The 857767-nt window shown below is 37.3% G+C and overlaps 1 protein-coding gene across 2 annotated transcripts; it reads left to right on the forward strand.

Moving 5' to 3' along the window:
• The first annotated feature begins 64570 nt into the window (after window positions 1-64570).
• Window positions 64571-727759, forward strand: PLCB1 (phospholipase C beta 1). 2 transcript variants are annotated; one of them, XM_033094701.1, is made up of 33 exons: window positions 64571-64800; window positions 82168-82245; window positions 291432-291500; window positions 500519-500656; window positions 522526-522605; window positions 524411-524464; window positions 525522-525597; window positions 536096-536196; window positions 537448-537614; window positions 561794-561940; window positions 572592-572749; window positions 583081-583163; window positions 589440-589524; window positions 590841-591018; window positions 595490-595557; window positions 597492-597588; window positions 600112-600196; window positions 601901-602025; window positions 605667-605821; window positions 608872-609036; window positions 610789-610888; window positions 611705-611809; window positions 612784-612893; window positions 625745-625877; window positions 628203-628256; window positions 631178-631397; window positions 635116-635296; window positions 646989-647065; window positions 647173-647262; window positions 647698-647755; window positions 648751-648837; window positions 659173-659290; window positions 724457-724692. In XM_033094701.1, exons 1-32 carry the CDS (start codon window positions 64702-64704, stop codon window positions 659269-659271), a joined length of 3522 nt encoding a protein of 1173 aa, XP_032950592.1. In that variant the 5' UTR covers window positions 64571-64701; the 3' UTR covers window positions 659272-659290; window positions 724457-724692. The 2 variants fall into 2 exon arrangements, with proteins under 2 accessions (XP_032950592.1, XP_032950591.1); XM_033094700.1 differs by lacking the exon at window positions 659173-659290 and having other exon boundaries at window positions 724457-727759.
• Window positions 727760-857767: the final 130008 nt, after the last annotated feature.

The following is an 857767-nucleotide window of genomic DNA, read 5'->3' on the forward strand; positions in this document are numbered from 1 at the left end:
TCCTGTTTCTCAACCAGTATGTTTATGGAGAGTGTTGAAAGAGGATTATGTTCCAATGGCTAACAGCTGGCCTCATAGCAATTGGATGACAAAAGGATTATCCAAGTGTATAACTTGCAGAAATTGGGCCAGGAGCCGGGTCAGAGGATGGAACACCCTCTTTGGCTGACTTTTGAGGCTCAGCTCCTCAATAATGCTTTCGATTAGGCAATCATGGGCTTTCTGCAAGATGAAGACTGAACAGGCAAGAGCAATGGAAGGCCCCATGGAGAAATCACATGGATATTTTTGCTTTTTCCATTATCCAGCTCCTTTTTAGCAATAACTCAGAGCTAGATATTTCACATGCTGTGCAAGATTTCAGTAGGTTAGAAACTAATTTTAAATCCATTAAAAATGAGCCCATATCAGCATTGTCTCCATGACCCCTTGCCTTTAAAAGAACTGAGAACAATGCTGCCTCACTGCTTTTCTCATGCTATTGTATCATTTGCATAAAACAGGTGTGCCACAAACGTTTCACTGCCAACTCAACATAATGTGCCCGCACAATTCTCTAATTTCACTGTCAACGCAGTAATCTTTCTCCTTTGTTAAAAGGCTCTCAAAATTACTGTAAGCAATGCCAATGCATGCTGAATTTAAGTCAAATAATACATTTGCCTTTCCCGCTAACTTGGAATCTTGAAAAAGCAAGATCTGAAAAATTAGAGATGGGTCCCGATGTGAGTCACTCAATACAAGATCTCTCTGGTTTTGTGACAGCCAATATTTCTAAAAAGAAAAAAAAAAAACAATACGAAAAGAATAGTTCTTCGTCATGCTTGAAGGCTCAAATTATATATTTTATTTTTATTTACTTGTTATTTCCAGTCCCTTTCATTTTATAATAGTCCTTTCCTTTAAGGAGGCTCCATAGAAAAATGAAATGAGTATCAACTTAGATATAGATATTGACTATCTGTTTTCCTTTTTCCTCTTCCAAGTAGCTTCCCAGTAATGCTGTTTTCTTAATAACTCTCATGAGCAGTGCCTTGGTTATAAATGACTAGACATTTACAGAATTATTCACAGGTGCTTCAACCAGGATCACAAAATACACACTTATTTGTTTACACTGTTCATTTGTGCGCAATACTGGGAATGAAAACAGATTCTACTGTCCTCATCACTTGTTAGTGTACACATATGCATAAATAAATGCATATAAACATATACCTGTATTTATGAAATATATATCTAATAAAACACACATGCATATATGTGGGTATATATGTATATATATATACCCACATATATACAATGCGTGCATAATTTTAAAAATAAAATTAGGCTCATGGGATTCCCCTGATAGAAACCCCAGTGGCTTCCTGCCCAAGGCTGTACCTGCCCCAGGTCCTGTGTTCCTCTGACCGCATCCCTTTCCTTCTTTCCCAGGCTTACTTCCCTCTGACCACATGGGCCTCATAGTTTCTTAATTGAAACACACCAAAGTAATCCCTACTTCCTGGTCTTTGTCTTGGATAGTCTCTCAGCCCCAGAAAGCTTTTCTGCTGATGTGAGCAGGACCAACTCCCTCTCATGTTGCATGTCTCAGCTTAACATCACAGACTTAGAATGACATTTGTTGGCCAATTTAACATAGCTACTCAATAATTCCAATTCTTTTATGTTTTCCTTGGCCTTTTCTTTGTCCCTCTGTCGCAAAGGGTGGGTGCCTCTCTAATCGCCCCTCCCTCCCACAGTTCCCTCTCAGTCCTCTGGCTACCACTCTAAGCACAAGAGCCCCTCTGCCTGGGGGCTTCCTCCGGCCACAGGAGTACACTTCGCCTGCACAAAGGGTTGAGCCAAGCATGTCCCAGAAGTAGCCCTAAACCAACGGTGGCTGAAAGTTGATGGACCCTTGGGTGGGACAACTCTGAGTTGTATTGTGTGAAATATCTCAGAAATCCACAGTAGCACTGAGCCATAATTGCCCCAAACAATTGCACTTAACACGCTTTTATAACCTTCCTTCTCTTCCCTACTTTCCTTTCCCTTTCCTCTAACCCCGTCATCTCCCAGGTGAACCATTTGTACCTATATACTTGGGTCTACTTCTGAGAGAATTCAACCTAATGCACTTTCTCAACTAGACTGTAAACGCCACTAAAAGCAGAAAACATTGCATATCCTCCGCCCCAGTGCTAGGCACACACTATAGATGTTTATTGAATGAATAAATGATCACATATTTATGCATATCTATGTGGCAAGATATAATTCAGATATTTTAAGAGGTCCTGCCCCAGAATCTAAGACCTATCTACCTCCCAACGTAGGAAAGCTCTTTATTGCCTGGGGGCCCAAGTATCAAAGAGAAAACACAAAAGCATATGGAAGAAATGAAAAGACAATTTGGACTATTGGGATTCTAAACTGATGTTTAAAACTGCGTCTGAAAGTTGAGGATTTGATTTTTGAGAGAAGGAATTTTTGAAAGAGAAGAGGTAGTTTTGCACATTCACATTGTGAGAGAGGTCGTCCCAAATTAAATTTCAGGATGTGAGGACAACGGGTCAGTAGACCTAAGAACCTGTAATAGTCCACCAGTATTTCTCCACTGACTGTTCTCTGTTTCAACCTAGCAGAAACAGGAACAATTGAATTTCCTGGAGATTGTCGGTGGCTTTAATGAAGTCATATTTTAATATTATTTAATAAAAAATTGTTATCGTAGGCCTGTTATATATTTCCAGGAAATGTTTTAGGCATTGTGGTTATCACCATGAGCCAAACAACACAAAATTCCTGCCCTGACAGTGCTTATGTATGAGTAAACAGAGGCAGTTCAATCAGCAAATTAAAAAAAATAAAATGGCATAGATAATAATATCAGTGGTGAAGGTAAAGGTAAAAGTGTGGAGAGAAATGCTGCCATTTTCTATGTGGAGGTGATATTTGAATGGAGACATAAAGGAAATGAGGAAGCAAGGTCTGCAGATATGTCTGGAGGGAAAGCATTTGAAGCAGATAAAATAGCTCAGGGCAGAGCTATGAGGCAGGAGTGTGCTTGGCACGGTTGAGCAGCTGCAGGGAGACTCTAAGGCTAGCTGGGTGGGGCAGAGCAAGACGATGGGGGATGGGACTAGAGACATAGCAAGAACCCTCTGGTGTGAAGTTTAAACTCTCCATTATTTCCAAATCGTCTTTATTTGACCTCAAGCCAATTAATCTGACAATTGTGCATTAATCGAAGAAGTTACTTCAGAGTCACAAGATACCGCTGTCCTCCAGCCTCAGGCCACAAGGTAAAGAAAAACAGCAAATGTTTCCTTACATCGGTAAAATTTTGATTGGAGAATAACATGCACATTGAAAAGTGCAAAAATCATAGGTGTCTGTGCATTGTGACAAATTTTTCACAAACTGAACACATCCATGTAGCCAACATCTAGGTCAAGAAATGAACACATCCATGTAGCCAACATCTAGATCAAGAAATGAAACGTCACTCAACCTCCCAAGGGTAACCACTGTTTTAATTTCAACCACCATATATTGTTTGCCTCTTTTTGAACTCTATAAAATGGAATCAAATAGTGTTGATTCTTCAGCATCTGATGTCTTTTGCTCAACATTATGTTTATAAGATGCATCTATGTTGTTATCTGTAGTTGTATTTTGTACATTCTCTGTGCTGTGTGTGAATTATTTTGGGTGAATATACTACAATTTATTTATCCATTCTAACATTGGTGGGCATTAGTATTTTTTAGCTTGGGCTACTACAAATAGTGCTCCTATGAATAACTTTGTCCATATTGTTTGGTGCACATTTTTGTGAGTATTTAATTAGGAGTCAAACAGCTGGGTTAAAGAATATGCATCTTCTTAGCTTTAGTGGTTTCTGCCAGTTTTCCAGAGTGACTGACCAATTTTTTTCTCCCATCCATAGTGTATTAGAATTTCTATTGGTCTGTAACAGACAACTGGTATTGTCTGTCTTTTTCATTTTAGGCATTCAATATAGAAGTATTGGATTGTGGTTTTAATTTATATTTCCTTGATGATTAATGAAGATTAGCACTTTAAATTTTTGCTGGCAATTAAATGTTTATGTTTTAAAAGTAGCTTATAAATCAGTCCAAAGTAGTCATGGGAAATATAAATGAGGATAATAGCACCCACATCACAGGGTCAGAGATAATTGCATGAAAAGATCTATGTACAAATACTCGACATGATATATAGCAGAGATTAATATTACATATTATTATCATTATTTTATGTGATAAACAGTGAATAGCCTAAAATATGATGATCTTTGCTACTAAATATTCAATTTGAAGATGAAATCCAGAGGAACTGCTGAATGAAAATGAAGAAAAAAATGAATCACTTTGATAGAGCCAATAAAAACAAAAGGACATTGGAACAGCAATAAACTAATCAAAATAACATCAGAGTCTGCACTATATTCATTTCAATGATAAATACAGTCTTAAATGTCAAAGTAAGAGTCAAAATAATTACATTAAAGTCTTCATCTTTAAAAACTTGTCTGTATTTTAGGATTGATTATTGGTGTATCTATTGAGCTAAACATTTTCATCTTGGACCTGTGAATTAATGTTCTCTGAAGATCTATGAAATGCATTTGGTTATATTCAACACAATTCATCTGAAGCTTATTTTTACAACTGTTACCATTAGGTACCAGCTGAGTCATGAAGTGGAGTCGAATGAATTATAGCCAACCTAATGCATAGAAGAAACAGGAATCAACATGGTGGAATGTTCATACTGAACTAGCATTGATCTCAGCCTTAAAGTATGAGTAAGATTTATTGAGGTAAAGGCAAGAAGGATATATCAGTCATCAAAATAATAACAACAAAAAAACTGACAAAACATGGCACATGTAATGTTCAGAGGATCATAAGGTCTAGAAACACAGATATGCAATAGGTAGGTAGAGGTAGGTAGGTGGCAAAGATTATGATGGATTTTGACTATCATGATGGATTTGGTTCTTTAGCCTTTAGGGATTTGTGAAATGATTCTGAATTGAGAAATGACATGCCTATATTCTGGAAAGTTAACCTTGAAAAGAACGGATGAAGTGCCATTAGGTTTGGGAGCCAGAAAACCCTAATGACTTGCAAGAGAAGAGTTGGTAGGTGATGAGAGTCTGACTACAGGTGACAACAGAGAAAAGGAACAAGAGGTGATTAGTTTCAAATGCATTTTTGAAACAAACTTGATTAAAGTTGATGACCTATAGATGAAGAGAATCGTAGAATGACATTGAGGATTCTGAGTTAGTTCTAGTAGTTTCTAATTGTAGAAACTATTAATAGGACTGAATGGAGATTAAATTTGGGAAAAGATAATGAGTTTAATTCGGGACTATTTTTTTTATAAATTGTATTGGGGAATATCGGGGGACAGTGTGTTTCTCCAAGGACCATCAGCTCCAAGTCATTGTCCTTCAATCTAGTTGTGGAGGGTGCAGCTCAGCTCCAAGTCCAGTGGCCGATTTCACAAGTGAGAGCTCGCACTCTAACCAACTGAGCCATCAGCTGCCAATTTGCGACTTTCTGATGTTGCTAATTTAATTCCTTTGCATTTGTTAACATAATGGAAAAAGTAATTAAAAATAACGGAAGATCAAAGGTGAAAGCATCTGTGGGGGAAAAGATAAATTAGAGAAAGAGTAGTAAGGTAAACAGTAACAACTGTGGGGTAAATTTATGAGACAAACAGGCTTGGACAATGAAACAAATTGAGATTCTGTACAGATGACACGATTTATGATAAAAGTCTACAACATAACACAGATGTTTCTGTAAATACATAGATTCTCCTTCTTGGTATCTTCATTCCAACCTAATTCAAATGGGGAGTCATTAGCACCATAATAAGAGAGTAATTAAGAGAAATCATAATTGACCTCCACATTTTTAATATTCTTAAAATTGGAAAAGAGCTCTTCCCAACATATTGTCTTTTTAAGTTATTCTTTTATCAATGCCTTGTGTTACTAGAATTTATTCATTCAAAACATGTTTTAAAAATATCTTACTGTGTTTCATGTACTGTCCTAAGCACTGGGATACAGCAATGCACACAATCGACTCCGAGTCTCAGTCTTCCTCGAGAATCTTTTATTGGTTATCCAGAAAGAAATTACTCCTACCCCTCAAAAAATTCACAGCAAGTTTTTCTCTATTTTCTTTCTTCTTCCCCTCATCAAAAGCAACTACAGCAGCCAAATATACCCATGATTATAATACAGAACGCATTGGAGTCGGCAATTGCCATGAGTCAAGTGACATCTGCCTATTAGAGATAAGTGGGCATTGTGATTTCATCACAACTATGCTAACTGTAAAATGCTAAATAAACATTTAATATACCTCCTGTAATTCAGGAAGTGTAGCCAGTATTTTATGAATAGATATTAATCCACGTTGATGACTGCTCTAATTTTTCACATCATGAGGGCTTTTGACATTGCACAGTTCATTTTCCCAGAAAGGACAGCAAGTCCTCAAAATAATTATTTAACTAACCTCTGGGTGAACTAGCTCTCCTGTCACTGCAAAAATTTGGGTGTACTCATCGTATTAATAGGTTTTGGCTCATTTCTGCTTCTTTATTTACATCTTTTTTTTTTTTAATTGAAGTTTTTTTGGGTGATAATGGTTAGTAAAGTTACATAGGTTTCAGGTGTACAATTCTGTAATCATCTATATATCACATTGTGTGTCCACTACCCACAGTCAGTTCTCCTTCCATCACCATATATTTGATCCCCTTTACCCTCATCTCCCACCCCTTTCTCCCCTTACCTTCTGGTAACCACTAAACTATTGTCTGTGTCTATGAGTTTTGTTTCTTTATTTGTTTGTCTTGTCCCTTTGTTGTTTTCAGTTTTATATCCCTTCCATCTTTTAAGAATAAATCTTGTTCTCAGTGGTCTATGTGGTGAAAAGATAAAAGGAATATTTTAAATAAATCTACTGCTGCTTTTTACTATTACTTCCCTTTAGAATTTGATTTTTGAATCCCACATATGGTAGTTAAACCATAAAATGAAGGCATTGAGGACTGTTCCTCACTGTGAGAAGTTCCCTTTTATAATGTTGGCTCACACAGTTAAAACTGGCTGATATTTTATCTTTGTCCCAAAAGTTCCCAGGATTTGAATGTAAATATATACTTTTCCTTAATTGTCATTAAAAAATCAAAGTGTTTGCTACCAACATGTTAATAAATACTTATTTTAAAATCATATTCAGCCATGTTTTTATCCTATTTGAACTATGGCCTCTGTGTATTGCTTTAAATAAATCTTGCTTTGAAAATTCATTGTTATTGTTGTGTATTTTTTTCTGCTTTGATTAGCACAATTCAAGATTCATAGATGTACAAGTTGCCTGAAATACTAAAATTTCACTGAAATAAGGCAAAATGTAGCATTTCCAAATAGTCATCTGGAAGAAATTCAGAATTTAAGAAGATATTTTCACCTTGAATGAGTATCATTTTTGTGCAATTGTATTTATAGCTTTCACAGATGCCTTGAAATATGTGTGTTTCCTCTGACAGAATATGGCGAAAGCTAAATATCTATAGGAATCCTTGAGAAAATATGTTTTAAATAAAACTATGTATGCAAAAAAAAAAAGAAGAAATGAATATATTTTTATTTTTCTCAATGCTCACTAGTTTCTTTTGAAAAGATTCCAGTAGGGGAAGTCATAAAATAAATTTATAAATAAGGTAGCTTGCTAAAATTATTATGCATGAAAAATTTCCTCTATAGTGTGTTCCAAGAAAAAAAAGATTTATATTCATATTTCAATGTTAGTCATACATTCATTACATAATCGGTTCCATTTCATTACATATTCCACAATCTTCAGATTAGATCTTGAATCTTTGTATACATTATACCTCCCAGATTTTATTTGAAGTATTGGCTTAATTTTTCAAAACATATAATTAAGATAGTTTGTATTCATTTTTTTTTAACTCCACACTATATACGTCTTTATAGGCTTACCACATCTATATGTGATAGTTGCATGAAAAACATTGCATGGTCTTGATTAAAGGAATGACACGCAGACTTTCTCTTTCACTCTACCATAGGTCAAAGTTTATTTCTCACTCTACTGAAGTTCAAAGTTAATTTTTCACCTTGCTGAAGTTAGGAATTTATTTCGCACTTTACTGAAGACTGAGAGGCACAGTATAAACAAATCTTTTTAAAAATAAGCCACCAAGAGTGCAGTATAGATGAACAGCACTGGTATTTCTTTGAGTGAAAGTCAATCATACGACTAGACCTTCCACAGTCTTTAAAAACAAGTTGATTGCATGCGTTGTTTAAAATATCTGAAAAATATTGAGGCATGTACCTTTTGACCATGACTTTGGATATTAAGACTGCACTAAATCCCTCCAAGTCATGTATAAACAACCATATTGGTTGACTGAAGCTGTTGAAAAGGTGTTCCATAGTTTATGGCTCCTGCGAAGCCACCATATTTTGAGGCTGCCGCACGTAGGTCAGTAGCAATCTAGTTCCTTGTTTCTACAGCTCTGGTAGTTGGAGAAAGTCAGCGGCTTTCAGCTGGGTATGGGAAGATGGGGGAATCTTGTGTCCCTTTTCTCTGAGACCTATAATGTTGCACTTTCAACTGCAATAGACAGAAACCTTCAGACTTGCCTTTCACCAGAGTATAGCAACCAAAGCAAGAAAGCCATAAAATACTGTAATGAAATAGTATGGTTTTGGAATGAAAGATTTTTTTCCATTGGGATATAAAATTTTAGAGAAAAGAATCAGATTTAAGTATAAAGACAACATTTCCAGTTTTTAGCTGCCTACATAAACTATAGCAAGTAGCTGCAGGTGCATTATTTTAGAAGTTGTAAATAAATAATACATAGCTTGAAAATAGTGTTCATTTTGTATTGACTTCCTTCTTATTTTCCAAAGATGCTAATTCATTTTATAAAACTTAAGGGCAAGTAAATTTGCAATCTTTACATGTTAAAATTCAGGAACCAACTATTTCCTTTATTTACAGTGATATAAGCAAAAGGTTTTTAAATGTCCACTAAGTGCTAGGTACTAGGGTGTAGAAGACATATCCACATGTGAGAAAATGGGTGCATAAATGTATGAATAATATTACAAAGTAGGAAATGGTTATTACAAATAACTGGTACAGACAATAGCTAGTATAAACATTTAAAGGAGATAGATTTCTTGAGGCCAAGCAATCAGAGAAATTTTTATGGGGAGGTAGAGAAGGAAAGAACTGAAGAGAAAACAAATAACTAAAATATGTTGTAATAATTTTATGTGACAGAGGTGCATATAAGAGTTTTGGCATCACTAATAAGAGAGGTCTTACATGCAGGATTAAATCTTTAGTGAACCACATTACTTCACATTTGTACTTATTCTAGGACATCATGAACATGACTGTTTGGATTACAGAGTAGATGCCATCACTACCCTCTCTATAGTCCTCAATTCTTATCACTTCCATGCCTACTGGCCTGCTTTCAATTGCAAGTATCTGCATCACTGTGCTGGAGAGCTTTCTCCAAAGCTGCTGATGTCCTTTCTGTTCATGCCCAGCACATGGAAGTCTGAAAATGACAAGAAATTAACACTCTTTGGTAGCAGCCCTCAACCAATAACTGAGGGAATTGGTATTTATTGGGATAACTCTTAGTTGTATGCTCTGCATTATCTCCCAGAGTTCCCCAACAAGACTGAGCTCAAATAAACTCATGGTGATGACTTGCTATTTTGCTAGCACACCCTTGATTGGCTTCTTTCTCTTCCTTGTTTCACTTCTCCAGTCCACTATTGATACTTTCTAGATCACCTACCAAATAAACTTCTTGCACAAATCTTTATCTTAGAATCTGCTACAGGAAACCAATTAAGACAGATGGGATATATTTCATTGATTTAGTGTTAGTCAATGGAGTCATGTTTGAGTAGCACTGAAAATGATGCAGGGACGAGTATACGTATACGTGATGGTAATGACTAGAGAATAGCCTACTGAAATGAAAAAGCCCTACTGACTCACACTTTTATCAGTTTTCTCTTTTAAGATGCATAGGGTTCTGCTTTAACTTCACCAATAAATTCAGAATATTATATTTTATGGTCAATGATATTCCATTTTAGCTCATCCTCATAAAACCAAAACCTACTAAAAGAGATTTTACAATGTAGAAATACGTATTTTCAAAAAACCACAGAATTCATTTTGTATTTCTTTTGTTTTCCAGGCATTGCCAAGTTTAAGGCTGGATATGATGGCTAAAAATAGATGTATTCTATAACTGGTGATGGGAGAGAGTCATTAGCATGAGTGAAAAGCCATTTTCCCTGCATTTGACTCATTTTTTTGCCTTTTTCTTTCAGCCTGTGGATTTGCAGAGAATAACAAATTTGATTTTATAAGAATGATCTCAGATTCCACTTAGTAACACAATCATTTTTATAGTTTTTTGTGAAATGATAGTAATCCCTTCATCTCATGTTAAAAATAGTTAAAAGGAAACAGAATTAAAAACAGAAACTATTACAGGGGCAGATATGAGAAGGCACATTCATTGATCATAGTTAATTATAATCGATGGATTCCAAATTACATAACTGACAAAAAATAAACGTTTTGTCCAAGAATTAATCATATGAATCACATTCTCTAATTATATTTGCTTCCCGAATAAAGCTCCCATTCATTTCAAGTCACTTTATTACCAGCACTGTACATCTCCCTTAACGCAAGTACACACAGGAGCAATGTGTAATGAATGGACCTATTAAGTGCTGGAAAACAGATCACTCAATGAAATGTCCAAACGAATACAAAAGTATGACTCCTGTCCTCAAAGGAAGGATTAGACGGTGATCCATAAAAAAAGCAATGACTTTCTTCTTATGCCAGAACATCAAGAGTACTCCGGTCAAAAGTTGCATTGGTGTCCTCCTTAGCTGCAAAATATAATACTTATATCAAATCAAATTCTGGAAAAGCAATTTGCAAATATTAGTAGTTCTTATGTAGCATAACCTAATTAAACAAATTACCTTTGGAAGGGAACAGTGTCTGTCAGAGGTCCACTTTTTAAAGTTGCTGTAAACTGGTATCATTTTACCGAAAATTAAACTGAAAAGTTAAGAAACTCTCCCAAAGGCTCAAAGCTGGTAATTCTGGATCTAGAAACTGCCCTTTGTTATTATGCTATAGCAAAAGAGAAACAGGACCTATAACAAATGTGACAGAAGATCTGCTGATATGAAAAAGTGGAGCTTGGGAATATGAGGTACTGCCCTCATAGGCGGCTGCAACTCTTTTGAAGAGAGAAAAATAGTCTTAATTTTATTTGATTACTCATAATTTATCTACTGTTTTCAAATTTATGAAAAGACATTGTTATTAGCCTTTGAAAATGTAAGAATTATTTTTACATCATTTTTTTGTGTCTTTGTTCTGTGGCCAATTTTATATATTTAGGGGGAAAAACAAACAAGTAAAGGAAATTTCATTCCAGAAACTCTCTGTTCAGTTATTTTCCAACCTTTCGTTACTTAAGGTCAGTCTTGAAAGCAAAATATCATCTGATCATATGGGAGTTTTCACATTAATGAATAGACTGATAATATCTAACTAGTCATCAAAAGCAACAGTAGCTCATACTTTCATTTAGTTCCATTATTCTTTTGCTTTCATTGTTTACTTGGTTATATCTTTGAAAGATAAATAACTGGGAGAAACATAAGCCATGAATGCATTGTAAATCTTTTAGTGAAACTATTTAGTTCCATAAAGAGCAACAGATTGTAGTCAAGTTGTATCAAATCTACTGATTAAAACTTTAATAAATTCTTGTATCAAAACTTTAATAAATGCAGGTAACTTTGTCTAGCAAGCAGTAGCTATATACCCATCAAAGAATGAAAAACATTGAAGTAGGAACAATTTCATAGGCCTTCTTTCCTGGTACCTTTTTTCGCTCTAGAGACAGGAAGTCTAGTCACAAAGATCCTTGTTTCTCTGCCCTGATCAAAAATACAAGATTAAGCCATGGTATCAACAAATGACAGAGAGTAAAAATACTGGGCACTGGGACTGATTCTTATTAGTTAAGGACACTTGACATATTATATGGTGTCTTTGATTGTCATCTCCAGAAACAGCCCTATGCAAATGATTTATTAAGTGAGTGTTCCCAGGAAAACCAGTAAGAAACAGAACAAGGCGGGAGAGAAAGATATGCACAGGTATGATTTCAAATAAAATTCCATACGTGGCCTGATCCCACAAGAGCACTGGAGCATAAGTCACACATTAGAGTTGGTCCCTGCTCAAGACAAAGGATGTGTCTTTTAAACTCCTGTGCCTGTCAATCATTGGCTACAAATGGTCTTTAAGGAAACAGGAAAACCTAACTACTTCAGATTCTCCAAGAACCTGATGCAATAGCCTAATGGTAGTCTTTTGAGGAAAATTACATGTGTGAGTTGTTAGGAATAAAATATAAAATCAGAGGCATGGGTACACAGAACTAGTTAGTACAGGGCATGTGAGGGGTTCAAGATGAGGGCAATGACAACTCCTGCTACACATACTAGTGTGTAGTTCTAGCACATTGGACATGATAGTATTAGCCGCTGTAGCCATTCATATTTGAAGTTAGTTGTGCTACATGAGCCAGCCATCTTGATTAAATAAGAAAGCCAGTTTGGTTATTTTATTTCAGGAATGGTTGGATTTTGCCCAGGCTCTGGATCATAGTCTGCTGATCTCTGATCAAGGTTAATGGTGTCAAATGAACTTTCTGCACAATTGCATTGTTGTTAACACTGAACATCAGGATTTTCTGCTTAAGCTGAAAAAAAAGCAAAACTCCTATTTTACCCCCATGGCTGGAGTGTTGCCCATCATACCAAAAATAGAAATTCAGTCTGTGAAGGTCAAAGAAATCTTTTATTCATTTTTAAAATTTTTTTGTTCTCATTAACTCTGCATTTATCTACACTCTGAACAGGACACTTTGCTGGAGAAAGGAACAACACACAGTGTTGGGGGTCAAACTGGATAGGGGAACAATTAAATACACATTTCTGCTGTAGGACTTTTTACAACTATTAATGTGTGTTGTAAATCCCCAAGGAGGGTGATACTAAATACAAAATTGTCATATTTCAATGACCATGTAATGCTCATTGAATGGGGCATCTTTTAAAACTAATGTCTGTGGATATACTTTAGTGAATTCTGTTCTGAATGATTAATACAGAAAATTTACAGATCCATTTGGCTCATGATCATAGATGCAAATATCCTAAACAAAATGAATGCAAATTGAATCAGTGTATAAAAAATGACAATATGCCATGACCAAGATGTTTAAGCTACAACAATATGTAAATATTTCATCACATTAAGAAAAAAATATATAATCATTTTAACAGTTGTAGAATAAGCACTATGCAAAATATATTCCCATTCCTAACTTTTAAAAAACACACTTTGTTAAATAGGAGTAGGAAGAAATTTTATGTTCTACCAAAAATTAAAAACAAAAAACAAAACTAGATCAAACATCATTCTATATGGAGGAACATTTAAAATTTCCTCTTTAAAATTAATTATAAGGGTCTCTACTATCATTACTCTTACCGATTGTATTGGAGGTCTTAGCTAGTGTAGGAAGAGAAAAAGAAACCAGATTTGAAAGTAAGAATTACCTCTCTCATTATTTGCATGGGATGTTTGTTGACCAAGAAAACAAAAGAATTCAAACACATTATTAGATGTAATAGAATTTATTAAGGTGGTTAGTTATATGATTAATAATCAAAAGTTATTTGCATATTTACACAACAGGGCAAACACTTAGAAAACAAAATTAAAGAATAAGATTCCACATACAGGAACATCAGAGAACCTGATCCAAAGTTATCCCCATTGTAGATGCGGTCCATATTTCCACACATAAATCTTAGTTCATACTACATTCATTAAAAACACATGAGACATAACAATACATGTACGTGAACACAAATGAATAGTACACACCCAGCATCGATGCATTCATGAGCAGGCCCCTGCTCCATACCCACCTTGGGCCAGGCGCAGTGCCAAGTACTGAGACAGGAAGTCAAATTTGACATGGTGGTTGTTTTTGAGTTGTTGTACAATTATTAGGCAAGAAAGGCTGTAGAAAAAGAGTGAGAATTTTGCCATGATTATATTGTTCCTAATTTTATACAAGTATAAATACATATCGTTCTTCATAAGAGCTCAGAGTGAGAAGATAATTTGTGTGCCACTCACAAAGCTAACACACTTGGTAGGCCTGCTGGGCTTCTTTAAATAAAAGTTTCAGAACAATTCATCAGAAGCAGGCCTATTGCATACTTGGAAGAGATTACCAAGGTTAGTCAACTCCTGGCTTTTTCTTTTGATATAACTCAGATGACTGTGATTTTGCCAAAGTTATAAATAGCCAACAGGCCCTTGAAACACATTTTCTTTATCATGAAGTATAAGTTTTATATCTTCTACTTCGGTAAATTTTATAAATGCTAAATAGAAGCAGCTATTTTGAAGAAAAGGCATGAGCCCAAGTTTAGCAGAAATTCCTATCTCTTTGGGTCCTCATTGATTGTACCTTTTCTAAGTTATATTTCTGGAAATTATCCATATGCATAATTATTAATTGATAGAGTGTCATTTCACCTGATGTCTACATTCAGAACTAAGGACTGTTATTAAATCTCTCCCCCGCTGTTTGACCATTAATGATTTCACTTTGAGCAAGGATTGACAGCTATAGAGACAACTGAGGATTAGCACTTCAATTCACTTTGAGTAATTTGAAACATAGGGTGATACCAATTACTGTGGGTCATACTCAGACCTAAAGTAAAACAGACTGAAGCAGAGTAAGGCGTGGGGAGTCGGGGGAGGAGAAAGAAAGAAGGAAGGATTTTCTACCTAGATTCCAAAGGTAGAAAGAGGTTTAATTCTTTGATGACGTTAGAAAGAAAGAATCTTTTCTTCCCACTCACTAGAGTGACCCTTGATATATGGAAAGAATCTACTGTCACATCTTAAGGGCCAGAAGCACAACAGTATATTTAAAAGCATATACTTAACACTGTTAGAAAGCATGAGACATTACAAAAGAATGCAAATCATAAAGCAGAATCATTTTTCAAACTTTAAGTAATTAATTTCAAAGCTTTAGGAAATTGGGAACTGGTATAAATCAGCCTCCCATAACCGATAATGCATTTGGCAAAAATGATTTTAAGAAAACAAACATGAAAACAAAAGGCTGAGGTCAGCCAACCACCAGCAACTTTTTAGGGTCAGGAAGAGCAGTAACATTTAGATGCTTAGTAGTAGATCTGGGCTCCATTTTCAGAGGAGCTTTGAACACATGGTTTGATACGTCATGTAAACATCTTTAAAAATGAATGGGGTAATTTTCCAAGATGAAAAATAAAGATCATTTGTTCTAGCAAGCAATAGGACTACTGGGAATTCAGTTGTTATACATCTATTTATTAATGAATTTTTCGTTATTGAAATGACATTCCTCTATTATAGAAAGATTTTAAAAATATTAATAGATGTTCAACTGAAAGGATGGCATTCTAAAGGATGGCATCCATTTCTGAAAATTAACAACTTTTTAGTTAGTTTCTGTGCAAAGATGTATTTTGCTGGAGGACACTGATCATAAACTCCTTTTGACTCTCAGAGAAGCCACGCAGCTGCATTCCTCTGTCTGTCTAGCCCCAGGAAATCACTGACTGAAGTCGGAATCCTGAACAGACAGTTATCACAAACCTTCAACATTGGGGGAGAAAACATCTGATGTTATGAGTATTCTTATCTTTCCTGCTTTCTGGAATTGCCTGTCTGATCGCCTATGGGCATGCCTGAGAAGAAAATGAGCAAATAGGGATTTAAAAATAATTTAGTGGAAGTAATGCTTTCGATTAATTATTCATTTATATTCCCCACCATGGCATTTACATTTATTTTATTTAACTTATTAAATGGGTTGTGTGGACAAACATTGTATTTAGAATAGCAAATAAAATGAAAGCCCTTTGAAGACTCACCAATTCCAAGGCCTCCACAATGTATTCTTTCACTCCTTTTCCTGAATGTATATGTGAGTGTGTGAGGGTATGTGGGTGTGTGTATGTATTCATATTCTTATAAAAGTATAAACTATAAGTGCAGTTGAACATATTTTCCATGTAGTTTTTGGTCATTTGCATATCCTCCCCTATGAATTTCCTACCTAGAAAATTCAAGTGAATTACTTATAGAAATATAAGTATATAGGAATTTTTCATATATGACTGGTTTCATACGCTTGTTTCACTGTACACGTCACGTAGAAATGTTTCAGATCTTTCCTTGTCAGAACATAGAGAATACTAAATTCTTTTCCACTGCTACGTGTAGCAGGTTTAAAAGATTTTATTATTATCCCTTGTATGTGCCTCTCTGCATGTATCAGGTTTTTCCAGCATAACCAGAAGGAGAATTGTTTAGTCAAAAGGGATTCATATTTTAATTTTTAAGAAATTTGGCCAAATCTCCACCAAAATGGCTGTGCCAAATTATTCTCACCAGTCATGCATAAAAGTTAATGTATCTCCCACCCTTGCCAACACAAGGTTAACGTTTTAATTTTTGCCAAGCCAATACAAATCATTGCATCAAACTTTGTTTGAATTTTTAGTTCCCTGGGTAACAAGTGCAGTTGAACATATTTTCCATATAGTTATTAGTCAATTGCATTTTCTCCCTTTGAATTTTCTATTTATGACCCTTAAGGAAAAACATGCAATGATTTTGTTGAAGCTTATTAAAATAAATGTATCTTTTAGTTGTATTTTGTGAAAGTATTTTCTTGTGGAATTTAAAAAGTTATGTATATATCCTGGGTATCTATTTAATCATATTTTGGACTTTCCAGAAATACTAACTGTTCTCTAATTGTCAGCCCCGAAGAAAAATTAAATGGCGTCTGTTACATGTATAATGAATCTAAAGATGATCTATACACCTGGATTATCATGGCTGCTCCAGAACGTAACTCTCCTGTGAAATATATTTGCATTTAACATCATTTGCTGAAGGGGATCCAGAGGTGGAAAACACTTTACTAAAAAGTATGTGAAAATTTCAGATTCTGAGGCAGCCTGGAAGGAGAGATATTTTTGTTTCAGTGCAGTTTCAGATCCTGTGGTAGCCTCTAAAATGGCTCCCAGTGATTTCCATCTCTGGGTTTTCATACTGTATGTAATCCTCCTTCTTTTGAGTGAGTATTGGGCTTAATGACTTGATTCCAGCCAACCAGATATGGCAAAAGTAATGGAATATCATTACTGAGATTAAGTTACAGAAGATTAGCTTTCGTCCTGCTGGTTCTCTCTCTCTCTCTCTCTCTCTCTCTCTCTCTCTCTCTCTCTCTCTCTCTCTCTCTCTGTTTCTCTTCACTTAAATGCAAGGCAATGCCATGCTGTAAACTGCCAGAGAGAGGGGCCCATATGACAGAGAACACAGGGACTTAGTCCAACAGCTGGTAAGGAACTGAACCCTGTCAACCACCAGGAGTAAATTCTTGAGCGGAGCCCCAACTAATTTCATCATCGCAACCTGTGAGAAATCTTGAGAAAGAAGACCTAGTTAAGGCACAGCTAGATTCCTGACCCACAAAAATGGGTGAAATAATAAACATTTGTTGTCTTAAGCCACTACATTTTGGGTAATTTGTTATGCAGCACAGAAAACTCATACAGGCCACTTTGCAATAGAACATTTTGTGGGTATTGTAAAGAATCACAGAATCTTGGGACAGGAAGAGACTTGAAAATCAACTCGCTCCATGTTTGAGACTCATAATATTACTGCTAATGATGGTCAAGTCACACTCGAACAACTCCCATGTTCTGAACATTTTAATACTCTTTTCAAATGCGCTTGGAAGTTTTCCCTGTAATAGTCACTAGATAATGATGAACTTTCATGTCTCTGTGATCAATTATCATTAATGCTGGTTGGTTTCTCATCCAGGATAAGGGAAATTACATTATTGGTTAAGATGGATAGAAAAGTAAAAGCATGTTATCTAGGAAAAGGTCGTGTATATTTGGTTCTAATGAGTCTTTTTGTAGTTACGTTTCCTGTATAAAACATGTCACCTCAGAAAATTGAAATGGAAAAAATGGCTATTTAATAGTGCTCTGAAACCATAACAAAGAGTGGAAAATGAATTATCCCCAGAGTTGTAATAAAAGCCACAACAATTTTTTAAAGATAAAATGCATGTGACAAATTTGCTTTAACACGTCAATGATTTGGCTTTTTTAGGAAGAAAACCTATACAATGATAATCCAGCTCCTTCTGATCTTGAATGACAGGGATTGTAAGCAGAAGAAAAAGGGGGGTCCTTTTCAGTCAAAGAAAATGGCCAGTTAGAAAAGTGCTGCAAAGGAAACATGAAATTTCAGGGAGATTTTTTTCAGGATACCGTCACTAGAAGGGCAACAACTGACAAGAGTCACTGACCTAGTCAACATGTTAAAAGCTGTAAGGCACCTCGGAACCCCACAGTGTTGCCCAACTTCAATGCTAACAAACTGAAGTCAGACACCCAAACATGGCAAAGCAATTCATTCAACAGCAGCTGTGAAAGACCGGTCAGCTTAAAAAGACTCTAAAGACAATTTACCTGGCAAGGACAATTGGAAAAAGCCTGCAATCCCGCATGATTCATGCAGCCAAGGCTATTGAGAGCCTGCTCTTATCCCCTTGGGACTCATCACTAAGCTATGAAGGTTGCTTATTGCAAACACCTGCTGCTCTCCGCCCATGAGTTTAATTCTAGCCCGTGCTCTTGGCAAACTGGAAATGCCAGACGGTGGCTAATGTTCTGGATGCAAATTCCATCCAGTGTTGGAGCAGAGCTTGGAAGACAGATACACAATCTCCCTTGCTGTTCTGTTGGCATAACTCTAATGCATGTTCTACATTGTCTTCCAGAGTTCCCCAAACGCATTTAAGCAGCAGTTGTCCACAGTGGTAACTCTCTTGGTAAGGTAATCTTTATTGCCTGATTTCCTCTCCCTGTATTGGTTCCCTACTCCACCACCAGTGATTCCCGAGATCACTTCTAATAACTAACTATCAGTGTCTCTGGAGTCGCCCAAGCAAAATATTTGGACTCAAATCCATGTCTCAGTTTCATTTACTATAGTTGGGTTCAAAACATGTCTCAGGATCCCAACCTAATACAATTATTACAACTTGACAGTTGTACATTTAAATCAAGTGTTACACTCTGAAAGAATTTGGGAGAATTTTATACCCGTTGAAATGCTTTAACAGTAGAGCACACAAAATGCACTAAGTTTCTTTGATATAGGAGCCAAAACCATTATTGGGACCTCCCTTAACATATTTTATGATTATTGTTACATTTTCACTTTCCCATCTTTAATTTTAAGGTGACGTCCATCTGCTTTTATTACAACAATGATTTTCAACATGGTCTCCAAACTTTCATGAAATAGAGGGTAAAATGTAGTATTCCTCAACCCGAGAAGACTGTGAATTCATATAGAAAGATTCACATAAAACAATAACCATAACTAACTGGGTACTTACTATGAGTCAGGAATTACGCTAAGTGCTTTATATGTATTTCCCATTCTATGTTCAAAATAATTTTAACTTTAGGTATCGTCCTTATTGTACTTTTTTTGGTCTATTGTTGACATAAAAACTCCACATACTTACAGTATACAATTTTATATCTAAATATGTAAAATAAGTATATGTATACACCCGTGAAACCATTACCACAATCAAGATGGTGAATATATATACACAACCCTGAGACGTTTCTTCGTGATTTTTTTATAATTCTTTTCCATTCCTTACCTCTTCTCCCCCATTCCTCAGGCAATTGTCACTATAGATTAGTTTGCATTTCCTAGCATCTTACATAAATAAAATAATAGAGAATGCTTTTTTATTGTCTGGCTTCTTTCACTCATAATTATTTTGAGATGCATCCATATTGTTGTCTGTATTTATAATTCACTCCTTGTTATTGCTGAGTGTATTCATTTTATGGACATCTTACAATTTGTATACCTACTCACCTTTTGAAAGACACTGGGTTCTTTCCAGCTTTTGACTATTACAAATATAAAGATTCATGTACAACATCTTATATGGACATATTCTTTTGTTTCTATTGGGTAAATTCTCAGGAGTGGAATGATTGGATTGCACAGTAAGTGTATATGTCACATTTTAAGAAAAGGGCATTGTATCATTTTATATTTCACCAGCAATTATGAGAATTTTAATTTTTTAACATCCTCACCACAACATGGTATGCTTAGACTTTTTATTTTTAGCAATTCTTACAGGTGTGTGGCGCTATCTCATTGTAGTTTTAATTTGCATTTCTTTAATAATTAATGATATTGAGCATTTTTTTCATGTGCTTATTTGCCCTCTGTATATCTTTGGTGAAATATCTGTACAAATAATTTGCTCATTTTCATTTTGTTGGGTGTTTTCTTATTATTACTTGGGTTTGAGAGTTATTTACTTATTTTAGATACAAATCTTTTATCGGATATTTGATTGGCAAATATTTTCTCAAAGCATGTTGTATGTCTTTTCATTCTCTTAACATTGTCTTTTGAAGAGAAAAAATTTTAATTTTGATGAAGTCTAATTCGTCAATGTTATGGATTATGCTTTAGGCACCTTATTTAAGAACTCTTTACCTAAACATAACATGACAAAGATTTTCTCCTATATTTTCTCCTAGAAGTTTTAAAGTTTTAAGTACCATTTGAGATCTATGGTTCGTTTTGTGATAACTTTTATATAAGGTAAGAGATATGGATCAAAGTTTATTTTTTGTTTTGGATATCCAATTGAACCAGCACCATTTGTTAAAAATGATTTTCCTTTCTCCATTAATTTGTTTTTGCATTTCTACCCCAAATCAGTCGTCAATATATGTGTAGGTCTATTCTGATCCATCAATCTATTTGTCTATCTTAAACATAAAACACTGTCTCGATTATTATAGTTTTGTAAGTATTAAAATACGGTAAAGTAGTGTTAGTCCTTCATGTTGGCTCTTGTTTTTCAAAGTTATTTTGTCTATACTAGATCCTTTGCATTTCCATATGAATTCGAAAATCACTTTGTCAGTTTTTACTAAGAAGCCTGCTGAGATTTTGATTGGGATTGCATTGAATCTATTCATCAAATTGGAAAGAATTACCATCTGAGCACTCTTGAGTCTTCTGATACATGTCTTTTAATTTATTTAGGACTTCTTTAATTTCTAGTTGATTCACCATATATTGTAGTTAAAACCATAATTTCCAGTGATTAGGACTTCCACGTATTTTCCCAGTCTTATCCCTAAATATGTCATATTTTTGATGATGTTATAAATGGTGTTATTTAATTTCAATTACTAATTATTCTTTGCTAGCATATAAAAAAACAATTTTTGTATATTGATCTTATATCCCAAAACCTTATTAAACTCAGTTCTAAAAGTTTTTTTTATAGATTCCTTCAGATTTTCAATATAGATTATCTGGTGTTCTTTGAATGAAGACAGTTTTACTTCTTCCTGTCCAATTTGTATGATTTAATTTTTTTTTTCTTTAGTCAGTGGATGGAATCTTCAATATACTGAAGAACAGAAGTGATGAGTGTATACATCTTTGTCTTGCTGCTGATCTAAGGGAGAAAGCAGTCTTGCATAATTAACTATGATGTTATCTATAGGTTTATCATAAATGTTCTTTATCAGGATAAGGAACTTCCCTTTTATTCCTGGTTTGCTGAGAATTTATATTAGGAATGGATGTTTTATTGATGCTTTTTGTACATCTATAGGGAAGGCCATGAGGTTCTTTTTTGATCTACTAATATGATGAATTACATTGATTGGTTTTTGAATGTTAAACCCTGCATTCCTGGAGGAAGCTCTAATTGGCCATGGTGTAGTATCTTTTTTATTTATCAAATTATTTAATTTGCTAAAGTTTTTGTATAAAATGCTTGCATGTGTATTTCTGAGACATATTGGTTTGTAATTTTCTTTCTTAAAACACCTTTTGGATTTTGTATCAGGTTAATGCCACCTCACAGAATGAGTCTGGAAGTATCCTCTGATCAATTGTCTGGATGTATTTATGTAAAGTTGGTATTATTTCTTCTTTAAATGTTTGGTAGACTTCACCAGTGAAGCCATTTAGATTTGGAGTTTTCCTTGTGGGAAAGTTTTAAATACAAATTCAATTTTATTTAAGTGATATGGAACTATTCAGTTTATTTATTTCTTCTTACAGGAGCTTTAGTAATTTGCTTCTTTTGTATTATTTTTGCATTTAATACATTGTTGAATGTATTAACATAGAGTTTTTCATATTTCCTTATTCCCTTTTTAATATTTACGGAATCTATAGTAATTTCACCTCTCTCATTCTTGATAATTGTAATTTGTGTCTCCCCCCTCTTTTTTGTGTGTCTGTCTGCCAAGAGTTATCAATTTTAATAATCTCAAAAAAACAATTTTTGATGTCATTGATTTTTCTCTGTTCTTTTTCTGTCTTCTATTCTATTGATTTCCACCAGGATTTTTATTATTTCCTTCGGTGTACTTTGGGTTTAATCTGTTCTATGTTTTCTAGTTTCTTAAGGTGTAAGTTAAGGTCATGATTTGAGACCTTTCTTTTGTAAACACTAGTTGAATGCTGTAAAATTACTATTAATTAATGCTTTAGAGGCATCTCACAAATATTGAAATGTTTTGTTTTTATTTTCATTCAGTTTAAAAAACTTCCTAATTTCTATCTTAATTTGTTCTTTAACCTATGGATTATTAGAAGTATGTTATTATCAAATATTTGTAGATTTTTCAGAGATATTTTATGTTATTGATTTCTATTTTTATTCCATTGTTGACAGAGAATATACTTTGTATGATCTGAATTCATTTCAATTTTTGAGACTTGTTTTCTGGCGCAAAATATTGTATATCTTACTAAGTGTTCTGTGTGCACTTGACAAGAATGTGTATTCTCCTTCTGTTGGATGAGGTGTTCTGTAAATGTCAATTAGGTCAATTAAGTTGGGTGATTGTGTTGTTCAAATCTTCTACTTTATATTCTTGCTGTCTTCCTGTCTACTTGTTCTATCATTTCTGAGAGAGATACATTGAAATATTTGACTATAATTGTGGATTTATCAATTTTTCCTGCAGTTTTACCAGTTTTCACTCATATATTTTCAAACTCCGCTATTAGGTACATAAACAAATTATTACTTTCTCTTGATGAATTGACCAATTTATTAATATGAAATGGTAGTCTTTATACCTGTAATATTGTTTATTCTAAAATCTCCTTTGATATTAATATAGCACTTCATTTTTCTTTTGCTTAGGATTAGCATGGGATTTTTTTTCATTCTTTTACTTTAAACTTATTTGTTATTTCATATCAAGTTGTATTTTTTTTCTTGTACACAACACATAGTGCAGTCTTTTTTTTTTTTTTTTCTCAGTTTAACATGCTTTGCATTACTGACCCTTCTGGGTCAGGGACCCAAGCCAAAGTCTTTCTGCCTGGTGTCTCTCGTGCCAATAGAGTGAGACTGAGTTCAGTAAAGCAGAGCAGAAACTTGATTTTTTGATCAAGAATAGAGAAAGGTGAGCTCATGCTGTAACAGCACCTTCTCCCTTACTGGGAAGGAGCCTTCTGTGTTTATAGGCTGTGGCTGGGTGTGATTAAATTCTGTTTCAGTTATTTTTCTGTTATACTCGGACCTTTTTGCACACGATGCCTCATTGTCAGCACTCGGAACCATGGTCTTTGTGGTGGGGAATCCTTTTCAGTTCCTATAAGCAAGAATAGCTCCTGACATTATTTAGGTAATGAGAAACATTCGGTTCTTTTAGATGATAACGCAGTAACATTTGTCTTTTAATTAGAGTGTTTGAATCATTTGCACTTAATGTGATTACTATAATCTATTTCCCGTTTTTCTCATGTGTTCTTTGTTCTCTTTTTCCTTTCTTTGAGTATTTTTAAAATATTATTTAATTTCCTTTGTTGGCTTATTAGTTATAACTTGTTTTGTTTGCTTAGTAGTCCCTTTTGGGTTTATAGCATGACCCTTTAACTTCACACATTCAACTGTTAATTATTATTATACCACTTAACATAGAGTTTATGAATTTTACAATAGTATGCTTCCATTTCTCTGCCAGATTTTATGATTGTTGCCATATGTTTACTTATAGATATGTTATAAAGCCTATATTACATTGTAATTATTTTTGTTTAAGCAGTAAATTATCTTTTAAAAACATTTAAATAAGAAAAATGATCCCTATATATTTACACATGTAGTTTCCATTTCCAGCACTCTTTATGTAGATTTATATTTTTGTCTGTGTCATTTTTCATTTCTTCTTAAGAATTCCATTAGGATTTCTTATGGTGTAGGTCTGCTGGAGGTGAATTCTTTCAGATTTTGTATGTCTGAAAAAATATCACTATTTTATCTTTATCTTTGAAAGATTTTTTTTCTGTGTACAGGACTCCAGGTCGATAGGGTTTTCTCTCAGGGACGGGGAAGACAAAATGTTCAGTATTTTCAAGATGTTGCTGCATTGTCTTCTCTCTTGCATTGTTTCTGACAAGAAATTGGCTGTCATGTTATTTTTTTTGTTCCTCCACAAAGAACATGTCTTTTTATCTCATGCTGCTTGTAAGATTTTCTCTTAATTACTGATTTTGAACAATTTGATTGTTCTATACAAGGTATACTTTTTTCATGTTTCTTGGACTTGGTGTTCACTGAGCTTCTTGGATCTTTTCTTTTTTAGTGTTTATCAAGTTGGGGGAAATTTCAACTTTTGTTTTCTTTAAATAATTCCTTCCCCTTTGGAGTCTCTATTTACATGTATAAGTGGGGCACTTGATGTTCCACAACTCACTGATGTTACTTTCTTGGTATTTCATTGTGGATATTATACCATTTTAGCTGAAAGCAGAAAAAGGAACAAGTAATTCTTTATTGTAATTTATTACATCATGTCATGCCGGGATGTCATGCGGAGTCTCAGGTCCTGCTCCCCACATACGAACACAGGACATGGTGAGGCCAAAAAGGAATACCCACGGAGCCATAGATAGGGAGTCACACCACTATAGTCTCGCTGGTTGCTGGGTTGGAGACACAGGAAGCAGGAGCTATACTATCCGCAACCTGCCATCCACCTCTCTCTCTGCCAACCAACCCCATTTGCTAGCTGCAATCCGAGCTTGCTAGCTGCAATCCGAGCTTGCTAGCTCAGCCACCATCTTCTTGCTAGCCCCCATTTTGCTGCTAGCATAGCCATGGCAGTTATATTAGTGGCCAGTGGCTCACTGGTTACAGCCGACGGCCAACTAGCCACAGCTGATGGCCATCCAATCACAGTTGATGGCCATTTACTACCTGAGCCAGCACCTTTCCACGTGAGGCTGAGAGCCTGGAAACTGCACCCCTGGCTCTGTCCCCACACTCCACCCCTACAGGGTCTCGCCTCACAATCTACGTGACAAGAATATTCTGTGAGGGGCCCTGTGCGAAGAGCCTGGAGGTGAATGCAGTATTCTGGACACAGCCAGGCTCTCTGGACACAGCCAGGGTTTCTCAGGGCACCACCAGTCTCTCCGGGCACAGCCAGGGCCTCTCAGGGCACTGCCACTCTCTCTGGGCACATGGAAAAGAAGATGGTAACCTACAAAGGAAAGCCCCTTAGATTATCATGTAGATTTTTCAGCAGAAACTCTACAAGTCAGAAGCGAGTGGAACCAAATATTGACACTATTGAAAGAGAGAAATTATGAGGCAAGAATAATATACCCAGCAAAGATATCCTTTAGATATGAAGGAGAAATAAAGATCTTTCCAAACATACAGAAGCTGAGGGAATTTTCTAATACACGACCTGCACTACAAGAAATGCTAAAGGAGGCTATTCAACCACCATCAACAGGGATAATTTGTGGCAACAAAAACATAAAAAGGGGGAGAGTAAAGGCCTACACCAGAATATGGGAATGGAGAAAGTAAGCATGCTGAAGAAAATGGAATACTTTAAAGATCAAACTTTCTTTTACATAAACTTAATGGTAACCACTCAAAAAAAAATCCAGAACTGAAATATATACTGTAATAAAAGAAGAAACAGAGGGAAAAATCATAGAATACCACTGCACAGAAACAACAGATAACAATAAAAAGGCAAAGAAACAATGGAGACACAGTCTTACAAGAAAACTAAAGATAGAATGATAGGAAATCCTCACTTATCAATAACCACTCTAAATGTAAATGGACTGAAATCACCAATAAAAAGGCACAGGGTAGCAGATTGGATCAAAAACCTAAACCCAACCATATGCTGTCTCCAAGAGACACATCTCAGCTACAAGGACAAGCATAGACTCAAAGTGAAAGGGTGGCAATTAATACTCCAAGCAAATGGTATCCAGAGAAAATCAGATGTAGTCATACTGATATTAGATGAAACAGATTTCAGGGTGAAAAAGGTAACAAGAGACAAAGATGGACGTTTCATAATGGTAAAGGGGACCATCCAACAAGAAGACATAACAGTCATCAGTATTTATGCCCCCAATCAGGGAGCACCGAAATATACCAAGCAATGCTAACAGAACTAAAGGGAGAAATTGACCAAAAACACAATCATACTAGGTAAAATATACTAGATAAAATGGACATAATTGAAATTTATAGAGAACTTCACCTAAAACATGAGACAGTACATTTTTTTCTAGTATACATGGAACATTCTCAAGGATAGATCATATATTGGGACATAAAACTAGCCTCAGTAAATTTAAGAATATTGAAATCATACCAAGCATATTTTCTGATCACAAGGCTTTGAAATTGGATATCAACTGCAAAAAGAAAGCAGGAAAAAACACAAAAACATGGAGATTAAACAACATACTTTTAAAGAATGACCGGGTCAAAGAAGAAATTAGAGGAGAGATCTAAAGATACATAGAAACAAATGACAATGAAAACACATCCTACCAAAATTTTTGGGATGCAGCGAAAGCAGTTTTAAGAGGGAAATTTATATCATTACAGGCCTATTTCAAGAAACAAGAAAAATCCCAAATAAATAACCTCACGTTACATCTTAAAGAACTAGAAAAAGAAGAACAAATGAAACCCAAGGTCAGCAGAAGAAAGGAAATAATAAAAATCAGATCAGAACTAAATGAAATAGAGAACAAAAAGACAATAGAAAATTAATGTGATGAAGAGCTGGTTCTTTGAAAAGAGTAACAAACTTGGCAAACCCTTGGCAAGGCTACTAAGATAAAAAGAGAGAAGACACTAATAAACAAAATCAGAAATGAAAAAGGGGAAGTTATCACAGATGCCACAGAAATACAAAGGATCATCCAAGAATACTATGAAGGACTATATGCCACCAAATTCAATAACCTCGAAGAAATGGACAAGTTCTTAGAAACATATAGCCTTCCTAGGCTGAACCATAAAGAACTGGAAAATCTAAACAGACTGATCACCAGTAACGAAATTGAATCAGTCATCCAAAACCTTCCCAAAAGCAAAAGTCCTGGACCAGATGTCTTCACTAGTGAATTCTACCAAACCTTCAAAGAGGATCAGGTACCAATCCTGCTCAAACTCTTCCAAAAATTGAAGAAGAGACAGTACTCCCTAACTCATTTTATGAGGCCGACATTACCCTGATACCAAAACCTGGTAAGGGTAACACAAAAAAAGAAAACCACAGATCAATATCTCTGATGTATACAGATGCAAAAATTCTAAACGAAATTCTAGCAAATTGAGTACAACAATGCATTAAAAAGATTATTCATCACGACCAAGTGGGGTTCATCCCAGGGACACAAGGATGGTTCAAAATACACAAATCCGTCAATGCGATACATCACATAAACAAAATAAAGGACAAAAATCATGATTTTATCAATAGATGCAGAAAAAGCATTTGACAAGATACAACATCCATTTATGATTAAAACACTTAATAAATTAGGTGTAGAAGGAAAATACCCTAACATAATAAAGGCCATATACGACAAACCCTCAGTTAATATCATAATTAACGGTGAAAAACTGAAGCCCTTTGCTCTACGTTCAGGAACACGACAGGGCTGCCCCCTATTACCTCTGCTTTTCAACACAGTGTTGGAAGTTCTCACCAGAGCAATCAGGCAAGAAGAAGAAATAAAAGGCATTCAAATTGGGAATGAAGAAGTTAAATTGTCACTCTGTGCAGATGACATGATGTTATATATAGAAAACCCTAAATACTCCAACAAAAAGCTATTCAAACAATCAACGGATGCAGTAAAGTTGCTGGCTACAAAATCAATGTACAAAAGTCCATTGCATTCCTATATACTAACAATGAAATCTCAGAAAAAGAAATAAAAAACAACAACAATTCCTTTTGCAATTGCAGCAAAAAGAATAAAATACCTAGGCATAAACTTATACAAGGATGTGAAAGACCTATATGCTGAAAACTATAAGACATTTTTAAAAGAAATTGAAGAAGACACAAAGCAATGGAAAGACATTCTGTGCTCATGGATTGGAAGAATCAACATAGTTAAAATGGCCACATTACTCAAAGCAATATACAGATTTAATGCAATCCCCATCAAAATCCCAATGACATTTTTTTTAAAGAAATAGAACAAAGCATCATCAGATTTGTGTGGAACCACAAAAAACCCCGAATAGCCAAAGCAATCTTAAGAAAACAGAACAATGCTGGAGGTATCACACTCCCTAACTTCAGCTTGTGCTACAGGGCAACAATAATCAAAACAGTATGACAGTGGCAGAAAAACAGACACATAGACCAATGGAACAGAATTGAGAACCCAGAAATAAAACCACATAAATATGGACAGATAATTTTTGACAAAGAAGCAAAAAACATACAATGGAGAAAAGACAGCCTCTTCAATAAATGGTGCTGGCAGAATTGGAAAGCCACATGCAAAAGAATGAAACTGGACTGCTATCTGTCACCATGTACCAAAATTAATTCAAAATGGATCAAAGACGTAAGCATTAGACCTGAAACAATAAACTGCATAGAAGAAAACATAGGTACTAAACTTATGGACCTTGGGTTCAAAGAGCATTTTATGAATTTGACTCCAAAGGCAAGGGAAGTAAAAGCTAAAATAAACGAATGGGACTATATCAAACTTAAAAGCTTCTGCACAGCAAAAGAAACCATCGACAAAATAAAGAGGCAACCAACTGAATGGGAGAAGATTTTTGCAAACAGTGCCTCTGATAAGGGGTTAATATCGAAACTATACAAGGAACTCATGAAACTCAACAACAAAAAAACAAACAACCCAATTGAAAAATGGACAGAGGACCTGAAGAGACATTTCTCCAAAGAGGACATACAAATGGCAAATAGACATATGAAAAAATGCTCAACATCACTAATCAACAGAGAAATGCAAAAAAAAAAAAAAAAAAAAAAAAAAAAAACCACAATGAGATATCGCCTCACCCAAGTTAGAATGGCTATCATCAACAAGACAAATAGTAACAAGTGTTGGAGAGGCTGTGGAGAAAAAGGAACCCTCATACACTGTTGGTGGGAATGCAGACTGGTGCAGCCACTATGGAAGGCAGTGTGGAGGTTCCTCAAAAAATTACGAACAGAATTACATAATTCCCTCTCCTGGGTATCTATCCAAAAAATCTGAAAACATTTATACATAAAGACAAGTGTGCTCCAATGTTCATTGCAGCTTTATTTCCAAGACATGGAAACAACCAAAATGTCCTTCGATAGATGAATGGATAAAGAAGCTGTGGTATATATACACAATGGAATACTATTAGGCAGTAAGAAAAGATGAAACAGGACCATTTGTGACAACATGGATGGATCTTGAGATTATAATGCTAAGCGAAATAAGTCAGACAGAAAAAGCAGAGAACCACATGATTTCACTGATATGTGGTATATAAACCCAAAACAACAAAAGAACAAGACAAACAAATGAGAAACAAAAACTCATAGACACAGACAATAGTTTAGTGGTTACCAGAGGGTAAGGGGGGAGGATGGTGGTAGATGAGGGTAAAGGGGATCAAATATATGGTGATGGAAGGAGAACTGACTCTGGGTGGTGAACACACCATGTGATTTATAGATGATGTAATACAGAATTGTACACCTGAAATCTATGTAACTTTACTAACAATTGTCACCCTAATAAACTTTAATTTAAAAAAGTTTAATTTATGAATTCAGCACTGTAAGAGATTAACAACAATAAATAATAATAATATAGAGCAATTATAACAATATACGGTAATAAAAGTTATGTGAATGTGGTCTCTCTCTCTCTCTCTTTGATAACTGATCTGATAACCCAGATTACTGCTAAGTGACCAACAGGTGGATAGCATATATAGCATGAATACACTGGACAACGGGATGTTCCCGTTCCTGGCAGGACAGAGTGGGGCCGAGAAGGACAGTGCTAGATCACACAACTCAGAATGGCACAAAATTTAAAATTTATTAATTGTTTATTTCTGGAATTTTGCACTTAATATTTTTGGACTGTGACTGACCATGTGCAACTAAATCCTCAGAAGGCAAAACTGTGGATAAGGGGACTATTATAATCTACTGTCACATTTTTCTTTATTTTTAAAAAGGGGGCATCTTTATCACTTTGTTTCCGATGCATATATAAAATACATACAGAATTAGTATATAAATGTATATATATGTATATATGTATTAGTATATATATATGTATATATGTATTAGTATATATATGTGTTAGTATATATGTGTATATATGTATTAGTATATATGTGTATATATGTATATACATATATATGTATATATGTATATACTAATATATATTTCCCAATCCACAAAAGGCTGATAAACCTAGAAGTGACATCATACAGTCTCTTCCAGCCCTATGATTCTATCTAATTAATTTTAATAATTTTTCATGGATTGTTGTAGCTGGCAGGTAATACTCTGCATTCGGCAGCTGAGAAAGTAATATTTATTGCAAACCTTGAAGTGGGGAAAAAAAGAAATACTGACGGAGTTTTCCTTTCTTACTCCCTATCTGTCTCCATTCAGCAGGAGAAGCTGGCATAATGCCTGGTACAGAGTAGGTGCCTAATAGGGACCCTATGTTTCTATGAATGAAAACTGTTTTGGGATAAAAATATTGGGGGAGAGATAATGTGGTATTTGAGAGAAAAGAGAGGATAGAATGAGAGGGCAGCGTGGCATGGCACTAAGAATAATTTTGCATCCACTCAGAAATAAAAAATATATATATAGAAGTTGCAGATAAAACAATGAAAGACATAAGCAATCAATTTTTCTTTCAGATCAAGGTCAAATTAGGTTTCATCACACATCCAAAGGCTCCAAAAAGGAGGCAGTGCTCAATAAGCATGGTTAACCACCATCTCAATTGACTCTTGGGACCTTTATTTTAGAAGGGATTTTGAGGCTAATGAATCAAGAAAAGAAATGCAAAACTGAAGGTTTCAATTGGGGTGGGGGTGGGGGAAATGGAGAGGGGACTTATATTTTAAAGGCAGATATTTCAGGATAAATGATACATCAGGTGTGGATGACAAATACCTCTCCCACCACAATCTTTGCCCATCTTTGGTAATTCTATGCTTACTCTAGTGTCTTTGTATTAATTTACTTACTAGTGCTTCAATTTCTAAATAAAATGTTTTGCTTATTTAGCATAATTGAAACAGGAATTGAGTATATAAAATGCTACAACTGTTTAATAGAATATTTACTTATTTTATCAATTTTATACAGTGATTATAAACATCCTATTACTTTTTCCTTTAAAAAAATAACTACCTTCAAGTAGTAGCTCATATTACCACCTCTTACGAAATTTTTCAGCTGAGATTTGCTCTTTTCTTTTGCAACTTATTAGTAGTTTTGTTTCAAAGCCCACTGCCCTGAATCAATTTTCACTCACATCTGTAGTCGTCTCATGTGTTTTCCTCGCCGTTTTAGATAATAGAAATACAAATATTATAGTCAATAGGGAGTTATCTGAAACTCCCAGAAGACACAATCCCTTAGATATTCTAAGTATTTCATTACAGGCTATAAAAATGTACGTTTATGAATGAACTGAAAAGAAGTGAGTGTCCACTTTTGCAAGATATTTCTGTGGTTGCAAAAGTTATTCTGGAGAAATTACATTTTCCCTCCTCCTTCTTATCATTTAATAGCCTAGTCTGAAGTAAATAAACCTTCAGGGGAGATATGCCCTCTGTCCAATGGGGTTACGACTGAGAGAGGGCTCTCACTGATTGTTTTTCATCAAACCCAAATTGACCCTTTTTCTAGATGGACTGTTTTTGTCATATAGGTATTCAGCTCTGAATTGGAAAATGAATGGTATCTGCGGTTGAGTGACTTACAAACAAATGACATGTGGAAATTGTATACCCGTCTTCTTTCTTGAATTGTCTCACAACATTAGTTTAATGCAATGGAGACAACAATGATCTTTTCCAGTTATCATTTTTCTTTCTTTTTTTAAAGAGTTTTATTAAAATATATCTAACATATAAATTATATTAGTTTCAGGTGTACACAATAGTTATTCAACATTTATATACCTGGACAAGTGATCACCATAATTTCAGCAGCCATCTGAAACAATACCACGCTATCACAATGTTACTGACTATATTCCCCACGCTGTACATTCACCCCCATGACTTATTTGTTTTATACCTGGAAATGTGAACCTCTTACTCCCCTTCGACCTTTCCACACTTTATAATTTTTCAGTTACTGTTTACATTCAATATTATTTTACATTAACTTCAAGTGTACAGTATAGTGGTTAGAGATTTATATAATTTAAGAAATGATCCCCCTGACTAGTCTAGTACCCACCTGGCACTATACATAGTTATTACCACATTATTGACTATATTCCTTATGCTTTACTTTACATCCCCATGACAATTTGTAACTATCAATTTGTACTTCTTAATCCCTTCACCTTTTCTCCCTGCCCCAACCCCCTCCCATTTATCACCCCAATAAATCTAGTGCTCATATGACACCATACATAGTTACTACAATATTATTGAAGTTCTCCCTGAGATCATTGAACATCCTTGTAACCAGTGTTTTGAACTCTGTATCTGGTAGACTTCCTGTCTCCATTTTGTTTAGTTCTTTTTCCTGGAGCTTTCTTCTGCTCTTTTATTTGGGACATATTTTTTGTCCCCCCATTTTGGCTGCCTCCCTGTGTTTGTTTCTATATAGGGCTGCTATGCCTCCCAGTCTTAGTAGTAGGTGTCTTGTGGGACCCTGTGGTGCAGTCTCCCTGGTCACCAGAGCTCTGTGGTCCAGGTGTGTCCCTTGTATGATTGTGTGTGCCCTCCTGTTGTAGTTGAGATTTGATTGCTGTTTGCACATGAATAGGAGGGACTGACCCTTAGTCTGATTGGTTGTGAGGACTGGCTATGACTACAGTGGAGGAGCTGTTGTGCAGGGGCTGATCCTACTCTAGCAGGGCTTTGGAGCCTGACCATTCTGTCTTTTAAGTGTGTCATCCTTGCAGGTGGTCAGGTAATGCTCCAGCCCAGTTCGAAGCTGGCCACTGGCTGCCAGCCCCAGGGCCTCCAGAAGGGGACCCTCTGCAGGCCGAGTTCAGCTGCAGACTGTGCCCTGTCTAGAGCCACCTGTCATTAGTAACAGAGCAATCCAGAGATGGCTGCTGCCTGCACTGTGCTTGGAGGTGCCTTGAGAGGCCAAGCCATGAACCAAGGCTGGCTGTCACTAGTGCTGGGATTAGGGTTGCTGTGGGGCTCTGTCCCCAAAAAGCAGTTTCCAGGCTCTCGGCCTCACATAGAAAGGTGCTGGCTCAGGTAGTAAATGGCGATCGACTGTGATCAAATGGCCGTCAGCTGTAACCAGTGAGCCATTGGGCACTAATATAACTGCCGTGGCTACGCTAGCAGCAAATGGGGGCTAGCAAGAAGATGGTGGCTGAGCCTGCAAGCGGTGCAGTGAGGGTTGGGAATTGTGTGGCTCCTGTTTCCTGTTTCTCCAACCCAGCCGCCATCAAGTGTATAGTGTTATGACTCCCCTACCTATGGCTCCGTGGGTGTTCCTTTTTGGCCTCACCATATCCTGCGTTCTTATGTGGGGAGTGAGAGCAGAGACTCCGCAGGCCGCCCTGCACGACAGTTGCTCAGTCAGAGGTACAGGACATGCCAAAGCCTGTTGCTGCTTGTTTGCATTTTGTGAACCTTTGAGATATTTTAGGAAAGTCCACATCATGAGCCAAAGTGGGCTATTTATACAAAAAAGCCACAGGAAGCAGCTTATGTGTGCCCAAAAGTTGGGTGGGGCGTGGTCTCATTGAATCATTAGGGCGGGGAAGAGGAAAGGTGATTGCCAGTTTGATGGAGACTCAGATATGGAGTCTACCTGAATCTGCATGCAGGGAGGGGGAGTGTTCAACAAAGAAACAATGGCTTCCATCTGCTCTTCCTTCTGAGAGAAAGCTGTCCCTCCTGCCCTCAGGCTGAAGCTAGACAATTTAGTTCCTCCTCTTATGTCCCTGATGCCTTTCCAGCTGCTACCCCAGTGCTGGAGCTCAGAACAAGTGAGTCCATCAGTGGGTAAGTCCCTGCGCGGTCCCTTTAAGAGGAGCACCTGGGATTCCAGCTCCCTGTGTCTCACACAGCCACAATCTCCACTGGTTTTCACAGTCAGAAGTTATGGGGGTTTCTCTCCCCAGCACTGAAACCCTGGGTTGGGACCCCTCACTCCTCTGGGGGAGGTACCTCTGCAGCCAGGAAGATATCCCTCCTGGTTTTTAATGGTTACACATGATTTTGGACCAGCCCATTCTCTACCAGTCTCGAGGTGCCTTCTTCTGTATGTCTGTAGTTATAGGGCTTTGGTTTAGCTAGACTTCAGGCGATTCTTAATAATGGTTGTTCTGTAGTTTAGTTGTAATTAATGTGGTCCTCAGAGGAAGTGCGCACAGCTTTTACCCCGACTCTGCCATCTTGACTGGAAATTCCAATTATCATTTTTCTAATTAAACATTCAGTTACGTCACAGAGCTCTATAAATCATTCAGGGGTCAATAATTTAACACCATGACCAGAGTTTTAATTATTTCAGTTTCTGTTTTAAAAATAAATGAGGATAATTCTTTAACGTGCCTCCCTCCATTTCAAAATATTTGGCCTTTAGGTAGTGCCTCTCCTTTACTACAAAACACAGAGGAAAAACATCTTTTTGAAGTCTGAGAGCTTCAAAGAACTTCTTTATCTAGATAGGGAGAACTGCACTCTAAGAATATGGCATTTGAGATCAAGAGAAACTGGATATGAATCTTCCCTTCCCAGTTGTGGGATCTTAAGCAAATTCTTGGTTCCTTCAGTGGACAATAGTAGTAATATTATCTATTTTTAGAGCTGTAATGAAAATCAAATGAATTAACATATATAAAGCACCTGACAAAAATCAATGCCTTCTGTTATCATGGTAAAACACAATACTGTAAGTTTAAATCTTGCTAACTGCCAAAGGTAGAAGAATCAGGAAATAGCAATATCAATTCATGGTGTGCAGTGATTTGCAGGCCAATTTAGTATAAGGAATCTTGTCCTCTCTCAGCATATTTTTTCCCCAAGGAACTTGCATAATTCATCGTAGTATTCTCAGTCCATCACAATCCTCAAGGCAACTAACTACTGTGGGACATGTAGGAAAAGAGAAGGAAAACCTGATTGTTTAGCCTAGCTCATTCTTTGACTCTGTTAGTCTACCCTAGAGGCATCTTCTGGTTCAACTCTACTTTTAGTTTTCAGAGGCCCCCAAACCACATCTTATCTTCTAAATCTGCTGTATCCAACATTATGATCCCCAAGTGCTTATCAGTAAAAAAAAAAAAAATGCATCTATCTTTTAATGTACATTTATTTATAAACGATATGTATGCACTTCTATACTAATGCTGTTTATACATTTTAAAACATAAATAAAAGCAAATAGAACCAAAAGTTTGTTCCAATATTTTCCGGCCATGTACTACTAGGTCATCTTGCACATTCTTTGGTGTGCATTCCCTTTGAAACTGTTTTTACTGTTCAAAGTTATGTGATGGTGGGAGATGAATGGGGCAGAGCAGTTAATGGTAGAGACTAGCACTGCTTTATGTTGGCCGCATTTGCAGATTCTCCTGATTTCATTTTACGGGTAGCTGAGTTTCTTTACTTTGCCAACAAAAGCTGGAGGAAACTGGACTCTTGGCTGAGTGCCAGCCAATTCTTTTGCTTGCTTTTTGTTGTTATAAGCAGACGTTACACTATGTCCCTTGAGGTTTACAAAATTGTTTTGAATCCCCACTCAGAGTCCTATGCAAATTTTCTTGCCCTCTCTCAGATTTCCACAAGTTCCAGGGAGGTATATATTCCAATGGTTACTTCTCCATCCACTTTCTTATTCTTGTGAAATTCTCTATCTTGTTTACTTTTGTCACTTTGCAGGGGCTCTCTCCTCTTGCCTTGTGCCACCCAGGGCAAGGACACGAGGCACCAGTATAGGAGATAATTATAACAGCTGAGGAGGGGTGTCATAGCACAGAAGAAGAGACATTTACTATTAAATATTATTATCCTGTGACCTTTATTCTTAGATTCTCCCAGTCTTTATCTGTCTCTGTGCTGACTTTGCTTTTCGATGTCTCTGACTTTCCACTACGGTGATATGTTCATCTCTTTCAAGATTATCCATTCATCATCCACTATCTCAGGCAATTTTTTTCAGAGGTGAATTTCAGAACAAGGAGGGCCAACACCCAATCTATGTGACAGAGCTTCATGTAACAATTGTTGATCCTTCTGTCATTACATCGATGTGACACAATTGTGAAGTGAGATGCAAATAATTTATTACTATCACACAGTCGATAATCTTTATTACTAAATGAGAATAGATTCAAGGTTGCTCCTGTAATATGTCATTATTGCTTCTTTGAATTGTGCTTTACATTCAAGAATGAGAGTGAAAGGGATAGGGTTGCAACAAGTGTGTTAAGAAATGTGCATAAAATTGGTACATCCAGGAGAGTGTATCCCATATGTAAATATCAACCATTATTAAGGCTTTAGCTGGGAAATATATCTCACTTATTTTTATACCAGTGGATCTCCAATGAGGGGTCCATACCCAAAGGAATGAACAAGGTGATTCATTGGGGCAAAAAGAGAATATTGCAACTTATATTGATGTTTATGTCTATACTTTTAAATTTATATTTTGAGTGTATTAATATGTCCATGCAGAAGTTTTAAAACAGAGCCGTAAGGTCTTTGACACTTCCTTCATGAAAATGTAGTTCCTTATCCCCTCCTTTTGTATTTGAAGTTACTTGCATCAGTAGAATATGGCAGATGGAAGACTATGTGATCTTCCAGGCTAAGTCATGAAAGGTCATGAAGCCTTGATTTTGTTTGCTGAAGCACTTGCCCTTGCAACCCTGAGCCATGATATAAGAAGTCCAAATACCCTGGGACCACACCATGCTGTGAGGAAGCCCACGCTATAACCCACCCTGATCCTTTAAAAGTACCGGCTGAGCCCAGGCGAGGTATCAGACATGTGAGTAAAGAAACTTTCAGATGATTGCAGAACTCAGCATTTTGTGTCACTTTCAGCTATTTGAGACTTCCCAATTGAAGCTCCAGAAATTATGGAGCAAAGACAAACCATCCCTGTCCAAATTCCTGACCCACAGAGTATATAAGCATAAGAAAATGTCTTTTTTTTTTATATTATTAAGTTTTGTGATGTTTTCTAATGCTACAGTAGATCATCTGACAACATAATATATTAGTACATATAAGTAATTTATAGACAGATCTACGCTGTGATGATGTATGAAAAAAATAATTTTTACTAATGGAAGTCAAGGTCAAGAAATTTGGAGACTACTGCGCTACACATTAGATAGGGCATACAGAAACTAAAGGTAAAGATAAGTTTGCATAACCAGATAGGCCATTATGGTTTAAACATAGAGCTGAATAGCAGAGAGAAAATAAAGTGTATTGACCAAGCAGGTAGTCAGAAATCAAACTGGACAAATGCAAAAATCAAAGGCTTTGTAGAAATTGGGTAAAATAAAGTCAGTTGCATAAGTGAAGTAGGCAAAAGACCTCAGATACTTTAAGGTGATCTAGAGACCTAGAGCAAAATTTCAAGCCCATTGAGAGCTCTCATGCACGTCTTGTTAGGGTAAAAATAAACTTCAGGCCAGTGAAAAAGTGAAAACAGGAAAGCGGATGCACAAAACTGGAAAGGACAGAGGGAGCTGTACTGATGAGAATTCTGGCAAGTTAGGATTTCCTTGACCAGAAGAGACCTATTGCTTTCTTGTAGGATTTTTCACATTTCCTTCAAAGTATTGAGATATAATTTACATACTATAAAATTTACTCATTAAAAGTGTGCAATTTAGTGGTTTTCAGTATATTCATAAAGTTGTACAACTATCACCACTATCTAATTTCAGAATATTTTCATCATACAAAAAACAAACCTTTGAAAAAGAATAAAGTGGGAGGGATTGGTCTGTATGATTTCAATAATTTTTATATAGCTACGCTAGTCAAGACTGTGGTATTGACAGAGGAATACACTCAAAGATTAATTGAACAGGAGAACCAGGAGATAGATCCACTCAAATATGCCCCACTGATTTTTGACAAATTTGCCAAAACAGTTCAATGGAGGAAAAATAGCCTTTTCAACAAATGGTGCTGAAACAATAAGCAAAACATCCATAGGCTAAAATGGAATAAAATAAAAATACAGTCTATCATAAACCTGACCTCATCAAATTTTAAAATATTTTGCTTTGTGAAAAATCTTGTGAAGAGGATGAAAAGACAAGCTACACAATGGGAGAAAATGTTTGCAGGAGAACAGATTAGTGGTTGCCAGGGTTAAGGACAGGGTGGAATTAGAAGGTAAACGGACATGGCTACAAAAGGACAACCTGAGGGATTCTTGTAGTGACGTAACTGTTCTATATCTTCACTGTATCAATGTCAATATGTTGGTTGTGATATTGCACTATATTTTTCCAAGATGTTGCTTTTGGGGAAAGTTAAATAAAGCATATGCAGGGTCTTTATTATTTCCTAAAACTGGATGTGAATCTGTAATTATCTCAAAATAAAAAGTTCAATTTAAAAACTATCGATAGAGGTAGACTTGGCATCTGCAGTTGAAGCATTGTGGGACACTTTCGCCTAGATTCAAATGTGATGACTTCAGGATGACGTAATGCTGTTGATTTGTTACTCCAGGACAATCCATTAGGCAAAGAGGAAAACGAACTAAGCTTTCAATGGGCAGGTGTGTAGTTGGTAAACAGTAGCCTTACAGGTGCAAGGCTACTCTGGGAACAAAATGGACTTTTTCTCTGAAGACATAACACAGTGAGGTACATAGCTTGGCAAGGGGAGAATGGAGTAGATTTTAGCCCCAAATGGCTAAACATCTGAGGACAACAAAAGTCTTTCTGATCTTGGATGACAGGGATTGTAAGCAGAAGAAAAAGAGGGGTCATTTTCAGTCAAAGAGAAGCGCCAGTCAGAAAAGACCTGCAAAGGAAACATGAAATTTCAGGGAGATGTTTCAGGATACTGTTGGTAGAAGACAACTGACAAGGGCAACTGAACTAGCCAACGTGTTAAAAGCTGCCTCGCTAAGCAGTGCACACAAGCTACCAGGAATTTTTCTTACCTTTAATGAATCATTTTAGGTTGGAATTCAGCAGGGGAAATTACTAAGTGTTTTTACCACATTCACACTCCAAATACCCCTGTGGTATTCATATCTTGTTTTCACTATTTTAAAGGACTCATTTCTAAGCATAATTTTCCTTATCTGAAAAATACCTACCACCTAAAGATATCGGAAAAGTAAAAAATACACACAAATTCCTTATCACAGTGACTGACACTTGGCAAGTTAGAACTTTCCAGAGATTTTTCTCTATTCTTGATCTTATCATGCATATTCAATAATGTTTTGAATTATTCTCTGTAAGATTATTTTCTACAATTAGCTGGGACAAATATAATATATGATGGAGGATTATATGTATCTTCTAAATATGTGTTGTTTTAATTGCAACCTCACAAACTAATAATACTTTAAAATTTATTGTTAGATCAAATAACTAGTTATGTCTGCCCTACTTACTTATTGTATTCTAGGCAGCAACTTAACTTTGGGGAAAGGACAGTCTATCCCTTTTTAGTAGATAGCCTTTCCAAGAACTCAAATATTCCACCAGTGACCATGATAGTCATGCATTAGATATGATATATGACACATAAATGTTTTTTTTTGGGATTTCTTTGTAAGGCATTCTACTATTTTAAATGTCAAGGAAAATGAGAAACAGACTACCAAAATTTAATTTTTTTGTTATTTTTTATAAAAGTAATATATATATACACACACACATATATATATAAACAAAAGTTCAAATAAAATGGAACAGTATAAATGAAAAGTAACTGTCTCTTTCATTCTGTCTCCCTAGCCCCAATTCTTAGAGAGAACCATTTTTTAACTCTTCTATTAGTTACTTCCCTAATTTTAAGTAAGTATGTTAATTTTTCTATTTTCCTTTGCAAACTTTAAACGTTCTATTGGCATCGATTAAGAAAAGTAATTTACCTCATTTCTACCTACTTCCTTCTCTTTTCAACTTTTGTTAGTTTTATTTTAATTTTTAGTTATTTCATTGGTTATCATTGTGATTTCAAATAATATACTTATTCCTGGTTCTTATTATTTCTTTGCTTCCAATGTACTCAGTGTTCTTGAATTTCTTCTGTATTTGGCTGACATACATTCTCAAGTAGAGTTTTCAGGAAATCTATTTGAATCTTTTCATGTCAGAAAACATCATTTATTTTTCCCTTATACTTACTTGATTGATAGATGGATTGAGTTGAAATTCCTAGTTCAAAGTAATTTTCTCTCCAAACTTGGAAGGCATTATTATATCATTTTCTGGCATGTATTGTTACTGATGAGAAGTCTGATATCATTCTTGTTTTAATTTCTTGGGAAATCACCTTTTTTGCTGGTTTTCCTCTTTGAAAGCTTCTGGGCTGTTTTACTTTTCTTTAATTGATTTCAGATGAATCTTTTTCATCTCTCCAAATCTCAATAACCCTTTTAGGCAGAAGACTCATGTTTTGATTTGGCTATGGTAAATTCATTGCTACGATTTCTGTTACGATTTCCACCAATCACCAACTCTGTACCCCCAATTTCTGTTTTCTCTTTCTGGAACTTCTATTGTGTGGATATTATATCTCCTAAACTGACCCTTGATGATTTTAACTATTCTTTAAAATCATTTTCCTCATTTTTCTTTATATTTGTATTTTTAGTCTTGGCATTTCATATCTTCTCAAGTAGCCAGAGTGAGCCAAGTTTAACATAAGTCAGATCATGGCATTCTGACTCAAAGAAATGGGTGGCTCCCATTCTCTGAGAACAAAACAAACTCCTTGCTTCTGGTACCCCTCTGGCTTCCTCACTCATTCCAATCCAGCTACACCGCCTCTTGGCTCGTCCTCTACCTTCCCAGGCAGACTCGTGACTTAGAGACTGTGCGTAAGCTATTCCCTTTCTTTGGAACTCCCTTTTCCCCCAGATACTCTCTTGACCCACTCCCTCATCTCTCCCAAGTCTTTATTTGTACCTTAATTTCACAGTAAGGCTGGCCTTGATGATCCCATTTAAATTCCAAAACCTGCCCCTTCCTACAGTATTTCCAATGTCGGTTTCCATGCTCCTTTATCTGTTGCCTGATACTCTGATGTTCACTTGTTTATTATGTTTGTACTTATTTTATGTCTCCAGCAGCTAGAAGGTCAGCTTTGAAGGGCAAGAGTTTGTACCTATTTCGACTAGTATAACCCCAGCACCCTAGCATCAGAACCAGGCACATAGTAGGTATTTAACTAATATTCATTGACAAAGTGAATAACCATGTCCTGGAAAATTAAATATTTTTTTTCTTCCAGCTCCTCGATTAGACATTTTATTCAGTAATTATACTTTAAATTTACAAAAACCCTTTTTTCCCTCAAATTTTTCTTTCATCATAGCTTTCTGTTTTTGTTTTATAGTTGCAAAATCATTTAATATTGCTCTGAAAATAGTAATTAGAATATTTCTAAGTTTCTGTTTCCTCAAATTTTCTTAAGAAAAAAGGTGAAGCCTAATTTCCAATTCATTCACTCATTTTCATTTTAAGTTACATGGCAGTATTCAAAAGTCAAGACTTGATTGTCAGTGCCAGATAACTAAATCAAGTTAGCTTAAGCAAAGAAAGGATTGGGTAAAAAGAAAGGAAGGGAAAAGAAAACAAGACCCATACATCTGCTGCCTGCAAGAAATTCACTTCAGATTGAAAGATACACACAGACTGAAAGTAAAGAGATGGAAAAGGATATTTCATGAAAATAGAAACAAACAAAAAAGCTAGGGTAGTAATATATACATCAGACAAAATAGACTTTAAAACAAAGACTATAACAACAGGCAAAGAAGGACATTACATAATGATAAAGAGATCAACCCAACAATAAGATACAACCTTTGTAAACGTTTATGCATTCAATGTAGAAACACCTAAATATATGCGTATAAAGCAAATATTGAGCAATATAAAGGGAGAGGTCGACAGTAATACAGTCATACTAGGGGACTTTAACACCACATTGACACCAATGGATAGATCAACCAGACACAAAATTAATAAGGAAACAGCAGCCTTAAATGACACATTAGACTAGATGAGTTTAACTGATATTTTTAGAACATTTCACCCCAAAGCAGTATAACATACATTTTTTGAAAGCTCACATGAAAGAAAAATTTTCCAGGATAAACTCCATGTTAGACCACAAAATGAGTCTTAATAAATTTAAGAAGATTGATATCATACCAAGCATTTTCTCTGATCCCAATGGCATAAATCTAGAAATCAATTACAAGAAGAAAACTGAAAACACACAAATACGTGGAGACTAAATAATATGCTACTAAACAATGAATGGGTTAACAACACAATCAAGGAAGAAGTCAAAAGATAACTTGAGACAAATGATATTGAAAATACAATGACCCAAAATCTATAGGAAATAGCCAAAGAAATTCTAAGAGGGGAAACTCATAGCAATATAGGCCTACCTCAAGAAACAAGAAAAAATATCAAATAAACAATCTAGTTTTACACTTAAAGGAACTGGAAAAAGAAGAACAAACAAAGCCCAAATTGAGTAAAAGGAGGGAACTACTAAAGATCACAGTGGAAATAAATGAAATATAATCTAGGAAAAAAAAATACATAAGATCAATGAAACCAAGAGTGGGTTCTTTGAAAAGATAAAATTGATAAACCTTTAGCCAGACTCATCAAAGAAAAAAGAGAGAGGACCAAAATAAATAAAATCATAAATGAAAGAGGGGAAGTGACAATAAACATTACATAAATACAAAGCATTATAAGAATATATTACAGACAATTATATTCCAACAAATTGGACAATCTGGAAGAAATGGATAAATTTCTAGAAACATACAATCTTCCAAGGCTGAATCAAGAAGTAACACAAAATCTGAACAGACTGATAACTACCAACAAAATCAAATTAGTAATAAAAAAATAACTCCCAATAAACAAAAGCCCTGGAAGAGATGGCTTCATAGGTGAATTTTACCAAATATTCAAAGAAGAATGAACACATACCCTTCTCCAACTTTCCAAAAAATGAAGAGCAGGCTCATTTTATAAGGCCAGCATTTCTCTGATTCCAGAACCAGACAAAAACATTACAAAAAAAAAAAAAAAGAAAAGAAAAAAAGAAAAAGAAAAAGAAATTATAGGCCAATATCCCTGATGAACATAGATGCAAAAATCCTCAACAAAATATTAAAAAACCGAATTCAGCAATTCATTAAATAGATTGTACATCATGATCAAGTGGAATTTACTCCTGGATTCAAGGTTGGTTCAGTATCTGTAAATCAATTAATGTGATACACTACATAAACGAATGGGACTACATAAAACTAAAGAGTTTTCACAGCAAAGGAAACCATCGACAAAATAAAAAGACAACCTACTGAATGGGAGAATATATTCACCAATGATACATCTAATAGAGGGTTAATATCCACAATATTTAAGGAACACATACAACTTAACACCAAAAAAAAAAATCGTATTAAAAAATGGGCAGAGAACTAGAATACATATTTCTCCAAAGAGGACATACACATGTCCAATAGACATATGAAAAGATGCTCAACATCACTAATCACCAGAAAAATGCAAGTTAAAACCACAATGAGATATAACCTCACACTTGTCAGAATGGCAATCATCAAAAAATCAACAAACAAGTGTTGGTGAGGATGTGGAGAAAAGGAAACCCTTGTGCACTGTTGGTCGGATTGCAAATTGGTGCAGCCACTATGGAAAATAGTATGGATGTTTCTCAAAAATTTAAAAATAGAACTACCATTTGACCCCACTTCTGGATATTTATTGAAATAAATTCAAAACACTAATTTAAAAAGATATATGCATCCATATGTTCACTGCAGCATTATTTACAATAGGCAAGATGTGGAAGCAACCTAAGCGTTCATCAATAGACCATTAGATAAAGAAGATGTGATATAATGGAATATTACTCGGCCATAAAGAATACAGTCTTACCATTTGCGACAACACGGAGGGACCTAAAGGGTATCATGCTAAGTGAAATAATTCAGACTGAGGAAGACAAATACCAAATGATTTCATTTATATGTGGAATCTAAAGAACAAAATAAACAAAACAAAAACAAACTCATAGGTACAGAGAACATTTTTAAGCTTGCCAGGTGGGAGGAGGATTGGGGGTCTGGGAGAAAACAGTGAAGGGATTAAAACGTACAAATTGGCAGTTACAAAATAGTCACGAGGATGTACATTACAGCATAGGAAATATAGTCAATAATGCTTTAATAACTGTGTGTAGTGTCCGGTGGATACTAGACTTATAAGGGGGATCACTTTGTAAGTTATGTAAATATCTAACCAGTATGCTGTACACCTGAAAGGGAATATAATATTGAATATCAAATGTAATTGAAAAATAAAAATAAAATAAAATATTAGTTTAAGCAAAGAAAAGATTTATTTCTTTTTCAACTGATGTAATTGCAAAGCCCATGGGCATTTCTGTCTTAATTGATGGCTGAATCATCTATCTCACCCTCCACCTTTTGGATGGACTCTCTCCTCGTGTTGGGCAAGATGTCCATTCTGTCAGATTACCAACCCCAGTGATAAATGGGAGTATTTCCAAGTAGTTACAGTAGAATAATTTCAGTGACGATTCTGATTGACCTGCATTTGGCCTCATGGCTAATGTTAACCAAACATTGTGGCCAGGTGTTTGGGATTCTCGGATTTTTCAGACCTGGTTCTTGTGTCCCAAGATAAAAAGATATGAAAATGAGCAGCTTCACCTAAATGACATAGATAAAGTTCCCTTAAACAAAGAAAGAGATTTTTTTTTATTGCTATAAGAAAAGGGAGACAAAAATTATGAATCAGACATAATCTCTGTGCATTTGGAAGAAAACATTGATTCCTATTTTTTTAATGGGATACTGTAAACTGGCAGGTTAGATAAAGATAGAGAAGATGATTTATATTCAGGGAAAGCCACCACAGTACAACCAGTAAACTATTTTCTTAATTGCTTTTTAACTAGTTGAAGCAGTATCTTCATACTTCTCTTTGGGCCGAGTTATTTATGGCTCAATGGAATCAACAGGATTACATTGACATTGTGAGTTAATTTTTATAGTCTATCACAAAACCTGCTGGCTGAATGTGAGGTTAAATTCATAAGATTAGATGTTCAAGATATTTATTCTTATTTATTTAAATTCATGCTAGGCAAAAACCTTCCTGGAGTGAAGTCACACCTAAGTTGCTGATAATGCCATAGAGGAACAAACACTGTAATTAAGTCATTTAAAAGGGTAAGAAGTAAAGCAAGTAACATAATAACATAATAATATGATAGTAATACTTCTACTAATAATAACTTTACTGTTGAATATTCTTAATTATTTCAAAATATCTCTCCTATATCATCTAATGGCTTATTTTCTCATTTTATACATCAGCAGGATAGATATTGTGCTCATTTACCAAATAAGAAAATTGAAGGTCACTGCAGGTAAATATAATAGCCATATAAACCACCATATAACTTTTAACATATTGTATTAGAGATCTTTATTTATAGTCTTGACTTTACCTGTTAGGATTATAAGCTACATGAGGGTAGTATCTTATATTCTTTATTTTTGTATTTCCAGGTCCTGGCCAGTGCCTGGCATATATCAGATGACCAAATATATAGATAGATAGACTATATTAACTGCCTGTGGTCACAAAACTAAGTCACATGTGACTGGGATTAAAACCAAGTTTTTATGCTTTTCAATACAGTATGTAGACCTCTCATTAAAATGCAACCAACATGTCAAATGTGTTTTTAAATAAATGAACGCAATAATCTTGAATAGGTCTAGTGAGATGCCATCCAGAAAAGTATGAGTCGGGTCCCAACAGGAAGCAGATGACACACTCAAGCTAAATAATTGAGGAAGGTTTTTAAAGGGACTATTATAATGATTAAGGAGGAAAACAAGGGATAGTGCAGGACCCTGGGACTTGTAATAACAGCAGGGAGCTGCTACCACTCCTAGACACGAAGAAGGAAGGAGATGTAGTTTGCAGAACCCACGGAGAGAGCTGTAAGGGCAACTTAATTGGAGCTGGGGTCCTCAGTAGATGGAACCAGCTAACTTACATAGATCCAGCAGGCAGAAAGCTGGGAGAATTAATTAATCACCTGACTTGACCTTTCCTCTTTTCGCCCATCTCATCTTGGTGTACCCCATGGCTGAAGCCAACCAAAGACAGAGAGCATAACACTCCTGTTGATAAATCCATCCAGATTAGCATTCTAGGGTCCAGAACAGAGAGCAGGATGGAGAAGAATGGAGAGTCAATCTAGGGGGTCAACAGAAGACATTCGACGTGGAGAGTTTTCTACCCCATGCCTTAAGTGGTAGAAGGGAAAACTCACTTGAGCACTTAGCCTATATTTGACTGAAGACTAAGGAAGCTAATACACTTGGAAGGACCTGGTGTGCTGACACGGCTGCTGCCAATCTTTGGAAAAGTAACATGTTCCTGTCAAGAAGCATACAGAGAATGGGGTCCATCCTTTAACTCACCACTTACACTGTGTACAGCTACAAGTTATGGTTATAGTCCTGGATTCCAGGGGATTGCAGGCTGTAATTTGTATCCAAGATCTTCTAGAGAACCATTGGCACACTCTAAGCACAGTAAGTACAGGCTCAATCTATCCACACTGTTAGTATCAAAGGATATTCTTCATTAATTGAATGTGACAGTGCATTTATCCCTCCTTTTTCAGAGAACAATATACTGATTCAAAGATCGTTCTGACTATGAACTCCAAGCAACACACACAGCAGAAGCCAATGAATCAATTTTGTTTATTTCTTCATGAATAGAGTCTTCTGTGTGGTGTGTCTGAGGGAGTCCTAACTTGCAAAGTCTCAACACTGCTCACCCTGGCTAAACCGGCAGGAGTCTCTTCCCTTTAACTCACTTGGCACAGCTTTTCCTCTTGGGCCATGATGATCTCAGCTGTATTGGTGTGTAACTTGTACACACAGAATATTAAGGCAATGACCTGAATACATCTCTTTCAAGCTAAGGGTCAGGCTCAGGCTTCTAGTATTGATGTCTACAAACTGGGATGAAACACATCTGCTTCCATCATTTTATGATCCTGGGGAACTCATTAACCTCTCTAAACTTTGGCATTTTCATCTACGCAAAGAGATATTTAACTTCCCTTCCTATACCCTCAGGGTTTTGAAATCTCTGAAGTGCTGCCTAATTATGAGATATTGTAATCACATAATATATATAGCTATCAAGCAAAAACATTAACATTAAATATTTGAAAGGGTTTATATTGTACTTTGTTTTCTCCAGAATAGTTCATGGGACTCAAGAAGTAGCATGTCCTAATTAAAGTAGAGGAAAGGTACTTTTATTTCAACCTTTTGTGGTAAGTTGCATAAAAATGGAAAAGTCACTTACTAGTTTTAAGATTCAATTTCCTGTGTGAGAAATGGGGAGGATAAGAATATTTACTTCCTGAATTTTCTCTAGAACTAAAAGGGTAAGGATTTAAAAAAAATCAAGCATCATAAAAATGGAAACTACTCTTAGGTTAGTGTAGATGATGAGTCATAACATTTGATACGTCAATTTATTTTTATGTTACGTAAATAGTTCTTTGTTACTCCTGACTCATGTTAGAGTCAGATTTTGTGAAAATGGAATTTTTTAGAATTTCTATAAAGAAAATAGGAAAGTCATGACCCGAATGACTTTGATCAAATGGGAGAAGCCCTGGATCTGCAGAGAAAGAACACTAAAGAACTAATTTAAAACACAATAACAAAAAAAGTATTCTATAAGTTTATTAAGATTTTGGTTTAACAGCTAGGGATAGTGATACTCATATCAGTTATCTATTGGTGCTACAATGCTGTGTTATAAATTATCCCCAAACCCAATGGTTTAAAACAGCAGACATTTATGACTGCTTATGAGTATGTGGGTCGGCTAGACAGGTCTTCTGATATTGGCTGGACACACTCATATATCTGCGGTCAGTTGTGGGTTGGGAGGCAACTCGCTTGACCTTTGCTGGGTTCTATCACACATTTGGGGGTGGGCTGGCTATAAGCTGGTTTAGGATGGGTTCAGCTGGAATGACTAAGCTTTTTTCCCTTGGATTCTCACATCCATCCAGCAGGCAATCTAGGACTTATTCTCATGGTGGCTGGACATGGTTGAAGTTTAGGCTCAGACTGTCATATTGCCACTTCTTCACTATTTTTCTGGGCAGAGTCACAATACTAGCCCAGATTTGAGGAGCAGGCAAAGTCTCCACTGCTGGATGAGAGGGCTGCAAAATCACATTGCAAAGGATATGGATACAGGCAAAGGTAGAGAACTGCGGTCATTTTTCCATTCAATCTACCATATTACTCTACTTGACTTTTCTTATGAGAAATAATAGTCAAGGGCTTACAAACACCTGCGAAGCTTTAAAAATTTGGACATTGCTACACCAGCATGTCACTATAACAAGAAGCCTGCATAGAGCAAGCCAACTTTGTACTTAGAGGGGTCTATAAGACATGCCAACTATTTTTATGAATGTACAAGTTTGGCTGACATACATTAATTAATACCTGAAACGTCCCATTTGTGCTACTTGAGGAATTGAATCAGATGCAGTAACTGGTAATGTGACAACCTTTTCAACCACTCTTATAACACGATAATTTATAAACTGCTATTTACTTCACATATTGGATTTAATTTATAGAATAAATATATGTTATTGTCTGAAAACTTCTATCTTACTTGCTTGTATTTTTTTAGAGGGAGGAAAGTTATCTTAATCATATTTGGAAATATGAGCCTTAATCCAAAGGGCCATTGTATAGCATACTTACTTGTACCTCTAATCACTAAAAACTTTGTGTATGTCGTAGGGGGTGGTGGTATTTACAATTCTTTGCTTCTGCAGCTGTAGACTATTTCTTCATTTAAACATGGAGTTTCAAAGAGGAATTTAGATCAATGGCCATAACGTTTTTCTTGGCCTTTGTTAATAACAATTTTTTTGGCTTGTGTAAATATTAAATATGGAGAAAACAGAATTAAAGGATATTATTGGGAAAGTAAAACCAGGTAATTAAAATGACATCACTAAAATCACTACAGACAATATAGAATTAGAGAATTAAGAAAACAGTGACTATAGCGTCACTGCTGGTTTTCGATATTTTAGAATTTAGCAGAGGCAGCTGTCTGGCGATGGTCACACACAGGAGAAAGTTAGAAGTTATAAAATGTAGCAGTAATACACTTAAAGGAATTGACAGCTTGCAAAGTAGTCATGAAGTAGGAAAATAATCTTTTATGTTATTCTGCAACTTGGAATGGTTTTCCTAGTTTTAGTCAGGCTTTAAAACATCAGTTAATGTATACAGTATGTATGTAGTGGGAATTATGGGAAAACTACTGCGAGTCTAATAGTTCACCCTCCTAAGCTATAATTAGAATTATTGTTTCTCTCCAGTTCTCATTCTCTTTAGAGAATGTTGAGTTGCTTTTGAACCCAAAGGCCTGAGCCAATCTACATGCCATGTGTGGAGATTAAAATCATGTTTCAGCCTCCGGTTTCAAAGTTCTATTTTGGCTTTTATTTACTGATTATCTATCATAACCTCCTATTGACTGAATTCATGTATTTATTTAAGTAGGATATTTATAACATTTTAAATAATAATAATGATTTTTAAGCCTATGTTGGAGAAAGCTGAGTTAAGCATTCAAATCCTAGCTCCTGCATCCCTAGTGATTACATTGATAAGAGGGAGCGTTCACCTCCCTAAATCTCATTTCCTCACCTTTAAATTGGGGATAATAATGTTGCTCATCTCATATGATTATTATAATGACACAGAAGGTAATGTGTTTAAAGTAAACATTTAGTAAGCATTTTATAAATAATGATAGAAGTCACACTTACTTTAAACTATATACATATCCTAACCCAAGGAAGAATCTTTGCTGGGAAATCTGACCAACATAAAGGAGAGGCTAAAACTATTGATCCTGAAGTTACCCAAGGAAATAGTCCAGTCTGATCACCTTACAGTATGAGCCACACTCTGACCAGGCAGTTAGAGCTTTCCATCAGCCTTTTTTGTTTCTCCATTCTTTGAAATAAACCAGCAGACAAAGATCACCAGGTATTTGTGGGAAGTGTCTGATATGCAAACTAGAGAAGAAGCAAGTAGGAGAAAGCAATGAGGTTGGAACAAAGACTAGCCACTAGAAGAAGACTTCAAAAATAAAGTAAATTAACATTATGCAGAAAATTTGAAATGAGACTAGGATGCCATAAAAATGATCATCCAAAGAACAAAAACTGGCACTTCAAAATAAAAAAAAAAACATGACGGGAGAAAGGAAAACTGAAAGAGAAGAGTTGAAAAGTAAAGTTAGAAAATGCCACAGAAAGAGCAAAATGACAAAGAAAGGGAAAGAAAGGGTAAGAATATTAGAGGAACAAACTACAAGGTGCAATATCCAAAACAGGAGGTATCCCAGAAAGAGAGAAAATTAAGGAAGTAATCAATGAAATAAGTCTAGAACATTTCCCAGAATTATAAGACATGATTTTCTAAATTAAAATAGCCCAATGAATGCCCAGCTAGTGAATGAAAATAACCCATGCCAAAGTCCAAAATTCATGTAAATTCAGAACACTGGGGACAAAGAGAATGTCCAACAAATTTCCCGAGAGAAAAAACAAATTTTTCTCACATGGAGGATCAAGAAACAGAATCTGATTTTTCAAAAGCTAAAAGACAATGAAAGAAAGACTTCCAAATTTTGAGAGAAAATGACTTTTAAAACTATGAGTTTCCTGTTTAGCCAAAATATCAATTAATTGTGAATACAAGCATTTTCATACATGTCAGATCTCAAATAATTTAACTCCTTTGTACATTTACTCAGAAATCCACATAAAGGTAAAACCCTTGAAAATAAGAGGGTTAATAAAAAATGAAGAAGCAAGTACTGGAAGTTCCAACCATAGCAATGAGGCAAAGAGAATTCTCAGCTTGATGATGAAGGGAAACCTCCAGGAAATTAGTACAGAGACCCAGCGGGCAGAGAATCCAGACTGGATTCCTAATTGAAGTCTCAGGGAAGATTTCTGCAGGAAAAGAGAGTGAGAGAATTCAATGTATTTGCAGATATCACAAGGAGATTTTACTATTGAGGCTCTATTTATCTTGAATTAGTTTAAGTACAAAACAAGATGATCAAATGATAAAACAAGGCATAGGGAAAAAAACATTGCGCAGGAAATGAAAAGTAATTATGGCAGTTGCATGACACAGCTGTGAACAGCACATATGTACACCTATATACACAGATATAATATATATATTTGTATACATACATTGTTATTACTATATAAACCAATATAGTAGTAAATAGTGGTTTATATAGTAATAACAATGTAAACATGAAATATAGACTAACCAAACAAAGATAAATCTACATACAATTTGGAGATAATGAGGGCAAGGGAAAGATGAGGAAAATATATTACAAAAAGCAAATTACTCATCTTCCATATTGATAGTGAACAAAAGATTGTGGACAGAGTGAATTATTAAGTAGTAATATAAATATATTATTTAATGATATGGAACCAAATGTTAAAATAATTGAAAGTACTTATATGTGATGAGAGGAAATTTGGTGGCGTTGGGACAGGAGGTTGCTTCTACTTCTAAGAAGCTTTCTAGATTTACTTAGCACTTAAAAACTACGTGTTTGTATAATTTGATGAAAATAAAATATAAATATTAAAAATAATGTGTCTATGACATTGTTCTTATTGGTTCAATGTTTTGAAAAATGAAGCTAAATATTTCCCAAAATAAACAGGTTTGCTTTTTAAACATGAACACGCACACACACAGACACGCACGCACACACGCATACACACTGACAACATCATGATTACTTAGTAACCGTTTTCTAGAAATGAAACATATTTTCCCCTCTTGTGAGTATTGCAGTTCTTTGTCTAACTTTTATCTGTAGATTTAATCTGACATTATTGAGAACCCAAACCTGTCAAGCAACTTTATAACTAAGGACAGTCAATAAGAAAGTAGTGACCATCCTTCTCCTTCTGCCCCTTCCTTTGAAATTAAAAAAAACAAGTACAGTCATATGCTGCATAATGAACTTTCAGTCAATGAGAGACCACATATACGGTCCCAAAAGATATACAATGGAGATGGACAATTCCTACCGCCTAGTGACATGGCCGCTGTTGTAATGTTGTAGCACAATGTAGAACTTGCGTGTTTGTGGCGATGCTGGTGTAAATAAATCTACTGCACTGCCAGTCATATAAAAGTGCAGCACATCCAATTATGTGCAGCACATCCAATTATGTACAGCACATAATACTTGATAACAGGTGACTATGGTACTGCTTTAGGTATTTACTATACCATTCCTTTATCATTATTTTGGAGTATATACTCTTTCTACTTATAAAAAACATTTGCTGTTAAACAATGTGCTGTGTTACGCCAGCAGCAGACTCATACATGCCATGTTTACCACATCCCTTGATTGCATCATCTTCTCTGTGCTTGATTTAATCTTGTGTTGTTTTATACAATAACATGCTGCACAGGCTTGTAGGCTAGGAACAATACACCATACAGCATAAACATACATAAATATAGGATATATTTTATCACAAAAGGAGAGATGCTTCCAAAATGGACCAAGATAATAATTGGTTTCATCAAAATTTATAAAAGTCTTTGACTAAATGAGGGATTAAAAACAAAATATATACCAAGGAGACAATTACGTAAATAAGTAATCTAAATATTTAAAAATTCAAATATCAAATATTGGCAACTTAGAATCATGTAGTGTCCTTTTTCCAAGTAGCATTAGTCATTGTACTATGAGGACAAAAATCAATTCTCTCAACATTCAGGGATGAAAAAAGGGAAGGCATTCAGACAGATGAATTCTCTGAGTATAGAAATTTAAGCAGTATGTTAGCTTTCTCATGTGTTTCAATCTTAGTTTTCTACCACAGCACATAAAAACAAAATTTAACATAAGTCGCTAGCTGATTGGTATGTTACCCTCGGAGTGTGGAATCAACATGGATTTTTTGCCCAAATTCATCAGTCCATCAAATGTAGCATGTGATTCCATCACACAGAGTTGCCTTCAGCTATTTTGTTAGGAATGCATATCACACGAAATGAGGCTTACCATACATGCCTAGAAGGTACTATGATTATTTTATATATAATAAAATAGTTAGATTCTCCTCAATGCCAAGGTAATTCCTTGATAAGAAATTAGTTCCTAAGGAAGTTGGAACCAGGACTCCAGGACATTGAAGAATCACTTCCTTGACTGTGGAACTAATACTCTACACAAGCGCTTCTCAACTCCAGTTTGCATACCAGTCCCTTGGGCTTTTGGCTGAAATGCACACTCTGATACATACAGTAGGTCTGAGGTGGGACCCAAGAATCTGTATCTGTACCAAGCTTCCAAGTCATGCTGATGCAGCTGGCTTATGGACCACATATTCAATAGCAAGGTGCTCAATGATACCATACATAAGCTTCTCATTTACTAGATTACTAGGTTTCATAGGCTTCCATAAAAGAGAGACAACTAATAACAGAGTCCCATAGATTGCCAATCGCACAGTAGGAACTCAACTAACATCTTCTGAGTGACTATGCTATTCTTGGACAAGTATGGAGTTGAAGAGAAACCCCAGAGACCATATCTTAGCCATATTTAATGAGAGCTAGGCTATTATCTATATATACTTGATGCAGTTTTATATTTCATTTATACAAATAATGTTAAAGAGAAATGCTGTTTTAATAACTGTATTTCTCACATATTTGCAGGAAAGATTAATTTGAACAGTTATAAGTCAGATACATCAGCCACCATTTTATGGGGAACACGTATTTTGCAAAATGATTTCCTTAGATTTTTCTTTATTGTGGGTTTTGTTCTTGCAGGCTGTTTTTGTTGCTATGGCGTTTTTTTTTTGTGCCAAGATTATATATTCACCTAGTTCAGACGGTTGTTTGTCTGCATATATGAAACACATCCTGCTTCAGGTCTGCTGTATTATGTGGGCTTACTTGTTTATAGTATATTAGTAGAACTAATTAAAGCTATGCTTTCCACTCCACAGAGAAATAAATAAACAATAGACTTATGAGGCAATACATACTCAATTACTTTAAGGGAAAGGTTCAAGAAATTGAACTTCTTTCTTCCTATAAAAAAAGGGGTTAGAAATGTGCAGCCCATTGGCCAAATCTAGCCTGCCACCTGTTTTTGTAAATAAAGTTTTATTAGAACACAGACACACCCATTTATTTACACACTGTCTGGCTCTTTTCAGTCTATAATGGTGGAGTTGAATAGTTGTGATAGAGACTATCTGACCCACAAAGCCTAAAATATTTACTCTCTGACTTTTTCTTAAAATGTCTGTCCATCCCTGTCCACAGAACTAAGGATTATATTCTCTCTAATAAATTAATTTGAATAAGTAACAGGAGATAGAATGATTATCTTCAGGTAAGATTAGAATTAGAATGTAGAATCATTGCAAATTACACATGGTTTCATCCTTTGGAAGGTGCAGTGGCAACAACGTCCAATAACAGATTATAATTTGGGGCTGGAGGTCCTCTCCATTGTCTTTATTTGCAACTCAACTTTTTTTCTTTTTTGTAAACCAACCCCCAAAACAAAAGTGACTACTTGTTTTTAAGGCATTTTCATTTTCCCTCTGTAGTCAAGGAAAGGGGATGTGTTTTGCATCTTCACATTGCTTTGAAAAATTTTTACAACAATTTTAAGTAAACCGTTTTCCAAGTTATTTTTCTTTTTAGTTTGTAACATAATTACTGCTGTTACTTGGTTTAACTCTTTTTCTCTGCTCTTTGTACATGTTTGTATATCAGAATCTGACATTCAATGTGTACCAATGGAGGTAACATATAGTAAGAAAATGCATGGATGTTTATCAAATATCTCTACTTATCTAACATGAATATGTACAAATTGATTCAAATTTTGATCTACCTGAAAGTTCTAACCGGGTACTCTTTTTGTGAATGCAAAATCCTACTCAACATTATCATTTATCTACATGACTCAGTTTGTTATTTATCTATGTGACAGTTTGGCGTTACAAAGCTGGGGCGACAATGATATGGGATTATTTAATTATTTTAGTGTTTAAAATCTGAAGGACACTGAAATATATTTCTTTATTTTGAGTCATGCTATTTAGTTAGAGAAGAATGAGATCATCCCAACCCTTCTTCTGTCAATTTCCTAGCATATTATAATGTCAGCATTAATGTAAAAGATGGTATTCAAGTAAGAAAAAGCAAAACTTTACCGTCTCTGTAAATCATCATAGATTAACATAAATGGCGACACCTATTTCTAATTCTGTAGCTGCTGCAGTAACATTGGAGTTATTTTTATTAAAATGCATCATTGTGCTAGCTCCCTCATTACCTATCCTCACAAATACTTTCTGAGTATGATTCTTTTCCATGAAAACCAGTATTTCTATACTAATTCTGAATTGTTGGAACAAATGAGAACCAGCAATTTCTTCAGGGGAAATACATGGAAAAAACAAAAGACCTTTTTACCTAACCTGCTGGCACAGAGCATTGAAAGCCCTTAGAGAACGGATGTGGAATAAAAACAATAGCACTAGAAGCTACCTGAGGGTTCCGTGTTTTGTTGTTTGTTTCTTTTTTTAAATTCCTTTAACAGTATTTGTTTCTATGACAGTTAAGGTTAGTTGTGGCTGAAACTCCCCAAATTATATGAGTGTAAGTAAGATAGAAACTTATTTATTTATTTACTCAAGATTTTATTGGGGAAGGGGAACAGGACTTTATTGGAGAACAGTGTGTACTTCCAGGACTTTTTCCAAGTCAAGTTGTTATTCTTTTAATTTTGGTTGTGGAGGGCACAGCTCAGCTCCAGGTCCAGTTGCCATTGTTAGTTGCAGGGGGCGCAGCCCACCATCCCTTGTGGGAGTCGAGGAATTGAACCGGCAACCTGTGGTTGAGAGCCCACTGGCCCATGTAGGAATCGAATCCGCAGCCTTTGGAGTTAGGAGCATGGAGTTCCAACCGCCTGAGCCACTGGGCCAGCCCCCAACTTACTTTTTTTCTCATTTAAAATCTAAGTGATCCAAGTTGATGTGATGGCTGGGAAACCCAATGATTTCTATTGTTCTGCTTTACAGCCTAGCTCTTGGCTTCCATTCTCAAGGTCATCTCATGGAGGAACTTTAGCCATCAAGTGAATATTCCATGGAGCAAGAAGGAGGAAGGAGGTGAGGTGAACAAAGCACATTGCTATTCCACATTAAATTGGAGTCTGTTGAAAGACATCATCAAGAGGACATTACCACTGGTTTGCCCCATAAGCTGGACCTGGGTAAACGTAGGCTCTTTACCCCTCTTCCGTCCCTGGGATATGTTTATGTTCCCCACTATTCCCGCAGTGGGAGCTGTTTTCAAGGATGCAGACTTCAGAGAGCAATGTGTTGTTGAGATAATCTGGACTGGATACATGATTGAACCCCATTAATATATACACTTTCAATATTCTGGCAGGCAAGTGTAGAGACCTATTTGTCTTGTGGTTGCCCAGACAAGTCTCATGTAAGCGCCTTGCTTAGTAAGACTGCCGTGTACCAATCTGGAGTGGTCTGCCTCTTTCTTTGTTCTCTTCCTGCCCTCTGTGTAAGGAGGCCAGTTCCAAATTTCCCCCCTGGGAACTCCTGAGGATTTGAACCAATGGGGTCTTGTTGTTAATGGACTCTAAGAGACTAGAGCCTCTCTAGCAGAGCCTCCTTGAAAAGCAGCTTCCCCACACTGCCTTTGTATGTTTTACATAATAATATAAGTAGTTATAACCAGTCAAAGAGTTTGCTCTTAGATCCCTAAGGTGGGGCAACTAAAGTTGAAATGAGAGAATGCCAGAAAAAAGAAGTCTTGATCTGAAACAAAGTCATGTTCTTTGTTCTTTTACAAAGTCAAAATCTTGTAAAAGCCCTGGAAATTGAAAAAGATGGTTACCCATATTTTAAACTGTTACTGTATTAGTAAATGGTGATTAAAATCTTTGTACAATAATAAGAGGTAGAAAATTGTAGACATTCACTAGGAAGAGGATTTAATTAGGAAGAGGATTATTACCTGAAACCATTCAATAAAATAGAAGATTTTGTAAAAATGTGAATCCATTCACAGTGTTCAAAAGCTCAAATAAAAAGAAATTTCTTTTACATTCTGTTGAGATATCACTAGAGACACACAGCTTGGTGGTTATATTTGAAGTGAGTAGAGGTGTGCTGATGTTTATTTTTATAGAACAAGGAAGGTATATGTCTGGAAGATAAATTGACTTCTAAAGATTATATATTGACGCTTGTGTGTCTCAGTCTCTATGTTGGAGAGTTTTCATGCTTCTTATCAGTCTTGAGGCACTGTTTCCAGGTCCCTCACTCCCCAACACCTGCATATGCTGTGAAATCCGGATTCTGCTGAGAGAGTGTCCTTAAAAATTTTTAGATCTGGGCTTCCAAATTCTTCTTTTTTAAATGGTGTTTAAGGCAATCACTCAGATTTCAATGAAAATGTTTGCATTTGTTATAAATGAAGGGTGAAATAGAGCCTAAACGAATATCAAGTCATCTTTCTTTTTTTTCAAGAAAAAAAGAACCCCACCATTTTTGTAACATCATTAAAGCAATCTGAAAGCTTTTTTATGTGTTAGAATTTAGAGAAAACACATTGTGCTATTAAGAAAGGGTTCAAATAAGAACCTCCAATGGTAGTAATAGTATAGCTCTTTCCCATGCACCAGTGATAATTTTAAATTATCTTCTTTTGAATCTCTGCAACTCAATGTTTTACTTGAAAACAGATCTCACTGAGTCCAGAACTTGGCAATTTCATCATGACTCATGTTCTTATTTACCATCTAAGATGTTCCAACCTTATCTCACACGTGAAATGTAATGATGATAATAGAGATGCTAATGACATTTATTTCTTAGCTTAAATACTCTAAAAAATGTATTACTCCCCAGTAACTATACTGGGGAGGTGAACAAGGGATCAGGGTGACCTTCGCCCTGCAGTCATTTAGGGACCCACGCTAACAGAGGCTCTGTCTTCTTCAATGCCTGGCTCCCAAAGTCACCATGGGGATCATCTTCATTTCAGACGCCCAGGCAGGGAAAGAGTATGGAGCAGCACACGTGGAGGGTTCGATGTGCCAAAGACTATGTAATGTAACCCAGACGTAGTTATTATAAAGCTAGTTCTGCACAGTTTTTCTTCATGTTTCTCTGTTATTTCAAAAAGGATAGAGTTAGAGGAAGCCTGATGCTTAGATGCAATTAGAACTCGTTTATTCCTAATGGAAAAGAGCTTTTGAATTCTAGAAGGTTAGAGATGAGAATGGATAGGATTCAAGTTTTTAGAATCAATGAAGGCGAAGGAGTTGACAAAATCACAGACCACAGAATTAGCATGCTGTCTTTGAATACTGCATGTAAAAACTTATTCTAGGGCACATAAAGCAATATAGTACAATTTTAGAATAATTATAAATTCATTAACTACTACTGTTTAGCTCTATATGACAGAGACTGACATGCATAGTTTCATTTGATCTTTACAATAACTCTTCAAGATAGTGCAGTGTGGTGATTAAATGTGTGGGTTCTAGGGCCAAACTGCCTGGGTTTGAATTCTGGTTCTTCTACTTACTAGCTGAAAAATCTTGGATAAGCAATTAACCCTTCCCTGAGTCAGTTTTCTCCACTATAAAACGGAGATACTAATATAACCCAGCTCATAGGGTTATTGTGAGGATTAATGCACTAAAAGTTTCAAACCCTGAGAACAGTACCTGGCACATAATAATGAGCTTTCATCATCTTTATTATTTATCCATTAACACATGAGACATTGTATTTCTGAATGAGTGAGAGACTTTCCCAATGCCGCATAGTAATTGGGAGAACTGGCCATTAGAACATTTGTCTGCTCAAATCAAAACACCTATCCTTCCCACTGTGGCAGGACTAAAGTGAGTTATGAACTGATAAAAGATGGGGCTACATACCACGATCAGATTTTTAGGGTAATTGGGAATATTTACACTATAATATACTGTGGTTAAAAGTAGGGAGAAACTGCTCAGATCTGAGTTGGAGGTTTTAGAAGTGCCTAGTATTGTGGTCAAGAGACTAGTTCTACAGTCAGAGGGCCTAGGTCGTGATTCCAGTTTCAAGTTGTATGGATGGCCTCCTTGAGCAGGTTAATTCACCTTTCCATGTCAGTTTCATAATTAGTAAAATGGGGGATAGTATTCTCCACTGGATCAGTGGAGAGTAACCATAAGGTTTAAGCAATAAAGACACTTATTAACTCACCTATCAGGGAGTCTAGAGATGGTTCAAAATGGGAACAATTTCATAAAGGACCAAGATTCCTTGCATCTTTCTACTTGCCTATCCTGTTTACAGAGCAACATACTGAGAGAGGGGAAAGGGTGGGGGGGAGGGGGGTGGAGAGAGAGAGAGAGAGAGAGAGAGAGAGAGAGAGAGAGAGAGAGAGAGAGATTGAGAGGTTTCCCAGAAGACCCATTTCCCTCAATCCATTGGCCAGATGTGGGTCCCTTAATCACCTCCTAAACCAATCATAGACAAAAAAAAAAAAAAAAGGATTCTATAATTGGTTTAGACTAAAAGACCAATTATAGTTCATTCTCTGAACTAGGCACCTTGTCACCTGAAACAAATCAGGGTTTGCTTACAAGAAAAAGAGGATGGGAGCATGCTGTTGAACAGTAAGGATTATGCTACTGAGGGTTTGGGAAATGCTTGTCTTAGTGCTCTGGCTTAGTGAGTACTCAGTAAAGGTTAGCTTTGCCAACTCCCCGAGGCTGACGTTCCAGAGGGCAATTCCGTGCTTTCTCTCTCTCACATACAGATACACAAAAACTAGACCTTTCTATTGTTTTAAAAACAGAGCAGAGCACTGAACTTGATGGATCACAGTCCTGGCTCACAGAATTTTGGATGTTCTTAGAGGCCCCTTTGCATGGCAAAAATCCCCCCACTTTAAAAATGTTTCTGTCTTTTATCCTTATCCAGAGGTGTGGAAAACGAGGGAATTGGATCAAGCTGCTGTAAGCTTCATGGTGCATGTTGAAGGGGTTTATCCCACAGCCCTTCTGGATCAAACTGCATTCTTTTGCTGGCAAAAGAAGCTCCTGTAACCCATGTTTGTGTTGAAAACAATCACTGTTCAGAATTCTACAGCTTTATTCTCTTTCTCACATTCAAATTCACAACAACAGCTGGGAAGGATCAAGAATACTAGATGAATGACTCAACCAGCTATTGCCACAATAATGGTATGTAACAAATGCCCCCTCCACCCCAGCTCAGTGTCATTCAACAATGAGCATTTATTTTCATGCTCATAAATCTGCAGATTGGCTGGGTTCTGGCTGATCTAGGATGGATTTTGTTGGATTTCTCTGCAAGCTGCAGATTGAGCCTAGGTCTGCCTCACATAGCTTCCTGAGATATGTTTATCTCATGGCAATGACCAGAAACCCAAGAGGGCAAGACCAACCTCACAAGCATATTTCAAGCCTTTGCTCATGTCACATCTTCTAGCATTCCATTGGCTAAAGCAATTCATATTGTCCAACATCAGTGGGGTGAATAAATACACAGGGTGTCTAACTGAAAACTGCAAGGTCACATGGAAAAATGTGTGGCTGCAGATGAGGGCAAGGAACAGAGAACAATAATGCAATAAGCCGTCACGAAGAGGCTCAATCTTCTTTCTCATGTATCTAGAGCCCATGTCTAATCCTCCACATTCCTCTGGTACAGGGTACATCTCTTGTCTGTCTTGCTTTCCTAAGCCACTCTGGTGGGTAAAACCTATTTGACCAATAATCTTTCCAGGTGATAACTGAGAAATTGTCTGTGGGGTGGGAGGATGGTGGTGAGAAAGGACAGAAAAGAAAAAACACCTGTGGTAGGATCAGCTGTAAGGATCATTGAGAAGGCCAGGAACTCTGGAAGTGGAGGTTTTTTTGTGTTTTTTTTTTTGTTGTTGTTTTTTGCTGTCTTCTAGAGTAAAGAAAAGTGATGTGAGAATGTGACAGGTGCCTTCTATGAGGTAACTAGCCAAGCCAAGGCTGCTGGTTAGGTCTACGGACAGTATACTCAGGTTTTGGTTTAGTGACATGTGATCAAAATGAAACAAGTCAGTCCTTAAAGGCATTCTTTGTATCAAGTGGCTTCCGAGAACAAGGCAAGGTCCCCAGACGAGAGCAGAAGTCGTGTTGTGTTCACCAGTCAAGTATGGTGATTATCGTAGTTGCTAGCATATAGGTGGTGATCAATACATACTTTTTCAATTCACTGAAATATCTAATAGCAAAATTCGCCATCAGATTTTTGGCAATGCTTTGACTGAGTTTACAAATATTGGGGTTTCGAAGCCTGGGAGCAGATGACAGGGAGACCGAACACTTAAGAGAAAGGGATGTTTCTCTCATTCTTTCTTTGTTCGTATTCTGTTTCTTCTTTCTAAACATCAATTTATAACTTACTTCCAATAAAATGCCCCAATTTTAGGTGTATAGTTCTATGAGTTTTGACAAATGTGTACACACATAACATGGAACATTTCTGTCACCCCCAAAACTTCCCTTCCCTGTCAATCCTTGCCCACTGCAGGCAGCAGGCAACCACTGACCTGCTTTCTGTCAACAAAGGCTAATTTGCCTATTCTAGAATCCCTCAGATGGAACTACATAGTGTATTGTGTCCAGTTTCTTTCTCTAGGCTTAAAGCCTGCATGATTGATCAGTGTGGTTGCATGTCCATTCCTTTTTATTGCTGAGTATTATTCCATTGTTTGGACATACCACAATTTTTCATTCACCCGTTGATTGATATTTGTGATTTCCAGTTTTGGCTATTCTGATGAAAGCTATAAACCTTGCTTCACAAGTCTATGTAAACATGTTTTCATTTCTCTTGGGCAAATTTACCTAGGAGTGGAAGTTTTGAGTTCTATGGTAAGTAAATGTTTAACTTTATAAGAAACAGTTCTCCAAAGTGGCTTTACCATTTTGTACTTTCTCTGGCAATAGATGAGAGTTCCAGTTTCTCCACATCCTCACTGGTATTATCAGTTTTCTAAATTTTATCGATTCTGATGGGACTATCCCTTTCTTTTTAAAAAAGAAATGAGAAATGTTTGTTGAACGAGTTAAATCGAACATTCTTAGACCTATGTTCCTAAACGAGCAAGTTTCTATAGGAAAGACACCTCTGTCTTGTGTGTGCGCGCACACACACACACACACACAGACACACAGACACACAGACACACACACACACACACACACACACACACACACACACACACACACACACACACTCGATGGGGCCTTCTGTTTCCCTGGGAAATAAAACCGTTGCTTCTCCGAGGACAGGATTTCTATGTTAAAAGCACAACTGCATGCCCGGGCTTCAACACTAGCGCGCTGCAAACTCTCAGGCGCGGCGCTGTTTCCCCAAAGAGCTCTCACGCCAAGCCTCTCAATTGCTCTCTTCTCTACTAATAAATAATAATTGTCTTTTCAAAACGCTGGTTGTGGCCGGCGCTGGAGAGCTCCAGCTAGAGGGGAAAGCTGTGGGTGGCCTCTGTGATCCCTCCCTAAGGAGCCCTTTCCCACCCAGTTTGGATCTAAAGACACTCACAGGCTCCCGCTTAAGTTCCCCCAGAAAACCCCAGGGAACGTAGGGCTCCTGGACACCTCTGGCACCCCTGCAACCCGGGCACCGGGCATGCTCAGAGGGCGAAAGGGAGGTGCAGGCGTTGGCTGCAGTGGGGCCGAGGAGCCGGGAGGTGCCGCTGCGGTCCCACTTCCCGGCTCCTGACCCAGCGCGCAAAGTTGTGCTGGAAGCCACCGGGGGAAGGAGGGAACGAGCGCGCGCGGGTGGCGGGGAAGGGGGGGCGGGAGGAGGGAGGAGGGGAAGGAGCGGGCGGGGGGGTGCCGAGCGTGTGTCACTCTCTCTCTCCCTCTGTGTATAGAGGATGTGCTGAATGGTGCGCTTGGAGGCGGCGGCGGCTGAAGAACAGTATCCGGCGGCAGCTGGCAGCCTCAGCTGCCCGGCTCGGCTTCTCCTCGCCCTCCGAGGCTCCGCAGTCACCGCGGGCGCCCGACCCCGCGTCCCGCCCGGGGCATGGCCGGGCGCCTGGTCCCCGCGTGCTCCGCCTGCTGAGCCGCGCCTGAGGAGGTGCGGAGGCCAGGAGGCCGGCGGAGGCCGGCGGAGGAGTTGAGTCGAGCGCCTCGCGAGCAGAGAAAGGAGCCGGTACCCCGCGCCCCGCTCCGGGTCCCCTGCCGCGCTCGCCCGGGCTGCCCGGAGCCCCGATGAGCCCAGATGGCCGGGGCTCAGCCCGGAGTGCACGCTTTGCAACTCAAGCCCGTGTGTGTGTCCGACAGCCTCAAGAAGGGCACCAAATTTGTCAAGTGGGATGATGTAAGTATTGGGGGGCCAGATTCGGGAAGCTGGCGGGGACACTGGGCAGAGCAGTGGGGCGGGAGGCGTGGGGGTGGGGCGAGGGGCGCGTTATGCAATGGGCGCACCGCGAACCGGTAGGGGCGGCCTCCCCGGCACAGGTTGGCGACTTCCCGGGCGGTGGGCAGAGAGCAGGGTCTTTGCGCGTGCTCCTGTTCTCCGGGCTTAGGTCGATATCCCTACGGGGTCCGGCAAGCTCCCTTTGAGGGTCTTCCCTCTTTGGGGCCATTGGAGTAGGAAGGGCGGGCTTTGCCTTGTGGCGGGTCCTGAGAGTTTGGAAAGTGGTGTAGTGTGAAGTTGGGACCAGCTGGAAAGCGCTGGGGTGTGAACAAGACGCGCCCCTCTCCACCCGCAGAGGAACCCCTATTACCTCCTTGCCCTCTTTCAAGAAGGAATAGCTGCGAAGTCCGAAACTGTTTAGTGACTGCTAACCTTCCTTGAGCTTTTATGGGAGCCCACGCGGCAGAGGACACCGTGGTCCAGCCGACAGGTGGTCGTTGATACCAAACTTCAGCGTCTGGCTCCGCAGTGAGGTGCCCTGAGAAGGGCTGGGGAGGACACACCCGAGAAGGGCTAGAGAGTAAAAGGGGGGGCTCCAGGAGGGGTACAGGAGGCTCAGTGGGCCTGCTGGCAAATGGGGAGGGCTGGTTTTGAGAATTGAACTGGCTGGAGTCTTCAACTTGAAATACATCTGTCAGTACATCCTTCCTCCACCCCAGTTTACGCACATCTTTTGCCGGGTAGGGCAGAGCTTAGCCCAGCCTCTGATCTCCAGTGTTTCAAATGAGTCCTGAACCCCAGGAATTCAAGTGATCCACGAGTCCTCCCCCCGACAGTTGCCTTCAAACACTGAATTTAATCTTGCTGAAAACACAGGAATCTTCAGGTGGAGGACATTACCGTATCAATTTTGTGTTCTGAGTGCCATTCAAAAAGTTTGACAAGAACAACCCACTGGAATTAACCTGAGCTGCCAGAATCTCAGGAAATTCACGTACAAGTGACTAAGACATCTCCTTAAACGAGGAATTACAGGAGACTGAGGCGTACTTCTTGCTGAAAAGATTTTCCACCTAGTAAATTATAGCCTATTATCCTCCAGAGTATTTTTCTTTAATCTTCTTAAGTCATTTTTCAATGTCTGAAAACAATTTAAATATTCCAGGTAGTGAATCCAATTACTTAGCTGAGTGGGTCTGTGTGTATATTTTGTCCACTTGGAAGTGCAAATGGAACTTGGAGTATGAGCCACAGCTTCCTTGAAAGCTCAGGCCAATTATTAAACGCTGTACCCAAGGGCGTAAACATACATCCTTTTACTGCGGACTTTACGGTTTTCTCCTTCTGTTCCAATCTAATGACCGGATGTTTTTTGTAAATGGAATAGACAATAAGTTCAGACATAGATTAAACACTTTGCGTCAAGGGAAAACAAAAAAGGAAAATGCAGTTTAACAAATAAAACCATTCCGTCCATCTTGAGGTCCTTGGATAGAGAGCTACTGAGAGGATGGACTGACTGAGAAAGAAGGAAGGACAGAAGGAAAAGAGAGAGACTTTGCAGAGGACAAAAAGCGTATTCCAACATAAGCTCGGGATTTATTCACGGTGATAATTTTTAACTGTATTTTAAATAATTCTCCAGAATGTCTTGTTTGGAAGAAAATATCCTGTGTCACTTTGCAAAAGGAAGGTCTTCTGTGGAAACATATTTTGATATATGCAGGTAGATGATTTTCATTATTTGCTCTTGTCACATATTTCTTCCCCAGCTTCCAGTGCCAGGTCCTGAGCTAGATCCTCGGGTGGTGAGGAAAGTAGACTAAAGTACCTAGCATGTAAGTTCTGTACCTACTGTACCTGCTGGTACAGAACTTACTAGGTAGAGGAGACAGGAAATGATCAAGAACACTGTTGATACAGAAATTATGAGTGATACAATGTGAGTAATGGAGAGGCCGCTAGTGAAACACCACCTGAAGAAAGTGAGAAGTACTCCCTCTGAGCAGTAGACTCTCTGATCTTTTATAAGGAAGAACTCAGATTGCACTCTGGAGTCACAGTATCTGGAATATGACGAAACATCCTGCAAGTTTCTTGGCTCTCTTGGCCTCCGTAGTGATCCGTGGACTAAGAGGGACCCAGACTTTCTTAGGTTGCCTGCATCTTCCCCAGGTGTCACCCCTCTACTCTTCCTTCTAGAATCAATCCAGTTGAGGTGATCTGGCTAGTTATATTGCATCTCAGTGAGATTGTGTGTTGAAGATGAAAGATAACTAGATCTTGAGTCCAAAAGCCTGGGTTTAGCTGCTCGTTCTGTTGTGGGTCAGCTGTGTGACTTTAGGTTAATCAGTTAAACTCTCAATCTTTGCTGCCTCTTGTGCAAGACTGAGAATGCCAAATTTTCTACCTATTTTATCTAATAGTCCGGAGTAGCCAATAGGATAAAGCAGCCCTTCTCACACTTAAGTCCACATCAGAAACATCTGGAGGGCTTGGTAACAAATTGCTGGGTTTCCCCCTCAGTTTTTGATTCAGAAGGTCTTCGGTGGTGCCTGAGAATCTGCTTTTTTCATAAGATCGTGAATGAGGCTAAAGCCGCTGTTCTGAGGAACCGCACTTTGAAACCACTGAGGTAAGGTTTGTGAAAGGACATGAAAAGTGTGATAGATAGCACAATCCGATGGGCCTCTGTAAGTTTTCGCTGGTGTGGGAATTTCATTTTGTCTCTCCATTTGCGTTTTGAGAAATTCATCCAGTTGGTACCTAAGAGAGAGAAAGACCTCATGACATAATCCTGGACAATCCTGTCTCTGATGCTCTGGCTGGCTGAACCCACATTCACACGTTTCTTTTCAACTTCTCATATGCCATAAAAAATTTTCAGCATTTGCACCTGCTTGTAGTGGGATTGTCAGAAAGGGAAAGGAAAGAGAGAAGACTCCTGAGAGGCCATCTAGTCTGACTTCCTATCTTTGAGCAGAGGAGGCCTTTTGACCCTGACTTTGGAAAATACCTGCTGCCCTCTGCCCTAAGAGTACAGCTGCATCTGCTGGTCTGCAGGAAAAGTAAATGCTGGAAATAATTTAAAAAATCTCTCAAATATCAGATCTGGCTTAAAAATTATAGAACATTGCTCTATGGTCTTTAAAAGACAGCCTGGGCAAACTCATAAAACAGATTCTTAATTGCCCATTAGAAAGCATAGTGGTACATTTGAAAATGAGTTTCGGGTTAATTAGAATTGTGAAGAGATTATCTCTTGTTGCTTGAGTGGCTAAAGCACTATAATTGTCCTGACCATCATATGGAACGGAAGGTGTCACCCAGAGGTTCCAGTGCCCTGCATAATCTGTTGGCTACCTGCCAAAGTCATGGTGAGGTTGTGGATGCTCTAAGGATGGTAGTCAAAATCTTTGAGCTAGGCACCACTCATCACAACAGACAGCAGGTGGATAACGAAGCTGGAGTGGGGTCTTGGAGACACCAGAGCCAGACATTAATCTTCGAGAGGTCCAGGGGGTCTGCCATGATCTGTAGGGGCGTATAGAAATATTTCAATGTTTGAACAACTATTAATGCTACTTGTTTCACCAGTGATATCAAGGATGCCACTTTATCCTACTTCTTTCACCAGTGATATCAAGGATGCCACTTTATCCTTGCTTTTGTTTTGCATTTGTGTATTATCAGGCTCTGGTGGTAAGAGGTGGGTATAAAAGACTTAAGCCATTATGGGAGAGTCCTGGTGAGATGGACGGTGGAAGGGGTTACTTTCTCCATCTCAGTTAGGGAGCTTGAGAGATTTTGAGTCTGGCCCTTCTTGTTTTTGGTGTTTGGCCTTGCTTTGTTTTCCACAGGGTGGGAAGGGACAGAGGAAGGACAAAAACCATACAGTAGGGCTCCCAACCCCTGATTTTCCCTGTTTAACATCTGAGGACCCAGAGATTGCAGTGCAACTTTGTTCCACCACCTCTGGGGCATGGGAGGCTTCTCATCTGTTTGTTTTTTCTTTTTCTCCCCTCTCGCCCTCCAAATTCAGATCTTATTAGGGCAAGTTACTTCATGCATCTCAGCCTCAGTTTCCTCATCTGTAACGTGAGGATTTTAATACTTCTTGCAGCACAGAAGAGCTGTTAAGGTTAAATGAGTGAAGGAATATGCATTACTTTGTATAATGTCTGACACACAGGAAACCTTCAATAGAACACGCTTTTAAAACTGATTTTCTTGGGGGTGGCCGGTTAGTACAGTTGGTTAGAGCATGGTGCTGATAACACCAAGGTTGCCGGTTTGATCCCCGGCCACTGTGAGCTGCGCTCTCCTTGAAAACCAAAACAAAACAGCAACAACAAAAAGTTATTCTCTCCCCAATAATTAGAGGGCCATGAATTTTATCAAAGTAGTCAGTGTTAGATGACTCTTTTATTCTACGAGTGAGAAGATCCAGCTCTTCCTTCCATTCCCTTTAAAGTGCACTTTGATTTTCATATTTTATCATTTGAAAGAAAAAAATTCAGTTTTTATTTTTTTTATTCAGTTGTTGCAGAAAAAAATCAATCTACATAAAAAGCAAATCAGTTTAAAAATCCTCCAAAAGTTTTACTTCCACTTAAATTCCTTAAATTATATATATATAATATATGTAAACATAGTTGTATTTATACATACATATATAAATATATGTATGCAGTAAGTGCACAGATATGATTCTGGGAAGGAGGAAACAGTTAAAGGAAACTCTTGGAATTTAACAAGACTGTGTGTGTGTGTGTGTGTGTGTGTGTGTGTGTGTGTGTGTGTATGTAGAGAGAGAGAGAGAGAGAAAGAATAATTGTACATCATACATCCTGTTTTATAAGCATAGTCTAATATTCAAAATTCATAATTGCTAGACTGGCTCCGTTTGAGAAGAAGGCTGAGGGAGCTCAGGTTTGGATTTGCTTTACTGTCCTATAGATTTAAAACAAGAAACTCCCCCTCCTTCTCCACCACACCCCCCTCCCCACAAAATGCCCCACAGCTAAAACAGGTAATAACAACAATAATAATAATAATAATGGTGATAATAATAATAATAACATGCTAGATATTGCACATTTCCCAGCTTCCGACACTAAGCTTAGTTAGAACTTTTGTACTGCGTAGAAGCTGCAGTTACAGATTCCAAAATTCTGACAAGAGAATGATGACAAGATGGTACTGACGCGATCAATGAGGGGGCAGAGGTGGGCATTCAGCCGCATTCGCTTTGTAAAGGTTATGGGAACTCGGGAAGAAACCGCTCTGGTTGGTAGGTTGCGGATCCAGATGGGGCCCTCACAGAGTGAGAGGGGGATTTTAGCCTGGAAGCCTGGCAGGTACCTTCTCAAATGCCACTTACAGATGCCCAGATATGTCCTTTTTTTCATTTCCAAAGTGCTTTTGTGAATTTCTCATTGACAGTAATTACTGTTACCTAAATGTGAGAATATTACTTTTCCAAAGTGAGTCAATAAAGGTCTTTGAAGTTTTTTTATCAGTGTAACATGTGTACAGTTAAACACACAAATCTTGTGTCCAGCTGAGTCAGTTTCCACAGTTCCTTCAAGGGCAGCAGCACCAGATCAAGAAACAGCATTGTCAGCTCCTCAATTCCCAGAGTGCTCCCTTCCAGTCCCTACACCCACCCTCCGAGGGTAACTCCACAGATGAGTTATGCCTGTTTTGATCTAATAAGACTATGTTTTAAATTGTCAATGAAAGCAAAACGAAACAAGCCCTCTTTTACCTAAAGCGTTTTTATTATGGCTGAACTCTCTTGAACAATAGCAACAAAAGTGACTTATCTTCTATTGAGATGATACTTAATTGGGTCCTGATGTGTCCTAAGGTGAAGTCTGAGAAGTGAAGCAGGTGTAATACCCCAGAAAAGGAGAGTTAAGCTAGGATCTAATAATTTAGCAAGGAAATGCAATGCCCACAGGCTGTTATTGGCATAGCAAAGTAGACTAGTGGAGTTTTGTTTTTGCAGTATGTTTTTCTCTCATTGGGTTTCTTTCTTATCTAGCCTGACTTTGATATTCCCACCTATGGTGCATTAGGATAATTTGCTCTGGCTATTAGCATATCTCAAATACTTCCCTTGAAAGTTTAGTCTATCGATAAATAGCTTCAAATTATGTTTACCTGCAGTGACATTTAAATGGGACAGGAACATTTTGCTTTTTATGTTGAACTGATAACCTGGAGTTAAATGTTTCTTTATCAGGATTGTTTCATGTTATCATGAACAAGGAAGGAGCGCCAGCGTAAAATGGAATGTGATTGATTGTGAATTGTTGACTAACGCTGTGGGTCTCTCCTAAACAACAAATCCTTGGTAACTGAAAACGTTAGTTTCCCTATTGTCCAAGCTAATATTTGGCTCATGCAGCCTTTTCAGGTCGTGTCATAAATTCCATCTGCTCAGACAGATTTCATAATGCTCCCTTTCCCCATCTATGCCATGTTGGATTCCCCAAAAAGAGCCATGTGTTCCTATGTATCAGTACGGGGAAGGAACGTAGATGAGACATATTTCTGAGATCAATTAGAAATGAGACCCTAAGAACGCCATCAATTTCTGTAAAACAGTAACTGAAATAGCATAAAAAGAAGGTCAGACTCTTTAAGAGGCTTTGGGATTCCTCTGACTCTTTAAGGTCTGATATTTGATGATTTAATTATCTTCTTCACATGCTAATTTCAATGTTTGGAATTTTTAAAAACATTTGTGTTCTGAAAATATGTTTAGGTATGTATTTGAATTGATATCGACTAAATCTGTACATTTATTAAGAAACTAAGTTATTGTAAATGAGGAAACATAAAATGAGAAAAAATATTAGTATTAAAACAGAATTAAAAGCATCGTACATCTATTTTACACTGCAAAGGTTCTTTTAGTTCACAATATTTGCTTAATATTGTTTCTTTTTATTGCATTGAAGTTTTATGAGCAAGTTCAGTGAAAATGCATTAGTTAGCAAAGAAAATACTTTTACCTAAATGAGTCATGGTGGATATCAATATATAATATTGATATTTAGGAGATTAAGAGATTATTTTTCTGTTAAAATCAAATTTTCTTAGGAACTTGTTTATGGATTAGGTAAATGGAATTTAATTTGATTCATTTTATAGAAGAGGCCATCTGAGCTCCAAAAGGAGACGGAAGACCACAGAACAAGTCCGCAAGTGGTCTAGTAGATTAAAAAAAAAAATGAAGGGTGAACCAGGATGCTTTCTCAAGTGTGCTGCCTTGGATATGGTTGAGTCTCACTTAGCATCCATTTTTACATTCTCTTAGTAGGGCTTTTTATAACACAGAGTCTGGAAATCCAAAGCTACATTTTTAGACAGACTCCCTTGAGATGTCTAACATTCTGGCTGCAAATTAAGTTCCACCCGTGTGAGATACACCCATATGAGATTTGGAGGGCAGAATGTGAAAGAGGCTACCTTTCTGCATTCTTTGGGTTATTTCTACAGATATGTGAGATGTCGAAGAAAGACATCTTCTGGAATCAGAAGATGTCACCTTCTGGAATCATCCATGGACGTAAAGATCCAATGGCAATAGTGGCTGCTCCTTGTTGTTAGATTACTCTTTCTTTGTCTTCAAATAAGCTGGCATGTTTTTGACTCCAGGGGCTCCGTCTTGATTTCTCACCGTGTACACTGTAGTCTACAAATGTTCTACATCAGTCAGTCATTGATGTTTCTAAAACATGCACATAGAAAGATATTGGGGAATGGCGTTAAAACACATGTCACTTTTTATTTTTCATTGCCTAATAAGTGACAGACATTCTTGTATCTGGCAAGACTCATTCCATGTGCTTCTCCACCGTTTTCTCTTCCCAGCATCCTTGCAAATGTCATTTGTTGCATTCCCATTAAGACTGGCTTCCTATGGGAATATTTGATCTTGGAAGTTTAAGGATATGTAGGCATCAAGGAAGTGTGGAGGATGTCACCTGCCCCCATGCAAGACCCAGAATGGCTTGAAATTCACAGCAGTGTCAATCGAGAGACTAGGTTTGGATCCTGTGCAGGAAGTTGCATACAGGGAGGTGGACATGCCTTGTCCATATTACAACTGGACCAGAGCTCCTTTAGCTTTAATATTTTTTTTTATCTTCTTTCCCTAAGAGAGAGCATAGGCCCGGCACTCAGTAGGTGCTCAGGGAATGTTTGTGGAATGAAGAAAGGGTCTGGCATGTGCCTGGCTCACAGTAGGTTCACAATGGGGAGGGTACGGTATTAAAGCAGAGCTAGAGGGCAGTCGTGCTCCTAGGAGCCCTTCAAACACACAGCACATGGAGTTGCCTAGAAAACCCTGCTCTTCATCCTTCCATTCCATCTGGCATCTCCCACAGTTCGAGGGACTCTGTGGCCTTCTTAACTAGGGTTTCTCCATGTGAGATCAAGAAGCAAAATGTTTATTGTCAATACAGAGCTGACTGCTGTCACAGCACTGATTTCCTGTAAGGTCTAAATATGGCTTGAGGTTGAGTGTGTACTCACTCAATAACGATTCAATATTTGTTGAAAATTATAATGCTTAATGTATTTGCATTTCATATCCTGAATGTTACCAGTGGCTTCTGTTTTCTGATAAAGATGTTCACACATTTACCCAGATATTGCAATGACAATTTCCCTTAAGGAACTTCAGAGGTGTTGGGGGTGACAGAACAAGTGATTGGTGGTTGTGAAAACACTCTCTTCACCACAGTAACGACTCACAAAGAGAAAAATTAATATATGAGCTTTATTGCCAAAATGCAAAAAATGCCAAATAAAAGACATAGAGTTTTAAAATACTATTTCTAATAAAGCTCCCACTTACTTTATTCCCTCTGTACCGAGGAAATGGGAGTCACTGGGGCAATTATGGACTTCCTCTCTATTTCACTTCCAGTTAGTGTACTGGGTCACCTACATTCTACCACCTTCCCTCCTGTCCCCGGGAAAGCAACCCAGCTATGTTATGGATGGAGCCCATGCTTCCTGGTTTCTCTGGATGCTGGCTTCATTATTATTCCCCCTTTGAAAGTATCTGTGAAAGTTTTGCCTCTGTTGAAGCTCTCCTAAGAGCATATCAATATACTTTTTAGTTTAAAAAATTCCAACACAGAGTGCAGCACAATGTCCTCTAACCTTCCTTCTTCCTGTAGTTACTGTCCTCTCCCTGATCACCTTCCTTTCACAATGAACGTGTAATTTCTACTCATCGTCTGTCTCCTTTTCCTCACATCCCACCCACTCCTGCTCTGCCCTCCAAAGCCTTATTCTGCCTTTACTACTGTTTTAAAGTTCTGTTGCCATGCCTACTGGCAACCTGCTAGGTGACAACTCCAGCTGATACTTTTCAGACTCTACCTTGCTTCTTGTCCTGCAGGAGCCTTCCTTCTAGCTATTTAGTATTCATACTTTAAATATGCATTGATACCTCTCATGAGCTGAACATTTTGCTAGTGGTGTGAGTTTATGATGAAAAATGATTTGGTTCTTGCCCTCATGGTGTTTTTATTCTACTGGAGGAGATAGATGCTAAACAAATAGAGGTATATTTTTTTCATTATAACTGTGATAAGAGATACAGAAAAAAGTACAAAAGGATAAGTGAGTATACCAAGTGTGGACAGTCTCCCTAGAGAAATTCTATTTATGAAAAGACCTGAGTTATAAGTAGGACTTGGGCAAGGGGAGTGTGTCAGGCCCAGGGAACGTTGTATGTGGGCATTGCAAGCAAGGAATGAGCATTTGGGACTTTGAAGGACAGAGCAGAGTAAGAAGTGGGGAGATTCATGGCTCAGGTAATGCTGGCGGGATGGCCATAGCCTGCGGGCGTATGCTTAGGCCACTACAGGATCTTTTCCTAAAGTCAGTGGGAAGACATTTAAGCTGTGTTCCTCAATCTTGACATTTGGGGTCTGATCATTCTTTGTTGTAGGGGGTCTGGCCTGTGCCCTGTAAGATGTTTAATTTAACAGCATATCTGGTCTCTCTACCCACTAGATGCCAGTAGCAACACCCCAGTGTGAAAAACCGAATTGTCTCTGGACGTTGCCAAAATTTCCCAGGGGTGAAAAATTGTCCCTGGTTCAGAACCACTGATTAAAATTTAAACCACTGGTATTATGTTACTGCACGTGTGTGAGTGCATGTACACACATACACACACACACACACACAACACACCCAGACACACCCAGACACACACACAGCCAGTAAGTACGTGAAAAGATGTTCAACATCATTAGTCATTAGTCATCAGGGAAATGCAAATTAAAACCACAGTGAGATGCCACTTTACACCCCACCAGAACTTTATCTTTCTGAAATGATTGGTTTATTCATTTGATGCCCCCACTGAGTTGTGAGCACCTGGGATGGTTGGGGATCTGAGTTTTTGTTTGAAAGACTAGTGAATATCTTAATACAGGTACATGAATCCCTATAGTGTCTGAAGTAACCTGCATAGTATTTGAAGAAATAAGCTTGCAACTTTTCCCTACATTGTTTTAAAGGGATTTTTATACTTGGCCGTAGTAAAAGGCAAATATTTTAATGAATCCTTCTGTACTGTTTTTGCATCCTCTATTCTGGACCTTCTTATCTTCTCAGCTTTCCTTTATCTGGACGGATTTCAGACTGGACACACCCCTGCAAGAAAATTCTCTTCAATGCTGATGATGCACATAGAAGTTTTACTTTACTGATCCCAATCTAACACGCTGGTATCATGATTTCCTTTATAGTGTGTGTGTGTTTTTTTTTTTTTCATAATCAGGGCTGCATCACTGACATGTGATAAGGCATCACATCTGATGTTCTGTGACCCTTAGAATTCTTTTCCCCTGGCATAGCTGCTTGCCTCCAATGTATATATTTGTCGTATTTGGCTCTACTGCTTCCCCGTGGAATATTGCGTGTTATTTTTCCTTGCTGACTCTCATATTGATTAGTTTAGAAGTGTATGTCTTGATTCATGTGTGCTCTCTTGTACTAGCATAAGAACACAATCCCTGTAGCGTCAAGATTGCAGTCAACCTTGGCCAATAGACTCTCTGCCAGTGATGCTAAGGAACGAGCTGTGGGTTTGTAGACGGGTCTTTGACATTAATCTTAATGTTTAGGGTTATGATTTTAGAAGGGCTGCCATACTAAAACACCACAGATGGAATATCTTAAAGAACAGAAATTTCTTTTCTCACAGTTTTGGAGGCTAGAAGCCTGAGATCAAGGTATTGGCAGAGTTAGTTCCTTCTGAGGGCCTCAGGAAAGACTCTGTTCGAGGTGGCTCTCCTTGGCTTCTAGATGGCCGTCTTCTCTCTGTGCCGTCACATCATCTTCCCTCTGTCTGTGTCTGTGTCCAAATTTCCGCATAAGAAAAGCAGTCATATTGGATTAGGGTCCACCCTTATGACCTTTTGACTTAGTCACCTCTGTAAAGACTGTCTCCAAGTAAGGTCACATTTTGAGGTACCGGGGTTAGGACTTCAACATATAAATTTGGGGTGGTGTTTGGGGGGGGGCGCACAATTCAGCCCTTAACATACCTCAGCCTGGTTAAGTGTAGCTCAGAGTGTGGCAACATGTGGGATCTATTTAGATAGTTGAATAATTGACACTTAGAGAAGCAACTAGATTTATTTCACACGACGTTGATGTTAAAAGTAGATAGAGACTGCGTGTATGGAAAACCCCAAGACTTTCTAACTGCAATCATCTCACCAAATTTGCTTTGTGAAAAAGACGTCCCTATTAACATGAAATCTTATTTCCCCTTAAAAAGGTTTAGAGCTGCACTGCCCAGTAGACTTATAACGTGAGCCACATAGTAAATGTAAACTTTTCTAGTAACCGTATTACAACAAGTGAAAAGAAACAGGGAATTAATTTTAACAATATAGGTGATCTAATCCAATATATTGATTTCAAAGTGTAATCAATATCAAGGATTATTAATGAGCTGTTTTAAATTCTTGTTTTCATTCTCGGTTAAAATCTTACAGCATATCTCAGTCAAACTAGCCATGTTTCGAGCGCTCAGAGCCACATGTGGCCAGTGCGCTCATGTCGGACGGTGCAGGTCCCGAGCACGCGTTCTCAGATGGGGTCACCTCTCCTCCAAAGACATGGAAAATGGTTCCTGAGGAATAAAAAAATCTTCCTCTTTATTTGTCTTTTCTATAAAGCACAGATATACATAGGGCATATATACAGATATTCAGAATATCTGTGATGTTAAAATTTCATGGAGGATGATTAGAAAAATAAATGTTGAAAAAGGCTCTTTAGCAGGGCAATAATGAAAAAAAGGTTAAACCGTACTAACATAGGACATGTATATACTTGAAGGTTTGATTTCCGATACTTCTCTTACTAGCTTAGCTGTGTTTCCGTGGGCAAGTTATTGAACCTAAGCCTTAGTCTGTAAAATGGGGACACTAATAGTGTCTACCTTTTCAATTATTGTAAGTATTAAAGAGAAAATCCATTTACAGTTCATATTGAAGTGACTGGCTCAGAACCAATATTCAGGATGTGTCCATTATTGTATTATCAGAGATTTTTGTAAAGAATATTCCGGTATTGGAAGGGAGTTGGGCGATTCGTGCCTTTGTCATTTCCTCCCAGTTTCTTTAGGCTGTATATATTTTTTTCTTAATAGTGATTTATTTTATTTATTTTCACATTTCATCTTTTTTTATTGAGATATAATCATCATACAACATTATATTAGGGTATAGGATTGATTTATATCAGTAGATTGATGAGAAAACCATCGAAATAAAGAGTCACAGGACTTTGTAATGTTAACGTTGGTCCCAGTGACGCTTTTTCTTTTTATTTATTTATTTATTTATATTTATTTATTTTTTAATTTATTGGGGTGACAATTGTTAGTAAAATTACATAGATTTCAGGTGTACAATTCTGTATCACATCATCCATAAATTACATTGTGTGTTCACCACCCAGCGTCAGTTCTCCTTCCATCACCATATATTTGATCCCCCTTACCCTCATCTCCCCCCCGCCAACCCCCTTACCCTCTGGTAAACACTAAATTACGTTCCCCAGATTAATTTTCAAAACCCCATGGTCATCTTGTGGTTACTGACAGTGACTCTTTTTCTTGCTGAAATGTTTCTCATTCTTTTGGTTCTGGAGCTTTTGTGGAAGTCCTTTACTTTGTTCCTTGGCTGTCCTTTATTTGGCCTAAAGATTTTTAGGGGATTCATGTGAATTGCAAAACAGCAAATTGCAATAACTTTTACGCATGTATTATTATATTAGTCTCTGCTATTGATGAGCTAAGGATGAGAGTAAAATGGTTTCTATCAAATAAAGAGGAGTAAATGGAAATTTACTGTATACCATTCACTATTACTAACTTAAAACAGATATGTTTATTAGTGTTCTCTTTTTCAAGGTTGATGTTTATTGGAAAAGATACCTTATAACTATCAATAAGCAAATTAAAGTTGAATTCTTGGACGGTATGTATTTATAAGACACAGATTTGCCTCCATTTTAAGCTCACTCGTGCTCCTCCGGCCTTTGCATCATTGTATGACTGATCCCGTGCCTCACTCACTGTAGGCCTGGGTCAGTGGACCTCACAGTGTGGTCCCTGGACCAGCCGCTGTGGCAGCCGCACTAAGTGCTTATTCCAAATACAGATTTTCAGGCTCCCTCCCAGACCTGCGAAATGAGAAACGCTGGGGAGAGGGCCCAGCAATCTGTTTTAAGCAGCCCTCTTGGTAAAATCTGATGCACTCCCAAGTTTTAAAACCACCATGTTGTGGAATACACATCTTACAGATATTGATGGGGAGATCAAGAGTAAAACAGACCGTTTGAAAGTTGTCTCCATTATTCTGTAGTAAAATGCTGCAAGAGTCAGTCCATCAGCAGTTGTCTTGGAAATGAAGGAAGATCATGCATTTCAAACTTCAAAGTAAAGCATATGTTCTGACAATTAAAAATACTTGAGATCTGGGTTGAGTGGCTACTTTGGTATGGGGAGAATATAGAGACTTGCGGCTATGTGGGAGGTGGGAAAAAAGCAGGTGGAATTAAAAATGGATATTTGTGTATTTCTGGGTCAAATCCTGTGTAGCATGGCAAGAATGCCAAGTTCCAGCTGCTCTTGGAATGTTAGAGGTGATTATGGAGGAAGCAGGCAGAGAGCCGAGATAAATGATCATTTAACAGAGGAACTGTGGCCGGAAGTGTGGGGTCAAAAACGTATTGAACGAAGGAGCTTTAATTTTGAAGGAGAAGAAGGAATAACCTATAAAAAACAGCATCTGAAACAATCAGGCAGCCTACCGTGTTCCCATATAGAAATCTGAGCAGCTTTACTCGGCTCACTTTAAATATTTGATTGCCTGGGACTTTTGCAGTGAACAGTTACCAACATTTTGATTAGAATCTTGTCATACACTCTTGTCAGAGACTGATAAGAAAAGGAACTGACCTGAGAATAAGTTACATCTACAGGTTAATTCCAAATTCACCTGGAGGTGGACGTGTGTGCAGCCTGTTGGAAACTTGTATTTTGCCCATATCTAGAAGAGTAAGTGATGAAACAGAATGGAAAATATTGCTATGATTTATTGGAAATATTGTTGCGAACGTTTATGTGTGTAATCTCACAGGACAAGCTTAAAATATTTTTTAAATTATTCTTTCATTATAATATTGTTTCCAAATGTCCTTTTTGATACTTAAAAGTAATTTTGAAATTTCAGATGAAGTTCTATGTAACAGCAATATCCTTGTAAAAGATATTTCTCAAACTGCACGTTAAGAATGAATCTTAACGGGCCTGCCAGTGAGCTCAGTTGGTTAGAGAGTAGTTCTCTTAACAAGGTTGCCAGTTCGATCCCCACATGGGCCATTGTGAGCTGCACCCTCCACAAGTAGATTGAAACAACTACTTGGAGCTGATGGATCCTGGAGAAACACACTTAGAATAAAACTTAATTGTTGGTAAAGTAACATAGATTTCAGGTGTACAATTCTGTAATACACGATCTGTATCTCATATTGTGCATTCACCACCCAGAGTCAGTTCTCTTCCCATCACCATATATTAGACCCTGTTTACCCTCTTCTAGAGTCCTCCTCTCCCAACTTTATTAAAAAAAAACCAAAAAAAAAACAAAACAAAAAACAAATAAGTTATGGGGATGTAATATACAGCATGGGGAATATAGTCAGTAATATTGTGTTAGCATACTACTGTGTCAGATGATTTCTGGACTTATGGTGATCACTTCTTTAGGAATATAAATGTTGAATAATAATGGTGTACACCTGAAACCAATATAATACTGTATGTTAGCTCTGTTTTTAATAAAAAAAAAATCTTAAAAAAGAAGAAGAAAAACCCTAAAAAACTAAAAATAAAATAAAAATTTTAAAAAGTTCAAAAAAAGAATGAATCTTAATATCAGGATAAAATAGAATGGCATTTTCTCAAAAAATTAAATATAGTACTATCATATGATCCATCTATTCTATTCTGGGTATGTATTGAAAAGAATTAAAAGCAGGGATTCAAACTTATATTTGTAGACCCATGTTCATAGCAGTATTATTCACCATAGCTAAAAGGTGGAAATAACCCAAATGTCCATTGAGGATGAATGGATGAACAAATTATCACACACACACACTAGAATATTAGCCTTAAAAAGGCAGGAAATTCTGACACATACTACAGCATGGGTGAACCTTGAACACATTAGGCTAAGTGAAATAAACCAGACACAAAAGGACAAATACTGTATGATTCTACTTATATAAGGTTCCAAGTGCAGTCAAATTCATAGAGACTGAAAGTAAGATGGTGATTGCTAGGGGTTGGGGGTAGAAAGGAATGGGGAGTTATTGTTTAATGAGTATGAAATTTCAGTTTGGGAAGATGAAAAAAGTTCTGGAGATGGACGGTAGTGATGGTTGCACAAAAATGTGAATGCAGTTAATGCCACTGAACTTTATAATTAAAAATGGTAAATTTTATGTTGCGTATGTTTACCACAATAAAAAACGCTATGATAAACATTTACTATTTTAATAAACCCATTTAAACATAATCCACTATAATAGTAAAAAACATTTTTATGTGCCAAGCAGTGGCCTAGGTGCTTTCATCAAATTTTCCTACTTAATTCTTATAAAAAACCCTCTGAGATAGGAATTATTATTGTTTCATTTTTTTTTTTTTCAGTTGTGGTTGTATAAAATGAGGAACCAAGAGGAGACAGGCAAGACTTTGAACACAAGGGGACAGCCTCCATAGCCTGGCTCTTGCATGTAGAGTAAAGTTACCATGTAGAGTAAAACCATCAATCTGCTCTGTCCACCAGGAAAAGAATCCGCAATTCCCAAATTGTCTCTGCACATTCTAATTTTCATTACAAGTCCTTTTGATCAAATAGAGGATATGGCATACCACAGTTAATGTGTTTGAAAAGTTGAAATGAACTGGTAATTTATGCCTCTTTTTAAAAAATGCAATTCCTGCAAAGGCCTAAGTATTTCAGTGTAAAAATCCATATCCAATGACATGTGTTTTCTTGTGCAGATGGTATGCCTTTCTGAAAATTGCCAAAAGGAAAGAACACAGATTTTAGAAATGTTTAATATTATAATTACAGTACATGCAGTTTTTGCTTTACAATATGCATGCTTTAAACTCAGAAGACAGTTTGTGACGTTTTGTTTTATTGTGTGAAATTTAAATTTGTTACAATTTTGTGTCTATCCTTCCAAATATGTAGAAGATGGCCTTATTTACTGTTACCTTGGAAACAGCAATGCCCAAATTCTATGTTTCCTCTCTTTAGCACCATTAAAAATCATTTTATAGAGCAAATGTAATTTAAAACACCTCAAGCATAGATATTAATTAATTTTAATCATATAAAATATGATATTTAGTGTCAAAATTATTTAGAAAACTAAATATTTTTTTTTAGTAGAAAATATGCCAATGCCTTTAAAAGACTTGTCTTAATCAATAAATACATACATCATGGGACTTTTCCTTTACAAGTCATGTCCAAATATTATAATTATCAGTAAAGTACCTGAGTTAATGTAATTAATAATTCTGTGACGTTAAAGATGCCACGTCTTGTTTTGTTTTGAAGTTTTCATTAATAATTGACTATCTTGGAGACACTCTTAATGATTATTTCTTATTAAGTAACTCCTGGGTAGTACTTTCTACAGTGATGTATATTGATATATATGTTTTTTCCTTAACATTTCTAGGACTCCACTATCGTCACTCCAATTATTTTGAGGTCTGACCCTCAGGGATTTTTCTTTTACTGGACAGATCAAAACAAGGTAAGAAATGATATTTGTCTTCCTTACATTTTCCAATTGGTTGCTGATTTGCAAGGTATTTATCTTATCTATGTAAGTATATCCATTTCATAGATGACCCTATGTAACTTATTTAAAGATTCTACTAAAAAAATATATTTAAGGTTGAAATGTCAGGATTTCCAAGGATGCTAGTCTGAAATATTAGGTGTGCTAAATCCTAAGACAATTGGTATTTTTCAGGAGAAGAATATGGGAATGTGAATTATATTTGTTGTAAAAGAAAATTAGCCAGTATTACTGATTTAAGTCCCCACTCCAACTCCAATGATAAAGAATGAAGAAAAATGATGAGAAAACACTTTTGACCCTAATGACTGTAACTTTGGTTTTACTTTTCTCTTCCTTCTCCTATTTACTACTTATTAAGAGTTCTCCCAGCCTCAGCTGGAGTTTGGACTTGATTATTTGTTCACATTTGAAAATCAAGCATAGGATTCCTGTAGCCTATATGTTCAATTTTTCAGGAATTTCTTCCCACATTAACTTTCTGTCTACAATATCATGAATTTCGGATGTCATCTATTATGAAACCAATTGAGATGATTCCACGTTGAATTATTAAAAAGTAGAATGTCTGCACATTATAAGATTGATTTGGAGTTTAATGGCCAGTTAGACCAGAATATTCATAGAAAGTGGTTATTATTTCAAGAGGCAGCGCCACGGTTCTGTACTTGAACCTATGAGGCCACAGAACACAGAATATTTTGGCCCTGTAAGTTCTGATACCTGGAGAGATGGCATAGGCTTTATTGAGAGTGCCAACTACATGTTGAAACCAATAGAATACGTGGCACCAGATTATAAGGTGCTGTTAGCCTTTTCATATCCCCATGTTAGGTCCCTATATCCAAAATTACTGGAGTTTGTCAGTCTCACCTTCTGCTTTCTGGGCAACCTGGATTTCACCTGTGAGTAGTGGTATGGAACTAGCCCTGTCCAATGTTTGGGTTCGGGGTGGAGCCTGGGGAAAGATTTTGGGGTGTTAGAAAATAAATGTGGGCCTCAGGGTCAGTCCTGAATGGGACTGTTTACACCTTATGAAAAAGGGAAGTTTTAGGCTCCTGGCCCAATAGTTACTTTCTGAATGTGGCTGCCTTGGAATCATCTCAGGCCACATATGTGGGACTAAATCATAGACCCCAAGTAATGTCAAAAAATGTATTTGAGTAAGATTTCATCCTTAATGTTCATGTTTATTACTGGGTGTGTTAATCACTTTGGCTTTGACGTTCTGTTTGGTTTCCTGCTGTTATGTATAAAACAATGGCTTGAAAGAGGTTTTTTCACTCCTAAAGGCTATTTTTAGAACTGCTGAAGCTATATTCCTGAAAGACATATTTATAATGCTAGAGCATTTTAAAAGGTCGAGTATTTGTATGAGAGACTAAACTGTCAGTTTGATTTTTCAACTGGTAAATCAAGCTTCCATAAAAGCAACAGAAGGTATTTTGGGGTTTTTAAATAATTCATGGCAACTCAGTTAAGCTCCCCTCTAAGACCAATCATAAATATTTCTTTGCTTAAGACAGAGAAAAGGACCGAAGGACCGAAGTCTCTTTGATGCTTCTCTATTGTACAGTGAACCCAGTATTTTGACTCATGCTTATTTCAAATGTAGGAACATTTCTTTCAATTTTTTTTTTATACTAACCATTTTCTCTTGGTTGTAATGCTATTTACGACCAATTGAAACAAATAATGTAGCAATTCCTTTTATCTCTTTATTACTTTTCATGGATATTAATCTTCCAGTTCTAGCCAAGAGATGGTAAATTTTATTTTTCACTTTTTAAATACCTAAGTCATTCATCAGCCATACATCAGAGCTTAGAGGCTTATTTTTTAGTCAATGATCATATATCAGTATCCAAAAGATGAGAGGATTTGAGAAAAAAAATAAACTTTCCATGTTTTCAAGGTTGTCATTTTCTTCTGGCTTTAAGCCCAGTCCTGGAACCAGAAAGAGTGATACATTCACTTCTAAGAGAAGGACTCCTGTAAGTGATATATTAGAGTAAATGTATGCTAGAAGAAATAAATGGTGCACACAAACGAGGATGGCATGCCAAGCTTTTAGTCCATGTTTTGTATAAGATCATTTGAAGGTACTGGCCGAACAGTGCAATCACGATGTTACTTAGAGGCCCACTTTCTTTACAATATTGTTTGTGGACAATTACTCTTAGTGATGTGACTCGATCACATGTATTATAGAGATGATAGCTTAGAGAAAAAAAATATGATAATTTTAAGGTTATCCCTTGATTTTACACACTGTGTTCTCCATTGGTTTGGAAGCTTGCATTGGTACTTGTTGTAAGAGGCCTCTCTACTCCCTTCTGCCTTCCCAACACGTTTCTCCTTTGTCCATGAAGCCTGTGCGCAAACACTTTGATTTTGTAAACATCGGATGCCTCATCTGCTCAGAGGTGAGCAGAGTGGCTTTAAGTAAAGCACATCGTTACAAGATCTCTCTCTTTATAGCACTGGAGGAAAATCCTAACATTTTACACAGCATCTCACCCATGTCTTCTCTCTCCTGTCGTGGATGCTTTATACCACAAACCAGAGCCACCCATTTCAAGTCACTGATTTCACCCTCCATAGACCATGAGATGTTCCCTTCCCTAAGCCCATCCTTTGATTTGTCACCATAGAAGTGATAGGTGGCAAAGAAAACAGACAGCTCAGATGATAGATTTAGGAATTAAAAACCAGAGCCAGCAAGTAATTTTGAGGTAACAGAAATGTGCTTCGGTGATACATCGAAAGAATGTTTAGGATTGGTGGAAACAGATAAATATGTGTATCATCTTCTTCTTCTTCTTCTTCTTTTTTTTTTTTTTTACTTTGTACCAGCTCTGCACTTATTTTCATCATTCTTTCCTCTGTAAATCTTAAATTTCCACTGTAAATCTTATTGGCTATAATTAGCAGAAACGAGTTTTCTGAATATGACTATTGTAGGCATGGAGTTTTTTCTTGTCAGTGTGTACTATGTAAAGAGGATCTGCTTATTTGTAATCATGGGTGAGAAGGAGCTTCTGCACAGCCTGAGTATCTAAGAGGTTGTCTCCATTAGGTTATGACTTTTCTCTGGAGCTATGCCATAGTGGGACCAGAAACCAACACAGGAAGCGTTAGCCCTGAAAACCATGTGAACTACAAGAAAATCTGCATCATCATTTTGGAAGAAAAGCTAAAGAAGAAAAGGGGTCAATGTTAAAGAGCTAATAAAAACCTATCTTGCGAGAATATGAAACAAAGTAGACCTTTGCCTTGCAACTTGATGCCCTGCTTCTGCGCCAAGGTTGGTGTAAAAATAAAACGAGTCACTAGTAGTTCAGATCCAGGAAGTTCAATATAGTTCAGTAAACTCTTTCTTGTATCCCTAAAACAGGAGCTTGGGGAAGAGGGAGAGGAACACATAATTAAATTAAAAAGGAATCGGAGAAAAAATACGCTTTTTTTTTTAAATTATTTTTTAAAATTTATTGGGGTGACAATTGTTAGTAAAATTACATACATTTCAGGTGTACAATTCTGTATCACATCATCTATAAATTACATTGTGTGTTCACCACCCAGAGTCAGTTCTCCTTCCATCACCATATATTTGATCCCCCTTACCCTCATCTCCCACCCCTGAAGTGAAGGACTTCTACTTTCTCTTTTTGTTAGGCTTTTTTTTTTAATTTTTTATTTTTATTTATTTTTTTAATTTATTTTTAATTTATTGGGGTGACAATTGTTAGTAAAATTACATAGATTTCAGGTGTGCAATTCTGTATCACATCATCCATAAATCACACTGTGTGTTCACCACCCAGAGTCAGCTCCCCTTCCATCACCATACATTTGATCCCCCTCACACTTTGTTAGGCATTTTATTGATTTTCAATTTTGCGGATAATGTACGAACATGTTCTTTGTGTAAGAGAGTCAAGTACTATAAATGTCCTTCACTCCTCCCCACGATTGGCCCCAATCCTAGTTCTCTCTCCAGAGTCAATTACTGGTAACGGCTTTGTAGTATCTTTCAGGGTCTCTTTTTAATGAAGTTGTGTATTCATTAATTATGGAAATATTTTATTTTGTTTTGTTTATATCCATTTGTATCCTAAATAACATCATATTTTTACTGTTCCGCAAACTTGCTTTTCATTTTACACATGTCTCAGAGAACTATTCCTGTAAGTACAAGTGTGTCTACCTCATTTTTTAAAATTGCTCTCTCATGTCCCATGGAATGGTTTACTAAATTTTATTTAAACAGTAAAAATTTATCCTGATGGCTGGTTGGTGTTTCTAATTTTGGGCTACAGAAAACAGTCCTATAATATAAAGTAACATGCAGCCTGTGTAGCCCTCAGTGGGTATATGGGTCAGAGTTTCCCTGAGGTAAATTCTCAGAAATACGATTGCTAATTGAAGGCTATACAGATCCTAAATTTTATTTAATAGTTGTGTCATTTTATAATCCTGACAGTCTTATGTGAGAGGAGCTGTTCCCTCAAGTTCAACCAACACTATTAAGAAACATTTTAATTTTTGCCAATCTGATGCAACCATCGTATCTCTTTGTTTTAATTCACTATTGCCTGATTTGCTAGTAAGCTGTGTATATTTGCATACGTTTGTGGACCATTTCTGTTTTCTCTTTCATGAATTACCTACTTCCCTTGCTTTGGATTGAGAGTTCTCTGTGTATTCTAGATGTTACTCCCTTTGCCATAAAAGATGTTGCAAATACTTTCTTCCTGTCTGTGGCTTGTCTTAATTTCTTAACTTTTAACTTAATGCATGTCAAAAGATGACTTGACATTTTCAATTTTGATGTATTCACATTTCAACTTTCTTTTTCTTTTTGCTTTAATTAAAGGCCTTTCTTATTTACCAGCCTCATTGCCATCGATATTATCAATTTAGATTTTTAATCCATGTAAAAGTATCTTAGGCTATTTGGGCTACATTAACAAAATACCACAGACTGGGTAGCTTATAAATGACAGATATTTATCTGTCACAGTTCTGGAGGCTGGAAGTCTAAGATCAGGGTAGAGTGAGGGCCCTCTTCCAGGATACAGACCTCTCTGTATTCTCCCATGATGGAAAAAGCTAGGAATCTCTCTGGAGATTCTTGTATAAAGGCATTAATCCAATTCACAAAGACTCTGCCCTCAGGACCCAGTTGCCTACCAGAGGTTCCACCTCTTAATGCCATCCTTGAGCATTAGGTTTTTAACATGTGAACTTGGGGGAGAGGCAAACATTCAGACCATGGCAGTCACATAATGTACTTCGTGAACTGGTGTGAAGTGGGGCTCTAGATGGGTAGTCCTATGGTGGCTCCCTGTTTCTTCTGGTTGGAGCCAGCTATGACAGCACCCTGTCTTGTGGCTTTCTTCTAGCTCAGAATGTGAAGGACATGGGAGATGTGAGTTGAGATGGCAGATTGACCGCAATTGATGCTTCCATTTGCTCCTAATGCTGACAGCTCCACCAGTTGGTTTGATGGCCCATAGACAGACTCTTATATTTTAATGCCTGAGGGCACTAATGTCATTACTAACTTCATTTTTATACCGTTTATCATCTGCCTTTTATACTTTCTGATTCAGCAAGTGTGATCCTTTCTGTTTACCCATGATCCTAAATTGTAGACCTAAGTTTATACCTGCATATTCAGTCATTTCTAGGAACTCAGGACAAGAGGGATGGCTCTATCATCTGCTCCATTTGCCATCTTGCGCTGGCCTGTGAATTTACATGAGACACCACCTGAGATCCATGTACAGAGTGATGATTAAGTCCCTATTAATAGCAACTATAGACTGCCTTGTCTTATGGTCACCTTCACTTTTTTTTTACAAAGTTCAAAAGCAAAGTTTAAAATTAAATATTTACATAAGCCATAGTGACATTTTTCAGTATAAAAGTCCAGAGTGTTCAAAAATATTTTAAACGATGCATCATAAACTTCTACAAGAAAATCTAGGAATATCCTATGGTATTAAAAAAAAAAACAACAAACAGTCTGGCCTCCATAAAGAACCACTGGGTACCATCCATTTCATTAATCATTTTTTTTTTAGCAATGGTGCTTCCTCTTTTAGACACTCTTCTCTAGTATATTCCAGAAACATTAATATTGACCTTTCCTGTGTACGGTAAACGGGGGCAGAGCACTCAATAGTTGATTAGGTATAATGATGGTGTTTTAAATTGAGAAGACGAACTCTGTTCATTTTTATTTGGTAGCTTCCCCCCAAACCTGAAGCAATAACTGAAATTACCTTCGAAAAAAGCAAAATGCATGTGAGCATTGCTTTTGGAGGACTGGGATCATTGCTTGGCCTAGAACAGCACATCAATCATTGCCCACTACTCAGCAGCATCTATGGACGAAGTCTTTTCTTTTCCCCTCCCTGAATTTCTTTCTCTGTTGAAGAAATTAATAGCTACAGCAGACACAGCATGAAATCCATACTGAAGTCCTTACCACTCTAGAGGCCACGAGTTGGAACCAAGTGGCCAGCACTTGCATCCATGCCTTTGCTTTTTCTGGCCACTAGAGCTCACTTTGCCACCCACACCGCTGTCCGGAAGTTTCTGGAAATTAACACCCAACCCAACCCAAGGAGTTTGAAGGGTAAATACCACAGCTCCCTCACCTCTTGGGTGGGAAGACTCACAGGTACATGCTTTATGTCTTTCCCCAGTGCTCTCCACTGGGATTAAACCCATTTACCCACAGTGGTAACTGGCTTGAAAATGCACCCTTTGTGGGTTTCCTTCCCTACGTGTCTTGATTCCCTACTCCTGATGTATCCTGGAACCACCTTTAAAATAAACTAATTTTACTAGAATTCATGGCTAGGAACTGCTTAATAAAGGTGTTTAATGATTGACAACTAAGATGCCTCCTAATTGAGGGTATTATAAAGATTCCTTAGTAAGACGCACTGGATGAATACTTTTGTTTTAAGCCAGGGCAGTTTTCTTAAAACAGTCCTAATTTGGGAGGCAGAAAAGTGGTTAAGAAAACCAGGTTTGAAGTCAAATGTGGTTTTGAGTTCTGGCTCTACCTCAAATTAAATGAGTCACCTCTGGAGAATCTCTTCAAAAATCTGAGTCTTGGTTTCATCATCTGTAAGGTGAGGTATTACTTTTTACAGTCGTTGCCAAATGTGATACATGCAATGTCCAGCACAATGCCTGTCAGTTTGCAAACTCTCAGTCCTTTGTGGTAGCTTAAAAAAAAAAAAAAAAGATTAATTTTTATTTTATTTTTTAAATTTCATTTTTATTGAGGTATAATTGACAAAACTAAGATATTTAAAGTGTACAATGTGATTTGATATATGTATACATTGTGAAAGAATTCCTTATCTAATTAATTAATACATGCATCACCTCCCATATTTATCATTTTTTTTGATGAGCACATTTAAGTTCTACTCTTTGCAAATTTCAATTATGCAATAAATACAGTGTTATCAACTATAGTCACCATGTTATAGATAGGTTCTCAGACCTTATTTATCTTATAACTGAAAGTTTGTACTCTTTCACCAAATTTTCCCTATCCCCCCATTCTCAAGTTTCTGGCAACCACATTTCCACTTTACTACTGTTTCTATAAGTAGTTGTTTTTTTGTTGTTTGTTTTTTAAGATTCCATTAATAAGTGATACCATTACAGTATCTGTCTTTCTGTGTCTGGTTTATTTCATTTAGCATAATGCCCTCAAGCTCCATTGTGGTGGCTTTTACTGTTGATATATAATAAACAATTCGTCTCTGACGAAACAATTAGTCCCTAATTGTTAGGGACCACAATTGTGCTGTTTTGAAAGCCAGCTGACCATTTGTCTACATATATCTTTAAATCTATTTTTTTTTCTTCTTCAAGGTAATAGTGACTTCTTTTCTGTTTAGACAGCGCTGTGGTCTTTTGATCTAAAGCATTGAAGCTTAGATCTGTTTGGGCAAACAAGATGTTTATGTATTTGCTAATGTTTCAGGAACAGAGCCATGGGAGGCAAAATAATGGGTTTATTGTGTAGAAGACTTCCTTTTAGGATAACTCCCTATTAAATAGTCCATTATAGGTGAAAGTTTTTTTTGGACCCTTGAGAATTTGAAACATCCTATGGAATAAGCTTTAAGATGATTTAAAGGTCTTGGAGAGGAGAAAATTATATTATTCACAAGAATAATTGGACTCCACCGTGGTTGTCTGTTCTTTTTCCAAAGATAATCACTCTAGGATTATCACAGCTATATTGGAATCAGGCAGCTGCCCTTCCTTCATATGTACTAGATCCTTCGAGATTAAACTTTTAGTGTATTTTAGCATAATTTTGATAATCGGCAGTTTGTCGAATTGCTGAGGAACAGATCTCTCCTCATCAAATCCACTTCCAGATTAAACTCCATTTATTCTCAGCACCACCTTCTTTTCACTGGCATAAGCCCCAAAGTTTTTGCCTCAGTGAACTCCAGCTTGTGTAGGATGACCAAATGTTACGATTGCTTAGGCTATGTAGATTCCACCCTTATTACAAGTTCTTCCTGGAGGTTGGGATCCATGATTTTGTTTTTAGTAGAATTTCTGATAATGAAATGGTATCATTGCAGTTTCATTGGAATCCGTGTTAAGGTGTATGTGTATTAATATATTAATATGATTTTCATGTCACCATCACAGCACTTCATCATGCGAAGAACAGCAGTGCTCATTTGAATACACTCTAAGCAGAGTTTGGAAATGTATAATACTCTCTGGTTTTAATTCAAAATATACTGCTCCTAATGTAATTTAATTACTAAATTATGCCGGAGCTTTTTGAGTTGCTTATATTTAGCTGTTCCTAGTTTTATGGGAGAAATTACATTGAATGCTTTCCATGATCTGAAGCTGTTGTAATGGGACATTTGTACCTTTTGATAGCAAAATTAGCTTGAGACACTGGGTTGGAGGGATGTGCAGAGGGATGTGTGTATTGTTCATAATTTTATTTCCTGTTATATGGAAAACTCATTTGCTTTGTTGTTAATAGAATTCCCAGACACTTGGTATTGACATAATGTCATGCTCCTTTGTTTGAATTACAAACGTAGATGGAGTGAGCATTTTCAGTTCTCTAGTTCATTTTCTTGCTGATCCAAGATTGTTTGACTCTACTGATGGAATGTCTGTCAAGTTTTCTATATTTAATCAGCAGGACAAGCCTGTTTTTTTCTTCTGGTTAGTACAAATTGCCAGTTAAAAAAATAATCACAGGGATGGAAAGTACAGCATAGGGAATATAGTCAATAATATTGTAATAACTACATATGGTGTCAGATGGGTACTAGACTTATTGGGGTGATCACTTTGTAAGTTATGTAAAAGTCTAATCACTATGTTGTACGTCTGAAACTAATCTAATATTGTATGTCAATTGTAATTGAAAAATTTAAAAAATATTGAAAAACAAAGAATAAAGCTTTTATAGACAAAAACATTTAAGATGGGCTGTTGAGGCATTTAAGCATTTATCACAATAAAAATAAGCTAAAATAAAAATATATTTTTTCCAGTTTTCTTATTTACCATTGTTTCTTTTGTTTAAATGATTTTAAAAGGCAAAAACACAAACTTTGAGCAACCAGTTTATTAGGAAGTTGGTGTTCACATAATATAAATAATTTTTTTAATACATTATAATTCATTTTGTACATCCTTTAAATTTTTGTTTTTATTATCATTATTACCAATAATAAGAAACACACATGGTGTTTTCTGCATGCCTGGAAATGTTCTGATACATATGTACACACATGTCCATACACATATACACCCTTCAATCATTTACATAAGCCTATGAGGTCAGGGCATGCACACAAAGGTTAAGTAATGACCCCCAGTCATCCAGTTGGTTAAAAACAGAGGCAGGAGTAGAACCCATGCAGTCTGGCTGTGTGTCCTGGCCTTTAAGTTATTGCTTTTTAAAGTACCTGTTTAATGTGCAAAATTAAGTTTCCCTGTGAGATATTTTTTTTTAATCCCTTAGATTTATCTGAAAATAAACTTCAATAGGCATATTACATTTGCGAGGAAGAGGCAACCGGGGTGAAGTGATTCTCAACTTGGGCTTCACGTTGAAATCAACTTGGGAACCTAAAAAATGCTGATGCCTGGGCCCTACCCCCAGAGAGGCTGATTTAATTGCTCTGTGGTGTGGACAGGACATTGGACTTCCTCATTTGATTCCAATGTGCAGCCAAGGTGAACACTGATAGAAAGCAAGTTGACATCACAAATTAATTCAGTAAACTTCCTGAGAGGATGTGCTCACTCAGCCTTTCCTGTTTGTGGCCTAATTTCTATCAGAAGTAATACTCAGCTTGAGCACCCAGAGACTCCATAAGATTCTGAATTATTTGGCTATGATTGAATAATATTCCCTATACTGTACTTAGAAAGGCAGGAAATTGCTAGCAATTTTTTGGAAAGATTCTCAATATCTAAGAGTGAATAAAAATAGATATTTTTGTTATATTCAGTAATGAAAATGTGTTTAATTTTCTGTTCCCTGGTTGTTCTGGGTATCAGCTATTTTATCTTTACTGAACGTGTCCTCAGCATTCAAACCCTGCTTATTAACCTTTATGTTTGTTTTACTAGATCCTTTGTTAGACCAAGATGCTATTTGAATTCCATATTTAATTAAATGAGCTACACTCTTGAATAAGCAAATGTGGTTTTAAAAATGATTTTCTATAATTATTTTATATCTCAAATTTGTGTTATGGATAGAAAAGCAGATGTCATCATGTTAAATTATAAGGTCTCATTAACTTGTGGGACTCCTTTTATTGACACATAAACCAACCAGGGAAACCAGAGAGAACCAGATCACATACAGGTGTGACAGGAAGCTTGTGATTTAATCACCTCTGCATAATACATTTGAGAGTGGTGAAATTCATGTTTCTCCCATTAGAATTTTGGGTTTTCAATTCTGTCTTCTATAGGGAATGTGTGTTGTGATGAGAGTGCATTAGATCTCTCTTCAGCATTGTGTACAACTCCACACTGAGGCACCAGGTCTGGAAATTGTAGTGCAGCATGGCAAACAGAGCACCCCTTAGAAGTGAATGCCTCGCTGAAAAGTTCTAAGGGGCAGAACTAGTCGCTGTGCTGAGAAACTAACTACTGTGCTGGTATACATAATGGATTCTATTTTGAGGTGAGCATTTTTTTCTGTAGCATGGCTGCATTATGCAAGAGGGCAGCAGGCCTCACACTGTATTGTGAATATTAACACATCAGAATACCAGAGTAGATGGGACTTTAGACTGTGTTGTGAACTTTTCATATCTTGTAGCCCTGGCATATTTCATTACTAGAGGGAACAAAAATTAAAGTGAAACAGAAAACATCATGCTAAAACAAATTCAGGTTTATGATGTCTGTGGGTTGAGTTCTTCTACCAGCTGACCCCAAGACAAGGCTGCAAGCCCAAGTAAATTATTTGGAAGGTGATCCCAGGAAGCATGGACAGGGCAGTGGAGAAGTGAGACAGGTAAGGGAAGGCAGCCAATAAAGGGCGAATTATCAAATAGTTTATACTCTGGGCAACTGAAGCTGCATCCCACTGGGGCATTGTGGGAGACAAGGTGGGACACTCCTCAGAATTATTCCAATTGAGGGGTGAGAGAACTGTGGTATTTATCCACCAGTTCCCATCTGTCAGTGTGTGAGGGCAGCTCTCCCTGGAGCTCTTATGTCCTCAGCACTTGTGCCAGTCCCTCGATGGTCGAGCAGGTTCCAGAACGAGGGCGAGAAAGCCCTCAGACACAGTTGCAATTGGAAGCTATCAGTTGGCATGCCTGGGAGCACATGGGCACCAGTACCAGCAATGACTCTGTGGCTTTGATTTTCAGGTCAGACTTTATACCTCTATACCACAAACTACAAGATAAACCCATTTACACACAGATCTTGCTTAGCCTAACATAACATATTAAAAAATTTAGGCATGAGTGGCCAGCATTTAAAAATCTGGGGAATTCATATACAAATCTGGATTTCTTGGAAAATCAGAAGGCCTGGCTACACTGGTCGACATACCTTTATGGTCATTTTTGACTGCCTGCTTTATACAGGGCACGTGGTATCCAATTGGCCACAGTCCCCACCACACCAGCCTATCTCGTGTACATTACCTTTTTGGCTCATTTAGACGTTTGAGTGTAAAATATTGGGCCTTTATGGAAACATCCATTACTGGAAGCTTCACTAAGCTAATGATTATGAAAATTCATGTGGAATGAGGTTAATTCTGTCACAGTGGGTTTATTGGTCTGCGATGTCATAAAGACTGAATTTTCCAGAGGAAAAATGGCTGAAGGTCAGTGTGTCCTGGCCGTGGTCATAAAAGCCATAAGCAAAGCAATTGATGCTCCCCGCCCATTTCTTTTCTGTGAAATATGCATCTGAAGTGTGTGAGCCCTGAGGTCGCTCTCGGCTTTAGAAAGCTGTTATTCCAAAGTGACTTTCATGTGGCATTGTGCTAGGTAAGATTTATAAATATGACCCCTTGGCAAAAGGCTTCCTATTGAATTGGGCCATTAATCTATGGGAAATAAAAATGGTGGGCTCCCAGGACACCAAGCAGAATGACTTCTCTTTGTGAAATGAAGGGGATTAACTTCCTCCCCAGCTCAAGGCCGTGGGCACTGACTAGTTTAGCCAACCAGTGTAATGCACCCTTCCCTCACTACAGAGCTGCGCTGTCCAATACAGTAGCCTCTAGATATATGTTGCTTTTTACATTTAATTTTTAATTAAAACTTAAACAAATAAAAAAAAATTGTTTCCTCTGCCACGCTAGCTACATTTCAAGTGTTCGGTAACCACGTGTGGACAGATATAGTTAAAGGACATGTCCATCACTGCAGGAAGTTTCATTGAATGTCACTGCATAGGCATTGGATTAAGAATGGTCTTTTCAGAGCCAATGCAAAGTGAGTGAATGTTTCCTTGAACTTAGGGGCAAAGAACCTTTCTCTCTTGCTGATTCGTGAACTGCAAGGATGTTATATGGACCTGAATTTGTTGTTGTTGTTTTTCCCCATGAATGAAGACGTTGGGATACTTCAGATACCAGTTTGCGGGCCTAAAGAATAAGCTAACCTTGCCAAAGACAAACCAGAGCAAACCAAATCCCTGGGGACATCGTTTGAGATGCCAGATCAGGCCACTTCAATTCCACGAGCTAAGCAGTCCCCTTCCTTGTCTAAGCCAGTTTAAGTTGGGGTGTTATCCCTTTGCAATCAAGATTGATAACTGATCCATTGGACATTTATTTATTTAAAGGTAGGCAGGGACTCAGATATCTAGGATCCAGCTGCATCTAACTCATAAACATGAAAGAGAAATAAAAGCTGGGATACAATTTGTGCAATCTTTATATATGCAGTGGCTACAACTCCCTATGCAAGACATTATTTTAGTTGTTTTATATATTTTTCGAAGTTGGACTTCAGCTATCAGGGATAGTTTTAATGAATTCTAGCCATCGTTAGGGAAGAATATGTCTTAAAAAACATGGGGGAAAGTGAAAATGTGTGCAGAAAATGGAAGTTTATGGCAACTTTATATATTAGCCAAATAGTCTCAGTTGTACCAGGAGGATTTCAAGGGAAGCAATGTTGAATACATTGATAAACTCTTGTAGACATCATGCTGAGATGCCTTATGTAGACTGTCTTATTTTCCCCATTTTGCATTGGGGAAACTGAGGCTATAGCTAAGTTGATTTCCCTAGAAGGCAGTCTCTAACCTTTCCAGTCTAGAATGGAGCCCCTTCTCTGTGCCCCTAGCATGGCTTATGCTTTCCTTCACCTTAGCACTCGTAATCCTCTGTTAATTTTGTCTGACTCATTTTACTGCCCAGTGGATGATGAAATCTTTGAATTCAAGAACTTTATCCAATGTTTAGCATTTCTCATACACTGCTAGTATATAGTAATTGCTCAGTCAGTTGCTGGTCAAATGAATGAGACTTAGCAAAGCTATGTCACGTGTCTAAGGTTCCAGGCTACTGAGTGGTTGAAAGCCAGGTCTGTCTGGATCCAAATCCATTCACTTTTCCTACTATTACTCATTCATTAACACTTTCTCCTTATTTGAATCCCCAGCTGCCCCACTCTTAGCAGTTTATGTCACCTCCTACAACCTGGAGGAGAAAGAAGGCACAATTGGGCATCTCCACCTACTTCCTGCCACCAGCCCCAGAAGTCAGTCCACCTTCATCTTTAGCTTCTCTCTCCTCCTGTTCCCTTACTGCTCTCCCAGGCCATCCCTACCTCTTTGGCTTGTACCCTGACTTTTCAATGATTTTACACGAACATTTATCTCATCTACTTCTTGTGTTATCAATATTTTCCCCTTAACCAGATCTATATAAGAATATTAAACATGACAAGCCTCTCCCCTCTTAAAAGAAAATCCTATATCTTCTCTTGACCCTAACTGGCTGCTTTCCTTTCTTTCTCCTTTTCATATACAGCAAATATCTTTCAAGACTTGTCTATGTTCTCTGCCCCCATTCTCACCTTTCACCAACTCCTCAATCCATGTCAACCTGGATTCTGTTTCCATCACTCCTCCAACTATTCTTTCTAAAGCCACCAATGACCTTCATATTTTAAAACATATTGGCCATTTTTAGCTCTCTTTGTGCTTGATCTTTTATTAGAATTTTACATTGTTAATTGCCCCATTTTCCTTGAAACTTTTTTTTTTTTTTTTTTTTTTTTTACTTCCTTGCTCTCCTAGGTTTTTCCCTTCTCTCTGACCACTCAGTTTACTTTTCTGGCTCTGAGTTGCAGTCTTTCTTTATTCAAGGAATCTTATCTGCACTTAGAGCTTCATTTACCATCTGGATACAGTGGCTCCCCGTTTGACATCACCATCCGATGTCCTGGAGAGACCTCAAACCTAGCATTTCTACGATTGGCATCGTTCTCTTCTTCCTTTCACCTCTGACCTGCTGCCTTATTAATGGCACCTCCCTTCACAGACTTGCATGTTCTGAACTCTGGAAGTCTTCCTTCGCACCTCACCGTCTTTCCTTCAAGGTTTTGGGCTCCAGCCACACTAACTACACTAGCTTTCTTCCATTTCCTCAGATGTGCTGTATTCCTTTCTGCTTGAAGTCTTCACAATGCTTTCCCTCTGCCTGAAATATGTGTTGTCTCTTTATGTATTACTCCCTCCTCTGCTTTGCCACACTTCTTAAAACTGGAATCAAATCTTTTGTACATAGTTATGTAAAGTTGAGCTCCCCTGTTAGAATGTTGACTCAATGAGAGAGCAGTCCAGTGTTGTCCTGGTAAATGTTTAACAACTGGCTCTCTAGGAAGGAAGAATGATTTGGAGGATTTGCTCATTTCCGTGGTGTAAATACTGTCCCTATGGCTGATTTCAAGCCACCAACACATTGTCACTGAAGACAGATTTGGGAATAGAAGGACACAGCTGGCTCTCCTAAGCTTGGAAGGAGGCTCGAGCACACCCTAGGGCATGTTTGTCCTCTTCACTGCTGTGTCCTTACAACTTGGGGCAGTGTTTGGCATCCTGAAGATAATGACCATTAGTTAGAGTGATGAATGCAGTGTTTTTCATTCCATCCTAGCAATATAGTGATAAACAATGCTAATGTTTCAGACAAAAATGACATCAAATCCTTCATTTTGGATCTGAACCAAGCCAAAAAGGTTATCACATCCAGTCTCTTCATTTTTCGCTCTTAAAATTGAGGGTCAGGGAGTGGCATATGCCACAGTGGCAGAGCTAGCTGGTGAAAGAGCCCAAGTTAAAAAGCCCATTTCTCAGTTACCCACCAACATTCTTCCACTATATCACATTGTCATTTCAAAAAAAAAAAGAAAAAAAAAGTAAAAATTTTAATACTAGTGATTTAATTCAGATTATGTTATTATATAGTGGTACAGTTAAACATATTGAAAATAAATCTATTTTACAAGAGAAAACTCACTATTTGATCATCCCTTATTAACATTGAAGTTGTCTGTTGAGAGATTTCCCTTTATCATTTTCCCCTTCATTATCTGATGTAGTTATTTATAGAAGAAACGTATTAGTCAGCTTTGGCTGTGTCGCAAAGCACCCCAAAACTTAGTGCCGTAAAACAACAGCCATTTATTTCAATCACTCCTGTATGGGTTGCCAGTCTGATGTGGGCTCAGGTGGACCATTTTTGGGGTTCAGCTTGGTTCCTCTGGCATCTGCAGGTAGTTGTGGTGTGGGTGTGTCACTCAGCTGCTCATGGCCGCCCCCTCATGCCCGAGGTTGCAGATGTTTGGATGAGCTGCCATGACCTGGCACATGGGGTCCCTCATCCTCCAACAGGCAAGTCCGGTTGGTTCTTGTGGTGCATTGGCAGAATTCTGGGCGAGAATGGAAGTCCCTAGAGTCAAAATTGCCATATCGGCACTTTTGCCACATTTTATGTGCCAAATCAAATCATTCATAGGGTGGGGAAATAGATACGAAATCTTGATGAAAAGGTCTGCAATGTCACAGCACAAAGAGGCATGATATCCATAGAGAGTGATTTGTGGCTGTTATTGCTATCTGATACAGTAAAGGAATTGTTTTCTCAAATTGTAGGAGATGTTCTCTGTAAGAGTGAAGTGTCTCAACGGGTACAAGTGAGCAATGGTTTCCTTACCTTCCAGACATAAGGAGACAATGCTCTTAGGTGGTACAAAAGTAATTGTGGTTTAAAAGGTTGAAAAATAATGGCAACAACTGCAATTACTTTTGCACCAACCTAATAAATCCCCTAGCAAGGCAATTGTGGTTATTGCAGTCACCCAACGAGAGAGGCCTTATGCTGCTGTGAGGTAGGGATCTCTCTCCACACCCTAGACTTTGGAGTCGTTGATTGATGTTTGAGGAGGAAAAGGTCACTGTGATGTGTTGGGGAAGTAGAGCCAAATTCCAACCCGGGATGCAGGCAGGCAGCACCCTCTGAGCAACAGCTCTTAAAAATCAGAGAGTGTTTTCAGGACTGTGGCTGGGTGGGGGCAACTGCAACAAGAGAAGGAACCTTTAATTAATCTTTAAGGCTAGGAGTTTGCTGTGATCAATCTCTCACTTTTTGTGCTATTTATTATTTTTTTTCCCTCTTTTTCTCTTCCTAAAAGACTTTGAAGTGATTTTTCTGTGCTGGATGTAGCCTTTTTTTTTTTTTTCTTCCTTTTTTTCTTTTTTAAAAGTATTCCTGTGTTGGGAACATGGACGTAATTCAAAATTTGTAAGAACACTGGCAAAGCGGAATTTAAACCTCAGAATTCTTTACTGTTGGAAAATGATCGTGGGTAATTTTTTGTAGCAGAGAAGTGGAAATCACTCCAGATCTTTCCTCCTAGCTTGAGCCACAACATGCATTTCTCTGGGATGAGAAACACATGAGTTTGACTGAGGGAGAGTTTGGTAGGTTTTGTCAATGAAGCATCAGTCCTTACTCTGAGCTCATCTATTTTTAAGCTGAGTGTGCTCTCCGACGGTGCAGGCATCAGCGTATTTGTATCTGATTGAGGCAACGGAGCATGCAGTGAAAGTCAAGGAAGGCCGTTACCTGATGACTGTGTATTGGATGGGGAGCCACTCAGGTCAGAACGTCAGTTTCTTGCCATGTCTTTATTTGTGCTTTGTGGAATTAGTTCGTGACCTCCATAACTGTTCTCTCATAAGATAACTTGTGTAAGAGCATGAGCTCTGAAATCCAGCTCCTTGGGTTCAAAATGTGGCTCAAGTACTGTACATATTTTTCAAGGAAGGCATTTTACCACGGTGAGCTTCAGTTTCCTCTTCAGCAAAATGGGAATAATGCATCTACATAGGAATCTTGTGAGGATTAAATGAGATAACATCTGAAGCACATGACACAGTACACAGAGTAAATATTCCACACCTATACACACACACACACACAGTATACTTATACACAGTACAGAGTAAATTCTCTTTCTCTCTCTCTCTCTCTCTCTCTCTCTCTCTATATATATATATATATATATATATATATATATATACACATATACAGAATATACTATATACAGAGTACACAGAGTAAATATTTCACATATATATGTATAATGTGTATATGTGTATATATATATGTATAATATGTGTGTATGCATGTGTGTATAGTGTGTGTGCATGTGTTTGTGAATTTGAACTATGACAGGTGTTCAGGTACTTCTGGTTTATGTTTTAAATTTTTTGCACCAAGTTGACTGAAAAGTTGGGGTCCCCAAAGAGTAACAATGTCTCAGATTGCAGATGTACTCTGGAGAGAGTGTAGGGGGACTATCAAAGTATTAATACATCCACTAGACTCCCAGAGCTCTGGAATGCAGATCCAGATGCCTGAACTCAGATAACGTGGGGCATGTGACCTACGTCAGTGGACCTTGGGAATAGAAAGCTGAGGGGACAAGACAGTTTGTCATCCAAACCAAGGTTCTGGACAAGCCTGATGGGCCCACTTGCTGGGTTCAGTTGGCCTTGTAAAATGAGATTAAGTTTTCTATCTTTTTGAAAACAGGAGCCATGTGTGACTTCTCTTTGTGTCTCTGGTGCTTTCCATGTAGCTTTTTATGTTAAAAGAATGGCACCTTTATATTAAGTTCTTTAATATATTAAGACTTTTATATTAAGGTCTCAATCAAGATGATCTGAGTCACTGCATGCATTATATAAATGTCTAACCACTATGCTGTATACCTGAACCTAATATAAAATAATTTAAAGAATTAAAAAAAGAGAGATGATTTGAGGCAATCAGTTAGAGGGACACTGATTTAGTCCCTCTACTGGTCATTGTCAATTAATGTTCCACCCAAGTTCCCTGAAATCTCTGTGCACCTATCCATCCTTTTTGAATGCCATGATGTGCTCTTCCCTGTTTTATCTGAGGACTCTAGCTGGGGAGGTCTGCTCCGATGAATAAATGATTCCATCTGCCTTAAGGACAAATAGAAAATTTTACTGACTGGGAAAAATGGCATATATTTATTTTTTTTCAGAAAGGTTCTCAAAGCCTAAAGTAGCTACGCTTGGATATTTACAAAACACATGTAATAAACTCTATTTAAAAATGGAGGAAGAAGGGGGAAGCATTTGAAAGTATAACTTTGGAGCAAATCACAGTTTTATTCAAATGTAAGTGGGAAAATTGAAATAGGAAATAATACCATTGGCAGATTTATTTTAAGTCATATTTAAATTTTTAGTCTTACAAGGTGTGGATGGTAATAAAAGAGTGTTATTGCTTAGAACTTCTTAGGAAAACAAATCAATATATCAGTAGGAAATAGGCAATGTGGTGGGCATTATCCAGGTTTCTGCTTTCTGAACTGGAGGAAGCATATTATATTAAAAGGGTATGCTTCGTGCATAGAATCAAGGTGACCTTTAATCTCTGACGTTATATAAACATAAAAACTATGACTAGTAAAGACTGATTCTAAGAAGAATTTAAAAACTTGATCGTTGACTCTACTAGATTGAGCCATTTAAAATTGCTGTAATTGTAGGTCAAAAATGGTCCAACATAGACAGTTTCACATAGTTCAACCATATAGTCATTCAGAAACAGTAAATGTTACTTTTGTTAAATTGCCCTTCTAATGATGACAGTGCAGAGACTGGCATTGATGTGGCAAACGTGGATTAACATCCTCTATTGTTAATGGATATGATTTTATTCTAATACATTAGTATACGGTGTAACATTTCAGAAATAACAGGAGAGAATACGGTACATTTAAGAATCTGTACAGGCTTCTCATAGTTAATTATATGCATTTAATTGAGTGCAAGTACAACTTTTGCTTAAGAGGTTAGCTTCAAATTGAAGTTTGGGGAAAATGAACTCGGAATTAATTTTTATTAATATTTATCATTTTGTTTGCTCATCAGTTGTGTTCTTTTTTGGTTGTGTCTGAAAAGAACTCATATAGGTCACTTCTTTTGCAGTAGAGGGTGGAAGTTAAAAGTATAGACTCAGTAATTCATCAGCTTGGGTTTGAATCCCAGTTCTATGACTTGTGAGCTGTGTCACTTTGGCTAAGTGACTCAACCTCTCTGTACCTCAGTTTTCGCATATGTAAAAAGAAGATAATAATAGTGCTTCCTCAACATCTTTTTGTGAAGATTACATGAATTAATAGAACATGTTTAAATCAGTGCTTATCCTATTGAAAGCACGTGTAATTATTTATTATTATTTTTCATGTAGTTTACATGGGCTGTCTGGAGTAGGACTACTTGTCTTTCAAAGGGAGAAGCTGTACTAATTCTCTTGTCGTAACAGAAATTCATCGGTGGGGAGTATCACCTCGTCAATATAAAGTCCACACAAGCCAGGTGAAGCGACAGGGTGGGGCTCCCTTCATCAGTCACAGTTGGTGACGATTGGTTGGTGGGAATGAACAGACTCTGAGTGTTCCCTTGGCTGGGAATTATCCCACCTGCTGTTGCTCCCACCTGCTGTATGTTCTAGTGCAGTTTCTTTTCAGGTGTGTTCTCTCCCACAAAGCAGTTTGGTGTAGCTGTTCTAAACTACAGTAAGTGATGTTTGGGCCTGTGTGTGTGAATGTTCATCCTATTATTCAGGTCAACGCAGTTTTACTGAGCACCTACTAAGTGTCAGGCATTGTTTTAGACATATCTTACAAATAGTACGCAACTGCCTCAATGTGTAGTAAGTTGGATGGCATGCGATTGAGAGTGACATGAGTGATGGGAAGAGCTGAGAAAACGGGTGGCTGTCACTATGTAGGTATGTAGGTATGTCACTATGTAGGTAGGGGAGGCATCCCTGAAAAGCTGATTTTTTGAGCAGAGATTTAAAGGAGCTAGAGGACAAGTCATGTGGCTATTTAGAGGAAGAATATTCCAGGCAAAAGAATTAGTAAGTGTGAAGGTGCATGACTTCTGGAATAGTTTGATGAACAGAAAAGTGGCCTGGGGTGATTATAGGAGGCAAGGTCAGAGAGGTCATTATAAGGCAAGAATAATTTATGTTGGGCTTTTAGACCATTTTAAGGACTTTGGCTTTTCCCCAAATGACATCTGAAGCTGTTGTAAGGTTTTGAACCAAGGTATGATGTGAGTGGACCTATAATTTAAAAAAAGGATTACCCAGACTTACAGTCTGGACAAATGGTGTAGGTTCATTTCTCTCCACTCTTCTCCACTAAGTATTACTGTAATTCCTAGGAATCAAGCAAAAGGCAACCAGTGGAGAGCTCTGAAAGGTGCAAAGAGAAAGGCAAACTGGTTTGTGACATCAGGACTAGAGGAACAGCACAGTGGCAGGGCATCTTATGTTTCCTCCAATCAACCGAAGACATGACCCAGTCCAGCACTTCATGACTCCTGACCTAAAGAAAGAAGGTGGCCCAGGGAGGCTATTTCCTTCTACAAATCTAACAGGAGTCTTTCCCAAGTCACTGGGAGAGCCCAGCACCACTGGCGAAAGGGATCAATTGGGATCTCAGCTGATAATAAATGTCCAGGAAAAGTGCTCTCCTTCCAACCAGGCCTGAACCTTCCCTCTCCACCAGTAGACCTAACATTGGGTAGCTGAGTGGCACCAGCAAAATGGATCCCACTACAACAAGCAGCTTAACCTGGGAACCGTTTTGACCCCATGGGCCTGAGACTTCTGTCCCATGCCCAGAGACACTGGGACTGCTGGGCGTTATCAGTAAGAGGGTTTCCACTGCAGCAAGAACTTGGCCTGGGAAATCTGCTTCTCCCCACAGGCCTGAGACTCCTCTTCCTCATCCGGAGACACTTGAGGACCTGAACTGAAGAAACCCCTCTGCCCTCTCAAGCACAAGGACCTGGGGGAGCGCCAGAAATATCAAATTAACCAAACAGACCAAAATAACAGCAGAGGTCTGAAAATTAACTGTCGTGGGAACCACAGCCCACAAAAGTACACCAGGACCCAATGATAAACTACATAGGGTGACTGCCTGATAAAAGATGTAAATAGGATTCAGAATCTTCTAACATTATAGATAAAATACCCAGGATAGAATTGTGTAGAATATTTGAATGCCATGTCAGCCAGTGTTAAATTAATCTAGGCATGTTTTCATATTCTGACATCAAATTTGAAATTAGCTAGAGAAGAAAATTTCTTAGTTTTTGTAAATATGGCTTACAGAAGAGGTCTTTAAATAAAATAAAGCAAAATAGGCTTTGACTTATTCAAGGCAACTTTTTACTTTAGAATGCCAAATATGAGTGACAGTCTGTAGGCACATCAGGGTATGAACCCCATGCACCCTTGAAGTAAAAATTGCATGCTCTAATTGGGTAATGTCATGTGCAGAGAGGTAATTAATTATAAATTAGCTCTATTTAAATACATTTGCACCTTTTTGTTTCACAGCCCACAGATCCATGTATGATTTTCAAATATAGGAAATAATTTTTCAAATTAAATCTCCTCAACATTCAGAGTTGTTTTATTTGCAGCCATAGAGATAAAAGTCGACTCTTGATGTCTTTAACTAGTTTATTATTAGAATAACCAGAATCATTACTCTTTTATCCTTATCTTTTCAAGAAAAGAAAATGGCTTTCTTGGTTTGGCTATAAATTGCATTCTTTGCACATATCATCTTGACAATTATAATTATTTTTAGTTTTGTAGCCTTTTTGTAATAGTGATAATCATATAAAATTTGAAGTAATAAAGAAATTATAAATGAATAAAGTAAAATAAAAATTTATCCAAATACCTTTACCCAGAAATGTACACTGTTAACTTTTAGAAAATATAATTTCAGACATTGGCCTATTCACCCATACATATAGAAAGATGAAGTATAAATTGGAATGCTTTTAGAACAACTGGAACATCGATGCATACTAATTTAATTTACATTTTATATTGAATTTTACTTGAAATTAAGCATAAAAAGAAGCTGAATATAATCTAAAGGGCTGAACTCCAGATAACAGCTTCACTGAAGGAGAAGTTGTTTCTAAAGGAGCCCTCTAAAATTAGAAAAAAAAAATGATTATAAAGAACTTGAAGTTCAAGTCATTACTTGTGTAACTAAAATTTTGCCTTTTAATCATATCTGATTCTTACTGTGAAAGATGAAGAAATTAGATTATGTGTGCTTCTTTTTTCACTTTACTCTGTCATCCCCTAAGTGTATTAGTTATATTATTTTTACATTTCTAAGGCTTCTACCATGCCATGATACTCTGTGGTAATAATTCTTGAATTTGTTTAAAATTAAGTGCGTCAGAAAATCAGTCATCCAATTAAAATGGGAAATGCAAAAAGGGCTCAGATATGAAAAAGGAAACCCAAATTCATTTATAATAGTAGAAATGCACATTTTGACCACATTTAATTTTCATTTCTTATCAGATTTTCAATAATCTAAAAGTCTGACAATATTTTCTAATGGTGAGATTATGGGGAAATAGGTCTTATCATGCATTGCTGGGAAAAGTGCAATTAAGCACCCTCTTATGGAGGGTAATTTAGTAATATTTACTAGAACTATAAGTACATTTATCTTTTGGCCCAGTAATTTCTCTTCTGGTTGTTTATCTTCCTATGTATATCTGCACATGTACAAATGTACAAGGTTATTCATCTCAGAGTTACTTATAAAAGCCTATCTTAGGAACAACCTAAGTGTCCATCACTAGGGAACTGGTTGAATAAATTATAGATCATTCATACAATGAAATATTTTGCAGCTAAGAAGGAACAGGGGGAAAGAAGGGGAAACGAGAAAGAAGGGCTCTTGGTGTTGATGTAGAAAGAACTCTAAGATATACTTATTAGTAAAATGTTCATCTCCAGAAAGTGTGTAATAAAGGGAATTAATAACAAACATGTTTGTATTTGCATATAGACTGATACATATGACATTAGTGAAAGTGTTACCTGGTGTGGAAGGGGATGGGACAGAAGGGGGCACTGGTAGACTGGTCACTCTAGTTCTTTAAATTATTTTGATTTATTAATCAGTGACCATTATTTGTTGCAAAAATAAAATAAAAGTAAAACATTAATTAAATGGATTCAGTTCTCAACAGTAACTTCTTTGTCTCGGGCTTTCCATTCATGACTTGTTTAATTTGATTCACTTTTTGGTTTGCTGGATTTTGTCATGTAGCTAATTTAAAAGGAAGATTCATGAGTGTTCTATGCCCTCCATTGCTACATGAATGAGAATATCTGTCTATCACAATTTTGATGGAAAATCTTCTCTTGAAAACCTTTAAAATCCTTTGGTCACACTTATTTCTACATCAAAACTTTGTTAGCATCATTCCATTTTCTTCTGGAATTGAACCACGGCATCTTCACCAAAGTGGAGGGTTTTTTTGCTTTTTTTTTTTTTTTTTTTTTTTACCCTGTACTTTCTCTTTTGGTTGTAGTGTTGACAATTTCTTTTAAGGTGGAGCAGTTCATTAAAAATGGCTTGTTCTCTTTAATCTTACCCAGAAGTTAGTTTGGATTTCTTTTTAGATTGTCTTTTAAAATTTTATTATTTTGTGGGTGTTAACTTTATCTCTAACTTTCTATTATGGACTATATTCAGGGAGGAATTTTAGCTCTTCAGCGATTTAATTCAGAATTTTCTTTGTGAAATTATTCATACATTCTCCACGAGTGTGTAAATGAAACATAAGAATAATGTGAAGTTTGGTATTTGTTTGAATTGCATATATCATGAAACTGAAGTCAATTTTCTTAACTCTTTCCTACGTTGTTTAAGTTTCGAATTACAAAATGTCTTGCAAACTCCTCTGGGTTTGCCTCCGTGATGCTGAAACAATTTGATTGAAACAATAAGGGGAGGAAAGTCACCCAGTTATCGCTATGTACCTGTGGTAGTCCAGATTCTCTGAGAAACCGATTCTCACTGTGACATAAGTTTGACCTTGAGTGAAAGAGAGAGGGAGAAGAGGTTAGTTGGAAATGTCTTATGCTGGCATGCATTCTAAAGAAGGTGCTACAAACCTGAAAGAGAATCCTTGAGTCAAAGTCAATTGTCAGAGGAGTCCCAAGTCTCCTAGGAATAGGCCTGCCTTAATTTCTCTGTTGGAGTTAGTCATTGGCTGAAAACACCAGTAGGGGCCATGGCCTTAGCATAAGCATAGCGATGGCTTTCAAAGGTTAGCAGGCTGAACCCCCAGTGCATCTTTCCAAGGTTTATACTGGGGCTCCTCCTTTGTTCTTGAGTGATCTCATCCACTCCTAGCATGTAGACTGTCACTAGTCTCAGTCTGTAGTCCTGGTCATGCCAAACCTATTTTCCAATTGCCTTTTGTCTATCCCAATTCTGCTGCTCTGCAGACCCTCCAAATTCCGCATCCCACAGTGAACTCATTATCCTTCGCGATCTGTGCTTGCCCTCCATGATCCGTGACCCTCCATCAGTGTCTTACTTCACCACATGTCTTCCTTCCCCTTCCCAAGTTAAAAATCTTGGAGTCGTCCGTACCTCTTCACTACAAATATCCAACCAGCCACCATGTTCTTTGCTTGTTTCTAGAATTCTAGATTCTGGTTCCTCTTCCCATTTCTATTGTGACAGCCCTAATTTGATCCCCAGGTTCCTCTTCAGAATTAAATATATTTAATTAAGTTAATTTGATACACTTTTTGGTCAGCTAGGTTTTGTCAACCACCTAATTTTACAGGAATGTTCGTGAGTTTTCCATTTCCCAGATTTCTGCATGAATGAATAGAATGGAATGGCTGGGGCTTGCCACGCGTAAGTCCATCCTCCATTTCTCAATGGTAGTAACAGGCAGGTGTCTCTCCTGTCCCTAGAATTCTCCTTGCTGATCTCACCTTTTCTGTAGTTCTTTAGCACTTGTAATTGTAGAAATGGTCATATTCTGCAAAGATGGATGTAGGCAGAGAAATGGCAATTTTTCTACCTCTACTTGTCACATAGGTATTATGAATGTATGTGTGTGTGTGTGTGTGTGTGTGTATCACACACATGTGTATATGTATATGTACATATATATACTCGATATAATAAAGCCTTATGTAATTGATTACTGTATTAATCAGTTATTTGTGTAAAAAATCACAATCACAGAATCTCTGTGGCATACAGCAGTGATCAATATTTCTAGCTCTTTTGTCTGTAGGTTGGCCAATCAGACTTGGCTCAGCTGAGTTTGACTTCAAGCTGTGTGCTAGACCGGGTCTACTCCAGGCTCCGGCAGTGCATTAGGCTCTGGTGTTCCCTACACATGTTCATTGTGGGGTCCAAGCTTCAGAGCGAACAGCCATTCTAAAACGGCTCTTCTCAAGGTGATGGCAGAAGTACTAAAAAGGAAGGCCAACTGCACAAGAACATTTAAAGTCCGCTTTTGTCATGTCCACTAACGTTCCTTTGGTCAAAACAAGATACATGGCTAAGCCCAGCATTAAAGGGTCTAGTGGGAGGAACTGCAAAGGAAGTAGATACAAGGAAGGGTGAACTACTGGGAATGTAATGCAATGTAACACAATTACCATGATTGCTTTCCATAAAAAGAAAACAAATATAAAAATATCCTAGGCTCTGTGGTGTGTGTCTGCCTTTCATGCTGTATGTTTAACCTTATTAGTTACTAGGGGGAGATGCATTTTCTTGTTAAAATTAAATTGGGATCTAAAAGAAGGGCAATGTGGATTTCTGGACACAAGGAGATTTATGGCGTTATTACGTGATAGAACTCGGGTAAGAGTAGACACAACTTCTGAACAACATTCACTGTTCTTTTGGAAGCTTGTTGGGAATTGTCCATTTTCATTCACATTTGCAATCTTTGACCCAATCAAAGAGGTAAGTATACTGTGATTTTTTTTTTTAACTTTTCAAAACTACTTAGGGCCTTATATAATGAGCTGAATAGTCAGACATTAACACATAAGGGTTGACTATATTAGGAAATGGATTCGCAGAAGGTGAATTTATAACTCTTACTATGTAGTTGCCTACTACAATTAGTATATAATTGGTGCTATTATGATTCGATTGGCAATTAAAATATTTCAAGTGTTTCAGAGGAGGAGAATTCTGTAAAGCAAATGATTTAGAAATTAAAATGAGGTGTCCCAAGAGGCATGTAGTTGTAATATTTGAAAATAAAGTTGCCTGAATGAACAGAATATAAGTTTTCTTTTATTAGTGTTAGGAAGATTTTTATTGTGTATGTAGACACAAGACATTTCCACTTGAATTTTACAAGAAGCAAAGCTATTATACAGGGAAATAGATCTTTTACTTCTCTACCAGAAATATTTGCAGGTATACTTTCATCTACTCAAAAGAGACACAATGAACTTGTGGTTGAATGTACTAGAATTTTCTATTGTAAAATTTGTCAAAACTACAACACATTATCATCCATATCTTCTTCAAAAACATGGATATGATAATGTATTTAATTTTCAGTCACTCAAATTTTCTACAGTCGTATTATTCCTGGTGAATTTCATTTAACAAATTGATCTGTTTCAACTTGGAAAGATTCAAGAACTGACAACTTCCTACCTCTTTGATATTTGTCATCCTTGGATTTCCTTTGAAACCTCGATACCTAACCATTTACAGTGCGTTAAGGGAATGTTTTGTTAGGAAAAAATAATTGCACAAGTGTGAAAGAGAAGAAAATACAATTTTACAGAATATTCAAGAAAAGGTCATGATGTGAAAACTAGATTGCATGTTCCCAGTATGTCCTGAATTTATAGTGAACACATGGCTTCACTGATTTTTCCATATACTGATATGTAAATATATGAGAAACATAGATGCCATTCCAGGCACTAAAGTCAGAGTTCTTGTATAAGTTATTCTTTGAAAAAACGAAATTCTAAATGGCAGGTGACACCAGTCTGAGTGTGTTATTGAAGTACAGTATGCATTCCCCATTTTGCTCATAGCATACATTCCTAATCCCTTTTTGTGAAACCAGATTAATCATTAAACAGGTCAGAGAATATGCACCCTTTGAAAGTCGCAGATAAGTACTTTCTTAAAATCTCTTTTTATATTTACTGTTTAAAAATTTAGCATTATCTTTGCTTGATTACGTGAAATTGTTCACTTTTACAGCTTTCTTTTCAAACTAATTGTTCCTAAGTATCAATACTGTGATTTGAAATGCTTTCACCTGCCCCACCATGGACAAGTTATATTTTATAGTTAGTGACGCCATACCCGCATACTGCTCTGGGTTTATGATGACACAGCAAAGTGAAGATTTCAATTATCTTGATAGTGAGTCCTCCAGGTTGGCTGGCTGCTGTGTTTACAGACAAAGCAAGCTAGACATTGGGCTGTCTACAGGCAACCTGTTAAGTACATTATGCTCCAATTGCCTTTTATCCTCAGTTCCGAAGTCACTTGCTGGTGTAAGTTGGGTGTTTAAGAGCAAGCATTAACTCTCGTGGGTCACCAGGGAACCATTTAATAAGTAACTAGAGGCCTGGAGATGTTCATGTATTCCTCTAAATGCCCTGGTTTTGTTACTGGTGCAGTTCACTGAAGGTCACTCCACAGTTTCAAATATTTAATGTCCTTTTTCGAGTGAGTGAGCCAGGTCTGGTAGACAAGCTGACTGATTCGTTATTTGTAGCCAGCCAGTACATAGTAAGCTAATCAAGTTCATAATTATTCTATTCTGGCAAAGAAAAGCTGATCAACAGATGTAATAGGAGTTCAGAGAGGCAAAATAAATCTGATTTATGAGAGAAACAACCTCATTAGATAAGAGTGTATATATGCATAAGGATTTTGTGGCTATTTTTTGGGTAACTTTTTATTTTGATATATTTCAAACTTACAGAAAATTTGCAAGACTAAAACAAGGTACAGCTGTGTATCCTTCTCCCATATTCACTGATTATAATTTTCCTCACTGCTTCATCATTCTACCTACCAAGCTATCAATCCACATACTTTTTTTTTTTCCCCTGAACCATTTTGGGATAGGTTGCAGACGTGATACCCCGTACGCTCTAAATAATTCAGTATATCTATTCTAAGAACAAGGACATATTTTACATAACCACGGTGTATAATTATAAAAGTCAGGAAATTTAAAAATGATAACATACTATTACCTAATAGTAGGGTTTTTGTTTTGTTTTTTGATAAACTATTATATAGAGCAGTGAATGACTTAAATTCCAAAATGCCATCGCAGGAGTTGCACTGGAGCAGATTGTTATGCAATGTCAGTATGAAATAAAGCTGACTTAATTATTTAATGGTCTCATGTTAGGCTAAATTTCAGTTATAAAGTTGCTAGATGATCCAAAAGGTGATTAGATGAGGGTCACTTATTCAACAACTCCTTTGCATATTTTAGTCACTTTGAAGGTTTCTTCCCCCGCCCCCACTGTCTTACCAATGAGACGATTATTGGCATTTACTCAAGTTCAATTTTCACACTGCATTTGTAAAGCAGATTTGAATTAAAAATGCAAGGAAGGTTGACTTTGGCTTCAGTATTCATCCATCACTGCACCTCTTCACAGCTGAATATGTATTTAGATGAACTTTATTTCTGGCACCCTTGAACTTGATCACCATCATACTGGATTTCTGGTTTTCAGTATAGAGTTTAGTACAAATATAATTAGTCTACAATAAAAGGCTGTCACAATCCATCTAAAATAAAGAGAACTGATAATTTAACAATTTGCAGGAAAGTCTGTATAATACAAACAAACACACTATTTGGATGCTGGATTTTTAAAAAATGTATATATATTCAGATTTTCTAAGGTAGCACGATTGTAGCAATAATTAAGAAGGTTAAATCCTACTTGCTGAAAACTTTAGGGAGATACCTGCCCTTTAGGATTGTCTGTTCCCACCTGGGTATCTCATGTTTATTTTTACAGTCTATGTTTCAAGAAATGGCACTAAGCCATGTAGAGTTCTTGTGCCTTAGAAGCCAATTCAAAAAAAACATATGTCTGAACTGTAGACTGCTAAATGGTGGAGTTGAGATGAACATTAAAGAACCGCATGAAGGGCAGGCTGAGCCAGTAGGATTACCCACCTGTGTGGATGGGTTAGATGTGCAGGGGAGCCCTCCTTTAGCTATACCTCCTGAATGTCTTAAAACAGCTAAGCCTCTTAGATGTCATTAGGAGTTTCAAAAAGTGAGTACAACATCACCTGTACTGTCAAATTAGTTATGGAGGCAGGGCATGCATCAGCCCTAAGCCACGTATGGAGGTAGGACTGCACTCATATCTTTTACATCCATAACTTTGCAAACACATTTGCTCACTCACCTCTTACCACAGAGGAGTCCATCCCAGGAATTTCTGCCTTTGCATATAGAATTTATGATACATAAAATAATGGGATACAATAAGAGTCTGACAGAACATTCAGAATAAAGAGAACTGTTAACTTGACACACATTTTGTAGGAGAGGTTGTGGGAAAACAGGCCTGTTCACATGTTGCTGGTGGGAGTGTAAATCGTTACAACACCCATTGAAGAACAATTTAGTGATATCTATCAAAATTGCAAATATGCCTTTTGCCCTGGAAGTCCAGCTTTTATAATTTTTCTTACAGATTCACTTATGCACCATGCAGAAGAACTTAAGTATACTGTTTGTAACAGAAAAAAAGATTGAAACCCAAACAAAATGTTTGAAAATGGGGATTAGTCAAATAAAACCTGGTAGATTCTGCCATGGAATACTATGCAGCTGTAAAAGAAAAATAAAAAAGAAGAAGAATGAAGACATGCTCTGTGTGCTGTTTTGGAAATAGCTCCTAGAGGAAAGACAAGAATAATCTCATTTGCATGTATTTGCATAAAGAAACTGGAAGGAGATATAAAAGTGAATAAAAGTGTTGTGTGGTGGGTGGAAACTGGCAGATGGATACAGGGGTGGATGTGAAAATCTTTGCTGTGTAATTTTTTTATACTTTTAAATTTTTGAACACTGTTCATGTACTAGTCAATGAATAAAATTAAAAAGAGGACTGTTGTATTCTTATAGGTATGTCAGAGACTGTTAATTTTCCACCCCAACGTCTATTCTCCTAATTGTTTTGATTTTAAGTCAGAACTTTGTCCTCTAGGCTTAAAATAATATTTTCACAGATTTCCTTGCAGCTAGGTGTGGCTCTGAGACCAGTGAGATATAATAATGAGAAGTGTTGTGCTACACAAAGTACTTTTTACATAGATCTATTCACCCATGAGGACCTTACCTTCTTCCTAAATATGGATTTGATGTCTAGAGCCCTAGCAGATACCTTGGACAAAGAAATGACCTTGATGTTGGAAACTATGTGCTAAGGCAGCAGATCAGAAAGATAGAAACATGAATCCCTGATGACACTATGGAGCCCAAATCCAGGCTGCTTCCTTGTTTCTTATGCAAAAACAAATAAACAAACAAACAAATGGCTCCTCTATTGTGTATACCAGTCTTATTTTGATTTTTATGTTGTTGATTATACTTTGGAATCTAACCCAGTATTTATCCCCAGTGTTGGGAAATTATTATTTTTTAAAGATCTTTTATTTTGTAAATTTTGCTAGGACATTCTAAACCTGTGCCCTGATTTGAATTCTAGTCCCTTTTTGGGTTAATTTAATATGGCTTGTGACAAGTGTTTCCAGAGAATCATGAGATATGACTTATTAACTGTCTGTGTTTTGCAATCCAAAGTGGTGATGTTGAAAAAAAATTCCCGTAAGTGCATTATCATTTTTCTTTTTAATGTAGATATACAGCTAAATTTGGAATATTTAATATACAGTTAAAAATAATCATACTTGCCATGTGAAAATAAATAGTAAGATGCTCAATCATGGACTTAATGACATGGAAATACATCGATTTTATGGAAGGTACATATCTGTGTTATTGCCATACCTATAATTCAGGCAAAAATGTATGATGAGTAATAAAGGGTATGGAGACATAGATGACATTTATTTTTGAGATTCATGGGATATTTGCTGAAGTGGTATGGGAAGGGCTGGCGTATTTTCAGCCAAGACATCTTGTAATATAACTATAATAAACTATGTATACTAAGTAAACATTAAGCTTTTTTTCAAAAATATTTGATAACAAAAGATGTATGAGTATCTCATTGCTAGAAGATTTATTCATATTAGAAGGGAAAGGGAATTCCATCAGGGGTCACCCCGTAGCATCTATTGAAACGAACTTGTGCTGGATGAAAAGTGATGTAATAATCCTATCAAAGAGTAGTCTTAATAGACTGAAGAAACAAGCAAATTCCCGTGTTCTTTCATAATATCTCATTTCTTTTAGACCTGAGACGACTTCTTCAGGGGCCCCTTATACTGATTCTAAGTTGCATAACTTATGTAGCAGCCGTTTCTCTGCTTTAAGTAGAAAATATAGTCTAAAACACATTTTTACATAATTATTTTACATTATGGAGATAATGTAGCTTTCCCAGATGCTGTTAAGTAGAAAATCTTTTAGGAAGGTAAAGAAGAAACTATACAAAAATGAAATAATTTTTTGAAAGAAGATGTAGCAATAATTTGTCTTTATGTTATTCAAGATAAGGCTGTTTCTCCTCCATATAGTATAATAACTTGCAGAGAGAGAGGTGATATGGCCTTTATACTAAATATATTCTGTACTCATTCATTTCTTTATTCATCATGCTGAAGATATTTATTGATCATCTACTTTGTGCCAGAATCTTGCAGCTGTAGATTTAATAGAGTTGTTGCCTTATGTCAGAGCTTTGTAAAGGAGTCTTGCAATGAATGAATTCCTCAATAAATGCTGGTGATTGCCAACTGAGATAGGTGCTATGGAGGGAGAGTAGGCCATTCTGCAAGAGCGCAAGACAAACCTGACTCAAGCTGTGGAATCAGAGAACTCTGAGCAAGAGGGAGCTGAAGTATAGGTAAAGTGTGGGTGCATGTGGGATGCATCGCATGTTCTAGGTGGATGAGTCCTACAGAGCTTTGCCAAGTTGGGGAGCTTTACTTCTGCAACCTGCAGAGCTTTACAATGTGAGGCCAATGTAGGTGGAGCTTAGAAAGCAAGAGGAAGAAATAGGTGAGGTAAAGGGAGAGAGATGAGGCCAGACCACTTAAGGCCTTAAGGATTTCCTTCTTTGTTCTGCAGTCATATATATCTCTGAAACTTTTATTTTGAAATAATTTTAGATTTTATAAAAGTTGCAAAAATGGTACACTTACCCCTAATGTTAATATCTTACATTATAATGTGGTATCTTATACCACAGTACAATTTTAAAAGCCCAGAAATTAACATTGGTACAATAATATTAACTAATCTACAGATCTAATTTGAACAAAACCAGTTTTCCAGCTGATATCTTTTCGTTCCAGAATCCAGTGCAATATCCCATGTCGTATTAGTTGTCATGTTTCCTTTGTCTCTTGGAATCTGTGGCAGTTCCTCAGTCTTTCCATGTCTTTCATGTCCTTGCCACTTTTGAAAGTGTCGGTCAGTTACTTTGTAGAATGCATCTCCATTTGGGTTTGGAGATTTGGAATGTTTTCTCATGATTATGTTGAGGTTATGCATTTTTTGGCAAGAACACAGACATGCCCTCAGTGTATCTTATCAGGGGTGAAAATAATATTTTGAAGTATCATTTGGATTTTGACTTTTTGGCCGTGTTGCCTTTGAGCTCTGCATCATTACTGAGAAAGCACTTGATGGCTTGGAATTTTAGCTGCCATTTTGCTCCCAAGTGCATAGAGAGAAGAAGGAAATATAAAATTACTTCTGTCATTTAATCTGATGTTTTTTTTTTTCCTACATATGTAGAAATGGGCTATTAATGCATCTGAATGTTGCAAGTGTTCTTATAAGTTTGGGTAAGAAGAAGGGTAAAGGCAATTGCACCGAGGTGGGGTTGGGGACGGGGGTGACTCTCAAGCTTACCTCCTTCAAACAGCCCCACGGGTCCCTTGCAATCTTAGGTCAGAACCCTGTTCCTTTTTTGGGGAGCCTCTTCCCCATCCCAGGTGTTCCCTTGCTTTTAATGCTATAAGCAATATCATTATGAATACAGAGCAATATTATCATTTTTCAAGGCTGAACAATATCTATTTCTGTGGATGATCCATATTGGTTTTAATTGGTCTCGTATTGATGGAAATGTCACCATTGTCAACCGTGTTACAAGGACATCCTTATGTGTCGATTTTGCATTCTGCCCGGATATTTTCCTGTGGATGAAAGTCTAGAATTGGAATTATTAAATCAAGGATATAAATATTTGAATTTTTGGTGGCATGTAGTTAAATTGACTACTAGAATCAGAGTGTTTCAATTTTAACTCCCACTGATAATGTATGAAAATATCCACTTCCATGATGTTTGCCAAAATAAGACATTTTCAACAATATGGAAATATCGCACTGTTGTCTCAGTTTTATTTCTCTGGTTATTTTGAAGTTGGAACCTCCTTGCATACGTTATTCCTTCTTTATTTCATCATGCTTTTGGTAACTTTTTGGTTATAGATTATTTTTCAGTTAGGTTGTCTTGTTCTTACTGTTTTTATATATTAAGCACATTAATGTTTAGCAGTGATATTAGAAATAATTCTTTTGGTTTGTAACTTATCTTTCATAATTACCTAAATATTACTTAGGAAAGAATTAAAAACATAAATAGCATAATGGACATATTTGTACCTATGAATCATATTTAATATATAATAATGAAACAAGTAATTGTGATTATCATGATAGGTACTGCTCTAAGAATTTACACATATTAGCTTATTTGATCCTCATAGAAGTTATTAAAGTAGGTCCCGTTATTATCTCCATTCTACAAATGAGCATACTCAGACACAAATAGGCAGGATAAATGGCCTAAGGTGACATAGCTACTGAATGCAGAAACTGGAATTCAAAGTCAGATAATCGGCTTTAAATTGATGCTCTTACCACTCCATTTTATAATTGATTACAAAGATCTTTACTATGGATACTAATTCTTTGTCAAATCATTTGCATTGCAAAAATCTTTTCCCACTTGGAAGACTCCCTTTTAATTTGGTTTATGTTATCTGTTGACATGCAGAAATGTCATAAACATTATATGACCATAATAATGAGATCAGTTTTATCAATCTTTTCCTTCCTGGGTTATGCTTTTTTTGTAGCATGCTTAAGAAATCCATTCCAACTTATAAAGATAGGCTCCAATACTTTCTTCCAAAACTCTTGAATTTTATTTTTAACACTTAGAGTCTTAGTACACATGGGATTGATATTTTTTGCTTGGTATGAGGAAGGAACTTAATTATATCTATGTTATTATAGAAAACTTATAGTCTCAGCAGTATTTATTAATATAATTTTCTTTATAAATGTGTTGGATCTCGTATTTTACTTATTGCTGGGTTTTTTTAAGTTTTATTGTTACAGAGAATGAAATCATTTTGTTAGCTACCTTTTCAAATTGGTTAATCTAGTGTATAGGAATGCTATTGGATCGTAGAATATTGATCAAGTAACCATTAACCTTCATCAACTATCTTTTGCATTCTAATTATTTTTTTCTGAAGATTCTCTTGGCTTTTTTATGTGGAAAAGTAATAAATATATAATCTACACATAATCACAGTTTTCTTTTCAAACCCTTTTACCATTTAATTTTTTCTTGTCATCTTGAATCATCTAGGACCTCTGGCACAATACTGAATAAAGGCAGAGCTGTCTGGATCTGTATATTTTCCCTGACATCAGAGTGAAAGCTTCTCATGTTTTACTATTAAGCATGATGTCTGCTTTAGATTTTTAAGATACTCATTAACAAGTTAAGTTCCTTTCCATATCTGATTTGTTCAGAGCTTTAGAACAATCATAAGGAGGTCTTAAACTTTGTCAAATGACTTCTCTATATTGAAATGAGCTTTTCTCTTCTCATATGTTAGAATAACCCCTATTTGCTCAAATCTGCTTGCTAATACTTTATTTTGCTTATATATTCACAAGTGAGACAGACCTAGAATTATTCTTTCTTGTATTTTCCTTGTTGAATATCAAAATAATATGGCTTCATAAAATAATTTGGAGAAATTTTCTCATTTGTTTAGTAGTTATTTAATGTTTTTTGTTTTGTTTTATGCTCCCAAATCATTTCAGTTATTTTTCTGGTCTTCCCAAACTTCTGTGTTATACTTATTAAGGGAAGTCTTCCCTGCCAACATTGTAAAGAGAATCACCTCTCATTTTCATATATTTCAGATACTGTATTTTATTATGTTAGCCTTTAAATCTTAAATAGATAACTTAAGGTTAGCTCCTCCATATACTTGACCAAGATGGGGTTATGCAATTCTTATTTTAAAAACAGAGAAAAAAAATTCAAAGCTGTTTTTAGCAGAAACATCAAATATATTCTTCATGGTACCAGCTGGTGTTCCCAGAAGAATTGGTATAGGTTTCAGGCTTAAAATAAGCTCAAATCTCTACCTAATTCAACAATATGATTCTGTACTTAATGCAGAAGTAAGCCTTCGTCAAGAAATATAACTGGAGAAGAAAATTGACTTAGGGAGTCTTTCCAACTCATATAGACTATTCCTCAGCCAGAGCGAAGGATTTATTTTAGCAAGGAGTTGGAATTCCCAAGCGTATAGAAGCAAGGTGAATAGCTTGGGAAAAAATATTATATTTTGCATCTCTGCAGAGAAATTTTCTCTTTTGGATTTGCAAAACATGGTTTTAGATTAATGTTGAATAAACTTAAAGTAAAATGATAACTTTTTTTTAAAACGGGCAGAAGCATGAAGAATACAATTTACCTACAGCATGAATGATGACAGAGCTTTTTCTGTGTTGGTCTTTTTAGGTCCTCCTTGATTCTTGCCCCTATTTAATACATATGTTAGAATGATAGTTTCCAACATGGTTAATCTTAATATTCATTTTGATTCCTCAGCCAGTATATTCTGGAAGATTGTATTTTAGGATGTTGTTCTTTTCTTCTTGGCATTTGCTTACCTACTTTTTTACTCTGTTAATGTCAGTATTATGCTATTTGGAACTTCAGCCATTTTATGTACTGTGTGTGCATGCATGTGCTCACACTTACTACATAGTCTGTTTCTACAATGGTATCTGTCTGTCTGTGGATACTTAATGACAGATATGCAGACATTAAAATGCAGAAGACATTTGAATATTTGTTGGACTAGATCATTCTGATATGACACTTGGGAGGTTGCTTATCTGTCTGTTTAATTCAGTGACATATATTGAGAGTACATTGTGTGCCAGGCAATGCGTTATATTCTGGGGTTTTACGCACAGAAAAAAAAATCATAATAGAGAGGGAGATTGTCTACAAGAATCACATCAGATAATAAGATGATTGATATTGCAGTATCATGAATAATGTGTTAAGTTAACACAGGGGAGAAATCTGTTTATCAGAGTTTGGGGGTGATTGTGGGAGCAGGGATGACGAAGGACACACAGAGAGAAAGTAGAATTTGGTCCAGGCCTTGAAGAGAGGTGTATTTCAGGAAGAAAGGGGTCAAACCACTGAATCATGGATGAAATTTGCTTCTTTGCGGAATGGCAAGGAATATAGGGTGTATGTAGTGACCAGTGAATGGTGGTAATCGTACATTGAAAGGTTGGGCTGGATGGGCTTGTCCATTTGTTTTTTAATAAATTAATATGGCAGTTATATGGAGGATCATTTGCAATCTGAAGAGATACTACAGAGTTAAGAATGCAGCTCAGAGGCTGAAGAGCAGTAGTAGTAACAGGAACATGGCGAGACACGAGAGAGATGGAATTGATGACAAATGTAAAATGGAGAATAAGGAGGAGAAACAAGCAAAAAGAATGATGTAGAGGGGTCTAGTTTGAGTAACCAGATAGAGGGTGATGTCATAAATGGAATGGAGAATTAAGAAGAAGAGATTGTTTGTTTTATTTTTAAAATTATTTCCAGTGCGATGGTAAAGAGAAAAGACAGTGAATTTGGTTTTGAACCTTCTGAGTTCAGGAGCCTACCTAACAATTTAGGTGGAAATGTCAGAATGCAGTATAGAAAATGAGTTTGTTGCTTGGAAAAGAATGAGAAGTACATATTACCAGGACATGGGTCATGGTTGTAGACAAAGGAGAGGTCGAGCTTGACCAGAGAGAGAGATGCACAGAACAACCAGGTTCTTGATCAATAGAAACTTTTAGGGAGTCTGATGGGAAGGAGCTAGCCTGTAGCTGAAGAAAAGTCAGTGAGACGTGGGAGAAAAGTTGGAAAATATTTTCTTGAAAATTGAAGGACAAGTGTTTCTAAAAGGAATAGCCAATAAAGTTATAGATGGGAGTTGTTTGCTCTTCAATGGGTACAACCCTGAAGCAAGTTCCACACAGGCGTTGAGAATTCCTGTCCAGGATTCAGCCCCAGTTTCCCACAGTGAGTAACTTGCTCATTAGAACACCCTTTATTGCCTCTCCTCCCTTCCCTGTCTCACTTCTCAACAGTCCTCTGAATGCTTCCTGATGTCACCTTGGGATAAACTACTTGCAATCAAATCTTTGAATCCAGGCCTATTTCTGGGGGGAAAGAAACCTAAGGCAAATAAAATGGAAGTTGGCTTTTTCCTTCCTAAAAATGAAAGCCTAGAATGGGTTAGAAGGAAGATAAACTGTGGAAAGAGAGAACTGGGGTGTGACTGGGTGAGAAATAATTGAGTAAGTAATAGAAGAACTAGGGAGGATCAGGGGGTCTTTATCCCCTTAACCACAAATGTAGAAATTGGAATTAAGAATTTTTGAGCTGTGATCATTCTTGATCATTTATCCTATCATTTCTCACAGAAGGAGACAGAGTTGTTTATTGAGCATACCCCTGGGATAGTCCATTCATCCTGTCTGTTGTCACTTTTCATTTAACAAATATTTATAAAGCACAGACTATATGTTACACTTGTGGTTTTCTGTCTTAAAAGATAGGGTCGCCTTCCATCTTTTTTTTTCTCTTGTCACTTATTCACAATGCTGGTTGCTTCTACTTTACTGACATTGAACTCGCTTAACCTCAGTCTGCTTTTGCCATCTAAGATAATAAATTATTGTCCTAGAAATATGTTTCAAATTTAAATTGAATATACATCTTGAAGTTGCCTTAAATTCTCTGTGGTAAAATGCATTGGTCAAAATAATCAGGGAAAACAAAGTAAAGAAGTCAAATTGTTTAAAATAATCAGCTTAATAATGTTGCTGTGAAATATAGGAGGACTATAGAAAGTAATGTTCTAAAACTTGCAGAAATAGAATAAAATGAATTTTTTCTTGTCTGACTCTTATTTGGTTCTTCTGTGGTTTCTAACTTTATCAGCATGCATACGAAACTGTGATAGTTAAGTTTGCAAACTTGTTGCAACGCTGTTGCTAACCTTTTTTGATATAAGAGGGATTATTCATTATGAATTTGTACCAACTGGACAAATGGTAGACCAAGTTTACTATTTGGAAGTGCTGAAAAGGCTGTGTGAAAAAGTTAGACAACCTGAACTTTTTGCCAATAATTCATTTTCTTTACCGGAAAATAAACAAAATATCGAGAGGAAAACATTTTGATGACATTAAGGACATCAAGGGTAATATGATGACAGCTCTGATGGCCATTCCAGAAAAAGAGTTCCAAAATTGCTTTGAAGGGTGGACTAGGCGCTGGCATTGGTGCATAGCTTCCTAAGGGGAGTACTTCGAAGGTGACGGTAGTGATATTCAGCAATGAAGTATGTGGCACTCTTTCTAGGATGAGTTCGTGAATGTAATTGTCAGACTGTGTATACATTGCCAGTATTTTGAATAAGATGTCTAAGACATATCCTGTCCCTCCATTAAATTTGCTTAGTTTCAGAACTGTAGGATTCAATAAAATGAGACAGGAATGATGGGTAATTTAATAATGGAGTATGAAGGTATTGTCATTGTTATGTTTTAAAAGGAAATGTCCTCAGTCTGACTTGGAAATCATTACAATCCCTTGTATAATATAATAATTTGGTAAAATTAATAAAATTCATGTTTGGAGTTTTATTTAGATTTTGCTTCTGCTTAAAATAATATGAAATACAAAATAAATAATACCTTGTACTATATTTTAGCTAACAAACTGAATTTTTAATTATTTCATTACTAAGAATGGTATTAAGAATTATCAGACTTCCTATGCTAAATCTTCTAAATATATCCTAAGAAATTATTTCTAAAGGAATTAAAATGGTAAATATGTACAAAAATAGTCACCATGATATTTTCAAGACTAAAAAAAAATAGACTTCAATGATAAAAAGTTGCAAAAAGTAAAAATAAAGTATGATATTTGAGCAAAACGAATTGTTGAACTACTGTGAGAAATAATTTTTTACAAGGAAGCAATATGAAAATATTTAGATGTAAAATTAAGGAAAAGTACAAGCAGAAAAAAATTATACTTTCACTTTGCTAATATATGTGTAATATATAAAGACTGGAAGAGGATTTTCAAAAATGAAACCAGCTGTTGCCTTATCGTGCTGGTATTAGGAGTGATTTATTTTATTCTTTAAAATTTCCTTCTGTTGTTATAATGATATTTATGAAAAAAAAGTGCAGAAAACAAAAAATTAAGTCTGTTATTAAAATCACTACTTATGTTGAATGAATAAAAAGGAAGATTAATTTTATGTTAACTCTAAAAAATACAATGAATAAATTGCAATTAGCTGCCATATGTTTTAAAGTCTAGTTTGTATTCTACGAGATTATGCATGGCATCTCACGGCTCTGTCCTCCTTAAACAGAAAGAGAAAGTGGCTATTAAATCCCACACTCTTAATGAATCATTGCATGACTGAGAAAATGAGTTTGATGTATTTTACCCACATCGATGGCCCAGTGTCCATTCCAGTGCCTGGCCCTAGATGGGCACTTACAAAGCACTAATGGACTGCCAAAGGGATGCTGTGAGGTGCTTTTATCCCATATTCAGTGCTTCCCAGAAGCTGTACTTTCTTTGACAGTGTCACATTTTATTTCACTTTAATACTGAGTTCCTTTTTTCAGTAACTGCCTGTCTTCACCTGTATGACAACTTTGTAATTGCAGATAAATGTTTTCAAGTGCTAACATTGAGTCCCTCTCTTCCCACATTCTTGAGGGGTATTTACATGCTGGTGGAAGGAGGAGACTGGGGAAGGAGTTGGCTCTTTGCTAGAGGTTATTGCACTGGGAAGCATTTTGAGAACATCTGGATGTTTGCTCCCCATTGTAAGGATCCCAAAGATTAGAGAGGTGTTTGAAACAAACACTAGGTAACTGCTTTTCCTTTTCTTCTTTTTTTCCCCTGAGACACTATAGGTCCTCTGCTAAGGTCCCAGGGATTTTTTTTTCCATAGGCTTAAAGAAATTCTTGGAAAGTGGGATCAGAAGGCAAAGTCATGAAACTAGATGAAGTGTTTCTTTAGCTAATTTCTTTTTATTCTACAATTAAGTTAAAATAGAAACTCTGAAAAGTTGGCTGCTTTTTAAAAGGAGATTATGGACACAACCTTTGATAAAGGCTGGCAAAGGAAAGGGAAGGAAGGAGGTAGTCATTTATCTATATATTAGTAAATCATAGACATGCTTGCTTTATTCCATCACTAGGACATTGCTGCTGGGAAACAAATATTACCCTGTGTCTTGTTTATGTAGTGCATTTTTTCAAGTTAATTAAAGGGCTTAACAAGCATTATCTCACCAAACACACAGAAGTCTTAATAAAATGTAGACCTATGCTTAGTATCATATTACATCAATTTTATAGATGTCATGTAGGGTGCTCTAGGACTATAAAAATATGCTCTCTGTCCCAAGGCATTTATATGTATTTTTTGGTACACATATTATATAGATATCAAATATGAGGAAATTAGCAAATCAAATTAGAAACGAGGACTGAAGCACTGTTTTTTTATTTTGTCATAAGATTATTGAAAATAATTTAATTAAAAAAATGAGAATACTGTGTCAGATGCACTGGTGTATAAAATAAGCATTTTACTGATGAATTTAATTTGTTTAATCAAAGGCACAGATCAATTAGTTAAGTAAACTAGAGAATGGAAGGAAGCTTGGACCTGAATGATATTAAATCTTCCTCCGTTTCTGTCTTGGCTTTTTAGTGAAGATTATGATCAGGTAGTCAAGACTGAATTAATGTGTTTGTTTCTAAAAATGCTTTGCTGGCAGTTATCTTTGGAGATGATGATTAATAGTGGTAGAGATAACATTAAAGAAAAGCTGGCTGTACAGACTGTAAGGTGGTCTTTGAGGGGCAGCCACCCTGACCGTAGGAACGCTGATTGCAATTTTAATTAAACTTGAGAGCAGCAGGAAAGGGATAATTGTTTTGCTTTGTTTTTTGAAATAGGTATTGAGGTTACACAATGTGTTTAACCTTGAGTGTTGTCAACAGTTGTAGAATAAAATGAACAGTTTACAGGAACAAACCAGTATGCAGTTTTTCATTTCAGCAACCAAACGACTTTTCCATTGTAAGTGAAAGTAGGAAATACATTTTCTTGCCAAATGTAGCATTTGTTCTCAGAGGAATTAGTTATTGTCTTAAAACAATGGATATATATAAAGTGTAATTTAGGGAAAGAAAAGGAATGTGTAATCTTATGGTAATTTTACTGTGCTGTGTTATATTGTTTTACTTCTCTGTACTTAAAAACATGTTTTTGTCATTTTCTTAAATTATAAAAGTGGTACTTGCTTATTGAAAGTATTTGATGATTTTTAAGTTCCAAAGTCATAATCCCTGTTGGAAAAGAAAAAAACAAACATACCTGTATTAGAAACATGTGAATTAAAAAGTGTGATTCTCCCTTCATTTCCTGGCCTACCCAGAAGCCATCATTGGGATAAGTTTGATGTGTTGCTATACAGAGTATTTTTACCTTAAGTGAGAATAGCATTTTATGTAAAGTAAAAGGAATGTATACATATATATATTTATATGTATATGTATATTTATATATGCATAATGTCAGACATTCGTGAGTGTTTATCCAGCTCTGCCTCTGTTTAAGTGCTTTTGCACACATTTGTCATTTTCATTTTACAACCCTCTATCATATAGGTGCTATTTATCCACCTCCATTTTAAAGACGAAGAAAAGAGACAAGAAGGCAAAAGTAATTTGTGTAAGCTCATACAGTTTGCAAAAGGCTGAGTTGGGATTCGAACCTAGGAGTTTGTACTCTAAGGCAAAATGCTTAATTACCCTACATAACCCTAAATACATATATTGAATATCTGTGTATGTCCAGATTTATACTTTTTGTATATTTGTAAGAAGATAGGATCACTCTGTACATCTTGTGCATTTTCCTTTTTTATTTAACAGTTAATCAAGCAAGTCCCTCTTTCCATGTCTATGTATATAGCTAGCTCTATCTTACTGTTGCTAAAAGTTTTATGACTTGTAATAATTCCATAGTTTGTATACACCATCATTTGTTTTAGAGATCATCTTTTTATTGAAGGCATTGAGAGTGTTTCTCTTTTAGTCTTATGAAAACAGTGATGGACATTCTTTTACATACATCTTTGTGCTCCTGTGAAGATATGGTTGCAAGTATAGATTCTTAGAAGTAGAGTTGGGTCAGAAACTGTGTTGATTTGAAATTGTGAAAGATACTGCTAAATACTCCACCGATTTACAGTCCCACCAAAGGGGCGGTTTATAATAAAACAGGATGACCCTCCCAAAATACAATCATTTATTCAAAAACCAATTGAGTTATATACCGTGCATTTGGGAGTTCTATCAAAGAAGAACAGAACTTGATCCTTTTCCTCTGGAAGCTTCCAATTCATTTATGTAGGCTAGAAATACACAAACAGATATAGGCAATTTTCACAGGAAAGCAGACCCATAGTTAATGGTGTTTCATGGTTTCTTACCTTTGACCTACTTCTCCTAGGGTCACACATAACGGGTAGTAGAGACTTGAATTCCACTTAGCCTGATCTTTTAGATCCAAGGTGATCAGATGTTTTAGCTATTGTACCAGGGATATAATTTTGAAAATATTTGCATCCCTTAACAAATGTTTACATTAATATCCACATTTTTTTAATGTGAAGTTTAGATAGCCACAAAAGATGTAAATTCTAGCTATAGTATAAATATGAACATTAAGAAAAACTATTGGGTCATCCTAGTGTATCTGATGGAATCTAAACATCACAGTTATTTCATGCCAAAATTATCCAATTAGAAAATATAGCAGAAAAATTCTCCTTTTACAAGAGATTTATAGTTGTTTTTGTTTGAACTTGAAATTTTATACCATTTCTACCATAGAATTGTAATCTAACATAATATGTTTGTGCTTGAAATTCTTATACTAATTATTTTATCATATTTTTCTGGAACAAGTATATATGTATGTGTGTGTGTTTATGTGTGAATTAAAAAACCATCTGTGACTATAAGTCTCTAAGTATTAAAAACATTCTGGATGTATATTTCAATTATTAGTATTTACAATTGACTAAACAACTGTTTTTTGATAAATAATTATTAAATATCCTATAATTTATATATTACAATAATTTTAATATAAAAAGTAAAATTTTATTGGACATAACATTTCTTAATGAGGTGAACAGGTTATCTTTTAAAAATTTATGTGTCTGAGAAGAAAATTATAATTATCAAAATGAAATAAGCTTCAACATCAATATTGTTCTTGTTATAAATGTACATGCTGAGAAGTATGCTCAGATAAATAAGTGGAGGGTAATGGAAGGATTTATTTTTTTTTTGTAGCAATGCCCCTCAAGTCTTTGAACTCCTAGGTTATACACCAAAAAAATACCATCACTGATTTATCACCAAAAGTCATTTTATTGACCTATTAGCTGACAACTTAATTAGACTTTCCTTCAATTTTGTTAAATCTAAGGAATTGGGAACAACCTGACTTGTAAAATGATTTGTTTACTAGTATTAAAGTCTTTTACTTTCTCAGTTTCTGGGAAAGGCATCAAGAGCTCATTCTCTATACCAGTTAGTCTTTCACATAGAGGCAGTCTGTGTAACTTAGAAAGGTTTCAGAAAATCAGAATATTAGTAATGTCAGTACACTTTGACCATATAATATTTTCTTTGAGAAAAACTTTTATCATATTTTACGTCTAGCCAAACCTTGGAGTTATAATTTTAGCTAATTCAATTTATGTGAAATGTTCATCATATACATATATAATCTAACTTGGAAACCCAACCCTCATTGTCAGAAAAGGCTGGTTTCATTTTTTAATTGAAATAAACATGTTAACACATACTGCCATGATCTTCCCCTCTTTCTGAATTCCGAAGATGGGACAGAATAGGCATGAGGCTTTGCCATGTGTTTTTGCCTTGGTGAAGTAACCTCTGCTGCTGTCAGGATGGTTTCCCACTCTGGTTCCACTTGTTTTCATAAGACTCTCCTTCAGGATGGTTGCATTCACTCTCAATAGTAGGAGATGGAAGAGGCAAGTGTTTTAAATGAAAATTGTAACCCTCCCACCACCTTACTCTACAATATATCTGAACTCAGAACGTATGTATGATGGACATGGGAAACCCATAGCACCACTACAAGGATTTTACTACCTGGAGTAATGCCCTTAGTAAGGTTCTCATTGGATGAGGAACATGGCTTTGCTTTGTAAAGACTGAGAAGGGTGCCATAGAAAGGGTGGGTGAGAAAGGAGTGGCCAGCATTACTACAGGTATGTTCTCCGATTTGAGGAAGTTGAAAGCTGGAGTCTCCCTTAAAACACTCCAGGCCCATGCTTCTCTTGGAAAATGTTGTGTACCATCATAATCTCCATTTGAGCAACAGCATTCTAGATCATTTAAATGGAAGAGTTAATTGGTTAATATGAGAAAAATGCTAGTGAAGAGCATGAACAAATTTTACTGAATTTGAACTTTTAGATTCTCTACCCGTAATCATATTGGAATAAAGTTGTAAGGAGTTTGGATTGGTCTATAAAAGCCTTCAAAAAAGAAAACAATGCAAAACTATGGTGAAGTAAAATAGGAAATGAATGAAGTAAAATAGGAAAATATTAACCATGTTTGTTTGTGGCTGCTGAATTCTGTAAGTTTTTCTTAATTTTGTATTTTATAGTGGAAGACATGTTTACTCTAAAACCTGAAATCTATTACAATTCTTCTATGATTTATGATTGAAAAAAGATTGAAAAATCTCTTGGTGTATCAATTTTCCCAAAATAAATTATTCAAAGCAGTTCATTATCTATAATTCTATCCTGAGTTAAAATAAAAATCTGCTTTCTAGGTCAATCTTCATTAAGCTATTAATATCCTTTTCATATTATGACTTCTTAATTTCTTTTATTAGCAACTGCAGGTAGCTGAAACGTGAATGTCATTAGCTTGAGTATTTATTGATATTTGAATTATCTTCTGCAGTTTTGCTCTGATGTCAGCAACCTTTTTTCTAGTACAAAAAGGTACAGGGGTCTATATTTACTGAACCATATTTATGTTTTTATTTTACTTCTGCTGATAGACATGCCTCTTTCCTATTACTTGCATGCCAGCAAATTCAAGAATTGTCATGGGGACGCTTAATTATTGGTGAATCTGGAAAAGCCTGAATTTTATTCCGCTCTATTTTCAAGAACATAAAAACCTGTGAGCATAAATAAATGAGAAGTCAGTTTACAAAGTTTAGAACAGTATCTGAATTTTTGGTTCATTATTATATTGTTTCTTCAAAAATAATATCTAAACATTTTACATACATTTTATTCTTAGCAAAATACATGTCAAGAAAATATGATTGGTAGAAGGCGCACTGGAGTAAGAGTCTGGTGACAGAATTTTCCTTTCTGCTCTGTGACCTCTGCCAAGTATACCTGTCTTGAGTCTCCTTGTTCTAATTTGTAAAACAAAATAGATGAATCATGGTGATTATTTTCATTCCAAACTGTTTTTTAGGACCTCATGGAGTAATAGTTTTAATTCTGTGTTTCCCCGAAAATAAGACCTAGTCGGACAGTCAGCTCTAATGTGTCTTTTGAAGCAAAAATTAATATAAGACCTGGTCTTATTTTTCTGTAAGACCGTATATAATACAATACAATATAATATAATATAATATAATATAATATAATATAATATAATATAATATAGTATAGTATAGTATAACATAATGTAACATCAGGTCTTATTTTACTATAATGTAAGACTGGGTTTAATATAACATAATATAATATAATAGTATAATATAATATAATACTGGGTTTTATATTAATTTTTGCTCCAAAAGACGCATTAGAGCTGATTGTTCGGCTAGGTCTTATTTTTGGGGAAACACGGTTGTTGCTGTGCTTCAGGATTACAAAAGTGAGGTGAAATAGAAAACACAAACCATATAGGTACACATCACACAAAAGGCAAAACACCTCGGAAATTTCCAATCTTGGCTGAAGGCACTATTCACTGTTTGCTGATGGCTGGATGATATATCCTTGCATGATATGCTATTGTTTATTTACCTATTAAAGGACATTTGGAGTACTTTCAAGTTCAGTTACACCCCACATGCAGAGACTCCCAAAGAATATTCTTGTCCATGTTTTTGTGTTTTTAGGTGAAAATGCTTCATCAATGTATCTGAAAAGTTAAATTTTGACCTTGGCTACCATAAAACTATACAAAAAACGGACATTATGGGTTTTTTATTTCTTTGCACATTTGGAAGTTGGAAAACAAGCCCTCTCTCTTCTTGGGTCCCTTCCTCCACCCCCAGGAGCCCCTCCAGGTGCCGTTTGGATTGTATACCATATTTCCTGCTGGTACTGGATGACTCTATTTTCTCAAAGCTTGATGGTGAAAAAAAAAAAAAAAATGTATTCACTAATTCACCCAAAAATGAACGGGGCCCGGTGTTACAGGGAGGCTGAGGCTCTAGAAATGGACAAAAAGCAGTATCTTCCACAGTTACTTTCATGGAGCTTAGAATCCAGGAGGTCAAGGACAAAGATGTTACTTAGATAATGGCACGAATGCGTGTGCATTTCCCAAGTGAGAAGAGAGACCTATGAATGCAGAAGGACCTGCCTCAGTCTGATGGTGGTGGCTGGCAGGGAAAGGCTCACTGGGTAGTGATCTTAGCTATGAAGATGAGGGAAAGCTAATTGCCCAACCAATAGGGGCGGTAAACGGGCTGTGAAGAAGAACTTTTTCATCACAGGAGACCGAGCATGCAAAGGTTCTTTGGCAGGAGGCAGCAAAGCAAGTTTGAGGAGCTGAAAGGAGGCCATTGGCTGAGCCCAGAACACAAGGTAGAGTTTGATGAAGGGTAAAGGTAGAACAGGGGCTTGGATAAAGCCTGCCCTATTGGCCATTTTTGATTACATCTTAATGCAGTGGGAGAATTTAAGTAAAAGGGGAAGTAGACGTGATGTTGTGTGTGTATCCTCAGGCAAGTGACATGAATTAATTTGCATTAAGATAAATAGTAATAAAACACAAAAAGAATGCTTAGACTTTAAAAAGGTAGGATCTTGCTATCGTGTACTAGTTACCCATGTAAGCAGATAATTTATAATTCTTTTGTAGGTAGTTCTCTTCAACAACACAGTTACTTTCCAGGGTCCAGCAAGGAAAGACTAATAAAGTCATTTTTCCTACTGCACAGACAGTCCCCGTCCAATTTAGTATCCACAATGAATAGTGTTCATATAATTTAATCCTTAACTAATGGACCAATCAATGCAAGGACAATAGTAAGTGTGTTTTACAAGTCTTCCTGATTAAGGCTTCTGAAAAGCAAAAGTTAAACAAAGGTGGTTGTAGTAAAGAGCAGTTTTAGATGTAGTGTTTCAGCTTTGGGGATGATGTGCAAATAATGACTTTGTAGAAATGTGTCCAGTATGTGCTGATGAAAGTAGCTGTATCTTCATTTATTAAAAAGCTACTGAACTGTGTCTAGTGCTCCATTTTTGCAGCCTTGCTTTTCACCCATTTAGGATTAATGTCCTTCATTTCAAAGACTAATATGGCCTCATTCCTTTTTCATATGATAATATCCTCAGTGTGGCCTTTGAGTTGCCCATTACGCAATTACGGGGTTTGAGATGGTGGTTTTGTGGATAATGTGCAATTTCTCCTTTTCCTCTCAGATATATAAAAGGCCTGCCCGGGCACCACTCCTGAATTATTTGGGAGACTGTTTGCGCCTGAAAATGGTACAGTTATTGCTAAAATATGTCTCCCACCATCTAATCCCTTTCTGTGCTACTACTGGCTGAGAAAGTCTTTGTTCCTTTCCAACTCCACACCAGCTTCTTCAGGACTGAGATTGATTTATGTAGCTGGGCCAAATGCAGAAGCGATGTGTTAACCATATGAGTTTAAGGCCACTTAGAAGATTATTTTGTTTTTCTGATCTCTTGATTTCCTGAAAGCTCCCATCAGCCCTTTCTCCTCCCACCTACCACCACACTATAAATAAAAAAGCCCACAGGCATCCACTGGGATGTATCCACTTCTTACATTTCTGGTTCAATTTATTAATCTCAAAAGGCCATAAAAAACCTGAAAACTTAAATAGCTGACAGAGGAAAAAAAACTGAAGAGGTAAACCATTTTCTGGATGACTGTGGAGCTACTATGTTTGGGGAGCATCTTTGTTATTTGTTGAGGGATTAGAGATATGACAAAGTCATATCACAGAGCAGGACATACGAGAGCTTTGCATTACAGCCAATTAATTAGGAGCCCTAGTCTGTTTTTGTAAAGTGGTGAAAGCCAGTTTTCTTTTTCTCTTTAAATAGTTGACAGTTCACTGCCCCCCACCCTAACCTCTTTGGAGCACTACAGCCCTAGATTATGCAATCCTTTTGGAATTCTCCATCAAAAGTCTAGCTTGAGGCTCAGGCTGGATTGTGAACATTAAGAGCTTTTGGTCTTTTTGACAAACTTGAATTCATTGGATGCTCTGTGACCAGCGGCACTGTTTTGGTTATACAAGTATAGACCAAGTACTCTGGGCTCAGATCCAAAACTTGCACAAAATGATCAACTCTGGAAGACAGCCTGAAGATGTTTGAGAAGTACTTAAATGGGACAAAAATGTTAGATAATCTATATTTAAAATTATATACATATATAAATTTACAGAAGGGAGCAGTACACATACCATGAATACGGGATATACCTGATGTATGCAGAATTAATTTGATGATATCCTAATCACTCAATAATCCAGTGTTGGGCTTTCCTTAATTTTTTAAATTCTTTTTATTTAAAAAAGCTATTTATATGATTTTTGAGGAGTTTGTTAAAATTAGCTGATATTTTAAGATCCTTTTGACATTTTACATGATTATGGGACATGGGGACATAAGTTCAGAAAAACTGGAAGGCTCTCACAGTTGAAGAGCTGCCATATTTGGGAGTTCTTGGCAAAGTTTTTATGTAAACTGTATGCTTTTCATTTAGGGAGTCTTTATAATAGAATTAAAAGCACCCATTATACTTCGTACATGGACTTCTAGTAACAGAATGAATATAGCGAAGCTGTTGCGCAATATGGAATTTGAAGTTAGAAAACACGGGACAATTACAGATCTAAAGGCATTGTGGATCGCAGAGTTAGCACAGGGCTGCAAAAATTACTCCTTGAACTTGAAAGAAACAGGAATCTGGGACTACACCTAGAATCCTGAAGTTCCCTTCCTAAGAACCAAAGCAGTTTGTTGTGTTCTGTTTTTGGTCTCCACAGTTTGAGAGAGACTTCTAAAACAGACAGAACTTAGAGATAAATTTGAGTTTAAAAATACAATTCTGAGTGGAGATAGAAAGTGGGTATATTTAAGTAGAAATAGAAATCTGATCAAAATTTATGATGTCTACCCTGGGATGTTTCCTGGGAAGTAGAAGATCCTTGCCCTGAAAGAGGTCAGAGAAAGGACCTCACAAATGCTCATATTTCAACATAAGTTACAGAACCACACAAAATGTGGTAAAGCATAAGAGAGAGAAATTTAGGCTATTTCCCTCAATATACATAACACAAAAAATATTTACGATCTACTATGGCTATTTAGAAATCTGAGTACTTAGTGCTCAAAGTCTACTAATGGAACATTCAGAAGCCTGAACAGCAACAAAAAATGGTAATGTCAATCTGACATGATACACAATTAGCAGAGGCCCCGTCCTCCTGCCTCCCCAGAGACATCCCCCCAAATGTGCCCTTTGTACACGACTCTCCACTGAGGTGCTTTGAGTCACTCCATTTTTCTTTATAATTTCAGTCTCCTAAGGATGAGTGGCTACAGGGAAGCCTTGGTGTACCATTCCCAAACCTTGTTTACTGAAGGTGACGTAACTCCCAATCATTCCTAGAACACATCACTTATGCACTTTTTTTTTCTTTTTAAGAAGCTGGAACCTTGACACAAGTCAAAATGTGTTATGTAATTCCTAGTAAAGACCACTTCAAATAAGAAGGGTTTGGGTTTAGTGTCAGGATTGGGTCTCCACAGCAAGTGGGGGTGAAGAAACAGGGTCAGAGTGTTAGGAAGTAATAGATTTGAAGAAAATATAAACTGATTGATTAGTTGACCACTAAGAATGCTCTCAGAGGAGACAAAAGGATTGAGTCAAGAAGAAAGAAAAATGACAGAAGATGACACACCTCATCTGTCCTGAGGACGGAAGGAGGGCAGATAGAAGAACAGTACAGAGAAACTTCCAGGAGAGATGGTGGAGCTGTGCAATAATCTGGAGGGGACAGGAAGGAATTTATGGGAATTTGATATCAATGACCTTAAACTTCTTACCAAAGTAAGGAATGAAGTCATCTTCCAGTAGTATGATGCATAGAGCTGAACGTCCTGAGGAGAGTTTGGAAGGGTTGGGCTAACAATTGAAGTGAATTTTTAAGTCATATGTGTTCATCCATCCATTCAACAATATTTAGATTGCTCGTCATTATATAGCTGAGGTTCTGTTAGGGTAGGTGTATTTCTGGTTTACATCAGTGGGGAATGTAGTGGGGCACCTTGCTATTTAAGACTAATGAATAGATGAGCAGTGTCTGCATCCTCTGGGAGAATGTTAGGGATGGGCACCTGTATGTGCATTAAAAGTGAAAAGCATTGGTACAGAGTAGAGTGTTGATTCTACAGCTGTACTGCCTGGGTTCAAATCCCTCCTTCTACCTCTATAGTCTTGGGCAGGTTTTTAGTCTCTGTTTCCTCTTACAAGTACGTAAATTGGGAATAATAATAATAATACCTGCTTCCTGGAGTTGTTTGGAAGATTAAATGAGTTAACATTATAAAATGTCTTGGCACATAGTAAACATTAAATAAGTGTTGATAAATAAAAATAGGCAGTAAGATAGACAAAATCCACATTACAATAGGGAACAGAGAGCATGAACTAGTGAGTCTCAGAGGGGATAGTACTACTCCATAGAATACAGTGGTTCCCCCTTATTTATGATTTTGCTTTCCACAGTTTCAGTTACCTGTGGCCAACAGTCGTCTGAAAATATGAAATGGAGAATTCCAGAAATAAACAATTCATAGGTTTTAAATTCTGTGCCATTCTGAGTGGCGTAATGAAATCTCGAGAGTCTCACTCTGTCCTGCCTGGTATGTGAATCATCCATTTGTTCAGCATCTCCATGCTGTACATGCTATGCTACCTGACTGTTAGTCACTTAGTAGCCATCTTGGTTATCAGATGGACTGTCATGGTATTGTGGTGCTTGTGTTCTAATTTTACTTAATAATGGCCCCAAAGCACAAGAGCTCACAATTTGGATAGGCCAAAGAGAAGCTGTAAAGTGCTTCCTTGAAGTGAAAAGGTGAGTACAGGATAATAAGACATTTTGAGACAGAGAGAGAGAGAGAGAGAGAGAGAAAGAGAGAGAGAGAGAGGCCACATTCACGTAACTTATTACAGTGTATTGTTATAATCTGTTTATTATTAGTTATTGTTGTTACTCTCTTACTGTGCCTAGCTTGTCAATTAAACTTTATCACAGGTATGTTTGTATAGGAAGAAACATAGTATATGTAGGGTTTGGTACTATTCATGGTTTCAGGTATCCACTTCGGGTGTCGGGGGGTCTTGGATCACCTGTTGATAGGGGAAGCTGTTTCAGAATGTTTTGGGGGTTTGGTTGTTCCATTGATTAGAAATATGGTAGGAGAGGGTAGTACATCCTGCACAAGTTTCAAATTTCCTAGCAGTATAAAAAACAGGTTGAACATGTTCTGAAGCTCCGTATAACTCTATCTTACATGTAATTGCAAGAGAAGTATTTCAGAGTTTTATTGTACACTGAATTTTCCAGTACTGAAACTTTCTTGTGAATTGAACAATGATTGTATTTCGTTTTGTTCAGAATGTTATCAGGAATTATTCACCATTTCAGAATGTCACTAATGCACCACCAATCCCAGCATGAATCCCCATGCACCTCCGTCGGCATGTGGTACTTAATTGTAGTTCTCCTTATTTGCACAAGAATCCAAAGACTTCCCAGGATTTTTAGTAAAGCTGTGACCAAACACTGATACATAAAAATGCGTGTGTTTTTAGAGTAATTTACTTCCATTTTATTTCTTTGTATTACAACTAGGGCATTACGTTGGTTTTAAGATGTTATATCAATAGATAGATAGCTTATGTTATCAATGAATTTTATTTTACTACAGCTATTTCTTAGACAGAAGCAGAGTTGGGACTGATATAGAGAGGAACCACTGGAACAAGCAAATGTCCTTGGACAAGGTTCGGTCATAGGTACGGAACATGGAAAGTTGTTGGAGGTTGGACAGTGGCAGCTGTCCATGAGGAAGGTACTTGTTAAATGGGCACAAATTGTCACATGAGGGATTTAGTGTACTCTTAGGCTTGCCAAACTCTGTTTACTCATATAAGATATGGACAATTCTCTTTAAACCTTTATAAAGGTTTCTGGGGGAGAGTAGTCATCACACCTAAATCAATATTGGAGTTGTGTCCAAACTCATTCACATAGTCACATACTTCTGGAGTCAGTCTCGGTTATAATAAACACGAGAATATTTATTTATTCCTTGACCACTTTCTTCTGCACATTAGAGTGATATTATTAGAGGGATAGATAAGAATTTGAATTAAGTTATATGTTAAAAACTTACTCTTTCACAAGTTTGGTGCATTGTTATTTCTGATACGTGTATATGTGAATAGCTTAAACAGTGTAAGGGTTTCTCAGGTGATTTTTTTTCATCTAGGTTGCAAACTATTTGCAGACAAGATGTTACTTTTGAACACCTTTGTGCCCCTGGGAACTAAAAGAATGTCTGGCATAGAATAAGAACACAATATGTCTTTGATGAATGAACAAAACCTTGAGCGCGTGGCTATTCGGTTTGGGGAAATAAACTGAGTTGAAGTCAATGCATTCTGGGTTCTATTTCCAGATTTGTCACAGAACTGAGTTTTGAACTTACATAAGTGGCTTAAAATCTTGGTTTCATCATCTGAAAACTGAGGTTACTAATTTTTGACCAGATAATGTATAATGTTGTTAAGATCAAAAGAGAGAAGTCAGATAAAACCATTTGAAAACCACAAAACTCAAACCAAATGCAAACTTTAATAGTTCCCAGAAAAAGTGGAGAATCAGATTTGGGCTTATTCAGAGAGGAATGGTGCCTCCATAAGAGCGTTGTGGGCTGAATAGTGTCCTGTTCACATTTCATGTCCACCTGGAGCCTTATTTAGAAATATGGTTTTTGCAGATATAATCGGTTAAGATGAGGTCTTACTGGATTAGGATAGGCCCCGAATCCAATGACTGGTGTCCTTATAAGAAGAGGAGACGACTCGAGAGATGCAGAGAAGATGGCCATGTGAAGATGGCAGCGGAGACTGGCATGATACAGCCACAAGCCAAGAACACCAAGGATTGCTAGGGGCTACGAGCAGCTCGGAAGGGTAAAGAAGGGTTCTTCCCTAGAGCGTTCCAAGGAGCATGGCCCTGCTGACACCTTGAATTTGGACCACTAGCTTCCAGAACTGAGAGAGAACGAACTTCTGTTGTTTAAAGTCACTCACTGTGTAGTACTTTGTTACAGTAGTCCTAGGAATCTAACACAAGGGTAATTTTTTTTTCTTCTTATGAAGAAAGGGACAAGATCAGAGGTGAAATGATACTTCTGAAAATTTGCCTGGTGTCATGGCATTGAATTATTATCATTGGCCGGACCCTGTTTATGGAAAGAGAAGCAAGTAACATAAAATTTAAAAGCGTGGGCTTTTGAGACAATTATAGGTGGGATCCTGGTTCCACTATTGGCAATACTTTTGGAGCTTTTGCATACTCTACCTCCCAGCTGTAAAGTCCAGGTAATAATAGCTTGCATCGCATTCATTGATCTTAAAAATAAATGAGGTAATATATGTAGCTTGAAATATATGTGTACATGTAACTTGGAATAATACCTTCTAAAGCTTACCGGTTATTACTATACACTATGTAGACTAGGTAGCTGGAGGCAGCCGTAGTTTGATTCTAGGTAGTTCTACGTTACCAGCCTATGAGATGTGATCAAACAATACGGTGAATGCTTAAATAAAAAAATAAAAAATAAATTATTACAGTAAAAGACACATTGCCATTAATCCCCCTCAAAATGCTCCCCCTCAAACACACTTATCCCATCGTTCTTGCCACTTCTGAAGCAGTTCTGGAAGTCCTCTTTTGTGAGTGTCTTTAGTTGCGCTGTCATGGCTGCCTCCATGTTCTGAATCGATTCAAAATGTGTATCTTTCATGGTCATTTTGACTTTGGGGAAGAGCCAGAAGGCACACGGTGCCAGATCTGGTGAATAAGGTGGATGAGGACACATAGTAATGCATTTATTTCACAGAAATTGCCAGAAGCGATGTGTGACATAGAACTTTTCCATTGTGATCACAAAATACGGTGAGTGCTGCTGCTGAGTGCCATCCAGTGGTAAGGCAGGGATATTCAATATGGGAAACCATGCGTCGAACCTTACTAACAGTGTGTAACAAGTTTCAATTTGTTCAGTGCAGTCAGTCGGGTGTGAGCTACTGTTGAGAGAAGGTGTGTTGTGAAGTGTGCCATAAATCATCCTCCATCATGGCAGCACTCCATGTCACACATTGCTTCTGGTACGGCAGTTTATGTCAAATAAAAACATTATGGTGTGTTCTCGTCTACCTTATTCACCGGATCTGGCAATGTGCCTCTTCTGGCTCTTTCCCAAAGTAAAAATGATTATAAGGACATTGAGGCAGCCATGACCAGCTCAACTAAAGACACGAAAGAGGACTTCCAGAAAAACTTCAGAAAGTGGCAAGAATGATGGGATAAGTGTGCTTGAAGCTAGGGAGAATATTTTGAGGGGGATTAATGGCAATGTGTCGTTTACTATAATAATTTTTTAAGGTAAATATTCACCGTATTTTTCAATCACACCTCGTACTTTATTAAATTGAAGCAAAAAGATCAACTATCTGGAAATTTAGGCTTAACTTTCTATTATTTTTCAAACACTTTATTATTAAAAATTTTAAAACAGCATTACTATTGTACCACGTAATATAGTATCATGTATCATCCATATAGGTCCATTTACCTCATTCTTGGTTCCACAGTAGTTTGATATTAATTACATCTACATACATTCTGAATCTTGTAAGGTAGTATTATAATTTTGTTTTAAACTATATAATGATTTTGAAGAAATTAAGAAGGAAACCACATTAAAAAATTATATATACTTAACATATACTTACCACTTATAGTGCTTTTTATTTATTCCTGAAGATTCAGTGTTCCCCTTGTATCATTTTCCTTTATCCTGAAGAGTTTCTTTTAGGTTTACTGTGGTAAGGTCTGCTGGAGAATAGTTTTCTTAGTATTATGCTTTGAAAATATCTGTGTTTTACCTTCATTCTCGAATGATATTTTTTCATGCTATAGAATTACTGCATGACATATTTGTTCCCTTTCAAGACTTTAAAGATGTTTGTCTGCTTCTTGTCCCCATAAGCCATCATTCAAGTCATTGTTCATCCGTTGGTAATATCTAGTTTTACTCTACCAGTTTTCAAGATTTTTTTTATCTTGGTTTTAGTATTTTTTATATTTTATTTTATTTTTTTGACATTCAACATTATTTTATATTAATTTCAGGTGGTTAGATATTCATATAACTTAAGAACTGATTCTCCTGACTCGTCTAGTGCCCACCTGGCACTATGCATATTTATTACCATATTATCGACTATATTCTCTATGTTTTACTTTATATCTCCATGACTATTTTGTAACTACCAATTTGTACTTCTTGACCCCTTCACCTTTTTCACGTTACCTCCAAGCCCTCTCATCTGTCACGCCGATACATCTAGTAGCCATCTGACACCATGCATAGTTATCACAATATTATCGACTGTATTCATTGTTAGGCCCTACATCCCCATAACTACTTTGTAACAACCAATTTGTACTTCTTAATTCTTTTCCATTTTTTACTCCCTCCCATCTGGCAACCATCAAAATGTTCTCTGTATCTGTGAGTTTGATTCTGTTTTGTTTGTTTATCTTGTTCTTTAGATTCAACATATAAGCAAAATCACATCGCATCTGTCTTTCTCTATCTGACATATTCCAGTCAGCACAGTACCGTCCATGTCCATTCATGCCACCACAGATGGCAAGAACTCCCTCCTATCCATCACCGAGTAACATTCCATTGTATATATGTACCACTTCCTCTTTATCCATTTGTCCATCTATGGACACCCAGGCTGCCTCCACATCTTGGCCATTATAAACAATGCTACAATGAAAATATGGATGTATTCATCCCATCAAAGTAGCATTTTAGGTTTCTTCAGATAAATACCCAGAAATGGGATTAATGAGTCCTTCTTTGTATCTTGTTATAGCCTTTGTTTTAAAGTCTGTTTTGTCTGGTATAAGTTTTTTTTGTTTCCATTTTAATGAAGTATCTTTTCCTAATCCCTTTACTTTCAGTCTGTTGCGTCTTTCAATCTGAAGTGAGTCTCTTGTGGCAGCATATGTAAGGGTCTTGTTTTCTTATCCATTCAGCCACCCTATCTTTTTATTGGTGCCTTTAATCCATTTACATTTAAAGTAATTGTTGATAGATACATAATTACTGCCATTTTATTCATATTTTACATCTTTTTTTTTTTTTCCTTTTTCTTCTTAAAGAAATTCCTTTAACATTTCTTGTGATACGGGCTTGGTGATGATGAACTCCTTTAGATTTTTCTTGTCTGGGAAGCTCTTTATCTGTCTGTCGATTCTAAATGATAGCTTTGCTGGGTAGAGTAGTAGTAATTATAGATCATTGCTTTTCATCACTTTGAATATTTTGTGCCAGTCCCTTCTGGCCGGCAAAGTTTCTGTTGAGAAATCAGCAGTCTTATGGGAGTTTCTTTGTAGGTAACTGCTTTTCTCTTGCTGCTTTTAAGATTCTCTCTTTGTTTTTAACTATTGGTATTTTAATTATGATGTTTCTTGGTGTGGGTCTCTTTGGGTTCATCTTGTTTATGACTCTGCACTTCCTGGGCTTGTATATCTATTTCCTTCACCAGGTTAGGCAAGTTTACAGTCACTTCTTCAAATTGGTTTTAAATTCCTTCTTCCCTCTCTTCTCCTTTTGGTACCCCTCTATGTTGGAAGTGTTGGAATCCTTGATGTTGTCCCAGAGGCCCTTAAACTATCCTCATATTTTTGGATTCTTTTTTCCTTCTTGCTGTTCTCATTGGGTGTTTTCTGTTACTTTATCTTCTAAATTGATAATTTGATACTCAGCTTCATCTAATCTACTGTTGATTCCCTCTAATGTATTCTTCATTTCAGTTATTGTATATATTTCTGACTAGGTTTTTTTTTTTTCTTTTTCTTTTCTTCTCTTTTTTTCCCCCAAATGTTTCCTATTTCTTTGTTGAAGTTCTCCCTGAGAGCATTGAGCATTCTAATAACCAGTGTTTTGAACTGTGCGTCTGGTAGATTGTTTGTCTCCATTTTGTTTAGTTCTTTTACTGGAGCTTTGTTCTGCTCTTTTATTCTTTGTCTCCCCATTTAGGCTGACTCCCTGTGTGTTTCTATGTAGGGCTGCCGCGCTTTCCATTTTTTGTAGACTGGCTTTATGTAGTAGGTGTCCTGTGGGACTCAGTAGTGCAGTCCACCTGGTCACCAGAGCTGGATGCTTCACATGCATCACTTGTGTGGGTTTTTTTGTGCCATCCTGTTGTAGTTGAGCCTTGTTGCTGTTTGTATATCAGTGGAAGAGATCGACCCTCAGGCTGGTTGGTTGTGAGGACTGGCTGTGACTACAGTGGAGGAGCTGTGGAGGAACAAGCAGAATTTGCTTTAGCGGGGTGCTGGTGTCTGCCTCGTCTGCCCTATGGGTGTGTCCCTCTTGAGGAAGCCAGGTGATGTTCTGGCTTCATCCAAACCTGGCCACCGGGTGTGCCAGTCCTGGGACCTCCTGGGAGGGGCCCCACACTTTGCCAAATTTAGCCACATCCTGTTCCCTGCCTGGAGCTACCTAGTATGAGTCACAAAGCAATCCACAGATGGCCTCCACCTGCACTGGGCTTGGAGATACCTTGAGAGGCCCATCTGCGAAGCAAGGCTGGCTGTTGCTGGTGCCCGGCTTAGGGCTTCTCAGCCAGAGGTATGGGGCACCCTGAAGTCAAATGCTGCTTGTTTGGGTTTTGTGAATCTTTGAGAGATTTTATGAAAGTCCGCAGCATGAATGAAGACAGATTGTTTGTACAGAACAGCCACTGGAAGTGGCTTGGGTGTGCCTAAAAGTTGGCTGGTGTGGGGTCTCAGGGAATCACTAGGGCAGGACAGATGAAAGGTTATAGCCAGTTTGTTGGAGCCTTAGATATAGTATCTGCCTGAGTCTCCATATAGTGAGGTGGAGGGCTCAACAAAGAAACAATGGCTCCCACCAGCTCCTCCCTCCAGGAGAAAGCTTTCCTTTCATCCCTCACCCTGAAGTTAGACAGTTCATTTCCCCCCTGGATGTCCCTGGTGACTTTCTAGCTGCTGCCCCAGCACTGGAGCTCAGAGCATATGAGGAAGTTTGTATGCAGGCCCTTTAAGAGGAGTGCCTAGGACTGCAGCTGTCCCCTGGCTCACTCAGCCCCCATCTCTGCTGGCTTTCACAGCCAGAAGTTATGGGGACTTCTCTCGCCGGCACTGGATCCCTGGACTGGGGAGCTTAATGTGGGGCTGGGACCCCTTGCTCCTCTGTGGGGGACCACCGCAGTTGAGATATCCCTCCTGAGTTTTAATGGTCACACTTGTGTGTGGGACCAGCCCATTCGGCGTGTCTGCCCCTCCTACCAGTATCCCGGTGGCTTCTTCTGTGTGTCTGTAGTTGTAGGGGTCCGTTCAGCTAGACTTCAGGCGATTCTCGATGGTTATTCTGTAGTTTACCGTGTTTCCCCGAAACTAAGACCTAGCCGCACCATCAGCCCAAATGTGTCTTTTGGAGCAAAAATTAATATAAGACTGGGTAATATATTATATTACATTACATTATATTATATTATATTATATAAGACCTGGTCTTATATTATAGCAAAAGAAGACCAGGTCTTATATTAATTTTTGTTCCAAAAGATGCATTTGGGCTGATGGTCTGGCTTGGTCTTATTTTCGGGGAAACACGGTAGTTGTAATTCATGTGGTCCTGCGAGGAGGTGAGTATAGCATTTACCTACTATGTCATCTTGACTGGAAATCCTTTGGCACTTTTATAAGGTGAATCTAGGCATGTTTTTCTTTGTATTTATTGTTTGGATTTTGCTGAACTTCAATCTTTCACCAAATTCACATCTTTCACCAAATTTGGAAAAAATTAGCCATTCTTTAAATATCTATTTTTCCACTCTCTCTTCTCTCCTGTGACTCCAATTGTATGTTGGACATTTTTATATTGTCCCCCTTTACATTATTTTTAATCATTTTATTTAACATATATATTCAGTGATGTAATCAGATATAAATAAATTGCCTTTCTCAATCTTGTTTATCTTAGCATTCTTTGTAAAAGAAACCCAATCCTTTCACTATATTCATTTCATATGGGTTATTTGTTTGTTTGAAAAAATACTGTTCAACTATCCAGCAATTTTGTGTGACCAGGCCTTTCTGTTAATCCACCATGATTGTGTTTGATTATCTAAAGCACCATTTTACACATGAGTGATGTAAGTATCTCAATATTTATTGACTATTCGAAATCAAACAGCTTTGTCCATTTACAATGATCAAGTTTCCACTGATTGGTAAATACTCATATTCCAACCTTACTATAGCTCTGAGCAGTGGCTCTTTTAAGTGGAATTCTCTTCTGCGCCAACATCATTAAGCTTTCTTGTTTATGTCCCTTATAAGGACTTGGTCGTACTTCTACTGTCGAAACAATAATGCAGTTCTAAGGAATATTGCCCTTTTAGGGAATTTGTTCTTCAAATACATTGCCAAAGCCCCGTCCTTCTTTGAGCACTTACGCTGTCTCACGGCTCTACTTCGATGAGCCTGTAAGACCTCCCTGTCCTGAGCAAGACTTAAAGACTCATTTTTACCATCACATTGCCAAATACCCTGGAAGCCAGCCATTTGGACGAACCCAAATTGTACAGCCAAACCTGAAGGTTTGGTAGAGTCCCAACACTGATCTTTCAGTCTTTCTTCTCTTTTTCTTAAGAAAACAGAAGAATGACTGGTTACTATTGACTGTAATGTGTATCAATTTTTGAGATTTAGCAGCTGAGCATTAAACTTGTTTTACTGTGCACATTTGCTTTTATTGAATTAAGTCCAGGTCTCCTCATTTCCCAGGGCATCAAATCTTGGTTAAATTCCATGGGAAAGGATTATATTCTGGGTATATAAACATCCAGCCAAATACTTGTAGAATTCTGAGAGATCATACATTCTTAACAGTGACTCAATTCAAACACATGCATGCAGATTAAACCTCTTCTTCAAGGAGGCATATTGTGTTAATAGTTTTGAAAATGACATTTCCCAGCCTGATTCAAATAACTCCCCTTTTTCCAGATAAAAAGTACCTTAAATTCAGGTAGGAGAATTAGCATCACCCCTAAAGAAGTGGCTTGAAGAGAGGCAATTAAGGTCTAGAAAGCACAGGAGGAATAGCATCAGTAGGTGAATTATAGTGAGATTTGGCACATCTGAGGTTTTGGAATTTTTAAAAGTAAACTGTTGCTTATAATCTCAAAGTGTTTTCATTTTGAGTTATTTTGGTTAAAAACAGAAACCAGAATTTAAACAAACAGCCTGCTTAATGTAGAATAAACATGTAATGTAACTTGCACATTTGTGGGAAGCTTGTTTTGGAAATCATTGTGGTAAAATGGAAATAGTCACATGGGCTTCTGAGCCAGGTAGTCGTAGGTTTGAATCCTGGTTGATTAGCTCTTTGGGTGACTTTGGGTAAGTCACTTAACTCTTTGAGCCACAAGTTCCTTTTCTGTAAATTATAAATGATAGTATCTATCTTTTAGGATGGGTTAGAGGACTAGAGATTCAACCAATACCCAGTGTGTCTTCAGTAAATGCTATTATTATTGGGAATATACAAGACCAGAAAAGAAAAGCTTTTTCTTTATGACTAATAATTTCTAGGCTATGTTGTTTTCATAATGGTGTTGCTGGATTTAAGCACTTGAGACTATATTTTAAAATATTTTTATCAGCAAATATGCACCACACATACAATGTATAAACCATATATGTATAAGTTAATAAATTTAATAGTAACCACCACTCAATGTATCGACTTAAAAAAACTTTAAAAACTTTATGGAGTTATCACACGCATATAGAAGAGTACACAGATAATAAGTGTACAGTTTAAAGTAATTTTCACAAAACAAACAAACCCTTATATCCATTGTCTAGATCAAGAAATAGCACATTCCCGGCACCACCCAAAATACCTATGTGCTCCCTCCATTCATTATCTGTCCTCACCAAGGGTAACCACTCTGCTGCCTCATGTATTGGATTGGATTTGTCTTTTTTTAAACTTTATATACGTGGAATCATATAGTTATACTCTCTTATGTCTGGCTTCTTCAGCTCGGTATCATATCTGTGATATTCATTTTTAAAAACCTATTGATTATGGAAAGTTTCCAACAAACATAAAGAAAGAGGAAGTGAGCCCTAATGTATCTTCCACCTGTTTTAAACCATCCTAATTTATAAATACTTTCTTTCATGAAAATATCCCCAAAGCACTGAATGGTTTTCCCCAAACATCCTATCATTTTATCCATAAATATTTCACTATATATCTTGACGGGAAAAGAATTCTTTTTGTCACAACTAAACATTTAATAGTAATTACATAATATCAAAATACTGTCAGGAATCAGCATTTACCCATTGTCTCAGAAGTGTGTTTGTTTTTTTCCCCCACAGTTTGATTGTTCACAAGAGGGTCCGAATGAAGGATGCACAAACCTTCTTTTAAATGCCCAGTTGTAAGATTGGGGCCTGGTCACCTCCTTCACCTTTACCATTGTATTGTGCCTGGGTCATACAGAGCACAGTCACGGTGATGGCTGAGCTTAGACTACACACATGCAGAGAAGTAGGGGACCAGTAGTAATAGTTTTGAAATCCTTGAATCCTAGTTGAGCACTTTTCCCATATTTTCTGGCTTTTCCCTGGGGAAATTACTAGGACTCTCTGTGCTCATTCTTCCCAATCTCCTTTACATCATAACCTCCTACTTCTTTCTCCATGGCTTGTCGCAAAACTCTATGCTTTTCAATGTTCCAGGATTGATTCAGTGCCTTTCAGTTACATAGGTAATGTTGAATATTCTAGTTGACACATTATGAAAAAAATAATAAACAAGTGAAACTAATTTTAAAAATATTTTTAATTTAACTCAGTACATCCAAAATATTATCATTTCAACATATAATCAATATAAAAATAATTATTGAGATATTTTACATTCTTTTTTCTTTTTTTGGTATAAATTCTTGGAATTCTGGTGTATATATTTTATACTCACAACACATCTCAGTTTGAACCAGCCACATTTTAGGACTAGTGAGTGCCATATTGGGAAGTGCAGGTCTAGACAATCCAATGTCCAATATGGGAAAGCCTCCAGGTCATTCTAAAAGAACAACAAAACAATAAATAAGCTAAATTCTTTGAATGGTGCAGTTTTGGCTGCCTACCTTTGCTTCTATTCTTCGTGAGGACGTTTTAGTTATCTAACTGCAAATCCCCAGCTCTACATACTGCCCTCCCAGCCCCCGTAACACACACAATTTCAGATTGCTTTTTAGTTTAAGGTCAATATAGCCACAGTTTAAGAGCATCATTTCATTACGTAGTGTTTGGGAATCAAGAAAGAAAACTGGAAACTGTGCAATAAGAGTAGAAATTATAAGACGTAAATGAAACATGCCTTAAAGATTTAGGAATGAGAGTGAGAAATGGTCAGTTTGCCTTTAACACTCACAAAAAATTAAAATAATGTAGTTGGGGTTAGCACACTTCCTGGAAGAACCCACTCAAAAAGATGACATCAATGGAAGGAGGAGGCTAGAGTGACTCCAAATCTTACCTAGAAATATGTCCAATGATATATGAAAGTGATAATTCTAATTAAATGTATTTTAATATTTTGAACAAATCTAAGTAAGTCTGCTGTATCCTTTATGAGTGAGGTATTAATTTAATGACAAACTGTGGAGACTTAGAAAAGTATGAAAAATGGAAGAACAGGTGAATCACAATTGGCCCATATTTCAGCCTCAACAAGAGGATGTTGGATTTAATGACCAACATTGGTTACTGATAAAAGCAAGCGCTTTCCCCACCAACACACATTCAGACAGTCACCGGATCTTGTGAATTATGCCCCTTTAATACTTATCTGTCCCCACTGTACACCTGGATTGTTGGAATGGCCTTCTAAGCATGTCTCTTTGCTTTCTATTTATTTCCCTACCTCTACATTTTTCCTCTAAGCAGGGCTTCCCAAATGCTCAGAGAGGAAGATGAGGTTTTCCTCAATCCATCATAGACCAATATGTTTATAAAACATAATACAAATGAGTTACTAGAAAAAAAAAAGAAACTCAGACATACAAAATATGAATCCCTTACAAAATGGTTAGGTTATATAGACTTGAAATTGTGCTCTCAACTTGTTTTGCAAGTTTCTAAATGTTTACTTTCACTTTCTGTACTTGCTTCCCTGTGACTAGTAGAACAACTTGACGTACTCTGTTTAGCAATACTCTAGGTCTGCATAGTCTAATACCATACCGCTAGCCCATGTGGCTTTTTAAATTTAAATTTAAATGAATGGAAATGGAATTAAATTAGTTAAAAATTCACTTCCTCAGTGACATTTGTCACACTTGAGGTGCTCAGTAGCCATTTGTGACTGGTGGTCACTGCATTGACATTGCAGATATAGAACATTTCCAGCCTCGTGGAAAGTTCTGTTTGACAGTGCTGCTGTCTGTATATTCTTGCTACTCAAAGTGTGGTTCCTGGACCAGGAGCACTGGTTTCACGTGGGAACTTGTTAGAAATATACAATCTTAGACTCAAACCTATTGAAACAGAACCTGTATACGAGTAAGTTTCCCAGAGGGTCCATATGTCTTTAAACTCTAGAGTCATCTAAAACCCAAATCTGACGTATCACCCCCCACCCCAAATCTCTCCTAGCTGTCTAGACCAACCATGTCCAAAATGGTTAGCAGTAGCTGCATGGGGCTATTTAAATTTAAATTAATTAAAAGTAAGTAAAATAGAAAATTATGTTCTCAGTCCCACTAGCCACATTTCCAATCCTGAATTGTCACATGTGGCTAGTGGCTACTCTATTGGGCAATGCAGATATATTTAACAGGACATTTTCTTCATTTAAACAAGTTTGATTGGATAGTGCTGATCTAGACTCCAGTTGAGCATCCAGAGATCAGCCTCATCTAGCCCCTCCCTCCTTCTCAAATTTCAAATTCCTTGGTGCCCCAGGTGACCCTTCTCTCTAGTAGGAATGGATCATGTCATTTAGTTCCTGTGTGCCTTCACACCTGCTCTTCCTTTGTCTTGAACACAACTTGTTCCCTTCTTTCTTCCCTACTTACCTCCCTATGATTTTCAACTAATCTATATGTCAAAGTTCATCTCATGGGTCAGCTGCTACACAAAGCTTTTCTAGAAACCATTCATACACCCCTCCACACAGACAGACACACACACACACAATTTGGATTGTCCCTCTTCATTACCTAGGTAGAAACCTATATATACATGCATTATACTCTTTGTTATTACTGATTTATTCTCTCCCTATAGATCAGCATTTCTCAACCTCAGCATTCTTGACATTTTGGACCAGGTAATTTCTTTGTTGGGACAGTAGGTAGCTGTCCTGTGCATTATAGGATATTTAATAGCATTTCTGACTCTACCCACTGGATGCCTGTAGCACCCCTAGTTGTGAACACCAAAAATATTCCCAGATATTATCAAATGTCCCCTGGGGAACAATATCACCAATGGTTGAAAACCACTACTTTAGAACTATATATTCTATAAAGGGAGTCTCTCAAGGTCTATGAGACACTTTGGTTCCATAGCACATCAAACAATTTCTGCATACAATTGGTACTGTGTTGACACAAATGTTGAATGATTGATTGCTTGGAAAATCTGTTATCATGAGGTGTTTCCTTTCCTTGCTTCCTTCCTTTGTTCCTTCTTTCTTTCATTTTGCTTTTTTGCACAGTAAGCAAGATGTTCTCATGTTTAATTTGATTTCCTGAGTGAACCCACCGACCAGGAGAGAGGGCCCTGTAGAAAGGACAATAACTGTCAGATATTTCTCCCATGGCCATTTGGTTTGGGTGAATGATCTACAGTAGCTGGATGGACAAAACCATCAACCTCCTAAACTGAAAACTGGGGCTGTGAGTAAATTTGAGGTGACAGCCGTCCTGTAATCTCAGTTTTCTTATGTTAGCTATGAGCCAGAGTTGCCAAATCTATCAGCTTTTCAACTAGCCATCAGCACAAATTTTAGAATTTGTAGGAAACCTGAAAAGATTATGCATTCCAGCTTCCTCATTTTATCGACATGTGGACACATTTGTTAGGTCCTACTCTAGTCATCATTAGCATTGTGAAAGAACATACAGATTTGGAGCTCCATCGTTTACAGCCCATCAAATACAGAGTTATAAGACTGTGAAACTCATGATCTGAAAGCCATAAGCTTTGTAGTCTGCTGCTCTGCTGCCCACCAGGAAGTTCCCTGGCACTAGAATAATGTTATGGGATGGTGCCCCAGCTTAGCATTGCAGTGCTCCTCCATGCATATTAAGGAACCCAGACGTTATATACCGGGTCTTTAGCAGCTTTGGGGCCTGCTTTTCTGCTTTGCTCTACTTCCTAGAATTCTCCCAGAAGACTGATCCCCAGTCTTCCTATTCTGATAACCTGAACCTCCTAATGTTTGTCCTGCATGTCATTCCCCAGAGGTTTCCTGTGTGTCTATGCCAAGCTTTAATTGTCAAGACATTGCCATTCTCTTGTTTTAGACTGACAGTTAGGTGGTTAGGTCCTCTCCTCTGTCTCGGTTCAGCACTTTTCTCACTGCCTTCCTAGAGCTTAATCCATGTCCGGTCTCAGCAGGTGTGCTCTGATATCCTTCCAGAAGCTTGTGCTGGCATCTCACTGTGACACTGCCACAATGCTGTGATCTCGGCTCCAAATGGAAATGTATACTTTTCTTTATTGTGTATTTTGTAAAATACACATAACATAACATTTACTATCTTTCCCATAAATTCAGTGGTATTAAGTACATTCATATTGTTGTGCAACCATTATCAACATCCATGTACAGAACTCTTTTCATCTTGCAGAGCTGAAACTCTGTACCCGTTAAATAACAACTCCCCAAGACCGCCTCCCCCAGGCCCTGGCAACCACCATTCTACTTCCTTTTTTAAATTCTTTACTTTTCTCCCACTCCTCACACTCTGGGAATCACTATTTTACTCTCCTGTTTCTATGAGTTTGGTCCTTTTCTTTTTTTTCTGGGTTCCACATATAAGTGAGATCATGCAATATTTGTCTTTCTGTGTCTGGCTTATTTCGCTTAGCATAATGTCTTTCAGTTTCATTCACATTGTCTCCAATGGCAGGATTTTCTACTTTTTTAAGACTGAGAAATATTTTAGTATATGTATGTGTGTAACACGTTTTCTTACCCATTCATCTTTCAACAGACATTTAGGTTGTTTCCCTATCTTGGTTACTGTGGGAAATAGTACAGTGAACATGAGAGTACAGGGATTGCTTTGAGATCCGAAGGAAATAAAATCACTGTCTTGAGGAAATGTGTGTACATTTCTTCACTGCAAAAGGTGAGCTCCTTCTCCCACTCCAGGGGATGCCTACCTCAGCCCTAGCACACTCTCAGCCTGGAGTAGCTGCTTTTAGCTTCCTCTGTAACAACCTCGTGGTCAGTTAGGTGGACTGAGAGAAAAAACGCTGAGTCACCTGGGACCCTGCTAATCACAGAGTCATGGAGGGTTCTTACAGATTTTTATTTAATCCCATCAAATATTTATCAATTATGCGCTCTGTTCTAGCCCCTCTGGATACAATTAAGGTGTCATGTGCTACAAGCTGCTGGTCATCTAGTGGGAACGGAAATGAAGCCAAAACATGATTACAGTACAGTAGGGACTGAATATACAAAGTGATGTGGTAACACAGATAAGGGGCGAGTCAGAGAAGGATGATAAGAATAAATACTTTTTAGTAAGGGCATATTTCATGCTAGGCACCATCCCGGTCATTTTTTATATAGTTTACACATCTGTTTAAAGTCTCACAAGCATTTGGTTAGCTGGACAGGTATTTGAGATAGGGGAAACCCCTTTTAGCTATTGATGCCTGGCTGAGCTTTGTTCTTTCATATTTTTTTAAACTTTTTATTGAAATATAAATAAATGGAAAAGTACACAGTTCGGGAGGGTGTAGCTCAGTGAATTTTCACAACCTGAGCACATCCATAGAACCAGCATTCTTGACTCCCAGTTTAAGAAACAGGACCGCTCCAGCGTCCCAGACGTCCTCACACCCTCTGACCTTACCCTCCTTCCCCAGTCCTGCTCCCTTCCAGATGTTGCTGCTCCCCCCTCCGCCAAGGGAAATCTCCTGACTTTAATAGCGTAGATTAGCTGTGCCCATTTTGTACTTCATATCAATGGACACATACAGCGTGTACTCTTTTGTATCTGGGTTCTTTCATGCAACGTGATATGTAAGATTCATCCATACTGTGACACACAATTGTAATTCTCACTGTTTTATAATATTCCATTGTGTGAATGAATGTTCCAACATTCATTTATTCACTGTACTGTTATGGGCATTTAGATAGTTTCCAGTTTTTATTATCAGTGGGTTGCTATGGATTTTCTAGTACACGTCTGTGTTGCACATATGAAAGCATCTCTGCTGGGCGTGTACCTTAGAGTGAAATTGCTGAGATATAAGCAGTCATGTGCTTGAGTGCCCAGTAAAGAGATGCATACAATTGGTTCATGAGCTGGTAGGAGCCAGCTTGGCACACTGCTGGCTACAGGAAATGCATATATCCAGCTTTAATAAATACAACCAACCAGTTTTCCAAAGTGGTTTTACCTAGTGATGCATTTTGAGGAGCAAGTGAGAGTAGCCAGAGGGTTGGAAAAAAAAAAAAACCAATAAACAAGCAAGCAAGCAGGAAACAGTGTTCCAGAAATGTGCTGTGTATGATTGTCAAAATTGGTTGTTACTGGTTTAGCCATGTGCATGAATTTGAAATCCTGCCATGGTTCGCCTTGCTTATTCTTGCCTGAAATTTCCAGCCACTAATGGAATGTAACACTTTACCCTTTTTGAACTTCTTCCTTCTCAACTCGGTACCACATTAAAGGTCAACTGTAAAATTTCCACATCTTATTAAATGCTGTTCTTCGTGCCGAATATAATACTTCCTAGTGCTACTCCTATTCAAAGACATACACATACTCGTTGTCATGGGAGATTTCTAGTTAACGTGAAATTTTTTGTTTGAAAATCCAAATTTTTTTGGCCTCAATTGTCTTTGCTTTGACTTTGTGGATCTGGCAACAACTGATAAGTTGTTTTGGAATAGAGGATTACTAGATTAAAAACAGTATTTTACTAAAAATAGACCCCTTGGCTGATTAACAGTGTCTCAAGAGACAATATGAGTGTGTCTGTTTCTATTTACCACAATGTTAAATATCATCCAGAACATAATGCTGACTGGATTAACCCTTTTTTGCTTATGATATTATGGTTAGAATTTCTTTTTTCTTTTGTTAGAATCTACATTTGGAGGGCTCAGAACACATAGTAAATGTGCTAGATGAGTAGTGATTTCTTACGTAATCATTTTAAAAAGTCATTTTCCATAAAAGATAGCAAAGGAATGCCGTTTTGCCCAGCCCAATTCATGTAACTTCTGTTTGGGTTAAGCGGCTGTTTATTAGACGTTTCTGAATTTATGTTCTATATATGATTTTCTTGGAAAACCTTACCTAAGGTAATACTGTAGCCTTTGTTCCAACCGTGTAGAAATATATGGGGAGTTGTGAGAAAATGAAAATATTATATGTGATATTTCTATTAATTTATATAATGTATTTCATTTGTAAACCATGCTGCAGAATTATTTTATTAGGTGAATAAGATTGATGGTATCTACAAAGGAAATCTAACAGTATAATATAAGTACAACATAATAAAGTATAGGTTGATCCTGAAATGTAAGAATATTCTATTAGAAAATTTATTTAACATAATCACTACCTCACTAGATGAAAGGAGGAAAACCATACAATGATACTGATAAAGTGACAAAAAGACATGTGATAAAATTCAATATCTATTCCTAATAATTTTTAAAAGATTTTACAAATTAAGACTAATAAGATATTATCTCAAACTGGCAACCAACATCGTACCTGATAGTAATATTCTGGGGTATTCCCATTAACTTGAGAAGGAACCTGGGTTTTTCACTGTCACTTATATTAGTGAACACTATTCAACAAAATATAATAAGCACTATAAATATTAGGAAATAAAAGCCACTTCATAATTTGCATATGACATGATTGTATACCCTAAAAACACAAGATCAACTAAAAAAATTAATCCTCAGATGAGTTGAATATGGAGAATATTTCCAAAATAAATTTATGAAGTAATTTCTCTTTGTTTAGTAATCCAAAATTTGTAAAGATGACACTTAAAATAATAACCCAAAATATAAAGTGCCTACATTTTTTTATAACCTTATGTAGTACACAGAATCCATATACCTTTAAAAATTTGAAATCTTATCAAGGAGTTAAAAATTGTTTTAAATAGAAATACCATATTTAAAGATATAATAACAATATTTTAAGCTACACATTATTCCCCAGTTAAATGAATGAAAATTCAGTCAAAGTTAGAAAGCTATTTTTCAAATTTGGGAAGGAACTCAAGTTAATCTGGAATTTTTTGAAGAAGTACCAATCAAAATTTAAAACGTAGTATAAGAAAACTAATACAACATTTTGTTGACATGGAAAGCAGCATATAAGTAAAACAGAATAAAAAGTTTGTAAACACACCTAAATACTATTAAAAAAACCCACATAATTAAGGTACTAAATTCATTGTGAAAGAGTGGATTATTCGATAAGAGGCAGAATCTATAAAAGTAAAAATAAATTTGGCAGCATTATTAAAAAATACTTCCACATAAAACAATTCACAAATTAAAAGACAAAATGCAAAGGCAAAACAAAACAAAGCAAACTAGACGACATTAAGAACCTTTAAATCCTTATTTCATAACTAGAATATAAGAAAAACAGAAAAATGGGCAAAGAATATGAGTCGTCAATTACCAGCAATGAAAGAAAGAAAAGAAATTATAATTATTATAATTATAATTATATACTTATAATATAATACTATAATATATTGTAATATAGTATATTATATACTTATTATAAATTATAATTATAATATAATATAATTATATTATATATTATATAATTATTATAATTATATAATATAATTATAATTATAATATAATTATATTATATAATTATAATTGTATAATTATAATTATACAATTATAAGTATAGGAAAATTATTAACTTCGCTAGTAACCAAAGAAAACAAATTAAAGTAATTATTTCACCCGTAAAGTAGCCTTTTTTTTAAAACTAAGAGATCCAGTGTTTGGTGGTAGTGAAGGTAAATACCACTCTATGCTATTTTGCACAGAATTTAAATTGGTTCAGCTTTTCTGGATAGCCTTTGACAAATTTATCAAAAGCATAAAAGTCCTCAAGTCCATTGATCCAACAATTTCACTTTTAATGTATTATTTTAAAGAAATTATGAAGGTGGGCAGAAATGACTAAGAAGTTCATCATGGTACTGATCAGTAGCATAATAAATTAGAAAATAAACTGTAAATATTAAATCAGTAGGAAAACAGTTAAATAATTATGATATATATCCATAATAGAACCTTATGAAGACATTAAAATTATATTGCCAAATTAAATAATACATAAAAATTTTCATGGTGTACTATGAAGAGAATTATGCTGACTACAAAGGAAAAGGAACAAAAATATCTTATTGTTTTAAAAAGAGAAAATGCCTAGAAGCTTTATGTATAAGCATCAAAATAGCAGTGGTTTTCTCTGGCTGGTGGGATTATGAAATATTTTAATTTACTTATTTGTACTTGCCTCACATTTGCAATTTTTTCTATAGTGGCCATACATAACTTTCATAATTTATCATAATAAGATCATATTATATTTTAGTTTTCAAGAGAAGTATTTTGGCTTTTAAAATCAGAAATTGAATGATTGGAACTATTTATTAATTCAGAGTTTGAAAGAGCAATCTCTGTTCACTGGTTTCTCCATTACTACTTAGTTGGAGAAATCTAGGATTTTTTATTAACTCAGGTGTAGACACAAATAGAATCCACAGTATAAACTAGGCACAACCCATGGGATTAATTAGCTAATTATTTACGCAAATTGGGTCCCAATTTCAACAATCATAGCTATGCAAAGAATATCCTTTTCTTTACAAAACAAGTGAAGTACCAACTTTTAAAATTAATCCTGTTAATTTGTAAAACACTTGTGTAATGTCCCAAGGAAAGGTTTAGAATATACAAGTTAAAGATGACCTTTGAGAGATAGACAGATTTGAATTCAATATTGACCTCTTCTCTAAGTATTGAAAATTATTCTCAAACAAGAAAATGAATGGTCCGGAGACTCGATGAAATCTCTTCCACGTGAATTATGCACTCAGGGTGGCCCTTCTAGGAATTAAAGGGATGAATAAGTGATGATTTGTACTCTCAGAAAATATATTAGAGGAAAAGGTGGCTTAGAGAGTGTTGGTGGCACAGTTTAAGACTGTGATTTGAGGTAAGATGGTTTGAGGAGCTGGCAGGTTACCCAGGTAGAAATATCCAGCAGGTATTTGGGAATATGGACTTGGCCCTTAAATCAGACATATCAGTGACAATGATTCTTAGGTGGGAGTCCGTTGCCAAAAGTGACAGCAGAAGCACTGTGAAAGCATGAATTCCAGGTGAGTTCAGAGCTCACTGGTTGCACAACTCCAACTCCAGGGCAAGCTCTTCTCATTCTATTCCTGGAATTATGCTCCAGGGCAAATCACTCCCATAACGTACATTAAGAACGCCCCTTCCACCTCTTCATCTTGCAAGGTGGCCCGTATTAGATGAATTCTCTCAGCATAGCAAGACAGAGGAGGTACAAAGTTTCACCTTAGGAGTGAAACTCCAAGGTGAGAAACGAGACAGAAGATGTACAAGAACTTGCTTTTACATGTAAAAGGGGAAAGGGGGAAACGAGTCAGTGAAATGGTAAAAACAGGGTAAATGATGTGGGGCCCAATTTCAGTGAGTGTTCAGCCCACGATGGCAAATGTTAAAGATCTAAGGCAGTGAGATCTAAAAGTATAAAGAAATTGGTAAATCTTGCAGATCATGCAGTCCCTTGAATAAAGGGGAAAGGGAAGACATCAAGGCACCTGAAAGCAGAAGCCAGTACCTGAGGAATGGGATGACTGAAACACTGGGTTCAGAGTGTAGTGTCATTAATTGAAGGACTTAATGTTTCTATTTAGAGAAACCTGAGCATGTTTCTGTGCAGAGCAAAAGGAATTAGGGGAGAAGGAGAAATTGGAGGTACAAGAGAAAGGGAATGATTAATTGAGAGTTCTGAGTAATGCAGAATGGGATTGGATCAATATACCAAAGCCAGGATTGGCCCTAGAAAACAGAAGGAATGCCCATTTCTCAGAGATAGGATGAGGCTGAGATGAACAAAGGACTAACTCCTTCCAGAAGAGGAATGGGGTAAGTCATTGACTCCAACTTAAAATCGGGTTGGAATATGAAATGAAAGGAGAGGCCCAAAGTCATCCACAAGCTCTCTCATAAGCTTTTAGAGAGCTCTTTCATGAACTTTTTCTCATTAACTTTCCTATAGTAAATATAGAAATAATTTTAAGACATCTTATGCAAGGGAGTACTAAATAACACACTTTATAATAAAGTCACCTTTGGATATAAGGACTAGGGCACCAACTTAGAGATTTTTGCAAATAGGCCAACGTTAGGCATAGATACATTGTGGATAGCGCCAAAAGCAGTTTGCTAAAGTGTCAAGTCTTGTCTCTAGTAAATTGTGTTTAGTATTACCAAATAGTGCTTCAGTGTTTTCTATAACTGTGTTTTCTTTCTAATACTAGAAAAAGAAAGGGTAAAGCTGCACCAGGTATCTATTCTGTGATAACCCTTCAGAAAAAAAATATTGAATAGGTACTGAGTTTATTGGTTACCACTGTAGAAAGATATGCCTTACAGTCGACCCTTTTCATTCAACACAAAGAATAGTGTTTTATTCTGTGCTTTAGAATTTTGTGATAGCATTGGCAACCACAGTATACTTTCAGCTCTTTCAGTTCCAAAAAGCCACAGCACTGCGGCCACTAATGCACTGGAAAACAAGTCCTTTCTGGATGACAACTTGGAGACTGGGATAAGTATCCTGCCCACGGCTCTAAGGATTTGGCTACCAATCTATAAAGCGATTTCACATTTGTTACTTCCTTTTGAGATGTAGGTAGTTCCCAGTGATTTGCTAGTATCTCAGATCTGGTTTTACAAAATAGTAGGCAAAGGGATCTACTTATTAAGTGTAGATATAAGTTAGATATCAATTGAGATTTTCTAATAAATCGTTCATACTCTCTCAAGAAACATAGAGCTGGGAAAAAAACTTAGCGATGATCAAGACAATGACTCTCATTTAAAAAAAAAGTGTAATTGTTACTGCAATATATCAATATCTTTGTGTAAAAACCTAAAGAATACAAATGAGATCAGTGACCCTTCCGACACTTTTCAGTCTCCCAAACAAGCACAGAGATTAACTATGTTGTCAGTTTGTAGTGCAGCCTTCCAAACTTTTCATGAACGTTGACATACAAATATACACATCTGCGGAAAATATCCAGTATTGTTTAGTGTATATTCAATAAATAATACCATGTTATGTAACTTTCTTTTTATATTTAATTAAATATCTTAGAGATTTTTGCATATAACTACTTTACACTCTTTATCTGATGCAGAGTATTTAATCATATGAATGCCCCATAATTTGTTTTTTTTATGTCATTCCATTTGGACGGACATTTGGCTAGTTTCAAAATTTTTCCTATTACAAATAATGCTGAATGCACGTTTCACTATGCTTGCTTTCTTTAGGATACATAAAGATGGGAAATGCTGGACCAGAAGGTATATGCATTTTACAGTTTAATAGGCATTGCCAAATTACCCTCCAGAAGGATTGTACTAATTTTCTCTCACACCAGCAATCTTTTAATTTTAGAAATAAGGAAATTGAGGCACAGAGATTATATAGTTTACCAAATACCATAAAAATCTAAGGAATAGAAGTCAGATATCCTGTGTATCTGATAGATTTCTAATGCCTACACCAAATTTTCTCTACATTTGTAAAAGAAGAAAAGAATATATATTAATCTAGCCCCCTTGAAACTTTGCCTATATTTTTCCTATTCTTTCCCAACTTTGCCAAAACCAGTTCTGATTGGTCATTTAAATCAATGAATTGATGACTAACTGAAGTATAGTTATCAATTGAGTGGTTGTGGGAAACAACTATAAACACAAGATTCTTAACTTGTCTGTTTTAAGTTGTTTTTCTGGGTTGTGTGATGCTGTAATCTTCCATCTGCTAAAATTGTCACGGTTGGGGTATTTCCTAATGTAATTGAAATTCTCTTGGTTTAGAAGTTTTATTTTCATAAACTTATCAACAGAATTATCTTTATTTCTTCACTTGATGTATTTCCAAATGTATGCAGAGTGAGTTGATGAAACAAAAATTCAAGTAGTACACTTAAAAAATCGAGCCTTTACTTTCTAGTAAAAAATAATTTTAATGGAGTTTGGGTTCTCTCTCCCTGAATCCTCCATGTCCTGGGGTCAGGTTGGGTCATAAACGTGTGGTGATTCAGGCTAGGCATTTATTTGGTTAACCTCATTTGGGTTCTCTTTGTCTCTTGATCTGGAAAAAACGCATCTTGAACTCTTGTATATTTGAAGATAATTGGCCCACATCATTTGTATTTCCGGATAACTGATATGTCTTAGTAGCTACCATGTCTCAGCTTGACATTGAAACAAAGTTCTGCAGGAATTAAAAAAAAAAAAATGCAAGAAATGCAGTGTAATATTCAATGGATACTGAGTGGAGACAAAGAACTGAGCTAGGCATTTTTATTTATGTGATCTAATGCAGGCTCACAAGAAACTCATGTGGTAGATTTTATTTTACCCGATTTCCATATCAGGAAGGAGGGGAAGGCTATACAATGAGTAAATACAGAGTTTCTCAAGCCTTCCCTCCTTTTTTCCACCACCCTGACTCCCACCGTGGCAGAAATCAGTGAAAGTTGGAGCAAAGAGAGCCTCTTGGAAGAAGTGGAGTTTGAGCTAAGTCCCAAATGGTGGTCAAGAGTTAGATGAACAGGAAGAGGGGCATGGCGTTTAAGAGGGGAGGAGTCTGTACAAAGACACATAGATGAAGACAGGCATGGTACTCAAATGTGGTTCTGTCAAATTCATCAACAAGAACAGATCCCTGTCTAATTGGCTTTGGGCAGTATAATTTTGGAGGAAAATGGGCTCTGGCATGAAATTCACTGGGCCCTTATGAATAACAGCAGCCAGAAGTTAGGAATCAGGAGGTAAGATGACTCCTTCTATCTCTCTAGAGAACTTAGTGTTAGTTCCCTACATTTCTTGATATTCCTGCCGCATACATTGTTGTCTCTGCAGAATGGCGTATTGACTTTGCCTAGTGTGTGACCACCGCTGCAGCAGAGATGCACTAGTGTCTCTGAGTCTCAGTGCCAGATTCTTAGGGCCAGATGTCCATCCTGGTCCTGTCAGCTGTGATGGGGAGAATGGCTTCAAGTGCTCACGTACCTTGACCCGGGAGCGGGGTCTTAGGTAGGGTGGCCTAGGCAGTTTCTCTAAGAAGGAGATGGCTGCCATTTGAACACAAGAAGCGAGAAAAGTGGGAGGTCAGTCTTACTATGGAATATCTTGAAGGGCAGAGGAAACACATGCACTCGATTCACTGCTTGAGGGGGAAAGCTTTGCAAGGAGAAGGGGTTTGGTGCAGGGAAATTTGAAAGGATGGAGAGACTGAGGCACAGAGGTGAACTAAGATAATGGCGTAGGGCATGATAACTAGACTCGGAGATGTGGGAGGGGGATGATGACTAGGGGGGAGACAAGAGACACTTTGAAAGGACAAGGAGGATTTCTTGACAGGTTGTAAAAAAAAAACAAAAAACACAAAGGCGGCTTTGAGCTCCAAGAATAGAGAAAAGATTGTGTGTCTTTGGGAGATAAAAAAAAAAGGAGATGGAAAAGGAACCTGGTTTTTCCAGGAGAGATAATGCATTTATTTGGGGGACTCTTGTCTCAGGTTCAACTGTTGTATACAAATACTGGCCGTTCAAGTGGGGTGTACAAAGTGAGTGGGGTAAGATATGAAGCCCTGTTAATTTGAAGTTAAGGAGATGCGGTGGGGGATGGGCTTTGGAAGAAAATGGGGCATCAACAGGCAATAGCCTTCCATCCAAATTTTCATCACTGTGGAAATGCTGTCTCTGGGTTCGTGACAGGGCTTCACTGAACTTCCTAGTGTACAGGTCAGGTTATGAGGTGATGATTCAAGACTGAAACACCTGAAATGTATCATGACCGAATAGTGTGCTTAGACACAGTGATAATAGATAATGTTCTTCCCATGATCTCTAGAAGCAAGACCAGTGTTCACAGTGGATAAGACTGACGAGAGAGCCTGCTTTAAAGCCCGAGCTAGCCTGAGGGCCATGATTCCCAAAGTATACCTTAGACCACACATGCAAATGGAAAAAGGTTAAACATTCAAACACTGGGATAAATATTTCTTCCTCTTGTACTAGTGGGACCTAGCCATTCCCTAATGCAGACAACATTGGTCTGAACCGAATGGCTGTGTTTTAGCCAAGCCATGAACTCTTTTTTTTGATACTCTGCCAGTTCCTGGTGGAAGCCAGGAAATATATTTTTAGGCCTCTATAACTCGGGCTAAGGGAACTATGTACTGTCTAATGGTTGTCATCCAATGGATATAAATAGAACCTTTAAGGAGAAAAGCCATATGCTTTGTAGTGGTTACTTTATTTAACTCCAGATCTGATTTACAATCACTTAAATTTCTAAAATCCACTCCATTTTATTCATGAAGACTATGTTACACATAGGAATTCTTTGTAACTTGGCTTGGAATTAGAAATCAAGAATACTTTCCTCCCCAAAGCTTGTAATAAGGTCAAATATTGAAGGTTAATAATAATTGTTTTTAGCTGTTCTCTTAGAATTGAAAACAAATGTGTTCTAGTACTCAAAAAGTAGTGCACTGTTAAGTGTATTTGTATAGTATAATTTTAATTTTCTCATCATTTTATGCATTGCCTCAAAATCGAATGTGGCAAACGCATAAGTTCTCTAATATTGAAGAATTAAAGGAACTGGCTTTACTTATTAAATCAGATTTATACTTTTTTGTATTAGAGAATTTTTGTGGTAAAAATTAATATAGCAAATTTATAATGATGTATACTTTAAACCGGTATAAAGGTAAGTCGCACGCCCACCAGAATGACAGAATTGAAAAGACCAACAATACCACGTTTTGCATAGATGTAGATAATTGGAAGATAAATGTAGATGAAAAAAGCTGCATTGCTAGTGGAAGTGTACATTGGTTACAACCACTTTGCAGAGCTGTTTATTACTATTTATTAAAGCAATATACATATCTACCATATGAACTTAAGAGACATGAACGTATTTGTTCTCCAGAAAACAGTTATAAGAATGTTATTATTGTTATTATTATCATTATTATTTGTAATAGTCCCAAACTGCAACCAACCCAATTGTCTACCAACACGAGGATGGATAAACCCATTGTTAAAACAAACTACACGCCACAATATGGATGAAATTTCAAGAACATCATATTGAGTGTGAGAAGCCAGATACAGAAGATAAATATGACTCCTTTTACAGAAAATTTAAGGAAAGGCAAAACAAATCTGTGGTGATAGAGATTAGAATAGTAATCTACTTTCCCCCTGGTGAAGGTAGTGTAGGAAAGTAGCACCTGAAAATTTGGGGTGATAGGAAATGTTCTAGGTCTTAGTCCGGATGTTGGCTCCACGGATGTATGCATACATAAACATTCACCCAACTGTGCACTTACAGTACTCAACCATATTATATTATATCTCAGTAAGTGTTCGAAATAGGTGTTGTATGCCTCTAAATGATTCACAGCAAATTATTCTTTTTTTTTTTTCCAATTTCACAGAGAAGGGAGAGGCTAATTTTAGTGCAAAAGGTTGATCTCGGGCCAAACTGGGGAGGAGATGAATGCAATTTAAGTACTGAGGCAAATACAAAGGAGCTTTAACTTCCCTGTATTTATTGCAAAGAAGTAATTTAGTTCTATTGTGAAAATAGTAAAATATTGTGTCTTAGGACAGATACTATTTTTTTTGCCTGTAGAACAAGTAATAATATTCTTATATTTTATGTCACATCGTATCAGATATATTGAAAAAGAGAAAAAATCATTTCAATTTTAAGCATTTTTTATTTTAAAATGTTATATCTATGTATTCATTCATACAACCACTGCTGCAAACAGGATTATATACATGCTTGTAGGGTTTTTTTAGTGCATTTTTTTTTGGAGGGATGCTTTCCTTATTTCTTCTCCCTGTTTCATTTCCCCTCTTATTGTCACAACCTACTGTGTATCTTACATAATTTTCATTAGGTTCACACAATAAGGCACAATTATATATAGATAGATAAGTGAGTATATATTAATAAATGCATGTATATACCCCCACACTCACATTCATAGGTAAGTACAGGTTTCTTTGTCTTTGTGCTACAAAAAAAGTATTATATCATACCCGCTTTCCTGTATCTTGCTTCAATCCTCCCAATAAAACTCCATGAAAATTTCTTCAAGTCAAGTGGTATGTCATGGTAGCCTAATCTACCATAAATTACTCAACTACTTCTCTGTGTATGGGTTTTGGCATGTCTCCTCATCTATCAAAGGGGGATAAATTTATACCTGCCCACCTACATTACAGAAAAGCTATAAGAACCAAAAAGACGGCATGCAGGACTCACATGTTTGGTATGGTGGGAAGAGCTTGGCCGTTGTTAATCATCACTGCTTACTGGTTAGTGCTTGCTATTTGTGAAGCACTGTTTTAAGAGCTTTCAGTGCAATTTATTTAATAATTCAATAACCAAATGAGGTACTCTGTGCTATTATTTTTTCCATTTGCCAGATGAGAAAAGTTTACGTAACTTACACAAGGTCAGTGGGAGAATCTCAGATTCAAATCCTGCGTGTCCTTGAGAGCCTGTAATTTTTATATACCATGCAACATTTCCTCTCAAATATGCTGTTCACTGGGCATTCTGTACATGAGTATTTATGGTAACATAAAAATAGTGGTTCTTAGGAAAATTATTTAATTACATTGTCAATTTTAAACAATACTAAAATTTGAAAACAAAGGAAGAGAGATGTATTAGATAGCAATTTATGTGTAAGAAACCATCCCAAATGTAGTGGCTTAAAACAACAACCATGTATTTAGGTCATGATTCTGTGTCAGCGATCTGGGCTAGGATCAGCTGGGTGGTTCTTCTGGTTTCATCTGCGCTCACTCAAGCACTTGTGGTTAGCTGCTGGGTCAGCTCGGTAGCACCGCTCTGGAGCTTTCCTGATGATGAACTAGGATAATAATGGGGGCAGTTGGACCATGGGGATCTCATATGCCCATCAGACTTTGTCAGGCTTATGCAAATGGTGGTGGTATGGTTTCAAGGGAGAGGGTGGAAACACAAAAATTCTTGAGGTCTATGCTTAGAACTGGCACATGATGACTTCTACCACATTCTCTGAGTGAAAGCAAGTCCCAAGGCTAACCCAGATTCAACCATTTGATGGGAATTACTGCCAAGGCATATGGCAGAGAGGCAAAGATATATGGTGATAAGTAGTTGCTATCTCATTCAGCATGAGAAGAAGAGAAAAAAGAAAAACTTTTGCTACTTTCATTTCATAGAACCCAGGCACTGATTTCTTATTTAGTACTATGTATGTGTGTGTGTATATATGCGTTTTCTGCTGACAATCTCTCATATATTTATCCTTTGGTTTGCAAACAGCTGGTTTTCTTTTGCATATGGGTGCGGGGGCAGCATTTGTTTCTGAAATAGTGGCTCAGTTGCTCTGATTATCTAAGCTGAATCAAACTTCTCCACACTTTAGAGCTATCCTAATGACTTTAATTTCTAATTCTCAGACAACCAGAGGACATGATATTATGTGGTGGCTTTTCAAAGAAGCAGGACTATTTGGCTACATAATCAATGTATCAAAACCAAGTTCTCTTACTCAGATTGCTTGTAATGTGTGTAAGTTACATACTTCCAAAGGAGCACTGTCATGCTTTCTTTCTAAGACATGTACCTTCCTACACCTTTGGCATCCTTTCTTAATACTCTCAATTCCCAGCATCCTTGCTCCATCATGCTAGAGAAGGACTCACATTTAGCAGATGAGTAATCGGAGGCACAGGAAAACATCTATCGCTTTTATACACGGTTCATGGACTGAGATGCAAGGGCTTCTCGTTTCTTGACCTTTGGCCCTAGACATTGTCTAGTTTCAGGTTTTTCTAGGAGCCATGTCTTTTTTCTTTTGAAGGTTTAAAATGATATATTTGTTAAGTCATCCTTTCAACATGACATTTCTTCTAGGTACAGACAAATGATAGTATCTTTGCACAAGAAACCTTAGAAAATTTGTTAAAATGCTTGTTTAGTAAATGTTCCTTTTTTTATTTTTACTCGTATGGCAGAGTACATGAAAGCATCAACTCAGGAGTTGGCCAGACTAGTATTCATATTTCAACACCACCACTTACGTGATGTATGACCTTCGGCAATTTACAACACACATACACACACACTCTCTGCTTCTTGTTGCTGCCAAGTCTTATTGCACAGCAGTGAAATTATATATACACACATGCACATACGAGTATACAGATACATATATCTACATATGTTAGGCTGGCACATGTATAAAAACTCAGTAAATGTTTATTATACTTTTTATTGATATAAATTGACATGTAACATTATATAAGTTTCTGGTGTTCAGCATAATGATTCAATATTTGTATATATTGTGAAGTGATCACTGTGACAAGTCTAGTTAACATTCATCACCATACATAGTTACAAATTATTTTTCTTATTGTGAGAACTTTTTTTTTGTTTTACACACTTTGCATGACTTTTTTTCTTTTTTTAATAATTGCTTTGTTTTGCAATTACAGTTGACATATAATATTTTATTAGTTTCAGACATTCATATAACTTACGAAGTGATCACCCTAATAAATCTAGTATCTACATGATACGATACATATTTTTTACAATATTATTGACTATATTTCTTATGCTATATTTACGTCCCATAACTATTTTGTAATACCAGTTTGCACTTCTTAATCCCTTCACCTTTTTCTTCCCCAACCTCCTTCCCAGCTGGCAGTCATCAAAATGTTCTCTGTATCTATGAGTTTGTTTCTGTTTTGTATGTTTGTTTGTTTTGTTCTTTAGATTCCACATATAAGTGAAATCGTACTGCATTTGCCTTTCTTTGTCTAACTTACTACACTCAGCATAATACCTTCTGTGTCCATCCATGTTTTTTCAGATGGCAAGATTTCTTTCTGTTTTATCACTAAAATCCCATTGTATATATATACCACCTCTTCTTTATCCATTTATCCATTGCTGGACACTCAGGCTGCTGTCATATCTTGGCCATTATAAACAATGCTGCAATAAACATATGGATGCACATGTCCCTTCGAAGTAGTGTTTTGGGTTTCTTCTAATAAAGACCCAGAAGTGAGATTACTGGGTCTTTCTTTGTCTCTTGTTATAGCCTTTGTTTTAAAGTCTGTTTTGTCTGGTATAAGTATTGCTACCTTAGCTTTATGGTTGTTTGTTTGTTTCCATTTTCATGAAATATCCTTTTCCATCTCTTTCAGTCTGTTTGTCTTGTTTGATCTCAAGTGAGTCTCTTGTAGGCAGCATATGTAAGGGTCTTGTTTTCTTATCCATTCAGCCACCCTATCTTTTGATTGGGTCATTTAACCCATTTGCATTTAAAGTAATTGTTGATAGATACATAGTATTGCCGTTTTATTATTTATATTTTTTATCTTTTAATTTTTCTTCTTAAAGAAGTTCCTCTAAGATTCCTGGTAATACTGATTTGGTGGTGATGAACTCCTTCAGTTTTTTCTTGTCTGGGAAGCTTTTTATCTGTCCTTCAATTCTAAATAATAGTTTTGGTGGGTAGAGTAATCTTGGTTGTAGGTCCCTGCTTTTCATCGTTTGATTATTTCCTTCTGGGAAATCCCTTCTGGGAAAAATAAGCTGACAGCCTTATGGGAGCTCCCTAGTCGGTAGCTAACTGCCTTTTTCTTTCTGCTTTTAAAATTCTCTCTTTGTCTTTACCTTTGGCATTTTAATTATAATGTGTCTTAGTGTGGGTCCCTTTGGATTTCTCTTGTTTGGGACTCTCTGTGCTTTCTGGGCTTGTATATCTATTTCCTTCAGTTGGTTAGGGAAGTTTTGCATCATTATTTCTTCAAATAGGTTTTCAGTTTTCTTGCTCTCTCTTTTTCCCTGTTGGTACCCCTATGATATGATTGTTGGTATGCTTGATGTTTGTCTCAGAGGCCCCTTGTGCTATACTCATTTTTTTTTTTATTTTTTATTTTTTGGCTCTTCTGATTGGGTGTTTTTTGATACCTTATCTTTCAAATCACTGATTTGATACCCTGCTTCATGTAATGTACTGTTGATTCTCTCTAATGTATTCTTTATTTAAATTATTGTATTCTTCATTACTGACATTTTTTAAAATGTTTTTTTTGTCTCCAATTTCATGTTTCTTGTCTCTTTGTTAAAGTTCTCACTGAATTCATCTATTCTTTCCCTTTGTTCAGTGAGCATCTTTATAAACAGTGTTTTGAAATCTGTGTCGGCTAGATTGCTTGTCTCCATTTTGTTTAACTCTTTTTCTGGAGCCTTTTCCTGTTCTTTTATTTGGGATATGTTTCTTTATCTCCCCAATTTGTCTGCCTCCCTGTGTTTGTTTCTATGTATTAGGTAGGACTGTGTCTCCAGTCTTAGTAGAATGGCCTTATGTAGTATATGTCTTGTGGGGCCCAGTTGCACGGTCTCCTTTGTCTCCTAAGCCAGGTGCTCCAGGTGTGTCCTATGTGTGCCCTCCTGTTGCTATGAGAATTTTTAAGATCTACTCTCTTAGCTACTTTCAGTAATGCAATATATTGTTATTAACTATATTCACTATACTGTACATTATATCTCCATGAGGTATTTATTTTATGACTGGAAATATATACCTTTTTACCTCCTCTACCCATTTGTACCCTCCTTACCCTTTGTTTCTGGCAACCACCAATCTAATAATCTGCTCTGTTCTTTGTATCTACGAACTTGTGGGTTTTATTTATTTTTTTAGATTCCACTTATAAGTGAGATCATATGGTATTTGTCTTTCTCTCTCTGACTTATTTCACTCAGCATAATGCCCTCAGGGTTTATTTATGCTATCACAAATGGCAAGATTTCATTCTCTTTATTGCTGAATAATATTCCATTGCATATATACCACATTTTCTTTATCCATTCATCCATCGAAGGACACTTAGGTTGCTTTCATATCTTGGCTATTGTAAATAATGCTACAATGAATAGAGGAGGTATACATACACACACACACACACACACACACACACACACACATATATAAATTAGCGTTTATTTATTTATTTATTTTGGATAAATACCTGGAAGTGGAATTGTTGAATCATATGGTAGTTCTATTTTTAATTTTTTGAGAAACCTCCATGCTGTTTTCCATAGTGGCTGTAACAGATCAGATTCTCACCAACAGTGCACATGGGTTCCCTTTTTTACTGCATTCTTTCCAATACTTTTTATTTCTTGTCTTTATGATATTAGCCATTCTAACAGGTGTGAGGTTGTATCTCATTGTGGTTTTGACTTGCGTTCCCCTTGTGACTAGTGATGTCAAGCATCTGTTCATGTACCTTTTGACCATCTGGATATATTTATTTTTATTACTCTTGAAAACAAGGGGCAGGAGAGGAAAACACCCTTCTTAGGTCAGAAGTGGTGATGCCAGGACAGAGATTCACAGTGCTGACTTCCTTATGTTTCTTAACCTGAGCTTTAGAGTTTTCATAAAAGTGTCCAGATGATACATGAATCACTTTTGGGAAAGGTCCAATGAGATAATACATGCAAAGTGCTCAGTACAGGGTTGGGAAAGAGTAAATGCTGTGTAAATATTAGCTTTCTTCCCCTTTTACTCCCTCTCCTCCTGGTAGCGGAACAGCTCTTACTACAGCCCTCTGTCTTAGTTTGGGTGCATCAGAAGCATACCATGAGATGCGGGTCGCGTGCATTAGGGAAGCGTCCAGGAGAGAAGGGCAATGGAATAGTGGGAGCACGTCAGGGATGGGGAAGCAGCCAAATAATGGTTCCCTTTCAGGGGAAGTCCCAGCCTCAGCATGATCCCATGGCGTGCTCTGGAGCATAAGTGCACCTCAGAATATGTTCTCCCTCAAGGAAAGCAAGAGAGCTTTCCTTTGAAGTCCTGTACCAGTCTGTCACTGGCTAGGAGCTCTCCTGGTGGGGTGTGACATCCCAAGCACTTCTAGCTCTCCATACTGATAGGGCAGCTCCAGTAGCCCAAGGAAATCCCCCAACGGAGGTTGTGGGTGCCATCATTTGGGAGCAAAGCATATAGAATCTGGGGGCGGAAGCACAGAAACTGCAAAAGGGACAGAGGTGGCAGATGTGGGTTGGCAGCAGCAATGTCCAATGTACCTCTCAGAGTTTACGGGGATCCGGTAAACAAATCTCTTGTGGGAATGGGAAGGCTTCCACTTCGGTCAAAGTCACACATTGTTTTTGTGAGCAGCTACTAAAGAAATATCCACCAATAGAAACAAGTCTGTCTATGAAGATCAAACACCCAGGGAATCTGTGTCAAGCTTCTGTCTCTCCAGTTCATCTTCTGCCATACCTGAACTGAATGTGGTTATGGGTATTTGATTAGACCACTAATGATGAAAGAGGATGGTTTTCAAGAATCAGCTTTACTAAATCTCACGTAAAAGGAATCACCTCGTGATTAATTTCCAGGCCATAGAGGACTATTCCTCCTAAAAGAATGGTTAAACTGGGAGATTTACTTCTCAAAGGGTACACTCTTTTTGTTTTAACAAGAGCTTTAGGAATAAGCAGATTAGAAAAAAAAAGCAAGGAAATTTTCAAAATCCAGAAGGAATTTTGAAATTCATCTCTGAGGAAATATAGTACTACGAGTTGCAGGGATATTTGCCAAAATAAAAATTGAGTATTCTGGCTGTATAAATCTTCAATTATAGTCTTTTATTTGAACAAATGTAGAAAAGAATTTGAGGGTTTAATTTTATCAGGAAGTAGTTATTAGAAATAACAAATTTCTAAAAAAAAGCTGTTCATAGTCTTTGACGTACTAATAAAGGCACTTATATTTGTGAAAAAATAAAATATTGTAAGACGCAATTATTTGCAATGTTGTGGTCTCATGAGAAGTTAGAAATTACTGATAAATAATTTTCAATATTTTGGAGGTAGGTTAATAAAACACTTTACCTGGGATTTATGGCTCCTCATCCTTATTATATTGTTGTCTGGGTTAAGGAACTGTCCATCATTGGAAGCGATTGGGAAGGAAACTTTGCCTGAAGCTGCCTGAGAACTGGAACCATAATTATAAATGGGGAATGGTGACAAGGTTTCAAAATTGATTATGAAGGCTGTTGAAATGATGTGGCATCTTCTAACGTATTTTGACTGACAGAAAGCATCATAAATGGACAGCTCATTTTCCCTTTGTTCTGTGTTTCCCTGTGATTTTAAGTCGCATCCACTCTGAAACTGAGCCTCCATCGAAGCGACGTCAATTTGAAGAGGCAAAGACGAGACAGCCTGTCAATGTACCTGACTCCATTGAGTCCCGTAACCAGAAGGCCTTAAGCTTCAATTTGTTTCTTTTGATTATTGGCAGATTGCTGTCTGTGTCATCTCTCTGATGTGTCTGTTTGAGCATATTAGCTATGCCCTCCCCTAATGATTCATGCTTCCATTTTTCCCTGTTCGAAATTTATTACAATAAAGAGAGTGGATTAGAAGCCCTAGGAATTGAGGCTTAAATCTGTGCCGGAGATTTACTGTCATTGTTTTAGGTGCAAAGTATTAACAAGCAGGCTGAGTCACTTCAGTTCTAGGCTTAGTACATTTAATGTAGAATTATCTGAGAATGAGTACATTTTCTGAGACACAGCGAGAAAACCATACACAGGGATTTGTTGTAAACTGGATTTAAGCTTCAGCCTGTCAATCCATATCTGATAGGCATCACCCTTGTATCTGTGAAAATTTGATGCTAGGGATGTGTAATGCATGCTTAGAGGATGCTTTCCAGGTGTGTGTCAAAGGCAGTCTTATTCCTCAGTGTTCCCCATTTAATACTTTGCAATTTTTCTCTAGTTCATTAAAAATTGCGTACTAAGCATGTAGCATAGATCGCCACTATAAATACCTCATCTTCTATGTTACAATATCTCATTTATTTTACTGTGCTGTTTGTGATCTGTTGGCTTTTGTGACCTTGTTCTTCGAATGCATTTGCATCTGTAAGGTAGCTGGTAATTAGATACTCTTTATCATATGTTTTGCCATCTTTGAATGGCCTTGTTAGCCTTTTCAAAAAAAGTCTCTTAATGCACAGTCTAATCAAAGTAGGAAAAACTAGGAATAATGTATTTTTACAGAAGTTCCGTTTTAAACTTTGAGTGAACTGATGCATTTCATGTTTCTTTCTGTCCATCAGTCAACAAATGTTTATTGAGCCCAGTGGTATACCAGGGACATTGCTGGCTGCTGGGTTGGGGGGCAAGAGCACTGATGCATTTCATCTTACTTTGAGATCGTTGGTCCACAAATATTTACTGAGCCCTAACAATACTCATACGTCAAGGGCTTTGCCAGCTGCTGGGGATTCAGAGCGGGAAAGACATAGTTCCTTTTATTCACAGAATTTATAGAAGAGACACAAACAAGAATAATGTAGTAGATACCAGGTGTGTACTCTGATGAAGGTCTAGGCCAAGAACAGTGAACTCCTCAGGGAGGAAGGCTTTACATCTGCCCAGGAGAGTAGAGAAGGAAGCCTTCGAGCACAGAGATGAGTCGGTCAGGTGGATAAGAGCATGGAGAGGCATTCAAGGCAGAGGAAACAACACAGTCCAAAGCACAAAGACCCGCAAGAGCTCCTAGGATTTACAAGTGACTCTGAGTTATTGAAGAGGGACATGTGAGGCAAGGAGTAGCTCTGACTGAAAGGCAGGGCTGGATGGAGGTCACATCATCAAGAGCTGTATGTGCTGTTCAAAGTGGTTCATATATGACCTGCCTGCCAGTTCCGAGGAGTCCTCTGTTTTGGTTGAGAGAGCAGGAAAGAGGATTTTCCAACAATACATACATATTGCATACTTGTGAGACTCAGATCCAGATTTTCTCCCCCCCGCTCCTCAACTTTCAGAGTTGGAGCAGATTTTATGATGATAAAGTTTGAGGTCATTTGTTTGCTGCAGTAAAGATGATCGGAATTGAGACTGGCCGTGAAAGAAAGATATTTATTGTCTTAGACTTTGGGATCTAGGGATGAGTATTTTCTCATTGGTGGGTCCACACTGCCAGCTGCCCTTAGCAAGCTTTTTGGAAAGACAGAAAGTTCTGAAAGGCCTGCATGATGTCAACTGAGGGCTCAGTCAGAGTTACAAGTATTCAAGACTAGAAAGGTAGGTAGTAAGAAAATATGCACGATGAAAGAGCAAGATTAGAGTGGTACATCGTCAAAGATTGGAATGGAAAAAAGAAATTCTGAGGAAAACGCGGGGCCTCCAGATACAGCTGCCCAAATAACCATGAAGATACTGTTCTTGGCCAAGCTGACTTCCAAGGGGCGTTTGTAGGCATCAAGCAGCTGGTGTCAGTGTCCAATGGGAGCATAGTTCTTCCTGTTTGTAATGAACAATCACCCAGGTCTCTCAGATAGTGTGAAACTGCTGGCTTTACTTGGAAAAACTATAACTAAAAGTTGTGACTCCTGTGTTGGAGCTGTACAGGATCACTAACAGCAAGAAAATCTGAAATGGCACCTTATTTCTATTAAGCCTGCAGGATGGTGGGATGGAAGAAAAGGAATGAAAATAGGTTCTATAGATCGGTAATGACTAATTCTGATACAGTGATATCATATAACATTAAAATAAATGTGAGCTTCATTTTGGAAAAATTTCAATTTATTAAATAGCTCTTTCTTGCATAAGTAATACAGCTGGACCACCACTGTTCCTAAGATTGTTTTTAATGATACCTCATTAGCACACTGAGGCAAATTGAATCCTCACTTGATTAACCCTCCCACTATTTCTCATTTACCCCTGTAGTATGGAGCGGTGAGTGTAGAATTTCATTGACCAATCCATCTACTATTTGCTACAGAAGTATATGGAGGAAACAACGTTTACATTGCACCTTGTCTTCCTCTCAAGGCTAAAATTAGTACCAATTTGGTAGGCTTATGATGAAACAGTATCTATGGTTACATTATAGTTTTGTTTTGTCTTCCTTTAGGTAATTGTATGTCCAGGTTTATCTGGGACAGTCTTGTTTAAGTGACTTTACATGTGTGTGTCTATTTATGGACTCTTTTCTGATCCATTGATCTGCCCTTATACTAGTGCCAGACTGCCATAATCATCCCCAGGTGACCATAATTTGCCATTAGGGTGGAGCATCACCGGATTAGAAATATCATGATTTATTGCCCGGGGCTGAATGCATTGCTTATCGAAATGAAATTGGGATTTTATTCCCAAAGAAGAAAGGGTGAGTATTGACTTGACAGACATCAATGTGTGCTATGTGTATGTTTAAGTTATATATTGTATTAAGAAATACATTTTTTAATAAATAGTGCTTTTATCCTACTCATTTCATGGAAACTTTGTTTTCCACCCAACATCTTCACATGACTTTCGGGCATATTGCTTTTGCTACCACTGGAGCATCTTTTGGAGTCATCTAATGGAGCTTTCCAGAACAAATCCTATCCACTTCTACTTATATTGTTTGAGATGCTGCAATTTTAGAAACTTTCTATGATATAACCACTGGAAATTTTAGGCCGTGCCATAAATAGCATTTGCATAAATGAGGATAGTTTTTTGCCATTAATCTTGTATATATTAGGAGTGATCTGACAAACCAGTTATTGTATTGATTTTTAAAGTGGTCCTGAAAAGCCTCCTTTAAATTATATACAGCATTTGCAATCGTGAGGTCATGCCCACCTCGGAGTAATTCCTAAATCTGTGTTAATTTTCTTCACTTTCTGTTATACTAGTTCTGTTTAAGCTTCTAAAAGCATCCAAACTAGGATTAATTGAGATAATTTCAGTCTAAGGTATCTTCCCTAAAAATTGCTCTGTTCAAAATGAAGTAATCAACAAATTGCTGGATACATTAGTGTCTTTATTAGAATTAGACCATAAACCAGGCCTCTCCTTTCTTAGGGATCCTTATCAAGAAAAAAAAGTCTCCATTTATAGATAGGCTTATATATAGGCTTATCTTCTGACTGCAGGTCTTTTGTTTTGTAACTTCTTTTGACCATGGTTCAAAGTGGTAAATTTTAAACAATTTGAAAACTTAGTCTAACATGGTTGGCTTATTTTATATGGCTATGAGAAACTTTTTGGTTCAAATAACTACCTTTTCCCAGAAGATCCCTGCATATTACACATTCAAAACTAACTAAATTACCAGGACATGGGAAAATGGTGTGATATGTCTTACTTGGTGAAGGTTCACTTTATCTTGAATAATAAAACTACAGATCTACCTAGCATTGAACTTAATTTCATAATATTGTGTTGCCTTTGCCAATTAACCCAATGGAGATTTGAGGCAATATGTATGAAAAATGTTTTGTAACCACAAAAGCATTAGGCAGTTATTAATCGTTGTCATTACTATATTAGAAAAACTACCTGTGGCCACTCAGAATGGAGAAAAAGTCTTAACTGTGAGCAAAGAACAGCTCAACCCTTAGGCAAGTACTTCATCTTCAAAACATTTTCCAATGACTGTGATTCATAGCATATGAAAACTAACTTCTAGCACATCTTTTTTGAGCTGGAGGTCTTGACCCATGAGTAGGTTGTGAAATCAGTTTGTTAGTTAAGACCAGCATTTAAAAAAATGAACAGTAGACTAGAACGTAACAGAATATCCTAGAAAATAGTAGAGATTGTAAGGACAAAGATTGCTTTGAGAAGATTTCCAGGTATACATATATATAAATGTGCATATATTTACACCAACACTGGTTAGAAATATAAAATGTTCTTATTATGAATCACTGCTCAAAAACAAAACAAAACAAATCTAATAACAATGAATGCCATTACCTTAATCCTTGCTTAAAACTTTTAAGAATACTATAGTTGTCCTAACACTTAGCAATTAGTATTTATTTTGTGGCAATTTAAATTTTAATGGTGACGAAAACGTTAAGGATTTTTTACATCATGTATTTGTTATTCATAAATCCAGGCAGAGTCTAAAGGTTTCTCTATTCATATTCTTCTTATAAAAATAAAACATCAAGCTCTTAAAGACAACCAGGTATCCAGTTTAATTCGACACATTTATTGAGAATTAGGAATATATAATCTATCAAAGAAAATAAATTTAGATTATATAATTATAATTTACATTAAATGACAATGTAGTTTCTTCAATGGGATGTAACTATTTCGTAAATAGTTGATTTTTAAAAGGCTGATACAGATTTTAAAGTATTATTTGAATTATTCTTACATGTATTTCCTATAACAGAGACTCTATCAGTTAGTTATTGCTGTGTTATAAGCCATCCCCAATTATAGTGAGTTAAACAGAAGCCATTTATTTAGTGTCCAATTTGTGGATCAGTAATCTAAGCTGGGTTATCTTGGGTTGCTTTCCTGGTCTTGGTTGACTTCCTTGTGGGTATGGTCAGCCATGAGTCTGCTGAGTCGCTCTGATTCTAAGGGTTGGTTGGCTATTGGCTGGGGTACTTCAGCTCTCCCCTACCCCATCTCTTGTCCTCAACTGACTAGCCTGTTTAGAGGGAAGACAGGGGACTCTGAGTGACATGGAGGGAGGGACGGAGGGAGGGAAAAAGGGAAGGAGGATGAAAGACACGTTGAGGCCTGAATTGGAACTGGCACAGTGTGACCTTGGCTTTATCGTACTGGCTAAAGCAGATCACAGGTCAGCCAGGTCTATGGAGCGGGGAAACAGGCTCTACCTCTTGATAGAAGAATGGCAAAGTAGTCACACAGTGAAGGACAGAGATACAAAGAGGCCATTAATTGGGACCATCAATATAATCAACCTAGCGGTTGCTTTTTACTTCCCTATTCTTTCCTTTGGAACCATATAAAGGAATCCTTCAGAAAAATGTCCATAAAGACCCCATTTCCTGCTTCTGTCTGAGCTTCTAGTAAAAAGAAGATTAATGGGGAAATTAATCTAATCCATGCATTAATAAGTAGAACATTTTCTTAAACTGGTCAATTTTTCTCTCAATTTGGTTGTAATGAGTATGCTTTTAAAAATCTATTGCTAACAGAAGGATTGTGTTTGCTCTGAGAATACTATGAAGCATGACTTACTGAATAAATGCTTCCCTCAAAGGGTGTGGATAAACAGAATTATAACTTAAACCAGATTTTGTACATTGAGCCTAAAATTTAAAGAGACCTTTTTACATTTTATTTTCTTTCCATGTATGTCTCTAAAAGTCCTAGTTTTCAGATGGAGCAGTCCCCAAAGTGACCTTCACCTGTAGAACATAATTGCTATATTTAGCCCAAAACTTGGGCCAGAAAGACTAACATATCATTTAAAACTTGCAGATAAAAATGAATATAATCTGCTGAGAATAGTTTCATCAACTAAGTCTAGAAATAACCAGGCACTCGAGTGATTTTTTACATAATCATTTGTTTCATTTTGACCAAATTAGAAAGAACATTTAAAAGGGTAGTGCTAAATATCTCCTCATACGGTAATAATTTTATAAGGAAGAATGGAGCAAAATATGGCATTTGTATATACCTACCTTGGCAGCAAATGTTGTAGTCTAATATAAATAGCAAGGTAATATTATGAAGTAGTTAGGATGACTCCTAAGACAGACTGCTTTGGTTTGAATTTAAAGTCCTTCCTGTGTTACCTGTGCTTCCCACATTTCTTAACCTTTTTATATTTCCCAGTAGCAGGGAGGCAACTGAGGATTCAATAAGGCAGTGTGTGTGTAATATACAGGACAGTGACCATGCATGGTAAACACTGATAAATGATAACTCTCACTATCAGTGCTTATGGTTGGTTTTTAGTTCACTGATTTATTCAAGACTGGTTTGAACTCATCTGGTTTGAACTCACCTGTGCCAAGGGCCTGGAAGACAGAGAAACAAATGCAAAGTCATTGCTCCTGAGTAGCTGGGATGATTGGACAATTGCCCTGACTCCCAACCACACACACAGATGCACCCATGGTGATGCCACCCATAAAGGGGATATCAGGCTTCAAGGTCATTCAGAATGTCTGTATCTTCTTTCTTAAAAAAAAAAAAAATGATTTCACATACAGTTTCCTGAACCAAGGTACATGCTTTTAGCTGTTAACTAAAGTGTATTGAGTTAGTTGGATTTTCTCAAGATTATACTCAGCCTCTATGTTTCTCAGAAAAATACAAAAATTATATTACTAAATATTATATTGTTAAATATATAAAATTGTTATACAGAAACTTCCCAATATTATGTGAAGCATGGTTTTTACACAGAGTATATTAAGCTTTAGAAAAGTGGTACATTCTTCACTCTTGCAATATTTAAGTATTTTAATCTTCATTTGGTGGTTTCTAACTGTCCCCTGAAAATGACCCCTTTTGTGCTATTGACTGAACTCTGCCACAAAGCAAAAGAAGTGCTTTTAATTCTCTTCATAGATCTCGGGGCCCCAGGAAAAGCATTGATTGGTTGGGGAGCTTGTCTGGAGAACAGGCTGTGTCAATAACATAAAATCTTTACGACTGACCTGCTACTCTTGATTTGGTTCCATCCCTTTTCCTGCCTTGGGTTTTCATTTGCTTTGGAAGTGATGAGCTATGTGGTAGGAACAAGTGTGGTATGTGAATTTGATTGGCTCATTGAAGAAACGAGTCTTGAGGTCAACCTTTTCTTGCCAAGTGCCAGGCCCTGTGTCAGTCCCAGAATTGAAGAGTCTTCAAAGACCTCCCATAACTGCATGTCTATAGAGAAATCAGAAAACATTGGACTTAGTTTGGCTTTTTCTGCTCCTGGGTCATTAGAACAGGTCCAACACATGCCGTGTCTTGACTTCCTTGTAAAATAATCAGTATGACCTATTAAAAAAGGTATTTAGTTGGAATTAATTTTTTTGGAGGGCTACTTTAAATATGTTTTCAATAAATACTTTACCAATCTGATCTGCATAGATTGCAATTAATTAATGATGAAGAGGAATTTATCATTGATTAAAGTTAACGAGGAGACAATATTTTGAAATTTCTCTTAGAACTCAATATCCTGATGCTTGCAAATTAAAAAAGTGCAGGAATTTTTAAAGTTATCAATAAATATATTAATTATGTTTTTGATTTTAATTAATGTTATTTTCGACTTATCTACCAATAGGTTTATTGCTAAGTCAGGCATAATTTTTTTTAAATTTAGGTATAATTTGCATAGAGTAAAATTTACCCCTCTAAGTCTACAATTCTGTAAATCTTATCAAATGTATAGTCTTGTAGCCATCACCACAATCTTGATATTGAACAGTTCTGTCACCCTCCAAATTCCCATGTACCCTTTGGTGATCGACCTTTTCCCTCAGTCCCTGGCAACCAATGATTTCTTTTCTTTCCCTGTAATTTTGCCTTATCCACAATGTTATATAAATGGAATCAGACAATATGTAGCCTTTGGAGTCTGGCTCCTTTCATGTAGCATAATACATTTGACATTCATTGGTGTTGCATTTGTCAGTAGTTCATTCCTTTTTTTTACTGAGAAGTGTTTTATTGTATGGATACACAGTTTATTACCAGTTGAGAGACGTTTATTTTCAGTTTTGTGTTATTATAAGTATAGTCACTTCATTATGTTTTTACTGTTTTTGGAAAACATCAAAAGATGGTGAGAGAAGTACATTGTGTATGTGTGGGAGTGGGGGTAGGGAAGTCTTACTCCAAAGATGTTACTAGAACAAGTATCTGCTGTCAACTGGTATAATTGTGCACATCAATAGTTCTCAAACTTTGTTCTACACAATCACCAGTGCTCTGTTGTTGCTTAAATCCAAGATTTGCCAGTCTTTTTCAAATTTTCACAATTAGGTTAATTGACGTTGAATTTTCCCAATCTTAAGTTTTTCTCTCATAAACTGTTTTAAATTCTTTGGTATTTCCCAGAGCCTAAAATGGTGCCTAGTTTGGCACAAAATCATGACATTGGTTTTCCTGAAGTTGAATCTAATACTTTTGGGATGTACCACATAATCATGTAATTTCCGGGTGCTCCATCGCTCGAAAACAGTATGTCGTGTGGAAATTATTTTAAATTAATGTATTAGAATGTTAAAATAAGACTCTTGTGCCAGTTTTGGCCAAGGCATGAAAACAATGGCTGCTACATTTCTTCCTGCAGATCAACAAGCACAACTGAGAGAGGCTTGGAGAGGCTGAGAAAGTGGAGAGTAGAGTTTGATGGAGGACTTTTGGAGAGAGCTGACAATGCTCTCCGAGTCCCATCATATACCTCCAGGCTCTCCTTATGTCGTTTTCAAGGGGCCACCAGGAGGGGTGAGCACAGTCTCGCAGAGAAAAGCTAGGATTACTATACTTAGTGATGAAAAGGGAATAAACAATGAGCTTCAGGAAGATGCATCATGCCCATCAAAAAAGCTACAGACAGAAGGGCTCTAGTCCTGGGATTGGGGTTAGCAGATGCCCTCAGTGCTCTGTCCACTTCTTTACTCCTCTAACTGCTATGGTTGGGTACCGGATGCTAGCATCTCACAGATGCCGCCATTCTCTGGAGGACTGCCCTTTGCTTTCAGGAACCCCCTCACCCAGTGATGCCTGGTAGTTAGTACCTCCCACCAATCTGGAGGCTGCGCATGGCCAGTGACTGAAAATTGCAGAGGTTTAAAAGCTCAGTCCCTCGCCTCAAGGCCTAACAACCTCAGCGTGGCAGTGCATACTCCAGAGCTCTTTATAGGATCAGCTGGAGACTGAACGTTCAGCTGCAACATCTTTGCCAAACTCCTTCTCCTGTCCCATCCTGCTCCTCTCAGTCCCCTAGAGGTTTCTTTCCAGATCTCTTCCTCAAAAATCATTTGAATCCATCTCAAGCTTTACATCTGGGGTACCTGATGTAAGATAGGGGTTTCTGAAGAATTCACAAAAGCATAAGAGAGAGGGGGAGAAAGAGAGAGCGAGAGACACAGGGAGAGACGAGAGGGTGCATTTTAAACAACTGCCAAGCTTACAGAGCGTAATTTCAGTTTACTACTACAGCAATCAGGTAAGAACTCGCCTGCCTCCCCTTAACTCTTCACTGAACTGAATCTCTCTAAGCCTCAATTTCTTCATCACGAAATGTGGACAAATTAGTTAATGTCTGCAACACCTAAAAATGTATCTGACACATAGTAAATATTCAGTAACCATTAATCATTAGCTTAAACTAAACTCTGGAGTAGTTAACATAGAAATCAAAATTACTTCATTAATTAGAAAGCTGAGCCTCCTATCATCAACACAACTTTCAGTTGGTCTAATATTTCAAATTGTGACATTAAATAATCCTTGGTTTCAAGTGCTGAAGTTATTTCCTCAAATATGACATCAGTTGACTCAACTCAATTCAGTAGAAATTTGAGAGCCTGTGCAGTGCAACACGAAAGTTGAGAATTCAGTTCATATATATATATATGGTATCATGGGTAGCTATAAATATTTTTTCTCTCCATGCTTGATTAGGACTCTTCATTAATGTGATATAGAAGGTCAATATTTATTGACATCAAAGGGTGTTTCCACCTTAGCAAGGAACAGATATGAAGTTTCATTCTAAAGATTCTTTCTTTGGTGCTTTTTTCCTATTGCCCTGAGGAAATCTATCAATTTTGCCTCCAACATGTATGGTTTAGATACATTTTGGGAAGGCATGGGGAATGATTAACGAGGAAGTCTTCAGAGCTGGACCCAGATTCTCTGGCTCTTATCTCAGAGAGGAAATTTCTCTTAAGTCCAGGACCTGGCCATGTTGAAAATAACTTGTCATTTGTGTAGCATGGTACATAATTCTAAATGTTTAAGAGCCTAGGCTTTGGTGGCAGACATACTTGGATTCAATTATAACGCTATCAATTATACTAGTCATTATCTATGTGATTTTGGATAGTGTCAGTTTTCTCATCCATAAAGTGGGAATAGCAGTGTCTATTAGCACAGTTGGGATGATTAAATGTCTGAATGCATATAAAACATTTGATACTAAATCTGGTACATGGTAACATTAGGGTAATTATTGTTGGCGTTTTCTGATTCAGAATCATTTCATTTTACCATGGAATGATGAAGTAGAATTTAAGACTTGCCAATGGGTGGGGAGCTATTTAATATCCAAATAATGATATCACTGATAATTTCTAAGTTGGGTTTATTACACAATTTTAGCTAGAAGGAAAACTGATGGAGTGTAGAAGCCAGGACTTTCATAAGTATTTTCATTCTTTCATTTATATTTTCAAAAAATGTTTTTGGAGCACCTATTATTATAGGTAGTTAGGTATATCCCAAGCTTATATCTTATTGTATTGTACTTAACCTTGCTTTTGATCTGCACTATATACACTTCACTCATTTCTAAAACAGAATTGTGGAGCAAAAACACATTTTTGCATTTCCAATCATGTTTGCTAAGTCATCACATTATTATTTTTAAAAAATCACAATCTTTTCACTGGCAACAGTTACTTAACATTAAGAGCATGTGCCAAGACAGCAAGTACAGTATTTACTGGTTTTTAAACCATTGTTTTGTTTTTTTCTGTAGTCACCAGTAGGAAAGCATACAAGTTTCATGGTAGAAATAAATCATTGGGGTAAGGTGGAGAACTACCTTTTTACTGTCAAAATAACCATATTGACCTGGATATTTATGTAGAGTCTAAGTAAGATTGCCTAACTTCTTGAGTCCCTTATTTTATGTATCATATGCTATAATCTTGAGCTTTCAGGTTCAGCCAGTGCCAATGCTGAGGCTTTGTGTGTTAGTTACTTTGAATTGTGTATCAGTTGACTATCACCACAATAATGTTGTGTAACTAGCCACCCCAAAATTTTGTGGCTTAAATCAAGAACGACTTATTGTTTCTGGAGATATGATTGTGTTGGTTCTGCTGATCTGAGCATGTCTCATTCAGGAGGGCTCATTCATGTGTCTCCTGCAATGGGCTAGAGAGGTGGCGTGATTGAACTGGCTGGGCTCTCAAATGCCTGAAGTCTTATCTGAGAGAACTGGACTCTGCTCCACATGGTACCTCATCCTCCAGCAGGCTAGTTCTGGCTTTTTCTCAGGCTAGCCCAGTCATGTTCTCATGGCAACCACATGGCAGGAAAAGAAGTGGGAATTCTCAAGCTAGGCTCTGTCACTGGTCCTGAGAACTTAGGTAGATAATTTAACTTGAGTCTTAATGTCCTAATATGCAAAATGGATGTAAGCATACTTTCTATTGTGAGAGATTATGTTGAGAGTTCAGTTAAACACAATAATGCAGGTCAAAGGGCTTTCATAAGGGACCACCGGGATGTTATTTTTATTTGTAGAATGCCAGTAAAACAGAGTAGTGACATGATAAAGAAAACTGATTTTCTCAACTTTTTTCAAAAACTGATTTTATTACTTACTATTTCTGTCATTTAGTCTATATTGAAACATAAGTTTTGTATCACTATCCAGGGGATACAAAGGCAGGTTTTTGGCTTTTATCACATCAGCTCAGTAAGATAAAGAAATGTTCATTTTAACATTATATTTTGACTTCCTTTTCTAAATGCTACTTCAGACATATGGCAAAATAGAATTTAAAATGAGTAAGCTTTGGAATAAGTAATGATTTAAATATTTATCTTTGTGAAATATAGAAAATTTTCTTAAAAAACAAACAAACAAACAAACAAAAAAAACTCAACTAACTTTATTTAATGCTATTGAACCATAGCAGTTTTTGGATATCATGGTTGGCAAACTGTAGATTCAAGGTGAAAATGACACTTTTCTCAATACCACGTCAATGGTAAAATTTACTATTTTGGGTCAGTCCAGGTTTAAATAGGAAATAATGCTCTTTAGGGTTGTGACCAGAATGATTTCTAAACAATCTCCACACAAACAACCATTTCTTCTTCATGAAAATCATACACTGCTGGGGATTTTACAAAGCACTGACAACCAGATTCATACACTTATGCTCTGAACGCCAGTGTGCACAAAGAGATCCCCTTTCACAATCACTCTTTTAATCACATTGCATTGAGTTTCTTCACTTCTTTCTTTTTCCCTCTACTTGCTGAAATAATTACTGTATTTCCTTCCTTCAAAAATTTTGTGTGTGTGTTCAAAAATATTTTCTTCAGAAATTTGAAAAATTGAAGGAAGGGAAAAATGTTAGTGTAATTAAATTCCAATGAATGTTGACGCTGATTATGATGTAATGGTGGGTGTGTAATAAATGGAAATAAAGATCTCCAAGATTGATGATACTAGCCAATGTTTGGAGAACTTTGGACACAGATGTTTACGTATGTGACTGCGCCTTCATTTAATGAGAAAAATAATGTGTTTAGGTAGATAGATTGCTGGATTGATCAAGCAACAGATTGATTAATCTGGGGGAAAATATAAGAAGATGGAATATTGCAAAGAAAACCTAGTGATGAGAATTATTAAAATGAAGATTCCTAAATTCCTATTTCCTTGACATTTGCCCTCTGGTGTGTACTAATCCTAATGTCTGTGATTAAAATCCAATTTTTGCTATTCTTTTTGAAAGTGAAAACTAATGGGAAATTCTTGTTTCTTTCTGTCAGTAATGTTTGGGATAAGTGAGTTGTCTTTTGATTAAATGCTTCAGTTATATAGCAGCATTTAAAAGTTATAAAACTGATATATAACCGACCTCAATCTCATTTTGTACCCCTTCTGCTGATATAGCAAAACAAACCTACACAAATATGGAAGAAATTATCCACAGCAGATACCAACCCCCGAGCCACACAGTAGTATTCATTGTTGTACCTAAACTCAAGATTTAAATACTGAACATTCTTCAACCCGGGCCATGTGTTAATTGCCATACCATTGAGTTTTTTGTTATTTAAGAAAAAAAAAATTTATAATAAGTTTCACTGAAAGTAGTAAGCATCATTCCCTTTGAAGTTTTGATTTTCACTGAAGAAATGTGAGATGGGGATGATTGCACTCTAGGTTCTATCCATTTTTCTTCCTGGTGTTTAATCTCCGCTTTTTTGTTGTTAATTTTATAAGATTAAAATTTAAGACATTCAATAGTAGGTTATATGATTGAAACTTGGCCATTTGAATACGCTATCTGAGCTTTCATAAAGCTTTTATCTATACTCCTCCACAGTATTCTCACAAAATGCCATTGTTTCATTTTCACCTTTGATGGAATTAAAAGTCCATGTTCTAAAATTAACGAAAACATTAAAATTGATTAAAGTTATTTTAAGGAAAACAATTTATATTTGTATATTGCTTTAAATGTGTGAGTAGTCTTTGTTCCCTACATTTTTATTACTTTCTGGCTCTCTTTTGCTCTAATGTAGAGAAATTTCTGCATAAGTCATCCAAGAAGTATGGCATATATAATAGCAGGGGGCAAAAAAGAGTTTGACTAAGAAATTGTTTGACTAATAGAGAAAAGAGGCAAGGCAAGGGTCTTGTATTCAAAGATGAAGTTGTCCTTACAAATGTAAAATTAGAGCTTGAACATTTTGAAATCAAACAAGACAGAATAAAATTAATATTTATATAGGTGTATGGGCTCACGCATCCTACAACCCAATTATATAACAGGGACAAAATAAGGTAACCCTGGTATAACATCTTGTAAAATAAGAAGTGAAGTTATATAATTGGACTGCATTGTGAAGTGGCACATTCCACCTACACAGTTTCTGAAGAAAGAGGAAGGAGGTAGGCAGGGAAGGATTTCTAAGGAATAATGAGTAAGAACAGTTTGATATGTGCATTAGTATCATCCTAACTTTTTTTTTCAGTATTATGCATAATACCACTCGGGTGCCTAATGGCCCTCAGTTTTATTTTTAAAGGTCTTGATTAAGCCAGTATTTAGGGCAAAAATAAGAGCTCATTGATTTGGGAAACAGCCATTGCTTGCCCTTTAAGACGCAAGTCTAAGGAAAGGTCAAGAATCACTAAGAACAAGCAATTTAGATAGATTGGTTTCAGCATCGCTAAGTAGAGTTGTTAGGTGTATGTATAACAGAGCAAGAGAGCATGTCTTTTGTGCCTTGAGATGTGTAAGCCAGTTTTGATTAATGTAATATCATCACGGTTACATATAATGTAGTATCTTTTATTAGTGTCATGAGAATGTCCAAAAGAGAGAAAGAAAAATAAAGATGAGAATAGGAGCTTTATTATGGTAATCAATGGTTACAGGAGGGCAATCAATACAGAAGAATCATTCTAACCACAATGCTTACAGTTGTTTCTATTTCTCTTATTCAACAAGTCTTTTTTTTTTCTTTTTTTAATTGAAGTTTACTGGGGAGACAATTGTTAGTAAAGTTACATAGGTTTCAGGTGTGCAATTCTGTCAACAGCAGTCTTAATAAGACTTTTTTCACTCCTGTGCTATGAAATCTGAAACAACAGTAATTCCTGATGAAGTGTATTTTTCTAACTATACTTGACTATATCCAAATTGGAAAATTAACCTCTTAACCAGTTTCCCTGATTGTTTTCTGTTATTTTTCTCCAATGTTGGAGTTTGTTGACAGGGTGAAGCACCGAGGAATATGTCCTCATACCAATTCTGTCAGACACCAGAAGTTTAGTGCCTTTGGCTTGTTTCAAATTTGGGGTGACAACTTTTAGTTAAAAAAAAAAAGAATGTTAAAGTCCCTGTTAAATTAAATGGAATTGCTGGAACTGCCAACATTGTAATCCATACATAGCTACTCTGCTACCATTTGCATTTGTGTTACCTCTGAAAGCTAAACATCTGGTGATGAAGAGAAATGCATGTGTGACTTCCCTATTTTCAGGGAATCATTCACTCGGTGATAGAATTTTGAAACTCAAAGGAGAACAAATAAGAGTTAAGCAGTGCCAATAAACATGTAACAACAGTCCCTGAAACATGAGTTGATCCCAGTTAAAGAGGTAGCAATAAATGGAAAACAAAGATTGTCAAACAGTTGAGAAAAATTGCCTCCAATTGCACCCTTTTGAAATTGCCACTATTAATGTTGTATGAACTAAGTGTTAACAAGGGAGGTTGGCAAAGAACCAACTCCAAAAACATTTGGTGACTAATTTAATCATTTCATAGCATTTATCTCTCATTTTATGACTTAACTTTTTATTTAATTAATATTAACCTACAACTACTTACTTTTCGCTCTGATGGACTTCATTCTAAATGTCCCAAAAATTGAAATTGGCAAAAGCGAATTGCTTTTTAAACTCATCCTTATTGTTAATTGTACTTGCTATAAGACAGAGGCTATATTTTACATTTGTCATTTGGCAACAGTAATTTGCTTCTAAACTTTAACGGTGGAAAATAAATCACCAATTTGGTGGTAACCGGGGCAGGCACTACATCAGTGAAATGCTACCGCTTTGCTGCTTCAAAGCATCCACCCAGATAACATTTATAAGCAGGCAATCTCCCCATTGGCTGAACCCAGGTGAAGAACTGTCTGCCATGTGCTCCCTTAGATATGAATTTTTCAAAACTCCTTCAAAATACTGCATTTTAGAGTGGTAACAATTTCCCTTTATTTCAAGAAATTGAGTCCCAGCATACCTCAAACGTGTAACTTTTCTACGTGGATTTTTTTTTTTTAATAGTGTAAGAAAATAAATTGTTCTTTATATGGGGTGATATAAATACTGTGGGCACTGGCGTAAGACAGTCTGAGTTCTGATCTCACCTTTTCTGTATGACATGTACTTGGACAAAGCTGTTTCCTGATCTGTAATGTTCTGATAACAATAGTTCAGAGAGGTGACGCGTAGAAGATGCAGATATAATCTCCATATATAAACACTGTTGAAAGCAACAGAAAGAGACGTACAGGAGAAAAATCATATTGACATTAGTAGATGTGATGAGTGAAGACATTGGGAGTTTCAATATAAGAACTTATTTTATATGATGAGTTACCAGTACTAACAACTTTGCATATTTGCTTTCAGTCCTTTTTTTTTTAAGCATCACGTTGTTTTGTAATATACACTCATATATGTGTATGTATGCATGTTTGTATGTCAGGTAATGAAAAAGCATAAAAAGAAGGTTTTTTTTTTTTTTTTTAAATCACCTTAAATCCTGCCATTCAGACAAAACCATCATTAACATTGGGTTAATGTCATTGCAAAAATGCTTCTAAGCATATATGCAGATATAAATGTAGATGCAAGGATTAAAAATAGCTTCATAAAAATAGGATCATTCTGTCTATACTATTTTAAAATTTCAATTTTATATTGATTGTCTCTCTATAAAGTGTGAGAACATTCACCCCCTACTATGTCTCTCGCTCTCCACCTGCCTTCATGTCTCAATCTTTGTTACTTACGTTATTATTTATACATTGTGCATGCTTAAAACAGTCACACTGACCTAAAAATGCAATTTCTATATTTCATTTAGTATTAGCCCTATATTTCAGTGAAATCAGCATTCTCCATCCAGTATTTACTGTGGCTTTGCATTCCTAAAAGATTTTGCTTCCTTTCTAAATTGACTGTTTAATCATCCAAGTCTGCTTAAAAAAATATTTTTAGGAAAGGCTCATAGGTGTGTGTATTTCATAAGGTCTTCCATGTTTGCCAATGTCACTCTTCTGCCTAAAACATAAATAAGACTTTATTTAGCTCAATGTAATATTCTCTGTCACATTTGTAGCCATAGCTCCGTGGGCTTCTAGCAGTACATATTGCCGTGCAGAAGTCTTAAGAGAACCTGATTTTTCTCTGTGATGGGTTATTTGCTTTTTATGCTTGGATGCTTTAAAAATTCTTTTCTTTATTATCCTGGAGACTGGGATATTTTGCATAGTTGCTTTGTCGGGTTTTTTTGTTTGTTTGTTTTTCATCTTGTTTGAATGTCCCTTTTCAAACATTCTTTTTTTTCCAATAAAGTATTGGTGACTTCTTGACGTTTTCTTTTTATCTGAGACCAGAGAGTTTTCCCTTCCTCGGCTATGGTTTGAGAATTGAGTGTTTTAAGTTCTTTCTGTTTCTCTTTAGAAGGAAGGTTGGAGAGAGTACAGATGCCATGTACTGTACATTCTTTCTTAGAATACTAGGTTCCATTTTATCATCTGACATTTTGGGAAATGTCCTGTATTGGGTTTACTAGGTTTGTATCACCGTGTGTGTGTGTGTATGTGTGTGTGTGTGTGTGTGTGTAGGGGAGCGGGATGCCTCCTCCCATTCCCACAGGGAGACATCCTCACACTTTAGCTTTCTCAGTTCATTCTAAAGCATTGGATGGATTTTTCCCTTCAAAAGGAATCATTCTCTCCCATTTTCCTCACCCAGAGACGTTCCTGTTATTCCTCAGAAAAGGGAATCTATAAGGACTTCTATCCAACAAGTTTCGCTCTCAATGTCTGGTTATAGGTGGGAATGAATGCTCAGTGTGTTTGGACTCAACCACTGGTTTGGGGTGTGGGTGAAGTTTGGAGTCAAACCGTGACTCCCACCACTCTCTGCCCCAGAAACTTCTGTTATTTTTCTTAGTTGTTGGAATTATTGCATTGGGTCAGGCTTCGTTCCTTGTTTGTTTTTGTTTGTGTGTGTGTGTTTAACTGTTTTTCCTCTTTTTCAAAATTGTATTCTGTGAGCAGTTTTCATGCTCCATTATCACCTGAAAATCAGTACAGGAGTTTGACCTGAGCCTGGAAAATTGCTCCTCTGGCCTTTGCAGCTGGTGTGTGTTCCCTGTGGAAGCTGTTGAGAGGAGTAGAACCTCTTGTGTGAGCTGAGCTTATGAGAAGGATATTTAACTGACCACGCTGGCTTTTAGATTTTTACTCTTAGCTCTTGCCAGTGTCAAGGGTTCCATATCTTTCCCCTTTTTTTTGTTTTGTTGTTGTTTGTTTGTTGTTACAATTTAAAAGCTGAATTAGAAAGAAGATTCATACCTCACCGACTTTCTTGTGATTAGGAAATTCTTATTTTTTTCTCTTGATTTATTTTTCCTGAATTTGAGGAGATTAACAAAACAAAAGGGAGAGGGGAAATTCAGATAAGACACATGATCAAGATTATTTTAAAACACCACTATCTTTAATGTTTTGAAAGCAAAACTTAAAACAGAAAAACAGTAGCTAAAATAAAATGTACTTAAAATTTGAAGATCTTTTTCTATCCAAAATGATTTTCTGCAGGAATTCTCACTGATTTGAAAGATAGAATAACACTGGATTAACATCGCCAGATGAAGGGCTAGCTTTCTGTGTTTTAGTTTCAAATGCTATTAATTGAATAATAACGAAATTTTTTTTTGAGCTACCTTCTGTTCACATGTGAGAGTAATAATGTATAATTAGATTTTCCTGCTGTATTCTTCACTGTGTGTAGAGCATTGCTTGAGAAACCTGCCTCCTCCCATGTTGGGAGGATTAGATGAGCATATATATAGAAATCACTAGATAAGTGCTTAGTAAGAATTATCTGAGTGGCAACCGCTGCTGTTGTCATATTACCCAATGGGAATTTCCTCATTTGGCTTTGTTCTTATTTAACATTCTCTTTGAGGTCATTTATGCCTTAAATGAGATTTTGCATAAAACATCAAGTATAAACCCTGTTGGTTTTCCATTTGAACTTTTGTCTGAAACATATTGGTTTCATTTGTTAAAGTGAGATATAAGTGACGTTGATGGACTTTCATAGGACAAACCTCCAACACACCCTTTATAATGGTCCCTAACAATAGTCTTGTCAGCCTGTGTCACCAGGCCCAGGGTAGTAAGGAAGTCACATCCACAGACCTTTCATGAGAAATGACACTGGAATTGAGGATTTGGATTGCTATAACTTTGATTTCACTCTGGAACTCACTCCTGTGTAGCTCGTCATTCATCATGTTGCATTTCTCCAAGAGTTCTAGGCCCTTTGCACACTTGAAAATTATACATGGAGTTCTTTTTCTAGGAAGATGCCATTATACCTAGCCACCCACAAAAGAGAAGGTATTTTGAGCATAGCATTATAAATTTTAATTATTTTAATAAATAATTATTTTACTTGATGTTTTGCTTTGAATTCCTCTTTAAGTTGCTGCAAATGTTTCATACCATCCTTGCTACTCAAGTGTCTTCCTTGGACCTGCACCTTAGGCACCATCTGAGAGTTTGTTAGAAATGCAGAATCTCAGGTTTCAGCCCAGACCTACTGTATCAAAGTTTACGTTACCAAGTTTCCCCAGAAATGAACATATACATAAATGTTTAATGTTACAATGCTAATGTAGCTAAGAGCTTCTTTGATGTGGGAAGCCATAACACTCAAAAGAAACATGGGTATAAAAGTCCTTTAAACATATGAAACAGAAGCTCCCAACTCATAACTAAAAACTTGCAATTTAAATCTATAGCTAAGTACTCCTAATAGAGCAGTAAAAACACAAAGGGGTGACAGTACGCTTGTGTTTGGTAGAGAAACAGTCACATTGCTAGGAGTTGGGGGATGAGTGGGAATAATCCCTAAAGAGTTTTGGCGTATCTATGAAAGGTCTACCCATTACCCCCGCAATTCTACTTCTTGGAACTTATCTTGTAGGTGTACTTGCAAAATGATGTATGTCAATGATATTCATTGCAGCATTATTTGTAAATGGGGGTCACATAAGGGGGCCCTTGGTCAGTCAGGGATTGGTATAATAATGGCATAATCACACAGTGAAACACTTTACAGCTATACAAAAGTGTGAGAAAGCACTCCTGTACTGATAGGGGAAACTCTTCAAACTATTTCAGTAAAGGATAAGAGCAAGGTGCAGAAAAATGTGTGTGATATTTATTATCTTCTGTGTGAAGAAAGAAACAAAACCAAAAATAAACATTTGAATTAGCCTGGATGGGCGTTTAATAAAACAACTCTGAAAGCACACAGAAGCAACAAATTAGGTCTTTGCAATAAATGTAAATGATGAAGAGCTTGCCATGACATATTTGCATCTCAAAACTCCGTAAGAAAATGACAGATGGTACATTGGGGGAAACAATGGACAAGATTTTTGAACAGATATTTTATTATTCAATATGCTGTTCATAGAAGTGGATATGAAGTAGCCAATAAATGTATGAAAAAGTGCTCAACCTCATTAATAATAATGAAAATTGAAGCCAAGAGGAGCTTTCACTCTACATCTACCAGATGGCCAAAATTAAAAATCCTTGCAACAGCAAGTGCACCAGGAACTAGGGTATGTGCTGATGGCGTGTATGTTGGTGTAAACACTTCGAACAACTATTGGACGTTTTCTAAAGTTGAGCATGCGCATGTCCTGTGAGCAATCCCAATTCCAGGTATATAGCCAATGGAAATGTATTCTCGTCTGCTCTAGGAAAGAGGCACAGTAACGCGCTTATCAGCATTGTTTGCAATAGCCCCAGACTAGAAACACCCCAAATACCAGCAACAGTAAAATAAACATGGTTACTGTTAACACAAAAACAAAAACAGAAAATAACAAGCATAGGTAAGGGTGTGGAGAAATTGGGACCTTCATGCATTGCTGGTAGGAATGTAAAATGGTGCAGACTGTGGAAAACAGTGCAGTGGTTCCTTCAAAATTTAGAATTACCATATGCTCCTTCAGTTCACTCCTAGATATGCACAGAATAATTCCAGGCAGAGACTCTAACGCATGCCATTGTTTATAGCAGTGTTATTCTCAGTAGCCAAAAGGTGGAAACAATCCAAGTGTTCATCCAGAGGTGAGCGATAAGCAAAATGTTTTATATCCATCCAGCGGTGTATTATTCAGCCTTAAAAAGGAATTAAGTTCTGATATATGCTACAACACGGATGAACCTTGAAAATATTTGTCCTGTAACAAAAGGACAAATATTGTATAATTCCGCTTACATAAATTACCTAGAATAGGCAAATTCATAGAAACAGAAAGTAGAATAGAAATTACCAGGGCCTGGGAGGAAAGAAGAATGGGGAGTTAGTATTTAATTGGTACAGCGTTTCTGTTTGGGAAGATAAGATGAGAAAGTTTTGGAACTAGTGGTGATGGTTGCAACAGTGTGAATGTACTTAATGCAACTGAATTGTACCTTTAAAATGGTTAAAGTGGTAAATTTTATGTTATGAATGTTTTACCATAATAAAAAATAAACAAATTTCACCCCAGGTAGGTTTATAGTATATTTATACAAAAGAATATTATACAATGATGGAAATAAACATACTACAGCTACATCAAAATCTCTGAAATATAATGTTGAGTGAAAAAAGCTATAGATAAAATAATGTATAATATTAAATGTATGTAAGTTCATTTATATAAATGACGAAAAAGGCAACACTAAATTATAGAGTATAGAGATGAAAATGAATGATTAAAGTAAAAGGAAAAAGGGCAGGAATTAAAATAGAAAGCAAGTTGGTGATTATCTTTGGAGAGGGGCGTTTGGATCAAGAGAGCAAATGAGGGGTCTTCTGGAGTGCTGGCAGCGTTCTATTTCTTTAAGGATTAGCTTTATAGTAATTTGTTTAGGTGTACATTTTAGATGCATTTTTTTCTGTATATGTTATTTCACAACACCTGTTTTAAAAATAATACAAGTGGTTATGAGGTGAGGATGTCAGTGGGAGAACTGGATAGAGTGGGCATGATTCTCTTAATTTTATACTATTTGTATTGTTTAACTCTGAGGTTATTATATTTAATTTTTAAAATTTGAAAACTATACCAGTAAGCTATCAAATAACCGGATTAGATAACTGCAAAAAATGTTGATTTTTACATATTCAAACTAGCCTACCAGAAATTACCAAGACTTGTTTTGTATACATAAAAACACCAAATATGTCTTAAACATAAGTATAAAATTTGATTTAACTTCAAAATCCAATATTCTGTATTAAGTTCCACTTTGAAACCCTACTTTTTGACCTTGGCCACTAAACCTTAGGCATTTTATTATCACAAATGGAAAAAAAATATGAAGGAAGATGGATTTATTTGTTCCCTTTTCAGACTGAAAACTGCTTGGCCTGAGTCAGGGTAGCAGTTCACCCCACAGAGGGGTCTCACAGCCAAATTCACTTCCTTGTTTGGATCATGCATGAAATTCCTGAATAAAGCAATTTCCCCGCAGAGGATCCGGAGGCATTGGCGTGCAAGAAGATTAAGCTTCTGTGTTGTTGAGCATGTCACTTGTGACTCTTGGCCCATTGGGCAGCTACTTGTTCTGTGCTCTGTGTGCCTTGTTCAGGCGTCCTTCATGGCTATACAAAAACTAATAGCCCCTAGTAAAAGTAAACATTTAATTTTGGGGTAAGATGGCATTGAAAGTAGAATAAGTATATTATAGAATTGTACACTTGAAACCTATGTAATTTTATTAACCATTGTCACCCCAATAAAAATAAATTAAAAATTAATTAAAAAAAAAAGAAAGTAGAATAAGAATTAGGGTAAATACTGTCAGCTTGTTTCTGTCAAAACTATGCAGTTACGTCTCAAACCAGCATCTTGTTCGGAATCTACAATATAGCTTATCAGATTAGGAAAAGGTATGTTTTGGGATCTCATGGTTACATTTGGGCAGCAATTCTCACTTAAAATCACTGGGACTTTTTATGTATATACAAAACCCTTTATTTTTCCCTCTTTCTATTTTTTGATTAAATTATTTGGTTATTTATGTTTCAATTATAGACACTATGAACTCTATTCAGTAACTAATTCAGAAAGTATAGATTTTTTAAAGTGCATAGAAAATGAAGATACTTGTTTACTAGATCCCTTTAAACTATCAGACTCATTTAACTAATAAATCTTTACATACCAAAGAACAAATAGTTAAGTCAGGTATCCCTTCCCTCCTTTCCTTAATTCATTTCCAAATTGACTTTGTGCTGTGGCTTAAAAAAATTCTCAAAAGCATACGTGGAATTTATATGATGATGTTTGCTAGTGTTGTTTTTTTTTTCATATGGTTCTATTTTAATTATTGCCTTTTACTTTTTTTAAATTTTCTTTTACATTAACAATACCTGATATGCTTATCATTCAACAAATATGTGTTTCCATTTAGAAGTTTACCTTTGTTTAATCCTTTAAGGTTCTAGTCTTGGGAGTTATAACATGCCTACTACAACAACAGATGCTATTTTAAATGTTGTCTATCTAGCAGTAATTCACAAATTTAGGGGTGTTTGATTTTTCCTTGTATTTTTGTATATTCCTAGTATATTTTGCAGCTACGTATCACTTCCATTAAAGGGAAAACTTTGGATACGCTGTCATAGGAAAATATGACCTGGAATATTAATTTTTTTTTAATTTCAAAATGTTTGAAAAGAAATGTATATGTATATATATGTACATATATATAATAACATTAAAATATTCTAGTTATAATTTTATATTTCATAATCTTCTAACTATTGTATACATTGATTTCATATTAGAATATACTATTTCTAGGTAGTGCAGTTTCTCCAACAGCATGGGTAATGCCTACTTTGGGGATCAGCTGTATGTCAAGCACTAGTGATCTGCTTCCTGCTGATTTTAGTTTTTATTAAAATGGGGCAAGCACAAAGATGAAACAGAAGCAATTTAAAGGCTGTAAATCGTGCTTTTCCCCCTTAGGATCCTAATCTTCACTTTTATTGCCTCATTGGGGTGTCGACAATACCCACACTGCCGTGTTGAGTAAAAGATAGTTCTTTTGCTATCCGCTTTTAATTCATCTGATGTCTTAAATTTGCATTTGGAGGCAATGAAGGAATATAACCAATATTCTCTGTTCCTCTAAATTTTCAGAAGGAAGCTGTTTAACTCTTTATTCAGATGTTTGGTCAATAATGAAATAGCCTTTATTTTGTGCGATATCCAGCAGAGAAAATTACAGTGCAATGTGGAGGCAGGATGTAAATAGATTTTATTGCCTCAAATCCACTCGTTTAAAAACTAAACAAGCAAAATTAGGTAAAATAATCAAAAGGGGTGTAGTTTGTTTTGTTTTTTGACTGTATGCCTCCAAATTGGGTCTCATCCAAAGTGCTTTCATTGAAACCACTACCTTTTTTTTTCTTTTTAATACCATTTTCTCCAATAAAATTAACAAGAGATCACGGTAACAATTTTGGAAAGTGTTCGTATTAGAATATGAGTCTAACTAGTGTAACAAAGATCCAAGTATCTTATGATTAGAGTTTATTTCTGTGCCACGTTACTCTGAGATAAGCAGTCGGGAGCTGATGTGATGCTCCATGGTGTTGAGGATCTGGACTCCCTCCACGTTATTATGCTGCCATCCTGAAACATTGCTTTCACTTCATGATCTGAGATGGCTGCTTCAACTCCAGCATTCATACTCACCTTTCAGGAAGAAGCAGAAAAGAGAACAGAATATTCTGGATACTCCCAGAAGTCTTACACATCACTTCCATTTAAATTTCATTAGTTTTTGCTTAGTTACACAAGGGAGACTAGAAAATTTTATCTTAATTCCAGATAGTCAGTCATGTGGCCAGGTAAAATTAGTGGTGCTATTACTATAGGAAGAAAGGAAGACTAAATATTGGAGGAAAGTTGGCAGTCTTTGCCACACTACATACGCGTAAAGGTGTTAAAGAAGAAAGGTAATCTCACCTTTAACTTTCAGCATATTTCCTTTCATTACCTTAATTCATTCAATATTTTAAAACAGAATTACACTATACGTCATAATATGCTATTTTTATAATAATATGATATACCCTAAATATTTGCCCTGATATTTTAACGTCCTCAAAACATAATTTAATGGCTACACTGTGTTACATATTATATATGTATCTTGATATATTTAACTGAATTCATACTTTTGAATATTTAGGTTTGTTTTTCTAAAGACAAGTGTTTATAAATTGTTTTGTGGTTCTGGAAGATCCTTAACTTAGAGATTCAATGACTATTTTAGGGTTATTAATAATTTCAGAAAGGTAGTACAAAGTTATACTCCCATATTGTACGTCTAAGAGTACCCATTTCATCAAACCTTTCCCATTACTAAATAGTATAAATTTTAACATGATTGCACATTTAATGGTTAACAATTGATCTCTTATTGTTTCAATTTCAGTTTTTTTAATAGTGAACATTGAACTTTAAAAATTTTTTTCTTGGTAATTTGTGCATCTAGTACAAATTTCCTTCATATTTCCTTTATCTCTTTTCCTATTTATTAATTTATGAAAACTCTATGATAAGGATATTAAAATTTGTCTTTAGATATATTCAAATATTTTTCCCAGTTTGGAGCTTGTCTTCTGTTTTAGTAACTATTCATATTCTTGGATGTTTGTTCTGTTACTATATTTACAATAACTATTTTATGCAGATATAGTAAGCAATCAATAAATGTTCATTTGAGAGACTGAAAGAGTGAACAATTTGGTTTAGTACCAGATTTTACTGTACTTCATACTTACTGCTAGTTTTTTCTTCTTTTAATCAGGACTCCTCCATTTGGAAGCATTCATTTTGAGTTATAGCTTGAGCAACTAGAGCATATATTTTAGTGATACTTTAGAGAAAGATTTCATGCTAATTATTATGCTTGATATACTCATGCATATCAAAATATCCTTCTACTGACTTTACCCAAATACTTGTATGATTGTATAGAATCCTTCTTTACAGCTATTTTCCTTCAAAGCTCTGCAGACCTTCTTCCCTTATCTTCTGGCATATGAAATGAAGGGTGAAGGTAGCCTGGTTTTTATTTCTTTGTAAGAGATTGTTGCTTTTTGTTTTATCTTCCTGGAAGTTCTAAGGATAAATTTTCTCTCCCTTTGAAATATTTTGAAAAATTCAGCTCATTATGTGTGGATGCTGAAAATGTTTAATAATTTTCGCGTGGGATCTTGGGACTTATGTTAGATAGACATATTTGGAAATGTTTCCGTCCACTCTGTCCTTAATTCTTATTTCTTCTGGGTCTGTCTGGCCTCAACCTCAGGGGCATCAGTTTGCACTATTTGGATTTACTTTTTATATAAATTATGTTCTTTCTCATTGTTTTTATCTCTTTTTTTCCACTACAGTTTGGGAGTGTTTAAAAGGTTTGTTTGTATACGAGTGGTTTGATTTTCTGCTCTGACAGAAAATCACGTGTCCTATTTCTAATAGATTTTAACTGTAACATGATTTTTCTTTCTTGACGTTGTCCTCTTAGCTTATCCAGCTCTTGTTTGTTTTTTTTCCTGTCTGTGTCTTAGCTCCTGTTTTAGCTCATTCTCTGGCCTCATCTTCTTGTTGTTTTTATAGTTCTTGTTTCAAGGGATTTTATTGATCCTATAAAGCAGATGCTTCACTTGTGTTTGCTTTAGTAAACATTTCCCTAAATGTATGCTACTCTTCCTCATTTTGTGTGTGTGTATATACACACACACACACACACACACACACACACACATATACACACATACGGGAGACTAGAAAATTTTTTAATATATATATATTACAGAATCTTTAGGGCCCAAGCCTTATTAATATTTAAATTGATTAATAATTCAAATTTATATATACATATATATATATGTGTATATATATATATATATATATATATATATATATATATATATATATATATATATATATATAAAACAGAATCTTTAGGGCCCAAGCTTCTAAAACTTTTTAATTCCTTGTAATATTTATTTATCCTTGAACAAAGAATCATCTGTAATGTAGACCTGACATTTGCCCATAACCATAAAATAATGATGGTTGGATCCTTGGCTCCTTTCGTGTCTGTATATTTAAAAAAATAAAAAGTTTTTTGTTTTTTAGCTTTTTTTAGGAATCCATCTCTGGATGTTATCTTAATATATTTGCATTGCTATTTCGATGATACAGTGCTCAGAGGGCATGGCAGTTTCCCATTTTTGGCCTGGCCACCTTATGAGGTACCCAGTGTGACCATGCCTGAGCTTTTTCTAACAACTGCATCATTGAAATACACTCCAAGTTGGGAAGAAGATCAAAAGTTTGCTTGAGTAGGTGCTTCATAAGACTGGGGCCTCACCACTGGGGCAGACTACTCCTAAGGCCTCCTCACCTGTACCTAACCACTGTGGGGGAGGGGTTCCTAGGATCCTGCAAGGGTGTGTCTCCAATCATGCTGTATTTCTCAAGATGGAGGTGTGCAAGGTAGCCCTTGGTGTTTCCCTTCGATCAGTTTCCTTTCTGATTAATGTATAGCAGAAGTTTGATGCTGAATATTGTTGGTATTGTTTCAGGGCTGAGGTGTTATTCTCTGCATGTTATAGTTCCTTAGTCATTTTAGAATAATAGATCTGAGAGGCATAGCATAAGATATGTTTTCTCAGGCTGCTATCTTATGTTTAAGTGCTAAGATTATGTTAATGCTGTGGCCTTAGATTATCTACTGTTCTGATCCCCAGAGTATGTAATGATCATATTTCCATATTATTTGGCACTCTGGAAAAAAATTATTTTAGGATTTCTCCCTAGTCCATGGAAGTATCATACATTATTTTTCTACTTCCTCTTGTTGTTTGGTCCCCTCCTACCCATGAGAGTCAGTGATTTGCTGAGGTTGGCCCAGGAATAGATCTGTATGTTTCCAGGTGAGGTGGCTCCCATTTGGATAAAGACAGTTGTCAGCAGGGGCAACTCTGATCTGTTTGCAGCCAACACCCTCAGGAGCTGAAAGGGTGGGGATCAGGCAAGGCACCCCAGCATCCAATGTATGAATTCTGTACATTTTCCTCCATGTGAGGGGTATATGTGTACTATTTGCCCATGTTCCTCTTTGTCAATTAATTGTTAATTAATTGTTAATTAGGAGTGCTTATTTTGTGTTAGAGTTCTAGAATATTTCTAAGAGATTTCCTTCACTGAAACTCCAGAGATTTATTTGCCAAAGCTGTTGATATTTAGGAGAGGCTCTCTTTATAATAAGGCTATTATCCTTTTACCTGATATTTGTAATTAAATACCTTCCTAGTTTTCTTTTTTCCTGGTAACTATCTACATATGATGGTTTTGGCTTGGAGAAGTTGAAAAGTCTCATGCTGTTGAAATTATCATTGGATTTTTTGTTTGTTTGTTTTTAATTTGTTTTATGTATTTAAAAAACCCCAAGTCATCCATAAAGCTGATACTCAGTCATAGTTTTCATCTTTTATTTTAATATTTATCTTTTTTTATTCCAATAGGAATTTATTTTGAATTTTTGTGATAGATGAGATTTGAATGAATGTATTTTTTTTTACAGAAATCACCAGCCAATATTTGCAGTGCTATTTTTAAACTATTTCTTACCTGTTCATGTGTGGCTTTCTTGACCCTATACACCAAGGGATCGCATCTCAATATTAAATATATACACATATATGTATATATATATATATATATATATATATGTATAAATATATATGTATATACAGGGGGTGCAAAAAATGTATACAAGTGGACAGATTGGTCAGTATTGCTCACACAGTAGTTCGCTGTAATCAGAAGTGTCTGGATGCTGATGGTAACCACTTTGAGCACCTCTTGTAATTGCAGAAGTCAAACGTGACTTGTATTTATCTTTTCTTATCGGTGTATTTTGAGTATTACAATTTAGTATTACAATTTTAATATAGTTTTTTCCTTTCTTAAAATGCGTATATATTTTTGGCACCCTCTGTATGTATATACATATGTATATTTAATATAAATGTATTCTTATGTACACATATATTTGTATATCATAATACTGCTATAAAATATTATGTGATATATTGTTATCTATCATATATGATATAATATATGATATAATATTTGATATATTGTATGAATAAAAACTATATACTTGTATGTATATTTCTCACAATGTTTCAAGTGTTGGGGATATTTAATAATTTAAAATTTGTGATTACAATAAAGAAGGAGAGAAGATGTCACCAGCTTATTGATGAAAACTACCATCCAAAATACTTCATCCTGTCCCCAGGAGCCTTGTTGGGCATGTGGGGGAGGGACGGAGAGCCAGATGGTGACTGTGGTTCTATGTCGATGATTCCTACAGGGATGGAAAGCAATTATTCAGTACTAGTCCCCTGGGAGGCTGCTGACAAGGCAAGCTTGTTCCCTGCGTTCATCTCTACCAGGTATAACAATTACGCCAAGAGAATCATAGCATTTGCCTCAGGGGTGTACAAAGAATCAGCATGGACCCTTTTGGCTTGTTCATCACCTTAACATCACCTACACAGACTAGTAATTGCTCAAGGAATTACCATCTTTGTTTCATTATTGCCTCAGAAACTTAAGCTACAGACAGTAGGCAGTTAAAACCGGCATATAACCAATGAAGCTTAAGCATTGAAGGTTTAGGTGGCTTTTACTGATGTTATCCTTAAGGAAGATTGTCGATGCTTTCCTCAAAAGAGGATGGAGGTGTATATTAAATTTGCTTGTACTTGGCAACAGCTTATTAAGTGCATTATAAACTAGAGGATTTCTCTATTCCAGATGTAACTGTCAATTGTGTGTTATTCACGCCAGTTTCCAGGACACAGGGAATTCTTGGAAGACTTTGAACTGTGTTTTAGGTCTGCCCTCCCCCATGCACTCCCATCAGCAGGCCAGTGCAAAACGAAACGGGGTCCTTTGCTACCCTGCTTCCTCTCCTGAAGTGGCCTGGAGGCTCTAAGGAAATGAGAAGTGACTGCTCATCTGGAGAGCTGGAACTCGGGTCCTGGGATGCTGGCAAGCAAAGAAAATTCTGGAGAGAGAAGTTACTGTCATATGTTGGTTTCCCTAGAAGTAGAACCAGAGATGGGGATCCTTGTGCAAGTGACTTATTGAGGGAATGCTCTCAGGAGAAAGAGAGTGAGAGAATCAGAATTGAGTAGGGTTAGAAGGTAAGCAAAGATAGAGCTGGAGAGGTGTCACCTGAGCCTGGTCCCGCAGAAAGCTCTGGAGTAGGCATCACACACTGTGTACTCTATCCAGCACATCATTGGCTTTCAGCAGCTTTCCCCTCCCTGGGGAGGGTGCATGATCTCCCCGAAACCCCCAGCCAAGATAGTACTACTCAGCCAAGGGCAAGTCTCCCAAGGAGAGTGCAGGTGGGAGCTGTTAGCCAACACCTGCAGCATCTGTGGGATGCAGGCACCAGCCACAGAAGAGGACCTGAGTAGGGCACTGAGGCATCAACTCCAGCTACCGACTTTCCCTTCCTTTTCCTGACCCCAGCAGTCATTCTCTCTGTTACTCTATTATTCTCTCTTTGTTTTATATAGTGATAGCACTTATCACTAGCTGGAAATATCTGATATATTTATATGTTTACGGCTTATTATCTGTCTCTTCTCCACTCGATGCCATAAGCCCCATATCTCATCAATGGCTGTATCACCAGTTTCTAAGCAGTGCCTGCCACACAGTAGATACTCAGCACATAATTTGTTGAATGCATGAATGAATGAGTGGGATGGGTGAAGCAGGATGGCAGAGTGGCTCACTTGGGACCATCGGACAGCTGTGTAGTGCCCAACTGTAGTGGACACTGGGATTGCCCTGTCCAGGTCACCTCAGATCCTGCCTTCTTGGTCCTGGGTTCCCTCCCACCCCAGCTTCTGCATGCTTCAGTCCTTATACCTGTTCCCTGCTTCAGAAGACAGCCCTTGGTCTACTGTTCCAAGTTCAAGAGTGTCTGGAAGTTTCCTCATGGAGAGGTCTTTAGCCAGTGATTGACTGGGGTGTGATTATGAATGTACACCTCTCATTCCTCAAGGCTGGAAACACTGATGTCATTTATGTCCCAGAGTTCCCTGCAGGACCAGGCTGAGACCAGGGCTCTGCCTGAGATCGTAACTTGCTCGGCTTTCTCTTCCCTATCCTATTTCCCACTCTTCACTCTTTGTTTCTCCTTTGAGCATTGTGTTAATAAACCACTGGCTTATATACCTTCCCCTGAAGGGTCTGCTTCTGGGAAATTGGATCTGTGACACCATCTAAGTCTGTGAGACAGACATGAATCAAATAACTACGAAATCATATGTAAAAGTACGACTGTGGCTTGTGCCACGAAAGAATGGTATTTTAGAAGTACTTACCAGATTCTTGGAGATACTAAAGACTGTTCTGGGGAAGTGTCTCATTAGCTGAGATAATAATAGCTACAATTGATTGAGTGATCAGGAACTTTTGGCCTGTCAAACTCTGCTTTAAGTACTTGACATGTGTCAAGTCAGTGCTTCTCAGGCTTGAATGTGCACACGGCTCCCCTGTGGATCTTGTTACAATGCAGACTCTGGTTCCGGGGGTCTGCGTTTCTATCCAGCTAGCCCCAACCAGAATTGCTGATGTGCTGTTCCCCAGACCACACAGTGAGTAGCAAGGGGTTAACTCATTAATCCACAGAACAGCTCTGTGATGTAGATTCTATTATTATTCACTTTTTACAGATGAAGAAAGCTCTACTCCAGAGCGTTCTGCGGGACCAGGCTCAGGTGACACCTCTCCAGCTCTATCTTTGCTTACCTTCTAACCCTACTCAATTCTGATTCCCTCGCTCTCTTTCTCCTGAGAGCATTCCCTCAATAAGTCACTTGCACAAGAATCCCCCTCTCTGGTTCTACTTCTAGGGAACCCAACATATGAGAGGTTAAGTAATTTACTTAAAATTACACAGCTGGTTAGAGTTGGAACGAGGATTTGAACCCAGGCAGCCTGGATCCCAAGTATGTCAACTTAAATCTATGAAGGAAGGTCTCTGTTGGAAGGTGAAGTTATAAATGGTGTTGCCTAGGCGAGTAAACAAAAACAGTGCATCACTGTGATTGATCTCAAGATGAGTAAAGCCTTGATACTATCCCAGGACACTCAGAGAGTCATCAAGTAAATGTGTTCTAGTTTTGAAAGAGCCTGTTCTATCATCAGTTTCTCTTCTAGGCTCCCATGACTTTCAACCATTAGGCTGCTGTGTTCTGACAGTGTTTCCCAACTGCTTAAAAGTAGCTAATGAGTGGGTACCAGTGCCTAATAGAAGCGAATGGCAGCAGCTATAATTTTCCAAAGATCACTTGATCTGTCTTTTGTGATATTTTAACATGTAAAACAGCAGGCAACTAGAGATTTATAACCTGCTTCACTGTAATTGATTTCTTGGCTTCCTTGGGTCTAATTAATTTTTCCTGTGTACCCTAAAATGGTATAGTAGGCTTCCTGAAAGCTGTAAGAAGACAGCTGTATCACAATTTATGAAAAATAGAGACTTGGCTTTTATTTGGTAAGCAACTAGAAATTGATTTAGCTGTTGAGGTCCTGATAGGAAGGAGGAACATTGACTCCAAATCTCAACAGAGCACCCTGGTTTATGTTGTCTTAGTTTGAGTTCTCCCAGGAGAAGCCTCTGAGACAAGGATTTCTGTACAAATAATTATTTGGAAGGCAGTGCCAGTAAATTCTGTCAGGAGTGGGAAGTGAGACAGGGACAGAAGAGTCAGTAACACTAATGGTGCATTATCAAACTAGTTCGCACTTCCCCGGGGTTCTCTGGGGGACGGTGTGGATCTTGCACTTCAGGGTAATTCCAACCAAGAAACAAGTCAACTGGAGTATTTATGTACCACTCCCATCAGCCACGGGTGGAGGGCTGCTCCTTGGGAGAAAGAGCGTTAAGCCCCACCATTTCTGGGCATCGGCCATGGCAGCAGAGAAAACCCTCAGTCAAAGAGGTGGAGGTGTTTATCTCGGAGCTAGCTGTAGGCTTGGGCCGACATGGGAATGGCCAATGCCAAGGGGATCTGAGCAGGGCACCTCCAACACCTGTTACAATGTCCATATGTAAATTGCGTTGCTTTGACTCTTTTGGGCACCAGTGACTTCCCCCCAGTTCCCAGCCTTTTGTGCCTAACCTAACATGGAACCCATAATCTAGACTACCAGTGCCACTGACTTGGAGACATTTAACTAAAGCAGTTCCCCATCATACACTTTATAATATAATACTGTGCCCAACTCGGAAGAATATAAATGAAATTAAGGTTGTTGATGTGATGATGGAGAGTATAAAGTACTTTGGGATTTTGTTCATCATTTTAGATGGAATGCCCAGAACAGTGACGTGGCTCAGTGTGACCCCCAATAGCAATTCAAAACCTCAAAATAGAAAAGAATGCCCAGCGCAACTGAAAATTGAATAGAAGCCCCTGTGTTGCATTAATTTTTAATAGGTTTAAAAATTAGTCTTCAAAATGCAACATATGAGATCAGACAATTCACTTTGCTAACTTGTTTTCAACAATGTTGCTAACCTTTTTTGATATCACAGGGATTATTCGTTATGAATTTGTACCAACTGGACAAACAGTTAATCAAGTTTACTATTTAGAAGTGCTGAAAAGACAGCATGAAAAAGATGACCTTAACTTTTCATCAACAATTCATGGCTCTTGCATCACGACAGTGCACCAGCTCACACGGCACTGTCTATAAGGGAGTTTTTAGCCCGTAAACAAATAACTGTATTGGAACATCCTCCCTACTCACCTGATCTGGCCCCCAGTGACTTCTTTCTTTATTTAAAGATAATGGAAATATTGAAAGGAAGATATTTTGATGACATTCAGGACATCAAGGGTAATATGATGACAGGTCTGATGGCCATTCCAGAAAAAGCATTCCAAAATTGCTTTGAAGGGTGGACTAGGTGCTGGCGTCAGTGCATAGCTTCCCAAGGGGAGTACTTCGAAGGTGACCATAGTGATATTCAGCAATGAGGTATGTAGCACTTTTTCTAGGATGAGTTCACGTACTTAGTTGTCCGACCTCGTATATGTTCAGCACTGTCAGAGGGGAAGGAGGAATAACAAAGTGCATTTCAGGCTAACGAAAACTACAAAATTCAACTCCTTCCCAAGATCTGTGGTCTCTGTGGTGTCATCCCCTAGGTTTTCTGACTGGCACCACATAGACCGTCTTGCAATCCCCCGTGCCCAGCTGCTATTTGCCCACCTGGGTGTCTTCTTCCTGCTTGAGGGAAGGGAAACAAAACAAAAACAGTGTGGTCACTGACCCCAGGCTCAAGCTTCAAGAAAGGCTTTCCCCTGAGGTTCTGTTTTCCCAATTGTGAAGCTACTCCTAGATGCCAAGGACAACTAGTTATTAACCTGTACTTCTCAACCATTTCCTTAGGAGTGACTTTATAGACACTGTAGACCAGGAGAACGATTTCAAGACCTAGCTCTGATTTACTCTTTGATATTTGGAAATATACATCTATGTTTGTGTGCTTCGTTATGTAACTCAATGACACATTTTCATTTTATGTTAATTAAAAACCATAGTGTTTATCATATGCCAGACAATATCTTAAATGCTTGGCAAATTACTCTCATTTAGTCTTCATAACTTTGCCATGAGGTAGGTACTGTTTTATCCCCATTTTACAGATGTGGCAATTGAAGCACTGAGAAGTTACCATGGTGATATTCTCATAAAAATATTAAGATTGATGAAATGTATATATTAATTAATTTTGACTCCTAGGTTAATCCTTCTTCCCCTCCGTGCTCCCACCCTAGATGGCGTTATGAATGTTTTCTTTTTTTTTTTTAATTGGGATGACAATTGTTAGTAAAATTACATAGATTTCAGGTGTACAATTCTGTATTACATCATCTATAAATCCCATTGTGTGTTCACCACCCAGAGTCAGTTCTCCTTCCATCACCATATATTTGATCCCCCTTACCCTCATCTCCCTCCCCCCCACACCCTTTACCCTCTGGTAACCAGTAAACTATTGTCTGTGTCTATGAGTTTTTGTTTCACATTTGTTTGTCTTGTTCTTTTGTTGTTTTTGGTTTATATACCACATACCAGTGAAATCATATGGTTCTCTGCTTTTTCTGTCTGACTTATTTCCCTTAGCATTATACTCTCAAGATCCATCCATGTTGTCACAAATGTTCCTATATCATCTTTTCTTACCGCCGAATAGTATTCCACTTTGTATATATACCACAACTTCTTTATCCATTCATCTATCGAAGGACATTTTGGTTGTTTCCATGTCTTGGCCACCGTAAACAAAGCTGCAATGAACATTGGAGCACATGTGTCTTTATGTATAAATGTTTTCAGATTTTTTGGGTAGATACCCAGGAGAGGGATTGCTGGGTCATATGGTAATTCTATTCGTAATTTTTTGAGGAACCTCCACACTGCCTTCCATGAAGGCTGCACCAGTCTGCATTCCCACCAACAGTGTATAAGGGTTCCTTTTTCTCCACAGCCTCTCCAACACTTGTTACTATCAACACTTGTTGATGATAGCCATTCTGACTGGGGTGAGGTGATATCTCATTGTGGTTTTTATTTGCATTTCTCTGATGATTAGTGATGTTGAGCATTTTTTCATATGTGTATTTTCCATTTGTATGTCCTCTTTGGAGAAATGTCTCTTCAGGTCGCCTGCTCATTTTTCAATTGGGTTCTTTGTTTTTTTGTTGTTGAGCTTCATGAGTTCCTTGTACATTTTGGATATTAGCCCCTTATCAGAGGCACTGTTTGCAAAAATCTTCTCCCATTCAGTTGGTTGCCTCTTTATTTTGTCGATGGTTTCTTTTGCTGTGCAGAAGCTTTTAAGTTTCATATAGTCCCATTCGTTTATTTTAGCTTTTACTTCTCTTGTCTTTGGAGTCAAATTCATAAAATGCTCTTTGAACCCAAGGTCCATAAGTTTAGTACCTATGTTTTCTTCTATGCAGTTTAACGTTTCAGGTCTTATGCTTAAGTCTTTGATACATTTTGAATTAATTTTGGTACATGGTGACAGATAGCAGTCCAGTTTCATTCTGTTGTACGTGGATATCCAATTCTCTCAGCACCATTTATTGAAGAGGCTTTCTTTTCTCCATTGTATGTTTTTTGCTTCTTTGTCAAAAATTATCTGTCCATATTTATGTGGTTTTATTTCTGGGTTTTTAATTCTATTCCATTGGTCTATGTGTCTGTTTCTCTGCCAATACCATGCTGTTTTGATTATTGTAGCCCTGTAGTACAAGCTAAAGTCAGGGAGTTTGATATCTCCAGTATTGTTCTTTTTTCTTAAGATTGCTTTGGCTAATCGGGGTCTTTTGTGGTTCCAAACAAATCTGATGATTTTTTTGTTCTATTTCTTTAAAAAATGTCATTGGGATTTTGATGGGGACTGCATTAAATCTGTATATTGCTTTTGGTAATATGGCCATTTTAACTATGTTGATTCTTCCAATCCATGAGCACGGAATGTCTTTCCATTTCTTTGTGCCTTCTTCAATTTCTTTTAAAAATGTCTTACAGTTTTCAGCATATATCTCTTTCACATCTTTGGTTAAGTTTATTCCTAGGTGTTTTATTCTTTTTGCTGCAATTGCAAAAGGAATTGTTTTTTGTATTTCTTTTTCTGAGATTTCATAGTTAGTGTATAGGAATGCAATGGACTTTTGTACGTTGATTTTGTAGCCAGCAACTTTACTGTATTCGTTGATTATTTCTAATAGCTTTTTGGTGGAGTCTTTAGGGTTTTCTATATATAGCATCATGTCATCTGCAAAGAGTGACAATTTAACTTCTTCATTCCCAATTTGGATGCCTTTTATTTCTTTCCCTTGCCTGATTGCTCTGGCAAGGACTTCCAACACTACGTTGAAAAGCAGAGGTGAGAGGGGACAGCCCTGTCATGTTCCTGAACGTAGAGCAAAGGGCTTCAGTCATTCACCATTAATTATGAGATTAGCTGAGGATTTCTCATATATGGCCTTTATTATGTTAAGGTATTTTCCTTCTATACCTATTTTATTAAGTGTTTTAATCATAAATGGATGTTGTATCTTGTCAAATGCTTTTTCTGCATCAATTGGTATAATCATATGATTTTTGTCCTTTATTTTGTTTATGTGATGTATCACACTGATGGATTTGCAAATGTTGAACCATCCTTGTGCTCCGGGGATGAACCCCACTTGGTCGTGATGAATAATCTTTTTAATGCATTGTTGTGTTCAATTTGCTAGAATTTTGTTTAGGATTTTTGCATCTGTATTCATCAGAGATATTGGTCTGTAGTTTTCTTTTTTGTGTTGTCCTCACCAGGTTTTGGTATCAGGGTAATGTTGGCCTCATAAAATGAGTTAGGAAGTGCTGTCTCTTCTTCAATTTTTTGGAAGAGTTTGAGCAGGATTGGTATTAGATCCTCTTTGAAGGTTTGGTAGAATTCACTAGTGAAGCCATCTGGTCCCGGACTTTTGCTTTTGGGAAGGTTTTGGATGACTGATTCAATTTCGTTACTGGTGATCGGTCTGTTTAGATTTTCCAGTTCTTCATGGTTCGGCCTAGGAAGGCTATATGTTTCTAAGAACTTGTCCATTTTTTCTAGGTTATTGAATTTGGTGGCATATAGTCCTTCATAGTATTCTTGGATGATCCTTCGTATTTCTGTGGTGTCCGTGATAACATCCCCTTTTTCATTTCTGATTTTGTTAATTAGTGTCTTCTCTCTTTTTATCTTAGTGAGTCTAGCCAAGGTCTTATCAATTTTGTTAATCTTTTCAAAGAACCAGCTCTTACCAGTCACATTAATTTTTTCTATTGTCTTTTTGTTCTCTATTTCATTTAGTTCTGCTCTGATTTTTATTATTTCCTTTCTTCTGCTGACCTTGGGTTTCATTTGTTCTTCTTTTTCTGTTTCTTGAAGGTGTAACATGAGCTTATTTATTTGGGATTTTTCTTGTTTCTTGAGATATGCCTGTAATGATATAAATTTCCCTCTTAAAACTGCTTTCGCTGCATCTCAAAAATTTTGGTAGGATGTATTTTCATTGTCATTTGTTTCTATGTATCTTTTGATCTCTCCTCTAATTTCTTCTTTAACCCAGTCGTTCTTTAAAAGTATGTTGTTTAACCTCCATGTATTTGTGTTTTTTCCTGCTTTCTTTTTGCAGTTGATATCCAATTTCAAAGCCTTGTGATAAGAGAATATGCTTGGTATGATTTCAATCTTCTTAAATTTGCTGAGGCTAATTTTATTTCCCAATATATGGTCTATCCTTGAGAATGTTCCAGGTACACTAGAAAAAAATGTATAGTCTGATGTTTTAGGATGAAGTGCTCTATACATGTCAGTTATGTCCATTGCATCTAATGTGTCGTTTAGGGCTGATATTTCTTTATTTATTTTCTGTTTTGATGATCTGTCCATAGCTGTCAATGATGTAATTAAGTCCCCTAGTATAATTGTATTTAGGTCAATTTCTCCCGTTAGTAGTTGCTTGGTATATTTCGGTGCTCCCTGATTGGGAGCATAAATATTGATGACTGTTATGTCTTCTTGTTGTATAGTACCCTTTACCATTTTGAAATGTCCATCTTTGTCTCTTGTTGCCTTTTTCACCCTGAAGTCTGTTTCATCTGATATCAGTATGGATATACCTGATTTTCTCTGGATACCATTTGCTTGGAGTGTCAATTTCCACCCTTTCACTTTGAGTTTATGCTTGTCCTTGTAGCTGAGATGTTTCTCCTGGAGACAACATATGGTTGGGTTTAATTTTTTGGATCCAATCTGCTACTCTTTGCCTTTTTATTGGTGAGTTCAGTCCATTTACATTCTGGGTGATTATTGATATGTGAATGTTTTTCTATACACATTAGAGGGTTTATCTGTGTTCTCTCTGGATTATTAAAAGAAAAATGTTGCCCTGGTTTTGTTGCAGTGAAGGATAGGTTGTACATTCAGCACAAAAGGGAAAAAAATCCCACAGAGTCAAACTTATCCTTGAAAATGCTTTCAAACACTTCAAAGTACTTCTATGTATATAACTCTCTATGGTAATTCTAAAGATGCTGAAGTTCTAGAACAATAGAGCTTGACTGAACAAAGGAACAAAGAGAAAGTCTAGCCAGATGTTTGGCTTTCAGATCAGCAGCCTTTCAGATATCCATCAAATTCCTTGGGATTAGTGTTGGTGTTGGGTGAACACATTAGAAACTTTTTGCTTGCCTGCAAAGTTGGTTCCTTTCTATTTTCACATCAGGCTTCTCTAATCTTGATGCCTGATAATTGTGTGTTTTTTTTGTTACCTTGAGAAAGTGAAGTCAAGCACAGTTGAGTTTTGCGAAGAAGTATAGCCTAATGGTTAGGAAAAGGATACAGTTTGGGGAATATAATCAATGATATTGTAAAGATTATGTAGGGTGCCAGATGGGCACTGGACTTATTAGGGAGATCTATCATGGACTATGCAGATGCCTGACCACTACGCTGTACACCTGAAGCTGAAATTGGATAATATTGAATGTCAACTGTAATTAAATATATACATATATACATACATATATAATATATACATATATATATGTATGTGTATATATATATATATATATATCTTCATTCACAGGATGTGAAGTGCAGCATAGGGAATATAGTGAATGGAATAGTAACAGCTATATACAATGTCTGAGAGGTAGTAGATTGGGAGGTTATCACTTTGTGAGGGGTGTAAATATCTAACTCTTACATTGTTTTGTGCACCTGAAACTAATTGAAAGAAAGAGAAGGAAGGAGAGAGAGAGAGAGAGAGAGAGAGAGAGAGAGAGAGAGAGAGAGAGAGAGAGAGAGAAGGATCTCCAGCAGCAGAAGGCCTGAGTTTGACTCCCAGACTCTTCTTAGATGTCTGACACTGACAAATTACATAAAGTATTTGAACATCAGTTTCCTCATCTGTGAAAAGAACACGTAATCTATACCTACCTTATAATATCAGTTTGAGCTTCCATTCCCGTGTTGCTCTTCGAAGGGTTGCTAGCACTGAGTAGGAGGCTCTGAATGTCAGATATTCTTATTGTTCTACAGTCAGAGGGTAATTTAAAGCACACGTGATGAGACTCAACTGTGTCATATTGTCCTGCACTATGCAACCATGATGAATAGGCTTAATAAGGGCTTGGTTCCATTACTTACAAGCTTGTGACCGAATCAAGTTACTCGGCCTCCCTATGGCTCAATTTCCTCAACTGCAAAATGAGGTTATGAATACTGTTTTTTCTCATAACATTATTGTGAACATTAAATTAATTAATATATGCAAAACTCTTAAGACAGTGTCTGGGATTTTGTCTATGTGCTATCACTACTCTATCCCTGAACCTAACAAGAGTAAGTGCTCAATAAATATTTGATGGTGAAAGGACTATCAGTACCCACAAAAGGACTATCAGTACCCACAGTGGGGAAGAACTTTTCAAATTGAAGTGTCATCTTTTGGTTGATAATCTAGTTCCAAAGAGCTATTATTTAGTCTTAGCATGAACCGATGTCATATGTGGTCACATTCATTAATGTTCCCAATGATTTCATCAGCAAATTCTGTAAGTACTGAGAAGCTGTCAAGCTCACGATGGTGGATACAAGTTTTCCAAAATTCTAATTTTTACTTGGAACCCTAAATTTAATCGTTGGCAGCAAGTACTGTCATTTATGTACCTTTAAGTGACAGACTTACTTCATTCATTTTTGACATGATGTCTACCACGTACCCAACTCTGAATAACCCTAGTTTACCTGTCAGTCATTCTTTCAGGAATAATGATATTACATGAAAAGAACTATTACTTCAAAATTCAAATAATCCCGTAAGTGCTTCAGTACACTGCAGAAGTAATACTCTTGCATGCTTCCTATTTTGCCACACAGAATAATAAAAAAATGCTGTTAAGGGTCAAGGTTTAATAAAATTAATATCGTTTACTGCTTCAAAAAGGACATTTTTAAGTGTATACCGTGTTTCCCCGAAAACAAGACCTAGGAGGACAATCAGCTCTAATGCGTCTTTTGGAGCAAAAATTAATATAAGACCCGGTCTTATTTTATTATAAGACCGGGTCTTATATAATGTAATGTGATGTGATGTAATATAATATAATATAATATAATATAATATAATATAATATAATATAATACCGGATGTTATATTAATTTTTGCTCCAAAAGATGCATTAGAGCTGATTGCCTGGCTAGGTTTTATTTTTTATTTTTGGGGAAACACACGATATATATATACATACACACACACACACACACACACACACACATATATATATACATACATATATATATATACATATATATGTATATATATGTATATATATATGTATATATATATGTATATATATATATATATTTTTTTTTTTTTTTTTCCCTTCAATGGTGAGTGTCTGAGAAAATGCAATGCCTTCTGTTATACTAGAAGTTTGGTGCCATCTTCTTGATTTGTGTGAAGGTACCAGCAGTTCTATCCACCACTGCTTTTGTATAAAGTGTAAATGGCAACATAGTGAAAAAAGGATTAACCTCTTATAAAATCACTTTGACCTCGGGGAAACTCTGAAAGGGTCTTAGAGAAACCCCAGTGATCTGTGGACTACACTTTGAGAATCGTCGAGCTGTAGAAACATTCCAATAAGTAAAATCGGCAGGACTCTGTTGTTAATGAATGAAGGCGCGAAAGGTATAGCAGAGTAAAGTGTGACTTAGTTTTCCATTCTGAGAATGTGGGTGGGCACAGATGCCACTGCAGAGTATGGGGAGACTAGAGGAGGAGGCGGTTTGGGGTAGAAAAGATTATGTGCATTTTGGGGCATGAGGTGACTAGAATATATCCTATTTAAGTTGCTCACCTTAGGATATCTTGTGCAATTGTTCATTCAGGAAAGACTTAGAGAGCACCCACTGTGTGCCAGGCACAATAAGAATGTGTGTCATTTCCAGATGTTTTTCATGCAGAAGTCATTTTCTTTGTGAAATTGTAAGCTTCCTTAAAGGGTGACCTAAATTATATATTTAGAAAAAATTTTTTATGAACCTCTCACAGTACAGGGAAATGACAAGGTATGCCAGTTTACCAAAGATGATGTCTCCTTCCCACCTCCTCACAATGAAATACAATTTTCCTTCCATCCTTTATCCCTGGGCCAACTAATATCCACACACACTCTAACCTTCATCGTTAATCAGGAAAATGCAAACATTACAGCGAAATGTTGTGTACTCAATAGATGGGTGAAAATTAAAAAGTCAGACTATACCAAGGGTTGAGGATAGTATGCATGATCAAAAGCGCTCGTAGTCTGTTAATAAAGAGAGTAAATTGGTGCTTCCATTTGGAAACAGTTTCACACTATTTAGTGTAATTGAACATCACATTCCCTGCAATTCACAAAAATCTACTTTTAGGAATATACCCTAGCAAAACTTTAGCACTGGTGCACCAAAATAATTCTACAAGAAAATGGATAGTAGTGTATGTTCATATGGGACACAAAAATGTGGGAGGGAAAAATGTAAATGACCATTAATTGGAGAATAAGTGATAAATATGATTCCTACACTGCAGTGTAAGTCAATGCGATGATATTGGTAAACTTTTATGTTTTAAATTGGAGAGGTGTGTAAATGTGCGTTTATTTTATTGTAGTGATTTATAAAATACACAAATGTATAATAGAGTGTACTATTATATTTGTAATAAAAGTAGCATTAAAATATAATAGACGAAAAATTTTCCTGTTAAGGCTTCACCTCAATATTCAGTCATTTTTGTATTTTTCACATCGTATTGCAAATGTGAGTTTATCTGCATGCTTCCTGACAGTTATGAGACCCAGTGAAAAGACCTTATTTTAGTCACTTTTATATCCACCTTTAAAAAAAGGAAAGAATTTTTGGGTTATATTATGCACCAAATATGTTTGCTGACCAAAAGTAAATAAATAAATCTATTGATTCCACTGACTTTTCAATTATGTTTTTGAACTAAGGACTAATATCATGTGGCTATTAGTCAAAAAATAAATAAAATTCTCAATTATCTTTTATATATTGGCTTTTAGGTATATATTCTGTGGATTTTATTTTACTCACATAGACACAAAACAAGAATCTCTTTTTATATTTGGATTAATACGGTGTTCAAATTAATAAGACAGTGAATAAACTTTAATAGGGAAAAGATTAGTGAGCCATTTTGAGTAAGTTTATTGAGTGAGTTTGCGTCAACCAAGTAATACAGGGAATTGACATCTACGCTAAGATAATTACTACAGTTATTTTCATGTTAGGGCCAGCTGTTAGAACAATACTATGTCTTAGAAACAAATAGGTGGTGGTCTGTCAGTAACTCGCCATTGGATAATGTCAATCTAATTGCATCAGTTACGCCTTGCTATAGTTTGACAGGAGAAATTTACAAGTTTATTTAGTGCAATGTTGTGTCTTAAATTGTGTGTGTGTGTGTGTGTGTGTGTGTATCTATTCCTACAAAATTATCTGGAGTCTTTTCCCATAGCCCGTCGGTGTTGTTTAGGGCACCATACGGGTTATCATTGTCCTCATTTCCATCTGTGTCCTGCCCCACTTAAACCTGCATGTAGTCATGACAATGGAGAATAGGAACAAGTGTGTGCTCACCAAGAACTGGGAATTCTCTACATCTTGTCCAGCCGAAGTAATAACGCAAGTGTATAGGCCTAGAAAACTTCCTTTGGGTCCCTTTTCCCATTAACTTTGTGGTTGTAAACTATTGTCTTGAGGTTAGGAGGAAAGATGGCATCAGAAAAAAAAAGGAGGAAAGGGAGGGAACATGTCCATAGTCATTTTCTTCTAAATTATGTCTCCTTGTGTTGTGTTCCTTCCTGTGGTGTTTTGTTAGGTCAGCCAAGGTGGGCTCAGCCTTTACTGATTTATTCTCCCATCAGCCCATCATGGCCTAACTGGAAGATTTCTGGAGTAATTAGGGATTCTCCATAAAGCATGAGGCAGGGACAGAGAAAGGTTATACAAAGGTACTATAGTGTAGCTTTGCACATGTTGTAGCTTCATGCAGACATTATTTATATCTGATGAAGCGATTATGTGTATGAGTACAACCATTTATATGGAAGATGAGAGAGTGGAAAGTTCATCTTTTGACATAAAATAACCTCTCTCATATGCAGCCTGACATATATTAGTGTATAGTGTATAAGGTTTTGCCTTGTTTTGAAAAAAACTTGAGTAATGTGAGTTTATACACACACACAACACACACACATTATATATACTAGATTGGTCCAAAAGTAATTGTGGTTTAAAAGGTTAAAAATTATTGCAAAAACCGCTATTATTTTTGCACCAACCTAATATATATATATGTATATATATGTATATATATATATGTGTGTGTGTATATATATACATATATATGTAAATATATATTATGTGTGTGTATATATCAATATATCTATATCTATCTACCTATATCTATATCTATAGATACATTTTTAAATAAAGAATTAGATGGCCTTGGTGTGGAACTACATTATCACTTGAAATTTTTTTCCCCCTATATTGAAAACTATCAGCCTTTCCCCTTCTCTGCAGGAAAGCTAAATTTAAACTCAGAACAGGTGAGTTTGGAGAAATAATGTTTAATATCTAGCGATTAGCTGAGTACATCGATGTCTGAAATGATCAACACCAAAGTAGCATAAGAAAAATAAACACTAAATAATATGTTCCCTGTAATTGTTTATTGATGAAAATTCCAAAGAGATAGGGGAGAAAACGGGAAAGGGCAATTTAACGCCAAGCGATAATAATTATAACCCCTGAGGAATGGCTGGGAGAGAATGCTATCGATTGGCAAAAAAAAAAAAGAAAGAAAGAAAAAGCTTCTGGGGATTCTGAGGACGTCGGTATCATTAATTCACAACCATTGTGAAGGATTTTAAATGGTGAGGTATAGACACCACTGTTAGAAATAAAAGCAAGACATTTTTCAGGAAGGTCTGTGGCAGCCTATTTTGTCAAGACTTATTAATTTCAGTGCATTCTGCCTGCATTATATCAGCAGCACCCCAGAGGGGCCACCTTCAGTCCTAAACCTCATTGCTCATTTGCTGTCTTAACAACTTAATGGCTTGCTCTCCAGTTTTGTTACCACAAGCTTTCCTGCATGGTTTTGCAGGCTCACATGCTTCTCATTTATTTCCTATTTTAAATCACGGTCCCACCAAATGCCTGTTCTCTCAAACAAGATGAAGTGAGAATTTGAATCAAGATCATAAAGCTCAAAACCCTGAAGAGTCCTTGATAAAGTTTACATTCTTCTTTCCAGAGCCCTTGGACTCACAGCTGCTGAGGGAAAAACCAACAGATTTTGTATTTCTGTTCCTCAAACTATTCATTATTGTAAGAAATATTACCTAGGCCATTTTTCTAATATTTATTTTTAAACTAATATACTGTAAAGTAAATGCACTGAGAAAGGTTTTATTTACTGACTGAACAGAGAGTTCTGTTTAGAAGTGTGGAATCTGAGCTTTTTTTTTTCTCTCACATGCGATGAGCCAGTGTGTGAAGTACGGATTCTTTACTCATTTGTGATTTGTATATTTGAGTCTTATTTTGCTTTTGTTTTTTGTTTGTCTGTGTGGGGTTTTTTTGCTTAGAAAAATAAATAATTGCATGTAAAAACCACCTATTTTTTAACTTCAGAAGTATTTATTTATCACTTTTTGTATACTAAGCTTTGAGGTTATTACATGGCACATGGGAATTTAAATGCAGTGGAGCACTGAAAACAACCAAACAGATGACTGGGGCATGTGTTATGCTAATAGAAAAAGATATCTAGAGTACCACTCTAACTATAAACAAGCTTCATTAGAGAGAGAGGAAGAGAGAGAGAGAGAGAGAGAGAGAGAGAGAGAGAGAGAGAGAGAGAGAGAGAGAGAGATTGAGAATATTTATTCATTTATTTTTTACTGAAGAAGTAACAAAATAAGACTGTAAAATCTCTTAAACTCCTCTTCAGGCAAAGTCCCACTCATTGCAGTAGCCGTTATACCATGCTTCATCCCACCACTACTGCTTCCTAGATCTCTCTTCTTTCAAAAGGGTGTCCATGTCTCTTCTGATGGAAATCAATTTTGACTTTCTTTTTTTAAACTATTCTCCTTTTCTTAGACTCTTCTACCCAGTACTCTGACCAACATCTAAAGCTTAGGTCCCAAACAACCAAATAACTGTGCCTTAGAATAGTGTTTTGAGTTGTTTGTTTATTTTTGTTTCTGATGAAGTCACAATAAAACCTCATTTTATCATGTAAGTCAGCATACAAACAAACATCACACACACACACACACACACACACACACACACACACACACACTCCTTTCAGGCTCAGCCTCTCTTACATTCTCAGTCAACCTTCTTGCTAAGGTTCATGTCATTCAGTTTCATGGGTGGAAATGTATCTATTGTCCACTTCCAAATTCACATCCCCGTTCCTCCATATGACCCCTTATTTCGAGGCTTTCTGTCCCACATTGCGACTTACATGGCCCTCGTGCATCCTTCTCCGTCATCTGCAACTGAACCGTCTGTTTCGTGCAGTCCCAAACTGTTCCCCTTGCAGCCTTCCTTTGAAGTAAATTCTAGAGCTGGCGTGTTTCCCTGAAAATAAGACCTAGCCAGACCATCAGCTCTAATACGTCTTTTGGAGCAAAATTACTATAAGACCCAGTCTTATTTTAGTATAAGACCCGGTCTTATTTAACATAAGCCCGGGTCTTATAGTAATTTTTGCTCCAAACGATGCATTAGAGCTGATTGTCCGGCTAGATCTTATTTTTGGGGAAACACGGTATCTACTTAGTTGCCCAAACTGGATACCTAGGGGTCATCCTTGGATTCCTCTTAGACCCTCTTCTCTCCCTGATGTCCTATTGACTTTATGCCCAATATACAGCTGGAATTCACTCACTTTTCTCTAATTTCCCTTCCTCTTAAAGGCTCAAGGGTTTTCCTGGCTTTACTTGGATTATTTTTCCTCGGGATTCGGCTTTAATGTCATCTTATGTATCTGTTGTCTCTTGCTACAGTAATGCTATACAACACACAGAACTTCACTGGCATACAATACAACAGTAGACATTTGCTGTTCACAAACTTAAGGTGTGGGGTTCACCTTGACAACTCTGCGGTCTTGGCTGAGCTCTCTCACCTGTCTGGTGCTCAGCAATCTGTTGGCTGATCTAGGATAGCTTCAGCTAGGAAAACTGGGATGACTCAGTTCTGCTCTGCATCTCCTCCTCCAGTGGGCTGGCTGGAGAACATTCTTATGGTGGTTGGCAGAGATGCAATAACACAAGTAGAGACACCAAGTATTTTTTTTTTTTCAATGCTCTGGTGTGTCACATCTCAGAACATGCTATTGGCTGAAGCAACTCACATTTCTGAACTTGAGAGCAAGGGGAAGAGTATTAATACTTTGCTTCCTGAGTGAAGATGTGCAGATTCCATGGTGAGTGGCATGGAGAGAGGGAGGATGATGAATTGGGGCCATTAAGTCAACCTACCACATGAGGTCGGAGAGGCCCAAATTAGAGTCTCACCTCTGATTTATACTCTTGCAGCATGATTCCTATTACTTCCTAGCCATATGTTTGGAAGTGGCTATTTTTAATACCTGTTTGCTACCCAAATATGTCATCCCTGTGAGAGTGGAGGGTGTTTATTCATTCACAGAGTCTAGCATGATGCCTGATTCATTGTAAGAGCTTGAGAAACGTGGAATGTATAACAGAAACATCGGCAGTAGAGGTCTCAAGGTGTCCCAGGCTAGGGTGCTGTTTACATCTGCAGGTAGAGATAAGGACTTCAGGTCAATGAATTGGCCCATCCCTGAGCTTTTGGAGACATGCTCTAGTTCCTAAGTCTGTAGCCGTGATGTACCTTCTCCCTGGGCCAGAGTTGGAAGCAGGCATCTGCACTACAGCATTGCATTCAGAGGAGCTTCCCCTGCCTGTTTCATCTTGTTAAACTCCTGCCTGGAATCACAGGGACCAAAGGAGCTGGAGAAACTATTCTCCCTCCCTGGAAATTCTGCTCTCCTTCTAGGAATGTAATCTAAGATGATGTATACCCTGCTAATGGCACATTAGATTGTATCATCTTCCATTCCAAGGGCAGCATTATTGTTAGGAAAACTTTTTTGCAGTTCAAAGAAAATAGGCCCCTTTCAAAATGCTGAGTTTGGTACCTCACAATTTAATAGTCAAGTCATTTGCTATCCATTGTAAAAGGTGTTCAGGAGAACTCGGAAACACTGAAAAGTCCCATGATATTCTCCTTTTTTCTACCAAATAATGAATGTAAGCTTCATTAGTACAATTGAGTACAATTGTATGGATTCAAGAGGAATCTAAATCCTTTGAGAAAAAAGGCAGCCAGAACACTGGTAAGAGAGCCCCCACACACTGCTCTCCCCAGACCTGCCATGAAGCATCCTGTCCCATCCTCCACACACAGACGTGAAGCTCCCGCTGCTGCTGGATCCTGACCCCCATCGTCCTGCTGCTCATGCTGTTTCCACCATCTGGAATACCCTCTCCCACCTCTCCTGCCAGTCCAGAGTCTCTCGACATCTAGGCTCTAGGTATTATCGAAATTTAAAATGTGCATATGCTTTGACTCCGTAAATTTGTTTTGAAGGATTTATTCTAAGGGAATAATTGGAACTGTTTTTTGAGGTTGCATAGCAGTACTCCAAAACATCAGCAGTACTTGTGTCATCTGTAAGGGTTGGGGATTTGGCGATCAAAAATGTGGCTTTGGCAGCAAATTGCCTGAATCCAGTTATTTGCTGGCTGTATTACCTTGGCCAAATCACTTAACCTTTTTTGCCCCAATTGTCTCATATAAAATGGAGTTAATATTAGCAACGACCTCTTAGGATTGGTGGGAAGATTAAAAGCATCCGTAAACTTGATGTACTTTGAACGAGTGCCTAGTGCCCAATAAGAACTCAGTACATGTATTTATTGTTTTCAGATGAGTTTTCATTATTTGTGGATTGTTCTTCTTTGTCTTGCTGCAGTGGCCACCAATAGCAGAGTGAGACCCTTCTCTCTGTAGTCTGTGCACCCTTTCACCTGGTGCTTTAGGTGGAGATGTTCCATGAACAATTGTTAACTTGTCAAGAAAAATAATGATGATTCTTAAATTCAACTAATTTCTTTTAGAGGAGCATGTGCCAACTATAATTTGAGGAGCTGTCCTCTTTCATTGGAGCATCTGCAGATGTCTTGACAGTTATTCAAGACCAGGGCAACTTGGTAATATGGCCCAGATATGTGGCCAATTTAAACTGGCTATGAGTCCAATTAAAACAGGCTCAACTGGGTCAAAATTAGCCTTTTAATTATACTTTATCTAACAGCAGGAGTCAATGTTATGCTTTAGCTATTTAAAACTTTGGCTTTCAATTAGAAGTTTAATAACAATGCATTACGTCTTCCCATTGTGTTTTCAGAATGTAACTAGCTTTTTTCCTCCTTCAGTTAAAGAGAATTCTAATCACTACTGCTGACAGAAATGGCTAGTTTCATACTCTAATGCCACTTTCAGTTTTCAACTTTTTAACTTAGTTTTTAACACACCTTTTTATCCATGTGCAACGTGTGTCAGAAGACAAATTATTTGTGTTCTTTTTTGAGAAAAAGCTAGGATCCTTTTCATTTTCCAAAGAACAACTTCACTCATCAAATATATTGTATCTTTAGCATAGCATCTGGATATTGGGATGGAGCATTGAAGATGGTGGGAGACGGTCATGGTATAATAAAATTTGAAAGGTATACAGACAAATAGAATTGCAACAGATTACATTGGCTGTGGTGGTATGTTGTGCGGTAGGGAATCTATTACAAAGCTTGGTGTATTTGAAGAGAGTTGGTCTCTACTCAAGAGATGAAATAGAGGTGAGGAATAGACTTTCCTATAAACCCAGGCTTGACTCCATCTTAATGTGTTGTGCGTGTCTCTGAGATAGAAGATCTGCTCCCATGAGCAGCTCCTGAAAGCATGAGAAGAGCATCTGGGCTGAAAGGAGGTTTCCTATTCCCACTTTGTTGCATTACTCTTTATATAGAACAGAGGTCCTGATTTTATCTCAGATGTTTTGTCTGTGGGCCCCGTTCACCTTTCTGGCAAGGGAAACTGCTAGTTCTTGACACTACCCGAAGAGCTATACCACACTTAGCCTCCTGAGCAGATGGAAGTTAGGAGAATGCCACAAAGATGAATATAAATTTTAAAATGGGTTTGGGAGAGAAACGAGGGACATTCTTGGGTAATAAATCTGTAACTTTTCACTGTCCTTCTTATATACATGGTCCATTACTTCTTTCATGAAAGGACTAGAGAAGCACCACATGAAGCCGGTCATTTTTAAATCACCAAACAGTGAAAATACATTTTTTTCCTTCATATTGGCCTTTTTTATGTCCAGTCCTAGGTAGCCTTTTTTTTTTCCTGGCAAAATCAGCAGGAACTTCCAGGTGGCTGAAATATACCCTGTGCATTGTCGCTGAGAACATTTATAGCACATTGTTCAGAAAAGAATAGCTGAGAACAACAGGGTGCTCTTCAAATGTGCCTCATCCAGCCCCAAATTGGAGACATGTTTTCGTCATTTCAAAGTTTCGACAGTAGCGTACAGGATTCAAAGCAAATACCAGCTCCAGTCGAACACAAGCCTTAATTAATTTCCAGCAGGAGATAAGTGATTGCCAATAATCCATGAATTAAAATGGAGCAGTGCCCCAATGGTCAGGTTCTTATCTCAAATGAACAGCATTTCTTGCTGTTTTCTTGAAAGATCAGACTGAGAGGTGAGTAAGCTACCAGGCCGCTCTCTGACTCTAAGGGGATGGACAGGCTAGTGCAAAGCAATGAGTTCTGGCATGTGAGGAAATGGGGACCAAATCTGATGGACTCAATGACAGTTTTCAGAGTCCCCAACACTAATAGCTATAATATTTATGGGGCATTTATTTACCTGGCCCTGTTATTTCTCCTGTCATCGTTAAACCTCGATCTTGGGAGGGTTTGTAAAGGCCAGCTGTTCCCATCACTCACTTGATGCCTGTAGGGGCCACTCAGCCAAAGGTGTGTCCCGCTGTTGCTTGAACTCTTTCTGTGACCAGATACTTTATCTCCCAGGAGCCTCCTGATTCATCTCTTAGCAGCTCAGCCAGTTTCCATTTTTTTTCTTAAAATTGAGCCAAAATGAATCTCCTTTGGCTGTGATCCATTGAGATTGATTTATCCACGAGGGTGAATCAAAAATCTTTTTGTGCCTGATAGCTCTTTAATAAAAGGGGAAGGCAGGTCTCGCACTTCCCATTGTGGGCCTCTTCTATGGACAAAACATCTGAGTCTTTCAAATATGCTTCATTAGGCATGATCTCTGTGTGTGTGTGTGTGTGTGTCCACTTGGTCTTGTGCAAATGATAATAGTAGTTTGGTGCAAAAGTAATTGCGGTTTTTGCAATTATTTTTAACCTTTTTTTTTTTTTAATTTATTGGGGTGACAATTGTTAGTGAAATTACATAGATTTCGGGTGACAATTCTGTATTACATCATCTATAAATCCCATTGTGTGTTCACCACCCAGAGTCAGTTCTCCTTCCATCACCATATATTTGATCCCCCTTACCCTCATCTTCTGCCCCCTCCCCCCTTACCCTCTGGTAACCACTAAACTATTGTCTGTGTCTATGAGTTTTTGTTTCTCATTTGTTTGTCTTCTTTTATTGTTTTTGGTTTATATACCACACATCAGTGAAATCATATGGTTCTCTGCTTATTTCGCTTAGCATTATACTCTCAAGATCCATCCATGTTGTCACAAATGTTCCTATATCATCTTTTTTTACCGCCGAATAGTATTCCATTGTGTATATATACCACAACTTCTTTATCCATTCATCTATCGAGGGACATTTTGGTTGTTTCCATGTCTTGGCCACCGTAAACAAAGCTGCAATGAACATTGGAGCTCATGTGTCTTTATGTATAAATGTTTTCAGATTTTTTGGGTAGGTACCCAGGAGAGGGATTGCTGGGTCATATGGTAATTCTATTCGTAATTTTTTGAGGAACCTCCACACTGTCTGCGACAACAGCTGCACCAGTCTGCATTCCCACCAACAGTGTATGAGGGTTCCTTTTCTCCACAGCCTCTCCAACACTTGTTACTATTTGTCTTGTTGATGATAGCCATTCTGACTGTGGTTTTTAGTTGTATTTCTCTGTTGATTAGTGATGTTGAGCATTTTTTCATATATCTATTTGCCATTTGTATGTCCTCTTTGGAGAAATGTCTCTTCAGGTCCTCTGCCTATTTTTCAATTGGGTTCTTTGTTTTTTTGTTGTTGAGTTTCATGAGTTTCTTGTATATTTTGGATATTAGCCCCTTATCGGAGGCACTGTTTGCAAAAATCTTCTCCCATTCAGTTGGTTGCCTCTTTATTTTGTCGATGGATTCTTTTGCTGTGCAGAAGCTTTTAAGTTTCATATAATCCCATTCGTTTATTTTAGCTTTTACTTCTCTTGCCTTTGGAGTCAAATTCATAAAATGCTCTTTGCACCCAAGGTCCATAAGTTTAGTACCTATGTTTTCTTCTATGCAGTTTATTGTGTCAGGTCTTATGCTTAAGTCTTTGATCCATTTTGAATTAATTTTGGTACATGGTGACAGATAGCAGTCCAGTTTCATTCTTTTGTATGTGGATATCCAATTCTCCCAGCACCATTTATTGAAGAGGCTGTCTTTCCTCCATTGTGTGTTTTTTGCTTCTTTGTCAAAAATTATCTGTCCATATTTATGTGGTTTTATTTCTGGTTTCTCAATTCTATTCCATTGGTCTATGTGTCTGTTTCTCTGCCAATACCATGCTGTTTTGATTATTGTAGCCCTGTAGTACAAGCTAAAGTCAGGGAGTGTGATACCTCCAGTATTGTTCTTTTTTCTTAAGATTGCTTTGGCTAACCAGGGTCTTTTGTGGTTCCAAACAAATCTGATGATTTTTTGTTCTATTTCTTTAAAAAATGGCTTTGGGATTTTGATGGGGATTGCATTAAATCTGTATATTTATTTTTAACGTTTTATACTGCAGTTACTTTTGCACCAACCTAATAATTATTATTATAATCCTAAATAGCCAGGACTTAAAGAACGCTTGCAGTGGGCCAGTGGGCATGTTCTAAGTGCTCATTTAATCCTCATAACAACTATATGAATTTGTTACTAGGATGATCCCATTTTACAGATGAGGAAAAAAGAAGCATAGAAAGGTTAAATAACTTGCCTTCTTAGATTTGAATTCGTAATTCACACTCTAACCATGGCATTTTAATGCTTCTTATTTCCTTATTTGTCTATTCCAATCATACCTGTCCATAAGATAGGAGCCAGTTCCAATTCCCTGTGGGAAACTGACATTTCTAACATTTACTGTACTGGACGTGTGCTAGTCCTTTAGAGGTGTTGTCCTGATTAAGTAAACATTATTAGCCCTGTTTTCTTGGTAAGGAATGGGTTCATAATGGTTAAAGGTAACAGGAAGCAGCAGAGTCAGGATTTTACCATGTACTTCTGAGTCAAAATCATGGATTTTCATTCAACCAACACACCTTAAGGTCCTTTACCAGTCGAGGCTTGTGGTAGGGGCCAAGCACCCATGGTGAATGAAGGAAAAGCTAACAAAGCAGAGCCCTGCTACCTAGAAGTAGAGCCCTCTAGTGGTATGAGAGAAGGGAAGGGGTAGGACAAGTTCTGGTTCATGGTTTGATTTCAGGCATTTAGAGGCGGTTACCAGAATGTTAGTTTCCCCGTAAGCTTTGCTGTTTATCTCTTCCTCAATTCAGAGGTGCTCACCTCACGTCTGCTGCAGTATAGATTCAGCCGTTAGCAACTGTTAGAATTATGTGCTGAAACATTCACTTATGTGCCAGTTTAGTGGTTAGCTTTGATTTTTATAGAGCTGCATGCAGAGGACAGAGTCTGAGAGCAAGAAGCTCATTTGTAGACTGTTAAAGTAAACTGAGTCCATGCAGTTAACGCCCTAATGACAGAAGCGGAGCTAACCGGATGCTACCCGGAATGACTTCCAGGAGCACAAATGGAGGTTTCTTCTTTTACATCTACCATCAAAGGGATATTTAAGGATTTGTTGAGATTAATGTATTCCTTTTCTGAAGTTTAAGCACTCTCAGAGGATGTCAATCTGATGGACAACACTCACTGTGGAATGAATTGCTTCATTGGGCTGCAGTTTGCAGAGACTGGCTGCAGGGAATAAGTGATTTGTTGGAAAAGGCCGAACTATAAGGGTAGAAAGAAGAAAGGCTCAATGTCTCTGACATGTCTTCTCTTGGGTGTCTTCAACTCTGCTCTCCATCTTAATTATGAATTCATTATGACTGGGAGGTCCCAGATGGATTCCTGGAGACATTTAGAAGGAGTGGCCCAGAAATCCCACCTCCAGTTCACTGGTCATGTCAAACTGTGGAATCTTCTACACAAGTCAAGTATAAGAAAGAAACTTGTTACTTTTTGGTCAAATTCTCTTACGTATTGCATTGACTTGCAATCGTCAGTGTTTTTTGTCTAAAAGTGGGGCTAGTAACACTTTTTGAAATTGAGTGTGATAATGTCTCACGTTATCAGTGAAGAAACTAATGCCGACACATAATAGATAATCAGTAAAATCTGATACCATTAAAATTATTGTTGTTTTAAACATTGAGTGGTGGATTTATTGACAGGCAAATGAAGAACTCTTCTCTTATACAATTTTCTTTTTCATTTTTACAGGAATTTTTAAATACGTTATTTGAAAACAGAATCTTTAAATGTTTTACTGTGAAATGTTACCATCAGGTTACAACTGCTGCTGCAATTTAAAGCATTGACCAAATTCCCAAGAATTAAACTAGAACTAAGGGCATTCTTAACAAGTCTTTTAAGACACATTTTGTTTTGTTTTTTTGTGTTTTTTTTTTCCCTCCAGCTCATTTGCAAATACTTATCTCTGATTTAAATCATTCAAATGACTTCAGAAATACAATGGAAGCAGAGCAGAACTAAGTGTTTCCAACTGTCAGGTCTGGTGAGGGATGATGTAAAATGGGACATTTAGCTGGCATCCTGCATGGTCTCTAAATAGAATGAACAAAAGCATCCATGTTTCACTGGCTAAAAATAGTGTTTATTGTAAAGGCAGCATGCCTGGAGACCTAATGGTGGGCATGCGTGCTGGTGGGTATGGGTGAACATGGTTAGAGGCCGAGGCACGCTCAGGGGTCAATTAAAGATCTCTGGAGTCAACTTTAATTGGATTCATTAATATGAAGCAAAAACAGTCTTCTCTCTCTGGTGTCATCTTGAAATGAATTACAGACTGACTCTGCAGAGGTAAAGCTAGTTAGAAAATTGAATAATCCATCATTACAGATTATCCATTGGAATAGTCGGCCCAAGACTTGACTGCTCCCCTTTAACCATTAGACACTATTTTAATGTTAATGAAGGTTGTTTTTTGTGTGTTGTTTTTTTTTTTTTTTGTTTGTACAGCAATTTCCCCTGCCCTGTGAATAGTTAATTATGCTTAGTTAAGAACATGTGTACTTGACTCATGGTGGTTTATTTCTTTTCTACAAATTATACAGTAGAGCTATTTATTGTCTGTATTATAGGGAACTTTAAATATCAAAGTGGTTAATCCAGAAACTTTTTACTTGAGTTGAACAAGCAAAACGCATTACTGCTTTATGCACAGACCTCTTTTCAGTAAGGGGACAGTTTTTCATTGCCAACAATGAAATAGGAAATATGAAATAGGAAAACCATGCCCAAATTCTTTCTAAGTAGACCACTTGCTCTTAATGAATTATTCAGTACATGCATATATAGCACTTACCATCTGTCAGGTAATCTATATTATTTGCAAGTAATCCGCATAATGACTATGAGTGAAGCACTGTGAATTTTCCCATTTTATAGATGAGAAAACAAACACACAGTGAGGTTAAGTAACTTGACCAAGATTGCATAGCTAGTAAGTTGAAGAGGTGGGATTTGAACCCAGGCAGTGTCTGTGAGTTTAGTCAGTACTCTATCAGTACTTTTGTTCATACCTCTTAATTAAGTTTAATAAAAATGCAATAATAATAAAGACTGCCAATATCAGCATTGTACCTCTTTTGCCTATATAGTGCTGAATCCCAGATAGGAAATTTCATAGATTCTTTAAGTAAAAATCTCTTCAAATTTGATTTAAAATTAAAATCCAAATAGAAATTTAAAAAAAGGGGGAGGGAGCCTAGACCTGAGTATTATTAGGAGAAATCTGTTAGGATTGTTAGTATTTTAATAATCATCAGCTGTTAGGATTGTTAGTATTTTCTTCCCCTTTATTTTTGGAGATGAAAAACCTGAGGTGGGGAAGCAAGAGTGGCTGGAACAGGATCATAGTTCCCACTGGTGACAATGCTCTACCTGGACACTTGGCTCCCAGCTCCAAGTCCAGTCTTTCTGTTGAGCCATTTTCCTGAAAAAAATGTCACACATCACAGCTCAGAAAACACGCCAAGGACATGCTGTAGTCTGAAGCCAGTAGTTGCCCTTGGTCTTTTCTGTATTCCTCAAGCAACTTAAGAGTTTGTCCATAGAATGTAGAGCTGTGTGGATGCAAGGGCTGTCTGGCAGGAAGGAGCCAGCTGTCGTTTGAAAAGATGGACAGTTGATGGGTATCACCTGGGCTGGTGTTGTGTGACTGATGATGAGTTTTCTACGGGGGTCCAATCTTAGTTTCCTCACCTATAAATGATGGTGTTGGGTCAACTCCTAGAATGAGCCTAACTGGTGCTTGATTTTGAAAACCCAGAGTTAGGACACCCTTTGGTGGGACACAAATATCACATGCCCCTTGCCAGTTTTCAGAGGTGGGAAAGGCCATTCCAGGGTTGTGGGCTCCATTGCTGTCCTGGCTCAGATGTCACCTTGCCTTAGCTGGTAGGAAGATTTTCTCTCAAGCAACTATGGCTTTGCAAGGTGCCAAGGCATTCCTCCCTTCCAGCTTGAGCAGGGGAACTGGAGGCACAACGAATTTTATGAGTATCTTGGGCTATGATTGGAAGTTGTCCACATGGAATGGGTTAACTGGTTGGGAGGCTTGGAGAGATTCTCGGAGTAGAAATGTGGTCACTTAAACGGGACAATTTATGAGTGCAGGGCTGATGTGGATGACGGGTGGCAACTCAACGGTCAGTTTGGTACTGGTGCAGCTTTCCTGAAGCTCCAAGGTACTGTTAGGAGATAGGGTTCTTAACCTCGTTTGAATTATTAACCCCTTTGTATGGTGAAGCCTGTGGAGCCCTTAGAATAATGTTGTTTTCAGTACTTTACTGAGGTAAATTCATATACAGTAAAGTGAACAAATCTTATGTGCAGCTTAATTGTGACAAAAGTATACATAGTCACTACCATCCAGACCACAATAGGAGCATTTCTAATATCCTAGACCTCATCCTTTCCCCAGTCAGCCCTCCCTACCCTACAAGCAACCACTACTGGTTTCTATCAGCATAGGTAATTTTGAACTTCATGTAGTGGAACTATACTGTAGATACTCTTTGCATGTAGCTTCTTTCCCTCCTTATAATAATTTTTACTTTAATTATGTTATTATGCATATCAGTTGCTTGTTGTTTTTATTACTGCATAATTGAATGAGGTTCTTAAGTGTATAATTATATACATACAAAGGAAACTACTTATTTTGAAATACAGTTATCAGCATATATTTAGAAAACATATTGTTCAGTGTGTGTGCCGCTTTATTAATATATTAATAACAAGCTCTAACAGTGGGTCTATTAGCCTAATAACTACTGTATTTTTGAAGCAGCAGTGAGCATATGCAATGGACATCTGCCACATCTGTAATATCATGAAAACATCTGTCATTTTTCCTTGCTGGCAAAATAATATTACCAATATTAATGTGGTTTATTATCCACGTCCTTAATTAAAGAAAAATAGAGGACGTAGTTAGAGGCTAGTAAAAATAAAGGCATTTTTGCCATCCAAGTTCATGGGCTCCCTGAATTCTGTCAATTCTGTTATAAACTTCCATAATATACGGTTGTTACATGGGATGGTTCTCCTGGATGCATGGTTCCTTGGCTTCTCCCTCAATTTTTGACTTTTGAAATCTCTAATACAGTCTCTGTGGGCTGGCCAACTCGTTCCATTTAACTCCTCTCATACATGGGATGGGAGCTTCTAGCCAAGTGGTTGTTATTAAATTTCTGGTTTTATACAACAGTAAGTTTCCCATGGCTATATGTCTTAGTGAACTGGGGAGGCACTTGGGATAAGAGAAGGACTTCTACGAACAAGGAAGTATGGTTTTCTAAGAACATTTTGATTAGTCCTTTGGAAATATCCCTCCATGAGACATTTAGAGAGATTTTCTTGTCTGTCCTCAGAAGAATGCCCAAGTCCTTACTAGACCACAAAGATCATGCAAACAGAACCAAGGACAAGAGAATTCCTACACCCACATAACGGCTCTCATAGGAAAAGGTTTATTTGATTTTTTGAATGAGAAAATATAATATTTTGAAGATATCTATACATATATTCCTTATACTGGAAGTAGTACTTAAAATAATGTCACACTTGGGCGTCTGTATTCTAAATGGCTCAGACTTGTGTTAGTTGGGTCTGTGGATGAGAAATAGAGGCTCCATGATAACCTAGTCCATTGAAGTGTCAAGTTTAAGTCTCCTAGAATTAAAGGGAGCCACAGGGTGAGATCAATCTGTGTCCATAATCCTGTTGACAGCACCTTTCTTCACGCTTTGATTCATAGCCCATCTGCTCCCTGCAGATCGCCCTGAGCTCAGCAATGCCATGACAGTTTCCATGGTGCTGATTTGCATACCAAACCAGGACTTGTATTTTTGTGTTTGCTTCACACATTTCCAGTGCTAAGTGTTCTTCTACAAAAGGGATTAGCATACTAGCCAATTAAGAGATTTTTGCCAGAAATAAAGCACCTTCGGGTTATATTACTGCTGCTATGCCTAAGAACTGACAACATGGTTGATTGCTTTTCTTAGGCCGGCACTGAGTCTAAAAGGTAAAATGTCTATAGTGAGATCTGTAGTGGTTTCTTCTTTTATTCCTGCTATATTTTTAAAGCAGTTTGCAAAAATTAAAACATTTTTATTTTATTTTATTTTATTTTTTTGGTGGTTTTATTATGGAGCATATATGGATTTCTGGAAGTATAGATTTGAAGATTCCGTTTTTGTTGCTGTGGGTCTCTATAGAGGAAAAATTTTGCCCTATCCACTTAGAAATATTTTCTTAAAGACATTGCATTTTATAGAAAACTTTCAAATTATCTAAATCAGCATTTTTAATGAGCTTTAATCATCAGAACAAAAGCTAGAAAATGGTGCTAACATTTCTCCATTAGATACTACTTTAGCAACACGAAGTAATGAAGGACTGATACAACCATATGGATGAATCTCAAAAACATGATGCTGAGTGAAAGGAACCTTTTATGAAAGACTATATACAGTTTGTTTCCATTTAGATGAATTTCTGGAACAAGAAAAATTAATCTGTGGTAAAAAAAGAAAAGGAACAGTGATTGCCTCTGGGTAGTGGAATTAAGTATCGAGGTGATAAAATTGTTCCATATCTTGATGGGGTTTGGGTTACGTGTATGCATTCAAAACTCCTGAATGTATACTTAAGAATGTATACTATATATTTTACTTCCAAAAAATGAAAAAATAAAGTTCTCCATTGCAAATGTTGGACATTTAGAAAAACTAGACATTGAGAAAAAGTGGTATGATTATTATTGGTTCAATCAGCACTATTTGGAAGTGATGTGTGGAAATTTGTCCATTCTGTTACTTCAAATATTTACCTGAATCTCTAGATGCTGGTGGAAATATGCCTGCTTCCAGAAAGTACTGCCTTGATTTTTATGTGGTCAGCAATGATTTGATTGAGTTGGAAAGTGGATCATTTGGACTTAATTTTGATCCATCTTCTGTTTGAAAAATGAGGAAAGGCATCTGTGATTGTGCCAATGATAGGGTAGCATTTCATAATCCTGTTTCTTAGGGCAAACTTAGTTTTTATCTCTGTGAACTGCATCAGTTATCAGACACTGGCATGTCTGATGGTTCAGAAAGTCTTGGCTTTCTGAAATATTGCCATAACTCCAGAGTGTTCTTTTGCTTTACCAATGCTTTGACTTTACTAAGTAGCCACTTGAACTTGGCTCGGAAGCTAAGGAGGTGGTGCCCGAGATAGTTTAATCTTGTGAAAGGTGGCTCCGGATTCCTTCCCGTAAGTCATGGTTGGTCCATATTACACAACTGAGCGAAACATGTGTGTCCTGATGTGGTCTTCAAATGTGAACGATGCCGTAAACCTTAAGTACCGTCTGTATAGGAGGAGAATGAGTCCTTCATCTCCACCTGCTCTGTGGATTTTCTTCTCTGTTGATGCCCCCTCTTTCTTCTCGCCCCTCAACCCCAGAGTTCATGCTGCTGTGTATATGACAAGGCGAGCTGTAGAACACATGGTAGGTGGCCCATCCAGATTCCCTTCACCCAACTGTCCATCTGTATCCCAGCTGCTGGCAGGAATGGATTCTAAGGCTCATAGCTGCCTCCCTTCTCAGAGAATTACCCTTGGATGATGGAAGCTGTCTAGTCAGGGAGGTTACAGATTCACCTTCCCAGCACCACACACACACACACACACACACACACACACAATTCTCTCTCTGTCCCCAGCCAACAAGCCTGTCCTGTCACCACAGGTAGCCACAACTGTGTGGTGTGATTCATGCTGCAGAGCTCCCTGTGGGATCAGGTCAAAGGCTGCACCCAAATTCTGGCCTTCCTGTTTCTCTTCCCCATGAAAATGGTGAAGATCCTCAGCAGAACTTCAAAGGGACCGAGGTGGCCATGTTAAGACAGGATCCATGATGACTGCCTCTAAGGTGAATTTCCATGCAGCTATTTTGGTACATGTAATTAGATATTGGCTATTTTCATGTTTTTCCTGCTCTGAAACCAGCTGAATGTTGTGCTTGGGGAGTGCAACTTTTCTTGTATGAAACAGAACCAAGTGTAATTACCCTCCCACATATTAATATGGGTGGGAAAAACAGGAAAGGCATGTTTTTAACATTTTACTCCTCCTGCTTCCTTACCCCATCTGAAAGGGCATAATTTATACTCATGCCATCTGTAGAACTTTCAACGGGAGGAACACATACAGATGAAATATAAACCCTATCCTGGAGTTACTAGAATATGCCAGAGAATTTGTAGCTCCTGGCAGCCAAAAGCCTCCATGTTTCTCAGGGTGGGGTCGGGGGCTGAGGGGGTATGGGAGGGGAATGATTTCAACCGTTGGTCAGCTCTCCTGTGTTGGAAAATGCCACCATGTGTTGCAGAGTGATTGTTCTCGTCAAAATAATTGGAATTATAGAGTTGCACAAAAAGCATAACTATTTACCCTGCTTATTTGCTTACACTGGAAATGATGGTTATGTATATTTGTATTTTAATTCAATGTGAAAGAAGGGAAAACCATTTTTCTTTCTCTTTAGAGTAATATTTTGGTGCACTGGAGGGTTTCACAGTAAAAAACACCAGGAGTTTTTCTTTCTTTCTTCCATTTCCTTCCTTCCTTCCTTCCTTCCTTCCTTCCTTCCTTCCTTCCTTCCTTCCTTCCTTCCTTCCTTCCTTCCTTCCTCTCTTTCTCTCTTTTTTTAATAAGGGGAAACAACAAAAAAAGGAACGATAAATTATCTATTTGCAAATAGTGCTGGGTAACAAACCTCAAATTAAATTAGTTTAATTAGCCCAGGAGTCCCTGGTTCACCAATAGTAACTAGACGCACCTGGTGATTCTTCTGGTCCTGATTGGGCTCACTCATGTGCCTGGTGGTCAAATCGCTATTATTTGGGGCAGTGGGGACAACTGAGCCCTCTCTCTCTCTCTCTCTCTCTCTCTCATTTCCAGCAGCCTAGTCTGAACATGTTCTCATGATGGTGGCAGAAAAGAAAGAATGAGAGCAAACAACTTAATTTACCTACTTTTCAAGTCTCTGCTTGTGTCACGTTTGCTAAGATCCTATTGGCTAAAGCATGTCACATAGTCAATCCTTGGGTTGCTATAAAAGAATACTGCAAGATTAATGACTAAAGATGTGACTACTGGGAGGGACAAAGAATTGGAGACACTGAGGCACCTATACATGAGGTGTCTCTCTCTCTCTCTCTCTCTCTCTCTCTCTCTCTCTCTCTCTCTATATATATATATATATATATATATATATATATATATATATATATATTTATAAGTATATATTTATAAGTATATATATAAATATCTTTATATATATATATATATATATATATATATATATATAAGTTCTATGCTGATATCCTCTTCCTTGTCTCTACCATTATCTTCCTTCTCCATCTGACTTAGCATCTTGAGTGTCATTTTCAGCAGTTAGTAATAGCTACTTTAGGTACTTTATTGAGAACAACTCTACAGCCTTAACTAGGAGGAGTTGGAATGAGCACCATTACAGATTAGTAATATCTGGATGAAAGAAAGGAGAGACCATTTATATTTGATAGAAAACAATTTGTGTGTGTGTGTGTGTGTGTGTGTATGTGTGTGTGTGTTATCTTGTTTTAATTTACATTTCCCTAATAATTAATAATGTTGAGCACCTTTTCATATGCTTACAAAGAAACCACTTCTGTTTGGTAAATAGTCTGTTCAAGTCTTTTACTGATTTTAAAAATTGTGTTGATTGTTTTTATTGAGTTGAAAGGGTTCTTTAGCTATTGTGAATACAATTCCTTCACTGGATATATCGTCTGCAAATATTTTCTCCTAATATATGGTTTGTCTTTTCATTTTCTTAATGGTGTCTTTTGATGCAAAAAAGTTCTTAATTTCAATGAAGTGCAATTTGTTTATTTATTCTTTTAGTGTTAGTTACAAATTTTTAAATTGTTCAATTACAGTTGACATTCAATATTATTTTACATTAGTTTCAGGTGAAAAGCATAGTGGTTAGATATTTATATAATTTAAGAAGTGATCCCTCTGATTACTGTAGTACACACCTGGCACTATACTTAGTTATTATAATACTTTTGACTATATTTCTTATGCTGTACTTTGCTGTACTTTACATACCTATGGCTATTTTGTAATTCCCAATTTATATTTCTTAATCCCTTTACTGTTTTCACTGACCCCACCGAACCCCTCCCATCGGGCAACCATCAGTTTGTTCTCTGTATCTATGAGTCTGTTTCTGTTTTTTGTTTGTTTGTTTATCATATTCTTTAGATTCCACATATAAGTAAGACCATATGGCATGTGTCTTTCTCTGTATGACTTATTTCACTTAGCTTGATACACTCTAAGTCCATCCATGTTGTCGCAATAAGCAATGCTTGATTCTTTTTTTGAGTGGCATTACATCTTCTAAACTCTGGAGGAAAGTAGTGGTGATACTCATTGAAGGGACGCTATGGCAATGCCAAAATGTTATGAAATATATGAGAAACCATACATTCAAGCAAAATCTCTTCATAAGAGGCAGTATATGGTACTGATAATGGGCCCCCACCATCAACAAACCTGACTGTAAATTCTTGTTCTGCTGATTTCTAACTCTGTGTCTTTGGGAAAGATACATAACCTTGACTTGCCTGAGTTTCTCCATATGCTAAAAAAATGGCACCCTATGAAACAAAATGCTCAGTGTTATTTTTGGTCCATAGTAAGCACTGAATAAATAGTAGCTACTATTTTATTATTGAGCAGTAGTAAAAAATTACAAGTAAGTAAAACATACCTTTAAAATGAAAATAAGCTATAACTCCTGAATTTTTGAATTTTAGATGGTGTTGGTTGATGAGAAGATGGAAGATTAGGGGTAGGCCATGCCCGAGACACGAGAACCACCTTCAGTAATGATTCTATCAGCCACAGGCACCTAGTTTCAATGAAGTTCATTTCAAGAACCATTAATAAGGGTTTGTTACAGGAGTTAGATCTTACCCAATTGTAGGAGCTATTAAACAGCTTCTGTAAGTCTGTTGTTTTCACATCTGAAGCTGGAGCTTGAAGCCTGCAGGGAAGGGAAGATGGCCATAAAGTTGGGGAGAGCAAGGAAAAAGCTAGAACTCATAAGCATGAGTTGGACCCCACTAACGCAGACTTGACTCGTGTCAGTTCGCACTTCCTCTGATCTTGACAAAGCAGGTGTCCTGCAGGAGAAGCTTTCTCATGGAGCTGGACACTTGACTGACCAAAGAGATGGGGACCATGAGAGGGTGAGAAAACGTGGGGCAATTGCATGCACAATAAATAAGGCATCACATAAATGACAGTGGACGTGGACTGCAAAGCAATGAGTGACCTTCTGACTGTGATGAACGGTACGACAGCTTCTTCACTTCCTTCTTCCAACTTTCCTATGAAACATCTCTTATGGCCCACCCATAAGCATACAGGGAAGGAAACTGAAATTTTGTTCAGCACTAAGTTGACACATGACTGAGTCACCACACACTTCTAATGACCATATGCTACAATAGAAAGAGAACTGGCTTTCAGATCTAGAGCTGTGGCTGTCTGACTTTGGGCAAAACCACTTAACCTTTCTCTCTGGGTTTCAGGTGTTAATATTCTCATGTATAAAAGAGAGTGTGGAGTGAACTTTTTCATCCCTAAAGATCCCTTACAGCTCTTAAGTCTAGACTTTTGTCATCTTACTTCCTACGTCCATTAAGTTTCTGTGTCAGCCAGTCTTGTTTACATACTTTGTGTGATTCTGTCCCAAGGCAGTCAAAATGAGCACGAGGCAAGTAAAAGGAGCCCCACATGTTTGTCTAAGCTCTCAAAGCTGCCGAAGTGAACGCTGAGGGCAAAGGGCAATTGTAAGTGATGTGATTAAATATTTACCACGTTAACCATGACCATTCGTGGATTGCAGAGAAAGCTGCCCATACTGACTGATTGAAATATTTCACTCCAATTTTTCTTCTGATATGCAATTTTGACTAAATTTGCCAGCTCTCGTGGGGCTGAACACTATTTAGCAACATCAATTTCTTTGCCTACTTCCAGTTACAAGCAATTATAATCTTGGCAGTTTTACTCTCCTTGAATAAGCACTTGTACATGTTATTGATATCTGGCAAGGCTGATTTCTTCCCTGCAAAGACTCACTTACGATTTTGACGCTAACGCTACACAATGCTGATCAACATTGCTGGACGTGCTGGGGGAAGACATTATCATGGAATATGCTGGAACAGAAGAGATTCCAAGAAAGCGGAAGGGGATTGTTTTTTGTGCTCTTACTTATATCTCTCCCCTCCTCCTCAACTGGTGAATTAAACAGTCCTGGTAAGGTACTAGGTACAGGTTCACAATCCCTTATTGAATATTCTCTCTCTGGGAATTGATGTAGTCTGGAGAGAGCTACCGTGCCTTGCCCCCTTGGCATGCCCGCTTCCTGCAGCATACATCCAATGAGTGTTGATTCCAGTATCTAAGATTCAGCCCCCTCACCCCAATTCAGAATAACTCTAGGGCCATCTCAATTCAGAGCTCCAGGGAGGTAGGCTGAGATTTATTTAGAAACTGTATCACAGCCTAACTTCTCCTTCTGCTTCAACTTTTCCTTTCCCTTCCCTTCCCTTCCCTTCCCTTCCCTTCCCTTCCCTTCCCTTCCCTTCCCTTCTCTTCCCTTCACTTCCTTTCCCTTTCCTTTCCTTTCTTTCCCCTTTCCTTCTCTTCCCTTCTACTATAGGTGTTGATCCCATAAGCATTTCCTAATAAATGCTTGTATAAAATGTTTATCTCAGTGGTTACTTTCCAGGAAACCAAAGCTGCAACTGCAGTGACATGGAGAGAGATCAAGGTTTGGGAGGCAGAAACACCCAGGGTGGGAGCTACCTACTCAATCTTAGATCTTGGGGAGTTGAATTTCTTTTCCCATTCATAAAATATTTTTTGGGAGGGGGGCAGGGGAGGAGCAAAAGAGACTCAGTTAGTTCAGATCTCCGGTCCCTGTTAGACATAAAGACTCTTTTTACCCTCTCACAACATGTGTCACTTTCTAGCTTATATAATTTGCTGTTTTATTATGTGTTTTTTTTTCTTACTTTCTGTCCACCCTTCCCCTTGCCCACACATCCACAAACAGGAATGTAAACCTCATTCCTATTTAACAAAGATCTTTGTTTTTTCACTGATGTCGCATAAATACATAGTAGGTGTCAATAAATCCGGATTGAACAAGTTAATGAAAGTGTGAAAAGACAAAGAGACACAGGGTGACCAGTGGGGAGGCTGTGCCTCTAATGTAGGTAAGCGTTGGTAAAGGCTTACTTACATGAAAGAATGGAAATGAGAAGGAATGGATAGATGCTATGGGTTTAGGGCCAGTAGACTACACAGAAGTGCTTAAAAAACCCAAGAATTCTCAAACCTCAGGGTGCATGACATTTCCCTGGAAAGGCTGTTGGTTTATTTTGTTCTTTAGATTCCACATATGTGTGAAATCATATGGCATTTGTCTTTCTCTGTCTGACTTAACACACTCAGCACAATACCCTCTAGGTTCATCCATGTTGTTGTAGAAAAGATTTTATTGTCTTTTTTTATGGAAGAGTAATATTCCATTGTATATATGTACCACCTCGTCTTTATCCATTCATCCATTGTTGGAGGCCGAGGCTGCCTCTGTATCTTGGCTATTACAATAATGCTATAACGGACATATAGATGGTGTCAGATGGGGACTAGATTTATCAGGGTGATTACTTTGTAAGTTATACGAATGTCTGATAACTATGTTGTAGCCCTGAAACTAACAATAATACAATAATGTATGTCAACTGTAATTGAAAAATTAAACATTATTTAAAAATTAAAAGAAGGGATGTAATCAGAAAATAAATAAATAAAACAATTAAAAAAAAAAAAAACACCCATAGATTCCTGGGCCCTTTCTGGAAGTCTGGGTGGAGTGTGATAATTTGCATTTCTAACCTGTTCGTAGGTGACGTTACTGTGCTGATCTGGGGTTCACACTGGCTTAGAAGAACCTGCCTCTGGTCTCCCCTCAGGTTTTCAGCCTTATCCTCTGTCATCGTGCCCCATGCCTGTTCTGCTCCCTTCACAAAGGTCTTCGTTCTGTTCCTCATACTCATCAATGTCATTTGTGAATTAGGCACTGGGAACATGCTGTTTCTCCGTGACAACATCTGGCTTTGAGATCTTTGTACCTTTGATAGCTCAGCTCCCTTGGCAAGTCCTTGGGGAAGCCTTCCTGCGCCTCCCAGACTAGGGTAAGACCCCCCTGTGAATCATTGCAATAGGCATTTTTTAATCAAAGCCTCATTTTAGTAATTATTTCTTTAAGGTATGTCCACCATCATAGATTGTAAGCTCCATGACAGCAGGGTCTGCGTCACTGTTCTCACACGTGCTGCTATCTCCTATCACCTACTAGAGTCCTTGGCATAAGTGGGTACTCAGCAAGTATTTGTTGAACGAGCACTTTTACCCCCCCTACCGAAAAGAAATCTATACAAATATGTGAAATTCGGAAACTTGCAAATCCTAGTATCACGAAAGGAAATGCACATCCTAAGGAATTCCTATGCCCCAGTGATGACCAGGTTTGATAGGTAAAGATGAGTGGAACATCCAAGCAAATTAATTGATAAAACTGTTCAATGTCAGGATCTTCAGCCTTTCTTGGTCCCTGCTTTTACTATTTGTTATTTGCCCATCTTGATTCAGTTTAATAAGGTTTTTGTTATTTTGTTTATTGCAGAAATAAAGAGTAAAAATGTTAGTGCTCACCTGGTAACAATAAAACTTTATAGTTTTAAAGGCAATAATCAAATAACTTATTCATCTGCCCACTTTTAGTTCGACACTCATTATTTCTTTTTATTTCCTCTCCAGCACTATTGGCATTCTTCTTCTTCTATTGAGAGTTCATTAATAGTTATTTCTTTTGTTTTCTTCCTCTTTTTTCAAAATCTAGCATCTCAACTTCTACATTAGAATGCAGACACCAACACTAAGCTCAGAAATCATAAGTAAAGTGGGAGTTATAACCAAACATTATTTCTTCAAAGCCTTGTCTCTGTATTCATACTAATATTCATACTAGTCTTTAATCAAAAATACTTTTTTGTAAATTTTTATGCAACTTGTATGACCTCCAAGATTAAAAACAAAATCTTTAACCATATCACAGATATGTATTTGTAATTTTTTTCTTGGCTTTACTGTACTTCAAATTCATTATTAACTCCTAGTTTGATTTTCTGGTGATGATTGGGGCGGGGGGGGGGGGGACTTTTAATGATTATAGGCACCTGAATTGAGACCCTTTTGACTAGTCAAGTACAGATCTTTTGGGTCTTCTGAACCTTTCATTTCAGAACATTCTTCATGTACTAAGCTTAATGTTATTTTTTAGAAACTGCCCATTCTTTTTTTTTTTAATAGTCATTTGTATTGCTACTCAGTTGACAGATAAACCAGGAAAAGATAGAGGTTGTTTTATTCATCCCTCGGTTCCCAGAGGTTAGCATAGTCCTTTCCACAGTAGATACACTGTAAAGATTTATTGAATGATTATCATTAACCAAGCTTTATTATTATTTATTTACCCACGGGTACTGTATTTTCTTGTTTGTGTGTTGTTTGGGTTTCATGACAATATTATGTTCCTTGAAGAACAGATTAAAAAAAGTTTGGAAAATAGATGTTTGCTTTTTTTGGTGTATATTTTTGTGGTATATTTTTTCCAAATATTATGAGAGTCAAAGAAGAAAATCCTCCAAAAATAGTGAATTATAACTTGTTAAGATTCAAAGTGAGAGCTGTGCTCCTTTGTCTTTATAAAATTGTCAGGTTTTTGGTTTGGTTAAAGTGATATATTTTTACCACTCCTTTCTACAGCTAATCCCTCTCACTTAAAGTAGTGTTTGTTGAGCTTATTATATTTACATCTACTCAACATATATTTTTACAATGTGAATATATATTATATAGAGACATATAGACGTTTTAATTATTCAATGACTGCTTTTTTATAGCTTCAAGAACATAGGTCTTAGAGTCACAAAAACTGGTGGTAGCATCTTACCTTCATTCTTGGATCTGTTATCTATTGCCAAATAATGCTGCATAACAAATTACCCCAAAACTCAATGGCTTTAAACAATGAGGATTTATTTAGCTCATATGTCTATGGGTTGGAGGTGGGCAGGGATCAGCTGCTGGACAAGTCTTCTGATTTCCTGGTCTAGCTGTCTGGTGATCAACTGACTGCAATGACAAGAGTGACTGGGCCATGTGTCTGTCACCATCCAGCAGGCTAGCTCAGGTGTGTTCACGTAATGATTGGGTCGGGAGCCAAGAGAGCGCACGCAATGCGGGTCTCGGCTCCACATGACATGCTGTCACTTGTGGTGCAATCTGGTGGCCAAGTAAAATCACAAGGCCAGCCAGATTCAAGAGGTGGTGAGATGAGACTTCACTTCTGCATGGCAAAGGGTATGGTTATAAAGAGGGCAGTGAACTGGGGTCATTTATGTAGTCTAACCCAGCTGTTCACAAGCCAACTTTGAGGAATTTCCTCAAACTTCACCTGGGTATGGAAGAAGAGTTCACACTTTCCTTTTCCTTATGATGACCCCATGAGAGGCTCATTACTCTGGTGAAATAAAGACCCTGCTCACTCACAACCAAGGTACTTAGTGAACCACATGTGTAGGGTCACTATGCCATGCTGTGAGGGAAGTAGCAGCCTCATGGAACAGATGAGCACCAGGTTTTCAGCAACAATGGTGAGATGTATGATACGATATTGTGACATTTTGACTACCTGTATACCCCAGGATTTAGCAACTTTTCAGTAAGTATGTAGTGCGTGCATGAATGCTTTTCTCTGCATGTCATTATTGTGACGTAATTAATAAATTAAGTGTGTTTCATACTAGGATCTTTCAGAGCAACATAGACACACATACATATGAAATTGAGGATTGTAGGAATGAACACAAAACATCTAAGAGTCAATGTAACGGCAGTTCATACTTACTGAGTGTTATATGTCAGACCCTGTTCTAGGCGCTCCCTTCTATCAACACATTTTTTATTTGAGGAGGTATGTATTAGGCAGTAGGAACATCCTCGTTTTGCCGATGAGGAAATTCAGGTTCATAGTGATTGTCTTGCTCCAAGTCACATGGCTAATAAATGGCAATGGCAGGATTTTCCCTCGGGCAGAATCATTCCAGGCTCAGAGCCCTAAACCATTGTTCTGCAGCTGCTACTTCAGTTAGGACTTCCATATGTGGTCACTCGTGTGTTTCTGGCTGCCTTCCTTTAAGCCAACTCTCAGGGAAACCAAACCAAATCATTCCATGGGCATTTTTCATCCAACTCTGGTTTTGTCCTAACACCCACTCAGTACATAGCTAATAAAACTTTTCTTTACCATACAGCCATGTGTTGTCAAGGCATGCAAAACAGTTTGAATGAAAAATAGGGTTTTTTCTAGCTTTATTGAGATATTATTGACAAAAACTGAACATACTTACGGTAGACACGTCATGTTTTGATGTACGTATACATTGTGAAGTAGTTACCATAATCAAACCAATTAACAAATCCATCACCTCACATAGTTACCTTTTCCTTTAATTTTTTTATTGGGGAATATTGGGGAACAGTGTGTTTTTCCAGTACCCATCAGTTGTTGTCCTTCAATCTAGTTGTGGAGGGCGCAGCTCAGCTCCAAGTCCAGTCGCCGTTTTCAATTTTAGTTGCAGGGGGCGCAGCCCACCATCCCATGTGGGAAGTGAACTGGCAACCTTGTTGTTAAGAGCTTGCGCTCCAACCACCTGAGCCATCTGGCCGCCCCATCGGGTGCTCAGCGGCAGCTCGTTGTCTTCAATCGAGTTGTGGAGGGACAGCTCACAGGCCCATGTGGGAATCAAACCCGCAACACTGTTTTTAAGACCTCACGCTCTAACCAACTGCGCCATCCGGCCGCCCCCAGTTACCTTTTTCTTAATGGTGAAAACTTTTGAAATCTAGCATTTTGCAAGTATATAATACATTATGATTAACTGTAGTCACTATGCTGTATGGTAGGTCTCTAGTACTAATTCATCTTATAACTAATAATGTGTATCCTTTGATCAATATCTCCCTTTGCTCCTTCCTCTTAGCCTCTGGTTACCACCATTTTAAAGAAAGAAAGAATGAAATAAGGAAAAAAGAAAGGAAAGGAAGAGAAGGAGGGAGGGACGGAGGTAAGAAGAAAAGAACGAAAAGAAAGCAAGCATGGAGATTGTGATATTTTTCTATCATCCTCAAGTTTTGGCTTATTCACCTATCAGCCTGCCCTTCCTTCTTTGTTAGGACACACATAATTGAAATAAATTAGTTAGGTAGTAAGCTAATTTTGTCCTGTTCCAAGAAGATGATACACAAATACTAGTAACTCTCAAAAGGATTCTCCTTGGTGTTTTTTATTTGTATGGGTATGGATTTATTCCTTTTTTATAGTACAATGTAAATACATGTGAGAAAAATTCTGATTCAAAACAGATTTTAAACCAGGCAGGCCTTTGGCTGCTCCTAATGGTTATTCATCAACGCCCTCATTGACATCTTCCAAGCACTTCATAAATTTGTTTTTCAGTCCCATGTTTCCTCAGATCCTCTTCCATTTTCTGCTGCCTATGTGTTTGGTATATGTTAATGAAAATCAACTTTTTAATTAAACATTCTTGCTGCGCTGGAGGTTAAGAGAGACTTTGAAGAAACTAGAGGGGTGATGTAGGTCCTGGGATATGGGAACAGTAGTAGGCTTCTGATAACAATCCAGAGAGGGCAAAAGATCCTTTAAATAGTTTATCAGTACTCTGTAGTTCTCAACAATCGCACATAAAAAACTCCACTGGTAAAGGCTCAACAACAGAATCAGACTGGCTTTGCTCATAGGACATGGTCTAAAATTGTGTTACCAAGATGTTCCTAAATAAGTAAAAGTCCCCAGTTCAAAGCCATCACCCTATATTGGCTCAGCCCCGAGATGGTGTGTGGGAGGCCTTTGGCCCCTCCAGCAAACATGGCAGTGGCCTTCCATCCTCCCTCGTCATCCAGTGTGTGCTGCTAATCTCTCATTATAAGTTCTTGTGACTCTCTCTAAGAGATCTCTGTGGATGCTGGAATATTCTTAGCCGTGTGCTGGGCAGGCTGGTAATGAAAGCCCCTGGAAGTAGCACTCCACCAATTACAGATGGGATTTGGCAGAAGAATACCCCACATCTCTCAGCTTTCAGTTGGGATATATCTGAGATATTTTCCTCCCAGCAGGGCTGAACCCCACTGTCAGCAACAGTTATCTCTTCATTAATTTACCTTCTTCTACCTTCTTCTGGCTTCCTTCACATCCTTACCTTGCAGCACCACTCACCTATCACTGCTTTCTGTGGTCACTTTCCCCAGATAAACTTCTTGCACTCCAGCCCTGATGTCAGGGTGTGTTTCTGGGGGGACCGTACTGAAGACATCTACCATATATTCCGAAAATTAGATTACTGAAGCCATCTTAATTATTTTATTAGATGCTTCTTTCTGTCCTTTTCTTTCCTCTGTTAACCCTACTCCATTTCTCTTTTTTCCCATGAATTCCAAGGTCATGTAGCCTCATCCTACAAGGTAAAGTTCTTTGGAAAAATGTATAAGGAATACCACGAGCAAAGAATAATGTATAAAATAAGAAAGTAGGTAAATGGAATACAACAGTTGAATCTTAATAATTCTTTGGATGGTGGCCTTAAGGAAAAAAAAACTCACTAAATTCAAAGATAGGAGATGTTTATACAAATAGAATTAAAGGTAGGAGATATTCTACAAGCACTTCCTAAATTAGTTTTTTTAAGAGCCTTAGATCATCAGACATAAGGTAGAAAAACACTTATCCAAATCAATATAAGGCATTTCTCTGAAAATAGAAGAGCCCAAAATTTTACTTCCAAAGTTTTGATTTAAAAATGACAGATGGAGGCGTACATTTGGAAAAGCTTTCTCAGAATTCTCTTTTACTTGCTCGAGTGGGCAGCCTGCTTGGTCTGTCAGAGGAAAGGAAGTAGATGTTACTGACCAGACATGTGTTGAGTTGTTTGGGGCTGTACTGCATGTCAAGGTTTGGCAGAACCGACATAAAAAAATATACCTCACATTGTGTTGGAATTGAAAGGAACGGCTCCTGTTCATTATAGAAGCAAAGCTTTTCAAAAAAGCTGCCTGCAGCAGTCAGATCTCCATCCCACAGAGTGAAAATGGTTTCATTCAAACCAGTTCACTGATTGCTTTGGAAACAGTCCCAAGAGGGCTTTGATGCCAGAATGAACTTTGTTATACACACACACACACACACACACACACACACACACACACACACACACTTGCAGAATTTGGCCATTCTTTTCTTTCTCATGTATTTTTATCCTTTCTAAAATATAGTCATGAATACTTTAAGTTATGTAGAAGGTCTGCAGGAAACTGTATTTACAGAGTACATAAAGTTCCAGTTCTCAATTGCTATGAAACATTCCACCCCAAACTCAGTGGTGCAAAATAGCAACAGTCATTTGTTATTATCTATCATGCTTCTGGGGGTCCACTAGGTCCAGCTAAGTAGTGATCACTTGGATTCTCTCATGAATCCGCATTCAGCGGGTGCCTTGGGCTAGAGTTATCCCAAAGGCTTCCTTTTTTTGCTCACCTATCTGTTGTCTGACTGGGGAGACGTGAACAGCTAGAGTCTGGAACAGCTGGGGCTCCTGGGCTTTCTTTGGTCTCTGTGTCTGTGTGGTCTCTGTCTCTGGTCTCTCCATGGGGTCTCCCCAGTAGAGTGGATTAGGGTTAGCTGGGCTTCTCAAGGCTCCAAAGAGACATGTCTTGAGAGAGAACCAGTCAAAGCTGTGCTGCCCTTAACAACCTAGGCTTCTGTAGGATAGAAGCAAGTCACTAACGCAGGCCATCTTCAAGGAAGGGGCACAGATTCTACCTTTTGATGGAAGAGTTGTCAAGGAATGTGCAGACATTAGTTTTTCATTAAACCACTACTTTAAATAATGATTCACTTTGATAATTTCAGGGCCTTATCAATGTTTGTAAGCCCACTGTATCCAAATTATAATACAGCAATACTTTTGCTAATTTTATGTTCATCCAACTGTTCTTTGAAATATATTTATGTGGAGGGAAGGGTTAAATGAGGGAACGGGTGACGTAGAAGTCAGATGACAACTTCTAAATCAATAAAAAATATGTACTATTGCTTTATGTGCTGAATTCAACTGATATCCTTAGTAACTGCAATGAGTGTAACGCTGTGCTGAGCTGCAGTGATTAATACAGCTATGTACAGGAGGTTTTAACATGATGAACAGAACTTAGTGTTAAGTCTTTCAGGGCTTGCAGTCTCTAAATAGGGTGTGTACGTGTGTGCAAAATTCATTGACAAGGATTATTTACCCACCATTCCAGAAGTGGCAGTGTGAAATATTACTGAAAGATGTGCATTCATTTTTGATATTTTGCAGAAGTGTCAGGCAAGAGTTCCTGACATTCTCTCATGTCTATAATTGATCCAAAGGAGACTGTAAACAACAGACTTTGTATTGAGAGAGTACAAAAGGGGTTGATCACCTCAGGCAAGAATTACCTGTTGGTATTTTTTTCTGTACTATATATACATAAGTTTATGTATCACAAGTATTATGCAAATGTTTGTTGAATGAATGAGGCTTTATGCAGTATCATTGTGCAAAACCTGCCATTGATAGGTCTTTAGGGCATTTTCTCATTCTCCTTCAGTGTCACTTTGGTCTCATGAATATGTAAATGTCAGCATCCTAACCTGTTTCAGAATCACTTTCTCATTGTTCAGACATAGGTTGTATTTATTTGTTAGGAACTTTCTCCTAATTATTAAGGTTTGTTTTTCATTTGTTTGTTTGATTTTAATCTCGAGTTTATAAATAGACATAGGATTAGCTAGTATAGTGGCTATTGTCAGTACCCCATACATATCCCTCAAACCTTTCACTGTTCACAGCCAATTTCCAACTGCCAGTATCTGTGTGTGTGCCTGAATGCTGCTCCTTTTATTCTTTCTTGAAACTCTGAAGGCTGCCCTGCTAGAGTATGTGGCAGAATGTTTATAACCACAAGGACTTTGTGAATTGCCAGGTGCTCATAGGGACTTTCTACTTGGGAAGAATTTCTAAACAATTTTCAAAGAATGAAAATGTTAAAGCTTTGATATTAGATGCTGACACAGTAAAGATGCAAACAGAATTTTAGGTACTTTTCATGAACCTTTGTATTCAAATGGAAATTTTCTTCTTGTAACAATCACAATACAAGCAATTAGAAGACACCAGCTAATACATAAGAGTGGAAGTTATGGGAGTTAACAGGTGAGATTGAAAAGAAGGGATATTGCCGACATTCTCTGTAGGAAATAAATGACTTAAAACTACAATATCAATTTTCTTGGTTAGATAAATTAATGCATATTCTGAAAAGTGGTGTTTTAGATTTCAAGTTCCCAATCTTCAAAAGAAGGACTGCCATTCGGAACTAAGATTGCTACATTTTATACCATTATTCTGGAATCTGCTCTGATGAGCCCATGAGATAATGTTGTTGGATTGTTACCATCTTAGTGTTTCGTGAAGTTATGCTTTCTTTGGAAAAGTTTTAAATATTTTAACAAGCAAAACTTGTTTGTAAGATCCATACCATCTTATTTATGGTGGCAAGATATGGAAACAACAAAAGGGTCCTTCGACAGATGATTGGATAAAGATGTGGTATATACACACACAATGGAATACTACTCTGCCATAAGAAAAGATGAAATACTGCCATTTGTGTCAACATGTATGATCTTGAGATTGTCATGTTAAGCGAAATAAGTCAGAAAAAGTCGGGAACCATATGACTTCACTCATATGTGGGCTATAAAACTGAAAGCAACAAAAAAAAATACGAACAAACAAAGTAACAAAAACTCATAGACACAGACAATAGTTTAGTGGTTCCCAGAAGGTAAGGGGGGAGAGAGGTGGGAGATGAGGGTAAAGGGGGTCAAATATATGGTGATGGAAGGAGAACTGACTGGGTGATGAACACACAGTGTGATACATAGATGATATATTACAGAATTGTACACTTGAAACCTATGTTATTTTACTAACCATTGTCACCCCAATAAATTTAATTAAAAAATAATAAAAGAAAGGTAAAGAGTCATACCATCCTTGAAGTTGGCCTGTTATAATGTTAATCCACCTTTCTGTTCAAATAAGTTTTTATTAGACACCTAAAGAGTCAGGACCTGACTTGATAAAACACTTACGTGGCACTTTCTACATGCCAGGCACTGCACATAGAAATTTATTGTGTATTAATTCATTTAATTCTCAGAGCTGCCCATTTAATAATTTCACCTATTTTAGAGCTAAGGCTCAGGAAGGGAAAGTAATCATGTGCATATGATTTGTTGGAGCTAGGATTTGAACCCTGCCTGTCTTTAGACTCCATGCTATTGAACACGTGTGAGGCTCCATCTACAGTCCTCAAGGAATTCCTAGTAAAGTGGGAAGCAGGGTGGGCAAACAAATTATTATGGAAGTGGTAGAGCAGAATGTTCAGGAAGTGCTGGAAAGCACAGAGGGTGAAAGTCTTGACTTTCCCTGGGGATTTGGAAGCTCCACAGAGGACAGTACCCTTAACCTGAATTGGAAAGGGCATAGTCCATTGTAAAAGCTGTTGTTTCCAGGGAACAAGATATTTTAGAATATTTTGAAAATCTGTATGATGCTACAAGTATTTCTCGCCACTTTCCTAATCTAGTTAAGAGTAATTAAAAGTTTATTCTTTCAAAAGAGATTTACCATTTAGGACTGCCTAAGTAAATATTTTTCTCTCTGTTAAGTGTTCCTACTTAGAAGTGTAAATATCTGCTGATGGGTTTACATGGGTCTGTCTAACTTCAGAAAAATTCCTCACCTATTTTCTTCCAACTCTGGAGTATTAATTCTCTGGGAGATTGTAGAGTGATACATTGACCTCTGCAGGATAGATTTTTTTAATACAAAGTAATTTGTGTGGTTTTCGTTTTGTTTTGCTCATTTGTCAAGCCTTTAAGTGTTCACCCATGCTCTGAGTATAAGCTTCTGGAGCTGTTCAGGTTTTCATTGTAGCACAGCTCCTACAGTATAGCAAAACGGTGATGTCAAAGGCCAGAGTAGGAAATTTTCAATTGTTTTAAAGCTTTCTAGGAATGATAGGTTGAGTTCCCTTGGCCTATGACTTAAAAAATACATTTCTTTCTCATGACCCAGAAAAGTGTTCTTGGTGTGGGTTATCTGCTTATTCAAAGTTTTGCTGATAACTTAGTTCAACTATTAACCCATGGAATTTTGAATTCACAAAATGCCTATTACTACTTGTATCTTCTGTCCAAGTAACTCCTACTGTCTTTTCCATATATATATATATATATATATATACATATATATATATATATATATATGTATATATATATATATAGAGAGAGAGAGAGAGAGAGAGAGAGAGAGAGACAGAGACAGAGACAGAGACAGATATATATATATATATATATATATATATATATATATATATATATGATCAGAACCATGTTGTATCTTACTTTTATTTTACTTCTATGGCCTTCCAAAAATTTCTTAAAAAGCATATCTAGTTATCAAGACAGAAACACGACACTGAAACAAAAGCTGACATTTGCCAGAATGTTGGCATGACTACTTTCTACTTTCACAGGGCCCAGACAAAAGATCTAAACAAGATGGAAGGCTTATTTCTTTTTTCATGCTTAGGTCTGAACCAGTGGGCATCTTAGGGTGACCCTACTCCACATGGTTATCCATGTATCTTGGTTTCCACTATATGCTAGAGTATTCATATGGCTGATCCATGTCCTCATTCCAGCTGTGGGAAAGGAGAAGAAAGTGTGTGTGTGTGTGTGTGTGTGTATGTGTGTGTGTGTGTGTGTGTGTGTGTGTGTCGGGGGGGGGGGGACATTCAGTTTTATTTAAAAACATGATCCAGAATGTTAAGACATCATTGATGCTCCCCTCCTGTTGGCCTGAGTCAGATGACCATGCTTAGTTGCCGGGAAAGATGGCAAGTCTCTAGATCGGTGACCAAGTGTCCAACCAACACTTAGTGGTTACTCTTATCAAAAGGAAGAAAGGTAGCATGGATATTGGAGAACAGCTAGCAGTTTCTGCCGTAGAAGGCCTGCTTATTGGAGTGTAGTTCAGTGGACATCAGGGTCTTCTTAATTTTACTTTATGCACAATTCTTTATTCCAATTTTTAAATTAACCTGTGGCTCACTTTGGCCTGCGGATATTTCTCTGAGGCTTTTCTGGGTGTAATACGTACTCATATGTGCATGTGCCCGTGTATGCAAGCGTGCACACAAAAACATGACTGGGGTAGTTTTTCACAAAATGTTTTTCTTCCTCTCATATCTCTTGCTAAACTCCTTTGCTACAGCATAAATTTGAATTCTGCTGCTTCTGCAGAGTGCTTAAAATGGAAAGAAGAGACAGATGCAGGAGTTGCTAGTATCTGTAGCCAGCTCCTTTTGTCACTGTGTTGGCTTTTCTAATCTTAATTTTTAAGCATTATGACTAGTGGTGTATTGCTTGATGGTGGTCTTTCCCAATCCATTTTGCTTTTAATATTAGTTCTGCATGATTTCTGTTGGTATGGTTTATGCGTTGTTACTTTATTCTTGGAGGACTTATAAATATATACTTTATGTATTGTTATGTAGGCATTATATAATTTTATGAATTAAATAAGTATATATGCATATAAAACAATAGCTGTATGGTACTCTGGGCATATTAAAGTTGATGCTATTTTGATATGTTTTACAACAGATGTCCAAAAATAAAATGTCTTAAAAATGTCTTGCACTCTAGGGTTCCCAGAAGGCTCCATGGGATGACTAACTTGTTCAGAAAGGCAAATGAACCATAAGCATAATATTTTGTTATGGCCAACTAATCATGGATATCTAGTCAATTGATGAACCAGATACACATAAGACACAGTGCTGGGTGCAAAATCAAGGAAAAGCTGTAAACCTTGAACAGCCCCCAAATTTTCAAAATCTAGTGTCAAATCAGAATTCAAGTGATGATCCTGACTCATTACTATCACTCAAATGGTTAGCTTTGGGGGATCTTAAATAACAAAATTTAATTCTGTATTCACATCCAATATCCTATTAAAGAAGTTTGGTGAAACTGTTTCACACATGCACCTATAAATCCCAACCTCTTTCAAAGAAGACTTCTAAAATGTCTACTTGCTTTTCTACCAGATATGTTTGGAAATGGTTGAAAGTGTCTCAACCTGAGCTGCCAGGTCGTTGAGTACAGGCAGCGTTTTGTCCTAAATTAAGACTTGTTTTTATCCACCACATGTGCAGCCATCATTTCCTTTTCACCCTTGAGTGCCGACAACTGGAAAATTTCCTTCTTTCAGCTGCCAGAAATGACAGTGATCAGGTTCCTTCCCGAAGCTACCAAATTTTTCCCCATGTGCAATGATACCACCACCAATGGCAGTGATACCTTCCTCTGCTAGTAGAGCCCAAAGCCAGACTTACAAAGAGACTGTTCAGTTTTGTTCCCTTATTTTTTTATTTTATTTTATTTTTATTTTTTTTTTTGTTTTTTGTTTTTTTGTTCCCTTATTAAAATCATCATTTGATTTGGTCCGTGGTTCCCTTATAGAGCTTGCTTCAGAGTCCAGCTATGCAATACTCAGAGCTATGCTCCAGCATGTTCTAAATTAGGGTTCGATCTCTTTAACTCTAGTCTGGCTCACCACAGTGCAACTGCATGAGGACTCTGCCTTATGAATTTCATGCAATCTTACAGCAGAAATGTGCAATAAAATTAGCATTACTTAAATGTTTGTAAAGGAGTGTTTCAGTTTTCCCTCTTGTCATTAAATGCTGACAGATTTTGCAGTTGAAAATAGAATAGGTAGCTGACAAGCAGGTATTTAGGAGTAATTCTTTCTTGGGCAAAATCTACTTAGTTGTAGACAGTACCCCCACCCCCCACGCCCTTCTCCTGCTAAAAAATTATAGGCTACAACTATGAGACCTTAGAATGAATGGAACCAATGATATTGAATCAATAATAATAGCTAATATTTATTAATTGCTTATCATGTTCTGGGCCTTGTTCTTACCTCTTTACACTGTATTAACTCAATTATTACAGCAACTGTCGGGGGCAGATATTACTCTAATTTTTTTTTTAGATAGGAAGCTGAAGCATAGAGAAGGTAAGTAACTTGCACCACGTCTCAGCTGTAACTGTAAAGCTAAAATTTGAACCCAGACAGTCTGATTCCAGAGCCTGTATGCTTAACTATTGTACCAAGGACACAGTTCTTCCAAGTGTTGTATTTAAATGCTCAAGAAGCTGTATTTCATAACCATAGAAGAACCAAGCTGTGTTAATAGAGTGTTCCTTAGAAGGCTCTCAAATGTTACTCTAGCTTACTGGATTGGAAAATCTATCCTCCTCTCATTGGTTCAGTCGCATGAGACCAGCACTCATATCTCATATCCAACGACCAGCTTTTGGTTCTGTAATTCTGATGAACATATGTCATTATATGGAGCTTTCTTGTTACTGTAGGAGAGAATGATTCAGGATTTCTTGGTTCATTATAGTATTCAGTTTCCTGCAAAGTCAGCAGCGTGTTCCGCAAGTCTATTTTGAGGACAAACTTGTTGGCATGTAACAGATTCTGAAAGACCATGTCTGGGCGTTTTAATGGTATTTGTTATTAGCTGAGTTGAAAGAATATTATCTGGATCTGTGATAACAGCATCTGGGTCCTTGCTGTGTCATAAAGAATAGATATAAAATCGAATGGAGAGTGAAGGAGAGAAGCAGGAAGTATGATGCCATCTTCTCTCAGGGAATAAAGTAGGTTTTTAGGGTACATTGCATATTGCACATGTATTAAGCACTTCTTAATACATATATGAGGTTGAACCTTATGAAATAGCCATTTTTGTAGGTCAAAACAATGAACTAGCAGAAATTTCATTCCCATACATGCACACGTCTATAGAGACTCATGTGTACAGACGTATCTGAAGATATTTATGCTTCCAACTAAGTCAAGAAGACAAATAAACAAAGCTCAAAATTACTTAGTGGGATTTTGCTTGACGTCAAAATGGTACTAAATCTTGCATAACTGAAATTAGGAGGGGGTCCAGGAACCCATTCTTAGTGTGCTATTGGAAAATAATGTTTTCAAGACAGAGACTTTATTTTGCAATATTATGCTCCCCATCATATTCTCAAGGAGATATTTATGCCCTGAAAAAAATGGCACTAAATCCATGTGAAATTTTTTTTTCATATCACAATCAGTAGATGTGTATTACCCAAAGCTGACATTTTGAAATTTTAAAAAAAAATTGATCTGCTAAAAGTGTAAGGCTCGTCTCTTGGCTGGTTGTTGTGGCATGTCTGTGCGACAGTGGTGACAGGGGCAGTTTCTCATGTCCCATCTTTTTGACGGAAATTACTGAGGTGTGGTGTCAGCGTCCACCACACCATTATAGCTTCAGTTATGATGAAGCAAACTGAACGGGGGGCTTTAGAATATTCTGATCCTAAACAAAGAGATTGTTATTATAAAGCAGTCATTTTTTTGTTCTCTCTCTCTCTCTTTCTCTCTCTCTTCCCCCAGCCCTCCTCTCTCTTTCAGCCCAAGTGCTCGCAGGAGGTGGGACATACCGTCAGTTTGGGGGAACTATCTCTTAAAACTGAAGAGGTGTTTATATATGGGAAAAATTGGCAGCTTCCAGAAGGATGCTCTGTAGACCATTGTGTTTGCCTCATGTGGCTTAATAGCACTTCACTCTGTAGAATTATTTTACTTAATTCTACACACATATGAAAGCAACACAGATAAAACAGTTGGCCCAAGAATGAACAAACATGGGTCTGGGACTCATATCTCTTATTTGGCCACTCACCTGGCTGGACCTTTACCTCCTCACCTATAAAACAAGTTGATTCAAAACTATGAACTGGAAGGTGAGGTTGGATGCTGGGTTTGTGTTCTTGGCCCTAGAGTTTTTGGCTGCTGAACTGGCAGAAGAACACACACAGCATTTGACCTTGCTTCCATCTTTCGTAATGCTCCATACTGCCCTTGGTATTTAAATGAGCGTGATTCTACTGACTTGCTGTCAGTGGGTCTTGCGCTCTGGGCTGCTTTCCAGAGCTGGGGATAGATTTATGCAGATTCATTTCCCAGAGGCCTCTTCTTTCGGTTTCTACAGTAGAATTAAGTAAATCTACCGAAGTCAATGAGAATTTATTCGTTCTTAGTAAACAGGCTAACATGGAAAAAACCTAAATAGACCCACAAAATAGATGGAACTTAAGTGTGATGTATATTAGCAAATTTTGTAAATTTATAGATCTCGTGTTCGTTATCTCGTATGGCATAATATCAGGAACCAAAATGCATTGAACATTGTTTTAAGTACTTACCACATATCATCTCATTTAAACTTTATCACTGTCCCATAGTAGAGTAACTACGGTTATCTCCAGATGTGAAAATGGAGACTCCGAGAGACTAAATTTCTTGTTTAATGTCATGTACTACCACTCAGTGGCAAAGGCAAGACTTGACCCAGTCAGATTCCAGATACAATGCTTATAATATTGTCCCTCTTTTTAGTTAGTGGAATTCCCTACTTTTCTGAATATGTGCCACCTATCTTCTGAGGTAGGAACTCTCAATTCAGGGTCTGGGGTCCTAGCTTTAGGATATCAGCCCCAAGTGAGAGGTACTATTTGTATCCAAATTTCACCATGCATAAAATGGAAAAATAACACATACATGATTGGAATCATACTTGCCCAACTTACAGGATTCTTATTAGGCTGGGACATTTATGCATTTACTTTGAAAGGTCCAGAGCTATTGCACAGATGGCTAGAAAAACACTAAAAATACATACAACTCTTCCATAGTGACAGGTTGTTGCTCGAAAAAAATCTTCCTAGTGAAGGACTACATGACCATTACTTACCAATGAAATGTCAGAAGTGGTGTACATATGCCATTTCCAGATTGATGTGGTTATAAAAAGGATGTGCCTTCCTCACCATCTTTCTCCAGCTCCTGGCTGAGTGGAGGGAATTACAATCATGTGTTGCAGATGGTGGAGCCAAAGACATAAGAAGCCTGGATTCCTGAATGATCACCTGGAGGAAAGCCATTTGACAGGAACACTTACATTGGGTTGTAACATGAGTACGAATGATCATGCAGTGAATTAAGACACTGGGATTTTTGAGGGTTATCTGTTATAGCAGCGAGAGTTATTCAGCCTAACTACTACTAAGAGCGCAGTATAAAAGTATTGTTGCTTTTCTAGATCTAGAGTAAAGACTGTAGATTCTATTATTGTTCAGCCTTTAAATTGCTGAGCAAGTCATTGAATTTGGCGAATGTCTTCTGTTATTCTTCAATAAAGAAAATGTTTATTTTATGTCCTCAGAACATGTTTCTCAAATGGGAGGAATGTTTCCCCCTCTCCTCCCTGCAGGGGGCATTTGTCAATGTATGGTGACATTTTTGGATGTCAAAATTTGAGGGAGGGTGCTATTGGCATCTGGTGGTTGGAGGCCAGAGATACTGCTCAACATCCTAGAATGCACATGACAGTCCCTTACAAAAACAACAAAGTGTCAATAGTGCTGAGATTGAGAAACATTAGAAGTACATTTGGAGCCACAGAGGTAAACACCATTACAGAGCTCTCATGACATGTAGCCACCTTGAACTGGTAGAGGTACTGTCCCGCCCCTACTCTGTTAGGATCCTGTTTACCAGATATATCCTTAAGGCACATGCTCTTGACATTAGGACTCTTGGTTCTCAGGTATGATGTGGTGGAATAAACATTGGGTGCAGTAGAAAACTTTGGCTCTAAAGCTAGATCTTTCTGTTAATGGCTATATGTTTTGGGGCTAGTTAATAATCCTCCCTAAACTTTATTTCCTTTATCTGTAAATGAGAATAACATCATATACCTCGTAGATTTATAAGAATTAAATGGAATTATATATATTAAAACACTTGTTATAATTTCTGACACACAGCCCTCACTCAACATACATTTGTTTTCATTCCAAAGACTTTATAAATGTGACAAAAATAACTTATTAACAAGATTTGAAACCATAAAGTGGAATAAATCAGAAATAATTTACTGATTGGCATAATGTATTGACCCATGTGTTTATATATTGTTGGTTTATTGGCTAAATAAATAACTGGTTTCAAAAAAATCACTAAACTAAAGTTAATATTCAGCAGTAACTCATATAATTCCAGTTTTAATTCCAGTCCCTTCACGACAAAAAATTGGTAAACCCTCTGCCAGAAGTGACTTAAGGAAGTGTTACTATCTTGATACAAGTTCAAGTTGTTTTCTTCTGTGGTCATTCTGGTTCTATGTGGCCCTTTTTCCTTTTGTTCCTTTTTCACATCTTAAGTGAGTCTATGTCCCACACTTATCTCCACCCCATGCTTTTCCATGTATGTTTGCCTATGTCCTTGTATCACGGGTAATAGGCCATTGTAGAACATTTTTCAGGTGCTCTTTGCAATGGCTTAAAGTTCAGACCTTGAATTAGAAAGACTTCAACTTTCCTGTACCCATAGCTATTTCTGTACCAAAATAGTGTCAGCATAGATAAATGCAATGCCTTAATGAATGGTGGTCTACCAATCAGTGTTTGCACTAAAAATGTCTTTTCCTGTTGCCTAGGGGATATTTTTAATGCTCCATTGCTGTGATATATGTTTTCAAAATAGCACTGGAAATTGACAGAAAAATAATATTCCGTATACCAGTATTTCTAAATTTATGTGTGTGTGTGTATGTATGTAGTGTGTGGGGAGGAGTGGCACAACATACAAAGGAAAACTATCAGGTGTTTATGGAGCCCTTGGTGCTGGATATGACCAGTCGGGGGTCTCGAATTGATCAGGCCTCACCCAGCTATGACAAGAGGTAGACCTGTCACAACCTATTCACGACAGGATGGCTTGTTGGGAAGCTCTGTTCTAGACTGCCTTGGCAATGAACCATGAAAAAGAGATAATTTTTAACATAAAGTTCTACCTACCCTTTTGTAACCCTCAACCCCCTAACTAGTTCCCATTAAAGTCTTGCTTTTTAATTTTTATTTTCTGGGTTATGATATCATTGTCACCTTATCTGTAGGAGCTCAATTCATAGTTCACAGTTGCCCCTGGGGAATACACGTGGGTACATCGGCGTGCGCATGAGCAGATCCTTCCCCCGTCAATGCTTGTTCTCCTGTCTTGGGAATTGCTTGGTCGTCCTATGTTGTCTTCCTTCAAGCACTACACCCATGACGACTGGTCTCTTTTGCTTCAGAAATGAATATTGAGTTCTGTGCAATTAATGCCGTGACAGGGATCTTCCTAGCATCTCCAATATATTCAGATCATCACAGAAAAAAAGCATTATAATAAGTTTTGTGACGTAACAACTAACTTTTTCAATGACTTTTAAAATGACGCTGTAAAATGAAGAAATCTTGTCATTAGTCAAGAGGAAAGCACTCCTGGAGATGAACCAATTGCTCGTAATAGTGCTGGTCAGGGAAAACTGGGTGCTGGTGCTGCTTCTGAGAGACCTATGGATATCATCGAGGGATCCAGAGGGGGAGGTAAGGGTGGTAGAACAGCGAAACCAGTGGGAACATTTGGAGCCATTAGCCTGGAGAAAAAAAGTCCAAGGAGAAGCAAGAAACTATTGCCAGCTCTCTGAGGAAAAATTAATAAAACTGATTTTGAATTCTCCAGCTGAAAGAACTAACACTAAAGGGTAAATAAAAAGTAATCACAGTAAGAAATGCAAACAACACATTTAAAAATTGCTTACCGGTGTCAAGAATTGGGTGTTATCCTTCCAGAAATTTTCTATGTAAACCTAAACCTATATGCATATACATTTATACACAATTTATATCATGCACACTTTTTACATTTTTTGAAAAAGAGGAGCATAGTATATGTATTTTTCTTAAACTGGGAGGCATATTTGAACTCCCTATAATAAAGACGTGCTATGAACTGGGAATATGTAATCCTGGAACAGCTGCCTCATGAGCAGTGAGCTTGCTGTAGGTACATGTAATTAGAAATCATATGGACCAGCTGCCTCCAAATTTAAATATACGTGCAAACCCACTGGGGATGTTGTTAAAATGTAGATGCTCACTCATTAGGACTGAGGGGGTGGGCGTGAGATTCTGCCTTTTTTTTTAATAAGCTCCCAGGTGATGCTAGTCCTGGGACCACACATTGAGAAGTCAGGGTCTAACTGAGCATTGCTCTGGATGCCTAGAGTGCTTTCCTGTCTTGGGTTGGGATAAAACACTTTTTTTTTCTGTCTCTTTACCTATTTTATTTTATTAAAAAAATTTTTTTTATTAAAATACATCTAACATACCATATTATATTAATTTCAGGTGTACATCATAGTTATTCAACAGTACCCACCAAGCTCTACACAGTGTTATTACCACATTATTGATTTTATTCCCTATGCTAAAGAAGTGATCACCATGATAAGTTCAGCAACTATCTGACCCTATACCACGCTATCACAATATTATTGATCTCCCCCCCCTTTTTAATTAGAGTTGACATTCAATATGATATTAGTTTCAAATATATAGCGTAATGGTTAGACATTTATATAATTTAGGAAGTGATCCCCCTAAATAGTACTACCTGGCACTATACATAGTTATTACCATATTATTGATTATATTCCCTATACTTTACATTCCCATGACTATTTTATAACTACCAATTTGTACTTCTTAATACTTTCACCTTTTCCAGCCTGCCCTAACCCCATTCCCGTCTATCTCTCTGATAGACCTAGTACCTATCTGACACCATACCTAGTTATTACAATATTGTTGACTATATTCCTTATGCTATATCCTACATCCCCATGACTACTGTGTCACAATCAATTTGTATTTCTTAATCTTCAACCCTTTTCACCGACCCCTAACCTCCTCCCATCTTAAAGAAGTCCCTCTAAGACTCCTTGTAATACTGATTTGGTAGTGATGAACTCCTTTAGCTTTTTCTTATCTGGGAAGCTCTTTATCTCTGTCCTTCAATTCCAAATGATAGCTTTGATGGGTGAAATAATCTTGCTTGTAGTTTCTTACTTTTCATCACTTTGAATAGTTACTGCCAATCACTTCTGGTTTGCAAAGTTACTGTTGAGAAATCAGCTGACAGTCTTATGGGGGCTCCCTTTTAGTTAACTAACTGCTTTTCTCTTGCTGCTTTTAAGATTCTTTCCTTGTCTTTAACCTTTGGCACACGTTCCCTTTTAATTTGAAGGTTTTATTTTATCTTGATTACATATGTGAGGTGTGATAAAAAATATGGTGAATGTTTAAATTAAAAAAATCATTGCAGCAAAAGACACATTGCCATTAACCCCCTCAAAACACTCCCCCTCACTTCAAACACACTTATCCCATCATTTTTGCCACTTTCCTAAGCAGTTCTGTAAGTCCTCTTTTGTGAATGTCTTTAGTTGTGCTGTCATGGCTGCCTTAATGTTCTGAATTGATTCAAAACCTTTTCCTGTCATGGTCATTTTGACTTTGGGAAGAGCCAGAAGTCTCCCGGTGCCAGATCCAATGAATAAGGTGGATGAGGACACACTGTAATGTTTTTATTAGACAGAAATTATCCTACCAGAAGCCATGTGTGACAGGGAGCATTGTCATGACACAGGATAAAATAAAGACACTCAGGAAAGAGGACTTCCAGAATTGCTTCAGAAAGTGGCAAGAATGATGGGATAAGTGTGTTCAAAGCAGGGGGGAGTATTTTGAGGGGGATTAATAGCAATGTGTCTTTTATTGTAATAATTTTTTTTTTCAATTTAAACATTCACCATAGGTTTTGATCATGCTCCATACATCTATGGAAAAAAATGTTGATTACATATAGATGTTTCATTTACTGTTTCACCATTACTAATCAGTTATTTCTTTTTTCTCTTTTCTGTAGTGCAGTCTACAACACTATGATGATAACTATGATTATAACCTTTCCTATTTTAACATTCAACGCAAACGTTATAGTCCTTATCTTCCACTGGTTCCATATAGCTTTATTTAGAATAATATGTGTCTATAAATTTTAGGATCTTTTCTATGTATCTAAGTTCCCACAGTAATAGAGCCCTTATAGTTAATGATATCCTTAGTAATTCTAACAGAAGGGATCAGAATGAAAATAATAAATAACGATAGTTGAAAACAGTTAAGCACAGCTTACATGCTAAATAGTGCTGCATGGGTTTTATATGCATTACATTATTTTATCTAACATACAGACCTATGAAACAGTCATTATTATTATCCCATTTTATAGAAAAAGAAAGTGAGGTACAGGGAAATTAAGTAATTTGCCTAGGGTCACCCTGCTAATGAATGGCAAAATTGGGATTTGAACCCAGTCATTCTGGCTCCTGAGTTGGCAATCTCAACTATTATAACCACATTGGGAAAATAAATTGGGATAATGTGGAATAAGAAAGTAACTTAAACTTATGTCAAATGGTGGATTTTCACTTTATTATCATTAGAGTACCTTTTTTTCTTTCTTTTTGGTGATAACTTAGTCTTGTAAAAATACATTTCTTAGCCATTGAGTGCATCTATGCTGCATTTTGTAAATTCCAACTTCTCTGTGGAATTGTCTTTGACATATGGATCTGTTGGAATACCAATTTCATGGAATAAAACTTAAAACATCATTTGTAAGATGCCTTTGAGACTTTTTAAAGCTCATAATTATAATTTTATGATATTTGCTAAAACTAAAGTATACTTGAGTTTCAATATTGGTTTGAGCAATTTGAAAAATGTTTTTTGCAAAATTACACCTAATGCCTAAAGTATTCCCCATCATCTTTAAAAGGGAAGTTAATTCAGATATGCAATTTCTTTTCCGAAGAGACATATTTCCTTAGTAACTAACCTATGCTTAAGACCTAGTATTTACTCTTGAAGATTTTGTTTTGTTTTGTTTTTCTGTTGGCAAGAGAAGGAAGAGTAATTAAATGAATAAGAGTAAGTTTCTGGCATCTCAAGCCACAAAGTTGTTCATAGGGAGTAGATCTGTCCCTTTCGGCACATTGTAGCCGTTGCTAGGAGTTGGAGAGAAAGGTAAGCAGTGAAATAAGGGCAGCCCATGTCCAACAAGGTATCTGTGACCAAGATTCTGGTGTCCAAAGAGCTCGACACTGGAGTGTTGGTGATGTAGGGGACAGTAGTGGTCTTTCTGGAGTGATTCACACACAGTTCTAAGAATTAACAGGAGCTGTTTGTTTCTAATTTCAAATACTTGCATTTATTAAATTTAATAATAAATGATACATTTACGTTAGGGTTTCTGGGCAGGAATTCCCACCCGTTCTCATGAAATATTTTTCTCTTTCCTATTCCCGAATCCTGAGAAAAATTGGTTGGGAAAATTGGCTCCTTGAACCCAGTCATACCAACAATGGGAACTAAATGTACTACTCACAATGTATCTCTTTTACATTTTTCCTATTGATCACTAGGGTTTCCAGGCGGGAATTCCCACCCGTTCTTGGAAATTTTTTCCCATTTTTCCATTCCTGAATTCTGAGAATAGTTGGTCAGGAAATCGGGAAAATCGGCTCCTTGAACCCAGGTGGTTGGTAGTATCAGACGTCACTTTGTAGAAATGATTCATCGTAGAGAACAGAAAACAGTTTGCATCTTGGGATTCGGGAAAGAGAAAGAGAAAAATATTCCTGAGAACGGGCGGGAATTCCCTCCCAGAAATCCTAATTTACGTGGTTCAAAACATACACAAGGCAGGAGTTTAACAATGAGAGGCATGTCTGCCGATGGTGTGACTCTTCATGGAGTTTGGCACATCATAAGGAAAGCTCAAGCACTGTCCTGTTTCTCTGCGGGAGTATATCCTACCCGTGGAGCTCCAGTATTATAATCACATTGTTAAGGTTGAGGGCGTCTATGCCTTTTTATGCCCCCCTCTTGCAGAGACAAGCAATAATAATGTGGTCCCGTACCAGGATAATGGTTGAACAGAAAGTGCAGCTCTGGTACAGATTCTCTGTAGTGTTGGTTCTCTTTGCATTTTGTGATGTCTGGTGATGGTCAACGGCCTAACTGGCAGATCTGAGATCTGCCAGATGATAAACTTAAAAATAAGCAACGATGAGTTTTACTTTATTCAGCTATCAGAACAAGGAGCATTTGAAAAAATTATTTTAAATACTAATGGTTCTTCTTTGAGATATAATTTAAATGCAGTCATCTCAGCTATACCACTGAATGAATTTTGACAAATGTATAATATATACCTGTGTAACCTTAGTGCCGCTCAGGGTAGGATGTTATCAAAATGGAATGTTATCACGGTCCTAGAAAGTTCTGTTTTGCCCTTTTCCAGGTGATACCTCTCCCCGCTGCCCCCACACATACATGAATGTCCAGAGACAATTATCCTATCACCCAGCTTAGTTTTACCTATTTTTGTCCTTCATCTAAGTGGAATCCTATGGTATGTTTTGTGTGTCTGGCTTCTTTCACTCAACATAATGTTTCTGAGATTCATCCATGTTGCTGACCATTGTGCCGCTTCTGTGTATTATTCTGTAGTATTCCTTCACGTGAGTTTACCACAATTTGTTTATCCATTCTCCAGTTGATGGATATTTGGATCATTTCCAGTTTTGAGTTACCATTAGTAAAGCTGCTATGAACAATCTTGAGCAGGTCTTTTTGTGTGGACCTAAGTTTTTATTTCTCTTGGGTAATTACCTAGGATTGAATTTGTTGAGTCATAGGATGGGTGTCTTTTTAACTTTATTGGAAACTCACAAACAGTTTTCCAAATTGTCTGTGTCGCTTCACACTCTGGCCAGCAGTGTATGAGAGAATTAGGATGGTCCTAATCACAGTGATAAGCGGCCACCTGCTCCTCGTGGAGGTTGTTCCTCTATCTTATTTATCACTAAGCTGGAGAAAGTAGGAGAGCGCTTTAGTCTGGGGATGGGAGGCAATGCAATTATAGAGTTAGTACCCTGCAGACGTAATTCATCCTCCCCCTGCCAGCAGGACAAGCTCATTTGCTCCCAGACCCCTTCCTCAGCCCAGTGATGCCTGCCAACCTTCCATTAAGACTTACACCATCGGCAGACTGGCTGTGTGACAGAATTAATTCCAGGACTGGCTTTCAGCCCACTTGCACCTTGACCTCGTCTCTACTTGTTCTCTCTTCACACACACACACTGTATTCATCCAGCTTCATAAAATCGCTGTCCTTGTGTGTTTTGCGACTTGCTTGGTTGGTTCTTGTATCACTGAAGCTTTGCTGTCATGAGTTCTCTCAATAATAGGTGCAGGAGTAACTTTGCGCAAGTTGCTTCACATCTTCTGTTTCCTTGTCTGTAAAATGAGGATAAGAACTCTGTGAGCTTTAAAAAAATTAGTGCAACTGTTAATGCCTAAAAAAGGGGCTCTGCACAGGGTCTGGTGCACATAGCATACATATGCTCAGTAAATGTTGACGGTTCTGTTCCCTGCACGGCTCCATCTGCTACACTTCTTACATGGTGTCTCTCCACTCCCCTGGGTCTCCTTAATTAATGTTTCTTGTTAAAGACTCTCCTTGGAACTGCCTTAGGAAGTTTTGTCCAGTTCCCTGCCCTACCAAGGCCCAGCCATGAATTGTCACTTTGAGAAATAGTTAAGATGACATGGGAACCATTTCTACTACAGACTTTAAAGTTCTTGCCAGGTTGTTCTGGGGCCCCTTGGATTGCCTATTCCATATTTCTCAGGCTGAAGATTAGGTTTTAAAGATTATATGCTGAATATAGATCCCCATTATGCATTTTTAAGGATTTTAATATATTGTGAAAGTCTAGTTTGACACGTAAAAAGTATCTGCCCTTTAAAAATGAATTGTTAGCGCAGGCCGAGCCCCCAAACATTGTTGTTCTCTGTTCAGGTGTTCCTATGGTCTCACGGATGTGTAAGGTGCTTTTCCCATTCACAATGGAGAGGACTTATTGAGTCATGGGAACAGAAAGGTCATTGTTTTCATCTTGAATGATGTCTTCTAATAGCTGCTCACTTTCTTCCACGCCCGTCCTCTTGCTGTGTTCAGGCAGGATGCCCATGAGCCGGTCTGGCTTCTCACACTCATCTCCTACTGCCTCCTGCTCCAGCGTGATGCTTGGGTCTCACAAGCCTGCATGTGGACGTCCCTCCTTGTCCTGTCCCGCCATGATCCCTCCCCTGGCACACATCCTGATGCTCCTCTTCTCCATGCCTCTACTCAAGTTACCCTCTCTCTGGTTGGTACCTCCTTTTCACCAACATGAAACTACTATCAACTACTCATTCCCAGATGTTGGTGCTCCCCTTCGCAGCAAACCTTTTAGAGAGTGGTCTTCACTCAGAGTTTCTCCTTGCCCTTTCTCCCTTCTCACCTCAACATACTGCTGAAAAAGTTATCAATGTCCACAAACTGTCATCAGTTTTCATCTCACTTGACCCCTTAGCATCGCTTGACATGGTTGATGGTCTACTTCTTCCTTGAAATTCTCTCTTTTTGTAGTTTCTTGAACATCATACTTACTGGCTGCTTTTTGTTCCTGAGTTCCTTTCCCCCGGATCACTAAGGTGGCGCTGTGTGTCCTCCTGGATTTAACCAGCTTGTGGAAGCCTTCCAGTCCCAGGCTATCCTAAACAAAGCTATTTCCTTTACCACTTCACCTTACTTTCTACCTTTTTTTTTTTTTAATTAAAGCTTGTTACTGACAATTGTTAGTAAAGTAGTAAAGTTACATAGATTTCAGGTGTACAATTCTGTAATACATCATCTGTATATCACATTGTGTGTTCACCACCCAGAGTCAGTTCTCTTTCCATCACCACCATGTATTTGACGCCCTTTAACCTAACCTATCACCCCCTCACTCCTTACCTTCTGGTAACCACTAAACTATTGTCTGTGTCTATGATATTTTGTTTCTTCATTTGTTTGTCTTGTTCTTTAGTTGTCTTCAGTTTTGTATTTCACATATCAGTGAAATCATATGGTTCTGAACTTTTTCTGTCTGATGTATTTCATTTAGCATAATAATCTCTACCTTTTTTAAAAAAAAAAAAAAACAGCACTTATCCGTACCTCATATTCTCATTTATTGATATGAATGTTAACATTTCATGGCTCAGTTTGTAACTATCAAATAGAACATTTGGCAATAATGTTAGCTGGCATTTATTGATGACCAGCTACGTACTAGTTACTGCACTAAAGCACTTTGCATACATTTGCTCATTCAATATTCGTGATAATCTCATGACATAGGAACTGTAGTTTTTATTTTGTAGAAGTAGACATTGAGGTACAGTAAGCTTGCACTTCGTCCCAAAGCTGTAGGTATCAAAGCAAGGAGTCAGACACGGCCATTCTGACTCCAGGATGTGTAATTAAAATCACTGAGGTGAAAACCACTGACTTACGCTGTTTTCCCATGCTTCCTGAGAGAGTACACTGAGAGATTTGGTGGGATAAACATCTTCCATGACACCAACTGGAGAGAACTAATATTTTGTGTTTCCTCTGGAGCCCTGAGAATTTCAAGGTTTGGCTTTGTGATGACACAAGAAGAAATAGATCATACACAGAGGAGTATTCATCTCATTTTCCATTGAGTATGGGAAGCGTTCATTAAATGATACAGAAGTGCATTGTAAGGCTTACATAGGTCTTAGAGTAAGAATATAAAGTTTTAAAACTTTTAGCTTATAAATACAAGACATACGTTAGTTTACTTGTTAATGAATCAATAATCTGGGGTGAATTGTAACTAGTGCCCAATTAAAACAAAATAAGGAAGAAGATGAGCTGGTCTATATTTTCTTTCCTTTGACTCTCCACTTAATCATTAAAGCCAAGGCCTTCACAGATTATTGGCAAAGAAAAGCAGGTTGGTATACATTTTCGAGCTAGAGAGAGCAGATGTTTCCCACCTGTTCCGTTCCGCCTCCCAGGCTGAACTTTGCCTTCTGTCCTCGAATCCACAGCACAGGATCCCAGCCTGTTAGCACTCCTATAAACGGTTGACCTATTGCTGGCAGGCCTACATAGCCTGAGCCAGAGCCAACCCTCCCAGAAACCTTGACCTGGGTCTAACCTGTTCCCTGTAAATCCCATCTCTGCCTCTTAGCTGGCTCCCATGGCACCCTCAACTCCTACATTTTGCTTCCCAAAAATGAGACCCCCAACTCAATGGAAGTGTTATATTAATGACTTCATATATAACCACTTCCAAAAATGTTTGCATTTGGGGGAAGAGGACATTACAATGGTCACTGTGGAGCCCCGCAGGATGAAAAGTCTTTATTATTCAGCTACTGTAGACCCTGGGGACCCTCAAATCTCAACAGGCCAGTTAACTCAATCCACATGGATTCTGAGGGGTACTTTTATACAACTGGATCACAAGTGAAGTGCCAGCGCTTTTCATTAACCTTCCCAAATGTTGCTCTGATCTGCACCTCCTCTACATTTCCACAGCAACTTCTTCTTTTAGGATCTCATTTTACCTCCTAGTCCAACTTTTCACTCTAATGTACCAAGCACCTGGGCTCTGGATAATACAGAGATTCTGACTCAGCAGGTCCTAGGTGGGGCCTGAGAGTCTGCATTCCTAACCAGCCTCCAGGGGATGGCAGGTGCAGAACACACTTTGCATAGCAAGATCAGGTCAACAGTTCTCGAAGCAGAGTCTGCATCAAAATCTTCCCAGGGCTTGTTGAAACAGACTTTTGGGCCCCACTTCAAGACCTTCTGATTCAGTAGGTCTCGGATGGAGCCCAGGACTTTGCATTTCTAACAAGTTCCCAGGGGATGCTGCTTCTCAGGGTGGACGGGGGCCCACACTTTGAGAACCACTATGCTAGATTATTGTAAGAGCCCCTGACTTGTCTCTCTGCTTCCTCTAGTCTGTTATTTCCCCACCACTAGAATTATCCTTAAAATTCAAAAACTAATAATTTTGTACACTTTCTCACCTTGTTTGTAAAACTGCTAATGATTCCCAATGGGTCCCAATGCTTTTAGACTCTTTGGAGTGCTGTAACACAGGTAGGAATAAGCATCCCTAAGACAGAATTTTGTCAGGGGCCTCTCTGGTTATCCAATGGCAACTATGAGATATACGTAATCTTCCTAGTGCGTTTCTCTGTATGATTTATCCATGCGTGAAGCGATTCTTTAATTCAGGGACTTAGGCAGACAATAAAAGCATTTGTTCAGAATAAATAAACATACACTATAGATTGGCATCTATAGGCTTTTTAGTAATCCATAACAGAGACATAATACCAACTACGGACTCATTGTCCTATACAAAAGGATTCTTCTGTCAACCCTCACGTCCAATGTTTCAAGAAACTGGCCAGTGTCAGCAACAGGAGCTGCTCCATTCTTTTCCGACCTGAACTTCTCTTTGCTCTGCCATAGTTTTGCTAATTACCTTCTGTGAGACTCATGCCATTTCTTTTCCAGGCTGCTAGATGCAAGGGTTATTTGTTGTTGCTGATGTTTGCTTTGTTGTGAGGCTCATGGTCCTCATTCTTTCTCTTTGAATCTGTACATACTCCAAGTGCAGTCCATAAAGAGGTTTGACTTGCTTCCAGGATGGACTGCCAGTTGCTGGCTTCCAGCTTTACTAACCAGCCCAAGAGATGGATTTAGTGGGTTTGTTTGGTTTCAGAGTTTGTGCCAGCTGGGCACTCTGTCCTTAGTCCACCTTCTTCTTTGCACACAAGTACCAAAGCGAACATTTTAATTCCTCTCTCTTGGGTGGAACAGTCACTTTATTTATAGGGTCTGAGCTAAAATTTGATTTTCTCATGCATGATGCTCTCTGGCTTTATCTGTGTAAAGTCACTCCCTTGACTGTTTTGCTGTTGCACACCCAAATTTTTCTAGTTCTGATGGCATCTGAGCCCTTTGTGACCTGGGTCTTGCTTTCCAGCTTCAGCTTCTGGTATTGTGGTGCCTCTACTCCAGCTGTTCTCGAGATGTCATATACTCTTATGCCCGCCCGATCTCTCCGTTTTTAGTTTCCTTTTCCCAAAATGTCCTCTGCAGTCTCTCCTCTCATGATCCCCAGCCCAACCTAGTTGAGCCCACACATGCAGGCCTACCCAGATATTAAACTGAATCTTTTTAAGCTGGATGAAAATCAGGTGGTGTGTCCCTGAAAGGCAATTGTCTCTAACTAGTCTCAGTTTTTGGTCTGGTTTCATAGGAATGTGTGTGAGGGAGGAAGGAGATATTTGCTGCAGGCAAATGTTTGAACATTCGGGCAGAGGTAGGGGAAGAAGGATATGAGGGTTGGTACATGAGGGCACAGTTGGTGCCGACTCGGAATGCCGAAAAGAATTTTTGTCCCTTAATGATCTCTGCTTTCTTTCTGTAAGCTCTAAGGCAATTAAAAGCAGAAAACTACGCATACTGACATTTAGTTTTTAGTATACTTGGTACGCTGTATACTCCGTCTCCATATTTATAGAGTGTCTGAAAAGTAAAGAAGCTTTAAAACTGTCAGAGTCAGCTCTTCTTTCGCTCTTCATGACGCCTTGGTAGGAAAAAGAAAAGATCTGGATTGTTTGCTCTGGGGCTTTTTTATGCTGTCGTCACAGATGCATTTGAGAGATTTGAAATGGATTGCAGCTAGAAACTTGAGTTTCTTTCACTCTTTATTTTCTTTTGTTTTTTTCACTCATTGGTACCCCTGACTGACATTCTGTATTACTCATGGCAGGGGACAAACCACAGGTTCAGAACTTTGATGTTCTCCATGAATACTGCGGAATGTCCCTACGCCTAAAAGGAAGCTAAAAATTCATCAGGCTGTTTACAAATAGTTTATTTTTAATTATAACATATTATTCAGCAACAGCTTCCCTTTTCAGGCCCGTGAAATCGGAAGCCTTGAGTAGCAGATGATGTTAGTCACCTGACCAGACCCCCTTTGGGGTTAGTACACCTGTCCTCCCCCTGCCCCCGACACTGACTGTTACAGGTGCTATTCTGGGCTTTGGAAGCTGTTCAGCAACACACCTGCCATGTACCCACTAGATGCCAGTAGCACCCCACCAGAGTGACAACCAAAATGTCTCCAGACTTTGCCAAATGCCCAGGACAGGATACGGGCGTGTTGGGCAGCACAATCCCTCCCTATGGAGAACTGTTGATCTATTGAGAATCTAAAGGTAAGCTGAGTAAAAGCCAGTTGTCTCCCTAAAACTTTTCCAAGTACAAAGGAGAGCAGAGATATCCTGCAACATAAACACTACAGTCTTTTCATGATATTGCCATTTTCCATCTTCCCAATTCTAGCAAAACTTCTGTAATGAAATCTTCCTCAAGCATCTCAAATGGCAGAGAGAGGTGGCATGATAGCTACTTGGAAGAGTCCAGTGAGGTTAAGAACAGCCCTGGTGTAAAGCTGGGAGGCCAAGGAGATTCACGTTTGACATAGATCATGGCAGGATGCAAAATTTTAAAAGAGATTTAATAGTGTCCCAGACTTCTGTTACCTTTCTAAAAAGAAAATAACTTATTGAATATCACTGCCTGACACTATAAAGATAAAAACAGTAAAACTATTCAAAATGTTACCCCCAAATGATGGGCCTGACTAATTTTAACTTTTTTCTGCTGACAAACTTCCCCCTTCCGTGTACTTCATTGGTTTTTGCCCGCCTGTACAACTCAATTCTTCATATTTATCTGCAATAGAAGTCCTCCACATGATATAATTAAGTCAATCTTATTTTAAAAGCTTGAATAATTAATAAACTATGATTCTGACATTTTAAGAATGTTATGTTGACCTTGTTTTTTGCTCATTGATGGGGATTAATTGATGGGGGTAAGAAATGTGCATCAAGAGCAGATCCCTTGGCGTAATAAAGATTTAATTTATGATGTTTCCTAACGTTCTCTTCTTTTTAGTCTACACAGCCCACATTGTGCCTTTTCCCAAAGTAATCATTTGTTATTATTTGAACTATTAAACATACACCTCCTTAATGGTGTATTATGTTGTTACATTAATCAGGGCGGTGACAAGCAAAATTTTGTCCCAGAACTCTTAACCTGCTTTAAAATAAAACTAATGTTCACTTTTAATTGAGCCATTAAATAAATCCACTGCCTTTTGGGGTGAAAAGCATTTTCCCGTTCCAGGAGCTAAAATTGTACTTGAGGGTTGCCTGTGGAAGGCAATGGGAGTGTATTCCTTATCCAGAGAAAGGAGCAGCAGTAGGAGCAGTGTCCCCAGAAGGCTTACTGTATAGTTCTTAAAAGCGATTTCATTCCCCTCCAGAAAGAAATCAAACAGGAAAGGCAAGAATCGTCCAGAAGAGAACTCAAGAAGAAAATGCACAGCTCAGTAGAAAGCCAGCTCACTAGAGAGATAGATGGAGGTTCGAAACTGTGAGAAAAAAGAGAATTTTAAAATGTTTGTGGGGTGAAGAGATGACTGTAAACAAAGCCAAGTTCTAAATATAGAAACTATGGAAATAAATAGCCCAAGCTCCCTGGATAGCCTTAGCTTTGATGTTTACCAGCAAAGCAGCTCCAAAAGGGTTTTTCTGTAAAGCTATAAACAAGAAAGAATTAAGAATATGCTGATTAGGAGAAACAAACACGTTTTACCTCTTGATTTTGTTATTTATGAAATAGACGGCAAGAATGTCAGAGCAAGCGTTTTTGTATAATTAAAATTCTAGAGTGTATGGAGGGAAAAGGCATATAGTCCACTGTCTTGAAACGTCTTGAAATTTGTTGCAAGGGAGCCTAATTATTTATTTATTTTTTGATATTTAGTTTTTTTTTTCAATTACAGTTAACATGCAATATCATATTGGTTTCAGGTATACAACACAGTGATTAGACGTTTATATAACTTACAAAGTTATTTATATAAATTTGACACTACACAGTTGCTATAATATTAATGACTATATTGTTCATGCTATCCTCTACATCCCCGTGACTATTTTGTAACTACCAACTTGTAACTCTTAATACCCTCCCCTCTTCACTCATCTCCCACCACCCCATCTGGCAACCATCAAAATGCTCTCTGTATCGATGAGGTTGTTTCTGTTTTGTTTGTTTATCCTGTTCTCTAGATTCCACATATAACTGAAATCATATGACATTTGTCTTTCTGTCTGACTTACTCTACTCAGCACAATACCCTCTAGGTCCATCCATGTTTTTGCAGATGGCAAGATTTCATTTTTTTTAAAGGCCAAGTAATATTCCATTGTATATATGTACTACCTCCTCTTTATCCATTCATCCATTCATCCATACATGGAAAATCAGGTTGCCGCCATATCTTGGCTATTATAAATAATACTACAATGAACATATGGATGCACACGTCCCTTTGAAATAGTGTTTTAGGTTTCTTCAAATAAATACCCAGAAGTGGGACTGCTGGGTCCTTCTTTGTCTGTTGTTTATTTATTTACATATTTATTTTATTAGTTTCAGGTGTACAAAGCAACATAATAGTTAGACATTTATACCCCTCCCAAAGTGATAACTTCCCTTCCCCAAGCTACTACCTCTCTGACATCTTCTTTATCTGTTGTAATAGCCTTTCTTTAAAAGTCCATTTTGTTGGGTATAAGTATTGCCACCTCAACCTTTTTGTTGTTTGTTTCCATTTTCATGAAATATCTTTTTCCATGTGTTTACTTTCAGTCTGTGTGTGTCTTTGGATCTGAAGCAAGTTTCTTGTAGGCAGCATATGTAAGGGTCTTATTTTCATATCCATTGAGCCATGCTATGTCTGTTGATGGGTGCTTTTAATCCACTTACATTTAAAGTAATTGTTGATAGATATGTAGTTATTGACATGTTATTATTTATATTTTTATTTATTTTTCTTCTTCTTTCTCTTAAAGAAGTCCCTCTAACATTTCTTGTAATACTGGTTTGGTAGTGATGAACTCCTTTAGCTTTTTCTTGTCTGGGAAGCTCTTTATCTGTCCTTCGATTCTAAATGATAGCTTTGCTGTGTAGAGTAATCTTCGTTGTAGTTCCTTTCTTTTCATCACTTCGAATATTTCATGCCAATTCCTCCTGGCCTGCAAAGTTTCTATTAAGAAATAAACTGACAGTCTTATGGGAGCTCACTGATAGGGAACTAACTGCTTTTCTCTTACTGCTTTTAGTGTTCTCTCTTTGTCTTTAAACTTCGACATTTTAATTATGATATGTCTTAGTGTGGGTCTCTTTGGATCATGTCCATTTCCTTCCCCAGGTTAGGGAGGTTTTTCATAATTATTTCTTCAAATCGTTTTTCAATTCCTTGCTCTCTCTTCTTTTGCTGGTACCCCTATGATGGAAATGTTGGTAAGCTTGATGTTGTCCCAGATACCCTTTAAACTATCCTCTTTTTGGATTTGTTATTTATTTATTATTTTTTTCTTTTTGCTGTTCTGATGGGGTGCTTTCTGCTACCTTATCTTCCAAATCACTGATTGGATCCTCTGCTTCATCTAACTACTATTGATTCCCTCTAATGTATTTTTCATTTCAGTTGTATTCTTCATTTCTGAGTGGTTCTTTTTTATGTTTCCTGTCTCTATTTTCATGTTTTCTATTTCTTAAAGTTCTCACTGAGATCACTGAGCATTCTTATAACCAGTGTTTTGAACTTTGCATTCTGGTGGATTGCTTGTCTTCATTTTGTTTAGTTCTTTTTCTGGAGCATTGTTCTGATCTTTCATTTCAGACATGTTTTTTTCTCTCCCCATTTTGGCTGCCTCATTGTGTTTGTTTCTATGTACTAGGTAGAGCTACTATGTCTTCTTGTCTTAATAGAGCGCCTTAGGTAGAAGGTGGCCTGTGAGACCTAGTGGCATGGTCTCCTTGGTCTCCTGAGTCAGGTGCTCCAGGTGTGTTTATTGGGTAGGTTGTATGTCCCCTCTTGTTAGAGTTGAACCTTGATTGCTGTTGAGGAACTGTTATTCAGGGACTGACCCTATGGAGCAAGATTTGCTTTAGTGGAGCTCTAGTGGAGCTCTAGTGGAGCTTTAGTGGAGCCCAGTCTCCCCTTTGGGTGTGTCTTTTGTGGAAGTGGTTGGGTGGTATTCTGGTGTGATCTGAAGCTGGCCACCATATTTGTTGGTTCTGGAACCTCTTGGAGGAAGAGTGGTTCTTTTATAGGCCAAGTTCAGCCACTGCCTGTACCCTGCCCAGGGCTACTTGGTATGAACTACAAAGTAATCTGAAGATGGTTGACACTTGTGCTGAGCTTGGAGGTGCCTGAGAGAGGCTGAACTGTAAACCAACACCAGTTGCCAGTAGTGCCAAGCTTGAGGACACTTAGCAAGAAGTACAGGGCATGCCAAGGCCAGATGCTGCTTGTTTGGCATTTGTGAACCTTTGAGAGATTTTAGGAAAGTCAAAGCATGAACAAAGACAGGCCATTTGAATGGAAAAACCACTGGGAATGGATTGGGTGTGCCCACAAGTTGGGTGGGGTGGGATCTCAGGGAATCGCCAGGACAGGGCAAACGGTGTGAGGTTGATGGAGACTCAGATATGGCACCTGCCTGAGTCTGCATGCTGTATGGGGAAAATGTTCAACAAAGGAACAGTGGCTTCTCCTAGCTCTTCTGTCTGGGAGAAAGCTGCCCTTCCATGCCTCACCCTGCATCCTGAATTCAGTTCCTCCCTATATGTCCCTTTGCCCTTAGAGCTGCTGCCCCAGTGCTAGAGTGAGTTCGTTCAGAGTGAGTGAGTCCATCAGTGAGCAAGTCTGTCTGTCTCTTTAACCTGAGACTCCAGCAGCCCCTTTTCTCATTCAGCCACAATCTCTGGGTTTTCACAGTCAGGAGTTATGGTGACTTCTCTTTCCTGCAGTAGAACCCTGGACAGTGTAGCGTGGTGTGTAGCTGCTACCCTCTAGCTCCTCAGGGGGTACTTCCACAACCGAGATATCCCTCCTGCTTTTTAACTGCCACACTTGGTTTCGGGACCAGCCCGTTCCATGTTTCCATTCCTACTACCAGTCTTGACATGGCTTCTTCTGTATATCCCTAGTTATAGGACTTCTGTTCAGCTAGACTTCAGATGATTCTCAATGATGGCTATTCTGTAATTTACTTGTAATTTTGATGTGGTCTTGAGAGAAGACAAGCACAGCATTCACCTACTTTGACATCTTGACCAGAACTCTGCAAGGGAGCTTTAAAAGTGTAGATGTCTTATTTTAATTATGCTTTCTAGCTAATAATGAAACCATGAATATGATCTATGATAAGCAGGAGTGAAACCAAACCAGAAGGTAGAAGAGGAAATGAAGGGAGAATCTAATTAGAGCTAGATGTTTAGTATAAGGTATATTTTATGTATGTACTTTTCTTTTTCATTTCTTGGATTGGTTTTCATGGAAATTTCTTTTAGTTGGGTCACACTGGGTACATAATAGACAGAGGTACTTAGTTTCTTTGATGTTGAGAATGAGGCTATATTAAGGGAGTTGGAATGGTCAAAAAATATAAGTGGAGCAGTCCATCAAAATATTGTTGAACTTGCTTCTTTTATAGCTACTGATGCTACTATTACAATGGATGGACTTAGATCATAAAGTTAAGACAAAAGATGAGGATGATTAATTTTTAAAGTTAAATTTCAATTTAATTCTGTGAAATCTTGTTTGTCTTAATGTCAAGGAGTGAGAAGTCAAAAAAGGCTTGGCTCCTTAAAAATCTAGGTGGTAAGATGGTAAATCATTTCACAGGAGAAAAAGATTGGGAGTATTTTGGGAGGAGATATGCTTGTAGGTCCATTGTAAGCTTCTGTTGAAGAAGAGTGTTTATAGTCATGACTTAGAATATTCTGGAGCAGGTCATAGGGCAGTCCCAAAGAGAGGAAAAATTATTCTCATGCAGTGACTTCATTTTCTTTCAGTAAATGCTTATTTGATGATGACTGACTGTAGAAGTTGTGCTGACACATAGATATGCAGAAAGAAATGTTCTTCCTCTAGATAGAGGAAACCTGCTAGCAATTGACCTTGTATCCATTCTTCCATTCTCCCCTTACACTTCCCAGCATACCTTGTACCTTGGTATGCCTGCGAGACTAAATTCTGGCCGTGAGATGTTAACAGAAGCCTGTGAAACTTCTGGACTATTTTCTTAGGGGGCAGAGTATGTGCTTCTTCAACATTCTGTCTTTGCTACAGGCAAAATATTGCCAATATGAATTGTGTTTGGCAGCTGTGTCTGCCATGAGGTAGATGCCACATCCTGAGGGACGAGAAGCTGTGGTATAGAAAAAGCTAGAACCCAAACAACCTTGTGATGCAGCCCTATGAAGCCTGGACTCCTACCTCTAGACTTCTTTTATGCAAGAGAGAAATAAGCCTCTATCCTTTCTACGCTACTGTTATTTTGCCGCCCCCCCTTTTTTTAACTTATAACTCAATGTAAACTTAACTGATACACATTCACTATAATTATAAGTAGGATTAAAATATGTTTAATTCATATTTAGAAACTTATGTTGTCTCCCACTTCATGCTAAAACTAGGGCAATATCTTTGCTTAAAAAGAGATACCAATCAATTAATTTTAATTGATTGTATATGGACTGCAAAGAAGTGTGAAATAGAATTTTGACCTACAAGCAACTTTCTTTAAAGTGAAAAATGAAATTTTAATAATGTGTACACACACATAAGCATACATATATACATACATACATACATAACATGCCATTGTATAACAGTTCAGTCTAATAGAACCAGTGGTGCAAGGAGCAAAAGATTAGCACAGGCAATAGAATTTTCAGCAGTTCAGAGGAAACAGCTGGAATGGACTGGAGAGTTTGGGCAGAGAATTCAGTTTTGAAGAGTAGGAGGCAAATCAGACAAAGACAAGAAGAGGAAATAGGATGCAGTGAATATATTGCCAACAAAATGAAAGAATTTAGGTTGTTATCTTAATATGACATATTTGCAACCAAAGTTCTGGGTAAAGGATCTTTTACTAATGCTCATTTCTTTTGGCTGGTCCTGACGGCTGCATAAGACGCCATGACAGACTGCACAGTTCCACCGGTGGCATTTTCAGGAAAACCGTGCAATTAGTGTTTGCAATTTTCCTTTGAAGAACTGTTTACATTTCAACTTGCAATTCTGTGGTCAAAGAGATGAGTGAATGATTGCAGTGTGGTAATTGTGTCTGGAAAGGAGAAAAGCATGACAGAACGCTTTGGTTATTGCTGGCAGCGTTCCAGTGGAAATGAGAAGGTTAGGACATTTTAAAAGGTGTTGTGAGGGTAGCTAAATAAGATAAAGAAATGTGACAAGAAAGTTTGATAGGATGAAATGGGAGATCAATACTCTGAGAAGGAAAAATATTGGGGTTAGAGTGGGCAGCAGACAAAGTACTACGCGTGCTTCATTTGAGGAGGCAGAGAATCAGTGAATATTAAAATGAAAAAATAAATAAAAAGAAGGAAATGAAATGAAGAAATAAAAGTGTCTTTACTCAAAAATGACATGATATTTTATGTAGGAAGCCCCAAAGAAACGACCAAAAACAAATCCACCTAGAATGAATAATTGAGTACAACAAGATCACAGCATACAAAGTCACTGTATAAAAGTCACTTGCTTTTCTATATTCCAGCAATGAACAATTAAAATTTGAAACTTTAAAAACTACCATTAATAATCACAGCCAAAGTTGAAATACTTAAGGTTAAGTCTAACAAAATCTATCAAGCATCTGCATGTGAAAAACTATAAAACACTGATGAAAGAAGTCAAAAAAGACCTAAATAAATTGGGACATATATTTTAAGTTTATGAATGGAAAAATTCAAATGGTAAAGATGTCAGTTTTTCCCAACCGAACTATAGAATCAGTGCAGTTCCAGTTAAATTCCCAGAAATCGTTTTTAAAGATACCAACACACTTTTAAAAAGTTAATATGGAAATGCAAAGAACAGAATAGGCAATGCAATATTAAAAAGGAAGAACAGATTTGGAGAACTCACACTATCTGACTTCATGACTTTCTATAAAGCAATAGAAATCAGGACACTTAGAGAATTCTTAATTCAATGACCTTTTATCTACCAAGTCAGTGAAGTAGGTTAAGTTAGGTATGTTGAGTTATCTGGGGTATTAGCCTTCACAGTCATCTCGGGGTCTCTGTTTCACCATCTATAAAATGGGGCTAAAATTAATTCTTCACTTACAATGTTTCCCCCCCCCCTTTTTTTTTAACATTTCATGTATGTGTTAGTCCTCAGAAAAAGAGAGAGATTATGAAGAACCGGCTAATTCAATTATGGAGTCTGAGAAATCTTCCAATCTGTTGTCCAAAGCCAAAGGCCTGAAAACCAAGAAAGACAATGGTGTCAGTCCCAGTGTGAGTGCAGAAGAAGACTGATGTTCCAGCTTAGTCAGGCAGAGAGTAAATTCTTTTTGTCTCTACCTTCTTGTTCTGTTCAGACCCTCAACGGATTGAATGATGCCCACCCACATGGGGGAGGACAATCTGCTTTATGTAGTCTACAGATTCACATACTAATCTCATTGAGAAACACCCTCATAGACACACCCAGAATAAATGTGTGGCCAATCATCTGGGTACACTGTGCACTCTTCAAGTTGACACATAAACTTAACCATCACAATGTACTTGTGATGTTTTATGACCTGAGGTAGTGAAATTTGTCTTAAAGAAAAGTCATAAGTCCTGTATTAACGAAAGTATCCTAATATAAAAGATAAACTCTAGAATTTCAATGACTTAACACAAGTATCTCTCTTTCACCTAAGAGTCCAATGTGGGTGTTTCTGGTCTGAAGATGGCTTTCCTCTAACTAGTGATGCAGGGACCTAGGCTCTGTGCAGTCCAGTGATTCCAGTGTTTCTTAGGGTCTCCTTAACCACTATGAAAAGAAAGAAGGGGAAGGAAAAAGACTCAGAAATGACTGTCATCTCTTCCATTAACATTCTGTTCTTGAGAACTACTCATGCCCCTCCATAAATGAACGGGGCTGTGAAATGTGGCTTATAATTAGGAAGTGATTTTTCTGCAGCTCTCTACACTGGGTGAGGCAAGGTGCAAATTTTGGTGGAGAGCAAGCCACATACGCCTTAAGGTCTGCAGGACCCATTAATGCTGACCCACACAAACCCACTCAGCTGTGTACAGAGAGAAACTTGGCACGATTATAATACCGTAATCACCCAGTGTAACAGTGACAGTTAACCCCTTAGGTTTCTGTGCCCTTTACATGGTTTAATACTAATTCCATCATGAAAGGTTTCTAAAAGCTCGTGGGAATACTTGTATGTTATTAAAATATTAAGGAAGTCACTAGTTAACAGTCTCAGCATTAACTGATCTTTCATGTAACAAAGACTCTTTTCATGCTGTATTTTCTTCTTAACTTTAAAAATAGAATTGCAGAATGGGTATGATATAAAGTGAGACTTCATTATACCTGGAATTTATTTTTTTTGTATCTGCCCTGATATTCATTCATTCTCTCTCTCTCTCTCTCTCTCTCTCTCTCTCTCTCTCTCACTCTCCCTCTCGCTCTCTCTCTGCACCCCTCACCCCAGCATCTTAATTTTCAGTTTTTCACATGTTTTGTTGAAAAATGGCACCTGAGCATCATAAAAATCAAATCGTTTCTTTAAATAAGAAGGCATACTTTTCCTGCATGCTTTAACAAAAGTATGAGTGTTTATAAGTAAGGGGATTATTAAGAACAAATGTCCACATGTTATTTGTTGCCAACCTACAAGTGTCAATTCCAGTGGTTCTCAAACTTGAGAGTGTATCAGAATCACCTGGAGGGTTTGTTATGAGATTGCTGGACCTCACCCCCAGAGTTCCCAATTCAGTAGGTCTGGTCTGGGACCCGGAACTTTGTGCTTCTAATACGTTCCCACGTGATTCTGTTGGTCCAAAGACCACACTTGGGGAACCATTGATCATTCTATCAAATAGTACTACAAGACATAATGATAAATGCGTTAAATCTATGCAGTTTCTCAAAGATTGCACTATTTGATGTGTCCCAGCTTTTGCACTAAAAAAAAAAAAAAAAAAAAAAAAAATGCCGAAAGACTTACAGTGCTTAAGACTCAAGTTAATTTAATTCCACAATCATAAGGCAGAATAGTACCAATTTTGGTACATGGAGACTTCTGTACTTAATTTTGACTGACCCACATAGAGCAAATGTGATTCATCTGACTTAAAATTGAAAACCCAAATAACCTAGGCTGTGAAACACAATAGGTTTATACAATGGGGCCTAAAAAGAGACAAATGGGTTATTCGAGTGATGGGACTGATTAGGCCAAAGATGTACAGGGAATAAGTTTCTCAGACATTATGAAAAAAAACAAGAAAATCACAAAAAACATATGAACAATCAAGGTAGACTATTTTCACGAACCATGAGTCCAGGGTCTGAGCTGTGCAGATTTAAGAATTTTGTCCTGGGCATTTACTTTCATAAGACAGGAGATGTAATTCTGAGGAAGATTTATTTTTAGAGTTTACTTTCATCTAAGCAGGAAGAAATATATTGTGCAATAATGAGAACATGATCTGTCCTCTGGGTGTTCAATGCCTATGTTAACGATTCATGAGTTGTTTACTTAGAAAAATTATATACCCAGGGATAGTGACCCTGGTCAAAATTTAGGCTTCATAAAAGATTATGAAATTCAGTTGCTCTGGACTCTAGAGAATAAAGTAATTTATCACAACATGAAAAAGTGTGGAATGAAAGAGCCAAAGTTACAGCGGGTCCCTTTTTGAAAGTCTGGGGCCTGCCTGGAATGGGTGTATCAGACTCACTTCAAAAGGTGAACAATGTTGATCAAAAATGTGACTCTCTGAGGAGATGATCTGGAACAAACTGCTATTGCACACACCAGGAAGGTAATATTCAAGCAGCTAAAGAAGCTAATTACTATTTCTTATGACTGTTTTGCCCTTGATGAGAAATTCTAACACAATTGTTCGTTTTTCTCAACTATATTTGCAAAGAAGGAATTAACAATGAGAATGTCTTGATTTGAAGGAAGGAGAGGATGCAAAGAAATTCTGCCCTGCTTTCTGCCAATGACAGTTTTATCTGGGAGTAATTCCATGCCCAATTGTTCCTCATTTCGTCACCCAATTTAGTATTTCAGAAAAGTTATCTACAGATTGATTTTTGTGATTGTCTTTCTTGGCACCATCCTATGACTTCTCTGTATTTTCAGAGTGCTCTTCTACCTTGCGAAGGTGACATTCATGCCTAAGGATGTGCAGAAACCCAAAGACAGGTGCTTTTCTCAGTGCCCTCGGTGTGTTTTGATGTATAACAGAAAAGTAAAGACCATAACAGGAAAAAAATATATATCTTAAATGATTTTGCTTTAGTTTTTTGCATTACCTCAAGAACTTACTTTACTCATGTACTTTGTTTTCAGGAAACAGTTTTACTCAACTTATTCTTTGGTCTCTCTGTCACTGTACTCACATTCTTTCCTTAATTCTGTCACTTCTTATTTTTCTCATTTCCAATTTCCCATCCTTGACTTCTTGAAAGATTCTGTACTTCTCACCAATTGACAGAAATAGACCACACTGTTTTGCCACTTTGCAAACTTTTTAAGGAAGGCAGTCAATACTCGTATACATGTTCCTCAGGGACTTTCTCCATGAAGGTCAAGAGAAGGATGTATTGGAAGATGTCTTCTCTAAGTTGCCCTCCTTTATTTCGTTTCTACCTACTGTTCTGAAGATGTAATTGGAGTAAACATAAGGCCTTGCAAAAGAGTTTTTACACAATACAATTTTCTTTCTTGTTGTTATGGAACGCCAATGTGAAACATACTTGCGTATTGATCCCTTGTTTTCCTTTTCTTCTCCAACCTAAAGAATTCCAACAATATCATTTACTCAAGCTTCCTCTTAACAAGTACCTCCCTGCTCATCTCCCAAATCTGTCCACATCTTACTCTGATAACTTAAAATCCTGCACTATCTCTTTAAAACGTCTTACTTTTTAATGAACTTACAGAAAGGTAAAAAATTACCTCTTTTCCACATTAGCTACTGAACTTTTATTCCTATAAAATGTAAGTCCCGTTTTCATCTCTCTTTTCTAAATCTGTGCCATCTCTGAGGGATCCCAAGATTCCTGGTGGGTAACCTTCATTTAGACACTTGACTTGTCCTTGAACTTCATCCTTGTCATAAATGTCAGTTTGATCCTTTAATGATTGTCAGGTCTTTTTTTCTCTCTCTTGCTATAGGGCTCTCCCTTTATCTGTAACTCTTTAATTTTAGTCTTCCCATTCATTGTCTTTCAGATCTTTCCTCATCCCACTCTGCCTCTAAATGTGATTGCTTTTCAATGACACTGTCTCCATTCACAGAGAGGTGGTAATACTAAATTCATAATGTTTGTGACAATACCTAGAAAAATCATGTTATTTATTAGAAAAGCTTTTCTAAAAATCATTTTTATTCACTTTTAATAAAAATTTGATAAAACAATATCTATCTATATATTATATATCTATAGATATTTATAGATATGTCTATAGATATCTATATCTATAGACATATCTATAGATATCTACATATAGATATCTATAGATATAAAAATAAGATATCTATAGATATAAAAATAAGGGACACCAGAGTAGGTGATTGAAAATGAAACATAATTTCAACAAAAAGAAACCTAAAATATAGTGGATGTGAACATATTTCTTTTCAGCTCTGAATATGATAAAAATGAACTCTGGTTTGGGAATTAGGTAAGCTGATGTTTTTTATAACTGTTCATTTTTTTCAGTAAGAAATATCCCTCCCTTAAAATCAGGCACTGTCTCTTAGATTATGATGTGACAAAGCTTCTGAGAAAATTATTTGCAAGATAGATTAGATGATACATATTCATATGTCTATTTCCCAGGAAATGGTCAAAATATTTTAAAACCTTATTAAGGATGATACAAGACAAAACATAATGTACAGTGATTGAGAATTCACAGTCTCAAAGAATGTTCATTTATTTCATATATTATAGTTATTAAAACTGTTTTCAAAGAAAATTTGAAAAGAATTCCAAAAATATACAAAACTGTATCAAAAGCCAATATATATATTTGATTTTTAAAAGTAGTATGTGTGTGATTCAGAATATTTTAACATTTTCTAAATCGATAGCTGTTGAATCATGTTCTCTAAACAGACCCAACTACAAGTGGTTTATGCAAAAGATTTATTAAAGAAGGACTTCCAGGAGACAACAGTAAGAGATTGGGTAAAACAGGACAGTAAAGGCGGAAAAAGCCAACTAATGGCAAGCTTTCAGGTGAAGTTTCAGCCTCAACCTGGAGTTTGTTCTTCCCCAAGGCAAGGTTCCTGAGCTTTCATGGTCTTGTAGCTGTTAGTCATGAGCTGTAAGCTCTCTGAAGGGACATAACCTCCTAGGCTTTTCCTGCTCTCTGTGCATCTACCAGGGTGAAGTGGCTGCAGGAGGCCAAAGGTAGTCCAGGGCCACAGGGTCAATTGTCAGGAGGGAAGCAAGTGTCTACTGGTGATGGCTGTGCAGACAGTAAAGGGAACCAGCAGGGCTCCAGGTGGGCATCACGAGAGTTTCCAACAGGAGCTTTATGAAAATTTCCTGAGTAACTGGAAAACGGCTCTGGATTTAGCGAACATTTGCAATCATTTATAGTTCTTAATATAAACAGCTAGCCTCATTTTGTGTACTTGCATTTTGTGTTAAGGTTGCTTAACAGTTGAATGCAAAGGAGTTTACCACTGGTGAATTCATAGCACATAGGCAGGGCATTTGGGAGGATTTGTTGATTGACTCAGCAAATGTTCCTCTCAGGAAAATTCATTAAGTACCATACTCCCTATAGATGAGCTAGTCCTTATTCCTACTAATTAGCTTTGGGAAAAGTACAATTGGTTTCCTATTGTCTTGCCAAAAAACCAAAAAGTGATCTTAAGAAGCAAGTCTTCTTAGAAAAAGAAAAGAGAGAAAAAAAAAATGACCTTCTTACACACTTCTCAACTTAAAATGGTTTATTTTGGAAGATAGATTAATTCCTTTCATATTCATGATTTCATGTAAGATTAAAATGTCATCAAAATTCTGGGGTGGCTGCTTTTACTGCATCCCATAAGTTCTGGTGTATTGTTTTTTTTTGTTTTTCTCAAGATATTTTCTAATTTCCCTTTTGATTTCTGCTTTGATTTATTGGTTCTTCAAGACTGTGTTGTTTCATTTGCATGAATCACAGATTTGGATAAAAAAAACCCTTAGGATGTCTTTGATGAAGCAGTAAAAATTTATTAAGTCTTTTGAAAAACATCCTTTGTTTGCTAGAACACAGAGAGTGACTTGGGAGGGTAAAATGCAAACCTTCGGGGAGAAAAATGTGTGACATATGTTGGAGTGAATAATTGAAGGAAAAACATGGGACGATATGGATAAATATTACAAAGTAGCTATTAGGGAAGGCAGGGATAAATGACATTTTTGTATACCTTGGAAAGTTTGGAAGTTACCAGACATGTCAGACTTATGTGATTAGAAAGCAAAGGAAATACGTCAGTTGCTAGCCCAGATGTCTTGTGCACAGGGTTGAGACAGAACGTTTGAATCTTTAGAACCTCTCCATGACAGTTTCTGTCCTCTAGGGCCCCATGTCGAAATCGCTGTTTCAGTCCATAGTGATGCTACTGACAAATACAATAGTCTGAAGAAGACTTTTCTCAAACATTCGTATTATCAGTTCTCTCATTGCTGTGGCGACGCTGATACAGATATTTCTTAAGTGGATCGAGGCAGCTTCTCTAATGTCTTACAAAATGTCCCATCACAAGTTGTAGCCCTGGTGCATTAGCCTTCTCCATGGGTAGCTGTTGTCTCCATTTAATATCTAGGACACAGGTTCTCAGACTGCTGATTGCATCAGAATCACTCCAGGCTTAATGAAAATGGATTGCTGGCCCCTACCCCAGAGGTTCTGATTCAGTAAGTCTAGGGTAGGACCTGAGAACTGGCATTTTTCACATGTTCCAACATGCTGTTGCTGCTGTTGCTGCTGTTGGTCCAGGCACCACCCTTTGAGAAACACTGGTCTAGAGAAATGAAAGAATTTAAGTCACGTACGCAGATAAATGGTATGCTCAAATATTACATTAAGATTAAGGCACTAGAAGCAGCTTGGACCATCAAATATCAAAGCTTGGCTGGCTGTTCAGCCATAGTAAAATTGTTATAGACCAGAAACAATATTTTAGACGATTTAAAGAGAAAATCTGGCTAAGTTTAAATCATCTGGTCTTTTCAAGTGGAAACAGCTTGTTTGCCTGATTAATCTGTATCATTTCCATCTTTCTTTTCAAGGGACTTTTTATGGAGATCAGGTTCTATGCTCACCGAATGTTTACAAAGATAGTTTTTAGCATTTGGGGAACTATTTGCGAAATGATGGATACTGTTTCTGGTTAATCTGATTAGCTTGGAATGAGGAGTTTTGCAGAGTACAAGCATAATAGATAACAGAAAACTGTGACAATGCAATCTTTATCATCATAGTTACAATTTACTAAAAAGAAAAAAAAAACTGAATCCTTAACTAATGCAATACCAGTATTTGTCTATAAAAATGCAGTGAATCCTTCTATGAAATGTCTGTTAATAAATAAGGGCTAGGAAAATAAAACATATGGGTCATAAACATCTAATATACTCTTGATATTAATCCTCTTTAGAATATAAATAGATTTTCCATGTGATTATGGAGGCTTTGTTCTCAGTTTTTTATGTTAACCAAATAAAGTTAAAATAAAGCCAGTTACTATCATTTTAAATTCCAGCTGTCTTTCATTCATCATTTTAAAAACTTGCAAGACTTTTCCAGATATGATATGCTCCATAAGCTTGGAAGCTTGTGTGGCGTTTTCCCTCCACAGTCGTAGATGCATCAGGTTATATAAGCACCAGATTATAAACATAAATGCCGTTGAAATTACATTTTATTAACTTTATGTCTTACTAAAGCTTTGGTGCTATGGATATAATTTTATGTTTAGCTGCATTAACTTTCAACTTAAGCCACTTTTATTCTTAGATGAATATATAAAAAAAAGTTTCTCAGGGATCTGGAGAAGGAAATAAGAAGGAGAAAATTTGGCTATTGCATATCCAGAGGCTGAACTATCTTTCTGATTATCTACAAAGAAAAAATTAACTATATATTTGCCGATATATTTCACATTGCCTTGTGTAGTCTTTTAAAACTAGTGTTACATTCTATTTATTGGTATAGCTTTTCTTATATATGAACAAAGACATAAGTGTTCCTTTTTTTCCAATTTATTAATACTCCTACTATTTTGTCAATACTGAAAAATAATTTTTTAGAGAAAAATAGATTTAGGGTTAAATGGATTATTTTTCTGTCTTGTACTCAGTCTCAGTGATCTTGGGTAATTGATGTATTTTCTCTGGGATTCAGTTTCCTCATCTGAAATATATTCCAGCTCTAAAAGTCTATGATTCAATTATAATAATTGTTTCATGTTGGACATTTTCAAAAAAGATGACAACATTGCAGTCATTTTTATGCTGGGTTAGAGTGCCAAGATAAGTGAATTCATTCACGCTTTTTTTTAATTAAATGCATTAGCACTTGGAAACAATGGGGGTAGTGTGTTGGTTATCTATCGCTGTACAACAAGTTACCACAAATTTAGTGGCTTAAAACAATGGACATTTATTATCTCACAGTTTGAATGGGTCAGGGTCTCACCTGTTTAGAATCTCACAAGGCTTCATTAAAGGTGTCTGCAGTATTGCTTTCTCATCTGGACCTGGAGTTCCTCTTTCAAGTTCTTTCAGATTGTTGCCATATGCAGTTCTTTCTCATTGTAGGACTGAGGCTCTTAGCTCTTTTCATAGGCAGTACACAACATCGCCAGCAGGCTAGCATCTCTGCTGCTTCAGGTCTCTCATTTCTCGATCCTCTTTTGAAAGGCTCATCTCTCTTGAGGTTAAATTTTAGTCCTCTGCTTGAATACTTTAGTTACACCTGCAAAATCCCTTCACATTTGCCATATAAGGTAATATAATCATGGGAATAATAGCCCATCACGTGTGCCATATTCCATTGGTTGGATTCTTTACCTATCCATTTTGGGCTTTTCTACTAGGATCTTTCCCCTGTTACATAGAATGGGAAATGTCACAAGCCTAAGAGTTTATCTGTAAGCAGCTCTTCCTGCTTGCTATGTGGAGATCGTAGTTTAAAATCTTAGTTGATTTAAAATCAGCCCAATGAGGAAGGTGTTGCTGGCGTCCCTGTTTGACAGACGAGCATAGGAGGCACAGACGTCATGGTAACTTGCTTGATAATGCAGATTCCAAATGACAATTCCAGGGCACAACTTAATTCCTTGGCCTCCTTGTTCTATGAAATTCACAACATATTGAACCCAGGTTTGTTTAAAGAAGAAATCCAGATGTGTCACCTTCCCCTTTTCTCTACTGTGGTTGGTGTTGATGACTTGTGCATCTCATTTCCGTTGGTGTTTTCGAAACAGAGGGTCCCTTGCAGACAGTGGGGGAAAGACAAAAACCGAGGCAAAGGAACAAAGGAAGCAAGAGACCAGGTGAGAGAGAGTGCAGGGTTTATTTTTTGAAAAGTACACTGCACAGAATTTTCACGCCCTCAGAAGTGGAATAAAGTTAAGCAACAAAGAGTTGAGTCTATTTCATCTGCTTCTCTTTAATTTAAAACCTTTCATTTAAAGGACTCTAAGATAGCTTTTTTTTCTCCCAACATTGGGCATTTTAGGGAGGTTTGGCAGCCAATAAAACGTATTAATGTCTTCTACTTTTGGTAAATGGAGGTTGAACAACTTGATGAATATACCACACGTGGAGGTATACATAAGCACCCCACACATCCAGCCATTAATATCTTCCTTGTGAAATGTTTATGACTGTAATTGCTGCTCTGATTATATATTATGTAGACTTGAAGCACGTTATTATACTGGGTGACTAATGGAATTTAGTGACAAAGCACAGAAATTGGTATTCTGGAAAAGACTTGAGTTTTAAATTGTCTCCTTTCCTGAGTTTGCAGTGCATTTCATGGCTCATCTACCTCACAGTGTGCTTGTGGCTGATGGATTGAAATGTTTCTGCTGAATAGTAAACATCAGAGACAATTTAGTCTTTCTTTAGCTTGCATATATCTCAGTTCTCTCATCACTCATTCAAAATATCAAAAATAAATTCTTGATTAATGTTAAGTCACTGTTATCTATACAGTGACTTACAAAGGGAAAAGTCACATCTGTCAACACTTCAGTGGATGAATTGGAGGTCCTAGGAGTGCGATCTCCTAAGGGAGCCATTGTGTGCCTTGGAAATAAAGGGGGTATGTTAGTTCATTGTTCTTTTGCTGGTCTAGGTAGCCCACATCCTTTGGGCACCCCACTACCCTTTCCATTGTTGCATGAGCTGAGAGGTGAGAGAGAGCCCAAAATTTCCTTCTTTCACTTTTCTAAAGATGTTATGAACACAAAAGGTATATGGCATTTTCAGCAAACATAAAACAGTTTCAATGATTGCTGAAACTTCTGAATAATTAGAGACATTTACTTGTATAGGGTAAAATTTTAGGCTAAGAACATTTATTAGAATAAGAGTTGATGGCATTTGTCATTCAATAGTTTTTCTTCAGTTAAATAAAATTTAAGCCTAGATTGTTTCCCATTAGGCATACTTTTGCATTTAGTAGGTTTAATGTTTTTATTTCACAGTTCCCTATATAAAGACATGACAGTTACAGATTCTTCATACGACATACTATAACACACAAGTAGTGTATAGTTTTATCGATCAGGTTCACCTAAGAGGCCTTATAATGACAACCCTGTGAATGAGTATATGTTAGCACTTGTCAAAGTGTGGTCCATGGACCTGCAGCCTCAGCATCACCTGAGAGCTTATTAGAGATGCAGATTCTCAGGCATGTTCCCATCCCACTGAAACAGAAACTTGGATGGTGCCTAGCCAATCTGTGTTGTAAGAAGTTTTCCAGGTGACTGTAATGCAGGCTAAACTTTGAGAGCCTGTGGTATAGAAACTATTATCATACTCCTTGTATAGATGGTAAGAATTGACACTCCGTGTGGTACAATGATTGGTCGAATACCTGACGAGTGGATTTTAGAGCCCAATCAGCCCCAGGTTTTCCCTTAAAAAATCATGTGACTTCCCTCTGGTATAGCTGGAAAACAGTAACTCTTAAATGAATTAAGGAAGGAACCATTTCACTGCTTTCTAATAATGAGAGTGAGCTGTTAAACCTATTAGCACAAGAAAATTAACCTAGAAAAAGTTTTAACGACACAAGTGACATTTTGTGGTCCTGTGCATTGGGTTCCTCATTTTCTTTTTAGTGGCGGAGAGATTAAGATGTTGTTAAACTCAAGAGGGGTGCCCATTGCATGTTAATAGAAGTGAGCGACACTATTTTAATCATCACTTTCTAGTCGAACGAGTCCATGGACAGATTTTCCACCTGGGTCTTTCCCGTGCCCATTACCCGCGTTGCTAGTGCCCTGCGGTGGTTTTCCTGCACACACAATTTTATGCGCTGGTGAGAATTTCTTAGCCGCTGTGGTATCGAAATGAATCCCTCGGGCAACTGGTGTTAACTACCCCTCTGTGAATTGGGGAATGAACATTTCCACTGGAGCTGAAAGTAGAAAACAGTGTTCATTATCTGTAGTATAAAAGTCTATATACTATTACCTGCTAAGATCTAATTCTGTGTGAACTCAATTTGGGCTTTGTGTGTATAAACAAACGAGTAAAGTTGAAGTCTATTGTTTGTTCACCTGGGAGGAATTTCCTTGAATAGAAAATGTTGCTATAAAATTAAGTAAAGGTATTGTGGATGCGTGTATGACTTTTATTCTGCATATGTGTAAAACATCATGCAACATATATGAAAATTGCATCAAATATAAATGTCAGCGTGTTATGAATGTGAGGTGGACAGGCACAGAACAGCTAAGTCCAGGAGTGATTGGGCTAACTCTCCATGCACCTGTGCTGTACATCCTGAGTGACTTGTAGCTTTGTGCACACAGTTCCTGCCTCTGTGCATTTACCTGCTCTCTTCTTTCCCTGGACACTCCCACCCCCAGCACAGAATTATAAAGCTGGCAAACTCCTTCTAATTTTTGTGGATTGGCTGAAAAGATTCCGTAGCCCTTTGTAGCCTACCTCTGCAGCTCACTTTGAGATGTCTCATTTAGAATATACTAGGTCTTGTGCATGTCGTCCTCAAAGCAGAAATATTACTGTATGTTTTGGTGTCATTGCTTAGTACCTCGTCTGTGCATGACATATTGCATCAGTCAATAAATAATGCTCAAGTGAATCAATGCTCAAGTGGCATTTCCACTTGGGTAAACCCCTAAAACCTGCATCTCCTTAATGCACATTTTGCCCAGACTTCTGAGTCCCAGTGAGGCAGATGGAAATCCTAGAATTGTTTCTGACTTCTCTCTTTCCTTTCGTCAATTGTACCTTTGTGTTATCACTCTCATCTTTCCTCCTAATCCTGCTGCCTTCATTTGATCTCTCCTCTTTCAAATTTCCACTCAGGCGTGGTCTTCTAGATTAAGCTTCTTCAAGCCTGCTTCTCTTACTGTTCCTCCTCTTCCAACAAATGTGTTGGTTGTCATTGCTGTGGAGGTGAAGAAACCTGGGCCAGATGCTCCACCTCCTCATGGCTGAGGACTTTATTCTGTGTTTGCCTGAGAGAAGCATGGAGGCCTGCCATTGATACTGTTCTTTTCTAACACTCCTAAGGTGACCTTCAACATTGTAGATGGTGGGGCCTTAGGGGAACCATGGTACCAGTTCCTATGTCCGGCAAGGTCCTTGCTGGTTGCTGCCTGTCACACCCCAATGTTTGGGAGGATTTCCACAGTCATACATAACAGGAAATGGGTTTAGGAATCTGCTAAAATGGGGAAAAGCAAACTTACAAGGGCAGGGTGAGTGATAGAAGAGAAGGCACTGTTTCCTGTCTGCCCTTCAGTACACCAAGAGGTGTGCTGGGCCTGGGAGTTCTGTTGGACCCAGTGTGTGGGTTTGCATCCCAGTGGAGGCACATCATATCCTGGTTGACCCTTATTGTACTGCAATCATGAGATCAACCTTAGGCACAGGAAAATAATCAGACCGTTCTGCACCAAACATTTGAAATTGCTGGCAGTTGTTTGAACTTGTATGGGAACCCCTGCTGCCGGTACTTGGGGACATTGGGGCCTAGGAGAAGTTACAGCCACTCCTGTCCAGAGAGTCGATGAGCGGCTGAATTATGATGCAGTGCTTCCTGCTGGAAGAAGGGGACTAGATGCCTTCATTCCCTGGCACATTATCTAGGTAGGTTGGATGGTTGAAGTCACTTTAAGATGATTCTGCTCATTGCACCACAGTCCCATCCGGCTGGTGATAGAGTCCGCTGTACAACTCTGTGATGTGTGTCACACACCGCATGGCTCAGTGTCCTTCACTGGACTTGCAGGGTTTCCATCCTTTCGCACATATCCCTTTCTGGTGTCATCTCCCATGACTTTTCCTCCTATATTCTGTGCCCCAGCAATGGAATACTGAAAGTTGCAGTACTACCATTATGCCTTCTCTTGTGCTGTTTGTACTCCTGGATGCCTCTCTAGTCTCCTCCTCCTCTCTACCTCCTTCTCTTGTAATGTTCTCCTTCTCTAAGCATCTAACGGCCATGAATACCTCTAGGTTCCACCCAAACCTCTGCTCCTTTCTTTTCTGAATGTTTGTTTATGTTGTTCCTTCCAACTGGGATGAGCCCCTCCCTCTCCACTTCGCTTCTCCATGCTCAATGATTCCTCCGTGGACTTTTCTCTGAGACCCTAGGGACAAAACTCTCTTTTCACTGTTGATGATTTCCATAGCAGTTAACTTTAAATTTGGCATTAACACCCTTTCCCTGGTCTTACACATTTACATTTCTTAATCTTCTATCTGATGACAAGTCCATCCAGAGAAGTAGTCATATCTTATATGTCTTGTACCCTAGAGAAACTTGCATATTCTAGGTTCAAAAAAGAATAATGAATAAATGAAAAGATCAGGGCAGAAGGCATGTATGCGGAAGGCTTGGGTAGGGGTGGCTAGGGGAGGCAGATCTATCTCTTTACCTTGGCCAGTTGAGCTGGGTATTCTGTGAACTGACAGGAACATCACTTCTCACCCCTTCTCCTCACCCCCCACCCCCACTCACATATCTTGCTTACACCTGGAGTGATTCTCAGGATTTTTTTTCAACAGGAGATTAGGAAGGCCTGATTCATCATGATTTAGGAATGGCTGGTAGGATAGCCTGGGAACCCAAACCACACACATTATACGGTACTTACAAAACATAGAAGAATATATATTAAACTGAGTAGTGAGCAGTTTGCTATGGTTTTGTTTCCACTCGAATGCAATTAATCAGTGATGTAAGATGAAAAATATCTCAACTGCAGAGAAATCTTCAGGCAGGTCTCAAGATAATACTATTTTATTTTTAAGTGATGTCAATGATATAAAGCAAAGAAAAGAGATCCGTGTGGATGCGTAACGATTTCATATTTTTGCCTTCCAGGAGACGGAGCTCTTAGATCTCAGCCTGGTCAAGGATGCCAGATGTGGGAAACACGCCAAAGCTCCCAAGGTAGGAAGTGGAGTATTGTATTTGCACCAGATGCTACCTTGATTATTTATCTCTGTCACGGTATTAATTAATTACCCTCATTTAAAGTTTCTCTGTTTTAGATGTTGTAAAACACAAAACCACCAGTACTTCCAGAAGCCAGTATGCCCTGAACACTTCCACTTTTGTTAAAAGACTGAAACAATGAGCAAATATATAGGCAGTTGAACATACGGGCTTGCTTTATGCCTTCTGATTTTATTTTTGTTTGAAAAAAAAATAATAACAATGCCAAAGTTACTGGGTAATTCTAAATAGTTAAAATGTGCTTGAAATTACTTACAAATTCCTTGAGTCTCATAAGCATACATGTATCAACCCTTTGGATGTGATAAACAAGACTCTATAGTTGAAATGCTTTGCAGTTGAAATCATCCCATTCATGAAGCCAAAAGGGAGTAAGACTTCTTACAAAAGGATGTAAGGCATGTTATTAGTGAAGACCGTCAGACTTTGGGATCATTGGGGTACACTGTCCGTTCATTTTGGTTTGAAAAACTTGCTGAAGAAATATTCAAAGCAGTGTTTGCAGTTTATTTTTTTTTTTTGAAGCTTGTCTAAAAATGTTCCATAAAGGATATACATATATTTTTTAACTTAGATTTTCTGGTAGGGTATAGTAGCAGGATGTGGGAAACTGCTCTTTATTGTATTTAAATTTTAGTACTTTAAGTTCTTCCTTTCTAGCAGAGAGAATATTGACAAATAGAGAAGTACAGGTGTCCTTCAGTTCTTGCCTCTTTCCATCATTGATACAAAAGTAGCAATTTTGTATTTGAATATCTACCTGCAGCTTTTGTTTTATTCTTTAAAAGTCAAAATACTTTCTTTGACATCAAAGGTGATCTGTCGCTGCGGAGATGGAGAAAGAAAGAAAATGTCATCTGGAATTATGGTTCTTCAGATACAGAAAGTGTAGTCGTTGTTGGAAAGTTCTGCCATAGAGCAAACACGCCAATACTGCTTTTATTGCTGAAGGGGTTAAAATGACTTACAGGAGAATGTTGGAAAGAAAAAGAAAGAAAAATCAAAATTATTTTCACGAAGGTTCATATAGGCCTTTCATGTGAAAACAGTTGATTATTTACATTCTCCTCTTAGGAATATAATGAAATTTCAATAGTTCGTTTTTTCAATTTCTTATCAGGCTTATCGTTACTAATGTTTTGTTGATGATTCAAAATTGTTTACAGTTTTCAGTGTAGGAACAAATATTTCATTCTTCTTCTCCCAACAACATTTGAGCCAAGTGTCATGTAAGCCTATTAGTTCCAGGAACTATATTGATAACACAGTAATAAAGTTTTCCTTTTAACATAAGTTTATTGGCCTAACTTCAAATTTCATTATCAATATTTGTTAAAGATATTTGCCCACACGGTATCAGTCCTCCCTTCATCCCCAGGCATTGTGAGGCGAAGTCAATTCCTCTGCCACATAGAGAGTTTCTTTCAGGCTTGAATCTGTCTTTTTATTGCAGTACACAGCCTGCTTATCAGTTAAGTGTTCCATTTATGGATGCGGTTTGATAAACGTCTATGGAATGATGATAAATGAAGAGAACTGGGGTCTGTACTGTGCTCAGCTAATAAACCACTATTATATCCTAAATCTAACCACTATTAGATTCTCTTGAGGACACACTTATTCAACTACACTTAGAATACTCTGGCTTTTACTGTTTTTTCCGCCAAAGATTGCTTTCTTGGTGGATTATCTATGTCCTTGGCCTTTTCCCCTTCCCATTCTTTGTTGGTGTTCAAGAACCTCAATCCGCTTTAATATTTTCAAAGCTAAGTTCTGTTGCATATTACCTGTGTGACCTTCCTGAGACTCCGATTTCTTCTTTATTGGCTAAGTGTTTATGCTATTACTATTGCTGCTGCTATTACTATTACTACTAACAATAACGATGATGATGATGACAATGACGATGATGGAGTATGTCATATCATTGCTGTAAGGATTTAATGAAATAATTCATCAGTGCACCTTCAGCAGAAGACTTCTCAAATTTAATTGCTCGTAGAACCACCTGGAGAGTTTTAAAAAAATGCTGATGCCTGTTGCCTACTGGTATTCTGGTGCCTCAAGAGCCTAATTGCTGTAAGTGTGGCATGGACATCGGGGTTTTGAAAAGTAAATTGGCAGCAAAATTTGAGCACCGGCGCCTTAACTTATCGCTGCTATATAATAAACACTCACGAAATATAAGCCACAATTGTCGGTATTATCATCGTTATTTTTGTATTTGTTATTACTAAAACTTGCATGTCAGATTTGTAGGAAGTTGGTTTTCATTTCGCTTACTTAATTCGTAAAAGTTTATGTTATAAAGAGAGATTGGACGAGAGGCATGGCTGAAAGGGGCTTTGTGGATTGATAGGCAAGAGAGAAGTTGATAATCATACCAGTTTAAAAGTCTTTAAGTTGTAAAAGAAAACCCCAGCTCAACTGGATAAATAAAAACAAAATTTATTTTAAAATGATTGCAATGTATTGAAAATTTCAATGGAAGTGCTTAGTTCCGGTAATATTTCATTCAGCTACTCAAAAAACATCACCTCTTCCTCTCACCAGTCTAGTTTCTAAGGTGCTGGAAAGGACCTCCTTCCAGCATCAGGATCCCATGAGGGCATTTGTGGGGACAGAGCCCCAGAAAGCAGTTTCCAGACTCTCGCCCTCATGTGGAAAGGTGCTGGCTCAGGTAGTAAATGGCCATCAACTGTGATTGCATGGCCATCAGCTGTGGCTGGTTGGCCATCAGCTGTAACCATTGAGCCATTGGCCACTAATATAACTGCTGCGGCTACGGAGGGAAGTAGAGGAGAGAGGAGGAGAGAGGAGGAGACTGAAGGAGAGTGGAGGAGAGTCGGTCGGTTGGCAGCAAAGCGGACAGCAGGTCGCATGTCGTGTAAACCCAGTGAGACCATAGTGGTATGACTCCCCTACCTATGGCTCCGTGGGTGTTCCTTTTTGGCCTCGCCATGTCCTGCGTTCTTGTGTGGGGAGCGGGACCAGAGACCCCGCCGGACACCCCGCGTGACAGCATTGCTGGCAGATCTTGGCTTCCCCAGAAGCGCTCCTATATGGCAGGTACTAGAAGAGAGACTAGCTTCCTCCTGAGTGTTCCAGAATGATTTCAGTATAACCAACTCATAGACGGGGGGCATATGGCTCAGAGGAGGAAAACCAAGTAAGAGGAGACCGTTGCATTGACTTAAATGAAAGTAGCAGGACGAAGTGTAGAACAATAGTGTAAAGAGAGCAAGTAATTAAAAGTGTGAAGATAACAATACAGAACGAGAAAAGCTTGAAACTTTAGGGCAGAAAGGCAATGCAATTTTAAGACAGACTGAGGGGAAGATTTTTCTCTGGGGGGGTCCTAGATCATAAAGGAAGAACATCTGTGGAGCTGATATTATTTATCAAAATACCCAGGCACCTCACAAATATTTATCTGTGTATTCATATTATTTTTGTTTTTCACAGCATCTCATTATGTAAAAATTCACAATCTACTTGAAGATGGACTGTTTTCTATGCCTGCTGTGATTTGAAATAACATTTGTAAGAAATGGAAATGCTTTTATGTGTTACGCTGTTAATGAATTTTAAATGTAGATTCCCGACACAGTACATACAATCCCCGATCTGGTTTTCTGTGTACAGTCCTTGTTCAAGTTATGTTCAAGTTACCAGTTTTGAAATTTCTCAAATTCCAAAAAAAAAAAAAAGAAATTGGGAGTTTTTATCCAAATGTAAAAGCTAAAAGAAAACAAAAAACTCCTTTGAAATCTACAGTGTATTTATGTTTCCGTTCTTGCTGTCTCCCACCCTCCCTCCTGGGTTTATGTAGCACATACATGTAAAGGGGAATGCTATGATATATGCCTCTTGTCTATGTGTAGACACGTAGTCTCTGGATCTTCATTGTAAAAGGATCTTTGCTTTTAAAAAGAGTGTTCATCACTGTGGTTCCGGATCAACTTAGTGGCTCAGACGCAGCATTAATGAAACAGGCCTGACGAGAATGAAAAATATCCATGTCTTGTGTGGTGAAGTTGTTTTGTGAACCGTTTTTCATGTATGTGAGTGTGTGTTCTGGGTCACAACAGGAAGGGTGTTTTTTTTACTATGAGCTATGTCAGAGAGGTTTCAGAAATGCTGCTGGAAAAGATAGTTTCTTTATACTCAGGATTCTTAGGAAGTATTTCATCCTTTGGTGTATTGAAAAGTAGATGGGACTGGGCAAGGTGAGATGTGGGTTCGGTGCCATCTGTGCATTAAATGAGCTTAAGGAAGTTGTTCTTTCTGTTGGTGCCTCTACGTCTTTATCTATGAAACTGGATGTGTGGGGCACATGATTTTAGGTGTTAATAGAGTTCTGTTAACCCTTGATTCCAATTAAAATGGGAAGTTAATTAAGCCAAGGCACTCCATTTTACAGATTATAAAATTGATGTCCAGCAGGTTTACAAAACCTAAAACTTCTTGCCTTGGTTATAGCAGATCAGGTGAGCTTAAAAAAAAAAAAATCAGGTCACTTTCTAACCAAGGTAAGGTGCTATGCAAACAAACAAACAAACAAACCAAAAGTAAAGGGAGAAAGACATGTCGAACTTTGCACATGGCTTCTCGAAAACTGTTCTAGGATTGCTTTGAAATCCAGAGGGAATAGCTCCACGGTTAGATGCTCCCCCAGGTTTTAGTATATGAAACTATAGGCTGCTGACATTCAACTCTTAATAATACATGCAGCGATATCATTGAGAGCTATTTCTATAGTGTTACTTTCAAACTGTGTTTTGTGCAAAGAAAACGGCTTCATGTGCTTAGCTAACAATTAACTAGTACATTCTATTGGTTAAGGTCAGTTTATTTCAGATGTGTGAATGTTAATTTGAATACAGATATCTTGTAAACATCCAGGACAGACACAAAATGACAAATATTACATGATGCCATTTATATGAGTAGCTTAGAGTATTAAATTCATAGAGCCAGGGCACAGTCCTTTAAATTCTAGGTGGTACAGAGTATCATTAGAATCTCATAAGGTAGGTTAGGGTAAAATTAAATTTTAAAAATTGATCAGGTGTTGTTTTCCTAAGCCCTACATGAGAATGATGGTTTTTAAATTTTGTTTTTTATTGATTTGATGAATGGTCGTTGAGTGCCTGCTTTTGCCAGGCACTGTTCTAGGCACTGGGAAAATAGCAATAACCAAAAAACACAAACAACACTGCTCTCGTATAACATTCTATTTAGGAGTGAGGAACTGGTGGTGCTGGTCAACTGACTTTCAAAAAAAGAAAAAAAGAAAAAAGAAAGAAATCAAATGCCTAAATTGTTTTTCCTAATTTCCTTTGGGTAAATATTCTCAGCCTGCTGGGTTTCAAGCCACAATCTGACATCATTGAACACAGAGTTGGAAAGCAATGTCTGTGACGGCCTCTAGCGCTTTGAGCAGGCTCCAGCACCCATCTGGGTGGGGGACAGAGACAACAGAGAAGAATAGAGACAACTGAGAAGAATAAAGCAGGACAGAGACCAGTGACCATAATCGGTGGGGAGGCTTGCTGTTTTACAGAGCCATAATGGAGTAAGTTCTCTTGATAAGAGAATGTGGCCATATTAGCAGAGATATGCATTAAGGGAGGAAAGAGCATTCCAGCAGAAAGCACAAGGGCAAAGGCCCTGAGGTGGGAACATGCTTGGCATGTTTGAGGAATAGCAAGGAGGCCAATGTGGTTACAATGGAATGCAAGAAAGAAAGGATGAAGTCAGACAGGAGGTAGCCAGGGGCCACATTATTTTGGACTTCCTTGGCCAATCTAGTGACTTTGGCTTTTCCTCTGAGGGAATTGAGAAGGATGTGAAGTTTCCGAGGAGAGGAGTGACAAGATCTGATTTTCATTTTTAAAGACATCACTGGCCACAGTGGTTGGTGGTAGACCACAGAGGACAAAGGAAACAGCAGGGAGACTAAGTCAATGGCTGTTACAAATATTCTGGGCTGTGTTGATGATGAGCACGATGTGCAGGAAAAAATGTCAGAATCTGAATACATATGTTTTGAAGTTGGAACCACAGGGTTTGTTAATGCATTGGATGCGAGACACGAGAAAACGAGTTATCAAGAGGAACTCTTTGTGTTTTGACCTAGGAAATTAGGAAAAAAATGAGTTGCCATGTCCTGAGATGGGAAGGAAGAAGCACATTTAAACAGAAAAATTCGGTTGGGTTTTCAAATATTTAAAGTTGGTGAAGCCAGTTAGACTTCTCCCTGATGATGTCGTATTTGCATACAGAAATCTGGAGTTCAGGGGAAATGTTGGCCATGAAGTTAAAACTTCAATTATTCAAAGCTCAAAGCCAATGTGAGATCTCCTAAGGAATGTAGTTGTAAAAGGAAGAGTTCTGATGTCTGAACCCTGGGATCTCCATTTAGACTTTGAGAAGCAGAGGAGGAACCAGTAAAAGAGACTAAGAAAGGAACATACCCAAAGAATTGAAAGCAGAGACCTCAAACAGATACTTGCAGTATACTAATATTCATAGTGGCATTACTCACAATAGCAAAAGATAGAAACAACCCAAATGTCCATCAATAGATGAGTGGATATACAAAATATACTATATACAAACAATGGACTATTATTCAGCCTTGAAAAGGAATGAACTTGTGATGCAAGCTACGATACGGATAAACCTTGAAGACAGTATGCCAACTGAAGTAAGCCAGACACAAAATGACAAATATTACATGATGCCATTTATATGAGATAGCTTAGAGTATTAAATTCATAGAGCCAGAAAATAGAATGGCAGTTTCCAGGGGACAGGGAGCGGGGAATAAGAAGTTATTGTTTAGTGGGTACAGAATTTCAGTTTGAGAAGATGAAGAAGTTCTGGAGATAAATGGTGGGGATGGTTGCACAACACAAACATGTAAATTTACTTAATGTCACTAAACTGTACACTTGACAGTCACTAAAATGGTAAATTTTATGGTATGTATATATTTTACCACAATAAAAAAAGGAAGTGAGTGAGAATGAGCAGCCAGTGAGGAGAGCGTAGGGGCAGAAGAGAGCATATTCTGGGCACCTATAAAAAGTATCTCAAGTAGAAGGGAGTAGTCATTTGGATGAAAAGGTGGAATTTCCTTCTTTATTCACTTTTGCACACTTGTAGCTTTACTGAAGGTACCATTTTATACATGTTTTAAATTTTTCCCTTATATCATCAGCGTTTCCTGCTTATATTTAAAATAGGATATTTATTTAAGTGTTGTCCAATCTCAAATAGCTCCTCATAGAATCTGGATGCCAATATATAAATCTCATAATGAGCTGTTATTTGGATGTTATACAACAATGGTTTCAATGAATTGTTAATGAGGGCTGGAATTGAAATTAGTGCTCCTTTTCTGATCAAAGGCTGTTTCCCTGACTTTGGACAGATTTCGCCATTGTGTGAAGCCACAGTCGTAAAATTTGATGTAGATATTTGAGGTTTAGGAAAGAAGAAAACCCTTTATACAGCAAAATAAAGGTTTCTGTCTTTTTCACCCAATTGCTAAGAAGATCTACCTTTGGCCCACATTCTTGGTTCCAACTATTTCTTAATTTACCTGACATGATGCAATAGTTGTCTTTTGGCTGTTTTTTTTGTTTTTGTTTTTGTTTTTTTACCATTTTGTTGCTATAAATATGTGTTTGTTTACATCTGTACTAAGTAGAGAAAAATAGGGCTAAAAATTCACCGAATTATCTATGTATGTGTAATGGTTTTGACAGGAAGCTATTCACATTTATTTCCAGATGTGAATTATATGGTATAGTTCTTTTTTTATGTTCATTAAATTCCATAGATGTCAGTGGTTTCCTTGGAAACAAAAACCTTTATGTAACTAGTCAGAGATTTGGTAACAGAAATATGAGGATGCAGAGGGGGGTAAGGAATGGTTCCCTTGGTAGGAACCATTTGCCTTTAAAACTCTTCTGCCTTATCTACGTGCCCCTAACCCTCCTGGTCATTTAATAGTAAACGAGAGAAGATTTTTACAACTTACGTTAAAGTATCGAAAATCTTCTTTAGTGGTTCAAAGCTTTTTACTTTTTTTTTTTTTTTTTTTTTTTTTTTGCACTCACAGATAAGCTAAGTCTTTTCTGGGATGCTGGTGTAAATTCCGAAATTTAAGAAGTGATCGGTATGTCTCTTATCAACCATTAAATCTGAGCATTTGCTCAGTATATATGTGAGCCATCTGTAAAATATAGCGAACTGAACATGTGTGTGGCTGAATAAATATTCTAGTTTTTTTGTAATAGCAAGCATCTGTCCTAGTACCTTACTTGCCAAGGAGTTCAAAAGGTCACTGAAGGGTCGTGGAGACGGAAGGGGGAGGCCACAGTGCTGCCAAGGGATAATATTAGGTGAAAGACATGGCAGCCAAGGGCATTCTCAGTGTTGGCCAGAGTGGACCCCTTGTTGCAGACAGGATTAATAATATGAGTGAACTAAACTTCAGATCTTTTGAGAAGGTCGTGACTCCTTCCATCAGTGCTTCTATTTTGTATAATTTTAATCTAAATACAATTTGTTCTACATGCAATGGTACAGAGTTGCGTTTTGGAAACATTACTCAGTTTTTAATTCTTTGAAATGCAATCATATGCCACCTTGTGGATATATCTGATATTAATTTTTAAGTCAGTTCTGTATCCTGAACTGCTCTCTAAGACAGGGTTTTCAAGCTTAGGTTCTAGGTAATGTAGAAATATGAGAAGCACTGGGGAGGTTTTAAAATCTCTGTGTCCAGACCACACCCAGTTCAATTAAATCAAAATGTCTGATGTGGGGTTCCAGTACCAATGTTTTCTTTAAAGCTCCCCAAAGATTCCTGTATGCAGCCAAGTTTGAGAACCAATGTTCTAAGTGAAAAGAGCGCCATCTTCAATGGAGGTTGGAAGTCTGAGATCAAGGTACCAGCAGGGTTGTTCTGAGGCCTCTCTCAGAACATAACTATCTTCTCCCTTTGTCTTCACATGGTCCTCCTTCTGTACCTATCAGTGTCCTAATTTCCCCTTTTTATAAGGACATCAGTTATATTGGATTAGGGTCCACCCTAATGACCTCGTTTTAAATTAATTACCACTTTAAAGACCTTATCCCCAAATACAGTCACGTTCTGAATTACTGGGGATTAGGCTTTAACATATGAATTTAGGGAGATACAACTGAGTCTATAACAATATTTCCTCATTACATTAAAAAGCCAAGTTTATGATTTACTTCCTTATAAGAATAACGTTGCAGGATTATGTCACAATTGATGTAACATAGGTTTTGTTGTGTTTTTCCTTTACAATCAATATGATTTACAAAGTAAATAGAAATGTGTAGTGGGAATCATTTCACAAATAGACATTGTTTCTTTAGAGTGTTTTATTGCAGAACACATCGTGGGTTTTTTCGTTTTGCTTTGTTTTGTTTTGTTTTTTGTTTATCAGCATATTCATACTTATTTTTTATACTCCGGAACACCCAACATGTGTCTTTATCATCGTAAGTGCCTAATAATATCCAAGTTTTTGGGTCACATGGCCAAGCCTCAAAGCGAGTAACTAGCTGTATAACTCTGCAAGTTATTCCACATCTCTAAATGTAGTTTTCCCATCTGCAATTTTAGAAATAGTCTCCATATTTATTTTATCTGATTGCTGTAAGAACTCAGTGATAAAACTCATGTAGCTCTGGTATTTAAACCTATCTATGAAAATCTGTTTTTTATATGTAAGCTGTAGAAAAATGAACTGGAAGCATATTTGTCTTTGTAGCCAAACACCCGGACTCACATGACCATCATAACAATCCATTGTACTAAGACTTAAATTCTTATTTAGAAAACTGTCCAGATGCAGACTTAAGTGGATTTTCTCCACAATCAAAATAACTTTAGAGCAATTTACTTTTAGTTAAGAACAGGTTGGCATCTTTTTCTGCAACATGAGACCATTGATGCAAAATCTGAAGTACTGTGTTGAAATGGAAAAATAAGATTTGGGGTCAGACCCAGATCTATTCTCAATGTGCATATTAACCGAGAGATCACAAGAAAGTTTTCTTAGTTTCTCTGCAGGAAAAATAATACCAGCTGAATAGGATTGTCTAGTGCACTGGATTGGGGTTGGTAACAAGAGTACAACTCAGAATGTTGGGCACACTTTACAAGCTCATTCATTGCTATTTAACTTCCTGTCTGCCTTAGGTTCCCTTTCCGTTTATTCTTCTTCGAACTCAGTGAGTCTGATAATTAAGTGTATATATTACTTGAACTGTCTTCTTGTTGGAGATTAGGTTCTAAAGTAATTTGACATATCATATGACACATGGTCCAACAGCAGAAAATACTAGAATGCAATATGAAACATGATGTAACAGGAGAAAAGGTTTGGGGACTGCAGGTAATATCTATGTCTACCATGGGGTTATTGTGAGAATTAAATGACGTACATACCTGAAATGAAGTTGCTAGCCATAATGTGTGATTTAGTAATACTGATTTCTGAGACCACTTCGTAGAGTGTAAGGAATTTAAGAATATGCACTCTATTTTTTTTTTTTGGAGAAATTTATTTTTATCATTTTTGGGAAATATCTAAACATTCCTGAATTCTTCCCATTTACCATAAAAACATGAAATCCTATGTTGTAGCCTTTGGATGTGATACCTAACACATGGTAGATATTTTCAGGAATGAAAGAGTACTTTCACCATAGGTTTTTCTCTTTCCTGAGCATAAACACAGTTAGCATTCTTAGCTATTTAAATGTGAAATTTCAAGTACCAAGAAATAGCATTGATCTTATGTAAAAAGTGGCAATTAAAAGTCAAAATACTGTAGTAAAATATTTCCTACTTGACAAGTCTTTGTTAATGGCAGAAAAAAAATTTTCCAAGACTATTGAAATTAATGTCCATAGAGATTTCTAGGAGATGTAATAACCACATTAATTAAGCAGAATATTGTTGGTGTTTAATTGTGAAAAAAGATCATTGGGTCTAACAAGTCAGAAAATTCACCTTTCAGCCTCACACACCAGGACGTTGTCTCTGTGCCTTTTGGTACTTCATGATCCAGATGTTTCTTGATATTTCAATTTGTATCCAAAACTTACTGATTTCAGGTAAGACCAGTGGGGCTGGAAGCACTTGCTGATCATTCTTGCCATAAACGGGCATAACCCTGTAAATAATCACTTCATTTTCTCTCAGGGACAGAGGATACTATTTAAAAACAATTAACTCAGTATTCTTCAGGTGAGTTCCTTGGAATACTAACAGGTGCTATGAGATAAAAGTGTTGACTAAATAAGTTTGGGAGACACTGGGTTTCTTTATTACAAATATGAGACTTCTCAGAGCCTTTGAATGTTTTGGCTATGGATCGGGGTCATTATCCGTTCTTTTTCGATGATGGACTTCTTTATCAAGCACGTCACACAGGATTAATGTTCTGCTGAATTCACTTTGTTAAATGTTATATAGTGTTTTCTTATGAAATTAATCATACTCCATACTGGGCCTGAAACACCGGTGTAAGAGTGAGGCATATTCCTTCAATAGAGCAGATACCTAATTAAAGATATTTAAAGACAAAGTTCTTGGGTTAGCTAAACCAAAAATGTCTTTCTTTAGTTAAAAATCTCTTGGTAATATAGAATTAAATTTTATCTTATATCATTGATTATTTTAAATCTTTAACTATTACCATTAGTCCAACTTTTTTCTTTTCTTTTTTTTTTTTTTTTACAAATTTAGACCTTGGCTTATGAGAGAAAACCATCAACACTGCCACTATATCATTCAAAACACAAGAACTCCATAATTTTCACAGTAGCTACTGTGTTTCCCTGAAAATAAGACCAGGTCTTATATTGAGGTTTGCTCCAAGAGATGCATTAGGGCTTATGTTCAGGGGATGTCATCCTGAAAAATCATGCTAGGGCTTATTTTCTGGTTAGGTCTTATTTTTGGGGAAACACAGTAGAATGTAGTTTGGTGTTTAGGCCAGCTTAGTGCCTGGTACACTATTAGGATGGGATTCCAGAGCTACCAGTTCTTTCTGAAGATCAATTTCTTTGGTTTTACATCTTATTACTTGTGTAAAAATCTATACCACTTGGATTCCTGGAAGGATCTGAAGTCAAGATAAAGCTTGAATTGAGTGAATAGCTTAAATTAAAAGTGACTAGAAGTTACTTGAGGAACAATACTTTTTAAAAGCCATAGCTCCTTCCTGGTTCCCTTATAGGGTGTGTGTGTGTGTGTGTGTGTGTGTGTGTGTGTGTGTGTGTGTGTGTGTGACTGAATGCCCTGCTTGATATTTAGGTTTTAACAATATAACCTCCTATGGAGGGAATAGCAGTGGTTAAGAGACCTCACTAATGTTATATGTGCGGCCACAGTCAGTAGCTTAACTTCTCTATATCTTGATTTCCTCATCCGTAAAATTAAGTTCATGATACAGTTTCTCAGGGTTGTTGGGAGGATTAAAGGCCATAAAATATGTTTTATAGTTGGCACTTTGTAAGTGCTAGCTATTGTTATCCCTAAAACTAAAGGTCATTAGTGCAGACGTTTAATAGGCTTGAAGTCAGGGTCATTATTTGACCAAGTAGACTCTTTGCTGTATCAGCCAGTCTCTTTTTATCCTTTAGACATTTATATTTGCCATCTATCTTAGGTAGGCATTTCAATGTCTGGCAAAGTTTTCTCTTTTAATGATCTCTTGACCATTTTTTTTTAAAAGCTTGCTCATTATTAATATTTCAAAAATACTGGATAATGTTTAAGTTTTTCCATTAAACATTTCCTGGCTGGGGGATTTCAGGATTGGTAATATCTTGTTAAAATGTGTTTGCCAGCATATTTTTTTCTTTTTACAAATGTTAATTAAAAATTAAATTTTACTCTCCTTAATTGAAATGAAATAAGTCATTCTGTTGTATATGAATTATATTGCTGTCATCTTTACAGTATCTTGATGTGAATAATAAGAGTTTAAAAAGAAGTCTCATAGTACAAATAATCTGGGAAATTAACTATTGACTAGATTATTTTTGCCATTAGGTAAATCTCTGCTGTTTAAAATAGGGCTTAACGCGAGAGATCTATTTTATTTGGGATGGGGGCTCTGAAGACATGTTTCTGTATTGATTAGTTTCCACTCAGCAATAGTGTTTGAAGATTAAAGTTTAGAAGGCATTCTTTATATATTTTTATTTGTGAATATGGATACTAGATGAAAATTTAAATAAAATTAATTTAAGATCTAATATTAGTTCTGTCCCATACATATACCTAAGAATGTGGAATACCTGATAATGGTAATCAAATTTTGGTCATAAATTTTTAACGTCCATAATCCTTTCAAATAAATTATCAATGGATAATATTGAAAATGAATAGCTTATACAATACCTAAAGTAAAAAAAAAAAATAGATGGTTGAGATATTTCATATGATTTAGTCATTAATAGAAGTTTTGAAAATTATGTTAAAAAATAAATTGTGTAATAGCAAACTAGACTCAATACTTAGTTTTATGTCTAGCTGCTCAAATTTTCATGTTTCCAGTTGATAGTTCTTAAATCACATAATTTATTTAAAAGATACTGTAGAGTATTTGAAATACTGTGGCAATGTGGCTAGAGTTCTTATTTTTCCATTATAAAAAACAACATAAGTTGTTATTCTAGTGTGTAAAATACCAAAAGTCATAACATATTGATTCTCCACTCTGTAAATATTTTCTTCCTGATGCTTCACTGTGCTACATTATTCTACATTCTTTAAGAAAATTCTTAACAATGTTCCAAGTAACTAAAAAATCATCAAGCTACTACTTAGTATTCACATCCTTAAATGTTCTGCTTTTAATTTACCAATATTTATGCCCAATTCAAGATTAAGAATTGAGAAACTGTGAAGTTGTAAGATAGTATGTTAAGCTGAACCAGGTCCTGCCTTTTGTAAGTTGAACTAGTTTCTCAGCAACAAGATGTTAGACAATAAATCATGTAATCAAAACCACATAGTTGCAGAAGCAGTGGGGGGAAGGAAGTTCAGGAGTGTCATCTGACTGTATTGGTGGCATCCTTGCCAAAATTAGTAAGATGTGGCCTTGTTAACTCAAAGTCAAATTTAGGCTGGGGTGAATCCAAGTCCATTCAAAATATTTCTTTTAATTTTAACAAAATGTATTGCTTTAATGGCATTAGTTGGTATTAGTTGAATGGGGCAAAAATTTCAGACACTATTTATTCTCACACTCCATTGGAACACTAGACTTATGCTTCCTTGGCTCTAAATAAATCCTTCAGGTTGTATGATTGAGAAGAGAAAAACAATTATTTTAGGGGACAGTCCTGAATTATTGCCTTAATAAAGGTTCAGTTACCCAAAATGGGAGTTTGCATAAAGAATAGTTTAAGAACAAGGTGGAAGAGCGATGGAAAGGGTTATCTCTTTAATTTTGTCAACATCAGAAGCTAATACCAAAAACTTCTGATATGTGAAATCTAAAAAAGCAAACCAAACAGACAAACAAAGCAAAACAATAACAGCCTCATAGAAACAGACCAAAGGGATGGTTGCCAGAGGGGAAGGGTGATGGATGAAAAAAGGATGAAGGGGAATAAGTCAATAATATTGTTATAAGTTTGCACGGTGACAGATGGGTACTAGAATTAGGGGAGTAATCACATTGTAAGGTATAAAAATGTTGAGTTACTATATTGTACGCCTTAAACTAATATAACTAATATAATATTGTATACTAACTATACTGAAAGAAAAGCTTACATTGTAGATCTTATGCTAGTATATTTTACCACAATAAAAAATTTAAAAAGTGAGAAACAAATTCTTAAAAAAATGGAAACTTAATAAATTGCCTTAAAGGTGGAATTATTTCGAATATACACACACACACAAAAAGACCCCGTTACCTGTTAACCTCTGAAAAGATCAAACTGTGTTCATTTCTGTATTTGCATAAGTGACATATTAAATTTCTCAAATTTAATTTATATAGATAAATACTCAGAGAAAGCTCACTCTTATCCCTGTTCTTTTCATCCTATTCCTACCCATCTTCTGGTTTTTCCTTCCCATGTTTCTGTTTGCAAACATAAGGAAAAACACACACATAGCAACCAGTCCCCTCATATATTTAATAAAAAGCTCATCTTTTCTCAGTAACCTGAGATGCCAGTTTTTCAAAATATATATAAAAAGTCTGTATCTTTCTGACACAAAATGTAGTATTCTGTCTATATGCTTTTACAGCTTGCCTTTTTCACTTGATGTAACCTCAAAGCCACTCCATATCGGTCCTGGGGATCTTCTTCATTCTTTTATACAGCACCGTATTATTCCACTGCATGGTGTACTGTACTTTATTCAACCAGTCTTCTGTGGGTGAGCATTTATTTAAGTTGTTTCCAATATTTTGTTGTAAATTTCAGGCTATAATCATCAAAACAAAACAAAATAACTTTATCTATGCCTTGCCTTACATGTGCAGAGGTCCAGCTCCAGGATAAATTCTTAGTATTGTTTATTTTACTAACTTCTTCTTCATAGGTTTTTTTGCTTTGTTTTGGTTTTTATCATTTTCTACTCCCCCTGCAATTTGTAAGATGATCTTTGCCCCCTCACCTTTCAGCCTTACCACAAATTATATTGTGTTGTTTTTTTTTTTTAATTTTTGTCAATTTGTTAAGAAATACTATTAATGTATTCTTAACATGCATTCCTCTTACTATGCAGGAAATTAAGCGTTCTTTCTCTGTTTAAGAGCCATGTATATATACTGGGGGTGCCAAAAAAATGTATACAAGTGGACACTTTGGTCAGCATTGCTCAAGCAGTAGTTTGCCATACTCAGAAGTGTCCAGACGCTAACAGTAACCACTTTGAACACCTCTTGTAATTGCAGAAGTCAAACGTCACATTTTATTCATCTTTTGTTTTTGGCGTATATTGAGTATTACAATTTTAATACAGTTTTTCTTTCTTAAAATGTGCGTACATTTTTTTTGGCACCCTCTGAATTGATCTATGAATTTCTCCATATATTTTGTACATTTTTCTATGTGGTGTTTGCCCTTTTATTCTCATTAATTTTTTTAGAGATGTTTAGGAGAATTAGCTCTTTATCATAGAGCTGCAAAAATATTATATCCCAGTTTGCCTTTTGAACTGGCCATGTAAATTTTCATTTTATTTTTATGTAATCAACTTATTAATGGTTTCCTTTATTCTTTTTGGATTTTGAGACACAGAAAGTCTTTTTCCATATCTAATTTATAAAGAAATTTACCCAGAGATTTTTTCTAGTATGGTTTCATGTTTTTTACATTTAAATCTTCATTCATCTAGGAGTTTTTTATGTTGTATGTTGTAAGGTATGAATCCAATTTTATCTTTTTTGTAATTTAATATCTTTTTGTCACAACACTTTTGTGTGTTTTTTTGAAGTCCATCTTTTGCCTTAATCTGGTATCAAGGTGTTCTAATATCATTTATTTAAAAATCTAATTGTATGTTTTTTTTGCCTTTCTATTCCGTTGTGCCAACAGCATTTATTAAAGGGTACAACTTTTGTCCTAGTGAATTGAAATACCGTCTTTTTTATATACCATCTTTTCATATGTACCTGGGTCTATTTTGGGGCTATTTATTCTATTTCATTGTTCAGTTTAGCTATTAATGCATACTGGAATACTTTAAATTCAAGTTCTATAAAGCAGAAGTGGATTCTTATTCCAGAATAACAAAATAAATAGGAAGTTATATTTTTTTATCAACCCATTATATCTACTAAATTTTGCTCTTAATACTATTCTCTTCTTTCCTCTCAACAGCCACCCCTCATGGAAAAAAAACATATTTCCCATAAGCTAATTTTTGTTTATTTCATGTATATAGCTACAGCATGCCATTTTTTAATTTAAAAAATGTTTTTAATTTAATTTTTCAAAATCCCCAGATAATTAAAAACACAAGCATGATCAGTTAAGCAATTGACTTTATCTTGTAAATTTAACCACAAGGTCCAGGAAATAAAAATAAGAAAAAAGCATTTGTGGTTACTCTGTTTGTCTTATAAATTTGACATTTAGAAAACTATGCCATCATTGAGTTGTTCATCCTATAATTTCTGAACACATTTTATATAAAAATAACTCCTGTGCATTATTCATGTTGACAGGCCCTTTAAATAGTCATAAAACACGTGGGAGCAGATTAATGCTGCATCTGCCCGATGCTTTTTAAGTCTATCAGTTTTATGGCATGGAAGTCTTGCATAATGTCAGAAGTTTTCTTATCTGATTGACTGCTTGTGGTGGCATATGGAAGTATCTTAGCTGCATTATGTGGGCAAAAATGTCACATTTTCTGATTGTACTTTTAGCTAAGGAAGGTGAGGGCTGTCAGTTTCATTTCCTAACTTTCCTAACTGTTAGAAAGATGTTTCAAGTGAGTAAGTTTTCTTTCAAATGAATGTCAGGAGTAGCAACTGTTTGTGACCTGTCTATACTCCTATTTGAGCCAGAATTTTTCTTGACAGTGATCACGAGAAATATAACCATTCTTGCCATTTATGACCTTTGGGACATGAAAATTCAAATAATATTAGCCATTTGGGTGGCAGTGGAATAGGTCTGGTTTAAATTATTTAAATTATTTTTATTTTTTGAAAAAGTTAATTCATGCATCTACTGAAAAATAACAGTGTTGAAGGTTATCGTTAAAAAGTATACCCTTCCATCCTTGGTTCTTCTGTTCCTTTCCTAGAGGCAACAATTCATAGTCGTTTCCTGTTTTTATTTCCCAAGATGCTATGCATATACCAGCCAATTTCAAAATATTTAAAAATGTTACATAAATGATGGCATGCTGTCAAACGCTACTGAAACTTAACAGTATGTCTCAGCAATTACACCATATTAGTACTCATATATCTATTTCATTCTTTTTTGAGGCTATAGAGTATTTTATTTTATAGATGCACCAAAATTTATTTATTGAGTTGCTTCTCAATAGGTATCTTAGCTGGCAAATTTAATAGGTATTTTAGCCAAGTTTTTGGCTGCTCCAAGCAATGTCTCACTATATATTTATTAAATGTATATTTGGGCATAATATGGGTATATATAAATTTCCTATGACTGAAATTCCTGCATCCAAATGCGTGTGCATTTTAAATTATGATACATTTTACCATATTGCTCTATAAATAGTTTGTATTGATTTATATTATGACCAGTAACATTCAGAATTACCTATTTATTCACACACTTACCAACTCAATTATATCTACTAAATTTTGCTCTCAATACTATTCTCTTCTTTTCTCTCAACAGCCACCCCTCATGGAAAAAAGTTTAATGTTTCATTAAACTTTTTTGATTTTTGTAAATGGGAAGGTGAAGAAATGGTAGCTCTTTATTATTTAAGTTTATTTTTCTTCAATTATGAGTGGAGAGGAAACTTTTCCCCTGTGCAATATATGTATATGTCTAACCATATTCTTTGCCCATTTTCTAATGGACTGTTGTAATTTTTAACATTACTTTATAAAAATTTTTGATATGTTAAAAACATCTGTCTTGTGTTATCTTGAGCTTTTTACTTTAATTTCACTTCGTAGGATTTGTTTTCCAAAGGATTTTTTGTAGTTAAGTTTATTAATCCTTTTGTTTATGAGTTTTCAATTTGGAGTGCTGCTTAGAAGATCTATCCATTCTAAAATAATAATGATAATTTTGTGATTTCTTCTGGTGTTTTTACATATTAATTTTTATGATATCTTTGAGCCATCCGGACCTTATTTTATGACAGTGACAAAGGGATCTTTATTAGTCAGGAGGGCTAACGGAGTCATCATAACAAACAACCCCTCAGTGTCAGCTGAATAACACATCAAAAGTGTCTCTCTTGCTCAGCAATTGCAGGCTGTTGCTGTCTTGGGCTATGACATCTCAGCAGGAGGCCTTTGTATTTTCTGTGGCAGAAGAAGTATAGCAGCTGGAAAATCAAGAGGGGATTCTCAACGTGTCAGCCTGGAAGTGACACATACCCCTTCTGGTCACAATTCATTGGCTAGATCTAGTCACATGGCCCAACCCAATTGCTTTGGGGTTGGGAAGTATATATAGTCTCCAGTATTCCCAGGGAAGAAAGCAGAACCAGATATTAGTAAACCGGTAATGTCTGCTACAAAATCAATTTTATTTAACTCTAGATGGCTGCTGAGTTGTCACGCATTAATAATTGCATACTCCATTTTTTTTTTCTGACTGATTTGAAATGCTATCTTGATTTTATACTGAAAGCCTCTCTGTATTTCCATTCTTCCATCTGGTATCATTGACCTTTCTATATATTTTTAAACTAGCAATAAGTGTTTAATTATTATAGCTTTATAATATATATTATTTGGTAGGAATAATCCTCCTTTATTAGTTTTTTTATTTTTGTTTGTTTTTAGTTTCATATGAATTTCAGAATCAATTTATATTGTTATCCTAAAAAACTTGATTTTTTTTATTGGTGTTACTTTAAATGTTTAGATTTATATAGGAATAGCATACTGAGTATTTCCATCCAAGTAGAGAGTATATCTTTATTTTATTCAAGCTATCTTTTATATTCATTCTTAATGTTTTAAAGCCTTCATTATATAGATTTTAGGCATTTAAAATTAAGTTTTCCTGGCTATTCTATTACTTTGATGCTGTTCTAAGTAGAGCTTTCATTTATATTTTTAAGTACCTGGTACTTAATAAAGAAAAATTGGCATGTCATTGTACATCCAGGAACTTCACTGAATCTCTTTATAATAGTTTTCCGTTGATTTTCTGCATTCTAACACGTTTACAACCATGCCCTATATAAAAATGATAATGCTGTCTCCTCATTTCTAAATTTTACATCTATTTTTCCTTTATCTTTGAACTTAAGTTTACATATTTTGATGATTTCATAAAATTCTCTTCCCTTTGTGGTCGGGAGAAAATTAATCAGTGTTGTATATGATGTCATTTTGTTAGATTCTGAACTCTTTGTGAATTGGACCTATTTATTTCAATAAAAATATTGAACTGTTCTACAGGAAAATCCCTGTGTTTTGTCCCAAATTATATAAAAAGAGAAATAAAACAAAGTCCTTACTCTCATAGTTCTTGTACATGAATCAGGAAAGCAATAGGAAGTACACGAATGTCTATAATTCAAAGTCAAATGTGGTAAATGATAGAAGTGGGATGCAAAGGGAGTGTTTGGGGATAACAAGATTTTAATTTTGCCCAGTGGCTGACAGCCCAGATGGCAGGAATGGGGGCAGATGGGTACGGTTTCACAGCAAAGGTACCATTTGAATGGAATTTTGATAGATGTGCAGAAACGAGAGAGGAAGTGCAGTACACAGGTGGCCATTCCAGATTCCAATGTAGCCTCATTTTAAAGCTTAATTTTATTCAGCACGTAGAATAAGTATTCCCATGGACATGCAACATCATTTGGAGACTGCATCTATGTGGAAATAAGGCACTAGTAACTCATTTGTACATGTCTTAATTTGAAATTTCGGTGTCTGTTCTATTGGAAATTAGGACCTTTTCTGTCTCGTTAATTGAGAACTGTGGGGTGTCTATAAATACATTTACTATTCAGAAGCTATCCTAGATTTCATGTTATAACTCAGTCTTTGGGAGCTCATAAGTGTTTATGTATGGACAGAAATTGTCTACTTTCTATCTATTTTTTTTATAAGTGAAAAATGTGACATTAATTTTGTCACAAGAATAAAGCTCTTTTATCTTTGCAATCACACTTAAATTAAAGGAATATTTTGCCAGTCAACTTTCATTATAAGAAATGAGTTTTGTTGGTGGAAAGAATACTCTGTGCTAAGAGTTAACTGAACTACATTTTTGTTTTAGAATTTTGGCCAAATTTCTGCCTATCCATAGGTACGAAGCCAGTTGTCCTCAGTTTCCTATTGGGTACAATCAAGATATGGGATCACAAAATTCCTAGGTTCCCTCTGTCTTGAGAATGGTGTTAACTAATTCTAATTTTGCCCTGTATGTCAAATGGTTTGCATTTATCTGTGTAAAGCACATCTCCTGGTGCTGACCTTAAAAATAAGAGATTAAAAAGTACCTAGACAATTCCCAAGCTTATGTTGCATTCCCTTTCTTCCTTCCTTTTCCCCTTACTCTTCTGGGAAGCAGGATGTCAAGCTCCTTGGGAAACAATAAAGTTCTATGGCAGTTATTGTATTTTAAGTTTAATACTCAGGATAAATGATGTGATATTTCAGAGTGGGAAATATTAGACTGGCAACTAAGTAAAGAATCAGGATTCTATTTCTAAGCCTCTGACAGCCCTAAGAAAGTCATTTTCTTAACTTTCAGTCCATAGACTCCTGATATTTTAACTGTTACAGGTAACCAAGGAGTGAAAGCCAGAATGAATTTTGTGATCCTAGAAAGAGACATCAGTGTGAACCCACGTTTAGTTTAATGTAGGTGCAGATAGATGGATTAATAAAGAAATAGTTATAGATATGTGTACATACGCAGGTTAGTATACACATATATACTCTCAAGCTCTGTCCATTAACAGAACCTAAAAGCAACCTCGGAAGCAATAAGCACACCCAGTGCCCAGATCTTGGTTTCTAATACTATCTCCAATAAAAGAAACTAGGGCTCTTTGGAGAAGTAGCTGATTATAGGGCTCTGCAGGGAATTTACAAGATGATCCCGGACCATCTTGTAGTTCTAGAAAGTAGGGAAGCACAGTTGACCCTTGAACCACCTGGGTTTGAACTGTGTGCATCCACTTATGCATGGATGTTTTCCAGTAAATATTTTCTCTTCCTTGTGATTTTCTTAATAACAGTTTCTCTTCTCTAGCTTACTTATGTATGCAGTATATAATACATTCACGAAATATGTGTTAATCAAGTATTCATGTCATCAGTAAAGCTATTAGTAGTTAAGATATTGGGGGAGGCAAAAGTTATAAGCAGATTTTCGACTGCGCGGGGTGTTGGCATCCATGCCCCCTCAATAAGGTGGAGCATAACTCCAGCTTTTGAGTGTGGGCCTCTCATAGTGAATGCCTTCCAAAGAGAACAGTATGAAAAGGAGGAGAAAGAGAAACTTTACAGTGGGGAAACCTGACAAACACTACCTCAGATAGGTCAGCCTATTGTATGAAGTCATGTTGATGGTATGTAACCTTTATCATGTCATGAAGATGACACTTTAGCTTGTGGCCTTCCTCCCCAAAATTGATAATTCCAGTCTAGTTATGAGAAAAACACCAAACAAAATCAAGTGAAGGGATATTTTAAAAAAATACCTAAATAGTACTTTTCTAAACTGTCAAGGTCATTGAAAACAAGGAAAGTCAAGGAACACTCAGAGTATAGAGTACCCTAAGGAGCCCTAAATACTAAATGTAATATAGTATCCTGGAAGGGATCCTGAACAGAAAAAAGACATTAGGTAAAATCTAAGAAAATATTAATAAAGTAAGGATATTCAAAATAATGTATCAATATTGATCCTTTAGTTGTAACAAATATATGATACTAAAGTAAGATAGGAACAATCCGGGAAACTAGATGTGGGTGTAGGAGAATTTTCTCTACTACCTTTGCAACTTTGTTGTAAATCTATTGACACAAATCTATAGTTGCTATAAAAATTCAAAATTACGAAATTTTTTTATTTTTATTGATGTTTAATTGGCATTAACATATTAGTTGCACATGTACAGGATAATGATTCAATATTTGTATATATTGTGAAGGAAATTTATTTTAAAAAAAGATTACAATGACATAAATATTAGACTTCCTTACCAAGGTTTCTTGCAATTTAAAGGTATTTAGATATATTATAGTATTTGGTTTTATAATTAAATGTCTATAGTATAACTCTGTAGGTAGTAGATGGCAACACATGCTGAGTACAATGATTCTTAATTTTGGAAAGCTTTACACCTCTCAATATATTAGCATTTTTATCTAAGTAGCTGAAATCACACTGTAAAAAATCAACTATGTTAGGGTCTATTTCTAGCTCTGCCACAACCTGGTGTGGCAACTGAGACAAATTACTTCATCTCACACTCATCAGCATTTCTGTCCATGCCACACACACATTGTCAGGACACTTGAGAGCCATGTATCTCTAGTAATGATAATAATAATTATTTTTTGATTGCTAATAACCATGTCATTTCATTACTAACATTAGTTCTTCATATTCTGTGTGAATAAGGGCTCTAGAATCCAAAATACGTTGTGTGTTTTTTATCAAATAAATCGAATTTTCAGTATTTTATATTGTTGAAATATGAAATTTAAAATTTTCAAAAGCAAGCATTTTAGTGGGTTACAGACGGATGGGAGAGATCACACTCAACATTCACTCACCGCATGGTCCCAACTAAATTACCGAGAAGCAAGAACCCAACGGACATGAAGTCAGTGCTGGGGTTGAGGCAGTGCCTCTTGGTGGAGTCTGAGCCTGGTAGGAAAAGGAGCTTCTTATGATGGCATGCTGCCCGTCACACGCTGTCCACCGGTAGGATCCTGACAATATTAAAGACCACAACTGGAACTTGCTAGGCTATGAGCCTTTTATAGGGGAGACTTACTTCCCCGTTCCAGGTAAACTTCCATTAGCAGTAAGAGAAGTCTACCTATATTGTATTCTTGAACCAAACTTGACATCTGCGAGGACAAAGATACTGCTCTTGTGAAACTTATATTCTGTTAAGAGTGGGGGATAACAAGAGAGGAAATACATAAGTGTACAAATAAATAAGGTCAATTAAGAGAGTGAGACGAAGTATTAAGAAAAAGAAAACAGAGTAATAGGACAAGGAGGATGAGGGATGGGGCCCATACATTGAATCTGATTAATACAGTGATTAACAAAACGATAATTTTAGATAAATAAATTCATACTATGTATACTTTGTTTGTATTTGGCTTTTTTCCACTCAACATTGTGTTTATGAGATTCACCCATATTGTTGTGTGTAACTAGATTGTTCATTTTCTCTTTGCTGTGTAGAATATTTCATATGAAGGATATTGTTTATCCATGATGCAGTTGATGGTTATTTGTGTAGTTTCTGGAATGGTGCTATGACAAATACTGTTGCTTTCACCATCCTAACACATCCCTCTTGGTGAAGGAGTGGAATTTCTGAGTCACAAGTCTGGGTGTGTTCAGTAGGATCAAACATTTTCCCAAAGTGGTTGCACTAATTTACATTCCCACTGACAGTTTAAGAGGACTCTTGTACTCCACATCCTCACCAAATATTGTTAATGTTCATTTTTTTTTCATTTAAGCCCTACTGCTGGGTGTGTCATAGTATCACACAATAGATTGTTTATTTTATTAATATTCATGAAATTAAATTATTTATTTGGTTTGTATTGCATTTAATGTGCATATTTTGATAAGTGATAAGTCTTGATTCATTAACAACGTTCCTCATTGACACATGCACATTCTACTTTTATTTTGATACTTGTTGTTTTTTGTTGTAGATTGAACAGTAGCCCCAAAAATGATTTGTCCATGTCCTAATGCCCAGAAACTGTGACTGTTATCTTATTTGGAAAAAGGGTGTTTGCAGTTGTCATTAAGTATCTTGAGATGAAAAGATCGTTTTGGATTATCTATGTGGGTCCTAACTTCAATGACAACTGTCTTTGTAAGAGAGACATGAGAGATTTGAGATAGAAGAGGAAGAGGCAAAGTGAAAACGGAGGCAGATTAGTGTGATGCGGCACACGCCAAGGGAGTACTTGGAGCCACCAGAACCTGGAAGAGACAAAGAACAGAATGTCCTTTAGAGATTTCACGGGAAGTATGGCCCTGCTGACATCTTAATTTTGGACTTTTAGCCTGCAGAAGTATGAGAGAAAAAAAACTTCTGTTGTTTTAGGCATCCAAGTGTGTGGCAATTTGTTACTTCAGCCACAGGAAATGAATCCATTAAAACAGACAGTTTGTAACGTCATCCAAAACTGCACCATCCAATATGGTAACCACTAGCCATATTTGAAATGTGGCTACTCCAAATTGGATGTACTGTAAGTATGAAATACACAATGGACTTTAAAGACAGTATGGAAAAAAGAATGTGAAGTATTTCATTACATTAGTAGCTTCTTACATTGATAATGTATTGAAGTGATATTTTGGATATATTGGGTTAAAATAAAATATATTAATAAAATTAATTTCATGTTTTTAAAAAATTTAGTTACCAGAAAATTTAAAAGAACACATATGGCTCGCATTATAATTTATTGGACAGAGCTAGTCTAAAACAACAATGAAACCATTTAGAGGTCTGTTTCTAAGTACAACCTAGCTGCTGCCAGTTCGTCATCATCATTCTTTTACTCTTTATCCACCATATAAAAGAATAAAGACTTTTATTGTGTTACTGTTTTCAAGTCCCATTGCAAAGATTGTTTGGGGTACAAATTCAGACATCCTGTTTTCCATTTCTGTAGTTAAACTATCTGACTCTATACAGAAGATCCTTTGAACAAAAGAGCATGTGGATTTGTTATCTGACAGAGACATTTTCCTTCATGACCATGTCAAGTAGAAAGTCAATTTTCTCATTAAAAAATTGAAAGATCTAATAAGAAAACTATGGGTCAGCTTACCCTAGTTATTGCATGCTAGTGAATAGATTGTAAGGTCTATTAGTTATTGCTGTAATAACACTGCATTTTTAAACACTCAAACTAGCTTACAAAACATACTTTTTTTTTTTTTTTCTTGGTCAGAAACGTGTGGTCAACTAGGTTATGCTGTACTATGCTGTGTGATGCCTGAGTTTGGCTCTGATCTCGGATTGGATTTAGATTTTCTCTTCTGGTCTTTATAATCTCCATGAAGCAGCACCTATATAAGGTTGTTCTTCTATGGCAGTGCCAGGAAATCGAAAAGATGAGCAAAATTCTTCCTGCCTCTTAAGGCCTTAAGTAATGGCTGGCACACTCCTATACCACATTCGAGGAGTGGAAATCAGTCACAGGGCCAAACCCAAAATCAGTGGGACAAGGATGTACCCTCTGCCTACTGGAGTGTGGGGTCCCAGGAGCCATGGAGTGAAGAGCTGAGACTAGTAATCCCATCTTCCACACAAGAAAACACTGTTTGCCTTTTCTAACAGACTTTCATTTCAATAGCAAGTTTATACTGACTATCTAATACGTGATCAGATGCTACAGTGAGAGAGGTGGGATGTCAGACATGAACATATAACCAGGTCTTGTCTTATAGGATTTCATAGTCTAATAGAGAATAGAGTTCCATTATTTAATACCTTGTGCTTCCTCACCTGTAAAGCAGAGATAACACTGTTACCTGCCTTGCACGGTTATCACAGAGATTTATGAGGTAACACACGTAAAGGATGGGTACAGCACCTGACACAGAAAGATTATTAAGATTATAGCTGTCTGTATTTGTATATCTAGTTGTTCATTTAACTAGTCAGTTTGAGCTTAATTTTTGAAAATAAAGTATATCTATATTTATATGTACGTTGCAAAGTAAAACAAGATGGAGGAAACATTAGCATGTTAACAGTGCCTATATTTGTGTTTTGGCATAATGAAGGATTTTTTCTGCATTTTGGTAGTTTTAACATTTTCAACAGTGATCGTCTGTGACTTACAAAGATGAATACGCCTTTTAAAAGGTAATGTGTTACCCATTGTATTGGATCAAATTTGGAAAGTTCAGCTCCAACATTTGTTTGTTTGCTAAAGACTTTAACCAAATTATGTAGATAATTATACAAACATTAAAGTTTATTTTGTTTTCATAGATATCTCTTGGAATTTTCTAGAAATGTTTTACTTTTTATATATTTATGAATTTGATTTCTAATAATTGATACAAATTGTATTTTAACATTATATCTGTTTAAACTCAGTAACCAGTAAAATCATCTATTTGTTTCTTGCCTTACTCTACTGCTTAAAATTATGAAGTATGACTTGATTTCCTTTCATGGACAAAGGCAGGGTATAGTGCCACAATAAACCCTCATTATATGGAGGGTCTCCCAGGTTTACTATAAACTTGTACTTAACAACATGAACATAAAACAGTGAAAAATCTGAGTGTGTTTTTTTTTTCCAATTTGTCACTGTAAATAAGTAAAGCTGTTTTAAAATATGAGGATCTGCTTCCACTAGCAGTCATGATAATTAATGTTCAGAAGGTTTATGAAACATGTGAAACAGGCTCAGTATTCTACTGAATTTGTTAGATATCTTGGAGTTGATTCAATCACTAATTGCTACTTTTCAGAGACCCTTTCAAAGTTCTCTAGCTAAATGCAGAAGCACTATTTCCATCACCATATATTTGACCCCCTGGTGAGCACACAATGTGATATAGAGATGATGCATTATAGAATTTACACTTGAAATCTATGTTAGTTTACTAACCATTGCCACCCCAATACATTTAATTTAAAAAATAAAGTAAATAAACACAGAAGGCCTAACATTAGAAGGCATGCCTCACTGCTGTTTGACCACGAAGGAAAAGGACACACACTGGATATCTCAGTTCTACATCCTTCTTTACTTGCATTTTCAGAAGCATTGTAACATGTTCTGAATCTTTTAATTTTTTTGAATTTTCTCCGTTTCAAATTAGATGTTAAAACTCAAGAGCCAGAATGAGCGAACTGGTTCCATCTCTAGCACCTTCCATAGAAAGCGTTGCCTACAGTGTCTTCTGTCATCAGCTGTAGTTTTCTCAACTGAATTGCATTTAATTATAATCAAGCAATTCATGCTGCATTTGAACATCAGATGTATCTTTTTCTCCCCAGAAAGATTGTTATCAAATAGCCAGTTCTCGCTTCCTAAAACTAACAGATTAACTGAGAAACACACAAGTATATTTCTGCTGCATTTTTAGCTATTAGAAAGTAAATTACTATGTTAGTCAATCAAAAGTATCATTTTTCTGAAAAGGTAGATTAGGAGAGTGCTATCAGGACAAAAAAGCAAAAAACCCAGAAATCTGTTTTTTATTAGAAGTACTCTGTTTTCTCAATCTTGACCCTAAGAGATGAGTGATTTCTGCATATATTTTTATTTTGGTTAATAAAATTGAGAAAGGTTACTTCTATAGCTAGTATTCTAAGAGCACATTTAAGCTACCAAATCTTGTGCGTTTGCCCCGAACTATTATATCTATCTGACGGAATGTTTATTATTCACCAAATCTACAAATACAGACTAGGAATAAGGATAGTTATGGAGGAGGGCCTATGGGGTTATAGCCAACTCTTTTAGAAGAAATCTATCCATCAGATGACTTACAGCCCACCCCGCTTCAGAATCCTTATGAAAGTGTGAGAGAAGAAAAAACTCTACCGACGTAGTGTGAAGTATTGGAGGGGAGTGAGGAAGGTAGAACAGGAAAGATTTAAACGAGTGAAAAATCAAAGAAAAATGAAATATCTGAGAGCATTTCTCCAATGTTTAAAGCAATTCTATCCAATAAAACATTTGCACTGCTGGAAATGTTCTCTATTTGCCCTGTTTAACATGGCAGCCCCTAGTCACATGTGGCTATTTAGCACTTGAAATGTGACCAGTGTGCCTGAGGAAACAGAATTTTTCCTTTGATTTGATTTTAAACGTAAATAGACACATGTGACGAGCGGCTGCCGAATGGGACAGCACAGATTCACAGCTTTACCACTCAAAGTGTGCTCCTTGCACCAGCACCTTGCACCAGAAGCAACTGCTTATTAGAAATGCAAACCTTAGCTCCCATCCAGACCTTCTGACTTACAGTATACCTTTAACAACATCCCCAGGCAAATGGACTGAAAGTTTGAGAGGCACTGCCATAAAGTAGTTTTCACTTGCTAATTAATCACCCATTCAGAAAAGCTGGGAATTTTCTAGTTTTATCAGGGCCTAAGGAACACTAGCAACATACTCCTTCTACACACAGAATAGTATCTGATGCAGGAGGAGTGTGAATATATGTGAACAAAACATACCCCATTGATTGGTCCGTTGATTCATCCATTCATGAAAGAAAGACAGAGCCCTTACTGGCAGGTGCTGTTTGAGGTTTATTGAGCATCTCTAGGTAAATTTGGGTATGTGCTTTATTTATCTGCAGTGAAGGGGAAGGGAGAGATATAAACAGATTACTGTGTTCACTCTTGGGCCTGGGATTAAAAAAAAAAAAATTTTAAATTTTAAAGCAAGGAAATATCATAAGAGTTCAAACTGAAGAATGATGTTGATAAAACAGTTTATTGCATTTGGCCCCTGTCTGAATTTGTATCCCCCCCATTCTGACTCTGAGACAAAAACTTGGTTACGAGAAGTCTGTTTGACAGCAATCCCAAGGATCACAGTGAGTGGAGTGGGGAGAGTGAAGCAGGGACCACGGGAAGGTCAATAGCATGTACATTGCTGAGTCACAGATATGGGCAACTGGGGTTCAGTCGCACTGGGGGGCCATTTGGAAGACTGTGGGTAAGGGAGAAAGACATCAGCATGTATGGCAACTGTCCACCTAAACTTCAGGTGACCTCCTTTTATGGTGGGTGTGGTGTGGGGCACCAGCAGGGTCTTCTACACCACAACAGAAATTGCTTACATAATAGGAAACTGACCTGAAGAAAGATATCAAGGGCTGTTGGGGAGTCAGAACTAAAAACCAGGACACCCGCACCTGACCTAGGTCTCCTATTGCTTAATTACTTGGCTAAGGTAAATTGCTTAGGGCCCAGAATGCAGTGAAAGCTTTGGACTCAATAATCAGAGAGATTATTCCCTGCTCTAAGGTCAATATTCTTCTGCACCCTTCCTCACCAGTATCTATATCTTTGTTTTACTGAAACTGGCCCTTTGCCTCTCTCTGTTCCTCTAGAGAACACTAAAAATAACCTGTAGGCTAATGAATCTCCAAAACACAGGTATGATTTGTTTGAAATTCCATTTGGCCCATGTGTGTTTAGGTTCTGAGTTCAAGGTATTGTGAGTATTTATTTGAATGACAGTTTCAGAACCAAGACAATGAGCATGCATGGTATGACAAAGGAGATTTTCTGTTCTTCGTATGCATTTATTTATGTTTATTTCAAAAATGATTTAAAACAGCTTATATAGGTACATAGTACAGTAAGTTCTGGGTAGAGAGAAAATAAGGCCAAATATTTATAAGAAAAGTCTTTTAGATGTAAAAATATTACAGTAAGTCATAGTTATAGATGAGGTCTGCCAATTAAGTTCGCAAACTTGTTGCAATGATGTTACTAACCTTTTTTGATATCAGAGGGATTATTCATTATTAATTTGTACCAACTGGACAGTTAACCAAGTTTACTATTCTGAAGACTGTATGAAAAAGTTAGACCACCTGTACTTTCACCAACAATTCATGGCTCTTGCATCACGACAATGCACCAGCTCACATGGCACTGTCTGTGAGGGAGTTTTTAGCCAGTGAACAAATAACTATATTGGAACACCCTCCCTACACACCTGATCTGGCCCACAATGACTTCGTTCTCTATCTGAAGATGAAGGATATATTGAAAGGAAGACAGTTTGATGACATTCAGGACATCAAGTGTAATATGACAACAGCTCTGATGGCCATTCCAGAAAAAGAGTTCCAAAATTGCTTTGAAGGGTGGACTAGGCGTTGGTGTCGGTGCATAGCTTCCAAGGGGAGTACTTTGAAGGTGACCATAGTGATAATCAGCAATGAGGTATGTAGCACTTTTCCTAGGATGAGTTCATGAACTTAATTGTCCAACCTCGTATTATCAAATTGGCTTTTTTACATGAAACAAAATTCTAAAGGCACCACTAGAAAATCTAAGGTGTATGGTCACACTAACTACAGAGGATGCACAGGTGTGTTGACTTACCTTAAGGAACTTAGTGTTCCTTTGGGAGGTAAGCTACATCCCCAAGAACAGGTAAAATAAGTTTATAAGGGAGCACATTTTACAGAGTCACATGAATAGGACTGAAAAGAGATTCTGTGAATATCGGGGTCCACGTGTGTGGGAGACAGCAGAGGAGACACAATGCCGTAGGTCACGGTCGGGAAGGACTTTTTTGGTGATGGAAGCATTTGAACCAAGTTGTAAAGAATTGAAGACATGTGTGGAGACTTCCAGGGAACATACACAAATAGAGTTGAACATGATTGTGTTGGATTTAGGGGACCATGTGTAGAGAGTCTGACTGAAGAAGACTATTTGACAGATAAAAGAAGATACAGGTGGAAATGCCAGGGAGAAAAATGAGGGCTAGGCATAGGACTTTAGCGGCATAATCCTTGGTGTCCCTTCTATAGCTGAATAGACTAGATCTGCTATCAAGCTATCATCTATCTGTCTATCTATCTCTATCTTTTTTAATTTTTATTTTTTGCAAAGCAGAATTGATTGTGGCTATAGGACTTTATTGCCCCAATAGTTCATTTTATTTTTTGTTCCATATAAAAACATTATTTTGGGTTTATTCATTCATGAATTTATATATTTACTTGCTTTTCCTGAGTGCCTTGTACCAGAAATACAACATTGAACAGGATGCGTTCTCTCTTTGAGAAGAACTTACCCTACAGGTAGACAAATGGTTCTAATTCAGTGCAATAAATCTTAATGAAATTACCCATGTAATTATATAGAGTCTAATCAGATTCTTTCATCGATTTGTTGTTTAATTCTTATTTTCAATGGAGTCCAATATACTTTGTAAAAAGACGATGTCTGAGCAGAAAATCTCATGAGAAAAAATCCAATTGGTCAAATATTAGAATCCCGTTTTTATTCATGAATAATATTTCAGTCTAGCAGAATGTCCTGATGCAAACTGAAATGGACCTACAGACCCATCGCTAGGAAAACCAGGCTGCTAACAAACGTTACAAACCAGGTATCACCGGTCTGCTGTCACCTGGCTGGATGAGGCAGAAACCTGCAGTTCTTGAGCTCCAACTGGATCTCTTACATCAGGTCCAAGACCAAGGCTCATGGGCGGTTCCCTGGTGATGGTGCCAGTGTCAGCTGAATTGCTGAGGTTGGTGACAATCAGAATTATGTTCCGGTTTGTCCTCATTCTCTCCCCCATTTTGTCCAGCTTTCTTTTTCAACTGCTAACCCTTACCTACAGTCAGTCACGTGTGTCCCACCAGTAGATGCAACAGCACCAATTTTCCATAGACTTCTTCACCAGCTCCCACAGTTTTGTAAGATGGAATCACTCTGATAAACCCTGATTCCGTGTCACTCTGAATGGCTCTGCATTCTTGATGAGGTGCCAGCTGCATTAGTGCCTGTTAGCTCTTCCCCAACCATCAGGCCACCTCCAAGCATTAATTGTGTTGTGTACCTGGGTTTGAATATCTTCAGAACATGCAGATCATGGCTTTTTGTTCACCTGCCCTAAAAAGACCTCAAAAGTGAATACACCGTAATGTGCAGATTCTTATTTTATTGAAATCTGTAGTGAGTAATGAACGGCAGTCCCTTATCGACTAATGGAGCACTTTTGCAAAACTTTCTTTGTTCTTTCTTTTTCTTTATATTTTCAAAGATGATCTTTGGGTTTTGCAAAAGTATGCTATAATGAACAAATCAAAATCTTTGCATTTTTAGAAAAAGAATAAGTACTTTGTCTATGAGTGTCTTAGCTAATTATAGTCTAATTTTCACACAGTTATTAAGTACTCTAGATGCATGGGTTGGTTCAAACACACTGCTGACTTTGTTCATCCTAATCCCGCCATCCTGGAGAGAGGCTGGTTCTTCTGGATGGAATGCTACCCTTTTCCCAATACTCCTGGAGCCCCCTGCTTACACAGGAAGGGACGGGCACTGAGATTTCTCAGTCCCAAGGGAACCATTTTTGTAACTCAGTCTGTATAAAATACTTCTTGTATGTTTCCACCAAAGATCATTACTGTAATTTTCACATGATTATTGCAGCTAATGATTACATAAGCAGCTCTGATCATGTGGAAAATTAAAGATATTAAATTAAAATGTTGACAGTGATGTTAGTCAGTAATGGCTGTTTCTAGTAAGATGTCTGAATTTTCAAAGCATTTTTTACTTACTGTTCAAAAAAAATCAAAGGTAACATGTCTGTGGTGTATAAAATTAAACACATGATGCTTATTTTGCATTTCATATAGTGCTTAACAGCTTTTATAATACTTTTGGGTGGCTTCTAAGTTTGTCATGGGAAAGGTCTTTTTATCGAATCATCTTATATTTTCAGAAATGTGATTGGAGTCACAGGCCTAGGATAGTGCTTGATGGATAAAAACATCCCAAAATGTTAGCGATTATTAGGACCATTTTACATGGAGGCAATAGAAGGAAATGCCACCATTTATTAAAAAGTCTAGTTTATTTGTAACTCACGTGTTTATGTGTCCAATTTGCTTATAATGCTTGAAATTTTTAAGGTAACTATATTAGTTATAATGTTGAAGGAGGTTTGTCATTGACTTTTATTTGTAGACTTCAAATATCTATTTGGACGGCAGTTTGTATCTGAAATTATTATAAAATGAATTTCCATATTAGAAATGAGCCTGTCAGAGTTCCATTATTAAGTAAGGTCGCAGTGGTAATTCTGATTAATGGAGCTGATTGTTTACAGCTCTGAGGTGACTTCCAAGGCATTTATAAATATACATTTTCGTAAGAGAAAATGCCTTTGGTTTCCATACCTGTAAAGTATGGGTAATAACATCTGTCCCATGGATTGTAATAAGAGAATTTCCTAAATTAGCTGAATGAGAGCCACTGAGCAGGACTGAGACATGGGTGCTGGGTGGTCTGCTAGCCACTTTCACTTGTCTAAGCTTCCTGCTCCTACCTGTGAACCTTGCAGAGGACAGGACTCAAATTTGTAATTTTTAAATATTCTGTGAACCCTCAGGTTTGGTTGAGATTATTTGAAACCATAAACAGTAAGTTGATGCAAAAGTAATTGCAGTTTTAAAGGTTAAAAATAATCGCAAAAACCTCAATTACTTTTCACCAAACTAATACTAAATTTAAGAGTGGCAGGAGTCTACTGAATAGCTATAGTGTCCTTTTTTAATGTTATCTTTTTCAATAAATACAATTTTGAAAGCTTCAGCTCCATACCTTAGATCGTTGCCCTTAAGTAGCTTAAACAAGAATGTCACAATGTGATGCAAGACTGTTCTTCAAAAATTCCAATTGTATCTGTGAAAGTAACAGAAAGATCCAAATTAGAAAGAAAAATTTGCCATCATCGCTCAGAATTTTGTAAGCTTACTGGCAGTGTGTATTTACCAAGTCTGTTTTGATTTAAACACCCTGATGGAATAGACCAGTTTGACAATATGAAAAAGAAATTTAAAAACTCAGAACTGTCAGACAAATACCATTTCCCTTGCAAAAGAAATACTGAGGGAAGGATATAACTTGGAGAAAGAAGACACAGGACTTAGCTTTCCCAGTTTAGCTCGTGAGAGGAATGAACAGCATTGTTACAATGTGGGGGGAAAATGAATCCTATAACCTTATCATTATTTGTGAAACTCATTGATGTAATGAATTTGCTTATATAGTTTTATATGTACCTACTTCGCTTTGTCCTTAAGTAGTAAATGGCCAGTAATGTACAAACTAGCCCTTCTTGCTATAAAGTTTGTGGAACCTGTCATTATAGAAAGAGAGAAGCAAAAACAAAAATGGGAAGCTTTCTGTTTTTTCTGCTTTGTTTTTGGTGTTCAATACAATCAAACCCTTGAAGGAGCTCCTTTGGAAATAATAGAAGTTTAGGATCGGGAAGGATATCCAAGGTCCTCTCCCCCTATTGGATGGGCTCTGGACCCATCAAATGCTCTGCAAAATAGTGTTTCATGATCTAATTACTTGGAAAACATCTTATACCATATTACTCTCTGGAGAGTAACAATTGACATTAACATGTTAAAGGTTCTGATAAGTCCTGTATTAAAGAAACCATTTTAAGTTTAAGCAAGTTACTCCCACCCTTATATGTCCAGAGATCCCTTTCATGCCTTAAACCCTTTGAACACTGGGACATTTTTATTTAATCCAAACTTGAATTTGTCCCCAGTACTGTGTTCCTTGGATGGCAGGATCAGCATCACCCAGGGCTTATTATAGATAGAATCTCAGACCTCGCCCAAAATCCACTGAATCAGAATCTGCATTTTAACAAGAGCCTCAGGTGGTTCATAGGCAAGCTCAACTTTGAGAAGCACAGGTCTAGCATTCATTCTAATTTACCACCTTTACTTCCATGAAGTTAGGGGCCTGCCAAGAAATATCTCACGCACAGAATTTAAATAATTGGGGAACGGCAGGGAAGTCATTGAACCCAAGTGGTGTCTGCACTTGCCTCCTCTCTAGTTTCTGTGATGGTGGGAGATGTCTTTGGAGGCCTGCGTGAGTCTTTACAACCTGCTCCATTTGCTTAGGCGCTTGTGAGTGAGTGATGTACCTGTAGGTCACAAACAGCAGACACACAAGCCTGTGCCTTTGCTCAGGCACAGTGTCAGCTGGTGGAGTTTATAGAACCAGATGTATTTAACAGAAATCAAAGCATGACTTAACACTTCCAGAAGAAGATTTGCAAACGCACAAAAAGGGCAGGAAGTACAGAATTGCAGCTTGCTCTTGAAAAATGCAATTCATATTATAGCTTTCAATTATGATTGTTCTAACAGGTGAAACATTTATGAGAAATGAAAACACTGTTCATATACAAAATACCCACAGAAATATCTCTACCAGCACCAACTGAAATGTATACAGTTGACCGACAAGGGCCAGAAAGGACCTTCTGGGGTGATGGAAATGGTGTTTATCTTGATAGAGGTTACATGGGTATATGCAGTTGTCAGATTCAGTGAATTGTTTGCCTAAGATCTGTATATTTTACTATACATTAATTATACCTCAATTAAAAAGTAAAATATGTTTTCTTCTGAAATTTGAGTACAGTTGATATGAGATGCAGCAATGCGGGCTGTCAAGGATACATTGATGAAAATGTGCATTTAGAAATGTCCTTCACGTGGTAAATTGGAGAGTATTTTATTGTTGGGTATAGATAGCCATGCGCATTGTGTAGGCTGATTAACACTGACCTCATAAGCAGGCCAGTCAGTGATCCTAGCTCTCAGAAAAGCCGTGCCGGGGGATTATAGCGTGGGCTCTTGATATAGACTAGGTTCAAATCTGGCTCTAGTCGCCTGCCATCCAGGGCATGTGACTTGATCTTTCTTAGTTCCCTTATCTGTAAAGTGGCAATGATAAAACTGTTTTCTTTGTGGAGGTGTTTTGAGGCTGCATGATTTAATATTTGTAAAGAACTTAGAATAGTCCTAGCACATAGCAAACACTCTATATGTGTTTATTAGATAGAGGATAAGTGAAACGGCTCCAGTGAAGTAGCTACTACCATCATTACTGTCATCTGATCCAGTTTTATTTCCTGAGCAGCACTTACCACTATTTAAAATGATCCTATTGTGATTTTTTTTGTATCTTTTTGTCAATTACCCACCCACCTTGTTCTTCTTCTTCTTCTTCTCCTCCTCCTCCTCCTTCTAGTTAGTTTATTGGGGTGGCAATTGTTTGTAAAGTTACATGAGTTTCGGGTGTACAGTTCTGTATTACATCATCTATATATCATATTGTGTGTTTACCACCCAGTGTCAGTTCTCCTTCCATCACCATTTATTAGATCCCTTTTACCCTCATCTACTACCCCTCTCTCCCCTTACCCTCTGGTAACCCCTAAACTATTGACTGTGTCTATGAGTTTTTGTTTCTTCATTTGTTTGTCTTGTTCCTTTGTTGTTTTCAGTTTTATATACCACTTGTCAGTGAAATCATATGGTTCCCAACATTTTCTGTCTGACTTATTTTGCTCAGCATAATAATCTCAAGATGCACCCATGTTGTCACAAATGGCAATATTTCATCTTTTCTTACGGCTGAATAGTATTCCATTGTGTATGTACCACATCTTCTTTATCCAATCATCTATCGAAGGACACCGGTTGGTTCCATGTCTTGGCCACCATAAATAAAGCTTCAATGAACACCAGAGCACATATATCTTTATGGATAAATATTTTCAGATTTTGGGGGGTAGATAACCAGGAGAGGGATTGTTGGATCATATGGTAATTCTATTCTTAATCTTTTGAGGAACCTCCACACTACCTTCCATAGTGGCTGCACTAATTTGCATTCCCACCAACAATGTATGAGGGTTCCTTTTTCTCCACAGCCTTTCTAACACTTATTATTTGTCTTGTTGATGATAGCCTGGTGTGATGTGATATCTCATTATGGTTTTTATTTACATTCTATCTGGTGTGATGTGATATCTCATTATGGTTTTTATTTGCATCTCTGTCATGATTAGTGATGTTGAGCATTTTTTCATAAGTCAGTTGGCCATTTGTATGTCCTACCCACCTTCTTCATGAGATATAAGGAACTATTCTGTTTTCTTTATTGCTGTAACCCCCACCCTGCACAAGAACAATGACTGACACGTAGCAAATGATCAATAACATATTGAATGAATGAATAAATTTTAAAGAAAGTCAGTTCTTAAAAAAATGAATCCTGAGATAGAATCTCATTTCTTTAAATACTGAATAAATTATTCTGTACCTATCATGTGCACTTGTGATAAGTAAACAGCTTACTGAGGCTGAGATGGAAGTCTCTTGAATAATGAGAAAGACCCAGTAATTGGAAAAACCAAGACATGAGTATTCCAGGTAGAGGGAAGTGCCAGCGCAAAGCCCTGAGAATCAAATGGTTGTAGCATGTCCCAGATCCGGGGAAGGTGCATAAATCAATATTTAGATTAAGATTTTGTTTCCGGAGAAACAAAAATTTTGTTTTTAAGAATACTTAAAAGCTTAGCTGAGACATTTATTTATTATACCATCTAATCGTGCTAAATTTACCTTTTTTCCCCTTTAGGATAGTACACCAACTAAGATTAAGCAATTGATATTATGATTGGGAGTAAAGCCAAATTAACAACAGAAAAGTCTTGACCTTCAAATTTGGCAAACGCTGTATTTCCCATTAATTCCTGCACCTGGCTTCAAACTCCATGAGGTAGGGACCTAATCATGTTCACCTATGTGTCTCTTAGAAGCTTCTCAGAGAATCTTGAATTTAATAAACACAATTAATATATAATCAAGTTAAATGAATTGAATTTGAAAGTTTAGAACACATGCCCGGAAGCTTGAGACCCTGGATTAAAAGAGAGGTTTAATGTTTTGCTGACAGCTGGAAGGACAGAAGGGTCACCCACACAGCCCAAAAGTTGTTGGATCCACTCCTTCCTTACATCTCACAGTTTTCTTATTGACCTTGCCAGGCCAGCCATTTATCACTGCACCCATCCCCCACCCTCCACCACACAAAAAAGCCACCAAAACATAGTAGTAAACAATGGATTTGCTTGGGGCACCGTGAGTTATAAGATAAACTGCCCAGGGCAAGAGTTTACAACACTTCGAAACATGTTGTGGTGAAGATGCATGTTTGAGTCCTAGGACAGGAATTCAACTGTTTATTTCTAAGAGGCACAGATAACATATGTTGACATTCGAAAGACGATGGTATTTGTTCAATAACACATTAAGTATTCCTTATTTTGTTAAGACTAACTTACTCTCTCTGATTTCCACCATGCAACCCTGTTTTAATAAGGAGGGGCTCATTTTAGCGTTTGCAAAACTTTTTAGTGGAAAATATTTAATACAAGACCAAATAAGCATCACTTTTCACCATGACCTGCCCTTGTGAATTTTTTCTAACATAAGAACACGTTAGCCATCTGGGATGCCGTCTGCCTTCCTCAATTCCATGTCTATAACCTGAATTGAACTAAGATGGTCTAGTATTTAGCAGAACAATTCCACCTCAATACTTAATCTATGCTCAGAGAGACCCATCAAGTCATCTAGGATAGTGCTTCTCAAACTGCAGAGTGTACCCAGATCCCCTGGGGAAGCTTTGACAAGACCAGTTCTGATTCAGCAGGTCTGGGTGAGGCCCAAAATTCTGTATCTTTAATAAGGTCCCAGGTGATGCCATAAACCACTTTTGAATAGCAAAAGTTCTAGAGCAGGGGTGTCCAAACTGCGGCCTGCAGGCCAACTGCGGCCTGCAATCCATTGTTAATTGGCCCGCAGCAAATTCCAAAAATATATTTAGTTTACTTAAATAAACCAGGTGAGGCAATACGTACTTCACCTCGAGTGAGTGGCCCGGCTGTTTGTGTATTTTACCGCACATGGCCCTTGGTGAAACACGTTGAAAAAAGTTTGGACACCCCTGGTCTAGAGGGAAATACATTTGTTTTCTGGGAATGAATCCCCTGTTTGTCTTTTTGTGTTTTCTTCTTTTTTTTTTAAAGAAATCTCATTCTCATTCTTGAAACGTAATTGCATATCCTTAGTCTCTGCAATGGCTGAATATAAACCTCCTAGGCAATGAGTGTAAAAGAAACTCCTAACTACGCAATTAGCAGCAGTGTCCACTTATAGTTGAGGCCTTAATTTCTGGATTTTCCCTTGCAGTAAACTGGCAAATCATGCCTATACTGCATTCAATGTTAGGGGAAAAAAAGTTTTTGACACTTTCTTCATGAGACACTACTTTGGTGCTGTTTTGAAAACTTTCTTCTCACTTATCTGGCATCGTATAGCAGGGAGTGGGGAAACTTACTGAAGCTCACCCCTCCTGCACTTGGAGCTTTGTGGTGATGCTTCTGTGGCACCATTGTCAGCAGATCCTGGTTTTATGTGGCACTGAAAGGAACATGCGAAGTCCTGCTTCATTTCTGTCTGGAAAAGCCAGGGACCCAGTGACAGTGTGATTTCTTCCCCTGAAACATAGGATAATTGGTGAAAAATGAAACATAGCAAAATGATCATTCTTCACTCAGGGCCCAGCCCAAGAGCAATGTGGTGCTTTAACTCTCAGTCGTTTCTGGACAAGGCCTAAAATAAATCATAATCCTAAGGAAAGAACAGTTCTTATTCTTTCCAGCGGTATTTGAGAAAATAGCAAATCCATTATAATTTGATTTTCACATCATTCATGGAAAACCAAACAAGCTAACTACTTTTGTTTATTTGCTTGTACATACAAGTGCATTCACGCGCGTACACACACACACACACACACACACACACACAGATTTGTAGTTCAGAATAGAAAATTGATGAGCAAAATGGAATTTAAATTTAAACCCTTCTTTTGAAGTCTAAGTTCCGGACCCTCATATAGACTAAGGTGTTCAGAACACAGAGGGAAAAAATGAACTAAATGAGGATGAGAAAGTGCCAAACCGTAGATTATTCTAACAAGATGATTTTAGAATAATGAAGAGTAGGAATCTGGATATACCCAGATTCGTAGTTTAGATTCATGGAAGATGACAGTCCAGTTTGATCTCCCAACTTGAAAGTCTGAAAGGGAACCTGGCTTCTGAGGATTTGAAGATTTAAACCTTGAATTTTGATTCTCTAATCACAATTGGTCTTAGCTGAGTTGGAAAATACAGGGTTCAGATGGAGCTTGAATGGTGGTTACGGCTGCACACAGAGCTGTTTAGTAAGGGAGACAATTTAAAAAGACTGCTTTTGAATAAAACTGAGGACAGGGAGTAACACCAGGGATGTGCCCAGACAATTCAGGATCTCTTCAGCTAAAGCTTCCCTGACCTAAGCCTCAAAATACAAATCTGAGGACAACTGTAAGGGTTCTTATGGCTATGTTTAGATAAAAGAAAAGAAAATGGCATTGTCAATAGGATGGGCAGAATTATTCACTCCTGGTTTGTATTCTCCGTCCCATAAAACCACCATTAAAAGTCTTTCTCCATTGTTTATCTTTATTGATGTGAACTATAAAGAGTTTATATTATCACATATTATGTGTTACTGTATGTAATTATATATTGATTTAATATATATTAATATCATGTTATACATTAATAAAATTATATTGCTGTCTTCAATTAATTCTAAGCTCCAAATGAAGTGGAAAAGAAAAGCAAACAACCAAAAAACTACTCAGCTTCAAGCACTATTCCAAATGTTGAAGTTCTCTAGGTGAATTTACAAAACCTGTAAGATCAATATCAAGAGGCTATTTTCACTGACGCCTGGTGGATAGGAGGCCTGGATTGTGGTCATGATCTGAATAGCCAAGTGTGGGGACAGAGTCCCAGAGAGCAGTTTCCAGGCTCTCAGCCTCACGTGGAAAGGTGCTGGCTCGGTTATTCGGTGGCCATCAGCTGTAATCAGATGGCCATCCGTTGTGGCTGGGTGGCCGTCAGCTGTTACCAGTTAGCCTTTAGACGCTAATATAATTGCCGTGGCTATGCTAGGGGTTTGGCTGGTTGGTTGGTGGGCAGAGAAGCAGGTGGCGGGTTGCAGCGAGCAAGACGGGTTGGTAAGTTGATTGGCAGAGAAGCAAACGGCGGATTGCACATCGTGTGGATCCTGCTTCCTGTGTCTCCAACCCAGCCACCGGTGAGAATGTAGTGGTATGAATCTCCTATATGGCTCCGTTGGTGTTTCATTTTGACCTCGCCATATCCTGCGTTCTTATGCAGGGAGTGGGACCAGAGACCCCACATGACATCAAATTATAGTAGAAGGATGGTTACCTGAATGAAATCATCCCTCTTTTGCTATTTTGAAAAAGAAACAAACAGAGAAGAAGCAGAGGGAGAAAAAGGAGAAGAATCATTTCCAATACACAAAACATGTGTGAATCTTCACTCCACGTGTGATTTTTAGATACTACCAATTGTATCTTGATAAGTTTTGCCACCAAATGAGTTTGCTGCAAACTCATGACCAGATTTGTGGTTTTCAGAGGTTTTAGGATTTCCAAATTATGGGTTTGTAGACCTGTACTGGGTGTGTACAGTGTTGGGGAACTTGAGCATTCATTCTGATTGTCCATATCTTTGGGTTTCTGTTTGTGCAGGCACCTTCTACACATGGATGTAAAGTTCTCCAGATAATTAGTATTGTCAGCAAAGATTACTTTGGAGCCAGAGTTTTCATGGGAGAGTCTTGGAAAGGACAAAAGATTAGCCGAAGTTTAATTTAAAATTTTTGGGTTGAAAAGGCTTGGATGCTATATTAGTCTACTTTGGCTGCCATAACAAAATACCATACATGGAGTGGCTGAAACAACAGAAATGTATTTTTCACAGTTCTGGGGGCTGGGAAGTCCAAGATCAACGTGCCAGCAAGGTAGGTTTCATTTTGAGGCCTCTTCTCTTGGCTTGTAGACAGCTGCCGTCTTCCTGTGTGCACATATGACCTCTTCTTAGTGTGCCAAAGGAGAGAGAGGGGAGCGGAGACAGAGAGAGCTCTCTGATGACCTTTCTTAAAAGGTCACTGTGGGGACAGAGCCAGGAGTGCAGTTTCCAGGCTCTCGGCCTCACAGAGAAAGGTGCTGGCTCGGGTAGCAGATGGTCATCAGCTGTGACTAGTTGGCCGTCAGCTGTAACCAGTGAGCCATTGGCCACTAATATAACAGCTGTGGCTATGCTACAAATATAGCAGCAAAATCGGGGGCTAGCAAGAAGATGGTGGCTGAGCTAGCAAGAGCGGATTGCAGTTAGCACGGCGGATTACAGCTAGCAAGTGGGGTTGGTTGTCAGAGAAGTGGACAGCAGGTTGCGGATGGTGTGGCTCCTGCTTCCTGTGTCTCCAACCCAGCCGCCAGCGAGAATATAGTCATATGACTCCCCTACCTATGGCTCCGTGGGTGTTCCTTTTTGGCCTCACCATGTCCTGCGTTCTTATGTGGGGAGCGGGACCAGAGACCCCGCATGACACCCCACATGACAGTCACCAACCCTACAATATCAGGACCCCAGTCTTATGACCTCATTTAATTTTGGTTACTTCCTTATAGGCCCTATCTCCAAATAACAGTAACTTTGGGAGTTAGGACTTCAACATATGAATTTGGTGCAGAGTCAGGGTGTACACGATTCAATCCACTGCAGATGCTAAAATTCAGAACTGACTTTTACTACTGTATCAGTTGATTATGTGCTATGACTGTGGCGGTTTTTTCTTTAACCCTATTTTCTTTCAATTGTATGTTTATTTTCTTTTCTAAGAAATTCATCTTCCTCATGATCAAAGAGACAGGAACCTTGCAGTGGCATTTGAAGTTGCCAGCACTGGATCTTTGATCAATTGAGCCTAGTTGCCAGCAAAACAAGGAGGAGTGATAGCGTTCATGCATCTAAATTCACAACCGGAGGTGTAGAAATCCAGCTGGCATGAAAAACATTTCCTGCTCTGAGTTAAGTTTAGCACTGAACCTACCACACCTGAATTATTTCTCCCTTGTGGACAGGATGGTGTGACCGTCCTCTGGCTTTGCTATCTGTAGGTTTCCCCTTTACACGAGGGGTCCATTCCACTCACCAGCCCTGGCTAGAACCAGTTTCCTAGAGTGAACAGCTTCAGCCTCATGAGCACAATCAGCTGAGGTTAACCAAACTCCTAATTAGACCCAGGAAGTTCTATTAATACAATTAGCTTTAGGGAGAAGAGTTAAAGCAAGAAACAAATTTCTTGCAGCATCCTGTCCTTTTTGTGCACATGTTAGTTGATCGAGAGGGGAAAGCCTCAGACTTCAGAATCAGGACTATAATTGTAAACATGTGGGAATTTAACTTTCTAATAACTGCAGAGCAAGAATGGATTCTTGAAAAAATCTCTGGGAAATTTTTAATGAAGTGCTGAAGGTTTTAAGTTTGGAGAGAATATAGGTATTTTGATTTGCAACATGGAAGCCGTTTTTGCCGTGCTTTCTGAAGGTCTCCTTTTAAGAGGGACCTATGCATTGCAAGGTGAAGTGCGGGCTGTGGAGTGAAATTGTTGGTGTCATATTCCATCTGTGTGACATTTGGCAAGTTTCCTAATTGCCTGTGCCTCAGTTTCCTGAGTAATAAATAGAAGTCCTAACAGTAACTGCCTCACAAGTTTGTTGCAAGGATTGAATGAGAAGATATATAAAGAACATAAAAGGGGAGCTGGCACCCGATGAGTGGTCAGCAAATGAGGGGTGACATCGTCGTCACCAGTATCAAAGTCGTCATCATCATTGTGACCAGTTGGTTTTATTAGGTGACAATGGTTGCATCCATCTGATAATATCCCACTATCCATTGGCCTGGGAGTGGCATGAATGAAGTCTGTTTGTATTTGGATGATGAAAGTGTTTAATTATAACAGTATGGCATCTAGAATAATTGTTGTAGCACCAGGGGTGAAGCTATTTCTCTGAAAGAATGGTACATATTTTTCTTTTGAAAACACGAATTAGTCAACCCATCGTACGTTTGTTTTTGCCCTTATTACTGGAAAATTGCAATATGATTTTCAATCACAGTGACTTAATTTCTGTGACTAACATGTTTATTTCTTTCCCATTCTTATGAATTTGATTTTCTATTCTTAAGCTTAAAAAGCACGATAGATATGTTTGAGCACACCGCTGTCTAGAATGAGTCAGGAGGTCCACTGAGCATTGTTGAACTCGTGTATTCATTCCAGTTAGTACCTACACTTCCTTCTGGAATTTAAATATTTTTGAAAGCTTGGTCTTTATTGTGTTACATTTCATTTTTTCAATCATATAAAACATTATTGAATGCCTATATGTATCCAAAAAGCACTAGACACTAAGGTTTCACAGATAAATAAGACCTGGTCTCTATCTTTAATGATGTTAACATATAGCAGACACATAATTATAAAATAATAAGAAGAACCTACTATGTATATAAACATGTAAGATCAGGAGGCTAGACATGTATTTCTGTCTTATTCACTGCTTTATCCTTACTTCTAAGACAGTGCCTGGAACAGATTAGATGCTCCATTAATATTTCTTCAATAAATCATTATTTTAGGCATTTTGCATATGTTAAAAATATTAGAACTTGTATTTACTGAGCAACTCATCAATATGCCAAGCACCATCATGAGCTTTTCAACAATACTATGTACTAGAAACAACTATTAATGTTATAAACAGAAGTGAGCACTGAGGTCTAGAGAGGTTATATAATTTTCCTATGGTCACACAGCTAGTAAGAGCCAGACAGAGGTCCGCCTGGCTCCAGAGCCCATGTCCTTAACCAGTACCTCCCTCCATTACACTGTCTTACCCTGCTACTGTGGGGGGGGGCAGGTAGTTCCCCCACTTCATGGATAATGAAATTGAGATTTCCTAAGGCAACACCTGGTTAGTGGTATGCTCAAACTCACATTCTCATGACTCCAAAGTGCACACTCTTTTTAATATACCACTCAGCTTCTAAGGCACATAGACAGTTAGGTATATAAATGGTGTACAAAAATCTGTACAAATTGTACTGGGACCTAACCGTGTAACCGCAGTCCACGATTCCATGGCATATAACATGCCTCATCATAAATAATAAAAATATGATAACATAACTAAATATACATGAATATATTTCTACCTTTTATGCATTTATAAATATACATGATATATAAACATAATATATATATGTGAATGCATTTTATGCATTCACATATATATTTATAAATATATTTTATTTCACATATTTATTTTATATATTTATATATTTATACCTTTATGTTAAAGATCTTATTTTTATTTTGTTTGTTTTATATATTTATATATGTTTATACATAATGTCACATATGTTTATTTTTGCTAATTAAGTATCAGATGTAAGTGAGATTTCTAATTAATTGGGACATGGTGTCTTCTGTAAGGGTGTTGGGGCAATGGGTACCCATATGTAACGTAAGTAATTTTTTCACCATATCGCACATCATACAAGCAAATAAATTCCAGATGAAATACATATCTACAGCATTGAGGGAACTCTAAAATTACTAGAAGATATGACAAGTATTTTCTATAAGAGTGGGAGAGGACATTTCTAGACATGATACAAATCCCAGAAACTGGCAAGGAAAACATAGGCAGATTGTCTGCTTGGCCTTGTTAAATGGCAACAGATACAATGGAGAAAGGTAAAAGAGAAGTTACAGGTCAGAAAAAAACACATGATAATCAGAAATAAACTAAATATAATGCCATCCCTAACATAACACAAATGGCTCTTAGAAATCGGGAAGAAAATGAGGCTCTTTTATGTTTTAAAGAACATAAAAGGGGAGCTGGCACCCGATGAGTGGGCAGTAAATGAGGGGTGACATCATCGTCACCAGTATCACAGTCATCATCAAAGGCCTCTCTGGATGCCAGCCTCACGTGTTTCTGAGCCACAAGGTCTAGAGTGCTTCAAGAATCAAATGACTACAGCCCCTGCACAAGGGCTCTGGACTCTGCTGGATGACATGGTCATCCAGGAGGCCATCTTCTCTGCAGTTATTTTTAAGTATTGCTTGAGAGCCTTCTACACTGTAAGATTCCTAGTCTACCTGTGTATCTGCACTTCTAGGCATTCAGTAAATATTTTGGCAAGAGCGAGCAAATGACTTAATAGTCAACAGAGAGCAAATTGCCGATGGCGTCTGCCTTTTCGATCCACAGGCTTCAGGGTCTGTGGCTGAAGTAGTTGTAGTCAAGACCCCAACCTTTGAGACATCTAGCGGACATTAGCACACTGAAACTTTTCTTATGCTGTGGGATTCTTTTATTGGTCCTTTACAATACCTAAAATAGAAACCTGTTCTATTAAAGGCTTCAAAAGATGACAAGACGTATTTTTCCCCTAAAATCCATAAATACAAATAGCTATACTGTTACTATTTCATAAGAAAAGCTAAGCTACAGAAACACTTGGACACTTAACCAAGGGAGCTAGATTTTCCAATAACTTTTTTGAAGGCTTATATGGCTAATAATCTTCAGACCACATCCCAAATGGGCATTTATAACTCTTTAAAGTCATGTAAAATTTGGATATTTAGATTTGTGACATTTACATATTTACATGTAGATAGATGATATTTGGATATTGGGATGATATGTGGATAGCAGATTTGTAATAAAACTTGGATCTTTTCTAATATTATGCTTCTACTAGATTTTTCTGCCTTATATTTGATTTAATTTTGCCGCTTTTTTGGACTGGTTAGATTTTCTTTGCTTTTCTTTTTTCCCCTAGATTATTGGCCTTTTTACAGGTATAAAAATCTCCTCTTACCATATACCAAAGTTCTTAATTTTTTAAAAAATGCCTTTGACTAAATCATTCCTTGCTGTCTTTTGAAACTGTTATGACCTATACTTTCCTTTCTATTTTACAATATTTTAGAGATTTTCAGACTTAGCTGTGGGTTCATATATATTATCTTGTTAAATGTACAGAAGTGAGTCATTTAGAAGATTGTCATTTCCAAACAATGTTGAACTAAAGGAATGATGCAAATCCTAAATAACAGGATGTCACATTAAAAGCTTCTTTCATAAAAAGCATTTGAAACGTAACTGATCACACCAAGGTCACCATGAAATGGTATGATTTAGACTCGTTATATTTGGACAAAAATCCCTCATAGCTTGAAAGCCAGCTATTAATCAGTGGCTGGAAACATCTCTCTTAAGGTTGGGAAATCATTTTAATGGTTGCCAATATTCTGATGGCAAAAAAAAGGTTTGAACATTTATGAATCCCATAGCTAATATTGACGCAGGTGATGGAAAATAAGGATAGATTCTTTTTAGTGTTTTAATTTTTATAAAAACCTTTGGACTTTTCAAAATCACAGTTTTATTGCCTAAAAAAACTGCTTAACAATTACAGCTGAACACTGAAAAAAGAAGGGAAACTTAGCCCACGGGGTCCTCAGTGATTCCCTGTGGCTCCTGGACTTCTGGCAGGCATTGACTGCTATTCCGTCACACACATGTTATTCCATCACACACCTTTTAACCAGTAAAACACTTGTGTCTTCAGAGCTTACTCCTGTTTCCATGTACATCTGGAAAGTGTGGATATTACAGCTAGAACCAACTAAGAAATTAACCTATTTCAACCTAAATTAACCTACTGGAAAATCACTGCTTTACAGTAGAGGGACTTGAGACGAAATACCTTCGAGAGACTTTACTATTCTCGTTCAGCTGAGTAATCTTTTTCAAAGGGTATCAGCACAAGAAATCCAGTTCCGTCCCTGCAAACAAATAGCTACATTTCTTGACAGTGTTCCCGTTATTATTGTTGTATACGATTAAAGTAATCATTGTTTCTCACTGGTAACTTTCCAATTAAAGCATTATCTTCATTGACATCACACGTTAGCTTTCCAGAATTGTCATGAGAATTTACCAATGTGAGTCTCTTTAACAAAAAAATAAATCAATAATGACATGGTTCTAGTGAAAAACCTATGTGAAAGTATCAACTTTCCAACTTATAGGCCATAATAGGATACCTACAGAAGAGCCTGGTATCAAAAACCATCCGACAAAGACTTTCTGAATGTGATAGGAATTTTTGAAAGGTAGAGTCATTTGCTACAAGAGAGAATTGCTTTCAATACATGTTCAGGCAAGATTTTAGCACCTTGAAATGGACTACTTGCGAGATAATCTGATCACAAAGTAAGAAATTTGATCATTGTAATCCCAACACTTGTCAATAGGACATAATAAATATTACTTATTCTGGAGGTTGTCTGAGTGGCTTAATATTTATCTAAATACTGATGCTTTTGCTTGAACACTGGAGCCTGAATGAAGCACTGTTTACTAATGAGCCAGGCAGAAATGAAACATGAACAATGACTGACCACAGCATAAGATATTTCTAAATTATTCATGCCTTCAACAGAAATAAGAATTCCTGTGGGGAGATAGGGGTGGGGAAGGGAAAGGATGTTTTTCAAGTTGTCTTTTGTAAGGATGACCATCCAGCCTGGCTTATTCGACTATGAAGCTTTTTATGTTGGACTATTTCCTTAGATCACCTTAAATATCAATCCTGGAGGATTAACTGAGCAAAAACAAAGAGGCACCTTACCATAGAACTGTTATATAATCAATATAAAGAAGCATTGTATTAAGATGAATGGATATAGAAAATAAGGATTTGGTTTTCAAGAAATATATTTTGTTCTAGTTCTGATTTCAGGTAAAAGCAGAAACACTGAATATAAGTGAATACAGAACATTTGCAGGAATAAAATAACTGAATGTGTTTCATTTGTGTGTGAGTGTGTGTGTGTGTGTGTGTGTGTGTGTGTGTGTGTGTACAGATAATGGTTTAATGATTCTGTAGTCTTTTTATTTTCAGAATTTTCAAGAAAAATCTGTGTTTTATGTACTTAATTTTTATCTCTATATTTTACAGAACTTTCCTGATTTTTTAAAAATTTAAAGTCCAGTTCAATGAATATCTACATTACAAGTTAAATGAAGGCCCCAAACCAAAATCATCTTCTTTTGCAAGTAATTCAGACGTATCTTTCTTAACATATATTATCAAGATTCACAATACTATCTATTTAATTCTTCTGTGTTTTATTGATGAAACCTAGGAGATTAAAATACCTTTGCCATGCTATAGATACCAGTAAAACAACCAAACGTGAAAACCAAGCATGCTGGGATAATAACTATTTAATTATGAAATAGCTACTGAGTCACCTTTATTCTCCTGAACACTAGTACAGCTCAGAAAAACTCAGCAAAGCCCAGTTTTCTGGAGAGAAGAAAAATTGCAGCTGACATTTTGATTATAAAAGTATATTGTGAAGTTTATTGTAAACGGCACTCGACTCTGGGTCCTGGACTTGGGCTATATTTTTCCCAAAAGTAAAATTATTGGCTGGTGTGAAAGAGGCCAGCTCCTCCATCTTGGTAGGATAAGACCCTTGATTGTGATTAAGTAATGGAAGAGTATACCATTCAATATCAATTTAAAAATAGTTTTTACCAAGTTGGAAAAGAAATTGGCAGGGATACCTATTGACCATTAGCCAGCTGGAGAAGGGATACATGTTTATTTTTCTGTATTCGCTTCTGCCCTCCAAGTCCTCTGACCCCGTTTAGTTTCCACCGTTGTCTTATCTGCTTCTTGCTCCAGGAAGCTGACCCTCAAGGACAGTTTGGGTTTGGCCAATGGGAGGCATGCTTAGGCTGTCGGATGGCAGGGCAAGAGAGATGTGGGGTGTTTATCTTCTACTCCTCTCCTCTTCAGCATCACATTTCTAATAGTGACTGGGTGTCTCCCCAACTACAGCTCCCAACAAGCAGCCCCCTTTTAATGGATCCAGTTCTCACCATTTATAGTAATTCTATTTCCATCACACCCCTATCTCCCACTCCAACCAACCTCTTCAGGCCCAGGGGTAATAATAGCTCCCTGTGATGGCTAATCCTGGGTGCCCCAACTTCCCTTGTTGGTTCTCTGAACCTGCCTACACCTCTAAGATTTCCCTTCATTAAATTCTCTTCACTTAATTTATTTGATTCAAAAGAAACTTCCCCCTGGGATTTTGACTGATACAGGATGTTTAACTCCTAGGTTGGAAACACTTAAGAAAGAATAAGGTGAGCATTGGGAGTGAGCATGAGCAGATTGTTTAATCAAGCAAATTACTATCTGTTTGTACAGTCATCCCTGATGAATGGGTGTTTATGATGGATTATATCTAGGTAATGTCCTTCCTCTCCTTCTGATCTGTTATTTTTATTAAGAAATTTTGTGAAATCATCATGGAAGATGTTTTCAAACTCTGTTTGATGCACAGTTTGGAGATATTGTTAATTCATTGAATAATGGCATCAAGATTCAGAGATCTCAAGGGTCTGGACTCCTGGACATATATAATTGGAGTTTATATTTACATTACACACAAATCACAAATGTACATGTATGAATGTACCTCACACCAAGTAATTTGCTTTGATCATAAATTCAGTGTGAGGAAACACTGTGATTTGGTTGTTTTGAAATATTCATTACATTGTAGCATCATTAAAATAAATCAAAGGCCAACTATACTCTGCACCAGTCAGATCACATGTTGAGAAGTGCCTCCAGTTTGGGGCACTACCATGCCCAGGTAGACAACCAGGAGAGCTGTGCGGCAAAGGGTTCCAAGCACAGGGTTTTGAGTGCTGGACTTTAGCAGCCTGGGTTTTACTCTCAGCTCTTTCACTTACCAGCCGGGAAAACTGGGCCAGCTGCATACGTCGTGTTCCTCATCTCTGAAGTAGGGATCCTGACTCGAGGAGTATTCATTAAGAGACTGTCCATAAAGAGGTACCCAGCACATCCTAAATACGTAGAATACTGCTAGTAATTACTAGGGTGTAACTGGTCTGGAAACCATATTACATGAGTAACAGTCCCGGGAACTAGGAACAATTTAGTTTGTGGAAGAGAAGATGTACTGAGAAATAGGGTACACTTATTTAGAAATGTGAAAAGTTGTCCAGTAGGAAAGAGAATTGCCCCCAGGAAGTCAGAAGGAGATACTCTGTGGAAATTACAAGGAAATATAATTTGGCCCAACACAGAAATACTTTTTGTTTTTAGTTTCTCAATCTATCCAACAAGGAAATAGGCTGATGAGAAATGTCTTTTTGAGGGATTTGTAAACAGAAGCTGGATAATCACTATGTGGAATATGATTTTAGCAGGAACTCCTGCAATGAGGGCTGGAGTGGAGGAGGGGCACGAGAAAGGAAAAAGGTGATAAACTGACCTTTAATTTGCCTTTGAGACTCTACAATTTTGGACTCTGTGTATGTTGGATAGAATATCAGGAAAATAGCTGCAACCTTTGTTTGTTTTCATGGTGCCATCTTTTAAATCAGCATTTTGGCAACAGCCCTGAGACATGCCGTCCCAATTCAGTTTTGACAATCCCACCTATATTTTCCTGTTCAAATGGTTTAGCCTGCCAGAGACTCTTTGGGTAGCACACAGTGGCTTCTGTGTCACCAGCCTTGCAGACTTCTCTAAGAAACTGTTTTGGGGGGTAGGAGCTTACTCACTGGACCAAATCTTTTTCAAAGGTATACCTTCCTTTTTGTGACCAGAATGAAAAATGTATTGAGCAGGAAAAGAAACCTCACAGTGTTAGTGTGTGTATTTTTTTTTCCCCCTTGGCCCTGCCAGGTATTTTTACCCTATTTGAGCAGGCTCTGAAAACCTTACAAGCACATCAGTCTTGCGCCTGTTTCTATTTGTCCCACTCGTAGTTGATAACTAGAGCTTTTCAGAGGTACTCAGCACATGCCATGTTTTTGGTGGAAGCAGAGCCTTTGTGTAGAAAAATGGTTGATACACTTCTAAGTAGATCTGTAGATATGTTATGTTTAGAAGGCCATGGAAAAAGCCTGAGCTAGCAGAGTAATCACTGTATTATGGTGCCGCTGAAGACAAATAGTGTACCCAAGACTGCGAAAACCCTGTCTTATAAAAACTTGTTTCAACATCAGGGCTCCTACTGGGATGAAAATAACAATGTCTACCATTTCTGAGCGAATCTGGAGGAAATGTCAATGTAACATATCCAGGATAATTCATTTTTGAAAAATGAGCATCCTTTCTACTGACTGCTTCTTTTCGGAGGGAGCTTTTTAGCTTTTCCAACTGTGCTTTCCTCCCCTGTCTGGATTTTAGCCATTTGTATGAGTGGTCATGACATCAAAGGAGAGAAATGGATCTCACACAAATCAGTCTTAATTGTTTACGGTCAACAAGTAGCTTCTAGATAACGGACAAAATTTCACCCATTGAAAGGCATGGCACAGACGATTGAATGGGATGAACCTGGAGGTTTCTTGTAGTCCTGAGGTTTTATGATTTCATGAGCACAGCCGCTACCAGTGAAGATGACACTCAAATTCAGTGAGAAGACTAGCAGACATTGGATACATTTCATTGGTTTGGTGAACATTTAGGGTGATTTAAAAAAAAAAAAAAAAGATGTTTAAGAGTATTTATTTAGGAAAATAAAAATGTTTTATTGAATGCTTATTACATGCCAGGTCCTCTCTCAGGCATTTTGTATGTGTTATGGATTCCATTATTGTCACCATTTTATGGATGAAGAAACTGAGGATTGTAGATATTCCTAAAGAGTGTCATGAAGCTGACACTAAATAAACACTGTCTTAGCTACTATATCTTCCTTCTTCTCTACAGCAGACACTAGTGATTACCCACGCAGGACATCTCCTTGGCCTCCCGAATTTCAGAGCAACTGTCATAGACAGTTCCTTGTATATTGACCACACCTCACTTCAAGTGCACATGGGAGAGAAATTACAAGACCTCTCAGTGAGCAGGCGCAACACAGAATATAGGGGAATTAACATACTTGATGGACAGCCCTCAACCAATGGGATGATAAGGGGTGGTTTCTCAGTAAACACAGTCCGTCTGTCCCCTAAGAGAACAGTTCTGAGCCCCAGTTGTACAGAGTGCCCCCAGCAGGACTGAGCCCCCAATCAATGTGAAAAGTAGTGACGACATCACTCCTGTATCCTCTGGGAATATAACTCTTCCTTCCCTAGCTCATGGTTCACGTTTCTCTTCTCTGAGATCACCTTCTAAATAAACTTCCTATACTCATGTCCTCATCTAAGGTGCTGTTTTGGAAGGAGGCCAAACTAAGACACTCCCAAAGACTATGAAACTACTATATTTGTTACGGGCATAGTCCCGTTAATGGACTACAATGTCCATCACACCATGGAATTATCTATCACAAAACCTAAGTTTATTGGGGACCGTGGTAGCAAATCTCTAATTATATAATGGACGTTAGTATAATATATTGAAGTTTGCTCTTTGGAATTCAATTATACAATAAAAGAGAGTCTTCACCACACATTAGCATGATTCCTTCAAAAAGCCTAATCCTTTAGCATGAATATTTCAAGATAATTTTTCCTAGACTTCCTCCCACCCCACTCCCAGCAGTGTCTGCTATTAATTTCCTTTGTGGTCTTAGATGAGTCAGAGGTTATAGATTAAATGATTGTCTTCTCATTCCTTTGGAAAAATTTCACACCAAATCTCTTTCCATCTACTCCAACCCTAACATTTAGCTGAAATGGATTAAAACAGCTACATCAATTTGGTGAAGAGTTTCATTGAATACACTGAAAAAGTCATCACATATGTTTTTCTTCCCATTTCTTGTCAATCACTGAAATTAATGGACTGGCAGAAGCATCCATTCATTGGGATCATTCTTAGGTGGTGTTTTACATGTGAGGACAGTGCAATTCTACACTGATAGACTTGCCTTCAGTTCTCATGTCAGTATTCCACCAATGTACATCTCTGCTTTCTTCAATCTCTGCTCCTCAAATATCTGGTGGCTTTGCTTCATACCTCAAGGAGAGTCCTTGTGTATATATACCTTTTGTCCTTAGCCTTAGAGAAAACAAGATCCCTTCTTAAGGACTCTTTTTAGTGGAGCATCCACCAGAGATTTCATACTTTGTACCAACAACCAACGTAGCTGGAAGATTTTATTTGAGCAATGCTACCACGCTCCATTTATGATAAATTACCAACTCAATAAAATTGGGCTAAAAATAAGAACTGGTTCCTGGGACTCATGCTACGTTGGACAGTTAACAAAAAAAATGAAAGGGCTGTGGAGAACAAATACCAACTAAAAGATGTCTTCACACTAGAACTCATCAGTGTGCTGCTAAGTTGTAAAGAGTGGGCTTGTACCTGATGAAAACATTCAGCAAATATGTGTACAATGCCAGTAGAAAATAGGCACCAAATGGCAAGATAAGATTCTCACTGCTGCCATGCTCAAGAACTGTATCAGCAGTGAGACAATTGCTAAATTCTTATAATAATGTAGAAACCGTATGCTTCATTTTCATTGGTGATAACACATTCTTTTCTCTTTCGAAACATATTTTGAATACCAATCAATGGAGTTCATTCATAGATTCTGTATTCAGGTGTGCTTATATAAGTCCATATCACAGTTATTTTCCTATTAAAATTTCACTCTGTCCTTGTGATGAGAAATAAAATAATTAGTTCACAGAAAAAAAATAGAAAATTTGTATTTGGATAGAAATTTTAAATGGACTTTCTTATTTCTGACTCATTGTGTGAATCCTTTCAGCTTGCCTTATTTTAAAATGTATTTTAAAATTACTTTTTGTGAGCATTTCTTTCCTTCCTTTCTACGCCCTTCTCCTTTCCTCCCCTCACAATCCCCCACTTTCATTTGTTTCGATTTTCTTCTCCTCTCTTTCCCTCCTTCCCTTCCCTTTTTCTTTCATTTCTTCCTTCTCCACTCATCTAAAAATCCTGTAATATAGGTGTTTGAGAGAATTATTTTAGTTTTCCCTGGAAGGTTCCCTGCAAGGTTCCCTGGAAGCCAGTCCTGGAATTCTGTTCTTTTTTTTTAAATTGCTATCATCTATAATAAGAGATCTACTAGGAAATTTTGAAACAATTTCAATTGTGAGTTTTTGTTACATGGTAATATTCATGAAACAACTGTACTTCAGATGGTTGTCAATTTGCAAAATGTCATACTATTTCAATTTTTAACTGTTCTGATGTTTCTGCTAGGAAATAAATACTTTCTGGTAGAGAGAGATTATTTCTTCATTTATTTTCTTTCTTCATTTTTATTTCAACTCTTAGCCTTTTTGCCAAAGCCAGAAGTTCAAGAGAAATGAGAGCGGGACACTCCTGGGAGTTTGTTAGTCAGGTGATGACATAGGCTAAAATGACATAAGGGGATGTGACATGGTCTACTGGAAAGACATTGAGATTTTAGGGAGGAGAATTAGATTCATATTCCAGCTCTGCTATTAGATAATTGTGTCGGGCATGAAAAACAACTTTCATCTGAAATTGCAAGTTCAATTTCCAAACAATTATTGTGTTCGCTTAAAGTGCTAAGCATATGCTGGTGTGCTGGAGATGTAAGATGAATGGCATATAGGTAGTGTCTTTGAGGAATACCACAGAAGAGGATGAGCTAAAACAAATAACGGTTTGTGTGCTAGAGTAAAGTCAGGTTCTACAATGGGAATCTTGATTGTATATTGCTTAGTGAACCCTGTAAAATAAGCATTGGTTTCTGTCCAGAGAGACCGGGGGCAGAAAAAGTCAAAGAGAAACAATGCTGTTTGATTTGAATTTTGAAGGATAAATAGGATTTTACCAGATGAGTGCACTGGGGCAAAGCATCCAGGTAGGTACAGCATGAGTTAAGTAACTGTAGGATTTAGGGAGGGTCTGTGAATAGAGGATCTGAGATAGAAAGTTTGTTGGCATAATAATGATCTGTAGTGAACAGTACTGTATTTGCTTCACCCATTAAATGTCCCTGAGTATACCAGCTGTCATGGATGCCAGAATTCCAGCTATGAGAATTTTCCTCTGTTCATTCCTAACCTATGTACAAATCCACTCACCTTGAACCTTGCTTGACTTTACATCCTTTATTTTATTTTATCTACTCCTTTGTGAGTACAATAACCCAACATGGGTTATCAGATAACCCTGTTTCTGGCATAGCAAGGGTTCTCCTCCCTGCAGCTGCCCTTTCAGCTCCAATTATTGGGCAGGAAGACCCTTACCCCTGCGTTTCAGTCTTCCCCTCACCAACGCAGCACAGTGCCCTGTGGGTTCTCACAGAAACTGAGGAATAACAGTAGCTCCTGTAGCCACATTACAGAGCTGTTGTGAAGAATAGAGATGATAATATGTGGAACATGCGTTCATTTTGGAAGTAAACAGACTTGGATTTAAATCCTGGTTCTGAGTGAGTGAGCCAAGGCAAATTAACTTCTCTGAGCCTCAGTTTTCTCATCTGTATGATGGGACGAATAGTACCTCCTTGGTAGAATAACTCCGAGAATTTTTATTCAACAAATATAGGTTAAACACTTGATATAAGAAGGTTACTGTTCTAGGGTCTGGGGACAGAGCAGAGAATAGAGTCCCCGCATCCCTCCTGGGATTCAGACAGGAAACAGCAATCAACTACATAATACCATGGCAAGGGATTGGAAGGGAATTGGAAACTGAAAGAAGAGTAACAAAGGATTGAGAGAGACAGAGAAAAATAGAGTGAAGGTAGCAATGTTGCAAAGGGCTCATACCCACGTGAAGTGAAGGAGCAAACCATGCAGAAATCTGTAAGAAGACCATTTTAGGAAGAAAAAAGAGCAAGTGCAAAGTTCTGTGATAGACTAATTGTGTCTTTACCTCCACCTCCCAGTGCAAACCTGGAAGCTCTAACCTCCAATGTGGCTGTATTTGGAGACAGGGCCTTTGAGGAGGTCATTAATATTAAATGATGTTGTAAGATTGGTCCTCTAAGCCGATGGTCTGGTGTTTTTATAAGAAAAGGAAGAGATACCAGAGAGCTTCCTCTCCCTCTCTGCACATGCGTAAAAGGAAACGCCATGCAAAGACACAGTAAGAAGGCAGCAGTGTAAAACCCAGGAAAAGAAGTGTCACCGGAAACCAACCCTGATGGCACTTGAGAAAATAAGATTCTGTTGTTTAAGGCATCCCTATCTGTGGTATTTTGTTACAGCAGCCTGAGCAGACTAATGCAGCCTTTGAGGCTGAAATAACCTTGGCATGCTGCAGAGTAAGTGATGGGAGACAGTGCTGAGAAATTAGGTGGAGAAGTAGTCAGGATGCAGGGCACCTGTGCCATGAGCAGGAGGAGTCAGGATTTTATGCCAAAGGTGATGGATGTCTTTGGAAGATATGCTTTAGGAACTGAAGGGTTATGACGTATGTTTTTAAAATCAATCTGGCTGTGGAGAACTGACTCTGGGCCAGAGACGGCTTGGCATTAGGGAGAGCAGTAACGTGGACTAGAGTATGAGCCTAGAGTAGAGATGGTAAAAAGTGGTTGGGATAAATTTACGAGACGGTGTTGACAGAATTTGGTGATGGATTGGATGTGAAGTGGGAAGAAACAAGTCAGGATGACTCACAGGTTATTGGTGTGAGCAACTGAGTGAGTGATGGTGATTGGATGGAGATTGCTGTTCTCATGGCTGGAACACTATGGAGAGCCTTAAACTCCAGCATGGCTCTCTCCTGTCCTGCCTGCCTTTGCTCAAATGTCACCTTTGCATCCAGGCCTTTGCTGACCAGCCTACGGAAAATCAGTCTCTCCATTTCCTTTTCATGTTTTACTTTTCTCTACAGCGTTTATCTTCTTCTAACATATTGTATATTTGTTTTACTTTACATTTTTGTTTTGTTTGGTTTTGTTTTCTGGAATGAACACTTCTTGAGAGCATGTATTTTTGTCTGTTTTGGTCACTGCTTTTTGGTCCGATGTGCTTAGAACACTGTTTGGCACAAAACAGGTGATCAATAAATATTTTTGAATATGTGGATAAAGGAAGGAAGGGTGAAAGGAAGGAAAAAAAGGAAGGAAGGAAAGAAGGCATGGAGGGAGGGAGAAGCCTGAGGAAAAGGAATCAAGAATTCTATTAATATGCCTTCTAAACAGCCACATGGAAATATACAGTAGATCATTTGCTATATAATTGAGTGAGTAAGGTATATACAGTGACTAGTATCTTACCTACCACTTAGTAATGATTATTATTACAAGCATTATTATTCTATTACTAACCCCATTGTGTCTACCTCTTACTGCCCTTTCGTTGCAGTTGTCTAAGACCTGTAATTCTTCGTTCTGTGGCTCTGCGGGTATGTGGTTAGGGAGGAAGGGACAAGAGAAGTGGCTGCAGCCCAACTTTGTCCTTTTGTAGCCACTCACTCATCACTACCACACCAATGGACACTTAGGCAGATTTCTGCCTCCTTCAGAGGCTCTCATCTCTGTGCTGGGTATTAATACCCATCTGTGTGTGAGGATTGTAATCAAGCAGGGGCAGTAATCAAAATGATGTGCACAGCAAAATCAAAGCTTTTTACATCAAAATCAACACTACGCAGTAAATTATAGGAATGTGTGGCATGGTTTAATCAATGGTTGTGATCTTGCTTACAAGACGGATGCAGAAAGAATCCAAGATTTGGTTTAAAAGTGGCCAAGAGGAACATGTGATGGATTTATCTCATAAAACTTAGCATACTGTGACTTATTTTTTAAGTAATAAAGTTTTGCTATATGCCTAACCATACTACTGTTCTCTTTTGACACCTGAGAACTCCCCCGACCCCCCGGAAAACATCCCCAAAACAAAACTCTTTTAGTATTTGACTTTATATAGTGCTTTGCGGAATGGTCTGCCCTCCAAAAAGTTTTCTACAAATTCAATGACGTAGGCATGCGCTAAAATGGCTGATGTGCTTCTGTATGAGTGTCTTTGCTGTGAATTGCGAGCAAAATTTGGGGGTGATTATTTTGATTCTCTCCGAGAAGTAAAAGAATTGTTAGTTTGTTTGATGGCATTTTTTTTTTTAATTTTCAAAAATTACAGAGTTGATATTTTACCTGCCCCCGTCACATCCCCCACCATCCTTAATAGTAGCAGTAGGTTTGTCTTTTAAGGGGTGCACTCTCTGCTTTTAATAAGCGCACAAGTTACAAAAAGAAAAGTAAATCAGTTTTAATACAAAAGAAAGATTGAATATGTATAGAAGGAAAAAAGATCCTTTTACCTTTTTCACCTTGATGTGTTTCATTAAAAATTAATCCTCCTTGCACTTGTGTAGACATAGATTTTTTTTAACCTGTTGTTCTTTTTACAAGAATATATTTTATGTGCACAAAACTGGTCTGCTAATGAGGTCACGCTTCTTTACAAATATACCGAAAGTTCAAGGTGAAAGTTCAAGCGGAGCACTGTGTGCTGTTATTCAGTGTCTGTGTGTATCTGGAGACGGGACACATTCAATGGAAATAACTTGAGCTTTCCAGGTGTCATCTTGACCTTGCGTCCCCCCTCCACCACTCACCAGCTGTTGTTATTTAGTTGTTATTATGATTTACTTCCTAACCTGTTCTTTTCCATGAACATGCCACCCAGAAACCTGGAGTAATTCTTAGTTCTTCTTTTATCATAATCCCAGATCGTGTCAGTTGTGTGTCCTTAACATAAATATCATCCCTTTTATTGTGTCATCTTTGCTGTTCCCACTGCCGGTGTTTAGGGGCTCGCCGTCTCTCACCTGGACCACAGTGATGATTTCCTAAGTAGACTCACCTCACAGACTGCCTACCCTCCATCTATCTTCCATCCTGTTGCTAGGGTACCATTTCAAAAATTCAAGTTAAATCCCATTAGTTCCCTGTTTACTTTTTTATCACTGTTGTCCATAACTAGGCAATAAACCTATAGATTTGCAAGTTCATCATTTAATGTCCTTCATGATCTTCCTGACTTCTTTGTTCAAAGGCACCAAGTAGACACACACACACACACACACACACACTCACTACTCTCCAGCCACACTCGGCCACTGGTACTATCCTTGGCATGCCAACCTGTCCATAACTCTCAGTGAATTTGTTCTTTGTAAAATTTGTAAAATCTCCCTCTCCATCCCCTTACTTGATTACTTTATAAAGTTGTGGTTAATACACATATGTTCTGCTTGTGGAAATAAATGAAGACCTCACAAATGAGAAAAAACAAGGGTTATTTATTTAGAGCTTGCAAGAGCATCTGCTACCATCACTTGCTTTTGGCAGAAACTCAAATGCAGGCAGTGGAGTAGGAAACCTTTATGTAAAGCAGAGGGAGTCTCCTATGCCCTGACTGGAGGTTGTTGGCATGGGAAAGCTGGAATTGGGCATCTGATATGTTTGCTTTGGGAAGCACATTTGACTTTCTCTCATTGGTCCTGCATTGAAGTAGATTGGGGTACAAAAATAGGGAAAGTGGAAGTCATTGACCAGATCATGACTGTTTTAGGCCAGTTGCTCCAGAAGTGATGGCTTTGCTTCCTGGTGTGGTTGCTGGAGAGATTGTAGTTTGGCTTCTGGCTGGTGACCATAATGGTTGTGCTAAAAGTTCTATTGTATATGATCTGGCCATTGCCATTTGTATATTCAGTCTCTCACGGCCAATCAATAGTTGTTGAAGGAGCAAATGAACATTTCAACTTACTAAGTGTTCATTCCCTCCTGTTCCACCTTAATGATAAAATTCTAATGTCCCGGTTTCTTTATCTCTTAAGAAATTATGTCTCTTTCTTAATGTATGGAAAAGGGAGCTTCCACACGGGTCTAGATGTACTTAATTCAAGAGAAAGCAAATATGCTTGTCCCAAGAAATTTCCCAAGCCCTTACCCTTAAACTATGCTATACCACCACCATCCTTAGATGAAACAGAAACTTGGGAACATGTGTTTTCTCATTTTCCACAACCCATTCCTGTTGCCTATCCAATTTCGCCTGCTGACCTTATTTACATTCCATGACTGGGGTGAAAACCATGCAAAGTTTTAATTCTGAACTCTTATGTAAGTTCTTTCTTTATAGGTAAAAAAAAAGTTGACCTTTAGAGCTAACTTTTCCTACTTAAAAGCAGTAATAATAACATGCCATCCACTCTAGAAAGGAGATCACACAGATGAATGAAATAACATTTTTACAGAGCTTGACACTCTACCGAATAGTCTAATAATATGGTGTCAACTCTATAAAATGTTTAGATTCTATTTAATAGAATTAAAAGTCAATGTAGAATATAATGTGAATTTCTTGTCTTGCTCTTACATGCAGTTGTAAAGCTACATTGATGCCATTAGACAGTTTAAAAGCTGGGTTCTAGCAAAGTTTCTGAAGAATGTGATTACTTTGTATGGGAGGAGATGATGGTGGTATTTATTCTTAGCCATCTTTATAGAAAAAAAATTGGCTACAACGTAAACCAAAAAAAAAAAGAAGAAGAAGAGGAAGAAGAGGAAGAAGAGGAAGAAGAGGAAGAAGAGGAAGAAGAAGGAGAAGGAGAAGGAGAAGGAGAAGGAGAAGAAGAAGAAGAAGAAGAAGAAGAAGAAGAAGAAGAAGAAGAAGGAGAGCATTTATGCAGCTAAATCATGGAAATCTGTCTCTTCATCTCCCAGGGAAAGTTTTGACTAAGCAAGTTAATTTTGTCTTCGGGGATTTGCATAGTAATTGTGTTGGGTCTAAATGTCCCTCTGCATGGAAATTATTCTTTCTCTTTCAATCATATTCTTTAGACAGGGATTAATAAAGTTCCTGACAAGTTATTAAATGATAAATTACGGATCTTGAATGCTTAATTCCTTTTGTGGTTGGGCCTTTGATAACTTGATGCTTGAGACCCTAGTCTGCAATGTGTTGCTGCTGCCTTTATTGTTATCAGATAATAGTCACTTGAGTTTTATGTATGAACTTGGTGTAAGGGTACTAATTCATGCCCTCATGTAGTGTAGAGTTTCCAATAGTATTAGAGAACAGTTAAATGTACTTGATATTAAAGAGTCATGTGATGTTGTTTAAACTAACATTTTTAATGCGACTATGATGATGGTCATGGAAAATATGGCCATGTAAATTGTCTAATGGAATTGTTCCCGTGACCTCAGATCATTGAAACCACTGCATGCCATGATAAGCCGTGAAGGTCATGACATTGTTCATTTCCCCACTGTATACAAGGTGGTTTCACAAATCACCTCTATACATGGCACAACCATCAGGATTTCTAGAAATTACCTGGACGTGATGAATGAAGGTGTGTTGACCAATAGGATTTCCCAGAATTAGTGGAAGTGGTGACATCAAATTACTATGTAATATCTTTTCAAAAAATGATGGATTTCAAACTGTCACAACTGAATATATGCTCATGTCATGCCAATTTCAGTGGCAATATTTACCGTAGAAATTGTTTCTGAACTAATGTTTTGTCTTCCTGAACCAGTTTGGTCTCTGTGGATAGAAAAGACTAATTTCTGCAGATCTCAGAACTTGTTTTTTGTTAATTAATTGAAAAATGGTAGAAATAATTCTACTACAGTCAAGATTGGCATGAGGCAGTATCGGAGATATTAACAGGGTAAGTTCTGTTTCCTGGTACTTTTTTGAGTCCTTTTTGGTAACTCATAACATTTTTCTAGACACCTTGGCTACAGTTACATATTGACATCATTTGGTATCCAACAGAAGAGACTCTAGGACTGTTTTCCTGGCATTCAGCTAAGGTCTGCGAGGCCGTCCTCTTCTATGCGGCTTAGAATACCATTTCTGATGCCTGACTTTGTGCTTTCTAACATTCAGTGCATCTGCCTTCAGTGTTCCTCAGTCAGAATGTGTGAACTCCTCTGCTGGTTCTGCCTGCTCAGCGTTCCCTGGAAACACTCCCTCTTCTCAAGCATTTATCAAGACAGGAGGTGAATGCATTATTAGCACTAATCACTGTTCAGAATGCTCTGTCCAAAAGAAGTGTTTCCTTTCATAGGTGCACAGTCTCTGTGGCGTATAGGTCATCGATATCTTTATTATTGACCTCTTAATGTTGATTCTGAATATAAAGTTCTCTGTATTCTGCTAAATGTTCCTCACTGTTGCCTGCACCGACCCACCAGCCCACATATTTTATTTGATTGTGAGAATTTGGGGAAAGCTTCGGAAGCTTTCCAAAGAAAACCGGAGGCACTTGTTATTATTCTGACCTAATAGGTCTATACTAGGTCCTGAGATTCTTCATTTCTAACTAGCTTTCAAGTGCTGAAAACACGCTTTGAGTAGCCAGGCTCTAGAGCAGTGCTTTTTAATAGAACTTTCTGTGATGACGAAATGTTCTATATCTGCATTGTCCAAAGCAGTGGCCACTTGCCACATCTGGCTATTGAGCACTCAAAATGTGTAAATGATGAACTGTAATTGAATTTTATTGAATTTAAAGTTATTTAAATAGCTACCTACCACATTTAACTATGCTAGAGGACTTAATGTAAGTCTTTATAGTTCATTGGTTCACTGTCAAAAAGGGTGCTCTCAAGGTCGAGGGCTTCTTCTCACTTGTCCCTGAGCTTCTAGAATCTTGCATAGGGCCAAGAACATTATGTGTGCATAGTAAATGGCATTTCTATTAAGAGATCTACTTTACAGTTATAGGATCAGATTCATAGAATTGCCATATAATCAAAAGATTTGACTATAAAGACACAAAGCATGGTGGGTATGTAGTTCTGACTCCACCAATTAAAGGATAACTTCCAAAAAGTCACTTAATTCCTCTACACATCAATTTCCTCATCTCAAAATTTCAGTCATGACTGTGGTAATACCTACTGCAAAGGGTTTCTGAGTTGTTCACCAATAGAGATTTGACAAATAGAAATTTTTGTCAAATCACTTTTCCAACTAGTATTTGCTGTATAAATGCTATTTTTGTTGTTGTTGTATTAGCGTGTGTTCTTTTCGTCCTCTAAATATTTATATTTTTGCTAAAACAATATTAAAAAAATGCCTTATGCAGACACAATTGCAGTCTAATTGGGAGGCTAAGTAATAACACAAAACCATGTGCAGTGTTGCGTCTTTCCTCCTATGGAGAAAACAGTTTTGACGGTCAAGGAGTAAGGCTTTAGCAAGTTTCTTTTATTTCATTGTGTTGCATTTTGTTTTATGTGGAAATAAACATAATATTTATGTCTGGAATTTCATGTCGTTTGATTTAATTCCCTCATAAAAATGTGTCATAAATGTTTTGCTAAGTCTGATTGGAATTGTATAAATCCATCTCATCTTAAAAGTACCCCATTCCAACTTGCCAAATATTTAATTTCCCTCTTGTTTATAGTGATAAAATAAATAAAGTGCATGTTTTCTTTTTCTTGAGGAGATTTGCTTTAGGATAACCTTTTTTTGTTTTGTGCAAGCACGTGTGTGTGTGTGTGTGTGTGTGTGTGTGTGTGTGTCATAAGAATTGCCTGCTTCTTATGACAAGAATCACTCTACCTAATATTTAGCAAGTGTGCAGAACACTATTCTAAACATTTGATACTGTATATAAACTCAGTGAGTTGTCACTGAGACCGAATAAAGCTTTAAGCTCTTTCACTAGCTACTAATGTGTTAAGTTCTAAAAATATTGATAGTCCTCCTATTACTGGTGATGACACGGAGCAGTCATCCAGTGACCTTTGTACAATCATGATTTATAAATAGGTTGAACTGGGAGCTTCGCCGAAATGATTTAAGAATGATTGATTAAGACAAATCGAGGCATTTTTTAAGAGGACAGATTTATTTTATGTTTCTTAGTGTTTATAGCTTATAATGCAGCTGTTTGCTTTTAGGTATTCTTAAACAAGCTCCACAGATCTTATTACATAATTAAAATGTTTTGTTGAAAACTTGATATTGCTGCAAATTCAACTTCCTATTTCATTTATCAGTTGTTGTTTTATTTTATGACATTTTTCCTTCATTCTAGATTATATTTTTAAGTAAATTAACCAATCTGGATAAATGCAAAAGCCAGCATGATATGTTAACAATCTCTTGAGACTGAATCAATGCTGTGCTGGTTCTGAGTTTCTATGGCAGGAAAACAGATCAGAGTGTAGACCGATTCTAACCATCTCTGTTCCATGTGTTTTCCCCACCGCCGTCTGCAGCATGGCTTAAATGCAAACTTGATTTTCCTAATCAGCTCTCAAGCATGATAGGCCAGGTGACCTCCTGAGAGCCAGTAAGCAGAAAACCTTCTTTCACGAGTAAAAAGACAAAGAATTGTAAGAACACCTTCCTGGGTTATTCAGCCTTGAGTGAATGAGAGTTGGAGGTGGATCCGCCATCCTGTGACTGTTACTGTGCAAAACGTCTGGCTGCTCGCTGCAGGAAAGCCAAAACTCAAGAGGTGAGATTGGTGGAAAGAGAAGCAGGTTCTATTCTAAAATGCCAGCATTAAGGGAAGACAGTGGACTCCTTGTGACAAAGACTGCCTTCCTTCTCTTCATATCACCAAAGTTTTATAGACATGCAAGGAGGGGCAGAATGAATGAAGGAGAAGTTGGACAGGCAACTCCAGGAAAAGGTGCTTTCTAGAGGCTGGTCTGCCCCAGGGTCAGGATTTAATCCCACAGATGCCAAAACCCCTCCCAAGTTACCAGGCCAGGTGTGCACACTGGTCCGAAGTAAACAGAACCATTGGAACTGGTACGCATAGTAAATGTATGGTAAACAGAGTCATGGAGGTCTGGCGGGGAGGAGAGAGAAACAAAGAAAGGAAAAGAAAGTTTTCAAAAAGTCCCAAGCCAATTCACTGTCAAATCAAATTGCATCAGAGGTTTAAATTTCAAAAACAGAAGATATAGGGTCGCCATTATATGACGATGGAGACAAAATCCAGAAACTAAAAGTATCAGAGCGTAAAGACATAAAGAGCCCAGAACCCTAACAGCCATGAAGCCCTACATACCTGCAGACGTCCTGTTATGTAAGGAAAAGAAAACCCTAAGTGTACTGTGAGTTGGGTTTCCTGTTATTAGAGCCAAACATCCATAACTAGTAGTTTCGTAATTGAGGACGAAACCAGAAAATTGAAGGCTAATGTAGACATATGGTATACATAATGACTATATTGATATAAAAAATGACCAGAGCATAGTTCTAGAGGGCCTCTGAAAACTTGGTCTTTCTAAAGCAAAAGACCATGAAGTATAAAGTGACCCAGATGGAATTTTTTATGATATCTAAGGAGTACAGCTATTTCAAAAGTTAACTAATGCCAGAATCCTTGTAAGAAGCCTACATGTGTCCTTGTGCAAAGACTTTACCTCTCCTAGGTTGCCAGATTTTATCTTTGGACTATGGCTGAGAAAGAAGGCAAAATGTTTTCCTTTTAATGAACCTAAATCTGTTTCCTTAAATTTCCATGGATTGGTAGTAACTTTGCCCTTGGATCTATCGAACCAATTGGCCACATTTCCAAATATTTGAAGACCGTTATCCTGAAGCCCTTTTAACGTCTCCGTTCTCTGGTGGAAAAACTCCAGTTTGTTCATGGATTTCTTATGCATTCTGATTTTTAGGCCACTCACTATCCTGATTTTTTTTTTTCCCGTATCATTCTTATTTGTCTTCTTAAAGTAGGGTTTCTACAAATGAATGCTTTCCTCCAGGAGCTATCTGACCAGCACAGAAGGATCAGCATATTAGTGTGTGTGTGTGTGTGTGTGTGTGTGTGTGTGTGTGTGTGTACACTCTGCATACTTTTAATTGTGTATTTATAACACACATATATTTATAATATATGTAAAAGATATAAAGAGTAACAATAAAATGAGCATGTGTATAACTACCACCAGCTTGCCCTAGCTTAGAAAACCTCTGTGTACCCTTCTTTTATCCTTTTCTTTTCTATCCCACCACAGCAACCACTGTTCTGAATTGTGTGCCTATTTTTCTCATCTTTCTCTTTATAATTGTGTGACATACCAAAGAGTTCTAAGAACATATCATTAAACTGCATATTTTAGAAACTTTAAACAAAGAATCCTACTGAATATAAACGGAATCATATTGTATATATTCTTATGAAATTTGATTAACACTACTTGAAATTTATTTATGTTGAAGCAGTTAGCCACAGTCACTCATTTTTCACTGCTCTATATTTTCAGTTCAGTTTTGCCAGGTTTCATTTTTTTCTCTTTGTCTTGTTGAACTAGTTCGAAATTATATACTGTGCTCTTTTATTTTCTAATCGCCTGGTTACCCCAGAAATGTTAACATGTGTATTTAATTTTTACTTAATCAAAATCATATGCTTCTATTGAGTACTACAAATATGTTAAGCATTTAGGCATCAGCCATTGTCTAGTATTTAATGTTATCTTCTTGAACCACACAAAGTAAACATTTTTAATATCATCGATGTTTATTTAAGTTCACTCACTTGTTAGTTTCTTGGTTCACCTATCCTTGCTTCTTTGACTTAGCATTTGGGCTTTACTTTCCTTCTGCCTGAAGTGCATTCTACAGGGATTCCTCTAGTGAGCGTCTGTTGTTACACATTTCCCATTTTTTTCTGGAATAAAAATGGCCTTCTTTTATCTTTTATAGCAAAAGTTGGATTCACTGGGTTTTAGTTCCTGGTTGACACTTGTTCCTCCTTGGCACATTAACCAAAGTATCCCACAGCCTGGTACCCACTGTTGCTGTTGACAAATCAGTTGACAGGCTAATTGTTATTTTTCCGAAGTGCTCTTTCCCACTGTCTGCTTTTAATATTTTAAGGTTGTCTTTGGTCTTCTGAAATGTCATTATACTGTCTCTGGGTGTGGGTTTCTTTGTAGGTATCCCATTCAGGATTTGTTCAACTTCCTAAATTTGACAGCTTAATTTATCAATTCTCAAGCATTTACAGCTATCATTTCTTAATTACCTCTCTCTCCTTCCATTTCTCTTGGCTCTTGGGTATATACCTAGGAGTGGAATTCCTTGGTCACATGGTAACTCTATGTTTATACTTTAAGGAAGCTCCAGAATGTTTTTCTAAGAGTTGAACCATTTTACATCCATACCATCAGTATATCATAATTCCAATTTCTCCACATCCTCACCCACACTTGTCATATTTGTGTTTGTTTGTAGCTTTTCTAGTGGATGTAAAGAATCCTACTGAATATAAACAGAATCATATTGTATATATTTTTTATGAAATTCGATTATTTTGGTTTTTATTTGCCTTTACCTAATCCTAGTGATGTTGAGCATCTTTACATATACTTATCGGACATGTGTATATCTCCTTTGAAGAAATGTTTATTTAGATGTTATACTAAAAATGGTTCTGTGGCTGAATAAGTCTGGAGAACCTCAGACTGAATAAATGGAAGCCGGTGCCATAACTAAAGGGCTTCTTGATCCTTTAATATGTAAATGAACATTGTAAGTGTTCAGGAGGGTATCTGACATGAATATGAACCCCTTTTTCTTTCCCCAGTAATTTCCTTTTCAGAGTTGTGTTCTACAGAACACACTCGGGGAAGCATTGCTTTAATACATTAATTTCTCTAAAGAAAAGAGTATTTCCATAAAGACCTCTGATTATGAACAATAGGGCAGGAATGAAGGGTGGATAGAGAAGGAGCAATTGATAAATTGCCTGTTACCAAGGAGCCTGACATTTTACCAAACGAAAATTAAAATTAATTAAACAGAAAGAGGAAAAAAAAACTTCAGAAGATTTGAGACAGACAGTTTGATTCCTCTCAGCTAGCTGGTATGTTTATTTTTCAGTAGAGTTCACAATGGACCTCCTGCTAGGTGAATAGGATTTTGTAGACTTGCTTTGTTATGTATTTCAAAGAGCTCTAAATTTAACACATGCTGTTCTTTCAAGGTGCAATCTTTGAACAGCCCTCCATTTATGGGCTGTGTTCTAGCTGGATAAGTTTCTCTATCTCTATTAAATTAGAATAATAACTTCCTCAATGCAGCAATTTAATTCTGGGAACCTTCTCATTTATGCAGTATTTTGGTGAATCTGATGTTTTCTCATAAATTTGTAGACAATGGAGGTATTTCTGGGAATTGAAAGTTTAGTAGTTCCTGGCTCTCTTACTGCCCTCTCCAGAAACACAAAAAATAACCTTTGCCAGCTTCCATGGCTTCAAGGTGGCGACATAAATTATTTTAAAACTATTTTATGTTCATAACAAATGCAAAAATGATCATTTAAAAATTTTCCCGAAGCATACTAGCAATGTATGCATTAATAAATTTAGCTTAGTTTTCTATTTATTTATTTTTTTGGCTAAGTAGTTGAACTTTTGTTTCAAGGAAAATTAAAAATAGATTATTTGATTGTATAGATATTATTGTTTTCAAACCTTTGTGGAATTTATTTTGGCCCAAATTAAACCACTACATATAATTCAAAAGAATGGTTCTTTTATCATTGCTATTTTATTTCATTTTACTTATTTTATTTTATGTATGTTATTATTATTATTTTACCCATAATACCAGTGACGGGGTTCTGGTGGTTACTTCATTTAATTGTTAAGTAGAAGGCAGATGATGATGCAGAAACCAACCCCTGATATAATAGTTAAAACCATCTCAACCTGCTAAACTGATTGGTTAAACTTAGCCTGTCCCCAGACATACCGTAGTTGTATAGATTCTATACAACCGTCGTTGTATAGAATGACTGTCTTTGGAATAGAAAAGTTCTCTTCATCTTTGAGATCTTATAGTGGTCACTCAAGTATTTTGGAGATTTAAAGAATGATCGGTCAAAATGCTAATTGTAAAGACAAGAAATTGTAAAGAGAGGAGTGGAGGAAGGCATGGTCCTCTCTGGTGCTGGATGCCATAAAAGATAAATGCCTAAATCTCAGTAGATTAACACTACAGTGGTACCTCGTTTTCGAATGTAATCCGTTCCTGAAGACCGTTGAGTTCTGAAACATTCGAAAATCGAGGCACGGTTTCCCATAGAAAGTAATGCATAGTGGATTAATCCGTTCCAAACCTTTAAAATCAACCCCTAAAACAGCAATTTAGCATGAATTTTACTATCTAATGGTACCATAGGTCCATAAAATGATAGGCAATGAAAGCAGTAAACACAATAGACTGTACTGCAAAAGCAATAATAAATAAACACAATGTAAAAACAGTACTGTACACAATAAAAATGAAAATGTAATTTTTTTCTTACCTGCAATGATGACAGTCATGGTTTGGATGGGGAGTCCCCTTCAATAATCACAATAGGTGACTGCTGTTCAGGTGTTCTGTAGCCCTCTTCCATAATCGCTGTAGGTGACTCCTCTCCTGCCATTCCTTCCCTTCATTTTTTTACACCACTGACACCTGGTTTAGACTCACTGGATCTTTTTCTCACTAAAAGTTTTTCAATTGACGTGTGCTTTTTCCGATATTTTAAAATTTGTCTAAAGGGAGACATAGCATTATCATTGCAAGTGTTAGTGGCATGACTTACAGCAGCTTTATCAGGATGATATTTTTCAACAAAAATTTGCACTTCAACCCATTTTGCACACATTTCTTTGATCAGTGCAGTAGAAACACTGTCTCTTCCCTTCTCCTCCGAAGACAGTTCCTCAGTTGCCGCCTGTTGCTGCTCCGTCAGAATGTGTTGAAGTTCTTCTGTGGTGAGTTCAGTCCTGTGGTTCTCCACTGACTCGTCCATCATCACTACTCACTTCCAAGCCCATGGACTTTCCCAGAGACACAACATCCTCAACAACAGGAGCATCCTCTTCAACATCCTCAAATACATGTTCAGGGACAGCGTCTGGCCACAATTTCTTCCGTGCTGATGTCACTGTTCTGTGAGACACATCCCTCCATGCTTTGTCTATGAGATGTAAGCAATGTAGGATATTGAAACGATTCTTCCAGAGCTCTCTGAGGGATAGCTCTGTGTCCGAGGTCACCTCAAAGCACCTTTGGAACAGTGCTTTGGTGTAAAGCTTCTTAAAATTAAATATGGCCTGTTGGTCCATGGGCTGGATGAGAGTCGTCGTGTTGGGGGGCAAAAACTTCACGTTGATAAAACTGAACTCTTCCATCAACTCGTCCTCCAAGCCTGGGAGTGAGCCTTATCCATAACAAGCAGGCACTTCATTGGAAGATTTTTGTCTTGGAGGTATTTTTTTACACTTGGCCCAAACACTTCATGAACCCACTCAATAAAAAACTACCTCGTTACCCAAGCTTTGCTGTTTGCCCTCCACATCACATGCAATTTGCTTTTTATGACATTGTTTTTCTTAAATACCCTGGGGTTCTCAGAATGGTAGACTAGCAAAGGCTTCAACTTAAAATCCCACTTGTAGTCCCACAAAATAAAAGGGTTAGCCTGTCTTTCATGGGCTTGTGTCCTGGCAATGATTTCTCCTCCTTTGTTAGGTAGGTCCTCTTTGGCATTTTCTTCCAAAAGAGGCCTGTCTCATCACAGTTGAAAACTTGTTGGGGAAGGAAACCCTCTGCCTCTACATAATCTTTAAATTCCAAAACAAATTGGTCGGCGTCTTCTTTGTTGGCACTGGCAGCTTCACCATGTCTCACCACATTGTGTATTCCACTTCTCCTCTTAATCTTTTCAAACCACCCTCTACTTGCCTTGAAAATATCACTCTCAGCACTTGTTCCAGGGGTGTTTTTGATGAGGTCAGCATGCAAATGTAAAGCTTTTTTCACATATTATGCTCTCAGAAATGCTGTCTCCAGCCAACTGTTTTTCATTTATCCATATGAAAAGCAATTTTTCCACTTCTTCAGTTGTCTGTGTTCTTTGTCTTGTAAGTGTTTTAATACCTCTTGCAACATTGGCTCCTTTAATGGCTTCTTTATTTTTCAAGATGGTACAAATTGTAGATTTGGCAATACCAAATTCCATTGCCAGATCATATACACGGACACCACTTTCATGTTTGGAAATAATTTCCTTCTTCACTTCTATTATTGTTCTGTTAATGATTCTCTTGGCTTTGCAGCTTTTATCCATTTCTCACAGCAAGGGGTGATTGGCAGAGGGCTCCTGAGATGACATGAATATAGATTGATTGCACAGTCACAAAAACAAATTTGTTGCAAGAGTGCTCCTGAGATGAGATGAGCACAGATTGACTGCACACAGTCACCAAATAAGCCCAAATATCACCTCCGTATTGCGAGGGTGCTCAGGACTCAACAGCCGACAGCTAGTTCTCTGGATCTTGCACTCAGCGGAAGCTGCATGGCATGTTCGACTTCCGAGGTGTGTTCGAAAACTGAAGCATTTACTTCTGGGTTTATGGCGTTCGTAAACTGAAATGTTCATCAACAGAGATGTTCGAAAACTGAGGTATGACTGTATATCGAAGATTGTTTTGTTGTTGAGAAAAAGCTTTTTATGGAAACTACTCCCTTTCAATACATGGTTCATAGACCCAGAATCTTTCAGTGTTGTAGACTCATCATCTTCAAATGGGGACTTCCAATTTACCTCACTGGGCTACTCAAGCCAGGAGGGGAAAGAACAAAGAGCATGGAGAATCACCAATAGAAGGTTTTTGTGAACATACACTTTAGCACTTATTCCACTTGCTAGAAGTCAGTCACCTGGCTACATCTTTCCACTGGGACATGTTGTCCAACCATATGCCTAAAAGAGGAAATGGTTGGTTGCAAATCTGAACATGCAACTCTCTGCCCCATACATTTTTATGTTTATGATGGTAGAATTAATCTGAGTAATGAAATGGAGTTAATTATCTCTGAAGAAAAAACAATTACACATGCACATTAATTATACATTTAAATCCCAATCTAACAATTAATATGTCAACATTTTAAGTAATTTCTTTAATAAGTTCTCTTCACATTAGTTCAAAGATGTTTTTGGCATTCCTTGCAGGCAGTTTTTATTGAGCAAAAGATCTGTTCTCAATTTTCAAAACAAATAGCCAGCTCATATTTGTATCTCCTGAATCTCCTTGTGATGTCAACCTGAGTAGCTAAGCATCACACATAGCTAGAAAATGGATTTTGATAGCCTGGCCTTGTTAGTTATCATTTCAACAAGTTTCATTAGCATGAAGACTGAGCTGCCTGCCACAGCTTTAGTATGTTAATGGAAAGTAAATATTCATCCAAACGCCTGGCCTCCTTTTGGAAATAGAAAATGACATCATGTAATTGGTTTTGTCTGAATTGGTCAGTGGATGAAAATGTGATTCAGATGAGTGAAGGCATGATGTCATTATTCCCAAAGCAGATTCTTGAGGAAGCTGGGCATTCAGTGGCCTGAATCTTGGAGCTAGCAGCAGTACAAACATCTAGTGTAGAACTTTAATCTCATTTGTACGATGTAGTGACTTTCTCCTCAGATGGACACATGGCAGGTTACTTTTTAAAACAGGAAATGATCATGTGCTTCAGAACACCACGGATGCCTCTGAGAGAACTTGTTGAATTAAGGAATTGTCTGCTATGGTCTCGACTCCCATTGGTCTCTCACCTGAGTATGTGGTGTAGACTAGGCAGGAATATCATTATGGCCGTCAGTTCATTCCCAATCCTGAGTGGCAAAGAGCTGCAGGGCTTGGAGATGGTTTTTTATTTATGTAGCAAATACTGACCATCTGCTATGTGCCTGGTAGTGATCTATGTACTGGAGATATAGTCAGGAATAAAATTAATTAATTCTTATAGATAGTAAGCGAATAAAAATACAATCTAGTGCCAGGTAGAGCTCAAGAGACATGAAGAAAGATAGAGCATGGTGAAGTGCTAGAGAGGGATGGGGCCATGGCATGTCATGGTCTGAGAATGTGATATTTGAGCAGAGACCTGAAGGAAATGAGGAAGAAAATCATATGGAAATCTTGGGGAAGAAGATGTAAAGAACAGCAGGTGCAAACGCCGTGGGTTATGAGTGTGCTTGACAAGTTTAAAGATCAACAAAATGAGTGAGAGGAAGAGTGGTAGGGAATATGGTCAGGACGTGACGGGGGTGGGAGCAAAACCTACATGGCACAGCTATGGACTATCATAAAGGATTGTTCATAGGACCCTAAAGCCACCTTATTGGAGGCTTCTCTTCCATTGTTGAGCATCAGGACGGATGACACTCTGCAGTCTTCGGGCTCTGCATTTGGGCTGGACTGCTATTGGCCATTTCTCAGTCTTTGATGATGGGTGAAGGTTGGGAGGTCCGAGATTCAGGCAATGCAGAGGTGTATTGTTCATAAAGAATTTTGCAACAGTTATAAGTGTGACCCAAGTTGGTCTACCTTTTATTATCATAATGCTTAAACAATTTCAGTGATAAAATATTCTTCGTGACAGAGCCAGACAACCTTCATCTCCCTGCATCCCTTGCTTACAATACTGCTTTCCCTGAAGTTTGCCAGGCACAATCAAACATTGACTAAAAGAAAACCTCCAGATATCCAGTAATAATATATAGTTCTTTTAAAAAAGACTATGTGTGTGTATCTGTATACACACATATGCGTGCATAAATATTAAGCAAGGATATTTCATTGAGTATATTTTAAATGAAATGATATATTTGGATTCAAAAGATCCTATGTGGAAAATGTTAAATGACTGAAAGAAATTAATATTACTCCGTACCTTTGATATCCTGGGAAGGTTTACAAAATTTTATTAGTTTGTTCAAAAACCATTTTGTGGAGCTTACTCTGTGCTACGAAAGATATAACGAAGAACAAAAGGGATGCACAAAACTGCAAAGTGTGATCATTATTCCAATTTTATAAACAAGAAAACTGAGGCATGGAGGAAGTCAGCTAGTTCTCATAGCCACCCAGCTGGTAACAAAAAACTGAAACTCAAATGCAATTTTTTTCTATGTCTTGTCTCTTGTTTGAAAAAATAAATAAAGTTTAGATCCTTGCACAATTTTTAATTTTTTGAAATAATTGGCATATGTGAAGTATTTCTATCCATATGGACTATCAGGATGGGTATATAGCATCTAAGAAGACATAATTAATATCAAATTAAGGAGCAATGTTGGTAGTATATAAAAACAATAGGATAATCCAATGCAAGCTAGAATCTGGTAACATGGAATCAATTAATACTGAGATAACTGGGGAAGAATATATAATCTTTTATTTAAGAGCAAGTTTATATATATCTTATATTAATATATATATATTTTTTATATTAATATTAATAATTCTGTGACTTGCAACCAGGCACATGGCTGCTTCTCCACACCTCTACAGGGACAATATCTAACACAAGGTCATTATACTATTGCTTCTCAAATTTTAAGATGTGTAGGAATCTCTTAAGGATCTTGTTAAACTGAAGATTCTGATAGATAGGTCTGGGTGGGGCTGAGAGTCTGCATTTCTAACAAGTTCCCAGATGGTGCAGAGGCTGCTGGTCAGTGGGCTGCACTTTGAGTTTAAGGCTGTTAAATAGTTGTTTCTAGCACCAAAGAGCTGTAACTTGGGCCCCATCCCTTCTTTTGGTTACTTTTGCGCCAATGTTTGCACTACCTTCCAGTAGTGCAGCTTAAAGGATTTGAAGAAAGTATAGAGTGATGGTGGAAGGGATAAAAGGGAAGAAATGAAAGTGTTACAGTGGATGCTGTACCTCATTCTTAAAGAACTCACAGACCAATCATTCACTCCTTGTTCGAGTGTAGCAACTTGCTTCAGCACAGTTCATCTGGAGACACATGCCCTCACACAGCAAAGCTGTCGATCACCTTGAGGACTTTGGTGTAACCTCAATTTTACCTTGCTTAAATAAAACAGAAAGAATCCAATAGTACATTCCCTCATATTACTCATTCTGGCTGGATGCTAACATTAATTTTCTTAAGTGCTTTGGCCACTATATTAAAATAAGCCCTTGTAGGAAATGTTTCAGTGTGAATCTTTGGAAAACATGCAAGGTAATTTCTTCATTAGAGCATGATTCTGAAAGTTTAATGAGCCCACAAATCACCTTAAAATCTTATTAAAAATATAAATTTTGATTCAGTGGGTTGTGGGAGCTGGAGTGAAATTTTGCAATTCTAAAAAGCGCATAGGTGAGCCTGATAAAGCAGATCCTTGGACCACTCTGAGAGGCCTTCCTTAGAATGTTTGATCTTACCTTGAATTAAGATGGCGCGCGCGTGTTGTGTGTGTGTGTGTGTGTGTGTGTGTGTGTGTGTGTGTGTATGTGTAGTTCAAAGCGGTGCGGAAGTTATGTATTTATAAGTAACTTGAAATGATAGAAAGAAGGTCTTTGAATCATTACACAGGCCGGTGATCAAAGATTCCACAATCACATGATATTCTTGCTATGAAGGATTATTCAAGCATCAGCTATATAAAAAGTATTTTTGTCGGTAAGGTGACAGTCTATTCCAGCTTTTCTGCAATCAGGCTCTATTTTAGATCATTCAGCAGGTTTTAAGAGCATCGCTGTTCAGGGCCCACCCCAGACCGACTAAATCACTATGTTTGGACATGGCTAACCAGTAACCTGTAGACCAGCCACATCACCCAGCTTATTCAACATATAAACTCTTAGGCCCCGTCCAGATCAACTGAATCAGAATCTACATCTCAAAATGTAGATACCCAAGCAATTCCAATGTTCAATTGCAAGAAACACTGCCAAGTGGGAGACAAGCCTGCATAGTTGTCACAACCACGTCAGGCATTAAACGCCTCCTTTCCTGTCTAGTAGTCTGGGCCTCTGCCTGATATTAGGACCAAAAGAAGACAGACAGACATAATGGACCCTTCGAAAGCCTGGTACATTGACTAACCTTGAGGCATCTTGCATGGTATAAAATGACTGGGCGAAAACACAGAAAATATATCCAGTTCCACATAATTAGTGCTTTAGATCAGTAGTTCCATCTGTCTTTGGCTTCTCTTTATCATGGTGTTTTCCTCAGCTTTTTTCCAGAAAAATCTCATCACTTGCTTCCAGTGTAAAATCTGTTGAGTAAAAGCTTAGCGGAAGGAAACTGAATTGATACCTTAAGTCTGAAAATGCTTGACCGCAGAGACAGCTGTGCTCATATTCTTGCTACTTTGCAGTGATGCATTCCTTATCACTGGGTTAAAACTCAAGCAAAGGAATGAACAATCATGCATTTATTGAGAAACTACTTTGTTCCTACCATCTTGCTACAGATGACAGTCACAAATGGAAAGTGTTAGTTGCTTGAAACTTGCTGAAGATATATGTGTTTAACTCACAAATAATTCCCAAATACTGTGTTATTAAGTTCTGAAGTAGTGAAAAAAAAACAAAACATGAAGTACAAGCTTAACACTGGGGCATAAATAGCAATAAAAGGTGAAATAAGAGAGAGAAAAAAGAGAAATGTCAGTTTGAGATGAGGCTTCACAGAGCCAATGAAACTTGAGTTGAGTAGATATAAGATGTGGAACATTCCATTTAGAAGCAATAGCTTGAACAAAGGCAAAATCATCATCATCATCATCATAATAATAATAAACAACACAAAGACAACAGGAAACAAATAATATAAAAGCTTGCTCTTAAACGTGTGATTCTACTTTATGGTTTACATTTTTAATTTGGGTCCTAAAATTTTACATATGTTGGGGAATTTGTAGCAATTTTTCTAATTCTTATTAAGGAAGGTAGTTAGTTCTAAAATAAACATTTTAAATAGTTACAATTTTCATTAGTTTTTTCCTCAAGGGTATAGATTATAGTGTTTCCTGGTAATTTGTGCAAACTTTAAAATGTAAAGCATAAAGGTTTTATGAAATATTAATTCTGAAAAAAAAGCTTTCCTGCTAGTAATGATCTAAGAATCACAAAGCGTTCATTGGAACTGGTTCTTTCCATAAATTAAAAATGCTTAAAATTGTTTTGTACTGATGTTTCATGATCTTAATCCTATTGTACTTGTAAAATGTTCACTATGTGGTTTATAGAGCTAATTTTGCAGTCTGGCAGTTATGTCTGATTCTTTAAATAAATGCCATTTGGAATTTTTGTTGTCATTCCTTTTCAATGTGGGAAATGGGATTTGTAATTCCAATCTAGATAAGTGTTTTCTATTTGGGGGTAATAATATTAATGTATTAATAAGAAGTGCCTGTATTCAGAATAGTACAGAATGATATGCACAAAAACTTCACATATTTATTTAATATTTTTACTTTTTGCTTTTTATTATCAACTCTACTTGTTTATTTTACCTTATCAGCTTTAGAATGCTAATTAATAACAAATTGCATCATTATACACTAGATGTAGGCCATCAAATTTTACATTCGTATGTGAACATTGTTTATTTACAGTATGTTTGGTGCGAAAGGAATTGCTGCTTAAAAGGTTAAAAATAATTGCAAAAACTGCAGTTACTTTTGCACCAACCTAATAGATAAATGCAGTATATTCTCAACAATAAGATAGTGTTGAAACATATCATATTTCAAAAGATACAATATTTCTAAAACTCACCAAGAACTTGTAAAACACCAACTTCCATAATGTCATTTCCATGCTATATGAGCTTTGATATTATAAAATCCACGGCTGTTGACTGACACTGGAAAGTTGCAGGAGGATTAGTCGTGTGCTGTATCTCTGCTTCCATTAATAGAAAACATTATTGAATATGCAAATCTTACTTCTTTAATCATGCCCATGTATGATTCACTTTCATATTCCTGGCATCTATACAGATAGTGGTACGTATTCACAATTCTTTTTTTGCTCTCGTCTTTGCTATGGTTGAGTAAAATGGCCCGAGTAAACAATAGTAGAACCAACAACAGTACAGATCCTACAGACACCAGTCTACTCGTATAGCCCACAAAGGTCATTCCATGCTTGCATGTCTTAGTTCTGGAATTTCTGGGTACAGACTGAATTCTGACATATGATGGTAGTGGTAAAATGTCTAGACATGGATTTCTAGAGGTTTTCTGAGTAATAGGACATTAGCCAAAAAATAGAGGAGGAATTGGCGAGGCCAGCAACCTTCCCCATCTCTGAAGTCTCCAGGTCGTAGTTCAAAGTACTTCAGAGATACAAAGATGCAGCATTATGACATGGTTTCCCAGGCCAGCAGGGTCAAGTGCTACCATAAGATTTTATAAGCTTAACTTGGGACTTGAGTAGGTGTCAAGCCAGCATCTCTGTCCCAGGGAGGGCAGAGGATAAAATCAAGGATGTGATTAAGCTTATATCCAGCAAGACAAAACAAACAGGAAAACGCTGGCATGAGTTTGATTGGTGATTGGTAGTTCAAGGAATGAAAAAGGGATAGAAAACAAGAAACTGGGTGTTGGGGGGGTGGGGATGGGGAGTATTGTTCCAAAGGAGATCATTGAGAAAGGGATATTTGTCCTTGAATAGGTGCACTGGGATGTGACTGTAAGTTTTAGGTTATTTGGTGTGCACAGGGTACAGCTTTTATGTGTCACAAAGGGAGAGGGTTCCATAAGAGGTCAGACAGTTACATTCATGAACTCATCCTAGCAAAAGTGCTACATACCTCATTGCTGAATATCACTATGGTCACCTTAGAAGTACTCCCCTTGGGAAGCTATGCACCAATACCAGCACCTAGTCCACCCTTCAAAGCAATTTTGGAACTCTTTTTCTGGAATGGTCATCAGAGCTGTAATCCTGAATGTCATCAAAATGACTTCCTTTCAATATTTCCTTTATCTTCAGATAAAGAAAGAAGTCATAGGCGGTCAGATCAGGTGAGTAGGGAGGTTGTTCCAATACAGTTATTTATTTACTGGCTAAAAACTCCCTCACAGACAGTGCTGTGTAACCTGGTGCATTGTCGTGATGCAAGAGCCATGAATTGTTGGTGAAAAGTTCATGTCGTCTAACATTTTCACGTGGTCTTTTCAGCACTTCCAAGTAGTAAACTTGGTTAAACGTTTGTCCAGTTGGTACAAATTCAGAATGAATAATCCCTCTGATATCAAAAAAGGTTAACAACATCACTGTAACAAGTTCACAAACTTATCTGTCAGACCGCGTATCCACTGATAACTGCCATAGAAGGGTGGGTTTTTTATTAAATTCTCCAAATTCTAACCAAGCAACCCCAGGGAATCTGACAGTGCCTAGATTGAGGGAACCTTCTGAAAATTAGAGTAGTGCACAGTTTGAGAAACAAGATAAAGACTGAGCATTGTAGTTGGCTTTAACAAAAGTAAAATAGGAGACTCATAAAACTAGTTGTGTTTTGGAAACTGAAACTAAAAGTTTAGTATTGCATGTAGACAAATTTTAAATGCATTTGTTATTTTGAAATGTAAATTGTAGTTAACCTTTAGTAATAAGTTTTTGTACTATGTGATCATCAGGCAGACAACAAAAATGTTCACAGAGTACTTTCAAAGTGTCTTGAGGTGTCTTCTGATATAATTGCTAACAAGTTCAATAATGCTAATTTGAAAATACTAATTACTTTGAATTGTTGGATGACTTCTGTTACACATATTAATTTTTAAAGTATTGTTTTCTCTAAGAATACTAACACTCAATATCCATTTTATCTTGTCCTTGTAGATGGTTATTGTGTGCTATTTGTCCTATAATTATAAGGTAGGGTATGAGGAACTCGGTTGCTACCAGCTGGTGGTTGTATTTAGTTTTACCAAACTGAATGCTTAATAAACATGTCATACGTGTTCTTCCTTGGCTGTACATTTAATTTAGTTTGCTTTAGTTTATTTTCTGAAAACTAGTCATAGACTAGCTTGTATAGTAGTCCTTACTTAACATTTTGGAGGGGACTGTTTTGATACACTAGTTGTTTTTCCCCCACTAGATTGTGTGTACCTTCTCTATCCCTCACCTTGATGATATCACATTAAAAGTCATGTAGTGGGCACTAAACAAATAAGTAATTTGAATTGGTTCTTTTCATCTGAAATTCGCAGATAATGAAAGCAGTTGTAAGTCAGTGCTTTTGTGAATAATGACTTCTTTGTTTTTACCAAGTTGGAGGTGGTGTCTACTTAAATATCCCTCTCTTACAAAGGAGGAAGAATTAAATATCAGGAAAACATTCAGGCTTAAAATAAAATATATAAAATAAATAAATTTAATAATGATGTGAATCTTCATGAACGTTCACAGCTTAAAGAATTATTTTAGTATGTCATCTCTTCATAGTTTAATAAAATCTGTGGTTTCTCTATAGTGCAATTTATTTTTTGCTTGAAGGAAATTATTTTAAAACTGTTATTCTAGAAGCCCAGGATGAAATATGTGTCTTCTGTTGAGCTTCACAAAGTGGCATACCTTTTAACCTATAGCAGTGAATAAAAAGGATATTTCTCAAAAAAATATACTTGTATAACCTCCTATTATACCCCCCATATTGAAAGTAATAAGAGCAATATTTTCAAAATTATTTAACTATCCAGTCAACTCCATACAGTCTCAATTATAGGAAACTGTGTTTCTTTTTGAAAATGCTGCTTGCTGTTCACATTTTCACTCAGAAAAATAAAAAGCAATTTAATTACAAAGGACTCAATTTTATATATTGGAAAAATATATATAAATGCAGACTGCTTGCCAAGTGGGACTGTGTATAATAAAGTGAGTTTTGAAAACTGATGCCTAGAACATAATCAGAAAGTCACGGAGTGTGAGGCTGTTATTAATGAAAGAAATGTTTGGCAGATGGAAACTGGGCAGGCAGTCCTGCTTTCTTTTTCACCTCCTTTTCTAAAGGTCCTTTACTGAACTGAGGGGAGTTATTTGGGAGTGGGGAAATGATGGTGAGAAAAAATGTGGGAGAAATTTTCTCTCCATTTATCTGAAACCTTGAACATTGCTCTATTCATCTAAAGAAACAATAAGAAAGAAGACAGGCTAAATAAAACCTTAGTTGATTAACCAGGCCAGTATTATTGAGGGCACAGTTCTCTACACCAGCCTTGTTTTTCTATCCAGTAAACATTAAACTCAATAAATAAAAACATATTTTTCTCTCCCTAATTCTATTGTAAGCTCCTTGAGACGAAACCTAAGTCTTCTAGTTTGTCCTCCTAATTAACAACTGATACAATGGTCTCTCCATGGAAGACTCTCCATAAATCTTTTCTGCTGAGTTTACTGATCTAACTCTCTGGCAATGTGTGATGCTTGGCATTTAACTAGCCTGGTACTTCAGGCTTTTCAACCATACAATGAGGATAAAAATTCCACCTGCAGTTCGTATGACAGCGAATGGATGCCAAGTACCTAGCATACGAGTAGAGTAGCGCTTCAAAACTGATGGGTCCTCTGTCTTCCACAGACAGCTTCTTGATTATTCTTGTTCCAGCCTTTCCTGCTGTTTCCTCTTTGGTACTCCCTTATCTGGCAGTCACGTATACAGTATACATGCACATATTTTCATGGTTTCGTTAATCACATGCCACACGCTAACATACCAGCTTAACCTTGTTCCATCAAATCGTTACAGTTAATATTAGTGATATCAAGTTGGTCCTCAAAAGTTAATGTATGGAACACATATTTTTAGAGTGATTTATTGTTCAAGAACATCCTCCTAAATGTCAGCCAAGTGACTCACCTGATTAGCCCGTCTCTGACTCAAATCTTAAGGACTTGAACAAATAGTTCTTTGGGGACCTTCAAATAAAAAGTATTGAGTTAATACCTTAAAAGTATAAGTGACTCTGGGGCATTGTTTTGAGTTCAGGTTAGAAAAATACTGTTTAATAGAAATACAATGCTAGCCACATATGCAATTTAAAATTATCTAAGTAAACAATGTTGCAGAATGCTATAGTACTGCAAAAAAAGACTGGTATCTTATTAAAAGCTTTCCATTATTTTAAGGATCAAAGACAACTGAGGCAAAGCATATGAAATAATATAATGGTAAAACAAGAATTGAACCAAAACAATAGAAACAAATTAGGAAACTGAGAGCAAGGCAAAGAAAACAAATGAACAGACCTAACAGCCAAGCTGGCTGCCTCTTTAGGCCTTTGCCCATGCTCTTACCCCATTTTGCACCCCTTTCCAAATCTTTTTGACAGCTTCTTCTTTTTTTTTCTCATTTTGTCTCTTTTGAGATGTCACTTTCTGGGGGAATGCTCTCACTGACCGTCTTTTCTGAACTAGCTTTCCAGTCACATTTGACACCTCCCTTTGCTTTATTTTCTTCTGAGCATTTATCAAAATCAAGTAGTTTCTTGTTCATTTAGCTGTTTATGTTTTGTTACCCCTCTGCCCCAACTCAAATACTAACTCCAGCACGGTAAGAGTCTTACTGAGCTTGCTCATTGCTGCATCCCCCCGTTTTGATAATGCTGCAAGAGGATTCTCTATAACTAGTTTGAAGTGAATAAATGTTCTTATGATTTTGTCCTGTGGCTCTAAGCATTATGGAAGTCAAAACGAAGAAAGCGGAATTAGAGAGGAGAATGCTTGTCATTGCCTCACAGAGAGGAAAGCTTTTGAAAAAGCAGCGTTTAATTATATCAGACTTGTATTGCCTGGGACCCTATTCAGGGGGTACTGACTGATGAATGAGCAAGGCTCCATAAACTCTTATAACAAACTTGGAAACATAAGCCTTCCAACTCTTAAGATTTTTTTAATTAAAAAAAAAAAAGATACAAAGTAAAAGGTATAATTGTCAAATAAACCTTTGTATAGGAGACAAGCTTAAATGGTGCACATCTGGATCTTAATGTTAGTCTGGATTCATCAAAACACAGAACCTAGATTAAAGGAATAGATAATTGCATATTCCTCCATCAGTCCTCCACAAATTTCATTTCTCTTTATTGGATTTTTTATTAGAACTGGACAACAAACCAACAAAAAAAAACAAAATGTCTCGATAAACTATTTAATTTTTTTAAAACTTTCCTTTGTTCTTGTGTTCCTGACTAGTTTTAATTCCTCAGATAAATTGTAAGCTGCTTCAGAGCAGAAATTATCGCACACTTAATTATCTGTCTTCTTATTCCTGGGACATGAGCTGGTCCCCGTGCATGGCAGCTGTTCACTAAGAATCAGGATTTCGTGATGATAATGCTACTATACGCATTCATTAGTCACATGGAAGTCCGTTATGTGCATAAACAACATTTATTGTCCCACACACTTCCCTGACAAGCTCCGAGAAACGTTAGCCAGAGTGAGACCCAGAAGGTCAGAGCCAGAGGGCTTCCTCTCGTGAACCTGAACCTGAATGAGCACAGCTAATGAGTGGCAGAGCCTCATTCTGCCATACCGTTGTTAAAAGATAAAGTGAGACATATTAAAGTTTTAAGAGTTTATTTAAATAAAAACCTATTAGAATAGAGAATCTCCAAACTCCAAGTGGTAAGGAGCACTCGACTGACAGGAGCTAGAAGAAACACTTCTACAAAGATGACAAAGCAAAGCAAGGGACTTATTAGATTGGCTATCGTATAAGTGGTTGACTTATTTGGGAAAGCCTAGTTACTGTTTGTGATTGGTTGTCCTTAGGTTTTGATTTCTTAGCCTCCAGGCGTTACAGGCTTAGGTTTTCAGTTTGCTCACAGTGGGCAACTAAGGCATTAAAGCCACCGGCTTAGTCTAATGGCCTCCTTGTTTAATACCAACAATTCTTCAGAGTTAGTGTGCATGTCAGTCACGTATAGAAAGTATTAGAAAGGTAGATATGTGGACTCTACTCGCAGATTCAGAAAGTACAGAGGTGTTATTTAAACCCTCCCTAGATCTTGGAGGGATACACTGAGGTACAATAGTGTGTGTGAGCTGTTGGAGGGAACAAGTGAAACCCAGACGGAGGGATCTGGTTATCTACTACACATACAAACTACTCCAACACTTACAGGCTCAAAACAGCCATTTAATTACTGTTCATCATGGCCGTGGATATTATAGCATGGTGAAGGCTTGTCTTAGCTCTACAATATCTACTCCCTGCTGAGGCAGGGATAGGGAGGACCTAGGGGTGCTCAAGCATGTTTCTCTGTTGTCTCAGACTTCTCTAGGAGGCTCTCACATCACCTTTCCAGCATGGCAAACTTGGGGCCTTTGGACTTCCTGTGGCTCGGGGTATTCAGGGACACTCGTAGAGGAAGCTGTCAATCTCCTAGAGCTTGGCCCAGAAACAGGAACAGCATCACTTCTCCTGCATTCTATTGGTCAAAGCACTCACAGAGCCTCCCCAGAATGGAGAAGAGGAGATAAACCCCTACTCTTCAGGGAGGTGTGCCAACGAATCTGACCATCTTGAATCCACACAAGGGTAGTAAACAAATGTAGCCTTGAGAAATCTTGCTTCGACTTCACAACTTTAGCAGTACTTTTTTTTTTCCAGCTAACCAAATCGAGAGCAAGAATTGAAAAGTTTTATACCAATACAGAATATCAATTCTATGCCATAAACCTTAGAATATGTGCAATAATTTGGAAATGCTTTTAAAATTAGTCTTGGAAAAATTTGTTTAAAAGAAGTATTTTTCTAAATGTTTATAGTATAGGATTGGTAGAATAATTAGTCCTATGTTAATTTATTATAGATTTATTTCTATTTTCGTTTGAATTTATAACAGGGAAAGAAAAAAATTAAATGACAGATAAAATGATGTTTCAGTATTGTGTTAGGAAATGGAAAATTGGTTAGTTATTTTAGGAGGGTTTTTTTGTTGTTGTGATAGCCAAAAAAAATAAATTGTTATGAGGAAAGAAAATATAGAAATTAAAATTTACTGGATTGAATGCAAATGTCAACATGGTCAATGTTTATACTGTAAGTGTCAAGTGGAAAAATAAACTAGCCGGAGTTAGAAAACTTAATTTCAATGTAGGCATAAAAATTTCTAGAGCATTTTATACTGAAAACAAACTACCTCAAGCATTTCCAGGCCAATGAGAATGCCATTGCTGCTGGCATTTGTTGTGTATCTTACCCAATTCCCTAAGTGCATCTTAAACCTATACTCTCAGAGTTTTCACAGGCTTGAATAATCACTTATTGTTGTAAACTTGCAGGAAACTTTTAACTCAACAAAGGGTTCTAGGAGGGGTGGTTTTTCCCCATGCCACTGCATTTTAGTTAATTGAAAGTTAGTCCACTTTTCCCACACTTTAGCCTCTTATCAGATGAATCATCTATAGTGGGAGGTTTCTGTTTTGATTTTTGTTGTTGATATTTTGGTTCTTTCATTAACAACATAAGTTAGAGCACTCTTGAATTCCCAATTAAATGCCGACTCACCACTTTAACTTTAGGTGGCTCTGTGGTGTATATGGTTTTGTAATTGGCAGAGGCTCACTGTGTAGATCTAAGATTAGACACTAGATAGAAAGCACTGAAGTGGACTATTTATGTGGATAAAACCAAAATAGTCATTGTTTCCAATGGAAATGCAATTAGTTGTAGAATTTTATAAGCAGCTTCTGTGTACTATTATTTGTTTCTTCAAAGTGGCTGTTATAAGTGCTATTTGCAAATGTCCAGCATTTGGAAATAAATGACATTGTGCCATTTTGAAATGCACCCGGCTTTTTAAATGAGAGCATATGATTTGATTTAAGAAGTGTCCATATGAACTGACTCACTATGGAATGGGTGCCAAATTCAGTGAGGTCTTGACTGTTCAAGCTTGAATTATTGCAAATATCTATAACAAATCCACTTTCTCTGACTTCCCTATATTATCCAAACCTTTTGTATCACCTACTTCTCCATCAGTTGCTGTGTAATAAGCAAGTAAACAAATTTATTATTCACTCTAACAGCATAAACTAATATGTTCTTGATAGATGCACAATTGTCTCCCAAGCAGATGGAACAGACTGGAATCACATCTAACTGGCTGATGAAACCCAATGCCTTGAGCGCTTGAAAGGCAATTAGATTATGTTTATTACAGTACTATCAAAGTCCTTCTATCTGAAATATTAAAGGAATTACAGGCTATTTAGTCCTGAAGTTTATCAATAGCAACATATTTAGAAGGACCCTTTTTTCAATGAACAATAAAAGTGAAACTTCTAGTCTTCATAGGAATGAATAAAGGAGAAGTAGCTTGATGGTGTCTATATAGCCATTATTTAGCGTTTCTAAATGGTTTTCTAGGAACAAAGAAAGTTTGTTATGAAATTAAGTAATATATTCTAATCTGTCTTGAGCAAACCACTGTTATGTACACTCTATAAAAGTGAGATCTTTGTTTTGTTTTCTGTGGTTTCTCCAGAACCGAAACCAATGCCTGGCATTAAGCGCTCAATATGTATTGGATAAATGAATGAAACTCAGTGCTGTAGTGGTGGTAAAATCTGGGCATTAGTCTTATAACTATATAATTTATCTACCACATGATGAAGTATGCTAAGTTGGTTAAGCTGTCTTGGCCCACTAATTAAAAAGAATCCTAATCTATTCAGGGCAAAGCCTAAGAAAAGGCAAACTCCAGTTAATTGAATATCTCAGATTCTACCCCAGTGGGTGATTTTAACCCATTCAGATGTATAACTTTGTCAAATGCCACAGTTACTTTCCCAGTTTAGACGTTCAAGTTGGGGGGGGAAAGTGGAGATTCAGAAAGATAAAATAACAGCCGTGTATTAAATGCAGTTTTTTTCTCAATTGCTTTTATTCCCAAATCTTCTTTGGAATAGAAGATTTGCTGACACTGCTGTAGGTATGAAAGAGAGAAACTGTTTGGTCATTGACATTCTCTATCAAAGTGACTTCTAAGCGTTTTTGTACTTCTGATGTGATCAAGACAGAATAGTGGTGACATAATTTTGCTATATCATGAGATCCTAGCCCTTTAAACCCCACCATGGAAAGGAACCTTGTTGGCTCTGCAGTGATCAAGATCTTGACAGAAATGTGAATGTTTCGACTGCTTTATGCTCACAAATTATTCCTAATCTTTCTTTTTCATATTACAAAATAGGAGCGATCTGACAGTGTGCACATGTGTGCATGAGTGTGTGTGCGTGTGTCAGAGAGAGAGTTCAAAGTCTTCTCTAGTTATAAGACAGAATCAGAAGATCGAATCCATGCTATTCTCAAGTTATTCTTTCTTTGTCATATATTTTTTATATTTACATAAAAACACTTTTTCAAGACACATTGGAGATGTTTTGTGAATAAATCCTAGAATTTGCAAAATAGGTCATGCACATTTTTTTTCCTATTTGGGTACCGCTTTGGTACATGGTTATATTTCTGAAAGTAAAGAGTGGATTGTTTCCTCCCTATACCCATATCAGTGCTTCCAGAGGACATAGAAGTGACTCCAGATTCTCTTGTACTGGGCTTCAACCTGGAAGTAAGAACTTGCTTTGCAATAATTATCTGTGGTGACTTATCCCGGTTTAGAAAGGTTTTGTAATGTGGGATCGGCTGTCCTCTCCTTCCCCTGGTATAACTGAGATATACCAGGAAAAGACAATATCTTTTATTTCCAATAAAAAAAAGCTTTATTTATTTATAAAAAAGCTTTATAATTCACATACCATATAATTCACCCACTTACAGTGTATAATTCAATGGATTTTAGTATGGTCAAAGAGCAACCATCATCACAGTCAATTGTACAACATTTTCATCACCTCAATAAGAAACCCTATATCCTTTAGTACCCCTCTAGCCCCCCACTCCATCCCTAAGATCTACTTTCTGTCTGTATACATTTCCCTACTGTAGACTTTCATATGAACGGAATCATATAATGTGTTCTTTTGTGACTAGCTTCCTTCAGTGAGCCTAAAGTCTTCATGATTCATCCATGCCCTACCCTGTATCAGTACTTCAGTTTTATTAAAATATACCTAACATACAATATTATATTAGTCTTAGGTGTACACCATAGTTATTCAACATTTACATACCTAAAGAAGTGACCACCATGATAAGTCCAGCAACTATCTGATACCATACCGTGCTATCACAATATTATTGACTATATACCCTATGCTGTACATTACCTCCCGATGACTTATTTGTTTTATACCTGGAAATTTGTACCTCTTATTCCCCTACACCTTTTCCCCCCTTTAAAATTTTTTCAATTACAATTGACATTCAATATCATTTTATATTTCAGGTATACAGCATAGTGGTTAGATATTTATATAATTTAAGAAATGATCCCTCTGACTAGACTAGTACTCATCTGACACTATACATGGTTATTACCATATAATTGACTATATTCCCTGGACTTTACTTTGCATCTCCATGACTATTTTGTAACTACCAGTTTGTACTTCTTAATCCCTTCACCTTATTTATCCTGCCCTCCAACTCCTTCCCATATCTCATTCCAACAAATCTAGTACCCATCTGACAGCACACATCAATATTATTGATTATATTCCCCCACATCTCCATAACTACTTTATAACAACCATTTTGTACTCCTTAGTACTTTCCTCTTTTTCACTCACCCCCAACCCTCCTCCCATCTGCAACCATCAAAATGTTCTCTGTCTCTATGATTTGTTTCTGTTTTGTTTGTTTATTTTTTTCTTTAGATCCCACATATAAGCAAACTCATTTTGCATCTGTTTTTCTCTATTTTACACTCCACTCAGCACAGCACACTCCAGGTCTATCCATGTTACCACAGATGGCAAGAACCCATTCCATCCATTGCTGAGCAGTATTCCATTGTATATATGTACCACTTTCTCTTTCTCCATTCATCCATTGATGGACACCCAGGCTGCCTCCACATCTTGGCCATTGTAAACAATGCTGCAGTGAACATATGGATACGCATGTTTCCTGAAGGTAGTATTTGGTTTCTTCAGCAAAATACCCTGATGTGAGACTACTGGGTCTTTGTTTGTCTCTTGTTATAGCTTTTGTTTTAAAGTTGTGTTTTTTTTCTGGTATAAGCCTTCTACCCTAGCTTTTTTTGTTGTTGTTTCCATTTTCATGAAATATCTTTTTCCATCCCTTTACTTTCCATCTCCGTGTGTCTTTCAATCTGAAGTGATTCTCTTGTAGGCAACGTATGTAAGGGATTTGTTTTCTTATCCATTCAGCCCTCCTGTGTCTTTTGATTGGAGCATTTATTCCATTTACATTGAAAGTAATTGCTGATAGATATGTAGCTATTGCCATTTTATTATTCATAATTTTGATTTTTCCCCCATATTAAAGAAGTCCCTCTAACATTACTTGTAATACTAGTATGGTTGTGTTGAACTCCTTTAGCTTTTTCTTGTCCTGGAAGTTCTTTATTTGTCCTTCGATTCTAAATGATAGCTTCACTGGGTAGAATAATCTTCGTTGTAGGTCCTTGCTTTTCATCACATTGAATATTTTGTGCCAATCCCTTCTGGCCTGCAAAGGTTCCGTTAAGAAATCAGCTGACAGTCTTATGGGAGCTCCCATATAAGTTATTAGTTGCCTTTCTCTTGCTGTTTTTAGGATTCGCTCTGTCTTTAACCTTTGCCATTATAATGATTATATAATGTGTCTTTGTGTGGATCTGTTTGGGTTTATCTTGTTTGGGACTCTCTGCACTTCCTGGACTTGTATGGCTATTTCCTCTGCCAGATTAGGAAAGTTTTCAGTCATTATTTCTTCAAACAGGTTCTCAATCCCTTGCTTTCTCTGTTCTCTTTCTGGTACCCCTATGATGTGAATGTTGTTACGCGTGATGTTGTCCCAGAGGTCTCTTAAACTATCCTCACTTTTTGGATTCTTTTTTCTTTTTGCTGTTCCAATTGGGTGTTTTATGCTACCATGTCTTCCAAATTGCTGATTTGATGCTCTGCTTCATTTAGTCTGCTAGTCATTCCTTCTAGTCCATTCTTTATTTCAGTTATTGTATTCTTTACTTCTTTTTTTTTTTTTATGGTTTCTATGTCCTTTTTTATGCTTGCTATTTCTTTGTTGAAGTTCTCACTAAGTTCCTTGAGTATCTTTGCAACCATCGCTTTGACGTCTGTATCTGTAGGTTGCTTACCTCCATTTTGTGTAGTTCTATTTCTGGAATTTTCTCCTGTTCTTTCATTTGGGTTGTAGTTCTTTGCTTCCTTATTTCGGCTGCCTTTCTGTTTGTTCCTATGTATTAGGTAGATCTGCTATGTCTCCCAGTCTTGACTGAGTGGCCTTATGTAGTAGGTGCCTTGTGGGGCCATGGCACAGTCTCCCTGGTCACTTGCTCCCATTGCTACAGGAATGTCTCTTTTGTGGGTTGTTTGTGCCCTCCTGTTATAGTTGAGCCTTGATTGTCATTGGCACGTAATTGGGTGGGATCAACCCTCAGACTGATTGGCTGTGGGGTTTGGTCACATCCACAGCTTACCGGCTGCTGTGCGCGGAGCTAACGCCACTGAGTGGGATTCACCCCAGCAGGCTCTGGTGCTTGTTGAGACCACCCTTTGGGTGTGCCACTTGTTGGGTTAATTGGGTAGTGCTCTGCTGTGGTCTGAAGCCAACCTCCAAGTATGTTGATTCTGGGGCTTCTTTTGAGGGGTCTGGTGCAGGTCCAGGTCACCCACTGCCTGTGACCAGCCAGGGACTACCTGGTAGGAGCTACAAAGTAATCCATAGTTGTTCACTGCCTGTGCTAACCCTGGAGGCACATGGGAGAGGCCGTGCTATGAACTAAGGATGTTTGCCACTATTGCTGGGTCTGGAGTAGCTCCACAGAAATCCAGGACACCCAGAGGCCTGTTGCCTTCTGCTGGCTCCCTTAACGTTCAGCCCATAATAAAGCCTCGTGTGGTACTTGCATTGGGTGAGGTCCTGTGGACTCCGATAGTTTTTCAAGAAAGAGTGCAATGCAGGCGGGGCTGGCTGCTCTCAGAGAAAGTGCCTCTGGCGTTGGGCGAGTTGGGTGGGGCGGGGTTTCAGGGAGTCAGCAGAGTGGAGCATAGTTGCTCACCAGGCCAATCAAATTCAGATTTGGCCTGTGGGGGAGGGCTCAACATAGGAAAGATGGTGCCTGCCTGCTGGTTGCATGGGAGAAAGACTCCACACTGGGAAATTGGAGACTCTTTTACATCCCTCACTCCAAGCTACACACCTAAGTCTGCCTTCCGTAGGCCTCGATGCTCCCCCACCCCGCCCAGTTACTCTCCCTCCACCGGAGCCCAAGGTGAGTGCCTGGGAGTGAGAGTCTTTGCTGGGGTCATTTAGGATGGATGTCTGGGTTTCCCATAGCCTTCAGTCCCACCCAAATGATCAGAATTTTCACTGTTTTTCACATCGAGATGTTGTGGGCTCCTCCTCCCCGCACCAGTACTCTGAGCTGGGGAGGCTGGAGTGGGGCTGGGATCTCTTGCTCCTCCAGGGGAAACCTCCATGGCCTAGAATTCCCTCCCTGTTTTCAATCGCCACATGCAGTTTTGGGGACAGCCTGTTTTGCGTCTCCACCTCTCCTACCAGTCTTGGCATGGCTTCGTCTTTATAACTTGAGTTATAAAACTTCTGTTGAGCCAGATATCAGATGGTTCTCCAGGTTGATTGCCCTATAATTTAGTTGTAATTTTAATGTGTTCATTGAAGGAATCAGGAACAGTGTTTATCTACTCCGCCATCTTGGATCTCTGCACTACATCTTTTTTAATTGATATGAATCAGACGGGGAGGGGTCGAGTGAACATGTGGAACTCCTAGGTCTGATTTGTTTTTAAGCTCCTCAGAGAACTTCTACAGTGAACCCAGGTCTAATTGTTTAGATAACAGAGGTGTTTTGATGAAATTATCCATAACATAACACACTTCAGAAGTTGGCCTGAAGAAGGTATTGTGTTTTAAAGATAACCATTTCGTTTTTAACAGTCTTAATAATGTATCATTTATATACATGTTTATTTTTGTAAGAACATTTGATGGCTGAATATGAAATACATATTCATTGTAGAAAACTTGAAAATACAAATAAATTTAAATGGAATTCTCAGGTAATTCTCTCTTAAAATTTGGTCTAGTACCACCAATTTTTTCCTCTGCAGAGCTATACATACTTAAAAGTAATTGGGATAATATTTTATATAGATTTTTGTAATGTGTTTTCACTTATTATAATATGAAAATTTTAAACTTTTATCATAAATTCTTCAAAAACCTTATAATAATTTTACAATTAAAAACTATATGATGTTTGAGATTTACTTCAAAATAACTAGGGGAGTGAGACCAATGAATGAGGTATAGCTAGAACAAACAGTTAATATTTGTTCAAGTTGAGTAATGTGTCTTATGAGATTTTTATGTGTTTCTTCTTTCGTATGTTTGGTGTTTTCCATAACCAAACAATTTAAAGCCTTATATTTAGTAGTTACATTTTATTTCAATTTAGATGTGTATTAGAGATTTAGGTTGTTAAGAGCTCCTTACTATTGTAAACATCTTACAATTCCTTACTATTTTAAACTGTGATAAGCAGAGGGTAGGGTGTTTTTAATAGAAATGTGTTGGCGCCGCACCCATATCCCTTTCATTGGGCTGGTGTACCCAGCCCTCAGCTGCTATGTATGTTGGCTGCTTATGATTCACCCTTCAGAGCCCTGATAGGTTATGTTAAATGCTCCCCCCCCACACACATCAAGGGTGGCACCACAGGCAATAACTGACTTACATGGTGGTGTAAATGTGCAACTTTCTTGCCTCTAGGCAGGACTTTTGCTCCACAGCTCACCAAGGCTTAGGCTTATCTAGATTCCAGATCTTTACCTAGCTTCTACCCGTACTCTATCCTTATTCACTCACTCTTTTACTGGTTTCTCCTGCGAGCCTTCCCTCAATAAATCATATTCACAGGAATCTCCATGTCTGCCTCTGATTCTGGGGAACCCAACCAAGAAAAAAATAAATAATATGGAAGCATCAGGTAGCTGAATACAATCAGGGCTGCCTCTAAACTCAAAGGTTCATGCTTGAAATGACCTGAAAGTGCTAGAAGAAGCTACTTTACCTTTTTTGACTAATTGAAATTTCTCTAAGAAAGCTTTGATTCACTTTAGGAATGTATTAGCATTCCTGGACTCACCCAGATCATTTAAAACTTAATTGCTCTGTAAATGACAAATGGGCATTTCTGGAATTTTTCTGTCTTCTTATAACACTGTATCAAAATTTATCGAACTGCATTTCGTAACTATATTTATACTATAAACAAAGTAAACTTCCAAATAGAGGAATTCAATGAATCTATGTAAATTTCCTAGATTTAATGACTCTGTTCTGGGCAGTGTTATCATAGAGATCAACATTTAATTGATAGCTTATATTATGAAAAATATAGCATGGCAAAGTTTCATAGTCCTGTTTAATCTCAGCAGTGACATGTTAAGAAGACAAATGGAGATTAGGAAACATTTTCCTAAATAAAATACCTCATTTTATGTGGTACTGATAAGCAGTGTTTACAACATTAAACAATTTAGTCCTCATACATTTATTGAATACATTTAAAGTATGTGCAACTCTACTAGGGGCTGAGAACCCAGAGTAGAGTAATATGGATACTGGTCCCAAGAGGATACCAGTCTATTGTAGGGAGGGACCAGGGGTGTTGAGGGTGAGCTGAGACGTCTCACTATAAGTAAGTATCTGTCCATAAGTCCTGTCTATATACCATGGTGGAACACAAGATATGACTTCTGCAGTGGAACGAACAGAGTAGGAAGGGAACTCAGGGAAAGCTCTGCTGGGAGCTGAATATTATAAGGTGAGTATTGTATAACTAAAGTATTTCACCTGAATCACCTATCGGTAGAGAGATAAACAGTCAGAAGAAATGAAAATATCTTCATATCTTTATGTAACTGCTCATTTTGTAAAAAGCATAACATAGCTGCACAGCTTTTCTGTTTTCTCCTTCTTCCACTAAATTCTTGGAGTCTGAAAGGTATCTTTGATTTAGGAGAGTTTTCAAAATGTTTATGTTGTAGCATGTTCTGGTTTGGGCAAGCAGATGATAAAAATCGTAACTGGCACCAGAAATCAAGTGGGTCCGAGCCACGGAAGTAGCACAGGGCTTGGCAGAGTCCTGGTGACCTAAGGTCGGCCAGAGTACAGATGCAATGCTGTCAAATAGTTAGTACCAGGATATCTTTTAAAAACTCACTGTTTGGAAGTACTAGTTTGAAAGAGTTGTTTAGCCTGCTCGTGGGCATCATCATGTTCAGTCATCCCCGGAAGCAAGAAAGAGGAATCTGAGTAGAACACTGTATAAATTGTCTTGAACCAGGAAGAGAGGACTCAGGTGCTGTGGTCTCACAATATTTGCTACCCCTTCCCATCTGTCCTTCCTTATAGAGCTCCTGTCTTCTAAGAGATTATCCTTCCTGCCTCATTGCTGTAAGTCTGGAACATGTGTCTGGTTTGAAGAATGAAAAGTAAGAAAAGCAATGTAACCCATTTCCCAGAAAATGTATGAAAAATTGAGTGGTCCATCCATGCACTCGACTGGGTTATTCAGCCAGAGTCTGAAGTTTTAGAATCATTCAGTCAACTTCTACGAAGAAGTTGGGATTTTGATTGGGATTAGGTTGACTATATAGATGAATTTGGCGAATATTTACATTTTAGAACACATTGAGTTATCTGACCCATGAGCATGGTCTATTTCTTCATCTATGTAGTTCTTTAATTTTTCAGTGATGTGTTCTAGTTTTCAGTGTACAAATCTTTCACGTCATCTGTTTCAAATTTACCCCTATACATTCCATATTTTTATGCTATTGTTTTTTTTTATTTCAATTTCCAGTTACTTGTCAGTATGTAGGTATACATTTAACTTTTATATTGATATTGAATCCAATGATTTTTCTAAACTTGTTTATTGGTTATAATAGCTTTTTTAGATTCCACTAGATTTTCTACAAAGACAATCATGCCGTTTTTCCTTTCTAATGTAGTTGCCTTCCCTTATTGCACTGGCTAGAACTTCCAGGACAATGTTGAATAGTAATGTAAGAGTGAATACATTTGTCTTGTTCTTTATCTTAAAGACAAAGCTTTTTGTTTTTTATTACTAAATATGATATTAACTGTCGGCTTTTCATAGATGACTCTATCTACTTGAGAAAGTTCCTACTATGCTGAGAGTTTTTCTCAGGAATATATGTTGGATTTTGTGGGAAAAAAATTTTGCATTCGTTGAAATGAAAATATGTTGTTTGTTTTAGTTTTAGTTTGTTATAATAACTTATATTGCTTAATTTTCAAAAGATATAACCACCCTTGCATTCCTGGGATAAAGGCCTCACTTGGTCACGCTGTATTATTTTATGGTTATTGAATTCAGTTTGGTAAAATTTTGTTTCCAAATCAGTATCTCTGTCGATGAAAGATATTGATGTAGTTTTCTTTACTCATGAATTTTTTCTATTTTGGCATTGAGGTAAAGGTGGCCTCATAAAATGAGTTGGGGTGTTCAGTTTTCTTTCAATTTTTTGTTAAGAGTTTGTAAGTAATTGACGTTACTTGAATGTTTGGTAGAATTCACCAGTGAAGCCATCTGGGCTTGGAGTGTCCTTTTTAGGAAGATTTTTCATAATCACATATTGGAGTTTTGACTTCTAGAAGTTTGATTGGATCTTTTTATATATTTTTTATGTCTCTGTAAACATGTAACATAGTCGTGAAACCTCTTTTAGTGTCCTTATATGCTAACATCTGTATCAGTTCTGGATCAGTTTCAATTGGTTGATTTTTCTTCTCCGTATGTATTCTATGTTCCTACTGATTTGAATGGATACCAGACATTGTGTTAATACATTTTACATTGTTGTGTGCTGATATTTCCGTTTCAATATTTTTGGCTTTCTTCTGGACACAATTAAATTACCAAGAAACTGTTTAGTCCTTCTGGATATTGCCTTTAAGATTTTTTTTAGACCACATCATTGTTCAGTCTGCTGTTAATTATTTCCCATTACTGAGACAAAATCTTTTATATTTAGCTCTACCCAATACTCCTTGAGTGGCCTATTTTAGTCTGGCTAATGGGAACATGTACTATTCCTGTGTGAGTGTTAACCATCACTACCTGGAGCCCTCATGCATTGTTGTGTACCCAGCCTTGGGTAGTTTATTATGTGCATGATCTCATCAGTACTAGGTGAATACTTAGTAGAGGCCCTATACAGATCTCCAGAGTTCTTTCTCTCTGCAGCTTTTTCTTCTCCAGTACTCTTGCCTTAGATTGTCTGAATTCTCAGTTCTATCTCCTCAACTCAGGGAATCCCTGGGATCAGCCTGGGTTCTTTCTCTATGCACCATGGACTGTCAACTCTCTAGACAGTAAGTTGGGTTATACATAGGACTCGTCTCACTGTCCTTTGTGATTTGACGTTCTGTGTCTCGAAAAGAGTTATTTCATAATTCTGACTTGTTGTTTCGGGTATGAGAATAATTCTGATCCCTGTTATGCCATTTTAACTAGAAACAGAAACGACTAAATAGAATTAGAAATCAGTACATATTCTTGGTTCAAGGTGTGGTATGTTAAAGAAGTTGTCTGAAAATTGTGTCGTATATCTTGACCACATCATTTACTAGCAAACCTTTCCATTTTTAATGAATGGTTGCTTTGCAAACCTTTCTTTCCAACCAGCCCCAATCTGTTGAAGAAAAAAAAAGTGTCCACTTCCTGTTGACTTACTTAGAGTTCCCTTACTTAGGCTTCTGAAAATAGCCCTTCTGACATGTAAATAACTTATTTGACTGTATATGTGAGTCACTCACTTTTATGTAGTTTGAATAGTTAACTGCATCTTCCAAATGGATTTCTGGTGACATTGATAAACTGTCCTAATAGGTCTTTTGTAAGTTTGCATCAAAGTTTTATGGAAATGTTTGGCATAATTAAATATCTTTCCCCTTCTTGCCTTTTTTAAAAATAATATTGCATAATATGAAATAAATTAAGCAGGAAATGTTTGTTTTTGTTGAGTCAGATTTCCTCCTGTATCTATATTGGTGAGTAATTTAGTGGCTTCTAGTTCAGTGTGATAAGATGGGGGAAAATGGTACATTTCCTCTGTGTGCCCAAATGATGATGTAGACAGAAGTCAGGAACTAAGAATATCTGCCTTGGAATATATGATAGGATTAAGTTTATGCACCATGTATTTCTTTTATAGTAACTTAGTCTTGAATTTGGAAATTTGTTTCATGCTTTGATTTCTGCAATGCAAAGAGTATTTTATATACTCGTATGTTCATTTTTTTCTGTTTATTTCTTTAATTATTTTTAATTACATAGGTGCATGAGTAATAATAGTAGTCGTATTGTAAAGAAGTCAAACAACTTAGATGAAATAAAATTCCCCTAGTATCATCTTTTACCTCTAATCTTTTTTTGTCCAAGGAGGGAATCAGTGACATGAGTTTGATATGACTACCTCCCACTCAGGGCCCCAGTATCCCCGACTGCACCCCATACCTGCCACTTTTGAGGTTTGAAGACTCAGGAGCAGTTATCTCCTTTTGTAAAAGCTTAATCTTGCACTGATTTTCTGTTTCAGTTAATCTTGTGTTACTCATCTTTCATTGATTTCTCAAAATTTCTGGTCATCAAGGGCACTGCTTCGTAGTCTATCGCTTGGATGAGAAAGTGATACAAAGTGAACACAGACTTTTAAAAAACAACTTTATTCCTATTGAATTAAGAACAAAAATAAGTATATCATTGATAAAAATTTTCTTGTCTAGATTGTACAGTGAATTTAATTTTCATCTAATTTCAAGATTGTGATTATACATCATTAGATTTTAACTAATGGTTTGATTTTATGGTGGGTTCCAAAGGTAGTACTATTTAGAGTAGATGAAAGCCTCTGGTTTGCACTGGGTCTCTGGAAAAATTATTAAATCTCCATATAATTTTCAGAGCCTAGCAAATGGGAATATTGTGATACTTTATTTCTCATAAAGTTTCCAGAGTGCAAGATTAAAAATGAACCTTAGACAGTCTTTCCCTTACATGAGTCTACATTTTCATCTTAGAAGATTCTGAAAAGGAATTAGTTAGTAGTATCTTGAGCATTTGATAAACTGGAAGAATATAAGAGAGTATTTTGGAATATTATTTTCCTTCTGCTTTTAAAAGTTTCTATTTCTTTTTCTCTAAATGTTCGGAGGTATTTTAGGTTGAATTATTATGTGTTTAAAGAATTCTAAGACAATAATTACTAGGAAATTAGCTCAAATTGCATAAGAATGTTTTCTAGACAAGCAAGGTCTTGTATTGTTGCAGTGGGGAACATGCAATGATCCATCACAATATTTTATAATTAGTAATGTATTTTATGTACTTGAACATTTTCTTTCATTTCAGAAGCTAGCTTGCTCTTAAATCAGAAAACAAAAGCCAGCTGCCAGAGTGAATGAAGTACTTCAGGAACTAAAAGAGGAGAGAAAATAGGCTTTTCTCAGTCTGTAATTCTGGGTGTTCTTTAAATGTGTCAAAATGCTCCCCTTGTCATTTTTCTGTGGAAATTTCTACTTCTTTCCTTATTGCTCAGAAAGGTCTATAATTCTCCTCCCTCCAAAGCAATTAAGTCATTTACTCTTCCCTCCCTGGCTGTTTCTTTCCTTCCTTCTTTTCTTCCTTCCTTTCTTACTTCTTTCTTTCCTTCCTTCTTCCCTCCCTCCCTTTCTTCCTTAGTTCTCCACCACCTATTTACATACTAACTCTATCTCTGGTTTTTTGTTTTTGTTTTGTTTTTTGGACCTTGGGTGATAATTTAATTTTTGACTTTCAGTCTTCTGATCTGTACAATGCAGATGATACTTACCTATTTCACAGAGTTGTTATGATAACGATTGAGCCACAATGTGAGATAGCCAACATCATGCTCTCTCTTACCTCTCCCTGAATACTAATTTTTCATTCCCTTTTTGTTTTCTGTCCTACTCTGAGATATTTTTTTTTCCACTCAAGATTTAGTTCAAATTTTTATTTAAGATATTATGGTGAAGAGGAAGAGAGCTGAAACCATGAGCAGGAGAAGAAATAACACCAATAGCAATAAAGAACTGATAGAATCAATGTTTATTGAGCACTTCATATAGCTAGCCATTTGAAGCCCTTTATTTGCATAAATTCATTTAATCCCACTGCAATCCTATGAAGTCAGGGCTATCGTTATGTCTGTTTTATACTTAAGGAAGTGAAGCCAAGATTGCACCACCAGTATGTAATGAAGTCAAAATGTAGACTTTAGCATTTTGGCTTCAGACCCTGCATTCTTAGTTTTGCTGGTGTTTTGGAGCAGGACTGATATTCATAAAAGGTGAATCTGGTTCTGCTTGATCTGGCCTTACCAGCCTTTTTTTACCAGTCATGTCACTGATCTGCTTTGGTCTCAAAACCCAAACTCTTTCCTACCTCAGGGCCTTTGTATATGCTATTTCATCCTCTCTGCAAATTTTACAGATCTTCCCAGCTTAGCAAAACGTCATTTCCCCTAAAGGCCTTCTGTGATCACTCTATTCAAAGTAACAGAGTACTTTCCCATGTACCGCTTTTATATTTTCATGGTTTGCTTTATCCAGGATACTTATTACAGTAGGGTATTATCATCTATATTTATTGGATTTCTTTCCTTGTTTTCTGTCTGCCCCCTAAAGGATGTAAGCTGTTACAGGAACATTGCCTTTTCGTTTACTACTTTCTCTTCAGTGCCTAGCATTGTTCCTGGCACATAATAAATGTTCAATGGGAATGTCTGAATAAGAGACTTATATTCTATATTGCAATGAAGGCAGATCCTAGACTTATAATATTTAAAGAGCATTCACTCTCCAAAAATGTGGGGTAATTTATATGTATCCCAACTTTGTAATGATTGATAACTAGAGATTTTCTCAGTTCTCTCTTTCTTGTGGGCCTCTTAAGGAAATGCTGATGGACAAGGTCAACAGACCACACCTTAAAGCCACTTATGGAGGTAGATGTTCTTTCCAGGGTGCTTTTTGGTGTGAATTGGCTAAGGGCCTTCTTAAATGCTATCTGCCATTGGTGTAACTTGGAAATCAGCCAGGGGAAGACTGTGGTAGGGTGGCCCCTGTTTCAATGCCTGAATCAAATTGACATGTAGCCCACAAAAGAGAGTTATTTGTTCAGTGGGATATCTAGAAACAAATCTTCATATTCCTATCGATACTTTAAAAATTAGCCTTCATGCTCATTTTTATAATAATGCTGAAGGTTAGGCAAGAGATAATCTCATTTTGTAGGTGAAAGAATTGAGTCAAAGAAATAAGGAACTTCCATAAATAAAAACTAGTCTATCTGAGGTCTCTATGTACTAAGTCTGAATATTTAGAAGATATTAGAAACTTACTTGACATAAAATATTAAAGGACTATTATAATTATAGTGAATTGATATATAGTTATATATAATATGTGTGTGTCTGATAACCATACATTAGATATGTGGGTAAATTTAATTGCTTGGAAATGATGTTTACTTCTAAATTTCAATGTAACTCCTGCCCATATACTAATAACAAAATGTTTAGAATTTTTTAATTTATTAAATGCATTGTTGAGTATTTGAAATATGCATCTGATATTTGTTACTGAACTTTAAAATGATATATGAGGGTTTAGGTCAGTACCATCTGTCTAAAAGTAATTTTAGACAGTAATTCAGAAGATAACATTTTGAATAGAAGTCTGTCAGCAATTATTAAATATGTTTTAAGGAGAAAATTAACAAAATTACCCATCTTATCCTTGGCATTTTCTGAAAAGCAAGACATTTTTTTTTGAAGTTTTTGAAGGCTGCTCACAATAGTTACAAGCCAATTAATTGTAAAAGATTCAATCATAAAATTTGACCATGAAATGAATTGGTAGTGGCTTCTAGATTATAGTTTTAGATCATTTTATGTAGATCCAAACATTGTTTTGACTTACTGATGATTACAATGATTATCTGCATGAATGATTAAAAAAATAAGATTAATAAGATTTTTTTGGATAAAGGTACAGACTATGTTTTGAATGAATAAATAAATTATGGAAAAATACCTGAACTCTTCATGAATTTTAAAAAATCAGTCATAAATAGTAAACAGGCAAGAAGCTCATTAACTAAAGAAATTTAGCCTTCTATTGGGGAGTGTGTCTTTTTAATCACTGCATTCAATTGCTAGTCTAGTGCATAATATTTTTCACAAGTACTTAACATCCATATTTATCTTTTTCTGTGATGACTTTCTGAATTTTTTTTATATCTTGATGACTATTTAGCTTTTAAGAGGATAATAAAGTCAATAACAATAATTTATTCCTATAGCCAAGAATTGAAATATTCATGTTATAGCTTATTTTATTTAACCTTCAAAATAATTCTATGAAATAGAGTTAATTATTCACTCCATAAATAATTATTGAACAACTAGTAAGTATGAACTTATCGACGAGCTTCGGGTACATGGTAAAATAAGGTTGTCTAAAGTCCCTTCCCTCCTAGAGACTACATCCATAAGGGGAGAATCATCCAATAAAGAAGACAGTTATGCATTATAAGGGACATATGACACTGTAGTAGTGACTAACTCATGGACAGTAGGTTAGCTTTTGCTACATCACAAACTACCCCAAAATTTAGTTACTTAGGACAACCTCTTATTTAGGCTCATGTTTCACTGGTTGCAATTTGGGCTGAGATCAGCGGTTCTGCTGATATAGGTCAGGCTGAGCTGATTGATCTCAGTTGGAGCAACTTATGAGAGTGGTTGCAACTCTCAGATCAGTTGGAGGCAGGCCAAGTGTGTCCTCGACTGAGATGGCTTGGTCTCTCACCTTCTAGAAGTTGAGCCCAGATTTTTCACATGGTGCGTTCCAAGTGCTGCAAAAGTCATTGGGAAATCAAACACTCTGACCTTTGTTTTGTTCTTCTTAGTGTATGCCATATAAAAATTGACCAGGTCATCTGTAAATCTTCCTGTATCACTTGTCAGTTGAACATCCCATGAAAAAGAAGTAAAGCTCCTTCTGCTGGTGGAGTGATATTAGTGAGCTTGTCGAAGTCTACCTTCATGCCAAGATGTTCGTCTAATTTTGATCCAGTATGTGATTTTCATTCAGAAACTAAGTATTTTTTTGTGATCTTCCTAACTAATAAGAACCACAGTAGTTTAGGAACTTAAAGGATAGTTCAGGTGAAACAAAAATATTCTAAGAAAAATACAAGCGTTTTTCATAGAACTTTTCTGCTTCCTTCTTTTGTACATGCCATAGAGAGATGACTTCTCATCTACTCACTAGCACAATATTAAACACTGGCACAATATTAAAACTAAACACTGAACAGGAATTACATTAGGGAAGTCAAACAACTATACATTTTTTTATTATTGTTGTCATTAGGAAGCCAAAAAGATAGACAAAATCAGTACCAATTACTTTTTATCAGGCATTCAAAGAAGAGGGTAAATAAAGGTCATATAGCAGAGAAACATATTGGTATATGCTGGTCCACAAAACTGGGGGTATTTGGGTTGTTATTATAATTCATATAATTTTGCATTCTTGGTATGTGTGCCATTATTTCACCTTCAAAGTCTGTTGTATTAAAGTATTTTAGAGGGTGTACTTAACTCTCCTATAGTTCTAATAAGGGAATAGTTAGGCTAATTTACTGCATTTTAATAAAAAATAGAAATTTACGTAAAGGTAAATATTTTTGAAGACTTCTATGTGATTCACAAAGTTTTTCTCTTTACAGTATTTTTCATTAATTCACTCAACAAATATATATTAAATGTTTATTATGTGCTAGGCACTGTCTCAGGTGCTGGTGCCTAGAGTCTGTTAGATAGTAGATGGACAACTTAGTCTTTCCACTTTTTAAAAGCAACCTGCTGATAGTATTTTTAACAAAAATCTTATTAAGAAATTTACTACAGAAATTCAGAAAGATTACATGACTCAACTAAGCTGGATCCAGTATTCCAGTGACTTTTTTTTTTAGCTGTTTATTAATTTAGAAAAAGGCCATTTATTGGAAAATCAATATAATCCGTCCATGAGGTATAAAGAAGCTAAAGACAAAGAAGAGTCTAAGGAAGTACACAGAACATTTAAAATACGTTTAAACTATCTTTCTGACTATACAAACCAATCCCTTTGAGAATTCAAATATTTTAAAAACAGTACAACAGACGTTTCAGTGTGGGTTCTATATACTACTCTAGGTTTGTAAAGATATTTAAAATGCATGAGAAACTAGTCCTTCCTAAAATTCTGACGTCTTTTCTGACAACCTGGCGCTTAGCATGATCCATCCTGAGATGAGCAATAATGGGAGGGATCCCAGAAGTCGTACCTGAGAGTTCCCTATGAGCACAAATGTAACAGTTCGCACTGTCTTCAAATATGTTTCCTGCAACTTAGGAAAGTAAACCGTTACCGAATCTTTGTTTATCTTTATGATACATCTGTTATTAGTGATTGTGAGCCCATGCTCAGACGTCCTCTTGCCTGAATCCAAGTGCTGGAGTCACTCTTCCTATTTTTACGGACTTGAGCAAGTTGGCGTCTCCTCCTTCAGATTTAGTTTCCTCCTCCTTAAAGTGGAATTTGTGACATCGGTCCTAACTTGCTGGTGGGGTGATCTTGAGACTTAAATGAGATCAGACCTGAAACAGCTTACAGCTGTGCCTGGAGCACCACAGGCCTCCCCAAATCTTGGCTCTTGGTGTTCCTACTTGTATTTGTATTCCTAATTGCATTAGTCCTATTAAATATGCATACAATGTGTCATTGTTTCCTCATGTAGCACAAAGGAATAGTTAAGAAGAGTTTTCTCTCTGTTTCCTGCCCTTAGTTCAGGGCCTAGCAACTCACTTATCATGTGTGCTCTCCTTTTAAGATGTGTGGGATACCCTAACAGTTCACATCCAGACACACTCTGGTACACCTGAGAGTGATCCCATCACGCCCACTCCCCTTCTCGGCCAGCTGCACTACAGAAACCCACTATGGTAGCATGGACCCACCAGATAGAGGCCATTTCCATTCATGGTCTGGGACAGATAGTACTTTTTGCACCACAACGACCAACATGTGCCACTCCAAATCATTTGGCACAATTTCTACCCCCACATTCATTTATTCACTTATTTACCTATCATGTTTCCCTGAAAATAAGACCTAGCCAGGCAGTCAGCTCCAATGGGTCTTTTGGAGCAAAAATTAATATAAGATACAGTATTATATAATATTATATAATATTATATTATACTATATTATAGACCTGGTCTTGTATTATAGTAAAATAAGAGTAGGGAAACACGGTAGTAAGCTCTCTTCTCAAGGGTCAGGACAACCTGGGAGAGACTGTTGGATGGTGCCTTGCACGCCAGCATTCCCCAGGGGACTAGCCCAGTGCCTGAGGCACAACAGGCTCTCAGTGTGTGCTCCTTGAAGAAATGAAGACACAGATGTGCTCTTTGCATTGGAAGCGGTGACTCGATCCTGGTCACCACCACTGAGGGCTTACTGAACTCTCTCGCCTCCTGATGCTGCCTCTGGAGAGAAGCCTTTGCCAGCTTGCTGTCCAGTCCACCCTGAGATACTGGGCAGCAACCCTGACCGTGCTGGATTTTCAGGCTGGATGAAGTGAATTGCCAGTCTGTGACCAATTCCACGCAGTGGGCCACAGGGAACACCCCCACGTATGGTCGTGGCCTGCTATGTAATTCCTCTGTGGAGTTGAGTGAGGTCCCCTAAATTGGTGGCTTTTCTTGGACAGTGCAGTGTTAAGGTCTTAGCATGTATTTCCAAACAGTCTCTTTTTTTAAGATATTAAAAAGTGTGGCAGTGTATATCGCATGCTATCGTTTTTGGGGAAAAATATATACATACTTTGGGTTTTTCCTTGTTTCTATTATACCCGTGCTTTGTTTTATTTCTCCTCAGGTTGGTACTTTCTTTTAGGGCACGGGGAACGTGATCCAAAAAAGTAAATGAACAAATAAAGAAATAAAATTTATAGTTAACAGCTTCACTCCCTTTGTTGAATGTATTCAACTTATATATCTTTTTTATTACTAAGATTATTTTCCATTTCAATGTATATCATGACTACTACATTAAAATATGCCATTTTCTAAACTTAAAGCTAAAATTAACAGTGGGTTGATTCTAAAGATAGCATAACTATTAAAAATGTATATTCTTACAGCATTCCTGAAAGGAAAAGTACTTGACATGAACTATTCTGACATTTAAGTCTTTTCTTATCTTTGTCAGCACCGTTACAGTAAGTGATAAATGTGGTATTAATAGCTACATTTTCCTGAATATTAATTTTCTAACATCTTTCAATTGACAAGGCAGATGGACATGTTTAGTTTGAGATCTTTTATTGTATTATTTGCACAGTTATTAAAATACATATGTTCTTGTTTGGAGGAAATGCAATGCTTATTTATTTTCTGGCGCATTGATTTGCATTTAATTAAGTATAGTTTTTTCATATGTAAGTGCATTTATTCATTGAACATTTTCAACTTCTCCCTATTCTTTGAACAACTGCATTCTCATAGATAAGAAAATTTCCAAAGGTTTGCTAATCGGTTCATAGTAACTCCATTGTTGGTTCTGAGTCGTTTTCCAAGTGTCTCCAACCCTCGGAGACAATATTTTGTTCTTCGTACATCTTTGCAGAGTTCTTAGACTATTGGCTGGTAGAATAGTTGTACAAAACTCTGATCCCAGACCATATTTTTGCCACTTTGCTGATAATTCCTAGAGAGAATAAATTTGAAAAATTATTTTAATTTTATTCCATTCCTGTGTCTCATGTTTTCCCATCTTTCCCAATGTTATAGAAAATCCTTAAGCCTTGGACAGATTTAATCTCCGATCTACTCTTTTCCAGCCAGTCACCTTTCTTCCACAATCCTGGGTGTGGCTGAACAGAGGAGGAATTAGGTGATCCTTCCTGTGACCATCTATGTGCTGTACATTCTTGGCACCTGAGTTTACTATTATCTCAAAAATGACAAAATGAGACCCAGCTTAGAGGTTAATATGAAGATCAAATTAGCCCCTTATGGAGGGGAAGGCACTCTAGATAGTGAACCACAAAGCCAACAGTAGTAGTAGAATACTAAGAAGTAATCATTCTAACCGCCAATCTACTCAAAGGTTTTCTCTAACACACCTTCAACAGTACAACTTAGTCTAACTTATTTCACTTAGCATAATATTCTCAGGGTCCATCCATGTTGTTGCAAATGGTAAGATTTCATTTTTTTTTATGGACGAGTAATATTCCATTGTATAAATGTGCCACAGTTTCTTTATCCAATCATCTATTGATGTACATTTCAGTTGTTTCCTTATCTTGGCTGTTGTGTATAGCGCTGCAATAAACATAAGGGTGCATATATTTTTTTTGAATTAGTGTTTTGGATTTCTCTGGATAGATACCCAGGAGTGGAATTGCTGGGTCATAAGGTAGTTCCATTTTCAATTTTTTGAGGTACTTCCATACTGGTTTCCATAGCGGCTACACCAATCTGCAATCCCACCAACAGTGCACGAGGGTTCCCTTTTCTCTACATCCTTGCCAGCACTTGTTGTTTTTTGATTTATTGATGATTGCCATTTTGACTGGGGTGAGGTGGTATCTCATTGTGGTTTTTATTTGCATTTCTCTAATGATTAGTGATGTTGAGCATTTTTTCATACGTCTGTTGGCCATCTGTATGTAAACAAACAAAAATACAGTGCGACTCCTCTGAACTCATTGAAATAACATTCAAGCTAGTGGTTGCTTGGACAGGCTGTTTATTCTATTTCTTAGAGAGACTGCACATGATTTTTTCTTTCCTGGGGTAACTGGCAAGATGCCTCTGTCCTACTACAAAGAATTCAACATCATCTTCTCCTTGACATTGCCTCTTCCCTCCAACTCTTTCCACTTCTCTTTTACCTGAATGGTTAGCAGGATACCTTCTAAATGCTAGATGACTGTACGTGAGCCAAACTTCACTGAGTAAATCTTAAGAGATATCAGCTTTTTCCCTTCTCCTTTCACATGGGCAATTTACTGAATGTACATATGTGGAGAGAAATGAAAGTTATTTTATTCCTTATCTCACAAACTTTTAATCAAGTTCTATTGCTTTATTTTCTCCTTCCCCTGATAAATAACAATGATTTCGATTGCTATCACATATTTACTAATAGTCTCCTTTTAAATAAGTATTTCAGTGTATGACAGTATATACAGTATTGTACTGTTAAAATAAAAGATGCATATTTGTATTTCTTGTACATTCATCTAAAACTCTCTGGAAGCATACATGAATGCAAACAAAAAAGAAAAAAGAACAAGTTCAGGAATTGGATGTTAGGCTCTGGGCTGATAGGATCAAGGGTTGATGGGAAACTTTTTGTTGTATACTTTGGTTTTACAATTTGAATTTTGAATGGTGGGAGTATATTTCGCTTTCAAAATAACAAACATTTAATATAAGAAATATAAATTCTAGGAAAGTCAAATGTGCAAGTTTTATTTACTTAATGAATTTGTAAGTTACCTTACTTATAAGCTTTCAGGGGAGAAAAGAATGTGGCCAGCTTTGTCACTATTTCCACCACTTGTCTTTTTATTTTTCCTGTATTACTCAATATGATACTTTCGACACTGTCCCCCTAGAAGTGACACAGCTGACATTTCCTTATTCAAAGCAAACCACATGGCCATACCTAACTTCAAAAAAGGCAGACACATGCAATACCCTACAAATACCAAAAATAATGGCAAATAAGACTGATGAATGTTTCCTGAGAAATGTAAGTCGAGTGGAATTCCTTTTAAGTTTTAATTTAGTTGTAATCTGGGCCACAAGATGTTTTGGGGTTATACGTGAAATTCACATAATTAAAAAACAATATGTTACAGTGCCTCAGCCCCCACCTCCATCCTTTTGTCTCTTTTCTCTGTTCTTTTCTGTTTTTTTTTTTTTTTGCACCCCTATGTTTATTGCAACACTATCTCTGTTCTTTTCTACCTCTCCTATTTCTCTTATGTTTTCCTCTGACCTCACCCTAAAAACACAGTTTAACCCATAGGTCACCAGAAAACATTTGGTTCCTAAAAAAACATTGAAAGCAGAGTACCACTGAATTTTAGTCTAATATTACCAGTGTGGCATCAAGAAATGGGCAGTTGTGCTCTTTGGTAGCCTTTCTCTTAAGAAGGAGAGCACTGGGAAGTTCTTACTGTGATGATAAAGAAACAAGCCTTTTTTCAAGGAGAAACAATGGCAGTGCTTTTTGCCTACGTTTCCAAGAATGTTTCCACCGGGCCTTTGCAATTTCTTCAGTCTGTTGCCTCCTCTCTGATCCAGCAGAGAATATTCTTGAGACTCAGCAGCTTGCTCCATGTCAACCCACTGTGACTAGTATGGAAACAGTCTGAGATGCAGGCAGTGGATATTGGTTTTACTTACCCCAGCAGAGACATTTACAATTAATGCAATTGGTGAACAAAGCGGCGATCAAATATTTATGTCCTTCTCCAATTAGTGGAGAAAAGGAGTAGAAAGAATCAGAGAAATGTAGCCTACTAGTCGGTTTGATGTTTGTTTCTAATATAAATTTAAAAGTCTCTAAAATCTTTGTACTGACAAATTTCTCATCTCTATGATATCAAGCAGAATGCTCTGTAAAATGTATCCTATTTTGCTAGATGTGATGGGGACAATTTTCTGAAATTGTCAAATTGCTCAATGAGATTAACTCTCCTCCAAGGGACCACTGGAAATTTTAGCATCGAAAAAAGAGAGGAGGGAAAATAACATTTGGCTCTGTTGAGAAGCAATCTTTTGGAGCTGGTAATTAGGTCACGTCTGTTTGGAGAAACTAGTTGATCTTTAAGGGAGTGAATGGGGTAACAATTTAATTAAAGATGGGTTAGATTACATGCAAATTACTTGCTATTATTATTGGAGGAATCTGTCAAATGGACAACGGGGAAAGCACTGCTTTCCATTTTTTCTTGAGGGAATGATTCTTGTTACAGCTGGAGAATTTAACTTGCTGTTTTGGAAGTAAGTTTTAATTCTGGTTTTGGACTGAGATCATTACACTGAGTCTGTGCATTTCCCTGGTTTCTCTTTCCTTCTTCCTTTCTTACTCAGGTACTGGTCATTCATAATATGATTTAATATAATATTGGAACCAATATACCGTGTTTCCCCGAAAATAAGACCTAACCGGAATATAAGCCCTAGCTTGATTTTTCAGGATGACATCCCCTGAACATAAGCCCTAATGCATCTTTTGCAGCAAGAATTAATATAAGACCTGGTCTTATTTTGGGGGAAACACGGTAGCATTACTTGATTTTTGGTTGCCTTCTTTGGTTTGTAAGAATTTTAGAAGTAATCATTTACCTTAAAAAAAGTAAAAACCTTGATTTAAAAAAAAATATTTGTTTGTTAACATCTATCCAGTGATTCTAATCTAGTATTTTTAGCTCTGTGGACTAACACAACTGAACTTCCTTACCTAATAATAAATTGTTTTATTTCCCTAATATCGTCTTTGAGAAACTAGCAACTCAATCTTCTCAGAGTGAAATTATCTGTATCAGCCTTTTCTGTGGTATTCTCTATATTAAACATGGAAATTCCATATTTTAACATTCCTAACAACTAGCAAAGAACTTCTCCATGAATAATGAACTTGAAAATTATACATTTTCATAAGCCAAAGCACATCTCAGCAAAAATCAGAGGTTTAATGAAGCTACAATTGTAGATGTGTTTAAAAGGAGAGTAGGCCCATTGTAAATGAATTTCCACATGTTGGTTGGTTATTTATAAGGGGAATTGCCAATCAAAGTAGAGTTTAAATAATCAGTCCATCTAACTAACCATAACTGATCTAGAAATACTTTCTGTAAGCCAAAGAAAGTTATGAAAAGAGTGACCCTTTACCCCATTTTATCCAATGTAATTTCAGATAACATCTGTTGTCCAGTTTGTCATTGGCCCCAGATTTTTTATTTTTAATAGTATACCATTGGAATTTTATTTTAAATATAATTTTAATAGAAATATTATATTATATATTGTAAATTTATAATATATAATATAAATATATAAATAAATGTATATAATATAAATATAAATATATACAATATAAATATATAATATATAACTATAAATATAACTTTAAAAATAAAATTATATATTATGTAATATAAATAAATATAAACAATGTATTATATAATAATAATATAATTATGTAATAAAACCAATTTCTTAGTCAAAGACCTTTTAGTCTCAGAAATATCATGGTTTCAATTATAAATTGTAAGGTCACATAGATCACACCAGGAAGAAATTTTTTGATATCAATAAATTGAATGTTACCTCATGATTGTTGGGATCTGAGGAAGTAACAGTAATTGAGAAAGTAACTGGGAAGTAACAGCTGCCAAAGATCATAGTAAGTAGTAAGTTACAAAGCCTTTAGCATAGTGAGAGTTTTAAGGAGTATGATTTCTCAGGTGCCACAATCAGCAATAAGCAAGTATCAAAGTCAAGACAGAAACAGAATAACAGAGGTCAGTGTTCATCAAGAGGCCAAGAATCCATCAATGTAAGATCCAAGCCAAGAAGTAGGATTTCATAGCTATCAAAGTAACAGTAGAATTTGACTGCAGGAATTTTCACTAAAATCTGCTTCAAGTAAGTGGTAAGCTAGAGCTGCCTCGTGGAGTAGATGTAGGGGTATTTTTTATTATTATTATTAGTTTCAGGTGTACAAAACAATATAATAGTTAGACATTTATACCCCTCACAAAGTGATATACCCCCTCCCCCAATCTACTACCTCTCTAAGATCGTATATAGCTGTTACAGTTCCACTTATTCTATTCCCTAAGCTGTACTCCACATCCTGTGACTATATATATATATATTAAATTATAGTTGACATTCATTATTATTCAGCTTCAGCTTCAGGTGTGCACTGCAGTGGTCAGGCACCTACATTGCCCATGATGTGGGCTCCCTAATATGACAAGTGTATTTTTATATTTCCTACCAAGGAACAGACTGGAGAGATTGGTGACAGAGCATTGGGTAGAGAAGTTAATGCAGTAATTACCAAGAGGTTAAGAATGCACTACTTGAAAATAAATGTTGTAATAATGTGCATTGATAAGTACAATACAAAAGGAATGGAAAGAAATACATTATTCTCAAATACTCGTCACTGAATTTTAGGTATCTCCCTTTCTAAAGCTATGATTTTGCCATTCATTTTTATTTGTAATTTTGAGGTCTGCATATCAAAGTAGACCCTTGCAACATCTAGCCCTATAGCTGTTACTCTAGGCTCTGTATTATTTTATCAATAATTCATTTCAAAAAGAAAGGGTTGCAGTTATGCCAGACATCTTTCCATAGCTGTGTATTGTAGTGTCCAGGTAATTTTAAAGTTTTTCAATTAGTTTAAATATAAAATATCGCAGAAAGGAGGATTAATTCAGAAAATTATGGAATTAACAAAAAAACAATCTCTTTACATAATTTAAAGACATGTCAAATTATTGGGTACTTGCATCCTAACCCTATTTGGAAAACAGTCCCATCTATCAGTGGGGCTGGCATATGAGTAGATTTATGAAAATGAACTTACCAAATAAGGATAATTTTGAATGTGTTATAAGTAAAACAATATGTAGATTTGATTTTGAACAGCAACCCAAAATACAACAAATATATTCATATATGAACTACAAGTTTGGCTTATCTAACAAGTTTGGCTTCCCTAACAAATATGTAACACCTCAAAGTTCATACTTTAACTGCTTTAAATTTTAAACACAGATAAAATACCAAAGCGGTCAAATGAAAGGACAGGCTTGAAGTGACTCAAGTTCTGTTCTTCTTTACCATCATTGCACAATCCTTGCTTATGTCTAATCTATTGTGTAAATTCTAGTGTATGTAATACCACAGCGGTGAGAGACATTGCCTTTGACCAAAGTGTGTGAATTCAAACCAAACTGTTACTTGCTTCTTGTCCTGAAAATAATCCTATGGTATTGAGTCTGTATATGTCAGCAGTGTGTCGGGAGTCAACTGTAAGTAGTTCTCCAAAAGAGCTTCCATGTAGAATGCAACGGTTATTAAAAAAATTAAGTAATAAAAACATACACATTTAAGACATATATACTTTTACATGTAAAATATATATTTAAATAAATGTGCTGAAATATATAGAAATAAATACAATTTCAAATAAATATATATTAATAAATATTTATATGTAATGTAGTATATAAATATATGTAAATAAATTATTTGTATATATTACTTAAATATATACTCACATATGAATACAATATACAGAGACAGAGTTGTATTTCACCAGAAAACCCAACAGTAACCCAATAACTGTTGAAAAGTAAAACCAACAAATGTTTTTTTACATGGGGGATTTTATTACTGACATAAGTAAGAATTTTTAGGAAAGGATGGTATAAAAAGCAACCAACTTTAGTTACAATATTTTTTGGACAATCTCTCAGATAATACATTCCTTTGTTGTCTGCACTTGGAGGCAGACAACTCCATCTGCCCTACCCTTGTATATATTACTCCCTAGGCAGTCTCATATTTTAATTCCATTTTTCCTAAATATCAGTAGAAGAAACTATAAGCTATTGGCCATCAAAGCCTAATGTTTTTGCAGTAGTAGCAATTTAATGCTAAAACTTCACTGGTATCCAATAATACTTTGGGTCTTCGCACCCATTCTGCTTCAGAGGGAAACCACACATGTCCCCTGCCTGTGTCTGTCTTGACAGTAGAAATGGTGCCGTGATTCAAAGTGCTTCCAAAACACATTTTACAAGAGAGAGAGCACTAATCCTGAGACAAATTGGAAATGAAGTCATAATTTTGAACTGAAGCAAGGGAGATTATTGAACATATTTTTCACATGCTTTGGAAATAAACACAAATTCTAATGAAAAATCTTTCAATGAAATCCAATCAATCTGGGGTAGAAAGCAAAGGCGGTCGATGTTTACCATTTTTGTATTCTAAAAGAAAGCTACTTACTGTCCTTGCTCAAACTATATTATGCCTTATGCTTATCAAATACAGGGAAAAGAAAGTAAAGAGCAAGTAAATATATCAGTTACTTAACTAGAGTTTCCGTTTAGATTATGGCACCCTCCAGTAAGGATACTGGCATGAGAAAAGCCATTAAATATAGGAGAGGTCAGTTAAAACTATACATATTTTGGCAGTAGTAAGACTGTTGAGGCGACTACTCATATAACCTAGGCTTCCTTCTGAAGGCTCAGGAATCGTCGTGATTTTGTAAGTGACTGCTCCATCTGCTGTTGCCCCGTCAGGCCATGTAAGGGCTAGTGGAGGCACAAAAAAGCATTGCATCTGTTTTGTTTCTTGTGTCTTTGCTTACATCTCTGCTTTCTTTTGAGGGACTACATTAAGGAACAGTTTTTCACCACCATTCCTGGCAATGATTATCACATATGACCCACAGTGGAGGACTGCATAATGCCTTGATTGACTAATCAATGTAGATTTTATGGAGAATAGGGGCTAAGAATCTAAGGAGATTTTCTAGGAATGTAAAACTCGTCATTTTGTCTGCTGTGTGTGAGATCCAAAGATGATTGTTCTGACAGTATTAGTGTCAAATATAGTGAGGAGCTTGTTTATTCTGTCAACCAAATTATTTCAGAACTCAGGACAGGTTACTTTCATGTTAGAAATTTTCCACTAGTCAAATCTAATCCTCTATATTCACAACAAAAGTAATTGTCTAAGTTGTTTTTTAAGGACAATACTGTTCTTTTGTAAATTGTAATTTAAAAATTGACGGTTCTCACAGAAGTGAATTTATTTTTAATTACTGTTCTCTGAAGCTAATTAAACTTCAAGTGGACTATTTCTAAACCAGAGGGTTTTTACCACGTATTCACCTAAACTTTTTCAGATAGGAAAACCATTATTTTAAATAATAGCAGAAAAAACAGTTTGCATTCTAAAATTTCAGTCCATATGATAAAATATTTATTAGATTTGGGATTAAATGATCAGTTGTTTTTTAATTAAAGCAATGATGAAGTTTTAATCAGAAATCTATGAAGTTAACTGTGCCATCATCACTTTTAGTACATTTCTGATTCACTGAGATAGTTTGAGAATTTATGAAAAAAGCCTGTGTAAATAGCTGTAAGTAAGTCAATATTTCAATATCAAAAATCAAGATTTAAATATAGATGCTATATTTATAATTCTTATGTTCTTTTAATATATTTTATACATTTTTAACTACTATAGTTTAAAATATATGATAGTTTAAAACATTTATTTTTACTAAATAGTTCAATTTCCTTTTTGTCTGTGCTTTGTTTGAGGGAGGCACTGAAGCTTCATAAATATAAACCTACTAAAACTTCCAAAATATTTTTAAAAGAAGTATTTTTAGATTTTTGAAGAACTTATGTGATGTCAACTTTCCTCTCCTTTTTTTTTAAAACTTTGTGGTTGGGGGTAGGGGGGCTATTTAATGTTTAAACAAAAGGATTCAATATATAAATCTAGACACAAACAAGTACATAATGTATTATTCCATGTACATGACGTACAAGAAGAGGAAATATTAATCAAAGGGAAGAGACAAGAGGAAATCTTCAGGGGTAGTGGACATATTCCTTTATCTAGGAGGAGGTCATACAGGGGTATAGCTCTGAACAAATTCGTTAAGCTGTGCTCTCGGTGTTAGAGCCCCTGGCTGCTTATGTGTTGTGCAGTAATGAAGGGCACACATACACACCAACTCATTTACACACAAGAAAAGTCATCTGTTAAGCGGCATCAGGGCACAGAATGAACACTCCTTTCGAGTTAAGTTGCAGTAAGACAAATTACATTTTCTTACAGTGCAAATAGCTGTCTTCATTTAAATGCATCAAGTGTGTTGGAATTCATTGGAAAATTAGAAATGAAGACATATGCAATATATACAACCATTGCTGAGACTAAGAGTTACATTCCCATTAAAGTCTAAGAATTCTATTTCCATTCTGCCAGTTGCTATCACTAAATATCCTCTGAAATAAGATGATGTCCCCTACAACCTCCTGGGTGACGATAGGGCCAACATACTTTCAAAGGGTGATAAAGTGCTACCAGAGCTGAAGATACAAAAGCATTTTAAACTTTATCATAAAAAGTAAAATTATCTATCATAACAAAGCAAGAGATCCTATCCCTAAACAATATTGTGTCCCATAGAATAAAGCCCTTTCTATTGTCTTATAGTGTCATTTCTGTCCTCACCACAGAAATCATGGCTAAAAGTTAAAGCAGTTTTGTTAGCCTCATGGTATATACTACTCGTATGTATGAATGAATGAATATTCTAATATATTATCTTTTGCTTCATAGGAAAAGTAATTCCTTGGAAAGGATATGTTAGAACAATGCTTCTCGAACTTTAGTTTTCATACCAATCACCTGAGGATCTTGTTAAACCTTATTCTTCTGCTGTCGTGCAGGGGTGGGCAGAGATCCTGGGTTTCTAACTAGCACCCAGAAAAAGCTGCTGACCCATAAACCACTTTGTGAGCAATAGGACTTTAATTCAGTTATATAGAAATGCCTCCAGAATTTTTCATAGAATTTTGGATATTGGATTATAAAACATCTTCTTGATCATAGGAAGGCACTGTCTTTTAGAGCAGTGCTTTGTATATCTTAATGTGCATATAAATTCCCTGTGGTTCTTGTGAAAACCTAATTGTGATCCTGATTCTGCAATTCTGGGCTGGAGCTTGAGATTTGACGTTTCTAGCAAACTCCCAAGGCTGCTGCTGCTGCTGTTGGCCTACAAGCTACACTTTGAGCAACGAAATCTTAGGTTAAAAGATATTTTGACTCACTGACAGTCATCAGAGGTGGGGGTGGGGAAGAGAATGAAAGTCAAAGTGTCAGTCAAGGCACAAAGTATTGCTATCTATAAGATAGAAGTTTCAATATGCAGTATTGTGGGGCTGTGGAGGAACAGCCCCAGACTTTTACCAGTACTACCACTTATTTACTATTTCTATCTTAATGTGACGATAATAATGGTCCTTCAATTAGAGAGCTGTTTCTGTAATAGCATCTGCTTTATTAGAGCAGTGGATTTATTAAACTAATGACTGTTAGCATAAAGACACCATTACCTTATAGATGATGTAATACAGAATTGTACACCTGAAATCTATGTAACTTTACTAACGATTGTCACCCCAATAAACTGTAATTGAAAAAAAGACAGCATTGCTTTAAATTACCTTTGTAATTATGACACTGAATATACTCAGGTTTTAGACAATTATTAGAAATATTACCCAGATCATTTACGTCTCCCACAGCTCTCTTTCTACCACATACACTCTGTGAATTTGTGTCAGTGGATGCAAGCTTTCATATGTAGCTCTTTCCCTGTATCCCATATGATTATTCAAACTGATGCATGGTCTTTCTAAAACTTGTGTTACCAGATCAGAGCATAGTTAATTAGAAGTTCCTTTCCAATCTCTGTTTTCCACAGTCTGGGTCAGTTCAATGTTTAATGCCTCAATCAGAAATAATTTGCTGTCTAGCTGGCACGGCTTTGAGGAAAGTACGTTTCTTTATATAAGAAACGTACACATTAAACGCTGATGCATAATAAGCACCCAAAAGTACAGTGGCTTAAACCAAAACTCATTTATTATCCCTCCTATCAGAGCAGCTCAGGGTGTTCATCTAGACTCAGCTCAGCGGGGTGGATTAGGCGAGATGCGTGGTCCACAGGTATCTTGTGTGCCGTCTGTGAGCTGTGCTCTCCTCCTGATAACGGTCCATGCAGATGAGAGCACATTCAACCATGAAGCACATTTTAAGCTTCTGCTGCATCACATTTTCTAATATTGGTCAAAGCCAGTCACCCAGTTGAGCCCACTGTCTAATCACTGTGCTCACGATGAGGCCAAAGCAAGTCACTGCCAAGCCCAACTTAGCTAGAACAGAGAGGTGTCGTCCTCCTATGGAAGGGAAAGGGGACGAGTGATCTTTCCTAGATGCCAATCTAATCTACTAGAGGCAGTTTGCCTCTTATACGTATCAGTACAAGTCAAGTCTGTGAGTCAGGTATTTTTATAGCATGAGAAATTGTCATCACTATAGTTAGCCAAGTTAGAAACACTGGGTTTGCTTTGGTGCTTTAAGAATCTCAGACTTGTATAGAAAGTGAGAAATTATGGTCCTGACATCCACTTCACTTACGTATTATTTTTTTCAGTTTGGTGCTATGTACTACTAGTCACATGTAAGGGTTTTACATTCCAAAAACTCTGGAGACTAAAGGCTTAGGCAAGATAGATATAGTAACTGAGTTATCCTCAAAGTGGCCAGGCATTCATTCAACCAAAAAACCATTCATCAAAGATTTTCCATGTGCCTTTTGTTATGGCCCTGGAGATGAATACAGCACAGTACCAGGCTTTACAGTTCTTACAATGTTTACAGACAAATGAATAGGACATTCAATATAAGGGGGCACGTCCTATATACTATGTGTATGCCACTTTTCACAGGGAGTATATTTAATTACATGAAAGAAGAGTGGGTACCTGAAAGAAGATCTGATTCTTGAAGCTGAGAAAAACTCAGTTGGATTGTAGTTGCCTTTGGAGGTAGGGGGATAGAGGAGGGAGTCATTCTGATTCTGCACAGATAGATGACATCATGCTCCAGTCAGAGGCTGAAAGTAATAGAGTAGGAGTGTTGGTGTCTGATACATTCTTCAGGTGCTAGACCCTGAACGGCCCTCGGTGGTGACCCTGGAGCCTGGTCAAGATACAGGGGCAAGGCAGGATTTCCCAGGACATGGAAAGATATGAAACAGAAGGATGTGCTTTGAGAGGCATTGACTACATTTGGAAGTGGAACCAAAGCCAGGTTGATGATACAACAGGGTCGTCAATCAGAGCCTGACAACCAGTGGAAGTGTGCTTTTTGGTGAGTGGTATTAGTCTGATTCAAGGTGGAGAGAAATGAAGAAAGAGGATTCAGTGATTCCTGTGTAGCAGAAACAGCTTCAACAGCTCCAGCAACATTCATGTTCTTTCCCCTGCTTCCTGGGCTCACAATAGGCTGCATTTCTGAGGCTGCCTTATAGTTAGGGGAGGATATGACTGAGCTCCGGTCAACAGAATGTGAATGGAAATGGCATACCCCAGCCCTAATCTCAGTCATCTACTGCTTATCAAATGCAGAAGATTCCAGGACCTAGAGAACAGAGGGGCAAGATGGAAGGAGTCTGGGTTTCTGGGTGACTATGTGGAGAAGAGAACCACACTTTTTTCAACACACTTGGACTGTAATGTGAGCTTAGAAAGTAACGTTCGTGCCACTTGGATGTGGGAGTTGTTTCTTCATATTATTAGCCTACACTGACGAATCAGAAATGCTGAGTTTGATTACTACATCCTCTCTCCCAGCTTCAGGAATACTATATGGTTATTGGTTATTGGTTAAAGAACTTTCTCATAGGTCACAAAGGGTCTTCTCAGAGGCGGGATGCAGGATAGGACTGAAGGAAGGAACTCAACTGGGGAGAAATGGCAAGTGGACACTGGGTATCATGAGGCAGCGTCTGCACTCTTCGCTAAAGAAGTTAATGTTCTCGCAGTTGAAGTTCAGAACCTTGTCAGTTTCAGGGGGAGGTTTCATTAATTTGTTGATTTATTCATACGTTTATTCATCCCTATTTACTGAGCATTTAATAAAACTTGACAGGCAATATAGCTGGAGCCGAAGTTGTGTAGTGAGCAAAAATCAATACAGTTCTTGTCTTCTTAGTAACTTATAGTTTGTAGAGTAAGAAAGATATTAAAACCATAGTGAATATTACAGAGGAGAAATAGACAATATATGAATGCATTTAGTATGAAAGAGGGAGAAACCTATGGGAGGGAAAGGTAAGGAAAACTTTCTCTGATGAAGGGACTTTGAGCTGAGATCTGAAAAAGGAATAAAAGTAAACTAGATGAACCAAGATGGGAAAGAAGGAAAGATTATATATATATATATATATATATATATATATATATATATATATCCTGAAATAAATTAAAAGTAGAAATAAAATTGCAGGCAATAGAATATATGTCTGACTGTCTTATAAATGAGTTCATCCTAAGTACTGTTTAAGTGCAAAAAGAAAAGGCTAATTATAAACTATTCTCATTCATTCATTGAGACTATACTGCCATAAGGGTGAATCCTAGGCATTGCTTCATTCAATAACTTTGTATCAGTTACTTGAATTTCAAAAATTCATTTTTTCAATAATTTTTATTAATTCCATCAGAAATGTTCATTAATTCAAGGAGGCTCTCTCATTTGTACAAATTAGTAGGGTGGCCATTTGTATGTGGAGTTCTGCAGATTCATCTTAAGACTTAAGAAAGAGAAGGAAGAGAAAGAGAAAAAGTAAATGTGTTAAGGGCCTAATATGCACTTGTGGTCTGAAGTATTATCTCCTACATTGGTAAATTAAATCCTCCTAATAAATTATGATACAAAAAATGTAATGCATCCAGTGGAGTATTAGTTCAAGTGCATTGGTACTTAAGCACGGGCTGCATTCTAAAAGTTCGCCTCAAAGTCACTATTTTACCATTAAAACATAGATATAAGTAAAGATTGCTTTTCTAGAATGGTCTATACATCCTGTTATGTGCATAATATGCCATGTTTTATCAAATCTAAGAAGCCATTGACTATAAAAGTTCCCCTATTTATGCATCCAGCACTAAAAGGAAAAAGTTGCCAGTTATTATGGTATATCATTTTAATTTCTGAGACGTAAAATGTGAGAAGATATAAGATGTCTCAGAGTTAATGAAACACTACTTATGTCGAACTGGAAGCAAGAATATAGCCAAGAATCAAGAATTGGAGTGGGGAGGAGAATCGAAAACTCAGAGCAATGAAAAGATTTATGCAAGGCCTCTTACAGCAGAATTAGGAAAATAAAGAGATGCTGGGAGACTCCAGTGCCCTGTACTAACAATAACAACAACCAAAAGGAAGAGGAAACGCAAAAACCTCCAGCAAAGGATAAAATTGCATTTAAACCACACAGGAACCAAGCAAAGTTCAGGATTGCAAAATATCTCCTTTCTTTTTTTAACACAGGACTTCTCCATTGTAGCAAATGTGGTTGACGCCCTTTCTGAATCACCAGCTTCTGTGGGTGCTAGTGCTAAACCTCAAATTTGCAAACGCCTCTGGAAGATTACCCTGGAGCAATTGGATTCACCTTCCAAGGACTTAGTGGGAAGTCCCCTGCTATCCCCATGCCTCCTAAATCTTATAAGCAAAGAGTATCTGATCCTGTATGAAAACCCAACCCCCTTGCATCAAGGCTAGACAGATTCTGAGATGCAATCCACACTCCAGAGCTCTCCTTGGGGAACAGGCTGAGATTCTTCAGCATCTGAACCCCTATCTCCATCTGACTCTTCTCCAGCTCTAGCATGCTTTCCTTACTCTCTTACAGGTTTCTCCTGAGAGCCCTCCCTCCCCCAATAAATCACTTTAAGAATTCCTGTCTCAGGCTCTGCTTCTGGGGTAGTCACCCTAAGCTACCCATTTTATCTCGTGCCTGGCTGCTACACCAACAGTTGTCTTGTCCCAGAGTCCCACCTACAAGGACAAATACATTCTGGATGGACCAGTAAAATCCAGAGCTGTTCTTATTCCACCATCCTATTCTCATACTTCCTCCTCTACTGGATACACATAGTCAAAGCAAAATGCAGTGTCCCTTTCTTGGGGCAAGGAAAAGGCAACATAAAGAAAATGATTTTGCAGTGATGAAATAGATAGTCTTCTGTGCATGGAAAGCAGACACTGCCATTTTAAGTACAAGTGATTTAAAAACAAGGAATGAAATACCCTTTCCCTTAATAAATATAGGAATAAGAAATTTGTAAAACAAGTTTTCTAAACCATAAAATGGTAAAAAATATATCTTTGCTGGTACATTAGTCTAAATAGAGGAGAATAATTAAGATTATGAAATGAAGGCTTATATTTATTTGCAACAAATCTAGTGAGGCAAGAAAGATAGGGGACTTCCTCTGCTTCTCAAATGAAGCCGTCTCAAACTAAAGCATGGCCAAATCAAGCTGGCCTTGTAGCCAAACTGGCTGAAATGTGCAGGCCAAGCTATCAAATGCAATGTTGGCTGCAGGTGTTTCATGGTCCTCAGTGGAATAAGCAGTTCAGGATGAGAACACTGTAGAGTCTCATCATCCTCTACCAGAAGAAAATGGTCCAGTGTGATGTACCGGCACTATATATATCTGAGTGCCTGCTCTGTGCCAGGCACTGGCCTAGACCATCGGGACATGGTGGGGGAAAGGATGGATAAAGCCCAGGAAGCTTGTGATTTTGTGAGGATTCAGAAAAAAGATAAGCATGTCCATGGAACAAGAATGAGAGTCAAGAAGAAGCTTTTAAATGATCCTAATCCTACTAAAATATACATATAAGTGACAACTCAAAGATAAAAAAGTAAGTAAAAGGAAGGAAAAGCCCATCAACAAAAAGAAGGCAATAATATGAGGACTTCATTGAAAGTCTCAGGAAGGTCAGATAGAGCGAATGCTTGGCTACAGTGATGGTAGCAGTAAATATTTGAGTGACTAAACCACATTTTAGGTCCACTGGAAGGGGACAAGTGGAAGTTACTCAGTGTCTAAGGATCAAGATGACTTTCAGGTAAATGTAGAGTGAGAAGGAAGGAGATGATTGGTCATTATGAGAGTGTTGACGCCTGGAGACTCAGTGCCTGAGAGATGCCCAGTGATCCACGGAGGGAGCAACTGGGGGGGGTCTGAAAATTATGCTTGTGGCTTCTTGTGCTCAGAGGCCGGCATGCCAAGCATGTATTCTATGGAATAAGGCAGGGAGTGTTAACACTCAAGATTTTACAATAGTTAATTAGTGAGTTGTTTAGTTAAATTTAAAATTAAAAAAAAAAAAACTTGAAATATACATTTCAATGTTTGGTTAAAAAAAGTTGAAACACAAAAATGACAACAGCAATATAACACAAATATAGAAGCTAAAAAAAAAAATATCCATTCATTTCAATGGCATGTATTAAAAGCCTTCATATCCCCAAAATAGAAAAATTGTTATATTCAGATTCTCTAAACACAACTGTAATATTCTATAAATTAATGTTGGAGAGACATTTAAAGACAAACAAGTATTTAAATACAACGTTATGACTTTGGCAATTCGGAAAATTCAAATAAGTCATGAGAAAAACTAACCTCTGGGTTTTTTGGGGAGGGACAGGAATAAGGTTTTTTTTTTTTTCTTTTGTATGTTTCCTCAAGCTACCTAAGCCTGGGTCAATTTTTTTTAAATACTCAATTTTGCTAATCGGTTATGGCACTTTTTCCCTTCCTAAATGCAAATCAGGATGAGAGTAACATTGTGTCTTTGTCTTTTCAAGGTCATGTTTGGCCAAGACTATCAGCCAGGGTTTCTTTTTCCTTTTTAAGCAGACAGCAATGATCTGATTAAATATTTATAAATCCGGTTGGGTAAAGTTAAATGGAGCAGAAAATGCGATTAAGAAACAAAACCAAGTGTCACACTGCAGGGTCTACTTAAATGATACAAAGGTTGGAACCATGCAACTTTTTTAGGGCACTGTTTATAAGCCAGAGTTGGGTTGTTTGGTATGAAAAGTGAACAGTGCTTTCCAAGATTTATTAATTGATGTTCAGAAGTCATCTAAAAATACTGTGTGAGGCATTCATGCCCTCTCCATTTTCTCCAGAAATAGTTTTACTCTTCCCCAGCAGGGTGGGATGTAGGAGAGGAAGGTGGTGAGTGTGATGTTTTACTGCTAGAGCTGTGAACACTGGCACACCCTTGGGCCTGCGCGAGCATCATCACAGACGCCTTTGGGGCTGGATGAGAATATTTGGAGAGGTGTGAGCAGAGGTTAAATGTTCAACCACTTGCTTTCAGAAAAATAAATAAATAAATAAAACATTTAAAAGAAAATCACGATTAGCTACCTACATCCCTTCAGTTGCTTTTACAAAGGCTTCCAGTGTCCGGAAAGAAGCTGCTGACAAAAACACATTTATGTAAAAGAAAAGAAATAAGCTAGTTTTCAATCTCAGATTGAAGGTTACTGGATGAAAAGGAGAAAATGAAGGCGTTATGAAATATCCTGCTAACCCATAAAAAGATAGGGGGAAAAAAGCCATCTGCAGACCAATTATAGAAAAAGCTTAATCTTGGCAGAAATGTATGCTATTCAATTATAATTAGCATTATGTATTCTAAGCATTTTCAAGGTTTGAGTTTATTTTGAGTTGAAATGTCATAAATATTTGTATGGTAATATTTCAGTTAATTTGATTATGATTTTGATAAGGCCAAGTTCAGTTAATCAATCTCAATTAGGCTGGTTAATTTCACACTAAAAAACTGAACCAAGGGTACACAGTTCATTCCAACTCTGATTGTGTTATGCCTTTAGGCACCCGGAGATCTTGAAAAGCAGACTTCAGGGAAATTTTTCCATATAGACACTGGAAAAACTAATTCAATTTTCACATCCTACCAATCAGTCAGTTGTATTGCTGTCATATGATAAAGAACTTCAAAGAAATAAAAAATGAAGGGCAATTTAGAAAAAAGTCAATAAAAAATGAGGGAAAATGAACTTTTCTTTCTGCTTGAGTACTGGAGGGGGATGTGTAATTTTCTTTCAGTAACTCTATGCTGTTAAATTGTTATGACATTTGTTCAACTCCTAAAATGCAAGTTGGGATTGGATAATAATTTTCCTTGTTTTTTTCTAAAGCACCAGTATGTTTACTTGAAGTCTTGCATTACTATGAACGGTTACCCTTAGGGGTAGAAGAGTGGTTACTTTTGGAGTGGGGTAGTAACAGGGATGAAGCATGTGGGTGGCTCCTGGGACATAGTATATGTTCTGTATCATAATGTGGGTGGAAGTTACTTGGGTATTAACTTTGTGAACCTTCATTGACTTGTGTACTTATGATTTATGCACATACAATTTTATCTCTTTTATAGTCCCAAATATTTAAATAGTAATTTATAAAAAACCCAGTTGGGTTCCTATATTCATTCCTGAATGAAGTTATCACAAAGACTTAAAAATTTATTTAAGTACCGGTGCCATCATTTTCTTTGATGATGACAAATTTCCTGGATGCGTGCATTTTTATCAAATGTGATCATAGCATCTTTCTTTGATTTTTTTTTAACTGGGAACTTGTTTCTGTAATGCAAAAACCTCTTTGCAATTTCCAATCCATTGTATAAATTAATATCTTCTTCCCAGATGGGATTAGAAAATCTCTTGCACGAAATGGTGCCCCGTGCTTCCAGATGCCTTAGCATAGAAGCTCTGGCTTTGTCTTATCTTTCTGTTATTCTTTTCTTATTGTCCTACAATATGGTAAAATGTTCAGTGTAAGAATTGTTTTTACTCACAGTGTGCTTTTTGAATACATGCTGTTTTTCTAGCCTTGGCACTTCATTCATTACATGCTATATAATTTTGTACACTGATGTCTTGGGGGTAATAATTGCATTTTAATGAAAAAATGACCTCGATTAGCAGTAATATGGCTAGCTGTGGGCTGCAGTGTTAATATACACCTACTGTTTCAGTTTTCTAGTAGAGCTGATGATGACTGAAGGACATGATTGATTCAGAAAATCATGTCTGGCAATTGCATCGGTCAAGTTGACTTTTGATCCTTCATCTCTAGCAGCATGCTTTTAGCTTTTATTAAAGAGTAGAGAAAAGCAGAGCCCATACAAACATCCTTCGATATTTATTTAGATCTTTCATATGATGAGTGAGCATGTGCAATTCTAAAGGACTAGTGTCCAGGGCTGTGATGTCAAACACAGCTGGAGGGTGTCAGACACATCTGGGTATGCATCGTTGCTGAGTTACATACTAGCCTTGTGAAACTGGGCAAGTTAATTTCAACTCTTAGTCTCAGATTTATTATCTAGAAAATGCATGTAATTATACCTTTCTTATTGGGTTATTGAAAAGATTAAATGAGATTATGGATGTAACTTCTTGAGGTAGCACCTGGGTGTGCATTCCAGAGCTCATCAAATGGTAACTATCGTTTTTATTAAATGGTGCTTCTCATTCCCATTAATATCAGAAATTAAGGTTGGACTTGAATAGTAGCTCCATTTTGTCTTTTAAACCTTGCATATGAGAATAAATAAGTATAAACTATATGACTCAATTTCTATGAAGTGTAAGCACAAGCGAAATCATTTTATGGGTGAATATCAGAATAGTAGATCTCTCTGTGAGGTGTGACATAGTCTCGGGGAGGCACGAGAGTTTGTAAGATGCTGAAAATGTTCTATTTCTTGATCTAGGCCATATCTATTGAATTTTACATTTGTAAAAAGTCATCAACTTGTACACTGAATGTTTGTGCACACTAAAACTCAATAAAAATAAAGAAGGGGTTTTAGAACAATAATATTTCTCAACAGATTTGAGAAATATTATTGTTTTAAAAGTATAAACTACTACAGACTTCTGGAAAATTAAGAAGTCATGACAATGCTCGGTAGCTCTGCCCCTATTATCTCACGTATATATTCCAACAGCATACATATTCCAGTAACAGATAAAAATTATTTGCGTGACGGTGTTCATTGCAGCATTCCCTATTTTTTAAAAAAGCAACATTAAAACAATATAAATTAAGTGTCCAATAATCTGGAAAAATTACATAATAGATGCTGCATCAATTCCAGAATTATGCAGTCATTCAAAATAACTAAAATTGTTCAGTCATTTTTAGAGGATTCCTTAGCAGTGTTTCATAAAGCTGAACCTACATTAACCATATGACTCAGAGATTTCACTTCTTTCACTCAAGACATATGAGGACATACAGGTTCACACAAAAACCTGTACATGAATATTCATAGCAGCCTTATTCATGATAGCCCAAAAGTGGAAAAGTCCAAACACAGATCAATAGTGAATGGATAAAGAAATGGTGGTATATTCATACAATGCAGTACTATCCAGCAATTGCTATATCATTAATAAGTCTCAAAAACAAAACAAACAATCAAACAAAAATCATGTTGAATGAAAGAAGCCAGACACAAAAGATTGCATACTGTGTGATTCCATTTAGATGGGGTTCCAGAAAAGGCAAAATTAGTCTATGGTGATAGATATTAGAACAGTGGTTGCCTCTAGCAGGAAGGTGGGGAATTGCCTGGTGATGGAAGTAGTCTTTACCTTGTTTGGCAGGATCTGCAGCAGCCATCATGTGATGACCTTGAGGGTCTGCCCAGTAGAAATGTAAAGATAACAGACTTAAGATTGTTGAACTGGTGAACCAATGCCAGGACCCCTATACTTGCATACTTCTTATGTAAAAGAACGTTAAGTCCTATTTATTCAACCACTGTAGCTGTAGCATCCTGTAAGAGAAGATTCAAAGAAATGCTGCTCTAATTTGTGTCAGTGTAGAAAGGAGTTATTATTGAGGGCTGTAGGAATTCCAGAAGCCTTGTGGCACTCATTCTGGCATTATAGAATGATAGGCTTGGAAGGGACATTAGCATCTATACAAAATGACATTAAAGCCCAGAGAGTTTATGTGTCTTGCCCAAGGACACACATGGCCAAGATTAGATCTTACATATCCAATTCTCAGTCTCCTTGATGAAAAAAAAAAGAAGTTAAAAGGGCTGTGACAATTCCCAGACAAATTGAAAAGGGTATTTCGTACACAATGCTAAATGGACATTGTGAGATAAGAAATATATGGCATAAGAAAGCCTAAGGAGAAGTTGCTAAAATATGATGCTTTGACAGTGAAAATACAGTTTTACACAAGATCCTCCTAATGATTTCTTATGGTGGATGTGTAGAAGTCTTACACTTCCAGTTCCTTCAGTATCAGATGTTTTTCTGTCTCAGACTGACACATTTAATGTTTTTACTTTTCACTGAATTTTTTTCACTTGTTTGTTCTCATTCTATTTCAAGAAGGTTTGCTAATAAATTTTGAATTATGTTCTTGTCAAGAAATTTATCAACCTTTGTAGTCATTTCATGATTGTATTTAATTATGTATCCATTTGTCATTTTCCAAAAGATTAAAATATGCACAAAAACATTCTACTGTTTTCTTTATGGCATTATTAACAGTTTCATATTTATGGGAAGAATATAATTTTAATTTTCTCCTGTGTTATTTTAAAAGTATTTTACTACTCTTCCTTCAAGAGGGTATGCACAGCAGTGCTTCGCCACACAACTTCCAACAAACATCCAAAGAACATTTGTAGGGGTTTTCGATCGCCCTGACAATTGTGGGGATATGTTTTCAAATAAGGAAAGTTCCATTTTTAAGGAAGTGACTTTCTGTTGCATTCCACTAGTCATAGACAGATTTTTGGTTCAGTCTCATGACAGAATCCTAGTGAGTGAGAACTGGATGGTTGTGTTGTTGATTGTTTTGATTTTATTTTGTTTATTTTTTCAATCATTAATATAAACATTGTACTGCAGTCCCCAAATTCAAAAGGAACAAATAAATGACGAATGCTAAAACCAGTGTCCCTCACACCCTACTTCAGTCATCCTGTTCCTTTCCCCAAAGGTAACATATTCATAGAGTTCAACACAGAAAATGTATAAAATGATAAATAGAGAAAGCCCCCTCTTATCTATGACTCCCATCCACCCTGATTACTTCCCATCTAACAATGATCTTAATTTTGCATATACCTTAAAATATATTATTTTGAACTGATATACCTATTTAAATATATATTCCTCATCCTAGTTTTATGCAAATGTAGACATAAAATACACAATGTTATAAACCTTTTTTTTTTCACTTACCAATGTTTTCGAGGTCTTTATATATCAATTCATAAAAAACTTCAGCAAGCTTTTGTATTGTGTTCCACTGCATGGAGGAACCATAACTTATTCTACCAATCCCTTAGTGATAGAATATTTCCAATATTTTATTATTACAAATAGTTCTGCTATGAATAACCTTGGATATTCATTATTATGCATGTGTGGGGTTATTTTTGCAGTATTTTTTTTCATATAAGGGGATGTGCTTTGGCAACTTTAGTAGGTAGTGTCAACTTGCTCTCTGCAGAGCAATTCAGTGGTAACAAAGGATGTCACCGTAATCCTAGTCTCTCCCTATAGGCCCCTCCCAAAGCCCATCCCTGCCATTCTTCCTATTTCCACCAGAGGTAAGCACTATACTGAATTTTTATTTATGACTCCCCTTTTCTCTTTATGCTTTTACCATATATATATATATATATATATATATATATATATATATATATATATATATATATATATTCCTAAATAGCACAATTATATATGTATGTATAGATTCCTAAATAGCATATTCTTTTTAATATATGTAAATTGAACCATACAGTTATAAAATCTTCTGTAATGTGCTTCTTCCTCAGAACATTATATTTTTTAGACCATTCATGTTAATGCAGAGAACAGCAGTTCTTACATTTTCACTTGTACGAAGTGCCATTATAGGAACACACTGCAATTCACTTATCCATTCTAGTGATAGACATTTGTGTGCCAATTAATTTTTTTACTGTTTCAAAAAATATTGCTATGAATATTCTTGCCAATCTCTTCCAATGTACATGTGTTTCGAAAGGTTTTTAACTCTTGCCGTATAACTGGGACTCAAATTTCTGTTTTCTGTGCTATGGGTATTTTCAACCTAACTACATAATTATTAACTTTTCCAAAGAAGTAGTCTAATTTATCATACCATGAGGAGTGGGTGAGAGTTGTAGTGGCTCCACAGCCCTGCTAATACCGAAGGTCAAGCTTTTTAATCGAGTGAGTGTGAAATTATATGTTGCTGCGGTTAAAATGTGTGTGTTCTGTATACTAATAAAACTGATCACCTTTTCAGATGTTTATTTAGGTTTTCACTTATGTGAATTATCTCTTAAAGTATTCTGCCCATTCTTTTAATTTTTATTGGGTTGTTGATAATTGTTTGCTAATTGACTTATAAATTATCCCTTATACATTTTGGATCTAGGTATTTGCCAGTATTAGTTTCTCAATCTTTATGTTGAATTCAGCACTCTCTAATTTTAAACCTGTTTTATTCTCTAATGTAAATATTTAGACTATTTAATTTCATTGAAATTATTTTAACTTCATCTTATAAACATTGGTGCATACTCGTAGTATGTGTACTATAATTCACTTCTTAATATAGTCTTGTTTCCATTATGATTTCTGCTTTGACTCATGAATTGTTTTGAAGTATGTTTTTGTATTTATAAAAAATTGGGAAATGTCTTATAATTTTTGATTATTTTTTTTAAAAATAGGTTGTATTGTAGTCAGAGAATGTGTTCAGTATGATACCAATACCTTGAAATTTGTTAACGCTAGCTTTATTGCTAAGATGTGGTCAGGTTTTATAAATGCCCACTTTTGCTTGAACATAATGAATATTCTCCACTAAATCAAAATTGTACATTATACTTTTCATCTATTTTATGTCTTTACTATTCAATCCATCAATTACGAAAGTCTTATTTGCCTATTATTAATATAACTAATGTTTTCAGTTTTTCTATCCAAACATTTGGATTGTTCTGGGTTTATTTTACATCAAAAGTGTGAGATAGAAATCCAACTTTTTTTCCAGATCCCAGTTGTAACAGTATCTTTTATTGGTAATCAGTCTTTCTCCCTTTCTATTTATGTCACTTTTATTATATGCCAAATTATTGTACTTTTGATTTACTTGTGGATTTCTATCTGATTCCATTGATCTGTCTTTTCATACAATGATGGGACTTTTTGATTAGCTGACAATCAGTAATAAAATTTCAAACTGGGCTCTGATATAATGATATACTGAGGGCCCAAGTCAGAAAAGTGAAGCAGAGACTTTAGAAAGATGAGTAGGGTCCTGGTCTTTTTGCCTAAAGAAGAGTGTACAAATAATAAATGAAAATGCAAGTTTCAACAGAGAAAAGTGCACATTGTTAGCAGTTATTCAAACCCATGTAAAAGAGGACTCTAACTCTTTGCTCTGTAAAAGGCATATTATGGAGATAAACATCACACTAAATTATATGTCTCCAGAGAAACGGGTGAATATTGTTGATGCATGTTTTACGGTGTTTTGACTCTAGTCTAAACCAGCTAAATTAAAGAAATTTACTTTTTGAACAAAAACAGCAAGACATAATGGTTGCAATTAGAATGTGAAGTTAAAGTTAATATACAAATATATTCCTCATAGCTAAAACACTCCCTGCTAGTAAATTAAGCCAGTGTTCTATGTTTATACTTTTGGGGCATATGCGGTACTCATGCAAATTAATGCTCACTTACAGAGTTTCAGTAATATGTCTTTCACCTCTAGATCTCCCCTCCTTATGCTTTTAAAAAATTAATCCTGACCACCCCAGGGGTTTGTGGGTAGAAGGGAAAGACAGATAGAAAAAAATAGTTCAAGATCTAACAAATTCTTCCAGACTAAATATATATATATATATATAGGATATATATGTATATCCTTGAAAATGTTGTGATACTCTTATATTAAAAACTGTTACTACTCTTCCAAGATTTTAGGACCCATGAATTTGTTAAAGCATAAGTTATTTTGTTTTATAACTTTTAGTTTCATTTCATTGGAGTATATTTTTAAAAAACTACACATGAAAAATAATATATATACTTACAGCAATGAAAAAATAGTAGTAAATTTAATGGTGAAATCTGATCTCCTGGGCTCTGCTTAACCCAATACCCAAAGCCCAAGTATACTAATGAGTAAACTGGGATATGGAGAGATCTATTACCTTCTTTGGGACATTAATATTTTGTTATCCACCTTAGTCTAAAGAGTGCCTTATTTGTCCACCTAATATTTTTTACGTACCATTTCTATGTGGTCTGCATTTTGAGAGTATTTCTATTTAAATAACACAAAACAAGTATTTACGTTGGAAATCTATTGAATTCTTCTGAGCTATAGGTAATAGCGGATCCTTCAGCAAGAAAGCTGTTTTATAAGTTACTAAGTACACAGGCACTGCATAATCTTGCCCATTAAAAGGCAGGTCAGGTACACAGTTTGGTTGCTAGGTAGCTGATAGGGCAGCAACCCTTTCCAGACCTGTGGCTCTTGCCGCTTGCATTTCACACCTACCTCCCCAAACTTCCCAGGGAGTTGCTAGAGAAGTTCTCAGGTTCCTTTCTTTGTTTTTCATTTCCCTGCCAGAACCGCTCCATTCCTGTGTCAGCTTTTGTCAGGGACATTTCTGGGCAGTAAATATGGTAGATTTATAGTAACTAATTCTAAATATTCACATTAAACTTAAATCGCATAAAGCCATTAGTGGATCTCGAGAGTGTGAATGAGAATAGATTAGATTACAAGACAATCCCTGTTACATTTCCATTTTCATGAAATTTGGTAAAAACACTTTAGAGGAAGAAGGAAAAAATGGGACAGTGAGGGGAAGGGAAGAAAGGGAGGAAGAGAGGGACTGAGGGAGAGAGGGAAGGTGGGAAGGAAGGCAAGAAGGAAGAAAGGAAGGAAGGGAGGGAGGGAGGAAGGGAGGGAGGGAGGGAGGAAGGGAGGGAGGGAGGAAGGAAGGAAGGAAGGAAAAAAGAGGGATAGACCAAAAGTGGAAATGCTCTTTTTTTATCACCTTGAGAAATGTTAAATGTGAATGAAAACTGTCGTGAACTATTCTTTGTGTGATAGACTTTTTAGGCTCTTTGGTTACCTGTACGAGGTCAATTCTTCCAGCATGTACACAGCAGCCCTTCTGGTGATTTAGAGCTTTGACCATCATACCCTGAGCAGGAGTAGAGTGAAAGAGGCAGTCCTGTAGGTGGGGCGTGTGGACTTGTTAAAAGCAGAAGGCATTGGGGATGCCAGCTGAGAGAGATCTGCCCTACCCCTTATACACTGTGGGACTGGAGTAAAACAGCAGGAGTTCACGTTTTCGGCCATCTGGGAAAGAGGGTCAGCCTTGAGAGCTTTCCCTCAAGGAGAGGGCATGTTCACAGCAGGCATCAGAGAGAGCAAAAAGCCAGTTTTTAGATTCTATTCCTGACACAAAACAACAGATCTTTGTTTATCTTTGGTGGGGGTATAGTGGCAAAATAATGGGGCTTTTGCAGTGATAGCAAGGGGGAAAAAGGGCTGCAGTTAATTATCCATCCCAACAGGTATAGACACAGCCTGGGAGACCTGACCTGTCTTCCCTATTCATGAAACCAGAGCGTGAAGCCTACAGTTTTCCCATTCCAGAAGTCAGTTGTGTTGAAACAGTTTTACCACTTGCTTTCTCAATTCCAATACAGACTTTTCCCTGTGAAGGGCTAAAGCAAGCAGATGGTAAGGAAAACAACAAACTAGAATGGTATCTATAAATCTCTTCTCCGGACTGATGGAAATAGAGCAATTCTTTTCCAAAATAGAATTTTTAGAATTTTAAAATAAAAACAAATGGAAAGAATCCATCCAGAATTTTTTTTGCTGACCATTCTATAGGAGGGTAGACTTTCAGACAATAGTTTATTAACCAAATAAATGGTTTTAACTATAATACCCTAAGTATTAATATACAGTTTAAATATGCTATTTTGTTATGATTAATTATAATATTTAATTATAACATATTAAATATATCTGCATCTATAGTAAAATGTGTTGCCCTATATTTCACATAACTATAAGCCTCTTGGAGAAGGAAATTTGGCAGTATTCATCAAAAGCCACGTCAGTACCATTCTCTTTAACATAATAATTCCATTTCTAAGAGTTTAACTTAGGAAAAAAATTAAACATTGAATAAAATCATATTCATGAAAATATGTTTCGATCCTGATGGTGGAAAAGGAAATGACATGACATAGTAACCAGAGTAGGGGATATATTAGGGCAGTGGCTATCGAGGGAAGGGGCAGCTTGGTCCCCTAGGGGTGAGTCATTTGGTAAGGCAGAGGACAGTCCCTCACAACAAAGACTACCAGGCCCAGAATGTCAATAGTTCCAAGGTTCAAACTCTCTGCGTTAGGGCAATTAGAGTGCACTGATTCCAGAGAAAAATATGCAGTCCTTAAAGCTCATGTTATAAAGACTAAGCTTCGACATGGAAACTTATTGTGATGTAACAGGAGAAAATAACAGCATAGAAATGTATGTATATATACTTTATGGTCAACAGTAATTTAACATGAAGCTACGGGGCCTCTCATTTACACAAGCCTCCTCTGCCCCCAAAGTTCTTAGAGTGTGTAGTAATGTGTTTCATATAGTTACTGTGTTTCCCCAAAAATAAGACCTAGCCAGGCAATCAGCTCTCATGCATCTTTTGGAGCAAAAATTAATATAAGACCCAGTCTTATTTTACTATAGTAAAAGTACTATAGTACTATAAGACTTATTTTACTATAGTCTTATAGTAAAATAAGACTGGGTCTTATATAATATAATAGAATAGAATAGAATAGAATAGAATAGAATAGAATACAATAGAATACAATAGAATATAATACCAAGTTTTATTTTACTATAAGACCAGGTCTACATAATATAATATAATATAATATAATATAATATAATATAATATAATATAATATAATACTGGGTCTTATATTAATTTTTGCTCCAAAAGATGCATTAGAGATGATTGTCTTATTTTGGGGGAAACACGGTACAGACTTTTGTAAAACAAATTTTAAAGGAAAATTATTTTAAATTTTTGTTTTTTCTTTTTCTGTTAAGTTATACAAGCTTCAGGCTTCACTAAACTAGATCCACCTTTGGTTATACTTTTAATGACACACAATTTAACATAATTTTAATGACACACATAATTAAGGAAAGAAAAAAAAAAACCTGATGGGAAATTATCAAATAGCTGACTACAGTCATGTAAGGATGGTAGCCTCAATGGGAATGTTTTCCTCTCCTCTAGTTTCCAGATGTTTTTCAAAGCTGTTACGTTAGTTTATAATGAAAGAAATGATTTTCAAGAGAAATAAAGTATGTAGATTTACAAGAAGAAAAAAATGTGGAGAGAAACTACCATTTTAAGCCCCTTGTGACATTTTTTGTGGCTTAAATCTTGATCTTCTCATGCTGCCCTTTCTGTCTCTTTGCTGCATCCTGGTTTCATAGCAAGCTATCACTTATCCTAGTGTTCAAGTATTTCACTAAGAGGCCATATGTTCCAGTTGTTTGTTGCTCTATAGCAAACCACCACACAACGTAGTGGGGTGACTGGACTTTACAAGGTGTTTCTCATTTGTGGCCTCTCACATAGTAGCAGTAAAAGGGTAGTTGGAACTAAGTCGTCTGAAGTCTCACCTGGGCCAGGCATCCCAGATGCTCATCACTCACAAGTCGGGTGTCTCAGTGCTGCTCCCTGTGGCCACTCTTTGACAGTGGAGTAGCCTGGCCTCCCTATATGGCAACTCAGTACTCCAAGAGGCAAGAAGCAGAAAGTACCAGTCCTCTTAACAACTAGACCCCTAACTGATAGTGTCACTGTTACCATATTCTATGGTTCACCACAGTCACAAGCCAGCCCAGACTGCAAAGGTTGGAAGAATAGACACCTTGTGTCCATGGGGGGGTGGGGGGCGGTTATCATATACATACAGAGAAGGAATGGCTTCATGGTGGCCATCTTTGAACACAATAGCACAGCAAGGGACATTTGATTTCTGGAATTGCCGTAAGGTAGAGAGGGGTCTACAATATAGGGTAAGCATCTTCTCTATAAATATGGATGTGATAAAAATGCCTACAATATAGTTATTCCATATGTCCATAAACTGTGGGTATACAGAGTTCAAAACTTCTTTTCCTTAAGTCCAGGAAGAAAATCACTCAGGACTAGGAATAGCTTCCACAAATGTCAGAATTCCATTCTTACTCCTCAATAAATTTAGACAGCCTGAATTCTGAAATATCGCATGCCCATTTCTCCTTTCTCAAAGTAAGGCCCTTATTTATCACTAGTAAACGATTCCCACAGTTGGTCACAATTTACCCTTCCACTCAGGGCAGTTGTATTGATTCTGTTTTTAAGCACGTGTTATACTTTCATTGTATGTAAGGAAGTCTTTAAAAGTTGATGGGTGTATTACAAAGAAATATAGGAGAGTCTTACACAGGAATTCACAGTCCCCCTTTCCCTAAGTGTTTGGTAATGCAACGAACGGTGTGAAGAATTTTGACAGATGGGTACTGCAGATTTACCTGGGCCTGCAGAGTGAATAATTATATGGAATTATGTTGCTTTCTCAGAAAACAGTATCAAGACATATCCATACCTTTGACCTGCAGAACATCTGGCTAAAGAATTAATATATCTGAGAATCAGCTATAGAATGTAAAAGCTCTTAAATAACACTTTACCAAAGAATGTTCTAAAAAGGACGTCCCTAAAATCCTGTAATATAATTTTCTGTTATGAAAATCGATCACAATAGAGCAGTAACATCTAGCTGAAATTCCCAAATATTTACTAGTAATAGCATTTTTATGTGTTTTTTAAATGGACAGTAACTATGTTTGGATTTGAAATTTTTTAAAAAAAAAGAAGACACAAACTACCCTTTACTGAAGAAAGGTATCTCAAGCTAAGGACACTACCTTCCCATGATTGTGGTGGGCGTGGTAGACTACCTAAGGCAGTGAATGAGACCATCTGAAGCCAAATTAAATTTATCAGAAGCATTGACTAGTGTTCCTCTTTGCTGAATAACAAAATTCTTATTCTGTTTCTAGATGTGTGAATAAATTGTCAGAGCTATTCTTTGCATTGAGGGATTGATATTCAGTCAGTCTTACTTGTAATTAATGAGCCAATTGTCAAGATAATTAAAATACTGGGGGTGCCAAAAAAATGTATACACATGACTTGTCATCTTTTGTTGGTACATATTGAGTATTACAATTTTAATACATTTTATTTTTGTTCTTAAAATGTGTATACATTTATTTGTTGTACTCTGTATATGTACATGTTATGAAATAAAGAGACATTTACAAGTATCAACAGAGGACAGACTCAGCCCTCTTACTAGAATTATGCTAGAATATACCACAAATTAACCAGCACTTAGCATTATTTTACTTTCTTTGTCCCACATTTCTCTGATGTGTTGCATACTACATCTGACATTTTGTCGAAGATATCAAACAATCCTATTTCTTGATATCAAAGTGCAATGCCTCAATTCTCTTGAAACTTAGGGGCAGCCGGTTGGCTCAGTGGTTAGAGCACTGTGCTCATAACACCAAGGTCGCTGGTTCAATGCCCACATAGGCCAGTGAGCTGCGCCATCCACGACTAGATTAAAAACAATGACCTGACCTGTAGCTGAGCTGTGACCCCCATAACTAGATTGAAAACAACAAATGGACATGGAGCTAATGGGTCCTGGAAAAATGCTGTCCCCCAATACTCCCCAATAAAAATTAAAAAATAAAAAATTAAAACTTACACTTTCCATTATCCATTTTATTTTTACAACCAACTTCTTAACCACCTCTCCCTAAAAAAAGTCGTCAAATATTTTCACTATACTCGTAATTCTCATTTTTAGTTTATCACAGGTATATCACAGAAATACCATTTAGGATTAATAAAGAACAGTTTCTTCAGTCACTTAAATGGAAAATGGAAACATTTATAAGAGTGCTAGGACCTGGTCTCATGAAGACTCTCAAGTAAAGAAATGCTCTAGGGAAAATAATTTAAAACCATTTGTCTCTGATTTGGGATGCATTTCAAACTAACTTGTCTAATATGTTTTTCCAACATGTACCATACCCATTTCTATTCATTTATTCAAGGACGTAATCAGTCACCCAATCGACACATACTTAATGACTATTCTAGGTACAATGCTGATACTGGCAATATAGAATTAAAGATGATTAATAACTTACAGTCACTCCCTTAGAGGGCAGGGAAGGACTCACCTGTCTTGCTTGTTGTTATATTGTTATATCCACAGTGTCTAAGATTATGCTTGGCACAGAGTAGCATTCTCAAGTGTTCTTTCTTCTTTCCTTTTTTCCTTTCTTTCTTCTCCTCTTCCTCTCTTTTCTCTGTGTGTCTGTCCTTCTTCCTTTCCTTTGTTTAAATTAGTGACATTATAAATACTCAAACACTGATGGAAAAAAGCAGAAATAAGAACATAAAAAGCTTAGCCAACCGAGATTTGACCAAATGGTCTTCCATATCTTGGCAGCCCTCATGAGGTTAGAGGTTATGTCAATCTTATTCCCCACTGAGCCTCCAGACTTAGCCCAATTGATTACAACAGAAGTAATCAATTAATAATTGCTATCAAAATAAGTGATTCAGCATATTTTCCACACAGGACAATATAGTCATTGAAGTTCATAAGAATGATATTAATTTGTTAAGAAAATATTAAATGATGCTGTTTATACTCAAGAAAACAAGAAGGTTTGCAGCACCTTTTTTGTTATTTATCTGCAAAATTCATTGATACAGAAGTCCTTATTTAACTTGGGTGATTGATGAATGAGCTATTCCTTGAAATTGTCTTACTTTGTCAATAACTATCACATCTAGAAAGCGGGGTGGGACATCCCATTTCTCTAGCTTTCTTGAGAAGGTGAAGCTTCTATCAAAACATGCTCTCTGACTGGTAACACAGTCCGCAGAAGCCCCCACACACAGGTGGAGGAAACCTAACCCCGTTGTAATTCACAGCATGGAAAAAATCTTGCATATTTTCCAAGACAGAAAAGAAAATAGTTCGTCAGCCAGCAATCAGAGCACATTATATCTCTGAGAGCCTGCCCCTTGTACCTGTCAGGCTGAATGGGTCCTTTCACAGCAACCTTCTTTCCAATTCATGTGGAGCTTCCAGAAGACTTCCTCCCTCCTGTGTCTTTCAACTTACCTGACAACTGTTAGTTTTCCTTTGAAATGTTTCTAAACCACTGAAGCACACGTCATCATAGACCCTCAACTGATGAATTGTGGGATGGAGGCTGTGTCATATATAACTAATGATTAGAATTATATCCACCTTCCTCATGTTGTTGACAGACAGCGAATAAAGACAACGCTGTTATACCTACAATTGATCTATTGACATTAAGACTTGTTTTTGAGTCGTGAAATTACAACCTTTTTCCAGGGCTGTTCTAAGCCAATGATTTACAGCCCCGATTCTCTTTATTTATTTTTAAATAATTCTCCCACTGCTCACATAATGAGGCATATAATTATTATTGCAGCCACCTGGTTCTGCACAGTGCACATGTGTCATACACACAAACACATGGAAAGAAAAGGCATATAGATCCCGCATTATAGTTGAGAAGGGAAAGATGCCCTAATTGTTTTCTACTGTCTCTTCTATTTTAAGTAGTGAAGCTCTTACCTTGGTTAAGCATTTATGGATTAAGCATAGATTGTGTGAGAGGCTATAGAAGTAGAAATAAAGGCTTTGGAGCCAATCCCAGCAGGGTTGGTATCTGAGCTCCATCATTTAGTAGCGCTGCAAACCATGAACCCCCTTCTAACATTGAGGAAGGGTTCAAATGCCATCCCAAGATGTTTAGACTTTCTTCCACAGTCAGAAAGCCTTGGAAGTTCATGAAGCAGAGGAGTAACACAGTAGGAGAAAAGCTTCAAGATAACTCACAAAGGGCAGATGTCAATAGCAAGGAGTCGCTAAGATTCATTCTCCTTTTGGGCACACAGAGGTGCTCTGTCTGGCACTGCTGATTCTCCTAGTCTTATAAACAGTGCTGTAAATGACTGTGATGATTGAGTGATTGACTGACAAACCCATATGAAGAAACACAGATGATGAAATGGAGACATGCTGACTGATTGATGAGAGCTCAGGACCTTGTGCCTAAGTTACTTTTCTTTCAAATAATTTATATTTCTATTTTGAGTATTAGCTGAATAAAATACATGATTTGCTCCATGCCTCATGTAATGGTTTAATAATCAAGTATTGAATCAGCACTGATCTTCAAGCAGTGTCTCAAACCTAGAAGCCACAAAGCGTTCTGATATGTAACTTTCTTTTCAAACTTCCCTCCTTTTATGTTTGCATGAGATTTTGAAAGAGCAGTACAATTAAGATCAGATAAAGAGAATGAGGTGGCTTCAGCTTGCTGCAGAACACAAATGAGACTTCATCACCTAGCTGTGAGCAATTTTCCTCCCAATCGGAGGTAGAATTTTGAGAAGACTGACAGCACTTTACATAGCAGGATAACTGCACCCAGGATGTTATGTCAATACAGGAACTCATTTTTTTTTTTTTAACTCATATAATGACCTCAGATGGACACGCTTCTGCTTCTCTCTGTAATGCTGTGCTCTCTGAATGACCGGGTAAAAAGTGAATGGTCCCCGGGCTCCTGTGTTTCCATGACCTGGTCTTTCACAAACATGAAGCTGGCCATTCAACAATTTACTCGTGCCTCAGGCACTCCCATAGTCTTTGACTAAGTGGAAAGGGCAGAATTTCTTGAACTCCAGCAAGTCAAACGCAGAAGCCAGGGTCAGTGGTAAGATTGGCAATGAGCTGGTGATATTGGCAGCCGCTTACTTTTGATTATTTTAAGCAACGTGTGTTCCCCCCAATACCACATTCTCCCCATGAACAGTTCACTGTTGTCAAAAGCCTCATTGGGTTATTGTATCAACTTGGGTGAGAGTCCTCGTGGCGGTAAGTATGGCCTGGGTCCTTCCTTTCCTTTTTTATAAGCTTCAGCAGACAACTGTTCTGAAATCACATGCAGGAAGCTCTTGACTAGAAATTGTTGAAAGCAGGGAGAAAGAATAGCACTTAAGGAAAAAAAAATAGAAGAGCTTTTGTGACATTTGTGAAATTGCCTTTCCTTCCGATTTGGTTGGGAAATGATTTTTCAGATTCTAGGGAGTTATTGTTTATCACACACCTCATAGAATAATACACTTTGAGCCAAAAAGTGTCTTAGAGGTGATGGGCAGTGTCCTCTGTGCAGATCAGGAAATTGAGGTCTGAAGTTCATTAATTCGGCCTACAGTCGTGGCTTCAGAGTCAATCAGTGAAAACAGAAACTCCTTCACAAGTTATGCGTCATTTCCTTATATTTAAAAGTCATCCTGTCATATATTCATTTGGCCATTACCTGCTTCTTAAGCAGCTACTACATGGCTAACACTACCAAGGCACCGAGAATACACTGGTAAACAAACAGACCAAATTTCTGCCCCTATGTTGGTGATAAATGCCCTAGCTCCTTGCTGGTCAAAATGTGTCAGGATTATCTAGGAGTTTGTTAGAGATGCAGAATCCCTGGCCCCACTTCTGACCTACGGAATCAAAGTATCCTTTTAGATGCTATCTCTGGGGTCTCCTCCTATGCATATGAATTTGAGAAGACATAGAGGAAATAATTTAAAGAAGGGACATAGGAAGTGGTCAGGGAGAGCAGTAGGAAATGAGGTTAAGAGAGACATGGGAAAGTAGAGTACCCAGAGCTCTGTGGGTCTTTGGAAGGATGGAGTCTTTTGTTCTGAGTCTGCAGAGAAGCCTAGAGAAGGAAGTGAGCAGAGGTATGATGTGATCTGACTCAAATATAGATCACATGGAGCACAGGTTTCAATGCCGGGCAGACAGAGAGCAGATCACTGGTGGCCTCACAATGTGGGAATGCTACAAAGGGATCCAAGGAACTTTGGAGGGTGATAGAAATATTTTATATCTTGACTGTAATGAGAATATACCAATGGATCCATTTGTCTAAACTCATCTAATGGTACACTCAGAATGAGTGCATTCTACTATATGCAAAGTGTCTCAGAAAGGTAAAAAGAAAAAAAAAACTGCTAAGGATATCATAACCAGTGTATAACTAAATTATGTAAAAGAAAAAATCAGGTAAGAGAAAACCTGTTGCAAAGTGTAGCAGTTGAAACTAAACTTCTCTCTAAACTAGGGGAGAAACAGGGATGCGTGGCGTGTAAAAGACTGTACAACAAAAGATCATTCCAGGATCCCAAAAAGCTTGGGAGTTGGCAGAATGAAACAGGGAGATTTCAAAGCGATACTGAAAAGAAGAAACACACGGTCGGCATCTAGGAGACAGATTCATATCTGCTTCCTCCTCTATTACTTCCTAGCTTTTTGATCTTGGGCAAGTCACTTATTCTTCTTGAGAAGACAATTTTCTTCTCTTTCAAGTAGTGAGCACTTGTTCTCATATTGCTGCTTACGTGTCAAGTGCAACATAAAAGCTGGGAACGTGCTTTGAAACTTAGAAGGCGTTGTATACATGTAAGTGGTTGCTAAAACTTCCTTCTCCGAGTTGTATTCATATCAATGAAACCAAGAAACTGGAAAGAACTCTAATTTTCAGGCATTAGTGACATGGACACAACATTAGGACATGGTCAACTTTTACTGATGTTCGATGGAAAATACTGTTTATTACATATGTTGACATGTTCCCAAAACAGGTTCAGCACGCACACTTCAAATGTATCTCTTAGATAGAGTCTTCCTGTCAATAAAAGACAAAACGGTGAAAGGCCAAATGTCTTTGGTAAAGAGAGGGCATATTAACAAAAAATTGAAATTGACAAAATAAATTTGATGTAGACTTTTACATTCATTAACATTTTCTTGAGCATGTGGCACTCAGTAAGGCATGGAGGGATATACAACCATGAATAAAACACAGTGTTCATTGTCAAGGAGATGACAATTTGGAAATATGGATACTATATATCTAAAAACAATTTGAATGCAAAAACATGTGGAAAATACTAAAAGAAAAAAATTAGTTAGTGTGATGGAGTTGGAAAAGGGGATAAACAGTTGTCTCTTGGAAGCCTTCATGAGAGAGGTGGTGTTTGAAGTGAGCATTAAAGAATGAGTAGGAACCCACTCAGAACAAGAAAGGTATCCCAGGTAGAAGAATAGATTGAGCCAAGTCATAGAATCAGGCAAATACAAGGCATTTCTGGAATGATGTGCTGACCAGTTCGGCTGGGGGAAAGCTTATGTTTGGGGCACTGGTGTGGGAGATCAGTCTGAAGAAGGTGAATTGAGGACAACACCATGGAAGGTTTTATGTGCCAGCCTTTCTTGGATGGAATTGGAAAACCACTAGAGGTTTCTAAGTAAGACTGTGGTTTGACTCAAAGTGTGTCAATAGAAGGTGACTTTGGCAACTCTGTTGTGTATACACTCATATTGGGAGAAACAAATGCTAGGGAGGCCAATTAGAAAACAAATGCAATAGTCAAGGGGAGAAAAAAATAAGGATTTGAACTAGTATAGTATGTGTAGGGATAGCAAAGTAAGTATAAATACAAGTAACAGTGATATTTAAAAAATTGTCTGGAGTTTAAAACCTGTTGGATTGGGGAGATGGGAAAGAAGAAAGTATCAAAAAGGACTCACATTTCCAGCCAAAGTGAAAGGCCTTGGAAGAACACATTAGGTAAAACATAGTGGACTTATTTTTAAGACATACTAACTTAGTGGTACTAGTGGAACAGCTAATATTATTGGAAATTTTTCTATACTGTACAAGTTTGCATGTATTATCCTATTTAATTTTCTTTTTTTTTATCCTATTTAATTTTCAAAACGATTTTGAGAGTAGAGTGAGATCATACCAGTTTACCGATAGAGAGATAGAAGCTCAAGAGGTAAAGTAACCGGCCTAAGGTGGCAAAATCCTCATTCAAGAAGAAATCTAAATATTGTGTTCTTTGTCTAGCACCATTGCAAAAAAATCTAGCAGACAGCTGGACATGCAATCCGCATGTGGCTTAACCTGAAGTTGTTGAGAAAATGAATTTCTTGCCTTCCGTCACGTATTGCAGAGCACTATAAAATCTAGTCAATATGACTCCATAAACTTGCAAACTAGAAAGTAGGGATGACCTCCTGGTCCAGTGATCATTTCTACTGGATACCAACGAATCATTCCAATGGTGTTTTGCTAACATTAGTTTCTAAGCTGTGTTTTGGGAGTGCCTCATGATTCAGAATTTTCTTATAGTGCCAAGATTGCCAATCTGATTCTACATGAAAACCCACATCATACACGTAAGATCTGAGAGAAAAGTAATGTAATGCAACCTGTGTTTCAAAGCTCAGTCACCCCCCTAAACAGACCCTGCTACAAAAATGAGCATATTCAGAACACAGGTGACAAATCTCAGTACTGTGGCTGATATGAGCGGTTGATGATATTATACAAAAAGCATTACCGTTGTTCTATTCTGGCTGTTTCGTATTCAAGTTGTATGTTTGTAGGAAATGCCTAGTATCATAAACCTTCCTGACAAAAATTACCTTTTCATTTTACAAATAAGAGTTTGTTTAATGGCATAAGAAATGAGTTGTTCTTTTGAATTCAGCTGTGCTTTTCTGAATATTATTTTCCGCCAATATCTCTGCCTTATCTCTCCTCTGCTGTTTCCAGATAGCATATTTCACTATGTGTATCAGAAGCTTTATAATTGCACCTCCTAGGTGGAAATCAAGGGCTGACATTAATTAACAGTTGCTAGTGAAATGGCCCACTACTAAAACAAATGCAGACATTTCTAGAATAATAACTTTGATTCTTCTCTGAAGAATCTGAAGCAGCAGGCTGTACCTCACAGAACTTTCCTTCTTTCCTCAAACTTGTAATAAAGCCAGCTTATTGTTTCTTCAGGCTACTAAGTATCAAGCAATTTCTTTTCTGTGCTCATTCTGTCTGCTCAAGGCTTGCTCTTCTGTTCACTGAAGCCCTGCAGCTGACTTCAGGATTATTATTTTTTTTTAAATAAACAAGTATGACCCCCTTGGAATATGGATATTATTGAAGGAAGGAGCTAATTGTCTATCACAGATTTGGACCAGGCAGTTATTCCTTATAAAAACCTAAGTTTGAGACTCAGGAAATTAGTCCTTAGAGGGAACATGTGTCAAATGCATTATAAAAGCATCGCCTCCTTGGTTTAAATGGTGTCACCTCCATCCATCCACTTTTGCTGGGAACTTATGAGTCATTATTTATATTTTCCTTTTCCAACCCATTTTCAACCAACTCTATGTTCTGAAATATCACTTCTGGAATCCATCCTAGAATGTCCTGGGTGCATTCATTTTTCTCTTTCAATTGCCCCCACTTAGTCAGTCTACCTTGGTGTTTTGCAATCTCTCACCATTCACGTGAGAGGGATGCTCCTCTCCAGTCTTTTCTCCACGCTATTCTGAACGCGACATTTTCAGATTAATTAGTACATCGAATGAGCCCCAGGTTTAAAACCCTTCAGTACCTTTCATTGCTCTGAATATCAAGACCAAAATCCTTATCATGATCTTGAAAGCTCTGAATGTTCTGGCCCCACTTACTTCTCCAGACCATTTGTTACCTTTCTCCTCTTCTCTGGGAGGAAGAGATCCCCTCCATTGAGACTGCTTCTTCTCTCCCATCTCGCCTCTTGGTTAATTCTTTTCTTCAGCCTTCATATCTCAATGCAAGTGCCACTTCCTCAGAGAAGACTTCCTAACCCTGCCCCACAACTCTGCCAACAGGATCCTTTTCTTCTCTCTCTCTCTCTCTCTCTCTCTCTCTCTCTCTCTCTCTCTCTCCCTCTGTCCCTCTCCCTCCCTTCCCATCCCTCTCCCTTTCTTTCTTTTCCTTCCTTCCTTCCTTCCTTCCTTCCTTCCTTCCTTCCTTCCTTCCTTCCTTCCTACCTTCCTTCCTTTCTTTCTTTCATTTAATTTACATGAATGTAATGTACATATTCAGTAGGACTCTATCTCTATACTTAAGAGCACTTATTTTCTTTTGTAAATTTATATTTACTTGAGTCCATTTTTGGAAACACCATGAGAACAGTGGTTGTATCCAGATTTAAATGAGGCGGCAAATGAAGCACATAGAGTGAACCTCTTCCCTCAGCTACTATTATGTTGGAAATAGATAAAGTGAAATCAGAGAAAAATGTCTAGTCCCAAGTTGCCAGTGCTTGCTTTCAGTTATTCTCAGTTTTGTAGCCAATTACTAATGAAGCAGCAGAGTATGAGTTCAGGACCCATTGAAAAGTCCGCATGGCCAAGGGACTGTACAATATTTGAGTCTGATTACTAAACCAAGCCCTAACTCATACTCTTCCCCAAACCTCCCTTCAGTCTCTGGCCCATCACAGAACCTTGGGTATATTCTTAGGATTAAACTTTAAACCAGTGCTTTCCTTTTACATATTTGTATTTTTTTTTTTGTAATTTTTTGTACTCTTTACGTGAAATCCACCATGCATAATAAATTAAAGAACAACTCCTCACAGGTAAGTGGTTGGAGAACCCAGCTGATGATTTATTCTGTCTCTGTGTCTGTCTCTATCTCTATCTCTATCTCTCTGTCTCTGAATAATGAAATTTTTACCAGGAGATTAAAAGATATACCCATCAGTTGGACAATTTAGATTCTATAACAGGGAATGACAAGTAGAGCGGACAAAGAACAGACATTAAGGTGTTGCACTGAATGCAGTCTGGAGCTCATTTTCTTCTAATTAACAGGAATAATTGAGTCAAGTGTAATTTCATAAAATATTAGGGACTACATTTCACTACCAATCACTCATAAACTTCTCTGTTTCTAAACTGTGATATTTCAATTTAGTAGTAGCGAAGCGTAAAAATTTTACGTTCAGGTTGGCTGTTAGCAAAAATATGAAAGAAAGTCTCTTTCTACTGGAAGTGACCTTCTGTTAGATCTTTTTCCACTGGAAGATCAGAGAAGTATAGACTGGTTTGAAGGGAATAAATGCCCTCAGATATTTTTTCTCATTTATAAGAAATGATTTGTATGTTTATGGGCATTTATTCTCCTTCCTGGCTTCAGCCAAAGGGTATACTCAACTTTCCTTTTTAATAGTCATCATTTCTTCTGAAGGAGCGACAGAGGTATTTTGTTTTGAGGGTGTGACCCTTGCTGTCTTAAGCACGCCCACTGTCTTCCAGCCCCTGTACCTTGATCCTTTTGCCCAAGAGCTTTCTCTGGTGGACTGACTGTCCGTGTGAGTGCTGGAATGAGCACTCCCAGAAGCAGCCCTCAGACAAGGATCCAGGAGTGATTAGATAGTACCCAGCTCCTCATTCTTTAGGTGGCAACTACACCACTTCCAGAGGGTCCCTGAATGACGAAACCCTAGTTACCTGTCCTGGTAACTGCTCCGCAACGTAGCTTTCATTTTTTTTTTTTTCCATTCCCTTTTCTTCCCTTTCTCACTACACCAATCCCCTGTAAGTATTTTCTGAGATCACCTTCCAAATAAACTACTTATGCTAGAATCCTTGTCACCGGCTTTAGATTTTTCTGTGAAAGAGAACAATTTTTGATTTCTGTAAATGGATCTGCTGTGGTGGAGAGTAGGGGACCCAAACTAAGAAGGAAAGCCTTGGTATTCATGAAAGCCGTAGTTAAAATGAGATTTGATGCTTAAAGCAAGGTTAATTAGTAAGACTGTTATGTCTAAACATTTATTCAAACATTGAAATGCTTTTATGCCATTTAGTAAATAACTACTTTCCCAAACTCTCTAGAGGGCATGACTACTGTCCTGACCACCAGTCCCTTCCCATGATTCAGCACCTAATGACTAATACTTGCCATAACAGATAGCTTCCAAGACTCGCATCCGATGTTACAGGCACCACCTTTCCTGAATGATTCATGTGCTTGCCATGTGGGTTATTAAATGTTGTTAATATTATTTCTGGTTAATAAATCTTCCAGACCCAGATTTAAAGTAGAGTTCTTTCTTTGATTATTGTATAGAGAAGACCTTGAAGTTCTTTTCCCTCATTCAGTTTCAGTCATTTCTCTGCATAGACATCCTTCATCTCTTGGCATCCAACTGATACATGCTAGTTTTTTTAGCTAAGTAGACACATGAAAGAGGTAGGACAATCAAGAATGGAGAGCTCAATACCTGATGATATTTTGGGAATTTCTGTCAGCATTTTAATTTGAGCTGGCCCTACAAACAAAGCATTTTCTATATGATAATCCCACTGAATTTACCCTACTACAGTGCAAGGTATTAGACTTCCCTGAGATTATACTTATATCCCTGCCCCTGCTTTTCTCTTGATTCAAAATGTTCACAAGGAAAGAAATATAAAACCAAGCATATCTCTCTGTGTGTCTCTCTGTCTCTGTCTCTCTATCTCTCTCTGTCTCTCTCTCTCTCTCTCTCTCTCTCTCTCTCTCTCTCTCTCTCACACACACACACACACACACACACACACACACACACACACAATTTCATAGTGGATCTTTGCTATTTGGCCCAATATGTGTGGCGGATTAAATTCCAGGCCCAGAGCCAAATGCCAGAGCCATTTGCCCACATTGCCATCCCTGGTCATCAGACACGTAACATCTGGTCCTGCATTCCCAGCTCCCCATCCAGGTTGTAAGTTTCATAGCTGGAAAAGCATTTTCACATTGATTTCCTGGCAATTATGTTGTTAATCACCTTGGGGAGATATTAAGAATTAAGGACAAATTTAGGTTGGGAAGCAAGGAAGATGTGTCCAAATGACAGCTATTCCTGAGCTGCATCCTTCATAGATTTGATAGCCCCTGAAAACAGTCCATTTTCCATCCATAATGGCATTCTAAGGAGCAGGGCTGAAGCTTCAAGAATCTGTTTTGTCCCAACATGCCCAAGAACAGGCCACAGATGAATCAGTTATCAGAATCAGGGTGATTTATAGTTTCTTATGACACGGTAATCACAAAATTCAAATGGCGCACTCTTACAAGTGTGAAAAAGGCAATTTCAGGGTTGCTTTTGGTTTTTGCTATTGCAAAGCAGGAGTTAGATATAGTTTCTCACTATTTAGATTTGCTATTGAAGTTTAGTGGAATGCCAAAAATTTCCGTTAGCAAGTGTCAGTAAATGATTTCAACACAGCTCCAAGTTCAAGGTAGAATAATTTCTGGAAATAAAGCAACAATTTAGTGTCCAGAAATCTTGTTTTAAGAGCCACAAACTTCTCAACTCTTGAAAGTTCTTGATTTTTAAAAGCCAGATTCTTATATATGTAAACGTGCAACTTTTCTCTTATGTGCCTGTTTCTGATATTTGTACACAAAGACAGGATTATTATTTTAAAAATGTTCCTTTTAATTCTTGTGTGTGACTGCCAATAGCATTTGGGGTGTGGAAATGTTTTCAAAATTAGAAAACCAAGTAAAGAAAAATTCAAGCAAATGAGCCCAGAATACTAAATTAAGAACCTTAATAAAATCATTTATTAACTTTCCAAAAAGCTATTCTAAAGCTGTAAGCTCACTAAATGGCTAAAAATTTTAAATATACTGATAAGTATTTACTCATTACATATTTACAAGAATGTAGACTAATTGAACTCTCAAGCAGTGGTGATATAAAATGGTAATTCTACTTTAGAAAACTTTTTGGCAGTTTCTAATAATATTCAATATATACCTACCTATCCTCTGACCCAGCAATTCCACTCCTAGGTATTTACCCAAATGAGATAAAACATATATTCACATAACCACTTGTAAAATAATATTGATAGCAACTGTATTGATAGTCCTCTCAAACTGGGAATGACCTAAATGACCATCAACTGGTGAATGAATAAACAAATTATGGTATATCACATAATGGAATACTACTGAGCTACAAATATGAATAAAGTACTGATATATTCCGCAAAATAGAAAATCATGTTTTTTAAACGGTTGAAGAAACACAAAAGAGAACATACTTCACAATTCCATTAACATTAATTTCAAAGACAGGCAAAGTACTCTATAGTGATAGAAAGCAAAATGGAATGGCTGACTCTGGAGTGCAGGTGAATTGATTGGAAAAGAGCATGAGGAGAACTTTCTGGAGAGATGAAACGTTATATTATGCCTTGGTCTGGGTTATGATTACATGGTCATATACAATTGCCAAATTAAGATTTGTATTATCCATATATAAATTACACCTCAATAAGGTAGGTGTTGTTAACATTAACAAAAGCTATTGTTCAGGTTCTGAGTTCTTGTTTGACAATATTGATATTATCTATTGTTTTTCTATATTAGCTCAGAAGCTAAATTCAAATTCACCATATGGGAGGATCTCATTCATGTGAAATCACTGAGACATGTACTGTTCCATTTAAGGAAAGTCTTCAGAAAATAGGAACTTCCCCCTTCAAGTAACAAACCTTAAAAAAAAAAGTTAACCAGTTTTGTGGCAAAGTCTATTGCAATTGCTTCTTTCTTTTGATAGTGTCTCATATTGGCTGTCTTCTCATATGGCATTGAAAAAAAATTTCCCCCATATTTAATATTCCTTCAGAGTAACTGGACAAGTGTATGCTAAACACTAGGACATTTCATATTTTAAAAAGATTTTCACCATGTAGAATGGACCACAATTTCCTTTACTTGTGTCTTTCTCTAGCTCTGTTGCTTAATATCAACCAATAGGTAGAATTCTCTGGGATTTGGGTAAGGCAAAATAATGAAATTGGCAGAGGAGAGATGGATGTGATCATGGGGTCAAGTGGAGGAAAGCGGAAATAATTTTCTAATCCTGACATCAACCTAAATGTTTTGATTATTACTAGATAGATCTTTGATCATGCCAAGATGCGCTGACCAGCACGTCAGCAGGCATTCATCGTTACTTATTAAATATCTTTTCCTTTAAAAATCATTCCTGTGACTCACTTTTTCTTTCATGTAATTTTAGCAAGGTCTAGAAATGATTTTTAAAGTTCTTTCTGAAAATATATGCTTCTATTGATGGAATAGAGAAAATTGGCTTCATCTTTATTGGTAAGAATTGTCTAAGTTGTCAGTGACTCCTTATTTGGGGCAGACATGGAAATTATACTCTATTTCTATCCAACTCAAGCTATTTTCTGATGCTTTTGATGAATCCATGACAAACAAGCAGCTCCTGTTACATTTATGATAAGAGCACCTGTCATATGCTACCCTAGACATATACATTGGGTCCTACCTTATCATTAAAACAAAATGTTACACTTGCTTTTTATATGTCAAAATTGAAAGAAACACTTAATAAGAATTGAGAGAAAGCTAGAGACTTATAGAAAATATAAATACATGACCTTTCCAAAGAAGACATAAGACCAACCAGGAGGTATCAAGCCTTCAGAGGTGCTTAAATCATAAAAGCTGCCTTTAGAAGCTCCCATTTTGAGTGAGGTGCAGCATTCTGGGTTGTGATGAATGGTCTTAGTCTATGAGCTGATGTTTTTCTCATGTTCTGGATTATATGATGTGAGTGTGGGAAGGATGAGGAAGAGAGAGGGACTATGTGTCCAGATTCTGTTAGAACTGCCTCTTTTACTTCAAAGCTCACTCCATTGGCTTGGTATCATGATTCATTGCCTACCATGCTTTTGAACCCCATGAAGCCTTACCCGGTCTTATATTATAGTAAAATAAGACCTGGTATTATATTTATTATGTTATGTTATGTTATGTTATATTGTATAAGACCGGGTCTTATATTATAGTAAAATAAGACCAGGTCTTATATTAATTTTTGCTCCAAAAGATGAATTAGAGTTGATTGTCTGGCTAGGTCTTATTTTCGGGGAAACCCGGTATGTATTAAAGAAGTCCCTCTAAGATTCTTTGTAATACTAGTTTGGTGGTAATGAACTCCTTTTTCTTTGTCTCGTCTGGGAAACTATTTATCCTTTGGTTCTAAATGATCGCTTTGCTGGGCAGAGTAATCTTGGTTATAGGTCTTCACCTTTCATCACCTTGAATGTTTCCTGCCCAGCCCTACTGGCCTGCAAAGTTTCTATTGAGAAATCAGCTGATAGTCTTATGGGAGCTCCATCGTGTATAATTAATCGCTTTTCTCTTGTTGCTTTTAAAATTCTCTCTTTGTCTTTAACCTTTGGCATTTTAATTATGATGTATCTTGGTGTGGACCTCTTTGGGTTCATCTTGTTTGGGACTCTCTGTGCTTCCTGGGTTTGTATATCTATTTCCTCACTGGGTTAGAGACGTTTCCATCATTATTTCTTCAAATAGGTTTTCAATTTCTTACTGTCTGTCTTCTCCTTCTGGTACCCCTATGATGTGAATGTTAGTACACTTGATATTGTCACAGAGGCCCCTTAAACTATCCTTTTTTTTTTCTTTTGGGGGGATCCTTTTTTCTTTTTGCTGTTCTGATTGGGTGTTTTCTGCCACCTTCTCTTGTAAATCACCGATGAACCTCTGTTTCATCCAATCTACTGTTGATTCCCTCTAATTTATTACTTATTTCACTTATTGCATTCTTTACTTCTGACTGGTTCTTTTTTTAATGTTTTCTTTCTCCATTTTTATGTTTCCTATCTCTTTGTTGAAATTCTCACTGAGATCATTGAGCATCCTTACAACCAGTGTTTTGAACTGTGCATCTGGTAGATTGCTTGTCTCCATTTTGTTTAGTTCTTTTTCTGGAGCTTTGTTCCGTTCTTTCATTTGGGACATGTATCTTTGTCTCCCCATTTTTGTTGCCTCCCTGTGTTTGTTTCTATGTATTAGGTAGAGCTGCCCTGTCTCCCAGTCTTAGTAGAGTGGCCTTATGTAGTAAATATCCAGTGGTGTAGTCTCCTTGCTCACCTGAACTGGGTGCTGCAGGTGTGTCTCTTATGTGGGTTGTATGTGCCCTTCTGTTGTAGTTGAGCCTTGGTTGCTGTTTGCACATCAATGGGAGGGATTGACTCTCAGGCTGGTTGGTTGTGAGAATTGGCTGTGACTACAGTGAAGAGGCTGACCTGACTATTGTGCCAGGGCTGACCCTACAGAGCAGAATTCTATTTAGCAAGGTTCTGGTGCCTGCCCAATCTACCCTTTGAGTGTGTTGTCTGCAGAGACAGCCAGGTGGTGCCCCAACTCTGTCCAAAACCAGCCACTGGGCTTGACAGCCATAGGGCCTCCTGGAATGAGGAACAAAGCAATCTTCAGACAGCTGCCACTTGCATTGGGCTTGGAGGTGCCTGGGAGAGGCTAAGCTGTGAACCAAAGCTGGCTACTGCTATTGCTAGGCTCAGGGCTGCTTAGCAAGGGGTATGGGAAAGCTGAATCCAGATGCAGGTTGTTTGGGGTTGGTGAACCTCTGAGAGATTTTAATAAAATCTCCAGCATGAGCCAAGACACAGCATTTGTATAGAAAAGCCACTGGAAGCAACATGGGTGGGCCTGCCAGTTCAGTGGAATGGGGTCTCAGGGAATCACCAGAGAGGGACAAATGGTGTTGTGGAGCAGAGTCCCATAGAGCAGTTTCCAGGCTCTCAGCCTCATGTGGAAAGGTGCTGGCTCAGGTAGTAGATGGCCATCAGCTGTGAATAGTTGGCCATCAGCTATAACCAGTTAGCCATTAGCCACTAATGTAACTGCCGTGGCTACACTGGGGCGTTGGCTGGTTGGTTGGTTAGCAGAGAAGTGGACAGCGGATTGCACATCATGTGGAGCCTGCTTCCTGTATCTCCAATCCAGCCGCCAGTGAGTCTATAATGGATGAACCCCCCATCCATAGCTCCATTGGTGTTCCTTTTTGCCTTGCCATATCCTGCGTTCTTATGTGGGGATCGGGACCAGAGACACCACATGACAGGTGTTAACCAGGTTGATAGAGATTCAGATATGGCATCCACCTAAGTATTCATACTGGGCCTGGGGAAGGCTCAACAAAGAAACTGTGGCTTCTGCCAACACTTCTATCTGGGAGAAGGCTGCCTCTCCAGACTTCATCCTGGATGCAGAAAATTCAGTTCCTCCTTAGTGCCTTTTGAGCTGCTGTCCAGTGCTGGAGCTCTGAGTAAGTGAGTCCATAAACAAGTAAGTCTGTGTGCAAGCCTTTTAAGAGAAACACCTGGGACTTCAGCCACTCCTATTTCACTCAGTCACAATCCCTATTGGTTTTCACAGCCAGAAGTTATGGGAACTTCTCTTCCTGGCACTGAAACCCTGGGCTGGGGAAACTTATGTGGCACTGGGACCCCTTGCTACTCAGGGGGACCTCGACAGCTGAGATATCCCTCCCAATTTTTAACTGCCACAGGTGGGTGTGGGGCTACCTGTTCCACATCTCCACCCCTCCCACCAGTCTCAAAGTTGCTTTTTCTGTATGTCCTTAGTTGTAGGGTTTTTGTTCAGCCAGACTTCAGGTGATTCTGAGTGATGGTTGTTCTGCAGTTTAGTTGTAATTTTGATGTGGTCATGAGAGTATACAAGTACAGCATTTTTCTACGCTACCATCTTGACCAGAAATCAGTATGGTTTTCTTAAAAAGTTAAACATAGACTTACCATATGATCTAGCAATTCTACTTCTGTGTATATATCCAAAAGTGAAGAAAGCAGTGACTTGAATGCATATTATTACACTCATGTTCATAACAGCATTATTCATAATAGCCAAAAGGTGAAAGCAACCCAAGAACCCACTGATGAATGAATGAATAAACAAAATGTGGTATATATGTACAATAGAATATTATTCAATCTTAAAAAGGAAGCAAATTCTGACGTGCCACAGCAGGGATGAACTTTCAAAACATTATCCTAAGTAAAATAAGCCAAACACAAAGGGACAAATATTTGTATAATTCCACTTAAATAAGGTACCTAAAGAAGTCAAATTCATATAGACCAAAAAAAAAACAAAACAAAACAAAACAAAAACGAAAGAATGGCAGTTGTCATGGGTTGTTATGACAGGAGAATGTTGAGTCTTTGTTTAATATGTACAGAGTTTCAGTTTGGATGATGGAAAAGTTATGAAGATGACTGCTAATGGTGGTAGCATGATGCAACATGCTTGATACTTAATGCCACTGAGCTTTTACATTTTAAAATGTTTAAAATGATAAACTTTATGTTATATTACACAATAAAAATAGTTAATAAAACAAAGAAAAAGCTCAGCCCATATAACAAGCAGCAAAGACATACCCTGAAGAGGGGAAAGAAACTGATTTCTAGAGTTACCACATCATAACATTCAAATATCCTCTTTTCAACAAAGAATTATGGGGTATGTAAAGAAACAAGGAAGTATTATCCATTCACAGGGAAAAAAATTAACAAAAATGCTCCCAGAGGAAGCATAGACCTTGAATTTACAAATATTTGTATCCAGACATATTTATATAAATATTTGTGTAAAGTCCAGACAAAGACTTTAAAATCAGCTTTAGATTTGTTTTTTTAAAAATTAAGGAAGCCATGATAAAGAACTAAAGGAAACCAGGAGGAAAAATGTATTGATAAATATAGAATATCAATAAAGAGGTAGAATTTATAAAAAGAAAACCAAATAGGAAAATTCTGGAGCTGAGATATATATAAACTGAAATGAAAAATTTATTAGAGGGGTTCAACAGCAGTTTTGAGCAGGCAGAAAAAAAGAGTCAATAAAGCTGAAGATCAGTCAATTGAAATTATTTAATCTGAATAAAAGAAAAATAATTGAAGAAAAATGAACAAAAATTATGAACATAATGGGAGTCTCAGAAAAAGAGGAGAGAAAGGGGCAGAATATTTGAAGAAATAACGAATGAAAAGTTCCCAAGAAGCTTTATGAACCCCAAGTAGGATAAATGCAGAGAGCTACATACTGAGACACATCATAATTAAACTGCTTAAAATACAAAAACGAAAAGAAACTTTGAAAACAGGAAGAGGGAAACAATTTGTCACATACAAGTTATCCTCAATAAAATCAACAGCTTATTTCACGTCAGAAACCATGGAGGCAAGATAGCAGGTGAATGACATATCTAAAAATGCTGAAAGAAAAATATCGTCCAGCAAGAATTCTGTATGTGGCAAAACTGTCCTTCAAAACTTAAGAAGAAATGAAGATATTCCCATATAAATGAAAGCTGATAGAGTTTATTGTAGTAGACCTGCCCTACAATAAATGATAAAAGGACTCCTACAAAATGAAATTAAAGGACATTAGACAATAACTTGAAGCCATGCAAAGAAAAAACCACAATGGTAAAGGTAACTACATAAGAAAATATAAAAGCCAGTTTTATTGTAATTTTGATTTGTAACTCCTTTTTTTCCTGTGGTTTAAAAGGTAAAAAACAATAATTATAAATGCATATTAATAGTCACATAATGTATGAAGACACAAAAAAATATAAAGGAGGAGGGAAGGAGAAGTATAGAAGCAGAGTGTTTATATACTATTGAAATTAAGTTGGTATGAATCCAAATCATGTTCATTGTAATCCCCAGGGTATCCACTAAGAAAATAACTAAAAATATATACAGATAAAAAATGAGAAGGAAATCAAAAAGTTACACTCTAAATCAATTAAACACAAAAGAAGATAGCAATGGAAGAATTCAGGAACCAAAATAAAAATTATATATATGTACACACATACATACATATATATATATACACACACACACACACACATACATATATAGATATACACATCTATATATGTATATATGTATATATATGTAATATATATCTATATGTGTATATATATATATATATATATATATATATATATATATATATATAACATTTTGCTCCTTCTTCCTCATCCATGGTTACTTTAATTAGTCTCTCCAGTTAAAAGATAGAGATTGGCAGACTAGATTTAAAAAAACAAAAACACAAAAGATCCTACTATATGCTGTCTATAACAGAGTCACTTTAGATTCAAAGATACGAATAGGTTGAAAGTGAAAGGTCAACAGAAAGTATTCCATGCAAAGTCCAATCAACATCAAGATCATCAATGTAATTGACTAGAATCCTTTAAAGAAAGTCAAGCCTACAGGTAATAGAATTTTTTTTCTATAAAATTAAGAGCATTCACTATAATCGGCATATATAATAAGTCTGGCCTTCATCCACCACATCACTTGAAATTATATTTGATATTCATACAGAGAATCTCCTGGCATGAGCTAGAACACAGTCTGGTTAAGTTTGCTGGCCTTTTTCCTTTTTAGCAGATCCCCTCTTGGGAGAAGAAAGATAGAAAAGAGGGAGGGGTCTTTTGCTAGGTTCACTCTTAGCCTGCGTAGCCACATTCCTTCAGAGCCAAGTACAGAAAGACTGCCTGTGTAGGAAGCAGAAATGAAGACTCACTCCTACCCACATCTTGAGTCTCATATCTTTATAACAGTGGTTCTCAACCTTGGCTGCTGCACATTGGAATCACCTGGGGTGCCTTAAATATTGTAATTCCCAGGCCCCACTCTAGATTCTGATGTACTTGGGCTGGGCTGCAATCCACGCACTGAGAATTGAAAAGCTGCCCAGCAACCTAAATGTTCAGCCACCTTTGAGAGCCGCCCAATTTACAGGAAGCAATGCTTGACCTGTAGCCTGGTAAAGCACGGCTGTACCTGGAGACTTTGAGAATGGAAAGGAAGTTGTCTCAGTAAGAGCTAAAAAGCAGGGTAAGTGTCCCCTGCTCATCAAAATATTTCTCCCTCTTGTTGCATGTTTAAGTACTAACTGTGCCAAGGCAATCTCATTTGCTCTAGCCACATGCTAATAATGTTTGCATTAAGCTAGCCGCCTAACAGAATGGTGCCAAACAGTACACTGACTCCTCTGTGGACTGGAAATTGCTCTTTCCAAAAATGGATGGAGTTTTTAATAAGCATAACCCCCTTTTAAATATAACCAACTGAAATTCTAAGCAATTGGGCAATGCGGCTTCAGATGAGGGTAATCTTAACATTAATAATACTGAAATGAAGTAATTTCTAGACTATTTCTAACATCAAATTCCTACCTTTGGTAACATTTGGGGTAATACACTATTTGTACTAACTCGAATAAAGTCTAAACCAGGAAAAGTACGTAATTGAGGTCAGGGTTTATGAAATAAACAGTCTTTCATCTTTATTAGATACATGTTGCTGACCAATCTGTCGGCCATCAATGGCATTACGTCTACCACCTGCACGAAACTGAACCTTCTTAGTGGCTTATCGTGTATAAACCAAAGAGACCTGTGAGACTGATGGCCACAATAAAAAAAAGAAGGGAAAAAAAAAAGGAAAAAGGACTGTACATATTATGTTAAATCACAGGGTAGGAAGGTAGCCAGTTTATAAATAATTCTCAGTCAGGATAATCCTTGTGTGAATTGGCAAATTAGACTTGCATTCACAGAACAAATTGAAAAGTTTGCTTACGAATTAGAAAACAGTTCTAATTTTCTTAAAATGGTGTGAGGGAGTAGTAAGTAGCATAGCTTTATCAAGAAGAAAAAACAAATCAACATAAAAGGTCTCATTTGGAAAATAATTTAGCTCCTATCTACAAGGTCTCTGGCCTGAGCCAGGAATAAAGACCCCACAATTTAATTTTCTCCGACCTTTCAGTCTCCTACTGGTTTGTCTCCTTGTTCAAACTCAAAGGGAAGCCAGAGGGTGAAGGCTGACTGATGATGCACTTTATAGTGGTCTGTTCCCTGGGGCACAAAAAAGGATGGGGAAAGTTGGAAACTGCATCAGAATGGGCAAGCAGACAATATACAGTATATTTGCTTAATCAGTATCCTTTCCCTTTTTTTCCTTCAGTAACTTACTCCATTTTTATTCATGGTAGTAATGTAATGTGGATTTGGCCTTGTGACTAATTTCTGACAAATATGATTTAGCAAAAGTTGTAAGGTGGAACTTTAAGGAAGATTTTTTTCAAGAGGGTATAGACAGCTGGGGCTTACCTTTTATCCTCCCTCTCTTTCTCCTTCCCGATGCTTGTAATGCAGAGGTGAAGGTTGAAACTCCAACTGCCGTTTTGGACCATTAAGCAACCTTGTAGTTAGTTAGAAGTCGTTGCTAAGAATAATAGAGCAGAAATTTACAAGGGGCATGGGTCCCTGATGATTGCAGCTACCACACCAGTGCTGGATACCTATTCTGGGCTTGTTCTATAAAAGGGAAAATTAATCCTTATACATTAAAAAAAAAAAAAAAAAAAAAAAAAAAAAAAAACCTCAACAGTTCAAAAGTTTCATGTTGTTATTTATTTACTATCAATTACATAATTAAAATTTGATGTAGGCATTTTTAAATCATTATTTCTTAATTTTTAAAGTTACTTTTAGGCTCCAACCTGTTTGTAATTGTACAGAGCATAGATGACTGCTTTACAATAGGCCACTGTCTGCTTATGGGCTGTATTCATTTGAGATGAAGCTTGTGCCTTATCAATGGATAGAAACATCATTCAGTATGAAAAGTATCTGCTTCGTGTAGCAAGTGAATGGATGAACAAAGCATCCCAACTTATCTTGGTTTTTCAGCATGCGAACCAAGTGCATACTTCATCAAAAGGTTTCTTGTTTCCAATAAACATAACAACAGATAACCCAGCACCTTCAAAGTCAAACAGGGTTGGGAAATGATGTGTGACTTGTCTTGGAAATGTGAAAGACAACATTTCTTAGAAATCGCATTAATATGAATGAGATGTTTAAATATCACCAAATAAATATAATATTTCCATTGGACACCTTTTAAGCAGTTACATTTTCCATGGAATATATTTTAGCTTTGTTTTGCTTGGTTGGTAATTATAGCACTGAATTTAATAAATAGACATTATTGAATTTTCTTGGAATGTTCCTGGTGATGTAACATAAATTTAGTGCACAACTGGCTGTGATACATGACTACCTATCTATAGTACTTAAGGGTAACGAAGCCTGTTTTAGATTTTCTGGACCTCATTTACCTAGCTTGAGCCTACCTTGAGAGTATAAATCACTTCTGAGTTTTAAAAACCACACATTCAGGAAATATAGCATCTATATAGAAGAATCCTTCTTTGATCCTACCACATAAGACTATTTTGATACTACAATTTTACTAGTGTCATTTGTACTTGGGTAGGGGGAACTCCTCAGATTAGTATGTAATAGACAATTAATGTAGAATTTCTAGGTGGAGAGGGAAAAACACAGAAGTTGGAATTCTTGCCCTGCACCAGTCAGTTGGATAACTTGATAAGACCACATTTAGTTTTACTCAGTGAGGGTGCTATTGGCATTTGGGGCCATTGTTTCTTGTTGACCAGGGCGTTGGTCTCATAAACACTGGAGAGAGGTAGCATTTTCATTCAGCTAAAGTCCTAGTGCCGTCCAGGGTAGCCTCTTGATTTGTAGGTTCTTAACCTGGAGCTCCTCAGGGGATGGGTCAAGTCTGGGAGCAAGTCCTGGGAGTCTGGGAAAGGCAAAACAGTTAAAGTAGAAGAGGAAGACTGCTCAAATGGTGACTCTGATTTAATTTCATCTCCCCACCTCTCTTGAATGCTTTCACTCAATTACATTAACAACTTTTAGCCTAAATTATCCAGACACTCAAATCTCCACTTCATTTTGTCCTTGTAGATAGCCTGACTCCTGAGGACATGATGTTTAAAAATTAAGTATTCTACAATAACGTCAAGATCTCGTGGAAGATCGCTGTAAATTGTGAAGGCAAATCTTCTTTCCAAATTCCAAATACTTTGAATTTATATCAGGATGCCAATAAATCTGTAACACCAGAAACTATTTTATGTTACTTTCATTTAAAATAGGTTAAGCAATAATCACTATTAGTAGGTGTTGTATGCTCCTGTTCTGCTTAAAGGCCACTAATGTTGAAATGCCCATTTGAAGTTTTTAAAACGTTGTTTTGTTTAAAAAAAAAAAAAAAAAAGTTTTCACATAGCAGCCAAAGCTGTGGCTTTGAAATAAATTTATACTTTAAAGGGAATTTATAATCAGCTGAGTTTCAGATCTCATACCCAAATTGGAAATCTGAAGTTAGAAGTTCTAAAACACAATGTTTGGAAAAGACATGCGTGTGTAGCTGTGATATTGTCTTAGCAATAGACTTTCTTTCAAAAGAAGAATTTCTTCTTACATTATCAATCCTGGAAATGAGAGGTCATGTATACTTGGAAAATAGGCTGTTCCTGCAATCTGTAAAACCATCTAAACTCCACGTGAACTTCAAACAGCTCAAACCAAATATACGCTGGATGAAGTGCATTGTGGTTGTTGGAAAACTTTAAAATACGAGAAGTTCCCATTACTCTTGGTATTTTACCTCTGAGAATTTTCTAGCCAAAGTTCTGTTTGAACTGAAGTCAAAACTCAGTTACTGTGTGGGCTTTTCTTAAGGGATAAATTTAATGAAAGGGCCTAGTTATTGCAACATATTCAGCCTTCATTTCAAAAGATTTCCTTAAAGCATGTTGATTAAAGCCTAGGGAGAAATAAATTTGTACTTCTCAAAAGCTCTAACAAGTACCCACAAGAAAAAAAAAAATCTAAGTCCCGAAGGCACATATATAAAAAATAAATACTCCTTTTAGCTTAAAAATCATTAGAAATAATTAGATATTTTTGCTCTTTTTTTCTTGAAAGTGATTTAAAATTTTTCAAAGGCCAGTGTACATTGTACAAAAGACTTCGGCTTATTTCCAAAGGAAAGTGAAATGCTTTATTTTGATTTTTTTCTATAGAGTAGGGGAGATTTCTTTCTTTCTTTTTTTTTTTTCTTCCAAAGAATCTTCTCTTTCTCTTTTTTTAAAAATTTTATTGGGGAATATTGAGGAACAGTGTGTTTCTCCAAGGGTCATCAGCTCCAAGTTGTTGTCCTTCAATCTAGTTGTGGAGGGCACAGCTCAGATCCAAGTCCAGTCACTATTTTCAATCTTTAGTTGCAGGTGGCACAGCGCACCATCCCATGAGGGAATTGAACTGGTAACCTTATTGAGAGCTCGTGCTCTGATCAACTGAGCCATTGGGCTGCCCTTCCAAAACTCAGCAGCAGCTCTTTGTCTTCAATCTAGTTGTGGAGCGCACAGCTCACTGGCCCATGTGGGAATTGAACCGACAACCCTGTTGTTCAGAGCTGGTGCTCTAACCAACTGAGCCATCCGGCTGCCCCAGTTCATTAAGTATTTTTTAAGGCTTAAGTCATTACACTGTAGTAAATCTCATATGATGGGTGTCTTAAGTTGGGTTCCCAAGAGGTAGAGCCCAAGAGAAGATTTTGGCTGTAGAATTTATTTGGAAGGTCATGTCAACATGCACCGATATATAAGTGGGGACTGACACAGTGAAGGGAAGGCAATATAATGTGAGTCATGAAGCAAGTTGCCACTGTAGACAACTGGAACTTGATCCCATTAAGGTGCTCTGGGAGAGAATGGAGAACACAGACCTCAGCTTTATGCCCCATGAAGGCCTAGGGAGATGGGGCATTTATACACCAACTCCTGTCAGTCTTTGATTGATGGATGCTTCTGATTTGTGAGGGTGGGTATTTGACTCAGTCACTTCCTGCTCATCGTATACTGGGGCCTAGTGTGAACCAGCAACGGATCCCTTAGGCAGAGAACTTCAGATGTTGGCTGTGAAAGTCATTGGTCTGAGTACATAGGAATGATGGGAACTCAGAATATATTGCTAGGATACTGATAGTATCTGCCACAATGAGTCCGAAAAGCTTAACTATAAGTTCCAACTACAAAGTAACAACTATTTCCCAAAAGAAGAAATATCAGTAGTAAAATACATACCAGACATTATCCAAACCCTCCAGTAATCAAAGAGATGCAAATTAAAACCTAACATGAAACCAACTATTGGTGTATTTAGTTGTTAAATTTTTGTAAAAAGTAAAATTGTGGGACAGCCAGATGGTTCAGTTGGTTAGAGTGTGAGCTCTGAGCAACAGGGTTGACGGTTCAATTCCCACATGGGCCAGTGAGCTGCGTCCTCCACAACTAGATTGAAGACAACAACTTGAGCTAAGCTGCCACTGAGCTTCGGGAGGGGTGGCCAGATGGCTCAGTTGCTTCGAGTGCATGCTCTTAACAACAAGGTTGCCAGTTCAATTCCCACGTGGGATGGTGGGCTGCCCCCTGCAACTAAGATTGAAAATGGGGACTGGACTTGGAGCTGAGCTGCACCCTCCACAACTAAGGCTGAAGGACAGCAACTCAACTTGGAGCTGATGGGTCCTGGGAAAAACACACTGTTCCCCAAGAAAGTCCTGGAAATATACACTATTCCCCTTCCCCAATAAAGATCTTTTTAAAAAAAGTATAATTGTGATAAAGTCTAATACAGGTAGAGTGCTCATGGTATTAAATATATATAAATATATATATATATAAAAGCAATTTGACATTATGTTTCAAGAGGTAAAGCAATTTCCATACACTTTGACCTAATAATTAAATTTCTGGGAAATAAGTATTAAAGAAATAAATCTAAACAGAAGAATGATTAAATGCCCTGTGTCCAAAAAATGGGAAATGGTTAAGTAACTTGGTTAAGTATACCATCAATGGATATTTATATAACCAACAAGATTATAGTAGTGAGGGTAAGTATTAGCCTGAAAATGTATGTTTATACTGTAACAATAAGTAGGAAAAATAATACATAAAAGAATATATCCATTCTGGTTACCACTATCTTATCTTTTTAACAGCATGAAATATTACTGGAAGGAAATACACCCAAAATGCTAACAGAGACTAGAATTTAGTACCAGTGTCATTTACTATGTTTTATTTCCAAGTAACAGAAACTTCAGCTCATACTGGCTTGAGCAATGAAAAAATTTATTGCCTTGTGTACCTGGAAAGCCCAGCAGTCAGGTTTCAGATTTGAACCAGCAGCTCGTCCAAATCTTTAAGTGTCCAGTTAGTTTCCTTCTCTTCACTCTGCCTTCTATAATGTCTGCTTTATGTTCAAGCAGGCTCTCTCTCTTCTTGGTTGTCACTTTGATGCCAACAGAAACCAGAACTAGATGCTGCCCTGGTCACAATGAGGATCAGAATAAGGGCTTCTCTTCCTCAAACGTTGAATAAAATCCCAGAGTTCCGAATTATATGCCTATCACTTAACCAAAAATATGGGCAGAAGAAAAGATTGGCTTCAAGATAATTAGGGGACCCTTCTGCAACTGTGGGTGGGTCAATTCCACTCTAAATCCATGGCTGCTACACAGTAAGGGAGGCATAGCATGAGTGCTAAGGAAGTAATGCCAATATTTACTATGGTATATAAACATATGTGTGTATACATATGTATACGTATAAGTATATATGTTTTTGCATGTGGACACATGTATACAGGGGTATATTCATACATGCACACCCATCTGCAGAGGAAACAACTGAACTATCAAGCTGATTCATTTGTCCATTTACTCATTCAGTCGACACATATTTACTAAGTACCTACCTTGTTCCAGATACTATTCTAGGCACTGCAGACACAACATTGAATGAAAAAGATGAGGTCCCCCATCTCATGGAAGTGACATCTCAGTGGGAGAAGACTGGCAATAAACAAGTACATGAATAAACAAGAAAAATTATGTGAAGGAATTAAAGCAAGATACCCATTGGAATAACAATAAGGATTTTATTTTATTTTATTTTTTTGAGTGGTTAAGAAAGAACTCTTTGAGGAGGAAATATTTCAGCTGAGATCTGTATGAAAAGTGATGCCCGGGCAAAGATCAGGATAGAGAGCATTTCAAGAAGACTAGTTAATACAAAAGGCCTAAAGGTGCAAATCATCCTGGGATTCCGGAGGAACCACAAGAAGTCTTGTGAGGCAGAGATATGGGGTATGAAAATCAGAGTGGACTAAGAAGAATTTGGAGCGGTACACACATATCAGGTCATGCAGAAGTTTGGAAACCATGGTAGGAATTTGAGTTTCATGCAAAGAACAAGACACATTGGAGTATATTTAGCAGGAAAGGGCAAATATCTATTTATGTCCTTCAAAGATCTCTTTATGGGCTATTTATAAAATTGATTGCGGAGCGATAACAGAGAATCCAGTTCAGAAGCAGCTTTATGAGTCCAAGCAAGAGATGGTGGTGATTTGAACTAAAGGGAATGATGGGTGGAGAGAAATAGACAGCCTGAGAATATGCTTTGTTGAGGTAATGCTATATGTCATACTGATGGAGAAAATAGTCAGAAAATAAAGGCGACCTTTTTATTTACTTGAGCAACTGGTGGATTTATGGGCTGTGACTAAGATGAAAAGACTTAGGGAAGAAGATTTGGAAGGAAGGGAACAGGGGAACTAAGAATGCTTTATGAAAATTTAAAGTTTGAGATGCCTATTAGTAATTCATGCAGGCCAGTTATATATTTGCGGGCTCAGTGCGAAAATAAAAATTGGGGCTACTCATTCAAACATCAGGGAAAAAAACGCCATTGAAGAAACTAAAATATAAAGCCTTCGTTTTTCTCCTATGGTCCCTGTCTTGATATGCTGAGGGGCTTTTATTGGCTACTTAAGGCTATTCTATAAGTAAAGAAACATTAAAATTTTATATTATTTTTAAGGGGATAATCTCATTATTTAGTCACTTATTTGCTTTTGATATTTTTTTATTTACTTATTCATTTATTTATTATTAATCACAGTTGACATTCAGTGTTATTTTATATTTGTTTCAGGTATATAGCATAGTGGTTAGATATATACATAATTTCCAAAGTGATCTCCCAATAAGTTTAGTACCCGCCTGACACTACACATAGTTATTGCAATGTTATTCACTGTATTCCCTATGCTGTACCTTACATCCCTGTGATGATTTTGTAATTACCAATCTGTACTTCTTAATCCCTTCACTTTTTTACCCGGCCCCGCAACCCTCCTCCCATCTGGCAACCATCAGCTTGTTGTCTGTATATATGAGTCAGTTTCTATTGTGTTTATTTGTTTATTTTGTTATTTAGAGTCCACATACAAGTGAAATCATACGGTATTTGTCTTTCTCTGTCTGACTTATTTCACTTAGCACAATACCCTCTAGGTCTATCCAGGTTGTCACAAATAATAAGAGTTCTTCTTTTATTTTTAAGGCAGAGTAACAGTCCATTGTGTGTGTGTGTGTGTGTGTGTGTGTGTGTGTGTGTGTGTGTGTGTCTGATCTCTTCTTTATTCAATCATTTATTGATGGGCACTTAGGTTGCTTCTATATCTTGGCTATTGTAAATAATGCTGCAGTGAACATAAGGGTGCATATATCTTTTCGAATTAGTGTTTTGGATTTCTTCAGATAAATACCCAAATACCCAGGAGTGGAAATGCTGGGTCATAAGGTAGTTCTATTTCCAAATTTTTGAGGAAACTCCGTACTGTTTTCCGTTGTGGCTGCACCAATTTGCAGTCCCACCAACAGTGCATTATGGTTCCCTTTTCTCCACATTCTCGCCAAAACTTGTTGTTTGTTGATTTATTGATGATTGCCATTCTGAGAGGTCTGAGGTGATATCTCATTACTTTGCATTTTTAAAATTTGCATTTCTCTGATGATTGTGACATTGAACATCTTTTCATATGTCTATTGGCCATCTGTATGTTTTCTTTGGAAAAATGTCTATTCAGATCCTCTATGCATTTTTTAATTGGATTATTTGTTTTTTTTGGTGTTGAGTTGTATAAAGTCTTTATACATTTTGGATATTAACCGCTTATCGGATGTATCATTGACCAATATCTTCTCCAGGTTGGTAGGTTGTCTTTTCCTTTTGTTGGTGGTTTCCTTTGCTGTGCAAAAACTTTTTAGTTTGATATAGTCCCATTTGTTTGTTTCTTTGTTTGTTTGTTTGTTTCCCTTGCCTAAGGGGATACATCAGAAAAACTAATACTGAGGGCAATGTCAGAGAGTTTCCTGCTTATATTTTCTTCTAGGAGTTAAAATTTTACATTAACGTGAATTTTACTATTTATCTTTTATTGTACAATGCCTTTTAAAAGCAAATATAAGAACATTTAACTAATATACAAAGTCATCAAAATTATACAATTCATATTTAATAGTTCATAATGCATATATATTTTCATTGCCGTATCTTTCCCGTTTTTTCTGTCATCATTTTCAGTGTAGTGTTTGGCTACTATAGGAAAATGACACATAAGGTAGGGCTTCTTGGTCATTCATGTTTCTCAGAATGCTATTATCTTTTTTGCATTTGAAGCACGTTTGATTCTAATGGAAAGTGTGGCTTCTTATGGCTGTCAGTGCTCCTAGATACCACACTTAATTTGTGCTCACTTTGAGTTTCACTTTGATCTCTGCTAATCAAGCTTTACTCTAAGGACCCAAAGGCATAAAGGACTTTTAAAATTTTTGTTTGTTGTTTCCCTCTGAGCAAGACTGAAGTATCAATGGATGATGAGAGCAGAAGTTTCCTTCATGGCTTTCAGGCCATGATCAAATGAAAACAAAACAAAAGCTAAGAATTCCATGTGTCTTTAAGCCTGTGATTTCAGAGCAATCAAGCATTTACATTTTACAAACTATGGTTGATGAACATCATTTTGTGGGCAAAAGAGGGATAAGATAAATGTAGATCTTTTTAGAATTTCCCCTAAGACTTTGTTTTTAAAGTCTGATTCGTGTTGGAAGCATATAGATTAGATCTCAAAAGTTTCCAGCAATCGGTTTACATAGCAAAAGAGAAGGAATCAAGAGCCAGAGAACACTCTGTTAAAAATGCTCAAGTTAAGATTAGGGAATCCTAAAGTCATAGAATTTTAGAGTCATTACAAAAATAGATAAATAAACAATAAGTACTTATGGTTCTTAATAATTTCCACCCCAAAACACATAATGGTGGGAGATATCTTAGTTCAAGTTGCCCAGATGCAGGTCCTAAGTCAAGGATTTGTATGAAAGTAGTTTGTTTTGAAGGATATTTCAAGAAATAGAATTAGAAGTGTGGGGAAGTTAGAGGTATGAGGAAGTGAGATTGGCAAGGGATGTACTCAACAAAGGATGTGTTATCAAGCCAAATACCACTGTGGACAAGCAGAGTCAGTCCACCTGCGGGCCAGGGTCAAAATCAAGTCTCAGAGTTTTCCCAATTGACATGCAAGAGAGGTGGGGTATTTATTCACCAATTCCTCGGTCACTGGTTAAGGGCCGTTTATCTATGGCCCTTCTAGCCTGCTAGGCACTAAGCAAGCTCTGGGCACAGAAAAGTCATTCCAGCCAAAAAGAGACTGAGGCTGACAATTGGAAGTCAAGTCCAAGTGCAATAAAATGATGAAGGGGAACATGAGCAGGACACCAACAAAGGCTCAGGTTGGGGAGACACAGTAGTTAAACAAAGTTCTTCCAGCACTTGTTTCTGTTACTTCTCTGAATGGAGCCCTCCCACAACTCCTTTGGAAGTCAGCCATTGAGTCTAACCCGTTGATTGACAAGGAGGCTCAGGGATATTTCCTGTGACTTGCTCAAAGATGCCGAAATCAGTATCTTGTATTCTTGTATTTGTATATGCCTCTAATCAACATCAGCAAATCGTGTGTTTGTTTTCAAATATTTAGACAGAGAGGAAGAAAATAGCTGTCTTGGATATCCAAGTGAAGCCTTTCAAAATGGAAACTGTTTAGCTTATATTTAGCCCCAGGCAGACTCGGCAACAGACGAAGACACTAAACTAGACAACATCCATGATCCCAACAAGAGTTTTCCTTTTGCCAAGGAGGCTGACCGTCATATCCACAGACTGGCTATGGGTAGACAGAGTCCCTGTGACTCCCGTGTTTTGTTTCTTGACTCAAATATAAATTTGGCAAAGGAAAGTCGTGGGAAGTGAGCATAACTTTCTTTGGTCCTTTAAACTAGACCAGGAGTAAGCAATGATCCAATCTTAGCCCTTCATCTGGAGATAAATTCTCCTGTCCTGAGGTTTGGGACATCCATTTGTCAGACAGCTTTGATTCGCCAAGTGGGTAAAGTCCTGACTGTTACTCGACTCACCCTAAAGTGCTGAGTTGATTCATGTTGATCTGGCTTATTTACATGGTAAGGCTGGGTCAAACTTGAAAGTGGAATTCGGACTTGTAATTATCTCGATTTGATTTTCCTTTGACGTAACATTACCTAAAAATTGATATCCGCTTCACCTCCAGAGATTGTAATTCATGCTACCTATTTCTAGGCCTTTATTTTATACCAACAACAAGCTTAGAGACATGCGTCAGTCACCATTCGAAACTGACTGAGGAAGAAACAAAACTTCCTGCCTCATGGAGGATACCCATTCTTCAAACATTTACATATTAATCAAGTCATAAATAAAATAGACATATTTATACAACACGATAGAATACCCCAATTAAAAATCACACATACTTACATGTATTCAGATGCAGAATGCTTTTTAAAAATTGTTTAGAAATATAATTTCTTCTTTAATTTGATACTTCACAGTGGATCAACTCAATATTTGAATAAAATCTGATAATTGGTGGGCATTTCTGCCTAATTTTCCCTAAAGGCAGTAATTTAGCCTGTCTTCTTGAAGCACTTAACCTGATTTCATGTCTTAATAAAAGAATGCCATTTAGGAGTTCAGAGACTCTGCTATGCTGGTCAAGGCATTCGTAAGAGCCTATCTTTGTTATTGATGAAATTGCTCCCATCTGGGAAGAACAAAGTATAAAGCTATAAATGAAACACTAAGGAGAATAAAAGAACTCTTCCTGACCAGACATTCCTAATTCTAAATATGGGTTAAGAATCCCTCTTTTCAGTGTTAGAAAAAGGTTTGGAGATTACACTTAACACAGATGTACTTCCAGAAAATATTTCCAGACAATAATTTAAATTTATTATTTTCCAATGTTAACATAAGTACACACACACACACACACACACACACACACACCTATTTGTGTGTACTTCAATAATGAAAGCTGATTATAGAAATATTTGGGGAATATGTATCTATGAAGAATCAGAAAATAATTAATTACTCATCTCTTCTAGTAGTATTTTTAAATATTCATGTGTTTTTTATTTTATGTAGCTCTAGTTAAATGTGGGCATGTGTTTTCTGTTGTATTTGTTTTAATTTTTTAAGTTGTAGTCATCAATGAAAAACTACATAATAATCCATATATCATCTAAATTTCTGAGATTTTAAAAGCTATGTATGATGGTGAATAAGACCTATAGTTAAGGTGAAGGACAAACACAGGGCACTGCAGGAAGAAAAGTAATATTGAAGAACTGACTTTAATTCTATAGAGCCAGGTCGTGGAAAGGGAGTAGAGAACACCAACAGTGGTGTTCAATAATACATACTATTAAGCAATAACAACTAAAAAAAATCCTGTATTATTTGTAGCCATATCAGAGATAAATATTTTTCAGAGTCTTGAAAAGAACCATGTTGAGTCATAAGACAGCTTCACATATTCTGTGAGACCTTCTAACAATCTTAGCAGAGAAGAAGAAAACATTAAAAATTTCCTCACGATATGGTGTCCTACTTTAGTTTGTAAGCCCTAGAATCAAAGGGGTGTAATGAGAACTGACATTTAAAATATTTTTTAAGTAAATGTAAAAGGCAAAAAGTAAATGCATGGGCAATGCTAATTCTCTTCTCTTAGCTAACTTATAGATTATCAATTGCTTTCAGCTCTTCCTCCGCCCAAACCCCCAGGCCTCCCTGTTTGATTTTGTTTTCCAAGTGTAACGCCAAGGAGCTCATTACTACTTACAGTTTTGCGCTGTCCTATGAAACCCATTTGTGCTTTTATATATACCAGATTCTCATTATAACTAGGTCTGTGCAGTGTGGGCTGTGGGGCCGCTGGCTTTGTGAACATGTCTTTAAAAATTGCTCCAGTAACTAATAAACCTGACTTGTTCAGCCCATAGGGATCTCTTTCATCTCTGTATGCTAATAAAACTTATTAACAATTAACTCATAATCTTAACCTTTGTAAGCCTTTGTGATTTATTTTTGGTATACTCATTTCTTTGTCTTTACTGATTAATAGTTTAGGTAGGGCAAGGAAAATGTGAGTGTGAGTGTGTGTGTGTGTGTGTGTGTGTGTGTATTTTCTACACACCAACCCACTGCTTGGCTCACATTATTTCTGTCATTAATATTTTTGTTGAATGAGCCAACTTCCTTTGGATGGCATGAGATAGCCATCTCTATATAATAAATCCTTCTCTCTAGGAGGATTAGAGCAATATTCTAGCATGGGAAGTTAAAAATGATCATATCTGAGCAGTTCTTGATCTATTGAAGCACAGTGAGTAAAAGGAATGAGGCTGTTGACCACTAAAAATTAATTAATAAAAAATAACCTCTTCTAAATAAGAAATGAAATACAAAGCATGTGTTGACTGGTCACAAGAACCATAATTAGAAGTCATTTGTAAGAGGAGGAAATATATAGTACATACAGAAAGTTCTATGCAAATATTGTTTCTTCTGATATTATTTAAAGGACTATCCAGAGTACAGAAATTAGATTAAATTCTTAGGAGAAACTGCCCTTCCTTGTTCCCAGTTATTTCTCTGGGTATTTTAAACACTATACTTTTCTTCTTCATCCATTACCAGTCAGGGTTATCAAACAAGAAATCAGCAATGACCTGGATTTTGAGAAATAAATCACACTGTTTCTTATCATTCTCCAAACTTACTTGAAGCAATGATTTAAACTCTTCTTTGAGCTTATCCTACGTAATCACAAGCCAGTAGATCAATAATAAGATGGATATCCATATACAGATCTGAGGAAATTTCTTAGCGCAATCATGTCTTGGTAGGAACAAATATTAGTTCAATGGAAATAGTTTAATCAATGTCCATCTGGATTCCCAAGCATTACGGCAGGTGATAGAATATTCCAGTTTGTTTTCAGTGCTCCTACTTTCCTTTAGGTATACTTGCTAGTGTTTTCTTTCTTGGAAGATTGCTTACATTACAGGCACCAATTCTTCACCACCACCACCCTCCTGCAACCATGCCCTTAGGCAGGTACATTTATAATTGCCTTCTGCTTTGACTTTGTTCTCAGCAATGTTCTCACGTTGGCAAATGAGACGTTGGTAAATGTGACATTCACAGAGACATGAATTCACAGTTGGGCTTGCTCTTAGAGTTGCTTTTCGACACTGCCATGAGAAGGATATGCCCAGGCTAACCTGCCAAAGAGGAAACAAATGGAGCAGAACTGAATACCCACAGTTGTCACAGCCAAGGCCATCCTGGGGCAGCCAACAGCACATCCCCCTGCATGCATGTGAACAGGCTTAGTCAAGTCAAGCAGAACCACACAATCCTCAAAAGTCTCAGTTAAATAGCTACCTGTTGTTTTAAGCCATTATGTGTTGGGGAAGTTTGTTATGTGGCATTAATCTGACAATAACTGACTAACACACCTTGATTTCTGAATATTCAAATATAATTAATCATTTTTTGTTAATTATATGTATAAGAGCATATGGATAATGAATAGTGACACCTCGAATATGTTCATAATTGTATTCTAAGGACATGGTGTCAAATTAAATTAAAAACACAACAGACCTTTTTCTACAAAATTCTGAGAAGATTTTGAACTACGATCTCATCATTTTTTCCCCATAATAAAGAATTGAGCAACTACAGAAGAATCCAGCTGGCCTGTATCTTGTGTTCTCTACAATTATATAAAATTTTTTCAATGATACTATGACAATAGCCTTTAATAATGCCCTGGAAGGCAGTCTCCTCAGCTGCGTGGAATAGAATGGAACAATAAATGTTTATGATGTCTCACTATTTTGTGGGTTGACTAGGCAGATCTGGTCTGGGGTAGCTCAGCAGCTGCTTGAGAGCCAAGAATGGCCGCCTCACTCACATGTCTCGGGCCTCAGTTAAAATAGCTGAGGCCTCTCTCCCAGAAAACTCTTATCCTCCAGTAGACGGGACAGAGCTTGTTCACATGGTAACAGAAGGGTCCCCAACATCAAGAGAGGCAAACCCAGTGGACAAAAATTTTAAACCTCCACTGGCGTCAAATTTACTATATTTCCTTTGGCCAAACAGGGGATGGGGGAGAGTCCCCACAAGGGCATTTTTACAGAGACTAGAATTATGGTAGCTATTTCGTAGAGTCTACTTCTTAGGTCATGCTTATATATTCTTGATGGGGGACCAGAACCCTTACATGTCCATTTCTCCAAGCTATTCAATAAGCCGATAAGCCCTATACCTTGGCCCTTAGAAGACATTCCATCCCTGTTTTAAAATTTAGATGTTATTATTATTTAAATATAGTGAGGCCAAAAGAGCAGGAGATGACTGCCATTGAAAATATGAGGTCAGACAATTAAGTTCGCGAACTCATCCTAGAAAAAGTGCTACATACCTCATTGCTGAATATCACTACGGCCATCTTCAGAGTACTCCCCTTGGGAATCTATGTACCAATGCCAGTGTCTAGTCCACCTTTCAAAGCAATTTTGGAATGGCCATCAGAGCTGTCGTCTTATTACCCTTGATGTCCTGGATGTCATCAAAATGTCTTCCTTTCACTATTTCCTTTAGCTTCAGGTAAAGAAAGAAGTCACTGGGGGCCAGGTCAGGTGAGTAGGGAGGGTGTTCCAATACAGTTATTTGTTTACTGGCTAAAAACTCCCTCACAGACGTGTGAGCTGGTGCATTGTCTTGATGCACGAGCCATGAATTGTTGGCGAAAAATTCAGGTCATCTAACTTTTTCACGCAGCGTTTTCAGCACTTCCAAATAGTAAATTTGGTTAACTGTTTTGTCCAGTTGGTACAAATCCATATGAATAATCCCTCTGATATCAAAAAAGGTTAGCAACTCCATTGCAACAAGTTCGCGAATGTAATTGTCCAACCTTGTGTACTTTGCTATTCAGTTCCCAAGGGGTGAGGAAACACCGTGCCACGGGGGACCATAGCAGAAAGTACCATAGTCAGTCAGGAGACAGAGGGAGTAAGGGAAAACCTGGACAAGAGCCTTCATTCTGGTTTCCACTGGAAGGAATGGGCAAGACAGTTAGAATTGGCAGGCTCTGGGCTATACACACTGGCCCTGGGAGATCAGTACAGGGAACCATTAGAGTCCATCAGAGGAAGTGGGGGAATCCACTGGGTTCTGGATTGGTTCATTTGCATATGAACCTCTAGCTGAGTTGTTTACTATTCAGGGAATTAGCTAGCCCTGGAAAAGAAATCTCCCTCACCTTAGCAAGGCCCCAGATGTCAAAGCATCCGAAAAACAGAAACTGAAAAGGCATGGTTAATACAATCCCACTTCGAAATTTTATTCCTGAGCCAATAATATATTATTGTTCTAAGAGAGAGAAGTTCAGGGAGTCCAAACTGTACATCATAAAATCATGTTATTTGACCACAACATTCTCAAAATATTTTAAAAGGATTTCTCATTTTTCTCTGAGGTTGACAGCATTAACTTCTTGCTATCCTGTCCCCTTCCTAGTATTTTCAACATTAATGTAGAACCGTCTAAGCATTCTGCTAAGTGTCCACTCTGCATGTGTGTGAAAATGTGGCATGTTCTCTGCATAAAATTTTTTCATGGGAAGCAATATGAGATAAATAGAAAGCAGTGTCAACTTAATGCACTTTAACAGTGATTTATTGGGCACCTACTATGTTCCAGGCACCATGATAAGTGCTGGGGGATTTTAATCAAATCCCCTTCAAGGGGCTCACAGTTTAGTGAGCACAAATTATAGGAAAACAAATGATTGAGCAACTCTGCTGAAATTAGTTACAGACAACTTCAAAGATGAGCTCTGCAAGGATGAGTTTGACACAGAGCTGTAGGTAGCATTTCAGGCAGAGGGAACTGTATGTGAAAAGGCACAGAGGTCAAAAGTAACATGTCATAAGAAACTACCATCACTTCCTGTATGATCAGACCTAGGATGTCTGCAGAAAAGTGGTGAGAAATTAGGCTAAGTAGGAAGTAGGTCATGATCCAAGAGGGTCTTAAATGTTATGCTAAAGATTTAGGTGGTGCTTTACTCCACCAATGATGAGGAACAATTTGTGAGTTTTCAGCAGAGACATAATACGAACAGCCTACACTTTAAAAAAGTTATTCAGGCCCTTCTGTGGAGGACTGTAACTGTCCGAGGGTAGGGATCTCATCTGTCTTTTTCACATATTTGTCAGCACGTAATGAAGGGTCCAGCTCATAGTAGCTATTCATGTGGCTGAGATCACTGTGCTAATTAAATGTCCCATCTACTACCTATACTCCCAGGTCTTCTTACAGTTAAATTGGAGCCCCATGATTAATTTTGGCCAATGGCTATAAACAAAAGTGATTTGGTGACCATTTGGATATGGGAAGTGAAAATGAGAGATGAACCTAGAATGACTCTCAAAATCTCGCTTGGGTATTCAGAAATGGTTATATGGAATAAGTTTGGAAAGAAAGATAATTGGTTCAATTTTGGATATCCTGAGTTCAAGATGACTATGAGGTGAAGTTTTATTAATAATTGGAATAGAGCTAAATGCTATGATGTATGAAACAGGCAGCAGTTGCTATGGACAATCAGGAAGAAAAAGTGTCAAAACATGTAGCACTTTACGGGGATCTGCTAGAGTTGCTCACCATCCAGACTCCTCAAGACTGAGGAGTTTCTTGGGGTGCAGGAGGAGCTTTCAGTGTCAAAAAACTGAGACAGTATCAGGTAAACCAGGATGGTTGGTTACCCTACGTTTGCTGTGTCATGCCATCTGCAAAGAAAAGCTATTGAGTATTTGTCTGCTGAACTCAGAAATTTGAATTAGAGAGATCTGGACTCCACTTTTTCAAACTTCTGTATCTAACCTGTCACTCAGTTATATTGATAGTGAATCCTGATTTACAAGGGTAGGCAAGAAACTGCTGTAAGACAGTGTTCTAGAACCAACTCACACCAGCTCACAAAAGCTGATTTTGCTCATTTCTTCCTACCTCCACCTTTAGTGAGTCACACAGACAGATTGTCGTTGGCCACCATGAGAGAATTTACATGATGGAAATCAGCAAATGCTGTAAATAAGGGCTTCTCTCCTCTACTCCCAACCCAAGAGCTGGTTTGAAACATTTTTCCAGCACATCAATGCCAGAAGCTGAATTGATAAAGTTTGGCAGACCTTGCATTGTGGGTCAAGCCAATGTAATTCAGTTGGTGCCCCACTCCACACCTTTACTAAGACAATGGGTCCATCCCCCAGGTGCTGTGTGTGTTGGCCAGTAACAACTCAGCCCTACTCCCTTTTAATGAGAATTGTCCTCAGCTGACAGGTGCTATCTTGCCCAGAAAAGCTTGTGGTAATGACACCTTACACCTAGGGGTGACCTGTCTCCAATGACTGACTCATATCAAAGGTAACTTGAATACCTTTTACCTCAAGTTAGGAACACAGTGGTGCCATGCATATTCCAGGGCTCTGCTTGGGATCAGGCTGAGATGAGTCTTCATCTGAAACCACATCTTTGCCCACCTGCTTCCCGTCCCCCGTCTTGCTTCTCGTATTCCCATATATGTTCCTCTGAAAACCTTCCTCAATAAATGATTGGCTTAAGTGTCACCAATTTGGGCTCTGCTTCCAGGAAATGTGACCTAATATACGCAGTCCAGGAAAATTTCCACAGTTAAACATAGCATCTCTAGTATACCTCACATACTAAGCTAACAAACTGTGGAGAGAACTTTAATAATCTGTGCTTCCTTTGAACAAAACGCATTCCTTTCATTCTGGAGCTTGCTAAAATAGCATAATGTAATTTTCCCTCATTTCCTTCTCTATCCCTAGCACTAATCTCAAAATGCTTTGAAGGGAGTGTTCAATTTTGCGTTTTGAACTTTGGATCCTTCTTTATTTAACAAGTTGAGAGAGGGAGGAACGAAATTCCAGTGTTATTAACATGACATTTAAGGTAGAGAAATTGAGTGGGACGAGGTAATCACGTGGAGCAGCCACTTATGGTTGAATTATACCATTTGTAGCCACTTATCATGCTGAACCATTCCTCTCTGTCTGGAAAAATCATAAAAAAGGGGTCCATCAGCATTCTGAGTCACTGCTAAGAAGCTTATGCATCCTTACACCTGCATTTAAATGGGTGTTTCCGGGGCACACATACAAGGACCTTAGGGAAATGAAATGAAGCACTCTAGCAGAGAAAAACAATATTGGTTTGCTTCTGCCTTTGTAAATTGACTACAGGAAGAAGACTTCTGGAATTAGTTTATTACTAATCATTTTGAGTAACTTTTTTGCTTCATGGTTTTCAAAATGAGGAAAGATCGTATAAAAAGGATTATTCTCAAGCGGCACATTTTGATGACATCCAAAATGTGAAGTCATAGCAACTGGTATGGTGCCTTGTGCCATGTAAAAATTCTGTAAATATGTGGTGAATGCATAACGCATGACCACAGTGGGGTTCAGAACCGGGGATTGTTAATACCTCATCTTTAGTTTCTTCTTTCTTAAGTTCTACTTTGCATTTAGATATAACTTTCGTAGAGTACAGTGAGTAAATCTTAGGTTACGTCTTAATGAACTTATAGACACTTGTACGCACGCACAGATCAATCACCATCCATATTGAGATGGAGTATTTCTAGTACCCCAGCAAAATCTTCCTCGATTACCTCTCCACTAAAAGGTAAACACAATTCCGACCTTACACCATAATCTTCCTGGATTTCCGTGTTTTAGTGGAAGAATTGTTTCCCTGAATAGCAGCAGGATTAATCTAATCCTACCACCACTTGCTGCCTATTTCAAGCATCTCTTTAGCCCACTATGGTCCCAAGAAATCAGTAGTAGCCTTTTGCTACTTAGAAGAATGCACCCTCCCATTACCGCCCTGGTCACTCTTACCCATGCTACAGCCATGTTCTCACTGTGATCCTAGGGGGTTTTGCTCACTTTTTAGGGGCAGAATGCTTCCAAGGTTCTCAGTGCTGCTGTTCCAGGTTCATATTTGGATGTGTATTCCAGGACCTTTATCTAGATCCTTTCAGATATCTCTCACGTGTCAGAGGTGAAACTCGGTGCATATTCTGGAGTGAGTGCTGCCATGCTGTCACATGAGCTAGGACTGTATAGCAGGGACAGATTCCATTGCCAGATTTCCAGTTTACTGACCATTAAACATGCACAGCTCAGAAGATGTCACATTTCTTGACATCTCATTGGCTCATCCTTAGAGTAGCCTCTTGCAGAATCGTTCGAGATGAGATGGAGTTGGGAAGTACTACAATCTCTTCTCTTTGCACGATGCTCAACATACATTTCACTCCATTAATACGGAGCAGTTTCTAGTTCCTGCTATGCCAAGTTGGTTCATGTCTCCCTGCCTTTGATCATGTTGTTACCTCTTTTTAGGACTATCAGGTTTTCACCTTTCTTGACCTAGGTGCTTTTTCTTTTTCCCTCAAGTCTCAGCTGAGTTGATACATCCCAGAATCCCAAGTTCAGCTAAGTCCCTCTGAGTCCCCATCCTAATATGCTTTTGAAGAAGCACATTACTTCCCCTGTTTCCTTTTGAGGTGGCCCCTGCTTATAGACTCCAAATGTCCAAATGCTATTTATCCTTTTTTTTTTATTGTTCTCTCTGTTTAAATTTAAATTTGCAAGTTATCTCCATGAAATGTTTCTAGCTCCTCTAAAATGAAGCTTATTACTTCCTCTCTACACAAATTTGACAGTTTGTTTATACCTCTCCATGGTTTTCACATTTTATCTTTCCCACCGATTGTGAAAACTCCTTGAGAAGAGAAAGGATGTTTTACTCAACCCAGCATTCCAATCCATTCCAGCACCCAGCTCAAGTACCTTAGATTCAATAACTGGTTGCTGAATGAATGCATGCAGACCTGAGTGAATAAGCAAGCCTCATTGATTATTCACATCAGTTAAACTGGGTCAAAGACATTATATTGGTTCCATTATCTGACTTTTGGAAACGCCATATGAGCTGTAGAGTTAGTTGACATGCCTTTGATATCACAAAGAATGTTTCTCTAAAGTTGTCTTCCTGGATCACTTCACCAATTCTAGCTGTTGGTTTTCTTTCCAGGCATATCTTTCACAAAGAAATAAAGTTGTTTAACAATAGTAGCAGATTTTTTATAAACATGATAAGGAGTAGAGAAAAACAAATTTGCATTTAAAAGCAGATACCGGGCCAGTGGTTTGGCCATGCTTGCTAACTGCCTCACTCCCTGTGTCCTTGCAAATCCCAATGTGTCATAGGCCCTAGTGGCTACTCGCAAATAGAAAAACCTGGAAAATTAAACTTGAAAATCTACAGGGTCTCTTTTCCACATTTCCTGCAAAATTCATTTTGATGTAAATTAGATATAGGACAATTTAAGATTCCCCTTGAGGTATATCATAGTCTGAAAATGCAGTGCTACTTTTGACTCCTCTACACGTTTGTGTCCAGGTTCACAAATTTTAATTTCAAAAATCAAGAACTGTGGTATTAACTTAAAAGTCTGAGCTCTAAAAGCCGGGGCCTTCATATAAATACACTGTGGAATCTTTGAACTATAGATCGCCAGCATCAGCTGGTACTGTGTTTCCCCGAAAATAAGAAACTAACCAGAAAATAAGCAGAAAAAAATGATTTTGCAGGATGCTCGTAATATAAAATAATCCCTAATGCGTCTTTTGGAGCAAAAATTAATATAAGACCCCGTCTTGTTTTCGGGGAAATATGGTAGGGCTTATTTTATATTAGGGCTTATTTTATATTACGAGCATCCTGAAAAATCATTGTAGGGCTTATTTTCTGGTTATACTTCATTTTCAGGGAAACATGGTATGTTTTTGTTTAGGAGCCTGGAAAAGGGCAGAGGATGAGCGTTTGGTATAAATTATATAATGATGATATTTTTATTAAGTTTGCAGGCCTAAAAATATCTTTTAATAGATGAAAATATTTTTACTTGCCAGAAGTGTTATTTGGTTTGTAAAATTGTGCCAAAATTTTAAGAACAACAACAACAACAAAAAATGATCTGCTTTCTTTGCTATTATAGAGGACTAATTCCAGAGCTATCAAATATAAAAACCATTTAGAACTCAAAGGGGGATGAAGTAGGATCTACTTAGCTTCGAGCAATAGCAATAGAGAATTCTCCCAGGGCTTATACTAAATGAGTTGGGTTATTATTAATTAGTAGGGATTAAAACAATTATCAGATCACGTACAGCACTGTTCTGAATGTAGCCTGCCTTAGAGATGCTTAAGTGTGTGGCAGTTTGAGTATGCTTCCTAATATAATAGTCCATCATGGCCCAAGCAAGTGGGGAATTCCAACAAGAATATACACCAGCCCGTCCTAAGAAGCCTCTGTGGTATTCCAAAGAGTTAAGGAAAAACAGGAAAGCAGACGTGCGAACAAAGCCATTCCTTACTGAAGACATCATGAGCCTTTTGTTTTCGTCTTTTCTATTTTTTTCTTTTCTATTTTCAAGAGTACATATTCATCCCTGCAAGGTTGCATAGGGAAGAAAGAACACAGTTGTACACAGTTGTGGCCATCGTGGCCAAGCTTATAACTCTGTTACTTAAGATCATAAAGTTTTCAAATGAATGGTGTGTTAATATACAGTTGCTCATACTGACATTTGTGTATATAGCATAATTAATGAGGTCCAAGAGACAAGCAGCATTCAAATTAGAGGTCATGGGTCCTAGTTTTTCCTAGCTAAGTGGTCATGGATTAGTTATTAAACATTTCTGGATGCTCCAGTCCATGACTGTAAAATAGAAATGTTGAATGAGGTGACCACTCAAACCAGTTCTAATTTTGAAATTGTGAGATTTTACATCATCTCCTCCAACCCCCACCAAAATTTAAAAAAAAAAAAATTGAAACTGAACGTTTACCATGTTATCCTGTATTGAAAATGTCCCTTTGAACAGCCATAACTATCAGTAAAAAATAGTTGAGACTCACATAAGACTTAATTCAAGACATGATTATTGAGGATGGTCGTGAAAGGCTCTGCACTTGGAATTGTTCAGAAGTTTAGACCTTTTTAAAACGTAGCTGCTGGCATGGTATTGGGTCTGAAGAGACCTCTAGAGGAGGTGGGAAGATGAAAGGAATAGTTATCAAAATTATTCTGAGGAATGTTGGAATAGGTCCATAGCAGTGATCTGTCTTTCCACCAGATGGTGCTTACAAATTGCCTTGGTTTTAGTTTCTAACTTGATTATTTTTTAAATTAAGTGTGAAAGCAGGACAAATGTTTTATAACTTACATAGCTGACAATATGCATTGAACTGTGTCCCCCAGAAATTTATATGTTGAAGCCCTAACTTGCAAAGCGACTATATTTTGAAATAGGGGCTTTAAAGAGGTAATTACGGGTGGGGTCCTAATCCAGTAGGACTAGTGTCCTTATAAGAAGAGGAAGAGATATCAGGGATGTGTGCACACAGAGAAAAGGCTATGTGAGGACACAGCAAGAAGGCAGCCATCTGTAAACCAGAGAGAGAGGCCTTAGGAGAAACCAAACCTGCTTATGCCTGGATTTGGACTCCCCATCTCCAGACCTGTGAGAAAATACATCTCTGTTGTTTAAGCCACCAAGTATGGTATTTTGTTGTGGGATCCCTAGCTAATGAATGCAGCTGATTTCTTGAACTTTTGCGTACTCAGTACTGTTGTGTTTCTGAGGTTTATAATCCCTCCACCCCTTTCCAAGCAGGAAACTGGAACATGTATTTGGGGAAAGACCCCTTGTCCTTACCTTTTGTGCCACAGCACAACCATCCTGATACAATTATCTATCAAAACAACCTACATTTGATAAGTGTCTTGTGAGTAACATCAGGCTTCATGATAGGTCAGCGTGGGGAAACCATGGGGCATCTAGAGTGCTCAGAGCAGAGTCAAAGGTTATTTTGAGCTGGACTAAGTGAACTTCTGTCACCATATTTGCCTTTGAGCTAAATTGTGCTCTCCTCTCCACCTTATTAGGGGAGAGAGAATGGACTATCACTGGAACACCACAGACGGACCAAAGTTAAAAAATACAGATTAAAAAAAAAACCCTGTGGATCAGGCTCCTCAAATGTTCACGTGCATACAAGTCAACTGGGGTTCTTGTTAAAATGTAGATCTTGATTGGGTAGTTCAGGGGTGGGCCTGAGATTGTGCATTCCAGGGAATGCAATACTGTTGGTCCACAAATTGCACTTTGAATCACAGCTTGGAGCTGCTAGCTAAGGTAAGCTTTCTGAAAGCCCTGTTGACTCCCTACTGCCTCTAGTGTCCTTTTTGTGTATTGCTTTGCAAGAATCCCTTAGTATGTCTTTGAGGAAATAAAAAAATGTCATTGTCTACACACTAAACATCGTCCAGTGTTTAGACGATGACATCAGGAAGACCTCAGTGCTTTAAATGAATTTTATAATTAGCACAGCAAATCCATTTAATCTTTTAGAAATAAAACCTGTAATCCAGTGTGTCTTCTATCCATTAAGCATTACGCCTGTGTCTGGTTCATTCTTAGAAAACAGAGTCCCTCACCCAAATCGGTTCTTAAAAAGACGTTTTTATAGGAATGGATTTTCATCTTAACTTCGATTTGTTTTAAAAGTGGGTCTTAAATTTTATATCCTATATTCTGGCAAGCAGGTACTTTTTGTAGGCTGTGTCTGTGAATTTTCATTCACATATATGTATCAACCTCTTAGGTGGAAAATAAAAGCAGATTGTTTTTATAGGCAACTAATAAACCTATGCAAAACACAAGGAGAAAAACAGGACTTTCAATGAGGCTAAAACTAACCTAAACATATCAAACAAGTAAAGAGAAAATAGAGAAAACTGACTTGCTTTTTAATTCATGTCCCAGAGTCGTGATGCCCAACATGAAAATGTTTATAAATCACAGACTTTCAAATAATAATGGTAATAGCAGCAATGTTAAAGAAACCAGAGCCAGCAGACGTGAAAGTGATAAAAGTGAATTTTATTCAGGAACTATCGCAGTAGGGGAAAGGAAGCTTCAGTATAGAACTGGGCTTAATTCTGAATACAGCAAGGACAAGTAGGAATTTATACCCAAGTAGCAGGATGGGGGCCAGTGGATGGAAAATTACTAGGAGGAAAGCAGGGGTGAGAGGGACTAGTGGCTAAACTGATTTGAAATGATTCTTGCTGAAGGCAGGCCAGAGTGATCAGATATCCAGGGTAGATGATGAGGAATTTGATCAGATATTGAAGGTGAGCAGGTATTAAGGTGTGGGGAGTTCTCTCTAAAGTGACTTAGCAAAATCCTTGTTACAGCGGGGTGAGACAGCCCTTTTAAGAAGACCCCAAGGTCAAGGCCTACAGGGCTTAGAGGAACCTGACTAGAGTAGGTCAAGGAGGGCGTCTTGTCAAAAGCAATGGTAAAAACTAACATTTACTGAGCACTTCCTTTGTATTAATATGTACTAATCTCTATGCTAAGCATTAAGCCTCTGAGGTAAGTGCTCTCACCCCTTCTACAGATGAGGAAATGGAGAATTTGAATAACCACTCCTACTTACACGGTTAGTGCATGACAAAACCAGACTCAGCCAGGTTGCTCATCCCTAAACTAGAATGCCTATTAGCAAGTTGTCTTTGTACTTGAGTAAGGTGAAGGGATTCATCTTCGTTGGAAAACTTTTAGACGTGGATGGAGAGCCGAGGTTGAAACATACAATTCATCTAAACCTCCTAATGTTAACTGGTATGACCTGCCTTTGCTCTGAGACAAGGATTGTTCTGGAAGCATAATAGCTATTTACTTTCATGGTTCTATTTATCTCTCCCACCCTCCTTCCCTCTTGCCAGTATCACCATCACCACCATCACCATTTTATCTCTTAGGTCTGGATGCGTACCAGGCTTAAGGAAACCTGATGTCGTCTTATGTCACTTAGCACAATTTTACATTGGGCACCACGTTTTTTAGTCTTGTGTTAGATAAGAATTAAAGTTCTCTGATGAGACTAGTTTGAAAGCTGATTGTAAAAGACAATGTATAATTCTCTAATATCCATAAGGATGCTCTATATAAGGCGGGGTGTTTGATGCTAGTATTGGGTTTTTTTGTTTGTTTGTTTTTATTGTTTTCTTTTGTTTTCTTTTGTTTTTTTAACAAACAAGGATAAGGTTGACTATCGGAAATCCCAGAAGAGGAGCTTTTGTAACAGACCTTAAATTGCCTCAATTTAAAGCAGGCATACAAAATGGAAAATATTTAAAGAGGTGTAGAGATATTAATTAAAATGGACTTACTTAAATGCCAAGGATATCATAACTTCCGAAAATTGAATTAAACAGTAAATGTCAATGGTGAATTAGCATGAATAGACTTATCTATCCCTGTCCAAATGTATTTTATCCACCAAATGTGTAATACACGACAATTAACCAGAGGTGGTAGATTCCAGCTGAAACCCAATCTAGTTCTTCAGAATTCTAATAGAAGAATGCATTCAGATCAAAGAATATTAACAGAAAAGTTTCCATCACTGAAAGGGCAAGCAGAGTGAGCTTTTAGAAGAAGGGTTTGAAATTATGCTAATTGTTCTCTTCCTGACCTTTTGTTTTTTCATGATTTGGAAAACCTGTGTGCTGCAAGTTAAACTACTTTCATTACAGTCATGTCAAATACGTAGGCGTTTCTTTCTTTAAAAAAATAAAAAGACTGTAATTTCTGTGACTTATAAAAGTTAGAGAAACTGAAAACACAGTTGAAAGTTGATTATCTTAGTTGAAAACTTTTCCTGTTCTCTCCAAGCAATAGAATTTTTCTAAATGCTTGCCTGATGCAGAGCTAGTGTCCAGCATTTTTGTTTTTCTGTTGGTGTGTTTTTTGTCCTCAGCACACCTTGCTTTAAAAAAGCCCCAAATGTATACAATTCACTGTGAAAGTACTACATTGTTTGTATAGAAGGAAAATTTGCACTATGCTAAGGACTTAAACTATAGAGAATGATGAGGGTAAAGGGGAACAAATATATGGTGACGGAAGGAGAACTGACTCTGGGTGGTGAACACACAATGGGATTTATAGATGATGGAATACAGAATTGTACACCTGAAATCTATGGAACTTTACTAACAATTTTCACCCCAATAAACTTTAATTAAAAAAAATTATATGGATGTCTAACCACTATGTTGTACACCTGAAATTAATATAAAATAATAATGAATGTCAACTATAACTGAAAAATTTAAAGCTGGGGGGAAGGTGAAGGGCAATAAGTGATCCAAATGGCCAGGTATAAAACAAATAAATCACGGGAATGTCCCGTACACCCTGGGGAATACAGTCGATAATATTGTGATGGCATAGTATGGTCTCAGATGGTTGCTGGACTTACCATGGTGATCACTTCTTTAGGAATATAAATGTTGAATAATAATGGTGTACCCCTGAAACTAATATAAACTAATATAATATTGTATGTTAGCTATATTTTTTAATAAAAACTTAAATATACAAAAAAAAGAAAGAAAGATCTATTGTCTGTGAAAAACAGGATAAATACTCTAGCAAAAATAAATGATTTTCACCCCAGGTTTAACCCTTCAGTGCACTTATTATTCAAAGAAATGAAATGCTCTGAATGAGGTGTTTTTTTTTTTCTTTTTTTTTTTCTTTTTTTTTTTTTTGCTCACTGACTTTAATTCACTATGAATCAAGTGCCCTTCTTTTGTATACATCCCTTTAAATCTATGGCTTAGCTCAGTGTTTAAGGTTTTCAGAGTGGCTTTAATCCAAAACCGGTTTAACATTTGCACTTTCCCTAAAGTGGGACTCCAAGATGTAGATCAAACAACCTTTTAGGTAATCCTTGCTGGTGGGTTTTAGTATCACCAGCTGGCTCCAAATGGGCCTTTGCTCTTTCTATTAAGAGGACAGAGTCTTAAATGCAGAGTCAAATCTGTCGAGTCAGCTGTTTCTGAATTCATAGATCAGTGGTTCCCAAAGTGTGGTTCCCTAGACCTGCATCCCCAGGGACCTGGTGAGAAATGCAAATTCTCAGGTCCCACCCTACTGAATCAACACCTTTGGGAAAGAGCCCTGCAGTGTGTTTTTACAAGCCCTACAGGTGATACTGATACACGCTAAAGTGTGAGAACCACTTTTGTAAATAGTTGTTTCAACCTAATACTAAGCAATAATTCCACCATTTAGACTCAGCAGCTTTCATTTTTATGATCATTTACGTTGGACATTTAAAAGTGAATGATTTCAACTGCTTAAGGCACCAGATTTTATTGCGGGGTGCTGAAAATGTTTTGGAACTGAACAGAGGATGTTGTCGCACATTGTGAAAGTACTAAATATCACCGAATTCTTCACTTTAAAAAAAATGGTTAATTTTCTGTGAGTTATACCACAATCTTTTTTTAAAAAAAGATATGATGAAAATGAAAGTACTTTGAAACTTAAGTCCTTTAGACACACCAGTCTACAAAATCAACCTACAAGTTAAAAAATTCTCCAACCCTAAACATTTGATTTTGAGTACATACTATTTTTTATCATCATATCACATATGATGATATGATGTATTTTAATCACACAATTGCTGAAGTTCCCTGAGTATGCATGGAAAATAGAATATCCACTAAACAGGGCTTGGAGTGCTAGTCATGGAAAGTTTCTCGTTAGAATTTCTTGATAAGTCAAACAATAGTTTTAACTATAAACAGAACAAGGGAAATCATTATTTGTTGCCTATCATTGTTATAGTGAGGATTATAAAAGAGGCAGAAAGAATAAAAACCAGGCTTTTAAAGTTAAATATCAGGAAATGTCTTACAGCACCCCAACAGTCAGTTGTATGACTTCAGAAGGTCTATTCATATGTATTCTATGTATAGACTTCTATTTCTTACATAATATAATATATAATTTTATATTTTATAATATGATCTGAAGGTGCCCCCGGAGTTGTGCTATACAAAGGTCTTGAGTATTGTGCTTTGTGGGCAGAGGATTTGTTAGCTACTAAACATATTTATTATAAATTTAATTGGGAAATTATTTTAGTAAATATATCAAAAAGAAAAAGAAAAGATTCTGTGAAGATTCACTAACTGTGGAAAACAATTGATTAAGGCTTAAAATAACATTTTGTTTTATTCTATAACTTTATAACCTCCCCCCCTTACTATAGAAATACTATATTGCAATACAGAATATTGGAAAATATTTAAAAATAGAAAAACAGAAAAGGTTTTCCTACATCCTTACAACTGAGAAATAATAACATCTGTTGTATCTAATGAGTGTATGTATACTTGTGTGAAAGCACATCACATATTTATGCATAGACTACGGTCAATAACACACATCATATTCCATTTTGAAACCTATTCTCCCCTTAGCATATCATATTCCCTTTGACCAGAAGTGGATTTCCACAATATCAATGTCATTCTAAGGGCTGCATAGTATTCCAACTTACGAACTTAATTTGCTTGATTAATTGATTAATTTCCTCTAATGGATACAATAAGTCCTCATGTAACATCGTCAACAGGTTCTGTGACTTTAAGCAAAATGATATATGATGAAACCAATTTTACCATAGGCTAATTGATATTAACAAGAGTTAAATTCCTACGACATCTCCTCAACTTTATAATGAAAACATATATACCAATTACTTTTGGGTTTTCATTAAGGTGTACATCACTGTGACGAACATCCTTGCATCTGTATTTTTGTGTATTTGCTGGTTATTTTTCCATTTTATTGATTTGTAAGGTATTTGTTTATACTAAAAACATAAACCTTTCTCTTTGTCAAATATTTTCCCCCAGTTTGTCATATTGTTTTAAATTTGGTTTTAATGTCTATTTTATGTTCAAAACTTTCTTTCATGGTATTGTTTTTCTAATATTACGTAAAAATATACCTATAGTTTCATCATCATGGTTTTGTTGTTAACACTTAACTCTTTATTTGGACATCAGTATGATGTGTGATATGGTAAAAAGGTCTAAATTATTTTTTCCAAATAGTTAAAAAATTATTTCATCACCGTTTATTGAACAATACAATGCTTTCTCCATAAATTTAGAAAACAAGTTTATCAGACTGGGTGTGTAAAATAGAACAAGTTACTTAACTTCTGTGTGCCTTAGTTTCCTCTTCTGAAAAGGTGAAGATACAGCACCTTCCTCAAAAGCTAATATATGGAAAACATTTAAAACACATATGACACAGAATAAACACTTGAGCATCATTAGCTCACTGTTATGATCCATACTATTTCATTATCATTACCTTCTCCAACTCGATGTGTTATTATCCTTTTTAGGATATTGACGTTTATATTCATAGGTGAGAAGGTTCATGTTCCTTGTTCTGACATTAACTTTGACAAATGAAGGAATTAATAATTTCATAAAATAACAAAGTTCTATCTCTTCTTATTTCTCTATTATTAAACGTAAAATTTACCTTCCCTATGATAAATTAAAAGAATTCCTTCCAACACTGATGAGCCCTGAACCTATTTTTAAGATAAGACTTTGAAAACCATTTCAGAATTTTCCTTGATTTTGATCTGCTAAAAATTTCCTCTTCTTTTGGATCAGTTTTGAGAAGGGAAATGTTTCTAGCATGAATTATTGGGAACACGCCGAAAGGTAGACACCAGTAAGCAAGTTGTTCTAACAGTCTGGGCAGGAAGTGATGCCTCCGGATGGTACATTCCTCCCAATAAGCTCAGGCTCTATAAATGGCAACATCACCTTCCCTGTTGATAAAGTGAAAACCTGCGTGTCTTTCTTAATCTCCCGCACCTTTCTTAATCTCAGCACCACCTACCACTATTCCCACATCCCATCCCTCCAAAAGGCCTACTGCCCCCATGCCCAAATTACATCCAAGATGCACCAACTTTTCTCCATCTCCACTGATTGCACATTTGCTCAACCGCCATGAAATAGACTTTGAAATAACTTCCTAATTGGTTTCCCTGCCTCTAACTTGGCACATGGCAGACAAAGTGAACTTTTCAAACTATAAATCAAATCATGTCACTCCCCTGCATTAAATCTCACAGCTTTCCTCCATGTTTCAAATACAAATCCATGCCTACAAGAGCCCAGCGACTCGGCCCTGCATTGGGCTCCCCATTCACCTCCTCACAGGTCACTGTGCCCATCTCTTCCTGTCTTCCAGCCTCCCTGGTCTTTATGTTCCTTGACCAAGCCAGTGCATTCCCACCTTAGGGTATTAGCACTGCCTAGAACCTTCTTCTTCAAACTTTTATGGGACTCCTCTTCTGTTATCTGGGTTATATTATATGGGTCTCTCCCTCACCACATCTACTCCCAACTCATTCACTATTTCACCTTCTCCCATTTTATTTTCTTCATTGACTTACAACTTTCTGAAATTTTATTGTTCATTATTGTTATTGCGCTTCTACAATGTAGATATTATATCTGTTGTTCATATAAATCTACATTTAATGACTGAATGAATGAACGAATGAATGCAGTCAGGATGATTAAAAATGGATGAATTTGAGAGATTGAAAAATGAGAATTTTTAAAAGTTACATATAAAAATGACTAGAATATATGTATATCAAGTTGTACACTTAAAATTCATGCAGTCTGTGCTCTTTAATGCATGTATCTTATCCTATAATAAAATAAATCTATAAATATGCCTATAATGTTTTAAATAACTTGTTTAAAATAGAGAGAGCACAAAGCTTAAATAACATGCCTAACTCAGGAGCTCCCATTTTTTACATAAGCTAGGACCTAATATCACATGCAAATTAGAAATTTCTTTGAGAATGAGCTTTGGGATTTTGTGAAGAATTTGGGCTCTACTGCATGGTTGATAAATAAAATTGCTCTCTTTACTCAAGGTAGTAAGTAGAACTTAAAATGAGCTGGTAATCATCTCTGGCTTAAAAGAAAAGGGTATACCCACAGGGCAAACTTGTTTCAGCTCAAAAAACACTTTATCATGCTCATCTAAATTAGATAGCTTTATATTACCATGTAACATTTGTTAAATATCCAAATAAGAAAATATTTTCTGATGTTTAGAAAATTATATTTAGATTTACAGGATGTTTTCTTGCATGAGACACTAATGCCTTTCATTAAAGGCTTCATAAATGCATTTTATAAAAACACAAATATGAACCAGTTGGCATAGTGGCACTCAAATCTTTTCTGAATAAATAAATAAACAAAAGAGGACAAAAAATAAAAAATATTAGAGGTAATTATTTAGGGTTCCAAAATGAGCTTGATTTTATTTACAGATTCTAATATTTGAATGGATTAAATTTTTACTTCATCATAATTAGAAGATGCAATAATTATCAATTAATTGTACAAAGTGATGGGCTGTATAATTCAGTACTATTAGCATCTAAAATGTTCTGAGACATTATAAGTATAGACACACTTATCTTTTAAATGTACCCTAGAAAACTTGACCCAGCATTCCTGGGACTTTTGAGGTTGGCAAAAGTTAAATACCTTTCTTTTATTCCCTGCCAAAATAAAGAAAACTTTATTGATTTGAGAGTGTTACTTTCCTCCAACTTGTTTCCCACTCATTTTCTCTCGTTTACATAGCAGGCAGGTCAGTAGAGCAAAAAACATCGTTAGCTATTGGGGATTAAGTTACTGATTTTAAATAGACTTATGCTGTCACTATACATTTCCCAAAGGAGCCAGACCTGGTTCAAGCATTTATATCTGTGGCTTAGAGCATAAGAATAGATTAAAAATTTGGAAACAACCTAGCATTTGGAAGAAATGGGAATGGTTAGGTTCAGCCAAAGAGAGTTAAGAATTAAAAGTCATTGAGCCACGGTAATGTATCCTTGAAAAGCTGTGCATATTATAAATGCTGATTCCAAAGTATCCACCTAGTCAGCTTCTGCTGTTTTAACCATCTTGCGTCCCTTCAGTTCACCACCCACCATAATTAGGCCAAGAAAACGCAATCACCCATACAAGAGCAAAAACATTTTGGTTTTCTCCCAAAATGCTGAATTCCATGATTCACCAATGTCTTCTGTCTGAGACATAGCACAACTTCTTTCACATCATGATGAGGACACATTGGTACTTTAGGGGGTACATGGATGAACATCCATATTACACCAAAAAATTAACCCTTCTAAACTGTACAGTTCAGTGATTTTTAGTATATTCATAGTTGTACAACCATGACCACTATATAATTTTAGAATATTTTCATCACTCTAAAAAGAAATCTTGTACTCATGACAATCATTCCTCTTCCTACCTTCCCCCAGATCCTGGTAACCATGAATCTACCTATTGTCAGAATAGATTTGACTAGTCTAAATATTTCATGTAAATGGACTCATACAACATGTGGTCTTTAACTGGCTTCTTTAATTTAACGTAACATTTCCCAAATTCATCAATGTTGTAGCATGTAACAAAAGTACTTCATTGCTCTTAACTGCTGTATACTACTCCATTGTAGAGATTACACCCTATTTTGTTTATACATTCACCAGTTGATGGACATTTGGCTTATTTCTACTTTTTGGCTGTTTTGAATGATTCTACTATGAACTTCCATGTACAAGTTTTTGTTCGGACTTGTTTTCATTTCTCTTGGGTATATACACAGGAGTGTAATTGCTAGGTCATATGGTAACTCTATGTTTAAGATTATTAGAAACTGCAAAATTGTTTTCCAAATTGGCTGCATCATTTTACATTCCACCAGCAGTATATCTTTTAAGTTCTTTATCAGATAGAATTTACAAATATTTTCTGTCATTCTATTAGTTGTCTTTTCACTTTCTTGAGAGTATCTTTTGAAGCACAAAGTTTTTAGTTTTCATGAAGTCCAGTTTACCTATTTTTCAATTTGTTGCTTATGCTCTTGGTGTCTAAGAAATCATTACCTAACCTAAGGTCACAAAAATATACATCTCTATTCGTCTGAGATGTTTGTAACTTTAGCTTTTACATTTGGGTCTCTGATTTATTTTGAGTTAATATTTTGTACATAGTGTGAGGTTTGGGTCCAAATTCATTATGATAGTGATAAGTTTCCCTTGAAGTAAATGCATTTTAATTTAAGAAATTTTCCAATTTAAAGAAGAAACTTAGATGCTAGACTATAATCATCTATGAAATGTGCCATAATTTTTTTTAAGATTTCTAGGAAAATCCATCTAGGTTCCACATTACAGAGGAAATTTTTACTTACATTTTTACTTTTGTTTATTTTTATTTATGGACAGTAAGGATGAAATGTCGGAGTGCGATTGAGGTTGACACCCATACACTTATATGAGCCAAGCTCTATGTGAATTTAAAATTTTACATTAAAATAAAATCCCTTGTGTTTTCAAGGTTAAGAATATGTATGCTAGATGGGCTCATTAGGCCCCACCTCCTTGAATTCTTAGTTATGAAATACAAGGAAGTATATCAAAACTTTGGTTTTGATAATATTAAGCCTTAGTGTAAAAAGTTCTTATATAAAGTTAAAATTAAAATACATTAATATAAGAAAAAAAGAAAAACAGTGAAGAAATAGAAAAAAATACAAAAAAAACACAAAAAGAACAAAAATTTAAAAAGACAAAAAAACTACAAAAATAAAATAAAAACAAAACAAATGGGGAAAAAAAGATTAAAATACATCAATATCTTTAACAACGGGATCACCAAGAAAGGTTTCCATTGTAGTCAGTTCATTCACATCAAATTACCTAGTTGACAGCATGCCCTGACTATTCTAAAATGTTAGCAGCCTCTATTAAGACTTTATTTTAATAAAAAATATTATGAGTTCCTTAATCCCTGAGAATGTGACTTCCATGTTTTTCATTTCTAGAACCTGTAGAAACAACTTCTTCATGAGGGTGGATTACCAAGAGGGCTAATTACATGGACTAAAAAAATTTTATGGGCCAAATAAAGTTTATGGAATTTTATTGGTTGAGTGTGCAAGAAATTCTTCATGACTCTTTGATCAACTTACCTTTGCACTATTCATGTGTCTTCAAACTCCTAAGAGGTATAGTCACCTCAAGTTTTCTTTGTTGACATACCAAGCAGCTTTATAGTTTACCCTTTTAACTTCCTTAAACAAAATTAGGTGGCCTTCATGTAAGTAGTTACTCCATTATCCTCAAAGAATCTGTATATTTTTTTCTCTACCAGTACATTAGAACCTCAATGACAAAGCCTATTCTTCATTTATAAACATAACTCTAGCACAGAGAATGGAAATAAAAGTATACAGTTTGTTGAATATATGAAAAAAAGTGCAAATGAGAGAAATATTTCTTTCTCTGAAAGAAAACAAAAACACATTTAAGGGCTGTTCAAGCAGTGTCCAGTACTATCCAATATTATTTGGAGTTTGTCATTTCCCCTATGCATTATGGAACTGTGTGTCACTCGTAGAGCCCAAACAGCAATCATGTAGAATGACATCAATGACCACCATTAATTATGGAATTTTTATTCAGGTGCATTATGAAAGTGTGTGCCACTCATAAAGCCCAAACAGCAATCATGTAAAATGACATGAATGACCACCATTAATTATGGCATTTTTATTCAGAGCATGACTATTGCACAGCCATGTCAAGGTCTTCTAGGAGTGATGATAATAAACATTTGAATACTGACTTTATGGACATTAGCTGTGCCCATTAAGCATACCTTTGAGTATTATAATAACCTCACAATGGTAAATTCAGAACACGAGCTAGCAGCTAGTCCCCTTCTGTATCAATATGTAATCTTCAGTCAATATCAAAAGATTCTCTTATAAAGTCAGGCATTTGTAAACCCTCATGTATAAATGAAACGAAACTATTAGCACATATTCCCATTTGAACAAAAACTTGATTTTTAGTTACTTTTTAAAAATGATTATATTTTGTATTTTTCTCCATATTACAATAATGTGCATGGTCTTTTCAAACATTTGCAAAGTACATAAGTGATGAAGAGAAAGTAAATTCGTATAAACTGAATATTTTTGTAATGTCAAGATAAGGAAGGCCTTTCCATACATGACAATAAATCAGAAAAAAGCATAATTTAAAAGATTGATAGAGTTGAAAATTAAACATTTTTTAAAATTCTATAGGGGAAAAATACATCATGACAAGCATTAAGAAAAATGATATATTTGGAAAAGATATTACAAAATGTTTTCCAGGCAAAGGGTCAATAAATACAAAGTCTTCTTTTGAATCAGTCAGATAAAGAGAAAGGTCTTCTAGAACAGAGGGATAACAGCCTGAACAAACAGTTCACACTATAAAAGATATGTGAATGCCAATAAAGAACAGATGCCCTCACTAGTAATTTTTAAAACACAGCAAAAATGCCAAGATATTGTTTTTTTCAGTAGACTGCCAAAGATGAAAAAAACTGCCAGTAAGTCATGTTTATGACCTCATGTGCTATTTTAGGGCTGTGAACTAGTAAAGACTCTTTAGAGAGCATCCGGCAATATCTGTCAGCAGTTAGAGATGAATACCCTTTGACCCTGCAGTGCCAAGTCTGGGAATTTATCCCAAGTGGATCATGAGTCAAGCACGTGAAAGCCCATGGTAATATATACACAAAGATGTTCTTTGAAGCATTGTTTATTACAGTAAAACCTATTCAATGATAACAGATGTGTCCCTGTTATGGTACATCCATATAATGGAATACTGCAGAATCAATTAAAAGAGCAATATATGCTTGTGTATATAAACATCTCATCAGTATATTGATAAGTGGGAAAGTTACAAATATATATGTGTAGTTTGACCCTATTTGTACAAAATTGTGTGTGTGTGTGTCTATGTACAGAAATGTTTGGAACTATACTCTTCAGTTGCTAACCACTGGCCTATGGTGGCTCTTTAAATTTAAATTAATTTTGATTGAAAATCCATTTCTTCAGTTGCAGTAGTCACATTTCAAGTATTCAGTAGCCACTTGTGGCCAATGACTACGACCTTGGACAGCACAGATATGGAACAGTTCCATCATCACAAAAAGTTCCATTAAACAACACTCGTCTAGAAAGACGTTCTGCAACAGGTTTTTTCAGTGGTTGCTTCTGGCTGGTGGAATTCCAGGTTAATTTCATTTCATTATACATTTCTAAATTGAACTTTTTTATAAGAGTATGCAAGAGTATGCAATATCTTCATAGTCAGAAGTTTCTTCCATCTGCCAAAAAAAAAAAAAATCACCTATCATCCCACCATGTAGAAATAGACACTGCTAATATATTTTTTAAATTTTCTTGCAGTCTTTGCTCTCTCTACTCAGAATTAACACCACATGTAAAAGTGTTTAGTGTTGCTTTAACAGCTGATATTATATCATAAGCATTGCACTTTAATCTTTAAAATTTGTAATAAACATCACTGTTAACAGCTGCATACTATTCCATTCTATGTGCTTAAATGATTTTTGTTTTATATGTTTCCCTGAAAATACTACTAAAATATTTAAGAATTTTGCAGATCACTTGGATTGGGGAAATCAAATTCATAAGGAATTTGATTCATTGTTCTTTTGTTCTTTTGTTATATGTAGAGAAACATCTACTATATCACACTTTGAAATGCTTTTTTTTTTCTAAATCACTATTCAAACCACCCTCGTAAACATAATAGCCTTTGAAATCAATGTTTTTGATAAAGTACCTTTATACTTCAAATGCTATGTTCCACTACAGATTGTAACAATGCACAGAAATCTTTGCTATCAGCTGTCTTCAGCGGACACTTATCCAACATGTGTCACCTGTGAGTCCCTTTAGAAGTGTTCTTTAAATGTACATACTGCATTTGGCTTTCACAGGCTACATTTTCAAAGATTTAAAATGACTTCAACATGGGAATCGAAAGAAAAAAAAAATATTTGAGGGATTAAAGAACAACGACCTGAAATCCACAGAAGAGGAGAAAGTGTAACAAATCTCCTTGACATCTTGCTCTAAAGGTTGCTTTTGCTGTATTTAGAATCCTTTCCAGAATACAACTGAAACCAGGGGCTTCATTTTCTATACCCATTCCCTAGTAAATAAGACCTTTGTAATCAGATTTATGATCGTGAGGTAGGAGTAGTCTCAAAGGCACTTCAGACTTAGCATATTAAAAACCAAACTCACGATCATACTATTTACTCCCCCAAGCCTGTTCTTTCTCCAGGTATCCCTGTGTCTCTTGGCTATACCATTGTCTCAGCTGTTCAGAACCTGGGAGTATTGCTGACACTTTTATCTCTTCAACCCCAATACCCAAATCAGCATCAGGTTAAGCTGACATTACCTCCTCCTTGTCTCTCAAATCTGTCTGGCTGCACCACTATGCCCCTGGTTTGAACTTCTAGCCTCTCCCACCTGAAATGCTACAGGTTCCTGCCCTCTTTCTCTGCTTGAAATCATTCAGTGGTTTCCCCCTTGCTTGAGGGCTTAGAACTCCTTAGCAAGGACAAACCAACTTCCTAGCCTACCTATTGCTCAGGTGCATTTTCCCCAAGTTCCTCCAATAATTTTTAACTTCCTCATGTGTGCTCCTTTTCTTCCTTCCACAGGGCATTTGAATATGCTTCTTACTACCACTGTTTCACCTGATTAAGACTCTTTCACATTTTTCAAATTTCAATTCATCAATATTTCTTTACGGAAGGCCTCCCTTATGTCATTAATTAAAAACCCTCCTAAGCTTTCTTACATTTATTTAGTGACACTCTGATTAATTTAATGCTTGTTTCTTCGCCAGATTGTAAGAACCACCAGGTATATAATATCTGTTTTGTTCACCAAGGTAGCTCCATCAACTAGCACAATACCAGATAAATAATAGGTGCTTCATAAACATTTGTTCACTAGATGAATAAGGAACATGAGGCAGATGCCCACAAACACCAGGAATGTTCGTCCACAAAGGAGCCTTTGGATTATCGGTCAATAGCAAAGTGGCTCTCAAAACAGATTTGCTAATAAGGAGAAAAACACGCATTATAGTTTAGAGTGAAATGCCCTTATTGCATTTCCCTTTGAGGAGGGTTATATTGTATTTGAAGGTGATAGTCCAGGACCTGACCCTAAAGGCATAGAGCCCAGGAAGTGAAGATATGCAAAAGACCATTCTTGGAAAGGACCCAGAGTGGGCACCTCTTAAGTACCTCAGATAAGGCCGAAGGAGAGGTATCTGTGACAATAAAGCAACTGTGCAGCAATCTCATTCCAGGAATAAGAAAACCGTACATAAAGGAGCTAAAATGGAAAACTTGACGCCTACAGAGATTTGAGGCAACGCTGTTCACATTGATATCTTGACGTTTCCCAGTATCACAGCAGTCTTTCTTCGAAGTTTTAACTTTTACAGACTACATCTGGACACAACCAGTGATGTGCTGGAGCCAGCTCATCCCAGTTCATGATGGTCAATTATTAAATTTTGGCTAAAGTTGCTCCTGGTTGTTCAACACAGCCATTGTGATAAATTAAAGAATATGAATTTACTACTAAGTAAATTATATTTAAAAAACAACAGGTTTTAAATACTTCAATGCGTACTTTAAATACACCAAAAAGATAACAAATATTCAAAACTCATAACTTCCTAATGATTTCATTATATTTTGTGATTATGTATGCGCTTGAGCCTATATATAGCTCTTGTGTCAGTGTCGGGAAACACTGCATAAAAGTACATAATTTCAGTACACCTGCATATCTCTTTCGACTTCCAAATTCAGTGATGTCATTTGAGTAGACTATGGCAGAAATATTTATACCATGAATATCAGTACATGCTATAATTTGGGACTGTGTGTGTGGAGGGGTGTTCTTGCTTCTTCGCTTGGGTTTGGGGTTTTTGTTGATTTATTTTCTTTGAAAGCCTAGAACATATACCAACATACCATGAGAGGCAACCTATTCATAGTTCAAGGTAATCCATTTTTTTTGTACTTAATTGTTGAAATTACCCAACAATGCTAGGAAATCACTAGATTGAAATAAAACTGTAAGCCAGCCTTCCAACTTCTTCTAAATTATATTTCATGAAGAGGTATTGAGTGGGAATCTCTAAAGAAAGAAAGATGAAAGTATATATATCCTCTTGCTCCCACTTCATATGCTGTTCTGTTTCTTGAGTACCTAAGACTGTTTGCTATAAATGAATCATAAAGCAAATATTTGAATGAACTAATTAGAGAACTGAAGATGTGGAATAATTCAGTTAGTCCTTGACGATAGGATCATTTGAGTTCTCTTGATATGAATTTGGGTGGGAGACATTACAGTTCATCCTAAAACATTTCATACATTAAATATTGTCTTCTTAGGATGATGTGAAAACTTTTGATTTGCCAGGTTCCAAAGGATTTACAAAATCCCCTAGAGAAAAGATGACTGAGAACGTAGGAAGCGGGAGAAAGGGTGAAAAGAGGGTGAATGATATTTGAGAACAAAAACAATTGCCTAAAAATTAATTAGGGCAGGTGGACAAGTAAAATGCAGAGAAATGGCCAATAATGTCCTGGGAATACTTACTATTTCTATACAATTTTTATAAAATTAAGAGGTCTTCCACCTCCTTGGGTTCCCTTTTCATTCCCGTTTGTAATTGTACCGACAATTTCAGTGATAGTGTTATGGTATGTAGATATTTTTAACCTACCTAATCTTACTAAATAGACACATTCGTATAACGCTCAAGATAAATGTTTCTTATTGAAAGTTGTGGTTTTAGAGATGACAACTTTGGTCTTCACGTATAATGCTGAATTATTTTGATGGATGGGTAGTAAGGCATTTTAGAAGACATTTTCTTGCTTTCAAAGAGAAGCACAAACATTAAAAGGCATATTTTAGACTGGGCTTATTTAGATGCTACTAGTTATTTCATATAAAAGTGAGACCTCACTCCAGACTTTGAATTGTAAAGAATTTTATCTCCCTGTATTGCTGAAGGAGTAATACATTATGGAATAGAGTTTATCCACAGTAATGGAAAAGAAAGAGATGTAAATAAAACAAGAAGATAAATCTGAAAATCAAATAATATTTAATCTTGAAATATTTCTATATTCTTTAACAAACATATAGTCACATCTATATTCGGACACTTACAGATGAATTATCTATTTACTTCAAATACCTTCAGTTACCTATAGCAGATTGACAGGAAAGTTTCTCTCCTTTAAACTCCTACAACTCTTTATAATTTTAATAAGAAAAAAAGAAATAGCTAATAATTTTTTCACTGCAATTTTTCATGTCATACTTAAACTAAATTAATGATATCATTAACTTAGTCATGTCATACTTTTTTGTGTTATACTTAAACTAAGTTAATGATTACCAGTCACCACAAAAATATATGAATTCTTTCTCTACGTGTCACATAGTACAGTTTGCAGATTTAACTGTGATCACCACACTAATGCTTTAAGGTGAGCAGGCATTATTATCGTCCACATTGTGTGGAAACTGAACTGAAGCTCAGAGAGAACAAGTTCCCTAAACTTCAAAGCTAGTTAAATGCAGGAGCAAGAAACATAAAAGTTTTAGAAATGATTTGTCCTGTAACACTCTTTAAATTGTGCTTCCCATGGAAGAGTGAATTAAGAGAAATATAAAATTAAAATGCATGTGTTTAGAAAATAGCCAAATATACAGAAACTATATGTACATAAACGTAAAGAGAAATATATGTCTTACTTGACAAGTCAAAACAGAAGGAGATATATAGATACTGATATAGATATAGATATAAATATTCTGGTGTCTAGAAGAGATTAAATTACTCAGTAGATGTTACCGTATTGTCTTTCATTTTCAAGCTATTGATTTATTTTTCAACTACTCACAGCTCATTATGTGCTGCCTTCAGCACTTAACATGTAATTATTCATTTATTCCCATAATAACTTTTTCTAAGAGGGACACTACTTTTATCTTCATCAAACAGATGAAGAAACTGAGTCATAAAAGGGTCACATTGCTTTTAACTGGCAGAGCCAAAACTCAAAATCAGACAGAAGGATACAATTTCTGCTGCCTCTTTCCCAGTGTTAAAAGCCCTTAGCATATACACATGGATTTTCCAGAAACTGCAAAAGGAGCACTGTTTGCATTTGTCATTATCAAAGATTTGTTGGGCCTTCTTCTTTGATCTGTTTGATTTTAATTTTTGTTCTGAGGTACCAGAAACCCCTTTAGTATCATCTAAATGTATCAAAGTGCCATGTAAGGAGGCAGACACTGCAACAAGATTAAAATAAATAAAATAAAATAAAATAAAATAAAATAAAATAAAATAAAATAAAATAAAATAAAATAAAATAAAATAAAATAAAATAAAATAAAATAAAATAAAATAAATAGTATCTCGCCAATAAAGGACTCACTAACCAGGAAAACTTAGTAAATGCGTCTGCATTCTTTTAACAAACAGGCCTCTTTGTTCTTTTAAAACTTGGGCATAGCAATATTGAAACTTATCTAGAAGCACTGACCCCCCTGAAAGTCTCAATGTACAAGTAAAGAAATCTAATGTTGGAGAAGAAAAAATTCACTTGACCTGGCTATGCATCTCCAACCAAAATAAAATAGCCTGAAAATACCAAGCATGAGTTGATTGAGCTAAAGTTAACACACTATTCAAATCTAAAAGAAAAAAAAAAATGTGTTAGACATATAAAGGCCACTATCCTGAAAAAGATTCCCTTTGATCATGGACATATCCACGCAGCTAAAATGCAGTTATCCTTGGGAATAGCAATAGAGAAGAGATAAATAAAATTCAAGGGGACTCTCTAAATAGCATTCTAGCAGTTAATTAAAAATTTAACTGCTTGAGGTTGTCCTTCTCTCCGGGAACAAGTCCAGGTGTGGTTTAGTGTAGTTTCAAAACCTAGAAAGGAAGAGAAAGGGAAGCTGGAGGCAGTCAGGCAGGCTGGTATTCAGAAGAAGCAGAAAAAGGGGATTGAAATTAAGTGTCCAGATTTCTGGGAAGAAGTTAGTCCCAGGATATGGGGATGTCCAAGGGAAAGACACTTTCAGAACTGGACAAACCCTCTCGTTTCAAGAAGTTGCATTACCTGAGTGAGGTTCCTAGGTTTCCATAAACATGCATGGCCTGTAGAAGGTTTGCCTTAATGCTCCAGAAGCTGATACGAGTCAAAGATCTCGGGGCAAGTAAGTTATTTTGAAGGTGATCACAGGTAGCACCATAAGGGAGTGGGAAAGGGAGACAAGGAGGAAAGAAAGTCAATAAATAGTGTGTTCATTAGTGGTTTACCACTTTGGTCAACTGAGGCTCAATCCAACCAGGGCCACTCAAGGACAGTGTAAAGAACACACTTCAGAATGTCCCCCAAAGAGCCTGGAAGCTCGAGTATTGATCTGTCAACTCCCACCTATCATTTGTGGACAGTCTTTACACCAAGGGATGCCAACTCCCTTGTGATTCCATGATCAGAACACATTCCCAGGACTATGTGGGAACTCTGTACAGTAACTTCTGGGGTGGGCCAGTGGACTCTGAAGGAGTGCATTGAAAACGTTACAGAGTTGAAGGAGTGACTATAAGAAATGAGAACATTTTCCTGATTTTTGATTAATCTTCATGTATTTTATGGGATCCACAGTTGAAGACATTTCATCAGGGCAGCAAATAGATTTAGATTCCTAACGGTTCAGTTCTCTATAACAATAGTAAATCTAACTATATTAAGTTGTTTTAATTGGTAACTTTGTGTCAAACACCATTCTGGCTGTTCGTTATTTTTCTCCTCTGTTGAATCTGCAAACTACCATCAAGAAGTAGCTATGCTTTTTGTTTGTTTCCCCTCCCAAATTTTCAATTGAGAACTCTGAGGTTTGGGGAGGTAATTTTCCCAGTTTTATAACAGGTGGGAAGGGACAACCAACTCCAAGTACATCTGATTATAAAGGCCAAGCCCTCTGCATATCATATTGTTACATAGAATATCCAATTTAATGGAGTTTACATAAAAAGAGTGCAAATAGTTCAGTTGACAGCATAAACTTAAGTAAATCAGCATCGATCTGAGTCATCTCTGTATTGTAGGCACTTCAATAAAATAGAAAATAATCCAAATGTAAAATTATAATAGGAAAGAAATATGATCTTATGGCACCACTTGCCTTCCTAGGAAAGAATGGAAGCTAAAAGGTCAACTTTAATCATTTGTACAATCATCCTTACTAAAAGTAAATGCATGAAATACATAGCAGTGAAAAAAAAAAAGGCCAATGGAAAAAGCAGCTAGTTTCCTTTTCATCGTCTAGTTAATATTTGTCAAACTTAAAAATTCTAGAGTATAGTTTGTCACTCATGTTGAAACTATCCCCCAGCTTTCTTTGACACATGCTGCCACCTAACTGCCTGCAAAATGTACATGTGCAGCCATTACTATTCCAGTGCATAAAAATCCACAGGCCCCTGGGATGCAAAGCAGGCATTTAGAAGTCACACGTCCCAAGAGAAGGTGAAATGCATTCCACTGCCCAAGCTACTGGTACATCCTAAAGAAGAGAATGGTATTCCTCATCACATTCATAAAAAAGAGAGAGAAACCTTTAAAGTGAAAAGTGTGAGGATAAGTGTTGATTCCAAGGGAATTTTTTAACCTATTTTTTGTTTGTTTGTTTGTTTATTTAAGAGGCAATTACTAAATTCAAGGGCGTGATGGAGAATTATCCTGCACATAAGTTTTTATCTCTCCTTTACAACAAAATTTGAATGAAAGCCTAAAAAGAGTTTGCTCTGCTTTCAGAAAAAAGGTATCTTTATCCCTGTAAAGCTCGAGCATATGACTGTCACCTAAGTATAACACGGAATCCATCTGTTTCATTTCCGACTGTTGTACTGACTATAGGAAGACTTGCATATACCTGATTCTCTATATGAGTGATGGGTTAAACTTACATCCATATAACTGTAATTCAGATTAACAATATTGCATTAAGCGCTGGGAATAAAATTAACCTAACATACAAGTTGTTCAATAAGCCTAAAATGCAGTAAATAGATACTTCATGGGGATGAAAAATAAGGAAAACATTTTTTCTGTGCTAAAAATGAAATCTAGAGGTCTTGAAAAGATATTTTATTTATTTATTTATTTTTTTTTTTTGGCTACTGGTATACAAATAAAATAGTTTTTCTTAAAAGTCATGAAGGTTGAAACTGGCAGTTAACTCTTTGAAAAGTTATCTCTTAGCTTGTGTTTATTCCTTCCATTAATTTGTAATATTTTGGATGATGTATTATAATTGTAGTAACACAGGCTGTAATAGAGTCCTTGTGTCTCCAAGGTAGAGAGGTCTTTACTTTCTTCAGTGGCCTATGACCTGGAAATGGAAATCATTAACTTGAGCAACTTGACTTTCTTTGCAACAGACGTGAAGTAAATTAATCACAAATCTTGATGATTGAGACAAAGTGAGGTTATTTAGTCAAACAATCTCTATTTTGTAACTCTTATGGGACTAGAGGTGACCTAAAACTTAACTTTAAAAGTGCAGTTAAACTACATCTGTCAGGATTCTTAGTTGGTCTGGTTAATTCTAACTGTGGAGACATATCTAGAATATTCTCTGGGAAAAGCAGGCCTTAAGTGACAACTTAGTGAAAACTGAAATTCCTAGTTTACCTAACCTCTTGTTTTTTCCTGAGCTATAATTCTTTAGTGTTTTCCAACAGAGAAATTGAACATTTTTACAGACGTGTGTGGATCGCTTGTTTTCTTTATAAAAGTTTCCAGGGATTTATAACAGTTGCAGGGACCAAAACATGTATTTGAGTCTGGTAGTAACCTGAGTAAGAAAATCTTTCTCTGAAAACTAATCAGGAGGTTCAATCAATGAGAAACACTCAGACACAAAATTCCTTAGTAGAATAGGTTTTTGGAGAAAGAGGTTGTCATTGCAAATTGTCTGTAGGTTTTTGTTGTTGTTACTATTTTGATTTTCTTCGTTTGATTTACATCCCCAGACATGGAAGTGATGTACCCCAGAAACAACCACTTCTTTAGACATCTCTTTCCATTAATTTCCTTCCCAAAACCTGGAGCCTTTGCTATTTATCCTTCTGGATAATTCCCCCTTTGCCTAGTCTCTGAGGATCTCCTCTGCTGAAACCAACTGAGTGCAACTTTTGTTACTTGAAAGGACAAATATCTTTTTCAGTAGACCCCTCACATATCAATATGCTCAATAATGAGGAATAAGGTTTGAAGCCACCACTTCAGCTTGGGATGCTGTGTTCAAAATGAGAAAATGTAAAAGTACAGGTAAAAAGTGAAGTCATTTCTAAAGGGACAGATTCTAATATAACAAAATTAAGTGTCATTAAAAAAGGAAATAGATGAAGAAAAGGTATAGTTTTAAAGAAAATAAAATGATTAATGGTAGAAGAGAAATTAAAATATAGTTTAAAACTTAGTTATGATCCATCATCAAGAAAAGAACATTAGGAAGGAACTTGTTTATGATATATTTTAAAAGATTTCTCTGTTTACTTTCAGAACTATATAATTTTAAAATATTGCAGTTTCTGTTGAAAAAACACTTCTCATATCACCTCATACCTATCAGAATGGTTATCATCAATAAATCAAAAAACAAGTATTGGCAAGGATGTGGAGAAACGGGAAACTTTGTGCACTGTTGGTGGGATTGCAAACTGGTGTGCCACTATAGAAAACAGTATGGAAATTCCTCAAAAAAATAAAAATAGAACTATCTTATAACCCAGCAATTCCACTTCTGGATATTTATCCAAAGAAAAGCACAAAACACTAATTCGAAAAGATATGTACCCCTATGTTCACTGCAGCACTATTAACTATAGACAAGGTATGGTTTCAACCTAAGTGCCCATCAATAGATGACTGGATAAAGAAGAAGTGGTACACATAATATATACATGGAATATTACTCAGCCATAAAAAATGAAATCTTACCACTTGTGGCAACATGGATGGACCTACAGGGTATTATGCTAAGTGAAATAAGTCAGACAGAGAAGGACAAACACCATATAATTTCACTTCTATGTGGAATCTAAAGAACAAAATAAACCAGAGAGAGAGGAAGAGACTCATAGATACAGAACAAACTGATAGTTATCAGATGGGACCCACTTTGGGGCACTGGGTGGAAAAGGTGAAGGGATTAAGAAGTACAAATTGGTAGTTACAAAATAGTCGTGGGGATGTAAAGTACAGTATAGGGAATATAGTCAATAATGTTATAATAACTATGTATAGTGCCAGGTGGGTACTAGACTTATCTGGGGGATCTAAATTATATAAATGTCTAGCCACTACCCTGTACTCCTCAAACTAATATAAAATAATATTGAATGTAAACTATAATTGAAAAAGAAAAAATTATTTCTCAAATCGAGCTGTTCCTCTAGTTTATGCTCAATAATCTTTTATTATTTATTGTAGAAATGTTAACCATCTAAGGTGTAGAGAGACTTACATAATGAATCCGCAAATACTTAACCCTCAGATTCAATGGTTATTATTTTGGTAACCTGCTTTATCCCCCCAATTTCAGATATCACCTCTAAATACTTAATTTAAAAATTTCGACATAAAATCCAATAGTTTTTTATTTGTTTGTTTGTTTTTAATATATGTAAACAACCATTAGCAGGAAACTTTTGACAGAGATGCCACAAAGATTTGGTCATCTTTCTTATAAGTTCCCGATGCGTGTACCTAACAATATTGTTAGGAACAGTAAGAATTCCAGAAGCCCTTTTCAGAATTATTTTCTATTCTGCCACCTCCTCTGGGATCTCTCTACTTGCCTGGAGTTCCTATAGCTCAAGGAAAACTCAAGTGAACTACCTGACCCTCACACCTTGTCTCTGCACTTCTGAGAGGTGGCACTCTTTAATCAATCAACTAGTAAGTGGACAAAAGTGTTTTGAATGGACATGAGAATTAGGCAATAAAGTAGTACAGACTGAACAGAAAATGCTTGAGAGAGAAAAAAGCCAGAGGGTGAGTGAATAGGTAAGAAAGAAATGGACTGAAGTACAGAATCCATTCATTCCCAAATATTTTCCTATTAAAGGTTACAGAAGTAAAGATTTGATGCACTCTGTAATCAATGATTTAAAAGTTGTGATTATAATTATAACTTTCAGGCAGTTTCTGAGAATTCTTTTGTCTTCCAAGTATACATAAAACATTTTTTTAAGTACTGATCAAATATATTTTCTCTTCTAACCTTGCCTCAGCAGTATTAATAAATACACTGTGAAACAATTAGTTATTTCACAGAGCAGCTGGTATCATTCTTTAGTCTTCACAAAAAGTCCATTCTTCTTTAACATTCTCTTGTAATCTTTCATTAATGCTAGAATGTTAAAAATGTCCCCTTTTGCTATTACTGTTTATTTAATAAGTTTTTTTTACCATATTCCTCTCCTTTTCTAGTTCATGCAAATTGATGTTTTTGTGACAGCATTTGATCTTTCTATGAGGCTTGATGTACTTGATAAACTTTCAACTTGTTAGTAAAGTTGAAGTTTCAGTTATATTGGACAAAGTTTTGAAATGGGATATTCTCTCTTCATAACTTACCTGAAAATGTGCCTATTCATGCAGCCAAACTAAGAAGAAAGGTTTATTAACTAAAGAGAGAATTAATGGCACAAAATCAAATAGCTCACCTGGAAAGATTTTCTTTGTTTGTTTGTTTCTTTGTTTTATGACCGCTATTTCTTTGTAAGGAAGGTGTATGTAAAAATCTCAGAAGGAAGATCAGAATAACCAGCCTTAGTAATACAGCCCTGTTGGCCTCACATTTAGCTAAATAAATAAAAGTGCAAGTTAATTCCTTGCTCAGAAGCTGGCTGCACATTTGCTAAGTGATTGATTTGATGCTGATTTTCCTCATGGACCTCTCATTTCCTTCAAGACCTGGCCTATGAAAGGAAAATAAATTCATCCAAGGTGACTGAGGTCCTATTTTAGGTCCTAATTTGAATTTGGAAGGTTTGAAAATTTCCTTTTCCCAGCAGGAGAATATCTCCAAGGAGTTCTCACTTAGGATGTCCCAAAGAATGCAGCTTTTTTTGAAAAGACTGCAGAAGTTTTCTTTTTCTAAAGCCCAGTAGTTCTAAGGATAGCATTGAAATCTGCATATTCATGGCATGTGTCGCCATTTTGCCCACTCTAACAGCCTATGTCTTTACATTGGTACTCCATGTTGGACAGGGTCCGGGCTGTGGCCCTCAGCTATGTTTCTGCCCCACCTCCAGATGGCATTATCATGTCTTCACTCTGGCACCTTTGAGAACCATCTTCTTTGCATTAATGTGTCCAGGAATTGAGGAGAGGGATGTGATTTTGCATTTCAATACATGATTTCATGGATGATTAGAGGAAATAAAGGGAGAATTATGGCACATAAAAATGTGGTACTTAATAACGGTGTGACAGAAAGATGTCTTGACAGAGGCCCATAGTTTTTTTTCTTCCAGCTTTATTGAGATATAATTGATGTACAGCATTGTGTAATTTTAGGTGTATAGTGTGTTGATTTGATACAGTTATATATTGCAAAAGGATTACTACCATAGCATTAGCTGACACCTCCATTCCATCACATAATTACCATTTCTTTTTTGTGGTGAGAACATTTAAGATCTACTCTTCTAGTGTCTTTCAATTATATAATACAGCATGTTGTGAATTGGATCTCAGAACTTATTCGTCTTGTATGTGGAAGTTTGTACTCTTTGATCAATCTCCCCATTTACACCATCCCAGCCCCTGGTAACCACTATTCTATTCTGTGTCTATGAGTTCAGCTTTTTAAGATTCCACATATAAGTGATATCATACATTATTTGTCTTTCTCTATGTGACGTTTTTCACTTAGCATAATGCCATGAGAGCCAGAAGTCTTGAGCCAGAAATTCTCTCTCCACAACCTTTGGGTAAATTACTTCACCTCTCTGGACCATATTGGGGGTTAAGGGACTTCAACTCATAATGTTTTCTAGTACAAAAAAAAGGCAACTTTGCTTTGAAGGCATGGTAGCTCTAATGGTTTTGAATTATGCTACCATGTTGGAATCTTTAGTTATAGATTAACCTTATTCAACATTTATTTTCCAGGACCCCAAATTACGTGAACTTTTGGATGTGGGGAACATCGGACGCCTGGAACATCGCATGATAACAGTGGTGTATGGGCCTGACTTAGTTAACATCTCTTATTTGAACCTCGTGGCTTTCCAAGAAGAAGTAGCCAAGGTACGGTAAATAGAAACTTCTGAAAATTGTCACCTTAATCTGAATCCTTATAATACTCAACTGATGCCTGTGAAAGACTGAGTTTTTTTCATATTTAACAAGTGTTAAAATTCCATCTAAAAATAATTCAGCTGCCAAATACAAGTGTAATTCAAACACTTCCAACTCATGGCATCTATTTAGAATTACGGAGATTTTTTTTCACTAGGAATAAGGCGTTTGGTATAATTTTGCAAAAGGAAATATAGGTGAAAACTACGTTCCATTTCACCTAAACATCTTATCCCAATTCATTTTCTCTCCTTTCCCATCTCCTTTCCAACCCTCTCCTTGAGGACAGACATTTTAGTACCTTTTTAATTGGTACCCAGGCAGACATAGCCCATGACCATGCACATAGTAGCTGTTCAATTAATATGGGAAAGAATGAAGAAATACCATTTTAAATTAAAAATTTTAATAATAAAGAATATTTATTCTAGACTAGAAATATGAATTAGATGACTAGAAAGATGAATTAGACATGGCTTCTCCATTAAGGAGTTGTTAATCTATTAAAATAGACAGCCTTTCAGATGCATACAGAACTAACTAAAATATAGGCCAGACACATCAAACATGAAACTCAGAAATTCTGGAAACCTTGACTCGAGTTTGATGTTTTCTCTAAAAATGTCCAATTGCCATTAAAAGAGCATTGTAATGAACATATTGAAAAAAAAAATAATGTAAGGTATAGCATAAGGAATATATTCAATAATATATCTTGGTGTTAGGTCCTTGCTTTTCATCGCTTTGATTATTTTCTGCCAATCCCTTCTGGCCTGCAAAGTTTCTATTGAGAAATCAACTAACAGTGTTATGGGAGCTCCCTTGTAGATAACTAACTGCTTTTCTTTTGCTGCTTTTAAGATTCTCTCTTTGTCTTTTCAGTTTTGGCATTTTAATTATTATGCATCTTGGTGTGGGTCTCTTTGGGGTCATCTTGTTTGAGACTCAGTGCACTTCCTGGGTTTCTATGTCTATTTCCTTCACCAGGTTAGGGAAGTTTTCCATCATTGTTTCCTCAAAAAGGTTTTCAATTCCTTGCTCCCTTCCTTCTCTTTCCAGTACCCCTATGATGCAAATGTTGGTACGTTTGATATTGTCCCAGAGGCCCCTTAAACAGTCCTCAGGTTTTGGATTCTTTTGTTCTTTTTTCAGTTCTAATTGGGTGTCTTCTGCTACCTAATCTACATTGCTGATTTGAACCTCTGCTTCATCTAATCCACTGTTGATTCCCCCTAATGTGTTCTTTATTTCAATTATAATATTCTTCATTTTGGACTGGTTCTTTTTTATATTTTCTGTCTCTATTTTTATGTTTCCTATCTCTTTGCTGAAATTCTCTCTGATATCATTGAGCATCCTTATAACAAGTGTTTTGAACTCTGCATTTGGGAGTTTGCTTGTCTCCATTGTGTTTAGTTCTTTTTCTGGAGCTTTGTTCTGTTCTTTCATTCGGGATATATTTCTTTATCTCTCCATTTTGGCTGCCTCCCTGTCTTTGTTTCTATATATTAGGTAGGGTGATGTCTCCCAGTCTTAGTAGAATGGCTTTATACAGTAGGTGTCCTGTGGGACCCCGTGGTGCAGTCTCCCTAATCACCTGATCTAGGTGCTGCAGGTGTGTCCCTTGTGTGAGTTGTGGGTGCCCTTCTGTTGTGGTTGAGCCTTGGTTGCTGTTTGCAAGTCAGTGGGAGGGATTGACCCTCAGGCTGATTGGTTGTGAGGACTGGCCATGACTACAGTGGAGGAGCTGTTCTTAAGGGACGGACCCTACAGAGCAGGACTCTCTGTAGATGGGCTCTGGTGCGTGTTCCGTCTGCTCTTTAGGTGCGACATCTGTGGAGGTGGCCAGGTGGTGCTCCAGCATGGTCCAAAGCCTGCCACCCAGGCAAGCAAGACCCTGGACCTCCTGGGAGGGACCCCACTGCAGGCCAATTTAATCCACTCCCTGTGCCCTATTCAGGATCTCATGGCATGAACAACAAAGCAGTCTGTAGTTGTCTTCCATGTACTTGGGCTTAAAGGTGCCTGGGAGAGGCTAAGCTGTGAACCAAGGCTGACTGCTGCTAATGCTGGGCTTAGGGCTGCTTAGCAAGAGGTACAGGGCACACCAAGGTCACATGCTCCTTATTTGAGGTTGGTGAACCTTTGAAAGATTTTAGGAAAGTCTGGCCATTTTTATGGAAAAGCCACTGGAAGTGGCTTGGATTGACCTGCAAGTTGGGTGTGGCAAGGTCTCAGGGAATCACCAGGGTGGGGAGAATTGTGTCAGCCAATTTAATGGAGACTCACATATGGCAGCTGTCTGCTTCTGCATGTGGGAAAGGGAGAGGGCTCAACAAAGAAACAACGGATTCAGCCAACACTGTTGTCGGGGAGAAAGCTGCCCCTCCATCCCTTACCCTGAAGCCAGTCAATTCAATTTCTCCCACATGTCCCTGGTGCCTTTTGAGTTGCTCCCCCAGCACAGAAGCACAGAGCCAGGGAGTCCATCAATAAGTAAGTCCATGTGTGGGCCGTTTAAGAGGAATGCCTGGGACACCAGTCACCCTCTGTCTCACTCAGCCACAATTTCCTCTGGTTTTCACAGCCAGAAGTTGTGGGCACTTCTCTTCCTGGCACTAGAGCACTGAGCTGGGGAGCCAGGTGTGGGGCTGGGATCTGTAGCTGAGATATCCTTCCCAATTTATAACTACCACACATGGGTATGGGACCAGCCCATTCCACGTCTAAGACCCTCCTACCAGTCTCAATGTGGTTTCTTCTGTATATCTTTAGTTGTAAGACTTCTGTTCAGCTAGACTTCAGGTGATTCTCAATGATGATTGTTCTGTAATTTAGCTGTAATTTTGATGTGGTCATCAGAGGATGCAAGCACAGTGTTTACCTATTCCTCCATATTGACCTGGCTCATTTATTCTTTAAGACCAGTGACTCCTTTAAAAGATGGACTTGGGCAGAAAAACTGTGTCTTTCAATTTTTCTCTCTGTAGTTGGACTAAAAAACATGATATTTCTTGCAATTAAACAGCAATCATATTTTTTGTTACACAGCATGAATTTCCAACCCTTCTGTACCCTATGGATCAGCTTTCTCTGCTCCTTTGGGGCACCTTCCCTTAATGTATCTGGAAAATTAGTGTGTTTTTTCACATTTGCCCTCTGAGTCAGAGAGGAGAAGAAAGTAATCGATGGCGTTAAATGCTGCTCATAGATTAAGTACAATGAAGATCAAAATTAACCACTAGAGTTAATATAGAGGTCATTGATGATCTTGATTAGAGCAACTTCAGTGGAGTGGTGGGGTCAAAAGCCTATTTTATTGGGCTCTGGGGGATATTGGCAGAGACAAATTAGGAAGCCAAAAGTAAGTGTTTTTGTGAGAATTTTTTATGTAAATGGCAGTAGATGTATGAGAAGAATGTTGGAAATAGGAAGTGAGATCAAGAGATGGGTTTTAGGATGAGAGAAACAATGATATATGTGTATGCAGGTGGGGATGATCTTGTGCAGACAAAATACTGTTCTGATGAGAGCATGAGAATTGCTGGAGCATGCCCTTGAATAGGTGAGAGCAGTAGGATCAAATGCAGAGCTCAGTAAACTACATCCCAGGGGCCAAGTCTGACAGCCCTTGTTTTTATAAATAATTTTTTATTGGAAAACAACAACCCTCATTTGTTTATATTATTATCTATGGCTACTTTAACTAGACAGAGTTCAGAAGTTATTGATTGCATTTACCACATGGCCCACAAAGCCTAAAATGTTAACTATCTGGTCATAAATAAAACAAGTTAGTTGATTCTCTCCTAGTTCACACATAGAGAGGATGGGCTCAAACAGGAGCAAGAACATTTCTCTTATAAGAGGAGAGAAAATAGAGTTCATTGAGAGAGATGCTGGTAAGTGCTATATATGGTGGAGGGAGTTGTACAAGTTTTCTTAGTGACATAAGAGATAGAATTCAGTGAGCAGCTGAAAGTAAGGACTTTTGAATCCTCAAGGCTTTTTTAGGATTAGTTGGTGAATTTCTTTAAAGAGCTGATTGGTAAAGTTAACATGGATTACAAAATATAGATCCTTTACATCAACCCAAAGAATAGTATCATTTTGTGCAAGTTAACTGATTTAACAGATTGATACAAATTTTTTTCTATTGGTCAAGGAGTCTGAAGATAAATATAATTCTCTTCTTCCTGTCCAACTCTAGGCCCTCTTTTCAATATTCTTTTTTCTTTGAGATTGGGGACTACATAGAAAGAGACTTCTAGTTGTGTATACTACTCTCTGCAGTCGTGCAGTCTAAACAGCATTGTGTAGGTTGGAAAACAGATTGCTCTGAACCAGGGGCAGGGGTTCACAGGATTGCCGTATGTTAGTGTTTACCTTCAGTTCTAATCCTGTGTAACTGAAGGGAGATCACTTCATGTAGAGAATATTGGAAAGGAATGAAATCTGTCTTATGATTAGTAATGAGGAATATCAGTATCAAAGGGAGCAAAGGTGAAGCCTTCCCTGTTTGGTTTTAGAAGACAAAAATGATTTTCAGCATGTGTTGCTCCTGGATTCTGGTCCATGTTTGAGTCCCTGGAAACTCATTCCCTACCCTCGATACTTGTTCAATGCAATATATTACTGAGATGACCTATCACTCTGAGAGACAGGTTTTGACAGTCAGGGTCTGATATTCAGTCCTACATATTTTGACACTCCAACAAGCCCCCTAGGTGGAGACATTATTGAACCACTGCCCAGTTTCATTTCAGGAAATTTCAGCCCAGATGTTATTCTAGTGTATTAAGATGCAGCAGTTGAAACATCAAGGATCCAATGGGTTAAGATTGAGATGCCTAATGGCAGAGTCATGCAAGGGGAATTTTGTATGCACTTCTCTGCACAAGGATTGACAGATGCCATTGCTTTTAATCCTTAATTTCACACACACTGAATTCTTTTAAGCATTTATAACTTGGAAAAACAAAATTAAAAATTTCAGTTTTCTTGTTTAGCCTTGCAACTAGCAGGAATTCAGCCATATTTTTTTTAAATTTTGATTGAAATATAATATACACAGAAAAGTTCACAGATCCTAACCGTATAACTTGATAGCTTTTTGAAGAGTACATACCCATGTAAACAGCAGCCAGATAAAAAACAGTACACCACCAACACACGGGATGTTTATCTTACTAACACACACCTATTTTGACCTCCAAATTTATAGATTAGTTTTACCTGTTTTTAAAATTTATGTAAATGAAATCATACAATATGTTTTCTTTTTTTGTCTGACATCTATTACTCAACATTCTGTATATGAAAGTCTTCTATGTTTTGCATGTGGTTGTAATGTGTTTATTGTCTTAGCTAAATAGTATAAAATAAGCACCCTCCGCATCCACGACTTAGCGCTCTGTGGTTTCAGTTACCCTCAGTCAACTATGGTCCAAAAATATTAAATGGAAAATTACAGAAATAAATAATTTATAAGTTTTTAATTATACATCATTCTGAAAAGCATAATAAAATTGTGTGCAATCCAGCTCACGTCCAGCTGCGCTGGAAGGGAGAGATGAGTCAGAGTTTGGGTGAAGGGCGACAGGTAACCCAAATACTGATATTTGGCCACTGTAAGAATTTGGCTTTACTCCCAGTGACATAGGTAACTATTGCATCATTTTGAGCAAGGGATTGGTTTGGTGTGACATATTTTAAGAGGATTGCCCTGGCTGCCCTGTTGAACAGCCATAGAAGGGATTGTGGAAACAGAACCACAGAGACAACAATGCTTGGGGTAGAAGTAATGAGAAATGGTTGATTCTGGATATATTTTGAATCTAAAGCCAAAAGATTTTCTATGGATGAGATACATGGCATGAGAAAAAGAGGCTGCAAAGGATGATTTCAGGGCTTTGAGGAATTGCATTTATTGATATGGACAGCCAGTTAGGCAGGGAAAATCAGAAATTGGAATTTGACGTAAAATTTAAAATAGTATTTGTCCCGAGTAGCAGAATGAGTACAGGTGTGACCTATTATCTCTCGAGATGCTGTGAAAATGATGGTAAAGAAATATAAGTACCCGATGATGACGAGAATGAGATGGGTCACTAGGAATTCACGTATTTCAATAAATTTGTGGAAGAAGAAAATAGAGAGAGGAGAGTACCTTATGAAGTGGAGAAACCACAACCTAAATTATATAGATAGCTACAATCAAGGAAGACACTGACTTGCTCAAAAGCAGTTGAGAGAGGAGCCAGACTTGAGTACTACCAGCTCAGTAGATTGTGAAGCAAGTATCGGTGAAGACAATGTCAAGGAATTAAAGGAATCAGGACAAAACTCTTAGATACTCCACTCCCTCCTCCTGCTCCACATGTAGAATAATTGATAACCAATTACTTCTCAGGTCCAAAAGGTGACAGTTGGTCTTCCTTGGACTTGAACAAACTATTTGAAAAGAACTATGGTGCAAGTATTATAGTTAAGGATCCAGAGTAAAGCTCTTCTCATTCTAGCATTTATGGATACCACACCATAGCAGCTGGCACCCGTATGCTTACCCTAAAGAGAAGTCTGCAAACCAATAAATCAAACATACATACTCTGAGCTCCTTGTCATTCCTTCTACTGCCCCAGTCTAAAATATGAACTAAAGACAAACTATCCACAGGCTATTGAGAAATACTACAACTTTGAATGATTGAGGAAGCTTGATGAACAAAAAGATAAATATTAGAAGACACAGGGATAATTCAAGAAACAAATAATTTAAAAAAACACAACAGATAGTACCTTCAGAGAGAGTTTTTGATATATTATATCCATAAGATAAGAGAAAGATACTAGAAAAAATAGGTAACAAAAACAAAAATCAAAGTCCTACAGAACTGTTGTAAGAGAAGATGGAGGAAATCTTCCAGAATATGGAACCAAACAGCAACAACAATGAAGGCAGCAAACAAATATCGAAAAAGTAAATGACAAAAAGATGGCAATAAGACAGAAAAGATAAGAGATACAAGCACAGTCAATCTAGAGAGTGCAGTAAGCCAGTGAAAAGGAGAAAACGAGAGGAAGATAGGAAAGACAATACAAGAAAATAAGCGAAACTAAAGAAAGGTCTTTAAGCTAAAATAGCAAGTATAGAAGTGGAATAGGTTGAGGCAATTGGAGTAGGAAGCTGGAAGATATTAGATAAATGAAAAAAAAAGGGGGGCTTAAGTTGCTTCTCCTCAACAGAAAATTACGGTAGAAGGAAAGATAAATGTATGAGAAATGTATTATCCAAATATAAGCCATGCTATAGCATGCAGAATTTTCAACTATTGCAGAAGCAGTCCAAAAAGATCCATATGATCTTGGTATTAGGAATGTTTCCTTTTGAAATCCATGTGTTTCAAGGTGTTGGAACTATCGCAAGTAAGAGAACCGTAGTCTAATATATGGCCCTGCAGGAAATCATATTTGAATTTTTGTAATCACATAAATTTTTATTTTATTGGTTTTAAACTTTTGAAATCAATTTATATGCAAACAATTGAAGTCAATTACGGATACTAGACAAGATAAAAACATTTCAACTTTGACAATTTAGGAAGTAAATTTAAGCTAACAAGTGTTGGAGGTTAAAGGATTGGCAGATAAATGTCCTCCTCTCATGAAGAAGGACAAGTGATATACTATCTTTAATTGGTGGATCAAGAAATGGTTTAAGTATGTCGCTTGAGGTTGTAGAGGTGACTGAGGGAAAAAGAATACTAGAGATATAATTTTATCAGGAGGAAGGACAAAGGGCAATAGGAGATGGGATGACAGATTTAAAGCTTCATCAATCAGAGCTGGATAGCAATAGTTAAATTCTAAAATCAGTCAATCAAGAAAAAGCAGTACAAATATATTATTTAGAAGTATGGAAATACCCCCAAAAATTTAAGAATAGAAATGTGGAAAGTAGTTCTCAAGAAGCCGAACTAGGGTAAGAGTGCCATAAGCAATCATTGCCATTGTTATAACCCCTCTGGACAATTTTTTTAAAACTATGTATGTGTTTCTTTGATAAATAATATAGTTTCAAAATTTCTACCATTTACCAACAATTTGTTGTGGTTGTCACTGGTTGAAGCATTTAACACGAATTATCTCACTTAATTTTCAGAACAGTTCTATGAAGTAAGTTCTGTTATTAACTTTAATTTATAAGGCAAATGAATTTTAGACAGCCAAAAAAAGAAAAGAAAGAAAAGAAACTTGTCCAAGAGGATTCTATCAGGCAGGGGTTACATTTGGTCTGGAGTAACAGAATATCAAACCAAACGGTAGCTGATAAATAAAGAAATTAAGAATTGGTTTGTTTGCATTTCATTTTTGATGCAGCAGGAATCCTGGAGGTAGGGGTTGCTTATGGCATTGATTCAGTGGTACAAGGATAACAAGGCTGAGATACTGTGATTCGCATGGCCTTTTCCGCATCTATCAAGATGCTTCTGCAGCTCCAGCCATTCCATTTGTGTTCCCAACAGCAAAAAGAAAGGAGCACCCACATCAGGAAAACCATATTTTTCTAGAGCCTTCTAGCAGACTTCTGCTAACATGCAATTTACCATGTGTCACATTGCCACCTCAGCTGCTGGGGAAGTTGGAAAATTTTAGATTTTTAGTTGGATATATTCTTGGACTGAATAATGTCAGGTTTCTGTTAAGATAGAAGGAGAAAATGGATATTCTCCAGCACTTAGCAGTGGGTCCCACGGCAGAGAGTGGCTGAATAGGATTCTGAAATCCAATAAAGTATATTTTTAAATAAACTAGCAAAAGCATCAATAATAGAAAGGTCAGTAAGAAGCATTGAATACACTGATACCAGTATTTTACTTTTAAATTAGAAGACAATCACAAATTGTATTTAAGATTCATCCTTCCATAGGCTCTATAGTCCGTGGGGATTGACTAAAGGTGAGGTAATCAGAGCGGGGCAGAGAATAGTTCTCATTGTAGAGGAGGGACTAACAGGATAGAGTCACTTACCAAGAGCCAAATGTCCCTTCATATAAAGGGGAAGAATCTAGCTTGCCAACGGGTTTAAAATACAGATGGGGGTCATAATTAACGTAATTAAAAGCAAATTTATTTCCAAATGAGAAAATTATATTTTAGCAGAATTCCATATGTTACAAGTTAATGAAAAGTACCTGTGTATAGTTGACTAATCAATTTTCAAGGAATGCAGTTTTAATTTTGCCAGGCAGATTTCATTTAACAGATAAGCAGCATCGTTTAACTTCCAAGAAATTGTGATTGCTTTTCTTTTTCCACTTGACATGCATCTTACGAAAGAAATTAGCTGCTCTTGTTCTTTAAAAAACAAAAATTTATCTGATCTCCTCCAATACAATTACTTTTTTAAAAAAAATAAACTGTTACATCAATTATAATTGCAGACCCTGCTTACATACGTTTACTGTATATAGTACACAGCACTCTGGCAGATTCGAACAAAGTTATAATTAACATTGATACTGCTAGATTCACAAGACATAATAGCAAGCGCTTCCTTAAAAGTGACATGAGGCTTTTGGAAAGAACCATTTCAAGAATATGGAGAATTGACATGAAAGCCATAGAAGCTGAAGTTTTGGGGTTTTCATATGTGGGCACTCAATTAACATTTTCCCAGTTGTACAAATGAGCAGTGACTCAGGAAACTAGCTGGAGGGAGAGGAGGGTGTCTGCTCAGCTGATGCTCAAAATACATCTGAGAGTCACAATGATATAGCTGATAACCTTTCCATCATGAAAACTTAACAAAAGCTAACATCTTTCTCTTCCACTCTGTGCCATGTATGTTGCTATTTGGAGGGTTTTATTTTTTTCGTTTTGAAGAATTCTCTTAACATTCGTTTTAACTTGATTTCACTACATTCAACTTTTTGCATTGGGCAAGGTAATGTCAAGAGGTGCTGGAAAAGGACTAGGGATATACTAGACTTGACACCTCTCAAAATTAGCCCAAAATGTGGATCCTTGCACATTCTAATATCCACATCTACACTGAACTTGCAGGCATGTGAATACTTCCTTAGACCATCAGGGTACCATTTAGCACAGTAGTGCTTCACTTATCTGGGGAAAGGTAGTCAACAGTTCTTCAGAATAAGTCCAAAACAAAACAAAGCCTAAAGTGTGTTGATGTTTGACATAACTGCCCTCAGCCCCAATACTAAAGCTTCTGTACTTTATTAATTGGAGAGACGCCCTCAGGCTCATATTACACACAGTACTCCAAGAGTTTTCATAACCTATTCCAGTGTGGTTCAAATTACAGTAGGAAATGTATAAAGCCATTATCACAAGTCCTGTAGTCAAGAATGGTGATTGAATACTTATAACAATAGAGTATACATTAAAAATAATTTCAAAAGGCAAAAAAAGCATGAATATAATTCTCTTTCATTTACACATTCATTCATCTCAAGTCAACAACTATAGGTTTATCATCCATTTTATAAAAAGAATGGGACGTAGAACTATGATATCTGACACAAGTTATAGAATGACACAATCCTTTCCTTTTATCTGCTTTTCCACAGTACTCCTATGAATGAATATATGTAGTTTTTCTCTACTCTTTTATCCTTCTGTTTACTGCTTCTCCCCTAGGTCCAATGATTTGGTTTTTATGGACACTACTAGGTTCTTACCTGAATTGATTGTTCTACAGGTATATGAATCAGAGATCTTTTCCAGGATTTTTTTATACTGAAAGTGAGAAATCAGTCAGACTCTCTCTGGTGGTGGGAGGTCCATATGTGACATCTCTTGATGCAGTTGGTGGCCTCAGGGAAGAAGTTAGCCAGTTCCGGAGAAAATAATGCCATCAGGAAAAGAGAACAGTGACAAAGCAACGAAGAAAGTCCTCCTGGCATTCAAGTCTTAGGTTCTTGATGATGTTGTATTACAAATGCATTCTTTTTGCTACATTTTGTCCAGTTATTTCTTTAATTACAGGAAATAACCCAGTGTCCTTGATAAATTCTCCTATTTCCTAGGGTAGTTTGAGTTGTGGTTTTGACAACTATAGCCTAAAGACATTTGAGTCACATAGTCTGAAAATAATTATGCACCTTTCCTTCCTATTACATTATTTGAGTAATATGATTTTCTAGTATCCCAATAATGATGGTATTGGGTCCTTATATACTTCCTGGTTTGTTTTGTTTTGGTAATTATATTATGTTTGACAACCATTTCTCTTTGAGTATGAGATGAGTATGCGAACATTTTGACTATAAAATATAAGACCTTCACTGCCATCTAATACAGAGAAACTGTACCAGAAATTTTACCAAAATTCTAAGTGCTCTATAATATCACAAATGCTGTGACTCCTGAGACAGTCCTTTCTGATTTTAATGAAAGTCTTTACAGCTCATATACCACCTTTCACCATGAAAAACTGCTTTACTGTGCCATTAAGATGGATGCTTGGCAAGATGAATTCTGATACATGCCAGTAGATGAGAGAAATGTGCTCAGCCAGGCACTGCAACTCTGAATGAGCCGCACAATGTTCCTTCTTACTCAAATCCCAAACTGCTACCCACTTATGAGCAGAGGTAATGGGAATCATACCGTTATCGGTGACGAGAATAGCGGTTTGCCAATAAATAAAAAAGAAATAGAAATCCAAGAAAAATTGTTAGGACCTTCATCGGCCTCAGAAATATTAAAATACCTTGTTATAAATTATTATTTATTAACATAGCTTGTTGTTATAAACTATTGTTTATTCTAGGAATCCGTCAAAAATTAATTAAATGCAATAATTGAGACTTCCAAGTCAGGCACACATTGGAAATAACCTGCTTTTAGATTGTTATCATTTGTCACGCTTTTTACTTTATTTGGGTAACCATTGACTCATAGTTATTTATATAATTATATATCATAATTTTAATTATTTACACATATATAGAGAGAGACAGAGATAGAAAGAGATTCAGTATTCCTTTTAGAATATTTTTGTTTCTCCAAAAAGCTCTCTGAATGAATACATGTTTTTGAAAGCAGAAATTACATTCTGCCTTTTCTCTGTAACTCCAGCAATTTGGTGTCAGGTCACAGACAAGGCCTGTGTGCCTTGCATGCCACGATGCCACAGGTGCCATTTAATACACACAGCCACTGTATGGCACTTTGTTTCTATCAATAAGACTGATATTGACCACTGGCCTGTGTTTGAGCTCAAAATGCAAACAAACAGAAGCCCTCCCATTTTTAAAGACAATGAAAACAAATACCCAAGAAAAATGGGTTAAGAATGTGAACAGGAAATTTGCAGAAAAGAAAAAGTGGAACGACTTAATGTGTAAAATGATGTTCACCTATGCTGGTAGACAAGAGATGCCAGTTAAGACCTCTGCAAGGGTCTACATTGCATCCATCAGGTTTGCAAAAATGTTCTGAAAGTCTGATAATAGCAAATGTTTTGGAGAACATAGGAAAATAAAAGCTCACTGCCAATAGGAACATATAGAGTGTCCTTGCCACTTTGGTGAGCAAGCAGTAGCATCTGGTACTGAGAAAGATGCAGGGATTCTAAGAATTTGTCATGATATTCACCTTAGAGAACCTCTTGGATGTGGCCTAAGGCAACAGGAAGTACATTTATGCAAATAGATATTTTTGAATGAAAAACAATAAATATCCATCAATAAAAATATGGATCAATTAATACTGGAATAGTGTAGTAGTTAAAATTTATTAACTAGATCTACACGCAGAAGCAAGGACACATTTTAAAGACATAATGTTGGTTGCAAATAGCCATTGGCCAAAGGATACATACAGTATGATATAATTTATGCAGTATTTTACACATACAGGGGTCCATACCAGGGTGCAGCAAACTTTTTCTGTAAAGGGTCAAATGGAAAATATTTTGTGTTTTTGGAATCCCTGAAGCAACTATTCAGCTCTGTCATTGTAGCATGAAAATAGCCATAGACAATTATGTAAATGAACGAATGTGGCTGTATTCCAATAAAGCTTTATTGACAAAAATAGGCAGCAGACTGGATTTAGCCCTCAGACCTTAGTTTCCCGACGCTGATCTATACCATTACAATTCCATATGAAAATAGATGGTATTGGTATCTAACTTCCAAAAAAGAGCTTGCTCCTAGGGAGAGGAAAAAGAGTAGGATCAAGGAGGACAGCTCAGAATTAATCTGCACTGCAACTTCTTAAGTATATATGAGGTGTGACAATTATGTTCACAAACTCGTCTTAAAAAAAGTGCTGCATATCTCATTGCTGAATGTCACTATGATCACCTTTGAAGTATTCCCCTTGGGAAGCTATGCACCGACACCAGCACCTAGTCCACCCTTCAAAGCAATTTTGGAACTCTTTTTCTGGAATGGCCATCAGAGCTGTTCGTCACATTACCTTTGATGTCCTGAATGTCATCAAAATGGTTTTCTTTCAATATTTCCTTTATCTTTGGGTAAAGCAAGAAGTCATTGGGGGCCAGATCAGGTAAGTAGGGAGGGTGTTCCAATCCACTTATTTGTTTACTGGCTAAAAACTCCCTCACAGATAGTGCTGTGTGAGCTGAAGCATTGTCGTGATGCAAGAACTCCTTCGGGACCATTTTTGCACACACCTTTCTCATGCTAAGATTTTCAGTTAAGATTTTTCTGTTTCTCCATCAATGTTTGCCATGCTTCTCACAGTCAGCGACAATTTTGACACACAGTTCGACAAATTTTTGCAATGTTTTGTCAGTTCTGCTCGTTACTGGCTGCCCTGACCTCTATTCATCAGTGACATGTTTTCTCCCCTCAGAAAAATGCTTAATGAATTTGTACACTGCTGTTTTCTTCATGGCATTATCCCCATAAACTTGGACTAACGTGTCCCTGATTTCACTTCCACTCTTGCCAAGTTTAACAAGAAATTTAATGTTTATTCGTTACTCTAATTCAAACACAGACATTCTTGTGATAGCACACAACAACAATAATGAACATCACTCAGCAAGACACCACCACACGTTGACACGAACACAGCTGTGAGACACTGATATACCAAGGATATGAACCCTTACCGAGCTGTTTGTACAATGCTGCCAATGTAAGCACACAGTGGCAAGTTTGTGAACCTAATTGTCAGACCTCACACAGAGAGTGCCAAAAAAATGTATACACATTTTAAGAAAGGAAAATCTGTTAAAATTACACTGATGGTAACCACTTCGAGCATGTTTTGTAATTGCAGAAGTCAAACCTGACTTGTATTCATCTTTTGTTGTTGCTATATATTGACTATTACAATTTTAACACAGTTTTTCCTTTCCTAAAATGTGTATACATTTTTTGGGGCACCCTCTGTATTTGTGTGTGTGTGTGTGTGTTTGTGTAATTTTTTTTAGAGTTAGATTCATTTGTTTCTGTTTGTAATCCATTTTCTCCCTATCTTTGTTGATCTTATTTGATCTATTTATCTATCTACCTATTGAGTTATTTACTAATTGCACATTATATCCTTATCATTATAAAATTCTCCTCTTTATCCCATTCTCCCACTTTCCCCTTATCTTTCTTTTGAGTTTTCCTTAATAAGTAAAACTTTGTCCATTCTTTCTATTTTAACATTTTCAAGTCATTTCACTTTGTATATTTCTTTTGTTTCCAACATGTAGTTTTATATTGTTTATCCACTTCTAAAAGGTCTCTGTATTTAGTACATAAATTTATCTCATTTACATTTATCAGTAGGCAGATATGTTCAATCTTAATCATATTGTTTTCTTTTGGGAGGATGTTTACTACAGTCTTTTGTTTAATAATTAATTTTTTTCAATTATAATTGGCATACAGTATTTAAAAATATTAAAGCAAATATGGCAAAATATGGACTTTTTAAAAATTGTATCTGTGTTATTTACACCATTCTGTATATTTCTGTGTAACAGATATACGTAATATGGAAAAAAGAGGAAAGATAAAGTCAATACATTAAAATATTAAAGATAATGTGAACCAGAACAATGGGAAACAAAAACATCTGACAGAATGACACTTCTTTCAGAAGACCCTATCTTTGTCTGTGTACCCTTCGCAGTCATAAGTTAGGTCAAAAAGTTAAGACAAGTTAATTACAAATGGAGAAACTTCTCTCTGTTCTCAGAATTAGGAATAGTTGTCAAACCGCTGCATGATGGATAACTGGATCTGGGGCAACTCTGAATCATGTTATGATTGAAACCCTGTCTTTAGAATGGTTAAAGCAAGTTTGAGTTGAATTTGTGACCACCTCTATTAAAGTTCAAGACTTTGTACATTCATTTTGTGACTTTACTCACCCTTCTGTACATCTTATCAGCCCCCCTGTCATTTCTCCTCTATCATGTTTTAGAGATGATAGGTGTTCAGACATTAGAGGCAAATTTCCTTTGTTCAAAGCTCAGGTGTACCTATAACTAGTCATGTGACCTTATGCCAATTACCCAATGCTTCTGTACCTCAGTTTTGTCATTTGTAATATGGGGTGTTAATAATAGAATATATCTCATTGTGTGGTTGTGAGAATTAAATGAGTTAATTATTTGCAAAATGCTTAGAACAGTGAGTGGGTTTATTTATCTTTTATCTTGTTGAATTATATGTATCAAAAGCCCTAAAATTTTCTAGGACAAAATGACTGAGAGCACAATATGTAAGAGTAAAAGTTTTGGAGCCCAAGAAACCAGTGATCTAATCCCAAACTGTGACTTTTGTTAGCTCTGAAGACATAAGTGCTTTGAAACTGAATCCTCATCTGTAAAATGAGGCAAGTAATAGTACCTAGTGGATAGTTCCTTTCAAGATGGCAGAGTAGGTAAATGCTGTGCTTGCATCCTCTCACTACCATATCAAAATTACAACTAAACTTCAGAACAACCATCATTGAGAATCACCTGAAATCTAGCTAAAGAGAAGTTCTACAACTAAGAATATACAGAAGAAGCCGTGTTGACACTGGTAGGAGGGTTAGAGATGAGGAACAAGCAGGTCTCACACACACAGGGGGCAGTTAAAAATTGAGGAGGATATCTTGGCCATAGAGGAACCTGGGAGGAGCAAGGGGTCCCAGCCTCACACAAGGCTCCCCAGCCCAGTCTGCCAGTGCCAGCAAGAGAAGTTGCCACAACTTCTGGCTGTGAAAACCAGTATAGATTGTGGCGAAGTGAGATGGAAGAGTGCTGGAGTCCAAGGTATTCCTCTTAAAGGGCCCACACACAGACTTACTCACTGATGGAGTCACTCACTCTGAGCTCCAGTGCTGGGGCAGCAGCTCAAAAGGTGCCAGGGACATGTAGGGAGGAAATGAATTGTCTGGCCTCAGGGTGAGAGCTGGATGGGCGGCTTTCTCCCATGCAGTACTGTCAGAATTATTTTTTTGTTGTGCCCTCCTCGCTGCTTGTGCAGACACAAGCAGCCACGATATCTATGTGTCCATCAATCTAGCTAACCTATCTAACACTGTTCACCCCATCCTGGTGACTCCCTGAGACCCTGCCCCACCCTCCTTATAGATCCACTCAAGTCAATTCTAGTAGCTCTTCCATCTAAACAGCCTGTCTTGGCTCATGCTGTGGACATTTCTAAAATTTTTCAAAGGTTCACAAACCTGAAACTAGCAGCATCTGGCCTTAGCATGTCCTGTACACATGCTGTGCAGCTCCAAGACTGGCATTGGAGGCAGTTGGTATTGGTTCAAGGCTTGGCCTCTCCAGGGTGGCAGCTATCTGTGGATTCCTCTGTGGCTTATGCCAGGTGGCTGAACTTGGCCTGTGGTGGGACCCCTCACAGGAGGCCCCAGTGCTAACATGCCCGGTGGCCAGCTTTGGACCTAAGAGAGCACCACTGAGCTACTTCTGGAGTCTACACATCCAACTGGGCAGGCACCGAAGCCATGCTAAAGCAAATCCTGCTCCATAGGGTCAGCCCCTGAGCAACACCTCCACCACTGCAGTCATGGCCATTCCTCACAACCAATCAGCCTGTGAGTCAATCCCACCCATTCACGTGCAAACAGCAACCAAGGCTCAACTACAATAGGAGGGCACACTCAACCCACACAAGGGACACATCTGCAGTACCTGGCTAAGTTGACATGGGAGACTACGCCACTGGCCCCCCACCAGGACACCTACTACATTTTACTAACACCAGGAGACATAGCAGATCTACCTAGCATATAGAAACAAACACAGAGACGTAGCTAAATGGGGAGACAAAGAAAAATGTCCCAGGGGTGGCTGATTAACTCAGTTGGTTAGAGCGTAGTGCTAATAACACCAAGGTTTCTCGTTCAATCCCTGCATGGGCCACTGTGAGCTGTGCCCTCCTTTATAAATAAATAAATAAATAATATAACAATTAAAAGGTTTTTTTTGTTGTTGTTTTTTAAAAAGAAAAATGTCCCAAATGAAAGAGTGGAACAAAGCTCCACAAAAAGAACTAAACAAAATGGACACAGGCAATCTACCAGATGCAGCATTCAAAACACTGTTTATAAGGATGCTCAGTGATCTCAGGGAGCACTTCAACAAAGAGGCAGGAAACACAAAAATGAAAACAGAAAACAGACCCAATAAGAAAGAAAAAATACAATAACTGAAATACAGACTACATCAGAGGGAAACAACAGTAGATTAGATGAAGCAGAGAGTCAAATCAGTGGTTTGGAAGACAAGGTAGCAGAACACATCCAATCAGAACAGCAAAAAGAAAAATGAATCCAAAAAAGTGAGGATAGTTTAAGGGTCCTCTGGGACGATATCAAGTATACCACCATTCACACCATGGGGTTACCAGAAGAAGAGAGAGAGCAAGGAATTGAAAACCTATTTCAAACAATGAGGAAAAACTTCTCTAACCTGTTGAAGGAAATGGACATACAAGTCCAGAAAGTGCAGAGAATCTTAAATACAGTAAGCTCAAAGAGGGCCACATCAAGACATATCATAATTAAAATGCCAAAGGTTAAAGACAAAGAGAATCTTAAAAGCAGCAAGAAAAAAGCAGGTAGTTACTTACAAAGGAGCTCCCATAAAGACTCCGTTGATTTCTCAACAGAATTTTCCAGGCCAGAAGGGATTGGCACAAAATATTCAAAGTAATGAAAAACAAAGACCTACAACCAAGACTACTCTATCCAGCAAAGCTGTCATTTAGAATCAAAGGATGGATAAAGAGCTTCCTAGACAAGAAACGATTAAAGGAGTTCATCACCACCAAACCAATATTACAAGGAATGTTAAAAGGACTTCTTTAAGAAGAAAAAGAAAAAAAATTTTTAAATCTGTATAATACAATGGTAGTAACTACATATCTATCAACAATTACTTTAAATGTAAATGGATTAAATCAAAAGACATAGGGTGGCTGAATGGATAAAAAAACAAGACCCTTACATATGCTCCTTACAAGAGACTCACTTCAGAGAGAAAGACACAGACAGATTGAAACTAAAGGGATGGAAAAGATATTTCATGAAAATGGAAACAAACAAACAAAATCTGGATTAGCAATACTTATACCAGGCAAAACAGACTTTAAAACACGGGCTATAACAAGACACAAAAAGGACACAGTAATCCCACTTCTAGGTATTTATCTGAAAAAACCCGAAACACCACTTTTGAAGGGATATGTGCATCCACATATTCACTGCAGCATTGTTTACAATAGCCAATATATGGTGGCACCTGGGTGTCCATCAATGGATGATGGATAAAGAAGAGATGGTACATATATAATGAAATACCACTCAGCAATAAAAAACTAAATTTTGCCATATGTAACAACATAGACGAACCTACAGGGTGTAATGCTAAGTGAAATAAGTCAGAGAAAGACATATGCCATATGATTTCATTTATATCATATTTTAGAAATATGTTATCCTGCTGCAGCAGGTTTGAGGAATACTCTGCTCATATCCCCTCTGATCCCTTTGCCATTTTCACACACACTATCTCAATGGGCTTTTGCTTTCAACAACTAACATCAGTGTCGTTTTGTTGATGGCTCCCTCTGGATGCTGGGGCCCTTTTTGCCTTCTATCAAGGAAAGCAGGAAGTGCTTGGGGATTTCCATCCCCTCCACCAGCACTTAACCAAGACTAACAGGCATAGGGATCACCGTACTCCAGGACCCTTGCCCCTGATAAGAAAACTCAACTTTGAGGTGTGATCTACGCAGAAAGAAATTAAGACAAAGTTACCATATGCCTGAGTTTGCTTGATATCCCACCCTCTGCCTTCTTCCTTTCTCAATACTGCTCATTTCCTATAATGTTGCAAAGAATATTTTTTAATAAACCCATTCCTCATAAATCCATGTCTCAGGATTTGCTACTAGGCAATCCAAAGTAAGACACGTGCTATTTTAACTCACTGTGATATCGCTGGAGAGTGATACCCAACCAATGGTTGGGTAATTTCTAAAGTTATTTTGGTCACTGCTTTTTCCCCTGAATCTTTATTTAGCCTGCATCAGATCTCTTTTATATCTCAAAAGGCTGCAGGAGGCCGATGGATTCTAAGAATCCCATACTTGGAAATTTCGATGTTCTCATTCTGAGAATGTGATGAAAATAAATTATGCTTTACTTTTTGAATGAACTAACTGTGGCTGTGCAGTAAAGGTGGTGATGATGCTGTCCTACAGCAAGCTTTGTGAAGAATCCATAGAAAGAGCAATGGATCTAGAAGACCTACACTGACCAGTGAGGCAGCCACAGCTACCAGCCATGTGTGGCTACTGAGCATTCGAAAGGTTGCCACTGCATATTGATGCTGAGCTATAAGTGTAAAATGCACACCTCATTTCCAAGACTTAGCACGTGAAAGAACGTAAAGTATCTTAGAAATTTTATACTGATTACACAATTAATATTTTTGAAATATTGGTTTAAATATATTATTAAAATTAGTTTCACCTGTTTCTTTGTATTTTTTTAAAATGTGGCTGCTAGAGACATTTAAATTACACGTGTAGTTCACTTTATATTTCTATTGGACTAGACATAATAGAGGCCTTAGTTTTCAATCTAAAAGGTCAGAACCAGTTAAATGTCCCCAACTCTTTATAATGCCTTCATTGTATTATTTCTAGTGTCGAATTGGCCCCCAGTAAACATACAAAATGGTACATCGCCTTCCGTTATAAATACTTCTACCAATGCATAAAGTTGCCGTGGAGGTGGAAATGTCCAAAGCTTGATCCTTAGTCCAGAAAATATTATACCAGAAACAGATTTTAAAAATCAGTGCCAGTAATTATTACCCTTAGTTTAAAATTGTTTTGTTTGAGGAAACTTTATTTTAAAGCTATTAAAAGGTTATTTCTATGATTTCCTCTGTGAACATCAGTTTGCTGTTCACTTATTTTGCTTCACTCACAGGTACTCTGTGATGTCTTTCCCGAGTCTTCCACTACAGTGTATAGAGTTCAAAGCCTCTGTACTTCTCACCTGCACGATTACAACGTCCTAATTGAGTTCCCCTTTGGTTTCTCAGCTTCAAGTGCATCCTTGACATGGCTGCCAGATAATGTCCCCAATGTTCAGTCTAGCCCACAGTCTCCTCACCCCACACCCTTAAATAAAAGGCCTTCAGTCATATTACATTCTTTTGCTAAATTATCTTACAGATACTTGAATAGACGTTGAATGCTCTCCATACTCTGGGCCTGTACTTTCTTCATTGCAACTTCACCTCTCTTTTCCAATTAACGTTAGACTCTTCCCCATCCCTTCTAAGTCCTGCCATGTGTGCTTACTTCTGGTTCTTTTTCCCAATTTTCTCTGCTTACAATGCCCTCTTCTCTCTCCCATCACTCTATGCCCCCATTGCTCACGTCCTACCTCAAATGTTATTGTATTACATAGTGGCATATTATCAGTGCCTTAAGTCGGGATGCGAAAAACAAGAGGCCAACAAACAACAGTAGAAATAACAAAATTAGGTGGAAAAGCTGTTAAAATAAAAGACATGATTTCATTGAGGAGAGAGACAAGTCAACAGCAACATTGGATAACTAGATTACTTAGCTTTTATGTCAGCTTCTCTTAGAAAATTTTCATTTTTGGACCAGAATGCTAATTGTGTGGTTCAAAATTATCACCAGAGTCAAACTTCAACTTTATTTGTAGATTTGCATTTTTCCATTTTCTTGGAAGCCAAGTGACATCACTGGTGAGTGGGGTGAGGTAAAGGTTAAGATTAGGAGAGTTGTGAGGGATTAATAGAGTTGGGAGAGGGAGAATGCTGGACATTGTATGACATTGTGACTGCAACTGTTTTAGAGAACTTCTAGAACTGCAATTAACAGATAAAGATCCCTGGTATAGCTGCTTTGGCTTGTGTAGTAAAGTGGGAAGATTATATTTGCATGTGTGTTGAAAATATATTTGACTATATTTTAAACTTTTCTATAATTCTCTATCTGTTTATAATGCAAGTATAATGCAAGTAAAACTAGTAAAAACTGTTCATTTATTGGAAGGTAATATACCAGTTCCCTATCAGTAGGGATTTTAAAAAGCAGGAAAAAAGTGTTTATGTGTAAAGAACATTTCCTTAGGAAAAGAGTAGTCACTCAGTGATTTGAATTTAATTATGTCATTTTTACAAAAAGAAAAAAAAAAAAAACCCTGAGGCATACAAATTGAACTAATTTGTCTTCCTGGTAGCCTAACTAACATGTGTCTAATGACTGTACAGTATTTAAGCTAATGCAAGTGTGATTTACATTTTCCAGGAATGGACAAATGAGGTTTTCAGTTTGGCAACAAACCTGCTGGCCCAAAATATGTCCAGGGATGCATTTCTGGAAAAAGCGTAAGTAGCTCTAATTTTATTGCTAAGGGTGTTGCTTCTTCTGAGTCAGTTTCCTTTCTCTTTTGTGAGTCTTTTGTTTGTACTGCACTGGCTTCTCACATTGATAAACATAAATTTCCCTTTGGGATTTGTTAGAGAACTGATACCTCCACTGTTTGAAATTGGAAGACTTCCAAGAAAGATCGCTCTTTTCTTCAAGCTGCAAATCCGTGTTACCCTGAGCTCTCCTGAATGTCAATGCTTTTGGCACACAATAAGGAGACACTCCCAAATCCTGGCATCGGTGCTCAGAACCAAAAATTGTTAATTTCAGATAGTCCTCTGCTTCTACATCTGCCTATGTCATGTCAATTATTAATCTGAGGAAGAGAACGACATATGGTATTGATTTCTCTAGAGTCTTAGATCTCTGAAAGATGCTACAATAATGTCCCTGCCTACTTACATCAATAGTCTGGTGTCCTGATTCCTGCTCTTGTAACCAATCACAGCAAGTGTCAGTAAGGAAAGAGAAAGAGAAAGGATGTAGAGGAAAGAGCAGAATTTAAAAAGATGGAAAGGAAAGCAAATTAGGATTACCCAATCACCCTGGAATTACAACCGTCTTTCTAAAAATTATTTGACTAAGGCAAACAATGATTTCTGCCAGATGCGCAGCAAGGAATTGGTGCGTTCACTTTGGAAGCTGTGGAGGTCCACGAGATTGGGAGCCTTGACATCAAAACCACAAGTGGAAACATTTTTAGGTGGTCCTCTATTTTATTTCATAACTTTCTCTCTTCTCTCTTCTTCTGTAAGACATAGCCATCATTCCAGACCTAAGACTCCAACCCACATTCCTTTTTTACTCTTCTATGAATTCATTTTACTTTGAGTCAGTACCTTACAGGTCTTTACTTAAGTGCTTTCTCATGTAATCATCTCATCTTAGGTTGTCACCTTGAGGACCCTTCTACATACCTCCTTCTTTACCCTTTCCTTTCTTTCTCTTTCTTTTTACCATCTTTGATCTTACCATCCTTCATCTAACGGACATTTCAAGAACACCTATTGTGCCAGGCACTGTTAGTGGAAGGGGACACATAGGTAAATAAGATGTTTTACCTGAAACATATCCTGTTATAGCTAGTAAAACATCTAGGTGGCTGATCATTGCAAATGTCTGTTCCAGATTAGTGGCTCCCTATAGCTGTTATGGACATTCTAGAACATGCCTTTTGGTGAACACGTAAGCATTTCTGTCGCATGTACACCTTGCTATGGGACTACTGGGTCATACCATGTGCAGTCTCTTTAAGTGCTAATCCCAATTTACACCCCCATCAGCAGAGTTTGAAAGTTCAGCTGCTAAATCTCTCTATCCTCATGTCCAGAGGCAGATGAAGAGATAAATACAGTTGTTACATTCACACAGTAAAATATTATACAGTGATGAGAGTGAATGATCTACAACTATAAGCAAATATATGAATGAACCTCAGAAACATAACATGGAGTGAAAGAAGCCAGACACAAAAGAATGTGGTTTCATTTGTATAGAGTGCAAAAACAGGCAAAAATAATCTATGTTGTTTAAAGTCAGAATCATGGTTTCCTTCTGGGGGGTAGATTCTGGAATGGGGCTTCTGGGATGCTACTAAAGTGATAAGGTTCGATTTCTAAATCTGGATGCTAACTGCAGAGACTTGGACAGTTTGTGATAATTCAACGAACTGTAGATATGCACGAGTCCTTTTCCAGTGTACTTTATTCTTCCATAAAAGCATTTTAAAAATTAAACATTTGTTTTTCTGTTTCTCCAACAGCTATACTAAACTTAAGCTGCAAGTCACTCCAGAAGGGCGCATTCCTCTCAAAAAGTAAGCGGCATGAACATTTTCCATTATTTATCTTCTTTTTCTCAATGATTTGAATGTGTGCCATGACTCTGTTTTGTTTTCCCATGGCCCAAGTGGGAGCATGGAAATGTGTCACCCCTTCTCCGTCACACTCCATGTTCACTTCACTGCAGCTTGTTTCCTCATAGAGATTTTCCCAGGCTTCCTCTTTCTGTGGCGTCATTTTCAAGAAACACCAAAGCAAGAAGGGGATGGAGCGAGTGGGAGAAACCTTCTGATAATCCAGAAGATCATCTGAGATTAAGAACTATGCTAGTGACCACCAATTTCTTTCTACCAAGAGGACACTAACCGTAAAGCAGGGGTTACAAACTCAAATGTCAACAGAAGCCAGGCAGGGAACATAAAAGATGAAGCAGGCCAGGAGCCAAAAGCAAATCTGAAGAGTGAAACCCCACCTAAAGGAGACAACTACAACTCAACTCTGTCATATTCCCTGTGGGACTGGGGGGCCCCAGACACTAGATTTTCTAATGTTTCAATAGAACCAATAAATCCAAATTATTATAGTAAATTGTCCAGAATTAAGTTATACTTTTAAAAAACAAATTACTGACCAAAGAAAGCACATTTTTAGACCATATTTAGCCAAATATCTTTAACATTTGACTTACTAGCTACCAGTGGGCTCTTGTTAATAAAAAGTTAAATAATTATTATGAATAATATTAACAACATGTACCTTTAGAGCAATGAGTAGCAGCAAGGGGACAGAGTTGGCAAGGATATTTATTTTAGTGTTTAATATTAGAGGCTACTTGGTACAATGTCCTTTAATCAAGTCATCACCATTGTCTCAAAATATTGGTTTTCTATTAGACACTTTGATTATAAAAAGCCATGCATAGATCTTTCAGAACAAATATGCAAATGAATGGAGCAATGGGAGCTTTTTACTTTAAAGCTAAATGATACAGAGGTTTGATCCAATAGAATATTTTGGGGTGGTGTCGTCTGCAAGTGCTGTTATCCATATGCCTTTTAAACATCTCTCGTGTGTTGTGCTTTCACTTTACAGCATCTACCGCTTGTTTTCAGCAGACCGGAAACGAGTTGAAACTGCTTTAGAGGCTTGTAGTCTTCCATCTTCAAGGGTGAGCATATTGCCTTTCTACAGTTAGCACTACTAAATAGCTTTGAATAATCTTACTAAAATAGAGCTTGCCCAAATTACCCCAACTTTTTTTAAATTTAGAGGACCATAGGATTTATTTGTTAATATTTACATTATATGGGGTCACTGCAATTACATTTTCTTTCACTCCCATTACTACCATATTTTAATCTAGAAGGACCCTGTGTTTTGTAAATAGTAACAAAACAAAACAAAAAAACATAGCCATCTAATAAAAAAGTATTGGCCAAAAAAAATCAATGTTATCAAAAATTTAAACTTCTCAACAATAAATTGTTTCTTGATGTCCCTTGACATATTATCTATTGACTATGGGTTATGATTAGGAAGACAGTTGAAGTATTAATTTCATTTTTCTCATCCTTTTAAAATTTCTAGTTTTAAGAGTTTTAAGTTAATAAGCAATTAGTATGGTAGTACATGTTTATAAATAAATATGTATACATGCTGTGCAGGGCTATGCTCAAAAAGGTTTTCTGAGAGGGGGGCAGGATCAAAGCAGTTTGGATACCAACCATCAACTGTGCTCAGATGGTGGAAAATTAGATGAGAGGTCAAATATGTGACATGCTGTTTGTTTTATGCCCAACACATTCAAGGCACTCAATATATACTAACCATCTGAAATACTTTGCCTTCATTCCAATGCATTTCTACATACCTGGCTATAAAATGATTTGTTATTATTGTTTTTAAGAGAAATTAGTCTGTTGCATAAAACCTTTCTCTCACGCTATATGCCGACCTCTCTCCTTTCTATTATAAATTATTTTTATCCTAGTATCTAAGCAGCAAGTAAGCACTTTCCCAAGGGTAATACTTAACACGATAGGGAGAAGTTCTGAGCCTTTCGAAGCCCACTTGCCATGTTCAAGTTGCACTGAACAAGGGTGAAGAGTCAGTCTTAAATTTAAGATTAAATTATGAAAAAGTATTGAATGTTCTTATTAAATTCAGCAGCCAATTCTGGTTGTAAATACTTTCAGATAAAAAAAATGAAGTTTATTAACGACTTTGGTAGGTTACAGGAAAGAAAAAAAGAGTATGAGTCTCCACTATTAGTATCCTGCTATAGAAGCAAAAAGCTGATGATGCTGTAAAAACTGGGGCAGAGCTGTGGAAAGACTCCTCCAACATTTTAACCTTCATTTTAATCAGCAAAATAGAATGATTGAACTTGTTTATTACTGCCCTTTCATTAGATGCTTTGGAGTAGGAAAAATATAATAGTCAAGGTCCTGTTGTTGGCTCAACAAATATTTCTTGAACTCTCACTATATGCCCTCAAGCATTGGGAATAAGCATTGAGTGAACAAAGTGAAGTGAACAGGATTCAAGGACCATAGAGTTTGGTGGTGCTAATCAAATGCCTCTAGTAACACGTGTAAATTGGGGGCGAATGCTGTGAGCGAAAGGAATGGAGTGCTGCCACTGAGAATAAGGGAAACTCATTCCAGTAAAAGAAAACAATTCCTTCCTGAGGCTGGAAGGAATTGAGCAGTTTGAGTAACTAAAAAAGAGACCACTGTATTTAAGCATAAGAAGAAAGTGAGGGAGATTAATTTAGAAAGATGAACAAAGAATTTTTCTCTGCAATTGCTCCTGATTTTACCTTTACTGGATAACATCTTGTGAAATATAATGATCAAAAATTTTAACTTCTTATTATAAATCTAGCTAAGGGAAAGAAGGGAAAAAAATGAAACTAATAGAAAGTCAAATCCATCAATCAATACTCTGTAAATTACAATTTTCCAAACAATTGGATTCTGAGAATTCAGTCAATAAATATGAATTGAGTTTTTTACAATCCAGTATGTCTATTGTAGGTTCAGGCTTTCAGACCAATCGTCAACTGGAGACATTTTAAAAGGAAAATGAGATTCATATAATGGGAATTATGTTTAAATTAAAAAATATTTGTCTTTACTAAATTAAATGTTATGACAATTTTCTGAAAACAAATCAGAGATTTTTTAAAAATATAATCAACCTCCATCATAAAGTTTTGAATGATCGTTATTCATGGTAAAGTGTGCTTTACTTGGAGTAGTTGTAGAAATAGAATGCTTTACAAGATCTAAAAACCAAAGACAGTTTCAGAGCTAAGAGATACATGCTTCCGCAAACTGACTGTATTTCAAAGCCTTGTAATTTCACATCTGCAGAACAGAGGCTCTAGAAAATATCCACTAATTAGCAAAAAAAGAGTCTGGATATCCTGGCAAGAAGTGTTTTCAACACTACACAGAAGAAAAGGTTATATAAATGGTAGATAATACTGCATATCTGGAGCCTCATTTCATAGCCAGCAGTCGTTCATACTAGATTTAATTGTGTTCTATAAATAGATACATTACCAGAAACACAGTGGATATCCTGTTGCGATTTTTTTAAACATTATCTTTGTGCACATTGTTAGGGATAATTAATGCACTCAAACTTGTATCCCGGCCAACCTGATCCATTGGGATAACACATTCCTTAAGGGGTACTCCTTTAGAGATTTTCGTTGCTTGCCCAAAGTTACCTTAGTTGTTTAAAAGTTGTACTATATCCAAAAGAGAAAGAAAGCAATTACTGTCCTACTATTAATAATGCAAATACATTTTGCAGTGAGACCTTTGAATATTCAGATATTTGAAGACCTTTGCATATTCAGATAATTGCCACTGTACCTACAAACTTTTTGAGCACCAAAAATAGTTTACTTGTACCCAAACTCCCTTTGATTTAAGGCTTATTAATTTGAAAACAGCTCAGTGACATTTGGAATTGTAATGTAGTCTTGGCATAGCATTGGCATATGTATTTTATATGCATTTTAATGAATGCATTTTATATGCATTTTAATGAAGAAGATAAGGAATAAATCCATGAATTTGTTTTAAATAATAAAGTGTACCATAGTTAGGAACATATATGCAATACTGAAGAAAGCAGCAATTATTTTGGATTAAAAGAATACCTTAAATTTTACTAAGGAATACTATGAATAAAACTTATAAAAGAACTTCTCACAAGATATCTGTAATATTTGCCATTCTCATGTTCCTTACATCCTAAACATAATCAGAAATATAATCGTTTCTGTAGCTGTGATTCTTAAAATCACTAATATAAAAATTCCATTTTAAAACCACATTAAGTAGTTCACTATGAGTAGTTTACTTGTAATTATTTCATGTACTGTATGGCTAAATCAACTTTTGATTTATAGTTTTAGAACCACAATATTGAGAATAGGTTGAAACCCTGCATTTACTGAGAAATAACCCATCATTTTGTGAAGATAAAATCTGTGTGTGTATTCTTTATCCATTAGGGCCTGCTTAAATAAATTAATATTTTTTTAAAATAACATTTTTCTGATTGCTAAATACCTGCTTGTTATAGAATTATTTTTTAATCTATAAATAGGTAAAGAAGAAAATACAAACCACATCTAAAACCTGATGTGACCATTTAGTTTGCTGGGTCACAGTGTTACTTAGGGCATCAAGTAACCTTGATTCAAACATATTGGCCCCCCACCCACACACTTGCTCACCAAGGACCTCAGACAAGTTTCATAACCTATCAGCTCCTTAGTGTCCCTGTCTATAAAATGAGGACACTAACCCTGCCAACCTCATAGAGTTGACTTGGGATGAAATGGAAACATTCAAGTAAAGCTCATAGAACCATATACTTGGCATACAGTAAGTGCTCAATAACTATTAATTCTCACTATCCTCTGAATATGTGTGTGTGTGTGTGTGTGTGTGTGTATGTATATATGTATTCTTTTTTAACTTGGCATGTGGTCATGTCATAACTAGGTATCTATGGAATCTGGAAATGCAAATATAAATGCCATCAAGTTTTGGGGTTTTTTTGTTTGTTTTGCATTTTATCTTTTTCCTTTTGAGATTCTTTATGTACAAGCATGGAATTGAAGCAACCCCATTTTTAAAGTTTGCCAATACTTTGTAGTTTCTGGAATAGATGTAGTTTCTGTAGTTTCTGGCCTGATTCAAACACTATTGGCCATCTTAATTCTCCCTCCAAGATGTTCTGGTAGCAATAGCAACAAACAGTCACCGAAAATCTGTTCTGTATTGGTGGCATGATGAGGTGGGCCAAGTCCTTATATTACAAGACAGAAAAACCTAAGATCTGGTCTCATGTCCTGGGTTTGTCCAACAAACATTGATTAGGTGTCTGTTTTATGCCAGACATCATGCTGGGGACACAAATAAATTAAATAAGAGATAGTCACTTCACTGAAAAACTCATAGTCTGGTAGAAAATTAAACATATAAAAAGTATTTTAAAAATAAGAAATATGAAAACTGTGTGATGGATGCTATAATGAAGGCATAGAAAGGTAGATTGTGGACACACACAAAAAGAATATGTCACCTGTAGGTGGTATGGTCAGGAAGCGTTCACAGAAGAGTATTTAAACATTGGGTATGATCTTTAGAGTATCAGACTTTGGGCTTCCTTCTGCTCAAACAGGACAAAATGAATCCGTTTCATCCACCTCACCAATTACGAGATCCAGGAAAATAAAATATGTGAATAAGCTTTGTGAATTTCAGCCTTGTTTAAAATATAAGGAATTAGGAATTGTCTGTAGCTTTCCCCTAAATAGCTCCCCTATTCGCCTTCACTTAAGCTTTCAATCATGCTTATTTTAACTCATTTTTCCAAAATATTTTTTCTCCCACTTTCACCCACTGACCTCAAAGGCTTCAGGGTATCTTCATCAGTCAAGTCGGGCAAGAGAAAAATGAGACAAAGAAAATCAGCTTCATTGAACTGTTTTCCTTTTTCTATGTGCTAACATTCAACTGGTGATGATAATGAATTATGTTTATTCAGATTATTTCATTAATTTGTCTCCTTTAGTAGAAGTCCTAATTCACAGCTGGTAAATAAACAATGGTTAGAGTTTTAGTAAAGTATATTGTTCTATGAAATTATGTATCTGGAATTTTATGTGAATGACTGTAGTTGAATCTGATCTTCTACAGGAAATAGAAAACACACGAGTCCTTTCTATCAAATTCCACCTGTCTCATAAATTACACTTATTCATTTGCTAAATATTTATTGTAAACCTGCTATATGTTACACACTGGAGATCGAGCAGTTAACAAACTAAACACAAGTCCTAGCTTGTGAGATGTGCAAGCTGGCGAGGAATAGAGAGAACTGGACAGCTGGGAGCACAATACAATTAAATGGGTGTCAAAATATGAGACAAGCAAGATGTGAGGGTAGCACAGAATGGAAGACAACACCCAGTCTGGGTGAAAGGAAAGCCTCCCAGAGGGAGACATTTTGACTAAGACAAGAAGGGAGGAAATAAAAAAGGGGGTCAGGAAGACAGTTATTGATATATTTAGATAAAATCCATTTATGTGTATGTGCTGGGTGAGGTTAGGGTGGTGAAAGGAGTGAGCTCTAAATAGTAACTAAATAGTAGGGAGAACACACTTGGGGTTAATAAAATCCAATAGTCAGATGCTTGAGTTGGCAAACAGAGCCATTGAGTATTTCCTTGCTATTGATTTTTAAAACATTCTGTTTCTTCCCTGTGTCTCTCAGTCAAAGAGTAAGGGAGACACAGTCATTTCCAGCTATCTACAAAACTACATAAAAAGATGTCGGTGTTTAACTCACAGAAAGGGTAACACTGAAAAATGTACATATTCTAGGCAAAGCAATTCTTCCATTTTGTAAATTGAATAGAATTTTGGAAACCTCTTTACAGGTGGGAGCTGTCCCCATTTTATGGGTGGCAAAACACCAATGAAACAATCCTTGAGAATTTCCCAGTGTTCTTGGATTTGGCCACTTGTGCTCATGATTTCATAAATTGGTGTCCATGTAACTAAGCCTAATGGTGTAATGCATCTTTCTATGTGTAATGATAAATGTGTTGCTTGGTTCTCTCAAATTTCTATTTTGCAAAATAGATATTTTTTTCCTGCTCTATAAAAGGATTTAATAAAGAAAATATTATTTTATTTGTTCATTCCACAAATGTAGGAATTCTACTGTTTGCCAAGTGGTAAGCTAAGTTTTTTTTTAACTGTTAGCAAGCGGTGTGCAATTTCAGACAATCCTTTTTGGAAACTTCTATAAAATTACATTTCAAAATCTATGAATATTATAAAAGGAAGGCTGTTTTCTTTGCTTTAAGGGCTTGAAAATAAAAATACTTATATAAACACATACCTGAAATAGGAAAATGGTATGAAGAATGTCTTTCCTGTTAACAAAGGCTTGAATACACTCTTCCGGTTTCCATGGCAGCCCGACTAAACAGAAAAATAAGTCATAGAAGTAACTTTTTATATCAGTGACTTGCTTCCCAAACAATAGGACCAGGAGGAATCAGTGAGAAATAATGGTTGGTGCTGTATTACTTGAAAAAACTATTTTACAAGTTATCAGATTATTTAAACCAAAAAGAAAATTATTTTTTAAAAAAAGGCAAAAAATTGTAATTTATGTTTTCATTTTGAAAATGTTTGTCTCCAGGTATTTTACTTTTTTTAAACAATTTTTAATTTTCAATTTTAGTTGACATACAATATTATATTGATTTCAGGGATACAACATATTGGTTAGAAATTTGCATAATTTACAAAGTAATCACCCTGGTAAATCTAGAACCCATCTGACACCATACATATTTATTACAGCATTATTAACTATATTCCCTATGCTATACTTTATATCCCTGTGATTGTTTTGTAACTACCAATTTGTGTTTCTTAATTCTTTCCCCCTTTTCACTCATCCCCCAACCCTCCTACTGTCTGACAACCATCAAAATGTTTGCTATATCTATGCATTTGTTTCTGTTTTGTTTGTCTATTTATTCAGTTTTTTAGACTCCACATATAAATGAAGTCACATGGTATTTGTCTTTCTCATTCTGACTTATTTTCCTTAGCATAACACTCTGAAGGTCCATCCATGTTGTTGCAGAAGCCAATATTTCCTTCTTTTTTGTGACTGAGTAATATTCCATGGTACCACTTCTTCTTTATCCATTCCTCTACGGATGAACACTTAGGTTGCTTCCACATCTTGGCTATTGTAAATAATGCCACAATGAGCATATGGATACATACCTATATTGTTTTCAAATAAAAAGGATTTTGAATTAAAACCTTTGTTTTTGGTTTCTTCAGATAAATGCCCACAAGTGGGATTACCAGGTCCTTCTTTGTCTCTTATTAGCCTTTGTTTTAAAGCCTATTTTGTCTGGTATAAGTATTGCTACCCCATCGTTTTTTCTTTGTTTCTATTTTCACAAAATATCTTTTCCATCTTTTTACTGTCAGTTTGTATATGTATTTTGATCTGAAGTGAGTCTCTTGTAAGGGTCTTGTTTTCTTATTCATTCAGCCACCCCATATCTTTTGGTTGAAGCATTTCGTCCATTTACACTTAAAGTAATTGTTAATATAAATAAACAAACAAACAAATAAATAAATAAATAAATAAATAAATATTTAAAAATAAAGTAATTGTAAATAGATATGTAGTTATTGCCATTTTATTATTCATGTTTTTTAATCTTTTTTCTTCTTCTTCTTCCTGAGGAAGTCCCTTTAACATTTCTTGTAGTACTGGTCTGGTAATGATGAACTCATTTAGCTTTTTCTTCTCTGGAAAGCTCTCTATCTGTCCTTTAAGTCTAAATAATGGCTTTGCTGAGTAATCTTGGTTCTAGGTTTTTGTTTTTCATCATTTTGGATATTCCGTGCCAATCCTTCTGGCCTGCAAAGTTTCTGTTGAGAAATCAGCTGACAGTGTTAAGGAAGCTCTCTTGTAAGGAACTAACTGCTTTTCTCTTGCTACTTTGAAAAGGCTCTCTTTGTCTGTAATCTCTGGAATTTTAATTATGATGTGTCTTAGTGTGGGCCTCTTTGGGTTCATCTTGTTTGGGACTCAGTGCAATTCCTGGGCTTGTATATCTATTTCCTTCACCAGATTAGGGAAGTTTTCCATCATTATTTCCTCAACTGTGTTTTTACTTCCTTGCTTTCTCTTCCCCTGTTTTTACCCCTATGTTATGAATATTGGTATGCTTTATGTTGTCCCAGAGGCCTCTTAAACTATCCTCATTTTTTATGGATTCTTTTTGCTGTTCTGATTGGGTGTTTTCTTCTACCTTATTTACCAAATCGTTGATTCAGTCCTCTGCTTCATCTAATCTACTGTTGATTCCCTCTAATGTATTTTTTATTTTAGTTATTGTATTCTTCACTTCTGACTGGTTTGTTTTTATGTTTTCTGTCTCAATTTTTATGTTTCCTATCTCTTCATTGAAGTTCTCCCTGAGATCACTGAGCATCCTTATAAAGAGTGTTTTGAACTCTTCATCTGGTACATTGCTTGTCTCCATTTCCTTTAGTTCTTTTTGTGGAGCTTTGTTCTGTTCTTTCATTTGGGATATGTTTCTTTGTCGCCCCATTTTGGCTGCCTCTCTGTGTTTGTTTCAATATTTTAGGTAGATCTGCTATGTCTTCTTGTCTTAGTTAAGTGACCTTATGTAGTAGGTGTCCTGTGGGGCCAAGTGGTGCAGTCTCCCTGGTTTCCTGAGCTGGGTGCTCCAAGTGTGCCCCTTGTGTGGATTGTCTGTGCACTCCTGTTGTAGTTGAGCCTTGGTTGCTGTTGGCATGTACTGAGAAGGATTGAGCCTAAGGCTGATTTGTTGTGAGGACTGGCCATGACTGTATTGGAAGAGCTGTTGTGCAAGGGCTGACCCTACAGAGCAGGACTCACTTTAGGAGGGCTCTGGTGCCTGCCTAGTTAGCCCTTTGGGTGGTGCATCATTTTTGGAGGTGGTTGGGTGGTGCTATGGTGTAGTCTGAAGCTGGCCATCATGTATCTTAGCTCTGGTTCAGGCCAAGATCAGCCACTGTCTGTGCCCTGCCCAGGGCTACGTGGTATGAATTTCAATGTGATCTGCAGTTGGTTGCTACTTGTGCTGGGCTTTGAAGTGTCTGCTAAGGCCAGTTGCTGCTAGTGTCAGGCTTGGAGCTGTTTAGCAAGAGGTCTGAGGCATTCTGAGGCCAGATGCTGTTTATTTGAGAGATTTTAAGAAAGGCTACAGCATGAGCCAAGAAGGCCATTTGTATGAAAAAGCCATTGGAAGCGGCTGGGTGGGCCCACAAGTTGGGGGATAAGGTTTCAGGGAATCACCAGGGTGGGGAGACTGGTGTTAGCCAGGTAGATGGAAACTCAAATATGGCACTTGCCTTGTCTTGCAGGCTGGGTGGGGAGGGTCAACAAAGGAACAATCTGGGAGCACTTCTGCCAGCACTTCTCTCTGGGAGACAGCTGCCCTTTCTGTCCTCACTCTGAAGCCAGACAATTCAGTTCCTCCCGCTATGTCCCTGGCACCTTTTGAGCTGGTGCCCCAGCTCTGGAGCTCAGAGCGAGTGATTCTGTCAGTGAGTAAGTCCTTGCATGGGCTCTTTAATAGGAACACTTAGGACTCCAGCAGCTCTCAGTGTCACTCAGCCACAATTTCTGCTGGTTTTCACAACCAGAAGTTACAATGACTTCTTTTCCTGGCACTGGAGCCCCGGGCTGGGGAGCCTTGTGTGGGGATGGGACCTGTCGTTCCTCAGGGAGACCCTCTGTAGCCAAGATATCACTCCTGATTTTTAACCACCCCAGGTGGATGTGAAACCAGCTAGTCAGATCTCTATCCCTCCTACCAGTCTCAACATGGCTTCTTCTGTATATCTTTAGTTGTAGGACTTCTGTTCAGCTAGACTTCAGACAATTCTCAATGATGGTTGTTATGTAGTTTAGTTGTCATTTTGAGTTACTCATGGGAGGTGGCAAGCACAGCATTTACCTACTCCACCCTCCTGACCAGAAGCCGAAATTCTTTAATTTTCTAAAAAAATATTCATTCAAAAGCACATAAACAAATATTCATGTATAAACATTCATTTAAACAATATAAGTGTTCTTCATGATGGTGATCTGTACACTTAAAATGGTTAAAATGGTAAATTTTATGTTATGTATATAACATAATTATGTACATGTATTTAAACACAATTAAGAAAAGTTTACAGCCAAGAAAGAGCGAACTAAAAGGAAAAAAAAATCTGCTGAACACATCCTGTTTTTACTAGTTCTAACTTACTTTAGTAAATATACTTAAGAAATTGCCTTTACACCCGTTTAGAAGAAGAAAACTCTTCAACTTAAATTATAATGAAAAAGCTAGAGAATAAGGCTTTTGATACCTTGAAGCCAGTGTCCAAATATACTCTACAGCTGGTCTCATAAATATCTTCTGAATGTTTACCATGACCTCCTAGAATAAAGAAAAAAGGAGGGAGGGAGGGAGGGATGAAAAATGAGAAGAAGGAAGATAGGCAAAGAAAAAGAACATTAACCGACCCTGTTGTTTTATTTCCCAGAATGATTCAATACCTCAAGAAGATTTTACTGCAGAAGTGTACAGAGTTTTCCTCAACAACCTTTGCCCTCGACCTGAAATTGATAACATCTTTTCTGAATTGTAAGAGAACACATTTTAACCCCCTATTTTTGGCTTACAGTTGTCCTCAGGCTGATTAGGGCAGGATTTTGATCAACAGTGGAAGAAGAATAAAGCTCTTTGTACACTATGTATAATAGCAGCACTTCTGTGTGATTTGTTGGAGAAGATCACACATCCCCACCCATGAGGTGCAACCACTGCCTTTAATGAGTTTGCTGGGATGAGAAGTTTGCTATGATTGGTTGCTGGCTGTAGCTCTTTCAGGATCCTCAGGGATTCTGTGTGCTTTAAAGAGTATGGCTAGAACAGAGAGGCATCTTGGCTTAGTGGAGATAGACTTGTGTTGCATAAAAAATTCTGAACTGGGACCCAGTCATTTTACCTCTCTGAATTGCATTAGTGAAATGAGAAGTTAGGATTACTAAGCACCCTCTTAGCTGAAAATTATTTGCCTTTATGTTAGAAATTATATAGGCATTAAATAAATAATAAGAAGAAAAAACCCAAAATATCAAGGCAAATGTGGGGAGGTAGCAATTTACCTTCTTTGATATATTGAAATCTATATGATGACAGACAAATCAATCCAAAATTGAAAAACAAAATTAGGATTACTTCATACAGAAGACAGGCAAACAGGGCTACTAAGAATTACATTGGATATACTCACTTGGTGATGTTCATTGCCATCAATAATTTATCAAACATTGCAGTATTTGTACCATTTAACTTGACTTTGTGCTGTTAACAAGATTAAAATGGGAAGTTTGAATCACACTATTTCGAAGATTTATATACTCTTGCTGAAGTGTAACTTTAATGAAAAGAAAAATGTCCCAAAAGAGATTGTTTGTTTGTTTGTTTTTAGTGATGAGTAATAAATACATCTTTAAATGATTAAGCGGAATATGGGAATGTGATGACTAAACCAGAAGTTTAGTGACACAATCGAAAAACAACCCATACCTCTGTGTTCAATTTACAGTGGTGCATCTTTGCACACAAGACTCAGTGTTTTCCTACTATGGATTTACTCATGCATGTGGTATTGTTCAAGAGCATTGGAATTTAGTGGCAGTGATATTTGTAACCCACAGAGATCCAGCAATTGTGCAGCAGCACAGAGATTTTAGGGCAAGATAGGAATTTCAACATAGCATGCTCTTACCAGGTATGGCGGGATTTTAGTTCCCTGTAAGCTAAATGCAAATAAAAGAGTGAGACTTGGTGGGAAAATATTCTAATTTCTTGTTTTTTCATTATTTTTAGTGGTGCCAAAAGCAAACCTTACCTTACCGTTGATCAGATGATGGATTTTATCAACCTTAAGCAGCGAGATCCCCGGCTGAATGAAATACTTTATCCACCTTTAAAGCAAGAGCAAGTCCAAGTATTGATTGAGAAATATGAACCCAACAATAGCCTCGCGAAGAAAGGTCAGTCCACTTTGTCCCACACCATAGGGAAGTTCTGGTTTCTCATTGTGAATGGGTCATCCACTGGTACTTATTGACATGTAGGATTATTTAGGTCAGTCTCCTACATTTGTATGCCTGCTTTCCTTTTTGTCTTAAATCACTGGCAGTTCGATCTGAAGTAGATTTTTTTTTAATTTTGTGTTTAATTTTTGTTGTTGTTTTATATATATATATATATATATATATATATATATATATATATATATATATATGCATGGATGTTATTTTTTTTAATGTCAAATCATTTCTTTTGTTTTATATTTACTCAGTGACTGAATGCATCTTTCTCAGACAGGAAATTCACTACCTTACAAGTTGCCTTTGGGGGTTCTGTTTTTAGAAGTTCTGAGAAATGACCCATATATTTTTCTAAATATCTCAAGCTGAAGAGAATATTCAGTCCATTGGACACTTATCTTATTCTAGTTTACACTATTGACACAATTTCCCACTTTGGGAAATATTATAAAAATTTTACTTTCTACATAAAAAAAAATGTGTCTGTAGAAAAAAAAAATGAGTCTAAAAATTGGTATCAGCAAGACAGCTCTAAGTTGCCTGGAAGTTATTAAGAAATTTATGTTTTTGATTTGTGAGAAATGAATTGCCAAAATAAGATTACAGCAATTTAATTGCCAGGAGATTTTAATTATATGTGGCATCATTGTCCCTGAAAAGGATCTTCACATGTTTCTTTATTACTAAGACCAAGTCTCATAAGGACTGAAATATCTTCACCGAGAAAACTGGTGTGTTATCACTGAAGTTATTGTAAATTACCTAGATATTCCAGAAAGAGGAAAATAATGTACAATTAACCAATTATTAAGAAGAAATAAATTGCATGTTAATATGCAGGCAATTTATAAGTAACAGAAGTAGCTCTAGCAAGGTGATAGTCATTAATAAGGATGGTTATCATAAAAGTAGATTAAAAAGTCTTTTAATCCATTGTATTTATTCTGGAACTGGTCCTCTAAATAAAAAATGAAAGTATTTATTAGGTATAAAAGTCAAATCTTATAATTAATTTTATCCTATATGTTATTAGTTGGGAATTTGTAGATGAAATTTTTTAGTTTTTCTTTATTTTCTTGGTCAGGCACTTCACCTTTGTCATTGTCATGATTCTTATTATTGCCAAGGTCAGTGAAAGGAAACAACTGACCCAACATTGTGTGTTGGCATTGCCAGACCTGCCCCTCTGATCTTATTTAGTGCCACAAAGATGAGATTTCTCTTTGTCATTAAGCAGGGAGCAACTCCTAGGAGATTTCATCCCAATAGCTTGACAGTTCCTTTTTGAAATCCAAACTTCACCAAAAATAACTAACAGTGTTATAATAAATCCAACAAGACGTCTAAAAACAGCCCATGACACTAGGAAAACCAAAAGCTTTTGTGAAACCAATGAGGCACTTCAAAACCTAAACTTTGTCCTTTTCTCCTCCCTTCACACCACACCACTGATGGCCCATGCTTCAGCTAGCATATAATGCTCCCATACATCATACGCTGATGATTTGGACAAAGTAGAAGATACAAAGGGAAAAAAATTACAACAGGTTATTGTAAAACTTAGCAATCCTGGAAGAACCAAGTTTGATCTAATGAAAATTAAGATGATGTCTCTTAGCTTTTGCAAGAGTATTTAATGCCTTTATAGATTTTCCAGATATGAATTCCATAATCACAACAGGCACACAGAATTCAGGTATTTTTAAAATAGCAACTTTATTTTTCTAAAACTTAATATGATTAATCATGAAGCCTCCATGTCAACCTTGATGTGATTTTTTTTAAATCACAGTATTCATTTCTCAACCCAAAAACTCCAGTAAGAAAATGAACTTGAGATATTTCACACCAAGTCATTTTGTTTGATGTTATGTGAACAAAGAAGATAAAATTGTTTTATTGTGTTGACTGTTATTTCATGGTGAAAAGGATAATGATTTTGAAATCTTTATTTGTAAGAATAAGAAATTATTGGGTTAGAGCTCAATTCTTTAGTAACTAAGAATTTGAAGTATTTTTTCCAAAAATGAAAATTAGTTTTTTAATTTGATTTTGCAGTTTGACTTTAAGATCTTTTAATGAACTTTTTTTGGGTCTTCTTAAATGCAACAAAGTGCAATTTAAGAAAGTATTATTTGACTTCAATATGATGACTGATGAGCAAGGAAATTAGCTCTCATTTATTATGTGACTTTCAAAATGTACATTATCATTTTATAAAGTAGCAAACCAAGGCTTTGAAGACAAAAGATTTACCTATGGTATCACATGATGTTCTTCAAGAAAGCAGAGTTTTTAACTTTCAGTCAACTAGTTAATGCATTTTGATCAATAAACATATAAGAAAATAAGTAGGGAAGTTTAATATTATAATACATTATACTTTATTTCTTCTGCTGCTTTAAATTGGACTCATTCTTCAAATATACCCAAGCATTAGTTAAACTGAACCACAAACTCAATCTCATTTATCTGAGAAAGACACTTTCATGTTTCCTATATTTGATAAAATGCTAGGAATAAAATACGTACATAATGTGTGTGTGTATTAACATACATAATTATATAAATATATATATACTCTCTGATATCAAGAAACATACTTCAAAGTAAGTGTTGAACAAATAAACCATACACAAAGTTGACATATACTAATACTTACTTTTTAGATATATATTTTATATGTTTTACTTAAAAGGTAACTTAAAATTAAATTAAAAATTTTCCATGTGGCCAAAAGCCTAAATGCTAAAGATGACCAGAGGTTAAATGACTAATACTGCAATACATGGAAGTGTGAAATGAATCCAGAAGAGATGATTGATTTTGATGTTTTGTGGGCCTGCTGTCATTAGCATATTAGCCATATTTCCACGCTGGAATTTCTGTTTCCAGATAGATGTGTATATATTGGTTATAAATAATCAGAGGATTTCTGTGCAGTCATTGATACAGAGGGATACAAATATTCATTCACATGTTTGGGTTTTGCAAAGAAAGGGCTTGCATCTTGTTTGTTTCAGAAGATGTTATTCTCAAGGGAGTTTGATTTATTTCTACAATTTAAAACCACACATTGAAAAATGCTGTGGCTCCCACATCAGCGAATGTATCTTCCTTGTTGTTGCCCTGTAGACCTAAATATGCTTAACATAAGGAATATCCAGTGACCCTTGATTCTTCCCAAAAAAAGGGTCATGAATGTCAGAGTTTGAAGACTAGTATCTCCTGAGCAGTTATTTTTTTTTTATCACTTAAACTCTTTAGAAGAAAGCAGTGAGTAAAATTAGCATGAAAATAGAATAGTTTTATTGGTGCCCTTGGTAACAGAATGCAGATCTCTAGATTCAACAGATATATCTGTAAATGAAGGCCAATTTTGCTCCAATAAAATGCGAAACCAAAAGAAAACATTTGAGTTTGTTAATATGTTTGTATTCCTGTGAAGAGCAGGTGTTCATGAGTATTGTCAAACAACTGAATTAATTTCGTAGATTATAATATTAACAGATGTTTCAAGCTACATTCCTTTTTTATTATTAGCTCTTCCTCTTAAATTTTTATAAGGTATACTATATAAAAGCTTTCCCACTTTGTTGCAATTGAATCATAAAAGTGTGAAGCTATATAATCTCTTTTAGATCAGTACTCCCTGAGTTAATAGTATAATAGTTGAAATGAATTCAATATTAATAATAGCAAGGCAGTCTGCTAATATGAATTCAATATTAATAATAGCAAGGTATTTGCTATTAATAATAGCAAAGCAAATAAAAGTTCAGGTAAAGCATTTTCACTTCAAATAGACCTAAGCTAATAATGATTGTGTCAGTAAAAATAACCCTACTGTATTTTCAATATTGTTTTTATTTTTAAATACTGATACAATTGAACTATATTTGCATCATTATTGTCAATAGCAAGAAGTACCCAGTGTGCTAGAGAGAGCACTGCACTTGGGAATCTTTCAACCTGTATTAAGTGGAGCACCTTCATTTGAAAAATGACGGACGTTTAACTCAAACTGAAGCACAGAAAGGAATTTACTGTTGCATATAAGCAAGTTGTCAATGGCTTCAGGCATGACCACATCCAGTGACTCAAAGGATGTCATTAAGAATTGTCTGTCTTGATTTCCCATCATTTTCTTGGTACTGTCTATAATTCTTAAGCAGTCTCTCCTAAAGTGACAACAAAGCCACCAGCAACTCCAGGTCTACTAATCTCAGTATGCAGAAATTCTTTTTACTCATATTTCCATCAAAAGTCCCAGAAACCTGAACATGGCTTAAGTCACTCAAGGCCACTCCTGAACTAGGATCACTGTAGTCTGGAGGATGGAATGTAATAATTGAACAGACTTAAGTCACATGAGCCTCCCTAGAGCCAATGAGGAGTCAACTGCCTAAACCACCTGGACTGACAATGGAAGAGATGTGGTTCCTTGAAATTCAAATGGAGTGCGCTACCTAGAAGATGGAGAAATGGCCACTGGGGAGATAAAAACAGCAGATCCCAACTGGGTCAGAAATCATCATTACTATATACTTTACCATAGGAAGCCATTTAATATTTTTGACTAGTTCCATCCCCTATTTTTCTCATTGAAAAAATTCCCTGGGAGAATTACATAAGTTGATCCTGGCAAGACGATTGGATGTATTCATTGTTGCCCACTAAACCTTTATTGACCAGAACTAATGAAAAGTGATAACTGGCATTTACACCAACTAATTTTAAACCTCTAATTAACGGGTGTGGAAGAAGTGAGATTCAGAACATTGGTTGGAGGCATTTCTGAACATTGCTGCAACTCAGCTAACAGGCTTGTTTAACTTCTTACAACTCAAAGTATGTTAGAACCATTGGATGATGAAACCTGAAAAACATATGCATGTTGTATCTGTGCACCAATGTTTATTTCTGACTCAATCATTCTTTCACATAATTTTTTATTAAAAAGGAATTGTAGTTTAAAATTGTAAAAATTTACACTGGAACCTTACTGTTTACTTCATCACTTACTTTTCTAGATTTTAAAAACTCATTATTTTCTCAGCACCATGTGTCTTTACTAGGTAAAAGTTATAAAAATAATGATCGTTTTATTTTTTTTTAGTGGGGAATATTGGGGAACAGTGTGTTTCTCAGGGGCCCATCAGCTCCAGGTCATTGTCCTTCAGTCTAGTTCTAGAGGGTGCAGCTCAGCTCCAAGTCCAGTTGCCATTTTTTTTTTTTTAATCTTTAGTTGCAGGGGGCACAGCCCACCATCCCATGTGGGAATTGAACCGGCAACCTTGTTGTTGAGAGCTCACCCTCTAACCAACTGAACCATCTGGCTGCCGAGCCATCCGACTGCCCCTCTGGAAGCTGAGTGGCAGCTCATTGTCTTCAATCTAGTTGTGGAGGGCGCAGCTCACTAGCCCATGTTGGAATCGAACTGGCAACCCTGATGTTCAGAGCTCGCGCTCTAACCAACTGAGCCATGCAGCTGCCCCATAAAAATAATGATGAATATTGTCTATTGTGCATCCTTGAGAGATCAAACGTGCCATAATTAACAAAAAAGGCTGGCATAGTCTTATGGCCAAGCTAATTAACCTCAGGCAAGTGACTTGACACGCTCGCGTTTTAGGTTCCTCGTCTATAAAGTGGGATGAGACCAACACTAGCAGACACTGGTCCTCTTCCCATATCTCTTGACATTCATTGTTACAGACAGTCAACAGTGTCCTCTGCAATTCTCCTGGACTTTCAGCCCAACCACAGCCAACCTACAAGTGCCTGGAACTCCACAGCCCCAGGAGTGCTTTTCATCCAGGAAGTATTATCTCATCTTTCTTGCCCCTTGTGTGGGACAGTTTGGATGCATTTTTCTCCACTTTCTCCTGGAGTTCCCCAATGGGATCGAACCCTAGTTGTCTGCAACTGTAACCTGCTTGATAAACTTCTCTTTATTAGCTTCCTTTCCTTCCCTTCTCATTTCTCCACTCCCCTCCTGTTACATCCTGGGATTACCTCCCAAATAAACTCCTTGTACTCAAATCCGTGTCTCAAAACCTACTTTTAGGAGAACCCAAACTAAAACAAGTTCTTCTCTATAAATAGCCCTGACAGAATCAAAAGTGAAAGGTGATTAAGGTCAGAGTATATGAGCATTGAAAGGAAAAACAAACACAAACAAACAAACAAACAAATGGAAAGGAATTGTGCCCATGGCTCATTGCTTCTGACCTGTCATATAATTAATTGCTTCAGTTTGTCACATTCATTAAAGCCCTGCTCAGTGGTCTTAAATCATGGGATCTGTTGTGTGTTAGGGACTTAACCATTTGGCCAAAGTCTCAGATCATCGAAGAGGTAGCTGAGGACGTGACAATGTTGAGAGTAGGACTATATTTTCTGTGTCCCAGTGCGGAGTCTTCCCCACTACTCCAGACTTCCTCATGGAGGCCTCCATCAGGACATGCTGAGGAAAGAGACTCAGAGCCAGCTGTTTAGAAGTTAGCAGTTGGTATCCATAGCAGGGGTTTTCAGACTCGTCCTCAATGGAGCATCCTTTTATTTGTGTTTGTTTCTTCTAACAAAGTCTCACAAGAAAGGCCAATGTGCAGGAAAAAACTTTTAAAAGCGCTATTTTGGTTGCACAGGGGAGCCTGGAGCATAGCTGGTGATGGCTGCCCTTCTCCTCTTTCTTCTCCTGCCTCATCCCATCCCTGCAGGCACTTCTGCCAAAATCCTGGGAGATTCAGGATGCGCAATTTAAAAACCACTCATCTGGGGGAAGTATTGACTGGTTTAAAAATCTGCATCACAATTAAGGTGGCGTCCATTTATATATTTTGATACAGATTCCTTGTAAGAAATAAAAGAATTGAAATGAACGAGATAGATTTTCTTCCCAAAAGACAAGGATAGATGAAAACTATATGACATAGCCAATTCTTTTTATACCTTAATGAAGTTACTACACTAAGAAAGCTGCTGAAAAGCCACTCCAGTATTTTATTGATTAAGATCCCATTTAAATTCCACCTATTGACTTTCCAGCCTTTGTGGAAGGTCACAGGACAATGCCATTATCGTCTGTGAGTATATTTGAAGCTCCTCTTAACTCTGTGGTTCATATGTTCATAGACTTCTCCCAAGTAGAGAGATTGGCTAAAATGAAAAAAGCATTTTATTTGAAGTTAACCATTATAAGTCCATTGATTATTAGTTGATTTGGTAACTTTCTTCACTTTCCCTTCCTTGATTGCGTTTCCTCCTTTTCAAGAAGCTGGAATTCGTCTGAAGAGAAGCAAATGCTGGCCCTGAGTCCCACTGTTTTCCTTCTCCAGCCTGTCTTTCCATGACCTCAAAGTCTGCTCAGAAGCCAGCTCTAGCCACAAAGTCACAACCATGTCCATTCACAGCTGAAATGGCCTTTGTTCAGAACACAACCAGTCAGGAAAAATGTAAATAGTAACAGACAAAGTCAAATGCCAGTTCCGAGAGGTAGGGAAGTGAGGTCGGTAGTGGAATCCACCCCCGTCTGCTGAATTTTATTAAAACCTGTTTATCCCATCAGAGCATACATTCCTAAGACTCTTCGCTATTTCATGTGAGAGCTATTGGAACAAAGCAGATAACGGCTATTTCCCCCCTCCCATCAAGACATAGCCTTAATAATCAATGACTGTTACACCTCTCACCTTCTCAGCAAGTGTCAGTTAATAGACACAGCTTGGCAGGTTGCACTGTGCTGGAGAAAGGCCACAGAGCCACAGGCATTTGGCCCCCAACATCTGCATTACCCAGGGTCTAGTTTTATTACCAGTTGAATTTACACCAAATAAGTGGGAGGGAAACAGGTCAAATGCAGAGAGAATCAAGTCCATGGAAAACAAACTGACCACAGGGAAGCCAGATGAGGTGAGGTGTGGACTGTCTATCCCAGCACTTAACAAAAAAGCTAAAACATGTGCCACGGCAATGAACAAAATAATGTCAGGAAACTGAGAGTGACCAATAATTTCATTAATTCATTATAGAGGTTCTAGGAGTTCTGCCTTATCTCTGAACCATTGCAAAAGCAAAACTATCTACAGAGTAGGGTAGCATTATCTGAAGAGGATGCCTTAACTGAAAATGATTAAGAAAGTTAACTTTCTCACTTAGTACTCTACCTTGACAAGTAGAAAATGAGCCAAAAATGCTTCTTGTTAATGTTGCTGTTTGTCTTTGAGTTCCCCCCGAAGCTGACCCTGGGAGAAGAATTCAAGTACAAAGTGTTTATTTGAGAGGTGATCCCAAGTAGCACTAAGAGGGCAATTTAGGAAGTGAGAATGAGGAAAAGAAGGCAGCCAATAAAGGTTGTGTGATCAAACAAATTACCACTGTGCATCACTGGATCTCAGTCGTGAGACAAACTCTAGAGGCCAGTGCAAACGCACACGTGAGTTTTCCCAACCGCAGTCACTGTTTACGGATACTCTTATGAAACGTTCATTCTCATCCAGCCAACGTTCATCCAGCCATCAGACCAAGACATGCAGATGGAAGTCCAGCCCAACAATAGCTCCTGGCAGCCCAACCAATACTGTCTGCTAACATGTCATTACCAACAAAACAACATTTGCCATGATCACAATGGTATAAAAAGAGGGTTTTTTTCCATCCAGCTCTTCAGCTATAACAAGAATTTCCAGCCTGTTAAAGGAGAGATCCTCCAAGGTATCTGATGCCCACCGAATTTTTTTTCTTTATTCTAACATACATCTGATGCAGTTGCATGGATATTTTGTAATCAACAAACATTTGTCGCCCCCCTAACTTAAGAACTGCAAAAAGTGGACAAATCAAGCTAAAGTCTTCATTCTCAAGGAGACTATAATTCAGACAGATGATGATATATACAAATAACTATAATACAAGATAGAATGTGATACCCCTTCATCTGTTCATTTCACAAGTATCTATTGAACATCCTTTATGTATCAGGGAAGCATGGAGGAAAGGGGATGTCTTATTTATTAAGTTTGTAGGGAGTTTCAGGAATCACTTCAAGCTCTTCATGTACTAATTATCTTGCATAAACCTCAGGACAAATCTTTGAGTCTGTATTATCCCCATTAGACAGTGAGGAAACTGAGTCTTTGGATGGTCAAATAACTTTATCACTTTGAGCAGGAAGTAATGCGAAGTAAAGCTGACAGAACATAAACGTCTTGATGTTAATCTTGGCTCATGCATTGAATTATTCAATTAGCACACATTTACTGAGCCTTGCTGCCCGTGTGCACCCTTGAACTACAGAGGAGAAAGCTGCCATTCTTCTCCTCATGGGGCTGTCAGTGTAGCTGAACCTTCTGTGTGAGGAAGGATGTGATGAAGGCTTTTGAAGAAGAAGGTGACATTCAAGCTGTGTTTTCGGAATGCTGCAGAATAGAGGGTTGGATGAGGGACTGATGAGAGTCAGCTGGCATTGAAGGACTAAGAGAAAACAATGTTCTAAGTAGTTTATCAGAAAGCATTAATGAACACATATTCTGGACCTGCCTTTATGCAAGACACGAGGAGAGATGTAAACAAAGTGAAGGTCATGCTCTTTGACCTTAGAAAGCCAACGTCCAGCTTGACCAAGGAACATGACATTCTGGTTAAGGATCTAGAACATTTCTTCCTCCTTTGTGTTATGATCAGGAACCATTGGGAAGGGTGTCTTTTGATAGAGCAATGTGGCAGTGCACCGATAAAATGCAATGAATGTCTTTCCTACACTCTAGAACCTCTAACCCTAATTGATAAATCAGCCCTTACACAAATCTAGTGGAAAGACTCCAAGCCTGTGTTTAAGAAGCTAAGATTCTAATGTGGATTCTGTCTTCAGGTAGCCATGTCAACTTAAAAGGACTGTTTAACCTCACTGGGTCAAAGTTTATCTGTCCTGTTAAATAATAAAACCAAACAGAACAATGACGAGTAAATAAATTGCAGACGTGAGAATATTTTGAAAAAGTGAAAGTGCTAAATCCAAGTTAGGTGTTGTTATTATGAACTTTCACACAAAACCATCTTAACAAGTTCAACTTAATACAGAGGGACCTACAGGGACACAGAAAGCCATGACAGCTGCGTAATGGTGTTCATCTGCAAAGGCTGCTGACAAGAGCCATTTAGTGGAGATTATCACACAGTGTCTTGAACTTGTATTTGTTCATATGGTAATAGAACAGTTTTTGCAATCAAGGTAGAATAAGAATGTATGATACCTTTCAACCTCAGATACAATAATAATGCATGAGAACATATATAGAATATACTGGCTCCAGCATTAATGAAGAAATTGATAAAATAACAAAACCACAAAGTTCATATACTATACAAAAACACAGTTAGTTGACAAATGTAATAGGAAAGCTTGTGCCCAAGCAAAGATAATTGAAAAGGGAAAATTTAACAGACTATCTCTGAAAGCAGGCAACTAGATGTTGGTGAGCCATGAGATATTAAAGCCACCTGCACTTACTTTCTCTGAATTCACAGTCACAGCACCAGGAATAGACATGAGCCAAGGAAATAGCTTCTCAGTGCTGTGCTTGGAAGTGACGTAAGGAGGTGCTAAGTAAACCATTGGACCAGCAGCTTTCCAACGTGCTCTGGTGTCATTACATTAAGAGTGGGGATTGAATGATGATGAATGGATTCTCAGTTACCTAATCCTGATGACGTCCATACATTTGAGTGCCAGATCCTGCCTAATTGACATTTGGCTCAGCAGTGAGGCTGGTGGCCGTGCTAGCTGTCAGACACCTTGTCCACTTTGCCCATCTCAACTGTTTGATGCTCTCTGTGGATTTATAGGCCATCTGTCTTTCAAGGCAGAATTTGTAGAGAATTCTCTGTGTTTCCGGGATTTGAAAGCTGTTTCTCGCCTGTGTTGGGCTATTTTTATTTCTTTAAGCTCACCTGCATATTTTTTGCAAAACCCGCAAAATACTGTCACATCTTCTGTTTAGCATCTCTTTTGTCCTCACATTGACAAAGCTTTTTGTTGCATTTTATTTGTCTTCCTAAAAGTTAGACTCAGGGCTTGGAGAATAAAAATCCTAGAGGACGCCTTTAAATTACTTGCAAAGACTAGCATGTAAATTCAGTCTGGAAAAGAATTTTCGACTGTGATAGACAAATCCAAATCACAGAGCTAATCCTCACGCCTCTGCCAGATGGATCATTTGTCCTGCCTGAGCCCAGCTTCTTTTAACAGAAAGATTAAAGTAGCACATTTTAGTGAGATAAGTAAATCATGGGGAAAAAAACTCTTCCTTGGATACATTCAGGACTATTTTTAGGACTAATCCAGGGTGCCCAGATTGACTGCCACAGAAGTAGGACCCTCTCCTTTCCATCATTCATGCCCTCATCCAGGCCAGTGCTGGGTAAGTTATGCAGATAAACATAATCGATTGTACTCACCACTCTCTCTCCTTTAGTTGCCCTGGCATGGGCTCCAGATCCGGCTCTCACACTAAGTACCCCTGTGACCTCAGACACGTTGCTTACCTCTCTGAGCCGCTGTCTGTTCAACTGAAAAATGGGAGTTTAAAAGTACCTCTCTTGTCTGATTTCTGTGCCTGGCACAGAGTCAGTGCTCAAATAATGGTAGCTGATTGTCATTATTATTATTATTATTATTATTATTATTATTATTATTACTTACCTTATCCTAGTATATGATTATGTGCGGTGTCTTCTACAGCAGCATATTATTGTGGTTAATGGCTTGGTACATGAAGCCTGACTACCTTGGTCCAAATCGCAATTTATCCACTTACCAGCTGGGTGACCTTGAGCAAACTACTTGCCTCGGGTTGCTCATCTATAAAATAGGCATAAAAGCAGTAGCCGCTTCATAGTTATTATGAGGATGAAACGAGTTGCTATCTGCATATAGCAAGCAATATATAAAGGTTTGTTAGATGATACACTGAATGGAAATATATTAAATGCATGAAGCTCTTCAAAGGCTGGCTCTCTCTCTTTCTTTCCTATCCTGCTCCGACTTATGCAATTTATTTCCCTTAAAGTCAGAATCCATTATCAAAACTAAAAAAACAAACAAACCAAATGACTATGTTTGTAAACACAGCCAGCCACATTTTCTCTCCTTGAGCCTCCGCAGCATTTTTTTTTTTACTTTTACACTTTGCTGCTGCTGCTTCACATATTCTTTCAGGACAAGCTCAGGAGCGGTTCCATGTTGGTGTTTTGATGCTACGATGGGGTGATTTCTAAGGTAACTCCCTCCTACCCCCCAGTAAAAAAAAACACGTACTCAGCAGGAAAGAGCCTGACTTCAAAGCACCTTAGTAATGTGCCATGAATTCTATTTAGAGATTAGCTTTCATCGGCAGTGCTGTACTTTTTCCTTCTCCTAAATCACTGAGCTCATGTAAGTATCGTGAGAGAGAGTATGATGTAGAATACTCACCACCAGGCTCAGAAGTTTTAGGGCAGTGAGGAGCATCAGCTTGTTCCCTGACCTATGGAAAGTCACTTTGGTGTGTAAGTGAGGGCCTAGGGATTTATTTCATGTACTTGTGACTTTAAGAAGAAATTCTACCAGAGCTGATCAAAGATGTTAAAAGGAGAGGGTATTGACAGGGCAATTAACTTGCCCTGTGCAATATAATGAAGTACAGTAACTCTTCTATTGTTTAAGGATTGATTTGCCCTATTCTGAGTTATCTTAGTCCCCTTCTTCTGGTCTATTCTGATGGCTTTAGACATCTAATGCTGTTTGATTAGCACTTCTGCCAGGGGCTAGGCAGAGGGAGGGAATAAAGATAAAACTTGCAATCTCTCCAGGATTCTTGGTTGGGACTCAGCTCTCTACAACCTCCCTGTGATTCTTAAGTGCAGTTGTTGACCATAACGTAACATCAGTCAAAACAAGACCAATCCCCTTGGTTCTGGTCTGGAAGCTTGTAAGCTCTCATTGCTTTTCTTTGATATTTTTGTCTTAATCCTTCCTTGGCAGTGTCATTAATGGCTAAAACCAGAATTGCCATTTTTAGTTCTCTATGACACAAATTAGTTTCAGGGATTTAGTTGCCAAGGTAATACACAAAACCATTTATGATATGTATTAATACATAAATGTTCATATTTGTCAAACCCAATAATCATTCTTTCAGCTAATATTTATTGAGCACTTATGTGTCAGTCACTGTTCTGTGTTCTGAGGATCAGCAATAAACTGATGAATGTCCTGTCTGCTGGCTGGACTTCCCACTGAATGCCTGCCTCTCTTTGCTGGAGGCTTCCTTTGGCTCCTGGAGCCCTCTCTCTCTCCCTCCAGCTTCCTCTCCCCTTAGGTGGGACAACCTGCAAGTAGTTGTTTTACTCTATTTGTTAGTGGCTCCCCAATGAGATTAAATTTCAGTTGCCTACCGTAGTGATTTGCTTGATGATGCAGTATTATTGATTGCTTTCCCCACTTCCCACCAGTGTTTCCAAGAGACCACCTTTTAAATAAACAAATACCCAAATCCTGGCCTCAGGACATGTGATTTAAGGGAAACCCAGAATAAGACACTCTGTCCTCATGAAACTTACAATCTTGTAGCAGGAGATCAAAACTAACAAACCAGTAAATAGATAGAATGACAGATGGTGATAAATGACATGGAGAAATATTAAGTAGTATATGTAATAAAAGTGCCAGCAGGACGGGTCACTACTTGCATAGGATGGTCAGGGAAGGCTTGGGAAGGCTTGATGTTATGGTGACATTTGAGGACACCGTCAGTGAAGTTGAAATAATTTTTCTTCCCTCTGTCTTCATTTCTATATTGAAATAACTCAGGATGGTTCCTAAGTGCTAGAAGCCTTACCTAGTGTCTGTGCATCAAAGGACGAATGTTATATTTGGTCATCTACCCCAGTACAACCTCATTTCTTTCTGGTCTTGGCCATTGCTCATCTTTTTCAGGACCATGGTTTCATCCACATGTTTACTAGTCATGGGTGAACCACTAAAGAACTCTCTAAGATCAAACCCCGGTTCATCTATTTAGACCTTCCAGACAACTCTGCTCCTGCTGGTTCTGGCCACTGGGGAACACCTTGGCTTGTAATTTTCTGGAGCATCCCTTGGGAAAGAGCCATAAGCTTCTCTCTTTAGGACATCGAACTTGTCTGGGACTTCCCCTAAATACGGGGCCAAGGAAGCCTTGGTAGAAAAGTGGCTTCAAAGCCAAGCAGAAAATGAACCCTTTAGTTCTCCCTTCTTTGCCATCTCTTCCTTCCCTGAGGCAAATTTAGAATATTTTGTTGCTGCCTGTAGTGGAGAAGAGTGAGAAGGACTTTGGAACAATAAGGGAGGAAATATTTGCTAAATACTGCCAATTATTGCAGTACAAATACAATATGCAATTTATTTCAGCTGCCTTAGAATTTAATTCCAGAAGTCTCCATATTTTTTTTTTAAGATTTGATTGTATAATTTCTCCAGCAGTGCTTTGAACTCAAATTGTAACTTTACATAAAAGAATTGGGAAACAGAACTACAACTCTGGACATATTTTCTGCTGATGGAATGAGGTCATGAGGGACACATCCCATGACCACATGAAGGGAGTTGGTCAACTCTGCGACACTCATAAAATCAAAGGTTGATTTGACTCAGTCATGACTCCTGAAGAAGCTCGGGGTGTTGACAGATCCTTACACACACTACCATACCTGTTCCACAAAGCAGCCTGTGAGGTTGGCAGAAAAACCAAGAGGTCCAAGGAACTTCCCATCTCAAGTACCTTAAAGCTCAAGCTACCTCTCTGACTCTGACTACACTCTGCCTGGAAAAAGATGTAATGAGGAAAATCTGACAGATAAATTATCCATGTAGTGCCATCTGTAGGTGAGATATTAGCCACTGCGCACTTTTCATTAAAGATATAAATAAAATAAAACCAGTGAACCCCATGTTAGGTCCCCAACCAGGCGAAGCAGGTCTACAACAGAAAACCTTTGTTCTATAACATAAATCCCTCCTGATTTAATTTTACCTAAAAATACTAGGATCAAAGGATAACACCTGTAAAATATGACTTTTAAAAGGTAATCAACAAAAATGTCTGCATTATGGTATAGTAGAAAAATCATGGAACTTTAGGACAAATATGGTGAACTGAATATATTTATCTAATTAAACTCTTGAAATGACACTAAAATTGCATTAAAAGAGATACTATTGTAAAGGCATAACCTGCAAGGGTGAGGATAATAGGATAAGAGACAAAAATTACATGATTTGGGCAGTAACTATGTTTACAGCTAAATAGATCTAAGAAAACTGATCATGTGTCATCCATGTGAAAAGCTGGGAACCAACATGAGTTATTCTATGAAAACCTTAAAAGTCTCAGAAATTGATGGTGCTAGGATCCTATGGAAGTAGGTTTGAAGGTAAGGCCAAAAATAAGGAGGATTGATTAACAGCTGTTTATGGAATAGTTAGAACTCCCACCTGGGAGAAGACTAAAGGTATATTTTGTGGAGACAAGGGTATATTTTGTGGAGACAAGAAAACAGAGAGTTTAAGATGACACAGGCCCAAGGGAAGGCACTGCTACTATTTTGGAAGCAAGGAGATAAAGTGATCATAAGCATACTGAGTGCTGAGACCTCCAGCCTTCTTTCCCCATTTGGCTCTAGAATGATGGCATCCAGTTCCTTACTCTCTTGGCAAATGATTAAACAGATCTTCTCTCAGGACTCTGATCACCCCAAGAAGAGAGACCAAAAAGTAATGACATTATGGGTTACTTCAAAGAGACAAAGACTGATCCCTCTACAATGATACCTTATTAACTCTCTTAATTTTCATGGCATCAGATGCATTAAAAAATTTAACATGGACCAAAATTAACGTAAAATAGATCGAAGACCTAAACATAAGGCCTGAAACAATAAACTGCATAGAAGAAAACATAGGTGTCAAACTTATGGACCTTGGGTTCAAAGAGCATTTTATGAATTTGATTCCAAAGCAAGGGAAGTAAAAGCTAAAATAAATGAATGGGACTACATCCAACTAAAAAGTTTCTGCACAGTAAAAGAAACCATCGACAAAATAAACAGGTGACCAACAGAATGGGAGAAGATTTTTGCAAACAACACCTCCAATAAGGGGCTAATATCCAAAAAAAATAAGGAACTCATACAACTCAACAACAAAAAAACAAACAATCCAATTAAAAAATGTGCAGAGGACCTGAAGACACATTTCTCCAAAGAGGACATACAATGGCAAATACACATATGAAAAAATGCTCAACATCACTAATCATCAGAGAAATGCAAATAAAAACCACAATGAGGTATCACCTCACCCCAGTTAGAATGTCTATCATCAACAAGACAAATAGTAACAAGTGTTGGAGAGGCTGTGGAGAAAAAGGAACCCTCATACACTGTTGGTGGGAATGCAGATTGGTGCAGCCACTATGGAAGGCAGTGTGGAGGTTCCTCAAAAAATTATGAATAGAATTACCATATGACCAGCAATATCTCTCCTGGGTATCTACCAAAAAAAATCTGAAAACATTTATCCATAAAGACATATGTTCTCCAATGTTCATTGCAACTTTATTTACAGTGAACAAGACATGGAAACAACCAAAGTGTCCTTTGATAGATGAATGGATAAAGAAGTTGTCGTATATATACACAATGGAATACTATTCAGCCATAAGAAAAGATGAAACAATACCATTTGCGACAACATGGATGGATCTTGAGATTATTATGCTAAGCAAAATAAGTCAGACAGAAAAGTAAAGAACCATATGGTTTCACTGATATGTGGTAAATAAAACTGAAAACAACAAAAGAACTAAACAAACAAATGAAGAAACAAAAACTCATAGACACAGATAATAGTCTAGTGGTTACCAGAGGGTAAGGGAAGAGGGGGATGGTAGATGAGGGTAAAGGTTATCAAATATATGGTGATGGAAAGATAACTGACTCTGGGTGGTGAACACACAATGTGATATATAGATGATGTATTACAAAATCGTACACCTGAAATCTATGTAACTTTACTAACAATTGTCACCCCAATAAACTTTAATTTAAAAAAAAATCAGCTTTTAATCCACCGATTTAAAATGTAAACAGACAATTAAATATTACTAGACATATGAGGAAAACTTCTTGAAAAAGTAGAAATAAGCAGGAAAAAATAACTGTGGGAAAAACAATGACTATGTGGTTAGAAGTTTAAATATATATATATATATATATATATATATATATATATATATATATATCATTAAATCTTTAGAAGATAGCAGCATGTTGCACCTAAAGAAAATAACACAATGCTATTTTTTAACAAAAATGTCACAAAACAAAAGTGGCTCTTAGACATTAAAAAGAAGGTAGCAGAAACAAAATGTTCAAAGAAGTGTTGAAAATAAAGTTGAAGAAATCTTCAGAGAGTAGAACAAAGAAATAAAATGAAAAATCGGAGACAGAATGTATAAAAATTTAAAATTTCGCCAATATTCCAGAAAGAGAAAACAGAGGAAATAATCATAGATGTAATTCATGAAAATTCTCCCAAATAGAAGAATAATAGCTTTCAGGCTGAAAGGTCTCAAAAGGTACCCAGCACAGAGGATAAAGATAAACCTATACCAAAGAAACTGGGACTATTCTAGAAATTTCCAAAGAGAAAAAAGAAAACAGGCCACATTTCTGTTTTGGGGATGACAAATCACTAAGTCTTCAAACCTCTTAACAACCACACCTAGAATATCATACCTAACTAAACTAGCAATTGAGTAGGCAAATGTCATGAAGCCAGTTTTAGACATTCAAGTCTCAAAAAAGTTAACACTCATGAACCCTTTCTCAGGAAGTTACTTACAAATGACCTCTCACTAAAATGAAAAAGCTAACTATGAAAGAGGAAAACATGGTATACAAAAAAATAAAAGAAATTTAATGAAGAAAAGAAGTAAAAGAAATGAAAATTAATCAATAGAGAGTGAAGTAGGTCATTAGGCTCCAAGAAAGATCCTCAAGAAAATAAAACTGGGAAAATATTAGTTGGGGTTGAACATATTCCAATGAGGTTTAGATAACTGGTGGAGATTTGGAAGTTGCATTAGTTATGTGCAAAGAAATTAAGCACAGGACAAAACAAGACAATTATTAACTACAGGGAAAATTAAAAATCTTGCAGGAAAGGAAAAATAATATTTGGTTGACTATATGACTTAGCCTTGAGTAGAATATATCTTCATGATAATATAAGTACTGATTGCCAATAAAACTAAATTATAATATAACTATCTCAAAAGGATGGGAAGAATGTGTATATGGACTGTGGGGTAGAGAGAAGAAAGAGTAATATCTTCATCTCCCATCATAAGAATCAAAAAAATAATAATACAAACATATTACTTTGAGATACAGAAGTAAATATCAAAAACATCAACTAAAAGATTTGGAAGCATTTGCTTCTACCCAAGGAAAAATGAGGGAGCTTGTTTCTACCATCTAGTCTAGTACAACTAGTTCTGGCTATAGAAATAGATCTATATTTAGAAAACAACCCTAGCCAGTCGCTTATGGATCAGGCTGTTTGCCCCATAGCCATCTCCTGCATCCTGTGCATCAAGAGCAAATCATATGGAGCATCTTAACTTCACCTTGGCCACTCCACCCACTGGCTATTCTCAGCTTCTCACCATTCCTTCCTTCTAAATTCAGCCGAACAGCAATCAAAATTGGCTGATTTTCCTCCATCTTCTGCCCAACTTTGGCAACAGAAAGGTGAAAGAGAAATTGGAGCACAACTGGACCAAAATGAGTTGATTATCTCTGAGGATTCCTGAAATTTAAATCTTTAAGAAGCCAGAAGACTCCTATGTGGCCATCATGAAGTTATTTTGTTTGTCTGCTACCTGAGCACATTGCTCTGACTGCAAACTCTTTAGCTATGTCTGTGTTAGGACACTAGTAAATAAGTAGAAACGTGAACTGCACATCAACAGGCACCAAGAAGGAATTTTCCATGATACGTTTTATAAATACTTAAAGGTTGGGACCTGATGGACACTCCAAAAAGGAGTGTCCTAGCTCCAGGGTAAGTTCAACATCTGTTGTTCTTCCTGGAGAGATGTGAGCTGAAACATCTTTTCTCAGATGCCTGGAACAGAATGATCAAGCTGGAACATCCTGTTGGAAGTAGGTTTTCTAGACCTCGATAGATAAAGGGGTCAGGACCTGAGAAGATGGGAAAACCAGTCCACGAAGCTCTTTAGACAATTCTTATGTTCTATCTCCAGAGCTCCCTTTTCTGGACACAAATCCTCCTCATTCTTGGTTGCTCCCAAGATCTGTGGGATTGCCTGAGGTTTAGAAAAAGCACTGCAGTAGCTCATACTCCAGTAACTTATTCAAAGACCTTTGCATGCACTTGTAAGCATGAAAATACATCCATTTGATTGTCAGTGGATCTGCACGATTTTAAACCATCCCTGGAATCTATTGCTTTTGTCACAGCAGAATTTCGAATTTCTGTCTTCCTGACATGTTCTGGAGGCCACCAGCAGAGCCTCAGTCATTATCTACCCCCAGGGGAAGGAGGGAGGCATAAGGAGTCAGAGGCCCAGTTGTTACCCATGGCATTTGTGCAAAGCCATGTGACATTCGTGAGTTTCTTTGCACAAATGCAAAATGAAGTATGAGGAGACATATAAATGGCAATTGGGGGCCATCCTTTTGTCATGCCTCTTTCCTCTTGTGTCTCTTTGAAGATTATTTTTCCCCATTAAAGTCAGATCTTTTCACTTTTGCATCACCAGTTTCCTTCTTTGTTGAACACCAGAACTTCTTTTGAATGGAAAACTTCATAGGGCAGTTTTTTGTTCTGTTTTTCATTCCTTGAGGGATTTATATTTTTCCTACTTTGGCTTTAAGTGTTTCAAACAATATATATGCTTATGAAGATCTTTAGGTGACATTATATGAGCCACATATTCAATTGGAAGCATATCGATATTTTATTAAGAAAATATGTAACAGACTTTATTTTTAGCCTTTGCCAGCTGGCCTTATCCTGCTGAACTTCTTTTCCTGTTGATTTTATTCCAGAAAATTGTAGCATTGCTTTTAATTGTGGTTTCATGTTTCATAATCACATTCTGTTTTAATATAGCTAGTAATCATCCCTAATATATAAAACCACTTGAATTCATAGAATTTTAGAGCTGGAAGAGACTTAAGAGCCCATATAGTTTATTCATCTGATGGTTGAGGAATTTGTCCCTAATCAGTTGCTGCTGGCAGGAATGGACGCTGGATTTCTTGTGCTTTTACTAATTTTTTAGCAAAGCAATGTTTTTTCTATCTTAATTCTCAAGGTTTTTTATTTTTCTGTGCTCCTCAGTGGACCAGAAAAAAAAAAAGTAAGCAGTTTTGCAAAAATAGTGCAAGGTTGGTGGAAAAGGACTGATGCATTTAAGTTAGCAGCAGCAAATATTCAGCTGTATGTTATATGCAACAAAGGAAAATGCTGTATGTAAGGTTCTGTTTTCTGTCCCACAGCATTTACTGGTCAGAACTATTTTTGGCAATGAATTCCAGACTCCTTAGGTAACACCTTGCAAATTATAAACCGGCTACACCTTACCTTCACTTTTTCATTGGCTTTTCTTGAGTTTGACCTATCTCAGCCTAGTCATTTGATGTATGAAAATTTTGCACATTTGTTCTTTTAGTTAGCAAGGCAAAGCTTTTGGGTTGAAAGGTCATCCCCAGTGTCTGCTCACCTACAGTCTGCAATCACATTCTGAACTATACTCTAAACTCATTCATTATTCTTAGTCCAGGTTAGGTCAATTCATCACTGGGGATTTTTTAATTATTTAATATGATTAATTGTAAATAAGTCTCATAAATACTGATTCCCCTAACTCTTGTTTTTTACTGACTTTAATCTATGCTTTAAAAAATGTTAAAATTTTCAATTCCTATGAAATAATAAAAGTGGAGAAGATAACCCAAAAGTTATGTTTAATTGACTTATAGGACATTAACCAGCTTTGTATTCAATTTACCAATATTTTTCTAAGTTTTGGAATTTTGTTTGTTTGTTGCTAATGCTTATATATGTATGTATTAGTGTCTCATGATGTTTTGAAATGGCTTTGTCATCTTTCTTGTTTCCTTATTAATGAATTAGATAAAACTTTGGCACACATTTTTTGGCATGTTGGGAATTACAACTTGACTTTAATTATAATATCCTCATTTGAGAATGACAAATACATATCTTATATATCCCCACTTTAATTCATCATGTCTGCCATATTGGCATATGTTTTGTTTTCATTGCCTTTAAAAGTTGCTGATGAGGCAAAATGGTATTTATTCTTGCACAATAACAGACACAAGCTGACAACCTCAGGGGCAAATTCAGCACCATAAAGATAGTACCTTTGGTCACACAATATTTTATTGCTGTCATTTGCATGCCTTTGAGGTGTACACTTGCAAGTTTTCCACCCCCCACGGTTCTTTGGTGCACACGTTATTCCAACAGTCACATTACTTTTCTTTACTGACCCTTAAAGGTATTTGTATTTCTTGCCAGTCCTCTTGAGGAATAGCTGTAGAGAGAGATTGAGTTGTATGAAGTTGCCATTTGCATAGGTTAAAAATGCCGAGTATTAGCAATTTCATATGATTCTACCCAATCAGAAAAAAAGAATGTAACAAAATTACGCCATCCTTGGTGATCTGCCAGGTTTAAAACAATTCCTTTTCTATTTTGAATCACTAATCATCAAAGAGAAGTTCTGACACCTACTGCACAAAAGACATAAATGCACACCCTGCTTTGGAGGAGTTCACACCTAGTTTTCAAGGTGTGAACTATCTTATTTTCTATTAGATTATGAGCTCTTTGAAGGCAGAAGCTGTGCTTTACTGTGCTGTGTTTTTCTATCACATGGCAGATGCTGAATAAATCTTTGTTAAATGAATGGAAGGTAATGAGAGCGGGGAGAAGGAAAGAAAGGGGGGAGGGAGGGAAGAAAGAATGGACACTAGTTAGAGATGAAGCTAACAAATTAAAATTGACTTGTTGTAGGAAAAAAATAATACTACAAAGAAATTCTATTTTTTTTCAATTTACCTTTAAATGAGTTTTATAATACAAAATATTTTTTAAAGCCATCTATTGAAATGGCTCTAAATGGTATTGACTTTGGTTTGTTTCCAAAAATTGAAACCACTCTGAAAGGTTACATGAATTCCACCATAAATGAATTTTTGAAGGAAGGCTTCAAAGGCAGTAACCAAAGTGATTTCATCAATAGCAGCATGACTGGAATGATCACTCTGTTAGATAATTGTTATTTGGAGGTGAAAATTAGTATCTATTAGAAATTGATCACACAAACATACCAAGGTGAGGACTTTTTTGTCACATGTCTTATTTCTAATGCAACAGAACTTCTTAGCACTTTTTCCTTTTGTCACTATTAAAATTATCAAGGTATGTATTAGAGTTGATTTTTAAGATTTTCATAGTGTGAATAATTGTTCCTATTTAAATGTTTGGTTAGGAAGATTTTTCTTTTTATAGAACTCAGCTCCTCTCACCAAGAGCCAATAACCCAAGTTCTTTCTTTTTATTTATTTATTCCTGAAAGATATTAAATTACTTATCTATAATGTTTCCAGAACTGGGAAAAGTACTCATCAGTCATTTTGAGAAATTTACTGGATGTGAAAAGATTTATGCTGTGGTAAATAATCAATTCTATTTACAGATGACACACCTCTTACCATTCAAGAATAAAATAATGCTCAATTTTTTAACAAAAAAATTACAATTATTAGAAATCATGTTTTTACCTATAAGTTTAGTGCAGGGGTGAGGAGAAGAAAAACCACTTGTGAAAGAGTAAATTGCTAGTACTTTAAAAATTGTTTATGTGTACTAGAAGCCTTAAAACTATATATAGTCTTTGGACCAGCAATTCTATTTCTGGGAATTTATCCTACGGAAATAATTAAGAGTTGGTATAAAGAGTTCATAATATATTGATTAATGTAAACAAAGGAGGCTACTAAATATCATTGCATCCATATAGAATAATAATACACACATATTTTTCCTCTGGAAGCATACATACCTAAGATTTTAACAATAGTTACCTCTGAAAGAAAAGTCGGGCATGTTCAGAAAATTTCTATTTTTCCTCTTTGCTTATTTCATTTCCTAATTTTTCTTCAGTGAACATATACTACAAACATATTATTACATATTACTACATATTACTACAAAGCTATTTCAAAAGAAAAAAATAGTTAACATGGCTCTCTCTATGTATTTTATAAAAATACTATGATAAAGTTAAAGAATTATCTCAATCTTTAACATTAGTTACCTCAGGAAGGTTACCACAGAAGAAAAATGTCCCAGTAGGATCTGAATAAACTAAAATGTGAGTCATAGTTCTTCAATTTGAAGTAAAGTTATTCTAAGTAAGAAATAGAAAGATCTTTCTCATCAGCATTTGATTTTTTTTTTTTCCTAAGACAGATTCATTTGCGGTCTTTATTTTCTGTTTCAGGAAAAAAGATCATTCTTTGAAAACACGTTCACTTCACTTTAAATAATAAAACCACTTGTGAATAACTGTTTTGATTATAAAAGTAACATATATTTGTAATAAAAATTTGGAAAATCACCTCTAATTCTATTACCCAGAGATAAGCACTAATAACTTCATGTCCATCCATGAAGTTGATAACCATTCTTATATTTAAAAACAGGAGGTTGGTGTTTAGGCACTTAAAAGCCTCTGAAAGTCAGTGAAGCTCATGTAACTACATTTTTCTCTCTTATCTGTGGCATTTGGAGATAATTATAGTGAAATAGAATAATCCAGACTACTGTTTACCCATATTAAAATGCAATTGTGGCTATTGTCTTCTACCTTGGATGCTACCAGAGCTTTCTGGGGGGAAAAAATAAAAACAATATGATACCAGCAACCCATAAAAAGAATAAATTCACACTCTTCATAACTCTTAATTTCCTCCAGGACAGATATCAGTGGATGGATTTATGCGCTATCTGAATGGAGAAGAAAATGGAGTCGTTTCACCTGAGAAACTGGATTTGAATGAAGATATGTCTCAGCCCCTTTCTCACTATTTCATTAATTCCTCGCACAACACCTACCTCACAGGTACGAATGTATAGTTCTCTGAAAGTTACTTTAGCCAGTTCCACCAAGGTCGACTTTCTATCAGTCATAAGTGAAAGTATATTTTCTTTTGTTTTCTGTGAAATGCCTCTGAAAACTGGGGTTCATGACCAGAGGCTCCACCCGTAAGCAGTCAGATCCTTATTTGTGAAACAATATTATTTCTTCACACATATCTTTTTCAAAGTTTTCGTGTCTTCTATAATGATTCCATGTCTGGTATCTTCAGACTCATGGAATTTTTGTGTAACCGAACTCATTCTTGGTGGACTTCTTGCCATTTACAACCCAACTTAGTTCTCTGGACTTATTTTATGTACAGAAAAATTCTGAAGAGCTTAATAACTTTTGCACAAAGCACATTGCTAATTTGCCCAAGGTGGAACAGGGCTTTAAATATAAACAAATTGCCCTGTTAATGACAACCTTTAGTCGGTTGCAAATACAATAAAAGAGAAAAAAACACATTTCCTAATTTGATTCTAAATTGAATATTGCCATGGTTTTGAGTAGAGAATTAAGTTGAAAAAGATTAAAACATGTAAATGCATACATATAAACATATACTATATATCATCTCAACATAATTTAGAATTAAAGTTTTCAATAAATGCAGATTTTAATATGCTGAAAATGTTTTTATAAACAAAATATATTTCCAGAATACTTTCTGTATGGCAAATCTCTAATCACTGGGCTTGGAAAGAATTTGTAGAAAATTTAGACAATAAAAAAGACAAAAAACGCTTTTTAACACCACACCACTCTCTTGCTTCACACAGTCCATCATCCAAATGAATATAAGCTAGACTGACCTTACGACCCCCAGCACAGCCAAAATCTTCGTTCTCATTTAGTATCTCTGGGTTATAAATGCTCCTCGTGCCTTGGGGGAGATTTTGATGGCTCATGGCTCATTGTCCAGGGGTATATGATTAGTGTTGTGGGGTAGACCAGCAAAGCTATCTAAATAATGACAAGAGAGATCCAGGCACTGAATATTCAGGGACGTGTCCAAGAAAATCTCCTAGGATTCAGCCATCTGGCGACTCAGCAGTTCTGTCTTCTGAATCCCTTAAGGAGGCCTATTCCTTCTGGCTCAAACACGTGTTGGTATCAAGTCCAGCCTTGGCCTGGTATCCCACATTCCATGAAAAATAGGTTAGAATAGAAATGACTCTTAAACAGAGATAGCACTGTAGCCTCCAGACAGCTGGAATGGGCTATCTCAAGATGATTCCATATAATCTGAGACCATCTAGTCAGGGTCCTATAGTCTGAGTTGTACAGTCATTTGCACTGCAACTTGCATATTCTTCAGGAAAAATGGATTGGCTCTCTGACTACTTATGGTCTATTTTGTTTCAACTGACATTATTTACTAAGAGAGATTCATGCCATGAAACTAGATTTGTGTTTGACTCATTCTAAACCCTATTCCGGTCATCTCTTGCTGAATTAAAAAATGATAGCAAAACTCAGTGGCATAAAAAAAAAGCCACCATTTTAGTTTGATCCATATTCTGTATGTCAGGAATTCAGATAGCACACAGCGAAGATGGCTTGTCTCTTTCCCTGATGTCTTGGGCCTCAGCTGGGAAGTGAATGGCTCAGGGTGACGCAAATACCTTCCTTGCATGCTGGAATCATCTGGAGGCTTCTCTACCAACGTGTCTGGCATTTGGGCTAGAATAATACAACAGCTGGGCTCAGTTAGGACTGCTGACCTAATTGCCTACAGGAGGCCTCATCATGTGGCTTAGGTTTCCTCGCAGCATGGCAGCCCCAGAATAGGTGTACTTCTTATATGGCAGCTCATGGCTGCAAGAACAAGTGTCCCAACAAACAAGGAGGAAGATGAATTGCCTTTTTGCACTTAGCCTCAAAGTCCTGTGCTGTCACTTCTTTTATTATTTGTTAAAACACTCACAGATTCAAAGGGAGGGGACATAGACCACAGCTCTGGAGGGAAGGAATGTCAAAATCTTTTTAGCCTTATTTTAAAACTACTGACTTTAAGAAGAAAGTGTTCACTTAGCTCGCTTCCTTGCATTCAGTTTCTTAGGCCTATTTCAAAAGTTTTGCAGCTCCCACTCAAGTTGATAAGCCGTTATAAAGGATTTCTTTTTTTCTTCTCACGTGTTCTTAATCTTATTTGGTACTATTGACCTATTCAGCAGTCTGGTGATGCCTAGGAACCTTTCTAAGAATAGCGTTAAATGTATAAAATAAAGTACATAGGAGTTAAAGGGAAATAAATTCTTCTGAAATATTTTTATCAAATATTAAAAAAAATTTGTGTGATGAAATAATATATATTGTATTAACACAATTAAAAATTACTATAAATAATATGTTGTGATGTTTGCAACAATTGGAATATATTAAAATATCTGTGATTTCTACTTGTGACAAAGTCACAGGTCCTGCTATTACTACTATGATTTGCGACCCACATTCATAACGGAAGAGAATGTTGAATTTCATATAGAGGTTAAAATGAAAGATGTAATCTTTTTTCTCATTCAAGTTTGAGGAGGTTTATAAAACTACAAGTTAAGCATCCATATCTTTGACTTGATAGGATCCTAAGAAATATAACTTCAAAGACCTTGACATGTGATGGAATCTTGCATTTATTACACAGGACCACAAGACTCTTAAAAATACATAAATGTATATACAGTTAAATTTTGGACACTGTGTACGGTTTCGTCTACCTGGAGGTCATTATATGCAGTAATTTTACTAATAGTCATTTTAAGTCCAAAAATGCTTTCAACTGATTTATTTAATATAGTTTTTCTATTATTTGTCCTATAATAAATGACCCAGTGATAGCAAAATGATTGAATGACAAGACTGCCTGGATATACACTCTATTATTTTCACCTTCTTTCAGAATATATTAATTTTTCTCTTTCTGTGTATCATTATGGACTTATGGTTTTCAGATTTTATGTTTGTTCACTCAACCACAGCCATTATTCTTCTTTCAGTGGTCAAATTGTCTCAGCTTTAGTTGGTGACAACATTTTCTTAGGCTGGTTTCTATGTCCTTTTGACATTGACCCATTGATCTTTGAAAATGTCCTTGCTTTCTAGCATATAAAAATCTTCCATGCATACCTTGTTCCTTTCTGCAGAGCACATGGAATCAGAGTTTTCCCCAATGAGCCCTGGTTCCTTTTAGTGAGAAAGAAATTGTATGAGTAACAGCAATTTGGACGCTGCCCTATGGAACTTTGTTTCTAGACCTTTTCCGTGATCAAAACAAGAGAAGATAAATATTTTCTTTTTTTTTTCTTGTTAAGGCACAAATTCACATAACTATTTACACTCTTATCTTCCAATTTAAATTCTTGATTCTATAGCTGTGCTGCCTTTTTAAATCTTGATACCTAACAACACAATAATAGTTCTAATTGTTCAATGTTAATACAAACTACACAATACTGTTAAAATTTTTCTCTGCAGTTCTTTTTTTTTTAACTGCATTTCACTAAAGATTTTTAGTCCAATTAATTTCTTCGAGAATCAGTTATTTGCCCTCACTCTGAATAACTCGGTCAGCACAGATGTAGAGAATTTGGCTCTATTTGTCAGTTTGGTTTAATGTGTTAGCATATTAATGGCCAATAATTCTCAAAAGGTGGAGCTTTCAGCTACTAGGAAAGAGAAGGGTCCACTCTTTTTTTGTTGTTAAAGAAATGACTCAAAAAGCTGTCTCCAAATTTCTGTATAATGGTTTCATATCACCACCATCTGACTCATATGCATGATTTCTGACCATGTCAACCAATTCTCTCTCCAATTATTTAATTACTAGTAGTATTAGAATGTGCATATTTCAAATATTCATTTTTTTAAACTGTGTTACCTATGTTAAATAATGTTCTGATCTTTGGGGAGATTTTTAATTTTATTTTGCTTACTTTTCTGAGCTATGTATTATTATACCAAAATTTGCATTATATAAATTCACATTCTAACATACCTTGTCCCAGTACCAAAGTCTTTTCTTTTCCTGCAGAGGAATTAAGCAGAATTCCATATAATTAGCCAAAACAAACAAACAAACAAAAACCTACATATAAATATTAATAAGGTTCTTGAGGTTTTGCCTGAAATCCTCGTTTGACTTATGGGTAAAATTTGGTTTTAGTTCATGTAATGTTAGTATCCTTGTTTTAATTATATATAAATCTATGCAGAACTCATAAATATAGACATCAATAATATAGAAATTCAAATTTCCCAAGACCAAGTAAGAAAATTATAAAATAAAAATATAACCAAATTATGTATAGCCCATTAGACTCCAATTAAATGTTAAAATCAATACCTAGAAAATGAGTTAGATTTTGTACTTCACAGCCATTTGTGGAACAAGTGGAAACCTTTTCTATCGAAACGTTATTTTATATAAAAGGTGTTTGGTGGAAAAAGCAAAGGTTTCCTATTCAAATGAGTTTGAAAAGTGCTAGGTACAAAGATTGGAAGCTACTGCAGTATGTTTTCAATATAGGAATAAAGTTTCTCATATTCATAATCATTGAGGTTATGGCCAACCCTCCTCCCACCATCATCACCCTATTTATTTTCTTGGAGCATTTTAGGAACTGGTATTCCTGAGAAATGCCAGTCTAAATTCAAATAAGGAATATTTTTATATTTGGAATGTTTTCTTTTGAGCGTTCAAAGCAACTGTAAAAATTAAATATACAATATGAAAACCAATCAATTTAGCAATTCATTATTAGTATGAATATTTCTCTACTCATTATTGCCCCTTTGTTAACTATCAAGACACCCAGGAGGAAAAATAAATCAGATGATTGAGAGAAATATTTGCACAGAATGAGTTGATTTTTAATTACGATGGTCATTTTCTAATGTTTGGATAGCCTTGGCAGTGCATCAAGAAGTGGTTTTGTTTTAAATTATTGTTTTTCCTGAGAAATCTAACCTTATGATTCAAAACAAAATTCTCTCAGGATATAACAGTATGCAATCATTTCAACCTATAGTTTTTCACTCTTCACAAATTTTCCCATATTCTAAACCATTATGGAGATGATGGCTCCATATACACTAGCAAGCAAAGTGGTACAACTGAATAATTAACATCCTCATTCAGCTTAAAAAGAAAAAAAGAACTTTAGGTTTTAGTTACTCCTCTTATGAATTACATTATCTGATTGAATGTATCAAATAATTATTCCACTTCTCTCCTTACATATATGTTCTCGACTGCAGTAAATTTCTAGAAATGATTCAGGGCATATGTTTAGCCTTGTCAGTCATCCACTACCAACCAGTCTGAGTGTCACTCCCTTCTTTTACACCTCTCCCACTTAGTTAGGCCTTAGCATATGCAACCTTTTATAATTTATTTTTGGTTTAGCACACACACAGACCTCTGAAAGTTGTGTGGTAGGATGGAAAGAAGATAAGCTTAGCAAATAAATAGACCGACTTTAAATTTGCCTCTAAGTAAATTACATACTTAACTCTTTTAAGCTTTAGTTTCTTCATTTGTGAACTGAAGATACATTGAAACAGCCAGGGTATTTGGGGCTGTAATAGGATAGTAATAATTAATGGCTTAAATGTTAGGGAATTTATTATCTCAAAAAACAGGAAGTCCAGAATCGGAGGTGGTTGGGGTTGATTAAATCAGGAATTTATTGATATGTTTGGCAACCCAGATGCTTTCCATCTTTTCACTCCATTACGATTTCAAGATGACTGTGCACTGAGCGTCAACTCCTTGTGAAATAAGATCCACATGTGGAACAGGAAAGTCCCTGTCTTGTGACACTTTTAAGAGTGAGATTCCTTCAACCCCACTAATTAGACTTTCCTTTATGTCCTATTAATCATAGCGCAGAATTACACCCCACAGTAATGCCCATTGGCATGGGATGCAGAACTACTGTGACTGGCTGAGAAGAATTAAGATTTACCCCAGGGCTGGGGACGGGAACCTGAAGCATATCAGACCTAAATAAAATATTCTATTAGGAAGGAGAGAAAGGAAGAAGAGAAAGAAAGGGCAACAAAAAATGTAAGATTGGGGTGAGTTTAAACACCCTGGCACATAAGAACCGTCTGCTTTATTTGTACTTGCTTCCCTATCTAGATGGTGAAGGTAGGGAATATGTGTCATGTCATTTTTGTATTTCCCAGTATTTTGTCTTCCACAGAGAATGTTATTTGGGAATATGCACAGAACCTGATGGTGAGGCTCCTGTAATTAATAAGGCATATGCTTAAAGTGGTTTTCCCATTTTCTTACCTAAGTCATCTCATGGCAGTTGGATCTATGTTCAAGAGCGTTCCAGGGTCTCACTGAGGCAGCAGGCAGACACTATGGAAGAGAGAGGTCAGATCAAACTGACACCCGTAGAGACAGGCAAGGTGCACAACACAGCCTCAGTCTTTTGGACAGTTCTTCCCAGTGTAGCTGGGATTGTGACCTGAATGGATATTAGAGCATTGAAAGTGAGGAGAAATAGTCCCCACTTCCATTTATGGAAAGAGACAATGTTTATGAAAGAAGGTCACTGAATTAACAAATGCATCGTGTTCTGGAATCTTCTTACACTGGAGGTTGAAGAGAAGACAATAAACAATGTTAAATATAAATATAGACAAATATCACCCTCTGTAAGAGGAGAAATGCCTCCGAAGCCTATGTTAATAGAGGGATTGTTATTTCCAATTTTCCGGTCTCTTCCATCCGTGGATGCCTTGGGTAATTCTGAGACAAAGCTCAAGTGAATGTAGCCAGATGCCCAAAATGAATGCAGTCAAGTGAGAAGTTGCAGAGCCATGACTTGGGGCAGTACTGTGAATTAATCTGAGATGGAGCATCAGCTCCCAAGGTCCATCATGGGCTTGGAATGTACTCCAGGGGGTGTTCACAGCCAGGCAGAGATGATGTCAGACACTAGTTTCAGAAATAACAAGGGTTGAGTGACTCATTACATATTATTAATCCCAACCCCCGGCAATGCCTTGGCCCCAGAAGCTGTATTTATTGGCTCTAAACAAATGGAAATATAATGGGGGAATTGGATAGAATGATGAGGAGTTAGGAACTTTAGGAAAGAAAAATAAACCAGCTTTGAGGTTTTAGGCAGAAAAGGAAAAAATAATGAAGAATATTAATACACACATTTAGGGGGGGTATAACTCCACAGATGAAGTAAAACACACACAGGAAACTTAATATGCATTCCAAGGAATAGGACAATTATGGAAATGCGTGAGTTTTTTCAAAATATGCTTCTGTTGGGAGACTTTCATTTCTAATAAAGATTATTTATTGTAAGAATGAATAGTACGTTTACTTTGTAGGGAATCTGTTGGGCTTAGTTAGGTGTTGGACAATAAACACTACACACACATATGCTCCCGTTCTTTAGGTGTTTTTCTTTTTTTTCCAGATTCCTTTGCATCTCATAAACCCAATCTCATGTCTTACCATGTCTTTTGAAATAGTAACTGACCAACATTTAGAATGTACATTAAGTTTCTTCTATTTCTTTTAAGGATTAATAAAAATTGCAAGTAAATCCAAAGAAATGTTTCTAGAAATTCTCTGAATCTTTTATGACAGAACACTCTAATGTGAGTTAGGAATGTATTTACTTCAATTTACCGTTAAATCTTATCTAGCTCATGAATCTATGGCAACTTCCCTACTAACGTTAGTTAACACATAACAAAGTATTAATGAAATAAACTCAGAAATTGCACATTATGTATTGATATTGGATATAACCAGAAATACATGTAAACAATTTTCTAGATAATATACAAGAAAATCTGCTTAACTCTTTAACATCAGTGCAATTTTCTGCAAGAGCTATGAGCTTTAATGTGTTAACCTGATAATTATTAGAATTCTTCACTTTCTTCAGCTAAAGTAGCACTCTTCTAAGCTTAAGAATAACATGTAAATTATTATACTTCCCCTTCACTCCCACTGCCTTTTCTTCCCTTTATGCAGCAAAGATCTTTACTACAACCAACTTTGAGGCAATCATAAATGGCAAATTGATGATCTAGCATCAGGAACTTTCTAGATTATTTGGTCAGCATTTCTACTTTTGCAAACACATTTCTGTTGTTTAAAATGCCCTATTTTTCCAGTAGAGAAAAGTGATTATGCACACTTATTTAATCACCCTTTCAGTGCTTTTACTAGGCCTCTATAGAACTGGGGAATACCACCTTTTATTATGCTGATGTGCGTATTGTGACATGCATACAGAAGTAAAATTAAACGAGTAAAAAGTTAAATTAAACCAGAAAATGTAATCCCATTTTCTCTGTACTGTGTGTCTCCACCAAGCAGATCCTGTCCATTTCAAAGTCATTTCGACAGTTTTCATCAATATGTCACCATTTAACTATTTTTTAAAAATGATGGAGACTTATAAAATATCAATCAGAGAAAATCCTTAATCTGGAAAACCAAAGACTTCCATTTGTGTGTTGATGGTGGGCTTATCTCAAAAGTTATTTATTATTAATCTTATAAATTAATTTATCAAGAAATTAGTGCCTTCCATTGACTTCTTAAGTGAAACAGGAATAGTTTGACTTCGATTCCTGCCCTCAGACTTCTCAGACGCCTTGATTATTACAATTCTCATCACTTCACTAGAGTATTTCAGTTCTGTTCACAAAAGTTTTTAAGTTTGATGAAGTTTATCTATTTTTTCCTTTGTTGCTTCTGTTTTTGTTTTGTTTTGTTTTTTGTTTTTTTCTCACATCTACAAAATCATTGTCTAGTCCAGGTCACAAATATTGACCACTATATTTTTGTCTAAGAGTTTTATAGTATAGATATATATACTATAGTAGTATATATATATATATATATATATATATATATATATATATATAGTAGTGTGTGTGTATATATTTGGAGATATATATATATATATATATATATATATATATATATATATATATATCTCCAAAACAATGTATACAAGTGGACACTTTGGTCAACGTTGCTCAAACAGTAGTTCTCCATAATCAGAAGTGTCTGGATGCTGATAGTAACCACTTTGAGCACCTCTTGTAACAGCAGAAGTCAAACATGACTTGTATTCATCTTTTGTTATCGGTACATATTGAGGATTACTATCTTACTACAGTTTTTTCCTTTCTTAAAATATGTATACATTTTTTTGGCACCCTGTGTGTGTGTATGTATGTGAGTGTGTGTATTTTTTAAATATCCATATAGTTTTTAAAAACCATAGATTTTTTAAAAACTTGTCAATTCGTGCAAAAAAAACAGCTAGAATTTTGATAGGAATTGTCAAGAAATTCCAGAAGACCCTTCTGGGAGACCATTTATATATGGTCTGCAAGCCAGGGAATCAGGAGTCAGAGCCCGGAGCATAGACCAAAAAAGGGAGGGGTAGGGTAGGGCAGAGTATTTAAGGGCAGTAAGCACAGAGAGCTGATCTTTAAGGGGATTGGTTGGGGCAAGCAGCAAAACTGTAAGTATGTACAAGCAAGATGCAGATTGGTCAGGGATACAGGGCATCTCCAGTTTGCCAACTCATGGTTAGCAGGTAGGGTCATGAGATATGACCAAGGTTGGAGTCAAAACACATTAGCAGCAGGGGGTGTCATAAGATATGGTGGGGCAGGAGGAAGTGGTCACAAGTCAGTTTCCCTTGAAGCAAAATAAACTCGTAAAACAAGTTTTGTGGTGAAAGGGACAATGCAGCAAATGCAGTTCACTACATAAACTGCTTAGTCACTCGCAGGGCCACAGTTCAAATTGCAGAAAGGTCTAGATATTTGATCACAAAATTATGATATTAAAATCCCAAGAATTGAACTTTAGATCAATTTGGGGATGAGTACTATCTTAACAATATTAAGTCTTCCGCTCCATGAATATGGGATGTCTTTTTATTTCTTAAGATTGTCTAATATTTTTAACAATATTTTGTAATTGTTTGAGTATAAGGTTTTCTCTTCTGTCAAATTTAAGTTTATTCCTATAAAAGAGCACTTTTGAAAAAAGAATGTTTAGATTTTCTAAGCATTTGTGCCTTGGACAGACATGACAGCAGGGTTGCGTTGTAGAATAAAATAACCTGTCAACAGTACTCTCTCATAGAAATGCAGTCAGAATTAAGAGAATGAGTTTTGAAGTTATAATCCTGGATCTTCTTCTTAACAGCTTTGGAAACTTGGGTAAATGAATTGCTCTATGCCATTTTCATTATCTGAAAATAACTATGTTTTTTAAAAGGTGTTTATACCAGAGAGTTTTGTAAAGATTAAATGTAGTACTACATATAAGGTTCAAAGAACTATAATTGGCACATGCTAAGCAGTTAATAAACATGAGCTACTCTCATTGTTACAGTACTTTCTTTCTTAAATTCTCTTTTCCCCAAAACCTCTGCTAAGAAGTCACAATTACATTTGTGATTATCTCACTACCTTCTGGTATGTTGAGGCAGAAAAAAGGCTGAGAACAGCTACTCAAGCTCTTAAACTCTTTGTTTTCCCATTGTTGAAGAGCTTTTCTGGTGTGTTTCTTGCTTCCTGGAATTCTGGGGTTCATTTTGTTGGTGTTTTTCAGCTGGTCAACTGGCTGGAAACTCCTCCGTTGAGATGTATCGCCAAGTGCTCCTGTCTGGTTGTCGCTGTGTGGAGTTGGACTGCTGGAAAGGACGGACCGCAGAAGAGGAGCCAGTCATCACCCATGGGTTTACCATGACGACGGAAATATCCTTCAAGGTAGAATGAATGAAAACGGCTAACAGAGGCACCTGGGGAGATTGGACCCCTTTCGAGTAAAGCCTCCTAAAGTAGACAGTCCTAGTAGTTACAATTAAGACCATAGGCTATTAATCATCTTTGCCATTTTAGAGGCTAACACTTAACAGTTTATCCATGGGTGGCAGTTGGGATCAGGTGAACTGATTCATGCTAACGAAACCTAAAGAAACTGTTTTAGAAAGGAAATAATAAATTTATTTGTCTATTTAGCACTCTTATTCTTTTTTTCTTGCATTTTATCATTGGGAATTATAACATATATAACAAAGAATTCATACAACTTATTTGTACAAGTTAACAAATTGATACAACGTTTGCACTCATGAACTACCACCAAAATCAAGAAATAGGAATGTACTGGCACCCCAGAAACACTCCACATACCCATTCCCAACAGAATGACCCCCGTCGCCCCAGAGATGACCACCTTCCTGACCATTACAGCGATCAATCACCCTTTGCATTTCTTTAGAGCTGTACTAGTGTATGTACAGCCCTAAACAATGTAGTTTCACCAATTTTTAACTTGATATAAATGTATTCATACTGTAGTATGCATTATTTTGTGTTATGCTTTTTTCACTCCACATTATTTGGGAGATTCAATATTATTGCGTGTATCTCTAGCTTATTTGTTTGCTTGCTTGGTGATGATGATGTTAAAGAGTCCTATTTAATTATTATATAATATTCCATTCACAAAATATACTCATGTATGGAACAACAACAATAATAATAATATATGGAATGGAATACTGGCTATAATATGCCTTCTTTTGGCACATTGATACCTAGGGCTCAAAGACCCCTAGGGCACACATGTAGTCAAAGTTGGGTTCATTGGCTTATGCAACAAGGGAGCACAAATGTCATGGGGAACTGTGATGCCTCTGTAAAAGTGTGTTAGAGAGAAGTTACAGAATTTCGGCTTGTATTAGATGATTTGGATGAGGGTGAGTCAAGCAAGCAGGGCCTTTCTATGGATAGGATGCTGTCAGGAAGGAGAAACAATCATGAGTGGGTGTCTTAATAAATCCCATCTAGGAAGCAAGACAAAGCTGAAATTTATAAAGAGCATCAACCACTCTTATGAGTCAGTGATGAGGGGGTGTTTGGTCATCTCTCCTCTCGTCCCATTCATGGCTCTGCCATACACCATAAAGGGCCTCACATTCGTGCATATGGACAAATGTGAGTTCTGTTCAGATCCCCTGCGGAGAGCCATCCTCAGGAGCTTGGGGGCATTTGAGTGGGGAAATCTGTGGTCCTAGGTACCCTAGAAAGTAATCTAGAATGGGGATACGTGGGCTTTAGGGAACATGTTTTCTTGGCTGACTCAGGTATCTCACCCCTTCGGAAGGGAAAGGACAGAGAAGGACCAGAGGACAACCTCTGGAGCACAGGTCGCATGCTATGAGCCCCATTACCTGGGTTCCATCAGTCTCAGGGCAGAACTGGCTCTGGGTCACTAACGCTTGCCCTACGCAACCACAGAAACAGAGCCCAAGTATTTGGATAATGAAGGTAGATAGAGTGAGGACAGGACAATTGAAAATGGGGAGGTCAGAGTGTTAAGAGGCCAGAATATTGAAGGAATTAGATAGATGTTAATGTCACCAAGATTGGTGACAAAACTTTGGGTAAAGAAGACAATGAGCCATTTGCCAAAGTCTTTGCTGAATAAGGGAGATCTCAGCAGATGGCAGAAGTGAAGAACTAGTTAAGCTTGTTTGGCTGCTTCACGAGAACTCGGTTTTGTTTTGTTTTAAAATAAGAAGATTGAGAGGTAATGTTTCAAAAGTAACACTGGGAGCAAAACGTTCCCAATCTTCTTCAGCTTTTAGCCCTGGGACACTTGCGATGTGATAAAACAAACAGCTATCACTTGAAAGAGCAGCAGAAAAGAAGATTTTTAAGGGACAGCCAGGTTTCAGTTTAGGTAAATGGATTTCTTGATCAAAAGTACTATGTTTGACAGCAATAAAAATGTGTTCAGACGTAACATCATTAGCACCTTAAAATATGTTTAGCATGTGTGTCTAGGGAATTTGACTTTTCATGATTTCTTAAACTTAAGCTACAATACAACAATTAGAGAAAAATAGCGCCCTTTACTAAATTTTACAACAAAGTTTAATGAGGGGTTGACCTTAATTTTGATCAAAAATCTTTAAAAGTTTATCTGCTCCTTTTGGTTTTCTTTAATGGAAAAAATCAATGGGTTTTTGTTTCATTTTTCATAGTCTCCCACCCTCCCAGCTCCTGCCATTATCCTTTGTTAGATATCTAAGGTATCAACCCGAGCCCGGTTGGGCTGTTAAAGAAAAAGTACGGGATAGATGACCCTGGTGTGGGGTGAGTGCAATTTGGACTCACCTATCTGCTAATGGATGAAGATGATCCAGGAAAGGGAGACAGCACATTTTGATGGAGCCATTACTGAGCTAAGGGACTGATGGCCTTGTACAACGAAACATTGCCTACTGCCCCTCCGAGTTCATGTGAGGGGCAATTATATTTCTTAAAAATTTATAATCCTCAAGGTACTTTTTTTTTTATTAAAATGTATTGGGGTGACAACAAAACTACATAGGTTTCAACTGTACATTTCTCTATTAGATCATAAATATACTGCATTGTGTGTTCACCACACAGAGTCGGTTCTCCTTCCATCACCATATATTTGAGTTCCTTTGCAGGGGGTCGGGGTGCAGGTAAACACCAACTTTTAAGCATATTTATTTTATGTGGAGCATCGGCATTTTGGCCTCAGCCATCACGCCAGCTTAGAGTGACTCTCCCTCTGCACTCAACTGTACAAGTGGCTCTTCAATCTCATCTGTGATCTCTGAGCCACAGGCTGATTGAATATCTATTCCTGGGCTCCAGGAATAGCACAGCTTCTCAACCACATCCACACACTTGCTGACAGATTTAGAGACTAAAAGACTAAAACTGGCCCAGAACATTGCTTCCTCTCTCTCTCCCTGCCAGAGTTAGGGGTAGGAGGTGGCCAAATAGAGCAGGAAATCCATCTCCTCTGCTGCTTGGTTTGTCCAGCCATGCTCTCTGCTAATTTGCATTTGCAGGATATATCATTCTTGCAGAGATGTGGACAGTGGTGAGAAAGGATGAGTGTGGGGAGTAGAAATGCAAACCTGTTTGTGGACAGATATACAGAGCAATAATTCTCTACGTCAGGACTAGGACTAGGGTGATGCACCTGAGGCCCCTTACCTGCAAAATGTAGGGAGGAGCTTACTCTCAGGGTCACGTAAATGCAGAGTGGACACCTGCAAATGGGTGTTTCTTTACATTTTGCATTTAGATACCGCACTTGCCTCACCCTAGGCCCAGCCCTGCTCTACATGATTATTAGCATGTGGTTTGCTTTTCCAGAAACTACTTTGTACAGTGACTTTGTAAGAAAGGGTAAAAAAAGAAATGGGGAACAAGGCCCTACGTGATGTACCCCGCCCCCATTATCACTTTCCCCGTCATTCACTTGGCTCCAACTCCACTGGCCTCCTTGCTGTTCCCTGACCAGGGTAGGCAGGTTTGACCACACAGCCTTGGCACAGGTTGTCCTCTCTGCCCAGAATGCGCTTCCCCCAGGCGTCTGCGTGATTCACCTCTTACTTCCTTGAAAACTGTCAAATGCCACCTTCTGAACAAGGCTTAATGTGACCACTCTATTTAATACTGCCCAGCCTTCACGCCCACTCCCACACTCCTGAGACATTCCCGCCACCTCTTTATTTTTTCTATTTATCAGTTGGCACTTATCACCTTCTACCACTCTGCTTAACTTAATTATTATGTTCCTTGTTTATTGTCTGTCTCCTTCTACTAGTATGTAAGCTCCACAAAGACATGATCTTTGTTTTGTTCCCTGATCTGTCCCAAGCACTTTGAAAAGAATCTGGCATATAGTAGGTGCTCAATAAATGTTTTATAAATGAATTTTCCCATTCCAACGCAAATAGACAAATTACAGCATAGCTTTCATTTTTACTTTTTCTTGCCTCTGCTTATCACATGAATGAATTTTGTCTTTCTCTATTTTCACATGTGAAATTCCATGTGTCGTATATTGGAGGGCACTGAAAAGATTCTCTCAATGTTTGCCAGTTTGGGCTATCCCATATATTTGGAACCTGACCTTTACAGTGCAATTCGACTATGTTCTATAGCCACAGGTGTATCGCAGCAGCAAAATAAACTAAATGCAGAAGTTTGTCATTTTTATGTCACATAGTTTATCTCCTCTCAGCCTATGCAATCGGAAAAGCTTCTGTGAGATATATGCCCCAAAGCGAAAGCTCCTATTGACATTTACCTCCTATTTATTGTATGAGCCGAAGTAAAATGCTGTTTTCTGGGAAAGGGGACATGCTATAATTCCCCTTCTCTCTGGAGGGCTTTTTGTTTTGCAGTCTGAGTTTATTTATTTATTATTTATCCCATATATCTGCCCTTCTGTTTCTCCGCCGCATTGCGTGAGCCTCTCTGATGGACAGGACAATAATTTCACCACTTAGGCTTCATTCTCTCTGCTCCCACTCACTCTCCTTCCTCCCACAGTGGGCACCCACCCACCCTCCCCATCCCCACGCTGCTCCTTTTTATTCCCTCAGGCAGCTCCTTTGTAATCAGCAATTGTACAAGATGGGAAACTGGATAATGTGATAACATATATGATGAAAATGTATTAAATTTGAGTATGTGGTTAAATGGAGCATTTCTGAAAATAAAGCTTCATTCTCTGAGAGAAATAATAATTTAGGATGCAATTTAACTGCTACATAAACGCTCACATAAAATGGATATCAAATACACCCTGCTGTTGTCTGTCAAGGATAAAGGATTTCAAGGGCAGTTTTTTTTCCCACTGGAGGTTAGTAATTGAGCCATATGGTTTGTACATTATTGAATCCCAGTGTTTGGCTTAATAAGGAGCAATCGCGCTGTAAGGTACTTTCACATTCCAGTGTCCACTAATGACAGTTTATGTGAAAGAACGAAACTTCAAACCTAAAAAAAGTAACAACTTTTCTCATCCTGATGGGTCATGTGCACTGTGCAAAATATTCTAAAGGTATTTAAAAAAAACCCACAAAAGTCCTACAGTGGAACTTCTGGAGTTTTCAGGTACTCCCCGCTAAAATGATTAGATGAAATTCAGTAAATGCTTTCGTTGGTTTTAAAAGTTCAAAAGGGTTTTCTAAGCTGATGGCTAACCTTATGGTAGAGATGAGAAGAGACAGATAGAGGGAGGATGGAGCAGATGGAGGGAAAGAGAGAAAAGAGACTACAGAGCGTAAGAATGCAGCTCTGGAGCTGGTGACAGGGTTCTAATGCCAGCTCTCCTATTTGCTGGCTGCAGACCTTGGACAAACACCCTTACTAGTCTGAGCCTCTTTCTTATGAGCAAAATGGAGATGATAACAGAGCTTACCTCCTAGGTTGGTTGTCAGCCTTCAAGGATGCTACTTAATATACAGACATTGCTTAGAAGACCACATGGTACTCAGTGAGTACTCTATAAACGTTAGCTACTGATATTATAATTGAAATTTAAGGAGTCACACTTCAGCTTTCTTTCTATAAATATGATGGCTGTGGTATTATTTAGTCAGGGTGAGGGCAGGGGGTGAATTAAGTCATTTATAAAGCTGCTGTGGTAGAGGCTGTGGGTGCCCTCCACACACAACCCCTGGCAACCACTTTAAGAAGAGGCTAGAAGGCTAAACTATGTGGCAAATTAAACACAGCCAAGACTTGTTTAGGGATCCAGTGGGAGCTGAGAAGGATATGGCAGATGAGCGTGGAGAATCCATTGCGAACACGGGACCTAAGTCAAGTGTACAAGACCACAAGTGAATAGCACCAGAGACAGAAAAAGGGAGAAGTAGGGGACACAAGATAGGAAGGACTAGGAACCAGGGCCCAGCAGCAGTTCAAGCCATAGCAGCATCTCCACTGTGGGGTAAGAGAAGCGGACCCAGGGAGCTAGGAAGACAGAGAAGCATAAATTCCCTAGTGGTCTGAGAGCAGACCCATAAAAATACCCACATTTAATTGGCCACAAATAAGGAGAAAGGCCATTGTCCTGGGACAAAATACCCACTTTTCTAAGGTAGAAGGGGTAGGGATCTCACTCACCTTTAGGCCTGACTCTTCTTGGCCCAAATGCTGATGGGGCGAGTCTATAGTCAAGCTTCATTATTAGAGGCAACTGGAGATATTCTCAAACAGCCAAAATCACCAATTATAATCAGAAAAGTTCTCGAAGTCTTTTACTTACATTTACATTTGAGAGACTCTTTTTCAATGTAAGACTGACTCAACCTTGAATGGAAATTTCAGCCATGAAAGTGTTGAAGTTAACTAGGCTATTGAGTATGGAACATTCCAGCTTCTGTAATACCAAGTTACATTTACCTTTGGTTATAATCAAGTTTCAAGCTTTGTTTAAGCCAATGATTAGACTAGTCCAAAGGTTGACAAACTATCCTCTTTAGGCCACATTCAGCATGCCACCTCGTTTGGTGAATTAACTTTTGTTGGAGCATGGCCACAGCCATGTGTTTACTTATTATCTGTGGCTGCTTTGGGGCTACAAAGGCAGAGTTGAATAGATGCCATAGAAACCATTTGGGCAGCAAAGTCTAAAATATTTACTATCTGGTCCTTTATGGGAAAAGTTTGCTGGCCTCTGAAATACTCAATAGAAAAATAAATGGGATCATAAATAGATAAATGATGTTTCTCTTCTATTAGGAATGTTAAGAGTTCATTTATTTATTTGAAAATATTTAGTGAACATCTAGAATGTTCCTTAGCACTTCCTAGGCCCTGGAGACAGAGCAGTGGAGAAAATTGAGTGCTTACCCTCAAGAAGCTTCCATTCTAGTGGGGAGAAGTAGATCAAAATAAACATACAATATGGCCCATGGAGATATGCCCTTTAAGGTAACATAAGTTAAGTATTGAACAAAAGAGGGGCTAGAGGTATGCCATTTTCAGGAGTACGGTGGCAGAAGGACTGTTATTACAAGACAGTTGAGCAGAGACCACACACCCCCTCAGGTATGGAAGTGAGTCCTGCTTTCAGGTAAGAGTATTCCTGATAAAGGCAACAAAGATAAAGAAATGAAAGCGAAAAACAAGGAGATGAAGTCATGCTCGGTGTATTCAGGGAAAAGCAAGAGAAGGTCAGTGAACTGTATCAGGGTAAGCAATAGTGAACAGGTAAAGGAGATGAATCTAGAGAGATAGCAGGTGCCAGATCTGATAAAGAATTTGGATTTCACTCTGAAATAGAAGGCCAATGGAAAAACTTTACTCCGAAGTAGTGAAATAATCTGATTCCTGTTTGATAACAATCACTCTGGCTATCGTATGTAATATATGGGACAAACACAGAAGAAAGAAAACAGTTAAAAGTTTCTATCAGTCAGCCTCTGCTTGGTTTTGCTGCAATGACAAAAAAAATTACAGAATCTCAGTGATTTAGAACCACAAAGGTTTATTTCTCGCTTGGGTTTGATGTTAGCTGTTGCTCTGATATTGTCTATAATCTACAAAGAAAGAATAGCCCCAACCTGTGATATCACTGAGCTCATGGCAATAGGAAAAGAGAAATGGCAGAATCACATCATGGCTCTTGAAGACTGCTCAGCAGGTGACCATGCCATTTTCATACATATTTCACTCCAAAACACATGGCCATGCCTATTATCAACTGATCTCAGAGAAAGGGGTAATGAAATGTGGGAATTATGATAAAATCTACCACAGCAGTTACTGCAAAGGTTTTTGCATCAGGATAACAGAGATAGAGATGCTGAGATGTGGTTATATCCTGGACATATTTGGGACATGTTTGGGACAGGATTGCTGATAAATCAGAAGATGTGAGAGAAAGAGGTCAAGAATGGCTCCAGTGTGTCTTGCCTTTACCTGATACAATAGGGCCACATTTATTAAATGAACAAAATCTAGACTCACTGCCCCCGTCCGCCTTTTCTTTGCATTTATCACTCACTTCCTTTATGATATATCCTCTCAATTATTTTGAGGGTTTTGATCTTAGGTGGTTAAGCTCATTAAGATAATTTGCTGCATGGGAGCTACTGTAAAGGTTAAGAGCATAAACTCTAGAGTCAGATAAAGTTTCCTGGGTTTTACTAGATGTTCCTCTCTGTGATCTTGGGCAAATTGGTTAATATCTCTGAGCCTCCGTTTTATAATCTATAAAATGGTGGATACTACTTTTCTTATACGTATAGCATGAGAGAAGATATGTGTCTGGAACATAATAAATGTTCATTTAATGGGGGCTCTGGTTTGTATTAGTAAGAGTCTGAGGTAAGATTTAGGGTGAGTGGGGAGGAAGGTCCTAGCAAGGTAAGTAACTTTAGTTGATTTGAGAATATATGCCCATCATGAGCTGGGTCCTTTATCTTCTCTCAATGCATTCTCACAACAACTGACTCATGGAATGAAGTATCTCACCCCCACTCTACAGGTCAGTAAGCTAATGCACAGAGGCATTAAGTGAAATTTCCCAAGGTCACACAGCTTGGAAGTCTAAGAAGTAAGACTCAAACACAAGTCTGTTTGAATTCAAAGCCTGTGCTCAAATAAATCAAAAAAAGAATTTAAAATCTTGATGCAGCTTGCTATTTATAGTGCACTTATTTTTGATGGCATCCACTATCATAAAAGTTAAACTGATCATGTATGAAAGGCAATCTGTGAACTCACTTCTAAGAAATGATGAAAGCGGGTTTTGTGCTCCATGCAGGCAAATCCCTCTTACAGGATACATGCAAATATAGTAAGAATTAGAAAGTCTTATTTATACTCTGGGGCCAAGGAAATAGCTTTCTGGCTTGGATATAAAGAAGGCTATGCATTCTTTAAGGAAGGTAGAGAAGATAATGGAGAAGGCTCAGGCACAAAGAATGAGAGTAGAAATTCCTACTTGAAAGGAGGATATGAAAAAAGTAAATGCAACTAAAAACAAATTATGAGTATGTGAAACCACAGTGGCACTGACAATGATATAATTAAAAATAAATGAGATCACACTTTAATACCAGTTCAATGAAAAAAACATTTTGAAAAAATAATGCCCAAAGCTGGTGAATATGCATTGAAATCTGGTCCTTCGTTACATTACTCTAGGCAATCAAAGATGAAAAGTAATTTGGAGAAACACAGGAGAGTTTAAAACTATTCATATTCTTTAATTCAATAATTCCCCTTCTGAGACTCTATTCCCAGAATAATTCAAAATATTAGGAAAAAATGAAGACGTGCTTTGTAAAAGTATTTGAATGATAACTTTTAAAATATGTCTATCCCACAACTGGGTAATGGTTAAATCAATTATGATACTACTACTCCTAGAATTTTATACAGATATTAAAGCTTATGACATACACATTTTTTAAAAATATAGATTGAAGAATAAAGTACTGATATATGTTACAGCATGGATGAATGAAAGCACGCTAAATGAAAGGTGCCGGACATAAAAGGCCACGTATTGTATGATCCCATTTATATGAAATGTTCAGTATATGCACAGCTATGGAGATAAAAGGAGATTAATGATTGCCTAGCGCTAGATATGTGAGGTGAGGTGGGGAAATTGGGAGTGACTGCTATTGGGTACCTGATTTCTTTTGGAGGTGATAAAAATGTCCTAACTTAAATTGGGATGATGCTTGTACAACTCTGAATATACCAAAAATCATGTAATTGTACACTTTAAATGGGTGAATTATATCTCAGTAATGTTATCTATCATAACAATGTTAAAAAACACAAATAGAGTAGTTACTATACTTAAAACTCAGTTATACAAATACATGAAATACAAACTAGAAGTAATATAACCAAATGCCAACAGTGGTTTTGTTCAAAGGGTGAATTTATGAGTGAAAATGTTTGCCTGCTCTTGCCCAAATTTTTTATAATATGATTGACTTATTTTATTATTTTTAAAAAGTAGGTTTAATTAACAAATAATAGGATCCTTCCACAGTTGCATCTCCCCCTCCACCAAAATTCAGTCTCCTTTTTCTTTCCTTGCTAAGTCAAGAGTCAGAAACTTACAGTGCAGCAGCCTTCACAATCCCTTCTAGTCATTTCAGGCCACTTGATACAATTCTATGAATGAAAAAGGTAGCCATATTAATTTATGCAGCTCCAAAGAAAAAAATACACACATTGAAATTCTGACGTACTGAATATTCATGTGTTCTCATTTTTAGGAAGTGATAGAAGCCATCGCCGAGTGTGCATTTAAGACTTCACCTTTTCCAATTCTCCTTTCATTTGAGAATCATGTGGATTCGTAAGTATTTAAGACACTCAATAAGGAGTCTTTTTCCCACATAAGTCATGTTTAATAATTGTTCACTCGATGTAAAATTATTTGAGATTATTAATGGTGTTCTTAGATTGTGTTATATATTAGGTGGCATGCTTTCATCTGTATGTGATGGAATTCATTGAAATCTCATTTACATTAAAATAATCCATTGGACTTGTGAAGTCTATTTTCATGACTCAGGATTTTTCAATTAAGGACTACTCTTTTTACAATGCAGTGGAACACATTTCCTTATAGAATACATGTCTCTATTGCAGTGGGCCACTTTTGTACTCCTCCTTCATTAGCTCCTTCTGTTGCATGCAAACTTATAGTCAATTTTGCCACACACTAAAATGGCTGGTTCCGTATGCATTGGAGCTGGTGGAAAGACAGCTGTAAATTTCATTCTGCCACTCCGCACTTATACAAAACTCAGACCGCCAAATATTCCCTCCATCCTCTTCCCATTGGTTTCCCCTGTTTATTAGTATTGGCAAATATTTGCCCATTTCAAAATCGCCTGCACTTATTGCTGAGCTACATAAAGAAAAGGTAATTTTGACTTGACTGTTTTATATTCTTTTTATGACAAAGGACCAGAGTAAGACACATTTATATCAAACACGCAGATGTTAGTTTATCATGTAGTTATTCAGTTTAAAGAGCTTCAAAATGAAAAATTCTAAATCAGTTCAAGACACCAAAATTCTCGTCCATGGAATTAGTGTCTGGATTGAAGACTCCATAGTGATACCCATTATTGCTCAAACAAGCATTTGTGAAGTAGTCCTCTCTTTCATTTCAACGACCTAAACTGTTTTTCTCAACTATAAACCAATAGCACCTGCCCTGATCTGACTCACAGGTTCCCTTTTCCCTCCTTATGTAAGTCTTTCCCAGGTCACTAATGTACTCTTCCCAACTAATTCGCAGCAACACGTGCTTCAATTCACTAATTCTTACAGAATTCACTAAATCTTAGAAGAGCGGTTTGGTCGTGATCAAATTTCAGTTTGAGGAATTTCTAAGGAGTTAAGCGATCATTTGTGAATTTATATGTAGAGAGAGACCTTATTTTTTGACATAACCAATTTTATAATTGTCTGTATTTCTAGTTTGCCCCCAGGAAATCTATATTACATTTATCGACTCGTGATTCTGTTTCATTAGGAAACAGTTATTCAATGAATGTTGTAATCATTTGGTGTAGTTTTTCTCACACTTCTGAGGGTCAATTGAAGAGAAAAGAATTTATTCTGTTTATTCTGTTTCATTGCTATTTCTCTTCTAAATAAAGGGACCACCTCTTTAGTCATTGTATTTTGTACCTCATTTGCTGCGACAGCTCTGATTTGCAGATAACTTTTCTGGAGTATTTTCTCATCTCTGCCCATCATTTGTAATTGGGCTCTAAAATACTTTAGTACCTTTCTTCCCGGCACTATAGTTCCCAGACTTGTTGGTGTGTTATTTCCTTTTTGTAGAAATATCTCCAAATCTAGCACATTTGTTTTCTTTAAGAAATATTTCTATATAAATTAGACAAAATGAAAAACTATTTACAAAATTTACAAATCCATTCTTTATTGTCACACCTGTTACAATGAACTCTCCCTACGGTGGCCAGAGAGGTGTCAATAACCACCACCACCACAAACATAATAACAGGTAATATTTACTATGTCATGAGCAGTGTTCCAAGCATAAGCTCATTTAACCCTCGCCACAAACCCAGGTGCTCCTAAGAATAAATACTATTATGATTATCCCTATTTTACAGATGATGAAACTGAGTCCCAAAGAGGCTGAGTAACTTACCCAAGGCCATGCAGTTAAAACATGACAGAGCTGGAATTCAAATCCATCCAATCTAGCTTCAAAACTTACACGTTTAACCAACATCTCTTACACCTAAGCAGAAGCTTATGAGCCTTCAAAGCATAAAATGAAGGCAACCAGAGCATCCACAAGGCAACTGCCAGCAAATGTTTACATTTATGTGGTTGCATCCACAGGACATTTTTTGCAGTCTTCAACACCAGTCATACAGAGAGCCAAAACTGGGCATGAAAACTAAGCCCTACAGTGAACACAAAAGAAAAAAAAAAAATAGTGCCATAATACTGCTCTTTCTGGTATAAAAATGAGAAATTTAGCTATTAAAAGTTTATTAATAATTCATACATGACAAAAGAAAACAGGAAAACAACCCTCCCAGGATGCCATGATGTTTATCTCAAACCATTGAGATAATCTAATGGCAGTGAAATACAAAGATACTGAATTCTACTGTGAGAGGAAGTTGTTTGCTTCATATTTCTGTTGTCCTTGAGCTCCAAATATCAAAATCACTCAAACACAATTCTTTCCTGGAAAGACTATCACATACCCAAAGAAAACAGATAAACCCTATGCTTGACTTGTGGCCACCTCACCTCATTGCTGACCCAGGTGGCGGACATCATTCATCAGCAGTGCTCTTTCCCACTAAACCTAGGTCTAACCTCAGAATCCTCCTCAACACAGTGACCCAGGAACATGCCCACCTAAAACATCTGAAATCTATGTGCCACCTCTAGTGAACCATTTTATTCTCCTGTATGCTGCAGGTACAAAATGTCGGTCTCCGAACTCTGGTCCCAGCTCATTTGAGCCACACCTCCAAAACAAACTCATACTGGAAAAAAGAAATCCATTGAATTTTCTGGTATTCTCTCCAAATATTTGGAATTGCCTATTCGTGGACAACAAAGGGGAATCTGCCAGTAGCTACTGGCAACTTATCCTTCTCCACGTGCTATGTCAGAATCCCATAAAATACAGATTCCTGAGCTCCACCCCCATCCCTGAATGCGAATTTCTAGAAATAAGACTTCAAAAATCCCTAGTTAACTCTGATGTTCCACCTGATATGTAAACTAGCACTTTCATAAAAAGAATTCTACACCGAAATCTAGCGAAGTAACCTCTAACCATGGTTCAGCTACAGACAATGTGAGATTTTAGACAAAGTTCTTAATTTCCATGCATTGTATATTCTTCATCTATAGAGGAGTTTGATTTAGTTCAACTTAGAGGATTTAACCCATGAAGTGCGGCGCGTTTGTTGGTCAGAAAACTGACCACTTTGCCAGGTGCCTACACTTTATTAAAATACTACAGGTATTTTAATATGTCCAGATATGTCTGCTACGGCCTGAAGCTCAAAATGTATTTGTGAATATTTTCCTCTCACTTCATCTCTGTAGTAGCCACTGTTTATGCTCTAAATGCTTCAGGACTTTTTTTTTCTTTCTCTCTAATTGCAACTTTAATGCCTTTTATTTCTGTTGTTCTGACCCGCAATTAAAGGTGGTTTGTTTTCCACTGACTTTTTCTATTCACTTGGCTCTCTGCTCTGTTTCCTGTCAGGTGGGCATGTGTGTTTGTGGAGACCATAAATTGCCTGATTACCAAATAGCGCATTTTACTTTTCTCTTGGACACTTGCCTTTTGTTCTCTCCATCTCAATGGATTTTGAGGCAGGTTTTTAAACATCTAGGTCAGACATAGATTTTTGCTGTACAAAGTCTGGTAGGTCCATGGTCCAACACCATAGGCGTCATTAGGGAGCTCATTAGAAATGCCGAGTCTCGGGCCCCACTCCAGACTCTACCTCTGAATCATTTTCTTAAGACACCCGGTTATTTGAATGAAATATTACAGCGCTGCTCTAAACACTGCAGTCTGTTAACCATCTGCATCAGAATTACCTGCAGATTTGTTACAAATCCAGGTTCCAGGGTTCCACTCCCAACTCAGGGAATGGGAGGACTGGGAACTAAGCCCTGCCACCTGCAGCATTAACAGCTCCAGGTGTTTCTCTAATGGATTCAAGTAAGATTGTGCTCCAGCAACTACCTTCTCAGGATGTGGTGGCTACATGACAGAGGACAGAGGACTGCCTGTCACCTGCTTAGAGATACCTGGAACATCGTCCAGAATGGGAGCTCGTGAGAATATGGCTCCCTGAGAGATCCCAAAAGCAGGAGATTAGGGTAAAACCCTTCTTTTCACACTAGGTCTCTGATCAAAGGACCTTGGGGCTCCCAAGTTCCAACACTCAAGAAAAATGTTATCTACTTCAGCACCTGTTGACTTACTTTAATCCATCACAGCAGTTTTCAAACTTGGATGTGAGCCAAGATCATCTGGAGGGCTTGTTAAGACCCAGGCCCCAGGCCCCACTTCCCCAGAGCTTCTGATTCAGAGTCTGCACTGGAGGCCTTACATGTGCATTTCTAACCAGCTCACATGCTGTTGCTGCTGCTGGTCCGTGGACCACCCTTGGAGTAGCAAAGCTCTGTCACATTTAATAGCGTCATTCTGCGAAAGTGAAATGGAGGGTTTGGACGATTTCTTCCATGCAACGTAAAATGTGGGCACAGCACAGGTGGGCTTGTTTCAGGTACGGCCTGCTAGCTTGGTTTAGCCTCTGAGCCATTTATTCTTTGAGCAAAAGTGTCTGAACAGAGGATGCCCAGGCTGCCCTGCCAAACCAGCCACATCTCTGCTTGCTCCCCAACTTCTAATACGTTGCACCCCCAGTGTTTTTCAGGATTGCTTGTCCAACTGGCAGGTTTTGCTCTCTCCTTGATATTGCTAAGGAATGCTGCAGTATATTCTGAGGAATGCATAAACCGTGCAGTAAAATCTCATACCGGTCAAGAAAGGCAGGTTGAGAAGCTGGAAGGTTGTTATGTATTGATTGGCAAGTTCTATGACTCTATCCTTTGCCTCTCCTTGCAATTCCAAGAAAGCACTGACCTTGGGCTCATATTTGAACCCAAGAAAACTCCCTTAACCCCCGAAATATATGCCTTGTTATTTTTTAAAAAAACAGAGGGATATAAAGAGTACTTTTTCCTTGTGGACCATTGCAATATGATTTGAACCCCCAAAGCAACCCCCCTCCCAGAAAAAAATCAGTCCATGATCCAGGCTTAGCAGTCACGGAAGAGAGAATGAAAATAATCACATTTTATCATCGCTTGGAATTGTAGTAATGAAGGCTTTTGATCACTCCAGCCCCAGTTCTGCTAAAACGTATTAACATTGCGGCACGTAGAGACAACTGTTAGAAATCGAGTTTGGCAGCCTGTAGATCAAAATCACAGTCCGGAAAACCCAGTGGAATTGGATACCTTTATAATGATATTTAACATTCTGCAGAATGGAAAAAAAAATTATTGCTTTGTGAAAGGTCAAGGGAAGCAGGAGTATTGAAAGAATATGGATGTGCCCTCATATCAACTGTGTTTCTGTGTGAGCAGGCGCACAAGTGGTCCAGTCTGGCTGGCGGACGCTGCCTTATAACACTGGGGGCATCTTACCTCTGCCCTGATCTTTTAGTGTTTCAAAGGCGTTTGCATCCATTACTTCCCTTCATCTTCTCAGCATCCTCTGTCCCTTTCCAAGAACAGTTATTATCCTCTTCGTTCTACAGATCAAGAGCAATTCAGAACCTGGAGCTCAGCTCAGCAAAAGCTGCAGCTCCAGCTTTTTTCCAGGTTCCTATGGGCACATAGTCAGGCTGACTCCACCTTTGCTTCCCTGTTATGCACGTAAGAGTTGCAAATACCTTTCCCCAAGGTGCCTGCTTCTTTTGTTTTTCCTGTAGGACTCCTTCCCAAGTGGACACCCTTCTGCTTGTCTGCCCTTTTAGATATTCTCTCTCTCTCTCTCTCTCTCTCTCTCTCTCTCTCTCTCTCTCTCTCTCTTTTTGTCTCTCTCTCTCTCTCATTCCCTCCATTTCTCCCTCTCCTCTCCTCCTTCACCTCCTTACAAACACTCCTTTGCAGTGCAGCTCACTCTGTCAGTTGGACAAATATCATCCAAGAATTCACATGAAGTCGTGAACAAGTTCCGCCCCCAAGTGTTTTGCATTTGACTCAGAATCAGGAAATTAAACAAAAGGAACTGAGTCTCTAACTCTGGGACATTCAAGAATCCAGTAACAGGCAAATGACCTGCCATTCCCTCCACCTGTGTCTATGCAGGTCAGCCTTAGGAATAGCCTCCACTGTCCTGTGTGTGGTATCCAAATTCACGTAAGGCAGGATAGTACAAAAGGGATTCAAAATGATAAAAATGGATCCTGAAGAGTAGGATGAGGGCATTACCTTTCTGTAATTAATGACACAAAGTAATACTTCCTTTCCAACCTCTTTGAATACGCCTCCTTGCTTTTTCTCTTTCTTTCTTATTTTCCTGTAGCCCAAAGCAGCAAGCCAAAATGGCAGAGTATTGCCGCCTGATCTTTGGGGACGCCCTTCTCATGGAGCCGCTGGAAAAATATCCGGTACGTAGTTTTGATGTTTACCCCTGAAGGAATGCACATATTTATGACTGGAGTGAGATGGAGACTTCCTTACGTCCTTTCCACATTTATCTTCGTTGGTTAAAATTATGCAGTTAGTAATTAACCCTTGGACGAGGAGGACATCGGCCGTGTGTCCTGCTGAGGGCTGGAGACAGGAATCTGTTCTCTTCCTCTGCCCACAGTCTTCCCCCTCCCTCACTGCCTGATGTGACCCAGTCAAGACTGCAGAATCCCCACAGTCACAGTCAGCCCACAGAGACAGCCGAGGGTACAGGGCTCTGAACACCTCCCAGGGAACCTTATCACACCCTTTGAGCGACATGGGTCTGCAAAATGGGACATTGCAGGTGGGACAATGGCATCCCGGCCTGTCCCTGCTGGCCACTGCTCACTTCCTCGCGTGCTCCTCCTGGTGTAGAACTCAGGCACCCCATTGCCATGGTAACATCCCTGTTTTGGGAGGTAAAGCAGCAGAAATATCCTAAAGTAGCCTCTTAACTCTTCAGTCCTTTGTCCCATTCTCCCCACATCCTTATGTGATTTCATACCAGTCCCTGGACTCATTGAAAGCAAAGAATATAGGACCATCTTATGGGAGTTCACTATACTTTCTAAAAATAGCCCATCTTGGGACTTGCACATGTGCTCTTTGATATCTAATAACCCTCTAATGGGAAATTGATTTTCCCGCTAGATGTGCACGCTTGAAACACTAGAAATAAGGGTAGCTTGAATCTCAGGGCTGTAAGGAAACCTGAAGCCATCTAATCCACTTTTGCTGATGCCAAGAGATCGCAGGTTAACTACCTAGTGCCTGGATAAGGCTCTTGCTGTTTTTAAACTGCATTGAAAAGTGGATGCTCCGGGCTTGCCTGGAAGCTCCTGCCTGTCTTTCCCAACTCTTTCTGGCAGATGCCACACTCTAGCTGGCTTCCCTCCTTTGAAAATCCAGGCCAAGGCCTCCTTATCGGTCCAAAATCAAGATGACTGGATTTATATGGTCCACTGGAAAACGCAGGAAACTTCTCGTTAGCACTCCAAGTCTACTAGTGCATTTCTATGGTCTTATTCATGTGGATTTCATTGTGGGAAAATTTTGTACAGTAATTGCAATATAGCTTTAATGTGAAAAAAGAAAGGGCTATGAGCCAGCGCCTATGTAGGACACAGTGTAATGGTGGTAAAGAATAACCTAGAAGCTCTTGTTATCCAAAGCTGTCCTGAGAGGTTGGGAAGAGAATCTGAAAGGAAGAGGGAGTATTTTTAAAGAATGTGCACTCTTTTTCCTCCCTTAGCTGGAATCTGGAGTTCCACTTCCAAGCCCGATGGATTTAATGCACAAAATTTTGGTGAAAAATAAGAAGAAATCGCACAAGTCGTCAGAAGGAAGTGGCAAAAAGAAGCTCTCAGAACAAGCCTCCAACACTTGCAGCGACTCCTCTGTCGTATTTGAGCCCTCGTCTCCTGGAGCCGGTGAGGGACTAATGGGCTCTCGTTCTCCAATTATGCGTGGGTTTAAGAATTGCTGCTCTGAAATTAGTTTATGAGGATATTTCACATTCATATTTGGGCACAGTTTTAAACTGTATTGGTTTTCTTTTGCTACTACAAACTTGGTAGCATAAAATTACACAAATTCAAAAGAATAAGTGAATGAACTAATCAGAAACAGTTTTGGAGACAAAGAGGAAAAACTGAGGGTTGCTAGATGGGCGGGGGGGTGGGGGTAAGGGGGAAGGTGAGGGGATTAGAAAACAATCAGTAACCACAAGATGGCCACGGGGTTTGAAAATTAATCTGGGGAACATAATTTAGTGGTTACCAGAGGGTAAGGGGGTTGGGGGGTGGGAGATGAGGGTAAGGGGGATCAAATATATGGTGATGGAAGGAGAACTGACTCTGGGTGGTGAACACACAGTGTAATTTATAGATGATGTGATACAGAATTGTACACCTGAAATCTATGTAATTTTACTAATAATTGTCACCCCAATAAATTTAAAAAAAAAGAAAAGAAAAGAAAAATAAACTACACAAATTCTTATCCCCCGGTTCAGGTCAGAAGGCAATCTCACTGGGCTAAACTGCAGGTAGCAGCATTCCTTTCTGGAAACTCTAAAATACCCTATTCTAGCTTCTAGACGCCACCCACATTTATTGGCTAATGGCCCCGTTCCTTCAACTTCACAGCCAGCAATGTCACATCTCGTTGACCTTTCTGTCATCTTATTTCCCTCTGACCACAGCCAGGAAAAGTTCTCTGCTTTTCATACCTCGTGTCTTCACACTGGTCCCACCTGGATAATTCAGGATAATCTCCCCCATCTCAAGGTCCTTAATCCCACCTTCAAAGTCTCTCTTGCCCTGTATTCGCAGGACACAGGACATAGTCACATAGACATTGACATTTGTGGGAGGCCATGATTCTGGCTACCACATAGACCAAATAATCTTTGGAATGACCTCATGATTTTAAGCTTCTCGAGGACAGTGATCCCTTGACATTAATCACAGGAGTGGATGCAAGATATTCACCCAATGCATTCTCAATGATGATGCCACAGTTTAAAGTGTTGTTTTAAAATGTGAAGTGGTAAAGTTACTTGAATTATTTATCAAAGTTACTAGGTGATGCTTCACATCATTAATTTTCCTTTTAGATTTATTTGAAATAGATTTTTGTGGTTGATGAGAAATTAATTCTATGTAGCCACCGACTTCCTTTGAATCACTGGTGATTTAATCTAATTTATTTTCCAAGTTTAGTCAGACTCTCTCAGGAATCTGAAAAGTATATTGTGTAGATCTCCTGAGTAGAGGGTGGACAGTGGAGGAAACTTTAAGCTTGAATCTAGGAAGTTCTTCAATGAAAAGTCTAACTAACATTGGAACAATCACTTTGGAAAACTGTTGGGCAATAGCTATAAAAGCTGAACATATGCACCCCGTGTGCCCCAGGGAAGTCCGTTTTTAGGTATATGCCCAACAGAAATATACAGAGGTGCTCACCAAGTGACATGCACAAGAATTGCTTAATGCAGCACTATTCAGAATAACCACAAACTGGAAAACAACCAAATGCCCGTCAACAGAGAAATAACTCATGGTACATTCACACCATGGGACAACATGCAGCAATAATGACCGACAACTGCATACCATAGTATGGGTGAATCTCAGAACCTAATGTTGAGTGAAAGAAATCAGATACAATGTACGTATTTACTGTAATATTCAATTTATACAAAGTACAAAAACAGATAACTAACCCATGCTGTTACAAGTCAGGAAATGGTTACCCTTGGGGAAGAAGTACCTGGGAGAACCCAAGAGGGCTTCCGGAGACTGGTTATATTTCGTTTCTTGATCTAAGGCCTGTTTAGTTAGTGTCAATTCATTGCACTGTAAACATATGGTATCTATACTTCTCTGTATACCTATCATACAACAGTTAAAAGATTTTTAAATAATTTTTTAAAATTAAAATATAAACTCTATGGCAATCAGGACAAAAAAAAGTTAGTTAAGACTCCAACTTTTATTTTTCCATCTCAATTGTCAATTCCTTTTATTGTTTAAATTAAAATCCTTATCAATAGACATTATATAATTCTTTGAAAGTTTTTTTTTGGTAGATCTTGAATATGTATTTCAAACATCACACAATTCTGATTTTTTTTTAAAAAATAACTTTTGTTCTCAGTAAGAATGTTCTTTTTGAAGTCTTGGAATGAATATTATTAACAGGCCACCTATTTGCTAGAACAGTTCTACCCCTTGAATGCTAGCAAATAAACCACGTCTTCCTTTGCACATGGGAGCTTGTTTTACCATCTGCTTTTCCCACTACCAGCTCTTTCTCCCTCTTATTAACTGGATGCAAAGCACAAATAATGATTTTTACAGGCAATGAACATTATTGCTTAATGCAGAGAAAGAACAGCAATCTGTTCGTAATACGGCAGATTTCCTAAGCTAGTCCCGTAGTCTGTTGTGCAATCTTTATTTCAGTGGAAATTTTTGGACATTTTAATATGTAGGTAGGCCCGTGAATAAAGAGCACTGCTAATTTACTATTTGGTTTGTAGTTGCTCTCAATATTGAGAACTCAGATAACTTGGAAAATGTGAAATGGTTCTTATTTAAGCTAATTTACTTCTCGTGGCCCTTTGCCAGTACTCTCGTCTTAAAGAACAAGGGTAAAGTAAAAATATATATATATATATATATATATATATATATTTTTGCAGTTCAACAAGATTCCTCCAACATCTGTCCAAAGACTTATAAGGGAGAGATGAGGTCCCTGCTCATAGGGTAAAGGAAGACAAATTCTTTCTTCTTTCCCACATAAACCAAAGAATGACCTGATTGAGTCTTTGAAATGACTGGTTTATAGTTGTGTCCCATAAAGCACTGTGCAGAAGGTTTTGCAAAACAACTTTTTAAATTAACTTGTCAAATAGAATCTCCTCTCTAATTAAAAAACAAAAAATAGTTACAAGAACTTGAGACAACAAATAGGATTATAAAAACTTTTGTATCAACCTCCTAAAAGACTGTATCTCTAATATAATAAGACATATTTTCTATCTAAAATATAATGGATTAACCTGATTAACTAACACAGTATCAGAACCATAAAGTGGTTGCAAGTGCCTCTCTTTAATTAACAAGCCATAAATAATAAGCCTTGTTGGTCCCAGCAATCTTTTCCCTCTAAATATATTTCATGAATACTTTGCTCACTGCTATCATTCAGTAATCGATTTCAACTTCATCAGCCAAATGAAAACATTTATAAGCTTCTTGGAAAACAGTGCTGTGGGCGCTGTGTCTTTTATATAGATTGCGGAAGGTAGCTAACTTTCAGAAGGCGGAGAGAGGGAGACGGACTAGCCAAGGCCAGCTACATCAATGCTGAGTCAGTATTGCCATCTACTGGGCTGGTTATGCTATTGCACTGTGTGAACCCTGAAAGAAGTAGTCAAATCAAACAATTTAGAACTATGTTTTCTTTGATTTTTATTTGAAAATCTTTTTACATAACCATTATTTCTGGGTCTGATTGAAGCCCAGAGATGTGAAAGAACATAATGCCTCATACAAAGTGAGAATATTTAACCTAGCAGAATCATCCACTAAATCTGCAGAGAGAAAAACAACCCAGTGAAAACGCCTGTACGTTGGCTAAATGTGAAGCTGAATTATGTCTGACTGAGGTAGGATTCCATAATGCAGAGTGATTTAAAGGATTCACTCATTTTATCCTACCCTGTTAAACAGAATTACACCATTTTCCAAGATACTGTATGTGCACTGTTTAGACAAGATTGCATTCATCAAATAAGCCTGCAGGCAAATCATAGGATACAGTTGGTACCTTACAGTTTTTGCATAGTCAGCTGTATTACCATAACCCCACCGTTCCTGCACCAGCGCATATCCTCTTTCTTGACTTCTGTGAGGTCCTCTATGGCCTTGCAAAAGTAGCTGCAAGGTCACTGAGCACTGGCCAAGCATCACATTGAAGAGTCAAGACTGAGAAAAAGAGGGAAAGATGGGAAAGTGATAGTTCATCTATCTGTTTAGGGTGATGCAGACCCTGAGAGAGAATGTATACATCAAGATGGGATACATGTACCATAGAAAACTAACGATATGATGCCATATGGTTTTTTTAAAACAGAGATAAAAAGTTAAGCATTTTTAATAGAATTTGGACATTTCAAATGGTATTCACAAATGAAATTTAGAAAAAAAAATCCATAATCAACCTGTTAGTACAATTCTCTGTAATTAATAAAATTTAAATAGCCAAAAGAGTAATTTTAAAACAAACCGTGAAAGGCCAATTTCCAAGGAAATTTTTGGTAATTCACATGTTATGTGTACTTCAAATCTGTGAAAGTTTACTTCATGAGCTGTTATTAAAATTTAACAGGGGAAGCGGATACGGAGAGTGATGACGATGATGATGACGATGACTGTAAAAAATCATCAATGGATGAGGTAGGTTATCTAGGGCTTGACCTCTGGTCACAGAGGCCTTCCACTAACTTGCCAGTACAGGCTGCCCCCTCTGGATATAGTCCATGGTCACCTTCTGCCATCTAGTGGTGAAAAGAGTCACAGTTCGCTTTTAAACTTTTTCACTACCCAGTGAACATGACATGACGATGCAGACTTAGGTCACTAAAGGAAGAAGAAGGGCACTGAGAAAAGTTCTCTATAATGAACAATGTTGTTGAGATTGCCTTCCATCAAAATGGGTAGCTAGAGGATAAATTCAGAATCTGTGACATCCAACTGCCTGCTTCAATTTTTGAGGCCATTAAATGGATTATCAAATGGTCCCAAGTTCAAAGACATGAGGTTTGGAGAAATGTTCAGAAATATGACAATAATTCCATTGTTGTATTTTGGAACCACTGCAGATACCTCCTGATACAAACTCAAGCAACCCAAATAGCTTCATGAGCTCAGAAATATTAATTGCACAGAATCTAGAAATGAATCAGAGCTAGGTCAATTGGAATTTTAAAACTTTGTTTTAACAGGAGTGCTGGTCAAAAAAATTACACTGAATTTGCTTTCAAATATGTTGGAAACTATCTATCTCAGTACTTGTATCTATGCAATTTAGTTAATAAGGATAAATAGCAAATAATAAACTGTTCTGACTTCATATTCTTCCTCTTATAATTATTTCCTTTCATGTAGTCTTAATTTTTTATTATGTTTCCCTACTATATTCCAACTTAATGCCTGGAAGGAAAATTGTTACATTGCCTGGTAAAGTACTTCTGCCTGAGAATTATTTTAATTGTTTATAAATTTTTTTATCAGTATTTTTTGATAATTTGAAAATTGTCTTACTAACTGGATGGTCCATTTCCAAATGAGTATTTCCCAATTAATGTTTAACCTAAATATTGCTACAAGGAGTTTTCAAAAGAAACCTTGTCTCCACGTATTCTCTCATCCCAACCTGGAGAAAATATTAGATCACTCTATTGAAGTCTGTCTATGCCTATACCGCAGTATTGGTTTTCTTCTTTGTTAAATATTCTACCAAAATAATATATAATAGCTAATAATAGTTAAAGTAACATGAGGTTTTACCAAGTGCTGTTCTGAGCTCTTTCATGTAAATTAATTTATTTAATAATCACAAAATCCCTATATGCTATTGGAACTTATTTTATCCTAATTTTACAGATGAGTAATCTGAAGCACAGAGCAGTTAAGTAACTTGTCCAAGATTGCACAGCTTCTAAGTGGTGAGCTTGGGATTTTAAATCAGGCAATTTGGCTCGAGAACCTGAGCTATTTATTGACCCCCTATACTATACTGCACTGCTTACCTAATAGTCTCACAGGAACCAAGAAAGGAGAGAAAGAGGAATGCTTTTTATATAAAGAAAAACAATAGTTGTTTGCCTATCCCAACCCACTTCCACAAGGCAAGCTTTTTTTTCTGCTTTAAATAAATTCAGTTCATCTTCTGGTTACCCACAGACTAATTTTCTCATTGAACAGTGAGTTCTTGCTTCATTAACTTTAGTCGTTCTCTTTGGACTCCTTGCTTTGGCAGATGAGCTGTAGCTCAGTGCTTCTCAAACTTTCCTGTCCATTTGAATCACCGTAGTAAAATGCAGATTCTAATTTGCTGCATTTCTGAGGACGCCCAGGGGAGGCTGATGCTACTGGTCCCAGAGCATAAGGGGAGCCACCCCTAGACCTCCCTCCTCCCACCCCACACTGGAGTAACATGAGGCGTTGCTTTTTTCTTTTCTGTAATGAATTTTCTGTTGGTAATAATCATCTTCAGAAGAGGAGGAGGGTTTTCTGCTCTCATGGGTCACATGATCACTGCCTTGGGAAAATAACCCTCAGTAATATAATGTTAACTCTGGGAATGTTATTTTTATTCTTCCTTCTAGGGGACTGCTGGGAGTGAGGCCATGGCCACAGAAGAGATGTCTAACCTGGTGAACTACATTCAGCCAGTCAAGTTTGAGTCATTTGAAATTTCAAAAAGTAAGTTTTCCTGGAGAATAACCCCAAATGTAACATATAAAAAGTATATTTTAAATGGAAGGTAATTAGACCAAAAAATGTTACCCTTAAATAAAACTACTCTGTACTGGTGAAGTCTTTAATATATGCATGGTTTGGCTGACTATCTGGTATATATGTATATATATATATATATATATATATATATGCACACACACACACACATATCATATATAATAATAACCATATATATAATAACCATAATATACATAATAATATCCATATATGTATAATAATAATAACCATATGAAAAACTATTCCATGATCTTTCCCCAAAATACTTAATAGGGCTACAGGCCATACACGGTTGTCTGAAAGACATTAAACACAGAGCACAGCTAATTGAGAGAGGTTCACATTTGTTTTTTGTTTGCAACAACCCAGCGGACTGCATCCATTATATAAGTGACAGTGTTGAAATAAACTATCTACCCATCCCTCCCAGAAAGGAAACAGCCAGAGACTGGTCAGCCCTGATAACTTGAAATAGAACCAAATCAACCAATTCACCCACATTCCATTTGTTCAGCCAGTTTTATACATTTAGGAGAATATGCCATTAGCTTTGTATCACTTTGTGTTTTCACTTTATCCAACTACATACATATCCATACTAAATGTAAAAAAAAAAAATCCTCTTTCCTCCCCCTAGAGAAAAGAGCCCTTTTATGACGTTGTCCTTTATAGTTGCATGAAATGTAAGATGCTATCAGCTTAGGAGAACCCTTGGGACTTTTTAACTGCTTATAAGCCTGTGCTCTTAAACACTAAATTTTTACTTAAACACAGCAGACTCTTATAAAGGATAATTTTACAGATACATCAAAATCTAAGTTTCTACATAACATACATGTATAATTGTATAATTTTACTCATAGTATTAACTTAGTGACATATGGTATCTAGAGCTCTACAATAAAGAATTTAATTCCCAGCGCAGTTTATATATAAAGATTTCAACATTTGCTTTGATGTTCACAATTATTGAGGCTGCTTAGCACAAGTTGTTCAACAAGAAATGCCCTAAAGTCTTATGTTTATATTACTGTAAATTTCAGTGGCTGTAGAACAAGTTTTCTTAGTCAAAAACTAGACAAGTAGCCACTCTGAGAAGGAGCTGATGCATTTAAGTCCTTCAGAACCTGAAAACAAGTATATGAGCCAAAGATTTACAAACAAGTACTTTTCTCCTTGTATTTTATATTATCCCATTTAAGAAACAATACTGCCCATATTTTACAAAGCACCTATTCAATTGACTTAATTTTAATCAGCAGTCATGATTAAAATAATTAGTCATACAGAAGTAAATTTTTGATGGATGTAAATAAGAGAAGTGAGAGTTTACCTTACAGATGTTTAAACTGGGGAAGGTGAGGAGATGGATAAAGGAGTCTGGGAATGATTAGGAAGAAGAATGAGATTTTAATTATGGAAAGTGGGTATCAAAGAGGGAAAAATGCCTCAAAGGGATTTCAGTTTTAAAAACTGAGTGCTATCTAACCTCTCTGGATGACAGTTGTCATAATACTGTATCTAGCAGTTTGATTTTTAGTTGAGAGGAGGACAGAGAAGCTGTTTGACTCTTACTCTTTCCAAACTAAGATAACTTTGTTTTGTTTCTCTCACTCTAATTGGAAGGGTGGATTTCACTTTCAAAATGTTGCTCTGTGTTCAAGCGTATTGAGACCTCCAGCACATTCACCTCTCTGACCTTGTTATCTAATCTGAAAATGAGGCCATCCGACTGGGAAATTTCCAAGGATCCTTCTGCTTTAAAAATATCATAATTCGAACATCACATTAATTGTTTGAACCAAAGAGTACATATAAACTGAAGCCGTGACAATGTGGATAAGAAATTAATATAAGATCCAGTATTATATATTGTATTATATTATATTATATTATATTTACTATATTATATTATATCATATCATATTATGTTATATAAGACCCGGCCTTATATTATAGTAAAATAAGACCGGGTCTTATATTAATTTTTGCTCCAAAAGATGCATTAGAGCTGATTGTCCGGCTAGGTCTTATTTTCGGGGAAACACGGTGAAAGAGACAGTCGGCCTCTGTGGAAGATACCCACGGTCTCTCTTATTAATCCTCAGCACTGACTCCAAGAAAACAATCTGAATGGATTTAGAACAAAAGATTTCCTCAGGGACTGTGCTCTTTTGAAAAAACAGCCCTCATTGCCACACTACTCATGACTAAAATTACTTTTCCCCACTATTGCCAATATATCCCTAACTTGTATCACCATCAACATAGCTGACCCACATAGTAAATACTAGAAGAGACAACTAACAAGACTCAACTTGTGTTTCGAGTAAACAGTTCACTAAAAACAAAATGAAATATGAAAGTTACATTGACAATTAATCGCGGTAAATTCACTAAACATTTGCCTACTTCTCATATGTTATATAATGTTGAATTTTATTTCTCTCTTTGTTGTCATTAACTCAGAAAGAAACAGAAGCTTTGAAATGTCTTCCTTTGTGGAAACCAAAGGACTTGAGCAGCTGACGAAGTCTCCAGTGGAATTTGTAGAGTATCCTTGATTTGACGAATGTTGACTGAATTAGCACAGTTAAAGTCATGTGCTGTTTAACTTTTGTTTTACATAAGCAGAAGGACACATGAAGTGGCTTAAATCTGTCACGTGAGTGTAATAAATAGTTTCAGGTTTCATATGCAATGCTGAATGGGGTAGCATGGTATACTGAAAAGAAAACTGGCCTTGGAGTAAAGGATTTCAAGATTCTTTTCACACCATCAAGTTCTTTGTCGTTTGGCAATTTGCTTAATCCTTCTGAATTTACTCATCTGTAAAACAGAAATAATGATATCAGCATTATGGCTCACTGTTTGGGTTAGAGACAATATATACATATAAAGCGTATATGTGTATGCTTTATATACATGTAAGATGTAATGTATGTAAGATGTATATATATTTGTTATATATGTAAACCTAACTTAGCATCTTGCATCCTTGGACATGTAATAGATGTCCTATCAAAAAATAATTGGATGATGATATGAGAATATAAGTATATATTAGTAATAATGGTTTTGTTACTACTTCTGACAAAACTTTTTTTATTATTTTCCATGAACCAAAATAAAATGAAACAGGTCTTTAAATATTAGGTTGGTACAAAAGTAACTGCGTTTTAAAAGGTTAAAAATAATTGCGAAAACCGCAGTTACTTTGCACCAACCTAATATTTTTCATAAAATTAATACTACATGTCCCAAAGAGCTCAATTTCACTAAGCAAGTCCTAGAATTAAAAAGTCACCCACAACTTATCAGTAGGAGAGAGAACAAATGTAAACTCCATAAACACAGTTACACTATAAAAATCATGATCATTAGTACTGATTAAGTAACTGTCTATGTGATAGTCCTTTCATTATGTCTTATCTCATTTAATCCGTACAAAAGCCCTATGATGCAAGAATTGTTCATTGCATTTTGTAGAAATACAGAATATAAAAACTGAGGCACAGAAAAGTGAAATAATTTGCCCTAGATTATACAGCTAGCAAATTCAAGAGTTAAGGTTTGAACTCTAGTTGGCCTGCCACCCCGACCCAAGCTTGGAACCTTAACTAACCTCTACCTAACTTGGTAATAGGAATAGTCATTTGTGTTTTGAAGATATAGTTGTTCAATAACCAAAATGTTCTCAGGATGGAAAACTGATGATGGTAGGAACCAAAATACGAAACAAGGTCAAAACCTTCTGTGCTATATTTACCCTGTTATCAATCATAAAGAGTACCACAGTCTTGGCCAAAATCATTCCCAGAGAAGGTTGAGAAAATGAGCAGAGAGCATTTCAAAAATAGCCATACAGTTCATATTATCTGTTTCCGCCAAACACAGTATCATCCTCACATGATTTGACACGCTTGAACTTCCTGTGTGTCCTTAGTCATTAGGCCTGTCCTTAATTATCTCCACAAAATGAGGTTGACCTTGACGCAACATTTCTGCTACCTTGTGTTAGTTTTCACTCACAAGGCTCTGATGTTTGTGAGAGTTGATGCTACATTTATTTATATGATAAAAGCACATTTATTCTGTTTGTTCAGCAAGCTTTTCACGTATTTCACTCACTAGCCCAATGAGATCATGAATATTTAGTTCATTTCCCCAGTGGAGAAAAAAGCAAGGTGGCCTCTCAGTTAATATTAATGGCTGATTATTTTTATAATTGTATTCACTACTTAACATGATGGTCCAGATATAACAAAATGCAGCTTAGCAGGATATATCCAAAAGGAACACGTGTGGATTCATCCAACTATATGCCTCAGCTCTTCTGGAATGCAGGTTGTCAGATGGTTGCACTTAATTTCCAAACAGTTGGTAAGTAGCACATTTCATGCTCATTTCCATTCTGTTACAAAGCCACATTTCCAAGTGTCCAAAAACCATTCCCAAGGAGAAAAAAATTGACAGACTTGATTGAAAACAAATTAAAGCAAATTTCAATGAAGGAACTATGAATGCAAAAAAAAATTGAGAAATTATCTTTTATAAACAAGTCTATTTCTACTGGTTTTGCATTATTTTCAAATTTATATATTTACTTTTTAAAGTAATATGTATGTATTGTACAAAATTTGGAAAATTCAAAAAGTATAAGAATAAAACTGCCAAGAATGCTACCACTTAGAGATTCAGCACTGTTAACTTTCAGCTTTGTGATCTAAGTTTTGGGAGCTATGTATATACATGCTTTTCCACTTAATTCCATATAGATATGGTCTACAGAAACATGAATTTAATATCTGTATATTAAGCACATTTCTCAATTCACTAAAACCGACTTCCTGTCACTGAACATTAGGGAATTTTTTTTTACTGTAAATAATGCTCTGAGAACAGTCTTGAATATAAATTGTCAAGTCTATCTCCTAAGGTTCTTTTGGAAAAGTTCCTAAAATAGAGTTACTCTGTTAAAAGATACAAAAGTTTGAAGAACCTTTGTGCAAAATGCCAAATTGTCCATCAAAAATGTTGCACTAGATTTCTCCTCCATTAATAATGTATGATGTGAGGTGTTCCCGCTCATTTGAGATCTTGGTTAAGTATTATCATTAAATAATAATAATACAATTTCAGACAAAATCGTTTCTCACTGTTGTTTTAATTTCATTCTTTGATTATTATTGATGTTGAACATCTTAAATATGCAGGTTTTTTATTTTTATATTTCTGCTTTTATGAATTTCCTTTTCAGGACTGTTGTCAATTTTCCTATTGATATTTAACAACACTTTTTATATAAAGGGCACGTTGTCATATTTTGTGAAACAGATGAGATCAGATTGATGTTTGCTGTTATGGAGTCTTGGTTTGCTTCTAAGATTGCAGGCTTCCCACTCAGAACCAGATTCGTATTTACTGCTATTTATCTCCTCTTTCTTTTTCTAACTTGTAACTTTACCCTTTCATCCTTTCAAATTTAATTTTGATATATAATTTCAGTAAGACATCAATCCTTTTTTACTTTGACCTGGAATTACACCTTAATAGCCTTTTATGTTATTGTTAATGGACTTGGGTCCATTTTTTTGATTTATATTCTTCTCCACTAATAAATTTGTCTGTGTTCCTGGAACCAATAACTTACTGTTATTATCGTAATGTCTAATAATACAGTTTAATATCTGGAAGTGGAAATTCTCCTTCAAGACTATTAATTTTCAGTTCTTTTCTTGCCGTTGCCAGTAGGATTCCTGTTCCAAATGAATTTAGTTTCATTAATTATATTTCCCTCTCCCCCACTGGAAAAAAAATAAGATTTTGATTAAAATCACATAAAACTTATATTAGTTTATATTGTCATTATGCTTTCCTCTACCCATAGAAAAAATATTTTTATTAAATCACATTAAATTTATAAATTCATGTAAAGAAAACTGACATCCTTTAATTTTTAGGATTTTGGTGTTTTTTTTAATCACAGAAAGAATGTTTTTTTCCTCTTCACTTGAAAAATTGTTATATTAAGTTCCGCAGGAAAGTCACTGGTCTTTTTCTACATGAGGTCACATGGCTAAATCATAGTTCAAATTTTCTGTATTCTTATTGATTTCTTTAACTTGCTTATTCTGTCAACAGAGGACTGTTAAAATCTCTCAATACGATTGTGGATTTAACCATTTGTCTTATAATTCTGCCAGTTATTCTGCCGATATATATTCAGGCTATGTATTAGATAAATACAAATTTAGAATCGTTAAATTTGCCGGGAAAATTGAAACTTTATGATTATGAAGGGTCTTCCTTGATCTTTAAGGATGCTTGTTGATCACTGGTCTTCTTTTTGAGGTCTAGTTTCTTTCGATGAAATACTTATTTTTAACATTATATTTTTAACAGATTGTTTTTGTATATTGATATTTGTATATTTATTTTATAAATAAGTGTATTTTGTAAATGATCATATTCCTAAGCTCTCATAACAGCCTATTTAACTAGTAGAGTCTATTAGGTTTTTCAGATACACAATCACAATAATTTAATCACATCTACTTTTTCCCTCTCCTTAGGACTTTGGACTGACCGTTCTCAGATATTATTAAATAATAGTATTAAGAGTGGGCACATTTCTTTTCGTCCTGACACTAATAGGAATTTCACCTTTGTGATGCCATTGGATAGATGTTGGCTGAGACTTTGAGACAGATATTCACTCATTAAAGGAGTATACACTTGTCCTAATGACAAACAGTATATTGAGAATTTATGTTAAATGTTATTAAATGTCTTCTGACTTCTATTGGGATGATGATGCTTTTGTGAGAAAATGTGATAAATTATATTAATAGATCTCCTAATATGTAATTATCCTTGTGTTCCTGGGATAAATTCTACTTACTTGTTATATATTATTTTTAAAAACATGTGAGTTGCTAATGTAACTTTCTAGGCTTTTGGAGTTAATTTTTTTCAAATATGACAAGTCCATAATTTTCTTTTTCTTTTTTTGTACTTTATCCAATTTTAGAATCACTTATTTTTCCTGCTCTAAAAGTAGTTTGTTTTATGGAACTTTTCAATACGTCTACCATCACCTCTTTGTTGTCCACCTCAATAGAGATGAGTTGTGACTCAGATAATCTGAAATAAATGACAGCTTCCCAGATTCCTTATGACTTTAAAATGTTGTGGTTTATTTAAACCCTAGTAATTCAATTAGTGTGGACATTCATTTCATTCTGAGTCTTAGGAAAACTTTGACCAGTAATCATTGTGCATTAGTAACAAGTCAGTGTGTGATTAGATTTTGGTGGTAAGTAATCAAAGGAAAGCAAATTTTAAAAACAAAACTTTCTTTTCTATAAATTATAAATATACAAATACACACACACACACACACACACACACACACACACACACACATATCATCCACTGTTAGTGAGGTGTGGGGAAGTCCATCCCCAAAACATGGATTAAAGGTTTAAAGTGGTTTAAGCTTCCTGAAGGGCATTTTAGCAAGACTTATCAAAAAGCTTTTCCAATGTGCACATATTTTGATGCAGAAATTTCACTCCTAATAATATCATTAACGATATCTTCAAAGATTTCACAGCAACCATATTCATCCAAACGTTATATGTAATGTGAAAATTTAGAAGAGACATAAATGTGCCCAAAGAGGGGTCTGGATTAATACATTTATTCAAAGATATCTATTCAAAAGAATTCTGCTGTTAAAATTAAAGCAGACAAATATTTAATAAAATGGACATACTGCATGTTCAAAATAGATTTGGAACAGAAAAACAGAATATACACTAAACTGTTGGCAGTGGCTTATCTCTGAATTTGGAGATTATAGCTCTTTTTTTTTTTTTTTTCTGATCTGTGCTTTCTAAGTTTCTACAATGAATAAATATTTCTTTCCAAAAGGGGAACAAAAGTAGACTGTAATACAATCTTACTTTCTTGCTCCAAATATAAACAGTCACAATAAGGTTTCTGTTTCTGCTCTGCAGACCTGGCTATGCAGATAAATATGGGAATGTATGAATACAATGGGAAGAGTGGCTACAGACTAAAGCCAGAGTTTATGAGGAGACCTGACAAACATTTTGATCCATTCACCGAAGGCATCGTAGATGGGATAGTGGCCAACACTTTATCTGTTAAGGTAAGTACATCTGTATTATAAAATTGTTGCCAATGAAAGTCTTAAACATTACCTGTTTTGGGTAAAGAAGTAGTTTAGTCACTAAAAATGTATTTGCTAGCAAAGTCTCCACTTCCTTCATTTTTTTTTCGTTAAGGACTGAATCTGAATTAGAAATTCTCAGAAACCACATGCATGAGAATAAGGGACTAACTAAGCCCCACTGTCGAATTGGATAAAAATTGGACCCTAAATCAATACAAGTTAGTGAAATTCACCATAGCCAACCCTTCCTTTTGGTGTAAATACCTCCACAGTGAAATTTACAATGAAAATTAGTGACTCACATTGGAGAAATCTAGTCTTTTTCCCCATTAGTTCTAGGAAAATATCCACACTGAGCAAAATTAGAGAAAAATAAATTTTTGAGAAAATATTGAAGAAAAGCTTTCAAATTACCATAACATTTGAAAATCTATGAAAGTATTTAGGGATTTAAAACACATAGGAATGATATTAAATAAAACAATCGCTTTATTAAAAATTCATCTGACCCGAAAAATTTAATTCCAAATGATTTCTGCAGTCTGAAATTGATGTTACAGCAGATATAATTTTTTTAGCTGTGAGAAAATATTTTTAATACTATGAATGGGAAATCATTTTTATAAAGAGCTTTTCACATGAATTCGATAAGTCCTTGGTTGTAGCTAAATTTCATTTACTGTTGTAAAGTTTTCTGTTTAACTGGATAACTGAGAACTAAGCAACACTTTTATTGGACGTAAGTGCAATTTTTTGATAACCCTAAACCAAAGGCATGTGAAAAACTGTACTTTCAAATGCTCTGTAACAGTTTGACAAAATTATATCTATACTGGGCTTGTTGAGCCCATTTTCACTTTAAAATTTATGTCAGTTTATACCAAAAATTAAAAATAAAATATCAGTGAAGTGTTTCACAATTATATCTTTTAAAATTACTTCACACCATATATCTGAAGAGTGGAGCTGGCAGAATTAGAGCTTCAAGATTATATTTATTTTAGGAAATTGTTTTCAACAAAGGATGTTTAATTCCTGTCATTTGATTAAGATAAACTCTTTAAGCATCACGCACTGATAAAGTGTTATTTTTAGAACCCTTGTGAATGTTGTTATAGTTGGGTAAAACTAATAGTTTGTCTTTGCTGATTCATCTTGTTTTGTACATGTTGGCTTGCTTATTTATATTTCTCTTGAAAAGTCTACTGTGGCAGTATAAGCAATTATAAAACAATGACATAGAAACAGGAAAATAAATTGAGGGGAAACAGTTGAGTCCCAGAAAAATGTAAACTGCTGCCAGAGTCCAGGATGGGAACACTGTTCTAGAGTTGTCGGTATCCACTGAATGGATGGGCCATGATGCATTCGAGTCCTGCCTTTTAGAAATCAACTAGAACCAAGATGTAGCTCATATCCATCCAGTGGTACCTTTGTTTTGATCCTCTGACAGACTTTATAGTGCCAGAATGGACTTGTGAGCTCACATGGTGTTCCGCCATCCTCTCATACTGATGAGAACATGAAGGTTTGGGTCATTAAATTTAGTTAAGGACTTCTTTGGTCAAACACAAGCACACAAAATCTTTCATGCATCTGAATTCCCAGTGTGACTCACGTAATTTGGAAGTTTCAAACATGTTGTACAATGTCTGTTAAGTTGGTCTCATGTAGAACCTCAAATTACATAATAGATTGCTGCTAGCAGGTCCCATGCACTCAGGCTAAAGAGAACACTCCGGAGAAATGAGTTGAGCATCTTTTCACATGTCTATTGGCCATCTGTCTGCCCTTTTTGGAGAACTGTCTATTCAGGTCCTCTGCCCATTTTTTAATTGGATTGTTTGTTTTTTGGTGTTGAGTGCTATAAGTGTTCTTTATAAATTTTGGATATTAACCCCTTATCAGATGTATCAGATGTGATTATCTGCTCCCATTTGGTAAGATGTCATTTTATTTTGTTGATGGTTTCTTTTACCATGCAAAAACTTTTTAATTTGATGTAGTCCCATTTGTTTAGTTTTTTCTTTTGTTTCCTTTGCCCAAGAAGATATATCAGAAAAACTGTTACCAAGAGCAATGTCACAGTTTACAGCCTCAGTTTTCTTCTAAGAGTTTTATGGTTTGGGGTCTTATATTTAAGTCTTTAAACCAGGAGTGTCAAAACTTTTTTTCAACGTTTTTCACCAAGGGCCATATGCGGTAAAATACCCAAACAGCCGGGCCACTCACTCGAGGTGAAGTATGTATTGCCTCACCTGGTTTATTTAAGTAAACTAAATATATTTTTGGAATTTGCTGCGGGCCAATTAACAATGGATTGCAGACTGCAGTTGGCCCCCGGTCCGCAGTTTGGACACCCCTGCTTTAAACCATTTTGAGTTTATTCTTCTATATGGTGTAAGAAGTGGTCTAGTATTATTTTTTTTCATATATCTGTCCAGTTTTTTCAACACCATTTGAGTAGACAGTATTTACCCCATTGCATATTCTTGCCTCCTTTGTCATAAATTGACTATATAGGTGTGAATTTATTTCTGGGCTTTCTATTCTATTCCATTCATCTATGTGTCTGTTTACATACCAATATCACACTGTTTTGATTACTATAGCTTTTGTAGTATAATTTGATATCAGGTAGTGTAATACAGCCAACTTTGTTATATGAGATTTTTTTCTCTTGTAATATTTTTAAATATTCCAAAAACCTTTGTTACTGCTAAAGAATAATTTTTAACATTTAATAGACATCTCTTTAAGTACAAAAGCATAATCTCATCAAACTTTTGATATTTGTTCATTTATTTCCTTCTGTATACCTTTGTCTTATTGGCTCCTTCTAACCCAGCATTTTTAATATTCCTCTATTAATTCTTTACCCGAAAGAGAACATATATTTGTACTCTTGCTTCTATTGCATTTCAATTATGGTTCAACATTCACCATCAGCATTTGTACTTCCCTAAAGCATTTTCTTATATCACTGCTATTCTTTTATTAAAAGTTCCTTTTATATTATTTCCTAGATTATTTCAGGTCAGTTTCTTTCTGATAAGAAAGTTGGGACTTATGTGGAAGTGGATATGTTTGGTTTACCTGTGGACACAAGGAGGAAAGCATTTAAGACCAAGACATCACAAGGAAATGCTGTAAATCCCGTCTGGGAAGAAGAACCCATTGTGTTCAAAAAGGTTGGTCTCGTGTCCTTGACAAGCAATGTAACTACATGTTCTAGGTGTTTTACAGTAAGAAAAAAAAACGAAAAGAGGATTATTTGTTGCTTAATTGGGGGATTTACACATTTATAAAGCAATAGCATTTTCAAAGCTATTTTGAAAACTAATCAAGATCTCTGTGAATCACTTGTTTGGATTTTCAGTATTGTAAGTCAATTAATTCTAGTACACCTCATTTGGCAGACCAGAATAACATGTAAATCTAACTCATATCCTGTCTTAATACAAGCGATAAATGGTATATTTTCCTTGTAATTCAAATGCAATAGAGTGGGAAGTAGGGAATAATATGGTAGCTGAGAGAAAGGAAGTTCACACTTCCTTAAAAATATATTAATTAAATTCCCCAGCATCTCTAATCACTGGCAGCTGGTCATTCTAGCTTGTCTGGGTTCTGTCTGATAGAATTAAAACTGTTTACATTCAACTGGCCCTTCTATCTGCCTTCACCAAAAAGCAAATCTTCTTCACACTTGCTTATCACACAAAGGAAGACAGGAAGTCCAGTAGAAAGTAAAGTAGACTTTCTTACAATAGCCTTTAATTTTATCTGGCTAAAATATCTACAAAGGCAGTCTTCTGCAAAAAGAATGTCTATATTAAAGGTCCCTGTGCCCCACCATTTTTAAAAGGTTAATTAGATTTAATAATTGTGTCTACTCCATAGTTATTATAAGTATTCCTTAAGACTGAAAACATATAGAAAATGTCTGGCACATTGAAAATATTCAATAAATATCAGTTTGCTCTTGTTACAAAAATACATTTTTAAGGATACAATTGGTCTCATGTTCTTGACATGAGATATAACTATGTATTCCACATGTTTTCCTTTGAGGTGGGGAAATGAGCAAATACTTATTGCCTAATTTGGGAATTTACAAATTTATAAAGCTATCCTGAAAGCTATTTTTTTCTCATTTTGAAAGCTACCCTGAAAGCTATTTTTTTTTTTTTTGCTTCTGCTTTGAAACTATACAAGTAATTTGCTTTCAAATTATAGTCGGAGGGGAGTGGGGATGAGAGAGAAGGTGAGGGGAGTAGAAGGCACAAATTGGTAGTCGCAATATTGCCACGGGGATATGGAAGACAGTTTGGGAAATATAATCGATAATGTTGTAAAGGTTTTGTAGGGTGTCAGATGGGCACTTGTGTTCTTAGGAAGATGACTTCCTGGGCGGTGTAGATGCCTGACCACTGCGTTATACACCTGAAGCTGAAATTGAATAATATTGGATATCAACTATAATTCTATATATATGGAGTATATACAGGATATGGAGTACAGCATAGGAAATAGAGTCAATGGAATTTTAACAGCTATATACGATGTCAGAGGGGTAGTAGATTGGGGGAGAGGGTTATCATTTTGTGAGGGGTGTAAATATCTAACTATTACATTGTTTTGTACACCTGAAACTAATAAAAAATATAGAAAATACTTTTTAAAACAGACAAATGGTCTATGTTTTGAACAAATTCCTCATTAGGACAAGGTGAATAAACATAGATGAAGCTGTATCTCTGATAACCCTTCTCCTTTTGAGAATCTAAATTATACAGCAACAATTTAACTTTTTATCAATTAGATACGTAGAAGCTTCTAGTGGGATTTTAAAAAGCGGGGCCTGTTTGAATAATACCTTTCTAATTCTTTTTTGCTGTTGTTCCTTTTTGTAACCACGTGTGTCCTTATTGTCCTTATAGGTGGTTCTTCCTTCTCTCGCCTGTCTGAGGATAGCAGCTTATGAAGAAGGAGGTAAATGTATTGGTCACCGGATCTTGCCAGTACAAGCAATTCGGCCAGGTATGGATAGTGTGGTGAGAAATATTTTGTCAAAATTATAAAGAAAATCATCCCTGTCTTACATGATTATTGAAGAATATTTGCCGCTTTGGTGTCTTGTTATATAACAAGGGCTCTAAGACTACTAAAATTTAGCAGTTTCATGTTTTTTTGACATGCTATGGTGTGTTATCAGTCAACTCTTACCATGATCATTGTGTATAGCAAAGTATCTGAAAACTCAGTGGCTTGTGACAAGTTGTTATCTTCATGCTCACAAGTCTGTGGGTTGGCAGGGCTAAGCTGTGTAGCTCTGCTTCAGGCTGTGGGCTGGGTTACAACCGTCCCACATGTGTTCATTCAGGGGCCCAGGCTGAAGGGACAATGGCGCCACAATGTGAACTTCTCCCGGCAGCTCACTGGAATGCAGGAGGGCAAGCCTGACGCTGCAAGTGCATTTTCAGCCTCTGCTTGCACCACATCACTAACATTCCATTATCCAAAGCAGAGCATATCGCTAAACCCCAAGTCAAGAAATCAGGCACAAGGGACGAATTTGGACCAATAAGTCAACCTATGATGTACTGTTTTAAATTCTCTTTTGTGGAGAAAAGCATGGTTGGAAAGAAAAAAAAACCCAGAATCAACATTATTTTCCCATCAGATGAGAAAAACAATGCCTTGTCACTCAAAACCAATGATTAAGATGAGGAAGAAGTGACCTGTTTGTCATCCAAAGTCACCTAAAATAAACACTTCTATCACATAGGTGTTCCTGTGTTATAACTAACAATGTGAAGAAAATCTGTGACACAAAGTATTATTGTCATCCTTCAGGCTATCATTACGTCTCTCTGAGGAATGAGAGGAACCAGCCTCTGATGCTGCCAGCTGTCTTTGTCTACATCGAGGTGAAAGACTATGTTCCAGATACATATGCAGGTAAACAACCTAACCCGAAGGCTTATTTCCATCTGGGGGTCATCCATATTTTTGCGGAAAAAAAGGCAGGAGTTCCTGGCCTCAGAATCACCTCTATTTTGTATATGTGTTTAGAAGGTAAATTGCTCAAGCCTTTATGAATAAGTTTTAACTTAATTTAGTTCAAGTCCCAATAAAGTATTGAGTATATTTACGTACTGGTAGTATTATTTTCACAGGCTCAACACTTTCTAACCCCACTCTCTGTTACTACAGCAGTCTGGCTTGGTCTGTGCAGTTAATTTGCCTTGAGCCCAGTTTAGAAACCAGATTCTTTTCTTGTGTGGAATCCTAAATTTAGAGGAATTAACTTATGATGATGTCAACCAGAAATCATAAATTTAAATACTTATAGTGCAAAGTGGCCGGAGTGTAGGATACCAGGGAGTGGTGGAGATCATGGCAAACTTAGAGCATATGCCCCATCCAAAAACAATAGCCATCACTCACTCCAGCTTGACAGTATTGTGTGTTAATGAGGCCTGTACTGCCAAATTTTGGGTTGTTTTTAACAGTCTGGAAAGCAGGCTTTTTATGTGAAACGTCTCCATTTATGAAACACCATTTGGGCCAAATAGGACAAGTGTGTGGGTCATTGCTGGAATGGATGGAACCCTTAAAAAAGAAACTAAAGACCTGGACCATTGAGACATCCTGATTTGAAGCTGTCAAGTTTGGCTCTCGTAGCTAACCTCCTTCGAGTTCTCTTTTCCTGAGGTTTTAGCAAAGTATCCTGACTCTTGTCTATTTCCAAAACGTTGGATGGATAAATGGATAGTTATATTGGTAGATGGAAGAATGGAAGATGTATGATGAATCAATGCATGGAGGTAGATGATGGATGGGTGGATGGATGGATGGATGGATGGATGGATGGATGGTGGATAATCAATAGCTCCAGGATCTTTGATCTAAAATGACTCTTCCCTCTTTAGATGTGATTGAAGCTTTGTCGAATCCAATTCGATATGTGAATCTGATGGAGCAGAGAGCTAAGCAACTGGCTGCTTTGACACTGGAAGATGAAGAAGAAGTAAAGAAAGAGGTGAGAGGGTGTTTTGATCCTATGCATGGCATTAAGCATGGTTTCTACACCTAGTTGCTGACTTTGTCTATTAACATCACACCTCAGGAGAAAATAGCACATTAGAAAAACACGTTGATGGAGTTCAGCACCATCTCACTAAACATCTAGATGATTGACTGAAATTTTCATATTTCATTCTCTTCTGGCATTCTCTGCCACCACGTGTCTAATTCTGTGACCACATTTAACAGCACACATCTTGCTATTTCCAGTGGGAGTTTCTAGATGATGTCATATTGACTAAAGGTGATTAAGGCACTTAGAAAAGAAGATTATCAAGTCATTTAGTATTATCTTTAATTTAAATGCAGGCTTTTCAAAGGCTTTTGTGATTTCTTACAATACATAAAGTACTTAAAACAATATCTCATGGGTACTGTGGGCAATAAAGTGTTTACTATTATTATTACATTGAATATTTATGTATCAAAATATGTATTCCCAGATGTATATTATTATCCCAGTTAGTATATTATTCCAAATTACATGTCACAATGCAAAGAATAATTAAGGAATGGTCTAGAAACACTAAAAGTGAAGTTTAATAATATAAAGCTTCTATGTAGACTGGTGATCCTTTGGCTTTTAAAAAAGTGAAATATAATTTAATAATTATTGGAGATGACACTAATATTAAAAATAGTGATAGAAATTAGCTATTTTCATTTTTCACTTAAATACTCAGAGGATAAAATCATGGAAAGAAGAGAAATATGAATAACTATCAGTATAGGGGGAAAATCTTGAAAATTATTTGGATAACTATAACTAACAATAAGTCTATTTAAGTTTATATTATTTTTTAAATAACCTTTTTCTTATTCTAAAAGCTACCTAGGTTTATAATAGAACATTTTAAAACTAAAAACGAATAAAGAAAGTCCCAAAGATATCACCTGTAATTTGAACACCCAAGCCACCCAGAGATAACATTGTATGAGTAAATATGGGGTGCATATATAGTCTTTTTATATACAATTATTGCTTTCTCATAAAATGAGATAGTATTCACCATCTGTGTTTTAACTTTTTATTTTCACTTAATGCCAATATTTTCCATGTTAATAATATTCTTCCATGACATGACTTTTAATGACTTTATGGTCTTCTGTCATGTAGCTATATCATAATTTATATTTCCAATCCCCTATTATTGGATATTTGAGATGCTTCACATTTTAAACAAATCTTTAGTGAGCATCATGTAAATACATTTTTGAGCACATCTATGATTATTTCTTCAGTTTTTATATAGAACTTTTTTTAAAATCTAAGATGAGTTAGTTGAACGTGAGAGAAAATGAAATAAAGTGAAAGGAAAGGAAAATATTTAACATAAGAGTAGAACTTTCCAGGCTCTTATTTATACTGCAGGCATCATATCCCATAGGACCAATAGATACATCATCCTCTAGGATGAATTTTCAAGTGAAACTGGAAAGTTTCATAAATAATGCTTTTTGTGGTACGCAGTAAATTGGGTTGTAGGGAACTTTTACACTGCCAGAAAATTATGCCTAATGGTGGGCATGAATATACTTCCAAAGTTCTTTGTGCCTCTAACATCTATGCTTAGCATCTGCAGAGGATAAAAAGAAACAATAAAAAAAAAAAAAAACACTTTGGCCCCCTGATTGAATTTTGAGGGATTAGTCTAAGCAAGCCATGCTTGTACAGGGCCCACAGAAGGACATGTCTTTACATGCTCCAAACAGATACTGTTGGCGTCCTGGCCAGATGTCCACTGCAGGATTGCTGCAGGGGTGGGCTGCCAACGCCTCACAGCTCCAGACTTCTCCAGAGGACTCTCCAGGGTGATAGGAGACACCTTTCCTGGAGATGCCTGGAAGGGGGTGACCCATGCCCAGCAACTGAAATATCCAGAATAACAGCCCAGGTCCCTTGGCTCTGGGTAGGCAACTTCTGTACTGCAATTTATGCTCCCAAGCCCCTCAAAGGGTCAGGCTGAGGCTAGCCTCCAGCTGAGAGCACATTTTGGCTTACCTTCTTTCTCTGTCTGACCCTGCCTTCCTCACTTCCCTACAATTTTCTCCTGAGAGCATTCTCTCAATAAATCACGTATTCAATAATCCCCACGTCCAATTCTATTTATAGGGAACCCAACATGCAAAATAGCTGTGGTTTTATAATTAAAGAACGAGTGCCGTTTCTGAATTTTTTGTTTGGGAGCTAGAATTTAAATGTTTGACAATAGTCACATCTTTAGAGATAATAGTGTTTCTTCAGAAATAATAGTGCTTTTTTCCTTCCAATAGACTTTGAAAAAAATATGACAGGGTAATTCAATGAGTTTGTCATTTTGCTCATATAGACACCAATATAAAATTAGGGGCTCTTCTTAGAAATACACCAGAAGCTCTGAAACTCTTTTCTCTTCTACCTGCTTTAGCTTAATAACATATTTAATAAAATATAATTCCAGGTAAAGATAATTTATGTATCTATAAATCAATTACTATTAATAGCATTTTCTTTAGTTAGAAAACAGGAATCTCTTTAATCAACTGGCTGTATTTATATTTTCTATGACATAGAACTTCAAATGGAAACATTTTCAAAATTACAAGTATTGTCATTATTTAGAAGCAGTACTTTGTATATCATCAATTTCTACCTATTCATTAGCCAGGTTCCCCAAGGTAAGCACTCACTTGAAGAGAACTTTTCAAGACACCAGCAATTTCAGCTTATATAGTGCAACAATTGAGGAAAAGTCTCTTAATGAAACATTGTGCTGATGGTGCCTCAGAGAGACCGTTTCTCTAATGATTGCAAAAAATATCACAGTAAGGAATAAGAGAGACTTGGGACCTTAGAGACAGCAGGGATCCCTTCACATTGCTGTCCTTTCAAAGCCTTATCTTTGCACCAGGCATCACATATTCCAAACCTTTTTGGGGAGAATGCAACACGGATGGAAATTTAAAATACAGAAGTAGAATCTTAGGTCAACTTTATTTTTGTTTCTCCTCTAAAAATGGTGACCAGAAAGGATTTTCAAAAAATGGATAATGTTGGTTTAATTAAGAGAAAATGTGGACATGTTTCAGTTTGAGAAATAATTTAAAGACACGGAATCACATAGATTCCATATGATCTAACAGAGAAAATACAGTTTTTTTTCCTTTGAAATGTCTTAAACCCTTAACTGACCTCATTTTTGAAACTCAGGAAAAAATTCACTTGTCCTTACCATGTAATACTGGGAACGAAAAGTCATTTCACACCTTGAACACCAGCGTGCCCTTTATCTTGTCTTGCAGTGATGTAAGTTTATTTGAATGAGGCCACCGAAAATAAGGAGCTATGGTTTTCTCAGAAGAAAATTCTATCTAGGACATGGCAGGCACTGGAGACACTATTTTAGCAACAAAGACTTTTTTAGTAAAATCCTTTTAACTTGGTAGTTATAAAGGTCATTCCTATTTGAAAATTAAAGACTTCATTGGACTGCAAAATATTCCCAGCTTTGTAATAGTCTAATAAGTTATCTTCATAGAGTAATTTGCAAAACCAAATCAGGAGAAAAGGTGAAAATTCCCCCATGCTTTGAAAAATAGACATTTATTTCAGATCATATATATAGGAAGTTAGAACATAACAGAGATTTGAGTTGCTGGATCTATTGTATCTCGCTTAAAGTTGTCATTCAGGGTGGTAGGTTAGCAAAGTTGTAGAAAGTTGTAATCTGAGTAATAACAAAGGCTTTATAATATGTATAGCTATTTGTCTAAATCAAAGGTCATACAAAATTTTAAAACAATAAACAAAATAAACAACAAATAAAAAACCCCTTAGTAATATTGCAGGTACTGTTAAAATTTTTGATGTATGTCATTCTAGCGTGTCTTCTATGTATATGTGTGTGTATATATATGTATATTTTTTATCAAAAATTCTTAGTGTTTATAAAAATTATTTCACAGCCCTAATACTTTAATGTGGTTATAGAGATGCCTAATGAGACATCAGTAATACTTTTTACTTTCTATTTTCAAAATATGCCTGTAAAGAGAAAAAAGTTACTATCCAATTTATTGGTTACAAAATTCTTTGATCACGTTAATTTCCAAATGCAGTGCTTGAACATGACTTGTTTTGGCACATCAAGGAACGGAGAAAAAAAAGAATAAATGCAAGTAACAAATATTTACTGAGTACTATGTACCTGGCTCTGTTCTAAGTCCTTTAATATATGAACACACACCTTAAAATATCCATGTCTTTATTATTATTATTATTCTCAGTTAACAGACGAGGAAATTGAGACACTGAGAGGTTGAATCCTTGACCAGTGTCACACAGCTAGTAAGGAGCAGAGTGGGGATTGAAATCCAAGCAGTATGACTCCAGAACTCATAATCTACACGCGTCTCAAAGTTAATGTGCAGCCCAGGGCATCGTGACACAATGATGATCCTTATTCAGTGAGTCTGGGTGGGCCTGAGGCTCAGCAACTCTAACCAGCCCCAGGTAATCGGGTAATTCTGTCCCATGAGCTCACAGGGAGTAGCAAGGGTCTACACCACACCACATCACACTCCGTAACATCAGTAACAAAACTACTTTTCCAGATTTGTATCCTTTAACAAAGTTCATTCACCTTCCTCTTCTCTACAATGGGTTGGCAGGATAATTGAGCACAGAATAGAAGACAAAGGTTTATATTCTAATTTATAGAAAGAATAGTTTCTCACCATCCCTGAACTTTAAAGCATCCGATAAAGTAAGAAGAGAAAGTTTTCCTTAAATAGTAACATCCTTTGAACTGAACTTTTTCTTGAATCAAATGTCAAGATTGCCTCCCTTTGAATCACTGGATAGTATCAGAACTTGTTCTTAAATAAGTTAGGTTTATATATCTGGGTTTATTTGATGAGTTTGTATACTGGCTGTTGGCCAAAATACATATCCCCCAACTCAAAAGTTCCAAGCTACAAAGGCTGCATTCATTCACCAAGCAAGGTGGAAATTTACGGTCTAAGACAGGGTACATGTATACCTCGGTGATATTTCAAGTTTGCTTCCAGACTACCGCAGAACGAGTATCACAATAAAGCAGGTCGTAATCTTTTTGCTGGTGGACAGGTTTGCCTTCAGTTTGTAAAAAAAAAAAAAAAAAAAAAAAAAAAAAAAAAAAAAAAAAAAAAAAAAATCAATACCTATGAAGCACAATAAAGCGAGCCTCTACCTGAGGCTCCAAACCTTACTCATCCCTCAAGGCCAAAACTTCTGTTCTCAAAACCTCCCTCAGTCGTCTACCTGTACCTTACACAAAGGCAGGTGTGTGAGTGATCTTCACATCATTTTGATGTTGAAGAGAAAATCTTGTTTGGTAATACTAAAATATTTATTTGTATCCAGATGACCTACTTTTTAAGTTGTCAGACTCATAGTTCTTATAAATGAGCTGAAATTTATCTAAAATAGTTTATTTCCTAATTCAGTGTATGGCACCATGGACACCTTCAATGGGATTTGACTATTTGAAAAGAAATAAAAGTCCTATGGTCTGGTGTGAGTTTCACCAGTAAAATAACCCAACAGCCAAAATCCAAGGTCGTCTCATAAGGTCACAGTACTTAAGTCAATAAGGCTTTGGGTGTCATTTAATTTTTCCAAGACAAGAAGCTTGATACTTCATCCATGGTTTAAGGACCTGGTGATAAAATCAAAGATGAGGTTTACCGGTCATTTTGGGTTCTCCTTAAATGAAAATCTTCTTCCTTAAATAATAGTTTAGAAAAATGTTAATTTATAGAAAGAAGAGTTTCTCACAGTCCCTGAACTTTAAAGCATCCAATAAAGTAAGAAGAGAAAGTTTGCCTTTTAGGAGATGGCCTTTAGATGACGACACTGTCCCTTTCATTTCTACATGGAGTTTGTAAGGCACTTTCATTGGATGCCCTGGATAAAAGTGGACCCCGATCAGGACAAACATATAGTTCCCATTTTTAGAAGAGGGAATGGTTCCTTACAATGGTAGAGTGACTTGCCTAATAGCAATGGCCAATAAATGGAGGAATTGGGGTCTTTTAAATGGGATCTTAAGAGATTATATGCTCACTTGACTTGAAACTACTCAATGATTGGATCAATTACCCTGCTTTTACAAACCTCCTCCATAACAATTTTTTTGTATATTTCAATGGATTCTAATTAGTGGCTTCAGGTTCATCTGTCTAAAACAGTGATGAATCTAGAAACTTGAATGTTGTCATCCATGCCATACCGGATACTATAGGAATTATAAGTATGACTCATAATGACAAAGTTTTTCACTCAGCTTTAGAGCAGGGCTTCCCAAATTTTGAAGTGCATGTAACTAACCCAGGGATCTTATTACACTGCAGATTCAGATTTAGTAGGTCTGGAGCAAGGGACAAAACTGTGCATTTCTAACAAGGTTCCAGGTGATGCTGCTGCCACTGGCCTATGGACGATATTTTGAGTAGAAAGGCTCTCAGACTTCAGCTTGTATTAAAATCACCTGGATGGCTTCTTAAAGCACAGATTGCTGGGCCCCACCCCAGAGGTTCTGATCCAGGAGGTCTGGGGTGAACCCAAGAATTGCATTTCTAACAAGTAGTGGTGCTGATGCTGCCGGTCCAGGGATGACACATAGAGAATCATTGCTTTGGAGCCCTACATCTGTTTCTCCCAAGTATGTGGTTCTCCCTAGATGAAAGCCATTAATTCCATCCACTTTAAATGTCAGCTTAATCACAGGAACCTGGGAAGGGCTCCAGGAGAAACTCTCTTCTCTGGGAAGTGTCCATAATCTGCTCTATGAGTCAATGGCCACAATCCTTGCCAAATGATTTGTCTTAATTAATTTGAAATATACGTTCTCACAAGATGAATGAATGTAAAGGTGGTTGGTCTATCTTCTCTTTAAAAGAGGAATCCATGATTTCTGCCTAACTGCAGAGTTTCTTTCTGCTGAATCCTTTGGAGACTGTATCAAAATATTTCTAACAAATTAAAGTTAATAGGAACGGTAACACATATAACATATATGTAAGATAGTCAGTAGAGTTATGTCCTTTCATCCTTTAACTTCTTCCTAAATAAACGGCTGCAATTATGAGTCAAATGCATTTTCTCTAACTACAAACAACAGAAACAGCAGCATCTTTATTCTTTTATTGATTTATTCACACAAAAAAACTTTTTCTTATTTTATATATTTAGATGATTCTTTGGTTACAGGATTTTGTCATTAATAATATATCTATTGATTATACATGAACAGGAAACAAAATATGGATTTATTCATTTATTCAATAAATGGTTTTCTTTATTTTTTTAACACAATTGTGTGTCAGTTACCATGCTGGGCACTATATGTATATGTAATTATGAGAAAAATCAGATGTCTCATAGACTTTACAGTCTGAAGGAGGAGGCTAACGGTGATAAAAAATCCACACATATCCATATTAATTGCAATAAAAGCCAAAATCATTTTATGGGTAAATGTTAATCAAGAACCTTAAAAAGCTGAAGACAACAAATGAATTTATTCATCTCTTTAAAGCTGTCTTTTGCTTCTAAATAATACTGGTAGACTTCAAAATATAGGAGTTTTGCCATATTTTATTATGAAAATTTTCAAACATATACAAACATTAAAAGAATTATACCATGAACACCCAAATATCAAGCTCCTGAATTCCACAATTAAAATTTTGATGTATTTGCTTTAGTATTTATATATCCATCTGTCCATCCCTCTATCCATTTAGCATTCCATCTTAACTTTTGATGCATTTCAAAATAGGTTGCAAATATTAGTATATTTCATTCTGAAAGAATTCAGAATGCATATATCACAATATAGTTTTTAGAAATGGTCTGAATTTCTTTGAAATTGGAGCAGATACATTATCTTATTTCATTGAGTTAATAGAAATTTCAAGTACAAATTGTATGTGTGTTTGAGGGAAAGACTAGCTCTGACAGAGCCATGCTAACTGTCCCAAGTGGGCTGGATTTCTGCATGATTAATTATGAGTCTCACCCTTAGATTCTGGACAAACTAATACCTTGCCCCTTACCCATCTGGTGTCCAAATCAAGATGCTGTCATCCTGACCACTATATGGAAGGAACTGCACTATTTAGATGACTCAGGCAAGGACAGCATGATGCAACATTTCCAATAGCGCAGTCACACATCGGATATTTAGAAGATCCTTTACTTACCATATTAACCACTCAACTAAATTTCCCAAATTCTAGTTCTCTGTTGCTTGATCATCAGATCCAAATTTTCAACACCCAAGATGGAAATATTTCAATATCGTATCAAACGTCATCTCCTCCTGTAAAACTTGTCAAAATGGACTTTCCAGTTACCCTTTTACTGATCCACTTGTAATATATTTTAAAAACACTTCTGTTTATTTTTATTTATGATTGATTTCCTAATTTATGTTAAAATTAAATGTATTGTTAATTTTTAAATAGGAAGGATATAAGTATTACTTTCTATAAAATTTTGGCTTTAAAAAGTCCACTCTTCCATGTTTTAAAGGAAAAAATATTGTAAAGCTCTCATTTGGCCACTAGAGGGCAGGGACCTGCTTCTGCTGCTGTTCATTCTGCACAGCTAGTAGTGCACCTAAACTACTAGCTTCTGAACTTTCTTTTCTTAAAATTTGTTTAATTGGATCCTAAGAGTCTCTCCATTAAATTGAGAAAACTGACATTTCTAATTCTTTTATTTCTAACATAATTTCCAGTTTGATATGAAAGGATTTCATGCTTATTTTGTTCAAACTCATACAAAAAGAATATTTGGGAGAAAGCTAGGGAGAATAAAGTCACAAGTATTGACTTGTGCTGATTCTTTTGAGTGGGACAAGGAATTTCGTTTTTGCATTTCAGCTCATGTATCCATAGTATGGAAATTATTCAACATTTCATTGATGATATTAAAAAAATAATTATAGTATTGTGTTTTTTTTTATTTGTTTTTTGTTTTTCAGCTCTTGCATTTCATTATTTTACTTAACTGATTTAACTTTTTATATGGGAATACCTTTTTAGGGCAACAGAGTGAGCTCTTTGAGAGTGGTGTTAACATTTATACGTCTCCATATCTCCGCAGCAAATGAAGTTACTATTGCCGTTCCTTAAGTTGCTGTTATAGAATACAGAGTGAACTAGTGCAGTAGAAAAATTCAGACTTTAGACTATAACACATATTCAAACACCAATCCAGGTCTTGTGTGGCCTCTAGCAAGTTACATGACTTTTAACTCCAAGTTCTTCGCTTTACAGTGGAGTTAAGAGTGCTACCTATCCTGACTCGTTGCCATGAAGCTGGTGCATGAAACAGTGTCTGGCACACAGTGATCTACAGCTGCTTCTATTATCAGTCTCCACTAGGGATATGCCAAAATTAAAATCTGTACATGCTGCCCTTAGTGAGCAAAACATTTTAAACATCAGTTTTCTATATTTGCCAGTATAGATTCTCACTAAACTAATAAAATTTGTTTCCAAAAAATCATAAGAGGCCCCTGACAAGTGTCAAACTACACGCAAAGAAACCCCAAATCCTTTAGCCTAGCATTCAGTGTCCTCCTTACCCGCCCTCTCTTTCAACCTTTGTTCAGTGTTGCTGTGAGTGCATTGAACACCTGACACAATCCCAGAATCTCAGGCAAATTCTGCTCCTCCGAGCAGAAGGTATAGATGGGCAGTTCCTAGGCCAAATGTGGGCTGAAACTGTGCTTTCTTTGGCCTCTCAGTGATTTAAAAATGGGAAATTTCATGCAAAATCTCAGTTTCCCAGCTTTCCTCAAAGCCTGGGCTGAATATTAGGCTGAAACAGAGTGACAGCCACCCCCTTTTCAGGAGCTGCCTCTCTAGCTCTGAGCAGGCCTCACTTTGCCTCCTTGCCTTAAATCTAGTCCACTTCTCTCATTTCTATTACCTCTGTTAACTGCCTATTAATATACGGTTTCAATGACAGACCTGGGGGTTGTGCAAAGCAACCCAGCCTGCCTGGAGGCTTCTCCAGCTGTGACCCCTGAACTAAGCATTTCTCCAAAGCTTATCTCAACATGCAGCAACAAACCTTGACGATCTCTTTATCCTCAGCTGTAACTATAAAGTGTTTGCCTATAGATTCTACTCAACAATAATCTGCATTTTAAGAAATATCTTTGAATTTATACATTATGTCCGTATCTGGTATGTAGGGGCTTCGTCTTACATATCTTTGATAAGCAGAGATTTATTTTTCCTTCATTTGGACTCAAACTGATTGAATTTGGTTTCCCAAGTGCACACAAGCTGCTAGCCTAATACAAAGTAAAACTAAGCTGGCTGGATTCATTTTGATAACCTCAAGATACTAATTCTAGTTGCCAAAAAGAAGCCACACATGATAACCTTCATGGAAGCTGGCTTTCCATCACCTCCATGCTTTCCTTCATCAAGATTTTATTTTCCTCTTAACCTTCTCCAGAGGGCTAATTTCAGCCAGTTGTCACATTGGAAAGAATCTGGTTCGTTTCCCACACGGTTCCAGAAACATACCTGGATATAAATGGAGAGAGTCATATACCCATGGAACAGGGGCACCTTCCTCCCCTGTTTCCAAAGCTGCTGAGTTTGGCACCCCCAGGCACCCCTTTCAGCTGGGAGTCTGGGAAGCTTTACAGTATTTAAGTCAGAGGGCCCTCCCCAGTGGGTGACTTCCCTAACGACCTAATGCTCTTTCTAACATTCCCTTTATTTTAAACCCTCCTGCACACTGTAAATGCATTTTTCTTTATGAATTTTGTGACCAAACGTATATGACATATTTCTCAAGTGTCTCCCACAAACCTCAATGTCTACAGGCGGGATGCAGGGAGAGCTAAATGAGTAGAGAACAGTCGTAAAAGGGCAGAAGCCTCTCAGTTATAGCCCAACGTAGGAATGCAGGCTTTGCCCTATCTGATTTTTCAAGAGAAGGAAGAAATCAATTTTTTTTTTTAATCTTCTGGATTTAAAAATTTGCAACATTGAGTGAGCAATGCACTCCATTTGGACTCTAAGCCTCCAGTTTGCAATTTCTTGCTAAACAAAATATACGCAATTTCACCTCTTGGCATAGTAATTCTAGGGAGAATCTCCTTGATGAATGTAACTAAATAACATGAGTACACCAGAGCTTATCCATCCAAAGCAGCCACTTTGCAAAAGACATAATTCTGCATAGCGAGTTCTACAGATGCCTAGGTTACCGGTTTAGGTTCCCGCCTCCACAATGTGATTCCTCCCCACTGGTCCCAGGACTCTTCACTTCCCCCTCAGTGCCAGCAGCACTGGACAGGCCATGGTAGACAAGCAGGGATTATTTGTGGACTTAAACTAAGTTCTGCCATCACACAAAGCAGTTTTGGGACTCATGTTTTAAAGATGCTTTGGGGACAGAGCAAAAGCTACTTGTGGCAATCAGTGTCATTATTTTCACTCTTATCTTACTTTTTATAAACGTGTTATCGTATGACTATCTGCTATCTATAGTTAAATGACAAAACATCACAATGTTGGGCTCCAAATGACTTCTGGCTATTTCCAAATATATACACGTATTTTCAATGTACTACAAAGTAGAACACTGGCAGAGCCTCACTGTCAGTATAAAATCTGCCATGAGCCCAGAAGGCAATTCTAAGAAAAGGGTTGCAGAGCATTTTGAGCATTGAAAAGCATTTTTGAAATGGCATGTAATTACTGTGGCAATCATTTTATAAAGACAAGCATTTATTCAACAAACATTTATTAAATGTTTGCTCTACACAGGGCACAGTGGACTAGCTGCTGGAGGGATGAAATAGAGATCTCATACGTTTCAGTGCATTTATGATTGTTATTCGTTGGTAGTGTTGTACGAGTTTCAATGCTTTATTTAGTTATTTAACACACATATTTGCTCTGTGCCTGGAACTAGTCTAAGAACTTTATGAATATTAACTTCTTTGATCCTCTAAACAACCTTACAATTATAGATATTATAATCCCCAGTACACACATATCACCATCTACAAAGAGGAAGAAACTAAGGTACAGAGAGTCAAGCGACTTGCCCAATATCACACTATGAATAAATGGCAGGGCCAGGATACAAACGCAAGCAAACCTGGCTCCAAAACCTGTGCTAGTCACCACCGTATCAATTAGCTACTGCTGCATAACGGACGATGCCCAAATTTAGTGGCTTACAACACCAGCTGCTTATTATTTTTCATGAGTCATTTGGTCACCTGGGCAGTTCTGTTCGTCTGGACCAGGCTCAGCCCATCCTAGCTGGGGCTCACTCATGTGCAAGAGGTCAACTGGGGCTGGCTGGCTGGTCTAGGATACTCTTGCCTCGATAACTCAACTCTCCTCCACATGGTCTCTCAGCCTCCATTGCTTTAGTAGGGGTCTGAGAAAGGAAAACATCACAAATGGCATTTCAGTTCTCTGCTTGCATCAAATTTGCTACATTCTCATTTAACCAAAGCCAATCACATGGTCAGGTTCAAAGTCAGTGTGCAAAGCTCTACCTAGGGGCATAGACATAAGAAGGCATAAAAATTGGGTCTTTCCTACAATTAACCTACCACAGTCATGTTTCAACACCATGCTGTTTTTACCATGCTTTCCAGACAATTTCAAATTTGATATTTCAGACTCCAAATGAGTTGTGAAAATGCTATCAAATGTAGCCTTATTGGTTTAGGAAGGTAATAAAAGAACAGCAATAAACGTGGAAAATGAAAGGATGTTTATGATTTTTAGGCTGACCCTGGGGAGACACCGTCAGAGGCTCCGAGTGAAGCCAGAACAACTCCAGCAGAAAATGGAGTGAATCACACTACATCCCTGGCACCCAAACCACCCTCCCAGGCTCTCCACAGCCAACCTGCTCCAGGTAAACACTCTGAAGAGACAGGTGCATAACATGACTAAGAGCCTACACTTTATTCATGCCACTGAAGGAGGTAGCGTGATTCAGTTAGTTAAAGCATCACATGAGCAAAGGTGCATAGACTTAGAAGGGCTCCAGAAATGTGTGATGAATGAATGAATGAATGAATGAATGAATGAATGAATGAATGAATGAATGCCAGGAGCGATACATAAGTGCACATCTGGTCTGCTGATGACTGATGAAGCCACAACAAAATATCAGCCAGGTTTACCGTGTCTTTGTTTAGTGATGGATTATGATCCGTCTGCTGGTGGGGTGTGTGAAGAGTTGTTCAAACATCTTTTAAATAGCTATGCTTTAGAAGCATATTTGTAGTTCTACCTCTCTAAGTTAAGTCTATGCAAGGATTTCTTTCTGTCTTTCCCCAACTTACTTTTCAATAATCTTAGGTGTCTATCTACCATGTACTGAACTCTCCGTATTGATGATCATACTCTTATAAAAGAATTTGCCTGTGAGGCTAGATTCTATGAGTGTCCCCATTGTGCAAAAGAATAAACTGCAGTTTTGAGATGAGAAGACATGTTTTGAAGGCCGCATAGCTAGTGAGGAGTGAAGTCAGGACAGACACAGTTCTCTATGATCCTAAAATTCTTGTTTTTATCTTCTATGCTTCTACCAAAGCTGCACACGTCTCACTTCTCAGTAGATTCCTTTGATCTCTAGGCAGCTAACTCTGATATTAAATCTAAGACTGGTTTAGGCCATTATCTCTCATATGTACATCCTGTCCTAGGGTTGCTGGGTTAGGCTTCAGTTTTATATTTCCTTTTCAAAGAGCTGAGGAATAGCATATACTTAATAACTTTTTGTTGAATTGGTTACTATAGTAAATAAAAGGGAAAAGAATTTCCTTCCATCAAAGAATGGCTTCATGTCTCCTCTCTTCCTTGCCATGCCAAGCGCATGGCAGGGATGAAACCCAGGGATGGTTTTATTTGGGAGTGGAGGGGTATGTCTCATGGGAGGAGAATAACATTTTGAAACGAACAAATTGTATTAAATTTCTATCAGATGTGACCGGGGCCTATGCTTCATGAAGGTTGTTGAGACAGTAATAGTAAAATAACTTTATCATAAACAAGAAGTGATATTTCCCAAATGAAGATTTTTATATGCCAAATAACGAACATTTTGAGTGCTTCTGGAATATAAATAAGTCATTTAAACACGTGAGTAAATAGAGTCTTGTGCTTTGAGAATAAAAGAGAACTTAGACTTTTAGCATTTTTCTTTAACTTGATGTTTTGAAATAATTTGACTTAAAGAATCATTTTTTTTTTAAATGGCACAGAATACGTTTCAAAACATGGTTTCCTCTTCCCCGGTGTTAAAATCTGTCAGAGTCATGGTGCAGTTGTCCGACCAGGAAATGAGCACTGGCCCAATACCCTGAACTGAACCACAGACCTTGTTCGAACTTCATCGGCTGCCCGCTAATGTCAATGTACTGTTCCAGGTTCCAGCTCAGGATCCCACACTGTATTTCATTGTCATGTCTCCTTATTGTCCTTTAATTTGTGACACTCTGTCCTGTCTTTCATGACCTTGACACCTTTGAAGAGTACCGGTCAGTTATTTCGTAGAATGTCCCTCCGTTTGGGTTGGTCTGATGTTTTCTCCCGATTAGATTGAAGTTATGCATTGTTGGCAAGAACATCACAGACGTAATATTGTGCCCTTCTCGGTGCATCATATCAGGGGCGCCGGTTGGTATGTCTGTCATTGGTGATGTTGGATCCCTTGGATCACTGATGACTGCCAGGTTTCTCCATTCAAAGTTATGATTTTCTCTTTTATAGTTAGTTAATGGATGTCATGAGGGAATACTTTTAGGTGATGCCAATATCCTGTTTCCCTTTAAACTTTTGCCCAGTGATTTTGGCATCCACCAATGTATCCTGCCTGCAATAATTATTACTACCAAATGGTCTGCATTTGATTTTGAAAAGACCACTTGCCATCTCTGATTTTGCCAGAAGGTGGCACTTCATTGCCTAAACTGAATTTGTTGACAGTTTTGATTCAAAGTGAAGGAGTATTTTTTTTTCTACAAATGGAGCATATAGATTTGCATTTAATTATATTTGCCTCAAAGTGACAAAATGAAGACCTTTCTTAGAATTTTTTTGTAATAATTTTCTCCCTAAATTTGTCATTTCTCCATAAAGAGATTTAGATTCAAGGGCCAACAATTGTTGTTTTACAGGAAGAACAAAATTTAGAAAGTTAAAACAGGCTATTTATTTTATCTTTTTATTTCAGGTTCTGTAAAGGCACCTGCCAAAACAGAAGATCTTATTCAGAGTGTTTTAACAGGTAAATACCACCCTTTCCCCCATGGAATTTGGCAGCTGAATATTATTATTGAGTGTAAGTATTTAAAGGAAAGGAGACCTCCATTCATCTCTGAAAAATAACATTGTTAAAATGTCTTCTCTAAAAATATCTACAGATATACAATCCTAGTTGAGGCCACATTACGTGTTGTGATCACAGAGAAGTAACCACACTTGGCAGATAGGATCCTACTAGTATAAAAATAATGTAATTTCACAAGATACCTATTTTAGAATCCAAGAATAGTTTCATACTGGAAATGTGATGCAGTGAACAGAAATGCATGTCTTCCCAAAGTGATGACAATAAACTATAGTTTAGAACTGCAGAATGTGATTTATTGGGACTATAGAATACATAGTGTTGAGAACTACGATACAATTTGGATATATTTCATATTTGGTTAGTTCCATCAACTATGGGTCTAAAATTGGTACAAGCTTTCTTTAATACAATTAGCACGACATAGTAGAGTCTGAAAAATATTTATAATACTTGGCCCATACACAACAGAAGTATATACACATCTTTACCCAAAACAGCACTATTGGTAAGAGTCCCAAACTGTAAACAACCCAAAGCCCATAAAGAGTAGGGTGGATCAATAAATTGGGGTATAGTCACAGACTGAAATTGGATGCAGCTCTAGCAATAAATAAACTGCAATCACACACAACATGGATAATGTTGAAAAAGAGAGGTCAGACACAAAAGCACACATTCTTTATGATTGCATCTACATAAAATTCAAAAACAGGCAAAACTAATCGACGCTGTTCGAAACATAGATTGGATTATACTTGGTGGGGGCAGTAACCAAAAAGAGGGCCTCTGGGATGCTGATAATATTCTGATTTTGTTCTGAGTGATGTTTGTTGAAGCATGCTCTCTTTGTGAAAATTTATAGGGCTTTCTTTACATTTATGATTTATGTACTCTTATGCGTATATTTATGTTTCACCAAAATAATACATAAAATATGCATAGAAAAATTACTTGAAGCACAAATTGAAAAAACACATGTAGAACTCCATGGAGAACAATACAGTGTTAACACGTAAAACAAGAGACAGAAATGTAAATAGAACATGATTCCAATGTTATTTAAAAACAAGTAAACTCATAGGCAAAAGGCAATGGGTCTGTACAACTATATTAGCTGTGATTATTTCTGGGTGGCTTGTTTATGAGTGATATTTGTTTCTTTATATAAATGGACACCCTTTATGCTTAAGACTGTATTCACAGAATAGCCTTTCATCAACACAATTTTTTAAAAAATTGTATTGTCTCTGTTTTTTTTTTTTTTAAATCATAGGTTGGAACATCTTGAACCTAGTAGCTAAGTTGACCATAACTGATTGTTGCACACAGTTTTTAAAGAAGTGGTATTGAATCTGTCACTAAAAATGCAATTCCTTAGTATTATAAATTCTTAATATAATAAGTTATTATGCAACCATAATGGGCCCATTTGGGCCTGAGGGAAACCATTAAAGAAATGTACCTGATTTTCTCCCTGGCCTCTTTATGAAAAGGAATCGAATGTCAGGAGAATAGACACATTATAAAAAAAAAAAAGGAAGCATATTTCAATTGCTTAAAGACTTCAGCATTTAGGAACATAAATTATTATTCTGATTTCAACATTTATCTATGAGATATCTCATTTTCTATTCAGGTCTGTTGTTATTCATGACATATATTATTTCTGGATAGCTTGACCGTTCTAAATATTTATGATAATGTATTTTTTTTTCCGGAAGCAAAAAGTTCAAATCAAAGCAATGGAAACATGTGAGCTATGACTTGACCTAGGTCCAAATAGATGATAATTCATTGCAGTTAAGACAGCATCAATTTTAAGGCACCCCACTATTCATGGATTGCTAAGAAAGAAAAACACTGACGCACTATTATACCCCATTGACTATAAGATGCATCTTAATTTCAGAAATGTTAACATATTTTTAAAATTCATTTCTAGAATTGATTAAATATGTCAGTAAAATACAGAATGTTTTAAGGTCAAATTCTGTCACATTAAATGTTTTCCCAGCATTGGATAAAATATGTAGTAATGTAAGTTGCCACTAACCCTTGTGGTACTTCAGGAAATTACATACGGGGACTTTCCTTCACTTTACTGCTTTATACTGGAACACTTTGATAATTACACAAACCTATGATGTCTATACTGTGAATAGTGCCCCTTAGAGTTGGTGCTGTAGAACCTGTACAATCATTTGTTAAGCGTCTACAGGTACACGACCAGAAACTGTATTAAATACTTTGCAGGGATTCTTTTATTTCATCATTATAACAGCCCTAAAATGTGGGGAAGTATTATGATCAATGCTATTGGTGCCGCATCCAGATCCCCTTTACCATCTGGGGCACCCATCTCCCAGCTGTGGTGAGTGTTGGCTGCTAACAGCTCATAGCTTCTGCTCTGGAAAATTGCCCTCCACCAGAAGGAAACCCCTCCTCCAGTAAGCTATGCCTCCCCCCACTCCCAAATATGGAATATGCTGACCTTTGTGTCTCAAGGTGAGGCTGACTCTGGTACAATTCACCCACACTCCAGAGCTCCCTGTGGGATCAAGCAGAAGCCAGACTCCCGCTAAGTCCACATCCTTGCTTAGCCACTTCCCCTTCCCTGTCTGCTGTCCTCATTCCCCATCCCCTGAGAATCCCCTCCCCCCAGTCAGTAAATCACATGCACCTAAATCCCTCTCTTGGGCTCTATTTCTAGGAAATTCAAACTTTTTATAAAGTTGCAAGTGAAGAAATTGGGTCTTTGAAAACTTTGGTAACATGGTCACAAAGTTAGCAAGTGATGCTTTGCATCTGTGCTTTCGGTCTTCCATGTCTGTTAGCTCTTATACTCATTTTTGCAGAAGTGGAAGCCCAGACTATCGAAGAGCTAAAGCAACAGAAATCGTTTGTGAAACTTCAAAAGAAGCACTACAAAGAAATGAAAGACCTGATTAAGAGACACCACAAGAAAACCACTGACCTTATCAAAGAACACACTACAAAATATAATGAAATTCAGAATGACTACTTGAGAAGGAGGGCAGCTTTGGAAAAGACAGCCAAAAAGGATAGTAAGAAAAAGTAAGTTGAATGTGTAATGTTTGTTTTCTGACATGAAAGAAGAGTTATTTATGTGGATTTTTGATGTCTTGTACTGCATTTTGGACCCATACCACTGCAAGAAAGAACGCCACTCAACTCCTTCCATTCTCTATCGCTCTTGTGTCACCTCAGTTCAGTTTTGCCTGTGGACTGAATTTCTTTATTTGACCAAATTCTCAGAATAGATATACAGGAAGTCCTGTCTCAGAATAGATATGAGTTCTAGCCTACGAGCCCAATACCAGTTGGCTGACTTCCCATATTACAGCTGCCAACTTGGTGGACTTGAACTGTTTCACATACCTAGGACCTTGTTGAAGAGGCAACTTGTCTTACAGAAAAGAGAAAGCTCAACTATCCTTTGCTGCCTCATCTAAAAACCACAAAACCCTGTACCCTTGTGTTTGGACCTAGGGGTCCCCACAGCTCCTTATACCCAGACTTGAAGGGAAGAAGCCTCTTTCACACATTCATTCAACCAATATTTACTGAGTGCCTACTCTATGCCTGTGGGACACAGAAGTTAACATGAGCTACACAATTGTCACCCTCAAGTAACTGACACGGAAATGCAGAAAATTATGTGAGCATATGAGCTACCTGTCAGTGAGCTCAGAGTCAGACAGGCTGTACTATATTCCTTTCACTTCTTTAATGTATAATCTTATCTCGATGCCAGGTGAGAGAGACAGGTAAGATACATTTTTTAGATCCATATTGTGACACATGATTTAACATGTGCTTAACTAAAAAGCATCTTCAAAAGCCAGTACTTGGATTTTAAAAAACAACTAAAGTGTCATTTTTCAGTGCTGGTACAGGCTTAGAAGGCATCTAGGTGAAATTTTGTCACTTCTTCAAGGAAGAAACTGAAAGCTATAGGCGTTAACGTTTACCCGCAGTTCCAGTAAAGGTTGGCCTGAAACATCTCCTAAATTTCTCTTTTAGTAATATGTATGGAGTTGTCTGTTTGTTCACATATTTATTTACTTATAAGTCACATCATGCAAACTTCCAATAGAGTACTGAAGTAACTTATATTAGAAGGCGTGTAAAAATCCTGCGAAAATAGAAAAAGAAAAACAACACATACACATACATACACATAGACTGAGTGGCTGCCAGTTATTTAGACCTGCTGTCCAACAAGAGAGCCACATGTGGCTACTGAGCCCTTGGAAAGTGTCTCATAAAAATTTAAATGTGCTCTACGTATAAAATACCCAATTTCAAAGACTTCATTAAAAAAAAAATATATATATATATATATATATATAATAGCTCATATTTTATATGGACTTACATTGATTCTATTTTAATTACATGTTGAAATGATAATATTTTGGGTGTATTGGGTTATGTAAAATATATTATTAAAAATAATTTCGCTCATTTATTTTTCACTTTCTAAGGACACTACTAAAATTTTAAGCCACATATATGTAGAAAAAGATCAAGTACGTGGACTCACATTATATTTCTACTGGACAGCACCAACCATTTAATATAATTTCTGTCCTTGGACACTGATTTTAGCTCTTAGCTTCTGAGAAAAGGAAATATGGGTTAGATAATTATTATCTGACTAAAGGAAACTTGCTTGCTTTTCCAAGAGAGACAAACATTTTCCCAGTATTAAATTATGAAAGAATTCATCTCATGAATCTTGTACAGGCAATATTAGGCAACAGGGGATGTTTTCAACTCTGTTTTTACAGAAGATACAGAAACATTGCTCCCTTGGTTATTTTTTTATACTTTCCCTCAACACACAAACAAAAATATCTAAGCTTCTAGTATCAAAAGACATATCAGGAGAAACTTTCCTTCAAGAGGCAAAGCCACTGAGGTCTGATTATGTCGGTCCAGCTCCCATTCCCCTTTGATATACCTTAAAATCCTGAAAACACCTCAGAGTGGACAAATTTTCATTAGTTTCTTATTCAAATATCCATCATCTCAACTGAGCTTTCCACATCTTGTGAAGAGCAGATCATTCAAGGATAGTTTCTGTCCCCACACTGGCATGCAATGATTCTGGGTTGTACTTAAGAGCACAGACTTTACCTTGCCCTAGATGTCTGCCCTCAGGTAAGCTTCACTGCTGGCCTCCCCCCACCACCTCCCGTCCCCCCATACTGTGTCCTTAGGCAGATTGTCTCAGTGAGCCCCAGTTTACTCAAGTGTTAACTGGAGATGGCCATACCTACTGTCGGGTTGTCGTGGAAGCCTAAGGTAAGGCAGAGATGGCTGAGTCATGCTGAGTGGTTAACGAGAGTGGTTGTGGTAGTTGTGGTTGATTGTTCTGGCTACACTCACTTCCTGCTACGAAAGATGATAAATGTATTTCACATTCATACCAGGATGACGCTCATCTCACCAATGCTCCTCTATTCTGATGCTGATAAATAAACTTGCATTCATGCCAGGATGGTGGGCCACCTCAGTGTTGCCATGTGATTCTCGTGTATCAGGATCCATGAACCTGGCAGAGTTCTCATTCTCATTTGTCATTAAACATAAAAAATGCAAATAGAAACTTTTAAGGGAATTCTGCATCCCTTATTTGACAAAACAGGATCCTAACACCAGCTTCAACCAACTGCCTGTCCATGTGGCACCACTGATACTGGCCTAATTCAAAGAGACAGCAAAAGGAATTTGTGCCAGCTGAAGTCTAAGAAATTTCTTCTACCTGTTCCACTTGACTGCAAGTTAGAAACATAGGTGCACAATCTGATGTGCTGGATATCTTAGGTGGTTTAGTTTTCTTTCTGCAGAAGTTTCTGTGTAAACAAAAAGAGCTGATCTGTTTTTGTACCCCGTTCCCAACACTGTCTTTCTTCTATTGTGTCCTATAAGAAATAAGAACACAAAATTTGAAGGAGCCACACCATATATTTTAACACAATAATAAGTTAGTGAGAATTGCTTTTATTTATTTCAACATTGGTCCTAAATTTCTAAATATCTGTATAACTCTGACTACGAATAACTCAAGGAAAGTCACCGAGCACAGAGAAGATTCAGTAGATATTTTAGAATGAGCTAATACATCTCTCTTTCTCTTGTAACCTAAGCATGTTGGGGAAAGTGCCATTTTGGGTAGAGAGATCAATGAAGTTGGTACAGCACACCTAAACAACTTATTTTAATAACATATTATTGCTATTAAAAGATGTCAAGAAACAGAACATGGCAGCTGGGAGGGTTGCCGGCACATTGTGTCTGCACAAACTCTTGTTTTCAATCCACATCACCCAGATGCAAAATGCAGCATGTCTTTAATTCCCCTGACAGAATCTAGTCAACATAGAGTCTGCTGAAGTTGTTATAGGAGAAATGCAGCTGGGAATTACGTTATACAAAGACAAAAGACTTAAACATCCTTAATAGACACTGTTTTCCCCAAAAGGGATTATCCATCTCTCCCCCACCACTGCCAGGGCCCCCAACCATCTGGCTTTTTTTTCTGCTTCTACCTCTTTCTGGAGCAACACAAATTTCTTCCATTTTTTGTGTTTTGGGATCCTCTCCTGCTAAGCTTGCCTGGAGTATCAACTGGTACCTTCAGTGGCTTTCGAAATACTTATTTCCAAACCCAACGCTCTCTCCAGGAGGAACTCTGGTGAACCACATTCCCCCACATCCTGCTCTGACCTGCATGTTTTGTGAGTTAAGCTCTGTGTCTCTGCAGATCGGAACCCAGCAGCCCTGACCACGGTTCATCAACGATTGAGCAAGATCTTGCTGCCCTGGATGCTGAAATGACTCAAAAGTTAATAGATTTGAAGGACAAGCAACAACAGCAGCTGCTTAATCTTCGACAAGAGCAGTATTACAGTGAAAAATACCAGAAGCGTGAACATATTAAACTGGTAAGCCTGAGAAATACGATTTATGTTTGTACAGCCGGGACCCTCTTTTATATGGAAAACGTTTAATGCCCTTGGATAACTTAAAAGGAGACAGCATCAGGTCTGGCTGGCACCTTCCTTTCACTTCTTTATCCAATAATCTTATTTTAATGCTAGGTTATAGAGAGAGGTAAGATGCATTTTTTAAATCCACATTTTGACATATGATTTAACATGTGCTAAACTTGCAAGCACAATCAAAACCTGGTACTTGGGTTTTCAAAAGCTACAGAATCATCATTTCTTAGAACTGAAAATTGCATGGTATCTACCACAGTCATATTTTGTAAGCCCCACTATTCTAGCCTCGTTACCAAGCTCTTCTCTGTTCCCTAATGAAGCTATGGTTTATTGTTTTTACTTTCACTAACTTATTTTTGAGTTATAATAGTTTTGGGGGAGCTTGAAATCTCACAAAGAATTAGAAAACACTTACCTTTAAGAAAATTAAGGACATGCTGCAAATAAATGTTCACTTTTTTTGTACCACTGGGCTTTGCAAGAACTAAAGAAATCATACTGTCTAGACTCCTACAATTAGGAGTGTTGTCCACCCAATCGCTGAGGCTCTCTATGAAAGGAAATGCCATCGTCTCTGCTAATGATCCATTGTGTCTTCCAAAATGTTTTCTTGTGAATTGTGACATTCTTTCCATTGTTGTTGATGCCTTGACACATAGAATGGGTGTGATAAGTATTTGGTGGCAGATAAATTAAATGAAACAATAAATGGCCTTGAAAACAAGCTTGTGCCAAAAATAAAACAAATGAGTAAGCTTAATAGAAATTAAAGTAGTGCCCGCAGAGAAAATGGGTTCTGAGAGGTGTTTGTACGACTTGTCTATTTTTTTGCTGAAGAATTATGTATGTGAGAAAATTCTGAGGCTGTTTCTGCTTGTAGGTTGGAAATCAGTGGATGGTTTAGCCATGACTGTGTATTAGGCAAGTCAGTGCAATGTGTTGTTCTAGTACTGGTTCCTCAGTGACAATATGCAAATGAGCAGGTCCAAATCATATCAGGAGCTAATCAAAAATCAGATTCCACTTGGTCAATATTGTCAATTACAGCATTCATCAGAATCACTTGGAGGGTTTGTTAAAACAGATTGTTGGGTCCTACCCTGAATTTCCAATTCAACAAGCCTCTTGTAAGGCTGGTGATGCTGATACTTCTGGTCCCAGAACCGCACGTGGAGACCCACTGCCCCATACCTACGTTGAGACTCCAAGATTTATCTTCAACAAGTTCCATACAATTTTGATGGGCCACCTTGTTTGTGAAATAAGATCAAAGCAGTGAAAGAACACTCGGGCAGCGTTCAGTTTGGTTTAAGGAAGGGATTAACTTGACAGAACTGAGGAAGTGAAAGTGAATTTTAATGGGAGATAATGGCTTTGGGACCCAACTCCAACCACTGCCACCTGACTTTCTCCAGTACTCCCCATCCCTAGTACTCCAGAAAATAATAGTAATGTAAAAATTAAAATAGCACCATCCACCAAACACCCACAATGTGGCCTGGCCATACACTGTGCTAAGCTATTTACAGGAATTGCTCAATTTAACCCCTATTATAACCACTGAAGTTTGTTACTATTGTCAGCCCATTGGACAGATTAAAAATCTTACCAAGAAGTTGACTTTCCCAAGGTTGCACAACTAGAAAGTCGTGCAGTTGTGATTTGAAGCTTGGTCCTCTGACTCTAGAGCTTCTGCTTTATCACCATTGTGCAGATACCTCCAGTAATTCAGAGTTCAAGCCAAGATTATTAGAATGACCTCACATCTACTCAGAACACACAGCCAGCTCCTTCATTGTGATGACTGGGATACTGTGCCTCTCTCTTTTCTTTGTATTTCTTTTTATTCTTTTTTCAATTATAATTAACATTCAATATTACTGTATATTAGATTCAGGTGTACATCATAGTAGTTAGACATTTATATAATTTATGAAGTAATTCCCCCAATAAATCTAGTACCTATCTGGCACTATACTTAGTTATTGCAATATTATTGACTATGTTCCCTAGGCTGTATTTTACATCCCTGTGACTATTTTGTAACTACCAATTTGTACTTCCTATTCTCTTCATCTTTTTCACCCTGCCCTCCAAACGCCCTTCCATCGAGTAATCATCAATTTGTTCTGTGTATCTATGAGTCTGTTTCTGTTTTTTTTTTATGTTGTTGTTGTTATTGTTTATTTTTTTTCTTTAGATTCCGCATATACTGTGTTTCTGTGTTTCCCCAAAAATAAGACCTAGCCAGACCATCAACTCTAATGCGTCTTTTGGAGCAAAAATTAATATAAGACCTGATATGATATTATATTATCTAAGATCCGGTATTATTATATTATATTATATTATACCCAGTCTTATATTAAAATAAGACCGGGTCTTATACTAATTTTTGCTCCAAGAGACACATTAGACCTGATGGTCCAGCTAGGTCTCATTTTCGGAGAAACACAGTAAGTGAGATTATATGGTATTTGTCCTTCTCCATCTGACTTATTTCACTTAGCATAATATCCTCTAGGTCCATCCATGTTGTTGCAAATGGTAAGATTTCATTTTTTTAATGGCTGAGTAATATTTCATTGTATATATGTACCACAATTTCTTTATCCAATCAACTATTAAAGGGCATTTCAGTTGTTTCCATATTTTGGCTATTATAAATAGCACTACAGTGAACATAGGGGTGCATATATCATTTCAAATATGTGTTTTGGATTTCTTTGGATAAATACCCAGGAGTGGAATTGCTGACTCATAGGTAGTTCTATTTTACAATTTTTGAGGCACCTACAAACTGTTTTCCATAGTGGCTGCACCAATTAGCAGTCCCACCAACAGTGCAGGAGGGTTTTCTTTTCTCCATATCCTCTCCAACACTTGTTTTTTGATTTATTGATGATTGCCATTCTGACAGACGTGAAGTGATATCTCATTGTGGATTTAATTTGCATTTCTCTGGTGATTAATGATGTTGAGCATTTTTTCATGTCTATTCTGTATGTCCTCTTTGGAGAAATGTCTATTCTGGTCCTCTATCCATTTGTTAATTGGACATTTTTTTTTTTTTTGGTGTTGAATTGTATGAGTTCTTTATAAATTTTGGATATTAACCCCTTATCAGATATATCATTGGCAAACATCTTCTCCCATTCAGTAGTATGGATATCTTTTTCTTTGTTGTGCAAAAGCTTTTAGTTTGATGTAGTCCCATTTGTTCATTTTTTCTTTTGTTTCCCTTGCCCAAGGATATATATAGGTGTGTGTGTGTGTGTGTGTGTGTGTGTGTGTGTGTGTGTGTGTGTATATATATATATGTTGGAGAATTTACTGCCTGTGTTGTCTTCTAGGAGTTTTGTGGTTTCAGGTTTTACATTTAAGTCTTTAATCTATTTTGAGTTTATTCTTGTATGTGGAGTAAGAAGGTGGTCCAATTTCTTTTCTTTTCTTTCTCCTTTTTTGCATGTATCTGTCCAGTTTTCCCAGCACCATTTATTGAATAGACTGTGTTTACCCCATTATATATTCATGCCTCCTTTGTCATAGAATAGATAACCATATAGGCAAGGGTTTATTTCTAGGCTTTCTATTCTGTTCCATTGATCTATGTGTCTGTTTTTATGCCAAAACCATGCTGTTTTGAGTCTACGGCCTTGTAGTATAGTTTGATATTAGGTAGCGTGATACCCAAACTTTGTTCTTCCTCAAGATTGCTTTGACTCTTTAGGGTCTTTTCTGCTTCCATATACATTTTAAGATTATTTGTCTAGTTTTTTGAAAAATGTCATTGGTATTTGCATTGAATCTATAGATTGTTTTGGGTAGTATGGAAATTTAAACTACTTGTATATTAATTATTCTTATTCATGAGCATGGTATGTGCTTCCATTTATTTGTAGCTTCTTCAATTTCTCTCTTCAGTGATCTATAATTTTCCAAGTACAGGTCTTTTACTTCCTTGGTTAAATTTATTCCTAGGTATTTTATTTTGATGCAATTGTAAATGGGATTTTTTTTTTTAATTCCTCTTTCTGATAGTTCATTTTTGGTGTATTAAGTGCAACCAATTTCTAAATATTGATGTTGCATCCTGCTACTTTACTGAATTCATTTATCAGTTCTAATAGTTTTTTAATGGAATTTTTGGGGTTCTTTCATCACGCCAACTTTATTTCACGTACCATAAAATTTACTCATTTAAAGTGCATATTTCAGTGGCCTTTAAATTGTGGATTTGGGTTTCAGATAAAGCTGCAGTGCCTTTGAATACACATGTGTGGGCCTTTGTTAAGAAGGCAAATGCCCAAATGCCTTGGATTTAGAACCAAACAAAGTTTATTTTATGGCTATCTGGGACATCCACAGTTTACGCTACATGCCTTTAACTAACATAACATATACATCAGAACTTTCCATCAACTACATTTGTAATAACCAGAAATTGTTCTGCTAGGAATTCTTTTGACTGAAAGGCATACAGAAATGTCAGTTCTATCTTTGGTTGGGGTTCTGAGTTATGAATAGGACTTTTAGGCTAAATTAGACAAATGGAAATGTAATTAAAAATAAAGTAGGCCCCAAGTAAAAAAGGAGTATTTGGGTGATGAAGAAAATTAAACAAAAGGTATTTCATCTCCCAAAATTGCTTTGGGAATTGAATACAAATGTGTTTTGGTTAAGGATAGTACATTTCAAATGCAAGCACCCACAGTTCAAGGTTCTAGAGATAAGCCATGGTATTGATAAACTCCCTGTTAAATGTTCATTAAAAATTAATATTTGCAAAATGTTGATAGACACTGGAGATAAAGATGAAGAAGATATCATCACCACACACTCAGGGAGCATGTATTATAAACAGTTATATTACCATGTGATACATGAAATAATAAAGGTATCAATAAATTGATATGAAAACACAGTTGTGAGAACAATTGCCTAAATGGATAAACTGATAAACACCAAGAGAATATTTTTGGTGTAATTATTTATATTATTGTGGAAGGTATAAATGCATACCAAGTAACATAGACTCTGTAGCTTCAAAGATTTTTGCATACCTGTCCAAAAAGGATCTTCATCCTTAAAGGTCTACATCCAAATAGTTCTGCAGCCTGCTTGCTCCAAGTGTGGCCCCAATCACATGCAGAGTCTCAGGACCCACCCTGACGTGCTAAATCACAATTTGCATTCTAATAGGAGTTTCAGGTCACTTGTTACATGTTCAAATTGAAGAAGAACTCTTTTAAAGCCTTGGATCCTTATCATTGTTCAAAATGTAGTTTTGAATAAGCTTAAAATTCCTTTTAGTTAAAATGGGAAATACATCGTGCTCTCCATTCTTGACAGCCTGATCATTAAGCTGGATGGGTATCTAATGGTGTCAAAGGGCACAGGTCCTATGGAATTCCCACCTATATTCACAATAGAAGAAAATGGTTTCTTTCAGGTAGAGGTGAGTAAAAATAAAGATGTAAGTTCCCTGACCCCATTCAAGTTCTAGCACCCCTGACATCTCTCCATAGATATCATGAGGGTCTCGGGACTCCAGCTAAGGAGACCTATTCCAGAGACCTTCAGTGTTGGAGAATCAGCTCTAACTTGTTTACCCCTGCCATAGGTTGATCCTGAGTTTTGCCAATACCATTAAGGTTAGGTTATACTTTTAAAATGACTTTAGTAAGTGAAGAAAATTCTTAGAGGAACCGCACTGAGGGTTCTTGATCATTCACAATAATTAGCCCTTGCAAGACATTCAAGGCTAAATACCCTCAGCCTAGGGAGAAGGGATTTTGTGGTGATGTCCACCGGGTCGGTCCTCAGTTGCGTCTATGTTTCGCCCTCCATTTTGTCTTGTTTCTTTTTCCTCCTTCTTACTCCTACTGGGTCCAAGAAAAGATTTCCTCATTTTCTCTCACAGGCGCCACACTCTTTATCCTTTGCAGAGGCTTGTTTTGTTTAGCTTTGCTTTGCTTCCTACCTTTACTCCTCTTTCTCATGTTTTAAGTCTCCCACATGTTCTAATCTCCTTCATTTCTGCCTTCCTTCACACTGATTTTAATATCTCATAACCAACATTAGTACCCATCCTCCTGATTCCCCAAGTCTCTGCCAATTCCAGTGTTTCATTGTGAAAGCTCTGGATCAATACTGATCAGCTGTGAATAGATGGCCCATCATGATGTGAGTAACTAGTTATGTGACCACTCTGAACTTCAGTTTTCTCATTTGTCCAGTGGAGATAAGAATTATCGTCACCAAAAAAAAAAATATATATATATATATACACAAAACATTGTTTTTACTGTAAGGCTTCTTTTTTACAATATATGAATTGGCTAGGAGATCTTGAGTTCAAATATAAATGTGTATTGCAATTTTTGACATCCTGCTACAGTCTGAGGGAGTTCATCATTCTTCCCTTTGATAATTCTTGTCAGCACCATTTGCTCTTGCTGCCTGTTTAGGAGTCAACCTTGGATTTTCTCCCTTCTATGGTCACCCAGCTGAAGCATGTGCCAGAAGTAATTGTAGTGTCAGGAAGTATCTCTACTGTATTTGTGGTAGTGTTCTCTGTCTTCCTCCAATAGTCTGACTTTATCATAGGATCCTTTTTCCTGATAAATAAATGATTTAGCTTGACAAAAAAAACAGAAAAAAAAAACGGCTTTACATTCTTCACCGAACAAGAAATGAAAAATAAATAAAAGAATTTAGTAGAGAAATAAGGAAGATGATAATTGTCAAAATGTGTTCTTGTCGGTTTTTCTAATCATCATTAGTCAGCCCTAATGGAGTCGACGTTATTCTGTGTGTGTGTGTGTGTGTGTGTGTGTGTGTGTGTGGTTAGAAGTGGTATTGATCTTAAATTCCATTGCTTTAATTAGCTGCAAAAATAAGCATATTTCCATGTGTGTATTGGCTATTTGTATTTCTTTTTTTCACAAACTGCATATTCACATCCCTTGCCTATTTTTCTGTTGGATTGTGTCCTATTCTTTGGATCCAAGAATTCATACTGTATCTTTTCATTTATTATTTTAAGATGTTGGACCAGTTAGAGAGTATAAAGTATGCTAACATAATCATTCACTCACCCAAAGTTAGTGAAGATTTACTGCAGTTCTCATCCTGGGGGTGGGATTCCATGTGGACCATGCCTAAATGTGGTCCCTGCCCTTAGGGGTTAGAGAACAGTTTGTGAAGTCAGACCTTCTTTATGTTGGCTTTGTTGCATAACAAACATCCTGAAACTTACTGGCTTAAAACAACAACCATTTTGTTAGCTCATGATTCTGTGTGTAGCAATTTGAGCTTGATTTTAACTGGATGATTCTTATAGTCTTGGCTGGGCTCATTCGTGTGTCTTTGGTTCAGCTGCCCGAACCTACGGGCTCGGCTTCTGGAGGTCAGCTGAGTCAACACAGATGACTGATCTACATCTCTCATCATCCAGCAGCCTGGGCTGGTTCAAATGGAAGTTGGAAAGGCATCCAATTGACAGGAAGTGGAAGGGGACAAGATCTCTTAAGAGGTGTTGTTGTTTCCTCCTTCTATGACCAAACCAAGTAAAAAGACTTGCCCAGATTCAAGATATAAGGAAATAGACTCTATTTTTTGATGAAGGGAGCTGCAAGTCATGTTGCAAAGAGCTTGGATACAGAGAGCAGTGGAGAATTAGGACTTTTTTCTTTGTTTGTTTGTTCAAAATCTACACACAGCCCTCGTAGATTGGATGTGAGGTTCAATAAAACAATCCAGGGGAACTTAACACAGTGCCTAGAACATAGTCATAATTCTTTACCAAAGGACAATTTGCACAGGATTTAGGGTAAAGAGACATGACTTCCATTTTTAGTTATATAACTTTAGCTAAAATAGTTCACCTCTTGAGTGTTTGTACTCTAATTTCTAAAATAAAAAGTCTGCACAAGAATGCTTGTTAAGTTTCCCTTAACATGCTGGTTTCAATTAAATTATAGAATACAGAGGTGATCCAACTCTCAGACCTTTTAAAATAGTAAGTAGGGATTTTCAATTTAAAGCAATATACTTTTCAACTTTGGTTTTTCTTTTGTATATGTGCACAATATAAATTTTAATATATTTTAATGTGCTAATTGGTGACTGTTTAGGTAAGATTAAAGGTGGAAAAAAAGGGCAGTGAACAGAACCATCCCCAAAGACAAAGTAAATAATAGTTATGAGTTGTGTCAACTTAAAGATGCTTAGGGAACACAAGAGATTCTGCTGAAAGGAAAGTTCCAAAATAGAATCCGTGAGTCTGATAATTTAGTTTGTGCCCTCTGGAATTACAGGACTCATTGCATTCCATCTGGAATATATATATATATATATATATATATATATATATATATACACACACACACACATACACACACACACATACATATATATATATATATATACACACATATATATGTATATATAAAGTAAGTGAAACTTCCTTTATCATGAAAGTCATTTTTATCATTAAAATAAATATTTCATAGCCATAAACCCTTACTTTTTTATTATTTCTCAGTAGTTTAAACCATCACTGAATTCTAAAAACACTTATAACCATAGAATAATATAATTTTACAATTTATCAAAGAAACTTTATAGATAATTTAGATGTTATATTTTACTAGTGAGGAAACAAGGCCCAGAGACTTGAGACAGCAAAGCTCCAAGCATCATCTAGGCTGATAAACTAGATAGAACAATGAGAACCCTTTTATCAAATTTCTTGATTTTTTTTTTAGCTTGAAGATATTTCCAGTTGATAGGTTCACAAAAGAATACCCAAAAATATCCAAATCACGGGTGTGTGTTACATTGATCCATTTACATTTTCCAGAAAGCTAAAACGCTGACATTTACCTTGGCATAATTTAAAAGTGGAAATTTTAAATGTTGTACATTCACTGGGCCGATGTATTGACCTTGACTAGGAGTCATAGTCAGATTTTGACTTTCATTTATTTCTTTACCCAGCAAGAACAACAAAAAAGGAAACTTCCAAGGACCCTCTAAACATTTAGTTTCAAAGAGGAAGCTATACATTTTATTTAGCTATGGAAATTTAAAAAACATAATTTTATAAGTATAAGAGAATATCTCAGGGAATGATCAAGATAGTTGCCCTTTTGGTCTAAGAATTTCTCCTCCTGCTGAAAAGAGAAGGGAGCTAGTGCTGAATGTCAGCTCCACGTGCACAGGGCCTGTCTGTCAGCTCACCACAGCCAATGTCCATGGACCACGCTTTGAACAGCAAGATCTAGAAAGTCAGGTCATCAGCTCAAAGTTTCTAGGGTAGGGCCTGGTATTTAGTAGGTGCTTGATAAATATTTGTTGGTTTGTGGCTCACTGGAATAGTTGAGACAAAGCTGTGTGTTCCGGGAGCAACAGGAGAGGGAACTAGTTCTGAGAAGAGTAAAGCACAAGTGTAGAGGGTCTGTGGGAGGGACAAATAGGAAAGCCAGGGGATGCAGGAGATAGGGAACTTCTGGGGAACCTTGAGAGCGGGTGGTACTGGCAATTGTGTGGGGCTAAAACCAAATCAAAATAAAAGTCAGAATTGAATGAGTAGAAGGACTGTGAGATCTCCAGCTCAAAGGCTTCATTGACTGCATATCGAGGCTGCTTGGATGAGGGCAAGAGGTGGTAGGAAAGCAATAAATGTGAGCAGGTGCTGGCATAATCAGGAAAATAAGAAAAAGCTCTGACATCAGAAGAATGACAGAGATGACAACAGGGAAACAGAAGTATAATGCCATTGAATTGAAAAGCATTGCTGGGAGAGTTAACAATGGTCAGTAGAATGAAAACAGGCCCACACCCCCCCCACACACACACACACAAATCTAGCCGAGTATCCAAATCATCTGTGGAGATTTTTAAAATACTGACTCCCAGGCCCTGCCCCTAGACATTCAGAGTCCATAGGCCTAAGAACAGACCCTGGAATCTGTATTTTTAAAAAGTTGCCCAGAAGTATGTTGATGTTGTAGCCAAGGTTGGGGATCCCTGGATATAATGCTCTGTAACTCCTTGGGGTGAATGGGAGAGAAGAAAGTTCCCCTAGAGAAGGAAAGATGCTGAGTGTACACCATCAGCTGAAATAGAGGCATTGAGGGAATCCGTGAGGAAATTACCAGAGTCTGCATACCAATTTAACACCCAGACAGCCTGATAAATGTCCCTACAGCACTGTAATATTTCATGATTTCTGTAATTGTGGCAGTCACGATCAGCAATCTCTTGAATGATCAGATAAGTTTTCTGCTGTCCCAGCCCCAGTTAATATTGTTCGAATTTAATCTACTTCACAGGCGAATGCATCAAATTTCATGTTCATGTTAAGTTAATGTGGATTCTTTTTTGGATTCCTGTAAGAGAATTTCTCCCTTGACTTCTTTTATTCTCTTAGTTAAGAAAGAGGTTTTTAAAAAAAATAATTTCTACAGTCATAATAAAAAGGCAGCACAGGAAAGGGTAAGAGCCACAAGTCTGATTTATTTGGGTTGGGACCCAGCTCCGTCGCTTACTACCTCTGTCGCCCTAATCCAGGCACTGGAGCCCTGTGTTTCAGTGTCTTCCTATGTAAAACGAAGATGATAGCCAACCTCACAGGGCAACTCTTAGGACTGAGTAAGTTAATACATTTAAAACTCTTCAAATTGTCCCCAGCGTATACAAATTGTCAATGAAAATTTGCTGGCATTATGATTGTATTGCCTGTCACTGTTGTAGCTCTAGGTTATATAAAACTGGTCAACTCACCCTGCCATATCTGAGAATGTCCATCTGTGGGGAACAGTGGAGGGCCTTTTACAAGCCTACACAGTCTATTCGGTGTTGAGCAAGAAGGGCTGAGTCCAGTGGCTACTGCTGCCTCTACAATTGCAGCAGGTTGTGCACGTCTGTTCTTCATATGGAATAAAGAAAGAGAAGGGTTTTATAAGAAAATAGAAGCATGGCAATAAAATAATTGCTTTCCTGGTGATGTATTTAAACTTAAGCAGTAGCACAGAAGAGAATTTCTGATGTCCTTTGGAAGTCACCCACACCAGGACATAAACATCGATTTCTAAGATGGGTAACTCATATCATCCATGAAGCAATTAAACAGTAAATGATAGCTGGAAACGAAGAATTATAATTCACAGTTAATTATGACGCACATTTGTATCATACTTATTTTAAGCTTCACAATACCTCCCAAAGATAAAAGCATCGATAATCTCATTTACAACCAGGAAAACAGGTTCAAAAATGTAGGTCCCTTGACCAAAACCATACTTTTAATACTTCATAGAGTGGAGATTACATCCTGGGTCCACACTGTTGGTTGTCTTCGCACTGAGCCAACCTGCAGCAACCAGCACAGTAATCTAAGGAATCCTACTTAATCAAAAAGAGATAAAAATCTCCTATTAAAACCTAGATAATATGATGGTTTTAAATTATGTCTTCAGTGCCTACGTTAGATGTCTGGCAATTCTATTGTTAAACATCAATGACAGATTTTCTAACTACAGATACTGTTGTTTGGAAAAGCAGAGGGAGAGGGTGCTTTGTTTGTCATAATGTAAAACAGCAAACTGGTATTTTCTTTCCCCAGCTTATTCAAAAGTTGACGGATGTTGCTGAAGAATGTCAGAACAATCAGTTAAAGAAGCTCAAAGAAATCTGTGAGAAGTAAGCCTCCGTTCTTGTTACAGTGGACTTGTAAATATAAATGTACTAAACACAAACTGCCATTTGATTTGCCTTTTTTTTTCCCTTTTACTTCCATTTGACTTCAGAGAGAAGAAGGAATTAAAGAAGAAAATGGATAAGAAGAGGCAGGAGAAGATAACAGAAGCTAAATCCAAAGACAAAAGCCAGATGGAAGAGTAAGGAGAAAGCACCCCTTCTCCCCCACCTTTTACCTGGGGGTTATTTTATTCTGTATCTTTCTTAACCATAAAGACCCGTCTGTGAAATTTCTCCTCTAATTAACCTTTCATAAGATCCCTTTTGTAAGGTTTTTAACACAGAACTCAAAGAACAGTACAAAAAAGACCTTTGAGATAAAGACTGAGTAAAGAGCATCCCTTAGGAAAAGGCTAAATATTCACTTGTATTGTCAGGCAGCCTTCTCAGCATTTGGTGGAAACAGCTTCGCTCTTGGGGGAACCCGGCCTTTGTCCAGACCTGCTGCATTGTACCTTCCTTGCAGCAGTAATAAGACTGTAGAGACTTCTGTAAACTGTCATGTGGGAGCCTGAGATTATTGTGTTGTTGATGCCAGATTAGTTCTAATGATCTATTTGTCATTTTGCTTTTAGGGAAAAGACAGAAATGATCCGTTCATACATCCAGGAGGTGGTGCAGTACATCAAGAGGGTAGGTTGGTTGTTAAGAAACAAAAATTCAACAGAGTTTAAAGGTCTAATTGGTTTTATTCAGCGATTCATGAACTGGGCAGCATCTCATGTAGTAAATAGAAAGTTGCTCTGAGGAGTTGAACAAAGTGGAAGGTTTTTGTAAGCAGAAAGAGGGTGGGACAAGGGAGTTGAGTACAGGCAAGGTTACCTTCCCTTAGGGGAAGGCAGGGGCTTTTATCAGGCAGATTATCTCACTAATGTTGAAGGTGGAAATTCCAGACTGCTTGGTTTAAAATTCCATTTGGGACAGAGGCTGCAACTGCAATCAGGTTAGGTATTAAGTCTTGGTGGGACTTAGCAAAAGTGACTCCATTTTGGGCCTGTTGTTTCTTTTTAACACAGTTAATCCCTCTCACCTTCACAAACCATGTGTGAATGTTTGGCAAGCACAGTGTGAGCCTCTGGAGGGAAATGCCGTGTCTTCTTGGATCTGTTTATCACCGGCACCGAGCAAAGCGGCTTCACAGAGCAGGCACTCCTTAATTAATGTTTCTGCAAGTGGAATTGCAAACTTGTATATGAAAAGGCTCATTTAAACATAGACATCAAGAATCATTTCCACATCAGGAGCGCAGAAATATGATGTCAATGGGAGATTCCCCAAAAGAACTGTTCGTTGTCATCAATGGTAGAGAAGATGACAACCTCCAAAGGCCATTGTATTTTTTCTTTCCATAAATTTTTAAAAACTGTTATTATGGAAATTTTCAAAATTAATAAAAATGTAAGAGTAGTGTAATCCATCGATCACACCACCCTCACTCCTGTGTACCCATCACACCACTCCAACCCTGACTAATCTCCTATACCTGTAAGGGCAGTTCTTGACCAGGGTATGAAAGAATTAAATGTACGTCAATAATTAAATGTATGTCTGAACAGCTTTCAGTTTTTTCTGAAAACATTCACTTGAATGTTTAGCTAAAAATGGCTTTCTTTGTAACTTTCTTATAGTTAGAAGAGGCACAAAGTAAGCGGCAAGAAAAACTTGTAGAGAAACACAAGGAGATACGCCAGCAGATCCTGGACGAAAAGCCCAAGGTAAACTGAACTGAATAATAACACACAGTAATTTCATCTTCTTTCCATTCAATTAAAATAAGACTTCCCTAGTTCATGTACCTTGCACACAATCTCAGATCAGTTCCCGCATGTGAAACTCATGTATCTTTTTCAATGATGGTAAAAAATCTTTATAGCTATACTCAGTAAGCTTTTATCATCAACTGGTGAGGTTTACAAATTGCAAATACACAGAACACAACTCCAGAGGTTTGGTTTTATTTGGTCTGGGGTGTGGTTCAGGCATAACTATTTTTGAAAGCAATATGGTCCCTCTCCCCTGACAAGATAGGGAGAATTAGAGAAATTAGCTCAGCCTCTTCAGCTTTAAGATGTAATATTGTAATGGCAGACTCTGTCCAGCAGAGGGTGTCCTGTATCAATATCACCCTGGTTTCTACTAAAATATTCTCATAAACCAGATAAAAACAAAGAATTTTCCCCTATAATAATAGTTTATTGGGGCTTCACTTTAAAATTACCTGTGCTTATTGTTTGGTCCAAATCATGTTTAATGAATATTAACTTTAAACGAACTGAACATAAATAAAATACTTTTAAGTTAGCAAACAGTATCTCAGCTTTAGATGATTCCATCCATTTTGATTCATGAAGTAATATTTTTCTCTTTGTGAAAAATGTGCTTTTCAGTTTTCCTGTCCTTCAATCTTCAGTTTAAAATATCTACTATAAAAGGTACTGCTGTTCTATAAGAGTATTTTTTAAACCTATAAAGCTGTAAAGTGTTTGTTTTGTTTCATTATATAGTCCACTCATTAATTTACTTCTTATAGATTTCTTGTGGCTAATTCTAAATATATCTTTGGGGTTATTTATGCTCTTCTCCTTTCACATTTATTAGCTAAGACATTTATTTCATATTCTTGACTCCTAAAGTTTTAAGCTTGGCAATATAAATTCACAAGCAGTAATGAAAACCCAAGAATTATTAACTACTTAAATATGCTTTTATGTTTTTCATATAAATATACAATTTAAATATTCTTAGTCACCCTCTCAGGTTTATTATGCGTTATAATGTAAAGTAGAATAATTACATTATTATGTAAAGTAGAATAAATTTTAACATAATTTTAGAAATTGCTCTGCTTTCCGTTTAGGATTGATCCTTTAAAAATGCTCAAATACTTGGAATAAAAGATCCAGGTTTGACTGAAATTTAAGAAACACCTTAACAATAATCAATCCCAGGTGATATATTCAAATACATACCTTTTCAATCCATGCTGTCTGAATTCAAGTTTATCATTACTTTGTACACTGACATAATATATTTAGCTTATGGTTGATATCTCACTAGTCAGTTTTTGTATTTCTAAGAAATCTCTCTTGGGAAATGTTATTCCCACAGTTTCATTTTGCTTTGTTTTGTTTTGGTCCAAAAATGAAATGACTTTACTCATTAATAAAATACAATCACAAATATATTTTAATTTACAACTGTCAATATAAATAACCCTAAAAAGATTTTATGTTACTGCTCTAGCTCATCATGATTAAAATCAACTTTACACCTCTTAAATTTCTTCATTGGATATAACCAAACATTAGAACTTATAACTGTTGCACAATTTATCAGTCAGGATGCATTCAGCAGCAACTTTACAGAAAGCCCAATTAAAATTGTCTTAAACAATAATTAAATTTAGTAGGTCACAATACTGGAAGTTGAGAGATATTGCAGTTTGTAGAATGGTTATGTTAGTGGCTCAATGACTTCATCAAGAACACAGGTATTTTAAGAAATTCCACCATACCATCTCAGTTTTTTCCTTTTCATCCCCAGGCTGTAAACCCATAGTCACAAGATGGCTGCCATAGCGCCATACATTGCAATCCTAAATGAAACTATTCAAAGGCAGAAAAAGGAATGTCTTTATCTTATAACACTTTATAAGATTGAGAAACACCTTCCTAAATCTCCCGAATAAGCTTCCCCTTGTTGGCTAGAATTGTGTCATATGCTCATTCCTAAGCCAGTCATGTACATGAGAGTGTACTTTTCATGATTGGCTTAGAGTAATTAAGACTCATTCTAAAGGGTGGAGGGAGTCCAGTTCTCCTGAATTCCATGGTCATCAGGTACCTGAACTAAACTGTCTTCTTATCAAAGAAATAGAGGTGAGACAGCAGTTGGATAGGTAATAAATGGTGTGTGCTATCATATTCATAGCAATTTTTAATATTTTTTTGGCCCCTTCAAAAGAAATCTGAAGTTTGTCTATGAATTTTTAGTAGTTCTATTGCCTTCATTTATTTTCTTTAAATAACAACCACTATGATTTCTCTTTGTTTTTCATCCATGAGTTTCTTATGATCCTCTTATTGTGTCTGGATTTGAAGTTTGGCCTTGAAGATTGTTGGTTCTATGTCAAACTATTTATTGAGAGGTGTTCTTCAGGGCTTAGAAATATTGTGCTTTGGAACCGTGACTTTAATAATAAAATAAGAAATCATTACTATTAATATTGTAGGACACAATGGCTAATCAAGGGAAATGACCATGACAAGACAGAGCAATAATAAATAGTGGAGTAAAACAATAAGATCAAGGGTAGGTCATGTGGAGAAAGATCAAAGCACAGGACAGCAAATGTAGGCGAATGAAAGACCATAGCTGTCAGTCAGTCTTGGATTGTTAGGTTTCCACCAGAAATAGAACAGCACTAGCTTTGAAGTAATCCCTCTTCACATTCAGTGTTGGAATGGCCTTTGAACATGGCATAGGTATGAGGGAAATCAACTAAAGTAGAAACATAATAGAAAGAGGAGCAACTCAAGGACTTGAAACTGACCAACAGTATCTATAAAAGAGGTTAACTGCGTTAGCTCAATTCAGTCAGTAAGATGTGAAGGCAAAGTGATTTTATGGCATCTAGAAATTTATGAACTCTACCATCACTGAATGTTGGGCAAGGAAATTGTGTTGATACTCTAGTAGGTAATATTAAAGATAGTTGCAACCTTCTTATGAAGACGAAAACATGGCAAATTTTGCCAGGTGTTACTAAAGGGAATAGCGTTCTTCCTTCAAGCATTTACAAGTGGGGTGAGTAGTTTTCTAAATAGAAACCAATAATGGCTAATCTTTCGCTTCCAGCAAAAACACACACTACTTGGTGTCATATTTCTTCCCATTTGTCAGTATTCTTCACGATATAGTCTAATAAATCATTTACTTCCACTTCAACCACTTATTCTAACTAATGTAATAATGTATCCTATGTTCCTAACCTCCTCCTAAACAGGTAAGAAGCTCTTTTTACATTCTTATTTTCTCCTACTATTTTGAGTTGTTCTGAACCACAATCACAATCTGTATAATTTTCCAAGCCTTTGGTAACCAAACCACTAAATTTAAAAGTTAACAAAAAAAGTATAAAAAAGAAATTTAACAAGAGAAATTTGAAACGGTTCTAATTTGGCAAGAAGTTTTGGCTGGATTTAGAGCGAGATACACATGAAGATTAATTCAAAGTACCTTTATTCCACCATGCACTTGTGATCTGGAAGGATCAATTCAAGTTCCCCAAATTTTTACCATCCTGCAACAGAACAGTCATAGGACAATGTGCCGTAATCAAAATGGGGTTAAAAATCCATTTCATTTCCACATGGACCAACAACTTCCATCCCACTGGTTCATGTTTGGTAGGGGTCCAAATTTGGCCAGCCACAATGAGAAATTTATTTTAGAATGTCCCACTTTGTGACATGCTCCTGGACTGTTTCATATGTAGAGTCCGTTTTTTTCCCAATAAAAAAGTCAATGAGTGTATTCTTTTTATGTGTAATTTTTGAGGATATTGTGGGAAATGAAAGTAAAGGATCCCTACAGGCAACTTATACAATAGATAAATATTTGGCCCTCAATTGGACATGAAATTACATTGTGCATTCCTGTCCATAAGTTCCATTGAAATTTATTAAGTTACAAATTCTCTAAAAAGAGAATATTCAGCTCCTTTTCAGTAGGGTTCTAAATTCTGGAGAAGTATTCAGCTGCGTGTTTCCTGGCAGTGATATATTGGATTCAGTCCCTGAGAGTATACTGTTTTCAGCTCTGTTCAAGGTGTGTCTTTTTATGAAATCTCCAGCTGCAGAGTTCTTAAGACGGATGCAGTCTTTCAACTCAGTGACATAATTGGTTTCCTTGGGATTTCCATACCTGGGTTTGCCAAAGTCAATAGGAAAGGGTTTATGTGTATAAAAGGTGTGAGAAACAATTCCAGAATCCAACTGCGAGTGGAGAGAAACCATACCTTTTGTGGTGGTGCTAGACTCTGAATTGATTCATTATAAAGAGGACATTCTGCCTTTTCCCTGAATATTTCAAAGGGATTTAACATGTTGAAATATCGTTAATCAGGAGTTGCCCTGAATCTGCTGTGAATATTCCAATGTATATTGATCACTTTGCAGCCACAGGCTCTCATTACCAGAAGAATCATCTTTTGAGGGGACTTTTAATGAACTGTCTGCGTAACCTCATAAAACAGTCGATAAATGTATAATTTGCATTTTCTCTGACACTTAATTTGTCTTTGTTGCTTCTTAGAATGGAGGTGTTCTGTTTTAATTTAGCTCATCAGCAAGAGAGAATTCCAGGAACCTTTAGGGCATTTTAATTTATAATCAAAGAATATTTCATCGTGTTCGTTCTTTTTCTTTTCTTTTTTTTTTTCCCCCTCCACCAGAGGAATATAGCGTGATTTTCCTCATTTCCCCTCTGACATCTTTGTAACAGCGAGAGTGACTCATCTCTCTGGGTGAGGTTAGTCTTGTCAGACCTACCACTGGGCCCTGAGAACCCTAAATCTGCTGTTTCAGTTGTGCCTTCCCAGTGTTCAGGGAGAAAAGAGACTTAACTTGGGCATTTAATGTAAAACCTTCTTTCCTACATGATTCATTTGGGCTACCTCTAATCCTTTGCAACTTGAGAGGGAAATGCAGATTCTCCTTGCCAGCACCTATTGGACCTTCTCATAGAAGCCAGACCACAGAGCGTAAACTGGTTGCCTATTGACTACCTTTTGCTCATTGTTAAGTCCTGGTCGACCCACCCAGGGGTTTGTTTGTTTGTTTGTTTCTGCATAAGAAATTTCCTTTTCATTTTTATCAATGCAAAGAATTGCCTTGGAAAAATATATCTAGTTCTTCATTATTTTTTTGAAGGTAAAAACTTAGACGTATTTACTCTCCTGAGCAAAACTAGAACTTTAGAAGAGTTTTAACTCCATTTGTCTCTCTCAATTTATTTTTGAAATTTGTTTTCATTCTACAGGCTTCTATACCCATAAGACATGATTATTCTGTTATATAGTCAATATTCATTTAGATTGATACATATTCACAAGCTTCGTTGCTGCATTCTTGAGTCTCAGACTGTTCATTTGGGATCATCTTTAACATCCTTTAGAAATTCCTTTTATACAGTCTACTGACGGTAAACTTTTCAGAATTTTTGTTTTCATTTTTGTCTAAAATTATCTTTATTTTACCTTCAGTCTATAATGATACTTTCAATGGGTATGGAATTTTAGGTTGGCAGTCATTTTTTATTATTGAAGATAACATTCCACTGTCCACTGACTTCTCTTCCTGTTGAAAAGTTAACTGTTAATCTTAATTCTTTTGATGATAACTTGTATTTTCCCCCCTTTGCATGCACTTAGGATTTTTTTCTTACATTTTATATTATTTTTCAATGTGTTAAAATATGTGTTTGAGGTGATTGTATGGATAACTTTTATCAGTTGTGAAAATTTCTCAGCTATCATTGTCCACAAAATAGCTTCCATCATATTTTCTAATAATTTCCTTTCATCACATTATTTACATATAAAATGACCTTCTTATTTCATCTTCCCTGTCCTTTAACTCTTTTCGGTATTTTCTATCTTTTTGTCTATCTCTGCTAACCTTTGGACAATTTTTTTCTGACCCTTTTTCTAATCACTAATTTTTGATTTACCCCACTATTCAACTCATTCACTGAATTTTTAATTTTAGCTTTTGTATTTTATTTAATTTCCAGAAGTTCTATTTGGTTTATTTTCTAATCTACAATTTGTATGCCTTACTTATTGTAGAGAAGGTTTCCTATGACATTCCTTATCTTAGGCATGCCACAGGCTTTGAGTTTTGGCCTCACCCGACGAGGCTTTCAAAAGTGAATTAAAAATTTTCAGCATTTGTAAAGGCCTCTCAGGAAAAAGCAGCCTTCCTACTTGTTACCTGTCTAGGTTTGATGTCCCTGTAGTTTCAACTTGATCATTCTTTAAATTTTTGTGATTCTTAGGTTCTTTAAAGAAGATAGTTTGAATATCAAATCCAGCTTTTTTAGTTGTTTTCAATAGAAAGGATGGTTCAAATAACTTAACCAGCCATTATCCGTAACAGAAAGTTCTCACATAATGTTTCTAAAGTGTTTCAATTAGTTAACATCTATGTCACTCAGGTTCAACTACAAAAGCAGAACCAGTGAGAGAGAGAGAAAGAGAGACAGAGAGAGAGAGAGAGAGAGAGAGAGGTATTCAGGGAATTGGCTCATTCAATTGGGGGGGGCTGGCTGTGCAGTTTCCACATGGCTGCCTCCCCATCTAATGCTGATCCTAGCAGGCAAGCAGTCTTGAAGGGACAATCATGAGCAGGCTTGGTGACTAGACCAATCTGCAGAAGCTGAGATTCTCTGAAACAGAGTTGAGTACACACACACTCGTGGCCTAGGAGTCAAACAACTAAATACTCAAGGGGAAGGGGAAGTGATTACAGGCTCAGCTGCTGCTTCACCCCATTAAGACAAGTCAACAGATCAGCAATAGTATGTGTGTTACACAATGGCTGCCACCTCCCTCATCAGCCCTCTAACTCTTGAAAACCTCTCCCTTTAACCCACCCTAACGGAAACATATAGAAAAGAAACTCTGGGAAATGTGGTTCTGCCTTGCCAAGTTGGCACGTTACAAAACCATTGTACTACTCTTTAAAAATTGGAAATGTTCTTATTTAAAGAAACATTTAATTTCTCTTGGAAATTAGATTATATAATTACAGTGAGCCAACATGGAAACAAACCTCTAGAGCTGAGAAGTGGCTGCCCTTTAGGCTTCCATGGCATTCTCGAGGCTGATTTATGGGTTTCTATTATCTACTCGCCTCTGTAAGGCAAGTAAGTTTGAGATTTAAAAATTGGAAATGAGATTCCCCTGCCATTGATTCCTTCCCCTTTTTTCTAGCCCATTAACTTTTTTCTCTTCTCTTGTCCTTATTTTTTCTTTCCAAAGGATGAGTAAATGTGAGAGTATGGTGACGGATGTATTGAATGGATGGAAAGAGATCCAAAGAGAACACTCACCACCTGCTAGAATAGGGTATATATGGGGTTTACAGTCTTCCCAGCAAGAGCTAAGGTTAACATAAGGACTAAGATGAGATCCCATTGACTTTCATCTGCTTACCTACCATAAACAAAAAGAGTCCACACAACCACTGATGGCCCACAAAACCTTTGGGCTTAGTGCCTGTCATTGTGCATAATTTATATGAATTTTGCCAATAGTAATTACATGTTTTATTCCTAATGGATCTCTAGTTTGTTTTTAAAGCCCTGCTTTGGTATGACCAGGATAATGAAATAGTCAAACACACATACCCTAAACACTTTTTAAAGCACAGAATGTAAAAGTTTAATTGATCACAGAAAACCACTACGTGATTTTCTATGGCCTTCAACATTTTAAGGGGAAGGGTGGCCAAACTCTAATATTTACCTGTAGAATATCCAAAGAGGAAGTGGATTAGGTGGTTTGCAATATTTGATGAAGCTGTATGTGCACACTAGACAAAAGGCTATTGCAGAAGGGCAAATGCAGGACCCTGGGCTTAAAAAATAATGCTGGAGAAAGTTTCAGTTCAAAATAGAAAAAAAAAAAAACTGTTTCAAAGAGCAAGAGTCACATTCTCTATTGTCCATGTATTGTGCCTAAGGCCAAATTAAAGTAACAAATATACCACTTGGAGTCTTCCTTATACATTTTCTGTCAACAAAAATCAATTAACATAAGTCTTCTACATTTATTATAATCATTTGCTGAGGATAGTCTTTGAATTTAACAAAGAGGTCTTTGAATTTGTAGCTGACACCAGGCTCAAATAATATTTTCATATTTCCAAGTCTTATCAGTAGAGGTGGTTTTAGGTTTTGCTAATGAATGATCTGTGATAGAAGAGTAAACACTTCATGATATTTGTGATAGTTTGGATGGATTCTTCACTACAGACCATCTTCGATCATCACACATACTTGTATACATTCACACACTCACACACAAACAACTTTACACAAGGGGAGGAAAGCTTAGCATGTTTAATCATTTTGCCCTGCTAATTATGCTAGTATATGGAAATTCATGTCTAAGAGAGTAGCCAGCAGCATGTACATGTTTTGATGACATATAAATAATAGGAAATATATTGTATTCTAGCTTTGGTTTTTCTCTCTTTCCATTTTCTTTTAACCTTACATATTATTTTGTTTTTCATTTTTATAAATTAAATTTATTGGGGTGATATTGGTTAATAAAATTATATAGGTTTCAAATGTATAATTCTATAATACATCATCTATACGTTGCATTGTGTGTTCACAACCCAAAGTCAAATCTCCTTTCATCACCATATATTTGACCCTCTTTATCTTTTTCTACCTCCCCCCCACCCCCCTTATCCTCTGGTAACCATTAAACTCTTGCCTGTGTCTATGAGTTTTTGCTTGTTTGTTTGTCTTGTTAATTTGTTGCTTTTAGTTTTATATCCCACATATGAGTGAAATCATATGGTTCTCACCATTTTCTGACTTATTTTGCTTAGCATGATCATCTCAAGATCCATTCATGTTGTTGCAAAAGGTAGTATTTCATCTTTTCTTATGGCGGAGTAATATATACATTTTTAAAATAGTTCTTAAGTCTGGGAAAATACGTAATGAGCTGTTGCAATTCTTAAATTTATTATTGGGTCTTTGTTTCAGATGGAACCAAAAACCTCTAGGGCTTGCGAAGTATCATAAAGCACTTAAGACATCTTTATAAATGTTAAGGTGCCAGCTGCACCACAGCCAACGCTACTGTTATCTCGCATCTGAATTTCTAAATAGCTTCCTACTGGTCTTCCTGCTTCCACATGTTCCCACTCACAATCTATTCCCAATATGACAGCCAGACTCATCCTTTTAGAACATGAATCAGGTTGCTCATCTGTTCAAAACCCTTCCATGGCACCCATTTCTCTCGGAATAAGTTTACAATGTCCAACATAATCTGACCCCACTTTGTTGTATCCCTTCTCTGTTTCTTCATTGACCTACTCTCTGCTCAGGGCATGCTGGGCTCCTTGCCGGGCCCCAACAAGCCAGGGCCATCCCATCTTGTGCTGTTGTAAGGACTAGTTCTCCTGCCCAGAATGATCATCTCCCAGGTATCTGCTTGAGCAACTTCCCCGTCTTTCAAATCTTTGCTCAAATCTGTCTTCTCAAAGAAGCCTTCAGTGACCACTTTATTTCAATTTGCAACACCCACCACCACCACCATCACCACTCTGCCATCACCGGCACCTCCTCTCCCTTTTATTCTGCTCTACTTTCTGTTTTTCAAAGCATGTATTACTTTCTCTTTTTAGGTCATTTACTTCTTTTTTAAGTGTGTCATTCAATGTTGGCCCTTCCCATTAGAATGTAAGCTCCATGAAGGCAGGGGCTTTGACTATTTCGCTCAATGATGTTCTTGAGTTACAGGCACCTGAGAACAATGCCTGGCATATCGTTGGTGCTCAATACATAGTTTTTGAATGAATGGCTTATGTAGAGGACTAATGAAATTAATTTTGTGTATTAAAAAATATAGTTCTCTCTCTTTGAAAGAGAAAAGTATATCCATTAAGCCCAGACTCATCAGGCTGCATTGTTCAATAGTTATCCATAATTCAATAAAATTTTTTCTCAGGTTTCTTGACAGTAGTAGGATTTTTGGAGAATTTCTCAAAAGTAGTAGTTGTGATCATGTTTAACAACTAATTCCTGAGAGGGCAGGGAAGAACCAAGGAGAGTTTAATTGCCAGTTTCATTGCATTTGTGGTAGGAAGTGTTGGAATAGATTTTAAAAAGGTGGAGGTTTTAAATCTCCATTCTTGAAGGCACTTCAAGATAGTTCCCAGACAAAGAATTTGAAACAATAAATGACTTAGAAATCAATTTCAATATCACAAAAATGACAGCCTCCCTTTTTTTCCACACAGGGGGACGGTTCCTCCTCATTCTTGTCGGAAACTTGCCATGAGGATCCCTCTGTTTCCCCCAACTTTACTCCCCCCAACCCTCAAGCCCTCAAGTGGTGACCACCATCCTTCCGGCCAGGTAGGACTGGATGGGAGGGGTCGCTTTTGAGAGAAGGGTGGCATGTGGCCATTTTGTTTATAGGCATCATGGACTTGCTCCTTTGTTCTTCACCCTTGCTTTTTCTACATTCCCATCTCTTTCCTGCTGCAGTTCCCAGCCACACTCAAGATACTCTCCTCATCTTTACCCACCTTCCTCTGGTATTTATTTCTTCATCATTGTTCTCTCTCTTCCTGACATAAATTCCATTCTTCCATATTGTCTTCTTCCCATTTCTTCTTTTTCTTTCTCTGTTTGCAAAATTGGCTTCCTTTTTTACCTTGATCTTTCTCTTTTACACTCACACTATTTCCACTGTGAGACATTGTTTAAGTTACTCCTTCTCCCAGCACTGGTTTCCTGGTCTTATTATCTTAAAATCCAATGGGATTAAATTAACTTTCAGGGGGTCTTCTTGCCCCACTCCACTCAATTTACCACACCCCTCCTTTGAAAAATCTAACGAAAGTCATTGTATTCCTACATGGTATTTTGAGTTAAAGGGATATCGCAGGATTTTCTGATTCTCTACAATCAAGAGCTCTTAAAAATACCTCACTAGTAGGGATGCTTGGGCCAGTGGCTGTTGGTTAGAGCAAATTGAAGCTGGAAAATTATAGAGAACGTTTAACTTGCTAAAGGAGACGCATCATGAAATCTATTGTATTCCTCTTGTTAATAAGAAAAACTAGCCTATGCCATTCTAATGGGTATGCATTTCCGGGAGAAAAGAGGCATTGCAGTGATTATAAAGAAAGCAAACATCTATTCTGATGTATTGAAAATAAAGTTTTACAGTTCAGGCTTACAATGCTTTTGTCTTCAAGCACTTGCTGATCTGTGAAGCAGTCAGTTTAGAAACATGTTGAAGAATTAGTGAAAACAACTTTACTGAGAAAGTGGTGTAAGTTCTTCCTTTTCACCTATATCAGTTGCCACTCACAGTGATGTTCAAACTCAGTGCTTTTCAAACTTTAATGAGTATATGAATTACCTGGAGATCTTATGAAAATGCAGACCTGATTCAGGAGGTCAGCATAGGACTTGAGATCTGCATTTCTGTCTTTCTTTCTTTTCTTTTCTCTTTTTCTTTTTCTTTTTTCTTTCCTTTTCTTTTCTTTTTTTCTTTTTCTTTTTTTTTTTTTTTTTTTTTTTGAGTTTTTCTGCCACGTTTCCATGGACCACATTTGATGAGCAGGGGTCTAATACATTCCTATCTTCTTGCTGGAAGGAGAAGCTTTACGCTGCCATCATGGTATTTTATTGTATTTTAATTTTTTTGGCCTAATCATGAGCCTGACACTTTGATAGTATCACTTTTATTTTCTACTTCTGACTGTGACACTAGTAAGAGAGAGGCAGAGAATGTCATTTGAGAGTAAAGCCATAGCCTGGCTATAAATTCTGTCCGTCTCTTCCCAAAGGTGAAGATCTTGTTCCCATGGTGACCTTGTGATAGAGCCCACATGAGAAGTTGGGGTGGAGGAGGGGCAAGTAATATTGATTATTCTGGGAAGTCATCAGGGAGACCTTGAAAATGTCTTCTTCATTTGGCTATAAATGTTTAAGCTATCTCTTAAATCATCAATTATAAGCATCAGTAGATTTTTTGTTGTTGTTCCACTTGTTACTGTCCTAGTAGTTTTGAGAGTTATTGTGAAACATTTAATATCACAGGTAGAATATTAAATTCTCTCAGAGGAGGTAAATAACAGTGGAACTCAGAACACATGACTTGGGTTTTGTTTTTCAAAACAAATGCAATAGGGAAGTAAATATTACATTTCTGTCCTGTGTTCTATCAGGCTGGTGATAGCTGGTTCCCAACTTGGATTCCCTTCAGAATGTCAACTGAGCTTCCTGCTTAGCAAAAATATTTAATTTCAAAAGCAATAGATATTCCCACAATACCTAGACATTAAAAAAATCTTTAATCACACACTTAGTTTGGTCCCTTTAGCTTCCCAAATATACAAGGCAACATAAAAATAAACCAATTTCACACTTTCCATGGAAAAATAGGCCTCATTGCAAAAACAGAAAAAATATAACAGTATTTTGTCTTTGAAAAAGAACAAAAAGTTCTTCTTTCCTAGCAGTATCTGTAAAGTAAATTTTGTACCAAGTTTAATATATCCTTAAATGTTTCTTCCTCACCTTAAACATCTCCATTGATAGACTAGAATTGAAAACAAAATGAATGAATAAAAAGCAATCATACATTTGCCAGAAAAGAATGATTTTTGTACTATAAGATTGATTCCAAGAATACTCATTACATTAATACTTAAAATGTCACATTTTTTAAATTTGTGAATACAAGCCTCATTGATGGTAAATCTATTCCTTCTTATTAGATAGAGATTGATAAGTGAAGCTGAACAGGTTACCCATACTTTTAAAACCCTGGTAACTTCTATTTTTTTAATAAATACAAATAATTATAGAGCAAAATTAAAAACAAATAAAAAAGTATCTCTGCACATTTTGTGTATGTATGAACCTTTATGTAAAGAGCTACAGAATGACCAATTTCTAAAAATACTGATGATATATTATTGGAAAACTATAAATTTATGCCAAGCATTTATTAAGTTTCTGCTTTACTGTAGGCTATGCCAGTTTCAATAAGGGGCACAAAAGAACAATAAACACAGTTCCTACATGTTTTAAAATAATAAAGAGCAAGTGAAGGCCATAGAAGGCCATTATTATTTTTTTTTTGCTGACACTTAAATAATAAAAACAATAACAACTAGCATTTATTGAGCACTTACTATGTTGACAAGCACCTTCAAAGTACATCACCTATATTATCTTTTTATTTCCACCATTGTGCACTTGAGGAAATTAAGGTTCAAAAAGGTTAATGAACTTTGTACTAAGGTCAGACAAGAAGTACCAAACCCATGGGGTCCCTGGGGGACCCCATGTATTGTGTCCATCAGCTTTCTCAGTAAATGTCTGAAGCCATGATTTTATAATGTACGTGTCGGGGATGTAATATCTCTATCTCGCCTTTCTTGGACAGGCCAGCACGAAGGGTACACACTGTGCCTCAGTATACTCATCTGTAAAATGGAGAGAACACCAGCCTCTCTGTTGAATGAAGCAGATCACTCAGAGTGATTAGAAAGGTTAAACACAACCCTATATACCAAATGCTGTTTCATTTTCTGGTGGCATACCCCAGCCTCCACAAGATCACAATTATATCTTGCCAGAAATTCGGCCCCCAAACCTGTCACAACAGCAAGAAGAATTAAACATCATAGGCAGGATGTTCAAGTTTTTCAAAATCACTTGTTTTTAACAGCTGTCTTGGAGAACATCTCCCAGGACTAGATGTTAGAAAACCTGCAGCCCTGTGAAAATAAGACTCACCTCCAGGAACCACCTCTGGCAGCAGCTCCTATCATTGAGAGGCAGGCAGCTGTTTTTTGTGTTCATCACATCCGGTAGCAAAGCAATGCCAAGCAAAGGGGGAGGCTCTGAGACATCGTGTGGCCTGTACGAGTAGCGTAAAAGGATTTTGACACCACCTTCTCTGTTCATGTTTGCTCTAAAGCATTGGGACTGAGGACAGACACCCTCAGCTCCTCCCAACCTTGACTTTCCTCCTCCCTCCCTCCTTCTCTACTCCCATGCCATCTAGCTTATATTGTTGGTGCTGACTTCAAACCAAAGGCTAAATGGGTTTGCTTCCCTTGAGCTCTTCTTATTTCTCTCCACACTCACTCCTCTTAACTCCTTCTCTTCCCCCAGCCCTCGAACGGTGTCCTTTTAACTAAAACCTGCTTCACCCACTGGAAAGCTGTGGGCTGAGTTTATGAGAAAGGAGTTCGATTGCACATTGGATTTTGCACCCAGGATCTATTTTTATTTGTTAAGCCATTGTTTTTATGGTTTTCATTTATTCATTTAAATAAAATCTACTCGACTCTAGGACTTACCCCTGAGGTTACTAGGAAATCTAAAAGAATATATTGGAAGAGATACATCTCCTTTTAGATTGTGTTAAATCTCAGTCATAGCACAGAGGGGCTTCTTCAGAGCATGTGACAGAGGACCTTATTCTCCTTTTGCTTTGAAGTTAGAGTGAGGGGAAATGCTTTGGGCCAAATTATGAAAGATTTAAGCAAGAAACGAAGAAAAGTTTCTAAGTAAGAATATCTAAATACAGTCGGCCCTCTATATCTGCAAGTTCTGCATCTGCGGATTCAACCTAGGGCAGATGGAAACATTCGGGGGAGGGGAAAAATAAATGTTAACATTGTTGCAGACGTGTATTATGTAGTTTAGCCTACCAGGATGTGTCTGTATTGAAGATGTACAGACTTTCTCTTGTCACTATTTGCTAAACAATATAGCATAACAACTATTTACATAGCATTTACATTGTATTAGATATAAGTAATCTAGAGATGATTTAACGTATATGGGAGGATGTACGTAGGTTATATGCAAATACTACATCATTGTATATAAGGGACTTGAGCATCCACACGTAGATTTCAGTATCTTGAGGGTGGTGGGGAAGGGGATAGGGAGTTCTGGAACCAGTCCCCAGGGAATACTGAGAGATGACTGTAGGTTTACAAAGGTTATTGTGTGTCTCTTTGAAGATCTTTAAATGTGGTGACCAAGAGGCTGGCTGTGAGTAGAGTTGTGTACAGCTGAGTGACCTTTTTATGATCTCCTCTGAGTCCATGAAGAATACGATTAATTAAACTCAGAAGTTTGCCACTAAAATAATAGGTATGAGATCCAGAGAATTCAAGGTGTTGGAGGACTCATTAAATAGGGTTGCATAAATACCATGCTGAAAGATTTAATGAGTCCATAGGGTCACTTATAGAACAACAGAGCAGAGATGACCTAGAAAAATAAATTAGAATCGATATTGTGCTTCTGAATTAACAACTATAGATTGCTATATTAACACCTGAGAGATGAAGTCTATAATTATATCTTAATAATGGATGTTGGTGTTCTCATCCCAGGGAAAATGAAAATTGCTCATTTTATTTTTTTTACTTGTCCATAACAAAAATAAATTTTATATGCATTTATTTCTGTGGTCTCCAGGAACCATGAATGTTTTCAATAGCTACAACTAAGAGAACAGTATTAATTTTTTTCTCTTACTAATTCAACTAATACTTATTGAATGCCTACTGTGTAGCAGGCACTAGGCTAAGTGCTTAGAAAATAAAACTGCAAAAAAATGGACCCTGTCCCCTCCATCTCAAATTGCTGACAGCTCCATCCAATAGAATTTTCTGCAGTGATGGAAACGATCCGTTGTTGACTATCTAATGCGGCAGCCACTAGCACCAGTGATTATTTCGTATTTGAAATGTGGCTAATGTGACTGAGGAACTGAATTTTTAATTCTGCATACTTAAATTTTATTTAAGTGTAAATACCCACATGTAACTAGTGGCTAACATAGAGGCAGCACAGGTAAATAACATGCTGAACCTTAATTTCTCATGTGTAATCTGAAGGATTTGTGTTGGAACAAAACAGTATGCTCATCATTGTAATAGAGCTGTTTACAGGGGAGCTGTTTACTGACTTGGGGAAACCACCCAGAGCTTCCCAGAGGTGGTAACCCTTAACCTATAGGATTAAGTAGAAGTTTATCAAGCATAGGAGCAGATAGGAAGGAATTTCTCATGACACTGTGATAAAGCCAGAGGTCCGAGTAGCATGTTACTGCTATGGAATTCATGTGATTCCATTATTTACATGTTGTATTAGTCTCCTTGGGCCGCCATAACAAAATATCTCCGACAGTGGCCTAAATAACAGAAAATTATTTTCTCACAGTTCTGCGGGCTGAAGTCCAAGATCAAGGTGCCAATGGGAATGATTTCTGTGAGGCCTCTCTCCTTGGATTGCAGGTGGTGCTTTCTTGCTGAGTCCTCATGTGCCCTTTGATCTGCACTTCTGCAAAGAGATAGAGAGCTCTGGTGTTTCTCCATTTCCTTATGAAAAGGCCAGTTATGTTAGAGATGGGCCCCCCTCTACGACCTCATTTAACCCTAATTCCCTCCTTAAAGACCCCATCTCTAAACGCAGTCACATATGTTGGGGCTTCCACATAATGAATTTTGAGGGGACACTGTTCAGTCCATGAAACATGTCTTTCAATAAGCAAAAATCTTTTTCTCTGTTGTCTTTTGTTTTTGTTTTTGTTTTTCCTGAGAGGAGATACATATCTCACACTCAGTTCACACAAATTGACAGAAAACTATCATCAATTGATCGAACATCTGATGATTTTAATCACTGCTTTTGATTTACCTGTTGACAGATAACAGAGTTTTAGATAATTAACAATTTTTTATAAAAATCCTAAAGCAAAGTGTCCACCTCTCAAAACTCAAATGTAATTAAATATTGTTTAAGCCTATTTTACTATTAATTTTTCATTGCTCTTTGAAGACAAACCAATGGTGAGTCGGAGCTGGTCATACTACCTCACAGGAACTCATTTTTTAATTTTTTCTGGGATTCTGTGAGCCAGTTGTTAAACACAGCCATTTTTTAAAAAGTAAATTATATCAACTTTACAACTAAACAAGTTATATTAACAACAAAGACAACAAATACCCCAAACTCACCACTTGTTAATCATTTAAGACATTTCACTCTTGTCTGGGCTCTGGATGTCGTCTATAACTATCGCATCTGTATAGTCACCAAAATGCAGCGCTACCGGGCACCTCTTCCTAACTCTGGTCAAGATAATAGCTTTGGTAGCTTGAAGTTGGCCATAGTGGAAGTATTTACACCACGGAAATCAACAAACACTATAAATGAGGTACATTTTTTTCCTTAGGAGGACCACCTATTAAATATTTCCCAGCATTCCACTGGCACAAACCTTACTGTTTTACAGCATAGGGTTTTCCCAGGATTTATGCAGACTTCCTGTTGCAGTTATCGGAGTTGAAAACTTCGTTTCCCATCCTTCATAAACAAAACAAAACTTTCTGCTGAAAAATAATTTATTACCTTTTGAAAACCTTTTTTTTCAAATTTGTTTCCTCTACCAGAAAGGTGCAGTGCTGCCTTGCTGACCTATGGACTGTCAGGCCCTGCATATAAAATAGTGTGGGGGCAACAGAAAACTCCCCTAAAACATAAATCTGCCATTGACAACATTCTTCTAACCCACTCAGCAATTTCTACCTGAAAATGGCCTCAGTTGTAATATTATATCCCTCCCCTTGCTAATACTAGCGCTTGCCCCATTTGTTTTAACAAGGTCACTGTTTTCCCTACTAGAAGTTTTAAGTGACAATAAATGAAATAGAATAGAAAACTACTGGGGTAAACACCAGTTTTCAGATTAAGTTGTTTTTTGTTTTTTATTTTTTTCTGTAGGAAACATTTCTCTCCAATGTTTCCCTTTTATACCATTTCCAAACAAGCAGTCTTTACTCTGTCTCCAGGTGTAGTTTACATGCAGAGAAAGAGAGAGAGAGAGAGAGAGAGAGAGAGAGAGAGAGAGAGAGAGAGAGAGAGAGAGAGAGAGAGAGAGAAAGAGAGAAAGAGAGAGAGAGAGAGAATCATGGACCTAGATTGAATATAAGCATATCATGGATAAAATGCTTGGGATATAGAGGGAAAAAGAGAAGGGATTCCAGGAATTAGGTCCAGATAAGTCTTAATTTTAAGAGGCCTGGTGGAGGAGAAAAAGCCTGAAAACGACAGGAAGGGGACAAGCTGTGAGGTGGGAGGAAAACCAAGAATGCCAGAGAAACCAACAGGAAAAAAGGCCTCAATATGAAGTGAGTGACTCATAGTGTCTACAGTGACTGGGTGGTACAGAAAGGTGTCCTTTGACTTTAGTAACCAGGAGGTCATTGGTGCCCTCAGTATTAAGGAGGGGTCACTGTGAAGGTGGGAGTGGAAGCCAGATAAGAATGGGATGAACAGGAGGCAAGAATAGGAGACAGTTCATCTGATGTTTTTCCTCAACTCCAGACTTGAAGGGAAGCAGAAATCTGGAATAGCAATGGGGAATGTAGGAAATAAGGGGAAACCTATTTGAGAAGAGAGTAATTAGTACTTCTAATTTATGGTCCAGTCTAGTTTATCATGAGATCACTATATAAAACGATTACCACGGAAGAATAGAGAAAAAGAAATCTCACCTATTAATGGTTGGCAGAGTTGTGTTTTCCCGTGGTGAATCAATATTCATTGGAAGAACAATTCTTAATGAGTGTGCAGCATAAACTATCAACAACAATAAAGGGTTTCCCTAGACCCCGTCTAAATGTTAGGTTGTTTTCTCTTGCTATTTAGTACATTAACGATAATACTCATACAACTTATATTATACCTTTAGAAATAATCCACAAACAAAATCTGCATGGCTGCTGCACTGAAGCATCTGCAGATCAAGAGGCTTCCACATTTACCATGCTGTAATTAGAATTCACTCTGCCTTGTGCAGTAGTGAAACTATTTTCACATAATAAAGTGATATATTTTCTTTTCCCTTGAAGTATCCTCCTTCCTCTCTTCCCCACCCCCCCAGGCTGAGTCACAACTCCAGGAAAGGAAAGGAAAGGAAAGGAAGGGAAGGGAAGGGAACGGAAGGGAAGGGAAGGGAAGGGAACCACAGGCTCCCTGTGGTCAAGTGGACAAAACCATGGGTTCAAGCAGTGTCTGCCAAATGGCCAGCAGCCACTATTCCATGGAAAAATCTAGACGGCAGAGACCTGTGAAGGGAAGGGAAGAGAAGAGAAGGGAAGGGAAGGGAAGGGAAGGGAAGGGAAGGGAAGGGAAGGGAAGGGAAGGGAAGGGAAGGGAAGGGGAAGGAAAGGAAAGGGAAGGGAAGGGAAGGCAAGGGAAGGGAAGGGAAGGGAAGGGAAGGAAAGGAAAGGAAAGGAAAGGAAAGGAAAGGAAAGGATACCTAAGGGAGAAGATCTTCTTAACAAGGCAGAAAACTTGAAAACCAGAGATTTCAAGAGAGGAGGGATTTTTCCAAATTCCTTTAGCTTCTTTTACCACATAAGCCAGTCCTGAGGGGCTGGAGCCTTACTATACACCCAGTGAAGACAGAACTCAGAATGTGACATAGAGGAAGAGGAAAGCCCACCTCTTCCAAGCCCAGGAACAGTGGGGAAAAAAAAGAGGAGAGAGAATAGAGCATGATGTGAGATTTGTATGTAGCTCTTTGGTTTCTACTCTTCAGGCAAAAATCTAGAAGTTTCTGGATAGGGCTCATGGCTCCCCATATCGTGTGTCTTAGAAGGGACAGGAAAATTTCTATGCCCCAATGATGGAAAATGGTAGTGTTGAGAGGACTGGTGGAAACCTAAGAATAAAACAAAGAGGCTCCCTGTGGTCAAGTGGACAAAACCATGGGTTCAAGCAGTGCCTGCCAAATGGCCAGCAACCACTAGTCCATGGAAAAATCTAGACCAGCCACTTCACGGCAGAGACCTGTGAGGATATAGAGGGAAGCCTTATAGATCTGAGCCTGCCGCCTTTTCTTCTCCCACTTTGAAGAAACACTCAGTTATGTAATAGACTCAGCCACCATTTTGGGAAGCTAAAAATGGGAAGGACATCTTTGAAAGACTGAGCTTTACCTAGAGACTGATCCATGCAAGAAACTTTTAAAATCAATCTTATGGGAAGTGAGATTTTGAAGCAACTCTAAGGAAATTGTCTATTCCCTTTAATAATTAGAAAGGCTAGGACAGCTTCCCTTTTTGTCACTCGAAGTGTAGCTCCTACACCTCCAGGGAGGGGAGCTTGGAGAAGTATTTCTGCTGTGACTTAAACAACAACCATTTCGTGGGCAGGCAGCTCAGAGTTGTGGTTGGCAGTGCCAGCCACTCAGAGTCAATTGAAAGGGAATGGTTCACCTGGGAGTTTTCTAACCTGATTACGGGTTTCCTGGACACTGTGTCCTCTCCTGACCCAACACCTGCTGTGACAGAGAGATATTTGTAATGAGATGAATAACAAACAGCTTCATGAAGTTTGGGTCACATGGGAACAAAAGGCACAGTCATCTAGATGGAGCCAGCCTTTTCCTGTTTTCTCTTATTATTTTCTCTACCAAATTGAACTCTTGTCAAAAGCTCTGGCAAGATTTTTAGTCAAAGCCTTTAAACTTTTTTTTAGATGAAATGTTTGCTGTTTCATGGCTCAAAATTATGCTCAATTCTGCAGAGCTATAACCAGAACTTTTTAAAAAAATGTCTGTTTTATATGTAAAGGCTCGGGATACCCTTCTATTAAGATCAGCACTAAAATAAAATAGTCCTAATAGGCAAATTAACTAGCCTGGCTCTTGACAACCACTTTTCTGGTGATATTTCGATAGAGTTAGCCTGTACATATATTCATAGGTGAATGTACGTCCCTGAGAGTGCACAGATTCAACTTTCCATGTGACCTGCAAGTCTTCTCTCTGTCCTGATATGACCGTAAGAACTGGGCTTAGCTGGGGATTTTAGAAATGATGGTTTCCTTTTCTTTAAACCTTGTGCCTAAATATATTGTTTGGCATGTTTGGTCAGTTTTATTATGATCATTTACATTTCTAGAAGTCTTCCATATTTTTAGTCTTACTGGCAAACTAAAATGTGAAAAAAGCTATTATATGAGATTTTACGAGAGGCCGAGATGGCGAGTAAAGACACCTAGGGTGGTCATCACTGCACTGTACTCTGTCATGGTTTTGACCAGGATTCTGGCCTTTCAGAACATTCTATCTAAAGACTAAAGCTAATTTAGTTGGAAAACAGAGATCACATATTGAGAACTATTTATCACCTAGATTTCTAGTCTTGGAATTATAGTGCTCACTCATTTCTCAAAGAGTAGAATGGAAAATAGATTTTTTAAAAAATATCTTTTATCTCTTGAAATTGGAGGGCAGTAGAATTGAAAGTAGCACTGCATATGTCTGTCTGTCCATCCATTCATCCATTCATGATATGTATCTGCATTATATATATATACATATTAATATATATACACATACATGTAAATTTATTTTTTAAAGCCTATGTTGGTATTTAATAGCTTACTGTCAGTAAAACTGTATGTAATATAAGGAGGGAATTAGTACCCTGAATAGCTTCTTGTCCTCTTTGAATTTTGCATAATGTGCATTGCCTTTGTCTTAAATTTCTTAATCCATTATTTTTTTGCAAAACATGTAAATATTATTAAGCACATCCTTCTACTTTGACACCAGCAAACACATTCCCAACGAAGCACACCTCCCTGTGTCTTGATGCCCAGCTATGTTCACACTAGCTATCCACGTAACTTGTCCATTATTTTAAAAATTCAGTCCCTTTTGGTTTCAGATCACATGCTTCCCTTCTCTACAGTGCAGATGTCAGGTAAATGCAGTTTCTTCTCTATTACATTGTTCCAATCTTCTTTCCTCTGTTTCCTCTGTGTTCCTTCCTTTGTTTTTAGCTGCTATTCATTTACACACAGTTAAAAGGGGAGGGAAGCATACTAATTGAAAAATTGATTATATAACCCTGAGGGCTTTGCTTTCATTACCTCCAGAGTCCAGGACTGACATTTCCCCAGATTTATCTTCCCTTACTTAATAAAGGATTTTTCCACTGAACTTCTGACATCTTGTGTTCAAACTATGGTGCCTTGCTCTGCTGTTTTCATTATTTACACAAAAATATGTTGATGGGCCGAGGGCAAATGAAATTTATAATCATCAAAGGTGGGATAAAAGAGCTATTACTAACGTAAGCAAACTAAGACAGAGAATTTTAGAAAATTACATAGACAATCAGAGATGCAAAGAGTTTAAAATAAGCCGAGGGGACACCTTCATTTAGCAAATATGGAAAGAGAACCAGAGAGATCTACTACGTAGGCAATGGTAAGACTAGGCCACACATGTAGTCTTCAGCCTTCTTACTTTCTTCTCCCAACCACTCTCTTATCCCAACCTAAGATATTCCATCTTAGTGAATTACAGAGCAACAGAAAGAGAGAATTAAGACCTATAACTATTTGAATACTAAATATTATCTGCTGATTATGAGACAATTGGAAACTTGCAGACAATAAAACAATTGAAAACTTATATAATTAAAAAGAATTTTATGAGGCACTAGATGTAAGTCAACAGTTTTCCTCTCACAGCAATAATAATCTCTCTCTCTCTCTCTCTCTCTCTCTCTCTCTCTCTCTCTCTCTCTCTCTCTCTCTCTCTCTCGCTCTCTCTCATCTCTATCTCCACACACACAAATACACACACAAACACAAACACACATAGGTATGTATATATGTAAAGCATATCTACACATAATTATGTGTAATATAAAACAACAGAAACTATAAAATATGTAACACATATATAAACTATGTATAAATATTCTTAAGAAATATTGTGTATTTCTGTGGGACAGATTCTTATTAGTGATATTTAAATAGTTTCTCATAAAATGATAGAGAAGAAAAAAAGCATCAATGAATACAAAATAGGAGATAACTGCATAGAAAATCAATATATAATTAGAAAACAGAAGGCAAATGGGACTGATTTTGCAGAAAAAAGAAGGGAGAATACTAAGTGCCCAGAGCCCCAGACCCTAGCTAAGAGGGGTACCAGAAAGAGGAAACTGAGGGAAGTAAATTTTCAAAGAAATATGATAAAAAACCTTTTTCACAACTGAAGAGCATTAGTTGCCATAGTGAAACGCCAGTCTGATTGCCCAGCAACAGGAAAGAAAAGACCCACAGTAAAGCCCAAAGCTGAGAAATTTTAGAACACCAAAGACAAAAGAAATTTCTAAATATTTCCAGAAAGAAAACCACAGGTCAAAAATTGAACTGAGAAGGTGATCTGGCTTCTCTACAGAAAATTTGGAAGTTTGAAGACAGTGAAGCAAAGCCTTCAAAATTATAAAATGATTTAATGGAGAATTGTACATCCTCACTATTACTCAAGAGAGTAGAACTCAAAAACATGTTTAGATATGCAAAATACCACACCACCTATATATTTGTCTAAAATGCAAAACAAACTATGTTTCTGTCTGTTTGTGTACATAAATATGAATGAGAATAAATAGATAAGTTCTGGATATCTAAAAGAAACTTTTTAATTATTGGTTAACTTGAAGGAGGGGGCTGGGACCAGGGAGGTGGTCAAAGGGTGTTTTACAGCTAAATATATTGGTGTTTCTTCAAATAAAATGTTTATATATTATCCAGATGATCAAAAATGTTCTGCATTTTAAAGTGAAAGATTCCATTACTGCTGTGTTGGTTTTAAACGGGAGATTGTTTGAAATTTTAAGCTTTTCTCTAACTGTTCATCTGGATACACTTCTTTTCAAGTGCCCTTTTTCTTTCTATTTCTAGCTTTAAAAAATACAATTCAGATTTAAACAAGCCATCATGGTTCCTTGATATCATTGCATTTCTGATAATGAGCCCTTCAACCTTGATTGGCTTTTAATAGAATGACAGTGATTCTGAAGCAATCCTGAAGTCACCTGTTTCCCTCAGCCGTATAAAAACTCACATCTGTTGCTGATATAATCTAAGATAAAAAAGCATCAAAAAGCAAGCTGGAGATATCTGAGTTTCCAATAAAAACAAAAATTTTATAACTTTAAAAATATGTTTAAGTGCATCAGTGAATGGGAAAGAAATTAAGGAATGCTCAAAGGACAAGGTCCAAGTGAAAACAAGTATGCAGAGAGGTAGACAGAACAGTAAAGTTGTCTTTCACTTGAAAGTATCTGCCAATTTAACACTGAGCTTAGATTTTTCATGATGTTTGGGTGGTGAGAGAACAGGAAATTATGCCAAAGTGAGGAGTCTAATAAGAGACCTCTACATAAACCAAATACCACAAAGGGCCACACAACCTTAGAATATACATGAATTTAAAAATGAACCTCTCTCGGGTTGGCCTGTTGGCTCAGTTGGTTAGAGCACATGCTCTTAGCAACAAGGTTGTGGTTCGATTCCCGCGTGGGATGGTGGGCTGCAGCCCAGCAACTAAAGACTGAAAACAGCGACTAGACTTGCAGCTGAGCTGTGTCCTCCACAGCTAGATTAAAGAACAACGACTTTACTTAAAGCTGATGGGTCCTGAAAAAAACACACTGTTACCCAACAAAATTTTTAATAGACAAACAAACCTCTCTCAAGGAATTACAAGAAAATCATTGGTCTCAAAACTTGGTATTGAATAGAGGAAGAAAAAATTCTGGAGAATTTATGATCACAAGCTGTCCCTCACATGAGTGTGAAGCCTGACAAACTCAGGATTTAGCTTAAATGTGTCTCATCCTGGAAATCCTCTGGGCTTCTGGCATAATTAAATTGTCTGTAAAGGAGCCCATATTCAAATAAGGCCTTAAGCTATTACTACAGTTAAAATTCCAATAAATATCAGCCCATCAAAGCAATTACAATGAACATAAAAAAGTCTATGAGTAAAAACCAGCAGAAACAAAAGACAGCAGAATGAGCCCTACACAAAGTTAATATTTTGGAATTATGAGAAATAGAATGTTAAGTACTTTCAAGATTGACAATACGAATAAAAAGCAATTGATTTTAAAAAGTGATGACTTCATATTTGAAAATAAGTTTATTTTCTATAAATTAAAAATAATTACATTTATTAATAAAATTAAGTGCATCATCCCAGCAGTAGAGAGAGAATTAGTAAATTTAAAAAGAGATATATAGTATTACCCAGAATATAGCAGAATTTCAAAAAGATGGAAAATGTGGTAGAGAGATTAATAGACATAAAGGATAGAGTGAAAAGAAGAGATGAAAGAGATTGAAAACAACAGAATATTTGAAGAGGTTATGTTTTAGAATTGATGAAAGACACAAATTCATAGACTTAGAAATCCCAAGCAAGATACATTTTAAACAAGTCCATATCTAGATACATCATATTGAAATTTCAGAAGACCAAAGACAAAGCAAATATCTTAAAAGCAACTAAAGAGAAATTACTTTTAGAGCAATGACAATTAGATGAAAAAATGATTTCTCAGCAGTAACAATAAAAGCAATAAAACAATGGGATAATATCTTTAATCTGCTGAAAAAATATATTTGCCAATCTAGAGTTTATACCCAGATAAAGTATCACTTAAGAGTGAAAGTAAAAAAAAAAAACAAAAAACATTTTCAGCCCAGTCTGGAATAACATGAGATGGTGGTAGGGGTTGCAGCAGGGATATGAGTGAATGTTTGCAACCAGCAGACCTTCACTAAAGGAAATTATAAATCAATATGCTACTCAAAGGAAGTCTGGACAGAGACCAAAGTAAACAGCAAATTGGTAGATAAATCCAAATGAGCACTGACTATATAAAATAATGATAATGTTTTATGGGGTTAAATTAGAACTAAAATATAAAACAATGCCATATCATTCAAGAAGAGATTATTGTGTTAAGGTATTTTAGTCCTTATGCTGTTTAGCAAGAAGGTAAAGATAGAAAAATATTGAAATGTCTAATGCTACTATTAGAATGAAAAGAGTGTATAACTTCATTTTCAGAGGGAAAAATGTGAGACTGGAAACAGTATTCCAAAAGAAAGGAAAAAAAAATAAGATGAAGAAAAGAATCCATTAGAATTAATAACTAAAACATATTTTAAAATATTCTACTTACAAATATCCAAGGTTGTCAGCTTTTTTTTTAACTCAGAAATATGCCACTTAATAAGGACATGTCTGAAGTATAAGGGTTTAGAAAAGGAAAAGGAAAAAAAATGCCACGTAAATAATAACCAAACAAACCTGCTCTTGCTATGTTCATATCAAATAAATAGATTTTAAGGCAAAAACAAAGAGGGCTGCTATGCAATGATATAATGTTCAGTTCTCGAAGAGAACATAACATTCTTAAACTTATATGTGTATATTAATGTACTATTACAATATGTCAAGCTAAATATTGACAATACAGAATCTACCTCTCTAGTAAAATATATTCACACTTCTTTCAGTAATCAATACATCAAGTAGACCCCTCCAAAAAATATCACTGAGATATAGATTTGGATAAGACAGCACAATTGAAAATTTTACTAATGTGTGTGTATATGTATGTTTGTACATATTTCTGTGTGTGTGTGTGTGTGTGTGTATAGCAACACAAAAGCAAATCTAAGGAAAGCCTCATACCTGAAACATTCACATTAGATAAAAACTAATCCAAGAGAAAGAAGAAAAAGTTATAACATTTAGATATTAAATAAAGAAAAATATAATTTGTGAATTATATGAATCTATCTATGTTCAAAAGGATTTTCAATTGAATCATTTAACAAGAGTTTGACAAATTCACTAAATATGAAATCAATATACAAAAATCAATTGCATTTCTACAAATAACTTTAAAATGTACAATATCATAGTAGATATACCAAATAATATTTTAGCAACATATATTGAAGACTATGGGAAAATGTATAACATTTCATTGAAAAAGATCAATGAAGGTCTATTATAATATGCTAGTGAATCAGAAGAGCCAATAGCAGCATACAGTTGAGTTCTTCCAAACTGATCTATAGATTAAATGCAATGCCCCCAAACCCTCACCATTTATAGAATTTGACAAGCTGATTCCATAACTTATATGGAGAAGTAAAAGCCTAGAAATTGATGAGACACTCCTGAAGTAGAACAGAGAGTAAAGACATTGCATATCAAGAATCATGAAAATATAGTAATTAAGATATTGATGGAACATTGGCAAATTGTGCATTGGTACAAATAGATGGCCCATAAATAAATGCATACAAATGTGAAAACTTGATTTATAATAAAGTTGGCACTAGAAATCAATGGAGAAACTCGGGCTTTTTGATTAATGCTGCCAGGACTATTGATTATCAATATGAGGAAAACAACAACAACAAATGAAATTGGATCCCTACCTCACACCATACACAAAAATTAAGTCCAAGTGGTTTCAAGACTTAAATGTAAAATATAAAACTATAAATCTTTAGAAGATAATGTAGAATACTTTTGCGAATTTAGGAAAGGGATGGATTTCTTTATCAATATAAAAAAAGCATAAAAGGAAATATGGATAATTTAGTCTAGAAGTGCTACACATGTAACTTAGCAAAAATTAGCATTTATTATATATATAAAATTCCTACGTACTAAGAAAAAGATAAACAATAGATAAATGTACTAGAACTTAAATAGGTGCTTCTTATATAAACACAAATAGTCAGTAACATATAAATAGGCTCACCTTCATTAGTAATCAAGAAAATGCAAATTTAAACCATCAAATTGGCAAAAATTTTGAATCTGATGATTACAAGTGATTGGAAATGATATAGTGCATCTTGGACAATTGTAAACTGCTGGTGGGAGTGTAAATTGGTACAAACATTCTTGACAACAACTTGATATTATCTAGTAAAGTTAAAGATGAGCATTCCGTAGGATCAGAAATTCCTTGCCAAGGTAGAAACTCCCTAGAGAAATTCTCATATCAGTGTATCTGGAGACTTGTGCAAAAATGTTAGCAATACTCTTTATACTAGCCAAAAAAAAAAAAAAAAAAAAAGCAAATAATCCAGCTATACTTCAAGAGTACATGAAGAAATGCTAATGCATACCTACAGAAGGATATTGCACAGCAACTAAATAAATATGACAGCTACCCACAACAACCTGAGTAAAGATCAGCGACATATTATTTAGTGAAAAAACAAGTGGCAGGAGAACATATACGGTGTGATTTCAATTCTGTACGTTTAAAATCCTGCAAAGCAAGTAATATGTTGTTTAGAGATACAAGCATAGTAAACTATTATTTTTTTAAGTGTGGGAATGATAAACCAAAAAAAATCAAGGCTGTCATTTCCTGTGAGGAATCAAGAAGGAGATGGGATCAAGGAAAGGCACAGTGGGAACTTGAAGCCTGGTGTTTTGCAAACTGATCAGTGGATGTTTATTGCTTCAGTGTTCTTTATATCTTATGAATATTTTACTTTCTTTTATATCTACTCAGTATTTAAGAGAGATTTTTTTTTTTTTAATTTGAAGAAAGGGAGTAGTCATAATGTATTGGTGCACTGATTATAATTTTGACAGAAGGTATATTTTCATATGTCAGCATCTTTTAACATTTTTCATTATGTTGAAATGATTCACCATAATTACATATAGAAAGTAGAAATTAAACTCATTCTGATCAAATCAGCAAGGAGAGCTTGCTGAAACCCTCTCCGGGCTTATCGGAGGTGTGGAGCAAAGTCCTACCTTCTCAACAGGCTTCTCTATGGCCCTTGTGTCTTCTACCTGCCACTCTGCATGTTGTGCACCATGTTCCAGCTGTACCAGCTCTCTGGGCCCCAAACAGGCTTATGCCTTTGCTCTTTCTGCTGCTATACCACTATCCCTCCAGATTTCCCCATGGCTGCCTCCTGTTTCTTCAGTTCTCTGTTCAAATGTTAGCTCCACATAGAGACCTTCTGACTGCAGAATAGGCTCTCACCTTTCTCTGATTTATGACTTTTCACTCTGAAAATATCCTATTCACGTTGTTATTTGTTTATTGCCTTTCTCATCTCCATACAGGGGCCACATCCCTTTGTTTATTATTGCCCCAAGCACCTGGCATATAAATACTCAATTAAAATTTATGGAATGAATTAATATGTTATGCCTAAATATTTGGGCAATAGAAAGTTAGCATACAGATATAATAGATAGATGATTGATAGATATAGATAAATAGATGATAGATTGATGGATGATAGATAGATGATAGATAGATAGATAGATAGATAGATAGATAGATAGATAGATAGATGATAGATAGATAGATAGATAGATGTAGATTGACAGATTTTTTTTTCTTTTGGGAAACAATAAAGTTCAAAGAGCCACTCACTTCATTCATACATTCAAGTATTTATTGAGTATCTCTATGTGTTAGGCATTGTGCTAGATGCCATGGGAGGTACACAGTAAATAGGAAGGTAGCCAGAAACCTCATACTGGCCTCCATTTGTTAGGAGCAAGGGCCAAAAAAGGTCAGAGTACAACAAAGACCCAAGCAATTTGGAGGCCAATTTACGGCAGAGATCCTGGTAAGATTCTGGGCATTTCTCTTCACTAATTGTACAGTGATTCCTAAAGATAGTGTGGGGGTTAAAGGATTTGAATATCAGAGGTAAGAAGATCCTTAGGACACAAAGCCAATCATTTTATCAATGTGAGAATTTCCATTAGAAAACAAATTAAAGGCTGCAAAACCTGAGTCACTGGATCAGTTTCCTAAACAATGGTCCTACGTCTCCCCCAACACTCCCTCAGAAATAGCATTGAAAACCCCATCGAGAAAACTGAATTCAGAAGGCTGAATGTTAAGACTGATTGATGAAATGCTACTTCGACCTTTGTTCTGTTGCAATAAAATTATTAATAAGAAGTGAACTGGGAAGAACAGAGATGTCTCTATTATATTCCTTGATACAGTATTATATTAGCTTCCTAATCAATTAATGTATACTTTACCCAGTTTAATGTCAAACTGAAATATAAATATTTGACTTGACATGTGTAAAGCCATATTGAACCAATTATGTCTTGATACGGGGGCACATACTCTAATCACATCTTTGTTTCTATAGGACACTGATTCAGTTCTTATCTTTTTTATTCATACGCTGTCTCTAATAGAGAACAGGCTTAAAGCAGCAAGGCTTTTTACACAAGGATGCATTTAATCTCTACTGTCTCTTAGCTCAGAAGGCCCTTCAGGATCTTGCACATTCTAAATATGCTGGGACACTTGTGACCATGTCACAAAGTCATCATGGTTGTCTGCTCGTGACATTTTGTTCCTGAGGTGCCTAACTGTGCACTCCTCATTCTCAGTGGCTTTTGTTCAGCACCTCACTGGATTGGCATTGACACCCACCACACATCCTGTCTCCCAGCCTTGGGGAATCAATTTAGCAACTTACCTCCTTGCTTGTTGGTACTGATGCATCCAGCTTTCAGACTGCTGATGCCACATGTAAGGTAACTAACATACCAAACTGCATTTTTTTTAACTCAAAGGCTCAGTATTTTTATGTAGTATTAAACCACAGCTTGTTGGACCTGTAAGTAGGTCACACGTTGTGTTGAATGATCCAGCTTTGTCTTTGCCATCTGGCTACATGAATCTATGTCAGATGGATGCAAATGTGTCTCTACAAGGGAACCTTGGAAAACAGACCCCAGGACAGTTACCTGTTCCCAGAAGAATGTTTTTAAGGTAAATCCAATGACATCACAGCACAGGGTTAAATACCAGCTATATAATTTCACTATTATTTTCATTGGATGCTGGAGTCTGAATGGGCACTATCTCTGCTTCATTTATCTGAATTTTATTGCATCGCCAGAAATTCAGGGGGATTCAGGGATGGCAGGGAGTGGATGAGGAAGAATGTGTCATGGAAACTATAAGAGGCCTCCAGGACAAATAGTAATAATAATACTGAGACAATGAGGCTTGTGTATCCAACTGGCTACTAGATTGTCACATAGCCAACAGAATTGGTTCCCAACTTGCACTTTCAAGCTTTAGTGGTACAATAAGGATTAGGATTAATAATTATAATTATAAATGTTATTTGTTTAAGGATAGCTTTGTTCCCAAAAAGATGGGACACAGATGACAATAGTGCGTGCAGAATAGGATGATGAAAATCCATAGAGAGTAGTGGAAGGAATCAGATAAAGGGAAAATAAGAAAAGTAATTTGGAGGCAGGAAGGAGTAAGTTAGTAAACCACACACAACACACACCCATGATAGCCTGCATATTAGTAAGTGTTGGGCCACGGGTCTGTAGGTCAAAACTAGCCGTAGAGGAGAAATAGCCTTAGATTAGCTTGGATTTGCAAGGAAAGTTGGCGTTGTATATTTTCCCATCCCCAGATGCCTCCACAAACTCACACTCTCCCCAGATCCTTGTTGTTGAACTCATTTATCGATTCAAACATTTATTGAATGTATTCAGTGTGCCAGCACCATACCACGTTCTGGGGAAACCCTGGTTTGTAAAAGCCGACATGCTCCCTGCTCTTGTGGTGCTTACAGAGAAGTGAGATGGGTAGGCAATAAACAAGTGATCACATGAGGGACATGTTGATACTAAGTGAGACACCTCGGAAGGAAAGGAACATGGTTCCAAGAACTTATTACAGAAAAAAACCCAAATTGGTCTAGATAGATTTGGTATAGAAGAGGAAAGATCAGGCAGGACTTCTTACAGCAAGTAATGTTTCAACTAAGAGCTGAAGCTGAGTGGGAATTAACTCAGTAAATGATGTGGGGTCCAGTGGAGTGAGTAGGCGTGTAAGGATGGAGGACAACTTTTCTTGAGAGAGAAATTAGTACATGTAAAGGCCCTGTGATCTTAGAAATTGAAAGACCGTGTTAGATAGGGCACAGAGAGCAAGGAAGAGAATATAAAATGAGGCCAGAAATGTAGACAAAAGTGAAACCCATGCAGCCTTGCTTGCTACGTGAACAATTTTGGTTTATATCCTAAAAAGACTTAATCCTGGGTGTAGGTAGTTATATGATGAGATATAGGTTTTGAAAAGATTTCTACTGATTGAAGTGGAGAACAACTGAAGGATAGAAAGGACAAACAGGGTGCGAAAGATTAGTTAGGGCTATTATATTAGTGCAAGCAAGAGACATTGGCAGTGTGGACTTGGTTTGTGGCAATGGAAATGGAGAGAGGTAGAAGGATGTGAGAGGTAGGACATGGTGTTGGGTTGGCTGTAGGGTGGAAGGAAAAGGAATAGTCAACGAATTACCTGGGTTTGTAGTTAGTGCAACTGAACAGATGTTGGCACCCATCACTGGCCTAAGGAATTGCAGAAGACAGACAAACTGGTAATGATGGGAGGGAACCATAAGAGCAGTGTTGGAAATGGCATGATGTCTTTGAGCATCTAAGTAGATAGGTCATGTAGATGGTGTGCTATACCAATTGGAATTGAGACAAGTCTTAGCTGAAGACAAAAGATTTGTGAATCTGTGTGTGTGTGTGTGTGTGTGTGTGTGTGTGTAAAGGAAGAAGGAAGACATGAGCATGAATGAGGTTCCCAAAGGACAGAATATAACAAGAGAAAGAAAAGGTGTCAGATGGAGCCTTGAAAAGCTTTCAAGGAGCTCCTTGACCTGGCGTTATTCTGAACACAGCACTAAGATTGTAAGTCTTTGTTTCATCGTTAATTTAACTCTTAGTTTTTTGTTGTTGTTGTTGTTTTTTAGTTTTACCAAAGATGGACAACTATCACCCATTTCTCACTCTAGAATTTCCTCAGTTTACCCTTGATCTCCCCTGCCAGTGATGATAGAAGTTTCACCATAAATGGGCTTAATAAAGATTAAGAATACTTTATAATAGGGCTAGTTTTTAATGAATAGGACTTTATATGTGTGCTAAATGATGCTTGTCGCCTAAACCTTGTAAGCATTAGTGATTTTATGCTTTTGTCTTTTACTGGCCAGTTACTCTGACCTTGATCTGTGAGATCAGCATGAAGTGCTGCTCTGAGATTTGATTTGACATGACCTGAGGTTCATGTACTCTTATTTACTTAAAAATGATCGCTTTGCCTATTTTAGAAGATGACATGTATTGGGTCAAGTTTGCAAGTTCATCATTGGAAGCTATGTCTAAGGAAGTATAGAATTTTGTAACAGATAATTGAGGAAACCAGTGAAAAAGTTTAAGTTCACATTATACAATAATTTTCATTTTCCAATACTGTGTTTTAATAGTAGACTCTGAATAAGAGGGTAAGATTCTTATTGACAGGAATGGTTTTTCTTTCCATGATATTGTTCACTGAATGGAGGCATTCCAATAAAGAGTTTCATTGTATTCATGTGTGTGTGTGTGCACATGTGCACTATGGATATTTGCATGTACTGTCTATGTTCGCCTGTGTTTACTATGTAAACCAAGACATCAGCTCTGATCGTCACAGAAGGAGCACTAACTATATAAGTTATGCAGCAAGTGGAAGGATTATTTAATTATTTATTATAATGTAAGCAGGATTATTTAGTTATTTGTTATAAAGTAGGCAGGAGATAAGAATATTTTTTCAGGTTAATATGAAAAGATTGTGTCCATCATGGTAGCCAATAGCCACAAGTGGTGACTCAAGTTTAAACTAATTAAAATTAAATACAATTAAAAACTAAGTTCTTTTGTCACACTATCCATGTTTCAATAGTCCCATGTAACTAGTGTCTACAGTATTGGACAGTGCCAATAAACAACTTTTCCTCCATCACAGAAAGTTCTCTGAATGGCTCTGGGCTACAGCTGGAATCAAATCCAGGCTGCTGTCATTTGGCATAGCCCATAAGCTAAAAATGATTTTACATTTTGAAATGATTGAAAAACAATCAAAATAAGTATAATATTTTAAAAAACATGAAAATCATTTGAAATTCAAATAGTTGTATTGAACACAGCCATACCCATTCCTTTATGTACTGCCTATGACTGTTTTCTCACTCCAGAGTCTAAAATTTGCTCTCTTGCTCTTTACAGAAAAGTTTACCAATTCTTTAGCTAAAGGAGGAAAGGAAGCCATGTCACAAATCACTTTAATGGAGACTAACTAGTCCAGGTGTTTTTGGAAAGGGAAATTAGAGGAAGAGAATGTGTCTCCAGAGCTCATGCCCTGATTGCTGCAGGATACCCTGCAATTTAGGATTTGATGGTGGAGTAATGGGGAACGTTCCAAAAACACCAGGTAGCCTTCAGTGTCAATCCAAAGGGCTTCAGCGAACCCTCAGCATCCCCAGTGTCTTTTTGTAATTTTTAAAGATACTGTCTAAAGCTCACTTCTCTCTAAAATCCACTCTTCTCCCCACTGTCAAAGGACAAAGTAAGTTCTCTCAAAGATTTGACAATATGAAACAAGAAAACTCACTCACCCTCTTGACAGCAATGCCAATTATCTTTTTAACCTTTCAGGGAAATGGCTAAGACAATGAAAACTTATTTGCAGTGAGACCTGAGCTGACTCAGCATCAATCTGCTCTCATTATTATCATCTCTCTCCATCTCTTGAGAATGGGCTCACTAATAAGAATATGTCATCTCTTATTGGACCAGGCTTAAATACATGCAACAACATCAATTAAGTCATTCCCTATCAAAAGTGCCACAAGGCTATTGAGCATTTCTGCAGGACTAGGATTGTATCTTCTACACCTACACATTGCTCAGTGCCATGACGAAGTACCCTAGGGAGCCTAGCCAACCCATTTGATGATGTTGATGGACAAGATTGTATTGGGGGGAAAGAAAATCATCAAGAAATGCAATTCTTCTTTACGCCTCTAATTCCTCAGCATTGGTCTTAAGCCTAACTAATTTCAAAGGCGTAAATCATCAAGAAAAGGCTGTGGCCAGATGGACTGCTGTCCAACTTTTCTTGGACGTGGCTTAGGTTCAGGCACAAATGCAAGTCCCCACCTCGGTAGTGTGCGCCCAGGAACCTCCCCATGTCAGTTCCACTCATTGCCTGCTAGGGGGTGATTCAGATTAACACCAGGGTGCAACAAACAGAACATGAGCACTTATCCTTCCTGTCTCTAAGATTTCTGAGCCTGATCCCTGCACACCTACTGTAGTTTGTACTGTCTTTCTTCACATCCTTCAGCAAACATGTTTTTAGAGTGTTCTGTACGCAAATTTGAGGAAATCTAATTGGTTCGGTATAGAATGCCATGTTGATGCATGCCTGGAAGGAGTCATTGGACCAATACTTCCATAATAAAAGGCAGTTAAAAATCAACCATTTTGATATTTAGATTTCTCATGGACACATGTGTCATTTATTTAATTCAATTTATTATAATATTAAATACTGGGAGGGAAGGACAAACTATTTAGGAATATATAAACCATTCAGTTTTAAGCAAGAAAGGAAGAAAGAAAGGAAGGAAGGAAGGAAGGAAGGAAGGAAGGAAGGAAGGAAGGAAGGAAGGAAGGAAGGAAGGAAGGAAGGAAGGAAGGAGGAAACTTAGAGTAAAAGTTGCATTACTGAAAAAGTTTTTAAATTATTATTGAGGTCCCTGAAGCACACAGAGCAGTTTTGGAAATGCTAGGTGTTTTTTTGCCACATAGACTATCTAATGCCACATGGATGCTTTTGTCATAAAAAATCGTGAAGCCAACCTTTCTTGCTTCAAATTGTATACATATATAATCTTAAGTCTCTTTTTAAACACTTATACGATCAGTGGTCTTTGATTTATGACCACTGGACCAAGAAATAGCCCATTCATAATAAAACAGAGTCTAATTTTCACCATGCATCATTTCTAGAATAAGTGAGGTCTAACACAGTGACAAGCATGTGAGTAAGGGTGAGAACTCTAGAAGGTATAGAAGGAGGTTTCAGTCAGAGGGAACAGCAGGTGGGGCTTCCCAGAGGCAAGGGGACCATTGGAGGAAATGAAAGAAGTCCATTACAATAGAAAGATATTAGGCCAGGGAAGAAAAGGGGGCCAGAACAGGCAGACCATTGCAAGGAACAATCAGGGCATGGAGATTTATTCAGAGGATAATAGCAACCACTGAAGACAATTTCTGGTTTAGTAGAATCTCTCTGTGATGTGGATAGTGAATTGGAAAGGGAAACCGAACCAATTAGAGGGCTATTTCCTATAATCCCTAAAATGGTGATTTTCTGCATTTATGTCCTTGAGAATAAAGCGCAGGTAGGGATCATTCAATGCATGTTTGGTAGAATAAGACTATCGCCCAACCAATGTGTAAGGAAGATAAAACAATTAGGACCACTAACCTATTACCTCCATTTTCCTTTATTTTTCAGATCAAGTAGCCTTTCTAAATGCAACTAAACTTTATAATTGTCTTTTAAAATATATTTAAGAGTCTCACGAGAATCTACTGAACGTGAGTCTCCATGTATTAATTCTAATCAAATCTATCCAAAGGATGGCATCGATATATCAAGGCAGGGAGTATATTCTAACCTAGATTTCTCATGGGTAACAGCGGGAGTCCCAGACATAATCTTTAGAAGCAGTGCTGTTTCTCACAGGTAGAAGCCGCCACTATTTTCAGAGTATATTACATCTGCTCATGTTCAAAGCCACCTAGACAGGAGGTGAGGGCCCCCCTACATTTTCACTGGGCTGTGCAACTCTCTGACACGTGATTGACAGTCACATCAGGTTTTGTTAGGATGTTGCCCACAGATTAACCAGTGACCTTTCTCTCAATTCTTATTTAAAATCTCCCTGTTTTTGTTTCCAACTGAATGATTTGGCCTTGGTTTTTAGTGCCTTAGAGTCATCAGTATGGTCAGGTGATTATAAAAGGGTGGGATCTTTCACTAATTATCTCGGGGCATACCTTAAATAATGGGATGTTGAATAAAGCCCACGAGTTCTTTTTATTATAATGTAGCTCATTTTCTTTAAAACTAAGCCACCAAGTAAAAAAGTTTCAATGGCATTTTATTTTTTGACAAATGAATTTTTAAAAATAAATTTTACAAATACTTCCCATTTTTCCAGTTAAAAAATTAATTTTCAAGGGGTTTTACAATTTTAAAAGTCAGGTTCAGACTTAAGAATTCACCGAGTAGGTATTACCATTTGTGTATGACCTCGTAATAGACATTTTATTGACCTACGAATGCTAATGACTGAGACTTCAGTGGTTCTATTTCTAACAGTAAAAAAGAAGCTATTACTGGCTGTAATGAAATTTAGTGGTCTTAAAATTTAAATAGAACAGTTGTTTGTACTCACTTAGGGAAATGGAGAGTTATATGGTCTACTTTAATAAATTGTGGAACACTGGGTCCTGAAAAGTGCACATTACAATACTTTAAACAAATTACATTTAATTTAAAAGTTTCAGGTCTCCTGAATGTCAGGAGAATGAAAATGCAGTCATGGAATATAGAGACAGCACCAGGAAAAACAGTCAGAAATTTTGAACTTGGATCTCTGTGTGCCCTATTGTGCTGTCTTTGCTTAAAAGATGATTTTGATGACCACCGACATTTTAGAAACTTGAGTGAAAAGTGCAATGTATTCCTTTTCCATGGATTAAAGCACATAATAGCTCTTGATCCAGATTAAAAGAATCCCTATCATAAGATTATGAGAAACGAGAGGAAAGAATCAGGATTAAGAAACCTGACCCACAGATGGCTCCCTTGTTTAAAGAAAATGTTCAATCTTGGTTTTAGTGCATGGCTTCCTGAGCAAAGATCTTTACTATAATACATAATTGTTTAAAACTTTACCACGTGGATTAATCTGAGTCCTTAAGGAAACCCAAAAGGGCTTAGTTATTTGATGACAAAGGCCCACATCCCTCCAAAAACACCGCATGTTGGCAGCTAGACAACACAATCAAAAATTGTCATTGTGGAATCATAGCAAATTCCAATGTTTTCTCAGAACTGTAGTAGGTTGAGTGGTGGTCCCCAAAAAGATACATGCATGTTCTAATTCCCTGAACCTATCAATATTACTTTATTTCGGAAGAGGGCCTTTAAGATGGTAATTAAACGTAGGGTTCTGTGATGAGATCATCCTGGATTTTCCAAGTGGGTCCTCAACCCAATGGCATATGTCCTTAAAAGAGTGAGGCAATGAGAGACTTGATGCCGACAGAGGAGGAGGAGGCAACGTGACCACAGAGACAGAAATGATAGCGGTCCCAGCCAGTCAAAGAATGCTGGCAGCCACCAGAAGCTGGAGGAGGGAAGGAACCAATTCTCTCCAACAGCCTCCGGAGAGAGTAATGCCCTGCCAACACCTTGATTTCAGATTTCTGGCCTCCAGAACAGTGAGAGAATAAATTTCTGTTGTGTTAAGTCACACAATTTATGGTAATTTGTTACAAGGGCCCCAAGAAATTTATTGGTACCCTCCCTAATTTCTGCTTTCCTGGGTGAGGAAAAGTTATTTTTCCCTTCCATGCTCCTGTACATCTTTCTGGAATATTATCTTTGGCAATATAGTAAACTATTACAGCCACCTTTCTTAGAGTTTTTATGTGTGAAATCTACAAAACTCAAAGAAAATATTTGACCAAAAGCAACTCCTAAATTAGTGAATTGCTTTCTTCTTAAATTCATTCATTCAACAAATATTTTTTGAGCATCTACTCTGTGTCAGGTATTGCTCTGAGTGTTGAGGATACAGGGGGATAGAAAATGGACAAAAGTCCCTGCTTCCATGAAATTTTCATAGGTAAGCAATAAGTAAAATAAATAGCATGTTGGGTGGAAACAAAAACTACAGAGAAAATTGAAAGAAGAGGGAGAGATAAGGAGTAGATTTTCTCTATTCTTAATAGAATGGTCAGGGAAGGTTGTGTGGAGAAGGTGACCTTGGAAAGATGGTTTTCTAGAGAAACAAAACCAATAGGAAATATAAAAAGATTTTATTTCGAGGAATTGGTTCATGTGATTATGGAGTCTGGTGTGTCCAAAATCTGCAGAGTAGATATCCTAGTTCTAGTCCAAAAGCCAGAAGCTGCTGTGGAAACAAGAAGATGCTTCAATTCAAAGGCCATTAGGTAGGAGAATTCTCTCTTACTTGGAGGAGGGTCAGCCTTTTGTCTTATTCAGCCCTTCAACTGATTGGATGACCCGACCCAGCAGATCCAATGTTGTTTAAGTTTAATGTTACATGTCATGTCCCAGTAAGCCTGGGAAATAGATATGACCAACGCATACACACACACACACACACACACACACACACACACACTCACACACACACACTTACAAATGAAGAACCATGGAGTTCAAGACAGTTATGTGACTAGGCTCACAGTACATCAGTTACAGAACTAGGCATCAAATATGACTATGGCAGACTCTAAAGCCTACTTTCTTTTCATCTTTTTATTAGACTTTTTTTTTTAATACTTCTGAAAAATAGTGCTTGAGCTGTGGACTCCAAAATATTCAGAGCTGATCTATGTGTTCTTTTTTTTTTATTTTTTTGTACATACTTTCCCCAATGTTCTGTTCCTATCTCACAGAACCATTGAGAATTTGCCAGCATTTGCTGTGCTGGCTGTAAGGGCCCACAGGGACCTCACAGACTAAATGAAAGAGTGTGGGTCTCCTCCTATATGAGTCCAAGCACAACTCTGCACCTCAATTGGCCAATCCAAAAATAGTGTGAGCTTCTGAAGATGAAAGGACATGGTCCCTTCTTTCAGTTCACTGGTAATCCCATTAGGTGATAGAACCAAGTGAAATAATGAGATGGGATCGGAGCTAGGCTGTAGTGATATTGACCACAGGTAGACGGGAGCTCAAAAAACAAGTGACTGGTCTGTGGAAGCTGCATAGAGGAAAGGACATTGTAAGTTGAGTGGGAAAGGATATTGCAAGAGGTGTAGGAAAGGGGGAAAGTCTGCAAAGGAATTGGCTTGAGCAAATTATCTTAAGCAAAACAAAAACTTCCTCTTTTAAAGTTCTAAGCTTTCGTAACTTCCCAATGACTTCGGCCTTTTTTTTTTTTGGAAGCCATAAATTCATAAATGCTATAAGAGCGAATTCAACACAGAACCCTCTGTTGATTTCGTTTTCTTTTTTAATTTGGTAGAGACCTTTTCAGACTGGATTTCATCAAGAATAATGTGACCTGAGCCACTCATTGTACTGAATGACTTCCTCCTCTTTTTAAATTCGAAATCAGTTTTTATTTTATATGCAGTCATAGCATCCCACAATTTAAAAAAAAAAAAGAATAAAACATTTTCAATAAACATTTTCTATACTTGCAATCTATATGCAGAAGTCGCCCAGTGTTATCTCACAAAGCAGTTTCCTTAAAATGTGTGAGTAATGGCTATTAAGTCATTTTTTGGAGTCATTTTTAAAACTATGCTTTGTCACGCTACCTTAATTACCTTTAGCTGTGGCTATATTTTAATGAACAGACCCCTTATCATGACTGTCTTAACACAGACCAATTATTTTTCACTTGTGAGAATCATGAGGGTACTCTGTTTGCCTTTTTCCTTCTAAAACAGATCTTTAATAAAAGGAAATCAGCACAACCATCGTAATTGAGATCAACAGTTCTCTGAATCCGGTGTTCACTTAATCCTGAGTTTTTCTGCCTTTCTAGTTCTATCCCTCCTTAAGATAAATCCTTTTGCTACATTGGTAAATGTGTACATGCAATTCCTGAGTTATAATCTCTGCTCTTATGCTTGTGCTAATAGACATTAAAATCAGAATTGCAGGGTAAATGCCAAAAAGAAAATAAATCATGCAGACCGCGAGTTTTGATAGCTGTATTTGTGCGCATGGGGCTATCAAGCTCTGCAGTTCCAAATTCAAGTTCTCCACTGACTCTGAGCTCATGTCCTTGAATGTGTGACTCATGCTTGTGGTAACATCTTAGAATCATTTTATAGATATGTTGAATATTTTTGGAGAGGCTTTAATTGGATTTTTCAGTTTTATGCAAAGACCTAGTTATTTGATGTGGTCTCTGTTTTAGAGTAATAAGGGAGTAAATGTAAATAAACATTAGCATTGTCCAACCTCTATCCTAGTTATAATTAATACCCTATGTCTGTCGTTTTGAAAGCATCTTGGCTTACATGGCCACTGTTGCAAACTGTAATAAAATTGGGATAAAGCAAGGAAATGATGCCATAAGTATAATAGAATGAAATTTGGCCACTGCAAATGCTGTGTTTTACAATATTTTGAAAGCCTGGAGAGAATAGTCAGGGCCAGCACCCTTAGGCACAGGGATAGAAAAACCATCAGTAAAAATGCTTACATAGAAAGTGAATGAAGATTTTTTAATATATATTTTTAATATTTGAATCAATTTTGGAGTTTGTTTGTCAACCTTATATCAAATAAACCATCAGAATGATTTATTATAATTTCTTGCTAAGGATGACCGGTTTGACCATTTGTAGGTCTAACCTTACAATTCATTCAGAAGTGTGGTTCTGAATCACATAAAATGCTTTATGGCGCAGCAAAATCTACTGGAGTGTTCTATATTATTTCACATTGAACTAAAGAGATTACGTGGATTCAGTACCTAACAGGTTTAATTGATGGACTTGACAGTGCAATGATTTCAGTATGACAATACACAAAAATATGAAAGGGAAGAAATCATAAATTCTGAATATGTATTCTTTAATTGATATTAACTTACACAGAGTTTTAAAAATCTCAGAAAACATACAAAATTTACTGAGATGAAAGTATGAGGATCTGAACTTGGAGAACGGCAATATTTCACCCTTTTATGTTTGCCATGTTGTGAAGAAATCACGACCTGATAGCATCAACTAGACAGAAATTTTGGGCAACTTCTACACTATAAAAATACAAAATCTCTGTAAGGCAGTATTTCAAAGTTAAGACCTCCTGGCTTTGGAAATTTTTATTTTGTGAAAATTAGACAATTGGCAATCTAATAGCTTTTCCTTTTTTGCTGGAACACAATTAAATATTAGACCAGTAGTTTAGGGCAATATCATCCAGATTTTTTTGATTTCATACCCTTAAAACCTGAGTACCCACCCTCCCACTTAGGCTTATTCATTCATTTTTTGTATTATTAGACTAACATGTAAATATATTATAAAATTATGAAAAAACAATAACAAGGATGAGATAAAGATGAAAATAGTGTTTTATTTGTTAATGATTAAAAACACTTATTTTCTCTCAAAGTGAAAGCACATGTGTTTGAATAGACTTTGTTATTTTCAAACTTGGTTTAACACTTTGATTCAGAAATTCAAAGTGCTGGCTCTTCATTTCAAAGCTTAGTTCTTTTTTAATACTTGGTTTTAATGGCTGCCACTGCTGGGGTAAAAAAGATTCCTCCCCTAGATTTGAAGATTGAAATGAAAGAAGTGCATCCTTTGTTATGTTTATTGCATCATTACACCCCTTTTATTCTGTCCTTTCCACCGATTATAAAGGTTTGACCTTATGATGGGTGCTTAATTTTAAGTGCTCTGCTGATTATGGCTTCACACTTTCATTAGCATGCTGTACACTTTAGGTGAAGTTTGTTGCTAGCTAGCGAGGAAGTAAATACATATTTTTAAGAATCTTCTTAGTATTATTTGTTAAATTGATTCTCCTGTGATATCTGATTGCTTTCACCTCATAATGTAGGAAAGGGAAATGTCAACTCCTCCAGTTTCTTTTTGTTTACCACGTGCATAATTGTTAATATGGTCCATCTGTATTTTTTGTAGGGGTTAGTCCATTTGGCGAGGGTTTGTTTAGTTAAAATAGGTAACTTAGCCTGTAAGTCCACTTAACCTGGCCATATGTGGACTGATCATATTGTACGTAGCTGAAAGTAACTGTACATGCAAGGACACTACTGTCCAACCTTCAAAGATCGGGGACCCCTCCCCTCTTTCCTCAGAAGGCCTTTAGCACCATCTGGCACTCATAACCATCTGACAAAAACTAATATGGCACCAGTGTCAAACTTTATAATAGATATAAGTAAAGCTAAATTTTCTTACAAGTGGAAGTTCTAGTACTCATTCCCCATACTCCAATGGATCACTTGTCTAGCTATCCTCTGAGCATATACATGGCTCCTTGAAGGCTACCCGTTTAGGACACTAGATTGCTTTTTAATTCCCAAGAAAACAGATCACAAGTTTTTTTGGTGACTACAGAGTTCTGGTATTTTGGAGGCAGAAAAGATACTACCATGTTTCCCCGAAAATAAGACCCCGCCGGGCAATCAGCTCTAATGCGTCTTTTGGAGCAAAAATTAATGTAAGACCCGGTCTTATTTTACTTACTTACTTACAGTAAAATAAGACCGGGTCTTAGATTAATATAATATAATATAATATAATATAATATAATATAATATAATATAATATAATAAGACTGGGTCTTATATTAATTTTTGCTCCAAAAGACGCATTAGAGCTGATTGTCCGGCTGGGTCTTATTTTCGGGGAAACAGGGTAGCAGTGCCCATATTGTAAGCATTATCTCTTTGAACATACCTAAGCATATTAGATGTGTCCATTTTTGTTTTATATAGTTTAAAGGTGCAATTATAGGGTGCATACATAGTCAGCATTTTTATGTTTCACTATTAAATCGAGCCTTTTATCAGTATGAACTGTCTCCCTTTAATTTTTCTTGCCTTAAAGTAATGCTGTCCAGTATAGCAGCCAGTAGCCATGTGTGCCTATTTAAATTTAAATTAAAGATAAACACATTTTAAAATTCTGTTTCTTAGTTGCACTAGGCACATTTCAAGTGCTCAATAGCCACATGGCTAATAGCCACCCTCCCGGATATCACAAAGAACATTTCCATTATCTCAGAAATTTCTATTGGACAGGGCTGACTTAAAGCTATTTCATCTGATGTTAAAACAACCACACTAGGTCTCTTTTTGTTGATGAATGCCTGGAGAATTAGACAAATCTACAATCGTTAATGGAGATTTTAACATACCCCTCTCTCTTACTAACAGAACATGCAGGGAAACACAATCGATAAGGACACAGAGGATTTTAGTAACACAGTTAACCAACATGATCTTATGTACACATATAAAATATTACATCCAACAATACATATTCTTTAACGTACACATTAAAAATTTACCAATGTAGACTAGGTACTAGGTCACAAAGCAAGTCTCAAAACCTCAAATTACTTAAATCATGCAGAGTATATTTGACCATAGTGGAATTAAGCAAGAAATCAATCACAGGAAGATAACTAGAAAATACCTAAATATTTCAAAAATAATCAACACACTTCTAAAATCAAAATTCAAACAAGAACATATTTTTGAACTAAACACTAAGGAAAATAACGACATACTAAATATATGGGATAAAGCTTATGCAGTGCTTGGAGGGAAATGCATCATTTTAAATGCATATATTAGAGAAGAAGAAAGGGTGAAACTCAGTAGTCTATACTTCCATCTCAAGAAACTAGAAAGGAAACAGCATATTAAATCCAAAGAAAGTAGAAGGAAGCAAATACTAAAAATCACAACAGAAATTATAAACAGAGAAAATCCAGAAGGCTTAAATTTGGTTTATTAGTCTAAAATGATTAATAAAGTTGATAAAAAAAAAAAAAACTTTGTAAAACTGATTTTTCTCTAATGGACTTAATTGCATTTGTTGCCCAGAAAAAAAGAAGTTTACTTTGAAACCATAATTTGCTAAACTTCCATCCAAGCCAATTCTCTTTCCATTATGCCAGGCTTTTTGAAAGCCTGCTTTTCATCATTTAAGTTGAATTATAACAATCAGAGCATAATCAGGATAACAAAAGTGCTGAGGGAAGAATGCTGAGAGAAAGCAAATCTGTGACCATGCTGAGCATAGGTGACACGCGTGACATTTAAAATGCATCTTTCTAAGGGCTTCAATGGACACTGTGGGGAAGGAATGACTATTAAATATCGATTTTTTAAAAGATGTGTCATGCAGGGTGACAGGCGGGGTCTCTTCTGGGGTCTCTAGTCCCGCTCCCCACATAAGAACGCAGGACATGGTGAGGTCATAAAGGAACACCCACGGAGCCATAAATAGGGGAGTCATACCACTATAGTCTCGCTGGCGGCTGGGTTGTAGACACAGGAAGCAGGAGCCACACTGTTCGCAACCCTCACTGCATTGCTTGCTAGCTCAGCCACCATCTTCTTGCTAGCCCCCATTCGCTGCAAGCATAGCCACAGCAATTATATTAGTGGCCAATGGCTCACTGGTTATAGCTGACGGCCAACTAGCCACAGCTGCTGGCCATCCAATCACAGTTGATGGCCATTTACTACCTGAGCCAGCACCTTTCCACGTGAGGCCGAGAGCCTGGACACTGCCCTCCTGGCTCTGTCCCCACACCAGGGCACACATCCAAGATCTGTTCTTACTCCTCTTCAAATACCCACCCCTTGGTGTATCAAAATGATCGCAAGGTCTGTTCTCAGTAGAATGGACCAGGGGAAGAAGACAAGGGGAGCCTGGAAAGGGGGCATGGGGCCAGTTGGAAAGGAAATTCTGGTTTTCCAGTGGGGTGTTTTCTGACACGAACCAATTTTTTGAGGCTAGCTGGGTGTCCTACAATTCAATTCAATTCTGAAAGTAACTACCCACAGACTTAGTGCAGATGCCACAGCTTGAAGGTTCAGTACCACAAGTTTGCCCTCACTTGAGATGCTAGTTGCAAGTCTCGCACCACCTATTCTTCTAACCACACACTATAAATTGGAGGTTCTCGCTACCCCTTCATCAGGTTTGAGAATTTGCTAGAATGGCTCGCAGAACTCAGAAAGTCACCTCACTTAAGTTTACCGGTTTATTAGAAAGGATAAAAATGAACAGCGGATGAAGAGGTACATAGGGTGAGGTCCAGAAGGGTCCTGAGTGCAGGGGCTTCTGTCCTGGGTTTCGGGTGTGCCACCCCCCATCCCCCCTCAGCAAATAGATGCATTCTCCAACTCAGAAACTCTCTGAACACTGTTGTTCAAGAGTGTTTATAACTCAGTCTCCAAAGACACCCTCCCCTCCGTGGAGGCTGGTGGTATTGCCTGAAATCACTTAGTCTTTCTGGAGGTCAGTCCCATCCAGAGGCTATCTAGGGGACTTACTCTAAGTCACTTCATTAGCATAAGCTCAGATGTGATGATAGGGAATTATTATATATTACGGATAACAAAATCCACAGCTATCACTTAGAAAATTCCAAGTATTTTAGCAGCTTGCCAAGAATTAGAGACAAAGACCCAATATATTTCTTACGATCAACCTGGATACCTCAGCATTGGGGAGGCCATGTTCCCAGATGAGCTTGCCCCATGAGAGTGTGCACGAGGGACGGCCTGAAGGGGCCTCGAGGGCCCAAGGAATGGGAACCCTTTTCCCAGATCTAAGGATGGCCTCATGGGAGGTCTGGGATGGGCCTGAGAGTTTCACGCACAGAGGCTCCCCCAGGTGATGCTGTGGCAGATGGTCCAAAGGGTCGGAGAGTCAGAGGTGAAGAAGAATCACTTCCTCTCCTCTTTCTCCCTAACAGTTCTCAGTACTAGTCAGATCCGGGAAGGCACACTTGGAATGCCAAACCAGGAATTTGTCATGCTTTTGCAGATGGAGAATGTTTTGGGGGCGGGAAGCCAAACGCTCAGAGTCTCCAAACAGCTTATCCCAGGAAAGAATGGCTATAGGCCTTGAGGGACTTAGGGAGAGATTTAGGCTGGCTGCACTCTCTGCTTCCAGGAGTTCTTTCTGCTAGAGTGTCATGTGTGACAATAAAAATAAAATTAAAAATATTATCTTTTAGAAACAAAAGCCAAGCATTCAAGTGGGCACTGAGCCTATCTGGGATTTCCCCCAGAAAGTAAATTATACCCTGGCTTCAGGATTTTGAGATAACGAGAGCTTATTTGATTGAGTTCTTTCTAGGTACCCAAGCACTGAGCTGTGTCCTGTAATGTCTCACGGTGTCTGTGAGGCTGACTCTATCATCCTCATGTTATGCAGGGAAACTGAGACACACAGACTGGCTGCTGGCCAAGAGCATGCCACACTTCACTGGCCGAGCTGAGATGTGAATCAAGGCACCTACCTGGCCCTTGAACTCATATATTCTCTCAACCACTGCCCTCCACTGCCTCTTTAAAACACATGTGTATAATGTGCTGCAGATTTCAACTGAGAGCTGTGTGACTCCCAGCAAATTTCTTTTCCTTGAGTTCAAAGGAGACGACACTGAATGTTAATTAACCTTTGACACAGCCAAAGCAGACTCAGAGCCTCAGGGCCAACCCAGATGCTCAAAAACACCCACAGGCACAATGTTTCCTCTTTGGACTTACAGAGCCAGGAAATGTGCTGGGTGTTTAAGCGGCTGTGGTTGTACCAATAGTGCCCATGAACCGTGGATGTACAGAAACTTCCAGGGCCAATCGATCCTGAGAGACCAGTCCGGACTCCCTTTTACGGGTCAGGAAAAGATAAAAGGTTGAACTTCCCAGGGCAGTTGATTGCTGATTCTCATCCTAAATATCTGAAGAAATAGGAATACAAATCCCCCAGCCTACTCCAGGAACCCACCTCTAACCATCCCATTCCAAGCAAATTCCGTGAGCCAGAAATTGCAAACTGGCAACCAGGTTGAAATAATTTGACTCACACGTTGTTACAGTACTTTCCTTTACTATTCTTTTATTTTCTTTTTGAATTGCTTTCCAACTTTTAAAAATCAGGGCATTCCTCATTGAAAAATGTTTTCAGGCTTTTTTTTTTTTTTTTTTTTGAAGCATCGGAAGACATAGCTGCATGAGGTCAATGTTCCCACTTGACATTAATTATCTGGACCTGAGGATGGGGTCACCCCTTTAGATGGGTATATGAACTCCCTTTCACCACAGTCATCATCACCCACTGTTGCCCTACAGCCAGCCACACACCACGTTAGCACCACACTACTTTTTTTTTCTTTGTTTTAACTTTTGTTTATTTAAGTGTGTTTTTCCAGGACCCATCAGCTCCAAGTCAAGTAGTTGTTTCAATCTACCGTGTTTCCCTGAAAATAAGACCTAGCCGGACAATCAGCTCTAATGCGTCTTTTGGAGCAACAATTAATATAAGACCCAGTATTGTATTATATTATATTATATTATATTATATTATATTATATTATATTATATTATTATTAAAGACCCGGTCTTATATTATAGTAAAATAAGACCAGATCTTATATTAGTTTTTGCTCCAAAAGACGCATTAGAGCTGATTGTTCGGCTAGGTCTTATTTTCGGGGAAACACAGTAGTTGTGGAGGGCGCAGCTCACAGTGGCCCATGTGGGGATCGAACTGGCAACCTTGTTGTTAAGACCACCGCACTCTAACCAACTGAACTAACCGGCTGCTCCCTGCCACTGCTTTTTACTCTTAACTTTACCCTCTCTTCCTCCTTTAGGTATTTGCATTTAATAACTGCTAATTTCCTGTTGTTCAGGGTCCCTTGTAGTGGATGATATGTGTGTTTGTTTATGTAAACTTTGCTTCAACAGGCCCCACTAGCCTAGAAGATAGTCACTGGGTGGGGACCTATACAGGACTGCAAAGTAACTGTGGGTGCCCGCCCAACCTTCAGTCCCCAAGCACCTTATCCTGACGGCATGCTTTACTTTTTGCATGCCAACACCAACATATGGAATAAAGTAGGTTATGAGTCTACAGGTGAAAGCCTGAGAGAAAAAAATTAAATGTCTAAGTCATAGGGGCAGAGCTTGACAGTATTCCCCTTTATCTGCAAGGGTTACATTCAAGACCCCCAGTGGGTGTCTGAAGTGCAGATAGTACCAAACCTGATATATACTATGTATTTTCTTATACATACCGACCTATAAAGTTTAATTTATTAATTAGGCACAGTAAGAGATTAATAACAGTAACTAATAATAAACTAGAACATTTGCAACAATATACTGTAGTAAAAGTTCCGTGAACGCGGTCCCTATCTCTCTCTCTTTCTCTCTGATAACTAAGTAACTATCAGGAGTAACTATCATAGTGTGGAGACACTGGGCAAAAGGACGATTCACGACCTGGATGGGATGGAGCGGGACAGGGTGAGATTTCACCAGGCTACTCATCAGAAGGGTGTGTAATTTAAAACGTATGGATTTAAAACGTCTGGACTTTTCCATGTAATATTTTTGGACTCCGGTTGACTGCGGGTCACTAAAACCATGGAAAGTGAAACTACGGATAAGGGGGGGGAACTACCGTACTGCTGAAAAAAATGTAAAGACTTACCGATAACAGCCTGTAAAGGATAAATTCAATACAAGCAAGGAAAAGAAAACATTTCCCTAGAAAACTTCCCTCACTGCTGTGTGAATCTCTTAAATGATGACACCCAGAACGGGATGCTTTCTGCCCCTTAACAATCTCTGTGCTGAAACATTTTATATGATTGTGTGCGATCCGGCCAAAGCAGTATTCTACAAAAAAAATGCTCTCAGAAGCTCTCAACGTTTACTTGGCGTAAAGCATTTCTAGTGAGTTAATGCATCATTTTACCACTAGAGGGCAAGAACGACTCCGCAATACATGACTTAGCCAGACCTGAAGTCAAAATGATTAATCATGGTGGAGCAAAAACAAAAAGACAGAGAGAAAAGGGGAAGGGCACACGAAGGCAAAATAAACATCCATAAACTTAAACTTTCTTGGGTAGAGAGGGCATGAAAAATGTCACCCATAAGTCACTTTCAAACTTTTTTTCTGTCTTCCCTTTCTCTTTCCAGTTTTTAAAAATCAATTCCACTGTCCTCAGTTCCTGAAATTACTATTCAGTGGTGTGGGACTGGGTCAGACAGAAGTCAGAGGGCATTTTTCAACACAGACTAGAGCTTTGACTAGGGAAGGAGGAAAGCTTACAACCCCACCTTCCCCAACCCCAAAACTCCAGGGGCTCTGAGTAAGCAGCAGGGAGTCCTGCCACCTCTTCTTCCTAACAAGTGATGTTTCTTCCAAATAAAACCACCATTTTTGCGAAACAGAAGGCACTGGGGTAGGGCTAGCAGCTGCGACACCTCTCCTCTCTCTCCCCTTCTCCCTCTGTCCATGCCCTTTCGCCTTCCACAAAGTTAACCAAGATTACAGACCTAGACATGTTTTTTTTTGCAGGGGGAGGAGGAGGAGGGATATTCATTATGAAGCTGAGTTGCCTGTAGACTATTTATAATAAATTTCTACTAGGAAAGGACATTTGGCTGACAACCGTTTTCTTCTGCCTCGGCATGACCAAATACAGTAAGAATTCAAAATGAAAACTGAAAAGCAGGGAAGAAGAGCCTACAGCTGGAGAAGTCTGTTTTCATATCTCAGGCTGGCGAATGACAAACTTGGGAAGCAGCCTCCTGTGTATTCCCTGTCCCCATTATCTCCTTTCGCTTCTCTGAAGGGCTAAGAAGGCTTCACTCTTAGCCAAGACGCCTTCGTGCTGCAGCTTAATTTTCCTTGTGTAATTTTAAATACAGATCATGTCTACAGTGCAGCAATTAATGGATAGCCTAAAGACTTATTATTTCAAACTAATTGATATGCAGGAAAAGTTTAAATAACATCACAGGGAGAGGAGAAATTTTAAGTGATGTGTGCACAGTGAATTTAGTATTTCTCTCTGTTGTGGAAATAGCAAAAACATCTGATCACTAAGGGGAAGTGACCAAAATGTAGAATTGAGCTGGAAATCTTTCCCTATTGGCATTCTTAAGCATATGATTGGAAAAGAGAGTCAGACATTTCAGAAATCAGGGATGGCAGTGGTCAGGTCCCCCCACCGCCACACCCACCCTTACCAATTCCAGGGAATCATCTCATGAGAGAAAGGAAGGCCAGAATGTATTTTGAGTGGTGCTCGTGGGTGAGCGATAAGAAATGGGAAAACTGGTGCCAGTATTCCGATTGTAATTCTGTAGCCAAATCCTCCTCTTGATTTAAAGTTGAGAGGGAAATCTATAAAGGCCAAGTTCACCCAGCTGCAACAGAACTTACTCCAAATTGCCAGCACTTCCAGACCTAGGATTCCCTCCAACTTCTAAGAAATGTAAGAAATGTGCTGCAATTAATGACAGTACAAGCAAAACAAAATAAAACAAACCAACTCGCCTTTCTAATTTCCCCATTCTGCCTTCTAGCAAGTTTAACCGGAAAGTCCAGAACATTGATCTGAAGAAAGAATACTCTTCAAGTGGAATAAAGCAAAAACATTTTATTTTAGGAAAGTAGACTACAGCGGCAACATTTTCAACATCAGAACGGGGCATTTGTTAGGAAACAGAATTCACACCAAACATAAACCATAGGGAGAAAAAAAACACCTCTAAAATTCACTTGTTCAGACTGGATTCATATCATGAAAATATATGAATAACTTTGGCCAAGTCACTTAAACCTTGTGATCTTCGGTCTTTTCAAATATAAAATTGTCACATAGATTGGTGACTTTTTGGGACCCTTCAGTTCTAACCATCTACTTTATTTAGGTGGCTCTACACATTAATAGACATCAGGTATACAGAACCAAATACATAATAATACTGGCACACCCTTCTCACGGGTCCACACAAGACCATATTGGTCTACTTATAATGTAATAAATATCTATGAAATAATTACACAACACAAAAACTAGAACACTAGTTTCTACCCCATCTAGTAGGTCTGCGTCTCTCTCTCCACCCTCTATCATCCAAGGTAGCTATAAATCTGAATTTTCTGTGTATAATTCTTATACCTTTATATTCACATAAGTATACAAGTAGATATATGCATGCATTATATATACATGTATGTTTATATGTGTACGTATGCATGTATACATTTATATGCACGTGTATATACACATCATGTGCATATTTATATAACACATATTTTACTTTTTGTTTTTAGTTATTTTTAACTTTATAAAATGGCATCACATGAAATTAAACATTTCATGCTGAAGTATGATAATATATGTAAAAGTATCATAATGAAGTATACTGTATATAATCTTTTGGGACCTATGTTTTTCACTTAAAGTAGAAATGTGTGCATATCTTCACCAAAAGACACAGAATAGAATATTCATAGTTGCAGTTTATGATAGCCCCAAGTTGGAACTACCCCAATGTCCATCAAGTGTTACATCAATAAATAGCGTATAATACATTCACACAATTAAATACTATACAGCAATGAGAAGGGACAGTGCACTGTGGTACACAACATAATAGATGATTTTCACAAACAGTATATTGCATGAAAAGGAGCCAGACACAAAAAAAAGTATACACAATATTATTACATTTATATGAAGTTAAAATGGTAGCTACCTTGGGTGGGGAATGGGACGGCTAGTGAATAGAAGGTGGTAAGAGAGGGACTTCTGTAGTGCTGGTAATATTCTCTTTCCTGATCTGGATGATGATTAAATAGGTATGTTCACTTTGTGAAAAAAACCCCACAAATCCATACACTTATTGTATCAGGCATTCTTGTATAACAAATACCACCCCCAAAACTCAGTGGCCTATTGTTTTAACAATAAGCATTCAATATTAGTCACAAGTTGGTGAGCAGGGAATTTCTTTTGGTCTAGATCGGTCTCACTCACGTGTCAGCTGAGAGTCAGGTAGGCAACTCTGCTGAAATTGACTGGACCCCCTTCCAAGTTCGGGGGTCAGCTGGATTTAGCTGGTCTAAGATTGCCTTAGCCAGCTTAGTTCTACAAGAGGATCTCTCCATATGGCTTTTCATCTGTCAGTAGGCAATCCAGACTTGTTCACATGCTGGTGACATGGTTCAAAAAGCAGGCGTGGACGCACAGGAGGCCTTTTGAGAAATAGACTCAGAACTGGGACAGTGTCACTTTTGCCGTATTTTGCTGACAAAAGAAAAGTGACAAGTGAGGAGTAAAGAAGTGTGGTCTTTGTTTAAATCAATCTGCCACACTTCTATGCACTTTTCTCTCTGTATAATAATAAAAACATTTTAATAAAATTAATTATATCTACATATGATTTACCTATATGGTTGGATGTGGCTCTCATTTATTTTGCTTTCTAACATTCTATTCTATGAATATATCACAGTTTATTCGTCTACTCTCCTATCAATGGGCATTACAGGAATTTTTCAGTTGATTGCTGTTATAAGAAGATCGTCTATAAACATTTCTGCGCACATCCCCTAGTACACAAATTCTGTTCAAGAGTTTTCCTTGGTTGTACACCAAAGTGTGGAATTGCTGTGTTATGGGGAATATGAATCTTTACTTTTACAAGATGATGCTAAATTGTCTTCCAAAGTAACTGTACCACTTTGCATTTCCCTCAGCGGTATGTGAGAGACCCTTTCCAGACACTTTTCAACAGTTGATATTCAAATCAGACTTCTTAGTATTTCCCATTAAGTTCAATATAAAATGGTATTGCAGTGTGGTCTTTATTTGCTTTTCCCTGATCAATGAAGAGAAGGATCATCCTTTCATTTTATTTGTTTGTTGTTGCTTCGGTTTTGGCCACGTGTGTTTCTTAAGTACAATACCTATTGGTATCTTTGCTCATTTTTAAATTGGGTGATTTTTCTTATCTTACTGCTTTATAGCAATTCTTTGTCTGCTTTTGTCAGATGTGTATGCTGTGAACATCTTTGTCCACTTTATAATTTCTTTCTCACTTTATTGAAGGTGTCATTTGATTAACAGATTTCTTAATTTTAAATATTTAATTTTTGTTTTAATATTTATTGTTAGCTATTAAGGCTTTTTAAAGTGATCCTTATCTATCCCAAAGCCTGAAATATATTTATTAATATTGTCTGCTACACGTTTCAAAGTTTTGCTGTTGGCTTTTAAATCTTTATCTGGAGTTTCTCTTTATGCATGGTGTATGTTGAGGCACTAAGTTCACATTTATTTATATAAATAGCCATCTTTTAAAGCTTTACTTATCAAAGGATTCCTCTTTTTCCCACTGATTTGCCATACCCATGTTCATGTATCAAAATTCCATACATGCTGGGCCACTTTCAGGGCTACCTAATCTATTCCATTGGGCAGTTAACGTGACTACCTTGTATCTGCACCAATCTCTTGTTTACTGTAACCTCATGACACACCCTGTATCTAGTAAGATACCCTTTCCTATTCCTAATTGGTTCATCCATGTCTAAGGCCAGCACTTAATAAAAATAAGCTCATTCTTGATTGGCTCAATAACTTTAATTCATTTGAAAGAAGCACCAAATCTGGAACTTTCTTATAAATAACATCCGCAGACAAACAGAAAATATTTCCAAATAGCCCAACCTAAACTTTTTCAGCTTAACTCTTTATATCTACATTAAGAAAATCATAACAAATATCTTTAAACTCATGCTTCTTGAGCTTTAATGTGCATATGCATTACCTGGAGATCTTTTATAAAATGCAAACTCTAATTCAGTGGATCTGAGGTGAGCCTGAGGTGATTTTGCTGGTCTTAGGACCACACTTTGAGTACCAAGCCATTATAAAGTGATGTTATTCCATGCAGCTGAGTTGGAGAACATTTTGTTTTAATCTCTCTGGACACTTTCAGAATCCCTTCCTAATTCTGAGGATGGTCAGATAATTCTTGTTGAAGTCTTTTTTCCAGTGTAGACTCCAAACTGAAGTCAAGTAAAATACTTTCAAAGGTTATGGATTATTCAACTGAATAAATGTCTACCTGAATGTGATAAGACCTAGATAACACAGTGGGAATAGGAGAGGAAAGAAAAAAAGAACATAATATCCTGTTCTGCACTCTACTATGATAATATGTATCATTTTGCCTTTGTTATTCTTTTATTCTATATAAAAGTTTCCATCAGCTTTCTAGTGAGTCACTGAGAAAATATAAATATGTGGGCTTCTTGCTAATGCTTGGTAGGAGAGGAGGTTATTATACATAATTGAAGACTGTGGTGTAAGAATAACTGAGTTTGAATTCTGACTTCATTACTTACCAGCTGTGTGACTAGCTGTGTCACTTTGACATTAAATAATACTAGTATTTACCTCAGAATAATATGAGAATTCCAAGAGGTACTCTGTGCAAATAATCCATGCCAGTCGCTTAACCTAATGCCAGCATATAAAATGCTCAGTAAATATTCATAGTAATGGACAGTTTTATTGACAACTATTACAGAATAGTTACTAAGAGCCTAGTGGAAGAAAACCTTTGTGTTTAAGACACTGGCAATTTGTTTTCATGTGCGGTAACTGGAGGCTTTGATTTCATGGATTAACTCAGAGGCTGGTCTCCCCACAGTGATTCAAGGTTCCCAGATCAATCATACGTACTGATTTGGCAATTCATCTTGTAGGCATATCTTGTGTTGTTATATAATTTTGCCTTGGCTCACCAATTATAAGTTTCTACACTTTAAGTTGTCTCTTCTTCAGAGATAACTGTTATATACTATTCAGGATTTCCCAAGCCAACTACCACAGAGCAAGTCATTTACGTTATTAGTAGGTGTTCAATAAATACTCATTAGTTAATTCAATGATTAACTGAAATAATCACACACCTCCTCAGGGATTCAAGCTGGATGAATAAGGAATAGCATCTTATGGCCTATTATCTTTGAGAAATTAATATATTATCAGTGTGTTCTCATTTGTTTCTCGAACATGATTTTCCTGATATCTTACGAAAACTCATGGGAAGAGTTTATATACTGACAGAATAACCATTAATTGGTTTTCAAGTTCAATTAGAAACGAAACAATTTCAATTGGTTGCTTGATTTTCAACTCATTATTTTGACCTCATGGTAGACATAACTTTCTTAAAAGAGTCCATGTTTGACTTGACAGACAAATTTCCACTTTTATTCTATGTTTTCCAAAGAAGTTGGTTACTGATTTATTAAATAAATATTAGACACAAGAATAAATATTTTAGGGGAGTAGGAGAAAAAGATGAATAGAAATGTATGGGTGAGGAAAGGGGAAAGATATCCAAATCACCATTTTTTTCTGATTATATTTTAATCCAAAAGACTATTTCAAATCAGGTTTTATGTCTTGATTAGTGACATTTCTGAAAATATTGATTGCATTTGGCTCCTAAGTATGAAATAGAAACATACTTGTATAAAGCAAATGAGTTTAATTTGTGTATTTATATTAGTAACGTGATCCAGGCACAAGAACTGTTAGAAAAGGACGATGCATTTACTGTTTGTTTGTGATGTAAACGTAGGATAATTCATTAATTGATGAAATGGGTCATCCTCTTTGAGACAGAGCATTTGATTAGAAGGCAGGCTAATGAGGAAAAATGTCAATTAACTTTTGATTTATTAGAAAAACATTGAAAATATACATTTTGATGGTTAGATATTATATACTTATTTTAAAGGAGAAGCCTTTTCCTTTAAACATACATACATCTCTGGTATTGCTATTCAATTATTAATGTAATGCAAAAGCCATTTCTTAAAGATACCACTATATCATATTTCTGCTATTAAATGCAATAACATATTTCCTCTTGTGGAATATATTTGGTCGTCTTTTGATGGGATAAAATGCTTTTGAATATGCTCACTATGTCATACATTATTTATTCATCTTAATGTTTAGCATAATTTTTCTTGACAGTCTTTCTTTCACTTGAAATGTTATGTAACAAAAACACCAGAACCAACTGGCATTTAAGTTTATCCCTCTATTCCACATGCTGCTGGATGAAGAGGGAAGAAAACATCATGCATCATCATTATGCTGGGCACATTTCAGCCGCAGCCTATCTTTTCTCCTGTACATCAATTTCTCTTCTCCACGGAAATACTTTCACAGCAGTTTAGACTCCTGTTACATTATACATGACCACAAAGGTTAAGGTCTACCTAGCAGGGACCAAAAGATATCCAAATTCAAATTCACTTGGATTGCTGCATGAATTTAATTTAATGGTTTCTTTAAGGCCACTTAGGTCTGTATAGATTCAGAAAGGAATGGATGGATATTTTTCAATCTAAATATTAGCATTGAGCGATTTATGATAAATCTTTAGCTCAAGTAATTTATAAGCAAGTCAAATGATATCAACATGAATTAGACACTAGGGCACATCAATCTATAAACTATGAGAAAACTCCTGTGATTTTTACACCTAATATACGCCAGCTAAATAAACTCAGACTAAGTTAATTAGATTGGGTTCCCGCAGAAGCCGACTCTGAGACAAGGATTTGAGTACAAGCCGTGCTTCTGAGAAGTGATCCCAGGAAACTGGTCGGGGGTAGGGAAGTGTGGCAAGAAAAGCAAGGCAGCCAATATACAGTGTGTTTGTACTCAATCCTGCTAGGGAACTCTGGGATACTTTAGAATATGCATCTTAGGGTTATTCCATGCAAAGGGTAAGGGAGCTGGGGTATACATATGCCACCTAGTGTGCAGCACTTCCATCCAGCCAGCTGTGCTCTCCACTAGAAAGAGCAGGCAGTTGGAACTAGGTCAGTCTGCATTGCAAAGGTCAGTCCAAAAGGGTTCTAGGTTGGGCAGTGACAATCACTTCTATAGTTAGCTTCAGAATTAGATGAGAAGCTCCCCTAGATTATAACGCTACAGTCTCAGTAATTCCAATTTCCGTGGCATTGAACCCAGTACCGTGTACTGATATATGCACCTTGACAATAAGTAAGTGTGTTGAGGTTTATAAAATATTTTCCAAATCTGACTCTACTTTTTTGGCAAGCCCCATTCATTAAATATATGACTGATTCTCAAAAATTCATGTATATACTCATAAGAATCACCTGCCAACTTAAGTTCTAAAGCATTGGTTCTCCAAGTTGTGGATTCATTACTTAGTATACAATTAGGCAAAATAGCACTGTTTTTTTTTAAAAAAAAACAATTCAGAGTTCTCATATTTTCTCTTTTTTAGTTATTTTGGAATAAAATTGGCTGTGCTACAGAGAGTAAGGGGTAATGATATGGACGGGTCCTTGATACAGCTAAGTGGCAGTCACCTGGACAAGTGTGCAGGTGACGTGTAATGGTGGCCAGTACTTCTGGTCTCAGGTAATTCCTACCCTGTAATACCAGGGAGAGGTGATCACTCCCTCCTTTGTGCTACTACTGTATGTTAGTTATAATTTTATCATAGTACTTTCCCTCAGCATCTCACATGATTGTTTTACGTTTCACATTTTCCCACGGGTCTGGGGACTCCTTGAAACCAAGCCTGTCTCTCCTTCACATCTCCATGCCTCGCATTTAGTCACAGTGCCAGGTACATAGAAGGACACTCAATAAATTTTGAATAAATGAACGAATAAATCAATGAATATATGAAGGATTAAAGACAAAAAAGTGAGTAAATGAGCCATGACTCACTGGCATTTGCTGTCCAGTTCAGTATTGCAAGCATTGGCATATGTACCGTGATCTGGGCTTAAAATGGCTCTGTGGCTAGCAAGGCAACTGGGAACCACCCAGAATAGGCTTGATAGTAGAACCTACTAGACTTTTCTGTCACCAGTAGCTTTCCCTAAAGCCATTTATCCCTGTGTAAGTAAGGATGCCTATGAGCCATCAGAAGGGGTTTTAAACCCCTAGATTGGGTGAGTTGAAAAAAATCACCCAAGTTTTTAGAAGCAACCCTAGAGTTGTGCGATGCCAGGAGATGGTAGGCTGGTGGGAAGGTGGCAGCAGAAAGTAAGATTTAACTAACTAGCTCTGCCCTGTTATCTCAGCCAAAGAACAAGGAATAATGTCTTAAAATTGATTTGCACATAATACTTCATTGAAGTCACCCATTCCTGTCCTTACAAGAGTAACTTCTTTATAGTCGTGCCCTATAGGTTCTACATATACTTTAATCCAGTCATAACAACGGAAGAAAAGGGCTATTTTTCCCCTGTCTGCATTTTCCTTATAGAAAACAAATAGATAAAGATTAATGGAACCCCAGGGTTTTATAACACTAGCTCTTTTTCTCTTATAGCTGTAAAGTAGCTACTCAAGATTTACTGTTAAGATTATTCTCTAATTCTACTTTAAATCTAGAATAACCAAATAAGCCCCAAGCAACTTTAAGAGGCCATCTTTATGGTATAAAATTTGGCTAATAAAGATGAATCATAAATAGGAGAAACCTACATGTATATTCATCATTCCCCTAACTTTAATGTAAATCCTGCCACACAAACTACATGTGTGAGAATGTATTGGTTAGCATAACACTAACTACTATTACAAGCTACTACTAAAACTACTACAGGTAGCATCAAAATGTCATTGGCTTCATACAAGAGAATTTTGTTTTTCACCTAACAGTTCATTGTTGGTACTTCTGATTGGTGGACAGCATGCTTCCACATAGTAATTTAGAGAATCAGGTTCTTTTCATAATGTGGCTGTATCATCCAGGGCCTTGCTGGAAAAGGGAAAGAGACAGTAGAGATGCCTCTGAAAATCCCTGCCCTGATATTTCATTGGCAAGAACTGGTCACATGTCCACCCCCGGATACAAAGATAGTGAGGAGGGCTTACAAACATTGCCTTTGTCTAGGCAGCTGCCATCCAGGCACAGTAGACACCATGAAAGAGCACAAGTAAATTTGGGAGGTAACTAGTCATTTTCTGCAATGGAGACCAAGATAATGGAATTCAAATCTACTATGTCTAGAATGACTCTAACTCATATAAGACTACCACTCATATAAGACCTTAAAGATAAAGTCAGTAAACACTTGTTTTCCAAATGACCTCTGCAGACCACTTAGAAAAAAAAAAAAAGCGGGGAGATCCATCAGTACAAAGATCTGGCCTAGACTTAAAAAGGAACATTTCTATAAAAACACCTTGCGATGAGGTTTATCAGATGTCTCATTCCAAACCCTGTGGATGTAGCACAGGCACAGCATCACACTTTGATATGAGGAAATGGAGAAATAGGGGAACCTTCCAAATTATTCAGCAAGTGCCTTCAAGAGGAGCTGACTAGAATAGAGTCAAAAGCTTATCTGTGGTTAGACTAAAATGTCTTATTCCCAGGGATGAGTGCCTTGTCAAAGATTCAGGACACCAGCACAATGTGGTAATGTCTCCTTCACATAGCAGAGAGGATGGAGTCCAATCCCTGAATGGGGAGGCCTCAGTAGACTTTGGGGTAGTTATCTATCAAGTCCAAAGACAAACCCAAAGTGTACGAGGTGTGACAATTAAGTTCGCAAACTTGTTGCAACGATGTTACTAAACTTTTTTTGATATCAGAGGGATTATTCATTATGAATTTTAACAAACTGGACAAATAGTTAACCAAGTTTACTATTTGGAAGTGCTGAAAAGGCTGCGTGAAAAAGTTCAGTCCGCCTGAACTTTTTGCCAACAATTCATGGCTCTTGCATCACGACAATGCACCAGCTCACAGGGCACTGTCTGTGAGGGAGTTTTTAGCCAGTAAACAAATAACTGTATTGGAACACCCTCCCTACTCACCTGATCTGCCCCCTTACCCCCCCTCCCAGTGACTTCTTTCTTTACCCGAAGATAAAGGAAATATTGAAAGGAAGACATTTTGATGACATTCAGGACATCAAGGGTAGTACGATGACAGCCTTGATGGCCATTCCAGAAAGAGTTCCAAAATTGCTTTGAAGGGTGGACTTAGGCACTGGTGTCAGTGCATAGCTTCCCAAGAGGGATACTTCAAAGGTGGCCATAGTGATATTCAGCAACGAAGTGTGAAGCACTTTTTCTAGGATGAGTTCACGAACTTGATTGTCCGACCTCATACATTACTCAGATGTCCCAGAAGCTGCAAATTGACCTACACAGTCTTGTTGTGGTCGTGGTTGTTTTCCCCTCTTTGGAAAACCATTTTTTTACGTTTCTAATGTAGATGCCAATATTGACAAACCAGATGATTTAACATGAAAATACAGATTGCTAGCTTCTTTGGAAAAATCGGATGTGGCAACCTTGGGCATACACGTGGCAGCAACCTAGCTGGCAAGATCAGATAGCTGCTTTTTGTGACAGAGGAACACTCTCGTCAGTCACCGTAGTTCCTGCCTGTTCCCATTCATTCGTTTACCTTTCTACTTGGCCCTGTTTCAGTTTGCTAAACTCCATTATAGTTTCCAACTTCACCTTGGATGGAGAATTCAGGCATGGCAATCAGGCTTCTCAAAACACTCATAAGGCCAATAGAACAAATGTCTACTTGCCTCTCAGATGAAGTTGTAAACGGACAACCAAAACCCACAGCAATTTAAGCAGAAGGCTAAACATCGTATTTAGAAGGCGCGACTCTATAATTAGGAAATCCTCTCTCCCTAAGCATCGAAATCAATTATCTTGATAAAATCCTACTACAGCTAACCACTCTGGAAATATACATTTATAAAAAGTAAAAGAAAAACCGAAACTAATTTTAGGTGATCGGGAGAAGGGCGTTCTCCAGGGATATGCCTGAGTTTATTCCAGGACATTTGACACAGCCTCTCTCCTGTTTTTCAAATGTGATGCACCGGCTGTAAGACAAAAAAAGAGCGGTTTTAGCTACTACTTAACTCGGGTAATAACTAATGCTTGGCAAGTCCTAAAAGGAGTTAAAAGAAAGGTGTGTGCAGATGAGGAGACTCGGATCTGAAGGGAGGCCCGTGCAAGGGTGGGGCCTCCATGAGAATAAGTCTTCAGAGACCACTTCCGGCATCTCTTAAATGATCCCAGCCCAAGATTTGCCAAGGAGGATGTTTCACCGGGACTCCCACTTCTCTGAGATGGTTGCAGGCACCATCTGAACTACAGACATCTCTTTCTAACGTGACTCAGTATGGAATTACATTCGTAATGTAAGTTCAATTCTTCCCTGCTGGTGGCATTCCACTTGATTGAAAAGAAACACACACTTCATCTAAAAATAATTAGCTTTGGAAAAAACCTTTCATTTCAACTGACCTGAGGCTTTTCATTGATTCTTTTAGGGTGTATGTGGTTGAGAGAATGGGATTTTCCTGGTGGTGTCTTTCTTAGCCTCTCTCCAGTGGACATAAATCACCCTTTACTGCCATGCCCTTCCTCCTCATAGCGTAGCTAAATCAGGAGCCACAAACCGGTAACGTGCCGACTAAATTGAAGCTTTTATTTGACTCTTGTACGTATTAACATTCTTGAATTTGAGTGTTTTAAACGTGAAATACAATTCCAGTCGGCAACAGTTCTTGGTATTTCCCTATGGCCTTATACAAAACCTAATTCACAGATTTATGTTGTTTCTTGGGCCCCATAGATATTTGAATTTAGAAATTTGGAACTTACTGTACATGTATTAAATTGGTTAATACGTGAAAAGTCTTCAGAACAGTGCCTGCCACTCAGTAAACACTCAGCAAATTGCAATTATCACCATCATTATATTACCATCATTATTTTTATGGTTTTATATTTTCCTGCAATTTACTAGCAATGTTTACTAAATTGGTTCTAGCCCAAGAGATTTTTGCTTTTCCTTTGAAGCTAGGATTTTTTTTTTCCTTATCTCAATTTTTCCATTTGCTTATTCTTTCTGGTAGTATCTGACTCTTTACAGAAATAATCTGATTAGATTAGACTGCATTTAATGGCAAACAGGAAAACAGCCAGCTGACCAAATAAACAGATGCTAAGAATGATGTAGGGGAGAGTAAAAAGCCAGTGTCTTCCAAGCATGACAGACACAAATAGAAAAGCCCATGAACTTAGAAACAGACCAGGCTGATTGCACCTGGGTGAGTCATTGTTTTCCATGAGCCCTACTCCATTATTAAACAGGGCAGCATGTCAGTAAGACCCCATGCCATGGGACACCATCTCAGCATCACTTTCAGTAAAAGCTACTCCCAATTACTTTGTGAAAGCAAATTTGAAATCCTAGAAATGCAAGAAAAATATACCAGTGTTATTTCTTATTCTTCTCTCAAAACACAGAAGAATAGTGGAATACTGTGATCTTCACAGATCTTGTTTTTACAGAGTAAGGGGTTTGGCAGGAATGGTGGGGACACAGGCCTGGATTGGGAGGCAAGAGTTTGGTGGCCAGATATTGATTCTGTACTAAACCACTTGAGTGGGAGTCTTCCGTTTCCTTATTTAAAGAATGATGGTTAGTAATGTGCTGAATGTGTGTTCGCTGGAAGTTATAAAACAAATCTCTTAGCTTCCTTAGCCCAGAGCACAGGTCTTTAAAGATTTAAACCATCTTTTGGTATTTCACATACAATAGTAACTTTCAGTTTAACAAGGTGTCTCTGGACTATGATTAACCATTTTGATAAAATCAAAGTTGTTTTCCTCATTCACAATCATTTTTATTCCCAGCTATGACAAGCCCCAGCTGAGTTTTCCTACAGAAAGCACCCAACTAAAAATAGAAAACTCCTAGGCAGACACCTATAAGGGGAGAGGACTTAAGTGCTGACACAAAAATTTCAAGGCCTGGAATACACACTTAAGCTGAGATGAAGTGGCTTACCAGGTAGGATAATTATTGCGTAATGTTATAGTGTAATTTGCTTTTAGATGCTGAATGGTTATGTATATATGGCAGCAAGAGTCTGGCTCCTGGGACACGGCGGACAATTCATTCCATGTCAAGGCCATAGAATTTCATACACACTTTTGAGAGAAATTATGGGAGTCATGAGAGAAATACTCCAATAACACTGTGTAACAAATAAAACTTCACTGGCAGGCAATAATAAATATTTATTGAGTTCACCAGTTTGCAGGGTTCAGCTGATCTGGGCTGAGCGTAGCTCATCTTAGATGAGCTTGTTCATATATCTGTGGTTAGTGATAGGTCAAGTAGAGGACCCTACTAATCTCAGCTGGACTTGCTTACATCTCTGGATGCATCCAGCTGCTGATTGATCTTGGATGATTTAGGCTATGTGACTGGGATGATTGGTGTGTTTTGATCTGTTCCATGTGTCTTGTCCTCTACCAGACTAGTCCAGGCATGTTCCCATGACCATGGCAGAACAACAGGAGTGAAAGCTAAAATGCATAAGTGCTTTATCAAGCCTCTGCTTGGGACAGGTCTACGAACATCCTATTGGCCAGAACAAGTCACATGACTACCTCATAGTCAAGAGGTAGAGAGATAGACTTCAAGTCATAAGGCAAAGACTATGGATATAGAGAGCGGTAAAGTATTGGGGCCATTAATTCAGTCAATCTATTGGAGAGGAGAATTAGCTAGGTTCTGGGCCTAGTTTTGCTATTAATAAGCTGTATCTTTGAGAACACTACTTAACTTCTTTTGGCCACAGGTTTATACTAAGTAAAAAGAAAAGGTTTGACTATATAATTTCTAAAATCTCTCTCCAGTACTACTAACTCTTGGAGGGGTTGAGTATATAATTGCTAAAGTCCCTTTCAAAGGTTTCTACACTAATTTCTAGATGCCTGTAAGACGATTACAAAAGACATTTTGAAATCCTTTTTAAAAATCAGAGTAGGTTTAAATTATGGGTTAAATTAGGAAATTGAAGCATTTCAAGAGAAGTATGCTGAGGAAAAGATAGTGGAGAAGGGATGAGGATGGAGCTGGGGAAAAAGTCACAGGAATCGATGTTCTTTGCTGTATTAAGAGCAAATTTCTCCTGTAGATAGTTTCATGGCGTATATGAATTATAGAGAAGTTTACACGTAAGAACTATGTCAGAATGCATTTGGCTTTTGACTTGAAATAAAATTTAAAAAGCACATCGCTTATTACCCTGGAAGGATTCTAAGTTTTTTATTCTCCACAGCACCAAAGGGCCTTCCACCAATCAGATAATATTCAAAGATATTTGTTGAGAAATGTTTAAAAATCAACAACAATCCAGCACATATCCCAAGAAGAGAAATCTAACAAATACCATAATTGTGTTTCATTGACCACATAACGATTCAAATGATATAATTGTAAAGAACAAAGTCCTTATATTACCGTGTTTCCCTGAAAATAAGACCTAGCTGGACAATCAGCTGTAATGTGTCTTTTGCAGCAAAAATTAATATAAGACCCGGTATTATATTATATTATATTATATTATATTATATTATATTATATTATATTAAGACCTGGTCTTATAATACAGTAAAATAAGATCGGGTCTTATATTAATTTTTGCTCCAAAAGACGCATTAGAGCTGATTGTCTGGCTAGGTCTTATTTTCAGGGAAACATGGTAGACAGGGTTCCCGATGTTTTCAGCTGCAAGTTCTTTTTGTTTCCTCTTTTTAGAAATAAAGTTATACAAAATGAATTAATAAGCAAGCACAATATGTTAATTACTTAACGTGCATGATCTCATTTAAATCTTTTAACAACAACCTGTGGTAACTAACATTATTATCCCCATTTTGTATGAGATGGTTTAAATTCCAAGGGGTTAAATAAGCTACCCAAAGTCATATTTGGTAAAATGCAAGCACTTTCTGTGGAGAGAGAATCTTATCTATCCCTCAATGAATTATCCACTTATATAAACCAATGGCAGCAGTTTAATTTGTGATTGCCTTCCTAGTCTACTTGGTATTTATTCAAAATTGAAAATTAATTTTAGTATCATTTTCAAACAAACAAATCCGCCAAAAATATAAGCATACACCATACTTTAGCACTTGATTAAAAGTCTCAGGAATTTACACCTATTGTAAATTAACTATTCTTTTACATTAGTGTGAACTGTCCAAATTATTTCTGTTTAGGTTTGAAGTATTTTTTTATTTTGCCCTAGAAATACACAGAACACCATTTTACTCATTTTCTTTATATTTCAGTTGCCAGTGGAACCTTGAATTACAAGGTTGAACAAATGCTGCGTTTTATTTGAGTGGTTTGTAATTTTAAACTTTGAGTTCATATTCAGTGGGAATTGTTTATCTATAGGGTAGTAGACAATCCAAACAGTCTGAATTATCTGTGCCTCTGCTGGGACTCCATAGGTTTTTCAATTTTTGAACAGTGTTTGCTTTGATTTATTGGCATTGGATACCCATTCACAGAGATAATGTGAATTTGGAAATTGCACTCATTTGTGGTGTTGGTTTGGGTTTCGATTCCTTGTTGCTGACTTTTTTCCACCAATAGGCCCCATGAATCACTAGCTTCTTCACTTTGTCCCCAAGATTATGGATTATGATTTCCTCATCCCCGTTTTGAGTGTGGAGACTCCTGGTTTTGTGCAAGGACTTCAGTTTCAGCACTCCAATACCCAAAATTCTTAGGCCCATTTCCCAACCTCTTAGAACATTAAAACCCAGCTCCCCAAGATGGAGAAGCTACTCTGCCATACGTGAGCCTTTTAGCTTTGCATTCTTTTGTTATTCCTGTTTCATAGGGATTTCCTTTTCTCATATCAAAACTCAGTTATAAATTTTAATAAATGTATGTGTTCTGTCTCATTCAGCATGTCCCTGTGTTTGGAGTAGAAGAATTTCCCACCCATTCAGCCATTTGACTTAAACTCTCATTGCAATTTATTCTAAGGAAATTCAGAAAACAAACAAACAAACAAAAACTGGAATGGTTGGTTATATATAATGTAGTCCTATTTTCCCACATGCTATTTTCCAACAATCCTCTAGTAACCTGACTGACCTCACTCTGTAATTTTTATATGACCCTGTTATTTCTGTTCATGGTTGAAGTAAAAATTCATGAGATTAATTCTAAAAATAAGATGAGGGTTTACAAGATTGCTCAGCCACCCATTCTATATATGTACCTTTTAATGCTTTTCCCATTGTTTTTAATAACCTCTTAGCTAACTGACGATGTAGAAGTTAAAATACCATAATCCCTGCAATAATTCCTCATAAAATTTTCCTGGTCACTCTATCCTACATTCAGCATTTTTTATTTTTCCATTTTGTATTTTTAAAAATATAATGCATTTTATTTTTATTTTAGAATACTATTTTATGCTAAAAATAAAATAATTACATTGCCAATAATCACATTACCATCAAAATGAAAAATAGGAAAAATAAAAATACTCATAATCCCAACACAGTTTATATTGTAGTATTTCCTTTCGAAGTAATTTTGTATTCTTAGAAAATATTGTCATAGTTATAATCACAGTACATATACAACTGTGTGTAGACTTTCTTAATTTATCATAGTAATATAATAATTTTCCCCATTTTTATAGTCATTTTTGGTTCACATTTAGTGGCTCCATTATATTTCTTTAAGTGGAAGCCTTATATTTTATTTTACAGAAACGCTAAGTCTTATTGATGTTTGTTGTTACTTTACTTGTTTGCTTGTTATTCTTATTATTTTCCCTAATCTTTAGCAGTAAATTTCAAAATATTTTGAGCAAGATAATCATAGTACCCAATTACCGTTTCCATTTCCCAAAAGCCAGATATTTTTAAAGAGTTTAAAAACTGTGAGGAATTAAATTTTTAAAAATATAACAAAGACAGAAAGAAAAAGTGAAACATATAAATTTTTCCCAGAGAAAGGAAAAAAAGGTGAAATAATATAAATTTTTAAATGAGAAAACAAACTGAAATAAATGACCCTATGTGTATATATCAAAAGTAACATAATTATGCAAAGAGTATAATTATTTCAAGTGAATTCAGCAGAGTAATATTATTCAGCAGAGTAATATTATAGTGGATCCTTAGTGGGATATATTCTGTGAAAAAAAATCTCAAAAAAGTCTTAAGTTTCACATGGTTATTTATTGATAGGTTATAACTTTGAAACTACTTCTGTATATTGCAATGTAAAGCAAATAAGCAAATAAGTAAAATATACAAAATTAATTACAAACACAAAAGATATACAAATATAAAATCAAAATAGTTAAGAACAAAAATCTATACTGTGACATTTAAATTTGAAATATCAATATGTACTAATGGTTTTTCAAAATATGTGCCATAACTGTCCACTGAGACGGCCTAAATGCAATGATAATCTGGGAGCAGTGAGCACTTTTAGCACCCAGAGATTGATTTATGAATGCCTTCCCTACCAAAGGCTCTTTGGAAAAGTGGCTAATTCAAGGTCTGAGGCAGAGAAAGTGCAAGAGGTATCTGAGGTTATCTTGTTATACCTAGAAAAGCAAGTGCTCAAAAACTAATAGGGACATGTCAAAAGGGCCTAGAAGTCTGCTTTGAAAGGGCTTCCACTGACCAAATGTGGAAGAATTTGACCTCAAAAAATAAATAGATAAATAATGGCTGTAACTGATTTTTAAAAAAATAAATTGAAATTAAAATGTATTGTCCATAGTTATTTTCAGAGAGAGAGAAAAGAAGAAGAAAACTCATTTGCCATCTTTTGAAATGATTATTGCCCGAACTCCTTACTCAGAAAATTTGTAACTAAAGGAAAAAAATTAAATGCTTATCCTGCCTTTTTAGGAGGAACGCTAGTTTATCTCCACATGATGAGCAAAAGCTCTTTCTTACAGAAAAATACGAGCTGTAAGAAAGAATTAGAAAATTACCATTTACCCCCAATAAGATAGGCAAGAATCATCAATTTCATGAAAATGTACTAAGGAAAATTTATGTGGATCCAGAGTTTCACCCTACAGAATAACTGTTAATTGCAAAAGGAAAAATATTTGACAAAAATTGAGGTCTGATCTTTACCACTTTTAGCCAACTGATCAAACTTAGAATCACTGATAATGTGACACCTGACACTTGCCCACCAATATGTTGCAATATGAGCTATAAAAGAATACCTATTGATTATTCTTGCTCCAACAAATGTTTAACCTCCATCTAATCAAGCCTACAGGTTTAACTTCTAGTTTATAAGATGTGCAGGGTTTCCAGGACTAACTTAAATGACTCCGTAAGGAAACCATCAGACAAATTCAGAATGTGGGCATTCTATAAGAAAATTGAACAGGATTCTTCAAAAATCCAAGTCATAAAAGAATGGAAAGCAATAAATAACTCAAGTGGGAAACATGAGAAAGACACAAGAAACAAATGCAATACATGAACTTTAACTTGTGGTCAGAAAGATAAGCTAGAGAAATTGGGGAGGCGTAATATTGGGGAAATTTGAACATGGAAGGGTATTAGATTAAAAACTAAGGAATTATTATTCATTTCCTTAAAATCATTAAGATATTACCATGATATAGGAAAATGTCCTTATTTGTAAGAGATGTGTGGTCCAATATCTATGGATAAAATGTCATGATCTCTGAAATTTATTTTTAAATGATTCACCAAAAATATATAGTGACAGACAATGATAATGCATATGTGACATAAGATTAAAATTAATTAAGGTCGTTTTCAGGGGTTTTGTTATTGTTGCTTTTATTTTGTTTTGTTTTTGAGTGTGTGCATTGTCCTTCTTATAGACATTATCAGATTATTGCCTAATGTTTGAAAATGTCAGTTTCCCACCAGATGTTATTTCTCTTTTAAAATACGTATATATATTTTTACCCATATAATGTCTCTTAACAAGGTGTTGTGCTATTGCATGTCCCTGATTTTTAATGAGAGTATCTTCTCATATACATGAGTATATTAGATATTTGTGTTTCTTCTCCTATGAATTACTTGAGTTTTGCCCAATTTTTTACCAAAAAAGATTCTTTTCTTTTTTTTTCCTTTTTTTTTTTTAAATTTATTGGGGTGACAATTGAAAAGATTATTTTCATTAAGATAAATATACCTAATAAAATTTTCCTTTGTAGCTTACATTTTTTCTGTCTTGCTTAAGAAGGTCTCTGTACCCCATGGTTATACAATTATTTACCTAGGTTTTCTCTGAAGATTTTTACTGTTTTTTGTTTTATATTAAGGTTTCCAATACACTTCATTGGGCAAAATGACTTGAGTTGGACCTGAGGTGAAATTATGAAAAACTTCTTCAGTATCTGTCTGTGCATTCTCCATAGAATTTTTTTTTTTTTTTTTTAAGTTTCAATAGTTTTGTCTTTGTTATTTCACTGTAGCTTATTAGTCTCTGGTTTCAACTTGTTTCCTCAGAAAAGTGGCTTTGATTATATCTCTTTATAACTCAATAACTTGCCTTTTTTTGTATTTATGGCACACTTACATTATACTGAGGTGTTCTTTTTTTTTCTGTTTGTAAACTAACCTTCATGAATAACTGCTTTCTCCTTCATCATCACATGTATTTATACATCTAAAAATCTTGGTTAACTAAATAAAATTCTTGCTTTATTTCTTAAGGTAGTTATAAAAAATGTCAGAGGCAGAATACCATCCCGAGTGCAAATATCTTTGACAATACAGTAAGGCAGGGCCAAACACATTTGAACTTGAGTGTATTGCCTTTCCTTTCTTATCTAACAGAGTTCACAGAAGTGATGAGTGGGCAACATCTTTTGAAAATCTAGTTAACAAAGAAATTTAGAAATTGAGTCTTGCTTGTCAAATTGGTGAACTCAGCCTGGAATAAAACAAACTCTAGCAATGCTCTTATTTATTAATACCTGAGTATAATATAAAAATCTCCCTTAAAATTAGAGATTAAATTTGACCCTGTTCCTCCCTCTTTTTTGTCCATTTTCTAAAAATACATCTTATAAACCTAAGATCAAGAAAGCTCATGTGTGCTAATTTAGAAAAGCTCTAAGGCATATCCTACAAAATCAAATTTCTCATAAAGATCTATTTGTCCTATGGTGATTTTCCCTCAAGAATGTGTTTTGAGGCCACAGGCAATGAAAAGATGGGGCCTGCTGAATTAAATTATGAGTGTTTTATGAAGCCAGACCATGTATGGCATGCCTTTGAATTCTTCCATTATATCATGAGTTATGGCCGCAATACTGCTGCCCAACAACCACAAAACTCAGTGGCATAAAACAATAAGCATTTCTAAGCTCATGAGTCGTCTGGTCTGGGCCAGGCTCAGCAGATCTCAGTAGCCCAGCACCAGCCTGTGTTTAGCTGGTGGGTCAGCTAGGGGCTGGCTGGTTTATAAGAGCTTCACTTTCATGTCTGATAGTCAGTTGAGGTGATAGAGAGGGATATAAGTGGGTCATATGTGTCCTCCAGCAGGCCACTGCTTCACAGGACGCCTAAGTAAGCTTTCAACAGAGAGTGCAGAAGCACACAGGGCCTTTTGAAGTCTAGGCTCACCAACTGCGTACTGTCACTCTGGCACATTGTACTGAACAAAGCAAATCACAAGGCCTTCCCAGATCCAAGATAAAAAATACACTGCACTCTTTGATAGGAGGAACTGCAAAGGTGTGATTACAGGAAGGGGAGAAGAATGGCTGTCATTTGTGCCATCTATCTACCATTCCCACAAAACGTGCAGCTTGAGTCGCACAGAGTAGAAACTCAACATGATTTTGAGTACATGAACCAGAATATGACAATTAAATGAGATGTCCCTGAATCCCAGCAAATGGATGATCAAGAGCAATCCCTGGTACCCAGTGGAGGACCATCTGAAGTTCAGGATTGTGGGGAGGGAAAATAGGAGGAATCCAAGCTGAAATTCCCTGGTTGGACCCAATCCCTTGAGTCCTCTGATCTAAACCAGATTTAAATCTGCTAGGATAGAAGTTAGACACTCTCCACAAGCCCAGTAGGACTCATGAGTGTGGATTGAATTGATTGCCAACAATTTAAAAAATCAGGAGATCTTACACAAACATTTGGATTTCTCACTTCTCTTGAAAAACAAAAATCTATCAGGCATCAGCTAGAGTGAGTTTCAGGAAAGTCCTTTAGACAGAACATGTCCTCCCCACCACTCGGACTTCCTTGCACACAGCCTGTTTCTGATTTTCATGACTTGCCTTTTCCCACTCAATATCTGACTTTGCAACCCTTGTACTGAAATAGCCTTAGACTCCTGAGAGATGGGCTTTGCATACTTTCCATATTTTCTTACAATGAGCTAGTATTCCATTTGTAAAAAGGAGAAATAAATAAAAAGAAAAGCTCTAACTTGAAATTTAATAATAAATGATATTTTATAATTAATTCATTAATACATGAATGACTTTTTTATAGAGTGGAATATATGACATTTCATATACATTAATTTAACTTAGTTAATACATTAAATATTTTAATTTATCAAAATAGTTTAGAATACAATAACATCCATTGCTAACCCATGATAAAAGGAAGAGTCCACTAAAGTTATAATTTAGCCATAACTGGGTCAATTATTAAAAATTATTTAAAATAATAATTTAAATTAAATTATTACTATTGTGAAGTTGTGATTTATAATAAGGAGTATGTATTTTGTCTTAATCTCAGTTTCCAGCACAGAGCTCCTGAAACCCTTGGAATTTCCTAAGTGCTGAGGCAATTAAGGTGTCTTATCTTATGTAAATAAAGTGACTTTTGGAAAGCACCTAAAGATGGGAGCTGGTTGCCATAGGAACCAACCACTTGATTAGAGGGTTGAAACTTTCAGTCTCCCACCTCCAACCTCCAGGGAGAGGAGAGGGCTGGAGATTGAGTTCAACGGCCAGTGGTCAATGAGTTATGTTGATCATGACATGTAATGGAGTCTCCATAAAAACCCAGGAGGATGGGATTTGAAGAGATTCTTGGTTGGTGAACATGTGGAGAATAGGGAGAGTGGTGCAGCTAGAGAGGCCATGGAAGCTCTGCATCCTTTTCCCATACCTTGCCCTACACATCTCTTCCATCAGACTATTCCTGAGTTATAGTCTTTTATTATAAACCAGTAATCTAGTAAGCGAAACGTTTTCTCTGAGTTCTGTGAAGTGCGCTAGCAAATTAAGCAAACCCAATGGGGGTGCGGGGTGGGGTCATTGGAACCTCCAAACTATAGCCAGTAGGTCAGAAGCACAGGTGACAACCTGGACTTTGATTGGCATTTGAAATGGGGTGGGGGTGAGAGGACTGAACCCTTAATGTGTGGGATCTGACGCTATCTCCAGGTAGATAGAGCCAGAATTGAATTCAATTGTAGAACACCCAGCTGGAGATGCAAAGAATTGCTAGGTGGTGTGGGGGTAAAACCCGCACATCAGAACTGGGTGTAGAATTGTAATTATTAAAATTAGATTATTAAAAATTATTAGAAAATGTTAAAGTACTCGGCATTTGGCATATATATATATATGAAACAGTATGATCAAGAACCATGGGGTCTTGTCCGCCAATGACCTAAGAAATTAACTTCTAGGTCAGGAACAATAGATCTATAGTGAAGGTCCTCCTAAATGAAAACTGCAATCTGCTGTTCCCCAAAGCCAGGGCCCCTTGCTTTTCTCCCCGTTCCCTACATTCTTTGGAAAAGAAACATTTTAACTACATTTGTTGCTGAATTAAAATTGAGGCAAATTGATGATGAGGTCTGGATGGTAGTAAAGGGAAACTGTCAAACACTAGGCTGAGATTTCACTCGAGTATAAGAGTGTGACGGTGTAAAAGCCCCAGCACCTTCTAAATTGTTTGGACACCTGGGAAAGAATTGGTCATTGTCTTATGGTGTCTGCCGCTCCAGAGGTTGGCCTGTCCCCCACACTGAGGGTGGGGCTGTGTGTGATGGTGGCTTTGCTCCCTCAGGCCCCCCTGGTACTCTTCTCATAGCGTGTTTCCTCTGTGGCTTAGAATTCATACGCCAGCACAACGTAGTCATCAATACCCCACATTTTATATCTGGGGAGAACAGGTGATTTTTAATACTCAGGCCAAGCTGTTTATATCAGGTACTTTTTGATATGAAAAAAAAATCATTCAAATAGATCCACAATCCATTATCTGACACTCTTGGGGCCTGTTGTTTTTCAGAATTCATCATTTTTCTGATTGTAGAAAGGTAATACAATACGTATACTATGGGTATCATACCGCACGGAGGCCTGCGTCACACTCATAACCACACAAATTAATGTCTACAGGACTGTGCATTGGATAGTCACATGAAGTGGCAGAAATAAGGATTAAAAATAGCCTTATATCAGTTAATGTCAGTGAGTTTGCCAAAAATTTACCAAAAACGTTTGTATTTCAGAACTTTGGGGATTTTAGAATTGCAGATGAGGGATTATAAATGTGCATTAAATAACTAAGCTTTGGCAAAATCTCTCTGGCATAGAAACAAGAGCGCAAAGGAGTTGAAGTAGTGGATATCCTCAAGCTGCAGGCGGAGAATGGGGTGAGGAAAGGCGGTCAAGACCAAGGGACAGGTGCCCTGGGCAGTGTCTCTATCGCAGACGATCCAGGGCTCAGAGCAAGTGCCAGAGACTGCGCTGAAGGACAGATGAAGGACAGATAGCCAGGGTCAAAACAAAGAGTAAAACTGGGAGCTCAGAGTACGACCAGGACAGGAAGTGATCAGTGTCCCAAGGGGACCTGCAGCATTGGCATCACACTGGGGCGCTGAGAAATGCAAGACCTTGGGTCCCACCCAGATCTCCTGAATCAGAATAAAAAAAATCAAAATTTCCGTTGATATTGTGTGCACCTTCAAGTTTAAGAAGCATGAAAAGAAATCCTTTAAAGGTTTTAAGGCCATATTTTAAGAAAAGCTGCCTCAATGCTCCTATAGGGAGAAAAAACACATAATCTCACATGTCATTTCGAAGATTGTACTCCCCACTTACCACTCAATCAGCAAAGGGACTTTTATTTAAACTTCTGGGTTTTGAATCAACTCAGCACAGCAGAGCTCCCCAGCAGGCAGTACCCACGTCTGGCTCTACTGCTCAGCCCACTTCTCTGAAGACTCCGGCTTTACTTGCTTTGTGATGAGGGCCACCATGTAAGCCTGCATTTGAAGAAAGGGTTCTGTGACTTCTGAACGTGTGTAAATTCTCCAGGGCATTAAACATATAGAAAAGACAGTTTACAAAGGAGTTACAGCAGTTTACGAGGCAAATCAAAATAAGAATGAAAAAAACTGAATCAAAATAAAGAGGTTGATCAAAGAAGTCAAAATAGAAGTTCAAGTTGGTTACATGAGAATGTTTGGTTTGTAATAATGCATCCAGCTCCTCCTTAGAAGCTTGGCTTCCAGCCTCTGCGTGAGGCCGCACTTCATAAAGCTCATACCTTGATCCCTGTTCACTCCAGTCAGCTTCTTCTCTCTCCCCACCTCGATTCATGGCTGACTTGGGCACTCCCAGCTATCAGTAGCTTCCAACTCCTACTTTTAAGAACTTCAGATCATTGCATATTACTTCTGTAAACTTTTTGAAAAGACCTACCTCTGTGTGTGTGTGTGTGTGTGTGTGTGTGTGTGTGTAGACATATTTATTTTTATTATTGCAAGTCTTCAGCCCTGTTCTGCCACATAAAACCTGAAAACTTGACTTTCAGCTATGGACAAATGACATATCCAACTAAACTGTTTTGCATCTTCTCATAGGTAACCAGAGGACGATATTAAAATCACTTTTTTCCTCCTCATCTTTGTACATATCTTTCAAGAAGTTTCTACACGGGTGGTTATAGAAACCTAAATGACATAAAAGCACCCTCTGCTCTTGATGTCTCCCAGCTGCAGGTGGAGCTGGAGCAAGAGTACCAAGACAAGTTCAAAAGGCTGCCCCTGGAGATTTTGGAGTTTGTGCAGGAAGCCATGAAAGGGAAGATCAGCGAGGACAGCGATCACAGTTCTGCTCCTTCCTCCCTGGCCTCAGACCCTGGAAAACTGAACCACAGGCCTCCTTCCAGTGAGGAGCTGGAAGGAGACCACGCAGGAAAAGAGTTTGATACTCCTCTGTGATTGTTCCTACCAGGCCTTCAGAACATGCATGGCCATTCAAGCTCCATTGGACTCTTATTACAAAGATCACTGCCCAGAGCATCTTCCTGAGAAGCATCCCTTAGCCTAAAATCCACACCAAAAGGAGAATTCCCAAAGGACCCATGCAGACGTCCCCGTGCCCAGGCTCCATGTGTGGAAACTACTGTAAGTCTACTAGTGGAGAGTGCATGTATATGGATGGGGTTTTTGTTTTCTTTCCAGTAGTAAATTCAAAGCAGGCTCCATGGACCATGTAATGAAGGACTGTCTCTTCTTTGAAGAAAATCAAACTCATGTTTTTATTTGAAGCTCTGGTATAAAATGTTTTAAAGTAATAGAAATAGTTTGAGAAATGCGTATCACTATTTATCACTATTGAACAGCCAACTTGGAACACTTTTTTCCCTACCTGCCTCTCAACTACCACATCTCCAAGTTAACATGCATATTAAATTGTTTCATCCTTTGCTTTGCAAGCACTGGAGGCTTGCAGTCTGCTAATTTATTTAACATAGAGGCATCAGTGTATTTGTTACTGACATGGCTTTATCAGATACCACAATGATTCAAATAAGCTTGTTTTGTTTCTTTAAGAAAAAAATCACTTGATTGTATCCTTGCCCGGTGAAGTTATTCTCAGACTTAGCAATGTGGCTGGTACATTTGGTTGCATGAGCAAGTTGGCCACACACTTTTAGACAGTGGGCTATCAGAGTTAACTATTTGCACTCAACGTCTGAGTATTCATTGTTTGTTGGCCGGAAATAAATAAATAATTACAAAGAGTCTGTTCAGTTGAATAAAAATAGCTGAGCTGATGTACGTTGAGCAGAGATTCAATCAGAGTAAACAGGTTCCAGTGGTTATTTTGCTGTCTGACATTTTTTATGGTTCATTTATTTTTGACATAGAGATAAAGATTGAATATTTATCTAGAGAATACACAGACCCACATATAAATTCTATGTTATCTCCATGTATATATGTACACACTCAGACATATAAATACAGACACATACACCATACACACATACACACACACACACACACACACACACACACATTCATTTGGGTATGGATGTGTGTTTCTTAATTGGCAATGACTCAAAACTCTTCCTCAAGACCTAAAACCAAATTCATGGAAAAATGGATAGAGAAGACAGTGGTCAAACATCTATATTTTGTGGATAAATTATATTGATATTCTAAGAAGCAATTGACACAGTCGTTGATGCAAGTTGCGGTAGATTTAGAACTTAGAATATGAATTTGATACATATTTACAGGATCAATAACTGGATTTTAAGCTTGTTTTAATAATCAAAATATTTAAAAAATGTATAAGACAGAAATATGGAAACTTATTAATATCTTCCATAATTTTTAAGTGACAGATTTCAATTTTATTCTAACATAAAAGAATCTTTTGTTATATATTTACTATGTACATTTAATTCACGTAACTGTCCTTTTGTTGAGTTTCTATGTTAGGTGGCATAAGAAAAAAAATATATTATGGTAAAACCGATCAAAAATATTATTGAATGGTCTTAAGTAAGAGAGAGTAATTATATAGAGGAAAATATAGCTTAGAGAGTACGACAGAGAACAATGAAGTTTAAACCCTGAAGCAAGATGCTCACAGCTTTATTTTACTTTAAAATAAACCTGTCTGATTGTAGTTTAGCAAAACAGTTTAAAACACAAAACCAGTGTGTCTTGAAAATTGTGTTTCCAGAATTTAATATTTTTATGGAAATTATTTTATTTAACTTTAAGCAATAACTAAGGATCGCAATTAAGTTTTTATCAAAATGAAGGCCTACTTCAAAACTAAGTGTTTGATTTGGGGGAAAAAAAAAAAAAAACACCTTGCAAGACACCAGGGGAAAAAATCTCATTGTCTTTGGAGATGATGATAGCATTTCGATCTGAAGGATTTGGGGTGTTAATTAGATACTTAATAAAACTTAATTTCAACTGAAAGAGAAATCTTTTCTAAATCATTCCACTTTTGCACTTTGAAAGAAAGGCATTAATCATAAGGAAGCAAGAATGGTCAAAATCGAATGCTGCACTTTTATAAACAAAATTACAGGCTGTCTAAAATTGCAGAAGAATGAACAAACAATAGCATTCATAACCAAACACAATGGCGATTATTACAGGACACTGTATCACATTTTAGTCCAGAGATAGACGAAGGTTGAATAACCTCTACGTACACAAAACTGTTTGGGTGGTTGGATTTCATTATCTTAGTGACTCTAGTCATTTTACAATACGTTTGTATTTGGCCATATCTCATTTTTATATCTGTACAATGACACTTTCTGCGGTTGTGGGGTAGTGGGTAACACTGTCCATCTTGCATCATTGAAACTACTACAGTGATAGCATCATTTAATAATATTAATATTACTTGAAATAGACTAAGATAAAGAAAAGGGGTCTATATGATGTGCAGTTTTGTGCCTTTATGTATTTGCCTTGTTCTCTGTTGAATGTGTGGAATTCTGTACTGTGGTTTTTCCTGTAATAGAGAATAGAGCTGTGTATTAAATTAGACTGTGCCCCTCTGATACCTTTACACTACTGAGAATAGCGTGGTTTTGGCCGTGTAAACCAATTTTCAAAGTTCTAATGACTTGCCATGTGTTTTTGGTTTTTAACATTTCATTTTAACATTTCAAGATCGCCAAACATTAATTATACTCCAGTAATGGATAAGCAGTCATTAACTAATTCTGAAAGAAAGGGCCATTGCTTGCATTACTTTGAATTTAATGTTGTGCTCGTGCACTGTATAAATATTGTTTGTGATGGAGTGGACATTGTGACTTTTGCCTTTTCAGAAGAAAAAAGATAGGACAAAGTATTTGAAGCTCTTAAAATGTACATAATTTGGTTCTTCTATCTCAAGTTATTTAAAATGCATAATTCACATTTTTGTAATAATTCTATGCAATTTTGTGGCATGATGTTTCTTCCACTTGTAATTTTATGTGCTTTCATCACAAATCCAAAGGAAACAATAAAAATTTCTTAACACAACACAGCTGTTATTGCTTGGGTCAGGGCCAACCTTCTTTTGATGGGCAAGATGATGGGAGCAGTTCGAATGCCGGTCTTTAAGGATGTAATGCTCACCTGAATGCTCACCACTTGTGCTTGTACAGAAATTTGAGATGCTTCAATGCTGTGCCAATGAACACAGTATGCTGTTACCCTGCTCTTCCAGTATCTCGATCCAGGAGTGGCACTGCACTTGCCTATTACTTCCAGATAGAGCCTCCCTTCCTTTCTCCATTCCCCCCTTCCTTCCCTCCTTCCTTGACCAAAGCTAAGGTAGGCAAAACAGTCAAAGGTTTATTGGCAAATAGTGGAAATGACAAGAACTGAGAGAGTACTTGATGTAAGTTTTCTTGTAAAATAAAGAGGAGTCTGCAACATTGATTTAAAATATATATATATATATAATATAATATATGATATTATATATATATACATATATATGTATATATACATATATATGTATATATATATATATATGTATATATATATATGTTTGAGAATGGTCTGTAAGCCCCTCAAATGCAGTGTATTAGCTGTCTATTGCTATGTTGCACATTACTGCAAAACGTGGTGGCTTAAAGCAGTGAGAATCATCTGTTATCTCTCATAGTCTTTGTGGATCAAGAATTCAGAACACGGCAGAACAGAGATGGTTGCATGTCTCTACTCCACCATGTCCGGGACGTCAGCTATAATCCTCTGAAGACTTGTTTACTCACAGAGCTGGTGGCTGATGATATGTCAGCTGAGATTAGTTGGGGCTCTGGGCTACAACATCCACATGTGTCCTCTCCACATGGCCTGAGCTTTTTCACAATATGGTGGCTGGATTCCAAGGATGAGCCTCCTGAGAGAGCCAGGCAGGAGATGTGTCAAATTTTTTATGACCAATCCCCGAAGTTGCATGATATCATTTATATACTGGAACCCATTCATGGATGCTGTCACAAGCCCCTTCCCAGATTCAAGGGGAGGGAACAAATATAGACGCCATCACACCTTGGGAGCAGTGTTGGTCACACTGAAGAGCACAAGGAATGGAATAAATATACAGGCATGACCATCTTTCCAAAATGCAGTCTTCCATATACAATGTGCACCAAACTAAATTTGTAGTTATACTCAAACCTGCTCCACCCCCTTTGTCTTCTACATCAATGAACAAAACCAACGTCAATTCAGTTGCCCAAGCCAAAACATTGGTATCATCCCTGACAGCTCCCTCTTCCTCACTCCCTTTCCAATAAATCACCAGGCTGGATCACTTCTGACCCTTTGAGAACCCTCAGATTTTTTCACTTTCCATTCCCTTTGCTAGTATCCAAGTTTCCTCCACTATCCCCTCCCACCTACCAAGCTTCATCTAAATGGTTTCCATGCCTTTATTCCTAAATCATGTAACCATTTCCCCATACTGTGGCTACACTGATCATACAAAAGCAAACATAGCATTAAAAAGCCTTTAATTGACCTCACCTGTCCTCAGGATACAATCTAAACCCCTTAGTAAATGTTTGAGATTTTACATGATTTTTTCCTATATAACTCTCTGGCTTTATCTCTTGGTCCTCTTCTCACACACCACACTCCAGCCTTATGGGTAATCTCACTTCCTTGGCTTTTTAAATCGTATTCCTTCAATTAATTAGACCCTTCCTTTTTGTTTCTCTTTTCCTTGAATCCCTCCCCAACACACACACACACCCAAGCGCGCGCGCGCGCACACACACACACACACATTCAGATTCTTTCTATTCCCTGGTTAACTCTTATTCATCTCTAGGTTTATAGCATAAATGGCACTTCTTCTAGGAAGCTTTCTTTGATCTCACTCAAGCTCCCATTGCACGCTGTATCAGTTACCTATTGCTGCATAACAAACACCACAAGCACTGTGTCATAAACAACCATTTTCTATTTGTTGTGAGTCTTCAGGTAGATAATGGCTCTGCTGATCTGGGCTAGGTTCATTTCAACTGGACTCATGTCTACATCTGCAATCAGCTATGAATTGGCAAGTGGCTTACCCTGGCTGGACTCTTTCAGTGACTGGGGCTTTGGCTGGAACAATTGGACTGACTTGGCTCTTCTCCCTATGATTTCTTGCCCTCCAGTAAGCTAGCATGGCTTTTTCCATGTCAGAGGCAGGATATGGAGAATAAGAATAAGTGTTCAAGGCCTCTAGAAGTCGAAACTCAGAACTGGTACACCATTACTTTCACCACATTCTATTGGTGAAAGTAAGTCATAAGACCAGCCCTGATAAAGAATAAAAGGACATGCAATATTATAGGTGAAAGGATATAGACACAGGGTAATCATTCATGGTGGCCATTTGATGACTGCAATCATCGCACTAAACACCTTGTATTTTCTTCCATATGTAAAGTACATGCCAACTCTAACTCAATGGCCCTCTTACTTAAATACATCCTCCACTGACACTTTGGTACCAGGTTTCATGTCTCATTCACCACCGAATCCCTAAATCCACCATAATGTGATCACTCGATAAATATTGCATTTATGGTGAATAAATGTATTTGCTCATCTAGCTACTAATGCTATTATTTGCTCACCTAGCTATTAGTGCTAAGGGAGAGAAGAATAAACAATTGATATCTAAATAATAACTCAAAGCTGCAGTATTGTTTAGGCACCTCATAAGTAAGCAGCTCTTAATAGTAAGGCTAGACAACACAGGAGCCACATCCTTTGCCTTTCACCTGTGCCACCAACCCCAAAACACAAAACAGCTATGAGGGATGAAAGTAGGTCAATGAACAAATATTAAGTTCTGGAACACAGGTGGAGAAAGCTGTGTGCTTTCACCTTCAATCCCGGGGGTACCAAAAGCCTGGGATACCAACAACTCAGGAGCCATTCTTGTCCCTGGTATCCATATACAGTCCAGTTGTTTCTTTGAGCATTCTACATATATTTTTTAATATCATGATTTTTTAATATCAACTTTATTAAGCTACAAGTCACATGCCATAAACTTCATCCCTTTACAGTACACATTTCAGTGGTTTTTAACATAGTCAAAAGTTGTTCATCAATCATCAGTCTAATTCCAGAACATTTTCATCTCCCCCAAAACAAACCCCATACACATCAGCAGTTGCTTCCTATTTCCCTCCTTCCCACACTTCCTCTCTCTAACCACTGGAAACCATTAATCTATTTTCTATCTCTGTGGATTTGTCTATCCTGGACATTATATATGATTAGATTTATACAATATGTGGCCTTTTGTGTCTGCCTTCTTTCTCTCAGCATAAAATGTTTACGGTTCATCCATGTTGCAGCATGTATCAGTATTTCATTCCTTTTAATGGTTGAATACACATTTTGTTTATTCTTTCATCACATGATGGACATTTGAGTTGTTTCCACTTTTTGACTATTATGACTAATGCTTCTTTAAACATTCATGTATAAGTTTTTGCATAGAAATATGCTTTCACTTCTCTCGGGTGAAGTGAATTCCCCGAGTGAATTCCACCTAAGAGTGGAATTGCTGGTTCATGTGTTTAGTGTTTGAGGAACTTCCAAACCATTTTCCAAAGTGGCTGCATCATTTTACATTCCCAGCAATATGTGAAGTTTTCCCTTTCTCTATATCCCTGCCAACACTTGTTGTTTTCATTTTTTTGATTATTGCCATCTTCATGGATGTGAAGTAGTATCTTAGTGTGGTTTTGATTTTCATTTCCCTAATGACTAATGATGTTGTGTATCTTGACTATTTATTTATCTTCTTTGGAGAAATGTCTATTCAAGCCCTTTGCCCACTTTTTTAATTGGTAGATATTTATTTTAAATCTAGGTCCTCTTTTCTGACTGTTGTCCCCCAGTGACTTTTTTTTTTTTTTTAAGATTTTATTGGGGAAGGGGAACAGGACTTTATTGGGGAACAGTGTGTACTTCCAGGCCTGTTTTCCAAGTCAAGTTGTTGTCCTTTCAATCTTAGTTGTGGAGGGTGCTGTTCAGCTTCAAGTTGTTGTCCTTTCAGTCTTAGTTGTGTCGGGCGCAGCTCAGCTCCAGATCCAGTTGCCGTCGCTAGTTGCAGGGGGCACAACCCACCATCCCTTGTGGGAGTTGAACCAGCAACCTTGTGGTTGAGAGGATGCACTCCAACCAACTGAGCCAACCGGGAGCTCAGCGGCAGCTCAGCTCAACGTGCTGTGTTCAATCTTAGTTGCAGGGGGCGGAGCCCACCATCCCTTGCGGGACTCGAGGAATTGAACTGGCAACCTTATGGTTGAGAGCCCACTGGCCCATGTGGGAATCGAACCGGCAGCCTTCGGAGTTAGGAGCATGGAGCTCCAACCGCCTGAGCCACCGGGCCGGCCCCCCCAGTCACTTTTGTGCATGTCTACCCCAAAACTCTGTCTTTGGTAGGCTCTCTTAATTACTCTTCTTCTCAGGCCTCTGAATAACTGGAAGTTGTTTGGAAATGGTGATGGTTATTTTCTATGTTAATCCAAAAAGTCATTTGTCTGCTATTTTTTTAACTAAATTTCAAATATTTGTTTATTTTCCCAGATTTCTCTCTTCCTCCTAAAAACAGGGTATAAAATAAGTCTCAAAAATGTGGCTTAAAATCACTGAGATCCAGAAAATTTCCTATGGGGGGAATTTATTAAGGACAAGTGAAAGCTTGACTATTGCCATGGAAATATTTGCCACATAACCTTTGAAAGTTGAAGTGAATGATATAACATGTTATCAAGTTTATGCTGTCGAAAAGTGTAATGAGTCAATAAGAAATGTATCAATAATAAAAAACATTTGCCAATTAAACTATGACTCCTCTTCAAACATAAAGGCACACCTTGATTTCAGGAAGGTTAAAAGTAGAAGTGTATCTTAGAATCAATAAAATATCATAATAAAATATCATAAAATTTCAGAAAAAGAAATTTAAAAATTATGTTTGCAATTGTAGCAAAAAGAATAACACACCTAGGAATAAACTGAACAAAGGATGTAAAGAACCTATATACTAAAAACAATAAAACATTATTTTAAAAAATTGAAGAAGACACAAAGAAATGGAAAGATATTCCATGTTCATGGATTGCAAAAATCAACATAGTTAAAATGGTCATATTATCCATAGCAATATACAGATTTAATGCAATCCCCATCAAAAACCTAATGGCATTTTTTAAAGAAATAGAACAAAAAAACATCAAATTTGTATGGAATCACAAAAGACCCGGAATAACCAAAGCAATCCTAAGAAAAAAAGAGCAAGGCCAGAGGTATCATACTCCCTGATTTCAATTTATACTACAAAGTGACAATAATCAAACAGCATGGTATTGACAGAAAAACAGACACACAGGCCAATGGAATAGAATCAAGAACAAAGAAATAAACCCACATGTATATGGGAAGATAATTTTTGATAAAGGACCCAAAAACATGCAATGGAGAAAAGAAAGCCTCTTCAATGAATGGTGATTGGAAAGATTGGAAAGCCATGTGCAAAAGAATGAAACTAGACTGTTATCTGTCACCTTGTAGCAAAATTAACTCAAAATGGATCAAAGACCTAAATATGGGACCTGAAATAATAAATTGCATAGAAGAAAACATATGTATTAAACTTATGGACCTTGGGTTCAGAGAGGATTTCATGAATTTGACCTCAAAGGCAAGGGATGTAAAATCAAAAGTTAATTAATAGGACCATATCAAAATAAAAAGTTTCTGCACAGCAAAAGATCATCAACAAAACAAAGAGGCAATCAACTGAATAAGAGAAGATATTTGCAAATAACACCTCTAATAAAGGGTTAATATCCAAAATATATGAAGAACTCATACAACTCAACAATAAAAAAAAAAAAAATCCAATTAAAAAATGGGCAGAGGACCTGAATAGACACTTCTCCCAAGAAGACATACAAATGGCCAACAGATATATGAAAAAAGGGTCAACTTTACTAGCTACCATGATTCCCCAAAAATAGGACTTAGCCGGACCATCAGCTTTAATGCGCCTTTTGGAGCAAAAATTAATATACGATCCGGTGTTGTATTATATTATATTACATTACATTATATTATATTATATTATATTATATTATATTATATTACATTATGTTAGACCCAGTCTTATATTATAGTAAAATAAGACTGTGTCTTATATTAATTTTTGCTCCAAAAGATGCATTAGAGCTGATGGTCTGCCTAGGTCTTATTTTCGGGGAAATACAGTATTAGGGAAATGCAAATCAAAACCACAACAAGATACTATCTCTCACTTGTAAGAATGGCTATTATCAACAAGACAAGTAATGACAAGTGTTGGAGAGATTGTAGAGAAAAAGAAACCCTCATACACTGCTTGTGAAAATGTAAACTTGTACAGCCACTATGGAGGTACAGTATGGAGGTTCCTCAAAAAATTAAGAATAGATTTTTTTCCAGTCAAAATGGCTGGTCCCACACTCTCGTGTGACCATTAAGAATCAACAGGGATATCTCAGGTGTAGAGGGTTCCCCTGGTAGAGCAAAGGGTCCCAGCCCCACACCAGTCTTCCCTTCCCAGGGTTTCAGTGCCAGGAAGAGAAGTACCCATAACTTCTGGCTAAGTGAGACTGAGAAGGCTGCAATCATAGGCACTCCTCTTAAACAGCCTGTGCACAGACTTTCTTGCTGACAACTCACCTACTCCGAACTCCAGCTCTGGGACAGCAGCTCAAAAGGCACCAGGGACATATAGGAAGGAACTGAATTGTCTAGATTCAGGGTGAAGACTGGAGAAGCAGCTTTCAACCAGAAGAAAGAGTTGGTGGAAGAGTTTTATTGTTGAGCTCCCCTTCCCCATGCATGCAGATGTAGGAAGAGGCCATATTTCATTCTCCATCAAACTGGCTATCATCACTCATTTACCCCACCCTAGTGATTCCCTGAGACCCCACCTCACCCAACTTTCAGGCACAACCAAGCTGCTTCCAGTAGATTTTCCATACAAACAACCTGTCTTAAGTTATGCTGAAGACTTTCATAAAATTTCTCAAAGGTTAACAAAACCCAAAAAAGCAGCATCTGGCTTCATCATGCCTGTACATCTGGCTGAACAGCCCTAAGCCCAGCACTAGTGACACTTGGCCATGGTTTGCAGATTGGCCTCTCAAGTCACCTCCAAAAACCCACTGTAGGCAGCAGCCATCTGCAGATTGCTTTATGGCTCATACAAGGTGGCTCCAGGCAGGACACAGGCTGTGGCTAAACTTGGCCTGCAGTGGAGCCCTTCCCAGGGGTCCCAGGGATGGCACACATGGTAGCCAGCTTTGGACCAAGTCGGAGCATCACTCAGCTGCCTCCAAGGACAGCACACCAAAAGAGCAGACTAGGCAGGCACTAGAGCCCTGCAAAAGTGAACCCTGTGTTGTAGGGTCAGCCTTTGCATTACAGCTCCATTGTAGTCACAGATAGTCCTCACAACCAGTCATCCTGAGGGTCAATTCCTCCCATTGACATGTAAACAGTAACCAAGGTTCAATTGCAACAAGAGGCACACACAACAAACACAAGGGACACCCCTGTAACACCCAGCTCTGGTGACCAGGGAGACTGCACCATTGGGACACCTACTACATAAGATCACTCTTCTAAGACTGGGAGACACAGCAGCCCTACATAGAAACAAACACAGGGAAGCAGCCAATATAAGGAGACAAAGAAACATTTCCCAAATAAAAGAACAGAACAAAGCTCCAGGAAAAAGCTAAACAAAATAGAGACAAGCAATCTATCAGACAGAGTTCCAAACACTGGTTATAAGAATGCTCAATGCTCTCAGGGAGAACTTCAACAAAGAGATAGAAAACATAAAAAAGAACCAGTAAGAAATAAAGAATACAATGACTGAAATGAAGAATACATTAGAGGGAATCAACAGATGAAGCAGAGGACTGAATCAGAAATTTAGAAGATAAGATAATAGAAAACACCCAATCAGAACTGCAAAAAGAAAAAAGAATCTAAAAATAATGAAGATAGTTTAAGGGGACTCTGGGACATCAAAAATCCCAACATTTCCATCATAGGGGTGCCAGAGGAGAAGAGAGAAAACAAGAAATTCAAAACCTATTTGAAGAAATAATGATGGAAAACTTTCTTAACCTGATAAAGGAAATAGATGCACATGTCCAGGAAGTGCAGAGAGTCCCAAACAAGATAAAGCCAAAGAGGCCCACACCAAGATACATCATAATTAAAATGCCAGAGGTTAAAAGCAGAAAATCTTGAAAGTAACAAGAGAAAAACAGTTACTTACCTACCAGGGATTTCCCATAAGACTGTCAGCTGATTTCTCAACAGAAACTTTTCAGGCCAGAAGGGATTGGCAGGAAAAGTTCAAAGTGATGAAAAGCAAGGATCTACAACCAAGATTACTCTACCCAGCAAAGCTATCATGTAGAATCAGAGGACAGATAAAGAGCTTCCCAGACAAGAAAAAGTTAAAGGAGTTCATCACCACCAAACTAGTATTACAAGGAATCTTAGAGGGACTTCTTTAAGATGAAAAGAAAAAAAAAATCAAAAATTTGAATTATAAAATGAAAACAACTACATATCTATCAATAATTACTTAAAATGTAAATGGATTAAATGCTCCAATCAAAAGATAGGAGGGTTGAATGGAAAAGAAAACAAGATTCTTACATAAGCTGCCTACAAGAGACTCACTTCAGGTCTAAGTGTACACAGAGGCTGAAAGTAAAGGGATGGGAACAAGACATTTATGAAAATGGAAACAGACAAACAAACAAAAAATGTTGAGGTAGCAATACTTATACCAGACAAAATAGACTTTAAAACAAATACTATAACAAGAGACAAAGAAGGACCCAGGAATCCCTCTTTTATTTGAAGAAACCCAAACTGCTACTTTGAGGTGACTTGTTCATTGCAGCATTGTTTGCAATGGCCAAGATGTAGATGCAGCCTGGGTGTTGGTGGATGGATACAATGGAATATTGCTTGGCCATGGATGGAAAGAGGTTCTTGCCATCTGAGGCAGCATGGATGGTACTGGAGGGTATTGTGCTGAGTGAAGGGTGTCAGACAGAGAAAGACATATGCAATGTAATTTTGCTTGTATGTGGAATCTAAAGAAGAAAACAAACAAACAAAAAAGCAAGAAAACAGAAACAACTCATAGATACAGAGAATATTTTGATGTTTGCCAGATGGGAGGAGGGTTGGGGGTGAGTGAAACATTGTAAGGGATTAAGAAGTACAAACTAGTTGTTACAAAATAGTCATGAAGATATAAAGTAAACCATAGAGAATATAGTCAATAATATGGTCATAGCTATGCATAGTGCCAGGTGGGTACTAGATTAGTTAGAGACATCATTTCTTAAATTACAAAAATGTCTAACCACTATGCTGTACACCTGAAATTAATATAAAATAATATGAATGTCAAAATAAATAAAGTGTAAAAAAATAAATAAATAAAATTAAGAATAGAATTACCATATAATCCAGCAATTCCTTTTCTGGATATCTACCAAAAAAATCTGAAAACATTTATCCATAAAGATATTTGTGTCCCTATGTTCATCGCAGCATTTTTCACAGTGGCCAAGACACGGAAACAACCAAAGTGTCCTTCGATAGATGATTGGATAAAGAAGATGTGGTATATATACACAATGGAATATTACTCAGCCATAAGAAAAGATGAAATACTGCCATTTGCAACAACATAGATGTATCTTGATGTTATCATGCTAAGCAAAATAAGTAAGACAGAAAAAGTCGAGAACTATATGATTTCACTCATATGTGGGACATAAAACTGAAAACAACAAACAAACAAGATAAACAAAAACTCATAGACACAGACAACTGTTTAGTTGTTACCAGAGGGTAAAGGAGAGGGGAAGTGGTAGAAGGAAAAGGGAGTCAAACATATGGTGACAGAAGGAAGACTGATTCTCAGTGGTAAATACACAATACAATATATAGATGATGTATTATATAATCGTACACTTGAAACCTATATAATTTTACTAAACCATGTCACCCTGATAAATTTAATAGAAATTTAAAGAAAGAAAACAAACATAAATCAATAAAATCAATAGAAACTCCAACCTTTAGAGAGGATTGCACTCAAAGTAACACTACAGTCCAAGACCCAAAAAATAGTTGAAAGGGGGAGAAAAATTTGTACTGAAATCTCTAGAAAATGTGCCACAACAGGATTTGATTCGTAATATACTACAAAGTCTTAAAACTGCTTTTTGCATCCTTTCTCTCTGTGTATGTGATTGTCACAGATATAGGAGCTGCATCCCAAATCTCCCTCAAACCCCAGCCTGTACAACTCTTGCCTTCTCTCCCCCTCATTTTCATCTCTGGATTTATTCTATTTTCTTTAACCATCTTTAGCCTTTTGAGTAATCCTTTAACCTTTTCAATGTAAATCATTCTATTCTTCCTGAATGCTCTAGTGTTGCCTAATTCAGTTCCCAAAAGGCTCTCAAGCAAAGTAGGGAAAAGTAGAATTATACTTATACTGGGAAAGACTGTAATACTCCAGTGTCAACATTTTTCCAGTAATGCATTCAGTCAACATAGATTTAATAAACACCTACTATGTTCAAGGCACTGGTTCTGCCCCAGGCTCAATCAGGTTAGAAACCCAGATTTCTTGATCATAATCATGCCCAAATAAGTATATCTTTAAGGCTACTCCCTCAAAATGAATCATATTGCATGTCTCTACCTCAACACAGTTAGAAAGAAAGGTTCATTCCCCTTTCATCATGAAGTGTTAATGCTACACACACACACACACACACACACACACACACACACACACACACAGTGGACTGTGACAGAGGGTCTTCAGCATCAAATGGCATTTAATACATTTTTATCCTCCAAGAGTTGCTTCCCTAAGCAACTTGCTAGCATCAAAGGGCAACCCCAACTTTTTGAACCTAGCGTATGGTCCACATGCCACTGAGAGAGGGTTTATGAGTCCAACTGGTTTATTTGGTAGATAACTTTGTACTGAATTTCTTCTACAATGTCAAAGTAGTATTTGATTCACAAAACACTATAGTCTCTTAAAATACTTTCCCTACTGATTTCTCTTCCTGCATTTCCTTGTCACAGAAAAAATATTTGCTCCCAAAATCTCTCTCAATACTCAATTGATTTATTCTATTTTATTTCTTTATTCTATTTTCTTTAAGTAGGACAACGATGTGAAAAAAGCCAAGGAAAGTTGCTTTGACCAGCAGGTTAGCACTGTGAGTTGCTGAGCTCATTCCCCTTGGGCACCCTCAGAAAGCCTTGTGGAGCACCCTTCACAATTGACCCACCAAGACGTGACCAATCTGGGATATTTACCCACCAGTGCCAATCTCTCTTTGGTTGAGTGTTTCTTCTGTCATTAGCTCCCTAGCTCTTTCAGCGTGTCCATTGGCCAAACATGCTCCTGTGGCCAAAAAGTATCCTCAGAGAGACAAGGGGCTTTTTAGGTGGAGGGAAGATGATCTCAGGTGACCTCTGCAGCAGGCTAATAGCTACACTCTCACACTTACCACATCAAGGCTCCATTTCATCTGCAAGCAACAAGCAGTTTACCTGGGAGAGTCAGGTAAACTGGTGTCTATAAAGCTGCCTATGAAGTAGAAATTACAACAGCCTTTACTTATTAAACTTCAAACTTCCCCTTGCCCATCTCGCAGACTGACAAGTGAACATAATCCCAACTTGATTCCCTCTGAAGGAGATGAACCCAGGGAAGAGGCTTGCGCTGGACCTAGATTTGGGCTTGGGGGTATGTGAGCAGGGAATTTCGGAATGGCCAGCGTGGCACAAAAAGATTGTGATTTCTAGGTTGGCATGTCCCGAGACCCACCAAATTCCTCTCTATGGCAGATGCACAGCCAGAAAAAGGTCAGAGTGAGGCCATCTAAAGTATGGGCCCCAAGGAAGGGGACTCCCTTTAGCTGGATCTAGGGCAGTACTACTTCCAAACATAAGCAACTAGACAATTTTTAAACTATGAAACAATGCTGTCTTTTACCCCCAATATTTTCCCCATTTGATTTTCCCTTTATTCAAAACTCTAAGTTTTTCTGTGTTCTATGTCTCAGGGAAGGGAAGCAGCAAGGTGGAAAGCTAGAAATCTGTGAATTTCTTTTCCTGAGCTTTGTCATTCAAAATCCTGCGCACTCAGCAGAATGGACGAGTTATGGACAAATGTTTGGGAGAAATCATGAGCAAGGTAGTTTTTGCCTGGGCTGGAAGAAATAAAGAGATGTAAGGGGTATGTCAAGAGAATAAGTCTTAGCGGATTTTTTCTGAGAGAGAAATTTTGACTCCTTATGCAAAACACCAAAGAAATAAGAAGACTCTAGAGGAAGCACAGTCAACTTTACCAAACTACACTTGGACCGCTTCAAAAAAATTCCTATATCTTACAGTGGCATGGAAACAACAGAAAAATTACAGGACTCCCAAAGATGTGACAGATGTAGTACAGAGAACCAATGGGTTTAAATAGACCAGGAATACAGAAACCAAGCAGGACAACAGATGACTCAGTGGAGGCCTTACATAGAAAGATGAATTGAAGATGAGGTGAGTCCGCTGCAATATCTTGGCACTACACAAGCCCTCTGGGACATAGCTGCAACTAAAAAAGAGTTAACTGAGATTTTTTTTTTTTTTTTTTTTAGCAGATAGGTACTCAAAAAATAAACTAAGTTGAGTTATATGAAAATAATGCACATCCTATCAAAGGCTTCTGAATTCATGAAGATAATTTTTTGTACCCAAAAAGCCTGAGATCATCCAAAATGTCCTTTAAGATAACTACACACTTTCTATGGTATGCAAGAGAAAATGTTGTTCAACTGGCCAACCATGGTGAAGCACTCCCTTAGAGATTCACATGTTGACCATCCACCCTGTTCTCACTGCTTGAAACCTTGGCGATAATGTCTCATGTAATCCCCAGATTTGCCCTTCTCTATTTTTAAGACCTGGGCATACCTAAATTTTCACTTGAATATGCTTAGATTCCACGCTCTGCCTTTTTTATTCCAGTGGCGCATGGTGCTCTGTAGTTCAATATATTGAAGTAGTCAATCTTATCATGTGCTGGGTCCTAATTCTGGGGATATAAGACAATGGTTCATGCTTTCTACATCGTTTACTACCTGTCTAAACCCCACATTATCCAAAGGCAGATTGGATAATCACATGGCTTAAATTAGCCCTTCCAGTTGTCCATCCTCTCCCATATCCTCTCTGCTCTTCCCAAATTCCTTCCTGTCTCATTCAGCACATTGATTTTATAATGGCCTATGAGAAAACTATCATTTTCAACTAATAATCCTAGTTTGCAATTCTTCTGACCTCTCTTAAGATTCATTGATCCTCTCTTCAGTTGTGTCCTATTTGTTGTTAAGACTGTCTATTGAGTTGTTTGTCATTTCAGTTATTCTTTTTTTAAATATAGTATTTCTAGATGTTTTATTTAGTACTCCTTTAAAACCGTTAGGTCACTTTTCATAGAGTCTGTTCTCTGAAAATGATTTTTACTTGTCTTTTTTCCTTTATGTGTAATAAGTTGCTTTACATTTGTCAATATCACAGTCTGATTTCTGTTGGTTCTGGCTTATGTTGCTTTATTTTCTTGTGTGCTTTATTAATTTTTTACTGCATAACAATTATTTTCCTTAAAAAAGTAATTAGAGGCATTCTCTGAGACCTCGGATGTAGACGCTTTCTGACAGAAAGCACTGATGTTTGTTTCTATATGGTGCCTGGGGAATATCTAACCCAGATACTTTTAGTGTTTTGTTTTGGTTTTTAATGTTTTTGAATCATTAATATATGTAATGGTCAGTTTTAAGGATGAAAATTATTATGAGGCTAGTTTGTAGATACAACCTCTTTAGGACTATTTTTCCTCTAACTGAGACTCAAAGAAACTTTTTCTGCTCTATAATAAATATACCATTAGAATTATTTCTCATTTTCCTTGTCTGACATTAAACCCGTTGGGAAACCAGCCTAATAGGTGAAGGGTCTACTGTTAGATTCTCTCATTTGAATGGACTCTTAGACTTTATCTGTCTTACCCAGTGAGATCATCAAAATTAAAGTTCAAATTACCCTGAATGGGTAGATATTCTCAGGATAAAGTCAGCTTTCCCTTAGATTTTGGCCTGGTAATTACTTGCTATCTGTCATCTCTTCATTGCCTTTAAGAAAATATATTGGTTTCTATTTTATCTAGTATTTCAGTTGTTTTCTGCAGGAAAGTTACTCAGTTTCTATTGAGTATACTTTGAAATTTTAAAATTATTTCCGTGAAGAACACCTTTGATGCTCCCTAGACCAGGTTTTGCATCTGGATAACATGAAAATATTACTGTCAATAACCTGGGAAAGTAGCCAATCAAAGTCTAAAAGTGAAGTGGCTCATTTGTTTGGGAACATTCACATATCTCAGCTGAAATAGCAGTTAGATAGAAAAATGTCAGATTGAGATAGCAAAAACTCTCCCTATAATATAAAGACCTTCAAGTTGTCAAATGTATGTATGATATCCTTGTAAGCTAAATTTAGCATTTAGAGCTCTAATTTCTCTCTGAGATGTATAAAAACTCATCTAGCCTGACAGTTCCCTGTTGGCCGGACCTCTGAGAAGTCAATTATTCTCACCAAAGCCAGTTTTAATTTATGCACATGAAATTACTCCTGAATTTTTAATGTGATTTTTTTATAGAAGTTGTAATATCAAATTAAAGGGCTAATGGCTTCAGAACAATGATATAAAAACCGATCTTGAGTCACCAAATTGCCAAAGAGACATGTTTTAGTTATGTGATATTTTTCACTAAGATATAAATACCATATTTATTCTTATTCTTTATTGTATCCCCAGTGCTTATTGTAGCACTGGGCAAGGCATAATGGATAACAATCAATAAAGGTTGGATAAATTAATTAACCTGTAGTACATTGATTTAAAAAAATGACACTAATTCTTCCCAGCCTCTCTATTTTTTGTAATGTGACTTTGTATATCCTGCCATCAAGAAATGATATCTATATCCCACCCTTGAATCTTGTCTGGCTTTATGAAGGGCATTGGCCAATAGAGGGAGATGACTCCATTTTTCCAGTTCCTAAACTAGACCTCTACCTTTTGGAACCCTGATACCATATTTCCCCAAAAATAAGACTGGGACTTACATTAAATTTAGCTCCAAAAGACTCTTTAGGGCTTATTTTCAGGGGATGTCTTACTTTATCATGTACAACAATCTACATTTATTCATTTATTCATGTACAAAAATCTACGTTTATTCAAATACAGTCATGTCATCTTCTTCTGGAACATCGTCATAACTCTCCAAACCCCAAATTCTGGCATGAATTTCTTGAGACTCCATTTCCTGTAGAACCATTGGCCCCAATCTCTCATGTCCAGCAATAGAGCTCTCCTTAAATGAGCACTTCTTGTCCATGTAGCCTGCTCGTAGTGCACTGGCAACACAGCTGTCAGTGATTTTATCCCATGAATTCTTCACCCAAGTTACAACCTCTTGCAGGCTAGGCTTCACAAAGCTTCCAAGCTGATTTCTCTCCCTTCTATTTTCAGTGTATTCACTGATTTCCATGCACAAATGGTCCTTAAATGGCTTGTTTATTGCAATATCAAGAGTCTGTAGATAGGCAGTCATTCCTGTGGGAATCATTATTTGATCTATTCTTCTCTCTGCAAGGAAGTTCTTCATGTCTTTAGCGCGGTAAGTGCTGGCTGAATCCTAGACTAACAGACTTCTTTGGCCACCTCGCAAAATAAGTGGCAGCATCAAATCGACCCCCTTCCTTATAACTGCTTATGTGCACCAAGCTTTTTCGGTTTCAAGAACATAAATGCCTGAAACGAGTTCAACCTTATCTTTCTTACCCTTAGTGATGACTAGAGGTGGGGCTTTCTTTCCATCCAGACGAATTGCCAAAATACAGGTAACACATGCAGTTTCATAACCAGTGGAGGGAATGTAGATTGACGAGGCACCCCTCTGATCGATCAATTGTCTTTTGAGATCCTCTGCCCATAAACCCTGCAGTTTCCTCCATAGCAATCATGTTGGAGAGTTGGTATTTAGAAAAGTCGATGCCATCAACAAAGGACTTGAATGTAAGTGCACGTTTAATAACTTCAGTATCTTACAGCTCGAACAGTGTTGTCGATCTTAAAGACAGTTGATATCACTGAAGGAAGCCATTCAGCCAGTGTTGTGATGCTTTGAATTTTTCTGGGGATATTTCTGACTGTGGTGCCATTGCAAGGGCAAATGCTTGAATATCAGCCCTGCGCACAACCAAAGCCTTTGCTCTCCTGTCAGCAATCCATTCACAGATGATGTCTTCCAGCTCAGGAAGTAATGGTTGCCGACCCAATCCACACTTGTGCTTCTTAGCATTTCCCTCGTCCACCTGTTGACTGAGTTTATCATACTCTGCTTGCCATTTTCAGACTGCTTGGAGATCCAACTTCTTCTCTTTGCAGAAAGCTGTAAGATTCTTATACTCGACGGAAGAGCTTTCTTTTTGCACTCATCTTGTCCGGGAGCCAAAATGTTATTGCCTTTAAATCTACCATTAAATCAAGTGTTAATTGAAGATTTACGAGACAGAAGTGGCAACAAAAATGATAACAGAATGATTGCCCACACAAAAGCGACAAAAAAATTGCAGGCACCAAAATTCAGATAACATCTCTTTATTTCACACAAATGCATTAAGAACACCCGTTACAACACACGTCGTATTGAATTATGAATACACAACCATGTCTGTTCATTATCAAGTGTGCACGTTATTCATGTGTTGTTTCTGTACTCAGATTGGTCATTCGGTGGTAAGCCTCGAGTTCATCTGTTTACATAGGCATTTGCCTCTTGTCCAAAAGTGCCCACTTGGGTATATACAAATACTTAATTATAATTTATATTATCATTTATTTTAAGTATTAATGTCAATAATATTCTTTATTTATATTTAATTATCTATAATATTATTATTTTGTAATTCAATATGTCCATCGTGTGTTGCAATGGACGTACTAAATGCACCCGTCAGGCTGACAATCTTAACTGGGGCTTACTTGGGGAGTAGGGCTTATATTATGAGCATCCTGAGAAACCATGCTAGGGTTTAATTTCCGGTTAGGTCTTATTTTCGGGGAAATATGGTATTACAATGATAATAGTCTGTTGTTACCCTGCTGGAGCATGAGAGACCTCATGAAGCAGAGATTTACTCATTTTTTAGCTGAAGCACCAGATGTATGATAGAGCCCAACCAACATTAGCTAAGCCACCTAGTCAACCAGCCACTAACCATGGATACATAAGAGAGCCCAGGTGAGATAGTGGACCTAGCCCAAAGCAGCAGAACCACCCAGCCAATCTGCAAATGTTTAAGCATTACGTAGTAAGTGGTTTTTGTTTTTAGCCAGCTTAATTTTGGGGTGGTGTGTTACACAGCAGTAACTAGTAAAAAATCTTTGTTACAAGTCTTCCTGGGAGTGTTTTAGAGGAGAGGATCCCAGAGTGGGAATAATAAATCCTCAGTTCCAGTTCAGTCTCTGCCATGAGCTTACTGGTCTTGCACAAAACTGTCCTCTCTAAGCCTCAGATTTGAGATTCCTTTAAGTTCTAATTTTATATGTGGTGTGGAATCCCCCCAAATGTTTTAGTCTACATTCCTACCATCCTTAAATAGTAAGAAACACTGATTTTTCAAGATAGCTGAGTATTTACCGAGTCTACAGGGAATTTGTTTGTACATCCAGCCCTGGAAATTATAGAAAATTGAGGTGAATGTGTTCTTACTCTAAGCCACTCCTGAAAGTACATTTTTAGAACAAATCCTTATTGGAATCTTCTGTGATTTTTGTTTTCTTGTTGTTGTTGCTGTTATGCTATTCTCAAAGTAGTCATCAAAGAAAATTTATTAAAATAAGTGTCCTTGTTAATCCAGGATTTAGTGAACTTTATACTTTACCATCGTCCCAAATTGAGACACAAAACAGGTTTAGCAATGGAACAAAATTACCACTCCAATATCTGTCTGACTTTTACTAATCTATTATATTACTGGAGTAGATAGATATAGATAATTGGATATCACAAGTCCTCAATTCCATAAAGTATAATTGATTCACATATTCAAATGGACCCAAACACAATTTATATTTATACAAGAGAAGTCCATGTGACAGTGGTTTTTAATATGTGGGGATTAGGGACCTCTGAAGACCTGATGAAAACCAAGAACCCATATTCAGAAAAACACACATGTGCACACATTCATATGGGGTACTTTTTCATGCTTTTTGCCTTCTCAACACCTTATAAGCACTGTTCTTCTGCTTGAGGATTTTTCCACCTTATTAATCTGCAAATCCTGAGTAGACACTATAAATTCATTTCCCATAGCTAAAAATATAGCACAGACATATGGCGTAAGGAAGGTCAACCATTCAGGTAAAAATGAACAAGACATCAGGAAGCAAGCACCGCACAGATCCATTCTGGCTAGGATGGAGGCAACAACACTGAGATTTCAGGGACAGTAATGGACGGGGGGTTCTGGCACACTGTGCTTCACAGCAGCTGGGTGAGTTGCGGTGACTCTGTCCAAGAGTAGAGGCAGAAGGGTCTGCAGCAGTCAGCAGTGTGATTTTGGAGGAGCTCCTTGCTGTGTAACTGCCAAGCCTGATTCTCAGACCCATTCAGAGATGCTGTGTGTTACCTCATGCTCGTTAATACATTCTTCAACTATGTCTATAACAAAGAACTCTGACTGATACACACTAAAAAAAAAAAAGATTTTGTACATAATTCAAAGATTTTGTAAGACCTATTGAAGACCATTTATGGGTTAGCTCTCTTATATTACATAGGTGCTCACACCTTATATTATCAGGTAGAGAGGTAGAAAATGGGATGGATAATGGAGGCAGATGGGGCTTCTTGTAATGGAAGAAAAAGCACTGGGTGGAATAAGCAGACTTGGCTATAGTTTTCTCTTTGCCACTAACTACCTAGTCCTTCAGCACTTGGTGGTCTCTACGTCCCCTGCCTTGAATTTGGGCAGTACTGTGACCAACTGAATGAGACAGTAGTGATGCTGCATGACTTCCAAGGTCAGGTCAACCAAGGTGATAACAGCTTCTGCCTTGTATCCGGGGACATTCTGAGTCACCATATAAGATTTCTAACTACCGGAGGTCACCAAGGGGTGAGCTAACCCAGACCATATGGAGAGGCCATGTTAGTGCTCCCAAGGTCCCAGCTGAAAGCCAGTATCAACTTCCAGACAGGACCCAATTGTTTTTTCATGCAAATTGATAAATCCGCTCAGGTCAATGGGCATAAACCAGGACTGTCCTGGACAAAACTGGTATCTGGTCATCCTACTGAGAATCTACTCTGAGCTAAGCACTTGAGCCTTCCTTTATTTCTGTGGATTTCCTTAAAATAAGGAGAGGGTTGTGAGCTAGTCGATGTTAAAAATCTCAGTATCTACAAGAATAAGGCAAGTAACAAAAACACAGGAGACAGCTGAAAATGAGTAACAGGACATAGCAGGACTTCAGCAATCTGAACAGCACAAGCTCAGTCCAGAGAGGACAAATACTCAGCTCCCGTATTTATGATTCAAAAAGAAATTCAGGCTCTGTATTTCCCCACATTCTGGTTTTTTAAAAGGGAAGCTACAAATTGGAAAATCTAAGTTAAAATTTTCAATTTATGTGTAACTTAAATAAGTTAACATTTTCAGCTTAAATTCAAAACTTGTTAGACAAATTTTAAGGTAGTCTCTGTGGGCTAGAGGATTTCAATGAACTCTTCAGGCTTATGGACCAAAATTAACTTAAATACCCCACTGCCACTCTTAGGTATCTGCTAATTCTGGCTCTCCAAAGGCTCACTTTGGGGACAGCTATCACCTTTGTTAGAGAGTACACTGTGTCACAAGCCATTCTTTTCTCTTGTTTCAGAATTCCAGATGGAAGCTGATCTAAGTTCCCTTTTTATACCTTATGTAAAAGGATTTTAAACTTATCATGTCAGTTTACATAAATATCTACCTATGTACAGAAAAGAACATACAAATCATTCATCCATGTCTTAGTCAGCTATTACAACAAAGCTATGTCACAAATATTCAAATACCTTATAACAACAAGCATTACTATCCCGATCACAGACCTAGGGGTTGGATAATCAAGGTTGGGCTCAGCTGATGTCTCTGCTTTAGGCTGCGGCTCAGCTCGACTGTGGATTGAATTCAGGAGTGCTCTCCTAGGAGTGACAGCTACATCGCAGAAGCTCCTTTTACTGCAGAACACCTGAGGGGAAGAGGCAAGCTAACTGCACGAGTTCAGTTAAGTCTTCTGTCCTCACATATGCTAATATTCTGTTAACCAAAGCAAGTAACATGGCTAACCTCAATACCAAATAGGCCAGGAATTTCTATCTACCCACCATGGAAAGCGGAGAGAAGTGAGTACTTACTGAAATAAAATCCAGACTCTCACATACAAGATTCCTTTTTTAAAAGCAGGTTTCCTTTCTAAATAATCCTCCGAACAACGTCTCTCCCAGGCCTTCCTGGCTCCCCGTGGAGCTGCTGGGCTCTGGGACTTCACCGCAAGTGGACTTTGGCCTGCTGCAAAGCACGTGATTGGGGGCAGCAGATGTCGAAGACTTGGAACCTCTCAGGACAAGTGCTCTAAATTAGGAACAAAGCATTCCTCCGGCTACGTCAAATTTTAAAAATAAGCCTTTGCTCCATACACAACTAATGACCTTGGTGAAGACATTCAAAATGCCTCATTTAAGATGTTCAAGTAATGACTAACGAGCAGTTACCATACGGTTTTTCCATCCCATCTGTGCCCTCTCTTCCCCCTTGTTGTCTTGGGTCACTGCTCGCACAGGCTGTTGTGCACAGAACACGATCCTTGGACCAGTTCTGCTGTTATAACCTGTGCAGGTGAACTTCTCAGGTGCATTTACAGACGCCAGACTAAGGTAAGAAATCTGCAGTAGATGGTGCCTTGGGAGGGGGCGTGAGCTTCTTTGGAATGAATATTGCTTTTCACTCTGCTGTCTGATGCCTTGTAAGGAAAAAAGTCAACCACTGTCACGGTGAGTTATTTCTTCCAGGTTGAACCACAGGGGACCAGGGGATAAGACGCAGACTCCTTGAAAATATCCTTTTCTGAAAAAACCATGGAGTAAAGTGACCCTGTTACCGATTCAAGCTTGAGTGGAAACACACACACACACACACACACACACACACACACACACACCCCTTAACGTTTTATAGCAGACCCAGGGATCTAGGTGAATGAAAAACCTGGGAAAGCCATTTCAGTTCAGAATCACAAACTTGGTAAGTTAAATTGTATTGATAACAAACCCTCGCTCAGGTTCATGATCTTGTCAGATTCTTAGAAACACACCAAAAGGAGAATTATATCTATTTTTGAATTGTTTCTACTACGGGTGTGTAGCAGATGATATTTTCCAAAGGTGGCCACCAAATCCCATTTTATATGCTCTTCTTATGGTATGACCATGACATCCCCCACAGTGAGTGGCATAACTATGGTCTCTCCTCATGAACCTGGACAGATCTTTTGTGACTGCCTGGACTAACAGTATGGAGGAAGTGACACTATGAGACTTCCAAGACTGGTTTATAAAAATGACATTCACTTCCACCTTAGTCTCTTGAGATATTTGCTCTTGGAACCTAGCTGCCATACTGTAAGGAAGTCCATGGCATATGGTAAGACCACATGTAGGTGTTGCAACTGACAACTCCAGCTGAGCCCAGGCCAACAGCCAGCATCAACCACCAGCTGTATGACCAAGAAAACCTTCAGATGACTCCAGCCCCAGTCATAGTCTGACAGCCGCCTTATGAGACATCCTGCCAAGCTGAACCCAGTCAACCCTCAGAACCATGAGAGATGATAAGAAAAGGCTTATGGTTGTTTTCAGACACTAATTTGTTACACAGCAATGGATAAAATACTCAGCATCTTGTGTGAACTAGGACAGACAACCCTGTGATCCTGGGTGATCAACTGAATTTTCTGCCCTAAATAAGTAATTCATCATTAGAAGTGGATCGTATTAATTTTAGGCTATACTGTAATAGCTTTCATTTCCTAAGGGAACAGTTGGACTTTGCTTATTTGCGCATCATTCTACCCTCATCATTCATTTGACTAATTTCTCCATTTTCATCACGACTAACTATGTTGTTATCAAGGTTTTCTGATACTTGATATTTGCAATGTCTTCTAAATTCCCTGGTACTAAAATTTCTCTAGCAATCTTCAGCGTCTTAACCTCCTGCCTCCACACTCCCAGTCCTACACACTGCCACCAAGAGTTTTTTTTTTTTTTTAATTACATTGCCTCAAAATATTCCCACTACTTAACCTAGAGTTGCAAACTAATATGCTGATAAGGGCCAGTCAGGTCATGCAAATGAGTAAATTAGGCAAGGTGTAAGACAGGGAGGTCTAGAAATTGTAGCAAATTGGAATTAGTAGATTCCATCTAAAGGAGGTAGTCGCCCTCAAGTCCCAATTGTTGCCAAGAAGCGATACAGGCACAGTATTTTCACATCATATAATTTTTCTCGAAGGAAGACATTTTTCCAGATTTCTGTGAAAAATCACCAATTTAATTTAATTTAAGTGGCTTAAAGCAACACTCTTTACTTAGTTGACATTTCTGCAAATCAGCCATTTGGGCTGGGTTCAGCTGGGTGGTATGAATCATAGTAACATATCTGTCATCTTCCCTCCTGATTTCCCTGCTAATGACCTCCAAAACCAGTTAAGAGATTGGCACACAAAACAGGCTATTCCAATAAGAATACTTCTCCAGGGCTTTTTTCATTGGATCTGACGTTAAAGAGCTACTTTTCTTCTTCCTTGTGCTTAGACGAAGCCCCGTCCTGCCATTGCCCATGTGCCTAGCCAAGTGAAGAAGCCTGCCTTCAGTAGTAAACAATAAAACTGAAACTCAGAAAAGCAGAGATGAAAGACCAAGAGTGTCTTGACACTGTGAGGTCTCAACTTCAGCTTCCTTCCCCACAGCTTAGTGATACAAACAATGACTCTCTCTTTTGTCGCTTATGCCAGTTGAGTTTCTCTCACTGGCAAGCAGAGAGTCCTGATAAATGTGTTAGGGACATCCTTCAGATTCCAGCACAATACTAGGCCCATGAGAGGTTATTTAATAAACACTTGTTAAATTCAAATAGAAAAGAATACAATGCGATACCACCTAACTCAAAAGAATGACCACATTTTAAAAAGACAAACAATATTAATGTTGACAAAGATGGAGAGCAACTGAGACTCTCACACGCTGCTGGTGAGAATGAAAGTTAAATCAACCATCTTCGAAACCTCTTTGGCAGTATCAGGTAAAACTAAATATATATATATGTGTACCCTAGGACACAGTAATTTGAATTCTAAATATAGACACAGTAGAAATGTAAATATGTTACATTTTCTTACCTGTGTAAGAAAACATTAGTCATAATAGCCCCAAACTAGAAACAACTCAAATGTCCATCAACAGTAAGATGGATGAATAAGTTGTAGTAATGAAATTGTAATGAAATATTATACAGCAGTAAGGATAAATGAATTTGAGTTAGTGTAACATAGATGAAACTCCTAAACATAATGTTGAGCAAAAGGAGACAGGTGTACATAGTACATCATTTTATTTATAAAATACAAAACAAGAGAAACTAATTTGCACTGTTTGAAATCAGGATGACCATTACAGTCGTGGGAGAGTTGTGGCTGGAAGAGGACACAACTTTCTGTATTGATTCCATGGTGTGTAAGCCCATGGTTTGTGAAAATTTTATTTAAAGAAATTAGAGTAGAAATGATTTTGTGGTTTCTTGGACACTCGTATGTTGGCCAGGTTACTTGTCTCCAGCTGAGTGCTATGCCTGGCACATCCTTTCTCTGTTATAGAGGGGGGAGGAGGTGAGAACTGTGAGAAGCACAGCTATCCCCATAAAGGAGCAAAACCATCAAGAGAAAACACTTCTGTCACAAGGGAAAAACATGTTCCCCGACTTTCCCCATCTGTCACACCATATGCAACAGCATCTATCAACATCCAATTTGCTGTATGTAGTTGCGGATGTTCCTTCCATGTAGGAGAATAACTTGCCCCAATTAGATCTGAAGATTAAAATGTTTTGAGGCCTGAAGCTCTGTGAGTCAAGTCAGTATCCATTTTAAGCAGCCTCAACCCAACAGAATTGGATCCAGAACTTATCAAAACCCAGACCTACAACCTTGAATTCCAATCACCCCATCTCAGTCCACAATCTTTCAACTTGCTTTTCTTTCTCCTCATTTTCCTCTACTTGTACTTTATTTAGACCTTGACCCCTAGGCCATTCTACTTTGGGGCATTATAGGAACACCTGCTAATGGTAATTCCCTTAACCCATTCTCAAGGATCCAGTAATTCCAATTAGTCTAATCATTAACTTTTATTTGGTTGTTTTTTTGATCAATAACATTTGCCTAGAGAAAAACCTCACTCTTACCATTCCAGTTTCCTTAAGCCCTATAACTAGTCTTTTGAGATCTAGTAGTGAAAAATCACAATCATATTACTACAAATTCGTGGTCTCTGACCAATGCTGGACTTTCCTCCCTGTCCAGTAATTCTTTTTCAAGTCCATAGTAAGTTATCTATTCAATTCCCATTAAGGACAATTCCAAGTCCACCCATTCTCTTATTTCAGCTACTCCAGTACTCACTTTCACTTCCTATTTCCATGAGAAAATCCATCTGGTGAGACATCCTCCTCGGGATAGCTTCATGGGGACCTGGGCAGTCACATAGTGCCCCATGCTTATTTTAATAGTTTCCTTTGTCTTGAAATTCTTAATATTTTGTGAACACGAGGCCCCGCATTTTTCCCTACTGATTTTTCGTATTTTCACAAAGTTGTGCCACCATCACCACTACCTAATTACAAAAAACAGAAAATAACCACCCAATGCTGTTAGCATCACTCCCCATTCACCCCTCCCACCAGCTTCCAATAATCACTAATCTGGTTTTGTCTGTATAGATTTGCCTATTGTAAACATTTTGTATAAGTAGAATCATATAACACAATATATGGCCTTTGGGGTCTGCCCTTCTTTCACTTAGCATATAATGTTTTCAAGGCCAAGGTGAATTCTTATATCCCTTCTTTGGACTTTTCCCTCCTCAGAACCTTTGTTCCAGAGTTAATTCCACTGTCTGTCATTTCTTCTACAGACTCTTCTCTGTGAGTCAATGTCTTTAAATCCTTTCCAATCTTTACAACAAAACTTATTCCTTCCATCCCACAACTTTCCCACTAGTCCTTGCTCTCTGTCTCCCTTCCTAGCCAAGCTTCTTAAACTCTCTTTGTTTTCTCCCCTGCCATTTATGCCCCAATCTTCTCCAGTCTGGTTTCTGCTCCCACCAGACTAAGGAAACCAAAGCAAATGGTTTCTGGTCCTACCATACCAAAGAAAATTCTCCTGCACAATCCATAGTACCAATGGGTTAGTTACCTAACTGACAATGTCTCTGCCCTTGGCTTTCTTGACCTCGCTGTAACGTTTGACATTGCTGACGACTCCTTTTTCATTGGCTTCTTGGTTCTCCTCCAGATCTCTTTGACTATCCTTCTCACTATCTTTTCCCAGAATCTTTATGTTCCCTCCAACTCTAAATTTCAGCACTCCTCAGAACTTTCTACTTGGTTCTTTCTTATTCTCACTCTATAAATTTCATTGTCTCCTTCATCCAAACTGAACTGTCACATATATGTTAAGAATTACCAAGTCTCTTTCTAGATCTGCCTTGTCTCCTGGGTTCAGAACCATATGCAAATGTCTACTGAATAGCTCTCCATCTGGATATCCATTGGCTTTTCAACCTCCTTAAGTGTGTTTATAATTAAACTCAAAATGTTTTCCATATTTATTTAAGTGAATGAGACTTTTGCCTATCTTTCAAATTATTTCACACGGAAATCAGGACTCGGCATGGACTCAAAACTTCCTCAGCCCACGCACAGTTAATCTCCATATCCATTCTCCCTTCTCCATCAATGTCTCCCAAGCATTACGTTTGTCTCCATTCTCCTCCTTCCATCCTTACGTCAGCATTCATCAAGACCTCAGCCTCACCCCACTCCAAACAAATCCATCTAATAGTGCTTGTAAAATGAGATTTCTGAAACACGTATCTTATTATACCTTTGTGGGCTTAAACTCTTAGCTGTGCAAATAAGGCTCAAACTACCTCTATGACTTTATCTCCCACTGCCCCGTTCAGAATATGCCCTATCACTTCACAGCTCCATGTTTAAATACATCTCTCACCCTCATTTCTCAGACTAACTAATGCTTTATAACTCTAACGCTGCAATAGCCTTTACCAGAAATTTAGGTTATTAGAGATTACAATTCAGTTATTTTCCCTTTCCCACGAGAGACATTTCTAGCTATGCTGAGTAGAGACTCCCAAAATGCACCACATGTCACAAGGGTACTATACTTATTGGGGGATCATTTCATGAGGTATATAAATGTTTAATCATTATGTTGAAACTGATACAATATTGTATGTCAACTGTAATTGAAAATTTCTTTCAAAAATGCACTGTGAAGGGTGGCCAGATGGCTTAGTCGGTCAGAACGCGAGCTCTTAACAACAAGGTTGCCGATTCAATTCCCGCATGGGATGGTGGGCTGCACCCCCTGCAACCTAAGATTTAAAACGGAGACTGGACTGGAGCTGGCGTGCGCCCTCCACAACTAGATTGAAGGACAACGACTTAGAGCTGATGGGCCCTGGAGAAACACACTGTTCCCCCAATACTCCCCAATAAAATAAAATAAATGCACCATGAAACAGATCTTCCTCTATCAGCAATAAAATCACATAAGTGACTCTCAATTACAAAAATGGAAGTCAGTTGGCACTATTGTCATAGGGAAGGGGGATTTTAAAATAAAATACTGTGTTTTCAATAGCTGGGCAGGGGGAAGAACTCATATATGCCCTTGGTAGGAGATGAAGGGGAAGCACAGGTTGGGATCCCATAAACTGTCCCTGCCTCAGTGTGACGGGAGCTGTAATTCTTGGAGCTGGGACAGTTCTAATGGTTCAAGGTCACTGGCCTGAGAAATAGCAGACTTCACATAAAAATTGGGCAGTGGAGCTTTAGGTGCCATAACCACATTCCTGACCCCAAATTGGGATGGCTTGTCCAGCACAGATGGGGCCAAACTTCACTGGAGAAACTTACACAAAAGCCACTCCCACTCTTGTTCCCAAATCACTGTTCTCTCAATGCAGCACTCATCCATCCTGGCCTAGAGGAAGTAAGCAACGCACCCTTGCCTATTTCCCCAATTCTGAGTTGATCTCAGGTAGCTTCGGTCAGCTTGGCTGCAAGTTCCCTGCACTAAGTCCACCCCTGCTAAGAGGTATGCTACCATCAGAGTTGCTACAGTTAGGGCAACACTTTGGCATTTGGGGCTAATATGCGACCAAGAAGTCACTCACTCTGCACCAACTTCTCTTCCCTGTAACGATTCAGCAAGGACAGCTTCTATTCCACAAGCAGGTTCCCTCCAGCATAGTCTGGGTACTGAGATGACATGAAGACGGAAGGAATGATATCCCCTAGATACAACAGTAAGCATGCAATGACATCTGGGCAGACAGTGTGTGTGTGTGGCTGGGGGGGGGAAGGGCATGGAGCCTGGGAGGAGGAAAGAGTTGGCCATTGTCCTACCTACTAGGACTGGCATTTGGAGGTTTGAAGCAGGGGTTGGTCAGGAAACTTTTTCTAAAACAAGCAAATATTTTCAGTTTTGTGGGCCATAGTGTCTCCATCACAACTACTCGACTCTGCCGTTTTGAAGACAGCAGCCACAGACTGCCTGAAAGAATGGACGTGGTGGGATTTGGCACCCTGGATGTAGAGTACCCACCCCTGCTTAAACATTACCTTTCGGGAAACTGTTGCAGGCACCACAAGTAGTGTTTGAGGACACAGGGATTCACTCCACCCTTCCAGCCATTTAGCCTCCGATGGGATGTGCACAGAGAAAAAGTGGAAGTAAGAAAATGCTAATTCACAATGTTCAGATCTCTGTGCCTCTTAAATGAACAAACTTGGCTAAAGTGAGCCCACCCCTGCATGATTGAGTCCAGTCTCACTGGTGTTTGAGCTTCAGAGCCCGGGACCATTTCTAATTCTCCAAAGTAATGAATGCCTCACCGTTGAGACCTCTTGGGAGTGGCCTGTTTTTATTTGTTTGCTGGTCGTGTAGCATTGCTAGTAATATTTGTTTGCATTCTTGCAGACAAAGTGAGGTAATCCTTCTGACGTAGTATGTGGAGAGAGAATGAGAATCATATTAAGACTGATGTGATATGGTACCAAATCTTAGCCAAGTCTCTAACTTGAGCAATCACTTAGTCCCCCATCTTTAGCTCCCTCACCTTCGATCAGTTAAGGCACATGTCCCTAGCATCCCACAGAGCATCACAACACTCGAGCAAGAATGTTGTCCAGAAAGGAGAATTCTGATTCTTATACCAAATTACTCAGGATGCGTTCCACCCTCATGTCTCATCTTTAACGGAGAGATGGCAGGTTCCACATAGAATTGTGGTGAGGACTAAACGAGAAAGCCGGGCGAAGGCCGCAGCGTGGCCTCTGGCACCTTCTGAGAATTCAGTAAATGTTAACCAATGTTTTTCCTGTGCCTTTGACCTTCCTGTTGTTTTAGAAGATTTCTCTGTCTCCCCCTATTTTAGCACAGTCATAAAGGTTCTGCGGCATAGGCCAAGCTACCCCTAATCTGAATCCAGGACTAGTTTGTGGCCAGTAGCAGCATCACAAATAACCAGGGGCGAAGGCTACTCCAGGTGCAGCCACCACAGCCCACCAGAGCGTTTCCTGGATCAGTTAGATTAGAAGAGCTGGACAGGGGCGGCCAGTTGGCTCAGTTGTTTAAGTGCAGTGCTCATAACTCCCAGGTGAACGGTTCGATTCCCACATGGGCCGGTGAGCTGCGCCATCCAAAACTAGATTGTAAACAACGATTTAACCTGGAGCTGATGGGTCGTGGAAAGACACACTGTTCCTCAATATTCCCCAATAAAAAAGAAAAAAAAAAGAATAAGAAACGCAGGACAATGCCTTCTGTACCACCATCTGAGCCATCTAGCTTAGGAGGCAGAATCTTAGAGTTAATTGTTCCATTTCTTCATCTGGCTTTGAAAAAACATTTCATTATTTATTATTACCTGCAATTTGCAAGGGATCAAGAATATGCTCTAGAAATGAAACATTTTCTTTTGTGCAATGGAGAGCCTGAGGAAGGAAGAAATTTTTCAAAAGAAAGAAAATCAAGGAGAAGCTGCCATTTCCAGCTTATCTTTAACTCTAACCTCAATATGTGAGTTAACTTTTCCTTTATTTATTCATTCCTTCATTCGTTCAACAAGTTTTAACTGAGCATATATGTGCAGGACCATTTATAGCAATGAATGGACTTTATACTCCAATGTAGCTGAAAGATAATAAACAATAAAAATATAAGTGTATACTATTCAGATGGTGATGAGTACTATGGGAGAAAAGTAAGCAGAACAAACAGGAAAGAAAAGCTGAGGAGGGGAACATCTGGCTCTTACAGAAGATGGCTGAGGAAGGCTGCAAAGGTATTCAAGCCAAAACCCAAGGGACATGAGAGAGCAAGGCACGCAGATAAGTACAGAAAAGGTGAGTCAAGCCAATGTGAAAAGAAAGCTGCAATGTGGTTTGCAAATTCTTGAAAGATGAAGAAAACCGTAATGACACAGCAAGAAGATGGCCATGTGCAAGCCAGGAAGAGGGCTCTCCCTGAGGAAACGAATCAGCTACGACCTTCATCTTGGACTTCCAGCCGCCAGAAGTGTGAGAAAATAAACTTCTGTTATTGAAGCACGTGGTCTGAGGTATTTTGTTATGGCAGCCCAAGCAAAATAATACAGTGGGTCGTGATATCAACTATGCAGCCCACTATCAGCATTTTAAAAAGGAAGATTAGATTTTAAATTGTCAGAATGTGTTGCATGCAGTAGAGTGAAGTATTGTTTCATGAATTTTTTGTTTGTGTGTGTGTCCTGGATCAGGGTGCAAAATGTTTTTCTTCTGAGGGTCTTGGTCAAAAGGTAAAAGCCACCTACTATAAACACCAACTAAATGTGACGTTTGGAGACTAACCTGGAGCACAGTGCCTAAAAGATTCAGACCCGTATCCAGTAGTGGGCAGGTGTTCAGGGGGCTGTGTGAGAACTGTGTTCAGTACTGACACCGTGTGCTAGCAAAACAAAAGCTGTAGACTGGTCAAAACATTCAGTCTCCTCTTTGCCTGGTGATGGGAAATAGGGGTGGCCCTCTTGAAATGAGCAAGTGACCTGTCTGCACTGGAATTCTCAACAATTTGAGGAGGAAAGAGAAGCCTCAAGCTTTTTGCTCATCAGGCTATAGCAAAAGTGATGTAATAATATCTCTACACCCAGCTAGTTCAAAAGTTTGTGTTAGTTTAAAAGATTTTCTTAAAGATCTTTGTAAGGAGAAAACAGAATCCTCAAAATGGTGTCGGGGATATCTTGTTTCCGAGTAAAATTCCTTCCAGCGTGGAGGGAGCCAGGTGGCAGGGAGGTCGCCTACAGCTAAGAAATTTAGAAAGAAAGGACATGAATCATATGATTTCACTCACATGTCAGATATAAAATAAAAGCAGCAAACGAACAAACAAAGCAAACTCATATATACAGACAACAGAAGGGTGGTTACCAGATGGGGAGAAGGGTCAGGAGAGGACAAAGAAGGCAAAAGGGGTCAAATACATGGTGACAGAAGGAAACTAGACTTTGGGTGGTAAGCACACAATTGAGTATACAAATATCGAATTATAATGTTGTGCACCTAAAATTTATATGTTATTAACAATATACCCCAATAAATTTACTTAAAAAGAAAACTGAGAAAGGTCACAGGTAGGAAGAGATTAATGACTCAGTGACTATACCTTGGGGTTGGCTTCTGTAATATGACATGTATGTGACACCTGCTGTTCTTAATAACCTTAAGTTCTCTGCTCTTAATTCTGTACTGGGACAAAGAGTCTTTATGTTCATTTTGGTGATATACTGCAAACCTGGCTAATCCAAACAAGGGAGTTCTTGTTTCAGCAAAGCAAAATTCCCTCTTTTCTAGCAGGCTACAGGTATTAGTGCCAGTACTGGTTGGGACAGCCTAGGTTTTTGTCCCAAAATAGCTATTAAGAATCCTGATATTAAATGGCATATGTAGAGAAACCAGTATCTCAATTAGCTTTACAGAAACTGTAGGAGAAAGGAGAGCAGAGGAAGTTTTTTGGCACAGATTCAAATCCTACTCATATTTAAGTGTGGTCTCAGCCCCACCTGCAATAGCTTCCCCCACATAGTCACGTAAATCTTGGGAGACCAGACACCACCTGAAAAATCTCTCTTCCAGGTAACAGTTGTTTTAAAACAAGAGCTCGAATTCTTTGGGATTCTTCCCATCAAACGGTGTGTTCGATGTTCCTTCCCTCAAATCTGAGCCAATCTTGGTGACTTCCTTGTAATCAATAGAATACAGCAGAAGTAGCACTGCTTCCAAAGCGGGTAGAAAAGAAAAAGGCCATGCAGAATGCCCACGCAGCTTCTGTTACTTCTCCTGGGGTGCTTATTTTGGGGAAGCCAGCTATCACGTTAAGAAACATAGGGACCCCGAGACCACCATGGTGGAAAGGCGTTGTGAAGGTGCTCCCATCAGCAACCCAGAGGGGCTCCCGGCTAACAGTTGGCATTCACTGTCAGCTGTGGGAGCCACCGTGGACATCCAACCCGGTCAAGACCTCAGAGGATTCTATTCCAGCCAATGTTTGACTTCAACCATAGGAGAGAGCCCTTCACAAATTCCTGACCCACAAAACTGTGAGCAAATATTAAGTGGCTATTTCAGACTGCTACATTTTGTGGTAATTTGTTCCTGAATTATTGTGACAAAACAAAATTGTTATGGTTAACGAGTTAATGGTAACAAGAAAAACCTGTAATCTCTACAAGGGCAACACCCAGCAAAAACCAGTCTCTCTTGTGTACTCAAGGTCTGGTCCATAGCAGGTGCCCAGTGAGTCAATAAGCAAACAGCGCCCCATAAGAAATTTGGAAACGTTTCTATTTGTCTTGTCCTTTCAAGTATATTAAGTTGGATTATTTAAAAAGATGACAGAAATAAATTTTTACTAAGATTCTCTGACTGGCTTCAAGTGGTAATGTTTTCTGGTTAAAGCTGAAAAACAAACACCACTAATTAGGGCTTTTTCTAACTACAGAGACCTTAGAACAGAAACATATATGTAAGAGTAAACTGTAGCTAATTTCTGAAAAGCAGGAACTATGCTCGCTTAGCAAATCCACTGAGCAGAGTCATGTTTACACTTCTGCTTTCAGCTATAGTCATTTGTTTATTTGGACAGCGGATCCCTTTTGGTCTAGAGCCACAGTCAGTGTATAACTCCACATCTCACTTTGCGACAAACTCATGGCCACGCACACAACTAAAATTTGCCTCAACACTTACAACATAGCCTGAGGCGGTTTGCAAAATAAAACAACTTGTCAAATAGCACAATTAGAAGGGTGAAGTCACTTAATGGGAGCAAAAGGTTATGTTTCTAGATGAGCTAATTGCCACCGTTGTGCAAGGGCTTGGTCCAGAGGCAGTTAAGACAAAAAGGGAAGCGTATCCGGTTTGTAACCTGACACCAGTACTGTCTCTTCAGGCGAAGTTTTTCCCAGGAGCCAGAATCAACTATTATCTGGATATTTGCAGAGTGGACAATGTCTCTAGTCACAACATTGGACAAGACATGAAGTTATGTAGTTCAGATAAGTCATTCTTGCTCAGTCATTTAGAATGGCTGACAAGGAAGCCAGTGATCCAGACACCAGGGAAGTGGGGCTAGGGAGGCCAACTTAACTGGTGTTACTGAAATCCTGCCCTAATGTGCTAGGTGTCCAAATGCGGACTTACTTTGGGCACCTGTGAAGATGTTTCCAGGGGCACAGTCCTCTGGTAGGAAGAAGCTCTCTGCTCCAAGGGAACCTCATCAGACACCCCTCCATCTCTGCATCTTCGGCCGCCCAGGGTGTAAGTCACAACCTCCTGCTCCTGTTACCTCTCTGCCTCCCTAGTGATTGGGGTAACAGAAAGATGGCTTCCGATCAGGCTCCCATTGTGCACTGGCCCACACAGAAACTCAAGAACATTCCCTGTGCCCAAAATAGAAGTAGGGCTGCTCCACTCCTCCTTCCATCTCACACCAATTACTCTAACCTGTTCAAAAGGTCCAGTGAGTAGACCGAGTGCACAAAGCAGTCCAGCACAGGGAGTGAGTACCTCTTTCTTCCAGGTTATCAGTCTTGTGAACCCTGCTCACTTGACTGGGAGAAAGGGAGAGTATCCCCTTTCCCATGTCTTATAGAAGGGAGTAACTTTCTACCTGGAAACTCAATCCCGTAATCTCCAACAAATTCCACTCATTCCTTTTATATAGGCTGGTAGTAGGGGAGTGATGAGAAGATGGTTGGAGAAATAAAGCTGGTCCTGTCCCCTTTGAGATGTATCTTGCAGCAGTTTAATTTCTATGTAGTATTTATCTCTTAGTGGCTATCATTCAAAGACAGCAGGAAAAGTCCAATATAACATTCTGCTAATTGTATATTTCCCAATTACTCTCCATATTAGTCTAGTTATCTGCCTCCTCGTCCAGACTGTGACCTCCTTAAAGGCTGACATTGTGTCTTACTATCTAGCATCTAGCATGTCAATAAAAATTTCAGTGAGCAGACACAATTTAAGATTGGAATTTCATTTACCTTGAAATCTTTACCACCAGCTTTCATCTTGGCAGGTTCTAAGAAGAATTAATTACACAGGTATTTCTGAGCTTGTTGAAAAGCTGAAAAGGGAGAAATGTGTCCTTAGGAAAATCAAAAGCTGGCTGTGTGGCTTTGATAGAACCTGAGAGGATATCCCCATCTGACCTCTTCTAAACTGCTGTGCCAGGTGGCTGGAAGAAAAGAAATTTTGACTCCCTGAGCCTGTAGGAAGGTGAGTGGTTCCTAATAGGTAGGTTTCCTTTTCTCGCTGTGAAATGGGGTCAATCACAACCTCAGCAGGAGCAGAGATGAGTGAGTCTGTCTGTGGGGACTTGGGTGTCAGTGGTCCCACAGCAACAGCATATGACATTTCATGGCTTAGAAAGGCCAGATGTAGATCAGGAAAGTATAAAGCAGCTGTGTTCCTTGAAGAGACAGGCTCAAAAAGGATTCCAGCATTCCCTTTAAATCCTCATGGTATGTGTTTCTGGAGAAGAATTTGACAACTGTTACTAGGAGCCTAAAAACATACACTTTAGACCCAAACATACCACTTGCAGGGATTGTTCCTAAAGAAATTATCAGAACCGGGACACATGTGTATGTAAAAGGGTGCTTATCCAAGTGTACTAATTACATTATGATATTAATTAATACAATGGATATTCTGTAGTTGTTAAAGGCACATTATAATTAAGAAAATATGAGTGCTCCTGATAAAGTGAAAAAAGCCAGTACAAAATAGTGCTGTGGTGTGATCTAATTGTATGGAGGATGAATGTATGGAAGAAGACAGGAAAAAAAGGTTAACAATGGTTATCTCTGGGGAGCAGAGAAATTATGAGAAGTCTTACTTATTTCCCGTACTTTTCTACCTTCCTATTTTTTTCAGTATACGTATACTACTTTTGCAGCCAAAAGAAAACAATAAATGATACCTTAAAGAAGTAGGAAGTAAATTCAGATGAGCAATTAATTTATCGTTTATGTTTGAAGACAATAAGACTGAAGGAGATTTAGTACAGAAGGGATTTATAGGGGGAGAGAAGGCTTACCAAAAGGGATTACTTTGATTTGATGATAAGAACATTCTTTGGATTAGAATCTGGAGGTAGGGTGAGTAATATTCCAATTGTGTGTGTGTGTGTGTGTGTGTGTGTGTGTGTGTTGTGTGTGTGTGTGTGTGTTCACAGGAGAATTATTTAAAAAGAAAAAGAAGAAGAAGATGATGAATTTACTGGCAATAATATCAATAGGTGAGGTTTTGGGTTGACTTTGTGGTTATCTTAAGTTATGTATATCAGTCACTATTTATCCGTATATCACAGAAGCTAAGAGCTTGGTCTCTTAACTGAATTCAAATTACAGCTCTTTTACTCACCAGCCATGTGACCTTGGCAAATTATTTAATCTCTCTCAGTTGCCACCTTAGCAAAATGGGGATAACAAAAATAATGACAGTGATGACACCACCTACGACATATGGTTGTTTTGAGGACTGAGTGAATTAACATGTAGAGCACTGAGAATAGAGTCTAGCATATAACAAAATCTCAACAAATGTTACCTATGACTATTATTTTATCACAAATAAGTTCCTGTGGCGTATTGCATCAGAAAATCCCAACCCCAGGAGTCAGAATGCCTGGACTCGAAGACAGACCCCACCACTTTACAGAAGTGTGACTGCACCAAGCGCCTGTATTTTCCGGAACCCCTTCTCTAAGACGGCAATAACAGCATCTGTCTCCCGCTCCTAACAACACTGCTGCAGGGTGAAATGAAGTAAAATCCTCATTTTGAAAATCCTGATCAAGAAATAGGCTGAAGAGGTCCCACCCTTCTTCTCATAGGTGTTCAAGACTCCCCTGTGTAAAGGATTGTAGCGTAGGGTGGTTAGGGTCAGTCGAGGCTCTGGGATAATAACCAGGTGTCTGTTACAATAGTTTTTCAGCTCTGCCACCTCCATGGTGGAACTATCTCAGGCAGTTCACAGTTGTTCATCTGTAAGAATCTGTTGTGGAAATATGAAACCCAGCACTTTCTCCTTTATTTATAATGACAAACCAGAAAACATGTCCCTCAGCTGCTCAACAAAAAGCCTTGGTCAAATGAATTTCTGTCTGTATGTGCAAAGGGATGTTTTGTTGAGACTAAAAATAATACTTTAGATATAAATTAAAAGGAAAGGGTATTTTCTCATTACATATCAAGTCAAAAAAAAAAAAGCTTGCACATACAGACACATCTTTATAAATTACATGATAGAGGAGTATTTAAAGAAAAAAGATATGGTTAATTTTTAAACAGGAAGATGCACCAAACTGAAGTCCTGCTGTACGGAACGGGGTTTGGGGGTGGGTTATAAATCAAGACCATTCACCCAGCAACGTAAAGGCTGTCAGGAAAGTCAAATTTGTGCAAGAAAAACTTCATCATGAAACCCAGGATAGGTGGAGGCAAAAGCTCTTTTAGCAGATAGGGCCAGAGCAATCTGTTCACTAGGAAAAAAAAAAGTCATAGTGATAGTACTAGAAGGATTACAAATACTGCAGACAGACCAGATGGGGATTTCAGAAGGAAATCAGCCTTGTGATGTGTGCTGTGCTTTATTTCATGTGTTGTGGGAGAGAAAACAAGAGTCCAGAGGAGGAGTCCCTCACTACCCATCTCATCATACCGTGCCTTGAGAGCTCATCTAACCCTGCCTTCATCTTCAGATCCATCATAATGGAGAAAGGCCAGGAAGTGAGCACAGGCCCTTAGAACAGCCAGAGCATGCCCACACACTATGCCTGAGACTGTGCCCCTGATGTGGTGTAAGAGGAGATTTGTTGCTGGCCTAGATCACTATGCTGATGGAATTTTTTCCTCTCTCCCTGAATATAGAAATGCTTAAATCTTCCTTAGAGATCAGAGCGTGACTTTCCTTCCATTGGGGGAAAAGGGAGGGTGAAATAGACATTGGTAAGCTACTCGTTTGGGATATTTGGGGAGTAAGGGGCCACTTCCAGTTAGAAAGCAGACCTGCTCCACTAAGAGCGGTCCATCCACCTTTCCCCTTTCCAGAGGGTGGCTAGAGATTCATCTTCTGGGATAGGAGAGGAAGAGGCTAAAACAAGTCGATGAGATTGATTCCAGAGACATTGTTAAGTGGATTCATGTTTTGATATGCCCAAATGCATCTCAGATTAAAGTAAAATTTATTTATTACTGTGGAAGACTGTGTGTGTTAATGGCCAAATTATCTTCCCTCTCTATATCCATGTCCCTTGCTGTGTGACTTTGCAATTCCTTCTACTAAAGAGACAAAGTCAGTTCCCCCAGTATTTAAATCAGCTAGGCTATGTGACTTGCTGCAGTTAACAGAGTGCAGAGTGGTGTGCTACTTCTAGCCTTGGCTTCAGAGAACTTATGTGTTTCCATTGCTCTCGTGTGCATCCATTGCCACCACGACAAGATTTCCAGGCTAATGGATGAGACTTAAATGGCACGGAGCTGAATCACCCAGTCATTCCACCCAAGGCCAGTCTAGATCAGCTGACAACCAGCCTAACCCCGGATATATAAATGAGTCCCGTCAAGATCAGCAGAGCTGCCACCTGAACCCCAACTGAACCCAAATGTGTGAGCAATCAATTTATTGTTATAGGTCGCTGTGGTTGTGTGGTTATCTGTTACATTGCTGTGTATTGTTGCTACCACAGATAACTCACATAATTACCTACCTTCTCAGTACTTAATTCATCACCATCTAAACTTCTCAATCATTTGTGAGAGATGTATCATTATTTCTATTCTGCCAATGAGGAAACACACATAGTGAGATTGAGTGATTTCCCAAAAGACATAAATTTAGCAAGGCAGGGAGTTTTCATATTCCCAGGCCATGGCTCTCTCTAATGGACTATAGATGAATTAGGAGAAGGCAGAATGTATATATCATATTTATTTTTTTAATAAATATGAATATGGACCAACTGCCTGGGTTAAAATCCTGGCCCTCCCATTTACTACCTTTGGAAACTTTTGCAGGATTCTCAGCCTTTCTTAATTACAGTATTCACATCTGTAAAACAGGTATTATATCATCTGTCTTGGAGACAATTCATTACACAAATATTTATTGAGTTATGACTATGTCCCAAGTACTGTTTTAAGTTCTGGGAATCCATAACTGATCAAAAGTGCAAAGGTCTGAAGGCATTAATATATACATGTATCTTGCATGTTTGAAGAACAAGCTAAAAGGGAGAGATTTGGGTTTATACAAAGCATGTTGGTCAGAAACATGAAAGAAGGATTTCTTCTGTTAAGATTTCTAGCTAAACTCCATTTAGGGTTAGAATTAGGAGAGTGGTGCTTGATAGAGATCTGAGCTCAGAGCAAAGAGGAACGGCACCCTATTACCTCAGTACTTCTTTTCTAGAGGATTCATTTGTGGGAAAAACATGGAAAACTTCGCATGCCCTGAGAATAGAACCCACTAGATCTAAAGGGCTTGACCTTTGCTATAGTGGACATCTCATAAGGACCTATGGGAACAAACGAATCAATGACAAGATTCCTGCCTTGATCCTCAACATCTCAGTAGTTTGTTCTAGAATGTGGCATAAATTCTGGGGAGGGAATACCTTAGAGACCCCCAATTGAATGATCCTGCTGAGGAATACAGCTTCAGAATGGAAATTATTTCATGTTATAGGAAATAAAATTATATTTTTTGCACACCGAATTTTGAAGCCCTAGATTCTCATACTTTACTAAAAGCCCAACGAGTATTAGCTCCTGTTAATAATTGTTTCTTATAAAATAAGGGAAAATGTAATACCTAACACTTTCTGTAGAAACCAATGGCTAGCTCTCCACCAAAATGTGTGCTTCCTACTTTGTGATATGGTGCTTAATTAGAAAGTCACTGCCCAGCAAGACAACATTTCCCAGAACCCTCTGCATCTAGGCAGGGCCACGTGAATAGTTCCCACCCATTGAGTGGAAGTGATGTGCATTCTCTCTTTCCAGAAACAAATGTCTTTTTTAGTCTCTTTTTCCTCATTTGCCATCTAACTTGCAAAGGACACTGAGGCTTCAAGGAGACAGAAACACAAAATGGAAGGAAACTGACTTCCTGAATGTCACCCCAAAGGCCCCACCTCTGACTAGGAACACCAGCATTACAGTTATATGAGCAATAAATAAATGATATGAGGGCTTATTTGTTATAACAGTTAATATTATCCCACTTAATACAAAATCATCCCCATGAATCACAAAATGACCCAAGCAAGAAGCAATGTCCAGATTTTAAGAAACTAACTCCTGTGTCTATGAGTGTTTTGTATTTCTTTTGTTTGTTCATTTGTTGCTTTCTGTATTATAGAATTGTACATTTGAAACTTATATAATCTTGTTAACCAATGCCATCTCAATAAGTTTAATAATAATAATAATAAACTCCTGAAAGAATGAAATCACCTTGTGGCAACACATAGAGTTGATGCTGGATTAATTAGAGGTTGCTGGGATAAAATTCTTCCTAAAATCACACTGCATAAAAGTGTGTGCTAAGGAGTCTAAGCAAATAATCACGTGGAAAAAATCCTTAACACAAAGTCCCCAAGCTTTATACAAAAGGAAAGTCAACTCGTCAGATGGAGGTCTAAGTTGTGGCCAGATGTCACAGCCTGTTCCTGCCCCAAACCCTTGTTAATACCAAATCTCCTTTGTGTATTGCAGTCATCATTGCTGTTGGCAAGTGTGAATGAGCTTGCTTTTCTTCCAACAGGTGTGAACTGCATGCATTCTGTTTCCTAATATGAGCTTAGTGTCACTTGATATTTTCACATACGGAGAGTTGTCTCCTGGCATGGCTTCTGAAACTAACATGAACTTCTCCTTCCCAAGCCCACAAAAACTGCAAATTGTAATTCAAAAATTTGATTTGGTTGTTCCTGTTATTTGATTTGGTTGTTCCTCCCATGAGCTCAATGATTTCCTTAGCTCACTGTTTTCCTTTAATCATAAACTTATCCTCAACAGGAACCATAGACATTTTTAGAGCTATTTTCCAATTAATCCTGAGGCCCAAAGAACTTCAAATGACATCAAATGACTCAGTATCCTTAACATGCTAGAAATACATTTTTGGGCCATTCCAAAATTCATCAAAGACGGTAGCTGCCATCCGAAGTGTCTTCATACTGGGAGATCAACCATTAGGCCATAGTGACTCCATATTCCAAAAAAGCCACCACATTAGATGCTCAAGCCCTTCCGTGGACTGATTCTAACAACAGCTGAAAATTCTTCATTAAGTTCAGTGAAATATTGTGAATAAATCAAGACCATCAATAGAATAATAGATAAATAAATTATGTATGGTATATTGGCAAAATGGAATACTACACTGCAATGAGAATGAACAAACTTCAATTACATATGATCACATGGAGGAATTTCACAACCATAGTATTGAAAAAAGAAGCCAGAACAAAACAATACATGATTCTCCTTAGACAAAGTTCAAAAATAAGCTAAGTGTATCTATTGTGTTAAAATATAGCATGGTGGTTACCTTGGAAGGTTGCGTAGTAACTGGAAGATGGTACAAGGGGGTGCCTGCGGAGCTGGTAATATTCTGTTTTCAGACCTGGGCTCTCATTCTCCAGGTATTTTCTGCTTGTAAAAGTTCACCAAGACATGCTTAGTGCAGTTTTTCTACATTATATGTTATAATTCAATAAAATGTTCACTTAGAAATCAAACAAAAGCACTTAAAGACCCCTGTGGAGCTCACTCTAAGTTTAGAGATCCCAAATAACGAATCACTATCTTACTCCTCATATGCTTTTGAAAAAATTCCATCTTGGATTTTGTTATATGTTGCCAATCAAAGTTAGCCAGGTTAAAACAATTTTGCAAAATTGGGGCTGGTACAGATATATTTATAACTGAGCTCCTCATTCCTTTCTCACCTCTTTCAGTTTTTTATTACAAGCAGAGGCACACATTTTAATGTGGTGGCTAAGGTTCAGATGTGGTCTGTACTTACTAGGTATTTTGTAAAGGTGAAACCAGACCTTGCCTGACAGTGTTAAGTGGTCATGGTCATTATATGCTCAAAAGAGTCAATGCTGCACTTGAAATATTATCTCCAATGCCCCAATGGAAATAGAAGGCAATCAAGGTTTGAACCTCAACCCATTACTTCCATATGCTTCTCATTTGATTCTGTCCTTATGACATAAATAAGTCACAATGTATGTAAATCTAACATTTTCAATAATCTGTGTTGTTTTACCAGCACCACCATCAACTCTACCAACCACCCTGGTATGGTTACAGTAATAGTCACTTGCTCTTGTTACGGTAGGTTCTGCTCATTATTGCTGACAGTATTGCTACATAACAAACTACCCTCTAAACATCACGGCTTCAGTTTTTTTGCTGTTGGTTTTGGGGGTTAGGAATTTGGGGATGGCCCAGCTGGGCAATTATCTCTTGGGTTGTCTCATGCAGTTGCAATCAGATGTTGGCGGGGCTACAGTCATCGGGAGGGGCAACTGGTCTGGACATCCAAGATGGTTCACTCAGTATGGCTGCCAGGGGGTGCAGGCTGTTGGCTGGGCTCAACTGGGGCTGATGACTGGAGCCCTGACAATGACTTCCCCACCATGGTAGTCGCAGGGTAGCTGGTTTCCTTACATGGTGCCTAACTTCTGGCTTCCCCACAATTAGTTCCCTGAGAATCCAGGGGAACTGATGCCTCAGAAATCATGCAGCATTGTTTTTGCTGTGTTCTGTTGGTTACAAGAGAGACACAAGCAAACCCAAATTCAAGGGGAAGGAATTAGATCATACCTCTCATCCAGAGGCATATCAAAGAATTTTCAACCATTTTTTTTTAAATTGCCTCACTTTGTGACCAGTGCAATAACCAAAATAAATTTAATTGATTGCCTTCCTTTTACTGATGTTCTCTGGGGTCTTCTCCCAGAATGTTACAAGCAATCATGGAAATCCAAATCAACTAATCCAATTCCTCCATTAGATTTATTATCAAAGAAGCCATAAGATGCTCCCATTTAATGAAAAGAGGTTTCTGTAGACCTTGTATTTATAATTCTGTAGCAGAAGCATTGTTATTCCACCTGCTCCATTTGAAACCTAGAAGGTCTCATAGTCACCTAGCTGCTAAGTTGCAGGGCTAAAATTTGAACTTATGTTTTCTGACTCTAAGTCCAATATTTACAACTATGACCCTGAGAGTTTAGAGTTTAAATGAGTTTTAGTCATTTCTGTGACATATTCTGTACCAAGTACCTGGATGTTTTGGAGACGAATATATCTTACCTCCTAGCACTGTATCCTGGGATATTTTGACCCATTTGTTTAAGCTGGCATTGTACTAGTGCTAGCTGAATGAAGTATTTGCTGCTCTTTTGAGCAAAGAAAATGGAATAAACAATTTTTAGATTCATAGAACTGTAGAAGAACCATGCACCCAGGAGGGAATGAAATTTTATTGAGTGTAGAATATCTTATCAATTGCCTGGCAGAAGGAACTGAGGATTAATAAGGATTAAAACAGCATACAAAATGAAACTAGATGGAGTTGCTATGGGCTCAAGGGACCAGACTAGAATTCACTATGATCCTGGACAAATTAAAAAGACAGCTTGTTAGAAATGAGACAAAATACCATGGGAACAAATACAGGATAGCTCATCTCGATGAAAATCCACACAGCTGCAAAGATGGGTAAGGCTGGCTAGATACAACCATAGTACAGACTCACACCAGGACTAATAAGCACCATGTGATTCTATTTTGTTTCCCCAAAAATAAGACCTAGCTGGACAATCAGCTCTAATACATCTTTTGGAGCAAAAATTAATATAAGACCTGGTCTTATTTTACTATAATATAAGACCGGGTCTTAATAATATAATATAATATAATATAATATAATATAATATAATATAATATAATATAATATAATATAATATAATATAATACCGGGTCTTATATTAATTTTTGCTCCAAAAGATGTATTAGAGCTGATTGTCTGGCGAGGTCTTATTTTCGGGGAAACACAGTACTAGCTTTGGAGTCACGTGTACCTAGGTTCACATCCTCTAGACATGTAATCTTAGGCAAAATAATTCTCTAAACCTCAACTAACTTTTCTGTAAAATAGGAATAAAAGTATCTTCCCAGCAGAATGTTGTAGTGATTCAGTTAGATATGATAGACACTTTTTTGGTGTGCTTGGCCATCTAAAAGTCCTTCCTCTGAGAACTATCTCCCCAACCCCAGGTGCAACCGAGGCAACCGGTTCCACCTCTTCTCCTTTGGCCACAGTTCCCTGGACAAAGCACGGACACCTCATGCAAAATCTATCCTGAGCCAACTGGATCTTTCCCTCTGAACATTTGCAAGCAAAACATAGAAACTCCAGTTAGTCCATGGATTGGAATCTCCTTTTTGGACCATCAGAAAGGATAGAAAAAACTGATTTGTAGACTTGGTAGAATGAACACATAAAAAGATATTTATGAAGAGAGAATAAAAGTAACCCTTTCCTGTTGCGATGGAATGCATTAGAGCTGATTGTCCGGCTAGATTTTATTTTTGGGGAATCACGATATGTAGTTGTTTTGTTTCCCAGTCTCATCCCTCTGATGCTGCAAAGCACAAAACACCTGGTATTATATTACATTATATTATATTATATTATATTATATTATATTATATTATATCTTATTTTATTTTATGTTATATTATACCTTGTCTTATAGTAAAGTAAGACCAGGTCTTATATTAATTTTTGTTCCAAAAGACACATTAGAGCTGATGGTCCGGCTAGGTCTTACTTTTTGGGGAACTATGGTAGAAAGTTGAGAGACCCCAATGACATAAAACCAGAACTTTGAAACTTGAGCATCAAGTCCAGCAAGTCTTGGGAATGGTGTTGTAACAACATATTGTTAAAAATTGAGCTTTGGATCCACATTGACATAACAACTCCTGACTACATACCATGAGAGGTCTGAGCCCCTTGGGAAGCTGCGAAAGTACCGGATATATGCAGGAACTTATAAGAGAACAGCAGTGAATGGGGCCAGAGATTTCTCTTGCTACAGATTTATCAGAGAATCCCACGGCAGCTTGGGGAAGCCCCTCATGTTAACAGCTTTCCATTTCCTACCTTTACTCCCTTGAATTCAACCTGACTACCTTTTGCCCTAGGTTCAAAGGGAGATATTTATGCAAAAATCCCTCTTGTAAAACTAGTCCTAATGGACTTGAGTCTCACCACAAGCATAGTCTAACTGAAACAATATGTAAAGTTCTTGATACATAATTGTTGTTCAACAATGTAATGGTTATTATTATTATTATTATTATCTTAAAATTATCATTAATTAGCATTATTGCTTTGGAAGCCAACGGCCACAGTTTTATAGATGCATACTGCAGTATGCAGGCATGAAATGACATGTCTGAGACTTGCTTTAGAATAAATCTGCAATAATACTTAAAAAAAACAAGAGGTAAAAAGAAATAAATATAACAATTTTGGCAAAATCTTAGTAATTGTTGAATCTAGGTAATGACCATATGGGAGTTCATTGCACTAGTCATTCTACTTTGTGTATATGAGAAAATGCAATAAGAAACAAATTATATTAAAATTATTTTTAGAGTTAAAATAATTAGATTTTAAACATATTAAGTTGTTTAGACAAAGGCTCTGAAAAGCCCATTCCTCATGCATGATGCAAAGAAAGCTTTAGATCATTTTATCCTTTCAGAGAAAAAAACAAAAAATCTATTTTAGATGCTGTGGAATGGCCTGGAGACAGGTAAACGGACCAAATGACATTTTAAGATTTAAGAGGGACGGCTGTTGCTGTCCCTCAGCACACAGACAGACAGAGAGAGAGAGAGAGAGAGAGAGAGAGAGAGAGAGAGAGAGAGAGACTTTTCAGTTCTGCAATTCATATTGGAGATTGAAGTTTTTCTTGAAAACCAAGGGCAAGGTATTTTCCTTCCTTTTAGAAAACCATCAATTATCCAGAATGTGTCAAAAGATCGGCGTATTTCCTTAAATTTGAAGGCGGAGGGAAAGAACCACATTTTTCATTTCTTCTTCTTCCAAGAGAGTATGCCAATGGAAATGAGGGATTTGTGGTCTGTGTTCTCAGGTGTTCTGCTATGTGGCAGGTAAGTCAGCCCCTGGAAACTCCCTGTGCTGCCCTGGCTGGCTTCCTTCCGCAAGTACAAACAACCATCTGTGAGTCTTAGTTACTAAAGTCCATTTACTCAAAAATCTAGATTTTCCAAATTTGGAAAAAACGGGAGAAATAAAGACCAGGTATAGCCTAGCCTAAGCCAAGAGTATCACTTTTCAGCTGCAGATTTGAGGCTGAGAAAGAAAATATGGGAAGGAGGAAGCAGAAAACAAAGGAACCAGCAAACTGAACATAGAAATCTGAGGCACATGCTTCTCTTCTCCAGAGGCACAAGAGAAGAAGCTGCTCAGTCCATCCCTGAGAAGGAGAAGTAGCCCAAGTTTAGCGGAAAGGGTGAGGCTGGGAGGAGAGACCTCAGTGCCTTTTAAGTCCCCTTATTCTACAACCTCAGCCGTGGCCTAAAGTTCCAAACTCCTACCCAATCAAGTTGGAAGAATTGAGACGAGGACCTTGTTCTTTAAGAAAAGATGATTTCTGGAAACAACTCGATGGAACTGGGTTACTGAAAGCCATCCTAAAGAAAGGAGCAATGTACTACCTGGCCCAGAACTTGGCCCACAAGGAGTTCTCCATAAATGCATTTATTCATTTGAGAAAATGTTGACTGTGTGTCTACTATGTGCATTGTGCTAGGAAATTCAGTCCTGAACGCAATAGACATATGGTCCTTGACCTCCTGGAACAGAGTCTGTTGGAAGGACTGGTAGTCTTGCAGATAAATGCATAATTACTAAGAGTGACAAGCAGAACACCACTGATCTAGAGGGACTCTAGGATTCTTTAACTGTTTTGTGCTCAGAGACACCCAATGGATAGCACGGTAACTAGAAGCTCAGGCTTGGGAAAGAGACTCTCTGGGTTCAAATCCCAGTTCTGCCATCCTGCCAAGGTGACCCTGGGTGGGTTATTTAACCTCTCTGTTTTCTCTGTAAAACAGTGATGATAACAAAAGTGAATATGAGGTCCAGCCTAGCTCATCTCTGTGACCCAGGAAAATGTTCTCTAAAGACTATACCACCCAACTCCCTTGCCCTCTGGCTTTGGGTTGGATTTGACCAACAGGAAGCACATCCAGGAGGTTGGAAGGCCAAAGCAGTTGCCAAGTTTTCCTGTCTGGGGCCCTCTCCTGGAACCCTTACTAGCCCTAAAAACTCACCACCTTCACGTCAATGAGTGGTAAGGCTGTTGCTGGCAAGGCAATTTTCCTGTTGGTTTCCCGAAATACTCCCTTCACTAAACACCCTGCATCCACTCCTGTTGAGTATACCATCCTTGTTACACTGGGACCCTGACCAGAGAGCACCTTAGCACAATACAGGGCCTTAGATAAACACTCAATAAACAGAAGCCAATATCACCCAAGTAAAACTTTGTTTTGAATTTGTGCTATTTCATAGAAAATGTCTATGACCCCCACGTTGAAAACATATTGAGGGGAGGTAACCCATCTTTTCCCAAATTCTCTGTGAACACATCAAAAGAGGACAAGAAAGTTAGGACCATGCAAAGTGCTATACGTGTGTGAAGCAATAACTTTGATCTTTGCCTTGTATCCAAAGGTCGCAGTGGCACTGGAAGAACTGATAATGCTGTGGGCGCTTTGATATGATGACAATGATGAGAAAGGGGAGATTTTCCAGCAAGAGAGCCCCAGCCAAATTTAAGGCTGTTATTTGCCCCACTTAAGACAGAAATGATTCTCTCTGGCCTCCTCGTGATCTAATCCTGTAAGCCTTCTCCTGGCACTGGAAACAATGTTAAGCTTTGGGATCAGGCCCTTTGGTTTTCTAAACCATAGGAATTTGATGATAAATTTGTGGAGAGCCTGAAAGTTCCTAACACGAAATGGGAGCCCAAGGGGAAAATAATTAAGATAGTCATGTAATTCCATCAACTCTTCTCGAAGACTCTGAATTATGTAAGTCCCTTGCTGCAGCTTCTCTCCTCTGCATGCCCCATTTTGCCATGGAACAAGAGAACAGGCAGAGACAGTGAAAAGACAGTGAAAAGGAAGATCTGTCCAATATGACAGCTTATTAGCATCTGCTGTGACGGGATCTGCTGGGGAAAATATTCAAACTGATGACGCAAATGAGACGCAGGAATCAGCATTAGACTGAATTTGCTTAGGCTTTCCTGGCTAACCCCAACCTCAGTTAACCCTACCAAGGAGAGTGACAGCTACACATAACAGAGAGCACATCTGATACGTTCTTACTAATCAGATTTGTGGGGGCAGATTAGTCCTAATTTATGGTGGCTTAGGCTTCACTATGAAAGTAAGAGGATGAAGAAAATGTTTCTTTCATGTCAGCTATAACTGTCACTGCAAATAGGGCATCTACTAAGAGTATGAACATTTGTGAGGTTCAAGCAATGGCTATAAAAGGTTTAGTAAAACCTCAGAAAATGAATTCTTATTTCTCTAGTTGTCAGAGGCACTGCCCTAAATTTGCCACCAAACTTATGCCAAGAAGAGAGCCTGGGAAGAGCTAGGTGGGCACCTCTGCACATGCTGTGAGCACCACTAAGGGGTTGGTGACAGGGAGTGTCGGCTGGTTTCAGAACACCCTCTGCACGTTGGCCCCTGCTTGCATTCTGCTCCATTTCTTCTTCTCTCGCCTACAGTCTGATGAGACATTATCTGACTCATTCTTATTCCCACAGACTTGGTAGGAGCCTACATTGAGTCAGAAATGAAAGACCATCAAGAGCGATCCCTGACTTTCAAGCCCAAATAACTCTGATTCATATCTGGCCTGGAGTGTGACTTAAAAAATGTTTGCCGGACTGAAATAAAAGTCAGTATGCAATTTTTGTTGTGAAGCAGACCAATGCATGCTGGTAAAGCTTTTGATGGGCCTCATCTTACAACAACCAGCATCCTGGTTGGCTTTTAAGCCATGAGGAGAACAGACTCAGCCACAAGTAAAAGTGAAACAGGTAAATTTGGATATATTGCACAATCTGAAGAATTGTTGGAGCCACTCTATTTCCAGCCTCTTGAAATTTCACTATTAGCAAATTACTTTTTGGGGAAAATCTTGCCTTCCCAAAAGGACTCCGCTGGGGAGCAAATCTCATAAGAGCTCATATTTTTACAGGACTCTGGACATTTCTGTTTGTTTTCTCATCCTTTAACTTACTCAATTCTCAAAATTGTTTTTTGATCTCAGTAGGACCTTTATTGGTAACCACTATACAGATTAGGAAACTGAGGCCAGGCCATTTTGACTTTGACAGAAATGCCTTTTAGAAATTTGACTTGGGCATTCCAGAAAAAGCCTCATGTGAAGTGTGAACTTATTTTGCAGAGTAATTTCTTCCCTAACTGGACAGGTTGAGCAATGGGCGGCCTCAGGCCTCCTGGGTTGGGAGCCGGAAGTGGAATCCATCCAAGTTCTTCGAAAGAACTTCACACTTCAGTCTCTGGTGCATTCTGAATAATTTAGTAAATTTATTCTTAAATTAAACACAGAGCCTGACTCCAACATGATGAATAGATATTAAGAAAAACACCTCACTTGGGTAATGTCTGTTCACCCTGCAGGAGTGCTTCGCGTGCAGCTTTCTTTCCAACCAGTTGGCAACAGGGTTCCATGTTTGCAGTCTCACTGGGGAGGCTAATTCTGTGCCTTCTGCTGATCATGCCACCTTGCAGACAGGCTTCATTGACTGGCTTGAATGAACATTATGCTTGGAAAGTTCTTGTGCAGAGCCTGTGGAAATTAGCTTCCTTGATGAGTCTTATGGTATGTGACTTCCGGAGGAAACATCCTTGCTGACAGTTTCAAAGACATCCCTCAGTGCCCTATGCTCCCCAGACCGTAGCTTATTGCACCCATCCTGATCCATAGTAGCCCAGCAGTTGGCATTTCAGCAGCTTGTGTGACCCCGTCGAATAACATAGAGTGGACCAATGAGATGCAATTCTTGGGAATTTGGATTTGGAGCCAGTTAGACTAAGACCCTGGGAGACCTCGGCCCACAATAGATAGACGCAGGGACAGCATGATGGGTGCCCAGTAGAACCCATTTTATTGACTAAACATCCTGTAATGTTTTTACTCCATTCTTTCTGAATGCATGACATGCAGAAGAAATGTAATCAAAATTACCTTTCTGCCATCCTGTCACAGAATGATCTAAACAGTCCTGTGCCCCTTACTTTGTTTTCCTGGCTCCACTGTATTTTCCAGTGGGAAAAATTAGTTGCTTTGGGGAATAGTAACATATGCACAGTGGCCTTTGTTTCAAGAAAATGTTAGGGCAGCTTCACAGATGCTGTTCTCCCTCCTTGAAACCGAGGGAGAACTAGGTTAAAAACAAAAACACGGATACCTAATTGTAAAGTAGCATGAATTTGGCCCCAGCACTCAAGAAGAGGTAGGGCAAGCTGGGTGTGGGAGATGTTCCCAGCCATGCCTTCCCCTACATAGACCTGACTTTTGTTTCTTTACTTCTGCCAAGCAGAGGGCTGCCTAGGAGGGAGAGGAGGGCAAACAGATGGGAGGCAGTCATTTTGGTTTTTGACACTTCAGTTCTTTTTCAGTTTCCCTGGGCATTTGAGATGTACTTTGCAGGTGATAGAATGCAAAGCCAAAATGTTTACCCATTTGAAATGTTGAGTACAAGATTATTTTCCCTAGTACATCTATTCTGGGTCTAATCAAATGATATCTCAGTTGCTGTGTACCCCACCCCAGGGCCCCTCAGCTCCCCATGGAGTCACCTGCGGCTATGGTGGGAACAGTTTCTGATCACCCCATCAGCTCCCCACCTGAGGCGTCTGTTTCTTTTTCTCTGTTTGAGGGCTTTCTTCAGAGCTTCGAAAGCTTGGTTCCAATTTTAATTCTTGTTTTCCTAAGGATCAGCTAGGCCGAGGTCCCTGCCTTTGGATCCTAGTGAAAATTCCCACTGCATTCTCTCTGCCATTAAACAGAGCTTGAGTATATCTCTGGCCTTGAAAGCAACAACAGAAAAAGTCTTAAGTCACCCCTTTCAATTACTATGGATAGGGCAGCACCCGAAGGGTCAGCAGTGGAATCAGTAACTAATTTTAAAATTCGTCATGTGGACATTGATGAACTCTACATAGAAAGCCAGCTAAATAACTTAGATCAAATTTAATTATATCAACTAATTGCATAGCATAAAATTCTTAATGCAGAATAGGTTTTTAACAGTGTTTTTCTGCATAAAAATATTTATGTGTATTAGTTAGGTCTCTGGTTATAACACTATATAACAAACAATTCCAAAATCTTATTGGCTTAAAACAACAAACATTTATTTTATTATCACTTGTCTGCCGGTTGGCTGTGGCTTGACCATTTTTGGCTGAGCTGAGTGGGACTGGGCTGGACCCCAAGTTGTGAGTCAAGTTCTGGTCTGCGCTACATTCTTTCCAGGAGTCACAACTGAAGAAACCACAGCGACCAAGGGCACACTCTTCTCACAGCAAAGGACGGGAATGTAAGAGGCGAAGGCAAACCAGGCAAGCACATTGAAAGGCCCTGCTTGGCCATTCCATGTCAAGTCTACTCACATTCCATCGGCCAAAAATGTCCCTAAGCTGAGTCCATTATCTAAGGAGAGGGAAGCAAAGAATTGGAAATCTACCACAAGATGGAAAATTTTAAACGTATTCCAAAGTAAACAGGATGTCACAATAATCTCCAGTGCACTTATCATGCAGCTACAACAAGCATCTCACAACTAATCTGGTTTCACTCCCCCTCCCTCCCTCATTACTTTGAAGCAAATCCTGGATGCTATGAGTATCTTTTAAGGGAAGAAAGTGGATCTGTATTTTTGCAGGACATGGGAGATTATTTAGACCTCAAAGAGTTCACAAACCAATGAAAAGGATTTACTAGTAAGTTAACTTGAGTGAAAGCGCAAGAACATATTCAACAAGATTGAGAGTCGATTCCAAGATGCTGTCTTGGACGTTTTACACTGAATATTGATGAGTTTTACATTAACTGCCTGGCTTAGCTAAAAGAATGAATACCACAAAAAACTAAAAAGTAAACACCTACTCTTTATCTACTTTGTTAAATCTACGGACAGAATAGGAGAAAGAAGAAGAGAAAGTTTGAAGTAACAGAATTTTAAGATGCAAACTCAAGTTACTTATCTGTGGATGAGAATTGTATTGCTTTTGGCCAAACCCTCACTTCCTCAAGACACTTTACTTTCATCTACTGGAACATTTTATAATATGAAACAATCACAAAAATAAACTTCAAATGAGTTACAAATGTCAAAGAAGAACAAGACTTTAAAACAGTATAAAAATAAGAAATATTTCAGAGTGTGTTTAGTAAAAGAAATCATCAGATCAATTTATTAAAATATTTTTAACTGATATTTTAAAAAATGTCTCAATTTCTGAAGTAGCCAAGGGAAATATATTTTTAAAGTCATGTGCTTGATGACTATTAGTTTGCTAGGGCTGCTAACAAAGTACCACAGACTGGGTGGCTCAGACAACAGATGTATTTTCTCACAGTTCCGGAGGCTGGATATCCAAGGTCAAGGTGTCAGCAGGTATGGTATCTGTTGAGGTCTCTCTCCTTGGTTTGTGGATTGCCACCTCCTTGCTGTGACCTCACGCATCCTTTTCTCTGTGTCTTCATACCTCTCTGGTGTCGCTCCCTCTTTTTATAAAGACACCAATCCTATTGCATTAGGATCTCACCTTTATAACATCATGTAATCTTAATTACCTTTGTCAACATCTTATGCCATATACAGTCATGTTGAGGGTTGGAGCTTCAACATATGGATTTTGGGGGGAGACACAATTCAGTTCATAATAATTACATAAGTCAGTAAGTGTTATTACAACCACTTAGATCCAATATCACTACTAATAATAGTTAATAAACTAATAATTTAACAATAGTCAATATGTAGTAGTATAGTGCTCATTATGTGTTGTACAAATATTGTTCTTTTTTAAAACTCTTATTATGCAGGTACTACCGTTTTTCCCATTTTATAGATGAGAAAATTGAGGCATAGAGAAGTTAAATAAAGAAGTAGAGGTGGGTTTGCCAGTTAAATTTAGGATGCCAAGTTTAATTTGAATTTCAGATCAATGAGTAACTTTTTAGTATATGTACGAGGTCTGACAATTAAGATCACGAACTATCCTAGAAAAAGTCTACATACCTCATTGTTGAATATCAGTATAGTCACCTTCGAAGAACTCCCTTTGGGAAGTTATGCACCAACGCCAGTGCCTAGTCCACCCTTCAAAGCAATTTTGGAACTCTTTTTCTGGAATGGCCGTCAGAACTGTCATCATATTACCCTTGAGGTCCTGAATGTCATCAAAATATCTTCCTTTCAATATGGCCTTTATCTTCCGGTAAAGAAAGAAGTCATTGGGGGCCAGATCAGGTGAGTAGGGAGGGTGTTCCAATACAGTGATTTGTTGACTGGCTAAAAATTCCCTCACAGACAGTGCCGTGGGAGCTGGTGCACTGTTATGATACAAGAGCTCCTTCGGGACCATTTTTGCTGCACACACCTTTCCCATACCAAGATTTTCAGTTAAGATTTTCCTAATTGTTTACCAGTGTTTACTCGGCATGCTATGCTTCTCAGTCAGCCGACAATTTTGATGCACAATTCGATGAATTTTTGCAATGTTCTGCTAGTTACTGGCTGTCCTGACCTCTCTTCATCAGTGACGCATTCTCTCCCCTCAGAAAAACGTTTAATCCATTTGTACACTGTTTTCTTCATGGCATTATCCCCATAAACTTGGACTAACATGTCCCTGATTTCACTTCCACTTTTGCCAAGTTTAACAAGAAATTTAATGTTTATTCATTGCTCTAATTCAAGTTTAGACATTCTCGCGATGGCACACAAAAACACACAACAACAATAATGAACGTCATTCAGCAAGACACCACCACACGTCGACATGAATAGCTGTGAGACACTGATATACCAAGGATATGAAACCTTACCGAGCTGTTTGTACAGTGCTGCCAATTTAAGCGCACAGTGGCAATTTCGCGAATTTAATTGGCAGACCTTCGTATGTCTTTCTCTAACTTATCTCATTTGGCATAGTGCCCTTAAGTTCCATCCATGTGGTCACAAATGGCAAGATTTCATTCTTCTTTATGCTGAATAATATCCTATTATACTCATATATACGCAGGCATCATATTTTCTTTATCCATTCGTTCATCAATGGACACTTAGGTTGTTTCCGTATCTTGACTTTTTAAATAATGCTGTAGTGAACATGAGAGTGCATATATATTTTCAAATTAGTGTTTTTGGTTTCTTCAAATAAATACCCAGAAGTAGAATAGCTGGATCATGAGGTAGTTCAATTTTTAATTTTTTGAGAAATCACCATACTGTTTTCTGCAGTGGCTGCACCAATTTACAATCTCACCCACAGGGCACAAGGATTCTCTTTTTTCCATGTCCTCACCAGCACTTGTTATCTTTCCTATTTTTGATAATAGCCATTCTAACAAGTGTGAGGTGATCTCTCATTGTGGTTTTGATTTACATTTCCTGATGATTAGTAATGTTTAGCATCTTTTCATATATCTGTTGACAATTTGTATATTTTCTTTGGAAAAATGTCCATTCAGATCCTCAGCCCATTTTTTAATTGGGTTGTATTTTTGCTATTGAATTGTATGAGTTTTTTTATATACTTTAAATATTAACCACTTGTCAGATATATGCTTTGCAAATATTTTCTCCCATTGGGTAGTTTGCCTTTCATTTTCTTCATATTTTCCTTTGTTATGCAGAAGCTTTTTAGTTTGATGAAGTCCCACTTGTTTAATTTTGTTATTGTTGCCTTTGCTTTTGGTGTCAAATCCAAAAAATCATTACCAAGACCGATAAAAAGGAACTTAACACTTATGTTTTCTTCCAAGAGTTTTAAGGTTTTAGGTCTTACATTCAAGTTTTTAGTCCGTTTTAGTTCATTTTTGTATACGATATAAGATACTGGTCCAGAGAAACCCAATAATTTCTTCCCTGACTCCAGATCACTCTCTAAGTGAGTTCTCTAACAAATGACAATAACCAGGAACATTAGAATTCCAGACAAGGCAGTCGAGGACGCTCCCAATAATCTAAAAGGATTTAGGTTGATAATCCTAAGATTAGCAGAAGTCACATCTTAGCAACACCTTGGTCTTCCTTCATGGAAAGTTGACCATAAACACATTATCCACCACATGAACATGGAGAATTAGTTCATCATTTGCTTCTTCATTTAGCATGTTTAACAGTTGTTTTTAGTAGCTTCCCAGATTTATCCTGAATAATCAATAACCATACTTATCTTAGGGCTATGATGAACTCAAGGGGAGTAAAACCATTTAGAAAAATGTTCCTCTCTGAAATTGAACAGGATACTTAATACAAGTATCCCCCATTTTTTGAAAGTGTGTGTTAGGCCCCTTTGTTTTTAGGATCTACGTTAGTACCTGTTCTCCCTAACCAAAATAAATCTGTAGAGGACTTTCGCTTTTATGAAAAAACGCAAAAATAGTGTTCAGCATTTGTTTTGCAGCATATACCATGAACAGCGAGAGTGGCCCTGCCAAGCTCCTTTCCTGGGACCCACAGTCAGCATCTCAGCATCAAGCTGCCGTAGCTCTGAGCTGTGTCTGGGAGCATCTGTGATTTACCTCAATTTATTTTGTGCATTTGTTAGCAAGATGTGTTCTAAGGTAATTGTTTCTTCGCTTTATGCCATTTTGGATTTATGAAAGTCTTCATAGGAACAACTCTACTTTTGGATAGTGGGGGAAACCTCTACTACGAAAATCAGAAGGTCAATCTAGCCGATATGTTTATCAACGATATTGCTTTTTCTTGCCCTTTACTTATTTACATTTTCTTGTGATATGGATTATTTGTGGTTAAAAGAAATTAGAGTGTCCAAACAAATTAAGAAAATATTTTCAAAGAAGGCTGCTGTGATATAATTTTATTTTTAAAACTACGTGAAAAGACAGATGTATAGTCATATTCATTTAAACATCAATTTTTGCATTATTAGCATGGTTTGGATTTCCTTCCCTTTGAAACTTTAAAAGAGATCCATTAATAGAACATTTCAAAAACATATTTATTATAAATAAGAAGACAATCCTTTCACATTATTTATGACGTCCACAGAAATAGGTTAGAAATCACGTCCCTAGGAATGAGATATCTCTTGGTCCAAACAGGGATTAGCCATTTTAGATACGTTTTGAATATGTAAAAGATGTGTTAAATAGATGCATAGGTAGCGAGGCCAACGTGTGCCATCTTGTTTGATTGGTGCTGCCTACAGTAACCTCAGTTGCGTCTGCCTTGGTGATTCATTTGGGATTGGCATTGGTCCAAAGGTGCGTCCCCAGAATGAAGAGAATTGTTCTATGTCCAGGGCTTAAGGAATAATTTCCCAAAAGGGCTACAGTAAGACGGAGGTAGATTTCCAGGTAGAAGTTGCCTTAGGAGACATATCAGGAGGCTTGGTGTTTTCCAGAAAGAATGAATCTCCACTGTCTTCATCTAATAGACATACCAAATGGCTTGTGAGAATCAACAATCAAAGAGATGGAGGCTTCCAAACACCCAGACATAGCACTAGCCAAGCCAGTAACTACACTACACTAAAGACAGAAGAGGAAGGCTCGATATTATCCTAAGTTGTGAGTACTCAGAGAGACCTGCTCTGTACAGTTGTGTGATATGTGTACTGCACAATAGCACCCAGCTAAGTGAGTGGTAGCTTTAGCTGTAACGTGGCAGCTGTTTGCTCAGAAGGACAACTTTTTCTTAATTTTATAAACTACTTCAGAGATTCCCCAGCCCTCTAAAATCAATTCAGAAACATCCAGTTAAGAATCGTGTGTTTAGATTGTGGTATTTGTGCCAGAGTAATTTTTAAATATTTTTTTTATTTTGTTCTTTATGAAAGAATCATTCATTCATTCATACTAGAGCCTTCCCTGTGTCCATGCCCTTTGCTACACAGGCATACCTTGTTTTGTTGTGCTTTGCTTTTGTGCACTTCACAGATAATTGCCTTTTTTACAAATTAAACGGTTGTGGCAACCCTGCGTTGAGCAAGTCTAGCGGCGTCATTTTTCCAATGGGCTCAGATAACGGTTAGCATTTTTTGACAATAAAGTATCTTTAATTAAGGTGTGTACATTACTTTTTAGACATAATGCTATTGCATGTTTAATAAAGCCCCTAATCCAGTATGACTGGTGCAAGTACTATAAGAAGAAGGGAAGAGACAGAGACACATAAGCAGAGAGGACCATGTGAAAACAGAGGCGGACATTGGAGTTATGCTGCCACAAACCAACAAACACCTGGGTTCACCAAAAGCTGGAAGAGGCAAGAAAGGATCCTCCTCTGGAGGCTTTGCAGGGAGCACAATTCTGCCAACACTTTGATTTCAGACTTCCAGCCTCCAGAACCGTGAGAGAATAAATTCCTGTTGTTTTAAGCCACCTCGTTTGTGGTACTTTGTTACAACAGCTCCAGGAAACTAATACAGTGGTTCCAGAAAACTTGTCTGTTAAGATATGAATAAAATAAAGTACAGGTTGTTTATGTGCTGAAAGGAATCACTCAGAAAAGAGGGAGAAATAGATGATCCAGGCAAGAAAGAGAGCGTAATTTCAGGAGTCCTTAACAAAGGAGGAGAGGACACGGGATCCAGAGGAAGTTGGATCTCCTCATTAGCAGGAAGGGAGGCTGAGAGAGTGGGTGCAAGTGCCTTGCAGATTTGGGAAGAGTAAGATATTAAAGTTATGGTTAGACTGCTTCTTTTTTCTCACAGGAACCTGGAGCAAGTTATCAGCAGAGGGGATAATGACATTATATGTGCTTAGGGGTTGGGGAGGAGATTGAGTAGGAAGTTTGAGGAGAGAGAAGAAGAAGGTATGGAGGAGTTATTTTGGAAATCAGGAAATGGAACATCCCTGGCAAGCATTAAGAGATTCCAGAGCCATCTGAGATTTGTGACCTAAAATTTTAAGTAAGGCCCGTCAGAGTGGTTACGAGTTTCCCTTACAAACATCCTGTGGTTCTGGTGCTGGTGTGGACTGGACCAGTATGTAGTGTAAAGAAAGGTTTTGTGTTGGGTTATTTATTTATTTTTCTTCTCCCCACCCCCTGAGGTGAATATGAAGAAACAGGAATTTAAAAAGGTTGTGAGGGCTGCCAGATGGATACTGGACTTACTGGGGGGATCACTTCATAGACTGTGTAGATGCCTGACCACTGCACTGTACACCTGAAGCTGATGTAGAATAATATTGAATGTCAAATACATAGGTGTGTGTGTGTGTGTGTGTGTGTGTGTGTGTGTTAATATATGTATTCATGGGATGTAAAGCACAGCATAGGGAATATAATCAATGGTATAGTAACACTTATGTACAATGTCAGAGGGATAGTAGACTTGGGGGGGATTATCACTTTGTGAGGGGTGTAAATGTCTAACTATTATGTTGTTTTGCACACCTGAAATTAATATTAAAAAAATAAATAATAAAAAAAGAAAAGAGTAAAATAAATACAAAGCTAGTAAGGGTATGGCTATAATAATTCACCAAAGTGAACGATTTAGTGTGGATGGAAGATTTTGCTGAGCGAAGGGCAGCCGACATGGAGTCCTGGGGTACTGTTCCCCGGAACCCCCTTCAGAGATTGCCTTTGTGTTTTTTTGTCTCAGGTCCAGGGCAGGCTACAGAGAAGTTGCTGGAAGAAAGCAATCTCATTTCTGACTTTTGGAAAAGGAAGGGGAGCAGACACAGAGGCCGATTCCTGGGGTTGGGAGAATGGGGACACGGGAGGGAGGAGATTCCCCTAGAATGGCCAGCTAATGGAGGCCGAGGCCTAGAGGCCCTCACTCGTGAGGATCCAAGATGGAGCCTTAAGGAGGGACAGCCCCTCCCCCACCCCAGGGCGCTGCTGGAAGGACACCGAAGAGGCATTCTCTGGGCACTGTGGCTCTGGCCTCCTCAGAGAGAAGTCCCTCATCTAGGAAGGGCAGGGAGCCCAGTGGTCTGTTTCCAGGCACTGTGCAGGCTCAATGGGCCAACCCAGAGTGCAGGGAGGAAAGGAGGGGCCTCACCAAACGTTTCGGTGCCTGCGACCTCCCCTCCTTCCCTCCTCTCTATTCCATATTGGCCTCGATCTTGTAGTTGAGTCTGGGCATATGGACCCGAACACTGACTCAGATGAATGTCCAGCAGCCCAGTGTTGCAGGGGCTCAAGGTCAGGTAATTTGATTTTTAAGAAAAGTATAAAAGGTGCCACCTGAATCTCAAAAACACTATGCTGAGTGAAAGAAGCCAGCCACGTATATGAAGTTCAAGATCAGGGAAATCTAAACGATGGTGATAAAGAGCAGAACAGTGGATTCCTCGGGGTAGGGGTGGGGGACAAGTGACTGAAAAGGGTCATGTGGGGACATTCTGGGGTAACAGAAATGTTCTTGATCTGGGAAATGTTTACACCAACATCAAACAACACATTTAAGATTTGTCCATTTCACTGTATGTAAATTATGTCTCAATAAAGTATTGACTTGGACCTCCCATGGTATCCCATGAAAGAAGGAGGAAAAAAGAATGGAAGAAGGAAATGAAGATGCCACCAGTTACATATCCCAGGCTGCCTTAGCTGATTCATATCCATTGTACATTTCTCACCATTTGGTCCGCAAACTTTTATTGAGCACCTAGTCTGTGCCAAGTGTCCACCAGAGAGACAAAAAGTAGAAGCGAACAGGTCAGCTCAGACCTGGGTGGATGAGTTCTGCCTGGGGTTGAGGAAGCTTTGCTCTTGGGACAGGTTTGAAGAGGAGGCACGTGAGCTGGAGGGACTGAGGATTCTCTGAGACCTGAATCCACCTGTGCTTACACTTATCTCTCTCCTTGAAAACCTGAATCGCAAAAACACTCAGCATAGTGTTTTTGAGATTCAGGTGGCACCACAGACTTGAAACCGCGGTCTTCCCTGCCACAATCCCAGAGAAAGGTGCTTGTGACTAGCACTGATGTAATGCTGAGCCTAGGAGCAACTCACAGGGAAACGGGCTGGTCTGAGCCCCAGCAGCCAAAGCCCACCTGCTCATTCGGACAGATTTCTGCAGGTCCTATGCACAGGTTACGGGGTTTCCCAGTTGTCGCCGGTGAACTGGAGCAGAGGGAGAAGGAAATCCTCTCAGACACACTGTTCTTTGCAGGAAACAAAAGGCTGCCCTGAGGAGACTTGGGAAAGTGACATTTCCTCAGACATCTTGAGGTGACTTTTCAAAACACTGGGTTAAATTGGCTTGGTTCTTTATCTTCTTCAGTTCTCTTTAGGAAAAATATATATATATATATGTGTGTCCCTCTGGATCTTGATATCAATAAAGACAGCATCTGTGACTGTTATAAATACTGATAGACATTTTGGGGATAAAAGAAACAGCAACAACCCACACTGAAAACGGCGACGCACACAGCCTTCCAGAGAGCCATTTCTCTGCCCATGTTCTTACGGCTGAGTAACTTATCAGCTCTAGCTTCTCTGCACTCTGCTCTCAGAAAAAGAACTCAGGACCCATCATTTCCTATGCGTTTACGTGAAACATCACAGGATGCCATTCCGCATGAGTTTGGAAGTAAAATGTAAAGGTGTCTGGTAAGGCAGCATTTTGCTGACACCCTCTAATCCAGGTTGTGACACTGCTTTGTCAAGAGGCAAAGGTTTCTTTCCCTCTGCCCAGAGGAACTGGAGATGTTCTAAGACAGTGGTTCTCCAAGTGGGGTCCCTGGACCAGCGGCGTGAGCATCACTGGGAGCTTGTTAGAAGTGCCAATTTTCTGACCCCAGCCCAGACTTACTTAATCAGAACCTCAGAGGGTGCACCCAGTAATCCGTTTTAACAATCCCTCTGATGCCTCTTCCAAGTTTGAGAAATACTGTTTTGAGCAAACCAGAAACTACGCTCTCTCTGATATCAGCTCAGAATTAAATCCAGTTCCTAATTAAAGACTTTCAAAATAAAAGTGACTTAAACAAGGTAGAAGCTCGTTTCTCCAACATCTATGAGATGGATGTGCAGGGCAAGTGTGAACCTGCCGTGGTGTCAGATGAAACCTAGGTTCTTTCTGTTTTTCTGCTCTTCCATCCTTAGTGCATGGTTAATCTCAAGATGTCTTCATGATTCCAAATGGCTGCTGGAGCTCCAACTACCACAACTCTGTTCCAGGCAAGGAGCAGGAGGAAGGGGGGAGAAGAAAGTAGGGGCCACTCTAACTGTTTGTATCCTTCTAAAGGAATTTTACCAGAAGTCCCACCCAACAATTTACACTTATATTTTCAGCAACCCATAGTTTTTAAGAGAGATTTGGGAATACAGTCTTTTGCTTGGATTAAAATGATAGTTGTTTTACTTTCTCTGTAACCACAGTTCCAGACCCTCCTTCTTATAAATACACACAATTCCAGAAATAAAGCAAGGTCAAACTCTGTGTTCCAAAGAAAGATCAGATATGATTATGAGTGCATTTGCATATATTTTATGAAAGAATATTAAGTCATATAGTCGGAATCTCATGATCATCTTGTTCAAACTTTTCATTTCACAGATAAACAAACTGTGGCTCAAACAGGTATATTTTCATGTCCACAGATGACGGAGCTGATTAAGATCTGACCTGGAGTCGTAGAACATGAGGGATATTGGAAGAGATCAGTGATGATTAATTTTATGTGTCCACTTGGTTGGGCCACACATGCCCAAATATTTGGTTCACATTATTCTGTATGTGTCTCTGAGGGTGTTTCTGGATAAGATTAACATTTGAATTGGTACATTGAGCAAAGTCCATTGCTCTCCCCAATGTAGGTGGGCCTGAATAGAATAAAAGGCTAAGGATAAAAATTCTCTCTCCTTTTATCTTTTCACCCATCCCTTCCAGCCCCACCTTCACCCCTCTACCCCTTCCCCCCCACACTCACACACACACACACACACACACACACACACACACACACACACACCTTGCATCTGGCAACCATCAGTTTGTTCTCTGGATCTATGAGTCTGTTTCTGTTTTATTTGTTCATTTATTTTGACTTTTAGATTCCACATATAAGTGAGATCATATGGTATTTGTCCTTCTCTGACTTATTTTATTCTTTGCCTATCTTTAGGCTGAAACATCTGTCTTCTGCCTTTGGACTTGGAGTCATACTGGAACCATTGGCTTTCCTGGTTCTTAAGCGCTTGGTCTCAGACTGGAACTATTCTATCAGCTCTCCTGGGTCTCCAGCTTGCCAACTGCAAATCTTGGATTTCTCGTCCAACATAATTGTATGAACCAATTCTATATGGTATCTATCTATCTATCTATCTATCTGTCCATCATCTTCTATTTTTTCTGTTTCTATGGAAAACCCAATCAAATATCAAATCTAAGTCTTCCCAAAATATATTCTGAAGCAGTAATCTCATGAGAGACTCCATGAAAAAAGAACTCTCTGGTCAAGTGTTAACAATCAACATAGCAAAGAATCTGGAACTCTCTATATGAATGAAAGAATGAATGAATAAATGAATGAATGAATAAGGCTGCTCTTGACAGAAAGGACATCTACATACTTAACAGACATACTGCTTATCACTTAGCTTAAGTTCTTTGAACAAAAAATAAAAAATAAATCATTGCGTTCAGACTAAATTTTATTGTAAATTTTCAGGAATTATTTCTGAACTCCTGAAGTCTGCTTAGACTATTTCAGATTGCACTCATATAACATGGGCAACCTGTTATGGTGCCTCAGCCTGGGGAGAATGGAATAGGTGCAGAGAGGAAAATGGGATGGGAAAAAGGGGAAAGGATAAGGAAAAGCAGTGTGCCTGCCTCCAGATAATTTGACAGAAGAACCCTGATTAACGTATGCACGAACTAAACCATTTCCAGATTTTGTACAGTCTGAAAGTAGGCCATTTTCCCCAAGACCCAATCACTCAAGGTGATTGCAATCCTACTGCAATCTTCATGCCTAAAGGCCACTTAATACTCAAGGGTGCCTCCCCGCAAGGTAACTGCAGTGATTGTGTTCACTAGATGGTTCACTCCCTTCCTTACTGTGGACTCTCGCCAAGGCAGCTGCAGCTCTCTGGCAGCTGTTTAAATAATCAGCTAGAATGATAAGGCGGGGACTGCCCTTTTGTTATTTCCTTGGGACTCTGTGTTCAGGAAAAAGCTCCACTGGACTGACGGCTGTGGTCAGGGTAGGACAACATGGAAATTAAAAGTCGGAAGGAAGGGAGCCACCTCAGGAACTTCACCTGAATGAGATGACAAGTGAGCAAGGCATTGGGTGAAAAATCACCAGGATCCCTTGGGAATTTTCTTTTCAAGAGCAAAAACCAATGGTTGTCCACAGTGGTCACGTCCAACAACAGTTTAGAAAAGAAAATGACATCAGTTCATATTGAAGGGATAAATCAAACAGGATACAATCTCTAAGTGAAAAAATGGCATTATGGGGATGACAACATTAGACACTATCGTTGTGGCCCACCCAGCTCTCTTTACTGGGTCGGAGGATTTGCTGCTAACAGAGATGGTCCCTTTCTCTAAAGAATCACCCTGGGATGAATAGGAATCACGTACCTAGATGTACCATTCCCTCTCGGAGCAGCCCCTAGTCAGTGACTATCTGACACTGGGGTACAAAATGCCAGCACTCTTGCCTCAAGGTCAGACACCTCTGTGGTGTGATCCATGCTCCAGACCTCCTTGTGAATCAGGCTAAGCCTAGACTTTCCCTAAGGACATATCTTGCTCAGTGCCCAGTCCCATCCTTCTTCCTTCACTTCCCTTCTCTTCAGCAACCCCCTCAGTAAATCACCCCCTCACCCCGTCCAGATCCTTGTCTCATGCTCTGCTTCTAGGAAACCCAACCTAAGGCGGTCACTGAGTCCAGAAATCTTTTATGGAGCTATTCTAAATCCCTCCTGCTTTAGGTAAAGACACAGCATAAATTTTTGTTTCTATTCTGTGGCCAGTATCCAGAGTTAAGAATTCAAATAAAGATCTTCTTTTCTAATTGTATTTCTGCATCCTTGTCTTTGGCGCAATAATTGGAGCCTGAGATGGCCAGTGCTTTCCCTGTTGAATCACTAACTTCCTGACTCATTTTACATCTGCTTTTTAGTCTGCCTCATACACAAGATGCTGGGAGATACAAAGCCACGGGGAATAAAAGTATGCGGCATCTTCCTGAAGCTTGATTTTGTTCAAAGATTTTGGAAGTAAAAAGCAAATGAGTTTATGTTAAGGTCAACATCAATATATCATGAAGTGGAGGGCAAAATTTACATGAATTTCTAAGATGAAAGAAGAAAACTTGAAAGAAATTACGGCTTTCTCTGAGTTGCTTTTGGTTCTGTCTAGAAAAATCTCAGACAGTATCCAGAGAGATCTAAGACATATCCTTTCCAAATCATGGCCATAGGAATATTGCAAGGGAGGGAGACAAAAGCCTATATCCTTGAGACAAAATAGTAAACAGTCCTAAGGGATTGTTTCGGAAAGCTGAGCTTCTGAAATAGTAATGCACATAGAAATTCCCAGAGGTCCTGGTTCAGCGGGACTCAGATGGGTTCCAGGTTTCTGCATTTCTGACCAGCTCCTGGGTGATCCCGAGTTGATGGACCCTGACCACTCTGCGAACAGCAATGCTATAGAGCCCAGCCTCCCACCTGTGTTTTCACTGGGTTTCAAAATATGGGTTTTCCCAGCCTGTAGGGAGGGAATGAAGATCGGAAGGAGATAAACATACTGTTCCAGAGTGCCTGTCCCTGAGGCGTCAGGCCCGCATAAGACACCAGTAGGATCACTGGTGCTAGCCCTGCCCTTCCCAGGACACAGGCAGGCTGTAGCCATGCCCTCATGTTGGACCATGGGGCTGAGAGATCAAATTGCTCTTGGACATAGACCTTACGGGGCTAACACAGAGGTCAGTCTCCCAATAGGCCCCTGTGGGCAGAATTGATGCTCAGGCACTATGCCTCAGGAAAACTGTCCCGTTGTTACAGATCTTGAAATATTCCCCTCCCCGGTGGTAAACAACCCTTGTCCTGAACCCCCACAATGCCCCCCGATGACCTCAACTGCCCAGGCCCCTTTGATCCAGCCAGAGATGACCTGCCACTCTGGGCCTCTTCCAGACCTCTTCAGCACCATGACTGCTCTGCATGAAGGTTGCTAAATAGTTAGAATGGCAACCCTGCCTGTAGGAAAAGGAGCGAAGGACTTCACCATCTGAATAATGCATACGTTAGCACATACTTTTTTGCAGTTGAGCTAAAATTCACGTAAAATGAAATTAACCATTAATCATTTTAAAGCTTACGATTCAGTGGCATACGCTACATTTGCAATGTTATACGACCATCTAGTTCCAAAACATTTTCATTACCCCAAGAAGAAATCCCATACCCATCAATGGTACCCCATTCTGACTGATGAGATAATCACTGATCTGCTTTCTTTCTTTATGGATTTGTCTCATTTGTGTATTTCATTTAAATAGAATCACACAATATGTGATTATTTGGGTCTGACTTCTGTCACGTGACATAATGTTCTCAAAGTTCATCCATGTTGTAGCATGCATCAGTATTCTTTTTTTAGGGCTGAATAATATTCCGTTGTATGTTTACCCATTCATCACTTGAGGTACATTTGGGCTGTTTCTAGCTTAGGGCTATTGTGAATTTAATAACACAATTGGAATTCCCACCTTGGGGCCCTGATTGATCTACAGAAAGAAAGAGAGTTCTGTCACCAACCTGCATCAACCTTGCTGTTTAGACTTGGCCTGAATTAACCTTGGGCAGTTTAAAACAATTTGCTTAATGCATAGACATGAAAATATCTGGAGATCTGAATCCAATATTCTGTGGTCACTGAAGGCAGTTCAAAAAGAGGAGCTCCAAAAATGTTTGAGCAATGGCAGAGTTGGAGGAATAAGTGTAATAAGGACCGACATTCCAGTCGATGTGCTTGGCCTTGGGTTTGTTACTTAGGGGATCCCTCTGTTATCCGTCATAGTTAAAGATCTATTATATTTCTCTATAATCAGATCTCATGCGTGCCCCCCTAAGCTGGGATCCCCCTAAATCAAATTCTGAGATAAGAACCTGGGTACAAGTGGTTCATTTGGAAGATGATTTCAACAAGCACAAGAGAGGGGTGGTAATGTGAGAAAGAGAATGAAGGAAAGGTAATGAAACATGGATTAATAAGTAGGTCACCCCGTTGGGCCCTGGGGCTCATTCCTTCTGGGAACACAAAGCAGAATAATCGCCCTGAAGTGTGAGGAAAACAGGGTGTTTTTCTTGTAACTCCTGTCCTTCATTCATTGCAGACCTCTCCTTGGCTCATTAAATCCCTGGCTCATCCAAGCTGGGCACAGCCACGCTGAGCACCCTTCTCCGGGAAGGACACCATTCAGGCCAATGGTGCTTGAGAAAGGAGGCCATCCTCATGTGTCCCCAGGCTACAGCAGACCTCAGGCAGGGCATCAACAGCCTCTGCTGCAATACTAAACGGTGGGGCACCGATGAGCTGTGAGAGAGGAGTTGGGAGAGGAGAGGCAAGCTGGACTTGGTCATCAGAGAAACCTTCTTGGAGGACTTCCTGAAGCAGGCGAGGCCGTGCTGGGTCTTAAAAGGTGAGAAGGAGGGCAGGGAGGACCATTCAGGGTCAGTTGCCTGAAGAAAGGCACCAAGGAAACTATTTTTCATACAAGGCTCACCACTGACCATCCTAAGGGAGAAGCCGCAATAGCAATTCCTTGTCTGCAAAGGTGATCATTTCATGAAGAGGCAGAAGAGGAATTTCTTTGCCCTCAAGAAAGAGGCATCTTTGTGGGGTGGGGGTAGGCTGAAAGTAAAAGGAAAGTAAGTCGCTGTTTCCTGCCCTCCCTCACCCCCTCCGGGTTTCCTGAGGAGCAGCAGGATTTAACTGGAAATGTGGAAGGAAATGTGATACCCTGGAATAAGGAGAGATGGGTCAAGTGGACTCCTAGCCCCTTGTTTTGCTGTGTTTGCTGCTCTAGTTCTCTTAAAGTGACCCAGGAGATTTTCTCTGATACACTCCACCTTGTCAGTTCTACCATATTAGTTTATTTCATGATATAAACTCAGTTACCTAAACTCACAGTAGTTAGCAGTTCCCTTTTTTCTTTTTAATTTAAATCAGAACCTCTCCACATATTTATCAAACACAGCCAGAGGCAGGTTTTCTAAATTTGGTGTTTGTGCCTTTGGACCCCACTAGTCGTCTGCGGAAGCCTGTGAACCCCTTCTAGGAATAATGTTGTTAAAATGTTGTTATTGTTTTAACAGTTTTATTGGGCTATAATTTCCACACCATAAAATTCATGTGTTTAAAATGTACAATTCAGTAGTTTTCAGTATATTTACAGAGTTGTACAATCATCACTAGAATCTAATTTTAGAACATTTTTATCACCCACCAAAGACATCCCATATCCTTTAGCAGTCACTCTGATTCTCCCCTTCTCCCAGCCCCTGGCAACCACTAATTTATTTTCTATCTCTATGGATTTGCTTATTCTAGACATTTCACATAAAGGGAATCATACCATATGTGGACCTCTATGACTAGATTTTCATTTAATGGATGAATACGTACTTTGTTCAGAATTATGTCTTACATGCATAAAAAGCATAGGATTACAAAAGAAAACAATTTATCGAGACAGTTAAAATATTTTTAAAACTAATTTATGATTTGCATTTTATGAATGCTTTAAACAATACCAAGTAGTGGTGGGTGTAACGACTACTGTAATTACTAAGCAATCAAGAATGTAAATGCTATTTTCAAAGAGCAGCCAGACGTTCGTGTGAAAAGAAAATATGTGTGATGTCTACTAACTACAACGTCACAGCTTCTGAAAACCCTTCTGTGGTTTGTTGACTGCATTCACAATTGAAGGAGTGTTACAATTCAGTTACAAATTACTAAAAGACGGAATGTTTTTCCCATCCCTGTATAAGAGTCTCCTTAAGTCAATCTAGGGACTCAGGGGTCTGTGGATGCCAGGTGAGGAAGCCCTGATGAGATTAAGAGCTGGACTTGGAAGCCACACTAGGTACACTGCCTGGTTGGAAACCTGCGTCAGCCATCTCCTGGCTGTGTGACCTCAAGCAAGTTACTTAACCCCCCTGTGCTTCATTCCTCATTAGCAAAATAGGGAAAATAAAAAGTTTGAGAAGGTTAAATGAATTAGTGTAGAATAAAAGAGTTATTCTTGAAATAACATGTGACCTGTAGTAAGTGCTCAGTAAATATCTAGTCTCGTATTATCTGAGATTCTGCACTCTAGGCTGATCTTTGCCCTGAAGTAGCTCACAGTATATTTGTAGGGTGAGACACATAAAGAGGAAAGACTCCAGGCTACACATTACACAATGTGGTATGCCCACCTAGCTAAGTTGGGGGCTGTTCTCAGAACAGGTACTGTCTTTCACAGGCCAAAGAAAACAGGAAAGAAATTCCCAGCAGAATGCATGTCCGAAGACACGGCCATTTGAAACAGCATGCATTGATAAAAATTCTAAGTACAGCATTCAATTTTAAAAGGTCAACTAGAGAAGGCTATCCTTATATGTACTTACTTCTTTTGGACCATATTTTGGAAGATTTGTATGGGCTGTCACAGTAAGGATTCCAGGTGAGGTGAGAGTGCTGTCGGCCCAGGGAGATTGTGACCCATATAGAGAAGTACAGAGCTCTCATGATACAGTCTCTGGTCCTTCTCAGTGGAAGCCATTATTTCACAGTAATTTTAAAAATAATTCTGTAACTTTTAAACTAAAATATCTTTGCCCCAGTGGATCACAACTTTAACAGAGCAAGGCTACTGAGCATGGCGATACATCTAGTAGGTGCTCAATAAATGTTTCTGGGAAATGGCAGAGAAGATATAGGCGATTTCTTTCTGGTCTGCTTCCATGCCAGTGAGAGACTGACTTCTGGAACATACTTGAGAAAAGTAGAGCCCACAGAGGTGCATCATAGAAGCCCTTGGATAGACCCTTTCAGCCTCAAAGTGTGAAAGCCACTAAGGGCTGACCCATTTCAAGCTTTGCTGAAGTGAAACTGCCCATGAAACGAGCCAACATGACCACCCCTCCTCAGCTCTACGCTTGCTCTTCTAAAAGCCATCTTTCCTTGGTGACAGTCACCTAAATGCTGCCGGCAGAATGATGAAGGGGAGAATCACAACGTTGTACACCTGAGACTGATGTCACACTGTATGTCAACTATAGTTAAAAAATACATTAAAAAAAACACTATGATAAAGAGGGCAACCATCACTTTGCACGGTCTCTAAGGTTTTCCACCCCATTTTGCCCTGAGAATCTCACTGTAAAATGAATACTTACTCACCATAAAGATTACTGTGGCCACAGAGGCAGCAAGACTAATGGGAATGCAGGAGGAGTGGAGCTTTGGAAGGGAAAGTGTTTTGGTTGTGGTTCCCTGTGATCAGAGCCTCAGACATAGATGCAGGAAACTATGGCTTATTGAGGAAGTGTTCTCTGCAGGAGAAGAGGTTGTGAGGGTCACAATGCAGAGGAGAGGAGAGAACTGGAAAAGGGTATGCAATCAGTGGGAGTTCAGCTTCAGCCTGATCCCCCGGGAGCTGGGGAGCAGGAACAGCATCACAGACGCAAGGGCTGGCCTCCTGTCTCCCTGTGTCAGACAATCACCCTCACAGGCTATTGGAGCAGGAGGTGAGGCCGCTCCTATCAGGCCCACAGCAAATCTCTAGAGAAGAGACAGCTGTAAGTCATTGCCAATGAACAGTCACAGCAGCTAGGAGAGGGTACAAGTCCTGATAATGGAGATACAGGCAGAGCACCGATTGTATCAAGTAGGAACCTCCCAAGCTTTGCAGAAATGAAAATTCCAATTAGGTGAGCTAATGTGACCACCCTTTTTCATCTCTCAACTTATCCTTCTTTATATGTAATATGAATGTATAGATACAGATAGTGACCAAAACAGTGGTTACATATTCATCAGTTAGGGATCTTTGGTTACAAGCAACAGAAACCAACTCTTTATGACTCATTAAAAGAATAATTCATTTGAGTGATATAAGGAAGCTCACAGATTGCACTGGACTCTGGAGAACTAGACTGGGAAGCAGAGCCACACAAGGCACCTAAGCAGTAAAATCTACTCAATTACCTGGAATGGACACTATCAGTGTCCAAATGTAGGGTGTTGTTGTGATTTGTGTGTTTTTTCTTTAGTGTTTTAGATTCTTTTCTCCACCAATTAGATCTATGCTTTGAGTCACACAAGTTCTGAGAATATGTTTTGGGACTTTACATTAGTCAGGCTTTGCTATGTAAAAGCTGTGTAACAAGCATCCCCCAAATCCCAGGGCCTTCAAAAGCAAACCTTTATTTCTCATTTGTAGGTCAGCAATTTTGCTGTAGAGTTTCTCCTCCAGGCTAATAATAAAATACACATGTTCCATCTGTCTTTTCTTCCAGGCTAAAGGAGCACAAACAACCTGGAGCATACCTTTTTTCACAACTGAGGCAAGGGGTGCAAGATGTCAAACCATGTTGATTACAGAAGTTCATTTTGGATGTCTGCTTCTATTCCACTGGCCAAAGCAAGTCACGTAGCAAACCCAATATCCATGGGGCAGTAAAGTATACTCTCCTATGGAAGGGGTAGTGGACAGGGAGTATTTGCTGGACAATAATGCAATAGAACACACAGGACTCCTCTGGGGTGAGAGAGAGGTCAGGGATCTGGCTCCCACCCAGACCTCACCCAAAGTAGTTTCACTTTGATCTGTTTTCTCTCTTGGGCCTGAGTAATTTTTATTTGAAAGATGTATTCCATTGCTTTAAAACAAAGAGCTTGGAAACTACCGATTCCAAGTCTCTCATTTTGCCAATGAAGAATCTGGGGTCAGAGGGTAAATGCCTTGTTGATTTGTATCTGTGCCAGGAACAGAGCTATGGGACTTGAGGTCAGCCAGATCTGGTTTTTTAAGCCGAGCTCTGCTATTTCTTAGCAGACACACCTGGGGCATCCTTCCATCATCACAAGCCAAGAAGCTGTCCAGTGCCCTAAGTCACAAAGCTCTCCCATTGCTGACCATACTGAAGGGATGAAATGTATGACTGGGACCTCCAAATGGCATGATCCACACTCAGACTGGGAAAGGCTCACTGTGCTCAACTATGACCCTGGGATGAAATGTAGCAATGCACTGTTCCTGATGCTAATGTTCCTACTTGTCATTCTGCCAAACTGCTGGGTTTCCCACCTTGCCCTTCTCTCCCCCTTCCCTTGTGGAAGTCCTATGCATGACTTCAGTATATGCCTGTCTCCCCGGTGGAACACTGGCATTTTTTGAAGGTAAGGGTTACTCATTTCCTGTTTATTTCTCCCCACACCTATACCTCACATTTCTTTCCCACTCCACAACACAACAACCATAGTGGCTTCACACAGCAGGGGCTCTGTAAATGGTTATAAATTAAATAATGCTTTGCCTTCCCATGACACAGAGGCAGCTTTTTGGAGAAGACATGATTTCAGGAATGATTTCCCAGATATTTTGAAGTCCTTGAAATTGGAGAAGAAACTCTTGTGCTACCTGAAAAAGCTTGTTTGCAGAATCTGGCCCAACCTGAATGTACAGAAACAAAGAAACTCTTAGAGCCAGTCAAAGCCATTAGGGCCTTTTAATCTGATATCAAATAAGCAGAATAAACAAATTCCAGTCCAAAAAGGAACTGGTTCTGCTGTCCTCTTCTTTTAAGCTTTCCAAAGCCAAGTTACAATGTTTGAATGTTTCAGAAGTATCCTCCTAATGGATTTCCCTTCATTGTATGTTCCAGATGGCCCATGGAACCTAGGACAGTAAGCCATGCCAATTTTAAATTTTGACTTAATCTGGTTAGCAGTTTTTTGGCATCCCTTGTTTATATTGTAGAGGGGAAAAGGTGTGGCTATTACATTGTTCTATAATAAATCCAGCTGTATTTTACCTATATTGTTACTCTAAACACTGTGACTTCTGGTTACACACAGGTTGACAATAAGGGCAGTAGGAGTGTGTGTGTGTGTGTGTGTGTGTGTGTGTATACACATATACTCGTATACATATCTCCTCCACCCAACACTCCTGGTAAGTAACCATATCTATCCTCCACCTTGAAATTCAATAACCTGTTAGTTAAAATGAATGCTTGGAGACAAAATGACAGGTTCATGTCAACTGCTCTTGTTCTCAGAATTCAACTCTCATTTCACTTTTCCATACCCAGCTCTCTTCTTCTATCTGCTTCTCAAAGACCAGGATAGTTGATGAAACTACCTAATTATGAAAGAGTTCTTCCTACTCTATACATTTAAATTTCACAATATAAGCAAGAGAGAGATCAATCTTCAGTGGATCTCCTATAACTCAGTAGGCCTGTCTCTCCATTGCAAATGTCGGGATTGTTCAGATAACCTGTTCACAATGACCCTAAACTGGACAATGAAGTCATGCCTTCCAAGAGTGCCTCGCGGCTGAACAAACTGTATTTTTAAGAAGTCAAGGAAAAAGCCTAATCAATGGGGGTGCATTTCAAATACCTCAGCAATCAGGAAAGCCGAACACATATAAATGCCCACAACTTAATTCTTAACAGCGAAGATGGCAGGACACAGGGGAGCCCTGAATAACTGAGCCCTCTGTTCCAGCAGAGGAGGGTTACCTCTTGGCTCTCCTTGTAGACTCAATAGGGTGTATTGAGGGCCAATCCTCCAAGAAGAGTCATCTTAGAAAGTCTTTCACCTCCAAACTTGGCCTTCAAATTCCGGTTCAGAAGTTCTCTTTTTCTGAAGACTTTCTTGTCTTACCCGCCCCAGACATAGCTAATTATTTCCTTTGTGTTATACCTATAAGCTTTGTGTATACTTCCACTGCAGCATTAACCACAGGGTATCGTCATTTTAAATTTACACATACGTCTCTCTTACTAGCCTCTGATCTTCTGAAAGATTACAGTATTAACGCACCCAAAGAACTTAGTACCATGTCTATTCTTTACTATAAGATTGTGGGTCTTTCAAGTAACTCACATCACCTAGTATTAGTAGGTAATTTTTCCCCTTTGCAACAGTAAAATCCAGGAATCAGCAATTGTAACCTCTTCCGGAGGATTAGAATTAAGAAAAAAATGGACAAAATTCATCAATGGCCAATTTTATGGAACTGAGGTGTTATAATGCCTACTTCTTCTTAGCTTATCCTGACCCTGCCCCTCACATCCCACCTTATAGATGAAGGAGTAGACTCCTGTTACTACGGGTACCAGATGTCCCTACCTCTCAATGGCCACAGCTCATTGGACTGACATTGTCATTTAACCCACAAGATGGGGGAAATTAAATTATATGAGAGGGTTTTGAATGAGGAAGCCTAGAAGTTGAGAATCACTTGGTAATAATCCTTCTGTCTAAGACTGAGTAGATTCAAGATGAAGCAGCCATTTACTACTTTATGGCCATATGCAATGAAGAATGATTACCCTGAGACGCAGGACAATGAAGAAGACACAGAAAGAAGCAGAAAATTATCTGTTCCACGTGTCTCCAGGGAAACTAAGATAGAGAGAGAAAGATAGAGAGAAGTAAATGTCTGTAGCTTTATTTTTCCCAATTCTTTTCCCATGAGAAACCTGCTATTCTCCTGACTTTGAATTCCATGACCCACCCTTTATCATATATTCAATATTTATTTTAACTAACTTGTATGGGTTTTAGTTACTCATGCATATTAAGTCATCCTACGAGACAATTCAATCTTGACCTAATATATCTATTTATTGGTATTTACCCATAAATTAGGGCTTGATTAATTATGTTCACAGCAGTAAAAAAAAAAAAAATGTCTCTGTAGGGCTCACCCATGAATACAACCTTAACAAGTAAATATCATTTATTTTATATCTTACTTTTTGTAATGTAAAGGTCACATTCTTTTCTTTACTCAAACTGAGTTCTAATCTACCATCTGCTTATTTAATCACTAAATTGAAAAAGTTATATAACCTCAGCCTGCTTTACTGTGTTTTTTTTTTTTAATTTAAGTCTAGTTGGTATATAATATTATATTAGTTATGTTAGTTTCAGGTGTACAATATAGTGATTTAACATTTTTATAGCTTACAATGTGATCAACCTACTGGTAATTACCTGTCATCATGCATATTTATCACAATATTGTTGACTATATCCCCCTTCACCTTTTTTACTCATCCCCTATCCCTTCCCCTCTGGTAAGCATCCCTTTGGTCTCTGTTTCTATATGTCTGTTGTTGTTTTGTTTTGTTTTGTTTGTGTGTTTGTTTGTTAATTTTACTTCAACTATAGAAATTTTCAAACATGCCCAAAAACAAAGAGAACAATACCATGAAAATCTAGGTATATCACCCAGCTTCAATAACTACCTATAGCACCTCAATCTAATCATGAAAAAACATCGAACAAACCCAACCTATAATCTACAAAATAACTGAGCAGTGCTCTTTAAAAGTGTCAAGAGCATGAAAGACAGGACAGAATGAGGGCTTGTCATGGATTAACAGAGAGTAAGGTGCCATGACCATTAAATACCATGTGGGACTCTGGGTTGGATCCTCCAATAGAAAAAGGACATTAGTGACAGGGGGATTGGAGGGAAAAGAGGAGGAAATAGAATAAAATCTCTAGGTTAGTTAACAGTGTTACATGTTATATCAGCGTTAATTTTCTGGTTTTGATCATTGTACCATTGTATATAAGATGTTATCATCAGGGAAAGGTACCCAGTACAAGTATGTATTCAGGACCTCAGTGCTAAAAATAGCACAACTTCTCCTTAAGTGTAAAACTGTTTCATACTAAAGTTTTTAAAAATAATATTTATCAATACTCTGTTGATAAATTATTATTTCTTCTACTTCTTCTCTACCTCCACTTTTTAATTAATTGTTTTTAATGGAGTATTTTAAAGCAAATCCTAACAGGACATAACTTCATCAATCAGTCTCTGACTGATGAGAGTTCTAATTTATAACATAATTGCAATAACATTACCACACCTAACAAAATTAGTAACAATTTTTTAATTACAAATACTCAGCCCATTATCCATTTTACCAAACATCTGAAAAATGTGTATTTATGGTTTGGGTTTTGAATGTGTGTGTGAAATCAGATTTCAAACAACATCCTAGTATTGCATTTGTTTGATAGGTCTCTCAAGTCTCTTTTCATCTATGACAGTTCCTGTCCCTCCTTTTTTCATGCCATTTATGTTTTTAAGGAACTAGGTCATTTTTCCTGTAGGACTTCTAACATTTTGCTTTGGATGGTTGTAAGCTTGTGGTCCGGTTCCTTATTATTATAAAATGAGGACAATAATGCTCTCCTCAGAGGGTTTTTGTGAGGATTAAATGAGAAAAATATATGAAGAAAAGCCTCGAGCATAGTGAATGTTCGTCTCCAACCTCTATTCACCACTTCTTCTTCGAATCCTTTCTAAAGGTTTATAATTTATTTGGTTTGAATAGTCACCACTTATTTAACATCTAATCTTTATTAGACTCACTCTCAGCACTCACATGGGCTAACAGACCAGTGTTCGCAAATGACATATGATAACGACCTGACCCCAGAAACAAACAAAAGAAAGTTCTATCCCTCCTCTAAAAGTGACCATGCGACCACTACTCAATGTGTGACCCATGGACCAGCAGCAATGCACCTTCTGGGATGCCTCTGAGAAACGCAGAATCTCAGGCCCACCCCAGATCTGCTGAATTAGAATTGTCATTTTAATAAAACCGCTGGGGTGTTTTCTGTACACACCCCAGACCGTTTGAGAGGCACCAAACAGTCGTTTTGGGTGCAGAAATTAGGGATTCCCTTTCTTCTCCCTGACAGAAAAGGGTCTAGTCTGCTCAAACTGTGGAGGCCTTAGAAAGTCTCGTCTCTTTAAATCCCAACGCGGAGCTGGCCAGCTGGAGGACTTCTGTAGGCAGAAACCAGCAGGATGTCAGCCCTTTTGGCCCTTTCTTTCTCCACTGACTCTTCCAAAGGAGTATCAAGGAAGAGATGGGTTTTCTTAGGGGCTGCAGGCAGCATTTGGGTAAATGAGCTATGAATTCTCACATTCCTCAGCTATGCCGGGAAGGCCTTTCAAAAATCCTTAAAAGTAGCTGTCATTTTTGCCCTTGGGTTTTGCTCACATCAGCACTTCTAGCCACAAGGACTGTAGGATAGAGATGACCTTGCTTTGATTTGAAGACATGCCTCCTCATGGGAAACGGTCATGTGACCTTGACTGTTTTGCAGGGAGCATGGGCCATCCTGACCCCACAATGATGGTCTCCTCCCAGGGGAGGAGCGGCGTGTTTCAATTATACCTGAGCCTATCAGTCTGCACCCATTTTTGACTTTAGGTATATTTGGTTTTATTTTAGCATTGTCAGAGTAAACATATAAGAGGAATTTTAACCTTGCCTCAGACTTCAAAGGGGAACTGATATCTGACCTTAGAGGCAGACCAAATTAATGAGTCTGGGTAGTAGCTTTTATTTAAAAGACACCTTTTAATTGCACAAATAGTATGTGAATGCATATGGAGCCTTTTAAAGTAAATTCTAGACATATTTTTTTCAACCATAAATACGTAAGTATGAATAACCAAAAGAATAGTTTCATAACAAAAAAGAATTCACAATAGTCCTTATTAGCACCTAATAGCAGTTCATATTCGATTTCCCCATTTTCTCAATTTTTTTCCCTTTTACAATTAATCATAAATCAGGATCCAATTAAGGTCCCATAGGTTGCATTTGGTTATTATGTCTCTTAAATCCCTTATTATATAATAGCTCCCTACCTGTTGTTTTTTATTTTTTATTTAATACCATTTATTTGTTGAAGAAACAAGGTCATTTGCCCTATAGGAATTCCTCAGCTCTGGATAAGGCTGATAGTTTCCTTGTGATATCTTGTAACATATTTCTTTATCCTATACTTCTTATAACTGGTTAGTTAGATATTATGTGGTTTCATATGAGGCAATGCAAAATTCTAGTACTTAGGGCCTGCCTGGGCAGGGTGTGAGGACCTGAGTATGGCTTTGAAGCTTATCAGAACCAAGCTGTGTGAATTTAAGTCTGTCTCTTGAAGTTTGCCATGCCACGATTTCTCATAGTATGCTCCTATTTCTCATAGCAAATAATGACTCTGCAAGGGGTTACCATGAAGATTAGATGTTTACAAGGCATACAGTTGGTGCCATATAAATGTTTATTTCCTCTCTGAGACTCATGCTTCTCAACAGTCAACTGAGATGGATTGTATAACCTAAGTTTTCTCTCCACCTACAAAATTCTATGACTTCTGTTATATTTTAGTATCAGAGACTGAGTCCGTTAAATAGGCATGGAACAGTATCCAGTTTTTCCTTACGGTCCTTTCCTAATATAAACTTCTTAAAAGTAAATATTTTCTTATTTCTTTCATTCAGTAAATAGTCACTTGTCACTGGTTGTGTCCAGAGACACTCCTCTGAAGAATACAAAGATAATCAAGACATATTTCTTCTGCACAGGTAGCTCACAGTTTGGGAGTTAGGAGGAGGTATACACACACAAGGTGAAGAAACTATGTCTGAGGGAGGTTCTTTCTCTAGAAGGGCAACAAGAATGACATCATTTTACATAATCAGCATTTTCTAAGCTGCACAAGGATAGCAATGTCAGTATAAACAAACTCAGCTACATCAACAAACACCCTTGACCTTGACCTTGACCAGCGGTTTCCTGCTTTAAGTTCTCGCCCTGCATTTTGTTTGTAGATTATTGCTTTTCACACGCTGTATGACATAAGCTTACCTTCACACATCTATATACATGTAGCATTTACACACCCATACACACACATATATATGCTAAGGCTACTTGATATTACACTGCATATTATAATACTAATAGTGGGATGTTTATACTATTAAGTACACTAAAGCCATAGGACTATGATATATAAGTGTTAGGTAATATATGTTATCAAGCAGACTGTAGCTCTAAGATTTTTTTTTTAATTCTTAAGAGTTTTCTCCATTTCTTCAATCCTCTCAAGCGCAGTATTCACCAACTATTATACATGACTTGAGACAAACACAAGTGCATGAAGGCAGCATAATGAAAGTCTGTCACTGATTTTCCGTAAGTCAGAACCTAAAAATGCTATGAGAGAACAGGATGATCATCTTAGTGACGAATGGTAGGCCTCAAAATAACCACTTGTACCGCCTTCCATCCGAGCACACCAAAGAACCCATTTGACAGTATTTCTGATACTAAGTAGGAAATATCAGCAATGTGCAAATATCAGGAGAGCCTTTAAGAAAAAGAAAGAGAGTTGTTTATTCCGAAAGAAGTCTATTTCAATGTTTGATACATTTTTAACACCTCGTTTAATGAGGTATAATCGGATTTGAGATAATTTTATCAGCATGCAATGATAAATTTAATCCATACCCCTGTGACAATCGTTTAGGGCATGAAGAACTTAGATTTATCCATGAAAAATATAACATCTTCCCACTCAGCCGATGGGTTGGAGCCCAAGTAGCTGAAACAAAAGTCAGATCATTCACATTAGGACATGTTCAGAAAATTACCAAAAACAACTACTACGACCCTCATCAACATGAAATGAAAACTTAAGTGTACAGTCGGAAACAACGGACTGAGGCTTGATGTAATGGAAGCATGCATTTAACTACTGGAAGCCCTCTGAAGTGACATCCCACTTCCCTGTATCTCCTGTATTGGGGGTCAAACTGTATTTCATGTAAAGGGTAGATAAATATTTTTTAGGTTTGTAGGCCACAGAGTCTCAGTTGATTGCAGCTGTTCGTGTCAGCCATTGTACTATGAAAGCAGCCATAGAAACTATCTAAATAAATAAGCATACTGTGTTCCAATAAAACTTTATTTATAAAGCAGGAAGCTGGCTGGATTTGACGCACAGGCTGTAATTTGTTAACTGCGCTCCTATGTAATTTCCTATATTTTCTGCTTAATTGAAACAAAATTTCTTCTTAATATGCACATTTACACAAGAAAAATAAAGGCAAAAAAGACAAGCAAAACTTAATAATGTGAATCTGGTTGGTTTGGAATAAGCAGGTTCCTTGTTAATTATTTTTATATTGTTTTATTTGGGGGCATGATAGAAAAATGAAACATGATTTCAAGTGAACTCTAGTCCTTGAGAGTTAGCCACATACTGAAATTGGAGTTGAACATAATGTCCGTTATTCTGATATATTTATTTTGGTGGGGAGCATTTCTATTATGAATATTTTGCATTCTGTTTACAACTTTGGATTTATAACACTAGATAGATTTTCTTCTGAATTAATGGAATCAAAGCTTGTGGTTTCATTGTATGCATTTGATAGAATCAGCCCATGAGATGACAATTTCTCTTGGATATTTGGTTCTGGAATAGCAGCCATCTGCATGATGGATTTGGCCCTCATACCAGGCTGATAAAATTTGAGAACACAGATTTCTGATTTTTACCTTCCATTGTGACTGTGAACAAACTCTCCCAGGTTAGGACTACCATTTTGCACATTGATGATATAGGACATAATGTAAAAGAGCGTCTTCTTTTTGTATTTTATTCTTGTTTTAAAAGCCCAGTGAAGGAAGATCCAGTTCTGAGTCACTCAAGGGAGACCCACACATACTGGGACTAAGTGGTATTCCATGTAGACAGTATTTCTTAATCAGAGGTGACTCTGCCTTCCATGGGACATTTGACCAATCCTGCCAGACATGGTTGAAGACATTTTTGTTGTCACAACTTGGGTGCTATTGGCATCTGGTGGATAGAGGCTGGGGACGCTGCCATATATCCTACAATGCACAGGACAACCCCCACCCACAACAAAGAATTATCTGGCCCCAAGTGTCAATGTAAAAAACTGGAGAAATCCTGTCTAAAGCCACTCTTAGACTTGGTCAACCTGAGCTCCTCTTCTGGGCCCCACGCGTCAGAGAGCCTATTCTAGGACAAGAGGTGAGGCCCACCCAGAGCCCACATCTCCTCTTATAGACACACCCGTGTACCCAGAAACCCATAAATACCTGTACAAGGCCTCTTCTGGCATCTGTCCTCCTTAGAAAGACCTCTCTGGTAGTGTATCTACCCCTATGCCCAAGTGGCATGCAAGCTGAGAAGGCGGTGCATTCACACAAAGCCCCTCACGGCAGTGGAACGAGCTTTGGGGAAGGATTTAAACTCCCTTTGTTATTGTGGCCCAACCACGCAATTGTTTGAAGTGGTCCCGATCATTTATTTAATCCTGTGGAGGGCCTATCGAAGTATCTCATATCTCCATAGGCTTTGGAAGTCCAAACGCCCAAGTGCTTCCAAGTTGATGTGTGTGCATGTGTAAATTTGAGGGGTTAGGACAGGATTAGCAGGGAATGCCAGCCCAGATACTGTCTCAGGCCAAAATGGACCAATAGCAACCCACTGGGCAAGACTCTGAGTGCTACAGAAATCCCCAGATAGCCAAAAGCCACTGGGACCTGAACCCCACTGGTCTGACTTCTCCTAAGAGAGTTCTGGAGGTCCTGGAATGGGCCTGAGTTCAAGGGCAGAGATTTGCAGAAAACAATCTGAAGACCCAGCGTCGGTAGGATATAGGTCCAATTCCCAAGGCCAATGTTCTGTTTTGGCCCTATTCTACATGCCACTAAGGAATCAACATTCACTATCCTTATGTTGGGCAGTAGGCCACTTTTTATGACTCACTAGTTTATATTCAAGCATGCACTTGCCAGTTATGAACAGGCCAGTATGCAGGCAATGCCTTGCTGAAAATAACAGAAATGTTCTGCAAACATGATTTGCAATGGATTGTTGTCAGTGGAATTCTATTTAGGCGTAAGCAGGGAGGTGACCATTTCAAGTTAAGTTACTTATTGAATATTTTGGGCCCTTGGGCTAATTTATCTAGTCTGTATTTTCATGTATAATGTTTGCTTCAAGCATGGTACAACACGGTTGCAATCAAGGACATTTTAAAAATAAATTCACGTATTCCTCTACTGAATCCACCTTAAAAATGTTTATGTTTCTCGAAGTAAAGATATTAAATACACACAAACACACAAACATAGACACAAGCTTTCTAACCAGAGATACTGTGCATCCTAAAGTAACATTTTCAAGCTGGAAATGCCTTTTGATAGCACCCTGAACTACTTTGTAAACTTTATAAGGTATTATCAAAATGTTCATTTTTGTTATTATAAAATAGTCTCTGAGACTGACAGGAAATTCATTCTGTATGAAATCATCACTGATCTGTCCAAATGAATATCTAAAATACAATTCAAATTATGTCCTGCCCCAGATTGTGATTTTGTAGGGTGCTAGCCACAACCTGCAGACTAGTATCTTTGGTACTCCTACAATTCATGAGCAACTCCCAGTCGGGAGACTCTGGTCCAGGGGCATCTCAAACCTGAGAATGCATAGGAATTACCCAACGGGTTTGCTAAAACACAGATTATGGGCCCACTCCCAGACACTTTACTCCTTAGGTCTGGGATGGGGCTGGAAAGTTTGGATTCTGACACGTCCTGGATGATGCTGAATCTGCTAGTCTGGAACCACCCTTTGAGAAATAATGTTTGGGCTTTTAGCAGGGGTCAGCAGATGTTTTCCATAGTGGGCCAGATAATAAATATTTTAGGCTTTATAGGCCATATGGTCTCTGTCATCACTACTCAATTCTGCCCTTTTACCCTGAAAGCAGCCACAGACCATATGTAAATAAATGGATGTGGCTGTTTTCCAGTAAACCTTTACTTACAAAAAAGGCAAGGGCAGTCTTTGGCCAATGGACTGTAGTTTGCCAACCCCTGGCTTATGGGATAAAGGGTCTTGAGGTGGAATATTTAATCGTGTTTTTCATTAGCATTCTACACTGGGTTCCAGCCATAACAGTCTCCATGCAACACCCAAGAGGCTCATCCTCCTTCACAAGGGAATGTGTGTATATTCTCATTAATGGTGTCAACATAGTATCATATAACAGATAGGGAAGAGAATAGAGGTGAGTGAGAAAAGAGAAAGAGAATTAGCAAGAAAGAAAGCATTTTAACTATCCAAAGTCAGTCCCAAAGTAAGAAGATTTGAAAACGTTCTCCTACATGTTCCCGCATCCTGCAACTCCTTCTCCTACTCTCTTCACTTAGGGATCACACACCCTTTCTAGGAGGGCCGTCTTTTGGATTTTAGTGCATGGACACTTTCCTAAAGCTTCAGCTTCAAACCTCATGGAAAATCTTATTCTGAGTTATATGCTGCTGCTAAAACCGGAAGTAAAATGGCTCCAAAAATAAAACAAGAAGAACATGTAAAGGGAAATAAAGGGAAGCTAAGGAGTTTTTGTTACTGATGTTGTCTTTACAATATATCTGACACCCGTCGATGTTTCTGAGTTTCATCTCCCAACCTCTCAAGAAAAAAAGGCAATTTTAGTTTGTCCTTTGCCTTTAGCTTTCCATTCAAGCAAACAAACCAAAAAATATTTAATAGATAACTTGTATTTTTAGTTCACTCAAATGTGCTAAATCCACTAGATAAAAAATCATGTTTCAGTTTCTACAATTCCATTACAATTATGAATGAGTAATTCCATTACAAACATGAATGAGTAATCAAATGAATTATTAATTTATGTGACAACAGTCACCTACTTGAATGCACTGTCTCCACATATAAGTGTCACACACGAAAAAGGTTAAATTGTCATGAACGATTTCACTATTTTTAATTTAAATCAAAACTACAAAGACACCAATGTTATCTTCCTATTAGCCAACTCAACAGCAAAAGAAAGGGTGCAACAGATTAAAAAGAACATCTCAAGCTAAATCCAACTTTGTAATTTCATATTTTTATGTCACTAATTCATATTACATTATACATTCTACAAACATCTATATAGTATCTTTCCATGTCTTCAGTTCAAAATCAATAATAATGTTCCCAGAGAAATGGCTATACACAGCAGTCTCCTTCCCTTCTTTATCTGGAATTCTGTGCATATTATTGAGAGAGTTGCCATTTCTCTGACTCTGATAGATACTTTGATAATTCAGTTGCTGACATTAGTACCAGCAATGACAAAGTTCCGTGTCATTCAGTGCAGAGCGTTGAGTAATCAATATAATTTTAAAACAAAGCAGAAACATTCTGAAATTAGACAAAATTATAATGCAATTATTGTAGCGTAATTAAGAGAGTACAATAGGCTCAGAAGCGGGGTAGAAAATATTTAGGATGTTCAAACACCTCCTGTGTCTGAAAAATTACTTTGGATTTCGATATTACTCAAAGACAGTAAAGGATGCTTTATTATTTCTGAACACGTTATACTAGACTGACACAAGACACTTCCAGAACAAATAAGAATCCACACTTGAAAACTTATAGAATAAATATAACTTACCTGTTCCCCTCAACTGCAGCAATTCCTGCTTCCCAGTCCATTAACCTGTAGGAGTCCAGAGATTAAGCACTACTGACAGTTCTTCATCTCCCTTATCCATTTTGGTTTGATGTTCGCCTTTCATATTGTTCTGAAAATCAAAATCCTTAAGGGGAAAATCCTTCTGTAGGTTGTTCCTCAATGGCATTACAATTGGGCTTTGGTTCAACTGGAACATACCCAATGGAAAAGCTCAGGGAGCTGGACTGCTATATATAAATGTAGCTTACCTTCTGTGCTTTGGATATTGGAACTTTTTTAATAAGTAATATCCTTTTTCTTCATCATAACTGGGATTTTAGTTCTAAAGGGAAATCATATAAAAAGTAGGTTACCATATATCATTGTTCGTGCTAACTCCATAGAATCACCAATCTTATTCTCTAAGTCTGCAAGCAAATATTTTTTTTTTATTTTAGTATTTAAATAATCACTTTCTTGACAGAATTTTAATTTTATATATTACCGTAAGTTTATTTCCAATGTGTAGCTTCTTAGGATAGATATTGAGATCATCGATCTGCCCAAAGCGTTAAAAGCCGTGTGGTCTGTGTTTCAGGTTAAACCATTGATTCCTAACCACAGCTTTGTGGCACCACAGGATTGACCCCAATTATATCAGGGAGTGTCTCAAAGCCCTAAGTTAATTTATTTTTTCCTAATTGAACTGTATAGATACACATATAGTAGAGGATATTTTGAAGGCAAAGGAATGAGGGAGTTTTGTAGAATTCAAATCACGAACCAGCTTAAAGAAACTGTGACAACATGGATAAATTTGAAGTACTACTCATTCTCAAATCAGCTACTTGAAAAGCTTTTTTTTAATGTCAGCAAGATTATATAAAAATTGGCCTGTACTCTTCAAAACTATCAGTGTTATGAGAGACAAAAAAATGTAAAGGCAACTAAAAAGATATAACAAAAAGAATTTTTTTTTAAATAAGAAGATGTAACAATTAAATGAAATGCCTAATCCTATAATAAATCTTGGATGGGGAGAAATATTGCTGTTAAAGACATTTGGAAGAGACAATTGGAAAATTTTGAATATATATTATATATTGGATAATAATATTGTATCAATGTTAAATTTCCTGATTTTGATAATTGTATTGTGGTTATGTAAGAGAATACACTTGTCTAGGCAAATACATACAGAAGTATTTAAGAAAAAAGATGGGTGAGGTCTGCAACTTACTCTCAAACAGTCCATCAAATATATATGTATATGTATATGTGAATTCATATACGTATACAGTATATATATATGGAGAGAGAGAGAAATCAAATAAATGTCACAAAATATTAACCAGTGAAGTGAAAGATGTCTATGAGTTCATTATACTATTCCCTGAACATTTGAATTTTTTCAAAATAAGTTTTTTAAAATTAAATTATCAACTATGCTGACAGTTGATAATTAATTTTGATAGTAGAGAAATGTTACTAAGATGCTTTCACATATATGTGGTTTTAATTTAAACTATTCTTTCCACCATGATTATAATAAATGTGTTGCATTTTTCCAGTGGATGAGCTAAGCCACCCCAAATTGGGGATTGTATCTTGCTGTTATGCACAGAAAGACAAAGACTAACATTGTATGAGTAACGTCCACCACAAAATGTTTAGTAACTGCTTGTTCTAGCCATAAATGGGTTTTGTGAACACTACTGAGGACTGATTCCCAGGTTGAAAACAGAAAATTATAAACTTATACTTAGTATAGAAAACTTCACCTTCTCCCCACTTCAGCTACCAAATGGAAGGAAAGTAGAAGATAGACTTTTGGGAGTATCAGCAGCTCAGGAGAAAAGACTCAAAGACACAGTCACTGGGAGTTTCCCAAAGAAGCAACCAGATTCACTGCCAGTTGCACCTCCCTGTGGAGTGGCTGTTCCCATCTTGCTGGAAGGCTGAGCAGCTTCCTGTAGCTTCAGCGGAGTCCCCAAGGCAGAGAGCTGAAGATGCAACTTGCTTCAGAAGCAATTGTATCAGCAAGATGGCTGAGCTCACACAAAACTATCCACAACAAATGCAGCTGAAATCAGAAGTGAACCAAGAGACTGTGATGTGGAAAAGTAAAAATGTCTTCTACAGGCCACACCCAGGAGGCGATTTGTACCAATACTTCACTTCCTCACCCTCCGACCCCTCATTTGCTTCTCCCCAAAGGAGGAATATTGGTTAATCCAGTTGGGCATATAGTGGTTTTTCTTGGGCCCCTTTCACTAGAGGGCCAAGTTACGGTGTCTCAAAAATCTCAATATTTTCTCTCTTTAACCACCTGGTTATACTCAGTCACAGCTGGTGCTATTGCCTCAGCTTACTCATGACAGGCACCATGCTTTCTGTCTTTATTTGTCAGGGACACCAGATGGTGTCTATCTGAGGACTCCCTCCATATACTCTCTTTCTCTGTTCTGGCTTCTTGCCCTGCAACTGGTAAGGTTAACCAGGTAGATCTGCATTGTGGGTTAAGAGATCTTTAATTTAGCAGGAGGGAACAAAATATTAGATCTTTGATTTTCATGTTAGACATAGATAGACAAAGGACAAAGCAGGATGAGAGATCACCAGAATAAGACATAAAAACATCGGATGTTTACATTAACAGGTATGGAATAGAAAATAAATTTAATATTATTATTTTTAAAATCCAAAATGATACTGAGATAATGACAAAGGAACAAGAGACTATTAATGTTTATCAGCAGATTTGAAAAATAAACTGAAAGCAAATGGATGGATTAAACAAGATTAGACAAAGCTGAAGAATCAGATAGATCTGAAGAAATTATCTAAAACACAACTCACAAAACAAAATATGAAAATTATGAAAGAGAGGTTAGGAGATGTGAATGGCAGAATAAGTCCCAGCATACACCTACTCAGTTTCAAAAGGAGAAAACCAAATGAATGGGGGATAGGCAATATTTGAGAAATAATGCCTACCATTTTCCAAAACTGATCAAATTTCATGACATCTAATAAACTTCTAGTACCTAGACATATTTTAGTAGGTACAAAAGAAAAGATCTTAAAAGGAACCAGAAATAACAGACATATTACCTATAAAGGAATAAAACTTAGATTAACTGCCAATTTCTTCTAAAAAACAATGGAAGAGAAAAACAGGTATGATAATACTGCCAAACAGAAGATATTGGGCAACCTATAATTCTTTACTCAGCAAAAATCTTTCAGGAACAAAAGCAAAACAGACATTTTTAGACAAACAGAAACTGAAAAAGCTTAAACTGGGTGGCTGTTAGTTTTGATATTATACTTTAAACTACACATACTCATTATATACACTCATGCTATATTTCATCAGAGAGACAGAGAGATATATACAAAAGTAAACAAGTTTACTCACAACAATTCCTCTCTAAAAATCTTCCAAAGAATGTGCTTTAGGAAAAAAGCAAATGATTATAGAAAGTGGATTTGAGATATGAGGTATAATTAAAAGATACGGTGCATGTTTAAATTTAAAAAAAATTATTACTAAAAGACGCATTGCCATTAATCCTCCTCAAAATACTCCCCCTTGCTTCAAACACACTTATCCTAACATTTTTGCCACATTCTGAAGCAGTTCTGGAAGTCCTCTTTCATGTCTTTACTTCATCCTCCATCATGACAACGCTCTGTGTCACACATCGCTTCTGTTTCAGCAATTTCCATCAAATAAAAACATTACGGTGTGTCCTCATCCACCTTGTTCACCAGATCTGGCACCCTGCGACTTCTTCTCTTCCCCAAAGTCAAAATGACCACGAAAGGTAAACGTTTTGAATCAATTCAGGACATCAAGGCAGCCATGACAGTGCAACTAAAGACACTCATGAAAGAGGACTTCCAGAACTGCTTCAGAAGTGGCAAGAATGATGGGATAAGTGTGTTCAAAGCAAGGAGGAGTGTTTTGAGGGGAATAAATGGCAATGTGTCTTTTACTTAATATTTTTTTTCATTTAAACATTCACTATATTGTTTGATCACACCTCGTACAAGAAGAAATTTTGAGCAAAGAAATTGATTAAAATATGCAAAAGCCAAAAAATATTCTCAGTGTAAATAATTTAAAAAGTACTAAATTCAAGACTGACCCTAAATCCTGGACAACAAAACATATAACTTGGGTGGATGATTAGATTTAAAGTATCTTAAAATCATTGCGTTGTATTGTTCAGGAGGTAGGTAAGTATATTGATACTCATTCTGAAATGAATACCCTATGATTAGGTTAAATAGTGACATTAAATGTTCGAGGGTATTTGCCAAAATAAAAAAATATTAATTATTTTTTTAGTAAAAGAAAAAGTTAGAATTAGGTGAAAACTAATTCAAAAAATAAGAAAGGAAAACAAAAAAGAAATATTTTAAAAAGAGGTCAAATAAAAAGGCCAAAATAAAATGGGATGAGTTCAAATATATAAGTAATGACAATAAATGTAAATGAACTAAATCTCCAGGTATAAACTAACATTATTAGACTAAACATACTTTAAAACACTATCGAATATTTAAATGTGTCACATCTGCGATTGCTTTGGACGAATGGAAGAAATATGGAATTTGAAATCCTAGAAAGAAAGGTATGGTAAAGTCAAATCTTGCAAATTATTGAATCTATTTCTTTTGAGAAATTGACTAAGTTTTGATGTAGAAAGCCAATTTGAAATAATTGTCTCGATGTTTTATTCAGTGCAGAGTGGCTTCTACAAAACTCCAAATAGCTCCATGTGACCAGCCTGAGATAAACATGTTAATGTGGCTTATATTTGTTTATTTAGTCACGCACAGTGAATTTGTTTATTCGTTCCTCCTACAAATAGTCATCCCACCCAAAGCCACTTACCCAGTGTGGGGAGTAAATATTGTTAATACCATTAATTGTTTGACTTAATTCCTGTGTTACCCACATATTATTGGACTGATATTCTTTAAAGGAAATTTCACAGCAGGGTTTCAATTAGTGTCAGACCTGAGGTTTAGATATGACAGTAAGAAGGAGTAAGCAGTCTAATTCCCTTCATCCTCCACTCTACCCTCATTACCATCTCTGACATCGAAACACATCTCCTAATATATATGTGAACCAGTGTGACCATGAAGAAAATAATTTAAATCCTGTCTAGATTGAATTTTAATAGCTAAGAAATATGTAAATACCATCTGAGAGTCTTACTGAAGGGAAAACATGGAGGTGGTGTGCAAAGATGAAAGGTGGCGCATGGGGACAGGGCTGCAGAAATGGGAAAAAAATTAAATTAGGCTAAGCCTGGCCTTGCTCAGGATTGCTGTGCCTGGGAACTTGATTTTTCATTCTTTTGCTCTAACCTTTAATACTTGGGAATGAGCTGGTGTTATTTTGTCCCAATTACTATACCTGGTAAATAGTTTCCAGAAAAAGCAGGTGGTTGGCCAAAGAAGAAATGCAGAAATATATAAAAATGCCCAGTGGAAGAGCAAAATAGAGTTGTGGCCCCTGGTGCAACCCTCCCTAACTGGGATTGGAGCAGCAGCTGATTAGACCTGTACCAACTTGGGGAATGTGCGAAGTCTGCATCGTGTATTAGGAGTATGCTGTGGGGTTCTCCTGTCTTGTGTCACCATCTCCTTGGGTTTCCATATCCTTTGCCTTTCAAGAAATAGTTCCTCCTCAAACTGTGCTTGTTGGCAGCTCCATAAACCACACCACCATTCCTTCATGACACCCACAAGGGAGCTTGAGAGGAAAGACTCCTTAATTGAGAAAGAGTCTGAGGCCATAGCCTACACTCAAGAGGTCCTGAATAGAGAAAAAGGCAGTGGGCCTACGGTTGGTGATTATGTAATCGGGAAATTTGGAAAAACTAGGTGTCTCTTTGTGCTTCAGCCTCCTCATCTGTGCAATTAGAGTAATAATCACTAGCTCTTAGACTAAACTCATTAATTCAACATAAAGCATGGTGACCCGTAAGAAGTCGTTGTGTTCCCTAATGATAATAACTGTGGTTGTTGTGTGAGTGTATACTTTAACTGGTGCCTCTGGGGCATTCCTATATGCACATGGGAAGACAGAGCTATATGGAAAAACTGAAATAACCATATTAATTGAGGCCCAAACATCTTTGCCATAGGGCCTTATTCTCAAAAAAGAAGTTTAGGAGAAAGTGTGTTCTGATTGACCACAGAGAGAAACAAATACAGGAGATTCAGGGGCACGTGGGATAACGAAAAGCAGGAACCCCAAGAAGAAAATATGATTGGGATATGGAGGGGCATAAGGTGTAGTTCAGCATCATCTCAGTGGTTGAGTGTTGGTTAGATTAGGGTTAGGGTTGAGGTATTGAGGTCTGGCAAAGCTAGTAATGTCACTAGGAACAGAAAAACAGAAAATCAACAATGGCTCACATGCTACATAAAAAGATCCTTCTCCTCTTGGAAGATTTCCATATAGAGCAATCTGTGTCTCTAACCAACTGTTGAAGTCCTGGTACCTAGAATGACGTGGGAATACTTAGATGGAGTGTGTATTTTATAAATAGACGTGTGATTATATTAAAGAATAGAAATAATTGTCTGGCCAGCGCTGATAAGAGCCCCTTCATTTTTCTATTGAATTATCAGGATAAACCAGAGTGTTTTGTGCCTTATGATCAAGGCATGAGCTGCAAATACTGCAGTTAAGAGCATTTGCTCTTATCTAAGAAAGTGCAAGTGGTTTATCTATATTATTACTAGTTCCCTCTTGACAGACGGTCAAGTTCATAGCCTCCCAGGGACTCATCTAAGGCTTTTTGTGGGTTCCAATGAATAATTGTTAATGGGATGAATGAAATCACTGTAAACTCTTAGACTTCCATCGTTGGGTACTAAAGATTTCAGACTTCTTTGCTGCAGCTGCTCCACATCCTCATCTTTTCTAACCACTTAATAAGAAATTGGGAAGAAGGCAGAGAACTGGATCGTTAGCCACGTGATTGTCCGGTAGAAGTACTTTAAGTCTCAGGCAATTGAAACAGTCTCCTGTACCAGCAGAGGACCCTTCCCCCATGGTAGTGATTCCTTGTTCTCTGACTGTGTCTAAACACCCCGGAGTAAAAGATTTTGAGTACTGCAAAAGTCACTTCAGCTCACAGTGATGATCACAGCCCTTCTAATGGGTGGTGAAACCAAGCTGGTTATACAGTATATTTAATGGAGGCAGTGTCTACATATGTGTTTCTCAAAATGTCATTTCCAATCAGCAACTGCAGCATGTCCTGAGAATTTCTCAGAAACGCCCATTCTTGGGCCCCACCCTGACCTATCCATTCAGAACCTCTTGGGGTGGGAGTGCAGCAATGAGTTTTAGCAAGCCCTCCAGGTACTACTGATGCACACTAAAGTTTGAAGAAACCTGATCTATGAAGACCAATCAGTTTTAACTGTTTTAACTGAATTGATCTGCTAAGTAAGCTGGACCAAAAAGAGTGGTTGCAAATCCCAAAGTCCTGAATTACTAAAAAGTTTACCAACTATAAAGTAAGTTTCTCAAGGGGCTCTTCTTCTTATAAAGTGGTGCTCCAGAGCTGGTGATAGAGCCTTAGATCATTGGCGAAATTTAAAATTAAAAATAAACACTGATGCCAAGTCCCACCCCAGAAATTATCCTGTAATTGGGGTGGTGTGGGCATCATCTCTAGTGGATTTTCATGTGCAGCTGTAGTGGGATGGCTGCCCCAAATGGTCACAAATTACGGCCCTCCTAGCATCCATATCCTTTTCAGTGTGCCTTTGTTGTTCCCTCTCATTAAGAGGAGGAATGACACTCCCGTGAATATGATCTTGGGACAGGTAGCAAATTTGACATAAACAGAGACTAAGAAAGTGTTTATCCATTGCAGCTTGCTCATTTGTTGCTTTTGGAACCTGAGACACCATGTAAACCAGCTTGGAGAATAAGACTGTGGAGAGAGACCCCAGTTGGCCCAGCTGTAACAACCATGACCATCGAAAACACAGCCAGTCCCAACCCACTTGCTGACCATCAATACCTGAGCAAGCACACCCAAGATATGTCAAACTTGAACCAAGAACTGACCTTCCATATTATAAGCCTAAGTAAATAGTGGTTATTTTAAGCCACTAAGTTCTGGGAAGGTTGGTTAAGCAATCATGGGCAGGTAGAAGATAAGGCTTGTGGTCAGCAAAATGGTGACTCCTGAAAGGAAAATCATCAAGCCGAGGAGATGGTTCCAGACACCCCTTCCCTTGGGGTTACTTGTCACGGCTGACCAAGCCACTGTGAGCTTCCTCCTCTCTCCTTTCAGGCAAGAATGTCCAGTTACCAGCATCTTCCACAAGTCCGATTCATTCGGCTGTCATTAAAGACAGAAGGAGACCTGGACTATGAAGGCAAAAAGAGGTGGGACCTTGAAAGAAGACATAACACAGACATGAGTCCAAAACATGTTTCCGAAGGAGAATATTTATGGTTAAGCATCTGAGACAAAGCTTGGTTTCTGGATCACCCCCAGCAGGGATTAAGGAAAGTTTATGCGATTTGTATATTGAATCATCACCAAAAAATATTCAGTATGTGTAAGATGTATTTCTTGACAAAAAAGACCAGTAGGGAATGAATAACGATTGAACATAATCCTTTGTCTATAATATACGATCGTTCCAATACTCTTCTGCCATTCGTTATAAAATAAACAGGATGACATTTTATCTGCAGTGTGTGGGGATTGGGGTTGGGGTGGTGTAGGTTTAGTTTGACTCACATTTGTCTTTAGTTCTCTCTCCATCCTCATTTGGCTTACTCCCCTCCCCACTTCTAACTCTATTCTCTTGTTGCTATTGTTTCTACCTGGACCTCTAGTCCCCTTAACCTTAACTAAATTCTTATTTTCAGGTTTCATCATGGATTTAACTATTCCAAAAAGCCCAACTAAGACTAAATTGATGATCCATTTAGTATTTGTATTCTTCCTGTATTTACTTTGATCATAATGCTTTTCACTTACATTGAGATGATACCATGAGAAGCTTTGGAGTAGGAAGTATGTGTTATCAATTGTTGCACACTGTGTGTTAGGAGAACATTTGACTGCAAGTGACAAAGACATGACTAGCAGAGCCATAACAAATAAAGATTTGGTCCCAACCCCGTCAGAGTTAAAAGGAATCTGGAGGTAGGCGTTTGGTGGCTTTGATTCCTATCGTTTCAATTGCCAGTAGGAATCCTGGCTCTTTCTATCTTCCTGCTTCAAGATACTTAGCTCATGATTCATTCCATTTCACATTTATCATTATTATCCTTCTCTTCATGGGGGCAACATGGCTGCTATGGTTCCAGGTAGCAGGTCTACAATTAAGTCAGGAAAAGAGGAAAAGGAAATACCAGCCAGCTTTTATACTTTATTTTCCATGAAAGAAAAGGTCTTCCCAGAAATTGACCAGCAGAAGCTTGTTTAGGTCTCCTAAAGTAGAAATGTGTCTTACAGGCATCCCTTGCTGCAAGAGTACTGAGTAGCAAGTTAGTGCAGAGTGCTTGTTATGTGTGCTGCATGCATATTTGTTGAATAAATACATGAGAGAATAGCATTTCAGATAAAAGAAGATAATACTGAACTTCTCCCTTTAAGAGTATTTGACATCATGAATACTACAAAGGATGATTACCATGACTGACTCATTTGTGGCAATTCTAATAAAGTCCATGGATTCATACATTCAACTTTTTATGTTGTGGGTCAGCAATAATAGGTCATATAAATCATGAAATTCAGCCATTCTATGGTCTGATTAAAGGGCTGTAGATAGAGGTTGGATCTAAGAAAGTTAAGTCAACTTTAGGCAAACGTCTTCTAAAAAAAATTCATGTGGGGATTTAAAATATCTAACTCCTATCTTTTTACCCACCCAAATTTGGAACTCACTGACAGATGTAGGCATCAGTCAGAAAGAGATCAAAATACAACTATTACAACTGAAAAATGCTAGTTCTAAAAAGTACCTTCCATCTGCTATCCAAAATGGCTCCTTTGTCCGGAACTTACATACGAGTTAGATACTTAGGGAAATACCAGCCTTCCCCATGGGGACATGGTCCTGAAAAACTTACATTATGGAAGAGATGAGAATGAATGCTCTTTGCTGGCAGGTAGATCCCACAGGGCAGGACTTGAGCCAAACATACTCAGCTTCTTCTGGACTTACCTGTTAGTTGAGTCTTTACTATTCTCCAGGGGAGGAATAAATAAGGGGATAGAGAAAGGCCAGAGTGTTATCCTAGTAGGAATCCTTTCCTTCCCAGTAGACCACAATATGAAAATGCTCTTACTTCCTTGTCTAGATACAGCAATCAGCTGTTTTTTCTAACACCTGCTGCTAAACTAACCAGGTGTAAGGAACTTATATCTTAGGGGACTCCATGGTAACAGGATAGAGAATTCTGTGGCAGATGGAATATATTTATCCAGAGAGAGTATTTGCTAGTGGCACCTTACCAAAAGTAAATAATTGATGAAAATATGAGTAATGAGTCTAAGCTGCAAGTTACTCCAGAAATGAGGAGAGACGTATTTTGAGTGAAAATGGAAAACCCAGAAGCATTAAAGGATATAAATTAAGAGAAAAATAAACAATGTGAGAGGATATAATGAAAAAATTATTGGCCAGTACAATTTGGTGCCAGTACAATACTTTGCTTAGAACAGTATTTCTCAATGTTTTTTCCATTATTGCTTCCATTAAGGAAACTTTTTTATACTAATTTCAACTCCCCTCCCTCCATGAAATTCGAATGCCACAGTAAAACTGTGTATCTGTTTATTTACTGTAGCTCTGCGGAGGGCTACAAGCCATGTAACATCTAAGATTTTTATCACATCCCCCAAAAACCAATTTCCTCCCCTTTGGCCGCAATTGCGTTCTCCATTGAAAATGCAAGTTTTAAGATAACAACATATATTGTACTCTATATTCTCTGCCCATTCATTCAGAACTTTTGAATTCCTTATAAAGAAACTTGAAACATATGATCCAGAAAGAAATTAAGAGTTGTTTTAGTGAAATTACCAGGTATTTTTATAGCAACCTACTGCTATCCATCAAAATAATAACAGCCAGGTAGATTTTATGTTTCATGATATTTAATCAATTGACACACTTTGCCTTGGCAACCAATATTTCTTCATTATGATCACTTTACACAGAAGTACGCCATCGGTCACTCAGGCAAGCAGATAGTCCTGAAACTTAAAAAAAAAAAAAAAAAAAAGACAGTTAAAGTGTTGTTTGGAAGCCAGATTCCAAATTCACTAAGTTCTAAAACCAACTCAGAAGTTGGTGGAAACTATGGTGGTTTCTCTTCGTCAAACCTGTCACACCAGTCCCTAAAATAAGGCATGTATCCATTAGTTACTACTGCATAACAACCCATCCCAGAATTCAGTATCTTAAAGTAACAAGCATTTATTATTGCCCACAAGTCTTCAAATCAGCTGTGTATATGTACTTATAGGCGAATGGGCTCACTCATGCTTCTACAGGTAGTTGTACATCAAGGAGGCAGTTCTGCTGATCATGGCTGGGCTCGCTCACATATTTCGGTGTTGCCTGGCTGAATGCTGGTCTGGTATGGCCTTGGGTGATACAAGTGGGCTCTCTTCCACGTTATCTTACTTCCTCAAGCAAGCTAACCTGGGCTAGTTCACACACTGGTGTCAGGGATCCATGACAGAGACAGTGGACACTGCACTAAGTAAACTGAGTAGATTTTATGATCTTAAAACAAATTCGAAAATAGCAAATTACAAGTAAAAGAAACAAATGAAATAGCATTAACTACCGTTAAGTACTGATTTCTTTATGAAAAAGAGAAACAGAATGGCATGGTGAAAAGGGCATTAAACTAAAGATAAGAGACTGGATTTCTTAACTTTCCCAGGATGTCACTTTAGAAAAATAACATTCTCTCAGTCTCAGTTTGTTCATCTGTAAAGTAGAAATAATATCTTTTCTTTTCATCTCTTAAGCTTGTCATAATGAGCAAATGAGATGATTTCAAACTGTGAAGCTTTATACAAACATGATATATTGTCCCCTCCTCCTATATATTTGCTACCTGAATTTCTTTTCCTAATTGTTATGAATAAATAAGCAGCTTTTTTTTTTTAATTTGACGAAAAGATAGAAGAAACTGTTTCACAGGAAAGAATAAGAATACTTAGCTTAACATGTGGTTATATCAGTAAAAAGCCAAATGACTTTGGGAAATATATATGAACTTGGGGAAGCCATGTGACCTCTGGTCCTTAATTTTTTTCAAGGTAAAATCACAATAACATATTTGAACATTTCTAAAATTTCTTCCATCACTCAGATGCTAAATGAACTTATTAGTCTTTCATTGCAGCATGTTAAAATATGTTTGTGCTGGTAAAGGCAAAAAAAGAAAGAATTTTATCTGATCCAGGCATTCTGATGAATTAAAGGGAATAAAAGGAATGTTCCTACTTGAGAATGAACCTTGGAGATAAGAAGCAGGAGAGATGCACAAAGAGGAAAACAGGATTGGGAATCATAGCAAGGAAGGAGAGTATTGAAGAGTAAGAATGACAGGAAGTAGACAGACATAGGATTGGCAGCATTAGCCACAGGTATTTAAACTAAAGTTCTGCCAAAAGACACCAGAAACGTTTTGAGGAGCCAACACAGTATTTAATTTTGTCATGCGGGAGACCCTGCTCGCTGCACCATTTGTCATGCTGGGCGACCTGCGGGGTCTCAGCTCCCACTCCCCCACATAAGAACACAGAACATGGTGAGGCCAAAAAGGAACACCCACGGAGCCATAGATAAGGGAGTCATACCACTATAGTCTCGCTGGCGGCTGGGTTGGAGACACAGGAAACAGGAGCCACATGATCCTCAACCTGCCTTCCACTTCTCTCTGCCAACCAGCCTCACTTGCTAGCAATCCTCTTCTCTGCAATCTGCAATCTACACTCCGCCGCTTGCTAGCTCAGCCATCATCTTGTTGCTAGCCCCCATTTTCTGCTAGCATAGCCATAGCAGTTATATTAGTGGCCAATAGCTCACTGGTTACAGCTGACGGCCAACTAGCCACACCTGATGGCCATCTACTACCTGAGCCAGCACCTTTCCACGTGAGGCCGAGAGCCTGGAAACTGCTCTCTGGGACTCTGTCTCCACACAGTAACATCTGACTTACAGGGTTTTGAAAGAATGAAAGAGTGAGCAGGTCTGAAGTGCATAGCACAGTGGCTGGCTCACAAAAGGTACTCAATATTGATTGAGGTACTCGATATTGGTTCCATTTTCCTATCTCTGTCTCTCTCAGGTTTTGCTCTTCTGTCTGTTCCTCTCCTGCCCCATTTTGTCCAGAGCCTCTCTTCTTTCTTTCTCCTCCAGTTTCTCCTCTCTTGTCTACTGCCTCTGCCTCAGGGGTTCCTGAGCTTAGCAACTACTCTTGAGAAAAGGCTTTGCTTCCTACCTGATTATAATTAGTCCCCGCTCCACGCTCACCTGCAGCAATATCTACTGCAGGACTCACGCTGAAGCAACAAGTGGAAAAGAGGGGTTCTAGAATCAGTTTCACATCCATGGACAAAATCAGTATTTCAAATATCAAAAAGTAGAGAACAAAAAGTGATTTGAAAAACATTTCTGCTTAAGGAGATAAAACCATCCAGCAGCTGTATCTACAATATCAAGGGAAGTTATTTTAATTACTTGACTCTTCTTTCCTTGGAATTGTCTGATATGGCCAATTGTGAAATATAAATGCAAAAGTATCTAGGGCTTTTGCTTTTAAGTAGTTATCTTCTTGAATAATCCTACACTCACTGCCAGTTGAATTATTTCATTTATTTCTTGATGGTGCTGCTCTTTATGTAAAGTTAATGGTGTGAAGTGATTTAAAGAAATGCAACTTGGATTTCTTTTAATAGTTTCTACAATAATCTAGAAGATTGCTGTAACGCTTAATGAGACTCCTTTTAGTTTCTTATTTAGTGGGTTATCTATTCTGTCTACACAGGACTTTTCCAGGTAATTGATTATGTTACTTTCAATCCACTTCACAGCTGTGAGATTTATGCTTGCTTACACCGTTTGGGAAGCTTTTCTGTCTCTGTCATTTCGCCCTTACCATTTTAGATATGTTCGAGAGCTCTCCTTAAAGAGAAAAATTAAAAATAAAGTTCACGCAATGTGTGAGATGCTAAGATGTCCTCCCTACATCCCATCTGATTAGCCTTGAAGCTACAAAGAGATGTTGACACCCTGAGGGCCTACAGCCTTGCTACCCAGGATGAAGCTCAACATAGAAGTACTAAGAAAGTGAAAAATGGCCCTCCTGACAATTAGGCCGCGATGTGCCTCACTGAACATAGATCACACTCACAGCATATAAACAGGAGCGAGGCAAGGCCACTTGGCACCCACAACACACGATTAACCACGGACCCCCTCTAGCTCTGCTTTAACCTTCCCACCTCCTAGAGAAAAAATATTCAGATACCCCAACTTGGACAACATCCACCCAGAACTAGTCCCTGTTTCCTTAAGCCTGCCTGAGAATCGTCCAACATGAACCCAAATCCCCTAAGAAGTCCTTTCCAGCTGCCTCTTGCTGAGAGGCCCCACAGCTCCTCGGGCTTATTCTCTTTGATGCAGCAAGCTGAATAAATATCACTTTGTTTGACTGAAGGTGTTGTCCTGAGGGACTTTGGTCAGTGAGCTTTAACAGTAGGTTTTTAATAAATGCCTGATTAATGAATTTTCTTTAAAAAAAAATCAGCAACTTTTTATGAGCACAAATATTCATCGTTTCCAAAGTCCCTCCAACAATGTCGATGGCACCATGCTCTCCTGACCTTCCTCCTGTCCCCTCATCACCTTCTCTGACTCCTTTGCTCCTTTTCCTAAGTCTGACAACCTAGAATGCCATCTATTTCTGTTTTCTAAGTCACATTATCTTCATCTATAAAATGGGTATATGTTAAATATACTGCAGTAGAAATTGTTAGTTTCCTGCCAATATCCATTCTTTCTATCTTCCAGAGAAATTGATTAAAATTTTTTAATTTTGAAAAATTTAAAACATATATTAAAAAATAGAAATTAGTATAACTACTCCTATGGACTTATCAGTTTAGCAGTTAAACTCATGACAAATCTGGTTTCATCTGAATTCCTCATCCTAACTCCACCATATATTATTCTGAAGCCAACCCCAGAAACATCATCCATTATGACATTTTATTCACAAATATGTCATTATTTGTGTCTAAAAGATAAGGACCTTTCTCCAATGTATCACACTAAAAAAGTAATAATGGTTCATATCTCCCAATATTCCATCAGTGTTTGACTTTTCCTCAGTGTTTCCTAACATTTTTTGTTTAAATCAAGATCCAGACAAATCTTTGTATTCGGCTGACATAATCTACTCCTTGAATTTTTTTTGTCCTTGAAATATTTATTGAGTAAACCAGGTATTTTGTCCTGTTTGGCTTCCCATAGTCTTGATTTTGATGAGCAGTACCACCTAGATGTCCTTTAATATGTTCCTTTGTTCACTGTATTTCCTATGAACCAGTAGTTAGATCTAAAGGCTAAATAAAAATAAATTTGAATTCTTAAAAAGAGTCCTCCTCAGTGGTGGTGTGTACTTTAATTAGGAAGCGTATTTTTATGTTAGCAGGTATTGATGATCATTGTCTAGGTCAATATGTATACAATTTTTAGGAATTGCAAGATGGTAGTATTCTATTATTTCTTCTTCATTTGTTAACTAGAAAATGTTAGCAAGAACACATCTAAAAAGAGAAACTTCCTTTAACTACCTGTTCAGGTGACCTGAAGTATAGTTCATATCAACTTGTTTTCAAAACAATAATGTATTCCCTAATTTTCTCCAAAGGTGACCAAAGAGATGTTTTATTCTGTTATTTGGTTTGGGATTTTGAAATTACTGATGTGTTTCAATCTATTACAGTTACTAGCTATATTAATGGTCTGAATTTTCCATTTTTGGTCAGTGACTTTTAGAGTTTGCTCCTGGGACCTTTTTACACGCACTTAGTAGCTTTGAGAGCTTCCTTGTTCCAGGCACATCATAGACATTTCCTGCACTTGACCCAGAACCAGCCATATTGCTGGTGCCGTTACTGGAATGATGGTATTTAGAGATACCACTCTGGCATAAGGGGTACTTGCTTATGTAACTGAGTTTGTCATTGTATCCAGACCTTTTCAGCAGTGAGATCTATAAAACACGCTTGTTTGTGTGTGTGTGCGTGTGTGTGTGTGTGTATCTATTTTTTAAGAGAAAATATGTTATAAATTCATAATGAACCTTCTAGTTCACATTCAGGACTACAGACTTTTTGGTCTTAATTGATTTTTACATCCTATGCCCTTTCTTTCTATCTAAAAATCTATCTAAAAAATCAGTGGTATTTAGCAAAATTATCCATTGCTTTATTCCATTGTCTTCAAATAGACTCACAATAATGATACTGAATCATCACCAATATATGATTACTGAAAATAATTTTTTATTGCAATTTTGGTTTTGTCCAGAAGGTACAGCCCACTAGGTATAAATTTGTAATCAGATTTGTTTCATTTTGCATTTGATTTTTAGGAATTTTTTTTTATTTTTAGTAAATTTTTTTATGATTATGTAAGATATTTACAAGATTCCAAATCAGCACACATTATATTCAGATAAGTCGGCCTCTATCCTGGTCTCTTCTACCCTGTTCCTTTCCTCCTTCTACAGGAATCTAATTTTTAAACTGCACTGTTCATTTTCTAATATTTTCATAACAGCAAATGTATATGCATTTTATATACCTTTCCATTCTTAGATAAATGGTAGCATACTCTCCTCTACTGTGCTTTTTTTCTACTCATCCCAAAGATGCTTCCATAAGAGTTTATAGAACTATTCCCCATTCCTTTCTATAGTTACTCATATATACTACTCCCTGTATAATGTTCTCCACTGACGGACATGTGTGTTATTTCCAATATTGCTTTTACAACTAGTGCTACAAGGACCACTCAGAATAAAGACTAGTCTTTCTTGGAGCTATATATTGACACAGACTAAATTCTTCAGAGTGGGCTATAAGTGGAAGTGACATTTTTCAACTTCAGGTCATTGCTTTAAGGGAATGAATATGTTTTTCTCTCCTCCTTCTCCTGTTTCTGCTGGCTGGACATAAGCATGCCAGTGAGTCTAGGGATGGTAGAACAACAAAAGAGAAGGACCCTGGGTTCCTCATACCACAGATCATCATACCTAGAGCAGAGCTTCTACATCCAGTTCAGAATTTTACATGAGAGAAAAATAAACGTGTGTCTCTTTTAAGCAAGTGTTGTTTTGGGTCTCAGTCACACATGGCGGAAGCCATGTTCTAACTAACACCTTTAACTTATAGTTAATTAATGAGTATTAATTAAAATGGCACAGGTAGTATGCCTAGCAAAGGAGAGATATGTCCTTAGGCCACCTCATTTGGTTCAATGTTTCCTTTCCTGCTTATCAGCTGACAATTTCCAAATCTCAATCATCAACCTAAACCTGTCCAGACCCACATATCCAATTCTTTAATAATCTCTACCTCAGACACAAAGTGTCCTCAAGTAAACCTCTCTCCCTTCTTCCTCCTTCATTTGTATCTGTCGGGAACAAATCACCATCTACTCAGTTGCCTAAGGCAGTAGCATAAATCCACCTTCTAGGCCTTTATCTCTTTTACTTCCTACATCCAATCAATTTCCAGGTCTCATTAGTCTACTTCCTAAAAGGCATCCATCCTCTTCTCTACCCCAATAAGCCCTCACTTTCTTAACCATTGCATTAATTCCGACCTGCAGCATGTTTCTCTTTAACTGTTAAAATCAACACCTATGTGGTTTCCATGCTTCCAGTCTTAACCTTTATCATATGAAAGCATTCCTTTCCATTGTCAGCATGACCGTTTCCCAAATAGACTGGAAAACATGTGCAGACAGTGACATTGTTTTCCTTCATTATAAGCCTATTGATTAGCAGAGTCATTGGCACACAGTACAGGCATATGTATCTCGGAGATATTGCAGGTTCAGTCCCAGATCACTGCGATAAAGCAAGTATCATAATAAAACACAACATCTGTGAAGCTCAATAAAGTGAAGCACAATAAAACGAGGTATGCCTGTAGTTACTAAATAATTAACATGAATCCATAACACTTATCACCAGCTATCAGGCATAAGAGAGCTTTATGTGTATTAACTTAATTCACCCTCACTATAACCCTGCAAGGTAAATAGTATTATTATCCCCACTTTACAGAACAGGAAACTAAGGCACAAAGTGGTTAAGTGATTACAAATATTCAACTAGAAAAAGATTGAATCAAGAATGAATCCCACGTGTTTTTGAATAAATAAAAAATAATTGTATGAAAGAATGAATGAATCAATGAAGAAAGATAATCATTTTATGAATTCCTACTGAGCCTTTTATCTGGGCCTATTTGTAAAACCTACTCTTCCCCAGGGACAGAGAGGTATCTGGAAAAATCCACTGGGACCCAAAATGCACCTACAATCTTTCAATGGTACTGGAGATTTCACCATCAGAATTCATTGTCCTATCTTGGAACTTTGCTCTCTTAATTAAGTCACCAGTGCCCTTTGGAAGAGAACAACTTTTGTTAGTTACTGTCATTTGTTATTTGGTGTGGATAAATGAAGGTTTTGTATGGAGGAGTTGGGATGGGAAGCATCATGAGGATGGTGGTCTTCTGAGTTGGGTGGAAAAGAAAAAAGGCTTTAGAATATAATGGCCAGCAACAATAGATACTAACTGCCTCTGTGTCTGGATTCTTTATGAGTTTTTATTGCAGAATGTTTATTGGCTTTTATGTTTGTTTTGATTTCTTTTTAATAAAAATGCTTAGATCGCCAGAACTGAAAATGAAAGGTGATAACGTAGAAATCTACTGTGTCCATAAACTCGCCAGGGATGCAGGAAATCTCACAATGCCAAATTTATGAGACCAGACAAGGCCTGGCTACCAACCAGGAACTTTTCATCCTCATGCCTGGGTGATAAATTACACCATCACATTCAGGGACCATTTGCTATAGAAAAGCAAATTAACCCAGTAATTTTTAAATTATACCTCTGAGGTTTCACGAAGATACATCTAATCTGGCTGTTTTGGTCCTGAGGCCCTGGCTTCCTGATTCTTCTCTGTTTGTACTAACTCCAGTTGTTATTTTATTCTGAAGGAAGTTCTATTATTTAAGTCTGTAACTTAAAGCCCATAATGGCAGAAGGCTAGGAATTATGAATATTTCAACTACCTCTTAATTTGCTCATGACTTTATGTTCTACCTGTCAGTTTTGAGTTTCCTTAAACTGAACTGATCCTAAAACGTGTATGTATTTTAAGGGGTTGGGATATTTGGTTTTATTAGCTAAATTGTATTCATGTCCATGTAGAAGAGAAATTATAGCTTTTTCTATGACTGTATGTTTTATGCTACTAATTGATGACTATTGATAATGTAGTATTTGAATCAGTCTAATGGTTTTTTAATTAATATTTCTTTTCAGCTTTATTGAGGTAAAATTGACAAATAAAATTGTAAGGTATTTAAAGTTTTATTGTGGTAATTTGGTATACATATACATTGCAAAAGAATTCCCCTCCATCGACTTACTTTTGGGGGAGGGATGAGAACATTTAAGTTCTCTCTTAGCAAATTTTTAAGTAATTTACTTATTTTTATTGAGATAACATTGGTTAATAACATTATATAAATTTCAGGTGTATACCATTATAATTCGATATCTGTATACTCTATCATGTGCTCAACACCCAAAATCTAGTTTCCATCTGTTACAATGTATTTGACCCTCTTCACCCAATTTACCCTTCCCCTCCGGAAACCACCGTTTTATTGTTTGTTTCTATAAGTTTGTTTTTTATTTACTTTGTTAAGTCATTTGTTACTCAAATTTCAATTATACAATACAATGTTGACAACTATTGCCACCATGTTTTTCAATATATCTATCCTCCTCACTGAAAGTGTATACCCTTTTCCAACTTCTCCATATTACACCCACTGCCACCCCAACCTTGCGACCACTTTTCTATAGTCTGTTTCTATGATGTTGACCTTTTTTTTATTAAAATGTATTGGGGTGGCACTGGTCAAAACTATATAGGATTCAAGTGTACGATTCTATAATCCATCATCTATATGTTGCATCATGTGTTTACCACCCAGAGTCAGTTCTCCTTCTATTACCATATATTTGACCCGATTCCACGTATAAGCGATACCATGCAATATTTATCTTTCTCTGTCTGGCTTATTTCACTTAGCATAATGCCCTCAAGCTCCATCCATGTTATCACAAATGGTAGAATTTCCTTCTTTGTCACAGCTGAATAATATTCCATGGTTATATATACCACACCTTCTCTAGCCATTCATCCATGACGGATACTTAGGTTGTTTCCAGGTCTTGGCTGTTGTGAACAATGCTGCAATGAACTTGGGGGTTCAGTATCATGTTTTCATTTTCTTTGACTATATACCCAGAACTGGGATTGATGGATCATGTAAGTAGTTCTATTTTTCATTTTTTGAGGAAATTCCATATTAATTAATTTTTTTAAAATATGAAAATGATAAAATATTCTGACTCCTCAGCTTAGCTAGATATTCCTTCCTTGTTGTTAGATAAAGGAAAGCAAATTTCCTCCACGTGGATCTTTTTCTTTTTCTTTCCCAAGTTGTTCACTCACTCATTAACCCAACTCTTCTTTCATTTATTCCTTGGATAAATACTCATTGAGCACCTAGTATGTCCCAGATGCTATACTAGGGGATACAAATAAATGGTTTCAATCTCATGCATGCTTGAATGATGGCAGCACAAGCCCATGAGAGTAAATACAGAGTGCTCTGGAGAATACAGTGGTGCTTCATACCCCAAATTAAGCTCGGTGTGTGTTATCAGTTTTCTATTTCCCTCTCCTGTCTTCTGTTCTCCTCTCCCCTACACCACAAGGCTTTCCTCCCTCTCTGTGTGTCAGGATCACTTTATCTTTGTCCAGATATGCTTCCTCAATATGGCCACCTACTGCCCTGTATGCATATCCTTCCACCATGGCAACCCTAGCAGAAAGCACCCTTGTTCCTCTGTGTATGTATGAATTCCAGGAAGCATTCTCATGGGCCCTTATTAAATCACGTACCCATTTCTTGGAACTATCATGGCTGCCAATACAATGGAGCACTATTTTTTGGCCTTGACTGAGCTATATTATTTTCCATGTGAGGGTGTATGAGGTAATAAGATTGTTAATTCCAGAGAACCACCTTGAAAGGGAAACATCCATCATAAATTTCATCATACATTATACTCCCTCTTGTAACTTCTAAAATATTGTTATGTTTTGGTTGTTTGTTAAATGCCAGTTCCTCTAGACACTAACACCCATGAGAATAGGGGCTGTGAAAAATACTGTAATACTGACACAGGCAGCCACAAGTTTATATCCTTATTCTGCTTGGATCCTATTTGTATATCCCTGCATTCCTAGTGCTTGGCACATAGTAGGCATTTAATACATATTTGTTGAATAAATGAATAATTAGTATTATTGAATTACTCTACTCCTTTGAAATGGTCGTGTTTTTGTCCCCAAATTTTCTGTTTTAATTCTACTGGAAACCTCATATCTTTTTAGACCAGGATACTAAAGTGCAATGGATAAAAGAATGGGGTTGTGTTGTGCATTCAAGCAGGTATGAGTTTGCATCTTTCTGTCACTTCCTACCTGAGTGTCTGATTCTTCTATTGTACTATGAAAATAATGTCTACTTTGCATCGATAATTTGATCAGTAAATAAGGTAATGTTGCAAAGTGTTTATGATTGTTCCTGTGGTGGTTTTAAAACATTCCTGTAAGTTGTTTGTCACTCTTCCTGTCAGGAGATGGAAATGAATCCCCCTCCCTCAAAGATGGGCTGGCCTCAGTGACTTCTTTTTAATGAACAGAATGTGACTGAATGCACTTCTACCACATAGAAGTGACCCTGCATGACTTTTAATGCTCTTTCAGGTCATATACCTTTGGAGCCCTGAGTAGCATTTAAGAGGTCTGGCTGTCTCAGTCTGCCATGCTGAAGGGACCACACTGAGATCAGGAGAGATACAGACTCACCCACTCCAGCCCGCAGCTGTTTAATTCTTTCTAGCCCAGCCGCCAGCATGTGAATGAAGAAGTTGTCAAGATGACTCCAGCCATGTTCTCACCCTAATTGCCCGGCCATGTCAGGCTGCGACTGGATCTGCATGAGAGGCTGCCAGTAAGAACCGCCCGGCTGAACCCAGTCAAACCCCGAACCAGGAAACATAACAATAATAAACGGTTTTTGCTGTCTTATGACACTAAGGTTGTGTTAGTTTGATATAGACCAATTTTTAGATAATCGTTATAGTCACTGACCCAGTAGGAGGTCAATAAATGACCATTTGAAAGCATAAATCTTAAACCATACACTACCATTTCAGAACATAGCATACATTAGGTATGAAATGAGGCAAATGGTATGAGGATTAGCTATCATTGAAATGAATCCCCAATTATTGTAAATAAAGAAGATTGACTTAATAGTGTGTGTATTTGATTTAAAGTAATGAATGTGAAACAGTGTAGCCATGGGTTTTGGAGACAGGTCACTTGGTTTCAAAATTTAGTCTGTTATTTCACAAGTGCAAGACCTTAGATACTCTTCTTGTCCTCTGCGATACTATTTTCTCATAAAACAGGAATTCTGAAAGTACTTTTATAATAAGCAGAAAATTGATTAATTCCCATAAATTTAGCCCACTGCTTGAGAAGAAGTGCATAATAAATGTTAGCCATTATTATACTGGACTCTACAACCAAGCAAACGCATGCTACTGCGCCCAATGGTCGTGAACTTCTGAACCATGAGCTATGATCATGAAGAAGGCATTGAATTAATTCTGAGAGCCTGACACGAAGAAAACAGCCCACAAATAAAAATGCATACTTGATAAAATGGCCTGCAGATGCCTAAATTATCCTAACATAATAATTAATACTCCATAGCATGTTTTCATTATGCTTTTTATTAGATGATATTGTTTTTGCCCAAGCTGGCATTTCCATTGTGTCATGTTCTTCTGGAAGTGAATTTTCTTCCTGTATTTCATAAACTCTTTGAGAATTACATTGAAATGTTCATTTTCCTGGAACGAAATGTATGCCCATTGTGAAATTCTTTCATTTAAATTAGTGAAATCAGAGCCATAGGACATTAATTTTTAGAATTCTGTCCTGTAAGAATAGATTGTAAAGCTTTGTCTGCTCAAGGGATGCTTAAGACTTTAAGTGGCCCTCTGTTTTGTGCTGTTCATCAATGTTCTTCTACATTCATGGTAGAAGGGAGGAGCGCAGAAATATTGGTACAATTCTTGACTGTCCATGCAATGTTTTGACCCTGGGGCCATACGCAGATTGGCAAGCTTATAGCTTGATAGGTATCTCTAGGTGGAATCAATGTTTAAGTGATTATTTTTCAGTGTTTAGGTTTGCTTTTTACTTTTTGGCTGACTTTTCTTCCCACTTGTACAAAAACAATACTACTGTTGAAAACTGACAAAGTAGATGAACAAAGAAGTGACGTAACAAAGGGAAGCCCCCAGAACTTCCCTCCCTTCCACTTCTCTCCACCTAATTCTTTCTGGGACTTTGAGAAAAGAACCCTCTGTCCTTGTTTTCTTATTCTTTAGTGTATCAAATGGAAACAAGGGCTTCTCCACAGTGAGTGGATAAACGTTGATACTCGGGAATGAAAGCTTTAGAAAGGTGGATGTTCTTGCAATGATGGGCTACAATCGTGGGAATCATTTTATCTTTGTCCAGATGTGCTTCCTCAATAGGGCCACCTACTGCCCCATGGACATAGGCCATGTTTCTGAGGGCAGGACCAGTACATCATCTATGAAAGGACACAAGAGAGTGGTTGTTTTATATTCTCCTGTATCAGGAGACAGGTGTTTTTGTTTGTTGTTGTTTTTTAATATTTCTCAAGGGTAGTAAGTGAAAAGTGAATAGAAATTTAAAGAGAAAGCTACTGAGGTCTTTAAGGATAGGAATATATAGGGAAAATTTTAAAGATGAGTATTTTTGACATTTGAACCATCTCAGATCTTCTTGTATGAACATCAAGCCAAAGAGAGTGCAGGGAAATATTTTACATGTGGATGGTCCACACTGAGTACACACAACTTATGTGCAAAATATTCTGCTCATACTTTATCCAGCATAAAAATAACAGGCCTCGTTCTCACAATTCCAGACTCAGAGGAGAGGTATATTCATTTAAGGATTTGACAGGTGGAACGTCCTCTTTTCTTTAGAGCCCGCAGTGCTCCAACTGAAGAAAATTATGATGGAAACTGTGTCAAGTTTGACTCTCAAATTCTGTCAAAATGTGAGATTCTTTTCACTCCCAGGGGGACTTAGATTTTATGATTGCAGATTTTTTTTTTTTTAAAAAAAAGCTTTTGGAAGTTAAGTACTGTAAATATGATCATAAATTTTATTTCAGAGTTATATTTTTACATCCCAACTGATACAGAACAAAAAGGGTAAAGAAAATAAATGTATATATTTAGAAAACTGGTTTGTCAAAATATATTCAATTGTCTCATTAGTCACTGAGTTACTTTACAAATAATAATAGTAAAATAACAACATACACTTAATATATGCCAAGCACTAATCTAATTACTGCAAGCATGTAAATTAATTAAATACTTAGAACAACCCTCTGCTGAAGAAATGAGACATATAACATTTAAGTAAATTTCCCACGCTCTCACAGAATTGTGGTTTGAACCTCAGCATTCTGGTTTCAGAGCTGGTTCTCTTAACTGTCATAGGTGTCTTAGCAAAGCTTTCATTGTAAATCTGTGAAATAAATGAGTCAAATATTATGAACTGCTTCATTCAGTATATTAGTCATTAGATCCTTTTTGGATACCTGAACATAATTACCAAACTATAAAAATCCAAGTAGAGCCTCCTAATAGTAGAGGAATTCACCCATTTGACAGAGAAATCCTTCTTTAACAACTGTGTTGGGTCCTGAGGACACCATAGCAAACAAGAGTTCCTTTCAATTCTTAAAGGGGCTCAGTCTTCCAGGGAGGACAGACGATAAACTGAAGGTTAAAACCCAGAGTTGGAAGTGCTAAGATGGAGGGGGAGGGCATCACAAGAGTAGAAAGGAGAGTCTCCTGATTTAGACTTTTTGGTGGAAGGAAATCAGGGAAGACTTCTTGAAGGAAGTGACCTCCAATCAGAGATCCTAGGAAGACAAGACTTTAACTCATGGAAGAGAAGCTGAGGTGTTGCATGTTTGGGAGGAGTATAAGAGTCCAGATAAAGAGAATAGCAAAGGAATGTGGCACTTCTTTTTTAGTGTGAGAAAAAGAGTTAAAAATTTTTAAACATTTTGAATATGTGTGCCCATTACTTTAAATTGGATTCAATAAAGTGAACAGCTATTACCTTCTCATTTTGGAGGGATATAGGAATAGTAAAGATTATGAAATGACTATTCCTTTTTTTCACTCCTTGTTTTTAGAATATTGTACCTTAAGATGTGAAATAGATCTGGGCATGTGTTTATCCTGTGAGTGAATTATTCAAGATCTATGGGAATTTCAACACCATTTTAATACCATGTCAACCCATAAGGTGAAAATTATGTGTCTGTGTGTGTGTGTGTGTGTGTATACACACAAATGTATTCTGCCCCAACATAACTCATATAAATATTATTTTTCACATTATGAAAGGAACATTCATCATGTCTGTATGTAACCTCATTTAAAAGGCACAATTTTGCTTATCCCTGAATGGCTATATATGACCACTAAACAAAAAAATTCCAGTAATGTGTTTCTCATTTGTTTCAGTTATATAAGTGGGTGTTCTTCTTTGCAATAAACAAAAGACCCCATTTAGAGTAAAACTGCAGAGAACATTTTGTGAATTTTTAAAGAATGCATTTTGAAGTTGTAGCAAAGGTCATCAAATGCACCCTGTGTCTGTCTTTTCTGTCGAAAGAAGACCTGTACCAGCAAGAACTAAGACACATTTGAGACAGTTAGTCATTGGAGCTGGAAACTCTCTGTGTAGTAGGTCAGTGGTGCCAAGATTCTAGACAAAAACCCCAGTAGGTGTAAAAGTGAGGGCTCTCCCACCCGTGGCAGGGCAGCTGTGCATTTCACCTGGCAGCGGTCTACCTCAAACGAACACGACCTTCTTAGAATAATGTTATTCCCTTTGACATTTGGGATTTAGAGAAGACATCTTAACTTCTTAAAGCCACCGAGGTATCATCCAGCTTTTTTGTCTGTTTGTTTATTTTTGTTTTGTTTTGTTTTACTGCTTGATAATTTAAACATAAAGCACCCAAGTAGCACAGCTACTGAATAACGCTCATGGAATTACATATTTTAATGTATCCATTGTACTTTTCCTTTCTGAAGGACATTTTGGACATATTCTTTTAGTGTTTTTGCCCAGCTCCCAAAGAGGCAGAGCGACATGGTGGGCAATTTTGTGTCAGTCTACACAACTCAGTAAAAGGAAATGAGAAAACTTTAAGAAAGTGAAGGAAAATCATGACCTGTCAGTGTATTCATAGGTGGGTTCCAGTGCCTTTTGTACAAATATTAACATTGTAGTTTCATTTTATTATTTAATATATATTATTACAAATAATAAAATTGTGGTTAAAAGCAAAAAGGTGTGCGGAGAAAGTGGGAAACTAAATTTCACATTGTGGAAATATTGTTAGAACAAAATTGAAGAGAGCCATCTTTATGTAACACTGAAAGCTAACTCTGAAATGTTAAGATGACTGTTTTTATTTTTTGCAAAGATTACTGTCTCAAAATAAAGTTTCAGATACCCTATCACTGGTCCTACTGGGGTAGAAATTTATGTCTATGATTTCAGGGTCATCCACAAGGTATTACTCTTGATTTAAATGAATATAATAGTGTCTCATTTATTCAGCATGACTGGATAAATTAAATCTTTAGACAATGGAATTCTCTCTCTTTCAACTACAAAACTTTTTTTTAACCATTTTACTCAACCACCTAGAAATTTAGTGACTCCACATTACTTAAAAGTAAAAAAGCCAAACTCCTTATATAGCCTGCAATGATCCCCTCACTGCCTTTCTATCATCTTCTCTACAGTAATTTAAAATCTATGCCCCAGCCATGCAATGAAGTGTTTCGTGACTCTATGTCCTTACTAATACTGAAGTCCTTACTGAAATCTACCCCTCTTCACTCCTTTAATCAAGCCTAAATGATCCTAAGACCTCCCTCTGCCTCTTTAGTACCTCTGTTTGTTTGTTTATTTTCCCCTCTCTTGTTTCTTGTCATCAGTTTTACTCTTTGCTTCCTCCAGAACAGTAGACACAACATTTGAGCATACATCAGAATCACCTGGAGGACTTGGGAACTGCAGAGCTGGACGCACCATAGAATTTCTAATCCCGTATGTCAGGGCTGGACAGGAGCTCTGTGTTTCTAACAACTTCCCAGGGAATGACATTAATGCTGGTCCCAGGATTACAGTTTGAGATTCACTACTTCAGGAAATTACTTTCCCCCTTTTCATTGTTCTTTCAAATTTACAGAAGCCTTTTAAACCAAGTGAGTAATCTTATTAGAGTAGAATACACAGCTGAAATAGAAATGTCAGCTGAGAGAATCTGGGTTTATACACTTTGGGACACCTATATTTCAGCTTCTTAGAGATCTTTTGTACACTCCCACTTCTAGGCTCTTGGTGGTTCAAGTTAGAGAATAAACGACCTCTAGATAAGTGAGCTATTATTCTTTAGTTTCTGTGGATTCAGACTGTCCCCTCCAATCTTTGCAGTTATCAACCATGCAAAACTCAGCAATAGGTGATCTTTGAGCAAGGTCCTCAAATTTTCCCGTGTGTAAAAAATCTCCTGGGGAATCTTGTTTTAAATGCAAATTCAGCTGCTGTGAGGTGGAGTCCAAGATTCTGCTGTCTTACAAGCTGCCAGGGGATGCTGCAGGTCTAGGGACCACACTGAGAAGAAAGTGTCAGGGTGGTTTCCCATGGAGAACTCCACCCGAACCAGCTTTTCACTTGGTTGAAGAACAAGACACTATGAAGACAGCTGGTGACACTCAAAAAGAGTAAACATTTTACAGATTAAAATTGTCTTTGGTGAGACCCTTGTGATTGTTGGTGCCTGGTTTTGCAGTGTATGTTGCACATTCGTATTGTCATAATCAGGGTGGCATTTGTCTATACATTCAGCCTTGAAGCAAGTTCATGGCACTCAGGTGAATTCCAAACACCGTGAGCCTCTCTTTGAGGGACAGCAGACAGTTAGTTGCCAATGATCTTCTGTCAGATCGCTCTCTGTGGCATTTGTACACATCAAGGGAATTTGCTTGACAAAACAAAAAGAGCAAGGTCTTCCACCCGCCCCAAGGTAAGATGTCACAGTATATGCTCCTCATTCTGGGATCAGCAGACCATTGCCTTTAGTTCCCTAGAAGCAGAGTCGGAGCCAGGGCTGTGTATGCACATAATTTATCAAGGGAAGGCTCTCAAAAGACCCCGGTAAGAGAGCAGGAAGTAGGATAGAGGAGGGGAAGGAACCAAGCAAGGATGTGGTTTCAAAAACAGCCTTAATCTGATGGGGGTGGGGGTAAGGGGGCTCTTGAGCATAAATTACACTGTTAGAGTTGTCTGACCTTGGGGCAAAGGGACCAAGCTTTTGTGCTCTCTGATCACTTGAGAATGGGAGAGGTAACCTGCCAGGCACCTCCAAAGCCGGGTGACTCCCATCAGCTGAGGGCAATTCTCCAGAGAAGGGTGAGCCTGTGAGCCACTATTAGCACCTCTCACTGCAGGGACAAACACACAGCATGGTGAAAGGGATCTGACCCAGGCACCAACAGTGTCCACTGTGAGGGAGAACGGACATGCCAGTGGACGTAGATTGCTTCACTGGGAAATCCTCCCCCATAGGTGGGTAAACAAACCATCTCTCCCTGCAAGGCATTTAGGAGTGACATTGAAGTAAGAAGCAGACATCAGAGAAGGGATGTGACAGAAGAAACATGGGTATATTTAGGACCCAGAAGCAAATCTACAACACCAGTCAGGAACTCTGTGGTGGGGAAAAAGAAAGCTGTCCTGGGCAGCCTGCTGGCCTAACAAGGCAGTCTCTGTTCTGCAAATGCTTCCCCACAGAAAGCTTGCCAGGACTGCTGCCATTCTTTGGGGGTTTCCTATCCAGTTGCCTTCTGTTGGTTTCACATTCTCCAAGTGTATACTCTCCTAGGAAATCAAAGAGAACTTCTGTCCTATCAGATGACAAACGTTTTATTATCTTGGCACCACCCCAAGAAGGAGCAAATGCCAAACTCCCAGGTTTTCATAAATGAAAGATTTTAAAACCTACAAAATCTTTTCCTAGGCTAAAGAAAAAAAAAGAAACTCTATCATAATTTACTTTTTCAACCCAAGTGTCTCTGCATTTCAATGTTAATTGCTTTACGTTCCTGTATCATATCTTTCTAGTTTTAAACAAACTCATGTAAAATAAGTGCAAATTTATTTTTAAATATCCTGGCAATAGGCAATGTTTTGTCCCCAGGATATATACGTTTTGAAAGTCTCTTTTGTGTTAAAATTGTGTGGTGGTGTCTAGTCTGAGAATGTAAGTACCTTGGGGAACAAACACAATGTATTCAATCTAGTCAACACCTTAGAATTAAATTTTTTTAAAAAACAGCAAGGAATGAAAGATATTGTCTAGACAGTTTCCTTCAGGCTGAATAAACAGTGGCCGGCACAGCTGGATGGTTTGCCCTTTGGGAAACGGGCAGTCCTAGACAGCTGAGGGCTCAGGGAAGAGGGGAGGTGACCGGGGAGGACCTCCACCCCTTGACCGAGCCCTGAGCACCGCTCCAGATTATCCTGTTTCTCTGGGTCCCAGAAGGTGGGCAGTCAGTACCTTCTGCTGTAATGACAGAGCCCTACATCGCGGGAGCTGGAACAGTCAAGAGGGTGCATTCATTCTTCATTCTTGATTTGGAGTTCTCAGATGCCAACTAGAACTCCTGGTTGGCTCTCCAACCTGCCGCATCCGCACTCCTGCCCAGCTCCGTGATCAGCCACTCTGTGATTCCAGTGCCCAGGCCAAAATAATTTCAGTCATCTTTGCTTCACCTCTTCCTCTTACAGCCCATGGTTAATCCATTACCTAATGTTGTTGCCATTACCACCTAAACCAGAATTTGCTCATTCACACTCGCTTCACTGTTACTGTGGTCCAAGTCACCACTACCTCTTGCCTGGATTGTTGAAATATCTCCTTACATGGTCTGACATCTGCCGTTGGCTCTGAGCACTCTTAACAGGGCATCCAGTGATCCTTTGAAAAGGTAAATCAGATCATGCCGCAGTCCTCTGTTTGAAACCGTCCAGTAATTCCCATCAGTATTTTTTTTAAAAAATCGGTTTTACAGGAACCTCCTCCTTATCCCCATAGATACCACATTTCTCTTTTAACCTCCTTATTTTTGTCTCTCCGCTTGTTCCTTCCTGACACAAAGCCAAGCGGGCCTCTTGCAGTTTCTGGAGCATTCCAGGCATGATCTCACGTTGAGGACTTTGCTGAGAATATTCCCTCCCAGATGTCTGCATGGCTAACTTCTATGCCTCAGCAAGTGTTTACTCACATGTCAATTTCTTACTGCCTGAGCTCCATATTTAAATAACTCATATGAGCACTCCTGCCCCAACTCTCATACTCCCTATCCTCTTGATGTAATTGTCTCTCTCAATTCTTATCACCACCCAACATACTGAAAATTTTACTTGTATTTTCATTGTGTATTTTCCCATGAAAACAATGATTCATTTCTGTGGGGTTCGTGTGTTGATCACCAGGACCCAGCACAGTGCCTGGCACATTGGTGGCCCAATAAATATTTAAAGAACTCTTGCAAGTTGCCAAACACTCAGCCAGTCACTGTGCTGGGCCTTAAGAATAAGTTAGTCAGCAAGACAGACCTGGCCCCTGCTCTTATGGGGTTTATTATTTACAGTTGAACAGTCTGATACGGCAGTCACTAGTCACATACGGCTATTTAAATTAGTTAAAATTAAGTAGAATTGCAGATTCAGTTTTTCATTCATGTTAGCCACACTGCAAGTACTTTATAGTCTCGTGGGGTTACTGGCTTCCGTTGGACAGACCAGGTGTGGAGCATTTCCAACATCACAGAACCTTCTACTGGATAATGTTGATAAAGATTTTAACCCTTGATAGATAATTTAGAGTTCATCGACTCCGACTTCCTCATTTACACGTGAGAAAACTGAGGCTCTAGGAAACAGGGATTCTGTCAGGTAGAAGTTAGAAAATGTAGGAGAAGGAGGAGGGGTGGGAAGGGGTCCATGGTGCCCACACAAAAAGCTCATAAACAGCGTTGATAAACTGCCTCCAGCCATATATCTGTTTTTATGACAGATGACAAGAGGTGGCCTGGAGCAAGATAAGGATCTGAGTCAACAGACCTCCACCCATCTTAGGAGGTCACGCCCTCCCGTGGAAAAGTGTGCACCACCTTTTCCCGCCAAATCAATATGTAACTCCCTCACCTCACCCAGCAAACTGTAAGTCCTAGGAACAAGGGCGCTCTCTCGCGCTCTCTCTCTCTCTCTCTCTCTCTCTCTCTCTCTTTCTCTCTCTCTCTCCCTCTCCCCCATCTCCGCTAGGCCCATTCACTTCCCTAAGAATGTATCACTAATAAACGCTGCCTGCATATTAATCAGCTTTCTGACCTTTGATTCTTCACTGTGTCAACAGAAGAACTGAGACTCCGGTAACAACTTGGCCAAGATCACACAGCTAGCTCATAACAAATCAGTATTAAACCCAATTCTTCTGATTCCCCAGGCCCACTGATAAACATGATATTGAAGTGCTATCTACTTCTTCTGACAAATCAAAATATGAAACAAATAAATAAGCGAAACAAAAAAAGCACCCCTTTGCCTTATGGTATGTGTACATTCAATTATAAAGACAGAAAGGATTATTTAGCGAGCATTTCTCTCTTTTCCTGCTATTGTCTGAATCCTTTTCCTATTTGGGAGGCATTTCCTACTGTATGACAATGGTGAAATGTAGACTCTAACTTCTTTTTAGAAGCCAGAAAAAGCCAGGTGAATGCTTTTCCCTTCTTTATATGGTAGTTGGATGTTAGGTTTGTGACCAGGCTTGATTAATCAGATGCTCCTACCCAGGACTTATCATGGGGAGCTGCAAAGACTAAAAGAAATTTAGCAGCTGCTTACATTCCCTCAGGCCACTGCCACTGTCATTTGAAGAAACAGTTTTCAGACTTGGGCTCATCTCGTTTCCTGTCCATTTTCCAGTTCCAATTATCTATCCTTCCTCCATTTATATGAGCTACCTGCTATTCCTACATATTTTTACAGCTCAAATCAGCCAGAGTTCATTGCTGTTTCTTGTAGCTAAAACCCCTGACTAATAAAATGCACCAATCACATTAAAATTCATTTGATTTTAAATGAATGCTTCCTGGTATTTCTGTTTCTACTGAATCTTCAATATCAGGCTTACATGGAAGCAATAGCTCATGGCTGAACAGCTGTGGAAGATGTACTCAGGCCCTTGAGCTTCTCATTCTTTTGGAGGAATTAGCTGATTCAATTGGTTGTGCATTCAATGATGAAGAGCAAAATGTAACCATTCCCAGATTCATGAGTCACTCTAGCTTTTGGAAAGCCCTTCAGGGAAATACTTGGAAAGCTGAAGCTTAAAGTGTTCTGATACTTCAGTGGTTCTGATGAGAAATACTTCCTTGTGAGTTGTATAAAGTTAGACAACGGTAACTGTCAGTCGTTCTCATCTACTCAGCAAAATGTCTGAAGGAAAAATGCAGCGAGCAATGGTGAGCTGGTAAGAGAATTTTCCAAGTTTGAGAATGTCCAGAGTAACATTGTTCATGAGTACTTATGAATAAAATCATCTTATATATGAATCTACCATATTTACTTTCCATTCTCCAAATGATTGGGCACTGAATTTTTTCTAAAACATAATAGTCTGTATCAACTACATTGACCTAATTGATATTTATAACCATTTTACCTAATAACTGCAAAATGCACATTCTTTTTAAGTGCAAGCAGTAGGTTCCTTGAAATAGACCAAATGCTGGGACATTAAAAAATAAAAGAAAAACAAAACTATAAATTTTAAGTGATTGAAATCCTGCAGAGTGTTTTCTGGCTATGATGGTATCAGATCAATGACATAAGATGTAGAGAAAAACTTCAAATATTTGCAAATTAAATAACAGACTTATAAATAACCCATTGGTCAAAGAAGAATCATGGTGGATTTTAGAAAATATTTCAAAATGAATGATAAAAGTAAACGTCTAAAGGAATTCAAGTGGAAGAATCTTTTAACATCATACTCAAAGATAACAGAAAATGATTAAAATCCACCTAAGGTTTGTATAGCACTTCACAGTGTATATATGTATATATATATACATATTTTGACATTATATATACATATTTTGACATTTCATCTTAACAAACACTGTAGAAGATGCTAATATACATGGGCAGGACATTAAATACCTCTACACTCTGAAGGAGTCGTAAGGAGGCCTGTCAGTCCACTGGTTGGCCTATGGAAGGGTGATCTGGGCCCCTACCCTGGCTTCCAGCCTTGCCCCTTGCTCTACCCCAATCAGCCTCCACTCTCTCTGCACCTGAGCTTATTCTGTTGCTTCCCTTGCCATACATAACAACATTCAAGAACATTTGTTTATTGATTCATATATCTTCCTATGTGTTGGATAGTTTAAACCAAGGTCAGCTGTGACTTACCCTCTACTCCTCAGGAAGTGGGCCAGCACCCGTCAATAGTCTCGTGGGGCAGGTGGCTTCCATGTGGGAAAGACCAGAGGTAGAGCATTTCCATTATCACAGGAAGCACTATTGGGTAGTGCTGATCTTTGGTCTCGTGATAGATAACTCAGTCCACGTGCTTGGCAGGAGAATCTTGCTATTTGAAAATATTTAGTACTGCAAAACTTAATTCCACTTAAAATAGTGACTACATTTTCAGAGGAAAGAAAGGGTTTGATGTTGAAATAAGGCTGAGAAACGAAAGGAGAAAACAATCATTTAAATAAATTTATTTTGTATTTATTTAAACTTTGGTTAAAATCATAGTTTTGCATTAGTTGTTAGACCAGGCAGTGAATAAATCAAATTCTGACTTTTGTGTATATGTAGTTATAAAGCATTATGTGTGGTACATCATTCTTTAAGTCACATTCTACTTTTGTAGCATGATCATAAAAAAGCTAATTGGGTGCTTCATCAGTTTTCCCAATGGCTCCTCTTAACATTTGATATTTAAATTCCTCACCTCTAAAGTACATATTTAACCAAAATCCTGTTCTCATTTCTCTTTTTCACTTGTCAATCCTGTGAACTTCTCATTTATCAGATTTGGGGAGGGAAGTGTTCAAAAAGTTCATCAGTGTCACATGTGTTGACATCATAAAATCTAGCTTCTGCAAGATCTTTAATTTCCCTTGGCAATTGTTTATAATTTATTTACATGACATTATTGAAGGCCATCCATCACATGATTGAGAGTAGAAGACAATGTCAAGGAAGAAGAAACGTTTGATTCAGAATTAATTTTATATGTAGATATAGGGATTTCTGTAACTGCAGGGAGGTAAGTGATTAATATCCAGAAAACAAGGATCTCTCTTCCCTCTTTACTGCAGCTACTTCAATATGAAACATTCAAAACAAAGGCAATATGTGATTTAATTAAATATTACATTCAACTAAATATTACATTAAATAGCTAATAAATAATATAGTACCATATAAATATTAAATAATTGTCATCTCAGGAGCCAAGACTGCTTGAGCTCACCAGTATGCATGTTCTCTATTTCTTTGTCATACTACACTCACCCGTCCCCTTGCAATTAGACAGATCCGTGTGACTAGTTATCGTCAATAGAATGTGAACAGAGTGATGTGGACCATTTCTGGGCTGACGTGGTGAAGAACAGGTGAATGTTGTCCATGTTGTCTTGCTTCCTTCATCTGCCAGCCAAGTGCAAAGGATCCAGAAGAGAATACAGACACCTTAGGGAATGGTGATTCTCTCCTCAAGAAATAAATCTCTATTGGGTTAAAACATTGAAATTCTAGAGATTTGTTTGTTTATTTGTTTGTTTGTTTGTTATAGCAAATAGTCTACTTTGCATAGTATCCTGGGTCAATCCATACACTGAATGAATTAATGTATCTATATGGGTTTTCTGTTAAATATTCATAGACTAAATTTGTCTTGGAATTTGGCAGATTTTGAACAGTTGCAACGATCCATTGCACAAGAATGGGTTGAGAACTTACTCTATGCTTAGCAGGACAAGGAATATAGCAGGGAGTGTCTAGACAGGAGAAGCTGGAAGGGAAGGATACATAGTTATTGAACCCCATGCCACACAAGCTCACCCACCATCATTTCTTTCCTGGGTCATTCATTTCTAGCAACCACTCACTGCTCTTCCCGAGACCACAATGGCTTACCCAATCCATCCTTTAAACCACGTCACAGTAATGTCTCCAAAGATTGGAGTCTGATCACTTATCTGATCACCTAAATTCCTCCAGATGTCCTCCCACTTTGTTTATGAGATAAAGTCCAAATTCTTATTATGATTTACAAGGTCCTCTGTTTGCCTCTCCAGCCTCATTTCATGTGACCTTCCAGCCCCTTTACTTTGGGTAGTAGTTGGATCAGGAGCCACTTGCAGTTCCTTGTACAAAACATGCTCTTGGGAACCTCTGTGCCTGTGCATGTTCTATCCATTCTGTCCACATTCTCCCCCCATTCATTCTCCCCTTTACCAGAGTGGTTCTTTCAGGTCTCGGCTTGGTATTGTCTGTGTTACATGCTCCTCCCATTCCATGACATACTGTATCTTTCACCCATCCCTGTTGGCACCACACCATATTAACATAGTCTATACAGTTAGTGTATCTTCTACCAATTTCCAAAGTCCCTTAAGTGGTATGATTCACTACTGTTTACCTTTACAATCCTATATAATGTTAGCATAGTGCTCGTCAGAGACAACATACTGAATAAATAGTTGTTGAATGAATAAATGATTGAATGGCATCAGCATTCTATATGATCGAAACCAATGAAACAATTAGAGATCAATACAAAGTGATATACAATGAAATTCTGAATTAAATGCAGTTAGCTTCAAACTTGTGTTCTATGAGACGTATGTGCAATAGGAAAAAAAAGTCCTTGCAGTTGCGATAAAGTTAAGCATTTTGAGATTGGAAGATTATTCTGGATTGTCCAGGTAGGTCCTAAATGCAATCATAAGAATCCTCATTAGAGGAAGGCAGAGGGAGGTTATATTCATACAGAGGAGAAGAGTGCGAAGACAGAACAGGAAGAGTTTTGAGAATGCTGGTCTGGAAGATTAGAGTGGTATGGCCACAAACCAGGAAATGCCAGCAGCCAGCAGAAGGTGGAAGAGACAAAGAACGGATTCTCCTATAGGGCCTCCAGAGGGAGAATGGCTCTGCTGACACCTTGATTTTGGCCCAGTGATACCGATTTAAGACTTCTGGCCTCCAGAACTATGAGAGAATAAATTTTAGGCCACCGAGTTTGTGGTAATTCATTACAGCAGCCACAGGAAACTAATAAAAGGCACTAAAAAGAAAGAAGTCTACGTTTTCTTAGTTAACAAGAAAAGATTCAGGCAAGAGGTAGAATTTGAACTTGATCATGAGGTAATTGGTAGATTTTGTTAGCTTGCATGTTAAAGGTTCGTTCCAGGCAGAAATAGATAGCTTTTACATTGGCAAAATTTTAAAATTTTGAAAGAGAATAATAATGGTATAAATGACAACAATGTTAGCTGCTATAGGGAATAAACCCTACATTGCAGTGGCTTGATATTGTAGAAATTTCTTTCTCACACGAAACTGAGTACAGATGTCCATTGTCACTACGTGATGGGTGCTTCATATAGTCATTGAGGCTCATGCTGATGGAGGAGCTACCATTTCTGACTTTGAGGGTTGCCCAGCATATTAACCTTCAGATGGTGCACAAAGATAAAGCATGGAAAGAAAATCACACGTGGAAAATCTTTATGGGCCAGGCCTGAAAACTTTTGTGAACATTCCATTGCCTACTGTTATGAACCAAATGTTTGTGCCCCTCCCTCCAATTCATATTTTGAAATCTAATCCCCATGTGATGGTATTTTAAGGTAGAGCCTTTAGGAGATAACTGAGTCATGAAGATGGAGCCCTCACGAATGGGATTAGCGACCGTGTCAGAAGAGGCCAGTGAACTCCCTTGCTGTCTTTCTACCATGTGAGGACATAACAAGAAGTCAGCATTCCGCAACCTGGAAGGGAGTCCCTGCTATGCTGGCAACCTGATTTTGGACATTCAACCTCCAGAACTGTGAGAAATAAATGTTCGTTGTTTATAAGCCACACAGTCTATGGCACTTTGTTATAGCAGCCCAAGCTAAGATAGCTACATTTCAGTCACATGGCCACACCCAACTTCAAAGGAATCTGCAAAATGTAGGCCATCTGTGAGCCCAGAAAAAAGAAGAAACCAACTGGTGAACACACATACTCATTCTCGCGTTCTCAAATATTTACTTTGTTTTTCTTCCCACACAAGGACGTATTCCCTACCCAAGGGGGATAAGTCAAATCTCCGATCACTACAACCAGCTCTATTCCAGGACCACTCCTTCCAGATGTGGCTCCTCGTAGTCCAATGACCTATTATCTAAAAAAACAAATTATCTGTAAACTCCCACAACACACACGATACAAGGATCCTGCAGAGATTGACGAATCCTTCTATTCATAAAAGGGAATACTGGGAGACACACATACAGCAATTATGAGGTTCTGCTAAGCAGGCATTATTTACACTATCCCCCCGCCAGTACCTTGAGGGTGGGGGGAAATCCTTGATAGACCCTGATTCTGCTGTCTGGGAGCATCCCCCTTGTTCACGTTTCCCATGAAGTGTCTTTTTCTTGTCCATAAACCTCCATGGCCATGTCCAAGGTGCTCCAAAAGTATACATTCCTTGTAGATACACAGCTTTCATAGCCTGATTCTAGCTGGTGCAACTCTCAGGTTTCTGAGGGTTGTATTTTTACTTTATTTTCCTCAACACTTACTGACGAAGTTTAGACTCTGTGTGAGACCCAGAGCTAGGCACTGGGTACAGTGGTTTAACGATACAGGCAAAAAGGTTCTTTTCATGTATCTTATGTTCTAGTGAAGGAGACAGACTAAAGGTTGTTTTAAACTTCAAACAATCCAAACTTTTTCAGTCCTGGCTCACAGTTTCTTTGGCAATGTAATTTCTCCAAAAATTTCGTTCACTCCCATCATTCATTACATAGTTTTGATCCTAAACATAGATCTCAAGCCTTTTTTTGTTAGTGTCCTAGCCCCCATGTCTTTCTCTTTAGCTAATGGCAGCAACTTTGAGACCATGTGAAACAATAGGCTCAGGAGGGAAGAAGGTAAGGCCATTTATGTGATCTTGGTCAATGATTGGATCACTTTGTTCAATTATGAAGTGTTCCTGGAACTGTCTCCATCAAAGCTTTTTCAGTTTTATCTATTGCTATGTTAGGGTCCAAACCTATAAGAGGGATTCTTTCCATTTCCTTTGATATTTGATTTGAAACCAGTCATTTCTTGTCTAACCCTAATGTGATATTCTAATACTTTGCTAAAATAAATTGCAGTTGCCAACAAACAGACTTGTTATGCTGATATTTCCATCCACTTTCCCTACACCAATGGTTCTCATAATTTTATTCCCAGACCAGCAGCATCAGCATTACCTAGAAAGCTGTTAAAAATGCAAATTCTCAACCCAGACCTACAGAATCAAAAATTCTGTGTGTGTTGCCCAGGAATCTGTTTTCACAAGTTCTCCCGGAGACTCTGATGTACATGAAGCTGAGAACCATTGTTCTACAGCTACAGGGATGTGCCTTCCACATTACGACAAGTGGAAACATATATGGTTGGGCCAGGGGTACATGTTGGTGATAGAATAATGCAAAATCATACAAGAGAAAGAAGCTCAATCAACCAATATGTTAAGTTGATTATTTTCAGATATTGAGAAAGTCATCAGGTTTTTCCTGACCAAAATTTTCCAGATAAGAATTACATGCTCTTTGCAGATAACCCTATTCTTCTGCAGTCATTGTGCATTCAGTTGGCATTAATAATTTCACTTTAGAAGATGTCTTTGCAGAGTGCTCCTATATCCCTTGGGATCAGTTTATTTCCCATTCCATGTGGTCCCACGGGTACTGCTAATCATGGAATTCCATGCCTTTGGCTATAAGGGAATTACAGTGGTACCTTGGTTTTCGAACATAATCCATTCTGGAAGACCATTCGAGTTCTGAAACATTGGAAACCACAGCTAGGCCTCAGGATCTTGCAATCAGCAGAAGCCACATGACATGTTCAACTTCCGAGCCATGTTTGAAAACCGAAGCATTTACTTCCAGGTTTACAGCATTCGTAAACTGAAATGTTCATCAATGGAGACGTTCGAAAACCGAGGTACTACTGTATAGCCAAATTCAGACTCAGCTGAATTTGGTAATCTATCCATGTGACATTAGTAATTATTATGTGACTCAAGCACAGTCAGTTAGAACCCAATCAGAGCCAGTAACTAACTGACACTTGGCATTGAGGGCCATGGTGGTCTGCTCACCTCTTCACCTGTCCATGAAACTGAGCACAAAGCAAATCTGGTCTTCATCACACCTTGTATTAATTGGGGCAAGAAACGCTGGCTGTTGTAACATACAAATGCCCAAATTTCAGTGCCTTACCACAAACAAAACTTCTTTCTTGTGCAAGAGCCACGATAGATGTTTTTTGGATAGCAGGCAGCCTTTCATACAGTCATTCAGGGACCTAGCTTCCTTCTTTCTTGTGCTTTCATCATCCCCTTAACCTGGAAGTCTATAGCTTGCTCCCCTGCATCTGTCCAACACACAGGGGAAGAGACAGTATGAGAATGATTGAGTAAGGGAGGTGTTCATAGGCAAGACCTAGAAATGACTCACATCACTGCCTTCTACATTCCATTATCCAGCACATGGTCATATGGCCATATCAAACTGCAAAGGAGGCTGGGAAAGGAGGTCTGGCTATGTGCCAAGAAGTAAAGGAAAAAGATATTTGTCAACCCAAAGCATTCTGTGTTATCTACTCCACTCAAAATAATTGGTCCAAGGGGTAGACCTGCTACCCATGGCAACCAATCATAGTTCTTCCTAGGGCTTTACATATTCTGAAATTGAGTACAAAAAAATCCTGTCTTAATTCTTAGATCATTAGCTAGGATAAGCTTGAAGTTGTCTGTCCAACACTGTTCCCTCTCACCCCATTCACAGAGTAAGAAAAAGAGACCAACACTTAGAGAGAATTTGTGCCAAAGTACTGTCTTGACCACTTTGTTTTGAGCCCTGCAGCAGTCACCTTATAGGTCATCTCCAAACTCATCCTTTCTAGTGGCCTGAGCCAATAAGATCTCTCTTCTCTCAAGCAAATTTGAGTTGAGTCCTGATACACACAGCCTTGGTGAAATGCTTGACTTCTTTCTTGGTGTCTCTTATCATAAAATCCTAGAAAATAAATTGTATCTGAGAAAGTCCCAAATCTGGAGAGACACTTGGACAGGCAAGTTCATGAAGCTAAAAGTCATATGATCATCTCAACAGATGCAGAAAAAGCATTTGACAAAATTCAACATCGATATATGATAAAAACTCACAATAAATTGGGAATAGAAGGAACAAACCTAAACATATTAAAGGCCTTATAGGAAAAACCCACAGCCAGTGTCATACTCAATGATGAAAGATTAAAAGCTTTGCCTCTAAGATCAAGAACAAGACAAAGGTGTCTACTCTCATCATTCTTATTCCACATAGTGCTGGAAATCCTAGCTAGAGCAATTAAGCAAGGTAAACAAATAAAAGGCATTCAAGTTGGATAGAAGGAAGTATAATTGCCATTATTTTCAGATGATATGATTTTATATAGAGAAAAACCTAAAAACACAACCAAAATATAACTGAAACTAATCAACAAATTTAATAAAGTTACAGGATATAAAATCAATATACAGAAATCTGTTGCATTTCTGTATACTAACACCAAAACATCTGAAAAAGAAATAAAGAAAACTATCCTATTTACAATAGCATTAAAGAATAATAATACTTATGAATAAGTTTAACCAAGGAAGTGAAAGAACTGTTTTATAAAATCTACAAAACTTTAATGAAAAAAATTGAATAAGACACAAACAAATGGGAAGATACCCTGTATTCATGAATCGGAAGAATAAAAATATTGTTCAAATGTTTATACTACCAAAAGCCATCTATAGATTCAATGTTATCCCTATCAAAATTCTAATGGAATTTTTCACAAAAATAGAACAAACAATTATAAAACTTGTGCAAAACCACAAAAAGACCCTAAAGAACCATGGCCATCCTGAGGAAGAAGAACAAAGCACTGTTATTTTCTTGTCTGTGGGTCTGCAGATTGCCTGTTGCCGAAGTTCTCTCCTATCTGCCAGGAGCCCCACTGGTTTTGCCTTGCTGGGCCTCTCTCATACTGACCCCAGGGGAGCTAGACCACTAACTTCCACCTGCCACTGAGCCTCCCTCTTCCATGTTTCACCCCCCCACACTTTGCCATGGATCACCCAGGAGCATCCATGATTTGCTGTCTGGTCCTCAACTTCTGGCTGCTCCTCACAGGCCTTGCTGTGCTTCACTGCTCAAGATCTGACACATATGTAGGCTCGAGAATGCCTACAGCCTCCTTGAGTGACTTTCTCTGCTTAACTTTCTGATTCCTGAAATTATGCTTTCATAGATGTGGTCCTTTGGTTCACATTAAAATATAAATTCCCTATAGGAGGACCCTATTAAGCCTTGCAGGGAATTGCTAATTTACATCTTAATGTGAATGAGGTTATTGGATTTTTCCCTCTTAAAGCAAACTTTGATGGGTGTAGGGGAAAAGTAGAGGAAGCATGAACACCAGATAGAGATGTAAGAGGGTCAGAAAGACGGCTGTAGAGACAGGAGAGGACACAGGAAAGGAAGGTGAATTTTGGTCCACAGTTCTGTCTGGGGCATTTAGTGTACAGAATAATTCCAGGTGCTTTTTACAAACTTTGATGGGTACATTTTTTGTTTTCTTTTCTTTGCTTGATATTTAACTCTTACTGGGTTGTTTCTGTGATGGAGTAAATAAAATATTTTGAAAACAAAAGGATTAAAGATAAATATAGATACATTCTTATGAGGAAAATTAGTCAGCATGTAGAAGACACCAAGCATACAGGAAAATGGGCATAAATAAATCACAAAACTGGCTAATGTGTTGCCTGTAGCTAAAGCAACTCCAGAGAGTAGGTTTCTGTGGGGAGGCTGATTTCTCTGCTATGATAATACAGTGTTTTATTTGATCATTCCATTTTAGGAGTTGGTCCTATTTGTGCATTTTCAGAAACTCAGTTTTTCTGGTGTATACAATGAAACAGCCTTAAAGGACTGAGGCTTAGCTCTCAAATTCACAAGAGTATGATGAGAGGTAGACCTTTCTAGTATGCATAATATTTTACACACTGTCAGCATATGTGCTTCCTAGAACCAGGATTATTAGGAAGCCAAATCTGTAGCAAGATAGTAGCCTGGTGGAAATGAGTGTTGAAGAAAGGCTTATTTTCATAGCTATCATTGAGTTCTTATGGGTACCACAGACCATACTGAGTACTTTATTTCTCATTTAATCCTGAAAACAATCCACATCTGAGGTGCTTTTATTATCCCCTTGTTAGAGATGAGTAAGTGAGGCTCCAAGAATTGAAGTCTTTCTCCAGATCTTCAGTCTAAAAGAGACTTAGCTGGATTCAAACCCAGGGAAGTGAGTCTGTAAAACCAAACCAAGTGGTCTCCCGCTACATGGAAGACCTGAAAGTGGATCTGGACATGGAAGGATGGGCAAGATGTGAAGATACCCTAGAACCTTGTTCAGAAGGAATAAAACCAAAGGGTTATTAAGTGTGGATCTCAGGGCTGGGTAGGTTAAGAAATACACTTGGTCTGCATTGATGTCAAAAGAACCAAATCACTCAATTTTACTTATACATGTCTACATGTGTTGTGTTCTACCTACGACTGGAGAATTATTTGGGTGAAGTAGAAAAATAAATAATAAAAATGATAATGACAATAGCCAAAAAAAATAAATAAAATAAAGAAATGGTCACCCGCTACCATGTGCTGCCCCACTTCACAAACTTGAAACAAATTGGGAAAGAGAGGACAATTTGAAGTTTCTCTAGAGCTGAATCTCTATTCTCAAATTTTAGTATTGAGATTTTTGTTGTTATTTATTTTGAAAACTTTAAAGTAAACTTTATAACTTTATAAAAATTATCTAAAGCTTTATAAAAGATATAAAAACATAGTTTTAATCTGATAGATCTATAAGAAAGAAAAATAAAATCAAGGATTGAATTTTATGTCTAAGGATATCTTAGATATTTGGGGGAGAAATACTTCACAGAAAAAAAACAACACATAATATGTTCCATGTCAATCACAGGGAAGAAAGCATCCAAATATAGTACACATGAAATATCCTTATTTCAAAACCTTTCTGATTGTATCTATTCTATTCACTAAGGCAACATAAAAATTCTATATTAATTGGGGAACTGAATTCAGACTTGTTCAAGCAGGGCTATATATCCAGTAAGAATTTAGTGAGATATTTTAAGCTAAGTGGATTATGAGTAATTTGGCAACAAATTTTTAAAGAATTGAGTGAAAAATGGAAAAATCAAGAGGTGACTGCGTTTGATACAACTTAAGACAAATGAAGAAACTCCACTGACAAGCAATGAAAGTTTCATAAACACATTTATGTCTCAGTGTTTATAATATGATCATTCTTCTGCTATAATAAAACTTACTATTTTTTCCTAACTCAATTTCAGGAAAAATTTTTAGAAGTCAGACTATATCATCTAAATATATAAGTATAAAAATGTGTGCTGAGTAATACGTTTTACCTACATTTGAAGAATTCTTGACATCTACTACTATTTTCTCTTAGTGTTTTCAATGAGCTATTATGTTTTGAACCCAATAAGGCTCTAGAAAATGTGACCTAAAAGGACCTTTTGAGATAATGAAATATTTTATATCCACACTGTCCAATATAGTAGCTACCATCAGAACGTGGCTACTAAGTGCTGGAAAAGTGCCTAGTACGACTAAGACATTATATTTTAAATTTTATTCACTTTTAATAAATTTAATCTAAATAGTTATACGTGGCTACTACCTACTATATTGGTCAGTACATATCAAGAACATAAAAATATGTATGGTGGCAAATGGTTACATGTTAGACATCTTGGTGATGACTTCATGGGTATACAAATGTTGAATCACTCAGTGGTACACCTGAAACTAATATAGATCGTATATCAACTGTAATTAAAAATAAATTTAAAAAAGAGAGAGAGTAATGAAATGAGCAAACAAATAAAATAGCTCTGCTTAGAGAAAGCCAAAAGTGGAGTTTTATAAGAAGGCCTTTGTCATAAAACATCCATGAATGTTAGGTATTATTGTTCCACATGAGACACTGGTGTCCATAGAGACTAAGTGTTTTGCACAAGGTTTTACAGTTTGAAAGTGAATCCAGATCAGAGACGTCAAATGCTCAACTTTTTCAAAGAACCTGAACTACTCTAAATGTGTGAAACCATGTTTCTACTAATGGGCATTTTTGTTGGTCTCAGTTTCTTATTTTTCAGAACTAATTATTCATTGAAATGAATCTTTTAGTGTATAAGTTATTGTTCTCACAGCTAATTATATATTTAAAGAGACAACTATAAATTAACTTATAGTGGTAGAGAATATAAATTTTGCAAATTATTTTCAGGAATATTTACACTCCTACCAGCCAGGTTAGAGATATCTGTTTTATCCACACCACATTAAATATGGTCATTTAAGAATATCTTTGCCAATTCAATAAGTGAAAGATATTATCTTGTTTTAAATTTTTATATTTACTTAATTACCACAAGTGAGGTCAAACAGTTTTCCGTTGTTTATTTCTCCCGTAAATTATCTGTTCCTGTTCTTTTCTTGAGACCATAACATTTTTCTCCTGAGACCTTCTAGGTTGCAGATCTTCTGAGGTTACAAACTATTGGGAAAGTGTTTTCATGAGAAGCCAGTCCTTTACTGAAACTTTTTCCCTTTTGAATTCAGAGACACAACTTTTAAAAAAGAGACTAGTTTGAATAGTTGCATGGGCAGCTGCCCAAATATTTAGGGACTATCTCCAAGTTTTCCGTTCCCGGGCATCTAAGTACTCGGAGATTCTTAAGAAGTTTGTTGACATACAAAAATGAATACTAAATAATGATAATAATAACAACTATAATTATAATATAAATCAGCAGTGATCAGTGATTCCACTACATAATGATTAAACATGAACTATCCTAGTATCTTTAAATGTTTATTTAGATTCCTAACTCCTTATAAGATTAACTAGGGGCCCTAGAAATTTATTAGGTGCTACCACTTGAAAAGATGCTACTGCTTGAAGATAAATAAGAGAAGATAAAACAGCTCCAAAACATAAATAAATATGATTTGACAATAAAAAATTCACGTTTTATAAAACTTCAGGAGTATATCACTGAGTAAAGTGAATTACACCTATGGATTAAAATTCAGTGATGATAATAGAGGTTCGTTTCACACTGAGGTCAATAACTAATGACTGATTCTCGAGTAATAATTTGTAGGTTCACAATGTATGGGCATCTTCTAGATTCCACTTTATTTCTTTAGCACTATTGTATTTATTTCTTAAACATTAAGCAACAAATGCACATGCTCATTTTAAAGAAGTTTTTCCAAATCTCTAAAATACATATATACGTGAAACAACAGTCTGAAATAGGAGTACAAACGTGAAATGATTTCCATTTATCCCACATGCAACTTCAAACATGCTGGGCTAATTTGTTCCTTACTCCTAACGGCAACATGGAAAGATTCTAAGACTTACTGGCCACTTTCTAATTAGTCAGGATAGGCTTGGTTAGGTTAAGGTGATGAATGAACTTTAAAATCTCAGTAGATTAGCACATCAAATGTGTATCTTTCACTCACACAGTCTGTTGAGGATCTGGTGGTTCTCCAGGGCAGATGTCTAAGTGGTGACTCAGGAATCTATCCCCTTCCATGTTCTGTTTCCATCATCTCAACACATGGCTTCCAACAGGAAAGAGAGACTTGTCCAACTCAGAGCGAGTGCTTCTCTCCTCTCACCCGAATCTTGGTCCGTGGAAGCTGTCTTAATTTAAATTTTTGATATTTTACTTACCATGGGTTTCTTTGCACTTGTTTCTCCTTGTTAAATATTTCATTAAAACATTAGTCAT

This window comes from Rhinolophus ferrumequinum, chromosome 23 (assembly GCF_004115265.2).
Source record: "Rhinolophus ferrumequinum isolate MPI-CBG mRhiFer1 chromosome 23, mRhiFer1_v1.p, whole genome shotgun sequence".
Classification (NCBI taxonomy): domain Eukaryota; kingdom Metazoa; phylum Chordata; class Mammalia; order Chiroptera; family Rhinolophidae; genus Rhinolophus; species Rhinolophus ferrumequinum.

Bases quoted from the DNA above. Each gene is read 5' to 3' on its own strand.
- PLCB1 (XM_033094700.1), top strand. From the start codon at position 64,702: ATGGCCGGGGCTCAGCCCGGAGTGCACGCTTTGCAACTCAAGCCCGTG. The intron at 605,822-608,871 runs GTAAGTACATCT...ATTATTTCCTAG, and splicing joins CCAACACTTTATCTGTTAAG to ATTATTTCAGGTCAGTTTCT. The intron at 625,878-628,202 runs GTAAACACTCTG...TTTTTATTTCAG, and splicing joins CCACAGCCAACCTGCTCCAG to GTTCTGTAAAGGCACCTGCC.